This window comes from Anabrus simplex, chromosome 1, assembly GCF_040414725.1.
Source record: "Anabrus simplex isolate iqAnaSimp1 chromosome 1, ASM4041472v1, whole genome shotgun sequence".
NCBI lineage: Eukaryota > Metazoa > Arthropoda > Insecta > Orthoptera > Tettigoniidae > Anabrus > Anabrus simplex.
Window position 1 is genome coordinate 276,066,996 of NC_090265.1, and position 1,122,858 is coordinate 277,189,853.

At 38.6% G+C, this 1,122,858-nt stretch overlaps 4 protein-coding genes across 9 annotated transcripts; 2 read left to right on the forward strand and 2 right to left on the reverse strand.

Moving 5' to 3' along the window:
- Window positions 1-78,152: 78,152 nt before the first annotated feature.
- LOC136886934 (1-phosphatidylinositol 4,5-bisphosphate phosphodiesterase gamma-1-like) lies at window positions 78,153-815,978 on the forward strand. 2 transcript variants are annotated; one of them, XM_068231056.1, is made up of 23 exons: window positions 78,153-78,265; window positions 78,385-78,633; window positions 144,645-144,791; window positions 174,384-174,522; window positions 199,637-199,799; window positions 209,105-209,305; window positions 265,442-265,557; window positions 265,653-265,859; window positions 279,073-279,299; window positions 301,995-302,188; window positions 336,458-336,627; window positions 336,715-336,856; window positions 378,390-378,571; window positions 449,680-449,857; window positions 572,791-572,856; window positions 578,176-578,373; window positions 579,943-580,164; window positions 614,095-614,301; window positions 641,832-641,946; window positions 675,202-675,474; window positions 706,646-706,785; window positions 789,504-789,611; window positions 815,224-815,978. In XM_068231056.1, the coding sequence occupies exons 2-23, from the start codon at window positions 78,432-78,434 to the stop codon at window positions 815,308-815,310; spliced, it is 3,684 nt and encodes a 1,227-aa protein (XP_068087157.1). In that variant the 5' UTR covers window positions 78,153-78,265; window positions 78,385-78,431; the 3' UTR covers window positions 815,311-815,978. The 2 variants fall into 2 exon arrangements, with proteins under 2 accessions (XP_068087157.1, XP_068087156.1); XM_068231055.1 differs by having other exon boundaries at window positions 78,154-78,633.
- On the reverse strand, window positions 479,335-580,983 carry LOC137503702 (ras guanine nucleotide exchange factor R-like). Its single transcript, XM_068231057.1, has 3 exons — window positions 580,879-580,983; window positions 512,170-512,271; window positions 479,335-481,503 (listed from the first exon to the last, which is right to left on the reverse strand). Exon 3 carries the CDS (start codon window positions 481,318-481,320, stop codon window positions 479,845-479,847), a length of 1,476 nt encoding a protein of 491 aa, XP_068087158.1. The 5' UTR covers window positions 481,321-481,503; window positions 512,170-512,271; window positions 580,879-580,983; the 3' UTR covers window positions 479,335-479,844.
- Window positions 815,979-872,083: 56,105 nt separating the features above from the next.
- On the reverse strand, window positions 872,084-905,645 carry LOC137498532 (uncharacterized). 5 transcript variants are annotated; one of them, XM_068226170.1, is made up of 2 exons: window positions 905,569-905,645; window positions 872,084-873,014 (listed from the first exon to the last, which is right to left on the reverse strand). In XM_068226170.1, the coding sequence occupies exon 2, from the start codon at window positions 872,949-872,951 to the stop codon at window positions 872,238-872,240; it is 714 nt and encodes a 237-aa protein (XP_068082271.1). In that variant the 5' UTR covers window positions 872,952-873,014; window positions 905,569-905,645; the 3' UTR covers window positions 872,084-872,237. The 5 variants fall into 5 exon arrangements, with proteins under 5 accessions (XP_068082271.1, XP_068082272.1, XP_068082273.1 ...); XM_068226171.1 differs by lacking the exon at window positions 905,569-905,645 and adding an exon at window positions 905,521-905,564; XM_068226172.1 differs by lacking the exon at window positions 905,569-905,645 and adding an exon at window positions 905,250-905,296.
- Window positions 905,646-1,010,611: 104,966 nt separating this feature from the next.
- galla-2 (MIP18 family protein galla-2) lies at window positions 1,010,612-1,055,797 on the forward strand. Its single transcript, XM_067142380.2, has 3 exons — window positions 1,010,612-1,010,807; window positions 1,035,231-1,035,310; window positions 1,055,345-1,055,797. Exons 1-3 carry the CDS (start codon window positions 1,010,684-1,010,686, stop codon window positions 1,055,609-1,055,611), a joined length of 471 nt encoding a protein of 156 aa, XP_066998481.1. The 5' UTR covers window positions 1,010,612-1,010,683; the 3' UTR covers window positions 1,055,612-1,055,797.
- Window positions 1,055,798-1,122,858: the final 67,061 nt, after the last annotated feature.

The window sequence follows — 1,122,858 nt, forward strand, 5'->3', positions numbered from 1 at the left end:
ATTTTTTGGATCTGTTAAAGATAAAATTAAGCCAGAAGAAAAATGTGTTTATAAATTGAAATGTAACTGTGAATCAGAATATATAGGACTTCTGCATAAGAATCAACGAACATGAGAATGATTGGCAAGGTAGAAAGTGTAGGTTATCATTTTCCAGTCATCTAATTAAAACTGGCTTCAGCTATAAATTTTAAACCAAGAGACAGGCAGCAAATTGAATTTCTACACTTTTGCAATAAAGTTAAACTTTAGAAGATTTTGAAATTATAAGAAGCAGTAAGAAAGGACATTATTTAAATGAAAATATTCCAGAAAGTTCTGTACTGGTGGATTTATTTATTTTTGTTTGACCATACTATAATACACCAATTACATGTGATGTCATAATCATCATCATCAAACCCCTCCAGCATGCCGGATAAGGTGGTCTTGAACGAGTCTTCACCATTGTTGTTTGTCCAGAAATGGCTTCTCTCCCGCCACTGACTCCCAATTCCCTCCTCTTCTCTCCACATCCTCTCTCAGATGATGATCTCTTCCTAGATCTTCCCACTGGCCTCCTTCCTTCAACCCTTTTCTAGGCATGCACATGGTATTCTTGTGCCAGGCATTCGCTTTACATGTCCTAGTTTCAAAGTCCTTAGCTTCTCTTCTATCGAGTCAACTTCCAGTTCCATTCTGATGTCATTGTTCCTTGCATGGTCCTTGGAGGGTAGTTTGTAGAAACTTCATTTAACATGCTTGCAATTTACTAACTTCTCTTTCTTTCATTGTACCGTACATGTTTCTAGACTGTATGTTGAGAATGGGCACAAAGTATGAGTTACACAGTGTCATCTTGGTTCTCACAGGTACTTTGTTATCCCAAGGTAGATGTCTTACAAGATTGTAGAAGTTGGAACTGCTAGCCACTTTGTTTACTATTTCTTTACCTGCAGTACCCCTGCTGGAAACCATACTCCTGAGGTATTCGAATACCTATATACATTGAATGTTTTTACCTTCAAGCGTTATGTGGCAGCCAGTACTTTCCTACTAATTTTCAGTGCAACAGTTTTTTGGTGTCTGCGAGAAGAAGAACTGTTTGATTTATGACAATTTGGAGAGTGATGTATCATCTGATAGTGAGACTAATGTTGAAATGTCAGGAGACAGCAAGTGCAAGCTTATAACAAAAAGAATGAGTGTTGCGGAGTGTTGTAACTATAATCCTACTTCACGAGAAACACGTCGTTTGCGTCGTTTGGCTATCTGTTGACATGGAAACGGCAAGGAAGTCGCCGAAGCTGTGCCAACAACTCACGAACAACGAATTGACTTGACATGCTTTCCACTTGGAGTGAAAAACACGCCAACATGTTAAAAGTGTTAACCTCAACATTCTGAGTTAACATGCAAAGTCAATTGGAAGGCACAATCACAATATACGTGTTAATTGTAACATGTTAAATTTAACATGTTGATGTTAAATGTTAATCAGTGGAGACCGGCCTTTAAATGTTAATCAGTGGAGACCGGCCTTTAGGTTATAAAACTAAATGTACTTCTGGGGGCGGGATGGTGGGTTCCTAGACATCGCAATGATCACATCTCTCCTCTAAAAGGAAATCCAAGTAAGGTTTGCATTATTTTCACTTCCTTATAATGTTATAAACGTTAGGCTGCGGGATGTAAAGTTATACCAATGTACCTAATCACTTTCATTGATGACGCATATATACGGATAATAATACAGTCGAACCTCGATATCTCTAACCTCCATTACTCAAATTTTCAGTATCTCGAAGTAACTTAAATTTTCCGGCCTTTGTCCTATTCTTCACGTGTATTTATTTCTCTATTACTCAAAATTCGGTTTCACGAATTTCTCGATTTCTCGAAGCAAATATTTCCATTCTTTAAATAAAAAATACACTGTAACTCGAATTTTGTGCAACATTAATTGTGCAATGCAGCATTTATGGTTTGTGAAGAACAGTTAACAAGTAAAGAAAGGGTTACAGTGAAGCTGGGAATTAATATGACGGGAACCGAAAAACTCAAACCTTTAGTGATCGGAAAATCGGCAAAGCTTCGTAGTTTCTCGGGTGTCAATTAATTACCGGTCACATACGAATTTACGCCCAGAAGTCGCGGATGACGAGCTCCATTTACGAAACTCGGTTGCGTGGTATTGACGAGAAGTTTCAACGTGAAGGGAGGAAAGGTTAACAGTAACAAATAAAAGAGGCTGACGGATTTTTTCCGAAGGTGTTAACGGAGCTATGTTTCTTGCTTCATTACTGTATGCACTTTATCCTATCTTCTAAAAAGTTGCTATAATAAGTATTATAATTAAAGTGATGCTGTAAAATAGAGTTTCTTTGTATATTTTTAAGTACTGTTAAAATAATGTATTCAGTGAAAGCCCCTTAGATACAAATGATTCAATTATGTGCTATACGTGCTCAAAAACGGTATTCTCTATATCTCAAAATTTCGATAGTTCGAAATAAAATTCATCTCACGAGGAGATTCGAGATATCGAGGTTCCACTGTATTTATATCACACCGAGACACACAACAACACTCATAATAGTTTTAGACTCTAAAATGAACGGAAATTTAATTTTTAGGCATCTCTGAACACTTGGAGATAATATTTGTTATGTTTTTGGCCATAACGTGAAGAGAAAATACCAGACACTCACCGGCATAACTCCCTGAAATAAGAATGAACAAAATTGCATCGAAATACGCGAAACTACCGCATACAAAACAGATCGGTATGTCTCATACATTATTAACATACGACTTTGACACGGAGAAAACCACAGAACCGCTAGAAGAAACACGTGGCCTACAACTCCAAAGAAATTACGCACAGAAACGATGTTAATAGCGCGCGAACCACACAATAAGAAACTCATTCTTTCGTCCCGATTTACTGAGTCGCTAGCGCTCGCTAGCCTCTCTTGCTTGTAGGACGATTGCCGTTCGGAATCTCCAGCCGTAAAGCACACATGCTGCTGTAGCTAGTAGGTAACACGATACACGTAGGCGACGGTCGATACACTGGCGAAATAAAGCATCTAATAAATACGCTTGAAAATGAGGCTGGGTAAATTACACAAGCACATAAGAATTTATTCTTTACCCCAGGGGAAGACTATTGACCGTACTGGAGGTTATATTGGTCAAAAATAGGACGAAATATAAATAAATCGGAAAATCGGAAGACGAGTTAAAACGGAAAGTTTCCGGGTAAATCGTAAGGGTTGGCAGGTATGACAGCCTACGTAGTGGCCTCCACGGTATGCACTACCCATGCGTCTTGGTGGGTGTGCTATTTACCAACTGATGAGCCCAACTTAGCACACTGGGACAAAAGCGCTGGCAACCAGGAATGAGTTAGCTGCAACATTTATAATGTGAAATAATGGACCAACTACATTGGTATTATGAATTTACTCATTCGGGACAAATATTTCAGGTTCCCTATGGGAATTAACATTTACATCATAGTATTAAAGTGACTATAAAATCAGGTTAAATTTGAGATGTAGTCTTTTGTATTGTTTATTATATATTATATATATATATTATATATTATATATATATTTTATATATATATATATATATATATAGTAGTAATGCTGGCAGCTTATTCTTGTTTATAAGACGTATACATTATTTGGTATTCCTTAGTTAGTTGTCAAATGTATTAAAATGGGGAAGTAGTTGCCTTCAATTCTGCTTTGTTTGAAGTTAATAGAGTACTGTCAATTAGAATATTGTCTGACTGTAAAATAATGTATTTAGATGTGTAGAGAGAATACATGTGTGTGTCTGATTTATTTTGTATTTGGAAGCTTGCTTGGTTTAATCCGTACAAACATGACAATTTAATCACATCTGTAGTAGAGTCAGAGCTAGGCAGATCTGAACTACATATAGAGATACAAGAAGACTGCAGGTACGAAGTGAAAAGTAAACTGTTAGCCAATTTCAACCGTAATGATGATCTGAACATAGATTATGCAGAGAACACTAAGTTAATAATAATAATTTCATGTGGCTATTTCTAAACGGGTGCAGTCCTTGTAATGCAGACCCTCCGATGAGAGTGGGCGGCATCTGCCATGTGTAGGTAAGTGCGTGTTATTGTGGTGGAGGATAGTGTTATGTGTGGTGTGTGAGTTTCAGGGATGTTGGGGACAGCACAAACACTCAGCCACGGAGCCATTGGTATTAACCAATGAAGGTTAAAATCCCCGACCCGGTCTGAATCGAACCCGAGACCCTCTGAACCAAAGGCCAGTACACTGACCATTCAACCAACGAGTCGGAACACACTGATCAGAAAAAGAGAATCAAATGTAACAAATCAGTTGTTAGAAAGGAAGACAATGGCACTAATGTATAGTTATTGATAAACAAGATATGTAGAAAAAACACACTCCTTCTTCAAAGACAATAGTTTCAACATAATTTTAAAAAATTCAACATACAAGGTAAAGAAGGATCCAAAATCCTTTATTAAAAATACCTTTCTTATTTGATGATCTTAAAAAAACAAAGTTAATAACGAGTCCAAAATTACCAACAGCAAAAGCAATGCCAAAGATACACAAAGAAAATATCCCAGTAAGTCCTATCATTAACTTAAGAGACAGTCAGATATACAAATTACCTTCAATATATCCAGCAGTTTTTTAAAACACACTACAATCTATAAACAAACACCTCAGTAAAGAATTCCATAGAATTAGCCAAGTTAAAATACTTAAATTTACCCAAACATTACACATTACTTCACTTCAATGTATGCTAACATCCCTATGAAATAAACTATTACAATAAATGAAGACAATTCTCATATGCTTCAGCAAATTAAGCAGAAGAGAAATTAATGTATTAATTTATTCATATTTTAAAGTTTACTTTGAGCAACAATTACTTTAATTTCAATGGAACCATATACCAACAAATAGACCTACCTATGGGTTCGCTAATGTCAGGGAGTCTAGCTGACATCTACACGGATTATTTTGAACACGCCCACATAAAAGGAAAATAAACACAATTAAATTTTGGGCGCGCCACACACACACACACACACACATGACGGGAACATTATACTCGATCAACTAAATGAAGTTGATCCCTACATAAAGTTAACAATTGACAACGAAAAGGAAAAGTCCATTAACTATCTTGACGTAACAATAACACGTAAATTAGATGGAAATCTTTTGTTCAATATTTTCAGGAAACCCACAACCACAATACTATTAAGCATTCCTCCCAACAACCAGGTATACATAAAAAGGCAGCGTATAATAGTATGGTCAACAGGGCCTTCAAATAACCATTACCGTATCTTAAGAAGGATTTTAATAAAGAAATTAGAACTATTCGTAATATAGCCAATGAAAATGGATTCAGTGAGGTTTTCATCAATAAAATCATTAATAAACATTGAAGCAGGCCAAAACAACACTTCTACCAATAGTTAAACCGAAAGATAATTTTACCACTGTTATTTTCAAAGATAATAACTTATATCTTGTAAACAAAATCTTCATAAAACACAATTTGAACATCTCATTTAAAACCAGCAACACTAATGAAGAACATATTTTCAACACCCATACTATTAACAAAGACCGCACTATATGAATGCGAGAATCTACAAACTCATACGTCAGACATGTGATTGTTCTTATATGTGAGATACGCCGGACATTACGATTTTAAAACGAAAACAAAAGGGCCCTCTGCTGAATATTTTGGAGAAAGTCTACATTGGTATTGACCAATTCAAGAACCGTTGCCATAATCTAAACGAAATCAAAGAAAAGAGAAAAGTTTTAATTGACACTTTTGTTCTGGTTATCTGCAAACAAAATTCAAACATTCCACCCGCAACACAGAGACAAGCAACCCCTTCCACAAACGAAGCCCCTCCCTGTTGTACTCCCCTCCCACATCCCCAACACACTCCGCTACCCCCTACAATACCAAACCGCACGAACGCTAACAACAACAGATCGCCTGTCATAATACGCTCCACATCGGGAAGATCATGTACGCGACAAACCCAGGACAGCCATGTTTCCGAATACAAAATTAATCAGACAGACACAAGTATTTTACACATCTAAATACAATATTTTATTTACAGGTTAGCAATATTCCAACTGACAATGGCATGGGACAGGTTTGACCTCATCTTGCAATATTTAAATGTTGTTGACAATTTTACATGAGATACATAAGCAGGGCCTAAAACGATTTTTAAAATTCAGCGTTGCCTGGAAATTTTACATGAAAATTTTCACTGTCTACATTCCCAACGAAAATATTTCGGTGGACAAGTCGCTCACACTCTGGAAAGTCTGCAACATTCGGAATCAAGACCTCTGAGGTCTGAAAAATTCTCTTCAGGGTATATGTGGTCATTTATTTTTTGCAGTGGATCTGACACAGATGTCACGCCTTCAGTTAAGGTATCTAATGGTTTGAAGAGCTCAAAAATTGTGGTCACACATTATGAGCAACTAATGCAAAAATGCAGTACACGCTATGGATGGATAATTGTTATAATTCTCCAACAGTTTCTATTCTTCTTAATGAAACGGGCATTAATGTTTCTGGTACCCTCAAGCTGAATAGAAAGAATGTTCTGGATTCAGTCAGACGTAAACGCCCTTAGAACCATTGCTGCGGAAAGCAACGGAGTAATGGTGTTGAAATGGAAAGATAAGAGGGAAGTCTCTTTCCTTTAAACATATCATAGGAAGGAAATGGTCCACAAAACAATTAAGGGAAAGTAAAATGACGAATTGAAATATAATTTAGAATACAATTCCCGCATGGGAGAAGTAAACAAAAAGTATCAAGTTACGTATCCTTATCGCATGGAAAGAAAAAGCTCACAAAAGTGGTACGGTATTTAAAACTGTTAAACGTACCGTAAAATGGGGGTGAATAGGGACAGTTCTTTCGGTTTTGCTTAGGAACGTATGAAAGAATTGATTAATTTTAACGGGGTAGATTTTTGTGTTAAAAAAGGAACTAGCATGTTTATATTTTATACACACAGAATAACCTCCTGTTGTTGTAGAACTCGATATAATATTTTAAATGGCTGTTCCTATTGACCCCAGTGATGGGGTCAATAGGGACACTCGGTATTTTAAATGGATATCCGTAATCTAACAGGTGTCTTGGTTGATTGGGACATGATGTATGTTTTAAACAGCTTTTAATATACAATGTATTTATTATGGGTGCATAATTTACATGAATGTCACAACAAACAAACAAACAAACAAACAAACAGAAATCTTTACAATTCACTGAAAGTTTATCTTCCTCTTCTCACAGCCGGTGGCTTCAGAACGAAATTGCCAGTGTCTGCTCGAACTCAAACTTATCAGCTACAATTGGGAACAGATAAATACCAGACAATTTCGTAGACTGTTGCTCGTTGCATAATACCGTATTTACACGCGCATTTCACCACCTCCTTTTACATCTTTCCGACCTCAAAAATGGGGAGGAAAAATAATGCGATTCTAAATTTGAAATGGAAATGAAAAATCGAATATAATTACCTTACTTAAGGTACAAAATTTATTTAGGCTTAAAATAGTACAAAATAATCAAAAATATGTATAAACGATTAATTTTAATAAAAAATCGAAGGCGATAATACGTTCCCTAGCAATAATTATACAGAAACCGTTGTCGTTTAATGTTACGTGAGATTTCGCTGAAGATAGGAGCCATATACTTAAATAAATTAGAAAACTGTGTTAGGGTAAAATCTGTATAATTGCCGGAGCTAATAAGTATATCAATTCAAAGAATTAGACTTACCATGTCATTCATCGTCGCTTCCTTCCGAATGAATCACTCCCATTCTCTTCCACCTCCCAGATGCAGTCATCTTCAGTTCTTCTATTTCGTTGGAAATTCCAGACTTCTTGAAACATTTCATAATATTGTCTTGAGAAAGCAGTCCCCATGCACGAACAATCCAATCACATATTCATTGTAGTGAAGGTCTCTTGATCTTCCCGGTAGGTGTCAGAGTATGAGAACCTCCCGCCATCCCTTCAGATTAGACCCGCGCATGTCTCTGAATGACTTGTTGGCGCTTACATCAACAGGCCTCAAGGCTAACGTCAAGCCATCAGGAATTATTGCAGCATCAGTCTTCTGGCTGTCCATTTATTGGCAAACATCATTAACAGGATGACTACGGAAAGTGTCCATAACCAGGAGAGACCTGTGGTTTAAGAGATTGCTGAGCCATCTTCCCCGTACAACATGCAACGAATCCTTCATGAGATCCACAACCATCCTTCCTTTCTCCTGCACACGAACGTGAAAACCAGGAGGAAATTTCTCCTCAGGAATTGTTTTCGCTTGAACATTATATAGGGAGGAAGTTTTCGCCCGTCCGCAGTAACGGCCAGCATAATTATGCAGCGAAGCTTCTCTGCTCCAGTACTTCATGACTACGCTGGATGCTTCTATTTCGGTAATTGTAGTGTTTCTCGGCATTAAAGAAAATTGCAGTTTGATCTGCATTTCTTATTTGCGATAGGAGGTAATTGTACTTGCGCCGCTTCCTAATTAGAAAGCTTTGAAAATGCACGATGTTTTTCACTGTTGCCCTTCACAAACCTTGACACAGAGATGTCCTTCTTCGAAGAGAGAGATTGTTTCTTTAAATAAACTGACAAAGCCACCCTCTGCTTGCTTTAAAACCAAGAATTTTCAAGGTTTATGCTACTTTTACAGCCTTTAACTGGAGCACATCGTGGGAAACTGAAAAGCCACAATTTCTCAATTGATTTATGTAAGAAGCAACATCCTTTTTCAATTTCCGGATGCTTCCAGGTTTTTGGTTCCCTAAATGATAATGTTTTTTTCTTGGTACACTGTAATTATTCATTCTGCTTCCACCAGTAATGCACGTGTGATTGTGCTACGGAAAATTAACGGGATGCAGCACAATTGCAGTTATTTTCGGCAAATTCTGTTACAGACAGTTTAAGTTGTGCGTCATATCTACTGCTTTCCTTCCTCGTCACCTCACTAACGAACACTTCGCACAATTCACACGTAAGAACACTGTCGAAAGCATTTACTGTACTCGTGCGAGTCACAGCTGATAATAAGGGAGAGTTATGGCTACAACTTGAGTGCATATGTTATTGTTTAGTTTATACTCATTGACTGATAAGTTTACATACAGTACTTTACCCTTTGGCAAAAAAAAACCTATTTCCTTGATTACCATGCTCTTATGATGGCAAATAAGTATATTCTACATACGAAATATGGTACATCCCTTGTGTACTTTATGAATGGGTAGTTACAGTACATGTACAGGGCATAATTAATAAGAAGGCAAAGAAGGTAGGCTTAGAAAAAGAACTATTGTGTATTTTGTTTTCTAGCGATTAATATGGTTACATGTTGACTCAATAAACGAAAAGTATAGAATATTTAAATTAGAGTAATTAGTTTTGTTAAAAGCTGCTTGAGATCGAATGTTGTTCTTATCCTTAGGGGTTTTTGAAAGTGGATATTGAGTTTGCTGTGCATGCAGGTTTTTGTTATGAAAGACTCTTAGCTAGATCAAGCATGAGATCACAAACGTTGGTCTTAAATTATGAGGTGTGTTTAGTCATCAAAGAAATTACATTCATGAAACTTATAGCAGATAAATGCCAAAGATGAAGCAATTTGTTTTCCTAAAATAAATGAGAAACATTTATTGCTCTGAGTATGTTTTAGCAAACAACTCCAGGCTAAGTCTATTACAGATCTTTATTACTGGTAATCACAAATGGGGTTTTATTTTGCTAACTATGTTTTCTATTCTGGAGATAGTAGGTTCGAACCCCACTGTCGGCAGCCCTGAAGATGGTTTTCCGTGGTTCCCATTTTCACACCAGGCAAATGCTGGGGCTGTGCCTTAATTAAGGCCACGGCCGCTTCCTTCCCACTCCTAGCCCCTTCCTATCCCATCGTCGCTATAAGACATATCTGTGTCGGTGCGACGTAAACCAACTTGCAAAAAAAACTATGTTTTGTTGTGAGTGTGTGGTTTTCAAAATATGTCCATACATTTAAAATTAAATTATTTTAAGGACAGTTGATTTTGGCCATTTCACTGTTAAAGAATGAAGTTTGTTACACTTTTGTAATAGAATTCTAGTTTACTATTCACATGGTGATCTTCAGGATATTCCAGTTATCAGAAATGAAGATGAAATATGTCAACGTTTTTAAACTCTTTCATAGATAGACACATTATTTTTAAAAGTTATTTATTGTAGTGTCAATTTTAACAACACAGTGGCCTTACATTTTTATAATTGCGTTTACTGTATGTATAAAAATGAACTGTATATTTAGGTATTTATAAAATGTATGTGATGGTTTCTGTCTGCATTGTTTACTTTGTTGCTGCAGAAAAATTGTGATTTCAGAATGATAATATTTTGTACTTTTGCCATGTAAATAATATAAAATAACTGAAGCTTCTATGTTCTTCAACAATAAAAATAAAAAAGTAGAACAAAAACATACCTCTGCTAGCTTTCGCAGCAAAGTTATTCATGAAATGTACCTTATTTGAAGTTGTTTGTTTTATTTACAGATAATAAATATAAAAAAGATATAGCTTTGATCTTTGAAAGCGTTAGTCAAAATATTGTAATATATACTACTCCCGAACATTTTAATGTTACTTCGGCTCCCAAGTGCTGAAGCCTAAATCGGCAGACCTCGGTTATCTTCAAGATAAAGTTGACAACGTCTGACACCAAAAATGAATCGATTATTAATCGCTGTGAGACATCTGCCTGTGTAACCGTAAAACGTTGAATGTGGTTTATATTTATATAGAAAGGCAAAGAAATATAGGTTAAAACTAGATTTTGAAACGGATTGCAAATTCTGAGGAAAATTCAAGTACACACAGAACACCTACCCAGATATTAACATCACGGGCAGTAAGGGCAGAAAAATAATAACAGAAGCAGCAGTTTGCTATAATATTGGATAATAAAAAAGGGTTTCTCTTCATTCTCAGTAAGTCGATTGAACGAGGATTAAAACATTTAACATGTAACACTGTAAAACATCGTAAGTTGTGAATTTCATTATGGTCTGTATTGACAATTGATCACTATCAAATTGTAGAAAGGGTCCACCTATTCAATACCATTCTAATGATACTGTTATGGACAGTGAGAGCTGATATGTATACACGTGTGTGTGACACAGTTGTGGGGTTTAGATAATAAGGATTGGAAAGTTCATATCGATCATAGTATCGATTCCACTGAGATTTATTTCCGTTCGTTTGGCAGTACTATCCGCACCATCGAAACCCCGTCCTTGCCTTTCAGCCCGTAAAACGAAGTGCCACTAAAAGTTTCGCGGATTGTATGTGGTACTGCAAATATATTTCAGATGTTCATCATTATAACACTGTTGAGAATATTATAAGTTTGGAAGGTTGCGACTACATATAAATATATTTAGGTATAAGCAATTTCAACCGCAGTAACGGACACAAAGTTGATTTTATTTTTTCATTTAAAAACACATTATACAGTATTACCCGATCGTCGTTGGAGTACAGTCAACCAAGGAGAACAACTGGAGCACTAACCAAGCGCGACTACAATATTCAGACCTTAAGGAAGGTTTCAATTAGCAGCAATATGGCGGTGAACGCGGGCCATGTGTATGTTGTATGTGATCGCTGTTACGAGTTCAAAGTAATAATCGTACTTCGTATTTCTGTATTCGGTTTACGCTCCATCACTAGCCGGTAACAGAACTTTACCGGACTGTTAGGATGAAAACAAAACTAATCATTTAAACTTCTTCTTTATTCAAACACTACCTATATTGTCCTCTCTTCCGGGGTCTCTCAGACGGCGGAGCGAGAGTCCCAACGGGCGGAACGTTCGCAGGGCCGTCCTTAGTATTTCGGGACAGACCTGATGAAATTTATTTTTGCAGGGCTATAGGTGATTCGTTACATGACATAGCATAATGAAAATAAGAACAAAATAACAATAACATTTATTAATAAAACGACAGTCTGGACATGCAAATAAGAAAAAACTATTTACTTATACACAATTTCAACATAATATGACTGCTTCTGATTTGATAATGTGAACTTATATACACAGACAGACCACAATGTTAGCGAAAATTTCGTTATAACCAATATTGCTACATTTGATCATTTAATTACACAATATTTCCTTAGTGAATAAATTCTTTACCAATTCTTTTCACCTCCATTTACAAATTCTTGGCTAATTCCTATAAATTAATTCACAAATTCATCACGAGCTCTTTAGAAAATTCTTCGATTAATTCTTTAGAAAATTCTTTAAGAAACACTTTGAAAATTCTTCACCAAAGTAAATTGTATCGTTTGAAATACATTGATAAACTGTCACGCAATCGCACAATCTCCCACAATTATTTATCAGCAGATTTTATCACAGCATCTATATTATTATTATTATTATTATTATTATTATTATTATTTTATTATTATTATGCCTCCCTTCTGGATTAGGTTGAAGACCCTTGCATCATATTCACAGATCATAGCAATGAATAACACCGTGACATGCAATAAATGACCAATATTAGATGAATAAAAATCGTCTCCACCATCAGTTAATGGTACTTCGACGAATGCATTCATCTAGCCTCATGGAAAAAAAATTACTAATTCTCTACTTTATAATACAAATTGTTGAGATATATTTTATTATCATTCCCTGAATGAGTAATCGTATTACTATAATCACAAATACCTTCACAACTAACATGTGCCCTAGCCGTCATCACGTTGTCAATCATATTCATAAAAGAGAATAATCACACAATCGTCACTCTCATTTATCTCTCAACAACAACTCTAAATTGTTCCGACTCATTATTATTATTATTATTATTATTATTATTATTATTATTATTATTATTATTAATATTAATATTATATCCATGATTATTATTCCTAAGTGCATCATCTCGATGAATTGCCTACTGACCACAACTATCACCTTTCCTTCTAAGCTCAGAATTATTTCACAAATCATTCTCTACCAATGCTTCGGTGAAATAATTGCTTTAGAATCGACCAATACATTATTATTATTATCGTCATGATTTTTAATGAAATCTTTCATCATCATCATCATCATTATTATTATTATTATTATTATTATTATTATTATTATTATTATTATTATTATTATTATTATTATTATTATTATTATATCCTTTATTTATCCGTAATCCATTTTGAAGATCTTAATTAATTACTCTCGTACCTTCATAAAATTCACCGACAAATGGGGATTAATCAATGAATCAACACAGCAACACTGCAAGAAGTCAATAAAACGAGATCAATGAATCAATAAATCAATGTCTACTCTACCATCACCACTATTGAAATCCTACTTCTCTAATTAAATTCAACGTTTCTTCATATAAGAATACAATCCAACAAGCAATAAACAGAAAGAAAGGATAATGTTACAAGAGTACTTATTATTCCGATATATGTCTCCGTCGTCCGGAATACAGATATAGATGTAGGTACTTTCTCCGGATTATGGCGGATTATAGATGAACAAGTTCATCGTGCTGGTTAACACACGTCGGCTTAACAACTCATGATTCCTGTGCAGCCAGATAATATGGAATTATTCCAGCGATGTCTTAGGGTTCCCCAGGATTCCATTCTTGTCGATCCATGACGACAACTGGCTTTCGTAGATTTTGCTGAAACTAAAACTGTATATTAAAATTGGATCCTCACTCGTTGTATAACAATCGTTTGCCTTACATTACTTACTGGCGCAATGTACAATGTGGTTCAACACTTATTAAAGCTTCAAATCTTAACCATATTTCACTTTACAGCACTTCATTAAGTCGTCATAATTTCGAATAATCCACTACAATACTTTTGACCGAGCTCGATAGCTACAGTCGCTTAAGTGCGGCCAGTATCCAGCAATGGGGAGATAGTGGGTTCGAGCTCCACTGTCGGCAGGCCTGAAGACGGTTTCCCGTGGTTCCCATTTTCACATCAGGCAAATGCCGGTTCTGTACCTTAATTAAGGCCACGGCTGCTTCCTTCCACTTCCTAGGCCTTTCCTATCGCATCGTCGCCATAAAACATATCTGTGTCGGTGCGACGTAAAGCAAGTAGCAATACTTTTGAAAAGGATGTTCCTCGGAGAGGTTTGCTCTCGAGGCTTCAAGTTTGATGATTAATTATCCCCGTGGTGCCTACTAGAACATTCCATAAGTTACTGCGATAAACATTTGGCGTAACGTCTTGCTGTGCCTGTCTGTGATTTGTAATGTTACACCCAGTTGAATGTACTGCGATGAGATGTCGTACTAAGCTGATCCTTCTGTACGGAAAATTAATACTATCGTACTCGAATTACTATATCGCCTTGCAGTACTGTCTCATAGTCAACTAAATTCTTCAATAGCATTAGCAGTGACTATCGCATTCCATCCGTCGCTCAGTCTCACACTATAGACGCTGTTACTCTTCCTTCTAAAACGATTTCTGTCTGTCGAGCGGCTTCATTCGTTCTCAGCTATTCTGCGATGTGATTCGTTATTCCATATTTGGTGTAGATGTGTCTGGAATCCTTCTCCCTTCTTCTCCGGCGCTCGTTGTATGACGTAAGCCGTATGACGTATCTATGTCGACCACGTGACCCAATTTAGCTCGCCCGCAGCGGAACGGGCTGGTATACCTCTGTTACATTACGAAAAATGGAACCAACCTCTATAAATCCTATAAAATACAATTTGGACGGGTACAATATATCATATGCCTGCTCTTTCAATAAAACAGATACACAGGTATTTAGCTAAATAAGTCTCAAAGTTCTCAAGTTCTTCGAACGAACGAATACAGCATGTCAAAGAGCGTCACAATGTATGTGTAGAGACAGCATATCTACTAACCGGACATATGAGCTAACGGTCTTTAATTTTGCACCAGTATTTTCAACATGTTTAGTCATTTGACAGCAACGCCCCCTTGCTTACTTGACAACTGGAAACATGGCGGACGCTGTATTAGCATCAGCCACGCAGCGCTTCCGCCTCCCTATATTATTGTATCTCGTTGAACCTGATTATACGGTATTTCTGTGCACTGAGACAACATCACAATTTCACATTCTTATTCGCGGATCCACTCGCCTTGGTCGGGTACTATATATAATACATAATGATACTGGACTTATCTAGGGCTCCAGTGCATAGCGCATGATTCAAGTTCATAAGAACGGTGGCTGAATGGAATATGTTAGATGAGATCTTCGGAAAACAACCCAGGCATCGAAGTCACATTACCCCTACTTCGTAGAATCCGCGACTAAACTCGAGAGCAAACCGTTCGATGGCCTGTCCGTATAAGTGGGCACTAAATTAAAGATCTATAAAGTATGGAATTTTAAATATAAGAGGAATACAACCTCACTACGAAATGGCGTTCCATACTCTCAAATTTAATCTTAAATGAAACTGAGAAACCACACATAAAATTCTGTACGGAGAGATGTGCCATAGAAATTTACACCAAAAATATATGTTGGATTTAAAGTCGGTAATTCAATGTTTATCAGTCCTTTCTGAATCTTATTTTGTGTCTTATAACACTGAAGAATCGCCCCTCTTATAACTGATTAACACTTGCTAAACTCATCATATAACACATTAAATAATGAACAAATAAAACAACCGAACCCATCGCACTACAGCCCTTGATGGCCCTTGGCCTACCAAGCGACCGCTGCTCAACCCGAAGGGCAGCAGATTACGAGGTGTTATGTGATCGGTCGTTATTTTCTGTTTTCTATACCTGGGCCTCCATCTCACCGTCAGATAGCTTCTAAATTGTAATCACATAGGCTGAGTAGAATTCGAACCAGCCCTCAGTTCCAGGTAAAGATTCCTGACCTGGCCGAAAATCGTACACGGGTACTCCGAGTAAGAGGCAGACTTGCTATCCCTAAACCACGAGCTTAATGTACAAATACATATTAAAAATGCACATTTTGCAACTACACATTAATTTGTATCATGAATTCATATTTGCAAATTCATAGTCCATGGTGTCATGATATCATTGTTATGGAGCCGTTAAAGAAAGCTATAATAAGCAAACTTCTGAGACATTTGAAAATCATATCATAACATTAGCCTATTAAACCCATCTGAATAGTATTTACAAATCATCAAACTGTAGCACACTCTTGTTTCACCAATACATTAATAAACACTATTTGACAAGAATTCCAAACAACGTTGTTTTCTGTGGGACAACACATTCGACAAACAATACCAGATTACAATGTACAACATGGACAATAACACTCATCTGAAAAATAAACACACCGAACATTACATTTTACATATAAAAAGGCGTATGAAATGTATTATCACTTCATGATCAATAACAATGATCAGGGGCGAATGCTGGTCATGAAAGTCAGGCTTGCTCTTCCATTCGTGAAAGTTGGTGGGGTGGGACATGCATAGTTCTGAATGAATAAAATTTATAAACCCAAAAATCGCTAAATCACATGAACATTTTAATCATGCATTCAAACTGGTTACGTCACACCCTCAAGAATGGCCAAAAGAATAACAATCAGACACATTTTATAATTATTAACAAATCATGACAAGCCAGTGATTATATAATTTAAAGAAGTAAACGTCAAACTATGTACACAGAAAAACTGCAACTATTTATTAGATCTTCCTACTTGAAAACAAACTCTACTCTGCGACTTCTCTTTACAAAACCATCAATAACTTCATCATAGAAAGAGGACTGTAATCTCATTTTTGCAAGCAATCCTTTTTCAATCGACAACATAGCTGAGATACAGAGAACGAACGTACATATTCTCTGTTTTTCTCCCCGTGCTGTGTCTTTAAATCTGGCAGCGCCGGACAGGGCCTACCATTCTTAATAATGTCTGTTTTCTCTTGGATAGTCCTCCGAGAAAATAGATTTGGTAACAAGCTGTCAATGATGCACGGTTCGGAACCCCTTGCAGCACGTCAAATCATTCAGAATAGATGATCAGGAACTTACAGTACACTACTCACTGACACAACACACTAGATCTGTAGCTCTCAGACCAGAGCATCCAAGTACACATTACAAACGTGACAGCATGCAACCGGCATTGGAGAGAAGAAACCTACGCGCGCATACATTTCTCGCTTTGTCGACAGCTCCGCTGAAGCTCCTAAGATACGAGCAAGCCTCGCTGGACTCGCCAAGATAAATGCAACATGCGATTTGTATAATGCAGATCTATTACAGATACGGTACATATTATAATTTTTTTAACTCGCCTGCTTTAGAAAAATGTTGCGCTTGCGCAGCAAGCGTAGCATGCTCGGAGAAATCGCCCCTGACAATGACTGTGGTCGTCACTGTCGAATGGGATTGAACCCACGCTCCTCGTACATTTGGGGTGTATGTCCTGAAAATCCCTAAAGCGATTTAATTAAATAAAGAGAAAACTTGGGAGGAATTCATTCATCTCTTGAAATATTGATTCTATCACAACGGTGGAAATCTATGATTTTACATGTGAACTTTATATCGTGATCAGTCAGAAATAACAGACCGCAATTGTTCCACGTAGCGGTAAGGAAAACTTATACCACTCGCCCCTTTCTTAGACAAGAGGTCATAAATCCTTCACGGCTTTCCCAGCTGGTGGACACTTTCACTATCATCCCCTGAGTACAACGGCAGTTCCCACACTGCTATTATTATTGTTATTATTATTGTTAATATTATTATTATTATTACTATTATTAATATATAATTCGCTGGGGCCATCAAAGACCACGTTAAGTCTTCTTGCATTTGACACTGAACTTGGCCTTCTTTAGAGCCCAAATTTCCCTCATTCTTTGTGTGTGGGCCTGCTTACGCTCCTCTGTCCAAGGGGCACCGTGTCTTCTCTTCGGTTGCTCGTCTCGGTTTAGCTCGTTCGTCAATATTTTCTTGCGGAAGAGATCTCTGTTAAAGGCGTCTTTAGCTGAGATATGTAACATTTGCAGGTCTTCTTTGGTATTTCTAAACCAGGGAATTGTGGTTTTGGGGTTTGAATCAAAAAAGCGAAAGATTTCTTTAGTTAACTTTCTTCTGTCCATTCTTTTCAGATGACCGTAAAATCGTGCCCGTTTTTTCTGATTGTGTCAGTAATTTTCTCTATTTTGCTGTAGACTTCCTTGTTGGATCTCTTTTGATGGATTCCATTTCTGTACTTTGATCCCAAGATTCCTCTCACAATTTTGCGTTCTCTTTTCTCCAGTTCTTCAAGGAGTCCTTTGTTGGCATTTAGAGACAGGGTTTCGGCTGCATATAGAACTACTGGCTTCAGAACTGTTTCATAGTGACGTATCTTGGTGTTTTGATAAAGGCATTTTTGTTGTAGATTGTGCGGGATGTTTGGTAGGCTATTTCCAGTTTGCGTACTCGCTCCTGAAGTGCTTCTTTGTCCAGTCCATTTTTCATGATGATCTAACCCAGGTATTTGAATTTGTCTACTCGGGTGATGTCCCCGTATTTTGTATGGAGTTTTGGTGGAGCCTCTTTGATGTTAGTCATTACTTCTGTTTTCTCAAACGATATCTGCAAACCAGTTTGTTCGGCAATTTCCTTTAAAATTTCAACTTGAGCTCTAGCGGTTTCTATGTCGGTTGAGAGAACAGCAATATCATCGGCAAACGCTAAGCAGACTGTTGCGATCCCCTTGGGTTTGGTTCCTATTCTCAATGGACTGTAGTTGGTTTCCTGTAATCTCACCCGCCAGGTTCTGATGATCTTTTCAAGAACACAGTTGAAGAGTATCTGGGATAGCCCATCACCTTGTCGGACTCCTGTTTTGATGTCAAAGGAATGCGAGAGACATCCGTGGAACGTCACCTTGGATTTTGTATCGGTCAGGGTGGCTCCAATTAATGCCAGCAGTTTCAAATCTACTCCAAATTCATTTAAGATGTTTAGCAGGACTTCCCGGTCAATGGAGTCGTACGCTTTCTTAAAGTCCACAAAGACAGACACATACTGCTTGGACCTTATTGTACAGTATCTGATGATCGTTTTGAGATTTCGGATCTGTTCAGCTGTTGAGCGACCTTTTCTGAAGCCTCCTTGGTATTCACCTATTTGATGTTCGACTTGTGCTTCCAAACGCTCCAGGATGGCAAGTGATAGAATTTTGTAAGTCACGGGTAGCAAAGATATTCCTCTGTAGTTGTTGATGTTCTTCATGATGCCTTTTTTTGTGTAATGGATGGATCAAAGCTATTTTCCAATCTTCGGGTAGGGTCTCCTTGTTCCAAATTTCTTCTATTTGCTTTTGCAAGTTATCAAATGATTCTTCTGGGGCATATTTCCATAGTTCTGCTACTACAGAGTCTTCCCCCGGCGCTTTGTTATTTTTGAGACTGGCAATGTGGCGCTTGATTTCATCTCTGTCGGGTGGTCTGGAATCTGGGTACCTGAGTAAGGGTTCCTTGGTCTCAATGGCACTTTGCGGTTTAGAGAAATTAAGTAAATTCTTGAAGTAATCTGCCAGAATGCTGCAATTTTCTTCATTTGACGTCGCTAGTGTGCCGTCCGTTCGCTCAGAGCATAGAGATGGTGGTTTATAGCGAGTGAGTTTGCGCTTGAAGGCTCTGTAGTACTCTCTGCTTTCATTCTTCCTAAAGTTTTGTTCTATCTTTTCAATGAGAGATGTTTCGTATTTACGTTTCTCAGTTCTGAACACCCTACCTGCTTGGGCACGTTGGGTTTTGTAGGTTTCCCAGTCATTTTCTGATTTCGTAGAGTTGTAACCGTCCAGGCTTCTCCAGCCCTACTAATGTAATATATCATTTTATGCGATATCATTTGATATCAAGTTTATCCGCCATCGGCAATTATTTGTAATAACATATTTATTCAACGTCAATCAGTTGTAATCAAGGCATTTTGGAATCATATTGTATATATATAACATTGTTTTATTATTTAAATTATTATATTATGTAGGATAAGAATTTTTTATGTTGTAAATACGGTCAATATGTTGAGACATAGTTGTTTTCATTTCATCTCATGTTTGTGTATACGGAGGGTTATTCTTGAAGCTTAGGATTTTGCGTTAGTCATGGGTTTATTTTATGACCAAGGCTAGTAAACAGCGACCCGTGCGCGAGGCTTATCATCGCCACGCCTTCTGGACTTGTCGAGGAGGAAGAGAAAGGGAGTTGATGCTTCGATCTATCGAATCAGATACTTCGTTGTATATGAGTTTTGAGATTGAACTGTTACCAAGGGTGGGGGTGAGCCCGGATATATACTGATTCTCAACACGAGAACGGGACCTAACTAAGTACAACTTCTGCTGTGAAGCTAACATCCTAACGAGATACTCCATCACTAGTACTTCTACTGTGAACATCTACTTTGAACGACGTGATTTGATTTTTGGAACAGTGTGTGGTCGCTCCGCGACATAAGTATTTTTGTACAATGGGTTATCGCTTCGATACAGTACTCAGTTGCGGTAATGTTATCGGATCTGCGTGAGATGAAACGAGCTTATGGCTTGTGTTATTTTCAGTAAATATTCTGGACGAAGAACTATGTTTAGTTCAAGTCCATGGAATTTTAGTACAAGTCTGTACCGTATAAATAGTATAGCTCAGTTGGTTTGAGATTTCTACTAATATGGAAAAATTCATATCTCTGAATTTTCTCCTCATACGATCAACGCTGATCAGATATTACAAGTATAGGGCCAATGTCTAATTTAAAGACTAGGCAAGTAGGTTGTGTTAGTCCAGATAGCCCGTACCATATCAGAGAAGGAAGGAAGGATGTCCATGCAGCAGAGTCTACATCGAGAAGAAGAGAACGAGTAACCACGGAAACCAGATGACGTCAACGAAAGCTGCAATTGGTGAGCTTCAATTAGATAAAGCAAGCAATAGTAAATTCAGTAAATTATAAATTCCTCCAAGCTTTAAGGAAACTTTTCCGATTCATCTCATTTTTTGTATAATAAATTCATTTGTATTTTATATTGCATTAATTTTCTTTCTTAAGCGATACTTAATGGTTAATTATTTGAAATCCTACACCTGTAATTTAAGTATAAGTCTCTATGCTAGTAAATATAAATTTTGGTTTACAGTTTTAAACTGTAACCATGGCGCCCAAACATTACATAGAGAAATGCGGAACCATGGAATGTTAATTGTTTCTATTTGCGTGGCAATTTGCGGGCAAGCCACAAATAGTTTATTTAATATTCATGTGTCCCAAGATAATAACTTCCATCTCCCCAAGTGTTTTGATGAGGTGGAACAGTTACAGAGTTGTACTGTTTCCACGCATTCTTCTTCTTCTTCTTCTTCTTCTTATTATTATTATTGTTCCGAGGTATCTGTGGAACAGCAGACGTGAAAGAAGGTGTGGGCTGGAATAGGTCTCAACTACAAAATTGAAGTTAATTTAAAACTTTAACAAAGGTTATATTTTCTTTTCGAAATCAACAGATAACAACAACAGAGAAACAGGTACCAAGTAGCAGGAAAACAAGTTAAGAATTTACAGATTACAATCGTTACAAGATTTGGGCTTCGAGCCCCAAGTTTAATTCCTGAGCTCTCAGCTCACAACCACAATAGCTGAAGGGCAGAAAACCCCTAAGTACGAGGAGCACTTGCTCCTAATTACAATGTTAAGAGAGAAAGAGCAGACCCGCTCTCAATTTTACAAGCCTATCAAAGGCTACAAAAAACTTCATTACTATCTGCCCTTAAGGCACACCAAGAAACAGGGGTGTTAGATACCCAACCTACAGGGCCTTTACGTGAGGAAAACAAACATCAAGTTAAGTTACTGGTCCATAGTGCAAAATAGAATGGAGGCGATGACTTGCACTCCAACGCAACGTTTGTGTCAAAAAAACCTATGTGGCGCTAGGCCGATAATACAGGGGCTAATCCCAATCTAGGAAGGTGACACGCATGAGAAAACTTACTGTATTAAAGAAGAGAAGAACGGTTATGAAAACGTAGTCACCTCCTTTTTCAAAAATGAAGGGGAGTTCGAGAGGGTGAAGCACTCTCTATCCCCGCTTTACAGATTTGTAATTTATAGAAAAATAGAAAAGAATTTACATTTTTTAAAAAGGTAGGTTACATACTAAAGGTTTCGAACCCTCCCCAAGAGTTAAACTGCTGAGCTAGCACGAAATGAAGATGTTAACAGGCCATTACCTTGTAGATGAACTGCTGTCTGAAGAAAGAGGCGCTTTTCGCCCCCTGCTATATATTTACACACTGAGAAAGATGTTACTGAAGTGGCCCGGAGACAAGAAAATCAGCAGTTTTTATACCCTCGTGGAAAATTCGAGATCTTTCAAGAATGAATAGACACACCCCTTCAACTTTATTGGTAGACTAGGAATTACACATGGAAACCTGAGGAAGAAAGCTATGATTGGATGAAAATTAATTACAGAAATTACTGATTGGTTAAATTCAAACCCAAAAAATGAATGAAAGAAATTTAACAAAGAACAAACTTATGAATACCAAATTTCTTCAAAAAAACAGTTCCTTCACTTCGCACTAGGGTGCATAATTATAGTTCTTAGGCAGTGACATCTAGAAGAGGACGTCCACACTTCTTGCTAGATAGTAAACAAAAACACGTCGGAATAGACACAGTTCAGAAAATTTCATAATTACACCATTTACCGTAGTGACATCTTTTAAGAAATAGTAGAATTAGTTCAGTTTTCAAGGTTCCAAACTTCTCCTGTAGAGGAATTTAAATTGGCGCAATATTTGAACTAGCGGCGTGGAGGTGTACTGCCCGGTGCAGACCTCCCTCCCCCAAAGTCCTTTCAAGGGGTGACACCGAAGAAAACAAATATATTTGTTTTAAAACAAAGTCCAAGTCTTTTGCAGATTGGATGAAGAAAAATTTAGCAGAGAAAATACCAATTTTTCAGTAGGCAGAGATCTCTTAATAGGTTTGATATTGGTGGGTGCGACTAGATTAAGTCCATTTTTTAAACTTTTATAGTAGATTTTGCTGAAATGTCTCTATGTTTGTAGGAGTTGAATTCAAAAAACACTTTAATTCTTGAAAGAAAAAACTTTTCTAAATCCACCAAAGTTTGATTTGAAGCAAAAAATTATTAATTGTAGCAATAAGGTGTCCATGTAGCTGAAGAAGAACTTTAGCCGCCGCCGCTCGGACCCCTCAAGTACTCTGAGATACACCTCTCCCGCTACTACGAGAGGGGTAGTGGTGGTGAAGCACGCCGCACACGCTACTATTGTTTACAGTCCGCGGGCGGTTTGCAGGTGGTGCGCCGCACATCAGCCTTGGCCGAAATGAGGACTCCGACTCGCCGTAAACTGGTTGACCTCACTGGAGTGGAGCGGGCCCGTACCTCACCTCAGTGGCGGTACGGCGCCGCACGGCTGCGGGGGCACTAAAACATTAAGATCTCGGCGGCAGAATTTTGTTGGACCATAATGGTTTTAGGGTACAGTCTTTGTGGTGAGCCTGAGGGGTCAGCGGCGTGGAAGTTTTTATTTCATTTTAATTAGCCACTGGTGTGGTTTAGCAGGAGACGGGGGCTTGGTAATGGCCTTACGGAGAGGACAGCAGAGTAACCTCAGGGAAGGTTTCACACAATTTATACAAGGCAGATTCAACCAAATGTAAAACAATAGGGGGCAGAAGGCCTTAAAATGAAATTAAAAATATATCCTTCAGGATGCTTACAAAATTATAAGGACCAAGTTAGCACGGAAATTACACAGGTTTTACCTGCGACTGGTGAACCCTAAATATCCTCTCGGTGGCTGGATTGCTTAGTAACAACGTCACCGGGGTAAGGAAATCTAAAATGACGCACGGCCCATGAAATCTGGGGGCAAGCTTTCCCGCGGGAACAAAATTCTTGACCATAACCTGGTCGCCTACCTTCAAATGGGTGGGTCTCCGTCCACGATCATATCATTCCTTAACCTTTTCATGAGACATTTTAAGATTGGCCTTAGCCTTCTTCCAAAGATCTTTAATGTTATCAGGATCTATTGTCTCGGTTAGAATATCACTAAGAGACCAAAGGTTAGAGAGCGGCGTGTTGGGAACAAACTTGAACATCAAAGAAGCTGGAGTAAATTTATGAGATTCATGAACCGCCGAATTCAAGGCGAAAGTTAACCAATGCAGGGACGTGTCTAACCTAGAATGATCGTCGTGATGATAGGCAATAAGAGCCGACCTCAGATTACGATTGACCCGTTCAGCTAGAGATGGTTGAGGATAATAAGCAGAAGTAGTCACATGAGAGATGGACAAATCAAAACAGAATTTACGAAAGAGATTGGATGTGAAAGCTTTAGCATTATCCGACACAATATATTGACATGGACCAAAAGAATCAAAAATGGAATTTAAACAGGAAATAGTGGACTGAGCGGTAGCCAGCTTAGTCGGAAATAACCAAGAAAATCTAGTGAAGCCATCTACACACATAAGGATGAACTTGTTGGCATTCCCCTTTGACTGGGGGAAGGGTCCTACGTAGTCGATGTAAAGACGTTCCATGGAGCGCGACGCTTGATGAGAAGACAAAAGCCCTTGCTTAGTGGACATGGTGGGTTTACTAAGCCAACAAGATTTACAAGCTTTAACTAGTTCACGAATTTCACCGTCCATACCTTTCCAAATGAACATCTCCCGGATCTATTCTCTAGCTTTGAAGATACCTAAATGCCCCCTAATGGGGTCTCATGATAGTACTTGAAGATCATGGGCACAAGAACGGCTGGAACCACCACCTTCATCTTTTTATCATGCCTCGATGGGCAACATAAAACACCATTCTTCAGCACATAAGGGACAACATGTTCCCCAGAAGAAAGGGTTTCCATGATAGGGGCCAGCGTCGGATATTCACGTTGATATTTCTCAAGATCCCTAAACAACATAGGAGCATCAGTTAAAATGGCATTAACCTCAGGTCGTATGGACTCGGGAGGTGAAGGACTATCATCCAGTTCATGGGTCTCTACATTATTGGAAAACATGCGGCTTAGTCCGTCTGCCTCATCATTTTCAGTACCTCTGATATGCCTAACGTCATATTGGATGGCAGAAATTTGGATGGACCACCGGGCTATACAACCAGTACGAAGCTGCCTACATAAGACCCAGCTTAAGGCTTGGTTATCAGTCTCCAAGTCGAACTTGACATGTTCCAGATAGAGGCGGAACTTTTCTAGCGCAAATAAGACAGCCAAACCCTCAATTTCATAGATGGAATACTTGGCTTCTTGAGCCGAAAGAGTCCTAGATGCATAGGCGATGGGTCGCCTCCCTAGTTTGGTCTCTTGAAGAAGGACCGCAGCTACAGCCGACGACGACGCGTCGGTTTGGACGATGAATTTCTTCGAGAAATCCGGCGTAGCCAGAACAGGGGCATTACACAGAGCTAATTTGAGATCTTCAAAAGCGGCTTGTTGAGAAGGTCCCCACTAAAATTTGACGCCTTTCCTACGAAGTAAGTTCAAGGGCGGCGCTCTATTGGCGAAATTTGGGATAAATTTCCTGAAGAAATTCACCATACCAATGAACCTGGCAATACCTTTGATGTCTTTGGGTGGTTTGAAGTCACGGATGGCCTGTGTTCCAGAATGATCTACAGCGACACCATCGGGCGACACAATATGCCCTAGAAACGACATGGAGGGCTTAGCGAATGCCACCTTGGCCAACTTCACCGTTAACCCTGCCTTACGAAGGCTGCTTAGGACCTCTTTCAGATGATCAAGGTTTTCCTCAGAGGTCTAGGAAAATACGACGACGTCATCCAGATAATTATACAAGTACTCAAATTTGATGTCGGAGAAGACCCTGTCTAGCAGTCTCGTAAGCACAGCCGCTCCCGTGGGGAGCCCGAAAGGCACGCGGTTGTATTCATACAAATTCCAATCCGTGGCAAGCGCTGTCAGGTGTTTGGATTCCTCTGCTAACGATATCTGTTTATAAGCCTGGCTGAGGTCCAAGATGGTGAAGAACTTAGCTTTACGAAACCAGGAAAAGCAAGAATGAAGGTCAGGAAGGGGCACAGATTGTAACACCACCTTCCGATTGAGAGCCCTATAATCAATCACAGGCCTGAAGCCACATTGGGGTTTCGGGACTAGAAAAATAGGCGAAAATACGCCGACTTAGAGGGCCGAATAATACCATCCTTCAGCATCTGATCAATGATTTCCTTCAAAGCTTTCATTTTAGAAGGAGACAGTCTATAAGGTGGAAAACGGACAGGAATCGAATCCGAAACCTCAATCTTATATTCGATAAGGTCAGTAACACCAAGAGTATCAGAGAAAACCTCTGGAAACGACTGACACAACTTACGAATACTCTCTGCCTGCTCCTCAGCTAGATGTCTAAGGTCTAACAACATCTCATCCTGGGTAGGCGAAATAGATGAACATATTACAGAACTATATTTAAAAAAAGGGATTTTGGAATTACACTCAATTAGAAATTGCACGACTTGCTCTGAACGTCGAGCACTAGACCGGTGTGAGAAATGAAATCAGCTCCCAATATAATGGGGCAAGACAAGTGCTTAGCCACAAACAGTTTTATTTTCCAAGGGAATTTCAAAATGCAGATCTTGGCATACAGAGAACCTAAAATTTCTAATGAAGATGAGTTGGCCGAAACATATTGGACCGAAGACGAACAAAAATCAGGAATTTTACAAATAGATTTTAATTTGGAATACCATTCATCCGAAATAATGGAACACACACTACCAGAATCTAATAGAGCTGTTACAGGTTCATTACTTAATTCAATTTTGAGAAAAGGAACAGGTGCGGGGGTATCCGCCGCAATCCTAAGACATTCTTTGGGACCTTCAAAAGATAAATTTGAAGAATGAGTTTTCCTTGGGAATTCGGCAGTTTTACTTGGGGCTGAGTCTCGGAAAGAGGAGTTAGTTGACTCAGCCGAAGCCATTAGTCACTTGTTATTATTGGCATTGGGGGAACTTGCACCAGAAGTTGAGCAGGATGGGGTGCTATTCGAATTTGGGCAGTTCTTGGCAATATGTGAAAACGCGCCGCATTCAAAACAGCCTTGGGATATCCCTGCTCCATTCCTTATCCCACTAGATTTGATCAATGGACATTTATTTCGAAGATGGTCAGGCGACCCGCAAGCGTAACATTTTTACGGGGTGTGACGGGTCGGCGAGTTGGAGGCCGAGGATTACTGAAAGAAGGAGGGGGCTCCCTCGCTACACGTAGTGTGTCGGCATATCTAACTCCTTCGGCTGACACAGCCATAGCCTCTAACTCGGCGAAATTTTGCGGACGCGACGCAAAACACAAGTATGATCGGTATGATGGAGAAATACCTTCCACAATAGCCTGTACAATTTGATCTTCAGGAAAATGTAGAGCAAATACCCTAGTGTAGAACTTAATGTCTTGAATGAAGTCTGCCAAATTTTCATCCAACCGTTGTACTCCGTAGTAGTACTTTTGAATGAGCGATGACCTAGCTCGAGCGGGGATAAAATTTGCCAACAGATGGGCATGGAAGTCTTCTATGGATGACTGTTCAGCAATTGCTCTAACTATCTTGTCGGAGAGAACACCAATTGCATAGGGATAGATGTTCTGCAAAATTTGACACGGAGAAGGAGAAAAAACCGGGGCATGAGCCTGAAACTCAACTAAAAACCTTAAGAATCAAATTACGTCACTGGTAGAGTTAACGGAAAACTTAGAAGTACCTCTGAGCAACATTGCTAAAGGATGGGGCAAGCTGCTGAAACCCGGGGACGTAGTAGGAAGGGGCCTAAGTGGCGGGGAAGTAGATTCAGAAGGTGCATTATTTAACACGAAGGGTGGAATGGACGTGCGACGATCGGACTCAGTTTCTAATGGGGCAGATGTTCGTTGGGTAGCCTCCGCAGTGCTACCTCCTTCCTCTTTGGATGAATCCTACCCACTTACGATATTTACTACCATAGGCTGGTCGGTTTTTGGAATAGCAGATCCAGATAACAAATGGCTAACTTTACTAGACATTTTAGACTAGTTTTTGGCAACAGCACTAGCTTCCTTACCCCGAAGGTCATTTAACTTCGGACACAATAGATCACATACCCTATTATAAAAGTGGTATAATCTAGCCTGTACTCTTTTGAGTTGATTAGGAGATGGATCACTTACTTAAAAACACTAACTACAGATGCTAGCTCAGTAGTATTGTCAGTGATCGTAGAGAGAGCATCGTCGATCTCTTTCTCTCCCAAAGTGGGGATGGAAATAGGCAAATCCAGGGACTCTTTAATCTTATTGGAATCTACTGTAACCGTGCCTCCAGATTGCACATTTCTAATTGTCAATTCATAGATCAATTCCTCCTTGCGCAAATAGCCGGGATGGAGGACGTCGCGAGGGCCGGATATGACGACAGGAAAGTTTAAGAAAAATAAAAAAATGCCAGCAACTGAGAAAATTGTTAGAGTTCGAAACAAAGTAAGTCAAAAGGGGCAATTTGAGACCCATTCAACCACGCTCTGCTACCACTTGTTCCGAGGTATCTGTGGAACAGCAGACGTGAAAGAACGTGCGGGCTGGAATAGGTCTCAACTACAAAATTAAAGTTAATTTAAAACTTTAACAAAGGTTATATTTATTTTTTCAAAATCAACAGATAACAACAACAGAGAAACAGGTACCAAGTAGCAGGAAAACAAGTTAAGAATTTACAGATTACAGTCGTTACAAGATTTGGGCTTCGAGCCCCAAGTTTAATTCCTGAGCTCTCAGCTCACAACCCAATAGCTGAAGGGCAGAAAACCCCTAAGTACGAGGAGCACTTGCTCCTAATTACAATACTAAGAGAGAAAGAGCAGACCCGCTCTCAATTTTACAAGCCTATCAAAGGCTACAACAAACTTCATTACTATCTGCCCTTAAGGCACACCAAGAAACAGGGGTGTTAGATACCCAACCTACAGGGCCTTTACGTGAGGAAAACAAACATCAAGTTAAGTTACTGGTCCATAGTGCAAAATAGAATGGAGGCGATGACTTGCACTCCAACACAACGTTTGTGTCAAAAAACCTATGTGGCGCTAGGCCGATAATACAGGGGCTAATCCCAATCTAGGAAGGTCACACGGTTGAGAAAACTTACTATATTAAAGAAGAGAAGAACGGTTATGAAAACGTAGTCACCTCCTTTTTCAAAAACGAAGGGGTGTTCGAGAGGGTGAAGCACTCTCTATCCCCGCTTTACAGATTTGTAATTTATATATAGACAGAAAAGAATTTACATTTTTAAAAAAGGTAGGTTACATACTAAAGGTTTCGAACCCTCCCCAAGAGTTAAACTGCTGAGCTAGCACGAAATGAAGATGTTAACAGGCCATTACCTTGTAGATGAACTGCTGCATGAAGAAAGAGGCGCTTCCCACCCCCTGCTATATATTCACACACTGAGAAAGATGTTACTGAAGTGGCCCGGAGACAAGAAAATCAGCAGTTTTTATACCCTCGTGGACAATTCGAGACCTTGCAAGAATGAATAGACACACCCCTTCAACTTTATTGTTAGACTAGGAATTACACATGGAAACCTGAGGAAGAAAGCTATGATTGGATGAAAATTAATTACAGAAATTACTGATTGGTTAAATTCAAAACTGGCGGAATGAAGGGTTATACTGCCAACCCAAAAAATGAATGAAAGAAATTTAACAAAGAACAAACTTATGAATACCAAATATCTTCAAAAAACAGTTCCTTCACTTCGCACTAGGGTGCATTTTATAGCTCTTAGGCAGTGACATCTAGAAGAGGACGTCCACACTTCTTGCTAGATAGTAAACAAAAACACGTCGGAATAGACACAGTTCAGAAAATTTCAAATTTACACCATTTACCGTGGTGACATCTTTTAAGAAATAGTAGAATTAGTTCAGTTTTCAAGGTTCCAAACTTCTCCTGTAGAGGAGTTTAAATTGGCGCAATATTTGAACTAGCGGCGTGGAGGTGTACCGCTCGGTACAATTATTATTATTATTATTATTATTATTATTATTATTATTATTATTATTATTATTATTATTATTATTATTATTATTATTATTATTATTATTCTCACTGAATAATATCTCCCTTCCTTTAATCATCTGTCTTATACCAGCCTCAATATCATAATCTGGCTTTTATTCAGCCTCATTTTCATTATCCTATGTGCGGAATGACATTTCGCTAAACATAAATTCACTTGGGAGACTCACATTTCGATTTACGATTCAGCCTACCAGACTCTGACACGCAAGCCGACTGCCGCTCACATCCCGATATCTCAAACACAAGCACATTTACACAGAAGAATCTACCCTTCTGGGAATTCAAAATTAACTGTAACACTCGCGATCAAAATATCGTTCGCACCCTCCTGTCATGTCTCCAACATCTTGATCAATAGCCTGAAAACAATAGTTTGGGGGAATCTCCTACATTACATGTGAAGTATAAAGAGCATTTTAGAACATTCTTACGATTCGTAACAATACGTAAATTACAATCACCGAAATAGAGACAGCTTTTGGGTGGTTAGGCCGTGTGCGTTTAGAGAGATTCGCTCAGACGTGCAATTAGGGCTCATCAGTTTGATTGGCACGCGCCTCCAAGACTCCGCTTAGCACGAAATGAAGATGTTAACAGGTCATTAACCTGTAGATGAACTGCCACCATGTTAGAAAATAGGTATTGCTAACCTGCTAAAGGAGAAGTGAATAATCCGTTCTCAAAAATATGTTATCTCCATGGAGATACAATAATAAAAAAGGCATTCACGGCCGCAGAAATTACGATCACGGGAATAGAACCAGCTTTTGGGTAATGGCAGGCCTGGAAGAAACACTGCAAACCCACTTGGCCTAACCACCAAAAAGCTGGTTCTATTCCCGTGATCGTAAGATCTTGCGGCCGTGAAAGCCTTTTTTGAATATGTAAGTTGTTGGTAGCTGAGAACAATCTGATGAATACTAATCCCTTTCATTACCATAATGCACACTAATCATTTCTAGGATCTTATTACTACATCATGCATTAGTTTTCCCAGGGTCAAATAAAATTACTGGTTTCCCAACCAGAGAAGAAGAATTCCATATAAAATAATAAAGTAGGAAACTACAATGTCTTTGAAACAGCTTGTGACAGCTACTTATACTCATTATTTTTTGTATGCACACATTTACATTTAAGGTATAATATGACTTTCGGGTAAAATTTTTAAGTGTACTTATCGCTTCAGAATTCTGGCCAGTCGTACTCGGCAGGAACTTCCATAGCAATTAAGCTGCCATCACAATGTCTTCAGTAGAGTAGGATCCTGGGCTCGTCTGCTTCTGGGTCACGCTCATGCTGTCTGGATCTTCACCTGGCGTCGGATGGTCTCGACGAGTCCTGACAGTCTGGGATGGGACACAAGCAAACAGCTTGTAGATTCTTCCAGGATCTGACGACCTCAATCGTTCACATATGCAAATGAGGAAATGTCTTTGTTACAGCTATGTTAATTATATGTCATGTGCTTTAACTCGACGTGACTAGAATCACTCATAGGCACGAGTGTAGCCCAGTAACGATGTTGTCCTGTAGCTCGTTACCTATTCCTCTCATTAGCATATACAGTTAGCACTCAGCTAGATACTGAAGCATCACACGTTCACCTGCACTGTCTCTGGATACACAAATTTTATCTAGTATAACATTCTGCGTGTTAACGATTTTATATTTGCCTAATTCACGGCGCTTACTACACGTAAGGCATGTTACTAACTGTTTTTTACGGTATCCAGCAGACGCTGCCGGTTTAGTTATTATTATCAGCACAAATAAGCCGCTATTTCTTTTCATCAAGTTTAATTCCCGACTCTATTGTCGTGACGTTATACGTATCTCTACGGGACTTCACTTTGTCTGTCTGACCATTTCCTAATTACGTTATGTACACCTTCATCCGTACATAAATAAATGCCGCCGACTTGCAACACGGTCAAGTGTAGGCGAATAACACCTATTTCACTAAAATTATGTAGTTTTACACATGGCATTAACTTCACAATGAACGAATAATTCTCAACTCCGTAGCATTTGAATAATTAATTTACGCATGTCCATAATTAACACCACCGGTCTAGTTGGCCGTGCGGTTAGGGGTGCGCAGCTGTGAGCTTCCAAACGGGAGATAGTAGGTTCGAATCCTACTGTCGGCAGCCCTGAAAATGTTTTTTCGTGGTTTCCAACTTTCACACCAGGCAAATCCTGCGGCTGTACCTTAATGAAGGCCACGGCAGATTCCTTCCCACTCCTAGCCCTTTCGTATCCAATCGTCGCCATAAAACCTATCTGTGTCGGTGAGACGTAAGGCAGCTTGCAAAGAAGGTAATTAACACCGTGCCTCATAGGGGTCACTGTGTACAAATATCTGCAACCCAACCGGTATGACGAATACACTACATTAAGACTGCACTGAATAAAGACTGCGTATAACACTTAACAAATACTGCACAAAGAACTGTATAAAGCCTGGATAACGACTGCATGAAGTCTGGTTAAACACTGGATAAAGGCTGGATAACTGGCTTCAAAAGCGATTTCTTTAAAACAAGAAGTGAGCTGGCGCGTGTAGAAGGGACAGATCATGCCAATTTCTCAAACATCGCTCAGCTAATACGTGCTTCTCAACGTTAGTTGGGGTATCAAATAGTTCAAATATTCTTCTTTCCACGGATTTCATTCCGGTCACATCGTATGATTAATCACAATCTTCAAAGCATAATCAGATATTTTTCTGTAAGAGAAACCATGCCGTGGGAATCCTGGCATAATATACCGTGTTCAGACCCTTGACGTCTCTTTGCAATTTGCTGCACCCTTGTACAAGGAGTAGTTGATGATACACAAATTAAATTATGTATGTATAACAAATTTTGATATCATATATCAGCTTAAAATTCCCGGATTCGCATGAGCCTTATTCGTAAATATCCGTCGCGTATTTCAGAATCTCTTCTATTTATTATTATTATTATTATTATTATTATTATTATTATTATTAATATATAATTCTCTGGGGCCATAAAAGACCACGTTAAGTCTTCTTGCATTTTACACTGAACTCGGCCTTCTTTAGATCCCAAATTTCCCTCATTCTTTGTGAGTGGGCCTGCTTACGCTCCTCTGTCCAAGGGGCACCGTTTCTTCTCTTCGGTTGCTCGTCTCGATTTAGCCCGTTCGTCAATATTTTCTTGCGGAAGAGATCTCCGTTAAGGGCATCTTCTGCTGAGATATGTAGCATTTGCATGTCATCTTTGGTATTTTTGAACCAGGGAATTGTGACTTTGGATTTGATAAAAAAGTGAAGGGTCTCCTTAGTTAACTTTCTTCGGTCCATTCTTTTCAGATGACCGTAAAATCGTGCCCGCCTTTTTCGGATTGTGTCAGTAATTTTCCCTATTTTGCCGTAGACTTCTTCGTTGGATCTCTTTTGATGGATTCCATTTCTGTACTTTGATCCCTAGATTCCTCTCATAATTTTGCGTTTTTCTCCAGTTCTTCAAGGAGTACTTTGTTGGCATTTAGAGACAGTGTTTCATCTGCATATAGAACTACTGGCTTCAGAACTGTTTCATAGTGACGTATCTTGGTGTTTTGATAAAGGCATTTTTGTTGTAGATTGTGCGGGATGTTTGGTAGGCTATTTGCAGTTTGCGTACTCGCTCCTGAAGTGCTTCTTTGTCCAGTCCATTTTTCATGATGATCTCATCCAGGTATTTGAATTTGTCTACTCGGGTGATGTGCCCGTATTTTGTATGGAGTTTTGGTGGGGCATCTTTGATGTTATCATTACTTCTGTTTTCTCAAACGATATCTGCAATTGTTCAGCAATTTCCTTTAACATTTCAGCTTGAGCTCTAGCGGTTTCTACGCCGTTTGAGAGAACAGCAATATCATCGGCAAATGCCAAGCGGTCTGTTGTGATCCCCTTGGATTTGGTTCCTATTCTCAATGGACTGTAGTTGGTTTCCTGTAATCTCATCCACCAGGTTCTGATGATCTTTTCAAGAACGCAGTTGAAGAGTATCGAGGATAGCCCATCACCTTGTCGGACTCCTGCTTTGATGGCAAAGGAATGCGAGAGACATCCGTGGGACTTCACCGTGGATTTTGTATCGGTCAGGGTGGCTCTAATTAATGCCAACAGTTTCAAATCAACTCCAAATTCATTTAAGATGTTTAGCAGGACTTCCCGATCAATGGAGTCGTACGCTTTCCTGAAGTCCAAGAAAGACAGACACATACTGCTTGGACCTTAGTGTACAATATCTGATGTTCGTTTTGACATTTTGGATCTGTTCGGCTGTTGAGCGACGTTTTCTGAACCCTCCTTGGTATTCACCTATTTGATGTTCGACTTGTGCTTCCAAACGCTCCAGCATGACAAATGATAGAATTTTGTAAGTCACGGGTAGCAAAGATATTCCTCTGTAGTTGTTGATGTTCTTCATGATGCCTTTTTTTGTGTAATGGATGGATCAAAGCTATTTCCCAATCTCCGGGTAGGGTCTTCTTGCTCCAAATTTCTTCTGTTTTCTTTTGCAAGATATCAAGTGATTCCTCTGCAGCATATTTCCATAGTTCTGCTACTATTGATTCTTCCCCCGGCGCTTTGTTATTTTTGAGACGGCAGTGTGGCGCTTGATTTCATCTTTTTCGGGTGGTCTGGAATCTGGGTACCTGAGTAAGGGTCCCTTGGTCTCGATGGGGCTTTGCGGTTTAGAGCAATTGAGTAAATTCTTGAAGTAGTCTGCCAGAGTGCTACAATTTTCTTCATTTGACGTCACCAGTGTGCCGTCCTTTCGCGCAAACATAGAGATGGTGATTTATAGCCAGTAATTTTGCGTTTGAAGGCTTTGTAATACTCTCTGCTTTCATTCTTCCTAAAGTTTTGTTCAATCTTATCAATGAGAGATTTTTCGTATTTACGTTTCTCAGTTCGGAACACCCTACCTGCTAGGGCACGTTGGGTTTTGTAGGATACCCAATCACTTTCTAATTTCGTACTGTAGTACTGTTTCCACGCATTGAGTCTTTCTTTGAGGACTGATTCACAGGTACCATTCCACCAGGCATGCTGTTTGCTTCTCTTGATTTCTGCAGCGTCTTTGGTTGCCTCAACGAGAAGACTTTTGGTGTTGTTAAAGTCACAGTCATTTGGTCTAGCCTTCTCCTGGAACTTCTCGACCTTTTGCCGAAGTGTATCGTTGTCGAAGCGTGTGATCTGTTTGGTTGTCTTCCTTGTGTTTACAGGAATTTGTTTGAATTTGATAAGAGACATATAATGATCTGAGGCCACATTGATGCCTTTCTTTACCTTGACATTCATAATCTCAGGGCTGTTTCTCCTGGAGATTGTCACATGATCTATTTGGAACTAGCCGAGAGTTTAGAAGGGAGAACGCCAAGTTATTTGCTTTCTGGGTAGAAAGCGAAAGTGGGTTGACATGACCTGCAGGTTGTGATTTTCGCAAATGGACACCAGTCTTTTGCCGTTGCGATTGGTTCTTTTGTGAGCAGGTTAATTTCCTATAACTTTCTTGTATTTCTGTTCACGACCTAGTTGGGCATTGAAGTCACCCAAAAGAAGCTTGACATGTTGTTTGGGAATTTTGCTCAATTTTTCATTCAGTAGTTCCCATAAAATATCAACTTCATCAGGATCAGACTTGTTCTTGTCGTTTGTCGGAGCATGTGTGTTAACTAGGGCGTAGGTTTTGTTCGCGCATTTAATTGTTAGTATAGACAATCTGTCATTCACAGGTTCGAAATTTGAAACCGATTTAAGGATCTTGGTTCTAACAGCAAACGCGGTTCCAAGCATCACAGCTCCATTGAGGATTCATTTTTGCGCTTTGTTCTTGAAAAATCGGTAGCCTTCAGATTATTATTATTATTATTATTATTATTATTATTATTATTATTATTATTATTATTATTATTATTATTATTATTATTATTATTATTATTATTATTATTATTATTATTATTGCTATTGGTTGGCATAAATGATTTGCGGGGAAACTCCCGGAGATTGACTGTTTCATGGGTAACTTTGTAAGCACCTCCCTTTGACCTGAATCTCGGATCACGTGCAGTTTGCCTCCTCTTTTTTCTCCCCAACAGCATTTTTCAAGTACTGGCTCGCGCAAGCCTTGTTTTCTCTAAGTGCGCGTGATGGGACCCTAGTCTCGCCAGCCAGCAGAGTGCCACTAGTGCCTCTAATCGGGCAAAACATGCTAATTATAACACTATTTATCATAGAATGGTGCGGACAACGGCATATTATATTCACAAGATATTACGATATGCTCCTGACGATGTCGTGAACGGTTTCAATACTTATAGTATATACAATTAAACAGAGGAAATAAAAGACAAAGATGGCAATATAAATAACTTCAGCCAAATATTTAGCAATGACTATTCCTTCAGAGCTTGCGGACATCAGATCATCATTGTAGCACCTTGCAGGATATTGTGTAAATTGGTATTAATGTTCCGTAGTTTGTTGAACTCTACGGTCGCAAAATGTTGATTGTATGGTGTAACTCCATATCTGCAAATTATCTTTTAACCTTGCGACTCCTATTCTGAGCCTATTCAGAGTTTTTGCACAGACAATTTTTCAGTGAAAGCAGCACATACATTTTTCTGATGGTGTTCAGATCTCATTTCCCACGTAGATAATGAAAGGATTCTGTTGCTTTCAGGAACCTTCTGCTGGATATTAGCCTTGAAAGAAGAGGATGATGACCGTACATTGGATGTTTATTTCACGTAATACCCTGGTGACCTTCTCTGTACGCAGCTGTTTCACATCTGATCTCTGGAGGAGCAATTCCAGCAAAATAATATAGATTATCCCTCGGTGTAGGTTTCAGGCATCCAGTAATAAGTCTACATGACTCGTTAAGAGTGACATCTACTTCTTTAGCATGGACAGAATTACACCACACCGGGCTGGCATATTCACCTGCATCACAACACAGAGATAAAGCTATAGTTTAAAGTTAATAGGGATGTAGCACGCAAAACAGCGTTCATTTCTTCCGCCAACTTAGGTAACTCCTTTTTTACTTTTCAAAACTCTAGGGGAAGTTTTGAAATGTTGGCTTCGATCTGGGCTACTGTATTAATAATGTCCAGTTCTTTTTTCTTGCTAGGTCAATTGTGTTTCAAGCCCCTTCTTCAGGAAAATGGGTGTTTGTCAAGTTAACTACTGTAGTAGTAGTAGTATTTATTGTTGAACAAACAGGCTTCCGCCCATTACATGTTCTTACTCACATCGGGTTATAAATTATAATTAAATAAATAAATAAATAAATAAATAAATAAATAAATAAAATAAGTAAGTTCAATAAATTAAATTCTATATCCATAAGGGCTTTGGACAACTCTTTCTCGGAGGACCAGTGGCCATGGCATTTCGGCAAAGAACATGTGAGTAAACAATGGCAATTAACAAATTAAAATGGCATGCTAGATAAATTAATTAACGTAAAGTTAAGGCAATGATAATAAGAATCAAGATGTCGCAACCCTGTAAACCTACTTCTACCTCCTACCCTGTCAGCATGTCTAATGGAAATATTACTACATGCTGACGTTGTCCTAGCCTTTAAAATACCGAGTGCCAATCTCTTGCTGACCTGATTATGCTGGCTACTTCACTATATACATTCCATGTCTTTACATCGTATACTACCTCGTATTTCTCTGAGACATTGTTTTCTCACTGCGCATAAAAACTTATTCGGCCCACTATCATTTCTCCATTGATTTGCAATCCATACAGTATTTTTTGTTCATCTCTTCGTCTGCACATATTTTCTGCTTAACATTGAGGAGTTTTGCCCTTAATTTCTCTGTTCCTATACAGTCACAAAGAAAATGAATGTCATCTTGTTCGGCCCCACATAGTATACACTGAGAGATCCTGTTCTCCCCTTTGTTTCTATGCATCACCATCAACCACCATAGTAACCCAACCTTAAATCTTCCGTCCCCAAATCTTATTATTAATTTTGGGAACTGGTATACCTTGTAGAATAGGCTGAGCGAAGACTTTTTCCTACATTCTTCCAAACATTTCTGAGTCTGTATGTCCTTAATTCTCATTGTAAGGGCCCACTGCATTCTGCTGTTGCTCCCCTTCCATCCCTCTCGCTAAATATATCCCATACCCAGTTCCTCAACATAACTTTTGATTTTTCCTAGCCAACCCTCATCATACATTCCTTCCAGTTCATATCTATATAATTCCTGCAGTAGAATGCACCACTTCCTCTTCTTAGTCTAGTCCAATAATATAGCACCCTTTTGACACAGTCTAACACAATGAACTTCCTGTGTAAGATTAATGCCCCCACATTTGCTGTGCATTGCGGTAGCCTCATAACAACTTGTATATTGTTTGATTCAGGCTGTCCCTTTCCTTTTCGAACCACTTAGGACCAGCGATTTTTGTAGTATTCTAAGTACTTTATAGCTTGCTTCTGGGTATTTGGCGACTAGATTTTTTATTGCTGCAAGAGCTGCAACCCCCTTAGCTTACATTTCTTTATGTGGTCGTCCCAGCCTTCTTTTCTGTTCATTGTCATTCCTAAATATTCTAATCTATCTACTTCCTTTATGCTTGCCCCTTGTATCCACCATTCTCTTGCTTTTTTTACCCTCCTCCTTCTACTTACAATCATCACCTTTGTTTTATTATAGTTAATTTTCAGCGACCACTTATTTGCATAATCTACTAGATTACCCAGATTTTTCTTCAGTCCACCCCTAGTCAGTGTCGTTAACAGAACATCATCTGCGATAATAAGTCCTGGGATCTCCATGTTACCCACTGCCGGCACAGCCCACCTAGCCCATCCATGCTCATCCAATATATCATTTATAAATAGTATAAATAATATAGGCGATAATTTACACCCTTGTTTGTGGCCCTGCTTGCTTATTAAATTGTTCACTAGTTTGACACTACTATATACTCTTTGATACAGCGTCTCTATCGCACGTATCATTTTCCTAGAAACTCCCAACCTCCCTAGTTTTTCTATTAACGCCTTTCTGCTTACCGTGTCGAACGCTTTCTCAAAATCTACGGCTGCTAGAAATAAGGTTCCTTTTTCCCGCACAGCGTATTTCTCCGCTAGCTTTTTCACAATCATGACAGTATCTATCGTTTGCCTCCGCCTCCTGAAACCTCCCTGAAATTTGAAGATTATGCCGCTGTTTTCGGCCTAATCCCTTAGTCTATTGGTTAAGACACCTGTGTACACTTTGCTCAATGAGTCTAACGGGGTTATACCTTGGTAGTTATTGGGTAAATTTATATTTCCTTTCTTTTTGTATATTGGGCATAATATCCCATACTCCCATTCCTTCGGTACCTTTGCTCCGTTGAAAATCCTATTGAATAGGTTTACAATTCCTTCTACCATCTGACCGTATTTACTTATTTGTTTCCAGCATACATTACTAAAACCATTCTTCCCTCCGTTGATTTTATCTTCGGATTCCCAATCACCTCTTTAACTTCTTGTATCGTGATATCCCTATCTAGGTCGTGCATGATTACTTCCACTTTAGACCACGCGGCCTGCTTTCTTCCCTTATACTCCCAATCGTTTCTTCCTCCTAATAGCTCGCTAAAATATGACACCCATTTTGCATAGTCAATATTCATTTTCTTCGGAACCTTCCCTCCTTTATTGATCATATTCTTTCCCAATTTTTTCAGTCCGATTCATGCAACATTCCTTATTTATTAGCTGTGATTGGCCCTTCAACCACTTCTTCTTCTTCTCCGCAATTTTCCTTTTATTCTCTTTTCTCAGCCTACAATATGCTTCACGAACTTTGTTCCTTCCTTTTGTTCTGTACTATTTTAATGGTCCTAGCGCTGCTCTTCTACAAGCCTTACATTCCCTATCATACCATCCATCCCCTTCAGTTTTTTCCTTCTGTTGTGCTCAACTGCCCGAGTCACTCTCCTTATAGGGTACTGCAACAGCTCGAGCGCACTGTTTGTGTTATTTTCCATCAGCGCCCTTTCCCAGCCACTTCTAATTAATTGTATCTCTTTATCCATCAACGCATCCACCTCTTCTTTTGAATCCTCTGCCCATATATATTTAATGTAACCACTCTCTCCCTCTATCATACTATTCTTCTCTTCCTCTTTAGTTTCCTCTCTCCTTACCAAACTCACCCATACCGGTAGGTGGTTCGATTCGTTCCAATCTTCCACCATTATGGTTTTGATGTTATCTAGCAAGTCCTCTGAACTCATTACTAAATCTATAACGTTCCCCCCTGTTCAGTAATATATGTCATTTTTCCTTCTCTGTCCCTCTCCCAATACCCTTTCAAAATGCAGAAATTTCCGACTTCGCAGAATTCTAATAGTTTTCTACCGTATTACCTTATCATTACTACTTCTTCATGATCCTACTATCAGCTCTTCTTCCTTGCTATACCTCAGGCTACGCTCCCCTATTCTGGCATTCCAGTCTCCCAATAGCAATATTCCGTCCTCCTCATACCTCCCTCTAATGATGCTAATTTCTAATAACAATTCCTGTACTTCAAGCTGGCTTAGTCAACTAGAAAATGAAACTCAGGAAAGTAAGGAATTCCATATTACCCATTTGCAACAGTCAAGTTTCAGGTAATTGAAGGAATAGGTGACCATAAGGCTGTAATAATGGATGTAGGACTGGTACCAAAAAGGCTTAATAATAGGGTCACACAAGACAAGTAATTGTACAGAAAAACTAAAGTTGATGAATTTGGGACTTACCTTAAATCACAATTCAGTTGTTGGATAAGTGATGGGAGTAATGTGGATACACTTTGGGCTAAATTTAAAGGAATAATTTGGGAAGGAGAGAAGAGATTTGTACCTGTTAAGAAGGGTAAAATGACCTCAGACCCTGTTTATTATACAAGGGAAATAAGAAAATTAAAAATAAAAATAAAATGTAGAATAGTAAACAGGAAAATCAAAGAGGGTAGGGAGAGTAGAGAAACTAGAAAACAGCTAATGAGGGAACTGAATAGAGTGCAAAAGGAAGCAAAAGAGAATTATGTGAATGGCATACTTCAAGAGAGTAATGATCACAAAGGGAAATGGAAAAAGCTCTATTCATATACCAGGAATCAAAAAGGAAAAGGAATCAAAATTCCTACAATGGTGGGAGAAGGGAATGAACACTATTTAACAGATGCTGAGAAAGCAAACCTATTTAGTAGGGAATTCAGAGATTCAGTAGATGATTGTCAGGAGTTGGAAACCGAAACAGAAGACAGAGAGAGAGAGACACAGAGGGAAACAAGAAGCTTCTCATTCACAAATGAAGATATTTTCAGAGAAATCGAACTGCTTCAGCAAGGAAAAGCAGCAGGAAGTGATCAAATTACTGGGGAGGTGTTAAAGACAATGGGGTGGTACATAGTGCCTTATTTAAAATTTCTCTTTGACTATGTCATAAATAATAGTGTAATACCAAAAGAATGGAAGGAATCTATAATAATACCAATTTATAAAAGTAAGGGTGATAAAAGGAAACCAGAGAACTACAGACCAATCAGCCTGACCAGTATAGTTTGTAAAATACTGGAGAGTTTAATATCAACGTACATCAGAGGGATTTGTTCATGAGGAGCCAATATGGATTTAGAAAGGAATTTTCTTGTGAGGCACAACTGGTGGGATTTCAGCAGGACATATGAGATCAATTGGATTCAGGAGGCCAGTTAGGTTGCATAGCCATATATCTTTCCAAAGCCTTTAATAGGGTGGAACATGGAATATTATTAAAGAAATTGGAGGTAAAAAGATTGGACGTACGGGTTACACGTTGGATTTCTAAATTCAAGGGTTCAGAAAGTCAAAGTAGGAAATATTGTGTCACAGAAAGAGAAAGTTTGGGAGCGAATGGCTCAGGGCAGTATAATCGGTCCGTTACTTTTCTTAATATACGTAAATGATTTAGGGAATAATATAACATCAACAATCAGATTGCATGCAGATGAAATAATTGTTTATAGGGAAATAAACAACTTTGAGGATTGTACAGAATTACAAAGGTAGCTTGAGAGAATCCAGCAATGGGTTGAACAGAATGATATGAATTTTAATGGAGGCAAGTACAACATTTACAAACAGGAGTTTTAAAACTGAATTTGAATATACTTTGGATGAAGTACTTATCCCAAAAGATGGCAAGTCAAATAATTAGGTGTGAGATTTGAAAGTAATTTGCACTGGAAGGGTCATGTGGATGACATTGTTGGGAAAGCATACAGATCGTTACATGTCATAATGAGGCAACTTAAACCATGCAACAAATATTAAAAAAGGAAAATTTACTTAAGTATGGTTCGTCCATTATTGGAATATGCAAACAGTGTTTGGGATCCTCACCAAGAATACCTAATAAAAGAAATAGATAGTGTGCAGAGGAATAAAGCAAGACTTGTAACAGGGGATTTTAGGAGAAGGAGTAGTGTATCAGAAATGTTAAAGGAACTTGGGTGGGAAACTTTAAGTAAGAGAAGGGAGAAAAGTAGACTCATAGGATTATATAGAGCCTATACAAGGGAAGAAGCATGGGGAGATATCCGTGAGAGACTTCAGTTGGTAAATAATTATATCAGCAGGTCTGACCTCAAATAAAAATTTAGAAGGAATTTTAGCAGAAGCGATTGGGGTAAATTTTCATTCATTGGGAAGAGCGTGAAGGAGTGGGACAGTTTTCCAGGGGTAGTGTTTGGTACTTTTCAAAAATCTGTACAGATATTCAAGAAGAGAATAAACAGCAACAGAGAAAATAAATGAAATTATAGAGGGCATTCGACCAGTGCAGGTTAATGTAAATAAAGAATGTGTGTGAATAAATTAATTCCATCCCCTGGTCTAAGGAGTTTCAACAGCCAAAGTAGGGGACTGCCTGTAGGGGTGAAGTACAGTGGGGACATCGAGGGCCCTGGGACCGCTATGGTAGTTGTGAAGGCCCTTTAGGAACTCTGAAAAGTGGTGGCAAAAGGGGCTCTGGTTAAGACGCAGCTGGTCGTTATGCTACTTAGTTTCCAGAATGGAAAAAAAATAAGTAAATAAATGCAATGTAAATATTAATGTTATACCAGTTGTATAGTATCATTTGAAGTAATTCCACATACTGTATATCAGTTGACTATATTTGTAAGTAGTACAGGAGATATTATAAGTAGAATTTTGTATACAATATAAATTTATTAAGGATGAGCTGTGTGTTTAATAGAAAACATTGTTAGCGTAAATTGTATAATATTGTATTATAGGAAAAATTTTCTTCTCTTGTTAATTTAATATTTAGTGCTTGGCAATAATGTATTTAGTGTACCATTTGCCACTGAGGTAGACACCTCATTTGCAAATAAAGAGATTTTGATTTTTGATTTGATTTGATAGTGTACTCAGAGCCCACAGGCTGGACAATTTGTCATCTCGCACAAACATCCATGTGATCGCCATAGACAGATTGTCTCCAGCATGTGGATTTAGGATTTTCCCCGTAAGGGTCCAGCCAAATTTACTCTCAACAGCTACTAACCCGCAAGTCATGCTAAGTTTTCTTGCAGTTAGCCGATTTCCAGCTATGTCAGAACTTATCAGTATCTGTATGAGTTGAGATACATTGGTATTTGTCAACTACATATATTGACTTTCTAATTGTTTGATTCAAAGGCCCAGTAGGATTGATGGAGTGTCTCCGCATATTATTGCAGAGGTAGTCAGATTTTTGAAGGGCGGAAAAAAGTCCATTCGACACTCCATGTCGTACGATGTCGGCATGTAAAAGATCACTGGTGACACATTTGGTGTTTACCCGACAAAATTCATTAAAAATCTCAGCCATAGACGCCCAAGAGAGTTTCGGTTTACTCGGTCTGCCATCTAGTGGTGGCCTAGAGTAAAGCGGAACGTCGAAATTGACGAGCAGACAGCCAGATGGCGTCAAATTGAAATGTCTGCACACGGTAGCTGAGGCCATTCGATTATTATTATTATTATTATTATTATTATTATTATTATTATTATTATTATTATTATTATTATTATTATTATTATTATTATTATTATTATTATTATTATTATTATTATTATTATTATTATTGCGTTACCTAATGTCTCAAAACTACATCTGTAAATGTCATTCAAACTGCATGCAGACACACTGAATAAATCATGCATAATTACAAGTTTTGCTGCGGCCAAATAATGAATGTTGTATGATTTCATGTTTGTGTGGTTGTTGGCCCAACTTGTTAGCCTTTTCCGATAATAAATAAGCACGCAGTGATGCTGTGTCACTTATGGCTCTGACATGATAACTATTGTTTTGCCTTGTACTTTCACTACGACCGTCTGCATTTATACGGCACAAGTGTGTTAAAGACTAGCTAGCACTTCATCAGCCTGAAGTTGTATTGCTCCAGGCGAAATATCTTGTGGACAATTTATTACGGTCTTGTATTTGAGGCAAGTTCCTCAAATGATTACAAAATGAGGCGTCCCGCAAAGTACAAATTTAGGCTTGTTCCCGCATTTCTTGGCAGTTTGCTCTCGTTTGAGACAGCAGAAACAATCCGGCTCCACGGTTAAGTGATTACCGTGCTGGCCTTTGGCCACAGGGGTCCCGGGTTCGATTCCCGGGAGGGTCGGGAATTGTAACCATCATTGGTTAATTTCGCTGGCACGGGGGCTGGGTATATGTGTCATCTTCGTCATCATTTCATCTTCATCACGACGCGCAGGTCGCCTACGGGTGTGAAATGAAAAGATCTTCACCTGGCGAGCCGAACACGTCCTCGGACACTCCAGCATTAAAAGCCAGACACCATTTCATTTCAGCAGTAATAAGCCTTATTTCTGTTCGGCACTTGTCGCATATTTGTTAATACTTTGCGCTTTAATGCAGTCGTGAGAATTAAGACCAGAAGAACAAATTAAATATCTTATTTGAACTTTGGCGGTAGTGTGGACTCTTGAAAATCAACTGTGATTCCTCACTGGCCATTTGCCAACTTGCTTTGTGCATGTCCATGCAAACTGATCAGTATTTCTAAAGCCAAAACAAGCCATTGCCATAAAAACTCTCTAGTCTCCTTCAGTTTCTAAATGCAAGAATTCCATCAACTCTGTCAGTCTTGCCATTCCCGTGTCTCTACTTTAAGCCTTGCCTCTCGTGTATGTGAAGTTAAAGATCTTTGCTATTTTTCCCTAAGAATTTCCACTGGTAAACAAGACTCCATGAAGGGAAAAGCATTGCTTCTCATCTGTCAATTGTAACTTTCAACTTTTCTAGGACACTATGATAATTTTAAGGCCTGTCATATAGTGAGCGAAATGTCATACCAGAAGATGGTTTACTGACTTGTAGGACAAGACATAGTAGCTCCCTAAAATACACTTCTAACCGTACATCTTCCCAGCCACAATGTGTCTCTAATGCTTCCACGGTATTGGGGTAATTTCCCGAGGTAGCAGAGTAACTACTTGCAACTTCTCTCGCTCGTGAACTTTCGGTTGTGGTTTGAAGAAGGTATTGAAATTTATCTGAGGGATCTAAGCTAGTATCTTCATCATATTACTAAACTGATTCCAAATTGTAGCCACTCTTTTGCATCACCAAAGTTATATTTATTTATTTATTTATTCCTCCAGATCTTACAGTGATTAAACCATTCAATCATTACGGAGTACACATTAACACTCCAAAACAAGCGATATAGAAGTAATGAGCTACAAAACTAAAACAAAACAAAACAAAATGAAGCTACTAATCGGAGAACTGATAGCCATGTTAACACGGCATACAATAAAGCTACGGCAAAAACGGCAACACGGCATAACATAAAGAAATACCGTTCTGCAATACAAAACAAAAATTGGCACACCGGCACCATGGCAAGGTTAATAGCCTTCATCATCTTTGGGTCAGCAATAACTTTCTATTCCATTCCCCCTCCCACTTCACGCATCTGAGCGAGCAGCCACTGCCATTGAGCCATATTACAATATGCTCGACCTGTCAGCTCTCTCATTATCGTGACCTATCATACTGTCCCCGTTTTCCTGACACAAACACACCGCTTCTTCAGTGTGCTGAATTTGTACGTACCTAAGTTACAACACTTTACCTTACCACTTTGAACAACCATGTTCAACTATCTCACTGCTATTAAACAACGCATAATTCTACACACACCCTGTTTTTATTTCTGATATATCTCAAATTTATTATCCTATCTCGTCTTCCACTATGATAACACAGAATTGTTGACCGCAATAAAATATCTATTCAAATTCCCTCCCCTTCCTTAGTCGCCCAACCAATACTTTTAAGCTCATCACCCCTGTTTAAGCAATTCTTACTCCCTATCACTCAATAGCTTAACTCTCACATTTTCTGTTACTTTGCATGCACCTACCAAGTGTACATCATTATTCACATTCCCACATAATATACAATGTGACTTGTCTACACTTCTTGTCCACCCCTTATTTACAGGCCCAAAACAAGCATAATAAACCTCTTCTGTCTGTTCTATTACGTTATTAAGCCTTATCCTTGCAACTTGAATTACTTTTTTAAAGAAATTAAGTCAGCCTCTCTCTCTCGCTCTCTCTCTCTCTCTAAATTCCTCCAACTGATGCTGCCTTCGGATATCATTAATCCGCCTTAAAATACCTTTCTGTCTACTATTCCTCTTTCTATTCCAAACTATCTTCCAGATGTAAACCATACCGTTCCTATCTACATACATTTTAATTTTGTCACTCCGTATACATATTTCTCAGCTGTTGTTTGTACGCCGCTTGCAGTAAACAACCCTCCTTCCCTACTTTTAGACGCATCCAGTAGTTTAATACCCTCTTTACGCATTCCACTTCTATATAATTTCCACACATTAGTATCGCTCCCGCATCCGCTGTACACTGCGGTAATTGCATTACAGTTTTACTAATTCAACAGATAATTTGTTTTTACCATTTTTATTTTGTCCTCTAAACTGCATAATACCGCCCCATGCATTACTCCGCTTAACACTAATGTCTTAAACGCCAACCGATGTATATTATATTTTATACCCGGGAACTTTGAGCCTAGAATGTAGACAACCGAAGGAGCTGCCACCCCCTCCAATTTCGCTCTCTTAATTTGATCCTCCCACCATCCGATCCTAGTTGTAATCACTCATAAATATTCCAGCTTACTTACCTCTTCAGTCCTCTCACTCTGAACCAGCCATTTCATTTCGTTCTTCCCGTTCTTTTTCTTACTCACTGCCATAACATTCGATTTGTTTACATTCATTTTCAGGGACCACCTTTTTACGTATTCCTCCAACATATTGAGACGTTTCTGCCTAACCCGCGTTAGAGCTAGAAGAATCACATCATCGGCAAATATCAAACCTGGGACCTCCAACCAGTTTACCGCCAGCGCCGCCCAGTTATTTTCTCCGTGACCTTGTAGAATGTAATTAATAAATAGTAGACATAAAATCACTGATAATTTACAGCCCTGCTTAAGCCCCACCTTACATTCTATCTGAATGTTCACCAATTTTTCCTCCAATCTAATACAACAAAATACCTTCTTGTATAACGCTTGGATCGCTCGAATGCACCGCCTTGAAATCCCCACCTTTCCTAGTTTTCTATTAACGCTCTTCTACTTACCTTATTGAACGCTTTTTGAAAATATATGGCCTCTAGATACACTTTACATCCTTTTCTACCCAAATATATTTCCAGGATCATCTGTACAGTCATTATACTATATATCGTCCTTCTGCCCTTCCCAAAACTACCTTGAAAAATTGTCAGTATCGAATGCCCCTCTGCCCAGTCTCTTAATCTATTCGCTAATACTGCTGCATAAACCTTACTCAATGAGTCCAGTGGTGTAATTCCTTTATTCTTCCTTGGTTAGGTTTGTCAATCTCACAACGTTATCGAGGTCATTTTGCAGTTGTCGCAACCTTGTAACTTATTTATTACTGTCTACAGAGTAACATCATCTGCGAAAAGCCTTATCTCTGATTCCACTTCCTTACTTTTATCATTGATATATATAAGAAAACATAAAGGTGCAATAATACTGCCTTGAATACTTCCCTCTTTATTATTTCAGGGTCAGATAAAGCTTCGCCTACTCTAATTCTCTGACTTCTATTTTCTAGAAATATAGTAACTCATTCAGTCACTCTTTCGCCTAATCCAATTGCACTCATTTATGCCAGTAGTCTTCCATGATCTACCCTACCAAATGCCTTAGAGAGATCAATCGCGTTACGGTCCATTTGACCACCTGAATCCAGGATATCTGCTATATCTTGCTGAAATCCTACAAGTTGAGCTTCAGTGGATTAAACTTTCCTAAACCCGAAATGCCCTCTTTCGAACCAGTTATTAATTTCGCGAACATATCTACCATAATAACAAAGAATGCATTCCCAAAGCTTATATGCAATGCATGTCAAACGGACTGGCATGTAATTTTCAGCTTTATCTCTATCACCCTTTCCTTTATGCATTGTACACAGGGGCTACTATAGCAATTCTTTATTCATTTGGTATAGCTCCTTCAAGCAAACAATAATCAAATTAGTACTTCAGATGGTGCTATATCCCAACCCGTTTTCTTTAGTATATCCTAGGAAACCTTATCAATTTCAGCTGCTTTTACATTTGTCAACTTAGTGTAAATATCATTGTTTTCGTAGGTAAATTTTAATTCTTCTTTAGTGTTAATCACGTCCTCTATCTGGACATTATCGTTGTAACCAAAAATCTTTACATACTGCTGACTGAATAATTCTGCTTTTTGAAGATCCTCGCATACACACTCCCCTTGTTCATTAATGATTCCCTAAAATCCTTCTTAGAACCTGTTTCCGCCTTAAAGTACCTATACATAGGTACGCTTCCATTTTAACTAAAATTTGTATGACTGCCAATTATGCTTGCCATCATGTTATCCTTAGCTGGCTTCTTTGCTAGATTCAGTTTCCCAGCAAGTTCTTCAATTTCTCCTTACTTCCACAGAAATTTCCAGCTCTATTTCTTTCCAACCTGTACCTCCCTTTTAGTCTCTTTACTTCTCTATTATAATATTGTAATGAATAAAGCTCCATCTGTTTCATTACTCTAATTCATTTCACTATGACCTAATAAATGCACACACGGACATATATAAACACGAACAATTTTAACCAGCTGTGAATGCCCACACATACTAATTACTGTATATTTACAAATCTTTGTTACGGACAGCAGGAGGTCCAGCCCGCTCATCTATCTGCGGACGCTTAAGCCTCATTTTCACTTCCTGGAGTCCAGTCAATTAACTCATACAGCAGCTGTGTATAGACCACTGGATTTGAACACAGTGCCACTGGCTACACACACGACAGACAGTCCAGTAATTTACACAGTCACATGCAGTGAACAACCAAGCAGCTCAACACTATTCAACAGCACCACGATACTCTCAACAGTGAACATTAACACCAGTCCATTTACCCACACGCTCGCGGCAGTGGCTTTATTCGCTTGTTCACCGCGATCCTCAGTCCACAGAAATACACAAGCACACTATTCTCTCAGATAGTACACGTCTTCCGTTCTGTCCTCTCCGCCTACACACTAGTTTTCCGACACCAAACCAACAGCTCGCTCGCAGGGGTCTTTTATTTATACCTCGATGTTGGGCCACTAGAACATTCAGTGTTTGGCTGGAGGTCGAACCTTCCCATCGTAACTGTCAGAAATCGCATGGAGAAACTAGATGAAGGGAATAATAGAGGAAGGGCAGCAGCATGTCCTAGGACGAGCTGCAAAGTTCCCCGAGCTAGCTTTGTCATCCCCTTTTCATATGAACTCGCAAGGGAAACCTCTCTAATGGAGTACCTACGACTAAGTTTCTTAATCCTATGAATTGTAAACTAGTTAAAATTACTGGAAGAAATTCAACAGAGGAGAAATATGGTCAGAGTTCTACGCCACAAATACCACGATGGACCAAACATGGATGTAACCTAACAAACCGCTCCGATACAAGATCACAAGTTTAGCTGTACATGGCTATCATCACAAAATATATAATAATAAAAAAAATTATTTCTCACAATGTGCAAAATTTGCATATTACATCGAGTAAATTACAATTCACTCAAGGGGAAATTTGTTCAGAGAAAAATTGATTCTCAGAGAGACTGTTCTCTTCTTGCACTTCATTACGTGATATGTATCACACTGTTCATTGCACAATGCACATACACACTCCTGAAAGCTGTTGCTTGGACCGAATATCCTCGATTGGTGACCGTCGGCTTGTTGACCCATCGTTTGTGTGTTAACGACGGCTGTGTATACATAATTACGCCTAAAGTCACATCACACAAAGTCCCTGTGCTCTGTATTTCAGCAAGATCTTGTAAAAGATGTGTTGGAAGAATGTGATCACTGTATTTTATAATTTACACATAATGAATTTTAAACAAATGACCTTACTATGTGGTTTGTCTTGTCACTCAATTTGCCATATTAGCGTTTGTGAGTGGTAGATGAACGAAATTATTGTTTACAAAGATATTTCTTCGTTTAATAACGAGTTGTGTTTTATGCTAAGATTAAGGATTGTGTAGTGGTATTTTACATTTTGTAGTTGGGTTAAATGAATTAGGTTAGGTAATTGTACGAACGTTAGAACTTGTAGGTTAGGAAATTATACTTTGGGTTAGAACTTGTAAATGTAGGTATATTCTGAGGTTAGGTTAATTACTGAGGTCCTTGTAAATAAATATTGTCCTCTAACTCAAGCATATGGCCAATGCTTACCTTGCTTTGGATCTCGTGCATCTCGACCATCGAGTAGAGTACAAAGACTTCAACGGCAAGTAGAAAGAAGAGAGCGGCGAAATAGCCGTGACCCATTTTCATTGCACGACGATGAATTCATTGATCTTTTTAGATTAAGTCCAGATGCTGCCAGAGATCTTTTAGATTCACTTACATTATCTCTGGAACGCCAACGACAATATGGACTGTCTGCTGAAACCCAGGTGAGTCTACTATATCTTTTTCCTGTCTTCTTATTTATTTAATTTTTTGTTACCTCTATGAAAATGAAATGAAATGTCGTATGGCTTTTAATACCGGGAATTTCCCAGGACGGGTTCGGCTCGCCAGGTGCAGATTTTTCTACTTGACTCCCGTAGACGACCTGCGCGTCGTGTTGAGGATGAAATGATGATGAAGACAGCACATACACCCAGCCCCCGTGCCATTGGAATTAACCAATTAAGGTTAAAATCCCCGACCCGGCCGGGAATCGAACCCGGGACCCACTGAACCGTAGGCCAGTACACTGACCGTTAAGCCAACGAGTCGGACACCTCTATGAATGAATGAAAATAATTTTCTTTAGCTTACCAGTACTACCTTTTCATTCAGAAACTTTTGGAGCTGAGTGATGAATGATTGATTATTTTTATAGGTCCTTACTGCCTTGAGGTTTTATGCCACAGGCTCATATCAGGATGCTGTTGGTGAAGAATGGGAGCTTGGAGTTAGTCAGCCATCTGTGAGCCTATGTGTCCGTGCTGTTACAAGAAGCACAAATGAATTGCTTCTGAGACAATGGGTATATTTTCCAATGACTGCAGAAGAACGCTATTCTGCGGTTCAGAAGTTCCGAGATGCTCGGCAGCCCTTTCAAGGCACTCTTGGTGCTATAGGCTGCACATATTTGAAAATCATAGCACCTAAAGAGCATGAGGAAGCCTATGTAAATCATTGGGGTGACCAAATCAAATCAAATCACAATCTCTTTATTTGCAAATGAGGTGTATACCTCGGTGGCAAATGGTACACTAAAATACATTATTGTCAAGCACTAAATTTTAAATTAACAGGAGACGAAGAAAATTTTCCTAGAATACAATATTATACAATTTACGCTAATAATTTTTCTATTAAACACACACATCATCCTTAATAAATTTATATTGTTTACAAAATTCTACTTATAATATCTTACAAACATAGTCAACTCATATACAGTACGGTATGTGAAATTAATTCTAATAATACTATACAACTGGCATAAGATTAAAATTAACACTGAATTTATTTACATATTTATATTTTATCCATTTTGGAACCTAAGTAGCATAACGACCTGCTGCGTCTTAACCAGAGCCCCTTTTGCCACCACTTTTCAGAGTTCCTGAAGGGCCTTCACAGCTACCGTAGCGGTCCCAGGGCCCTCGAAGTCCCCACTGTACTTCACCCCTACAGGCAGTCCCCTACTTGGGCTGTCCAAACTCCTTAGACCAGGGGATGGAATTAATTTAATCACACACATTTATTATTTACAATATCCTGCACTGGTCGAATGCCCTCTAACATTTAATTTACTATCTCTGTTGTTGTTTATTCTCTTCTTGAATATCTGTACAGATTTTGGAAAAGGAACAAACACTACTCCTGGTAAACTGTTCCACTCTTTCACGCCCTTCCCAATGAAAGAAAATTTACCCCAATCGCTTCTGCTAAAATTCCTTCTAATTTTGTACTTGTGGTCAGTTCTACCAATGTAATTATTTTCCAACCGAAGCCTCTCACGGATATCTCCCCATGCTTCTTCTCCTGTATAGGCTCTATATATCCTATAAGTCTAGTTTTCTCCCTTCTCTTACTTAAAGTTTCCCACCCAAGTTCCTTTAACATTTCTGATACACTACTCTTTCTCCTGAAATCCCCTGTTACAAATCTTGCTGCTTTCCTCTGCACACCATCTAGTTCTTTTATTAGGTATTCTTGGCGAGGATCCCAAACACTGCTTGCATATTCCAATAATGGACGAACCATACTTAAGTAACTTTTTTCTTTTAATTCTTTGTTGCATCCTTTGAGTAGTCTCATTATGACATGTAACGATCTGTATGCTTTCCCAACAATGTCATCAACATGACCCTTCCAGTGCAAATTACTTTCAAATCTTACACCTAAGTATTTGCACTTGCCATCTTTTAGGATAACTACCTCATCCAAAGTATATTCAAATTCAGTTTTAAAGCTCCTGTTTGTAAATGTTGTAACAGTTGATTTGCCTCCATTAATCTTCATATTATTTTCTTCAACCCATTCTTGGATACTGTCAAGGTCCCTTTGTAATTCTGAACAATCCTCAATGTTATTTATTTCCCTATAAACAATTATGTCATCTGCATACAATCTTATTTTCGATGTTATATTGTTCCCCAAATCATTTGCGTATATTAAGAAAAGCAACGGGCCGATTATACTACCCTGTGCAATTCCCTTCCAGACTTTCTCTTCCTGTGATATATTATTTCCCACTTTGACTTTCTGAACCCTTGAATTTAGAAATGTTCTTATCCAACGTATAACCCTTACATCCAATCCTATTCCCTCCAATTTCTTTAATAATATTCCATGTTCCACTCTATCAAAGGCTTTGGAAAGATCTATGGCTATGCAATCTAACTGGCCTCCTGAATCTAACTGATCTGATATGTCCTGCTGAAATCCCACCAGTTGTGCCTCGCAAGAAAATTTCTTTCTAAATCCATACTGGCTCCTCATGAACCAATTTTTATCATCACATATCCCTCTGATGTACTTTGCTATTAAACTCTCCAGTATTTTACAATCTATACTGGTCACGCTGATTGGTCTGTAGTTCTCTGGTTTCCTTTTATCACCCTTTCCTTTATAAATTGGTATTATTATAGATTCCTTCCATTCCTTTGGTATCACACTATTATTTATGACATAGTCAAAGAGAAATTTTAAATAAGGCACTATATACCACCCCATTGTCTTTAATACCTCCCCAGTAATTTGATCACTTCCTGCTGCTTTTCCTTGCTGAAGCAGTTGGATTTCTCTGAAAATGTCTTCATTTGTGAATGAGAAGCTTCTTGTTTCCCTCTGTGTCTCTCCCTCTCTATCTTCTGTTACGGTTTCCAAGTCCTGACAATCTTCTACTGAATCTCGGAATTCCCTACTAAAGAGGTTTGCTTTCTCAGTATCTGTTAAATAGTGTTCACCCCCTTCTCCCACCATTGTAGGAATTTGGATTCCTTTTCTTTTTTGATTTCTAATATATGAATACAGCTTTTTCCATTTCCCTTTGTGGTCATTACCCTCTTGAAGAATGCCATTCATATAATTCTCTTTTGCTTCCTTTTTCACTCTATTCAGTTCCCTCATTAGCTGTTTTCTACTTTCTCTATACACTGAATGTTCAAGCCGTAAGTACGATTGTAATTCCATTTCATACTATTATCATTATCAATCTGTTATTGATATATATATATTGATGTATTGTTGGTTTGCTTCTAGATATGTGATCCAGATTTGAAAATTTTGAATATTAATGCCAGATATCCTGGGGCTCGGCATGATGCTTACGTTTGGTCTAATTCGACTGCAAGAAGAGCGATGGAAAGGAACTTCACCTATGGTGAACACAACACGTGGCTGATAGGTAACTGTGCACTTCTGTGTTCACTAGGTACAGGAGAGCTTAAAGTACAACATGTAATGCAAATAATAATGTATGGGGCTGATAATCTTTCCATTTTGACTCTTACAAATCACAAGTAATAAAATGCATTATTATATTGCAGGTGATGATGGTTATGCCCTGGAGCCATGGCTTATGACCCCTTTAAAAAGTGAAATACGTGTAACACCATGATTCTAGTACAACGAAGAATTGTGTGCTGCAAGATCTGTTGTTGAACGGCTCTTTGGGGTATTAAAGGGAGAGTTCCAGTGCCTTTCTCAGCAACAACAGCTAATGTATGACCCTGTCATGTCTGGGATGATAACTGATGCATATGCTGTAGTCCATAACATGAGAATTGCTCATCGTTTGGACAATGCTGAAATTGATGCTGTGGAAGAACAGGGTCGTCTTCATAGAGTAAACGATGAGCCTCTGTTTGGTGCAGAAGAAAATGCAAATCAAAGGCGTGCTGTAGCTCAGAGGATCCAGCAAAGCCTTATTACTAGACACTATGTAAGACATTAAGTAAAGTACACAATTGCTTGCCTAACTATCAGTGAGAAGTTAAACTGTATTTTATTGTTGTTTTTAGTGTATTGAGACATCATCAGCAGACCATATTTTTTGTAACTTTGTACCCATGTTCATGTGTTTTTGTGTAACTGGGACTAGGATTGGGAAGAGGCCAGGTGTAGTATGACAGATACCACCCTGACATACTCTTGTAGTTGAGAGGAATAGATTATTGCAAGTTGTGATGAAATGAATGAAGTATTTAACCATTAAATCTATCTTTCTCCTAATCGTGACTTTTCATTTCAAATATTCCATTTGCATTGGCCGCAAGTCAAACTGCGGCTGCTACTTTGGTATGAAACAAATGAAGGTCCCCCCCGGAATAAGGGTCTATGCCAAAAATCTAAAATGTTCAGGAAACAGAAAAAAACTTCTGAATAATGAGAAAATGAAAAATATATATATTGAAATAAATCAGAATGCCTAAAGGCCACTTAAAAATAGAATTATCACAAATTAACTTTATTAATGTAGTAAAAAAGCACTTTGTCATTTTGAAATCATGGAATAAGGGTCTAAACCACATTTTTACAGTTTAATACAATGCCAGATGAATCACTTCAAATCAATATAGAATCTCCCGAATTCTTGAGATATATAGTCACACATCTCCAGTAGGTCATTATTTTTTCCTTTCTTAATGGGCAGTGTTGAGCCGTAGAGTTGTGGCAATTCTTGAGGCAGGAGGAGTGACTGATTACGTCTGTTCTTGACACCTGTAATTAAGGTATACCTCTACCGTGGAGCAATCAAATTGTGGGATCTTCCCATAAACACAGATGTGGGATCATTTTCAGAAAACTTCAGTCACATTGCTTCAGTAACCTTGAATTTAGGGTGTTTGACCAACATTCCGTGTCTTGGAAGTCAGAATTCTGGGCAGACTGACTAAACATGTCTGAAAAAGTTCTTCCTCATACCTGCAGTGAACTACTGTCACTACCTTCAAAAGAATATTTCCGATGTAAAGTGGCATCTGTTCTCTGATTACACCTCCTGAAAAAGTTTTTTCTCATACCTGCAGTGAAGTACTGTCAATACCTTCAAAAGAATATTTCCGACGTAAAGTTGCATCTGTTCTCTGATTACACCTCCTGAAAAAGTTCTTTCTCATACCTGCAGTGAACTACTGTCACTACCTTCAAACGAATATTTCCGACGTAAAGTGGCATCTGTTCTCTGATTACACCTCCTTTTCGGTTCAGAGATTTTGAGGCACTTATTCACAAGAAACAAAGACTGCTCATTAAGGTCCATGGCATAGTATTCCATACACAACTCCTCCTTTTCACAGTCAGTGAGATGAATACACCCATTCCTGTTACAGAACCCTGGATCATACACGCGGCCCCTAGACAACGAAGAAGCAGAAAATTGTTATAATGTTATACCCTATACCATTTTAGCTTAATGATAATTAAATGAATGGTTTGTGTAATGTATTATGTATTTAAAAAGACCAAATTTATTCTAGGGATCTTCCTTAGCTCAACATAACTCATTTATTACAGACCCTTATTCCACTCACCTGTTGTGGCCTCGTTTTTCCTTGCTGTATAAGCCTCACCCCTATTTAGTTTCCTTTTACGTTCATTATCCTTCCAGTTATTCATATTTATGTTCCTTTTCGTGTTTTATTCAATTTTTTTAATTCGTTGGACGAAACATTCAACACACTGGCAGCCATCTTGAATGAGTGGCATAGACACTTCTTCCAGGCAAAGAAGTGTTTTAACAAACAAATGACCTATTTCTGTTAAAGATATGACTATCATAGTTCGTACGCAAAAACATGAGATGATGTAGGCCCTTATTCCGCAAAAAACTCAACTTACTGGAAAATGTGGTTTAGACCCTTCTTTCGGGGGGGCCTTCAAATGACTTTGCCACTCAGCTGTCATATCTGACACATTTTAGTTTCTGAAGTACTACTATATGTAAAGAGCCCTGCTGATTATGTAATATTTAATTGCTATGTATCCTTGAAATGATGTATGTAAATTATAAAATGACGAGGCAAATTATGCTGTTGACAAACGGCATGTAGGCCTATGTTTTACGTTCTGTCCATTTCCTAGTCCTAGTTGAACGAGTTGGGTTTGATCACAAGCTTTCTTCAGTGAAGTAAAATTTTACTTCATTTGTCTTTTCATGCCCTGAACGCTTGACACAATAGCCTGCCTGTATTGGCTTTCAGAAATCAAAGTAATGATCTAGCCCATACTTTCTTCTTAGATTCATATTACGTGTTTCATATCCTGATAAACAAAAAGAGCGATATTCAAATTGCGGAAGAATGTGTAAGAGAGAGCTGTATATTATCATTTTGGCAGATGTTGCTAATCCCAAATCTTAGATTTTATATACTTTGGGTTTAATTTTCTGACAATGTTTGTGACAACAAGCTATACTTTTTAACTAGGCAAAAATCACTATTCTTAACAAGTTCTGCCCTAGTAATAAATTCAATTTATGGCACATGAATGAGTTTCATCACCAAACTAGTTTTATATGAAAAATTAAATTCCCTATCAACTGTATAGCAGTTTCTCAAATCAGTAGTTTTTGGTGTTGTAGACTTCACCCAGAATGATGATGATTGTGAATTAGCATTTTCCTGTCATCGAAGCCTTAATCAATGCAACGTGAACAATTTATAACAATCTATAATTCTTGCTCATACAACTAGTCGTGAAAATTACAGTTTGTTGTAATGATAAACTTATGATATGAATATAGACATTTCTGTTTTAAAAGAATGTTGGAATATCAGTGACAATGAAATTGACCAATATTCCAAAAGTTTACAGTAGTAGCTGCTATTTAATTTGTTTGTGAAATGCTTTTCTTTTTGAAATGTATTTGATCGAGACATCTTTCTGCAATGATTAACATTTCATCTATTAAATAGGAAACAGGTATCTCTAGGAATAAAGTAGACTGTGAACAAAAATATAAACAGTATCTGAGATGTTGTAAAGTGTAGAGTGTTTTCTGAAGATGTCAACTGTGTTCATTATACAATGTTGGCTCATAAGTCATGGCAACTATTATTTTTTCTGCATTAATGCAGGATCTTCTGCACAAATGGAATGTGTGGTTAATGCCGAGTATGCAGTGGTTCTTTCACTTTGGGTATGAGGTCAGAATCAAACAGACAGGCCCGGTGAGTATCGTGTGTGTTCCAGTATTTCCCACCTGCAGCGCTGAAGTTGTCTCCATTCAGCATCTGCTGCATGTAGTCCGGCTTTGTCATGGAGAAAGATGACATTGTTGAGAAGATCCAGGCGTTTGTTCCTAATGGCACGACTTAACCATCTCTGAAGGAGGGTTCAGTAGTACGTTGCTGTCACCGATGTGGCAGGTGGAACAAAGTGACACACAATCACGCCTCTGACATTGTGAGCCACAATTAACCATCTGCTTCACAGGGAAAACATTTTTGCAGAACATCGGTTTTCGTGGAGATCCTACATGTCGCCATTCCGCAGACTGGCATTTAAGCTTAGATTCGTCCACGATCACCATTCCCTCCAACATTTGCTCGCCTTCCTGCTGGTAGCTTACAAAGTGTTCACAGTATATGGCATACCATGTTCACTTTTGCATTTCGGTGAGTGCACGTGGCACCCGCTGTGTTGCAGTTTTATGTAGATGAATATCTCCCATTAAATTCTTATGGATGGTTCACCTTTCAATGCCTGGTTTGGCTTGTAAGTGAAGTAGTAGCCATTTTCTGTCCACATCCATGCACTGGGTAATTACTGCATGTAACACATCAATCCAGACACTAACAGGTCTTCTGGACAATTGTACATTGCTACTTGTTTCGTGTCCGTGCTGAAATGTCGCTGCCCATCTTGCAATGGTTTGTTATGGAAGGGCAAAATTCCACATAGCTTACACAAGCGCTCTTGCTTTCTTTGGCTTTGTGGCCCTGATGGATGGCTAGTTTGGTGTTTGCACATTGTTCTTGCCTCGTTACATCCATTCTGCACAAAGCCTGACTCTACTGCAGCCCCATCACCCTGTGCGTGGTAATGTCCAATGCACTGCAATCTCGTGCTTTGTCCATGTACAGGGTCCCTCATATAAATCCACGCCAAATTCACGGCGTTTGTACTCTGCGCCATGGCAGCTGCAGTATGGGGGGTGGCGTGCATAATCCTTGACCTAGCAAGCAGCCTGCACGTGTTCGACCTGGCAAGCATAAGTTGCCAGTCTGAATCTCGGCTGTTAACACAGTGAGGCAGTTATCATTGCAACACCGCATTTTCGTATGTAAAAGTTCCGATTTCATCTTAATGGTCGTGTGAACAATCATAACTCTCTCACTATTGGTGTGCAGAAAATCCTAATGGTGTTTATGAAGTCCCTTATTGTGATAGGAAGATTGGTGTTTGGTGTGCTGTTAGTACAAGATGAATAATTTATCTTAGGTTTCTTTTGAGACAATGGTAAAGTAAATGCAGAGAGGTACCTACCAAGATGACTTTTAGAAGCCATTCTTCCATCAGTTAATGGAAGAAGAAAATTTGCATAGGTGGTTTACGCAAGATTCCAAGATTCAGCCCCTGCTCATACAATCTCGGAAGTGTTTGCAGACAGTGAGATCAGTGCTGGTCTATTTCCCCCTCGTTCTCCAGATCTAACTGTGTGTGATGTTTATTTGTGGGGTAAACTGAAAGAAAAAGTGTATTGAACAAATCCTCATACATTGGAGGAAATGAAATCACAAACATTACAATGCCAGAACTCACTTGTGTAAGACAGAATGTGGTTGTCAGATACAGTGCCTGTATAACCCAGGAAGGACAACACTTCCAGCATCTTTTGTAAGGTAAGATTTCATATAAGATTGTATACAACTTAAAGCAGGGCGGCCACGCGTGACACAAGTTCGGCTGAAGCAGCTGCTGTAGCGCAGAGCATGACCACCATATGTTTGGTCTGAGTTTTTATGAGAGACCCTGTATTATGAGTGTCTTACTTTCCCAGACATGATATTTGTATGGTAGCCCTGTGGAAATGTGAGGAAACACAGTTGCCATGATTTATGACCCAAACCTCATATTACCTGGTTTTCAAATTAAATAAAAAATACTATAACACAAATGATAATAAGGTATTTTATTTTCACTTACTTCCTTGGCATTATCCTTCTCGTGACAACTATGCTATAACCTAATATCTTTTCAATGAATGTGTTGTAATCTCATTTTCCGAGAATTACTGATAGGTTTAGGGCATTGGAGTTTAAGATGGAAGTCTTGGACATCTTGCTCCCATTTTTCTGTAATTTCCATATTGTGTGGTAATATTGCAAGCCTAGTGTATCTTTAGTATAGAACTTGCGTTCCCTATGTATTAATGAGGAAATCAGCTTCAAATTATTTTTCAAATAGTAAAAATCACAATTTAAAAAATTAAATTACTTAGGAAATATATCCTACTTCTTATATGGTAACTGCAAAACTCCAAACATTTTAGACTAGCTTGACGTTTCCTCAGTAGCGACATAGGGGGGGCCAAACTGATATTGAGATATTTAAGTAATAACGAACAAGGCTGTGGATAATCTCCAAGATATATATTTGGGAAGTTCCTGAATGATGCACCTCTGACAGCTTCTAGCTAAAGATTAGATCAAAAGATTAAACCAAGAGACGGGATTGTCCTATTCAACAGATAATAATAATAATAATAATAATAATAATAATAATAATAATAATAATAATAATAATAATAATAATAATAATAATAATAATAATAATAATAATAATAATAATAATAATAATAATAATGTTATTTGATTTACGTCCCACTAACTACTTTTACGGTCTTCGGAGACGCAGAGGTGCCGGAATTTAGTCCCACAGGAGTTCTTCAACGTGCCTGTATATCTACCGACACGAGTCTGTCGTATTTGAGCATCTTCAAATACCACCGGACTGTGCCAGGATCGAACCTGCCAAGTTGGGGTTAGAAGGCCAGCGCCTTAACGGTCTGAGCCACTCAGCCCGCCTATTCAACAGATATGGGGATGGGTTCGATTAAATCAAATATGGAAGGATGAGTCGTCTACGAAAACATAAGATATATGTATATTTTTTATAATTTGAATTGCGTCGCATTGACACAGATAGGTCTGGCAGCAACAGTGGGATAGGAAAGCGCCTAGGAGTGGGAAGGAAATGACCGTGGCCTTAATTAAGGTGCAGCCCCAGCATTTGCCTGGTGTGAAAGTGGGAAACCAAGGAAAACCATCCTCAAGGCTGCCAACAGTGGGATTCGAACCCATTATCTCGCCCATACAAGCTCACAGTTGCACGGCCAACTTGCCCGGTGCATTGGATTGTGCAAAGAAACCAAAGGGTTTTGATCTCCAGAGAAAGAATTGGTACCGAGCGCGTGGCTGCGCAATTTGGGCCGCACAGCTGTCAGCTTGCATTCCGGAGATAGTGAGTTTAAACCCTGTTGTAGACAGCCCTGAAGATGCTGGGGCTTAAGGCCATGGTTGCTTCATTCACACTCCTATCCCATCGTTGCCATAAGACATGTGTGTGTGCGTGCGACGTAAATCAAATTGTAATTTAAAAAACAAATCTTTGGTGCTCCCTAAACATGATTTGGGCTAAACACAGCTGTTGCAACTACTTCCAGCACAAGATCGGCTCAGCGGTGCGAGACTGGTGTAGAGAAGCAGAGTATCGGACAACTCGTTCAGTGCTGTCAACAGCTTTCTTAGTTTGGAAGCTCTAACAACCTGTTCAGTCTCACTACTGATGCTATCAGATGTTGACCTACTGTAGTTTTGTATTTTTATCCATTCTTTGTGATTACCATACAATCAAATAAAGCGTAATTCAATAAACGTGTCTTCATAACATTTACTCAGTTTCTTAAACAGTAGGGTATTTATGAAAGGACACAGTCTGGGTTAGGATAAATACACAGGATGAAACTGTCCTTGGAACTACTTTCAGTAGATAAACTTCTTTTGTCCAACTATAATAAGGTATATTATACACTTATAATAATGCCTTTTGTTCTCCCACGAACTACTTTCGGAGTTGCTGGAATTTTGTCCGATAGATGTTCTTTTATGTGCCAATACGTAACAATGAGACACTAGCATATTCGAAAACCTTCAAATACCACTGGACTGATTCAGGATCAATCCTGCCAACTTGAGTTCAAAAGGCCAGTGCTCTACCACCTGACCTAATCAGACAGATGTAAATCATTTAAAAAATTAATAGATACCTATCACCATATTTTTTACATGCTTCGTCATTTGGTAACCTCTGATGAGAACAAGTTATGTAAGATCTCTCTGCTCGATTTCAAGCTTGGAAGATGAAACCTCAATACTAATTATAAACAGAGGTGTCTACTTCATTTGCATGCAACCTCAATCCTAATTATAAACAGAGGTGTCTACTTCATTTGCATGCTTTTACCAACTCAGTACTCAAAGGCACAAGAGTCTGAAATGCTATGCTTTTTTACATTGCATCGACACTGATGGCAATGATGATGGTGTGGATTATGAGAAAACAATCTTTAGGGTTGCCGACAGTAGGTTTTGAACTTGTTATCTCCCGAATGCAAGTTCATAGAGTCTGAAATTAAGCAGTGCGAAAACTTAGGTAGTTTGACAGACATACCACATATCGCAATCCTTAGAAAGTTCGTACTAGAGACTACGAATTGCCACGTCCTACTGAATGAGGGTACAAAAATAATGGAGAAAGAGTAATAATCACTTTAGTCAAGATATTTATTAATTTTTTCAATTACAGTCAGGAATCGCTCCATAACTATAGACTGATTTTCAATGATTCCAATAAGCCTCTCTGTTGTTTCGTTTTGCAGATGTCCATTTTCAGCCTGCTGCAGCGCAGCCTTGGCCATAAGCATTGCTGCATCAGCCTGCTGCTTTGCTGCTTCACCAATCATCAGCAAAGAAAGAGAACAGTGTAAGATTAATATTTTAATGTTTAAAAAATCTTTCTCGCTACTGGTTTTATGTCGCACAGACTCGGTCAATCAATACTGATCTGCATTTAGGGCAATCGCCCAGGTGGCAGATTCCCTATGTGTTGTTTTCCTAGCCTATTCTTAAATGATTGCAAAGAAATTGGAAATTTATTGAACATCCCCCTTGGTAAGTTATTCCAATCCCTAACTCCCCTTCATATAAATGAATATTTGCCCCGTTTTGTCCTCTTGAAATCCAACTTAATCTTCATATTGTGATCTTTACTACTTTTAAAGACGCCACTCAAAGTTATTCGTCTACTAATGTAATTCAACGCCATCTCTCCGCTGACAGCTCAGAACATACTACTTACATGTAACTAATCTCATGATTAGACCCGTATTGCTAAAATATGCTTACAATACTGTGATTTTTTATTCCACGTTTTCAATACAATTTGTGGAATAAAAATCACAATATTGTAAGCATAACATACCACTTAGTCGAGCAGCTCATCTTATTTTGCCAGTTCTTCCCAGTCCAAACTTTGCAACATTTTTGTAACGCTTCTCTTTTGTCGGAAATCACCCAGAACAAATCGAGCTGCTTTTCTTTGGATTTTTTCCAGTTCTTGAATCAAGTAATCCTGGTGAGGGTCCCATACACTGAACAATACTCTAGTTGGGGTCTAACCAGAGACTTATATGCCCCCTCCTTTACATCCTTACTACAACCCCTAAACACCCTCTTACCATATGCAGAGATCTGTACCCTATCCCATTGTTACCGTAAGACCTCTCTGTGTCAGTATAAGGTAAGGTAAGGGTTATTCTGCCCGAAGGCAGGTCCGAACCTCCGCAGAGGTGTTCCTGAGCCGGAGTTTACGTGCGGTAGGGTGGCCAGTTCCTTTCCGCTCCTCCATTCCCTTACCCCCACCAACAGCGCGTGGCAACCCATCCAACTCCTGACCACGCCCAATGTTGATTAACTTCGGAGATCTCACGGGATCCGGTGTTTCAACACGGCTACGGACGTTGGCTGTCAGTATAAAGTGAAACAAATAACAAAGAATACCCACGTGCCATTGCTTACTTATCAGTAAACTTAAAAGATGAAATATATTAAGCATTTGCCAAGGAAATCCAATTGGTGAAGAAAAGGATGAAGTGTGTCATACATTTCATGCATACTGCAGGTTTGTGGACAGCTGGAATAATAGGCATTGGTCACAATATTTAAATAGGAGAAATCTGCTGTAGACATTAATGGTTATTTATAAATTCATTTTGTTTTGCAGATATAGCCAGTTATTACCTTTTGAAGGGTAGCCTATATTAGACTTTCTTATAGCCAATCGCATCAGATGTGCAGACAATAAGTATTTCAGTATGTATGCTTTGCAGGTATATTTGTAACCAAAGCAAAAAGAAACATTACTTGAATTCTTTAGTCAAACTTCTCTTTATAAAAAAATTATATTTATAATGAACTGTCGTCCTATCCTTGTGTTCACTTGCCAAGAGTGAATGGCATATGTAATAGAGCACGAACCAACTCTTTATCATATTGCATCATTAATATGTACGTAGCATAAGCAATTACTTGAAATCAAAGTGTAAACGAGCAACAAATTTGGTAAGGACATAGTGAGAGCAGATTTTTTCCTCTTACTGATGGTCATTTTAGACGGACCACAACCCAACATGTCACCTATTCCCAAACAGGAAAGTTCTCTTTATTTTGGCACTCTTGTAAATATAACTTAAAGGCTTTTTCAGGCTGTTGAACACCTACAACACTATAACATACCTGAAAAAACACCCAATGGTTTTACATGTATATTAGGTGTTGCAATTTGTGTATAACACAGTGAAATCTTTAAAGTTACATTAACTGAGTCATGGTTTCATTCTTTAAAAAACTCTTGAAATGGAACTTACCATCTGAGTTTTATTACTGTCTTCCTGTAAGACTGTTAATTTCTCACGTGCCTCCAACAACTGAACTCCAATTCTCTCCCTACTAGGAGTCTTGTGTTTCTTCACAGCTGACACATAAGACTAATTAAGTCCAAGTAAACAAAAGTTAATCTTTCTAACAAGTATTCTGAACAGAAGCATACCGCAGTCCAACCGATGACTGTGTTTGTAGGCCTACCTGTGTAATAACTTGTGCAATCGTATCACCTCCGAAAGTGTAAAAGCAGACAGGAGTCACTGACTGAATATAGCAGAGTGAATTTTCAATAAAACTTCATTGTCATTTGAATGTTCATTATTATCAAACTAAAGCATACTTGTACTTACAATATTGCCGTGACCCTAAGCTTTGAGTAGGAGTTTGTGGTGAAGGTATTTCTAAACATACCCTTCCTTCAATTTAATTTTCCAATTCAGGAGGCACCTCTAACTTCTTTTCATGATTACCTATAAATAAATAACTAACTTCTTCTTCTTATTATTATTATTATTATTATTATTATTATTATTATTATTATTATTATTATTATTATTATTATTATTATTGCAAGTTTCAAATAATGCCCAGAATAAGAACAATATTGCAGTTTGTGAAGTACTTGCCAATCTCAGTGTCTACCACTTCCAGTGTAGGAGTCGTCACATCTTTCAAGATATGTGTTTGCGGAAGAGCCTGTAGGACTGACACATCCCCTGCCTCGAGTTGAACATGTAGGCTCTGAAATACAATCTATATTTAAAATCTTTTAAGAAGACTATACAAAAATGGTTATTACGTCTACTGTAAATAGTTACCTCTTCTTCTGGCAAGCTATCAGGGCATGCAGGTCCCTCCACGTACACAAAGCCAATCACTTCCAACACACTTAGCTCAATAGCTGTAAGAGGTGTGGCATTGATGGGCTTATTTTCTGTTGCATTTCTCTGGCGCCTGATATTGGCTGCTTTCTTAGAAGCAGAGAACTTAAGATCCCTCCAAACCTGTACATGAAAACAGTATTAGATAATGATTACACACAAATGCACAAATATTACATTTAAATATAATTAAACGTACAAATTGCCACTGTTTACTGTCCTTGACAGTTCCTCGGGGAACACTGTTCAGTATGTCTGTTAAAGCCTTCCACCTTTCACTTAGGCCTCGTTTCCCATCTTTTCCTAGAAATTTTCCACGAGCGAAAAGATTGTCGTTCTCCATGTAAGTCACCAGTTCTTCTATCTGGCTTTCCGTAGCTCTTCCAGCTCTTGGAGTTTTAAAGCTGAAAGTAATACCCTACATGTCAACAAAGAGATATTGTAGAGAAATTCTACACTTCTTTCCAGTAAGCATACCATTGTGACCTGAAAATTACACATATTTTCATTATACTGTCGACTGTCATGACTATGTGTTCAAATTGCAAACTTCTATGAATTAACTACGCACCTCCCATACTCCTTAGTTTGCAACTAGCTCTGTAGCGTCGTTTCGTTCCTATAAAAAACTGACCCTAACCATCATCGCTTCAGTCTCCCTCTACTCTTAAACAACAGAGTCTATTATTTTTCTAGGCAAGCTACCCTTGTTCGTTTATCTGAAGAATAAAATAATAATTACATGATCTCAGAAGGAGCATAAATATATTACTGGTACCAGAAATTTTAATAAATTTAACAGTAATAAAAGACAAATCTACAGAAAAACAGACTTTCAAAATCCTATCTCATCAGTACCCAAAACCTATTACAATTACAATTTATAATATCTACATATCGGTACTGTTACCACCCCACAGTGGAGTAAGAAATAACGTATCGGTATAATCACATAAAAATGAATGGAAGAATATTTAAGGTACCACTCACAAATAACACTAATTCATTCGCCAGGATGTAGTAGATATATAGAAAGAAAATGAAACTGGTAGGGTGGCATGGAGAGCAGCATCGAACCAGTCTATGGACTTATGACACAACAACAATAAATTCGGCACCGGTCGAGAGCATCGTACATGCATTAATTTAATACATGATTTTGAGTGCTTAACCTTATGCGTCTGTATAAACTAAGAGCGACGTTTTGTTGTGTGATAGTAAAGATAGAATTATTCACGGCTGTGTGTTTGAGCGAGTGTGTTTCATTTGAATGTGCAAATCGGTAAATTAAAATTTCGCTGTGTTAAACCAATAAAATACGGGTATTCTTCTATTCTGTCTCATATAACACATCTAAATTCTAAAATCAAGCACTAGAATACCACATCCAAAACTACAATTTAAAAAAAATATTGTACGCCACGTGGTCCTATAGGCCTAAAATGGGAATTCGATACTCTTGCTAATCCTAACATTCTAGTAATTCCTATAATATTATGCCGTTCATAAAACTGTATTAACACTTACCTCGAATAGTTTCTTGAAAACGTATCCATTTCAATAGCAAAAACCTTTAAAGAACAATGTATAAGCCTTCGGCTCTAGACGTTCAAGTGGCCGCTGAATTGGTTTTGAACAAAGAGGTTTTGAAGACCACCGCGCTTAATGCGTTTCATTATCAGCTCTGCTCACTCTCCTGTAAGAGATCATCACTTCTCATTGGTCAAAAATTCTAGCCTTCGACCGAGTTGAGTGACGTCACACAGCTCTCGCTTGCACCGATTCGACAGAGTACAGAATAGCTCGGCGTCAGAACTATTGGCTCTGCCACCTATAATACTCGGTTACTTGCCGATCCGAACGTCGTCGGTTGGCATGTACGGAATAGCACCCCTGGATGGCACGGTGGTAGGATTTCTTGCGGTGATGAAAGCCATGCATTGCAAATCGTGTCACCAAATGTTTCAACTCATATTCCTCTTTCATCCAATCCTTATTTATCAGTGCGTCTGTACTGTAAAAGCTTTCCTCGATCGAGTCCCTTTTCTCTCGTAGTTCTCGTAACAGCTCCTCTTATGCCGGAGTTTGCTGTAGAGGCATTTGTAGTCTTAAATCCTCTATCAAGAAAGTTTCCCGTGCTAAAATATATACTGTACGTACCTGGATCGTGTGAATTTAGATACCCCTAGGACCCTCTTAATGGTTCTCGGTTTCATGCTTTCCAGTTCTCGTAACTGTAGGACAAAACATTCCATGAACCAAGTCGTGAATGTGTGTGTGTGTGAGATATGCAAAAGGATTCTATGCAACGAGCTAGAATAACATAGAGAGGCGGAAGCGCTGACTGGGTGAACCTAATAGAACGAACGTCCGCCATGTTTCCTGTTGTCACACAAGCAAGGGGGCATGGCCTTTAAATGACGAAAAGTGTAGAAAATGCGCATTTTAGAATCGCTGGGAGAGAATTAAAGACCGTTGCCGAAAGCTTGAAGCATGAAAGCGAATACCGCCACTTCATCATATTGCGGCACGAGGCCAACATCACGACCAGTTGATTGTAGGGTAGTTCGAAATCATCGCACAGTGACATACGAATAGGCCTCGAAATCGGAACAAGAGCGTTACCCTGCTTGGCTGTTGTGATTAAGCGTAAATTAGAATAAAAACGATGGACATAAATATTTATGACAGGAAACCTTAAAATCATAGGGACCTACAATAGGTTACAACCTCATTCTGTTCATATTTTTAAAATTATTGCATCCTCATGAGTACTGTGTTCCTTTCTTAATCTGTTTACCCTCCCGGGTTGGTTTTTCCCACGGACTCAGTGACGGATCCTACCTCTACCACCTCAAGGACAGTGTTCTGGAGCGTGAGACATTGGGTCGGGGATACAACTGTGAGGGAGGGCTGCACCTGCTATGCTGAACAGGGGCCTTGTGGGGGGGAGAAGGAAGCGGCCGTGGCCTTAAGTTAGGTACCATCCCGGCATTTGCCTGGAGGAGACGTGAGAAACCACGGAAAATCACTTCGAGGATTGCTGAGGTGGGAGTCGAACCCACTTCTACTCACTTGACCTCCCCAGGCTGATAGAATCCCGTTACAGCCCTCGTGCCCCTTTTCAAATTTCGTGGCGGAGCTGGGAATCGAACCCGGGCTTCCAGGGGTGGCAGCTGCTCATGCTAACCAGTGCACCACAGAGGCGGCCTATGAATACTTTACCACAATAATCGTTTAGTGTAATTATTTATTATAATGTAGGGGGGATATCATGTTTCTCCCATTATCATATCATACTGGGATTACTAACTGAAAGGTAAGCTTGAAAGTTGTCCATTGTGAAGTGTGGCATAGTTTTAAAAACCAACGCAACAGACATCTACAATAAAGGCTGTATACATTTCAAAAATAGCAGTAAAATGCTGTATTTATCATACGTGGTGTACGTTTGAACGAAGTGGTTTTTTTTGTGGTTACGTTTTCTTGGTGGTGGGCGTTCCGTTTCCTTTATTTGTAAATGTGAATGAAAATTAAATAGGGCTGGAAATGTACAGAGCATAAGCAACTGAATTGAGTGGGATACCATTTATCTCTTTTCGCCCTCACAACGCATTGATCGGTTAATTCCTTGTTCTTTAAACGAAATCTGAAACAAAATTCGACAAATAACTGCCGTGGCTATCCGTACTTTTGCTAAGTAAACAATAAAATGGATTTAATTACAAACAGAAATTACAGAAAGGAATCTCGGCTATAATTCAGTAATACTTAAAGTACGATATATCCTTGGTTTTATTACTCCGATTAGTACAATCATACGCTGAGCTTACGGCTGGCATTCTTGAAAGCGAGAATCTATGTTTTCACTTCTTAAAACATAGGGAGTTAAATTGGCATGCACGATCTCCCTGTCACCTCAATATATGCTCTCGCGCCAATTCGCTTTGTTTTGACAACCGTTAACATGGCTGCCCCTTATGAACTTGCTTCAAGCAGGGAGCGCTGATGTCAGGTATACAGCCCCTCTATGTTATTCTAGCTCGTTGATTCTATGACAGGTACCACGCCACTAAGTGCTCAAAGAGAAGAATCTCAATTAGCCAATTTTGTAAGTCTTAGCTACATTTGTATGCACAAGTGCGCGCGTTCCATGTATTACTTAAAATAAATCAGAGTAAATACATAATGTAACATGATGTAATAGATGAGATAGGACAAAGCTTCATAAGCATAATTGCCATACTACTTTTAGTATTTAGTTACATTACTCTTGAAAACAGATAAATTTGGTTATACATAGTTAGAGAAAAATTCGAAAGAGAATTTTGACCATGTCTAGTATAATGAATCTGACTAGTGAATGTTATAAATAATTCTTGTTTCATAATTCTGAATCCGTGATAATTGATATTTATTGATGTGTAATAGCGAAGCAAGTTATTTTGAACTTTATAAATCCTAATTATAGAATTAGACATCATAATTATAGAAGCCTTTATGCGGAGGTTTGGAAGTGACGGTATATTGTAACGCTTATACAAATATTTAGTCTGTGTCAGAATGGGCAGTTTGAAAATTATTTTTAGTGCTCTCTTCCTAAGGAAGCGTGCCAGACATGTATCACGTAAAAGATGTGGCTTTCAATAAGAGCATAGTAAATACTCCTCAACAACCTACGAAAGAATTTATATCTCAATCTACTAAGGATAAAAGGGATAATTTTATTACAAATGGTACCCACCTGATTACACGACAGATTTTCATCTATTATCTGTACTAAGAATATAGTACTCTGCACTCTCATTACTCTATGTTTGAGGAAAAGCTTATTTATATCAAAATTTAATGCATATATTAATGTTTGTGAACAATTATGTAGTTTTCTTTTGTTAGGTTAATAGTTATTCGGTTGGAATTACGACATGTTTCGAGTAATAAAATATCCTGCTGCATATTTTGTTCAAGTTCTTGATTGCTAGAGTCTGCATAAAAATATTAATGCCACCTGCAAAAATGTATAGTCTTCCATATAACCTAATGCAAATATAGTAGAGACAATACGCGACACATCCGGATTTATCCTTGTTAAAATGGGAGACAATTCGCAAGTGGCGCTCCTATTGGCGTGACCTGAAAATTCGTGCTAAATTCAAATATCAGTGGAAATCTATATACGTAAATATATAAATAAATTACGTCTAGAAAGAAAGTGTTGCTAAAATATTAACTTCAAAGTTGCTAAAGCAATTCTGGATACATGAATGAAGAATTATTTAACACGTAAATATTTAAAGACTAGTTCACGGCTAGATTTGTCTTTTTTTCTCAATTAAAAACATTGTATATCACATTAGGACACTTGTCAATAAAAATATCGACACATTCCTTACACATATGATTCAATGAATTTACATCTAAGAGTTTGCCATTACATTAGGGTAAAGCAAATTTGCATCATAATCACATTTCTTAAATCACCCATAATTTTTTCAGTGCTTGACAACGCATTATGGAATTCCAAATGGGGTAACTTGAAACACAACCAGCCACACACATATGCATATTCATTTTCCTGAATTAAATCAAAACCCACAGATCACACCTACAACAACACATCGGTATTGAAAGTTAATTGCTGCACTAATAAAATAAAATAAACTCATAATATTTTAAGCCAGTTTAGATATGGGTCGCGCAGGTCAGAATTTTAGGAGTTAGGCCTTCTATAAAAATATCTTTGTAACTGGAAGAATATATATGCAAACACAGTATTTACTTATATTTTCTTGTCACGAGGAAAACGAAAGAAAGCTGCGAAACCTTCTGCACCTCATAGTTATTGCAGCCAAACGCAGCACATATCTTTCCACTAATATTGACAGGAGATATAAAGCAATGACACACACTACCATTTACTTATATCAACTTAATGCAAATGCATAAATAACCCCCAAAACTTCACAAACAAATAAACATGCTCTTATGACAGAATCAGTAACTCTCACGTCACTCCGCTAGACAGAGATCTAATCGCTGTCCCTCGATATCTCGAAGAGTGTCGCGTATTGTCTCTACTGTATTTGCCTAAGGTGACCAATATCTTTAAAGAACAGAAGAAACAATAATGGCCTCAGCACATAATCCATATCAAATACAGTGGAGACAATGCGCGGCAGTCTGCGAGATATCGAGGGACAGCGATTAGAGCTCTGTCTAGCGAAGTGACCTGGAGTTACTGATTCTGCTATAAGAGCACGTGTATTTGTTTGTTAAATTTTTGGCGTTATTCATGGGCAGGACGAATACAAATGAATAGTGTGATGACTCCCTCTGAATCACATGTTAACAAACACGGTGTACATGTTCTCCGCCACCTGCAGCGCTGCTGTCGATAAAAGGGCCAAGTACGCGTGCTTTTCGTCGGCTTACTGTGGAAGTGTGCAAACAGTTTGTGGTCTTTTTCAGTAGTTTTATACATTTTCCAGTTGTATAAGTGCAAAATAGCTGGCATTCACTTTTCATGAACTGAAAAGTGAAAAAGATTCTGCATTTGAGAAGTAGGACATATACTTTGACATATGCTTCAATTTACTACCGCATGTGAATATGCCTACAACTTGCAATGTCCCGGGTTGTAATTCGGGTTACAATAAACATTCGAATGATAAGCGTCATTTTTGTTTCACCCCCCAAAAGATCCCACTCCGTTCTCAAAGTGGTCGAAGGCTATCCCACGTCAACATCTGCCTTAAAGTGATAGTGCCCTTAACACAATTTTTCAGTCAGATTAGAGCCATGGCAAAAGCTGGTTGTCAAAGAGAATGCCAAAATCACAAGTACAGCTCAGGAAAAAAATTACAGCACGCTTATCTTTGATCAGCCACAATTATGTTCTTTTGCTAGTTGCTTTATGTCGCACCGACACAGATAGGTCTTATAGCAACGATATGATAGGAAAGGCCTAGGAGTTGGAAGGAAGCGGCCGTGGCCTTAATTAAGGTACAGCCCCAGAATTTGCCTGGTGTGAAAATGGGAAACCACGAATAAACCATCTTCAGGGCTGCCGACAGTAGGATTCGAACGCACTATCTCCCGGATGCAAGCTCACGGCCGCGTGCCCCTAACCGCACGACCAACTAGCTCGGTCCACCATTATCAAGTTGGGGAGATGAACAAATAGCTCCTTTCACCAGTTCAAAAATTAATATCATCCATCAGTTCTATGGGTATATTGTTAAACATGCAAGCGAAGTGGTACGCTGTACAGCATGTATTGGTTCTACGCAAAACAATACAGAGGAGGACCTAACAAGTCAAGAAGAATATTTTAACGCATCCAACTATCTTATCTATCCATCGAGTGAATTATTATTGATGTTTTCTCATGTAGAGGAAGTTGTTGTGAGAAATATTGTGTACAAGAAGCATATGGGGTGAAATATTTCAAGAATGCCTGGATAGTTTACCTTCAATTACTGTTTCTTATAGACTTGGGTGCTGTACTGAACATTCACAGGACTTGATACCAAAATTAATTTTTCATTACATACGATGCCGATTTTATTTCCGAACAAAAGAAGTACGGAAAGAAGTGCAAGCTTGTACGACCGCAAAACATACGCGGAAAATGTCCAAGATGTCCAGGTAACTGACTGATGGGGGTGAAGTGCTGATAAGATTCATTAATTTGAGCATGTTAATATATAATTTAACTTAAGTAGTTATGTAGGAATTACATATGTATGACATACCGGTACGTAACATCATGTGGGTGCCTGCAGAGTTTTAATGTGTTTATATTACGCAGCATGCACATTAACAGTCGAACATGTGCTTTTTTAAGGTTATAGCTGATATTTGCAACCGAGTTTGATTTTGTGGTGAATTAATGAAATAGCTCTATGCACACATACCCGTTTGACATATTCGTTAAGACACTGACGAACCAATTTCAGAAGTAATGTCATTAAACCATTACTAAATGTAAAATGTTTCCTATGAATTTGTCACATATTACTTTCAAAACAAGGAACACTATAATCTTCATTTGCACGAAACACAGATCGCACATAAACACAGTCATCGGTCAGTAAAGAGAATGCACATTCTTGAAACATAACAATAATAAACACACGGTTTTAAATAATTTATTTAAACGATAAATTCCGAATTAAGTCATATCAGATCTCATTTAAAATCACATGTTCAGGGACAGCTGATCCCTGTTTACCTACACCAGCGTCGCGTAGTGTAGGAACATATCAAACAGCAGAAGTCGTCACACTTCTATTCGTCCTGTTCATGGGATTGCATTAAGTTGACATAAGTAAATAGTAGCGTGTGTCATTCCTTTATATATCTTCTCAATATGAGTGGAAGGCAATGTGCTGTGTTTGGCTGCAATAACTATGAAATGCAGGAGGATTCGCGGCCTTTCTTCCGATTCCTTCATGACAAGAAAATGTTAGAAATTATTGTGTTTGCATATATATTCTTCCAATTACAAAGAGATTTTTATAGTACTTCCTAAACTTCTGACCTGCGTGACCCATACTTCAACTGGCTTAAGATATAATAAGCTTATTTTTTTGTATGGTGCAGCAGTTAACCTTCAATACCGATGTGTATTGGTAGGTGTGATCTGAGGGTTTTGATTTAACTCAAGAAAATGCAAATGCATATGCATATGTGTGTGGCTGGTTGTGTTCCAAATTACCCCATTTGGAATGCCGCAATGCGTTGTCAAACACTGAAGAAAAAGTACATATTTTTTGAATCAATATGATGATGCAAATATGATTTACCCTACTTTAATGGTAAGTATTGCTTATAGGGAAATTTTTAATGTTTTTGATGCTGAATTTATAGATTTTCTTTTTGTTGGTAGGCTTCAAGTTAAGACAGAAGTTGTCCATCTCTTAAATGTTAATTCATAGAATCATGTGTGTAAGGAATGTGCCGATATATTTGTTGACACGTGTCTTAATGTGATTATACAATGTCTTTTAAATGAGAAAAGAGACAAATCTAGCCATGAAAGTTTAGTCAGGAATGCTAAAGCTAAAAGGTAATGCACAAAGGAAAGATCAATCCCTTTCACAGCAGTAAATTTCACATCTTGATTATACAATACCTGACTGGCACGGTGCTTGGTAAATTAGATGCTGCGTTGGCAGAAGAACAAACTTGTATGTTTGATGACCAATAGTTAGCCACTTTCAGGAACTCAGTAAATGTAATTCGACACAGTTTCTATTGGAGAATGTGAGGCGTTGTCTGTGGAGAACTACAATCCCATAACGACGAGTTTACGTGAAAATCCCACTTCAACAGATTAGACTTGCGTCTTGTAACACATGAGCACAATCTATTGAAAGATTTCTACGTTCGCCAACCTTCTGTATGACCAGTAATGCGTTTTCGATTGAAGTCAGCCTTTCTTCTGAGTGTTTGAATCTCCCTTGCCATTTACAAATTTGGGCTTGGTGTGCAGTCGTTACGAGAGCCTCCGCTGTTCTGAGGAAATCTTTCCTTGGATTCAAACGTGGACAAGCTGTCTGGTGATCATAGAGGGGATGAGATTCATTTGTAACAACTTTTTTCTTCTCGCTCTTTGGCGCTACCTTCTGACGACTGTCAGGAAGTGCAATCCCGGCAAGGCGTACAAATTTCCAATGTCGTAGTCATCGGGAACCCAGTGATGATTATAGAAGTCTCGTTAAGAGGGATGTCTGCCTGTTTGGTATGACAGGATCTCTACCACATCCGACACGTATATTCGGCAGCAGAATAACACTACGCTAGTGAAGATTACCACAGTGTGTTTGGCTGTGTACCTCATGAGGCGCTTGTCAGTTTCCGAACCACATTGTTCCGAGTTGACACTTTTTGTTTGATATTGAGGCAGTGCTTCTTTAAGGTGAGAGCACGATCTAAACTCACTCCCAATTACTTTGGGGTTGCACAGTGTTGAAGACTGACTCCTTCCCAGGAGATATGGAGTGGTCTAGAAGCCTCTCTGTACTTAAAATGAAAAGTGCAGATTTGAGTCATGTTTGGATTTGATTTCAAGTGACACTTCCTGTAATAGGTAGTAAGTTCTTCCAGAGCGTCAAACAGTTTTTGCTTAACAATCTCAAACTGGCTAGTTTATGCAGTAATAGCACGATCATCTGCATAGAGAAAGCTTTCCGTTCCTTCTGGTAAAGCCTGGTAATTTGTGTAAACGTTAAGTAGGGATGGTGCAAGGATAATTCCTTGAGGGCACCCATTTTTCTGGAATCACAACCTATTTCTTTTCCCCTGAAATTCGACAAAATATCTTCTATTTTGAACGAGGTTCCTTGATATCCAGTAGTAATTGTGAAGAATGTTTGATGTTTTGATCGAGTATCCTGTCAATCCCGACGCTTTTCTTTCATTTTCATGATAAAGGTACTTCTGACCTTTTCATGGGGGTAATCGCTGGGAAACTCGGTGGCATTCTCCTTGTTAGGTATTGTCTCAAAAGCATATTGATTACCTGATACTGAAAGGTTTTTGGAGAAGTGAATTTTCCAAATTTGCATATCTATAGCGCTGATGCTTTATGTTTCCGTTTTCCGTAATGCTATGCATGGCAGTGTTAAGCAGTAGCGGTGTTTGGGAATTAGAAATGGGGCGAGGGGCGAAATATTGTACAGAGAACAGATTTACCCAAGATTGTTGGATACAGCATTCGCGGGGCGGGGTTGAAGTTTTCTTATCTAATTTAGACAGAAAGGTAAAAGGTAACAGTTCACCAAAAGTGCGGTAATAATATTTTTTTAGGGTTTTGATTAAATACTATACCGGTACATTAAAACTTTCACTAAAAGCACAATAATTACACATGTATTACTATTAAATAGAAGTACGGCGTGTATATACAAGTAAAAATACTTTAACTGTTTGAATACACACTAAGAAACTAATAGATACTAAATAGACTGCCAGACTGAACAAATGCACTCGGCAAGCGGGTGACTGACCATGACAATTAGACTCGTCTGTATCGGTGTGATGTAAAGCAAATCGCAAGAAAACTGAAAAAAGTACTCCTTCTACCCTTCCTCACAGCATATGCAAAGTAACCACTATTTACTGTGGCACTATACTAGTACAAGTCGGTTAGTCGCAACGAACGATATTCTGTGCGTATTTCCGTTAATAATTTTGTTAATAATGAAAGAAAATATAGGGAAGAATTAACTGATAAGACAACAGGGCTTGTACAAATGGCTTTTTAAAATAATTCCTATAATTCCTATATTCAGTTGGTTAAAATGGAATAAAAATTTAATGTTTTCTCCGTAAAGGGTCGTGGGGATAAGCAACCACCCTCCCTGGCTCCTCCCCCTAATCACCGCTACTGGTGTTTTGATCTGAGTTATTGTTGTTGATCTTCGTACTTACTATCCGCGGTTGTAGAACTGATTCTTGTAGATTTCTTTCTTCACTGTTATAAGGCCCTTTTTTAGTCTCATTTATCTCGGATTGGCTTGTTTGGATACATTTATTATTGTGGCTTAATAAAAATATAACTATTTAGTGGCCATCACCTTTGGTTTTCAAACCGAGTTTATCTGCAGAAGTATTTTTAATAGTTAAATAGATCAGTTGACGTGCTTGCCTTATTGTTATTATTATTATTTAGTTAAATGCTAGCAGTTTCTTCCTTCGCAAAAATAGGAGCGCTTCAGTCGGGATTCTGACTCTTTTTTGCTTTATAGCGACAGTAAGTTTTAATTTATCTCAAAGTTATCTGTGGAGGCCTTACTTCTTTAAAATTATTTTCCTTGACCATGTAGTTCAGCTGTCAACCTTGTCAAAATATTTGGTTTATTTGTAGATTTGCTGAAATAATGAAAGACTGAGTATTAACTAACGCTAAATATAATTTCCTCCCATAATCTTGATTTAAGTAACGGGTAAGCTAATATGATTGCCCAAAGAAAATGGAGAACAAATGTGAAAAGTTAAATCGTGTACCTGGATTTGTAGCTTTAACCTAAAACTGTTCAAACTATGTGCTTGTATTTAATTTTAGTTTTGAATTGACAATCTAAGAGACAAAGTGAAAAATACAGGACTGCAATGGCATTAATCGGATTGCCTAATGGGGTTGGAAGTTTCATTCCTGAAATGGAACAAATTATAAGTCAACTAGAGCGAGGGACAGTTGTTACTAAGTTTTACCCTCGTAAACGTCCTGAAAGGAAGACGTTGATGATTGGAAGAGAGACTAGACAGATCATGTGGTCCAGGTCAAGTACCGGACGAAATTTCGAAGGTGCCGGTAAGTGTCTATGTGCTTCAGCCTTCAGGTACATTTAGTTAAGTTTGTAGGTTGTAAGTTTCTCATGAAGGCTACTGTGGTTTGAACCCTAGGTAATGTATAAGATTTTTGAAATGGGAAGTCAAATTCCTCATGAAACTGTTTGTATTACTTATGGTTGTTAGGTTAAACTCCAGTTTTGCTCTTTTTTCTTTTTTTTCTTAACTTGAGAGGTGAGTGGTAATAGATCACTCAGACTTGAGAGAGGGCAGTAAAATTCTTTGACGTTGCTTGTCAGTTAAAAGTGCTTCTTAGGAGGGGCAACGAGGTTGGGTTTGTGAATGTGTTAAATTTTTACAGTTAATGGAGTCTTATGTAAATATTGGAGGAAGGGGTTTTACCATATTTAGGTGTGGGTATTAATTTATCACCTTGACCTGTTATCGTTACATTCTCATGAATAACATATTAATGGTCTGCTTACAGTAATGCTGAGTGAAATGAGATGGAAGGGGTTAGACTTTGTTCAGGTGTATCATTTTAAAATTATTTCCCCATTAGTTGAGACATGTAACTTCTAGCTACTGAGCAGATTGACTGTGTGGTTTGGTTCATGTAAGTGTGAGATTTCATTCGGAGATAATTTAGTGGGTTTGAACCTCACTGTCAGCAGTCATGAAGATCGTTTTCTTTGTTTTCCCATTTTCACTCCAGACACTGAGGCTGTTGCTTAATTAAGGCCATTGTTGTTTCTTTCGCGTTTCTATCCCTTTCCTATCCCATTGTCATAATAAGACTCAACTGTATCGGTGTGACGTAAAGTAAGTCGCAAGAAAATTGAAGCTTCTAGTTAGTGACATTCAAACGCTACATTACACCTCATTGGCACATACCTCCTAGAGTTCGACCACATTCATCTTTAGCATGAAAGGTTTGTTTACTACTTGGGATGTTAATCAGTGAGTTTCCCATGAATCAGATATACATAGTATTTAGAAAGGAAAGAAAAACCTATCACATTGGTCTGTGTATTTAATACATTTCTGTTAAATATGGACAATAGGCTGTGTGTTCTCTGAAGTTTAGTACCGGTATTTCTATTTTCATCACCACAGATTAAAATGTGGAAGTATATTAAAAAAAGAATGGATTTGATTCTTTACAGTGATGTAGTTATGAAGGAAAAATTGAAAGATTGAATTACAGTTAGGAAATATCAAGGCAACTGCCTTCAAACTCTCAAGTAGAAGACTTGGTTCTCCATTTGATGCTCATATACGTACTCTGAGTGAACAATGCCACGGACGTCGAAAAAAGCAGATCAACATTTCTTCATGGCTGATTTGACTTGCTGGGTCATTTTCCGCCGAGGATAGTTGGGTGCCGTCCACTACAACGACTGTTGCTTTGTCTCGGGCTGGTACCCCTGACACCACGATTCATCCCGGTAATTTTGTCAAAAAAGTTCTCATCCACTTGCAACTACTCCAACAAGTCATGGCAAGCAGCAAAACAAGCCACCTTTTCATGAGGAGTCAACAAGCTATGGATGAATTTTACCACGATTCATCTCATTTGCAAATTTTCGGCTACAATGCTTTGTACGGAGCTCCACAAAAGCCAAGATAGTTTAGCAAGATCATCAATAGTATGCCTTTTATCCTCGTACACAAGTGCACAAATTTTTCCCATGTTGTCATTTGTTCTGGATATGGAAGGCCGGCCCGGGCGTTGAGTGTTTTCGATTGACATGTCACCGGGCGAGTTGGTCGTGCACGTAGAGGCGCGTGGCTGTGAGCTTGCATCCGGGAGATTGTGGGTTCGAGCCCCACTGTCGGCAGCCCTGAAGATGGTTTTCCGTGGTTTCCCATTTTCACACCAGGCAAATGCTGAGGCTGCACCTTAATTAAGGCCACGGCTGCTTCCTTCCAACTCCTAGGCCTTTCCTGTCCCATCGTCGCCATAAGACCTGTCTGTGTCGGTGCGACGTAAAGCAACTAGCAAAAAAGATTGACGTGTCTCTGAGTTTGAAATGTGAATACCACTCAAACACATGGATTCCTTTCAAGGCGTGTTCTTTATAGGTTGTAGACAACATATCTACTGCAACCGATACGCTTTTAATGAGCAGGAAACAAAATTTCAACACCACACCCTGTTCTCAAATATCAGCCATTTCTCGAAATTACAAGAAGAGGTCGAAAAAAGAAAAGAAACCATTTTTCCCTTTGGGAAAATCAAATGTTTATAAATGTGTCTCCTGGTTATGGCCATCCATCAACAGCTGCTAATTTTAGGTGGCAACTGGCCATAAGACATAGCCTGCATAGTTGCTAGCTAACATTGATTATCCATCCATATCTTACATCACTGTCTATACAGTTGCTATGTTTACACTTTCGTCGCACATTTTGTCGTGTCACATTACAAACATTTTCAGATGACCCCCAACCATGAGACATACGAGGGTTGGGGCAAAAGTCATTGAAACTATTTTTTTTTTTCTTGCAAATATGTGAGCAGATCACAAACTGCTATTTGTTGCGTGGAAGTTACACAGGTAAAGTGTGTATTCACAACAACAGATGACTCTGTGATTGCTGGTAGTAGCACAGAGATTGCTGTGAAATCAGTTGTGTGGCGAGTGTCATGTGAAATGGAAGTAACCCGTGTTGAGCAACGTGCGTGTCTCAGAATAGCTGTACTCTGGGGGAGAATTGTGAGAGAATGTCACTGTAAATTGGTGGAAGCTCTTGGGAATAATGCCCTCCCAAACCATACAATAGCATGGTGGGTAGTAAAGTTTTAGCAAGGACGTGTGGTAACTGGTGATCATCAACGCTCGGGACGACCTGTCAGTGTGGGGACTGACTTGGCACTTGCCGCTACTGGAGTTAAAGAGGGCAAGTGGCATTGAGAAATGCACCATCCACATGATATTGCAAACAGAGCTGCAACTGTGCAAAATCACATTGCAGTTGTTACCACCTGCACTGACAAAAGTTCAATGGTGGATGCGATATGTAACACACTCTGACAATCTAGCACTCTGGCAACAGGATGGCGACCACTTCCTGTCACGAATAATCCCCATAGATGAATTTTGGGCCAGGGCATATGAACTGGAACTCAAAAATCAGTCTACGGAGTGGCGACATGTCAGATCACCAAGGCAGCAGAAGTTCTGTCAGAATCCTTCCCCCGTGAAGTAGATGGTGATTATGACGTCAGGGGTCATTGTGTGCCACTTCGTTCCACTTGGCAAAACAATGAGCGCAGAGTAGGTACTACAGGGACTTCCTGGTGTGACAGATACAACGTGGTGTTCGGGAGAAACGTCCGGATCTTGTGGTCAGTGCAATCATACTGCATGACAATGCAAAACCACATAAAGCGGAGTGTATATGGCGGCAACTGCGATGCTGGTGATGGGAAGAATTTTAACACCTGCCGTACTTTCCTGACCTTTCGTCCTGTGATTTTCATATCATAAGTAAGGTAAAGGAACCACTGTGTGGTTGGTGGTTTGCAAAACTAGAGAATATTGCCAATGCTGTGCGACTGTAGATGACCCGATTCACACATGGTGTGGCAGATGGTGATGCAGATGGTAGGCCTATTCAGTTCCTCCTACATGGTTGGCAGTGTGTGGTGAACATTGCAGGTGACTACTTTGAGGACCTTTAGACCCAGTTTTGTCATATCAACTGTAATATGTGTGCTGTGGTGTGCTGTAATGTAAGAGCACTTGGTTGTAATTATTTTGCACCATGAAAGCACTACGGTACTGTCCTGTACACTACCATAATAAATATGAGACGCACTATGTTTGCGTGTTTTTCAATGTCTACACGTGTAATTCCCACCTCGTCCTTTCTTCTGTATATCTCGCATTTTCCAACCGGGCTGGTAACCGCAAGAAAGAAAATGGTTGCAATGACTGTTGTCCCAATCCTTGTATATATGTCAATATGTTGCACTAAAACTGTTATGGGGGCTTGCTACAACCATCTCAAGCCATGCCGCTTAGCATACTGGCTCAGGAGGGGTTACTTAACACTCCCCTTGAGGGAGAAGTCTGAACTACAAGAACGACGGGTGCAGCGAAGTATGTCCCGTTCGTTTTAGGTCGTCCTTCGTACAACCTGCATGTTGTCTTGTCCAGTCATATCCGTCAATTTAGTAAGGAGCATGTCTCTGTTCAGGAGATCAAACCCCTTCTAAAAATTGAAAAAGTCTGCATATATATTAATTTCCCTTTTGATTGTCTTATGTTTCCTGTATATTGTCGAGGAGGTTCTTGAATGTGTGTAGGGTTTCTCTTCCTTTCACAAAATGAAACTGCTGTTCTGCAGTAAGTCTGTTCTCGAGGATCTTCATATAAATCTTATGGATGGTGTTTTCTAGAGCACTGCCTCTGTATGAATCAGGGTCACTTCTGTCTCCCGTATCCATCTTTCCAGAATTTTTCCTGTTGTGGAGCGGGTCCTTTTTTTTTTTTTTTTTTGTTACAATTGGCTTAACGTCGCACCAACACAGATAGGTCTTATGGCGACGAAGGGATAGGAAGCGGCCATGGCCTTAATTAAGGTACAGCCCCAGCATTTGCCTGGTGTGAAAATGGGAAACCACTGAAAACCATCTTCAGGGCTGCTGACAGTGGGTCTCGAACCCACTATCTCTTGGATGCAAGCTCACAGCTGCGTGCCCCTAACCGCATGGCCAACCCGCCCGGTGGAAGGAAGGTTCATATATTCACCAGTGAATCTCAGGTATCTTTAAGATTTCCATTGAAAACTACATCTGGGCCTGGTGCTTTTTTTGTCCTTTGTAGCCAGAACGGCAGCTTTGATTTCACCCTGTTCTATAAATTTTCTCCATTTTATCGAAGTGGAGGAGCCTTTATGACGTTTTGCTAGTTTAGAATCTCCAAGAAGTGTTTCTCCTACGAAATTTTAGAAAATTCTGGAGTAGAGCAGATCTTTCATTTCTTAAATGCAATGAATAGGTCTTTCAGCGCATCTTGAGCTTGCTCTTAGCCTGGTCTTCGAGGTACTCTGCTTTCTTTAGTTCGAGCAGCGTCATGTATACTTTCCTCTTCATTGCATAATCTGTGATGGTACATTTGCCATTTGCTTGTCGCATTTTGTGCAGGAGGTCCAGGGTTGCTTGTCAAAGCTTGTTATGAAACCATACCTTAGTGGTTTTAGGTGATTCTGAATTTGTGCTTCCTTCATGAAGTTCAATGCTGTATCTACTGATGGATCCAGTAGGCCCCCCCTCAGTCATCAGCAGTATTATTTCCAGACCTTTCTTTTTCTTCTGAAGTCGGCAGCCCTGATTTCCGTGGTTTCCCATTTTCACACCAGGTAAATGCTGGGGCTGTACCTTAATTAAGGCCACGGCCACTTCCTTCCAACTCCTAGGCCATTCCTGTCCCATCGTTGCCATAAGACCTATCTGTGTCGGTGCGACGTAAAGCCTCTAGCAAAAAAAAAAAAAAAAAAAAAAAAAAAAAAAAAAAAAAAAAAAAAAAAAAATTCTTCTGAAGGGTTTCAGTTCAGATTTTTCTTGTGGTAAACTGCTTATATCTTATCTTACGCAGTGTGCATAGTTCTCGTAAAGCAAGTCTGATGGAAACTGGTATCCGTTTCCTCAGAGCGAGTTCATCATTGGAATCTCATATCATGGTAGTAAGAGAGCATAAGAACAATGGCCAGAGGATGTTCAAACTTGAGATGAAGATTTATGCACAAGATATGATACCCTGCTTAACTCGTATACTGTGTAGATTTTTGCCCAATTGAAATACCTTTCTCTCCCTGCAACCTCATGTTTATTGATGTAAACTAGGAACAATGCAGGTGAAATATTAGTATATAGCATTGTCTGACCCTTGTAACTACATTAAGCATTAAATTCTTCCTGTGGCTGGGGGATGTAGATGAAGAATACAATGTGAGTGTCCCCTGCCTGTTGTAAGAGGCGACTAAAAGGGGTGACCTAGGCACGGACATAGATTGCGGTTTGGTACCATGTGGCGGACCCTCTGTGAATGTTAGGGCTGAATACATCCCCAGTTAATCCCTGCCTGTCGTAAAAGGTGACTGAAAGGGTCATGTGGCCATCGGTCCCCTCTTATTGTTTTATTTAATTTTTTTTTTTGAGGGTTAGTTGTAGACCGATTCAAAATTCTTGATGTGCGTGCTGCTCGGAGATAGGCCTCTTACAGGTGTGATTAAGCTCGAAAGTTCGACGGTATTCCCAAAAATCACGTCGCGTGAGAGCGCCATGTACCCCCGCAGTAATATTCGCCTGACAACACAGATCCCCGCACAGCCAAATGCCAGAAGAACATATTATTATTAATTTAAAAAAAAATATCTATACTTAAGACTCTGTACATGCTATTGTGGGTGATTGGAGGAAGGGAGTCATAATGCTTATTGCCTCAGTCCTCCCATGTTAGGCATCATCTAACATCGGATCCTGGGCAATACCTGCTACAACCAGGTGGGTATTACCTTGCTGCTTGGATCGGCGACAGAAGCTCCTATCTGAGTGGGTGGCATTCGGGAAGGATGATTTTGGGCATGGCTTCAAAATGTCTTTGACCTGGAAAATTCTAAATTCCCATGGAGGGTATTAGATATTTTTCACCAATAGTCCTTAACTTTCTATTACGTCGGGGGGGGGGCAATCCCGTGGGAACAGGCGCAGTGTGTTAGTATGGGATCCAGCTTCCCTAAGTTCCTGGTTGCTACCAGAACCGATGGGCATGATTTTAAGCAGAGTAAATTGATTCTTTTTAGTTCATACATTGAAGGTGTCTATGGCGAGCTTGAGGATTTCAAGAAAATGCGCAACGGTAGTTTGCTTTTAAACACTCGCACAGCAGTTCATGCCAGTCAGTTGCTTAAGCGCGACCACTTTGGCGAAATCCCCGCCAAAGTGGCCTTGAATCTGGTTCGCAGAGTCATCTTCCACTGTGACCTGATTTTGAACACTGACGATGAGTTGATGGAAGACATGAAGAACCATGGCGTGACACATGTCCGATGCGTTATGCACAAAGTCAACAGTGAAGACGTTGCCACGGGTGCCTTCATTGTCTCTTTCAAGTTGTCAGTGTTACCAGAAAAAATCAAGGTAACAACCTATCGTTGCGATGTGAGGCCGTACATTCTGCCTCCTATGCGGTGCTATGAATGCCAGAGATTTGGACACTGTCTCGTTGTTCGAATCGGTCCGTATGTGGTACATGTGGAAGAGGAGTTCAAGGCGCAGAAGAGTGCACAACCCCGTACAGGTGCGCTAACTGCTCTGATCTTCATTCTTCTCGAGATAGGGACTGTCCAATATATCTGAGTGAAAAGAAGATCCACAACTCTGGATGGTCTTTCCTACCAGGAAGTGCATCATAAGTTTAATTCCACGAATATATTTGCAAATACACTAGACTATAGCATGATAGCTTAGAGTCTACCAGGTTCGTCCTTCATATCAGCTATACCAGTGAAGATCACTACGCCCAAGGTGGTGGTTGCTCCTGAGAGCAAAGTCGCAAAGAGTAAAAGCTTGAAGTGGGGCAACACCCAACCTTCGAACACTAAGAAGTCTGTGCCCTTACCAGGTGCTCCTGCACTTCTCCTGCGAAGGGGATATCATGCCCTCCATCTGCAGGAAAAAAATCCTGCCTCCAAAATACATCGAAGTTCTGGGTGTCAGTTCCATTGTCCGTTGATGACAGGATGGATGTCGAGCTTTTATCTACATCTATGAATGTTGATGTTCATGTTACTGTTTAAACTTAAAAGTATCTCGTCACTTACAACCTAACACTCTCCCTTTTTTAGTGCACGCTATAGCTCTGTTACAGTGGAATTGTGATGGTTATGACAGACATCTTGCTGAGCTGTGCCAGCTAATTAGTGAGTTTGCAGTGAGTGTAGTCTGTATTAGGAAACTCATCTCAGACCAGGTCGTCATACGGTCTTGAGAAATTTTAGATTATACTTGACAGGACGACATTATGCTAACCGGGCTTCTGGTAGCATTGGTATTTTTGTTTGTTCTGATACCTACAGTGAAGAGGTTCCTCTAAGAACCTCGCCGGAAGCAGTTGCGGTATGGGTACCGCTGCCTGTCATAGCAATAGTGTGTAATGTTGATTTTCCACCAGGCCAGCCTCTTAATATAAGTGATGTAACTGATCTTATAGATCAGCTTCCACCTTCATTCCTCTTATTGGGCAATTTTAATGTCCATCAACGGCCGTAGCCGTGTTGAAAGAACGGATCCCGTGAGATCTCCAAAGTTAAACAACATTGGGCGTGGTCAAGATTTGGATGGGTTACCACGCGCTGTTGGTAGAGGGTAAGGGAATGGAGGAGCGGAAAGGAACTGGCCACACTACCATATGTAAACTCCGGCTCAGGCACACCTCTGTGGAGGTTCGGACCTGCCTGCGGGCAGAATACACCCTTCCCTTACCCTATATAGGGTTCTGAAATGACTTGCCCCAAGAAAAGGGAACAATTAGTAAGAGAGCTAGATTTATGTATTTTCAACACAGACAAATCCACACATTTCGGCGTGGGTTACGGCACGTACTCTTGCATAGACCGTAGTCTATGCAGCCGAGTGCAGGTTCCCCTGCTTTGGTGGAATGTACATTGTTTTGAACGTAAATCACTCACTTGATTGAATAACATTTATTACACTTACAACACTTAAATAACACATTATTAATACAGAATACTGGCTATTGGTGCGCAGATGCCCTTGATAACAATCAGTCACATCCTCCTACCTCCTCTTGCTCAAGGCACTCAAGCATAACCGTCGCTCATCCCCCTTCCATCCACACCACTTCTGGCTGGGGGCCATCAAAATAAATACACACTGAAGGGTGCTGCTATCTGTCCTAAAGTGGTAGCGCTCAACTAGGTGACCTAGCCATAGCTAGGCTGGAACATTCTCCCCACCATTGTATCACCATGATTCAACCAAATTAAATTGCCTGATATGCCCTCATGAATTTTCAGTTCAATTCAAGCACCACACATGCACTACATATAGAGTTCTTGTTCAGTAACCAAAATGAGTTGATCATTCGACAAAATATACATATAAACATAAGCAAAACAGTAATGCAAGCAACAAAATATTTACAACACTGTTAAGAGAAGGTACTAAGTCGTTTGACTGTGTCCTCGTCCATTATTATGCAGTATGAAATTAAGAAGAGTGAACTATTCACACACACTATAGAGTTCTCATTTCAAATCACAAACACAACACCATAATTATACACTCTGAAATGAACGAAAGAAACAAATATTCACGTGAAACCCATTAAGTGTTAGCCACGATGATCCTGTTTAGTGTTCCATAAGTAATGGAATTAACAGGTCGTTTAAAAAGACCACTGTTTGTTCTGATGGTAGCCACTCGTGCAAGTCCATCCTTCCCAGGGTGAACAGTCTCCACCACAGCCAACTTCCAACAGAGAGGAGGAAGGTTGTCCTCCTTTGGAAGAACAACTGTTCCAGTAGCTAGGTTCTCCTTGGGACAGGTCCATTTCTTCCTCTGCTGCAATGAATTCAGGTAATTGGTAGACCACCTCTTCCACAATTGCTGCTGCATTGCCTGGATATGCTGCCATCGAGACATTCTGTTGATGGGCATGTCAGGCTCAGGATTGGTTGTAATGCGGGCACCAATTAGGAAGTGAGCAGGTGATAAATAATTAAGGTCATTGGGGTCATTGGATAAGGCAAATAAGGGGCGAGAATTAAGAAATGCTTCTATCTGCGCAGTAAGGGTACATAGCTCCTCAAATGTCAGTAGCGCATTACCTGCAACTCTTCTCAAATGGCATTTCATGGACATCAGCTGCTTCCCAAAGTTTGCCAAAGTGTGGAGAGCTGGGAGGCATAAAGTGCCACATGATGCCTTCCATCTCTAATGAATTCCTTATCTCTTCAGAAAAGCTGGTTGAAAGGAATAGTTTTCGGAGATCCTGCATCCTTCGGTTGGTACCGATGATAGAGCATTTCCCACGTCGAGCTATGAATCTCCTCAGGGCTGCTATAAAGGCATCAGGAGAGAGGTCACTCACCACCTCCACGCGAAGAGCCTTGGTAGCTAGACAGATGAACAATGCATTGTAGCTCTTCGTAGTCTGTTTGCTTCTTACATTTTCCCTCTTGACGAAGAAAGGTCCAGCATATTCAGTTCCTACATTAAGAAATGGGCAATTCGCTTGCACTCTGGTCACAGGGAGCTGTCCCATCAGCTGTTCAGCTGTTGACGCCTTGAATCTAAAACAGGTCAGGCACTCTGGATGACTCTTCGAACAACTGACCTGGCCGTGGAAATCCAGAATCTTTCTCTTAATGATGCAATTACTAATTGAGCATCTGCATGCAAAAGCCTAATGTGTTCTGCCATCACAACAAGGTTTATGAGAGCATGCTGGGGAGGAAGGATAAGCTGGTGCTTAGTTTCATAAGATAGATTTGAATTTACAAGTTTTCCTCTTACCATTAGCATTCCCTTATCATCTAAGAAAGGATGTAAATCTGTAATTTTACTCTTCCTTGAGATGCAGCATTTGGAGTTGAGATTGGCTGTCATTCTCTTGAGCATAACACACTTGTGCAATTTTGATACAGGAGTGCAAGGCCATCTGCAGCTCTTGTGCACTTAATATCCCTAACCTCTTATCTTGAGGATTGGCACTGTTGTGAATGAATCGCCAACAATATGCAGTAACTCGAGTCAGTCGGGACAGTGATGAGTACTTCAGCATAAATTCATTCCAATTGGTACCTATCAACATGACTACAGGAAGTGTGCTTTGTGACTCAGGTAGTTCCTCTTCTGCATTGGACGAGATTGTGTCTGGCCATGATTCAGTGGGCTTAGTTAACCAAGATGGTCCATGCCACCACAGGTTCATACCTCGTAGTTGTCCTGGAGCAACACCTCTGGATATTAAATCTTTTGGATTGCAACTGGTAGGAACATGTCTCCATTGTGCATTGTGAGAGTATTCTTAAATTGAAGAGACTCGGTTGGCTACAAATGTTTTCCATCGGGTGAGTTGGCCATGCGGTTAGGGGCGCGCGGCTGTGAGCTTACATCCGGGAGATAGTGGGTTCGAATCCCACTGTTGGCAGCCCTAAAGATGGTTTTCCATGGTTTCCCATTTTCACACCAGGCAAATGCTGGGTCTGTACTTTAATTAAGGCCACGGCCGCTTCCTTCCAACTCCTAGGCCTTTTCTATCCCATCATCGCCATAACACCAATGGTGTTGATGCGACGTAAAGCCACTAGCAAAAAAAAAAGTGTTTTCCAGTGAGTAGCAGGAGACACGTTCCAAGCTAAGACAATGGTGGAGTCCGTCCACAGGTACTGCTTGCTCAGTGGCAGAGACAAAACTTGAAGGGTTGTGGAGTAGTTGGGCTAGTAGTAGAGCTCCACACAGTTCAAGTCTTGGTAGTGTCAGTTTCTTCACCGGTGCTACTCAGGATTTGGAACATAATAATCTGACACAGGTCTGTCCCCTTTTGTTGACAGACCATACATGACAAGCTCCATAAGCTCACTCTGAAGCATCATAAAAACCATGAATTTGTACATCAACAGGGGGTCCCTTACATGTGACTAACTGCTCAATATAAAATTCTCTCATGGCCTGTGGTTGAAAGTGAAGTTTTTCCCATTCTCTAACTAGTTGAGATGAGAGTCTGTCATCCCAGTTCAGACTGACTAGCCAAAGTTTCTGTGTAAAAATCTTGTAAGAAATTACCAAAGGACTGACCAACCCAAGTAGATCAAATATTGATGCAATGTCAGATAAAACCTTTCATTTAGTTACATGAGTATCAGCATGATAGGGACAATCTGAATACAGATTGCCACAAATGAGAAAATGATCAGTTACTGGATACCATAATAAGCCTAAAGATTTCACGCTAGTGCCATCATCAAGACTTAAAGGGAGCTGGGTTTCCCTGTCCTCTTCTGAAATTGCTTCCAGTAATGCTGGGTGGTTTGCACACCATTTCCTGAGATGAAATCCTCCACACTCTAGTAAATTAATAATTTCAGACTGCAACTGAAGAGCATCCTGGATATCGTCACAGCCGCTTAATAGATCATCAACATAAAAATATCTGCGAACAACTTGTGCTGCACTGGGAAACCTTGATTCTTCATCTTCAGCAAGTTGCTGCAGGCATCTGGTAGCTAGCAAGGGTGCTGATGCTGTACTATATGTTACAGCTGTCAGTTCATAGTGAGAGGATGGGTCCCTAGGTGATTTCCTCCAGATCATCCGCTGAAGTTTCCTATCATCTGTATGAACCATGACTTGCCGATACATTTTAGCAGTATCTGCAGTGAAGGCAAAGGTACGCATTTTCATTCTTAGAATGATAGAGTAAAGATCCTCTTGTATTGTCGTTCCAACCATTAATATATCATTCAATGAAATATTGTTAGAAGTTTTAGAAGATGCATCGAATACAACCCTAGTTTTGGTAGTCGAGCTACTAAGCTTAAAAAACTGGATGATGGGGTAGATAATAGCTTCCACCTTCATTCGTTGACTGAGTAGATGTCTCCACCTTAACCATATGCCCCATGGCCTCATACTCGCGAAGAAAGTTACAGTACTCGTGCTTAAGTGAGGGCTGCCTGCTGAAACGCCGTTCTAGTTGAGTTAGCCTTGACATGGCATGATTGAAGGAGTTTCCCAGAACCTCAGGTTTCTGCTTGAGGGGTAAGCGAATAAATCTACCTGTAGCATCCCTAGTTGTATTCTCTGTAAAATGCCTTTCTGTGGCTCTCTCTTCTCTTGTCATGACTGGGGACGTAAGCTCTTTTATTTCCCAGAATCGTTGTAGTTGGGTGTTTAACCTGTCCTCTGACTTCAAATAAACATGTGGTTAGAGTAAGACATTTCTCTTCCCTACGATGGTAGTATCCAGCAATAATCCATCTTAGTTCAGTGTCTTGAAGAATAGGATAATCTGGTGATCAAGTTCTGTGACCAGATTCCAGTAATGAAAAGAAATGTTCTGCGCCTATTAACAATTCATTGTCACCTGGCTGGAAGAGCTGGGGGTCAGCGAGCTTCAAGTCAGTGGGCAAGTTCCAGTGCTCATGCTGAATGTAACTATTGGGCATGTTACCTGCATGGAAAGACAGAGCAAGTCATACTCACAGTGAAGTTACTTGCGGTGGATTGCAACTCTAACTGAACACTGTACTTTGACTGAGAAACTTGAAAACTGTCCGCGAACGAGAGCCAGTTTTCGTATTTTCCATCGAAATGTGGAATGTTAATAGCCGGCAACTTTAAACTTGCGACGCTGCTGACCCTAGTTCTTTATTAATTTACCATGTCGCGTGATGACTCTTCAAGGTTCACTATTATTTTACTCATTTTGCCGCTGATTGGTATGGGATTCTTCATTTTCGTAAGGCCTAATCGCTGTGCTAGACTTACAGTGCAAAGATTAACCTGGCTGCCACTGTCAAGAAGTGCCCGGCAGACATGCATTTGATATAGATGTTAAATCCCATAGGGAAACCAAAATATTTGTCACGAATGAGTAAATTTATAATACCAATATAAATGGTCCGTTATTGGATGTTATAAATTTTCCAGCTAACTCATTCCTGGTTGCCAGCGTTTCACCCCAGTGTATTAAGTTGGGCTCATCAGTTGGTAAATAGCACACCCACCAAGACGCATGGCTAGTGCATACCGTGGAGGCCACTGCGTAGGCTACTTGGAGCCACCGGCAGTGCCAATGCACTATGAGAGACTTTGTTCCATTACCAAAATTGATGCCTGCCTGGCCATCAGATGACTGGGTCCTTGAGTACAGATGTTAAGTAGTGAAATTTGTGGACACCTGGCAGATTATAGTTATTATGGATCATAACTTGAAAACTGTCCGCGAACGAGAGCCAGTTTTTGTATTTGCCATCGAAATGTGGAATGTTAATAGCTGGCAACTTTAAACCCGCGATGCTGCTGACCTGAGTTCTTTCTTAATCTACCGTGTCGCGTGATGACTCTTCAAGGTTCACTATTATTTTACTCATTTTTCCCTTTGGAGTATTTTGTTTTGAATTTGGCACGCGTCTGATCATGAGCTTGTTCATTTCCAGCATCTCCTAATTCAGACTACACATAATCAAACTACCGGGCGAGTTGGCCGTGCGCGTAGAGGCGTGCGGCTGTGAGCTTGCATCCGGGAGATAGTAGGTTCGAATCCCACTATCGGTAGCCCTGAAAATGGTTTTCCATGGTTTCCCATTTTCACACCAGGCAAATGCTGGGGCTGTACCTTAATTAAGGCCACGGCCGCTTCCTTCCAACTCCTAGGCCTTTCCTATCCCATTGTCGCCATAAGACCTATCTGTGTCAGTGCTACGTAAAGCCCCTAGCGAAAAAAAAAACTAGCATAATCAAACTTCGACATTAATGTACTCATATCTTCGTATTGTTTAATTTCATGCGAATTTGAATGTTGAGCGATGAAATTCTCAACGTAGGTTTCGGAGCGAATAATTTGCGCTTGAAATTGCAACCTCTTCTTAAGAAGCTTTTGCCTTGTTGAGGATTTCATGATGGAGGGGGTAACACAAAGACAAGGCGAAAAGGAGAGCCTTAAGTGAATAGTACTGACCTGCTTTCTCAGCTTAGTTTACCTCTGGTGCTGGAACATCGAACGCGGGACTACCAGATGATGATATTAAAGTGAACTTCCAAGTATTTCCATGTGACTGTTGGAACTAGCCATTCATACTACATGCCACGCTGCTTTCACGAGGTCCTCGTGGTGTAGATAATCCGGCCTGGTAATTGGACCATATTTAGAACGTAAATCACTCACTTGATTAAATAACAACATTTACCACACTTATGACACTTATATAGTAGAATCTCGCTCAACCGACCTTCGCTTATCCGACATTCCATATTATCTGACACTGGTAGGCTTAATTTGAACTTTAGGTGGGAGGCAATTCTGGGACACTCGGTGTGGAGGGTGTAACCGTGGGACAAGCACTGGCAGTCATGTGGTAGGTCCGGGTTTTTCTCAAGGACAGGTGCAGCGAGTCTTCAGTCATTGTTTAATGTAGTATTGGTTGGGAGCGGATGTTATAGTTTTCATAATCTCTGTGAGTATGGCGAGTAAACGGAAGAAAGTGAATGTTTCTGTGGAAGACAAGTTGAGATTGGACAACGGGGAAACTCTTTAAAAAGTGACTTTATTTTATGGCGTTGGACGTGTTACAGTGGGAGACTGGAAACGTAAGTGGGAAGAAATTGAAAAGTGGTACTTTACCAGAGCAACAAGTGATGCACTGAAAATTAGGAAAACAATTAAAAATATGAGTACGAAAAAGTAAGTGAAGCACTATTTCTTTGGTTCACTCAAAACCGGGGAAGGGCTTGTCAATATCTGGCCCCATTCTGCAAGAAATGGCGGTGTATTTCCAGAAGGATTTAAATGAAGAGGGCACTAATTTTCCATCAGTGCTGCGTGGCTTGATCGGTGGAAAAAAATGGTACGGCATTGGACAGCTTAATATCTGTGGAGAAAAACTGTCGGGTAAATCCGATGATGTGAAATTTAAAAGGGGATTTCAAGAAATAATTCTTGCAGAAACATTAACAGGTGATCCAATTTTTAATTGTGATGAGACTGGGCTGAATTTCAAGATTCTGCCATCAAAACTCTCGCAGCCCAAGCCAAGATGTCTGTACCTGGCTACAAGCGTAGTAAGGAATGAGTTACTGTTCTTGTCTGTAGTAATATTACTGGGAACTTAATTAAAAGCATAATTGCTTATGATCGGTAGAGCAAAGAATCTTAGGACATTAAAAAAAAAATTCTGTTAATGCTCTTCCAGTCCATTACACAAATCAGAGGCTGCTTGGATGTCTGCTGACTTCTTAAAAGACTGTTGACCGGGCGAGTTGGCCATGCGCGTAGAGGCGCGCGGCTGTGAGCTTGCATCCGGGAGATAGTAGGTTCGAATCCCACTATCGGCAGCCCTGAAGATGGTTTTCCGTGGTTTCCCATTTTCACACCAGGCAAATGCTGGGGCTGTACCTTAATTAAGGCCACGGCCGCTTCCTTCCAACTCCTAGGCCTTTCCTATCCCATCATCGCCATAAGACCTATCTGTGTCGGTGTGACGTAAAGCCCCTAGCAACAAACAACAACAAAAGACTGTTGTTTACACAGTTTGTTCCAGATGTAGAAAAAGTTCTAGCTTCAAACAATCTCCCTAGAAAAGCTCTTCTTCTACTAAACAACGCCCCATCACAGCCAAATGAAGAGCAACTTAGAAATGGTGACATCAAAGTCATGTTCCTCTCTCCTAACGTGATGTCATTATGCCGCCAATAGACCAAAGTGTGCTGGAAACATTGAAGTGGAAATATTGGCGAAAACTCCTTTCATCCGTGATAGAGAAAATGGACAATAGCAACGACATGATAGAAAAGTTAAAACGAAACAACATGAAAGACGTGGCATACTGGATAGCACAGTCTTGGGAAGAAGTTGAAACAACTACATTAGAAAGTCTTGGAACATATTGCTGAGTAAGGTTGAATATTGAGAGGAGGTGGTGCAAGAAGACATGGAAAACATTGTTCCCTTATTGAATTGCATTCCTGGCTGTGAGGATGCTACGACTCAAGATATGAGTAAGTGGTGTGCACAAGATCAGCTGTTTGAACTAACCGACCCTGATATTATTGGTTTTGTGAATGCTAACAAAAATGAGGATGATGAAGAAGAATGAGGCATTGCAGAACAAAAGGAAAAAACGATGACTCACAGTGAAGGATTATCGTCGATGGCGGGATCTCGCAGCAAGATAACGTAAATCAGCAGGTAAGAAGACATTGTTGACAAGTTTATTTTCATATGACATTTATAATGTTTTCGTTCAATACTGCATCTACTGTACAATTGAACTCATAAGTCAATAAATAGTACCATAAAACGTAGTAACACAGTATAGCCTTCCTGTTTGTTTTAGTTCATTTTCAAAGTTATTCTGTATTATCTGACATTTTCGATGATCCGACGTACTCCAGGTCCCGTTTAGGTTGGATAATCGAGACTCTACTGTATAACACATTATAAATACTGAATACTGGCTGTTGGTGGGCAGATGCTCTCGATAACAGTCACATCCTCCTATCTCCTCTTGCTCAAGGTACCCAAGCATAACCGTCGCTCATCCCCCTTCCATCCACACCACTTCCAGCTGGGGGCCTTCAAAATAAATACACACTGAAGGGTGCTGTTATCTATCATAAAGTGGTAACAATCACCGAGGTGGCTTAGCCATAGCTAGGCCGGAACATACATGCTGATCTCTGTGACAGTGACCATTTTCCTATTGTTCTTGCTTAGTTGAAAACAGAAATCCATCGAAGTTCCGAAACGTGGTGATTGGCCAAAGTTCATATCACTTTCTGTCTTTACAGATGCAATCAGCCGGAGTGTAGACGGCGATATAACTATTATCACACAAATTATTCTTGCTCCTGCTGAGGAGAACATTCCATCCTTTTCGGGGACTCTTCGCCAAAAACTTGTTCCTTGTTGGAACAAAGAAATTGCAACAGCTACAAAAGAACAACGTCGCACTCATATGAATGCTGTCGTAGGCAGCCCACTGTGGCCAACTTGGTAACATTTTAAAAACTCCATGCTAAGACGCGAGTTCTTATTCGACAAAGTAAGAAAGCTTCATGGGAGAGAGATGTGTAGTACATGACATCACATACATCGTCATCTCAAGTGTGGACTAAACTCAGACATATTTCTGGTATACAAGGATCATTCTTCAGTGCCGGGAATTTCCATTGCAGGCAATATCGTCACTGATTCACCCTCTGTTGCTAATCTAGCCAGTCATTTCGCGGATGTTCTGGTTCCGGGAATTACCATCGTGATTTCCTAGCTCTGAAGCAAGAGACAGAATGTCATCACCTCAGTTTTGCTACTCAAGCTTCAGAGGACTATAACATGCCCTTTACGGAGTGGGAACTCCACAGCGCTTTGCAAGAACACGGCTCCTGGACCAGATAATGTCCATAACCAGATGTCGAAACACCTTAGTGAGGATAGCCTCTTATATTTCCTTCGTGTGTTCAACTGAATTTGGGTAGAGGGTGAGTTTCTGTCACAGTGGCGAGAGGGAATCATAATTCCTGTCCTTAAGCTTGACAAAAATCCTAAGTATGCAGGAAGTTACAGACCTATTTGTCTTACTAACTGTTTTTGTAAGCTATTTGAGAGGATGGTGAATCATCACCTTGAGTGGAGTCTGGAGAAAAGGGGACTTTTGTCCAAGTACAAGTGTGGTTCTCAGGCCGCTCGCTCGACCACTGACCACTCGGTATGCCTGGAGAGTTCTATCTAGGACGCTTTTCTTTGAAAGCAGCATTTGGTGACTGTTTTCTTTGACTTAGAAAAGGCCTATAACACCACATGGCAATACGGTATCCTTCAGTCCTGCATTAATGGAGTTTCTGAGATAACTTGCCGTTTTTATTGTAAATTTTTTGTCCCTCTGTCTATTCCGTGTCCACGTTCAGGAAAAGGGAGTCCCACAGGGATTGGTTTTCAGTGTCACTCTGTTCGCGAATGCCATAAATGTTATTGTCACAGTATGTAGACGATTTTGCTCTGCATTACAGCTTGCAAAATATGACCGTCGCTGGGCGACAATTACAGCAAGCAATTAGGAGAGTGGAACAGAGGACCTTAGAACATGGCTTTCGGTTTTCAACCACAAGGACCTCTGTTGTACACTTTTGCCCGAAGTGCACTCTTCACTACCATCCTGAGCTTTATTTAGGGAATGTCGCTCATCCTGTTGTTGGGAGATAAAAAACTTTTCAGTCTGTCAAACACAAAAAATGTCAATAGAAACATACCTGTAAAAAACATACACTATTACACAAAGAATGACATGTTTCGTTCTACAAGAACATCCTCAGATTCAATCAGATCACTTAAATCATGCGTAAATATGTACAGTATTGTTTACATTGTGTAAACTTGTCAATGATAGAGAGTTAGGTGATAATATGAACAAGTATTAACAAATTATGATTTTATAAGGTTTTTTTTTTTTTTTTTTTTTTTACAAGTTGTTTTATGTCACACCGACAGAGATAGGTCTTATGGCGACGATGGAACAGGAAATGGCTAGGAGTGGGAAGGAATTAATTAAGGTACAGCCCCAGCATTTGCCTGGTGTGAAAATGGGAAACCACGGAAAACCATCTTCAGGGCTGCCGACAGTAAGGTTCAAACCCACTATCTCCCGAATACTGGATACTGGCCGCACTTAAGCGACTGCAGCTATCGAGCTCGATTTATAAGTACTCAACTAACACCGCAATAACATAATGAAAAATAAAATTCTGTAAGTTAGGTTATCTGGTTTGCCAAAGCTTAGTCCGTTGTCACCAAACACTATTTCACAGCTGTGATCAAGGAAAAGCTAGTGGAAGATTGTGGGCAAAGAATGTTGTTCTGCAGAGAGGGGAGGGGACGCAGGGGAGGGGCTACTGGAATGTTGTGGATTCTTCCTATTGGATAGGGGAGAGCAGGTCATTACTTTCCCCCTGTTATAATCTAACATACTGTGCCGTGGAGAAAGGATGGGGAAGTAGGGGTGAGGTGATGTGAGTGTTGTGGAACCTTCCTTCATCTACTTTGTACGGGGTGGGGGGAGAAGAAGGCTATTAACCTCCTTCATGTAATGATGTACTTCGTATTATGGATAAGTGCAAGTTAATGATTGAATGAAGTGCGGAATTGAAATGGAGAGTATCTATTAAACATTACTTTTACGATAGACCATACTAGAAAGACCTGTTAACTGCTAATTTAAGCAGTAAGTGTTGACCAGATGTTATGTAAGTAGAGCAATTAGCAGGGAATTCTTTAAATGTGTATGGTCATTTAGGTTGGTTTTGTTAGCCTTTTTTTTTTTTTTTTTTTTTTTTTTGCGGCGTAAATTTTGATTGCTTCCTTAATACTCAAAGATTTACTTTTATTTTCGATGTGTAAAATATTTAAGTCTGTGTTAATGTCAGTGAAATGGTGCAAAATGTCGTATATGTGCTCTCCGAAGGCTGAATGCCGATTATATCTTATTGTGTTTTTGTGTTCTTTGTATCTTACGTGGAAATTACGTTTTGTTTGTCCTATATATATGGCATTGCAGTTAGGTTCTTGGCACTCAAGTTCGTAGACTCCTGACTTGGAGAAAGGGTCTTTTTTATTTAGGTTGCACTTGCTCACGTGTCTCTGCAGTGTGTTGTTCATTCTAAAGGCTACTTTTAGATCTTGTTATTTGAAAATATTAGCTACTTTGTTTGTGTTCTTGTTAACGTAGTTGAGAACCACGTATTTTTCCCTGTCATGTGTGGTGGTTTCCCGGGCATTTTTCTTATTTTTATTTAAAAGTTTATCTGCTGTGTCCAGAGGGTGGTTGTTTTCTTTTGCAATTTGTTTAATGATTTGCATCTCTTCAATGAAATCCATTGTGCTCATTGGTATGGAAGTAGCTCTGTGTATCATTGTATTCAGTCTTGCTGTTTTGTGTGTATGGGTGGTTCGACTCGTTGTCAATGTGTGATGTCTGAGTGGCCCTTCTTTATACTTTGTAAGACAGGTTTTCATTATTCCTACTGATTGTGATGTCTAAATAGTTTTATTTTCTGGTTAGTTTCTGGTTTCATTGTAAATTTGATGGACTTGTGTAAAGAATTTAGTGTGTTTAATAACTGGTGTGCATTAGTGATGTCATTATCATATATGCATATTATGTCATCTACGTATCTGCTCCAGTGTACGATTCCTTTTGAATGTTGGCCAGTTAAGAGCAAGTTTTCAAAGTTTTAGACTATTTAGACATCACGGTATAATAACGCACTCCAATTTACTGAAGCAGACCTCTTCATCTGTTTTATGAGGGATAATGGGCTGTTTTACTGTATATGAACATAGCATTTTCTATTAGTCTTTATATTATTGTTTATTACGTTTTATCTGTAATGTGTTTAATGTGTTTAAAAAAATAATTTGAATAATATATATTACTGCATGCCGTAATCTATATTTTCTATTATTTTATTAGGAAGTAAGGCATTGTGAATTAGATCCACTGATTATTTTAAACTAATAATCATTTTTCTCCATTGTTTGTTTTAAATTCTAGTCAGTGGATACATTTTAAAAGTTTAATTATCATGTCATTTTGTTTCACCTTGTACCATTTGGGGCCGATGACCTACAGTAGATGTTGGGCTCTTTTAAACAACAATCATCATCATCATCATCATCATCATCATTGAATCTGCTACGGAGTTATCCGTGGAACAGAGAGAGGTGAAAGAAGGTGTGGGCTTGAATGGGTTTAACTACGATATCAAAATTAATTTAAAACTTTAAATAAAGGTTATATTTCTTTTCAGAAAATCAAACTTAACAACAGTGTATCAGGTTCAATGACAATTTTGATATAAGAATTGAAAACCCCAGAATAGGGAATTTAACATCTTTGGGCTTTAAGCCCTTAATTTACAAATTTACAATGTCACCAAAGTAGCGTTTACCAGAGCACTTTGCTCCAACCGTTACAATTACGTCATTCCAAAAGCCCCACACAATAATACATAAATACCAGAAAAGAGCTCACATGCTCTCCAGGGTAGATCATGGAAGACTACTGACAAAAATGAGTGCTATTGGACTAGAAACAAGAGTGACTGAGTGGGTGGCTATATTTCTAGAAAATAGAACTCAGAGAATTAGAGTAGGCGAAGCTTTATCTGACCCTGTAATAATTAAGAGGGGAATTTCTCAAGGCAGTATTATTGGACCTTTGTGTTTTCTTATATATATCAATGATATGTGTAAAGAAGTGGAATCAGAGATAAGGCTGTTTGCAGATGATGTTATTCTGTACAGAGTAATAAATAAGTTACAAGATTGTGAGCAGCTGCAGGGTGATCTCGATAGTGTTGTGAGATGGATGGTGGGCAATGGTATGATGATGAACAGGGTTAAAAGTCAGGTTGTGAGTTTCACAAATAGGAAAAGTCCACTCATTTTAATTAGATGGGGGCAAAGTTCCTTTCGGGGATCATTGTAAGTACCTAGGTGTTAATATAAGAAAAACCTTCATTGGGGTAATCGCATAAATATGATTGTTAATAAAGGGTACAGATCTCTGCACATGGTTATGAGGGTATTTAGGGGTTGTATTAAGGATGTAAAGGAGAGGGCATATAAGTCTCTGGTTAGACCATAATTAGAGTATGTTTCCAGTGTATGCGACCCTCACCAGAATTACTTGATTCAAGAACTTGAAAAAATCCAAAGAAAAGCAGCTCAATTTGTTCTGGGTGATTTCCGACAAAAGAGTAGCGTTACAAAAATGTTGCAAAGTTTGGGCTGAGAAGACTTGGGAGAAAGGAGACGAGCTGCTCGGTTAAGTGGTATGTTCCGATCTGTCAGTGGAGAGATGGCGTGGGAGGACATAAGTAGACAAATAAGTTTGAGTGGTATCTTTAAAAGTAGGAAAACCGGGCGAGTTGGCCGTGCGTGTGGAGGCGCGCGGCTGTGAGCTTGCATCCGGGAGATAGTAGGTTCGAATCCCACTATCGGCAGCCCTGAAGATGGTTTTCCGTGGTTTCTCATTTTCACGCCAGGCAAATGCTGGGGCTGTACCTTAATTAAGGCCACGGCGACTTCCTTCCACCTCCTAGGCCTTTCCTATCCCATCGTCGCCATAAGACCTATCTGTGTCGGTGCGACGTAAAGCCCCTAGCAGAAAAAAAAAAGTAGGAAAGATCACAATATGAAGATAAAATTGGAATTCAAGAGGACATATTGGGGCAAATATTCGTTTATGGGAAGGGGAGCTAGGGATTGGAATAACTTACCAAGGGAGATGTTCAGTAATTTTCCAATTTCTTTGCGATCATTTAAGAAAAGGCTAGGTAAACAACAGATAAGGAATCTGCCACCTGGGCGACTGACCTAAATGCAGATCAGAAGTGATTGATTGATTTAACCAAGGAGACTGTGCTCCCAATTTCTTACAGCCTACTCAAGGCAACATTACACCAAAAATCTTTCAATATCTGGCCTCTCTAGGCCCAACCTACAATTTACAATTTTTGTACACAGGGGTATCTATTACCCAAGCCACTGGGTCTTCGTGGAAAGAAGAACAGGTTAAATTACTGGCCCAAACACAAAATGTATGGAGGCGTACCCTTGCGCTCCTTGAAAACTCGGTTTTAAAACCCTACTTGGGCTTGTTAAATTACTCGCCTCGTCACCATAAGACCTAACTGTGTCGGTGCGACGTAAAGCCCCTAGCAAAAAAAAAAAAAATACTCGCCCAGACACAAAATGTGTGGAGGCGTACCCTTGCGCTCCTTGAAAACTTGGTTTTAAAATGCTACTTTGGCTTGTGGCCCGATGATGCAGAGGCTAATTGCACACTACTGAGGTGACTAGAAGAACAAGTTACTTGGTAATTTACAGGAGAAAAACTGTTACAAAATCGTAGTCACCTCAAGATAAATTGAAGGGGAACTCGAAAGGGTAACGCACTCTCTATCACCGATTTACAATTTAAGTCTTTATGAAATTTTACATTAGCCGAAAGAATGTTTACATTTTAGAAAACCGGTGCTTACATCGTTAGAAATTAGAACCTTCCCCTCGTGTAAGTCTTTTGAGGTAGCTACAGAGATATAAAACTGGTGGCCATTACCTGGGCTGGTGTACTGCCTCATGTCTTCAACACACACACTCAGTAAGTCGACGATCAATAAGACAACGTAGCTTGAAAAATCCGCAGCTTATATATCCGAGGGGATGGTTCGAGAGTGTTCTGGATTAAATCCGGATGCACCCTCTCATTTTCATTGGCTGAATAATAATCTACAAGAAGCCTGTGATAGGCTGAAAAATAAATACAAAAATTTCTAATTGGCCAGATTCAAAAACTGGCGGGATGAGAAGGATGTGTTGCAAATCTTGAATTAGCAAAATAAATGAACATTGATTTTGTTACGAAAATCTAGAAACACAAAACTTCTTTAAATCACAAATTCTTCCCCCTTACACCAGAGTGCATTACGTCAGTTTTTTGTAATGACATCTATGAAGAACAGTTAAAACTTTTTGACGTAAACCAAAACAAGACAAATAAATCCAGTCAGTTTAGGCAACTTCAAAATAACACATTACTCAATTATTCAGTGATGACATCTTCTGGTCAATGTCTAAACGTCATGCATTAGTGGTTTCAAGTTCAGTTTGATAGATAGAGTTCCTTGAGGCGCTTCTTTTAAATGTGCGGGGTTGATGTGTACCTCTCGGTACAGAATCATTCAATATTTTATCAACAACCATCATTGGTGTTTGATTGTCATCTTAACTGACTGTATATATCAACTTACCATAATCCCTGTGTAGTTTTTACCTTTACTTTCAGCATTCCTTTGCTAAATCTTCAAACCACAAGCATTTGAATGACTTATTTGAGAAACAATACACATCCAAAATTATATATATCTGAATATTTTCCTAAATGATCAATGCAAAGAAGTTGAAGAAAATAACAGAATGGGGAAGATGAGGGATCTCTACAAGAAAATTAGGGACATCAAAGGAAAATTCCAGGCAAAAATTGGAATGGTAAAAGATAAAAATGGTAAAGACCTATCAGATACAGAGGACATTAAGGAAAGATGGATGGAATATGTCGAAGATCTATATAAGAAAGAACCGTGTATTATTGATAATGAAGTTCATGTGCCCTTGGAGCCAGAACCAGATATTTTAGAAAGTGAAGGCAAATGGGCTCTAGAGAATACTGCTAAAAACAAAGCAAGTGGACATGATGGAATTCCAGTAGAAATGGTCCAAGTAATTGGATATAGTGCAGTGAAAGTTTTGCATTCCATATGTCAGCAAATATGGAAAACCCAACAGTGGCCAAAAGACTGAAAAAGTTCAGTTATCATCCCAATTCCAAAGAAAAGAAATTCTAAAGAATGCTTGAATCACCAAACAATTGCACTTATCTCACATGCTAGCAAAGCCATGCTTAAAATCTCACAAAATAGACTTCGCCAGTATGTAGACCGAGAGCTACCTGAAGAACAAGCTGGATTTCGTAAAGGAAGAGGGACCAGAGATCAAATTGCCAACATCTGATGGATAATGGAGAAGGCAAGAGAATTTCAGAAAGATGTGTATCTCTGCTTTATTGATTATGCTAAAGCCTTTGACTGTGTCGATCATAATGAATTATGGAAAGTACTAAAACACATGGGAGTACCAGATCATATCATTAACCTCATACGGAACTTATACTCTGACCAAGAAGCTACGGTGAACCATATGTGGAGCAACTAAATGGGTCAAGATTCAGAAAGGTGTATGGCAAGGCTGTACATTGTCACCTTACCTTTTCAATCTGTATGCGGAACATATTATGACAAATGTGGGGTTAGGTGAAGAAAGAGGAATCAAAATAGCTGGGTTAAATATAAACAACCTGAGATATGCAGATGATATTATCGTGATGGCAGATGATGAAGAAGACTTAAAAACCCTCTTACTGAAAGTGAAAGAAGAAATTTCAAAGGCTAGACTAGTGTTGAATATCAAGAAAACAAAAAATTATGGCAACTACACCTGTCAATTCATGGCATGTAGGAGGAGAAAAAAGGGATGTAGTCTCCTTTTTCAACTATCTTGGCTCACAGATTTCTGCTGATGATGACTGTAGCCATGAAATCAAAAGACGATTGCTACTTGGTAGAAATGACCAATCTTGACAATATCTTAAGGAGTAGAGACATAACATTAATGCCAAGGGTCTGTTGTGATGTATGAATGTGAGACCTGGACCATAAGAAAAGCTGACCGCTGTAGAATAGACTCCTTTGAATTGTGGTGTTGGAGGAAAATCCTTAGAGTTCCATGGACTGCGAAGAGAACAAATAGGTCAGTTTTACAGCAAATAAAATGTGAGTGTTCCTTGGATGGCCTAATCCTGAAACAAAAACTAAGGTACTTTGGACGTATCATGAGAAGACACAATTCATTAGAAGAGACCTTAATGCTGGGGAAGATTGAAAGCACAAGAAGAGGGCGGCAAAGAATGAGATGGATTGATGGCATCACAGAAGTACTAAATTCCAGCTTGGAAAATCTTCGGGAGGCAGTGCAGGACAGAAGAATTGGCGTATTTTAGTTCATGGGGTCACGGAGAGTTGGATTCGACTAAATGAATAGAGAGAGAGAGAGAGAGAGAGCGGGGAAAGAAGTGATTTTATTGAATACACTACACATGGATAAGTAGCAATGTTTCAACACTTACACATTTTTAGTTTCTTGTCCAATTTTGTAGAAAGAAAATTAAAAAGAAACATACTGGAGAAATTCGTTATCTCAAAGAAACATGTAATTCGGCATAATAACTTTAAAATACTGGTAAGTGGTTAAAAAATGGTACACGCAGATCACCCTCATTGAGAGTGTGCCTGAAAAGAGCTGCTCCCCCCAGTGTGAGGACATGAGTTTACATACTTTACTACTGTATTGAATAAATGTGGTGTTTTCACACTTTTATCGCAGACATCTTCCATTCCTGGAACTATTAGATTTCATCCTATAATCTTTGAACTATTTCTATGTTGGACAGATAGTCCGATCCCTTTCTGAGACCCTCCATTGTTAGATGGATAATGGGGATATATCGTAGAAGTGATGGCTTCTCAGATGGCACGTACAACTTGAACTGACAGTGTGCCTGGCCATTTATAAATCCACGAGCAATCGCACTCCCTTTCCTGGAACTTGAAAGAAATATTAGAAAGTTCTCGCAGTGAAATATATACTTGTCCTTTGGAAGACGTCTTCCATGTGAGTCAACAGATAAACTTGTTCTTCTTGTAGTATTGTCTTGAAGTCAAGAATATCGTCTGTTTTTGGTATTGTAAGATTGAACTTCCCTTGTCCTTTGGAAAGTGTCTTCCATGTGAGTCAACAAATAAATTCGTTCTTCTTGTAGCAAACTTCCCAATTATGCTTGATAAGACTGTATCCATGTATGAGATACTCCATTAGTACATAGGAGGTACAAGCTATGGTTTTGTTCAGTGGTTTTTAACTGACTGATGTTAACACATCAAAAGACAAAGTGTTGATGTAGTCACAGAAGAAAATGGCATTTTTATTTTGGTCCTTATTATTTTGGTCATCATACAGTATTTTGTTGTTGTTGTATTTTGTCTTGAGAACACCCTGACATTCAGCTGTCTCTGTGGTTGACGTTTTCTACTAGTGTTACATTTTCTGTATCAACTCTTCAGCTCGAAGGCTGGTAGCATCCTCAAAAAGCACCACCAAAGGTTAGGTTGCGTGTTTATGGGGAAACTGTAAAAAATGATGTCGGCACCATGAGGACATTTAGTAGGCATTTAGTAGGAGTAGTTTGTCATGGCCTTTTTTTTCATTGGGCCAGAAAGTGCTATTACAGCACTACTAACCCCGTGAGTAACACCTTTCATTACGTCCATACATGCACACTAGTTGTGTTCTTTCAGCACCACTCATACCTCAGCTGCTTACATACTCTCTCAGCCATAAATGGGACTTAGACTTTGGTGGAAACTACATTTTGCTCTAGCCTGTATCAAAACACAAATGCAAAAGTACTGCATCTATCAAGAAATAGCAGCAGATGGCTTTGTGCTTGATAGTACTCCAATCCAGTATTTAAGGCTTTGTTACTTCCAAACATTTTTGTTTGTTAGTTGTTCAAATGTATAGAGTAGTGTAATACTGATTTAGTTGAACCTTTTTAACATAACTGGTCAATTGAACATACTACTTATCAGACCTAATTTTTGCCATTAGACAGCTAATGGAAAGGTACTGGGAAAAGCAGAAAGATCTGATAGTAGTGTTCCTAGATATATAAAAAAAAACCTATGGCAGTGTTCCAAGGAGCAAAATATCGGAATGTCTGTATAAACTAAGAGCTCCAAGTTCTCTAATTTGTAAGATCCAATTGCTATATGAAAACTGTGAAAGTAGTGTACAAATAGGGAATGGTAGGCCTGAATGGTTCCAAACAAAGAGAGTTGTGCAACAAGGCAGTGAACTATCTCCACTACTTTTCCTTGCACTCATGGATCAATCAATCAATAAATCAGTCAATCAATCACTACTGATGTGCATTTAGGGCAGTCGCCCAGGTGGCAGATTCCCTATCTGCTGTTTTCCTAGCCTTTTCTTAAATGATCACAAAGAAATTGGAAGTTTATTGAACATATCCCTTGGAAAGTTATTCCAATCCCCAATTCCCCTACTTGTAAATGAATATTTGCCCCAATTTGTCCTCTTGTATTCCAGCTTTATCTTCATACTAGCTGATGTACCCGTGCTTCACTACGGAATTCTACATTCTACAGAATTCTAGGCTAGGTAGTGTACACATTGTGAGCAAGATTGTATTAAATTGCATAGCTCTTAATGTTACCCTAGAAACGCGATGGGGAAGTCACTAAACGTCTTTTTTCATATGAAGACTGTGTTAGGGAATTTTCATTGTAATGATAGGCCCGCTTGCCTACCATCAGTCACCACCAGGTTGGGGAGTTTTCATTTTAATGGCAGACACTCACTCTCTACCAGCCATTTTACATCCTCAGAAAGACTGTCTTAGTGGTTTTTCCAACTGAAATGAACATAGGTCATTGCAATGACGTCAGTAGGAATGGCACGATTAAAAGCAATACTTTCATATGAAATACTCCATCAAATGAAAGACCATACACTTTCTCACTTTTAACGAACAGTACTATGCTGGAATTCCAGAGCTGGAATAACCAAGTCGCAGACAGTTCTGATCCATGAACACTCTTCGTCTTTTTTTTTTGTGTGTGTGTGGGGGGGGGGAAGGCGAATAGTGGAGAGTCCCAGTGCAAAAACTATGCCTTTTTACTAATCTGTTTCTGAGGAGTACCCGATGAGACGGAAATCTCAATTTACTACAATGGCAACGGAAAAACCTATCTGATTTGGAGGCAATTTTTTCCTCCAAGCCAGAAGAGAAGCCCCCTCTTCACTGCTAATTTGGAATTAAATGAATGTAGAATTTAATAAAAGTGAAGAGGAAGAAGCTTTTCTTAAGAAACGGCTCTTTTCGGGTTTGACTTTTGAGTTATTTAGTGAATTGTGGTGCTATAATTTAAAATAGGCTTAAATAGTAATTCTAGACCAGGCCATCATACTACTACTACTACTACTACTACTACTACTACTACTATTACTATTAAGTGAGCCTCTGCCGTAAGTGTGCATACAGCTCATTCAAAACAGCGCGTCAGAGTAGGGATCGAATAACTGGAATACTATGATGAACCAGTGTGTTACGTACCTGCAGTATCAGAAAATGTATGAAAAAGATGAAAATGAAAACCTACAACCTGTTTTCCAGTCATTGACCAGATCAGGGATGTAATAAATGAAGCATATATATAGGCTGTTAGTACGATGGGGGTTGCCACTCCCAGTGATATATTAATGACTGATAGATGCTATGAAATGAGAATGGAGAGTGTTGCTGGAATGAAAGATGACAGGGAAAACTGGAGTACCCGGAGAAAAACATGTCCTTCCTCTGCTTTGTCCAGCACAAATCTCACATGGAGTGACCGGGATTTGAACCACAGTTACCAGCGGTGAGAGGCCGACGCGCTGCCGTCTGAGCCACGGAGGCTACATGAACCAGACGAATGGCATGCTAAAGAAGAAAATTTTCCAACTCCCCAGCTATTTCCTGCCTATGTTCAGTCGGGCTGTTATACTCGGTACGCAGTAGTAATCCCATCTATCGGAGTTGAGCGGGACCATAAGAAATGAAGAACATCACAACAAACAATGGTCAATGTAAAGTTATTGTTGATCAGTAACAAACAATGGTCAATGTAAAGTTATTGTTGAACAGTGTTATGCTCTTTCGATATTGTAGGCCTTCTGAAATACCACTCTTATCATAGTCGGTACAGTAAAACCAAATGAAACATAAATGATCAGAAATTGTATTGTCTATAACTTTCGTTATGTAGTACTTTTCGATAGCACCAATAACATAGGCACCGGGAATTTAAAAATTAAATTACCGGGCGAGTTGGGCGTGCGTGTAGAGGCGCGCGGCTGTGAGCTTGCATCCGGGAGATAGTAGGTTCGAATCCCACTATCGGCAGCCCTGAAAATGGTTTTCCGTGGTTTCCCATTTTCACACCAGGCAAATGCTGGGGCTGTACCTTAATTAAGGCCACGGCCGCTTCCTTCCAACTCCTAGGCCTTTCCTATCCTATCGTCGCCATAAGACCTATCTGTGTCGGTGCGATGTAAAGTCCCTAGCAAAAAAAAAATTAAATTTTAGGCGCCTTCCCCTAAACTACCATTTCATCTCGGGCGAATAAAATTATTTACAGCCTAGACTGTAGTTTCTTATTCCCCGACTCTATATAGCGGTTTTCATTAAATTCTGTTAACCCATTTTCTCGTGGCTAGGCGTTGATATGGACTTAGCAACAAAACTACAAATTCATTAATATCTGTGTTATCAGAGGCAGTACGGTAAAAATGTATAAGACATAATTGATTGGAAATTTAATTCTATATAACTTTAGTTATGTAGTATTTTTCGATAGGACTGCTAATAATATAAATATTCGAGAATTAAATTTAAGGCCTTCCCCTAAACTACCATTTCACTTGGTGTGAATAAAATTATTTATAGCCTAGATTGTAGCGGCTCATCCCCCGACTTTACATACCGATTTTCATTAAATTCTCTTCAGCTGTTTCCTCGTGATGCGTGTACATACACAGACAGAAAATACGGAAAAGTAAAAAGTACATTTTCTTGTTACTATGGACATAACCGATACAGAAATACCATTCTTTTCGAATTCTGAGCAATGTACAGACAAAACTCTTATTTTATATATATAGATTATGATCTTTCCTACTTTTTAAGACAACACTCAAACATATTCGTCTGCTGGTGTCATTCCACGCCATCTCTCCACTGACAGCTCGGAACATACTGCACCCTCATGGGCGGCTGGCCCCGTGGATTAGTACTGGGAGCACTCTACACTCAGGGTCTTAACAGGTTCTTCTTGTTGTGGGGCTATTTCAGAGAGTCGCAAGTCATTGTGTGTGCTGCAGCTAGCTAATGTATTCAGATGAATACATGTCGCATCTGTGGTGGAAAACCGGATTCGGAATCCTATCGGGCGGCCTAGTTTCGGAATCTCTGCATTGAGGTTTTCAATCCGTCGCTGTTCAGTCTGCATTATCTACTTTTATAATTGGTACCATGCATGTAACGACCGTGACTTTTGTTTTGGGTTAAAGTTACTCATATTTCAATATGACCTTAAGGTTTCCATTAAATTTACAGGTAAGGTTGCTTACATCTATTTTATAATGAAAGGATGAAGATATTCTGGATTGAATTGTATTTATTAAGTGATCCTACCTAACTAAGATGAAACCAAAGCGTGATCCTAATTTTAAATATTTGGAATCATTGATAGTGATATAAATACGGTTGACGTAATTCAATTAATTTAGACCTATTTCAACATAATGCAGTGATCTTGAATTAATTAATCTTCATTTTCCAAGAGCTATTCGAAATTACGAACACATGTTTACATTTATTCATTAATATACCTGAACCTTGAAATTAATAATTATTTTCGAGATCTCGTTTTTAACCTGTTCTGTTTGCATATATCACCTATATGATCATACTTTTTTTTTTTACTTTCGTTGTTATGGGTACCCCTTTGCTGTTTTCATACTAGGTTTATATTAGGAGAAGTTTAATTTTACTTGCATCAAGAAGTCCAGCTAATAATAATGCCTTTTTTTTATGTGATACCTATCCTAACTAAAATCAACAATTATCACCATCCTACTGTAATTAACTTATGCTGTCCTGATGAGGCTCGTCTCGATGCAACAATAGCTACACGCCCATCCTCGCACATACCTTCGAGGATCGTATTAACTCAATACTACTGCACAAAATGAATAATAAGAAACAACACATGTAAGAACAAGAAATATATACACTCAAACGTCAACAAAACATCACATGATATCTCTACTACTTAAACTTAACTACTATGTCCATGAAGTAAAGCACCTAACGTATATTATGGCAAGTGTCCTTGTAGTTATGTGCGTGACAAGCTTTCTACACGCCGCAGGCGTATCGCGATCATACCAACTGAAGATCCTAATAAACGTACGTAAATTCCGAATATGGCATCCGAAGTGTCGTGATAATCGATTGAACAACCGATTGGCCGACATCGCATCGCAATTAACACCTTGAGTGCCACGTGAGACCAACGTTGACTCACAGAGCTTAATGCCAGTCGGGCCGCATGAGTCCGCTGTGGACTCGCGCACTCTCCAAGTCTCAGGCTGCGTGGTACCATACTGGCATCACACTTGACATGTAAACGTATGTTAAATGAAAGTAGGTGGCCAGTACGTCATGAATCTACTCTTGGCCTGTTCATTTGCGAGTCCGATGTGGCACAACGTAGCCTGGACGTCACTGTAATATATCGACCACAATAAATAAATTATGATGACATTTTTATTGTTTTCAGATCGTGTCATGTGTACAAATAACAAAAGATTGTACTGTACAGTGTACTCATTGTTCATTGTCTCATATCAGGGTCTATAGACGAATTGAAAATATAGGGCATAAAAATTACATGAACTTTCTAGAAAAAATATTTGTAACTTTGTGTCATTCGCAATCACACCACAAATTGGTACACTTCTTGCATATGAATTTAAAGTATAACAAATGAGACTTTCTGAAGAAATATAATTCAAAATGTGTTTCCCAATCATACTACAAATTTGTGCACTTTGAAGAAACAGTCCAAACAGAAGAAATTTTCACAGGCTGATCATTTGAACTTAGACTGCAGAGTCTTCTTCATGGCATATTGCCTTCCTGATTCCCGATGTATCTCTTCATAACACTTACTGCATTTTCGTCTTCTTTGCCAGCCTACATCATCCAGTCGGTGGGGTAATACCCATTTTTGGTACTTGTTGGGGAATGTGAAGATCTTTGATACTGTTCAACAATGTCCTCTTTGAATTGGGTAACATATATACTCTTATTCCCAAGTTGATTTGAAATATATATGGCATTTACTATACTTGTGTCGATCAATGCTCAATAGCCATTTTTCTGTACCATTTTACTCCCCGTTTCAGGGAAGTACTACAGCTCTTTTTATGATCTGGTAAATGAATGTACGGTTTGCATTTGTTATACTCTATAACATTTATGACTTTTGCATTCACCATCCCTCCTCTGAATAGTGACCGTCTCACCAGTGTGTTTAGTTGTCAAAATTAACACATCTCTTTTACCATGCGATTTCTGAACAACCACACCAGTGATACTTTCACGGGCTCTTGTCTCTCCTCTTGCTAACTTGCTTTTAGTAACATTGGTTGGATTATACTTCTGGTTAGATTTCAATGTTCCAAAGATATGAGTTTTATTCTTTAGTAGTTCATCAGCTAATGAGACAGACGTATACCAGTGTGTCAGGAAGGTGAAAACTGTGCTAGGATACGTGGTGACACATTGGTCTCGCGCGGCCTATACAGCTGGAAGGTAGTGTCAGTGGCCGCATGAGACCAATGTGTCACCACAATTTCAACACAATGTTATGACTACAATTTTGGCCCAAGATGACTAAAAGGTACTTTTTTGTAATAAGATGCGCTATTTTATACACTATAGTAAAAAAAGAATGGCCTGGATGGAATTTTTTTCACTGCATATGTGGCACTTAAGGTGTTAATAATCATCAACATTGCCATCTTAGCCTACACTTACATATGAACATTACAATCTTAGCATTCACTCATGTATGGATATTATAACTTTAACATTCACTTACACATGGGTATTACAATCTCAGCATCAGCTCGTACATGAACATCACAACTCCATTTACTTTATCTAACTTCACAGTAACATGACACAGTTAAATAGCACGTTCTACGTAACGATTCTAGGATGAATTTTCACTATCACATCTCAACTTATTGTATAATTCTCATGGCGCAGCACTTTTCACTATTTCAATCACTAAACCTCACGTGAGCTCGCCCAAGTATCAATAGCATATCACGATATCACCCCACACTATATTATTTATCAACACAATAACTATCACCATCGCAGGCACTTAATACACTGGGCACTCACATCATCATCATTATTATTATTATATTTATTTCACGTCAATTCACATTAGTAGCATCACTCGTAACTTTGTCATATTTGTATCACTTACTTGCAGAACATCTTCATTGATACCTCAGTATGCCGTTGCTTCATAACCATTCTTGTAATTATAGTACATCTGCTGCAATTATCATTCGAAGAACAACGTACCTTGGAATTTACAACTTTCGCTGTCTCTGTACTTATATTAAATCACGTATCCATTTACCTGTGTTAACTTCACAATAAATATGCTGATTCAATGCTAATGCATGTTACATATGCATACATAAGCTCGTGTCTTTCAGTAATCACAATACCACAACATAATATAAACAATGCTGAAGTCGCCTGCTGACATAACTAGTCGTTCGCTCACATGATACCATAGCATTTCGAATACCGTGTCGCCAAACGCGTATATGAATTTCTACAGGCCAAAAAACATAATATCACGTTGCTCATTGTGCAATTATTATTAAATCTTGACGAACTACTTCAGGACATGTACTGTATATACACTACTATCTACATTGAGGATACTAGTAAATAAAATAGAATGCAGATAAATGCTGCATAAAATAAAATGCAAAAAAAAAAAGAAGACATTATTATGGGGCAATTACTGACTTGGATGGCCAGGGTATTGGGAAGCACATGGCCTAAGTTATCCTTCCTCGTAACCACTCCATCTCAGCTGGACATACTTGTGTATGCTTAGCTCTCCATACTCTCTTGTGTACTTGTACTTCCTGGATATCTTTCTGACATTGTTATTTTACTTTCGTGCAGATCACACCTGAAAAAGGCTAACATTAGATTATTCAATACACACACAATCACCATTGAACCAATAATGCATATACTTCCAATTATACATAGATGTTTTCGAGATACCGACAATTTCTATTACGTATCACGTTGCTTTCCTTGTAATGGCTTTGCCTTGTACGACTGTAAGTATTACGTTGTTATTTCACACTATTTGCATTCATTTGCGGCATATATACCACCTAATAACTTCTTTTCACATTCAGTGTACGTACACTGATAATATGCTCATTTAGCAACAACATTTCTTAAGCTTCCGTGTATCAATTTCACATTACCATTACATCAACGCCAACAATGAACAATGACCAGGCTTTGTATATCCTCTTTTCGTTTTAAAACAAGACATGGAATAACAGAATTACACACTAGATGTGGAAGTTTAACTTAAGTACCTACTTACATGTATTGATACCTAGATGTCGCCACCGTCCTTATTAACAACTATCGAAGTTTTACATTGCATAACATTACCCTGTATGTACGATCTTTGGTTTCGTCTTATTTTATACATTCTACATTTTACATTTAACTTAATTCTAACATTCTCTTCACAATCACTTCTTCGCGTAATCAACGTTTGTATTTGAGTTCTCGCCTAGACTGTTCCGGTGCCATGTTTCCGGACCTCGTACTTGCTGTTTTCACTCGCGCTGTGGCGCATGTTCCACATGGAAATGGCACAATACCACATTTTATATAGATGTTGATTCCCATAGGGAATCTGAAATATTTGTCCTGAATGAGTACCCTACGCAGTGGCCTCCACGGTATGTACTAGCCATGCGTCTTGGTAGGTGTGCTAGGTACCAAATGATGAGCCCAACCTAGCACATGGGGCCAAACGCTAGCAACCAGGAATGAGTTAGCTGGAGAATTTATAATGTCCATTAACGGACCTTTTCTGTTGGTATTACATACCACTTAGTCGAGCAGCTCGCCTCCTTTCTCTCAAGTCCTTCCAGCCCAAAAATTGCAACATTTTTTGTAACGCTACTCTTTTGTCGGAAATCACCCAGAACAAATCAAGCTGCTTTTCTTCGGATTTTTTCCAGTTCTTGAATCATGTAATCCTAGCCTGCCTTACTACAACCCATAAATACCTTCATAACCATGTGCAGAGATCTGTACCCTTTATTAACAATCATATTTTGATCATCCCAATGAAGATCTTTCCTGATATTAACACCTAGGTACTTACAATGATCCCCAAAAGGAACTTTCACCCCATCTAATTAAAACTGAGTGGACTTTTCCTATTTGTGAAACTCACAACCTGACTTTTAACCCCGTTCATCATCATACCATTGCCTACTGTCCATCTCACAACAATATCGAGGTCTTTTTGCAGTTGCTCACAATCTTGTAACTTATTTATTACTCTGTATAGAATAACATCATCTGCAAACAGCCTTATTTCTGATTCCACTTCTTTACACAAATCATTGATATATATAAGAAAACATAAAGGTCCAATAATACTGTCTTGAGGAATTCCCCACTTAATTCTTACAGGGTCAGATAAAGCTTCGCCTACTCTAATTCTTTGAGTTCTATTTTCTAGAAATATAGCAACCCATTCAGTCACTTTTTTTTTCTAGTCCAATTGCACACATTTTGCCAGTAGTCTCCCATGATCTACCGTATCAAATGCCTTAGATAGGTCAATCGCAACACAGTCCATTTGACCTCCTGAATCCAGGCAATCTATTATTACTTGCTGGAATCCTACAAGTTGAGCTTGAGTGGAATAACCTTTCCTAAACCTTAACCGCCTTCTGTCAAACCAGTTATTAGTTTTGCAAACATGTCTAATATAATCAGAAAGAATGTTTTCCCAAAGCTTACGTGCAATGCATGTCAAACTGACTGGCCTGGAATTTTCAGCTTTATGTCTATCACCCTTTCCTTTATACATAGGGGCTACTATAGCAACTTTCCATTTATTTGGTATAGCTCTTTCATGCAAACAATAATCAAATAGGTACTTCAGATATGGTACTACATCCCAACCCATTGGCTTTAGTATATCCCCAGAAATCTTATCATTTCCAGCCACTTTTTTAAGTTTTCAACTTTTGTATCTTACTGTAAATGTCATTGTTATCAAATATTTAAATCTAAGAATTTCATTTTTGTCCGTATTTAACTGAGAATGGAAGATAGGAAACTTAAAAGGGTCCACCTTTTCAATACAAAAATGTTATAGTTTATTTACAACATATATTTACACTTGGAACTAGTTTCGACGCTGTTTGGCGTCATCTTCAGCCAAAATGTGGGAAATAGGCTAACATGTAGACATTTATATTACACAAGGCATTACATTAAACAATACTCATCTTACGAGGAGATAAAAACAGGGATGAATATAGAAACAAATGAATCGTTGAGAAAGCAAAAGTTATACATATTAAAAATAACCTTAACCACACATCTTGCAGTGCGAAAATATTCGTCTTGAATGATTCCTGAATACAAAACGCACGCGCACACACTTCTGAAGAGCCAGCAGTCAGGAAAAAGTAAGGTGAAACCTTAAGAGTTCTTCTGAGAAGAGTTCATCATTTTTTCTATGTTCCGACTAACTAATGAAGTCTCCCTTGAGTTCCTGATAAACATACACAACAGGAAATTCTCCTTCACTCTCAGCAATAGCTATAAAGACCAACGGTAAATTGCATTTTAAATATTGTGCAGAGACGTGAAAGCATGATCTTGAACATGATATAACTTCTTCATTTAACCCAATTTTTTTTTACACAAGGTGTTACATTAAACAATACACATCTTACGAGGAGATAAAAACAGGGACGAATATAGAAACAAATGAATCATTGAGAAAGCAAAAGTTATACATATTAAAAATAACCTTAACCACACATCTTGCAGTGCGAAAATATTTGCCTTGAATGATTCCTGAATACAAAACGCACGTGCACACACTTCTGAAGAGCCAGCAGGCAGGAAAAAGTAAGGTGAAACCTTAAGAGTTCTTCTGAGAAGAGTTCATCATTTTTTCTATGTTCCGACTAACTAATGAAGTCTCCCTTGAGTTCCTGATAAACATACACAACAGGAAATTCTCCTTCACTCTCAACAATAGCTATAAAGACCAACGGTAAATTGTATTTTAAATACTGTGCAGAGACGTGAAAGCATGATCTTGAACATGATATAACTTCTTCATTTAACCACCTTTTGAAAGTCTCTCTCTATATTACATAGCTTCATTAACACCACCATTCTGTAGATGCACAAAATAATCTTGTAATCTTCACAGGTGGCACAGTCAACCTCCAAACTCTCAGAAAACGTATTCCTTAATACCAATTTTATATTCTTATCGAGCTGAATACCGGATTACAAGATTATTTTGTGCATCTACAGAATGGTGGTGTTAATGAAGCTATGTAATATAGAGAGAGACTTTCAAAAGGTGGTTAAATGAAGAAGTTATATCATGTTCAAGATCATGCTTTCACGTCTCTGCACAGTATTTAAAATACAATTTACCGTTGGTCTTTATAGCTATTGTTGAGAGTGAAGGAGAATTTCCTGTTGTGTATGTTTATCAGGAACTCAAGGGAGACTTCATTAGTTAGTCGGAACATAGAAAAAATGATGAACTCTTCTCAGAAGAACTCTTAAGGTTTCACCTTACTTTTTCCTGCCTGCTGGCTCTTCAGAAGTGTGTGCGCGTGCGTTTTGTATTCTGGAATCATTCAGTGCAAATATTTTCGCACTGCAAGATGTGTGGTTAAGGTTATTTTTAATATGTATAATTTTTGCTTTCTCAACGATTCATTTGTTTCTATATTCGTCCCTGTTTTTATCTCCTCGTAAGATGTGTATTGTTTAATGTAACACCTTGTGTAAAAAAATTGGGTTAAATGAAGAAGTTATATCATGTTCAAGATCATGCTTTCACGTCTCTGCACAATATTTAAAATGCAATTTACCGTTGGTCTTTATAGCTATTGTTGAGAGTGAAGGAGAATTTCCTGTTGTGTATGTTTATCAGGAACTCAAGGGAGACTTCATTAGTTAGTCGGAACATAGAAAAAATGATGAACTCTTCTCAGAAGAACTCTTAAGTTTTCACTTTGCTTTTTCCTGCCTGCTGGTTCTTCAGAAATGTGTGCGCGTGCGTTTTGTATTCAGGAATCATTCAAGGCGAATATTTTCGCACTGCAAGATGTGTGGTTAAGGTTATTTTTAATATGTATAACTTTTGCTTTCTCAACGATTCATTTGTTTCTATATTCGTCCCTGTTTTTATCTCCTCGTAAGATGAGTATTGTTTAATGTAACGCCTTGTGTAACATAAATGTCTACATGCTAGCCTATTTCCCACATTTTGGCTGAAGATGACGCCAAACAGCGTCAAAACTAGTTCCAAGTGTAAATATATGTTGTAAATAAACTATAACATTTTTGTATTGAAAAGGTGGACCCTTTTAAGTTTCCTATCTTCCATTGTTATCATAGGTAAATTTTAATACTTCTTTCGTATTAGTCACCTCCTCTATGTGGACATTATCATTGTAACCAACAATCTTTACATACTGCTGATTGAATACTTCTGCCTTTTGGAGATCCTTGCATACACACGCCCCATGTTCATTAATGATTTCTGGAATGTCCTTCTTGGAACCTGTTTCTGCCTTAAAGGACGTATGCATACTCTTCCATTTTTCACGAAAATTTGTATGACCACCAATTATGCTTGCCATCATGTTTTCCTTCGCTGACTTCTTTGCTAGATTCAATTTCTTAGTAAGTTCCTTCAGTTTCTCCTTACTTCCACATCCATTTCTAACTCTATTTCCTTCCAACCTTCACCTCCTCCTTAGTCTCTTTACTTCTCTGTTATAATATAGTGGGTCTTTACCATTCCTTACCACCTTTAAAGGTACAAACCTATTTTCAAATTCCTCAACAATTTATTGTTTTAAACCCATCCCAGAGTCTGTTTAAATTTTTATTTACAGCTTTTCATTGATCATAGTTACCTTTTAAGAACTCCCTCATGCCTGTTTTGTTAGCCATATGGTACTGCGTAATAGTCCTATTTTTAATACTTTCCTTTCTTTCACATTTATTTTTAACTACAAAGAAAACAGCTTTGTGATCACTAATACCATCTATTACTTCGGTTTCTCTATAGAGCTCATCTGGTTTTACCAGCACCACATCCAAAATATTCTTCCCTCTAGTTGGTTCCATCACTTTCTGAATCAACTGCCCTTCCCATATTAACTTTTTTTTTTTTTTCAATTTGTTGATCATGCTTCCTTGTTTTCATTACCTTCCCAATTGACATTTGGTAAATTGAGATTACCTGCTACTATCACATTCCTGTCCATATCGTTTCCATCATAGCTGATTGTCATATCAAATAATTCTGAATCAACATCAGTGCTACCCTTTCCTGGTCTGTACACTCCGAAGACATCAAGTTGTCTATTATCTTTAGAGATGAGCCTTACACCTAGAATTTACCGAGCTTGATAGCTGCAGTCGCTTAAGTGCGGCCAGTATTCAGTATTCGGGAGATAGTAGGTTCAAACCCCACTGTCGGCAGCCCTGAAAATGGTTTTCCGTGGTTTCCCATTTTCACACCAGGCAAATGCTGGAGCTGTACCTTAATTAAGGACACGGCCGCTTCCTTCCCACTCCTAGCCCTTCCTGTCCCATCGTCGCCGTAAGACCTATCTGTGTCGGTGCGACGTAAAACAACTAGCAAAAGAAAAAAATTACACCTAGAATTTCATGTTTGTCATCTTTAACTTTCTCGTAGCTTACAAATTCTTCTTTCACCAGAATGAATGCTCCCCCTCCTGCCGTTCCTATCCTATCCCTACGATACACATTCCAGTTCCATGAGAATATCTCTGCATCCATTATACCATTTCACAGCCATGATTCAACTCCTATTACAATATCTGATAAGTATATATCTATTAAATTACTTAATTCTATTCCTTTCTTTATATTACTTCTACAGTTGAGCACTAATATTTTTATGTCATCCCAACTTGACTTCCGGTTCCCTGTACTCTTATCACCGCTCCCTAGCCACCCCGTTTCCCTGACTGTAACTCCGTATAACTGTTCTAAACAAATTTCCTAACTTATATGTACCACTGCGGTTTAAGTGAAGGCCATCTGAACGCATATCCCAATCTCCTACCCACCCATTAGGATCTAGAAATCTCACTCCAAGTTTCTCACATACCCACCCCATAGTCTCATTTAAGTCCCCAATCACCTTCCAGTCATTATCCCTCCTACACAGTATTCCACTGATAACAATCTCCTCTTCTTTAAACTTCACCCGTGCTGCATTTACCAGATCCCACACATCCTCAACTATGTTGGTACTTATACCCGCTTGCCTTGCTTTGTTAGTACCAACGTGAAACACTACCACCTTCTCCTTTCCCTCTTCGTCCCCTTCTACTTTCCTCAATATCTGCCTCAACCTAATTCCTGGATAACACTCTACCCTGGTTCCGTTTCCTCCACACACTTTCCCCACATGTCTCACCATGGAATCCCCCATGACCAGAACCTCAACCTTACCCACCTCATTTGATTGCCTCCTCTCCTGGTCAGCCCTATCTTCTCTCACTGCTGCAGAAGCTACTTCCTCCTCCCTTTTCTCCCTCCCATGACCCTCTTCTACCTCTCTTTTCTTATCCACTACTCTACATTTCCTTTCCTCATACTTCCACACATCTCAGCAACAGTTCTCTGTTCCTCATCTTCCCTCGGTTGTTCTACCTGCAGTGACTTGTACCGATTTCTCACAGACACCTGTTTTCAATTCTGATCCTGAATAGAGCCCTTACCCTGCCTCCTTCCCTTTAAAACATTAGACCAAATGTCTTCTACAATACCCCCCCCCCCCCCTTCCTTCCCACTCCTGTTTTACACCTACTGTATCCTGTACATTTTTGAGGGAGGCCTACTTTCCTTCCTGTCCTCTGAGTGAATCCTAATTGTCTCGCTCAAACTCTCCAAGTCCTCCCTTGTACTCCTTAATGCCTGGCCACACCCACAGTTCCTACACTTGCACTCCTTAGCCATTCTTTATGGAATAATAAGAAAAGGAAAAATAAAATAACTTATTCTGTGCAAAATAAAAATGATATGAAAGAAATGTTGTCTATAAAAATGAAAGGAAGGAAATATTGTCTAGGATAGTTCACAAAGATCACACATCAACAAGGTAATTAATATAAGCTACTACTACACTACAATACTACTTAGTTGTACAAATTTTTTTTCTACAACACCCTAACAGAATGAAAATTGCTGTTAATTATTGAAAACTGAAAGTAATACACAAGAATTAGGCCTACACAATACTAAACTGCAGTTAAGTCTACCCTAATTACTGAAACAGAATTCCAGTAAGAGAGTTAATACAGATACCACAGATACTGTACTACACAATGTAATCATTAAAGAAATTAAAACTGCAGAACCTGAAGATTTGAATGCATTAGTGTTTGCAGATGATGTTGCCATTTGGGGAGAAACAGAGCAAGAAGTCCAAAGGAAATTAGATTGCTGGGTCAACAAATTTAAGGAATATAAATTAACTATGAGTAGGAAGAAAACAGTAGCAATGAAATTGAGTAGGACACCCAGCGAATGTGACCTCAAACTTCATGGAGAGAGAATTGAATGTGTAGAAAGCTTCAGCTATCTTGGAAGTATTGTATCGAACCAGGGGAGTGCTAAATTGGAAATCCAGAACAGAGTGACAAAAGGTTCCACGTTCTTCTATCAGGTACGAAATCTAGTTATTGAAAAGAGGCATCAGCAAACTGCAAGCATGTGAAATGAAATTTTCACGATCTGCTATGCAAGAAACAAGAACAGAATTAGAAGTGAGTTCATTAGAAATGACATGCAAGTGACCTGTACGATGGAAGAAAGACTATGCATTGCTCGGTTGAAAAGGTTTGAACATGTGCAGAAGATGGAAGAGACTAGAACCCCCAGACAATACTCGGAAATGGCAGTACCTGGAAGGAGATCTGTTCGACATCCCAGAAGAATGTATTGAACAGGTGGATTAGAATAAAAACTTTGTTATTACGAATAACACATTTCAATACAGATTAAAACATGAGATTAGTCGCTTGCAATCCCAGAAGTAGGTGGCTGGACCAAATAAATGCAGACCTTATCGAGAAAGAAACAACACTCCAGGATGTGACAGGTGAGGAACTCTATAATGACAGGAACCAATGGAAGCATATTGTCCACAAAAATCCTACCTGGCCTACTGGAAGGATACCCAGATGATGATGATGATGACTTATAAGCAAGTTGGTCACGCGGTTTGGGTCATTTAGCTGTGAACCTGCATTCAGGAGATAATTGTGTCAAACCCCCACTGTCAGCAACCTTGAAAATGAATTTCCATAGTTTGCCCATTTTTCCACCACGCAAATGTTTGGGCTGAACCTTAATTAAGGCCATAGTCAATTTCTTCCCTGTCCTATCCCATTGTCGCCATCAAAGCTCTCTGTGTCAGTGAGGCATAAAATCATACACACAAACCGAGTGAGTTGGCTGTGCGGTTAGGGGCGTGCAGCTATGAGCTTGCATTTAGGAGATGGTGGGTTCGAACCCCACTGTCGGCAGCCCTGAAGATGGTTTTCTGTGGTTTCCCATTTTCACACCAGACAAATGCTGGGCTGTACCTTAATTAAGCCCACAGCCACTTCCTTCCCACTCCTTGCCCTTTCCTATCCCATCGTCACTATAAGACATATCTGTGTCGGTGCGATGTAAAGCAACTTCTAAAAATAAAAAATAAAATAACCACATTACTGGATAACTCTGTGTCTAGATGACAGTATGTTAAAACAAGATAATGAGAAGATATATGAAACAAAATAAGGTCAGTTGTCACCAATCACAACAATTTAATAAGCTCGCCTGATGACCATAAGCGTTAAGGCATCAAATCTATGTGGTTTGACTCACTGGTTGGCTGATTCGAGTCCTGTTGTAAAACTATTTCAATGAGAATGTTGGCTGGCAGGGTAGGAGAGGTGGTGGTATACAATTTCTCATCATTAGATTGTGTACCAGAAGCCTGGATTTAATTCCTAACCTCTCGACAGTGTTCATATGTAGTGAGGGCATATGACACTGTTGATAGTGATTCGTCCATCAGATGGAGATGTTAAGCCTTGAGCAGACCCTTTAGTGTTATTCGACTGGAGTAGGCTATGTACCTCATTATCATTATCATAATGTCCGGCTCCTTGGCTAAATGGTTAGCATGCTTTGGTCACAGGGGTGCTGGGTTCGATTCCCAGCAGGGTAGGGAATTTTAGCCATCATTGGTTAATTTCGCTGGCATGGGGGCTGTGTGTATGTGTTGTCTTCATCATCATTTCATCCTCATCATGACGTGCAGATCTCCTACGGGTGTCTAATCAAAAGACCTGAACCTGGCGAGCTGAACTTGTCCTCTGACACTCCTGGCACTGAAAGCCATATGCCATTTCATCATCATCATCATCATCATCATCATCATCATCATCATCATCATACATCCAGATGTACAGGTCGCCCATGGGAGTCAAATAAAAAGACCTGCACCAGGTGAGTCTCCTCGGACGGTTTCAGCACTAAAGACATATATGATAAATAAATACAACAATTTACTATACTGGTGTAATGTTTGATAGTGTAAGGTATAACAGTCTAGAAGTGCTAACATAATTCCAATTATGTGATTGTAATAACCTTAATTCTGTTTGAGTCAGTCTGGCTCCTTGGCTAAATGGCCAGCATAACAGTCTTCGGTTCAGCGGGTTCCGGATTGATTCCTAGCTGCACCTAGCTAATTCCTCTGCTTGGAGACTGCTTATTTGCATTTGTCTTAATATACACAGTCTCTTAATTCACATGAAGGGCCGATGACCTGCGATGTTAGGCCCCTTAAAAAAACAAGCATCATCATCATCATCATCATTCACATGAAATGCATTACACTCCCAACCACCTGATAAACAATATGCAGTGGTGAAAACAAACCACCACATGGAGTTAGTGTCAGGAAGGACATCTGGCTGTAAAGCTGGGCCAAGTCCACATGTGCGACACAGATCACACCCACCAGAGTGTGGGGGGGAAAGTGGAAGAAGAAGAATAAGAAGAAGAAGAAGAAGAAGAAGAAGAAGAAGAAGAAGAAGAAGAAGAAGAAGAATCTGTGTGATTCAATATGATGTTGTTAAACTGGATAATTGAACCAAAGTGTTCTCATTGGTAATTGATCCAGGTTCAGATTAAGATGTGTTAAAACATTGTTGTATTTATCATCAGTTGTCATTAAGAGTTTGACATATGCCATGAGGAAGCCTTTAGAATGAAAAGAACATGTCTGTAGCAATAAAAGTAGCTAATAAGGATCCAAAATGTTTGGATAGTAAGTCGCTTTACAAATTGCCTGTTTAAGCTTCTTGAGAGATTGTTGACCCACTGATTTGTATAGATCTTGTAGAAAGAGAGAGAGATATGCCTTCTCTCTAATCGCTCACCAACACACAATGATCAGTGCCACTGTCCTTTTGGTTAGACTAGAGAGTGCTATGACCTTGATGCAGAAGACCTCGAAGAAGAAAGGAAACGCCACACTGGAACCCTCAGAAGAAATGGTTATTCCTTACACAACATTCACCGTGATTTTAGGAAAATAGAACAGTGTAAAGGAAAGGCTATCATAGAAGAGAACTTGTGGAAGAAGGAACTGACCTATCTAAAGACAGTAATACTTCCATACATCAGAAACACAACAGACGAGATTGGGAAGATACTAAAGAAATATGGCATCAAGACCATTTACAAGCCACACAGTAAATTAGATCATTACCTGCAACGAGTCAGAGACTCCTGGAGTCTACCACACTGAATGTAGTTGCAGCATCTGCTACATAGGAAAAATGAAGCAACTAATTTCTACTAGACTTAAAGAATATATTCATCACACCAAGGGCCAAGACATGGAAATTTCATCAGTAGCTAAGTATTCCTGTGAAACAAACCAAAAGATTTTAGCAGCTGTGCCCTAGAACTGATTTCTGCTAGACTTAAAGAATATATTCAACGCACCAAGGGCCAAGACATGGAAATTTCATCAGTAGCTAAGTATTCTTGTGAAACAAACCAAAAGATTTTAGCAGCTGTGCCCCAGAATCTCAAAAGAAAAATTCCAGGGGCTATTAATTAAGAAACTCCATTACAACATGAATTTAGTAGAAGCCTAAATCAGTAATTCTTAGATGCCTCTTATACACAAACTACCAATATGCATGTCAGACCAGGAATACTCAGGACAAACTCCTAAGTTACATAAGAACACTGGAAATTTCCAGCTGACCTTCCAGCGAGAAGTATGTTCTGAATGTTTTAAAAAATTCCCTGGGGTTTGGAGGGAGGGGGGGGGGGGTGATGTGAGGCAGGGCACAGTCACTACATTGGTTGTTGATTTTAGCTGCCTGGGGAGACTGATTAACTTTGATTGAATAAGGATTAATCAGTTGCCTTGATGGGTCATTCTCCATAAGAGGGCAGATTTTGATAGAAGTTTTTAAAATTTAAAATATGTTTCTTTTGATTGATTGATTGATTTATTTATTTATTTATTTATTTATTTATTTATTTATTTATTTATTTATTTATTTATTTATTTATTTATTTACACTTTTTACGCCCACATTGGAGCACCAGAATCAAACCTTATACAACAAAGTCTTCAAAGAATAAGTTCAGCTAACACTTGACAACTTTTTCCTTTTCCAAAACTTCCTCATTCTGGATGATCTTGTAGCCCGTTCTTCTGCAGATGTAACATACTGCTTACGCTGTGATATTTTTAGCAATATTCTTGTGTACTTGATATATAAAATCTGTTTCTGTTCTCTATTTTCAATTTGATCTTTAGTAATTTTCAATTCATCTAAATCCATTTGTATTTATTTAAACCATGTATTTTTTGTTTTACTATTCCAAAAGAAATAGATGAAACAAGGGAATTCATCAACACTATAGAAAAGAGGAAAACCAAATTCCTTGGTCACACACTTTGACATAACACATTCCTCACGACTCTGCTGGAAGGAAAAGTTCTGGGTAAGAAGGGAAGAGGAAGGCCGAGGAAGAAGTATCTGGATTCTGTGATGGACAGGCTGAATGTGAAAAAATATGTTGACCTGAAACGCTCAGCAGAGGAGAGACAAATGTGGTTGCAGCGACAAGGCCTTGCCTTTAGGATATGAATGAATGAATGAAATTCCAAAAGAAATAAGTAGTTGTTTCATGAGTTTAGTATCTGCTAAGCGGTACATGTGTCCGAAGATGCCATCCTCTGTTTTTGCATCATGTCAATGATCAATTCACTTTCCCTGTGCCGGGCTGAGTGGCTCAGACTGTTAAGGCGCTGGCCTTCTGACCCCAACCTGGCAGGTTCGATCCTGGCTCAGTCCGGTGGTATTTGAAGGTGCTCAAATACGTCAGCCTCGTGTCGGTAGATTTACTGGCACGTGAAAGAACTCCTGCGGGACTAAATTCCGGCACCTCGGCGTCTCCGAAAACCGTAAAAGAGTAGTTAGTGGGACGTAAAACAAATAACATTATTATTATTACTTTCCCTGTGAAGTACTGAATTTGGCAAAAGTCTCCACTGGCCATCAATCTGGTGTTTTTTATTAATAATTGTCCGAAGAACTCTTTTGTCAACTTTCTGCAGTTTGTCTGTTGTTGATTAGGGTATTCAGTTTAAATAATGTTTCACTTGCATATGTTGCTTCTGGCTTAATGATGGAGTAATAATGTCCAAATTTAACATTCATTGAAAGAGACTGTTTCTTGTAATTCTTCCAGGTAATTTGTTGTGCCCGTCTCACTTCTTGAGTGGATGCTTTTTTCGTTAGCATTCCAAGTTATAATCTCACCAAGATATTTAAATTTGTCTACAACCTTTATTTTCTGAGTATTATTTAACATAATATGTGAAATGTCAACTTGAAAAGATGGCATCATTTCTGTTTTCTCAAAATAAATTTTCAACCCAACCTTCACTGCTGATGGTTCTAATTCCTGTAGTTCATATTGAACCCAATTGGTTCATGTTATTGACAAAATTGAATAGAAGTAATATTATATGAGGCAAAGTCTGTATGGGAAGCAGGATGTATGCTGTTAGACAGCTTGCTAAAATTATAACTCCAATAGTGCACGTGTCGAGGTTGGCAGATATTGCTTAAGAAGGCAATGGAATCTTCCACTCTAGAGAGAGAAGTATGAGACTACTATGCAACAGAGATATCAAAATTAAGTTTGCAGAACTTTCAAACCAGCGAATCACAAGATAGCCCATGAGGAGAGAAGTGAAGCAGTAGCAGGGACACCAATATGAACGCACTGCGATATTAGCCTAAATCCACAAGAAGATATTATCAAAGATAATAATAAGACTTTCACATAATTAGAAAATGAAATTGAAATATCGTGCCAAACCTTTCAAATTAAATATGTGGCTACTTGAAGCAGGATATGTTGAAACTTGTCAGGGGATTCCCCAGATGCTGTACCACAAGGCATGTGGGCAGAAGGACGCCAAGTGGTGAAGCGGACACTCACTACTCTCTTAACTTCGGAACGGTTCAGACATGTATGTGATCGTCGCCGGAAAAACAAGGACTGAGCATCTATCACGTAGAGAAATAATAACTGGCTTAATGAAGGACTTAATCCTCCAGGATTACTTCCATAAGGGAACTAATTATATTCAAATTGTCCTAGATTTGGAGTATCAAATATAAAGTGCCAATAGACTTGTTCGTCAAGCAGCAGTAGACATGGTTATAAATGAACTTGCGGGGCCCATTGGAGTGTAGTTCGCCATTGAGTCTTGGATTCTTGCTGAAATAAAATACTAATTATACTGTTCCGGGAATTATACGTGGGTGAGAAGATTGTATTTTTGTGTATAATTTGTACCATAATTAACTTGAGTTTTTCTTTTGTATGCTCAGTGTATCAAATGAGTGCGGACACGTGTGTACTGATTGTGCTGTAAGTAAACTGTGTCAAGAACATGGACCTCAAGAGGACAATTTTCACTGACGGTAGTGTCTCTGTCATGATGGAGTGATCACCACATCGGTGGGTCGACCTGATGGTCGAGATGGTGCGTGACTGAACATGGAGCGAGCCGAACTAGATTAGTACATCTGGTTTTATTTTATTCCCATATGCATGATCAGCTAGTTATGTAAAATTGTAAATAATAACTTCTTGCATGTGATGGTTAAGTTTCATTTGATTTTAAACGTAGCAAGGGTCAGCTAGAGTTAGTAAATTTGCAGTACTAATGCTATGGAGGGGGTGTATTTTATATATATGATCTGCGTGTGTTAATGTTATTGTGATCTTTAAAATATTTTCTTACGCGTATGTGGTGTTATACAACCTTCTGAAATGATATAAGCGTATGGTATTGATCTTCTGAAATAATATCTGTGTGTGTTACTATTTAATTAGGATAGATGGCATTTAGTACATTTTTAGTCGTTCTTGGGGCATGTTAATTGTAGTAATAGCATGTTGCATGAGTATTCATAATCCTTGAGAAAAGTTCATTGATATTATGCTGTGGATATGATCCAGCGACCATTACAGTGAATATTTAGAGTTTTGTTCATCGGTAAGTGATTTGACTTTGTCAGGCTAATGATATGAGCTGTGTGTTACTTTATATATTTCATCCAGAAGTTTATTTTTGAGCCTAGTTTGAGATACGATACTTTAATACTCTAAATGCTAGTGAGAGCAGTGAGCCAATGATAATATGGAACAAGATACTGTTAAGAATATTGAAGGTAAAGAGATTAAGTGTTCTTGATGAATAATAGTGTGAATCCTGGTAAGATTTGAACCAGCGGATATGATGATTGTAGGCAAGACATTGTGTATTTTGATATGTAGAATGCAAAGAACAAATGTGATTAAAAGCCCAGTGAATGCTGAATTATATGGAGTACTATTTGGGAGATTATATGATTTGCCGAGAACAGGGAGATATTAGTGTGTTGACAGATATGTTGCTGAAGACACGAAGGAAATAGATCGTGTTTATGATCCAAGATGAGATTTCTCCACTGCTCTGAGTTTTGTGTTAAAGAATAAACTCCATTTAAATAGGGTCATCACAGGATAGTTCCGATGTTATTTATTATTTAATTCAAATTGATCAGTTAGGCAACAGCACATAGATATTTAAAGATTTAACATCATTTGTAATACTCTAATTAAAGGTAGGGACTTTTAGGTCACTGTAATATAACATCTCGGCAGACATCCCTTCGACTCTCGACCAGGTTCAATGGACTTTGGGATTTCCTGATGGTTATTATTGATGGATTTATTCTGTTGTTATATGTGAATTGTGTTGATTGTATATCTTGGCAACACCAATTTTGATTTGTGGTTGTAATGATTTTTGATTTGTGGATTTAATTCCATGTGGTTGTCATGTTTGAAGCAGGGGTTTGTTCCTGCTGTAGTAGACTCAATGTAGAGATAAGCTTTTGGGTGATGTTGTGTTATTCGTAGGGTCCTTTGCTACAAGTTTGTGTTTATTTAGTATGAAATATAAAACGGCTGTTTATGTATGTGTGGAGTTAGTATTTCTTGTTTTGAATCAGATGATATTACTTAGTAGGCGTGTCCGGTGTACTTGTCGGTCCGGGTTCGTTTCATGTTAGTTGTTTGTGGATGGAAGGTAGAAAGCCACGAGAGAGATGATATAATATCAACTAAACAATCAATGTACAGTAAAAAGAATAATGAAAACATACGAATGAGAACCTTTGTTACAAACAAATTTATTGAACAAGAAAAACTTTGGTAAAGTAAAAAAATATTGAAAATTAAAAAAAAATGATAACACTTCACTATAAAAATGTCACTTCCACACCAGGTCAACTGAAACCCTTAATAATTGATTAATATTATAAAATTGATTTGATCCATTTAATATTTGTTTCAAATTAAGCACCAATGCTTTATATGTTAAATTAAACAAGTTGGCCAAATTTCAAGCTAATCCAATTCCACTCATAAAATTAGTAACATAAAAACAATATTCTTTCGTAAACCCCAAATCCAGAAAAATGCATATTGAGTGGTTGAAATATTATTAAATCTTTCGATAAATTCATATGGACAGCTTCGTTACAACAAGATACTGCCGATGTCAACTTCATTCATCATCACTGGCACGACAGCCCTTTGTGGGCTTTGGCCTTCTGAAGAAGTTTTCCCCATTCTTTCCTGTTAAGTGCAGAGCTCCTCCAATTCTTGACTCCAATTATCTTTACATCCTCTCTCAGCCCTTCTTCCCACCTTAACTTTGGTCTGCCAACTTTCCTGGTTCCTTCTGGTACTGCGTTAAATATCTCCATCATTCTGTCATTAGCACGCAGCACATGTCCTGCCCACTCCAACCTTCTGATCTTTATACAGTTAACAATGTTTGGTTCGTTATATAAATTATACAATTCACGATTATATCTTCTTCTCCAGAAACCATTTTCTTCCACTGGCCCAAACATTTGCCTCAAAATCCTTCTTTCAAATATACCGAGCTGTCTTTCATCAGATTTTGAGAGTGTCCACGTCTCAGCACCATATGTTAATACAGGCTTTACTAAAACTTTATACGCTGGGCTGAGTGGCTCAGACGGTTGAGGCGCTGGCCTTCTGACCCCAACTTGGCAGGTTCGATCCTGGCTCAGTCCTGTGATATTTGAAGGTGCTCAAATATGTCAGCCTCGTGTCGGTAGATTTACTGGCACGTAAAAAGATCTCCTGCGGGACAAAATTCCGGCACCTCGGTGTCTCCGAAAACCGTAAAAGTAGTTAGTGGGACGTAAAGCAAGTAGCATTATTATTATTAAAACACTATACATCTGGACTTTAGTTTTCCTAAACAGCAACTTAGACTTCAGATGTTTTCTGAGGCCATGATAGCACTTGTTAGCAGACAGTATACGTTTTTGGATTTCGGAACTAACATTGTTCTTGGAATTAACTTCTGATCCAAGGTAGGTAAAGCTGTGCACAACATCAAACTTATATGAGCCAATTTCTATGAACGTAGACCCACTCAGGTAGTCTTTCTTGGTTACGGGCATATACTTAGTTTTCCCTTCATTAATCTGTAAATTCATCTTTCTTGCTGCTTTTTTGAGGCTTGTGAAAGCTTCTTTCATGAGGCTTGTGAAAGCTTCTTTCAATGCTCTTGGTGTTCTTGCAATGAAATCAATATCATCTGCATATTCCAAAATTTGAACTGATTTATATAAGACTAGCTGATGTACCCGTGCTTTGCTACAGGATTCTCAGAAAGACTGAATTTCTGGTTTTCCTAACTGAAGTAAACAAAGGCCATTACAAAAACATCAATAGATACTGTAAGTAGTGATTAAAAGCAATGTTATCATATAAAATACTCGATCAAATGAAAACCCGCACATTTTCTCACTTTTAACGAACAGTACTACGGTTAAAAGGAGAACAATAAAACTTTGATTTCCACCTATTCAATACAGAAAAAATGAGGATAGTCTGTTGCAGTACTACGGTGCCGATCTAACAGTCCACAGTTCCAGAGCTGGAATGACCAGACCGCAGACAGCCGCGAACACTCCTCTGCCATAATTCACTTAAATATGCACACTGATCATTCAAAACAATGCCTCAGAGTAGGGATTGAATAGCTCGAATGCTATGATGAACCAGTGTGTTACGTACCAGTAGTATCAGAAAATTTATGAACCAGAGGAATGGCATGCTAAAGAAGAAAGTTATCTAACTCTCCAGTTACTTCCCGCGAATATTCAAGCAGGCTGTTACACTCGGCACAACCGGGCGAGTTGGCCGTGTGGTTAGGGGCACGCAGCTGTGAGCTTGCATCCGGTGGGTTGGAACCCCAATGTCGGCAGACCTGAAAATGCTATTCTGTGGTTTCCCATTTTCACATCAGGCAAATTCTGGGACTGCAATTAAGGCCAAGCTCTTTCCTATCCCATCGTCGCCATAAAACCTATCTGTGTTGATGCAACGTAAGGTAAATTTAAAAAAATACTTGCTACACAGCAGTAATCCTATATATCGTAGATGAGTGGCGACAGAAGACACAAAGTCCACCACAACAAACAATGGTCAATGTAATGTTATTGTTGATTAGTTTTATGAGCTGTATTGTAGGCCTTAACCTTTAGTTCTGTTTCAACTCTGTGATATTAGGGCGTCTTATAAAATTATTTATAGCGTAGACTGGAGTTCCTTATTCTCCGACTTCACATACTGATTTTCATTAAATTCTGTTTACCCATGTTCTCTTGACTTGGCGCTGATATGGACTTAGTAACAAAAATCCAAATTCATGAATATCTCTATGATCATAGGCGGTACGTTAACAATGCATAAGATATAAATTATCGGATATTTAAAACTGTATAACTTTAGTTATGTAGGCCTAGTATTTATCGATACGGCCACCAATAATATAAATATTTGAGAATTACATTTTAGGCCTTCCCCTAAACTACCATTTCACTCAGTGTGAATAAAATTAATTATGGCCTAGGTTATCGCGACTTATTTCCCGACTTCTCATACTGATTTTCATTAAGATAGGACCACTAATAACAAATAGTTGAGAATTTAATTTTAGGCTTTCCCCTAAACTACCATTATTCTCAGTGTGAATACAATTATTTATGCCCTAGATTGTAGTGACTTATTCCTCAACTTCCCGTACTGATTTCTGTTAAGATACGGCTATTAATAACAAATAGTTGAGGATTAAATTTTAGGCCTTCCCCTAAACTACCATTTCACTCAGCGTGAGTATAATTATTTGTGGCCTAGATTATAGCGACTTATTCCCCAACTTTGTATACCGATTTTCATTAAGATATGGCCACTGATAACGTAAATATTTGAGAATTAAATTTTAGGCCTTCCCCTAAGCTACCATTTCAGTCAGCGTGAATAAAATTATTTATGGCCTAGATTGTAGCGACATATTATCCGACTTTGTATACCGATTTTCATTAAATTCTCTTCAGCCATTTTCTCGTGATGCGTGTACGTACATACATACATACAGACAGACAGACAGAAATTACGGAAAAGTAAAAAGTGCATTTCCTTGTTACTGTGGGCACGACTGATGCAGAAATACCATCCTTTTTAAATTCTGAGCAATGTACAGTCAAAACTCTTATTTTATATATATAGATAGTTCCCCTTGAGTTGATACTTGCATCTCTAACAACTTTCTCCAGAGCTATATTGAACAAAAGGCGTGATAATGAATCTCCTTGCCTAACTCTGTTCTTGGTCATTACAGCACTTGAAAACATATTCTGGATTTTAATAATTTTCTGAGTATTTTCCACGGTAGCTTTCACAAGGGCGATCAATTTCTTAGGGATCTCAAACTCCTCCATTGCTATATAGAGGTTACTTCTATCAATGCTGTCATAGGCTGATCTGAAGTCAATGAAGAGATGGTGTGTATCAATTCCAAATTCTTTACATTTTTCAAGTATCTGGCAAATTGTGAAGATCTGATCGATAGTAGATCTGCCTTGGCGAAATCCGCATTGATTGTCACCAACCGCATTTTCCACGTAAGGCGCCAATCTGCTAAAGAGAATATTGGAAAATATTTTATAAGCAATGGATAAGCAGATACCTCTATAGTTAGAACACATCATGATATCACCTTTCTTATGTATCGGGCAGATGATACCTATGTTCCATTCATCAGGGATTGTTTCAGCTAGCCTACCCATATCTTGGCCACTAGTTTGTGAAAGTGTTTAACAAATTCTTTTCCAGCATTTTTTACAAGCTCTGATTGTATTAAATCCATTCCCAGGGATTTGTTATTCTTTAACTTCTTAATGCCAAGCTCAACTTCCTCAACAGTAGGTATCGGTACTTCTATGTCTGGTTTTCTTGTATTTAGAGGAGGCAAGGTTACTTGGTTATCATCTGGACTTTCATTCACCAGTTCGTCAAAATATTGGGTCCATCTTCCTAGTATTGCTTCCTCACTGCCCAGTATTATACCATCTTTATCTTTACACAAACTTGTTCTAAGCTGGAAATCCTTACGACTTTTATTTAACTTCTGATAGAAAGCTCTCACATCATTCATCCCTTTCAACCGTTCCATTTCTTTTAATTCTTTCCTCTCATACTGTCTCTTTTTCTTCTTGTGCAATCTCTTTTCTTCTCTTCTGGAAGTTCTATACTCTTCCACTGCTTTTTGGGTGTGGTTCTTCTGTTGCATTCTCTTGTATGCTTCATTTTTTAAGGTTGTTGCTCGTGCACACTCTTCATCAAACCAATCGTTGTACCAGACTTTCTCTTCCCTTCCTAAAACTTCATTTGCAGTTTTTGATAGTGCGTCTTTAAGATTCTTCCAGATTTCATCAATATTCTCACTATTAGGCATATCGGTCAGGACATCATTAACCAAGCTAGCATATCTGAGAGCAGTTTCGGGCTCCTTCAGCCAAGCACTGTTGAACTTTCTTGCATTGGATCCATGTACCTTTCTTGCATTAGATATTCGACTTCTAATAGCTGCTACCACAAGATAGTGGTCAGAGTCAATATTGGCCCCCCTAGAACTTCTAACATCCATCAAGTTAGAGAAGCGTCTGGCATCTACTAGGAGGTGGTCAATTTGGTTAAAAGTACTTCCATCTGGAGACTTCCATGTCATTTTATGTATGTCCTTGTGATTAAAAGTTGTACTTCCCACTACCATATTTCTCGAGGATGCAAAATGTATAAGCCTGATTCCATTATCATTAGAAATATCATGCAAGCTATCCAATACAAGGTCTGTATTCGTCTTCCTTTCCTATCTTCGTATTCAAATCACCGAAGATTATTTTACAGTCTGCTCTTGGGCACTCATTATAAATTTCATCCAATTCATCGTAAAATGAATCTTTATCTTCATCGCTCTTCTCTTCAGTTGGAGCATGTGTACAGATAAGGCTGTAATTGAAGAACTTCCCTCTAATTCTAAGTCTGCACAATCTATGCGATTTTGCCCGAAAATCCATGATAAGGTGTTTTATCTACTTATTGACAATAAAACCAGTACCAAACATGTGATTCTTCATGTGGCAACCATGTGATTTTTCCTCTGTATCACTCCTTCACCAATCCATCTCACTTCTTGAATAGCAGTAATATCTAGTCGATACTCATCCAGCTGATCGAGCAACTTTCTGAGGTTTCCAGCTTGGTAAAGAGTTAAAACATTCCATGAACCAATTCTCAAGTCCTTTACACGTTCGTGAGGTCGTCATAAAAAGGTCAGGCCGGCTATTTCTTCTTCAGATTTCATAATGAGAGTTTTTTTACAGATTGGGTTGTCAGCCCAACGCCAACCCCCCAGCAATCCTGGAGGGCCGATGTTTTCTTTCAGGGTTGTCTCCCTTAGCTGGTGGGCCCCCATTTTGAACTCGCTTTTTTGCCCTTACATGACTTAGCCGTGTACATGCGGTGTACCCGTTGCCCAGGGGCCACGGCGTGGACATGCATGTATCGGACTTGGTAGGAATAAATGGCATTTCCTGTGTTATATTAGTACACTTCCACCAGCAAGAAGTGAACCCACAGGGCCACATACTACCCCTTCGGTCCCCGTCAACTTCATTAGTTCATTTATTTAATTACTACCCATTGGGTTTTGTCATTAATAATGTATTAACAATTTCCAAACATAATTTACCTGTATTATCTACATCAAATTAATTTGAGTAACCTTTCAGTTATACATTTGATAACATTTCTTACTGTGCGTTGATTGTTTAGTCGATATTGTATCATCATCTCTCCTGTGGCTTTCTACCTTCCGTCCACGAACAACTAACATGAAACGAACCCGGACCGACGAGTACACCTGTTGCACCTACTGATTCAAAATATGTTTTATATTCACACTAAATAAACACAAACTTATAGCAAAGGGTCCTACGAATAACACAATGTCCCCCCAAAAGTTTATATCTACACTGAATCTACTGCAGCGGGAACAAACCCCTGCTTCAAACATGACAACCACATGGAATTAAATCCACAAATCAAAAATCATTACAACAACAAATCAAAATTTGCGTTGCTAAAATATACAATCAACACAATTCACATATAACAACAGAATAAATCCATTAATAATAACCATCAGGAAATCCCAAGTCCATTGAACCTGGTCGAGAGTCGAAGGGATGTCTGCCGAGATGTTATATTACAGTGACCTAAAAGTCCCTACCTTTAATTAGAGTATTACAAATGATGTTAAATCTTTAAATATCTATGTGCTGTTGCCTAACTGATCAATTTGAATTAAATAATAAATGACTCGGAACTATCCTGTGATGACCCTATTTCAATGGAGTTTATTCTTTAACACAAAACTCAGAGCAGTGGAGAAATCTCATCTTGGAACATAAACACGATCCATTTTCTTTGTGCCTTCAGCAATATATCTGTCAACACACTAATATCTCCATGTTCTCGGCAAATCATGTAATCTCCCAAATAGTACTCCATATAATTCAGCCTTCACTGGGCTTATAATCACATTTGTTCTTTGCATTCTACATTTCAGAATACACAATGTATTGCCTACAATCATCAATACAACTGGTTCAAATCTCACCAGGATTCACACTATTATTCATCGAGAACACTTAATCTCTTTACCTTCAATATTCTTAACAGTATCTTGTTCCATATTATCATTGGCTCACTGCTCTCACTAGCATTTAGAGTATTGAAGTATTGTATCTCAAACTAGGCTCAAAAATAAACTTCTGGATGAAATATATAAAGTAACACACAGCTCATATCATTAGCCTGACAAAGTCAAATCACTTACTGATGAACAAAACTCTAAATATTCACTGTAATGGTCGCTGGATCATATCCACAGCATAATATCAATGAACTTTCCTCAAGGATTATGAATACTCGTGCAACATGCTATTACTACAATTAACATGCCCCAAGAACGACTAAAAATGTACTAAATGCCATCTATCCTAATTAAATATTAACACACACAGATATTATTTCAGAAGATCAATACCACACGCTTATATCATTTCAGAAGTTCGTATAACACCACATACGTGTAAGAAAATATTTTAAAGATCACAATAACATTAACACACGCAGATCATATATATAAAATACACCCCCTCCATAGCATTAGTACTGCAAATTTACTAACTCTAGCTGACCCTTGCTACGTTTAAAATCAAATGAAACTTAACCATCACATGCAAGAAGTTATTATTTACAATTTTACGTAACTAGCTGATCATGCATATGGGAATAAAATAAAACCAGATGTACTAATCTAGTTCGGCTCGTTCCATGTTCAGTCACGCACCATCTCGACCATCAGGTCGACCCACCGATGTGGTGATCACTCCATCATGACAGAGACACTACCGTCAGTGAAAATTGTCCTCTTGAGGTCCATGTTCTTGACACAGTTTACTTACAGCACAATCAGTACACACATGTCCGCACTCATTTGATACACTGAGCATACAAAAGAAAAACTCAAGTTAATTATGGTACAAATTATACACAAAAATACAATCTTCTCACTCGCGAACAATTCCTGGGACAGTTTAATTAGTATTTTATTTCAGCAAGAATCCAAGACTCCTTGGCGAACTACACTCCGATGTGCCCCGCAACTTCATTTATAACCATGCCTACTGCTGCTTGACGAACAAGTCTATTGGCACTTTATATTTGATACTTCAAATCTAGGACAATTTGAATGTAATTAGTTCCCTTATGGAAGTAATCCCAGCGGATTAAGTCCTACATTAAGCCAGTTATTATTTCTCTATGTGATACATGCTCAGTCCATGTTTTTCCGGCGATGATAACGTACACGTCTGAACCATTCCGAAGTTAAGAGAGTAGTGAGTGTCCGCTTCACTACTTGGTGTTCTTCCGTCCACGTGCTTCATGGTACAGCGTCTGGGGAATCCCCTGACCAGTTTCAGCATGTCCTGCTTCCAGTAGCCACATATTTAATTTGAAAGGTTTGGCACGATATTTCAATTTCATTTTGCTAATTACGTGAAAGTCTTATTTATCTTTGATAATATCTTCTTGTGGATTTAGGCTGTTATCGCAGCTACTGCTACTGCTTCACTTCTCTCCTCTGTCTTGTGATTTGCTGGTTGAACGTTCTGCCAACTTATTTTTAACTAGCAAGGTACCCGTGCTTCGCTACGGTATTATACTGAAATTTATAATTGAATGCTTATTGTTTTAGATATATAATCCGCCGAAATTCGCGATTTGACACGTTTTCAGCGAGAATCCACCAAAATTCCCGATCTGACTCGTTTTCTATTAGATTACGGCAGGTTTCCTCCCATTTTTCAATCTTCCTTTCCAGCAATCGATTTCGTACTTCCCGGGCTAGTCTCAGGCATTCTTCCCGGTCAGTTGGGTCCGTAAATCTTTGCCATACCGTATTTTCCTATAATCATTTTTAATCTGGATAAAATCCTTCAGGAGATCCGGCGTAGTGTCATATTGGGCGCCTTGGCGGCAATGAACCCGCGGCCGGACTGCATTCTTAGTCATTACCCGTCCAGGAGCCGTTTCCAGCGCGGTCCGCATATTTGACGACGGTCCGGAACATTATTATTATTATTATTATTATTAATGTTATTCTTATTCTTATTCTTACTATTATGTGTTGCTGGGATGAATGATGACAGGGAAAACCGGAGTATCCGGAGAAAAACCTGTCCCGCCTCCGTTTTGTCCAGCACGAATGTCACATGGAGTGACAGGGATTTGAACCACGGAACCCAGCTGTGAGAAGCCGGCGCGCTGCCGCCTGAGCAACGGAGGATCCGTATAAGTACATTAAGAACAGTAAAATCAATTGGCCTCACCTCCTTTTACACCCCACCGCCGTTAGTTTTTACTGCCAACCCCCCCCCCCCAAAAAAAGTTAAAAGAAGGCGTGTTTCTTTATGTTTAAGGGAGATTCCAAACACCAATGTTCACGTCTATTACCTTCAGTTTTGAGATATAAGTATCCCCATAAATATAATTTACTTTTGTCACTTCATTTCAAATTACTCTCCCCCCCTAAGTGAATTTTCCCGCAAAAAATACTTGTTTCTTTAATAGTGAAAGATCTTCTAAATACCAATTATCACGACTCTAACTTCTTCACTTTTAGATTTATGTGTCCTCATGAAAGGAATTCAACTCCTTTACACTCCCGCCCCCCAAGATGGTTTCCCCCCCAAAACGCGTTATTCTATGTTTTTAAAGGAGATCCAAATTCGAATTTTCACGTCTGTTACAACTTTAGTTTTTATTAGATGTATATATTCTCATACAATTAAAGTCAATTAATTTTTCAATTCTTTCACCCCCTCCCCCCCCCCCCCGCTTCATTGGATTTTCCGAGAATACGTGTTTCTTTATTAAAGCAGATTGTAAATATCAAATTTCACGTCTGTAACATCTTCATTTTTAAGATATCAGTAGCCTAATTAAAAGAATTCAACACCATTTTCAGTCACTTTCAGCCCCCCTCCACCCAAGTGGTATTTCCGAAAATTAAAAATACATGTTTCTTTATGTTTAATGGAGATAAAAATACCATTTTTCACTTGTGTAACATGTTAAGTTTTTAGATATACTGTAAAAATTCTCATTTTAAAATTTCACCCCTTTTGGGTTCCCCTTAAGTGGAGTTTCCAAAAACAAATCACCTATGTTTCTTTACATTTACAGGAGATTCCAAACACCCACTTTTTACGTCTGTAACATTTTACGTTTCCAAGATAATCTTTCAAAAAATTCACCCCTATTTATCACTTCTGTTTAACCGCCATTAATAGGATTTTCCAAAAACTAAAAAAATACGTGTTTCTTTATTTTTAAAGGAGATCCCATATACAAACTTTCAGTTCTGTAATATCTTCCGTTTCTGAGATATATGTATCCTCATTAAAGGCATTCAACCCATTTTTTACCCTTTTACACCCCTCCTATTGGGATTTACAGGAAACAAAAAAATAAGTGTTCCTTTATTTTTAGAGGAGATTCTAACTACCGATTTTTACATCTGTAAATTTTAAAGTTTTAAGATGCAGACACATTCATTTTTAAAAATTCACCCCCCTTTTCACCCCTCAATATTTGGATTTTCAAAAAACGAAAAAATACGTGTTTCTTTACATTTAAAGTAGATCCCAAATACCAATTTTCAGGTCTGTAATATCTTCAGGTTTTGAAATATAAGTAGCCTTATTAAAGGCATTCAACCCATTATTCACCCTTTTACACCCTTCCTATTGGGATTTTCCGAAAACAAAAGAATACGTGTTTCTTTATTTTTAAAGGAGATTCTAAATACCAAATTTTACATCTATAAACTGTAACAGTTTTGAGATATAGATACACTCATTTTAAAAAATCACCCCTTTTCACCCCCCCATTAATTAGATTTTCCAAAAACAAAAAAATACGTGTTTCTTTATTTTTAAAGGAGATCCGAAACACCAATTTTCAGGTCTGCAATATCTTCAGTTTCTGAAATATATGTAGCCTTATCAAAGGCATTCAACCCCTTTTTTACCCCTCCTATTGCGATTTTCCGAAACAAAAAATACGTGTTTCTTTATTTTTAAAGGAGATTCTAAATACCAATTTTTACATCTATAAACTGTAACAGTTTTGAGATATAGATACACTCATTTTAAAAAATCACCCCCTTTTCACCCCCCCATTAATTGGATTTTCCAAAAACAAAGAAATACGTGTTTCTTTATTTTTAAAAGAGATCAAAAGTACCAATTTTCAGGTCTGTAATATCTTCAGTTTCTGAGATATAAGTACTGGTATACTGATTAAGGGCATTCAACCTATTTTCTCCATTTTCACCCCTTTTCACCCCTCCTATTGGGATTTTCTGAAAACAAAAATATACGTGTTTCCTTATTTGTAAAGAAGATTCTAAATACCAATTTTTACATCTGTAAACTTTTAAACTTTCGAGATATAGACACACTCATTTTAAAATTTCACCCCTCTTTTCACCCCCTTAGCGAAGGAATATCCAAAAATCCTCTCTTAGCGAGCACCTACATCTTAAAATGAATATATCCCCAAAATTTCATTTCGTTACGTCCAGTAGTTTTGGCTCTGCGATGATGAATCAGTCAGTCAGTCAGTCAGTCAGTCAGGACAAGTTATTTTATATATATATATATAGATATCTCTGTCACGTAGTAATCTCACACTTCTCTCTCTCAAGTGGAATATTCAATTGCCTTCTTTCTTATGCAATATCTGCCAACCTCCACACCTGCGCTATTGGAGTTTTAATATTAGCAAGCTGTATTACAGCATACATCCTGCTTCCCATACACACTTTGCCTCATATAATATTACTTCTATTCAATTTCAACAATTATATTCCAATGACGTGAACCAATTGTGTTCAGTGTGTTTCTTTTCACTTGATAATTTTTGTTGTTGTTGTTACATTGCATTATGTAGAATAGTACTAAAGTACTGGTCTTTATCACTGATTGGTAGAGTTTTATATATTACCACTTAAATTTTATTTTCACGGAGGTGGGAAAATAATTGCACAGAATGGAGTATCTGTGAGAATGAGGATTAAATTTACTGCAATAAATGTTTTCAGATATTTTAATAGGAAAGAATAACTTTTATTACCATATTAGAAAATAAAAGACATAACCTTTTCTACTTAAAATCAATATTATCAAAACTTATTTATCTTGTCTTAAAGTATTAAAATAATAAATGTTGACATTAGGGTCAGGGATACAAAATCACTCACTAAAATTACAAATAATGGCTGTCAATAAATTCAGTTTGCTCACTTACTAAAAGGGACTGAAGAGGTTTAGATTAAATTTTCATAGTTGTTCAAGTCATTACTGAACATGTACTAGCCACGATTGTTGAATAGTGGCTAGTCAGGTATACCAAGTACATCTGATACTTCTACAGTAACCGAGCTCAATAGCTGCATTCGCTTAAGTGTGGCCAGTATCCAGTATTCGGGAGATAGTGGGTTCGAACCCCACTGTTGGCAGCCCTGAAGATGGTTTCCACTGGTTTTCCGTTTTCACACCAGGCAAATGCTGGGTCTGTATCTTAACAAAGGCCATGGACACTTCCTTCCCATTCCTAGGCCTTTCCTGCCCCATCGTTACCATAAGACGTATCTATGTTGGTGTGACGTAATTCAAAATAGGAAAAAAAAAAAAATTACAGTAGATATTTCAACAATATTTGGGAAGATGAATTTATTAGATTTATTAGATGATGGTCTTCTCATGTAATGTCTTAATTTTTTACTTTTTAGTTCAGGCCTATTTCTACACAATTTCTTTATTCCAAGGGCTAGCCTGTATTTACAGACTTTGCTGTTTCCACTTGTACCAGGCTGGGGACTAGGTAGTGGGTGGTGTACTTTACTCTTGCATTCCATTAATTTTCTCATTCTTTTTTTATATATATATTTTTTAATATTTCCTTTATCTCCTACTTCTTCCTCGCCATTATCTGTTTTTAAATCTCTCTGCTCATGTTGATTCATGTCCCATATAAGTGTTATTTTTTGCGTCTTTCCTTGCATGGTACCGTATCACTCCCTTTTGTTTAGCATCCTCATATCATTCTCTATTGATTCCCGTAGATTCCACATAGATTCTGTTACAGATGGCTTTACGTCGCACCTACACAGGTAGGTCTTACGCTGAAAATGGGATAGGGAAGTGTTAGGAGTTGGAAGGAAGTGACTGTGGCTTTAATTAAGGTACAGTCTGGTGTGAAATTTAAACCACAGAAAATCATCTTCAGGGTTGCCAGCAGTGGGGTTCGAACTGCTATCTCCTGAATGCAAGCTCACAGTTGCGTGCCCCTAACAGCATGGCCAACTCTCTTGGTTGCATAGATTCTTTCTCCTTTTCATTTGAAGAATTTAAAGCTTTAGTCTTTCATGGATTTTTTTTGGTTCTTAGCCATTATATTATCATTAAAATAAAGCCTAATTTTAGGAGAGCCATTCACTTAGGGGCACGCAGCTGTGAGCTTGCATCCGAGAAATAGTGGGTTCGAACCCCACTGTCGGCAGCTCTGAAGATGGTTTTCTGAGGTTTACCATTTTCACACCAGGAAAATGTTGGGGCAGTACCTTAATTAAGGCCACGCCTGCTTCCTTCCCACTTCCAGCCCTTTCTTATCCCATTGTCGCCATAAGACCTATGTGTGTCGGTGTGGCATAAAACAAATTATAAAATTTTAGGAAAATATACTTTCCAATTTCATTATTTAGATGACCAATTAGACTTTGTGTACTAAGCAGAAATCCATATAACACAATATTATAAAATACACTGCTGCATCACAAACTCCATTACTTGTTCTCACCTCCATGAATAGCACTCAAGGATAATAGTAACAAGAGGTGAGATTTTTCTCTTTGTTGAACTACTTGGAAACATTTGAGGTTATGAAATCTCACTTTTAGAGTTAGAATATGTATTACTTAATTTGTAGTATAATTAAATTATTAGTCATAAAACTTTTCCTTCAGGAGCATGGTTCGGAGGCGAGAAATCCAATTACCAAATCTCCACTAGCACTTTCATATACTGAAAACAATACCTAGCAAAGGACATGCACAATTTTGGCTTCAGGCAGCGGACAAGATAGCTGCCAATAGTTGAATCAAATGAAGCTAGGAAGCCTACAGTGCTATCTGTAGGGGTATTATTGAAGTTTTTAATTTTTCATGGAGGTGAGACTTCACTTTGGGACAGGCATGTTCGGTGTAAAGAGTGTTATTTATAAAATAATACACATGTTCTTGAAGTGTTTGAGTAATTTTTCAGCTGATTATTTTTATTATAACACCAAAATGGCTTGGAAACTAAAATCTATCAAATTATGAAATGATGAACATACTAAGTCAGGTGTGGGGACTTGACATGGAGATGAGATCTCACATATTGTGCCCTAAAATTTAAAAGAATTAAAACCTTTATTGAAAAAATAGATTAATGGACCAAATAGATCTTTTGTCAAATTAACATACAATAATAATCTATAATTCATAAAATCATATTTTACACTAGAAAACCAGCTGGGACACAAATCTGCCCGTTTTTTGGAGAATGATGCTGATGAAGAATACTGCAATGTATTTGAAACCTTAGCATCTTGTACGTAAGGTAAAACAACAACACTGTCCAACCTGGATGAAAGAGCATAATGGTATTTTGCATTTCATGTTTGAGTTTACATATCAGTGCAGTGAATTGCTGTGATTAATGACAGTAGATTTTGTGTAGTTAAAATTGTATCTCATTATAGTGTTTGGTATATTGTAGTCTGTCAGGTGATAGTATATGCATACAGTGTATAGGTTTTAAACTAAAGTTTTATTTCTGAACTATTTACAGCTCAAGTAAATCTTGCTACCTGGTTATTAAGTTTAAAATGCTGTTTACTTATATTGATTATTGCTTGTTTCAGTGGATTTGAGAGAAGTAAAAGAGGTTCGAATGGGAAAGAACTCCAAAGATTTTGAAAGATCACCTGAAGATGCTAAAGGCATGGAAAACTTATGTTTTGTAGTGTTCTATGGCATGGAATTCCGATTAAAGACACTATCAATTGCAGGTAATCATCCTATAATATTTTTTCTGTTTTGGAGTTGAAGTCATAATGTCCGGCTCGTTGACTGACTGGTCAGTGTACTGGTCTTTGGTTCAAAAGGCCCTGGGTTCAATTCCTGGTCAGATTGAGGATTTTAACTCCATAGTTAATTCTTCTGGTTTGATGACTGGATGTTTGTCTCACTGCACATCTTCATCTACACACAACAAATCACCACAGACACATACAATAGTGATCATATCCCTTCACATATGGTTGGCGTTGGGAAAGGCATCTGGCGGTAAGACTGAGATGAAGTGCCAATGCCAGGTAACTGGGAAAAGGCCACGAATAGTAAGAAGTGTTGAAGTCATTGTGGAGGATTTTTTTTCAATTGCAGTTTGTAGATAAATGTGAAAATGAAATGTTATGAAGAATAACTTACTGAGACTGAGGTACTAATATTATAGAGTTGCCCAAAAGAAAAATTAATGCAGGTCAGAAGAAGAGTCTAAAAGATATGAAGCAGTAGGTTATGGATTCTTGGCGAATGGGTGAAAGGCTAGTGATGATAATTGTTGTTTTAATGGGTTGAGCGTCGATGTTATCGGCATCTGAAAGGCTGAAAAATGACAGGTAAACAGAATGATGTGGTCACAATGAACTATCAAGTCTGGGTCTGCCCCTAAAGAATGAATTATCATAAGATCAAGAAAAGGTGCAATCCCGTTGATTACCTTAGCAGTGAACCATTAGTCCAAAACAGTACTATGACATGGAGCATGAATGGAAATGGAGGTTTAATAAGGAGGTTGACATTTTTAGTCAAATAGCTTCATTAAAATATTATTATTATATATGTATATATAATTCGCTGGGACCATCAAGGACCACGTTAACTCTTGTTGCATTTGACACTGAATTTGGCCTTCTTTAGAGCCCAAATTTCCCTCATTCTTTGTGAGTGGGCCTGCTTATGCTCCTCTGTCCAAGGGGCACCGTATCTTCTCTTCAGTTGCTCATCTCGGTTTAGCCCATTCGTTAATATTTTCTTGCGGAAGCGATCTCTGTTAAGGGTGTCTTCAGCTGAGATATGTAACATTTGTAGGTTTTCTCTGGTATTTCTAAACCAGGGAATTGTGGTTTTGGGGTTTGAATAAAAAAGTGAAGGATCTCTTTAGTTAACTTTCTTCCGTCCATTCTTTTCAGATGACTGTAAAATCGTACCCGTCTCTTTTGGATTGTTTAAAGATATGAACTTCATTAATGTTTCCGTATTGAATTGAGATTAACAATAAGATATCTATTAGGTTCAACCTTTTCAATACTAATTATGTACGTGTTTATGTTACAAATACCTTTTATTCAACTTTGGGACCGGTTTCGACATATATAATGTCATCATCAGCCATAAAAAGATCACAATATATAAACAAGGACACAATCTGTAACTGACTATGATCACAATATATAAACAAGGACACAATCTGTAACTGACTATGACTGATGATGACATTATATATGTAATTAATCTCATAATAGAACCGTATTGAGGACAATATATTAAAATTATAAAATCCTTTTATTAACAACCACCTACTCAATACAATACATTACTCATTGAATTATAAAATAATCATGAGGTGTCTTAAATAATGGAACATGTTTCGTTCGACATAGCGAACATCATCAGCCATTAATTTATAAAGATTAGGTCAGGGCCCAGAGCTGAAATGATAAAAAATGTTAAAAGAGTGACAATGCCGTAATAAAAAGTAAAATGATATCATTAGACTTGAAATTGTAACAAATATGTACAGATTAACAGCAAGTATTTGTAGTGAAATACATTGAACGATGGTAGTCTGTAAAGTTAAAACAATCATGAGGTTGTTAAAGTAAAAAAATAGATACAGTGGACCTTAAAATATATGTCAATGCGTGAAGCGTGGATTAATTATTGACGATGGAGTTCTTTAAATTGAGCAAAAACAAAAGTTGAAATAGAGTTATTGAATAGTACGAGTCAAACTAAACCAGTTAAAAGGCGCATGGCGACGAAACTAAGGTTGATATGACGTGAACTCCAGTAGTTAGGAATTCTGTAGGAGAGCCAAACACAATGCCAGAAGGAAATACAAGTTGAACTAGTCCGTATTTACACGCTAGCAGTAAAATTAATCGTATACAACGTAGGACACCAATGGTGGACTCGTTAAAGAGTAACTATAATCTTGAAAGTAGGGAGAGTTCCAGCAAACCAAAGATGAATGGAGCAGATTATGGCACAATTGGAGTTAGAAATTTGTTTATTCGCCAAGACAAGTTCAGGCACATGAGACAGTCTATCATCCCCAAGAAGAGTCTTCACTTCCGTCACAGCATGAGACAAATTGTGTGTGTCTGAGGCATCAACAACAAACACCAACAGGTCAGTGTCTTGAAGAAAGTTGTTCCAATATCGACGAAAATTCTCTCCACCTCCAATCTCCCAAATGTTGAGTGATATTCCACCATTATTAAGACATGTAACATTAAATCCTTCAGTTGGTTTTATTTCTTCATTTTTACACTTTCCAGATGTAACTTGAGAGAGAATTGTACTCTTTCCAGATTTCTCCAAACCAAGCACAAGAATTCTCCTTTCTGAGTTTTCTTCCAACCGCTTGAATAAAATTTGGTGAAGTACCACAAATGCATAAAATACACATATTGACGTAGAAACTATAATAAATCACTGTGTTTTGAACAAAAGAATCTAAAATCTACAAACAAACAACAAAAAAAAATTACAAGGATATCCAACAGAAGCGTATATTTGTCAAATACGCCTCTGACAGCAGCAATAATTGCCTTCCATTAGAAGATTGCGTGTTTGCTAATCTGAAAAGGAAGTTGTAAAATTGCTGCTGTCAGAGGTGTATTTGACAAATATACGCTTCTGTTGGATATCCTCGTAATTTTTTTTTTTTGTTTGTTTGTAGATTTTAGATTCTTCTGTTCAAAACACAGTGATTTATTATAGTTTCTACGTCAACATGTGTATTTTATGCATTTGTGGTACTTCACCAAATTTTATTCAAGCGGTTGGAAGAAAACTCAAAAAGGAGAATTCTTGTGCTTGGTTTGGAGAAATCTGGAAAGAGTACAATTCTCTCTCAAGTTACATCTGGAAAGTGTAAAAATGAAGAAATAAAACCAACTGAAGGATTTAATGTTACATGTCTTAATAATGGTGGAATATCACTCAACATTTGGGAGATTGGAGGTGGAGAGAATTTTCGTCGATATTGGAACAACTTTCTTCAAGACACTGACCTGTTGGTGTTTGTTGTTGATGCCTCAGACACACACAATTTGTCTCATGCTGTGACGGAAGTGAAGACTCTTCTTGGGGATGATAGACTGTCTCATGTGCCTGAACTTGTCTTGGCGAATAAACAAATTTCTAACTCCAATTGTGCCATAATCTGCTCCATTCATCTTTGGTTTGCTGGAACTCTCCCTACTTTCAAGATTATAGTTACTCTTTAACGAGTCCACCATTGGTGTCCTACGTTGTATACGATTAATTTTACTGCTAGCGTGTAAATACGGACTAGTTCAACTTGTATTTCCTTCTGGCATTGTGTTTGGCTCTCCTACAGAATTCCTAACTACTGGAGTTCACGTCATATCAACCTTAGTTTCGTCGCCATGCGCCTTTTAACTGGTTTAGTTTTTACAAGTTATAAATCTCATTTTTCAACCGTATTGGAGTTCAGAGTATCAAATTATTATAATTAATGAACCACCTTTCCAATACATAAAATCCTTTATTTAGGATGAAACCATTTAATCACAAATTGGACATGTTTCACTCAACTTTGTGAGCATCATCAGCAATAGTTAACATAAATCATTGGTGGGTCAGGGCCCTGATCCTGGTGTATATCACAAAAGAATGTCTAATATACATTGATAAAAATATATAAATTTAACAAATTTAAAAATAATCAATAAGATTATTTATGTCTATTAAAACAAAAATTTTTTTTTTTTAAATCATTCAGATTGTTTAAAATGTAAAACGGAACGGATGGCTTAAATGTTACAAATAGTATATGGTAATTAGATGTTCTTAAAAATCGTTGTCCAACATATCTACGCTCGATTATATTAAGACTGTTTATGATAAAATCAGTTTTTCAAATCAGGGTGAGTTCTTATTATAGACTATGTTGCTGATTTTTTAAGAATAAACATGATGAGAAACGCTAAAATCGCACATGATGGTTGAAAAACGAGTTCACTGGTGATAAAATGTCGTCTAGATCGGCGTAATTTAGCCTTTATGGGACTCCTTGCGTTGTAATTTCTGCCATTATTTTATGCAGTAATATGTTGAAATTGTTCTTCTAACGAAAAAATGCTGATCTATTATATCACTGGTGATAAAATGTCGTCTAGATCGGCGTAATTTAGCCTTTATGGGACTCCTTGCGTTGTAATTTCTGCCATTATTTTATGCAGTAATATGTTGAAATTGTTCTTCTAACGGAAAAAATGCTGATCTATTATATGAAATTGATCGAATGTATCCCGTGTGTGAACTGGTCCCTTGGTTATTTACTTAGGTTTGACGGTAACTGGCTTACTGCTGCGTGTATTGACAGAACTGTTTCATACTGACGTGTCTTGGTGTTTTGGGAAAGGCATTTTTTGTTGTAGATTGTGCGGGATGTTTGGTAGGCTATTTCTAGTTTTCATACTTGCTCCTGACGTGCTTCTTTGTCCAGTCCATTTTTCATGATGATCTCACCCAGGTATTTGAATTTGTCTACTCAGGGCCCTGGCTTACACGCAGCAGTAAGCCAGTTACCGTCAAACCTAAGTAAATAACCAAGGGACCAGTTCACACACGGGATACATTCGATCAATTTCATATAATGGATCAGCATTTTTTCCGTTAGAAGAACAATTTCAACATATTACTGCATAAAATAATGGCAGAAATTACAACGCAAGGAGTCCCATAAAGGCTAAATTACGCCGATCTAGACGACATTTTATCACCAGTGATATAATAGATCAGCATTTTTTCGTTAGAAGAACAATTTCAACATATTACTGCATAAAATAATGGCAGAAATTACAACGCAAGGAGTCCCATAAAGGCTAAATTACGCCGATCTAGACGACATTTTATCACCAGTGAACTCGTTTTTCAACCATCATGTGCGATTTTAGTGTTTCTCATCATGTTTATTCTTAAAAAATCAGCAACATAGTCTATAATAAGAACTCACCCTGATTTGAAAAACTGATTTTATCATAAACAGTCTTAATATAATCGAGCGTAGATATGTTGGACAACGATTTTTAAGAACATCTAATTACCATATACTATTTGTAACATTTAAGCCATCCGTTCCGTTTTACATTTTAAACAATCTGAATGATTTAAAAAAAAAAAAAAAAATTTGTTTTAATAGACATAAATAATCTTATTGATTATTTTTAAATTTGTTAAATTTATATATTTTTATCAATGTATATTAGACATTCTTTTGTGTTATACACCAGGATCAGGGCCCTGACCCACCAATGATTTATGTTAACTATTGCTGATGATGCTCACAAAGTTGAGTGAAACATGTCCAATTTGTGATTAAATGGTTTCATCCTAAATAAAGGATTTTATGTATTGGAAAGGTGGTTCATTAATTATAATAATTTGGTTTAGTTTGACTCGTACTATTCAATAACTCTATTTCAACTTTTGTTTTTGCTCAATTTAAAGAACTCCATCGTCAATAATTAATCCACGCTTCATGCATTGACATATATTTTAAGGTCCACTGTATCTATTTTTTTACTTTAACAACCTCATGATTGTTTTAACTTTACAGACTACCATCGTTCAATGTATTTCACTACAAATACTTGCTGTTAATCTGTACATATTTGTTACAATTTCAAGTCTAATGATATCATTTTACTTTTTATTACGGCATTGTCACTCTTTTAACATTTTTTATCATTTCAGCTCAGGGCCCTGACCTAATCTTTATAAATTAACGGCTGATGATGTTCGCTATGTCGAACGAAACATGTTCCATTATTTAAGACACCTCATGATTATTTTATAATTCAGTGAGTAATGTATTGTATTGAGTAGGTGGTTGTTAATAAAAGGATTTTATAATTTTAAGTCATTATATATGTCGAAACCGGTCCCTAAGTTGAATAAAAGGTATTTGTAACATAAACACGTACCTAATTAGTATTGAAAAGGTTGAACCTAATAGATATCGTATCGTTAATCTTTTGGATTGTGTCGATAATTTTCTCTATTTTGCTGTAGACTTCCTCATTGGATCTCTTTTGATGGATTCCATTTCTGTACTTTGATTCCAACATTCTTCTCACAGTTTTGCGTTGTTTTTTTTTTTTCTCCACTTCTTCAAGGAGTCCTTGTTGGCATTTAGAGACAGGGTTTCAGCTGCATATAGAACTACTGGCTTCAGAACTGTTTCATACTGACGTGTCTTGGTGTTTTGGGAAAGGCATTTTTTGTTGTAGATTGTGCGGGATGTTTGGTAGGCTATTTCTAGTTTTCATACTTGCTCCTGACGTGCTTCTTTGTCCAGTCCATTTTTCATGATGATCTCACCCAGGTATTTGAATTTGTCTACTCAGGTGATGTGCCCGTATTTTGTATGGAGTTTTGGCGGGTCCTCTTTAATGTTAGTCATTACTTCTGTTTTCTCAAACGATATCTGCAATTGTTCAGCAATTTCCTTTAACATTTCAGCTTGAGCTCTAGCGGTTTCTATGTCGTTTGAGAGAACAGCAATATCATCGGCAAATGCCAAGCGGTCTGTTGTGATCCCCTTGGATTTGGTTCCTATTCTTAGTGGACTGTAGTTGGTTTCCTGTAATCTCATCCACCAGGTTCTGATGATCTTTTCAAGAACGCAGTTGAAGAGTATCGAGGATAGCCCATCACCTTGTCGGACTCCTGTTTTGATGGCAAAGGAATGCGAGAGACATCCGTGGGAGTTCACCGTGGATTTTGTATCGGTCAGGGTGGCTCTAATTAATGCCAACAGTTTCAAATCAACTCCAAATTCATTTAAGATGTTTAACAGTATTTCCTGGTCAATGGAGTCATACACTTTCTTGAAATCCACAAAGACAGACACATACTGCTTGGACTTTAGTGTACAATATTTGATGATCGTTTTGAGATTTTGGATGTGTTCGGCTGTTGAACAACTTTTTCTGAACTCTCCTTGGTATTCACCTATTTGATGTTCGACTTGTGCTTCCAAACGGTCCAGGATGGCAAGTGGTAGAATTTTGTAAGTCATGGGTAGCAAAGATATTCCTCTGTAGTTGTTGATGTTCTTCATGCTGCTTTTCTTGTGTAATGGATGGATCAAAGCTATTTTCCAATTTTCGGGTGGGGTCTCCTTGCCCCAAATTTCTTCTGTTTTCTTTTGCAAGATATCAAGCGATTCCTCTGGGGCATATTTCCATAGTTCTGCTACTACTGAGTCTTCCCCCTGTGCTTTGTTATTTTTGAGATTGGGCAATGTGACGCTTGATTTCATCCCTGTCGGGTGGTCTGAAATTTGGGTACCCAAGTGAGGGTTCCTTGGTCTCAATGGGGCTTTTGCGGTTTAGAGCAATTATGAACAAAAAAACCAGAATAATAGTTAAGACCACCTGTCCAATACTTATCTTTCCTTATATTTAGGAAATAAACATTACAACAGGCGTTGTCACACTAGTTTTAAGCCTATTTTCATTTTCTAAATATAAATGTTGATTCTTAGGGTGCCATATATATTAAGGACACTAGGTTCAGGGCCCTGACCTAACTTTAGGCTAAGATTTATTTTCGGCTGATGATGCTTACAACTGTTAAGCGAAACATGTCCCATCTTACAACGCCTGTTGTAATGTTTATTTCCTAAATATAAGGAAAGATAAGTATTGGAAAGGTGGTGTTAACTATTATTCTTGTTTTAATGTTCATATCTGATGTCCAATACGGTCTACAATGAGATTTATTACTTAGAGCAATTAAGTAAATTCTTGAAGTAGTCTGCCAGAATGCTGCAATTTTCTTCATTTGACGTCGCCAGTGTGCTGTCCTTTCGCTCAAAGCATAGAGATGGTGGTTTATAGCCAGTGAGTTTGCGTTTGAAGGCTCTGTAGTACTCTCTGCTTTCATTCTTCATGAAATTTTGTTCTATCTTTTCAATGAGAGATTTTTCGTATTTACGTTTCTCAGTTCTGAACACCCTAGCTGCTTGGGCACTTTAGGTTTAGTAGGATTCCCAATCATTTTCTGTTTTCGAAGAGTAGTACTGTTTCCACGCATTGAGTCTTTCTTTGAGGACTGATTTGCAGGTATCATTCCACCAGGCATGCTTTTTGCTTCTCTTGATTTCTGTAACGTCTTTGGCGGCCTCAACAAGGAGACTTTTGGTGTTGTTAAAGTCACAGTCATTTGGTCTAGCCTTCTCCTGGAACTCCTCAACCCTTTGCCGAAGTTTATCGTTGTCGATGCGTGTGATCTGTTTGGTTGTCTTCCTTGTGTTTGCAGGAATTGGTTTGAATTTGATCAGAGACATGTAGTGATCTGAGGCCTCATTGATGCCTTTCTTTACTTTGACATTCATACTCTCAGGGCTGTTTCTCCTGGAGATTGCAACATGATCTCTTCGGAACTCTCCAGGAGTTTGGACGGGAGAACGCCAAGTCATTTGCTTTCTGGGTAGATGGCGAAAGTGGGTCGACATGACCTGCAGGTTGTTATTTTCGCAAATGGACACCAGTCTTTTGCCGTTGGGATTGGTTCTTTTGTGAGCAAGGTAATTTCCTATAAATTTCTTGTACTTCTATTCACGACCTAGTTGGGCATTGAAGTCACCCAAAAGAAGCTTGACATGGTGTTTGGGAATTTTGTTTAATTTTTCATCCAATAGGTCCCAGAAATTATCAACTTCATCTGGTTTAGACTTGTTCTTATCGTTTGTCGGAGCATGTGCGTTAACTAGGGCATAGGTTTTGTTTGCGCATTTAATTATTAATATAGACAATCTGTCATTCACTGGTTCAAAATTTGCAACCGATTTAAGGATCTCGGTTCTAACAGCAAACGTGGTTCCAAGCATCACAGCTCCATTGAGGATTCCTCTTGGCGCTTTGCTCTTGTAAAATCGGTAGCCTTCGGATTAAAAAATCTCTTCATCTGGTTACCTTGTTTCTTGTCGGGCCATTACGGATATCTGATTTTCGTGAAGAGCTTTGGTGTGAGTTCTCAGCTTGCAAGTTTGTGTAAGTGAATTTATGTTGAAAGCTGCTAGAAAGGTTTTGGATTTTGGCCTGAGTTTTTGACTCTTTGGGGTACACCGAGACACTCCGACTCGTCTCTTGCACGATGTCCAGTCTTCCCCAGAAACTGAACAAGACTCATGCACCGTGGCATTCATGATGAGGGATTTATCCGAAGACTTACCCCCTGGGGTATGTTTCTTGAAATGTTGTGCCATCATGCTTCTTGACTTGACTTTGTTTTGGATGGGTACCCCACCCCTCCTTTTACAACTAGAGTTTTTAACCCTAGATGTTGCCTCAAGATGTTTTCTGGCTTCTGGTCATTCACGAGTCTTCACCGTAACCCTGGCAAGAGACCAGTTGTTTTTCACGGTGGTATTTTATTTCCCTGCTACCCTCTGACTCTGCAGGCAGCAGAGCCAGCGAGCTTCCCCAATTCCCATGGGACGAGACCGATGGAGGTAACAGGTAAATCCCCATTATTATTATTATTATTATTATTATTATTATTATTATTATTATTATTATTATTATTATTATTATTATTATTATTATTATTATTATCATCATCATCATCTTCAGTATATTTGACTCAAAACCAAAAACGGCCATGCCATGGTACGCTAATGTTAAGAAAGATCTTAAAGAACTGGGCCTACAAGCAGAAGATGCACAAGACCGAAATCTTTTCAGAGCAGCCATCAAGTCTTTTGGGACTTTCCGGGATGAAAAACAGGCAACTGGTGCTAAATGGACAGAAGAACGTCTTGCTAAACACAGTGAGCTAATGAAGACGATGTGGATCGAGCGAAAAATGAACAAATGTCAGAATGTAAAGTGAGGCTTATCGTGGTCCCTAGTTGGCCGATTAGTGAAGTTGAATGAATTATTATTATTATTATTATTATTATTATTATTGTTGTTGTTGTTGTTGTTGTTGTTGTTGTTGTTGTTATTCTGGTACTTGTGTATAATTGCACAGATGAATAATTATCAAGAAAAATTATACTTGAGGCTGTTTTCAAAATTTTAGGCAATGTTTCATAGGGAAACTTGCGCATAATTATGCAGGTACTGAGAATTACAGATTTTTGGATGTTTCCAATCAGATAGATGGGCAGCCAAAGTTTCTTCAATGACTTCCATGTTGTTAAGCACCAGTCCTGTTGCTCTGATTACAACTGATACTGTGGTTACTTGGAATGTTCGCCACTGATCTTTAACTGACTGTGCTAGTTCTTGATATTTCTGCAGCTTTGTTTGTTAGGTTGACTGAATATTTGTACTACAGGGCACTGCATAATCGACTGTCCAAATATGCTTATCTATGCAGTTCCATAGTGTGATATTTGGGCTGTTATATGCCACAGTTCTGTCAATCAAGATGCTCCTTTCCCAGTATAGCTTGCAGCTGTTGTTTTCTAATACGTTAGCCAGCTTGTATGAGTAGTGTGGTTCTACAGGTGCTGTAATCAAACCGTATTTGATGGCAGCTGTGCAATACATAATCTTTCCAATAAGATCATGTTTTTCCTTTGCAGTCTGTGAATACTAGAATTGAACATCCTGATGTTACGTCTCGCTGTTTCTTGCTCCATATTGCATGTGCGGCAATGATCATTGGTTGTACTTCATGTAATTTCTTAGTTACTTGATCCTGGATAGCAGTTATGTAATCCTTCTGTTTCAAGGAACATTTTGCCTTCTGTAAGCCATTTGTACAACCATTCTTTGTCAACATTAACATTGGCCAGTTCAGCTCCAAATTTCTCAAGCAAGCTTTTCTGTCTGCATGTGGTTGTGATTTCCTCCAATGTGGCTACTTTGAGGTGAATGTCATTTTGACCAAGTTTCATTGGTGTATAGTACTCATCAGCCAACTGTATCACTTTATGCAGTTATGAGGATTCGGATGATTTGATGAGGTAGTGTTGCATATTCTCTACCTGCCTTGCCCATAGTTGTGCCTGCGGTCCGGTTCGTTTGTGCCGAAGTGATTATAGTACTCTTTAAGTTTGACAGTGCATGGGACACAGATAGGGAAAGAGTTCTAGTGATTAATAAATGCAGTTTATTTGGCCTCGTGGCTTCTCTCAATGGCTCATTCACAGGTATCCAGCTATGTACTAGCCATCCTAATGCTAGCCCTCTCTGGAGATATACAACTGAACCCTGGATCCAACCAAAGCAATCAGGGTATGACATTTTTCTATGAAAATGTGAGGAGTATGCGTAACTTGCTTGCTGACTTTAATGCTGGACTAAGTGCAGGGAACTATGGCTGTATTTGTATCAGCGAAAGTTGGCTTAACGAAACAGTAGCTGATACTGAAATATTAACGGAGAGTTACATTGTATTTTATAAGGAAAGAAATTCTGTGAACACTTCAAAACTGGATGGTGAAGGTATTTTTACTGGCTGTGAAGCCTGACCTTGGACCAGTGTCGAAGCCTGAGCTTGCTGGGAATTGGGAGTGTCAAGTAGTGAAAGTCAACCCTCAGCCTGGTCGCGCTGTCTTCATTGTGTGCTGCTACCTGCCCCCAGATGAAGTGCACGACAGGCGTAGTGACCTTTGTCAAACATTGGGAAACATTACATCAGTTCTTAACTCACGGGACCACTGTTATTGTGTGCATTGATTTAACTTGAGCCAATTAGCTTGGAAAACTGATGAGTCGTCAAAAGTACAACACATTATCAAACAGAGAAGCGAGGAGGTATTCTTATTTCTACAAATTATTAATGAATTCGATCTCAGTCAGATTTGTGATTTTCCTACTAGGAATGTTAATTTTCTAGACTTAATTTTAGTCTCAAATGAATTACTTCGGAGAGGAGAGTGCATCAAAACTGAAAATGTAATTCACTCTGATCACCAAGCCATCGAAATCTTCCTGCCTATGCCAAGGACATTTCGCTTCAAAGTGCAAAACAGAGTCATATTTGCACGGAAGAAAGCAAATTTTTCTTTAATGAGGGACCCTGTACCTGTGGGATATGATTAAAGAGTCCCACTCTGTGGATGAAGCTATGAGCACTTTTTATGACTTACTATATGCAGTAATAAAAGACAGCGTACCATTTCGAAAAATTAATATCAGAAAATATCAATCTTGGTACGACTCAGAACTTGTCCAGAAGGTGAAGGAAAAAGAAAGGGTGAGAAGAAAATGCAAAAGATCAGGCCAAGAGTGCGACTATATGCAGTTCTCCACATTACAAAGTGATTGTAAAAAACTGCAGCGTGCTAAATACAGAGGCTACGTTAGGTCGGTAGAAGATGACATCATCACATGCCCTAAGCTCTCTTGGAATTTCATTAATAATAATCATTTAAGTGTGGGTGTTTTCCAGCTGAGTGGAAAAAGTGTTACATAATCCCCATCTTTAAGAAAGGTAATCAGGTGTTTTTCGATAATTATAGACCGGTAGTGCTGCTCTCACTTTTATTGAAGGTGGCAGAGAAAGTCATATATAATTGCCTGTATGATTCTCTTAGTCAGTACATAGACCCATCACAGTGTGGATTCGTTAAAGGCAGGTCAACTGTTACCAATCTGGCAGTTTTTTTATCTTCAGTTTCAGATGCGTTGGACAAAGGTACACAGTTTGATATGATATATACTGATTTTTCCAAAGCCTTCGACTCTTTACAACACGAAGCCTTGTTGAGAAAGTTGTCACCGTATGGAGTGTCTGGGAGTATTTTTGAGTGGCTAAAGAGCTACTTGACAAAATGAATATGTCTTGTCAAGTCCGAGGGTTTGATCTCTAACCCCTATCAACGTTCATCTGGCGTCCCACAGGGATCACTGTTAGGGCCTCTTCTATTTGTTTTGTTTCTAAATGATTTTACTACAGTCGTTCAGAGCAGTGAACGTCTCTTGTACGCTGATGACTTGAAACTATACAAAGTCATAGAAGACAACAGTGATGGCGATTATCTACAAGAAGATCTGAAGCAAATATGCGAGTGGTGTGATAATTGGTCCCTTAAAGTGAATAAAGTCAAATGTGGTGTCATGTCATTTACTCTAAAATTAACACCTGTATTTTACAGATTTAAAATCATGGAGAAAGTTTAAATCATGTGGAAGAGTTTAATGACCGAGGTATAATTCTTAGTAACAGGAATGGCTTATTCTTTGAGAACCACATCGATGGTATTATAAAGAAATCATTCAGACTCCTGGGGTTTGTCAAAAGGAATTGTAAAGATTTCATTAATATTGCATGTGTCAAACACCATCTCGAGAGAGTACAGATAAGGTTCATGAAGTGGATTAGTTTTGGATTCCTGGGCATGCCACTTTCTTTAAGCAGGAATGAAGAATTTGTAAACATTCTTGGAATGAATATGCTGGCAACGTGCCGAAAATGTGTGAATGCAATGTTAGCGATTAAATGCTTGAAGAGTAACATGGACTGTCTGGCTATACTGGGGTTGATCCCACTTCATGTTCCAAGCAGGCGAACAAGGCAGTAATGTACATTCCACCTGCCAAAATGTAGGATGGTTGCACATGAAAATTCTTGGTTCATGCAAGCCCTTAGAACCATAAATCAGTTGGAAGGGTCACTCTACATTTTTCATCACCCTTCCACTGCAATTTGGAAAGCTCTTCTCAAGGGTGGAGCATGATAATTTTGTAAATTATGTAAATAATCTGTAGAAAACATGTAAAGATTTATATTTGGTATATATATATATTTGTATAGATATAATTTAATTTTTTATTTTATTTATTTAATTTAATTTAATTTTCTATTACATCATCTGTAATAGGAACATCCTGTAGGTGATAAGTAAATATATTCTATTCTATTCTATTCTATTCTATTCTACTGTATTCTAATCTAGTCTAATCTATTCCTTGGTTCTGAAATTATTGGCAAGTCTTGAAGAGCTACAGGGTACAAGAAACATAATGATAAGCTTGATCAAATATCTGGAAAAGCAGGGATATCAGTGAGAGAACCAAGTGGAGACTGTTCAGTGCCATCATTTTCCTTATAGTCACCTATGGCCGTGAAACATGAACCCTAAAGAAAGTTAATAGGAGAAAGATACATTTGAGCTTTGGTGTTGACGACATCTGCAGAGAATACCGCGAACAGCCAGAATTATTAAAAAGAAAATTTTGGACAAAATTGAGCTAAGAAACTTCTTGGAAGGGAGTAGGCTATAGTTGTGGAAAAGTTATCTTTACTTTGGCCACATAAAGAGCAGTACATCCATAGTAAAGGATATCATGCTTGAAATGATTGGTGGCAAAAGATGAACAGGATGGCCAAGATATTACGTTGGTTAGATGGCATCTGGAGAAAACTTGGGAAAGGATCAGATGTTTTCGGGGATAAGGAGAGAACAGAAAAATGGGTTGTAAGGACAAGCAGTTACACAATTTATTTTAACAATATTGAGAATAAATAATCACATTAAAAGAGCCAAAATTTTACAATCTTTAAAGGGATTTAAGTGCATGACCTTGAGCTAAACAGCCACGGTACTGCACTTTTAATGTTGAAGATAAAAAAAAACTGATGTCTTATTGAAGGTAGAAAAACTCAGCATAAGCCAAAAGAAATCCATAAACTATATTGTAGGCTGACTAATGTCAAACTATAATTTAAGTTACAAAATTTTTGATAACAAGAAAATATTACAGTAAAGTAAATTAAAGATTACAAGAAAATGTTAAGTTTAAATAGACAAAAGAAAATTGACAAAAATTCAAAAAGACTATTAGCTAGATTACAGGATCTTGAAGCGAAAATATTTGTAGCGTTCTTGATTGACAAAAGTTCAAAAAAGACTATTTAACTAGATTGCAGAATCTTGAAGAGAAAAGATTTGTAGCGCTCCCCCAGGGATAAAAAGTTAGTAACTCTTTTAAATACCAGATAACAGCATTTAGAGCCTTCAGCCATAAAATTTCGATGACTAGCAAAAAAAAAAAACCCCAGGTGAACAGATCTTCACCAGTGGCTAGACAAACCAGTCATCAGCATTGTTTTTAAAAAGAAGAGCCATAAGAATTTAGTGCTACTGGTGAATGCGAGAAAAGGCAGATGAATAAATCACCGTTAAATGCAGAGTCCAAACTGCCATATGATATGTTTCTGCGTTGAACGTGAAAAATTCTGCCACACAGGTGGTGACTGAAGTTTATGTTAGCTGCTTCTTGACATGTCAGCGAGGCGCAGAGCTGCAGCAAAAGCACACGTATGTGCTGGTGAGTGTTTGACCTTCTGATGACTGAATGCAAGCTACAGAGTCTGGTGCTAGCATTATGTAGAGGGATGGAATGTTCTTGAGGTGGAAGATGAAAAATACCTTTGAAAACTAACAATTAAGTTACTACAGAGAATAATAACAGACTACAAACAAATACAAAACAGTCCAAAAAATGGTCCTGAAGGAGTATTAGTAATAACATTCAATAAAAAGAAAAGATTAAATAATAAATTAAAAAGAATTACCAGTCAGAGGGAAGACAGTAGCAAAAGGTTACTTCATCAGTACCAATCAGCGTGAAAGTTGCTGATGGCATGAGCAACATGTCCAGGTGATAGTAGCCAATAAGAAAATTAGGAATTAATGACCACAGGGTCAGCATACCTGCCAAGAGATCACAGAAAATAGTTTTCATTAAACCTGTGATATGAACACATGCCAAGGGTGAACTTATACTCTTCCAGATTGAAGAGCTACTCGAATTAGGAGCAAGTTTCAGGTAAGATAAACATCAATAAATAACAAAGTTGATAAAAAATGAGAGGTACCGAGATTAAAAAAGTGTGAATATAAATTTGTCATCAAACTTCAAGGACGTTCATGTGAAGCATGAACCAGCATCAAAGGAGATACTGGCATGACAATAGCCAAACTGAAAGAAGCTGTCCTTAATAGAGCTGAATGGAGACATGATCCATAGGAAGACAGAGAGCCATACTCGAACAGAGAGAGAGAGAGAGAGAGAGAGAGAAGAGATGTAAATTGATACACACAAGGGGTTTCTGCACTGCTTCTTGGAAACATCCATTGCTGTTGGACTGCCAGCTGTATAGTTATACCCCACTCAAAGTGCATATCACATTACTGTTAAGTAATAATAGAATAATGATCTATAAATGAATATTCAAATTGTTACTATATGTAAAATGCTTTATTAGGCATTATTGACACTAGGACTACTAGAGTTGTCAGGGTGACCACTACATGTTCCCCAGATTGAATTGCTCAGGCAGTAGAGTGCTGGCCTTCTGAGTTCCAGATGGCAGGTTCAATCCTGGCTCAATTCGGTGGTATTTGAAGGGGCTCAAATCCGTGAGCCTCATGTTGGTAGATTTACTGGACATGTAAAAGAACTCCTGCGGGACAACATTCTGGCACTTTGTCATCTTCAAAAGCCTTTAAAAAAGTAGTTGTTGGGAAATAAAACTGATAGCATTATTTATTTATTTATTTATTTATTTATTTATTTATTTATTTATTTATTTATCTGAAATCACCTGCCCCATTTTCCATGTGTTGATCTTGGTTTGTAGTCTGTTTTTTTGTCTGCATGTTTCTTGATTTTGTCTGTTTTGTTTTTGAAATCTTCTATTGTAATTTGTAGTTGCCTCATATCTTCCTTGATTTCTGTAATCCATCTAATGTTGCTTTTACTGTTACATAATTTTTTATAATTCTGATAATCCTGTTTTCTGGTGTCCTGAGATGTCCAAAGAATGAGATTTGTTTCTTCCTGATTGTCCTCATTACCAGTTCTATTTCCTTATAGACTGTTTCATTAGAAGCTAGTCTCCAGTGACCATTTCCTTGGTAGTTTTTGTTTATGCGTGTTTTGATTAGGCTATACTTCTTTCAGCCGGGCTGTGTGGCTCAGGCGGTTGAGACTCTGTCCTTCTGACCCCAACTTGGCAGGTTCGATCCTCTCTCAGTCCAGTAGTATTTGAAGGTCCTCAAATATGTCAGCCTCGTGTTGGTAGATTTACTGGCATGTAAAAGAACTCCTGTGGGACTAAATTTCGGCACCTCAGCATCTCCAAAAACCGTAAAAGTAGTTAGTGGGACGTAAAGCCAGTAACATTATGTATTATACTTCTTTCAGTCTTGAGTATTCTGTCTATTTCTGCAGTATTAGTTGTTTTGAAAATGGTTTCACTTACACGTGTTATTTCTTGTTAAACTGTTTTATATTGTTTCATTTTTGTGGGTATTAAGAGGCCTTTTTGTTGTATATTTTCTTGGTGATGTAAGAAGTTTGACTTTTTGTTGTGGTTATATGTTCTTATTTCTCTTAAATATTTAAGACTAGAAAATAGAAGGAATAGATTCATAGGTCACCTGCTAAGATGGTGGTGGTGATTATTGTTTTAATAGGAAGCAAACCTAGGCAACCATCCTTTATATAATACTAATCAGGGAGAGAAAATGAAAAATGAGGGTATCGGCCAAAGAAAGACAAGAGCCACGAAGTGCGTGGAAAATGAAAGACTCCCTAGGCCTCGAATGCTCTAATACAGTTGATAAACTAAAGCATAATAGGTTAATATGGTTGTTTGATCATGTGTTGACTTGTGCAAATCTATTACAGAACTATTTAAAATAGTTTTATTTTAGTCTGCTTTGTCAATACACCTTATAATGATAAAGCTATTTATTTTACTATACATGTTTCGGGAAATACATCCAATCACTGATGAAAGGAATGGATGTATTTCCCAAAACATTTAGTGACTGGATGTATTTCCTGAAACATTTATGGTAAAATAAATAGCTTTCCATCATTACAAGGTGTATTGACAAGGCGGACTATAGTAAAACTATTTTAAATAGTTCTGTAATATATTTGGTTATTAAGCTTCATCCTGTCTGCCTGATGTATGTTGACTCGCACTGATTACATTTCAATTTGTAAATTACCTGAACCCATAAATTGACCGTTTCAGGAGTTAACTCTATTTTGGTTAAAGAAAAGGAAAAGGGGATGAGTGCAGTTTACTTCAATATTAGATGTTTCTTCCACTCACAGTGCTTTCTTTCCTTTTTTACAGACGTAAAAACTACATGCACGTTCACAAGGATATACATGGTCCGTTTTAACAACTTGAGAAGTTCCCTATTCCGCACAATTATTTTTAAGGCCCCATTTTAATAACACCTGACAACCAGTGTTTGTAATATCATCCGTAGATGATAATCAAAGACATATTTTATGTTCAAAGTTACTATTTTTGTGTCCCCCCCATTGGGGTGACATATGGTTATTAGGTTGACTATGCAACAGAGAAAGTGCATGTCACCCCTACAGGGTGAAAAAACTTGTGTTTATTTTAATATCAATTTAAATCTTAGTCATTAGTGTAGCGGCTGATGATGTCCGAATTTTGGACGAAGCATGTACCGCAAATAAAAGGTTAATGAGATAATATATTATTTTGTGTATTGAACAGGTGGACCCTCAAGTGTCCTCGCTTATACACATACTGCTTAGCCGAGCAGCTCGTCTCCTTTCTCCCAAGTCTTCCCAGCCCAAAGTTTGCAACACTTTTTCATCACTACTCTTTTGTCAGAAATCACCCAGTACAAATCAAGCTGCTTTTCTTGGGATTTTTTCCAGTTCTTGAATCAATGTTGGCAAGTGTCTCATAAACTCCCCTCTTAATCATTACAGGATCAGGATCATTTACCTACACTAAGTTCTATTTTCTAGAAATGTAGCCACCCTTGTTGTCACTCTTTTGTCTAGTTCAATTGGACTAATTTTTGTTATAGTCTCCCATGATTTACCCCAGGGCTGCTCAAACTTTCATGTATAGAGGGCCAATAGTTATGAAAAGGACAGTTTGTGGGCCACAGACTAGTATACATTATTATTATTATTATTATTATTATTATTATTATTATTATTATTATTATTATTATTATTATTATTATTATTATTCCAATAATTCTTTCTTTATTCGTGTCAGAAGCATCAACTTTACTTACAGATATTTAACAAAAACCAACAAGATATCTACATTCCTACTATACAAATATACAAGTCTATTATACAATCACAGATAGAGCAACAATATTCGAGAGCTAGATGATGCTTGCCCAGTATTGGGCGACGTCAATAGTGTTGGGGGAGGCTGCAATCAAGTCTTTCATAGTGCACATTGAAGGACATAAAACACACTGACATAGATGTTGGATCGTCTGCTGCTCTCTGCAATCACAAAGTGATGGATCACTTGAGAAGCCCCACTTCCGCAAGTTTACTTTGGTTCTGCCGACTTCTGTACGGAGTCTGTTAAGGGCTTTCCATACTGTGATGGTGCAACGTAAAACAGATTGTAAAAAAAAAAAATCATGGTCAATAAGTTTTTAAAAATCATGAGAATGTTTTGCCTGATAATGTTGTCTAATATTGCACTATTTCAGAACTGCTATGACCTCACTGCGTATAACACAAATCACTTTACTTCCATGTTTTTTCACGAAATAAGTTCCCATCCAAGATACATTAAACCTCCTACACTCGCTATCAACTTTACGCCATTCCAAAAGCATTGTATACTTTTAGGAACAAATATGCAGTGCATATTAACAAGTTTCAAACACAACTGATTGACAAATAACTGGGAAAGTTGGGTGAAAAACAAAAGGATATAGGCAAGAGTAGCGTCTGAGAGGAGAATGACCGGAGAATTCCTTCTATACCTGCATGCCCTGGTACCCATATTATTTGACAATGTTGTACTTTGAGAGCTTCAGGAGAAGTGAGTGGTAATACCAGACAGTTCTGGATATTATCTGGACTGCTTCTAGTGCCTTAATGGCTGCTTGGCTGTCCGTAAAAATGAAAATGTTCTTATTCCTATAGTTCATTTTCAGATTTTCTTCAAGACACGTTGTGATAGCTGTCACTTCACTTTGAAAGACTGTAGTATGTTTGCCCAGGCTCATCTGGATTGATCTCTCAGGTCTTCCCCTGTTGATCCCTCCTCCTGTGCCATCCTCAGTCTTTGAGCCATCAGTCCACCACACTATATCTTCTCTATCAGTGTTCAACCTGTTGATATCCCAGTCTTCTTTTTTTATTATCTGGGTCTCAGATGGTTTTTCAGAGTTGAAAGTTTAAGTTGCAAAGTTGTATTTTGGTATCATATAATCAGAAGGCATGTGTAGAACTTCCTCTGTTATTACTCTATAATTTTACAGTGTCCTAGATTGGGTCTTTGTGCATTCCAACATTCTGATTGTATCAGTCTATATGAACTCATTCTAGTCTGTCCTTTTATGAAATTGCATAGTGATGGGATGTCTAGTAAAGTATTCAAGGCTTCTGTCGGTGTAGTTCTCATAGCCCCAGTTATGGCTATGCATGCTGTTCTTTGTAGGCTATTTAATCTACTGCTGACTTTTCCTTGACTTATTTACTGCCACCAGATGATTGCAGCATAGGCCATCAATGGTCTAATGATCATTGTGTATATCCACATTACCATTGATAGTTTTAGACCCCATGTTTTTCTGACAGCTCTCTTACATACATACAGCAAGTTCTTGGGGCGGGTTATGTTCTTTTCTATATGTGGATTCCAGGTTAGATTTTTATCTAACGCTACACCTAGGTGCAGTGCTTGTTCTTCCATATATATTTCTTACCCAAAGAGCTTCAGTGATCTCTTTCCATCTAATTTTCTCCTTCGTGTAAAAGGGACCAGCGTTATCTTGTTCAGGTTGACTGATATTTGTTATTCGCGACACCAGATCTCCACAAGGTTAAGTGATCTTTGCATGAGGTTCTGGATAATACTCATCACCTTACCTCGTACCACAATCACTAGGTCATCTGCGTATCCTTGTGTATAAAAACCCTGTTTGTTAAGCATGGCTATGATTTTGTTCACCATGAGGTTCCACGGCAGAGGAGAAAGAACTCCTCCCTGAGCACAGGCTCAGGTGGCCCTAACCATCAGCATTTCTTCAAACAGGGTTGCTTTTATCTTCCTTCTGTCTAACATAGATTTAATCCATTTGACAACGGTTTTACTCACCTTGCTCTTTTCCATTGCTTTGATCATAGAGTCATAGGTTGTATTGCTGAAGGCTCCTTCCATATCTAGAAATGCCGCCAGTGCAATTTCTTTTTATTCTGGGCTTAAATGGATCTGCCTGGTCTATATGCTAACTGATTTTCATGTGACATTGAGTTCAGTTACACTGTTCATCTGATATATTTATCCAGAATTTTCTCCATTGCTTTCAGCATGAAGGGAGTTAAACATAATGGTCTGTATGCTTTGGCTTGGACATAATTTGCCCTTCCAGGCTTAGGTATGAATACTGCTTTAGCTTCAGACCATGATTTTGGCACGTACCCTAAAGCTAGACTAGCTCTGAAGAGGCCCGTCATTGATGAGTATCTCTCATCCTTCCTGTAGGAGTATCGGAAGTATCTCATCTGGCCCCGGAACCTTTATAGGATGAAACACGTCGATTGCCCATTTTACGTGGTTATGGTTTATTATTCTGTTGGCACAGTTCCAGTCTGCTCTTCGAGCTCTTGTCTCTGTTCCAACCGTTTCTTCTTCTGTTATCTCCTCAGCCTCAGGAAAGTGACACGCCATTAGGATCTCCAGCGTGTCCTTCCCTGCCTGAGTAAATGACCTATCTGGGTTATACTAAGTGAGTTTCCTATGATAAACGTCCCACATACCATTTCTAGATGATGTTCTATACAACATCCTAACCTGTTTTTTCATTTTGGGTAGTTTGTTGTTTTACTTTTTTGGTGTTTTTCTTTTCGTTTTTTTTTTTTTTTTTTTTTTTTTTTTTTTTTTTTTTGCTAGTTGCTTTACGTCGCACCGACACAGATAGGTCTTATGGCGATGATGGGACAGGAAAGGGCTAGGAGTGGGAAGGAAGCGGCTGTGGCCTTAATTAAGGTACAGCCCCAGCATTTGCCTGGTGTGAAAATGGGAAACCACGGAAAACCATTTTCAGGGCTGCCGACAGTGGGGTTCGAACCAACTATCTCCCGAATACTGGATACTGGCCGCACTTTCTTTTCGTTGAGAGGACAGTTGTCATGGAATGAGTCTATAATGGCCTCTTCTAATAGTTCCACTGCCTCATCCAATTCTTTCTGTCCTCTCACGTTAGTTGGAATTTTTTGTACAGCCTTCCGTAGAACTTCTCTGAATCTATCCCAGTTAGTTCTTTTTGGATCTCTGTACATCTCAATTCCACATAGTCTTGCATCTATTCCAAGTTTGCAATATGCATACTGCTTAGTGTAATGTCTATTACCTCCCTACAGTTTTTATTTATAAATGCAGGCTTGTTTCCTAGATTTAGTATCATCAACTCAGTTCCAATAATAAACTCTAGTAAAGACTCACCTCTTGCATTGCAGTTCGTGCTGCCCCATGCAGTGTGGTGTGAATTTGCATCTGCTCCAAGGACTAGGTGTTTGCCTTTCCTCTTTGCGTTGCAAATTAGGTTCTCAACTTCTTCTGATGGGGGTATATTAGTTGAGTCATATGAAAGGTACGCAGAGCCTATGGTTATTTCTCTGGGTCCCTCCCAATTTCCAAGTTTAATCTTGGCCACGGTTAATTCCCATGAACAGTGTCCCTGCAACATAAGACATTTTAGCTTCCTGTTCACAAGAAGACATGTTCTGGGTATTTCTGATGTTGTATCGTACATCAGCTTACCTCCAGATTCTACCAGTCTTGCTACTCTGCCCTTGACTAGCCAAGGCTCTTGAATAAGGGCCTCGTCAACAGTCCCGGACTTGAACTTCCTGTGAAATTGGCCACAGCTGCTTTTTTATGCTGAAGATTGGCCTGAAGGACCTTCAGCACCATCTTTCTCAACATTGGGTTTCGTTTTTCCCTTGATGACCTGAAACTTGATCTGCCCAAGTCCGAGCTTAGCCTTAAAGCCTAGGTCACACTTGGCAATATTCTCGTTGCTAGTTCTAGCTGCAAGTTCTCACTGATAGTAAAATCGCTACAAGAATTTATGTCACATTACAAAGACTCAAGCAAGGTAGTATATAGAACTACAAGCAGTGATAACATTGTTTTTCTGCATTTTAGTAGACTAGTTTGCTGAGTTTTGTGTAATTTTCATGGTGTTTTATAATAATGCTGTCTGTTGGATTAGGGAGCAATGTTATAAGACGTTTGTTGAGACTTACAGTGCATGAGGTCAGTCGCGAATTATTGATAGTGTTGACGAAAGAAAGAAGAAAAGGTAAATGGATGAGGGACTGGAAAGGAGGGGTCAGCTTGGAGCCTCCAACAGACTAATGCATCTTTTAGGTTTCTTATCTTCTTCTTGACCTCATCTAGCGTAACTGTAAATCCAAACTTGTGTAATTAAACTGATCATTTTAGAGTAAGCACTATCTCTACGATCTCTTTCCATGTAATCACAGGTCGAAGCGTCCCACAGGGCCTCATACTTCCGTAAAACCTCCAGAAATGTTATTATCTGAACACCTGACCACTTTATATTACTCATTTTAAATGATAACACTGGAAAATATATTTATAAGGTGTTTTAAACTAAAACTTCTTGCTACTGTGCGCTTCCTGTATCAGCGATTACGCTGTCACACAAGGCGATGAGTTGCTGCGTGATGATCACGTGACTAGCTAGCAGCAAGAAAAGTTAAACATGTCCGACTCTTCTCGCAGCGATTTTCCTTCTCGCTGGGCTTTCGGCGAGTAGCGACTTTTTAAATCACACTGAGCGATTTAAAGAGTGAGTACTCATTGCTAGCTGACTCACTGCTATAAAATCACCAAGTGTGACCTAGCCTTAAGGCTTCTCTTTTTGAGCTCTTCAAAGTCTCTTTCACCGAGGGCCAAAACGACTGTGCTTCCTGTTTTGTCAATTGAAGTGGTATTCAGCACTCTCCATTCTTGCGTTAGAAGTTTGGTATCATGCTGATTGATTCTGACAAGAAAGAGAGGACATACTTCAGAGATGGGAACGGTATTTTTCAAAAGTACTGGATATTAGATTCACAGAACTAGCTGCTGAAAGGGAGCATGAAGAAATAATAGTTGAAGGAGGCCAAGAGAAGGACATATCCGTGCTAGAAATAGAAGATGCTGTACAGAAGATAATGTGTGGGAAAGCGCATAGAGTAGATTAGGTAGCTACGGAGGCAGCAGGCCCGGTAGGAATAGATTGTTGTACAGATTATTTAGAGGGATATAGAAAAAAGTTAAGTCTCGGAAGATTGGGATAAAGGTCTAAAACTCCAATTATTCAAGAAAGGCAACAAGAAGAAATGAAACAACAATGAAGGAATCCCCTTTATTTCACATGTAGGTTAGATATCTGAGAGCATATTGGAAAGGTGGTTGAGAATGAAATTACAAAATAAAATAAAAGAAGAACAATAGGGCTTCAGGGCATTATCCTTGAAACCAATAATCTGCTGACTGAATAAAACTGCTGACTGAATAATTTCTGCCATCTGTAAATCCTCGCATACACACTCTCCTTGTTCATTAATGATTTCTGGAATGTCCTTCTTGGAACCTGCTTCTGCAGAGAAAGGAGGTTGGAACTTTCTAGAAAAGAAAAGAAAATTTGGCTTGACCTACGAGATGCTCTCGAAAGAAAGTTAACAAAACTGTTCCTGTCACCTTCTAGTGTACAGAATATCAACTATGCGGAAGATCTATTACAGTGCTGAAGTGTCCTGTCTCAAAATCTTTATGAGCTTATTCATTGGATTTCACTGTAAACCTTCTTACTCCTCTTGCAGCTGCAAGTGAGGTTATGGTCCTGGTGAATGTGACCATTGCTATGTTGTCAAGTTTCTTCCATCGAACGGGAAAGGAGCTTAACACGCAACAGCTACGTGCACCTCTCTTTGTGTCAAAATCTGTTGTGCTTCTGTCTTTACAAACTTTGTGATTCTTTGACCCATTTACAATAACAGTATAGTACAAAATTGTAGGAAAGACTAGAATGTTAGCAAAATCTCAAAGATATCACCAAAATTTTTGGTTTCTGTAAACCAATAGAGAAGAATAGGAAATCCATATAAAAATGTTTACCAGAGAAGAAAGCAAGAAAAGGGGAAAAGCCCTGAACCCTTAAATATGCAAAAAAGGGGGGATGGGGTAAAGCCTTGGAGAGAACATTATCAAGAAAGGGTAATGTTCTTTCATGGCCAGAGTCCATTCTAGGACTACAAGCGAGAAGATTAATAAGTCCAGTAAATAACCTCCTAAATAATCAATACAGATTATGGATGTTTTTTTATCTACAGTATAACCAAATTAATTAATTATAAACCTGTCACTAGATACAAAGTACAATGAATTGCCTCAGAAACATCCATTAATAGAGAAATTAGCCCGGTGATATTGAAAGATAATTGACTAACAATTAAAAGGACATGGGGCAGTAGAATTTAGAAGACTTAGTAGATAACAATAAAGTCATATCTCATATACACAGTACCGGGCGAGTTGACCGTGCAGTTAGAGGCGTTGAACTGTGAGCTTGTATCCGGGAGAGAGTGGATTCAAGCCTCACTGTCGGCAGCCCTGAAGACCTTAATTAAGGCCATGGCCGATTCCTTCCCACTCCTAGGCCTTTCCTATCCCATCATTGCCATAGGACCTATCTGTGTTGGTGCAATGTAAAGCAAATTGTAAAAAATATATATATAAATATGCATTCTACATTTGTTTAACCTCAAATATGTATTGTGAATACATCTAACCTCAAAATCTGTATAGTTGAAAACCGTAGAAAAATCTGTAATATTCATATATTGGATATGGAGGTTTCTGGAAACTTACAGTAATGATTTATTATCCATATACCTGTAGAAACATTAGGAGAGTTTTAGACATGTCCATGTGTGTTTATAAACAGTAATTGAACATTCGAGTTTGATTTACTCCAGTCGAGAGGCCAGTCGATCGATTGTCAATGTATGTTTGATTGTGTTCCATTCAGAGTGTTGCAAGAACATTTCCAGAAGTCCATATTTCTAGACTGTTTGTCAAACAGTATATATATTGAGCTGTCAGGCAGACAGCCAGTCAGTGTTTGACTCGGAGTGAGTGTTGGGTTCCATGTTGGAGCCAGTGTTGGTGCTGGACTCGGAGTCATTGTTGATCTCCATGCTGAGTCAGTCAGTCAGACTCAGTGAATCAGTTACTGAGACAGTGACAGCGAATGTAGAGTGTGTGTTAGAGCGAGTTGATATCTGTATTTATCAGAATTGACTTGAGTGAAAGGGTAGTCAGTCTTGTCTTGTGATGGCGAAGTGAATAATCAGTGTGTGGACTGTTGATATCTGCATTGACAGAATCAATAGTAAATTGCCTTAGTGTGTTCTCCTTAATAGGACAGTGTCGTGTATAATTTTGTATAACTGCATGTTGTTAAGGAATAGACGTAGCAACAATAAAGTGATGTTATGTAAGGAGGTGAACGTATTTTGTGTGATATTTACACCAAAATAAAATTGCATTGAGAACAAAACAGTTGCACCTATCAGTTCCCATAGTAAAGAAGGTGGTAAGGGAAGGGAGGTTAAGGGAAAGTTGGAAACAAGCAGCTAGTAAACACAAAAAAGAAATTAAGGAATTCTTAAATTTAGAATCGTGGAAGACACCACACAGAAGTAAAAAAAATTAAGTTTATTATTACAAGAAAGGCATTTCAACTTGAAGGAGCAGTTAGTGTTATTCCTTTCTCCTGCCTTTGCACAGTGATGAGAAGTTGAAGTGTAGATGGCGAGAAAGATTTGCCAAGGAGAATCTTAGCTCCATCTGCAGAGAACTCCACACACAATGAGCCGATGAAAAAATGAAATGGCGTATGGCTTTTAGTGCCGGGAGTGTCCGAGGACATGTTCGGCTCGCCAGGTGCAGGTCTTTTGATTTGACACCCGTAGGTGACTTGCGCGTTGTGATGAGGATGAAATGATGATGAAGACGACACATACACCCAGCCCCAGTGCCAGTGAAATTAACCAATGATGGTTAAAATTCCCGACCCTGCCGGGAATCGAACCCGGGACCCCTGTGACCAAAGGCCAGCACGGACAATGAGCCGATGCTACATCTGAACTAGCTTTTCGAGACCAACTAACCCTGTATCGGTCAAGGCTGGCATGGAGAAGACGAGAATGTTTGAGAGCTGATTGAGGTAAGTAGAGTAACAAGGTGACATCATAGTTCTGGCAACAGCAAGCAGGCAGTAGACTTGATAGTGCACGATAAGCAGCGTAGGTAGCAAAGTAAACAAAGTCGAACAGTGAAGGTCGAGTATAAGTTTGTGAACTTGCGTAGAAAGTTTATGGAACATCTGAGTGAAGTTGACGATTTCAGAAGTAGATGCAAGTAATGCAGACAGCGACACAAGGTAAGCAGACGATGTTACACTTTCTAGACCAGGGGCATCATCTCTCCGTCAGATGGGTCCTTGATTAGAATCATGTAGGCTGAGTGGAACTTGAACCAGCCCTCGGATCTGGGTTAAAATCCGTGACCTGGCCATGAATTGGACCCGGAGCCTCTGGGTGAGAGACAGGCATGCTGTCCCTACACCTTGGGGCTGGCTAAATTACAGTATAGGAAATACATCTTACACATCAGTATTTCCATACATTACCAAGATTGATGACTACTGTCGTAGATATTTTGTGAAGGGTTAATTTGACCGGGCGGCTGCATTAGAAGTTTATTGATGAGGTTGTTGACTACTTGATGTGAGCTGCTAGTATGCACAGTGTATGCACATGTGCCAAATGGTGAGGAAAAGCATTGAAGAAAACAATGTGCAATGTAGTTGCTATAAATTCCTCAGTGAACATTATTCATTTGTGTGTTATGATGTTTTGTATTGTATAGCAGTAAGGTAAAATACCTTTTTATGAACTCCTTAATATGTATTATTTTGCAAATGAATCTTTGATATGTAGTATACCAAAAAAACATGAAGGTACAGTAAAATGAAACATTCCTTAAATTAGCATCCACACTATGTCATTGATAGATATCTTCATATGTCAGATGTTTGAAATTTCCATGCATATGCTTTATACTGAACTAGTGACCTGCCCTGACTTCACATGGGAGCAATTTGGAATTTATAATGATAGGTCTTATGAGATTTCCTTGTAATGCAGAACTTTGCTATATATTATGTCTTCTGTCTGAATTTCAGTTGGTTAATAATGTGCTGTAAATACTTAATTAACTCTCTCCCACCCATAGCATAGTAATGCATAGTGCAAAAGCTGAGAGCCTCCCATCCCCAGCGTAGTGAAGCGTACTTGTACTTCTAGTCGCATTTATGAGCCATCTAGCCAGCAGATAGACAAATGTAACTTACTGTTACTAGCATGTGCACTTCCTAAAGACCAAAGATATTAGTTTTCTTCTTTTAAAACCTTAGCAGGCATATTAGAACACGAAATGTGGAAGGCAGTGACATATCATAAACAAACATGTTGGCGCTTTTGTGTGAATTTTTTTAATGTGATAACGACATTGAACGTTTGGTGAATGATAACGATAATTCTGACTGTGAAACTGTTAGTAGTGGCTTAAGTGAACTCAGTGAAGTGGAAAGTGAAAATGAAAGTGATGATGGAAAATATCACATATAAGTAACCTGGACAGTAGTGCTGCCATCTGGTGACATAGGCTACAACCCTAACTAAATACTCTAATGGCGAGCATAGTTCGTTCCCGATTTTTAATGACTTGTCCAAGCCTACTGCGGGGTGTCAGTCAGTCAGTCAGTCAGTCAGTCAGTCAGTCAGTCAGTCAGTCAGTCAGCCAGTCAGTCAGTCAGTCAGTCAGTCAGTCATTGATCTGCATTAAGGACTATCTCCCAGGTGGCAGATTCTTTATCAGTTATTTACCCCCTATTTTCTTAAATGATTAAAAATATGAAAGAAGCTAAATCATATTTCTATGTTCATTAGTCTTTGTACAGTACAATATATATTTTTATAAATGTGTGCATTTTCAGAATGATGGCTGAAAAGAATTCCATTGATTTTGAGGAAAACATGCATTTCAATATGGGCAGGAGAGGTTTAAGGTTCATTGTTTTAGTACCGTAGTAGTAGTAGTAATAGTAGTAGTAGTAGTAGTAAATGTTGATTATAGTTATAAAAATGTTGATCCATTAGGGTTTTATTAATTAACCTTTATGAAAACACTTGGAACTGAAATTCATTAAACATAAATGAATATTCTTTACTTTACTTTAGCATCATATGAAAATGAATGCAAATTGTGGTGCCGAGGCCTACGTTATCTTGTACCTGACACTATAGACTCTCCATATCCATTACAAGTTGAAAGATGGTTGAGGAAAGAATTTTACAATATGGAAAACTGCAGGGAAACGTAAGTATTAGTAATTTTCCTTTTGTACTTTTCTTAATTATACATTCATCAAGACAGTTGAATTGGTGATGACTGGAGGCAGTTAATTATAAATGTAATAACTCAGCAAGTATTCTTAATACTGTGTTGTATCCTTCCTGGATATATTGCATTATTCATTTATGCAAAGATATAAACTTCTTCGTGTTTCTGTATTGTGTGTTATACTTCATTTGTGTGTTATGACATTTTGTATTGTATAGCAGTAAGGTAAAATACCTTTTTATAAACTCCTTAATATATATTTCCTTGTGGATTAATTTTTGATATATAGTATACCAAAACAGAGTGTGAAGGTACAGTAAAATGAAACACTTCGTAAATTAACATCCACAATATGTCATTGATAGATATCTTTGTATGTCAGATGTATGAAATTTACATGCATATTCTTTATATTGAACTAGTGACCTGCCCTGACTTCACATGGAGCAATTTTGAATTTATAATGATATGTCTTATGAGATTTCCTGGTAAACAATATTAGTTGGTTTACTCCTGATGTACACTATGTACGTGCAATATTTTTCTAAAGCCCTTCTAGCCACCTGCCTGTTTGCACACTCCTTTCACCCCAGGTGACATTTAAATCATTATCAACAAATTTTACCATTTTTGGTCCTAGATCGATCCATATCGACTAAGGTCATGCAAAAATGCCATGAGTGGTTTGTAGATCCGCCCTGTCAATATTTATTATAAAATCATTAGTTTACACAATTATTATTTGTACATGCTTCCCGAGATGGCCACTCCCTTCATCAGTGAATTTAACATCATAAAACAAAATTCCTTAAATTGTAAGATGTATTAACTTACACTAAAAACACAGCTCCTCCATCAGCCGTCATAGGTGGTCCATTACAAACTATCCACTTCATTCCCGTATCGATAATGTAATCCAATCAATAAATGAAAAAAAGGTTCCACCTAATTGATACTTTCTCTTTTTTATTTAGCTTTGGGCTATTTATAAAGACATTAATAATCACAGAACATGTTTCGATTGCTTAGCAATCATCATCAGCTGTTTTACATGTAGCTTAGGTAAAAATAGCATAACAATCAATTTCATAATTTACATTAAAACATTAAAAACAAGTGTTAGTAGAAAGCGTATGGGTGGGAGAGGGGGGAGGGGGAGAGTGCATTGAGGGCGGTTGTTAGTTGGACATTAAACTTAATATTTAAAACACTTATTGGACTAAAATGTCTTAGGTTCACTATAAGTCCTGAGAGCTTTTCCAATAAAATCACTTGCTGTTAAAAACTTGGAGATTTTTGGTAAAATGCTCCTGTTGAAATGTTAATGAAGTGTTTATGTCTTCTTAAAACGGTTTCTGGTTTTCTTCCCCGTCACTTGTCTCTTCTTAGGTGGAAAAGTGTGGCCCATTGTTGAATGAAGTCTAATATTTGGTGTTCAAGAACTTGTTAAGTTAGATCGTCTGTATTACGACCTGTAACCGGCAGAAAAAGATTGCGTCAATTAGTTGTGGTTGCCTAGAAATGTTTTGCCTAGGGAGGCTATTTAGTATTGGAAGATGTGGAAATATAAACTTACCCTTGTCCTGTTTGTTTTCTTTACTTCCCGTGCTACTGGTGTGGGTTCGTTTCAGCTGTTCTCGACCTTGTGTTGTGGCGGTGTGCTGTGGTCTGTAAGCTAGCTTGGTTCGGGCGGGGAGGTGGCTTCTGTCTGTGACGTAGCGGCCTCATGATTGCTTAGTGCGTTCACTGGGCGTATTTGATTCCTTCCTAGTAACTCCGTGGATCTTAATATGTGTTCGAATAAGGGGTTTCTCTGCTCATTTATTTCATTTAAGTTCTTTTCCCTATTAATTGACTTGTCTAGAAATATGTGAATACTTTCTAGACTGTTCATTAGTCTTCCCTTGTTCGGTCTATTAAGAATTACCAGGTCTTGTTTAATATCTATAAATCTATGGCCCGTCTCGCTCATATGTACTCCCATTGTGGAGAACCTTCTATGTTTCTCTGCATTGATGTGTTCTTGGTACCTTATTGTGAAATTGCGTCCTGATTGCCCGATGTATGTGGCCCTGCACTGGTTGCATATCAATTTATAAACACCTGAATCCTCGAAACACTCTTCACTGTTCTTATTAACCATATTATGGTTGAAAAACTTATGTCTCGTGTTGTTGTTTGTTGATGTTGATGTCATGTTTCTAAAATAAATTAGTAATTGAGTAAATATTAGGATTGTTGAAGGTGAACCTCACGTACTCTTTTGTTTGCTCTGACTGTTTTAATAAATTTGTTTGTAGTTTGCGCTTACGTTTGGTAATTAACTCGTTAATAGTTTTTAAACTAAAACCGTTAAACAGGGCCTGTTGTCGGATAAAAGCTAGTTCTTTATTCCTCTCTTTATTGGTTAACGGGATTTCGAAGGCTCTATTAATAAAGCTGTAATATGCAGATTTTTTCTGTGAGTCGGGGTGTAGAGAATTGTTATGAATCGTAGTTGGAGTGAATGTAGGTTTTCTATAAATTCCAAAGTGAAATTGGTTGTCTTTTTTAGTTGTAGTAATGTCTAAAAAGTTGATCGAACCGTTTTTTTTTTCTTCTTCAACAGTAAACTGTCTATTAGGATCTAAGGTGTTCAAAGTGTGCAAAATACTAAGACTATCATTGAGATCCTTGTCAGTTATAGCATATGTGTCATCCACATAGCGTACCCACAAATCAAGCCCTTTAATGTGGTCTATGATATAAGAATGTTCCAGGTGATCCAAATATATATCAGCCAGTATGCCTGAGGCTGGAGCACCTATGGGGAGGCCATCTTGTTGATATCCTTGTTGTTAAATAAAAAGTACCGGGCGAGTTGGCCATGCGTGTAGAGGCGCGCGCCTGTGAGCTTGCATCCGGGAGATAGTAGGTTCGAATCCCACTATCGGCAGCCCTGAAAATGGTTTTCCATGGTTTCCCATTTTCACACCAGGCAAATGCTGGGGCTGTACCTTAATTAAGGCCATGGCCGCTTCCTTCCAACTCCTAGGCCTGTCCTATCCCATCGTCGCCATAAGACCTATCTGTGTCGGTGCGATGTAAAGCTAACATTTTTATATCATCCCTACTTTACTTCCTTATCCCTATACCCATATCACCGCTCCCTAGTCCACCCTATTTCCCTGAAAGTACCTCCCTGTAACCCTTCTAAACAAACTTCCTAACTTACATGTACTACCGTGGTTCAAGTGAAGGCCATCTGAGCGTAGATCTCTACCTTCTACCCACCTATTATGATCTACAAATCTCACTCCTAATTTCTCACATACCCATTCCATAGAATCATTTAAATCCCCAGTTACCCTCCAGTCTGTATTATTCTTCCTCACAGTATCCCATGATAACTACAGTATCTCTGCTTCCTTAAACTTCTTCCGTGCTGCTGTAACGAGATCCCACACATCCCCAACTATCTTAGTACCTATTCCTGCTTGCCTTACGTTATTGGTACCAACGTGGAAAACTACTACCTTCTCCTTACCCTCCTCCCTCCCTTCTATTTTCCTCAACATCTGCCTTAACCTAATTCCTGGATAACACTCTATCCAGGTTCCCTTTCCTCCACACTCCTATTCGACATGTCTGACAATTGAGTCACCCATGACCAGAGCCTTAACCTCACCCTCCTCATTGGATACCCTCCTCTCCTGGTCTCCCTTAACTTCCCTGATGCCTGCAGAACCCATGTCCTCCTCCCTTTTATCCCTCTCACTACCCGGTTCCACCTGCCTCTTCCTGTCATCTACTCTATTTTTCCCTTTCCTACTGGTCCATTTCCTCTTGCCCTGCCCCTCCTCTGTAAAACTTGCCTGATCTCCATCATCCCTCTGCTGATCTACCTGCAGTGACTCATACCAATTCCTCACCCATAACTATGCTGGATCACTGCCTGAGGAAAACCCTTAGCCCTCACTTTCCTTGACCTTAGAACTTTAGCCCACCTGTCTTCCACAACTTCTCCTCTTCCTTCCCCACCTTCTTGTCTACCTACCTTATCCTGTACATTGACTCCTTCGCAAGTCTAATTATCTCCCTCAAACTTGCTATCTCATCCCTCATCTTAGTTCCGACTCACACCCACAGTCCTTACACATGCCTTGCTCAGCCATTCTTTTATCTCTTCAAAGAAATGTGAAATAATATGGCAATATCAGCAGAAATAAAAGTGTTATGTGCTAACTCCATGCTAGCCCCTTTTGGTATTTCTTGCATTGGGCTAGTGAGTCAGATGACCGGGGATCCCCCAGTCAGCCTGTAGGTTGGTGCTGGTCTTTCCGTGTATTGTTCTCATTGGCTGGTTTACCTGTGATTTTCTGGGAGATGGAATGAGAATGTTCCGTCTGTAGCCACGTTGAGAATATTGTGGTACTCATCACCCAAGCTATAAAAAGCGAGGCTAGCCATGGATGCTCGGTCAGTGTTGGACTCCATGGTGGAGTGAATGTTAGAGTCACTGTGAGACTCGGTGTGTTGGGTTCGGTGGCTGGGCTGAGGACGACAGAGGTGTATGCTGTTGTTAGTGTCCCACTGAGGCCTGAATGGGGTGTTTTTTTTTGTGTGTCAGTGTGTCCAGCAAATAGTTGGAGTTGAAGACTGCATACGGGACAGAAGATTGTGTACTGCTTTAGAATACTGTGTGTGTTTGTACTTTTGTGGACTGAGAACTGCCGTGAGTCAGCGATTAATGCAGCTGTTGTGAATGGAATTTGGTTCTGTGTTAATAGTCGCTGTTGAATACTGTTGAGCTGTTACTGTTTAGTTGTTTACTGCATGTGACTGTGAATTATCGAACTGTCTCTGGATTTGAACCAAGGAACAAACATCGTGTGTTGTGTAACCAGTAACACTGTGTTCAAACCCAGCTGCTGTATGGGGTGACTTGGAGAAGCGCAAGTAAAAGGCCTGTCAAATAGCACTAGATTTTCTTTCAGGTAAAGACTGTCCAGCTGGAGTTCTTCTGTGAGAGACTTGTAAATAGACAGCAATTAGTAAGTGTGGCCATTCATGGTTGAATAGAATTTTGTGTGTTTGTGTGCATGCCTGAAATAAGTTAGAGTAATAAAACACATGCTGTTTTATTTGTAACAAAAATAGTGTCAGAAGTGGGATAGACCTCCATGTATGATGCATCATTGTAATCAACGTGAATCAGTGGGCCAGACACTGCAGGTTTCGAGCGCCGCCTGGAGCATTCCAGAACATCGGTGTATAATGAATACACACACATATTAATCTCTATGTTTGTATCTTGTGTTAATTACTGCGTGCCAGTTGAGATTAGAGGCCACGTGAAAATGGAGGCTCAGTTACATGCACTCATCAATATGGTGTTGTAAAGGATTGAGGAGAAGGTGGAAGAAAATCAAAGGTTGATGAAGATGGCCAAAAGAGGACAGAAGGAAGCCAGAAAATGATGATTGAGAAGCTGGAAGAAGGCTATAAGGTGGAGGAATGCCAGAAGAGGATGTTAAAAGAGATAAAAGACGGCCGGAAGTAGATGGAAGAAGACCACCAAGAAGAAGACAGAAGATGGGAAGAAGATGATGAGGAGAAGACAAAAGATGGCCAGAAGAATATGGAAGATGGCAAGAAGACGACGACAAGGAGAAAACAAGAGATTGACAGAGAAAGATGGGAGACGGCCGAAGGAAGATTGAAAATCACCAGAATAAGTTGGAGGACATCAAGAAGAAGTCAGAAGACCACCAGGAGAAGAAAGAAGATGGTCAGAAGAAGATGGAAGATGGCCAGAATGAGGCAGAAGACGGCTAGAAGATGCTAGAACATAGCCGAAAGAAGACTGAAGATGATCAGAATAATGTGAAGGACGGTTAGAAAGTGACAGAAGGCCACCAAGAGAAGTTGGAAGATGGCCAGAAGAAGATGGAGGATGACGAGACAGAGAAGACAAGGATGGCTAGAAGAAGATTGGTGACGGATGGAGAAAGGTCTCCATGAGATGAAGCATGTTCCATAGATCATTGCTCTGTCCCGGAGACCTGCTAGTTCTGTTCCAGGAGGGAGGTTGAGTACGAAGTTTCCTGTCGAGTGATCACCATGGGGTTTAAAAGAAACTCTTGTTGTGATACCTGGATGGATACGCAGAAGGAAGGGGATTGTCACCTTCCCCTGGTCTCCCTGGCTTACCAGTCTGCAGTACATGAGGCTATTTTATTTACATCAGCGAGGACACCGTGCAAGAGAGAGAGTTGCGCCTTTCAGAGGGTTTAGGGTTTGACCGACTTGAAGACCATCCTGCCCCGACCGATGGATACTCCCTGGATATGACAAGGAGACCAGAGAATGTACACACCATTGTCCAGAAGAGTACAAGCACAGAGAGTGACCAAGTGAAGGTGCAGTAGACCAAACGAGTGGGCACCATTGGAAATCATGAGAATGACCTAGGATGGCTACATAACACCATAGGGAAGAGCTTGTCTCTTAAGCTCCAGAGGATGTTGAAAAACGTTACCACATTCTGAGGGGATTAAATGACGTCAGCTACCAAGTAGGACAGAGACCAAGATGCAAGATGAAGGTTATATATCTAGACCTATGGGTGCCATACCGAGGAACATCTGTGAAGAATATGGAAGACGGCGAGAAAGAGACAAACTGGAGAAGACAGGAGATGGTCAGAACAAGATAGAAGAAGTCGAGGAGGAGGCAGAAGACGGCCAGAAGATGCTGGAAAATGGCCGAGTGGACACCGTTGGAAGATGGCCTGAAAAAGAAACAATAAAATTATCAACCACGTACAAGAAATATTGTTGATTGTTGTTGTTTTTGTTGTTTGTTTGTTTGTTTGTTTGTTTGTTTGTTTGTTTGTTTGTTTGTTTGTTTGTTTGTTTGTTTGTTTGTTTGTTTGTTTGGGTGATCAGTCCATAGACTGGTTTGATGCAGCCTCCATGCCACCCTATCCTATGCTAACATTTTCATTTCTACGTAACTACTGCATCCTACATCTACACTAATCTGTTTGTCATATTCATACCTTGGACTACCCCTGCCATTTTTACCATCTACATTTCCCTCAAAAAGTAATTGAACAAGTACTGGCTGTTTTAAGATGAGTCTTATCATTCTATCCCTTCTTCTGGTCAGATGTAGCCAAATCATTCTCCTCTCACCAATCTGATTTAGTATCTCTTCATCAGAGGAAAATTTTTAATGTGTTATTTTAACTTACACCATTTTAGATCTGCATTGTTAACATTATAATGTACTGTTTTAAATTAAGACCACATTTTTTCTTAGAAATACCAATTTGAATAGACTCATATATAAACACAAACATATTATGTCAATAAGTCAAGACATACCAATTGTAGGCCTACTATGTTATTAGTGATTGTAATTTGCATGTAATGTCTTTTCTATTTATGAATTAAGGCTGAATATGACCCAATATAATAGGGTTGAAACTAGTCCTGATATGCAATAAATAATAATAATAATATCAAAATAACGGTATTGAATAGATGGACCTTCTCATCCTTGTTGAGTCTTTCTTAATTCGGTCCTTTAAGATCAGACATAAAATCAGGATTGCTTCATGTGTTTCTACAATTTTTCTAAAGCCAACTTGATCTCCCATCTCAGTTTCAACTTGTCTTTCCATTCTTCTGTAAATAATACGTGTGAAAATTTTGCAGGCGTTATATACTAAATTTATGGTGTGATAGTTTTCACACTTGTCAGCACCTGATTGCTGTCTTCTCCTGTATCATACACACCAAATGGAATAACCTCGCCATGCTGGTTTCTCCTAAGGTGGTCAGTAATTCTGATTGTATGTCCAGGTGCCTTGTTTCTATATAGGTGTTTTTTTTTTTTTTTTTTTTTTTTTACAATTGACTTTGTGTTGCACCGACACTGGTGGATCTTATGGTGATGATGGGACAGGAAAGGGCTGAGAGTGGGAAGGATGCATCCATGGCCTTAATTAAGGTACAGCTCCAGCATTTGCCTGGTGTGAAAATGGGAAACAATGGAAAACCATCTTCAGGGCTGCCAAAATTGAGGTTCAAACCCACTATCTCCCAAATGCAGACTCACAGTTGCATGCCCCTAACTGCATGCCTATTCAGGTCTCTAAAAGCTCTGTCGAATTCTGACCTCAAAATTGGGTCTCCCATTTCATCAGTATCAACAGCCTCGTCTTGTTCCAGAACCTTATAATTAATTCTTTCCCTTGATAAAATTGTTTAATATTTACCTACCATCTTTCTGCCTTGTCTTCTTTCCCTGGAAGTGGTTTTTCCTCTTAGCTCTTAATATTCATACACATAGTTTTCCTTTCTCCAAAGGTTTCCTAGATTTTCCTGTATGCAGCATCTACCTTTCCTACATGCATACAACCTTCAACATTCTTGCACTTTTCTTGCAGCCATTCTTCCTTAGCTGACCTTCACTTTCAATCTACTTCATTTTTTAATCACTTGTATTCTTTTCCATCCTCCTCATATTTTGCATTCTTACATTTTCATCATTCATCAATCAGGTCTCATATCTTGCGAGTTATCCACTGATTCTTATGTGATCTTACCTGTCTTACTAACTTTTCTTCAGCAGCCCCACTGTTCTCATTCTTCACAACTGTTCATTCTTCATCTCTTGTTTCCTTCAGTCCTTTTATTTAGTTTGTGCAACATGCTCCTTGAAACAATTCCTCACACTCTTTTCTTCCAACTTATCTAGCTCCCATGATCTTGCATTCCTTTCTTACGTTCTTTAATTTCTTCAACTTCTGATGACATTTCATGACCACCAAATTGTGGTTAGAGTCGATGTCTGCTCCTGGGACCGGGTGAGTTGGCCGTGTGGTTAGGAGCGCACAGCTGTGAGCTCGGATCCGGGAGTTAGTGGGTTCGAACCCCGCTGTCGGCAGCCCTGAAGATGGTTTTCTGTGGTTTCCCGTTTTCACACTAGGCAAATGCTGGGGCTGTACCTTAATTAAGGCCACGGCCGCTTCCTTCCCATCCCTAGGCCTTTCCTGTTGTATCGTCGCCATAAGACCTATCTGTGTTGGTGCTACTTCTGAATCTCTGTCTAATCATAATGAAGTTTATTTCATACCTTCATTGTCTCCAGGTCTTGCCTAAGAATACAGCTGTCGTTTGTGGTGTTTGAACCAAGTAGTAGCAATGACTAAATTATGGTCAGTGCAGAATTCAACTAGCCAACTTTCTTTTTCATTCCTTCGTCCTAGTCTGAATTCTGCTGTGGTATTACCTTCTCTTCCTTGTCCTACCACTGCATTCCAGTCTCTCATCACAATAACATTCTCGTTGTTGTATTAAATCTTCTATCTCTTCATATCCTTTCAATTTCTTCATCTGCTGAATTAGTAGGCATATATTGTGGTGGGCATTGGCTTGGTGTCTATCTTGACAGCAATAATTCTTTCACTATACTGATCATGGTCATAGTAGCTTACCCACTGCCCTATTTTCTTATTCAGTACACTACCCAGCATTTTGAAATTTACTTTTGTGGCAAGTGGTGTGATAGGTGATCTTAACTAATTTTTGGTTTTGCAAGCTGTCCACTTCATGGCCGTATCGATGAGTTTAATCAACAAATTAATCTAAAAAGCCACCTAACCGATACTTTATTTCTTTTGCCTTTGGCAAACTTAAAAATACATTAACAAACACAGTACATGTTTCGACCACTTAGTGGTCATCTTCAGCTGTATATAAAAAAATCTTAGATGATAACATTTAAAAGCAAGCACATTGGATCTTAAAACTATATCCCATGGGAATCCAAAAACTATTGTTCTAGATGCTTTAAATGAATTGGAAGATGGGGGGGTAAGGAGATTTATGTGAATGATACTTAAATTACAGTATCGTTTACAATTGTGTTTAAAAAACTTAAATGATGAAAAACATATTTAAAATATTTAAAAGCGTCTATGGTAAAATTCTTTTTGATAAAATTAGGCGGCGTTTGTAATAATCTTCAGGCATTTGTGAGAAAATAATAACTTAATTAAAATTCGCGTCTGTGGTGCTGTTAAACACTTCGTTTTTAATAAACATACTTTAAAATATTCTAAAGTGTCTATGGTAAGGCACTTATTCAAAAACACTTGTGCTTGAATGAAAGTTTATGTCAGATGCACCAGTCTTCACGTATTTATTGTTTATATTTAATAACTTCCTTGAGTGATATTCTTGTGGTTAAAAGGCCGTGTTGACTGTTTAACTTCCGAGAATTGCTCTTCGGAATGTGTTAAAAGAAATTGTGTTAGTCGTTTAACTTGTTAAAACCCTGTGGTGGCTTGTGTTATACAAAATGGCGATCTGATTCGGGCAGCTTGCCTCGCGATCTTATCTGGCAAATGTTTAATCCGCGTTGCCTTGGAGAACTGCCTTCGTGCACGACCTAGGTGAATGATAAAATTATAAAATATGTTTTATTCACGCCACCTAATTTTATCAAAAAGAATTTTACCATAGACGCTTTTAAATATTTTAAATATGTTTTTCATTATTTCATCACCTAGATCGTGCACGAAGGCAGTTCTCTAAGGCAACGCGGATTAAACATTTGCCAGATAAGATCGCGAGGCAAGCTGCCCGAATCAGATCGCCATTTTGTATAACACAAGCCACCACAGGGTTTTAACAAGTTAAACGACTAACATAATTTCTTTTATCACATTCCGAAGAGCAATTCTCGGAAGTTAAACAGTCAACACGGCTTTTTAACCACAAGAATATCACTCAAGGAAGTTATTAAATATAAACAATAAATACCTGAAGACTGGTGCATCTGACATAAACTTTCATTCAAGCACAAGTGTTTTTGAATAAGTGCCTTACCATAGACACTTTAGAATATTTTAAAGTATGTTTATTAAAAACAAAGTGTTTAACAGTACCACAGACGCGAATTTTAATTAAGTTATTATTTTCTCACAAATGCCTGAAGATTATTACAAACACGAACTTTTTATTCACGCCACCTAATTTTATCAAAAAGAATTTTACCATAGACGCTTTTAAATATTTTAAATATGTTTTTCGTCATTTAAGTTTTTTAAACACAATTGTAAACGATACTGTAATTTAAGTATCATTCACATAAATCTCCTTACCCCCCCATCTTCCAATTCATTTAAAGCATCTAGAACAATAGTTTTTGGATTCCCATGGGATATAGTTTTAAGATCCAATGTGCTTGCTTTTAAATGTTATCATCTAAGATTTTTTTATATACAGCTGAAGATGACCACTAAGTGGTCGAAACATGTACTGTGTTTGTTAATGTATTTTTAAGTTTGCCAAAGGCAAAAGAAATAAAGTATCGATTAGGTGGCTTTTTAGATTAATTTGTTAATTTTTGGTTGTCGAACATGAATCTGTGGTACGTTTCAACATATGATATCACAATTTTTCACAGTTGGTACTCCAAAATAAGAGCTATATTTCATATGATAATGAAAAGTACTCAAAAAATTATAAGTTTGGAAATATTTACAAAGAAAAATAATGATATTTTGTAAACCGTCCACAACCTATGTATTCCCCTTTTTTAAATTTTTTTAAAATTTTTATTATTATTATTATTATTATTATTTTTTTTTTTTTTGCGAGTGTGGGTCAAATATACAGTCATAGATATAAGTGTCCAGCCAGGATCTCTTGTTTCATGTAAATGCTGATTTCTGTGTGCAGCAAAGTGTGAGCAAATACTTCCCGAAGAAGGCAATTTATATGTAAAACAGCACCAGAAAATGCTCTTAACAGGGAAAATTGTAGACAGCTTATTGCAAACAGTCCTAGGTATCGCTTTGGAATGGCCGCTTGGCTGCCCAGCATCTGACTGCTACATGTTAGCCATCTCTTTTCAAACACCAGCAGTGCGGGGCTGAGTGGATCAGATGGTTAAGGCGCTGGCCTTCTGGCCCCAACTTGGCAGGTTCGATCCTGGCTCAGTCCGGTGGTATTTGAAGGTGCTCAAATACGTCAGCCTCGTGTCGGTAAATGAAAATGTACAGCTCCTGCGGGACTAAATTCTGGCACCTCGGCATCTCCAAAAACCGTAAAAGAGTAGTTGGTGGGACGTAAAACAAATAACATTATTATAACACCAACAGTAGTCAGTCATCATTGGTACATCCCACCCTCCCTGGTATCTTCCTTCTTCCTGCCTATACTACACCCCAACTCTTTCACATGATCCAACATTGTTTTCGCTATTATTTCAAAGTGTTCATCCTTTATATCATTATTTAGTCCGGATCCATGGCTAAATGGTTAGCGTGCTGGCCTTTGGCCACAGGGGTCCTGGGTTTGATTCCCGGTAAGGTCGGGAATTTTAACCATCAATGGTTAATTTCACTGGCACGAGGGCTGGGTGTATGTGTTGTCTTCATCATTATTTCATCTTCATCACGATGCGCAGGTCGCCTATGGGAGTCAAATCAAAAGACCTGTGCCTGGCGAGCCGAACATGTCCTCGGACACTCCCGGCACTAAAAGCCATACGCCATTTCATTTTCATCATTATTTAAATGTTTCATCTGGTGTTGTATGCTGAATGCAGTATTTCCCTCCTTCCTTCCCTTTATAATCTCAACCAGTATTTTATTACCTTTGTAGCTGTATCTGCTTGTATACTTACAACTTCATACAGTATTCTAATTCCGCTATTAGCTGTACATTCTGTAGACTGTAGTATCCACAAAGACATGCACAAAATTCTGTCAGTTGGTACACTTGTTTATTTCATCTTAATTTCACATAAACATACACATAACCTAATCAACTTTTGTCACAAACAAAATACACATACCAAAAAAATGCCATCTTTAACAAATGCCTATCACTAAGCCACATGGGGATCGCAACCTTAAAACAATTGACTGCTGACTAGTATGTCTGCTTAAACACATCTCGAGGTTGCAAGTACAATTCCTGCTAAACCATAACTCCAACTAAGCATCAACTTGTCTATACCATCAAGACCACCTCTTTATACAGAGTGAACAAAAAATGCAGCACGTGGAGGTCGGCATGTGGTTCCTCGTCGAAATTCATGACAAAAGTTTATCTTACATTACATGTTTATCTTGCAAAACATAGTCCCAACAATAGGTTTGATAGAAATGCGAGTTAAGAAACAAGGCTGTGGGAACGTTGTAACGGCGTGCAGCGTGGCCAACACAGGTTGTATGAACTCGGCGCTCTGTCGGAGCAGTCTCATTACCTCAGTGAGACAAGTTATGCCATAAATACCGGTTGTGCGGACGCGCCTATTTTTTTTTTTTTCAGTTAATGTATCAAATTGTATCCAGTGTACATCTCCACTATGCAATACACTATGTTCTGTCTTATCATTACAGTTGCCTTTATTAAAACATTCAAACTTAACATGAACTTCTTACAGACTTAAACGACCACTTTGTTTCGTCCATGGCACAAATGAAGCCAATACGTAGAACATAATAGTGGATACAGTAACATCGTCTCTATCCAATGCGGTACAAGGAAACACAATACAATACAGTAGGTAGGCTATGCTGGATTATTGCCCATTATGCTACACACAATAATTCCATAGTATACATGGGACGTCCAGTCTTATCTTCACAGAGCCTGTATGTACACTTACGAGCAACATTCACTTCACAGCAGATGTTCAAAGTGACTAAGCTGCATTTGTAAACACTTCGCCACTCGCTGGAGCATACTTTGCTGGACTCTACGCAACACGTCTGCATCTACCATTGCCGGTGTAGCATGCACACGAGCTATTACGTCTTGTACATCGATGGGTGGAGTACTATAAAGATGTTCCTTTAAGTGCCCCCACAAATAAAAATCTACTGTATTAAGGTCTGGGGAACATGGAGGCCAGAACATTGGACCTCCACGACCAATCCATTTCCCTGGAAACACTTCATTTAACCAGTTACTGTAACCCATTAGGGTTATACATACAAAATAATAATAATAATAATAATAATAATAATAATAATAATAATAATAATAATAATTGTGCTAAGGCAAGATCCCAATATATCGACAGCACCAAGTAATTTCCAAAACGGTAGGTTATAGTATTCACGCCATCCTGTTATGCCAATTTGAGAATAGAGGCCGTGGTAATAAAGATTTCCTACTATCAAGACAATAGCATTCAAGAGGAATTAGCACATAGTGCAGTGGAAATTGTGCGTAAGAACATTAGAAAGAAAAAAAACGGGAGTATCAAGTGAAATTAGGGACATGACGGGTGAAGAATAGATAAGAAAGCATAATAAACTTTTGGAGACAGATATATTGAAATAAACAAACCAAACCTCTTACAAATTTTCACAAAAAGTAGAATATACAAATGTGGTCCTTTCCTAACCAGTTATACAAAAATTCGAATCGTTATACAAAATAAAATATCAAAGGGAAAGAGAGCAAATGAGGAAGAACAAAGCAGGAATGGAAAGGAACAAGCAAGGAAAACGAAAAATATGCCTATCTTATGAGAAACCAAGAATAGCAAGAAATATAAGGAAAAAGATATACACATTTACAAGCTCAGAATACAACAGCAAGAAATCTTTGAAGTAAAGTCCAAATATATAAATCAGAACTGCATCAGTTACCATAAGTTACTACACAAATAGACACCAAGTAAAATTATTATGCAAGCCGAAATGATAAGACAGAACATACTGTAGTGTATTGCATAGTGGAGATGTACACTGGATACAATTTGATACATTAACTGAAAAAAAAAAAAAAAATAGGCGCGTCCGCACAACCGGCATTTATGGCATAACTTGTCTCACTGAGGTAATGAGACTGCTCCGGCAGAGCGCCGAGTTCATTCAACCGGTGCTTGGCCACGCTGCACGCCGTTACAGCGTTCCCACAGCCTTGTTTCTTAACTCGCATTTCTATCAAACCTATTGTTGGGACTACGTTTTGCAAGATAAACATGTAATGTAAGATAAACTTTTGTCATGAATTTCGACGAGGAACCACATGCCGACCTCCACATGCTGCATTTTTTGTTCACTCTGTATAAAGAGGTGGTCTTGATGGTATAGACAAGTTGATGCTTAGTTGGAGTTACGGTTTAGCAGGAATTATACTTGCAACCTCGAGATGTGTTTAAGCAGACATACTAGTCAGCAGTCAATTGTTTTAAGGTTGCGAAACCTTTACTGTGTTGTTACTCATATGTTAAATAAAGCTGTTCCAAGACAGTCACTTTCAAAGTTAACCAACTACAAACACCAATGGCGAAGCACTGTTTACGTATGAGCGTGTGTAGGACTCGCGGAGTTCCAAATACAGCACACGCACAGCTCGAAAGAGAGTTGTAACTAAGTTCTTCAATGGAAACTTTAAATAGTTTAAAAGTGAGTGGAATCTTGGCCTGGAAATGCCATGCTTCCTATCAGAATTTCAAAGAAAAATGGTTCCTGGTGCGACTTGAAGTTTTACAGAAAATAAATTAACAGTTTGTCATACCTCATCATGAAATACGTAGTACTGCCCCAAAATGGAGACTCCTGGGCACATGTCCCTTAGGACGGAGACGACGTTTGGTGTTCCTCCCTCCATACAGGCTAAAATCCATCTCAAAATATCCAGAGAAAGGCCAGGTTTTTATATGGTAGAGTAGAGGGGAAATAATGAGGAGAAATACGTCTGGAAGATTCCAGATGTTACGGGAGCATGCGCAACAAACCAAATGGTGTCGTATGATGTCAGCAGGCAAGAAGGTAGTCAGTAGATAGGAGATCGTAGAGATGGATAGAGCAGAGTTCGTGCAAAGAATGTGATGTCCAAATAAATATTCACTGAAGTGTGTAAGTCCCAGTTGCAGAGAAAATACTGTGTATATCAAGATGAGGGTGAGTCCAAATTAGTACTAGTAAAAAGGTTATGTGCATGGCGAATTTCATCGCAGTAGATGCTGGTGAAGTGACGAGTCCGTTACATTACGCACAGTCATTCCAAAGTGTGGCGGTGCACCATCGTGCTGAAATCATAGCTGTCGCCAAACACCAAGTGGAACGTTTTCTAAAGCGTCAGGCAAAGTATTGCCCAGAAACATACGATAGTGGGGCGCATTCAACTTGTCTGGCAAAAGGTAAGGGCCTAAAAGCACTCATCCCACGATTCCAGCCCACAGGTTTATGCCAAAGCGTGTCTGAAAGCCACGTTCACGGGTGACATGTGGGTTGTGGTCAGACCAATAATGGCTGTTGTGATGGTTGAAAATACCTTCCCAAGTGAAGCTACATTCGTCACTTCATATCAAATTCTTTATAAAATATTCGTTATCTTCAACTTGTTCAAATACCACTCACAGAACTGTACTCATTAAATGCGGTCTTCTGGCCATTGGTTTTGAGTTAACGTGCAATGGTATGGATGCATTTTTTCATTGTGCAACACGTCAACAACCAATGTTTGAGATACCTGGAACTGCCTTGCAATATCACACTTGTACTTCGCTGAGGTGATTGGTGAATGGCTTCAAGAATGTCATCCTCTGTTTGTGGAGTATGTCTAGCCCTTGGATGACTTCTGTCCACTACTTGTGGACGAAGATTACCGGTTTCCTGCAGGCGTTGCTCAAGGCGACTAAAGACATTCTTATCGGGATGGCGCCTTTGAGGGTACTGTGCTGCATACTCATTAGCAGCAGCAGAAGCTTGGTTATCGGATGCACCCAACACTAAAAGCATATCGACGTACTCGCTGTTTGTGTACTCCATCAGGAAGCACACATGCACCTTGTGGTTATAAACTAAGGTTGGACCACTCTGCACATGTACACATGTACGTATCATCGGCTGAGCCTCCTTCATAGTCAATCAACACTCACCAACAAAAAGCTTCTCAGTGACACATCAGATAACTTCCACTTCATACAACACAACTTTTAACAACACGCTGGATCCAATGCACACCGGCACGAACATGGCGTGCCACTACGGCTCCTCTTCATAAACAGAAAAAGAAGATGCCTCGTCCCAGCTATGACGCTCTGACTCTGTAGTAATGTATTTTTAATCCCTCCACTGCGGATTATACCATAAGCAACTCCATTCTATTTCACCAGGCCAGCAGCACTAAACAATAACTTCGTCCCGAAGTCCTTCATGTTTTCATTTACGGAATAATATCAATTTAAAGTCTCACTAGCATCTCACACTGATGTTTGCACATAGTATTCAAAGCTACATGAAGTTGACAGAACTAAAAAGCGAAAGACTCTAATCCGCAACATATTCCCAGAAGTACAATTACCAACAATTAACTGCCGTCATTGTTGCCATTCAAATGCACTGTGTACTCAGTGAAACCCAATGAGACTCCGTCTGACCATGCCGACCAAATTCACCGTACTTATTTAGCCATATTCATGAACCCAGGACTTCAGCCAGACAACTTCCAATATGACTATGCCTATAGAACCTCATTCGACATTTTTGAAAAAACAGTGGAATATTTTTCCCTGCCCCCTTTAGTTATAAACTAAGGTTGGACCACTCTGTAAGGTTGGACCACTCTGCATATTACTGATGTGTTAATGCTGCAGTCATCAACCAACGACTAAAACAACGGGACACACTAGATGCCAGGCATTTTATATCCTTTTTCACCAAGCTGCTCTCTTGTAAATATGTATATAAGCTTGTAATTTCTCAACTGTTCAATTGGATATTGTATATTTACTGTATAGTAACCTGTCAACCTGTGTCATGAACATTGATGCCAGATACTTTATACCCTTTCTCCCCTAACTGTTTAAATGTAAATATATGTATAAACTTTATAATTTCCTATAACTTTCTAATGAGTAGCGTCAATTATTCTTCGGACCACCACTGCTGGACTCTGCTAAAATACCCAGCGATTTTACGCATTGGTGCCGACTACTGTGTCTATAAACTTATGTTGTTTAACTGTAACTTTCCCATTGTAATGTATCTTAATGTTTACAATTTATTTACTAATCAGGTACCTGATTTATGCCTTGAGGAGGTACTATGACTGATGACGCCCTCAATGAAGGGCGAAACATGTCTCAAATGGATTTAATAATAAATTCCTAAGTGTTTAAAAATTTATAATGTATTGAATAGGTGACACAATAAACCCTTTAGCATCCTACATTCAGTATCTTCAATACGGATTAACAATGATATTTATCACCTGCAATGCGTATCAATTGTTACAAAGTTCTGATAGCTGTAAGTCATTATATGGTAGCACTGGCATTTAGAAATTAATACAATTACAATAAAGAGAATTACTTAGGTTTATATAAATTGTTACTGCTTGGTTTCCGTTCATCACAGTTCAATATTTAATACATGAAAACCTACCTTGGAGATCTTCTAGGCAACTTCGAGAAACGCGTAAAAATCTCTCCAGTGGTTTTTGAATTACGGAATGTTCTTTCTGTGATTAGCACAGGATTTCTTCTGTTAAATATCACAGATACTATTATTGTTGCTCAGCTTTTAGCTGTTAAAGTTTTTGCACCGAGTGAATTGGCTGTGCGGTTAGGAGCGCACAGCTGTGAGCTGGAATTCGGTAGATAGTAGGTTCGAACCCCACTGTCGGCTGCTCTGAAGTTGGTTTTCCATGATTTCCCATTTTCACATTAGGCAAATGCTGGGGCTCTACCTCAGTTAGGGCCACGGCCACTTCCTTCCCACTCCTAGCCCATTCCTGTCCCATCATTGCCATAAGACCTATCTGTGTGGGTGCGACGTAAATCCAGTTGTAATAATAGTCTTTGTATGGCATCATTTTATTTGATTGTTTCCTAGAAATTGTTACTGTTCAGTTTCCTTTCTAAATTCATCAGTTCAATATGTAATACTTGAAAACTTTCCCCAGGAGATTGTCTAGGCAATTTTGAAAACTGCATAAGAATATGTCCAGTGGTTCTCAAATTTTGGAACGCTCTTCCCATACCCAGTGCAAGATTTTTACTGCTAAAAATCATAGAAAAGTATTATTGTGGCTGAACTTAAGTGTATGGTCTCCCATACTTTTTTTTATAGCTATGCTCTACAATTCATACATATAAAATAAATTTTTTTTCTGTAGCAGATAGGAAATGATACCACCCGTGTATACTATATACTAGGAGATATTTTGAGAGTTGTTGCATTATTGTACAATCATGTTATTTTTGAAGCTCACGGATGATTGAGATGAAGCTTGAAACTTTGACAGTGTTGATGTGATGTTGAAGCACTCGAGGTAGGCAAGAGTCTGTAGTACTGCAGAACGTTCCCTTGCAAAGAGGCTGCATTCTATCATGAGGTAGAGAACCATTTGTCTTGATTTCTGCGGGCAGTCACCCGAACGGAGAAATAATTATATTCATTCTTTGGAGGTATGATCTAAAGCAGCCATGGTTTGTAAGGTATTACGCGAGGATGTAATTAGGCCCAAGAGATACAGAAAGTCTATTGTAGATGTGGGGAATGAATAGTTTAGTGTGAGAAGCATTCTACAAGTTAATGTTTGTTGCATTTGAAATTTTGGTATAATAGTATTCCAGTAATTTCCTGCATTTTGTCATTGGAATTGAACTATAGGAGTTAGTATCTAGATAACAGGCTGGAGTTTTGGTTAGATAGTCTGCTCTTCCATTCCCGCAAGTCCCACATGTCCTTTGACCCAATGAAAGGTGACTGAAGATATATTAGACGAAGGGTTTTCTTTCTGATTGCAACGGAAAGCAGATGCATTGTGCGTTTGTTTGCGATAGCAAGTACGGCTGCCTCGGAGTCTACATGGATAGCATAGGAGCGGTCACTTGTTGGGGTTTGTCCTGAATCCAATCCAAACTGCATGTAGTTCAGCTTGAAAGACTGCATTCCATGTATAGTCTTCATGCACCAATGTAAATTTCCTTTTAGTAGTTTCTTAACTACCAATCCTGCCCTAATATGATTATCAGTTTTGGAGCCATCTGTATATATTATTAAATCTGCTTGTCATGTTGTGTTCATGATGTATGTGATCGTCTTTCAGTTTGATTCTTGTTGTTTTAATGTGAATTTCCATCCTTTTTTCTTCTGAGATGACGTACTGTTTGTAGACATCTATGTCAGTTTACACTTCCAATAGCGTAAACCAATGAGGTGATTGCTTGGCTTCATTTTCTTTGAGTTGTTTTCCAGGAATCGTTACTGCTCAATTTTCTTTCATTACAGTTCAATGTTTTATATACAGAAACCTTTCCTGGGAGATCCTGTACACAACAGCGAAAGCTGCTTAAAAATCTCTCTAGTGGTTTTTGAGTTACAGAAAGTTCTTCCCACACCTAGCACAGGATTTCTACTGTTAGGAAGAATAAAATCAATTATTGCAATAAACCTTTTAAAGATTTAGTTCCATGGAATTTTTTTTAGAACTTTTTATGCTCTAAAGTCCTTACCCATAGAGTTTGTAGATATCTTTAACTACTAAAACAACATAAGCTGAGAAAGTGTTTGTGTTCTGTCACTTTCTTTGAGTTGTTTTGCAGAGATTGTTTTACTGCCCTGTTTCCTTTCATCACAGTCCTATATTTAATACATGAAACCCTTTCCAAGAAGATACTGTACGTAACAGCAAAAAGCACATAAAAATCTGTTCATCGGTTGTTGGGTTATAACCGGATACTTGTACGTATATAAATACATGCAGACAGATGTTGAGTTTTATATAATGTAGAGGGATATCAGTCCTGTAGTTTTCAAAAGCTCATTTGCATCCATTACCTTTTTCTCCATTCTGATTATCATCTGATGTTAAAATTGGAGAATATGCACTGATAGCAATATCTCACTGGTCGTTATTGAGCTTGTGGTGGAGTATCATGTGACTTTCTCTCTCTTATTCTGGAAAAGAGTTACTTAAGATGATTAATATATTTGTTCTTTATTAAAAATCTAATCGAGGTTTGATGTTTGTATCCATCAGAATTGAAAAGTCTGCTGTAGCAAAGTGAACTTTGAGTTACTACTGAGTTTCAACCTCATATGGTGAACCCCCTGGCTGTCCAATGGGATAGTCACTCTGCTGACCATGTTTAGGGCACCTTTTCTAGTTCCCTCCCTATTCAGGGTGAGCAGAGTGCATCCTAAGTAGGGCTGCTCATTGACAAGTGCAGCACACAAAATGCTCTACAGCCTGCCCTGAAGCAAAATGACGATCACACACTTGCTGTCTATGTGCCTGTATTTAACCAAGAACTCCCAGACAACACAATACTGACCCCGTTTGTTGTAGTACTTCGTGTGCATTAGGATCTTTTGGAAGACACCTCTGTGCAAAATCTGTAACTTGGAAATGTTAGCAGACTACAAAGATACAGTCCCTGACAGACCAAAGTACGATCCATTGACATAAAATCTATGATGACTGGATACTTTAGACAAGGACATAATAGATGCGAAAATTATAGTTGCATTAGTATTGTCATTAAGGGTGCATGTAAGCTTCTTGTTATTTAGCAGTTCATTTTGTTTGTGCTTCTTCCGGCTGCGTACAGTACAGTTTGTCCATCGTTCTTTAGCAAGAGATCTGGTCTCACTAGACCTTTATATACCACAGGAAAACATAGGTCGATTCTGGTTTAGGACTTCACTTTAACTCTGTCAACAGCCCCTTATAAGGTGTTACCAGCCAGGTTTATTTATTTAGCTTATGGTACAAGTGAAGCCGTGCAAAAATTGAGTAACATATGAAAGCAACAGATAGTTTACAAAACAGAATAAATATAAAAAGTCAAGGTAAAACATAAAGTAGAAATTGAGAGAGATATGTACAATACAGAAAAATAGAGAGAAAAAAATACAAAAATAATGTAAAATATAAGTAAATACATAAATTAACAAATGGAAAATGAAAACTAAACTGGGATTTCCAGTTGTTGCAGCCACTGAGCAGCCGTTGTTGGAGATGTCAGGATATCATCGATAGTTCTGTGGAAGGCTCTATGTGGGCATCTGAAGGTGTTGTGTCGCATTGTCTGGAATTCTTCACCTCAGTCACAGTTTAGAGATGCACGCAGGCCCCAAGAATGCATCGCAGAGCCGCTTCTTCCATGCCCAGTGCGCACTCTGTTTAGTGGGGTCAATACACTCCACGGGAAATGAAATCCACGCAGGGGCTACGTAGGGTCAAAGATCGATCTCCATTTGTCGGGGGCCTTAGCAGTCCATTCTTCATTCCAAGTTCACAGTCCACAGTGGTTTTCTTTCATCTGTTTTTGAGCCAACAGCAGGGGAGGGTGTTTGGATTTCAGTCGGGTTGAAGCGATTCTTTGGATGTCTTCAAATCAAATCAAAGCAAAATCTCTTTATTTGCAAATGAGGTGTTTACCTCGGTGGCAAATGGTACACTAAAATACATTATTGTCAAGCACTAAATATTAAATTAACAAGAGAAGACAATTTTCCTATAATACAGTATTATACAATTTACGCTAACAATGTTTTCTATTAAACACACAGCTCATCCTTAATAAATTTATATTGTTTACAAAATTCTACTTATAATATCTCCTGTACTACTTACAATGAATTGGAAGTGATTTATTGGCCTGTATTTTACTTGCTTCTCGGACGAGATTGTTCATGTGGCATAGATCTGGAGGAATGATGTTGCTAAGGGCTGGAAGCCAGTGCAGTAGGGCAGTTTTGATGACACCGCTGATACTCCGCATTATCTGATTCAGGACAGTGTCGATTTTCTTGGTGTATTCAGTATTCAGCTGTTGTATAAACCAGACTGAAGGCAGAAGTTCGTAAAGTTGCCACTGTGGATCTCCGTGTGCTGCCAGGTAGCTTAGATAAGATGTTGTTTCTTGTTCTTAGTTTGGCTGCAAGGTTGAAGAAATGTGTACTGTAAGACAGTGTCCGGTCCAGTGTTACACTGAGATATTTTGGGTTTGGGTTGTAAGGTAAAATGCTGTCATGGCGAGTCACTTTCAAGGTGGTATGAGCCAGTATGTTACTCAGATGAAAGCAAGATGTTTCTGTTTTTGTTGTGCTTGGTGTAAGATGCCACTTTTGAAAGAAATTTGTCAGTAAGCAGAGATCTTTCATTAGCGTGTCCTTACGGCTGCGGAATATTGTGTTGCGTGGCTATGCAAATATCATCGGCATAGGCAAATTGTCTTGATACTGTTTCTGGGATGTTTGCCAGATAAACACTGAATAACAAAGGGGCTAATATGGAAACTTGCGGGAGTCCATTATTCAGTCTTCTTGGTTTGCTTGGGGTATTGTTCATGACCACTTGAATTGTTCTATCTGAAAGCATGCAATTGATTAGATCTGTAGTGTTTTTACACTGGAAGGTTTTCAAGAGTTTATACATTAACCCATCCCTCCATACAGTGTCAAAAGCAGCAGTGAAATTTATGAACACCACACCGGTCTTTAGCTCCTTAACAAATCCAGCTTCGATAAATGTCGTCAGAGCAAGTACTTGGTCTTTGCAACTTCGTTCTGGTCTAAAGCCAGCTTGTTCTGTGAAGAGGATCTTGAAGATAGCTGGAGTGATTCTATTATAGATCAGCCTTTCCAGTAGCTTGTAGGTGGAGTTTATTAATGCTATGGGTCTATAGCTTTCGGGAGCATTGGGTGGTTTTCCAGCTTTCAAGAAAGCAATGATCTTTGATCTTTTGAACTCTGGTGGCAGTTTTCCTGTGCGTTGGATGGATGAAAAGAAGTCAGCAAGCAATTTCCAAGCGTTTTTTTTTTTTTTTTTTTTTTTTTTTACCACAGTGAACGAGGAACTCATTATGGATGTCTGGTGCCTTCCCCATTTTGCAGCTTTGAAGCTATTGTGACTTTATCTGCAGTGAATGGTGATGCTAGCTCCAGTATACAGGAGTATGATTTTCTTAATTTTTGCAGGTCTCTTCCGGTTGCTTTCGGGTGTGCTATGTTTGATTTAGTCCTGGACATCTGATTGATTTGGACTGCTATTCTGTCCGGTCTGACTTCTTGAGGTGCTTGTGGTTTGTGGGAATGGCCTCGTAGTTTCTTTAGAAGGCTCCAGGCGTTTTTACTTGAATGCTTAAAGTCTAGTTCCTCAACCATTTTAGTCCATCTTTCCCTTCTGTCCTTATCCAGACTGCTAATGAGATCATCTGCAACTTCTGTCTGACCACTCTGTAGAAACTCTTCATACAGAAGCTCACTAGTGTCGCTCCATGTTGAAATTTCCGATGATGAATGCTGGATGTGAGGTGGTTGGCAGGAATTCATCAGGCCATGATGCATTTGGTGACTTATAAATGCTTGTAATGCTGAAGTTGTCTATTTTGATTGTTATTGCTGAGGAGTCAGTGTGAGAGGTTATTTCAATGAGTTGGGCATTAGGTATTGACTTTCGGGCATAGGTAGTTGTGCCATAGTGGTCATGATAAGTGGCACTTATCATGTGATATCCAGGTATTGAACCACATGTCTGAAGCTGGCCTGTGTTGCCCACATGTTTCTCCAGCAATCAACAACATCTACTTCGTGCTCTCTAAGGATTTTACGTAATATTTCACATTTTGATCTGCTGATGCCTTCAATGTTGAGATGGCATATACAGAGAACTCCTCCAGGGAACCGAACCTTTGGGCAAGCCTTTGTGCAGCTCTCAGAAGAGCCTTTGAATGTGTGCACACATCGCTTCATCTGGGAGGTCAGGAGACAGGTCCGGATTACCAACGCTGCAGAGTGCCTATAGGAGCAGTTGATAGCACTTCCTTTGCGCCTGCAGTGACTGTTCTTTAGCACCACCCAGGAGACATGTGTAACTTAATGAATACTATGGACGCGGTCATTGACTCCCAGCCCTGACCAGCCAAGTCATCTCCAAGTTTTTTTTAAGGTGGTATTACTCCTCTCTGTCTGTCCATTTGTCCCTACTTCCTGTTTACTCTTAGAGGAGAAAAGTTATGCTTACCTACATGCTTGTAATTTTGATCTCCAGTATGTTCTTGATTCTGCTACTTTGAACTCTTAATTTCAAAATCTGTTTCTTTATAGGGTCACTTTGAAAGATATAAAAGCATTTCTTCCTCGCATAAATTGCAAAATTTCTACAAGTAAGTTACGAGAAGTATTCCAAGAAGTTGATACAAGGAGGAGGAATGAGATTGGTTTTGATGATTTTTCTACGCTATATCACAAACTTATGTTTGATGAGACTGTAAGTAACAATTTTTTATTGTTGGAAGATTGAAAACATTTAAAATAGAACAGGGAACTAACATTGTAGATTTATAGTTGTCAATGATAATTTTAAACTTTTAGCTTTTGAAGTAATATATACTACATTGTGACATAAAAACAAATTAAAATAGCTGTTACATTTTAAATATACTTACAATTAGGTAACTAGATTGAATACCTTGCAGTCGTATCATTGTTTCTGGCCCAGTTGAAGATTTTGAAACCAGGAAGTTGTCTAACAACATGTACTTTCTAATTATTCTACAACTGCTGAATTAAATTTTCAAATATATCAAAGGAAGGAGGTTGTGTCTGATAGAGATTTCAACTGTATGTTTAGAATTTGTTTGTATTACAGTCATCTGCTACACCATATATGCCTGTTAAATTTTATGACAGTAATTTATAAGTATAGGCTATTTAACAGCAAGGAAATAACTTGGAAGAATAGTGTGTAAAAATGGGATAAAGTGTATGTCTTACAAGAAGTCCTTGTCAATGTCTTCTCACCAATTTGATCCATTTTCAGTAATCTTACAGGCCATGGTGAGAACTGAAAGTATATTGAAAATAGATCAAATGGGTAGGAACATGTTGGCAAGGTTTCCTTGTTAGTGGAATGATAGTCAGGACTGCTAAAAGGAAATCATGGTAAGATTTTGGAAATAACCTGGAAAGGCTAAATCTGGCAGGAGGGAAGCCTTTTCAGACTGTAATACAAGATTTTTGAAAGGGAGGAGAAAGTGAAATGAATGGCATTTTGCTTACATCAGGTGAACTCATTGTAGATGCTAGGGAGTCACTGGACATTCAGAAGGAATATTTTGAAAATCTTCTCAGTGTAAAAGGAAACCTTTCTGTTGAGGTGCTGAGCAACGGAGTTCGAGGAAGGAGAACAATGATGACAATGAAATTACACTCGAAGTGGAAAGGATGGTAAATAGACTACATTTTCATAAAGTAACAGGAATAGATGAAATTAGACTTGAAAAGGTGAAATATAGTGGGAAATTAGGGATGAAATGGCTTCATAGAATAATAGGATTAGCATGGAATTTTAGTAAAGTACCTACTCATTGGACCAAAGTAGTAATTGAACCTGTCCATAAGCAAGGGAACAGGAAGGATTGCAAACACAAACAAGAGATTTCTTTGGTTGTTATACAAGGCAATTTGTTCACAGACATTTTAGAAAAGAAATTGTAATTTATGGTGGAGATTAACTTGGATGAAAGGGACTGTCAGGATCTGATTTTCAGTATGTATCAAGTGATTGAAAGGTGCTGCAAGAGCAATAGAGAATTATGTTTCTCTTAAGTAGATCTAGAAAAGGTGTATAACCCAGTACAAAGGGAAAACAAGTATTGACTATACTGAGAGATTTTGAGATCAGGGGTGGGTTGTTATAGGCAATCAAAGGCATTTATGGTGACAGTCAAATAGCTGTGAGAATTGATGGTAGAATGGATTCTTGATTCAAGGCAGTTACAGGGATTGGGCAATGTTGTAATCCTTTATTCTTATTGTTAGTAGTTTATATGGATCACTTTCTTGAGACAAGGATTCAGTTGGATGAAAAGGTAGTAAGCAGTTCGGACAGTGTTGACGATTTGGTTTTGATAGCAGACATTGCAGGAAGCTTGCAGTCTAATATCTTGGAGCTTGGAAATAAATGGAGTGAATATGATATGAAAAAGCATTTCCAGTACTAAAGTTATGTCAGCTAGTGGAAAACTGGGAGAGTTGAATGTCAGGTGGGGAATACAAGAATGGAACAGGTGGATTTTTCAAGTACTTAGGATGTGAATTCTCCCAGTTTGATTGTGTAGTAGGTGAGGTAAAATCAAGATGTAAGAAAGCTAATGCAGTGAGTTCTGAGGAGAGATTAACAGTATTCTGTACGAGAGAAATTAGCTGTCGTATAAAATTATCTTTACATCACTGAGTTTTCAGACCCCCTTTTCTGTACGGGAGTGAAAGCTGGGTAGGCTCAGACTATTTTATTCATAAGCTGGTAGTAACAGATATGAAGGTAGCGAGAATGATTTCTAGTACAAACAGGTGGGAACAACAGTAGAATTGGATTGAGGAGGTAAATGAACTTGATGGATGAAGCTTTGTTTATAAACTGTTTTCTATGCTGGTGTAGGGTTACCATATGAAAAATCAGAAACCTAAGATATCAGAGATAAAGAAGCAGGACAAACCAGATCATCAAAAGTAAGAAACCAGGATACTTGGAACTAAAAGGAAGTCTAATATGGGACATTCATTATAAAGATGCTACGTTACAAGATATTAGAATCATTCCGTATTGACGGTTTTCACTTTACAATGGCGAAAAATGAAAGTATCCTCCTATTCAATACATCATATATTCCGTCATTAGACGGAGCAAACAAATTCAAACATGTTTCGGCTCGCTTGAGCCATCTTCAGTGAAAAAATTAGGGGGGTTGGAATAATTTACATAAGTTGAAAAAATGCTAAAAAACATAATGAAAGAGCAAATGAAAAACAAACAAAGGAGAGCCTAGACAGAAACAAAATTAGCACAAATATACAATATTTACATCAATATGCAGAGCAAAAAACAACTTATTGCGACAAAATTCAGTGAAACAGGTGGTAATTTAAAATAATAATTGAAACTAAAAACTGCGTTAACCTAAGAAACAAGGGAATGAGAAAACAAATGATGCAGATGGAAATGAATAATAGTAGCACATGGTGAGGTTGTGGACCTCATAGTTTACAAATTATTGTTTTAGTAAAAATGACACAACAGTTTGAAATTGCTGTCAAAATCATCCTAGTAGAAACCCATATCATCAAATTGGTCAGGAGGAGAGCGGGAGCAAACATTTTTGAGAAACCAAGCCTGATATAACCTGCAGGCGAAAATCCTGTGATAAGGAGAAAAAACACCAATGAAATTTAAGGCTTTAGAAATAGCAGCATTCTCAATATCTTTTCAATCTGGCAGTCCCTTTCTTCATTATTGTTTCATAATGTTGGCTGGTGTCTTGCCTTATTATAAAGGGGTCGGAAGGGCCGCGTATAAAAATTGAGAAGCTGTGTTAGGTAGAAGACAGATGCATAGTAAACTGTAAGTAATCTAGTGGAAACCGTCAATGAAGTTCTAATCTGTAATGGAAAAAAATGAGGTTACAATAGAGTAAAATAATATATTATTATTGGTCCACCTTTTCAATACAAAATGAAAATTATATAGGGACTAGTTTCGACCTAGTAATAGGTCATCATCAGCCTGAAGTAAGTCAAAGATCGAAGAAAACATAAACAATGTAAACACAAGTACAGTCTCTTTAAAGGTACATACCAAGTGGGAAGTTGAGTAGAGATATATTAAAAATAATAACTCATCCAAATTGACGAAGCACTGAGCGGAATTTATGTAAAGTTCGGTGCGCCGTATATTATAAAAGACCACTGTGCACTAAATGATGCAATAAAGAAGAATAGTAGGTTGAATGCTGGCTTCTTCATAGCTGTTGTATAATCGAAGAAGATTACGTCGTGTTTTATAAGGTATTGATAGACGTCAAAATACATGGATGTTGATCCTTACCTACCTCCGTTTCACTCTTCAGCTAAAAAAAAAAAAAAAAAAAAAAAAAAAGAAAAAAAAAAAACTCAGACCCTTATTTTCCTTCCTTCACCTCCTCAAAATTTCCTTTGATCCTTTCCTACCTCCGTTTCTCTCTTCAGCTCATCACATCACGCTTGAGTTTTCCTTTTGACATATTTATAAAAAAAAAAAATATAAAAAAAAATCTTACTGTCTTTTATTCAGAATCAAATTTATGGTCCGCATTGAACTGCGAATTTATTTCCACCTTTATTTAACTCCATATATGTTGCTCCACCTCGTGAAACATCCATCGTCCTTCAAGATTCCAGAAGCAGAAGAGCTTTCTCCTAGCATCATACTTCGCATCGTCTATTAATTCTGGTTTATGAACATCTTGAGAAGACTATGTTACGATTCTTTATTTTCAATCGATCTCTGAATGAACAACATTATCGCTTAAGAACCAAGTTTTTTCGATTTCCATTTCCACAATTTATACAACGCACGGGACTTTTTTAAGGATCTCTATTTTTTAACATAATATAACGCTTCTCTGGTTTCCTAAGCCTCCACACGCAACTATTGCCATGTTCAAAAAAACTGAAGAGCCTTCCAACATCCATGTATTTTGACGTCTATCAATACCTTATAAAACACGACGTAATCTTCTTCGATTATACAACAGCTATGAAGAAGCCAGCATTCAACCTACTATTCTTCTTTATTGCATCATTTAGTGCACAGTGGTCTTTTATAATATACGGCGCACCGAACTTTACATAAATTCCGCTCAGTGCTTCGTCAATTTGGATGAGTTATTATTTTTAATATATCTCTACTCAACTTCCCACTTGGTATGTACCTTTAAAGAGACTGTACTTGTGTTTACATTGTTTATGTTTTCTTCGATCTTTGACTTACTTCAGGCTGATGATGACCTATTACTAGGTCGAAACTAGTCCCTATATAATTTTCATTTTGTATTGAAAAGGTGGACCAATAATAATATATTATTTTACTCTATTGTAATCACAGTTCAATACGGATCTATCATTATGAAACTTATTTCTTTTAAAAAAATGAGGTTGTATGAGAAACATGGGTTGATAAGTAAAAAGTGTGGAATGGTTGTGAAGAAAGCTTAAACTTACGGTGTGCAGTAGGTGGTTGTCCTCTCTAATGGCCTGGCCTTCTCAAAGTAACGGTCTCGTTCGCGTGATCGAGTCTATTGTTGGTTCGGCTGTGTTTGCTAGGATGGAAGGAGCGGAGGGGGAAGGGGAGGTGCAGGGGTGGTTTGAGGAAGGGAGGGGTGGTGAGTTGGAGAGATGGAGGTGGGGTTTGTTTGGCAAATATATGGAATGAATGTTTCAAGAGGATGTTAGTTTACTCGCCGACTTCTAAAGCTCGAATGGCGTGGCCTTCTCAAAGTGATGGTCTCGGTCGCGTGATCGAGTCTATTGTTGGTTTGGCTGTGTTTGCTAGGGTGGAAGGAGCGGAGGGGGAAAGGGTGGTGCAGGGCTGGTGTGAGGAGGGGGGAGTGGTGGGGAGTCGGGGAAATGGAGGTGGGGTTTGTTTGTGTTATGGAAATTCTGACAAATGTATGGAATGAATGTTTCAAGTAGAATGTTCTTTTTCTCGCTGACTTCATTTAAATTGTGAGTGGAGTTCATAAACTGATCTAAATCGATGTGGATGCTCTCGCGAACGTTGAGCAAGGTGCCTTTTTGCTCATAATGCAAGATCTTCAAGTCTTTATCTATTGAAGTGTATGACAAAATTGCGGCCTGTTTGACCTATGTAGCTGGAATTACAGGATTGGCACTTTAATTTGTAAACTCCAGAGTTCAAATATTTGTTGTTGATGTTGCTATTGTTATTGTTGACAGTGTGTGGATTGAAAATGAGTTTGGAGTTGGTGTGGGAGGTTCTGTAAGCTATTTTGATGTTGTGTTTCTTGAAAATATTAGAAATTTGGTAAATGCTACTATTATTGAAAGTGAATGTGGAAAATTTTTCTTTAGGAGCGGAATCTTTTACTAGGGTAGTCTTGGGTCTGCTTTTGTATCTATTGATGATTCTGCTGATGAAGGTTCTATTGAAACCATTGTGTTCTGCAATATTGTAGATGGTATTAATTTCTTTTTTGTAATTCTTGCGAGATAAAGGGATAGTTAATGCCCTGAGGACCATGCTATTGTAAGCTGCTTTTTTATGTATGTCTGGGTGCACAGAGGTCTGATGGATGGTACTGATGGTGTGGGTGGGTTTCCTGTGTATATTGAAGGATAAAGTGTTGTTGCTGTTGCACATAATGGTTAAGTCCAGGTAATTAAGGGCTTTATTGTTTTCTGACTCTATGGTGAATTTTATATGTGGGTCAGTGGAGTTGAGAAATCCAAGTACTGTGTTGCTGTTAGTAACGTGGGAGTCTAAAATAACAAAGGTGTCATCTACAAAGCGTGTCCAGTGTTGAATGCCATTGATCTTGCCAATGATGTGAGAATGCTCTAAATGATCAATGTAGATATCTGCAAGGATTCCTGAAGCTGGTGACCCCATGGGAAGACCTATCTGTTCGTTAATGACATTATTGAAAGTGAAGAAATTGTTGTTCAAAGTAAATTCCAGAATTCAAATAAATTCATCTATTTTGCCTATACTTAAATTGCTGAATTTGGAGAGATTGTTCTTGATCAATTGTACGGTGCTGTTAATGGGAACATTAGCATACATGTTGGTAATATCAAAAGAATGAAGAGTGTCTTGTTTGGATAAATTAAAATGTTTGATCTTATTGCAGAATTCTAAGGAGTTCTTTGCTGATGTTTTGGCTTGAAAACGATAGTGTGACTTGAGGAATTTGTGAATGAATCGAGATACTTCATAGGTTGGACTGTTTCTGAAATTGATAATGGGTCTTATGGGGATGTCTGCTTTATGGATCTTGGGTAGCGCTTTGGCTGTGGGAAGTTTCGGATTCATGATAATCATAATCGTTTTTCAGCTATGAGTGAACATCATAAAGCATCCAGCCACGAATACACTTCAATAGATAAAGACCTGAAGATCTTGCATTATGACCAAAAAGGCACCTTGCTTGACGTTCTTGAGAGCATCCACATCGATTTAGATCAGTTTATGAACTCCACTCACAATTTAAATGAAGTCAGCGAGGAAAAGAACATTCTACTTGAAACATTCATTCCATACATTTGTCAGAATTTCCATAACACAAACAAACCCCACCTCCATCTCCCCGACTCCCCACCACTCCCCCCTCCTCACACCAGCCCTGCACCACCCCTTCCCCCTCCGCTCCTTCCATCCTAGCAAGCACAGCCAAACCAACAATAGACTCGATCACGCGACCGAGGCCATCATATTGAGAAGGCCATGCCATTCGAGCTTTAGAAGTTGGCGAGTAAACTAACATCCTCTTGAAACATTCATTCCATATATTGGCCAAACAAACCCCACCTCCATTTCTCCAAGCCACCACCTTTCCCTTCCTCAAACCAGCCCTGCACCTCCCCTTCCCCCTTTCCGCTCCTTCCATCCTAGCAAACACAGCCGAACCAACAATAGACTCGATCACGCGAACAAGACCATTACTTTGAGAAGGCCAGGCCATTAGAGAGGACAACCACCTACTGCACACCATAAGTTTAAGCTTTCTTCACAACCATTCCACACTTTTTACTTATCAACCCATGTTTCTCATACAACCTCATTTTTGTCCATTACAGATTAGAACTTCCACTAGATTACTTACAGTTTACTATGCATCTGTCTTCTACCTAACACAGCTTCTGAATTTTTATACGCGGCCCTTCCAACCCCTTTATAATAAGGCAAGACACCAGCCAACATTATGAAACAATAAAGAAGAAAGGGACCGCCAGATTGAGAAGATATTGAGAATGCTGCTATTTCTAAAGCCTTAAATTTCATTGGTGTTTTTTCTCCTTATCACAGGCTTTTCGCCTGCAGGTTATATCAGGCTTGGTTTCTCAAAAATGTTTGCTCCCGCTCTCCTCCTGACCAATTTGATGATATGGGTTTCTACTAGGATGATTTTGACAGCAATTTCAAACTGTTTTGTCATTTTTACTAAAACAATAATTTGTAAACTATGAGGTCCACAACCTCACCATGTGCTACTATTATTCATTTCCATCTGCATCATTTGTTTTCTCATTCCCTTGTTTCTTAGGTTAACGCAGTTTTTAGTTTCAATTATTATTTTAAATTAACACCTGTTTCACTGAATTTCGTCGCAATAAGGTGTTTTTTACTCTGCATATTGGTGTAAATATTGTATATTTGTGCTAATTTTGTTTCCGTCTAGGCTCTCCTTTGTTTATTCTTCATTTGCTCTTTCATTATGTTTTTTAGCATTTTTTCAACTTATATTATGTAAATTATTCCAACCCCCCTAATTTTTTCACTGAAGATGGCTCAAGCGAGCCGAAACATGTTTGAATTTGTTTGCTCCGTCTAATGACGGAATATATGATGTATTGAGTAGGAGGATACTCTCATTTTTCGCCATTGTAAAGATGCTACGTGTCGCTTACAACAATATGACTTTGTTCTTGCTGTTTGTCAGATTATGTGTGTAGAAATCACTACAGCTCATATTCTGCAAAATCATACTGCAAGAATATTATTACTGGTATTGTATCTTCTGAGAGGTGATTTCTCTCATTCATCCACTGACTCTGAATTAAAGAAAGTATTCTTTCTGTATTTGCTTTATACCCTGGCATTTGAAGAAAGTGTATGTACATTTTTCTACAATTCTGAGCAGAACTCTCTATAAAAAGTTGAAAATTCTAAGAAATAATCTAATCACAGCTGATATGCCAACATATCATTACACTTTTCTGAGTATAAATTCTCAGTGTATATAATTCACCTGGTCAAATTCTGGTACATAATCAATTATGACCACTTTACTTTGGTCAGCTTGTATTGAAGGTACAACATCCTTCCAAAAAGGAATTTCCAGTCATAAAATTTTCTAAGCTTTGGCTACTGCTTCAGTCTTTAGATGGTCTTCTAAATCCCTGCTTCCTTTTGTGTGCAATAGATAAATTAGGTAGATTTGCAAATTACACATCCCACTTTCAACTTACTAATTCTCCAGGTTGTTTTGGAAGTTGGGATATTTACTGTGAAATTTCAAAATGAAGTCAGCAGTACATGTTGATGTCACATCCAACTCAAGTGACAGTGTGCTACAAATGAGAAGCAATAACTTCCGAACTGGTATTTTCATGAGCAGGAAATGAGAACAACACATTCTACTTTAAGATGTTTGATCCAGTTATCTTTGGTTTCTGTTCGATCTCCGTGTTGCCCGTTCTGTTTCGATTTTTCACATTTGCTCATTGTTGCCAACTTTCACCACATCTTCAGTTAAAGAAAGCTGTTAGTCCATTTTTCAAAAATAATAAATGTATATGTGGCATACTGATAGTTCTTGAGAAGGTAATTAAGATTTAACCAGAAATGCCCTGGGACTTCCCTGGATGTCATGAAAAGCAGGAGATGTCCAGGAAAATCTGGACGTATGGTAACCTTATGCTGGGATCATGCATAAAGTAATGTATGTATGTCAGTGAAGTGTATTGCACTTATAAAATACTTGGGCTCTATTTATTTTTATTTGTTTACAATTACAGGCCTTTCGTGATAGTGTAGATGTGTACGGTATTTATTCTGAGAACTGTGAAAGGATAACAGTGCAAGAATTTCAGAGCTTCTTGAGTCAGGAGCAACAAGATCCATTAGGCGATGATGAAAAATTAGTGTCAAGCTTTATGAGGGATTATTTACAAGATTCACAGCGTGATGTTCAAGAACCATATTTTACAACTATGGAGGTAAGTTGTCCTTTCTAGAAAACATTTTTCATTTAAATATGAGCTTTGTCACTATTATCACTGAATTACCTGATCAAGTTTTGTATCTATAGCTTTCTATACAAAATGCTCCATCTCTCTCTTTACTTATTGATCTGAAGTTCATGGAGAAATTGCATATATCTGAGATTAGAAGATACCAGGTTGTTCAGAAATACATGGCCATTTTTTGTACCTCACACTACTGCTGAATTTTTTAGCAGAGACAGCAGACCACCTCCTCTGTCAGAAGTAATGCATCTCTGCCAACAATTCACAGTGGTCTCAGTCCCATCCCTACTGACCCCAGTGGTGGAGTAGTTTAGTCATTGTCCTTCACTTCCTAAGATAATGTGTTAGATTTCCCTAGGTTGGTGACATTTTGAGTGTGTTTATTGGCAACAACTCTGTGTTCGGCTTACACCATGTTAAGGGGTCAGCTACACCTTTAAGGGTCAAAAATAGCATTTTTTCCAGTAGCTTTTTCTTTATAGAATATTTTCCTCTTTAATCTGGTGAAATTAATTCTCTCATCTATTTCACAAGGTGTGTTTGTAAAAGTCTATGTATGTCACTTGCTACAACCCAGTCTTGTCATACATTACTTATTTTTTTCTGTAATTTTCATTTCTATAGAGGGTTTTCATCATAATTGAAAATTTTATTTGGATGAAATAATTGAACATTTAAAAAATAGCAGTGCAAACAAAAAAGTACCAGCTATTTAGACAAATATTTAGTGCCGTCCTTGAGTCAAACATTTGACAACTTCCAACAGAGGAACCTTTCAGCAATCTCAAGACAATTTCTCAAGAAAGTTTTAACGGGAAGCATTAATGAAACATGTTTTTAACAAGATGCAATGCATCTAAGGACTTTAGATCTCACTTAAGATTCCTTTTTTAATTTGATTTTATATTTTACGTGTTGTCACTTCGGGATCTCTAGATGCCTTTAATTTAACGTCATTTGTGTATGTTTGTAAATTTGTTTTAGTTTTTAGATGTGTTTGTACAGATATATATTATAGTTGATGATGGCTGGCCAAGGCCGAAACTAGTTCCTCGACTAAAAAATGTAATATAATATGTATGATGTCATATATTATTGAAAAGGTGGACCATTTCTGACATAATTTTTGTTGTTATAGTGATCACAATTCAATACGGATCAAAACATGAAGTTTATATCGTATGATGTGAAGAACTGATGAATTTTCTGCCTAGTTTTAAGCACACCATGATGTCCTCCGACAGGTGAATCATGATACTACTTGAAGATAATAGGAATTAAAATCTGAGAACAAACAATTTTGAAGCGATGATCACTTCGAGATTTACAATAGAGCACACTGTTACATAAAGAGTATGGTGTAATACACTTGCTGGACTTAATATCACCAGTGGTCACCTTGAGTACAGCATCCTCATCCTTGTGCCTCTTAATATCCTGATACACCAATAGGAAGTCAGATAAGATGGCATTAACACAACAATTAAAACTGTTATAGGCTTTTGGAACATCATGAATTTTGACATTGTCATCATTCCCTGAAGATTCACTAAACATCCTGCTTGATCCATCAGCGACAACATTATCTGAACCTCTGATATGACGAACATCAAATTTAAAAGCAGAAATTCTAATCATCCAGTGTGTTAAGCGACCAGTGCGTTTAGGTTGATTAAGAACCCAAGACAACACTTTATTATCAGTTTCAAATGGGAATGTTCGGCATACATCCTGAATTTCTCCAGAGAGAAGATCACAGCAAGACACTCTGGCTCATATACTGAGGATTTGTGTTCAAGAGGACTTAAGATACGAGTAGTGTAAGCAATCGCACGTCGACCTAAATCGGTTTCCCAGCTGTTCCGGAACAAGGAGCATCAGTTTGGATTATGAATGGTCTGTCAAAGTCGAGGATAGCTAGTGTAGGTGCATTGGATAAGGCTTATTTTAATTTGTCAAAAGCGTTCTGTTGGAGTTGTTTCCAGATACGTCTGAGAGAATTTAGAGCACCAGCAATTTCCACAAAGTTAGCAGTGAAATGCTGCAGGAAGTTTTCCATACCTACAAATCTGGCACTGCCTTTTTGATCCTTAGGAGGTGGGAACTCTTGAATAGGTTGGATTTGGGACTGATCAGTAGATACTCCATTGGGCAACATGATGTGACCAACGAAGGAAAACTGAGGTTTAGCAAAACTGACAGTGAGGTCTGCCTATCTTAACCTATCGAGAACTTCCTGGATATGTACCAGGTAATCATCAGAAATGTCTCAGAATAGATGACCAGGTTGTCGACGTAATCGTAGACAAACTTGATTTTGATATCCCCAGGTATGGAATCAAGCAGACAAGTAAGAACAGCATCTCCACTCGAGAGGCCTAAATGGCATGCAATTGTACTCATACAGGTTCCAGTTGGAAGTGAACACAGTGAGGTGGTTTGACTCCTCCGCAAGTGTAATCTGCAGCTACGTTTGATTTAAATCAAACGCTGTGAAGAAACACACTCTGTGGAACCAAGCAAAACAAGATTATAAATAAGGAAGTGGGAGTGACTGTAATAAGACCTTCCTACTGAGCTGTCTCAGCCCCACGGTGCAGGGATAGCGTACCTTCCTCCTACCTGTAGGCCCCGGGTTCGATTCCCAGCCAGGCCAGGAATTTTTACCTGGATCTGAGGGCTGGTTCGAGGTCCACTCAGCCTGCGTGATTACAGTTGAGGAGCTATCTGACGGTGAGATAGTGGCCCCGGTCTTAAGAGCCAAGATTAACAGCCGAGAGGATTTGTCGTGCTGACCACATGTCACCTCGTAAACTGTAGGCCTTTGGGCTGTGCAGTGGTCGCTTGGTAGGCCAAGGCCCTTCAAGGGCTATTATGCCATGAGGTTTGGTTTTTTTATTGAGCTGTCTTATAATCTACGACTGGGCGATATCCATCAGAGGGTTTGGGTACTAAAAATATAGGTGATGCATATGCAGAAGTAGAAGAATGAATGATTCCCTTTTGGAACATATTGTCGATGATTTCCTTTAAAATTTCCACCTTCGGGGATGCAAGTCTGTAAGGGGGATATCTAACAGGAATGGAGTCTGAAATGTCAATTTTGTACTCTAACACATGGGTCGATCTCAACTGATCTGTAAAAACATCAGGGTATTGGTTACAGATTTCTCTAATTTGATGAGCGTGACTTTCATTCAAATGACTTAAATTGAGGCTCCTTTCACTACTATTCAAATTCTTGTAGAGAATTTTACTTGGTTCGACACTGCAGAACATAACATTTTAAAAGGAATATTAACCAAAGGGGAAAATTTGAAGTTCAATTTTCCACTTTGCAAGCCCAAAATCATACCATCGTGAGAAATGCTCCCAAAATGAATTGACAGAACAAATTTTGAACAGTTAGACATGTAAATTTCCGAGTAAATTGAAAAGTTCTCATCTTAACAAATGTTGCCACAATAATGTCAAGCTGATTATGGTTAGCAGTAACACGGGTTGTCCATACAGGTTCATGTGGTGGCAATTTACATGCAGATTTCGTGCTTTCATACCAGTCAGAATTAATTAAGGGATACCACATCTGTATCGACAAAGGCAATAACAGGTTTGTTATTGATTTCAGCATCAACTAATAGGACATGGAGACCTACGTCAGTAGAAATTAAATTACATTCAGGAGGACATGTCAACTTATGAAATGCATTACACTTGTATTTGGGCTTAATTTTAGACTTTGGAAGATGTACAGAATTATCATCTACATTCAGCAGTCAAATACCAGATTTATTGGCAGCAGACCCTGAATTAGAGGATTTCAAAATGGGACAGTAGTGTTTAATGTGCAAGTTGGATCCACAGTTGTAACAACCTGTAATAGTTTTTTTCAGAGGAAGTACTACTCAGGGTTTTCTGGACACGAAGGCACACATTTCTAAGGTGATTAGGTGAACCACAAGCAAATTATTTCTTATTTATAACACAAGGTGCAGAAGAAACCATAGGATAGTTAGGAGTAAACACAACAGCGGGAGGGACATCCATGACACGATATGAATCCTTATAGCTAATGCTATCAGCTTCGATACTTGCAGCTTCGAGTTCTTTCAAAGTTGTGGGCCTTGAGGTGAAACACAAATAAGATCTATATGGCAGGGAGATACCACACACCAGATGAGTTCCCAATACATCTTCAGTAATCAAATGTCGGAAAACCTTGCAATAAAACGTAATATCTTGAACATACTAGTTTGCTTGCCAACGGAAGCAATGGCTCTGTACAAGGGACTGCTTAGCACCAAACTGGATGAATTTACCTAATACAGAATCATGGAAATTTTCAGCATTGAATGCTCCTAAATAGCTGCTAAAAGTTCACATTTTAACACTAGAACAGCTGAGAATCTTACATTCCTAGAACAACGGTAAATAGTCATTTTGACTCATCATAATAAATGCTTGGACATATTCAAATTAGAACACAATAAGAGATGTGTTTTCCTCTGCTGTGTTTCCACAAATTTATTTTACACACAGAGACTTGTCATTAGTGTATGAACCTTTTATATTACTGATGGACACATGAATAATCATAAACAACTGCATCATGTTTCTGTTTTTCTAAAGAGTTTTTACAAAATTAAGCAATTGAACACCTTTTCAGAAATACTTTAAGGAAAATAAAAACGGCCTGAACACATTTTGCACATGCTGCAGGCATCGTTACACTTGTTGCCTGTACCAACTTGGCGGTACTTCTCCTGCTTTTCAGATGGGCATGGTCCTACAGCCTCCTCTTGTCATTGTTGCTTCTGTTGTTGTTGTTGCCCTTGCTTATCCAGTCTTATTAGTTAACTTGCCAGCTGGAGGATGAGCTGCTTCTGCTTTATCTTTCCACCCATTACTTGCTTGTAAATGACCTAAGCATTGATGGCTGTTAGGTCCAGGATATTATAAGAGACATGTATTGGCCACCACCTGCATGCACCCTTGGTGGTATATTTATGAGACATTTGGTCGACCACATCTATCCCGTGTTTAGTGCCGTTGTAGAAAGTTACAGTTTCTGGCTTCTTTCATTCTGTGCTCATTGCTACTTGAGCGTGCTGTATGCTAAGAAAGATGCTCTTATTCTTCTTCCCTTGGTACACTGTCAAGTTGCACTGTGTTTTCCCAGTCTGTTGCAAGATGGTTGTAGAGAATAATTCAGACTTGGACTTCTTCACCTTAGTAGGGATTTTGCATCGAATGGGGTTGATATTTCCCACCAACGAAGTATTATGTCTTAGAGCTTCGTAGCAACTTGGACGGATGTGAAGTTGTCAGGTTTCCTCCTTGGCTTAGAAATGGCTCCATAAGGTGAAGCGTGACCTTCTCTACCACTGGCTGCTTATCCAGACGGGCATTGACCTTACTGTCACAGGTGAACAATATAGTGGAAGTGGAAAATGTTTATTGAAGACTTTATTTGTAAAGTGTGGTAATATGTTTTATTTGTAATGACCTAGCCTGTACTGTGTAATATTTGTAACATATGGTATTTGTAAATAGTAGATTTCAGTTCTGTACTTACTGGAAGTATCCAGAAATGTTACATGAATTTTTGAGCAGGGTGTGTTGTATTTTGTTGGTTATGTCTTCTAGAATATATTTTCTGACTGTTCTGGAAATGGAAGGTTCGCGAGAATGTATTCAAGAATGTTATTTAAAGTTCGCGACAGGAGTAGGAATTGTGATTGGTGAACCTAGGAAGGGATGGGCGGACTTATGCATTCTGATTGGCTACTCCAAGGCCAGGGTTTACCTATATATAGAGAGCGAGGCAGCGTTCGTGATAATTCGGTCTGTCTTGGTCTTGTCTTGGCCTGGTCTGCCTTAGTCTGTCTGTCTGAAGTTTTACGTCGTGTGCGATGCCTCGCTTCCGGGATGGGCCACCTTCGGGTAAGCACTCTTGAATTCTGTTCCGGCTAAAATTTCTGTAATGTTCGGTTGCTATTTCGTATAGGAGTCTGCCCTAGCCTAACCTAGATTCGCCAACTTAATTATTTATGATGCCCTGGCTTTTCAGCTGGGCTTGCCTATTTGTTTTCGAGGCATTCCCTTTTCTTGTTTCACTAAATATGTAGATTGTAGTTTAATATATTTACCTTGGGGTTTGCCTCTGGTAGTTCAGTGTCACTTGATGTACGCTAGAGTTTTGGAGAGTACGTTTACTTCACTGTAAATTGCATTGTACAACTGCAATTAGATGTATAGTTGGTTTGAATTTTTGAACTTGCAGAAAAGCATTATCAAAGAATCTCTAAGTTATGTGTATCACAGAGCTTATAGTTCGTAAGTTGCAAGTTGGTGGATTTTGTTTTGGAATGTATTTGTAAAATTTCACTTGTAAATAATATTTTTCAAATTTAAGGATCACGGCAAATTATTTCAGAAACCGCAACCTAAGCAATGTCCATGCCCTCAGTAGGTCGTAGTTCCTTCCACCTTCCTGGTTTATTGTCCACTAGTTGGCCCTATTGATATTTACGTATTATGTTGTTGTTGGTGGAGATCCGCGTTGTCCAGCTGATGTTTTGCTGAGCGTGTAGTGTTTTCTGACATTGTGTAGTTGCCCTTACTTCCCCCCCCCCCTATTGTGTTTAGTGCTTTGTTTTGTGTAACCACTGTAGTAGCGGTTACTCTTACCAAGGTATGGAAAGGAATTGCAGATTTATTTTGTGGCTACACCTGCAGCATTGCAGAATTTGAGTCCATACTTGTTGGGTTTGTTTGTCATAAGTTGGACAAATCTGCACCTGGTTTTGCTGAGAAATAACTGATCATTGACTTGTATATTTTCACTTGGGTGGTAAGAGTGAAGGGAATTTTCTGCATATTTGTCCCAGATTTCAGAGACAAGAGCAAACCTGTTAGCTGGCAGGCGCTCAGCTTGGGTTGTATGCCCTTCCTGCGTCCAGAATGGGTCACATAAAAGAAATCCCGACCAGTCTCTCAGGGTTCATAAATATATACTTTTACGTGGGATCAAAGATAGACCGAAACGTCAAGTAATGTTTCATCTATCAGCTGAGTTGATGGACGTCTCCATCCGACGTATCATTGGATTGCAAGAATATTCGATAATTTGACATCTTAACTCTAAATTAGCTTACACTATAACAGGAAATTTTAAACAACACCTCATGTAAATCGTAACTACTATTATTTATTCAAAAATATAAATGCTGGGAAAGGTAAATTAAATCTCAAAATTAAAATAAAAAAATAATTGACATTTGATCTGATGGCTTAAAGTATTTGTTAATGATCATTTTTATCATTTATCATCTTTTCATCACAATTGAAATGTGCTATTGTTGCATCTTTATACAATAATCATAAAGAAGACTGATAAAATATGCAAAATATGCATGGGAAATCAATGGTTATGTTAATGTAATATTTATTTATACATATCAGTTTCTGTTACTGTTAACAGTCTTAGCTGTTCTTAGGACAATCTATTAAAATAAGATTTATTGATCTCTGGTTGGAATTATCTCAAAATATTGTTGGAATATCCCACTATAAGCATCCAGAAAAGCGATAAGTTTCTTATTCACTAGCAAAAATTTGCTTCTGCTCAATTAAAGTTACTATATTATCCAATATTATGTCTTATATTAACTTCCCTTTACAACATAAATTAATCATTCAGTATAACAAGGTATTGAGATCCTTAAATATCAATATGTGACTTCGCGCGAATCAAATAAAATATCTATGGAACATCATTTTCAAAGACATTGTGCGATATCAATTCAGTTATACCTCTATACAAAGTAGCAATAACCATCCATATTAATCTAAGTATGTCATAATTAATTTAAGAGAATGCAATTTTCAGTTTAAAAAATGTCCAAATAGACAAATACTCAATCTTATAGGAATGTTTTTGATGATTTTATCCTATCATAATATTCAATGAAAGTCAAAAGTCATCGTTATCATAATATATGGATTTTCAACGAAGTATAATGTGATTAAATCATGAACATATGTGATCCTAATTTGCGTCACTTATCTCATCTCCCTCTTCAAATATTCCATTTTCATCTATTATTTCATCATAGCAACACATATTCCTTCAATTCATCTTTCATTTCTTTCATATAACATTACATCTTCCTCGTTACTTATTTCAAATCATATCTCTTATTATTATTCCACACATTTCAGCTATTTACCTTTCTTGACACACAAATATTCATATGCTTGGATTACTATCTTCTTAAATAATGTCAATATTACTTCTATCTGCTGTCATTGCCATATCTAGAGCTATTCTAATTCATTATGATAACGTATCACCTAAATACGCATTAACATATCATATTAAAATCTCAAAATATTCTCCTCTTAAGAACTTCAAATATGATATGGCACAATATGTTTGGATTCTTTGCTTTCACTGAAATACTATTATCACTTTACTTGGGTTAATTGTGTTTCCGCGAATTATTGAAAACTGCGAATTATCCGCGATCATTTTTAAGCCTGGTAAAAATAAAACCTTAGGTTAAAATAATGAAATGTATTTTATGAACTAGCAGAAAATAATTCTAACACTTCACGTTGCATTGTAAGACACACTAGAGAAAAATTACAAAATGCCATGTGGATTATGCCAACATTCATATCTACAGCAGAGTTAAACTAATGAATTATTAAGGTCCACCTTTTCAATACAAATTGTACAGAGTTTAAATTACATATATGATTAGGGACTAGTTTCGACCTAATAGTAAGTCATCATCAGCCTAAAGCAAAATTAAAACATAAATACCGAAGAAATTAAACAATGTAAAGACACATAAGGTCTCATAAATGTACATACCATGTGAGATATTGAGAAAAGAATTATAGAGATGTACAGCACTATGTTAAACATAACTCTATTACAGAGATTCATAAAAAGTCCAGTGCAGATAAAAAAGATGTTAAAGATAGGAATCCTTGAGTTGCTGGATATGGAGATTAGTATATGATGGCTCCTTAAAGATGCTGTTATCCAGTTGAAGAACAACTGAGCCGAAGTCACGTCGTTTATTTACGATTAAAGTTCAGTGCGTAAAATTCTTTCAAGAATAAAATTTACTGTGTCCACCTATTCAATACAATTTTATTCTGTAGTGATTAAATCCTACATGAATTACAATCACTAATTAGGAACATGTTTCACCCTAGTTTTGAGCATCTTCAGCCTAGTAATAATCTTAAGGTCAAGTCTTTAAACCTGTTAAACATTAGAACTTAAAACTAAATACAATGGTCTAATGCTAAAATTTTTTACAAAAAGTTGTGCTTTAGGTGATATTTACATACAATGTGTACATTATTTAAAACCCAGAATTTGTGACAAGGAAGCAATTAAAATTATCTTACAATGACTAGAAATTGTCCAAAGCGTAAATTGGAACTTCTCCTACTGTATGGATGAAAGTTTATGCAAATGTGTACACATTGACTAGAAATTGACCACAGCGTAAATTGGAACTTCTCTAACTGTATGGATGAAACATTAGGTTGAAGGTTTATACAGTTGTGTTCGTTCAAAGGTGGTTATGGTCACCTATTTCATAAGTATACTGTTACAAAACTGGAACCATGGTATAATGCCGATCTTGTTGGGTTTAAATATTCCTTTAGAAAGAAGCATGGTTGGATGGTAATATTTTATAGGTTAAAACGTGAATGTTGGAACATATTGTTAATATCATTCATTAGTTAGTTGCTCATCTGATAAAATATTTCCTGGAATTTTGTGCCTTTCTTGTCAGGTTAATGTTCCCGTTGGTGCATTGTTCAACCTTTGGGAGGATTTATGAGTATTGTCTGTAACTGAATAGGAGAAAAAAAGGAATTTAAAATGATGAATGTAGAGCCTACATTATAATTGTAAAGATGAAAGTGTTATACCCCATAAAAGTGGACAAACTTACTTGTCCACTCAGATGTTAGCTGGATCCACTTGTTCCGGTTGTGTCTGAACGACTAACCTTGTTACTTCTAGTGAAGTATTGATGCGGTAATGGAGGGGTTGAGCGTAGAGGGGAAATGGGAGTGAGTTTTAACGTCTGCCCCTGTGTTATTGCCAAAGATGCGTTTCTCGAATTGGATTGGGCAGGCCCAGCATTAGGCGTGGCCATTGGAGTGCATGCGTGCTGTGACTGAAACATACTGGGGACTTTATTCTGGTTTATAGCCTGGATTAACCTTGGAGTTGCCTCATATAACGGATTTTTGTTGTCAATGAAGTCGTTAAGATTATTATTTTTATTTTAAGTTTGCTCCAAATAAATGTACAAGTTTTCTGTCTCACTCAAAAACTTCCCCTTACCTAGGCTTCTAACGATCGTCAAATCTTTCTCTATTGAGGTGAATTTATGTCCCGTTTCACTCATATGCTGGCTCATGGCTGAATATGTAACCGCTACTACAGTGGTTACACAAAACAAAGCACTAAACACAATAAAGCGGTGGGGAAGGTGCCTTTACGCAGTACCAAAAACTTCACACACAGTTGAACATCAGTTGGAACTACGCAGATCTCCGCCGACAACATACGTAAAAATCAGTAGGGCCAACTAGTGGATAATAAACCAGGAAGGTGGAAGGAGCTAGGACTTCGCAAGGGCAAGATTGCAGACTGCAAAATGATCAACCGTGATCCTTAAATTTAAAATATTATTTACAAGAGGATTTTACAAATACCTTCTGAACAAAATCCGCCAACTTGCAACTTACGAACTATATGCTCTGTGGTCTTAGAGGTTCTTTGATAATACCTTTCGTACAAGTTCAAAATTTCAAACCAACTATACATCTAGTTACAAATCCAGTTGTACAATGCAATTTACAGCGAAGTAAACATATTCTCCGAAACTCTAGCGTACATAAAGTGACACTGAATTACCAGAGGCAAACCGCAAGGTAAATATATTAAACTACAATCTACATATTTAGTGAAACAAGAAATGGGAATGCCTCGAAAACAAACAGGCAAGCCCAGCTGAAAAGCTAAAGCGTCATAAATAATTAATTTGGCGAATCTAGGTTAGGCTAGGGCAGACTCCTATACGAAATAGCAACCGAACATTACGGAAATTTTAGCCTGAACGGAATTCAAGAGTGCTTACCCGAAGGTGGCCCATCCCGTTAGCGAGGCGTCGCACATGACGAAAAACTTCAGACAAACCAAGACAGACTAAGGCAGACCAGGGCAAGACAAGTCAAGACCACGAAATGCTGCCTCGCGCTCTATATAAAGGTAAACCCTGGCCTTGGAGCAGCCAATCGGAATGCATGAGTCCGCCTATCCCCACCTAGGTTCACCAATCACAATTCCTACTTTCAGTCGCGAACTTTAAATTTCTCGAATACGTACATTCGCGAATCTTCCATTTCCAGAATAGTTAGAAAATGCCTTCTAGAACACATAACCAACAAAAGGCAACACACCCTGTTCAAAAATTCATGTAACAATTTTCTAGATACTTCCAGTAAGTACAGAACTGAAATCTACTATTTACAAATACATATGTTACAAATATTACACTGTACAGGTTAGGTCGTTACAAATAAAACATTACCACACTTTACAAATAAAGTCTTTAATAAACACTTCCACTACATTGTTCACCCGTGACAGAATACTTGTTATGTTTGGAAGCATTGTAATCTTCCAGATACCTTGTGCAAAAGCTTCTGCCTGTTAGACCAAGATACGTGACCCCACACTGTACTTTTTAACCTATAAACACCAGATCTTGAGTAAACGTTGTTATTATTGACCTTATTGTGGTGATGAATATGTTCTGGTTATTATTTAGTGTCCTGAAGGCTATGTTGATGTTGTGTGTTTTTAAAACATTAGTGATCTGATGAATAGCCGGGCTGTTATACGTAAATGTGGCTTAGCTATTTTTCTTTGATTTCTCTGGGACTAGGTTGGAAGATAGCCTAATTTTGATCTTATTAATTAACCAATTGATTATATTTATTTTAAAGCCATTGAAATGAGCTAACTCTCTTATGTAATTCAGCTCTATTTCCAAACTTTTTGGCGAAAGAGGAATTTTTAGTGCCCTTTATATTAGACTATGATAGGCAGCTAGTTTTTGGGTCTTAGGATGAAAGGATGAATCTTTAATAGTTATGGGTGAATGAGTAGGTTTCCTAAAAATTTGAAATTCAAAAGTGTTATTCAAGCGTGTAATTGTTAAATCTAAAAATTTAAAGAATTATTGACCTCATCCTCTTTGGAAAATTTGATATTAGGATCCATTTTGTTTAGTGATACTAATATATTGTCACTATTAGTAATGTCCTTATTGATGATCATGAAAGTATCGTCAACATATCTTAACCATAAAAAAAATACCCTTTATTTGTGAAATAATTTTCGTATGTTCTATCGAATCCATGTAAATATCTGCTAGAATGCCAGAAAGAGGGTCTCCCATAGCTAGGCCTTTCTGCTGATAATATTTTCCATTAAAGGATAAGTAATTATTGTTTAGAACGAAATTCAATATCTTCATGAATTCTTCAATTTCCATTTTACTAAGTCCGCTGTGTTTATTGATGTTGTCGTGGATAATTTTAAGGGTTTCTTTAGTAGGAATGCTTTGAAGCATGTTTGTGACGTCGTAAGAACATAAAATATGGTTGGTTTGCAGCTCAAATTTCTTCACTATTTCACAAAAATTAATTGAATTTCTTATGGGGGATTTATTGTTGAAAACATAATGCTTTCTTAAAAACGTATGAATTAATTTTGATACTTTATAGGTAGGGCTATTCCTGCAATTTATAATTGGATGCATTGGGGTGTCCTTCTTATGAACCTTCAGCAAAGCTCTGTAAAGTTCAGTGCGCCGTACAACATTAAAAAGTTGTTAGGGATGGAAATCTTTTAAGTTACAGGTCAAGGAATTCAATATATGCTGGCTACGTAAATATGCTGTTATACTTTTGAAGAACAACTGAGCCGAAGTTACATCGTTTTTCAAGATATTTATAGACGTAAAACACATGGATGCTAGAAAAGGCTCTTCTGTTTTTTTGGAACTTGAAGGATGGTGATTGTTGCGCATGGAGGCTTAAGAATCCAGAAATGCGTTACACTATGTTAAAAAATAGAGATCAGTAAAAAAGTCCAGTGCGCCATATAAAAGTTAAAAGTTGTAAAAATAATCCTTAAGTTGCTGGTCATGGAAATCGATAAAGGTTGGCTTCCAAGCGATGTTGATGTTCATTCAGAGATCAGTTTAAACTGTAGTAACATTGTCTTCTATAGATGTTTATAAACTTGATATATATGTGCGGATGTGAAGTATGATGCTAGAAGAAAGTTATTCTGTTTCTAGAATCTTGAAGGACGATGGATGTTACGTGAGGCGGATTAACATATATGGAGTTAAATAAAGGTGGATAGAAATTCGCAGTTCAATGCAGACCATACAGTTTACTCTGAATAAATGACAGAAAAGAAAGAAAGAAAGAATTAAGTCAGGTGGAAGAAAAATATTTTAATAAAATACGTCATATGGGAAATTACTTTGTGTTGTAATAAGCTGAAGAGAGAATAGGGGGTAGGTAAGGTTCAAAGGAAATTTTGAGAAGGAGGTAAAGGAAAAAAGAAGTGAAAGGAAAGGAAACCGAAGGAGAAAAAAGGGGAAGAGGTTAAGGCGGGGCTGAGGGATGTGGGAATATGGGAGATTGTTTAAGTACTGTAAATAGAATGTAAAATCAGACCTTTAATACTTGAATTTGATTGTTTGAATAGCTGAATGAGCAGGTCAAAAAGAATGTTCAGTTTTCGGAAATGTCATTAAGATTGAAGTTCAGATTAAAATATTGGTCTAGATGTAAAAAGCCGTTCTCTGATATGTTAAGGATGGGTCCTTTATTCATAATTTTTAGAATTTCCATATCATGTTTATGATTATAATCATTCATGTGTTGACCAACTGCTGTATTTCAGGGCATTGACATGTTCCAAGTATCGTATTATAAAGTTTCTTTCTGTTTGCCCAACATAAGAAAAATTGCAGCTGTTGTATTTTACCCTATGTACACCAGATTTTGAAAAGCAATCAGTTCTATTAATAGATGAGGAGTTGTGTAAGACTGTAGCATTATTATTGTTGGTTCTGAAGGAAATTTTAACATCATGTTTTTAAAAATGTTAGTGACCTTATAAATATCTTTATTGAATGAAAAGGTAGAAAATAAAGAAATTTTTGGTTTTTCTTTTTTCAGAGTGGTTACAGGACGATGTTTGTATTTACCGATAATACCTTCAATGAAAGAAATATTGTATCCATTGAGTTTAGCAATCATACGGATATTGTTCAATTCTTTTTCTTTTTAAGATCACTTTCGGTCATTCGGATAGTAAAGGCTCGATGAACCATACTATTATATTATTAAAATACTACACAGTTGATCGAGAATCTAAATAAGTTTCATATCCAACCTAATCATTCCCTTCACTCGTTCAACATTGTTAATATGTATCCTAGTATTCACAGCTCTAAATTATTTTATGTCTATACTGAAATTAGTTTTAAATAACTATTTCACTTTCGACTGTATAATCTATCAGCAGAAAGGTTTGGCCATGCGATCGCCGGCTTCAGGTATCTTAGCTGAAATCTATTTGAAATTTTTAGAACATACTAAAATTGATAATAATAATAACTTCAATAATATTCTTTTTCGGGGTAGATATGTGCATGATACTTTAGTAATCCTAGATGAGATCACAACGGATGCTGCTTCCACTCTTGTCAACATTAACAATATTGACCTGCACATAAAATTTACACTCGAATCTGAATATGAACAAAGAATACATTTTTTAGACTTGACCATCATTAGGCAACCAAATTCCTTAAAATTCAATATTTTCAGAAAACCTACCCAAGCAGCTCCCACTGTTCGTCAAGATTCCTCTCATCCACTAATCCATAAAAGAGCAGCTTATAATAGTATGGTTCATCGAGCCTTTACTATCCCAATGACTGAAAGTGATCTTAAAAAAAGAATTTAACAATATCCGTATGATTCCTAAACTCAATGGATACAATATTTCTTTCATTGAAGGTATTATCAATAAATACAAACATCATCCTGTAACCACTCTGTAGAAAGGAAAACCAAAAGTTTCTTTATTTTCTACCTTTTTCTTTCAATAAAGATATTTATAAGGTCACTTAACGTTTTTAAAAAAGATGATGTTAAAATTTCCTTCAGAACCAACAATAATAACGCTACAGTCTTACACAACTCCTCATCTATTAATAGAACTGATTGCTTTTCAAAATCTGGTGTATATAGGGTAAAATGCAACAGCTGCAATTTTTTTAATGTTGGGCAAACAGGAAGAAGCTTTATAATACGATACTTGGAACATGTCAATGACCTGAAACACAATCAATTTTCAGCAGTTGGTCAACACATAAACCATTATAATCATAAATTTACAGACATTAAACATGATATGAAAATTCTCAAAATTATGAATAAAACACCCCCTCCTTAACATATCAGAGAACTGCTTTATACATTTAGACCAATATTTTAATCTAAACTTCAATCTTAATGGCATTTCCGAAAAACCGAACATTCCTTTTGACCTGCTCATTCAGCTATTCAGACAATCAAATTCAAGTATTAAAGGTCTGATTTTTCATTCTATTTACAGTACTTTACTTAAACAATTTTCCATATTCCCACATCCCTCAGCCCCGCCTTAATAACCTCTTCCCCTTTTTTCTCCTTCGGTTTCCTTTCCTTTCACTTCTTTTTTTCCTTCACCTCCTTCTCAAAATTTCCTTTGAACCTTACCTACCCCCAATTCTCTCTTCAGCTTATTACAACATGAAGTAATTTCCCACATGGCGTATTTTTTTAAAAGTATTTTTTTCCACCTGACTTAATTCTTTCTTTCTTTCTTTCTTTCTTTCTTTCTTGTCATTTATTCAGAGTAAAATGTAAGTCTGCATTGAACTGCGAATTTCTATCCACCTATATTTAACTCTATATATGTTAATCCGCCTCACGTAACATCCATCGTCCTTCAAGATTCTAGAAACAGAATAACTTTCTTCTAGCATCATACTTCGCATCCACATATATATCAAGTTTATAAACATCTTGAGAAGACAATGCTACTACAATTTCAATTGATCTCTGAATGAACAGCAACATCACTTAGAAGCCAACCTTTATCGATTTCCATGACCAGCAACTTAAGGATTATTTTTACTACTTTGATACCGCACACTGGACTTTTTTATGGATCTCTACTTTTAACATAGTATCACGCATCTCTGGATTCTTAAGCGTCCACGTGCAACAGTCCCCTTCCTTCAAGTTCCAAAAAAACAGAAGAATCTTTTCTAGCATCCATGTGTTCTTACGTCTATGAATATCTTGAAAAACGACGCAACTTCGGCTCAGTTGTTCTTCGAATGTATAACAGCATATTTAAGGAGCCAGCATATATTGAGACCTGCAACTTAAAGATTTCCATCCCTAACACCTTTTTAATGCTGTACGGCACACTGAACTTTATCGTCATAAAAGGTAAGAAAAATTCCTCCTAATCAATACATTTATTTTCTTGTAAAGTATTACAATCTAGGACCGATTTCGACCCTTCATAGGTCATCCTCAGCTATATCAGAATCACATTTGCATTTCTATCTTATACCTCTGAAAGACCTTCATGATATATTGTTTCATAATTTTCAGTGAAAAACAAATTTCTAAGCATTGTGTTAAAATTAAAAATTAAAATTACAAAACTTTGTCTATTATATACATGCCCTTTGGCTGACAGAATGCGTCCTTGGGTTGATTAAGCATCTATCTTAGGTATTGTTGCTTATTCTGTTGAATCGATTCCCTTTTATACTTATGTACAATCGTGAATAGACTATCAGTAAAATTTGATAAATAAAGCTTGCGTGATAATTATAATAAAATATCATGTTACATCTTTATACCATATTGCTGGAGTGATATTATTTTAGGTAGAATATAAATGCGTGTTGACCTCTATAAAATATTTTTACATAACCACACTAATATATTTTAAAGTCTAATCATTGTACTTTAATACGGAAAATGAAATTCATAAATCAAGACACTGAACTTTAATCGTAAATAAACAACGTGACTTCGGTTCAGTAGTTCTTCAATTGGATAACAGCATCTTTAAAGAGCCATCATATACTAATCTCTGTACCAGCAACGCAAGGATTCCTATCTTTAACATCTTTTTAATGTGCACTGGACTTTTTATGAATCTCTGTAATAGAGTTATGTTTAACATATTGCTGCACATCTCTATAATTCTTTTCTCAATATCTCACATGGTATGTGCATTTACGAGACCTTATGTGTCTTTACATTGTTTAATTTCTTCAGTATTTATGTTTTAATTTTGCTTTAGGCTGATGATGACCTACTGTTAGGTCAAAACTAGTCCCTAATCATATATGTCATTTAAACTCTGTACAATTTGTATTGAAAAGGTGGACCTTAATAATTCATTAGTTTAACTCTATTGTAATTACAGTTCAATACGGATCTATCATAATGAAACTTATTTCATTTAACATTCGTATCTAACAAAAAAAAATCTGTCGTCGCTTTTTGTTTCTTAGACGATTCTTTATTTTTTTCTAATTTTGGATTGTACATTTCTGAAGAAAACATATTTGGAAATGAAAATCATCTCTATTTCCTATGTAAGAGATAAGTGTGTCTATTGAGACACTAGCTTGGCTGTTAGAAACTTTCGGAGTCTCCGTTGCATCACTCCCACACTCGATATCATCTGAATCTCCGTCTTCCTCACCAGCCGTCAAATTCCGTACAATATCCTACTCACTTTCATGTCTGAAACCATAATCGTCCTTATCGATGGCTACCCACTTAATAATGTCACTTTCTTCTGCATCTTGGCATTTATCCAGGTTTTTCAGTAATGATATCGTAGTGAGAGTACGTTGCCTGTTCGAAATATCGTCTCTGAAGCCATCAAATGCTTGTTCTTCACCTAGAACAGATTTCCATGATCGTGCAAGCATAGTAGCAGTAATTTTGTCCCATGTCTTATTGACTGCATGAAGAGCATCCAACAAAATGAAGTCCTTCCAAAATGTTGGAATATCGATGCCTTCCTCAACCAATTGCTGTAACAGAGATGACCTGGTAGTTCTTCTTTAAAGCAGCAATAACGCCTTGGTCTGTAGGTTGGAGAATAGAAGTTACATTAGTGGGAAGGTATTTCATATAAATATCACCTTCTTTAAGTTCATTTTTGTGTGGATGAGAAGGCACATTGTCAAAGAAAATCACTGCTTTGATTGGCAGTGACTGCTTAATTAGGTAGGCCGTCACTTGTTTCACAAAATGATTGTCAAACCAGTCCTTAAACATCTGTGTGTCCATCCACGCTGCCTTTTGATGGTATTACTGCAAAGGTACATTCTCTCATTTAAAATAACGGAGTTTGCTGGATTTCCCTATTGCTAATAATTTTAATTTATGATCACCACTTGCGTTAGCACACGCCATAATGGTTATTCTTTCCTTTGATGTTTTGCAGCCTAGGGCTTGCTGTTCTTGTTGCATCACTAATGTTCAGGACGGTAAACATTTCCAATACAACCCTGTTTTGTCTGGATTGTAAAGTTGTCTAAGGTGAAGTAGTTCTTTTTCAAGGAATGATTGAAATTCCTGTGCAAACTTTTCAGCAGCACCCATGTCTGCGCTGAAATGCTCTCCGTGAATAGCAGTTTCACGTATTCCATTGCGTTTCTTAAACTGCGTAAGCCAGCCAGAAGATGCTTTAAAATCACCTTCTAAGCCAAGAGCATCATAAAAAGGTTTTGCTTGCTCAGCACACATTGGGCTGGATACAGGAATACCGTCTGCTCATTTTTGATTAAACCACCGTATCTTGGCTTCGTCTAGATTTGCATAGTCCGATGTTTTCATTGATTTCCGGGACGATGAATGATCACAATTAGCAGAAAATTTGATGAGGGTTTCCTTTTGCTTCTTCATGTCTCTCATTCTTGTTTCACCCACACCAAACTTGCAGATTAACTTTGATGATGCCTCGCCTTTCTCCAGTCTTTGTATACTTTTCATGTTTTCACTGACGGTTAACCTTTTATATTTCATTTTTCGACCACTCATATTGAAAACTCTTACTACTGACTTATTCGAAAAGACTTGCACTCCGTTCACACTTCTCAAGTACAGTAGCCTACAATACACTCGCTGCTGGCACACCTACCCTTCACTTGGTTACAGTTCAGCGACCTTGGGCTGTGGGGAAAGAGAGGGTAAATTCCGAGTGCATTCCTCTTTCATTGTCTCTGCTTCCAAGATTACGGTAATCTTTGCTGTGCCAGGTGCAGCAACATGCTCGAATGTTTCCAAGTTTGCAGCATTCTGACAGCAGTGTGCATATAGGCCTATTGCTACATCGTAGAGAAACAAAGTCCAGTCTCCTCAAATATCAATGATTTCATCTTCATGCATCGCATTAAAATTCTTTTAAACTAGGCAGGGATAATTTTACTCAGTGTGATGATTAGTGGGTGTAAGAATTAATACTTAAAAAAATAACTCTCCGAGACCCGCAAATTAACCGCAAAGCGAATTATCCACATGCGAATTATCAGGAGTGCACAGTATATCGATATAATAAATAAATCACTCGCGAGAAGACAATAACGGTAAAACATATCAAAGTTTCGTAATCTATAATTTTCATTTCCGTATTGACAATTGCACAATTAAAAATAGGACAGGATTTCCACCAATCAATACTTATTTATTGTATATATTAAATTACAGGACCGGTTTCGACCTCATATTCAAGGTCATCTTCAGCTGAACCATACATACATATTTATATAATGAAGCTTTGATTAAGATTGTGGTGTTGAAGGAATGCCATATGATGATGATGTACATTTAGTTACATACAAATGGGGCACGTCTTAGCGTGAACTGGCGTATATGTCATTCTGTACAATATTGCAACTGTATGTCTAAAATGTTGAAGGTCTTAAAACTAGTGTATAAAACACGTCTTTTCCTAAACTAACTTATATATATGTACAAGATAAAAACAATATATAAAAACACTTCATGCATATGAACATTCGTTCTTGCTTGGTGGTCAATACATCGACTAACTTCCGTATTTAAGTCTTATTCACAGTTGTGCACTTCAGCTGCTATTCTTAGAGTTTGTAAAATTGCATGGATAAAAGTTTTGTCTTCCTGTGCGTATGTGAGATAAAACACTTTCAATTTAAAATAGGTGCCAAATGTATGGATGTGTGTGTTGCCCTTTTATTAGAACCAATTCATGTTGTCTTTTTGGCGTCCGTAAATTTGGATGACATTGGTTTCAAAGTAGTGGCTCCTTTCCCATTTGTAGCTGTGCAATGATGTTATGTTTATCTGTGGAAGATAAGATTGAGTTATAAGTGATATTGTGTGGAGGAATGTCTAAGGGTTATGTGTGTGAATTGGAATATGTACTTACTGTTGTTGGTGTAGCTGAGTTGTGTTTGACGTGCGAGCTTGTAATGTACTACTTCGTGTTCTTCTTGGGCTTATACTAGCTGCTGTGAGGGGAAGGGAAGGAGGGGTAGGGAGAGTTGTTGTTGTGGGGGTAGGGATGGAGCTGGGTGTGTTGTTTGGTGTTTTTCTGTTGCTTGTTGCGTTCTGTTTATCGATTAACTTAAGGTAAGGGTTTTTTAGGGCGGGGATAACTGTATTGAAGATGATGTTAGTTTTTTCTGTGATTTCATTTATGTTGTAATTTGGATTGGTATACTGATCTAAAGTGATGTAAAATTCTTCTGTTATGTTGAGCAGGGGGCCTTTGGGGTTTATGTTTAGGATTTGCATATCGTTATCGATGTTTGTGAAACTGTGTTTATAGTCTGCGACATGTTGTCCTGTTGAGGAAAAATGATTGTGTTTCACTGCGTTTATGTGTTCGTTATATCGGGTTAGGAAGTTTCTACCGGTACGTCCGATATAGCTGGTCTCGCAGTTATTACATTTGATGCGGTATACCCCTGAGTGGTTGTATTTGTTGTTGCTGTTGATTGTCCTGACATTGTGTATGATGTTGGTACTATTGTGTGTAGTTCTGAATGCTATTCTTAGGTTATGTTTTTAAAAAATATTAGTTATGGGGTATATGTGTACATTATTGAAAGTGAATAGTGCATAGTCTTTCTTGGGTTCGTTTGCTTTTGTTAGTTTGGTTTTGGGTTGGGATTTTATTTTATGAATGATTTTGTTAACCATGTCTTTCTTGAATCCATTGTTTTTAGCTATGTCATGAATTAATTGTAATTCTTTGTTTAGATCTTCTTTTGTTAACGGTATGTTGAATGCTCTGTGTATCATGCTATAGTAGGCTGCTCTTTTGTGTATGTTGGGGTGAACGGAATCTATTTTAATTGTATTTGAGGTATGCGTGGGTTTTCTGTATATTCTGTAAGAAAGGTGGTCATCATGTCTAGTTGTAGTTATGTCCAGGTAGTTCAGTTTGTGATTGTTTTCGGATTCCATGGTAAATTTTATATGGGAATCTATTGTATTGAGTTTATCTAATATATCAGTTTCATTTGTGGACCTATTGTCGAGGATAATAAAGATATCATCAACAAATCTACACCAAAAAAATATATGGTCTATTTTGTTGATGAATGTGTGCTCTAAATAGTCTATGTAAATTTCGGCAATTATACCAGAAGCGGGAGATCCCATTGGTAAACCCTGTTGCTGATAGATAGTATCATGGAATTTAAAGTAGTTGTTACTAATGGCAAAATTAAGTAATTTAATGAACTCTTCTATTTCCAAAGTGCTTAGATTGCTATGACTTTTTAGGTTAGATTCAATGATTTCTATTGTTCGTTTTGTGGGAATGTTTGGGTACATGTTTATTATGTCAAATGATGCGAGTTTGTGATATGGTTCAATCTTTAATCCTTTTGTCCTATTACAAAATTCTATTGAGTTCCGTACTGTTTTATTAGCTAAGAATACGTAGTGCTTTTTGAGAAATCGTTGAATAAATTGCGAAAGTTTATAGGTTGGGCTTGCTCTGTAGTTAATAATAGGTCTCATTGGAATATGGTCTTTGTGTATTTTGGATAAGCTTTAGCAGTAGGTATTTGAGGATTCATTGCTATAAGTTTAGAGGATTCTACTTCTGTTAAAAGAAAGTGTGTATTTTTTAATAAGGTTTTGAGGTTCCTTTGTATGTTATTGGTCGGGTCTTTACGTTTGATGAGGAAAGTATTATCTTGAAAACATTCTTTGGTTTTCAATATGTATTGGTCTTTGTCGATAATAACTGTGGTATTGCCCTTATCGGCTTTCGTTATTAGTAGATTATTCTGTTTTATCTTGTCTTTGAGTTTGTTTATGTGTACTTTATTGGTTGATTTATTATTTTGGGAGTTACTGTGAATTTTGTCAATATATTGTGGGAGCCTTTTTTTAATATCATATCTGACTTCGTCTCGTAGCTCATGTGGGATTTTCTGTATGGCGTTTTCTATTTCGGTGATAGTAGTTGTAATGTTCTGGAAAGTTGATGTGTTACCCCAATTGTGCTTGGTGGAAATCCTCTCCTATTTTTAATTGTGCAATTGTCAATACGGAAATGAAAATTATAGATTACGATATCGTAGCCAACCAGGCAAAATGGAGCGCATATAGATTTCGAAACTTAAAGATCAAACTAACGAATGCGATTAAGAGCATTGTTTTTCTGAAGGAATGTCTAAAAAATGACCTAACACCTAAATTCCTGAGAAAATATAACAATAAACACAGGCACACCAAACAAACTCATAATACGCAAAAAAGAACAAACAAAATCTGGCTGAAAGAAGAAATAAAGTTTTTATACCGTAAAAAACAACATCTTAACAACGAACTATACCGAATACATTTAAAGGCATCTAACGAGTTACCACATAGCTATTGGGATAATTTTCAGCAGATCACGACAGAAAAAATCAGGAACTTAGCCACCAAAAAACAGAATACACTAAATAAGAAGTTAGAAGCACTTAAACAACCATCCAAACCAAACCCAAAAACCGAAACTCCGAACACGAACTCTCCTACCTTTCCCAATGAAATCACTGAACACAAATTCCACCCACCCGTAAAAAATCTCACATATACGTCTTTTAACGAAATGGTAACTGTTATCTTGAGCAAGGGACCCAAGCACAATTGGGGTAACACATCAACTTTCCAGAACATTACAACTACTATCACCGAAATAGAAAACGCCATACAGAAAATCCCACATGAGCTACGAGACGAAGTCAGATATGATATTAAAAAAAGGCTCCCACAATATATTGACAAAATTCACAGTAACTCCCAAAATAATAAATCAACCAATAAAGTACACATAAACAAACTCAAAGACAAGATAAAACAGAATAATCTACTAATAACGAAAGCCGATAAGGGCAATACCACAGTTATTATCGACAAAGACCAATACATATTGAAAACCAAAGAATGTTTTCAAGATAATACTTTCCTCATCAAACGTAAAGACCCGACCAATAACATACAAAGGAACCTCAAAACCTTATTAAAAAATACACACTTTCTTTTAACAGAAGTAGAATCCTCTAAACTTATAGCAATGAATCCTCAAATACCTACTGCTAAAGCTTATCCCAAAATACACAAAGACCATATTCCAATGAGACCTATTATTAACTACAGAGCAAGCCCAACCTATAAACTTTCGCAATTTATTCAACGATTTCTCAAAAAGCACTACGTATTCTCAGCTAATAAAACAGTACGGAACTCAATAGAATTTTGTAATAGGACAAAAGGATTAAAGATTGAACCATATCACAAACTCGCATCATTTGACATAATAAACATGTACCCAAACATTCCCACAAAACGAACAATAGAAATCATTGAATCTAACCTAAAAAGTCATAGCAATCTAAGCACTTTGGAAATAGAAGAGTTCATTAAATTACTTAATTTTGCCATTAGTAACAACTACTTTAAATTCCATGATACTATCTATCAGCAACAGGGTTTACCAATGGGATCTCCCGCTTCTGGTATAATTGCCGAAATTTACATAGACTATTTAGAGCACACATTCATCAACAAAATAGACCATATATTTTTTTGGTGTAGATTTGTTGATGATATCTTTATTATCCTCGACAATAGGTCCACAAATGAAACTGATATATTAGATAAACTCAATACAATAGATTCCCATATAAAATTTACCATGGAATCCGAAAACAATCACAAACTGAACTACCTGGACATAACTACAACTAGACATGATGACCACCTTTCTTACAGAATATACAGAAAACCCACGCATACCTCAAATACAATTAAAATAGATTCCGTTCACCCCAACATACACAAAAGAGCAGCCTACTATAGCATGATACACAGAGCATTCAACATACCGTTAACAAAAGAAGATCTAAACAAAGAATTACAATTAATTCATGACATAGCTAAAAACAATGGATTCAAGAAAGACATGGTTAACAAAATCATTCATAAAATAAAATCCCAACCCAAAACCAAACTAACAAAAGCAAACGAACCCAAGAAAGACTATGCACTATTCACTTTCAATAATGTACACATATACCCCATAACTAATATTTTTAAAAAACATAACCTAAGAATAGCATTCAGAACTACACACAATAGTACCAACATCATACACAATGTCAGGACAATCAACAGCAACAACAAATACACCACTCAGGGGTATACCGCATCAAATGTAATAACTGCGAGACCAGCTATATCGGACGTACCGGTAGAAACTTCCTAACCCGATATAACGAACACATAAACGCAGTGAAACACAATCATTTTTCCTCAATAGGACAACATGTTGCAGACTATAAACACAGTTTCACAAACATCGATAACGATATGCAAATCCTAAACATAAACCCCAAAGGCCCCCTGCTCAACATAACAGAAGAATTTTACATCACTTTAGATCAGTATACCAATCCAAATTACAACATAAATGAAATCACAGAAAAAACTAACATCATCTTCAATACAGTTATCCCCGCCCTAAAAAACCCTTACCTTAAGTTAATCGATAAACAGAACGCAACAAGCAACAGAAAAACACCAAACAACACACCCAGCTCCATCCCTACCCCCACAACAACAACTCTCCCTACCCCTCCTTCCCTTCCCCTCACAGCAGCTAGTATAAGCCCAAGAAGAACACGAAGTAGTACATTACAAGCTCGCACGTCAAACACAACTCAGCTACACCAACAACAGTAAGTACATATTCCAATTCACACACATAACCCTTAGACATTCCTCCACACAATATCACTTATAACTCAATCTTATCTTCCACAGATAAACATAACATCATTGCACAGCTACAAATGGGAAAGGAGCCACTACTTTGAAACCAATGTCATCCAAATTTACGGACGCCAAAAAGACAACATGAATTGGTTCTAATAAAAGGGCAACACACACATCCATACATTTGGCACCTATTTTAAATTGAAAGTGTTTTATCTCACATACGCACAGGAAGACAAAACTTTTATCCATGCAATTTTACAAACTCTAAGAATAGCAGCTGAAGTGCACAACTGTGAATAAGACTTAAATACGGAAGTTAGTCGATGTATTGACCACCAAGCAAGAACGAATGTTCATATGCATGAAGTGTTTTTATATATTGTTTTTATCTTGTACATATATATAAGTTAGTTTAGGAAAAGACGTGTTTTATACACTAGTTTTAAGACCTTCAACATTTTAGACATACAGTTGCAATATTGTACAGAATGACATATACGCCAGTTCACGCTAAGACGTGCCCCATTTGTATGTAACTAAATGTACATCATCATCATATGGCATTCCTTCAACACCACAATCTTAATCAAAGCTTCATTATATAAATATGTATGTATGGTTCAGCTGAAGATGACCTTGAATATGAGGTCGAAACCGGTCCTGTAATTTAATATATACAATAAATAAGTATTGATTGGTGGAAATCCTCTCCTATTTTTAATATCAAAGTTTGACTACAACTCATCAATTCATGTTAATATCTACCAACCTAATGAAACTTCTCTTTTTCCTTTGCTTCTGGAATTAAATCCTTGCTCGTTCATCCTCCGAAATCTGGGTGATGTTCATCTTGCATGGCTGGTCTTCCATGTATCATCTGCGGTGTTGGTCCAGCTCAGGTTTATGCAGGTAGCCTGTCTCATGTCTTCTTAGAGAGCCATATCGTTCTTGAATTGCTCAATTACAAGGATAAAATACATTGATGAAATCAGCTGTAGCGTATGAATGATATCAAAGCCTTCTAACATACTATAACAATTAGATTTCGTTTAAGATTGCTTTGCATAATTCTAATTTCTATCAGACCTCCAAGATGTCTGCAATTATCTCACTTAATGTGTTGTTTAGAATTGCATTATGAATGTTACAGTGATGATATTGCGTTATATGAACTGCTTATTTCTCTGGTCAAAGCCATTTTCCTTTCGTCTGTAATGGCTGACAACCAAGTCTTGTCACATATCTTAAATATATATATATATAAAATACATTTTATATTAATATTCTTCTCTGTTTTGAGTTATTTTGTTATTTAATCAACGATAATAACTTCTTTTTCTTAAATTATCTTCTCTCTTGATATTTTAAAAGATTCAGTTTGCTTCTCAGTCGCAATACATCTGCTTCCTAAGCTTGCTTCTTCATTTGTGTCATTTGTACAGTGTTGGTTCTTTAACAATTTGAATTCTTACTTTGTCTTTCACTGCCATTATGATCCTATATATTTTGAAATTGCATTACTCTGAACTTCCATGACATTTTATAATGTCATTCATTATGTTTAATTTTGTTGTCAGTAATCGCTTTCATTGCAACTCGATTGATTTTTATTTCTGAAGTAGTGGAATGGCACAGTTGATTTCTCGACAAAATGGATGAATCTGAGAAGCTCTTGAAATATATCTCTTGACATTGTGGCCTTCTTAATTGCTGTCCTAAAAAACACAAACATAGGTCATCCACTGAAGAGCACCACAGGTATATATGATTGCAGTCATAGCCACCTACTCAGGCTACACGGTCCAGTCCGTATTCAGTTCTTTCTGAGTGATCGAATCTGTGTGTTGTTTCATTAGATGAAGCATCGATTCATCAAAGAAGAGATGACAGGCACCAATGACAAGGTCGTTAACTCTATGGTAAGCATATGTGGTAGTACCTCTTTGCTCTTTCAGGACGTTCACTGCAGCCCACCTTCCAGATGAAGAGTTCAAATCCAGGGTCTCCCACTCAGTTATGTTCTGAACTACTGATGAATCACCTAATTGAGTTTGAAATACTTGAGGTGAGTTTGGAGACAGATTAGCACTTTTGACTTCACGTGCTGATAATTATGATCTTCGTCCTCAATAGTCTTGCTTGTCTCAAGCAAAAAATCATCATCTGAATTGGATAGTTCACTTTCAGATTCAACATCTGAATTTTCCTGCATATGAGACACCTCGTCAGTAGAAAGACGATCGTAACATGACATGTCTGCAAGAAGAACACTTTCCAAATTATGAGATGAATGCAATAATCCCACTAACTGGAGCACTCATTTGACAGTAAGAGTTCAACAGTACTAATAATCGAGGCCAGGTACACACTTGTCTCCCAATGCAAACTGCTACATTGTATTAAGGAATTGTCCAGGGTATGCGATATCAAAAATCTATGAAAATGTAAATATTTTGCTGAGTGCGATACCACCCTAAACAGGAAAAAAACCTATGAAAAGTCAAGATATTTGAAGAGAAACAATATAAGAAAACGCACATTATTAAAGAAAACTAGGAAGATGGGTGTCATTTTGACCCCTTCTGCTGTTCTAGTGTTAACATCACCTGTGAATGGGGAAATCAGATACGATACACACTAAGAGCAGATAAATTTAAAACCTCAGCAGTTTCCAATAGTTCCACCCAAAAATGTAAAAATCGAGTAGTTTCTTATATGAATTCATCAGAAAACTGAGGTACATTCTTAAATCATTCACTGCAAAGGGTACAATGTCAGTTGTTTCCCATTCTGTAATGGGTTTACATTATTATAACTATTATTCACACAGCTCACCTACAGGACAAAGAAAGCTTCATTATCAACAGCTAGGGAAGAGGAATTGCCAACAGACAAGTTTTGAACATTGAGAAATGTTTCAAGCAAATTAATATCATGAGCTAGAGCTGGAGCAGATACTACCAAATCAGTACATGCTTCACGCTGTTCGTGATTGAGATCTGACCCAAAAAAGATCCCTCACACAAAATTGTGTGTGGACCTTGCTTTTAGTCTATTTAATTGTGGTGCAGAAGGCATCATACCATCAAGGGCATTTACAAACCCTACCATTTCTAATATCTTAGATTGGATCAAAGTTGTCACCTTACCGAATTGCTGGTGGTCGAGACTAGGAATAGAAACAGGAAGGTGCCTGGATTCCAAAAGCTGCAATAATAGTTAGTACCAGCAATTGGTAGTCCCCTCATTTCTGATTCATACACCACCTCTGCTCTCCTTAAATGACTAGGATTAGGAACTTATCGACTCGCCAGTTGATTGCATGAAAAACAAGAACAGAACGATTCCAAGAAATTAGTAGAGTACACTTCAGTTTACACAGATTTACTTTAGTTAGGTTTTCCCCAAAATATTTGTGTTCCAAACAGTCACTATTCTCATGGTATTAAAAGGGGTAACATTACTAAAGACAAGAAGTGGCACAACAATGCTGAATTCAGGATACTCTCAGTTGCTATGGTAACTACAGAAACTTTCCTAATTTTATTCTGTATGGTACCTTCTAAAATCAACAATGTTGATACCAAGGTAGCCGAGGAAACAAATGCCTAACCATGCTACTGATACCAAAACACCTGCCACCTCCCAATACATTTAACCATGTATTAGCATTAGGGCTGCACTTTCCCAGAACGCTGGTTGGGTAAGGTGCAGGAGTTTGTTAGCAGAGAAACCGAAACTAGAATGTATAGAACAAGTAGTAAAACAAACACACAACATGACATCAGAATAAGTACAAAAAAAACTGAAAACTAACCATCATGATGTTTCTCCAAAACGCTAAGTCATGGAAGAACGCATAGGGCAAGAATCCGCAAAGAAAGAGGGGTGGGCAAGGAACGCTTCTCCGTCAAACTACCTAAATAAATTGTGAGAAATTAATTTGATAAAGAATGGATTTAATAAAATGAGTTTCAAAAAATTAATTATAGTAGAATTGAAAATAATCAGCATAAAATTATACTTTGAATACACTACTGAGAGTTAAAATTATCTTTGGAGCTCTTGCTCTTGCTCCAAACATACGTATTTACAAAATTCAAAACTTTGTAAGTAAATATTTAAAATACTGAGGCTACAAATCAGAATTGAGGCAGAAGCACAATAAAATGAAAATTTAACTCATTGAAAGGAAGTAAATTTAGAAGTTCCAAATTAAACAGAGAACAAAACCTTACAATTGAAGAAATTCATATAAATAATAGACACCTTAAAATGCAGAATAGAGGCCTTACAATCTTGGAATTGGAATTCTTTACATGGGATTCCACTTATAAAATTATGTAGTAATTATTTGAACACCATAAAATTAATTTTACAGTTTAAAATAGGGTGAATATTCTGTGATATTTAAAATCGCTGTGAAGAAATTGCATGATATCCAATCCCTTAGAAGAAATTACCCACTTTGACAAAATCTACAAAATTAGAGAAAAATGAAATACAAATTCATATTAATGTATCATTACAAGCCAGTTCCACCATCTACCAGTCTTAAAATACTGAAAGACCGTCACTAAGGCAGAGCAAACAAAATTAAAACGTTCCACGTCTAATTAAACATAAAATGGCAACGCCTGTTCAAACCCAAAACGCTGACTACAAGTTACATGATGCCACATAATAACATTAGCATAACTGACAGATACGAGATAAGGGATATGTCAGCCGATTACAAAACAGTAAAGGGAAGATAAGGTGATGTAATCCAACAACATTGGCAATTAAGTCATTACAATTATCTTTACAACTGATCCAGATATTCGGCCTAGCTCATTTACCACATAATTTCAAACCTACATAAAAAGAAATGTACAACAAACCTTCCTAATGCTATTAATATTCACAAATAAACTATAATTTACACTAAACGAGCCCAAGGCTCCACCAGAACATGAAAGATTACATTTAATCAACTGCTATGGATGCATTTACTTTGATCAACTGTTACGGACGCATTTACTTTGATCAACCTATGCATGCTACTTGCATACTGCGAGAGAAAATTTAAATTCAGTTTGCAACAGAATACTTAATAATATTGTGTTATTATCCAAAATTTCAGTAGAATTACGTAGATTACACACACATTCAAAATTTTCCAGAATTTGTAATCGCAGGAAGGTTGGTTTTAAAACAGTCGCCAAAATCTGGGGACAAGTTACAAATAGGTAAAAAAGAGGGCAAAAGTATCTAAAAAGGAGGACAATGCCAAAAAAACGAAGACATAAAAATCCTCCATTGAGAGTCTGAATTTAGACATATAATATTCTAATTTTCACATACATAAACAAACTGTATCCATTTCCATATTTTACAGTAAATTCTTCCAAAATGTAAACAATAAAACTAATTTACACCCCTTGCTGTTACGTTTCTGAAGATTCAATTGCATTCAGAAGTTTTGGTGTGTCTAACATATAAAAAAGATGAATGAAAACCTGCAACCTGTTTTCCAGTCTTTGACTCAGTCAGGGATGTAATGAATGAACCATATATAGGCTATTAGTACATTGGGGTCGCCACTCCCAAAGTAATTTATGAATGACTGATAAATGCTATGAAGTGATAATGGAGTGTGTTGCTGGAATGAAAGATGACAGGGAAAACCGGGGTACCCGGAGAAAAACCCGTCCCGCCTCCACTTTGTATAGCACAAATCTCACATGGAGTGACCGGGATTTGGACCATGGCATCCAGTGGTGAGAGGCCGACGCACTGCCGTCTGAGCCACGGAGCCTCCTATACTTATAAAAAGATATACATGTAAATTCTTTTAGAATATATTGAAGCAGTAAGAGGATTTTCAAGATTTCTACTTTGAAACGGTTCCTATTATCAATCCATTGTGCTGAGGCCATTGAAAATAGTCTTTCTACATTTTCATTGTGTCCTGGTATAGAAAAAAGTATTCTTTAAGTTTTAATAACTTTGAACTACAATCAGCTGACTTACATGAATTTAAATACTTTGTCCATTTCCGACTACAATGTAACTTGTTAAATTCAGGGTCTAACACTCCTGTTATTCAGGTATTGTTTGAAACTGCAGAACTGACCAAAAGATTTCACATCATCAGTTAAAAGGATTTAGACTTAGCTTGCAAATACAGAATTAATTCTTCAACATCACAATATTATAATCAACATAATTTTTCAAATCCATCCATTTAAAACAGGCTTACTTTAAATCCCGGTTATCTCCTATCACTTGTCGTTTTGTCAGTTGTCGCACATGAACATAGCAATGTTTCGATGGGGTATTACTCAGAGAGAAGTATGCAGTATAGAGAGTGGTAAATAGCATCTATTGTCACAATACAAGGCATGCATAGAATAATCACATGTACCGTGTATATCCATGATCACATTTCTATATATATGATACGTGCTGAAGAATACTGGTAAAAACTAAGTAGTAAAACAGATTTTCCCAGAATGAGCAGATTCATTAAAAAAGGAGGACATTTCAGGTTTTTTAAATAATCCACCTGGACCCTGGACAATGGTCTAAAAAGGAGCACATGTCCAGATTAAAGAGGATGGCTGGTCAGTTGGTCACCTTACGCTTAAATGATGTGTGAATTTTAGGCCTAATGTCATACAACTCATAATAACATTGTTTACACCTTGAAATTACATGGGCAGGGACAAAATATATTTCCAGACGTAAATACACACAGTTCCACTCGTTAACAATTCCGTATTTCTTCTTTAGAATGTAGATTTCCTAAATACAATTTTGTTGAGTACTTATAGCTCAGATGAGGTTCCAGCAGATACAACTTACTTCAGTAATTGAGTAATTACGTCCATTGTGAACATTATCAACTATCAAAGGGTATAAAGGTCCACCTATTCAATACCATTAGAATGTATATTGTCTTATAAAATTGGGACTAGTTTCGACCCCATATATATTGGGTCATCTTCAGCCACACTCCAATTGGAAGACATACCATTCTGAACATCAAAACTTATCTGGTATCTGGTGAGAGAGAACGACTACATCCTACTTCCTTCTCTTCCTGTAGCTCATTACAGACAAAAATCACACACAGCAAAGCGCTCTCTGCTGGCAAACGGATCAACTCAAACAGGTTCCGTACATGGCCACGTGACAAAGGCAGATAATTATGACAGTGAAACCAACACCATAACAAAAATACGAAGTGTAGAGACACATTAATATATAATGTTCATGAAAAGTCATAGTTACCAGTTAAGGAATATAATTCACATAATTTGGGAGGCACATATATAAGGTAACAAGACTTGCTGAGCATTATAATGCTACAATATCTTGGAGATTTTGTTGCCCAACCACTGTCTACTTCGCTTGCAATTATTGTACAGGATCCATTTCATACCACATCACAGCATTATCGCCAAAGGGCTCAATTCAATAATGATCTAACATGTTATTGCAGATGTTTACTCGCTACTGTTTGAGATGCTCTGTCAGTTCCTGTAGTACACAGATGTTATTTTTCCATGTTTCTGTTGGCTGTAGATGATTATCAGTTATGGTTAAAATGAAATATCGGGCAAGTTGTTTGGCAGTGTATGTGGATTTGCCTCCATTTATGCCTTTAGGGCTTTGTTATCCACCCATGGCATGTGTCCTCAGCTTTCCCCCAACATATTGCTTAGAAAACTGTAACATGTCCAATGACACCTGTTGCTACACTTCATTTATTGTGTGTGCTGCCTATTGCAGCGACCTTCAACTCATAATTGATCCACTACCATAGGAGGCAGGGAGTGCTGAACATGGACATTGTGCATTTCACCCATTTATTTCTGAACAATCTGGTATTTACAAAGTCCAACTTATTGGCTGAATGGTCAGCGTTGAAGCCTTTGGTTAAGAGAGTCCTGGGTTCGAATCCCGGTTGGGTCGGGGATTTTAATCGTGTTCGATTAATTCTTCTGGCTCAGGGGCTGTGTGTTTGTTGTTTCAACACTTTCCTCACCATATTCAGACAACACACTACACTACCAACCACCACAGAAACACGCAATAGCGATTACATCCTTCCATATAATGTTGGCGTCAGGAAGAGCATCCTGCCATAAAACAGTTCCAAATCCACATGTGCGACACAGTTTGCACCCGCGACCCCACAGGTGTGGGAAGATCAGTAGAAGAAGAATCTGGTATTTACAAAATATCCCTTTCAAATGTTCAAAATTTTTTTTTTTGAGGCTATGTAAATGAGATTCAATGTCTAAATTGACTTGTTTGGAGCATAGAAATCTGTATTGTCTTCACATAAAACTTGTATTAATAAACAAAACAAGTTGGCTATGCAATTTGGGTCAGGTAGCTGTGAGCTTGAATTTGAGAGATAATTGCTTTGAACTCCACTGCCCTGTCCTGTCGCATCATCACCATAAGGCATGCCTGTGCCAGCACAACATAAACCAAATAGTTAAAAAATATATATATATATATATTGATGGTGGTGACGATGATGATGTTGATAATAATAATAATAATAATAATAATAATAATAATAATAATAATAATAATAATAATAATAATTGGCGTAGGGATGTGGCGAACCCATCGCCCAGTGGTAAACCACTGCAATCAGCCACCCGAGTATTGGCGGGAAAACCATAACTATTCGGGTAAGGAGGAAATGCCTGCCCGCAGCCGGAGAACATCTTGAGGCCCTCCAGGGCTAACAACCTTGGTTGTATGTAGAACGAGCAATTTGCTCCAAGCTAAGCTAAAGCTTCTCAAGCATGATGGTAAAACAAAGACATGAAGTTAATACCCCAGGTGGCAACTTTTCAAAGAAATCCATCGTCGCCGACAAGCGACGCATGTATCCCGTTCGGATTCTGGGAGGGATGCAACATCATGCTAAAGACGAGTCGGAGCGTCTTGGAAATCCTGAACAGTCACGAAAGCTGAAACCCATATCTAAGACTTTTTTGGCAACGTTGAACATAAACAGTTTAATACAAACTGGTAAGATGAAACAGCTGACCAATGCCCTCCACGAAAATAAAATCGCAGTAATGGCTCTGCAAGAAACTCGCTTCACTGACGAAGATACGTTTGAGTCTGAAGGGTATCGGTTCTTCAAGAGCAGATCCCATAAGAGAGTAATGAAAAACACCCCTATCTTCGGTACAGCTTTTGCTGTCAACACCAGAATTCTTAAGTCAGTCTCAAATTTTGAAGCTGTTAATGATAGGTTATGCCTACTATCCCTGCGTTGTGCAAATAAAACATATACGCTAGTCAATGCACATGCTCCAACTAATGAACAAAACAAAAAAGACCTGGAAGGCGCAGATAGATTCTGAAACATCCTGGATGCCAGATTAGCGAAAATCCCAAAGCACCACGTCAAGATCATATTGGGTGATTTTAATGCACAGGTAGGACGTGAACGGAAACACAGGAAAGTTGTTGGGCTCTACCCAGCACACAAAAGAACCAACAAGAATGGAGAACGCCTCGTTGAACTATGTGATAACCACAACCTCCAACTGATGTCAACACACTTTCGTCACTTACCAAGAAAACAGATGACATGGAGATGCCCAAACAAAACAATAGGAGAATTCCAAATAGACCATGTTGCTATATCTCGAAGATACAGTCCGGAAATCATGAACGTTACCGTAAAAAAGGGAATAAACATAGACTCAGACCACTATGTATCAGTAATCAAGTTTCGGCCAATCCCTCTCAACAAAAATAAGAACGAACCTACCATAATTCGCTTTGACACAAAAAAGCTTAGAGAAAGAGAGAACGAATTCAAAGAACTTGCCCAACCAGTGGAAAAAGACTTCAACAGCACAAGAAAGCAGATGATACAAGCTGCAAAAGGAGTGGCGGAAATCAAGAAGAGGAAGAAGCACACGTGGTGGAATGATAACTGCGAGAAGACCTTAGGGGATCGTCTGAATGCCTGGAAAAAGTATTACACCTCGAAAAAAGAAGAAGATTGGAAGATGTACAAAACACAACAAGCACAAACAGCAAAAATAATACGCAGTGAGAAACGCAAGTATGAAAAGGAACTACTGGACAAGATTGAGCAAGACTTTCATAGAGGTGAGACCCGTGAATACTTCAGAAATTTTAATAAGAAGGTGCAAGGATACAAGGCACCTTCCCTTTGCTTTCTAAGGAAAGATAGAACTCTTGCAACATCAAATGAAGAAAACTGCAAAATCTTAGCTAAGTATTTTAACGACCTTCTAAACTGTGAAAAACCAGCCAACCCCATCAAAACAAACAAACCAGTGAGCCAAAACCTGCCATCTTCTCCACCAAATCACAATGAAATCAAACGCCACATAAAGAGACTGAAAAATAACAAGGCTCCTGGTGAAGACTCCATGATTGCAGAACTGTGGAAACATGCCCCGGAAGAAGCAATTGACATCCTACACCAAACCATTGTAGATATATGGGAAAAAGAACAACTACCAGAGGACTGGAAGCTAGCCTTGATCCATCCTTTACACAAGAAAGGAAATATAAGAGATGTGAACAATTACCGTGGAATTTCTCTTCTGCCAGTAGCCTACAAAATCCTGTCACTATCCATCCTTGAAAGACTAGAACAGCAAATTGAGCACAAACTCGGGGAATACCAAGCAGGTTTTCGGAAAGGCCGATCAAGTGCAGAACAAATACTTAACCTAAAAACCATAATAAGATACCATATGCTGAGAGGTCGAACCTATGTATCTACATTTGTAGACTTCAGGAAAGCATACGACTCCATCGACCGTGATGTGTTGCTTAATATCCTTGCAGAAATGGGAGTCGATGAGAAACTGCTGGCGATAATAAGGGCAACACTAACTAATACCAAATCCAAAGTAAGATTCCAAGGATGTCTCTCTGAACCCTTTGAGATCAAGACAGGCGTTCAACAGGGAGATGGGCTGTCACCTCTTTTGTTCAACTGCGTACTTGAGAAGGTAATACAGGAGTGGCGAAAGACGTTAAAAGAAAGAAACCTTTACAAACCCGTAAGGATTGGGACAAAGAAAAATGGAGTGGAAATAGATTGCTTAGCGTTCGCTGATGATATAGCCCTTATGGCAGAAAATTTCAAAAGTGCAACAGAATAGATCAATGTGTTGAAGGAAGTAGCAGAACAAACAGGTTTACAAATTTCCTTTCAAAAGACAGAAGTAATGTCAAATATCAAAGATGATACAGTACAACTAAACACCAAATATGGAATGATAAACCGTGTTAGTAAATTTAAATACCTTGGGGATTGGATTCAGCAAAATGGACTTGACAAAGAGGCCATAGCAGCAAGAATGAAGAAAATGGAAGTCACTTTCCAAACCACCCGCAACATTTACAACAAAAAGTGCTTTTCCCTGAACACAAAAATTCGTCACTACAACACTGTCATCAAACCAGTATCACTGTATGCATCTGAATGCCTTATCCTGTCCGAGAAATGTTTGCTTGCGGATTTAGAGAGGAAAGAAAGAAAGATCTTACACACCATACTTGGTCCAAACTACAAAAATGGCATCTACATTAGAAAATCCAGGCAAGAAATATACTCTAAGATAGAGAAGATCACGGACACAATGCGTAAAGGCAGAGTTCGCTTCTACGGTCGTATACGACGGATGATCGACTCTCGATGGACGAAACGTATCTTCAGTATATTTGACACAAAACCAAAAACGGCAATGCCATGGTACGTTAATGTCAAGAAAGATCTTAAAGAACTGGGCCTACAAGCAGAAGATGCACAAGACCGAAATCTTTTCAGAGCAGCCATCAAGACTTTTGGGACTTTCCGGGACGAAAAACGGGCAACTGGTGCTAAATGGACAGAAGAACGTCGTGCTAAACACAGTGAGCTAATGAAGACGATGTGGATCAAGCGAAAGACGAACAAATGCCAGAATGTAAAGTGAGGCTTATCGTGGTCCCTAGTTGGCCGATTAGCGAAGTTGAATGAATGAATAATAATAATAATAATAATAATAATAATAATAATAATAATAATAATAATAATAATACAAGGGGTTCAGAAGGTTGAGCGCTGGCTGTCTGTGCCCCAATTCAGTCCACAGGTATATGAAAGTGTTCAGTTGCGCTAACCTCTTATCAGTAAATTTACTGGTATTCCTGTGGGAGAAAGTTACCTGCACCTTGGCATCTTATAAAGTAAAGGTTAAAATAGCAGAGCATAAAACAATAGTATTTTGATGATGATGATGATGATGATTATGATGATGATGATTCTGTCATTACATGAAATTATGCCAGAAGCATTAATTTATTTGATATTTATTAAGCACAATGTGTATATACAGTATAATATAATATGAAATCTACATAAGCATTACGTACTTAATGTAATATCCATAGATATATGGCAGGTTATGTACGAGGTCAAATAAAAAAGTAGGTTACACTAGCTCACTGCGCTGTGTCGTGACCATGGCCAATGTGGAGCAAGCTACACTAACTGCTGACACGTCCTATAGGAAGGTTGGTGTGGTATCCTGTTTTGTTGTTGTGTGTGCAGGCTCAATGGCGTGTCAACTGGATGTTCACTCCAAATTGGAGGTGTGTGCAACAATTAGATTTCCAAATTCATACATTCCCCACCACCAGGCGGTTCATTCCAAGTTGTGTTAAACGTCGTACTTTCATACATGTGCATCTGTACCTGGATACAAGCTGGGAGGCCTGCTTGCGAGTTACATCGGTCTTCGGGCTGTACTGTTCCATGAGAGAGAAGGAGGTGGCAAGGATAAGGAAACTTTCTGCTCCCGAGATAAACTATTGTACAGCCGAGGAGGCATTAGCAGATTATGGGCTGTCGGGAAGTTCAAAGGTCATCTAGAAGGAAGAAAGTTTAGACTCTTAGAGACAACTCATCACTTCAGTGGTTGAACCAAGTTTCTCGAACTAAGTCCAAACTGATGCGATGGGCCCTGATCCTTGCTGATTTTGACTCTGAAATTTGTCATGTTCCTGGTGCAGCCAATCAAGCTGAAGACAGTCTATCAATAAATCCTGAGGATGGACATAAATCAGCCACAAATTTATTTGAGAGTGAGGTTCCTGGACCAACTAAGAGGTCTCAAACCGACCCCGTGCTCCTTGCTATCCGGCGAGGAAATAATGAGATCGATTTAGATTTAATAAGGAAGTGGCAGACTGAGGACATGCCCTGTAACAGAATGGCTTCCTGGATCAGCAAATGCAGCGCTAATTGTTGATCTGTCCCCGTTCAGTTTAAGATGTGCTATAAGAACTTCGGACTCGAAGACGGCATACTTAAGTTTACTTCCCACCTGCCTGAGTCTTCTCCTGTCATCATCATTCCGAAGTCACAAACCGCAAGCATTTTGAACAAATACCATGATAATTCAGAAGCCAGTCATCCTGGTCAAGAGGAAACCTACTCTTTGATTCGGCAACGTTTCTTCTGGGTACACATGCGTCAGGAAATCAAGAACTACGTTCAAGCCTGTGCAGTCTGTGCTCGCACTAAGGCGAACTACCAGAAGGCGAGTACCAGCATGAGAGGACGCCGACCACATCAACCTTGGAAGGTCCTCGCCCTTGATCGTATGGGACCCTACCCTAGGACATCTCGGGGAAAAACGGGAATCCTCGTGGTGACTGATCTATTCACCAGATGGGTGGAAGCATTCAGCATCCCTGAAGCTACATCCGGACGTATCGTACAACTCTTAAGGACGGAAGTCTTCAGTCGGTATGGGTATCCTCGGTGTCTACTCACGGACAATGGCAGTCAGTTCACTTCGAGACAGAAGTTGCAAACTTTGTCAGAGTGGGGAATTGAACACTGGATGATACCGATCTACCATCCACAGGCGAATCCCACCAAACGGAGAAACCAGGAGCTAAAGAAGATGTTTTGGATTCCCTTGGTCGACAGAGAACATACCAAGTGGGATCAACACCTACATGAGTCCCTTCTGGCCATCAGACAGCGGGTTAATCGCGTCACGTGTTTCTCACCTGCATAACTTTTCACTGGACGTCCAGTCAAGAGAACTGACGACTGGAACTTCCTCGTGGACAAGGAAAGGAACCGGAGGATCCTGATACATGGCGTGTGCGGAACCAGCGGCAGATTCAACAGGCGCACCGCCAAGCAAAAGAGCGTTCAAGGAGAGAAGCCGAGCACAGCGATACACCGGATGAAAGGGAGTTCAGACCTGGAACACAGGTTTTTCGTCAAAACCATCCCCTCAGCAACAAGCTTCAAAAGTTCCATGCTGGGATGGCTCCAAAGTGGCTCAGACCTTTTGAGGCAGATAAAAAGTTTGGAAATGGTGTGTATCTCCTAAAGACTACACCGCCGACGAAAGTGCATGCATCGGAATTGAAGGCGTTAGCTCGACCCCTACAAGAAGGTGGAGAGACCGGAGGGTGGACACACTCTAAGGGGCCCCCTCGACACACACAGATACCTCCCTTGGAGGATAGAAGAGATGAAGACATATATATCAGGACACCTAGATATAATTTAAGACCTAGAGAAAGGAAGGTCCAGGATAGATATTGAAGTTTTTATGGGGGATAATTGTTGTAGGTCCATTATCCTAATTGTGGTAAAACCTTTAATAATCATATTTGATATAATAGATAAAATAATAGGAGTTATGATGATGTATAAATTGTATTAATATATTGTTTGTGTCCCTGGACGTATAACGTCCATATTCTTAAAGACTTGTGACCTAGCAATGGACGTATTAATACACAGAGAGTTCCGATATGGTGCTGAGAAACATCACCAATAGGTCATTGGTGTGAAACATGTATATATTCTTTGTAGAGCGATTGTTTTTTAGGGAATAAAAAAGATAATGCAAGTGCGAGAATAGGAAAAAAAAAAAGAACAATTGAAGAGAACAGCATTTATATCATAGTGAGAATAAAGTTGTTACACAAAGAAGTAAACATGTTTTCGTGTGATTTTTTTATTTCGTAAATAAAAAATCGCATATTGAGAACGATAAGGAAAAGATGTGTAAATTTCTATGGACAAACAGCACGAATCGACGACTCGCAATTGACCAAGAAAATCTTCCTCATCATCAATTTAACCTGATGAACAAAAGTATGCTGGCTAGTATACACCCAAAAGGATCTCACAGAGGTAAATATTGACCCACTGACAACTACTGGACTACATATAGACAGAAAATCAACTCATACAGTACAAATTCATACCCAAGGAACCAAAGGCAAGAAATTTGGAACTTAAAAACATGTGTACACAAGAAAGGCGATGATAGACCCATAGCAGTAGGATGAGGAGTTGTGGGAAGATAAGATGAATAAGGAGACCAATACCAAAATCAAAATCAAAATCTCTTTATTTGCAAATGAGGTGTCTACCTCGGTGGCAAATGGTACACTAAAATACATTATTGTCAAGCACTAAATTTTAAATTAACAGGAGACGAATAAAATTTTCCTAGAATACAATATTATACAATTTACGCTAATAATTTTTTCTATTAAACACACACATCATCCTTAATAAATTTATATTGTTTACAAAATTCTACTTATAATATCTTACAAACATAGTCAACTCATATACAGTACGGTATGTGAAATTACTTCTAATAATACTATACAACTGGTATAAGATTAAAATTTACATAGCATTTATTTACATATTTATATTTTACCCATTTTGGAACCTAAGTAGCATAACGACCTGCTGCGTCTTAACCAGAGCCCCTTTTGCCACCACTTTTCAGAGTTCCTGAAGGGCCTTCACAGCTACCGTAGCGGTCCCAGGGCCCTCGAAGTCCCCACTGTACTTCACCCCTACAGGCAGTCCCCTACTTGGGCTGTCCAAACTCCTTAGACCAGGGGATGGAATTAATTTAATCACACACATTTATTATTTACAATATCCTGCACTGGTCGAATGCCCTCTAACATTTAATTTATTATCTCTGTTGTTGTTTATTCTCTTCTTGAATATCTGTACAGATTTTGGAAAAGGATCAAACACTACCCCTGGTAAACTGTTCCACTCCTTCACGCCCTTCCCAATGAAAGAAAATTTACCCCAATCGCTTCTGCTAAAATTCCTTCTAATTTTGTACTTGTGGTCAGTTCTACCAATATAATTATTTTCCAACCGAAGCCTCTCACGGATATCTCCCCATGCTTCTTCTCCTGTATAGGCTCTATATAATCCTATAAGTCTACTTTTCTCCCTTCTCTTACTTAAAGTTTTCCACCCAAGTTCCTTTAACATTTCTGATACACTACTCTTTCTCCTGAAATCCCCTGTTACAAACCTTGCTGCTTTCCTCTGCACACCATCTAGTTCTTTTATTAGGTATTCTTGGTGAGGATCCCAAACACTGTTTGCATATTCCAATAATGGACGAACCATACTTAAGTAACATTTTTCTTTTAATTCTTTGTTGCATCCTTTAAGTAGCCTCATTATGACATGTAACGATCTGTATGCTTTCCCAACAACGTCATCAACATGACCCTTCCAGTGCAAATTACTTTCAAATCTCACACCTAAGTATTTGCACTTGCCATCTTTTGGGATAACTACCTCATCCAAAGTATATTCAAATTCAGTTTTAAAGCTCCTGTTTGTAAAAGTTGTAACAGTTGATTTGGCTCCATTAATCTTCATATTATTTTCTTCAACCCATTCCTGGATACGGTCAAGGTCCCTTTGTAATTCTGAACAATCCTCAATGTTATTTATTTCCCTATAAACAATTATGTCATCTGCATACAATCTTATTTTCGATGTTATATTGTTCCCTAAGTCATTTGCGTATATTAAGAAAAGTAACGGACCGATTATACTACCCTGTGCAATTCCCTTCCAGACTTTCTCTTCCTGTGATATATTATTTCCTACTTTGACTTTCTGAACCCTTGAATTTAGAAATGTTCTTATCCAACGTATAACCCTTACGTCCAATCCTATTCCCTCCAATTTCTTTAATAATATTCCATGTTCCACTCTATCAAAGGCTTTGGAAAGATCTATGGCTATGCAATCTAACTGGCCTCCTGAATCTAACTGATCTGATATGTCCTGCTGAAATCCCACCAGTTGTGCCTCGCAAGAAAATTTCTTTCTAAATCCATACTGGCTCCTCATGAACCAATTTTTATCATCACATATCCCTCTGATGTACTTTGCTATTAAACTCTCCAGTATTTTACAAACTATACTGGTCAGGCTGATTGGTCTGTAGTTCTCTGGTTTCCTTTTATCACCCTTTCCTTTATAAATTGGTATTATTATAGATTCCTTCCATTCCTTTGGTATCACACTATTATTTATGACATAGTCAAAGAGAAATTTTAAATAAGGCACTATATACCACCCCATTGTCTTTAATACCTCCCCAGTAATTTGATCACTTCCTGCTGCTTTACCTTGCTGAAGCAGTTGGATTTCTCTGAAAATGTCTTCATTTGTGAATGAGAAGCTTCTTGTTTCCCTCTGTGTCTCTCCCTCTCTATCTTCTGTTACGGTTTCCAAGTCCTGACAATCTTCTACTGAATCTCGGAATTCCCTACTAAAGAGGTTTGCTTTCTCAGTATCTGTTAAATAGTGCTCACCCCCTTCTCCCACCATTGTAGGAATTTGGATTCCTTTTCCTTTTTGATTCCTAATATATGAATACAGCTTTTTCCATTTCCCTTTGTGGTCATTACCCTCTTGAAGAATGCCATTCATATAATTCTCTTTTGCTTCCTTTTTCACTCTATTCAGTTCCCTCATTAGTTGTTTTCTAGTTTCTCTATTCTCCCTACCTTCTTTGATTTTCCTGTTTACTATTCTACATTTTCTTTTTAATTTTCTTATTTCCCTTGTGTAATAAACAGGGTCTGAGGTCATTTTACCCTTCTTAACAGGTACAAATCTCTTCTCTCCTTCCCAAATTATTCCTTTAAATTTAGCCCAAAGTGTATCCACATTATTCCCTTCACTTATCCAACAACTGAATTGTGATTTAAGGTAAGTCCCAAATTCATCAACTTTAGTTTTTCTGTATAATTTCTTGTCTTTTGTGACCCTCTTATTAAGCATTTTTGGTACAAGTCCTACATCCATTATTACAGCCTTATGGTCACCTATTCCTTCAATTACCTTTTATCAACAATTTCCCATGGTTTAACCAAGAATACATCTAGCAAGTTATTGAGACGAGTTGGTTCTTGTACTACCTGTGTAAATCCTCCCTCCCAAATTAACTTATTTGCCAGTTTCTGTTCATGGGCTTCACTTGCAGCTCCATTCCATTCAACTTCAGGCAAGTTTAGATCTCCCCCAATTATTACCGTATCATTATTGTTTTTATGAGTATAATCTATTATTTTCTCAAATATTTCCATATCTCTTTCCTCTCTTCCAGGCCTATATGTTCCTATAATTCCCACCTCCTTCATATTATCACAAACTAATTTTATCCCTAATATTTCATCCCTTTCATCAGTAAACCATTCATGCGAACAATAAGTTTCCTTTACCAGAATAAATACCCCTCCTCCTTTTTTATCTCCTCGGTCTCTACGATAGACTGTATACCCTTCTGGAAATACTTCTGTATTACCCACCCCTTCTCTCAACCACGATTCCACTCCTAATACCACATCCGTCTCATAAGATTCCATCATTGTACCGAATTTTAATTGTTTATTTACTACACTCTGACAGTTTACCAAGAGCAATCTCAGACCTCCTTCCTCCCTAAAACTTGACTGTTGCAATTGGGTAACGTTTGACTCACGAGTTGAGAACTTCCCTGGAACCCAGAACTCTCTTTTTCTGCTATGGGCTTTACGTCGCACCGACACAGATAGGTCTTATGGCGACGATGGGATAGGAAAGGCCTAGGAGTTGGAAGGAAGCGGCCGTGGCCTTAATTAAGGTACAGCCCCAGCATTTGCCTGGTGTGAAAATGGGAAACCACGGAAAACCATTTTCAGGGCTGCCGATAGTGGGATTCGAACCTACTATCTCCCGGATGCAAGCTCACAGCCGCGCGCCTCTACGCGCACGGCCAACTCGCCCGGTGAACCCAGAACTAATGGTTCTGCATGCTCCTTAGAGGGCCAAATGATGATGATGAACACCCTTCTTAAGACTCTCAAATTTTCAGCAGAAATTTTACACAGAAGGGTTATAACGATTTAAATTGAGAAAATTATGATCAGAACAAGTGAAAAAGTACTGGGCAGATCACAAGAACCAAACAGTACAACCTTTAAAGAGAAAATGAACGTGGAACGGCTGAAGTGGTCCAAAGTAGCCAATAAAGTTAATATTATTCTTCCTATAGCATACAAAATCCTATCCAAAGCATTGCAGCGGAGGCTTGAAACACATCTAGATAAACAAATTGGTGAATACCAGGCCGGGTTCAGGAAAGGGCGTTCATGTGCTGAGCAGATTTATATTCTAAAATCACTTATTAACAAGATCAATGAGAAATCAGAAGAGGACAATCATAACCTTCGTTGATTTCAAAAAGGCATATGATTCTATAGATCGTGGAGTGCTCATGAACGTTCTGCAGGAGTTTTGAGTGGATGAGAAATCTCTGGCCATAATTCGACAATCTCTTACAAACACCTTTTCTCAAGTCAAATTTATGGGCAAACTCTCAAAGTAAAACACTTTCAAGATTAAAATTATTGTGTCCACCTTTTCAATACATTTTTTTTTTTTTTTTGAGTGATTAAATTCTACATGAATTAAAAACACCAGTTAGGGACATGTTTCGCCCTAGTTATGGGCATCTTCAGCCTAATATTCAATCTTAAGGTCAAGAATTAAAACTATAAACATCGGAACTTAATAGTAAACTTAACTTAATACTAAATACAATGGTCTTATGCTTTTTACATAGTTTACAATATGTACAATATGTACAATATGTACATTAACTTTGCCAGAATTTACGAACAATGAATTAATTTATTTTATAATGACTAGACATCCAAATTGTAGATTGGATTGATCACAGCGGCGTTAATTGGGGTTTATCAAATTGTATTGACTAGAGATTTATCACAGCGTGAGTTGGGGTTTCTTCAATTGTTATGATCGCCTGAGTCGTAAGAATTGTTATAAAACCAGAACCTTGGTTAAAGTCGTTCATGTTAGGGTATGAATCAGTTTGAATATAACCATGCTTCTTTCTAAAGGAAAGCGGGTGGTTATACCATTACTGACAATATACCACAATTTCGTACTGTCTCACAAACGAATTTTTGTGATTTAACTGATAAAAGGTGTGCTGGAAATTATTGTACCAATTTTTCGTTTATAAGGTGCGCACATTGCTGTCTTGTGTTTTGTTATTCACATTTTGTGTTAGATTTTCACTATCATGCCATGAACAATGAACCAATGCCAGACTGTGTTAGAATAAAGTCATTTCTTGAACACTTTGAACGTCATGATGATGATGATATTTGATTATGTATTATTTGTATGTTAAGTAGTGATTTGTACATTTTTTATTGTTTATTTATTCCATAATGAATTCATCTTTGTAAATAAAATGTCCCAACTAACGTCGGTCTTTACCCGCAATCCCCTGTACACAACTGTAGGCAGCCGTATTTGGTGGGGGAGAGAGTAGAACTGAAGGCGTGGAGAGGGAAGGCGAGGCATGACAGCCTGCTGGCTGTGAGCGCTGACGTGTGCTGGCATGTACTGTACAATTCATTGCGCGCACCGCCAGCTTTGAGCTCCCAAATGGCCCCTTAAAAAGGACCAGCGAAAAATTAGACTTCCACTACCTGTTCCAGCTAAAAAAAACCTTCACGAATATGTAAAAATCAAATCGAAATTCGCCGTCTGACTTCGTACTGTTCCCTCATCAGTGTTTTCCATATTGTTATTTTGTTTAAGTGTTTTCCAAATTCATACATTCTCCACCATCGGTCGGTTCATTCTAAGTTATGATAAGTGTCGTACTTTCATACGTGTACATACAGGTTATGTCCCTTCCACATCATCTCACACCATTATTCACCCTTTGGTTTTCTCCACATATTTTCTTTTCATTCTTCAGCTGTGTTCTATTCTACCCTGGTGTCTTTTCTTGCATTTTATTTTATTAGTTTCTATTCTTCTACCACATTCGTCCCTGATTCGTCTATGTCCTCTGTCACTTCATACACACACACACACACAGTGCGATGGCTGTGAGCTTGCATCCGGGAGATAGTAGGTTCGAATCCCACTATTGGCAGCCCTGAAAATGGTTTTCCGTGGTTGCCCATTTTCACACCAGGCAAATGCTGGGGCTGTACCTTAATTAAGGCCACGGCCGCTTCCTTCCAACTCCTAGGCCTTTCCTATCCCATCGTCGCCATAAGACCTATCTGTGTCGGTGCGACGTAAAGCCCCTAGCAAAAAAAAAAAAAACAGTGCGATAGAACATCTTAATTGGAGCTTAATGCTGTCGTCAACTCCCACTTCGAACGCTGTGCCAACATACAGTGAGCCACGTGGTGACAAATGAGCGTACCACTACAGCTCCAACGATGATGCATTCATAAATTCAAACCCTCATTATTGTAGAAGTCGTCCTTGTGAATAGTTGAGATTTTGTTTCTGAAGACACGGAATAGAGTTCACTGCGAAACGTAAAGAGTTTCACGTTGGTTTCTCGACATGGCTTAGCCCAAAAGCTCATAATCCAAATGTCTACAAGTATGAGCCATGAAAGCATCAATGTTAACTTTAGACCTGGCTTATTGATTTCAATTTTTTAAATCCCTTGTCTGTGTATGGGATTGCATTTCAGCTGCTAAGAGAATTTTGTATGTAATGTACATATGTGTTCCAATCCTCTGATGATCCTATTTACCAAATGGGTATATGCAGTTCAGGGCTTGTAGGGGTTAGTTTGCATGCGGGAGAAATGGGTTTGCCCCCACTGGTCGGCAGCCCTAAAGATGGTTCCTGTGATTTTCCAGTTTCACACCAAGCAACTAATAAGTACTGTACCTTAATTAAGGTCATGGTTACTTCCCAGTCATAGCCCTGTCCTCTCCCTTCATTGCCTGCTTTCTGAGTTGGTGAAATATGAATTTAGATAATAGATGATGGTGTGGTAGTTGTTGTGAGTCACTTATTATCAAACATTATCACAAATGTCACCAGGGTATAGGACCGGCTGATGTCTATCAAGATTGAAACAGAATCAATCAGTGCCCACATTGTCTCCTGTTATGCACCCCAGACAGGTTGTATAGACAATGAATAGGAGAAATTCTGGGAGAGTCTTGATGTCCATCTGTGGACATTTGCCTCAGATGAGTCTGTCTTCATTGGAGGAGATTTGAATGGACACGTTGTTGCTCAGAGAGACAGATACATACAACGTCATGGGCTTTGTGTGGAAGATGATGATGGATGTCGCATACTAGACTGTGCAGTGTCCCATGACCTTCCTGTAATCAATATATTCTGAAGAAAGAGGTCAACCCATTTAGCCACATACACCAGTGGTGGACATGCAGTTCAGATTGGCTACTGGTTAATCAGACATTGAGAACTGAAGATTGTAACTAATACTAAAGTTATTCCATACGATAGCATACCTTACCAACATTGCTTTTTTGTATTAGATGTATAAATGAGCAAGAAGAAACAAACCATATCTTCCAGAACTGGATCTGAGCAAATCCAATGGTGCACAGAAACAAAAACAAAGCTGCACTAGCCAGTTTCACTGTGAGGCCAAATCAAACTGTCAAAGATCAATGGAAAGATGCTGTCAATCAGATACACCAGGCAGTCTGCAACATTTCGGGGAAAACAAAATCTGGGAGGAAATACATTGATTAACAAACAAGGTTTTGGGATGAAGAGTGCATTCAGTCAGGGAGAAAAGGCTAGCCTTCAAGACCTGGTGTAACACGTCTTGAAGTGAACCTTTGTCGATATCACTCACTGAAACAGTCTGCTAAGAGAGCAGTAGTCTTCATAAAAGATTACCTCTACAGAGACTTGTACAGTCAGCTGGATGAGCCAGGAGTAGCAACCAATATATACCAGCTCATCCAATCCAGTAATCATTCAACTCAAGACATAGGACATGTCATGCATATCAAGGGACATGACAAAACCATTCTACAAGAGCCATTAGCCAAGTTTATGGGGTAATTTTGTGAATTGCTGTTATAACGGTAGTGCGGACTCTCCCTGAGTTAGGCAAACCTCCAGCCATCTGTTGATAGAGAAATCTTACAGAGACAACCAGAACTATACTATCTACATGTAATTTACTGGTGTATCACAAGATGTCACTACTGTTGTGTTTTCTAAGTTGAGTATTGTTTCTGTGTTAGGTGTCCCGGCCTAGACAATTGTCTTTTGTTTTTAAGTTTCCACTACTGTCTTATGATGTAATGATCAACCAATCTGCTCACTGCCTTATGATGTCATTATCTACCAATCAGACTACTGCCTATTTTCATCATTTTGTACCAATCAGCACCCAGCCCGTCCCTTTATATAGAATGAGTTTGAGCTTAAAATGTCTGCCTTGATCTGAACTTCTGGAGTGGAACAAAAGGTGAAGTCTTATCCTGGGTGACGCCATACAAGGCTGGGGTAGCAGTAATGGCAGTGTGAAGGTAAGTAACAGTCTCATCTAAAAGGAAGATACCAGCGTTCCTCCATAACATGTAACAATTAGGGCATGCTGTGATTATCTTAATTTTAATGTAAGGTTTTAAGTTTATTGTGTAGGTTTCCTATGCTGTCTACAGGCATGATGTAAACCCTTTATGGGGACCTTACAAATGTAAGGATGTACGAGTGTGTACCTTTGTTTCCATTATTCACTTTGCTTTTTAGTGACTAAGTTTTCTAACTATAAATTTTATATCCTGTGTTTTGGACTTTTGTATTTTTTGTTCTTGTTTTAGTCATCATGTAGTATGGCCTGTCCTTTGTGTTGCCGGGCCTTCTGCCCTGTTAGGTTTTATGACAATTCATGTTTCGGGATTGTGAGAAGTATTCAGCATCCCTTTCGTTTTGGTTATTGGCCTTTCTATTAACCCTTATTTCCCCTTATCCTGGCTATATAGTATGAGGTTTGGCTGGTCGACCATTAAACTAAATTAAAAAACTGTAAATTGTAGTTTAGGATTTGAGGTCCTTCTTGAGATCCTTTGTAGTTGAGCGTTTGGTTCACCTCTTGGTAACTTAGTTCTGGAAGCTCCTGCTTCTTCCCCCTTCTGAACAAAGTAAGATTTAAGTATTCCCACTGTAGAGGAACTTCTGTTGTAAAGGCTAAAGCCTCATTGTCCTCACCCCCTGTGGGTAGGGGCAATAGAATAACACCCACGGTATCCCCTGCCTCTTGTGAGAGGCGACTAAAAGGGGCCCCAGGGGCTCTGTACATTGGAGCGTGGGTTGGCGTCCACGAGGCCCTTAGTTGAGTCCTGGCATTGCTTCCACTTACTTGTGCCAGGCTCCTCACTTTTATCTTTCCTATCCGACCTCCTTTGGTCAACTCTTGTTCTTTTCTGACCTCAACGGTATTAGAGCAGTCAAGGACTAGGGAGTCTTTCATTTTCATGCCTTTCGTAGCCCCTGTCTTCCTTTGGCCGATACATTCATTTTTTCAAAGTGTCTGATCCCTTCCATTTTTTCTCTCTGATTAGCGTTATATAGAGGATGGTTGCCTAGTTGTACTTCCTCTTAAAACAATAATCACCACCGCCACCACCACCACCACCTCATTGTTCTCTATATTATACCGACTGACTGACTTTCAGCCTGTCAGCTCAATATATATATATATTCAACAAACAGTCCAGAAATGTCGACTTCTGGATATGTTCTTGCAACACTCTAAATGGAACAAATCTGAACATACAAGGAACAATCGATTGACCAGCCTCTCGATTGGAGTCGATCAAATTCAAATGTTCGATTACGGTTTATAAACACATAATTATGGACAAGTCTGTAACATTCCTAATGTTTCTACATGTATCTGGGTAATAAATCTTTACTCTAAGTTTCCAGAAACCTCCATATGTATCAGAATGATAGTAGATTATACCCATAATATGAATATTACAGAGTTTGGTACTGTTTTCGACTACACAGATTTTGAGGTTAGACGTATTCACAATATGTACTTGAGGTTATACAAATGTACAATACACTTAACATTTAATAAAAGATAATTAAAATATTTTAAACATAATAATTGAAGGTTTTACAAGAGTTAGTTTATATTTAGGATGGGATACATACGACATAATCTTCCTGTCGAAAAAGTGGACATCTGAAAAAAGTTTTAGAAATAGATTTCCATTAAGTTAGATAGATGTCCATTAAGGTTAATCGTGGATATATTGTAGGAGAGTAAAATCTCTGTTTTGGTTTTCCTGTAAAACTCCAGTCCGTTCAGGGATTTTGAAATGGCGTGGACCCTAAAACATACCTTTGGATGGTGTATTCTAAATATGAAGTTTGGTTAAAATTTGGCCTGTGGTTTACAGTTTTAAGAAATCACCTCTGTGCACACCTGCTTTTGGATTATGTCCATTAATTCCATTAATATCTTACATATTAATCCTCCTATCGATAAAGTGTACATAAGGAAAAAAGTTTTAGAAGTTTAATTACCACTGATGTTGGTAGACTTCCGTTAACATTTATCATGGATATTTTGTGGTTGAGTAAAATCACTGGTTCAGTCTGCATACAAAGACCCAGTCCATTCAGGAATTTTGAAATGGTGTGGACCCTGAAATCTGCGTTTGGATAGGGGGATTCTAAATATGAAGTTTGATTAAAATATGTCTAGTAGTTTTCCAATTATAAGAAGTCCGCCATGCATGCGCCTGCTTTTGGGGCTATGTCTGCTAGAATTTCCACTGTAAAACATTTTGTTGATAATATCTCCCTTATTAATCTTTCTATTGAAGAAGTATACTTGAGTGAAAAGTTTTAGAAATAGATTTCCATTAAGGTGGAAGATTTCTATTAAGGTTTTTGTTCTCAATGCAGTTTTATTTTGGTGGAAATAAATATCACATGAGATACGTTCACTTCCTTGCACAAAACTACTTTATTGCCGCTACGTGTAATCCTTAACGACACACAGTTATACACAGTTATATACAACACAATACTATTAAGGGAAACACACTCAAGCAGTTCACTGTCGATTCCGTCAAATACAGATATCAACAAATCCTCACACTGATCAGTCAATTCACCAACAGACAGTCGATTCTGAAAAGTACGGATATCAGCAACTCCATACATACACTGGTTATTCACTATACCATCACAAGGCAAAACTGACTACCCTCTCACTCAAGTCGATTCTGACAAATACAGATATCAACTCACTCCAACCACATTCTCTTACTGCACTGTCTCTCTCTGTCACTGTCTCACTGACTGACTGACTCATTAACTCCCACTGTCTAACTTCTCGGCCTGTCAGCTGTCGACAAACAGTCTAGAAATATTGACTTCTGGAAATGTTCTTGCAACACTTTAAGTGGAACACATCCAAACATAAAAGGAACAATCGATCAACCGGTCCCTCGATTGGAGTAAATCAAACTTTAATATTCTATTACATGTACACAGACCGCATGGACAAGTCTATAACATTCCTAATGTTTCTACATGTATCTGGATAATACATCATTACTGTAAGTTTCCAGGATGTATCAGAATGAGAGTGGATTACACTCGATATATGGATATTACAGAGTTTTCTACAGTTTTCAGCTACACAGATTTTGAGGTTAGACGTATTCACAATATGTATTTGAGGTTATACAAATGTACCATACACATTTACAGGGTATAGTCGTACTGAGCATTTAATAAAAGATAATTAAAATATATTAAACATAATAATTGAAGGTTTTGCAAGCATTAGGTTATAAGTAGGTTGGCGTATGTACTACAAGGTTGATCATGGATATTTTGTAGGAGAATAAAATCACTGTTTCAGTCATCCTATAAACCCCCAGTCCATTCAGGGATTTTGAAATAATATGGACCGACACCTACCTTCAGATAGGCAGATTATAAATATGAAGTTTGGTTAAGATATATCCATTGGTTTTCCAAAGATAAGAAATCAGCTCTACGCACGCCTACTTTTGGACTAAGTCTGTTAGGGCTTAGACTGTAAAACATTCCATTAATAATGGGTGGTATGAATAAAAACGAGAATATAGTATGTACTCAACTTTTCTGAGAATATACTCCACTTCATAAGAATAAAGTGTATATCCAGAAGGAGTTTAATAAAGGGACCCTAATTTTACTGCCAGTGCTGGCTGGCTTGATTGGTGGGAAAAACGGTGCGGCATTGGGCAGCTTAATATCTGTGGAGAAAAACTGTCAGCTAAATCCGATGAGGTTGTGAAATTTAAAAGACAATTTCAAGAAATAATTCTTGCTAAAGGATTAACCGGTGATCAGATTTTTAATTTTGATGAGACTGGGCTGAATTTCAAGGTGCTGACATCAAAACTCTTGCTGCCCAAGCCAAGACGTCTGCACCTGGCTACAAGCGTAGTAAGAAAAGAGTACTGCATCTACTGTACAATTGAATGAATAAGTCAATAAATAGAGTCCCGTAAAACATAGTACGTATTACAGTATAGCCTTCCTGTTTGTTTTAGTTCATTTTCAAAGTTATTCTGTATTATCCGACATTTTCGGTGATCCGACGTACTCCAGGTCCCGTTTAAGTCGGATAATCGAGACTACTGTAGATGGTCATTATTATTGACTGTAGGAAAATTTTGCCAAAATAATCTGTCTACAGACACACGGTCGTTAAAATGTTATTTATATAGATTACTAGCAAGATACCCATGCTTCGCTACGGTATTATACTGAAATTTATAATTGAATGCTTATTGTTTTAGATACATAATCCGCCGAAATTCGCGATCTGACTCGTTTTCTGCGAGAATCCACCAAAATTCCCGATCTGACTCGTTTTCTATTAGATTCCGGCACGTTTCCTCCCATTTTTCAATCTTCCTTTCCAGCAATCGATTTCGTACTTCCCGGGCTAGGCTCAGGTATTCCTCCCGGTCAGTTGGGTCCGTAAATCTTTGCCATCTTTTCCTATAATCATTTTAATATGTATAAAATCCTTCAGGAGATCCGGCGTGGTGTCATATTGGGTGCTTTGGCGGCGCTGAACCCGCGGCCGGACTGCATTCTTAGTCACTACCCATCCAGGAGCCGTTTCCAGCGCGGTCCGCACATTTGATGACGATCCGGAACATTATTATTATTATTATTATTATTATTATTATTATTATTATTATTATTATTATTATGTGTTGCTGGAATGGCTGATGACAGGGAAAACCGGAGTATCCGGAGAAAAACCTGTCCCGCCTCCGTTTTTTCCAGCACAAATGTCACATGGATTGACCGGGATTTGAACCACGGAACGCAGCTGTGAGAGGCCGGCGCGATGCCGCCTGAGCAACGGAGGATACTTATAAGTACATTAAGAACAGTAAAATCAATTGGTCTCACCTCCTTCTACACCCCACCGCCCCCCCCCCCCCCCACCCCTCAAAAATAATTAAAAGAAGGCTTGTTTCTTTATGTTTAAAGGAGATTCCAAACACCAATGTTCACGTCTATTGCCTTCAGTTTTGAGATATAAGTATCCCCATAAAAATAATTTACTTTTTTCACTTCATTTCACACTACTCTCCCCCCGCCCCCTAAGTGAATTTTCCCGCAAAAAATACTTGTTTCTTTAATAGTAAAAGATCTTCTAAATACCAATTATCATGACTCTAACTTCTTCAGTTTTTGATTTATGTGTCCCCATGAAAGGAATTCAACTCCTTTACACTCCCACCCTCCAAGATGGTTTCCCCACCAAAACGCGTTTTTCTTTGTTTTTAAAGGAGATCTAAATACGAATTTTCACGTCTGTAACAACTTTAGTTTTTATTAGATGTATGCATTCTCATACAATTAAGTTAATTAAATTTTTAATTCTTTCACCCCCCCTCCCCCTTCATTGGATTTTCCGAGAATACGTCTTTCTTTACTTTTAAAGCAGATTGCAAAGATCAAATTTCACGTCTGTGTCATCTTCATTTTTGAGATATCAGTAGCCTAAATAAAAGAATTCAACACCATTTTCAGTCACTTTTACCCACCCCCCACCACCCAAGTGGTATTTCCGAAAACTAAAAATACACGATTCGTTATGTTTAATAGAGATAAAAAATACCATTTTTCACTTCTGTAACATGTTAAGTTTTTTTAGATATACTGTAAAAATTCTCATTTTAAAATTTCACCCCTTTTGAGTTCCCCTTAAGTGGGGTTTCAAAAAACAAATCACCTATGTTTCTTTACATTTACAGGAGATTCCAAACACCCACTTTTTACATCTGTAACATTTTACGTTTCCAAGATATTTTGTAGATATAGCCTTTCAAAAAATTCACCCCAATTTATCACTCCTGTTTAACCGCCATTAATTGGATTTTCCAAAAACTAAAAAATACGTGTTGCTTTATTTTTAAAGGAGGTCCCATATACAAATTTTCAGTTCTGTAATATCTTCAGGTTCTGAAATATAAGTATCCTCATTAAAGGCATTCAGCCCATTTTTCACCCTTTTACACCCCTCCTATTGGGATTTACAGGAAACAAAAAAATATGTGTTCCTTTATTTTTAGAGGAGATTCTAACTACCAATTTTTACATCTGTAAATTTTAAAGTTTTAAGATGTAGACACACTCATTTTAAAAAATTCACACCCCCCTTTTCACCCCCCCCCCCAATATTTGAATTTTCCAAAAACGAAAAAATACGTGTGTTTCTTTATTTTTGAAAGAGATCAAAAGTACCAATTTTCAGGTCTGTAATATCTTCAGTTTCTGAGATATAAGCACCTGTATCCTGATTTGGCATTAACCCCTTTTTCACCCTTTTTCACCCCTCCTATTGGGATTGTCTGAAAACAAAAAAATACGTGTTTCCTTATTTTTAAAGAAGATTCTACATACCAATTCTCACATCTCTAAACTTTTAAAGTTTTGAGATATAAACACACTCATTTTAAAATTTCACCCCCCTTTTCACCCCCTTAGCGACGGATTATCCAAAAATCCTCTCTTAGCGAGCACCTACATCTTAATATGAATATATCCCCAAAATTTCATTTCTTTATGTCCAGTAGTTTTGGCTCGGCGATGATGAATCAGTCAGTCAGTCAGTCAGTCAGTCAGTCAGTCAGTCAGGACAAGCTACTTTATATATATATAGATTTTGCTGAAACTTCTCAAATGGGCTAATTAACTTAAGATGCATTGCCATATTGTTATAATGACATACTATTTGATTTATGCAAGATTTGAAACATAGCAACATTAAATTTTATCTGAAATACCTCTTGTTTCACTTTTTTTTTTCTTGGTGAGTGTATAATAGTGGTTGTTCTAAATAAATAACATATATTTTATTGTTGCAGTTTATGGACTACCTTTTTTCAAAACAAAATGAAATTTGGGACCCTCAGTATGATCAAGTATATCAAGACATGACAAGACCATTATCTCACTATTGGATCGCTTCATCTCATAACACGTAATTTAATACTATAATTTGCTACTTTATTTAATATAGTATATTCTGTGGCAAAAAAGAACTAGTGATTTATCACTATCTTGTTGACATTTCAGGTATTTAACTGGAGACCAGTTCTCAAGTGAGTCATCAGTTGAAGCATATGTGCGTTGTTTGAGGATGGGTTGTCGTTGTATTGAGCTTGACTGTTGGGATGGACCTGATGGAATGCCATTTATATTTCATGGACATACCCTGACCACAAAGATAAAATTTCTAGATGTCATCAAGACCATCAAAGAACATGCATTTGTCACATCAGAGTAAGTATTTTTATGTAATTATGTAATTAACTTACTTAAGGAACTCTATTGGTTAAAGTTTTCACATGAAAGACATTGAATGGCTTGCTGTAACAACATTTATTTATCAGTGTATTATGTTATGTTTGGTCTGGGTTTAATAATTTTCAGTGGCACAAAGTTTAATTTTTTTGCTTCTGCTATATTACGTCAGAAGGAATATTGGAAGGATATTTCTGTATAATCTGAGCTGATCATCAGAAACAAAAATAAGTTGTGCAGGATGATATCCATCCAGAAATACCAGTATAAATCCTAAAGGTGGGAGAAAACTAATGCCACCAAAATAATCGTTGTAAGTTTAATTACTCATTAGGGCTTGTATACATTATTCTATATAGGGTAAAAATGGTATCATTAGTACATTGTATTTTGATGAAATAGGAGTGCAAAGGATGTACCAAACAAGGTTTATATAGTATGAATATAGTACAATCGTGACAGAAGAACCACCATTCTTAACTGTTGGAAAGAATCTTTCAGAAAAATGCTGACTGAAGTAAAAGTAAACAAAGAAAAAGTAAGAAAAAAATTCCACTACAGCCTTGAGGGGCTTTGGCCTACCAAGCAACTACTGCCCAGCTCACAGGCCTGCAGATTACAAGGTGATGTGTGGTGACAGCAACAAATTTTCTCGGACATTATTGTTGGCTTTCTAGACTAGGGCCACGATCTCAGTTTCAAATATTTCCTCAGTTGTTCTTACATGGGCTGAGTGGACCTCGAAACACGCCTTTGGAGAGACCTGGTGCAAGTCTTTCTAGTACTGTGTGTGGTTTTTTAAATTTTTTTTTGGGAGGGGGGCATGCATACATCATTGTCCAGGAAGCCTAATAACCCTAATAACTTCAGGTACTTTGAAACATGTGTAAATGATGGACACTCTAGCTCAGAAATGAACAACTGGAGAATGAAAACTGATGTGTTGTGTGATAAGAGGATGCCACTGAAACTCAAAGGCAAAATTTGCAAAAGCAACCTGCACCCTGTACTTCTATATGGACTAGGAACAGTGCCTGTGACCAAAGCAATGGAAAGAAAACTAGAGGTCATGGAAATTAGGATGCTAAGATGGTCACAGGCTGTGACAAGATATGATCGAGTGAGAAACGATGCGGTGAGGAATTACTTTCATGTAACATGTGTCAAGGACCATATTAGGACTGTTATATTTTCAAAGAACAGTGTTTAAGGATAATGGAACACTGCCTGAGTGGAAGTAAACAGTAGTGTACAATCATGCTGGTGCTGGAAATGGAATTGTTGTTGTTGTTATGGGTAGAGGTAGCGGGGGTTGGTGGCGGTGGTGGGTCTGGTCCCAGAACTCCACGTCAAGTTATTGACAGTTACCAGCAGATGAAATGAGAAATTCTACTGGCTACTGAAGGATTAGAAGTTGCAGCTTGGGATACCTGGTAAAGTCATTAATTGTAGATGGATTAAGCGACACCAGTTAGGCTTTGGTACTGATCCAAAAGTAATAAGAGAATTTAAACTGCTTCTGTTTGCAGTAAAGTGTTTGCAGTTTGGTGTGCCACATCAGGATACCTGCTTTTGCTATTCAGTACAGCATTGAGACCAGCCTAGTTCACTTAAAGTACAAAGTTTATTATTTTATGTTTAGAACTGTTTGCAAGTTTTATCATGTCTTTTCTTAAAAGAAATCGTGATGAGTACAGAACACTGATTCTGACTCTAATTCAAAAGATGGAAATTATAAATGAAGTGTAAAAGAGTAGACACTCTGTTGACCATGTTCGTAGATTCTATAGGCTTCCGTTCTTTCAAAATTGTCCAAGGCTGTAATACATCTATGGGCTTGGAGATAAGATTTAATTTAAAATCCCTACCTGCAAATTTTACAGGCTTGGTTATAGCTACGTGTCCACGGTACTCTGTGGGTTAAAGTTCTGCCACTAGATGGTGCCTGATACCAGTTATAATTTTTTTTTTTTCACAAAACAAGAAGAATGGAGTGTAGAGAAGTGGAAGAATGTAATGTATCATCCATGATGGTAATAGTAAAGATGGTGGGGAAAAACTTCGAGCATAGAAATAGATAGAGAGGGCGCTCCGTATGTTTCTACCGGCCAAGGGTGGCACCAACATCAAGCTCTGAGCGATCAGCTGATGTAGGGCAAAACAAGGCGGTCTTCCATAAGAACAGCATTGCGGAGTGTTTTTAAATCCTGATTTAAGAGAGCTCCTTATGATTAATTTATTTAAACTATCGAAGATGGTGATAAATGCAATTCCCAAGGAATATTTCTGTTCCTTTTTGTATGAAAAATTTTAAGTATCATTTTATATGTGTGATATTCTGATGTGTTTATGTATCAGTTAAGCGGTGCGGTGACGTGAATAGGTCTCACACGTTGTTAACTTATTTTAGTTCTCCTAATTTCACAATTTTAATTTTTCTCCGTAATATTCGTCTGAAATAGTTATTTTTAAAATATTTTCACAGTGCTGTAAATAATAAATTCAACAAAACATGTCAATAACCTGTTTCTAATAATGCCGATATTATGCTGGTTAAGCCTTATAAATCAAGAAACGTGACCGATAACGCAATCGTCCCCACTACACCTATAATAATTACGGCCAAAGAAAGTTTGAAATTACCAATACTTAATGCAGGTGATAACTTCAAGGTTCTGTTATTAAAGAACAGCTGTCACTATCATCACACTTATTCACAGACCTTCAAATTTAATTTACAGATGTACATTTAGGCATGATGATAGCTATTGTTTTACAGGGCCTAACATCTAGGTTATCAGCCACTATCATGCATGAACGCACAAAGAACAACCTACCATCTAGGTTAGCAGCCACTATCAGATATGAATAAGTACACACACATCAAAAGTTGTTCAACTGTTCTAAATACACAAACTATAACTGAGTTAGTTAAGCCTAATGAGATGTAACATTCACAAAACCATCCTTAAAAATGTACAATAACATAATTTACAATATGAGGAAAGACAGGAAGCCATGTAGGCTACAACTCACCAAAACAGCTGCAGCCAGTTAATACACAAATGTATGATAGAACACAGGAAACAAATATTTACATGTAAGTTATTCACCATTCTTCTCCAGGCTGAAGATCAGGAATGTTTTGAAAACCAGAGAACTGTATGTCTTCACAATACTGTCCTAAATCACTGATGATTGAACAATATGTACTTGTTCAATACACTTCTTACTTTCTTTCTGTCTCTTTCCTCATCTATCTTAGCACATTCATGTCGCATTCTAGAATTGACATAACACTTCACAGTTAACTTAACCAAGTCCATTTCATGGCTCTGCGATGGTTCTTGCTAAAGTAAATGGTCCTTCATACAATAAAACAAGGTTCCATTCACTGACCTCAACAAACTTCTTTGCTCCTTAGTACATTGATATTTCTGAGTGCACTTTCAGTCAACGTACACAACACTATCACATCTTAGGAGGGCACGATTAATCCCTCATCTCCAGAGTACACCTTCTCTTTGATTAAAGTGTAGTCTGTGTAGTTCTCTCTGGCACTTCTCAGAGCACTCAAGCATACTGCACATTTGATAAGGCATTCCACCTTCCTCACCACAAATCCAGCAATATATGTCTCAACATCACTCACAAATGGGGACAAACCAGGCTTTTTCTATGCAATTTTAATGTGTTACAAACATAAAAAACACGTATTTTTGTTTATGTGATAAGTTACTTGAATCTGCTCCTTTTACCCCATGTTGAACTAGTAATCTTTTGTATGCAGCTTTAAACTGAGCAGCAGTAGGGTTATTGTTATTATCACCACCTCTCCTAATGACAGAGAACAATACGGTACCTCCAAGTAGTCCTGACTGAATTTGTACAATAACAAGTATTTCAGTTTATGCTGCTCACTGAGTAGGCCTGCTAAATACTTATAGTGGCCAAGGCAACTTCTTATGCACACCAAAAATCCAAGAAATCCAATCTTCTTTCTTGAGTGGAGAACAGAAGAGTCTAATGAACTTGATGTTAATAGCTGCATGATTATGATTCTGCCTTGCTGAGGAAATCCTTTATAAAAACCTCTGTTGAGGGAGAGAATGTGCACTTATATCCCTTTTGTTCAAACTGTCAAATATGTTATTAAAAATTTCTACAAATTCAGCTGTAGCTTCACAATCTTTAAATAAATCATACCCTGAATTTTTCAAACACCTGAGTGCCTGAGCCACACTGTTACTCAAAGTTGGGGCTGCTAATCTGACTTTCACCTTTTCCGATTCCCAATTAATATGGCACTTATGAATCTTAGTAGCAAGCGTTAATCCCTCTTCTAGTTGTATGTCCACTAGTTTTCCTACATATGTCCATTATATGGCACTACCTTCACTGTTAAAAATTGTGCCCAAAGAATTTCTCACCAATTTCAGCATGTGGCACACACCTAGAAAAATAAACACTGGCTCTTTCATCACTGGGTGCTCAAATGAGGTTTTCTCATTGGCTTGGTGAATATCCAGGCCCAGAAATTTTACCATTTACAAGTTGCTGGCTGCCCCATCAAACTTTAAACTGACTACATGAATACCAGTGTCATGCAATATGGTCAGCGCAGTGGTTAGTAAATTTGCCTTATCTTCTCCTGACAAGCTATCAATTAAAAAATAAGCTATGGGAACCTTCCAATGGTCATTGATGGCATTTACCAGAAACACAAAGGCCTCCTTTGCTTCTGGGAGTGAACCATCATCAACATCAGCTCCCATGTCCACATAACCACATGTGGCCTTTCCATCCCATTCTATCTTTTCCTGATGGACATTTCATCAGTGATAAGGCTACAAAGGACAGGTTTACCTGTGGCATTACCTTCTTCCACTTTAAGCTTTAGAGCTTCTTTTTTGCCGAGCTCGATAGCTGCAGTCACTTAAGTGCAGCCAGTATCCAATATTCGGGAGATAGTGGGTTCGAACCCCACTGTCGGCAGCCCTGAAGATGGTTTTCCGTGGTTTCCCATTTTCATACCAGGCAAGATGAAGTGCTAGGGCTGTTTCGACTTTTAGATAGCTTACGATGCCTGGAATATTTGTTCAGGTGTCTTGGAAATTCAAAAACAGTCGGAACTGATCCTTTCAGAGGAACTGGATGGCTAAACCGCTCTTTGTCGAAGCAGTTCGGTTCAAAATGTTTTGAACAAAGTTTACTAAATTTTGATGGCTGAAAACCCTCTCCATATTTATGGCCCATTTCTTCAGCAATTCGGGATCCGAAGGGAAACTTAAATAAGTGAATAACATAATCAGTTATGCTCAGAGGGTGATATCCACCAATTGATCCCACAATAACCCATTGTTAACCCCCTCCTCCAACATTTATATCTTACATTAAATAAATTATGATGTTACTTCATTTGAGTGGCTTGGGACATATTGACCATCATCCCCTTATGCTCAGGTGTTTGTTGAATTTGTCTGGTAACCTTGTGTATGTAACTAGTTTTTAAGGTCTAGGATTCAAGTAGGGGAGGGGGGTTGCTTTAAACAAGGTACCATCCCGGCATTTTCCTGGAAGGAGTATTGGAAAACCCGGACATCCGGCTCAGCCGCGTGGTCATGGTGCGCGACTTACGGCTGTGCTGTGAGGTCCAGAAATAAATTTATGCTACCAGGAAAAACGAGTATGTCAAAAAAGTTCCAAGTAAGATAAGTCCACGATGTAGTTATAAGTCAGAACTAAACTATATGCAGGCCTACTTAGGCCTAATACTTCATTTGGTCCCAACGGTACAAGTAAACATGTTAATAACATCTATGCGAAAAGAGTACAAGTCATTTTCTGCCTTATACTCGTTTTCCTTGGCAGCCTAGATACTGTATGAAATCAAGGCAGTGTATTTTGAGTTACAGATTTTAATCCTTGCCCGTGAAAAAATATCTTACTCCCCTTTTCAAATCTCTGACTGCAATGGTAAGCAGAGCAAGATATGACAATTTTTGCTATATTCTTTCAGACTGGTGTACTTCACTTATCACATAAACGAAAATACGTGTTTTTTATGTTTGTAACACATTAAAATTGCATAGAAAAAGCCTGGTTTGTCGACAATGAATCCTTGAAATCGCTCCGCTTATGCCGATGGCCCGCGCAATTTACGATAGGTGCCCAACATCAGCTGATTTGTATCTTGGCGCCACGTTCTGCTGGCAGCGCCCCCTCTATCTATTTGTATGCTCGAAGGGGAAAAAGCTAAAAAAAAAAAGAGGAAATAATTAATGCAGAAGGTGATGTAGACAAATCTGATACTGAAATACAATGACTGACAGAGCAAATGCAACACCAAGAAGGAGTGGTTCGAAAGGGATGAAAGTTGGGGAAAAAACAGAGACGGCACGGACGAATAATTGATGTTTATTTCAAACCGATATGCAGGTTACACAATGCGCACGGCATCGACTCAGTAGGATGTAGGACCACCGCGAGCGGCGATGCACGCAGAAGCACGTCGAGGTACAGAGTCAATAAGAGTGCGGATGGTGTCCTGAGGGATGGTTCTCCATTCTCTGTCAACCATTTGCCACAGTTGGTCGTCCGTACGAGGCTGGGGCAGAGTTTGCAAACGGCGTCCAATGAGATCCCACACGTGTTCGATTGGTGAGAGATCCAGAGAGTACGCTGGCCACGGAAGCATCTGTACACCTCGTAGAGCCTGTTGGGAGATGCGATCAGTGTGTGGGCAGGCATTATCCTGCTGAAACAGAGCATTGGGGCCCCTGAAGGTATGGGAGTGCCACCGGCCGCAGCACATGCTGCACGTAGCGGTGGGCATTTAACGTGCCTTGAATACGCACTAGAGGTGACGTGGAATGATACGCAATAGCGCCCCAAACCATGATGCCGCGTTGTCTAGCGGTAGGGCGCTCCACAGTTACTGCCGGATTTGACCTTTCTCCACGCCGACGCCACACTCGTCTGCGGTGACTATCACTGACAGAACAGAAGCGTGACTCATCGGAGAACACGACGTTCCGCCATTCCCTCATCCAAGTCGCTCTAGCCCGGCACCATGCCAGGCGTGCACGTCTATGCTGTGGGGTCAATGGTAGTCTTCTGAGCGGACGCCGGGAGTGCAGGCCTCCTTCAACCAATCGACGGGAAATTGTTCTGGTCGATATTGGAACAGCCAGGGTGTCTTGCACATGCTGAAGAATGGCGGTTGACGTGGCGTGCGGGGCTGCTACCGCTTGGCGGCGGATGCGCCGATCCTCGCGTGCTGACATCACTCGGGCTGCGCCTGGACCCCTCGCACGTGCCACATGTCCCTGCGCCAACCATCTTCGCCACAGGCGCTGCACCGTGGACGCATCCCTATGGGTATCGGCTGCGATTTGACGAAGCGACCAACCTGCCCTTCTCAGGCCGATCACCATACCCCTCGTAAAGTCGTCTGTCTGCTGGAAATGCCTCCGTTGACGGCGGCCTGGCATTCTTAGCTATACACGTGTCCTGTGGCACACGACAACATGTTCTACAATGACTGTCGGCTGAGAAATCACGGTACGAAGTGGGCCATTCGCCAACGCCGTGTCCCATTTATCGTTCGCTACGTGCGCCGCACAGCGGCGCATTTCACATCATGAGCATACCTCAGTGACGTCAGTCTACCCTGCAATTGGCATAAAGTTCTGACCACTCCTTCTTGGCGTTGTATTTGCTCTGTCAGTCAGTGTAAATGAATTGGGAGAAACTAGTGGCGAGTTTGAAGGTCTCCTGCAGTTCCTCTTAAAGTCTGTTGGTTCTGTGGAGATGTCGCTGATGACTGATCAAGCCAATCTTTGCATGAAACATGCGGCCACACAAGTCACATCTAAAGGTGGGTGGAGGACATGGTTGGATCTGACATAGTTTTCGCTTTTCATGTGTTTCAATTTATTGTCTGCGACATGCCTACTCAAACAGTGAGACACCTTCTGCAGTGGTTTTGTGCTAGAGAACATGGTTTTGTGCAGTTGTTGCCCAGGTGTTAGCATGTATATTGGTGCTGTTCATAGTCTTCTTAAGTTGGTCTTTATAATGTTTCAAAGGAGCACCTTGAGGCCTTTTGCCATGACCAATCTCACCATAGAGAAGTTGTTTAGGCAGTCTGCTATCATTCATACGCTGGATGAGACCAACCCATCTAAGCTGATGAGTTATGATGAAGGCTTCTATGCTGTCCATATGTGCCTTGTCAAGAACTGCTGCATTGCTTATGTAGTCATCCCATTTGATGTTCATGATGGATCTAAGTTTCTGCTGATGGAAGCGTTCCAGTGTCTTTATGTCACAACGATAAAGTGTCCAGGTTTCACATCCATGTAGTAATGTTGTATGACTACAGCTTGGTACACCATTAGTTTGGTATATACTGTATTTTAAGATCTTCATTCAAGAAAACTCGGTGGGAGAGGCAACCGTAAGCTGCATAGTCAGAGCGTATTCTATTTTCCACATCCTGTTCTGAGTTGCAATGTGTAGTTAGAATACTACCAAGGTAGGTGAATTGGTCTACTTGTTCAAGAGGTGTTCCCTGCTATGGTGACATTTAGTTCAGGGACAGTACCAGCTGGTGCCGGCTGCGCAATTACTTTATTTCATATGAGTGTTGATGGTCAGACCAAATCATTCATAAGCCTTCTTAAAACAGCTGATGGATGTTTGAAGCTCTTCAGGTGTATGAGCAGGTGTTGCATCGTCATCAGCATATTGAAGCTGCATTATCTGAGTATTGTGAGTCAATCTCTGTGAATGGAGCCTGGTTAGGTTGAACAGTTTGCCATCATACCAAAACTTAGTTTCCACACCTACATGATCGATAGTAGAAGTCTTGTGAAGTATGGCTGCCAAGTACAGGGCGAAAAGGGTGTGGGCAAGCACGCAGCCATGTTTAAGCCCATTTGTGATAGGTAATTCTTCTGATAGCTCATTCTGTTGAAGAACTCATCCACCATTCCATCATGATTAAGCCTACAAAACGGTGAGGACAGCCAAAGCACTGTAATACCACCCACATAGCTTCTCTAGGAACAGAATCAGAGGCCTTTTTCAGATCATAAAATACTAAAAGAAGCAGGATTTGTTGTTCTCTGAATTTCTCTTGGATTTGTCTAGCACAGAAGATCATGTCAGTGGTACCTCTTGAGCCCCGAAACCCAGATTGAGACTCGGGGAGAACCATTTCAGAGACAGTCTGAAGATGGTTCTACAAAATCCTTACCAGATCTTTTCCTGCCATGGATAGTAGGGAAATACCACGATAATTGCCACAGATACCTATTTCACCTTTCTTGAAAATGGTTACTGTGGTGGCATTTTTCATGTCGGCAGGCACCTTCTGTGTTCATTATCAGTAAACAAAGAGAAACTTTACATTAAACTTCTTCAATCCTTTACACACTTATCACAGATGGTAATGAAAATAGATATATTTTTTAATATCTCGAAAGTAATCATTACATCTTTCATTTACCTTCTTTTTAACATGTTATACTTTGTCTGTTGCATTTCCAAAATAGTATAACAGTATCTTATCCCAGAAATTTATGGTTAAAGGTGTTATTTAACAGTGATCAGTACTATGGTCAAAAAATGGTTCATCAGGTATAGTCTCAGATTCTGGAACAGATTTAACCTTTTGGTAGTATTCATGATAAACTGGTGGAATACATTCCATCAGTTCCTGTGAATCTTTCAGTTGTGCAAGATTTATAGCTCTTGGACCATGATATTTGAGGTGAAAAGTCTCACAACTAAGTGGAGGTCTGCCAGGCAATGTTTTTTCATTTTTTCTAATATCCACTGAATCATAACTCGTAATTTCACCATCTGTCTGTTAGGTCATCAGCCCAGAGGCTGGTTGGATCCTCAAATAGCATCACCAAAGGCTATGCAGTTACAGGGAAACCACAAAAACCAATGGCAGTACCAAAATGAGGCGTACTAGGCAAGATGAGGAGTGAGGTAGTTTGCCATTGCTTTCCTCACTGGGCCAGACAGTGCTATTGTAGCACAACTAACCCTATGAGCAACACCTTTCATGACACTCAGACACACTGGTTGTGCTCTGAATGTCATTAATCAGTACCACCCATACCCCAGCAGCTTCCATATTGTCACAGCCATGGATGGGACTGGGACTTCAGTGGAAGCTACACTTAAAAAAAGAGCTTAGAAGGTTGGTTATTAGTTACTTTCAAACAAGTAATCTTGCTCAGCAGTACCCTTTGACCAGATTCTGACACTATTTTTGTCTGGACTTTATTGAGAAGAGGTTCTGCTGTGATAAAAATACCTGTTGTCATTTTGACAACACTGAAAACATTTTTAACTCTAGTTTTCTTATCTAGCTCAATCCATCTATCAGGAACATAAATATGAGACACTTGCCTCTTTCTTCTCAATAAGACAGAAATCCCGGTCACATGGTAAAACCGGGCAACTTGGCCGTGCGGTTAGGGATGCGCAGCTGTGAGCTTGCATCCGGGAGATAGTGGGTTCAAGCCTCACTTCAGCAGCCCTGAAGATGGTTTCCTGTGGTTTCCAATTTTTACACCAAACAAATGCTGGGGCTGTACCTTGATTAAGCCCATGGCCACTTCCTTCCCACTCCTAGCCCTTTCCTATCCCATTGTCACCATAAGACCTATCTGTGTCGGTGCAATGTAAAACAAAGTGTAAAAAAAATCACATAGTAAAAATGTATGTCCGGGTACCAATAATGACTGGACTGAGCAAGAAAACTTTTGGTGTGAGCTCGAGCAAATTCCAGGTCTTCATCACTGCATTTGCTTGGGCGATTGCTGTGACATCCTTTTTTTGCCTACCTTTAATAAGTAAAATGTGGTATTTAATTAAAAAAACTTGGGATGTATTGTAAAACACTGCAAAATTTCCATTAATGTGAATTTACTGCTTTACCTAGTGGTACATAATAAAAGTAAAACATGCAAGCTTACCTGAGGATAACCATATGTTTTTTCTGTTGAATTACTTGAAACGTTCGTCTACTGCATATACCGAAGATGTCAGTTGCAGCAGTGGGTTAGCCCATTCTTGACATTACAGATAGAGCAAATCCAGAAATGCAACTACATTCGCCTTTTATATTTAACCTAATATGATCTCCGGAGGGTAGCCCTATATCACAAATGATAACGCTCATATCCAACAATAGATGGCTCCGCGTAACTCCATTATTTTAATTTTGAGGGTTAACCCATTTTTCCGGGCATGTCTTCAATTTTAAGTGTAACTTTTCGATTTTGAAAGTACGCGTGTATTATCTTGTATAAATTTCTGGGAAATTGTTTTGTCTTTATCTGAGATAAAATTTTCGGCCACCAGACATTATCGAAAGTGCCGTTATGTACAGAGAGATTAAAATAGTTACCTTTTTCAATGAAAAGATTTGTTGTATCCATCTAACTACATCAAGGATGGCATCCTCAGTTGACCTCTGAGGTGTGAATCCATATTGCTTTTGGCTTGGGAGATTGTTACGATGTAGATGGTACATCACTCGATCAATCAGTAACTTCTCTAAAATCTTTCCAAATACTGGTTATAGGCAGATAGGTCTGAAGGAGATAACAATGGGTATGGTGGAGAAATCTTTGGGTATTATTTTAACCATTGCAAGTTTCCAGGAGGAAGAAAATACATTTAAGGATAAACATTTGTTGAAAAGGAGAGTGAACAGTGACAGGAAACAGAAGTGAGTGTTTTTAATTATATTAGCTGATATAGCATCCCAACCTGGAGCTTTCTTGTCATTTTGTAAGAAGATAAGGCGCTCGACTTCTTGCTGTTAGAATGGTTCATCATCAGCAGTGTCAGGAACAACTTCTGAGAAAGCCCTAATTCTTTTCTGTAAATCTGTGTCTTCCACATCTACTGGGAAGAAAGCATTGATTAAGGCAGTGGCAGTATCAGAAAAGGAAGTTGTAAAGCCGTTTTCAGTCTCAGTGGAAGAAAGTTGTTATTTAAGTTTACAGGCTTCTGTGATAACCTGTACACAAGTCGCCACGGGTTACTCTTGGTTGGAATTGAACAAAATTCCTTCCAGCTATTTAATTTTCATTTTATTACTAAGTTTTTGGACTCTTCCTTTGTCGTCGAATATATTTCTTCGCTGCAGAAGTGGGCATTTATAGCACTTATATCGTCTCTGGCAGGCTAGTATACTTTTCCGCATAATTGTAAGTTCTTCATTCCACCAGAAGTTTTTAACAAGTTTCTGAAATAGTTTAGGTAAATTGCCTTCTGCAATTTTAATTATAATGTTGTTTAAGTTGTCAACAGCCTGGTCTAGTTCACTCGCTGTATTACAGGATTGTATTTCTTGTTGTATATTTCGGAGGCTTCTTTTAGCTGCAAATTGAAAATGACTCCACTTGACATTTCCTGTCTTATGTATTCTCGTTAAGTAATTGGAAGCATTAATTGTGGGTATTTCTGCCGTTGGTTTTAACATTACCATTATCAGTGCATGATCCAAGAGTGTTGACAAGTCACTTACTTTCCAGTCAAATATAAATGGAAGAAGCGAAGAACTACATACACTTACATCTAGATAGCTCTTGGAGTTACTCTGAGAATATGTAGATTTAGTTCCTCTGTTAGGAACAGACAGATTATTAGCACTACAGAAGTTGTGGAGGAGTCTACCTCGGGCAACAGTAACAGTATTATATTTGAAAAAGAAACAACTTAATTAAAATAGAATGGCATGTTTCGTTCTTGACAGAACATAATCAGATTCTATCAAATCACACTCAGATATTTAGAAATGTACAAATATGTATGTTTATTTCTATTTGAATACTTAGGAACTTGGACTCTGGAACTTAATGAAGACCTCTTGTCTTTTCACTCAAGCATTGAATGTGATGTATTGAAAAATCCATTGCTCTGTCATTGTTGCAAGTCCAGCTGGCTAGCCAGCCCATTGACCTTTCACTACACCATGATCGTATCCATGTTTCCTATTTGTTAATTCTTCTTTAAGCTGGAAATTTTGTTTCTTTTTTCATTACTTGAGGTACACTTCATTCAGAAATCAGTGAGCCATTCTTCAGGTACCAAATATTTTGTCTGGTGTCATTGATGAGAAGGAATTTTAAAAGAGATACACTGTTGTGGTTTATAGATATCCTGTCATTTTGTCCATTGAAGACAACTGTACCCTACCTCAGCAGAGAAGAATGGCACAGTCTATGCAAGATGTATTTGGAGACATGTTACTGGTGTATCCACTGGAGAAGAATGAATCACAGTTACCTTCACCATGTCAGCTTCGTAGAAAAATCATTCTGAAACATAAAAAATTACCAGATGGAGTTGAGGAAGATTCCTTTATGGGAAGAAATGAAGATGGTAAGTATTTTTATTCTGCAATAATGAAGAATGGTTTGTCATGTGGGTTACTGTAGTCACATTGTGAACCATGGGTAACGACTAAGTTGCCCAGTAAGTGGTCCTGAGAGTTATGGTACCAGTTGCTATGGAATAGGGGTGGGCATATTAGATATATTCTGAGCCATGGCTCTTGTCATGCTCAGGCGACTAGGACTATACAGTCCATCAGTGGTACCTAACCTGTTAGAGGAGAGATTCTCATTCAGATTGTGTGTAAGTAGGGTGCATACTTCTTTAAAGAATTTACCCAGCCCATATAAAGCAAGCCTTGGACCTATAGGAGTAATAGAGTCCCACTTCCTTTTGATAAGCAAGGGTGGAGAGCGATCAGTATTAATGGGGTTTATGGAAGAAAGAAAGTAGAACTAGCTAAATCGGCAAAGAGGTTGCATCTGGATGTGTTAGAAGATAATGAAGGGTAATGAGGAAGACATAGGAGATTAAAAAATGTTAACAGGTGTTAAAAAGGGAAGGGAAAAGTGTGAGATAGGATTCATTAGGAATTCTATTGCACACAACATAGTTTCTGTTAGGCGCATAAATGAGCGATGTTGTGGGTAGGTTTAACGGTTGTCTGAATTAGGACAAGAACTGTACAGTCTGTTTACTATGTGAGGGTGCAGATGAGGAAGAAGTTAACAAGTTTTATGAAGCACTGAGTGACATCGTAGTCAGGGTCAACAGCAAGGATGGGATCGTGCTATTGGATGATTTCAGTATGAAAGTTGGAAATAGATCTGTGGGATGTGAAAAGCTATGAAAAAGTTGGAAATAGAACTGTGGGATGTGAGAAGCTAGTGCATAAATGTGGGGAAGATATGAAATCTATTAGGAATGGTAAGTAGTAACTGGAATTCTGTGCTGGTGTGGGATTAGCAGTTACTAATACGTTCATAGAGTATAAAGCCATTCACTGCTACACATGGGAGGGTAGGGAACCAGATCCATAATAGATTATATCATTACCGATTTGAGTTCAATAAATCCATTAGGAATGTGTAGGTATACCAGGGAATTTTCAATGATACAAACCACTATCTGATCTGTAGTGAACTAAGTATCTCTAGACCTAGGACAGAGTATGTGAAATCTGTCTGCAGACAAATAAGTTTAGAGAATCTCCAGAATGTGGAAATTAGACAGAAATACACGCATATGATCAGTGAAAAGTTCCAAAGAATAGGCAGTAAGCAGCTTTGGGATATAGAAAAAGAATAGGTGGCATATAGGGATGCTGTAATAGAAACAGCAAGGGAATGCCTGGGAACAACTGTGTGTAAAAATGAGAAGAAGTGAACATCTAGGTTGAATGATGAAGTGAGAACAGCTTGCAGATGTAAAAGGAATGCATATCAGAAACGGTTCAGAACAAGGACTAATGCCGACGGGGAAGTGTACGTGTATGAAGAAAACAGAGTGAAACAAATACGTGAAACCTAGAAAAAGTCATAGGGAGATTTTGGTAGTAACCTGACCTTTCTGGACAGTAATAGAGAATCTTAGAAAGGGAGGGGAAATGAAAGTGAATAGTGGTTGCCAGAGAATCACTGGACAGGTGGAAGAAATATTTTGAAAATCTTCTGAGTGTAAAAGGAAATCTTTCTGTTGATGTGGTGAGCAACTGAGCTCATGGGGAGGTTGGCAATGACGGTAGTGAAATTATGTTCAAGGAAGCTGAAATGATGGAGAATAAATTCCATTGTCATAAAGCAGCAGGAATAGATGAAATTAGACATGAAAGGATGAAATATAATGGGAAGGCGGGGATGAAGTGGCTTCACTGCATGGAATATTAGTGAGGAACCTTCTGAGTGGACAAAAGCAGTATTTATAAGAAAGGGAAGAGGAGAGATTGAGCATCTGTCAAGGTATATTATTGATTAGTATGACAGGCAAGGTGTTTGCTTGCATTGTGGCAGGGAGGGAGCGATGAATGGTTGAGAACAAGTTGGATGAAAACCAGTGTGGTTTCAGACCACTGAGGGACTGTCAGGATCAGATTTCCAGTATCTGCTATGTAATTGAAAAATGCAATGAGAGGATTAGGCAGTTATATTTATGTTTTATAGCTCTGGAGAAGACTAATGCAAGACCAACTACAATTACATCAGACCATAACACAGAAAAAACATGGCAGACATTGGTGGGCGATGTGAGAGGTTGAGGAGTAGGTTATGCGTGCTCATTTCTAGTTAACTAAAGGAAACATCACAAGTCAAAAGTCATGAAATGCAAGTAACTAACTCAGAAGATGAATAATTGCACACCAAAAGAAGCTTTATCAGATAATTCTATTGTAAATCCAATTTTAATTTCAGTGGGAGAATTACTTTATAAACGTCAGGTTGAAACAGACACACTATAAAATATTTTCACATATGCAACTCTAGATGGCAAATAAGGTAAATAGGTGTCAACAAATAGCATTATTAACCTTACATTAAATACCATGCAACAACACATGTACCCACAGCCCATTATGTAAGAAAAACATCCAAACAACTACATTTCTCGTACAAAATGTCAATAATAATAATAATAATAATAATAATAATAATAATAATAATAATAATAATAATAATGATAATAACACAGAAAAATAGAGATAATTGAAATATTTACCTTATTACTTGCTTCTTAGTTTCATCTGTTTGCATATCTGTAGTTTCAATTCATTAGGGTCATCAACTTTCCTTTTCGATTTTTGGCTTGCTAGTTGCCTGGCTATGTCTTTAGAAGCACTGTTTTCTTCTAAGAATCGGATATAATCATTTATAAAAATGTTAGAGAGAATTTTGATGCACTTGTTAATAAGATATTTTAATGAGGTACCACATTTGCAGACATCATCCCAGTTACTAATTATGCATTCACTTAGCTGCATGCCTAAGGTTGACAATCCATACTGTTGACTGTCTAATTTTAAAGGTCCTGTTCATAAACTTCACTAACCAGAAGCTGGAACAGTCTGAACATCTGAGTACACAGAAATGCAAGAACGGGTGAGGGGCGCTTCAGTCTGCCACGGTTTACCAGAGTAAAGTAGGAATACACAAGAAATCACAAAGTTCATTCATTTCTCTTCTGACTGCAGCGCTTGCAAACAATCAGAATTACTACCTAATCTTTCTGTAACTTTAAAAGTACGAGTAGTGTAGCTTGCAATATAAACCAAAATGTTGCGTGTCTCTGGGGTAATTGCAATACTGTATAAATCTCCCAGGGCTCTTTCCAAAGTTTGTAAGTTTACAGTGTTGTTTTATACCATTGCAACTTTATTAATGGCCAAAGAGAAATTTTTTAAAAAACTCTCCAAGTTGTCCAGACTTAAGTTTCAGTATACCCAGTACTTTAAGTTTCCTCTCATCATCATCATCGTCATTTCCAGTTTCCAGCTTCCCGGGTCAGGTTGTGAATCAAGGACCTCCATTGCTGTCTATCTCTCCACCACTCTTCTCTTTTTTTAAGTACATCTTCTGGTTTTCCTTTTTTTTTCTCTAGGCACTCCCACACTGAATTTGTCCACCTCTTTCAGGGTCTTCCTCGTGGTCTCTTTCCTGTTAACTTCTCTGAAAAAGCTTTCTTTGGCACTCTCTCTTCTCCCATTCTCATCATATGCCCATATGATATTAGCTTTGTTGTTTCTATAATGTCTTCAAGTTTCAAGATTCCTGTTCTTTTATATCTGCATTTCTAATTCTATCCTTTCTGGTCTTGCCCTCGATACCTGTTAGGAATTTCATCTTCACTGCCTGTATTCTACTCTCCTCTCGTTTTGTTGTAGTCCACAATCCAGCTGCATAGGTTAGTATGGGTTCATAATAGGTTGAATATAATACTTTCTTACATTTTTTTGGGACATCTTGGTTCTTCAAAATACCCCATACACTCTGGTAGAAACTGTTTGCTTGTTGTATTCTATTCCCAGTTTCCTTGTTTATCTTTCCATGTTCTGTGATCACACTTCCCAAGTAATTGAAACTTTTAACCACTTCCAGAATTTTACCATTCAGCTTTATCTTTCCTCTTCCTTCCTTCCTTCCTTCCTTCCTTCCTTCCTTCCTTCCTTCCTTCCTTCCTTCCTTCCTTCCCCTTGTCATCACTATTGTTTTACATCTCTCTGTACTTATTTTCATCACAAATTTTTCTATATCTTGATTCCATACATCTACTTGTTTTTGCACTTCCATTTCATTCTCACCCCATATCACTTTATCATCTGCAAACAACATGGCTTTTGTTGCCTGTCTTCCCAATCTCTGTTTAATGTTCTTATGAATTTCATCCATGACTATGATGAACAATATGGGGGATAGTACAATTCCCTGTCGGAGACTAGTTTCAACTTTAAACCAGTTTGCTTTTCCTATACTAGTCTGTTAACTTGTTTTATGTGTTTCATACCAGCTGTCTGGACACACTGTCATAAGCTTTCTCAATGTCAATAAATATCATCATTATGTCTTTGCCAAACTCCCATCTTTTCTCCATCATATGTCTTAATGTAAAGATCGGGTTAAACGTTGATCTGTCTTTCCTAAAACCATACTGTTCTTCTTCCATTTCTCCTTCTAGCTTCCTCCTCAGTCTTCCAATACTCTCTCAAATATCTTAGCTACATGGGCAATAAGGGTGATTCCTCTGTAGTTATTACATTCCTTTTTATCACCTTTTTTTAAAATATCAGGATAATTAAACCCTTTCCCCACTCTTCTGGGATCTCTTTCTTCCTCCAGATTATTCTAAATAATCTATACAGCCACTGTAGCCCTATTGGTCCTGCTGCTTTTATAATTTTTGTAGTTACCTCATCCACTCCTGCTGCTTTACCGCTCTTCATCTTTTGTATCGCTTCCTCTATTACTAACATTGATATCTCCTTTTCTTGTTCTTCTTCTTTCCCCATTGTTTCTTCTTGCTCTTTCTCAACTACCAGTTCACTGTATTTAGCAATTCTGAGAAGTATTCTTCCCATCTGTTTAGTATGTCATCTCTTTGCATCAATATCTGCCCTGTTTCAGTTTTTACAAATTTTGTATCTTCCCTATTTTTTGAACTATTCTTCACCAAACCATACAAAACCTTTTTACTTCCCTTTATATCCTCCTGTAAAGTTTCTGTGAAACTTTCCCAGCTCTTCCGTTTCTCTTCATGTACTATTTTCTTTCGTACCTTTTTTGGCTTCGTTATATTTTCTGCCAGTTCTCTCAGTTTCCTCTCAGATTCTAAAATCTGCTCTACTGATACTTTGTAGGTACATCAACTTAGCCGCCTGTAGGCACTAAACCTTCCTTCCAATCCATGATTTTGCAATATGGCAGTATGTATGTATGTATGTATGTATGTATGTATGTATGTATGTATGTATGTATGTATGTATGTATGTATGTATGAAAAATCATATTTAATGAAGAGGTACCTACACAACCCAACGATTGCGGTAAGTGTATGAGTCAAGGCAATATGTTTCCTGGGTCAGTTTGCCATCAGTGACTGATATGTGCCAGATATCAAGAAAAAGTTACAAACTCTCTAGAAATGAAATCTTCGGATCATCAGAGCCACTGATAGAATGGGCATCATCAATTTGAGTGTATTTCCCTTTTATTGGGTGCTGCAGGTTGCAAATATTCCACCACTTAGTAATGACTTTCAAAAACTGTACAGTTCCAATCAAAATCTCCACCCTTTGATTTTTTAGATTTCCAGTGCAGCAATATTCTTTAGATTGAAAATATTAACTGCTAGGGTAACATTCTTCCTCTCTATAGAAGATGGATATAGAGCTTTCCTGCATAAATTTGGTGCCAACTTCATTAACATACTTTTTTCAGAATGAAATAAATCCTTTAAATCGGAAAACTTGGCTGCAACAGTGGTGTATTCACAGTTAACTGCTGCACCATCAGTAATACTTGACATGCCAGTAATTGCATCAAATATTTCCTGAACATTAGGGATGTTAAAGGTCTCATTAGGTTTTTTTAACCAATTGTTCCTAATACACCTTAGTAAATGTATATTATCAAACAAAAGAAATATGTAGACATGATACTGTTTAGGCTTTTGGGCTTATGCCGTGTCAAGAAAATAAGGTGAAAATCTTTATATTTTACAGAGAACTGTGCTCTGCGTCATCAGAAGAAAATCTCAGCTGTTTTTCCCTGTGAAGAACATGAATGCTGACAACCTTTTAAATCTAACTAATGAAGTTATAAAAGTGATGATGTTTGCTCAATATCTGACAAACATAGGACCAACAGGAAAATTATTATATATTATTATAATTATTATGTCTTTGCTTATATATTTGTGATTAATTTTATGGCTGATGATGACATTATATGTGTCGAAACCGTTCCCAAGTTGAATTAAAGTTATTAGTAACATCAACATCCGATGACACAGAGCACAGTTCTCTGTAAAACGTAAAGAATTTCACCTTATTTTCTTGATTCAAAGATATGAGCTTCATTGATGTTTCCGTTTGAACTGAGATTACAGAGATGAGATATCTATTAGGTTCCACCTATTCAATACTAATTACGTGTTGATGTTACTAATAACTTTTATTCAACTTGGAACCGGTTTTGACACATATAATGTCATCATCAGCCGTAAAATGAATTACAAATATATAAGCAAAGACATAATAATTATAATAATATATAATAATTTTCCTGTTGGTCCTATGATTGTTAGATATTAAGCAAACATCATCAAGTCCTACTTCATGCATCACTTTTATAACTTCATTAGTTAGATTTAAAAGGTTGTCAGCATTCATGTTCTTCACAGGGAAAAACCTATCACATCCTTTATATCAGAAGATAAGGAAGAGTACATGAAAACCTGCATGGTACTTGCTGGGTCTACTTGCAAACAGTTTTCCGTCACTCCGTAAATCCTACCTATTTTGTACGAGAGCTTAGAATTTACATAAATCTCATCCAATATCACTGTTACTACTTTTTCATGTTCCTTAAGAAGTTTTAATTTTTCTTGCAAGAATGCTTTCTGTGAAGGCCCAGTGCCTGGACAGTTTGGCCTTATTTTAGTCAAAAATTTCCTCAAGTACACAGGGTGAGGCAAAGTCATCACATTTGTAAACCTGAGGAAATGATATGCACCAGGGAATGAAAATGAAATAGTTGCAGCCCATACTACTAATTCTGCAGAATAACGCACCTGATTTGTTTCACATAATTCCAGTTGCTCTAATGCAAATTTTATTTTATTAACTATCAGTTTGTTGGAATCATTGTCCACTTTGAGAGCATCTTTTACAAAATTTATTAACATAATTAGTCTTTCACTGACTGTAACACTAGATCCTGAAAAATTTCCAAGGTGACTTACCAATGAATCAAACTTGCTCCATCTATTGCATTTCAAGCCTTCCTGTCCGTCACTCTCCAAAATCCATCTGAACTGTTGAGTAGATACAGTGATGTTTCTATGGTACACTTGAACATCTAAAGAACTCGTCACCTTAAAACTCACTGGAATGGATGGCACATCATCCTCTTGTAATTTATAAAAGTGAATATAATCCTCATTTTCAGTTACAAGAAATAGGGTTAGGTTTCGTTTACGCACCTCAGTTGTAAAACACTAGATTATATCATTTTTGCACCACTGTTGAAATTTATTTTCATCTCTCAATCGTACCTCTTGCTTACGAATTTCGGGATCTTTCCGGGGCTGACTAACTTTTGTAGTCAGGTACGTTGTCTGATTGGGAAAAATGCTAGGACAGGCATCAGTAGTTAACTTTGGTACTTTGCGTGTCACTCGTACTGGATCACCACCTTCTATGGGTATAATGTCTTCCCTAACAATACATTTAGGATCAAAATGATTAATGCACACAACACTATTATTGTTTGGTTCGAAGTTTTCCTTGTGAATGCACCTAACACATTTTTGCCTTAATACTGGGTCTTTCAGAAATCTGAACACTGAAACTTGTACACTACCCCTATAATTGGACTTACATCCAGGCCCACAGCACATATGACCCATCGTATTAAACTATACACATGCTGCACAGTTAACTGAAAATATAAAGAAAACACTTTTAGTGAAGAACACTAGAACAATAACCTAATCACCATGTAAATTGCTCAAATAAATACATACATACATACATACATAATCATTATAGACTATTATGCCTTTCAGCGTTCAGTCTGCAAGCCTCTGTGAATTTACTAAACGTCGCCACAATCCTCGATTTGCAACTAGTGTTGTGGCCTCATTTAGTTCTATACCTCTTATCTTTAAATCGTTAGAAACCGAGTCTAACCATCATCGTCTTGGTCTCCCTCTACTTCTCTTACCCTCCATAACAGAGTCCATTATTCTCCTAGGTAACCTATCCTCCTCCATTCATCTCACATGACCCCACCACCGAAGCCGGTTTATGCGTACAGCTTCATCCATCGAGTTCATTCCTAAATTAGCCTTTATCTCCTCATTTTGAGTACCCTCCCACAATTGTTCCCACATGTTTGTACCAGCAATCATTCTTGCTACTTTCATGTCTGTTACTTGTAACTTATGAATAAGATATCCTGAGTCCACCCAGCTTTCGCTCCCGTAAAGCAAAGTTGGTCTGAAAACAGACCGATGTAAACATAGTTTCGTCTGGGAGCTGACTTCCTTCTTACAGAATACTGTTGATCGCAACTGCAAGCTCACTGCATTAGCTTTACGACACCTTGATTCAATCTCACCTACTATATTACCATCCTGGGAGAACACACAACCTAAATACTTGAAATTATCGACCCATTCTAGCTTTGTATCACCAATCTGACATTCAATTCTGTTGAATTTCTTACCTACTGACATCAATTTAGCCTTCGAGAGGCTAATTTTCATACCATACTCATTGCACCTATTTCAAGTTCCAAGATATTAGACTTCAGGCTTTTGGCACAGTCTGCCATTAAGACCAAGTCGTCAGCATAGACCAAACTGCTTACTACATTTCCACCTAACTGAATCCCTCCCTGCCATTTTATACCTTTCAGCAGATGACCCATGTAAACTACGAACAGCAAAGGTGAAAGATTACAGCCTTGTCTAACTCCTGTAAGTACCCTGAACCAAGAACTCATTCTACCATCAATTCTCACTGAAGCCCAATTGTCAACATAAATGCCTTTGATTGATTTTAATAATCTACCTTATATTCCATAGTCCCCAAGTATGGCGAACATCTTTTCGCTCGGTACCCTGTTTATATGCTTTCTCTAGATCTACGAAACATAAACACAACTGCCTATTCCTCTCGTAGCATTTTTCAATTACCTGGCGCATACTGAAAATCTCTTCCTGACATCCTCTCTGTGGTCTGAAACCACACTGGTTTTCATCCAACTTCCTCTCAACGACTGATCGCACCCTCCCTTCCAGGATGCCAGTGAATACTTTGCTTGGTATACTAATCAATGAGATACCTCGATAGTTGTTGCAATCCTTCCTGTTCCCTTGCTTATAGATAGGTGCAATTACTGCTTTTGTCCAATCTGAAGGTACCTTACCAACACTCCACGCTAATTTTACTACTCTATGAAGCCATTTCATCCCTGCCTTCCCACTGTACTTCACCATTTCAGGTCTAATTTCATCTATTCCTGCTGCCTTATGACATTGGAGTTTATTTACTATCCTTTCCACTTCCTCAAGCATAATTTCACCAACATCCTTTTCCTCCTCCCCATGAGCTTGGCTGTTTGCAACACCACTATGATGATTTCCTTTTACATTGAGAAGATGTTCAAAATATTCCCTCCACCTCTCCAGTGATTCCCTGGGATCTATTATGAGTTCACCTGAATTACTCAAAACACTGTTCATTTCCTTTTTCCCTCCCTTCCTAAGATTCTTTATTACTGTCCAGAAAGGTTTCCCTGCTGCTTGACCTAGCCTTTCCAGGTTATTACCAAAATCTTCCCATGACTTCTTTTTGGATTCAACAATTATTTGTTTCACTCTGTTTCGTTCATCTACGTACCAATCCCTGTCTGCCTTGGCCCTTGTTTAGAGCCATTTCTGATAAGCCTTCTTTTTACGTTTACAGGCTGCTCTCACTTCATCATTCCACCAAGATGTTCGCCTTTTCCCATCTTTACACACAGTTGTTCCTAGGCATTCCCTTGCTGTTTCTATTACAGCATCCCTGTATGCCACCCATTCACTTTCTATATCCTGAACCTGCTTACTGTCTACTGTTCGAAACTTCTCACTAATCATATCCATGTTCTTCTGTCTAATTTCCTCGTCCTGGAGACTTTCTACCCTTATTCGTTTGCAGACAGATTTCACTTTCTCTACCCTAGGCCTAGAGATACTTAGTTCACTACAGATCAGATAGTGGTCTGTATCATCGAAAAATCCGCGAAAAACTCGTACATTCCTAACAGATTTCCTGAATTCAAAGTCTGTTAAGATATAGTCTATTACGGATCTGGTACCCCTAGCCTCCCATGTGTAGCGGTGAATAGCCTTACACTTGAAGAATGTATTCGTAACAGCTAAACCCATACTAGCACAGAAGTCCAGCTAACGTTTCCCATTCCCATTAGCTTCCATATCTTCCCCACATTTACCAATCACCCTTTCGTATCCTTCAGTTCTATTCCCAACTCTCGCATTGAAATCGCCCATTAGCACTATTTTATCCTTGCTGTTGACCCTGACCATGATGTCACTCAATGCTTCATAAAACTTGTCAACTTCATCCTCATCTGCACCCTCACATGGTGAATACACGGACACAATTCTTGTCCTAATTCCTCCCACTGACAAGTCTACCCACATCATTCGCTCATTTACGTGCCTAACAGAAACTTTGTTGCGTGCAATGGTATTCGTGATAAAGAGCCCTACCCCAGACTCTGCCCTTCCCTTTGTAACACCCGTCAAGTACACTTTATAATCTTCTATCTCTTCCTCATTATCTCCCCTTACCCGAATATCACTTACTCCTAGCACATCCAGATGCATCCTCTTTGCTGACTCAGCCAGTTCTACCTTCTTTCTTCCATAAGCCCCATTAATATTGATAGCTCCCCATCGAATTCCATTTCGTTCGCCAAGTTGTTTCCAAGGAGTCCCTCGCCTGTCAAATGGGAGTGGGACTCCATTACTCCCATAGGTCCGAGGCTTGCTTAAAGTGTTTTGAGCTCGGTAAATTCATGAAGCAGGATGCTGCCCTACTTGCACATAGTCCAAGTGAGGATCTCTCCTCTAACGGGTTATGGACCACCGGTGAATTGTATAGTCCTAGCCGCCTGAGCACAAGGAGGGCCACGACTCAGAATATGTCCGAGATGCCCACTCCCATTCCATAGCAACTGGTATCCCGACTCTCAGGACCACTTACTAGGCCACTCAGCCGTTGCCCATGGTTCACGAACTAGGACGTGACTACAGTAACCCACAAACATGAACCATAAATAAGCTTTTTAAAAATAAACAGCTTCTTATGGCACTGAAAGAGACTCCATGGCTTCTTTAAGGCTACACCTATATAAAATTTATGATTAATATTATTAAAATTCCACGTAATTATTTAGCAACAACACGACTTCTACATTCAAAACAAATACATTGTAGCACACTGATATCCACCATATTGGACAGTATACTTTAAGGTTAAGTCAATATTCCACCTTTACGTACGACAATACGGACTTTACGATGAAATTTATTTTATGTAATATTGGACAGTTTCGATAGGTTGGTTAAGGTCTGAGATATTGTAGTTGGTCTTGGCTAATGACAGTGTACTGAGAGAAAAAATGTTCACTGTAGACATGATGTGGGCTTTTGGGCTTATGCCATGTCAAGAAATCAAGGTGAAACTCTTTATGTTTTGCAGAGAACTTTGCTCCGTGTTCACTGTACTTAGGTATTATGGGATTAAGGTTGGACAATCACTGGCATTTGTATTGACAGTTGGACTGTAGAGAGAATTGATGGTTTGTGGTTCAAGGTATGTACAGGGGTTAGACAAGGCTTTGTTGTTCATAGTTTACTTGGATAATCTACTGAAAGGTATAAAGTGGTAGGAGAGGATTTTTTTTTTTTTTGCTTTACGTCGCACCGACACAGATATGTCTTATGGCGACGATGGGATAGGAAAGACCTAGGAATGAGAAGGAAGCGGCCGTGGCCTTAATTGAGGTATAATCCCAGCATTTGCCTGGTGTGAAAACGGGAAACCACTGAAAACCATCTTCAGGGCTGCCGACAGTGGGGTTCGTACCCACTATCTCCTGATTACTGGATACTGGCCGCACTTAAGCGACTGCAGCTGTCGAGCTCAGTAGCGAGGGATTCAGGTAGGTGGGAATGTAGTAAGCAGTTTGGTTTATGCTGATGATTTAGTCTTAATGGCAGACTGTGCTGAAAGCCTGCAGTCTAATATCTTGGAACTTGAAAATACATGCAATGAGTATGATATGCAAATTAGCCTTTCCAAGACTGAAGTGATGTTATTAATGAAGAAACCTAAAAAATTTGAATATCTGGTTGGGAATACAAAACTGGAACAGGTAGATCATTTCAGTTATTTAGGGTGTATATTCTCCCAGGATGATAGTATAGCAAGTATAACGAAGCTAATGCAGTGAGCTCACAGTGGTGATCAACAGCATTCTGTAAGAAAGAGGTCAGCTTCCCAGACAAAACTATCTTTACACCGGTCTGTTTTTATATTATTGTTGTACAGAAGTGGAAGCTGGGTGGACTCAGGGTATGTTATTCAGAAGTTGAAATAACAGACACAAAAGTAAACAAATATGATCACTGGTATGGACCAGTGGGAACGATGGTGGGAGGGAGGGTACTTGTCATGAGGAAATCGAGGGTTAATTAGGAATGAACTCGATGGATGAAGCAGTACACTTAAACCGGCTTCAGTGCTAAAGTCATGTGAGGTGAATGGAGGATGACATGTGACATAGGAGGACAATGGACAAGGTCATAGATGGTAAGAGAAATAGTGGGAGAACACAATTGCCATTATTGGACTCAGGTTTTAATGAATTAAGGATAAGAAGTGTAGAACTAAATCAGGCAACAGAGATAGTTACGAATAGAGGAATGCGGAGGCATTTAGTAAGTTAACATAAGCTTGCGGACGGAATCCTGAAAGGCTTAACAGTCAAAATTAAGATGTATGTATTTATGTAAGTGTGATGAATTTTTTTAAACCAAGTTTTTAAAATATGATTCTTATGCAGGTTTGTATCTGGATCTATGGTATAAATGTACAGTATGTTTTGAGAGTATACTTGTGTTGAATTATAATTTTCCAAGTTATGCAGAGATAAACTGAGAATAATTTTTTCATAACTCTCCGATTCATTTAGCTCTTTCAGTTGCTTGCTTTAAACAGTGTATGCCCTATCCCTACATGAGATATTTAATATATTCTATTTAACAAGTGCATGTTGTTTATAAATTTCTGTGATTGTTTTTTACATTTAGATTGATTCTTTCACAGCCTATAATGGTAGATATGATAATAAGCTTATGGGCTTTTGCCATGTCAAGAAAACAAGGTGAAATTCTTTATGCTTAGCAGAGAACATTGCTCCATGTCTTCAGAAGAAAATCTCGTCTGTTCTTGAGAAAGAGAAAATATAAGAGTGCCTTACCATTGGTCTATCGGAAGTGGTACTCTCACTCATCACCATATGGTTCACTGTGCGGTTGCCTTCTGAGTGGAGCCAGCACAGTGCATATATGATGGAATAAGAAACATCTTAAATGGAGCTAAGATGGTGTCATTACCTCAGAGCATTCTTAAATTCAAATCTCCATTATTAGAGAAGTCTTGCTCATGAACAGACAAGATTTTCTTCTGATGACACAGAGCGAAATTCTCTGCAAAACAAAAATAATTTCACTTTATTTCCTTGACATGGCAAAAGCTTATTATCATGTCTGTTTTTTACATTATCACTAAATCTATATATATATAAAATAAGAGTTTTGTCTGTACATTGCTCAGAATTTGAAAATAATGGTATTTCTGTATCGGTCATGTCCATAGTAACAAGAAAATGCACTTTTTACATTTCCGTAATTTCTGTCTGTCTGTCTGTCTGTCTGTCTGTCTGTCTGTCTGTCTGTCTGTCTGTCTGTCTGTCTGTCTGTCTGTCTGTATGTATGTATGTATGTATGTATGTACACGCATCACGAGAAAACGGTTGAAGAGAATTTAATGAAAATCGGTATGTGAAGTCAGGGTATGAGCCTCTACAATCTAGGCTATAAATCATTTTACTCACGCTGAGTGAAATGGTAGTTTAGGGGAAGGCCTAAAATTGAATTCTCAACTATTTATGTTATTAGTGGTCTAATGAAAATCGGTATGTGAAGTTGGGGGATGAGCCTCTATAATTTAGGCTATAAATCATTTTACTCATGCTTACTGAAATCGTAGTTTAGGGGAAGGCCTAAAATTGAATTCTCAACTATTTATATTATTAGTGGTCGTATTTTAAAGAAAATGGGTATGCAAAGTTGGGAAATAAGTTGCTACAATTTCGCCTATTAATAATTGTATTCACGCTGCGAAAAATCGTAGTTTAGGGGAAGGCCTAAAATTTAATTCTCAAATATTGTTGTTATTAGTAGTCCTATCTTGAAGGAAATCAGTATGCAAAGTCAGGAAATAAGGCGCTATAGTCTAGGCTGTAAATTATTTGATTCACGCTGAGTGAAATGGTAGTTTAGGGGAAGGCCTAAAATTTAATTCTTAAATATTTCTTATTAGAGGTGTAATTGATGAATGCTACATAACTAAGGTTATATAGTATTAAATTACCTATTATTCATGTCTTATACATTGTTGCTGTACTGGCTATGATCACAAAGATATTCATGAATTTGGATTTTTGTTACTAAGTCCCTATCAGCGCCGAGTAACGAGAAAATGGGTAAACAGTATTTAATGAAAATCGGTATGTAAAGTCGGAGAATAAGAAACTACAGTTTACGGTATAAAATATTTTACAAATCAGAGAGTCGAAAGAAAACTAAATGTGAAGGCCTACAATATAGAAATCTCATAACATTGATCAACAATAACAGTACATTGACCATTGTTTGTCGTGATGTGCTTTGTGGCTTCTGTTGCCCCTCATCTCCGGTAGATAGGATTACTGCTGCATACAGAGTATTTTTTATTTGATTTACGTTGCACCGACATAGATTTTATGGCGACGATGGGATAGGAAAGGGCTGGGAGTGCCTTAGACCTTAATTAAGGTACAGGCCCAGCATTTGACTGGTGTGAAAGTGGGAAACAACGGAATACCATCTTCAGCGCTGCCAACAATGGGGTTCGAATCCACTATCTCTCGGATGCAAGCTCACACCTGCGCACCGCTAACCACATGGTCAACTCGCCCAGTCGTACAGAGTGTAACAGCCTGCCTGAATATTGATGGGAAGTAGCTGGGGAGTTAGATAACTTTCTTCTTTAGCATGCCATTCCCCTGGTTTATAAATTTTCTAATACTACTGGTACGTAACACACTGGATCATCATAGCATTCGGGCTATTCAACCCCTCTTTTGAGGCACTGATTGGAATGAACAGTGTGCATATTTAGCAGAATAATGGCAGATGAGTGTTCATGGCAATCTGCGGCCTGGTCATCCCAGCTCTGGAACTTTGGAGTATTAGATTGGCACCGCAATCTAACCGCAGCATTGTTCGTTAAAAGTAATAAAACATGCGGCTTTCCATTTGATCGAGTATTTTATATGATAGCATTGATTTTAATCGCTACATTCATACTCACGTTTTTGTAATGACCTATGTTGATTTCAGTTAGGAAAACCACAAAGTCAGTCTTTCTGAGAATCCCGTAGCGAAGCACGGGTACATCAGCTAGTTTATTAATATTTTTCAGGTTATAATATCAGCTCTTTGATGTCTCATTAGATCTAAACAATATTGAAAGTACATTAAACCAGCTGCATTATTATTATTATTATTGTCTTTTTTTTTTTACAACCAGATGGACCACTAAGGATCATGCTACAACTTTATTTCTTTCTCTCCGTGCCGAGTATTTCTGTGTACAATACTCCTTCATGCGTTCGCTGGTCTGCTTCCGTTGTTGATCTGTCCAGGCTCTTCCGGTCTTTTTTGGTTCTTCCTGCGGCTTGAACCCCTTCTAAATTTATTGTTGTAGTAGTAGTAGTAAACACGTTGAGTGTTTCCACTGGTGCAAAACATAAATTTAAATAATATTCCACTGGTGCCAAAACAATTATAGGCGATGTAAGCTGTTTATACATTCCCCGGACATCGGAACATGATCTCCTTAGCTCATGTTGACGCTCATCTCTTGCGCAAATGTAACAAAAATGCATACAAACAGAGTCAGTTTCATCATCTTAGGAACTTCACTGCCTTCTAACATTAATATTGGTATCAAATGTAGCATTTCTTTAAGCTTCAACTCTGATTTTTCTGCCAGATTACAAATATGTCTGCCTAAAATTCAATTATTGTTACGATTTCTATTTGATATATTGATACTAATTGCCGTGACTTAAATATTTCTTTCTGGTGAGCTATGAATATTATCTGCTGCTGTTCGGGATTCGTGACATAATCCTCCCCGCAATCTTCTTCCAAATATGCCACTTTGATTTATTGGCGTTTATTTGCGTATTTCAGTGTAGCACTCTGTATTTCTGGTCTTCTTCTCCCAAATATTGTAATAATTCTCTTCAAATCTCAGTCAGCTGCTCGTATTATGTGCTTATTTTACCACGACGGGTACTTTGCTTCTTCTAGTTTTCAGTCTTACGAGCATTGGTAGTAGTAATAATGAAATAACCATCTTAGGCTTTACTTTATTTTTTTCACCGCTGCCTTGATATTTCTTGCATCAGTTACGCTATGTATTATTTTCTCGATATCGATGATTGAATTTATGTGCCGTCTCTATTCGTCTCGTGGCAACTGCGTCCATTTTGGTTCCAAAGTGTCAATGTATGACAGTGAATTGGCACAATAATGATAATAAAATTTGCCTTATCCCCATCAGGATGGAACTCCCTCTTCAGGGCAGGAGTTCAAACGAAGGAACCACATTCGCTCTGACTGAGAATAAAGAGTAGAATCTCGGCACTAACCTCACTTCTTAGGATATCAAGTGAACCCCCCATTTTGCCTGCGGCACCCTTCCAAAACAAGGGAACCAGTTGATCAATCACATGTAGAATTTTAATGAGCAGTCTTTGCATCTTATTACGTGAGGGTGGATTATTTCTGACACTCTCTAACGTTCTACAGAACGCCCTAACATTTTCCAGAACACCCGAAACGAAGTTCATTCTGGTATCATTCCTACACTCATTGACATAAACCAGGACACAGTAAAGATTAGTTCTTTCTGGTGTCAGCGAGGCGTGAGGAAACTAACCAGGCCTGCTAGAGGATGTTCCAACAGTTGTCACCACTTTATTTTCCTGAGTAGTGCAAAAACTCCATTTTCTTTATTACAATAATAATAATAATAATAATAATAATAATAATAATAATAATAATAATAATAATAATAACAACAACAGTGATTACACCTATATATAAGCAAGGGAACAGAAAAGATTGCAACTTCCATTAAGGTATTTCATTGATCAGTGTACCAGACATTTCGGAAGGGAGGGTGCGATCAGTTGTTCGAAGTAAGTTGGATGAAAACCAGTGTGGTTTGTGTCAGGTTACTGAAAAATGTAACAAGAGAAATAGACAGTTATGTGTATGTTTCATAGATCTAGGGAAGACATATAACAGCGTATCGAGGGACAAGATGTTAGCCATACTGGGAGATTATAGGATTAAGTCTAGATTGTTAAAAGCAATCAGAGACATTTATGTTGACAATTAGGTTGTATTGAGAATTATTGGTAGAATGAGTTCCTGCTTTAAGGTACTTACAGGAGTTAGACAAGGTTGTCACCTTTCACCTTTGTTGTTCATAGTTTATGTGGATCATCTATTGCAAGATATAAAGTGGTAGGCTGGGATTCATTTAGGTGGAAGTGTAGTAAGCAGTTTGGCCTATGTGGACAACTTGAAAATAGATGCAATAAGTATGATATGAAAGTTAGCATTTCCAAGACTAGAGTGACATCAGTACGCAAAAAATCCTAAAGAACTGATAGTCAGGTTGGGAATACAAAGTTGGAACAGGTAGATCATTTCAAGTTAGGATGTGTATGTTCTAGGATGGTAATATAGTGAGACTGAATCAAGATGTAGCAAAGCTAATGGAGGAAAAAAAAAAAAAAAAAAAAAAAAAGTCAGTTCCGGGATGAAACTATGTTTACACTGGTCTGTTTTCAGACTATTGTTGCTGTATGGGAGTGAAAGCTGGGTGGACTCATGATATCTTATTCCTAAGTTAGAAGTAACAGACATGGAAGTAACAAGAATGATTACTGGTACAAATAGGTTGGAACAATGGCAGGAGGTTATTTGGTATGAAGAAATACAAGCTTAGTTAGGAGTAAACTCGATTGATGAAGATGTACACACAAACCCGCTTCAGTGTTGGCATCATGTGAGGTGAATGGAGAAGTTTAGGCTACATAGGAGAATAATGAACTCAATCATGGAGGGTAAGAGATGTAGAAGGAGACCAAGATGACTTAGTTTCTAATGATTTGAAGATAAGGCATATGGAACTAAGTGAGGCAACAGAGCTAGTTATAAATAGAGAATTGTGGAGGTGTTTAGTAAACTCACACAGGCTTGCAGGAATGCTGAAAAGCATAAGGTCTATAATGAAGATGGATGGATGGACGGACGGACGGACGGACGGACGGACGGACGGACGGATGGATGGATTTATTTTTAAACCTGTTTGTTTGTTTGTTTATTGTATAAAGTCAAGTTCATATCACCTCAGTACAGTGGAAGATGGATTAAGCATGACATTTCTCCGTCGTCAGCAGCAAGCTCCATGGGACCACGTACACTCCAACAAGGGCAGCTCTAGATGTTCTAGAAGTTCTTGAGGGTCTTGAAGGTCTAGGAGTTTGGGTTGCTGAGCTCATTCATTCAGAAGTATAGCACGGACACACACACAATGAAGCCCCCAGGACATATTGGACGGATTAGTCTAGGGTGTAATTCTTGAACTAACTTTGATCGTTCCCATGAAAGGATTTAAAAAAAGAAAATGGAAAGGTGCTTTTTCGAATGTCAATGGAATCGAAAACTTCTTTAAGGTAAATAAACTGGTCACTGACTAGAGAAAATAAAGAAATCAACTTTCATGTGGCCGAATGTCAATAGAATCAAACCTGCATTCTTCTTAACGTAAGTTACACTTGGCACAGATCATAAGATTGTTCACACGAAACAAATAGTTCGTGTATGTTTTTTAATGTTTGAAGAAGATAACGCAACTATTTGTGGAGTTCTACTGTTTTACGATTGCTTCGAATATATTCACTTTGAATGTGCTTTAAATGTGAATTGAGTTCAGTTGACACACACTGTCATGCAGCCATATGACAAGAAATAGCAGTTATTCTTATTCTTTTTCTAGCACATTTTCCCACCCCTGTGGGGTCCCGGGTGCAAACTGTGTCGCACCTGGATTTGGCCATGTTTTACGGTCGGATGCCCTTCCTGATGCAACCCTATGTGGAGGAATGTAATCACTATTGCATGTTTCTGTGGTGGTTGGTAGTGTATTGTGTTGTGTGGATATGAAGAGGAAAGAGGAAAGTGTTGGGACAAACACAAACACCCAGTCCCCGGGCCAGAAGAATTAATCAGGGGTGATTAAAATCCCCGATCCGGCTGGGAATCAAACCCGGGACCCTCTGAACCGAATACCTCAATGCTGACCATTCAGCCAATGAGTCGGACTACAAAAAGATAGCACTATTAATTCAGGAATGAAATTAGTCCCATTCACTCACACTATCATGTTTATGTTCAGACACGAATAATAATACTGTAGGACTTTATAATAATTTGATCATGAAAATTAGTTCCGTTCACTGATATTTCTAGGTTCCTTTAAAGATACTGTGAAATCACAGATCGATTCACAAGTGAAATTTTAATGTTTTCCCTACATCAAGTTCCACATGAGGATATATAAGTCCTGATGCACTGTTTAAGATTTTAAGTTTGCTATCAGCAGAAATATTTCAATCACCTTGAGATATTTAAAGTATCGCACTTCTCGATTTTACAATTGAGTTTGCAGTGAGTGTTGAAATGTTTCAAAGTTATTCTCATGGTAATTTAGTAGAGTTGAAACCGTAGACTTTGATTCCGCAATATTACATTGTAGCACCAACTGCCATCAGCCAACTGCCCTGGTTCGACTCGGGGACAAGACTGTGTTGTGTCAAATTCTCGCGTCTCTTTTATACTGAAGTCGCGGAGACTGTAGCTGTTTCACTCCTCTCAATAACTTTCTTAATCCAAGGTGGATTTTAATGAAACTGGGTGGTATTGGAGATATTAAAATGTTGTGTACGGTGATGTTATTCTCATATTCGTATCATAATTCATATATGAGTTATTCAGGGTAGAATGTATGGAAACTTCTATGAATGACGTAACTTAGCCTTGGCAAGTTGGAGCTGGCTCCTACGTCACTCGCCACATGCTTGCTGTAGCTGGCTACTCGTTTGAAATACTTCAACACCAATGCTGGACCAGCGTATCTGGTACAAGAAGAGTTTTGTTTGTACATTGCTCAGAATTTAAAAAGAATGGTATTTCTGTATCAGACTTGTCCACAGTAACGAGGAAATGCACTTTTTAATTTTCTGCCTTTTCTGTCTGTATGTATGCGCATCACATGAAAATGGCTGAAGAAAATTTAATGAAAATAAGTATGTAAAGTGAGGGAATTAGCCACTACAATCTAGGCTGTAAATCATTTTATTCACACTGAGTGAAATGGTAGTTTAGAGGAAGGCCTAAAATTTAGTTCTCAAATAGTTATCTTATTAGTGGTTCTATCGATAAATACTACATAACTAGAGTTATATAAAATTAAATTTCCGATCATTTATGTCTTATACATTTTTACTGTCCCGGCTAAGATAACAGAGATATTCACGAATTTATATTTTTGTTGCTAAGTCCATATCAACGGCAAGCCACAAGAAAATGGGTAAACAGTATTTATTGAAAATCAGTATGTAGAGTAAGGGAATAATAAACTACAATCTAGGCTATAAATAATTTTATTCTCCCTGGATGAAATGGTAGTTTAGGGGAAGACGCCTAATTTTGAAATACCTATGTTATTGGTACTGTCAAAAAGTACTACATAACAAATGTTATAGAGAATACAATTTACGATCATTAGTTTTATTCAGTTTAACTGCGCCGACTATAATAAGAGTGGTATTTCAGAGTCGGAAGGAAACTAAATGTGAAAGCCTACAATTACATATAATTTTAAAAAAATATTTGTTTAATGTCAACCCAGTCAATACTCACAACTACCACCATTGTGGTTAAATGATCATAAATAATTGAAAAATCGTGAACATGTTTCGCCCTTCTTAACGGGCATCATCAGCTCTATGAACAACTTTAAAAATAATAGTTACATTTAAGACTGTCTTACAATAATCAATCATATAAGATTGGAATAAAATGTGACATTACAAGTTGTTTTTGATACCACTATTAAAAAGTTATAAGTAAATCTTATAGACAACAAGTTAAAACAATACAGTATCGAAAGCTCATAAAATTAATCAACACTAACATTACATTGACCATTGTTTATTGTGATGTTCTTTGTAGTTTCTGCTGCCACTGATCTCCGATAGATGGGATTACTGCTGCGTACCGAGTATAACAGCCTGCCTGAATATTGGCGAGAAATAGCTGGGGAGTTAGATAACTTTTTCCTTTAGCAAGCCATTCCTCTGGTTCATACATTTTCTGATACTGCTGGTACCTAACACACCAGTTCATCCTAGTATTCAGGTATTCGATCCCTACTCTGAGGCACTGATTGAAATGAGCAGTATGCACACTTAACAGCTGTCTGTGATATGATCATTCCAGTTCTGGAACTTTGGACTGTTAGATAGGCAGCATAGTATTGTTTGTTAAAAGTGAGAAAATGTGCGGTTTTTCATTTGATTGAGTAATTCATATGATAGCATTGCTTTCAATCGTAACATTCCTACTGCAGCACTGTAATGACCTATGTTGATTTCAGTTGGGATAACCATTGAGGATGTAAAAAGGCAGGTGGACAGTGAGTGTCTGCCATTATAATGAAAACTCCCCAACTTGATCATGACTGATGGTAGGTAAGAAGGCCTACCATTACACTGAAAATTCCCTTCACATGAGAAAAGATGTATGGGGACTCCCCGTCACGTTTCTGGGTTAACGTTAAGAGCTATGCAATTTAGTACAATCTTACAACGTGTACACTACCTGCCCTAGAATTCTATATACAATGTAGAATTCCGTAGTGAAGCATGGGTACATCAGCTAGTCGAGGAAATAAAGAATACTCTAAAATTCAGTTGTTATTGTGTGAAATTTTTGGAGTTGGTTTTTAAATTTTACTCTTTTCACTTCTTTTGTGTTTAATTACAGGGAAGGATATGGACTTAAGAAATACTGTCAAGAATGGTATAATGTTCCTAGAAGACCCCGTGGACAAGCAGTGGAATAAACATTTCTTTGTCCTTACTCAAAACAAGCTGTTCTATACAGACACATTTCATGATGACCAGGAAGCAGAAGGGGATGAAGAGGAAGAGGATACTGGTTTTCATCGAACAAAAGAGGTAGAGTTTATAGAAGTTCTACAATGATCTTTTTCTCCTACACTTTCCAAGAAATGTTGTTTGCTTAAATATTTGGACTTAATTCAAAACACAAACAATGATTGAATTATTTCTTTCCTCCTTTCAGTTTCACAGTGGATATCACTTCATTTGTTTTGGAGGTATAATTGTTTTCTTTACTATATTGGGTTGGAACATGTGTTTGTTTAATTTCTGCATGTTTACTGTAGAGAGGTTTTCCCCTTGCTTTATATACAAAGTGTGTTTTTTAAGTAAGGTCCGTTTTGTTGTAGACACTAGTAGTTCATGCGCATATCGCAACAAGCGCATGCGTCGTGTACCGGTATACCTCGGGAACGACTGTGCTCAGTTTCAGCTCTGTAGCTAACCTGTACAGTTCTGTTCTGTGCTTTCAAAATGTATAAGACTATCAACTTGCCCGCTGCATGTGAGGTTCGGTCAGTGATACGGTTTTTATCAGCAAGGAACCTGTCTGCTGCAGAAATTCATTGACAGATTTGCGAAGTGTACGGTGATACTGTTATGAGTGAAAGCAAAGTGCGTAAGTGGGTACGACAATTTAAAGATGGCCGTGACAACGTCCATGATGAGGACTGCTCTGGTCACGCTTCTTTGATTACAGACGATTTGGTGGCTTCAATTGAAGCGAAGATTCCTGAGAACAGGCGCTTCACAATAACAGGTCTCTCAAACTAATTTCCTGGCGTGTTGAGATCAGTGCTTTACATCATTGTTTCTGAACATCTAAAGTTTAGGAAACTGTGCTCCCGTTGGGTCCCGAAACTCCCAACAGAGGACCACAAAAACCAAAGGTTTGAGTGTGGTATGAAGTTCTTGACTCGTTATGACGAAGAAAGTGACTGCTTCTTGAGTCAGATCGTAACTGGAGACGAAACATGGGTTTTGCATATCACGCCTGAATCGAAGCAACAGAGCATGGAATGGAGACAAACACACTTGCCTGTAAAGGTGAAGGCCAAACAGACTCTGTCCCAGTGCAAAATCATGGCGTCGGTATTTTGGGATAGACATGGTGTTTTGTTGGTCGACTTCATGCAATGCGGAACCACTATCAATGCAGAAGCATACTGCCAAACTCTGAGAAAGCTACGCAGAGCGATTCAAAACAAAAGACACAGCATGCTGACAAAGGGAATTGTCCTTCTCCATGACAATGCAAGACCTCACACTGCAGGTCAGACCCGTGATTTATTGGACAGTTTTGGCTGGGAAGTTTTAGGCCACCCACCCTACAGTCCTGATCTTGCGCTGAACGATTACCATCTGTTCCTCCAGCTCAAACATCACCTCAGTGGCAACCATTACAATGATGACGACGATGACGTGAAAACGGCAGTGTACTCTTGGTTATCGGAGCAGGCAGCAAGTTTCTGTGAAGCGGATATTTTAAAATTGGTTACGAGGTATGATAAGTGTTTGAACAAACTTGGCAACTATGTCGAAAAATAGAGTGAAGTATGTACTTTCTGAAAATTACTTTTTTGAAATAACCTTTCCTTGTGTACTTATTTTCAAACGGACCTTACTTAAAAAACACGCCTCGTAATTCTATCTTAATATCTTTGACATGACTGTGAATACATCACGTTAGTTTCAGTATTTACTGAACAGAGGGAAGTATAAGTAGATTGCAAAATCATTGGCAAAATAAAATTGTACCCCCTAAAGCAGCCACCACAGTTGCATTGAAACTGAACCGAGACACAAAAGATGGTAACATAAAGAACTAATCAGACATTAACAGTTGTGTGTTGCAGGGAAGTATAAACTTGTAGGATGCAAGTTGTAAGATGATGTACTGCCTGCATAGAGACATGGGGTGATGTTATCAGACATGGAGGTATAGAGACGTCTGATGTACTCCGAAGAAGATTGTGCCTCAGCCATTGTAATTGATGCCCCAGTTCCCTCAAATTTGATGCTGACCAAGGTTGCATTCCCATCTGGTCACAAACGTTGCTTATGAGAGGCTAATGTGGGGATAATGCCAACTAAGAAATGTGTCAATATCAGAGGCACTCAAGAGGTATCTGTTCTTTATGAGGGTGGGTTGACCAGTTTTAATATGGGTTTCTGGAACTTTTTCAGAAAGGGATGCACATAAGGTTGCAGTATTTCCCGAATATCGATGATTCAGAGCAATACTATCATAACCAGCATTTTTTTAAAAATTACAGTAAAGCAAATGAGAAGTTCCTGTGTATGCCAGAAGTCACCATAGAGTAGTACCTCGAATGGTGACAGCCATAAGTCTTCATGGTGATTTCTGGCATACACAAACTTTTAATATGCTTTACTGTTAAATTTTTAAAATGCTAGTTACATAGTATTGCTCTGAATCATCTATATATTGCTGTAATGCCTGTGTTTTTTGGATCATTACCAGAAGGGATAGGGAATCATAAGTGTTGGCACCGATGACACCACATATTCTGGCAATGTGTTGCTCTATGATGAATCTTTGATTTGTGCACTGCCCGAAACATCTCCTTATTTGGATTCAGTGGTCGTCCGTACGTAGATAAATTGTAGATTCATCACTAACTCATCACCATTCTGCAATCAGCCATGCTACCTGTTCATGACAGAACACAAGTGAAGCTGTTGGAATGTTTGTTTGGTTTGAGAAATTCATGTGGCCTGCAAATAATAAAATGTCCTATGGGTCAGGAAATACAAGGGTAGGAGAACTTGGTATTGAAAGTAGATGCGATAGTAATTGGTGCATCGGCTAGGAATACTGAAAATTTAAGAAGGAAAGTAAAGAAAATTAAAGAATTATGTATCTTAAAAATACTCTAATAGTGTTCCATGAGGAAGCATGGTGAGCAGTACCAAGGGTATACGTGGCCTGTGATTAGTTCCACTATGTGAGAAACGCCACGGGAATACCAGCGCCCGCGATTAATTGCGATGCGTTGTTTCCGAGTGGTGCCCTTATGTGAGGAACACCATGGGTCTGTGTTGCCTGTGAGTGGTGCCATTATTTGTAACATACCATGGGTCTGCATTACCTGTAATTAGTACCACCACGCAAGGAACACCACAAGTCTACGTTACGTGTGATTAGTACCACTATAGGAGGAACACCATGGTTCTGCTTTACCAGTGATTAGTACTATTATGAGGGGATTGTGACCTGGATTTTGGACCTTTTTTTTTTTTTTAATAACAAGCATCATCTCAGAAAAGAAGGAGCCGGGCTGAGTGACTCAGACGGTTGAGGCGTTGGCCTTCTGACTCCAACTTTGCAGGTTTGATCCTGGTTCAGTCCGGTGGTATTTTAAGGTGCTCAAGTACATCAGTCTCGTGTCGGTAGATTTAGTGGCATGTAAAACAACTCCTGTGGGTCTAAATTCCAGCACCTCGGCATCTCTGGAAACCATAAAAGTAGTTAGTAGGATGTAAAGCCAATATTATTATTATGAGAAAAGAAGGCATTGTTCATTAAATCTACTGATTGTTTTGGTTTCACGGTCATTTTTATCATCATCATTCGTTTTATATTTTTGTCAGTGGATTCATTTTGAAGTTTTAATTATAATTTCATTTCGTTCCACCTTGTACTATTAGGGGCCGATGACCTAGCTGTTAGGCCCCTTCAAACAACAAACATTATCATCATCAAGACCTATCTGTGTCGGTGTGACGTAAAACAACTTCAAAAGAATAACATACAAATATACAGCCATCAAAATAATGTAAACAGATCGAGACAAAATTTCAAATTTAAAAATGGCTGACGACAGTGATCCTCCATTACTTGACCAATATTTCCTGTTTTGAATAACTATTATGACAGCCACTAATTAAGAATGAAACACAGATCACAATGCTCAAAACAGAAGTAAAAATGATGAATGTTACAAGTACTTATCGCTGCCAGAAACCCTAACTCCTCCATGCCCAGATCAAACATTACCTCCACATCGTCTAGGTACAACACTGTGATACAACTACATCACAAGATGACCAAACCCCAAGTGGTAACAGCAGTAGAATAAAATAAATTAAAGTATAAATTCCAATGAACTCTGGCATACCTCTCCCCTGTATGTCCTGTTTTTCATTCATTTTCATTATGTCCGACCGGCATTCCTAATTTATTGAAAATGTCTGGTATTCTTTGTTACAAGATTGCTAATTTGTGTTTTAGGTTGAAAGCACTATGTTTTTGCATTATACACCAACTCCATGCAACTAGGGATGCTACTTCTGAGGGTGGAAATAATAATAATAATAATAATTCTACAGATGATAGAAAAGTTCAATGTCATTTGATATATCAAACTTGAAATCCAGGCATCAGTGAATCAATCAGTGTGATAGTCTCGTTCTGAAAAATGGCTGTGTACATTTCCACCTTCATTTGAGAAAACCCGGAAGTGTAAAGAGTTCTAGTTTCCATGTGTGCTTGCCATGTGATGTGCTTTGCAGCTATCCTGTTTGGTTATCCATTTGTCGCCGTAAAATGTAGTGCGAGTATGTATGAAATGAAGTGAAATTACAGTAACCTCATTGTATCCTCTTAAGTACCTATGTCATCTTTACAATCAGAAAGGAGTGAATATTAAAAAAGACAGTTTAAATTTTTAGATAAGCTAAACATTGCTTTACTCATGGATGCAATGAAAGTGAAGTGAAATGTGCTGTGTGTGATAGCTGTGTTAATGTTGGATGTAATGTTGTCAGTGACTTGGAAAGATATGTCAGTAGTAAAGAACACAAAAAGGTTGTGAGATAACTAGCTCAATATTAGGTTCAATGTTATCATTTGCCACTCCCAAATATTCTACAGATGATAGAAAAGTTCAAGCTGCAGAAGCTGCAATGTCATTTCATACAGTTTTATATCAACATTCATACAAATCAATGGACTGCACAGCTAAATTGAATAAGAGTATGTTCATAGGTTCTTCAGTTACACAGAAACTGACCTGTGTAAGAAATAAAACAAAGCCATAATAAATAATGTTATTTCATCTCACTTGACAGATATTATCACTGAAACTCATAATAATAAAGTTCCATTTTTTGACCTAGGAACAGATGAAAGCAATAATGCTGTATTGCACTAATGTTGTTTCCAATAATTTTCATCCAGTACTTCAGTTGACAAAATAATGGCATTCAGATAAAAATTCTTGATTTACAAGCATGTCCAAATGAAATGAAATCAGTCAGTCATCAGTGATCTGCATTTAAGTCTGTCACCCAGGTTACAGATTCCGTAGCATTTGTTTACCTTTGCTTAAATGTTTTCAAAGAACATGAAAATTTATTGAACATTTCTCTTGATAAATTATTCCTCCCCCCCCCCCGAGAACAATGTGACCTTGCCACACTGGGAAGACTTGTGCTTCCCAATGAAGGAGATAGCTGAGCCGTAGGTGCAACCATATTGGATGGATATCTGTCGAGAGACCATTGAAAGGTGGGTAGCAGCCTTTCGGAAGTTGCAAGGGCAGCAGTCTGGATTATTGACTTTTATGGCCTTGTAATAATATTTAACATAGCTTAGCTGTGTTGATTCTGTTACACTGCTGAAACCAATGGGAAACTACAGCCATAACTAACTCCTGAGGACCAGCAGTTCTCTGCATGAATGAATGATGAACTGATGATGGCTTCCTCCCTGGTAAAATATTCCAAAGGTAAAAATAGCCCTGATTTGGATATCTGGGTGGGGGCAATCATCAGGAAGATGAGTGAGTCGGAGTGTAGAATGTTAAAAGTTGGAATCGTTGCCTAGGTTAGAGAATCTGTAAAGGGAAATTGATAGGCCAAAGTTAGATGTAGTAGGTATAAGTGAAGTGCGTTAGCAGGAAGGACAAGATTTTTGGTCAGGCGACTACAGAATTATCTAAACAAAAATCAAACATGAAAAGCAGGAGTTTGTTTAATAATGAATAAGAAAATGTGTCAGGAGGTAAGTTACTACAACCAGCATAGTGAACGAATTATTATCAAGATAGACACCAAGCCAATGCCCACCACAGTAGTGCAAGTCTATATGCCTACTAGTTCAGCAGATTATGAAGAAATCGAAAGAATATATAAAGAGAGAGACGATTTAATACAGCATGTAGAAAGAGATGAGATTCTAATAGTAATGGGAGACTAGAATGCAGTGGTAGGGCAAGGAAGGGATGGTAATGCCGTAGGAGAATTCAGACTGGGACAAAGGAATGAAAGAGGTATTCGGCTGGTTGAATTCTGCAATGATCATAATTTAACTCTTGCTAATACTTGGTTCAAACACCACAAATGACGGCTGTACATGTGGATAAGACCTGGAAACACAGGAAGGTATCAACTAGACTTCATTATGGTTAGGCAGAGATTCAGAAATCAGCTGTTGGATTGCAAGACCTTCCCAGGAGCTGACGTGGACTTCGACCATAACTTGGTGGTCATGAAATATCTTCTGAAATTGAAGAAATTGATGAAAGGAAGGAATGCAAAAAGATGGGATCTAGATAAGTTGAAGGAAAAGAGCATGTCGGATTGTTTCAAGGAACATGTTGCATAAGGACTAAAAGAAAAGGCAGCAAACACAGTAGATGAAGAGTGGACAGTCACCAATCAATCACCACTGATCTGCATTTAGGGCAGTCGCTCAGGTGGCATATTCCCTATCTGTTGTTTACCTAGTCTTTTCCTAAATAATTGCAAAGAATTTGGAAATTTATTGAACATCTCCCTTGGTAAATTATTCCAGTCCATAACTCCCCTTTCTATAAACAAATATTTGCCCCAATTTGTCCTTCTGAAGTCCAACTTTATCTTCATATTGTGATCTTTCATACTTTCAAAAACACTACTCAAACTTATTCGTCTACTAATGTCACTCCATACCATCTCTCCACTGACAGCTCGGAACATACCGTTATTTTAACCATAATGGTTTGATTTACTTAGGTTTGTATCAACTTCAAACAATCTGTCAGCGATAACTTAAAACTTATAGTCCACCTAGTCAATACTTATAACAATTTTTATTTTATCTTGTAAAATTGAGTCATCCAACTTGAGGCATCTGTAAATGTTTAGAACTGCAACTCCTCCTGTTGAACATTCCTCTGTTCTATTGCTTTGAGGACTCTTACAAACTTTCTTGATGTAGATGTGAATGTTCTGCAATGTTCTTTGCCCTCACGTGTCTTCTTCTGTGTTCTTAGGTACCTCCAGTACCATCACACTTCATCGAGAAACTTCCTTTTCTACAATCTTTTGCATGCCAAAATAAACACCTTGGTCCATTGATTGGATTAGCGCAGTGGTATTGGGAGGCAATGCCATGCACGTACTTTTTCCGTCAGTGCTACACGTCTTCTCGGTTGGATGTGCTGGAGCGTTGTCTACAAGCAAAACAGCCGTGAATCATTAGGGGCAATGTTTAGATCTTTGATGTGGAATCATTGCACTTCAGGATCAAACAGTTTTTGAAATCAGCCCTATGTGATTTACTGGGTAAACCATGCATTTTTGGAATTTGTATAATGCACAGGTAGAGTACCTGTATCTATGATGTTCTTAAGCACATGAGGCCAGTAAGATTTGTCAACTACAACTGATTTAAGGCAATGACTTCCATCTTCATTTGCACACAATAAGGCCAACATTTTTGCTTTGCTAAGCTTTTGACCTGATACAGTGCATGTTTTGGGGTGTATTGCATAAGTTGAATTTAATTGCAAAGCCCGTATTGTGGATAATATACTTTTTAAGGTACAGTTAAAGATTCTACCTTTACAATACTAAAAAGATATTCAGGTAGCGAACGCCAAAACAGCCCGGTCTCATCGGCATAAAGTTGAGCATGTGTTAATGCTACTTCCTTGGTTAGTTTGTCAACACTAGCTTTATCGGCACTTAGCGCTTCACCAATCACACTCCTGTTTACAATACCATGCTAGTTATGAAAATGATAGTCAACCATCACTAGCTTGAAATTTAACATTCATATTCTTAGCAAGTCTCTCAGCTGCCGCCTGAAGTTCCACACTATGAACTCAAACACCACTAGATCACTGTTGGACATACCATTTATGTAAGATTTGAGAGGGATTTATTACACATCTAATATTAATTGAACATAGAAACACTCATTGAATGACAAACAAGCAGGAGATGAACACAAAGTCTTAGCTGAACTGTGAGCATATCAACACATGACACTTGACTGTCTGTCCCTTTTTCCCAGAGTTTCCTTGACACACATCAACCATCCTCTTTGACACTGCCCACATGATTCACTCTCCCATATTCAGCCATCCTACTGGTCATCCGTTCTGGATGACGTAACAATCAGTCCATGGCTTCCTGTACTCAGCACAGCTTGTAGTTTGTCTGGGACCCTCGTGTTCACCTTCATGACACATGTCATAAGTGTCGTGGGGTTTCACTTTAGTAACCCGATACGGTCCAAGAAACTTCTTCCTTATTTTGAGTCCTGGTTCTGACTGGGTATGGTTTATTGCATCAAGGTCTCCCAGCTTATACTGTCTAGCAGAGCAGCGATGTAGGTTGAAAAACTTTTTATTTTCTTCCTGAACTTTGAGGATTTGCTGTTTTGCGTCTTTCCTCTGATTTCCTCTTTCTCTTCAAATTCTTCTAGAAGTTCTTCATGGATGAGGTCAGCAATCCTTAGATCGGTCTTGTGTCGCGTTCTGACTCCTGTTAATAGTTTAAAATGGTGTCCTTCCAATACTGCAATGGTACATGGAGTTGATGGCCTGCTGCACAGCCTCGACATGCTTGTACCATTTTGTTGGATCCGATATCAAAAGTTTCGCAATGACTGAGGCATTCACAGAATTGATTCTCTCTACCTGACCATTCGCTCATGGCAATTCCATTGTAACGAGCAGATGTTTGATGTTTTCGGTCTTGCAGTAATCTTCAAATTCATGAGACGTGAAGGTTGGTCCTCGTTCAGATATTATTTGTACAGGGTTTCCGAATATTGCTTCCTTTGCCTCCAGTTTGGCAATGACCTCTTTCATAGGAGTAGACTTTGTTGGGTACAGCCAAACAAATTTTGTAAAACCACCAACTACTGAAAATATGTGATGATAAACTTTATGACTCGAATTCAAGGGTCCCATATGATCTACATGATATGTATGCAATGGTACACTTTCCTTGGACCAAGGATGCAGGAATCCTTCCTGTTTTTGAGTCTTTCTGTTAATTAAGGGATAATTTATACAATTCAATACAACACTTCCAATTTTCTTCTTCATGTGAGGAATATAATATTCCTGTTTGACGAGTTCTTCACTTCTCTTGACAGAGAAATGACCTCTCTCATGAACACTTAATAATTTCATGTTGCATGACTTTAGGTACAACTAAAACTTCCTGACCTTCACAGAATTTGAAAAGTATGTCATCACGAATCACTAAGTCCTTGTAAGGCCACTCCTGGCATAATTTCTTGATGGTGCTAAGACCTTCATCTTTTTGTTGTGCTTTCCTCACTCGAGCAACCAGAGTGTCAGGAACTGCATACAATAACAGATAACGACTCAGAGCATTGACGTGACGCATCCTCTTTCCACTTCTGTAGATGCTTCTGATTGTTAGGTTACTTTCTTCTTAATTCGACTGTGCTCTCTTGAATTCCCTTTAGTGTTCAAGCGCAAACTGCATTGTACAGTGTGTTCATCATTTTCTTCATCATCATCTTGTTCTTAGTCTTCTTCTTCTTTGTCATCCCTGCTGTCCTCAAGTTTTGACATCAATTCTAAATTGATGAGGTGCCGTAAAATGCGCCTCATTAGCTCGTCTTTACCTCCATCAAATCCCAAGCACAACATATTGCACATTAAGTCACATTCATCAAAATTACCAATGACTTTTTTTTAATGCTATTTGTTTGGGGTGTCGACCCATGTGGATCTTTTGCCCCTACTGGCACCATATTGTATTAACCTGCGTATAATTGGAGTGGCGGTAGTGTGGAATGTTGTGTGTGAGGAAAGGAAGATTAAGGACATCACAAACATTCAGTCCCCAGGCCAGGGATATTAATCATTACAATTTTAAAAACCCTGACCCGGCCGGGAATCGGACGCGTTGCCCCCTACACCGCGGGGCTGGACTGTCAATGACTTACTTAACCTTATTGTCATACTCGGCAGAACCTTCTGAAAACTGAAATGCTGTGAACTCTCGTAATCTCTTACGGTTCTGTCGGTCACCTTCCTTACTGTATACAAATTTATGCAGGATTTTAATAGCAGACACAGACAGAGCAAAAAATTTTCTGTTTATTCTCTTAATGTCTCCTAGCATTTTTGTTCTGGATTGCTGCTGGCGTATTTACCCTAATCTCGTGTTGTTAACTCACATGTAACAATCAGTTTCCATTATAATTCAATATTGTCATCATCGATTTGAACACTGTACATCTTCATTCTTCGTTTCACTTCGATTATAATGCACCCAATGCAATAATTTCAAGTACTTAACATTAGCCGGCATCCATCATTCTTATTGTGTCTTACCATCGAATCATTATTTCGGAAAGTTCTTGATCCTTCCTGATCCCGGACAAGCCCCCCAAAGTTGTAGGATTTGAGGGGGATTTATTACACAAATAATATTACCAGAACATTGAAACACTCAATGAATTACAAACAAGCAGGAGATGAACACACAACACACGTCTTAGCTAGACTGTGAGCATATCAACACATGATAATTGACTGTCTGTCCCTTTTTCCCAGAATTCCCTTGACACACACCAACTGTCCTCTTTGACACTGCCCATATGATTCATTCTTCCACATTTATGTACAGCATTATCCAGATATGTGTCACTAGCTAACTTCAGTTAGTTTCTACTGGAAACTATTGTCTCAACATCACACAGCACAGCAAACATCTTTAGTTTTTCCTTGTTCTTTCTTATGTCCAAAACTGTTTGTTATTATGCCGTATTCTTTACACATATTTGCCACAGAAGCATCGGACGCTAACTTTTCAATAAGTTTCAGTATCTCTGCAACACTTAAAGAAATGCACTTTCTCGTGGTTGATGGCATTTGTTGTGCAGAACCTCCGCTTTGCTGGCTGTAGACACACTGGCATGGTATGGTGCTTGTGTTAAGCACCAGTGGTGGAATGAGAGGCTTAGCAGCGCTGCATTGCAAAATCTCCACCAGCCCCTTGCATTCATCATCATCATCATCATCATCATCATCATCATCATCAATGTCGTCATCAACCATCTTCAATTACCCGGGTGTGATGTACGAACCCCTTCCATCTTTGTCCATTAATCACTGTTCTCTCGTAATCTTCTCCCAATCTTGTCCTCTCTCTTTGACATCTTTCTTCACCAGATCGGTCCATTTTCCTCTGGGTATGCTCACTGGTCTTTTTCCTTCTACTTCTGTTTCATATGCTCTTCTTGCAGTCCTGCTTGCACTCATCCTTCTTACATGGCCAAACCACTTTAGTCTTGCTTTCTGGATCCTCTGTAGTAGGGAGTCTCCTATTCCCACTTCCTCTGGGACTTTTTCATACCTGAACTTGTCCTTCTTGGTCTTCTTTATCATGGTGCATAGGAACTTCATTTCTGCAGCTTGGAGTTTGAGTGGTCTTGTCTCATTAACGTAGTAGTAGGATGGGTGTATATATTTATTATTATTTATTTATCGTATGGTGTACAATCACATCACAATAAAAGTATTTTAAAACTATCTACACATCTGAACACATTAAGTCAGATTGTCAGATTGGTATCTCTAATATAATTAACACCGTTTTGAGTAGCCATCAGGAACTCGGCTGAATCTCCTGAGAAGGCTGTTAGAGGGCATTCTTGGATAATATGCTGAACAGTTTGTCTTTCAGCACCACAACTACACTCGGGAGATGGAATTTTCTTCCATTTATAAAGGGAGTCTACACTTCTGATTGCGGTGACAACGTTGCTCAACGTCTGTAGGTTTTACCTGAAATTTCCCTACACGTGTCCTCCGGCTGGTGCTAACTGAGCAACAACACTGGTTGCCAGATAATCCTTGGGATCTCCTGGCATAAATTACATCTTACAATGGATGGGTGTATAATTTGATTTATATAATGTCATCTTAGCTTTCTATGGTACTTGTTTATCCCACAGCAGTTGTCTTACTTGGTGGTAAAATTGAGTTGCATTGCTAATTCGACTGCCCATCTCATATTTTGCAAGGTTATCTTTTGATACTATACTACCCAAGTAATTAAACATTGGAACACTGTCCAGTTTGGTGTCATTTATTCTGATTGTGGTTTGTCATCTCTCCTCTGTAACTTCATCACCACCGTCTTAGCCTTGTTGATATTTAAATCATATCTCTTAAACTCTTGACTCCATTTTTGCTGATTTTCCTCATCATTTTTGGTTTCACCCCAGATAACCATGTCGCGTGCAAAGATGAAAGCTTGCAAGTCCTGCTGCTCCTTCCTTTTTTAGTGCCTTTGTTTTGGCATACATCATAGTGATAAATAGGAGGGATGACAAAGCATTGCATTGCCATACTCTTCTCTTCATTTCAAACCATTTGGACAGCCTGCAAACCACATGCACACAACTGTTTTTTCATACAGCATCCTCACTTTTACAATAAAACTGCCACGAACTCCTGGCTCTTTTAGGCATTATCAGATACGCTCCCTTGTTACGCTACCATAAGCTGAGGTTGTCTTTTTTTTCCTTCTTGGTCGATTCTGTTTTCCCACAGGGTTCTTTAGCTTCTCCCATAAATGTATCTTTTAAAATTTTCCACTCTTCATCTACTGTTGTTGTTCCTCCCCATGGTAGGTTTTGTTGTATTCTCTTCTGATATTCTTCCTAGAACTGGGCTTTTTCTAATTTCCATGTATTTATTTTTCATTTCTTCTTTGTTTTCTTCTGAGTTATATTTGTCATATGGTTCAAGTCCATGGTCAGCAATCTATGGTCGCTGTCCATACTTTCACTGGGAATGACCTTGACATCAGTCAACCATTTCCCCCCAACTTATTATTTGTGATGACATAATCGATCAAAGTTTTATGTTTGCCGTCCCAGCTATACCTTGTTATTGTATAGCTCTCCTGTTTTTTGAAGAAGGTGTTTTTGATGATCATGCCATTTCTTCTACAAAGAATCAGTTGTTCAGATGTATTTCTGTTTCTGAATCCATATGGCCCAACGATATCCTCAGTCTTGCCTGTTTGCTCCAACTTGTGCATTTAGGTCTCCAGTAATGATAACGTTTTCTTCATCAATCACATCATCTAAGTCTTTATTGTCAGCACTGGATCCAGACTGTGGGGCATACACTTGTACAATCACATAATTTGTTGACTCTAATTGTATTGATAATTTTATGATCCTGTCGTTCTTGTAGGAAACTTCTGACTCGGCATCCATATCTTTTGTCAGTAAAATTTCCACACCATTTTTGGCCTCCTTTTGCAGTTCACACCAATATAACTTGTAGCCACCTCTGAGAACCTTGTTACCTGTCTTTCTGCATTTTGTTTTGCTCAGACCCAATATAGATATGTTTCTTCTTTCCATTATATCTGTGATTTCTTCTGTCATACCAGTCAGGGTCAAATATTCATGGTCCCAATTCCTACTTTTCTCTTTTTGCAAATCCACCTATCAACAGAACCATGTTGGCCATAATACCTGATAGATCTGCTCAAAGACTGTGTCACATTAGGTAATAACTTCGGTCTGAGGCCCTTTTGACATTTAAAAGTGATAAAGATGCTAACCACTGGCTTGCTAGTGTTCGTTTTTGCACCAGATGGTCAGTGCCTGACAAGCATGTCCTCATGTCAGTTAGATCTGTGGTTTACCTGCCAATACTCGGGAGGCTGATTGCAGTGTTTGCCCACTGGACGATGGGGTCAGCACATCCCTACTCCAGCCGCTTACATTACCTATAACATTTTAGTTTTCCAGAATTTTTTTTCTTTTCGAAAAACATTGTCCGAGTTACCCGAACCACCCATATACACACAAAATAGCAGGACTGAATACAATGATACACAGAACTATTTCCATACCAATGAGCACAATGGATTTCAATGAAGAGATACAAATTATTAAACAAATTGCAAAAGGAAACAACCACCGTTCGGGCAGAGTAGATAAACTATTAAATAAACATAAGAAAAATGCCCAGGAAACCACCACACATGACAGGGAAAAATATGTGATTCTCAACTACGTTAACAAAAACACTTACAAAGTAGCTAATATTTTCAAAAAACAAGGTCTAAAAGTAGCCTTTAGAATGAACAACACACTACAGAGACACATCGGCAAGTGCAACCTAAACAAAAAAAACACTTTCTCCAAGTCAGGAGTCTATGAGCTCAAGTGCCAAGAACCTAACTGCAATGCCACATACATAGGATAACTAAAACGTAATTTCCACACAAGATACAAAGAACACAAAAACACAATCAGATATAATCAGCATTCAGCCTTCGGAGAGCACATATACGACAGTTCACACCATTTCACGGACATCAACACAGATCCAAAAATGTCACACATCAAAAAAGTAAATCTCTAAATATTAAGGAAGCAATCACAATTTACATTTAAAAAAAAAAAAGCTAACAAAACCAACCTAAATGACAATACACATTTAAAGAATTTCCCCCTCTTTGCTCTACTCACATAACTTCTGGACAACACCCTTTAAATTAGCGCTTAACAGCCTTTAGTGTATGGTTTATCTTAAAAATGATGTCTAATAGATACTCTCCATTTCAATTCCGAACTTTATTTAACCCAAAATCATTAACTTGCATTTTTTGTAACCTAACCCCATGGCAGTACAGCCCTGAAGGGCCTTGGCCTACCAAGCGACTGCTGCTCAGCCCGGAGGCCTGCAGATTACAAGGTGTCGTGTGGTCAGCACGATGGCCGTTATTCTTGGCTTTCTAGACCGGGGCCGCTATCTCACTGTCAGATAGCTTCTCAATTATAATCCCGTAGGCTGAGTGGACCTTGAACCAGCCCTCAGATCCAGGTAAAAATTCCTGATCTGGCCGGGGATCGAACCCATGCCCTCCGGGTAAGAGGCAGGCACACTACCCCTACACCACGGGGCCGGCACTTGTATTTATCCGTAATACATAAGACACATTTTAACAGAAAGAAGGTTAATAACTTTCTCTCCCCTCTCCAGTTGGTGAAGGAAAGTTCCACAACACTCACATTGCTCCGCCCCTACTTCCCCATCCTCCTCCACGGTACAGTATGTTGATTATTACATAGTGAAGGAACAGTCATGCTCTCCCCTATCCAATAGGAAGGATCCACAACGTTCCTCTCACCCTTTCCCTGTTTCCTCTCCCCTCTCCGCAGAACAACATGCTTTGCCCAAAACATTTCACTAGCCTCTCCTTGAACACAGTCATGAAATAGTGTTTGGAGACAACGAACTAAGCTTCTGCAATCCAGATAAGTACAACATTATTTTCATTATGTTAATACGGTGATGGTTGATTTCTTATAAAATCATCATTATTTGTTAATACTTGTTTTTCATCATCATCATCATCAATGTCCCACTCCAGTCACCCGGCTTCCTTGTTAACAAACAGAATAATGTAGAATACATAAATGCTGCTGGTGCTGAAAACCCATCAGAAGTCCATAGTGTATTAAAAGCATTTCTACAAGTAGCTGTAAGTTTTATATTCTGGTAATTGTATAATCAATTTCCATTTTCCCTGGAGCTGTACCTTAATAAGGCTATAGCTGCTTTCTTTCCTTTATCATTGTCACCAAAAACATTTATTTAATTATTTATTTGCTGATTGTTCTAAAAAGACAACCAGTAAATATAATTTATTATTGTTATTATACCTCTGGGTATAGAGGAGTAACACCTCTTTAAAAAACATTGGTCCAGCTGACCTGGCTGGTAGTCCCATGTAAGGGTCCCTTGCCAGGGTTACTGCTTCGGCGGGCAGAGAAGGTGACCTTTGGAATGGCGCAGCAGGCAGATGAGGCAATAGTTGAAGAGAACCAATGACCTAGTTGGCAGAGGAAGGTTAGTACCAAATTGGCAGATAGGCCAGATGAGTTGTCTTCAGGCAGTGTCTGTATTCTATGTTAGGAGCGGCTGCAGGCGCATATGTTCTCCATGTTAGTAGTGGCCTAGTTGATATGAGGAAGGACACAGGAATCCACCTCATCACTTTTCCCGAGACAACCCAATTCAGTTCTAAATGTTCGTACCTACTATTAAATATAATTCCGGAGTTTCAAGTCCCCCAATCGGATCTGGGAGGGGGAGGCCAGGTTTGAGAGAAGCCTCGAATCAAAGATATTCGCTTCGAAGAGAGATATTATGTGGAACCTGGAATGTGAAAAGTTTACTACAGACTGGCAAACTGTCAATTGTTGAGAGAGAAATGACACTGCATGGCCTGAAGATGTTGGGACTGTGTGAGACACACTGAAAAGGTGCTGGGCATTTCACCACTACCAATGGTAACACAGTATATTTCTCTGGACATAATCATCAAAGTCAGAATGGTGTAGTGGTCGTCATTCCACAAAAGTTATGTAGTGTAGTCATTGGATACTATCCAATTAATGATAGAAATATTTCCATCAAGATAAATTCAACACCTTGTAAATTCAATATTGTAGAGATGTATGCACCAACATCTGCTGCCCCTGAAGATGAGATGTATGTTATGCTGCTCATCAAGAACTTGCACCTTGCTTCATTTAAATGACTGATCTTCGTCTTCTTCTGGATTTTAGGATCTTACATCACGCAGTGCTAATCCCTATAGTGTTATAGTGCTTCTTGAAGTGCTTTTAGTGAAAGACTTATCCTTTACTTATTGTTTTCCTATGCATTGTTTTATATTTTTATTTAATCGGCTGATGATGACCCAGAATAGTGGTCGAAACCGGTCCCGCTTTTAATCAAATAAGACTGTCAAGTTTACATTTCTTATTTTCCTTGTATTGAATAGGTTGAACCACTTTATTTCTTGTTTCAACTTAATTGTGATTCAGTTCAATACGGAACATTATGAAATTTTTATCTTAAAAAAAAAAAAACATTACCCAGCGATATAGGGTGCACGATGATCCGATACCCCATTCTGTGAAAACTTATAATTCGGACGCGAATTCTGATGATGATAACTTGATTACAAGATATTAGAATCATTCCGTATTGACGGTTTTCACTTTACAATGGCGAAAAATGAAAGTATCCTCCAAATCAATACATCATATATTCCGTCATTAGACGGAGTAAACAAGATCAGACATGTTTCGGCTCGTTTGAGCCATCTTCAGTGAAAAAAATTAGGGGTGTTGGAATAATTTACATAATATGAGTTGAAAAAATGCTAAAAAACATAATGAAAGCGCAAATGAAAAAACAAACAAAAGAGAGCCTATACGGAAACAAAATTAGCACAAATATACAATATTTACATCAATATGCAGAGCAAAAAACAACTTATTGTGACAAAATTCAGTGAAACAGGTGTTAATTTGAAATAATAATAGATACTAAAAACTGCGTTAACCTAAGAAACAAGGGAATGAGAAAACAAATGATGTAGATGGAAATGAATGATAGTAGCACATGGTGAGGTTGTGGACCTCATAGTTTACAAACTATTGGTTTATAAAAATCACAAAACAGTTTGAAATCGCTGTCAAAATCGTCTTAGTGGAAATCCATCACATCAAACTGGTCAGGAGGAGAGCGGGAGCAAACATTTTGAGAGAAACCAAGCCTGAATTAACCTGCAGGCGAAAAGCCTGTGATAAGGAGAAAAAACACCATGAAATTTAAGGTTTTAGAAATAGCAGCATTCTCAATATCTTCTCAATCTAGCGGTCCCTTTCTTCATTATATTTTCATAATGTTGGCTGGTGTTTTGCCTTATTATAGAGGGGTCGGAAGAGCCGCATATAAAAATATGAGAAGCTGTGTTAGGTGGAAGACAGATGCATAGTAAATTGTAGTAATCTAGTGGAAACCGTCAATGAAGTTCTAATCTGTAATGGAAAAAAATGAGGTTGTATGAGAAACATGGGTTGATAAGTAAAAAGTGTGGAATGGTTGTGAAGAATGCTTAAACTTACGGTGTGCAGTAGGTGGTGTCCTCTCTAGTGGCCTGGCTTTCTCAAAGTAACGGTCTCGTTCGCGTGATCGAGTCTATTGTTGGTTCGGCTGTGTTTGCTAGGATGGAAGGAGCGGAGAGGGAAGGGGAGGTGCAGGGCTGGTTTGAGGAAGGGAGGGGTGTTGAGTTGGAGAGATGGAGGTGGGTTTGTTTGGCAAATATAAGGAATGAATGTTTCAAGAGGATGTTAGTTTACTCACTGACTTCTAAAGCTCGAATGGCGTGGCCTTCTCAAAGTGACGGTCTCGGTCGCATGATCGAGTCTATTGTTGTGTTATTGTTTGTGTTATGGAAATTCTGACAAATGTATGGGATGAATGTTTCAAGTAGAATGTTCTTTTTCTCGCTGACTTCATTTAAATTGTGAGTGGGGTTCATAAACTGATCTAAATCGATGTGGATGCTCTCGAGAATGTTGAGCAAGGTGCCTTTTTGCTCATAATGCAAGATCTTCAGGTCTTTATCTATCGAAGTGTATTTGTGGCTGGATGCTTTATGGTGTTCGCTCATAGCTGAAAAACGATTATATTTGAGAGCGTTGCGATGTTCGGCGTATCTTATGACAAAATTGCGGCCTGTTTGACCTATGTAGCTGGAATTACGGGATTGGCACTTTAATTTGTAAACTCCGGAGTTCAAATATTTGTTGTTGATGTTGCTATTGTTCTTGTTTACAGTGTGTGGATTGAAAATGAGTTTGGAGTTGGTGTGGGAGGTTCTGTAAGCTATTTTGATGCTGTGTTTCTTGAAAATGTTAGAAATTTGGTAAATGCTACTATTATTGAAAGTGAATGTGGAAAATTTTTCTTTTGGAGCGGAATCTTTAACTAGGGTAGTCTTGTTTACTCCGTCTAATGACGGAATATATGATGTATTGATTTGGAGGATACTTTCATTTTTCGCCATTGTAAAGTGATAACTTGATGGTTTGGGAACAAGAGTTCTTAGAAATTAAAAATGGAGTTAGAGATGAAGAAAATTTGACAGTGTAATAGAGACGTTCACTGAATTTTTGCATAGGGCAGCATCTAAGTGCAAAGGTCATGAACATGCATCAGTAAAATATTTCAGAGCTCAAAAAGCTAGGCAAATTAAACATGAACCTTCAAAATATTCTACTTGTAGCAATCCTCAGCGCCGTGATAAACAATTTAGGGATAAGAAACAAAATCATCAGCATTCTTACTATTATAGAAGAAAGAAGGTCATTCAAAATATTATGATACATTTCCATTTATGTAGAAACAACCTCCTGTATTTACAGGCTGCCACTAAGTACAAGGTAAAACATATAAAATTTTCTGTACGGTCTATTAATTGAAGAAAACTCTAAATTATAAAGGAACAGTATAATTAGTGCAGCATTTCAGAGCTGTAGCTCTAGAGGTGGTGTCTCAGGATCTTGATTGAGCCTCGGAGGACGAGAGTCGCAATTTCATGGATGAGCTTCATTGGGAGTTGGAAGCACTTCATGTGGCGACGAAGTGACGAGGTACGATACTGCGAGCTCCAACCATTATCCCTATTATTTCAATTTCCTGAAGGTGGTATTTAGATTTGTAGTAAGGGATAGTGGGTTTGTATTTGTCAGTCTTTTCTAGATTAACCTCCTCTGGCTGATCACTATGGTGCTCGAACCTACCAGTCGGATCTAAGATAAATCTTTGAGAGCTGTTGTCTTTAAAGGCTATGATGTCAATTCTTTGTGAACTACCGTTTATGGCCAGTCCGTGTACCTCCTCATGTACATTGAATCCCTTCTTTCTCAGTTCTTCGGCAATGAAGTATCTGATCTGGTGGTGCCGCATGTTTTTTAGGAGCTCGCCGTGTGTGCAGAATCCCAGGACATGACCAAGAGTTTCTTTCTCTCCGTGGCAATGCCACAGAGGTTGTTGTCCGGGGATCTGGCTGGCACCGAGCGCACCGCAGAAACATTAGCAGTCATCTTTATAGCCTCTCTCCACTCATTACAAGACAGTCCGGTATGATCTCGCACCCAAGAGTTTGCTGGTGTGTACTCCATGTAAAGTTGTACACCGAGTCCATACTGAAGGTAAACAATATACACTTCCTGCTTTGGAAGTATATGACTTCTATTCAAATTCCATAGGCACAGAAAATCCTGCTGTTCTAAGTAACTACATTTCTTCTGATGATAAGGATAATGAATATGGCTGTTCCGTGACAGACGAGGAGATTCAACAAGCAATGAAGGGAATAAATGTTGATACTGCTCCTGGCCCTCATGGAGTATTTCTTAAGGTCATTAAGGAAATAGAATGTTCAAAATTCATCATTATTAGAGCAAATATAATAACAACCTGGGATTATGTTCTGCGAAGTTTAAGAAGAGGTCGTACTATCCTGTTATTTAAATCAGGAGATCCAAACGTAATTAGTAACTGGCGTCCAATAACAATTTATTCTATTTTAAGAAGGATCATTGAAAAAGGTTTGGACAGAAAAATTAGACCTTTCATTGATTGATTGATTGATTGATTTGTCAACCCAGCAAAGAAGTTTTGTGTCTACACCAGGTACATTCATAAATTCATCTTTGGTCAACAGTTGTCTTCAAGACGCAAAACTAAAATTTTAAGAAAAAAAAAAAAAAAGAATTGTTGCATCACTTTGTATCCAAAGCGATTGATAATATTGGTCATAATCACTTGGAATATGCACTAAATTCAATATCTGTTTCTAAGAAACTGAGGTCTTTAATAATATCTCTTTTAAGGAACAATTTGATTTATGTGGAAGTAGACGCAACCACTCAAACTAAGAACAAGTTCATAGGGGAATAGCTCAAGGATCGCCTCTATCATCTCTTCTGTTTCATGTGGCAATTGATTTCATATTAAGGGCATTAAACGACTTAGAACATGCTGCTCAATTAGGCTACAATCTTGTGCAAGATATCGACAACGTGGCAGCGCTAGGTTTTGCTGATATTCCATTAATATCTAAAAATAAAAAATCAGCAGCTTATGATTGACACAGCAACCACATGCCTTTTCAAAGTAAGGCTCACACTGAATACTTCTAAATCAAAAGCTATAGTTATTGAGAATGGGCAATTGATGAGCATTGTTATCAAGACTATCAGTGGACTGGAGGTGTCATCTATTGATAAGCAGGGAAACCTTAAATATTTTGGTGTTTCATAGAACAACGAAATAATATTAGATGAAAGGAACATTAAACTAAACAATAATTTATTGACACTTGTGAACTCGATTTTTCTTATATCAGATCAGAATATTAATATTATATATCAATGCATTTGGCCGAGTTTGATTTATGCTTTACTGTATGCATCCTTATCAAAATTCAGATGGTCGATAGCTGCAGTCGCTTAAGTGCGGCCAGTATCCAGTATTCAGGAGATAGTAGGTTCGAATCCCACTGTCGGCAGCCCTGAAAATGGTTTTCCGTGGTTTCCCATTTTCACACCAAGCAAATGCTGGGGCTGTACCTTAATTAAGGCCACGGCCGCTTCCTTCCCACTCCTAACCCCTTCCTGTCCCATCGTCGCCATAAGACATATTTGTGTCGGTGCGATGTAAAGCAACTAGCAAAATTCAGACGCGGGTTTTTAGATGATGTCGATAAATTAACCAGGAGTACAGTAAAGGAAATAATTTGTTTACCAACGGATTGTCCAGACTGTATGCTCTACAGCTAAAAAATTTTGTGAATTGGGCATTATGAGAGTGTCGTGGGAAGCTTTCCTTTTAACGCATTAACATCTGTAACAGGCTGGACTCTGTTGTTGACCCACTTCTGGTACAAACAAGAAATTTTCAACAAGAAATAAAGGGTAGTCTGAGAAGCCTTGGCTTCACTCCCGATGAACAACCTAAGGTACAGACTCTTTGGAAGAAACTGAGAGATCAGCAGTTTGAAACATGGAAAAAACTACCCCACTGTGGAAAAGGTGTCTTGCATTTTTCAGAATGGACACAATCAAACACCTGGATTACAACAAAGAAAGGACTTTACATTTCCCAATGGACTAATGTCATTAAAATGAACTGCAATGTGTTAGCAGTCCAAAGCTTTCCTGGTAGAAGCCAAGAAAACCGTTGCCTTCACTGCAACAAGATAGAAAACCTTCCTCATGTTCTTGGTTTCTGCAAAAAAAAGGGGAACTATTGAGAAATAACAGGCACCATAGGGTCAGGAGCAGTATTGCATAATTTCTCAAAAAATCTGGCAGATTTGAAATCTTTGAAGAAGTGCACTGTATCTCTAGCGATTGATCCAGTAAACGTGCAGACACTGTTGCAGTTGACAGGAAGAGAAACATCAGTGTTGTTACTGATCCAACAATAAGGTTTGAGAGTAACAGTTCACTGGCCAAAGAAGTTGATTCTGAAAAGAAGAGACACTATGAACCCTGTGTTAAGTACTTTGAATAAAAGTATCACATACACGCCAGTTGGTGGGAGGTGATTGGGTTACTCTTTGGCGCACGAGGACCTGTCACAAAATTTTCATTTAATTTCTTCCTTCATTTCGGTATTCCTATTTCGTTTCTAAAAGATATTTTTTTAGATGTTTTACGCGATTCATTGTCAGTGGTAAATCATCACTTGTACGGTATATGTAAAGAAGAATAAAGTTTTCCTGACCGGGGATAGCTGTAAAATAGGGAAATTTCAAAATTCAAAAATATATAAGCTAATTTTATCCTAAGATCAATAGTGCAAAAATTATCTCTTTGATGCTGTTACCATACGGTACCCCTTGTTCTAGCCCTTTCCACCCTGAGATATTTTCTTTGAAATTTGAATTTTTTTCTTACTTCAATGTACGTAATTTTGAACCTAGATTTCAGGAAAAATAGTTTTAAAAATATTTTCTTCGCCGTTCTCGTGGAATACCACCCGCACAATCGTGCTGTTTAGGGTTTATTTGAGCACATTTCTTTGCTGAATGACATGTTGAGAATATGAAACTCTGCAAGTGGATGATTTTATTTACAGTGAATCAAATATATGAAGTAAAATAGGTTATAAAACATCAATATAGGACTTATATAAACAGAATATTCTTTGAAAAGTAGTCTTCGGTTCGATGCCGGTTTGGGACTCGGTGATTGACGTGTAGGTAAGTGATTGTTTGTTTAGTCCTCAGCCCGAAGGATGGTTAGATCCTCAACAGCTGTCGTAGATGGCCTAGGCATCACTGAAGATGCGTACTAGGGAAATGAGGAGTGAGGTAGTTTCCCGTTGCTTTCCTCACTGAGCCAAAAGTTGCTATTACATATCAGTCTGCCAAGCCCACTGAAATGCATGCACCAACTGACCCTATGAGCAATATTTTCACACCATCCATAGCAGGGACTGGCTGCATAAGGAATGGCATTATTAGCATCACTCATACCTCAGTCACATTCATTTTGTCAAAGCCAATAAAGCTGAGACAGATCAATGAAAGTAACAAAATTGCTCTAGCCTATACCAGAAGACATAGTGCACTGTAAACACTAGGTCCCGCCAGCAAAGGCAAAGGTAAATGGTTAGAGAATGATTATCAGTAGAATCATTATCTCCTGTGTGTTCTTCCTCTTCATCAATATCGCTACCGTGATGAGAATCATCAGTATCATTGCCTACGTGTGAAGATGTAGGTTCAGGTACCCACTCATCATCATCATCATCATCATCACCATCTTCACTGAATAAGTCCTCACAATCAGATGCATAGGTTAACCTCACTATTTCTTCATCTGGTATCCCTAAAATTCATGTATGTATGTATGTTCAGTCCGTCAGCGATTCCGCTGGTGGGATCCTCAACAGCTCTGCCATCAGCTGTCATAGATAGCCTAGGCATCACTGAAGAGGCGTACTAGGGAAATGAGCAAGGTAGTTTCCCGTTGCTTTCCTCGCCGAGCCAGAGTTGCTATTACTTATCAATCTGCCAAGCCCACTGAAATGCATGCATCAACCGACCCTATGAGCAACATTTTCACACCATTCATAGCAGGGACTGGCTGCATAAGGATTGGCATTACTAGCATCACTCATACCTCAGTCACTTTCATATTGTCAAAGCCAAGGATAAGACGGAGACAGATCAATGAAAGTAACAAAATTGCTCTAGCCTATACCAGAAGACATAGTGCATTGTAAACACTAGGTCCTGCCAGCAAAGGCTTAAAATTCATATAAATCATTAATTTTGTATTCACATAAGTATACTAATGCTTAATTAGAGAAATCTTCCCAGAATACTATTGATCACTTTTGAGGTTAGAAACACACTATTACCTCAAATTAAACCTTAACCCACAACATCGTGCTAGTTACAGATTGACAGTTTATTATAACCGCTAGGTTCAAAAAGTAGCATTGTTAAGGATATGTATACCTTCTATGATGATTCTAGGATGTTTTAAAAAGATTCACAACGAAATCAATATGTAAAAGATAATAAAAAGGGACAATTTAACCTGAGGCCGCATGATATGTTTTGTGTACAAAAGTTTAAACACATATGCTGCCTCCTTGTGCCCAACTATCGAAATAAAAACAACTGCAATACGAAGCGCGGAACCCGCATGATCATTGCAGCCCAGTGTGATGCAGAGAAGCAGGCTAGTTTTCTTTTAATAAAATAAAAACCCAACCCCCACGATCGTGTGGCTCAGGGTGGAAAGGGCTAGGGCAGATATGCCTTGTGGAGTCTCTCTCTAACATTCTTTATTATTTAACCCTTTGCAGACCAATTTTCTTTCACATGTTCCAACAGTCTGGTCCAAATTAATTTTGCACATTTGTACCTAGTCAGATTAAACTCAGAATTTTTATTAGGGTAACTATAATTACATATATTATTATTATTATTATTATTATTATTATTATTATTGTTGTTGTTGTTGTTGTTGTTGTTGTTATTATTACCGCATATTCTTTTGCATAGGAATTAGTTTTCATAATAATTTTCGTTATCAGTGCAGGAGTGTAAACTAACATAAAAAATCTGGAGTGGAGTGATACAGCTAGGACGAACCTGCTGTTATCTAGTTTTCCACTTTGATAAATAACTTAGTCTAGGAGGCTCACTATCATTAAATGTTACATTCCAGTAAACACTATTGTAATTTTCATTCCCATTTGTATGTGCGAGTATTTTCAGCATCACTGTTACTCAAATTATCAACACTGACCTCAGAAGCATCACTGCCGTGTGCCGTATCCCCTCCTCCAGCCCGGCCTATTACCTTCGCGCGTCTTCTTGCTTTTGTAGCAGTCATTGGAAATTCCTCTTCTGAATCTTCAGAAACAGCATATAATGGTCCTGGATCGTTCCGTTCTTTTTTTATGCACAGGTCCAGTCGCTGAAGTTTTATTTGCAATGCTGGAGTTCACTATACCTTCATCTTCACTTGACAGTTCTCTAAACTCCTTGTCTAATTCTAATAAATAATCATTGTCACTGCTATCTAAATATACGTGCATACATATTTCTTCTTCGTTCATATTGCTGCTTTTATATCGTACATTCAACCAAGACAATTCGCATTCACAGATAAACATGCCTAGTACAACACATGTGCAGTACTACTCAATGTAAACACAGCTGACAGGCCGTGGGTAACCATGACGATACACGGCTACATATATCTCGTATTATTTCCATGGAGATAACAGAACGGCTTCCTTTGTGCGCAAAAATTTGCTCTAGAACTCCAGGGATATCAATCAACCTCAATCAGGTCAAAGAACTTAAAGTAGAACAAAACATAATGTTGAAGTGACCTTGACTTTGGACCAGTTACAATAAACCGTGATGTTGAGGTCACCTCGACGTTGGACCAGAAAAAGGTTAACATGCGTGAGGATGCATCACTGCCGCCACTCAGCCATGCATTTCTTTACTCACATTATAAAAGGAACGAAATGCTGAATGAAGTGAACAATACGCCCAGTGGTTTGATTACAGTACTTCAGTCTTCACACGGAAGTGCATGGGAGTTAAATCGGCCTAGTGCAGAGGCCATTTAACAGGCCCACCATGGCCTACTCACCTTCCTGGGTAATGATCATTTAAGTGCTGCGTGATACGGTAAGTGTAATGTATAATACTAATGTAGTTGTTACGTTATTGGACATTATAAATTTTCCAGCTAACTCATTCCTGCTTGCCAGCGTTTTGCCCCATTGTGCTAACCTAACCAAAGAGGTAATTCAAGTTATGAGTAGCTCTAAATTCTTAGGTGCCGTGTTGGAACGTCTAGTTGAAAAAGTGATTGCTAGGTTAACTGACAGTATTGACTTTAACAATAAAATCATTACTGATCTAAAGGCAGAACTTAGTCAAAGAGATCAAAAGATTTGTGAGTTGCAACAACAATTAGACATGCTGAATTCCAACTCACACGAAGAGGTTGAATCAATCAATCAGTATATGAGACGGAACTACGTGGAAATCCATGGTGTGCCGGAAATACAAAATGAAGATGTTTACAGCATTATCGGTAGCATGTGATCAGATGTGACGTGAATAAAAATGATGTTGACATCGCACATAGGTTACCGTCCAGAAACCCAGCGTTACTGAAGCCGATAGTTGTGAAGTTTGTGAATAGATGGAAGAGGGCTGAATTGTTCAGCGCCAAGAAAAGAAGCCCACGAATTTCATCTCGAGCTATTGGTATTAATGCTGCAGACCAGCCGATCTATATAAACGAACACTTAACTCCCAAAGCAAAGGGACTCTTGAAGAGGGCAAAGGACCTTAAAACAAGAGGATTTAAGTATATATGGTCCAGAGAAGGGAAAATATTTGCTAGGAAAGATGACACCTCACAGATAGTAACCATACGGAGCATAGAGGACATCTTAAAATTAGAATCGGCGTAACTAGGTTATGTTATTCTTAGTCTAATGACATGAATTATCTAAAGATGAATACTATAGGTAACTTAGATGATTCAGAGATTTAGTTAAATGATCTAGAAGAACTAAAACAGAAAATTCATAGCACACGTATTCTGTATGTTAATGCTCAAAGTCTTCGTAAAAAGTGGCTAGAACTGTGCACTCTAATAAAACAAACTCATGCGCCTGATATTATAATAATTGTGCAAACATGACTATATTCTGAAGAAAAATATTTTATGCTAAATAAATATGACAGTTATTTTTGCTCTAGAAATTACAATAGGGGAGGTGAAATTCTTATCTATATTAAATCAGAGCACCAGGCCAAAGAATTATTGTCAATTAACTGTATAGAAAAACCATACAACATACTATTAATAGAAATCAGTGGGTTTCAAAGGGAAATACTTATCTTAGCTTGCTATAACCCACATTATAAATTCGGAAAGTCCTTTCTAAGTGAACTTGAAGAATTATGAAACAAGAATAGTAGGCACTTTTGTGTTACAATTGGGTTTTTTAATATTGATAAAATATCACAAAATCAGCAATCTATTGAGTTGAGTAAACTAGGAGAATGCTATGGCCAACTGCCATGTAATAATATATATCCCACTAGAGTAACAGAAAAGAGTTCTACACTTTTGAATCATATTTATATTAATGCACCCTGTAAAAAAATTGTGTATAATGTTTACAGTGACTTCAGTGATCACAATGTACTGGTCTGTGATCTTGACATCCCAGTAAGAGATAGTAGTAGTATTTTAAAATATTCCACCACAACACACACCCTAAAAATAGACATTAAAAGTGCCAGAAACTTTTATCTAAAAATCCTTTGATACTTGATGCTAATGACAACTGTGAAACTACTGTTAACTAATCTCTTAGCAGAAGCCAGCATATCCAGTTTTAAGAAAATAACTGAATCAAGGCATAAAAACTCAGGATGTCCATGGATGACTCCTGAACTCCTCAACCTCATAAATTATAAAAATAAAATATATGGGAAAATCAAGAGACAGCATTATAGGTTGGGAAGGGGATGCCAGTATGTCTCAGAATATCTAAAAGATGAATATAAAATACTCTGTAATAAGGTCACTAAACTCAAAAGAGAAGCTGAAAGTTCTTATTACAGTAACAGGTTAGCTTCTAGTAAAAATCCATGGAAATTAGTTAACGAGATACTTCAAACAACAAATAGAAACAATAGAGATATTCAACTAAAAATTAATAATAATATAATCACCAACCCCTGTGATATTTCAACAACATTAAATAAATATTTTACTAGTATTGGTCAGGATCTAGCTGTTAATTTGCCTACAACAATACCAGTAATCCATATAGTTATCACACAGCTCCAGGAAATTCTTTATTCTTGTACCCAACTGACAATGAAGAAGTAGCAAGTATGATAAAAGAACTAAAAAATTCCAGTAGTTGCGATTGTTATGGTTTAAGCAACACAATTCTCAAACAGTTATCAACCAAAATAGTTCCATACATCACTGTATTTATTAACAAATCGTTAGCTGAAGGTACAGTTCCTACATTGTTAAAAATTGCCAGAGTTATACCCATCCATATAGGCTTAGGTAAATTAGACATAAACAACTACAGACCAATCTCTATCGTGCCCATTTTAGCCAAAATATTAGAAAAAGTTGTTAAAATAAGATTATTGAAATTCCTTCTTAAGAATAATTACTTTTATAAATATCAATATCCTCCTCAGTCCAGGTGTCCAGCCGGCTGGACACACATATATACAGCTGTAAATGCTAGAAATACCGTTTTACACTCTCTAAATCCTGATGTCCAGTATGCTGCAGATGTACCTTTTACGCTTTGGGTTTTTAAGTTTTGATTTTGTGCTTCTGAAGTCGGCTATTAGTGTTCAGCCATCATGTCGTCTATAGCTAAGATGGGTAGGAAGACTTCCTAACGAAATAAGGGTCAGTATAGAAATAATTTACTAATTATTGTATATTTATGAATTGAAATTATTTGTATATGTAATGGAGAAGCTCTCTGTATAATATAGCATAATGTACCTAAATAATTTATTTGCTTAATCCTGTGTTTCTTAGGAAGTCCAGCTGGCTGGACAGCAGGTCTCTGTTTAGTATCTCAGCTTATTGGTGGGAGAATATGTCGTCTTTGCAAAGTGAGATCTTAACTCACTTCAGTCCGAATGTTTGTTGCATTGAAATAGAATATATCCAAAATTAATTTATACGTTGATTCATTATTTTTATACTGTGTGTTACAATAATAATAATAATAATAATAATTATGATAATAATAATAATAATAATAATAATAATAATAATAATAATAATAATAATAATAATAATAATAATAATAATAATAATAATAATAATTCTAATATGCTTAGTTTACAGAAAACCTACCACACATGAGGACATATTCACTCTATTGGGAAGAGGGCAGTGACATTGATGATTTATCAGATGATGATGTTTATGACGTGGGGTGTGGTTTCTTCCGAAGAAAATTCTGATCCATCACCAGAGCCAGATGAATCTGAAGATATACATATCCCCTGCACAACAGTCTACCAAGCAAAGGATATGAAATAGAAGAGGCAGCAATTTGCTGACAAAGTGAAGGATGTACCTGAGAAAGAGTGGTCTGAGGAAGTGATGTAACTACGGATACTACTGAGGTACTTCGAGCAGTATTTTTCTGTTGAAATGTGGAAGACTGTAGCTGAACAAACTAATATCAGAGCCTCGCAGGATAATCACAAACCACTTGAGACCATTACGAAGGAAATTAAACAACTTGTGGACGGCACATATGATTACAGGATGCATGAAATTTTACATATTTCAGATGTGCTATCGTCAGGGATTAAGGGTGCCTGCAGTGGCTGTCCTTTCCACAGAGAGCATGTTCAAATTAAGGAATTAGTTGCATTTTGTGGACAATTTAGGAGTTTCAGATGAAGAAAAATAGGAAAATAAATGGTGGAAGGTACAGCCGATACTTGATACTGTTCGTAGAAAGTGCTTGACTCTTCCGGTTTCGCGCAGTCTCTCAGTAGATGAGCAGATGATTCCATTTACTGGAACTGCTTCATGGAGACAGTTTGTAAAAAACCAACCCAATCCAATTGGTATTAAAAATTTTGCTCTTCCAATACCAGATGGACTGGTACTAGATCTTTCCATCTATCAAGGAGCCAAAATGTGGCCTAATGGAAAGCCTTCCACTTATTTGGGTATTGGAAGGTCAGTTGTAGTGAAACTGGTGTAAGATTGAACTCCAAGTGAACATGTAGTTCACTGCGAGAAATGCGACAGATACTTCAACTTGGTCACAGATGTAAATAATTTATGATCTGCCAGAGTTCAAGATCTACATTGGAGCATCACTCAGCTTTGCTGCCACTTTTAGAACACAGACAATTCATTCTTCTGATGAGGACGATGAGAGCCCTGAACCACCAAGGAAGAAAAATTCTCCAGCTCCAATTCCCAACGACGACGTAAGAAAATCAGGAAATAACCATTTACCTCTCTGCAAAATTAATGACAAAAACAAATGGCTAAGATGTCGAAACAAGGACTGTAAATCTGGAACGAAATTCAAGTGTTTTAAGTGTAATGTATTTCTGTGTATTTCCAGTTAGAGGCAGTTTTTCCTCCAGTATTACAACTGAATGTTACATTGTTAACAACAGGTGCATAAGGTGTGTAAACAACTGATGCTAGATAGTTAGAATCGTAATTTATGTTCACTTTTTTCTCATTGTTTACAACAATTGAGTCCCAGTGTCCAGCCTGCTGGACACTTAGTTACGTAATGAAAGATCTATGATAAAAGAAAAATATTACTTTTCACGTGTTATTTGATACCGAACTGAATACAAAATGTAAAAAACAAACTTGTAACAAACTTCATTTCCTCTCGGGACTGAGGAGGATAAGGCTTTATTCCAAATTCCAGCACATACAATGCTGTTGAGGATATTATCATTAAACTGCAGGAAGCTCTTGATTCACGAAAATTAGCTTCTGGATTATTTATAGATCATGATCAGAAAACTGGAAGACGCAGGAGTAAGAGGTGTAGCGTTGAACTGGTTTAAGGATTATCTCAGTGATCGATCACAATTTGTCTCATATAAAAATGCTAAAAGTTTATGTCTTCCTATATCAGTTGGAATTCCTCAGGGATCAGTACTGGGTCCAATTTTATTTCTAATATTTGTTTATGATATAGGCTCCCTAAAATTACAAGGACAATTATCTCTTTTTGCAGATGATACAAATATTTTCTATGTTGGTACCTCTGCTAAAGAACTTGAGGTAAAAATGCAGTATGACATTAGATTACTACAAACTTGGCTTTCAAACAATAGACTATCCATTAATCTTAGCAAGATCAACTACATGATTTTTCACAAGCCCGCATGTGCAACTCCTCTTGATCTTACATTAACATTCTTCGATCATCCTTTACCAAGAATACAATTTACTAATTTCTAGGTTTAAAAATTGATGAAATGCTTGACTGGAACGAGCAAGTTAAAACCATATGCAAAAAAATAACTCCAGCAATTGGAGTGCTTCACAGACTAAGATATAAATTCTACCATAAGTTTTTAAAATCTATTTATCAGGCTCTCATTGAAAGTCACCTGACTTAAATGATTCATGTTCGGGGATGTTACAATAAGGAACTCTTTGAGAAAGTTGCCATTTTACAAAAAAGAGCACTAAAAATACTTTTTAATTTATCACCCTTAACACAGATTATTTGTTTAAAAAATGCAGACTTCTATCACTCCACATTTTACGTGATAGAGCTTTAGCTATAATGGTATATAAAATTAAGCATAAATTGGTTCATACAAACACTGTCTGTATTGTAAATTATGACATACACTCATATAACACTCGAGGAGCAAAGAGAGTCCATACCGAATTTGTAAAAACTAGTAAGTATGGTTGTAACTCCTTATGGCACTACTCTGCGAAGGTGTACAATGCTCTTCCAAAACATATACAACAGGCAACAACAATTTCAAAATTTAAACAAAAAATAATCAATGGACAAAAGAAAATGAGCAGTAAATCTTACAACCAAGTAATGTACAGTGGTATTATATATTTGTATTTATATTTGTAAGACTGTAACGTATTTAGAAATAAGCTATTATTGTATTGTCAATATTTTGTAACTCTGCCAATATCTTGTATTGCGCCATAAGAGCCTCGGCTCAGGTGCCCTTTCTTGAGTAAATAAATTTTAAAAAAAGAAAAAAATTGGGCTCATTGGTTGTTATATAGCACACCCACCAAGACGCATGGCTAGTGCATACCGTGAAGGCCACTGCGTAGGCTACTTGGAGGTACCGGCAGTGCCAATGCACTATGAGAGACTTTGTTTCATTTCTGAAAATTGATGCCTGCATGACCATCAAATGATATAGATGTTGCTTCCCATAGGGTACCTGAAATATTCATCCCGAATGAGTAAATTTATAATACCAATGTAGTTGGTCCGTTATTGGACATTATAAGTTTTCCAGCTAACTCATTCCTGGTTGCCAACGTTTCGCCCCAGTGTGCTAAATTTGGCTCATCAGTTGGTAAGTGTAATGTGGTGGAGCACCATTATGACACAGCAGCATTTGCTGCTGATTACCCAGAGGAACTTCTTCCAAAAATCCAGGCAGTGATTTTGCCAAGAAACAGTAGCATTCCTCACTGTTTAGGTGAGAAGGAAGGACATGCGACCCAAGTAAATAGTCGCCAACAATGGCAACCCAAATATTGACACTAAACTGATGCTGGAATGTGCGCACTTCTGTCACATGACGGTTTCCTTCCACCCTCCTTCATGCAGCTGTCTACCAATGGACACAAAGGTTAAATGATGAGTTTGGCGGCAATTAGGGTACCAAACGCCATAAATCCGTGAGGCTTCTCTCCTGTTCTCATTTGCTGCTTCATAGGCTAGGTGCATTTTAGTCATTTCTTCATTGATGTACTGAAATGGAGCCATTTTCACTAATTTCTGATGCAAACTTAGTAGCCAATGTGTGCAAAACAAAACTGTACACTGCCTACTGGGGCAGGGAAGCAGTTGCGCGAACAAACAAGAAATGTGCATATGTACTGGGCATTATCACTGTCTCCCTCTATCATACACCTCACTTCCCCTCCCATCCCTTCCCTCCTCTGAAGTGCAGCAGCAGACAGTAGTTTGTGCTCTGGCAGAGCAAATACAGCTAGTTTGTCAATTTGAATCGCACACCTGAAATAACAATTTTACCTAATTATTTTCAAAATGGAATTTTTTTTCCCCAATCCGATTGTGCTATCCTTCTTTACAAAATACAAAGAACATCCCTGATTTGTTTGTCAGTATAATTAAAATGCATCCTGTATATTTATTCAGTATGTATCCTTATAGTTTTGAAAATTAAACTCTTCTTCCTCAAACTCTTGAGATTGCCAAAAATACTAATGTTCTTTAAATCAATATAACAATGATTTATTGTTGAACAGTATATTCCTTATTCAATACCTTATGGTTAATGTGAAATTAAAAACTTAAATATCACATTCATCACAACATTCATCCTAATTGGATCATCTTCAGTAAATTGCTAAAAGTGACATTACATATTGTAGTTAAAAACATTTAAAACTGAAGTGAGGATTATGATATGAGTGTTAAAATGTTAAAATGCCCTCATTAAGAACAAGTTTATGTTCTTATAACGTCGTGGTCTAAAATCTTCCGTTTGCACTATTGTCCACTTGTCATGATGTCCTGTTGACGTTATCATTAGTTGCAAGTCTACTGATTGGACTAGGCGGTATCTGATTAATGATTGATATTATGTGATTTGGTTTGTTGCCATTAAGGATTATCATAATTGCACAAGTCTCGGTGGTATGATTGCCTGAAATTGGAAAGTTAAAGTAAAGTGAATGCCAAAGAAACACGAAAATGTATCATGTGTTTGTGAGTAACGAAGTTTTGACAAACCTTCTTGTATTGTGTATGAGAACCAACACATTTTTCCCTTTACTTTGTATTATTATGGTTACTGCACTCTTTGCATGACCTAATTTTGTATAAATAATTCTGATGTTTTTCTTAGGGTGTTCCAAATGATGAATTGCATTTTGGTGAGAAGTGGTTCCATGGGAAACTTTCTGGTGGCCGGGCAGAAGCTGAAGATTTACTTAGAAAATACTCCAATCTTGGCGACGGCACTTTCCTTGTGCGCGAAAGTGAGACCTTTGTGGGAGATTATTCTCTCTCTTTTTGGTAAGTGTGCATCTCAACAGTACACTGATAATTGAGTTCACTTCCTTGAATGTTTGGCTTATCTCTTTCTAATTTTGCTACTTTCAGGCGACAGGGAAAGGTGAATCACTGCAGAATAAAATCTAAGCAGGAAAATGGACAGACCAAGTATCATTTAATCCATACAAACTGTTTTGACAGTTTGTATAGCTTGATTACTTACTACCACACACATCCTTTACGAAGTCCTGTAAGTTCATAGATTCACATATAAAACTTTTCTAGATTTACTGAAGTTTATAAAATTTTATTAAATATCATGAAGTCAAACTCTGCATTTGGGAGATGCATTTTCATTCATTCATCTTCATTAACTCCTCAACAGTGGTTGGTGAAAGGAAGGGCATCCAACAGTAAAAACATGCCATATAAATTCATCTTGCCTCATACGCCATATCACAGAATGGGACTAAGGGGTATACATACATCTGTAAACAATAATTCCATAAGACTTTAAAATACAAGCTTTTGGCAAATGGCTGTTCCCAAAATCCCAGATTTTTTTAGAAACTTTGTATTTACTGACAGATGATATAATAAAATTCATCCGGGCTGTTATGCCGTGGTCCACTCCTCTCGCTTCTCCCAGACGTTTCGACTACTGCTGCGGTATTTTATTATATTGACACCGGCCGCGAAAGCCTTCATACTTTAATGACAGATGATAGTTTCTGGTTTTATCTTATATCATTGTCAGGGCAGCTCCAGCTACTGTACTATCGTCAGTCCATGGTTTAAGCGTAAAATTGCTACAATGTACAGTGTATAGGTTTCAGCTTCATTTATGATGGGACGGCCTTCTTCCTTGTACCTCGTACTCGCATGCTCCTTGTAACGTTTTTCTCTATTAAAACCCTTCTATTATTTCTAGTCTTCTTCTAGTTGAAACCTCTTTTACAATACTTCTCAAACTGGTGCAACTTCCTTGGAAACCAATTCTCCTAAAACAGGGCATAATTTAGATATTGGTAGAGTTATTTTCTGATGAATATAAAATTCATGGATTGTGCCTCGAATAATACACTTATAAAATTATTAAACGTCCATTACATGCTTTTTCCCTTTCTGTGTTTTTCCTGGCATACTATATGAAGTTCCTTCAGTCTCGTGTTGTCTCTGTTCTACTAAAATTCTTTTGACCGTCCTGTACGGCACTTTTTTTTGCATTTGTTATTCTTTGTTGTACTGTCAGCAACTCCCTTCTATTCTGTTCTTGCATTTTATTCTTACTTCTCTCAACTTCCTTATTCATAAAACTATGAACATTGAAAACAATCTCTCATGTTTCTCCTCTTGTTGTTGTAATCTTCAGTTTAGAATTTTCAACTGCATAATTGGGAAAAAAGCAAAGATCTGTTTATGGTTTTCCTTGACATTGAGTAGGCATATGACAGCATTGCAAGAGAAAAGATATGGGAATGCCTGAGAAAAAGGAATGTTCCAGAGGTACTGGTGAGGAAAGTTCAGATGCTGTATGAGAACTGTACCAGCTGTGTGCAATTGGGTGACGGACGTTCATCCTGGTTCAAGACCGAAAGTGGAGTCCAGCAAGGCAGTGCACTATCCCTGTTATTGTTTATCACCATCATGGATGACATAATGAAGAACATCAAGAAAACCTCTGGTGAACTAAATGCAATGGCCTTTGCTGATGATGTTATGATCTGGGGAGAAACTGAGGAACAAGTACAGTCGAGACTCAGTGAATGGAAGGTTAAGTTCTAGGAGTTCAATCTCAAGATGTGCAAACTCAAAATAGTAGTGATAGCAATAAACAGAGAAGGACAACCAGTGAACATCATGCTAGGAGACCATCCACTAGAAAGTGTGGAAAGCTTTACATACCTTGGCAGTGTAATATCTTGAGATACACTAGCCACAAAGGAGATGGCAAATAGAGTGCAGAAGAGCTCTCACTTTTACCAGCAAGTACGAACACTCCTCTGGGATCCCAAAGTACCAACAAAATCAAAGCTGGTGATGTTCAATCAGTACTTCATACCAGTCTTAGGCTATGGTATTGAAACCTGCACCCTCACTAAGAAAGACTCGTCAAGGTTGCAGGCATCCGAGATGAAGTTCCTTAGGTCCACAGTTCACAGAACCAAACTGGACAAGTTGAGGAATGATGTGGTTAGGAAGGAAGTTGGGATCGTTATACCATTGTTAGATCAGGTCAGCTTGTCCAGACTGAGGTGGTTTTGGCATGTAATGAGGATGGAGCCAACAAGGACCGCATATGTTAACTTGGAGAGACATGTGGCAGGGAAACGGATGGTGGGAAGACCAAGAACCCACTAGATGTCCATCGTAAAGATGGACATTGCAGATCGGGGAAGGACACTAGAGGACATCATTAACAACAGAACGTATCTCAGTAAGACAGAATGGAAGAGGCTCACCAACAGTACCCGGGAAACTGGAACTGTAAAATGATGATGATGGTGATGATGATGAAGAAGAAGATGATGATGATGATGATGATGATGATGATGATGCACTTGGCCCATGAATGTTAGGAATATGTATTGACATTGAACCGATTTGTCACAAGAAGAAGCCCCTTCCTTTCCCTTCCCTTCCCTTCCCTCTTCTGCATTCCACTAGTATACTAGTTGTCAATCAACATGAGGTATGTCCGCCAGTAGGCTTTGCTTTCTCTTTCAAGTGTCAAATTGATTTGAGGCAGTTATATATTGAGTGGGGACATGCGCTAAATGACTTAACTCCTCTACAGGCAATAGAAGACGGCATGCTGTTAAGAAACTAATCCCGAAAGACTCCGCTACTATATGGAATTTCAGGGCACGATGCATAAGAGCTGTCTTCGTCTACAAAAATGAACAGAGTAAGTGTCTAGGAAAGATTTCAGATGATGACGGTAATGGCTGTTTTGGTTGTCTCCAACAAATCTTGTCACATATCAACTGAAGGTGACAGAATACATTGAATCTAAAATATTGTTCTGTATAGTTTCAGACAGTTCCAGAAAAACATGACTGTTAATTTTTTTATTGTGCTCCTTTAAAGTAGAGTCTAGCTCGGTCATTAAATTAACCAACCTATGAAAAATTCCAGGATTATCATGAGTAAATCCAAAAATGAAGATGGCTGCCTCCTTCACAAAGATATACAGTAGATGTGGAGACAGATGTCAGCTATGTGAATGATATGGTCATCCAGATGAGATTACGAGATGGAAACGTGCATTAGGCCTACACTTTATAGAACTTGAAGATGAACACTTTAGTGACACTACCCGTTTGTCAGCTATCGCCCAGAACAAATTGTGCTGCTTTCCTTTGGACCTTTTCTAGTTCTCATATCAAGTAATCATGGTGTGGGTCCCATATATTGGAACCATCCTCTAATTGAGGTCTTACCAGATACTTATGCCCTTTCCTTACTACAACCTCTGAATACCCTCATAACTAGGGAGCAGATTTCTATGACCTAAAAATGTATGAAATATGTGTGTATTTATTACCTAAAAAACATAAAAATATGACATAAAATTCAAAATATGACTTAATGAATAGCATATACGTTACATAGAAACACTTTTATTACGATTGCTACAGGCTGCAATTAATTTAGAGTTTGAAAAGTTTTAAATCTTTGAAATCTTTAACCCAAAATCAACTAAAATGATGAATATTTCCTGAACTCGTTAAGGTTACACTGCATACTCCTAGGCAAGGATGGACTCTGTAGAAGACATAAACACTACAGTTACTTTCACTGTTCAATATTCAATCAGTTTTAATTTATACATAAAACATATGTTATTTGAATGAAACTTTCATACCTGATCTAGTCTCCATTATCAGAATTGTTGCAATTTATGTCCCCATGCATCTTAAGATTTTTGTATGAGAATCCCCTCCTATTGTCGCTGAGCATCGTCTTGTAGCGAGAAAAACTTCTTTCGACATCACATGATGTAATGGGAGCGTATTTGAATAGAGTTAAATCACTTGGAGAAAATTCCTGGAAATCTGCAGATGAAGGGTTTCCACAAAGAATGTCGCTTATTCCACGCAGGTACACAAGTCCGCTATTTTTTTTCAGTACATTATCTAATTTTCGACACACCCTAGATGCTATTGTTCCTTCCGCATGCTTTAATTCCTGTTCAATGCACTTTACAACATCCAGTGCATCGTTTAGTTCTGCACCTGAAACTTCCAGTTGCGTGATTGTTCCAGACAAAGAATTAAAACTGGACTTGGTGTAAGCCAGGTCCGCTTTTAATGTAGTGCTTTATGGTTTTTATGGAGGACGATTCTGCAGGTTCAAAAGACTTCACGATCTTCTCCACGACATCTAAGTTGTTGCAATAGTATACTGCGGCTTCAAGCCAAGTCCCCCATCGCATTATAACTGGCTAGGGAGGTAGGCGTAATGAAGGTGCTTCTCCTTGAAATTTCTGAACGCGAAGTGGAGCTTACAGTTCGATATTAATTTATCAACTTCAGGGTAACTACTTCTAACTTCTTCAGCTGTCCTATGCAAGGCATGTGGAAGACATGTCACATGTATCATTTTCGGGTGTAGCAATTAAAGTCCCTTGGCTGCCTTCACCATATACGAAGCAGCGTCAGTTACAAATAGAAAAATGTGCTCTCTCTTTGCTCCGTTTGACCACAACAGATTCATTGAATTGTCGACGAGAACTGCAGTGGTGGAATGGTTTGTCTTCTCTAGCACTTCACATGTCAGGAGGAACGTATCTCCAGGCCGGTCTTCCTTCAGCATGCCAACGATCACATTTGCTATATATCTTCCATCCACATCTGTGGTCTCGTCTATTGAAACCCATATCTTATTGTCTCCCACGCCGCGCCTTATTATATCCAACATCTCTTCATAACAAGAGTAGATTCGTTGGGAACAGGATGATTTGTATATTTTCAAGAAACTGTCTGAAGCTTCAGCTGTTAAGTTTCTTTAAAGGAATATTAGATGAAACCATCATCTTGCCGAGATCTTGTGAAAATTGTGAACACTGTGAACTTGATGTCGGATTTTCAAATAGAAGACGTTGCCCATTTTCTAGTGCAGAATATCTAGCTACACAGTTCTTAATTTTTTACAGTATTACAGTGTTGTTGCACAGAGAAGCGTTTTTCGGCAGTAACTTTTACCTCACACAATTTACAGAATAATATCACTCCATCCGTACTGAATACCTTTTCACCGAACTCACGAACAAAACTTCGCAACTTCCCACAAATTGAGACTTTCGTTTTAGGCATATTGAAAGGAACTGAATGTCTGAAGCTCCCTAATGACCAAGGTCATTCAGTGTATTGAAGGTGGAAGAGGGAAGGGCGAAGCAGGGAGAGATAAGAACAATGACAAATAACTGCAGAATTACCTCTGCTTCCGTGTAAACAATAGCCCGGTTTCCAGGAATTGACCCAGCTAGCAAACAATAGCTCCTACCTGTTAGAAATATTTCACACACTACTTTAGAATGGTTTCACAGTAGTATATTCCAGCTATCCTGAAAAATAATTTTTAGAGCTTATTCTAATTTTTTAAAATGAAATTTTAATGAAAATGACCAAAATATGCCGTTATAATGATATTTTGTTCAAAATATGCCATAAAACTTAAGAAAGCCTAAATATGCATTTATATGCCCAATAAAACCTGTTTAATTTTGATTATCATGCTTGGAAACGTGTTGAAAATACAAGACTATAAGATATAATGTTAAGGGAAAAAAATATGACTTGTCGTAGAAATCCGCCCCCTACTCATAACCTTGTCACAAGATCTGTAACCTTTATTTACAACCTCATTAATGTGATAACCTCTATGAAGATCTTTCGTTATATTAACATACAGTCCTGAGAGTGATCCCCTTGATTTTCTGGCCATTGAGAAAGCATATGACCATCTACCACGCTTGCATATATGGGAATGTTTGATATATATGAAAGTGCTTGATGACATCACAGCACGAGTATGATGATTATATGATGAAACCAAGAGTTGTGTCCAGGTCCAGGTTGAAAGGTCAGGTTGGTTCAAAATGAAGAGTGGAGTCAGCAAGGAAGTTGTCTTTCACCACTCCTCTTCATAATCATAATGGATGTGTTAAAAGCAGTTAAAAGAAAGAATCCAACAACTAATGCTGATGATCTAATGGTATGGGGTGAGATGGAAGTGAAAGTACAAGCTAAACTAGATCTTTGGCCTGAAGCTTTTACAACCTTAGGTCTTAAAATCATCAAAACCAAGACAGTTGGCTTGGTCACGAGTAGAAACTCTCCAACTGTTCATTTAAGAATTGGAGATGAGGAGATGGATATTGTAGACAACTTCCAGTACGTAGTTAGTGTTCAGACAGTACTATACATTCGGAGATTAGCAACAGAATACAGAAAGCTTCCATACTGTATCACGCTGTACGTCCAATACTTCGAGATGAAACATTTCCATTAGTTCCCAAGATCAGCTTGTACAAAATATATCTGGTACCTATCTCGACATATGGCCTGGAAGCAGCAATACTTACTGGATCAACAAAGAGTCGTCTTCAAGCAACAGAAATGAAGTTCCTCCGTTCCTGTCTAGAAAAAAAAAAAAAAAAGTGCATAAAAGAAGGAATGTGGATATCCGACAGCAGCTTGGATTGGATAGAAGTGTGCTGGAGATCCTAGAACTGAAGAGATTGCATTGATATGGTCACATGAAAAGGATGGATTCCTACAAAATTTCTCGAGCATACGTTGACCACAGTGAATAACTGAATTGTTATTGAATCGATACGGTGGTCCAATTCACGGCACATTTGAGTCACCATTCCAATTACAACTGTTTACTGATAAATAGCAGCAACAGAATTCAGTGCTCACTGATGCCATCTGGTCTTCACTCTATGAACTGCTTTCATATGCGCCATCCAGCTTTAAGATTCTGGTTTCTTCTGCAGCATTCTCTTCACATCAAATTTTGATGTTACAAAGCCTTACCCCTGCAGTGACAACTCCATTAAATAAGTATATACAGTATAAGTATCTGCTAGGTGGCAGATTCCTTATCAATTGTTTGTCTGATCTTTTCTTAACTCAGGGAACTTGGAAATTTCACCGTATTCACGGTTATCTAATTCAACATCTTTTTTGGTTAAGTATTGCATCAGTCGGCTCACGATAACTGGGTGATCTTGTGATTCGATGATTGAAGTCTCATGCAATGATGCTATAACTGAGAGAATACTGAGCAGTTCTTTGCAATATAAAATGGATGATTTTTAGTGGTCATGAGCATGACTAATAATCATAGGGTAGGCTAGAGAGCTGAGTTGAATTAATTGTTGAATGTCAACTAAGTTATAATAATGAGATTCATTGAACAAATAGAATAGCCTAATAGCCTTTGTACTTGTATATATTTTGGAATTATGTTTTTTTACTACCTTTTTAACACTGCAGACAAATCCAACTATTATTTTAAACCTCCCTGTAAGAAGAGGACAATGAATGCAAGTGGGTATTATTTTCAAACGTGCCGAGAACAATTCTTTCAGTGAACCATGGCTCTGTATGTCTCGCCCACAGTGTAAGTTCAACTCCGCGCCAATGTCCAGTGTTCAGATAATGAACCATGTATGTGCTGTGTCTCACTGATTCGTGAGTATACCACTCAGCACTGTCTGCTGTGAGTCAACTGAATCGTGTGCCATGAGCTCATCATTGCTGCGATTCAATTCACTCGGACAATTGAATGAATCGATACACTGCTTTGAATCATTCACTCAGTAGTCAACACTACTGGGAAGAGACCAAGAGGAAGACCTCATGATGTTTGGAAGAAACAGATTTTCAGGGACCTTGAAATTAGAGATGTAAACTGGCATCGCATACATACATATATATGAACAACATCTGTGGATAGACAGACTGGAGGAGGCTTGTACACAATCGCACCTGGCTTGTTGGAGAGAAGGAATAATGATGATGGTGACTGTTTATTTTATGAAATGTATAAGATTTAAAGAAAAAGTTCTTATAGCCTCTGTAACCGCTACTATAGTGGTTACACAAAACAAAGCACTAAACACAATAAAGGTGGGGGGGAAGGTGCCTTTACTCAGTACCAAAAAACCTTCACACACAGTTGAACATCAGTTGGAACTATGCGGATCTCTGCCGACAACAACATACGTAAATATATCAATAGGGCCAACTAGTGGATAATAAACCAGGAAGGTGGAAGGAGCTAGAAATTACCGAGGGCATGGATATGGCTTAGATTGCAGATTCTGAAATAATCAGCCGTGATCCCTAAATTTGAAAAATATTATTTACCAATGGATTTTAGAAATGCATTCCGAAAAAATCCGCCAACATGCAACTTACGAACTATATTCTTTGTGATACACATAACTTAGAGGTTCTTTGATAATACCTTCGTACAAGTTCAAAATTTCAAACCAACTAAACATCTAGTTACAAATCCAGTTGTACAGTGCAATTTACAGTGAAGTAAACGTACTCTCCAAAACTCTAGCATACATCTAGTAACACTGAACTACCAGAGGCAAACCCCAAGGTAAATATATTAAACTACAATCTACATATTTAGTGAAACGAGAAATGGGAATGCCTCAAAAACAAACAGGCAAGCCCAACTGAAAAGCTAAGGCGTCATAAATAATTAATTTGATGAATCTAGGTTAGGCTAGGGCAGACTCCTATACGAAATAGCAACCAAACATTACAGAGATTTTAGCCGGAACGGAATGTAAGAGTGCTTACCCGAAGGTAGCCCATCCCGTTAGCGAGGCGTCGCACACGATGTAAAACTTCCGACAGACCAAGACAGACTAAGGCAGACCAGGCCAAGACAAGACCAAGACAAGACAAGACCAAGACAAGACAAGACAAGAAGACAAAATGCTGCCTCGCACTCTATATAAGGGTAAACCCTGGCCTTGGAGTAGCCAATCAGAATGCATGAGTCCGCCTATCCCCTCCTAGATTCACCAATCACAATTCCTACTACAGTCACGAACTTTAAATAAGTTTCTCGAATACGCATGTTCACGAATCTTCCATTTCCAGAATAGTTAGAAAATGCCTTCTAGAACACATAACCGACAAAAGGCAACACACCCTGTTCAAAAATTCATGTAACAATTTTATAGATACTTCCAGTAAGTACAGAACTGAAATCTACTATTTACAAATACATATGTTACAAATATTACACTGTACAGGTTAGTTCGTTAAAATAAAACATATTACCACACTTTACAAATAAAGTCTTCAATAAACATTTTCCACTTCCACAACATTGTTCACCCGTGACATCTTCCTCCCCCCCGAAAATCAAACCACGCTCGACCATTAACATAGTTTCACTGCGGAAAAAGCGATAAAACGTTCTCACACAGTACAGACAGTAAAGATACATTACTCTAACACACACGATTTCTTGAAGTTGACTTTCTAAACAACCAAAACAAACTGTCACATAATTTAAAAAATAATGGAGGTGTTCATGGATCCACCTATAAATATCACATAAAAATTCACATGGATTGTCACACTACACTTCAAAATGCCTTCTGACCCTTTCACAATTGCTTTGACAATTTCTAGACTGTCCACCAATGGATGTACACACATTCTTTCTGCCAAATGTTAGTCATCCGAGAACTCACTTTGTTGCTAAACAGCGTTCAAAGCCTCCTATTAGGTGAGTTATGGACTAAGTATTTTGCACCACTTTTCCACACCAATCACAGCACAGCTAGGCCACAGGTTCTCGCTGATGATGCGGCTGGCGACACGGCCGTTTGCCGCCAGCCTCCATTCAACTTCAGCCGACCCATGTAGCTATGTAATTACAGTCCCCTGGTATCTTGCACCAGATAAGCAGATGGGTGAGACACCGTCCAGTCAGACTGCCACCATTAGGATGTTCGCCATAGGATTGTGGTGCCGGATGGAAACGCCCAAGGCACAAAGTGCACCTCCCAACTAGGCACTTCAGGTTGCTGTCAAGAGAAGCTGGTCACTGCAGCCACTGCACACAAACAAACTGCAGCAGACAGGGGAATACTTGAGGTAAAGTATGCTGCTGGGCTCAAAGATCTTGCGTAGAGTCACCCAAAGGGTGGCTTAATGAGTATGCAGTAGGGACACTCCCTCGCACACCAGGGATATTAGGGCACTAGGCCTGGGGTAAGCACTGCTATCTATAATTCATTTGACAAGATTATGGTGGGGGTGAAAGGAAACTATAGGAGTTTACCCTAAACCTGAAAGTAAGGGGAATAAATTCCAAGGAGTGATCCTAAACTAAAACCTACCTAACTTATAATACTAAATCTATTACACTAGAGGATACCTAAATTATTCACCTACACAATTACTTACAACTAACTTACAATAAACTTATTATTACCTTATAACTAAAGCCTTATAAATACCTTACAATAAATTTATTATCTTATAACTAAACTCTTACAAATAGCTTACAACTAAATCTACATGGTCACCAACAATGGTATTTACCCTTCTCTACGAGACCTAAGGTACCTTGATCTGGGAGAGATGGACTCTGCTAATCCTTTTCCTTTCAGAATCGCTCACCAATAATGTCACTGGGGTAAGGAACTTTAAGATGGTGCAGGGACCTCGAAATCTGGGGGCCAACTTGCTGATAACATGGTCCGCAGCACTACTAATGGGGTGGGTTTTAATAAACACCTGGTCACCCACAGAGAGCTCGTGCGGTCTTCGCCCGTGGTTGTAATTATGCTGGACCTTAGCGTAATAAACCTTCAAGTTCTTTCGTGCACGGTGCCAATTAGCTCGGATCTTTTCTAGGCTGGCATCGTTGGGCAGAAGATAATTAATTGACCACAGATTAAATAGAGGAGAATTTGGGGTAAAAGCCAACATTAACGAAGCAGGGGTTTGGTTGTGGCTTTCATGGACAGCAGTGTTAAATGTGAACGACAACCAATTTAGTGAGGAATCCCACTTGGAGTGGTCTGAAGAGTGATAAGCGATGAGGGAAGATCGCAGGTTACGATTCACTCTCTCAGCATAATTTGGCTTCGGGTAATACGGGGTAGTGGTTACATGAGCAATGGATAGGTCAAAACAGAAATTCCGGAACTGGGCAGAAGTAAAGGCTCTTGCGTTATCATTTACCAAAAATTGGGAGGGTCCAAATGATGCGAATATCTGTTTCAAGCACGAGATGGTGGTGTTGGCGTTAGCTATCCTAGTGGGGAACAGCCACGTAAAACACGAAAAAGCATCAACACACACAAGTATGAAACGATGACCATTCCAAGATCTTGGGAAGGGCCCGATATAGTCTATGAACAGTCTTTCCATTGGCCGAGAAGCTTGCTCAGAAGACAAGAGACCTTTACGAGTATTCGGGGCGGGTTTGCTGATGTTACAAATCTTACAGGACTTGACAAGGGCACGAATCTCACTATCCATGGATTTCCTAATGAAGTGGTTACAAATCTTCTCTCTCGTTTTGAAAACGCCCAGATGACCGTCCACTGGGGATTCATGAAAATATTTGAAGAGAGCCGGTACCAGGTTAGTTGGGACTACAATTTTGGGGTCTTTACGACCGCGAGCAGGACAGCAAAGGACACCATTCTTAAGAATGTAGGGCTTAACATGCTCACCGAATTTAATCCTGTCGATAATAGCTTTTAACTCAGCATCGTCCTCTTGATGTTTGGTTATATACCTGAGAAGGAAGGGAGAGTCAGTGAGAACTACATTGACAAAAACTGATACTTGTTCGGGAAATGAGTCTGCTGGCTCTGATTGAGGGTCAGAGCTGCCTGGATTGAACATCCTACTGAGGCCATCAGCCACAACGTTTTCTGTGCCACGAATGTGGCGAGCTTGAAATTGGAAGGCTGAGATGCACACTGCCCAACGTGCTAGACGACCGGTCTTTCGCGGTTTGGCCAGTATCCAACTCAACGTCTGATTATCAGTTTCCAGATCAAGTTCCAGGTACATTCTGAAGCGTTCTAAAGAGAAGACAACAGCCAAGGCTTCCAACTCATAAATGGAATAATTTCGCTCAGGAGGATTCAGGGCACATGAAGCATAAGAAATAGGACGATGCCTTTCTTGAAATTCCTGAAGAAGAACACCGGATATGCCTGAGGAAGAGGCGTCAGTCTGAAGGATGAAGTGTTTAGAAAAGTCTGGCATAGCCAGTACAGGAGCGTTATATAAGGCAGATTTCAAGTCCATGAGGACTTCGCGTTGGGCATCACCCCACACAAATTTGGTATCCTTTCTTCTCAAGGCATTTAATGGGGATGAACGTTCAGCAAAATTGGGAATGAATTTGCGAAAAAAATTAACCATGCCAATGAATCTGGCTACAGCCTTGACGTCCTTTGGAGGAGGGAAATTCTGGATGGCGGCAGTATGAGACTGATCGATAGAGACACCCCTCCCCGACACAATATGTCCTAAGAAGGACATCTGGGGTTGTGCGAAGGAAACCTTGAATGCCTTGAGGGTTAGACCTGCTTTACGCAGTCTTTCAAGCACTTCGTTGAGATGGAGTAGGTGTTTCTCGAAAGTTTCAATAAAAATTACGAGATCATCAAGGTATTTAAAGTTAAAAATTTATTGATTGTTCCGTATTGAATAGAGAAATATACAATATTATATAGTAGGAAGGATCCACCTTTCAATACTCCATTGTTAAGTTGAACCAATTAGAAGTTACAACCTGTTCATTTGGGACCGGTTTCAACACATTTGAAGTGTCATCATCAGCCAATTAGCAAAGCAGTGCAAAAATTAAGACATAAAGATCCAAAAACAACTAACGCAATGATCACAGACAAAGAATTAACAATATTTCATGTCAAAGCAATTCGAGTTTATGTTCATAACACAATGATCACATGTAGGATGTTAAAAGGTTTGTTTTTTTCACCTATTCAATACATATAAATTTTATAAATTAGGAATTTATTGTAGAATCCACTTGAGACATGTTTCGCCCTTCATTGAGGGCATCATCAGTCAAAATATCACCTCAAGGTAAAAAATCAGGTAACTGGTTAGTAGTAGACATGTACAAATTAATACATATTATTAACAACATATAAAAATTAAGTATGGGAAAAAATTTGCATAAAAGTGATGGTTGAACATGTAGGTTTAGATGAACGGATAACAATGATTTTTATCACTTGCAACAATGATCACAGTCAAAAGAGTAAAAAGAACACCACTATTTTGTGCCAAAACAAATCTAGTTGAAGTTCATAAGCAGGTCTAGTACAATCCTGTTATACTGCACTCATATATGAAGACGTGTGAAGATGTATTTGAGATCGAAAATGAGGTAAAGGATTTGTTCTAATATGTAGACTTGAAGGATAACTCGTTATTAAACTGAACTTATGATATGCAGTTACGTATAGTTGTTGCTAGGCAGGTCTTGTAGGCATTTGTTTCTCTGGCCAAAGAGTAAAAGGTGATGTAATTGAAGTCTTAGGAAAACAGTGTAGGACTTAATTTCGACAATTCAAAGCGGATATATAAATTAGAAACTAATTTAGATCTTTAAAAAGAATAAAACCAAATAAAATATATAAAAAATAGGAAGAAATTTGAAAAGAAATTACAATGTGAGGCTCAACTCGAAACAGCTTGCTGTGGTGATTGATAAATGAATGGGAGATGATAAATAGAGAAGAGGGAGGGGAATAATGAGGGTAGGAGGGAAAGGAAAATGGGGGGTATCTAAGGAGGATCATGGGGTGTTGCAGAAGGGGGAAGTGGCATGAGAGGTTATTGTGTAAATTGTGAAAGATTGATCGCTTACTTGTTGACTTTAGGTTATTTAAAATGGAGAAGAGAAAATCGAAAAGGACATTGGGTTTCTCAGAAATATCATTCAAGTTAAGATTTGCATTGAAAAACTGGTCGAGGTGTATAAAACAGTTTTCAGTGATGTCTAGGAGAGGGCCTTTATTTAGAGTGCTGAGAATTTCAATATCCTGATCTATTGTAGTGAAAATATGTTTTGTGTCATGTGTGTGTTGTCCCACTGCCGAAAATCTGTTGTATTTTATTGCATTAACGTGTTCAAAGTACCTAATTTTGAAGTTACGTCCAGTTTGACCTATGTAAGAAGAGTTTTAGTTGTTGCACTTAAAATGGTATACGCCTGATTTAGAAAAGACTTGTTTTATTTAAGGAGTGGCAGTTATGTAATAATTCAAGGTTTCTAATATTAGTTCGAAAAGAAATCACCGTATTGTGTCTTTTGAAGACATTAGCAATACTGTAGGCATTTATATTGAATGTGAATGTGGAGTAAGCAGCTGGTTTAGGATTATCTTTTAAGAGTGTTGTGTTAGGATGGTGTTTAAATTTGTTAATAATTTGTTCAATAAAATATCTATTATAACCATTAAATTTGGCAATGGAGCGGATGATATTTAGTTCTTTATTTAAGTTTTCCTTTTGTAGCGGAATTTTGAAGGCACGGTTAACCATACTGTTGTACAAGGCACGTTTATGTGTCTGTGGGTGAAGAGTTTTGTTTTATGGTATTAGTTGTATGTGTGGGTTTTCTATAAATCATATATGATAATGAGGAAGGTAATCTGCTTATTGTTATATCTAGAAAATTAATTTGTTTGATTCCGTTTCAAGAGTGAATTTAATATGCAGATCAATTTTATTGAGGCTATTAAGAGTAGATTCTGCATTAATAACTCTATCATCTAGGATCACAAATGTGTCATCTACAAATCTAGCCCAAGATAACTCGTGTTTAAAGTCGTCGTTATCAATGAAATTGTGTTCTAAAAAGTCTAGGTATATTTCTGCTAGGATCCCTGAGGCTGGAAAACCCATAGCCAAACCATCTTGTTGATAAATTATATTGTCAAAGATGAAGAAGTTGTTATTAACTACTAATTTTAAGATGGTCATAAAATCATTAATTTTAAGTTTGCTTAAGCAACTATATGTTTAAATTCTTCTCAATAATAGGAAATAATTTTTTGACATTAATGCTGGGGTACATATTGACAATATTAAAAGAGTGTAGAGAATGGTGTGGTTGGATTTTAAAGATTTAATTTCTCAACTAGTTCTATGGTGTTTTTTACAGACTTATTCGATAAAAACTTGTAATTATTCTTAAGAAATATTTTTGAATGAACTATGCTAATTTGTAAAGTGGACTGGGTCTGTAATTAATAATTGGTTGAATGGGGACGTCATTATTATGAATTTTAGGGAGAGATTTTGTGGTTGGCAGGCTTGGATTCATGCTTAATACTCTTGTTTTTTCATGTTCAGTAAATAAGAAAGAAGAGTTCTTTAGGGTTTGTTTAAGGAGTCGTTGAATCTGTTGAGTAGGATCTTTCTTTATTATAGAAAAGGAATTATTACTGAAGAAATTTTTTGTTTTTTCAATATAATCAACTTTATCCATTATCACTGTAGTGTTACGTTTGTCAGCTTTTGTGATAATGAGGTCATGATCTTTAATTTTCTTTTTAAGGTTAAGAATGTGTTTATGTTCAGTGAAGGGAATGGTGTTGCTATTATCGTTAGGGGTGTAAATCTTATTAAGTTTTCTTTTTACGTCAAGTCTAATTTCGTCCTGTAATTCTAAGGGCATTTTATTGATAGTTAATTCAGATTCAGTGATTATATTAAATACAGTGTTATTTTTATTTAAGTTAGGCCAGTTATGTTTAGGGCCTTTCGATAGGATTAAGTTGTCATTATCATCTAGGATTGTTTTGGATAAGTTGACAACAGGGGGGTGGAACTTAGTAATTATATTGTCGTGATTTTTCGGTTCTTTAGATAATTTAGTAAAAGGTTCTCTTGTCATAGCGATGTTTTTGAGATTGTTGACCTTTCTGTCTAAAGTTGATTGCTTTTTGGAAAGTGTAAGGAACAACTTATCATCTACATGGGTTTGAAATAAGTCCCATTGAACGCTTGATAGTAGGCGAGTTGCTTCGAGGTGAGATTCATAAAGACGATTGTTCAGAAAAGATTTCTTCTTATAAAGGAATTTAATTTCGTTGGTTAACCAAATCTTGTTGACTTTCATTTGTGTTCTTGAACAATCAGAAGAATTGCGATTTCTAAAAGTGTTTGTTTTTGTTTTTTTGTTTTTTTGCTAGTTGCTTTACGTCACACCGACACAGATAGCTCTTATGGCGACGATGGGACAGGAAAGGGCTAGGAGTGGGAAGGAAGCGGCCGTGGCCTTAATTTAGGTACAGCCCCAGCATTTGCCTGGTGTGAAAATGGGAAACCAAAGAAAACCATTTTCAGGGCTGCCGACAGTGGAGTTCGAACCTACTATCTCCCGAATACTGGATACTGGCCGCACTTAAGCAACTGCAGCTATCGAGCTCGGTAGTGGTAGGTTTAAGAAAATTAGGGGTTAAATTTTGCGCGATACACTGTTTGAGAAAATTAATATCTTTGACCAGCTTAGCAATCTTGATTTTAAGGCTTAAGTAGTTATAGGCTTTAGATTTTGCTTGGTGAGCATTATAATTTAAAGTTAAAAATTTCATGATTGTTCCGTATTGAATAGAGAAATATACAATATTATATAGTAGGAAGGATCCACCTGTTGAACCAAATAGAAGTTACAACCTGTTCATTCGGGACCGGTTTCAACACATTTGAAGTTTCATCATCAGCCAATTAGCAAAGCAGTGCAAAAATTAGACATAAAGATCCAAAAACAACTAACACAATGATTACAGACAAAAAATTAACAATATTTCATGTCGAAGCAATTCGAGTTGATGTTCATAACACACTGTGAATAGGTTGTAACTTCTATTTGGTTCAACTTAACAACGGAGTATTGAAAGGTGGATCCTTCCTACTATATAATATTGTATATCATCAAGGTAATTATAAACAAACTTGAACTTAATGTCCGATAAGACATAATCTAGTAACCGTGTAAGGACAGCCGCTCCAGTTGCCATGCCGAAAGGGACGCGCTCAAATTCATATAGGTTCCAATCGGTCACAAATGCTGTGAGATGCTTGGATTCTTCAGCAAGGGGTATCTGGTAATAGGCCTGATTTAAATCGAAGGTGGTGAAAATTTTAGCATTAGCGAACCAAGAAAAACAAGAGTGCAAATCAGAAAGGGGGACAGATTGGAGGACTACCTTACGGTTCAACATCCGATAGTCAACTACAGGCCGATAACCACCTTGCGGTTTAGGGACCAGAAACATGGTAGAAGAATAGGCTGACTTGGACGTGCGTAGCACTCCATCAGCAAGCATTTGATCAATGATAACCTTCAGGGCTTTCATTTTGGGAAGTGACAACCAGTACGGAGGAGAGCGAACAGGTATGTTATCCGTAACCTCAATTTTGTATTCTAATACATTGGTGACACCTAACCTGTCGGTGAAGACATCAGGGAACTTATCACAGAGTTTCCTAAGTTGATTTTCCTGCTCTTCAGGTAGGTGATTAAAATCAAAAGCCTTGGGTTCATCAGAATCTTCAGGAACAGTGTTAATGTGACAAGGCAGAATAGGGGAGCGATCACACACCTCAAAGATTCTTGCACAAAATTTGCCACTAGTACTGGCATTTTCCAGGTGAAATCACAGACTCTAACCTTGACCTCTAGTGATCCTACAATGTTTAACGAATTAGAATTAGCAGTATGGCAGGTTAAGGACACGGGTTGTAATATAGGTAACTTGCAAACAGTTTTCATAGAATAGTACCAGGTCTCACTCATCAAGCTGACACTACTCCCAGAGTCTAGTAACGCACAGACAGGTTCATTATTTACCATAGAGTAAATTAATATATTATTTAGGGTCCACCTTTTCAATACAAAATGTAAATAGTTTAAATTACATAGGGACTAGTTTCGACCTAGTAATAGGTCATCATCAGCCTGAAGTAAATTAAAGCGTAAATATTGAAGAAAAAATAAACAATGTAAACACAAGTACAGTTTTTTTAAAAGTACATACCATGTGGGATATTGAGCAGCAATATATTAAAAACAATAACTCTTCCAATTGACAAAGTACTGAGCGGAAGATATGTTGTTTATTTATGAATAAAGTTCAGTGCGCCGTATAGTATTAAAAGTCCAGTGTGCATGTAAAGATGTTATAAAGAAGAATTATCAGTTGAATGCTGGCTTCTTGAGTTTGCTGTTGTATATTCGAAGAAGTTACGTCATTTTTTAAGGTATTCATAGACGTCAAAACACATGGATGTTTAAAATTTAGGACTAGAATTCAGATTCAAGACCCAGTTAGGCCTAAATCAGCGAAGGTAGCTGTGTTTGGTGATAGCCAAGGAAGGGGAATTGTGGGAGTGATTAACGACGAGAATATAGCAGCAACCGGAGAAGTATATCCAGGAGCTTCTATCAGCAGTGTCCTGGAAAACGTAGAAGAAGCAACTAGGAACTTCGGGAGCAGCGATGCAGTGCTTATCATCAGTGGGACGAACGACGTAGCTCACGACGACGCCAAGAATGTAAGATCACAACTTAAACATACACTAGGGAAGCTGCCCCACACTAACGTCTTTGTAGTGAACGTGCCCCCACAGGCATGATTTGAGTAGAGACTCGTGTGTGAACATTGAAGTGGACAAGGTCAATACAGATATTGTTAAAATTTGTGAACATTTTCGGAATACTCAGGTTATTGAATGCAGCAGTTTTGAGAGATACTGTTATACCAAACATGGCCTCCATCTAAACAATTCAGGTAAACGAAAGATAGCAAATATTGTTCTAGATTTTATTAATCTTAAGATATGTACTGTAAAACAGGCAACTCCCTTGAGTTATAATACTGACCAGGAAAACTAGTAGAAAGAGCCAGGTGTACTTCAAGCTGGCTCAGTCAACTAGAAAATGAAACTCAGGAAAGTAAAGAATTTCAACTTACCCAATTGCAACAGTCAAGATTTAGGGAGGAAGGGGGTCTGAGATTGCTCTTGGTAAACTGTTGAAGTGTAGTAAATAAACAATTAAAATTTGGTACATTGATGGAATCTTATGAGACTGATGTGGTGATAGGAGTGGAATCGTGGTTGAGAGAAGGGGTGGGTAATAGAGAAGTATTTCCAGAAGGGTACACAGTCTATCGTAGAGACCGAGGAGATAAAAAGGGAGGCGGGGGGGGTGTTTATTCTGGTGAAGGAAACTTACTGTTCACATGAATGGTTTACCGATGAAAGGGATGAAATATCAGGGATAAAATTAATTTGTGATAATATGAAGGAGGTGGGAATTATCGGAACATACAGGCCTGGAAGAGAGGAAAGAGACATGGAAATATTTGAAAAAATAATAGATTATACTCATAAAAACAATAATAATGATATGGTAATAATTGGGGGAGATCTAAATTTGCCTGAAGTTGAATGGAATGGAGCTGCAAGTGAAGCCCATGAACAGAAACTGGCAAATAAGTTAATTTGGGAGGGAGGATTTACACAGGTAGTACAAGAACCAACTCGTCTCAATAACTTGCTAGATGTATTCTTGGTTAAACCATGGGAAATTGTTGATAAAACTGAGGTAATTGAAGGAATAGGTGACCATAAGGCTGTAATAATGGATGTAAGACTCGTACCAAAAATGCTTAATAAGAGGGTCACAAAAGACAAGAAATTATACAGAAAAACTAAAGTTGATGAATTTGGGACTTACCTTAAATCACAATTCAGTTGTTGGATAAGTGAAGGGAATAATGTGGATACACTTTGGGCTAAATTTAAAGGAATAATTTGGGAAGGAGAGAAGAGATTTGTACCTGTTAAGAAGGGTAAAATGACCTCAGACCCTGTTTATTACACAAGGGAAATAAGAAAATTAAAAAGAAAATGTAGAATAGTAAACAGGAAAATCAAGGAAGGTAGGGAGAGTAGAGACACTAGAAAACAGCTAATGAGGGAACTGAATAGAGTGAAAAAGGAAGCAAAAGATAAATATATGAATGGCATACTTCAAGAGGGTAATGACCACAAAAGGAAATGGAAAAAGCTGTATTCATATATTAGGAATCAAAAAGGAAAAGGAATCCAAATTCCTACAATGGTGGGAGAAGGGGGTGAACACTATTTAACAGATACTGAGAAAGCAAACCTATTTAGTAGGGAATTCAGAGATTCAGTAGATGATTGTCAGGAGTTGGAAACCGAAACAGAAGATAGAGAGGAAGAGACACAGAGGGAAACAAGAAGTTTCTCATTCACAAATGAAGATATTTTCAGAGAAATCCAACTGCTTCAGCAAGGAAAAGCAGCAGGAAGTGATCAAATTACTGGAGAGGTATTATTATTATTATTATTTTTTTTTTGCTATTTTGCTTTACGTCTCACCGACACAGATAGGTTTTATGGCGACGAGGGAGAGGAAACGCCTAGGAAGTGGAAGGAAGCCGCCGTGGCCTTAATTAAGGTACAGCCCCGGCATTTGCCTGGTGTGAAAATGGGAAACCACGGAAAACCATCTTCAGGGCTGCCGACAGTGGGGCTCGAACCCACTATCTCCCGATTACTGGATACTGGCCGCACTTAAGCGACTGCAGCTATCGAGCTCGGTGGGGAGGTATTAAAGACAATGGGGTGGTACATAGTATCTTATTTAAAATTTCTCTTTGACTATGTCATAAATAATAGTGTAATACCAAAGGAATGGAAGGAATCTATAATAATACCAATTTATAAAGGAAAGGGTGATAAAAGGAAACCAGAGAACTACAGACCAATCAGCCTGACCAGTATAGTTTGTAAAATACTGGAGAGTTGAATATCAAACTACATCAGAGGGATATGTGATGATAAAAATTGGTTCATGAGGAGCCAGTATGGATTTAGAAAGAAATTTTCTTGTGAGGCACAACTGGTGGGATTTCAGCAGGACATATCAGATCAATTGGATTCAGGAGGTCAGTTAGATTGCATAGCCATAGATCTTTCCAAAGCCTTTGATAGAGTGGAACATGGAATATTATTAAAGAAATTGGAGGGAATAGGATTGGACGTAAGGGTTACACGTTGGATAAAAACATTTCTAAATTCAAGGGTTCAGAAAGTTAAAGTAGGAAATAATGTATCTCAGGAAGAGAAAGTTTGGAAGGGAATTGCAAGGGTAGTATAATCGGTCCGTTACTTTTCTTAATATACGCAAATGATTTAGGGAACAATATAACATCAAAAATCAGATTGTATGCAGATGACATAATTGTTTATAGGGAAATAAATACCATTGAGGATTGTTCAGATTTACAAAGGGACCTTGAAAGTATCCAACAATGGTTTGAAGTAAATAATATGAAGGTTAATGGAGGCAAATCAACTGTTACAACTTTTACAAACAGGAGCTTTAAAACTGAATTTGAATATACTTTGGATGAGGTAGTTATCCCAAAAGATGGCAAGTGCAAATACCTAGGTGCAATTTGCACTGGAAGGGTCATGTTGATGACATTGTTGGGAAAGCATACAGATCGTTACATGTCATAATGAGGCTACTTAAAGGATGCAACAAATAATTAAAAGAAAAAAGTTACTTGAGTATGGTTCGTCCATTATTGGACTATGCAAACAGTGTTTGGGATCCTCACCAAGAATACCTAATAAAAGAAATAGATAGTGTGCAGAGGAAAGCAGCAAGATTTGTAACAGGGGATTTCAGGAGAAAGAGTAGTGTATCAGAAATGTTAAAGGAACTTGGGTGGGAAACTTTAAGTAAGAGAAGGGAGAAAACGACTTATAGGATTATATAGAGCCTATACAAGAGAAGAAGCATGGGGAGATATCCGTGAGAGGCTTCAGTTGGAAAATAATTAGGGTATATCGGCAGGACTGACCACAAATATAAAATTACAAGGAATTTTAGCAGAAGCGATTGGGGTTTCATTCATTGGGAAGGGCGTGAAGGAGTGGAACAGTTTACCAGGGGTAGTGTTTGATCCTTTTCCAAAATCTGTACAGATATTCAAGAAGAGAATAAACAGCAACAGAGAAAATAAATGAAGTGTTAGAGGGCATTCGACCAGTGCAGGTTATTATAAATAAAAAATGTGTGTGAATAAATTAATTCTATCCCCTGGTCTAAGGAGTTTGCACAGCCAAAGTAGGGGACTGCCTGCCTGTAGGGGTGAAGTACAGTGGGGACTTTGAGGGCCCTGGGACCGCTACGGTAGCTGTGAAGGCTCTTCAGGAACTCTGAAAAGTGGTGGCAAAAGGGGCTCTGGTGAAGACCCAGCAGGTCGTTATGCTACGTAGGTTCCAGAACGGGTAATAAAAAAAATAATAAGTAAATAAATGCAATGTAAATTTTAATCTTATACCAGTTGTATAGTACCATTTGAAGTAATTCCACATATTGTATATCAGTTGAGTATATTTGTAAGTAGTACAGGAGATATTATAAGTAGAATTTTGTAAACAATATAAATTTATTAAGGATGAGCTGTGTGTTTAATAGAAAACATTGTTAGCGTAAATTGTATAATATTGTATTATAGGAAAATTTTCTTCTCTTAATTTAATATTTAGTGATTGACAGTAATGTATTTTAGTGTACCATTTGCCACCGAAATTTTGATTTGATTTGAAGGCTCTTCAGTTTTTTTGGAACTAGGTAATTGTTGCGCGTGGAGGCTTAGGAGTCCAGAGAAGCGCTATATTATGTTAAAAAATAGAGATCCATAAAAAAGGTCCCGTGCGTCGTATAAAAATGACAAGTTGTGAAAGTGAAAGTGGAAATCGAAAAATGTTGGTTTTCAAGCGATGATGTTGTTCATTCAGAGATCAATTGAAATTAAAGTATCGCGACATTGTCTTCTCAAGAGGTTTATAAACTAGAAATAATTGTCGATGCGAAGTAAGATGCTAGAAGAAAGCTCTTCTGCTTCTGGAATCTTGAAGGACGATGGATGTTTCACGAGGCAGAATGGAATTTATTTCTAAATCAGGTTAATAATAAAATGTTTGACATACTCTCACAAAAACAGTTTATGTTAGAGAAGAAATTAGCTGCATTAAAAATGAACAGAAATGCGTCAAAAACTCAGCCCAAAGAAACTAGTTTGCAAAGAAACTCAATCGAGAATTTCCATCCTCCTGTTGTCAATCTTTCGAACGTAATTTTAACCACGGAAGAAACTGCCATTTTAGAGAAGGGTCCGAAGCATAATTGGCCTAATATGAACGAAATAAACGCAGTCACTAACTTAATGATTGAGATGATTGAGTCGGAAGCTACAATCAATAAAATGCCGCTAGAAGATCAAGACGGAATTAGATTTGAAGAAAAAAGAAAATTAGATAAGATGTTCAGTTCTAATAAAGTAAATAAAAGTAAATAAAATCAATTCTAAAGCCAATAATTTTACTTCCGAACATAAACAAATCGCGGAACTCAAAAAGAAAATTAAAAATAACGATCTGATTGTCACAGAGATAGAATGGGTACCAAGAGGGGAGGAGGGGTACTTATTGCTGTCAATCAGGAGATCATGTCACAGCAACTAGATGTAAAATTTAAGGATATTGAGGCAGTATGTGTTAAAATAGTGTTGCACCATCATACATACTACATTGTATCCGTATACTTTCCACCTGCCAGTGATCTAGAAACATACTTAACATTTTATAATTTATTTGAATCTAATGAAAAACTTCAAAGCCAGGATATCATACTTGTAGGCGATTTCAACCTTCCATTAATAGTTAGTTCAGATTATAATATGTTAAATGGTGGAATCGCATACAAGTCCCTAGCTAATTTTATGTCTCTGTATCAATTGAAATCTCTCAATAATGTTTTGAATGTTAATGATAGAACTCTTGATCTCGTTTTAACTAATGTAAGTGGTGTTACTGTTAGTAGAGAGCAATATCCATTAGTCCCAGAAGATCCACACCACCCTGCACTAACAATTCTTCTAGAACCAAGAGGTGAACGTGATCGAATAAAGCAAACTCGTACTATAGCGTATGATTTTCAGAAAGCAAATTTTCTTGGTATATATAACATGTTTCGAGAAACGGACTGGTCTGAGTTGGAAAAAATCGAAGATGTAGATGAAGCAGTAGAACATTTTTACGTGAAAGTAAATTCTGTATTTGAAGCCACGGTCCCCAAAAGAGCATTTTTTTGTAGAACTAAATACCCGGTTTGGTTTACTTCGGAAATAATCCATAATATTAAGTTGAAAGAATTGCATAGAAGACGACAAAGAATTCTGATCATAGTAAACAAATATATAAACAACTCAGGAAATATGTTAAAACCTTAATCAACAAAGCGTACAATCGTTATATCTCTGAAATTCAAAACAACATCACGAAAGATACTAAATCATTCTGGAATTTTATTAAAAATAAGCGAACTCAAAAAGATCCACCCTTACAGAGTATGAAACTTAATAATATAACGCTAGATAATAGTATCTCCAATGGTTTTGCAACGTTCTTTAAATCTGTTTACTCTTCTTCTCCACCTTCTTACGCTATTCCTGATACACCGCGATTACTGGTAAACGATTCCCTAGGAGTAGAATTTATAACCACAAGTGAATATAAAGCAGCTATTATGAAATTAAAGTCCAAAAAATCACGTGGCCCTGATGGGATACCTCCCTACATCCTAAAAGCATGTTCTGAAGTGTTACTCATTCCTCTTCTGAGACTGTATAATTTGATACTTAAGAAGCAGACATTTCCCAAAGCCTGGAAAATATCGAGAGTTTGTCCAATCTTTAAATCTGGGGACAATAAGATGATTGAGAATTATCGACCTGTCTGTATTTTATGCGCTCCGTGCAAAATCCTAGAACAAATTTTATATTGTCGTATTTTCGCTCATGTAAAGAGGGCTATAAGTGAATATCACCATGGCTTTATGCCTGGTAGATCAACAATAAGCAATCTTGTTAATTTTGCGCAGTATTCTTTTAATGTTCTACATAGGCAGGGAAATGTTGATGTAATTTACTTGGATTTTTCGAAAGCCTTTGACAAAATTGATCACGATATTTTATTGAAAAAGCTCTCTGAATTTGGAATGACTTCGCCAATGCTATCACTGATTTCATCTTACCTTAGAGACAGGCAACAGTATGTAGCATATCGCAATTGTAATTCAGACATTTTTTCTGTCTATTCTGGTGTTCCACAGGGTTCAAACCTGGGTCCGTTGCTGTTTAACGTTTATGTCAACGATCTCCCATCTAAGGTTAAGTTTTCAAACTGCCTTTTATATGCGGATGATGTAAAACTTTACAAAGAAATAAAATGTGATGGAGACATCGACAAACTTCAAAGCGATTTAAATCAATTATACGAATGGAGTATAGAAAATAATTTACATTTCAATATAAAGAAATGTTGCTTCATGAAAATTACACACGGAAAATTCCCTAAAGAACACCTGTACTCTATCAACAACGAATTACTGACGCAGGTTAATTCAATTAATGATCTAGGAGTACGCATCACAAACAATTTGTCGTTTAACTCACACATTTATGACACAATTAATGATGCCTACAAAAAACTGGGCTTCTTAATCCGACACACCAGAGAGCTGAATAATATCCAAGCCCTCACACTTTTGTTCAACACACTTGTAAGGTCCAAACTTGAGTACGCGTCGGTAATTTGGTCTCCCATTTACAAATCTTATCAAAACCATGTGGAGAAAGTTCAAAAACGTTTCTTACGTTATCTTTACTTGAAAAAATATAACAGGTTTGTTCCTAGCGGCATAATTCACTATAAAGATCTCCTGAAAGAATTTAACATCACTTCATTATTAAACAGACGTATAATAAATGATCAAAAATACCTCCATAGAGTTATCAATAATGTGGTAGATAACAGTTACTTTCTACAACAATTCTCGTTCAATACCCGGAAAGGAAGTTTAAGACACAGACATCTCTTGTTTCTTCCGATTTCTAAAACAGTATTTTATAGAAGCTCACCACTGTTCAGAATGTGCACTACTTATAACGTCACAGTTCAAAAATTTCCTGATCTTGATCTAGACTTTGCTGTTAGATACAATTATTATGTAAAATTATTGAAGAAGGCATACAGTTGAAGTAATGGTCACACTATGCTGGGCACTTTGAGTTCAGTTCACTATTTCTGAAGGTTTACCCTATAGGTGTATATATGTACTATATTTATACTTATTTCTTGGTTAATTTGTGTTTCATTTTTGTGTTTTATTTTATTTAAATTCATATAATTTAATATAGATGAAGAAAATGTAAGGAAAACTGCAAACAACTTATCATTACTAATGTCTATTTGCACTTAAGATTTAATGTGCTGTTCATACCTATTGCTACAACTCATCTCTCACCAAACACATATATTTCATGCATTACTTTCTATGATTTTCTTTTTGTATGTCAGTTTCTTTAACTGGTGTCAGTCTAAGATTGGAGTTATTTCTTTTGTAGATCCTAATTCCTAATTTATTTTATGTTTCTGTTTTTCTAATTTTTAATTCATTTTTAGATATTAAGTATTTTAGGTCATAAGTCCACTTCGAACCTGAAAAAGTCTACTTTTTAAATTAATTTTTAGATATTACAGTAAGTATATTTAAACTTGAAAAAGTATTAATGTGCTGTAAATTCTGTTTGCTACTCTACTTGTTAATAATGTTGTATATTTTTATTTTTAGATATTAAGTTCTTTCTAACAATTGTTATTTTTAATAATTAATGCATAATGACTAAGCCTCCTGTAATTGGAGAAACATCTCTGTTGGTGGTATGAAATAAATAAAAATAAAAAATAAATAAAAGCGGATAAAGGAAATACTACAGTTATCATGGACAAAACTAATTACATATCTAAAACCAAAGAATTTTTTAACAACAGCACGTTTACAATAATCAATAAAGATCCTACACAGAAAATACAGCGACAGTTAAAACAAACATTAAAGAATATATCTTTTCTTTTTATAGATCAAGAAAAATCAAAACTATTAAATATGAATCCAGGTCTACCCACAGTTAAAGCCCTCCCTAAAATACATAAAATTGACGTCCCTATCCGGCCTATTATTAACTATAAACCCAGCCCCCTATATAAAATTGTGCAATTTGTTCAACGATTTTTAACTAAGAACTATCAATTTCTCTCTAAAAAATCCATCAAGAACACTACTGAACTAGTTGAAAAAATGATGTCATTTAATGTACAACCCAACCATACCCTTCATTCTTTCGACATAGTAAATATGTATCTAAGCATACCCACAACCAAACTTTTCTCCATTATTGAAGATAACTTTAACAAACAGAGCTCTCTCAGCAAATTAGAAATACAAGATTTTATTTCTCTTCTGAAACTGGTCATCAACAATAATTTCTTTAAATTCGATGAAACCATATATCAACAAAATGGACTGGCTATGGGATCACCCGCTTCGGGAATTCTAGCGGACATTTATTTAGATTTCTGGAATATACAAAAATAAATAGCAATACTTTTCCAAACATCCTCATGTGGGCCAGATATGTTGACAACACATTTGTTATAATGGATGAAGAAATCAAGAATGCGACCTCTACCCTGCAAGAACTAAACAATATTGACCCCCACATCAAATTTACACTTGAGTCCGAAAATAATAAAGTAATTAATTTTCTGGATTTAACTATTCTCAGAAATCCATCTGCTCTTTCATATAGAATTTTCAGAAAACAGACACAAACTGCCAATACTATTCATCAAAATTCCATACATCCTCAAACACACAAACGTGCAGCGTATAATAGCATGGTTCATCGTGCATTCACGATACCTATGTCTAAAAAAGACTTCAATATCGAACTCAACACTATAAGAGCAATCGCCAAATTCAACGGTTACAGCAGATCATTTATAGAACAGATAATCAATAAATTTAGACACCGGCCCAGGACTACTCTCACTAAAGAAAAACCTATCACTAACGTTTCATCTACTTTTACATTCAACAACGGTATCCATCAAATCACCAATGTTTTTCGAAAACATAACGTAAAAATCTTCTTCAGAACTAATAATAGGACCTCAGAAATTATACATAATTCAACATCAGTCAACACCTCTAACAGATTTTCCAAATCTGGAATCTATAGATTCAAGTGTATCGACTGCAGCGCCTCCTATGTGGGACAAACAGGACGCAACTTGATAACCAGATATTCAGAGCACGTCAACGCGGTAAGATACACTGACTGACAGAGCAAATGCAACACCAAGAAGGAGTGGTTCGAAAGGGATGAAAGTTGGGGAAAAAACAGAGACAGCACGGACGAATAATTGATGTTTATTTCAAACCGATATGCAGGTTACACAATGCGCACTGCATCGACTCAGTAGGATGTAGGACCACCGCGAGCGGCGATGCACGCAGAAACACGTCGAGGTACAGAGTCAATAAGAGTGTGGATGGTGTTCAGAGGGATGGTTCTCCATTCTCTGTCAACCATTTGCCACAGTTGGTCGTCCGTACGAGGCTGGGGCAGAGTTTGCAAACGGCGTCCAATGAGATCCCACACGTGTTCGATTGGTGAGAGATCCAGAGAGTACGCCGGCCACGGAAGCATCTGTACACCTCGTAGAGCCTGTTGGGAGATGCAAGCAGTGTGTGGGCGGGCATTATCCTGCTGAAACAGAGCATTGGGCAGCCCCTGAAGGTACGGGAGTGCCACCGGCCGCAGCACATGCTGTACGTAGCGGTGGGCATTTCACGTGCCTTGAATACGCACTAGAGGTGACGTGGAATCATACGCAATAGCGCCCCAAACCATGATGCCGCGTTGTCTAGCGGTAGGGCGCTCCACAGTTACTGCCGGATTTGACCTTTCTCCACGCCGACGCCACACTCGTCTGCGGTGACTATCACTGACAGAACAGAAGCGTGACTCATCGGAGAACACGACGTTCCGCCATTCCCTCATCCAAGTCGCTCTAGCCCGGCACCATGCCAGGCGTGCACGTCTATGCTGTGGAGTCAATGGTAGTCTTCTGAGTGGACGCAGGGAGTGCAGGCCTCCTTCAACCAATTGACGGGAAATTGTTCTGGTCGATATTGGAACAGCCAGGGTGTCTTGCACATGCTGAAGAATGGCGGTTGACGTGGCGTGCGGGGCTGCCACTGCTTGGCGGCGGATGCGCCGATCCTCGCGTGCTGACGTCACTCAGGCTGCGCCTGGACCCCTCGCACGTGCCACATGTCCCTACGCCAACCATCTTCGCCACAGGCGCTGCACCGTGGACACATCCCTATGGGTATCGGCTGCGATTTGCCGAAGCGACCAACCTGCCCTTCTCAGCCCGATCACCATACCCCTCGTAAAGTCGTCTGTCTGCTGGAAATGCCTCCGTTGACGGTGCCCTGGCATTCTTAGCTATACACATGTCCTGTGGCACACGACAACACGTTCTACAATGACTGTCGGCTGAGAAATCACGGTACGAAGTGGGCCATTCGCCAACGCCGTGTCCCATTTATCGTTCGCTACGTGCGCAGCACAGCGGCGCATTTCACATCATGAGCATACCTCAGTGACATCAGTCTACCCTGCAATTGGCATAAAGTTCTGACCACTCCTTCTTGGTGTTGCATTTGCTCTGTTAGTCAGTGTATAACAAGTTTTCTTCTATAGGCCAACACATTCACGACTCTAATCATAAGTTTACTGATATAGAACATGATTTTGAAATACTTCAAATAGCAAACAAAGGGCCAATTATGAACATCGTCGAAAATTGTTTCATTCATTGCGATCAATATTTCAACCCTAACTATAATTTAAATGAAATTTCCGAGAAAACTAATATTCTTTATGATCTCTTAATTAAATGGCTAAGAAATATTAGACCACCTAAAAACAATTCGATCTTTCAAACCATACGCAGTACATATCCACATCATTTACCCCCACTACCACATCCTTCCGCTCCACCTTAGCTCCGTGACAGTTGCTCCGCCTCTACCCCTCCCCTCTCCTCCCTTACGCCTGGCCCCTTAACCTTATAATTGCATCCATCAGTCCAGCTCTGTCCGCCGATCACTCAGGCTGCTCAAGGTGAGTTTGTTTCTAGTATTCTCTGGGTTTTTCTAGACTTTTCTTTTTGATCTTTCCTTCCGATCTTTTGCCTAATTCGACTTTTAATTTCTTCCCCAGGTTCCTCAACCCATATTGAAGTGGGAATTAATTCTTTGGATCTTACCAAGTTCATGTTTACGTTTATTTTCCGGAACCAAACTACAGAACACACATAGTGTCAACTTCATATGACAATAAACCTCACAGCATATTTTAACAGTTTTAGAAAACTAAAGTTATATATAACCTGGACAAACTGCCATGGGTATACAACAACAGAGTCATCATTTTAACGGATTTTAAAATGGAATGCAACTTCATCTACCATATTTTATTTTATATTCATCTGTGCAAATGTTATAGTGTGTTTTTAAAGTTGTTTTAAAGTCATATTTCATATTCATCCATGCAGATGTTATAGTGTGTATAAAGTTGTTTTAGGGTTTTATTGTGTTTGCCTGATTTGACTTTGTGGCTGATGATGGCACATATCTGGTGCCGAAACTAGTACCTCATTTGAACGATATGTGATTCTTTCACATTAATAAATATCTTTGTATTGAATAGGAGGAACCCTCTTAATTTTTAAATATTGTAACATCCATGTGTTTTGACATCTATGAATACCTTAAAAAATGACGTAACTTCTTCGAATATACAACAGCAAACTCAAGAAGCCAGCATTCAACTGATAATTCTTCTTTATAACATCTTTTAGTGCACACTGGACTTTTAATACTATACGGTGCACTGAACTTTATTCATAAATAAACAACATAACTTCCACTCAGTACTTCGTCAATTGGAAGAGTTATTATTTTTAATATATTGCTGCTCAATATCCCACATGGTATGTACTTTTAAAAAGACTGTACTTGTGTTTACATTGTTTATTTTTTCTTCGATATTTACACTTTAATTTACTTCAGGCTGATGATTACCTATTACTAGGTCGAAACTAGTCCCTATGTAATTTAAACTATTTACATTTTGTATTGAAAAGGTGGACCCAAAATAATATATTAATTTACTCTATTGTAATCACAGTTCAATATGGATCTATCATTATGAAACTTATTTCTTTTAATCATTATTTACCTCTATGCATAAATACGGTAGTTTACAAGAAGGTATGACAGAAATCCTACAAGATTGCAAGAAATGAACACCAGAGTCAGACTGGGAGCAATCATTAGCCTCAGAATTAAGTAAATCATCCAAGATACAGTCATGATTGACAAGACAAGAAGCCATGTTTTGGGGTTTACCATCAGAACTGGCGGTTAGTCATCTAGCACTACCATGGCCTGGGGGTCCATAACCAGAAGTGTTATGTGCGCACTGCCTAGAGAAGTGTCTAGTTGATCCACAGTTACGGCAAGAAGAATGGGTGGAGGAGCCTCTACCCATGGCAGGTTTCGCATTGCCTAATGTCCCAGCCTTGAGACAGTCCCGCTTGAGATGAGCTGTGGAGCCACAATTGAAGCACGAACGAGGATTACACGAGTTGGAAGCAGGTGACGGGGTGATTTTAGAATCCCGAGGAGAGGGCATGCTTATATTAGGTGGGGCTAATGCAAGGCGTAAGTGGTCGGCATATTGCCTTCAGCACACACTGTAACGGCTTCCAACTGGGCGAAAGTTGCTGCTCGAGGTGAAAGAGCCAGATATTATCTATAGTTCGGGGCGAGACCTTCAATTATGTTGGCAACCATCTGGGCCTCTGAATAGTGAAGCCGGAAAATCTTAGCTTGGAGCTTAATATCTTGAACATATTCAGATAATGACTCGTTGAGATGTTGTACTCTGAAATAGTGCTTCTGCACTAATGCAGACAAGGCATGAGCAGGAATGAAATATTCAAGTACATGGGCATGAAATTGATCTACAGACCATCTTTCCGAAATGGCCCTGACAGTATGCCCAGAAAGAGCTCCAGATACATGCGGGTATAGAATCTGAAATACGTGGTCGTTACTGAGATTATACACTATTGCCTGATCCTTGAACTCTGTTAGGAACCGAGGGAAGGAAATAACCTCATCTACGGAGTTAGCTGAAAATGTAGAGACTCCCTTAAACACAGTGGTCAACGGGTGAGGCAGATTAAGGAAAATCTGGGGACAAACAGGTGTACGGGGTGTCTGGGAAGGCTTAGAATAGTCTAGAGGGTTTACTGAGGCCTCGTACCTTTGATTCGGGTGTCCTTGTGAAAAGGACGGAGTACAGGATAGGTTAGGGCTAACGTTAGCCTGCAACGTTACGGGCGCAGACAACCTCATTTGAGAAAGGTTCTCACTAATCTGAGAGACCATTTGGGCATTAACCGGTTGTGTAGAGGTTATGCAACTTGATACCGATGGTGCTAAGGGGGTGGTTTTGCACCCTTGCATCAGAAACGGGCTGATTAACAATAGAGGGCAAACACTGAGCCACAACAGAATTAGCAGGTAGCACAGGAAAACTTGTATGGGTACCAACATGCAAAGGAGATAGATCATTAGAATGACTTACAGGAGTCCTAGTTCCAGACAATGAAACAGAAGATCCCAGGGCAGCATTAGTCACCTCAGACTCTTGAATAACACCAGCACTAGGTGTCAGATTGCACACTTGAGCAGCAACAGATGCATCACCAGAGTTAACACTGTCACTCATTTCAGATGGGATAGACACTTGAATTTCAGAAACTGTGTTATCCAACTTCCTGCCATCGAGCAAACCACTGATTCTGTCGAAAATTCTGGAAAACTGTTCTAGTAAGGCTTGATATTTCTGCCGCTCAACTTCCGGCAATTCGAGAGACAACAAATCCTTAATTCTGTCTAAATAATGTAATAACTGCCCCTTAACCCGCACTGATTGGCCATGCGAGGGCTTAGAAGCACCAAAGGACACAAGAATGGCGTTAAATTCAGGTAACCTATCTTTAATCACGGCCAAAGACTCACGCAACTCGTCTGTAGTTAACTCAGGTATGGTTATAGGTAAGTTAAGAGACTGTTTCAACAGGCTAGTGTCATCTCTGACATTGCCTGTTGAATCAATTTTTCGGATACGAAGTTCATAAACGAGTTCTGCTTTTCTCAAATGGAAAGGATTAGGAACAGCATGAGCCATCCTGACTGGTAGAAACAAGATTTCAAGCGATACACAAATCACAACTTTTACGGTGTTTTAGGTTAGGTATGATCAAAGTTCACTTTTCTTCATCTGCAACCTAGCGCTTGCCTCTCCTACCAAATGTAACCGCTACTACAGTGGTTATACAAAACAAAGCACTAAACACAATAAAGGTGGGGGGGGGGCAAGGTGCCTTTATTCAGTACCAAAAAACCTTCACACACAGTTGAACATCAGTTGGAACTATGCGGATCTGCCGACAACAACATACGTAAATATATCAGTAGGGCCAACTAGTGGATAATAAACCAGGAAGGTTGAAGGAGCTAGAACTTACCGAGGGCATGGATATGGCTTAGATTGCAGATTCCAAAATAATCAGCCGTGATCCCTAAATTTGAAAAATATTATTTACCAATGGATTTTACAAATACATTCCGAAAAAATCCGCCAATTTGCAACAAATCCAGTTGTACAATGCAATTTACAGTGAAGTAAACGTACTCTCCAAAACTCTAGCATACATCAAGTAACACCAGAGGCAAACCCCAAGGTAAATATATTAAACTACAATCTACATATTTAGTGAAACAAGAAATGGGAATGCCTCGAAAACAAACGGGCAAGCCCAGCTGAAAAGCTAAGGCGTCATAAATAATTAATTTGACAAATCTAGGTTAGGCTAGGGCAGACTCCTATATGAAATAGCAACCAAACATTACGGAAATTTTAGCCGGAACGGAATGCAAGAGTGCTTACCCGAAGGTGCCCCATCCCATTAGCAAGGCGTCGCACACGACATAAAACTTCAGACAGACCAAGACAGACTAAGGCAGACCAGGCCAAGACAAGACCAAGACAAGACAAGACAAGAAGACGAAATGCTGCCTCGCACTCTTTATAAGGGTAAACCCTGGCCTTGGAGTAGCCAATCAGAATGCATGAGTCCGCCTATCCCCTCATAGGTTCACCAATCACAATTCCTACTACAGTTGCGCACTTTAAATTTCTCGAATACGCACATTCGTGAATCTTCCATTTCCAGAATAGTTAGAAAATGCCTTCTAGAACACATAACCAACAAAGGCAACACACCCTGTTCAAAAATTCATGTAACAATTTTCTAGATACTTCCAGTAAGTACAGAACTGAAATCCACTATTTACAAATACATATGTTACAAATATTACATTGTACAGGTTAGGTTGTTACAATTAAAACATATTACCACACTTTACAAACATTCAAGAAACGTTTTCCACTTCTACTACATTGTACACCCGTGACAGCCTCAAAAGGGCTATAATCGGTTGTAGCATTGAAATTGGTATGTATGGCATTAAAAAATTTAATATACTGTGACAGTGGGTACAGAAATCCAATAGACAGGGTGCACATTGGTGGACAAGGGAACCAGTTCTGAAAGGAATGTGACAGTGTCAACACCAGCTAACATTGCCTGGGTCGAACAGGCTATCCAAGGAAACAAATGCATCACATTTACGGAAATGGAGGCAGCCACGGGAATTATCCGAAACACCCTGTATCGGATCATGCATGGCCACTTACAGTTGGGGAAGGTGTCATCCACGTGGGTTCCTAGACTCTTGTGTGCAGACGAAAAGCAGAAGCGTGTGGACGTGTGTAGAGAACTTTTACAATGCCATGATCAAGATCCAGCCGACTTCATTGCTAGGCTTGTGACTGGTGATGAGACATGGCTCCTTTACCATGAGCCCTATTTTCCAACCTTCCACCCAGCTGTAAACTGTTTTCAATGACGGCTCATGTTCTCCACAGACTGCCATCAAGTGCCGATGAATTTCTGCAGTGGTCACACCTTCTTTCCATAGGAACCAAGTCCCTGTTGGTTGCTTTCCATGTTGTTTGCTCCTACGCAGACAGTGTTGTTATGAAATGGTTATGAAAAGTGCATTTGTTGGCACCTGTGTGTGTACTGCTACCAAATGGTGGAACAAGACACTAGTTACATGTCACCACCTTTTAAAGTGAAATGTGTACCATACCTGGACGTACAAAAAATAAAGTGTAAAACAATATAGTTTGCCCCTTGCATTTTTTAACAGAGTTTCAAAAACAAGTGGTGTTCTCCTAAGAGAAAATATTAATAGAGCTTATTTGGAGAAGAAGAAATATGTTTCTAAAACTTAGTCCTATATATTCAATCATTTAAGATCAAGATTATTTGATCTAGTAAATGATACTTTGGGCACTTCAGAAACAGGTCATCATTTAAACAGTAATATAGGAAGAAACATATTAATATTTGTTTTTTTGTACTACATGATCTCATACAAGTAGAAACTTACGACAGTGATTTAAAATCATGTACCTCTTTGTTGTGTAGGGTGAATTTGGGCCCTTTTAGCTTGGTCAATCAATCAATCAATACTGATCTGCATTTAGGGCAGTCGCCCAGGTGGCAGATTCCCTATCTGTTGCTTTCCTAGCCTTTTCCTAAATGATTCAAAGAAATTGGAAATTTATTGAACGTCTCCCTTGGTAAGTTATTCCAATCCCTAACTCCCCTTCCTATAAATGAATATTTGCCCCAGTTTGTCCTCTTGAATTCCAAATTTTTCTTCATATTGTGATCTTTCCTACTTTTATAAACGCCATTCAAACTTATTCGTCTACTAATGTCATTCCACGCCAACTCTCCGCTGACAGCTCGGAACATACCACTTATAATACCAATATAAATGGTCCGTTATTGGACATTATAAATTTTCCAGCTAGCTCATTCCTGGTTGCCAGCGTTTCGCCCTCGTGTGCTAGGGTGGGCTCATCAGTTGGTACCTAGCACACCTACCAATACGCTGGCTAGTGCATACCGTGGAGGCCACTGCGTAGGCTAACTGGAGCCACCGGCAGTGCCAATGCACTAAGAGACTTTGTCTCATCACTAAAAATTGATGCCTGCTTGGCCATCAGATGATATAGATGTTGATTCCCATAGGGAATGTGAAATATTTGTCCTGAATGAGCAAATTTATAATACGGTATTATAAATTTGCTCATTCAGGACAAATATTTCACATTCCCTATGGGAATCAACATCTGTATCATCTGATGGCCAAGCAGGCATCAATTTTTAGTGATGAGACAAAGTCTCTTAGTGCATTGGCACTGCCGGTGGCTCCAGTTAGCCTACGCAGTGGCCTCCACGGTATGCACTAGCCAGCGTATTGGTAGGTGTGCTAGGTACCAACTGATGAGCCCACCCTAGCACACGAGGGCGAAACGCTGGCAACCAGGAATGAGCTAGCTGGAAAATTTATAATGTCCAATAACGGACCATTTATATTGGTATTATAAATTTGCTCATTCAGGACAAATATTTCACATTCCCTATGGGAATCAACATCTATATCACATACCACTTAGTCGAGCAGCTCTTCTTCTTTCTCTCAATTCTTCCCAACGCAAACATTGCAACATTTTTGTAACGCTACTCTTTTGTCGGAAATCACCCAGAACAAATCGAGCTGCTTTTCTTTGGATTTTTTCCAGTTCTTGAATCAGGTAATCCTGGTGAGGGTCCCATACACTGGAACCATACTCTAGTTGGGGTCTTACCAGAGACTTATATGCCCTCTCCTTTACATCCTTACTACAACCCCTAAACACCCTCATCTGTACCCTTTAGTTACAATCCCATTTATGTGATTACCCCAATGAAGATCTTTCCTTATATTAACACCTAGATACTTACAATGATCCCCAAAAGGAACTTTCACCCCATCAACGCAGTAATTAAAACTGCGAGGACTTTTCCTATTTCTGAAACTCACAACCTGACTTTTAACCCCGTTTATCATCATACCATTGCCTGCTGTGCATCTCACAACATTTTCGAGGTCACGCTGCAGTTGCTCACAATCATGTAACTTATTTATCACTCTATAGAGAATAACATCATCCGCAAAAAGCCTCACCTCCGATTCCACTCCTTTACTCATACCATTTATATATATAAGAAAACATAAAGGTCCGATAATACTGCCTTGAGGAATTCCCCTCTTAATTATTACAGGGTCAGATAAAGCTTCACCTACCCTAATTCTCTGAGATCTATTTTCTAGAAATATAGCAACCCATTCAGTCACTCTTTTGTCTAGTCCAATTGCACTCATTTTTGCCAGTAGTCTCCCATGATCCACCCTATCAAATGCTTTAGACAGGTCAATCGCGATACAGTCCATTTGACCTCCAGAATCCAAGATATCTGCTATATCTTGCTGGAATCCTACAAGTTGAGCTTCAGTGGAATAACCTTTCCTAAAACCGAATTGCCTTCTATCGAACCAGTTATTAATTTCGCAAACATGTCTAATATAATCAGAAAGAATGCCTTCCCAAAGCTTACATACAATGCATGTCAAACTTACTGGCCTGTAATTTTCAGCTTTATGTCTATCACCGTTTCGTTTATACACAGGGGCTACTATAGCAACTCTCCATTCATCTGGTATAGCTCCTCCGACCAAACAATAATCAAATAAGTACTTCAGATATGGTACTATATCCCAACCCATTGTTTTTAGTATATCCCCAGAAATCTGATCAATTCCAGCCGCTTTTCTAGTTTTCAACTTTTGTATCTTATTGTAAATGTCATTGTTATCATATGTAAATTTTATTACTTCTTTGGCTTTAGTCTCCTCCTCTATCTCGACATTTTCCTTGTAACCAACAATCTTTACATACTGCTGACTGAATTCTTCTGCCTTTTGAAGATCCTCACATACACACTCCCCTTGTTCATTAATTATTCCTGGAATATCCTTCTTGGAACCTGTTTCTGCCTTAAAATACCTATACATACCCTTCCATTTTTCACTAAAATTCGTATGACTGCCAATTATGCTTGCCATCATGTTATCCTTAGCTGCCTTCTTTACTAGATTCAATTTTCTAGTAAGTTCCTTCAATTTCTCCTTACTTCCACAGCCATTTCTAACTCTATTTCTTTCCAGTCTGCACCTCCTTCTTAGTCTCTTTATTTCTCTATTATAATAAGGTGGGTCTTTACCATTCTTTACCACCCTTAATGGTACAAACCTGTTTTCGCATTCCTCAACAATTTCTTTAAACCCATCCCAGAGTCTGTTTACATTTTTATTTACCGTTTTTCACCGATCATAATTACTTTTTGAAACTGCCTCATGCCTGCTTTATCAGCCATATGGTACTGCCTAACAGTCCTACTTTTAAGACCTTCCTTTCTATCACATTTATTTTTAACTACCACAAAGGCATAAGTATTTGACATAGAAATTTTGTTAATATTAGAGAAATACAGTATGTCATTACTAGTGGCCTGTTGCAGTAATCTGCGAACGAAAACTAAAAGTGAAACTGATGATAAAGAAGGCATGAGGAATGTAACGTCAAATATAATGAACTCTGGAAGACCATTTATTTCCCTTTAAACTTACACTTCCATTGTGACTAAGCGTATGGAATGTTTGAACCATGACAAATCACCCTATCATATTCTTCTTAAGCGTCTTTTTCTTTTTCTTTTTTAAAAATGCTATTTGTTCGGGGCGTCGACCTATAGAGATCTTTTGCCCCTACTTGCACCATGTGATATGAACCTGTGTGTAATTGAAACGGAGGAAGCGTATATTGTTGTTGTGAGGAATGGAACATTAAGGATGACACAAACTCCCAGTCTTCAGGCCAGGGATATTAATCATTTACTACTAAAAAACCTGGACCCTGCCGGGAATTGAACCCGGGGCCGCCGGGTGACAGGCGGATGCGTTGCCCATTACACCGCGGTGCCAGACTTCTTAAGCATGCTTGCAACAGTCATGTTTTAATCACTTTAACAATGTAAGCTACATGCATTTGAATGTCCTCTTCATTGGCTGATTTTAGTATTCATTGTAATGTATGTTTTTGTGAAATACCCTTCAGTTTTGGGAAACTGATCCTGATATGATGTAATTATAACTTCACTTTTGACGTCCCTCACAGCTTTAACTCTATTAAATGCCACATATAACTGACCATGGCTGAAAACGTACCGAGATAAGTAAATACCTACTTTGTCAAAACTTTTACCCTATGCTTTGTTAATGGTCATTGCGAAAGCTAGACGTAATGGGTACTGTCTCCTTTTAAATTTGAAAGACAGGTTACTGTCAGTAGGTACCAAATCAATCCTAGGTAGATAAATTACCTGGTTCTTGGAAGCACCTGTAATGACTTCTAGTTTCATAATTTTGTCATACATTTCTCTATAATATGCACCCCATTTATTAAACTAAAGACCACGTGCATATTTATTATAAGCATTACAATTACACCAACGTTCAATTTTAATAAATGTGGAAGCATTCCAGATGGCATACGGGAGTGTAGGTACTCTATGGGTATGCTGCGTATGAAATCTGTGTCAGTATCATCATCTCACAACAGAGTATCGACACTGCTGTATTCCTTAAAACTTCCTGGGATTAGGTGAAGATCATTTTCATTATTCTGTTACGGTCATCAATGAAGGAGCTTACAGTTGCTCTGTTATTGTAAGCTGAAGAGTTAAAGTCTATACAATTGCCAAAAATGTGACTTACCAATGAATCTTTACTTATGATGTCATTGGGAACCTTTATAAGGTTATATCATGTCCTATTTCATTTTTAATTTCATTATTTCCTAGCCCTGTATTAGGCTCCAAGTTTTTAACACAGAATGCGAAAATGATTATCTACATTACAGTCATCTGACCAGTACTTCTGTATGGTTACGAGACATGGAGTATAACGAAGAAAGAGCAGCAGCAGTTGCAAGTCTTTGAGAATAAAGTTTATTGAAAAATATTTTGCCCATGGTTTGATCCTATCTCCCAAAGATGACAGAAAAGATCTGATTATGAGATTTACACCCTCTCTCAACAACACACTATAATGGGTGTGATAGAATCCAACAGACTGTGCTGCGCTGGACATGTACTGAGGATGCAGGATAACAGAGCACCAGTAGATGTATACTAGGGATCTTTTAATGGGAAAAGACCTTCAGGAAGACCCCGAAGCACCAGGAAGAAGGAGATCAACAAGTTGTGCCAGACCCTCCACATTGATAACTAGGAAGAGCAGGCTCAAGATCGAAAAGGATGGAGTGGATTGTGAGATCAGCACAGGAACTTCACGTCCCTCAGAAGTCTGTGGAGTGAATGAGTGAGTGTTATTTCCTAGTTGTAGTAGCCATGCTGCGAATTCCTTTTCAGGCGGCTTTGCACACATATTTTTTTCTAGTGCAATACGTTAATTTTTGGCCATATTTGAGCATTCTGGATGCATACTTCAATTACCTGAGCTCTTTCACCTTTGGATACCACAGGAAGAACTTGGCAAAAATCTCCCCCAAATATGACACTTTTACCACCTATTCCTTTTTCACACCTCATAATGTCCTTTAGCAGGCAATCAATGCAGTTTACTGCTAATGCAGAAATCATCGAAGCTTCATCAATAATAATAATAATAATAATAATAATAATAATAATAATAATAATAATAATAATAATAAAAAACTGCTGATTTAAAAAAAAACAAAAAACTTCTGCTTCTCAGCTTTTCCATTTAATACACGAAAGTAAACTTTGTGTTACTGGGAGATGCACACCAAAAGTTTTGTGGATTGTCTTACCATCTGATAATAATAAGACTGCAATTCCTGTCCATGCAGCACAAATTGCAGTCTCATCTCTGCTTCTAATCATGTATATATAACTCGAATAAATAAACATTTTTCCGCAGCGTTCTGGAGCTTCTTAAAAAGGATGTTCTGACTAGATTTCACAGAGCCATCTGTCGGACTAACATTGAAAGATTTGCATCGACAACTTTCACAGAGCCCTCTGTTGGGTCAGCATGACAACTTTCATAGAGCATCTTATTCTTCGAATAAATGTCTGTTTTATGCAAATAAAGAATTAATGAAATAAATAATATTTTTCTAGTAAACCCGGGATGGAGATCTTTCTTTTGATGTATAACACATTGGGGTTAGTATTGTGTTACAAATTCAAATTACATATATAGACTTATATAATAATGATTATGCTATTCATTCAACCTGTTGATGGTATGGTGAAGGTCAGTCTGACCTTTCCCTTTCGACACTGCTACTATCAGAAACCTTATATAAATTTGTTCGTGTTTAGTATTGGCCAGTAAAGTATATTAAGTTGATGATTACCTTGAAATAGGAAAGTATTAAGATCAACTCCTTGGATATCCAACAAGTATTCCTCAGTATTATGTGGATCACTCCAGACTTCTGTGAATCTGCTATCTAAAAGTAACCAGAATGTATAAATGTGGGGGGAAAGTTAAATGATTAAAGGCTATTCATTTTGTCATTGTGTTTTTTTTTTCTTTTTAAGGAATTCCTCATCACATTAAAGGAACCAGTTCCTCATCCAAATAAACATGAAGGCAAAGAGTGGTATCATGAAAATATAACACGCTATCAAGCTGAGGAGATGTTGAAGAAGGTCCCTTCGGATGGAGCTTTTCTAGTCAGACCAAGTGAAAAAGACTCGTATGCATATGCCATATCTTTCAGGTGAGAATCTGTCATCTGAAATGAAATCTCTTGTTGCAACTACTAATGCTAATTATGGCACTGTTTATAAAGTACACTAACACACCTGTTGTGGAAGCATTAGACATACTGAGAAGCATGCTAGAAATAAACAACATACCAAATGAACTTGCAATAGAAATAATCAGCAGCTTAAATATCTTCTCAAAGCAAAATTACTCCATCCTTGATGACAACCTGAAGGTTTCTTAACAGGCTCTCCTAAGTCAAGCTTGCTTATTGCTGTAACACATTGAACACATCTAAATTATATTCAACAACAACAACAACAACAATTTTAAAAACATACTGACAAGATAATGCACTCACACCAGTACGTTGATGGAGTATGCTGCCTACACAAATGCTCCCTAAACAATGAGCACAACTGCTTGTTCATATCAGTGAACCTAAATTTTTTGGAATGGTAAATATTAATGGTAAGAAGTGAAGAAGGCGATGTTCAATGCTAACATCTTGAAGACAGGACAACACATCGAAAATTCTAGCTGTCGTTCTCAGCTACACTACACTGTAGATTATCAGTCTGACAGATCCGGTATTTTTCTAAACTTCAGTAAAACACATTCAACAATCGGAAACATAAATTCATGATATACAGAAAGTCTATTCTGTCAGTGACTCCAATCCATGGCTCTTCGAATGACCCAAATACAAGTACTAAGCCTTCCAATTCATGTTACAAGGGCTGAATAACAGACCACTCTTCACAGAAGATTACAGTGAAGAATTATCCAGCAGTTACTAATAGTTACAGCCACACACATATTTTTAAGTTTCCTACATACAGGAAAGTAGAAAACAAGACATGCAATCCATTCAAAATTCAGAACAGAGAGCTCAGAGAAAAGGACAAAACAGAATTCAACCTAGAAACAACCTGTAGTTATATGTAACTTACTTGGCATCTACAAACTCAAATTTACTGAATAACATTAATTCTACATCTAAAAAACCAGTCAAAATTTCAATATTTACTTGTAACAGGAACCTATTGTAATACTGGACATATTAAAAAAAAAAAATAAAAAAAAAAAAAAAAGAACTTGATATAGTCTCAGTCCTCCTCCAAAGTGTTCAGGAGACGTACTGACCCATGGCCATTGCACAGCCTCCCATAATACATTGAGGTTGATCAGAACAGGATATTGCACGTGCACAGCCCTCTCAACAGCATCACATATGTGCTCAATAGGATATATGTATTGGGTTGTCCAATTATATTGGAACCAGAGCGGCAGCTGGAAGTTACTAAGCCGAAAGTTTTGCGAAAGAGAGGGTAGTCTGTGGAGCTGCCGGTTCTGGCTTTGTCTCACAATGCAATTTGTTTCATGTTTCAGTAAGAGCAAAGTGATGTGAGAATACATGGAAAATAATAGACTACAAGAGGCCACATTATTCACTGTAGAACTGGCTGATTGTGATTATGAATAAGAAAATAGGGCTAATTGTTGTATTCCACATCAAGTGTTTACTTACAATTCGTATATCCATACAGAATCTGCTCATGATGTTAGGATATTATTTCAAGAGAAATTCCCAGGTCTTTGAGTTCCAAGTCGTGGGATGGGTCATAGATTAGTTAATAAATTTTTTGAAATGGTAAATATTAACGGTAAGAAGTGAAGAAGGTGATGTTCAATGCTAACATCTTGAAGACAGGACAACACATGGAAAATTCTAGCTGTCGTTCTCAGCAAACAGAAATTTCGTACAGTTCTGTACAAAAGGCTATGAAGTTTCTGAAGTTAAAACTAGAACCCTGCGTGGATATATAAAATAATATCCGCATCTGCACTTTCTTCATCCGAATCCGCGAGTGGTTATCTGCATCTGCAAAATGGTTATCCGCTGATAATTTAAATATTTAACTACAGTATATTACACCCAAGGTATTGAAACAGATAGATCTGTTAACATAATACTATAGGCTTGACACCTGGCACCAGAACCTCCCCAGTCACACGGTTGTCTTACAACTACCAACGTATTGAACATTGTTCCTTCCTTCCATTAATTGTGGGCAGGAGCCAGTTAGGCTTAGGTCACATTTGTCAGATTTACCCTTGTATGGTTTCAAGGCTCTTTATACAGTAGAACCTTGATAATTCAAAATCGGTTAATTCAAAAGCTTGCCTAATTCGAAGCAGCTCTCGTTCCCGGAAAGATGAGGTACGGTTTGCATGTTATTTAAATCATTTAATTTGAAATATGGATAATTCGTAATTTGAAGAACAATATCAGTTCCGTTACCGAAATTCAGACTTTTAACTCGAAACTGCCTTTACATTTTGAAAAAATATAGTATTTTAGAGAGTAATTTAAATTCAAAATTTCTCCGCGTCATGAAAGAACGCGTCTTCCGAAACATGAAGGGGTAACTTTGCACATTTTCACCTACTTCGGCGTGTCTGCAGTGTGCTTCATATCTGCTATGTTCGAGCGGAATCGTAATTATTTTGTATTTGGCGTTTTTAGGAAAGCCACAATATCACGTAGCAGGCAGTGTGCGGAGAGGTAGAATCTGCGAACGCTGGTGATGCCGTGCCGACAGTAGTTGGCGAGAAAGCGTGGCTTATAGCCTATGATCTATTCGTGCGCACCAAACAATATTGTCAATGCCGATGAAACTGCGTTGTTTGTTTTTTGTTTTATTTTTTTAAATGCTGAGGCCAAACGGACTTATGGTTTTTGTTATGGGGTTATCCATGGAATGCAGAGGTGAAAGAAGGTGCGGGCTGGAATGGGAACTACAAGGCCGAAAGATGAATTAAAATTTCAATAAAGGTTATATTTTCAGAACTTAACAATTTTCATATAGACTTTCAAAATTCAACAAGTAACAAATCAGCAACAAGCCAAATATCAGGTACAAGGTATAATTTACAAACCAGAGCACGAAAGCACAAGTTATAGGGGATCATTACAAGATCTGGGCTTCGAGCCCCAAGTTTTATAATTCCTGAGCTCTCTGCTCACAACCACAAATTACCAAAGGGCAGAAAACCCCTAATTACATGGAGCACTTGCTCCCACCTAGTAATGTCAAGCCTCTTAGAGGCACCTTTCAAAACACCAGAAAGAGCTGACCCGCTCTCAATCTTTCAAGCCTATTAAAGGCAATACTATACTTTACAATAACTTGCCATCGAGGCACAACTTACAAGAAGTAAACGGGATTATCTCGTACCCAGCCTACAGGGCCTTAAAAGAAAAAATAATAGGTTAATTAAATTGCCCAAAATACCAAGATGAATGGAGGCGTTGCTTGCACTCCTACATGAACACTTGTTAAAACCTAAGGGGCACTAGGTCGAGTAAACAGGGGCTATTCCCACACTAGGGAGGTGACTCGTATAAGAAAATTTTAATACATTAAGAGTAGAAAATCGGTTATGAAAACGTAGTCACCTCAAATCAAAAAAAGAAGGGGAGCTCGAGAGGGTAAAGCACTCTCTATCCCGAATTACAGTTAAAGATAAATGAAGTTTTACAAAGACTGAAAAAGGTTTACATGTTTCAAGAGATAGGTTACATATTAGAGGTTTCGGACCTTCCCCGCGGTTTAGACTGTTGAGCAAGTGAGAAATAAAGATCTTAAGTGGCCATTACCTTGTAGAAGAGCTGCTTGCGGATGAAAGAGGCGCTTCCCGCCTCCTGCTATACTTCCATACACTAAGCTAGATGTTGTTCGAGTGGCCAAGAGCCGTGAAAATCAGCAGTTTTATACCCTTGTGGAAGATTCGAGACCTTTCATGAATAATTAAGTCACACCCACCGGCGTTTATTGGCTGACTAAAATTTACACATCAAAATTGGAGAAGAAACCTAGGATTGGTTGGAAATTAATTGCAGAAATTACTGGTTGGCTAAGTTCAAAACAGGCGGAAAGAAAGATTAATATTGCCAACCCACAAATGAAAGAACAAAATTTAGTAAGGAACAAACTTATGAATACAAAATTTCTTCAAATAAAGTTCTACCACATCGCACCAGGGTGCATGGTCATAGTTTTGTAGAGACATTTATCAGAGAATGTCCACACTTCTTGATAATTAGTAAACAAAAACAGTTTGAAATTAACACAGTGACATCTTCTGAGAAACTGTTGAGATAATTCAGTTTTTAAAGTTCAGAGTTTCTGCTGTAGGGGATTACTTTAAGGCGGAAAATTCATAAGTGCGGCGTAGAGGTGTACCAACCGGTACAGTTTTAAAGGAGAGAATTGCCAGCCGGCAAATATACTGTGTTGCTATGCAGTGCACACTGCACAATGAAGCGAGAGACTTCCTTCCCCTGTCATAGGAAAGTTCGAAAAGCCATGATGTTTTAAGGGCGTCGGGCACTTTTCATACCAGTACAAGGCATCTAAAAATGCAGACAGTACAGTAATCCAAAAGATAAAGCATTTGTACAGGAGAGCCAGCATAATTTTTTCTCGTCTTTGAGTCGTGGTTTTCTTCCTTTCGTTGCGTGAGGTTATGTTTGTCATAGTTTTATACAAGAGCATTCTTTGAATAATGTAAATGCACCTTGGATAAATTTCTGAAATAGTGTTTTCCATGGCATTTGAAAAGTTTAAACTGAGAATCAAGGTGATTGCATGCATTAATGGGTCTTAGAAGTGCCATGGCGGGAAATGGTCCGAGTAGAGAATAGTCACTGTACTGTTGTAATGCGGACCGAAGCGAGAGACTTTCTCCTCTCGTCACAGAAAGTTTGATAAGCCGCGATGTTTTAAGGGCGTCGGGTACATTCCGTGCAAGCACAAGGCATCTAAAATGCATACAGTACAGTAATCCAATGAATAAAGCACTTGCACAGGGGAGCCAGTATAGATTTCTCCTCGTCTTTGAATCATGTTTTCTTTCTTTTGATATCATTGCATGAGGTTATGTTTGCCGGTGAGTTATCCAAGTGCATTATTTGAATACTCTAAATGCACGTTGTTGGATACATTTTGGAAATAGTTTTTTCCATGACATTTGCCCAACCAAAAGCAAAAGCCAGGGAATACCTGTGCGAAAATCAATTAACGTAATTATTTAGAAATTATCAGCGAAATTATCCGCACTACCATACAGTTTGTTTCCACCAAGACACCTCGCGGATATCTGCATCTGTGCAGGGCTCTAGTTAAAACACTATAAGTGTACTAAGGTAAAAAGATCTTAAATTGGTGATTCTTTGTATAGGATTAGATTTAGTGAATAGATTCTGAATAAAGTGCACAACGGAGAAATTGATCCCAATCCTATTCTCTTCTCAGAGGAAACATGGTTTCACTTACGTAAATTCTCAAAACAGCTGATTTTGGATTGCTGAAAAATCCAATTGCTCTGTAAGGAACCTCTTCATAATAACAAATTAGGTGTGTGGTGCGCAGTTTCCAGTGAGGGAATAATAGGCCCACTTTTTTTTTAGGAAACAATTAATAGTAAACAATATTTTGCAACTTTTTTTTTCATTTCTGAATTAATGAGAAGGAACCTACTTCTATATTTTTTCAGCAGGACTCCTTTAGTGACATGGGTGAGTACTTCTAAATTAGTGCATTAGAATTTATCAGGCAATCACTCTAACTTGCTCTTGTATTGCCCGGCCGGCAGGAAGTAATAGCTTGCTGACCTCAGCCTCGCCTCACATGTGGTTCTGCATCAATTGGATAACTCTGAATGGATACACTGAGTGGCCAAAAGTCATCGGAATGTGATGTTAATAACGAGTTGCTCCTCCACGAGCACTCAATACGGCAGCAGTACGGCAAATTAACGACTGTACAAGGTGTTGGAATCGTTCTGGAGGGATGTGAACCCACGCATCTTGCATTGCTACCCACAATTGGTCTTGCATAGTTAGTGCCGGGTTAATGGAGCGTACACCAGCAATGATAGCATCCCATAATGGCTCAATTGGATTAAAATCAGGGGATTTGGAAGGCCAATCCAAGGTCGTAACTTCACTGGAGTGTTCATCCAACCTCCTGCGTGCCACCACATCACATGCCGCCACTGTTCCATGGTTCGTTGCCGATGTTCGTGGGCCCATGTTACAAATGTTCCCCTTCAAGCTACGTACAAGTTATTACCCATATTACTATTGAACAAACATAAATTACAAATCAAGTTGCTCATCTATACAGATAGGGATGCCAACTCCCAGATCAACTCAGGAACATTTGGTTGCTGTAGGAGCAGTTTTGATGTGTTATTTGGTTTCAAGCTTGGATGTGTTATTCGGACTTCATCAATGTTTTAAATTAAGATTGTAAATTGTGACATACCAGATTGTTTAATTTATTATTGGTTATATGTGTGCGCCAGCCCTGTGATGTAGGGGTAGCGTGCCTGCCTCTTACCCGGAAGCCCCGGGTTCGATTCCCGGCCAGGTCAGGGATTTTTACCTGGACCTGAGGGCTGGTTCGAGGTCCACTCAGCCTACGTGATTGGAATTGAGGAGTTATCTGATGGTGAGATAGCGGCCCCGGTCTAGAAAGCCAAGAATAACGGCCGAGAGGATTCATCGTGCTGACCACATGACACCTCATAATCTGCAGGCCTTTGGGCTGAGCAGCAGTCGCTTGGTAGGCCAAGGCACTTCAAGGGCTGTAGTGCCATGGGGTTTGGTTTTACTGTATATGTGTATATATGTCTTTCAATTGGAGCGTGGCTGAAGGTGACCCAACATATATGGGGTCGAGACTAGTCCCAGTTTTATAAGACAATAAACAAGCTAATAGTATTGAATAGATGGACCGTTCTCTATCCTTTGATACTTGAGCTCTGTGTCAAGGTGTCGGCAAAGGGACACGAGTTGGTCGTCGGCTGGTGAAGCCTATGCGGTGCAGTTGCCTCCTTACAGTCCTGGTAGAAATGGGGTTGTGACTCCCAGCATTCAATTGGGCAGTGATCTGACTCACAATAGCCCGTCGAGCGTCCAGTATGGTTCTGCAGAGGCGACCTGATGTCTGTTCGTTGATACACTTGTGGTCTTTCCGTGCGGTAGTTTATGCGGGTAGTGACATTCTCTCTGTGATATTGAAGATCCACCCTCAACACTGTTGATCTCGGAAACCTGAATTTGTTTGTAATCTCTGCAATGCTATGACCCATGAGCCGTGCGCCGATGATCATCCCACGTTCTAAGTCAGTTAACTCGCAATGTGTTGCCATCATCATGACACTGGTGTCTGTGACAGACTGCTCACCTACACCGCAGCTAGCCACAACGCTCAGGGTTCATACACGGCACATTTTCCAATGGGACACCCCTTCCCGTGACTTTTTTTCCACTCATATATCAGCAGGGGGGTGGGGGGTTCTGACCCATGACCATTGCAAGGCCTCCCATAATGCATGGAGGTTTGTCAGAGCAGGATCTCGCATACATACTTCCCTCTTGTCAACATCCCAGATGTGCTGTTTGGATTGAGGGTGCGTGTCTTTGCAGGCCAGGCAAGTGTCCGTACATCCATGGAGTATTCATCACACAATTTGGGAGTGATAGGTTAGTGAATTGTCGTGCTGTAAGTACAAGTCTCCTGCAGGGTGCTGGAGGTGAGCAAATGGGTGGACATGATCTGAGTGCAGATTCCTGTATCGTTCACCAGTGAGGGACATTGACAGATGTACCAGAGGTGCCATTTCATCCTATGTATACAGTCCTCGCACAAGGATACCATCACTACTAGCCTGAACTGTACCCTGCTGTCTTTAACATGTATGACGTGGAAAGCCCAGTGCCTGCTCGACTTTGTAGATAGAATTGCCCATACTTCTGGCATGGAAAATCTTGCTGTGATCAAATGCGCTGAGATCCTATTTCTTACCTATTCTTTAAATTCCTGGAACTTCACTTTCCATTCATTGATTCTCAATTGTACTTGTTCCTCAGTTTCTCCCCATATCATAGTGTCATCAGTGAAAGCGTTGCATTTTGTTCATTGGAGGTTTCCTTGATGTTCTTCATTATGTCGTCCATGATGGGGATAAAACAATAATGGAGATAATGCACTGCCTTGCTGGACTCCACTTTGGGTCTAGAACCAGGATGAATGTCCGTCACCAAATCGCACACAGCTGGTACAATGCTCATACAGCATCTGAATTTTCCTCACCAGTACCTCTGGCTTATTCCGCTTTCTCAGGCATTCCCATATCTTCTTTCTTGCAATTTTGTCAAATCCTTCTCAATATCCAGGAAAACCACAAACAGATCTTTGCCTTTCTCCCATACAGACACTGAAGATTAGGTCTTTGTGAACCTATTAGGCATGAAGCTGTACTGTTCCTCTTCTGATATGGGCTCTAAGATGACTCACAATCTACTCTCTAAGATCTTAAGAATCTTAAGCCATGATAAAGCAGCATTATTCCCCAGTAGTTGTAGCATTTTCGCTGATTTCTTTTCTTAAACAGGGTTGCTCCAGTCAGCAGGTATCTTGTTATCTTTCCCATTGCATTGAGCACAATGACAGCTGCATTGTAGCCGCTGTAAATGCTAGACTCCTGCTGCTTTAATCATATCCATTTTGATGTCATTGATTCCTGGGGATTTCGCTTTTGGCATCTTCTTAAGGGCTGCTTCTGTTTTTTCCCATGTAATGAGAGGTTCCACTATGTAGGTTTCAGCAGTTGGTTCTTTTGCTTCCTGATCTGCTTCTGTCCTGTTCAAGAGGTGATCAAAATGATCCCTCAGAACCTCTCCGATGTCCTCTTCTTTTTTCCTGACCAGGTTTTCATTGGGATCCTCAATTGGTTTGATGGTTTCAGCTGCATTCCCTTGGTCTCTGATCATTCTGAACAATACTTTCATATTGTCTCTGCCGTATTCTCCAGTTTTAGAGTAAAGCTCTCCCAGAAATTTATCTTCTACTACCAGTACTCTTTTAACTCTCAGTTTCTTGTCCCAGTAATAAGTTTCATGTATAATACAAACAAATTAGCATATTTGTACAGACAAATTCAAATGTTTCCCTTAGGTCATTTTATGAATCTGTGACGAGTAATAGTTAATTTGGTTCATTCTATTAATGTGCATGATAACGTCACGACACTGAGGAATGAGGGAAAGGATTGATGGTGATGATTAATTTCATATGTACGGGGGCTGTAAATAAAGTAGTGGTAACATAGTCAAGACACTCACAGGAGATCGGGCATGCGCAAATAGGATATAGGAGCAGTGAGGTGACATGTTGTTGATGTATAGTGTATATTTGACAGGCATCCATTTGAAAGTGTTGTAGCAGTGTGGCGTTTAAGTGAAGAGTGTCTATTTCAACAGTCTAAAGCGTGTTTTCAAAAGGCGATCAGTTTTGATGAATTAAAATCGAGGTTGCCTGTGGCAAAAATCCATCAGAATGTTATCGAGGATTATGTGATGCCAGTGGTGAGAATGCATTACCATATAGGAAGATATACGATGGGTCTAGACATGTCAAAAACAAATCAGATGTAAGCCTTACATCTGATATATTTTTGACATTTTTGACATGCTCTATTGGTGAAAAATATCTAATTCCCTCCATGCGAATTTAGAATTTTCCATTCGGGTCTAGACATTTCGTGCAGGTCGGAAAAAGACTGCGGATTTGGACCGCACAGGACAGCCGTCCATTCCTCAAGATCATATTGACATCGTGAGTGGTGTCTGTAACCGTAGTCGGGATAATTACGCCTACACATACTAATAATAATAATAATAATAATAATAATAATAATAATAACAATAATAATAATAATAATAATAAAAAATAGAATAAATGATATTAATAATAATAATGCAAAAATAATAAATATTGACATAAATAAATGAGAATAAGGAAATCGTAAAATGACTCAGTTGCGGTGAATTCATATCAAAACACGGAAACGTGACGGAAAACTTCAAAATTCCCAAAATTAAATCATATACAGGGGAACACTTACAGGCCTAAGAATGACAACTAAGAAAGGACGCGTGGAACGTGCGGGGGCCCTATGAGGTCCGTGGGAACGTATGACGTTATGAGGGAGAAAAGACTTACGATCATCACCTCGAAACTCATCATATTAACATAATCAAAACCAAAATCACAAGAAACAAGATCATAAAATAGAAACTGATACTTATGCACAAATGAAGGGTGTTTCAAAGACTTTACATACTTAAGTAACTTAAAGAAGTACTAGATTTAACATATAAAGGTGATGCTATATAACAATGTATAGTTTAAAATGAAAGTAAGTGATAGACCTGAAATTACGGCAACGGGAACCTAGGGTAAACTCGGACACGTAAAATTTTAAACTTTGAAAATGCCATTAAGCAAGGAAATACTAAAATACCAAAGTAATTAACAGTAATTAACAAAACCAGAAAACATTGAGAATAACATTGAAATAACACTTACCAATAAAAACTGAAGTTCCCGAAGGAAGCCCTCGAGCGCCAGTGCTCGCTAGGGTGGTCGGATGTAAATGACGCTGAGCACAAGCATAATTTTTCCGAAGCCGGCAGAAGACCGGAAATAGCCGATCACAATTAACCAATAAGAAACAATTTCCACTAGGTTCTCGTTTGCCAATACAATTGCATGACCATATATGGTCATTTCCTGGCCTACTTATTCAAGAGGGATTGTATCACCTGTTTCAACATCGGTAACCGCGCGTGTGGTATAGGATGCTTACCAAATATTACATCAAATTAAAATTTTGACATACAGAATTACAAAAAATAATTTTAAAATAATTCTTCAAAAATTCTTTAAGTTAAACGTCCCAAATGTTTTTTTTAATACTTGCTGACATTAATTTTAAATGATCGATTACGTAAAATTTACATACAAAAGAAATCACTTCAAAAAGCTTTTGCATCTTGCAATGTTCGTACTGTTGAATTTCCTTATTTAAAAAAAGATTATTACAAACATGTTTATTGTACACAAACAAATATTCCAGCAGAGTCCTAAGGATCTCTTATTTCTTCCTTTCTCACAATACAAAATATTACCAACAAAAATGAAATCCTGCTGTCCTTTCTTGATGTCCAAATTGCAATTCTGCTGTTCTTTCTTGATAATACACCTGCCACATCTTCCCCTCCTTCAAACTCGACCTAAGCTCGAGGAAAACAAACAAAACCCTTAAACTTTACTGAGGGCGTTGTGACCACACTACATCTGACACTTTACATCGCAATAACTTTCGTTCTCTTCAGGAACGTCTATACAGGCAAAAACAAGTCGAGCGTTGGTATCGCTGTCAAACGAAGGCGCATATCGCGGCCGTTGTCAACGTCTCCATCCATATTGCAATCCAACCATAGTTCTGTTACAGCCTCAGCACAGCCCACCAGCTTAGTGAACTGGCCCAAAACAGGCGAAGGTTATTGGCGCAGCAATGCTTACTCCCGCCATCAGAACCACCTTCCCATTCCACCATGAGATATAGTGGCCGATAGGTGCGTTGCAGGCTCCAAACTGATACCCCTGGTTGAACAGAGTCAGTGGTATAGCAGTCACTGGAACATGAACTGATGCAGGAGGAACTTCGAACTGAAGAAATAAGGCCACTGGCCTGAACTATTGACGACTAAAATTTAGTTTCAAGGGTGGTTTTTTTTTTTTTTTTTTTTTTTTTTGTAACAATAACATGCCTCCTTAGGGAGGTTCCCTCTCATAGTTCTGGGATACTCCAGCCCCTTGGCAAGTACTATTTCAGAATTTAGGACAATTTAAAAGACTAAAAGGAAATCTGCCAGAGTTTACCCTAGTACCGGAAACATTACAAAAACCCTGCCCATTAATAAAATCCTAATCTTACCCTAAAATACATAATATTAACTTATACATAACATGGTAACAGCGACCATGCTTATTACAAGTAATAGTCTTAAATAACCTATAAAATTGCCAATGTATCCAGCCGGATGTTTACCCCCAAAACAAAATTTTTATTTATAACTAAATCCCTTATAACTACTAATTTAAGTTACCGTGTGCATTCTTAATCACATAATATTAGGAAGAAACTAAACAAATAAGGGAAAAATTTAGAATGTTGCAAGGAAACTCAAAACAGAGAAATAAGTACTAAGTTAGCTTGCAACCATCTTCATGGTTAGTAAGTCACTATTCATTACCATGTCATATAGTCATATAATGTTTGCATACATAAACTCACATTACGTATTACGTGTCACACCAGTCAAATTAAAGTGCAATTAAGCCAGGAATACCAAATCAAAATCACATTACTTTACCAACAAGAAGTCAAAAATAAAAAACAAAAGCGATGCAAGAGTGTGCATACAGAAATCCAACTCACTTATATAAATAATAAAAGGCACAAGTAACACCTTCATACCAGAGACTATCAGATAACAGCACAACACACAAGACTACCAAGCTCATCTATCCTCCGACACACGACATACAACATACACAAGACAAGTGCGACTACTCGTGAATCAGCATAACCAACAAATGGTTAAAGGCACGAACAACTTCAATACTGACTTCCCTCACATGACATTACCAAAAAAAAAAACCACACACACACACACACCCCCCCTGTGCGATGACACATCAAGTAATACTCACAATAGAAAAAGGACAGAACATCAGAACATGACCTCAAGTACACTTGAACTTATCACACAACAATGAGACTCTTAGGGCCAATATCGTACTCCCAGGAGAGGAATGGCCTCTCAGCAACTTAAGCCCTAAGTCTCAGTACACACACATGTGCCTTTCCAAAGCACCCAAGACAAACACATAATTATGTGAAAAATGGGAGGACAGATACAGCCTGGCTACCCAAATTGAACCGTACTCAGTGTAGAGAATCCCATACTTCTTCAAATTGAGTACATAAATTTTGAAGGCACGAACCCGTAATGCAAGAAATTTTATCATTGAGTAAATCGAACAAGACAAAACAAGCAGGAAAATTAACTGACTGGCTTAGCTAAATCGCGATACCTTCAAAATTCCACTAGTGACAAATTTAAAATAACAGAAATGAAAATCTTGAAAACCCGCAGAGCTACTCTGAATTTAACAACAATTTATAGCTCAGCATAAGGACACCAAAATGAACATTTGCAGAAAATCATCCTAGCATGCATACAATAACAAGGGACATTATTTTCCACCTAGTCACCTAGTATCAAGAAAAAAGATTACGAGGAATCTCATACCAGATGCACCAGATTTCAAACATATCACGAGCACAAGTGCAGATCTCTAACCAGTCTAAATTTTTCCCGATGGGCCTCAGTGAACACTGGCCTATTAATATGGTGAGCACATTTCACCCTACAAGACTATCACAGTCAAATGTAGACCCATCCTAACAAGTATAGGAACACACGGGTTAATAAATATAAGTGACAAGGAAACAGACACTTACATGATTGAAAAGCACAAGACACACTAGGAAACTTTCGAATTTAGCAGCTGGCCCGGAAACAGCCCCCAAATAGTCCCATGCCTATTCAGAAACGAATCCAAACACAGCAACAGACCAAAAACAACACCACATGACCGGAAATTTAAATACATACCGAGCTAAAATACGACACCAAAATAATCTTAAAAGATCGCACATGTGGAATACTGCCGAAGAAAACACAACAGGCAACAGAAACAAAATTTTGAAAATAATTTGCTAAAACATGAGATTTGCAAATAGAAAAACACCCGAAGAAATAAACGAAAATTTACGAACATTAACCTCAACATTTTTGCCGAAAATTTACGATCCCAGAAATTTGAGAAAACTTATTTAGACATCATGCTAAAACTCGACCTGAAAACAATAATCAGTATAACACACACACACACACAGACAATTTATGATATCTGGAAGTAGAACAAGACGATCACGACAGGAGAAACTTTTATAAGATGGAATTTTGTGCGCACATAAACTCGGTGTATGTCTAGTGATCAGCTGTCTCCAACACAGACACGTACACCAACTGTTCAGAAGATAACATGCGGTCAGACAAGGAAATACAATACTTAGCACGATATCACGATGTAGCTTAAAGCAAGAAGTTATCCCACAGATGTTACGATCAAAACACATGTATTAAAAAAACTTGACATAATCAAACATATTGAAATTTATCAAAGAAGACTTTCAGAACGCGAACACAGCACACGAAATGTGAAGATATCACTTTACTACAAAAACACGTGGTCGAGCGAAACCTTGCCACACAAGAAAATTTATTAAAATTAACGAAACCAAAAAAACTTGTTACAAATAGTGACGCACCATTTCCTCCAACCGTTAATTACAAGATGAGACACAGCAACACAAGACTGCACATCGCGGAACAAAAAACACGTGGTGCGTAAAACTCGCGCCAGAATCATGAAAAACAAGAACCGGGAATTAAGAATACACACGTAACACTTACAACCTATATTCAAACTTAAGATTTAAAATAAATTTTAGAAAAGTTAGCCGAGAATGATCATTGTAAAGCCTTTTTCCTTCCATAACCATGCTCTGCTACCAATGTAACCGTAGTCAGGATAATTACGCCTACACACAATAATAATAAGAATAATAATAATAATAATAATAATAGGCTTTTGATTCTGTTGACAGAGAAACTATATATAAAATAATTCGAGAATTTGGCATAAAGTCTAAACTGGCAAATCTAATCCGTGAAACACTTACAGACACAGTTTCAAGCTCTTATTACAGCAGTGGCATTGGGAGGTCTTGGAACATCCTCTATACTCCCCAGACACAAGTTCTTGTGACTTCGACCTGTTGCCGAAGTTGAAGGAACCCCTCTGAGGCCGCCGATTTCCTAATGTGACATCTATACTCCACACAGTAGGGTGCTCCTTTGCTATCATCAACAGAGAATGCCTAGCCAATGGTCCCCAACAGCTTCCCGACATTTGACAAAAGGTAATAGGCTTTGCGGGTGGCTACTTTGAAGGAATGTAATGCAATTGTACTTGTTAGTTCAATAAATATTGCTTTCTATCAATATTATCACTACTTTATTTACTCCCCTCATATATATTACAGTCATTAGTCAGATCGGAGCAGAGCAGTGGTCATATTCTGTGTCCTGAGTTCAGATAAGGCAGTTAATAATCCTAAGCAATCAGAAGTCGCTGAGAGGCTTGATAATTTAGTGACTTTTTTCCTAGCTTGTCATCAAGGAGGCCTAGATTGAAGTAACCTCTGAACCATCCTAATTCACCCCTTTGATGGTGTTTTGGAATTGGTATGGCCTATCCTTGTTGGCACTACTATCAGAAATGTCTTGAGTTGTAATAATAATATTTTTACGTCCCGCTAACTACATATTTGAGAGTTTTCGGAGACATAGAGGTGTCAGAATTTTGTCCCGCAGGAGCTCTTTTACTTGCCAGTAAATCTACTGACTCAAGGTCAACATATTTAAGCACTTTCAAATACCACCGGACTGAGCCAGGATCAAACCTGGCAAGTTGTGGTCAGAAAGTCAGCGCCTCATCCATCTGAGCCATTCAGCCTGGCCCTTGAACTGTAAATATTTGTGAGAAGTGTATTAAGTTTGTGCCTGCATGAAGATCAGAAAGTCAGTCAATGTGAGTTTTTGTGTAGAATTTGCCTATAGTTTTGGAACCATACTTGGGCCAGTAAGTGTTAAAAAAACATGTTTTAAAATCTAAATAATTTCTAGACAATATATGTGATGACATTGCTCAGTATCTTGTTGTAAAGAAGAAGGACCATTGTACAAGAGTCTGACCTCACCATGATGTTATCAGATTATGCAATAGTGCTGCCATCTTTAGGTGCTAAAATTATCATGCCAAGCTGATACATTTAATGTAGCTCTGGACTTCTAGCAGGTTGGATGTTTTTTGAGGTGTTATTTGATTCTTTTCACTGAGTTTTAGAAGTGTACAGCACAAACAAAATCAAATAGTAAACATTTGAGAAAATTGTGATGCAAAGTTCTTTCTTTTGCAATATGTTGCGCGACATATGGACAGTACGTGGCTTCAAAATTATCGAAACTGCATTTCATAGGATAAAGTGGATTGTCATAATTCCAAAAAGTCCATATTCTCAAATACTGAGGTATAAAGGCTTATCAGGAGCGTCATTAAGTTAAGGTGGACAAGTGTCATGAGGTGTGTTCCACTCTACTGGAGCCCCAGCCAAGCACATCTTCTGCTTCAATGGTGGTAAAGGACATACTCACTAGATACTTTATTTCGACAAAACCATCAACGCTGACACTGCCTCTTCAAATTTTTTCAGTGTGAAGAACCATGTCCCTGTGGTTTAGATTCCATCTACCGAGCTCGATAGCTGCAGCCGCTTAAGTGCGGCCATTATCCAGTATTCGGGAGATAGTAGTTTCGAACCCCACTATTCGCAGCCCTGAAAATGGTTTTCCGTGGTTTCCCCATTTTCACGCCAGGCAAATGCTGGGGCTGTACCTTAATTAAGGCCACGGCCGCTTCCTTCCCACTCCTAGCCCTTCCTTGTCCCATCGTCGCCATAAGACCTATCTGTGTCGGTGCAACGTAAAGCAACTAGCAAAAAAAAAAAAAAAAAAAAAAAAAAGAAAAAGAAAGAAAGATTCCATCTAAAACTGTAAGTCCTATGTCCAATGATTACAAGAACTTACACTTTGCTTGTTAACCTTTTGCACTCCAATGTCAAATGGGGCTCGGCATTACACTTGCGCTCTGATGCAGTGTCCCACGTGACATGATAATACCTTATACTTTCAGCGCTCGTATGACAACTGTGCTGTGTTCCAGTATTGTAGAGCTATCTGACGGTCTGTGAAAGAACACCTTACTCGATTTACTATAATTTGCAGGAATTGTGCTGACTTTGTAACCTCTTTTATTCTGGAATGTTTATGAAAGTTTACCGGGTGAGTTAGCCATACAGTTTGGGGCACGCAGTTGTGAGTTTGCATCCGGGAGATAGTGGGTTTGAGCCCTACTGTTGGCAGCCCTGAATATGGTTTTCCATGGTTTTCCATTTTCACACCAGGCAGATGCTGGGGCTGTACCTTAATTAAGAACACGGTCGCTTCCTTCCCACTCCCAGGCCTTTCCTATTCCATCATTGCCATAAGACCTATCTGTGTCGGCACGACGTGAAACAAATTGTAAAAATTTATGAAAGTTTACTGATTATGTAGATTGAATGTAAACATGGCTTCTCTGCTCACGGAAGTGGAAGTTCTAGAACAGTTAGTGGACAGTGATAATGATGTTGATGAAGCAACAACTGACTTGGTTGATTTAATAGTAAATAATATCTGGAACTGAACAGAGTGATAGTGACAATAAAACTGGAGGGTGATGTTCCTCCAAATCCATGGCACTAGGGAAGAGCTGGCGATTCTGATTTACCTGCGTTCTTATCAACAAAACAATTTGTGGATATAAATCTTCACGTAGGAACAATTCTTCAACGCCGTAACTGTAAACGTATTTCATGAAACCTAATTTTGCAGTTTTCACCTCCTACAGCTGTTCATAGTGCAGACATTAATTAGGCGTGGAGGAGGAAGCATACATAAGGGTAGTGGAGTTCAAAGGGTTAGAGACATCTATAAATCTGGTGAATATCCCATAAGGACCTTCATAGAGACCGCAGACATCTTGTTTGTTGGTGATTATAGTTAATTATTTAATTTAATCCAATATAATTAATTTAATTATAGTTAACTAGAGAGACTTCATTGAGATTCAATTTTATGTACTGTTGTCGCGTCAGTCACACCCTCCCAGGGATATGAACCCAGGACAGCTATTATCTCCGAGGATCGAACCGGGAGGAACCTAGGAGGAATTGCTGTACCTGGTGTGTGTATTATAGTAGGCCAGTAATAAGGTTTTAAAAATCAGGTATATGTACACCTGAACATAAGTAAAACTATAAAATAATTCATATTCAGTGAAGCTGAAAAATTGAGATGTAAAAGTATATTTCAACCAGTTGAGAAATCTTGAGTAACAGAGAAGTTCGTCATGCAGGATGTGAGTCATGTTGACTAGAGCATAGGTCAACTCCATGAACACAGTAAGGAAGGTACCAGAAGCTTAACGAGAATACAGGCTTCTGATTGCTAGAACTACGGAAAGTTCGGTAGTCACGTACGCAGATATCCACAAGCTTCCAGAACATGGGGCGTGGCCCTGGAGGCTATATAAGGTCTGGGAAGCCATGATTTGGGGCTTCTATCATTCATTTCGCAGACGAGTTGCAAGCAGAATCTCTGCCAGTCGGCAGGACGATTACACAACCAGTAATAATAATAATAATAATAATAATAATAATAATAATAATAATAATAATAATAATAATAATAATAATAATAAAGTCTTCTCGTACTTGACTTCTAACAGAAGACCAGTAGACAACTTCTCGCTCAAGATTTGCCATCACTAAGTCTTGTATCAATTGTACATAGTGTACATGCTGAAAATAACTCTACGTCTAAGAGTATAATATCATCGTGGGAATCCACTCGACTTCCTCTTTCTCTGCACCTAGTTGAAACTTCCCAACCTATACCTTCCATCTGCTCGGGAACGATCCAACCAACCTTCCAACCAATCTGACATAATCCCACAAGTCCAAATCCTGTCTGTCATGACAGAAGACAAAAGTTTTTGGTGTGCAGCTGTGGTGTGGGAAGCAGACAACCTCAGCAGAGAATGTTAGTGATGCAGGATATGATACCGGTAGTGTGCATGCAGAAGAACGATTTTTTATATTGGCGGCAGAAGGTCATAAATTAATAGGTCATGAATTTGATGGCAGTAAACCAGAACGCCTCCGCGAATTTGTTGCGAATGTAGAAGCTGCACATTGCCTGGTACGGCCCAATTAGAACTATAATGGCAGTGTCGAGTGAAATAGGTAATTTGGTAGACAATGTTAGTGATGCAGGATCCGATACCGGTAGTGTGCATGCAGGAGAACGATTATTTATATCAGCAGCAGAAGGTCAGAAATTAATAGGTCATGAATTTGATTGCAGTTAGCTGGAACGCCTCCGCGAATTTGTTGCAAATGTGGAAGCACATTGCATGGTACGGCCCAATTCTTTAAATATATCCTAACAAAGATAATGGGTCCAGCTCGCGAGAAGCTATTATCATGGGGGAATATTATAACCTGGAGGAATGCGAAGAGTGTTTTATGGGAATATTATGGCAAACAAGGCACATTTGAACTGTATCTATGCAAGTTATTCCAGTCCAAGCAGGAGACTAAGGATACCGTGGCATAATGGGCTCACGAGGTTTAGGAACGCGATTCTGGAGGAAGAACCGATAGAAGGCCGTGAATATCGGCGCTGGCTGATAGTTAAAATAGCAATTGCCGGGTTCACTCAAGGGCTCCGAAATAGGAGAATTCAGCACAGGGTGCAAGACCGAAATCCGAAAACATTCCAAGAGGCCGTAAGTACAGCCAGGCAGTACTGCTCTCACAAGAAGAGCCACAACCAGCTAGAACTCCTCGTAAGGAAAGTTGGCAGGTAGTACCTACCAAAGGTAACTCTAAAGGCAACTCAGGGTGACATCAGACCACGGGAAATAAACAAGGTAAAGCCCGAAACATCCTGGTGACTTGCTTCAATTGTAAGCAAGATGGCCATATCGCAAAAGAGTGCGACTGGCCAAGAACCAAGTCTGACACACCAGCGCCTAAGTGCACGTACTGCAAAAAACTAGGTCATAAGGAGCGAGAATGTAAAAGGAAACTGAGAGACCAAGAGAAACCTACTACCAGGGAAGTAAAAATAGTCAGGTCCACGAAGGTGCCATCTAAGGTATAATCCCAACATGCGCAAGGAACAGAGCATCATAAGGGACGATCTGAGCCCGCGATACGATGCTATGAGTGCAATGAAGTGGGTCATAAGAGGCCCGAGTGTCCTCAACATAATAAGGACCGTGGACGTGCACGTAAACGGTGTTATGCCTGTGGGAGGCAAGGCCATTTACGGTGGCAATGTATCGCCCAGCGAAGCCGAGAGGCTCAAGATAGCCCTCAATGAAAAGGCCAGAGAGTAGTCCAGGCTAATGTGTCACAAAATAGCTGAGACAAGCCGGGTAGCCCTCCTATGCACAATCACAGCCGTAAATCACGGTGTGAAATATACAAGCGATGGTCTCACAAGAGTGAGGACTGTTGGTTCAATTACCGGGACACGTTAAACTAACAAGAGGTCATGAGCAAGGGACAGCAGTGAAAACCCCGAAGGAATCAAGTCCCGCTGCAACAGAATTATCCAAGACCGAAGGCACAATCTTGATAGATTTAGCCGGTCGGAGAGACCCTGTTAGATTTTTAATGGATACAGGTAGCGAAATATCTCTCCTCAAGGTAAAGTGTGCACCTAAGGACGTTTTTGTGAATCGAAAGGAGACCCTCCAGCTGAGGGGCATCAGTGAAGACGCAGTATTCACGAAGGGAGAAGTTCGAATCCCGGTAGGAGGAAAAATCCTAGAGTTCCACCTAGTAGGCAATGATTTCAATCTGAAACAAAATGGGATCATTGGAAAGGATGCCCTGCATAATAGCATATTAAATTACCAGGAAGGTTATGCGCTAATAGCAGGAAAGAAATCCATATGGGTCACTCTGGAACCCCGAACTGAGAAGATAGTGGCTCTCGAAGTAGATAAGAATAATACCGAAGGCCTAACTGAGAGCAAGAAGTAAGACTGGGTGTTTATTTAGCGGAGTGCCTGACCAAGTCAAGTCAATATGTTGAACACTACTGATAAGACTTGGAGATTACTAAGTGCAGTGGTAGAACTTCACGTTGTAAGGAATGAGACAGCTGAATCACCCACTGTAGTAAATAAGGTCGAGCGAGCTGCCTTATCTAGAACAAGCAGCGGAACGCAAGAGCACTCGGAGAATGGCAATAATAATAATAATAATAATAATATTAATAATAATAATAATGTCAATGATGAACAAGCGGAGACCAGCTGTCCCGTTACCAAGTCTAGGGCTCAAAGACTTGAGAACAGTTACGTTTGGATCACTTAACAGACAAAGATCGCGAAAAAATCTATGCGGTCTGTACCACCTACCATGATGTATTTTACTTGGAAGGTGATAAGTTAACACGCATGGATGTACTGCAACATGCCATTCCGACACTCACAGATCAGCCTCCCATACATTTACGGCAATATAGATTGCCCGAAGCCCAGAAGGAGGAGATAGGTAGACAAATTGACAAAATGCTAAATGATGAAATTATAGCTCCTTCTACCTCTCCATGGTCCTCGCCCATTCTTCTGATTCCGAAGAAAATGGACGCCTCTGGGAAGCAAAAATTCAGATTAGTAGTTGATTTTCGTGAGCTGAACTGAATTACAATCGGTACAGCGTATCCACTCCCGTTAATTACGGAAATACTAGATGCCCTAGGAAAAGCATGATACTTGTCCACCATGGATCTGGTGCATGGCTATCATCAGGTGATGTTGAAGCCAGAAGACAGAGAAAAGACCACATTCTCTGCACTGGGGACACATTATGAGTACCTAAGGATGCCTATGGGGATCCGAGACACCCCCGCAACATTTACGCGGCTAATGAAAACCGTACTGACAGGGCCAGAGGGCATAAAATGCCTTTGTTACTTAGATGACGTCATCGTCTATGGCAGCTCGATAGAGGACCATAACCAGAAACTTTGAGACGTACTTCAACGGCTAAGAGAAGCCAACTTGAAATTAGGACAGACAAGTGTGAATTTTTACGAACCGAAGTCACCTTCTTAGGTCACATCATCACGAAGGACGGAGTCCAACCCGATGACAAGAAAACCCAAGCAGTAAGGTATTTTCCACAACCTACTACCACAAAACAGTTAAAGGGATTTCTAGGGTTGTCAGGTTATTACCGTTGGTTCATACCTAATTACAGTAAGATAGCGAAGCCACTGTAGAACCTCCTAAAGAAGGACGTACCATATGTGTGGACAGAACAGCAGGAACATGCGTTCCAAGTGCTAAAGCAAAAACTCATTGAAAAGCCTGTCTTACAGTATCCTGACTTTGAAAAGCCATCCATTCTAACCACAGACGCAAGTGGGGAAGCTTTAGGTACTATACTGTCTCAGGGTCCACTAGGCAAGGATTTACCGGTGGCTTATGCCAGTAGAGCATTAAATAAAGCTGAAAAGAACTACAATACTACTGAAAGGGAAGCATTGGCCATTGTATTCGGTGTGAAATATTTCCATCCTTACTTGTTTGGACGTCATTTCACAACGGTGACCGACCATAAACCGTTGAAGTGGGTTTTTAGTGTACGAGACCTGTCTTCTAGGTTACTAAAATTTAGGCTAAAGTTAGCCGAATTCGATTTTGATATCGTATACAAAGAGGGCAAGCGTAATTGTAACGCGGATGTTCTAAGTAGAATTCCTGCTACCTCTGAACAGGAAGTGAGAATAGTTAGCTCTGAACCTCATTTTTGGTCCGTATTGAGGACAGTGATTACATACAATTTACAAAGATTTTTTTGGATATAATAATAATGTTTTAATGCAGCCACTGGCCATAAAACAAGAATACAATCATATATATACATCCATACCTGTTTAGTTCGGGCGGAAATCACTATCACTATCAGGCTTTCACAAATTCACTAATTGAGCACTTTCTCTCGGAGCATTCCTGTATATGATATCGCCCGCAGATTTGACCACAGAGCTTGCACACACACTGATCACTTGGGTCATGGAATTTCTTCTCTGAGCACAACTTAAAATGGAAACCATGGACCGCCATTCTTGTAGCGATGTGGCGCAGCTGGTAATTTGTGCCCATCCACCTTCTGTCCATCATGGCTTCGGTAGTGTAGAAGGAATCCCAAATTTCCATTTTCTTGGCTTTCAGATCTTGTAGAAGCTTCTCGTATGCCGCATTACCTGGCAGTATCAGCTCGTTCCGAAGGTCCTGTATCAGGTACGTTTCCCTCGTTAGCTCATATACCAACCGCGATCGGGTTGACTTTGATACTCCCAGGACCCTTTTGAGGTAGCGAGCTTTGATTTTCTCCAGTTCCTCCAGTTGTTTATAAGTTACTCTCCTGTGAGTTCGAGACCATATGTCAGCACCGGTATTACCTTTGCCTTAAATAGCTGCATAGCTGTCTCTACTGCAATAAGGGTAATATTCCCTATGTCGTTCATTGCTCTGATCGCAGCAACCATCCTGGATCTGATGTGTATTCGGAAGCAATGCCCACTTGTTTGCAGAGTTAGCCCTAGATATTTGAAATGATTTACTCTTCTTAGACGCGGTCCTCTACACATTATTTGGTCAGCCTCCGCGAACTTACCGCCCTTCCTAAAAATCATTATTTCTGTTTTGTCCTCGTTTATCCAGATTTCATTTTCTTCTGCCCATTCCACGAGTAGGTCCATAGCTCGTTGCAGTTCATCGATGTTCTCTGAAGCGATCGCCATGTCATCCGCATAGATATACATTTTCACATTGGTACTGTCTTTTATCTTTACCCCTACATCGCATGTGAAGGCGTTAAACAAGATTGGACTCAGTGGATCTCCTTGGAGGACCCCTATTTTATGTGGTATCCACTCTGATACGCCTATCCCATCGTCCATTTGCACATAATTTTCTGCTAATATGTTTGATATAAGCGTCATATTAGATCTTCCGGTCAATTTCTCCAGCTTCTTGACTAGGATCTCCCTGTTCACTAACTCGAAAGCTTTCGAGTAGTCTACAAATATCACGTAGAGTTTTCCTCCTGGTGTTTCCAACGTAGATTTGATGTGTCCTAGCAGATTTTCCATAGCCATGATAGTGGACCTTCCTTTTCTGAATCCGAACTGTTCGTCGGGTAGCAATGGATCTATCATTCCCTCCATTCGCTTGGTCAGGACTCTTGTTAGCAATTTTAGGCCTGTGGACTCTAAGGCTACTCCTCTGTAGAAGTTAGGGTCGTCTGTGTCTCCTTTACCTTTGTATAAAGGCTTTATTGTGGATTTCTTCCATTGTGTTGGTATTCTGCCTAGTTCTAGACACTTATTAATCAGTGCAGTCCATATAGATATAGTTTCTGTCACTGTCTTTTGGATATGCTCATTCCTAATACCATCTGTACCTGGAGCCCTGTTTTGCTTAGCTTTACTGATGGCCCAACTTACTTACTTCTGTTGTCAAAGGCTGGGGCTCATGACAGACCTCTGACTGTCTGAACTGAGGCCTGGTTTCCTTCGAGCAGATGACCTTGCGCAGATGCTCCTCCCAAGTTTCCATCGGTATGTTTGGCTGGAATCTTCTTTCTTTGGGGCGTAGTGCTTTATATGGATCCCTCTTGGCTTCCTCTATAATTTTCTGCTTTTCTCTTTCGATGTTGTCACTTATTTTCTTTTTCAAGAGCTTTATGTACACCGTTCTTTTGGCTCTATATTCCTCGAGTACTTCTGTAGTTTTTATATTCTTAGCCTTGTGGAGTGACTCTATCGTTTGTTTTCTTTGTAAGTAACACTCTTTGTCAAACCAGGGTTTTCCTTTCCTTTCAGATCGCGGTAATACCACTGCCTTAAGGAGTCTTTCTAGGGAGAGAGCTGCTTCATCTAAATTTTCCTTCTCTATCAAGTTCTCGATATATCATTTTTGAGTAGCCTCAGCCTTTATTTTTCCAATGTCAATTTTCTTGCCAAGTGTGTTGTCTTTCATTATTTCTGTAGTCTCGCTTATACTTGAGATGATCTCTGTGCTTACCGGGATGTGTTTTCTCATGACAGCTTCTTCTGAGCAAACTGGTTTAGCCGGGCCAACTATCTTGAATCCCTTAGTAAAGATGAGATCTATAGTACTCCCTCCGTTTGGACAGACATACGTCCAGTCAGATTGTCGGTTTAGCAGCTGTAGGCCTTTTGATTGTAGGAACTCCATAGAAAAGTTACTCGATCTAATAACTCCTTTGAATGTGAAATTCATAGAAAGCCTACACACTCGTCAATTACAATAAATAATTCTTCATTACATCCTGGATCGCAAAAACAGGCATCTTTTTACAGCCTAATATATCGAGCCTTAAGGATCCCCTTATCTCCCGTAAGTTTGAGAACTGAATTAAATCACATAAGAAATCTTTCAGTAACCAATGGATACAAAATTAAAATGATAAAGCGTCTGATATATAAAATAAAAACAAGCTATCCACTAGCCTCAAACCAGATAGGCCCAACAGAAATAAACATGCCGTTTTCACATATAATAGCCCAACTATTCACCAAATTACTAATACCTTCAACAAGTATAATATAAACGTAGCTTACAGAACAACCAATACTACACAGAACATATTTTTAAATTATAATAAAATAAATAATAATAATAATAACAACAGCCAATATTTTTCAGGAGTATACAGGTTGACATGTTCGCAGTGTGGTTATTCATACGTTGGCCAGACTGGGCGAAGTTTTATTACAAGATATATGGAACATTTCAATGCCGACAAACATAACAAATATTCCGCTATGAGTACACACATGAAGGAAACGGGCCATCATTTTACCTCAATAGAAAAAGATCTGACAATAATAAGGAATACTAACAAGGGAAAACTACTAAATGAATTAGAAAATATTTATATTTATCTGGATAAAACATTTAATAAAGACCGCAACCTTAATGATGACACAGAGATTAAGAGTTCTTTATACACATTAATACCTAAGTTATTGAAAACAGTTATCCCAAATCAAAAGAAAATTCTGCATATATTAAAAGTTGCCAATTCAACAACTCCATCAACCCCCCCGAATACTAAACCTGCAATTCCCCCTCCGAATAATCCCCCTCCCGTACCGATACCAATACGTATTACTCCACCCAATTCTTCCCTCCCTCAACCCGTCCCCCTCCCCCTCCCTCCACCACACCCATACAATACGCGTAGCAGGAATGCCAGTCAGACTAACGCTAATAACAGAACAAGATAGACACTCTACGGCATTCAAGTAAGTATCCATTTTTATGTAACCCATAACACTATACAATCACATCCATTATTTATACATACACATTAAATGCGTTTTTATATTTCTTTGCAGTTTATCAACATTCTAAACATTGAGATTTACACAACAAATGGGAAGACTACTGTTATAGTGATAAATATTCCAACTAGTACATCGGAAAAATTTTCAACGTATATTCCATTTTTACGTATTCTCACCTGAATGTGTTTTAACCAATTTAACTCAAGAAGAAACACCAAATGTTCATTCCTGATCTAATTTTCTACAATAGGAACATATGTTTTATACATATTTCATTCTTCAAATCTACTTGGTGGTTAACACGACAATAATATTGACTTTCACCAAAAAGTTAAAAGAAGAGGATCCATTTCAATTCCGGACGAATGCCGATTAAGAAACTTCTCACCAATATAAATATATATTTTTTAGACAATATTGTAAAATTGTACTACAATAGTTTTAACTTGTGTTTGTAACATTCACGTCAAACTTTTTAATCATGATATTGAAAATAATTTTTAACATCACAACGTCTCATTCCAATTTTAAATGACCAATAATTCTAAACAGTCTTAATTGTAATTATTTGTTTTAAGGTTATCCATCGTGCTAATGATGCCCATTAAGAAGGGCGAAACATGTTCACAATCTTTCTATTTTTTGTACTTATTTAACCACAAAATGTGGTATTGTAAGTATTGTCTAGGTTAACATTAAACAAATATTTTGTAAATTGTATGTAATCTTAACACAAGGTCGAACAGGGAAAGTGAGCAGACAGACAGACTCAGCTCTGAATCCGAGGACGCTTCGGTAGAGGTGACAGAGCCCGAGAACGAAGTAGGTATGCTTGCTACAAGCAATTCGAAGTCCGAGCTAACAGAGCAGGAAAAACGAGACATAATCGAAGAAGCGCATTCTTCGCTGGTCGGAGGTCACCAAGGAATTGCCAGGACATATGCTAGGGTGAAGGACCACATCCAATGGGATGGGATGCATAAGGACATAGAAAATTATATTCATTCATGTCCTTCTTGCCAGAAGAATAAGATTACCGGACCGGAAGTAAAAGCGCCAATGGTAATCACGGACACACCAGCCACGGTGTTCGATAAGGTCGCATTAGATATCGTAGGCCCCCTGGACTTGACGGAGGCTGAAAATTGATATATACTCACCTGTCAGGATCAGCTATCAAAGTACCTGGTCGTGAGTGCAATGCCAGATTAGAGCACAGAAACAGTAGCTAGGACTCTGATTAATAACGTAATCAGTATCTTTGGAATACCAGGAACAATCTTAACCGATCAGGGCGCGAATTTCATGGCAGACATGTTTAAGAAACTGTGTCGAACCCTACGAATTAAGAAGGTACACACGGCTGCCTTCCGCCCACAATCGAACGGAAGTCTAGAAAGGTCACATAGAGTGCTAGGTGAATTTCTGAGACATTATGTGTGTAGCTCTCAGAATGACTGGGATAAGTATCTCCCAATGGCTATGTTTGTGTATAATACTGCCAAACATACTAGCACCAGATACACACCGTTCAAATTGATATTTGGAAGAAAGGCCAATATTCCAGGCGTACTGCAAAGAAAACCTGAGCAGACTTACAATGAGTATCAGAATGTGGTAGAAGAATTAACTCAGCGACTCCAGGAGAGTCACAAAATAGCTAGAAAGACTCTAATTAAAAGTAAAGAGCAAGAGAAGTGTCGGTATGATGAATCGCAGAACGTTCTTTTAAGGTAGGAGACTTAGTATTACTCCGTAATGATGCCCTAAAATGAGGGCGTAGCAAATCAAAATTATCTCCACCGTATCAAGGTCCTTACAGGGTCATAAAGGTAGACGGTGTGAACTGCGCACTTCAGTTGAATAAGCGAGGAAAGCAAACCAGAGTCCACAAGAACAGATTAAAGCTGTATATTAATTAGAAGGGCATAGATATTCGTTAATTGGCTCTAATTTCAGCCACGGTAAATTACACTCCCTTTACCCCAATGGCATTGTGAACTTTCGAAGGCCACTGATAGGGTTAGTATGAAATACCCAGCCAGGCCACGTGCCAAATTAGGGATACTGATTTTAGAAATTTAACCTAAAAAATCTTAGAGCCAAGGATATTGGTACGGGACGTCAAACAGTGCACGGTCCTCAGTACCCGTCAGAAAGACCACAGTGGTGAGGCTGTGAGTCTAGATGTCAAACCTCGTCAAGCTTGACCCACGGGGTCCTGAGCTGAGCACAAGGCTCACTCAAATAGTGAAAGTAGAAGGCTTAAAATTTCGTTCAGAGTTAACAGGGACATTGTTAATACACAACTTAGCATGTATGATAGAAGGGAAACTGCATTTAAAATTACCTATATGAAAGGGTAAGAAATTGTGACTAGATACAGTCACAAACAAATGTTGAAGAATTAAGCAATACGGTCCATTATATGGTGATTCTCTCGCTAAGGAGAGAATAGACGAGTCCTGTTAGTAAAGTAAACGGAAGAACCCCGTGTGGTGCTGGGGATTAACATAAGCAACCTTATACACCAGAATAGCATCACGACCTGATTCAGCCTGTCGTAGGAGGCGACAAATGAATCCTCATAGGGAGCGGCCTTCTATTTAGTCTTTATAGCACGGATGCGGGCGCCCTATGGGAGGTGTGAAATCCCATGGGAAGGATTCCACCTGGGATATATCATCACTGAGCTGGTGGTTATCCAAGAAGGTACAATCTCCGCAAGCGCAGAATCCACCCTAAAAAGAGGGTTATAAACTACATCCAGGATCTTTTGTTATTATGTATTTAAAAAGAAAGCGTGATAGATTGCGAGATGGACAACCACGCTCGTGTAGCACCTTAGAAAATACTAGAATTTCCGAAAAGGCATTATCATGATGAATAAGGAACTGTACAATCTCTGACAAGGATAGAACCCTCCGCCATGCAGCTCTGTGCCACTCTGCACACAATGAATAACTGGGGAATATAGGCCCCACAAGACATTACCCTCAAGGTAAAATTCTGACCTTCAAATCATATAGTTGTTACCATAGGCCGGAAACGCTATGTCTCCTGTCAGAGGATGTTGAAGGCAGGAGGCCGGGAGTCACCCCTTGGGAAGACTCACCAACCGTAAGGCTGGTAGTTACCTGAACGCTTATAGATAAGCCAGGCAATAAAGAGCCGTATTTTGTATCCAAAATTGTATTGGAAAGGGCTCTTGCAAACTCAGGACTCGCGATACCAAAAGTCGCTGTAAGATTAGTACCGGGATTGAAATTAATACCACAATCATAGAATAGAACCGAACCTGAGACCCACGGTACCGGAATTCACTATGCGGACAGTATAGGCAATAATCGCAGTATAGATACCCGAAAGTCACTCAGAGATGACCAGTGATAATCTGTTGTGTTAACACCTAAGTGTTGTGATTATCTAACTTAAATATAAGACAAGCTAGACGTAAGACAATACGAAGTCAGCTTGCCAGTAGGTAAGAGAGATGTTTTATTGACTTGCGGGCCAGCACGGCCAAGCATGCACGATGTCCAGTAAACGGTCAGAGACAGCGACTTTGATGTTGATAAGGCAGCACCGTTAGAGTAGAGATAACCCATACCGCAAGCCAACAGGCATATACTTTGAGGATAAGAGAGAAGCAGAGCTGTACGCTGTAAATATTAGTCCAATTGAATTGGTTATCTGAATTGTATATTCTAGCTCGTGCGAACCCACAAAGGATGCAAATTTGTGCACTTGCGTCAAGAAGGAAATCGTAGGTAAAGATGTATTCCTATATGTATATCGGGTATTCAACTCGAAGGCTGATTGGATACTCAACAGGTCCACCGTTAACTATCGCAGATGGCCTAAGTGTCACTGAAGAGGCATGCCAGAAAATGAAGAGTAAGATAGTTGCCCGTTGTTTTCCTCATTTTTTGATTAAAGAATACAATAGGAATTTTTCAAAAGGATAGATGTCGTACATGAAAGGCAGACGGAATAAACGTGAATTAATCCACGTAGTAGGTACTATAAACAAGACACTATTTGACACGTTAATGTTATTAACACTCGGTATGGTATTGCCATGAATAAGATAAAAGTTAGTGGAAATTCTGAGTAACTTAAGCAATTTTCAGAGGCCTTCCGACATTCTGAATTACAGATAATGTTAAATAAACACCTGATTGAATTACAAGTTGTGTTACTTCAGCTTCATGAGCACTATCAAATAATTTTAGATAGTACTATAAATGCTCGATTAGGAATAGTGCAGGTACGGATTCTTAGTCCTGATGACATCCTGAAGGCTTATAAGAAGGTACAAGGGGAATTTCCCAAGGGTTATGATCTGCCAGTAGAGATAAGAGAGAGTTATGGCTACCTCACATATCAAATTTCATCAGTGAGCATTTACCTAACAAAGGACTCATTGGTATATAGATTAAAACTCCCTCTGACAAATGTAGTTAAGTATTCCTTATATAAGTGTGTTCCTTTCCCTAACAAAATAAAGGGCAATCCAAACCATTTTGTATACCTCCAAGAAGAAAATAATATTAGACAAAGAGAAACAAACATATGCACAATTAAACAGTGAACAGGTACAGCAATGTAAAGTGATTGAAGATAATCAAAGGCTATGTAAATTCAATTTTCCACTGAGAAATGTAGTCACAGAAAGGAATTGTATAATCAGTCTGTTGACAGGTGTAAATTATATGCCCAAAGACTGTGATAAAAGGATATTGCCAATTTTTGAGCTCACTTGGATCCCTGTGAATGATGATAAATACATTTATATAGCCCCTAATGAAATCCAAGTGACATGTGTGTGTAAGGAAACTACTAGTGATGCAAAATTACATGGCATAGGTGCAATAAGTTTCATGGACTTGTGTACTGTATATTCCCTAGATAGTAAGATACAAAGCTCAGGGATTATAAACTCTACCATGAAGAAAGACATTATTCCCAAAATTGCACTTGAATATGATTGTTGTGAATCGAGTTACAGTGGTATAAAACTCAGTGAAATTCCTGAATTAAATAGAGTGACTGTAGGTAATCTGTTAAATCATGTAAACAACTTGAAATGGACCAGTCAAAAAGTGAAGTCAAGCGCTTAGTACAACAGCAAGAAACTGAGCTCAAAAATAACATGGCATTAAGATATATAAGTGTGTATCAAATCATAACTTGGAGTGTCTTAGTACTAATGATAATAATACTGTGTTGTTGTTGTGGCTGCTGTAAGAGCTGTAAGTATAGCTCTAAGTGCATTGATGACTACAAGGAACACTGTCCCAATCTCTATATATATATATCAGAATGTAATTACTGCAAATAGAAAAGCAAAGGTATCGGACGAAGACATTACAGTCCACTTTCTGCAACGCCGGGCCATTGGAAGGGCCCCCGGTGAGCCGGGCTTGCAGTCAGAGTTAGAATTGATAAAAACACCTGACTCAGTGGTGTTACCAGAGGAGACATTGGCACAGTGTAGTCCCACTGCTAGGAGGATGAACTTCAAAAGGTTATAAAAAATTGTGCATGACGAAATGAATGCAAGAGATGTTTGCATTCATTTCTCCCTAGGGGAGGGAGGTGTCGCGTCAGTCGCATCCTCCCGGGGATATGAACTCAGGACAGCTATTATCTCCGAGGATCGAACCGGGAGGAATGTAATAGGAATTGCTGTACCTGGTGCGTGTATTATAGTAGGCCAGTAATAAGGTTTTAAAAGTCAGGTATATGTACACCTGAACGTAAGTAAAACTATAAAATAATTCATATTTAGTGAAGCTGAAAAATTGAGATTGTAAAAGTATATTTCAACCAGTTGAGAAATCTTCAGTAACAGAGAAGTTTGTCATGCAGGACGTGAGTCATGTTGACCAGAGCATAGGTCAACTCCATGAACGCAGTAAGCAAGGTACCAGAAGCTTAACTAGAATACAAGCCTCTGATTGGCCAGAACTACGGAAAGTTTGGTATAGTCACGTGCGTAGATATCCACAAGCTTCCAGAACATGGGGTGTGGCCCCGGAGGCTATATAAAGTCTGGGAAGCCATGATTCGGAGCTTCTATCATTCATTTCGCGGACGAGTTGCAAGCAGAATCTCTGCCAGTCGGCAGGACGATTACACAACCAGTAATAATAATAATAATAATAATAATAATAATAATAATAATAATAATAATAATAATAATAATAATAATAAGAAGAAGAAGAAGAAGAAGAAGAAGAAGAAGAAGAAGAAGAAGAAGAAGTCTTCTCTTACTTGACTTCTAACAGATGACTAGTAGACAACTTCTCGCTCAAGATTTGCCATCCCTAAGTCTTGTATTAATTGTACATAGTGTACATGCTGTAAATAACTCTACGTCTAAGAATATAATATCATTGTGGGAATCCACTCATCGACTTCTTCTTTCTCTGCACCTAGTTGAAACTTCCCAGCCTATACATTCCAACCGCTTGGGAACGATCCAACCAACCTTCCAACCAATCTGACATAATCCCTCGAGTCCAAATCCTGTCTGTCACGACACTGTATTAATAATATGAATTATGTTGCCTAGTATTGTGACAATGTAACACTTACTGTATGGCTTATATAATAGATTGTGCTGGCACTGAATAATGTCAAGGGGCAAAACGTCAGGATTATGAATCTATATATATAAAATAAGAGTTTTGTCTGTACATTGCTCAGAATTTGAAAATAATGGTATTTCTATATCGGTCATGTCCATAGTAACAAGAAAATGCACTTTTTGCTTTTCCGTAATTTCTGTCTGTCTGTCTGTCTGTCTGTCTGTCTGTCTGTATGTATGTATGTACACGCATCACGAGAAAACGGTTGAAGAGAATTTAATGAAAATCGGTATGTTAAGTCGGGGGATGAGCCTCTACAATCTAAGCTATAAATCATTTTACTCACGCTGAGTGAAATGGTAGTTTAGGGGAAGGCCTAAAATTGAATTCTCAACTATTTATGTTATTAGTGGTCTAATGAAAATCGGTATGTGAAGTCGGGGAATGAGCCTTTACAATCTAGGCTATAAATCATTTTACTCACACTGAGTGAAATGGTAGTTTAGGGGAAGGCCTAAAATTGAATTCTCAACAATTATGTTATTAGTGGTCGTATTTTAAAGAAAATGGGTATTCAAAGTTGGGGAATAAGGTGCTACAATCTAGACTGTCAATAATTGTATTCACGCTGAGAAAAATGGTAGTTTAGGGGAAGGCCTAAAATTTAATTCTCAAATATTGTTATTAGTAGTCTTATCCTGATGAAAATCGGTATGTAAAGTCAAGAAATAAGTCGCTATAGTCTAGGCTGTAAATTATTTTATTCACGCTGAGTGAAATGGTAGTTTAGGGGAAGGCCTAAAATGTAATTCTCAAATATTTCTTAGTAGAGGTGTAATCGATGAATGATACATAACTAAGGTTATATAATATTAAATTTCCTATTATTCACGTCTTATACATTGTTTTTTTTTTTTTTTTTGCTAGGGGCTTTACGTCGCGCCGACACAGATAGGTCTTATGGCGACGATGGGATAGGAAAGGCCTAGGAGTTGGAAGGAAGCGGCCGTGGCCTTAATTAAGGTACAGCCCCAGCATTTGCCTGGTGTGAAAATGGGAAACCACGGAAAACCATTTTCAGGGCTGCCGATAGTGGGATTCGAACCTACTATCTCCCGGATGCAAGCTCACAGCCGCGCGCCTCTACGCGCACGGCCAACTCGCCCGGTTTATACATTGTTACCGTACTGGCTATGATCACAAAGATATTCATGTATTTGGATTTTTGTTACTAAGTCCATATCAGCACCGAGTAACGAGAAAATGGGTAAACAGTACTTAATGAAAATCGGTGTGTAAAGTCGGAGAATAAGAAACTACAGTTTAGGGTATAAAATATTTTACAAATCACAGAGTTGAAAGAAAACTAAATGTGAAGGCCTACAATATAGAAAGCTCATAACATTGATCAACAATACCATTACATTGACCATTGTTTGCCGTGATGTGCTTTGTGTCTTCTGTTGCCCCTCATCTCCGGTAGATAGGATTACTGCTGCGTGCACAGTATTTTTATTTGATTTACGTCTCACCGACATAGATAGGTTTTATGCCGACGATGGGATAGGAAAGGGCTAGGAGTGTCTTAGGCCTTAATTAAGGTACAGGCCCAGCATTTGACTGGTGTGAAAGTGGGAAACCACAGAATACCATCTTCAGCACTGCCGACAATGGGGTTCGAATCCACTATCTCTCGGATGCAAGCTCACAGCTGCGCACCGCTAACCACACGGTCAACTCGCCCAGTCGTACAGAGTGTAACAGCCTGCCTGAATATTGATGGGAAGTAGCTGGGGAGTTAGATAACTTTCTTCTTTAGCATGCCATTCCCCTGGTTTATAAATTTTCTGATACTACTGGTACGTAACACAATGGATCATCATAGCATTCGGGCTATTCAATCCCTACTCTGAGGCACTGATTGGAATGAACAGTGTGCATATTTAATGGAATAATGGCAGATGAGTGTTCATGGCAATCTGAGGCCTGGTCATCCCAGCTCTGGAACTTTGGAGTATTAGATTGGCACCGCAATCTAACCGCAGCACTGTTCGTTAAAAGTGATAAAACGTGCGGCTTTCCATTTGATCGAGTATTTTATATGATAGCATTGTTTTTAATCGCTACATTCATACTTACGTTTTTGTAATGACCTATGTTGATTTCAGTTAGGAAAACCACAGTCAGTCTTTTTGAGAATCCCGTAGCGAAGCACGGGTACATCAGCTAGTCCCTCTATATAGCAGAGTACTGTATCCGAAGTTATGAATTGGTTACACTTGTTTTAAGAGTGGCTAGGCTTCAATGGATATGGAGATGGGAAATATCGTGAAACCTCGTTAGTGGGTTCCTCATTTACACGGTTTCTCACTTAACACATTGTAAATTTGAAGTCGTGATATCCTTCATATTGTTACGTGTTGGCGGGGTAAATAAATTAATAAATGAGTACAGAACCTGGTAGCGTCCTATTTCTAAGATTTATTAACTAAGCACTACAATTACAGACTTACACACACACACAGACGATAGCCGAGATTACAACTTACGCAAGTACACTTACACTCACTCACATGGCTCGCGCTCTCTCTCTCTCTCTCTCTCTCTCTTAGTTTCTCATGTTCCGTCTACAATGACACACACGCGCACACGCACACACAAAACACACAAAACACACACAGAGTCATCGATTATTTACAGTACACTCTGTCAGCCACTCAGTCACACTTGTTAGCGCTGTCATGGTCCACAGCCTACGCGTCGGGATAGTATCCGCTGTTCGCTCAATCCGTCGAACCCCATTCGCAGTCCGCACACGTCGGCACCCAGTGTTCCCTTCGCGCTGCTCCAGAACACTCCAGGTTCTCCTCCAGCAGCCAGCCTCAAGGGACACACACACACGACATCAGGGAAACAGGAACGATTCCTCGGCTCCAACAGGCAGATACTTGATCAGGCTGACATCTCAGCCCAGGCTACCACTCACTGCGCTCTTCACTCACTCACTCTCTGACTGACTCTCACACTGACTGCCGGCAGGTCGTTCCTCTCTTATATACTCGCACTGGCCCTTCTAGCATCGTCCGGATGTTCGATGGATCCAGGAACCTCGCGAGATGGAACACTCCAGATTAATAGTCGAGTAATTTCCGTCAGCCCATGCGGCACGACCACGGATAGAAGAGAGAAGGCCCGGCCCAGCGCTTAAGTGTTGCTCGCGATTGGCACGGTCGAGCATAAGGGGGGTGGGGCGATGGGTGACGAGCTCGGCCAGTAGCAAGTTGGCATGGCGGACAGTATAACCATTACAATATTAAGTGTATATAAAAATACCTCACTGCATCACTATTTTTTGCTTTTACCAGTTAGTACGATCAATTCTTTCCTAGCCCTGAAAATGTTCTTTGTCATCCCTTGTGCATAAAACATGATTTCCAATACAGATAAGAGCCCTTGGCACAGGAGGCAGGTCAGGAAAAGTTATTATGATAATGGAAAGGCCTTGAATCCCTGAACTTCACATGGTAAGTTGCACTTTTGGGAGTAAGCCGGTAGCTTCAGGAATGTTTGATTTTGCTTGCTGGTTAGCTTTGATATTGATGAAAACCTAATGAGCCTGTTTGTGATTGTATTTTGCATTCCATTCAGACGTCAGAAATATATTCTGTGCTCAGTAGTACAGTGAAAGGTAGGAAGTATTTGTCACATGGTAGCCTACCTATGGATTAAGAACATAATCGTGTCAAGTTGACTAGCATGGTGGATATTTATCTTGTGATAGCCTAGTATGGGTATAGAAAATGGTGTGAAATTACTTATAATGAAAACAAAATTAAAATCCTTCAGTAAGTGGACTGGCATCCACATCTTAAGCATGTAGAGGGAGCATGAATGTTGAAACCTGCACCTTTGAGTTTCGACTCGAGTTGGTTTAAAGGTCAAGGTTTTGCTGTGTTCAGAATGGCTGCCAAAGTCATTCTGCACTCATGGCCAAGTGTAACCTCTGAATAATTCATAGTCGAAGAGAGTGACCAGAAAAAAACAACAATGTTTAATAACCAACTGGTCCGAAATATAAGGCTTCAGCTAACATTTGTTACCATATAGAGATAATGTAATCTGAAATAATACATTGATACTTATATTCCGAGCCTCCGTGGCTCAGACGGTAGCACGTCGGCCTCTCACCACTGGATACCGTGGTTCAAATCCCGGTCACTCCATGTGAGATTTGTGCTGGACAAAGGGGAGGCGGGACAGGTTTTTCTCCGGGTACTCTGGTTTTCCCTGTCACCTTTCGTTCCAGCAACACTCTCCATTCTCATTTCATAGCATCTATCAGTCATTAATATATCACTTTGGGAGTGGCGACCCCATCGTACTAACAGCCTATATATGCTTCACAATAGAGTAAATTAATGTATTATTTGGGTCCACCTTTTCAATACAAAATGTAAATAGTTTAAATTACATAAATGATTAGGGACTAGTTTCGACCTAGTACTAGGTCATCGTCAGCCTAAAGCAAAATTAAAACACAAAATATCGAAGAAATTAAACAATGTAAAGACACGTACGGTTTCGTAAAAGTACATACCATGTGAGATATTGTGCAGCACTATGTTAAAAAATATCTCTGAAAGAGATTCATAATAAGTCCATTGCATATTAAAAAGATGTTACAGAAAGGAACAAATATTACAGATTCCCAATGGGAATCAACATCTGTATCACCTAGTACTAGGTCGAAACTAGTCCCTAATCATTTATGTAATTTAAACTATTTACATTTTGTATTGAAAAGGTGGACCCAAATAATACATTAATTTACTCTATTGTAATCACAGTTCAGTGCGGATCTATCATTATGAAACTTATTTCATTTAATATATATGCTTCATTCATTGCATCCCTGACCCAGTCAATGACTGGAAAACAGGTTGTAGGTTTTCACTTATATTCTGCAAATGTTTTCATACTTGTTGTCTGGGGTTTTTCACACCTTTCAGTACACTGATATTTTATAAGCCCCAGTGGAAAAGGTTTTCTTATTTGTTCTCTCTTGGGTTTTACACTTTTTAATACTCTCCTCTCATTTTTAGAAATGGTAGATATAACTTTCACTGTTCCCCTAGATTTATGACATAAAATGCACTTGTTGCAATATAAGAATCTTATGTTCGGGTTGTTATGCATTGACTGTCGAGTATAAGAAAATATACCACTAAAAGGTCCACTGTAGTCGATACACAATATGTGTGAAAAAGCATTAAGAATTCATTTTTCCTATAAATGCACTCATGTCGAAAAAATACATATCAGGTGTTTCCATATCACTGTTTGATAGTTTTAATTTGTGTATTCAATAGTGTGTTTTCTTGCTTAACACATTCTCTTTCCTTGTCCTTTACAGAAATGTCTTAATGAAGTTCTAGTATATTTTTAATATATTACACCAATTCTGCAAAAAGGTTTAACATAAGAATGTTATGAAAAAAAAAAATGAAATGGTGTATGGCTTTTAGTGCCGGGAGTGTCCGAGGACAAGTTCGGCTCGCCATTTGCAGGTCTTTCGATTTGACTCCCGTAGGCAACCTGCGCATCGTGATGAAAATGAAATGATAATGAAGACGACACAAACACCCAGCCCCCGTGCCAGCAAAATTAACCAATGATGGTTAAAATTCCCGACCCTGCCGGGAATCGAACCTGTGACCCCTGTGATCAAAGGTCAGCACACTAACCGTTTAGCCATGGAGGCAGACAAGAATGTTATAAATGAGGTATAATGAAAAATGGGCACTAGATTTGTCACCGAGCTCGATAGCTGCAGTCGCTTAAGTGCGGCCAGTATCCAATATTCGGGAGATAGTAGGTTCGAACCCCACTGTCGGCAGCCCTGAAAATGGTTTTCCGTGGTTTTCCATTTTCACACCAGGCTGTACCTTAATTAAGGCCACGGCCGCTTCCTTCCCACTCCTAGCCCTTTCTCGTCCCATCGTCGCCATAAGACCTATCTGTGTCGGTGCGACGTAAAGCAACTAGCATAAAAAACTAGATTTTTTCTTTTTGGTAATTTTATTCACCTAATATTATCATTTGACTATATGACATGGCTTGTGAATACCAAATATATATACTTTCTATTTTTCACATGTACAAAAATTCCTACTCTATATTATTTTAACATGCATGTTCGTTTTGTATTTTGCAAATAACATTAGGTATTTTGAGTCATACCCTATTTGATGAAAAATATGGAGTAATCATTTCTTTACCACACTTGAGAGAGGAGGTAATTCTACCCAGGTTTAGTAAACTGGTATACAGATGCATGTAAGAAAGAAATATGCATACACGTGGCTGTTGTTAACCATTTTCTAGTGCCTGCAGGTAAAAAATATTGAATTACTCCAATGGAATTATAAAAATACTATAACCGGTTGCTCTTTCCTCTTTCTCTCCAAGTCTTCTTGTGTTTGCATTTTTAACCCTCGAAGTGGAGGTCATTTATCCTGTAGTGGCAGCGATATTTTACCGGTATTGCAGACTCTTAGTATAAATTGTGTTAAAAATCGTTGACATGTTATACATACATAAACAGCACACCGTTTTATCCTCAAAAGTACAAGGAATAAGATGATGATGATACTAAAGCTGTTATTTATCATCCACAAAGTGTAAGACCAAAAATATATTGAATTTGTTTATATTATTTATTTTTGCAAAAGTTTTGCTATATATAATATGTTTATATTTAGGTAAATTTTAAAAAATGTCATATACAGAAGGAGCACCAGTTCATAGTAAATAGTTGCAAACCGGTATATAGTTTATAATACTGTTCTTAGCTGGAAAAATTATACAACAATATATACAATAATTGTATGCTACCACTTGTACATTTCACTCAGTCACTTGGGTGGGTCTTTCTTTTTACTCCACGATTGTCAGGCATCCAGAAGTGCGTTAGTTTATGATAGCATCCCTGGTGAATACCACCATTACATCCTGGACACCAGCATGTAGAATTCTTCTTTTCTTGCAAGCACACAACACATAGGCGATTGTTATTCTGCGGCAAGTTTTCGAGAGCATGAGAGGAGCCTCCTGCATGGCCTGTTGGCCTCAGAATTGGAATTGGGAACTGTTCATTTAGCAATTCCCTACCTATACTGACCATGAAGTCTCATCTTGCTAAAGGCTTATCAGTGTTCTTTATGTACAGGACGTATGTGATCAAATAATGTCACATCTAGAAGATTTGAAAAACTTTGCTTCCAGTACCTTCTGGTGGGTCTGGAACAAGTGGCATGGAAAATGCACTTATCTTTATTATCTACACTTCCCATGAAAATATTGTACTTATGAATCAGTAGTGGTTTCAACCCTTCATTTCCCTTTCGACTCCTTACAACATTGTCCTCAGCGTGACATCCATATGTGAGACATTAAACTGGTTTCCGTGTTTTCGTCTCTTTACAAGCAATCAGTGGAACATCACTTTGCCTAAAGTAAATGGTTTGCCTAGGTTCAAGTTTTGTACCTAGTGACAGTCCCTTTGACGATTTATTCACTGTTCCTGTGAGGAAATGATTCAGTATTGCCGACATGAGTGCATATCAACACTTCATATCAGAAGGAAAAATGAAAATCCACAGCCTGTTTCCAGTCATTCGACCGGGTCAGGAATGGAATGAATGAAGCCCCTATCTAGCGGCGAGGATAGGAATCGTGCCGGCTGCCAAATCCTGTCGCACTCCTCTGGGGCAATGATTAATGAATGACAGATGAAATGAAACGATATTGGAGAGTGTTGCTGGAATGAAATAATACAGGGAAAACCGGAGTACCCGGAGAAAAACCTGTCTCGCCTCTGCTTTGTCCAGCACAAATCTCACATGGAGTGACCGGGATTTGAACCACGGAACCCAGCGGTGAGAGGCCGGCGCGCTGCCGCCTGAGCCACGGAGGCTTCAGAAGGAAAACTGGCGACTAAATATAGCTGGCTCAGCTGAGACATGCGTGTGGCCGGCTGCTGAGTATGTAGCACCTGGCACAAGACAGCAGAATTATGACGCTACTTTGGCAACGATTTACACTAGGTTAGTGCAAGATGCTATTATAACAATTATTTCATGATTATGACCGAACATGTCTCCTTTAATTGATTCATAATTGGCACATTTCGATAAATAATAATTAGATTATCGAAACAAAATAAAGAGCAATGTCAAAACGCCTGATATCAGGCGTTGCCACTGGGCAAGCGCATAAAACGCCTGATATCAGGCGTTTGCCACTTGGAGGGTTAACTGCAACATTACAATATCTATGCAAGGAGTAAGGGTCCCTCGTCATTCTAAGAATAAGGAAGTCCATGAGATATGAAAAATAGGAAGAATAATTATCAAACATCAAATATATAAAAAGGAAAAAAGAAACTGACATTTAACACTTCACTATCGCTTGCCCAACAGACTCATTGTTGATGAGGCCCTAACTATCTCCTATTCATAGTTTAATAATGCTTACCTTGAAAGATATAAGGTCCCATTAATAATATACTACAGCACTGCAGCAATTAAGATAGTTTTTTTGTTGACATCTGTGAAAATAATTTGTATCTTCCCAGTTGTCTGTGCTATTACTTTCCATCTTATAAAAATTTAGTAAGTAGCTGTTAGAAAAGAGACAAGAGGTTGGTTACAAAAAGCAGATCATTTAGTTGTGAATTTGCTATCAGGAACCATTAAGATGGTTTCCCAGTATTATACCAGATTGTACCTTCCGCTGCTTTTCCAGTCCTTAGCTCTCTCCCATCCCAGTGTCATCAAAAAGGCAGTGACAGAATGTGATGTAGATAACAAAAGAGGTTTCTGTCAAATCACATCTCCAAACATATTACTTTGTATAGATTTCTAATAGGGTAAATAAAGTCTTGGGCCAATTGTGCATGAAAAGAGGATTTCATCTGGTAAACATGCGCAGTCTGCATATAACTAACTGGCAACGTAGCATAGTTGGTTGAGTTATTTGTGTTCTTTTCTTAAGATCATGGGTTTGAATCCTGATGTGAATATCAAACTATTTGATCTTTGTTTAGAACGTCTTGTTTTATAGGATATAATCAACAAATAGCTTATAAATCTCTGTTGAAGATGAACAATGTACACTATTTCTACTAATTATATAAGGTATTTCCTGAAGGAATTGGATTTCTAGTTTTGTGTAGAGAAGGGTTTGGTTATTGTCTGCATTTTCAACTTGGTAACTTGAAAAATATTATTGAATTTTGGGGATAGCATTCATTCATTTAGGAACAAAAGAAGGTTTAACAGCCTATGTAGCAATATCGAGAGATGACTTTTTAATTCCGCGTACTCCTTTTGTTTGATCCTGATAACAGATGAAGAATACTATGGGCTTGTTCCTCTCCCATCCTCATTGTGAAAAATGGTAAATCATGGAAAATGAAAGACACCTAACTGCATTGGATAGTTAAGAAGTTGGACTGGAGAGATAAAAATAGAAATAGAACAAGTAAGTATTGTCGATGTTGAATTCTACTCTGTCATATCCACAGTTCGGCAATCATAAAAAGGGCTTATTAGTACACTCTAGAAGTTTAAAACAATCCCACTTTGCCCTATGATCGTCACTGAACAGTTTCCCATATAAAGTGTCTCATCTCGCTTTCGTAGTCACTCTCCTCTGTGCTGTTCAACCCTTTTCTGTCCTTAATATGCCATACAGTACTGGTCAAAAGTTTAGGACCACATAAAGAAATCACGAAATGTCATCTAAAACCTAAAATTGTGCCACTAACCTCTGTAATTTTCTTTCTGAGCTCTCACATCTAATACGATATTTGTTGCCTGATTTCATTTGAGTTAGTCCAAGTACTGTAGAAGTTATGACATTTGAACTCTTGGAAGGTCACACACAAAAAAAAATAAAAAATTTCGTTAATATAATGTACAATCAATGAATATTCAAGATAAACTTAAATATTATAATTAATTGGTCCGCTTATTCAATATAATATATAATTTATTATATCTAGTACATGTTTCGTCCCCTAAGGGACATCTTCAGCTAATAATAAATTAACATTAATATATCAGAAATAAATATTATTAAAATTGGAAAGACACATTAAAATTTTTGACATTTAAAATAAGATCTTCGAAACTTTGTTAAAATTGCAAGTCATAAGACAGATAAAACAGTTAAATTGTCCATATTTCTCTTGTTGATATTTTTGGAAAATACCAGTTTTGCTTATAAAATCTTAAAATATCATTTGTTGTAAAATCTACCAACGAAAAGGTCTTTCGATGGGTGCCCCAGCATCAGGCATCCTAGCCTAAATTTATATTTATCACATGGAAAAAACTAAACTTATCGACAAACTTGATGGTTTGTACCATTGGTCTAGATTTGTAAATGACACCTTTGTAATACTAGATGAAAGAATTACTAATGGCCAGACCTTTTCAAACCAACTTAACTCCCTTGATCCATATATCAAATTCACACTTGACTCTGAAGTAAATAACACTTTAAATTATTTAGACTTGAAAATTACTACAAATAATCAATACCTTTCCTTTAACATCTTCAGAAAACCACCGCATAGTGTCAACATGATCAAAAATGATTCTTTACACCTGGGAGCTCATAAAAGAGCCGGCTTCCTTAGTATGATTTACAGAGCTTTTAATATTCCGCTTTCAACCCAGGACTTAAAAAAAGAAATTAATACTATATACCATTTAGCATACAAGATTGGCTATAATAAAGAGTTTGTAAACAGGATTATATATAAAGTAAAAAATAAGCCCAAGACTACGTTAATACAAGAATGAAAAGAAAAAGAGAATAAGGAATTTGCCATATTTACATATAATAGCAGTAAAATATATAGTATTACGAATTTATTCAAAAGACGTAATTTAAAAATCGCTTTTAGGACTAACAACACAAACTCGAAATTATTTTATAACACTCATATCGTTAATAATAATAATAAATTCCAAAATTCGGGGGTTTATAGACTGAAATGTGCTAGTTGTTTAAAAAGTTACATAGGACAAACAGGTAGGAACTTCATTATAAGATATCAGGAACACACCAGAGCCAAGAAATACAACAGATACTCGGCCATGAGCGAACACATGACCGACTCCAATCACATGTTTCCAAACATAGATAATGACCTTAAAATACTGAAAACCGTTAATAAAGGCCATTTATTAAACATATATGAGGAATTCTACATTTATCTGGACCAGAGAAACAATCCAACAAATAATATCAATGAGCTTTCTGAGAAGTATAACATTTTGTATGAAGAACTATTAAAAGCGAAAGTTAGGAAGAAACGTCAGACTCTAACACGTCACACGCTCGGTGACACTCAGGTTGTTCACCTTAGGACACACTCTCCTACTTCCCCTCCACACTCCCCGCTCAGCGTAGCAACTACGAGTACTTGTTTTAAAGCAGATGCACACTTACCTCGGTAGAAGTGAGTCCTTCTCCGCACATCGGAGCCAATAATGAGTAAGTAATACGATTTTATTACATTACGTTATATTTATTTCATCTTCCATTTCACGTTACTTACACTTATATTATTTATTTTTTCATTTTATTTCAGATAAAATTATATCCATTAGCGCACAGAACTTTACCATCACGGCCCCGATCTGACTTTAAATTCTGAAGCATTTAAATTTTATTATACCATCTAAGGAATGCTTTTTAAGTTTCAACAAATCTTTCACCAAGAGATACAAGTTTACAACAAATGATATTTTAAGATTTTATAAGCAAAACTGGTATTTTCCAAAAATATCAACAAGAGAAATATGGACAATTTAACTGCTTTATCTGTCTTATGACTTGCAATTTTAAAAAAATTTCGAAGATCTTATTTTAAATATCAAAAATTTTAATGTGTCTTTCCAATTTTAATAATATTTATTTCTGATATATTAATGTTAATTTATGATTAGCTGATGATGTCCCGTAAGGGACGAAACATGTACTTGATATAATAAATTATATATTGTATTGAATAGGCGGACCAATTAATTATAATATTTAGGTTTATCTTGAATATTCATTGATTGATTATAGTCAATACGGGATTAGTATTACTTGAAATGAAGCTGTTAAAGCTTATCACTTGTAATATAATGTACTGTATACTCTAATTGGTTGCAAGTGTTACGACCAAGATTTGTTTGTAGACTTGCTGATAGCTGGGGGACATTTTGGTATAAATATAAAAATTTCAGAAATATGCAGCATCAGTTTTTTGGCATGTTTTATTTTATTCAAAGCAGCACCAATATGGTTGATTTTCTTTGTTATGTATGGCCCAAATTTTTGGGACGAGCTATTGGCGTCAGACTTACCTGACCTGATAGTTTCATTTACACTGTGTAGATGGCATCCAAGAACACATTTCTGATGCTGATAGCTCACACTGTGACCTATGACAAGAGCAATGAAAAATTGACCATCTTGGGGCTGGTTTGAAAATAAATAATAAATAAACTCACAAAAATCGGTGCTGCATTTTTTCGGAATTTTTATATTTATACTAAAATGACCCCCACCCATTGCTATGTGTACAAACGAATCTTGGCGGTGATACATACAAGCAATTAGAATATAGTCCATCATATTTCCAAAATTGTTTACTTTCTGATGTGACCTTCCAGCAGTTAAAAATGTATCACTTCTACAATACTTTGGCGTAACTCAATGAAGTCAGGTGACGTACATCATATTAGATGTGAGAGCTCAGGGAAAAAAGAAATACAGAGGTCTAGTAGCACAAATGAAGGTTCGAGATGACACTTCATGACTTTTATGTGTTCCTAAACTTTTGACCGGTACTGTATTGGTCCAAAGATATACCGCTCACTTTTTCCAAATATCAGTCAAAGAAAAGTTGAAATGTTGCTAGTGCGTGTGACCTTACAAAAATGTCCTTTATAGTAAGCACCATATCGTATTGGTTATTAAAACTAAAGCTTATTTCTCATTTTGAAATATTGTATAAGATACCACTTCTGCCTGAAACAAGAAATGATAGGAAGAGTAAGGTTACTACTGTACTGCATCAGAATGCAACATTTGATCCCACCTTTTGTGACATGTTAATCTTATAATTAGTTCTTTGTTCTTATGTGGCAGTATTTGTAAATATTCTGTAGTTATGTTTGCTTTTCACCTCTGTGAACAATCTAGTGAAAAGGATCTACAACTTTGGAAATTTGGTGTAGTATGGTGAAGTTTTAAACTACCAGGTATGCATTGTGTTAAATGTGTAACAGATAGGTTGATGTAGATGTTGATTCCCATAGGGAACCTAAAATATTTGTCCTGAATGAGTAGATTTATAATACCAATATAATGGTCCGTTATTGGACGTTATACATTTTCCACCCAACTCATTCTTGGTTGCCTGCGTTTCGCCCTCGTGTGCTAAGTGAGGCTCGTCAGTTGGGACTTAGCACACCACCCAAGACGCAAGGCTAGTGCATACCGTGGAGGCCACTGCGTAGGCTATTTGAAGCCACCAGCAGTGCCAATGCACTATGAGAGCTATGTCTCATTTCCAAAAATAGATGCCTGCCTGGCCATCAAATGATGTAGATTATAATACCAATATAATGGTCCGTTATTGAACATTATAAATTTTCCAGCAAACTCATTCTTGGTTGCCTGCGTTTCGTCCTCGTGTGCTAAGTGAGGCTCATCAGTTGGGACTTAGCACACCACCCAAGATGCAAGGCTAGTGCATACCGTGGAGGCCACTGCGTAGGCTATTTGAAGCCACCAGAAGTGCCAATGCACTATGAGAGCTATGTCACCTTCCAAAAATAGATGCCTGCCTGGCCATCAAATGATCATGCACTAGCCTTGCGTCTTGGGTGGTGTGCTAAGTCCCAACTGACGAGCCTCACTTAGCACACGAGGGCGAAACGCAGGCAACCAAGAATGAGTTAGCTGGAAAATTTATAATGTCCAATAACGGACCATTATATTGGTAACAGATAGGTTGACAAAGGTTGTGTGTTAGATGAGTCTAATATGTGATGTTGAGTCGCATCAGAAGAGGAATGAATAATTCTGTTGGTATATTTGATGATCTACAAGGAGTGTTCTTCCTGTTATATCTGTTTTATGATGATGTACAGTAATAAAGGGTACAAGGCATGTTTTCTGATACTAGAACAGCCAGAGTGGTCATTTTGACTGTTAGCCAATTTCAGGGTACTTCCACGCTCGTACTTTTTTTTACACACGAGTTTGTTCTTTTGTGACTTTTAATCTTTTAAGTTTATACATTCACGCCAGATATTACATCCGTAGATGATATGGGAACACAGGTATTGTCCGTTATACCTAGGTCATTTTGACTGCTTCACTTCCTTGATACGGAGAGCTCTAATCTGATCACTGCTTGTTTTCTGTGATATATTTACAAGCGGGTCGCAAAAGAAATTCAGGTCAGCTTACTTTCAGGGTTCGACGATTATTATATTTTTAACGTGAGTTCCGAAAAAGAGGACAACGGCTTCCTGATAAATGTATTACTTGCCAGTAGTAATGATGGGCGTCTCCATCCTACGAATCATTTATATTATACCTTAACTCTAAATATACTGTATCTAAAATGCTTAACAAAATTGACGAATAGTACAGCCAGTATATCTTAACCATAATCGTTGATTCAAATTTTAGAGTTGAAGAAAAAAATGAAATTAAGAAAAATTATTATGTATAATATAACTATTTAAAATAGGTTATTTGAATCCGCCTTGATCAATACACTCATTAAATGAAAGAAAAACTATTTATTAAACCAAACATGTTTCGGGAAATCTCAACCATTCCCTTCCTCAGTGGTCAGATCAAAGAACAAAACAATATCACACAATCTTTTGTTTTACAATTTAAAGAAGTATTGTCCTAATACACCATATCAAAGAGTAAAAAGAAATATTATAAAAATGACCAATACATAAAATTTTGGTTGAACTGAATGAGAATACTATATAAATTTAGGATCTTCAAGTTTTTCTTTTTTTCTTCTTTTTGCTCCTTAAATGATCATATGCTAGTCTATACAGTGGGACAATACTTCAATAAATTGTAAAACATAAGATTGTGTGATATTGTTTTGTTCTTTGATCCGACCACTGAGGAAGGGAATGGTTGAGATTTTCCGAACATGTTTGGTTTAATAAATAGTTTTTCTTTCATTTAATAAGTGTATTGATCAAGGCGGATTCAAATAAACTATTTTAAATAGTTATATTATACATTCAGACTAGTCAGTATGGACCAAACACAATATTAAACTATCATGGTTAAATTTATTAACAAAAATTATTATCTCGCATTGAATTCATTGAGCCTGTTTCAATAGGGTAAATATGAATGTTGATCATTGATATGTTGTCCGACTCGTTGGCTGAATGGTCAGCGTACTGGCCTTCGGTTCAGAGGGTCCCAGGTTTGATTTCCGGCCGGGTCGGGGATTTTAACCTTAATTGGTTAATTCCAGTGGCCCAGAGGCTGGGTGATTGTGCTGTCCCCAACATCCCTGCAACAACTCACACACCACACATAACACTATCCTCCACCACAATAACACGCAGTTACCTACAAATGGCAGATGCCACCCACCCTCATCGGAGGGTCTGCCTTACAAGGGCTGCACTGGGCTAGAAATAGCCACACGAAATTATTATTATTATTATTATTATTATTATTATTATTATTATTATTATTATTATTATTATTATTATTATTATTGATATGTTAATTATGTGTATTAAATATTTTTAAGATTCAAAATGAACTTATATATCAATTCCATATCATCAATCAAATTAAGAAAATATATGAATGAATGAAAACCTACAACCTGTTTTCCAGTTAATGACCGGGTCAGGGATGTAATGAATGAAGCAGATATAGGCTATTAGTACGATGGGGTCGCCACTCCCAAAGTGATTTATTAATGAGTGATAAATACTATGAAATGAGAATGGAGAGTGTTGCTGGAATAAAACATGACAGGGAAAAACGGAGTACCCGGAGAAAAACCTGTCCTGCCTCCGCTTTGTTCATCACAAATCTCACATGGAGTGACCGGGATTTGAACCACGGTATCCAGTGGTGAGAGGCCGACGCGCTGCCGTCTGAGCCACGGAGGCTACTAAGAAAATATACATCAATCAAAAAGCGGACCCGGCCAACAGCTGGAAACTGCAAGATGATGATGATGATGATGATGATGATGATGATGATGATGATGATGACATAAATCAAAGTTTTTTTAAATAGGTACAAATCCACTTGGAAAGTTAAGGATAATGGTAAGTTTTTTGTCTTTGTTGGTATCATAATTCATTTTCCTTCTTCTGATAACTTAGGATGAGAATTACGCTTTATTCATTGTTTTCAGATTATAAAAATATTTATGTGCGTCAGAAAAAAGATAAGTTTATGCAAAACGTGCTAATATTCACCTTAACTTCTAACATTATTCATCAATATATCATTTATCAAATTAACCTTTGATTCAATTTAAGCATAATATATAACTAATTAAACAAATTCTCACATGAGTGTCTGAATTTTAACAAATTACCTTGTGTCATATACTGTATTTAAATATGCAAGGGATATCTTTCATGGAGATTCTAGAAATCATCTATTCTCCTGGAATTATTTATAGAAAAAATAACAATGCCTATCAATGTGATTTGATGTATGGCATGCTTATCATTCAGGAAAATATAACTTTATGGTAGAGATACTAGGTTAAAATTTATCAAATTACTAATCAACACTTCCGGAAAAGAATTCATTGTGATCTATTCATGCCATAACACATTATAACTACCACAACACGCTGTCAGTATCGTAGGATATGGATTCTCTGTCAATGAAATATCATCATGGTATCACGAACATAAATGATCCTGGATTGCATGAAATATCATCATCTTTCTCTTCAAAAGCAATCATTTTCTTCCTTTACCAACGTACCAACATATATTCTATCTTTCTATCCTTCATTATACTCATATAACATTACAACATCACTTTCATCTCACATATATTATATTTCTTCTATCTCTTTCCAGTAATTCGCAAATGTAACTCATCTTGACGCTTAAAATCACTTCGTTCCCAATTATTCACTTCATTGATCCAATATCTTCATATCTATTCTCAACATGTCTTTGGTTTATTCTCGTATCCATATATATAAAACTCTACTCTGACTTCATATGGCAATATCTCACTTTCATATAACCTTAAATATTATACCACTCTGCACTTCATATTTCACCTTCCAATATTCTTTGGTTTCATTGCAATGGCATTAACATATTATTCACTTCACACTCCCTGACTAGGATCGGTCTTATCTTTAGGATGACTACCTATCTCCATGTATGTCGACACAAATGTAAAACTACTTTTGCGAGAATCTAACATAATTGAATCATTTTGAAGATCTAAACGATCTAACATCTACTCACAAACAATTAAGATGACTACTTTGGAATTTATAAAACACTCATTTACCTTGCTTTAATGAAAAACTTATCTTTTTCCTTCGGCTCCAGGATTGGTTATGTCTGCATCGTCATCCGCGTCTCTAGTTTGACGTTCACATTCCGCCACTGGTCATCAAGATGTTCTCGTAGATGTGGTCCTTCGCTGCCGTCACCTCAGCTTGGCTTCATCCAGACAATCTCCCCATAGTCTTCTTAGAGCTGCATGGCGGCCAGGTCTTGTGCAATAGGGATATAAAGATACATGTATGAAGTTAGTTGTGACATTACTTTGAATTCAAAGCCTTCTAACGTAACAGTTTCAATAATAATCCTTTCAGCTTGAATTTTATCATAATAAAGTTGCAGATCTCCAATATGTCTGCCGTTGTTTCAGCTTTATATATTTCGTATATTACTGTTTTCAAGGTTCAATTAGTTATTGCTGCGTTATAAAGAATTCCTTTTATTCTAATTGAATCAAGGCCTAGTCTTCGCTATATTGAACTCCGATATATGTATTGCCTTTATAATATTCTTCTTATTTCGCAGATTGTATCAATCAGTCATTACTGATCTGCATTTAGGGCAGTTGCCCAGGTGGCAGATTCCCCATCTGTTGTTTTCCCAGCCTTTTCTTAAATGATTGCAAGGAAATTGGAAATTTATTGAACATCTCCCTTGGTAAGTTATTCCTATCCCCAACTTCCTTTTCTATAAATGAATATTTGCCTCAATTTCTTCTCTTAAATTCCAACTTCATCCTCATATTGTGCTCCTTCCCACTTTCAACACCACCACTCAAACTTATTCATCTACCACTCATTCCACACCATCTCACCACTGACAGCTAGGAACATACCACCCACAATACCAATATAAATGATCTGTTATTGGACATTATAAATTTTCCAGCCAACTCATTCCCGGCCGCCGGCGCCTCGCCCCAGTGTGCTCATCAGTTGGTAAATAGCACACCCACCAAGACGCACGGCCAGCGCACACCATGGAGGCCACTGCGTAGGCTACCACTTAGTCGAGCAGCTTTCTCCCAAGTCTTCCCAGCCCAAACTTCGCAAAATTTGTGTAACGCTACTCGCTGTATATTTATATGCTTTTCAGTTAGTTTTAACGTTGTGAATTCCTGTTTCTCTAATGATCTTCTAATTTAAAAATTTAAAAATGCGTGTCTAGCCTTCTGGAATTAATATGTCTGTCTTCTAAGATAGTTTGTTCATTTATCATTTTGCAATAGTACTGTCTTTAACAATTCTAAGTCTTGTTTTGTCTCAGCCACTGCCATGTTGATGTTTACTATTCTGGCCTTGCGCTATATCGTATCTCCTTGGTATATATTATCGAGTTCATGCGTTCTGTTTAAATTTGTTATCGGCAGTTTCGACCATCTTAACTCCACTGAAACATATTCTCAGGACAGTGAAATGACACAGTATGTCTCTAGCAGTGGTCAAGAGTGGACGAGTTAGTGCCTGTCCCTTGTGTAGTACAGTGCATAATAATGGCTCGGCAGCAAAAACTTACTCCTGTTCAATTATTAGTAGAACTTGAAAAGCTAGGAGAAGGCAAATCAGGCGACGAAGATACATTATCAGATATAGACGCAATGAGTGACGATGAGGGTTTTATACCTCAACAGTGTGGTAATGTGTCGGATAGTGATAGTGATTCAGTTAATGAAAATATGCACAAATTGGACTTTGCACCTACGATAGACACAGTTACTCTTTCAACCAGCCGTGATCAATCTTGCAGCAGAGGACGATCTCTTTGCAGCGGGCAACCTGTTCAAAGAGGAAGGGGACAAGGTGGGAGAGGTCATGAACTGGTAACGCTACTCGCTGTATATTTATATGCTTTTCAGTTAGTTTTAACGTTGTGAATTCCTGTTTCTCTGATGATCTTCTAATTTAAAAATTTATAAATGCGTGTCTAGCCTTCTGGAATAATTGCACCAGGGGATCAGTTATATGGTATGGATGGAACAACTATTTGGACTGTTATCAACATAGTGGAAACCCCTCTGGAAGGATGGCTGCTGAGAATGTACTGAAAGAGGCAGCAGGGCCTACTTCGTACACTAAGCGTAACGTAGAGACGTATAGCAAGGTTAGTGACTGGTGTTTATTCATTGGCGCATCCATGTTGAAGCAAAACAATGAATTAGATTGCACAGGATCCACCTTTTCAATACAAGATTATTTATGGTACCGGTTTCAACATCCATGGACATCATCATCATCATCATCATCATCCAAGTAGGGTAATTATACAAAGATACATAGTAAAGTTTAAACACATAAAATTGACCCTCTTATTTAAAACTGTCTATAACAAGTTAAAATACTAATCATAATAATGATAAATGTCCAGGTTTGAATACATAATTTGTACAAGTTTGAGAACTTGTTAGTCACAAATAAAAAACTGAAGCTGAGGAGCCTCACAGAAAAACAGGTTCAAAGTCTTTGACACTCTTAAAATGTTGAAGCATATAAAGATGTGCACAGAATCCGAAGCTCGTAGACAGACAATGGATAATTGGTCTATTTCTTTGAAAGAATTAGATGCTTTTAATGCTTTTTAATATGCCCATGGAGCTTATAAACTTACTAGTCTAGCTGTAGATCATATGTGGTCTTCTTTATGAGGTCTCCCTGTTTCCACTAACACTATGGCAAGAAATAGGTTCAAAGAAATTGTAAGGTATTTGCACTTTGATTTCCATAAAACTAGATCTACTCGTTTGCAGACAGATAAATTTGCTTTGACGTCTGCTATTTTGGAATACATTTATTGAGAATTGTTATGCGTGCTATAAACCGGGAGCGAATGTCACAGCTGATGAACAACTCTTCCCCAGGAAAGCTCGGTGCAGGTTCACGCAGCACATGGCCAACAAGCCAGATAATTTGGCATAAAATTCTGGCTACTGGTAGACGTTGATTCCAAGTATGTGTGCAATGGGTTTCCTTATCTTAGGAAAGACGAAATGTGACCTGCCAATGAGTCACTGCCTGAAAATGTTATTTTGAAACTTATGGAGCCATACCTCATGAAAGGACGTAACGTGACCACTGATAACTTCTTGATATCTTCTTTATATGACCACATGGAAATCACCAATCAGTCACCTAGGCGAATACCAGATCGACCATGTAGCAATTACCACAAATTTTTCCCCAGAAATTATGAACGTCAGAGTATGCAAAGGTTATGTAGAGTCAGACCACCACCTCTTACAAATCAAAATCCGTTTTCAGACCCAATCGAAAGAAATACCAAAAACCTACAATCCCACGCATTGACCAAGGTTATCTGCAAGAACATGCACATGAGTTTGCACAGTCATTGCGAGAAAATGCTAAAACATGGGATGCACTTCTTGAGACTATCCAAGAATCATCTAGGAAACTTGGCCAACCACCCTGTGAACGGAAACATAGATGGTGGACTTCGGATTGTGACAGAGTACTGGAAACACATATGCGAGCCTGGAAGAATTGGCACAGTCATCAAACACCAGAGAATTGGCAGATCTTTTCAGAAACTTAGAAGCAAACGTCCAAAAGACTCAGACGAATTAAACGTTCATACCATAACAAAAGATTAGAGGAGATTGATAATGACTTAAAACGGAATAACACAAGAAATTTCTACAAAACTTTTGTGAAGAGCTGACCAGCTACAAGCCACCCACTCTTTATTTTCAAAACCCTGACGGAACTCTCGAGACCAACACAAAGGCTAACTGCGACATCCTGAAACAACACTTCAAAAAGTTACACAACTTGCACCACCAACTGAGAAACTCCAATTCCACATACCCACTCCAAACCCAGATTCACTTCCGACTCATGAGGAGATAAGGAGAATCATACTACATCTCAAAAACAATAAAGCTCTAGGAGAAGATGGTGTAATCACCGAGATGCTGAAGATTGGTGGGGATCAAATGATTGACCGATTACAAGTCATCATTGTGAACATATGGGAAAGTAGAGTCATACCGGTAGATTGGAAAACTGCCCTGATCCATCCACTGCATAAGAAAGGTGACAAGATGGATTCAAACAACTACCGAGGTATTTCTCTTCTGCCAATAGCATACAAAATTCTTTCACATGCTCTGCTTACCAGATTGGAACAACAAACAGAAGATAAGATTGGCAAATATTAGGCAGGCTTCCATCCACATCGATCGTGCGTGGAACAGATCTGGAACCTGAAGATGATACTCCAACACTGCCAGTCAAACCGTACAATGTCACTTTCGTAGATTTAAAAAAAAGCATACGACTCAATAGACCGTGGTACCCTGTTCAATGTCCTTTTAGAATACGGTGTTGATAACAAAACAGTCACGTTAATCCAACAAACCTTAACAGATACAACCTCTAAGGTGAAGTTCATGGGTGAAATCTCTGCGCCCTTTGAAATAAAAACAGGCGTTAGACAAGGTGATGGATTGTCCTCACTTCTGTTCAACCTAGTACTGGATAAGGTCGTTAAAACATGGGAGAAAGAAGTACCCGGAATAAACATGGGAACAAAAAGTAAATGGATTAACATTAAATGCCTTGCCTTTGCTGACGATCTAGCAATAATTACCCGGACTCCTGAAGAAGCCAGGCACACCATCGAGAAGCTTCACGAGACTGCAATCAAAACTGGTCTCTACATCTCTTATGAAAAAATGCAATACATGGACTCGAAGTGCACACACCTAACATCACTAGCGACCAAATATGGCAACATTTTACAAGTCAAACAATTCCAGTACTTGGGTGAAATTATTCAGGCAATGAAAAAGCAGCCAACAAAATGAGAGCAGAAAAACTATGTAAAGCATACCTAATCACCTGGAACTTCTACAATAAGAAATCAATATCCACAAAAGCCAAACTCTGACACTACCACACTGTTGTCCTCCCTGAGGCACTCTACTCAACTGAGACATCATCACTCACCATTAACATCAAGGATATTGAGAAAATTGAACGACAAATACTGAGGAAGATATTCGGGCCCAAGTTTCAAGGGGGTATATGGATGCGAAAAAGCTCGGAAGAACTGTATGCATTAACTGAACGATTCACTTCAGTCGCATGTAAAAGGCGTATGAAATTTTATGGACATTTAGCACGAATGGATGGCTCACAACTAAGAAAATATTTCTTATTATCAATGGAAACTGACAAACCAAAGTTTGCTGGCTAGTGGATGCACAAAAGGACCTTACAGAAGTCGATGTTGATCCAATGGCGACCACAAGGATTATATACAGACAAAAGATCAACACCCAGAAATTTGCACCCAAGAATCCATCTGAGAAAAGCTTGAAACTCAAAAATTCATGGACACAAGAAAGACGGCAGGCCCATAGTGAAAGGATGAGGAAGTTTTCTCTCTGCTAGGGGCTTTACGTCGCACCGACACAGATAGGTCTTATGGTGACGATGGGATGGGAAAGGCCTAGGAGTTGGAAGGAAGCGGCCGTGGCCTTAATTAAGGTACAGCCCCAGCATTTGCCTGGTGTGAAAATGGGAAACCACGGAAAACCATCTTCAGGGCTGCCGATAGTGGGATTTGAACCTACTATCTCCCGGATGCAAGCTCACAGCCGCGCGCCTCTACGCGCACGGCCAACTCGCCCGGTTGAGGAAGTTTTGGGAAGATAACAAGAACAAGAAGATGAAGAATATCAGTGCTATTTAATGGTTCCATGTGCTCCTTAAGGGGCTAAACGAATGTATATAATCATAGTAATAACAACAACAACAGTAATAATGGCTTGTCGCCTTCGGAGAGGCTTGGTGCATATAGGACACCTGCACATGTGAGGATGGTGCCCTGCCTAATATGAATTCTAATGCTGAAGACAGCACAAACCCCAGCCTCCGAACAAAAAAAAAAAAAAAAAAACTAACCAATGAAGATACGTTCGGTGGGGAATAGAACCCAAAAATCTTGGATCAAAGGGCAGCATGCTAACTATTTAGCCATGGAGCCAGACAAAACTTGCCCCGATGTGATGCAACCCTTTTCAGACACACCCCTAATGAAGATATGTGCCATTTTGACCTCATATAAGCCTTCTTGTTTTTTCTTAAATCTCTTGCAGTATCAGGAATCAAACCTGGAACCTCCGATGACATCAGCTAATAGTGTTAACAGTTACACTGCAAAGGTGGGCGTTACATAGTTGAACTTACTCTTAAAGCAATAATCACCACCATCAGAAAAAAAAAGCTATATTTTTAGTTATGAAATAGATTTATTTTAATAAAAAGTGTTCAAACCTTTTAGAGCAGTACCATTAATAAATTAACGTGTTGAGTTGAAAGGTAAAGTAACCACGGCATAGTGGGCAGTGCATGCTATATCACGGGCGTACAGCACGAGACAAAAAGCTGTTTCATTTGTTTAAAAATGAAGAAAACTAATTTTTTCTCTATATTATTGTAAAAGATATTGACAGTTTTGACACGTTTTTGAAAAATCTTATAATGGCTTGATAAATACTTTCATTGACCTGTCTCAGTCTCATCCTTGGCTTTGACAATATGAAAGTGACTGAGGTATGAGTGATGCTAGTAATACCATTGCTTATGCAGCTAGTCCCTGTTATGAATGGTATGAAGATATCGCTCATAGGGTCGGTTGGTGCATGCATTTCAGTGGGCTTGGCAGACTGATATGTAACAGCAGCGGCTGGCTCGGTGAGGAAAGCAACGGGAAACTACCTCACTCTTCATTTCCCTAGTACGCCTCTTCAGTGACGCCTAGGCTATTTATGACAGCTGTTGGCGGAGCTGCAGAGGATCAAACCAGCCTTCGGGCTGAATACCCAACATACAATGTAATAATATTTCGGAATGTTTCAGAAATGATAATTTAAATAAAATATAATGCCATCTGTGTGTCATATTTAATAGTTTGCTTTAGTTTATATATTATATGTCAATTTCATTCATTTATAACTTGCATTTATAGTTGTATGAATTATTTTAAACATTGCATAAAAATTAATTTGGCATTTGGGTTATGTTGGTAAAATATGGGGTCACGTCACATATTTTGATTAATTCATATTATAATTTTCATGTCATTCTTTAAGTCTGCATGTCACAAATTAATTTTTCAATTAATGTGTAAATGGGGATAGTTTCCTTTTCTTTTCTTTTTTTCTTTTCATTAGTACCAGATGTTGATTTTTTTGGCATTATGTTGTAAGCAATAATTTGTTCATACTAATTTTGAGATTTAAGTTTAAATATTCACTAATACATACTTTTTTTAAATGGAAAATATTATACTTTCTGTTCATGTAGAAGATACTTTGGTATGAAAGGGTTAATATTTCATCAGTCGTGGGCACAAATAAATGTATAAATATTATTATGCAACATATTTATCTCTATTTCCTAATGACTACTTACATATGTATATTGTTGCATACAATGAGTTTAAGATCAATTCATTCCCACACTGAAATATACTACAGTACAAATCCTTCATGCAAATAAATATAAATAGCAATTTATATAGTTTAAAATATGTTTCCATAAAACATTCAGTTGTGTTGTAATGTTAGAATAAGTAACTCGTGAGATCACAATCAAACTCTTCTTATTAACCCGCGAGAACTCGCGCGCTCCTCTTGTCACAGGTCCACAAGCATCATATTTTTCTTATTTGCCATTACAACACGTAACATATAATAAAGTAACATAAGCAACATAATAAAACAACACAAATTTGATTACTTAGGATAAAAACTAAATTAAAATGGACATAAGAAATGAAGTATATTGAAAAAACTGCCATATAAAACTAAAATTTTCTAGACCAGATAATGAATTATCTTTACATAATACAACATAACGTGTCATCAAGATAATGTTAACACAGGAATAACCGAAAACTCCTCTTAGTCCTCTTTTTCAAGGTTTCCATGTGCACAGTCCAGACAAGAGAATACTGTGTGTTTCCTGCAAATGTTATTTGAACAGTGCACACACATGTTTTGGTCCTTTTTTTTTACGGTAAGCACACATTCCTTGATACTGCAGTTCTCTTTCAGCTGTTTTCGCTTCATTGCCTATGCCTAGTAATTCCTGGAACCTCATTTTGATGCCCTGGGAAATGCATGCCAGTGATACACGATACTCCATGTATTCTCTGCACAATTCTGTAGAAAGAGTCTTCAGAAACTGCCTTTGGTTCATCCTGTCAACTTTACTAAGGAGAATCACGTAACTGTTTATGCCACCAATATTTAGAAGGGAGTAAAGAATAGTTAATGACCAATGGTTGCTGACTCTGAAAACAGAGTAATTGCCCTTTAACTCATAAACAAAATCTACTCCACATTTTGTAAGGTTATAAAATGTCAACATGTCAAATTTATTATCATCACCTTTTGAGGGATCAATTGCATCATCTCCGTGTATGGAAGAATACGATAGCACAAACTTGTTCTTTTTGGGGACATTTGATAATAAAATTCCTTCTTGGCCAAAACCAAACATAATACTTTTTTCTTCTCTGTTCTTTCTTTCTACAAAAATAGGTGGAATTTCCTGTTTGTTTTTCCTGACAGTACCGACCAGTGTAAGTTGGTGATTTGTCAGCTGGCTATGAGCAAGAGGAATGGATGTGTACCAATTGTCTGTGATAACATTCCTCGCGCTTTGTGAAATTGGTTCTACCAGCCTTTCAACGGCACTTTGAGCACTGTTACTCTCTGAAAACTGTCCAGCTGGCTGTTTGCCAGCGTATACTTCCATGTAGACTTTGATGCCGTATTTTTCGGGATTATTACTAATCCACTATTGGAATTGACACCATCCCCGAAACCCCTCAAGCATCTCGTCTATGGTGACGTATTCTCCAGGTGTATAATTACTCTTGCAGCAGTCCACAAAACCTTAAAATATTTCTCGTATTGGAGCAATAGGTATAGGTATAGGAATAGGTAACAGTGTTCTTTCTGAAATCAGATGGCACTTCTCCTGTATCACACATCTTTCACACTAAATGGAATAACCTTGCAATGCTGGTTTCTCCTAAGATGGTCAGTAATTCTGAGAGTATGTTATCAGTTCTAGGTGTCTTGTTCCTATTTAGGTCTCTCAAAGCTCTGTCAAATTCTGACCTCAAAATTGAGTCTGCCATTTCGTCAGCTTCAACAGTTTCTTCTTGTTCCAGAACCTTATTATCTACTTCTTTTCCTTGATACTGTTGAATAAGTTCCTGCCATATTTATGCCCTGTCTTCCTTCCCTAGAAGTAGTTTTCCTTCTGAGCTCTTAATATTCATACACCTAGTTTTCCTTTCTCTGAAGGTTTCCTTGATTTTCATGTATGCAACATCTGTCTTCAACATCCATGAACTTCTCTTTCAGCCATTCTTAGCTGATCTGCACTTCTATATACTTCATTCTTTAATCACCTGTATTCTTTTCTGCTCTCCTTTTTTTTTTTTTTCCTTTCTTTGCATTCTTGTATTGTCACCGTTCATCAGTCAGTTCTAATATCTCCTGAGTTATCCATTGATTCTTACTTAATCTTACCTTTCTTCCTAACTTTCCTTCAGCAGCCCTACTGATCTCATTCATCACTTCTGTCCATTCTTTATCTGTTGTGTTTCCGTCAGCCTTTTCATTTAGTCCTTGTGCAACATATTCCTTGAAACAACCCCTCATATTTTTTCTCAACTTGTGTAGGTCCCATCTTCTTGCATTCTTTCTTCAATTTCTTCAACTTCAGATGACATTTCTTGACCACTACGTTGTGGTCAGGGGCATACTTTCTGTAATAATCCACATCTTTGACTCATCTATCCTCTATGAGACATTTCCTACTATCAGGAAATAAGCAAAACAGCTTATAGAAAAAACATCAGCTCCTCTCACAGCTTCAGATTATTGACCAATCAGCATTTTATCTGCTTTATCTAAAGCACTTGAATACATTTTTAATGTACAAATAAATTATTTGAACACCTGTAATCTACTAAATCTTCGATAATCAGGCTTCAGACCACGGCACAGGTTACCGACGACGTATGTAAGGCAGTGGATGTAAGACACAACCATTCTTGTATTGCTGGACTTAAGTAAAGCATTTGATACTGCTGACTTCAACATTTTACTGTCTAACATTCTCTTCACTTTTCAGAGAGTGCCTCAGTGCTACAGTGTTCTGTGCTGGGTTCCCTTCTATTTTCCTTATATATTACCGATATCTCTCACAGTTTGAAGTATTACAAACATCATCTTTATGCTGATGACCTTAATATTTATATACATGTGGCTCCAAATGACTTTTACTTAGCAGTTGATTATTTAAACAAAGACCTCATTTCCATAGTGTCATGGCGTTCATTGTGTGGTCTAAAAATTAACCCTACTAAATCTCAAGCAAGGCTACCGCAAGCTTTTATCCAAAATTAACCAAATGGGTCTTTCGCCCATTATCATTTGTGGCAGTTACATCTACAGTGAAATGCCTTTGCATTACCCTAGATGAAAACTTGTCCTGGACTGCTCATATTTCTAATATAATGAAACAAGTGTTTTCTTCTCTTCACTTTAAATCATTTCAAATATATTTTTCCAGAGAAACCAAACAACAATGGTCGAAGTACACTGACTGACAGAGCAAATGCAACACCAAGAAGGAGTGGTCAGAACTTTATGCCAATTGCAGGGTAGACTGACGTCACTGAGGTATGCTCATGATGTGAAATGCGCCGCTGTGCTGCGCACGTAGCGAACGATAAATGGGACAGGGCGTTGGCGAATGGCCCACTTCGTACCGTGATTTCTCAGCCGACAGTCATTGTAGAACGTGTTGTCGTGTGCCACAGGACACGTGTATAGCTAAGAATGCCAGGCCGCCGTCAACGGAGGCATTTCCAGCAGACAGACGACTTTACGAGGGGTATGGTGATCGGGCTGAGAAGGGCAGGTTGGTCGCTTCGTCAAATCGCAGCCGATACCCATAGGGATGTGTCCACGGTGCAGCGCCTGTGGCGAAGATGGTTGGCGCAGGGACATGTGGCACGTGCGAGGGGTCCAGGCGCAGCCCGAGTGACGTCAGCACGCGAGGATCGGCGCATCCGCCGCCAAGCGGTGGCAGCCCCGCACGCCACGTCAACCGCCATTCTTCAGCATGTGCAAGACACCCTGGCTGTTCCAATATCGACCAGAACAATTTCCCGTCGATTGGTTGAAGGAGGCCTGCACTCCCGGCGTCCGCTCTGAAGACTACCATTGACTCCACAGCATAGACGTGCACGCCTGGCATGGTGCCGGGCTAGAGCGACTTGCATGAGGGAATGGCGGAACGTCGTGTTCTCCGATGAGTCACGCTTCTGTTCTGTCAGTGACAGTCACCGCAGACGAGTGTGACGTCGGCGTGGAGAAAGGTCAAATCCGGCAGTAACTGTGGAGCGCCCTACCGCTAGACAACGCGGCATCATGGTTTGGGGCGCTATTGCGTATGATTCCACGTCACCTCTAGTGCGTATTCAAGGCACGTTAAATGCCCACCGCTACGCGCAGCATGTGCTGCGGCCGGTGGCAATCCCGTACCTTCAGGGGCTGCCCAATGCTCTGCTTCAGCAGGATAATGCCCGCCCACACACTGCTCGCATCTCCCAACAGGCTCTACGAGGTGTACAGATGCTTCCGTGGCCAGCGTACTCTCCGGATCTCTCACCAATCGAACACGTGTGGGATCTCATTGGACACCGTTTGCAAACTCTGCCCCAGCCTCGTACGGACGACCAACTGTGGCAAATGGTTGACAGAGAATGGAGAACCATCCCTCAGGACACCATCCGCACTCTTATTGACTCTGTACCTCGACGTGTGTCTGCGTGCATCGCCGCTCGCGGTGGTCCTACATCCTACTGAGTCGATGCCGTGCACGTTGTGTAACCTGCATATCGGTTTGAAATAAACATCAATTATTCGTCCGTGCCGTCTCTGTTTTTTCCCCAACTTTCATCCCTTTCGAACCACTCCTTCTTGGTGTTGCATTTGCTCTGTCAGTCAGTGTACTTGTTTTGCCTCATTTCAGTTACTGCGATGTTGTGAACAGGGACTACATCAAGTACAGGATGCAGGTGTATGCTACATATGCAATCTAAGGTACTTTGATCATGTATCACTATCATTTACACGCTTATCTTTGCCACGTCTAAGCTTGCAACATACTTACCACTTCCTTAGCTTCCTTCATAAAATACTGAATTCTTCACAACCCACGTACGCATGAAATTTCTTCAATTATCTCTCCTCACACCGTGACAGAAATACCCGAGCATATAACATCACCCTTCTCGCACTGCCGACCCATGGAACTATTTTTACCAACTTTTTCACAGTTTTTGTAACTTGTGAATGGAACAAAATTCCTGAGAATATCAGAGCTATAAAGTGTGGAAATGTATTCAAAGCAGCTGTTTGGGGGTTCTTGTGTAAATCAGTTTCTAAGTAATAGCCGTACTAATTAAAGTATTTCCCTTTTATATGCTTTTTATTTAACTCTGACTTTTTTGTTAAATTCGTGTATAATCATGATTCAAGTAGGTGTGTTTGTTTCTGTTATACAGTCGAACCTGCCTTAACGGACACCCTTATTCAGCGGACACCTCCCTATACGGACAATTTTCCTCGGAACCGATTTTATTTTAGATAAGACAAGTGTTAAATTGGCCTCATATAAGCGGACACCTTGAACTCCGGACAACGGACATCGCCATTTGTCCCGTTCACTTGACTTAAGCGGACACTTTACACGTTGCAGGACAACTTATTACGTCGGACCACATTTCGTTCTTTTTTTTAAACCATTCTTCAAACGTAAGGAAATCCCTTTTGAATGTTTGTACTATTTCAAGTGCAAGGGGAGAGAAAGTACATCGGAATGCAGTTCTACCTAGTGGTGTATGGGCCTATTCCGAGAATTCTAATTGCCCAGAAATGCTGCCAGAGACTGTTGACTCACAAGTTACCTGGGGATTTTCTTCCCTTCTTGCATCATTCTATTCATAACTCGGATTGTCGCTGATAAGGTCGAGCTCAGGTAGTCAACTTGAGAAGGAAAGGACAATACAGGCACTAATTAGTGAGACAGAAATACCGTATCATTTCAGTTGTCTGTTAAACATGAGTAACAATGGATTACTTCATGAAGCGTTAATGTTGGTAAATGATGTAAAATAACTTATAATAACTCTCTATGAAATACTAACACAGAAATTACTTAGAATAATAAAAATAAAGATATGTATGCTTATATTTCAGGTTCGATTATTTTTACAAACTTGTTTTAGCGGACACCTCTCGTAATGGACAATTTTCCTTGGAACCGACGGTGTCCGCAGAAAGGAGGTTCGACTGTACTTTTAGTTTATTTAGTTATAAACAATTAAGTTATTAATTACTTAATTGTTTATTTTATATAGCTTATTAGTATCATTTAAGCAGACCTGGCCAACAGCTGGAAACTGCAGATGATGATGATGATGATGATGATGATAATGATAAATATCATTTCTATTTTACACTTGTATATGTATAATTGTATGGTTACTGTTACATTCATACTTAATCATAACTCAGATAACTTTATTTCTTGTAATTTTTTAGTTTAGTTAAGTATCAATAATTTAGTAATTAATTACTCAATACAGTAATTATTCATTTTATATTATTAATTTTAAAATTTAAAAATAACCTCCATGGCTCAGGCGGCAGCACGCCAGCCTTTCTCCGCTGGAATCCGTGGTTCACTTCATGTGAGATTTGTGCTGGACGAAGCAGAGGCAGGGCAGGTTTTTCTCCGGGTACACCGGTTTTTTCTTCATATTTCATTCCAGCAACACACTCCAATATCCTTTCATTTCATCTGTTATGCATTATTCATTGCCTCAGAGGAGTGCATTAGGCTTCAGCAGCCGGCACAATTCCTAACCTCGCCGCTAGATGTCGGCTTCATTCATTCCATTCCTGACCTGGTTGAATGACTGAAAACAGTCTGTGGATATTCAATTTTCATTTTCATTAAAATTTAAAATTGTTTAATAGGTAAGACATATTCATGTCTATGTGTAGTGTATATAAATGTTCTTTTAATAATTTCAGTCAATATGTAATTTTAATGTAGGTATGTACATATATAGTCAAGAACAACTGTGTAAATAGTACATTAAACTGGTTAGATGCAAGAGAAGGCCACCTGGCCTTAATCTTGCCAGGATAAATAAATCATTAATTAATCAATCAATATTTGTAAGATGATAATTAAAAGACCCAAGCAAAACATATTGTACCAGGAAAAGTTGTTGGGCTATTGAGCATGGGAAGGGTCTCAGGTAGTGTATGATCCTTAGGAGCCGGTACAGAGAAGGGAGTTTGCAGGGAGAAATAATAGATGTTATTTTTCTAAAGAAAATTTATTCAAAATCTAGATGAAAAATAACCCTCTTCTTATCTTGCATTTAAGATTTTGAAAATCACTTGAAAATATCTTCTCTCATAGGTATGGTCAACTCAAAATTGAAATTCAGAAACACTCTGATATAAATAAAGTTAAACATAAACTTATCCCTTCATAAAATTCATACATTGATGCATTTTCATGTCTTTAGAAGTTCAAAAATAAACACGTATTTTCATCAATCACACTCATATGAAACCTACAGTCTTTTTAAATTCATGCCTACTGTTTGTTTAAATTATTAAATTAAAATTTATAAGTTGAATGTGGTTTCACAAGTCTTTGGAATGTTCAAAAATAAACATTTGTTTTCATAAATCACTCATATGAAACCCTACAGTCTTTTTAAATTGATGCCTAAAATCTGATTAAATTCTTAAATTAATAATCACCCGAAAATGAACTGTCAATAATAGGCACTCTTAATTGGTGGGTAACATAGCACTTAAAAAGAATTATTTGGAAATGTGCCTCTTCAATAAGTCAATGATTGTCTTAGTGCAATAGTTTTTAAAGTATTCACTTGCTTTTACCAGATTAAAATGCTAAATGCACTCGTATCCCCTGAGATTTGTGTAAGCTGGAACTGGTGAATGCGGCTCCGCGAACAGCACCTAGAACTCCAACGATGTTGTCAGCAAGATGTCGAACCAAGTACCACCAACGTTGTACCACGTTCCATATCCCTCGATGTACCACGAAAAACATCCCTCGTCGAACCACGCATCGCCTCCAATGTCGTACTATGTCCCACGTTGAATCAGGTGTTGAGTTGATATGAGGCTTAACACTCTGTCAAGAATTCTGGTGTCATAGAATGTTGTTGACATACGTGAAAGTTCAATTGACACTGAATCATGAGTGTAAAAATGTAGCACTGTCTGTTATTTGAATATTCGCAAGTCAAGAATAAATAGCATTGCACTTAGAATCATGAGAATTTTGAATCAAAGTTCGTAATCTGCACTTTGTAACACAGTCCTTTATCTCACTTCAAAGTAATGCTCAAAAATAGTAATGGCTTTTAAAATGAATTAAAGCACAGTCTGAAGTTTTTAAAACACGTCACAGTTCGAAGTATCCTCAGTTAAATATTCACACTTCTTAAATAACATGAGCTTTTATGTATACAGTTCATATAATGCGAGATATTTACACTGAACACAATGCTCGTGACGTTCAAAACATGTATTGAGTTCGAAGCGAAACTTAAAATTCACAGCTTATGGAAATAGCGAGTGTAAGTTCAGTCTATGTCTTATACACACTATGCGTTTGACTCTGTCTAGCTATCACCAACACAAGTCTTAAGTAAGTTTTCAATGTTAATTAGCTTCACTTAAGTCAGTATTTCCTATAAATGACATCAAATGTCCTTAAGGTTTACGCAGTTGCGTAATATCACTGTTCAAACATTAGTCATATCTGGGAAAATTGTTCACATTCGGCTATGACAATTATTGAATTTCTGATTATCAAAATAATCTAAGTTACGAGCAGTCACAGTTCAATGTTAAACACACGTAGAAATGTTATCAAGTTCGGAAATGCACCGTCAATAATAAAGTTCAAATTGTCACACGCAGTCTTTTTTCAAGTCCGTAACATTGTATCTGAGAATTACAGAGTTCAACTTAATGCACACTGAAAATTTTACAAGTCCACAACACAGCAGAAAAATTTATAAGTCTCATCTTATTATACGCTGAATTTTTCTAAGTCTTTCCGTATGGCAGACGTTTCATAACTCCGACGGATCACTTCGCATAATGCGACACAACGATATTATCATCTCACATGGTCGAGTTGTGTATTGCAACTGCCTGTACCCAGCGAGGCGATGCTCTTATATACTGAAAGCTGGCTGGCTCGCTGCTTCAAGCGAAGAAAATGTGTTTTGTTTTCATCTTAATATCTCGGAAACTAGTCGAAGGATTTCCTTCAAAATTTTTACTACTTTACTTTTCAAATATGAGCTTCACGCTGGTGTACTTCATATTTTTGTAGTTTACGGCGTTTAGTAGATATTAAAATGCTTCTAGACAGGTGGGTCTGCAGCACATGGCAATTACGTCACCCAGCTGGTTCCCTGCCTGTGACGTAACGCTGTCTCTCTCACTCCCATAGCGAGGAACTGATTCTCGATGTTCGCTCGTCACGCTGTTTCCAAATGTTAAAGCTATCGGTTCGTTAATAAATTATGAATTACAAATATGATGTGCCAGGCCATAGGCATTAGACAAGAATAACTTGGTCTGGAGTGTAAATAAGTGAATGATAGTGGTAAATCTATTTTAAAAATTAAAAACAAACAAATTTCATTATAATTACATTTTCAGTTATTTTTTCAGTAAATTTTTTAACTATATTAATAGAGAAACATTTAAAGACTGCACAGTTTTAGAGGTTAAATTCATTTCCAAGTTTTTGAAAACCCACATGTGCAGTTTAAATTTGTTAACTTCATTTCAGGGTAGGAGGATGGCGTTGCCTCAAAAACATGTGTGTTTTGTCACATCCTCTGTCTCTTCCTCTCCTATCTTCCACTTGATATTCACTAGCATTTCAAAATACTCTTTCCACTTGTTTCTTATGTCTTCTCCCTCAAACAAGGCTCGCCTTTCTTATTTTCTTACGGTTACAGCCTCCTCTTTTTGTCTTGTTCTATTTTTGATCATTCTGTAAAGTTTCTTTCTATCTGGTCCGACATCTTCCAATTCTCTCATGAAGTTTGTATCCATATTTTCCTCGTGTCTTCTTTTGTTTCATTGCCGCTAGGCTGAGTAGCTCAGACGGTTGAAGCGCTGGCCTTCTGAGCCCAACTTGGCAGGTTCGATCCTGGCTCAGTCCAGTGGTACTTGAAGGTGCTCAAATACGTCAGCCTCATGTCAGTAGATTTATTGGCACATGAAAGAATTCCTGCGGGACAAAATTCCAGCACCTCGGCGTCTCCGAAAACCATAAAAGTAGTTAGTGGGACGTAAAGCAATTGTTGTTGTTGTTGTTGTTATTATTATTATTATTATTATTATTATTATTATTATTATTATTATTATTATTATTATTATTATTATTATTATTATTATTATTATTATTATTATTTTGCTGCTCTCTAAATTTATCACTCTACCTAGGCATTTCATTCTCCTTCCTCTTGGCGCTAGTCCTTCCACAAGTTTCTGATGCACTCTATATAAATACCTTCTTAAATTCACGCCATTCTTCTTCCACTCCACTTAATTCCCCTTTTAGGACTACTCTCCCTACTGATCTTGATAGCTCCAGTTGCTTAAATATGGCCTGTATCCAGTATTTGGGAGATATTGGGTTCGAACCCCACTGTCAGCAGCCCTGAAAATGGTTTTCCATGGTTTCCCATTTTCACACCAGGCACACTTTTAACCAGTCAACCTTTTAACTTTATCAAAGCAGCTTCAATTATCTTCACCGTTGAATACTTGTATGAAACTAGGACTAAAACTTTTCAGACAGTCAGGGATGTGTTTTAATCATCAAAGTGACTATTCAAGTTGTTTGTAAATAGTTTTATGAACAAGTCAAATTGACAGTATTTCAGCTTGTTGTAATTATCAGAAACTCAGATATATTTCTGGTGTATTCAGTGTATATTAGAGTGGAGAGTGTATTTTTAATAATTCAGTTAAAATTTATACAGGGATCAACAAAAAACTATGGTGAAACGATAGACTGTTATTTTGTTATGTAATTAACTTTATAAATCAGTTATACAGACCAGGGTTCAACACATAGGTGTTTTAACACAGATAAGTGCTGATAATAACTTGAAGACTCATTACAAATATTTACAAAGTCCTCACAGACAATATGCCGAAACCTATGTTTAATTTTTTTATCATTTGTGATGTCTATGTTTGGTAAACAACCTTTTTTAATGTACAGGGTCTTTCATAAAGAATGAATCGATTTCATCAAGCTGTATTTTCCCAACAGTCAGTAGTACAAGATTAAACCTAAGACGTGTGTTTGACTGATGTTCAAGTTTCGTCCTACAAGTGTTCAATATGATCACCCTCAGCAGCACGGACAACATCAAGGCGATAGGACAATTCCTCCCAACCGCGTTGCAGCATATCACGATCCGCTGAGTTGATCAAACGTGTTCTCCGCTTTTGAAGGTCATCCAGTGTAGTGGGTAGTGGCGGAACATAAACTTTGTCCTTGACATATACCCACAGGAAGAAGTCTCAAGGAGTGAGGTCTCGGGATCTGGGAGGCCATGCAGGTATAGCAGTGTATCGACCAATCCACCATTGAGGTACTGTTTCATTCAGAAATGCTCGCACTGGTAAGCTCCAATTGGGCAGGGCTCCATCTTTTTGGAAAATGAAGTCACACAAGTGTGTTTGCAGTAAAGGGAAGAGCCAAGTCCATAACATTGCAAGATAGCTTTGTCCTGTGACAGTGTTGGTGTTGAAGAAGGAAGGGTCATAAATTCCGACATTATTGACCTCACAGAAAACATTTACTTTGGGAGAATTCAGTTCGTGCTCGATTGTAGCATGTGGGTGTTCGGTTCCCCAAATCCGAACATTGTGACGATTGACACAGTCATCGATATGGAAGGTTCTTTCATCACTAAAAATGAGGTGCGAAAAGGTGTCTTCTTCATCATTTTCCATGTTCAGCATCGTAGTACAGAATTCCATCCGTTTTCCCTTGTCAACATGTTTCGGTGCCTGAACCAGCTGAAATCTGTACGGCTTCATGTGTCGGCATCTTTTCAGGACACGCCAGATACTGGTACTGCTCACCTGAAGCTGACGGCGACCTTGAGATATGGATTTCCGGGGGCTCCGAGTAAATGCCTCTTGGATTCTCCTCACATTTTCTTCTGACCATACAGTTCGCAGTCGGCCAGGCCTTTTTCCTTTACACAAACATCCTCTTTCCTAGAACTGTTGGAACCACCGTTGGATGTTTTTGGGAAAGGGCGTGTATGCGTTGTCATTAAATGGACCTCGCATTGCACTGTGACCACAGACCCGGTCCTTGCGAACGCAACAACACAGAACGCTTTGTGCTGAGGTGTTGCCATTGTTAGACTCGCGCAGCAATTGAGAGAGCTCATTGCTGTGCAGGTTGAATGGAGTCACAGGGAGGGGAGGAAGGTGCGGAGCATTTTACTGACTAATAATAAAAATGTGAGGCCATGCCCTTTGTAACGATATGTGACTCGTTCCGCTGCGTGGCTTGAGTACGGCGGAGTAAGCCTTCAAAATCGGTTCATTCTTTATGAAAGACCCTGTATACTAATTTGTTTTTTGAGGTTACCTATAAGTTTATCTGTACAGCTAAAGATGGCCCAATGATTAGGGCTAAAACTAGTTCTGACTAAAAGATAATTCTTTTTAAAATATTGTTGTGTTGATTAGGAGGAACAATCCTTTCAATTTCCATTGTCGTATCTGGTATGTTTTGAGCTGTCAGTAGAGAGATGGCATGGAATGACATTGGTAGATGAATAAGCTTGAGTGGAACTTTTAAAAGTAGGAAATATCGTAATATAATTCAAGAGGACAAACTGGGGCAAATATTCACTTATAGGGCGAGGAGTAAGGGATTGGAATAAATGATCAAGGGAAATGGTCTATAAATTTCCAAGTTTTTTGAACATGTTAAAGATAAAAGCTAGGTAAACAATTGATAGGGAATCTGCCACCTTGGCAGCAGCCCTAAATGCAGATGATTTGATTGATTGATTGATTGATTGATTGATTGATTGATTGATTGATTGATTGATTGATTGATTGATTGATTGATTGATTGATTGATTGATTGATTGATTGATTGATTGATTGAAATACCATATTGCATGGTTTCCTTTGCCTGCATGTTAACTGGCCTTCTCGCCCATCAAAAATGTGTGGTCCATGGTTGGATGATGACTGACCTGCTGTAGGACACCCACTGCTACATCAGATGCACTTTGCATCGAAGCAGCACGGGCAGAGATATCCCACAGACATCCAGTGTTTGTCATCTCGATGCTGTATCACATGGCAATGTGTATTGTTACCAGTGGTGGACCCACACAGTACTGATGTTCTGTACATCATACTGAGCTGCTAGAGCAATCGTGTTACCTGTTTATGATGGGTATTCTGCCTAATAAATCTGGTCATGATGGCTCACGTCCTTCTTGATGTTACAGTTTTAATGGCCAGCAGTGTACTTCTTCTTTACTTACAATATGATATTGAATTTTTAAAATGTTTTTTTCACAGGGCAGAGAAGAAAATTAAGCATTGTCGTATTAAATTGGAAGGCCGACTGTACACCATTGGGAATGTTCAGTTCGAAAGTCTTGTGGAACTAGTAAATTATTATGAGCATAATCCTTTATATCATAAAGTGATGCTCTGGTATCCTGTCAATGAGGATGTCATTAGAAGAATAGGAAATGTGAGTACTTAAGTAGTATTGTATTATTTAGAATAACATTTGTTCTTAAAGACCAGGATGTCAGCAAACATTCACTTGTACATGTACTTCAAATTGTATAAACCCTGTGTTTCAGTTTTTGCATCATCTTTGATACTGGTACAGGGCAAGTATGTTATCGCTGCATCTCCCATTGCAAACAGTATGTTATTTTATAACATTCTATATTTGGCCTTGCTGTTATGTACCTTTAGGAAGAACTCCTGAAATTATGTCATTGTAACCATTATTTTCAGTTATGTGGATATCTTATTTTCTGAGCTGAATGTGGTGTCAGCAGTTCTGTGATAGATGCTCAGACCCATAGAATTGCCAGCTGTATATTGTATCTTTATACTAAATAGTTGACCATGTAAGTTGGCCTTATGATTAGGATTGCGCAGTTGTGAGCTTGCATTCGGCAGATAGTGTGTTTAAACCCCACTGTCAGCAGCCCTGACTATGGTTTTCTATGGTTTCCCCACTGTCATATCTCCTGCTGAAGAGTTCTCCCTAAGTACTCTATAGTATTATTCTGTCACTGTTGTAATTATTAAAGATTATCAGAATAAGGCTATATAGAATAAATCATTCCATTGAAATGTTTACCATAAATGAGAGGTTTCTAAATCAAGGGAATCCTGCACAATAGTCATAATACCATACGATCTTATTTTAAAAAATACCATTTTGAAAATATTGTTTGGATCTTTTTCAGCTAATTTTTCTTCAAGTGAAACAAAATTTCACATGTTCTGCCAAGGATTAACTTAACCCTATAAGTGCCATATGTTGTACTGTATGGTGTTGAAAGTTCCAAATTTGAGTACTATTTAATCAGTGCTGTTATTTGTGTCATTAGTAATAAATAGTAGCATTTAATGCATCAATTTAATTAAGCATATTTGTGCCAATTTTTTTTGGAAATTAAAATATAATCTGTTGATTTCAGTAGTCATCTATGCTGATAGGATTATCTTTTTCCAAGGAGGAGAACAACACATAGTTGAGTGCTAAAGTAAGGCAAAATGGGAACTGCAAGAGGATAAGAAGAAAGGGAGTCCATTTTCAGATTATACCTTCAGACTGTATTTCAGTAAAATGCCTCTATATGTTACTGATAATCACAAAAGTGCTGTCTATCTAAGTGTCCAAATTTTTGACGCTGGCACTGCAGAGCAGTCGGGGTTGTAGTAAATGTTGACTCTTGGCACTTGTTGGTTAAAAAAAAATAAGCCTCGAGTGACACGTTGATTAGTATTATTGGTACTGCAGAAAGCTGTTTACCTTCAACTATAGTGTGTTTTTGTAACCTTCTTGCTATATTTGTCATCTGTGTAGTAGTAATGGATGCAACATATTTTTTGGAAGTTCCTTACACATGGTTTATGGTATATCATTTGTTTTATATATAAGAAGGGTACTCAAATTGTACCAAGAAAGACAAATGCAAAACCTGAGTAGGAACTTACTATCTACCCCTTCAAAGAACCATTTGGAAGTTCATTTGGTATTCAACGCCACTTTCCTTGTAAATAAGGGCGTTCACATATGGATCGTATCATTTGGTGTGGAAAAGATAAAACTGAAATTAGAAAGTAATTTGTTCAAGTGAAAAGTCACTTTGGTGGAGGCGTCTTTCAGTAAGGCAAACTTGGTGGAAGTGGTGACCCAGGTCAACAAGACAACTGAGAAGTGTCTTTGTCCACATTGAGCGACACCAAACAGTGACTAGAATTGATGGGCAATTGTAAGTGTGAAGAAGGGTCAGGGGCTCCACGGCGCCTATCAGTGTTGCTAGTAAGTCATCATGAAAGTGTGTGTTTGAGTCATCAGTCCATAGACTGGTTTGATGCAGCTCTCCATGCCATCATATCCTGTGCTAACCTTTTCATTTCTACGTAACTACTGCATCCTACATCTGCTCTAATCTGCCTGTCATATTCAAACCTTGGTCTACCCCTACTGTTCTTACCACCTACACTTCCTTCAAAAACCAACTGCACAAGTCCTGGGTGTCTTAAGATGTGTCCTATCATTCTATCTCTTCTTCTTGTCAAATTTAGCCAAATCGATCTCCTCTCACCAATTCGATTCAGTATCTCTTCATTTGGCGTTTCTATCTATCCATCTCACCTTCAGCATTCTTCTGTAACACCACATTTCAAAAGCTTCTATTCTCTTTCTTTCTGAGCTAGTTATCGTCCAAGTTTCACTTCCATACAATGCCACCCTCCACATGAAAGTCTTCAAAAAGATCTTTCTAATTCCTATATCAATGTTTGAAGTGAGCAAATTTCTTTTCTTAAGAAAGCTCTTCCTTGCTTGTGCTAGTCTGCATTTTATGTCCTCCTTACTTCTGCCATTGTTAGTTATTTTACTACCCAAGTAACAATATTCATCTACTTCCTTTAAGACTTCATTTCCTAATCTAATATTTCCTGCATCACCTACCTTCATTCAACTGCACTCCATTACTTTTGTTTTGGACTTACTTATTTTCATCTTGTACTCCTTACCCAAGACTGCATCCATACCATTCAGTAGTTTCTCGAGATCTTCTGCAGTCTCAGATAAAATAACAATATCATCGGCAAATCTCAAGGTTTTGATTTCCTCTCCTTGGATTGTAATTCCCTTTCCAAATTCCTCTTTGATTTCCTTTACTGCCTGTTCTATGTAAACATTGAAGAGGAGGGGGGACAAACTGCAGCCTGCCTCACTCCTTTCTGGATTGCTGCTTCTTTTTCAAAGCCCTCTATTCTTATCACTGTAGACTGATTTTCATAGAGATTGTAGATAATTTTTCGTTCTTGGTATCTGATCCCAATCACCTTCAGAATCGTAAAGAGCTTGGTCCAATCATCATTATTGAATGCCTTTTCTAGATCTACGAATGCCATGTACGTGGGCTTGACCTTCTTGATTCGATCCTCTAAGATCCAACGTAAAGTCAGGATTGCTTCACGTGTTCCTACATTTCTTCTGAAGCCAAATTGATCTCCTCCAAACTCAGCTTCAACTTGTTTTTCCATTCTTCTGTAAATAATACGTGTTAAAATTTTGCAGGCATGAGATACTAAACTAATGGTGCGGTAGTTTTCACAACTGTCAGCACCGGCTTTCTTGGGAATAGGTATAATAACATTCTGCTGAAAATCGGATGGGACTTCTCCTGTCTCATACATCTTACACACTAAATGGAATAACCTTGCCATGCTGCTTTCTCCTAAGGGAGTCAGTAATTCAGAAGGAATGTCATCAATTCCAGGTGCCTTGTTCCTATTTAGGTGTCTCACAGCTCTGTCAAAACTCTGACCTCAAAATTGGGTCTCCCATTTCATCAGCATCAACATCCTCTTCTTGTTCCAGAACCAAGTTATCTACATCTTTACCTTGATACAACTGTTGGATATGTTCTTGCCATCTTTCTGCTTTGTCTTCTTTTTTCCATAGAAGTGACTTTCCATCTGAGCTCTTAATATTCATACACCTAGATTTCTTTTATGCAAAGGTTTTCTTGATTTTCCTGTATGCAGCATCTACCTTTCCCAGGACCATACAACCTTCGACATCCTTGAACTACTCCTTCAGCCATTCTTCCTTAGCTACCTTGCACTTTCTATTCACTTGATTCTTTAATCGCCTGTATTCTTTTCTGCCCTCTTCATTTCTAGTATTCTTGTATTTTTGTTGTTCATCAATCAGGTCTAGTATCTCCTGAGTTGTCCACTGATTCTTAGTTGATCTTTCCTTCCTTCCTAACATCTCTTCAGCAGCCCTACTGACTTCATTTTTCATGACTATCCACTCTTCCTCTATTGTGTTTCCTTCAGTCTTTTCATTTACCCCTTGTGCCACGTGTTCCTTGAAACAATCCCTCACACTCTTTTCTTTCACCTTGTCTAGATCCCATCTTTTTGCATTCTTTCCTTTCTTCAATTTCTTCAACTTCAGATGGCATTTCATGACGAACAAAAATCCACGTTTGCTCCTGGGAAAGTTTTGCAATCCAACACCTGGTTTCTGAATCTCTGCTTAATCATAATGAAGTCTATTTGATACCTTCCAGTGTCTCCAGGTCTCGTCCACGTATACAGCCGTCGTTTGTGGTGTTTGAACCAAGTATTCGCACGGACTAAATTATGATCAGTGCAGAATTCAGCCAGTGGAGTTCCTCTTTCGTTTCTTTGTCCCAATCCGAATTTTCCTACTGTATTAACTTCTCTTCCTTGGCCTACCACTGCATTCCAGTCTCCCATCACAATTAGATTCTCGTCACCTTTTACATATTGTATTAAATCTTCTGTCTCTTCATTAATCTTTCGTTTTCCTCATCATCCGCTGAACTAGTAGGCATATAGACATGCACTATTGTGGTGGGCGTTGGTTTGGTGTCTGTCTTTGACAACAATAATTCTTTCACGATGCTGGTCATAGTAGCTTACCCGCTGCCCTATTTTCTTATTCATTATTAAACCAACTCCTGCATTTCCCCTGATTGATTTCGTGTTGATAATTCGGTAGTCGCCTGATCAAAAATCTTGTTCTTCCTGCCAACGTACTTCACTTATACCAACTACATCTAACTTTACCCTATCCATCTCCCTTTTCAGATTCTCTAACCTACCACAACGATTCAAACTTCTAACATTCCACGCTCCGACTCGCAGACTGTCAGTATCCATCTTGCTGATGATCGCCCCCTCTCATGTAGTCCCCACCCGGAGATCCGAACGGGGGACTAGTTTACCTCCGGAATATTTTACCCGGGAGGAAGCCATCATCAGTACATTATTATTATTATTCTTTCGTATGGCAAAAACAAGGATACATTATAAGTACATATAAATACATATTTCTTAAATAAGTATGTGATTTACAAGTCAGCATTCAAAACTTAATGTCCAGACTTTTCAGCCAGTCCACTGCTTCTGTAGAGGCACTATGTAATTCTTTAATGGATCCATTGAATCTTCTTTTTGGGCAGTCCATAACAACGTGCTGGATGGTCTGAAGCACATTATCACAGTCGCAGAATGGGTCTTCAGATTTTTCCCACTTGTGAAGCCAGAATTTACACCTTCCATGATTTGTTCTGATTCTGTTTAGAGATGTCCATTCCCTTCTCGGTAAGTTGAAACCAGGAGGAGCTCTACAAGGATGGTGGATTAAACCCAGGTGGTCAGGATTTGAAGAGGTCCATTCTTCGCGCCAGATCTCATCAGCTCGTCGCCATAAGACCTATCTGTGTCGGTGCGACGTAAAGCCCCTAGCAAAAAAAAAAAAAAGATCTCATCAGCATCAAAATGTGTTTCCAGGAGCTTCTCGCCTAACTTCCGCGTTTCTGGACTTTAATCTTTTCGGTGTCTGAGGGTTGCAGTCCTGATGTATGGGCAGTTGAGGGTTACTGTGACATTTCTGCCATTCTCTTACTAGAGCCAGTTCTCTTCGTATGTGAGGGGGATGGATGTTGGATAAAAAGGGTAACCATTTTAGGGGTGTTGATTTGATGGTGCCTGATATTGTCCTCATGGTATCATTCAGTTGTGTATCAACTTTTGAAGTATATACACTGTTAAGCCACACAGGGCAGCAGTATTCTGCAACTGGATAGATCAAGGCAAGAGCTGATGTTCGTAGTACTGTCGCGTTTGCTACCCATCCTGTTCCACTGAGCTTGTGTAATATGTTGTTCCTTGTTTTTATCTTGGCTGCAGTGTTAAAGAGATGTTGCTTATATGAAAGTGTCCGATCCATTGTGACGCCCAGATACTTTGAATATGGGTTATACTTAAGTTTTTGGCCTTTGAATTCGACTTGAGGTACATAGTTGGCTTTTTGGTTGTCTAGGTGGAAACAGCTTACTTCAGTTTTGTTCAAGTTAGATTTGAGTCGCCAAGTACTGAAATATTTGTTCAGGTTATGGAGATCCTTTGTGAGTGTAATTTCTGCTGTTTTGAAGTCACTCGATTAGGCAGCCAGAGCTATGTCATCTGCATATATGAATTTCCTGGAAGTAGTTTCCGGAAGATCTGCAGTATAGATGCTGAATAGTAGAGGAGCAAGAACTGATCCCTGGGGTAAACCATCGTTTAGTATATAGGGCTTACTCTTATTGCCGTTTAAATGTATTTCGAACGCTCTATTGCATAGCATGTTGTTGAGCAGTGTTGCAAGGTTCTTACAGGGAATGATCTTCAAGAATTTCAAAATCATCCCTTATTGCCATACGGTGTCATAAGCTGATGACAAGTCCACAAAAACAGCGATTGTCTTCTTCTTGTCTTGAAATCCGTTCTCAATGTGGCTGGTGAGTGCCAAGACCTGGTCACAGCAACTTCGGTTTGGTCGGAATCCTGCTTGTTCAGTTGGTATGTGTTGGAAGGCTGTGGTTGAGATTCTGTTGTAAATCATTCTCTCCATTAACTTGTAGCAAATACTTAAGAGTGCTATTGGTCTATAATCTTCAGGACTATCTCCACTTTTTCCAGGCTTTAGAATGGCAACTATTTTAGTTCTCTTAAGCAAAGATGGAAGCCTACCATTTCTTAAGATGTCATTAAAGAACATAAGTAACCAGTGTAGGGTTCTAGGTCCACAATGTTTCAGGAATTCTGGATATATCCCATCCACTCCTGCTGCTTTGCCTGGTTTTATTTCTTTTAGAGCTGTTGAGATTTCTGCAGTTGTGAATTCCCCTGAGAACTGGGGGTTGATTCAGTCGAGGATAGCCTAGTTTTTAGCTCTTTCTTGAGTTTTTTTTATTCATCTTTATTGACATTTTCTGGTATTTTGGACAGTTTGATGATTCTTTTAGCTACATCTACTGGAGATACCTTATTAATATACTAGCAGATGTACCCGTGCTTCGCTACGGTATTCTACATTGTATACGGATATCGACATAAATACTGTGTGTGCAGTAAATGAGATTGTTTTAAAATTGCATGTCTCTTAGCCCTATCCGAGAAATAGCATGGGGAGGTCCCCATACGTTGTTTCCAATGTAAAGTGATTGTTGCGGAGTTGTGTTGATAACGGCAGGCTCACTTGTCTACTGCCATTCACAGTCGAGTTGGCAAGTTTACATTATAATTGCAGGCCCCATTGCCTACTGCGCGGTCACAATCGATTTGGGGAGTTTAGTTACAATGGCAGACCCATTTCCTACTTTCAGACAGATTACAGTTGAGGAGTTTTTATTATAATAGCAGGTAACTTCCCTACCACCAGTCAAAATTGAGTTGTGCAGTTATCATTATAATGACAGGCCCTTTTTACTGCTGCCAGCCAGCTTACTGCCAGTCACACAGAATTAGTGAGTTTCCATGAAAATAGCAGGCCACTATGCCTAATGCTAGTCAAATTTTAGATTGGAACTTTTGTTTATAATGGCGAGCAGCCTGGCCTAGGGCCAAACACAATAGGGTAGGGGACGTTTGAACAAAACTGCATGATCCCTTGCCTTCTGCAAGACAAATCGAGAAGTGAATTATTCATTAAAATGGTAGGCCCTCCTTACTAATGCCAGTTACACAGGACTTGGAGAAGGACCCCATTCCTACTGCCAGCAGTCAAAGTCGGTGTGGGGGGTTACTGATTACAATAGCAGACACACCCTTTCTCGATTGCTACAAATCGACAGCAATGAATATATACAGATGGACATACGAAAATATATGCATGTTTACAATATTGCAGACCTTCATTTACAGATTAACTGCTGCTAAACGGTACGTCATATTGACAAAGGATTGTACCGTAAGGCGCAGTATTTAGTGATCTAAATGGCTGGTCCTATGATATTTTCTCGCATCTCATCTATTCGTGGGTCAGATTAAGTCAGAAACATTGAATAGGTTGAAATTTGTGTAAGATTATCTTACATTGCATTACTTTTCGGATAATTATGTGACATAGCATTTGGCTCACATATGGGTACTGGGTGGGCCAATGTTCGTGTAGAGTTTGATCATACTGTCTTTCCTGTAAGTGATTGAAAGTACAAATTATATAGGTAAAGATTCCAAATTTACTTAAAGTCGAGAAATAGAGATGAATCTAACGTATAAGTGATACAGATACGTCAAAAAGTCATAAGACCAAGGTTGAAGATCACTCCTAATTCAAAGAAGATTGTGCCATCCATTATGTGATAGGACTTCCTGTTTATCCCATGAAATCCCTCGAAACGAAGGTCTGCACCATCATTAAAATTGCTTCCATATTTCGATATTCTTCGGGGATAAATAGTGAAAAATTTAAAGACCTGAGAAGTTTTTCGTTCGTTACAGGCTGAAACGTATAATTTTGCCAAATTTCAATTTTCTTGCTTGTCTGGCAGATTATGCTGCAATCTGGATTTTGGGTGAGGGGTAAAAAATATGACTTTCAGGAAATTAAGCCATAAAATATGCAGACGATCATTATTACCCCTCAAACGAGTATCTGTACGAAAATTTCACCAAAATATTCAATGTACAGGCACACACAGTCGTTACGATTTTATTTATATAGATAGATAAGGAATCTGCTTCACGTACAACACATTTTGGCTACGTCCGCTGAACTTAACCTGCAAAACCAACCGTTTATGATATCTCACTTCTTAATTCTCCTGTCGAAAAATTCACATGAGAACAAAAATTTTAGAAATGGATTTCCATTTAGGATTGTAGATTTCGATTAATTTCGGATGTGCATATTTTGAGGAAGTGCAAAATCATGGTTCGGATAAACCCCCAGTAAATTTAGCTATTCAGAAATAATATTGGTCCTAATACCTACACAAGGACAGGTGGATTCTAAATATCAAGTTTGGTAGAAATATATTCAGTAGTTTTCAAGTTATAAAATCTCATACAATCAAACCGACAAACAGACACCAAAGTTAAGAAATATACAGATGATCATTATTACAACTGAAACGGATAATTGTACGGAAATTCCGCCAAAATAGCCAAAAAACCGAAAAACGGTTGGTTAATGATATCCCCGTTATTAATCCTGGTATCGAAATGACAGATGGTCGTTGCGATTATATTTACATAGATGACAGATAAGCATGGGCACGTTTGAAAGTGCAATCCTTCATTTCGAGATTTACTGCTCCTAAACGGTACATAATGCCAACAAACGGCTTGCACCCTCAGACTTCCCTTTTATCGCTCTACATGTTTGGTGTTAAAACATTTTCTCGTATCTCACATATTTATGGGTTCGATTGAGTTACGATATTTGAATGGGGTGAAATTTGGGTACATTTTCATCATTTTACATTATTTTTCACATACTTATGTGGAAGCCAGAATCATAAAATTGGGTTCGCATATAGCCATTGGTCGTGTCAATGTGCATGCCAAATTCGATGACTCTACCTTTCCTATAAGTGTGTCAAACTAAGTAATACACGTGTAAAAAGCACAAAATTTACGAACCACCGAAATATACAGCCAAATCTACCCTATAAGGGAGAGAGAGAAAGATACGACAAAATATCACAGGACCAAAGTTGTAGATCACTCGAAATTGAACGGAGATCGTGCCATCCGTTTTGTGATAGGACTTACCGTTTAGCCGCGAAATATCTCGAAATGAAGGTCTGCACCATCATTAAATTGCCTATATTTCGATATTATTCGGCACAAAAAGTGAAATATTTAAAGATCTTGGAAGTTACCGGCTTAATTTCAATTTTTCAGCTCGTGTGGCAGATTGTGAGGAAATCTTGTTTTTGGGCGAGGGGTGGGCGGGGGGGGATTTAGGACTTCCAGGAAACTGTAGCTAAAAAATATGCAGGTGGTCATTATTACCCCTTAAACGGAAAGCTGTACGAGAATTTCGCCAAAATAGTCAATGCACAAACACACGGTCGTTATCATATGATTTATCTAGATAGATAAGGAATCTGCTCCACGTATAACACTTTTTGGGCTATGTCTGCTAGACTTAGCCTGAAAACCGACCATTCATGTTATCTCGCTTATTAATCCTCCCGTTGAAAAATGCACGCGAGAAAAAGAAATTGGAATTGGATTTCCAAACAGTTTGATCGATTTCCAGTCAGGTTGGTCTTGTACTTTATATATTGTGGGAGAGTAAAAATCGCCATTTCAGTCCCCTATAAAACCCCAGTCCATTCCGGGAATTTGAAATGGTATAAACCTTAAAACCTACCCTTGGAGGGGTGGATGCTAAATATAAAGTTTGGTTCAAATATCTCAATAGTTTTCAAGTTGTAAGAAATACGCTTTACGCGCACCCGCTCTTAAGTCCGGTGGGACTTGTACCGAAAAACGGTCGGTTAATGATATCTCCGTTATTAATCCTGGTATCAAAATGATGCACATGAGAAAAAAAAAAAGTTTAGAAATTAATTTCCATTAAGGCAGGTAGATTTCCATTAAGTTTGGTTGTGTATATTTTGAGGGAGTGCAAAATCACGGTTTCGGTTTCGTATAAACCCCCAATTAGTTCTGGGATTTAGAAACAATATTTGCCCTAAAACCTACCCAAGGACAGGTGGATTCTAAATATGAAGTTTGGTGGAAATATATCCAGTAGTTTTCAAGTTGTAGAAAGACAGACAAACGGACCGACAGACAGACAGACAGACAGACAAACAAACAAACAAACAAACACCAAGGAAACCTACCCTTGGACAGATGGATGCTATATATAAAGTTTGGTTCAAACATCTTCAGTAGTTTTCAAGTTGTAAGAAATACGCTTTACACGCACCCGCTCTTGCGTTAAGTCTGCTGGGATTTGTACCGAAAAACGGACCGTTAATGATATCTCCCTTATTAAATCCTGTTATCGAAATGATGCACATGAGAAAAAAAGGTTTGGACATTAATTTTCATTAAGGCAGGTAGATTTCCATTAAGTTCGGTTGTGTATACTTTGAGGGAGTGCAAAATCACGGTTTCGGTTTTGTAAAAATACCCAATCATTTCAGGGATTTAGAAACAGTATTTGCGCTAAAACCTACCCAAGGACAGGCGGATTCTAAATATGAAGTTTGGTGGAAATATATCCAGTAGTTTTCAAGTTATAGAAGGACAGACAAACAGACAAACAAACAGACAAACAGACACCAAAGCTAAAAATGATGCAGATGGTCATTATTACACCTGAAACGGATAACTGTACAGAAATTACGCCAAAATAATCAATGTACAGACACACGATCGTTACGATTTTATTTATATAGATTTGGGAGTATAACCTTAAATTACCCTACACGTGTCTCCTGGGTGGTGCTAAGTAAGCAACGAAATTGGCTGCTGGACCTTAAGCTCTGCTTAACGGATATCCCAGCAAATAGAGGATACATTTAGCTTCGACTATAATGACGGAAAATTATTCCAAATCAAAATGGCTCTTTTCAGAGCCAAACAAAGGACATAGGGCCCACTTTGAAGGTCCTACAACTGAATGTTGAGGGTATAAGCCGATCAGTACATCATTCATACAGAGAGAGCTGCATGTCCTCGGGGGTTAGTTACGGCTGTAGTTTCCCGTTGCTTTCAGCCGTGTAGCAGTATCAACACAGCTAAGCCATGATGAGTATTATTACAAGGCCATATCAGTCAATCATCTAGACTGCCGCCCTTGCAATTTCCGAAAGGCTGCTACCCCCCCTTTCAATGAACCATTCGTTAGTCTGGTCTCTCAGCAGATACTCATCCTATATGGTTGCACCTGCGGCTCGGCTATCTGCATCATTGGAACACACAGGCCTCCCCACCGCGGCAAGGTCACATGGTTCATAGAGGAGGATCATGAAAGTATGAAGTATAAAAAGTGATATTCCTTGCAACCTTGCCAGTGCCTCGAAGTTTCCAGGCTTGGAGATGTGAAATGTGTTAGCAGACCAGGAAGGTAGAACCCAGTTCTCATATGAAAAGTATGCGACTGGCCAACAAACACAAATGCAAGCTAATGAGAACCACTTTACAAAACTTTCATACACTATTCTAAGCAAGAAAGCTGCCATACAAGTGGTAAGGATGAAACTTGATATCTTAGGAATGTGTGAGATCCATTGGATTGGTAAATAGACATTGTGGATCAGAAGGAGCAATGTTGTTTTATTTGGGTAGTTCTGAAACTGATCCCATTAATTGAAATGGTATAGTTGTCCTAGTGTCTCAGTGCTTGGTCAAGTACAGTTCCAAACTTCATTCTGTACTCAGATAGCTATGTGAAAAATCATTGCCAAATCATTGCATGACATCAATTTAATCCATATCAACTGCTGATAAATTACAAGAAGAGGTAGAGGAATTCTTTGAACAAATAGAAGAGCTAATGGGAGCTTCAAAAGATCTTGACGTAAGTGTAATTAAAGGAAAGTGAATACAAAAATCAGTCAAAGACTGGTTTGTAAGAATGCGTGTCTATACAACTGGGGACAGATGAAAGGGGTGATGGATTGCTTCAGTTCTGCCAAGATAAGGAGTTGCTCATCCGAAGTAGATAATAAATAATTTTGTGTGGTTATTTCTGGCCGGGTGCAGCAGACCCTTTGACGAGGGTGGGCGGCATCTGCTATGTACAGGAAACTGCATGTTATTGTGATGGAGAGTAGTGTTGTGTGTGTGGTGTAAGAGTTGCTGTAATGTTCAGGACAGCACAAACACCCAGTCCCCAAGGCAAGAGAATAAAGCATTTAAGGTTAAAATCTTCAACCCGACCTGGAATTTGATCTGGGGCCCTCTGAGCCGAAGAGCACTATGCTAATCATTCAGCTAAGGAGCCAGATATCACAAATACTCATAGATGATTACAGCTACAATTTTGCCTTCTATACATCTGGCAATCTACACTTGACATGCCTCAAGCAGTTGTTAGAAATCAGATTAACTACATAATATATATTTTCCATAATATATTGCCGGGCTGAGTGGCTCAGACGGTTGAGGCGCTGGCCTTCTGACCCCAACGTGGCAGGTTCGATCCTGGTTCAGTCCGGTGGTATTTGAAGGTGCTCAAATACCCCAGCCTCCTGTCGGTAGATTTACTGGCACATAAAAGAACTCCTGCAGGACTAAATTCCGGCACCTTGGCGTCTCCGAAAACCGTAAAAGAGTAGTTAGTGGGACATAAAGCAAATAGCATTATTATTATTATTATTAAAAAAAAACATATTGGGGAGCTGACTTTAAATCAGACCATAATCCAGTTGTTACAAATATAAGATTGGGACTGAAAATTCAGCCAACTAAACAACAGAATAAGATTGATGTAAAGAGTCTGAAAGATCTGAAGGTTTGAAACAGTCTCAACACCAGAATTTCAAATCTGGATATTAGAATTGAAGTTAAAATAAATAAAACATGAAATGAAGACATTTCAAGAAACTACAGTTGATCAAATAGACATTTTAACTTCAGAAAAGAAACCACAAAATTCTTGCTGCCATTGTTGCCTTCACGGTCCGTACTTATAGACAATAAACTTTTGGGCTTATGTCGTGTCAAAAAATATGGTAAAATTCTTTATCTGTCTATGTGCCTGAAAGGCTTTCTAAGGCTTCTAGGTTTTAGAAGCCTTTCTCAAGGACAGTCAAGATTTTCTTCTGATGACGCAGAGCATAGTTCTCTGCGAAACGTAAAGAATTTCACCTTACTTTCTTGACATGGCATAAGCCCAAAAGCCTATATCATGTCCACAAAATTCTTGAGCTAATGGAACAACAGAAAGTTTACAAAAACAACGGGGGTGGTTTATGAGAATATCCAAAGAACTATTAGGAGAAAGCAAAAGCTGTATGGATTAATGAACATCGTGAATAAATTGTACATTTTAAATATTGCTTAAATGTTGCAAAAATAACAAAAAAATTACATACCATACCACAATGAAGTACTCTAGTTTCTCAATGAAATTCACAAGTGTTGATTACACTTAATCGCAACATGATGCAACAGGCATTTAGACACAAACTTGTGCCCATTTTAACTTTACACATTGACAGCGGCATATTGTTTTCATAGTTATTTAATTAGGAAAGAAGTAAACATTCAGGGATACCTGAAATCTAATGGATATATTTGGTTCTCTTATACAGGGGTCGGAAACAATGCGATCTCATATACGAGCGTTAGAGGGGTAGTCATACTGATAAATAATTTGAAAAAAAGAAGTTGATACCTCACACCTTTGTCTTTTTATCAGCTGCTGAACTTAGGCTATCGGGTCGCTTTGGGGGCGAATTCGAATGGGCTTTGTGAGGTAGTGTTGCTAAATCCGAACGTGGCTTAAGACTGGCGCGAGGTCAACCATCGAAGAAAAACTTCTCCCCGGCTGGGTTGAAACACGGCCCTCCGAGCTGACACGATTGCGCCATAGCAAATATGCTATGATGACACTGGCTGAAACCTACAGTGTGTTTGCTTTTGATGCTGATTTCTTGGCATGGCTCTCAAGCTACTCTTAAGTCACATACATGTTTAGCAACATCGCATTGCAAAGCCCATTCGAATTCGCCCACGAAGCGATCTGATTGCCTAACTTCAGAAGCTAATTAAATATTAACGGCACGAGATATTAAATTAATTTTTTCAAATTATTTGTCAGTATGACCAATCTTTCAACACTCATATACCCGGTTCACATTGTTCCCGACCACTCTGGATATATTAAGTACGGCCTTGAGGTGTTAAGCTGCATTGTGTGCAGAGACTGCCTGGTGAGTCTCATTGTGTTATTGTGTTGGAGGATAGTGTTGTGTGTGGTGTGTGAGTTGCTGGGATGTTGGAGACAGCACAAACGCCCAGTCCCTGAGCCAAGGGAATAAACCATTTACGGTTAAAATCTCCAACCTTGCCTGGATTCACACTATCTGTGACCTGCCAGCAACCTCACTGAAATTGGCAGTCTTTATGCAAAATTGTTTATTTCTATCAAAGGTAGTGTTGTGAAGATACTCAAAACTCTAATTGGAGTAGTGAAATCATTAATTTGATATTGGTGGAAACAAACCGCAAAGAAAGAAATGCAAAATAAATGGACACATGTAATTGAGACAGAGTTGTGGAACTTTCTTGCACTCATTCTTTATATGGGGCTAGTTAGGTACTCTAAAATATCGTACTGCTAGTCAAAGCATTTCTTATACCACTTCTGTTCTTACGTTTGTACATATTATTTTACAAAAAAAGGCTTTTAAATAATGAAACGTGAATACTAAATAATTTCTTAATTATCCAATATTCTTTGTACCCCTTACATGTCCCACACCATAAGAAGTTAGTTTGCCTTCTGTACAGAAGAACCAGCAAACACGAAAGCATAATCTGTGAATGACGCATGGTGTGGGTCCCGGATTATATGTAATATAAAAATTAGAAATATGTACATAAATATGTAGCTAAAATTGAAAAAATATGTAGTTAAATATGCAATAAATAAAAAAATGTAACCTAATATCTAAGCTTTATTTAATGTACCGGTATTCTTGTACACAGAAATGGAAACAAAACCAAACTGTATTTAATAAGCTTGGCAGGAATGTTGTCACTACCTGAAGCTTTATTGTTTTTAAATGTATAATACTTTGTAATACCTCTTGATATGATGGCTGTGGTATTTTTTGTTCTGATGGGGAACTAGATGGTTTACCAATACAGGTTTCTAGATTATCACAATTCAGCAAGGAATCGAAGTATTTCTTACAGTAATTTAATGGCAACATTAATAATTTGTCCTGATCAGCAATTAAATTTCCAGACTTATCTCTCATAATAATCAATCTCGGTTGAAATCCTTTTTTAAATGTGTTGACAGTTCCTTACATCTTGTAGATGTTTCTGTAATAATCATGGATTGATTTTATTTGTTGTCTCAGGTGGACTTTTTTCTTTTTATGAATTAATTTACTACATTCTTTCTGTTTTTCTCTGTATAGTTCCTCAACATCTACATTCTTATTAGACTGCAGCCACTTATTATGCCCTATTGCTACTTCATTAACTGCATCTTGATATGCCTCATTGGTCCATTTCTTTTTCTTTGCTACTGTTGTCATGATTTGTTTCGCATTATTCCACATTCGTTCACTAACTTCGTCATTTGTTTCATCAATGTCTTCTGTAGAATCTTCTCCCATAATATCTGATATGTTTGCAATTTCCACATTATACTTTAATCTTTCATCCTCCTGCTTCAGTTACTCAGTGTCAACTTTGCATCTTTCCTCAGTCTGTGACATACAAGAGGTTTTCAATTTAATGTTAACAGAGCAATTATCATATTGTGATCAGATCCTATCTCAGCTCCTCTATAAGCTCTGATATCAGTTATGGAGCTTCTGTGCCTGTAATCATTTAGTACATGATCTACCTGATTGGCAGTCTTACTGTCACACGAATACCATGTTTCCTTATGTATTTGTTAATGTGGGACAGTAGTACTCCGCACATTCATGCTTGTGGATGTAGTGAAATTGATTAGTCTAATGACATTATCATTGCTTTTGTCATGCAGACTTTCCCTGATGACAGTTAAACAGATTGGAAAGGCATTTGATCTAAGAATTTCTCACGATATGATCGATGCCTGTCACCTTTTTCCAAAATCTCCAAATCAGACTCACAGTAGTATTATTGTAAAGTCCATTCATTGTGTTGATAAGGAACAATTAATGGAAAAGCAGTGAATCAAGAGAAATCTGTCTATTAGCCATCTGGGCGTACTTGGAGATGATACCATCTATGTGAACTACAGGGTGGGCGAGAAGACCCCGTACCCCTATAACTATTCCTATTGTCGTTTGTGGGAGCATGGCAGTTCACCAGTGATATGTTAAACCATTTCGAATGTACCCTCAGATAGCATAGTCTTTCATTCACATGTTCAAAGGACAGCACTGACAATACTATTGAATTTTGGACACAAAATGCAGTACCAAATTTGTGGGGTCCAGTTTCTTTACCACTCTTAAAAAGTGTATACCTCTCCATGTCCTGTATACCATTACCTAATAATCTAGTCTCTTGAATTGCACCAATTCCCACTCTATACTTCTCCAAGTGTTGACTGAGGATTTTGAAGGATCCAGGTTTATACAAGGGTCTTACATTCCAAGTTCCTATTCTTAAAGCCGATTACCATAACAGGGTCGTCATATTTTGATATCCATTCTTATTCATCCAAGGCAAATGTGAGATATTTGTAACCTTCCTTTCTATCACATTTACTTTTAACTACGACAAAAAAGAGCTTTGTGATCTCTTATACCATCTGTCACTTCAGTTTCATTATAGAGCTTATCTGGTTTTATCAGCATTATGCCTAGGATATTTTTCCCTGTAGTTGGTCCCATCACTTCCTGTTTCAGTCGTCCTTCCCAGATTAACTTATTCACCATTTGTTGGTCATCCTTTCTGTCATTCGCATTACCTTCCCTCTTAATATTTGGTAAATCGAGATCACCTGCTACAAAACCTTCCTTTCTGTGTCGTTCCCCACATAGGTGATTATCTTATCAAATACTTCTCCATCAGTGTCACCCTTTCCAGGTCTGTACACCCCAAAGACATCAAGTTGCCTATTATCTTTCGAGATGAGCCTTACACCTAGAATTACTTGTTTCTCATTGTTAACTTGTTTGTAGCTTACAAATTATTCTTTCACCAGTCGTTGTCGTCTTCTTCATCCATTCCCTTTCCACCTTACTTGATCTTTCCACCATTCCTCTTCTAATATTTTATTGCTATCATCTCCCCTATTTGCAATACAGTCCACAACAGAGCTCCTCCATCTCATTCTAGGATGTCCCCTAGGCCACTTTCCAGTCACTGTATCCATGAATGTTTTCTTTGGTATTCTCTCTCCTGGCATTCTCATCATCCAAACAATTTTAGCTTTTTTATATCAATCTCTTCTTGAAGTTTACACACTCCCATGATTCTCCTTATTCCCTCATTTCGTATTCTATCTTGTCTTGTCTTTTCCTTATTCTCCTCAAGAACCTCATTTCAGCTGCTTGTATCTTACTTCGGTTCCGCTTAGTTAAGGTCCAGGTTGCTGAAGCATAGGTCAGTATAGGTTTATAATAAGATGAGTATAAAACCTTCTTGCACTTCAGTGGCACATCTTTGTTCTATAAAATGTCTCTCAACACTGGTAGAAACTTGCAGACTGCTGTATTCTTAAATCAATTTCTCCATCCAAATTACCATCTTGTGAAATCACGTTGCCCAAATATTAAAAATTTTTCACTACTTCAAGAGTTTCATTTCCTAATTTTATCACTCCCCTGGATTTTCTGTTACCTCTTGTCATGATCAAAGTCTTACTTTTCGTAGTACTAATCTTTATTCCAAAATTTCTTATCTCCTCATTCCATAAATCAACTTGTGTCTGTACTTCCTCTTCATTATCTCCCCAAATTACAATGTCATCAGCAAAGAGCATAGACTTTACTTGCTCGCCCATAATCTTCTCCTTGATATTATGTAGAATTCTATCCATGATGATAAGGAAGAGTAAGGGAGACAATACACTTCCTTGTCTTAAGCCTGCCTCAACTCTGAACCATTCAGATTGACCCACTTTGGTTCTAACTAGGGATTTCAATCCCGGCCCTTATTTCTAATCCCGGGATTTCAGGATTACACTTGGTCAGTCCCGGGATTATCCCGGGATTGAAGATTACAAATCTATATATATATAAAATAAGAGTTTTGTCTGTACATTGCTCAGAATTTGAAAAGAATGGTATTTCTGTATCGATCATGTCCACAGTAACAAGAAAATGCAGTTTTTACTTTTCCGTAATGTCTGTCTGTCTGTCTGTCTGTCTGTCTGTCTGTCTGTCTGTCTGTCTGTCTGTCTGTCTGTCTGTCTGTCTGTCTGTCTGTCTGTCTGTCTGTCTGTCTGTCTGTACGTACGTACACACATCACGAGAAAACGGCTGAAGAGAATTTAATAAAAATCGGTATGTAAAGTCGGGGGATGAGCCGCTACAATCTAGACTATAAATAATTTGGAAGATAGGAAATTTTATTCACGCTGAGTGAAATGGTAGTTTATGGGAAGGCCTAAAATTATTTCTCAAATATTTATATTATTAGTGGTCATATCAATAAATACTACATCACTAAAGTTATATAGAATTTAATTTCCGATCATTTACGTCTTATGCATTTTTACCGTACCGGCTATGATGACACAGATATTCATGAATTTGGATTTTTGTTGCTAAGCCCATATCAACGCCGAGCCCCGAGAAAATGGGTTATCATAATTTAATGAAAATCAGTATATTGAGTCGGGGAATAAGAAGCTACAGTTTAAGCTATAAACAATGTTATTCACTTTGAGTGAAATAGTAGCTTAGGGGAAGGCACCTAAAATTTCATTTTTAAATAAGTTACCTCTGTTCTTGGTCCTATGGAAAAGTACTACATAACAACAGTTATGGAGAATACAATTTCCGATCATTTATGTTTTATTCAGTTTTACCGTACCGACTATGATAAGAGTGGTATTTCAGAACCGGAAGACAATTAATAATGTGAAGGTCTACATTATCGAAAGCGCGTAACATTGATCAATAATAACATTACACTGACCGTTGTTTGTTGTAATGTTCTTTGTCTCTTATGCTGACATTCAACTCCGATAGATGGGATTACTGCTGCGTACCGAGTATAACAGCCTAACTGAATATTGGTGGGAAATAGCTGAGGAGTTAGATAACTTTCTTCTTTAGCATGCCATTCTTCTGGTTCATACATTTTCTGATACTGCTGGTATGTAACACACTGGTTCATTATAGTATTCCATAGTATTCCAGCTATTCGATACCTACTTTGATGCGCTGTTTTGAATGAGCAGTATGCGCACTTAAGTCAGAGGCTCAGTTAGTAGTAGTAGTAGTAGTAGTAGTAGTAGTAGTATGAACTGGTCTAGAATTACAATTTAGGCCTATTCCAAATTATAGTACCACAATTCACTAAATAACTCAAAATTCAACCCTGAAAAGAGCCGTTTCGTAAGAAAAGCTTCTTCCTCTTCACTTTTATAAAATCTACATTCATTTTTTTCCAAATTAGCAGCGATGATGTGGTTTCTTCTCTGGCTTGGAGGAAAAATTGCCTCCAGTCAGATAGTTCTTTCCCCCGCCAGTGTGGTGAATTGAGATTTTCCAACTCATCGGGTACTCCCAGGAAACAGATAAGTAAACGGGCATAGTTTTTGCCCTGGGACTATCCACTATTTGAATCCCCCCCTCCCCTCTCCCCCCCCCCCCCCCCGAAAAAAGAACGAAGATTGTTCACGGATTACGGATGTCTGTGTCTTGGTCATTCCAGCTCTGTAGCTTTGGGCTGTTAATTCTGCAGCGTAGTACTGTTCGTTAAAAGTGAGAAAATGTGTGGGTTTTTATTTGATCCAGTACTTCATATGAAAGCATTGCTTTTAATCGCGCCATTCCTACTGACGTCATTGTAATGACCCATGTTCATTTCAGTTGGGAAAACCACTAAGAGAGTCTTTCTGAGAATCTATAAAGGCAGGCGGAGAGTGAGTGTCTGCCATTATAATGAAAACTCACCAACCTGATTGTGACTGATGGTAGGCAAGCTGGCCTACCATTACAATGAAAATTCCCTAACCCAGTCTTCATGTGAGAAAATACGTTGGTGACTTCCCCGTTGTGTTTCTAGGGCAACGTTAAGAGCTAACCTAGAATTCTGTATAGCCTACAGTTTAGATTCCGTAGCGAAGCACGGGTACATCAGCTAGTAAAAAAATAAGAACATCTTATAGAAATCAGGTGTTTAATTAACGAATCAAAATTTAGACAAAATCAACATATTTTACGGTATACACCTAACTAATGTAATCACTCTAACTAATCAGACTTAGGGTCAACTAACCAGACTTAAAAACACTCAGTCCCTATGTTAAAATTATTCTTTTCCAAGAATCAGTGAGATCTCTTTAAACTTACATAAATCAAAAAACCTTGTGTAAGAAACTATACAAATAAACTTTGGAAATTAACTACAATCTCTCTGAACATATACTAAATAGACGACTTTCATGCAACAACGTAATAAGTAGGTAGAACGTTTCTTAGCAAAAAGTATTGAAATCAGTCACACTTCACATTTCTCGTAAATATAAAGAAAACTAGTTTAACAGGAACATTCTAATTTGAATTGCGAAAATATGATCTGAGAAATAACAATGCGTCCAGTGTCTCATCATCAAGCTTGCTTTTCAATTTGTTGCATATATATGCAGCTGCTAAGAAAGCGTGTTCAGGAAGTTGCAGGAATCATTAGTAAATACTTATAAGTCTGCTCTAGGTTATAGCTCCGAGTAGAATTTGAAGACCCGTATAGGTTCATTCCCTTCTTAACAATTCTGGAAAACTATTTTTCATTTAATGCTTCAGGAGACATAATTTTCATGCTGTTTTCTATTTCTAGCTGAAACTTTTCTTTGAGCGTCAAATCACATTTTTCTCTATTTGTAGGTTCGACTTCCATATTTTGTTCTTCCGCTTCATTCCTTTTACCATTTAATCCTTCAATTAAAGAAACCATCTGTTTTTTTTTTTTTATCAGGACTTTGCTGGGACTTGTAAATGTAAGCTTTATTTCTGTTCTGGGGTATCTGTGGAATGCAGAGGTGAAAGAAGGTGCCAGGATGAATGGGTCTAACTACAAGGTCAAAGTTACATACATACATACATACATACATACATACATACATACATACATTATCATTATAAACTGTTATGCCTTTCAGCGTTCAGTCTGCAAGCCTCTGTGAATTTACTAAACGTCGCCACAATCCTCACTTTGCAACTAGTCTTGTGGCCTCATTTAGTTCTGTACCTCTTATCTTTAAATCGTTAGAAACCGAGTCTAACCATCGTCGTCTTGGTCTCCCTCTACTTCTCTCACCCTGCATAGCAGAGTCCATTATTCTCCTAGGTAACCTTTCCTCCTCCATTCGCGTCATATGACCCCACCACCGAAGCTGGTTTATGCGTACACCTTCATCCATCGAGTTCATTCCTAAATTAGCCTTTATCTCCTCATTCCAAGTACCCTCCTGCCATTGTTCCAACCTGTTTGTACCAGCAATCATTCTTGCTACTTTCATGTTAAAGTTAATTTAAAAATTTTAACAAAGGTTATATTTTTAGAAAAAACAACAAAATTATAGCAACGTTTCACTGAGTGAAATAACAATTTGGAAACAAGACTTAGAAGGATCCAAGATTTCAGAATTTTAACACTCTTGGGCTACAAGCCCCTGGTTTTACAATTTTGAGCTCCTAGCTCGACATTACAACACACTAATTTGTTCAAAGGGCAGAAATCCCCTAAAACATGGAGCACTTGCTCCTAATTACAATATTGAGCCTCCCAGAGACACTTTTACAACACTAGAAAAGAGCTGACCCGCTCTCAGTTTTTCAAGCTTATTCAAGGCAATATCAGAACCTTACAATTACTGGCCATCAAGGCATAACTTACAGAAATGAAACAGGGGTATCTTGTACCCAACCTACTGGGCCTTAGCAGAAAAGGAACAGGTTAAGTAAATGGCCCGAAACACCAAATTGAATGGAGGCAAGTACTTGCACTCCTAGATATGCATTCTAAAACCTAAAAGGCACTAGGCCGATGAAACAGGGGCTATTCCCAGACTATGGAGGTGACTCGTATCAGAATAATTTAAGACATTACAGAAAGGAAGAAAACCAGTTACAAAACGTAGTCACCTCAAACCAATACGAAGGGGAGCTCGAGAGGGTAAATCACTCTCTATCCCCGAATTACAATTGCAGATTTTAGGAAATTTTCACATTAGCCGGCAGAAACTTACATTTTAGAGAAGTAGGTTACATATTAAAGTTTCGGACCTATCCCTCGGGTTAAACTGCGGAGCGAGCAAGAAATAAAGATGTTAAACGGCCATTATCTTGCTGAAGGACTGCTGCCTGATGAAAGAGGCACCTCCCGCCTCCTGCTTCACATACACACACTTAGTTAGATGTTGGTCAAGTGGCCAAGAGACGTGAAAATCCGCAGTTTATAAACCCTCGGGGAAAGTTTGAGACCTTTCATGAATAATTAAGCCGCACCCTTTTACTTTTATTGGCTAGCATAAAGTTACACACCAAATCGAAGAAGAAGCCTGTGACAGGCCGAAAATTAATTACAGAAATTAGGGATTGGCTGAATTCAAAACTGGCAGAAAGAAAAGAGCAATATTGCCAACCCAAAAATGAATGAACATAATTTAGTAAAGAACAAACTTATGAATACAAAATTTCTTCAAATAAAGTTCCTTCACTTCGCACCAGGGTACATGATCATAGTTTTTGTAGTGACATCTGTTTCAGAAAGTCCATACTTATTTATAAGTGGTAAACAAAACACGTAGAATTTCATACAGTACCGGAAACTTCACAATCACAAAATTAAGGTGGTGACATCTTCTGAGTAAAAGTTTAAGTAGGTCTAGTTTCAAGTTCAGTGCTTCTCCTGTAGAGGAGGTTTTATTGGTGCAAGATTTAAATGTGCGGCGTAGAGGTGTACCTCCCGGTACAATTTCATCACTGAACGCCAACACCACATTGTCACTATGAGGATTTTGTAGGTAGCATAATACGCCACTCAACTCATTTCTTCGGCGATCTTTCATGCGCTTTTGTAAAAGTATCTTGAATTAAGAAGCCAACTCGGAGTTATTGTCATTTAACTGCTTAAAAAGAAACTTAAGGGCAGCATCAGCTGTGCATAAATTTGCATCAGTGCAACAGAGTGCTTGTACAGTTAATTGGACTGGAGTCAAAACTTCAATGATTCCATCAATGAAATCGAAATTGGACACTTCCAACTGCATTGGATTATTCAAACGCACTGAGAGTTTCGCTTCACGCAGTCTATTTTGCAAATTTTTTAAAATGTCAATCCCGGGATCCCGAAAATTTAATCCTGAAAACTACAGGATTGAAAAGCAACCGGGATCCCGGTGTTCCGGGATCGAATCCTCTAGTTCTAACACAGCTATTGCCACCTGCATTGTTTCATTCCCAATCTGTGCCTGTATCAATGTTTTCCATACCAAATTCCTTGGGACCCTGTCATATGCCTTTTCAATATCTAAAAATGTTTCTACCATGTCCTTTCCATATTCCCAATACCTTTCCATCATTTGACGGAATGTAGATATTGGGTCAAATGTGGACCTGCCTCTTCTGAATCCATACTGGTGTTCTGCCAATTTTCCCTCTACTCTGTCTCTTATTCGTCTATCCAAGATTCTTTCAAGGATCTTAGCTTCACCAGTATGAATACAATATATGATAAATATAATTTATTAAATTAATTCAAATCCTTTCTGTACAATACATCTAGAATTGAACAAAAACAACTTTAGTCACCTTTACTTGGCTTCCAGCTCCCTATACTCTTATCATCACTCCTTGGTCCACCACCCTGTTTCAAAATGTTTACTAACATTTTTCAGACTTGGTTCAATGGTCTCTTTCCACAACCTCCATTTTCATGAGAATTAATGTACATGGTCTCAAGAACTTCTTTATCAATCAACTTTGGATTCTTAGATTATATTTATAAGTTATTATGTATTAAACTGATGAACAGTAATAGTTGTACTGTTAATAGAACTTGAGAAAAAATTATTAACATGGAATTTTTCTTATGACATTTTGGAAGAAAGATTGAAAGGAAATATGAAACACTAAACCAAGAATGCTTTTTGAGATACAGTATAATGAGTGAATTCTTCTCTGCATGTACCTAATTTGAAACCTCCTATTATTATTTATTTATTATTATTTAGTGTATGATGCTACATTTGACAATTGACTATGTACAAGTTCTTAACAGGCGCAAAAAAAAATTGACTTTATATACATACAACAGATATATATCTATCTATCTATATATATATACGAACTCCACATTAAAAAAGGTTAATGTGGGGTCGATCAGTCTCTTAGAGACGGATGTCCAGCTCTTCCAGCCAAGAGAGTGCCTCAGGGGTCACTCGGTGAATGTCCTCGATGGAACCAGCAAAAGCTCGCAGAGGGCAGTCCTTCAGAATGTGCAGGATGGTTTGCACTTCAGCACCACAGTCACAAGCTGGAGAGTGTTTCCAGCCCCAATGATGCAGAGCACAAGCACATCTTCCTACTCCGCAGCGTATCCTGTTGAGTGTGGTCCAGGTGGAGCAAGGAAGGTTGAACCCAGGCACCTTTGTAGTTGTTTCCCTGATGTTGACAATGCCATGAGGGTGTGATTGAGACCATTCATGTTTCCATATTTCATCAGGCTTGAAATGTGAATTAACTAATTCCTTTGCCATCTTCCAGGCAGGTTTCAGTGATTTGATTCTCATTACGGCATTTTCATCTGTATCCTGATGTATTGGGAGGTAACTATTCTTCGCTATCCTGGTCCACAGTCTAACAAGGGCACTTTTCCGTCTGATGTGAGGAGGCTGAATGTTGTGCAGTTATGTAACCATTGAATAGGAGTAGTGTGCAATGTATCGGATATAATTCTCATTGTGTGGTGCAGTTGGACATCAACCAGACTAGTGTAGGAGCTATTGAGCCATACAGAGGAGCTATATTCAGCTGGTGAATATACTATTGCTAGAGCAGTTGTTCGTAGTGTGCATGCATCTGCACCCCATGAAGTACCAGCTAGTCTACCCAGCAGGTTGTTACAGCTTTTAAGCTTAGCAGCCAGTTTTTTCAAAATGGCGTAGATAGCTTAAGGACCTGTCTAAAGTTACACCAAGATATTTTGGGTTGGTATTACACTGCAGTGTGTGGTTTCCAAACATGATCATAGGTTGATAGTTTGCCAGCCTGTTATTTAGGTGGAACGCAACTACCTCTATCTTTAGTGAATCATCCTGGGTGGTCTCTCTCTTTATAAGGTTCACTAAGAAGAAATACATCTACTCCTTCAGGTGCCATTTTTTGAAATAATCACCCATCATGTCAAGGTTTTGGGATAGAATGTCTTCTGCCTCATTGAAGTCTGTTGTTTGTATGGTGAGGTTGATATCATCTGCATAGCTCATAAATGTATTGTACCCGTAAAAATGTGTTCATATCTTTAAGGCGCTTGATATTAGATGAACGAGCATGAGGTTTAATCTCGGTTGTGGCTTTATCATTGGAGCTGGTACAGAGAGAGGTATAGTTATCAAATTGAGAGATTATTTTGATAAATTGAGTTTATTGATCATCAAAAGCAAGTTCATATCACCTTCATACGGCAGCGTGGAAATGTCGTTGCTGGTTGGTACCTCCAAGTCCTGGGATGGTGCTGGACATCGACTGGGCAGGGACCACACCTGCTCGGATGAGGAATTCTGGAACGTCTGGAGGTTCTGGAAGTGTCTCGACGTTCTGGAAGTCTCGAAGATTGGTACGTGTTCCTGGGTTCGATTCGAGACGTAATTCACACCTGAATTTCCTGTACGGCACTCCACACATTCAGGGCACTGTCTGAACAGATATCACCTTTTAATTATGATAATCACTCGAAGAACAAGTACTGGTAGAAATGCAAGTTCATAAGGCAAGCTCACTGTAAATCAGAATGTTCTAGGGGATTACTGTTACTGCAGTCCTAAATGCATAGTTCTGAAGATTTAAAACATATTGGCAATGAGCTGAATAAGTAGCACTCGGAAACTTGTCCTGTTGCATTAATAAGCGAAGTGAATAGCCATTAAAGAAAATAATATTTGAAAGAAAAAGTCTGACTTCATAAATTATGGATCACTCAAAATACTGGAAAGTTCTAGGCTTTAGGGAAATGCGATATGCGTATTCCGAATTGTCACAGTCTTTAAGAATCAAAACATAAGTCCCTGTGCAGCACTTGGAAAGCATTGCATATTTCACAATTAAACGTAATGTTGAATGTCCCCTAAGTTCAATGTTCCAGAAATCGATTCAAAAATATAAGTTCGCGTAAGTTCAATGCGATACACAACACACGTGAAAATTCAATCGTCGTCGAATAAGTAAGTCCTTATGTGGCACTTAAGAAAAAAACAAAGTTCCAATGTGTAGAAATAACAAAGTTCCAATGTGCCGAAATGTTAAAGTCCCAACGCGACACTCGAAGAAAATAAAGTTTCGATGACAATGTTCCAGTGCGTCAACTCAAGAAAATAATAAAGTCTTATCGCGACACTTGGCGAAAATAACTATGTTCCAATGAGACGCTTCAGAAAAAAAAAAAAAAGTTCTTATATGGCACTTTAAGAAAACATCAAAGTCCAATCACGACACACGAAAGAAAAACAAAGTCCCAATGCTTCAATATGACAAAGTTCCAATACGATGTCCGCAGAAAACAAAGTCCCATTCAGGCACTTCAAGAATATGGCAAAGTCCTGATACAACACTTAGAGAAAATGCCGAACTTGGATTTCGCAGACTGTCGACTAGAAGATCGACACGCACAACACTTCTCTTGTCACCCGTGTCACAGAGACGGCGGAGTGACAGACACTGAATTCGTAGGTCGGGTGGTCTTCCTTTTATACACGTTCGCATGGAAGTGTCTAGAACTCGGGTACTATCTACCCTTATAACTTCTATAATACTCGGTGGATTTTCTTGAAATCTGAACAGATGATGTCTATTGTAAGGGCCTTTAAGATGGCAGTGTCAAAATAGCGATAAATTAGCTCAAAGATGTACTTTTGAGGACGAGCTGGATCATTACCATATATGGTAGCGGATAGCTGGCTTACGGCGGCCACGTCACTCGCTGGGCACGTCACCGCGTTCGGCGGGCTGCCTACCTTCCATCTCGCGCGAAGTTCAACAAACATACTTCGAACTTCTCTCGTAGCGGTGTTCCCGGTATAGTATCTTATGTTGCAAGTTTAAAGTTTAGGGATTTGTTCATTTGTAATGTTGGTAGCAGTGAAAGATGTTTTCTTTCAGGATTAGTTATCTATGTACAAGGGTTGGATCTTGAATAGTGGCAACTATGTAATTACAACTGATACAAAAGAGATGCATGTTACAAAGTTTTACTGTCTGAGGCAGTCACCAGAACTGTTTACAACCTATTGCCAGCGATGTGGAAGTCGTAGGATACCGTTAGCAGTGCCTCTTGCGTTGATAGTTCAAATGGAGTGGTCTTCTGCCTGGCGAATCTCTGGAACTGTTCTGAAGTGAATGCCATGAAGTGATTCCTTCATCTTAGGAATCATGTCAAAGTCACAAGACCTTAAGTCCAGGCAGTATAGTGGATGGTACAGCAATTCCCAGCCCCATCGACTGAACAAATCAGCCACAGCTTGTGCTATATGCGGCCGAGCATTGTCATGTAAAATGAAGGGTGGGTTCTGCAGAAAGTATCGCCGTTCCTTTCTCAAAGCCAGTCGCATGTTGTGTTTCAAAAGTGAATAGTAATACTGCACATTGACGGTCTGCTGTGGAGGAATGTAATACATTAGAATAACACCATCACAGTCGTGCACGAGAATAAACATAACTTTCACACTGCTGGGATTCTGACGAACTTTTGTAATGACCTGTAATGACTCCGTTTGGTTGGTGTTTCAGTTGTGGCTCATACAATTTGGCCCATGCTTCATCCAGCATAACGATGCAGTACAAGAAAGCCTCTCCTTTGCACTCATGGCACTCCAAGTGGTTACGAACAGCATCGTTTCATAACCATTTCCGTAAAATCACGTGGAACACATCATGATGTAATTTTCCTTATGACCAGGCGTTCCTTCAGAATGTGAAGTACAGTCGTATTCACTAATCTGATGTCTCAGGCCAGCTTAGAAGTCATATTGTGTCGATTAGTGTCCAGTGACGTGACAAGAGTATGTACTTCTTCACTGACACTGGGACGACCTGGCCAACACATTTCTGTCACATTTTGGCATCCCTCGTTGAAGCCTTTTACCCACCATCCCACTATTCTGTAAGGCCATGCAGATCCCCCACAAACCTCTTGAAGACCTTGATGACACTGTCGTGCTGTTCAACCTCTGGCACATTCAATTTTTATCCAACTCCGTTGTTCCTGTTTCAAAAACATTGTGACAACATTACCTTAGACCGCCAGTTAACACGTGGCTCTGATCCTCTTGCCATTTCGCATGCACGTGATGTGGAAAGGGAGAGTCCATGTGTTCTGAGGTAAAGAAGGTATGTACTAACGTGTGCTATCAGTGACATTATTAGGTTCCGTTGCATGGCGTCTCTCCAGCAGTGTTGCCACTATTAAAGTTCCGACCTTCGTATATACATTTCAATTGAATCAGTGGTTTTGAGGATAGGAACAAACTATCGGAACAGGAACGGTCTGATATGTAGGTCAGTTAGTGCCACCTTCAGTTGCTAAATTATTATCTAAAAAGAGATTTATTAATTCATTCACTATCAGTGTTCGTTGGTGCTGGTAAACAGTTTCCACTGTATACATTTCTGTAAATAATAATACTGAAAATACAGTGTTTTCAAGACATGAATATATTTTTAATGTTCATGTGCTTCAGGTACCATACCTTTAGTATTTAAATACATGCAGTATAACTTTTTCTTTAGATAACAAATAAAATCATGACAAATGTTTGTTCATTGTTGAAATAACAGAAGTAGAATGCCTCTTAGTTCCTACATGACTTTTTTATGGGCTTTCATATTTGTATATGTGGAATATCACAGTGATATATTTTATTTCTATTTAAAATTCAAAATATAATTTTTAATAATGTTTTAATAATAAAAGCTTTTTGTATCTTGTTTGTTTGAATTATATGAACCCAGAAGCCTTAATTTCTTATGATAATATCGTACCATCTTTTAAAAATTCCTGAATAGGAGCACATTATACAATATGAATAATTCTAATAACATGTATTCTAATAACAGATATTATAATGTATAATAATATCTACAACTTTCCGTCTTTAATATCAGTGACTGGCATGACTATAGTTCGAACAACAAATGCCACTGATGGAGAATAAGGAGTCCTTTGATGGAAATAAGGATTCTGTGACATTGGGTGTGTAATTGTCGAATGATGTGAAGGGAATTGTAGAAATAACTCCATTGGATATATATAGTATTGCTGTATTGTACTGCTTCCTGATTTTCTGGGAAGCTGAGCCAAACTGGTGTCTGTTGAAACAAGACTCTCTCCTTGTTGGTTAGTTCTTTGTCTAGTCGGGGAAGCAGGGGCCCTGTGTAGTGTTTGGAGAGTTGTGCTGAGTTGTGCTTTAAAAGTATCTCGAACTAAGTTTGTTGTTATTGGTAACATTGAAATGTGTGCATTCGTTGGAACTGCAAGTGAAGCAGTTGAATCTGCAGTACTCCCTCGGGAAGTTGTCTGACTATCTAGGGATCTAGGATTATTTCTTAACATGCCATAGACATCTGAAGGTGAGATTATGTGCGTAGTTTGTTGGGGAGCACTCTGAACAAACCTCAAGTGAGAATTACTGGATGCAATTTTTTCTACCATTGGTAATGAACCTTGACCAAATTCAATAGTTTCTAAATCAATACCAATGGCTTTTAAGGAATCAGGGTCCATTAGGAGGGATCTTAGTGATTCTTCATTATTTTCTTTGGTCTTAGTTTTATTCTGGGATCTTTCGTATGTATTATTAATATTTCCCTGTGGTTTCTTCTCTATACTTTTACTGTCTTCGTGGACCATTCTTATTAAATGTGGTCTATCATGAAAAGTTGTTGTCTCTTTGTTTGTAAGATTAGTGTGAAGGGACTCTGTGTGTTCAAGTTGGAAGTTTTTGTTGCTGAATGGTTGAGTCATGTTAGAGGTCATCTTTTGGCTAAGTAATTCAAACATTTTCTCATTTGAAGGACTGGACTGTGATAACTGGGCTTCTGTGGTTTTGTTATCTTTCTCTTCCCTTAAACTTTTGTCTGTATAATTTGCTTGAACGTGTGTACTCATGTTGGACTGTGTAAATGAATGTTGCAGAGTTCTTATTTTGCTTCTATAGTTCATACTTTCAGTATTCTCTTCTTGCTGTGTTGGAAATATTTTAGAAGTAACTTGTTGAGCTTGTCTTACTTGTTTATTTTCTGTTCCATCAGGTGTATTGTAATTGAAGGATAAATCAGATGCATTAGCAAGTTTAACTTCAAACTTTATAGGTGTTTTATTGCTCAGTTCAGAAGATTCTTGGACAGTGTGAGGCACTATTACACTGGCTGGTATACTAATTGTTGTGCCACTGCCATATTCTTGTGTTTTTACCATAGGGATACCATAAGAAACAGAAGAATAATGTTCCTGAGTACTGAAGAGGTGTTTGCTTTTTGTCTTTGGGGGCTGCTGTTGTGGTGATGACATGTGTATGTGCTCTATTTTGATGAATGGTGAACCTCCTGGTTGCATGTTGATAACTGCCTGAAAGCCGTTACCCACATCAGCTGTATAAGTGACTCTATGAAGATCACCATCCAGATCAGCAACTGTATAAAATCCATGGACTGTGTCTCCATTTCCAGTTTCATCCTGGGACTTGAAGTCTCCTGTTGTTCTGTCTTGCAAATAATATTGGAACCTGTATCGCGGCACCTGAAAATAATTTGTCTCATGATATTGCATTCATACTAAAAGGCTATCATAATTATGTCCCTAATTCTAGGGGCTGCAAGAAGATAGAAAACAGAGATACATGGACTGTTATGTAAAATAAGTTCACAATAAAAACATAAGTATTTTAAATAGGCACTAAATAGAAAACAGCTCTAAACTCGACAACAATTATACATTAATTTCCTTTATTTTGCAATATCATTTAGGTTTTGTTTGTTTTTTCTGTCACTGCAGCACTCTGAGTTTAATTTCATTATATGATCCAGGAACAACCTGCCTCACTACCTCTACTCTCCATAATAAACATTTTTTCTCTGTGCCAACTAATTTTTTATTAATCTGATAACAAATTTGAAACACTACATAATAATGAATCACCTTCAACAAAATTGAAATATGTATGCTTAGTTTCAGCTAAACAAGAAAAGAATCATGCCAACATAAGTGGAAGAATATAACAAGTCTCTGAAAGCTCATAAATATTAACAAACATCAACCACAAAAGCAGCTTTAATGATGAAATAAAAGTAATAATTCACCTACAAGGGCGACAAGCACACATTCTACAGTTGTGCTGGTAGAAGCACCATATCTATAGCTCAGGTTCTTTCCAACAGAACAAATATGTTTGAGGTCACCACAGCTCAACTGGTAGAGCATTTGATACAAAATCTGAAGATTGTGGGTGGTATCTGGTTGACCATTTTTCTCGTGTACGTAACATCTCTTAAACATGTACTATACTTGAGGTAACCAAAAATTGAGGTGAGTCCACCTTTTCAATACCAATCAATGTATTTACCTGCAGGAATTACCATTAAATTCTAATTACTGTACATTAGTACATGTTTTGTTCTGATTTTTGGGACATCTTCAGCTATTAGAATAATATTGTAAGATTCCGAAACATACATTAAAGGAATAAGTTAAAGGCATATGAGTAAACACTGTATTTAGGAACACTGTTGTCCATTTAAATGTCCAATATTGTTGAAAATTTGGTAGATGTATTAATTAAAAGTCCTTGTAAGTATTGGTCTTGATGTAAGAGATGCCAAATGTTACGTTCAGAATTACAAAAACACGATGTGTTGAAAACACGTTAAAGTTAACATACAAACATGACATCCATGAAGTTGGTTGATAGACATAAGTTGTCAAAAACAAGACACTTATTTATACATATGGATATCTTGCTTTTTACTTTCTTAAAGTTAGGGAAAATCCTCTCAAAAATTAATTTCTAAAAGATCACAGATATATTAAAGTAATGTGGCAGTGAACTTTAAGTACAGTACTAAGTTGTAGGAGTGATAATTTAGAAGAAGTCTAAAATGAAAAGAAAGAAAATTGTGTAGTAAAAATTAAGTGTTTAGAAAGAGAAAGTAATAGAGCTAGTTGAGATGGAGAAATAAGTACTCATTCCCCTGCTGGTACCTGTTGAATGGTGTGTGTACAAACAAAGAATGGTGTTTGTACAAACAAAGCTACATAGAGACTGTCGGCAACTGAATTGCTGTGGTAAACAGCTGCTGTGGGGAAGGGTGGAGAGGGGTACACCAAACGTAGGGAGGGAAAGGCGAAAAGTGAATGACATCTGTAGTGGATTTCTTATTTCTGTTTGTTGGAGCGAATATTTTAAAGATTTCTTCAAATAGAACATTCATATTTTTGGTTATCTTGTTTAGATTGTAATTGGAATTAATCCTCTGATCAGTGTGGATGTATATTTTCTTAAATGTCCATTAGGATACCTTTATTAACTGTACATAAAATGACTAAATCTTGGTCTATAGTTGAAAAATAATGATTGTAATCTGCCATGTGTATACTGATAGATGAGTATTTGTTATGTTTGTCTGTATTAGTAGGTTCTTAGTAATATATTGCAAAGCTCCTACTTTTCAAACCTATATATGATGCTTTGCATTGTGTGTAATTCATTTTGTATATATAGTGCCAGAGTTCAAAAATCTTCAAAATCAAATAAAATCAAAATACTGTATTTGCAAATAAGGTCTCTACCTCGGTGGCAAATTATAAACAAAAATACATTATCCTCAACAACTACATTTTATGTTAAAAAGAAAAGAAGACATTTTTCTCAGTACGGTATTATACAATTTAGATTATCATTTTTTCTATTAAACACACAGTTCATCCTTAATAAATTTGTATTATTTATAAAATTTTACTCCTAATATCTTGTGTACTTACACACATAATCAACTAATATACAGTATATGGAATCACGTCAAAAAATACTGTAAGATTTAAATGTACATTGCTTTTTTAAAAAAATTCATTTTGGTACCTAACGTGCATAACGACCTGCTGCGTCTTTGCCACTGCTTTTCATAGTTTCTGAAGGACCTTCACAGCTACCGTAGCAGTCCCAGGGCCCTCGAAGTCCCTACTGTACTTCACCCCTACAGGCAATCCTCTACTTCAGTTGTCCAGTCTCTATAGATAAGGGGATGGAATTAATTTATTCACAAAAATTCTTTATTACAATAACCTACACAGGTCAAATGCCCTCTAACATTTCTTTTCTCTGTTGCTGTTTATTCTTTACTTGAATATCTGTACAGATTTTGGAAAAGGACCAAACACTTCCCCAGGTAAACTGTTCCACTCCTTCATGCCCTTCCCAGTGATTAAAAATTTACCCCAATTGTTTCTGCTAAAATCCCATCTAATTTAATACTTGTGGTCAACCCTGCCGATATAATCCTTTACTACTATGGACAGTACTATGTGGATTATAAAATAAATGGCTATTTATGTTGCTCATAATAAAAGCTATGTTAAAGTTATGTTTTTTAAAGAGATCAGTGATTTGATAACTATTCATCATCATCATAGACTTAAGGCTAAGCCTTGTCGTGGCAACCATTCTCCTCTGAATCCTGCTCTTCCCTTCACTTCCTTGTAGTCTTTACATCCCATCAAGTTTCTCACATCCGCAAAGTATGTCTTCCTTAGTCTTCCTCTTCCTTTCTTTTGTAGTATTTTTCCTTCAAGGACGTTTACTGGGAAGTCATTATGTCTCAGGATATGACCTACAAGTTTTAACTTCCTTCTTTCCATAGCCTTAATCAGTCTCTGTTGCTCATTGATTTCCTTTAGAACATTTTAGTTTGTCTTTTTTTTTTTTTTTCAGTCCAGCATGCCCTCATAATTTTTCCCCAAATCCACATATCTCTTTCCTTTTTTCCAATACCAGTAGTCCAGCTCTCACAACCATAAAGTAGTACACACCAGACAAAGGATTTTACAAAAGCCTTTCTTGTTTCTAAACTTATATTGGTATTTGTTAAAAAACTTCTTTTAATTTTCAAAGGCCTGTTTAACAAGAGCTATTCTTCTTTTAATTTCCTTGGTACATCTATTGTCTTTATTTATAATGCTTCCTAAGTAACAGAAATGTTGCACTTGTTCTATTTTGGAATTTCCTATTCTTATGTTTGTGTTAACTCCCCTGCCATCTTTCCTCACAACTAAAATATTTGTTTTAAGATTTTAAGTTTGCAATGTTTCAGTGTATCACACAGAACAGTCAACATTCTATTTAATTCCTTCTCAGAGTCTGTTACTATGGAAATGTCATCAGCAAATCTAATACTGTGAATTCTTTTTCCCATTTATCTTTATTCCCTTAGTTCTTCCGTTTAAAACACATATTGCTCCTTCAATAAACAAATTGAAAAGGTATGGTGAGAGTGGACAACCCTGCCTCACCCCTTTCTTAATTCTGGCCATTCTTGTACATCCATTCACCACTACATTTGTACACTGGTTCTTGTAAATTTTCCAGATGATCCTCCTATCTTTCCTCTCAATTCCTATTTTCTTCATACATTTAAACAGTAGTTCCCAGTTTATCATGTCGAAAGCTTTTTCGGTTTCAATGAATGCTTCTTGTTCATTTCTAACTTTCTTTCCAATAACATTCTTAATACAAGGATTACTTTTCTCATTCCTTTGCCTTGTCTAAAACCAAATTGTTCTTTATCTATGAAATGCTCTATCTTAAATTTTATCCTGTTTTTTATTATATTTAGTATTTTTGAGGCATGTGATATGATTTGAGATCGTCCTGTAATTACTACATTCCATAGCATTTCCCCCTTTTGGGACAGTGATTGTTTTGCTTTTATTAAAGTTGTCTAGGACCTCTCCTGTTTCATAACACAATGCAATTGCATTAAAAAGATAATCTTGCAAGTCTGAACCAACAATTTTCAAAAGCTCTGCAGTTATATTATCAGTACCTGCTGCCTTTCTCTCTTTTAAGCTGGACATACCTTTCTCATATTCCTGCCTGGTTATTGGAGGACCCATGAGAGCCCATTTCATTACTGTCCTCATCTGTTATCTCTTACAGAACTTCATTTATGTCTCTGATTTCTTTATCACTGTACAATTCTTCCGTATATTCTCTCCAACGTTCACATACTTCTTCATTATCCACCAGTAGGTTTCCATCCTTGTCCTTCAGCAGTGTGGATCTTATTTTAGGTTTGTACTGCAGGGATTTAATTTTATGATATGCCTGATCCTGTCTTCCATTTCTCGTATCATTTTCAATTTCTTCAGTTAGTTCTTTTGCCCCCTTTTCTTTCTTCTCTCTACATTTACTTGTGATAGGACTTTTTATTATTTTATAATCTTCCAATTTATTTTCTTTTCTCAATTTATTCCTCTCTTCTATAAAATTTAATATCTCATCTGTCATCCAGTGTTTTTTTGGCTCCACTTTCCTCTTACCTGAAACCTCATTTGCAGTCTCCACTATTGCATACTTTATCTTGATCCATCCTCTTAATTCTTTTTGATGTCTTGCTATCACTTCATTGGTCTTGTCTTAGAAGAGTTGCTTAGTTTTCTCATTCTTTAGACCATCCAAGTGCCATCTTGTCTTCTTGGTTTTCTGTATTCTTCTTAGCTGGAAATTGCATTTAGTTAGGACAAGATTATGGTCACTGTCAACATCTGGACCTGGGTAACTGTGGCTAAATTTAACTTGATTTCAGTAATGTTGTTTAACTAAAATGTAATCGATCTGGAATCTTCTGATGTTATATGGTGCTTTCCATGTTTCTGTTATGCAAATCAAAGAGTGTATTTGTAATTACCATTTTGTGTTGTTAACAGAATTCTAGGAGTATCTCACCCCTCTGGTTCATTTCTCCTAAACCAAATTCCTGTAGTTTTCTTGTCATTCTGTGAGCCAACCACTGCATTGAATTCACCCATTAATAACACATTGTCTTTGCCATTGGTCAGCTTGAGTAGATCATCGATTTGCTTATACAATAGTTCTACGTCTTCATCGTCGTGGGCAGATATGGGAAAGTATGCCTGGATGATAACTAAGTCTGTAGGTCGACTATTCATCTTTATCATCAACAGCCTGTCACTGATGTGATGTTTATCACATTATGTGAGAAATTTGCACTTATGTTTAGTGCTACTCCATCCTCTGCTGTGAATAACTCTGAATTCCTCAAAGTAAAGGTCTCCATTACCCTGCAATCTTGTTTCACTTATACCTAGAATATTAATATAGTTCTTTCTCATCACATTTTTTTCTCTTCTAATTTTTCTGCCCTCAAAAGAGTCCTTACTGTAACATTCGCCAGTGTGATATATTTCTGGAATTGGACAAATTAATTGTAAATATTAGTATGTTTGTATATGTAATTATTATTATCATTGTAATTCGTTGTATGTTAATTTCATTTAAATTCTGCAGCTGGTCAATTAGGGACCTGAGAGAGCCACGTGGCCACATATTACCACTTGCCTGCATACTGATGCTATTCTTGTTATTTGTTTTACATTGCACCAAAAAAACAGGTATTCTGGGGATGCGTTGATGAGATAGGACAGGGCTAGGACCGGGAAGGAAGTGACTGTGCCTTATTTAAGGTATAGCCCCAGCATTTGCTTGCTGAGCAAATGGGGAAACCATGGAAAATCATCTTCAGGGGCTGCTGTCGATGGTATTTGAACTCACCATCTCCTGAATGCACACTCACTGCTACGTGACCCAAACAGCGTAGCCAGATCTCTCGGTGTACTCACGCTTGTGTCATGTAACTGGCAAATAAGTTAATTTGGGGGGGAGGATTTACACAAGTAGTACAAGAACCAACTCCTCTCAATAACTTCCTAGATATATTCTTGGTTAAACCATGCGAAATTGTTGATAAAACTGAGGTAATTGAAGGAATAGGTGACCATAAGGCTGTAATCATGGATGTAGGACTTGTACCAAAAAGCCTTAATAAGAGGGTCACACAAGAGAAGAAATTGTACAGATAAACTAAAGTTGATGAATGTGGGACTTACCTTACATCACAATTCAGTTGTTGGATATGTGAAGAGAGTAATGTGGATACACTTTGGGCTAAATTTAAAGGAATCATTTGGGAAAGAGAGAAGAGATTTGTACCTGTTAAGAAGGGTAAAATGACCTCAGACCCTGTTTATTATACAAGGGAAATAAGAAAATTGAAAAGAAAATGTATAATAGTAAACAGGAAAATCAATATAGAGACTAGAAAACAGCTAATGAGGGAACTGAATAGAGTGAAAAAGGAACCAAAAGAAAATTATATGGATGACATACTTCAAGAGGGTAATGACCACAAAAGGAAATGGAAAAATTGTATTCATATATTAGGAATCAAAAAGGAAAAGGAATCCAAATTCCTACAGTGGTGGGAGAAAGGGGTGAACACTATTTTATTTAACAGATACTGAGAAAGCAAATCTATTTTGTAGGGAATTCAGAGATTCAGTAGAAGATTGTCAGGAGTGGGAAACCATAACCGAAGATAGAGAGGGAGAGACACATAGGGAAACAAGAAGCTTCTCATTCACAAACGAAGATACTTTCGGAGAAATCCAACTGCTTCAGCAAGGAAAAGCAGCAGGGAGTGATCAAATTACTGGGGAGGTATTAAAGACAGTGGGGTGGTACATAGTATCTTATTTAAAATTTCTCTTTGACTATGTCATAAATAATAGTGTAATACCAAAGGAATGGAAGGAATCTATAATAATACCAATTTATAAAGGAAAGGGTGATAAAAGGAAACCGGAGAACTACAGACCAATCAGCCTGACCAGTATAGTTTGTAAAATACTGGAGAGTTTAATAGCAAAGTACATCAGATATGTGATGATAAAAATTGGTTCATGAGGAGCCAGTATGGATTTAGAAAGAAATTTTCTTGTGAGGCACAACTGGTGGGATTTCAGCAGAACATATGAGATCAGTTGGATTCAGGAGGCCAGTTAGATTGCATAGCCATAGATCTTTCCAAAGCCTTTGATAGAGTGGAACATGGAATATTATTAAAGAAATTGGATAAGAACATTTCTAAATTCAAGGGTTCAGAAAGTCAAAGTAGGAAATAATGTATCACAGGAAGAGAAAGTTTGGAAGGGAATTGCACAGGGTAGTATAATCGGTCCATTACTTTTCTTAATATACACGAATGATTTAGTGAACAATATAACATCAAAAATAAGATTGTATGCAGATGACATCATTGTTTATAGGGAAATAAATAACATTGAGGATTGTTAAGAACTACAAAGTGCACCGTACGGGGGTACATCATTCGTATTGTGCCTTTTCCCTAACTGCCTGATATGCTCCTGCTAATAATCTAATAAAATATGTTGGATGGACAAATAAATATAATCATCTCCTAAAAATTCCAGGACGTCACGCAGATAGGAATGAAAATAATTACATCAACTTAGGTCTGCGACCAAATAATATTACAATTATCTATGTTCGCAAAAATCGTTTGTATATTTCATCCCATCCGACATACGCATTCATTTGTCTGCATCGATACTGGCTTATTTCGGTGAATACCACATGAGAATCATATTTTGTTGTCAAACCATATATTCATTCGCTGCACAATACCTTTCAGGGATACACATTTCAATTAACTTTCCTTTTTAACGTGGACTCACCTGAGAAATGCACAGCCTCTTCCCCAAGTCCGTCCGCAAAACCACTTCCGATTAATTGTAGCCAGTAATAAAATAGATCTTAGAATTTATCCATTGATTATTTATAAGTACTCCATCTAATATCTCTTCTGATAATGAAATGAATAAATAACAAGAATTCCGGTTAAAATCCTTATCTCCTATTTTATTTGAAGTCCATTGGACTTGGAATGAAGTATGATTACATTTACATGTTCAGTTACATTCTTAGGAATTCCAATTCCAAATTGAAATACAATTGATATTTTCTTAAAATATTATAAAAATATCGTCGAAAACAACATTTAAATATCGTTTCAATATTTTTGAAATATCATTAATTCATTGAAATATTATTGAAATCTTGTTAAAATATCCCCTAAACATTGTCGAGATGTCGTTGAAATGGTTGACATATCTTTGAATATCATTGAAATAATGTTGAATTATTCCTTAAAATTCATTGAAACGTCATTGAAATGACTAAAATACCTTGGAATATCGTTGAAATAATGTTGAAATATTCCTTAAAATTCATTAAAACGTCATTGAAATGACTAAAATGCCTTGGAATATCGTTGAAATAATGTTGAAATATTCCTTAAAATTCATTAAAACGTCATTGAAATGACTAAAATACCTTGGAATATCGTTGAAATAGTGATGAAATATTCCTTAAAATTCATTGAAACGTCATTGAAATGACTAAAATACCTTGGAATATCCTTGAAATAATGTTGAAATATTCCTTAAAATTCATTAAAACGTCATTGAAATGACTAAAATACCTTGGAATATCGTTGAAATAGTGATGAAATATTCCTTAAAATTCATTGAAACGTCATTGAAATGACTAAAATACCTTGGAATATCGTTGAAATAATGTTGAAATATTCCTTAAAATTCATTGAAACGTCATTGAAATGACTAAAATACCTTGGAATATCGTTGAAATAGTGATGAAATATTCCTTAAAATTCATTGAAACGTCATTGTAATGACTAAAATACCTTGGAATATCCTTGAAATAATGTTGAAATATTCCTTAAAATTCATTGAAACGTCATTGAAATGACTAAAATACCTTGGAATATCATTGAAATAATGTTGAAATATTCCTTAAAATTCATTGAAACGTCATTGAAATGACTAAAATACCTTGGAATATCGTTGAAATAGTGATGAAATATTCCTTAAAATTCATTGAAACGTCATTGAAATGACTAAAATACCTTGGAATATCGTTGAAATAGTGATGAAATATTCCTTAAAATTCATTGAAACGTCATTGTAATGACTAAAATACCTTGGAATATCCTTGAAATAATGTTGAAATATTCCTTAAAATTCATTGAAACATCATTGAAATGACTAAAATACCTTGGAATATCGTTGAAATAATGTTGAAATATCAAGAACATTATTTAAGTATCACTCAAATATCAATTAAACATTATTGAAGTATCATGTAAATTTCATTGAATATCCCTACGAAATTCATATGTATTATCTTTGCTTTCTTTGTTTTCTCAAGTCTTCATCGTGTAATAACGATAACAATATAAGTAAGTTCCATAAATATGGTTCAAAAATTACCATTCAGCTATATACCGACTCAAATACAACCAAAAATAAAATATTATTTATACTAGGTAAACTAATTTAGTCATATAGCTTCCTAAAAAAAAAATATATATAATTAGGAATAGCCTACCATAACACACATGTGCAAACAAGCCAGTCAAACATCTAGGAATGCCATACTTCCCTTCATAAACAATAATCTTTCCGTGAAATTAAGACAGAAAATGGTATCGGAAATTTACCTGTTTACGGGCAGTGGTCATTTAAGTCATGAAGACATTTCCTCCCTCCAAACATGCGCTTGACAGGAAATCAACTTGGGCATAGCTTATTATGTGAGATTCTTCAAAAAATAAAAAATAAAAAAATGTTAATTTTCAATTGTAAATGCCTTGTTTTAGGATATAATTTTCGATGACCGTACACCACAAGTAACCTGTAAGTTCATTAACCTCTTACAATTGTATGCATGTGCCACATAACCCGATCTCGTATACCGCTACTTAATTCACATGACGAAAACACCAACTATAACCTAACATTAGCGTTATATTGCTTAAATATTACCGACTGCTCAAATGTAGTCGTATTTCACCAAATACGCATTCTATCTATAACAATTCCTCATTACTTATACACTTCCGTATATCCATTATTTTAGCCTATAATCTCATAAAATCATCGATCATAACAACAATTCCCTATAGCAAAATCATTCGTTGCTTTACATATGGCGCAGTATACGTGTATTCCATTCACATAATCTCATCACACATCATGGGTTTGCAGTATTCCGTAACACAAGCAATCACATATCCCCAGCAAAAGAACGCATGTGTTAATATTTCAGGTTCTACTTACTTACTTTTGGTCAAGTTATCGTAAAATTAAGTTCTATTAATCTAGAAGACGGTCTTATACCATTCTGCATTGCACTGGAGTTGAATTACACAATGAAAGGCATAAATCTTCAGAATCACATTGATAACGTCGGTTTTCAAAGCTTCACATAAAATAAACAAGCATTCCTACTCATTGAGTATAGATTTGAGATGACAAAGACTACCTAACTCCATATTCTAAAGAAGTTATACGGATTCCTTTTTAATGACACTTTTCATGGAACTTTTATCTTGAAGAATTAAGTATTAACCATACTACAATCATATATTAAAGTAGTCATTTACTATCGTTCATCCAAATATAAGTAGTTTAACTACGAAAAATAAATGTATGGAACTTGACTTATCTTGCTTTCGTTATTCGACTGGGATGGTCTTCATTCTGGATCTCCTTTGGCTCCCGATTCGAGTTGCGGTTCACGTCATCGTTGGTTACTGGTGACTGGCCTCGGGTGTGGATGATGACGGCTGGTAAGGGCTCCCACCGGATTGTGACCCCATTCTTCTGGTTTACTCAGCCGTAATATCTCCATCGATTACATGCGATGGAAACATAATGAAGGATAGCATTAGATGCATTCTCCAGACAGGAAATAAATAATTTTGAATATATTTTATCTCTCTAGTAAAATACTCGTCCAGATGCAATATTTAGTGCAGTATTTTGCGTATTTCTTGCTTGTCGCTAGCGTGAACAATAACTTGCCGATCTCAATTTTTTGTTTTTTAAAGATTTCAGCTATGAGTTCGTATTGGCAACTATTACGGGGCGATGTCTTCCTCTTTCCTTTCACTTCTTTCACGCCCGATGCTTTTAATTCATATTTATGGTTTATATACTGCCGTAATTATACTACTAGCAGTTCTCTTCTCCGATTTCAACCTCTTCTTTTCTTGAATACCAATCAGTGTCCGCCTGGCAGTGCGCGTCTTGACCACTGCAGCGCTAGTATACCACCTCACATCAGCACTCAATAGCATTGCTAACGGGAGTTAAAACCTGCACAAATTTACCTCTACACTATACTTTCAGTATATTAAATACGTTACTGAGCAGAATGAAGTAGAAAATAATAAATGTTCACCTTTTACCCCTAGGAGTTCAATTCAGCTGTGGATTTTCATTTCAGATAACACACATAACTGTCGAAATTTATGTCTGGCATTTAAAAGGATATAAGGTCTGCACTAGATATTTTTACTACCGCACCGTAGATTTTCAGTGAAAAGGAACGACTTTAACCATTTTTCTTGATATTTTCTTCTCATAAATTGTTTTTCTTCTCGAGAATTATTCTCGGCGATACTCATCTGTCATGCCATTAGCGTAGTTAGTGACAGAGGGGCGCAGAAACTTCTGCAGTAGGCTTATTATTCCACTTAGTTCCTCAGGATAATCACTTTTCCCATACTGTAGAACAGGATTTTTAGCAACACGTGGCAACAGTATCTCGGTTAATGTTTGTGCTATTTTTGGACTGCACAGTATTACCGATAACATTTCGTCCCTTACTTTCCCCAGTTTCATCAGCAGTGAAACAAAACTTGGCTTTGGATACCTGAGACGTGAGACCACCTCTGTCTTTGATTTTTATTAATGACGTTAGTTGAGATGGACTCTGGATACTACTGTACCAATTTTATCAACACACTCTTGGCATGGCATGTGGTCTTCGACAACTCTTACCAAATAGCCTCCAATGTATGCCATTGCAGCACTCAACGGACCGGTCACTAGGGTTCCATAACTTATATTTGGTACCACCTACACAACAGAATAAGGAAAGTATTATCATCAGAACAGGAGCAATAATAATAAGTAATTTAATTTTTGCTGTCACATGGTCTGCGTATTTACTGTACCATACCTTGTCTGCTTATTGCTTTAATCCATAACTCCCTAGTTGACTCTTGGCAAGGAAATTCATGGAAACTACTTCCAGGAACTTTATTTCTAAAGCCTTGTTTACAAAACGGTACGTAGCACCAGTGTAATATAATTGACGTATTTTAACAATACCGTTTTCCCGTTTTGTCAGTGTGTGAGTTAAGCCGAATGTGTCAGGTTCCAAATCATCCTCAATTTACAAGAGTTTACCCATTTCACATCTGATGGTAAAATTATATTCTGTGACGTTTGCAGCAAAGAGGTGAGTGAAACTTGTTTTATATTCCCCCTAACGAATTATAATGAATTTAGCAAAATCAACATGGTATTTTCAATAATGCATATTAAGATAAGTAAAACTGCAGCTGCCTAAAAATATTGTAGAGCCTATTTGAGAGAGTGTTTTAGGCAGCTAAAATAACATTTTAGCACCTAAAAATCCGAGGTCTAGTAATCACTATATCAAGTTCCTGTGGTGGTTGGAAGTGTAGTGTGTTGTCTGAATATGAAGGGAAAAGTGTTGGAACAAGCACAAACACCAGTCCCCGAGCCAGAAGAATTAAGTAGACATGATTATATGATTATAATTATCAATTCGGCCGGCAATCGAATCCGGGGACTTCTGAATCGAAGGCCTCTACACTGACGATTCAGCCAAGGATTCGGACAAAATAAAATCATTATTGAGTTTCATTATTTCTACCAGTATTAACATTCAACTTTCGTAGTAGACGTCACCAGTAAGCATACAACGTGTAGAAATACCGCCAATCGAGGTGTTCATGTGAGGTTGAATTGCAGCGCCTCTAGCAGCAAATACAGCATCCATAGGGCGGACAGCTATGAGTGGCTATTGGGCAGGCTTTGTATTCCTTGTAGGCTAAGAACAATCTGATTCTTTTACTCATGGCCATTTGGAAGGTCTGATCGTCGCAATATTAACTCATGACCTACTTGACTGGTTATATCTGCATTTTCTATCTAGAATATACTCTTTCATTATATAACCTCCGTCATTTTTATCGCGATGCATGGCAAGTATTAGGGATGTAACTCCCGCTCATGACGCAAATCGGGCAATGAAATGGTACAAAAGGGACCTTGACCGTATCCAACAATGGGTTGAAGAAAATAATATGAAGGTTAATGGAGGCAAATCAACTGTTACAAATTTAAAAACAGGAGTTTTAAAACTGAATTTGAATATACTTTGGATGAGGTAGTTATCCCAAAAGATGGCAAGTGCAAATACTTAGGTGTGAGATTTGAAAGTAATTTGCACTGGTAGGGTCATGTTGATGACATTGTTGGGAAAGCATACAGATCGTTACATGTCATAATGAGGCTACTTAAAGGATGCAACAAAGAATTAAAAAGAAAAGTTACTTAAGTATGGTTCATCCATTATTGGAATATGCAAACAGTGTTTGGGATCCTCGCCAAGAATACCTAATAAAATTAGAAGGAATTTTAGCAGAAGCGATTGGGGTAAATTTTCATTCATTGGGAAGGGCGTGAAGGAGTGGAACAGTTTACCAGGGGGTAGTGTTTGATCCTTTTCCAAAATCTGTACAGATATTCAAGAAGAGAATAAACAGCAACAGAGAAAATAAATGACATGTTAGAGGGCATTCGACCAGTGCAGGTTATTGTAAATAAAAAATGTGTGTGAATAAATGAATTCCATCCCCTGGTCTATGGAGTTTGGACAGCCGAAGTAGGGGACTGCCTGTAGGGGTGAAGTATAGTGGGGACTTCGAGGGCCCTGGGACCGCTACGGTAGCTGTGAAGGCCCTTCAGGAACTCTGAAAATCGGTGGCGCTCTGGTTCAGACGCAGCAGGTCGATATGCTACTCAGGTTCCAAAACGAGTGAACAATAAATAAGTAAATAAATGCAATGTATATTTTAATCTTATACCTGTTGTATAGTATTATTTGAATAATTTCACATACTGTATATGAGTTGACTATGTTTGTAAGTACAGGAGATATTAAAAGTAGAATTTTGTAAACAATGTAAATTTGTTAAGGATGAGCTGTGTGTTCAATAGAAAAAATATGTTAGTGTAAATTGTATTGTAGAAAAAATTTTCTTCTTCTCTTGTTAATTTAAAATGTAGTGCTTGACAATAATGTATTTTAGTGTACCATTTGCCACTAAGGTAGACACCTCATTTGCAAATAAAGAGAATTTAATTTGATTTGATTTGATTTGATTTGATTTGATTTGATTTGATTTGATTTGATTTGATTTGAAGTAGAAGTGCATGCCGCAGGTCTCCTTCCGTAAATGTCCTGTCAATGAATGAATGAATGAATGAATGAATCAATCAATCAATCAATCAATCAATCAATCACTACTGATCTGCATTATGGGCAGACGCCCAGGTGCCAGATTCCCTATCTGTTGCTTTCCTAGCCTTTTCTTAAATGATTGCAAAGAAATTGGAAATTTATTGAACATCTCCCTTGGTAAGTTATTCCAATCCCTAACTCTCCTTCCTATCAATGAATATTTGCCCCAATTTGTCCTCTTGAATTCCAACTTTATCTTTTTTTTTTTTTTGTGTGTCGCACCGACACAGATAGGTCTTACGGCGACGATGGGACAGGAAAGGGCTAGGAGTGGGATGGAAGCGGCCGTGGCCTTAATTAAGGTACAGCCCCAGCATTTGCCTGGTGTGAAAATGGGAAACCACGGAAAACCAATTTCAGGGCTGCCGACAGTGGGGTTCGAACCTACTATCTCCCGAATACTGGATACTGACCGCACTTATCTTAATATTGTGATCTTTCCTACCTTTTAAAGACACCACTCAAACTTATTCGTCTACTGATGTCATTCCATGCCATCTGTCCACTGACAGCTCGGAACATACCACTTACACATTATAATTCTCACGTTAGGTCCATAAATGTACGTAAATACAAAGTATGTTACAATTGTTATTTTTAATATCCCCCTATTCAATACAAAGAGATCTAGTAAATTAAGAATTAAATCTCATTATAAAATGTTACAAGGGACATGTTTTGCCCATATTAAGGGCATCATCAGCCTCAAACTCAAATCTGTATGGTGAATAATCAGGATCCTGATTGTTCTTACAAATCATAAAAAGAGGATATCAATGTAGGTGTTTGTCAAACATAAAATTATTAGAATGTCCTTGGTTAAAATTGTAGTATCAAGCTGCATGTCAGAAGTTAACAAGATTACACTTTCTGGAGTGCTGAGTCCATGCGCCCAAAACCTGTTGGGGGTAGAGCAATGAACAGCTCAATATTTATAATGAAATAGAAATGTGTTTCCTTGAATACTCCTATTGGAGGATAAGACAAAATAAAGCTGATAGACTGTTAAAAATGTTAATTTTGTATTTTAAGATAAGACAACTGTCTTCTTAAGTAGGTAGCTGTTCAGCTGTCTATAGTCTTATTTAACTGGCTTGAAGGAGTGAAAGTCAAATGTGGTACGATAAGATAACAGTCTTCTTTAAGTAGTTGTGGGAGCAAGGAAAGGTATTTGGCTGTCTATAGTCGTATTTATCTTGCTTGAAGAAGCAAAAGTCGAAGGTATATTGACGTTGATAGAGCTTTTTGGTGTGAAGTCTGTAACAAGAGGAGAGTGAATGCTTAGGCAAGGAATTTTTGAAGGGGATGTGGGTGTTAAAAAAAGACAACATGGAGAATGTATAAACACTTAGCCTTTCATCTGTAAAAATGTAAATCAGTTATGGAAAGGTTAGTTAAAGAGAAACAACGTTATGTGTATGTTCATTTATTTCTTTGACTGTTATGGTGTTAATCAGTTGCTATGGTAGCATTGAATGACTGACACTTGTGCTTCTAGTATTGTATTGATGTGAGATTGGCGAAGGAGGGTGTGGTGGAGGGGAAGGGGGTCGGCGGAGCGTTAAGTTTATGTGTTGTTGGTTGTGAGAGATTTGCGTGGTCGGATAGGGAGGGAGTCGTGTTGAGTTGCGGGAGATTTGCGGGGACGAACATGAAGGGAGTCATATTAGTTAAAGTTAGTGGAGGTTCTAGAGGATGTTAATTTAAGATTTTTAAGAATGTAGTTATGTTTTGAATTTAGAGTTTGCAATAATTTGGGTAAACTTTCGTATAATGGATTTTTGACTTCAATTAAATCATTGAGGTTTAGACTTTTGTTGTAGTATTGGTCCAAAAATATATAGATGGTTTCAAGTTCATTCATCAACTTTCCTTTGTCTACTCTTTTAATAATTGTGAGGTCTTTTTCTATCATTGTGAAGTGATATCCTGTTTCTTTCATATGGGAACTCATAGCTGAAAATTTATTGTGCTTATTGGCATTATAGTGTTCTAAGTACCTAATTTGAAAACTCTGGCCTGTTTGACCAATATAAGAGACGTTGCATTGCGAGCAGGGGAGCCTGAGCCTGAGTAAATATTTTTCCTTGAATCGACTGTGTTGTGATTTAAAATAATTTTTGGTTAGTGTTTGTTGTCCTAAAAGCTATACTGGTACTTTTGTTTTTTATTGGGTTCAAGACCTGGTGAAAGTTTGGATTGTTGTAGGTGAAGGTAACGAATTTGGATTTTTTGAGTTTGTCAGGGATGAGGTTTGTTGTTAATTTGAATTTGACCTTATTTATTAAATGGTTAATCATTTCAGGTTTATATGCACTGATTTTTACTAAATCCTTTATATAATTTAGTTCTGTTTCAAGGTTGTGATTAACACCATAACAGTCAAAGAAATAAATGAACATACACATAACGTTGTTTTTCTTCAACTAACCTTTCCATAACTGATTTACATCTTTACAGATGAAAGGATAAGTGTTTATACATTCTCCATGTTTTCTTTTTTAACACCCACATTCCCTTCAAAAATACCTTTCCTAAGCATTCACTCTCCTCTTATTACAGACTTCACACCAAAAAAGCTCTATCAACATCAATATACCTTCGACTTTTGCTCCTTCAAGCAAGATAAATACGACTATAGACAGCCGAATACCTTTCCTTGCTCCTACAACTACTTAAAGAAGACTGTTATCTTATCGTACCACATTTGACTTTCACTCCTTCAAGCCAGTTAAATAAGACTATAGACAACTGAACAGCTACCTACTTAAGAAGACTGTTGTCTTAAAATACAAAATTAACATCTTTAACAGTCTATCAGCTTTATTTTGTCTTATCCTCCAATAGGAGTATTCAAGGAAACACATTTCTATTTCATTATAAATATTGAGCTGTTTAATGCTCTACCCTCAACAGGTTTTGGGCGCATTGACTCAGCGCTCCAGAAAGTGTAATCTTGTGAACTTCAGATATGCAGCTTGATACTACGATTTTAACAAAGGACATTCTAATAATTTTGTGTTTGACAAACACCTACATTGATATCCTCTTTTTATGATTTGTAAGAACAATCAGGATCCTGATTATTCACCATACAGATTTGAGTTTGAGGCTGATGATGCCCTTAATATGGGAAAAACATGTCCCTTGTAACATTTTATAATAAGATTTAATTCTTAATTTACTAGATCTCTTTGTATTGAATAGGTGGATATTAAAAATAATACTTTGTATTTACATACCACTTAGTCGAGCAGCTTGTCTCCTTTCTCCCAAGTCTTTCCAGCCCAAACTTTGCAATATTTTTGTAGCGCTACTCATTTGTCGGAAATCACTCAGAACAAATCGAGCTGCTTTTCTTAGCATTTTCCCCAGTTCTTGAATCAGGTAATCGTGGTGAGGGTCCCATACACTGGAACCATACTCTAGTTGGGGTCTTGCCAGAGACTTATATGCCCTCCCCTTTACATCCTTACTACATCCCCTAAATACCCTCATAACCATGTGCAGAGATCTGTACCTTTATTTACAATCACATTTATGTGATTATCCCAATGAACATCTTTCCTTATATTAACACCTAGGTACTTACAATGATCCCGAAAAGAAACTTTCACCCCATCAACGCAGTAATTAAAACAGAGAGGACTTTTCCTATTTTGTGAAACTCACAACCTGACTTTTAACCCCATTTATCATCATACCATTGCCTACTGTCCATCTCACAACATTATTGAAGTCATTTTGCAGTTGGTCACAATCTTGTAACTTATTTATTACTCTGTACAGAAGAACATCATCTGCAAAAAGCCTTATCTCTGATTCCACTTCTTTACACATATCATTGATATATACAGGGTTATTCACCTAACATGTTACACAGAAATTACTTCTAAACCATTAAAGATATCGGCATTCTGTTTTCATATTCGTAAATGGTACACAGGACCTTGTAAAATAACGTGCTACTTAGTCTCATGGGGTGATTAATAACTGAGATATTGATACTAACTCCATATTTTTAAATGGAATGGCACAAATTCATACAGCTGGCCTAAAAGATCAACTACATACAAGTTCAAATATGTAAGTATTTTTAAAATCGGACAATTACTTTTTGAGATATAAATAAGAAGAGCATGCATGGTTTTGCTGCCGCATCAGATGGCGTGAAGTCGGGGCAAGGACATATTGAGGCGCAAACTGCTTCCTGGCCTTGATTCCAGCCACAGAACGGATACCAGGCATGTACTGTAAACATAATGTGATGTACCGTAACATACCCTGGGTGTGCAACGTTATTGTATGACTGGCGAACACACAACAAGGAAGGGAGGTTAAAGTTGTATTGTTTTGTTTTTACATGTAATAGGTTGCACTCAGTTTAGCGTTTTTTCTCACGGATGGGAATGGGAAGGATTTGGAAAGGAAGTCGGCCGTAGCCTATCACAAAGGTACCTATCCGGTATTTGACTGGTGTTGAACATGGGACACCATGGAAATCACTTTCAGGTTGGGCGAGGCAGGACTCAAACCTACGCTCTCCCAAATGCACGTTACAACAGTCGCGCTGGAGCTCTGCGGAGATTAATGGGTGTAAAATAAAACATAAATAATAGTGTTGGTGCCATCTCACCACGATCAGCTCTGACCATTCGCTTTTCTAGAAGGAGGTCTTCCGGTGTTTTATGTTATGTTTATTTCTCAACTCATAGAGTAGTATGAACTGTACACTAAAACCAGTGACAATTATAGCTTTCGTTATGTTCCTTTCAAGGCAAAATACTTATTTTATTCCTTTTAAACACATCAACCCTTTCTGTTCTGTCATGTGTTCGTCTGTCATACACACTTTGCAAACCCATCACATGTATACGAGGTGCTTACATGCCTGGTATCCATTCTGTGGCTGAAATCACTTCCAGGAAACTGCTTGCGCCTCAATATGTCCTTGCCCGACTTCACGCCATCTAATGCGGCATGCAAAACAGCACATGCTGTTCTTATATCTAAAAAAGCAATTGTCCGATTTTGAAAATACTTACATATTTGAACTTGTACGCAGATGAACTTTTAAATCAGCTGTATGAATTTGTGCCATTCCATTTAAAAATATGGAGTTAGTATCAATATCTAGGTTGTTAATCACCTCATGAGACTGAGTAACACGTTATTTTATAAGACCCTGTGTACCATTTACGAATATGAAAACAGAATACTGATATCTTTAATGGTTTAGAAGTTATTTCCGTGTAACATGTTAGGTGAATAACCCTGTATATAAGAAAACATAAAGGTCCAATAATACTGCCTTGAGGAATTCCCCTCTTAATTATTACAGGGACAGAAAAAGCTTCACCTACTCTAATTCTCTGACTTCTATTATCTAGAAACATAGCCACCCATACACTCACTCTTTTTGGCACCCATACACTCACTCTTTTGTCAAGTCCAATTGCACTCATTTTTGCCAGTAGTCCTCCATGATCTACCCTATCAAATGCCTTAGATAAGTCAATCACGATACAATCCATTTGACGTCTTGAATCCAGGTTATCTGCTATATCTTGCTGGAATCCTGCAAGTTGAGGTTCAGTGGAATAACCTTTCCTAAACCCAAACTGCCTTCCATCAAATCAGTTATTAATATTGCAAACATGTATAATATAATCTGAAAGAATGCCTTCCCAAAGCTTAAATGCAGTGCATGTCAAACTTGCTGGCCTTCATTTTCAGCTTTATGTCTATCACCCTTTCCTTTATACACAGAGGCTACTGTTGCAACTCTCCATTAATTTGGTATAGCTCCTTCATGCAAACAATAATCAAATAAGTACTTCAGATATGGTACTCTATCCCAATTCATTGTCTTTAGTATATCCCCCGAAACCTTAACAATACCAGCTGCTTTTCTAGTTTTCAACTTTTGTATCTTACTGTAAATGCCATTGTTGTTAGAGATAAATTTTAATACTTCTTTAGTATTAATCATCTCCTCTATCTGGACATTATCCTTGTAACCAACACTCTTTACATACTGCTGACTGAGTACTTCTGCCTTTTGAAGATCCTCGCATACACACTCCCGTTGTTCATTAATGATTCCTGAAATGTCCTTCTTGGAACCTGTTTCTGCCTTAAATTACCTACACATACTCTTCCATTTTTCACTAACATTTCTATGACTGCCAATTATGCTTGCCATCATGTTATCCTTAGCTGACTTCTTTGCTACATTCAATTTCCTAGTAAGTTCCTTCAATTTCTCCTTCCATAGCCATTTCTAACTCTATTTCTTTTCAACCTGCACCTACTTCTTAGTCTCTTTACTTCTGTGTTACAATATAGTAGATCTTTACCATTCCTTACCACCTTTAAAGATACACTTCTATTTTCACATTCCTCAACAACTGCTTTAAACCCATCACCGAGTCTGTTTACATTTTTATTTACCATTTTCCTCCGCTCATAGTTACTATTTTTAAAAACCCTCATTCCTGTTTTATCAGCCATATGGTACTACCTAATAGTCCTAATTTTAATACCTTCCTTTATTTCACATTTATTTTTAACTACCAGTACCACAAAAACAGCTTTGTGATCACTAATACCATCTATTACTTTGGTTTCTCTATAGAGCTCATCTGGTTTTAGCAGCACCACGTTCATAAAATTCTTCCCTCTAGTTGGTTCCATCACTTTCTGAATCAGATGCCCTTCCCATATTAACTTATTTGCCATTTGTTGGTCATGATTCCTGTCGTTTGCATTAGCTTCCCAGTTGATATTTGGTAAATTGAGATCACCCGCTACAATCACGTTCCTTTCCATGTCGTTTCCTGCATAGCTGATTACCTTATCAAATAATTCTGTATCAGCATCAGTCTGTACACTCGAAAGACATCAAGCTGCCTATTATCTTTACAGAAGAGTCTTACACCTAGAATTTTATGTTTGTCATCTTTAACTTTTCATAGCTTATGAATTCTTCTTTCACCAGAATAAATACTCCGCTTCCCACCATTCCTATCCTATCTCTATGGTACATGTTCCAGTTCCATAAGAAGATTTCTGGATCTATTATGTCATTTCTCAACCATGATCCATCTTCTATTACAATATCTGGTAAGTATATATATCTATTAAATTACTTAATTCTATTCCTTTCTTTGTTACTTCTACAGTTCAACACTAACATTTTGTATGTCATCCCTACTTGACTTCCAGACCCTGTTCCCTTATCACCGTTCCCTAGACACCCCGTTTCCCTGAATGTACCTCCCTATAACCATTCTAGACAATCTTCCTAACTTATACGTATCACTGCACTTCCTTAAACATCACCCATGCTGCATTTACCATTTTCTTCGTAGGTATTATGTTATTGTACTTTGGAAGCAAAATGTTAATTTATATTGTGTATTATATATTTTATGTATAGTAGGATAGCACAGTAGCATAGTAATTTGTTTCAGTCCTTTTTTTTTTTTTCATTTAATCAGTATTCTAATATTTTTATTTTATGTTATTTATGTATTTCACTGGTTAATGTAAGAGAGGGACACGTGTTGCTAACCTTGACAGTTAAAATAAACCATATCTATCTATCTTACATTCCAAGAACCTACATTCATCAAGTTGTTGTGGCTTTTGTAGCAAGGATTTCGCAAACTAGTGACCTGAGGTACCTTGCTGCTTGTTGGATTTTGTTCCCTGCCAGGTCTTGGGTATCGAAGCCCATGATCAGTAAAAAGATCACCATCTTGACTCCTATACATGGTTGCTTAATTTGGGATATAAGTTGATGCAGTGGTTTCCTGTTGCCTTCTGCAATTTTTTTTTTTTGTTTTTTGTTTTTTTTGTTCAGCTGCCCCTAACATGGAGAACAGATGCTGCATGATTGGTTTCAATTTCATTTCCTCCTCTGAGGGACTATCACCCTCTTAAAGGGACTCATCCACCCGAAGTCGTTGGTCCCTTTAGGTGGTCGAGTTATGTACCGCCGGCACTCGGCATTGAGACGCTGGCTGTGTGGTCCACTCCATTACCGTAACAGGATGAAGCTGGCCACACAGGCAGATACGTATTATTCTTATTGAATGTTGAGAAAAAATTTTATTCTTTTTTGTAGAATCTCTAATGTGATTGGAATTTGGTCTATTTTGGAATTTGGTCTTTTTTTAATTTTGTTGATAATTCTGTCCATATAGTTTCTGTTATAGCCATTATTAGCTGCTTTTTCGTAGATTATATTCATTTCTTTTTTGAAAATTATTTTGGAAAGGGGAATGCTGCAAGCTCTATTAATCAATCTGAAGAACATAGCTCTCTTGTGGGTTTCGGGGTGATGGGAGACTTTTTTTTTTTTTTTTTTGCTAGGGGCTTTACGTTGCATCGACACAGATAGGTCTTATGGCGACGATGGGATAGGCAAGGCCTAAGAGTTGGAAGGAAACGGCCGTGGCCTTAATTAAGGTACAGCCCCAGCATTTGCCTGGTGTGAAAATGGGAAACCACGAAAAAACATTTTCAGGGCTGCCGACAGTAGGGTTCGAACCTACTATCTCCCGGATGCAAGCTCACAGCCGCACGCCTCTGCACTCACGGCCAACTCGCCCGGTTAGACCTTTTTTAATGCTGTTTATTGTCTGGGTAGTTTTCTGTATATTTTAAAAGAGACACAATTATTATTTCTGGATACTGTAAAATGAGAGAATTCAATGAGCTATTAATTTCTACTGTAAATTTAATAAAGTCTATTGTGTTAAACTGTTCTAGATCTGTACGTCTACTAGTAATCTATTGATCGACGATAGCAAAAAGTTTGGTGACATATCTAACCACCACCCCCCCCCCCCCCAAAAAAAAAATGCAAAACAATGCCAGCAGCTGCTTACCATAGCTATTCAGTTGCAGACAGTCTCTGTGTAGCTGTCCGGCTCCATGGCTAAATGGTTAGCGTGGTGGCCTTTGGTCACAGGGGTCCCGGGTTCGATTCCCGGCAGGATCGGGAATTTTAACCATCATTGGTTAATTTCGCTGGCACGGGGGCTGGGTATATGTGTCGTCTTCATCATCATTTCATTCTCATCACAATGCGCAGGTCGCCTACGGGTGTCAAATCAAAAGACCTGCATTTGGCGAGCCGAACTTGTCCTCGGACACTCCTGGCACTAAAAGCCATATGCCATTTTTTCTGTGTAGCTTTTTTCATACATACACCATTCAGTGGACACCAGCGAGGCAGCGAGTACTTATTTCTCCATTTCAACTAGCCCTGTTACTTTCTCATTCCAAATAATGTTTACACAATTTTCTTTCTTTTTAGACTCCCTCTTCTAAACCACCACTCCTACAACTTTATACTGTATTTCAAGTTCACTGCCACATTACTTCAACATATCCATTATCTTTTACAAATTCATTTTTGAGAGGAGATCCCCTAACTTTAAGAAAATAAAAAGCTAGATATCCATCTGAGACTGATACATGTTCTTTGAATTTTTGTTTATTTTACATCTTGTTATTCTAATGTTTTTGGTAATGAGTAGACATGGCTCTGCATAAAACATTTTCTTGGTTTTTATGTCTATCAGTCAACTTCAAGGACACCATGTTTAAAAATGTTGATGATGTTTTAATGAAATTTTAATGTGTTTTATCGCATTGTTTCTCTTGTAATTCTAAATGTAACATTTGTCACCTCTTACATCAAGACCAATAATTATAAGGACTTTTAATTAATATATATATCAGATGTCCAACAATATTGGATATAACATGGACAACAGTGTTCCTAAATACAGTGTTTACTCATATTTTTTAAACTTATTTCTTTTAATGTATGTTTTGTAATCTTAAAATATTTTTCTAATAGCTGAAAAATAGGGACAAAACATGTACCAAAATAATTAGAATATAATAGTATTTCCCGCAGGCAAATACATTGATTAGTATTGGAAAGATGGACTCCCCTCAATTTTTAGTTACCTCAAAAATTATTTGTCAATACAGACTTTAAATATGATATTTATTTCATGTTAGATATACTACATGTACTGAATAATACCTAATGAGTTGAATGTTTATTTTGAGAAGATCATCAAAGCTGCAGGGGAGGATTCATTCACATCAGAGATACTGAAAAGCAGTGGAGAAATAATTTTCGAGGCATTAGTCCATGAATTAGTAAAATTTGGAAAATTGAAAAGATCTGCGATGAATAGAAAACGGCAATGATTCACCCATTACACAAAAAAGGTGAAAAAACATATATCGGCAATTATCACGGCATCTCTATTTTAACTATATTGAGCAGATAGAGAGTTTCAAGAGAGTCCTGAAATATTGCACTTCAAAAGAGCTGGTAGTTGTCTTTGTAGATTTCCAGAAAGCATATGATTCAGTTGACCACGAAGTGTTAATTGACATCTTGAGTGAATTTGGAGTGGATGGCAAAACGTCAGAAATAATTTTTCAAGCAGACCCTAACTCTCATCCACTATGAAGTATAATTCATGGGTGAATTCTCCAAAGAGTTTGAAACAGGAGTGATGGACTATCACAGACTCTCTTTAATTGTGTGTTGGAAAAGGTTATCCATGAATTGGGAACACAACTTAACAAGAAAGGCATACTGAACAACGTACACATTAGAAGTTCAAAGAACCATGTCAAGATTTACTGTCTGGCTTTTGCTGATGATTTAGTATGTTTTGCTTTATGGATCACTTTAGTAGTTTTTATTTATTTACTTATGGTTCATGGTGTGGGTTACTGTAGTCACGTCCTACTTCGTGAACCATGGGCAAAGGCTGAGTGGCCTAGTAAGTTGTCCTGAGAGTCAGGATACCAGTTGCTAGGGAATGGGAATGGGCATCTTGGACATATTGTTTTTAAATAATTGCATTGGAGATCACAATTATTAACCAAATTCTCAATATCGGAAGTTACTGTGTTCCAGAAATTAATGGATTTTAGAAAAAAATGGCTCCTATATTTTAATCTTCAGTTTATATTTGTGACTCAAATTTAAAGCCATATTACAGTTGATTCAATCAACCACAGCATTTTGAAAACAATTTTAGCCAAACTTTCAAATTGTAGTTACTATGTTTTGGACGTCAATGTAATTTAGAATTAAGGGTTACTCCAATTCAACATTGTAATTGTGAAAACAATTTTAACCAAAATTTTTAAATTGTAGTTACTATGTTTTGGACGTCAGTGTATTTTAGAATTAAGGGTTACTTCAATTCAACATTGTAATTCATATTGTCATACTTTTAATGTGTACATAATTCCTATGTTTTTTACACATTATTACTAAACATGGATTTATACTCAAGCAAAAAAATTTGTAAAAACAATCCAAATATGACAAGGCTTAACCTTGAGACAATTATGTAGGCTGAAGATGCTTGTAAATAAAGCGAAACATGTCCCTGTAAATTCATTGTTGTAGTATTATGAACTAGCAACACAAAACCAATTTGTATTGAATAGGTGGATTAAAATAATCACTATATTGTAAGCAATTACAGCAAATTTCAATACGGGTCTAATCATAAGATTAGTTACATGTAATCTCGCAGAGTGTCGCATATTGTCTCTACTGTATTTGCACTTAATTATGAATACAATAAATTTCCCGCTTCACAGGAAGATAATTTAGCGATAATCGATATACTATACCTTACCTTTCAATATATATTGAAAGGGTGTAAAGTCGATTGTGGCATTGATTATCAGATTTTATTGCCGCAAATCACTTCGAATCTCCGTTGTGAACTTCAAATGATGCCATTCCAAATAATTTCTTAAATTATTTCGCGAGTTTGCTTAAAAATAAATAGTTTTGTGTTTTTGAGCCAAATTTGTAACAATTCACGAAAATTTTGTCATTTTGCGCTTTGCAAAAAACAGGTGCCTCTAATGATCGGAAATTGTATTCTCTACAACATTTGTTATGTAGTACTTTTCGATAGGATCAATAACATAGGTAATTAAAAATTAAATTTTAGGCACCTTCCCCAAAACTACCATTTCAACCAGGGTGAATATAATTATTTATAGCATAGACTATAATTCCTTATTCCCCAACTTTAAATACCAATTTTCATTAAATTCTGTTTACCCATTTTCTCGTGGCTCAGCGTTGACATGGACTTAGCAGCAAAAATCCAGATTCATGGATATCTCTGTTATCACGGCCAGTACGGTAAAAATATAGGGGCATAAGTGATTGGAAATTTAATATTATATAACATTAGTTATGTAGTATTTATCGATAGGACCACTAATAACATAAATATTTGAGAAGGCCTTCTCCTAAACTACCATTTTGCTCAGCGTGAATAAAATTATTTATGGCCTTGATTGGAGTGACTCATTCCCCGACTTTACGTACTGATTTTCATTAAATTCTCTTCAGGTGTTTTCTTGTGATGCATGTACATGCAATACATACATACATACAGACAGACAGAAATTATGGAAAATTAAAAAGTGCATTTCCTTGTTACTGTGGATGTGACCAATACAGAAATACCAATTTTTTTCAAATCTGAGCAATGTGTCTGCTGTTACTTCATTTAGCATTAATTCCATTTCTGAATATTTTTTACTATTTGACTGTACATGTTTGTGTTATAAATTCACTTTTCTTGTTTTGTCCATTTTAAGTATGTTAAAATTTAAAGAACTCTAATATCGCTACCTGGTTAACAGTACAATTAAAGTGGTAGGTTGTCATATTTTAGCGTATGAGAATTCAGGTGATTTTTCTTTTGATAAATGCTTTATAATAGTCTTATCCTCGGTTAACAGTAAACTAAAGAATGATCAACCTCTGAGTCAACATTCTCCATTATAGAATCTCTTGCAATAAGAAAATGATGTTTCTTCCATTCTTTTCATTTTTTTGTTTTGGTTGGGCCATTTAATTTTTAGCAGCTACATTCCTTGTTTTCTCTGCTTATGTGAAAGGCAAACTTAGGATTTGAAATAGGCTTCCTGAGACTATATTTTCTTTGCATGTACAAATATAGTGAGTCTCTGTGGCTCGACAGGGTCTGACATGTCCGGTAGTCCAACATTCAGAGAAAGTTCTAAAAATCTCTTTTAAAAGAAAGAAAAACTAACAAAAAAAAAAAGAAAGAATAACAATTTTATTTTCCAGGATAGGCATATTGATGTGAAAGATGGATTTCAGAGAAATGAATTGTGGGTGTAAGTTGCTATTCATTGAATAAAATATATTTTTCATTTATATGTCTTTTATAAATGTTTTTTTTTTACAATTTGCTTTACGTCCCACCTACACAGGTAGGTCTTATGGCAATGATGGGATAGGAAAGGGCTATAAGTAGGAAGGAAGCAGCTGTGGCCTTAAGGTACAGCCCCATTTGCCTGGTGTAAAAATGAGAAACCTCGGAAAACCATCTTCAGGGCTGCCAACAGTGGCGTTCTAACCCACTATAGCCTGAAAGCAAGCTCGCAGCTAAGTGTCCGTAACTGCACAGCCAACTCGGTTGGTCTTCATAAATACAGTATTTTTTTTCTTTTAACATGTGCTGTTAGCGGTAAACAGTATTGTTCATGTTTTTCAATAAATTAAACGCTTTAATTTATTTATTTATTTATTTCATTGAACATCCAGTGATCTCTATTATCTAATAAGGCCCGGTTCCATATGTTTCATACTGGAGAGGAACTGTTGTATATTTTGATTTCAATTGCTTGTCTGGGCTTTAGACCTAACATTTACTAACTCCTTTGTTCCTGCTTTTTCTTCTTTCAAGCATCACATTTCCACTTGCTCATTTTCCAAATATATGGGAAGCAGATTTTTAATTTTCTCATTAGAGCTAATATTGCTTTCGGTTATTTGCTTGCCATATCCTTTCGAGTGATTTTCTCTGACTTCTAATTCATCTGTAATGACGCTATTATAATTAATCTTCTCCAAACTGCTGTTAGTGCACATTTGTCACTCACTTATACATAATATAAGATGCATATTGCTGCTAGAATTCAAAGAATTTCCTGGGTTTTCTGATACAAGAGGAGCCTCCGTGGCTCAGGCGGCAGCGCACCAGCCTCTCACCGCTAGGTTCCGTGGTTCAAATCCCAGTCACTTCATGTGAGATTTGTGTTGGACAAAGCAGAGTCGGGACAGGTTTGTGTGATTACACATTAGAAAAATCGTACAGACGTTATTAAAGACACATAGATGATTTATTGATGCACAAACATTTTTTTAAAATCTGAGATAGATGGATGAAAAGTTGCTCACATTGTGCATTATTCTACCCTCATTAAACAACAAAGAACATCTAGATGATCTCCAATTAGCTAAACGTGCTTTTATCAGGAGAGCTGGAAAGTGTATTGAATTCATTGGTGAGATTTTTGTACATGTGGCAGGCTGAGTAACTCAGACAGAAGAGCTCTGGCCTTCTGACTCCTAGTTGACAGGTTCTATCCTTGGTCAGTCTGGTGGTATTTGAAGGTGCTCAAATACCCCAGTCTTGTGTCAGTAGATTTACTGGCTCATAAAAGAACTACTACAGAGCAAAATTCCAGCACCTCGACGTCTCCAAAAACCGTAACATTAGTTAGCGGGATGTAAAACCAATAATTAGTATTATTTTTGTATGTATACTGTAAACTATTCCAAAGGGCATAGGTTTGTGCATCAGTATATCGTTTATGTTGAACTATTGTGTATTATGTAAGGTTTTTGAATCAGTAAATCATTTGGGTTGAACTTTGCGCATTATAGAGTTTTTACAGCAACAGATACATCAATAAGTCCGTTGTGGTGTGTCTTTAATCCTTTTTGAAAGATTCTTCTTTGCATCCCATACTAAAAGATGTAACTCCACATATCTTGCTTAATGGACATGTTTGACCTTTTATATTTGAAGTAGAACATTCTACTGCCTCATGAAGATACAAACACAATGACCGATCAGTATCGGAAGAGGGAGATAAGGACAAACGTGAAAACACAAAAGGACAAGGACAGTCTTCACATCTTTATACGAGGGTTGGAACTTAAATAGTGGCAACACTACTGTGGAGACGCTATGCAACGGAATCTAATATTGTCGCTGATAGCACACGTTGGTTTCATACCTACCTTACGTCAGAGCAAATGGACTCGCCCTTCCCACATCACCTGCGTGCGCACAAGCGAGAGAAACACAGTCACTTGTGAGCTAGCAGTCTAACGTAATGTTGTCACTATGTTTACCAAAGAGGAACAATGGAGTTGGATCAAGATTGAATGTACCAGAGGTCGTACAGCACGACAGTGTCATCAAGGTCTTCAAGAGGCTTGCGGGGAATCTGCATTGCCTTACAGAACAGTGGCACGTTGGGTAAAAGCCTTCAACGATGGTCGGCAAACTGTGGCGGACATTCATCAGGCAGGTCGTCCTACGAGTGAAGAAGAAGTGCACGCTCTTGCCGCATTACTGGACAGTGATCGAAACTAGACGATTCGTGGGCATTCACTTCAGAACTGTTGCAGAGATTCGACAGGCAGTAGACTGCTCCATTCACACCAGCAACAGAACAGGCCCTGCTAAATGTATACTACGACCTCCACATCGCTGGCAATGGGTTATACACAACGCTGGTGACTATATTGAAGGACAGTAAACGTTGCTAACATGTAACTCTTTTGTATCTGTTGTAAATAAATAGTTGCCACTATTTAAGTTCCAACCTTCATACACTGTTGTCTTCTCATAGATAGGTTCTCTCCTCATCAGTCCCATTTATATCAAGTGTAAAGCTATATGGTGCACTGAATCATTGTATGGAAAATTGAATATCATATTAGTGATATGTGTCAAAAATCTCTACATAGAATTAATACTCACATTTGTGGATTGGTGCGATGATGGGATTGGTTCCGAGGCAGTTATTGGAGACGCATTTCCACAGCTCAATATTACATAGACTGTCGTGAGAACAGATATAATCTGAAATAAAATTATCCTCATTTCAGAATTAATGAAATAGCAATTTGCAACAAAAACTTAAGTGAAGGGAGTATGAGCCCTAGTAACATGACATACCCATCTTCATGCCTGTGCAAAACTCCAGAACAGTATGAGTGTATCATAGATACATATTACAGAAGCCATATACTATAATGGTTTTTCCTTATTGATGTGCTATGTCCAAAACACATTCTTGAAATGGATCTTGTTTCTTCTGTGACAAGTAATGTTCTTCTTGCATAATGTAACCTAGAAAAATATTTAGGAGAGCACAGATGATTGTAACAATAATAATGTTATTGGTTTTACATTCCACCAACTACTTTTACAGTTTTTGGAGATACCATGGTGCTGGAATTCTTTCCCCATGGAGTTCTTTTACATGCAAGGCTGGTATATTTGAGCACCTATAAATATCACCAGACTGAACTGAATTCAAACCTCCCAACTTTGGCTCAGATACCATTTCAGTCACTCAACCTTGCTCAGATGATTATAAATGATGGCATTTTTAGGATAATCTATCATCAACTTTTGTGCCTGCTCATCATTCTTAATGTATTCCTGTTACCTATATGCAAGTAACTTAAAATGATGGAAGAAATTCATGTGTAGTGGCTGACAGCTGATTTGTGTTTTTTGGCACCTGTCTGACCTGATCACAAATCAAGAAGAAATAAGGATTTTCCTTGCAACTGTGATTTAAGAATATTTCACAACCAATCAATCATGAGATTAGTTGACATTAAGCCCCTTTGAAGAACAAGCATCATCATCATCATCATCACCACCACCACCACCACCATCAAACTGTCACACAATTTGTTCTTATTACTTCTGAGAGGGTATAGGAAGTGGTTTGAATGAAATCCAATGGGTAGTATTTTTATGATGAGGAGTAATTTTATGTAATTAATTTAATTGCAAAGCCGCACCAAGACTGGATTGACTTGATGGACAGACTGTCGCAAGGCGACGATAACTCACTCTGTACAATGGTAGTTCAGTAAGAAATTCTGTATATAGGAGGTTGGGAACATGCCGCTATGCTTTATATTCTTGCTGGGAGGTTCATGACTGTGCAAATAAAGATGGCTGACAGTATGGGCAGGCTCTGTGACCTAGGCAACGCCTTGAATAGAAAGTAGAGTTCACATCTTTTTCGTGGTTTCCGTGCTAGTGATGGCAAAAGAAACAAAATGGGTGCAATTGGTAGATCCAGTGGAATACTAATTAAAAACTATTAAAAGGTACATAATTTATCAGTACATACATTGTAAACTGCGCTGAATTACATTTAAAAACATATAATTAACAATATTGTTGCTTTCCTTGCAGTCGCTGTTGCTTTCTCCGTCAAAATAATGTCTCCAAAAAGCGCATTGTTTGGTAGATCTACCAGCGGAGCAATAAAGAAAAAACTATTATGAGCCACGTGTTCCCATGATTCCCACCAACATGCCACTTCATTTAAAAAAAGACTGCAGTTCCCTGATCGGCTTATGTTCTCATAAACCATCAAGAAGGTACAAGGTTAATCTTTTCAAGTGTGTGGATTAAGTCTGGAAAATCCACGCTTTTCATATGGTCAGTTATATCTTGCATGTTCACGAGAGCGACAGCCGAAAAGTTAATTTGTTTTTGCAGAAGTTGGAAAGACCAAAAAAAAATTATATCCCAAAGCACTTGAATAAACTTTTTCAAATTTAACTTACTGCACAAAATATCATTCTGTAATTTATTTTGTATATATAAATGTGTCTGATTTCTATATGTGTACCTACTTAGAAGGAGGCATAGCAAAAATGAGTAAAACAGTGGAAAATAACTGATAATAATATTAAATCCATTGTTTATGTGTTGCTGAGATGAACTCTGGATACCATTTAAATCCATGTTCAGCCTCCATTGGGACAGGAGCTGAGATGGGGTGAAAAGTAAATACTGTAGTCTAAAATGACCGAGATTAGTGTTGAATGCACAGATTTTGGGTTCGCAAGGCTGATTGGCGACAGCCTTAATGACAGTTGGTATCGTGTACACCATATCTAGAGCGCGAGAGGCAAATACATACAATTATCACTTTATTTTCTTTAAAGGATCTGATACTTCCCAGTCAATTCAAGCTTCCACATGGACAAAGATTTACTCGAAAATGAAATAATTTAAAACTTGAAATCGAACACATATAAATAACTTTGAAATTACATAATAAATTGTAAAATATCAATCAGTGTCTCAATATTGAATTTTACAAAAAATCATTTCACACATAATTAAGAAGTAATATAAATTTTGAAGGTAAATATTAATAAAAATAGTCAAATTTTGTGCACCACCAAGATTTGTTTACCACCACACACCCTTGATTGCTACAATTTCAAACCATATTTGGTTGTGTATTAGATCTGCCAGTATCTGCAACACATTTTCCAAATCTGCCAGCAGGTTCCCAAAGCATTTAAACAGTTTCTGCCCTAATTCTCCTGGTATGGTCACAGGAGGCCAAATTGTATGCATGAATGTGTGACTAATGCAGTGGGCTCCACAGTTGGTTTTGGTCTATAGGACCATGGAGTCCTCTCATTGGTTGTCTGTCTGTTAGGTCATCAGCCTAGGGACTGGTGGGATCCTCAAAATACACCGCCAGAGGTTATGCGGCTACATGGAAACCGCAAAAACCGAAGGTGGTGCCAAAATGAGGCATACTAGGCACGATGAGAACTGAGGTAGTTTGCCTTTGCTTCCTCGCTGAGTCAAAAAGGGCTATTGCATTACAACTAATCCTATGAGTAACACCTTTCATAACACTCAGATGCACTGGTTGTGCTCCAAATGTCATTACAGCACCACTCATACCTCAGCAGCTTCCATACTGTCACAGCCATGGATGAGACTGGGACTTCGGTGGAAGCTACATTTTTCTTTGGCCTGTGCCAAGAGGCAGATGCAAAAAATAATACATCCATCAAGAAATGACACCAGATGGTCTCACTTGTTATGTATTGTTACATTTCCTATAAAAAGTTATGAACTCTGTTTGTGATGGTAATATCCTCTACTGCAGTGGTTCTCAATCTTTATTGTTCACAGCACACTATCTTTTGTAGTGTCTGGCTTGATGACTAAATGGTTAGCATGCTGGCCTTTGGTCCAAGGGGTCCCGGATTCAATTCCCAGCCAAGTCGGGGAATTTAACCATCATTGGTTAATATGGATGGTTCGCGGGGGCTCTCTCTCTCTGTGTGCGTGCGCGTGCGTGGTTGTTTTTTTTTTTTTTTTCAGCATTAGAATTCATCCTTGGTATGGCCCCAGCTTCACAGATGAACTGTTCACCTATAGGCATCAACTTCAAAGACCTGCATCAGGCCTTTCTAGAGACCACCGCCATTGTTATTCTTTGTAGTGAGTTCCCATGGCATGCTAATGTACAAGTGAGAAACAATGCAAGAGAGTCAGTCTTGTGCACACACAGATTGCTTTAACCAGTAAGATTTGGAGGTTGGTAGCTACAACCCTATATCTTCTGTGTTATAGCATGTTTTGAAGTTCTTTGTTAGTTTGACACACATTATATGTGATCATTTTGCTACTTTTTAACCAAAGTTCAGTATGGATACCTTTCTGGACAAAAGGTGGAAAGTTGAAGATAAGTCAGTGATAGAATCTAACAGTAACGAAAATGAGAATGAACTAATTCCAAATGGAAGTATTGGGAAAGCAGTATAGAGGGAAAGCAAAGGGATAAGAAATGCCAGAGTCTTCTATCTATAAAACAGGAAGTGCCTGTATGTGTGTCTTCATTTCCATCAATCATCAATGATCTGCATTTAGGGCTGTGAACCAGATGGCAGATTCCCTATCAATTGTTTACCTAGATTTTTCTGGAGCGTTTTCAAAGAACTTTGTAATTTGTTAAGTACGGAGCCATACTTTCTAGTGTCGACTGAGTTAAATGTAACCTAAAAGCTCTTCAGTCTGTCGAACACAACCTGAATGAACATACAATTTTAAAAAAAACCTTTCCCTGTACCTCATCTTCCCTCTGTTGTTCTACCTGCAGTGACTCATACAAATTTTTTACAAACACCTGTTCTGAATTCTGCACCTGAATGGAGTCACAGCCACCAATTTCCTTCCCCTTGTGTTCTACAATTGCCTCTTTCCTTCCCACCCCTCTTGTACTTCTACTGTATCCTGTACATTGTTTTAGAGAGGCCTACATTCCTTCATATCCTCTGAAAGAGTCCTAATTACCTCCCTCAAACTCTCCAACTCGTCCCTCATACTCCTTAATGCCTGGCCGCACCCACAATTCCTACACCTGCATTCTTTAGCCATTATTTACGGAATAATGAAAAATGCGTTTTGTCTCGACGCCTGATAGGTGAACTGCACGTCTGTGAGAATGTGGCTCTACCTATGATGATTTCTAATACTGAAGACAGCACACATACGCAGCCCCCGAACCATCGGAATTAAGGTTAAAGTACCCGGCCCGTTTGGGAATCGAACTCAGGATCTGTTGAACCAAAGGCCAGCACACTAACCTTTTAGTCATGGAGCCGGACATAAGAAGAAGAATGTTATTGGTTTAACGCCCCACTAATTACTTTTACGTATTTCGGAGACTCCGAGGTGCCGGAATATTGTCCCACGGAATTTCTTTTATGTACCGATAATTCTACCGGCACGAGGCTGACGTATTAGAGTACGGTAGTTCCAAGTACCACCGGACTGAGCCGGGATCTACTCGCTAACTTTAGCTCAGAAGGTCAGCGCTCTGCCGTCCGAGCTACCCTGCCGGTTCTGAACATTGAGAAGGATTGTCCGAAATGTTTACATGAGCGACTAGTAAGTTTCCTGAATATCTTGTGTCCTCCTACTTCAGGTGTTAGGAATTCCACTGAAAGAGGGCAGACTTACCTGTGATACTGCCATGCCACGGTTTACGGAGGGAGACTGTCCTGAATGCGAGTGTCTCGCCAGTTCGTCCTGTCCTTTCTTTTATAAACGCTTCTTCACGCCATACAGCGTTGCCAGTGATTGTCAAAATCTGTTCATTGATACACTATTCCTGGCTTTTATCCTATATTATGTATTTATTTATTTATTTATTTATTTATTTATTTATTTATTTATTTATTTATTTATTTATTTATTTATTTATTTATTTATTTATTTATTTATTTATTTATTTATTTATTTATTTATTTATTTATTTATTTATTTATTTATTTTACGTCGCACCAACCCAGACAGGTCTTATGGCGACGGTAGGATATGAAAAGCTTAGGAGTGGGAAGGAAGCGGCCGTGGTCTTAATTAAGGTACAGTCCCAGCATTTGCCCAGTGTGTAAATTGAAAACCACGGAAAACCATAGCCAGGGCTGCCGACAGTGAGGTTCGAACCATAGAGTTAGTAAATAATACACTAGAGGTACCACTGGCGCTGCAGTCGCGTGCGAAGTTGAATGAGTGTGCTGCATTAAAAATTGTCCTTAATAATACACTCCACTCCACTATTGTCTCTTTGATGTCCATTCCTTAAACGCTTAAATTGTCAAGAAAAATATAAGTGCACTTCCGATACCACTATCGAGACTTCGTTACCAGTACCTACGTGATGCGCATTTACTATCCAGCCCACTATTTTCCTCTGTACTTCTGAACTAAGCTTCGGTAGTCGGCCAGTTCTTGGTTTATCAATATCGTGTGAAACTTCTTATATAGTTGAACAGTGTTAAATATTGTCGTTCAACTTCTATTTTTTGACTCTGCAATCCGAGCGTACGTTTTGCCTTGATTGAATGAAATGAAATGGAGTATGTCTTTTAGTGCCGGGAGTGTCCGAGGACAAGTTCGGCTCGCCAGATGCAGGTCTTAATTTTACTCCCGTAGGCGACCTGCGCGTCGTGATGAGGATGAAATGATGATGAAGACGACACATACACCCAGTTCCCGTGTCAGCGAAATTAACCAATTGTGGTCAAAATTCCCGACCCTGCCTGGAATCGCACCCTGGACCCCTGGTATCCTGGTATCCGCTGCTTTACGTCCGATGTTAACTGTACCGTACTGTAGTTACTAAGGTGGAGTACTGGCGACGTGCACTGTCACACTGGATAGTAGAATGCGCACTGAACAACTTACCCTTGGCAGACAACCCATACTGCATTTACTAGCATAAGGAAAGCGTTCCAGTATTTTTGTCCTGGTAGCAAGCAGTCCTATGAGCAACTATGGACTGCTTTTACCTATAGGAAGCATGTTTTAGATAGAATACACTTTAGAATATCCTTCTTGATACTTGTAGGGAAGAAAGGGAAGGATACTGTTTCGAAAGCAAATGAACAAAACCTCTCAATCTGCGGTGAATATAAGATCATAACTTCAACAACACTTCTGTTCTGATACTTATGTTCGTGACTGTAGATACATAGCGCTTCTCAGACCCTGTCTGGAGATAAATGACCTCAGGCTAGCCAACCCCTCTACCAAGGTGACCTCCAGTTTAATGAAGCTACCTGACCACGTTTTACAGGAGTCGAAAGGAACGCCTATTTTGGATACCAACTTGTACTTGTCTTCCCGCATACTTAGCCATTACCATTTGGAAAAGTCGATTGGATTGTGTTTGAATTATGTATTTTATTGATACTTTGTAGGAAGCAATATTCCACTTTCCCCGGAGTTCCAAATTATTGAGAAACTTAGGAATGCGGTCACTGATGAGAAAAATCTATTACTGGCAAAGAGCACGGTTTAAGATTGTATACGAGATGAGGTATGTACATTACACCCTCTGTATTAAATGGGCCGAGCTCGATAGCTACAGTCGTGGAAGTGCGGCCGGTATCCAGTATTCGGGAGATAGTAGGTTCGAACACCACCATCGGCAGCCCTGAAGATGGTTTTCCGTGGTTTCCCATTTTCACACCAGGCAATTGCTGGGGCTGTACCTTAATTAAGGCCGCTTCCTTCCCATTCCTAGCCCTTTCCTGTCCCATCATCGCCATAAGACCTATCTGTATCGATGCGACGTAAAGCAACGTTTAAAAAAATGTATTAAATTGGAAGCATTTTGGCCTCTAGAGTCTTCAGAATTGTCCAAACAAGCGCCCGAGTTACCCCACTCCAGTACTCTGCTTTCCACGGGCTATTTCACTTCGTTAAATATCGCATGCATCTGGTCAAAATATTTTTTACTCCATAATAATTACCGCAACGGAAACAACTTCCCATTAGACACAATTGCTCTGTTTTGTGTATAAATCACAACTATGTGATTTTTTTATTAGTGACTCTGTGAGTTCTTCATTGCATTTCACCTTTGAGGTTGATAAATCATACTGAGCGAGTTGGCTGTACAGTGCCAGTCGTGTAGTTCCAAGCTTACATTCGGGAGATGGTGAATTTAAATCCCACCATCGACATTAAATGCTGGACTGTACCTTAATTTAAGGCACGGATGCTTCCTTGCTGGTTCTAGCCCTTTCATATCCCGCAATCGCCGAAAACCCTTCTGAGTGCGTTGTTAAATTGTTAGAAAACATGATCAATCATAGAGGACATGAGGAGATTTTCTACACCTGTGGTCATATAGGCTATTAATACCCTTGGACTGCCAAGATGACTGCTACCCAGCGAGATATTGGAGTGGCATGTGGTCACCGCAACGACATCCTCAGCCATATTGCTTGGCTTCCGCGTCCGCTGCCTCCTGTATCAACAGCTCTTCTGTTGGTCTCACGAGGCGAAATAAACCCCGTTACAGCTTTTTTTTATTTTTATTTTTTATTTTTCGGGGGGGCCCCCGAAGCCCGCTCCCCCCGCGTGACCATCGACTCAATCTACATGGCCTCCGACATGCTATTAGTTCTAAGAAGAAAAAGATAGCAGGGAGGAGTGGAAGTGTGATACTACAGGAGTATCTGCCTGTCCCCATGCTCAGCATGCTACCAGGCCAGATGTGGTGGTGGGTATAAATAGTGGTGTAATCAGGTAGTAAGGGTCAGGACAAAACCACATAGGCGGAAATAGAAAGGTGCCTACATGTAAAACCTTACATTTTGTAGATAGCACATGCAAGGATGTGGTTCTGGAGAGGTCCAGGTAATTGTGTTAGTTGGGAATAGGTATCATGCACAGTCATAAGCCTATTCCTCGCCATTCCAGTTATTCAGGGGATCAGTCCTTCTGGGCACTGCTGTGACTAGCGCGGGCCGTGCCGGTTGCCGAGCCATGCGGCAATAGCCACTAGTGCCTGCCGCACCGCCCGACCCCCTTGAGGTCCCTCGTACCCAGTCTCCAATCCCGGAGAATGAGGCCAAGCCCGCCGAGGCGGGGACCTGCTGGATGGTTGTGGGACATGGCGCCGGGCCTCCTTCCTCTCTGCCCGCGCCATGGCCCGGTAGACAGGGCAACTGCGATGGGAGGCCGGGTGGCCCCCCGAGCAGTTGGCGCACACCGGCGCCTCCCTAAGTGCTGCGCAGGCCGTGTAGTGGTGATCACCACCACAGCGGTTGCACCTCACCTCGAGCCCACAGCTGACCTGACGGTGGCCCCACCTCAGACAGCGGAAACACTGCAAGAGCTGTTGAGGGGGACGTTCTGTTCTCACCTGACTGCCGCTACCTGCTGAGGTCCTCTCCTGGTTGGCTCCTCGACTGACTGCTGTCCTGGGAGCAGTCTTGGGTTGCGGCTGGGCGGCCATCTCCTGATGGGCCGGCGTCGCCTTCTGCTTCCTGGTCCGGCGTCGGCTTCTTCTTCTTCTTCCCGGGCGTGTCTTCTCGGCAGGGGAAGAGGCCGCGTCCTGGTGGCCCTCCTCCCGGCCTGGTGACCCCGGGGTAGCTGGTGGTTCCGCTGCGTCGCCGTCTTCTTCCTTCTCCAGGCTGGCGGCGGCGGCGTCAGTCGGTGCTAGCACTCGACTGCGTTCCCTGTCCTGTGGGGCGCACATCGAGGCGAAATAAACCCCGTTACAGCCCTCAGTTCAGTACTAAAATCCCTAGACTGGCTGTGAATCGAATGCGGGTGGGTTATCCGGGTAAGAGGCATCTACGCTACTCCTATACCTCGAGGCTGGCACGATATATAGGGTGGTCCGGTCACTTCTTGTTATTTAGTACTAGCTGAAGTACGGGGTAATTATTTAGCATGTGCATGATTATATTTTTTGTCCACCCCTCACGTTATAAGTGGACATGCCTCTCCCTGACAGCGACTTGTCGTGACGTACTCGCTTCCTTGCTTTCTGTGGCCCTTTGCAGTTTAATATTTCTTGTATTACGGTACTGTATTGCTGATTTTGATTTCATGTCTTCCTTCCGGTATAAAAGAAACCTAAGTATCGGGTTTCGATATTGTAGGCCATCGCATCTAGTTTTATTTTGACTGTGATATTAGGGCTTCCGATGTAAAGGGAGTCTTTCTTCCTTCTCTCATTACGTTCCTTCATGACTTTTTCTGATTTCGATCATCATCTTTACAACTTTTCTTGCTGTAGCTAGCTGTAGTACCCGCCGTTGACGGGACAATCATCATATAGCATGCGCAAAGTTATCTAATTCCCCAGATACTTTCTACTAATATTCAGACATGCTGTTTTACTCGGGACGCAGATGAGTGGCAGCAATAGAGACAAAACACGTCACAACAGTGGCCAGAGTAATGTTATTGTTGACCAGTTTGTTGACCTTTCGATATTGTAGGCCCGCACGTTTAGTCTTCTTCCGAATCTGTGATATTAAGGCATCAAATGTAAGGGGAGTCCTTCCTTCTTTCATGACTCCCTCTTATCTTATACCTAAAACGAACCTTCCTTTATGGTTTTTCTATTTTTTTACAATCATCTTCACAATTTTCCTTGTCGATATGGACCGATGATAACATGGTTTTACACCTTAAGACAGTCATGACAAAAACCATCGCCAGTTAACACGGTTGAACAATATTTACATGTTAGCAATGCTCGGCTTTGATATGGACTAAGCAACGAAAGTCTAAATTCATGAATTCTGTTATCATAGCCGGTGCGATAAAACTGTCTAAGACATAAATGATCGGAAATTGTATTCGTTATAACATTTATTATGTAGTACTTTTCAAGAGAACCAATAACATAGGTAGGGCCTATTTAAAAATTAAATTTTGAGCGCCTTCCCCCAAACTACCATTTCATCCAGCGTGAATAAAATTATTTATAGCGTAGACTGTAGTGCCTTATTCCTTGACTTTACATACCGATTTTCATTAAATTCTGTTCTCTCATTTTCTCGTGGTTCGGCGTCGATACAGACTTAGCTACAAAAAAAATCGAAATTCATGAATATCTGTTAACCGAGCTCGATAGCTGCAGTCGCTTAAGTGCGGTCAGTATCCATTATTCGGGAAATAGTAGGTTCGAACCCCACTGTCGGCAGCCCTGAAGATGGTTTTCCGTGGTTTCCCATTTTCATACCAGGCAAATGCTGGGACTGTACCTTAATTAAGGCCACGGCCGCTTCCTTCCCACTCCTAGCCCTTCCCTGTCCCATCGTCGCCATAAGACCTATCTCTGTCGGCGCGACGTAAAGCAAAAAAAAAAAACATATGTTATAGCCGGTACGGTAAATATGTATAAGGTAAATCCGGGACATATGCCGCCCCGGTAGAGATGCCGCATACACTGTAGCTAAAGGTTCCCATCGTTACAGCTAGATGGCAATATGTGTGGTTTTTCAGTTTTTAAGGAAGAACTACTGTCTGCGAGTGTGACGAAATTTGCTCGTATATTACGCCAATTATAGCCGATATGAGGCGAGTACATGTTTCCTCCTGACAACGTTTTTGCGTGTGTTAATTTATTGTATATTGAGTTGGCTTCAAATGCTTAAATCAGACGTTTTTAGTACAGTAAGCGTCAGAAACATAACTGTAGTTGAGAGTAAGCTAATTTTGGGCCATGATAGCCTTGAGGTATGAAAACAGCAGGGTGCGGCGTCTCTCCCTGATAGTTGGGAGAGTTGCCGCACAACAATCCGGCTGAGATGCCTCATTGCTATCAGATTCTACAAGCGATCTGGAAACATTCAATACTATTCAGAGTGTACCGGTATTTTATTCGAATATTTTATCGTCTCACGATTCTTGATAAACATAATCTATTTTTATTAACTTCATCGGTAACATTATTTTATTATATAAAATTATATTATTTTCAGCAATAAAAATTTGCGACATGCCTGCTCAGTATAAAAGTAAGGGCACTGTTAAAAGACCTCAATGGACACAGCAAAATTTAAGAGAGGCTGTTAAAAGACTGAAAGCCAAGGAAATACTGATCAGGGAGGCAGAATGATACTACAGAATTCCGGAACGAACACTGAAACTTAGAATGCAGTCACGAAATCTGGAAAAGGGCTCTCTGAGTCCAGCAGGTATAGCTACTTCAATAATCACCGAAGTCAAAATGATATTCAAAAAAGGATGACTGTATCCAGTGTTTGAGTTACAAACAGTGACTGCATGAATCTTGCTCTACATATAACGACTGTTGCAGCAAAATTGCTAGAGAATAAAGTTTTAAGAAACAATCTGTAAAAACTTGTAAGAGGATAAACATCAGTTTTTGATTCATGAATCCTGCCTTTGACATGTTTCCAAATTACTGTGTCAGGACAGAATTATATTCATTATGATATTGATGTTTCCTTTATATAACACGAGGGTCCCGTGGTGTAGGGATAGCGTGCCTGCCTCTCGCCCGGAGGCTCCGGGTTCGATTCCCGGCCAGGTCAGGGTTTTCTCTCTCGACCTGAGGGCTGGTTCGAGGTCCACTCAGCCTACTTGATTGGAATTGAGAATCTATCTGACAAGACATGGCGGCCCCGATCTCGGAAGCCCAGAATAACGGCCGGGAGGATGCGTCGTGCTGACCACACGGCTCCTCGTAATCTGCAGGTCTTCGGGCTGAGCAGCGGTCGCTGTGCGGGCCAGAGCCCTTTCAAGGGTGTTAAGTGCCGTGGGGTTTTATATAACACAGTGAAGAATCTACTGCACAAGCACATTTATAGTAAATCGAAATTAAAATATGATTAATTTAATGTTGTAAATTATCAGATAGATTTTTTTCCATTGAATGATTATATTATGTGGATATAATTGTCTTGTAGTACGTTCTAGTGTTCGGTTATATTAAATTTGAAGAAATTGGCTTAAATTTGATTTTGTCATTAATTATTTTACTTGCGGCATCTCTCCCGAGCAAAGTCGGCATCTATACCGGGATCCAGGGAGAGACGCCGCAGATGCAACAATTCCTTTGTTCCCTCCTTTCTCCCATTTACTTTCAATTGCCAATATTTTGTTCATCCCTGATCAAATGTACATGTTTTCAAATTATGCGCGATGAATTTGCAACAATTTTTAAAGTAAATATACCAAGATATAACAAAAGACATAAAAAGTGCGGCAACTCTCCCGGAATTACCCTAAGACATAAATGATCGGAAATGTAATTCTATATAACTTTAGTTATGTAATATTTATCGATAGGACCACTAATAACGATATTTGAGAATTAAATTTTAGGCCTTTCCCTAAACTACAATTTCACTCAGCGGGAATAAAATAATTTATAGCCTAGATTGTAGAGTCTCATTCGCCGATTTCACATACCGATTTTCATTAAATTATTTTCAACCATTTTCTCATGACGCGCGTACATACATACATACATACATACATACATACATACATACATATATACTGACAGCCAGAGATGACGGAAATTAAAAAAGTGCATTTCCTTGCTACTGTGTGCATGGCCGATACAGAATTACCATTCTTTTTAAATTCTGAGCAATGTACAGGAAAACTCTATATTGCATATAGATAGATACATTATGAAACCCAGCCAACAGTGAATTTCTCCGTAAGGACGATATTGCTTTGACCGGGCGAGTTGGCCGTGCGGTTAGGAGCGCGCAGCTGTGAGCTTGCATCCGGGAGATAGTGGGTTCGAGCCCCACTATCGACAGCCCTGGAGATGGTTTTCCGTGGTTTCCCATTTTCACACCAGGCAAATGCTGGGGCTGTACCTTAATTAAGGCCACGGCCACTTCATTCCCATTCCTAGGCCTTTCCTATCCCATCGTCGCCGTAAGACCTATGTGTGTCGGTGCGACGTAAAGCCAATTCTAAATAAGATATTGCTTTGCATCTTGTCATTGTGGTCGCAGAGTAAATAGCCATAGAATTACCAAGGAAAACTGTACAATTTCCCCGCCCAGCCTTCGGCCATTATACAGACATGCGATTTATTGCTGCCTGAAATAAAACATATACTCGTAATACGATCGTAATATGATACCTAATGGTAGAACCTTAAATGAATGCCGTAAACCATGATTTAGATCTGGCACGGATATTAACTTTCGTAGTGGAAGGGCCGTAGTTTGTTACTACACTTCTAGCGAGTATAATTGAGGAGTGTCTGTTAAGAAAAAGGGTGTCATTTACACCTTAAGAAAGTTATAGGAAAAGCGCAAGAAACGTAAAATAAAAGGCACATGGAACACACTCATGGTCGGATTTGGCACAACTGTTAGGGAATTACATCTCTCTGGTCTGGATTACTCATGGTGATCGCTAATATTCAACTACTGTTATGCATATGGACGAAATATTGATTTATTTTTTGGAAGTTGATATAACGCCTTTTGAACAAACACTCCTCAATTTATGTTGGCTTTGAAGTTAAGTTGATAATATACCGGTCGCCTGTGGTCTCTGAATATCGGTATTGTAGAAGGTCGAATCCAGCCTTATGCATTTTTCTTATGTATGACTGATCGTGCCCCATTGTAACGGGGACACAATGTGTATCTCTCTTTTTTTTTTTTTTTTTTACGGGGGGCCCCCGTAGCCCGCTCCCCCGCCGTGACCATCGACTCAATCTACATGACCTCCGACATGCTATTAGTTTCTAAGAAGAAAAGAGATAGCTGGGTAGAGTGGGAAGTGATACTACAGGAGTATCTGCCTGTCCCCATGCTCAACATGTTACCAGGCCAGATGTGGTGGTGGGTATCAATAGTGGTATAATCGGGTAGTAAGGGTCAGGAAAAAACCACATAGGCAGAAATAGAAAGATGCCTACATGTAAAACCTGACATTTTGTAGATAGCACATGCAGGATGTGGGTTGGAATTTTCCAGGTTGTGTTAGTGAGGAGTAGGTATCATGCACAAGTCATGTCCATTATCCAGAAATGTTTGTTTGTTATATGGGGATCAGCCTTCTTGGCACTGCGGGATTTCGTGCGCGGGTCCAATGGCTTCTGGGCTTTGGAACCACAGGAAAGGTCCCATTGTCCAGCCGCCACTGTTCCCTGGTGCCAAGCCTCCATTTATGGAGAAGGGATAAGCCAAGCCAGCTGTATTGCTGGGGCTAGCGTCTTCTTCCTTTCTCATCCCTTGGGTGTGTCCCTGCGTTGCGGTGGTGGTCACTCATGTCACGTCTAATCTAGAGATAAACATACACATATATAAACAATGTGGCTAATCTTGTGCGATTGTTGTCCATGGGCGCTTCTTGAGGGGCTGGCCAGCTGCTCTCCCTCGTGTTACTGAAACATATACATAGAAATACAAGGAAGTGGAAAATATAATATACAATTTAATTTACAATTTACATACACTGGTTTTATTATTATTATTTATTTATTGTATTATTTATTATTATTATTATTATTATTATTATTATTATTATTATTATTATTATTATTATTATTATTGTGATGTTTGAGTGGTGTTGATTTGAGTATATTTTGATGAGTTATGCCTTAGAAGGAGTGTGGAGTCCGATACCTTCTATTCCTGTGGCTGAATAGTATTTGTTTTGGCGTGGGGTACTTTTTGTATTGGTCTGGGTCGTACCTTCCAATACTCCTGATTAGGGGATTGATTTTGTTGCCCCACGCCTTGGTGTACATTCGTAGTGTTTGCTTTCTAAGGTGGTATCTTATGGAGCGAGTGTTTGTTAGAGTGCGTAGGTACCTTATCGCCGTTCCGTAAGGGAGTTTCGCCGCTGCTCGCAGGCATTTGTTTTGTATGCGCTCGAGGCTGTTTATGTTGGTTTTGGCCGTGTATCCCCATGCTGGGGCAGCATACATGATGATTGGCCTAATTAAGGCTTTATACATGTTGACTGCGACCTTGGTGTTAATGCTGGATCTGCTGTTTAGTATGGGGTACAGTTTAACAAGCCTTATTTGAACTTTTCGCCTTAAGTCTCTGACATGATGTAGCATCGTTAGCTTTTTGTCTAGGATTACCCCTAGATATTTGGCTTTTTCGTGCCACTCTATTTGTTTGTTGAATAGTGTCAGTGGTTTGATGTTGGCGGGTTGGTGTGTGCGTCTGTTTTTACGTGTGAACATCACTGCTTGGCACTTCTCTACGTTGACTTTAATGCGCCATTTAGTGCGCCACGGTTCCAGTGTGCGCAGCGCTACCTGGAGCCTCTTTCTTGTGCTCAGGAGCTTTGTGGGTGCTGGACGGTAATTGCTGTCATCTGCATAGAGGTACGTGGTAGTGAGCTCTGCGGTCGGCATATCGTTGGTATACAGGACGAATAGGATCGGTCCTATTAGTGAGCCTTGGGCTACGCCCGCTCTGATGTTTCGAGTACTTGATAGAGTGTTGTGCACGTCTACTTGAAATTTCCTGTCTGTTAGGTAAGACTTAATTAGCCTTACATATCCTGGATGGAACTCGTAGTCTATCAGTTTTGCTAGCAGGCCTTCATGCCATACCTTATCGAAGGCTTTTTGTATATCTAAGAATACCGTGCCTGTATCCCTTCGCTTGTTAAACCCGATAGTGGCGTGTTCAAGGAACCGCGTGAGGAGTTGTGTGGAGGAATGTCCGTTACGGAACCCAAATTGCTCGTTTCTTAGTATTCCTTTCTCCTTTATGTGGTTTACGAGCCTTTTTAGCAGTATTTTCTCAAATACTTTTCTTAAGGCTGTTAGGAGACTTATGGGCCGGTAGTTGTTGGGATCCGATTTATCTTTCCCTGGTTTCCCGAATACAAGGATTTTTTCTAGTTTCCATTGTTCTGGGAAGTATTGCAGCTTAAGCATGGCATTTAATACATTGGTAATTATTGTGAGGGCTTTCCTGCTTAGTTTTTTGAGAACTAGATTCATGATATCGTCTGGCCCTGCGGCTTTTTTGGGGTTGAGGTGATAAATAATCCATTTTATTTCATGGATATTTGTCTTTTTAACTTCTGACCTAGGTGCATTGTTCAGAAATTCCTCTACCTTTGCTTCGGTTTGCCGCGTGAATTCGGGGTCGGAAGGACTGTCATTCGGTGTGAATGCTGCCTCTAATGTGTCAGCTATGATTGCGGCCTTCTCCCGCGTGTCGAATACTGGTCCATTTGGCCCCTTAATGGTGGGAATAACGTGTGGTTCGCGTGTGAAGTGTCTTGCTAGTTGCCAGACAGGTCTGGTGTTCGTGTCGAATTTTCGCAGTTTATTGTTCCATTCGTTGGACCGATGTTCTTTCAGGGCATTTTGAATTTCAGTGTTCAGCTGATTTCTCATTTCCCTGTCTATGTCGTAGTGGTATCGGGCCCAGCTTCGCCTGTGGCGGTTCCGTCTTCGAATGGGTTCCTTGACGGTGCTTGGAATTTCGAAAGTGTGCTCCTTATGTGTGTGGGTGGGTACGCTCACTTCTGTCGCTTTTTGTATTGCTTGATATTGTCTCCTCAATCTCGGCGGGGCTTTCATGGGTGTTGTTTTCTATTCTATTCCCTGTAACAGCGAATCAATTTTCCTTGCGAACTTGTCCCATTTGGCTGCTTTATAGTTTAGCCTTCGCTTGGGATTTAGTTCGTATCCCTCGGGGTCAGCATCCAGTGTTAGTAGTACTGGTTGGTGTCTTGATCCTAGATCATTGATCACCTTCATGCTGTATTCCAGTGGGATGTGATTAAGTAGGGCGATGGCTAGTATGTCGGAAGTGTGCCCTCTCGGAGCTAGGAAGGTGGGTTCCTTGGGTGCTGCTATGACGTATTCGCGGGCGAGCATGTGTTCGTATAGCGTGGTGCCTTGTTTGTTGGGTTTAAGACAGCCCCAGCTTTCGTGTTTCGAATTGATGTCTCCGCCAATTATCGTGTTTCTGGCTAGTCCTAGGAGTACATCAATGTCGCCTGTGTTGACTGTCCTTGGAGGGGAGTACGTTGCAATGACGTTGATTAACGTCCCACGTACTAACAGGCGTATCCCGCATGCTTCCATTGCCACTAGCTCTGGGATTTCAAGCTCCATGTGTTTTAGGTCCCTTCTTACCAGTACTGCTACGCCGCCTCTGGGTGAGGGTCTGTCGTACTTGTGTACTTTGTAGCCTTTAACTGTTAATTTCGAGCCTGGGGCGAGAAATGTCTCCGCGATTAGTGCTACGTGTATTTCATGCTTTACTAGGAAGGCTTCGAGTTCTATTTTCTTGTTACGTATTCCATCGCAATTCCAAATTAGAACTCTCAGTCCCTGTGTTTTGTGTGTGTTTATGTGGTGTGTATTTTGTGCAGCCATTTCAGGGAATAGAGATAAATGACTCGATGAGGTTTACTATTATCCTCAGCCACTTGAGATTCTCCTCCTCTGCCACCCTTTTTAGGAAGTTTAGTATGGTGGGTATCAGGATGGTCAGCGGTATATTTATGCCTAGTGACTTCAGTATGTCTTCGGCCGCATTGGTCTTCTGACCTGGAGGTTCTCGTGAAAGTTGTGGGTGGGGTAATGTGTTGAGTGTTGTGTTCGTGGTGGTGGGCGTGGTCTGGGTAGCGGATGCTTTGTGTGTAATCTTGCTTATCGTGCGCTGACTGCGAGGGGTGGAGCAGGCGGCGGGTTCTCCATTTAGTTCCTGCTCGGGTTCCCTAGGCGTGGTCTTAGCGTCCCTTTTGTTCTTGTTATTTAGTGGGTTGGCCCTGCCTTGGTTGTTTGAGGCTATATTTCTGTTGCCCGAGGCTTGGAGAGTGGGGTCAGGTTGGGTTTTGAGCCTCGGGGTGTCTGTCTTGTCTGGTTTGTTTGTTTTGGGTCTTGCCTCTGCCTGAAGGGCCTGTACAATTGGCAGGGCCTTTATTTCCTGGTTGGCCAGGTTTACCTGAGGGGCCTGGTTGGCTAGGGGGGCCTTTGTTACTTGGTGGGCGTTTTTGAGCCTCAGGGCGGCCACGCTGTTGTTCTCTCGCGCCCTTCGGTCTCTTAGCTCTGAGGGAGCTTTCGTATACCCTGCGGCTCGGGCATTCACTGTAGTTGGCCGCGTGTTTCCCCTTGCAGTTGCAACATTTAACAAATTCCCTTGTCTCCGCCATTCGGACAGTCTCGGGAGGAGTGGGGCCCGGCACACCACCTGCATCTGTGGCTAAGCTTGCACCCCACTTGGGAGTGACCGAACCTTTGGCACACTCTGCACTGGGTGCATGTGGCTTTAGGCCGGTAAGGCTTTACCTTTACAGTCATGTTTAGGAGGGTGCGCAGACTCTCCATCTTTTCCACTCCCGACTGGTCCTTTAGCGTGACAAGATATAGTGGGGCTTGTTTCCTCCCCTCCCTTGTTCGCATCCGCTGTACTGCCAGGACTGGGATTTGCTCAGCTGTAATGGCGTCGCCGAGCTCTTTGAACGTGTACTTGTTTACGGGGGTTCTGAGTACATATCTCTTAGTCCTCCCGTAGTTGAGCAGAGTGTACTGAATATCTTGCTCATCAAGTGCGATAGTTGCCAGGTGATAGCTTTTTTCTGAGTATAATATCAGCTGGACAGCTTCGTGCGAATCCCTCCTGGGCTTTACGAACTTATAGTTCCTTTCGCCGTGTGGGAGGTACTTGAGCAGCGCAGACTCAATTTTCATGAGGTCGTTGGTGTATATGGTGATTGGGTGGTTTCTCATGTTGTTGTGGTGTATCTTGGGTTGCTGTACAGTTGAGTTTAGGGACCCTTCAGAGCGGACAGAGGCGTTGGGTTGTTCGTTAGCCTGGGTTTCCTTACCCTGCTTACGCTCCCTCTGGCGTGCCCGTCTGCTCTTGACTGTTACATAGCGGCCCTGCTGGCTCTCCGGTTCGGGCGCCTGGCTTGCACTGCGCGCGCTGTGAGCTCCGGTACTACCCTGCCTTCCTCCTTCTCGGGTGTTTCCCTGGTCTGGATGACGAGAGACTCGTCTATTACCAGCCTTGAATTGTCCGAGTTGGAGTCTTTGGCCGTGCCGTTCCGGTCTGTAGCCTCGAACGAGTCCTCTAACTCCTCCCCACGGGAGAGGTTCGGCTCTTCAGGGCGTTGCCCCGGTTCCCGTTCGCTCTCCTGCTCCACATACCATTCTGCTCCGCCTTCCCAGTGCAGCGCGCTTCTAGATAGGGGCTCTGCAATAATGCTTGCCGGCCGGCTAGGTGCCGCTTGCACTGGTATGTGCGTCCCTGAGCTTATGTTTGTGGTGGGGGTGGTACGTGTTGTGGTGGTGGTGACTGTGTATGTTGTACTTGTGCGCGCCAAGTTTGCAATGTATCGCCCTGAGAGATGAATATTCTGCTCCAGGTATATAGCCTGCCCGTCGGGTGATGTACCCGGTACCAGGTTTGTTACACCTGTCCGCAGTGATTTTTCAGATCTCGTGCGGCGTTCGGTGTTTAAGGGGGCCTGACCACTGCGCGATACGCTCCCCGTGCGTGCACTGGTACTGCCGTCTGCGCGCACGGCGCTTAACGGTGTCCTCGCAGCCTGGGGGGTAGCCTGCATAGTGGCCTTTCTCCCCTTAAGGGTCTCGGTTGTGGAACCGATGACCGGTGAATTGTGTTCAGGGAGAGGGGGGAAGTGACACTCTGACAAGAGCGTAGCGGTGCTGGTCTGTGTGGTTATCAGCTCTTGTAGTCCCTGCATTTCGTGAGAGCGCTGTGAGAACGACCGGCGAAATGACGCCCGCTACTTGGGTTGAGTGCTGTGATAACAGCTGCTCCCCCTCGCGGCCGTCTCTGGAAGTTCTCGGTGCTCGAAGATTGTCTCTGAGGTACCAGGCTCATTGACAATTTGCTCTTTCGGAAGATAACTCTTTTGGAAAGAATGAGCCTGGTCCTGTGTGTGTAACTGTGGGGGCAAGCTAACAAGAACTAGTGAATGCGGGGTGATCCGACACGAACGGGTCCCTGGCTCACGGCAATCCCTGACTAACCCTAGGCACCGAGAAGCGGTAGCCGGTTGGGGCGAGTGAGTGTCCATCTCGAAGGTCTTGACGGTCTCGGTGCGCGGCGAGCAGTGCGTAGCACTACCCGCAGCCGATGAGAGGAGAGAGAGCGGAGCGATAGGCACGTAGGTCCTCTCGCTAGCGCAGTCGAACTCGTCCTCGTGATCTAATGTGTATCCACACCAACGAGCTAGAATAACATAGAGAGGCGGAAGCGCTGCCTGGGTGAAGCTAATACAAGACCAACTACAATATTATAGGTTGTAGTTGGTCTTGGCTAATAGAACGAACGTCCGCCATGTTTCCTGTTGTCACACAAGCAAGGGGGCATGGCCTTTAAATGACGAAAAGTGTAGAAAATACGCATTTTAGAATCACTGGTGGAGAATTAAAGACCGTTGCCGAAAGCTTAAAGCATTAAAGCGAATACCGCCACTTGATATTGCGGCACGAGGCCAACATCACGATCAGTTGATTGTAGGGTAGTTCGAAATCATCGCATAGTGACATACGAATAGGCCTCGAAATCGGAACAAGAGCGTTACCCTGCTTGGCTCTTGTGGTTAAGCGTAAATTAGAATAAAAACGATGGACATAAATATTTATGACAGGATGCCTTAAAATCATAGGGACCTACAATAGGTTACAACCTTATTCTGTTCATATTTTTAAAATTATTGCATCCTCATGAGTACTGCGTTCTTAATCTGTTTACCCTGTTTATCCTTGGTTTTTCCTACGGACTTAGCGACGGATCCCACCTCTACCACCTCAAGGACAGTGTTCTGGAGCGTGAGACATTGGGTCGGGGGATACAATTGTGAGGGAGGGCTGCACCTGCTATGCTAAACAGGGGCCTTGTGGGGGTGGGGGGAGAAGGAAGCAGCCGTGGTCTTAAGTGGCCTGGAGGAGAAGTGGGAAACCACGGAAAATCACTTCGAGGATGGCTGAGGTGGGAGTCGAACCCACTTCTACTCAGTTCCAGCCCTCGTGCGCCTTTTCAAATTTCGTGGCGGAGCTGGGAATCGAACCCGGGCTTCCAGGGGTGGCAGCTGCTCACGCTAACCAGTACACCACAAAGGCGGCCCATGAATACTTTACCACAATAATCGTTTAGTGTAATTATGTATTATAATATAGGGGGGATATCATGTTTTTCCCATTACCATATCATACGGGGATTACTAGCTGAAAGGTAAGCTTGAAAGTTGTCCATTGTGAAGTGTGGCATAGTTTTAAAAACCAAGGCAACAGACATCTACAATAAAGGCTGTATACATACATTTCAAAAATAGCAGTAAAATACTGTATTTACCATACTTGGTGTACGTTCGAACGAAATAAGTGTGTTTTTTGTTTTGTTGGTTTTTGTTTTTGTAGTTACGTTTTCTTGGTGGTGGGCGCTCCATTTCCTTTATTTGTAAATGTGAATGAAAATTAAATAGGGCTACAGAGCATAAGCAACTGAATTGAGTGGGATACCATTTATCTCTTTTCGCCCTCACAACTCATTGTTCCGTTAATTCCTTGTTCTTTAAACGAAATCTGAAACAAAATTCGATAAACAATTACCGTGGCTATCCGTACTTTCGCTAAGTAAACAATAAAATGGATTTAATTACAAACAGAAATTACAAAAAGGAATCTCAGCTATAATTCAGTAATACTTACTTAAAGTAGGATATATCCTTGGTTTTATTACTCCGATTAGTACAACCATACGCTGAGCTTACGGCTGGCATTCTTGAAAGCGAGAATCTATGTTTTCACTTCTTAAAACTTAGGGAATTAAATTGGCATGCACGATCTCCCTGTCACCTCAACATATGCTCTCGCGCCAATTCACCTTTTTTGACAACCGTTAACATGGCTACCCCTTATCAACTTGCTTCAAGCAGGGAGCGCTGATGACAGGCATACAGCCCCTCTGTGTTATTCTAGCTCGTTGATCCACACCTACCAGGTCACATCACAGCACTTATTTATTCACTAGTGATGTGCTTGAGCCCGGCTCGAGCTGCTCGAACAGATGACGTCAGAGCTCGAGCCTGTTCGAGCTTTGCTCGAGCTTTTGCGCGCGCCGCAACCTAGCGCCTTGCTGTTACTAACACCCAGCAAACTTGAGAAGGATATGTAAGAGTATTTATGCTGGACAGTACCGGTTCGTCCTCTCTACTGTTACTTCCGTGTATTTTGTACATAATATAATTTCGACCCATACCTATATATTGGAGACAATCAAAATTTGTGTTTGTGCGATGATTCGTTACACATGCCTCCATCCGAATAAACCAATTCTCTACTAAAATGTGTTGTTTGGGCCGTATAAAGACAGAAAAAGGAAACCATTCACGTGTCGTAATAGTTACATATTTAAATGGTTACAAGACTAAAAATGTATATTTTACCTGCAGTTGTTGTTGACACGTTTCTCGCTCGGGTGCATGGCTCAATGGTAAGCGTATTGGCCTTTGGTTACAGGGGTCCCGAGTTCGATACCCGGTAGGATCAGGATTTTTAAAACCATAATATGATGTCTTGTTTTATTTGTTCCAGATGGGCTCGAAAACTACTGAACCGATTGACCTGAATTATTGTAAATGATACAGCTTGAAATCGCGAATCACGTTTGAGTTTCATATAGCCTATATTTCACGCAATCAGACAGTAACATTGCTGCATCATAATAATTATACATGTATTTGTGTATACGATTGATGAAATGTCAATCCTTTCTTACTCAAAGTCTTCTATACGAGCAACAAGGGTAATACTCTCCCAAGGAGTGGATTCAAACCCCCCAACATTGAGGACAGAAGGAGAACCTCGCCTGAGGCGCTGCCAGCTGTCTTAGCCGCCCAAAGCATCGCATTGTAAGAATAATATTAACGTATTCATAATTTTGCACGGTCTAGAAAGCCAAGATTACAGACGAGAGGATCTGTCGTGCTGACCACACGACACCTCGTAATCTGCAGACCTTCGGGCTGAGCAGCGGTCGCTTGGTAGGCCATGGCCCGTCGGGGCTGTTGCGCCATGGGGTTTGGTTTGGTTTTTTATTCATAATGTTGCGTCCAACGTGCAGTTGTTACACGACACACACAAGTACTGCCTTGGGAGGAAATACTTCTGTTAATACGGGGGGAATATTACGGGTACATCCGTCGTCATTTTCATTGCATATTATCATAATCTAAGCCTTCTAATTTTATGGCCAACCTTTATTTCTCATAAGATATACGTCAATGACTGAATGTAGTAATATGTGAAAGCACGCACCTTCGTTATAAATATTATACACACACATGTGTGAAAGGTGCTTCACTTCATATGCTGTTTGCTAATCTGCACGCTCTATCTGTAGCCCGAGACAGACTCCGCCTTCGATCACGTGACTGCTCGAGCTTGCTTCGAACCTCGGCGCGTATCGGGTCGGCTCGATCCCGCTCTCTACGCGTGTGATGGGCAAACGATACCCGTGTTCGAGCAGGATCGAGCCGACCCGATACGCGCCGAGGTTCGAGCCTGTTCGAAGCAAGCTCGAGCTGTCACAAGACCGAAGGCGGATTCTGACTCGGGGTACAGCTAGTGATAGGCAAACGATACCCGTGTTGTAGCGGGATCGAGCCGACCCGATACGAGCCGAGGTTCGAGCCTGTTTGAAGCAAGCTCGAGCTGTCACATGACCGAAGGGTGAGTCTGACTCGGGCTACATCTAGTGATAGGCAAATGATACCCGTGTTGTAGCGGTATCGAGCCGACCCGATACGAGCCGAGGTTCGAGCCTGTTCGAAGCAAGCTCGAGCTGTCACATGACCGAAGGGTGAGTCTGACTCGGGCTACAGCTAGTAATAGGCAAACGATACCTGTGTTCTAGGGGGATCGAGCCGACCCGATATGGGCCGAGGTTCGAGTCTGTTCGAAGTAAGCTCGAGCAGTCATCACGTGACCGAAGGCGCAGTTGACTCGGGCTACAGCTAGTGATGGGTGAACGATACCCGTGTTCGAGCAGGATCGAGCCGACCCGATACGCGCCGAGGTTCAAGCCTGTTCGAAGCAAGCTCGAGCTGTCACATGACCGAAGGGTGAGTCTGACTCGGGCTACAGCTAGTAATAGGCAAACGATACCCGTGTTCGAGCAGGATCGAGCCGACCCGATACGCGCCGAGGTTCGAGCCTGTTCGAAGCAAGCTCGAGCTGTCACATGACCGAAGGGTGAGTCTGACTCGGGCTACAGCTAGTGATAGGCAAACGATACCTGTGTTGTAGGGGGATCGAGCCGACCCGATACGCGCCGAGGTTCGAGCCTGTTCGAAGCAAGCTCGAGCTGTCACATGACCGAAGGGTGAGTCTGACTCGGGCTACAGCTAGTGATAGGCAAACGATACCTGTGTTGTAGGGGGATCGAGCCGACCCGATACGGGCCGAGGTTCGAGTCTGTTAGAAGTAAGCTCGAGCAGTCATCACGTGACCGAAGGCGCAGTTGACTCGGACTACAGCTAGTGATGGGCGAACGATACCCGTGTTCGAGCAGGATCGAGCCGACCCGATACGCGCCGAGGTTCGAGCCTGTTCGAAGCAAGCTCGAGCTGTCACAAGACCGAAGGCGGATTCTGACTCGGGGTACAGCTAGTGATGGACAGACGATACCTGTGTTCTAGCGGGATCGAGCCGACCCGATACGAGCCGAGGTTCGAGCCTGTTTGAAGCAAGCTCGAGCTGTCACATGACCGAAGGGTGAGTCTGACTCGGGGTACAGCTAGTGATGGACAAACGATACCTGTGTTCTAGCGGGATCGAGCCGACCCGATACGAGCCGAGGTTCGAGCCTGTTTGAAGCAAGCTCGAGCTGTCACATGACCGAAGGGTGAGTCTGACTCGGGCTACAGCTAGTGATAGGCAAACGATACCCGTGTTGTAGCGGGATTGAGCCGACCCGATACGGGCCGAGGTTCGAGTCTGTTCGAAGTAAGCTCGAGCAGTCATCACGTGACCGAAGGCGCAGTTGACTCGGGCTACAGCTAGTGATGGGCGAACGATACCCGTGTTCGAGCAGGATCGAGCCGACCCGATACGCGCCGAGGTTCAAGCCTGTTCGAAGCAAGCTCGAGCTGTCACAAGACCGAAGGCGGATTCTGACTCGGGGTACAGCTAGTGATGGACAAACGATACCTGTGTTCTAGCGGGATCGAGCCGACCCGATACGAGCCGAGGTTCGAGCCTGTTTGAAGCAAGCTCGAGCTGTCACATGACCGAAGGGTGAGTCTGACTCGGGCTACAGCTAGTGATAGGCAAACGATACCCGTGTTGTAGCGGGATCGAGCCGACCCGATACGAGCCGAGGTTCGAGCCTGTTCGAAGCAAGCTCGAGCTGTCACATGACCGAAGGGTGAGTCTGACTCGGGCTACAGCTAGTGATAGGCAAACGATACCTGTGTTGTAGGAGGATCGAGCCGACCCGATACGGGCCGAGGTTCGAGTCTGTTCGAAGTAAGCTCGAGCAGTCATCACGTGACCGAAGGTGCAGTTGACTCGGGCTACAGCTAGTGATGGGCGAACGATACCCGTGTTCGAGCAGGATCGAGCCGACCCGATACGCGCCGAGGTTCGAGCAGTTACGTGACCGAAGGCGCAGTTGACTCGGGCTACAGCTAGTGATGGGCGAACGATACCCGTGTTCGAGCAGGATCGAGGCGACCCGATACGCGCCGAGGTTCGAGCCTGTTCGAAGCAACCTCGAGCTGTCACATGACCGAAGGCGGATTCTGACTCGGGGTACAGCTAGTGATGGACAAACGATATCTGTGTTCTAGCGGGATCGAGCCGACCCGATACGAGCCGAGGTTCGAGCCTGTTTGAAGCAAGCTCGAGCTGTCACATGACCGAAGGCGCAGTTGACTCGGGGTACAGCTAGTGATGGACAAACGATACCTGTGTTCTAGCGGGATCGAGCCGACCCGATACGAGCCGAGGTTCGAGCCTGTTTGAAGCAAGCTCGAGCTGTCACATGACCGAAGGCGCAGTTGACTCGGGATACAGCTAGTGATGGGCGAACGATACCTGTGTTCGAGCAGGATCGCGCCGACCCGATACGCGCGCGAGGTTCAAGCCTGTTCGAAGCAAGTTCGAGCAGTCACGTGACCGAAGGCGGAGTCTAATTCGGGCTACAGCTAGTGATGGGCAAACGATACCCGTGTTCGAGCGGGATCGAGCCGACCCGATACGCGCCGAGGTTCGAGCTCAAATACGTCAACCTCTTGTCGGTAGATTTAATGGCACGCAAAGAACTCCTGCGGAACTAACTTCCGGCACCTTGGCGTGCCCGAAAACGGTAAAAGTTGTTAGTGGGACGTAAAGCCAATAAAATTATTGTTCTTTCTTGGCCCTTATATTTTTCTAGCCCGATTTCCCCAGCGCTTTCAAACGAGGATGTGAGGGGTGTTTATTTCCTGTTTGGGGCCATAACCATAGAAGTAAAGAACCCTATTGTTCGTTATTGGCTTACGACCCACTAGCTACTTTTTCGGTTTTCTGCATCGTTTTCTTTAATTGCCCATCTTCTTCTTCGTCTTAATCTGCTTACCCTCCAGGGTCGGTTTTTCCCTCGGACTCAGCGAGGGATCCTACCTCCACCGCCTCAAAGGCAGTATCCTGGAGCTTCAGGCTCTGCGTCGGGGATACAACTGGGGAGGATGACCAGTACCTTGCCCACGCTGTTTTTCCTGTTATGCTGAACAGGGGCCCTGCGGGAGGATGGGAAGATTGAAAGGGATAGACAAGGAAGAGGGAAGGAAGCGGCCGTGCCCGTAGGTTAGGTACCATCACGGCAATAGCCTGGAGGAGAAGTGGGCAACCACGGAAAACCACTTCGAGGATGACTGAGATGGGAATCCAACCCACCTCTACTCAGTTGACATCCAGAGGCTGCGTGGACCCCGTTCCAGCCCTCGCACCACTTTTCAAATTTCATGGCAGAGCCGGGAATCGAACCCGGACCTCCGGGGGTGGCAGCTAATCACACTAACCACTCCACAACAGAGGCGGACTAATTGCCAATCAATTAATAAATTGATGGTTTCATAACGTAATGCTTACGCACGTAAAATCGGTATAAACTGTATACCTCAACAGTAAACTATGTAGACCCTGTCTAGGCGGACATCCTGAGCCTTTCGCCAGTCAAATGCGAGCGGCCGTCCACTGTGCTATTCGTGAAAAACAAAACGGAACCTATTAAGAATATTTTACCTGCATATGTCGACGTCGTTTACGTGGAGGTGTCTCCCCCTCATTTGGAATGGTGTCATTCGACGAAGGACGAATATTATGAATTTTTAAGTATCTTATCATCGTCGATGTATTTTTACTATCGTTTTAATATTTTATCACATCGAGTGCATTTTACTCGTTTGTCTGGTAGCTCTTCAAAGTAGTCCCAAGTCCATGACCTTTTTCTACCGGCCATTGTCTGCTCTGTCTGAAGTAATAACAAATTCGTCTATTATTGTACCGGGCGGTACACCTCCACGCCGCTAATTTAAAATGTGCGCCAGTTGAAACTCCTCTGCTGGAGGAAGTCTGAACTTTATCTACGGTATTAATTTTCTACTTTCTCAGAAGATGTCACTACCTGGAAATTTTGGAGTTTTTGAACTGTGTCATTTTCGACGTATTTTTGTTTTGCTTGTAGTAAGAAGTGTGAACTTTCTCTTCTAGAGGACACTACTGAAGATCAACAATAGTGCACCCTAGTGCGGAGTGAAAGAACTGTTTTTTTTGGAGAAAATTTAATTTCAAAAGTTTGTTCTTTGCTAAATTTCTTTCAGTCATTGTTTAAGTTGGCAATATTAACCCTTTCTTTCCCCTTGTTTTGAATTTAGCCAATCCCGAATTTCTTAAATTAATTTTCCACCAATAATGTGTTTCTTCTTCAACTTGTGTAGGGGTTTTCTTTATCCACCAATAAAAAGATTGTGGGCGGGTGTTTTCCTTCCTGAAACGCCTCGAACTTTCCGCGAGAGTATATAAACTGCTGATTTTAGGGTCTCTGCGCCACTTCTGTTCCATCTTTCAGTGTGTAAAGTACATAGCAGGGGGCGGGAAGCGCCTCTTTCTTCGGCAGCGGTCAACAACAAGGTAATGGCCGATTACTAACTTCTTTCTTTGCTAGCTCAGCAGTTTAACTCTCGGGGCGGGTCCGAAGTTTTTCCATAATGTAACCTTCCTTAAAATGTATCTATTCTATCTTTAAACTGCATATCGGGATAGAGAGTGCTTAACCCTCTCGAGCTCCCAATCATATTGTTTTGAGGTGAACTTATTTTTCTCAACCTATTCTTCGTTAACGTAAAGCAAATTGTTCTTTTCTAAAGTCACCTCTGTAGTATGGGATTAGCCCTTGCATTAGTGGCCTAGAGCCAGATTAGGTTTTAAAAACAAATGCATTAGGAGTGCAGATCGCCTCCTCTCTAATTGTTATTTTAGAGGTCATGTAATTAACCTTCTTCTCATTTAATAGACCTCAGTAGGTTGGGTATTTTACCCCTGTGTATATGTCCTTGGAGGACAGCTTGAAGGTGGAATTAGGTGTGGCCTTTGACAGGCCTGAATTTTGAGAGCAAGTTGCTCTTTTCCCGAAAATTTTGTTTTCTGCGCGCCTCAAGGAGGCCTTACTGTGTATTTTGGAGCAAGTGCTCCTAGGCATGAATGGGGTTTTCTGCCCCTCTGTTGAAACTTGTGTTTGGGGTAAAACTGGGCTAATTGCTCAAGAAGTGTGAGGCTGGGGCTCGAAGCCCAAATCCTGTAAATATTGTAATTGTATTTTTATTGCCTTGCTACTCTGTACCTGCCATGATTGTTATTTCTTTATTTGGAAAAGAAAATATAACCTTGTTAATTTTACATGCACTATAATTTCGTAGCTTGAGACCCGTTCACACCCGCACCTTCTTTCACGCATAACTACCACAAAAACACGGTAACAATTATAATAATGTATTTTCTTTCTTTCTTAATCTGTATACCCTCCAGGGTCGGTTTTTCCCTCGAACTCAGCTAGGGATCCCACCTCTACCGCCTCAAGGGCAGTGTCCGGCAGCTTCAGACTCTGGGTCGGGGGATACAACTGGGGAGGATGAGCAGTACCTCGCCCAGGCGGCCTCACCTGCAAAGCCTTAAGTTAGGTACCATCCCTGCATTTGCCTGGAGAAGAAGTGGGAAACCACGGAAAACCACTTCCAGGATGGCTGAGGTGGGAATGGAACCCACCTCTACTCAGTTGACCTCCCGAGACTGAGTGGACCCTGTTGCAGCCCTCGTGCCACCTTTCAAATTTCGTGGCAGAGCCGGGAATCGAACCCGGGCCTCCGGGGGTGGCAGCTAATCACACTAACCACTACACCACAGAGGCGGACATAATAATGTATTATTGGGAGATAGTGGGTTCAAGCCCCACCGTCGGCAGCCCTGGTTTTTCGTGGTTTCCCATTTTCACACCAGGCAAATGCTGGGGCTGTACCTTAATTAATGCTACGGCCGCTTCCTTCCCAGTCCTAGCCCTTTCCTGTCCCATCGTCGCCATAAGACCTATGTGTGTCGGTGCGACGTAAAGCCAATAGCAAATAAAATAATAATGTATTACTAATTATTAATGAGAAAATAATAGCTCGTAGCATACGAAAAACATGTTAACTATCGGTACTTGAAAGTAATGATTAACAACATTAAGCCTGCAAAACACAACAAAGTTATACAGAAACGTATTTCTAAAGAGCGGACAAAATGTAAAATGCAAAGGTACATATTAACGAAATAAATATTACTAGTCTGTTGTTCGTACTGCCAGAAAGACTTAAACAAATGCTCTTTCCGTTCACTGAGAACGTTGTGTTCACCACCCCCCCACACATAAATATACTGAGTGTACCTAGTAGTAATCTAATAGGACGAATTTTCCGTCCGCGCTCCGCTTAGTCGATGTGTGGTGTCGCCTGACAGTTCGAACAGGTTCGATACGGCATCGAGCCTACGTAGCGTATCGGGCCGACTCGAGCCTGCTCGAACTTCCGTATCATTCGCCCATCACTATTATTCACTCTCGAAGTATTCCAGAGCGAGTACCGTACGTTGATACGTTGCTTCTTCTTCCTCTTCGTTTAGGCCTACGATGGACCACGTGGTTCTTAACTCTGGTGAGCTCTTTTCTTCCTCTTAGCCCAGTATTCCTTCATTCTAGCGCTATGGATGTCTTTTCTTTCTTGAGTCCATTTCACTCCTACTCCTGGACGCAGTGATTTAGTTGTTAGTGACTGGAGAGAGTCAGATGTCTTGACTAACTTTCTGAACTTATCACGGTTGTAAATGCCAATGTGGTTGATATGTTGCAAAATGCATTCGAGTCATAACGCCTATATCAGAAGTGCTTTCCTGGCAGAAGACTACCAAAACAGTATGTTCCAAAACGTTGAACGACGATTGCGCTGAACTGGGACTTTTGAAAGACTACCTTCTATTAGAGATGCTCCTATAACTTCTTCTTATTCCTCTATCGCTTGTCCCATATCTGTGGGGTTGCGGGTGCGAACTGTGTCACACATGTGGATTTGGCCCTGTTTCGCGGCCGGATGCCCTTCCTGACGCCAACCCTACATTGCATGTTTCTGTGGTGGTTGATAGTGTAGTATGTTGTCTGAAATAAAGAGGAAACAAACACAAACACCCAATCCCCGGGTCAGAAGAATTAATCAGACGCGATTAAAATCGCCGACTCGGACGGGAATCGAACCCGGGACCCTATGAACCGAAGGCCTCAGCGCTGACCTTTCAGACAATGAGTGGGACAGAGATGCTTCTATAACATCTGAACCAAAAGAAGAGGCTGTTTTGGACGCTGTCCGAAATAATCTCCATATTAGTACATGGGCACTTGTATGACTGCTCATCAACCGGTTGTCTGTGAATTTGCGTTTCAATATTCATTTCACCCTAGCATCTGCGATATTAAACAAGCAGTTCCACGGACGTGATTTCGGTGCTCGAGTAACATTTTGTCGACGAGAGGACTTCTTTCTAGCTTGTTGCATTTTGTTAATGGGTATAGCAATGTCATAAAGGAAGTAAATAAATCCCATAGCATACTGCAAGTCACGATTACAAAAGGAAATCTAAGATATGAAGTAATTACCATAAGCCACAGGAAAGTAACTCACCAAGTGTTATGGTCTATCTAGAAAATATCCTAAATAGTATTTCAGGGCATACTTCAATAGTACTTGGAGATACAAATATAGACTTACTCTCAGCCTCCAGAAACAGAACTTGTATGGCAATTTAATAACAATTTATACGGCTATATAAAACATGTAATAACAAATACCCAGCTAGAGTATCGAAAACAACCTCCACATTAATTGATGACATACTGGTCACAAACAGTAGTAAAAAATAATTTATTCAGTATAACAAATAACATAAGTGATCACTACTTACTGGTATGTGAAATTTCTAGTGAAAAATCAGTTCCAGAAGTACAAATAATCAAAGATAGTGGCAAGCAATTTCTAAATTTCAACAAATTAAATCAGTATATCCTACAAAATAAATTTAACTCTGAGGAAATGGACATGAACACTTACTGTAATAAATTTATCGAGTATATTAGCAAGAAAATTGAAACCAGCTTAACTTCAATAAAAAGAAAGATCCCCAAAGACATTCCCCTAACACCTTGGGTTACCCAAGAATTATTAACATTTATTCACATCAAAGACTCACTGTTTTCGAAAACTAAAGTATAAAGCCCCTCTGCAGAAGTAATTGAAGAATACAAAAGAACCTGTACTAAAGTAACCAAATTTAAAAAAAAGAGTTACAAAAGAGGCATTATGAACACAGATTACAGAATTGCAAAAACCAAAAAGAACCATGGTATGTAGTCAGTGAAATGTTAAATATGTCAGCATTACAAACACAGGACATATGCAATAATCTAAATGAACTATATGTTAACATAACTGAAAATATAAGAAAAGGTCTTCCTGAAGATGAGCTAGTCCATGGCAGCACAACAACTGAAAGTCAAACTAAGAGTACTATCATATCTCCAACTGATGAATATGAAGTGCACAAAATTATCACTTCTCTAAAAAATAAAAATAATTTAACAGAAGATAAAATAACCAATGTCATGTTAAAAACCTGTGTTGAAAGTTTAGTGCCATATATTATAGAAATTATTAACTGTTCAATTCACAGTGGAGAAATACCCCAATTACTGAAATGTGCCAGAATTGTACCTATCTTTAAATCAGGAAATAATACAGATCCATCCAATTACAGGCCAATTACTATATTATCTGTGATTGGAAAACTCATAGAAACAGTAGTAAAAATTCAGATTGGTAAATTTTCTGTGTAAAACTAATTACTTTCCCAATAATCAGTATGGTTTCTTCCAAATAGAGGAACTGATAATGCCATATTTGATACAGTAATAGGTGTTCAAAAGACCTTAGATGAAAATAAATTAGCAGCAGGGCTACTTATTGATCTTTAAAGAAAAGCATTTGACCTGGTTGACCACAAAATACTTCTGAACAAGTTAAAAATAGCAGGAATTAGGGGTTTAACACACAAGTGGTTCCAAAATTATTTATCAAACCGAACACAATATGTGATGATTAATGATACTAAAAGTTCTAAACAACAAGCAAAAAAATGGGAGTACCGTAGGGCTCGGTACTAGGTCCTATTCTGTTTTTGATTTATATTAGTGACATACATCTTTAACACTAAAGGGAAAGTGTAAATTATTTGCCGGTGATATCTTAATAACTTATAAAGGACTAAGTGAAACACTAATTATGAAAATCCACAGCCTGTTTCCAGTCAATTGACCAGTTCAGGAATGGAATGAATGAAGCCCCCTTCTAGCGGCAAGGATGTCCGACTCGTTGGCTGAATGGTCAGTGTTACCGATGTTTTTGTGGTAGGTAGAGGTGAAAGAAGGTGCTGGGGTGAACAGGTCTCAGGCTACGAAATTAAAGTTAGTTTAGAATTTAACAAGGTTATATTTCCTTTGTAAAATCAAGAAATAACAAGCATGAAAGGTACAGAGTAGCAAGGCCACTATTCGAGAATATACAATTACAGAGTTACAGGATGGGCTCCGAGAGCCAAACCCACGATACTTGAACAATTAGCCCAATCTTACGATATACAGAAATTCAACAAAGGGGCAGAAGACCCCAATCATGCCCAGGAGCACTTGCTCCCAATTACACAGTAAAGCCTCCTCGAGGCATACAACACTCAATTTTCGAAAAAGAGCCACTCGCTCTCAACTTTAAGCCTATCAAAGGCCACACCAAACTCCACCTTCAAGTTGTCCTCTAAGGACATAGACACAGGGGTAAAATACCCAACCTACTGAGGCCTATTAAGTGAGAAAAAGGTTAATTACCTGACCTCTAAAAGAACAATTTGAGAGGAGGCGATCTGCACTCCTAATACATTTTGTTTAAAACCTAATCTGGCTCTAGGCCGCTAATGCAAGGGCTAATCCCATACTACAGAGGTGACTTTAGAAAAGAACAATTTACATTACATTAAGGAAGAATCGGTTGTGAGAAATAAGTTCACCTCAAAACAATATGAGTGGGAGCTCGAGAGGGTTAAGCACTCTCTATCCCAATATGTAGCTTTAAAAGAGAATAGATGCTAAGAGTCTTTACATTTTAGGGAAAGTTACATGGTAGAAACGCTTCGGACCCGCCCCGAGAGTTAAACTGCTGAGCTAGCAAGAAAAGAAGTTGTTAAAAGGCCATTACCTTGGTGTTGAACTGCTCCCCGAAGAAAGAGGCGCTTCCCGCCCCCTGCTATGTACTTTACACACTGAAAGATGGTACTGAAGTGGCGCAGAGACCCTAAAATCAGCAGTTTATATACTCCCGCGGAAAGTTTGAGGCGTTTGGCGCAAATTTTAAATTAGCAGCGTGGAGGTGTACCGCCCGGTACAGTCAGCATACTGGCCTTCGGTTTAGAGGGTCCCGGGTTCGATTCACGGCTGGGTCGGGGATTTTAACCTTAATTGGTTAATTCTAATTGCCCGGGGGCTGGGTGTTTGTGCTGTACCCAACATCACTGTAACTCACACACCACACTACCACTATCCTCCACCACAATAACACGCAGTTACTTACACATGGCATATGCCGCCCACCCTCATCGGAGGGTCTGCCTTACAAGGGCTGCACCCGTCTAGAAATAGCCACACAAAATTATTTATAGCGGCAAGGATGGGAATTGTGCCGGCTGCCGAAGCCTGTCGCATTCCTCTGGGGCAGTGATTAATGAATGATTAATGAAATGAAATGAAATGATATTGAAGAGAGAAACACTAATTATGGAAGATATAAATTGTGACTTGAAAGCAACCCTGCACCTATGTGGGACTAAACGCTAGGAAAGAAGAAGAAGATAAATTGTGACTTATACAAGTTATCGGGCTGGCTTTTATCTCAAAAAAATTATAAATGTGACTAAAACAAAATACTTAATCTTTCATAAAACAGCCCATAAGATCGCAGCGGCTAACACTGTTACCCTAAAGGGCCAAGTAATAGAGAGAGTCAATTCAGCTATGTATCTTGGTATAGTATTAGACTCAACTCTTTCCTGGAAAAGCCATATTGATTATGTAATCAGAAAAATTCCCGCTTTGATAGCAATAATGCTCAGATTAAGATACAGTAATTTCGCTCACCAACAATTGAGGTATATATATATTATGCAATGATTCGTATCTTTGCTGGTGGGACCTAGTGTTTACAGTGCACTATGTCTTCTGGTATGGGCTAGAGCAATTTTGTTACTTTCATTGATCTGTCTCAGCTTTATCCTTGGCTTTGACAAAATGAAAGTGACTGAAGTATGAGTGATGCTAGTAACGCCATTCCTTCTGCAGCCAGTCCCTGCTATGAATGGTGTGAAAATATTGCTCATAGGGTCAGTTGGTGCATGCATTTCAGTGGGCTTGGCAGACTGATATGTAATAACTTCTGGTTTGGTGAGGAAAGCAACGGGAAACTCCCTCACTCCTCATTTCCCTAGTAAGCCCCTTCAGTGATGCCTAGGCCATCTATGACAGCTGATGGCGGAACTGTTGAGGACCCAGCCAGCCTTCGGGCTGAGGACTAAACATACATACATGCAATGAGTCATCCACATCTAACATACATAAGTTTCATGTGGGGAAGATGTAGGAAAGATTATGTTAATACAGTTGAACCTGCTTTATACATAACTCGGTTTTGCGTAATTCTTATTTGTACGTAATTTCCTTTAGGTCCCGGCAAAATGTAATTTAAAAGCGTGTTAATTAAACCTTATTTATACGTAATCCGTTTATGCGTAATTCTCTGTTATACGTATTAAGTATCAGTGAAATATAACTTAGTTTTGCGTAATTGTAATGAGCACGTGTTTTTTTAAAATAAACTACTGTATTTGCGAAGTTGCCTCTTTGTCGGCATAGGCGGAAGTAGAGCGGTCGGGTTTGACAGGAAATTAACTCACTCTGCTGGTAACTTCTCCCATTTTAGTGAAATTCATAGATATGAAACTAGATGATCATTAAGGGTATAACCCTCTCTCTCTAATTCAATAAAGTATAGAGTGAAAGGCATAGAATCGTCAATGTTTAGGGAATATAATGTGTTGCCTCCTGTTATAAAGAACTCTAAATCAGTTAAATATTTTAAGAAGAAAAAAAAAGGAATATTAGTCTACTCTTATACAGAAATCTTGATATAACCTCTCTATAACTTACTTTAATTAATACATTAATATATTGTCCATATTTAATATCTTACAGCCATGCAATATCTGAATATATTTCTAAAAAACTATGATGCTAACATGTTAAAAAACAACTATGTCTTAGTTATGAAAAAAATGTGTTTGTTACTTTACTGGAAAAGCTGTTGTATATGAAATATAATTATTTTGTTGCTTTAAGTAAAATATGTACTGTCCCTATCACGATCCAGAGGCTCATGGGACCTTTTGTCACCAACAAATAAATATTAAATATGTGTTAAAAATGCTCTCGGTGACCAATGATGCAGCCTTTTTTGCCAAGAGTTCTGTTTTCAGTAGAATCACGATTTCAGAAGAATGGTCGTGTGAATCGGTACAGTGTGCACTATTGGAGCGCGGAGAATCCCCATTGGGTAATGTCTGGTGTGGGATGTTGGGTGACTACCTTATCGGACTACATTTCTTCGAGGGCCATCTGATGGGAACATGCTACCTTCATTTTCTTCAAAATGAATTATGAATATAGTTTCAACAAGATGGGGTTGCACCTCGGGGATCGGTAGACGTCCGGAACCATCTTCATGTTTCATATCCTGTTAAATGGATAGTAATCGGAGGACCCATTCCCTGACCCGCCAGATGACCCGATGTTATGTCACTTGACATCTTCGTGTTGGGTGACAAAGTGAGTGCATAGGAGTTGGAAAATCCTAGTCACCTTCGGCAACTAATCACCAAGTCATCCCAAGATATTACACCTCACATTTTACATCGAGCAGGAATGTCTTTACAACGTTGTGCTGACATTTGTATAAACCAAGGTGCTCAACATTTCGAGCACTTGCTGCGTTATATATATAATTTTGTGTGGCTATTTCTAGCCGAGTGTAGCCCTTGTAAGGCAGACCCTCCGATGAGGGTGAGCGGCATCTGCCATGTGTAGGGAACTGCGTGTTATTGTGGTGGAGGGCAGTGTTATGTGTGGTATGTGAGTTGCAGGGATATTGAGGACATCACAAACACCCAGCCCCCAGACCACTGGAATTAACCAACAAAGGTTAAAATCCCCGACCTGGCCGGGAATCAAACCCGGGACCCTCTGAACCGAAGGCCAGTACGCTGACCGTTCAGCCAACGAGTCGTACACTTGCTGCGTTGAATATGCAAGATATCCTACTTCCTATCTACAGACCCCAGTGTCGTAGTCCAACCTGGCTACGTAACATCCGTGATAAAATGTCCTTTTCAGGACAAAATAAAAGTTCACTCTTTAGAATAAGTAGGTATGTGGCCATATCGCGACCGCTGTAAGTGACATAAAAAGACAGACAGAAAAAAAAGAAGTGTACCAGCCTTGGAATTTAAGTCCATTTTCTAGCAGACGGGCACCTATGGATCTGTTCGTAATCCTAATAGACACTTCCTATCCAAACGTAAGGTAGTGTTATTCACAGCTGTGATCGTTTTAAACATTAATATTGAACGTCATTGGAATAACATAGGCGCTAATTATTTCATCTATATTCTCTAGCACAGGGGTGCTCAACTTAATACACGGACGGGCCGAGTGGCAGATTCCTAAACGAACTGCGGGCCACACAGTTCTCTCTCTCTCTCTCCCATCACCCCGCACCCCCATCCTTCCCTAACACAAATATATCCACACATCCACGTTCACCCTTCTTCAATCACCAACCAACCACTCACATGGCTATTCGACAATACAAACAATAACCTGACACGTACACAATAAAAAACCAATTGAGAAAAGTAAACAATAATCTGCAACTTAAGATAAACTTTGGATAACTCTTTTACTAGAATTCTGTTGCAGTAATTAGGGTAGACTTAACTGCAGTTTTGAATTGTGTAGACCTAATTCTTGTGTATTACTTTTGGTTTTCAGTAATTAACAGCAATTTTCATTCTGTTAGGGTGTTGTAGAAAAAAAAAATTCGTACAACTAAGTAGTATTGTAGTGTAGTAGTAGCAGCTTATATTAATTACCTTCTTGTTGTGTGATCTCTGTGAACTATCCTGGACAATATTTCTTTCCTTTCATTTTTATAGGCAATATTTCTTTCTTTTCATTTTTATTTGCACAGAATAAGTTATCTTATTTTTCCTTTTCTTCCCATTATTCCGTAAATAATGGCTATGCAGTGCAAGTGTAGGAACTGTGGGTGTGGCCAGGCATTAAGGAGTATGAGGGAGGAGTTGGAGAGTTTGAGGGAGGTAATTAGGATTCTCTCAGAAGCCAGGAAGGAAAGTAGCTCTCCCTCAAATAATGTACAGGATACAGTAGGTGTAAAGGAGGGATGGGAAAGAAATGGGGAAATTGTAGAAGACAGGTGGACTAATGTTTTAAGGGGAAGGAGATTGCAGGCTAAGGGCTCTGTTCACGAACAGAATTCAGGATAGGTGTCTGTGAGAAATCGGTACCAGTCACTGCAGGTAGAACAACTGAGGGAAGCTGAGGAACAGGGAACTGTTGCTGATATGTGTGGAAGTAGGAGGAAGGGAAAAGGTAGGAAAGGGAAATGTAGAGTAGAGGATAGGAAAAGACAGGTGGAACAGGGTCATGGGAGGGAGAAAAAGGATGAGGAAGTAGCTTCTGCAGCAGTGAGAGAAGATAGGGTTGACCAGGAGGGGAGGGGATCGAATGAGGTGGGTAGGGTTGAGGCTCTGGTCATGGGGGATTCCATCATTAGACATGTGGAGAAAGTATGTGGAGAAAAGGGAACCAGGGTAGAGTGTTATCCAGGAATCAGGTTGAGGCAGATGTTGAGGAAAGTAGAAGGGAAGGAAGAGGCGAAGGAGAAGGTGGTAGTGTTTCACGTTGGTATTAACAACGCAAGGCAAGCAGGTATATGTACCAACATAGTTGGGGATGTGTGGGATCTGGTAAATGCAGCACGGGTGAAGTTTAAGGAAGCGGAAATTGTTATCAGTGAAATACTATGTAGGAGGGATACTGACTGGAAGGATGATTGGGGATTTAAATGAGACTATGGAGTGGGTATATGGGAAACTGGGAGTGAGATTTCTAGATCCTAATGGGTGGATAGTAGACAGGGATCTGCGCTCAGATGACCTTCACTTAAACCGCAGTGGCACATATAAGTTAGGAAACTTGTTTAGAAGGGTTATAGGCAGATACATTCAGGGAAACGGGGTGGCCTAGGGAGCGGTGTTAAGCGAATAGGGAACTGGAATCAAGTAGGGATGGCATTAAAATGTTAGTGCTCAATTGTAGAAGCATTGTAAACAAAGGAATCGAATTAAGTCATTTAATAGATATATACTTACCAGATATTGTAAGTAATAGGAGTTGAATCGTGGCTGAGAAATGATATAATGGATGCAGAAATATTCTCACAAAACTGGAGTGTGTATCGTAGAGATAGAATAGGAATGGTAGGAGGGGGAGTATTCATTCTGGTGAAAGAAGAATTTCTAAGCTACGAAAAAGTTCAGGATGAAAAACATGAAATTCTAGGTGTAAGGCTCATCTCTAAAGATAAAAGGCAATTTGATGTCTTTGGAGTGTACAGACCGGGAAAGGGTAGAGCTGATGCTGATTCAGAATTATGTGATAAGATAATCAGCTATGTGGGAAATGATCAGGAAAGGAACGTGATTGTTGCGGGTGATCTCAATTTACCAAATGTCAATTGGGAAGGTAATGCGAACGACAGGAAGCATGAACAACAAATGGCAAATAAGTTAATATGGGAAGGGCACCTGATTCAGAAAGTGATGGAACCAACTAGAGGGAACAATATTTTGGATGTGGTGCTGATAAAACCAGATGAGCTCTATAGAGAAACCAAAGTAATAGATGGCATTAGTGATCACGAAGCTGTTTTTGTCGTAGTTAAAATTAAATGTGAAAGGAAGGAAGGTCCTAAAATTAGGACTATTAGGCAGTACCATATGGCTGATAAAACAGGCATGTTACATTGTATTATACAACAATATTTTAGACTAAAATATTATATTCAAATAAATGTGGAAGTTTGAAACCCACACTTTATGTTTTTTATAAATGATTGTAATTTTTAGATACCGCTACCAAGTTCTACTGATTCTTCTCCGGTAAAGAGTAAGAAAAGGACAAGAAAAGAATATAACTGGCAAAGGAATGTTAGGAAACGAAATATGTTGAATGGAGGAGAATATATATCAACAACAGGGAAACTTGTGCCTGCAAAGACAATTGCTCCAGATTGTTTTTTTAAGAGAAAATGTACAGCCAAGTTCTCCAAAGATATTAAAGAACGAATTCTTAGGAATTTCAACGAAATGAGTGAGAAGAATGCTCAAGATGAATATCTCATGGGCTTAATAATCTCACATAATATTCAAAGGTAAGCTTTAAATAAATATTTTTAGACATATATTTTGTAGGAGCATTGAACACACAACAATGCAATATATTTCTGTTGTAGAGGGCACCCTGATTTCAGCATGAAGTGGAGAAGGAAAAATAAGCTTGCTGCAAGAAACAATGAAACTGAGAGTGAAGATGAGGATGAAGAAATAGGTGTAGAACCATTATGTAGAGAACTACATACCGCATGAAATTAAAACTCTGCACATATTTACTGACAACTGTGCAGGGCAAAACAAGAATATTTTGATGGTTCAGTACTTAAGTACACTAGCGGCTTCGGGCAGATTGGTCAAAGTATATCACCATTTTCCAGAACGTGGACATTCGTTCATGCCCTGTGATCGTACCTTCGCACAGATTGAGAAGCTAAAACGCAAGAAAGAGTATGTGTTTTATCCCTCAGGAATGGTACGATATTGTTTCATCTACTTCCCAAAAATTTGCTGTGGTGAAAGTACACCAGGACATGGTATTGGTGTCACATTTTAAGAAAATAATAAAGAATGGTACCGAATCGTTCAGAATAAGTAGGTAGTATAAATTGGTTTACGAAGGGAGAGAGCTATCTGTTTCTGCTGGTCAAAACACTTTTGTTCATACAAAATTTTGTCTGTTCATGACGAAATGTGCTCCAATATTACATCCCGCCAAGTTGTACCAAACTCCACTGCCTTTGAATAACATGAAGTACAGAGATGTGATGAAATTGACACAGAAGTATATTCCTCCTGTACACATGAAATGGTATTCTGATCTCAGATGTGAATGCGAGGATGAAGAATATGGCTCTGAAAGTGAGGCATCATGCCACGAGTTCTAAAAATGGGTTCCAACCATATTTTGCGTAATACTTATTATGTATGTCATGCACTGGCCTTTCAAAACTCAATATTTCATAATTTAAACATTAAAACATGTAATGGCATTCATTCTCCAATTTCTATTCCCGTTTTTACATTCCTTAAAACATCTGAGTGCAAGAAATGGATAATTCCATCACACATTTTCTCATTTTTTCATTATTTCTAAATGGAGTAAAGGGTTAAAATTGAAACAGTAGTGTATATTCACATATACTTTCACATTAAACTGAAACCTTTAATGAATTATAGGATTTATATAGTTTTAAATGTTTTTCTCGTTTTTCTCAGAACTTAACTTTTGGTTATTAGCTAGTTCTTGCACTCAGGTCTTCAATTGGTGGTCATACAAATTTTAGTGAAAAATGGAAGGGTATTTATAGATACTTTAAGGCAGAAACTGGTTCCAAGAAGGGCATTCCAGGAATCATTAATGAACAAGGGGAGTGTGTATGCGAGGATCTTCAAAAGGCAGAAGTATTCAGTCAGCAGTATGTAAAGATTGTTGGTTACAAGGATAATGTCGAGATAGGGGTTGTGAGTAACACTAAAGAAGAATTAAACTTTACCTATGATAACAATGACATTTACAGTAAGATACAAAAGTTGAAAACTAGAAAAGCAGCTGGAATTGATAAGATTTCTGGGGATGTACTAAAGGCAATGTCCAGGATATAGTACCATATCTGAAATACACTGAAGAAAATGGAAATTGCAACACCCAGAAGGAGTGGTGCTACATTGCTGCAATTGAACATGGAGGACGAGTGTTCGGTTGTGATTCGATGATTGCACTTTCAGGTCCCTCTGACCGCAAGTTTGGACAACAATCGATACAAGATCTGCCCACCACGAGCTGCAATACATTGAAGAATTCTTCAAGGCATGGAGTCAATAAGGCCCTGGATCGCTTCCTGAGGAATTGTAGCCCATGCTTGCTGCACTGCACGGGTCAGTTGTTCCAGAGTTGTGGGTGGCTGAGGACGGTTGGCCAGTTGTTCACCCATCATGTCCCACACATGCTTAATAGGACTGAGGTCTGGGGATCTAGTGGGTCATTCTAAGGTTGTGATTAAAGGATTTGATCCCGGGATCCCGGCCGCTTTTCAATCCCGTTGTTTTCGGGATTACTTTTTCCGGATCCCGGGATTTTCGGGATTGACATCATTTTTAAAAATTTGCAAAATAGGCTGCGTGAAGCGAAACTCTCAGTGTGTTTGAAATATCCAGTGCAGTTGGAAGAGTCTGATTTCGAGTTCATCATGAAATCATTAAATTCTTGACTCCAGTCAAATTAAATGTAGAAGCACTCTGTCGCACTGGTGCGAATTTATGCACAGCTGATGCTGCCCTTAAGTTTCTTTTTAAGCAGTTAAATGACAATAGCTTCGAGTTGGCTTCTAAATTCAAGATATATTTAAAAAAGCGCATGAAAGGTCGCCGAAGAAATGAGTTCAGTGGCGTATTATTCTACCTACAAAATCCTCATAGTGACAATGTGGCGTTGGTGTTCGATGATGAAATGAAGCTTACATTTTCAAGTCTGAGCGAAGTCCTGTTAGAAAAACAGATTGTTTCTTTAATTGAGAGATTAAATGGTAAAAGGAATGAAGAAGAGGAAGAACAAAATATGCAAGTCGAGCCTACAAATACAGAAAAGTGTGATTTGATGCTCAAAGAAAAGCTTCAGCTGGAAATAGAAAACAGCATGAAAATTATGTCTCCTGAAGCATTAAATGAAAATGAATTTTCCAGAATTGTTAAGAAGGAAATGAACCTATACAGGTCTTCAAATTCTACTCGGAGCTATAACCTAGAGCAGGCTTATAAGTATGTACTAACGATTCCTCCAACTTCCACCGAACCTAAACGCGCTTTCTCAGTAGCTGCATATATGTGCAACAAATTGAGAAGCAGGCTTGATGATGAGACACTGGACGCGTTGTTATTTCTCAGATCATATTTTAGTAATTCAAATTAGAATTTTCCTATTAAACTCGTTTTCTTTATATATACGATAAATGTGAAATGTGCCTGATTAATGTTGTTTTTAAATACTTTTTGCTAAGAAAATTTCTATCTACTTATTATGTTGTTACATGAAAGTCGTCTATTTAGTCTATCTTCAGAGAGATTGTTGTCAATTTCCAAAGTTTATTTGCATAGTTTGTTACATAAGGTTTTTTTAATTTATGTAAGTTTAAAGAGATCTCACTGATTCTTCGAAAAGAATAATTTTAACATAGGGACTGAGTGATTTCAAGTCTGGTTAGTCTGACCCTAAGTCTGATTAGTTAAAGTGATTACATTAGATAAGTGATTTTGTCTAAATTTCGATTCGCTAATTAAACAGCTTATTTCTATAAGATGTTCTTATTTTTTATTTGTAACCTTCAATCCCGGGATAATCCTGGGATCCCGGGACTGATCAGGTGTAATATCGAAAACCCAGGATTAGAAATAAGGGCCGGGATCGAATTCCCTAGTTGTGATGTCGTGGAGAGCTTCTCTGGAGATGCGTGCAGTGTGAATCCGAGCATTGTCCTGCTGAAACATCCCATTAGCAATGTTCGCCATCATGGGGACAACCACTGGATTGAGTACCCTATCAACATACTGTTGAGCAGTCATAGTGCCCTCAACAAGCACTAATTGTGATGTCACATTAAAGCCAATAGCTCCCCAGACTATAATGGTTGGTGTTGGTCCCGTGTGCCTCTCGACAATAAGATCTGGGCGGCCCCTCTCCCCGGTACATTGGCTTACACGATTCAGGCGATCATTGCGGGCAAGACTGAAGCTTGATTCATCACTAAAGACGACCCTATGCCATTCGTCGACCCACGTTGATCTTTCTCAACACCAGGCCAGCCTTACACGTCGCTGTAGTGGCGTCAATGGAACACCTTCTGCAGGGACACAGGCGATTACCAACTGTTTGTTGTGTAACGTGGGGTGCCACAGCTGCTCGAATTTGCGCTGCTGTTGCATGGGGTTCCATCCAGGCCATCCGAATGATGCGGCGATCCTCTCTCACAGTTGTCTGTCGCGCTGGGCCTGTGTCAGGTCTACGAGTGTGAGTACCTTCATTTGACCACTGCTGCCATACATATTGTACCGTACATGCCTGTCGGCCAACACGTGCAGTGACAGTCCTTAGCGATAATCCGGCCTCACACAGCCCAATTATCCGAGCCGTCTCAAATGACGACAGTTGTTGATAGCGTGCTCTTCTCTGTTGTCGAGGCATGTTTGATAGGGAACACTTCACTGCACAGACTGCAATTCAACTACGCTATACCAGAGTCCGTATACTGGAGTTGATTCCTCCGCGACCAATCACTATGGGAGACCTGTAGCAACAATCCAATGGGTCTGAAACTTTACATACCTACATGGCATCATTCCATATCTTGAAAATCAACATAAACGACCAATGCCTTCATAGTGTTGCAATTTCCATTTTCTTAAGTGTACTTATTTGATTATTGTTTGGTTGAAGGGGCTATGCCAAATGAATGGAGAGTTGCTATAGTAGCCCCTGTGTATAAAAGAAAGGGTGATAAGCATAAAGCTGAAAATTACTGGTCAGTCAGTTTGACATGCATTGCATGTAAGCTTTAGGAAAGCATTCTTTCTTATTATATTAGATATTAATAACTGGTTTGACAGAAGGCAGTTTAGGTTTAGGAAAGATTATTCCACTGAAGCTCAGCTTGTAGCAAGATATAGCAGATATCCTGGATTCAGGAGGCCAAATGGACTGTATTGCGATTGACCTGTCTAAGGCATTTGATAGGTTAGATCATGGAAGACTACTGGCAAAAATGAGTGCTATTGGACTAGAAAAAAGAGTGACTGAATGCTTGGCTATATCTCTAGAAAATAGAACTCAGAGAATTAGAGTAGGCGAAGCTTTATCTGACCCTGTAATAATTAAGTGGGGAATTCCTCAAGGCAGTATTATTGGACCTTTTTTCTGATATATATCAATGATATGTGCAAAGAAGTAGAATCAGAGATAAGGCTGTTTGCAGATGATGTTATTTTGTACAGAGTAATAAATAAGTTACAAGAATGTGAGCAGCTGCAGGGTGACCTCGATAGTGTTGTGAGATGGATGGTGGGCAATGATATGATGATAAACAGGATTAAAAGTCAGGTTGTGAGTTTCACAAATAGGAAAAGTCCTCTCAGTTTTAATTACTGTGTTGATGGGGTGAAAGTTCCTTTTGGGGATCATTGTAAGTACGTAGGTGTTAATATAAGAAAAGACCTTCATTGGAGTAATCACATAAATATGATTGTTAATAAAAGGTACAGATCTCTGGACATGGTTATCAGGGTAGTTAGGGGTTGTAGTAAGGATGTAAAGGAGAGGGCATATAAGTCTCTGGTAAGACCCTAACTAGAGTATGGTTCCAGTGTATGGGACCCTCACCAGGATCACCTGATTCAAGAACTGGAAAAAATCCAAAGAAAAGCAGCTCGATTTGTTCTGGGTGATTTTCGACAAAAGAGTAGCATTACAAAAATGTTGCAAAGTTTGGGCTGGGAAGACTTGGGAGAAAGCAGACGAGCTGCTCGATTAAGTGGTATGTTGCAGGTTATAAATTTCATTTTTTGTCCATATTGAAGATCTACTTGTGATACAAATTCTTATAATTTTGTTAATTACCACCTATTCAATACAATAAAAATGTAATTAAATATTTATTAAATTGTTGATATGGTACATGTTTCGCTCCTTTTTCATGAGCATCATCAGCCAATTATTATTTACATAATGTTGTATAAGATCATGAATCTATTCTATTGGATTAAGATTATGCTTGTAAACCTGATTGACAAATCTTATAATATTTTACAAGTCATATAACAATAAAATTATGCCATTAAGTTAAAACATATTTGTCTAAAATCTACCTATCCAAGTCTAACATATTATTGATGAAACTCATCTGGTGAACATCCTTTAAAATTATTTTAGAAAACCTCCTGCGATCTGGCTAATTGTATTGATTCGATGTTGCTTGACTTGTATGATTTCGTTGAAACTTCGTTAACTATATTAACCATTTTTCTACAGTTGATAATTGCCTATGTTATGAACATTTAACTTGTTCTCGGTGTTGCTGGAGTAACATTTGTACAAAATGTACTGGCATTAATTTTATTTTGTCAATACGAGAATATTGTTCATGAACAAACTTATTGGTGAATAAACACTTTGTAATGTGATGTCGAATTTGAATTGTTCTCGTATGTTCCAAATTGGGCTTGTTGCTATATCTGCAATAACAAGTAAAAAATATATATTTATGGTTTTGATTATAATTCTGTATAAACTTCTTATCGAAAGAATTGTCACTTACTTTTCTTTCTGCTGCGTAATTGTCTAGTGTTACTCCTAGCCTCTTGAGAACTACTTGTTCTGTTTGCACTTCTTGTATTATATGAGTGAGTGTGGATGAGTTTATGTTTTGGCGGGGAGTGGGGAGGGGAAGTGAAGATTGGTGGTGCATTGATGGCTGCAATGGTGTGTGGAGGGGACTGCCTAGGAGAAGTAAGGGAAGGAGTTGATTTTGTTTGCATCAATAAGCCATTAACTTTTGTCGAATTAAAATGTTTATAGAATTTATTTATATCAGATTTAAGCATTTGTATTAGTTCCAGTAATTGTACTAAGATGGGGTTCTTTATTTCAATTTTGTCATTTAGGTTTTTATTTTTGTTGTATTGCTGATCTAAATGAATGTATACGTTTTCTAATTCTGTAATTTCTTTTCTTTTTTCTACTCTTCTTAAAATACTTATATCCCTTTCAATAGTTTTAAAACTGTGTCCAGTTTCTAGCATGTGTGCTCCCATTGCAGAATGTTTCTTGTGTTTGGCTGCATTTACATGTTCGAGATTTCTTATCATAAAGCTTCGGCCAGTTTGGCCAACATACGAAAAATTGCATTCTGCACACGTAAGCCTATATATTCCAGATCCTTGATATTTATTACTATTTATATTAACTTTATTGTGGTTGAAGAAAATATTTTGCTTCGTGTTTTGAGTTTTGAAGGCGATGTTAATATCTTGTTTTTTGATGGCATTAGTGACTTGGAATATAGCTGGGTTAGTAAATGTAAAAGTTGCAAATTTGGATTTCTTATTTTTATCTGGTGTGAGACTTGCGGCCAATTTTATTTTCACCTTACTGATGATCTTGTTAACCATCTCTATTTTATAACCGTTATTGAGTGCCAGGTCCTTTATGAAATTAAGTTCTTTCTTCAAACTCTTACCTGTTAGTGGAATTTTTAGGGCTCTATAAACCAAACTCAAAAATGCCACCTGTTTGTGAGAATTGGGGTGGAGTGACTTGTTTTTAATTGTTATTGGAGTAAACGTTGGTTTTCTATAAATCTGGAAATCAAATTTATTTCCTGCTCTCTTTACATTTATATCTAGAAAACTTAGCGAATTGTTACTTTCGTCTTCTATGGTGAATTTTATGTTACTGACTAACTTATTTAAAAATCCAAAATATTATCACTGTTATTCAGTTTACAAACGTGCCATCCACATATCTCAGCCAAAGGTTTAGTGCTTCTATGTTGTTCAAAACTTTAACATGTTCTAAATGATCCATATAAATGTTAGCTTGTATACCTGATGCAAGGTCCCCCATTCCCAAGCAAATTTGATGATATATCTTTTGATTAAATGTGAAGTAATTATTATTTAAAACAAATCTCAATACATTTATGAATTCTTCTATTTCACACCTACTCAATTTGCTGTGATTGAATAAATTTTGATTATATTAATGGTTTCATTAATCGGTATGCAAGAGTACATGTTAGTTATATCATATGAACACATTTTATGATGCGATTGCAGTTCAAATTTATTAAGCTTATCACAGAATTCTATTGAGTTATTGATTGTAGAATTATTGTAAAATTTATAGTTCTTTTTTAAAAAGTATTGTATAAATTTAGAAGTCTGATATGCTGGGTTATTCATGCAGTTGATTATAGGTCGCATGGGTATATTAGGTTTATAGACTTTGGGCATGGCTCTGGCTGTTGGTATCTTGTGATTCATATTTATCAGTTTCTGACTCTCTAGTTCATTAAAGAGGAAAGACGAATTTTTAAGCAATTTATTTAGATTCCGTTGAATTTTGACTGTAGAATCTTTCTGTATTATCGAATAGGCTCCATTCGAAAAAAATTCTTCTGTTTTTTAATGTAATCATGCTTATTTAAAATAACTGTAGTTTCCCCTTTATCAGTTTTGGTTACTATTATATCACTTTCATTGATTTTAGTCTTTAATTATTTGATTTGTTTGATTTGAAAGTAACAATCTGGAATATATAGGCTTACGTGTGCTAATGCAATTTTTCGTATGTTGGCCAAACTGGTCGAAGCTTTATGATCAGATATCTCAAACATGTAAATTCAGCCAAACACAAGAAACATTCTGCAATGGGAGCACACATGCTAGAAACTGGACACAGTTTTAAAACTATTGAAAGAGATATAAGAATTTTAAGAAGAGTAGAAAAAGGAAAAGAAATGACGGAATTAGAAAACATATACATTCATTTAGGTCAGCAACACAACAAGAATAAAATCCTAAATGACAAAATTGAAATAAAGAACCCCATCTTAGTACAATTACCGGAACTAATACAAATGCTTAAATCTGATATAAATAAATTCTATAAACATTTTAATCCGACAAAAGTTAATGGCTTATTGATGCAAACAAACTCAAATCCTCCCCTTACTTCTCCTAGGCAGTCCCCTCCACAATCCATTGCAGCCATCAATGCACCGCCTACCTTCACTTCCCCTTCCCACTTCCCACCAAAACGTAAACTCATCCACACTCACTCATATAATACAAGAAGTGCAAACAGAACAACAAGTAGTTCTCAAGAGGCTAGGAGTAACACTAGACAATTACACAGCAGAAAGAAAAGTAAGTGACAATTCTTTTGATAAGAAGTTTAATATATAGGTAATAATAATAACAACGTAAACGGTTCCACCTTTTCAATACTAAAATATTTTCACAAAATTATAAATTACACGGTACTAGTTTCGACCCATCTAGGGGTCGTCATCAGCCGTATTGGAGCAAAGATCACTTTTGGCGAAATCCTAAGAAAAGTGATCTTTGCTCCAATATGGCTGATGATGACCCCTAGATGGGTCGAAACTAGTACCGTGTAATTTATAATTTTGTGAATATATTTTAGTATTGAAAAGGTGGAAACGTTTACGTTGTTATTATTATTACTTATATATTATTCTCAGTTCAATACGGACCAAAAACATGAAATTCATAACCATTAAAGAAGTTTATACAGAATTATAATCAAAACCATAAATATATATTTTTTACTTGTTATTGCAGATATAGCAACAAGCCCAATTTGGAACATACGAGAACAATTCAAATTCTACATCACATTACAAAGTGTTTATTCGCCAATAAGTTTGTTCATGAACAATATTCTCGTATTGACAAAATAAAATTAATGCCAGTACACTTTGTACAAATGTTAACTCCAGCAACATCGAGAACAAGTTAAATGTTCATAACATAGGCAATTATCAACTGTAGAAAAATGGTTAATATAGTTAACAAAGTTTCAACGAAATCATACAAGTCAAGCAACATCGAATCAATACAATTAGCCAGATCTCAAAAGGTTTTCTAAAATAATTTTAAAGGATGTTCACCAGATGAGTTCCATCAATAAAATGTTAGACTTAGATAGATTTTGACAAATATGTTTTAACTTAATGGCATCATTTTATTGTTATATGACTTGTAAAATATTATAAGATTTGTCAATCAGGTTAACAAGCATAATCTTAATCCAATAGAATATATTCATGATCTTATATAGCTTTAAGTAAATAATAATTGGCTGATGATGCTCACGAAAAAGGAGCGAAACATGTACCATATCAACAATTTAATAAATATGTAAGTTTTAATTACGTTTTTATTGTATTGAATAGGTGGTAATTAACCCGGGAGGGCTCGCCGCGCGGTCTTTTCGACCGCACATTCATTTATTCACTTGTAATCTGCAATGAACTTACATCTCGTCTTGTTCTTACTTCTCTTATCCTCCGCTGTAGAGTTGACAACGCTAGTGCAGTAACAGTTAATCTAAATTTGTTGTCCATTGTTACCGGGAGGAAGAAACTCTGACCTCGACAGAAGTTGCAGTCTTTTCCACCGCGCACGAGGCCTGGTGTTTGGCGTTGTTCTTTTGTTTGTGTTCCGTACTGCGAGTCTTAATACTTCTTTCTGCATGTAGTGTTATGTTTCGTGTTAGAAAACATGGATCCGAAGGAAATAGATAGGATTGATCAACTTCTGCGAAGCGTAAAAAAAAAAAGAAGAATCAGTGAACTGAGCTCTTCAACGACAACAGTGTAGTGCAAGGCGCTATTTGTTTGAAGATGACGATAGTGATTGCGAACCGTGTGATGACACTACAGCATCTGTTGACGAGAATCATTCAGTGAATGAAAGTGAACATGATACGGAAAGTGAGGAGTCTGGCAAATCTGAAGATGATGTAGACAATCCTTGCGTGGAGCCTAATCAAGTACCACATCTGCTTGGTAAGGATAATAAAACAAAGTGGGATGCTCATGTAATGTGTAAAACAGGCTGTAAAAGAAAACGTAATATAGTGAAACCTTCTCATTTACCAGGTGCAATAAGGGAGGCAAGACATGTCCAATCTTCATCAGAAGCCTGGCAGTTGTATTTCCCTGATGGTGTACTGGAGGAAATTGTAGCATATACTAATGTATGGATTGACAAAAATTGGACTCACTATAGCCGGCCACGTGATGCTGCTAATACAAATATTGTAGAACTCAAGGCTGTGATTGGCCTTCTTTATTTGGCAGGTGTAGTCAAATCAAGACATTTGAACTTGAAAGACTTATGGGCTACAGATGGGACGGGTGTTGAAGCTTTTCGCTTAACAATGTCCAGAACACGACTGCAGTTTATCTTACGTTCACTCAAGTTTGATGATATAAATGATCGAGGTAATAGGGTGATAGTTGATAAATTAACTCACATCAGGAAGATATTTGAGGACTTTGTGACCAGATGCATGAAATATTATTCACTTAGTGAATATCTCACAATTGATGAGATGTTACAGGGGTTTCGTGGTCGTTGCTCATTCACGCAATATAATCCAAATAAACCGGATAAATACGGCATCAAAGTATTTTCCATGGTAGATGCCAGAACATTTTATACGTATAAAATGGAAGTTTACTTAGGAAAACAACCGGAAGTGCCTTATCAAGTTGACAACAGTGGCAAAAGTGTAGTCGAGCAGCTAGTTCAACCAATTTCCGGGTCTGGACGTAATATTACCATGGACAATTGGTACACCTCAGTACCATTAGCCGAATCATTGCTCAGCGATCACAATCTTACAATTGTGGGAACAATGAAGAACAATAAACCACAAATTCCTCCAGTTTTTGTTCAAACCAAGCCTCGTAAAGCGAATTCTAGCCTGTTTGCGTATAGGGGACAGCAAGCACTTCTCTCATATGTACCAAGAAAAAACAAAAATGTACTTCTTCTTTCTACGATGCATGAAGGAGATAACATAGACCCAGATTCAGGAGAAGCGAACAAAGCTGAGATGCTTACTTTTTATAACCTCACGAAAGGGGGCGTTGATGTCGTAGACAGGATGAAGTCTGAATACTCTGTCTTTAGAATCAGCAATCGCTAGCCCCTAACATTATTCTACATGCTTTTGAACATTGCTGCCATCAACAGTTTTATTAATTTTAGAGACAGGCCTAACGGAAGTGGCATAAATCGCTGGAAATATTTGAAGGAGCTCTCAATGATGCTACAAAATGGTTACATGATTCATCGTGCATCGAATGCCTGCATTGCTCCTGATGTAAAGATGCGTTTGCGTAGCATTTTGGGTATTGAAAAAGAGGACCAATGTCACCAAACTGTAAATCAGACCGACAATGGTCGCTGTGCTTATTGTGACAGAAAGAAGAATTGGAAAACCAAAACTAAATGCATTTCATGTTCACGTTTCATATGTAAAGAGCACACATGGCCATCATGTGTCCAGTGCGCGGAGAAAAGTGTTGAAATCGTACAGGAGGAGGGGGATGATGACTAAATTCTTCAGCATTTATGAGATCTGGCAAGTTCTGAACGGTTTTCCTGTATTGCACTCAGTGTTAAGTTCCGAGATATGTTTTGAAGCGGCCATAGGTGATGAAAATTACTAATGACTGGTGCATTATGACTTGAGTGGGTTTTCATTCTTTAATGTTTATTATTGTTTGCATTTTACATTTCCAGAGTTCAATTTTTAAACATCGGTAGCCATAAGTTCTGACGGACAGATGTTCAAAGTAGTCAATTGAAATGAATATATCTTCATTTTGTGTCTTGTAGAATATTTTCTCAGCTGATTAGACATACATTTGTGTAATAAAGCTATGATATGACATTTCGGTGTATTGTGCTCGAAAAAATAATTTGTGCATTAAATAATGGCCCATAGATTCTGTGCGGTCGAAAAGACCGCGCGCGAGTTCTGGCAAAAAAATATCAGTGCGAGTTCTCCTGTGTTAACAAAATTATAAGAATTTGAATCATAAGTGGTATGTTTCGAGCTGTCAGTGGAGAGATGGCATGGGAGGACGTCAGTAGACGAATAAGTTTGAGTGGTGTCTTGAAAAGTAGGAAAGATCACAATATGAAGATAAAGTTGGAATTCAAGAGGACAAACTGGGGCAAATGTTCATTTACAGGAAGGGGAGTTAGGGATTGGAATAACTTACCAAGGGAAATGTTCAATAATTTTCCAATTTCTTTGCGATCATTTAAGAAAAGGCTAGGAAAACAACAGATAGGGAATCTGCCACCTGGCCAACTGTCCTAAATGCAGATCAGTAGTGATTGATTGAACTTATCAATTAATGAGAGGTCTGACAGTGTTGAAATGTCTGGAGATAGATTTGACACAGCCACCCTCAGAATGCAATGTAGATGTTCATCACTGATTCGAGAACGTGATTTTGATTTTATAAATTTCATTTTTGAAAATGTTTGTTCACAAATGTAGGCCTACACTCTTCCAGAAATGATCTCTGAGCAGCTGGTATACAGTCCATCACAAATGACATCGAGCCATAATGATCAACAATTCTAACCCTTCTCCATGAGTTAGCTACGGGATCTATCTATTTCAAAGAAAAGATGAGGCAAGACCGGTTTGAGGACAATGCAGAAATTATGACCCTCATTGATGCTAGATGGTAAGCTCCTATATTCCTTCAGCAAGGTCAGTTCTTCAGCTTGAGGAAGGCCCATTTCCAAGACCTTAAATAGAAAGCTCAAGAACTTCAAAGGATATCCATTGCCAGAGACGTACAAATCTTCTATGCGGGAATTGAAAAGCTAAATGGACCAATTTCTTCTTCAGTAGGAACTCTGAAATCACCTGACAATGCTACCACCATTACTGATACCAAGGACATCTTAGAGCACCGCAAACAATTCTTCACCCTTTTAAATTGCAACTTCACCACACCTAAGGACTTCCTCCATGATATGCTACAACAGCCCCCTTGGCTATGGATGGCAATGCCACCAGCATACCAGGAATTCTGTGAGGCTCTTAACAAACTAAACACAGAAAGGCACCTGGACCAGACAACATTCCAATGTAGTTGATTCAATGTGCAGTCTTATCCTTATCGTTCACTTCTTTGCAAGTAACATGTGACTCGTACAGCACTAAAATATGGTGCCGAACAAAATACACATTTTATTCCTATGCTGCTATAGTGATAACTTTGTGTAACCGTGCGGCAGCTAGTCACAGGTGGTATCTATGATGTTCTGTGTCATTGGTGTACATTTACCTTATACCACGAGGCATGGGTGACTCGTGATGCTTGTATGTTGTACAGCTTTTACTATTTGCTATTTGAATCACCAGTGCCTCGTATTTTTACTAGACATCCAGCTCAACTGCAGTGGAAAAGGAGCTATACATCGTTGATCAAGTATTATCGTGCTGTAGCAGTCATAATAGACCAGCAGAAATCTGTTCTGACAGTATGTAAATATTTTTATCAGCATGTGAAGCGACTACATGATTTACAGTTGGGCATCTTTTTTCTGCAACATCACAATTATACAAATTTCATCATCTTATTCTTAACTATAACCATAGAAAGTTAAAATATCTATGTGAATTATTTCAGATGAAACGTACATTAGCAGACTTCCAGCTACCCACAGTGAACCAGGAGATCTTGTTTAGAGAAACCATTAGAGGAGACAGATATTGAGGATCTTATAGAATATGAAGGTATCGAGTATTGTGATATTGAGGATCCCAATTTTTCATTATCACGTTCATCATCTTCACCATTGTCCTCTGGAACTGGCACAGAGGTAAATGATAGCCACACTGAAAGTGTCAGTGAACAAGCTAAAATACAATCAGGTAATCAGACTGTAGTTGGGCTGATATAACCAGGAATGATTTAGGCTTCACTGGTTTTCCTAGGGAAGCAAAGATTCAGTTACAGTGGATGACATAGTCTATTAGAAGAGATGGTTTAGGAAACAAACAGGTATGCCATTCAGTTTAAACAAAGTCATAATGAGAAAAACCAGTCCAGAAGTTTGAAGTGGAAGGAAACTAATATTGAGGAAACAAAACAGTTTCTAGGAATTATCATGTGTACGGGATCATTTCTTTCTTCTTTTGAGATTCTGGCACTTTGCAGACAACAAAGCTAACCATCAACCAGGTGATCGTCTTTGTCGAATCCAACCCCTCCTTGATAAATTAAACCAAAATTTTGAGAATGCCTTGACAGTGGGGAAAGAAATGGTTATAGATAAAACTATGGTTCCCTGGAGAGGCTGTTTAGTTTTCAGAGTGTACATTCCTAAACAAACTCACAAATATGGACTTAAGGCTTATAAACTGTGTATGAAAGAAGGCTACACTGTTAGAACAAAGATCTAGTCAGGAAAATCCAGTGCTCATTCTATTTTAATGGAGCTACCAAGTGAATTCCTAAATGAAAGCCATATCCTCTATGCTGATAATTTATTTTACACCAGTGTACCTCTGTAGAAGAACTTCTGACGAAGGAAACATGTGTGTGGGACCCTTCATAGCAATAGACATGGACTACTTATGATAGTAAAACAGAAAATGAAGGAGAGGTGGTGTGTAAGATGTGTCGGCAAGGTACTCGAGTTATCAAGTGGGTTAATAAGCAACCTGTTCTGATGCTTTCAACACTGCCGAGCCATAGTGGCTGACTGGTTGAATCTGGAAAGAAAAACATACTGAAGCTGTCAGGCAGCCTCTCTCTGTTCTTCATTACAATGGAGCTAAAAGGGGGGTCAATTTCAGCAATAAAATGTTTTCCGATTATTGAGGTCTACAGAAAGGATTACAAGGATTAAAAGTTATCATTGAAATGGCCTTGGTTAATGCTTGGACTCTTCACACCATGATATCTTCAAAGAAAATGCCACCAGTCCAATTTCAAGAGAAGATTGCGAGAAGCCTGGTTGGACCACAGAGGAACCTGTCATCAGTCCTGGCAGGAGAAGCGCGCACAATCTGTTAAACACCAGCCAGAAAAGTTTCAAGATGATGCTAGATTGCTATAAAGCTCAGCAAAAATGTGCCACATCGAAAGACGCTGACAAGAAAACCAAGCAGGTGACAATGTTCTGTGAAGAATGCCCAAACAAACTATTCATGTCCCTTGGATGTTCTAATGAAGTTCATAAATGCTGAAATTGAACTTACTGTGTTCAAAATAAAAATTGAAATCTTGAGTCTAAATAGTTTAGGGAATTTCAAGATCGGTGAAAAAAAATTTCCAATAAAAATTCCAATATAAGGCATGATTACTGCTCCAAAATCAGTGACATAGACCGTGTAGAGGTAGATGAGACTACAGTCCCACAATCACAAAAGAAGATATTTCCGTAGTAACACGTCGAATTGCATTAGATACCACTTCTGGTCCCAACTGTGTCCTACTACAGGTCATCACAGATAACACGGTGTGCGAAATCATAGCCGTCATTGCGACTCAAATGCTTTCAACAGGCATGGGTTACGCCGATGACACAGTTATTATTGGCAAAAATAAGGAAGCAGCTTTTTAGTTGACACGCATTGCAATTGCGTTGTTCCAAGAAATCAGTTTACAGATAAATGTCAACAAATGTGTGGTCATATATATTGAGAAGGGAAAGCTCATACATGAAGTCCTTGATATTCACGAAAATTTTAAAATTAGTACTATTAAAGAAAGAGAAGAAATTCAATATCTTGGTGTCACTTTTAACGAAACACTCGCATTTGATGCGACCTCTTCTTTAAAAATCTTGCACAAGAAGTTAGATGCACTTACAGCCTCACCTTTGTTAAAGACAGAACAAAAGTTCATTGTTGTGAATAAAGCAGTCAGCCCTACTCTTGTGTATGCTTCTCAGACTGCTGAAATAAGACAAGTACCGGTTAGCTTCCTGAAAACTGCTGACAAAATGTTAAAAAGAGCCCTCTAAAGGAAATTTTGCAGTTACCCACGGATACACCCGATAGTGCTTCGTATACTGATTTAAGATTCAAAGACCTCAGACTTTTTAAAGCAAACTGGGAAGTGCATCTGCAACAAATAAGCACATGAACACTCTTCGCCGAGCTAGCAAGATGCATGATCTGTCATCCGGAAAACGCATTGTTTACAGGCCCTCAACATCACAGATATTAACAGATTCTTCAATAAAAGTAGCGACCTTCCAAATCCAAGAAAAATCCACCAAGAACTAAGAACATATAAAATTAAAAGTTTAGTTTAACAGTTCCACCTTTTCAATACAAAATTTTTGTAATGCAGGTTACATTACAAATGAAACATTTATTTGGAACTAGTTTCGACCTAAGGTCAAGGTCATCATCAGCCAACAATGCGAATTGCACAACATATTGAATAGTCCATAAACAATGTACATATATCGCAGAAACATTGTGGTATTTAATGATTTTTTTTAATAGCTCTTAAAAAAACTAAGAAGTCGTGAAATAGCAATTTGGTGCTCTTTGCCTCAGAAGGGGATCGGTGTGTAGCTGTATAAAGAGCACACTCTGGCCAACAATTCAATTAGGCATGACCAAGGACTTTCTTGTAACGAATGGCAAGAAGCAATTAAGATATCAAATGTTTCTGCAGTACAAACTATTCCGGGCAGAACTCAGGACGTAAACCTCTGTTGTAGGTGCGTCAGAAAGAAAGAAACACTGGCTCACGTTCTGGGTTCTTGAACCTACGGCGAAGTACTGAGGAACTCACGTCACCACAAGACAAGATCACTGATTGCAGAAGAATTCCGCAGGAAAAACTTCCGTGTACATGAAGAAGTCTATGGTTTATTTACGACTGACAGTACAAAACGAATTGACATAATTGCCTTTGAAGATAATGACAAGAAAAGCTTCATTATTGATCCGACCATCCAATTCAACCAGCCTACTGGAGCCGACCTTGAAAAGCTGAATATACACGCCCACCATACCGTTCTACAAAAATAAATACTAGCTAATTGAAATAGAGACTATCGGCCTAATGGTTGGTGCTCGTGGCACAATATCTGCCTTGTTTATGGAATTCTGGAAGAAGTTTGAGCTGCCTATGAAACAGCATTCAAAGAATAGTTACCACCACCATACGTGGATCCGTACACATCCTGAGATCTCATTTGTTTGGACCTCCATAATTTAAAAATCCATATAACCACTATATTTCAATATGATAAAACATTCTGTGTCCTGATACACTTTACTTTGTCCATTGTGGCAACCCATAATTGCAGGAAGTCGTTGATTCATTCATTAATATATTTAAAAATATTATTTTAAATTTTATATGCATTGCCTTTATTATAAAGCAAATAAATGTGTTAATTTATTGTTTGTATAAATATGCATTTATGCTCATGTAAATCAATCTTTACCATCATGTAGAAAGGGATGTTAATGCACTGTTCTGTGCTCTTTTACAAAAACTTTAGTTTATTATCTACCTAATGAATACACTTTACTCTCAAACAGTACTAGTTTCGACTGTACATAGCGGTCATCCTCAGTTATTAATCATAAAATTAGAATTAGGACATAGTGATGTCGTAAACGAAGAGGTGGTGGGGATAAACCTCCTGAGTTAAGGCTACAAATACAAACACATAAAATACACTAGTGTGCACATTAAAAGTTCATACTTTAGATATTTGATAAAATGGCCAGTTGTATTTGAATAAAAACTGGTAGGTCAGAAAATTAATAACACTTAAAATGATTTCAAAACTTCATGTGTGTCGAAGAAAAGGTGACGTAAAAAAGCTTTTTTACTTTTGCTGTTACATATTAGTCTGCCAAGCCCACTGAAATCCGTGCACTAACTGACCCTATGTGCAACATTTTCACACCAATCATAACAGGGACTGGCTGCATAAAAAATGGCATCACTAGCATCATTCATACCTCAAGTTACTTTCGTATTGTCAAAGCCAACGATGAGAGTGAGACAGGTCAATGAAAGTAAAAATATTGATCTACCCCATACCAGAAGACATAGTGCACTGTAGATCTCTGCTAGCAAAGGCATGTATATGCTTAGAATTTTAATGAGCTTGAAGATGGCAATCCCACGAATATCTCAGACTGTGATATGATATTTCTAAAGATGAAAATGAAAGTGAGGAAACACATGCAGATTCTGTTAACGAAGACTGAATAGATCTCGATAGGTTAATTCAAGCCCGAGCAGAGTTAGTGATGTATGTACCGGTAAACGATAGATTCATCCCAGAAGATCTCTCGAATTCGGTGTTGGATTGTTGTCAAGTTAACGTAACTGGGACAAAAATAATACTAATAAAGCAGATAGATCATGGTCTTTCAGTTGGGAAACAGATTTTATGAAATTCCCTGCCACATCTCCATTTATCTTCATCCTGATAAAAGTACTTTCATGACTTATTCACACTCTGTAGATTACTTGGATGTTTTTTCAGGATGCAGATACTGGTTGTTGGATTTATGCATGAATAATGCCTGGATTCTTAGCTGCAGCTAGAGAATATCTCTAGATGCCCTACATTTCTGCCAAGAAGCTATCAAGGCAGTTCTGTACAAATGTGCAACAGCTACAAAGGGATGAGGCCAACTTCTAGTGTTTGAGGTCATGAAGCAGTCTTTTGTCTCTTCCTTTTCTCTATATTTATTAATTAGGACAAATAAAGAAGGAGAAAAGGATCCCAACAGGTCAATATAAGTAATGGAAGGGAATGGCCAAGTAACAAATCAAATCATATCATCACTGTGGGAGGCGTACCACGTATCTGACAATGTACTTCCCATCCAATATATTCCTTACGACAGGTTGCGCCTCCCAGCCTCATTTGGATATACAATTTTAATTTTGTTATTTTTCCTATGTCTAATGTGTAAAGGAAAATGAAACCTTGAATACATTATACTGTAGGAGTGACTTAATACGTCATGCAAACATACATTTCTACAGTACATGTAGATGATAGTCGGCCATATTTACACATTCGCATAGGAAAATGAACACAACAAAAATTATTCTGATGGAATGCATATCCCTATGTGGCTGGGAGGCGTGACCAGTCTTAAGAAAAATAATGAATAGGAAGTGCATTGTCAGATACGTGATATTGCTCCTGCAGCAACGATATATTTGGAATATAAACAGGAACACATAATAGGATAAACACAATATTCAGCCTTATATTCTTAGTAATGTTCTGATTCTCAGGACTATGTATGAGGTTGCTCAGCTGTTGCTGTATTTTATGAACTAGGAAATCATATCACAAACTACAATTTTTTTAAATATGCTATTGAATTTTCCACAAACTGCATATTTCTCAGTGCAACATTATATACCCATTGGTATATATTTTATATTTTAGATTCATGTCCTAAGAAGTTGACTGTCATGGCTCTGTTTTTATAAAACATTTTTTGTATGTGATTTTCACTAATACCTTGGTTTTTTTTCTTTTTTTTTTTTTTTCTTTTTTTGCAGGAGGCAGAAGATGGTACTGCCTATGTACAGTCCAGTTATATGGATCCTAGTAGCTTTACATCTAAGGTAATTAGTGCATTTTATGCTAAGAAATCTATACTTGTTTAGTGACAACATTTTAATAATAATAATAATAATAATAATAATAATAATAATAATAATGTGGTTTTTTTTCGAGGGAGTGTGGAAAATCTTTCATAAGACACTTGTGAGGGTCCGCACTCAACAAGTGTGTGGAGATTCTTACCCACTAAAAACCACACTCCCTTTTCCCACGACGTTTATCTCCACCCCGGAAACAGCTCTCACATTACTTCAGGGCGGATCTTGTGCTTCATCTTCCTTCTTCTGCTTTACTGTCTGTCATAATCGTCCAGGTCCTTCTTCTTCTGACGCAGAATATTTTCTACGTAGACTGCCACCTGGTCCCAAGATTCTCGACTTCGTAGCATTACTGACACGATCCCTTCTGGCGTCAATTCTCCCTGCATAACTTCTAAGCATCTTCTTTGTGGCAGCCAATGAACACACACAAAGAAAGTATGTGATACGTCATCGATATCACCGCAGTATATGCACAGCGGACTAGTTGCTAGCCCCAGCCTATGAAGAAATTTTCGGAAGTGTCCATGACCTGTCAAAAACTGTGTGAGATAGTAGTTCACTTCACCACGATTTCGGGCAACCCATACGCCCAGAGAAGGTATCAGTCTTTTCGTACATTTCTCTCTAGAATCATCTTCCCATCTTGTTTGCCATCGTTGCATTCTGCAACTATGAGCCAAAGCCTTTGCCCTTTTCCTTCCTAGCTCTTCTTGTGTGAGCCAAATTTCTTGTCTTTCGAAGGCCAACAAGTCAATGGGAGCTACTGCTGCTACTACTAGAATCGCAGGTTCTGATACTGTGCGATATGCGCAAGCAATTCGTAAAGCTGCTCTCCGTTGTACAGCCGCAATTCTTGTCCGATATTTCACAATTTTTAACGATTCAGCCCAAATTTCCGAACCGTATAGCAGTATCGATTGAACAATCGACATGAGAAGCCGCCTTTTACTAGATATCGGTCCCTTGATATTTCCCATGAGTCTACTCAGTGCAGTCATGGTTTTCGCTGCCTTATCTGTTACCCGTTGGATGTGGTCCCAATATGTAAGCTTAGTATCAAGCGTTACACCAAGATATTTTGTGCTCCTAGTTGTTTCGATGGCTATCTGTCCGATCTGCATCGGTACAACAGTATTAATCCTTTTCCTCGTCAGGAGGACAATTTCCGTTTTGTGATCTGCGAGTTCTAACTTGTGATTTATCATCCATTCTTTGACACGTCGCATCACCTGATTCAATTTAAATTGAGCCAGCTCTAGGTTACGGGTTATTATCACAGCAGCCACATCATCAGCATAACCCACAAGTTTTACATCTTCTGGTATCTCCAGCCGTAACAAATCATCGTACATGATGTTCCAAAGGTGTGGTCCGAGAATTGAGCCTTGCGCTGCACCAGCTGTGAGCCGCTTTCTTCTCTGACCGTCTTCCGTGTCGTATAACAATGTACAGTCTTTCAAATAGTCTCGCAGTATATACATGAGATATTCTGGTAGCTTGAAAGTTTCTTCTAGAGCTTCCAAAATATCACTCCATCTTGCCGAGTTGAAGGCATTTTTAACATCTAGAGTCACAAGAAGCGTCAGTTTCCTAGAATAATGATTACCCGTTTGAGCTCATTCTGCTGTCTTCACCACTTCCTTCACAGCATCTAGCGTTGAGTGACCTCTGCGAAATCCATGTTGTTGGTCGGATAGGTTGCCAGCTAATCGGACTGCTGCTAGTATTCTCGGTTGTAGGAGCTTCTCTAAACCTTTCCCAGCAGTGTCCAGCATACATAGAGGTCTGTAACCCCCAGTTTTCCCTTTACTGATCAGAACCAATCTAGCTATCTTCCAACGAAAGCTAAAAATTCCCGCTTTCAAACAATGATTATACATTCTCAACAGCAGTTGAGGACATAATTCGACTGCCACCTTTAGTACTTCTGCTGGAATACCATCTGGTCCAGGGGCTTTCTTATTTCTAAAGGAATTAATTGCTGTTATCAATTCTTCAATTGTAAAAGGTGGTACATTGTCTAGTTCTTTCTCGGCCTCATCATCAATCCTCTCTGCATGATCAGGGAATAGTATGTGTACTATTTCTTCCATGGTGCGTGAATCCATGATAGGGCTTGGTAGCATCCCAAATTTCTTCATGACAATTTTATACCCTAATCCCCATGGATTTTCATCCACTTCCTTAGACATTTCCCACCACTTGTCGGCTTTACTCTTTTTAATTGTATTTCGCAGTCTTTTCTTCATAGTCTTATACTCTACTGAGAGAGCTTCATCGTTATGTCGTGCTCTTTGTGTCCTTCGTCTGAGTTGCAGGCATTGTTTCCTCAACTCAGCAATTTCTTCATTCCACCAATATGCTGGACGCTTGCCTCTCCGTTGTTTGATTCTGGTCATTGATGCGTCGCATGCTTGCTGAAGGAGTCTCATGGTGTGTTCCACGCATTTATTAGCAATAGTGCTTCTTTTGCCTCCGTGACATGTATCCGTCATACAATCCATTCCATTCTGTATTACTTCATGAAATTTTTCTCTATCCATAGTGGCTATGTTCCATCTTTCTGGCTTGGGCGTGGTAATCCTTAGATTCGGAGTCTCTTGAAGTACACGAAAAGTTATATACTGATGATCGCTTCCAGTATATTCTTCAATTACTCGCCTAGACGCAATGTCTTCAGAAGCAAAGGTTACATCTGGTATAGTTCCCTGACACCCTGGTCGCCGAAAGGTTGTCACATTACCAACGTTGATAACCATTAATCCCAATCTCGCGACCATCTCCATTGTACGCCGCCCTCTAGAATCTCTTTGAGGCATGTTCCATTCAACTGCTTGAGCATTAAAATCACCAGCAACAACTAGGTTAGTGTTCATCCCTTGCAGAGTATCTTCAAGCCCATCTAGTTTTGTCTGGAAGTCCGAAATAGCCTCGTTCGGGGTAAAATAACAGCTGACAAAAATTACCTTCTCAACTTGGACCCAGACGAACCCATCTCCGCGTCCTTGATTTGTAACTGAGTATTTTCCAAGGTCTGGTACCCATATCGCAGCTGTCCCTAGATTGTCTGAAAACCAGCCTGGTTGATCTCTGTCTTGATATTGTTCGCTGAGAATCAAGATGTCTGCTCTATCTCATAGATCATCTGCGTCAATAGATCATTGGCAGTTAGACTCCTGTGTATATTGGCTTGAAGGATCTGTACCATTCACACCACTGCTTTTTGGCCTTTTCTAGTGCTTCACGAAACACAATACACTTGTCTGAGCCAAGAGCATGATGTCGTTTTGACTCTTCAACGCCCATATCTGTGCAAATTATGCATCGTGGATTCGTTTTGCATCCTGCTGCCTTGTGACCAGCTTCTCCGCACTTAAAGCAGAGTTTACTTCTGTCCAATCCTTGACAGTTTCGTGCTTGATGTCCATATGACAGACATTTAAAGCACCGAGTCTCCACGATGGCGAGTTTTTGTCCCCTGCTGTTCGGATTTGTGATTGAGACCTTCAATTCTTGATTAAGATTTTCTAATTCTCGTCTTACAGCCTCCTCTACATCGGAAATAGTGGTGGCACTGTCCATATCCCGAATTTCAAATGTAGTTCTAGGCGTCAAAACCTTTACTTCGCCATCATGTCCAAGAGCGCCTTTAAGTGATTTATTAAAATTGTCTCTATTCTCCTTTTCCGTGGCCTTATTAAATTCAAGGAGAACTGCTCCAGACATAGTTTTCCTGATCGATCTAACACTGGTGCCACTGTCTTCTGGGTTTACCTTGCTGCAGATATCCTTCACAACATCTGCAAAAGTCTTGCCATTCATCGGTTTAATAAGTACGGCTTCTGGGCGGCTTCTTATAGTTGAACGTTTCCGTTGCTCATTCTTTTTAACAGTTTCAGATACCAGTACTGGTTCAGGTTGAGTACCTTCATCTTCATCTGCCTTCTTCTGCCTCTGTTCCCTCTTCTTCTTCTTCTCCTTCTTGGGCAATGCTATTTCCCAGTTATCCTGTTCTACGTTTCTGTTTGTGGTGCTCTGTTCTACTTTCTCTTGATCGGGCAAATCCTTTTGCATTAATGCTCTAGTTGCTTTCCAAGCTTTTCTGTGCATAGATCCCGCATCTAGGGCTTCCTCCAATTTCTTTAAACCTTGCTGAATTTCAATCTTCATATTTTTCTGCTGAATTGTAAGAATACTTTTCAACAGGCCCCTGGCGATTTCCAGTTGTTCTTCCTCTTTTAGCATATCCTCCATAATTTGTTGAGTGATATCAAGCCTCAGATTCGTTTTCGCATTCTGCTCAATACTTCTATTGCATGTATCATGCGTGCGCTCCACGTCCATGATATTGTGGCCATGTTCCATAGATGCTGGATTCAAATCCACAGAGTCGCACTGGATTCCAGCTCCCGACATCGTGCCGTGAGTAGGGAGTCCAGCTGACCATGACTCAGGTCGCAGAGATATATCTATTCTCTGTTATTTTCTATGACGAAACTAGGTAACGTAAAAACGCATTTTCACTAACACACAATGTCAATGTCTTGAACTTTTCACCCACTACCGTAGTTTATCCTATTAAATATTGAAAGCATGGATATTAAATATTACTTACACTCACTTTCCATGTCAATATACGGGTGATTACCAACGAAATCTTTGATCATTTCATTTTCTATGACGAAACTAGAACTAGGTAACCTAAAAAAGCATTTTCACCAACACACAATGTCAATGTCTTGAACTTTTCACCCACTACCGTAGTTTATCCTATTAAAAGTTGAAAGCACGGATATTAAATATTACTTATACTCACTTTCCATGTCAATATACGGGTGATTACCGACGAAATCTTCGATCATTTCATGCACAACAGACTTACTGATCTTGTCACTACCAAGACAATAATAATAATAATAATAATAATAACAACAACACCAACAACAACACCAACAACAACACCAACACCAACAGAGCATGATATTTTCATTATTTACCCATGGGTTAGAGGATTGTTTCCAAGTTATACTAGTCCGTTACACTTGCATCAAAGTGAGTAAGCAAGACTTGTCCGTCTGTCAAACTGTGCTAATGTCTGAATAAATAAACTTTGATAATATATATTAAAACTGAAATTATCAATGAAAGATGAATGGTAGTTTACATATCAAGTTGTATGTTGCCTTCATAATGTAGAAACTAGTGTGTAATAAAGAAACTTTTCTGTTTACAGATTTACTTTACATTACATTGTTGCAATAATAAACTTTTCTTTTCCAGATCACTGTAAAAGCTATATTTGACTATCAGGCTCAAAATAGTGATGAACTGTCATTCTGCAAACATGCCATCATAACAAATGTGAATAAACAGAAGGGCAGTGGCTGGTGGAGAGGTGATTATGGTGGAAAAAAGCAGCATTGGTTCCCATCAAATTATGTTGAAGAAGTTGAGCCCCAGGAGAATAGAGATGATAACGTATGTATGAACTTTACAGTGGTTCTGCAATCTGTTTTAAGAGATAGAAAGTAGGAAGCTTATTTTTAATTTTTAATGTATTGTTGCCAACCATAGCAGAATTCTGCTGTTAGTAACAGAATTTAACTTGTGAAGAGGAGGAGGATTAAAAACTAAAGAACATAGAAAGCATACTAAATATTTTGTTTGCTGCATTTAATATTCATAAAATTATAGCATAGGAAAGAATAGAATTAAATCCTTATGTTTTAATTTTTTGGAATTAAAGTTAAAATTTGTGAAATAACTTTTGCTTTTTCAGACACTGACAACTTACCTAACTTTGTTGCAGGAAAAGAGTAGGAATACAAAAGGAATTCATTAGAATACACAGTTTATAAACACAAGGAGAAAATGCCAGAAATTCGTTATGTCTTGAGATATGTTTACAAACTAGAAATTGCAGAAATACTTTGTAAAATTTAGAACAAAAACAGTTCACCATCTTTTTATCTTCAGTTACCATGTCCTCTACTTTACCTGAAGCAAGTTTATCAGTGTCACACAGTTCATGAATAATTTGTGGTTTAACTGGAATGACAGTACTGACAACTTTGTGAATATTATCACACCTATGTTCGTATATTATGTTACTAAATGAACCAAATCTCACTGTGAGGGGTATTCTTTGTTTGTTTGTTTGTTTGCTTGTTTGCTTGTTTGTTTGTTTGTTTGTTTGTTTGTTTGTTTGTACTAAGATCCCCATGCAATTTTTACTTATTTAGTGGAAGATAGTTGGTAGGCTTGGTCAATACCATTGCGATGTTGCTAGTAATTTGTTTGTCAACATTGTTTTTGTTGAAATCTTAATTGAGGACTAATGTCATGAATGTGAGAATATTATAAACTAGCTTCTATAAATGGAATTGCAGTATTTGATACCTTGCAAATGCAACTATCTTCCAGAGAGCAATGTTTGTGTGGTGACTCACCATTTTCAGCAAATTTCTTAATATTTCTTGAAAGGTCCATGTGTTTCCTCCAACTTCATATTGATGTACACTGGACCATCATGTCTTTTTATCCTCTAGAGGAGCCATATATCCCATGTACTAATTACCACTTACATGCTTCTCGTCCTTCCTTTTCGTCTTCGCCGTACCATTGATTTTCAAAGGCATCTTTGTAATTAAATCAGATGGAGAGCAGTGGCCTATTGTGTAAGCACACATGGATAGAGTACACATTGAAAAAAAAAGACATGGGTCAAAAATTTTCAGCGGCAGAATATTCTTATTCCATCCTCTAGGCTGCAGTCGAATATTTTGGGTGTAAGTCTTTCTTGTATGTGTACTCAAGGCTGCAACTGAAAAGTTTAGACCCATGTCTTTCTTTTGTGTATGCTCTATCCATGTGTGCTTACATGACAAGTCAGTGCTCTCCATCTCTTTCCTACGGCATGTATATGTAATTTTTTTTCTGTTAGCTTCCTTACCCGAGCATTTGTATTTAAATCGTGTATCACCTCAGCGAAACATAATTGAGTTTAAAGTAAAGAACTAATTTAACACATACATGCTTTTGTTTCAGTCATCTGATTCTATGCTACTGGGTAACTTACAAAAGGGTAGTCTGGATATGATGGGTGCAGTGGTGGAGTTGGCAACTGGTGAACCGTCTGGCTTGGATTGGATACTGCGTATACAAACTCCAAACATGTGCACCATATTTGAGGTGGCAGTTCCTAGCTATGAACTAGCTCTCAGTTGGAAGGAAAGTATAGAGAAGACAGCTCAGAATGCTAGTGTTAGGGTAAGTAGAAATTACTAACATGATATTATTCATAATACTGGGTTTGTATTTTTTAAATTTTTGTATGGAGAGAAAGGAATTTCTTTAGTTACTTCAGTATGTGTAGTAATGCATACATCTTATTACATGTATTTCTTGTATGTATGGGACAGTTGACGTTATCTTATTTTACTTCTAGAAGAGGTAGATATATTTGCTCTATTCAAAGTTTTAACTTTAGTGTTTCTGTTAACTTTAGGTTGTCTGGTTGTGATTAACTGGATTTTATGAGGATAATTTGTACACATAAATCATATTCTGATAAGTTAACTGTTGGTCAGACGCTATAATATAGATGTGAAGATATATTATTATTGCGCTTAGAGAAAATGCTATATGATAATATTTCAGCTTAGAAAGGTTCTGTCATCTAAGGTTCAGTACTTGTCGTAGGTACGACATCGTAACCGGTATAAAACCTTCAATTATTATGTTTAATATATTTTAATTATAGTTTATTTAATGCTAAATTATCTTTTATTAAACATTAAACATGACTAGTTCATAGTTTCCCTGTAAGTATGTAGTATAACTTTGTATAACCTCAAATACGTATTGCGTATAAGTTTAACCTCAAAATCTATATAGTCAAAAGCGGTAGAAAATTCCATAAAGTTCGTATGTTAGACTTATTGTACTATAATTTGGTATATATGAAGGGTTCTGGAAACTTACTGTAAGGTTTTATTATCCAGATACATGTAGAGGCATTAGGAATGTTGTAGAAATTTCTATGTTTATTAGGAAACAGAAAATGAAAGTTCGAGGTAGATCCATTACTGGAGTACTCCATTCGACTAGCTGGTCGATCGATATTTCGATTGTGTTCCATTAGAGTGTTGTAAGAACCCTTTCAGAAATCGATAATTCTAGATGGTTGATCAAATAGTATATATATCGAGCTGTCAGTAATAAGTGAAGTCAGTTCTTAGTTCTTAGGAGTCAGGCAAATGATGGACTGCGAGTAACTGTTCGGCTCTGAGGCAGAGTCGATGAATTCTAGAGAGTGCATGTTATGGTGCGCGAGTCAGTGTTGTTGATATCTGTACTTGTCAGAATCGACTTCAGGGTACACCACTATTGATTGTCGTAGTGTCATTTGCTACTGTGTATAATTGTGTGTCGTGATGTACAGTGTAAATAAAGTAATTTATACAATGAAGTGAACGTGTTTTCGTGTGATATTTATTTATGTAAAATAAAATTGCATTGTAGAACGATAAAATGGCGACCATGACAGAATTGGACAGGACACTTCAAGCTCGGCAATGAAGATCAAACAAATGACTGTGGTGATGTTACGGAATGCGCTGGCATCCCGAGGTTTACCGACGGCTGGAAGCAAAGCGGACCTACAGGAGAGGCTGCGCCAGGATTTGATAGACAACGAGGAGGACCCAGGCAGTTTCGACTTTGAAGTCACCTCAGAGGAAGAAACCAACAACCGGGTAAACATTATGTTCACACAACTAACTGCTTGGATTCAGGCAGAGACCAAAAAAATCCAGGCCCAGACTGAAAAAAATCAAGGCCCAGTCTGAAGACATAAAGAACCAAATCAATTCTTTGGGCAACGAAGTGATCATTGATGTTGTGTCGGACAACAACGAATCGGACGGGAAGCAGTCCGAAGTGATGCTTGCGGTTGTGGAGTCCGTAGTTCAAGCAGTGATGGCGGCTCCGGCGTCGTGAAGATGGCAACTCCACGTGACGACCGGATCGTAGCGATGGTGGAGTCCGTAGTTCAAGGACCAGCAGAAATACCGAGTGGCCTGTGTGAAAGCACGAAAGCTCCGGACACATGGGTGGAGCCTGCAAGCAGTGATGGCGGATCCGGCGTCCTGAAGATGGCAACTCCACAGGACAACGGGATCATTGTAGTACCAACAATGAACAAACGAGGGTGCCACCTGACCAGGACACTAATCCCGGCACAAAATCATATGCCGGTAGGAACATTGAATTCAGCACCCCGGGAAAAGAGGAGACTCAACAGGGTCAAGTCCGCGACGTGCGAGCCTCTCCCGTGCAGCACACTGGTGGACTATGAAGACGCGTGGGGCCTGGCAGAACACAAAGGTACAAGCAAGGAGAAAGTCAGTGGAGTGTCGACTGCCACGCGAGGACCTGTGGATCATTGCTACCGAGAACAGGGACACTGTCAACCAGACCCAGCAGATCCCCCATGGAAAGGTGGTGGCCACCGATCGAACTATCTGGCTGCGAAATATGAACTGCAACAGCGCCAACGAGAAGACAGTGTGATTGAGGTAGTCTAAGTGTAATTAAATAGTGAGGACTAAGAGAGACGAAGAAATAGGTATAAGGACACCTAGATATAATTTAAGACCTAGAGTAAGGAATGTACAGGATAGATATTGAAGGTTTTAGGGGGAATAATTTTCGTAGGTATGACATCGTAACCGGTATAAAACCTTCAATTATTATGTTTAATATATTTTAATTATAGTTTATTTAATGCTAAATTATCTTTTATTAAATGTTAAACATGACTAGTACATGGTTTCCCTGTAAATATGTAGTATAACTTTGTATAACCTCAAATACGTATTGTGTATAAGTTTAACCTCAAAATCTATATAGTCGAAAGCGGTAGAAAATTCCATAATGTTCGTATGTTAGACTTATTGTACTATAATTTGGTATATATGAAGGGTTCTGGAAACTTACTGTAAGGTTTTATTATCCTGATACATGTAGAGACATTAGGAATGTTGTAGAAATTTCTATGTTTATTAGGAAACAGAAAACGAAAGTTCGAGGTAGATCCATTGCTGGAGTACTCCATTCGACTAGCTGGTCAATCGATATTTCGATTGTGTTCCATTAGAGTGTTGTAAGAACCCTTTCAGAAATCGATAATTCTAGATGGTTGATCAAATAGTATATATATCGAGCTGTCAGTAATAAGTGAACTCAGTTCTTAGGAGTCAGGCAAATGATGGACTGCGAGTAACTGTTCAGCTCCGAGGCAGAGTCGATGAGTTCGAGAGAGTGCATGTTATAGTGTGCAAGTCAGTGTTGTTGATATCTGTACTTGTCAGAATCGACTTCAGGGTACTCCGCTATTGAGTGTTGTTGTGTCATTTGATTTGCTACTGTGTATAATTGTGTGTTGTGACGTACAGTGTAAATAAAGTAATTTATACAAGGAAGTGAACTTTTTCTCGTGTGATATTCATTTACATAAAATAAAATCACATTGCAGAACCATATACTGCATGAACTATATCATTGAATTTTCATTCCAAGTGATACGTGTGCTGTGGGTCAGTATTTTCTCCCCTCAGCATTGTCGCATAGCAGAATTTCGAGGTGGAAGGACGATATGATGCTTATTGAATTTTAAAGCAGAAAGGAGATCGTTGATGTCCATCAATAAATGAAAAGGACATAAGTACAGACGAGAATTATAGGCACTAAAAACAGTTAAAATAGACAGGCATATAGGCTCTTAAATTAGCCAAAATAGGCACTAACATGTAAAAATAGACAACAAAATAGACATGAAAAAATTACTTATAATTTAATAACACACTCAATTACTATAAAAGGAATTTACAAGCAATGTTTCAATGATTTCCAGGTACAAACATGTTCTCCTCTCATGCATAATATTTTGTACTGACAGAAAGATCTCTCAATATCACAAGAAGTGATTGGACAAAACTTCAGTGAAGTCACTTAATCTGGTTTTATTTCGTTGACAGCGGCTGCCTTCCCAGAGGTTCGGACAAAACTTCCCCTGACTTCTTCCACAATCCTAAATGACTACCAGGGGCATGCCACTCTTCTCCAACTTGGTGATTACTCCCGGCAGCTTGTTGAAATTTGAAGATGCTCCGGTTTATGCAGGGGCATATTAGTTCCCAACATTACAGTGCATAGGTCTGAAGAAAATGGTTGTTGGTCGCTGCCCAAAGTGGACTGGTCGAAAGGCTGCGTTGACACAGATTTCTGTACTCGTATCAGATGCATCACAGTATTTCTAAGTTGATCTATGTTGTATTTTTCTTACATTTGATCTGAAAAATAATAAAATTGATATCAATTACATTGCCCCTATATCTTAAATTTCTACAGTTGGGTTAATTGGCAATAATGCTTAGTATATATCATACAATTTTTTCATAAAAAAAAGACTATTAGAAATAATGTTTCTAGAAGTACAAAACTTTAAAGTAGGAACAACGGAATTAGTAATTTACATGGAAATATGTCCTTAAGGATTTTCTCTTGTAATTTGGCAGTATCGTGTCGAGTTCACCGAGTGAAAAATATAATAAAAAAGACGTGGAACGATACCGGAGTAGCGTAGACGAGAGACCCGTCCATTATGCTTGCCAAGGACCCACCAACCTGGCACTAGCAGTTTTTTTTACTTATATAGAAGAATGAAAGCGAAACTTAGACACTACAGCACAGTGGTAAAGCCAGAGGGGTCTCTACGCTTCAGAGAGCCTGACAATGAATAAAAAAGTAGAGCTTGAAGATCTCGAAAAAAAAAAAAAGGCGAGGAGAATCTTAAGGAAAATTTTAGGACCACAGAAAAATGCTGATGGGGAGTGGAGGAATAGAAAAATGACGATCTCTACTACACCCTTCCACCTATCATTAATTCCATGAATCTTCATAAAGTGGGGGTTTACTGCGTATTTCATGTATGGTGGTTGGAAGTATATGTTCAGCTAGCTACTCAGGGTAAAATATTTCAATTCGGTTCTCCAATCATATAAACAAATTGCAGGTTCCGTTGAAGAGTGATAATATACGCAATTAATCATTCAATTCCCCCAAAACCTAGTAATGTTCCGTGACAATGCTCCTAACTTAACATAAATATATATTATTAGCTCTTACGAGGTGCATTCAAGTTCTAAGGCCTCCGATTTTTTTTCTAACTAACTACTCACCCGAAAACGATGAAACTGGCGTTACTTCTCGACGTAATCACCCTGCAGACGTACACATTTTGCACAACGTCGACGCCATGATTCCATGGCAGCGGCGAAAGCTTCTTTAGGAGTATGTTTTGACCACTGGAAAATCGCTGAGGCAATAGCAGCACGGCTGGTGAATGTGCGGCCACGGAGAGTGTCTTTCATTGTTGGAAAAAGCCAAAAGTCATTAGGAGTCAGGTCAGGTGAGTAGGGAGCATGAGGGATCACTTCAAAGTTGTTTTCATGAAGAAACGTTTGCGTAACGTTAGCTCGATGTGTGGGTGCGTTGTCTTGGTGAAACAGCACACGCGCAGCCTTTCCCAGACGTTTTTGTTGCCGTGCAGGAAGGAACTTGTTCTTCAAAACATTTTCGTACGATGCACCTGTTACCGTAGTGCCCTTTGGAACGCAATGGGTAAGGATTACGCCCTCGCTGTCCCAGAACATGGACACCATCATTTTTTCAGCACTGGCGATTACCCAAAAAATTTTTGGTAGCGGTGAATCTGTGTGCTTCCATTGAGCTGACTGGCGCTTTGTTTCTGGATTGAAAAATGGCATCCACGTCTCATCCATTGTCACAATCGACGAAAAGAAAGTCCCATTCATGCTGTCGTTGCACGTCAACATTGCTTGGCAACATGCCACACGGGCAGCCTTGTGGTCGTCCATCAGCATTCGTGGCACCCACCTGGATGACACTTCTCGCATTTTCAGGTCGTCATGCAGGATTGTGTGCACAGAACCCACGGAAATGCCAACACTGGAAGCGATCCCCCAAAACAATTCTCTCCACTTTCTCGATCATGTCGTCAGACCGGCTTGTGCGAGCCCGAGGTTGTTTCAGCTTGTTGTCACACGATGTTCTGCCTTCATTAAACTGTCGCACCCACGAACGCACCTTCAACACATCCATAACTCCATCACCACATGTCTCCTTCAACTGTCGATAAATTTCAATTGGTGTCACACCACGCAAATTCAAAAAACGAATGATTGCACTCTGTTCACGTAAGGAAAACGTCGCCATTTTAAGTATCTAAAACAGTTCTCATTCTCGCGGCTGGCGCTAAAAATTCATCTGTCGTATAGTGCTGCCATCTCTGTGACGTTTTGACAACGAACGCGGTCTCCTTTTAAAACAATGCACATGTTTCTATTTCTTTCCAGTCTGGAGAAAAAAAATCGGAGGCCTTAGAACTTGAATGCACATCGTATAATACCTTATGGCTACGTATTTTAAGTTACTTTCAGAAAGAAAACGCATGAATAGTCCTATAATTTATTAGCATGCTAATATCATATTAATGAAATAAAAATTAAGTTCTGGGCAATAGCGAAAAGAAAATGAAGTTAAGTTACATTGCTATCCTTGCATTCAAAAATCAACACCATAAACATAATTGAAATTTGTTAAATTACAATCTTTGAATTCATTATTTATCATTATTGTCCTGTTGTATGACCACAGTTCATCATTTCAACATATATCATGGGGTAAGAGGGGGTTAAATTTTTATTTATTAGGAGGGAGTGGTGTTTCTTCCTGTTTGGTTTATTTGGATTTTCTTTGGATTTTCGTAATGACTTGTTCGTGACATGAGATAAGCAATATGTTTCCCAAGTAATGTTATCAAAACCAATGCATTTTAAACAATTCTATCTATACTAATACCAAGTATATCATTATTATATTCTTTCATATGTGCCAGAAGAAATCAAATATTCTCAGTAGTGAGTGCCACAACTAAGTTAATCAATCAGTTCAAACAACGAAACTCGCACCAAACGATTACATATTGACGTGCCATTGCAGTTCAAATCAACTCTCATATCATTTACCGCTGTGCCAAAATTAGGTTAAAATCTGCTCTACCAATCCACATTCACATTATAAGACGTTTGTCCTGTTAAGCGATGTTCCTTCATACTCCTATATCTACTCTATAATGCATCTGATATTCAAATAACCTAGTGATATCTTTGATGTAAATACTACCAATCAACCATTTAATATTTGGACTGTATCTTATATTCACTCAGACATGACCTAACTCCATCATTTTCAGTATTATCTACCATACTATAACAGTAATCAACATAGAATTCCGCAATAATATCATTACATTACTCTCATATATCTCTTCCTCCCGATACCTCCGCATATTAAAACATATTCTCATCTAACTTCTTCTTAATAACCTCTTTGTTACGGTTAAAACAGTCCATTGACTTCAATATCTATTCATAAATGGCAACTTCCTAACATTAAATCAATTTCTTCTAATTTCATAATCGTATTTAGCCATGTCTGCCAATCTAAAATTAGTAATATCTAGGTTACATTTCATACATCACAGACTCCTTTATTAACCTCATCTAGTTTGTCACTAATTGATCTTTCCAAGTAGATTGGCTCTTAAACATTGATATACACATTCCGTTTCTGTTTACATTAACCTAAAATCATCTACGAGCACGGCATTACTGTTACTCGAAATGGCACGTGTTTGCGGTTACTTACTAAAACTCACGCACAAGTATTCACTTATTGGCACATTTAATTTATCTGTAGGCACTTTTGCACTCATATAAATATTTCTCATCATTCAATACTAATTTTAAAATGAATACCTTGAAACATATTACTTATCTCGTGTCGGCTGGTTAACTGCTGGCTGCTTCTTCAACTACGACATCTCCGAGTAATCAGCCATGGATCCAGGATTACGTCACGGCTGGGCATGGGTCAGGCAGTCTGGCTTGAGCCATGGCATCTTGAGCAGTCCTTCACCATCAGTTTAGGCATGCGCCATCACGTTTCCAGTGTCCATGCAATGAAAAGACAACATAAATCTTGTAGAATACATATCAATCTCTTGCATTTTAGGTTTTCCAATACGTATGATGGTATTCATATTCCTTATGACTGATAAAACAGTGTTCTAAAATTATATAAATTTTCAATTAGGCCTGCTTTCTGTCAAATATATCGCCTAATGAATATTGCTTAGAGTTTCTGGCAGTATCTTCTGCATTTCTTGTTAATATACGGCCACTTATTGTACTGTTACTGGCCCTTTTCTCGTCACCGTTCCACTAAGATGATGTACTAGTCCGTAGGCTTTCTTTACTTTGATATTTGGAAACAAAGTTTGTACGTATTCCTTTCGCCTTTGAGTTATTTTACGGATGTAAAATAGCTGTATCCCTCGTTTGACTGTGTATATTACGATAATCTTCTCTGTCGCGATGAATGTTCTTCTTAATTTGTAGTGAAAATTGCTATCCTTCGTAAGCGCAGTTTTTCTTCTCTCAAAGAAGTTAAGAATCGACTGATTTCAATTATTTTTACGGACCATAGTTGTTCTATCTAGGAAACTCTTTTCTTTCTCACCGGTCAATATCAGCCTCCGCCTTCTAATTACGATCGACTTGCCATATGACTACATTCCGTACACATTTACGCCGCCTGAAGCTGCTCTGCGCCATTTTTGTTCGCTACATCTCCATGTTAATGACCGTCTCAACTGTAACGTAATGGTACACTACAAGTACACCGAAAAAATCACTGTCACCATGCGAAAGCGAAGACTAAAATTCTATGGGCATCTAGAAAGAATGGATGAGGAACGGCTAACTAAGAAAATATTCAAGTACATCACTGGATTAAAAGCTTCGAGAAAGAATTGCTTCTTTTCAGTCTAATTTCAACAGTTGGAATATATAATTTAAAACAGAATTCATCCTTTGATCTACTTAGCAGCGATCGCGGCAAATATTTTTGACTTTCAGTAAGAAGAGGATCCATTTCAATTCCAGATACATGCTGATTTTAAAAACTTTTTATCATTACAATTAATTTTTTAGACATATTGTAAAATATACTACAATAATTTTATCATATGCTCGTACTTCCCATATCAAATTTCTTATTTTAAAAAAATTATTTTTTTAAATATCACAACATATCTCATCTCAATTTTTCATAAACAATAATGTAATCTTCTTTTAAAAGATTGTTTGTTTTAAGATTAACAAATGTGCTGATGATGCCCAATAAGAAGGGCGAAACATGTCCACAACTTTTCAAACTTTTATGATTATTTAACCACATAACGTGGTACTGTAGGTATTGAATAGGTGAACAGTAAATGTATACTTTATAAATTGAATGTGATCACTGTAGTCAATACGGACAAAAAAATGAGATTGATGACTTGTAATATTGCCTTCACGCGACTCCTCGCGTAGTGCATTCTTACATGACTGCATTTTCAAGAAAGTTTCTTAAGTAAAGTTCATGAGGCTTATGGTGGCTTTCAGTGAAGTGTGGTGCTGTAGTTTTATCTTGAATTGTGACCAAATCATTCATTGAAATGTACAAATGGAAACGTTGCAGCAATTTGCTCATGCGCGACCTCTCGCGCTCTTTAAAAACTCTTGTAACTTGACCAGATTTTGCGACAGAATTCATTAATTTTTTTACATTGGGAAAATATTGTTACCGGGTAATTATGTTAGTACTAGTCGAAAGGCACTTACACAGGGTACATATTAATATTTTTATCAGAGCATTCACCGCCAAAGGAAAATAGCACCGCATTAAAATATTAAGCGTGAGCAATTTACCTTCGCACAACCTCTTGCATTCTAAAACGGGTCCGACCTCTCACATGTTAAGTCAGTTTCAGTACAGATCAATCATAAGAATTGTCTCTTGCAACTACAATATATTATCGATATTCTGGTTCTTCGGCAACTGTCTTGGATGATGCAGACACACAGCATTATTCGCAATACAACCATGCAAGAGAGCAACTGAGAGGTACGAAGCCCAGGGAGAATCGAGTCCAGAACCCAGCAACCAACTCACCGCCCACCAAAAACACGCATTGCCGCTAGCAGCAGCTAGCAGCAGCTAGCACCTGCTACAACTAACACAAGCCCGTGTACGCTTGCACACAGCCATTCAGCCAGCCACCTAGCCTCAAGACCACCAGCCGTGGCACCCAGAGCACAGGCGACATCCTCCACCTCCCAACTTCGAGCTCCAACAATTACAATTTTGAATACATGAAATTAAATGGAGGTCTTAACTGGAGGTTTGAAGACTTTGGCAACACAACGAATCTGACACATTATAGCACACAAATCTTGACCTCGTTCTAGCCAGGAACGTCCATACAGGCCGAAGAGTCACAAGTTGACCACCGGTATTGCTGATCAATGCAGGCGCTGACTACGACCGATCGCCGACGACCTCCATCCACATTCAGTTCCACCAAGGCAACCAGCTCACTCATGTAGTAAACTTACAATGAGCAAGTAGTGAAATGTGGCACAGTACAGAGCAACTGCCACCACCAGAAACTTTTGGTCACTCCACTCCAGGATTGGATGTTAATTGGCCAGGAAATTCATAGTGCCCTTCCAACAGGCACAGCAAGTTCTCCTTTGGATGGACCCGGTTATCGCAGTCACTGTAACAGAGATCAATCCGCAGCAGAGAAGAGAAGACACAAGGAAAAACCATTGTCCAGCTATCCAGAAGAGCTTTTTAAAACAAACGAAGGGCTAAAGGGTGGGTTTTCTGTTTTTGTTCACTTAAGCTAATAACTTAATTAGAAGCACCAAACCAGTGGGTCCACAAATCAAAAATCAAATCAAATCAAAATCTCTTTATTTGCAAAGGAGGTGTCTACCTCGGTGGCAAATGGTACACTAAAATATATTATTGTCAAGCACTAAATATTAAATTAACAAGAGAAGAAAATTTTTCCTATAATACAATATTATACAATTTACGCTAACAATGTTTTCTATTAACACACAGCTCATCCTTAATAAATTTATATTGTTTACAAAATTCTAATTATAATATCTCCTGTACTACTTACAAATATAGTCAACTGATATACAGTATGTGGAATTGCTTCAAATGATACTATAAAACTGGTATAACATTAATATTTACATTGCATTTATTTATTTACTTTTTTTTTTTAACCCGTTCTGGATCCTAAGTAGCATAACGACCTGCTGCGTCTTAACCAGAGCCCCTTTTACCACCACTTTTCAGAGTTCCTGAAGGGCCTTCACAGCTACCGTAGCGGTCCCAGGGCCCTCGAAGTCCCCACTGTACTTCACCCCTACAGGCAGTCTCCTACTTTGGCTGTCCAAACTCCTTAGACCAGGGGATGGAATTAATTTATTCACACACATTTTTTTATTTACAATAACCTGCACCGGTCGAATGCCCTCTAACACTTCATTTATTTTCTCTGTTGCTGTTTATTCTCTTCTTGAATATCTGTACAGATTTAGGAAAAGGATCAAACACTACCCCTGGTAAACTGTTCCACTCCTTCACACCCTTCCCAATGAATGAAAATTTACCCCAATCGCTTTGGCTAAAATTCCTTCTAATTTTATATTTGTGGTCAGTCCTGCCGATATAATTATTTTCCAACTGAAGCCTCTCACGGATATCTCTCCATGCTTCTTCTCCTGTATAGGCTCTATATAATCCTGTAAGTCTAGTTTTCTCCCTTCTCTTACTTAAAGTTTCCCACCCAAGTTCCTTTAACATTTCTGATACACTACTATTTCTCCTGAAATCCCCTGTTACAAATCTTGCTGCTTTCCTCTGCACACTATCTATTTCTTTTATTAGGTATTCTTGGTGAGGATCCCAAACACTGTTTGCATTTTCCAATAATGGACGAACCATACTCAAGTAACTTTTTTCTTTTAATTCTTTGTTGCATCCTTTAAGTAGCCTCATTATGACATGTAAGGATCTGTATGCTTTCCCAACAATGTCATCAATATGACACTTCCAGTGCAAATTACTTTCAAATCTCACACCTAAGTATTTGCACTTGCCTTCTTTTGGGATAACTACCTCATCCAAAGTATATTCAAATTCAGTTTTAAAGCTCCTGTTTGTAAAAGTTGTAACAGTTGATTTGCCTCCATTAACCTTCATATTATTTTCTTCAACCCATTGTTGGATACTTTCAATGTCCCTTTGTAATTCTGAACAATCCTCAATGTTGTTTATTTCTCTATAAACAATTATGTCATCTGCATACAATCTTATTTTTGATGTTATATTGTTCCCTAAATCATTTGCGTATATTAAGAAAAGTAACGGACCGATTATACTACCCTGTGCAATTCCCTTCCAAACTTTCTCTTCCTGCGATACATTATTTCCTACTTTGACTTTCTGAACCCTTGAATTTAGAAATGCTTTTATCCAACGTGTAACCCTTACGTCCAATCCTATTCCCTCCAATTTCTTTAATAATATTCCATGTTCCACTCTATCAAAGGCTTTGGAAAGATCTATGGCTATGCAATCTAACTGACCTCCTGAATCCAACTGATCTGATATGTCCTGCTGAAATCCCACCAGTTGTGCCTCACAAGAAAATTTCTTTCTAAATCCATACTGGCTCCTCATGAACCAATTTTTATCATCACATATCCCTCTGATGTACTTCGATATTAAACTCTCCAGAATTTTACAAACTATGCTGGTCAGGCTGATTGGTCTGTAGTTCTCTGGTTTCCTTTTATCACCCTTTCCTTTATAAATTGGTATTATTATAGATTCCTTCCATTCCTTTGGTATTACACTATTATTTATGACATAGTCAAAGAGAAATTTTAAATAAGGCACTATGTACCACCCCATTGTCTTTAATACCTCCCCAGTAATTTGATCACTTCCTGCAGCTTTTCCTTGCTGAAGCAGTTGGATTTCTCTGAAAATATCTTCGTTTGTGAATGAGAAGCTTCTTGTTTCCCTCTGTCTCTCTCCCTCTCTATCTTCTGTTTCGGTTTCCAACTCTTGACAATCATCTACTGAATCTCTAAATTCCCTACTAAATAGGTTTGCTTTCTCAGTATCTGTTAAATAGTGTTCACCCCCTTCTCCCACCATTGTAGGAATTTGGACTCCTTTTCCTTTTTGATTCCTGATATATGAATACAGCTTTTTCCATTTCCCTTTGTGGTCATTACCCTTTTGAAGTATGCCATTCATATAATTCTCTTTTGCTTCCTTTTTCACTCTATTCAGTTCCCTCATTAGCTGTTTTCTAGTTTCTCTACTCTCCCTACCCTCTTTGATTTTCCTGTTTACTATTCTACATTTTCTTTTTAATTTTCTTATTTCCCTTGTATAATAAACAGGGTCTGAGGTCATTTTACCCTTCTTAACAGGTACAAATCTCTTCTCTCCTTCCCAAATAATTCCTTTAAATTTAGCCCAAAGTGTATCCACGTTACTCCCTTCACTTATCCAACAACTGAATTGTGATTTAAGGTAAGTCCCAAATTCATCAACTTTAGTTTTTCTGTACAATTTCTTGTCTTGTGTAACCCTCTTATTAAGCCTTTTTGGTACGAGTCCTACATCCATTATTACTGCCTTATGGTCTCCTATTCCTTCAATTACCTCAGTTTTATCAACAATTTTCCATGGTTTAACCAAGAATACATCTAGTAAGTTATTGAGACGAGTCGGTTCTTGTACTACTTGTGTAAATCCTCCCTCCCAAATTAACTGATTTGCCAGTTTCTGTTCATGGGCTTCACTTGCAGCTCCTTTCCATTCAACTTCAGGCAAATTTAGATCTCCCCCAATTATTACCATATCATTATTATTGTTTTTATGAGTATAATCTATTATTTTTTCAAAGATTTCCATGTCTCTTTCCTCTCTTCCAGGCCTGTATGTTCCTATAATTCCCACCTCCTTCATATTATCACAAACTAATTTTATCCCTAATATTTCATCCCTTTCATCGGTAAACCATTCATGTGAACAGTAAGTTTCCTTCACCAGAATAAACACCCCCCCTCCCTTTTTATCTCCTCGGTCTCTACGATAGACTGTGTACCCTTCTGGAAATACTTCTCTATTACCCACCCCTTCTTTCAACCACGATTCCACTCCTATCACCACATCAGTCTCATAAGATTCCATCAATGTACCGAATTTTAATTGTTTATTTACTACACTTTGACAGTTTACCAAGAGCAGTCTCAGACCCCCTTCCTCCCTAAAACTTGACTGTTGCAATTGGGTAACTTGAAATTCCTTACTATCCTGAGTTTCTTTTTCTAGTTGACTGAGCCAGCGTGAAGTACAGCTGGCTTTTTCTACTAGTTTTCCTGGTCAGTATAATAACTCAAGGGAGTTGCCTGTTTTACAGTACATATCTTAAGATTAATAAAATCTAGAACAATATTTGCTATCTTTCGTTTACCTGAATTGTTTAGATGGAGGCCATGTTTTGTATAACAGTATCTCTCAAAACTACTGCATTCAATAACCTGAGTATTCCGAAAAGACCTCTTAGGGAGATCCCCTCCCATGGTTTGACTTTGGGATTCCCCAGCTCCCATGCCAAGCCCTCTTTAAAATTTTAAAAGAAAGAAAGCAAGCAAAACAACTTTAAAAAATTCTGGAGAGTACCCTAGACCCACAAATTACCATTTAAGACCAAGATGTTACATAACCCAAAACTTAATAAAGAAAATTACCAGGAAAAATAAATTTTAAAAACATATCTTACTGAGGATGCAGCATGACACATTACAATTCACCCGATTCTATTATACACAATTCACAATCAACCTTTTCAAGCACCACAGGTATGACAGTTCAGCCAAAAGAAAAAACATCTTCCAGGTAATAAATTACCCAAACTAGACTTTCATTGACTGAAGTACCACACACATACAACCTTACCATTAGGGCACATAATGTAATACCCATATCCTCACTAAAATTTTACTTTACATTGATTTACCATCTGCATTCTTAATTACCCAACATTAAAAACCACAAAATAAATGGGAAGTGAAATTTAGAATGTTGCGAGGAAATTCAAAACAGGGAATTAGTTGCATGTTTTATGTTAGCTTGTAACGTTGCTCATACTATTCAATAAAATGAGGTTAGTAAGTCACTATTTACTATGCCATGTACTCATTACTTCAAAATTTTAACACTGCATATTATGTTTTACATGTCATACCAGTCAAATTAAAATCAATTAAAGCCAAAAATACATAATTGAAGATCACATTAAATTTACCAACAAACAGAAAATCCAAACGAGAAAAATGAAAACAGTTCAAGAGTGCACATACAGAAATCCAACTCACTCATGTGAGAAATAAATGCACAAATAACACCTTCATACCAGGGAATATCAGATTACAGCATGACACATCAAGATCACCAACCCTACCTGTCCTCCAACACACAATACAAGAACACACATAAAACACCAATGCAATGACCCTGACTCAAGCAGTACCAACCAATTAAAAAGGCACAGAACAACCTCAATACTACTGATTCCATACCAAAACACAACACACACCAAAACACCAGTGCGATGACCCATAAAAGAAAAGGGCAATACATGACCCCAAGGACACTTGAATTCATCACACGACAATGAGACAATATTAGAACCAGTATCGCACTCCCAGGAGAGGAAAGGCCTCTCAGCACCTAAAGTTAAGTCTCAGTACATATAAATGCCTTCCCAAGACACCGAAGACAAACACAAATGACATCCAATATTTAAAACTATTTACAAATATGGATGGACAGATACGATGCGGCTCATTATAGAATTTTGAAAATATTACTCAGTCCACGGCACTCCATAATCGCGCAAACTGGGCAAATAAATTCAGAAGACACAAAACCAGAAACGAACGGAAATAAACTTTCACCAAATTGTAAGACCTACAAAATTCCACTACAAATCTTCGTGACAAATTTAGAATACCTGAAATCTTGACAACCTGCGAAACAACAATGGATATAAATGAAACTAATGGCTCAGAATAATGATACCGAAATAAACATTTGAAGAAAATCTTCCTAGTACTTAATTTACAATAACAATGGACACTATTCTCCATCTACCAACCTAATATTGAGGCCAAAGATTACAGAAGAATCTGATATCAGATGCACACCAGATTTCAAATATGTCATGAGCAGAATTGCTGATCCATAACCCATCAAAATTTGCCAATATGGCCTCAGCTTACACAGGTAAATAAAAATACGTGACAAGGAAATAGAAAGCAGCAAGATGGAAATGCTCAACAGACGAACTAGGAACATTTTCAAACAGACTAAGAGACCCCATAATCTCTTATCTGATTGGAGAATTTAGTAACTGGCTGGGAACCAACCCCAAGTAGTCCCATACCTACTTGGAAACAAACCCAGCTACAGTAGAAGACCGAACAGAACACAACACATGTCCAGAAATTTAGATGTACACTGAGCCAAAACATGACGTATGAGATAATTTTAAAAGATCACACACAAAGATTACTGCCAAATAAAACAGCACAGGTGAATAGAAACAAAATTTTGAAAATAATTTGCTGAAACACAAGATTTGCAAAACACCGGGCGAGTTGGCCGTGCGCGTAGAGGCGCGCGGCTGTGAGGCTTGCATCTGGGAGATAGTAGGTTCGAATCCCACTATCGGCAGCCCTGAAGATGGTTTTCCGTGGTTTCCCATTTTCACACCAGGCAAATGCTGGGGCTGTACCTTAATTAAGGCCACGGCCGCTTCCTTCCAACTCCTAGGCCTTTCCTATCCTATCGTTGCCATAAGACCTATCTGTGTCGGTGCGACGTAAAGCCCCTAGCAAAAAAAAAAAAAAAAGATTTGCAAAACAGAAAAACACTCGAAAACATCGTCAAAAATTACTACCATTGACCTAAAAAAATTGTTGCTGAAAATTTACGAAAACAGATGTCTAATAAGACTCCATGCTAAAAATTAACCCGAACACGATGATTGGTACGACAATCAACACTACAATATATGTCATCTGGAAGAAAAAGAAGATTACGACACTAGTAAATTTACAAGATGGAACATGCCGGCACCACTTGAAGTAGGTCGAGTAATCAGCTGTCTCCAACATAGGTATGTATTTCAGCTGTTCGAGAGATAGCATGCAGTCAGACAAGGAAGTACAGCACTTTGCATAAATTAATGACTTAGCCTAAAGCAAAAGGTATCACACAGATGTTACAATCGAAACACACGAATCGAAGAAACTAAATGAACACACATTAAAATTTATAACCGAAGACTTAAATCAAAACACGGCACACGCAATGTGAAAATATAACTAAGGAAACATGTGGTCAGTAGAAGGCTTGCCACCAAGAAAACTTAATGAAAATTGACAGTGAAACTGAAAGAATTTGTTATAGACAGTGACCAACCATTTCCTCCTACAGTTCAGGCAATTACAGGTTACGAACAGCAAAACACAGATTCCACATGACAGATAAAATGCCGAACACATTCAAATGCCTTCTCAGAGATAACAGGCAGCTCTCTCGAACATCATCATGAAAAAAAAAACACAAACCTAAATTAGTAATGCACGCGTAACAATTACAACCTATAAAAGACAACATCTCATCAATTAAATAATACTTTTCTTGGAGTCAGAACCACGTGACAAATAGCTTCAAATATAGAAATAAAATTCTCAATCAATCAATTAATCGATCAATTAATCAATACTGATCTGCATTTAGGGCAGTCGCCCAGGTGGCAGACTCCCTATCTGTTGTTTTCCTAGCCTTTCCTGAAATGATTTCAAAGAAATTGGAAATTTATTAAATATCTCCCTTGGTAAGTTATTCCAATTCCTAACTCCCCTTCCTATAAATGAATATTTACCCCAATTTGTCCTCTTGAATTCCAACTTTATCTTCATATTGTTATCTTACCTGTTTTTAAAGACGCCACTCAAACTTATTCCCCTACTGATGTCAGTCCACGCCATCTCTCCGCTGACAGCTTGGAACATACCACTACCCATTTCGATAGCTGAGTCGCTTAAGTGCGGCAGTGTCCAGTATTCGGGAGATAGTGGGTTTGAACCCCACTGTCGGCAGCCCTGAAGATGGTTTTCCGTGGTTTCCCATTTTCACACCAGGCAAATGCTGGAGCTGTACCTTAATTAAGGCCATGGCCACTTTCTTCCCACTCCTAGCCCCTTCCTGTCCCATCGTCGCCATAAGACTTATCTGTGTCGGTGTGACATAAAGCAACTCACAAAAAAACAAAAAAAAATAATAAAAAAACAACAAAGAACATACCCCTTAGTCGAGCAGCTCGTCTTCTTTCTCCCAGTTCTTCCCAGCCCAAACACTGCAACATTTTGTAACACTACTCTTTTGTAGAAATCACCCAGAACAAATCAAGCTGCTTTTCTTTGGATTTTTCCAGTTCTTGAATCAAATAATCCTAGTGAGGGTCCCGTACACTGGAACCATACTCTAGTTGGGGTCTTACCAGAGTCTTATATTCCCTCTCCTTTACATCCTTACTGCAACCCCTAAACACCCTCATAACCATGTGCAAAGATCTGTACCCTTTATTTACAATCCCATTTATGTGATTACCCCAATGAAGATCTTTCCTTATATTAACACCTAGATACCTACAGTGGTCCCCCAAAGGAACTTTCACCCCATCAACGCAGTAATTAAAACTGAGAGGACTTTTCCTATCTGTGAAACTCACAACCTGACTTTTAACCCTGTTTATCATCATACCATTGCCTACTGTCCATCTCACAACATTATTGAGGTCATTTTGCAGTTGCTCACAATCTTGTAATGTATTTATTGCTCTATACAGAATAACATCATCCGCAAAAGCCTTACCTCTGATTCCACTTCTTTACTCATATCATTCATATATATAAGAAAACATAAAGGTCCAATAATATTGCATTGAGGAATTCCCCTCTTAATTATTACAGGGTCAGATAAAGCTTTGCCTACTCTAATTATCTGAGTTCTATTTTCTAGAAATATAGCAACCCATTCAGTCACTCTTTTGTCTAGTCCAATTACACTCATTTTTGCCAGTAGTCTCCCATGTTCCACCCTATCAAATGCTTTAGACACGTCAATAGTGATACAGTCCATTTGACCTCCAAAATCCAAGATATCTGCTGAATCTTGCTAGAATCCTACAAGTTGAATCCTAAAACTGAAGTGCCTTCTATCGAACCAGTTATTAATTTCACAAACATGTCTAGTATAATCAGAAAGAATGCTTTCCCAAAGCTTACATGCAACGCATGTCAAATTTACTGGCCTGTAATTTTCAGCTTTATGTCTATCACCATTTCCTTTATACACTGGGACTACTATAGCAACTCTCCATTCATATGGTATAGCTCCTTCAACCAAACAGTAATCAAATAAGTACTGTACTTCAGATATGGTACTGTATCCCTACCCACTGTCTTTAGTATATCCCCAGAAATCTTATCAATTCCAGCTGCTTTTCTTGTTTTCAACTTTTGTATCTTACTGTAAATGTCCTTGTTATGATTTGTAAAGTTTAATACTTCTTTATCATTAGTCACTTCTTCTATCTGGATATTATCCTTGTAACCAACACATTTTTACATACTGCTGGCTGAATACTTCTGCCTTTTGAAGATCCTCAGAGCGGGCAAGTTGGCCATGCGCGTAGAGGCGCGCGGCTGCGAGCTTGCATCCGGGAGATAGTAGGTTCGAATCCCACTATCTCGGCAGCCCTGAAAATGGTTTTCCGTGGTTTCCCATTTTCACACCAGGCAAATACCTTAATTAAGGCCACGGCCGCTTCCTTCCAACTCCTAGCCCTTTCCTATCCCATCGTCGCCATAAGACCTATCTGTGCCGGTGCGACGTAAAGCCCCTAGCAAAAAAAAAAAAAAGATCCTCAGATGCACACTCCCCTTTTTCATTAATGATTTCTGGAATGTCCTTCTTGGAACCTGTTTCTGCCTTAAAGTACCTATATTTACCCTTCCATTTTTCACTAAAATTTGTATGACTGCCATTTATGCTTGCCGTCATGTTATCCTTAGCTGCCTTCTTTGCTAGATTCTATTTCCTAGTAAGTTCCTTCAATTTCTCCTTACTTCCACAGCCATTTCTTACTCTATTTCTTTCCAGTCTGCACCTGCTTCGTAGTCTCTTTATTTCTGTATTATAATAAGGTGGGTCTTTACCATTCCTTACCATTCCTCAACAATTGTTTTAATTTTTATTTACCATTTTCCACCGATCATAGTTACTTTTTAAAAACTGCCGCATGCCTGTTTTATCATCCATATGGTACTGCCTTATACTCCTACCTTTAAAACCTTCCTTTCTATCACATTTATTTTTAACTACGGCAAAAACAGCTTCATGATCACTAATATACCATCTATTACCTCGGTTTCTCTCAGCACCACATCCAGGCTATTTTTCCCTCTAGTTGGTTCCATCACTTTCTGAATCAGCTGTACTTCCCATATTAGCTTATTTGCCATTTGTTTGTCATGCTTCCTGTTGTTCGCATTTCCTTCCCAATTGACAGTTGGTAAATTCAAATTTACTGCTACAATCGCATTCTTTTCCACGTCGTTTACCACATTGCTGATTATCTTATCAAATAATTCTGTATCCATGTCAGCACTACCCTTTCCCGGTGTGTACACTCCAGAGACATCAAGTTGCCTGTTATCTTTAGAAATGAGCCTTCCACTTAATATTTCATATTTGTCATCTCTAACTTTTTCATAGCTTACAAATTCTTCTTTCATCAGAATGAATACTCCCCCTCCTACCATTTCTATCCTATCTCTATGATACACACTCCAGTTCCATGAGAAGATTTCTGCATTCGTTATATGATTTCTCAGCCATGATTCAACTCCTATTACAATATCTGGTAAGTGTATATCTATTAAATTATTTAATTCTATTCCTTTCTTCACGATACTTCTACAGTTCAATACTAACATTTTATGTCATCCCTACTTGACTTCCAGATCTCTGTACCCTTATCACCGCTCCCTAGACCACCCTGTTTCCTTGAATTACCTCCCTATTAACCTTCCAAACAAATTTCCTAACTTGTATGTACCACTGCGGTTTATGTGAAGGCCGTCTAAGCGCAGATCCCTATCTCCTACCCACCCATTTGGATTAGAAATTTCACTCCCAGTTTCCCATATACCCACTCCATAGTCTCATTTAAATCCCCAATCTCCCTCCAGTCAGTATCCCTTCTACACAGTCACAGTATTCCACTGATAACAATCTTCTCTTCCTTAAACTTCACCTGTGCTGCATTTACCAGATACCACACAACCCGAACTATGTTGGTACTTATACCAGCTTGCCATTCGTTGTGGGTACCAACGTGTAACACTACCACCTTCTCCTTCCCCTCCTCCTCCTGTTCTACTTTTCTCAACATCTGCCTCAACCTAATTCCTGGATAACACTCTACTCTAGTTCCCTTTCCTCCACACACTTTCCCCACATGTCTAACGATGGAATCCGCCATGACCGGAGCCTCAACCCTACCCACCTCATTTGATCCCCTCCCCTCCTGGTCAGCCCTATCTTTCCTGGTAGCTGCAGAAGCTACTTTCTCCTCCCTTTTCTCCCTCCCATGATCCTGTTCCACCTGTCTTTTCCTGTCCTCTACTCTACATTTACCTTTCCTACCTTTTCCCTTCTTCCTACTTCCACACATCTCAGCAACAGTTCCTTGTTCCTCATGTTCCCTCTGTTGTTCTACCTGGAGTGACTCGTACTGATTTCTCAGACACCTGTCCTGAATTCTGATCCTGAATAGAGCCTTTAGCCTGCAACATCCTTCCCCTTAGAACATTAGACCACCTGTCTTCTACATTTCCCCCCTTTCCTTCACATCCTTGTTTTACACCTATTGTAACCTGTACATTGTTTGAGGGAGGCCTACCTTCCTTCCTGTCTGCTGTGAGAATCCTAATGATCTCCTTCAAACTTTCCAACTCCTCCCTCATACCCCTCAATGCCTCATTGCACCCGCAGTTCCTACACTTGCACTCCTTAGCCATTCTTTACAGGAAAAATGAAAAGAAAATGACCATCTGTTGTATTGTCGATAAGTGCCAGTAGTCTGTCTTCACATTTCGTTCTTGTTTTTCAGTTAAGTTTTCTTGTGTAGGTCGAGCTTTAAGTTGTGGAGAAACGTGGGAGTTATACAGCTGGATTTAAACTCGGAGTGTTAAGATATGCTGAAGAACATGGTAATAGAGATGCCGGTTGAGAATGCAGTGTGTCTGAGTTTAACGTTTGCTACTGGCGTAAACAGAAAGCTGCGCTAGAAACCACCAACCAAGAGAAGGGATTCAGAGGTCCAAAAACTGGTTAAGTTTCCTCAGCTGGAAGATGAGTTGCTTCATTATGTTACAGAGTTGCAAAATGATGGCTTTAGTATCTTGCACTAGATGCTACAATTCAAAGCGTGTGAACTAGCGATTAAAGGAGGAATCAGCTGTTCGGATCTAAAAGTGAGCTGGGGTTGGTCCGTAGATTCATGACACGAAAGGGATTGTGCCTGTGAAGGCGAACATCTGTCTGCCAGAGAATGACAAGCGATTTCAGCGACAGAATTATAGATTTTCATCGCCATGTGATAGCAATGTGGAAGAAAAACAATTGCCTCTTATCTCAGATTGGCAATGCAGATCAAACCCGGATGGATGGAGGGACGACGGACGGACGGACGGACGGACGGACGGACGGACGGACTCACACATTGTCTACAGCCCTTAGATGTTTCCGTCAACAAGCCCTTCAAGGACAAGGTATGAAAATTGTATGCCGAATAGATGGCAGCATGAGCTGACGCCAGCAGGCAAATTAAAGAGGCCATCAGTTTAACTTGTGTGTGACTGGGTTATGCGGGCGTCGGTTATGGTGTCAACAGATGTGGTTGTGAAGAGCTTCTCGAAGACGGGCATCGCAAATGCATTGGACGGAAGTCAGGATAATGCAGTGTGGGATGGTGACCAGAATGTTGCATGCAAGAATAGCTCGGAGACTGAAGGCAGTGACAATTAATAGGGTAAATGTGCCAGTTGTCTTGTTTCAATAGCCTAATGCAAATTTTACGTTTTTTTATGCAAATACGATCTTTACAAGTCATTACTTTCATTTTTAGTCCGTATTGAAAATAGTGATCTCACAATAATAAATGTATACCTTTTGTAAATTAAGTGAAATACGATCTTTTGTGCACCAATTCCCACATATAACACGCACCAAGAATTTTCACTTTTTTTTTTTTTTTGTCAAAGAAGTGTTATATGCGAGAAAATACGGTAAGTGTTTTCTCATTCTTCCAAAGGCATATTTAATGGTTTAACTTATATTTTGTTTTTTTACTTTATGTTTTCTTAATTTTTATAAGTTTTTAAATGCACTTATTGCTTTCCAAACTTTAACTTATTGCCAAAAATATAAAAATGCAAAACACCACCTTTTGAATTTTAAATCAACAAATCATTAAAAAATAAAGACACTTTCTTACACCTCTATGTATAGAGTAATTTATTTATAAGTTACAGTATTGTTACCAACTGCAAAAAGACCTCGACAGTGTTGTGAGATGGACAACAGACAATGGTATGATGATAAATGGGGTTAAAAATCTGGTTGTTTCACTAATAGGAAAAGTCCTCTTTTTTAATTACTGCGTTGATGGGGTGAAGTTCCTTATGGGGATCAAAGTACCTAGGTGTTAATATACTGAAAGATCTTCATTGGGTTAATCACATAAATGAGATTGTAAATAAAGTGAACAGATCTCTACACATGGTTATAAAGGTATTTACGGGTTTTAGTAAGGATGTAAATGAGAAGGCGTATAAGTCTCTGGTAAGGCCCCAACTAGAGTATGATTCCAGTTTTTGGGACCTTCACCAAGATTACTTGGTTCGAGAACTGGAAAAAATCCAATGAAAAGCAGCTCGATTTGTTCTGGGTGATTTCCGACAAAGGAGTAGCATTGTATTTAGTATATTCCCAGAATTCTTATCAACTCCAGCTGCTTTTCTAGTTTTCAACTTTGTATCTTATTGTAAATGTATAAATCTATAAAAGAAATAGATAGTGTGCAGAGGAAAGCAGCAAGATTTGTAACAGGGGATTTCAGGAGAAAGAGTAGTGTATCAGAAATGTTAAAGGAACTTGGGTGGGAAACTTTAAGTAAGAGAAGGGAGAAAACTAGACTTACAGGATTATATAGAGCCTATACAGGAGAAGAACCATGGGGAGATATCCATGAGAGGCTTCAGTTGGAAAATAATTATATCGGCAGGACTGACCACAAATATAAAATTAGAAGGAATTTTAGCAGAAGCGATTGGGGTAAATTTTCATTCATTGGGAAGGGTGTGAAGGAGTGGAACAGTTTACCAGGGGTAGTGTTTGATCCTTTTCCAAAATCTGTACAGATATTCAAGAAGAGAATAAACAGCAACAGAGAAAATAAATGAAGTGTTAGAGGGCATTCGACCGGTGCAGGTTATTGTAAATAAAATAAAAATGTGTGTGAATAAATTAATTCCATCCCCTGGTCTAAGGAGTTTGGACAGCCAAAGTAGGGGACTGCCTGTAGGGGTGAAGTACAGTGGGGACTTCGAGGGCCCTGGGACCGCTACGGTAGCTGTGAAGGCCCTTCAGGAACTCTGAAAAGTGGTGGCAAAAGGGGCTCTGGTTAAGACGCAGCAGGTCGTTATGCTACTTAGGATCCAGAACGGGTAAAAAAAAAAAGTAAATAAATAAATGCAATGTAAATATTAATGTTATACCAGTTTTATAGTATCATTTGAAGCAATTCCACATATTGTATATCAGTTGACTATATTTGTAAGTAGTACAGGAGATATTATAATTAGAATTTTGTAAACAATATAAATTTATTAAGGATGAGCTGTGTGTTTAATAGAAAACATTGTTAGCGTAAATTGTATAATATTGTATTATAGGAAAAATTTTCTTCTCTTGTTAATTTAATATTTAGTGCTTGACAATAATGTATTTTAGTGTGCCATTTGCCACCGAGGTAGACACCTCATTTGCAAATAAAGAGATTTTGATTTGATTTTGAAATGTCATTGTTATCATAGGCAAATTTTAATACTTCTCTTGCATTAGTCACTTCTTCTATCCGGACTTCATGCTTGTAACCAGCAATCTTTACATACTGCTGACTGAATACTTCTGCCTTTTGAAGATCCTCTAATTCTCGGAGATCTATTTTCTAGAAATATAGCAACTCATTCAGTCACTCTTTTGTCTAGTCCAATTGCGCTCATTTTTGTCAGTAGTCTCCCATGATCCACCCTATCAAGTGCTCAATAATTAATGAACAAGGAAAGTGTGTGTGTGAAGATTGTTATTGAGATTAGATCTATTATTTTGATTTTAAATAATTTTTAAACTTAAAATCTCACAGGCAGGCTCGAGCAATAATGATAAGTTTAATTTAGGCCAAAATACTGATAAAATTGAAACTTTATACATGCAACACATCTTTTGATAGAATGTCACATTGAAAAGAAGAAACCTCTCCACACACTTTCTTGGATCTCGAAAAGGCCTTTGACAGAATGCCTCATGATCTTATTTGGCATGCATTAGGCTGCACTCAGGCTGCATGGTGTACCAGAAGTATATATTCAATGGGTCCAGCTTCTGTATCGGAATGCCACCAGCTCTGTCCGTGTGCTGCTGGAATGTCTGTACCATTTCACATTCAAGTTGGCGTTCATCAGGGATCGGCTCTATTTCTGCTTCTGTTCATCCTCTGTCTCGACACCATCAGCACAGAAGTGTAAACACCACACCCGTGAACTCTACTCTATGCTGATGATATTATGGTCACCTGCGAGTCCCATTAAGATTTGCAACAACTAGTCCAACATTGGAAAAACTCCTTGGACAGATATGGCCTGCGACTTAACGTTGGGAAGACTGAGTATCTAGAGTGTGGGGTAGAAAGTGATGGGTCAATTAACATCAACGGTGTTGATATTCTGAAAACATCTCAATTTAAATATCTGGGATCATTTATCCAATTTATGGTGACATGCTCCCAGATGTTCGAAGCAGAATCAACGCTGCCTGGATGAAGTGGCGCCAAGTCACGGAAGCCCTTTTTGATCGGAGGGTGCCAATGTATCTGAAATCCATAATCTATAGAACCATCATTAGACCAGTGGCATTGTATGGAACAGAGTGTTGGTCAGTTACAAGGAGATACGCACAACAGCTGCATGGAGATGGAGATGCTTGCTTGGCCAATGGGACTCTCTAGACTGAAGCACATCAGAAATGAGGATGTTCAAATGGCATTTTGTGTGGCCCCAATCCGTGAGAAAATGCAAGAGAATCGTTTGCAATGGTATGGCCACATGCTTCGCAGAAACGGTTCTTCAGTTGCGAGAAGGGCATTACACTTAAGTCCTGAGAGACGGAGACCACAAGGGCGACCAAAGAAGCGCTGACTCGTCACTCCGCAGGAGGACATGCATGTGGCATAAGTCTTTCCTAAAGATGCACAAGCCAACATCAAGTGGAAAAGAAAGTGCACAACAGCAGACCCTGCAGTTAAGCGGGATAAATGCTAAGAAGAAGAAGAAGAAGAAGAAGAAGAAGGAGATTTCAAGGAATAAATAGATATTCTTGTAAATAATTTATTTAAGAAGGAGCTCTTTAATTCATTTTCATCATTCAGAAGGTAAGTTCAAATTAATGAATGAATTCAGTGTTCTTTAGTCCAATCGAAGTCAGTTGTATTTTGGTAAAATTAAGGATTAAGGCATGTAATAGCATGGATGGACATCAACAGAAGACTATGTTAATTAATAGTTTGTAAAGTGAAGTGAGTGTAAATATATTTAATTGACAGTCTTAATCAATGATCTACAAACTAATATTGATTCATTGATCATCCAAATTTCATAATCATAATTGTTGGATGTTCATTTCATTTTATTTGCCACATCATTAATTGATTTTGTAATAAATGCCTGTTCACTATTTTTGTGAGTATTATTTATGCCTAGTTATCATCCTGTTTTCTTATGTCCTTAATTTTGGTTTGGCCACACAAACAGACCACCCTATGGGATCGTCGTATTTGCCGATGACTATATCCAGGTAAACAGGGACAATATTGATAATCCAATAATAGCTTCTGCTCCAAAATTGCAAAAGCTTTTAAAATGAAAAGGTTTTACTCCCCACAAGTATGCCTAGCCATTGACATTGAAAAACAGCTCACATAGTGGCATTTATGATCTCTTATCTCTAAAATTGTTGAATATATATGTTTCTTAGCTCATGAAACCACCTTAGACATAAGCTGTTTTGTATGTTAGTGTAGTTTCCGATTCTGTTTTTACGAAGTGATTTTTTTTTTTTGCTTGCCAATAATATATTTTAAGTGTTTTTTTTTTATTGGTAGTTTAATGAAGTGTTTCAAAGTTAGCATGTACAGTAAACAAAAAATTACATCATGCACCATGGAACTACATTTAGCTTGCAAGTAACTAATCTACTTTTATTTTTCTGTTCATATTTAAAAACATTTAAGAATATAGTACTTGTATTTATTTCACTTCTGATTATGATTTTTAGAAATCTTAAGATGTCCACTTGAATGTTTGAAGCATGATATTATGTTTTTTAGATTGATGTGCTCTCATGATCCATAACATTACCTATCGTAATGTATCATGATGTAACAGAATGTTTAATATTTCTACTCTTTGTTTCTGCGAAATCCCAAAAGATTTTTATGTCTATTGTTACAAATTTAATATTATTTTTGGTTCAATTCTTATGTAACAGTCATCGAACCCAAAAGGTTCCTCTTTTTCAAACGTATGATCTTGTACTTTGAAAATTTTCTGTGTATAACATCTTGTAGATACTTGCATTACTTTTGTCTTAGACTCATTCACTACCAGACATTGCAACATACTACATATATTCATATCATTTGCAAACTCTATTTCATTTTCTTAAATATTGACCCTCTTCTGATATCCAGCCCTGTATTTATGACGATATTCCTTTAAAAGTATGTTGAATTAATTGATGATAAAGGATCACTTCCTTGCTGGACTCCACTTTTGGTCTGGAACCAAGATGAATGTCCATCACCAAATTGCACATAGCTGGTACAATGCTCATGCTCTTTCTCAGGTATTCCCATATCTTCTCCCTTACAGTACTATCATATGCCTTCTCAGTATCCAGGAAAACCATGAATAGATCCTTGCCTTTCCCCCAATATTTCTCCATTAAGATACGGACACTGAAGATTAGGTCTCTGTTGTGGACCTATTAGGCCTGAAGCCATACTGTTCCTCTTCTAACTGTGGTGCGTAGCCACTCTGATCTTCCCCTCATCTCTTATCTGTTCTGGCTTGGATTTCTCTCTCTCCTTTTTTAATGCTTTGTTCTTTTCCTTTATTGAGGATCTTACTCTTTCATTCCACCAGGGAGTTTCCTTTTTCCCTTACTGTCACACTGGCCTTTCACAAACCTTAATTGAATCGTGTAGTTTCAAAAACCCCTATCTCCAATTTTCACGAAAATGGAGATAAAGATTGATTTGATTTTGCTGTGGGCATGTCCACCGCTGTATACTATTAGTACGCATCAAAACCCGCTCTAACCTTTCGAAATTCAATGTCAAAGTATGGGGTTATTTTCATATTCCGCCATCTCCAACGCCTTGTGCTCGGCCATAGATAACATAACCCGCCATCTCCGCCAGCCAATAGGAAGGCAATACGTGGCCATGTGTCAGGCGCGTGAGGAGCTCTTGGCGCGGCAGTGAGAGGAAGCATTTGTGTTGACACAGTGTCGTGTATTGTTTATTACTAATGGATTCACCTCATAAATGTATTGCAAAGTGTATCCCTGGCAAGGGTAGGAAGAAATTACGTAACGAACAGCAGTGGAAATGCAAGGAAGCAAAAGTATCGAGGTATGTTTTCTTATAGTAACATTATGTTATTACGTTCCTCTCTTGTGAGCATTATTGCAGAACTGTATCAGAAACTGCACTTTTAGAATAAGCTTTAGAAAACATGTATTGCTGCATGAAATCGGCGCGCGGTGTTGTGCCGGATCGGTCGTTCTCCCCTCACAAAAATGGCCGCAGTTCGAATCTTGGCCAGTGCACGTTCAATTCCCGAAAGCTCATACCATTGTGGCTTTGTGCAGCTTCTGATATTACCTTCTATGGTCACGTTGAGAAGCGAATTTCCCTTTCTTTTTCGATGCAGGCCATTCATAAATACCTATGATATTTTAGTAAACATACACATTCTCGTAAGTGAAAAGGGTGTTTATTACACAGGAACTCGTCGGCTGGACCTCCTGTCACACCAATGTGCGGCCATAAATCCAAGGCCTACCAGTGCGGAGATATTTCTTTGTTAGATGTGAAGAAGTTTCATTCGGTATTCTACTCTACAGCATCAAAACTGCAGCAGGATAATTTCATTGTCAAGCATGTTTCTTGTATACCAGTGGCGAGACGCAGGCCGGGTAACAGTATCAGGTCCGGAAAAGCTCACACATTCAAGTACACTATTCGGAAACGGGATGGAACGATGGTACCAGTTTGCCGAGAAGCATTTATGGGAGCTCTCCTATTGAAGAAGGACAGAATTCAAGGGGTACTAAAGCGTCATTTTGAATCTGGGGGAATGCCTGTGGAGAGAAGAGGGGGAGACAGAAGAAGCTATGCCAGTAAACCAAAACGTGAGGCCATCTGTAAATTTATTGAATCGTTTCATGCTAAAGAGCCGCACTACTGCCGTACCAAGTCAGTGGCTCGTATGTACCTGCCATGTGAACTAAATATCAAAGAAATGTGGAGACAATACAATACCATTGTTGAACCTGAATTGCAGGCAAAGCACGCCTTCTTCAGGAAGATCTTGAATCGTAACTATAATATTGGTTTCGGAAGTCCGAAGACTGATGTTTGCTCAACTTGCTCACAACTAGACGAGGAACTAAAAAATTGCACATCAGAACATGCAAAAGTTGACCTGCAGACCAAGAAACGAGTCCACAAGTTAAAATACAGTGCATTCTATGAATATTTAAGAGAAGAAGATGAGTCTATTCAGTCTGTTTCCTTTGATTGTCAGAAGAACATGCTATTGCCCAAGCTAAATGTCCAAAGTGCTTACTTCAGCAGGCAAATAAATGTGTACAACTTCACTGTAGTGTTTGGAAGCTCTAAGACGTCACTGACGCATGAAAATGTGGTGATCTATTCATGGAATGAAGCTGACTTTCGTAGAGGTGCAAATGAAATTGCAAGTTGTTTGTTTCATGCTCTTAACAGCATTGATCTGTCACAAAAGAAAACTGTACGCCTATTTGCAGACGGATGCGGTGGACAAAATAAAAACTGTATTCTTGTGGGTATGGTTAGTAAGTGGCTTCTATATGCACCAGTGAATGTGAAAGAAGTTGAAATTTACTTTCCTGTAGTTGGTCATTCGTTTTTACCACCCGACAGGGTGTTTGCACGTATAGAGAAAGTTGTTCGAAAAAGAGAAGTTATCCTTAAGCCAGAGGTATACAACAATATTTTCAGTGGACATGGGAAGCTTCTCCAGCCTGGTTGTGAAGTACCAATATTTGACTGGAAGACTGCTGTTCGAGATGTTTTGAAATCTGTCGGCTCGTGGCATTTTCAGTTCAGTCCTGCGAAAAGAATTTTTCTAAAAAGGAATAAAAGCAATATATTGGTACAAGGGGAAGTTGCTTACCATTGCACATTTGGCCAGCCAAAGAGTGTGTTAAAGAGAGGCAAAACCGTTTCTGGACTGGTTCCACAGTTAATCGAAAAAGGCAGTGTTCCATTAAACAGTGCAAAAGTGAAGGATGTATGCAGATTGATTGAGAAACATGGGGCTAGATGGAGAGAGCTTGCAGATCTCCAGTTTTATGTTTCGTTGGAAACACGACAGGCTGAACATCGTTGCAGTACGACAGAAGAGCAAGAGGAAGAAGAATACTGTGAACCAAGAGATGATTCAGTATCCTTGTTGTATTAGATTGCAATAATATGATTATTTTTTTATTCTTCAGAGACAAAAGCATTCCAAATTCTCAATGAACATTTATACATTTTATACTGTATTTCATGTTTTCAATTCGTTTTCCATTTCAGTGTCCTACATAGATGTTAGTAAGTGAAGTGAACCTAGTTTCTTTGAGCATTAGACAGTAGTGTATGTTTGCAATATCCATGTTTACTTTCAAACCCCGCCATGTCCACCTGTGACTTTCAAAACCCCCTTTCAAGATACATATTGGCCTAGTACAAAAATGTGGAGATGAAACTGCATACATTTTGTGTATTTTGTTCAATATGAGCTAATTAAAGTAAAAGTAAAGAAAATGTTAAAAAGGAGTGTAAAATGCAGTCATGGCAGTTTTTTGCCCTTCCTGAAAAACTGATTTTCTTGGAGATAGGGGTTTTTGAAACTACATGACTCAATTGCTTCCTTTATCAAGGCATTTTAAGATCTGATCCACTCTACCTCACCACTCTCCACTTCTTCTGCAGCCAATAAACCTCTTGTATGGTCCAGATAGTCGGTCCTGTTTCCAATCTGTAGTAGTTCCCGCACCTTAGGTAATTTCCTAGTTGTTATCCTTAGTACATCTACTACTAATAACTGGTGGTTGCTCTCTAAGATCTCAAGAATCTTAAGTCCATGAGAAAGGAGCGTTATTCCCCATTAATTAGAGCATTTTCACCAATTTCCTTTCTTAAACAGGGGGATAATGATTTCCTTGTTGTAATCAGTAGGTATCTTGTCATCCTTCCAAACTGCATTGAGAACCCTGTGTAGCCACTGTAAATGCTGGACTTGTACTGTTTTAATCATGTCCATGTTGACTTCATCAATTCCTGGGGATTTCCCTTGTGGCATCTTCTTACGGGTTGCTTCCCCATGTAATGGGAGGTCTGTGTAGGTTTCAACAGCTGGTTCTTTTGTTCTCTGATCTGCTTCTTTGCTGTTCAATAGGTGATCAGAATGATTCCTCAAAACCTCTCTGATGCTCTCTTCTTTCCTGCCCAGGTTTCCGTTGGGATCCTCAATTGCTTTCACGGTTTTGTTCGCATTCCTTTTGTTCCTTGATCAGTTTGAAAACTTGTTTCATATTGCCTCTGTTATCTTCCACCTGTTTAAAGTTCTCCCAGCACTTGCATCCTTCTGCTACCAACCAACTAAGGACAGTTTGCCTAAATTGCAACAACCTGGCATCTACAGAGTTCCCTGTACTTGTGGCAAGGTTTATATTGGTCAGACTTAGAGAATGATATGTACTTGCATCAATGAATGTAACAGGTGTATCAGACTCAACGAACCTGATAAATCAGCTCTTGCAGATCATGCCTTAACACCTAGTCATGATGTCATGTTCCAAGAAGTGAATGTTCTTGCCCGTATAAAACAATATCGCCCCAGAATCATCAGGGAGGTGATTGAAATATGTAAAAACCCAAATAATTCCAAGTGCGATACAGGCTACAACCTCAGTGAATCATGGCTACCTATTATCAGAACCATCAGAAAATGATACCTTACTGCTGCCATTCGTTGTTCCTATCACGGGGCTAAAATGGTGTCCCTATTATATCTTAGGGCACCATTTTAAGCTCCTTGTTGCTTTTTCTTAGCAACCTTTGATGCGTCATGTTTCATTTTTCCGTTTTCTTGTGATGAAGAAAGGCAAGGTTCCTTTTGAAACATGTTGAAAGTGTTTATATAATTCTTTATGAGGCGTAAACCCAAAATATACATCCTGAGTAATATGGATGATGATCATGATGACACTCTTGTAAAAATCTTAGCGAGTTCGGAGTCTATGATAAATCTATAGCTTAGATCCAACAGACCATCACAGACATGTATTTAAAAGTTAAGTTCTTGGGTAAGCTGTTCTGGAGGAAGTCATCACAGAATGGAGGAAAGAGTTGGTAACAAATGATATCCAAAGTGAAGTAAGACTAGGCTGCAAAGAATCAATCAGTAAATCAATCAATCAATCAATCAATCAATCAATCACCTACTGATCTGCAATTAGGGCAGTCACCCTGGTGGCAGGTTCCCTATCAGTTGTTTACTGAGTCTTTTCTTAAATAATTTCTAAGAAGTTGTAAATTTATCAAACATTTCCCTTGGTAAATTATTCCAATCCCTAACTTCTCTTCCTATAAACGGATATTTGTCCCAGTTTGTCTTCTTGAATCACAACTTGATCTTCATGTTATGATCATTCCTGCTTTTAAAAACACCACTCAACCTTATTCGTCTACTAATGTCGTCTACAACGCCATCTCTCCATTAACAGCTCGGAACATACTGCTTACTCAAACAGCTAGTCTCCTTTCTCTCAAGTCTTCCCAGCTTAAAGTATGCAACATTTTGGTAATGCTACTCTTTCGTCAGAATTCACCCAGAACAAATTGTGCTGCTTTGCTTAGGATTTTTTCATTTCTCAAATCAAGTAATCCTGGTGAGTGTCCCATACACTAGAATCATACTCAACTGTGGTCTTACTAGAAACTTATATGCCCTTTACTTTACGTCCTTTTCTTCTTCTTCTTCTTCTTCTTCTTCTTATTATTATTATTATTATTATTATTATTATTATTATTATTATTATTATTATTATTATTATTATTATTATTATTATTATTATAAGAATTAAACTCCATGTGTGTGTGTTTTTGTTTTGCTAATTTTGTGACATTTTCTTGTGCTTCTGAATGAGGGACTCTGTTTTATTTCTTTTTACTTGTGTGTGAAAATTATTATTATTATTATTATTATTATTATTATTATTATTATTATTATTATTATTATTATTATTATTATTATTATTCACAGTTATGTTACTTAAATATATTATTTAATTTAGATTATAATGCATGTTGTTTTTATCATTCCATAGGAAAATCAGCATAAAGAAATAGAAAGACAATGTAGGATAGCAAAAGAAATGTCCAGTTTGATAGTGTACTGTAGATCAGTAGCTTTCAATATGGAACGTATTAAGAAGAATGGTTTCAACCATACAGAAATGTCTTCTTTTCCTGAGACCAAGGCAGAGAAACTCATTTGTCAGAAAGAAAACAAGTTCTTCCTCAAATACCACCAGGTTAGTTTTGCATACTGTACTTTATTTATTCAACTGTACAGTTACAATGTCTTTCAATTAAGTGAGTACCATAGTGCCAGTATTAGTTTCAAAGTTTTTAACTCATAGGGTTTTACAGGTGATGAAATGTAGATGTCACTATTCTGAATTAAGAATATTACCTGTATGCACACATTTTTGGTATTAAATATTGATGTGTTCCAGTTACTCTATTACTGCTAGTTTCAACATATTTCCTTAATGCTGAAATAAAGTGTACATTTTAAAAGGATGACTTTTGAAAACAAAATAGGTTAAACAGCCTAACTAAAGGAACTAGCAGAATGCATTACTATTGTTCAGACATTTATTTGTTTGTTAAAAATGATTGGCTCTTCGGAGATTTAAAATATTGTATTGTGATTTTGTCTGAGTCCTTGATGAATGTACACTTGCAGTAGGATGAAAAAGAATGTCCATGTAAGCAACATACATTTTATTTGTGATTATACAAACATCAAACATGTTTTCCTCCAATTGTAATTGTTCATCCATACAGACCTAACATGAAAATTACTTCATATCATCCTTATGAACGGTCTGTATCATGGCCTCTGGTTCAGACGTTCCATTCGCACCTAGGTCAGGAATTTAACTGTATCTAGTTAATTCCCCTGGCTTGGAGAGTGAGTGCTTTTGTTCATTTCAGTACTCGCCTATTCACGTCCACACAACATAGTGCACTACTATCCACCTCAGAAACACACAATAGTGAATACATCCCTTCATGTGGTGCAGATAACCAAAGGGCATCCAGCCATAAAACAGGCCAGTTTCGCATGTGTGACAGTGTAATCCTGTGATCCTACTGGAACATTGGAAAAGGGTCGAAAGGAGAAAAGAGAAGGCATGAAAGAGAAAAATTCTGTTTTTGAAGAGACATATCCATTACTCCCCATTTGAAATGTTAATCATCAAGGACAGGAAGCTAGAAAGTAAAGTAGGTTATGAACACACAAACACAATAGCAGGCCAATGTAGGTAGACAAAGCAACAGAATAGAAAGACAAGGACAAACATGAAGACACAAAGGCCATGGACAAATTCCATCATTTTTCCCCCTGCCATCTTCTGTCGGACAAACAATAGAAATAAGGGAGGCAAAGAAAGAAAAGTTACAATGGTCGAGGAGAAGTACAGAAATAGAAAAGGAACGCTACTGGCACAATGTAGTAATGAAAATGGAGCAAAGAAGTGTATGGGTGTTTGTCCTGTTTTCCTTGTCTTTACCACCAGTATTTCTCTTCTTCTTCTTCTTCTTGTCATTTGGGCCTACTGAGGATCACGGGGCTCGTTTCGACTCCTTGTATGGAAATTCTGTTTTTTCTTCGCCCAGAAAGCTTTCATCTTCTGGCTGTGTGTTTGTTTCCTTTCCTCAGTCCACTTCAGTCGGGTGGTGCCTGTACTCTGTCTGCTGGTGAGAGATTCTGGAAAGACACCTTGAAAGGTCAACTGCCGGAATAATACACGATCCTGTATGGTTTGTTCTTAAATCCCCAGCTGTTCTAAGTCAGACTTCACTGTGGTGATCCATTTATTTTTGGACTCTTTCCCTCTGCTTGTACTGGTAAAGATCTTGCTGGTAAGTCTGTAAGTACTCATATGAGTCAAATGTCCATAGAAAGTCAATCGCCTTTTCCTCATGGATGTAACTTATGTCTTCTTGATGGTCATAGATCTCATTGTTGTGCCATATCCTGTTAGTACCATCCCCTTCTCTTATTGGTCCTAAAATCCTCCTTAGTATTTTTCATTCCTTGAGCTCTAGCTTCCTCAGTGGACCTTTTCTGTTCATCAGAAGACACTCAGATGCGTACAGTACAGACGGTCTTACTACTGAATTGTAACATTGGAGTTTAAGGTTTTTAGAGAGGCAGTTTCATGTATAGATGCTCTTACAGGTATGGTAGATCCTTTCCAACTTGGTGCATCTGGTGTCTATTGCTAATGTCTCATTCTCGGTTGCTGAAATCCACTCCCCTAGGTACTTCACTGCAGGAACCCTACGAATGGTGGTGTTTTCCAATGGCATAGTAGGTGGGACTCCCTTTATGTTAGTCATGAAGTCAGTTTTCTTTATATTGACCCTTAAGCCGGTTTTAGCTGCTATGGTATAGAGGCTCTGTAGCTGGTGAGTAGCTTCTTCTATGTTGTTGGCTAATAAGGTAAGGTCATCGGCAAAGGCCAGGCAAGGTACACCGAGATTATTTTTTTTGTAGCCAATTTTCAGTCCACTTCCTGGATATAATGTGGCAGTCCATTCCCTGATAATCTTCTCTTGAATGCAATTGAAGAGAATGCAAGAAATTCCATCACCTTATCTAACTCCCGTTTAGATAGAGAAACTCTCTGAGAGCTCACCTCTGAACTTTACTTTGGAGGTGGTGTTCTTCAGCGTAGCCTGGATTAGTCTGGTGGTCTTCTCATCCAGGTCTAATTCCCATAAGGTGGAGAAGAGGGTCTGCTTATCTATTGAATCATATGCCTTCTGGAAATCCACTAGTATGACTACCCATTGGTGTCCGCCACAATTCTTGTACCTCAGGATTGTCTTGAGGTTCTGTATCTGCTCTGTGCAAGATCTATTTGCGCAAAAACCGGCCTGATATTCACCTAATTGAGAATCCAGTTGACTGACAGCTCTGGTTTGCAGGGCTTTAGAAAAGATCTTGTACGTAACCGATATTAGAGAGATGCCTCTGTAGTTGTCGAGGTCTATCTTACTACCTTTCTTGTGTAGAGGATGGATCACCGCTGAGGTCCATTCCTCAGGTAAGGTCTCCGTTGCCCAAATATCCTCTATGATCTGATGGACGCTTTGTATGGATTGTTCGTCAGCATGTTTCCACATCTCCGCTACTATACCGTCTTCACCTGAGGCCTTGTTGTTCTTTAGGCTCTTGATAATCTCCCTTATTTCTTCAATGGTTGGCGGTGTGGAGTCTCGGTTTCTGGAAAGAGGGTCAGAGAATGCGAGTGTCTCTTTAGGTTCCTCTGCATTGAGGAGCTGTTTGAAATACCCTGCAAGAGTATTGGTACAATCCTTGTTGAACTGAAGCTTCCCATCAGGTCCACGAAGATGAAGGGTGGGAGCTGTGTACTTCGTTGTCTGTTTTCTGAGTTCCCTGTAGAAATCTCTTGAGTTGTGCCTCTTAAAGTCCTCTTCCACCTGTTGTATTAGAGCCTTGTTATGCTTCCTCTTAGCCTGTCATACTGTATTGGCAGTTATTTTCCTTTGAGTAAGCAAAGCCTGGTAGTTAGCCTCATTTTTGCATTGGTTCCATGTGACCCAGGCTATCTTCTGTAGCATGGTCACATGTAGTGGTCCACCATGGATGTTTTCCTTTGTTGGATGAGGCAGGCATGGTCTCCTGAGCAGCGTCCAGTAGATTTTTTGTAGGTTACACCACCCTAACTTCTGTGTGTTTTCTTTCAGAGTGACTTTGAAATCACAGTCTTCATCACTCAGTCGGAGGATGTTGAACTTCGGTATTTTAGTCTTTCTGCTGACATTAGGTGGCCTTCTCAGTGGTTGTAGGATGGTTTTTACCAGAGATAGGTAATGGTCCAAGTCTAAGTTAGCACCCCTTAGCACCTTGACATTCTGAATCTCATTGTGATGCTTTTTGTCCATGGCCACATGGTCTATCTGGAATTCACCTAGTAGTGGATTTGGGGTCTTCCATGTCTTTGCCTTCCTAGGGAGGTGTTTGAAGGCAGTTGATTTTAGGACAAGACCATATTTGTCACAAAGGTCTATAAGACTTTCTCCGTTCTTATTTGTCCTCTTATGGGCTGGGTAGAGGCCCACTATCCTGCGATATTTTTTCTCCTTTCCTATCTGTGCATTGAAATCGCCCATCAGTATGGTGGTATGATGTTGTGGGATCTTGTCCAGGGTTTCTTCTAGAATGCTCCAGTATTGTTCAACTGCTTCCAGGTCATTTCTATTTGTATTATTTGTGGGTGGATGGAAGTTCATTAGGGGATATGCCCTATTGGGGAACCTCAAAGATATTGAGGAAGTCCTACCATTAGGTGAAGTGAAGCCTATTATGTGATCAATCATGCTATGATGAACAGCAAAGCCAGTGCCAAGATGTGGGACTGTCTTCATCACCCTGATGCCTGGTTTCCCCTTGTATATTCTGTATCCTTGGGATTCAAATGCATCTTCGTCTCTGAACCGTGTTTCTTGTAGTGCTGCAATCTTGATGTTATATTTGTTCAGCACACCTAGAGTCTGTTTAAGTTTACCAGTCTTCAGCAATGAGTTGATGTTCACTGTAGCTAAGTAGGTGATATTTCTCTTTCTTTTCTGCTGTTGTTTGCATGGTGGAGTATATGAAGGTGCAGGCTACCCAGAATGTGATGACCTGCTTGCCCAATCACAAGTGGGGGTGGATTTGTTACCACCTGGGGTATTCTTTGTATTAATATTTCCTTTCATGTTGAGTCCAACGAGTATGTAGATGAGGCCACCCTAGCGGGTGATGTTTTTTCTACTCAAGGTTGTTAGCCCTGAGGATTGAGTGTTTGGTCCGCGAGAGCTTTTTTATTTCGCTCAAGTCCGCCGGCAAGCCGGTGAGGAGCCCCTGTCCGCCACCTGGGACGCGACACGTCGGAGTATCACCTCTCCGCTTGCTATGACACCGTAGTAGGTTTGTGGTATTTTTCTCTTCTATTATTTTGTCTGGCGTATTCCTTTTCCTTCACTTCCCATGTCAAGAAGGAAGAATTCTCATAAAGGAACCTCTTGGTGAGCGTGGAAGCCTGTACATGTGGTGGGGCTGAGAGGTGGAAAAGAGCTTCTTGTGGCTGAGAGGAAGTAGATCTGGAAGAATAGAAATTGATCAGGAGAGAGACTATCTAAATATTACAGTGTGTGAAGCTGTGGACTATGTCCTTGCCCTTTTGTGTTTTCATGTTTACCTCTCCTTTTAGGACTTTCTTTGCTCACATTAATATGCTATTGGTGTTTCTCCTTGTGTGTGTTCCTATTATTCTTCCTGCTTCTTATCCTTTATGATTGATATTCATAGCCTTGTTTGTTCTGTTCCCTTTACTTATATAATTATTTGAAAAAATAATTATTTAAAAAATTGAAGAAATGAGGGACTCTTTCAAGGAACATGTTGCACAAAGACTAAATGAAAAGGCTGAAGGAAACACAACAGATGAAGAATGGACAGTCATGAAGAATGAGGTCTCTAGTGCTGTTGAAGAAATGGTAGGACGAAAGGAAAGATCAATTAAGAATCAATGGATAACTCAGGAGATACTAGACCTGATTGATGAACGACGAAAGTACAAGAATGCAAAAAATTAAGAGGGCAGGAAAGAATACAGGTGATTAAAGAATGAAGTGGACAGGAAGTGCAGAACAGCTAAGGAAGAATGACTGAAGGAGAAGTGCAGGGATGTTGAACATTGTATGGTCCTAACAAAGGTAGATGTTGCACACAGGAAAATCAAGGAATCTTTTGGAGACAGGAAAACTAGGTATATGAATATTAAGAGCTCAGACAGAAAAACATTTCTAGGGAAAGAAGAAAGGCAGAAATATTGCAGGAACATATCCAACAATTGTATCAAGGTAAAGATGTAGATGATACGGTTCTGGAACAAGAAGAGGCTGTTGATGCTGATGAAATGGGAGACCCAATTTTGAGGTCAGAATTTGACAGAGCTTTGAGAGATCTAACTAGGAACAAGGCACCTAGAATTGATGACATTCCCTCTAAATTACTGATTGCTTTAGGAGAAACCAGCATAGTGAGGTTATTCCATTTAGTGTGTAAGATGTATGAGACAGGAGAAGTGCCATCGAATTTTCAGTAGAATATTGTTATAACTATTACTAAGAAAGCCGGTGCTGACATATGTGAAAACTACCGCACTATTAGTTCAGTATCTCATGCCTGCAAAATTTTAACATGTATTATTTACAGAAGAATGGAAAGACAAGTTGAAACTGAGTTGTGAGAAGATCAATTTGGCTTCAGAAGAAATGTAGGAACACGTGAAGCAATCCTGACTTTGTCTGATCTTAGAGGATCGAATTAAGAAGGACAAGCCCACATACATGGCATTCATACTAAATCTTGAAAAGGCATTTGATAATGTTGTTTGTACAAAGCTATTTGAGATTCTGAGGGTGATCGGGATCAGGTGCCGAGAACGGATCTGTATAAAAATAAGTCTGCACTGATAAGAATCGAGGGCTTTGAAAAAGAAGCAGTAATTCAGAAAGGAGTGAGGCAAGGCTGCAGTTTATCTCCCCCCTCCCCTCCTTTTCCGTGTTTATATAGAACAGGCAATAAAGGAAATCAAAGAAGAATTTGGGAAGGGAATCACAATCCAAGGAGAGGAAATCAAAATGCTGAGATTTGCTGATGATCTTGTTATTTTATCTGAGACTGCAGAAGATCTGGAGAAATTGCTAAATGGTATGGACAGAGTCTTGGGGAAAAAGTACAAGATGAAAATAAATAAGTCCAAAACAAAAGTAATGGAATGCAGTTGAAGTTATGTGTTGAAGGAAATATTAGGTTAGGAAATGAAGTATTAAAGGAAGTAAAATGAAGTATTAAAGGAAGTAGATGAATATTGTTACTTGGGTAGTCAAATAACTAATTATGGCAGAAGTAAGGAAGACATAAAATGCAGACTAGCACAAGCAGAGAAGGCCTTTCTTAATCCTACAGGTGCCGTGCAGTATAGTCTGTAGTGCCAGGCGAATAATGTAGAAAATTACTTGTTGGAATAATAATTAATTTCTTTCTAATGATGTTGGTGAAATTATGCTAGAGGAAGTGGAAAGGATGGTCAATAAACTCCATTGTCATAAAGCAGCAGGAATAGATGAAATTAGACCTGAAATGGTGAAGTATAGTGGGAAGGCAGGGATGAAATGGCTTCATAGAGTAGTAAAATTAGCATGGAGTGTTGGTAAGGTACCTTCAGATTGGACAAAGCAGTAATTGCACCTATCTATAAGCAAGGGAACAGGAAGGATTGCAACAACTATCGAGGTATCTCATTGATTAGTATACCAGGGAAAGTATTCACTGGTATCTTGGAAGTTAGGGTGCGATCAGTCGAGAGGAAGTTGCATGAAACCCAGTGTGGTTTCAGACCACAGAGAGGCTGTCAGGATCAGATTTTCAGTATGCGCCAGGTAATTGAAAAATGCTACGAGAGGAATAGGCAGTTGTGTTTATGTTTCGTAGATCTAGAGAAAGCATACGACAGGGTACCGAGGGAGAAGATGTTCGCTATACTACGGGACTATGGAATTAAAGGTAGATTATTAAAATCAATCAAAAGTATTTATGTTGACAATTGGGCTTCAGTGAGAATTGATGGTAGAATGAGTTCTTGGTTCAGGATAGTTACAGGGGTTAGACAAGGCTGTAATCTTTCACCTTTGCTGTTTGTAGTTTACATGGATCATCTGCTGAAAGGTATAAAATGGCAGGGAGGGATTCAGTTAGGTGGAAATGTAATAAGTAGTCTGGCCTATGCTGGCGACTTGGTCTTAATGGCAGATTGTGCCGAAAGCCTGCAGTGTAATATATTGGAACTTGAAAATAGGTGCAATGAGTATGGTATGAAAATTAGCCTCTCAAAGACTAAATTGATGTCAGTAGGTAAGAAATTCAACGGAATTGAATGTCAGATTGGTGATACAAAGCTAGAACAGGTCGATAATTTCAAGTATTTAGGTTGTGTGTTCTCCCAGGATGGTAATATAGTAAGTGAGATTGAATCAAGGTGTAGTAAAGCTAATGCAGTGAGCTCGCAATTGAGATCAACAGTATTCTGTAAGAAGGAAGTCAGCTCCCAGACGAAACTATCGTTACATCGGTCTGTTTTCAGACCAACTTTGCTTTACGGGAGCAAAAGCTGGGTGGACTCAGGATATCTTATTCATAAGTTAGAAGTAACAGACATGAAAGTAGCAAGAATGATTGCTGGTACAAACAGGTGGGAACAATGGCAGGATGGTACTTGGAATGAGGAGATAAAAGCTAAATTAGGAATGAACTCGATAGATGAAGCTGTACACATAAACCGGCTTCGGTGGTGGGGTCATGTGAGGCAAATGGAGGAGGATAGGTTACCTAAGAGAATAATGGACTCTGCTATGGAGGGTAAGAGGAGTAGAGGTAGACCAAGATGACGATGGTTAGACTCGGTTTCTAACGATTTAAAGATAAGAGGTATAGAACTAAATGAGGCCACAACACTAGTTGAAAATCGAGGATTGTGGCGACGTTTAGTAAATTCACAGAGGCTTGCAGACTGAACGCTGAAAGGCATAACAGTCTATAATGATAATGTATGTATGTTTCTGATGGAGAACATATGCCAACTGACACTGTATATAGAAATTGTCTGTAAACAAATGGTTCCTCTTATTATATAGGTTGCATTTACCAACAATTTCAGTAACTACTTTCTGTGCCGTGCCATTTGGGTCACCTGAGGCAAAAAAAAGTGCTTGCCATTGTACAGCTCAGTATGCAACACATATCCAGTTTTGCTTTCACACAGTTCAAACTTTTTGATGCCAAATCGAGCATGTTTCTTGTTTGGCATGTACTGTATGAAAGCAACTCTACTTTTCATTCCAGTCAAGGATTCATCTAGTGAGACTTCCTGCGTTGGAATATACAATATTTTCCTTGTGCCAAGAATCATACCCAGGTTCATCCCTTGGATCTGCTGTGGCATTTGAATTCAAATTTACCACTCTGTTAATTAATTGGAAGTCATTCCTGGACATTGCATTTAAAAAGAATGGCATATACTGGGAAAATCTATTGTCCCAGTGTTTCTTTTCATCCTCTTTGGGATTTAAATCCATATTCAAAATGCATAGCCACTTTTTTTAGTTTTTCATTATCTACAGATTTGAACATTTTCAGTCTGCTGTGATGATGTCTCACCAGATAATCCGAATGCTGTTCTAACACTTCAACAGCATAATGATTCGTTTCACTAGCTATCATCACCCACAATTCTTAAAGAAAAAGGAGATCAAAATAAGACATAGCATTTGAATTTCTGGGGGTGTTAGCTTGGAAGCCAGTTTTTCTTGGCATAAAATCAATACCATTTTTAACAGGCTCTGGTCCGCTAACTTTCTGCCATGAGACATCTGAATGACTGATTGTATCACTGATGGGATCAACTGGATTACAATTAATAATACGACTGAGGTGTACCTGCAGTGGTATATCACCATCTTCATCATCAGGGTGTTCAAATGTTTGGACATCCCTAAATCCACTTCCTTGGGCATCCTTAGAATCGTGTATGCTGTTGTCATCTTCTTCAGAATCACTGCTGTTAATTTCACCATTTTGCACATCACTAAAATCACTCTCATCTTCCAATAAACTACTTAATCTCTCAAGATCTCCTGCATTGTTTTCAGTTTGGTCAGCCATATCTGTTTATAATGACCACATGGCGCATGCATCTTCAATGAGTAAATACAACAGAAATACTTATCCTATTAGAGTACCAACTTAACTAAACACAATCACGAGACTTCCTCGTCACCGTCTGCTTCCAAGAATTGCGAAAAGATGTCGCAATATGTCTGAAAACACGCACGTAGTCAGTCAATTTTTTCGGCCCTGGCACTACAAAGCAAATGGAAGAGTGGGAAAAATTGACTCTTGGCACTTGTAGGGTTAAGAAAAGTAATTTGCTCACTTTGAACATTGATATCGAAATTAGAAACATGTTTTTGAAGACTTTCGTCTGGAGCGTGGCATTTTATGGAAGCGAAACATGGACAATAACTAGCTCAGAAGCAAAGAGGATAGAAGCCTTTGAAATGTGGTGTTACAGAAGAATGCTGAAGATGAGATGGATAGATCGCATCACAAATGAAGAGATACTGAATTGCATTTGTGAGATGAGTTCGATTTGGCTAAATTTGACCAGAAGAAGGGATAGAATGATAGGACACATCTTACGACACCCAGGACTTATTCAGTTGGCTTTTGAGGGAAGCGTAGGTGGTATGAATAGTAGGGGTAGACGAAGGTATGAATATCACAAGTAGATTAGAGCAGATATAGGATGCAGCAGTTACGTAGAAATGAAAAGGTTAGCACAGGATAGGATGGTGTGGAGGGCTGCATCAAACCAGTCTATGGATTGATGACTCGAACAACAACACAGATTGGCTGAAATCACAGTTTCAAACTCGAAGTATATATCAAACACACTTTGCTGTCAAATGAAACAAAATCAGTGCTGAACTGATGAAGATATCAGCGATGACAACAACCATCCAAAGTAAGTACATGGCGAACAGACAGAAAAAAAGCCGACCTGAAAAATATATGATATCAAAAATCACAAAATGACTACAAAACGCTATCATCTTCACATCAGAAATTATCAGAGTAATCCATGGTCAAATATATGGAAATTATACCTGATCACAAACATGAAGGTTCAGTTTAAGTGACTAAATTACATAAATTACTATTAAAGAGTTAACAAACAACTCAGAGTGGTGGAAACTACGTCATCTGCATCGGCACATAAAATATGACAGTCATATGTTACACAGTTGGGTAGGTTTCAATGAGATGAATAAATACATAAATAAATCATCTGGAATCTGTTATCAAAAATCAGATTTATAACCATCAGATGTAAGAATAATTTTATAAAATCAGAAATGACTGAAAATAGTCTCACAAATATTACAAAAGAACAATTATTGTCCGACCTTGTAGCTGAAATGCAGTAGAAGAAATACATGCATATAAATCACACACTGTAGAAAATAACGTCACTTTTGAAACTTAAATTTCTATAACCAAACCAAACCCCATGGCACTACATCCCTTGAAGGGCCTTGGCCTACCAAGCGACCGCTGCTCAGTTCGAAGGCCTGCAGATTACTAGGTGTCGTGTGTTCAGCACAACATCCTCTCGGCTGTTATTCTTGGCTTTCTAGACCGGGGCCGCTATCTCACCGTCAGATAGCTCCTCAATTCTAATCACATAGGCTGAGTGGATCTCGAACCAGCCCTCAGGTCCAGGTAAAAATTCCTGACCTGGTCGAGAATCGAACCCGGGACTTCTGGAGAAGGGGCAGACACGCTACTCCTACACCATGGGGCCGACTCAAATTTCTATAGGTCCAGGCAAAAAAACTTAAAAACATTTTTAATTAAACCTCATTTGTACATAACCAATGTATACATAATTTAGTGTTTTACATAATTTTTATTAAATGCAGTTTATTTATACATAACAAAGTTAAAATAATGTCGCCGATGTATGCATTTCCTCTGATCAAAATACAGATGAGTTAAAAATGTGATAAATTAGAGTCGGCTTTGTTGATGGTGGGACTTAAGCTGGAGATGTCAGAGGAGTGTGGTGCGATAGTGTAACTGTGGTAGTTCATTCCACTCTATTAATTTTATTCAGTGTTTATAGCTAAAAGGACTGAAACATGTCCTGAAATATGTTTGTATAAAGTATTGATTTGAATTCTTATTAAAGAAATTTTATCTTACTTTAAGTGTAACAAAGGTTGTAGGACTGCATTTAATGGATAGATCTCATCTCATCGTACAGAATTTTATGCACATGAGAAAAATTCCTGTTAACATTTTCTTAATATGAGATGGCATAAGCATAGAATATGAGTGTATCAGCAAAGAAAGCAATCGTAGGAAGATGCATCATAAACACATATCATAACACTCATCATTATAAATTCAGTATAACTCTATAAAGTCGTTAGTTGCCTGTGTGTTAAAGATTTATAAAATGATTTCTATAAGGCTCACTCTACCTCCCATAGTTTGCAGTATTACTGAAATTAGTATAAAAAGAGAGCGCTTGCTGGCGAGATGTAGTGTTTACAGTGTGCTATGTCTTCTGGTATGGGCTAGAGCAATTTGTTACTTTCATTGACCTGTCTCTGTCTCATCCTTGGCTTTGATAATATGAAAGTGACCAAGGTATGAGCGATGCTAGTAATACCATTCCTTATGCAGCCAGTCCCTGTTATGATTGGTGTGAAAATATTGCCCACAGGGTCGGGTGGTGCATGCATTTCAGTGGGCTTGACAGACTGATATGCAATAGCAACTTCTGGCTCAGTGAGGAAAACAACTGGAAACTACCTCACTCCTCATTTCCCTAATATGCCTCTTCAGTGACGCCTAGGCTGTCTATGATAGCCTTTGGTGGAACTGTGGAGGATCAGACCAGCCTTCGGGCTGAATACCCCACATACACATACACATACACATACAACAACATATCAGAAGATGCTCTATCCATTCTCTCATCACAGTACACTCTAATATAAGTTAAGTTTGGGAAAGACTCTACTAAGTTCCCTGTCAAACATAAAATATACAACATAGATTTAACACTCGAAACGTACGAGGTCAAAGATGGAACACATTATGTTTAATAAAAATTTCTCTTCATCTACTGTAGTGAGAAGCACTAATTCAGACAAGATCTGGTAAATTTGGGTAAAATATGGAAGCTAATAGGAATGGTAAGCTTCTGCTGGACTTCTGTGCTAGTATCAGATTAGCAATTACAAGTACCTTCTTCAAGCATAAAGCTACCCACTGCTACACATCAGGAATAATATTGCATGCAACATAGTTTTTGTTAGGTACGTAAATGAGGGAATGATGTGGGTAGATTTAACAGTTGGACTTCACCAACTTTGAATTCAGGAAATCTGATAGGAATATGTGGGTTTTCCAGAGATTTTTTTTATGAAACGGGCCACTATCTGATCTCTAGTGAACTATGAATCTCTAGGCCTAGAATAGAGAAAGTGAAATCTTTCTGCGGAAGAATAAGGGTAGAAAATCTCCAGGATGAGGAAATTAGACGGAAGCACGTAGATATGATTAGTGAAAAGTTCCAAATAATGTGCAGTAAGCAGGTTCAGGATATAGAAAGAGAATGGGTGGCATACAGGGATGCGGTAGTTAAACGGCAAGGGAATATCAGGGAACAACTATGTGTAAAGATATGAAAAAGCGAACATCTTGGTGGAATGATGAAGTGAGAGCAGCTTTTAAACTTAAAAAGAAGGCTTATCAGAATTGACTTCAAACAAGGACTGATGCAGGCAGGGAATTGTACATAGATGAAAGAAACAGAGCGAAACAAATAGTTGTTGAATCCAAGATGAAGTCATGAGAAGATTCCGATAATTAACCAGGAAAGTCTAAGTCAAGCAACAAGGAAACGTTTCTGGACAGTAAACAATCTTTACTTCAGTCTGTTTTCAGACCAGCTTGGCTTTACAGGAGTGACAGTTGGGTGGACTCAGGATATTTTATTCATAAGTTAAAAGTAGCAGACATGAAATTAGTGAGAATGGTTGTTGCTAAAAACCAGTGGGAACAATGGCAGGAGGGTTCTCAGAATAAGGAGATACGGGCTAAGTTAGGAATTAACTTGATGGATGAAGCTTTATGCATAAACTGGCTTCGGTGGTGGGGTCCTGTGAGGCGAATGGAGGAGGATAGGTTACCTAGGAGACTGTGTTGTTTCTCTGGAGGGAAAGAGTGGCTGCTTCACACATTCACACAAGATTAGGAGCCGTATGTAGGGGAGCAGTACCAGGTCACAGGAACCATGACAGTACGCAGCCACATGGCAGTCAGCAGACTATTGCCACTCTGAGTGCCTTAGGGTACACCGTGCTACCTCATCTGCCATAATTGCCAGATCTCACCCCTAGTGATTACACACTGAAAGAAGCAATGCGAGGTAAGTTCATTTCCAGTGACGATCTTCAGACAGCTGTCCAGCAAGGTTCTGGAGTACCCGCAAGGAATGGTTTGCTACACAAATACGTAAACTGCTGGAATGATGGCAAAGGTTCATAGACATTGGTGGGGAATACCTGCAATATACAGTAATAAAGAATCTTACAAACAGAAGGAAGAAGGAAATGCATAGTGTTTCGGGTAAATCAAGTGAATTCATAATAGATCCCAGGGAATCACTGAATAGGTGGAAGGAATATTCTGAAAATCTTCTCAGTGTAAAAGAAAATTTTGGTGACGTCGCAAACAACCAAACTCATGCAGAGGAGGACAATGATGTTCGTTAAATTACACTTAAGGAAGTGGAAAGGATGGTAAGTAAACTCCATTGTCATAAAGCAGCAGGAATAGATTAAATTAGACCTGAAATGGCAAAATATAGTGGGAAGGCAGGGATGAATGGCTTCATAGAGTAATACATATATACATGCATACATACATGCATACTGTACCAGTAAAAGTTCGGGGCGTAAGGCATGAGAAGGATCTCGGGTAGTGGAAGTTGGTTTTTGGAGCCGGTACAGAGCAGGATAGACTCGCAGGGCGAATAATAGATGGTTATACCCTTTTTCAAACAATTTATTAATAATGTTAATCAATTCACCACCCTGCAATGTCGATATAGAATGCAAATAATTTGTTGAAATCAAAAGGGTTAACGTAAATCTTCTTGAATGCAATTTGTGAAAATAAATAAATCTCACAGATCCAATAGTCTTTTGCGAAAACATAAAGTGTCAGTTTTTCACCTAAAGTCTTTCTAAGTATTATGACATGACATGAACACACTTATAATTGAAAATAAGAATTTGAACTTCTGTTGAGAGTTTCTCAGTTGTGAGCCTTGAAACATAGAACACTTGAAACTCCTAGAGTCTTTCTTATGTGAAATAGATTTTGAAAATAGATTTATCATTAAAAGATGAATTTTGAGTAATGGTGGAAAACTACGAAGTATCGTCACACGCAGCACTGGGTAAACCACTGTTCACGATTGGTAAGAAGGAAAAAAAAAAAAGGTCAGTTTGTGACTACTCACTTATTAAAAAACTTGGCTTATGAATACTGATGAGAATCTGGAACATTCCGCGGGTGCGGATGATGACTTCAAACTTGAAGTTCCACGAAGAAACCACGTTGACGTCATAGATGAAATGATGTTGAAGGTAGTTGGATCTTGTAGAATTTTCTGAAGATTTCTGCTGCTCGTGGAAATGATCTTAACACACGGAACATGCAAATAGTATTTACAGATACTATGTTGATTTTAGGACGTCCAATGAGTGATCACAGTCCTTGTTGCAAAAAAAAAAAAAAAAAAAAAAAAAACTATTTTAAACTGTCACTGAGAACGTCCAACACAGTGCAAACACATAATATTTCTCATGACCGTCTGTAACCACAGTCTTTAAATCGTTGTCCTGACAGATAACACTGATTCTCTAATGTTGATAGAACTATCTTATTTTAGAAAAAGTTCTGAACTTTCACTAAGTTTATCACTGTAACACGTCAAGTCCTAATATGGCACATAAATAAAAAGACATAGTCCAAGGATGTGCTATGTTAGAAAATAAGTTCTAGAGTAGTTAAAGTTACTGTACACGACAGTTTCTGTTGGTAATTTAATATTGTGTGCAATTAATTAAGTCCACACGTCATGTTGTGAATGTCCAGTATATAACTTCGAACTTCACTGATTTCGTACGTGTTATACTTTGAAATGTCTGTAAGTTATATCGTAGTCGCGGCACAATAGACTACTTACGGTGCGACATCTTTTTTTTTTTCAAGTACGATGGCGATTTACTAGCCCGTAATTTCGTCTCCGCGAAACACGACGAAAAGTACTGTCTTCGAGACTGCACGAACATACTATGTGAGGGCCAGTCTCCCCTCTCTCTTACTCATACACATACTGCACTGCTAGACTGGACTGCTTGCAATGAACTGCACTCAACTCAACACAGAACAACTACCTGTTAGCCTTGACTCAGTGGCATATATAGCTGGCGCTGGGAGGGGTAGTTTCTCGGTCATGTGACCGTGAGTGCGTAATTTCTGTTAGATTTTAAATCATTGTAACTCAGAAACCATAGGATGGATTAATTTGGAATTTATAGAGGTTAGTTTTCATGACGTCCGCTACAATTTAGCGTTTGTTCCATTAAAATTGGTACAGGCGTTGAAAACTTGCGAAAAGAAAGATATTTTCGAGAAATATCCCTAGGGGAGGTGAGCTTTGAACGATAGGTGACGTCACTTGACTCCGCCTAGCGCACTCGTGGAGTCTGGTACATACTGGAACATTCTTTTACTTAGATGTTCGTACGTCGAACGGATGTTATATGCTGGAACAACATTTCTTTTGATAACTATGGACCAGGACCTAGGCTTTACTGGTACATTTTCCCCTTGGTTGGACAAAAAGAAAATACGCAGGATTTTCTTTTGCAGGCTTTACTCTTCCTGTGGTACATATTGTTTTATGTTGGCTGAGTTATAAATACCCTCAAAAGTGCCATCCAATTTTACAATTTCATAAGCCCCGTTTCTCAATACAGTGCGACACGGTAAGGACCTACGAATAGTGGACAGAACTTAGCGTAAATCCTTCTCTCAGGGTTGGAAGTAGCTGGTCTCCGTATTAAAATAAGGTCTCCAGGATTCAATGGTCTTCTGAACTTCCTATTATGCTGGCGTCGTTCTCTGAGGGCGGCTGCTTGTCTTAACCTGGTCAGCGCGTCATTGATCTTAACTTGCTGCGGCACAATAGCATTTGGTAGAGCTGGTAAAATTCTGTCCCAAGGTCGCTCTGGTTTTGACCCATGATGTAGGCTGAGAGGAATGTCATTAGTAGATTCATGCACAATAGAGCTTATAATTTTTTGCATTACTGGCAAGACCTCGATCCACTTCCAGTGATGTTCGCTACAATAATTTCGACAGAATTTGGCGAGTTCTCTCATTATTCTTTCAGCAGGGTTAGCTTCCGGATGCCTAATAGAATTCATGATATGACGAATGTTGAGTTCTTCTAAAGCCTGTTGGAATTCTACGGAAGTGAATTGCGTTCCGTGATCCGTCAGTAAGTATTCAGGCTTTCCCATCTCAGGGATGATGTTCTTTTTCAGCCTCCTTAAGATGCTACCGGCATTAGCTTTCTGGATAGGCAACAGCATAGTATATTTGGAAAAGACATCCACAACTACAATGACATGTCTGTTCCCCCTGGTCGCCTTTGGCAAAGGGCCGTACAGATCGATTGCCATTATTTCTCCGGGCTTTTCCGGGATCAGTGGTTTAGGAAATTCCTTGAGGAGATAATTATTCGACTTGATCCGCTGACATAAATCACAGGACCGCAAAATTCTTCTAGTGTCTCGCCTAAGATATTCCCATGTAAACCTTTCCTTAATAAGGTTGAGAACTTTATCCGTACCAGCATGACCTGAGATTGAGTGGCAATGCCATATGATAGCCTTCCTGATTTTGACAGGTGCATAAATCCTGCATTGCGTCTTAGCTAAGTCTACGTACTTCATAAGAATCCCATCCCATAAACAGAAGTTTGAAGAAAGTCGTTGGAGACGTGTGAATTCGTCATCATCGGCGAGAATTGAACCTGATAAAAATCGAATTAATTCCCTACAATTGGCGTCTCTTCGTTGCATCTGGGCAAGGTAACACAGTTTGTGAAGACATTCTTCGTCATCATCAGTCATGATGTTAACCTCGTGAACTTCAATAACTTCAGCAGGGTTGCGGCTGAGGGCATCTGCTAAGCCATTCTTCCGACCAGGCCTATGTATTACTGTGAGGTCAAACTGTTGAATAAAAAGAGCCCATCGGGAAACTCTCTCATTCGTCATGTCAGATGACAGTATGAATGTCAGAGCTTTATGGTCTGTGTAAATCGTAATGGGATAGCCGTAGACGATTTTCTTCCAATACTGGAGAGAAAAAACAACAGCCAGAGCTTCGAGTTCAGTTATGGTATAAGACTTTTCGTGAGGTCGTAGTTTTCTACTTAGAAACGAGATGTAAAGTCTGTGATCGGGATCTTCAGGTTTCATTTGATACAGCACTGCGCCTATTCCTACAGAGCTGGCATCACACTCTATGAAGAATGGAAGAGAAAAATCTGGATAAACTAGTTTAACAGAGTTCTTCAACATGTCCTTGGTGGCAAGGAAAGCTCGTTCACATTCCTCAGTCCACTTCCATCTATTATTCTTAAGTAGTAGTTGCTGAAAAGGAGCTACCGTCTCAGTGTAATCTGGACAGTGTTGAGAAAAGAACTGACAAAGTCCTAGGAACTGTCTCACGTTTCTAATGCGCTGAGGTCTAGGAAAGTCAATGATCCTCTTAATCTTGGCAGGGTTAGGTTGAATTCCATCACCACTAATTACATGTCCTAAGAATAATACTGATGTTTGGAAAAGTTTACTTTTCTGGGCATTTATCTTAAAAATTCTTCTTTTCCAATTCCTGCAGGACCAGATTGACATCTCTCACGTGCTCTTCGAAAGTTCTCGAGGCAATCAAAATGTCGTCAACATAAATTGTAGTTATATCCTTTACATCATCTGATAAGTGTTTTTCCAAGGCTCTGATCAGAACAGCTCCCGAGTTTTAATACCAAAGGGCATTTTGTTGAAAACATAGGTCCTATTTTCAAATAAGAAGCCTGTGAAAAGCCTACTTTCAGCATCCAATTTTATGTGATAATATGAAGAAGTTCCGTCAAGGCAACTAAAGAAATTCATGCCGTGGAATCTTCTGATGATATCCTTAAGCAATGCAGGACGGTCGTATTCTAATGTCAGTCGGTCATTTAAGACCCTCGCATCAAGGTAAATTCTGATACTGCCGTTAGGCTTACGCACTATGGCCAATGGATTCAAGTACTTAGTTACGCAAGGCGAAATTATCCCATCATCTGTCATTTTATGAATTAAGTTACGAACTTCTTCTCGATATTTCTCGGGGACGGGATATGGTTTCTTCTGATAAGGGGACAAATCACTTACATAAAGATGATATTCGTAGCCAGCTATCTCTCCAGGCTTGTCATCGAATACACATGCAAATTTTTTTAGAACATCATTTTTGGCCTCCTCCTAATTTTACTTTAATTTCCCGATCTTCAACCACACTGGCTATAGACATTATATAATCTGGACCTATAATGGAGTTCTCATTGAATAGGGACTCTGCATCATCCCCGCTTTGGTCACCCTTTCTACATTCTGCTTCAGCTGGCGCAACCTTGCTTACAGCGGGCCCAATAATGTCACCACCGGCTTCTTCGAAACGGGCTCCATTCTCTTGAACTTCCAGGTCACTTCGTCCTGCCAGCTGTAGTCCTACGGAACTATTCTTTAATCTTACGAGGTTGGCATCATAGTCAATGGTTCCTTTGTATTTGATCATAAAATCTGATCCAAGTATTAAGTTGAAGTTAAGACGTGATACTACCAAAAATATGTGTTCGAATGACTGGCTGTTAATTTCAAATTCTAAAAATGCCTGGGATTTACAGTTAACAATTTTATCAGGAACTATTCCTCTTACTTTGATCTGAGCTACAGGCAGTAACAAAACATTGTTCTGATTTTTAAGTGAGTCTACAAGCCTATCAGAAATTAAAGAAGCTTGCGCTCCAGAATCGATGAGCGTAATCACCTGTAGGTTGCCTGTGGTACTGTTATGACAGGTAATGAACGTGTAATAATTGGCCTTGGTGTTTGTGCGTCTTCGAATAGTAATTCGGAATCGTCAATGTGCCAGTAATTGATAACAGCAGTACAATATTTTGAAATCTCGTCCTCATCGTGTTCTGTAGTCAATCTCCCTATTGTGGGATCGGCTGTTTTTTTTTTTTTTTAGCGCTTGTTGATTCAGGATCAGGTGGTTTTTGTTCTCTTGGCCCGTATTGACGTTGGTATTCCAGGGATGTGGCTCCAAGCTCATCAGGACGATATCTCTCCCTGCAGTATTCCCGTGTATCCTTCCATCTACTTTCGAGTTCTCGTCATCTGGACTCACGATTTTCTTCAGGAGTGCTTTCAAGCTGTCTCCATAAATTCCTGGCTTGGTAAGGGTGTCTATCCTGATCCTTCTGACGTCTAAAATTCCGGAATCTGGTTGGGTTGGTAGGGCTTAATCTGCCTTCTTCACGTGTCCTTGGTTCCTCTCTCTCCGGCGGTTTTATTTCCGCAGAGTTCGTATTTATTTCTCGACTCCTGTTAGTTTTCGGACTAGATTGGGTATTAGCCGTATCTAACCTACGCAAAGTAGCGTCGAAATGTTCCAATGTTTTAATGTTGGCAGCGACTAGTATCTCTTGAACATGAGGCGGATATTAAAGTGTCAGGATCTGAACAAGTTCGATATCTGGCAAAGGTGGATCTAAAAACTGTAGCTTCTTTAATTGCATTAGGCAATAATCGGAATATCGGGAAGTATTGACTGAAGTATTGTATTTACTAGAGTAGAGTTGCATTTTGACGAGGTGTTGTCTTTCTGAATCCCAAAAGCGTTTGAGAAGTGCCTTTTTAAAGTCGTCATAGTTTTTAAAGTTGCTCTTAAAAGCTATGAACCATGATAAGGCTCGTCCTTCTAGAAGTTTGGATACTACTCTAAGTTTTCTATCGTCATCTACCCTATTCTCTTCCAGGTAATCGTCGACATTTAACAAAAATTCCCGAGCAGTATACTCGTCACGTCCTGAAAATTTGACTGGTTTGTCATCTAGTACTTTAATGAGGGTTGTTGTGCTATGTACTTCCTTCGAAGAACCAGGAATTGTGACGTCAGTCATATGTCTTTTGAGTTTAATTTGATTCATTTCTTCAGACAAATTTTCAATTTTAGAATGAATTGAGGTGTCTAAATTTTTTATTTCATTTCTCAAGTCAGTTTTAATTACTTGTACGTCTTCACAGAAAGCAGCTATCTGGGTATGCGTGTTGTCTAGCTGTCCTGTAATACGCTTGTCAAGTTCTCCTTGCGTGCTCTTAACTAATCCTATCTCGCTACGTAATTTGCCCACATCGTTCTTTAATGCATCTCGCAGGTTTTCCTGCACCTGAGCTAACTTTGCTTGAGCTTGTGAGATGTTACCATGGGATTTTTGAAATTCAGTTCGTAAGTCTTTGAGTTCGGTTGAAAATGCTTGAACAGAAGGAAGAACATTTCTAAGATCTTTGTCTAAAGACTTGATGACCTCTATCTTTATTTCTTCCTTGATGGACTCTAAGTTTTCAACAAACTGATCCCGCATGTCTTTCAATGTGGCTTCGACTTGTGTACTAGAATCAATACGTTTCTTTTCGAGGCGAGTTCCAGCTTCACGGAATCGTTGCTCGATAAGGGCACTGGATTCAGTGAGCCTTTTATTAATGACTTTATCGGCCTCTGCAAACTTAGTGTTCAAGGTCCTATCAATTTTAGAAGTTAAGTCTTCGACTTTGCTATTTGACTCAGTTAACTGCGCTTGTAGTTGTGACTGTAGTGTGGTTATTTGTGTGTTCATTTGAGCCTGTAATTGAGTATTTTGTGCTTGCAATTGGTTATTAGACTCAACCATTTGCGCCTGTAATTGGTTATGGGACTCGACCATTTGCGTCTTAGACTTATCGATCTTAGCATTCTGATCGTTAATGCTAAGCCTGAGAGCTTCGATTGCTGCAAGTAAGTTATCCATGTTTCCAGAATATTCAAACAAGTTCTTTGAATTCGTAATAGTTGCAGTCGAATCCTGTACTTAAATTGCAATTTATTATGACTTGAATCGAACACTGAATATTGCGATGATGTCTATTATAACTGGCGTATCATCTATTATTATGGCACGGCTCCAAATCGAGCCTCTGCAATTGCGGCGCCATCTATTATATATTCTATCCTCTCTGTACCAGTAAAAGTTCGGGGCGTAAGGCATGAGAAGGATCTCGGGTAGTGGAAGTTGGTTTTTGGAGCCGGTACAGAGCAGGATAGACTCGCAGGGCGAATAATAGATGGTTATACCCTTTTTCAAACAATTTATTAATAATGTTAATCAATTCACCACCCTGCAATGTCGATATAGAATGCAAATAATTTGTTGAAATCAAAAGGGTTAACGTAAATCTTCTTGAATGCAATTTGTGAAAATAAATAAATCTCACAGATCCAATAGTCTTTTGCGAAAACATAAAGTGTCAGTTTTTCACCTAAAGTCTTTCTAAGTATTATGACATGACATGAACACACTTATAATTGAAAATAAGAATTTGAACTTCTATTGAGAGTTTCTCAGTTTGTGAGCCTTGAAACATAGAACACTTGAAACTCCTAGAGTCTTTCTTATGTGAAATAGATTTTGAAAATAGATTTATCATTAAAAGATGAATTTTGAGTAATGGTGGAAAACTACGAAGTATCATCACACGCAGCACTGCGTAAACCACTGTCCACGATTGGTAAGAAAGAAAAAAAAAAAAGGTCAGTTTGTGACTACTCACTTATTAAAAAACTTGGCTTACGAATACTGATAAGAATCTGGAACATTCCGCGGGTGCGGATGATGACTCAAACTTGAAGTTCCACGAAGAAACCACGTTGACGTCATAGATGAAATGATGTTGAAGGTAGTTGGATCTTGTAGAATTTTCTGAAGATTTCTGCTGCTCGTGGAAATGATCTTAACACACGGAACATGCAAATAGTATTTACAGATACTATGTTGATTTTAGGACGTCCAATGAGTGATCACAGTCCTTGTTGCAAAAAAAAAAAAAAAAAAAAACTATTTTAAACTGTCACTGAGAACGTCCAACACAGTGCAAACACATAATATTTCTCATGACCGTCTGTAACCACAGTCTTTAAATCGTTGTCCTGACAGATAACACTGATTCTCTAATGTTGATAGAACTATCTTATTTTAGAAAAAGTTCTGAACTTTCACTAAGTTTATCACTGTAACACGTCAAGTCCTAATATGGCACATAAATAAAAAGACATAGTCCAAGGATGTGCTATGTTAGAAAATAAGTTCTAGAGTAGTTAAAGTTACTGTACACGACAGTTTCTGTTGGTAATTTAATATTGTGTGCAATTAATTAAGTCCACACGTCATGTTGTGAATGTCCAATATATAACTTCGAACTTCACTGATTTCGTACGTGTTATACTTTGAAATGTCTGTAAGTTATATCGTAGTCACGGCACAATAGACTACTTACGGTGCGACATCTTTTTCTTTTCAAGTACGATGGCGATTTACTAGCCCGTAATTTCGTCTCCGCGAAACACGACGAAAAGTACTGTCTTCAAGACTGCATGAACATACTATGTGAGGGCCAGTCTCTCCTCTCTCTTACTCATACACATACTGCACTGCTAGACTGGACTGCTTGCAATGAACTGAACTCAACTCAACACAGAACAACTACCTGTTAGCCTTGACCCAGTGGCATATATAGGTGGCGCTGGGAGGGGTAGTTTCTCTCGGTCATGTGACCGTGAGTGCGTAATTTCTGTTAGATTTTAAATCATTGTAACTCAGCAACCATAGGATGGATTAATTTGGAATTTATAGAGGTTAGTTTTCATGGCGTCTGTTACAATTTAGCGTTTGTTCCATTAAAATTGGTACAGGTGTTGAAAACTTGCGAAAAGAAAGATATTTTCGAGAAATATCCCTAGGGGAGGTGAGCTTTGAACGATAGGTGACGTCACTTGACTCCGCCTAGCGCACTCGTGGAGTCTGGTACATACTGGAACATTCTTTTACTTAGATGTTCGTACGTCGGACGGATCTTATATGCTGGAACAACATTTCTTTTGATAACTATGGACCAGGACCTAGGCTTTACTGGTACAATACATGCATACATACATACAGACATACATACATACGTACATACATACATTGTTATACCTATAATAGTTTAGTCTGTAAGATTTTGTGAGTTAACAAATTGCTACCATAATCCTTTATTTGCTACCACTAGTGTGATCTCTATGTCTTCTATAGTACCGGTACGCGAACCTTTTCTTGATCCCAAGTTCCCATTCAGCACTATGGAGCTCAGGGATCAAGAAAAGGTTCGCATACTATACACATTGTACATTGAAATCACTAAGCATTGAGTGTAACCACCATGTCCTAGCTCTCTCCTGCTCTCCATTGCTGAGTCCACAGTTCTTTTAGATAAGCTATCCTTCACATACTCCACTAATGAATCTGATTCATTTGCACAGTTTCATCCAATGTGTACACTCCTTACTTTCCTTTTATTTCTTAATACAAATATTCATCATCATAACCATCATCAGAGCCTGATCAGTCCTATTTTGGAGCTAAAGTCTCCCCCATCATCATTCAGATTCTTCTATCTTGGATAGTTCTCATCCACAGTTTTCCATCTCTCACATACCTCTTCATTACTGCCTTCATCTAGGTCTCTTGCTCCATTTCTTGTGCTTGACCAACTTCCAATAAACTTCTTTCCATCCTTCGCTAACTGACTGTCATACTGTATGTATTTTGAGTACTTAGTCAAAGCTTGTGTAGAACCTCATGTCATTAGCTGGCATAGATGGCCTAGGCATCGCTGAAGAGGCATATTAGGGAAATGAGGAGTGAGATAGTTTCTAATTGCTTCCCTTACTGAGACAGAAATTGTCTTACTAAGTACTGGAAGACTGTAAGAGTAATTGAGAAGTGTCTGTTCAAAAGTTCCTATTTCTGTCATAAGAAAGTTGTGGGAAAATGCAATAAACATATAATAAAAGGCACATGGGACAAACCCATGATCGGGTATGATACAACTATTTAGAACTATGCTGTGATCCCAGATGTACATGATGGGTGTTCTATCATTATATTAACATTAATAAAATAAATGGAAATAGTTCCTTTTGATCGGGTACCACACAGTTAGCCCTTTTTATTTAGACACATTGGAAATAACCCCTCTTGACTGGGAATGAGGAAATAGCACACAGTAAAACAGCAACAAATACATCATAGATTTACCTACTTTATAACAATTTGGGATAAGTTGCACACTAATTAACAAGAGAACATGACACTTGACTGTCCCACACTTCATGTTCAATGAAATCACAATTCGTTCCTCCACAATGTCACCCACAGCTTATTGTATCAATCAGAATCAGTATCTCCACAGTGCGTATGATCATTGCATAATGTTTGTTACATACGGTCCACTACCGCATTAAATTATTTTACCACAAAATATCGACAGAGACATCTAATTCACCATTAGTACACAGTGGTATTACTTTACCATCACACAGGTACGAATATCGAGTGATCACAGCAATGTGCATCCAAACTACAGGTCAGTGGTGTCATACCGTGTCTTTGTGGCCGATGATACACCTGCCTGCCAACAGGTATCACCACACATATGCCTCCGTGTCCAGTATAGATCTCATACTTCAAACACATTAGTGAAAACCTACAGGATATATGCCCTTTGGAATGGGAATATCTTTCCTATCACCCATAAAAGGAAGGAAATAGTCTTGTTTGTTCCAGACTTTCATTCGGTAATTCCGAACGTTCACCAATGTTCACAATACATATAGGACCTTTTGACCCGGATCATGTTGTGTGTGTTTCCACAAGAAATTACACCTTTTTGGTCTGCAATTCATGTGGCATTCGATAGTGTTCAACCACTAAAATGCATGTGGACATAATACTAATTTTTTAAAAAGTGGAAATAACACATTTTGAACAAACACTTCTCAATTGTGGTTTATTTTGTTTTGTTTAATTTAAAGGCTTTAGGATATTGCAATTAAGACTTGTGCACCTAATGAGTCTTGTTCTGCCCAGTAACCTGTGTCACTGTAATGTCTTTTATGACATGTATAACTATTTGAGGATTTCAAAGAGGTACCATTCCAGTGTTTATCTGGAGTTGAAATATGAAACCTTAGAAAACTGTGGATTAACAGTACACGGTGTCCGAGAAGTCCCCATACCCCTAGTTTCATATTATAGTGGAGTACTTACATATAAAAACTATGAATCCAGGGAATCTGTATGTGCACCATCATGCCTTACACAGAGTTCTACCCGTCTCCAAGTCCTCATTGACATCTTGCGGAGCATCTCAGGAGTTATGGAACGAAAGGCTTCCTCCACACTTTGGAGCAGTTCTTCATTAGTCGTGTACCGACGTTGAGCCACATGGGACTTGATTATTCTCCATAATGAGTTGTCTGGCATGGTAAGGTCCGGGCTTTGCGGTGGCCATTTCAACGGGGCTGGAGATGTTGGTGAGCCACGGCCAATCCAGCGGCCTTGAAATTGTTCATCAAGGAACTCGCGCACCTGAATAACAAAATGTGCTGGAGCCCCATCCTGCTGTAACCACACATGACCCATGATTCCCTTGTCTTGAAGCTGAAGTGTTAACCAAGATTGTAACATATGCAAATAAGATTTTCCATTCACATACCCATCAAAAAATTATGGTCCGCACAAGTGACATGATGATATCCTGGCCCATACCATAACATGAGGGGGGTTCCTATCCAACTCTTGCACATAATGAGGATTTTTCTTAGACCAGAAAACCACATTCCTCCTATGTGAACTGCGATATATCGCACATTCATCAGAAAATAACACTCTTGAGCAAGACACGGCAGTTGGGAATTGTTTCAACAAAGCACGGCAGGCTGCAACTCCTTGCTCTATGTCATTGTCGGATAATTCATTCATGTGCATTGGCCTAAATCCTTCCATTTTCAAATCTCTTTTAATGTGGTCATGCATTGTTGACCACGGTACTTGAAGTTCAGCTGCTCTTTTGTGAATGGATTTCAATGGAGACTGCTCAATTGATTGAGCGACGGTGGCACACGTTTCTTCCCGCGTCTTCTTACGTCCACTACGCGGCCTGTCTTTGACACTGCCTGAAGCAAATGCACGTTTCTCCCAATCAAGCAGAGTAGCTTTACGAGGTGGGGGTTTGCCAAAGCGATCTCTAAATGCACTCATTATCACTATCATTGTTTGCCCCGTATGTGCTTGTTTGTGCACCCACACATACGCCACTAATTGCTCCTCAGCAGTGTAGCTGTGTCCGCTCACGTCCGCCATGACTTAACAACTGAAATGAGACCGACAACAACGCTAGCAGCAGGGATACTAATACCAATAAAACAACTATTGAATTCCCCAATTATACAAACTCAATTGTCCACCCCATAATATAACAAAATAATAATATGAAACTTATGAAACTAGGGGTATGGGGACTTCTCGGACACCATGTAGATTTTAAACTTACTTGCTGTTCATGTTCATTAGTAACACACCTCACTGGCTTGCAATTAACACATAGCACCAAATGTTTTACTGGCCTTATTTACTGTAAATGTCTGATAATACTAATGTGACATTTGTGGAAATTAATATCATGTGACTGACTGTTATACTTACACTGCTCTGGAAGTAGAAATGCTAATTGTCAATTCCTGAATGGCTTATTTTCTGAAAATGAAGTTGAATGTATAAAATTCCTGTTGTACTATTATAGAAAGATTTTATGTTTGCTATACCATAGGTAATTATATATATATTTTTTTTTTCAGTTACAATTTAGTCGTGTTTATCCCAAAGGCCAACGTATCGATTCATCGAATTACATGCCTGTACCTATGTGGAATTCTGGGTGTCAGATGGTTGCCCTGAACTATCAAACACCAGGTTTGTTCAGCAACTTTATCTCTTAGTATTGTTGTGGTACCATGTTATTAGGGCCCGGATGTTTATGACCTAAATATGTTAGAATATGTAAGCATTTATGACCTAAAAAAGTATTAAAATATGACAATAAATATGACTTCAACATGTTTTTGATAACATTTTCTATATCTTCATAATCTTGCTGTGGTTTAAATTAACATTATATTGAAAATATTCTTTTAAAATCTAGCATATTCAATAATAATAAAAAATAGGCCTAAGTATTAATATTAATTTTTATTATATTTGGAATATATTTGATAACTTAATCCAGTGGTAACTCTCGACTCTGCACAGAATCAAAAAAATGTCACATTGTTATGGGCGATCAGAAAGAATTACAATAGCAAATGACATATACATTTCTAAGTTTTCAAATAGGAATGATCTATTTTCACACAACATTGACTTGTAATGGGGTAAAGACCGCTCAGTATTGCAGGATGTTATTGGGGCATATTTAAAATATGTCAAATCATTAGAGTTCAGTTGAGGCTCATTTTTCTGTCACTTTCTATGCATCTGTCTTTCTATACAACTTACACTCCTAATTCACATATATATTTATAAGAAAGATAATTGTAAGGAATTACAGACAACAATTACGAGATATAAAAAATCCGTCTTTGAAACGACTGCAAGCAGGTAATGATATAGATGTTGATTCCCATAGGAAACCTGAAATATTTGTCCCAAATGAGTAAATTTATAATACCAATATAAATGGTCCGTTATTGGACATTATAAATTTTCCAGCTAAGTCATTCCTGGCTGCCAGCGTTTCGCCCCCGTGTGCTAAGTCAGGCTCATCAGTTGGTACATAGTACACCCACCAAGATGCATGGCTAATACGTACCGTAGAGGCGACTGTGTAGGCTACTTGGAGCCACCGGCAGAGCCAGTGCGCTATGAGAGACTTTGTCTCATTACCAAAAATTGATGCCTGCTTGGCCATGAGATGATACAGATTTATAACACTATAAATTTACTCATGTGGGGCAAATATTTCAGGTTTCCTATGGGAATCAACATCTACTGTATATGATCTGATGGCCAAGCAAGCAAGCAAGCATCAATTTTTGGTAATGAGACAAAGTCTCTCATAGTGCATTGGCACTGCCAGTGGCTCCAAGTAGCCTACATAGTGGCCTCCATAGTATAAACTAGCCATGCGTCTTGGTGGGTGTGCTATGTACCAACTGATGAGCCCGACTTAGCACACAGGGGCGAAACGCTGGCAGCCAGGAATGACTTTGCTGGAAAATTTATAATGTCCAATAACGGACCATTTATATTGGTATTGCAAGCAGGTATGCAAAAATGGAATTAAAAAGATAATATGACAAAAATATGAAAAATCACAGGGAAATATGACCATAATATGAAAAATTACAGGAAAATAACAAAAAAGGTTAATAAAGCCAAAATATGACTATGTATGACCTGTCAAAATTTCATAATTTGAATCACAGTAGGTAAAATCATGCTTAATTTGTATTTTCCTCAGAAAGTACATAAAGATCATAAACATCCGGGCCCTACATATCATCACCTCCTCTCACCGAAGCATGTGAACGTGTACGACGTTAAATTTTCTAGCATACTGGAACAACGTTTATCATCATTAAGTTGCTCCAGAGAACCTCACCGTACAATTACCCAATTGAGCTTGGTGATGCATGGTAGCTACAAATGTTATTGCATGTTAATTGTTTATGTATGTTATCCACCCTACCATTTAGTGCAAATAATGTAGGATGAGTAAAACAGTTAATAGTATGTTAATAATGTATCTCTTGTAATTGAAAATAACAATTTCATGCTGTTACATACAGTTGCACCAACAGCATTCAGAAGAAAACTTTTGTTTTTTGCTAGGGGCTTTACGTCGCGCCGACACAGATAGGTCTTATGGCGACGATGGGATAGGAAAGGCCTAGGAGTTGGTAGGAAGCGGCCGTGGCCTTAATTAAGGTACAGCCCCAGCATTTGCCTGGTGTGAAAATGGGAAACCACGGAAAACCATTTTCAGGGCTGCCGATAGTGGGATTCGAACCTACTATCTCCCGGATGCAAGCTCACAGCCATGCGCCTCTACGCGCACGGCCAACTCGCCCGGTCAGAAGAAAACTGAAGAAGAAAGGAATATTATGCAAATAGGCTTGTATACATGCAGATTATTAATATTTGTTCATATCAAGCTCCTGAGATTAAATATCATGCATATAGGCCTGTAAATACTCACCACATGGGGCTACAACACCTGATGAGTCCTATCAAGTGATTGCTGCTCAGCCTGATGGTCTGCAGATTACGAGGTGAAGTCTGGTTAGTGCGACAAATCCTTTTGGTTATTATTCTTGGCTTTCTAGTCTCACCATCAGATAGCTCTTCAGTTGTTCTCACCTAGGCTGAGTGGATCTTGAACGAGCCCTTGGACCCAAGTAAAAATCCCTGGCTTGGCTGGAAGTCAAGTCCAGGGCATATGGGAAAGAGACAGACGCACTGCCCCACTTCAACCACAGGGCCAGCCTTGCATGTACTCATATTATTAATATTATTTGTTCTGAATTCCAAAGGTTAAATATTATGTAAATTGGCCTGTATGTCTTAGATAATTATTTATTCATATTCAACTCCCAAGATAAAGTATTATGTACATAAGCCTATTTGTACTGAGATTATTACTTGTCACTTTGAAGCTCCCAAGATCAAGTGTTATGCAAATAGGCCTTTGTGTACTCAGATGATGATGATGATGATGGTGGTGATTATTATTATTATTATTATTATTATTATTATTATTATTATTATTATTATTATTATTATTATTATTATTATTATTGATGTTCTGGGGTTTTAAGTGGACCAGAGAAAGAAAGAAGTGTGAAGGGTAAATGGCTGGACAAAGCGAGAACCAAAGATTACATTTTGAAAAACATGTTTTTCAGAAATACCCTTTTCTTTGAAAATCTTTTCAGGAAACAACAACAACAACAGCAATAGAGATTTAACACTAGGAGATAACAGACAAGCTTAGAAGTTTAGCTAATTCACAATCAGGAAGAAAGAACTTCCATTTTCATACAAGACTTAGAGTCGAAACCAGACTGATAGGTCTTATACAAATCTTTGGCACTAATTAGATGCACTAGCCTTTGCGAATGAAGTCCCCAAACAAAGGGATTCTAGAACCTTACTTTGTTCAAAAAGTAAGAAGTTGAAGCTTCTACAGCAAAGTTAAGGGGAATCGAACCTTCAAAATGAGAACGGCTGCATATCAGATGGGCCTTGAACCCTGAACAGCAATTTACAATATTTACAGATTGCAAGAGCCAAATTGGCCTCAAATTCACATTAGCTCCATGAATTTACATTAATGAAAAACCACCTCTAGTTACTTTCTGCACTTAAAGCTTAAACAGCTTTTACACTCGCTACCCTTATTTCATAAGGGAGCTACACCAAATAATAGATCAAAAGATTCCAGAACACAGGAGCTGAAGTTCATACTATATGGCCAAAACATGAAAACAAAGGTTAATGAAAAGGCCGAGAACAAAATGAAATGGGATGCTGAACCCACTCAAGCACTCTTATTAGAAGACTAGTTATAAAACCTAATAGGGTATAAGGCCCGGTGACACAGAGGATAAACCAGGCTACTTGGTGACTAAGATAGGAAAAGTTTGAGTTCATAAAACAAGGTAGAAAAATTTAGAATTAGAAAAATTAGTCACCAGAAAACAAAGTGAATAAGGAAAACAAGGGTACACACTCGTGCATCCTTGCATTTTACTTAGTCCCCATGGGGATTTTACATTATGTCCTTAGACAGTCTAAAGGAGAGAAATCCTACATTAAAATTCGAGGAGACATAGATTGACCTAACAGTTACATGCTAAGGGGGGCGTTGGAATCTTTCCTTTGCTACACATAGGTAAAGTTCACATAGTTCTGCTTTACCTTATGCTGCCATCTCTACACCGTAGCCAGCCCCAGCCTCTGTATCAGGCGCCCGAAGGAGACCTCCTCAATTAATGTAGCAATTAATGACACCACATCACACTCGCAACTATATATAGGGGCTAGCTGGGTGACTGTTCTAGAAAATGATGTAATTAGACTTTTGATTGGTGGAACAAAACATCATAAGGCAGTAAGCTGAGTGGTTGATCATTGCATATCAGACAGTAACAGCAACTCAAAAACAGCTAAAGGAATTCAGGTTATCAAACCCTAAAATCTGAGCATTTCCTGACCAAGTTAATTGTAATTCAGTACACTAGGTGGCACTTAGAAGCAATAGTGGAGACATCTTATGAAGATACATGAAACTTAGTTGATATGGTTGAGTTCAAGCAGTCATTGCTAGGTTACACTACTGACAGTTGATGAAGTGAGAATTCAAACCCAGGGAGAGGACGCCCTAATGCCACAGTTGTTGTTGTTGTTATGCTTATTATGATTATTATTACCATTATTATTATTATTATTATTATTATTATTATTACCATAATTTTTAACATATTGTTTCGGCCTCTTGGAACCACAGTTAACACTTGAGAGCTTTTTTGGATTTCCAGTACTCGACCATCTTGATGGAGAATGCAGTTCTTTGCACTTCAGATCGCTTTGCACCAGGTCATCTTCTCACACTTTTTGGAATACCCGTCCGTACCTAGGTCCTGATATTCCTTCTAACTTGAACCAATGTCTCAGAGACACCAGAGATCTTACTTTATTGCAGTTACCCATTGAGTGGCACATTTGCAAGTCATGAGAAGATCAAGAATTCTTTCAGATATCCTGGTGTAAGGCATTCGAGACATATGACCATGAGACATAATACGGCATTGTCTAAAAACAAGTGAAAGCTTTTCATATTTAGATTACAGCTCAGAATTTGACCTCAGGTGATATTCACTCTCAGAATTTTGACATGTGCTGAGGATCTTTTGTAGAATTTTTTTCCTTTTCATTTAGATCCTCTCTGTCTCACTGTTGTGAGTGACGGCCAAGTATTCAGCAGCATAAAATGCCTCAAGACATACTAATGTGGTGTAGTAGCAGTATTTGGTCTGTCATGAGATAGATCTGGACTGATAACTGAGTTTGCAGTGGTAAAAAGCTGTTTCCACATGTTTAGCCCGATATTTCAGAGCTTCTTTCTTGAATGCATTACAGGAAATCATCCCTCCAAGATACTTAAAATGAATGCAACATTTGACTTTTTCTTATTTGGTATCAAGAAATGCAGTGGTATTACAATGGTCAGACATCATTACTTCAGTTTTTTCAAAAGTTATCTTGAGATCTGGAGACCTACAACTTCAGCTGTTTCTTGTAATGTTTCATCTTAGAGGTGGGCAATGTTGAAGTCATCTTCCATTAGGACTGCGTCATCTACAAAAGCAAGGGAATCAATGTTCGCTGCTTTGGATCCAGTGCCCAGCCTGATACGATTATTGGGTAGTCTATTTCTCCACTCACGGATGACCTTTTCAAGAATACAGTTGAAAAGACTGGGTGAGATTAAATTGCTATGAAAAATTTCTAAATATCAATTGACAAACACCAGTCATAATCTCAAAGGATCTAGAGATTTCCTGCATGAATTTCACTTGTGAATAGGTGTTGATCAAAGTTTGTTTGATAATGGAACGAGTCGTCTTGTTGTTTACGCCCATCTCCTCGAGGATATCAAGAAGATGGAATCAGTCAATTGAGTCATAGGTACGGTTGCTGTACTGTAATTGGAAAGTACAGTCAATATAATGAAACATTCATCATAAGAAAATAACATTAATATCTTTCTTTCAAGTTCATTTAATGACAAGAATATGTATTACTACAAAAATGTGTACTTACAATGCACTATGCATTTGCATATTATTTGTACTTCTTAGAGTCAAGAACATAAGAAAGGAACTGATACTTGCTCTACATTACATGTTTCAGGTTGTACTGTACTTGCAAATTTTAGTGTTAATCTGAACATTTTCTCTGTCCATTTGGACAGAATAGAAAACTCCACCTTTACATTTTATTATGCCCAAGAATACAGAAATAATACTCTACAATTCTGAGCAGTTCAGAATACTGTTCCCCACGAACACAATCATGAAAGAAAGTTACTGTTCCCATTTCTTATTTGATCTCATATTTTCAAAAAATTCATCCTTTGTTTCTGCCAAAAAAAAACATTTAAATTTTACAACTGGGCCAAATAGAAGACACTCACCTAATTTGCAAGTTACTCAAAGTTGACTTTCAAAACTTCTAAATAACCACCATAAATTACCAGACTTTTGTCATTTTGGCTTGCACATGCTTCTTACTTTATAAAATCACAGATTGTCCATGAAATCTCTGACATATGGCAACCCCTAGTCATAGGCTTTCTTGAAATTAACGAACGTCAGTACAAGTGGTTTACCGCAAAGTGGTCTGATTTTGATAATGTTCTTTAGTGAAAAGGTCTGTTCACTCTAGGAGTGGATCATGCAGAAGTTGGCTTGATATTCATCAGTGTGGATCAACAATAGGTTCAATGCGACTTTGAAACGTTTTCAAGATTTTATAGACAACTGAATAAAGAGATATTCCTCAGTAGTTATTCATATCTGCTTTATTGCCCTTTTTATGGAGTGAATGTATTATAGCTGTCACTCCTTAGGAATAGTTTCTAATTCTTATCATGAAAATGTTCTCCCATTTTTGCAATAAAATTGGGACCAACTATGTTTGAAAGTTCGTCAAATATGGAATCCATGCCTGATGTCTTGTTGGGGAGAGATGCAATAATTTGGGTGATTTATTCTTGATTAGGGGAAACAGACTCAGGTGAAATGAAGGATGGGCCAGAAATTGTAATCTTTGAAGCTGGAGGAGGACAGTTGAGTAAGAACTCAAAAATATTGAGGTAATCATTCACAGTTGTCCTGATTAATCAGAATAAGATTACTGTTCTCATCCTGGAAACATAGCAAGGTTGCTTGGTAGCCAGTAAGTTCAGGTTGGCAAGTATGGTAAAAATCATAAGTGTTGTTCCTTATGAAGGTTTCTTCAATGGTCTCAAGCTGATCCTTTTCATAAGTAGGTTTTGCTTTATGGATCACTTTAGTAGTTTTTATTTATTTACTTATAGTTCATGGTGTGGGTTACTGTAGTCACATCCTAGTTCGTGAACCATGGGCAAAGGCTGAGTGGCCTAGTAAGTTGTCCTGAGAGTCGGCATACCAGTTGCTATGGAATGGGAGTGGGCATCTCGGACATATTCTGAGTCATGGCCCTCCTTGTGCTCAGGCGGCTAAGACTATACAATCCACCGGGGGTCCATAACCCGTTACAGAAGAGATCCTCACTTGGTCTATGTGTAAGTAGGGTAGCCTCCTGATTCATGAATTTACTGAGCTCAGAACATTTTAAGCAAGCCTCGGACCTATGGGAGTAACGGAGTCCCACTCCCATTTGACAGGTGAGGGACTCCTTGGAAACAAATTGGCAAGCGAAATGGAATTTGATGGGGAGCTATCAATATTAATGGGGCTTATGGAAGAAAGAAAGTAGAACTGGCTGAGTCAGCTAAGAGGATGCATCTCGATGAGCTAGGAGTAAGTGATATTCGCGTAAGGGGAGATAACGAGGAAGAGATAGGAGATTATAAAGTGTACTTGACAGGTGTTAGAAAGGGAAGGGCACAGTCTGAGGTAGGGTTGTTTATCAGGAATACCATTGCACGCAACATATATTCTGTTAGGCACATAAATGAGCGAATGATGTGGGTAGATTTATCAGTTGGAGGAATTAGGACGAGAATTGTCTCAGTGTATTCACTATGTGAGGGTGCAGATGAGGATGAAGTTGACAAGTTTTATGAAGCATTGAGTGACATCATGGTCAGGGTCAACAGCAAGGATAGAATAGTGCTAATGGGCAAGAGTTGGAAATAAAACTGAAGGATACGAAAGGGTGATTGGTAAATGTGGGGAAGATATGGAAGCTAATGGGAATGGGAAGCATTTGCTGGACTTCTGTGCTAGTATGGGTTTAGCAGTTACGAATACATTCTTCAAGCATAAGGCTATTCACCGCTACACATGGGAATCTGGGGGTACCAGATTCATAATAGACTATAATTATCTTAACCGACTTCGAATTCAGGAAATCTGTTAGGAATGTACGAGTTTTCCAGGGATTTTACGATGATACAGACCACTATCTGATCTGTAGTGAACTAAGTATCTCTAGACCTAGGGTAGAGTAAGTGAAATCTTTCTGCAAACGAATAAGGGTAGAAAATTTCCAGGACGGGGAAATTAGACAGAAGTACATGGATATGATTAGTGAAAAGTTTCAAACAGTAGACAGTAAGCAAGTTCAGGATATAGAAAGAGAATGGGTGGCATACAGGGATGCTGTAGTAGAAACAGCAAGGGAATGCCTAGGAACAACTGTGTGTAAAGATGGGAAAAGGCGAACATCTTGGTGGAATGATGAAGTGAGAGCAGCTTGTAAACGTAAAAAGAAGGCTTATCAGAAATGGCTCCAAACAAGGGCCGAGGCAGACAGGGATTTGTACGTAGATGAAAGAAACAGAGCAAAACAAATAGTTGTTGAATACAAAAAGAAGTCATGGGAAGACTTTGGTAATAACCTGATGAGGCTAGGTCAAGCATCAGGGAAACCTTTCTGGACAGTAATAAAGAATCTTAGAAAGGGAGGGAAAAAGGAAATGAACAGTGTTTTGAGTAATTCAGGTGAATTCATAATAGATCCCAGGGAATCACTGGCGAGGTGGAGGGAATATTTTGAACATCTTCTCAACGTAAAAGGAAATCTTCCTGGTGGTGTTGCGAACAGCCAAGCTCATGGGGAGGAGGAAAATGATGTTGGGGAAATTACGCTTGAGAAAGTGGAAAGGATGGTAAATAAACTCCATTCTCATAAAGCAGCAGGAATAGATGAAATTAGACCTGAAATGGTGAATTATAGTGGGAAGGCAGGGATGAAATGGCTTCATAGAGTAGTAAGATTAGCATGGAGTGTTGGTAAGGTACCTTCAGATTGGACAAAAGCAGTAATTGCACCTATCTATAAGCAAGGGAACAGGAAGGATTGCAACTATCGAGGTATCTCATTGATTAGTGTACCAGGCAAAGTATTCACTGGCATCTTGGAAGAGAGGGTGCGATCAGTCGTTGAGAGGAAGTTGGATGAAAACCAGTGTGGTTTCAGACCACAGAGAGGCTGTCAGGATCAGATTTTCAGTATGCGCCAGGTAATTGAAAAATGCTACGAGAGGAATAGGCAGTTGTGTTTATGTTTCGTAGATCTAGAGAAAGCATATGACAGGGTACCGAGGGAAAAGATGTTCGCCATACTGGGGGACTATGGAATTAAAGGTAGATTATTAAAAGCAATCAAAGGCATTTATGTTGACAATTGGGCTTCAGTGAGAATTGATGGCAGAATGAGTTCTTGGTTCAGGATAGTTACAGGGGTTAGACAAGGCTGTAATCTTTCACCTTTGCTGTTTGTAGTTTACATGGATCATCTGCTGAAAGGTATAAAATGGCAGGGAGGGATTCAATTAGGTGGAAATGTAGTAAGCAGTCTGGCCTATGCTGACAACTTGGTCTTAATGGCAGATTGTGCCGAAAGCCTACAGTCTAATATCGTGGAACTTGAAAATAGGTGCAATGAGTATGGTATGAAAATTAGCCTCTCGAAGACTAAATTGATGTCAGTAGGTAAGAAATTCAACAGAATTGAATGTCAGATTGGTGATACAAAGCTGGAACAGGTCGATAATTTCAAGTATTTAGGTTGTGTGTTCTCCCAGGATGGTAATATAGTAAGTGAGATTGAATCAAGGTGCCGTAAAGCTAATGCAGTGAGCTCGCAGCTGCGATCGACTGTATTCTGTAAGAAGGAAGTCGGCTCCCAGACGAAACTATGTTTACATCGGTTTGTTTTCAGACCAACTTTGCTTTACGGGAGCGAAAGCTGGGTGGACTCAGGATATCTTATTCATAAGTTAGAAGTAACAGACATGAAAGTAGCAAGAATGATTGCTGGTACAAACAGGTGGGAACAATGGCAGGAGGGCACTCAGAATGAAGAGATAAAGGCTCATTTAATAATGTACTCGATGGATGAAGCTGTACACATAAACCGACTTCGGTGGTGGGGTCATGTGCGGCGAATGAAGGAGGGTAGGTTACCTAGGAGAATAATGGACTCTGTTATGGAGGGTAAGAGAAGTGGAGGTAGACCAAGGCGACAATGGTTAGACTCAGTTTCTAACGATTTAAAGATGAGAGGTATAGAACTAAATGAGACCACAGCACTAGTTGCAAATAGAGAATTGTGGCGACGTTTTTTACATTCACAGAGGCTTGCAGACTGAATGCTGAAAGGCATAACAGTCTATAATGAAAATGTAATGTAATGTATGTATGTATGTATGTAATTTATTTATTGATTAATTATGGCCTTCATTGGACTGCTTCAATCAATTTTATAAAACGGGTTTTTCAGTTTCCTGTCAGCCTCGTACTTCTTCATTCTCTCAAATCTTAATTTTCTTTATTAATCTGAAATCACCTGTCCCATTGTCTGTCTGTTGAACTTGGTTTGTAGTCTGGTTTCTTTGTCTGCGAGTTTCTTGATTTTGTTGCCTTTGTGTTTTTAATCTTCTATTGTAATATGTAGTTCCCTCATATCTTCCTTGATTTCTGTAATCCATCTAATGTCTCTTTTGTTTTTTAAATATTCTATTTTAATTTGTAGTTCCCTCATATCTTCTTTGATATCTGTAATCGATCTAATGTTGCTCTTACTGTTTCATAATTTTTCTATAATTCTTCTGATGATCCTGTTTTCTGGTGGCCTAAGTAGATGTTCAAAGAATTAGATTTGTTTTTTCCTGATTGTTCTAATTACTGGTTCCATTTCCTTGCAGACTGTTTCATTAGAAGCTAGTCTCCAGTTTCCGTTTCCTTGGTAGTTTATGCATGTTCAGATTATTCTCCTTTCAATCTTGAGTATTCTGTCTATTTTTGCAGTGTTAGTTGTTGTGAAAATGGTTTCACTTGCATATGATTTTTTCTAGTTTTGTAATTGTTTTATAGAGTTATAATTTGGTGGCTATTGAGAGGCCCTTTTCATTAGATGTATTATTGGTAATATATTGTGCTCTGGTCAGTTTATTTATTCTCTTATGCCATGTTGGCTTTTCATTGAGGTTATGTGCTGTTATTTCTCCTTAAAAAAATTGAAAATTATTTTACGCCCACATTGGAGCACTTTAATCAATGTGTATTTTAAATTTAAGTATTAGCTACAAATTTGGCTTATGTTTCCTCTTTTGCTCCCAGAACTTATTCATTCTTTCTGACCTGGCTGCCTTTCTTTGTCAGATATGGGGTACTGTTTGCATGTAAAAGTTTTTAGTTTAAGTGTCTGTTTCTCAGGATCCTCTTCCTTTCTCGGTCTTCAATTTGTTGCATTTTCAAGCCTAACTCATCTAAATCATGTTGGACTTCTTTGAACCAATTATTCTTGGTTTTACTTTTCCAAAAGTTGGTGTTTCATCTATGATGTTTAGGTTTTCTTTTTGATGGTCTCTTTTAATTCTTTTAATTTCTTTGGCTGCTTGTCTGCTAGCAATGGTTAGTTCTTCTCGAGATTTTTTGGTTTTCTTTTGTTGGTCATTTAGCCATGCTTTGTGCCTTTTCTGTATTGCCATATCACATTCTTAGTTCACTCTCGCATGATTTTTTGATTTTCTTTTGTTGGTCATTTAGCCATGCCTTGTGCCTTTTCTGTATGGCCATATCACATTCTTAATCCACTCTCACATGATTTTCTCCAGTGTGCAGTTAAATAGTAATGATGAGAGACCGTCACCCTATCGTAGTCCAGTCCACATTTCAAATGATTTAGACAACTCCCCTCTGAATTTAACTTTTGATTTCTTAGTTGAAAAGATGTTTCAGTACCCTGGTTTCTGGTAGTCTTGATATGTGGCAGAAAAATGCAATCCTCCTTTTCCGCATTGTGTCTATTATTGACTCAGTTTCCTGGTATACAACTTCAGTAGGTAATAATCGCCATTGTCCATCTACTTGGTGTTTTTTGTAAGGATTCTTCTTTCTGTCTTCTATAATTTATCATTTGTTGATTTGGTGTCCAAATGGAATAGTGTTCGACTAGCATAGGTTGCTTCTGATTTAATAATGGAGTTGTAGTGTTTGAATTTTGCATTTGGCCAAATGATACATTGTGCTTGTTTCAGTTTATTTGTTCTATTTTCTACTGACACTTTCTCGTCTAAGTTCCAAGTAATAATCTCTCCAAGATACTTGACTTTATTTACAATCTTAATTGGTTTGTTAATATTCAGTGTGATAGTTGGTGTTTCAACCTTGAAAGATGGCATCATTTCTGTCTTTTCAAATGAGATTTGTAGTCAGACTTTTGCTGCTATTTTTTTGAGTTCTTTAATTTGGTGTTTTGCCTCTTCCACACTATTTGTGAGCAGCGCAAGGTCATTGCAAATGCCAGGCAATTGAGTTTGATGTTTTTGCCAATCTTCATGTTTGGTTGGCATTTCTTAGTCCACTCTCGCATGATTTTCTCCAGTGTGCAGTTAAATAGTAATGGTGAGGGACCGTCACCCTGTCAAAGTCCAGTGCAGATTTCAAATGATTCACTCAACTCCCCTCTGAATTTAACTTTTGATTTAGTGTTCTTAATGGTAATTCCAATAAGGTTGATAAGTTTCTGGTGTAATCCAAATTCCTTAAGGTTTTTAAGTAATGACTCACGATGGATACTGTCATACTCTTTCTTGAAGTCAACAAAAGTTATGACAAACTTTTTGTTTCTCACTCTTTGATGTTTCATGATCCACTTAAGACTGATGGTTTGATCTGGACAACTTCTTCCAGGTCAAAATCCTCCTTGATATTCTCAAGTTCTTGGTCGAGTTGTTCCTGAAAGTTAGGGTAATTCTAGACATGATTTTATATGTGATATCAAGTAAAGAAATTCCCCGGTAATTATTTGGATCCAATCTATTACCCTTTTTGTGTACTGGATGAATTATAGCTGTGTTCCATTCTTCAAGCGGTTTTTCAGAATTCCAGATGTCTATGAAGTGTTTGTGGAGGTACCAACATAGTTGGGGATGTGTGGGATCTGGTAAGTGCAGCACGGATAAAGTTTAAGGAAGCAGAGATTGTTATCAGTGGAATACTGTGTAGGAGGGATACTGACTGGAAGGTGATTGGGGGTTCAAATGAGACTATGGAGTGGGTAGTTGGGAAACTGGGAGTGAGATTTCTAGATCCTAATGGATAGGTAGGAGACAGGGATCTGCGCCCAGATGGCCTTCACTTAAACTGCAGTGGTACTAATAAGTCAGAAAACTTGTTTAGAAGGGTTATAGGCAGGTACATTTAGGGAAACGGGGTGGCCTAGGAAGCGGTGTGAAGCGAACAGGGAACTGGAAATCAAGTAGGGATGACTTAAGAATGTTAGTACTCAACTGTAGAAGCATTGTAAACAAAGGAGTCGAATTAAGTAATTTAATAGATGTGAGGAAAGTAACCAGATATTGTAATAGGAGTTGAATCATGGCTGAGAAATGATATAATGGATGCAGAAATATTCTCACGGAACTGGAGCGTGTATCATAGAGATAGGATAGGAATGGTAGGAGGGGGATTATTCATTCTGGTGAAAGAAGAATTTCTAAGCTACGAAAAAGTTAAGGATGAAAAACATGAAGTTCTGGGTGTAAAGCTCTTCCATAAAGATAATAGGCAACTTGATGTCTTTGGAGTGTACAGACTGGGAAAGGGTAGCGCTGACGCTAATTCAGAATATTTGATAAGATAATCAGCTATGTTGGAAATGATATGGAAAGGAATGTGATGGTAGCATGTGATCTCAATTTATCAAATGTAAATTGGGAAGGTAATCCGAACGACAGGAAGCATGAACAACAAATGTCAAATAAGTTAATAGGGGAAGGGCAGCTGATTCAGAGAGTGATGGAACCAACTAGATGGAAGAATATTTTCGATGTGGTGCTGATAAAACCAGATGAGCTCTATAGAGAAACCGAAGTAGTAGATTGTATTAGTGTTCACGAAGCTGTTTTTGTCATAGTTAAAAATAAATGTGAAAGAAAGGAAGGTATTAAAAATTAGGACTATTAGGCAGTTGTATGTATGTATGTATGTATGTATGTATGTATGTATGTATGTATGTATGTTCAATCTGTCAGCGATTCTGCTGATGGGATCCTCAACAGCTCTGCCATCAGCTGTCATAGATGGCCTAGGCATCACTGAAAAGGCGTACTAGGGAAAATAAGGAGTGAGGTAGTTTCCTGTTGCTTTCCTCACCGAGGCAGAAGTTGCTATTACATATCAGTCTGCCAAGCTCACTGAATTGCATGCACCAACCGACCCTATGAGTAATATTTTCACACCATTCATAGCAGGGACTGGCTGCAGAAGGAATGACATTACTAGTATCACTCATACCTCAGTCACTTTCATTTTGTCAAAGCCAAGGATAGAGCTGAGATAGATCAATGAAAGTAACAAAATTGCTCTAGCCCATACCAGAAGACATAGTGCACTGTAAATACTAGGTCCTGCCAGCTAAGGCACGATAAAACAGGCATGAGGGAGTTTTTAAAAAGTAACTATGATTGCTGGAAAATGGTAAATAAAACTGTAAACAGACTCTGGGATGGGTTTCAAGCAATTGTTGAGGAATGTGAAAATAGGTTTGTACCTTTAAAGGTGGTAAGGAATGGCAAGGATCCACTATATTATAACAGAGAAGTAAAGAGACTAAGAAGGAGGTACAGGTTGGAACGAAATACAGTTAGAAATGGTTATGGAAGTAAGGAGAAATTGAAGGAACTTGCTAGGAAATTGAGTGTAGCAAAGAAGTCAGCTAAGGATAACGTGATGGCAAGCATAATTGGTGGTCATACAAATTTTAGTGAAAAATGGAAGGGTATGAAATGTCGTATGGCTTTTAGTGCCGGGATATCCCAGGGCGGGTTGGGCTCGCCAGGTGCAGGTCTTTCTATTTGACTCCCGTAGGCGACCTGCGTGTCGTGATGAGGATGAAATGACGATGAAGACAACATATACACCCAGTCCCCGTGCCATTGGAATTAACCTAAGATTAAAATCCCCAACCCAGCCAGGAATTGAACCCTGGACCCTCTGGACCGAAGGCCAGTACGCTGACCTTTCAGCCAACGGACATGGAAGGGTATGTATAGGTACTTTAAGGCAGAAACAGGTTCAAAGAAGGACATTCCAGGAATCATTAATGAACAAGGGGAGTGTGTATGCGAGGATCTTCAAGCAGAAGTATTCAGTCAGCAGTATGTAAAGATTGTTGGTTACAAGGATAATGTCCATATAGGGGAGGTGAGTAATATTAAAGAAGTATTAAAATTTACCTATGATAACAATGACATTTACAGTAAAATGCATAAGTTGAAAACTAGAAAAGCAGCTGGAATTGATAATTTTTCTGGGGATATACTAAAGGCAATGGGTTGGGATTATTGATTATTGTTTGGTTGAAGGAGCTATACCAAATGAATGGAGAGATTCTATAGTAGCCCCTGTGTATAAAGGAAAGGGTGATAGACATAAAGCTGAAAATTACAGGCCAGTCAGTTTGACATGCATTGCATGTAAGCTTTGGGAAAACATTCTTTCTGATGATATTAGACTTGTTTGTGAAATTAATAACTGGTTTGACAGAAGGCAGTTTGGGTTTAGGAAAGGTTACTCCACTGAAGCTCAGCTTGTAGGATTTCAGGAAAATATAGCAGATATCCTGGATTCAGGAGGCCAAATGGACTGTATTGCGATTAACCTATCTAAGGCATTTGATAGAGGAGATCATGGAAGACTACTGGCAATAATGATTGCTATTGGACTAGAAAAAAGAGTGACTGAATGGGTGGCTCTGTTTCTAGAAAATAGAACTCAGAGAATTAGAGTAGGCGAAGCTTTATCTGACCCTGTAATAATTAAGAGGGGAATTCCTCAAGGCAGTATTATTGGACCTAATGTTTTCTTATATATATCAATGATATGTGTAAAGAAGTAGGAGCCTCCGTAGCTCAGATGGCAGCGCGTTGGCTTCTCACCGCTTGATACCGTGGTTCAAATCCCGGTCACTCCGTGTGAGATTTGTGCTGGACAAAGCAGAGGCGGAACAGGTTTTTCTCCGTGTACTGCGGTTTTCCTTGTCATCTTTCATTACAGCAACACTCTCCATTATTATTTCATAGCATTTATCAGTCATTAATAAATCACCTTGGGAGTGGCGACCCCATTGTAATAACAGCCTACTGTATGTATGTTTCATTCATTACATCCCTGACCTGGTCAAAGACTGGAAAACAGGTTATAGGTTTTCATTTTCATGTGTAAGGAAGTGGAATCAGAGATAAGGCTGTTTGCAGCTGATGTTATTCTGCACAGAGTAATAAATAAGTTACAAGATTGTGAGTGGCTTCAGGGTGACTTTGATAGTGTTGTGAGATGGACGGTGGGCGACGGTAAGATGATAAACAGGGTTAAAAGTCAGGTTGTGAGTTTCACAAATAGGAAAAGTCCTCTCAGTTTTAATTACTGTGTTGATGGGGTGAAAGTTCCTTTTGGGGATCATTGTAAGTACCTATGTGTTATTATAAGAAAAGACCTTCATTGGGGTAATCACATAAATATGATTGTAAATAAAGGGTACAGATCTCTGCACATGGTTATGAGGGTATTTAGGGGTTGTAGTAAGGATGTAAAGGAGAGAGCATATACGTTTCTGGTAAGACCCCAACTAGAGTATGTTTCCAGTGTATGGAACCCTTACCAGGATTACTTGATTCAAGAACTGGAAAAAATCCAAAGAAATGCAGCTCGATTTGTTCTGGGTGATTTTCGACAAAAGAGTTGCGTTACATAAATGTTGCAAAGTTTGGGCTGGGAAGACTTGGCAGAAAGGAGATGAGCTGCTCGATTAAATGGTATGTTCCGAGCTGTCATTGGAGAGATGGTGTGGGAGGACAGCAGTAGACGAATAAGTTTGAGTGGTGTCTTTCAAAGTAGGAAAATTCACAATACGAAGATAAATTTGGAATTCAAGAGGACAAATTGGGGTAAATATTTGTTTATAGGAAGGGGAGTTATGGATTGGAATAACTTACCAGGGGAGATGTCTAATAATTTTCCAATTTCTTTGCGATCATTTACGAAAAGGCTAGGAAAACCACAGATAGGGAATCTGCCACCTGGGTGATTGCCCTAAATGCAGATCAGTAGTGATTGATTGATATTGATTTATGTAGCAATTGAGGCTTTCACGGCCGGCATTACAAATCTTGTCAGCGTTTTCCGGGCTAGTAGGCCGTGGTCCACGAGCGAGTGAGTGTCTCGATGTTTCACCGAAGACTGCGTTCGGCATTGTCGAGGGTTCCGATTGACTTCGATAACAGTGAAGCTCAGTGGAATGAGGTCCTGTTGTAATTCCACCTATTTATATAGTGCAGGATACGGTATGCTGCTCGCCTATTGGCCGCCGTGGTGGGCGGCGGTCGCTGATTGGCTGTTCTTCGGCCAATGGTTGAAGCGTTAGGGAGCCCGGTGTACATTGACCTGCCTTGGCGGAGACAGACAACTGATCACCCATTGCTTTCTTCTGGCCTGCCACGGCTATCATGTCCTTCAGAATTTAGAGCTTTCAAGACTGGAAACCAGGCTTTGTTTTCCCGTTCAGATTCCTCCTTACGGTTGAAGCTTTTGGTGTGCTTTAGGATTTCAATGGCTTCCCTCTGTAGCCGGGCGTGATAAGACACAGTAGTTGACAGTACTTCAGTGTTGGTGTACTGTATGACATGGCCTGCTAGCAGCGAGTGTTCAGCGACTGATGATCTATCTGTCTGTCCCAGCCGGCTATGTCTGTTATGCTCCTTCATTCGTGTGGCGATGCTGCGTTTGGTAGTGCTTATATATACCTGGCCGCAGCTGCACAGGATCTTGTAGACACCTGCTGTGGGGAGAGGATGGCGCTTGTCTTTGGCAGACCTAATCAGTTCCCGGATTTTCTTCGTCGGCCTATATGGTTTTAACCCCATGGGACTCCAGTAGCCTCCCTATTCTGTCAGTTACTTTCTCGATATACGGCAGAAAGGCTTTAGCTGCCGGCCACTCCTCTTCTTTTTTCTTGGTTGTTGGACGTCTGGGATGGAGTGCTCACTGAATATCTTTAGGGCTGTACCCGTTAGTGAGTAGGGCCCTCTTGAGGTGGCTGAGTTCTTCGTTTAAGTGCTGAGGTTGACAAATTCTCTTAGCACGGTCGGCTATTGTCTTAATCACTCCGTATTTTTGTCGTGGGTGGTGGTTGGACGTCTTCTGAAGATAGCAGTCTGTGTGGGTCGGCTTGCGGTATACTGTGTGTCCCAAGTTTAAATCGGCAGTCTTCATTACCAGAACATCGAGGAAAGGGAACTTGGCCTTGGGCGCGTAATGCCTGCATTCGATTCATTTTAAATGTTTCACTCCATTCCAATGTCAGCCCATTCCTCCATCAGCTGTCCTGGTTAAGATTATGTGATAGATGTAAGTACCATGCTGTTTCTCTTCTGCACAAAATACTACGAACACGTAAACCAGATTACCTCAGAATAGATTTCAGCTACCTCTCCTTCAGGTAGAGCACCCTCAAGGCCATCAATACGATCCCTGCTGTCCATCCCCACTCACCACAGTAGTACGTATAACAACTCATTTGTACCGGGGACCATACGTTCCTGGAATTCTCTCCCAGCTGAAATTAGAGACATAAGTAACCTAAAGCTATTCTGAGGAATGTGCTGGAAATTTTGCCAACATTGAGATTAATTTACTCTAAGAAGCACCCTCAAATGTTAGATTATTAAATAAATAAAATGTAAATGGAAGGTTAGTAACATTGTTTAAATTTTTTGAGATATAGTTTTTATAATAGTAAATACTATAAATTCATTTTAAAATGTTAAAATTATTTTTATGATACTTAAAATTTCAGTTCGTGGTTTCCCATTTTCACACCAGGCAAATGCTGGGGCTGTACCTTAATTAAGGCCATGGCCACTTCCTTCCCACTCCTAGCCCTTTCCTGTCTCATCGTCGCCATAAGACCTATCTGTGTTGGTGCGACGTAAAGCCAATAGCAAAAAAAATTCAGTTAAAATACATTTTACGTTTAATTTTAAATGATATTAAATTTATTTTTAATTTTAAGTAGTTATGTTTTTGCAGGTACTTAACTATATGGTTTGGTGTAATGGCAGGCTTCATAGCCTGAGCCCTGCCATTTACACAAAAGTCATTAATTAATAAATAAATAAATGTGGGGAAGATATGGGAGCTAATGGGCATTTGAAGTGTTCACTGGACATCTATGCAATTTTGGAATTATTAATGGACTATACATTCTTCAAACCGGTCTAGAAAGCCAAGAATAATGGCCGAGAGGATCCGTCGTGCTGACCACACGACACTTCGTAATCTGTAGGCCTTCGGGTTGAACAGCGGTCACTTGGTAGGCCATGGTCCTTCGGGGCTGTTGCACCATGTGGGGGGGATTATACATTCTTCAAGCATATGGTTATTCAGCGCTACACATGGGAGTATAGTAACACCATATATAGCACACTATATCATAACCGACCTTAAATTTGTAACATAATTATAAAATATAATGCGCCTACTGTTGGGCGCCATTTGTAATATTAAATAACATAAATATGAATAAAATGAAATACCCGCCTCACTCTTGGGTGTCATTTGTAATGGAAAATAAATATAAATAAATAAAGTAAAATAAAACACTAACCTCATGCTTGGGCGCCATTTGTAATATTAATAAATATAATTGAAATAAATTCAATAAAATAAATGAATAATCAACTGAAATGTCCGGAATTTGGGTGCCAAAGTTCACCTAAATGGATACCTCGAATTTTTATAGAGCATGATAATTCTCTCTCCCAGGGTGTTTACATAGAGCTGCGTACAGGTACATCTGCTTCAGGCCTTACCTAAACCCCTGAAAACAATTAAACAGGTAGGAACTGCACCTAGGTTCTCCACTAACTTCATGCTAATTTAAAATAAACTATCTGTATTCTGACCTAACTATAATCTATACATTCGAACTTCATCAACACACAATGAATATCATATAGCAACACAATAAATATTTACAACTGCAGGAAGACTCCCTATGTACATTCAGTAATCCTAGAACAAAAAGCAATGAGAAATGAGAGAGAGGATTGAACTACTATTTGTAGTGAGCCCGATGACCAATAGTTACAGTGCACATATATATAGATAGATTGTCCTTCCCTGTTTTTGTGTATCAACACAAATTGCCGGCTCTCACCATCAACACATGATATACCACTTTGATACTGTACCTCTTTTAGCATTGATACCAACACTTGGTTTCAGTGACACTTTCACTTCCTCAAACACACACTCTTGGTTTATGTCTTGAAACCAGGCCATAGAGTACCGAATGTTGCTATGAGCTATAGAAGACCAAGTACATGTACTAGATTGGTGCATTAGCACAAGAGTTGTGTAAATATTAGCAAGTAAAGAAAAGCCCAGCTCTGTTCGTCAATAATCAATCATGAATAGATAGTCTTACACTAGTTAATGTTCCAAGTAATAGTCACAGTAATGTTTGCTGGATCGCATCCTTCCGAAGTATATGTAGACTGTCTCGTCCCTACTCCGTCTCGATGTGTCAGAGCTCGTTCAGGTGTGTCTGTCCAGTTATGAGTGAGAGATTTCCCATGCTTTGGTTCCCACATGGCTATTTCCCGACCACACCCAAAGTTATGACTTTGGGATATTCATGTCTCAGGCTTTAATTCTCCGTATGACTCGCTAAACTTTCCCTGGATGTTTTTTCAAGCCCGGAAATAGCTGTGTGTTTCCCAATTCCCTGTACAAAATAAATTACTAGTATCTAACATGGAGATCTTCCAGCTTCAAATGTTCTTACATTTATATACCAATAATAATACACTGGCGGAAAAAAATATCCAAACACCAAGAAGGGGTTGTCCTAGATTAACGAATGTTGGTAGACGTGTTTATAAATCTGAAAGATGACGTTGATTCAGATTTCCCGCAAATTGCATTAGCGTGGTGCTAGTGGCTGCCCCATGACATTGCATGTTAGGTTTGCTTTAAATACAGGCTGTACTTTGCGAGAGCATTAGTTACCCATGGGATTGGATGGAGTGACTGTGAGTGGGTCAAGAATGCTTTTATGATGACGAAGAGGCCAGTATCAACAGCTCACTTTAGTTGAACAAGGCTGTATAATAAGGGCTACGTGAAGGTGGATTTTTCAACCGCGCTATTGCAGAACGACTTGGCAGGAATGTCCCCGCTGTGCATGCGTGCTGGCAGCAGTGGTCACAAGAAGGTACGCTAGCAAGAAGACCAGGCTACGGACGTCCCCGTGGCACCACCGAGAGTGAGGACCGCTGTATTCCTTGTATGGCTGTGGCGCAGCGGACAGCACCTGCAGCAGCAGTCGAGCAGCAGTTGGCACCACAGTGACGCAACAAACTGTTCGAAATCGGTTACTTGAAGGACATTTCCAAGTCAGATGCCCTGCGGCATGCATTCCACTTACCCCAAACCACTGCCGTCTGTGACTTCACTGGTGTCAAGCGAGAGCTCATTGGAAGATGGAATGGAGGTCCGTTGTGTTTTCCGATGAAAGCCGGTTGTGCCTTGGTGCCAGTGATGGTTAGAAGGTCAGGTGAGCGCCTGCATTCCACCTGTCTGCAGCATCGACACACTGGACCTACACCTGGTGTTGTGGTCTGGGGAGCAATTTCCTATGACAGCAGGAGCACTCTCGCGGATATCCCCCGCACCCTGACTGCAGATGTGTATGTCCATCTGGTGATTCAACCTGTTGTGCTGCCATTTATGAACAGCATTCCTCGGGGTGTTTTCCAACAGGATAATGCATGCCCCCATGGCGCTGTTGTAACCCAACGTGCTCTACAGTGTCAACATGTTGCCTTGGCCTGCTCGATCCCCTGATCTGTCCCCAATCGAGCACGTATGGGTCATCATTGGACGCCAACTCCAGCGTCATCCACAACTAGCATTAACTAAGGGCAACGGGCATGGAACTCCATCCTACAAACTGACATCTGACACCTGTACGACACAATGCATGCATGTTTGCATGCCTGCATTCAACAGTCAGGCAACTACCAGTTATTAATAGACCAGCATGGCACATTTCATCCTTGCTTCCCCACTATATTTCACTATCTCGGGTCTAATTTCATATATTCGTGCTGTTTTATGACAGTGGTGTTTATTTACCATTCTTCCCACTTCCCTTCCTCAAACGTAATTTCACGAACATTGACCTTCTCACCATGAGCTCATTTGTTTGTGACATCTCCAGAGAGATTTGTGATGGCTTTTCTCACGCGGATATTAACCTGTAGTCTTGTACCTTTGATCAATTAAATATGTTACCTCAACAAATATATTGCCAAAATTTCCATATTCTACATTCCTTATTTCATGGTGTTTGTATACATTACATACATACATACATTATCATTATAGACTCTTATGCCTTTCAGCGTTCAGTCTGCAAGCCTCTGTGAATTTACTAAACGTCGCCACAATCCTCGATTTGCAACTAGTGTTGTGGCCTCATTTAGTTCTATACCTCTTATCTTTAAATCGTTAGAAACCGAGTCTAACCATCGTCGTCTTGATCTACCTCTACTTCTCTTACCCTCCATAACAGAGTCCATTATTCTCCTAGGTAACCTATCCTCCTCCATTCGCCTCACATGACCCCACCACCAAAGCCGGCTTATGCATACAGCTTCATCCATCGAGTTCATTCCTAAATTAGCCTTTATTTCTTCATTCTGAGTGCCCTCCTGCCATTGTTCCCACCTGTTTGTACCAGCAATCATTCTTGCTACTTTCATGTCTGTTACTTCTAACTTATGAATAAGATATCCTGAGTCCACCCAGCTTTCGCTCCCGTAAAGCAAAGTTGGTCTGAAAACAAACCGATGTAAACATAGTTTCGTCTGGGAGCTGACTTCCTTCTTACAGAATACAGTCGATCGCAGCTGCGAGCTCACTGCATTAGCTTTACGGCACCTTGATTCAATCTCACTTACTATATTACCATCCTGGGAGAACACACAACCTAAATACTTGAAATTATCGACCTGTTCCAGCTTTGTATCACCAATCTGACATTCAATTCTGTTGAATTTCTTACCTACTGACATCAATTTAGTCTTCGAGAGGCTAATTTTCATACCATACTCATTGCACCTATTTTCAAGTTCCACGATATTAGACTGTAGGCTTTCGGCACAATCTGCCATTAAGACCAAGTTGTCAGCATAGGCCAGACTGCTTACTACATTTCCACCTAATTGAATCCCTCCCTGCCATTTTATACCTTTCAGCAGATGATCCATGTAAACTACAAACAGCAAAGGTGAAAGATTACAGCCTTGTCTAACCCCTGTAAGTACCCTGAATCAAGAACTCATTCTGCCATCAATTCTCACTGAAGCCCAATTGTCAACATAAATGCCTTTGATTGCTTTTAATAATCTGCCTTTAATTCCATAGTCCCCCAGTATGGCGAACATCCTTTCCCTCGGTACCCTGTCATATGCTTTCTCTAGATCTACGAAACATAAACACAACTGCCTATTCCTCTCGTAGCATTTTTCAATTACCTGGCGCATACTGAAAATCTGATCCTGACAGCCTCTCTGTGGTCTGAAACCACACTGGTTTTCATCCAACTTCCTTTCAACGACTGATCGCACCCTCCCTTCCAAGATGCCAGTGAATACTTTGCCTGGTATACTTTTTTTTTTTTTTTTTGCTAGGGGCTTTACGTCGCACCGACACAGATAGGTCTTATGGCGACGATGGGATAGGAAAGGCCTAGGAGTTGGAAGGAAGCGGCCGTGGCCTTAATTAAGGTACAGCCCCAGCATTTGCCTGGTGTGAAAATGGGAAACCACGGAAAACCATTTTCAGGGCTGCCGATAGTGGGATTCGAACCTACTATCTCCCGGATGCAAGCTCACAGCCACGCGCCTCTACGCGCACGGCCAACTCGCCCGGTGCCTGGTGTACTAATCAGTGAGATACCTCGATAGTTGTTGCAATCCTTCCTGTTCCCTTGCTTATAGATAGGGGCAATTACTGCTTTTGCCCAATCTGAAGGTACCTTACTAACACTCCACGCTAATTTTACTACTCTATGAAGCCATTTCATCCCTGCCTTCCCACTATACTTCACCATTTCAGGTCTAATTTCATCTATTCCTGCTGCTTTATGACAATGGAGTTTATTTACCATCCTTTCCACTTCCTCAAGCATAATTTCACCAACATCATTTTCCTCCTCCCCTTGAGCTTCGCTGTTCACAACACCACCAGGATGATTTCCTTTTACATTGAGAAGATGTTCAAAATATTCCCTCCACCTCTCCAGTGATTCCCTGGAATCTATTATGAGTTCACCTGAATTACTCAAAACACTGTTCATTTCCTTTTCCCCTCCATTCCTAAGATTCTTTATTACTGTCCAGAAAGGTTTCCCTGCTGCTTGACCTAGCCTTTCCAGGTTGTTACCAAAATCTTCCCATGACTTCTTTTTGGATTCAACAATTATTTGTTTCGCTCTGTTTCTTTCATCTACATACAACTCCCTATCTGCCTCGGCCCTTGTTTGGAGTCATTTCTTATAAGCCTTCTTTTTACGCTTACAAGCTGCTCCTACTTCATCATTCCACCAAGATGTTCGCCTTTTCCCGTCTTTACACACAGTTGTTCCAAGGCATTCCCTGGCTGTTTCTACTACAGCATCCCTATATGCCACCCATTCACTTTCTATATCCTGAACCTGCTTAATGTCTACTGTTCGAAACTTCTCACTAATCATATCCATGTACTTCCGTCTAATTTCCTCGTCTTGGAGATTTTCTACCCTTATTCGTTTGCAGACAGATTTCACTTTCTCTACCTTAGGCTTAAAGATACTTAGTTCACTACAGATCAGATAGTGGTCTGTATCATCGAAAAATCCCCGGAAAACTCGTACATTCCTAACAGATTTCCTGAATTTGAAGTCTGTTAAGATATAGTCTATTATTGATCTGGTACCCCTAGCCTCCCACGTGTAGCGGTGAATAGCCTTATGCTTGAAGAATGTATTTGTAACAGCTAAACCCATACTAGCACAGAAGTCCAGCAAATGCTTCCCATTCCCATTAGCTTCCATATCTTCCCCACATTTACCAATCACCCTTTCGTATCCTTCAGTTCTATTCCCAACTCTCGCATTGAAATCGCCCATTAGCACTATTCTATCCTTGCTGTTTACCCTGACTACGATGTCACTCAATGCTTCATAAAACTTGTCAACTTCATCCTCATCTGCACCCTCACATGGTGAATACACGGACACAATTCTAGTCCTAATTCCTCCAACTGACAAATCTACCCACATCATTCGCTCATTTACGTGCCTAACAGAAACTATGTTCCGTGCAATGGTATTCCTGATAAAGAGCCTTACCCCAGACTCTGCCCTTCCCTTTCTAACACCCGTCAAGTACACTTTATAATCTCCTATCTCTTCCTCGTTATCTCCCCTTACCCGAATATCACTTACTCCTAGCACATCCAGATGCATCCTCTTTGCTGACTCAGCCAGTTCTACTTTCTTTCTTCCATAAGCCCCATTAATATTGATAGCTCCCCATCGAATTCCATTTCGTTCGCCAAGTTGTTTCCAAGGAGTCCCTCGCCTGTCAAATGGGAGTGGGACTCCGTTACTCCCATAGGTCCGAGGCTTGCTTAAAATGTTCTGAGCTCGGTCGATTCATGAAGCAGGATGCTGCCCTACTTGCACATAGTCCAAGTGAGGATCTCTCCTCTAACGGGTTATGGACCATCGGTGGATTGTATAGTCCTAGCCGCCTGAGCACAAGGAGGACCACGACTCAGAATATGTCCGAGATGCCCACTCCCATTCCATAGCAACTGGTATCCCGACTCTCAGGACCACTTACTAGGCCACTCAGCCGTTGCCCATGGTTCACGAACTAGGACGTGACTACAGTAACCCACAAACATGTTTGTATATTGTGTAATAATATTTGTTGCTTTTATTGTGATTTATGGTGTGTGGCCCGATCCACAATTGAGTTTGATGTCTTGTTTGTTGTTTGTTCTCAAGTTGTAAATTGTTAGGATGTGTTCCCACTCAGTACATATTTTTGCGTACAGCTAAAGTAGGTTATTTTCTCCCCGAAGTGCATTAGAACATGTATAAGGTCAGGGATCCCCACTGTGATGTTAAGTGCGCAGATAAGGGAATACTCCTCTGAAGTGGAAAGAATTAACAAACCCTCCAGGTGCGGGGTGCGGGCACACTAGCCAAATCGCCTCTTAAGAAGTGTTAAAGTTTACAACCTGTCTCTTGTGTAAATGTTAGCGAACGATTGCTTATTTGTAAATGTATATTTCCTCAAGATAAACTCTATGAAAGATTTCTGAAAAGTGTAAAGAATCTTTGAAAGGGTGGGAAAAAGGAAATGAATAGTGTTTTGGGTAAATCAGGTGGACTCCTAGTAGATCCTAGGGAATCACTGGATAGGTGGAAGAAACATTTTGAAAATCTTCTCAGTGTAAAAGGAAATCTTTCTGTAGATGTCGCAAACAAACGATCTCATGGTGAGAAGGTCAGTGATGTTAGTGAAACTATGCTTTAGGAAGGGAGGTGGGATGTATGGTAAAGCAGCAGGAATAGATGAAATTAGACCTGAGATGATAAAAATATAGTAAGGAAGCAGGGATGAAATGGCTTCACAGAGTAATAAGATTAGCATGGAATGCTGGTTAAGTACCTTCTGATTGGGCAGTTGCTAAATACCTGAATGACTTGAACAAAGTTGATGGCTATATACAAAGCAGATCATGGCTGCCCTCCATATTTTTAAAAAAAAATTTTAATACTTTCCATTATCACGGGTTGTCTGTTTTCTGCCATGTCAGAAGTTGATTGTGAGGTTTAAATCGTTAGTGATGGAACATTCGATTCATTTTACTGAATCGATTCATTTGATTCCATTGACGTTACTGAATCGATACAGTGATCCGATTCACGGCACATTAGAGTCACCGCTCCTACTGCATCTGTGTAGTATGTAATGGTAAGACAGCAGCAACAGCATTCATTGTTCGCTGCTGCCATCTGGTCTTCATACTATGAACTCCTTTCTTAGGAAAAAATGCTAGTCACTCTAATACATCGAAGGTTTCCAGCAACGCACGATGGGAAAGGTCCTGGATTAGGAAGGTAGCAGCCATGGCCTTAATTAAGGTACAGTCCCAGGATTTCCTGGTGTAAAAATGGGGAAACTACGGAAAACCATCTTAATGGCTGCCGACGGTGCGATTCGAACCCATCATCCCCCGAATGCAAGCGCATAGCTACGCGATACTAACCGCACGTCCAACTCGCTAAGTCATTTTTGAAAATATGTATTGTATTTTTCTATCAGCATAGGATTTTTTTAAATCGTCATATTTTGTATAGGCTACCCGAGATGTACAGTAGCCCACTGGTGCTGATTCAACATACTGTTGGTTAAGTTATTGCGTCAGTCGGCTCACTTACTGTCCACATATTACTGAAGTCTTGTTCAACGATGTGACATATGAACTGAGACAATACTCAGCTGTTCTTCCCAATATAAAACAGGTACTTTTGAGTGGTCATGAGCATGACTCATAGTCATAGGGCAGGCTAGAGTCGAGTTTAATTAATTGTCAAATGTCACTAAGTAATAATACTAAGATTCATTAAACTAATGAATAGTATAACCTAATAGCCTACCTACCTACTAGCTACTTTAGAATTATGCTTTGACTACCTTTTTAACTTCTTCTTAATTCTCAATCCTAAGATTGGTTGGCAGCAATTCGTCTTCTCCACTCTTCTCTGTAATCCGCTAATCTCTTCATTTCCACATATGAGCCAGTTCCTGCGTCATCTCTGATCTGTCTTGAATATTGCAGTCTAGTTCTTCCTCTTCCTCTTTTACCTTGAATCTTTCCTTCCGTGACATTAACTATGAAACCATTGTGCCTATAGAGATGGCCAATTAATTGGTCTCTTCTTTTCCTTATTGTTGCTAAAAAGGATCTTTTTTTACCTATTCGTCAAAGAACTTCTTCATTGGTGAGTTTTTCTGTCCATGAGATCTTTTCCATCCTCCTCCAGCACCACATCTCAAATGCTTCCAAACGTTTCTTATCACGTGCACTAATAGTCCACGTTTCTGACCCATACGAGGCCACACTCCAGACATAGCACTTAATAAATCTCTTCTTGGTCTCCACATTTAAAGTCCTTGATGTAAGTAGTATCCTTTTCTTGTAAAAAGCAATTTTTGCTTGGGAAATTCTGCTCTTTATGTCGACTGAACTTTTGCCATCTGGAGTGATTTTACTTCCTAAGTAGGTAAAGACATTTACTTGCCTTAGTGGTATATATCACTAATTCTGATGTCGACTGCAATATGCTGGCGGTTGCATACCATAATTTCGGTCTTTTTTGTATTAATTTTCATGTTATACTTATCTCTCAATATCTTATTCATTCGTATTATTGCACTTTGTAGTTTCTCTTCGTTCTCCTCTATGACAGCTATGTCATCAGTAAATCTTATCATTTTTTATTATTTTCTACTCCATTTATCTTTATCCCTTCCATTTCCTCTTTTCATTCCTCAATGGCTTTCTCAATATACAGGTTGAACAGCACTGGTGACAAATTACATCCCTGTCGTACTCCTTTCTTTATATAAGCCTCCCATACTTCACCATTTATGTTTATGTTGCCTCTTTGGTTGTTATAGAGTTCGTATACTATTCGTCTATCTCTAAAATCTAGACCAACACTAGTCATAATCTTCATTAACATATTCCAGTTCACATTATCAAAAGCTTTTTCTAAATCCATGAATGCAATAAACAAAGGTTTTTTTTACGTCTAGCATTTTGTCTATAACCTGTCGTAACGTTAGAATAGCTTCTCGTGTGCCTCTATTCCATCTAAATCCAAACTGATCTTCAGCCAAATGTGGTTCAATTTTATTGCTTATTCGGTTATATATTATTCTTGTCAATAGTTTTGACATGTGCGACAACAGACTCAAGGTGCGATGTTCTTCACATTTTAGAGTTCCAGGTTTCTTCGGTATAGGGATTATGAGAGACTTTTAAAAATCTTCTGGAATTTCTTCGGTTTCATATATTTCCCTTATCAGTTTAAAAATATAGCCGTGTGTTTCATCATCCAGTCTCTGTATCATTTCTCCAGTTATTTCATCGCATCCTGGTGCTTTATTAGGTTTCAATTCTTTCACAGCCTTAAGATATTCTTCTTTTGTTAAAGAGGGTCCCAGTTGGTCACTTGTTATGTTGCCTTCATTTTCAAGTTCATTTATGTCAGTAGGATCTTCATATAATGTTTCTATGTATCGCTTCCATCTTTCTCCCACTTCTTTGCTCTCAGACAACAGTTTCCCATTTTCACCTAATATGCTGTTACTACGGCCAGTGACTGTTCTGAATTGTTTCTTAATCAATTCATAAGCAGTTTCCATGTTTCCTTTCTCCATTCTTTCTTTCTTTCTTTCTTTCTTTCTTTCTTTCTTTGCATTGTCTCATTATATATTCTTCCTTAGCCTTCTTTGCTTCTCTGTTGACTAGGTTTCGGAGTCTTTTATTGTTTCTGATTCCTTCTTCACTCTTTGAGTTTTTAAATTTCCTCCTTTCCTCTATAAGTTCAAGCACATAATCTGTAACCCATGGTTCTCGTGCTTGTTTCGTCGTTTTCCCTATTACCTGATTTACAGCTTCTATGATAGTGTATTTAAGGCCCATCCATTTCTCATTTATTGTACCATTGGGTATTTCTGCGACGTTCTGTTTTACCAGTGTTTGATAGTTTTCCTTGATTCTGTCTTGTTTTAGTTTCCTCACATTATATCTGCAGTATTTTTCCAAATTCTTCCTCTTCTTTCTTAGTCTTAAATCAGATTTTAACAATGCTAGGTTGTGGTCACTCGCTACATCAGCCCCTGGATAACTTTTGCATTGTTTGACTTGGTTACGGTATCTTTCCTTTACCATAATATAATCTATTTGGTATCTCGCTTTATCTCCAGGTGCAGTCCAGGTGTACCTTCTTCTCTTGGGCTGTTTGAACAAGGTGTTTGTAATTATTAGTCCTTTTGCTTTACAAAAGTCTATTAGTTGTAGTCCTCTGTCATTTCTTACTCCAAGACCATACTGACCTACAGTCTTCCCATCTTTTCCTTCACCAACAGAGACGTTCCAGTCTCCAAGAAAAATGAGGTTCTCGTTGTCCTTAATCGTATCCATCAACTCCTCTAACTGATCATATACCTGGTCCACTTCTTCATCTGAATGATTCGTTGTTGGCATGTACACCTGTATTATTATCATGTCAACTGGTTCATTTTCTATTCTCACCATAATTATTCTATGACTGTATTGTACATAGCTCTAAACTCGTACACCTACGTTTTTACTTAATACTATTCCTACACCTGCATGGCTTCCTTTATCTCCAGAGTATATAATTCTATAGTTATCACTCCAAAAGTCCCCCTTCTCAGGCCACTTTATTTCACTCACTCCTAATATGTCGATGTCATGTTTAGCCATCTCCTTTCTTAAGTTCTCTAGCTTACCACAAATGTTGAGAGATCGTATATTCCAAGTTCCTAAAATAATATTTCTTGTGTTTCCTCCACGCTTTGTCCCTGACCCCAGCCGGAGATCCGAATTGGGGACTATTTTACCTCCAGAATTACATTTAGTTCCAAAGCCCACCATCATTGCTGCATAACAAGGGATATCCAGTGGATCTTTGATGGAGTGGTTTCCCTCTGGCCTTCTCCATCCTATGCCATTGACCATATTGGTTCATCCGCCTTTAGGAGCAGTTTCCCACTCCAAGGGCAAGAGAGTGCCCCTACCCTATACCCGCTCATCCGCCCTCCTTGGAGGCCGTTGGCACTTAGTAAAGGGGGCCCCCTTATCCCAGGGGTATTCGGTCCCATATCTTCTATCCAAGAATAAAACCAACTCGGTAAGACTTGAGGTTAGTTCTTCCGCCCTCCAAGCCGTTGGGAGATCTCCTCTTCCGCCTTAGAGACCGTTGACCATTTTCTTTTTAGCCTCATTTGATCCGTGGGTGCTTATTTGACCATGCCTTATTCGCACCTGTCCTGCATATCTACAGGACGTTCCCTATCAGCCATTGGGACGCGCCATGTCGGGGTTGAGGCCCCGCACCCCAGTGTCTCACGCAGGGTTATGTTTAGCTCCTACTCATTTCAGAGCCAAACCCCCACGCAAGCTGACCAGGTAATGTCTAATATGCTGTTAGTACAGAAGCCTCACTTTACTCATCTTAAAGATGGCTGACATTATGGGCCGGCTGTGTGACCTAGGCAACGCTAAGAATGCTAAACAGAGTGCCAATCTTCATCATAGTTTCTATGGTAGCAAAGACAAAAGAAACAAAATGGGTGAAAGTGAGGGCAAAGATGTTAGCTGAACATAACGAGTGGCTATCTACGTAGTGTTATCTATGAAACTATTGTAGCAGTTAACAAGATGGCTGACACTTACTGCACAAAATTTATAATAAATATTACAGTAAAAGCACTTTAAACGAGGTTATATTCTTTGGATAACACTAACACAAACTCAGCACCCAAAATAAGCCGCAAATACTCCTCATAAACTATGAAAGAAGCGCAGGTTTTCTGTATAGGCGGATGTAAGATGCAGAACTATTACACATGACCTCACCCTCTGGAAATAAATCCATCTATTATTTAAACCTCCCTGTAAGAAGAGGACAGTGAATGCAAGTGGGTATTATTTTCAAATGAGCTGAGCTCGGGAGTCCATTTAGTGTACAATTCTTTCATTGTACCATGGCTAGGTATGTATTGCTTCAGAGGAAGCCCGGCTCTCCGCCAGTGTCCACTGTCCAGCGTGCCGATAAGGAGCCGTGTGTATCTTGTGTCTCACTGAGCCGTGCTCGTTCACAATTCTTTCGGTGTGCCATGGCTCACTGTATGTCTCTCTGCAGCGGAAGCTTGGCTTTGCGCCACCCGCCAGTGTCCAGTGAGCCGATAAGGAGCCGTGTGTATCATGTGTCTCACTGAGCCACGCTCGTTCACGATTCTTTCGACGTGCTATGATTCACTGTCTCGCTGCAGCGGAAGCTCGGCTCCCCGTCAACGTCCAGTGAGTGCGCCACTCAGCACTGTCCGCTGGGAGTAAGCTGAATCGTGTGCCGTGAGCTTGCCGTTCCGGTGAATCGATTCACTCGGACACTTGAATGAATCGATACACTGCTTCGAATCATGCATTCAGTAGCCAACACTATAAATCTTAAGTCTCCAGGCACTCTAATGTTTTACAGCCACTGCAAAATATCACTCTCTCACTATATGAAGTATATTTCTGTAAAGATGTTTCATGTGACCATTCAACACAAATGATGTGGGCAAGAGATCATTTTCAATGTCTTTTCTCTTGTTGCTTATATCCAGTTATTCTGTTTGTAACAAGACCATGAGGGTTTTGGCATAATATAACATTATTCACACATCCAGACATTGGTTGTAATTGATATGCAGAATTTGTGATTTTGACTTTTTTGTTGTTGTTGTTGTTGTTGTTGTTGTTGTTGTTGTTGTTGTTGTTTTAGCTGATTAGTCCATGTTGACTATTACAATATTATATATTATAGACCTCATGGTCCACCGTATCAATCAGTAGGGATTGGAAAAGTCCCAAAACATTTACCTAAAATAAGTATGTGAATAATGATTGTTACATATGTGAGTATTGATAAGGTGGACCATTATAATATATAATATTGATATTCATTCCAACTTGTAAGTGGATCCGTAGCATGCTTTAGAACTTTTATATTATTTTCTTTTAGATAAGGCCATGCAGTTGAACCAAGCCAAATTTCGAGAGAATGGAAATTGTGGTTACTTGTTACGGCCTGACTTCATGTTTAGGGATGATTTTGATCCCTATGACAAGAACACTTTGGTGGGCGTTGACCAATTTACAATTTCAATCAGGGTAATAGGTGCTAGGCACTTAAATCGTCCTGGACGGGGTCGTGGAACAGCGAGTCCTTTTGTAGAGGTGGAAGTCATTGGAGCAGAGTTTGACTCTGGACTGAAACTGACAACAAAAACCGTGTGTAAGTATTCTTACCTTTTATTATGATAATTTAACTTCTCCTTCTCTTTTGTAATTTTACTAATTGATTCAAGTTATCATATTTGTGTGAATTTTGAATAATAGTCTGTATTCACCTGAAAGATGCAGTCATTCCTTGAATTCTGTTTGTTACATTATTCCAAACTCTCATAGTTGAAAGTTGTGAACTTCGTACACGGCACGTAAGACTGTACATTAAAATGTGAATATCGCCGCCCTATTCTCTTTTGTCTTTATGATTCAACACTGTTGCAAACTTGACTAGTTACGTATTAAAATTACCAGACATAATCATAACAAACAGTGGAGAGATGGCATGGAATGATATTAGTAGACAAATAAGTTTGAGTGGTGTCGTTAAAAATAGGAAAGATAAAGTTGGAATTCAAGAGGACTAATTGGAGCAGATATTTGTTTAGAGGAAGGGGAGTCAGGGATTGGAATAACTTACCAAGGGAGATGTTCAATAAATTTCCAATTTCTTTGCAATCCTTTAAGAAAAGGCTAAGAATACAACAGATAGCGAATCTGCCACCTGGACAACTGGCCTAAATGCAGATCAGTAGTGATTGAACTAATCTCAATGAACATCAATACTGGAAGTTCCCTTACATAAGCTAATGATAAAAGTTAAGATGAAATAAATCAAGATATTCATAATAAGTCAGTTTTGAAGCTAAGTGAGGAATTAAGGAAATAAACACACTCTCTCATGATCACTCTGTTTAATGTTAAATATTTCTGCCTTTATTTTGATATACACATTACTATAACCATATTCTTGGAAAAAGGGATATGTCCTGAATGATGCAATTTATTTATTTGTAGAATGATTTTCAGAAGTTCCAGAAATGTCTTAGTCTTTTCTTTTGCATGAATGTTTTTTTTTCTCTCTCCAGTAAGCAGTAAAGGAGATAGAATTTTGAGCATATTTGCACTTACAGGCTTGTTATATCTTCAGGCTTATCCAGGAAACGTATAGGACCACTAACGAGCCAAGCTACGTGAACAGAAATTAGGTGAGCTTTTATGCTCACTGAGGAATGGAGAATAATAATGTTATTGGTTTAACGTCCCACTAACTACTTCTCTGGTTTTCCAAGGTGCCAAAATTTCATCCTGCAAAAGTTATTTTACGTACTGGTGAATCTACAGACACAAGGCCGGCATATTTGAGCACCTTCATATACTGCCGGACTGCTCCAGGATCGAACCCGCCAATCTGAGCTCAGGTGGTCAGCACTCTATCATTTGAGTTAGTCATACACTCTCTCCCTCATTCGCTTCAATTAAAAGTACACATTTCCTGCCTTTATTTTGATGGACGCATTACTATAACTGTATTCTCAAAATGAGAGGGAGGTCTGAATTGTATGATTGATTGCGATTTCCAAACGTTAAAAAAGGACTGTCCTTCCTTTTGCTTGGATGTTGTTTTCTTTTTCTTTCTTCAATAAGCATTAAGGGATGGGCATTTTTAAACATATTTTCCTATCCCATCGTCGCCATAAGACCTATGTGTGTCGGTGCAACGTAAAGCCCCTAGCAAAAAAAAAAAACAACATATTTTCAGCTTGCAGGTTGGTTGTATCTCAAGCTTATCTATTTACAATCACAAAGAATGGGTACCGTCCACCTAATCAATACTTTATTATATCTTATTACTAAGCAGTACCGGTTTCAACCTTCACAGAGGTCATCCTCAGCTGGTCATGAGATCTAAAGCTAACTTAATATATAATTTTAAAACATTACTAACTCTAATGAGGAATGTCACATGATGTAAGTGATAATATTAAAATATACAATACAATGAAACTCGATTAAGAAGTTCCCGCCTAAGAAGTGTGATATTCTTGGTCCCTTGATCGGTTGCATTAAGATATATGTATATTTATCCCGCTTAAAATATATATATTTCCCGGTTAAACATTTCAAATTTTAGAGCCCCTTGAGATAGAAAACGTCCGCTCAAAGCAGCTCATGGTTAGAACCCTCCAGTCGCCGTGCAAGTCGAACCCTGTGTTAGACCGTTTGCGCCTGTCATCGAGCCTCTCCGGGCTTGCCAAGACCATATGACGTCACGCTATGACAACATGGACACCAGATGCTCACTCTCATCTTGTGGAATCGAATCGAACCCATCAGTTGTAACTTCCACTTCACCATTTACATCAAACAGAATAGAATCGAATGGGATTCTACACGGGAAACACAAACCACGCAATGGATGGTTTGATAAAACATTAATGCAGTAAGTTGCGTGCCGCGACAGGGTGAAGTCATTAATCGATGTGGCCTCAACATTAATTAAAAACCAAAAAATGTATTTGTCCACAACACAGCAGCTTCTTATGCATTACCATACTGTTTGTTAGGAATACATGAACGATAACCGTAGGGAATGCCACTTACAAAAATGTTCACGGTAAATACTGTACATTCCAAGCCATGTCAATTATCGTACTGACATACCGTACTGTATATGGACTCCAACATGATAATATGATTCTGAAATAAGGTCAACAATAATTGCGAAGTAAATTACCGTATAGGCCTAATCTACCACAAAATTTAATATTCTAACCTGTTTGATTTTTCATTCCCTTGCTTATTTCCTTCCAGACTCTAAGCAGGAAAAAGCAGACTTGCCAGCTGATACATACTATGCCGCCAAACAGCCGGCCGAAAGATCCCGATCATCTACGAAGTTGAACGAATGTTGATAACCAGCTGGGTGTTGGTGAGAGGCCTGATACACGCACGCAGAGGCATTGCGATACCACGTGTTGGCATAAAATTGCAAGTTATTTTTATTTTTACCTTTATACGAGCTAAACATTGTACTATCGTGTCACTCGTAATTATTACATCGCATTATTAGAACGTAGCACAAGGATGAGGAGACATGAAATAAAATTCTCGCGGGGAAAAGAAACTGTTTATGTTTAGATGTGCTAGTGTTGCTACTGCGTCTTTATCAGTCGCACGTAATACCCCAATACTTTCCCATGCACTCATTTCTGCTACTTCGAACCTGCTTTTCTTTTCTTCATGACCTTTAGCATGAAGAGGATTAAAGCAGGAAAATAAACTCAATATCGGCTTGTCCATGCGGTACTTGCGAAACAGCCAGAAACTACGCCCGTGGTTGTGACAACCAGTAGGAATGCAGGGACGATATAGGCCTATGAATAGGTTCTATGAATCTCTAAGAATAAGTTGCCGATATCCCATCTGCTGCCGTTAACTTGAAGCAGATGTCGGGGGGTGTGAGGAAGATAGAAAGCACATGATAACGAATTGTAGTACACGTCTTGTAGGCCTTAAAATAAAAAAATAAAATAAAAAAAAACTCTGCGTGGCTCTACTTCTAAATTGACGTTTTGGCAGATTTTGGTCATTCATATCGATTTTTATCGGCAGAGCACGATCTCGAAACCCAGTTGCCAACTCTTAATATTTACATTTGCCACGTGGTTAACCATTCTCGCTCAGCGTGTATGGTATTCGGTGCACTTAGCGATCTTTTGCATTTTCCTTCAGTAATTAGTGTGTTTTTCATATTGTTGGAGGGTTCTAGTGACTGAGATCAGTGGAATGTTCCTTATTCTTAATAATACTGTATATTATCTTATTAGTGTCAGATGTTGTTAGTAAGTGTAGTATTTGTGAATTTGTTTTCAATCCATATTCAATAGTTTTTCTGAGTACGGTATTACATTTTACAAGGGCTGTTTATCGCAGTCGTATTGCATCAGCAGTTCTCATGGTGTAGCGCGCTGGCAACAGAAGAAGGGCAATGCTCATTTGTTTTGGGAAACTTCAATTTAGAAGTAAGGAGTATAAGCTATGTATTGCCAAGTGTAGTGTAGCGTCATAATTAGTGTGAATAGGCGTCAGTGAAGTTAGTTGTACTTGCAATATCAACGTACGAACGTTTTAAGTGAAAATGAGCGGAACTCGGAGAAAAGTGATCAAGCGAAAGGCACTAACAATTAAAGACAAAGTGGAGATTAGAAGGAAAGTGGAGTCATCTACACTTTCCCGTGTTGCTTTGGCGAAGGAGCTGGAGATGCTGCCGTCTACTTTGAACGGCATTATAGCTAAGAAAGAGGAGATCTTGGCTTCTGCAGGGAATACTTCATCAAATTGCAAGAAAGTTAAATCTGGAAAGTACGATGAAGTAGAACAAGCTCTGCTAATATGGTTTAAACAGCAACGAAGTTTAAACATACCTTTGAGCAGGACTATTGTGAAGGAGATTGGTTCACTTTGCCATTTTAACAATTTATAATATTCTGCATTTTTTTTTATCACGGCCCCGTGGATTCTATAGGTCTGAATGTCTTTCCTCCTGACCATGGCTTACTTGATTCGTAAGATCTGTATTCTTTTCAACACATTCACGGCTTCTTTAATTCTATATGTCTGTACTTTTATTATAACATAATCATGGCATATTTAATTCTGTATGTCTGTACTTTCTTCTAATGTATTTCTCTACTATATAATCTTTGTCATATTATTATGATGCACGGCAAACATTGGTGTCGTAACATCTCATTTCAATATAATCAGGGCAATGAAATGGTACAGGAGTAATTAGGCATAACGTGCAAACTGAAGCCTCGAAACACGATTGTGAGAAATATGGAACATCATACAGGCATAATTTTGTGTAGGGAACCCTGACAAGAGCATTCTGTGGTCTACTGGACTAGCCGTTCTCTGTAAGGAGAAGGAAAGAAAGTCTTAAAAAAGTAGTGAAACAAAAAGAGAGGGTGTCTATTTGACAATATTAGAGAGAGGACTTACGTGATTGTTCTAAACAGTTATGCACGACCTTCCATTGCATCAGCAACTCTTCTGTTGACTAGAGCTGGCAACGGAGCAGTTGCTCCTATGATTGCAATCAGTAGTGCAAGTGCAGTGCTCCCTCCGGTATTCTCCGGTAGTAAACTGTTGGTTGGAAACCAGTCGGTGTTTTCGGTGGGTGAGCAGAGGATGGAGGAACAGTACTGAATGTGTGTTCGCTTGCAGTTCCAGTAGTGGAGCGCAATGGATGTGGTAGCGACGTAATAAATACTGCTTTATAAGTATGAAGATGGCGAATATATGAAATATATACATTCTCCTTTATCGTTAGTGTTTAATAATATATATTATATATATCCGATAAAAGCCTATGCAAATAAAATACACCTTCTTCATTATATTACCTTTGAAGTGTAATATATATGATAGACTATGACAAGTGTTCTCCGGCCGCGCGGTGTAGGGGGCAACGCGTCCGTCTGTCACCCGGCGGCCCCGGGCTCGATTCCAAGCCACGTCAGGAATTTTTAAATTGTAGTTATTAATGTCCCTGGCCTGGGGACTGGGTGTTTGTGACGTCCATAAACTTCCTTTCCTCACACACAACATTCCACACTACCGCCATTCCAATTACATGCAGGTTCATACAATATGGTGCCAGTAGGGGCAAAAGATCCACATGGGTCGACGCCCCGAATAAATAGCATTTTAAAGAAAATGACGAGTGTTGCAAAACAAAGCAAGAAACGGGACTCGAACCAGCGATTACGGAGCTTGAACGCTAACCACTCGACCACCGCCGTTTCGTGTTCGTGACCCCAACACACCGGTACATATTCAACGCGAAAATTTATCTTGCGATTTTTCCGAGAACGCCTTAGTAGTACGGCTTACTACTTGTACATTATGTTGTCCTAATGGACTACTAAATTTGTACAAAGTTTGAAGGTAGTCCGTGATCCGAACGTCGTGGCCTCCCCTTTTAAGTGTATTGTACCTGTATTCAGTCTGTGCTTATTAAATTTGCGTCTATATTTCCTCCTCTTGTTTGTGTTTTGTAGATAATGCAAAGTATATTAGAAAATAATTGTGGTATTAGTTTGATATTTAATCCCATTTTTAGATGGTATTCATGTTTTAGAATATTTAAAGGAATTTAATAAATTTTTACTGAAATTTGTACCACAAATGCCACGAAAACCGTCTGATGCATGGCATTTCTTTGAAATTACTGATGATAAAAATCAGCAAAATACAAATTTTGCAGTCGCATTTACGCGACGGGTGGTAGGGCATTAAATTTGTGGGATCATATCAAGAGGCATCACAAGGATTAAATGAGCAGGTCGGCTTCAGCAGCAGAAAGCAACATTGCTGTATTAAGCAAAACAGTTATGTTGTGAGGAAAGGGCATTGAATAGACGGCTGAAATACCTTTACGTTATCATACCAGTAACGTGTTTAAACGTGCCGTTACAGTACATTCACTCAGTAGTTTACTCGGTACAACCGGGTGATGACGTCACAACAACTGCTTTGCTCCGCACTGCTCCGTCCCAACCACTAGCCACCGCTCTACCATCTGAACTACTCAGCCCAACATAGCACACGATTGCATGTTTTCATATTTGGCTGAAGATTACTCTCACCAGAGTCGAAACTAGTTCCAAGTAAATGTTATAACTTGTTTAGTTTAATATTAGTATTGAAAAGGTGGATTTTTAATTTTACATATCTATTAGATTGAAGGCAATCAGGTAATGCATTCCATAAAACTTCCTGAAGCAGGATCAATGACTGTCCTCCTTCATTACTGCATTTTGCATTGGCAAAATTATTATTGCAGAAGTATTTTGCAATTTCTACTATATGTTCTTTCATGTTTGAGGTGTCCTTGGTAAGATTGTGGGAGAGAAGATTCAAAATATGAGCAGAGCAGCCATATGTAATTACATCAGCAATGTGTTGCCATTGATGCTTTCACGGCCCGTACTTATAGACATGATACTGTATAGGCTTTTGGGCTTATGCCTTGTCAAGAAAATAAATTGAAATCCTTTACATTTCGCAGAGAACTGTGCTCTGCGTCATCAGAAGAAAATCTCGACTGTCCACGAGAAAGGCTTCTTAAACAATGATTTTTGAAATTTAGATGTTATAATAGAAGTGGAAATGGTACGATGATTCATCACCAGATGGCTCCGTGGACGTGGCACAGCGCTAGCATTCGAAGTGTAAGCTGACCGAACCATCAGAAATCAGTCTAATAGGGTCACATAACATGTGTACATAACATATGACATTGGCAGATGTATGACGTTGACACAAGCCAGGAATGAAACATCTGGCAATGAGGAACGTACGAATTTGGAAAACACCGAGACGAAATAACAATAGTGAAGGAACAGGAAAGGGAACTAACTACCTATGTAAATCCTTAATGGCTGGCAACCAGGTATTACTTAATTGATAGCCAGCACCCCTGTTGAAATTGTTAGGATTTCTACGTATTTCCACCGCTTCCCGTATAATCGTGGACCTGCATTGTCTAGTGTGGGTAAGAGCTCGAGCATCTTGGAACATGACATCATGACCCAACGATAGAGCATACTCAGCTATTGCAAATTTGTCCGGCTGGTTGAGATGAATATTACATTCATGTTCCTTGGTACAGATACCAATGGACCGGCATGTTTGGCCAATGTATACCTTACTGCAAGTACAGGGAATTTCGTATATCCCAGGATGTAAAAGTGGGGACAATTTGTCCTTGGTTTTACTCGGACTGTGAGCAGTTTTACTGGCGGTCCAAACACGGTTTTTATATTGTGTTTGCGGAGGACCTTGGCAATGTAGGATGCTAAAAGGTTTATTTTGTCACCTATTCAATACATATAAATTTTACATTTAGGAATTTATTGTTAATTCCACTTGAGACATGTTTCGCCCTTCATTGAGGGTATCATCAGTCAAATTACCTCCTCAAGGCAAAAATCAGGTACCTGATTAGTATTTAACCTGCACATATTAATATACGTTACAATGGGAAATTAAGTACGAGAAACACTTGTACAATGGTAATGGTTAAACAATATAAGTTTATAGAATAAGAAGTCGGACCAATGCTTAAAATTACTGGGTAATTATAGCAGAGTTCAGCAGTGGTGCTCTGAAGAATAATTGACGCACTCATAGTTTATAAAATTATTTACAGTATAACAGTCATGGGGGAAAGGGTATAGTGCTCGGCATCAATGTTTGTAACTAAAAATTACTGTCAATGGTTGGTAACTATACAGTAAATTTACATTATCCAATTGAACAGTTGAGAATTTAAAGTTTATATACATATTTACAAGAGAGCAGCTTGGGGAGCAAGGATATAAAAAAGTCAAGTACCAAGTGTGTCCCGTTGTCTTAATCGTTGGAAGATGATTGTAGCATTGACATATTAGAAATATGCAGCGTGGTTTAATCTTAGTGTGTAATCACAGGGGGCAGGGAAAATATTCCATAGCCAAATGAGGTTCTATAGGCATCAAACCGAAAGTTGTCTGGTTGAAGCACCGGGTTCGGTACGGTGAACTGGTCAGCGTGGACGGAGACTCAATGGGTGTCGTTGAGTATACGGTGCATTTGAATGGCAACAATGATGGCAGTTATTTGTAGGTAATTGTATTATCGGGAATATGTTGCGGGTTGAATCCTTCGCCTTTTCTTAGTTAACTTCTTGTAGCTTGGAATGATGTGTGAAATCATCAGTGTGAGATGCCAGTGAGATTTGAAGTGATATTATTTCGTGAACGAAAGTATGAAGGACCTCGGGACGACTGGGATGACTGTTATACTGTAAATAATTTTATAAACTTTATAATTTCCTATGAGTGCGTCAATTATTCTTCAGAGCACCACTGCTGAACTCTGCTATAGTTACCCAGTAATTTTAAGCATTGGTGCCGACTTCTTATTCTATAAACTTATATTGTTTAACCATCACCATTGTACAAGTGTTTCTCGTACTTAATTTCCCATTGTAATGTAGTATTAATATGTGGGAGTTAAATACTAATCAGGTACCTGATTTTTGCCTTGGAGGTAATTTTACTGATGGTGCCCTCAATGAAGGGCGAAACATGTCTCAAGTGGAATTAACAATAAATTCCTAAATGTAAAATTTATATGTATTGAATAGGTGACAAAATAAACCTTTTAGCATCCTACATTCAGTATCTTCAATACGGATAACAATGATTTTTATCACTTGGGACCTTGGCAATTCGATCTGTGGTGGTGTGAATGTAAGGCAATATCTTCTCTTTCTTTTAGACCACTCCTCATTTTTGCCATACTGATTCAATGCCTGTAATGAAGCTTCTTACATTATATTTTATTTTGCTCTCACAACTTTTCTCTGAATTTACTGCAAGTTCAATTAAGAAATATAGCCACCTATTTAGTCACTCTTTTTTCTAGTCCAATAGCACTCATTTTTGCCAGTAGTCTCCCATGATCTACCCTGTCAAATGCCTTACCTTGTTCAATCACAATACAGTCCATTTGACCTCCTGAATCCAGGATATCTGTTAAATCTTGTGGGAATCCTACAAGTTGAGCTTCAGTGAAATAACCTTTCCTACACCCAAACTGCCTTCTGTCAAACCAGTTATTAATTTTGCAAACATGTGTAATATCATCAGAAAGAATGCTTTCCCAAAGCTTACATGTCAACTGACTGGCCTGTAATTTTCAGCTTTATGTCTATCACCCTTTCCTTTATACACATTGGCTACTGTAGCAACTCTCCATTCATTTGGTATAGCTCCTTCGTGCAAACAATAATCAAATAAGTACTTCAGATATGGTATTATATCCCAACGCATTGCCTTTAGTATATCCCCAGAAATATTATCAATTCCAGCTGCTTTTCTAGTTTTCAAATGTTGTATCTTGGTGTAAATGTCATTGTTATCATAGGTAAATTTTAATTCTTCTTTAGTATTAGTCACCTCCTCTAACTGGACACTATCCTTGTAACCAACAATCTTTACATATTGCTGATTGAATACTTCTGCCTTTTGAAGATTATCGCATACACACTCCCCTTGTTCATTAATGATTCCTGGAATGCCCTTCTTGGAACCAGTTTCTGCCTTAAAGTATGACCACAAATTATGCTTGCCATCATGTTATCCTTAGCTGACTTCTTTGCTAGATTCAATTTCCTAGTAAGTTCCTTCAATTTCTCCTTACTTCCACAGCCATTTCTAACTCTATTTCTTTCCAACCTCCACCTCCTTAGTCTCTTTAATTCTCTGTTATAATAAAGTGGATCTTTACTGTTACCTCTACTACAGGGGTAACACTAAACAAGGCACAAACACAGTTAAAAGGGGAAGGTAAGAGTACAATACACAATATAAGAAAACACTACACACTCGGAAAAACAGTAGCTAGCATTATGCGGATCTCCAACAAAACAAGTAGGTAACTATCAGTAGGGCCAACTAGTGAACGACAAAACGGGAAGATGGAAGGGCTGGGAACCTACCAAAGGCATGGACATGGCTTAGATAGCGGATTCCGAAATGAATCACCGTGATCCTTAGTTTTTAAAAATATTATTTACAAGATAATTCTACAAATACATTCCAAGTTATGAGCTATAAGTTCAGTGATATACATAGGTTATTCGTAGCAGTGTAAATTCAAATTACAAATCAACTGTACATTCAGTTACCAATGCAGTAGTACAATGCAATTTACAGGTTATCCAAAGTCTAGCGTACCTCACAGAACTACCAGAGGCAACCCCCAAGGGAAATAATGTTAAACTACAATATACATATTTTAGTGAAACAAGAAATGGGAATGCCTCGGAAACGAACAGGTAAGTCAGCTGAAAAACTAAGGCGTCATAAGTAACTAATTTGGTGAATCTAGGCGAGGTTAGGGCAGACTCCTGTATGAAAAGCAAATCGGAACATTACGGAAATTTTAGCAGAAATGGAATTCAAGAGTGCTTACCCGAGGGAGTGCCATCGCGGAAGCCGCGGGACGTCAACCAGATAGGCTGCTCGCAGACAGATAAACCGAGATCGACAGAATTCAGGATACAGAATTAATTCATACACTGCCTCGCTCACTATATATAGGAATTACTGGCCTTGGAGGCAGCCAATCAGCGTGCACGTGTTCCCTATCGCCACCTAGACTCACCAATCACAACCTTACTTTCGATCGCGAACTTTGACTAACATTCTAGAATACGCATGATCGCGAAAGTCGTATTTTTCCAGAATAGACAGAACACACTTTCTAGAACACATACCAACAAAGTAACACACCCTGTACAAAAGTTATGTAACTTTCTGGATCTTTCCAGGAACTATAGACAGAATTCTACTATTTTCAAATGCCTATGTTACAACATTATACAGTACAGGTTAGGTCAATAAAAATAAAACATCATATTGTATTTTACAAACAAAGACTTCAAAAAAAAATACATTCCACTCGCATTACATATTTTACTTGTAACATCTTCCTCCCCCCGAAAGTCGAGCAGCTCGACCAATGATATAACATCACTGGGGAGCAAGCGATAGAACGTTTTCACACAGTACCGATAGTAGAGGTACATTACTTCAACACACCTGATTTCTTGAAGTTAATTTTGTCGTAACCAACAACACAAACTGTCACATAATTTTCAAAAATAATATAGATCCGCCTCTTGAATAACTGTCACAAAATCCACATGGATTGTCACATTGCACTTCAAAATGCCTTCTTTCACAGATGATTAGACAATTTGTAGTCTGTCTACCAAATCATGTACACCATACTTTCTTCCAAATGTTAGAAATACCAAAACTTCTCACTTGTTGCTAACACTTTTGCACTACTTTCCCACAACAGTCACAGCACAGCTAGGCCACAGGTTCTTGCTGATGATGCGGCTGCCGACACGGCCTTTTGCCGCCAGCCTCCATTCAATGTCAGTCCACACCCGACACCTAGGTGAGATGCTGTTCAGTGGTCTCTTGCACCAAATAAGCAGGGGTGAGACACCGTCCAGTCCGCCTGCCACCAATAGGATGTTCCCCACAGGATAGTGGTGCCGGATGGTGACGCCCAAGGCACACAGTGTGCCTCCCAATTTGCACTTCAGGTTCCTGCCCGAAAAAGCTGGTCACTGCAGCCACTGTAACACACACAAACCGCAGCAGACAGGGGAATACTTTGAGGTAAAAGTATGCTGCTGGGCTCAAGATCTCGCGTAGAGTCATCCGATGGGTGGCTTAATAACTATGCAGGAGGGATTCTCCCTCGCACACCAGGGATATTAGGGCACTAGCCCCGGGGTAAGCACTGCTATCTACAATTCACGTGACAAGATTATGGTGGGGGTGAAAGGAAGCTACAGGAGGGTGCCCTAAACCTGACCGTAAAAGGAAGAAAACTCCAAGTAGTGACCCTAAACTAAAACTTATCTAACTTATAATACTAAATCGATTACACTAGAGGATACCTAAAGTATTTACTTACACAATTACTTGCAACTAACTTAAATAAAACTTATTATTATCTTATAATTGAAACCTTATAAATAACCTTACAATAAACTTATTTTATAACTAAATTCTTACAAATAACTTACAACTAAATCTACAAGGTCACCAACAATGGTATTTACCCTTCCCTACCAGACTTAAGGTACCTTGATCTGGGAGAGATGTACTCTGCTGATCCTTTTCCTTTCGGGATCACTCACCAATAATGTCACCGGGGTAAGGAACTTTAAGATGGTGCAGGGACCTCGAAACTTACTGATAACATGGTCCGCAGCACTACTGACGGGATGTGTTCTAATAAACACCTGGTCACCCACAGAGAGATCGTGCAGTCTTCGCCCGTGGTTGTAATTACGCTGGACCTTAGCGTAATAAACCTTCAAGTTCTTTTGTGCACGGTGCCAATTAGCTCGGATCTTTTCTGGGCTGGCATCGTCGGGCAGAAGATCATTAATTGACCATAGGTTAGATAGAGGAGAATTTGGAGTAAAAGCCAACATCAACAAAGCAGGGGTTTGCTTGTGGCTTTCATGGACAGCAGTGTTAAATGCAAATGACAACCAATTCAATGAGGAATCCCACTTGGAGTGGTCTGAGGAGTGATAAGCGATGAGGGCAGATCGCAGGTTACGATTCACTCTCTCAGCATAATTGGGCTTCGGGTAATACGGGGTAGTGGTTACATGAGCAATGGATAGATCAAAGCAGAAATTCCGGAACTGGGCAGAAGTAAAGGCTCTTGCGTTATCACTTACCAAGAATTGACAGGGTCCAAACGAGGCGAATATCTGTTTCAAGCACGAGATGGTGGTGTTGGCGTTAGCCATCCTAGTGGGGAAAAGCCACGTAAAACGCAAAAAGGCGTCAACACACACGAGTATGAAACGATGACCATTCCGAGATCTCGGGAAAGGACCAATATAGTCTATGAACAGTCTTTACATAGGGCGAGAAGCTTGCTCAGAAGACAAGAGACCTAGACGAGTATTCGGGGCAGGTTTACTGATGTTGCAAATCTTACAGGACTTAACAAGGGTACGGATCTCACTATCCATGGATTTCCAAATAAAGTGGTTACGGATTTTTTCTCTTGTTTTGAAAACGCCCAGATGACCGCCCACTGGGGATTCGTGAAAGTATTTGAAGAGAGCCGGGACCAGGTTAGTTGGGACTACAATTTTGGGGTCTCGGCGACTACGAGCAGGACAACACAAGACACCATTCTTAAGAATATAGGGCTTAACATGCTCACCGGATTTAATCCTGTCGACAATGGCTTTTAACTCAGGATCATCCTCTTGATGTTTGGCAATATCCTTGAAAAGGAAGGGAGAGTCAGTGAGAACAACATTGACAAAAGCTGACACTTGTTCGGGAGATGAGTCTACTGGCTCGGATTGAGGGTCAGAGCTGTCTGGATGGAACATTCTACTGAGGCCATCAGCCACAACGTTTTCCGTGCCACGAATGTGGCGGGCTTCAAATTGGAAGGCTGAGATGCACACTGCCCATCGTGCTAGACGACCGGTCTTTCGCGGCTTGGACAATACCCGACTCAACGCCTGATTGTCAGTTTCCAGATCGAAAGGGAGATGTTCCAGGTACATTCTGAAGCGTTCTAAGGAGAAGACAACCGCCAGGGCTTCCAACTCATAAATGGAATAATTGCGCTCAGCAGGATTCAGGGCACGGGAAGCATAAGAAATAGGACGACGCCCTTCTTGAAATTCCTGTAGAAGAACTCCGGATATGCCTGAGGAAGAGGCGTCAGTCTGAAGGACGAAGCGTTTAGAAAAGTCTGGCATAGCCAGTACAGGGGCGTTACATAAGGCAGATTTCAAGTCCATGAAGGCTTCACGTTGGGCATCACCCCACACAAATTTGGCATCCTTTCTTCTCAAATCGTTCAATGGAGCTGCACGTTCAGCAAAATTAGGAATGAATTTGCGAAAGAAATTCACCTGCCAATGAATCTGGCTACAGCCTTGATGTCCTTTGGAGGGGGAAAATTCTGGATGGCGGCAGTACGAAACTGATCGATTGAGACACCCCTCCCCGACACGATATGTCCTAAGAAGGACATCTGGGGTTGTGTGAAGGAAACCTTGGATGCCTTGAGGGTTAGACCTGCCTTACGCAGTCTTTCAAGCACTTCCTTGATGTACACCCTTCCATTTTTCACTAAAATTTGTATGACCACAAATTATGCTTGCTATCATGTTATCCTTAGCTGACTTCTTGGCTAGATTCAATTTCCTAGTAAGTTCCTTCAATTTCTCCTTACTTCCACAGCCATTTCTAACTCTATTCTTTCCAACCTCCACCTTCTTAGTCTCTTTAATTCTCTGTTATAATAAAGGGGATCTTTACGATTCCTTACCACCTATAAAGGTACAAACCTATTTTCACATTCCTCAGCAATTGCTCTAAAGCCATTCCAGAGTCTGTTTACATTTTTATTTACCGTTTTCCACCAATCATATTTATTTTTTAAATACTCCCTCATGCCTGTTTTATCAGCCATGTGGTACTGCCTAATAGTTGTAATTTTAATACCTTCCTTTCTTTCACATTTATTTTTAACTACAACAAAAACAGCTTTGTGATCACTAAAACCATCTATTACTTCCGTTTCTCTATAGAGCTCATCTGGTTTTACCAGCACCACATCCAGAATATTCTCCCCTCTAGTTGGTTCTATCACTTTCTGAATCAGGTGCCCTTCCCATATTAACTTATTTGCCATTTGTTGTTCATGCTTCCTGTCATTTACATTACCTTCCCAATTGACATCTGGTAAATTCAGATCTCCCGCTACAATCACATTTCTTTCCTTGTCGTTTCGTACATAGCTGATTATCTGATCAAATAATTCTGAATCCGTGTCAGTGCTCCCCTTTCCCGGTCTGTACACTCCAAAGACATCAAGTTGCCTATTATCTTTAGAGATGAGCCTTACACGTAGAATTTCATGTTTGTCATCTTTAACTTTTTTGTAGCTTACAAATTCTTCTTTCACCAGAATGAATACTCCCCCTCCTACCATTCCCATCCTATCTCTATGATACACACCCGTTTCCATGAGAATATTTCTGCATCCATTATATCATTTCTCAGCAATGATTCAACTCCTATTGCAATATCTGGTAAGTATATATCTATTAAACTACTTAATTCGATTCCTTTCTTTACAACACAGCTGAGCACTAACATTTTTATGTCATCCCTACCAGACTTCCATTTCCCTGTACCCTTACCTCCGCTACCTAGGTCACCCCGTTTCCCTGAATGTACCTGTTTATAACCTTTCTAAACAAATTTCTTAACTTATTTGGACCACTGCAGTTTAAGTAAAGGCCATCTGTAGTAGGTTCGAATCCCACTATCGGCAGCCCTGAAAATGGTTTTCCGTGGTTTCCCATTTTCACACCAGGCAAATGCTGGGGCTGTACCTTAATTAAGGCCACGGCCGCTTCCTTCCAACTCCTAGGCCATTCCTATCCCATCGTCGCCATAAGACCTATCTGTGTCGGTGCGACGTAAAGCCCCTAGCAAAAAAAGGCCATCTGAGTGCATTAGGATCTAGAAATTTTACTCCCAGTTTCCCACATTCCCACTCCATAGTCTCATTTAAATCCCCAATCACCTTCCATTCAGTATCAATCAATCAATCAATCAATCAATCAATCAATCAATCAATCAATCAATCACTACTGATCTGTTGTTTTCCTAGCCTTTTCTTAAATGATCGCAAAGAAATTGGAAAGTTATTGAACATTTCCCTTGGTAAGTTATTCCAATCCCTAACTCCCCTTCCTATAAACGAATATTTGCCCCAATTTGTCCTCTTGAATTCCAACTTTATCTTCATATTGTGATCTTTCCTACTTTTAAAGACACCACTCAAACTTATTCGTCTACTGATGTCCTTCCACGCCATTTCTCCTCTGACAGCTCGGAACATACCATTTAATGATATAAATGTTGATTCCCATAGGGAATCTGAAATATTTGTCCCGAATGAGTAAATTTATAATACCAATATAAATGGTCCGTTATTGGACATTATAAATTTTCCAGCTAACTCATCCCTGGTTGCCAGCGTTTTGCCCCCATGTGCTAGGTTGGGCTCATCAGTTGGTACCTAGCACACCCACCAAGACACTGGCTAGTGCATACCGTGGAGGCCACTGCGTAGGCTACTTAAAGCCACCGGCAGTGCCAATGCACTATGAGAAACTTTGTCTCATTACCAAAAATTGATGCCTGCTTGGCCATCAGATGATATAAATGTTGATTCCCATAGGGAATCTGAAATATTTGTCCCGAATGAGTAAATTTATAATACCAATATAAATGGTCCATTATTGGACATTATAAATTTTCCAGCTAACTCATTCCTGGTTGCCAGCGTTTCGCCCCCGTGTGCTAGGTTGGGCTCATCAGTTGGTACTTAGCACACCCACCAAGACGAACACAATATTCAACCAAGCAGAAAATGAAATTTTAAGCAAAGGACCTAAACATAATTGGGGTAACACCTCAATACTACATGATATCACAACGGCGGTAACTGAAACAGAATTAGCTATACAAAGGATTCCACATGAAATACGAGAAGAAGTTACACACGAAATAGCAAAAAAAACTTCCACAATACATCAATAAAATACAAGCTAACATCTCTGATAACAATAAAGTAAATATAACGCATTTAAATAATCTCAAGAACAAAATCAAACAGAATAATCTCCTTATAACAAAAGCTGACAAAGGAAACACAACGGTAATTATAAATAAAGATGAATACATTCTCAAAATGAAGGAATGTTTCAACAATGATACGTTTCGCATTATACGTAAAGATCCCACAAATACAGTACAAAGAAACCTAAAGAATCTACTCAAAAACACAAATTTCTTGCTAACTGAAACAGAAGCAAATAATCTTATAACAATGAACCCCCAGCTACCTAATGCAAAAGCCCTTCCAAAAATTCATAAAGAAAACACACCTATGAGAACCATTATAAATTACAGAACTAGTCCCACATATAGACTTTCTAAACATATTCAGAAATTTCTTAGAAACCATTTTTTTTTTCAAGCAAATAAGTCCGTACGAAATTCAATAGAGTTTTGTAATAAAACTAAAGAATTACAATTAGAACAGTACCACTCCATAGCTTCTTACGATATAAATAACATGTACCCAAACATCCCCACTAAAGAAACTATAAGTATAATCAGAACTAATCTAAAAACTTACAGTAAGTTAAGTACTTTTGAAATCGAAGAATTCATGACATTACTCAAATTCGCAGTCAATAACAACTTTTTTAAGTTTCACGACACTATATATCAACGAACAGGTTTACCGATGGGGTCTCCCACATCTGGCATAATAGCAGAAATATACATAAGCCACCTTGAATACAATTCTATTTGCAAAATAGAAGGAATATTCTTCTGGTGTAGATTTGTCGATGACGTATTTTTCGTCATCTACAACAGAATAACGAACGATAATATTATATAAAATCAGCTTCATGGTCCGTATCGCACTTCAATAGATTCACAATTAAGTATTTATTTTCCACCTAGTCGATACAATGATTGCTTAAGGCAATTTTTAATGGTCAAAAGTGGTACATGTTTCGTATATTATCAACATCTTCAGCCACATAACACTGTTTAGATGAAAAATGTATAAAATTGACAAAGTAATGCTTTAGAGGAAGTGTCCTTAAAATTAACATAAGATTGACAAGATTAAAACAAACAAATAACTCAAGAGAAAATATATAAATTATTTCTACAATAGAAAGCAGTCATCAAGGAAACACTTGTACAATATTCCATAGAGAAATTGTCCTAATAAATATTCTTTTCTTAATAATTCATGAAAAAAGATCAATTTATAAATTAAAAATTATACAATTTATAAGTAATTAGTTATATCTTCATCTACATTAATAATAAGAGCCGCACTGTGATATCAGGATTTCTTCATTTCGATAATTACTTATAAATTGTATAATTTTTAATTTATAAATTGATCTTTTTTCATGAATTATTAAGAAAAGAATATTTATTAGGACAATTTCTCTATGGAATATTGTACAAGTGTTTCCTTGACGACTGCTTTCTATTGTAGAAATAATTTATATATTTTCTCTTGAGTTATTTGTTTGTTTTAATCTTGTCAATCTTATGTTAATTTTAAGGACACTTCCTCTAAAGCATTACTTTGTCAATTTTATACATTTTTCATCTAAACAGTGTTATGTGGCTGAAGATGTTGATAATATACGAAACATGTACCACTTTTGACCATTAAAAATTGCCTTAAGCAATCATTGTATCGACTAGGTGGAAAATAAATACTTAATTGTGAATGGATAATATTATACTCGATAAAATAAATGCCATAGACACGCATATACAATTCACAAAAGAATCTGAGAATAATTGTAAGCTAAACTATCTTGATCTGACGATTACTAGGCATGAAAAACGCCTTACCTTCAAAATTTACCGTAAACCCACTCACACAATAAATACTATAAAGACGGACTCCGTTCATCCTGACTCCCATAAGAAAGCAGCATACCAAAGCATGATTTACAGAGCTTTTAATTTACCTTTATCAAAAACAGACCTCAATGAAGAGTTACAATTAATTCATGAAATAGCCAGAAAAAATGGTTATAAAAAAGAGATGATAAATTCCATTATTCGTAAGATCGAATCCCGTCCCAAAACTACACTGCTGAAACCAGATAAACCTAAAAAGGATTTTGCAACTTTCACTTTTAATAACACGTGCATATATTCTCTATCTAATGTCTTTAAGAAGCCTAATCTTAAAATAGCTTTCAGAACTACACATAACAGCAGGCATATTATACATAATACCAGATCAGTTAACAATAACAACAAATATTTTCAATCGGGAGTATATCGAATTAGATGTAACAACTGCCTAACAAGTTACATAGGGCGTACTGGAAGAAATTTTGCAATAAGGTATAATGAACATGTCAACGCTATTAAGCATAATCATTTCTCTGCAATAGGACAGCACATGCACGATTACAAACATAATTTTACGGACATAGATAATGATTTGAAAATATTAAATACAAATCCGAAAGGCCCTTTGCTTAATATATACGAGGAGTTATACATAACATTTGATCAATATACAAATCCCAATTATAATATTAACGAACTAACTGAGAAAACCAACATTTTATTTAATAAAATTATCCCAATTGTAAAGAATGATTACATCAAATTAGTTAACAAACAGCGTCATACGCAAGCCATAGCGCAAACAGCGGACACGCCCGGCCCCGCCCATACACACAACAAGGCTTCCCCCACACACCCCTCCAACCCCTCCACAACAGCCGACAACATTATCAGAAGTACAAGGTACAATACACGGCAGACAGCCAAACAGCAAACATCTCAACCACCCCACAGCAGTAAGTAAATTTTCATAGAACTCACACTAGTATACAATTTTTACTTCAATCAGAATTTCTAATTCAATCATTTCGACTTGCAGATATTCACCATCATAAGAAAGGAAAGAGCCACCATTAACGACCTTGGATTCAAAAAGTGAACAAATTTCTAGAACATTAATCATTTTCAAACAAACAATTTATTGAAGGTTACAAAATACTAAATTGAAAGTGGTTGAGTAATATTCATACATTTGGCAATGATTACAATATTTTAAGCTTAAAACTTGCAAACAACATGGAAGGTGTCTGTCTCTTATTAATTTGGACTGTCAACTGAAGTTTACATCCAATGCACATTACAGTGATTTTAATGTTTTAATGTGTTTAAGAATTTTGCTTATGAGCTATTTCACATAATTCTAACATAATACGCACTGCAACAACACAAGAACTACTATTATCTGCAGCTTTAGACAGACAACAGTGCAATTAAGTTAAACCATGTCCACTAATTTTTATTGTGACTTTTATTGTTTTAATGTGTTTAAGTGTTTGTTTATGTGCTAACTTATTATTTTTCTAATATAACACGAACTGTACAACGCAAGAACCACTATTACCTGCCGCATTAGACAATCAACAGTGCAGTCAAGCAGGTTAAATTATATTTACTACTGTTTTATTTTGGCTAGTCATTTGTTTTATTGAATTATCAACATGTATATTTCTACATTTAATGTAAATTATGGTTAATACGGCTATAATACTTTTTATTTCCAATTGTTCAACTAAGTTCATTTCATACAGGACTAAATATTCATAAGATTAGAGATCAATTAAACTGACTAGGCAAATGCCTATGTTTAAAAATACTCCGACATACTCATCACACTAAAGAAGACGAACTCATGTTAGATTCTTACATATGTAGATTGAGTGTAATAAGAGCAATTAATTTTTGTAATTGTATAATATTGAATTCTCAGCATGGGTATAACCACTTTAAAATCGTTGAATTCTAGAGTATGTCATTAGCTCTCAATATCAGGCATAATATGTAAATGCAATTCTAGTGTAGCTGAGGATGACCTTTTGAGAGGTCGAAACTGGTCCTACATGTGACAATAAAATAGTATTGATTAGGTGGAACTTTTTTTTCATTTATGACTTACCAACTCATCTCGTGCCATAAAACGTCTTGCCCAACCGTAACTTGCTTTAAATTGACTTTCAGGAATTTCCATTCTTTCAGCAAGTTTTCGTCCTTCAAACTGTAGCATTTCAACTGAAATAGAAAATCCATCTGCTTGTGTTTGACATACATACTCCATAAGATTGTTTTCCAGTTCTGAATACCATATTGCACTTTTTTCCTGCAAAATGCCTGCCAATTCTGTGAGTTTTTATAAATGCATCTTTAATTAAAATCCAACACTGCACGTTCTTTCAACATCAAACTTCCTTCCCGCTTTCTGTTGCCATTTTCTTCACCGTAATAACACATCACTTGTAATTAAAATTTTGTAGGCCGATGACCTTCGATGTTAGGCCCCTTAAAACAACAACAACAACAAACAACAAAATTTTGTAGTGTAACTTGCTCTGGCACAACTCATGTTCCTCAATTTACAGCGTTAACTACCGTACAAACAATTAATGCTACTAGGTACCATACTTTCACCACCCTCAGCGCTAAGGCGAGCATTGAACTCTAAGGAATGTACAAGATTGCCACATTTCACAGAACAAAGTTGTGACTTTGATTCTAAAACAGAATTTAGAAAGAAAAAAATGCCCACTGTTTCAAAATTCTGGTGCGACTCATACATGGGAGTGGCCTATACACGCATAAATATGGTAAGCACTTACGTAAGTAAGAAAGCTAAAATTATGACTGAAAATTAAGAATTAGTATAAAAACATGCTTGGTGTAAAGAATAGTTTCTAGTTTGTGTTTTTTTTTTATTTAAAAGAATAAGTCACCAGAGAGAGAAACTGGTTTAAAATATATATTTTGATATATTGTACCCCATTGTACGACTATAGTAACATGGCGGTAAGCAGTGATTTTGTTTTTTCTCCGAGTGGTGATATGTTCGGTAATAATATGTGTATGAAGTGCAATGAATCTATTCATGGAAGTAATGCTAGTCTTAATAGTCTTAATGCTTCTTATGAGTGAGTATTTAAGAATACGTTTGGTAGCAAAGTGTCGGATCCGGTAGATGATCTCGTTTCCAATAACCTCACTTTGGACTCCTCGCATTTGAGGTTTAGAATAAGAGATCTGGAACTTGAACTCTCATCCAAAGATGAAATAATTAAAATGTTATTAATGGATCTAGAAAATGCTCTGCTGGAATTGAAGAACTTTAAACAAAATAATGTTGAAATGCCGAGACATTACAAAAATGATTTTAAAGAGTTAAAAGTCGAAGAATCTTAGGCCTAACCGGAAACTTGTTGCATTTAAAGATTCTGTAAGTAGTAATTTAGTGACACAAAACAGTTTTCAAGTGTTAGGCAATCATAGAACACGACTCGGCTGCAGTGTCGAAAAAAGAAAAAAAAATCCCGTCGGTGACTGGTACATAAACAAGCCCGTACAGTAATAGTGGAGGACTCGATAAGAAATGTTGGACCCGAAGTTGAAGAGGGAATTGCGTACTGCTATCCAGGCATACGAGTGGGTCAACTTGCTGAACATGTAAACAGTGATAGTATTAAAGAAAATCCTAAAGCCCTGATAGTTCATATTGGCACAAATGACCTTCATAATTTCTCAACATCTAGTGACATAACGGCCGAAATTGATAGGCTTATTACTGCGATAAAAAGGAGGTTTCCAGTGGCAAAGCTTTGTCTCAGTGGCGTTTTATATCGGCATGATGTTGATTATCGCTATATAGATGCTGTAAACTCCACTCTTGACTGGTTATGCCGTAATGGAGATGTCCTTTTTGTCGATGGTAATAGCTGACTTAGAGGTAGTGATTTTAGAAAAGATGGGCTACACCTTAACAGAAAAGGAACCTCTAAGTTTGGTAAACTTCTCAATAGAATATCTAGTAGAATGCTCTCAGGAAACTAATCCTAATGGCAAAAACTTAAGTGATACAGAAAATGATTTAGAAAGTATAACTTACGAGGACGGTTTGAAAAGTTCTCAGAATCACCGCTAGATGTCAGTGCTAGAGCAACGAGGTTCCCGCGCAATAATCATACATCCTTTGTGAGTGAACATGTGGCGCGTCAGTGCTCTAGCTGCAGGAGTGTGGTAGTGACGACTCTTTGTTGTTGTTGTTCCCGCGTAGTGATTTGTAACAATGGAAAAAAACTGAGATTCGAGCAGTGATTAAATACTTTGTAAAGAAAGGTATGAAAGCAAAGGAAATTCATGCCGACTTTCAGAACATACTGGGGGACTCTGCTCCTTCATTTTCAACTGTTGCCAAGTGGACCAGCGAGTTTAAATTTGGTCGGGAGAGCTTGGATGATGAACCGCGTAGTGGACGGCCAAAAAGTGTTACGACCCCAGAATTTATCGCAAAAGTGCATAAAATGGTCATGGAGGATCGTCGACTGAAAGTGTGGGAGATTGCTGAAGCTGTAGGGATGTCTTCTGAATGGGTATATTATATGTTAACCGAAGAATTGGGTATGAAAAAATGATCCGCAAGATGGGTGCCACGGCTCTTGACATTGGACAATAAACGCGCCAGATTGGAAATGTCCGAACAAAGTCTGGCCCGTTTTCAGTGCAATCAATAAGATATTTTGCGCCGGTTTGTGACTAGAGATGAAACTTGGGTCCACTACTATACCCCAGAGACAAAACAGCAGTCAAAGCAGTGGAAACATGCTGATTCACCACCACCAAAGAAAGCGAAGGCAGTGCGTTCGGCCAGAAAGGTCATGGCCTCCGTTTTCTGTGATGCAAAAGGCATTCTGCTGATAGATTATCTTCCTACTGGCCAAACAATTACGGGGCAATACTATGCAAACCTCCTAGACAAACTACAGGAAAAGATACGCGAAACAAGGCCTGGTTTGGCAAGGAAAAAGGTCAACTTTCATCAGGACAACGCTCCGCCGCACAAAAGTGTTATTGCTGTGGCAAAACTTCATGAACTGGGGTACGAATTGTTGCCACATCCACCTTGGCACCATCAGACTTTCATCTATTCCCCAAGCTGAAAATTTTTCTCGCTGGGCGGAGATTTTCTACAAGGGAAGAACTGACAGCCGAATTGCAGAGGTATTTTGCAGGCCTGGAGGAATCTCATTTTCGAGATGGGATCAAGGCATTGGAACATCACTGGACCAAATGCATTAGTCTACAGGGAGACTATGTTGAAAAATAAAAGCAGTTCCACCGAGGTAAGATACTTAATTCTAGTACATTCCGAGAACTTTTCAAAGCATCTACGTATATCAGGAATACAATACACAATGTAGATAGGGTATCATTTCACAGAGATCAAATACACTATACGAAGAAAGCACCAAAGATATCTATAAAATGGTTAGTTGAACACTTTAGAGGATACTATCAAAATGTAAATGGACTTCGTAGCAAACTAACTGAACTTAAAATTTCTTCATGTTTAGCTGACTATGACATCATGGTATTTACTGAAACAAACTTAAATGATGAAATTAGTGATGTGGAACTCGGACTTGAAACGTATTCAATTTTCAGATGTGATAGGTCTTCTTTAACGAGTATGAAGGCATCCTATGGGGGGGGGTAATGATCTGTATTAGCAAGAGGTTTAAACCTACTCTGATACCGTGCATTAACACAGTTGAACAGTTGTTTGTATCCCTGACTTTTAACACCACAAAATTAATCATTGGTGCTGTATTCATTCCACCCAAGTCTCCTGCCCAAAAATATTTTGAACATTGCAGTGCTGTTGAAAAAATTATGTCAAATCTTGACCACCATTTATTGCTCATTGTTGGTGACTACAATCTACCATATCTTAATTGGATAGTAAATGAAGAAACATCTTCTGGCCTTATGTCAGTAGGTAACCACACTATGCAGTCCAGTTTAGTTATAGACACTTTTTCTTATCTCTGTTTAAATCAGTTTAATGCTATCCCAAATTTTCTGAATCACTTTCTTGATTTGCTTTTCAGTAACTCCAGTTCCATTGAAGTAAAATCTAGTAATGAAAGCATTGTCCCCCTCGATAGACACCACCCAGCATTAGAGATTTCTTTACCTATAAATGAGCTATACAATTCCTTGCCTGCTGATAGTTTTTATTTTGACTTTTTAAATGGTGACTATAATGGACTAAATTATCTGTCACAGTTCAGCTGGAAGGTGATGTTTCAAAATGTGTCAATTGATAAAGCAGTAGAAACCTTCTATTCAGTACTACATTATGACATGGAACTTTACGTCCCTATACGGAATTTTAAGACTCCCAAATTCCCAAAGTGATTTAATCATAAATTGAAGTCCCTGATTATTGAAAAGAAGAAAGCACACAAGTGGTACAAAATATCAGGTCTCAGTAGTGATTATCAGCATTTCTCAAAATTAAGAAATGAATGCAAGTCTGAATCTAAATCTTGCTATACAATGTATGTCTCCAACTGTGAACGAAGTATTACTTCCAATCCACAGAAATTCTGGCAATATCTAAGTTCTAAAAGGTCATGTAATAATATTCCTTCAACAATGCATCTTAATGAAGTTACAGCAGATACTGGAGAAAATATTGTCAATCTTTTTGCTAACCACTTTTCATCTGTTTATTCTTCTTATCAGAATAGTAGTAGTATGTCCCTTTCTCTGTCAATCTATCAGCTATAAACATTAGTAAAGCAGAAATTTACAACAAACTGATATCTCTGGAATTAAAAAAAATTGTAGGACATGATGGTGTTTCAACTTACCTGCTCAAGTACTGCTCATTTATTTTATGTGAAGCACTCTTTTATCTGTTCAACTTATCATTAAACCAAGGCGTTTTTCCAGTGGAATGGAAGAAAGGACTTGTTAGTCCAGTTTTCAAAAATGGTGATAAAACTGACATTAAACAATATAGACCAGTTATAATTTCTTCTCATATTTCCAAAATTTTTGGCTCAATAATTCTTGACAAAATCACACCTCTCTTTAGAAACATCATCATTGATGAGCAACATGGATTCTTTTCAGGATGGTCAACCTGTAGCAATCTTCTTTTATTCTATCAGTTCCCCTTGGATGCAATAGAGAACCACTCCCAAGTGGACTGCATTTCTACAGACTTCTCAAAAGCTTTTGACACTGTCGACCACGATATCTTGCTGCAAAAACTAACAGGCTATGGAATTAATGGGCCTCTCCACTCATGGTTTGAATCGTATCTGAAAAATTGCCTGCAGATTGTTAAAATAAGAAATCATTTTTCTGCGCCTGTTATTGTTACCAGTGGAGTTCCTCAAGGGTCTCACCTTGCACCCTTACTTTTTACTCTCTACATAAATGACATTAAAAATATACTAAAGAATTCTGAATTGCTTTTGTTTGCCGACAATGCAAAAAAATTTATTCAAATTAATTGTCCACTTGATTGTTTAAAACTTCAAGAAGATTTACATCATCTCGAAAAGTACTGTATTCAAAATGGGTTGAAACTTAATCATGAGAAATGTAAAATAATATTGTATTTTAAAAACAAGAAGAAAATATCATTTCAGTACAAATTTAGTAATAACAACATTCTAACTCCTGTTTCACAAGTTAATGACCTTCGTGTTTTATTCAGTCATAACCTATCGTTTAATGAACATATTGAAAAGATTTGTAAGAAAGCATTTCAAAGATTGGGTTGCATTACTAGATATTCTAGAGAATTTTCAAACTTAGCTACCTATCGATTGCTGTATGTCTCTGTGGTATGCCCTATACTAGAATACAGTACACCTGTGTGGAACCCTTCTCATCAGACCTCTATCCATAGATTAGATTCAGTACAACATAAATTTCTTTGTTTATATTCATTTAGAGCAGGATTCTCATATGATAATGTTGATTATACATCCCTACAACTGACCTTAAATCTGCATAGCCTGTCACAACGCTGTGAATTATTGGAGACACTCTTTATTTTTAAATTGCTTCATTCCTTGGTGAATTGTCCACAACTCCTTGCAAAAATTAACGTACATGTACCAGACAGACTCACAAGGTTCAAGAATACATTATCTACAAATTGGCATAGAACTAACTACACATTCAGTGGGCCAATTGAACGAATGTCATGATCTCTAAAAAAAGTGGATATTGATATATTTAACTGCTCATTGTCAAAATTTAGAAATCACTTACATATTCTCCAGAAATGGCTATTACTTCCTTGTGATTACTTGTAATATAACCTGTGTATATATCTGTACATATTTTTCTACTTATACTCCACTGAACTTTCTTTTTAGTGTGTTTTGTTTTGTTTATTCTTCTCTACTCTTATGTAAAATGGTATTACCGTTAATAAAGTATTATTATTTCAAAATATTGTTAAAACACATAATTTAAATTAATCCTTCATTATTCATCTAAGGTACTTAATAAACAATGATGCATACATGAATCTGAAAATGATTAGTAAAAATGTAAAATTGAAAATTTTTTACTTAAATTAAATAAAGCAGATTTAAATAAAAAGATCATTGATTTTGATTTTTCTTTTTTAATTTATTTATTTAATTATTAGATACAGCCTATGGAGGACCATTTTACAATAATAATAATAATAATAATAATAATAATAATAATAATAATAATAATAAGTTTAAATACGTATACAAGATAACAAAGGTATAAACAACAATAATAAGTAACAACAATAAATTAACAATTTTAACAGTAACAATGTAACAACAATGACAACGGTAACTGGCAAGTGTCGGTTACTGAAATTAGGAAGAAGAAAGGTCGAGGGTTGGAGGGTCGGAAGAAAGTGAAAACCTGGGGAGGACTTAGAGGAATCTTCTAATTTTTTGTTTGAAGGATGCGAAAGGTGTGAATATGTCAATATCGGGTAGTGAGTTACCAAGAGTAGTGAGGTGGTGGAAGATAGAGCGTTGTTGTAAAGTTAGGTGCGGATGGGACACATGATGAGTGCGCCGGTTGAGTGTAGGGCGGGGAGGAACGTGTATAGGGAAGAACGCCGGAAGAGTATTACATTTGGTGTAGCCATTGATTATTTTGTGAAGCTAACATAGATCAGAGAACTGTAAACGGCTTCTCAGGTCAAGTATACCCAGATAGTTCATAATGTCAGATTTAGTTTTGTTCTTAAAAACAGGATTGCGAGTCTTAACAATGAAAGTGAAAAAGTTAAAAATACTATTTAGCTGAGATATGTTTGTGATAGCAGATGAGGACCAAATAGGGGAACAAAAGTCAATGATGGGGAGAACATATGAGACAAAGTATAATTTTTAGGCATTAATATCATTAATTTCAGTAAACCTGTAAAGAATGCCTAGAGTATGCATAGGACGGGATTTTATGGAGTGAATTTGAGCAGAGAAGGTTAGTTTACAGTCTATTATAACACCTAGGTCTCTTACCTGAGAAGCCGATTGCAATGTATTTCTCTGGATTGTATATGCAGTATTCATTCTTTGCTTTAGCAATGAAAAGGAGATTGTATTGCACTTTTTAACATTGGAAGAAAGATTCCATTTCTTAAACCAGTCACCACATGAATTGAGAACAGTCTGTAATTCATCACAGTCATCAGGCGTAGACACTTCTCTTAGGATTTTCAGGTCGTCAGCATACAAGAGGAGGGAACACAGACTATTTTGGATGCAAAGAATTATGTCATCGACATAGAGAACAAAGAGTAGTGGTCCCAGGATACTGCCCTGAGATACACCTGATAACACAGGTAACCATGATGAGGCAGATTCAGGGAGTACCACTCTTTGTTTTCTGCCGGAGAGGAAACTTGTTATCAATGACAAGACGGGGCCATGGATATTAAATCTGGAGGTGAGCTTATGAAGAAGTGCATGATCCACTGAGTCGAATGCCTTGGCCAGATCTATATAGATTACATCTGAGATATATTTTCCATTGCTGTATTGATGTGGTGATTGAGAACAGTGAGGTTAGTGAGGCATGATTTTCCGGGAGTGAATCCGTGTTGTTCTTCAGAGAGGTACGGCTGTGTGAAAAAGAGGAGTCGGCGGTGGATTATTCTTTCAAGGACAGAGGATAGTATTGGAATGATAGATATTGGGCGGTATGATGAGATATCATGTTTGTTGCCAGATTTGAAAATAGGTGTGATATCAGCTTGTTTCGAGCTGTCGGGGAATGTACCAGTAGCCATACACAGGTTTAAAATTGTAGATAACGGTGCACAGAGAGATGCAGAAGTATTTTTGAGGAATATTGGGCTAATATCATTGGGCCCGGTGGAGCGGTTTGTTGGGAGACTACTGAGAATATTTTGAACTTCGTTAGGGGTCATTGATATTTGCGACAGAGAGTAACTTCAAACACTATTGATCTGTGGTAGTTCTGTGAGAGGTGCAGGAGGGGTAAAGGTGGAGTGAAAGTACTCATTGAATTTTTGAGACCTTAATTCAGTTAGGACATCATCACTATGTATTTCAAGATTCAGTGGTATCCGGGGTGACTTTCTACGTGATGAAATGAGGGTCCAGAATTTTTTGGGGTTGTTTTTAAGGTTACCAGTTATAGAAGTGATGTGCCAGTTGTAGTCATTTTTAAGATGCGATTTTGAAATTTTCCTGAGATGTTTAAAAGCATTATGCGTGTGTGAATTGGGGATAGACTTCCAGAGTGACCACGCACGGGTTTTGTTCTTTAGTAGCAATTTAGTTTTGGCACTCAGCCAGGGGGGATATTTGTGTGTTCTGGGTTTGGAGAAAGGTATATGCTGTTTAATGGTAGTAAATATTAAATCCTCAAACAGGGAAACCGCACTGTTGACGTCATACTCAGCTGATAACCAGCACCAAGGAAGGGATGACAAGTCCTGGTTGACGACTAGCCAGTCCACTTTACTCCACAGAGGAAATGTTTGCCTCGCAGCGGGTGGGAAGTCTTTATGTTGATAAGCAGGTAGGCTGAGGGTAGCTTCGATTGAGTCATGGTCAGCGCTAAGAATGTTTCTGCCGACAGATACACTAACACTAGTTACTGTAAAGAAGAGGAGATCCAATGTAGCCAGATTTCTGGTGGGTTTTAAGCAGAACTGATGTAGATGAAGACCGTTTATGAAATTAGACAAAATAAATGAGTCCACAAGGTTGGTTACTGTTCCAGTGGTTGTAGATTGCCAGGATATGTGCAAATTGAAATCACCGATTAGCACAATATCGTTGGATTTATTCAGAGCCAAAACCGTTGAATTAAAGCAATTTTCTAACGCTGTGATATCACCGGAGGGTGGGCGGTAGAAGCAGCCAACTAACAAGTTTTTAGTTCTGGAGATCGTAATTTCAACCCAGGTTATCTCAAATTCAGTTTCTAGGTCGGGCCTGTGACGGGCTTTAAGTTTATTACTTACTGCAATCATTACACCACCCCTACGCTTACCGGTACCTCTGTTTTTACGGAACACTGAAAAGTTAGACGAAAATGGAAGCTCACTGTCCGAGACAAAATCAGGTAACCAAGTTTCCGTGAACCATAAGATATCAAACTCGCTAATTTCAGGTTCACTGAGTGCACAGTTAGTTAGTTTGTTTTTCAGGCTCTGGGTTCTGATAATAAACATTAAGCGGTCCTGGATTTAAATGAATGTCGCCGGAAAGAAGTAGTAAGATAACGAACACAGCACGTGAGGAAGCATGGCAACCTTTCGTTCTTTCACTGGAAGAGACAGGGGCATAGCGAAGCACAGGGAGATCAGAGACGGACAAAGCAGAGAAAATATAATGCCGTTCAGCGAAGCACCATTGCAGTACTGAATCACATGACACTTCACTTGCTTCAGGGATGGTTGTAGATATGAAAGCATAGTACGACACACTTCTATACACAAGAAAGACTAAGAAAAGAAAGTAATATGTCGGAGGTACAAAAACACGCCCGTTCCCAGTTACCGCCATCTTTCCGTTGAATGGAAGTCATAATTTTTACACCCTGCTCCTTGGTTGGTAAAACAAATTACTGGTAATTTCTTTGCCAACAGGTGTTAGAATAATTTTAAGCTCTGTTTAAATCTGTTATGTTGATTATTCCGTCTGTACTGTTAATGCTAATGAAATCTTCCTTTGTTACATGCAGCTGACAATGGCTTCAATCCTTTCTGGAATGAAATATGTGAATTTGTAGTCTGCAATCCCTATTTTGCTCTACTGAGGTTTGTTGTCCAAGACGAAGATATGTTTGGAGATGCTAACTTCATAGGGCAAGGCACTTATCCAGTAAGTACAGTTTTTGTATTTTACTGAATTCAGTATATTTGTTGTTATAAGATCATCATCACATCTATAAATTTGGTTATCCAGAAAGATCTCGACATTTTATCAAAAATTAAGTTCCCGGAAGGAAACCATCATTTAATTTTATGTTTTTTGCAAAGGAATAGGTCTTTATTTATCAAAGTAATCTTCTTTCTTTCTTCCATAACTCAAGTCATATGTGGCAGTGTTGAGGTTCACAAGTGATTTTCCTTCCAAAGAATCTTCCAGAGACCAAAGCGTACACTTGCATTTAACAGAAGAAATTTCAAGTTCTGAACATTATTCCATAAGAGAAATGCAATTTTATATTCAATTTAACGTAATTCACATTAGTGCAAAACCTGCATTTAACATAAGGAAATGTTAAAATTCTCAAGTATTTATTTCTGTTCATTATGGTTATGGGACATCCGACCGCGGCCACTGTAGTACAATAGAAGAGAACCCCATATGTAATGACCGTATTATTATGGCCTTTGAAAATTCCTGTGTTAATCTGTGCAGTATCCTTCGGTTACAGTGAGAACCCCTTTACTGATTCAGCCGTTATTACGGGCAAATTCAGGCGGATTAGGTTTTTCATTATCAATATTTATACACTTTACTCCAGCCAGCGTTGCCAACATCTGAGATGGTCAGGATCATACAATACCCTTTTTTTTAGAGGATCGTACAACTTATAGCTAATATTTTAATAGTTTAAGTCTCTTTACAATCGCAATAACTCACTCACACAGCAACTAGCTTCTTAGGAAGCTGACTGGTTCAATCCCTGGTTAAAAATATATTTCTGAAAAGTCGAGTACCTCTGGTTCGGGCCACATGTAAAACGGCACATTCTGCAGATTACCTATAGCACGATAGTTAGGTGTCTCACTGTCACAACTCCACATTTAAACAGGTTACAATGGAAAATAAATATAAGTCATTATGCTAACATATAAGATGCAGTATCGAGGGTATGAAAATAAATTTTATTCATATTACTCAGGAATTGGATGACTTGAAAATAAGTAGTCAAAGATAGGAAAATAAATGTTATTCAGATTACTCAAGAATTGGGTGATTTGCAAATAAGTAGTCAATATGAGATATGAAGTCTCTGAAGTGCCTTCCTTACCTTATAGCTGGAAATAATCATCATTATCATCTTCTTCTTCTTCTTCTCCTTCTGTGGAACATCTGGGCACATTCACAGTAGAAAGTTCTGAAGTGCCGGTACTTGAGCTTGCTTTAGTCATCCTTCTGAGCATGTTCTCTGATGTTTTGAAGTCTTTACACGTACCACTGACTCGAACACACTGACTGACCAACAAGCTTCCATTCACCATAGAAGTAATTAGCCTATTCCTGTTTTTGACTTTGATGAGATTAAATTTGCTGAATATTCTGTCACAATCAGCATTCGAGTGAGGGAGTGACAAAACAGAGTGCAAATTCTGGAAGTGCGGGAAACTCACATTCTAAGAAATCAGCTTCATTTCTTGTATCAAATCCTAGTTACAAAGACTTAATAATAAAAAATAAAAAAGATGGAAGATTTTTTATTAAGTCTTTGTAAACTCACATTCACTAAACATGTTTTTCACCTCCTGTAACTTAGCCCAAAATTCATCTACTTCAGAACAGGCTTTAATATCACCATTGATGTTGACAAAGGGTAATTTCTTCCAGTCATCGTCAATCTGCTGAAGGTGAATGCTACGATCTTCTGACCTTACTCGGGGTAGTTTCAAAGCAAACGAGAGGAGTGAGGGTGTTTTCTCTCGTTCCTTATTCTACAGGGCTTTGGCAGGTTAGTGCTGGTAGTAAAGGAAGCAAATTGTTACCAAAATCATATCTTTTCTTCAACTCTGTACATCCAAGCTGAAGGAAATCTCTACATATCTTATAAAAATCCCACATGGCATCTCTCTGATCACGAATTCCGGGCTTCTGTTTGACCTTAAGAACATGGACACCCAGGTACATTTGAGTGTCAGAAAGAAACTTTGATGCATTATTGGTAACAGTATCAACCAATTTGGTGGTCATAATGTTCTGGCAGTCCAAGTAACAAAGAAGCATTTCTTTGAACCCATCTGTCATCTTCTCATGCATGTCTGTCACTCTTACTACTCTAAAAATATTTATTCAGATTTCTGAATTTTGGCAAAATCCAAATGAGAAACAAGAAAAACATATTCTAAAATGAGTTGTTAAGGGAACGATGTATTTGCTCCACTGCAATAAGCTGTTCCTGAAGGTATTTTGAATTGAAGAACAAACATAACACATCCCATTGTTTCACAATTCTGGCAACAACAGTTAGTAACAATAGCCATTTAGTCTGTGACGGGTGCAGAATTTTGTGAATTTTTACGTTCAAGAAGCTCTGAAACTTCTGAAGTTTTACACGTCTCTGCACTAAATTTGAAATAATTATATGTATTCCTGACAAGATTTTCACAACGTCGAGGCAGGCACTTGCAAGCTTCACTCGCGCACAAGCGAAGAGAGTGACACACATTTCAGTACGCAAATACTTGGACAGTTTTGAATCATTCGAGAAGCAGCTGTGTTTATGGAGCCCATCATCGAGTTACAACCATCAGATACATATCCTATTATATTCTCGAATGATATGATGTACTCAGAAAAAGAAAGCAGCAGATTTGAATATATATTCTCACTTTTTGCCCCTTCATTTGCCACATCTTGCTTCTTCAATACAAAAATGTTACAGAGGTTCCAAAGTTTACTGTCAGTTTATTTGTCTCTCAGTCAAAATATCTTACCACAACCCATGATGTCCATAGACTCATCAGTTAGAACACTGAATTCAGTATGTCAAACTTTTTCTACTAATTCAGTTTTATAAGTTTCACCAATAACTTTTCTCACTATTTTAGTACATTTCATATGCCCTAAATTCATGGCTCCAGTAATGTTAGAGTGCCGGCCCCATGATGTAGGGGTAGCGTGCCTGCCTCTTACCTGGAGGCCCGGGGTTCAATTCCCGGCCAGGGCAGGGATTTTTACCTCGACCTGAGGGCTGGTTCAAGGTCCATTCAGCCTACGTGATTAGAATCAAGGAGCTATCTGACAGTGAGATAGCGGCCCCGGTCTAGAAAGCCAAGAATAACGGCTGAGAGGATTTGTCGTGCTGACCACATGACATCTCGTAATCTGCAGGCCTTTTGGCTGAGCAGCGGTCGCATGGTAGGCCAAGGCCCTTCAAGGGCTGTAGTGCCGTGGGGTTTGGTTTTTAGTAATGTTAGAGTCTGGGAAGCATTTTTAAGACATCCCGAAATTGGTCAATATTGACAGGCGAATTGTGCTCCGCTACAAAGGCTGACAGTTTAATTTTGGCATTCTTGGCTAACTTATCTATAGTTGAATTTCTGGGAGGTGACTTAATAAAAGACTTCAGAATTCCCACAGACGTAGAAGACCTTTCATCCTCATAGTATGCTATCACTTTTGCTGTTTTTGTAAACGCAGCCTAATTCTGACACAAAAGTTACATTGCATAACCTGCATTCTACATTCATATTCTACATTATCTTCCATATTGATTCCTCGCTACATGCATGAGCGAGCTCTCAGTCTCACCGACGTTCAAATCGGTCTTCCTTCAAAGGTGCTGTCGACATCGATTAACAATGCTCCACAACTCTGACTGGTGTAAACAAACATTGGGAGAACATGTTTTTGCAATATGTACATTGACAGCAGTTGTTAACTCCTTAGAAATAAAGGCTGAAGTAAATGATGGCTTAATTTTAATACTACGTACTGAAGTGAAATAAGAATGTGGTACTTCTCCTTTTCAAGATACAGCGGTGTGCATAACTAATTTCAGAGGTTAGGTTATGTACTTTCGCGCCTGGTTAAAGTTCAGAAAGGCTGTTTCCATGTAAATTTATAGTGAGAAGGTTATCATTACTTTACAGGGAGCTTGAAATATGTTTTCATAACACATGTGCGGTGTGCGGTAAACCTAGGTTAAGTGATGCCATTTGAAGTAAGAAAATGGAAATGTTTGCCGCAAGCCTCTGGAGTGATGCTATTACAGTTTTTAAGAATGAAACTGAATGTGTGTGTTGAGACTATTGGAATTAGAAAATACCATGCTAATGAGTAAGCCGCTGTTTGAAAAACATCCGCAAAAATGTTTAAACAAACTGATTGCTGTTTCATACCGATTTTAATGTGCTTTTGTGCAAGTTTGGTATCTTTTCCAACTTTTATGGAAAATTTTGTATAACCATATAAGAAAAACCTTAAACTGAAGCAGTTTTGCATTCACCAACATAAATCTACTGTTAAAAAGAAGGGTTAACCATGGGTTCACCTTTATCAGGAATAATAGCGAACATATACCTAAATAACATTAAAAGCAATTTTTTAACCAACTACGAGACATAGAGGGAGACCAAGTTTTAAGAGGTGTGCAACTAAAAGAAGCTACAGAGCTGGTTACAAATGGAGGATTATGGAAGCACTTAGTTAATTCGCAGAGGCTTACAGACTGAATACTAAAAGGCATAACAGTGTACAGGGAAGTTGTATGAGATAATGATCCATCATCTAGCAACATTTCCCTGTGTATGTGGTGAGGATCATCAACTGTAGCCTTCAGCAATTATTCGGCTGGGTTTTGCAAAGGAACAAATTTGTCAGGCTGTCCCCAAGCATGCACGCATTATATATTTATTTGTTTATTTATTTATTTATTTATTTATTTATTTGTTTATTTATTTATTTATTTATTTATTTATTTATTTATTTATTTATTTATTTATTTATTTATTTATTTATTTATTTATTTATTTATTTATTTATTTATTTATTTATTTATTTATTTATTTATTTATTTATTTATTTATTTATTTATTTATTTATTTATTTATTTATTTATTTATTTATTTATTTATTTATTTATTTATTTATTTATTTATTTATTTATTTATTTATTTATTTATTTATTTATTTATTTATTTATTTATTTATTTATTTATTTATTTATTTATTTATTTATTTATTTATTTATTTATTTATTTATTTATTTATTTATTTATTTATTTATTTATTTATTTATTTATTTATTTATTTATTTATTTATTTATTTATTTATTTATTTATTTATTTATTTATTTATTTATTTATTTATTTATTTATTTATTTATTTATTTATTTATTTATTTATTTATTTATTTATTTATTTATTTATTTATTTATTTATTTATTTATTTATTTATTTATTTATTTATTTATTTATTTATTTATTTATTTATTTATTTATTTATTTATTTATTTATTTATTTATTTATTTATTTATTTATTTATTTATTTATTTATTTATTTATTTATTTATTTATTTATTTATTTATTTATTTATTTATTTATTTATTTATTTATTTATTTATTTATTTATTTATTTATTTATTTATTTATTTATTTATTTATTTATTTATTTATTTATTTATTTATTTATTTATTTATTTATTTATTTATTTATTTATTTATTTATTTATTTATTTATTTATTTATTTATTTATTTATTTATTTATTTATTTATTTATTTATTTATTTATTTATTTATTTATTTATTTATTTATTTATTTATTTATTTATTTATTTATTTATTTATTTATTTATTTATTTATTTATTTATTTATTTATTTATTTATTTATTTATTTATTTATTTATTTATTTATTTATTTATTTATTTATTTATTTATTTATTTATTTATTTATTTATTTATTTATTTATTTATTTATTTATTTATTTATTTATTTATTTATTTATTTATTTATTTATTTATTTATTTATTTATTTATTTATTTATTTATTTATTTATTTATTTATTTATTTATTTATTTATTTATTTATTTATTTATTTATTTATTTATTTATTTATTTATTTATTTATTTGCTTGGCACAAGAGTAATCTTCAGCACAAACAGTACAAAGTTGTAACTACAGTATAGTGTGTAGTGCCCTTGTTTCATTGCTGTCACTGTGTAAATAATGTGTGATGGTGCAATTTATTTTAATACGGGCAAAGGTTTCTGGAAAAGGAGTGCTTTCTGCTGAAATCTCAACTTTAGATAAACCCCCATTTAAGGTTAAAAAAAGTCAGATCCTTGTAAAAACGCTAAATAGGGGTTCAACTATAAATTACCAGAGGAACAATTTGGATTCAGAAATGGAAGGTCAACAGTAGAATCCATTTTCATTCTGAGGCAGTTCATGGAAAAGAACTGGGAATACGAGAAGGATATAGTAAAGACTTTTATAGACTTAGAAAAGCCATACGACAGCATCCCCAAATCAAAAGTTTGAGAAGCCTGACACACAGGACCATTGGCAAGGAGCTAATAACAATTACAAAAGCAATATATGATAACTGTTACATCTGTGTGAAAACAGTGTGTAGAACTGAATGGTTTGGAATTGACAATGGATAAAAAAGGAAAGTTTGTTGTTACCTTTACTGTTCATAATGGTGATGGATGACATCGTAAAGGCAGCCAGGGAATATCATGGAGGGGAAAGAATGAATGTAATGATGTTTGCAGATGAAGATATGATCTGGGGAGATGATGATAAGGAGGTACAACAGCTGAATGTACTGAATGGAAGGATTGAGGATCATTGTGGAGGAGAACAAAATGATGGTGATCAGTAGACGAAGTAAGGAAGGAAAAGGGGCTATCAAATTGGAGGCAACGAACTGGAAATAGCAGAACACTTCAAATACTTGGGAAATGAACTGGCAGAAAATCGAAGACTGATATGGAAATTAGCAGAAGGATACAACTGGAGAGTGCCTTTTACCGCCAGATACGGAGGTTAACATAGAATGTACCGATGAAGGCCAGAGAAGTAATGTACAAGGGATATTAACCGAGCTTCATAGCTGCAGTCGCATAAGTGCGGCCAGTATCCAGTATTCGGGAGATAGTGGATTCGAACCCCACTGTTGGCAGCCCTGAAGATGGTTTTCCGTGGTTTCCCATTTTCACACAAGTTAAATGCTAGGTCTGTACCTTAATTAAGGCCATGGCTACTTCCTTCCCACTCCTAATCCTTTCTTGTCCCATCGTCACCATAAGACCTATCTGTGTCGGTGCGACTTAAAGCAAATAGCAACAGAAAAAAAAGAAGTTTCTGCAGTTGTTCTTCTTAAAGTCTTCATCCATCTGTGTCAGTTGGTCCTTTGTGAACAGACATTTTACTTGTCTGATCATTGTGGCAGTTAACTTCCATTGCTCTGTGAACTGATCCCTTTTGTACTGTGTCTTCTGCACGTTCCACTTTAGGCATGCAACTTTTGATTTAGCAATGGAGGAGTCTCGGTAGCAACTTCCACTAGGTAGTCCCTGATTCCTTTCCAGTCACTACATTCCATTGTTTCCAGTTTCTCTTTGAATGGTGTCACCTAATTACAGGTTACATTAAAAAAATATATATAAAACATAATAAAAATTAATCCTATGAATTAAACAAACCAATAAAAATATTTAGAATACACACAGGGTTCACAGGCACAAAGCTGCGTGAAATATAAACAAACAGGTTGACAAACATCATAGCTAAAAAAGGACGTTGGAAGCAGCTTGGAACCCCAAGAGGGAGATGGTTACGTTTGCGTTGTGGTGAAAGAACTGTAGACGGTAAATCACTCTTAAACTTTTAATTAGATGAACTAATTAAACTGCGATTAAAAAGAATGAACAAAATCAAAGCAAAACAAGAATAATAGAAATAAACAAACTCACTTACAAACGAAGGTAAATTTACAGATATTTGTTACAAGCGATGCCAATTTCAAATTACAAATGAGAATGGAAAAATAGACATAACATAATATGGTTAACACAACGAAATTAGATTAGAGAAAGGAACATGTAAAAATATTAACACAGGAAAGAAAAGGAGAGATTAACAAAAACTGAACACAGAGGCGCTGAAATCTAGTATTCTTACCTAAAACACTTCCAGGAAGAAACATCAGTTTTCGGGGTGTGTTAAGTGACGTAGAACTACCGGAGGCAAATTCGAGCAAAGGTTATGACATCTTAATTACAATTTTCTTAAATAAAAGAAAAGGGAATTGCCTCCAAAAATAAAAATGACAATGCTTAGCTGAAGAGCTAAATCATTTCCATGATTAAATGGAGAATATGAATTTCAAGGGAAAACTCCTACACAAAAGAAAAATTTACATTTAACATACAAACATACATACATTATCATTATAGACTGTTAGGCATTCAGTCTGCAAGCCTCTGTGAATTTACTAGGCGTCACCACAATCCCCTATTTGCAACCAATGCTGTGACCTCATTTAGTTCTATACCTCTTATCTTTAAATCGTTACAAGCTAAGTCTAACCATCATCGTCTTGGTCTCCGTCTACTTCTCTTACCCTTCATAACAGAGTCATTTTTCTCCTAGATAACCTATCCTCCTCCATTCGCCTCACATGACCCCACCACTGAAACCGGTTTATGCATACAGCCTTTATCTCCTCATTCCAAGTACCCTCCTGCCATTGTTCCCACCTGTTTGTACCAGCAATCATTCTTGCTACTTTCATGTCTGTTACTTCTAACTTATGAATAAGATATCCTGAGTCCACCCAGGTTTCGCTCCCGTAAAGCAAAGTTGGTCTGAAAATAGACCAATGTAAAGATAGTTTCGTCTGGGAGCTGACTTCCTTCTTACAGAATACTGCTGATCGCAACTGCGAGCTCACTCCATTATCTTTACTACACCTTGATTCAATCTCACTTACTATATTACCATCCTGGGAGAACAAACAACCTAAATACTTGAAATTAGCTACCTGTTCTAGCTTTGTATCACCAATCTAACATTCAATTCTGTTGAATTTCTTACCTACTGACATCAGTTTAGTCTTCGAAAGCCTAATTTTCATACCATAGTCATTGCACCTATTTTCAGGTTCCAAGATATTAAACTGCAAGCTATCGACACAATGTGCCATTAAGACCAAGTCATCAGCATAGGCCAGACTGCTTACTACATTTCCACCTAACTGAATCCCTCCCTGCCATTTTATACCTTTCAGCAGATGATCCATGTAAACTACGAACAGCAAAGGTGAAAGATTACAGCCTTGTCTAACCCCTGTAAGTAACTTGAACCAAGAACTCATTCTACCATCAATTCTCAATGAAGGCCAAGTGTCAACGTGCCTTTGATTGATTTTAATAATCTACCTTTAATTCCATAGTCCCCCAGTATGGCGAACATTTTTTCCCTCGGTACCCTGTCATGTGCTTTCTCTAGATCTACGAAACATAAACACAATTGCCTATTGCTCACGTAGCATTTTTCAATTACATGTCGCATACTGAAAATCCCATCCTGACAGCCCCAAGGTTTTCATCCAACTTTCTCTCAACACCTGATCACACACTCCCTTCCAAGACGCCAGTGAATACTTTGCCTGGTACGCTAATCAATGAGATACTTCGATAATTGTTGCAATCCTTCCTGTTCCCTTGTTTATAGATAGGTGCAATTACTGCTTTTGTCCAATTTGAAGGTACCTTACCAACACTCCATTCTAATCTTATTATTCTATGAAGCCATTTCATCCCTGCCTTCCTGCTATACTTCACCATTTCAGGTCTAATTTCATCTATTCCTGCTGCTGTATGACAATGGAGTTTTACCATCCTTTCCACTTCCTCAAGCGTAATTTCACCAACATCATTTTCCTCCTCCCCATTAGCTTGGCTGTTTGCAATACTACCAGGAAGATTTCCTTTTACATTGAGAAGATGTTCAAAATATTCCCTCCACCTCTTCAGTGATTCCCTGGGATCTATTACGAGTTCACGTGAATTACTCAAAACACTGTTCATTTCCTTTTTCCCTCCCTTCCTAAGATTCTTTATTACTGTCCAGAAAGGTTTCCCTGCTGCGTGACCTAGCCTTTCCTGCTTATTATCAAAATCTTCCCCAGACTTCTTTTTGGATTCAATAACTATTTGTTTCGCTCTGTTTCTTTCACCTACGTACAATTCCCTGTCTGCCTTGGCCCTTGCTTGGAGCCATTTGTGATCAGTCTTCTTTATACATGTACAACCTGCTCTCACTTCTTCATTCCACCAAGATGTTCGCCTTTTCCCATCTTTACACACAGTTGTTCCTAGGCATTCCCTTGCTGTTTCTACTACAGCATCCCTGTATGCCACCCATTCTCTTTCTATATCTTGAACCTGCTTACTGTCTACTGTTCGAAACTTCCCACTAATCATATCCATATACTTCTGTCTAATTTCCTCATCCTGGAGATTTTCTACCCTTATCCATTTGCAGACAGATTTCACTTTCTCTATCCTAGGCCTAGAGATACTTAGTTCACTACAGATCAGATAGTGGTCTGTATTATCAAAATATCCCCGGAAAACTCATACATTCCTAACAGATGTCCTGAATTTGAAGTCAGTTAAGATATAGCCTATTATGGATCTCGTACCCCTAGCCTCCCATGTGTAGCAGTGAATAGCTTTATGCTTGAAGAATGTATTTGTATGTATTTCCAAAAAAAAAAAAAAAATGAAGAAATAGTGCTTACCCTGAGACCGGCATCCCATCACGGGACAGACGGAGAGAGCACCCGCCCTCTAGACTGGTCAGAAGTAAAAGGCACTCAAGTAAGCTTCACTCCCGCAAAGGAGCGAGAAGGCAGAAATGGTGTAACTCCCGAGGTAGCCAATCAGGGAATAGAATTTTACACTTGACTTTCGCATTCACCGATAATAAACTCTCTTATTCCTACCAATGAGAGTGCTCTTCGAGATATTTCTTTTTACGTAACAGGAAGTGACTGGAAATATACTTCTAAAAACAGCACGTGGCAGTACAGTCTGTTTCACACGTAACATATTAAAGCTTGCAGATACCAGTTACAACAAAACTTTCACATATTGATAATAACAATTTTGTACCCAACAAAAATTTCAATATAGTTATTCTTCATTAAGGTTCATAATTTCTTCATAGGTCAAAAAAATCTTATACATTATCATAAACAAAATTTTCCAATCAATGAGTCCCACGTCCATTTTCTCGAAGGAGATATTTTTTTACAACATAATAATCAAAATGAATTTTTGAAACAACATTTTTTTCTTTTCTCCACAGCTTGCCCAACTCCGGCCACATCTTCCCTGACTTAAAAATTGAGCCAGGGCTCAATAAAAAAACTTTAAATTTTTAGGAGCAAGGAGTACACGACACAATGCTTCCATCTTGATAGTGTTCTCAACTGGATTGTCCATTATTCATTGAAGTATTCCATCTTGACCTCTGTTTTTGCTGACTTATGTAGCTGCTGACACTGGCCAGCTGCCAACAAACTCCCATACCCTTTCAGTCCAACCATGGCAATCTGGTAACCTTCATCCCATCTCACCCATCTAGTGAACTGACTGGAAACAGACAGTGATGTATCGTGCAATACGGTGTAACTGCCACAAGCTGGGACATTCCAACAACTCGGTCTGCGAATTGGATGGTAGCGACCAAGTGACTCACTGTGGCCTCCAGACAGGCACAGTAGTTTGTCCACCAGATAGAACAAAGTTTTGCAGCAACTGCAACACAAACAGATATGCAGGAGAAAAGGGGAATAGATGAAGTAAGGCCAGCATCCAACCATTCTGAAGTGTTTTGATGAAGAACGGAAGATGTCAAGGGTGTTTTTATTTTTATTTTTTATTTTACTCTAGTAGTTGAATTAGCGTCACCCAACCAGTGGCTCAATAGCTCCATCAGGAGACTCCCTCCCACATTTGGGATTTGAGATACCAAGAACCCCGGGCAAACATTATTCATTAATTTTTTAAAAAATAAAAAATAAAAGTGATGATGATGATGTTGCTTGTTGTTTAAAGGGGCCTAACATCTACGGTCATCGGCCCCTAAAGATAAAAATGAAAACCTATAGGAGTTTACCCTAGACCCATAACATTACAGTATAAAAATAGAATCTTACATAACCCAAAATTTAAAGAAAGAAATTCATTTTCCAGAAAAAAAACATCTCAATGAGGATATAGTACAAGCACATTACGATTCAAAAAAACTACTTTTACTCACAATTTACCACAAAACAATTTGAGCACAGCCGGTATGACAGGTCAGCACAAAAGAGAAAACGTCCTCCAGGTAAATGAAATAACCCAAACTAGACCTTCCTTACCAACAGAAATAATACACACATAAAACTTTACCATTTAGGGCAAACCCCCCATATCCTCTTTTAGTATTGAAATTCAACTTGAAGTTACCTACCTTAGGTGCATTCTTAATTTTCAGAAAAGTAAAATGAAAGGGGATGTTAAATTTTGAATATTGCAAGTGAATCCAAACCAGGGGGACAATTACATTTTATTACATTAGCTTGCAACGTTGCTCACATGACGCTTCAAAGGACAAATCGTCAAATGACGTTAGTAAATCACTATCCACTTCACCACGCACATTACTTTAAAAATGTTGTGGTGATAAGGATCATGTGGCACGTGTTACCACACCAAACAAGAAAATGCAATTTCCTGAATTGAAGTTCACATCATATTTTACAGTTAAGAGGTGTATCCAAATGAAAAATAAAAATATTTGTAGTTCAAGAGTGCACATACCAATATCCGACTAACTAATATAGGAAATAAAAAGGCATGAGTAACATAAAAAGGCATGAGTAACACCTTCATACCAGGACATAACAGATCACAGCATGACACAGCAAGGTCACCATGCCTATCTCTCCTCCAGCATACAACAATACAAGGACATAATACACTCATACAAACACACCAGTGCGATGACCCCAAATCAAGAAGTACCAACAGAAGAAAAAGGCAGAAAATAACCTTCAGTACTACTTGATTTCATCACACTACATGAGAATACCCTAGGACCAATATTGTACTCCTAGGAGGGCGATAAACCCTCAGCACCTTAAGTCCTAAGTCTCAAACCACATGCCTCACCAAGGCACCCAAGACAAAAACACCATATTCTCAAAAATGTTTACAAAATTATGGACGGACAGATATGTCACGGCTCGGTACCGAATTTAGAAATATTACTCAGCCCACAGGACCCCATAATTGAGCAAACTGAGTAAATTAATTTAGAAGATACAGTAATTACAAAACTGATTGAAAATAAGTGATGAAAATTAAAATTAAAACAGAGTAATTAAGGGTTATTGAAGATATTTTACTGCCCTGTAACACCCGCAGTTCAGTATAAAATTTTACGACGAAGTTAGGACAATTGAAGAACAAATCTTAATGACCTGTGATGCAATGAAACAGATTTAACTGAAATAAACAGCTCAGGATAATGATACTGAAACCAAATGTTTGAAGAAAATCCTCCTAGCAGATAGTTCACAATAATAAATGGACAATATCCTATGTCTAGCCATCTAATACCAAGAAAAGATTGCAAAAGAATCTCATATCAGATGAACGCCAGACTTCAGATATGTCGTGAGCACAGGTCCACATTCATAACCCGTCAAATTTTGCCATAACGGCCTCAGAATTACCTGGTCTAATGATATGGTTAACATCGTCGTGTCACCCTATGAGACTATCCAAGTCCTCAGAGGACCCTCCCTAGCAAATGTAGGAATACACGGGATAATAAAAATAAATGACAAGGAAATAGAAAATTGCATGATAGGAGAGCTCAACAGATGCTCTGGGAAAATTTCCCAACAGATTAAATGAACCCATAATCTCCTATCTGATTTAACAATTTAGCAACTGACTAGGAACACCCCCAAGTAATCCCATACTTACTCAGAATCAAACCAAGGTACAGTAGAAGACTGATATACAATCAAACACATGTAACGTTACAAGGTTGATGACCAGAAATTTAGGCTTGAGTCAAAACAAAACACTTTAGAATATGTTAAATTACTGAAACACTGGATTTACAAAACAAAAAAAACAAAAAAATTCTGAAAACTTACCAAAAGGATTACAATTATTAACCTACAATTTGTTACCAAAAGAGATTTTTGAAATACGCAGTGAAACTCCACTCTGAAGACTTACTAACATGTACATGATAACCATTATGACTATCAGATTTGAAATTATGAAATCTGGATGAAGAACAAGAAGACTACGACACAAGTTAATTTTAAAGATGGAATAGCGTACGCAAACTCAAAGTAGGTCAAGCAGTCAGCTGTCTTCAACAGTTACGTACATCAGCTGTTAGAAAGATAAACGTGAAGTCACACGAGGAAGTACAGTACTTAGCTCCGATATAATGACACAGCCTAAAGCAACAGATGATCACACATATGTTATAATCGAAACACATGGGTCGAGAAAACTTTAAATTAATGAACACATATTGAAATTCATCACAGACGACTTTCGGAATCTGAACACGGCACACGCAATATGATGATAAAGCTTTAAAATATTCCCTCAGTTACCAGAAGGCTTACCGCAGGCAAAACATACTGACAACAAAATGAAAAAGAATATCACGGATAGTGACTTACCATTTCCTCCAATGTTCTGGTAATTACAGGTTGAAAACAGCAGAACACGGATTCCACATCACGGAAAGAATGCCAAATACATACAGATGCCTTATACGGAGATAATAGGCAACTCCCTTGGGACATCAATATTGAACGCAATCAAAGATCATGAAAAAACACAAAACAGAGATTAGGATGCACGCACAGTAATTACATCCTTTAAAAGGAAAAATGACATCAATTAAATTACACTTTTCGCAGTTACAGGAATGTGACCAAAACAACTTGAGAAATCATTAAACTTAGTCAGAAAAATTTTACAGGATTCAAACTTAACTTGAAATTATTAAGGTTAGCTTGGGGGCAATCACCATCGACCTCTCTTTCGTTCACAACACGCGCTCTGCTACCGAAATGTCACCTAATTACAGGTTACATTTTTTAAAAATATATAAAACATAATAATAATGAATTTGTGGGGATTTACCAGTTACCTCCATCGGGCGCATCCCATTGGAATTGGGGAAGCTCACTGGCTCTGCCGCCAGCAGAATCAGGGGGTAGTAGGGAAATAAAATACCACCGTGAAAAAAAAAAACTGGTCCCTTGCCAGGGTTATGGCGAAGACTGGTAAAAGACCAGAAGCCAGAAAACATCTTGAGGCAACCTCTAGGGCTAACAACCCTAGTTGTAAAAGGATGGGTACCCGTCCAAAACAAAGTCAAGTCAAGAAGCATGATGGCACAACGTTTCAAGAAACATACCCCAGAGGGTAAATCTTCAGATAAATCCCTCGTCATGAACGCCACCGCGCACAAGTCTCGTTCAGATTCTGGAGGAGACTTGACATATTGCAAGAGGCGAGTCGCGTCTTGGTGTACCCCGAAGAGTCAAAAACTCAGGCCAAAATCCAAAACCTTTATAGCAACTTTCAACATAAATTCACTTACACAAACTGGCAAGCTGAAAACCCTCACCAAAGCTCTTCACGAAAATCAGATATCCATAATGGCCCGACAAGAAACAAGGTACCCAGATGAAGAGATTTTTGAATCCGAAGGCTACCGATTTTTCAAGAGCAAAGTGCAAAGAGGAATCCTCAATGGAGCTGTGATGCTTGGAACCGCGTTTGCTGTTAGAACCAAGATCCTTAAATCGGTTGCAAATTTCAAACCTGTGAATGACAGATTGTCTGTACTAACAATTAAATGTGCAAACGAAACCTATGCCCTACTTAACGCACATGTTCCTACAAACGATAAGAACAAGTCTGATCCAGACGAAGTTGATAATTTCTGGGACCTACTGGATGAAAAATTAAACAAAATCCCCAAACACCATGTCAAGCTTATTTTGGGTGACTTCAGCGCCCAACTAGGTCATGAACAGAAGTACAAGAAAGTTATAGAAAATTACCCTGCCCACAAAAGAACCAATCCCAATGGCAAAAGACTGGTGTCCATTTGCGAAAATCACAACCTGCAGGTCATGTCGACCCACTTTCGCCATCTACCCAGAAAGCAAATGACTTGGTGTTCTCCCGTCCAAGCTCTCGTAGAGTTCCAAATAGATCATGTTGCAATTTCCAGAAGAAACAGCCCTGAGATTATGAATGTCAAGGTAAAGAAAGACGTCAGTGTGGCCTCAGATCACTATATGTCTCTGATCAAATTCAGATCTGTGATCTGTTTGCTTCGATAATGATAAACTTTGGCAAAGGGTCGAGGAGTTCCAGGAGAAGGCTAGACCAAATGACTGTGACTTTAACAACACCAAAAGTCTCCTTGTTGAGGCCACCAAAGACATTGCAGAAAGCAAAAGAAGCAAAAAAGCATGCCTGGTGGAATGGTACCTGCGAATCAGTCCTCAAAGAAAGACTCAATGCGTGTAAACAATACTACTCTACAAAATCAGAAAATGATTGGGAAACCTACAAAACCCAACGTGCCCAAGCAGCTAGGGTGTTCAGAACTGAGAAACGTAAATATGAAAAATCTCTCATTGAAAAGATAGAACAAAACTTTAGAAAGAATGAAAGCTGAGAGTACTACAGAGCCTTCAAACGCAAACTCACTGGCTATAAACCACCATCTCTATGCTTTGAGTGAAAGGACGGCACACTGGCGACATAAAATGAAGAAAATTGCAGCATTCTGGCAGACTACTTCAAGAATTTAGTTAATTGCTCTAAACCGCAAAGCCCCATTGAGACCAAGGAACCGTTACTCAGGTACCCAGATTCCAGACCACCCGACAGAGATGAAATCAAGCGCCACATTGCCCGTCTCAAAAATAACAAAGCGCCGGGGAAAGACTCAGTAGTAGTAGTAGAACTATGGAAATATGCCCCAGAGGAATTGCTTGAGATCTTGCAAAAGCAAATAGAAGAAATTTGGAACAAGGAGACCCTACCCGAAGATTGGAAAATAGCTATGATTCATCCATTACACAAAAAAGGCAACATGAAGAACATCAACAACTAGAGAGGAATATCTTTGCTACCTGTGACTTACAAAATTATATCACTTGCCATCCTGGAGCGTTTGGAAGCACAAGTCGAACATCAAATAGGTGAATACCAAGGAGGGTTCAGAAAAGGTCGCTCAACCGCCGAACAGATCCAAAATCGCAAAACGATAATCAGATATTGTACACTAAGGTCCAAGCAGTATGTGTCCGTCTTTGTGGACTTCAAGAAAGTGTACGACTCCATTGACCGGGAAGTCCTGCTAAACATCTTAAATGAATTTGGAGTTGATTTGAAACTGTTGGCATTAATTAGAGCCACCCTGACCGATACAAAATCCAAGGTGAAGTTCCACGGATGTCTCTCGCATTCCTTTGACATCAAAACAGGAGTCCGACAAGGTGATGGGCTATCCCCGATACTCTTCAACTGCATTCTTGAAAAGATCATCAGAACCTGGCAGGTGAGATTACAGGAAACCAACTATAGTCCATTAAGAATAGGAACCAATGCCAAGGGGATCGCAACAGGCTGCTTAGCATTTGCCGATGATATTGCTGTTCTCTCAAACTACATAGAAACCACTAGAGCTCAAGTTGAAATTTTATAGGAAATTGCCGAACAAACTGGTCTGGAGATATCGTTTGAGAAAACAGAAGTAATGACTAACATCAAAGAGGCTCCACCAAAACTCCATACGAAATATGGGGACATCACCCGAGTAGACAAATTCAAATACCTGGGTGAGATAATCATGAAAAATGGACTGAACAAAGAAGCACTTCAGGAGCGAGTACGCAAACTGGAAATAGCCTACCAAACATCCTGCACAATCTACAACAAAAAATGCCTTTCCCAAAACACCAAGATACGTTAGTACGAAACAGTTCTGAAGCCAGTAGTTCTATATGCAGCCGAAACCCTGTCTCTAAATGCCAACAAAGGACTCCTTGAAGAACTGGAGAAAAAAGAGCGCAAAATTGTGAGAGGAATCTTGGGATCAAAGTACAGAAATGGAATCCATCAAAAGAGATCCGACAAGGAAGTCTACAGCAAAATAGAGAAAATTACCGACACAATCAGAAAAATGTAATATATAAGAAAATTGTTCCACCGATCAATACATTTATTGTGGATGAATTATTACACTAGTACCGGTTTCGACCTATCTTGGCCAGCACAACAAATATCCAAACATATCGGTACACAACCTCCACAGCAACAACAATAACGACCATATAACATGCATAGACGAGAGAAGTGTCACCACCAACTACTCTGATATTAAAACCTATCTTGCTACATCAACTTAATTTTCATATTTTACTGACAAGAGTTCTTATAACATACCAATACAAAGTATATCAACCATAGAACATTCTCGATATTCAACTTAATCAACACAAGAACTACAAGAGGATTGAAGAATGAATGCAACGCAACATGAACTCAAATTTTAATAGACGTTTTTAAAATATACCATGTTTTAATGTGTTTAATGTGCTATATATTTTTAGTGTCTTATGATGTGGCATATATATTTTAATGTGTTTCTGTACTCATGTCCATGCTCAATCAATAGGTTTTAGTTTATTCTAACCATCACTACTTTTAATCAGAGCTATTTTAACGCAACATACTGCAATATATTTTACTTCCATTTTTTATCAGACATCCGGATGCTCTTAAGTAACTTCTTTGTAATTTATCCCATGACTATAAATTTGTGTGCTAGCTGATGATGGCCAAGATAGGTCGAAACCGGTACTAGTGTAATAATTCATCCACAATAAATGTATTGATCGGTGGAACAATTTTCTTATCTATTACATTGAATCCAATCAATACGGAATATGAAACTTATAAATAATAATACAATCAGAAAAAGACGGGCATGATTTTACGGTCATCTGAAAAGAATAGACGGAAGAAAGTTAACTAAAGAAATCTTTCACTTTTTTGATTCATACCCTCAAACCACAATTCCCTGGTTTAGAAATACCAAAGAAGGCCTGCAAATGCTACATATCTCGGCTGAAGACGCCCTTAACAGAGATCGCTTCCGCAAGAAATTATTGACGAGCAGGCTAAACCGAGACGAGCAACCTAAGAGAAGACACGGTGCCCCTTGGACAGAGGAGCGTAAGCAGGCTCCCTCACAAAGAATGAGGAAAATTTGGGCTCTAAAGAAGGCCAAATTCAGTGTCAAATGCAACAAGACTTAATGTGGTCCTTGATGGCCCCAGCAAATTTTATATATATAATGAATCTTATGAATTAAAAAACAATAAAAAACTTTAGAACACTTGCAAGGTTCGCAACCATGAAGCTGTGTGAAATATAAACAAACAGGTTGACAAACATGATAGCTAAGAAAGGACATGGGAAGCGGCTTGGAACCCTAAGAGGGAGATGGTTACATTTGTGTTGTGGGGAAAGAAACATAGACGGTAATCACCTTAAACTTTTAACTAGATAAACTAACAAAACTGCGATTAAAAGGGATGAACAAAATCAAAGCAAAACAAGAATAACGGAAATAAACAAAACTTACAAACGAAGGTAAATTTGCAGATATTTGTTACAAGCGATGTCAATTTCAAATTACTTTTGAGAAAGGAAAAATAGACATAACATAATATGGTTAACACAAGGCCTAACCCCTTGTAACGAAATGAGATTACAGAAAGGAACATGTAAAAATATTAACACAGAAAAGAAAGAGGGAGATTAACAAAAACTTAACACAGAGGTGCCAAAACGTAGTATTCTTACCTAAAACACTTCCAGGAAGAAACATCAGTTTTCTGGGTGTGTGTTAAGCGACGCAGAACTACCGGAGGCAAATCCGAGCAAAGGTTATGACATCTTAATTACAAGTTTCTTAAACAAAAGAAAAGTGAAATTGCCTCCAAAATTAAAAATGACAATGCTTAGCTGAAGAGCTAAGTAATTTCAATGATTAAATGGCGAATGTGAATTTCAAGGATAAACTCCCACACAAAAGAAAAATTTACATTTAAATTAAATTAATTTTCGAAAAACCAAGAAGAAATAGTGCTTACCCCAAGGCTGGCATCCCATCACGGGACGGACGGAGAGCACGTCCACCCTCTAGGCTGGCCAGAAGTAAAAGGCACTCAAGCAAGCTTCGCTCCCACGAAGGAGCGAGAAGGGGGAAATGGTGCAACTCCCAATGTAGCCAATCAGGGAATAGAATTTTACTCCCGACTTTCACATTCAGCAATAATAAACTCTCTTATTCCTACCAATGAGAGTGCTCTTCGAGATCTTTCTTTTTACGTAACAGGAAGTGACTGGAAATATACTTCTAAAAATGGCACGTGGCAGTAGAGTCTGTTTCACAAGTAAAATATTAAAGCTTGCAGATATCAGTTACAACAAAACTTTCACATATTGATAATAACAATTTTGTACTAAAAAAAATATTTCAATATAGTTATTCTCCATTAAACGTTCTTAATTTTTTTTCTTCATAGGTCAAATGGAAAATCTTATACATCATAATCAAAATTTTCCAATCAATAAGTCCCACGTCCATTTCCTCGAAGGAGATTTGTTTTAAAAATAAGCAAAATGAATTTTTGAAACAACAATTAATTATTTTTTTCTTTTCCCCACGGCTGTCCCAACTCTGGCCACAAACTGGTTGCAAGTTGAAACTTTCTCTAAATCAAAATAAGCTTGAGTGACTTGGTTTTCTTTGTGTTGCTAGTTAGGAATCTTAGCTTTATTTTGGAGAGGTAGTAATCTGAGTCCAAATTAACTCCTCTTAATACTTTTACATTCTTGATCTCCTTATGAGACTTCCTTGAGATGGCTACATGGTCTTTCTGAAACTCTCCCAAGAGATTGTTGGACCGAGCTTGATAGCTGCATTCGCTTAAGTGCTGCCAGTATCCAGTAATCGGGAAATAGTGGGTTCGAACCCCACTGTAGGCAGCCGTGAAGATGGTTTTCCATGGTTTCCCATTTTCACACCAGGCAAATGCTGGGGCTGTACCTTAATTAAGGCCATGGCCGCTTCCTTCCCATTCCTAGGCCTTTCCTATCCCATCGTCGCCAAAGACCTATCTGTGTCGGTGCAACGTAAAGCAAATAACAAAAAAAAAGATTGTTGGACGATATCCAAGGCTTCTACTTTCTTGTTTGACGCTTTACGGCTGTTGACTTCATTACCAACCAAGTTGAAGGCCTTACAGAGTCCAACTGGCGCTCTCCATTCTTGTTGGCATATATGTGGGCTGGGCACTCTCCCACAATGTGTCCAAACTTGCATTTTTTTCCTAACTGGGTGTTGAAATCGCCAACTAGGCTGATTGTTTGATGCTCTGGGACCTTACATCCTCTTGTTCTTCCAAAACTTGTCTGTATTTTTAGGGTTACGGTTATTGACTCATATACAGGTGTGTGAACATTTCCTACAGTGTAGACCTTGTTTGTGCTCCAGATCTAGGGTTAGCACTAGATTTACCGCAGCGGTCAAAATGACCGTTTTCAGTTCCGTTTTCTCTATCACTCTCGTTATGCAGTTAGGACCTACAAATCCTTCAGTGGCTTTTAATGATTTTAAGTTTACTTTTCAGCATATAGCTTCAAATACATGTAACTCATTTCTAGTTGGTGGTATCAGGTCATTTTGACCGCTGCTACAGTAGCTATATATCAGACTTTTGTGGCATTAATTTGGAGCGGGATATCATACTAACAAGCTGTAACAGTATATTTTATTACTGTAGTATCGAATAGAATGTACTGTTCTGCTACAATGGGACAGCTGTTGACAGACGCCAAAATTCTGAACTATTTACATAACATATCCCCATCACAATCGAGCGATGAAGCTGAGAGTGTTTTAGACCACGATAATTGCGAAGACGTGTACAGCTTGGCAAATGGAAATAGTTTGGATAGTGATTCCAGTTGCATCGATTGTATAGAATTGCCATGTGAAAGTGAAATCACACAGAAACCTTCGACCTCAAGGGTCCAAACGGCAGTGTACGCACACCAGCAAAATAGCTGATGACAAAGGTAAGCCTGTTTGACATTAGTCATTTTGTATTTACATAATTCTGTGCACAGCGAAAGTAAGATAGGTTGTATATTATGCAGGTGAAGGAAACACTAAGGCAGATAATGAAAACACTAGCAAGGAGCACGATATCAAATGCAGAAGGCTGTGGTAAGTCAACATATGGGCATGATCAGCACATGGCGATCGGAAGAGGTTGCTTTGGATGGAACAGTGTGGACTCACGTTGATCTACAAAGTCTGCCAGGCTGTCAAGGACAGCAAAATATACTCAGGGAAATCCCAGGTCCCACAGGACATGCAAAACGCCACATTGAAGAAACTTGTCCTGCTACTGCTTGGCATATTTTTATTGACGAATCCATGCTGCGCCACATCAAAGGTTGTACTGAGGTTAGAGCATGCAAAGTCCTGAATGTACACTTTTTTTGGAAGAATTGGACGCTTTCATTGATCTTTTATACACATGTGGAACTTACAGAGTTACCACGAATGTTGTCGATCTGTGGTCACAGAAGTGGGGTCCTGGAATTTTCTCCCAAACACGAAACTGTTTCCTGGAAATCATAAGGTTTCTTCAATTTGATGAAAGATCTACCTGCAGGGATTGTTTGAAAACTGATAGATTTGCGCGTGTATCTGTTGTGTGGGACAAATCTTTGTTTAATTGTACTATTTGCTACAGACCAGGTGAGAACATTACCGTGGATGAACAGCTCTTTCCATTGAAAGCTAGATGCCCATATATGCAGTATATGGCCAGTAAACCAGACAAGGTTGCTATTAAATTTTGGTTGGCTGTCGATGTGGAAGCCAAGTATGTTGTAAATGGTTTTCCCTATCTTGGAAAAGGGACATGTGGTGCTAAGCCTTACATCAATCTGGGAAAAAATATTACTTGTGATAACTTCTCTTAACTGAAACTAGCAAAATCATTGAAGAAAAAGAACACAAGTATCATAGGCACTCTGAACCATAGTAGAAGAGAATCTCCTCCTCCTGTGAAGAGCAGCAGTGACCCACTCTACAGCACAGTAGTGTACAAAAATAAGAATGCAAATCTCACGTCCTACCAAGATAAAAAGGACAAGAATGTCCTCATTCTGAGTACAGTATATACTGTACCGGTTACGACCTGTACATGCCGTATGTTTTGACTACTAATTGTACTTCACATCACGCAAGACGTTCAGAGCGAACTTGGTTTGTTTACGTTCGGAGGATCGAGCAGGCGAGCCAGTGACAGCTGTGTGTGTGACGTAGCTACAAAGACAGGATAGACTACCCGCCTGACGCCACATGTAGTCTGCATGGCCTGGTATGTTCTGCATATGAACGTCACGCCTTCGCGAACATTCGATGTGGAAAAATTTTTAAACTCCTATAATAGTAATTGCAGCGACTGGAGCGATACGTCATTTTGAAGAGGATAACATAAATGTCTCAAATTATGAATCTCAAGAAAATCTGTCGAGGGATTCAGGAGATAATCCGCTTCAAAGGGATCATGTTATCTGATGACGTAGGAGCCCCAAACTGAATATAAGCTGAGTTCACTAGACTCGATCAGACAGTCATAGCTCGGTGACCAGCCTGACTCTCCACGCTGCAGTGTTCGTCGAAGTGCTGACAGAGGCTAACTTTGAATATTCAAAGTCATCATGTGGGACTTAAACTCTGACAGTCATGTTGAAATTATAAACTGTGCGCTTGTAAACTCTAATGTATAACAAAGTCTTTATAATGAACATTGAGTCTATCAGTTAAGTTGAACTTGTAATTTTTGCGTGTGATGAAGATCAAATTATTCAAAGTCTTTATATAGTAGACTCGGATTATATCCGTCAAGTTGAACTTATAAATTTTGTGTGTGTGTTGGAACTCTGATTATGACAAGTCATGTATTAGACTTAGGTGACAACAGTTGAGTTGAACTTATATTATGTGCGCTTGTAGAAACTTCTCGATATAACATACTTTCGTTCTTGTAGAACTGAGTTCATTACCACGTTGCCTGTGTGAAACTCAGCCTCTGAACAAACATGTCATTAATTCCAATGTGACACTACTACGTTATACTATTAACTGTGACATTTTGTTAACTCTCAATTAGCATAGTTTCATTTATGAACAAGGGAGTTTATGAAAGTGTTTGAACTTTTACATGAATGTTAATGCAAGTGATTACCATAATTGTGTGCTATGACACCAAGGTTTCACTCCAAACTCAAACTGTGTTCTTTATCCAATTCAAACAAAATTGTGTATTATTTCTTCTGAACAGTGTGTAAATTATTTGTGTGTGACTGACAGCAGTGTCTTTGATAAACTCTCGAACAGTCACCTATTTTATTTAATGTCAAGTGCGCCTAACAACGAACTGTGCTTTTCGATTCAACCTTACTTCTTCGTCAAAGTGTTTAGTATTATTGCATGACTGACAGCCGTATCTTTGATAAACTCTAGAGCAGTCATACATTTCTTTCAATGTCAAGTGCTACTTTATTTAGTGGAAAATCACCACGAACTGTGCCAAGTGCATGAACAATTTTCAGTTTCATTATTTCTATTCGTGAACTGCGCTTTATTTTCTTCCAATCTCGATGCTACCCGCATCTTCATCTTTAGTGAACTTATAAATTCTGTCTACAAGATTAAGAGTGAATTCAGTGGTATATCCCAACCATATTAAATGAAACAGTGTTGTTAAACCAAAGTGTCAGGGGACTGTGTAAATTCGGACACTCATGTAAGTTATGTAACTACCCCGCAACATCGTCGGAGATCGTCCAGAACGTCGAAAGTTCAAGACCCAAACCCATATCAAACCGACCAGGATGTTGCAGCCTTATCTCAACGTAATATTGGCAACTTGCAGAACGTGTTCCAGTCCCGTTCAGCCTGGTGAACTGGAAGCACGGGTTATCAAATGGCGATGTTGAAGACAGCTACTGTCAACCGTAAGGTGATGTGCACTTAAAAATGCATTTCGTCGCTGCCACGACAAAACCTCCTATGTGAAATATTTTAGCTTAGATCTTTGGCCGGTAAGGTTCTGTCATCTGAGATGCAATATTGTGTGAATGTTGTCAAGGCATTCTCGTTCTTCATAATGTATGTGCTGCGGGTCAGTATATCTCCAAAAATGTTATCACGTAGGATGTTTTATCCCAGTAACGACGATTTTCTGAATAAAAACTATTATTCAATCTATTTTAAAAAATGTTTGTAGATAGGACTCTGCCTCCTGTACCAAGCGCTAGCTAGAAATCACCCAGTATTGCCCTGAGTTCTACTTCATGCTAACTTAATTCATTCATAATGTCGGGCTATTTTACTGGTACAGAGAGGAGGGTAATATAGGTGGCACCCTACACGTTGGGGCACAATAGCTAGGTTAACAGTGCTATCAAATTAATAGACAATCGCAACACCCTGGACGTGATGTTTCTTTTTGCAAGGTCAACCTTATGCCCTGGACGTGGCAAATAATTTATGTGTTTTTATCATATGGTTGATTTCTATGTGTTATATATGCTGAACTGAGTGCTTTTGAACTTTTAAAGCCACTAATATTTCCATTTATGATTGAAATATTCTAAGTGTCACACTTTGAGATATTAAAATTGCCATAAATATGGATAATATACCAGCAGCAATTGAAGCCCTTAGCCTTAATATGAGTGAGGCTAACGCCAATTTAGAGACTAGGCTTACTGCAACATGTGCTAACTTAGAGCGATGTCTCACAGAGACTAATAGCAATCTCTCTAGCATAGCTGAAGCTAATGTCAAACTCGCGCTAATCTTGCCAAGCTAGACCAACGTTTAAACAATTTAACTCAATCAAATGCCGAGCTAATGCTAATTTGGCTAATGTAGACCAACGTTTAAATAACTTAGCCGAAGCTAAAGCTACCCTTGCCAACTTGGATAAGCGATTAGCTAAAGCTGATGCCAGGTTAGATAAGCACTTATATGATGTAGTTCAGTCCCAATTTACTGAAATGAATGCGAACTTAGAATCGCGTTTCAACCAAGCGAGTGTTAGGATAGAAAACAGATTCACAGAGTCCAATAAGAAAATCGATGACCGATTCACTGAAATCCATTCTCAACTAACTCGTAATGTTGAAGAAATGAAAAACACTATTAAAGATCAAGTTATAGAAGTTGTTAGGAAATATGTGAAGAAGGTTCTTCCTTCAGTCCAACAGCTTTTGCAGGACATTGAGGATTTCAAGGCTGAATTTGAGGAGTCACATGGTCAGCTTTCACAAATGGAGGCTAAGATTGTTTCTGTCCAAGACACTCTTAGGGACACGGTGTTAAGAATGACATTACCAGAGTTGGAAATGAAGTTGCGTTATTAAAAGCTAAACAGGGCGAGTTTGACAAACGGTTCACTCAGCAAGCCGATAATACGACCACACAAATTAGTCGTATTTGTAAAGATGTTGGTGAACTCAAAACTGAATTAAAGAATGATGTCAAACAAGTTGAAGGAATAGGTCAACTCCAGTTGGGAGATGTCAAGAATAATCTCGATCAACTAGCCACTAAAGTTGTTAATCTTGAATCGCGAGATACGTCCAGACCTATTCATAGTTCATTAGAGGGAGTCGGAGAAACGTCATACCAGACGACTATTGTTGAAGTCCAAGAGGAAAACCTCCTAAATTCTCCAGTAAAGAAGATTATACAGCTAAGGAGTTTCTGATTAATGTAGAGGAATATTTTCAAGAGCACAAAATTAGCGAAGATAGAAAACTAAGAACATTCGCCCGATTATTAGAAGGCAAGGCTCTTTCCTGAAATTTAACTTTAAGACATACTTTGACTTCAAGAAAGCTTTAATTGACCGTTTTTGGAATGCAGAAACTCAGCACCTTATCAAACTTCAACTGTATTCAAGAAGGTATAACACCTCAACCAACACATCTCGATACGCAGATTTTTTTATTATCTCAGTTGAAGAAGATGGAATATTTAGATCCTCCTTTGCTTGAGAAGGAACTCATACAGGTCATTATGTTAAAATATCCTTCTCACGTTCAAGAGATCTTAGTAGCGGCGAACATTCAGAACTTGGATCAGTTAGATGCTGTATTACGTCGTCTTGATACTGCTCATGCGCAGGGTACTTTGAAACCGAGAAAGAGTAAGGACATTGCCGGCCATTCAGTTCAGGTTAACACTTCTGAACCATCACGACAAAGTCCTGAACGAGCGGATAGAAGGGAAGAGAGAGATACTCAATCTTTACCTACACGGTATAGAGGGTATAAGAAACTCCTGTATCGTGGCCAGGCACCATACCAAACTAAACCTACCTGGTTAAAACAAGAGAAAAGACCAGAAGAGAGTAAAGACTCAAACATTTCTGACTTGCACAAACGGTGGAAGGAAACGCAGGACTACCTCCATCAGAAGAAACAAGAGGGTCAACAACCTGGAGCGACTTCTCTTGAATACCAAGAATACCATAAGAGAAACAACACCTTTGGTCAGAATCCAGAGTCCACAGGTGCTGTTGCAAAAAAAAACTTAAATTTTTCGGGGGAAAAAAGATTGCCTGAAAATGAGGAGGTCAGGTAATTCCATGTGGACATAGTTAATTATTGGCACATTGATGATGATAATTTGGTATTTAACACATTGGGTGCCATGTGCCGCCATATGGCGTCATGCTGGTCTTCAAATTTGAGATGGCACGACGCCATATGGTGGCACACCGTTATTGAAATCGGAGTTGGCATGACGCCATATGGCGGCACAGTAGAGTTTCAGGCGATGCGTCGTATATAATCAGGTGTGACATCTATGCACGTAAAATTGGTACTACGTGAAGAGCGAACTTCAGGGTCTATTCCAGCTATGTATTTTTACTGTGTGCCACCAGGTGGTGCCACAGTATTCTTCCAAAGTCACTGACTGGCCAGTGGTCATTTTCATAAGTGAAAGGGCGCCAGGCATTGTTTATTCCTCGTTTACATACGTATCATCACTCAGTTTGTATAGCTGTGCAAAAATATAAAAAATGGAAGGTATTGGTAATAATCTTAGTAGAAATGGTAAGCGACTTGATAAGAAGAGAATTAGTGAAGTGGATATTTGTGATTGTGATGGAGAGGAAGATGTAAGTGTTGATGGCAGTGAAGATAACGCTAGTGATGAGTGCAGTGCAGTGACAGTGACAGCATGACGGATGTATGGAATGTTGTGGGAGACGATGATAGTGATATTATAGGTGGGTACGGTGCTGGTGCAAATGGTGTAGACAATCATGTGAACAATGATGCCTGTGGTCCTTTACAAGCCAGGAGCATCTAAATCTTCAAATTGATACTTCTACAGCCACACCATATGAGTTTTACCGACTGTTCCTTTCACGTCTCTGCACAATATTTAAAATGAAATTTTACCATTGGTCTTTATAGCTATTGTTGAGAGTGAAGGAGAATTTCCTGTTTTGTATGTTTATCAGGAACTCAAGGGAGACTTCATTAGTTAGTCAGAACATAGGAAAATGAGAACTCTTAAGGTTTCACTTTACTTTGTCCTGCCTGCTGGCTCTTCAGAAATGTGTGCACGTGTGTTTTATATTCAGGAATCATTCAAGAAGAACACTTTTGCACTGCAAGATGTGTGGTTAAGGTTATTTTTAATATGTATAACTTTTGTTTTCTCAACGATTCATTTGTTTCTATACTCGTCCCTGTTTTTATCTCCTTGTAAGATGTGTATTGTTTAATGTAACGCCTTGTGTAATATAAATGCGTAAATACTTGCCTATTCCCACATTTTGGCTGATGATGACACAAATCAGCGTTGAAACTAGTTCCAAGTACAAATACATGTTATAAATAAACTATAACATTTTTGTATTGAAAAGGTGGACCGTTTTAAGTTTTCCTATCATCCTTTCTCAGTTTAATACGGACAAAAATGAAATTCCTAGGTTTAAATGTTCCTAACAGACGAAGTACTTGATTTGATGGTACTAAAAACTAATATCAATGCAAATCAAACACTAGCGTCTATGCATATTAGCGGTCTAGTCGTTTGAAGGAGTGGGTAGATACTACAAAGGAGGAAATGAAAGTTTTTATGGGTTTAAGATTGTGCATGGGTCTTGTAAGAATGCCTTCATTATCAAATTACTGGAGCCAGTTTTCTGTATATGGATATAGTGTATCTGGTAAGGCAATGCCAAGAAATCGTTTTCAGTTACTACTTCGATTCTGGCACTTTGGTCCCAACGATGCTTCAGCTGGAAAGTTGCACAAGATTCACGCACTGTTAGATATAATGCATATGAACTTCAAGAGAGTCAAAAATCCAGGTGAAAACCTCGTAGTTGATGAATCAATGATTCCGTGGAGGGGTCGTTTATCATTCCGGCAATGTATGCCTGGTGAGGCACACAGGTACGGTGTTAAACAATTTAATCTACGACATGGGCTACACCTACAAAACTAAAGTGTACGCTGGTAAAGGTACCTTGAATGCTCAGAATACACTGAGCATGGCTACTCAAGTTGTAATGCAACTTATGGACCCATATCTGGACAGTGGTCGCTTTCTCTGCACCAACAATTATTACTCATCAATTGAGTTAGCTGAGGTGCTACTAGATCTTAAGACATATTTTATTGGCACACTTGGGAAAAATCGAAAATGTTTACCAAAGGATGTTTTAAATGCAAAGTTTAAGAAGGGAGAACTCATTGCAATGGAGATTGGAAATGGATTGACAATGATGAAGTGGAGAGATCAGAGGGACGTGCTGATTATGTCAACCAAATGTTCTAATGATATAATTGCTACGGGCGAAAAGAACAGGAAACACAAAGGTGTGGATAAACCGAAAATGGTAATAACGTACAATAAAATGAAAGGAGGAATAGATATTGCAGACACACTTTCTTCGTATCACACTGCAGTGAGGAAAACCATCCGATGGTACCACAAAGTTGCAGATGACATTCATTTTGGTACTGCTGTTGTAAATACACTGCTTCTCTACAATAAGACGCGGGTTACTGGACATCGGAAAATGTCTCTTGCGGAGTTTCAAAGGAACGTGGTCAGCACTCTACTTTGTCTAACTAAAGACCCTGTTAGACGTACTCCTAAGAGAGAGAACCACTATCTTGGGGACGCGAACAAGACAGAAGGACAGAACAGTACCAGGTAAGTGTTATCAAGTTCAACATTATTGCACTTCTGAAGGATGTCATTCATTACTTTATGATAATTATTTGGGGATATTAGGTCGTGTAATAATAAATAAATACCAGCTGACGCGTTTCAATCCTGCGACCAGAATCGTCTTCAGAGCAACAACAAAGCAAAATGGCTACGGTCTCTCCATAGTAAACAGACTCAAGATAGAGAGACCCTGTTAGAAATGTAGTTCATTCCAGGGCCTCCAGAGTCACGGAGAAAGATGTTGACGAGTTAACTATGGAAGGTAGCCATGATCTACTCAGTATATAGCCGTCACCTTTGTTAAAATTATTCGGGCGTTTAGCAATTTCTATCGCCTCACGAATGATTCTGGGAATAAAATGTTTCTCTTTACAAATGACAGAAGTTGCATCAAAAATTATTTGATGGTCATTATGTATGGCATGTTCTGCCACAGCAGACTTCTCTGGCTGGCAAAGACGTAAGTGCCTGCGATGTTCTTTAACCCTTGTTGCTACTTTCCTACATGTTTGGCCGACATAAACCGATCCACAGGAGCAAGGAATCATATATATTCCAGCGCAGTTTAAACCAATAGGATCTTTGACAGATCGCAAACAATTGCCTATCTTGGTATGATGAGATGAAATTTACTTAGCACATCATATAAATACATCCCAAGATTATATAAACAGCCTACAATGCGTACAATTGCTTTGGCACCAGCGGAATACTGTTCAAATACATGCCTGGCACCAGTGGAATAGTGTGCTACAATCGGCTTGGCACTCAATGTGTTAAAGACGAATTACCCATTCGTCAACATGTCCAACGAAATTTACCGATAATCAATATTACCATTGGGGAATTTCAAGTATCATCACTAGTGGATTCGGGAGCTCAAGTTTCCCTAATATCTGACAAGTTGATAACATTAATCAAGGACAGATATAACATTCTCATTTTGCCTGTAGCGCAAGTTACAATCAAGGGCATTATTCCCAACAGGAATATCAAATGCAAGCAGCAAGTCTTCCTTGAGTTCGCTATCAATAAAGAAGTGTGTGAGAATATTTTTCTGGTAGTCTCGCCTATGAAGTTTAACCTTATCTTGGGTTCAGACTTTCTATCTAAATATAAAGCTACCATTGACTGCTGTGCCAACACTATTCATCTATGTAGGATTGGATCTGTAGAGTTACTGCTGGTAGATGGTGAAGATCTTAGACTTCAAGGGATTGATTTACCCCGTACAGAAGTCGATGGTGTGATTGGCGATGCCGCCCCAGTCGACCAGGTACAGAAAGAAGAGGGTGATCCAGAAGAAGACGAAGAAGAAGAAGAAGATCCCAATGAAGGGGGACCCATCGATGAAATTTTGAATGACAAAAGGCCCTGATTTTCTCAGCTACATTTCCAGTGTAACTGAAGCCCCAGATTGCCACCCTAACATAGCAGTGGCGGAAGAAGAGATTTATCGGACATATCCGGACGTCTTCGATGAGAAGCCTGGAGAGATTAAGAATTTTAGACACCACTTCAACGTCAAGGATACTTCGCCATATAAACGTAAGCCATACCCGGTGCCTGAGAAATATAAGGATGAAACCAGGACACTGATTCGTCAGATGGAGGCTGACTGAATTATCTCCAAGTGCGTTATGCCTTATATTAATCCGCTCACCATAGTAAGGAAACCCAATGGTAACCTGTGATTATGCTTGGACGCTCATGCCTTGAATGACTAACTGGTACTTGAGTACAACCACCCTGCTCCGCTTAAAGATGTCACTAAGCGATTTTATGGGGTAAAAATTTTCGGGCGTGGACATGACATTATCTTATTTCTATCTTGTGTCAGTTGAGCACAGAAGGCTCTTGACTGGATCTCTTCAATGGATTATGTGCCTCTGATCAAAAAATACTTTAAGTAAGATGAAATTAAAAGAAAATCCTCATAGTATTTTCTTTTTCCCTGAGAGGGAGGGATATGTACCGGTTATGACCTGAACATGCCGTATTTTTTGACTATTAATTGTACTTCATCATCACGCAAGACGTTCAGAGCGAACTTGGTTTGTTTACGTTCGGAGGAGCGAGCAGGCGAGCCAGCGACAGTTGTGTGTGTGACGTAGTTGCAAAGACAGGATAGGCTACCCGCCTGACGCCACATGTAGTCTGCATGGCCTGGTATGTTCTGGATATGAACGTCACGCCTTTGTGAACATTCGATGTGGAAAAATTTTAAAACTCCTATAATAGTAATTGCAGCGACTTGAGCAATACGTCATTTTGAAGAGGATAACCTAAACGTCTCAAATTACGAATCTCAAGAAAATCTTTCGAGGGATTCAGGAGATAATCCGCTTCAAAGGGATCACGTTATCTGATGACGTAGGAGCCCCAAACTGAATATAAGCTGAGCTCACTAGACCCGATCAGACAGTTATAGCTGGGTGTTCAGCCTGACTCTCCACGCTGCAGTGTTCGTCGAAGTGCTGACAGAGGCTGTCTTTGAATATTTAAAGTCATCATGTGGGACTTAAACTCTGACAGTCATGTTGAAATTATAAATTGTGCGCGTCTGAACTCTAATGTATAACAAAGTTTTTATAATGAACATTGAGTCTATCAGTTAAGTTGAACGTGTAATTTTTGCATGTGATGAAGATCAAATTATTCAAAGTATTTATATAGTAGAACTGCTCTATGATGATTCTGAGGGTGTTAATGTGGTCTATATATGACTTTCCTTTCCTGAATCCTGCCTGTTCCAATCTCAGCTGTTCCACACACTACCCTTTGCTAACAAGGTCATTAATCGTGGACTGGTCAAAACTGGCAAAAGACAGACAGGAACTGACCCGGGCCTCTTATACAAATGAATAAAGCATAAAAGGCAAGAACACCAGACAGAAATAAGTTAAAATAAATTAGGGTTTATTATCATAAAATTGGCTGAAGCAGATATGAGATGGGCACGTAACAAACAAAAGGATACATAAGGAAAAATGTTACTCACATACATATTCTAAGAGGTTATTTTCTTTTAAAATACATAGGAGTCTTTTACTTCCTCAGAAATAATCTCATCAACTTCTCCACTTATCTCATTTTTATAGGTATATAGGGAAGGATAATATCAATAGATTCAGACAATACCAACCAATGGTACTCTGAATTTGTCACAAAACATTTCTTTTGTGAAAGTGGAACATCAACCAAAGAATATATGATTAATAATATATATATATATATATATATATATATATATATATATATATATATATATCGGCATTTAAACCCGAAAAGTAATTCCAACCGCTCCAGAACAAAACAAGGCCAAACTCCAATCCACAATCAACAATCTCCAAAGAGTAGCCTCTCTCAGAAATTTAAAATGATATAGAAGCACTTCAGCAAAAAAGAACGCAAAGAGGCTAGAGGGAGAAAGAAAAAGGGGGCATTGCCATAGCTTCAGAAGTAAAATATAGTCAAAGATGGTATGTAAGACATAGAATAAGATCCTGAAATATAAAAATAAAATAGCTAAACCAGCCAGGAGCTGAGACAAGGTAATCAAATAAACAACCATAACAGTAAAACTGAAGGTAACATCCATAAGATACCAAAAAAAAAAAAAAAATGCCACAGACCCAACATTCATACAACGCATCCACACATGCACACACAGAGACCAGGTGCGCAAGGTAACATAAAATACAGAATCAAGACACACCATGATACAAACCGCAGTAGCTTGAGAAAAGTGAGTCAAAGGCCCATGAGCTCGATCTGAGAGTCCAGATCAAATTATCAGGATGGCCACAATACAGGGCATGGCTCACCTAGTCATTACAATAATCAAACCACAAATACGCTTTGAACATATTCATATCGCCCCTGGTAGCGAATGACTTGTGCGGAACTAGCGTTTTAAATACACATCTCAACATGAGCTCAAGTAAGATATCGCAGTAGGAAAGAAAGAAACAGGTCTCAAATGAAAAATCTTCATAATCAAATAACATCACATGCATCTCTATCAAAACGGGTCAGTGTTACCATTTTTGGTCCCTACATAAGAACAAATATATATATCAAGTAAATTATAAAGTAAAGGGAAAAGTGGAAAATAATCCGCCACAATAAAAATGAACAAAGAACATAACTGGGATCACAAGGAACACTAGCCTAGCAAAGCTGTGGCAAGCCAAGGAAAGTAGTAGAAAAACTAAATACCTGGAATAAAAATCCACACACATATATCCTGAACGTTGACTCAAAGCAGAGAGCTACATATGGAAAAGTATAAATCTTTTTAAAGTATCAGTTTAATGATACGAAACACATTTCATAGCTCCGCTTCTCCATCTTTTTAACCAAAGCTTCCATTCTTTTCTCATAGAGATCATACAAAGCAAAGTTAGGACAGAAATAAATGCTTTCGATATTCATAATGGCATGAGGCGCCATCTGTCATAACCGGGAGGAATTAGATGTCAAGTCAGAGAACAGTTACCGTATTTGTAGCGGTGATTTCTAGTGCATACACAAATAAATATAAAATATAATAATAATAATAATAATAATAATAATAATAATAATAATAATAATAATGATGATGATGATGATGATGATGATGTAAAATATTAATAATAATAATAATAATAATAATAATAATAATAAATAGAAGAAAAATAATAATAATAAATATAAATAAATAATAATAATACGAAAATAAAAATAAATTTTGATATAAATATGTATAAGAGAATAGTACAATGACGCAATGGCGGAGAATTCACATCAGAAAACTGGAAATGTGACTGATAACTATCAATACCGGTACTCAAAATTAAATCAAATACAAGGGAACACTTACAGGCCTAAAAATGACAACTACCGGGCGAGTTGGCCGTGCGCGTAGAGGCGCGCGGCTGTGAGCTTGCATCCGGGAGATAGTAGGTTCGAATCCCACTATCGGCAGCCCTGAAAATGGTTTTCCGTGGTTTCCCATTTTCACACCAGGCAAATGCTGGGGCTGTACCTTAATTAAGGCCACGGCCGCTTCCTTCCAACTCCTAGGCCTTTCCCATCCCATCGTCGCCATAAGACCTATCTGTGTCGGTGCGACGTAAAGCCCATAGCAAAAAAAAAAAAAAAAAAAAAAATGACAACTAAGAGAGGAGAGTGGAAAGTGCTGGAAGCCCTATGAGGTCCATGGAAACATTTGACGTTATGGGGGAGAAAAGACTTACAATAATACACCTAACAGACAAATAATTATTGAGAAAATGAACATACAGTTATAAATGAACAAATAAATGAATTGTGGATTAACTGATACTGGAGATGCAAAACAAAAAATGTGTAAGGGAAACAATTAAGCTCTTCGGTCACAAACAAACTTTGACATAGAGATTCACATTAAAGTTTACGGAATGAAAGGAGGCAACCTCGAACGAAACAAAATTAATTACACTATTCAAGAAACTGTTACAGTTACTTACAATTACAACTAAAGTTAGGAAAGAAGGTCTGCCTCAGAAAACAACACGTTGCGGACTAGCATAATCGCTAAGTCATATAAATGCTCTATTTTGGAAAATGTGGAAATCTAGAGGAAACTCCGGCACACAAGATGAAATTCTACATAATTACTAAAGTTACATTAAGTGGGAAAGGTCCGAAACACAAGAATGCATTTAAATAACATAAGGCAATAACATAGCGCTTACCTTTGCCGGCTGAAGACCCACTGCGGAACGGACGCAAAATGCGTCTGCCCACTGTAGTGATCCAAATTCAAAGACGTGGACAAATTGACTCGCACACGCGAGGAGCCACAAACAGGAAATCAAGGGATTACAAATAACCAATAGCAACACTCCAGTTTGCCGCATTCACCAATTAAAAATCCTAATATACTGGCCAATAAAAACACTTGTACTTTGGCCAATGACAATGATCTAGAATAATCCTTTCTGCTGAATTCTCATCTTAGCAGATGTTACAAAATGACAGGAAAGGGCCACTCACACATGGCGCACCCTGCCTCACAAGTCATGTATAACAGTTCCACATCCCTTTCTATACTTTACAAAATAAATCAATTTAAATCAGGAAATGTAAAAGAACATAAATCTTCTTCATAGGCCTAAATATTTAATAATTTTTAAATAAGAAAGCTACATACAATAATTTGCTTTGCATAAACACTTCAGTTCTTTAAATGTTTTTGTTTACCCAACATGATGACAAGACAAAAAATTAAATGATAACAAGACAAAATTTATATCACAAGGACTTCTGTTGCTTCACTGATTTCTGTTCATTGCTGTTCAACAACGGCCACATCTTCCCCCCCTTTAAACTCGAGCAATGCTCGAAACAGTTATTTTAACTTTTACTGAGGGGGTTGTGACCATCCAACACTTGACACTAGAACACTTTGTTCACTTCAGGAACGTTCATACAGATCAAAGAGACACCAGGCGACCACCGGTAACGCTGATTAATGAAGGTGCTGAACACAGCCGATGTCAACGACCTCCACACATGTTCAGTCCCACTGACGTCACCAGCGAAGCTTCTTTTCAGCTCACTCGAGCCGTGAACTGACTTATAATAGGCAGGGAATGTGGTGCTGTACTCCTAACTGCCACTCGTAAGAACACTAGCCCACTCCATCGTCGGATCATAGTGGACAACAGGCACATAACAGCCTCCAAACAGGCACCATCATTTGAAGAAGGACCATGGTATCGCAGCGACTGCAACAGAAACCAATCGGCAGCAGAAAACAGAAGACATCGGAAACACCATCGTCTGACCATCCAGAAGAACTTTTAAAAATTATGAAGGCTGAAGGGTGGATTTTCTGTTTTTCTTCTTTAATTAACTAAATCATTAGCACCAAACCGGTGACTCCACAAGGCTCCTTAGGGAAGTTTGCTCCCCCAGTAACACAGGGATTCCCCAGCCCCACCAGGCAAGCGCTATTCAAATTTCAAAAGGAAAAGGAACGTTAAAAGACTAAAAGGAAATCTGCCGGAGTTTACCCTAGTAAGTAAATTCTTTCTTGAATAAAATTACTGTGTCAACCTATTCGATACATTTATATTTTGCAGTGATTAAATTCTACATGAAATATAAACACTAGTTAGGGACATGTTTTGCCCTAGTTTTGGGGCATTTTCAGCCTGATACTAATCTTAAGGTCAAGTCTTAAATCTATTGACATTGGAACTTAATACTAATGTTAAATTAATATAAAATACTAAATACAATGGTCTTATGCTTATTACATATTTACATAGTTTACAATATGTACATTAACTAAATGCCAGAATTTGTGAACAAGGAAGCACTAAAATAATTATTTTACAATGACTAGAAGACGTTTGAGATGTCTGGATGAAAGTTTATGCAAATTTGTACGTATCGGCTAGAGATTGATCACATCGTGAATATGCACATTAACTAAATGCCAGAATTTGTGGACAAGGAAGCAATAAAATATTTTAATTATACAATGACTAGAAAACGTTTGCGACGTCTGGATGAAAGTTTATACAAATGTGTACGTATTGGCTAGAGATTGATCACAGCGTGAATTGGATATCTCCAACTGTTTGACTAGAGATTGATCACAGTGTGAATTGGGGCTTCTCAGACTTTATGGATAAACATTAGGTTGAAGTTTTTTCAAAGGTGGTTATGGTTATTATCATAAGAATATTGTTGCAAAACTGGAACCGTGGTTAAATTCGATCGTGTTGGATTTTAATATTTCTTTAGAAAGAAGCATGGTTGGTCAGTAATGTTTAATAGGCTAAAGCATGGATGTTGGAAACATATTGTTGGAATTGTTCATTGGAGCTCATCTGGTTAAATTTTGAATTTTGTGGCATTTTTGTCTATTAACGTTCCCATTGGTGCATTGTTCAACCTTGGGAGAAATTGAGATCTCTGTAATTATCTTGTCGATGTTAGCTGGAACTGCCTGTTCTGGTTGCGTCTGAACGAAATTCTATATTCTACTGCAACATAACCGTATCATTAGGTATTATGCTCAAAAATAGTTTGGCAGGAGTAAAACGGCAGGATTCATGGACAGCAGTGTTGAAACCTAAGCTAAAAAGGTCCAAGCAGGAATCCCAAAGAGTTTGGTTGTTGCGTTGAAAGGCAGATAGACACATCTTAAGATTACGGTGGAATCTCTCGATATGAGACGGCTGAGGGTGGTGCGGACTAAGGCGGACATGTTTTATACCACACGAGAAACACATGTTCTGAAAATGGGCACAGGTAAAAACAGAGGAGTTGTCCAACACCAAGACCGTGGGAGGGCCAAAAATAGCAAAGATGTGATTCGATAGCAATTTGATCGCGACAGTAGAATTAATTTTACGAACAGGTAACAGCCAGACAAACTTAGGAAAACTGTCAATGATAGATAGAATGCCGAATTTTCCATTTTTGGATTTTATAAGAGGACTGAAGAAATCATGAATAATTTCTTCCCAGGAGAGTTTGCAGTATTAGCGGAGTGGAAACCAACTTGACTGTTTTGGGCAGGTTTGAATTTTTGGCAAACATCACAACTCCTAATGTATCCGAAGACATCCCTTTTAAGGTTAGGCCAGTAATTGTTTCGAGCAATCTTGTGGAAGGTTTTTAGTTGTCCAAGGTATGCACATAGACATGAATCATGATAATAATTTAAGATCATGGCCCTCAAATCACGAGGAACAAATATCTTAGAAGACTATTTTCTGGGGACACTTGTGACACAAAAGACCTTTTTTTTTTTTTTTTTTTAAATCCCAAAGGATATCCATTTGTGATCACTTTTGGCAACTCCGTTGATTATCTCGACATATTCATGGTTGTTGTTTTGAAATTCTGTTAGATCGGAAAAGCTCAGAGGGTATATTTGAAGAACGTTAACGGGAAGACTACACTCCGGACTAGGGTCGGGTTTCTTATTATAAAGATTTTACTGCAGCCAATGGCCATTAAAATATGTTTACATTATTAATTACATCAAACAGAATTTGGTTAGTCCCATCTGTCTTTTAGTACATGTCACAACATGATATAAGTCGCAAGTCTTCTCGCACAGTACACATATACATTCCTTTCTTGGGGTGTGAAAAGTTTTGTTAGCACACACCCGATGATGAAAACCGTGTGTTGCTAATCTAGTCACTATGTGCTTCAGTTCATAGTTTGTCTTCATCCAATCCGTACTGGTCGTAGCCTCTGTAGTGTAAAAGGTTTCTCATATATCTCCCTTCTTGGTTTGCAGCTCTGTTTGTAACTGGTTGAATGCATCTATAGACAGCAATATTAGTTTGTGGCGTAGTTCTTCTGTACAGAAGAGTTCTCTTGTCAGCTCGTAACATAGTGTTGAAGGAGTGAATTTGGACAAAATACCTTTTTCATGTAGATTGCTTTTACACTTTCAATGTCTCAAATATTTCCTTTAGTGAGATGTTTCCATATCAATTCTAGTCCATACGTCATTATCAGAGATATTTTTGCATGGAATAATTTCATAGCGACTTCAACCGAACGTTTGCGTAAGATCAAGATGTCATTCGTTGCTATTACGGCCGCAGCCACTCTATCCTTGATGTGTCTAGTATAAGTAGTTCCTGACGTCTGTAATGTAATGCCCAAATATTTAAAGTTGTTTACTATTGGCATTGTTTCTCCTCCATTTTCATACTGAATTTTCTCTTTTAGTGCTGTTCTGCCTCCCTTGCAGAAGATCATCTGTACCGTCTTTTGTTGATTAATTCTGAATTTATTGTCCTCTGCCCAAATGTTCAGCTTGTTGAAAGCAGCCTGTAGTTTTTTGTGTTTTCTTGATACGAGTACCATGTCATCTGCATACATGTATATATGTACCTCGTTGCCTTCGACCTTTATAGTGGGTATTAGGTCTGAGACCGCTATATTGAAGAGTATCAGGCTCATTGGATCACCCTGTAGTACTCCGTTCATCTGCGTTATGGGATTCGAGATAGAAACGTTAACGTTTACAGAGATGTAATTATAAGCAAGAATGGTCCTAATGATGTTCATTAAAGGATTCATATATCCTATTATGTTTCCCAGTTTCTTCAGTAGCTTTTCCCTGCCACTAGGTCGAACGCTTTGTTGTAGTCTACAAAGATCGCATAATGTTTCCCTTTTGGATGTCTGAGGGTATCCGTTATGTCATCAATCAGATTATTTATCGCATTCATTGTAGATCTCCCTCGTCGAAAGCCGAATTGCTCTTCTGGTAAGGCGTGGTCTACCTCTTCTATCAGTCTCGTTGTTAGTAACCTGGTAAAGAGTTTAAAGATATTGCTTTCTAAGGCAATTCCACGGTACGAATCTAGGCAACTCGTGTTTCCCTTTCCTTTATATAAGATCTTCATCATTGAGTGTCGCCAAGTGTCAGGGATTTTGTTCATTTCCACGCACTTATTGAAGAGCGATGTCCACGTTGTTAGTAGTATATTTTCTCTAGTTTGTATATGTTCGTTGAAAATGCCATCAATTCCTGCAGCTTTCTTAGCCTTCAAGTCCCTTATGGAATTTTTTACTTCCTCTTCGGTGAAGTCCTGAAAGAGTTTTTGTTCTACTGTAGTTAATGTTCAGCACTTTCCTAAAATGTTCTTCCCAGTCTTCTATGGCAATATCATGAGGGAAGTGTGGCTTTCTTGGTTTTAGAGCTATAAACGGATTTACTTTTGCCTCTTCGATGAGTTGCTCTCCTTCTTCATCTATATGTTTTTCTCTTTTTTCTTATAATAAAGCCTTATATATTTTTCTCTTCATCGCGTAGATATGTAATTCGCTTTCTTTGTGTGAGCGCCTTGCTTTATGGAGAGCTATAAGAGTATCTTTCTGAAGAATATAGCATTCTCGATCAAACCATGATTTTGCTTTCCTCGTCCTGTCCTCAATCTTTACCATTCCCATTCGTATTACCTTTTCTATCTCCTGGGTTGCCTCATTTATGTTGCCTTTGGTTATGTCATTTTGAATAATTTCCTATGTTGGAGCAATTTCCTGGAAGGCTGTTAGATTGGTTACTCTTTTGTATTTAGTCTTCACCTGTTGGTTTTCGGTTCAAAGTGTTTCACTGTTACAGTTATCTTGATAGGTAGATGTTTTCTGATAGGGATCGTTGGTGAATTATCTATTACTTGGAGAGATTTTACAGTAATTTTATGGTTTACGAAGACAAGATCTATGATACTGTGTCTGTTGTGACAGATGTACGTTGGTTCCATTGACTTGTTTACTAGCATGAGTCCTTTGATTCTAGGTATTCTTTCACCAGTTGTGTTTTCTGATTTGGCACGTCTATGAGACAGTTTAGATCACCTGCTACGATGAGAGGTTTATCCTTTCCTATAATGTTTACTGCTTCTTTTAGTGAGTCTATTATAATGTCTTCTTGGGTATCTGGCTGAAGGTATGCACATATCAATGATGTAAGCATGGTTTTGACCAGCAAAAGGTACGGTGTTCTGTATATAGTTCTCATTGGAGTTAGTTCCGGTTTTACGAAGCAAGATATTCCTCCATTGGGTCGTCCTTTTGCCCCTTGCAGTGCCAGACTGTGTGTTGTGTAGTATCCCTCAAACATGCCCGACAGACAGTCAGCCACCACATTATCTTTTCCCCTTACATGCACAACAGTAAATTTATAAGAAGACAGCTGAAGAATCCAACGAGCTGTTCTTCGTAACTTCCTCACATTTGCGTTCATCCAGGATAGCACTTGATTGTCCGTGTGTACCCTGAAATGACGGTGTTCAAGATAAGAATTAAGTTTCTCAATGCCGAAGACAACAGCTAGACATTCTTTCTCCTAAGTGGAGTGATTAATTTCAGATCCGTGCAACATCTTGCTAAATATGCAATAGGAGCCAAAGTGTCATTCTCTAATCTCTGGCTCAGCACCGCTGAATCAACGTCACTAGCATCACATTGAAGAATGAAATTGCGATTGAAATCAGGACTGTGTAGCACGGGAGCTTGGCAAAGAGCGTCTTTAAGTTTCCAAAAGGCCTGTTCTTGAGTCTCATCCCCATGGAAACAAATATTTTTCTTCTTTAAAGAATTCAACAGAGCTGAAATATCAGAGATATTGGGGATGAATCTGCTATAAAACCCAACCCTGCCAAGGAACCTGCGGACACCACGGAGATTCTTAGATCTGGGAAACTTGCAGATACTCTTTACTCTCTCTGGATTTACTGAGGTGCGAGAGCTGGAGATTACATGCCCTAAGAATTTGATTTGCCTGGCACACAGGGACACTTTGTCAGGGTTGACCGTGAACCCTTGTTTCTTTAGTCTGGAGAGGAACTTATGAAGATGGGCTACATGTTCTTCGAAGGTGTCAAAAAAAAAAAAAATACAATGTCATCTCGGTATGAAAACAGACAGGTGAACTTAAGATCCCCAAAGACCAAATCAAGGATGTGACTTAGTGCTTGACCATCAATAGAGAATACCCATGTGCACCTTATTAAAATGACATAGGCCAGAAAGGGTAGCAAAAGCAGTGAATTCTCGGCAACCAGGATCAAGGGGAATTTGAAAATAAGCAGAGTTGAAGTCGAAAACGGAATAAAATTTTGCCTTTCCAAAGGACTACATGGCGGACTCAATAATGGGGAGAGGGAAGCTGTCAGATACAATATGGTGGTTTAGAAATTTGTTATCAACCACAAGACGAGCTTGACCATCTTTCTTGGGAATTAGAAAGGCAGGGCTGCTAAAAGGTGACATAGATGGGCTAATCACACCCTTTTCTAACAATTCGTTAACACACTTTGTCATGGTTGTGAGTTTGGGAGGAGAACAACTTGAAGGGAGGGTGTCTGACAAGCGTGCAAACTTTCAGTTCAATACAATAGGAGAATTCTTTAGCGCACCCAAGATTTGCTGTAAGTACCTCAGGAAATTCTTCATCAAGATTATTCAGTATGAGAGCTTGACTTTCAGACAATTCACATTGATTGACAAGGGGGCTACACTCTGATAGGACACACAATGGCATTTTTTGAAAATGTTCAAAAGGGAAATTTTCATTGGATTTGAAACGGAAAGCAAAGGATCGACTAATGAAGTCAATAGACAACCCAGTGGCTAACATGAAATCAGAGCCTAAGATGAGTGAAACGGTCAAGCCTGGAACAACATTAAAGTTCCAATCTCAAGAGAAATTGTGAATCTTTAATAAATTAGTTCTGATACATGTTACCAGAAGTACATGATGACCATTGGCAGACACATAAGTTTCAGGGCAAGAATAATTACAGAGATCTTTTAATACCATCCCCTCAACAAAAGACTGGTTGACAAGAGCTACATGATCCGGTATCTATAAGGGCCAGGGTGAACACATTACAGAAGACTTAGATTTACAATTTCTAGATATACTTCCCTCTTTTCCGCAATTCCAACACTTTACAGAAGTCGTTGCCTTATGACGAGACACATCGTGACTTTGAAGGGCACCAGCTACACAATCAGAGGAATGGGGCGATTCTAAATAGTCAACTGGTTTTCTAGTATACTGGCCACGGATGGGTGATCTAGCGAAAGAGACAGCTTTGGAACAAACACGGCAAGCCACATCGGGAAAGGAACATTCATTGGGTGGGGAGGTGGGAGTTGGTACAAATTGTTTAATTGTAATGTTGATTCAAATTCATGGCCGAGACTTATAATGTCATCAATACAGTTTACTTCAGAACGTTTAATAGATTCCGATAGAATGTGTCAAAAATTTCGGACTCGTGTACCCTGATATCAAAGCGATTGAACAAGGTTAGTATACCCGTGGCATAATCATTGATGGACTCTTCTCGGCCTTGAATTCTAGGAATTTCCTGCTTGAGTATAAAGTCCATATCGGATAAGCCAAATCTTACTTTCAGTTCCTTGGCAAAATCAGACCAACACTGAATTTTGTTTGGGCTGTGAGCTTGCATCCAGGAGATAGTAGGTTCGAATCCCACTATCGGCAGCCCTGAAGATGGTTTTCCGTGGTTTCCCATTTTCACACCAGGCAAATGCTGGGGCTGTACCTCAATTAAGGCCACGGCCGCTTCCTTCCAACTCCTAGGCCTTTCCCATCCCATCGTCGCCATAAGACCTATCTGTGTCGGTGCGACGTAAAGCCCCTAGCAAAAAAAAAAAAAAAAGAATTTTGTTTGCACAATCGAAACCACTGGCTGGCACAACCTTCCAGCATACCAGGAATAACCGGTACAAACAAATCTAAAGACAATGAGGTGCATACAGCAACATCATCTACATTTTCCAGAAGCTCAATGACAGAAAGACCCTTTTCTTCACCAGAGAATTTCAAATTCCACTTACATACAATGTCAAGGGCAGAATTCAAATGGGACAAACTAGTCGAACCGATTGGGAAATCTGGTCCAATACCTTATTATCTGGATCAGGGACGAGTGCATTACCTTCATAGATAATCTTACTATCATCATCACTGCGGTTTGTACAGGATTGAGAAGAAATACAATCGTTGGACATAGCATTACTCTCATGTAATTCAACCCTGTGAGGAGTATTTGGGACAGTTTCACTTTCTTTCTCCATGATTTACAGTTCGAATGAGTGTGGCAACACACAGGAAGTATGGCACAACGATGAAGAAACTTAGAAGAAAGGCACGAAGATTACGTGCAGGACATAACAAAATACTCACAAAGAAGCAATATAAGAAGAAATTATGAGAATCAGGTGACGATGCACAGATACAAAACAACAGGAGTCTGGCTTACAATAAATCCAGTTCTGCTTCACCAAAATTCGACCTTTTGGTGAAACATTTCGACCAAACCATGCTCTGCTTACCAACTCCACTCACTACCCTTTGCTAACAAGGTCATTAATTGTGGACTGGACGAAACTGGCGAAAGACAGCCAGGCACTGAACCCGGGCCTCTTATACAGATGAGTAAAGCATAAAAGGCAAGAACCCAAGACAGAAATAAGTTAAAATAGATTAGGATTTATTATCATAAAATTGGCTGAAGCAGATATGAGATGGGCACATAACAAACAAAAGAATACACAAGGAAAAATGTTACTCACATACATATTCTTGGAGGCAGTTTTCTTTAAAATTGCATAGGAGTCTTTTACTTCCTCAGAAATAATCTGATCAACTTCTTCACTTATCTCATTTTTATAGGTACATAGGGAAGGATAATATCAATAGATTCAGACGATACCAACCAATGGTACTCTGAATTTGTCATAAACATTTATTTTGTGAAAGTGGAATATCAGCCAAAGAATATGTGATTAATAATATATATATTATTAAATCGGCATTTAAACCCGAAAAGTAATTCCAACCGCTCCAAAACAAAAAAAGGCCAAACTTCAATCCCCAAGACATCCACACTCTCCAAAGAGTAGCCTCTTTCAGGAATTTAAAATGACATAGAAGCACTTCAGCAAAAAAGAACACAAAAAGGTTATAGGGAGGAAGAAAAAGGGGGCATTGCTATAGCTACAGAAGTAAAATATAGTCAAAGATGGTATGTAAGACATAGAATAAGATCCCAAAATATAAAAGTAAAATGGCTAAACTATCCAGGAGCTGAGACAAGGTAATCAAATAAACAACCATAACAGTAAAACTGAAGGTAACATCCATAAGGTACCAAAAGAAGAAAAAAACACAGACACACCACGATAAAAACCACAGTAGTACGAGAAAAGTGAGTCAAAGGCTCAGGAGCTCGATCTGGGAGTCCAGATCAAATTATCAGGATGGCCACAATACAGGGCATGGCTCACCTAGTCATTAAAATAATCAAACCACGAATACGCTATGAACTTATTCATATCGCCCCTGGTAGCGAACATGTATTGTACAGAACTAGCGTTTTAAATACACATCTCAACATGAGCTCAAGTAAGATGTCGCAGTAGGAGAGAAAGAAACAGCTCTCAAATGAAAAATCTTCATAATCAAATAACATCACACGCACCTCTATCAAAACGGGTCAGTGTTACCATTTTTGGTCCCTACATAAGAACAAATATATATATCAAGTAAATTATAAAGTAAAGGGAAAATTGGAAAATCCACCACAATAAAAATGAACGAAGAACATAACTGGGATCACAAGGAACACTAGCCTAGCAAAGCTGTGGCAAGCCAAGGAAAGTAGTAAAAAATTTAAATACCTGGAATAAAAATCCACACACATATCCTGAACGTTGACTCAAAGCAGAGAGCTACATATGGAAAAGTATAAATCTTTTTAAAGTATCAGTTTAATGATACGAAACACATTTCATAGCTCTGCTTCTCCATCTTTTTAAACAAGGCTTCCATCATACAAAGCAAAGTTAGGACAGAAAGAAATGCTTTGGAAATTCATAATGGCATGAGGCGCCATCTGTCATAACCGGGAGGAATTAGATCTCAAGTCAGAGAACAGTTACCATATTCAAATAACAGACATATGATATCATATCTTTATTTTCCTCCAGATCTACAGTATTGCTACCTTGTTGATCTATTAAGGGAGAAAAATAATAATGCCTAACCTAGACAGCTTTTATACTGACATACACATAGAATAATTCTCGTAAAAAATAAAAATAACATAATCGGTACCTGCTGCCAATTGGCCCACGGACATCTCCCTCATGGAGAACCGATAGCCATGTTAATACAGCAATAAATGGAAACAAGGCAAAAAGGCAAAATTAGGCAAAATTAAATGGCAAATAAAATGAATAGTGCAGAACGGCACATCAGCCTCTTGTTACAAAACCGCCCATATGGGGGACAATATCCTCCCTCACCTCTTCTGACTGACACAGCAAAATGTTACATTCCACTCCAACCTCTCCTCACACATACTATTATCGCTTGCTGCCTAGTCATCACGTTGCTTCACTGCTGAGTTGTGACCTACATTACCTTCCTGTTTCTACTTGGTGCTTATTCTGCTTCCGTGTCACTTCTCATTACTTACTATACACACACATTCTAACTTCCTGCCATGTTGCCAAACCCGTAGGTATCCACTATGCATCCCAACCTTCCTTTTCCTCTCTCTTTCACTCACACTCTGCATATCCTAACCACCATCACATTAATTGTATCCATAACCCACCTATTGCCAACAAATTGAATAATCACTTCTATCAAAACCACACTGAACCACTAGGTGCACTATACTTTTCCGATCTCCAAAGTAATCATACTCCACTTCCAGTCAAATTACCATATCCATCCTTTAAGCATAATTTCCTATCTACAACCACCACTTTTACATACCGATCCACCATCCACTTGCTAAAGGTATATTCCCTTAAAATACCATTGGCTTACTAATATACATCTTGCCATTCAAACTTATACAACCATAATCACTTATATTAGGTGCCCTATACTTTTCTAATAACCAAATAATCACACTACCGAGCTCGATAGCTGCAGTCGCTTAAGTGCGGCCAGTATCCAGTAATCGGGAGATAGTGGGTTCGAGCCCCACTGTTGGCAGCCCTGAAGATGGTTTTCCGTGGTTTCCCATTTTCAGACCAGGCAAATGTCGGGGCTGTACCTTAATTAAGGCCACAGCCACTTCCTTCCACTTCCTAGACCTTTCCTCTCCCATCGTCGCCATAAGACATATCTGTGTTGGTGCGACATTAAGTAAAATAGCAAAAAAAAAAAAAAAGAAAGAAAGAAAGAGAAAGAAAAAATCACACTCTACTCCACTCATATTACCATATCTCTCCTTTAAGCATCATTTCATATATACAACCACCACCTTTACATACCGATCCACCATTAACTTGCCAAAAGTATATTCCCTTAAATTACCATTTGCTTGGTAATTAACTTCTTGCCATTCAAACATATACAACCATAATCACTTATAATTTCAACCCTTCAATTCACTCACTATATACCACCAATTCAACCTCTTATTCCACATCTTTATCATCGTCATTTTTCTTCATAAACACGTATTGCTTCCTTGCACCACTCCAGTTACATCCACCCACCACTTTCTACACATACATTAAAGTTATTTAACCATCCTTGGCCCTCTCACTCTTGGCACAAATCAGACAAAATACCGACACATACCAACACATCAACCTCTTATACCAAAAAAACAACCCCACTCCAATACCTTCTAATCTGTACTTGTTTACCAAGCACTTCCACTTATAAAATATAAATATACTTGAGTCCATCATTAACTTGCAAAAGTATATTCACTTAAAATACCATACTCTTCTCTTAACCGTAACTCATAACCACTTTCCATACTTATTCCTTTGATTCCAGGCCTCATTCCCTTTACAATTACAATTAACATAGATACGTTCACTTAAAATATCATATTTTTCTCTCAACTATACCAAAAACCTCCCTCCACTATGAATATCTTGCCATTCAAACATATACACTACAACCATAATGACTTATTAAATTCAACTTCTCAATTCACTCACTACATACCACCAATTCAACCTCTTATTCCACATCTTTATCATCGTCATTTTTCTTCATAAACACGTATTGCTTCCTTGCACCACTCCAGTTACATCCACCCACCACTTTCTACACATACATTAAAGTTATTTAACCATCTTTGGCCACTCTCACTGTTGGCAAAAATTGGTCAAAATACCGACACATACCAACAAATCAACCTCTTATACCAAAAACAACCTCACTCCGACACCTTCCAACTTATACTTGTTTACCAAACACTTCCACTTATAAATTAAATATACTTGAGTACACCATTAAGTTGCTAAAAGTATATTCACTTAAAATAACATCATTAACTTGCTAATAACTCACTCATAATTGCCATACAATTGGAATTATCATAAAGACACATTCACTTAAAATATCATACTTTTACCTTGACTATATCAAAACCTCCCTCCACTATAATTTCATCATTCTTCACCAACCAACATACGATCAAAAACTACTTTACTATCTTTCCTTATAATACCACCAAGACATATGATATCAATATCAGGGAATACAATAACAAGGCCATTTGAGGAATAAAATATTAAGACCACTAGGTGTGGCACACTGTTCATTGATCAGCATCTTAATCTTATTTTGATTTTGCTTGGGATGGCCAGAAGACTCATGCATCTTCAGTTGTTGCATTCAGATACTTCCATCTTTTTTGAGAATCTGGACTAGAATGCCTTTGTTCTATTCTTCAGGAAATTGTTCTCTCTGAAGGGGTTCAGGCTTGTCAATATCTATTGAGGATCAGTTTTCTGTGGTTCTGGAGAAATGTTGTTGATACCTGGAACTTTTCCCCACTTCAGCTCTTGGACGGCACTGATGATTTCACCCTTTGACAGTGACAGGGTGGAGATTTGGGGATTAGGTTGAAGATGGTCCACCGAGCTCGATAGCTGCAGTTGCTTAAGTGCGGCCAGTATCCAGTATTCGGGAGATAGTAGGTTCGAACTCCACTGTCGGCAGCCCTGAAAATGGTTTTCCGTGGTTTCCCATTTTCACTCCAGGCAAATGCTGGGGCTGTACCTTAATTAAGGCCATGGCACCTTCCTTCCCACTCCTAGCCCTTTCCTGTCCCATTGTTGCCATAAGACCTGTCTGTGTCGGTGCGACGTGAAACAACTAGCAAAAAAAATGAAGATGGTCCTGTTCTTTATGACCTTCATTTCTTTCTGTGAACTGGTTGAGAACCTTAGAGAAATGTTAGCTCTACATGTTCTTCCACAGATGTGAGAGTGTTGACATTTTTGTCATTTTACAAAGCTCTTCTGAGCTGTTTACTGGATACAGTACAGCTCTTTCAAATTGCCAGTTGCCGTCGCTGCTTCACCCTTGGTCTGTTAGTTGGTCTGCATTCACTTGTCATATTGCAGGCTACTCTTCACATTGCAATTTGATTCTGTATATTGTAGATTCAGTTTGGTTCTTTCTTCTGGGGGTAGACTTGTGGTGTTCAACCTTTTCTTCAGTTCTCTCCTCCTTTCGACCTTCTGTCTGCTGTCAGGTTCTTTTCCCTTATGCATATGCCAATTATCTTGTGTGACAGAGGTTTTTTCTCCCCATAATTATTGGTTCTTCCCAAAAAAATATGTTTAATATTAAAAGGTAAATTTATATCATTTCCAATCATTTTTCTTCATGATTTTGTCAGTATATATTAAGGAATTGTATTGTAAAAATGGCTACTGGTAAACAACATTCATGTTCAAATCAAGGTACTAAAGAATAACTAAACTAGTTTGTGACACATTATTCATAATTAGATCTTTACACAGAACTGCTATTTCAGTACAAACATTGTAGATCTAGCCAATGCCAGAATTCACATCCTTCTGAATACAGATGTGACGTTCTCTTAAACAGCATGCCCTTTCGTCATTCTTCAATTAGTTCAAGACTTGTCCAACAGATGGAACAGTCTATAGCTTTCATGGTGAAAAGAATAGAACCAAGGCGTCTTGTATGTGTTATACATTCATATCAAAATGGAAGAAACTTGTAGATGCAAATTAGTTAATAACCTCAGAACTTAATTCTGCTGATGTTGACTTGATTGAAGCAAAACTTGAAAGACTGCTTTCAGTAAATGATGAATTTAAATTAGTACAAACTGAGTTAGAAATGAACGATGATTATAGTGATGAACGTCTCCCACATTGCGAAGAGTTTGAGGATACAACTGATCTTCTTAAAGTGAAATTAAGAAATGCCATCAAACAAAAGGACATAATTGCAAATGATGACTCGTATTCTTATCTTCCAAATGATGCCACTTCAAAGTATATACTGATCCAAAAGATTATTCTCCCATCATTTAATGAAGCATTAACATCATGAAATTTAATGAAATGGTATGTGGCCTCCAGAGAGGCCTGGTGCAGGGCTTTTGATTTGATGCCTGTAGGTGACCTGTGCATCATGATGAGGATGAAATGATGATAAAATTAACGGTTACGTTTCATTGACACATTTGAAAGCTTAGTTGTTAAAAATGGTGAACTGACAGATATTGAGAAATTTCACTATCTGTTATCTTCATTTTCACTTCAGGGTGAACTTAAAGCAGCCATAAAGAACATGAGCATTTCAGATTCCAACTTCAAAGTTGCTTGTAATGTTCTAATAAATAGATGTCACTCTCCCAAATTGATAGCATCTGAACATGTAAAATAACTTTTAGAATTGCCAACCGTACCCCGTTCAACTGAAGCTGAGCGGCGTCAGTTTGTAAACACTTTCCAAGGTGCAGTAGATGTTCTTAATGCCCTTAATGCTCAGCCTAGTATCTTAGATCAAATATTAAGTGAACTATTGCTCATGCAAGTGGATAGAAAAGTTAGATAAGAATATGAAACAAAGCATTCTCACCTTGAGTCTGTAGAGTTCAAGGAACTACTCGGTTTCCTTGAAAACAGGGTCAAACTTTATAACTCTGTGCTTCTAGTTAATCTATTAATAAAACCCAAGACAGCTCAACAATCATATACTGCAATTTCAAAGCAATGTCTTACTTGCACATTATAAACTTCATATTAGAGCCCGTATTGTCAAAGTATCAACTTGTGAAAATTTGAATTAATAATTCCACCTTTACAATACTTTAATTGTCTTTATTAAAAAGACTACATTAAATTATACTCGTGAAACATATTTTGTCCTCTTCAGTCACAAATACAAAACATTAAAAATAAGGCGAGGACACGTTGAAATAAGTGAATAAAAAGTCTGTGTATCCTGTGACGCGGCGTGATGGTGTCTTGTCGATCTTCAATGTTAAAATGGTGCGACGTGAGCATGATATGAAGCATGAAGTCCAATTAAAATCATAGATTAAATTGTTGTTCAAAACAATGAATTTTCAATTATAAAACAACGTGAGTGGCTGTGCGAATAAAATTATATGCATATTGTACATAAAACAGTGTGGTGATAACGCCACATTCAAATAGCTTTCTTGATTAAGAGGTGGAGTTATACTGATGATGCAAGTTGAACTTGATTATATGTTGACACTAGGGGCCTAAAAAGAAAAATATGAACCAGTTCAGTTAAAATATGAACTAAATGCCCCCTCCGGTTACTCACCTCCTTGCCCGTCTTACGTCGACCATTCCACCTCAAGTGCTAAAGCTAACTGAGTGACATCCTTGAAGGTCGTTGAGGACTGACTGTGAGGGGAGGTTGAGAGGAGTTTGATGTAAGGGGAGAGGCGTGAGGTAGAGTACTACTCATGCGCCTTTGTGAAAAGATTTTATTGATTAACTCCTCAAAAAGTATATTGATATCCTCCGATATCTCATTAAGATTATAAATTGGGTTGCATTTTTTATCAATATTTATAAAAACTGTTTTCCAAAATATTCAATAGATTTCCTTTCTTACATAAATGGAGAATTTGAAGATCTTGTTGTATGCCTGTCAATGTATGATTGGTATCGTCCTTATGTGAACCAAATGCTGAGAATCTAGATAGATATTTTTCCACCAATAGAGCATATCAAAAATCTGATCAAAAATTAGATGTTGGCTTTTCCGGCGTTTGCTCTATTAACCAGCGTTTCGTCTTAGGTCTGACATTAGACTCGTCAGAGTGGGATGTGTCAGACCCTATCCACTGACGCTGGGTGTATGCAGGTGAACTTATCAGAAGCCTATTTAAGAGGCACAGTCTGATAACTGCATACGGGAGATAAAACTCCACAATGGAATTAATGCCCACCTAGCAATTCCAAATGGAAACGCTGGTTAATATAGCAAACGCCGGAAAAGCCAATAATCTAATTTTTTATCAGATTGCTGAGAATCTGCCGTACTTTGATGCATTAACATGTTCATTATAGCTTATATTAAAATTGCGGCCTGTCTGTCCAATATAACTGTCGAAACACTGCTGGCACTTTAATTTGTAAACACCTGATTTGTGAAATTTGCTATTGCCGTTATTGATAGTGTGCTGATTAAAGAAAAGATGGGCGTTGTTATTGGTTGTTTTAAAGGAAACTTTCATATTAAGTTTCTTGCAAACATTCGTGATTTCATATATTTTACTGTGACTATAGGTGAAAAGGGCGTAACTATCTTCTTTCTTTTTGGTATACTTGGTTAATGTGGAAAATGATTTCTTTTCGATTTTGTTAATAATTTTGTCCACAAATTACCTGTTGAACCCATTTCTTTTTGCTATAAAATAAATAGTATCCAACTCATTTTTACGATCTTCTTCTGACATGGTTATATTATAAGTTCTGTGAATCATACTGTAAAAGGAGGCCCTCTTATCTGCTGCTGGGTGTACGGAACTTTGTCTAATAACGTTTGCCGTTTGAGTGGGTTTCCTGAATATTTTAAACCTAAGTTTATTAGAGTCATTAATAATTGTAATGTCAAGAAAATTTAATATATTATTTTCACTTTTGAAAGAAAATTTAATCTGCGAGTTCATATTGTTTAATTGTTCTAATACCTCCTGTCCATTAGTAATGCTATGGTCAGTTATTGTAAACTTACCATCTACGTATCTCAACCAGCTTATTGCTTTAATGTTATTGATTTTAGTATTTTCAAGAAAATCCATATAAATTTCCGCCATAATTCCCGAAGCAGGGGCCCCCATAGGAAGACCTTCCCGTTTATATATTTGGCCGTTGAAGGTAAAGTAATTATTAGCGGTGACAAACTCCAAAGTATTAATAAAATCGGCAATCTCTTGCCTACTCAAATTACTGTATTTAAGTAGATTATTCTTTACAAGATTTATCATTTTTGATACTGGAATATTCGAGAACATATTTTTGACGTCAAATCAATACATCTTATGGTTTGACTGCATGTTTAAATCTTTAATACTATCGCAAAATTCTTTGGAATTCTTAATAGACCTATTACCCTCAAATCTATAATGTTTTTTAAAAAATGTGTATAAATCTAGACATCTTATACGTAGGGCTATTTCTGAAATTAATTATAGGTCTTACAGGTATATTCTCTTTATGCGCCTTCGGTAGTGCCCTAGCCGTCGAAATATCCGGGTTAATATTAGTAATTTTTTGGGACTCCCATTCATTAAGGATGAAAGAAGATCGTTTAAGAAGTTGCTTTAAGTTTCTTTGGATAATATTCGTCGGGTCTTTTTTTATAATTTTGAATGAATTTCTCTGCGAAAAAAGTTTCGGTTTTCTGTATCTATTCAACCCTCTACCCTTCAAGCCTTTGAAATGTGGCACCGGCATAAGACTATCACATGGGAAAATCATGATCATTGACCTGGCCGGGCATCAAACTCCGACCCTCAGCTCCGCATCATTACAGTGACCTATCATTCTCTACATCACAATGAACTGTCTCGAAGTATATCTATCCCTTTTAATCTCAATGTGCTGTCCTAAATCCCTCAAGCCGAACTATATTATGAATGACATTTATTCTTATATTTTAAGACCCTAACAACGCTGTTTAGACTCCTCTAATACACATATCCAGCCGGCACGGGCGACTGTCTTATCCCGTGCGCCTCTCATCTCTTTATTTCACTAACACGGCCATCTACTCTCGTCAACACCAAATTAATATCTCTCTCTCTCTCTCCACTTTAATGAACTCATATGTTTTCTCAAATCATCTTTCGTATTACTGCTTCTCTGAGCGAACAATAACCACCATTTATAAGCATTCAGCACTTTCAATACACATCATTTGCTCCATTTATCACGTGTTTAATTCCACATTGCTCGCAACTTTCAACATATTAAGAAACACATATATCGCTTGGCCGGTACTGATTCCCATATTACTGCACCTCATTGGTTCGTCTCCTGCTACTGGCATTTGTGTCTTAAAGGTTCTACTTCGAAACTCGACTCACTAAATCTCGGATAAACTCTATATGAAGAATATCTATTCCCTACAGCACATTTCGTCTACTAGTTAAAACACAGGTTACTTACTGATGAAATAAGCTCTAAAATTTCACTGTAATGTGCCTGGATGGCCAAGGTTCGTATCTTCTCGGTCAGTGAAATTTCTCTCGATCTTGATATGCAGCATGCTATACTGATTATTTAATTCCCATGACTACAAAATTATACTGATTGCCTCCTATATCACTTCAAATATTCACACACACGCTGATATCTTTATCAGAGGATCGCGCACTAAAGAGAAACCATATTTCACACACGTATTTTATCACTATAGAAGATCATATTTATACACCTATTATCTTATTATTTAAGAAGATCATATTCAACACACGCCCATTATTTACATATTCACTCCCCAGGCATCAGTATGAAAATTACGCCCTATAACTCTCCTTGCTACAGTGAAAATAAAAAAATAAAATGAACATGTATGAAATTATTTATAGGTTAACAGCTAATCATGCATAAGCCAGATATAGCGAATCAGGGGTACTTATCCAATTCGGCGACATCCCATACTCAGCTCCACGGCCTCATGGTTTCAGGTCGGCCCCATGATGAGAATTAAGCCATCATATTGGCGACCTTAGCATGCGAACCAATGCCTTTCTCGATACCCATGTTCTTCATTCTTGCAGGTTTTAATGTTTCACACGGCTTCACATATTATCATACTAAAATGCACGAACACATGTATAAATAATTTATAATAACACTTTAAACACTTGTTTACACCAATAATATATACCTTGTCTCTGTTATTTTTATGATTCTCAACACGCGGCACTGCGAAGCGTTTGTATATCAATATCGTTCCGGTCTTTCCTGCTTTATCAAAGTTAATATTATAAGATTGTCTTCCCAAATTCTACAAGATTTTTCACCATTATCCTAGTCAAAAATTTAATCTATCGGATCCCGTTGTATTCTATCGACAGTTATAGTTATCAGACTGAGAAATGCTCAAGATCGTTAGTCAGCATCGGACACCATGCGCCTTTCGTCCGGTCCATTCAAAATCACGCAGCAGAGTTAGTTCTTCTAAGCGGCACGCGGCTTCTCCCTGCACACTAGCTTCCGGGTACAGAGTTCGGGGAACCCCATCATTAGTGGTGCAATATCCTGTCATGTATGACTGCATTTATTGGTTACGATAGATCATTAGGAATATGTCGTCTTTAATTCTCGTCCACGGGAGAGCTTAAATTTGATTCCACACTGTCCCTCGGTAGATTTAGTTAATTTTGGAGGGCATTCATACGGGCATCCATATTTAATTTTCCCCCATCACTTCGAACTTGCTGTGCTCCTATTCGCTACTCAGAAATGCTGCCAACTTTCAACCTGAGTACCTCGATCACACACCTATCTCACGATAGCGTGGAATATTCCATTACTTCCATATTACGTCATCAAATGACCCTGACACGTGGACCTTAGCTCCAAGCTTGGGCAAGCGAAATTGCACCATATATCCGGCCTCTAATGTAACGGTAATCCATTTCCCTGTACCTTTCTATAATTTACAATATTCTAAGACCATTTGGGTTCATCTTTCCCCCACTTTCTTTTTGGAAAAATTGCTTGCAAGTGATTTTTCCAACCATACATCTTCCAAACTTATCATTGTCTTTCACTTTTATATTTCTTAGCAAAATCCACGTTTTAGGCTCAAGTTTTCTTCCTTAAGACGATTATTATCCCTCGTTAACTTGGTAGCTACCTTCTTCAACATTTCTCTAAGTTTAATTAAGTCTTCTCAGGCACATTCTCCGTTAGAACTTTCATTTTTATCCATTCCACCTCTGGGCATTTCTTCTGTGGTATCATAGGTTAGCATGACATCTTCTTCTCCTTCATCTTCTGTTTCATCGTCTTCTCCTCCTCCTCCATCTTCTTCAGGATGTCCTTCAAGATCGTCTTCGACTACCAAAAGTGTGTTTTCTTCTTTACTCCTTTTCCTTCCAAGGAAAAACCCGGAGGATTTGGATTTAAGCCCCTGGATTCTTCTCTCTGTGTCATGTCATGATTTTCATCAATCTCATCTCTACATCTTCTATCCGGATTCCCTTGTTGAATCGCATTCTTCCATTTGTCCGATGATACTCCTTCCGTGGCCAACTCCTCAACATATCTTCTTGACTCGTTACTACGTTCTTGAAGATCCATTCTGTCATTTTCTTCTCTTCTGTGCCTTCCTCTTCCGTCACCTAGTCTATTATAAGGTGGATAAGGTCTTCTCATCTCTCCAAATCTCCCATATCTATATCGGTACCCTTGTCTTCTATTTCCTCCATAATTATGATTATAATTTAACTCACGACTCCTGTCGTTAAATCGTCCTCTTCCAAGTGATTGAGCTTTCCAATTTCTTCCCTGGTGTCCTCCTCGATAATCTCTATTCTGGTTATCATCGTTCCTATTGCTGTATGTGTTGGTTCCCTGGGTCTTCCTCTCTGTTGAATTATCTTCCTTGGTTAAGTCAATCGTATGGACCGTTTCAATATTCCGATTCCTAGGATGATACATGTTCGATGTTTGATCCAGCTGTCTCAACAATACTTCGGCCTCTACAGCTGTCTTCACGTTCGCAGCTATCAATGTCCCTTACATATCTACAGGTAGCTGTCTTTCAAATGAAGCAATTAATTCTTTTTCTGGAGGCGGACAATCTAACTCCCGAAGTTTTAAATGTTGCCCACTGAAAAAGTCAGCATATCTCGTGGGTACTGTACTCTGGTATTTCCGTGAATACAACTCAAGTCTGAGTCCTTGTTGAACTTCCTGGCCCCAGTATTTTTGCAAAAAGGCACGCTTGAATCCTTCGAAGTCGTCGAAACAATATTTAAAAGCTTTGAACCAGATCAATGGTTGTCCATCAAGAAATCGTTCTACAATCCTCAACTGTCTGTCCGGATGAATTCTGTTGTCCTGAATATATTCTGTCATCTCTCTAAGAAAACTTTTTGGTGTTATCTCGGGTCCACCAGTGAATTTCCTTGGCTTTCCCTCTGATAATCTTATTAATTCGAAATACGGAATTGGTCCCATAATCTGTGGTGTTGAAGTTCGATCTTCAAATGGTTGGTTGGTAGTTTCAGGTAAACGAGTCTGATCTACTCCATTTCCCAATCCTGCACTACTAGAATGGCTTCCTGCTTGTTCCATGACATTCTGTTTATTTATCATCGATCGCATGAGCAGTTCACCCTTGGTCTCCTGCAACTTCAATATCTCAACGTCTTCCTTGAGTTCCTTAATTTGTCCAATCTCTTCTTTCATCTCCTTCATTAATTCCTCGTGAATATCTACCTTGACTTCAGTTTTATGACATTTATGAGCTTATTCACTAATCTGCTTAGTTACTTCGCACCCTTCAGCTTGAAGATCTGCTTGTACTCCATTTATTTCCTCTTAGAAGTTCCTTCCTATTTTCCACAATTTCCTCTTTCAATTTGTCCTCTATCCTCTTGACTTCCCCATGAACATTATCTCGTACTTGCAACAATCGGTCATTGAATCCATCAACGGTCTTAACAAAAGATTCCTGTGTTTCCTTTTGTAACTTGGTGACTTTGGCATCTGTCAATATGATTGCTTCCTCAATATCAACCATCTTATCCTTGACCGAATCCACAGCTTTCTGTTGACCTACATTTATTTCAACTTGACTCAGTTTCTCCGACAACCTGGCATCTACTTGCGCTACTGTTACGGCGACTTGATCTATTTTCTCTTCCAGCTTGTCACTACGGGTTATTGTTTCCATTCGGACCTCTTGTATCTGCTTCTCTAATCTTTGAGCATTCCTATCACAGCCCTCTTTAACTATAGTTATTTCTGTCGATAACTGATCCTTGATGTTGACCATCTGGTCCCTAACTTCTTTAAATTGTTCATTTACGCCTTTAAATTGTTGGTTAACACCTCGAAATGGTTCATTCGCGCTCTCCTTAATTTCCTTAAATTGTTCATTAGTGCTTTCCTTCGCTTCCCTAAATTGTTCATTCATGTCCTCCCTCATTTCATTCATAAGTTCGGTCATAAGACCCTTCATCACCTCAACGTCTACCACGTTATCTTTCTGAGAAACGGGCCTTCCCACTGACCAAGTGCCGTGCATATAAGAAAGAATGAGTTCAGATTTCCATAATTACTATCATATAATTTAATCCTAGCTTCTTTATTTTACGTTATGCAAATAATACCAATCCTTAATCTGGCCTACAACATTGCCATCTAGAAGCTGCCACTATTTCATCTACATTTTGCCAAAGTTCTATAAAAGACAAAACAAAACCCGAAAGAAATTTGCGAGAAATAATTAATATTGTCCAAAAACAATTAACATCGAAACCCTGAATATCGCGATACTATCGTTGGGCTTTCGAATTACTAAGTACTTCACATACACTACATACCAGTATACAAACACATGCCCTCAGCATTACGGCGAATACGACCGAAGCAATGGCCCATATCGTCGTAAACTGACACCATATCATTTGTTACTGCCATTTTTCACAACTTGAGACCGAGGTTGTCTCATCATTTCCACGAAAATCTACGAATATTTTTTAACTATCGCCCCTGGCTGAGTTTATTTGAAACCAGACATTTTAAACCTCTTTTAGATTTAACACAATCCCTCTATTCTTTGGGCATATCTATTAAGTGACTGTCATGAGCCTATGTCCATAACGATGGTGCTCGCGATCTGTTCTCATTCAGTTTAGCAAAATAATCTACTTTTACATGTCACTTATAAAATTCTAACAAAAATCGCGAAACCCGAAATTTAGGATTTTTCCAAAAAAATTCCAAAATTTCTATCATCACCATGATCAGCTTGGTTCCACTTAATGGGTAAACACACGATCGAGACCCACGTTCCAGGCGACAACTCAACCCTCTACCCTTCAAGCCTTTGAAATGTGGCACCGGCATAAGACTTATCACAGGGAAAAATCATGATCATTGACATGGCCGGGCATCAAACTCAGACCCTCAGCTCCGCATCATTACAGTGACCTATCATTCCTATCATTCTCTACATCACAATGAAATGTCTCGAAGTATATCTATCACTTTTAATCTCAATGTGCTGTCCTAAATTCCTCAAGCCGAACTATATTATGAATGACATTTATTCTTATATTTTAAGACCCTAACAACGCTGTTTAGACTCCTCTAATACACATATCCAGCCGGCACGGGCGACTGTCTTATCCCGTGCGCCTCTCATCTCTTTATTTCACTAACACGGCCATCTACTCTCGTCAACACCAAATTAATATATCTCTCTCTCTCTCTCTCCACTTTAATGAACTCATATGTTTTCTCAAATCATCTTTCGTATTACTGCTTCTCTGAGCGAACAATAATCACCATTTATAAGCTTTCAGCACTTTCAATACACATCATTTGCTCCATTTATCACGTGTTTAATTCCACATTCTTCGCAACTTTCAACATATTAAGAAACACACATATCGCTTGGCCGGTACTGATTCCCATATTACTGCACCTCATTGGTTCGTCTCCTGCTACTGGCATTTGTGTCTTAAAGGTTCTACTTCGAAACTCGACTCACTAAATCTCGGATAAACTCTATATGAAGAATATCTATTCCCTACAGCACATTTCGTCTACTAGTTAAAACACAGGTTACTTACTGATAAAATAAGCTCTAAAATTTCACTGTAATGTGCCTGGATGGCCAAGGTTTTATTTATTTATTTATTTATTTATTTATTTATTTATTTATTTATTTATTTATTTATTTATTTATTTATTTATTTATTTATTTATTTATTTATTTATTTATTAGCTGAGGCGCCTGAGCTAAAGCTCGCTGTGGTGCAGTACATTCTAATATTATCATGGCTTCAGAGTATTTATAAAGTAAATTAATACACTCCAGTAATACAAGTTTGTTACATCAAATCAGGTAACAGTAATTTTGGTTACAAGAATAGAGCTACTACATATCACACATAAGTTACGTTAGTTTCATAAAATATTAATATATCCTATGAAAATAATCATATGTACCGGTATATGTTTTGTTTTATATAATTGAATTGTTTCATAATGATGCACTGTAAGAGTAAACAAGCAGTGACACAACTACTGAATGTACAAGAAAGAAAATATAAAAGTCAGTTTCAAAATTCATTAAATCTGCATTTTTTCTACTTAATTATTTAACTTCTTTTTGAACATTTTTATTGAAGAGGCGTTCTTTATATCTTCCGGCAGTTTATTGTAGAGACTAACAGAATAATGCCATATGGAATTAATTCCATATTTATTCGAATGGATAACAGTGCAGTGGATATTATTAGCATTTCTAATATTATAATTGTGAATTACTGAATTCGTTTTACATGATGTATTTGAGTGTGCCAAATTACGAATAATTTTATATATCATAACCAATGAAGATTTCTGTCGTAGGCTATCAAGTGAGAGAACATTTCACTGTCTGTACAATTGTTCAGTAGGAGTTAACAGAGGCAATTTAAAAAGTATTTTCAGTGCTCTTTTATGCAGTATAACAACTCTAGTGAATAATTCCTTAGTACAACATGCCCATATATGGATCATATAAGTAATATGGCTCTCAATTAACGCTTGGAAAACACTTTTCAATAAATCATGAGGAACTTTGTATTTCAGTCTATTTAGAATGCCAATAGCTGGGATCAGTTTGTCACAGATAGATTCAACATGATTCTTCCACGTTAGTGATTCGTCAATAATTAGACCAAGAAAGTTAGCAGCCTTTACTCTAGGCACTGATTGCCCAAAAATCGTTAAATGTAAATCTAAAAAATAATTACTTTTAGGTTTATGAAATAAAATATAATTAGTTTTTGTCAGATTGATTGTAAATCGATTTTTACAGAACCACATTTCAATTAACTTTGCATCATGCTGCATATTTTGTTCAAGTTCTTGAATGTTATCACCGGTATAGAATATATTGGTGCCATCTGCAAAAAGTGATAATCTACCTCTGAGATGTAAGTTCCCAATATCGTTAATAAAAATAAGAAAAAGTAACGGTCCTAACACTGAGCCCTGTGGGACTCCGACTGAGATAGTCTGGTAATTACTGTTGGTATTCATACAATTCACAAATTGTTCCCTATCTGTGAGATAGTCTATAAACCAGTCTAGCGCAACTCCCCTTACGACAGCTGCTTCCAATTTATTGATTAAAATACCACAATCAACTGTATCAAAAGCTTTCTTGATATCTATAAATATGCCCGATGCTAATTGATTTAAATCGAAAGCTTCTTGCAATTTAATGACAATATCTTCAACAGCATTGTAAGTGCTTGAATTTTGTAAGAATCCGTATTGATATTTATAAAAGAAATTATTATTATCTAGAAATTTCAATAATCTCTCTTTAATTATGTGCTCCAAATTTTTTAGCAGAATCGGAATGATGGAGATAGGCCTATAATTATTAAGTTCGGTTTTGTCCCCTCCTTTATAGATAGGTAAGACCTTAGCTATTTTAAGTCTTTTAGGGACTTTACCCTCTTGTATAGATTTATTGATTAATTTAGTTATATGAGGAATTAAATGAAATGCCAATTTCTTAATTTTATAGTTGCTAATACCATAGCAGTCTTCACTACGACTATTTTTTTAATTTTTCTATTATATTAGCAACTCCATTTTCATTGGTTGGACTCAAAAATAAAGAATTACTCGATCCACTCCCTAAATTAGGAGAATCATTAAATTGGATATTGCTGGGCATATATTTCGCTGTATTAGTAAAATATTCACTGAATGTTGTAGAAATTTCTTTTGGATTTGTTACTATTTTATCATGTGTTCTCAAGTGAATATCGTTGCTTTTGTTAGTATTTCCTGTCAATATCTCATTTATAACTTTCCACTGATTACTTGTGTTCCTTAAATTATTAATATAGTATGAGTTCTCCAATTCTCTCTTAAGTTTGGTAACCCTATTACACACCAATGTGTAATCTATCCTCAATTGTTGTGATACATAACCACATCCCATTTTTAATCTAACTTGTTGCCTCTTAATTTTACTGTACAATTTATTTTTCTGGTTAATAAGATCTTTAAGTTCAGGAGTTGTCCATGGGCAAAAACGTCTTGTTCTTTTAATATTTTTCTGCCTATTGCTTTGATTTGTAGCCTCTGTACTAGCTTTTGTTACATACTCAACAATTTTGTTAAGTATGGTATCACAACAATCGTCTTCCGTAATCGTTAATGGATTTTTGGACATATACTCATCCACTTTATTAATATTAGTTTTCTTAAATGTTATGAGTTTTCTAGTTATGTTAGTCTTCGGTGATATCTCTAATTCACAAACCAACATGTTATGGTCACTAAAGTCATGGAAGATGTTATATAAATTACATTTACAAGATTTATTTATATATGCATGGTCTATGAGAGGTTCGTATCTTCTCGGTCAATGAAACTTCTCTCGATGATCTTGATATCATGCAGCATGCTATACTGATCTGTTTAATTCCCATGACTACAAAATCATACTGATTGCCTCCTATATCACTTCAAATATTCACACACACGCTGATATCTTTATCAGAGGATCGCGCACTAAAGAGTGACCATATTTCTTTTTTTTTTCAAAATGGCGCCCGGTAATGACGACGTAGTGTTTTTATCCTCCGAGTAAATTAACCATAAATGTGACGAAAAGTGCGGAAAATGTCGAAGATTAGTGAAAAATGGAATGTTCTGTGATTCATGTGATCGATGGTGGCATTATAAGTGCGGAAATTGCCATAGAGACGTAAAAACTAATGAAAATGTTGACTGGAATTGTGAGCAGTGTGTTCGGAATGTTGTTGTTGGCGACGGCGTTGACGAAGCACCGAAAACAATCGATGAGAAATATAAAAGTGCATTAGAAATTATAAACATTCTAAAAAAGGACAATGGGACTCTTAAAGTTGAAAATCAAGAATTAAAAGAAAGACTGCGATCGCTAGAATTTGGGACTGACCCTTCTTCGAGTGATATACCGGTACCGGTAACAAACTCGAGCACGTGGTGTCAAGTAGTTCGTGGATGGCCGGCTAAGAGGAAATCTAGAACTGAATTTCCGGAAATAAACATCAGAAATAGGTTTTCTGCCCTAAATAATTTAATTCTGGAAGAAAGTGTTCGCGCGCGTGAAACCAAATCATCGCGATCCGTTGCCGTTGCCGTGCCGAGTTTAAAATTTAGGCCTGGAATTCAGATTCAAGACCCAGTTAGGCCTAAATCAGCGAAGGTAGCTGTGTTTGGTGATAGCAAAGGAAGGGGAATTGCGGGTTGCGGGAGTGATTAACGACGAGAATATAGCAGCAACCGGAGAAATATATCAAGGAGCTTCTATCAGCAGTGTTCTGGAAAACGTAGAAGCAGCAACTAGGAACTTCGGGAGCGGCGATGCAGTGCTTATCATCGGTGGGACGAACGACGTAGCTCACGACGACGCCAAGAATGTAAGATCACAACTTAAACATACACTAGGGAAGCTGACCCACACTAACGTCTTTGTAGAGAACGTGCCCCACAGGCATGATTTGAGTAGAGACTCGTGTGTGAACATTGAAGTGGACAGGGTCAATACAGATATTGCTAAAATTTGTAAACATTTTCGGAATACTCAGGTTATTTAATGCAGCAGTTTTGAGAGATACTGTTATACAAAACATGGCTTCCACCTAAACAATTCAGGTAAACGAAAGATAGCAAATATTGTTCTAGATTTTATTAATCTTAAGATATGTACTGTAAAACAGGCAACTCCATGAGTTATAATACTGACCAGGAAAACTAGTAGAAAGAGCCAGCTGTACTTCAAGCTGGCTCAGTCAACTAGAAAATGAAACTCAGGAAAGTAAAGAATTTCAACTTACCCAATTGCAACAGTCAAGTTTTAGGGAGGAAGGGGGTCTGAGATTGCTCTTGGTAAACTGTTGAAGTGTAGTAAATAAACAATTAATATTTGGTACATTGATGGAATCTTATGAGACTGATGTGGTGATAGGAGTGGAATCGTGGTTGAGAGAAGGGGTGGGTAATAGAGAAATATCCAGAAGGGTACACAGTCTATCGTAGAGACCGAGGAGATAAAAAGGGAACGGGGGGGGTGTTTATTCTGGTGAAGGAAACTTACTGTTCACATGAATGGTTTACCGATGAAAGGGATGAAATATCAGGGATAAAATTAGTTTGTGATAATATGAAGGAGGTGGGAATTATAGGAACATACAGGCCTGGAAGAGAGGAAAGAGACATGGAAATATTTGAGAAAATAATAGATTATACTCATAAAAACAATAATAATGATATGGTAATAATTGGGGGAGATCTAAATTTGCCTGAAGTTGAATGGAATGGAGCTGCAAGTGAAGCCCATGAACAGAAACTGGCAAATAAGTTAATTTGGGAGGGAGAATTTACACAAGTAGTACAAGAACCGACTCGTCTCAATAACTTACTAGATGTATTCTTGGTTAAGCCATGGGAAATTGTTGATAAAACTGAGGTAATTGAAGGAATAGGAGACCATAAGGCTGTAATAATGGATGTAGGACTCGTACCAAAAAGGCTTAATAAGAGGGTTACACAAGACAAGAAATTGTACAGAAAAACTAAAGTTGATGAATTTGGGACTTACCTTAAATCACAATTCAGTTGTTGGATAAGTGAAGGGAGTAACTTGGATACACTTTGGGCTAAATTTAAAGGAATCATTTGGGAAGGAGAGAAGAGATTCGTACCTGTTAAGAAGGGTAAAATGACCTCAGACCCTGTAAGGGAATAAGAAAATTAAAAAGAAAATGTAGAATAGTAAACAGGAAAATCAAAGAGGGTAGGGAGAAGAGAAAGTAGAAAACAGCTAATGAGGGAACTGAATAGAGTGAAAAAGGAAGCAAAAGAGAATTATATGAATGGCATACTTCAAGAGGGTAATGACCACAAAGGGAAATGGGAAAAGCTGTATTCATATATAAGGAATCAAAAATGAAAAGGAATCCAAATTCCTACAATGGTGGGAGAAGGGGGTGAACACTATTTAACAGATACTGAGAAAGCAAACCTCTTTAGTAGGGAATTCAGAGATTCAGTAGATGATTGTCAAGAGTTGGAAACAGAAGATAGAGAGGGATACAAGAAGCTTCTCATTCACAAATGAAGATATTTTCAGAGAAATCCAACTGCTTCAGCAAGGAAAACCAGCAGGAAGTGATGAAATTACTGGGGAGGTATTAAAGACAATGGGGTGTTACATAGTGCTTGTTTAAAATTTCTCTTTGACTATGTCGTAAATAATACTATAATACCAAAGGAATGGAAGGAATCTATAATAATACCAATTTATAAAGGAAACGGTGATAAAAGGAAACCAGAGAACTGCAGACCAATCAGCCTGACCAGTATAGTTTGTAAAATACTGGAGAGTTTAATATCAAAGTATATCAGAGGGATATGTGATGATAAAAATTGGTTCATGAGGAGCCAGTATGGATTTAGAAAGAAATTTTCTTGTGAGGCACAACTGGTGGGATTTCAGCAGGACATATCAGATCAATTGGATTCAGGAGGTCAGTTAGATTGCATAGCCATAGATCTTTCCAAAGCCTTTGATAGAGTGGAACATGGAATATTATTAAAGAAATTGGAGGGAATAGGATTGGACGTAAGGGTTACACGTTGGATAAAAACATTTCTAAATTCAACGGTTCAGAAAGTCAAAATAGCAAATAATGTATCTCGGGAAGAGAAAGTTTGGAAGGGAATTGCACAGGGTAGTATAATCGGTCCGTTACTTTTCTTAATATACGCAAATGATTTAGGGAACAATATAACATCAAAAATCAGATTGTATGCAGATGACATAATTGTTTATAGGGAAATAAACAACATTGAGGATTGTTCAGAATTACAAAGGGACCTTGAGAGTATCGAACAATGGGTTGAAGAAAATAATATGAAGGTTAATGGAGGCAAATCAACTGTTACAACTTTTACAAACAGGAGCTTTAAAACTGAATTTGAATATACTTTGGATGAGGTAGTTATCCCAAAAGATGGCAAGTGCAAATACTTAGGTGTGAGATTTGAATGTAATTTGCACTGGAAGGGTCATGTTGATGATATTGTTGGGAAAGCATACAGATCGTTACATGTCATAATGAGGCTACTTAAATGATGCAACAAAGAGATAAAAGAAAAGGTTACTTGAGTATGGTTCGTTCATTATTGGAATATGCAAACAGTGTTTGGGATCCTCACCAAGAATACCTAATAAAAGAAATAGATAGTGTGCAGAGGAAAGCAGCAAGATTTGTAACAGGGGATTTCAGGAGAAAGAGTAGTGTATCAGAAATGTTAAAGGAACTTGGGTGGAAAACTTTAAGTGAGAGAAGGGAGAAAACTAGACTTATAGGATTATATAGAGCCTATACAGGAGAAGAAGCATGAGGAGATATCCGTGAGAGGCTTCAGTTGCAAAATAATTATATGGGCAGGACTGACCAAAAATATAAAATTAGAAGGAATTTTAGCAGAAGCGATTGGGGTAAATTTTCATTCATTGGGAAGGGTGTGAAGGAGTAGAACAGTTTACCAGGGGTAGTGTTTGATCCTTTTCCAAAATCTGTACAGATATTCAAGAAGAGAATAAACAGCAACAGAGAAAATAAATGAAGTGTTAGAGGGCATTCGACCAGTGCAGGTTATTGTAAATTAAAAAATGTGTGCGGATAAAATAATTCCATCCCCTGGTCTAAGGAGTTTGGACAGCCAAAGTAGAGGACTGCTTGTAGGGGTGAAGTACAGTGGGAACTTCAAGGGCCCTGGGACCGCTACGGTAGCTGTGAAGGCTCTTCAGGAACTCTGAAAAGTGGTGGCAAGAGGGGCTCTGGTTAAGACGCAGCAGGTCGTTATGCTACTTAGGCGTCTTCAGCTGAGATATGTAGTATTTGCAGGTCTTCTTTGGTATTTCTAAACCAGGGAATTGTTGTTTTGGGGTTTGAATCAAAAAAGTGAAAGATTTCTTTAGTGAACTTTCTTCCGTCCATTCTTTTCAGATGACCGTAAAATCGTGCCCATCTTTTTCTGATTGTGTCGGTAATTTTCTCTTTTTTGCTGTAGACTTCCTTGTTGGATCTCTTTTGATGGATTCCATTTCTGTACTTTGATCCCAAGATTCCTCTCACAATTTTGCGTTATCTTTTCTCCAGTTCTTCAAGGAGTCCTTTGTTGGCATTTAGAGACAGGATTTTGGCTGCATATAGAACTACTGGCTTCAGAACTGTTTCATACTAACGTATCTTGGTGTTTTGGGAAAAGCATTTTTTGTTGTAGATTGTGCGGGATGTTTGGTAGGCGATTTCCAGTTTGCGTACTCGCTCCTGAAGTGCTTGTTTGTCCAGTCCATTTTTCATGATGATCTCACCCAGGTATTTGAATTTGTCTACTCGGATGATGTCCCCGTATTTTGTATGGAGTTTTGGTGGAGCCTCTTTGATGTTAGACATTACTTCTGTTTTCTCAAATTATATCTGCAGACCAGTTTGTTTGGCAATTTCCTTTAAAATTTCAACTTGATCTCTAGCGGTCTCTGTCGTTTGAGAGAACAGCAATATCATCGGCAAATGCTAAGCAGTCTGCTGTGATCCCCTTGGATTTGGTTCCTATTCTCAATGGACTGCAGTTGGTTTCCTGTAATCTCACCCGCCAGGTTCTGATGATCTTTTCAAGAACACAGTTGAAGAGTACGGAGATAGCCCATCACCTTGTCGGACTCCTGTTTTGATGTCAAAGGAATGCGAGAGACATCCGTGGAACTTCACCTTGGATTTTGTATCGGTCAGGGTGGCTCTAATTAATGCCAGCAGTTTCAAATCAACTCCAAAATCATTTAAGATGTTTAGCAGGACTTCCCGGTCAATGGAGTTGTATGCTTTCTTAAAGTCCACAAAGACACACACATACTGCTTGGACCTTAGTGTACAATATCTGATGATCGTTTTGAGATTTTTGGATCTGTTCCGCTGTTGAGCGACCTTTTCTGAACCCTCTGTGGTATTCACCTATTTGATGTTCTACTTGTGCTTCCAAACGCTCCAGGATGGCAAGTGATAGAATTTTGTAAGTCACGGGTAGCAAAGATATTCCTCTGTAGTTGTTGATGTTCTTCATGCTGCCTTTTTTGTGTAATGGATGGATCAAAGCTATTTTCCAATCTTCGAGTAGGGTCTCCTTGTTCCAAATTTCTTCTATTTGCTTTTGCAAGATATCAAGTGATTCCTCTGGGGCATATTTCCATAGTTCTGCTACTACTGAGTTTTCCCCCGGCGCTTTGTTATTTTTGAGACGGGCAATGTGGCGCTTGATTTCATCTCTGTCGGGTGGTCTGGAATCTGGGTACCTGAGTAACGGTTCCTTGGTCTCGATGGGGCTTTGCGGTTTTGATAATATAATGGATTCTTATATTCTACAGCCTCATTAAGGTTATCATTTTTCTTTACAAGTTGGTCTAGATGAATGTACAGGTCTTCATATGTGTTCATTAAGCTGCCTTTTTTTTTTTAACTTTTTTATTCATCTAGACCAACTTGTAAAGAAAAATGATAACCTTAATGAGGCTGTAGAATATAAGAATCCATTATATTATCAAATTCTAGTATATTTGAAAATGCTTGAGAAGGATCAAGAAAAAAGAATTGGAATTTCTCCACCTACAGATAGCCCTACATTTTATTCCTCCCCAGTTGAAGCTATAGGTGACAGCAAGGAAATTCTTGACACACCTATATCCCCCGCTCCTCCACCTCCTCAGGTGCAAGAGCAAGGAAGAACGCATCATCAATATTACACCCGGCGCAAAACTGTGAAAGAATGACAGGAGTTACTGTTCCAAAGGAAAGCAGGCTTAATAAGATTTGACAACTAGGAATTAGTTATATTTTCATCTACGTTAATAATAAGAGCCGCACTGTGATATCAGGATTTCTTCATTTCGATAATTACTTATAAATTGTATAATTTTTAATTTATAAATTGATCTTTTTTCATGAATTATTAAGAAAAGAATATTTATTAGGACAATTTCTCTATGGAATATTGTACAAGTGTTTCCTTGACGACTGCTTTCTATTGTAGAAATAATTTATATATTTTCTCTTGAGTTATTTGTTTGTTTTAATCTTGTCAATCTTATGTTAATTTTAAGGACACTTCCTCTAAAGCATTACTTTGTCAATTTTATATATTTTTCATCTAAACAGTGTTATGTGGCTGAAGATGTTGATAATATACGAAACATGTACCACTTTTGACCATTAAAAATTGCCTTAAGCAATCATTGTATCGACTAGGTGGAAAATAAATAAATACTTAATTGTGAATCTATTGAAGTGCGATACGGACCATGAAGCTGATTTTATGTAATATAGACAATCTGTCATTCACAGGTTCGAAATTTGCAACCAATTTAAGAATCTTGGTTCTAACAGCAAACGCGGTTCCAAGCATCACAGCTCCATTGAGGATTCCTCTTTGCGCTTTGCTCTTGAAAAATCGGTAGCCTTCGGCTTCAAAAATCTCTTCATCTGGGTACCTTGTTTCCTGTAGGGCCATTATGGATATCTGATTTTCGTGAAGAGTTTTGGTGAGGGTTTTCAGCTTGCCAGTTTGTGTAAGTGAATTTATGTTGAAAGTTGCTAGAAAGGTTTTAGATTTTGGCCTGAGTTTTTGACTCTTCGGGGTACACCGAGACGCTCCGAGTCGTCTCTTACATGATGTCGAGTCTCTCCCAGAATCCGAATGAGACTCATGCGCCGTGGCGTTCACGACGAGGGATTTATCCTAAGATTTACCCCCTGGGGTATGTTTCTTGAAATGTTGTGCCATCATGCTTTTTGACTTGACTTTGCTTTGGACGGGTACCCATCCTTTTACAACTAGGCTTGTTAGCCCTAGAGGTTGCCTCAAGATGTTTTCTGGCTTCTGGTCATTTACCAGTCTTCGCCGTAACCCTGGCAAGCGACCAGTCTTTTTTTCACGCTGGTATTTTATTTCCCTATTACCCTCTGACTCTGGTGGCAGCAGAGCCAGCGAGCTTCCCCAATTCCAATGGGGCGCGCCCGATGGAGGTAACCGGTAAATCCCCACACGGCTATTATTATTATTATTATTATTATTATTATTATTATTATTATGATTATTATTATTATCATCGTCGATGCTGTTCATTGTAATAATGTAACACCTTGTACTACAAAATAAATGTGTAACTTTTCTTATCAGAAAACGAGGGGTCCATTTTTAAATATTGCGGGGTGGGGGTGGGGCCAGCTTTTTATCATCGCTACTGGTAGAATGGTTAGCTCATTGTCCCCAGGAATTAACCAGGTACTTATTTTGGGTGAACCTCAGGGCCATGTGCACATCCCAAAGTGAAAATCTCGTTTCTTAAAATTTCGGCTTCCAGACGGCAATCAAACCCACGTCGTTCCGAGTGAACCGCTTAGGACAGGCAGCCCCTAATTAATCATCCAGAATACAATATTAATCCAAATACTCTCTAGACATCCCCATATTCCCGTGAATGCGATACTTGGCCATATTAGAGGGTGGTTACATAGTTGCACTTACCCTTAAAAGAATAACCACCACCATATGGCCATACTGAAAACGAACTTCGGGTTATTTCAGAAGAAGCGACTGTCCGGAAGATAGGCACAGATTTCAGCGTGCACAAATGTTGAAGAAACCAGACTAACCGCACATCCTCTTTGATCTCTGTAAAAGATTCTTAACCTGTAGGTAAACCAATCACAGACATCCTTATTTGAGGAGAAAAAAATTCAACTAGGATCTGGGAACGGTAGAAATTCAGTATGTACTTCTGCCCTAAGTCTGGTGTATACAATAGATGAAAACTGCTCTTCCGTCTGGGTGAATAGCGCCCACACCAAGAAAACTGACACCGTCCTGAATCAGACAACGCGGATTATAAGCGGTGTCATCAGAACAACCCCAGTCCTTATCAACATCCTTCCTCCAGATCTACGCCAAATGAACAATCTCGCCCGAGAAGCAAGTCAAATGTAGGCTAATAAATCCCTTCCAAATCACCAAGACATCCAAAGAATCACTTCAACCAGATTGCAATCGAGGCACCCTCCCCTGTTGCTGGCTCAAAAACTGACGAAAGAAAGTGACTGTGGAAGGCGAACTTGGAGTGAAGAATGGACTGCTAAGGGCATCGATCTTTGACCCCACGCAGTCCCCGTGGGTCCCACTAAACAGAATGGAAGAAGCGCCGCTGCGAGTATTCTCGGGGCTTGGGACCTTTTCCAAGCTACGACTGTGATGAAGAATTCCAGACAATGTGACACATCACCTTCAGATGCCCACATAGAGCCTTCCGCGGAACTATCGACGACCTCCTGACAGCTTCAACAACGACTATTCAATGGCTGCAACATCTGGACATCCTAGTTTAGTTTTAATTTGTTGATTTACTTATATTTTACATAGTTTTTGTATTATTGCCATTTTTCTTCTATATCTCTCTCGATTTCTCGTTTATGTTTTACCTTGACATTTTATGTTTATTTTGCTTTGTAAATTATCCGTTGCTTTTACAATGTTACTCAATTTGTGCACGGAATACCTTGTACAATAATCCGAATAAAAACCTAAATGTACTACGTAAGTTCTATAGCATTTTAATGGATTAGAAATGATGCAAATCTTACGTGGAATGCCTTGTAGTGTTGTTCACTACGAGAGCCAGGGACGCACCCGTGATTTTAATTTATTTTTTACATTTATTGCATCAACCAACAAAATACGCATATAGAGATCACTTTTCTAGTGTCCGATACACGTTTTCTCCATCGGATTAGTAAGGTTTTGATGTCATCCTGATAGAAAGAAGAGGGATGTGTGCGGCGCACAAACTCTTCTACACTTGCATCATAATCGAATCCGCTGTCCTCTTAGGTCTTATTTGAGTGGTTCAAAGAAGTGGCAGTCTCAGGACAATAAATCTGGACTGTACAGAGTATGTTACACAGATGTTTAGTGAATTTCCTCCAGTTTTTCCCGCGTTAAAGCGGCAGTATGCGGCCTTGCATTGTCATGGAGAAGAATGACATTTCGGATCGGTTGCCGGCGTCACTTGTTGCGATACGCAGCTTTTGATTCATCCAAAAGGCGACAGCAATAGGCTGCATTAATTGTCCTTTGTTCGTGAAGAAAATCTACCAATAAAACTCTCGCGGAGACCCAGAAAATGGTTGCAAGCACCTTTCCCAGCAGATGGCCGTGTTTTGGCCTTGACCGGACCTGCTTCGTCTCTTCGCCGCTTGTTTGCTTGTTTTGATTCTGGGGTGTAATGATACACCCAAGTTTCATCACTACTCACAATACGGCGCAAGAAATCCTCTCCTTCCTCCTCGCAGCGATGCAGAAGTCTCCGACAAACGTCCTGGCGTAATTTCATGGTCGAGGAGACGAGGAACCCACCTGGCAGAGAATTTTCTGAAATGGAATTCATATCGGATGATGGTTTGAACACCCCCGTAACTTATTCCTGCGGCTAAAACAATCTGCGAAATTTGTATTCGCCTATCTTCACCAATAATGTCACAAATGGATGATTTTGAACTTGTAAATTGTCATTACATTTCGTACCATTAGGCGCTGATGATCTAGATGTTAGACAACAAGCATCACATCATTGTCGTACTAGTTAAATGTAGCACGGGCCAATCTGCATTGCTCAAGCAGGGACTATCATTTCACTTGGCTGAGATAAATTCGGATGTGACGTCACTCCAAGCAATCAAGAGAAATGCAATCAGTTGTCAACATGCGCAGAATAGAAACAAAACTAAATGCAACCTGTAAAGGAAACAATGCACCAGGCCGCCCTCTGCCTTGAGATTCGGGAAGCTCGTTTGTTTGGCCGCGCCGCATACAGGCCTTGACTTGGAGACTTACACAATCTTCTTCTCCCTAGTTCCTAAGTTCACAAGTTGGCAGCCTTGTGTACTGCGCGATCACGTGGTCCGTGAGAAAGAAACAAACGAGAGTAGCATCGCGCATAAATATCTGCACTACAAACGATGATTCATGGTATACTTGGGGACAAACATGACGACCTCACCTCACACCACTACTCTATAGCGGCAGCCCGGTGTCTATTAGCGGCTTATAGTATTTACTACAGTATGTCTACTGTAGCCGGAGTTGTCAAATCATCTGAAGCGCTCGACACAAAGAAAGGGTAAAGACTGAAGGGCGTCAAACAATGATCACTTAGAAGTTGTTAACTCAGCAGGGTGCAGGGTATAATTGACAGCTGGCTTCCAGCTCTCTACCAGGAACTAAGGCCATCATGTTTTGTCCCCAAGTATACTCACGACATGCTGAATCTTTGTCTTGGGAATTACCAGAAAGAATTACCAACGAAAGAGGATGCTGTAGAGATTAATCCTCAACTGTTCAAAATTTTGTACCCTGGTAAAAACAGGCTTTTTTATTTTCAACATCACGTGCCATTCGCCTTCCTCTAACTAGATGTTTCCCAGCAGACAAATCATTCTAAACATTCAGTACATCTCATAATAAGAGAGAGTTCTGCATCTCACTCATACACAAATGATTCCACAATGTACCATTCACAGCCACCACGGACAACATGTTCATAAATTCGTTGTTCGATCTGAGCAGCTATACCACCAACCATAAGACCTACTACTCCTGTAGATGTTAATTCATATTTCTTCTTCAGATGAAATCAAGATGTTGAATCAAATTAATTCTGGAACTGAACAGGGATACAAACAAAACAACAGAAGACTGCAATCATTCACAAGTAGAAACAAAGGTAGACTTATGCAGGATGTTCAAAATTTTGTATTAAAAAACCACTTTGTCTCATCCATATAGGAGGAAGTTTATGTTTAGAAGTTTCTCGCCATTGAGGACAGATCAAAATCCAAACGTTCCTTATCTTCAAGAACATTGTCTTCGTATTAGTCTATGTCAAAGATGTGAATTGTTTCATGGACAGTCAACTTTATTTGAAACGAACTGACTTACACAGATTTGAAAATACAGTACTGTACCCTACAGGGCACATTAATACTGCAGGATGATACCTACCTGCTCATCTGTTCTTGCATACGGGCACCAGCTCAGCTGCAGTTGGCAGAAATGGTCGATAGTTGGGTTCTTATGACGAGAGGATCATGGGGAACTCATACAATTACATTAAACTACAAAATGAGGAACACTTTCGCTGTGATCAGAATTTTTGAGCATAAGTTTGTATTCATAACTCAAATTATTTACAATGATTGCACCTGGAGTGCCCAAATAAGTGCCCCTAAGGCTCACATCTACAGTTGAAAAGGAAAACAAAGAAAATACAATCTGGATGATGACGTTATGCTGAAGTTTGTCGATCCGTGAACCAAGAAAGACCGGATGTATTCCCCCACATGGAAACCACATCCATATGCCTGCGACATAAAATGATATAATGGTAGACTTAAGGATACCCGCAGAGATTACCGCTGTTATGAAAGTTTCCTCCCATACCGGGATATTTATATACACAAAAATAGCAGCGCAATAAGTAATAAAAATCATCTCAGATAACCTACTCTAGCGCCCTCAATTTCATATTTACACGGACGTGAACCCACGTCCACCAGGCAGAACTGTGTGTCAACAGGGCAATCATAACAGTAGCATAGTGCCAAGATCACATTAGTAAAATACGCAACCCTAAGAATGTGAATCAAACAAGAAAGGAACAGGAGGTAAAATGGTTTAAATAAATGACGCACTGTGTTTGCAAAAGGCTTCTCTGCCAAAGGAGAATGACCTACCTCCAGAGCGATTTAAAAATGGCCGAGCTCACCCCAATACAGAGCAGGCGAACAGTGACCTGCAGTCAGGTTTGGAGCCTCCCACTACATCAAAAAAAACTTGTAAACAAACTACCGCTAGACGTCTTACCCTACATTCTTTCACAAAGGGACTTTCAAGCTTCTACACATAGCAGCAAATGGCCACAAAATAAGTGAGGAAAGACGCATCTCGCATACGCACCTGACTTCATTTAACCACCCACCCGAGTCGCAGTTAAATCACATAAAGTGTTCTACCATACTATCACATCAAACCATCACCGTCAATATGCGGCGTGTCAGCAGTAACCTTGGGGGTCAGAGGTTCAAACCCAACGTTTGGCAGAGTAGCACAGAGTCGAATAGCGTTAAAACTGCGCCTCCGCTATAGTTTACGCCCGTCTAAGGCACGTAAATAGAGCCCCTTAACTAAATAAATACCATCAGCATGCATACCTTACATTAGGCAGATATGTCTGCCCTTCCCCTGGAATGTAATGGGAATTACACATAGTGATCCTACTCCTACAAGGAAAATGTATTTAACGACCGACCCAAAGGAAAATATCCGGTCTATCGTACTCAAACAATACGTATCAACTAGGCACACTACCTCCTGCCGTGTTAACAAAATTACATCATTGTCTGCTTTACCTAGAAAAAAAAATCTCTCTACCCTTACCCTTGAGATATATCCAAACTATCTAAATATGCAGCCTGATGGGCCACAATCAAATCCTATGTTAATATTTACCAGCTTAATTCTACTATCTCTGCATGACACCCCAACTCTACCATATGTCTAGTATCTCATGGTCCACTTATCTCATCATGATGATCTCCTCGTTTCTCCCTCCGGGTAGGCTAGCATGATTTAGCCCATCACGGTAGAGGTCTCAGCCAGGGTCAATTCTTGGAGTCCGGTCTTCCTGCCCCGCTGGCCCATGGTGCTGTCTTCTTCTTGAGGGATGCCTCGTTCAAGGTAGCGTCTTCGAAACCACGTTCTGAAGTTCTTGCACCTCACTTCCCTCGGAATGTCTCGACTCCTTACTACAATGAAATATTCGCTTTAAACACAACGCAGCATTCTGGACATTTATTTAGGTTGAGCTAGCACACAGCGCTAACACTTTGCAATATACACTCCTCGTCCTCCATTCTCGTATAACTGCATACTCGCTAACTTGTGCACTGTGCCACAAACTATTTGTGTTTTTATGCCCGCTTAATTTGGATTCAACAGTCAATCAGAGGATAAATATAGACCCCCTTAGCCTATTGTCCACACTTCCTCGGGAGCTTCGTCCCTACCGCTATTTATCCGAGTCTACAAGTACGGCGTTCTTTTGTTACTGATACCATTAAGCACACGCGATCTCATTGATAGGTATCTGAACATCGCGCCACCTATAAATCCACCACCTGTAACTCTGTAAGTCACCGATCCACTGGATCAAAGTTATCGCACTGTAATAATTACACACTGTCTTTGTTCTGAACAAAAGGTTTCTGGCGCAATCTAGGCAGACGTGCGACGCGTAGTGGCAGCAATATTATCGTCGACTGGATGATCTCCCCCCCATATCACTCAGCTTTTATATGAGGCAACACACCAAAGGACGCCAGGGAAAGTCCCGAGAAACAACTTGAGTCTGGAATGTGGCCACTACAGAGCTTCCCACGGTGGTTCTGCTTGGTACATATTTATTGATCTAATTCTATGTTAATAAACCTAGAGGTATCCATAGCTTCGTAAAATTCGGGCCATCATTTCCATACTTTTATTTTCCTGAGAAACCTTCAATTACGGGAATTACGACTCAATTTCCGTAGTGTGGTGGGCCTGTCTGCTCCCGCTAAAAATCTCTGTTAAGATGGCAGGTCTCTCCCCCAGACAGAATCCCATCTCTCTTTCTCTCTTCCTCACATATTCTTTCTTCGTCACACATGACCACGCCTTGCCTCGGGAAATCACCTTCTCGATTCCCGCGCTCTATATAGCATCACGCCCTCACAAGTGGCGTCCTACTGCAAACTTTTTACTGCGTTAAATATCCATTCTCGCAGTTAAATATAATGGTACAGTACAAATCATCAAATAAATTATCTATCAAGAATGTTCTAAAATACTAAGTATCTATAATTACAATAATCATTTCGAAAATGGCTCTTATCAATCTGATACAGTTCAAAGAATGGCCTTGACCATTATTATTATTATTATTATTATTATTATTATTATTATTATTATTATTATTATTATTATTATTATTATTATTATTGAATAATTTTATTTATGATTTTATTACTATTATTAACATAAAATTACAACTGACGATATGTTGCACTGAATGACATACTAATGGTAGGCTACTATACAAGATCTCTGCCGTGAAGACCTTGTATTCATCAAAGATGACAACTTACCACTGGTGCATTGGAAAAAAGGAGTAGGTAATGTGGTGTATCCTAGTGGGGATGGTCCACAGTAAAAACAATTAAGGGTGTGATTAAATGTCCTGTCAATAAACTGCATGTACTTCCAAAACCAAAAGATAAGTTATTGATCATCTGTATAAGTGAAAGTTGATAATTACTCATTTATTTGTTTTGTTTATTCTAAATGAGATAATTTCCCTTTTGCTGGGCAGTATGTTTTATATTTAAAGGTAAATTTCTTTAATTTCCAATAATTTTTCTTTATGAACTTGTCAGTATGTATTTAGGAATTGTATTGTAAAAATGGTTACTTGTAAACAACATTAATTTCAATTCTATTTTCGTATACTCATTGTTCAGTCTGTTATTGAATCTGAGAATTACTTAGGAAGTATCTCCTTACCTATTCAATGAAAGAGTTTTATATCCTTATGCCTGAGAATTACTCAGGAAATTTCTTCTTACCTGTTGAATGACATGTTTTTATATCCGTATGCCTATGTTATTTTTATTGTTCTCTGTGCAGTCAGTACATTCCAGTCTCATTCTAACACTTCACTATTTTGGATCTTGTTTCATGTTCCTACTATTTTATGACAGTAGTTTACCCTATTTACCCTTCTCTCTGACTTTGTTCTCATCCTGAGTGTACTTAATTTGTATAACCAAAACAATAACAGAACAATAACAGAAAGGTAATTTATTACTTCAGGGGAATGATTTACTCTTTTGAATATAATCCTTTTAGTACCGCCGGGCTGAGTGGTTCAGACAGTTGAGGTGCTGGCCTTCTGACCCCGACTTGGCAGGTTCGATCCTGGCTCAGTCCGGTGGTATTTGAAGGTGCTCAAATACATCAGGCTTGTTCGGTAGATTTACTGGCACGTAAAAGAATTCCCGCAGGACAAGATTCTGGCACCTTGGTGTCTCTGAAAACCGGTAAAAGGAAGTAATTATTGGGACATAAAGCAAGGAACATAAGTTTCTTTTCTTTGCCATCCTGCCTGATCATGGTATTGTTTTACAGTGGAAAGAAACAAATTATGAATGAAGTCCTTTCTGCTACTTATATTGACCCATTGATTCCTTTTCTCCTTTTGGCCGGGCTGAGCGGCTCAGACGGTAGAATGTTCGCCTTCGGAACCCAAAATGGCAGTTCGATTGTGGCTCAGTCCAGTATTATCTGAACGTGCTCAGATACATATGCTGTGTGTTGACAGATTTACCGGCACTCAGAACTCCTGCAGTACAAAATTCCAGGACCTCAGCATTTCCAAAAGCGTGTAAAGTAGATTTTTTCTAGTGGTTTAAACGTTGCACTAACACATCTGAGGTTTTTGGTAACACAAGGGGGAAAGGGCTAAGTTTGGGAAGGTAGCGGCTGTGGCCTTATTTAAGGTACAGCATTTCCCTGGTGTGAAAATGGAAAACCGTGGAAAACCATCTTCAGGTCAGCCAACGGTGGGATTTGAACCTACTCTCTACCAAATCCAAGCTCACGGCTACGCAGCTCAAGCTGCACGGCCAACTGACTTGATTTTATAGTAGTTAGTGGGATGTAAAACCATTTTTTCTTTTGTATTTGCCATGTTTTCCTTGTCTTTTTACTTTCTGTATCTATATTTATCTTTCTGTCTCTTTCCTTTTCCTGTTTTTATATGGCTTTTTCCTTACCCGTACTTCCCACATTGACTGAAGATCTTTCAAGTTGACCTCTCAATGTGTGGTCAAGCTGGGAAGCAGAAAAGAGCTTGTTGAACACTGAGAAGAAATTGGACTGATGAGGAGAGATAATAATAATGTTCTTGGTTTTTGTCCCACTAACTAATTTTATGGGTTTTGAAGATGCGGAGTTGCCGGAATTTTGTCTGCAGAAGTTCTGTTACATGGCGCTACCTTCCCATTTGAGCACCTTCAAATACCATTAGTTTGAACCTGGATCAAACTTGCCAGTTTGGGCCCAGAGCTACTTGCTACTTGTCCAACGATGAGGAGGGAGCCATATTATTAATTGTTTGAAGACGGCAGTGTATGAAGATGGGGAGATAGCCCTTGACTGTGTGTCTTTTAATATTTGACCTTGTCTCCTCATTCTCTTGCTCCCTCTTATGATACTGACCTATGGTTGAGCTAATCTCATTCATGTTCTTATCTTCTATTTATGACTTGATTACTGGCTTAGCTTTCCTTTGTACTTATGAAGTTATTTTTAAAAGCATTCCTGAGTTCTGGTAAAGAAAGAAGTGAGTAGAGGAACTGGATATCTTACCTCAAATTGAGAACAATGAGGCTGATTCCTGAAGAGGATACAAAAAACTACTAGGTTAGTTTGGGTTAATGACAGCATCTGTGTCTTTATCATTAAAGAGAACTTACTTATAATAGTGTGCTGGGCTGAGTGGCTCAGACAGTTGAGGCGCTGGCCTTCTGACCCCAACTTAGCAAGTTCGATCCTGGCTCAGTCTGGTGGTATTTGAAGGTGCTCAGATATGTCAGCCTCATGATGGTAGATTTACTGGCACATAAAAGAACTCCTGCAGGACAAATTTCGGCACCTTGGCCTCTCCGAAAACCGTAAAAGTAGTTAGTGGGACGTAAAGCAAAATAACAAAAAAAAAAAGTTAATACTGTTGATAAATTTAATTTTACTGCTTTACAATTTCTTTTCTCACTTTCTCTTTGAATTCTCATGATACAGTACCTTGATAGTTTCCAGCTGAAAACATAAATGTATATCACAGCTGGTGGCTGCCCAATTAACACAAAAGCAGTACCATATTGAATGTTTCATATAAAATCTATAAAAATTAATAAATAACTTTTTGTTGGAAATTTTATCTTCCTGTGGTTATTACTAGGGGGCAGAAGTTGATGACCTAAAGAAATAACTGAAAATAATCAATTATATTCCCTTAAATTAATGGAAAAATGCTATAAAATAATTTTAAAAGACTTTAAAATATTTGACCAAACTGAATTCTGGTGAATGTGTAATGATGCTTTTACAAGTAATATATCCCTGTTCTGTTCACTGCACAGCACTTGTTTTTACAAAAATAATTATCTCCTAACACTTACCGGGAAACACTTGTAGGTCTTTGCACTCGTTACAGCTTCCAGTGCTTTTCTCCTTTAATGTGCTGTTGTATATCAAACTTCCTTTCCGTAGTCACTTTCACACTGCACAATTTACTAAATAAAACACACCCATATGTTGTAAACAAGCCCTTTCAGAATTCATTTGCTAGCTGAATTAAAAATACACTTTGTGGTAGTTTCATTTTTGGCATTTTTCTTGCACAAAACTACTTGGGAGGATAACTCTCTACTGAAGCGGAAAGTTACATAACTATTGTTTCCAATCCCTTCTCATTTCCATTTGTTCTCAGCCTTGAGGTACATGGGGGCGAATGACTGGCTGTAGAGGCAGGTGCTAAGACTGGTGCTTTCCTTGTGCTTGAGACACGTTAGGAAATGCTGTCTCTTAATTATCAGAGTTCTGTACTGTGTTCCTGCACATATCTTGGGAACACAAGACTCACAGGTATAAATACTTTCCTTACCAACTGCTGGCCAGTTTAGCTTGGTCACGAAAGATATTTAGCAAAATTAACCATATGTAAGAAAAATTTATAATTTTTTATATTGTCGCTTGTGGATTTTTATCATTCTGACAAAAAATACATCAATACATTTTTAAACACTTTCAAAATGATCTAAAAATTATTCAGAGTGGTATATATTGACCTAAAACCATCTTCAAAACTGAGATAATGACTGATCATCCCATATCAGCAAAAAATTTAAAAGAATGCAAAATAAAAACGTATTATTATTTGTTATATCGCAGAATAAATTTCTATGCTGCTGAGCAATGTCCTAATGCAAAAGGGGGAAAAAATATATGAGATGTTAACAATATCTGCTCCCTAGTTACTACAGTATTTATAAAATATAATGGATATGTTTTATATATTTTTTCATTCATTCCAGGTATTATGTTTAAGAACGGGCTATCGCAGCATCTCATTAAAGAATGGGTACAGTGAAGATTTGGAATTAGCATCTTTACTGGTGCATATCACTATAAAAAATCCTATGGTGAGTATCTTTTCAAAATGGTATTTTACACATTTTGCTGGGTATTTCCGTAATTTATGTTGATGACTGGATAGAAGCATAATGTCAACCAAGGAGGTAGAGATGATGGTACATAATGTATAGTGTCATATAGTAGCACAACGAGGTGAAATTGTCTCCATACAGTAACACTGTTAGTATAATATTTTAATAATAAGATAAGCTCTGAGAAAAAAATATCACCTTGGTTACAAACTATGAAACAGGAAGTATTGTAGCAACTACTGAGAAGTTAGTATTCCAGGTAAAATGTTTGTAGGCATTATGTAAAGGAGACTGTAATTTTAAGTAGAAAATGAGAGGGAAGGAGACGAGTGCTGTTTAGATAACAAGGGGATTGTGAGAGCCAGATTTTTCAGCATGTGACAAGTAATAAGAAATTCTGTGAGAGGAATAGTAATAATTTGTTTATATTTTGTAGAACTACAGTATTAAGGGGGGAAAATGTTGACCATACTACAGTATATAATGAAGAGAATTGCAGGTAATCAAAGATATCAGTGGTGCGGAAGCAATACCTCATATCCCACAACACTCTTCCTATCCATTATTTTCCTGAAGACTGGTCACGCCTCCCAGCCACACATGGATATGTAGCCCATCAGAACAATGTTCATTGTGTTCAATTTCCTGTGCCAGTATGTAAAGGAAAATGAACCTTATTGTACTGTTGGAATGTATATGTCCGTGAAGTATTTACGCACTCCTACAATAAAATGCATTAAAGGTTCATTTTACTTTACACATTACCACAAGAAAATGAACCCAATGAACATTGCTCTGATAGACTGTATATCCATGTGTGGCTGGGAGGGTAATAGATTGGAAGAGCATTGTGGGATACAAGGTGCTGCATGGAAGGTAATCTTAGAATGAGTTCTTGGTACATAGTAGTTACAGGGGCATAATCATTCTAAGATTATCATTGTTTAAGTTTGTTTTTGTAGAAAGTCATGAACTGCCAGGAGAGGATCCAGATAAGTGGAAAAATAAAATTCTAAAAGCCAAGCCTTGTCATTGCAACCATAGGTTCCTGTCCTTAGCTAATCTTTTCAGCTCAGAATAAGATGTACAACTCATTCTGTAGAGCAAGGTGCTGAAAAAGCTTTTTCTTGGTTATCCCTCTCCCTCTCTTCCCAGGCACTCTTCCCTCAAAGATGTTGTAGAGGAACTCACTGTGCCGTACAATGTGACCAATTAACTTTGTCGCCCTTCTCTCGATTTTGCTAACAAGGCTTCTTCTTTCTCCTACTTCTCACAGTACTTCATTATTGCTTTGCTTTTCTTTCCAGCTTATATTACTCATTCTCCTCCATTTCTACTGCCTTTTTCTTGGTTGTTCAATGTCCAACTTTCACTCCTATAGACAAGCACGGTCCTAACAAATATTTTTACGAAGACCTTCTATGTTTCTATACTTATATGTTTGTTGATCAGCAAATTCTTATTTAGAAGAGCTTTCTTAGCCATTACTATCCTTCTTGTAACTTCTGATATGCTTCTATTATCCTGTGTGATCAGACTTTCAAGACAGCAAAACTGGTTTACATGCTTAATCTTTTTCTTTGCTTATTCTAATATCTAATGCATGTGTTTGACTGGGCCTACATAATATCATAGTTTCAGTTATCTTAGTATTAATTTTGAGGTTCAATTTGCCTAATGGTGTTGTCAATAAGTTAAAAGCATTTTTTTCATCCTTTTTTCTGTTTCTGCTAATATAGCAGTGTTGTTGGGAAACCTTATCTGCTTTCCATTAATTTTGATTGTGGTTGTTTCTGTTTAATGATTCTTAGTGCTTCTCTATGAATATGTTGAGCGCATAAGGGGAGAGTGGACACCCCTCTGTGACTCCTCTACTTAATTTGGCATTTCTTCTACTTTCTTCATTTTCAATCTCTTTGTTCTGTAATGTATATACATTTATTATAAGGCATCTGTAAAATTAATGTAGAAGAAATTATCCAGGCTTTTGTAGACCATCTGGTATTTTCAAGAGTCCAGTCTCTCTGAAGGCCAGTAGTGGACTTCAGCTGTGGCTGTACGCTCCCGATATAGATGGTGGTGGGACACTGTTCTCGGCACAGTGGGGATTATTGCTGTGCCGAGGAAGTTGGCCCTGGTTGGTCTACTATGGTGCTAGTGATCACTGATTGCCTGTACTTTCTCCTAGATGTTCCCTGCTCCTGTGTTCACTTGGTTTCTTTATCTTAGCTGTTTTGAGTATAGGTGTCCATGCTCTGTTTACCTGTTTGGATCCTTTCTCCTTATTGAAAACCTTAATTGCTATCTTAGTAATAGTTTGGCTTATGCTGATATTTTGGTTGTAATGGACAGTCTGATACAGTCCACACCACTTCATAGACTTCCAGTTCTGTCAGGTGTAACTCCTCCTGAGTTGAGAAAAACAAATACCCTTGTCAGAGAATACAGGAAGATCTGCACTAACCCTCAACTGCCTGTTCTAGAAAAGATCCCTGCTGTCAAATGGCAGAGGCTCAGGTCATGTCACCCATCCTTGCATGATGCTGCCAAATGGGTCACTAACAACTTCGACCCTTTGAGGGAATGGAGAGATTGTTCGACAGTCACTACAGATGTTTCCCTACACATCCTCGATGAAAACCTTGTCAGCGGATTCTATCTACCATGTAAGATGTGGGACCCTCTGAATAAATGCAAGCACTCGCTTTACAAGTGGAAGTATGTTTCAACACCAGTATGCAGTTGTGGCATCCCATGACAAATAATTCTCCACATCATGAGTGATTTATAAGTTGCAGGCCTATTATGGCAGTTAGAGTGACTTTCCTAGACCAACAGATGAAGCAATAGATTGTCTTAGAGAATTCAATATCGTCGCCTTGAGACCTATCTTTGTCAGTGCGACGTATTGCAAATAACAAAAAGAAAGAAAAAAGAGAGAACTCAATCTTCAGTTATGATGTGCCGTTCATGGAGAGATCCAAGTTTCATGTTCTTGAATAACTTGTATATATGAATACAGTATGTGTGTTATATTTTCTTACCATACGCTAAATAATAGTCGGATACTATGAACATTGAAAACAAATACATGAAGTACAATATGAAAATCAGCCTTCCTAGGTAACCATTGTTGATTTGGAAGTTTTAATGCTAGGTAAAGATAATGATTGGAGTTCTTGGATCATTTCAAATACTTGGCCTGTCCATTCTCTAGGGTGTCAGTCTGGAGAAGAAATTTGAATGAAGATGTAAGGAGACTTAGGCAATGATTTTTCAGTTGCATTTACAAATGAAGTTACTCTGACATCTCTCAGTCTTCCAACAGTTTTACTGGGAAAGATATAAATCAATTATGGATAATTAATTTGTTAGTAGGAGGTAGTAGGATATTGCAGGTATGAACAGTTCAGACATTGGTAATGAAGAGATAAATGCCATGTTAGGATTGAACATTTTGTATTTTATGACCATTTGGTATGGATGGCTGGCAATAGGTAACCTAAAAGATTTTTTTTCTAGTTGCTTTATGTCGCACTGTCACAGATAGGTCTTATGGCGACGATGGGACAAGGAAGGGCTAGGAGTGGGAAGGAAGCGGCCTTGGCCTTAATTAAGGTACAGCCCCAGCATTTGCCTGGTGTGAAAATGGGAAACCACGGAAAACCATTTTCAGGGCTGCCGACAGTGGGGTTCGAACCTACTATCTCCCGAATACTGGATACTGGCCGCACTTAAGCGACTGCGCTATCGAGCTCGGTACCTAAAAGGTTAATGTACCTTGGCCATAGATGATGGTTGCCCAGTTGTACTTCCTCTTAAAACAGTAGTCATCACCCCCACCACCACTTGGCCATAAAGAGTAGGCATAACAGAGGGTAACCTAAGATATAATGATTATATTTTGTATAAGTAAAAAGTATTGAAGAAGAAGCCAGAATACTAATTGTAAATAGTGGATGTGAAGTAATTTCGTTCCCAGAATCCTACAGATGCCATCAGACAAAATGGTATGTATATCCCGCATCGTTCAATCTATTCGAGGGCCTCTCCACTAACTTTTATTGTTTTACTTTTGGTACTTCTCCTCTTCTTCACTTATGTACCAGTCTGTTTGTTGTCTCTCACCACATGCCTATATCTCATTCTTGGCTGTACTCTTGGACTTTCAACTGCATACTGTGTATATTCTTCTCATATGACTGTGCCACATAAATCTGGGTACATTTATTTTATTCTTCAGTCTGTCAAAAGACAAATTTGTTATGTATTCCTTTCAAATTTTTTCTCAGCTCACCTTTCCAACTATGCATATAACAAATCTCATTCTAACTGTTTGGATCATCTCTTCAATTTTCGTCCTCATCGATCAACATTGAGACGAAACAAGTTAGGTAAATGACATACTTGCACCACCTGCTGGTTCCGTATTAGGTATCCAAAAAGACTCTGTAAAATATTCCTCCATTTTTGGATCTGATTTGTAAATTTCATCATTAGTGGAACCTGTTGCTCATATTATCCTTCCTAAATATTTGATTCAGATATCTTCTATTTCCTTTTCATTTCAATGAAACCCTCATGCTAGTATTTCTGAACATAATAATTGCTTTTTTTTTTTTTTTTTTTCTTTTTCCCCTTGACCTGTTCCTGTGCTGGATTTAATTCTATGAGTAGTCTGATTTTCCATTCAATTATTTCTTATACAGTGTACCCACTTGAGATGTTAAAGTGATGCCTGTATAGTTGGAACATTCCTTCCTGTTGCCTTTCTTGAAGAGTGGAATGATTTCTTCCATTCTGCTTGTATCTCCCCTTTTTCCCAGATCTTATGAAAAATGTCTGTATATACATTGCTTTCCAGAATCTCTTATAAACTTAATTATTTCACCACCTATTTCATCAGTACTGGTTGTTCTTCCTATTTTAATGTAATTCTATTGTCCCAGGAAATGATCAGGGATCTGGGCATGAGAGTCTTCACTTAGGGGTGGACAGCTCATATGGAGCAGGTACAGAGAGGCTTATGCAGAGCAAAATAATGTTTGGGCTTAAAACTCGATTTATTCATCACCATGAATTTATGGGTAATGTTTCCTATTATTTCTGCTCCTTTTGACAAAATAGTTGTTTTGTTGGCAAATTATTTAAACATTAAAGCAAGTTATTTTACTAAATTTTCATGATGCAAATTAAATAAAGTTCATCTTAATGTTTGCCTGATTTAATAACATGATATCTGCAAAAGATTGTCTTTATCTGGAAATGAATGTCTTTTGCTTGAAGATCAAATTCAAAATATTAGAATTGTTTTCCCTGCAGTCTTTTTAAATAATAAATTTTGCTTGTTTCCTAAAGTCTTAAGAAAAAAATTCCTTCACTTTAAAATAAATACTCTTTCACTTTCAAAGTTTGTGAAGTTCTTCCTGAAAGTTTTTACAAGCATGGAAAATTTAACACTTTGAAAATAACGCAAACTAGAATTTAGTAAAAGTCTAGTTTCCAATGGGCTTTGTAATAATTGTTTGTAAAGCTGCTAAATGAAGTAACTGATTTTACTATTCCACTTGGCAAGAGGAAAGTTAGTTTTTGTCGAATTTTATGCACTTGTTTTAAAAGTGGTTTCAAATGCACTTCATATCACCTGTTTTTACTGGAACGCAGGTCCGACTCGTTGGCTGAACTGTCAGCGTACTGGCCTTCGGTTCAGAGGGTCCCGGGTTCGATTCCCGGCTGGGTCGGAGATTTTAATCTTCATTGGTTAATTCCTATGGCCCGGGGGCTGGGTGTTTGTGCTGTCCCCACATCCCTGCAACTCACACACCTCACATAACTCTATCCTCCACCACAATAACACGCAGTTACCTACACGTGGCAGATGCCGCCCACCCTCATCGAAGGGTCTGCCTTACAAGGGCTGAACCCAGCTATAAATAGCCACACAAAATTATTATCTGGAACTCAGGACTGGAATGTAGACAGCTGCTGGTCAGCGAACAGCAAGTTGTTACCATAGGTAGCCAATGTCGTGAAGTCATCACCATAGCATCATGCTCCATATCCCACGTTGATACCACAGTTTCATTCCCTCGTTGACATGTCCCACATCAACTAGAGATTCAGCTTGTGTAGCAGCAGGCGGATATGATAATTACGAGAAATAGCCACTCGTCAGGATTTCACGCATCACTGTGTAGTGTAGCAAACACGAGAAAGTTCAACTGACGTACGATTGCTTAGTAGCGTCCTATTCAAAATAACTTGTTTTTGCACTTCATAAAAGTATGCATGGTATTTTGTTATGTGCACATGTTCACTGTTGTTAACACTGGCAGCAAAAGTACGAAAGCTCATTTATCGAACTAACTGTTTAGAGGAAAAACACAGTTCTAATATAATCATTGGTATGACACATGAAGAAAAGGTCTATTCACAATAGTAGAAGTGTTCTAAACTTATGAATGTTTGTACGTTCAAATAGTTAGTGTTATGAAAAAGAAATCGTCTAATGCGGCACTGTCTTGTTCTTATGTATAGACAAGAAAAGGTTCCACCTTATCAATACAATTTTTATTATTGTAGGAATTATGTTACAGGACCGGTTTCGACTTTTAAATAGTCATTTAAAGTTAAAAACTTCATGATTGTTCCGTATTGAATAGAGAAAATAAGATGTACAATATTATAGGGAAGGATCCACCTTTCAATTGTTAATTGCCACGATGTGATACAATGTTAATATTTTGCCTGTGTTTAATATGTTAGTTATTGTTAAGATCTTCGCTAATTGGCTGATGATGACACTCTAAATGTGTTGAAACCGGTCCCATTAAACAGGTTGTAACTACTTTTTACTACGGAGTATTGAAAGGTGGATCCTTCCCTATAATATTGTACATCTTATTTTAAATAGTCATCATCAGCTGTACATGAATACCTTTACATTTGTGTCAAGCATTAGTTAATATGTCCTTTCTTAAAGGGAGATGCCATAAGGAAGCATTATGTATAAGTGTCCAAATTGGGCATGTTGAATGTGAAATGGTTATGTATTATGATTCAGGTACTTAGGTATAGAGCTATCTCTTTAGGACTAGAATTTGTTTGTAAAACCTAACTTAAGCGTAAATCTAAATTACAAATACATTAAACACATTAAAATAAACAGTACATGTTAAAATCCTTTAAAATAATGAATATAAAACATTTCATAGAAATGAATGTATGCGTCTTGCGTGTATCTATGTTCTTGTTTGAGTCCAATGTTATAAATAAATATATATAAATAAATCTGATCAATTCCAGCCGCTTTTCTAGTTTTCAACTTTTGTATCTTACTGTAAATGTCATTGTTATCATATGTAAATTTTAATACTTCATTGGCCTTAGTCTCCTCCTCTATCTCAAAATTTTCCTTGTAACCAACAATCTTTACATACTGCTGACTGAATACTTCTGCCTTTTGAAGATCCTCACATACACACTCTCCTTGTTCATTAATTATTTCTGGAATGTCCTTCTTGGAACCTGGAACCTTAAAATACCTATACATACCCTTCCATTTTTCACTAAAATTTGTATGACTGCTAATTATGCTTGCCATCATGTTATCCTTAGCTGCCTTCTTTGCTAGATTCAATTTTCTAGTAAGTTCCTTCAATTTCTCCTTACTTCCACAGCCATTTCTAACTCTATTTCTTTCCAGTCTGCACCTCCTTCTTAGTCTCTTTGTTTCTCTATTATAATAAGGTGGGTCTTTACCATTCCTTACCTCCCTTAAAGGTACAAACCTGTTTTTGCATTCCTCAACAATTTCTTTAAACCCATCCCAGAGTACGTTTACATTTTTATTTACCGTTTTCCACCGATCATAGTTACTTTTTAGAAACTGCCTCATGCCTGCTTTATCAGCCATATGGTACTGCCTAATAGTCCTACTTTTAAGACCTTCCTTTCTATCACATTTATTTTTACTACAACAAAAACAGCTTCATGATCACTAATACCATCTATTACTTCAGTTTCCCTATAGAGCTCATCCGGTTTTATCAGCACCACATCCAGGATATTTTTCCCTCTGTGGTTGGTTCCATCACTTTCTGAATCAGCTGTCCTTCCCATATTAACTTATTTGCCATTTGTTGGTCATGCTTCCTGTCATTCGCATTTCCTTCCCAATTGACATATGGCAAATTCAGATCTCCCGCTACAATCACATTTCTTTCCATGTCGTTTCCCACATAGCCGCCTATCCTATCAAATAATTCCGAATCTGCGTCAGTGCTACCCTTTCCAGGTCTGTACACTCCAAATATATCATGTTGCCTATTATCTTTAGAAATGAGCCTTACACCTAAAATTTCATGTGTCTCATCTTTAACTTTTTCGTAGCTTACAAATTCTTCTTTCACCAGAATGAATACTCCCCCTCCCACCATTCCTATCCTATCTCTACGATACACACTCCAGTGCTATTCCTTTCTTTACAATACTTCTACAGTTCAACACTAACAATTTTATGTCATCCCTACTTGATTTCCAGTTCCCTGTTCCCTTATCACTGCTCCCTAGGCCACCCTGTTTCCCTGAATGTACCTCCCTATTACCCTTCCAAACAAATTTCCTAACTTATACGGACCACTGCAGTTTAAGTGAAGGCCATCTGAGCGCAGATCCCTATCTCCTACCCACCCATTAGGATCTAGAAATTTCACTCCCAGTTTCCCACATACCCACTCCATAGTCTCATATAAATCCCCAATCACCCTCCAGTCAGTATCCCTCCTACACAGTATTCCATTAATAACAATCTCTGCTTTCTTAAACTTCACCCGTGCTGCATTTACGAGATCCCACACATCTCCAACTATGTTGCCTTACGTTGTTGGTACCAACGTGAAACACTACCACCTTCTTCTTCCTCTCCTCCCTTTTTTCTACTTTCCTCAACATCTGCCTCAACCTAATTCCTGGATAACATTCTACCCTGGTTCCCTTTCCTCCACACATTTTCCCCACGTGTCTAACGATGGAATCCCCCATGACCAGAGCCTCAACCCTACCCACCTCATTTGATCCCCTCCCCTCCTGGTCAGCCCTATCTTCCCTGATAGCTGCAGAAGCTACTTCCTCCTCCCTTTTCTCCTTCCCATGACCCTGTTCCACCTGTCTTTTCCTATCCTCTACTCTACATTTCCCTTTCCTACCTTTTCCCTTCCTCCTACTTCCACACATCTCAGCAACAGTTCCCTGTCCCTCATCTTCCCTCTGTTGTTCTACCTGGAATGACTCGTACCGATTTCGCACAGACACCTGTCCTGAATTCTGATCCTGAATAGAGCCCTTAGCCTGCAATCTCCTTCCCCTTAGAACATTAGACCACCTGTCTTCTACAACTCCCCCCTTTCCTTCCCCTCCCTCTTGTACACCTACTATAACCTGTACATTGTTTGAGGGAGTCCTATCTTCCTTCCTGTCTTCTGTGAGAATCCTAATTATCTCCCTCAAACTCTCCAACTCCTCCCTCATACCCCTCAATGCCTCGCCACACCCACAGTTCGTACACTCGCGCTCCTTAGCCATTCTTACGGGGGGAAGAAATGGAAATGAAAATAAAATAACTTATTTGCAAAAAATAAAGAACGGAGGGATATATTGTCTGGGATAGTACTCAAAGATCACACAACAATACGGTAATTAATATACGACTACACTACAATACTACTTAGTCGTACTCCTTTTTTTGTTATCCTACAACCCCTAACAGGATAAAAACTGATGTTAATTACTGAATATCGAAAGTAATACACAAGAACTACACAATTCCAAACTGCAGTTAAGCCTATCCTAATTACAACAACAGAATTTTAGTAAGAGTTTCTACGGATACCTCTACTACACCAGTACTACACAAATATTTTACAATAATAAAATAAGCACACTAAATTCTAAATTACTCACATACTACTGTACAGTACACTACAGTAATTTTTAAACTACTTTCAGACGTATCCTAATTACGATACCGGTACCGTATGTCACTACTAAGCACAAACAAAAATGAAATTTGCAAGAATTACTGTGCTCAAAGATTACCAACAAAGCTAAATGCTTAGACAAATTATATTAGTACTACGCTCTAATAGATACACACGAAAGATAACACACTAATATAGCAGGCAAGATACGGCACTATCTAAATGTAGGCTACTGTATCTATACTACAGTGTATCTACACTACAATTTTCAGCTGAAGTGTGGTTATATGAACTTTTACCGCTGGTGGATTAGTATTATTTTCCCTAGTACGCGGGGTGGAGAATAAAAGTGTCCTTAAATGCTGAGAATAAGAGGTTGCCTACTATAATTCCTGTCAAAACCACGCCGGGGGCTTGAAGTGCAATATTATTGGGATATAGGAATTTGATTATTAACTTTTACTCGATGAATAAACGAAGGTGGAAAGTACAAAGTATGCAGGGAACTAAGACTACAAATTATCGGAATAATGAATCAGCTGACTTTGTATTTATTTACACTACTATCATGTGCTTGTAGCAACAGTCGTCAACAATCCAAGAAACTGTTAAGTACCGTAATTATCCAGTGAAATTACCGTGAATTCTCTTTAACTTCTCTTTAAATCGATGTTTACAGGCTTATCGTGTTATTTAATGTAATAAATTATTACCTTCGCGATAGTTTGAACGGATATCTGTACGAAATATCAGAAAAGTAGCGGCAGAAATTACAATAGGTTACAACTCCTTATGATAATCTGTCTTTGTAAGTATAATACCAACGAACCTACAGATATTTTAAAAATATTGTTTTAAAAGTTAATATTAACCCCTAAAGTAATTCCTAAGCCTAAATTCGAAACAAAGTACACCTAGCTAGCCTACTTATGCCCGGTTTCTGGAATGGTGAGATATCTTTCCGATAGTTATTGCTTTGTTACAGCTGCCGACTCGATAAATCTTCGCTGCGTTGCACAGCGGAACAGCAGCTAACTTATCGAACTGTCAACTATTGGCTTGTTCATCAAGTTTCATAAATACACACTAGATGCCACCCCTGAAATGAAATGTCATATGGCTTTTAGTGCCGGGATATCCCAGGAAGGGTTCGGCTCGCCAGGTGCAGGTCTTTCTATTTGACTCCCGTAGGCGACCTGCGCGTCGTGATGAGGATGAAATGATGATGAAGACAACACACACACCCAGCCCCCTTGCCATTGGAATTAACCAGTTAAGGTTAAAATCCCCGACCCGGCCGGGAATCGAACCCGGGACCCTCTGAATCGAAGGCCAGTACGCTGACCGTTCAGCCAACGAGTCGGACAGTATTTGAAATGTTTCTGTGGGACTGACATCCCATTCTTCTCAAAGCGCCATAGCCAGAGAACATGGTGATGTTGGACGTTGGGGTCTGGAATGAAACTGCCATTCTAACTCATGCCACAGATGTTCTATTGAGTTTAGGTTGGGACTCTAGGTGAGCCAATCCAGCTGTAGAATATTATTATCTTTAAACCATCGGTTTACAGAGCCTGTTTTATTACACGGAATATTATCATGTTGGTATAAACAATAGTCATCATCACACTGATTGTCTATGGTAGACAGTACGAAAGCATTCAAAATGTGTTGATATTCTTCTGCGTTTACAGTGTCATGGAATCCCATAAGAAGACCAAGTCCATGCTATAAAAAACTTCCCCACACCATAATGCCACCTTCTCTAAACTTTTCTCCTGGTTCTAAACTTTCAGGTAGACAGTGTTCTCCAGGCATTCTACATACCCAAAGCCTCCTATCAAATTTACAATTTACAACATGATTCATTATTCCAAATAGCCAGCTTCCACTGTTCCAGTGTTCTGTGACATCATTCTTTACATCACATCAGGCAGCACATTTTTTAAGAGGGAAAATAGCTTATGAGCAGCTGCTTGAATGTGAAACTCTATTTTTAAAATTCCTTATGCACAGTCATTAGACTGGGTGTACTTTGCATAGAACTTTGAAATTCCCTTGTGATTCTTTCTATAGATAGCAAACACTTTTCTTGCACCATTCTCTTTAATATCCATTGGTCCCTGGGTACCAGTATATGTGGCCAACCAGTTCATAGCTGTGCTGTGGTTGTACTTTCACAATTCCACTTTACAGCTGAATCACAGACAGTTAATTTGAGTATATTTATAAGGTTAGAAATATCCCTTACATAGTTTTTGCTTATGTGGCAACCCATATTAACACTAGCACGCCCGGTGTTTACAACCTTCCCATAATGCCCAAATGGAGCAATTTTAACTCCACACTTGATTTTAACCCAGTTTACATGTATGAATATGATCCTTTGCTTTGTCTGTTTTCTATGATTTTTTTATAACCCAAAAATTCTTTGGGTACAGTCTCGAAGACAAGTGTGGGAACAATAATTGGAGTTTAAAATGTGTAATTATATTTTATGGTAGTTTTTGTGGTTTGGAAAAAAGATAATTGCAAGGAATCAAATAATGAGTAACCATTTTATTAAAAACATAAAAATTGTAAGTGTTAAAAATGTAAGTTACATCAATAGAATGAGTACCGGTACTAGTTGTAAACATTGTTACATACATTGTACTTTTCAATGTACTGTAGAAAGGAAAAAAAAAGTACATATGAACAGTTCTACACGAAACTAGAGCCCATTGCATTTCGGGTATTTCCCAGAACAGATGGCAGTTCAAGACCCACAAACTGCTTTATTGCACACGGTACATTTTCCTACTGCCCTATTCTTCTTGCAACTTTCCTTGACTTGACAGTACATACTTTGTTAATGACCCATCATCATACTTATTTTCTCCAATGTTATTTCCTTGTATAGGATTCAGGCATTTATTGCAGCCAGATCTAATATGTTCTGAAAAGAGTGAACTAGCCACCCTCTTGTCCCTGTTCTGGTAAATTATTTGCAGGCCATGTGGTCCACTACATTGACACCGTACTTTGACTTGTTGTAACATGTCCCTGTCGAGGGTGTTGTCGGCTCATTGTCAGAGATATCTATGTCTGATGCCATCCCTCATACTGCTTTGTTTTTGTGCATTAGGTGTGTTACCTAGATTGTCAGGCGCATGCGCAAAAGTAATGCATCGCATTTGAGCTTTCTGTACAGCTCCTATTTCCCATCTTTGCCATGCAGCAAGAAATGGGTATTCGACTAGTTCTTGCAGACGTGGGTGTCAGTTTCGTGGTGTTTAAGGACTGTCAGAAGAATCTGACATTGTTTGAGGATTTGTAATGAAATATGCAAACGAGTGGCACATGTCACGCGCAGTCCAGTTTGCACTGAGAATTATAAGTATACCGTATATCTTCCCTGTTATTACAAAATATGAACATTGTTTGATCACAGTATAACTATATATATCGGGTGCTTAACATTATTAGATATCCTATTAGTTCCTTGTAATGTAAAATCGTTAATTAGAACAATCCCACGATAAAAGTATATGCTCACTGCCAATGCAAGTAGGCCTACTACGATAAACGTGTAATTATCTGTTATACTCAGTTACTGGTACCAATCTTTTATGGACACGAATGCAGTCACAAATACAAATACGATAAGACTCAGCAGACTGAATCTTAAAGGGTATCATAATTAATAATTGATCAACAGGGAACAATGGAAAATTATTTGTCACAGGACGGAAATTGTCGCCTGTAACCTCTACCAAACCTATGACAGTTTATTTGTTTAGCCTCAATCTGTCTTTGAATTCATTTTCACTACTGTATACTTCATTAGAACATTAGACCAACGATGATATAATCGCGATCGTTCTAGAATGTTGACCATTTCTACAATTTCTTCGTCAGAAGAAGATGAGAAAGCCATAGAAATTTTAACAAACACAATGTTAGCTGCTGATACTGAAGTACTGCGCACGTGCCCACCAAGTTAACAAATAGATATCTCCTGCTCAGGGCCCTCTAAGTTAGCAGGAGATTTATCGAACCGATAGATGTATCTTACGTTCGTGCAACGCCAAAACACCAGTTAACCATTCGATACCGCTATAGGTTTGATATCTCACGTTCCAGAAACCGGGCATTAACCTAGTAAACATAATCTACTGAACACCGAATGAATTACTTGTTATAAAATTCAAATAAATAACACTACTCCCAATTTCTACAAACAAGCACTAAACACCAATATACAGATAGCACTAAATGGAATGCACACATACAAAATTTAAATAATTTCAGTAGGTTTTTACTACTTTTTCACTACAATAATGTAAGAGCTCTCTCAACAGCCAACCGTTCACAAGCGCATCCAACAATGTTGGATGGTTTGCCAGCGTTTCGCACCAGTTGGGCTCATGCTTCCAGTGTATGGGATCTTACCTTAATATTCTTCAGTTCCTTTTCCTGGACAGTTCTTATTTCTTTCAATTTTCTAAATATGGAACAGCCCACATGAGAACAATTCAGGAGCTTCCTGATGGTGAGATACGGCCTCGGTCTAGAAAGCCAAGAACAACTGCTGAGAGAATGTGTCATGCTCACCACACATTACCTCACTGTCTAAGGACACATTAGGAACAACTTTAATGTCCAGCATTCTTCCTGGTAGCTGCTTACCCACCAGGAAATAATCAATATTCAACTCCTGTTGCCCATCATATTTATGTCTGTGATTTTGTGATTGTTCTGTTTACAATACTGCGTTGATGGGGTAAAAGTTTCTTATGGGGATCACTGTAAGTACCTAGGTGTTAATATAAGGAAAGATCTTAATTGGGGTAATCACATAAATGTGATTGTAAATAAAGGGTACAGATCTCTGCACATGGTTATGAGGGTGTTTAAGGGTTGTAGTAAGGATGTAAAGGAGAGGGCATATAAGTCTCTGGTAAGACCCCAACTAGAGTATGCTTCCAGTGTATGGGACCCTCATGAGGATTACTTTATTAAAAAATTGGAAGAAATCCAAAGAATCCAGCTCAATTTGTTCTGGGTGATTTCCGACAAAAGAGTAGTGTTACAAAAATGTTGCAAAGTTTGGGCTGGGAAGACTTGGGAGAAAGAAGATGAGCTGCTCGATTAAGTGGTATGTTGATAAAGATGTAAATTCCCATAGGGGACCTGAAATATTTGTTCCGAATGAGTAGCAGCCTCCACGGTACGCACTAGCCATGGGTGTGCTATTTACCATCTGATGAGCCCAACTGGTGCGAAACGCTGGCAAACCAGGAATGAGTTAGCGGGGAAATTTATAATGTTGCAAGTGATAAATATCATTGTTAATCCGTATTGAAGATACTGTATGTAGGATGCTAAAGGGTTTATTGTGTCACCTATTCAATACATTATAAATTTTTAAACATTTAGGAATTTATTACCATTTCCATTTGAGGCATGTTTCGCCCTTCTTTGAGGGCATCATCAGTCATAGTACCACCTCAAGGCATAAATCAGGTACCTGATTAGTAATTAAATTGTAAATACTAAGATACAAGCATAACATATTACAATGAAAAAACAAAAACAAAACAATGTTCAGTGATGATACAGATAAACAATATATGTTTATAGACGCAGTAGTCGGCACCATTGTGTAAATTCACAGGGTATTTTTAGCAGTGTCCAGCAGCGGTGGTCCGAAGAATAATTGACGCTAATCTTATTAGAAAATCATAGGAAATTATAAAGTTTATACATATATGTATGTATATTATATTATTCACATGCTGCCCATGGTGGTTTTAGAAATGAAATAACCAACTATCACTGTATGCCATGCCTGTAATGCCCACTTGTCACCAATATGTTTCCTTAATGACCTCATCGGTTGCAGTTTTGTTTTTCACATTGACTTGGGATATCCAAATAACCAAAGCTTCTTGTAGGTTTGCACACTTTTCAGTTTTTTGCATGGCAGAGATGTTTTATCCGTCCACAAACATTTTTCACTTAGAATGTCTCTCAACACTTAGTCTGCTTACGGTTTTCCCCCACAACAGTGAAAAATGGTTTGTGATGTTTTGCCACCATCTGACTAGCAGCAGGATACTGTTCTTTATAAGTACACACTTCTTGCTTCTCTCTTACAATGAATGTTATTTGTTTATTCATTGTAGAAACTTGCACGCACAGGGCAGACAACACAGAGAGGAGTGAAGTTCATAATAGGTCAAGGTGAGCTGCTACCAAGCTCTTTACCCTTTAAGTGTTTTGTCCAGAGTTCCTAAATTATTCTCAGAAATGGTCCACGGTAACAAGCCATAAGGAAATTCCTATTCTATGCCATGATCTTCCAAAGCAGGTACAGTCAATCCCTTGCACTACAATTGCAGTTTCATTTTTCACGTTGACTTGGTATATCCAAATAACCAAAGCTTCTTCTTCCTTCACACACTTTTCAGTATTTTGCATGGCACAGATGTTTCATCCATCCACTTACGTTTTTTGGTAGCATCCAGCATGTACACTTTCCTAAAAGATTAGGTAAGAGCCATGTTTCCATTTGAAGATAAAGTCTCCAGGTTCCTGCTGATCATTTTAAATCAACAGCGGGTGATATATCATGTACACTTTTAATACTGTAAGACACTTTTGTACCTGTGCTACCAATGATGGATGACAGTAGGTGGGGGTGGCAATTATATCGAGGTATTCCTATTCTACTTTCATCAGGAATATCTGCTCCTTGCTCATTGTGGGCAGTGAGTATGGGTGGTGGTATATTGGGTGGAGATATGTAAGGGGGTTGACTCTTATTTATTTGTTTTTCTTCTGGATGAGCTCTTATTAATTTCATTCATTACCTGGAGAACTTGTCATTACAGACAAAATCGTATCTAATGAAATTGAATGTATGCAAATTAAATGTTAATTCATTGTGCACTTTTTCTGGTGTGTGAATGAAAAATTCACTTACATAGCTTCTTTATCACATTTTCCCAGCTATTCCCTTCCTCGAGAGGATTATTTGTAAGTATAAAGTAGCTGTCACATTCCCAGTTTTTTCCACTCCTTTCTTGCTTGTGTAAAATGCTCTTATATTTTTCTCTTCATATTTCAGTACTGGTGACTAATGCCAGACAGTTGAATTTTCCAAATTGTATATTATTGATTGCATGACTATTGAATGTTTTCGTCTCTTTAGATATATGCCTTGTGCTAAAGTTACTTTGAATAAATGTATCTGTAGTAGGTGGTGTTGTAGTGTGACCAAAATCTCCAGAAGTTTTCTGAAATATACTTGTACAGTATGCTTATAATATTCTTAGTGTAGGTAAAAATTATACAAACATGATTTCTGCTGCAAGTTGAGTATCCTAAGGATTATGCATGAAGTATTATCATCTTAAAATTCTGCTATCCATGGTGCTTTGGGCTGTTGTGCCGCCTCCTGGGTTAGTGAGTGGCCGACATTTTGCCATCATTCCATTGGGCTTTGTCAAGGCTAACTGATAGCAGAGTTGTTGTTTTTTTCGGGGGGGGGGGGGGGGGGCGAAGCCCGCTCCCCCCGCGTGACCGACGACTCAATCTACATGGCCTCCGACATGCTATTATTTCTAAGAAGAAGAAAGAGATAGCAGGGAGGAGTGGGAAGTGATACAAGGAGTATCCGCCTGTTTCCATGTCAGACACGCTACCAGGCGATATTGTGTTATGTATATGGTATTGAAGTATGGTATTGAAGGGTCAGGGAAAAACCACATAGGCAGAAAGAAGAAAGAGCCTACATATAAAACCTGGCATCTTTTGATAGCACATGCAAGGATGTGGGCTGGAGAAAGACCAGAGGTTGTGTTAGTTAGGAACAGGTAACATGCACAAAACATAAACCAATTCCTTGCCATTCCATCGCCTGGGGATCAGTCCGTCTGGGCACTGCTGTGACTAGCGCGGTCCTTGCCGGCTGCGGAGCCATGCGTCGAGTACCACTAGGGCCCGTCGCACGACTCCACCTCCTTGGGGTACCTCGTACCCAGTCTCCGATCCCGGAGAATGAGGCCAAGCCCGCCGAGGCGGGGCCTCGGAAGGGGGTGGGTCATGGCGCCGGGCCTGTAGACAGGGCAACTGCGATGGGAGGCCGGGTGGCCCCCCGAGCAGTTGGCGCACACCAGCGCCTCCCTAAGTGCTGCGCAGGCCGTGTGGTGGTGGTCACCACCACAGTGGTTGCATCTCACCTCGAGCCCACAGCTGACCTGTCGGTGGCCCCACCTCAGACAGCGGAAACACTGCAAGAGCTGCTGAGGGGGACGTTTTACTCTCACCTGACTGCCGCTTCCCGCTGAGGTCCTCTCCTGATTGGCTCCTCGGTTGACTGCTGTCCTGGGGGCAGTCTTGGGTTGCGGCTGGGCGGCCCTCTCCTGGTGGGCCGGCGTCGTCGTCTTCTTCTTCTTCTTCTTCTTCCCTGGGGGTGCTTCTCAGCTGGGGAAGAGGCCTCGTCCTGATGGCCCTCCTCCCATCCTGGTGACCCCGGGGTGGCTGGTGGTTCCGCTGCGTTGCCATCTGCTTCTTCTCCCTGGCTGGCGGCGGCGGCAGCATCGGTCAGTGCTAATGCTCAACTGCGTTCCCTGTCCTGTGGGGCGCACATCGAGGTCTGCATCTCGAACGACATGTTGGCTGGCAGGGCCTGGACGGCGACCTCAGCACGCCAAGGGGCGTCCTTATCCACTGCCGTGCTGCCATCCACCATCACGGGCGCTCTCCTGGTTTACACCCGGGTTACAGGCTCCTCCTGGTAGGCCTGCGTCTGCGACCACTTCACCTTGGTAGGTGGGCGACGGTCCTGGTTGGCGGCCTTGCTGGTCTGCGTGTACCCAGTCGTCAGACTGTGCAGTGAAAGTGCTGCCCTCTAGGGTATCTATATGCAGGCTTGCACCAATATCCAGTGCAGAAGAGATCCATAATTGCAACCCTGGTCATCAGAGCAAAGAAATTGTGTGATACACCAGATACTATTAAAGCAGAATTATTAAATACACTGCATTCCACTTTCTGAATAAATGGTTACTCTCATCGTGAGATGACACAAGCCATCAGATGTACGCCAAAACACTTTTTTTTTAAATTGCTTTATGTCACACCGACACAGAAACAGTAGGACTTATGGTGATGATGGGATAGGAAATGTCTGGAGTGGGAAGGAAGCAACCGTGGCCTTAATTAATGTGCAGCCCAAGCATTTGCCTGGTGTGAAAATGGGAAACAATAGAAAACCATTTTCAGGGCTGCCAACAGTGAGGTTTGAACCCACTATCTCCTGGATGCAAGCTCACCCCGTAATTGTTATAATTGCTATACTTGTTCCTTAAGGGGAAATGTAGGCCAGAATTTGCAAAATTTACGGACATTTTTTCTGCAGTAATTTAAACCGGCGGGTTTTTAATAATATGCTACACAAGTGTCATTTATGAATTTCATAGGGAAATACATTTTAAATATTTTCTGAATGTCTGCACTTGTCATGCCCACATATCTGTTGTGCAGTGAGCATTCCAAGATCTCATTTTAAACTAATTTGTTGGTAGTAACAAGAAATAAATAAGTTAACAGGCTGTGCAAAGATGCTGGCCAGGCACGTCCAGTCCCTTTGTTTACAGTACAAATATATGTGGTTACCAAGTGATTGAGTAAATCTATAAATTATATCAAATTTTATTTTTGTTGTACTGTCAGTATGGGAAAACCTAGTTCTAGAGCATTTAGAAGGGTTCCTAAACACTGTTTCTTATGTACTAGGACAAACAAAGAACCAAATACCGGTTTTCAACAAGGTTGTGGAGAAAATCTAGTGTGTAACAAAGCAACTGATGTTACAAGTGACTTCAAAAATATGAGTGACTCAGGGAGTAAATTGAATGATGGTTTTGGTGATCATGATACCAGTGCAAACAATGAGTGCTGTGGAGGTAATAAAGTAATGAATTTAGAAATTGTTTCAAAAGCAATTATCTCTTGTGCGTGTCAAAATTGTGGTGCCAAATCTCTAAAGGAAGAAGAGTTGTATGCAATTTACATTTGTACTGTGGAAACTGTGAATATGACGTACAATTTAAAACCTCACATAGGAAATATTAAGTTAACCAATGCAATGGAGTGCTTTGGTATAGGCAGAATTGTGTCGTTCAGAGGCTTGGAATCAAACCTGGGGCATTCAATGTCACAATGCTGAGGGATATCCATGAGGTGCGACATGCCAAGGTCGATAGGTCAGTGAAAAATTTGCAAAAGATGGCTGGGCAGAGGAAGCAGACGAAGAGAAAATGTCAGCAGGAGGAAGAGGAATACTATAGATATTTTTAAGCAAAAAATTGAAATTCATTTATAAATAAAACTATGAGCCTAATTAAAATTTTGTTTCACAGAATGAATTACTACTGTCCAAAGAACTTAACAGCAAATTGTTATCACATTTAAATACCCAACTCAGAAAAGTTGCATGCAGTATTTTAAAGTGATTAAAAATATATTTTCTGTAGTGATCTTATTTATAAATGAAAATCAATTAAACTAACAGTAGCCATGCATAATTATGTTATAAACATTGGTAAAAAAGGTCAATATTGTATCTTTAAAACTCTGAAAGTTACAGGAATTTGTTTCAAGTCATACATTCGGCCCTATGTCTCCCCGTTACATAAGTCTGTTCAACAACTGACTTATTCAAGACATTTTTATATGAACATTGGTACTTGCATTTTAATTGAAACTATCACAAAGTTTTTACAATATAGAGTAACATTAGTTCATTGCAGAACATTTTTTCTAAAGCATCACCACATCACGTAGCCCACATGCTTTTTAATTATAATTGATCATAAGTAAGTACTTAATGTCCCAGTGTTAAATGTTTATGGTATTTTAATTTTTTGAGAATGCCGTATATTAATACTACTTCACTTAGTAACATCAGTTCAATGTGTTTTTTGTATGTCAAAAACATAGATTGTTAAATTCCCCTCTACAGCTTGTAGTTCAAGATTAATTTTTAATTACACATAAATTATTGAACATTATATGTAGCTGAAGATGTCCCACATCAAGGGACAAAACTTGAACTATTCTTACATGATCTAATTTCACTGATTATATGTATTGAAAAGGTGGACTATTACATCTATCATTTGAAGGGTCAACCCTGCGGCGGTCCTATCCCGGCCCAGTCTTATTTTGCCCTTAAAATAGTATTCTTATTAAATCTGCCTTGTCAGTACATTTCCTTTTAATGAAACTTATTTATTCATCATACATGTTTCAAAAACAATAAAATTATCTTCATCAATGATCATCGAAGTCTGAATTAATTACAACTTCAAAGAATAACAACAATATAACAATTTCCATTTGTTTAGCCTAAATTTAAAGTACTATTATATCACAATTTATAATATCAATGAATAAACAATTATTAATGGTACATTAGGAAGCTACCATCATATAAAATAATCAGTATTAATATGATGTTAAATGATTTGCTTCTTAAATGTGCTTAAGATCTTCAAATCTTAACTATTTTTCTTTTCCTCCCTGAATGATTAAATGCTAGTTTATATCATGGATTTTTGTCTGTACGTTTTTCATTTAAACTCTAATCAAAATTATTTTTTCAGTGCAAGATAAATATCTAAATTTTCCAAAATGTTTGTGAATTTACCTTTTTGGGATGAGTGTATTAATTCTATGTCACTATTAATGTCTGTGAATTTATGATTATTTTCTACCATGTGTTCTTCCATTGCTGAATATTTCTTTATGTTTTAACAGCATTAACATGTTCCTTATATCTTATAGCCAAACTTCTTCCTGAGTGTCCAATGTCTTGCTGCTTACATGTTTAGCATGTCAATTTGTAAATACCGGACTTCTTATACATCCTTTTATTCTCAGTTTTATTTGAATTAAAAATTATTTTAGTATTATTATTAGTTCTGTAGGCAATATTGTTCTCTTTTTTTTAATTTTTTTTTTTTATTTAGCCAATTGATAAGAATGCTTATTTCTGAAAGTCAAACATTTTTTTTTTTTTATCTTTTCACTCTTAAAATAAAGTTGTTTTTGTTCATTTTTCACTTTATTTATCATTCTATTAATACATTTTTTGGAGTATCCATTGTTAAGAGCATTCTGGTGGATGATATTTATTTCTTTATAATAATTCTTTTTAGACATTGGTATATTTATAACTCAATTAAACTGTAAAATGTCACCTTTTTATGTTGATTTGGATGATTAGAGTCATTTCTAGTAATAGTATCTGTTTGAGTAGGCTTTCTGAAAATTTAAAAATCAAAATGACCTTTATTTCTGGTCAGTTTGTTACATCCAAATAACTTACAGTCCCATCTTTCCCAGACTCCATTATGAAATGCACCTGTTTATCCAAAGTATTTAGATATTATAATAATCCATCAAGTTTTACCTCTTGTTCATCGGTAATAACAAAGATATCATCAACGTACCTTAACCATGTACCCAGTCTATCTATTTTATCCACTATTTTATTATATTCCATGTAATCCATGTATATGTTTACTCAAAATTCCTGGCGCTGGAGATCCCGTTGCTAAATCCATGGATTCCTTGTAAAATTTTGCTGTCCAAAACAAAATATGGTAGTTATTATCCGAAGTTATGGTACTGTTATTCTAATAATGTTAATTACATTTCCACCTTACTCAACTTGCTGTGTTGCATTAGATTCTTTCTTACTATTTGTATAGTATCTGCAACAGGTATGTTGGGGCACATATCTTTGATATCTAAACTATGCATCATGTAGTTGTCTGTTAACTCAGCGTTTTTGATTCTATTACAAAAGTCAACAGTATTGTTTAGGTGTGTCTGGCTGTTAAACTTATAGAGTTATTTTTACATTTTTTGAATAACTTAGCTTTCTTATATACCAGACTATTTCTAAAATTATCTATTGGTCTAATAAGAATGTCTTGCTTATGAATTTTCGGTAGCATTCTTAAATAGGTATCTCTGGGCTCATCTTAGTGTCGTCGGAATCCAATAATAATGGATGTTATTGAGAATTTGTTTAACTTTTTCTGCATAGATGATGTGGGTGGGATCTTTTTTTTTACCAGTTCAAAATTATTGCTCATTAAAAAAATTTTAGTCTTTTCAGTATAAACTTGTTTTTCTATCAGCATAGCTTTTGTCACTACAATATTATTATTTCCTACCTTCTTCTTCAATAATTTAATTTTCTTATTCAGTTCCTTATGATTATCTTCATTATGTTCTATTGTATTACATAATGTTCTACTCACTTCATATCTAAGCATAACTTGTTCATCAACTGGTTTCAATATTTACATAAAGATATCTTATCTCAATTATAATTCACCTTTTCCCAATTCAATGTAGGCCCTTTACTTAAAATGTTCATTTCACTAATGTTAAATTTGACTGTAGTTAGATTTTTAACTGGCTGAAAGAATTTGCCTTTGTCATCATTCGGTATATTTAACTTATTATTATCCCTAAAGTGTTTTGCTTTATTATCAAGTAAAATTTGGAACTTCTTATCCAATAACGTTTGTTTCTTACCCAAAATATTATACATTGATATTTCTGTGTTCTTCTGCAACCAGTCCCATTCTGTTTTTGATGCAGATTTTGTTATCAGTAGATGTAACTCATATAACTCATTATTAAGTCTGGATTTTTTAAGAAGAAGAACTTAATTTCATTCTTGAGCCATACTCAGTTGACCTTATTCTGTGTTTTAATCTCATTAGGATTAGGATGTAATCTTCCTCTTTTTTTGCAAGGACATGAAATGTTTTGGAACCAGTTTATAAGACAAACTTTTTTTTAAAGAAAATCTATGTCTTTAGAAATTTTAATCTTTAAGTTCTTAAATCTGTTAAATAGTTTCTTTGCCTGGCCGATCGCTGACGAAGAGAATGTTTATTGTTCTTGAAACATGTACAATGAATAAATAAATTTCATTAACAGAAAGTGTATTGACAAGGCAGATTTAGCCAGAATACTATTTTAAATAGTTTTTAATAAGTTTCGACAAGTCATTATAGGAATAAATAATAGCACCTATTTGGTCAAGTCTGTCAACAGTGACTAAACTATGATCGGTGCAGAATTCAACCAGCCAACATCTCTTTCATTACTTTGTCCCAATCCAAATTATCTATTGCATTACTTTCTCTTCCTTGGCCTACCACTACATTCCAGTCTCCCATCACAATTAGATTCTCATACCCTTTACATATTGTATTAAATCTTCTATCTCTTCATATATTCTTTTGATTTCATCATCCACTGAACTAGTAGGCATATAGACCTGCACTATTGTGGTGGGCATTGGCTTGGTGTCTATCTTGACAACAATTATCCTTTCACTATGCTGGTTCTAATAGCTTACCTGCTGCCCTATTTTCTTATTCATTATTAAACCAACTCCTGCCTTTCCCCTCTTTGATTTTGTGTGGATCATTCTGTAATCGCCTGACCAAAAATTCTGCCCTTCCTGCCAACGAACTTCACTTATAACAACTACATCTAACTTTAATCCATCCATTTCCCTTTTCAGATTCTCTAACCTACCACAATGATTCAAACTTCTAACATTTCCTACTCCGACTCGCAGAATGTCAGTATACATCTTCCTGATGATTGCCCACTCTCGTGTAGTCCCCACGCAGAGATCCAAATGGGAGACTATTTTATCTCCGGAATATTTTAACCGGGAGGAAGCCATCATCAGCTCATCATTCATACAGAGAGCCACATGTTCTCAGGAGTTAAGTTACGACTGTAGTTTCCCTTTGCTTTCAGCCGTATAGCCATATGACACAGCTAAGCCGTATTAACTTTTATTACAAGGCCATATCAGTCAATCATCTAGACTGGCACCCTTGCATCTTCCAAAAAGCTGTCTCTCAACAGATACCCATCCGATATGGTTGCACCTACAGCTTGGCTATCTCCTTCACTCAGACACAAAAGCCTCCCCATCACAGCAAGGTCACATGGTTCACAGTGAGGAGATGAGCCTTACATGTAGAATTTCATCTTTCTCATTCTTAACTTTGACACTAATGAAGACGAGATAAAGGCTAATTTCACCCTATGCATTCCATTTTCAGAGGTTTGAAAGCTCTGTATTCAATTATATTGTTGCAATGACAATTGCCTCATTATATCCTGTTGTGTTTACAAATCCTCATTCCAAGGCATCATTGCTGGTGAGTACAGATCCTCTGTATGCTAAATTAAAAATCATCAATAATATATTTGTCCTGTGTGATGGTCTGTGAAAAGTTTTGTTTTGATGTGCACCATTGTGCAGTGCAGAGCTTAAACTCCTGGGTTAGGAGATTTAAATCCATTTTTTGAGCAAACTTATTAGCCTTTTGAATACAAGGTGAATGTGTTAAAGATGTTCTTTAAATATGAATGGTGTGTGTTCATCAGAGGATAAAGATACTCATATGTTTCTATTGTGTTTTGTTGTAACTATTATTTTCATTCTCTGTGTTGATTTAGAAGGGTTTTTATGTTATTTTAAGAGCTATTCTTGAATACTTTTACAGGATACATCAAATAAATTTAAAATGAATCCAGTTTCACCTCGAAGTCCCTCTGCTGATATGGAGGATGCCTCCGGAGATATTCACTGAGAAGTTGCTACGGGTACTGCATATTATTGCGAGAGACTGTTTGGTTTGGTTTGATTGATTGATTGATTGATTGATTGATTGATTGATTGATTGATTGTTTGATTGTTTGATTGATTGATTGATTGATTGATTGATTGATTGATTGATTGATTGATTGATTGGACGGACGGACGGACAGATATCGCGATTGACTTCAAGTGAATTACAAGAGGTTCATGTTGAACTGAAGTAAAACATTGCATATAAATGACTGGTAATTAGTAAGGTCACAACAGTGCATTAAATATAATATTGTATATAATATATATTTTTGAGGAATACAAAGTGAATAACAAAGACCTAATTTTATATATGTTATACCTTGGAGTATCTCTGTAACTTATCCCATGTAAATTATTTCATAATTCCTATGGCTGGAAGCAGACATTACTGTCAAAAATTCCTTTTTTTTTTTTTTTTTCTTTTTTAAGAAGCCCTTTAAACCTTTCACAAAACCACTGCCAAAAGAAATCGTATTGTTCATTCTAATTAATAAACCAGAGCTTCCTTGTATTTACTATTTTGTTAAGTGTTTTTTGTAAGATGTCTACCATTGAGCATGAAAGGTTTGTTTTGTATGTTTAAACCATATAGAATTGATGAGTTGTAAGGAATTACACAGATGCTTAATGAAATATGTGAATATCTATCTATCTTCCTCTCCTCTTTATTTTCAACTATGCCTACTCTGCTCACAGATATCACCTGAATACATTGAGTACCATATGAGTTTGTTTATTAATACTCGGAGATGTGTCATGCCAGAAAAGATACCTACACAACTCCCATTGCTGCAGACTAAGCATAGTGTGTGGATATGTTTTTATAAGATATTAGAACTATCACTGTTAAGTTTAGGTAAATTCCATCTTTAGATGTCAATCCTTATCAACAGAAAACTGAGATATTGTAATTATACACAACTTTTTCTCATTGAGCTTTACAAAGTTTAGTGGCGGGCTTAGCTGACTTGACACACTCTTGTGAGAAGAGTAAGGAACTGCATAATCTGTTAGGCTGGTAATCTAATATAAAAGCAGTGATATCAGTGTTGGCTGTCATAGTAACCATGTTTTCTTCATGCATATGCTACTTATGTTATCTACATCTAACATAATGGGGGAATGGTATGAAGTTGGACAGCAAATTTTGGTTTTCTTTTTATGTATTTGTGAAGGTCCCTTTAAACTGAAACAGGTAGTGGGTGTCTAATTTTTCGCAAGTCCTTTTAAAGTGGGGATTTGGGAGCTCCAAGTTTGCAATGCAGCACACTCTGAATAGTACAGTACATGCCGGTACACATCAGCGCTCATAGCTAGTCACTGTCTTTCCTCACCTTCCCTCTCTGCACATTCCATTATCCGCTGCCTATAGTTGTGTATACAGGATGGCGAGTCCTATTCTATACAGTAAAGTTCTTCATGATGGATGGATATTGCACATGCAGGTAAGGGCACTGGATTCGTTACTTCTTATGACTACTTGCAAGATTATTGCAACTCTTATTAGTGCCATTAGAGAGCTTTCTAATAAAGAGCAAATCATGCACACACAGATTAAGATGTTTGATGCAGTTTTGGAGGAAGAAGCCATTTTTGTTGATTCAGAAAACAAACATGTTGGGGAGGACACACCATTATTGAAAAAGACATAAACATGAAGTTGAGTTTAATAAAGATAACATGTATTAAGATGGCTGAAGATGACTTTGTAAATCGGGGGAAGATTATGATTCCGACTGATTGTTGGATATGTTCCAAATAGTAAAGGAACGAGGATCTATGTATGCTGTATGGAAGTTTAAAAAGACTTAGAGACAAATTTATGGAGTCTTCAACTACATTGAACACAATGGAGAAATTATAAAATGTACAATGGTTCGAGCTCATATGGAAGAACAATTCACAAAGGCTAGGATGCGTTATTTATGTCACAAAATTGGGCATTGAGCATTGGATTGGTGAGGGCAGAGAGTTGTTTTGGCCCAAACACACACTCCAGAGCGACTCTTACTTCACAAACAGCGTTTGAAAATTCAGTTTTATAAAGTAACCACACCAGTCTTTTTAAAAAAGACAAAGAAGTACAACATAAAGTTGGTAAAATTGTTGTTAAAATAATTACCGAGTTGCATGAACCAGGCGAGTTGGCCGTGCGGTTATGGCTGTGAGCTCGCATCCAGGAGATAGTGGGATCAAACCCCACTGTCGGCAGCCCTGAAGATGGTTTTCCGTGGTTTCCCATTTTCACACCAGGTAAATGCTCGGGCTGTACCTTAATTAAGGCCATGGCCGCTTCCTTCCCATCCCTAGACCTTTCCTGTCCCATCATCGCCATAAGACCTATCTGTGTCGGTGCGACGTAAAACAAATATGGAGAAAAAAAGAATTGCAAGGAAAGAAAAGAGATCCAGGATGCTGTCCGGCTCCATGACTAAATGGTTAGCATGCTGACCTTTGATCACAGGGGTCCCGGGTTCGATTCCCAGCAGGGTCGGGAATTTTAACCATAATTGGTTAATTTCGCTGGCACGGGGGCTGGGTGTATGTGTCGTTTTCATCATCATTTCATCCTCATCACGACGTGTAGGTCACCTACAGGTGTCAAATCAAAACGACCTGCATCTGGCGAGCCAAACTTTCATTTTTTCCAGGATGCCAATATCTGGAATTTGGACTGGTCGCAATTTGAATATGAAATGGCAACACAGAGAAGTTAATGATTTTCTTGGAGTGAACGACATTTTTGCCAAAATAGTTTGATGCACTCCCACACAGTGCAATATCACATTTCTGAAATGGGGCATTTGTTCTTAATCATTTTCCAAGACATTCGTGGGAAGTGTAGACCTAGGGTACAAGAAAATATCAATGCTTACATGGATACCTTCAAATATTATTATTATTATTATTATTATTATTATTATTATTATTATTATTATTAGTGTAAAATGGCCCTCCATAGGCTGTATCATACATACATACATACATACATATCTTTATTACCCACCCTAGAATACACCATCGGCTTTACAGGTAATAAAGACAGACAGAGCGAAACCCAGAAACAAAAAGAACAAACAAACAAACACTAGGCACTACATCTCTCCTAAAACTACTTAGCAAAATTATTTACCTCTAAATCTACTCAGTGTCCTCCCACACACACGCGGATAGCCGGCAAACGTGCAGGAAGCACCGCACTACAAATTACCCTATTTCCCTATTCCCCTATTCCTACCAACCACCTAGAAAAAAATATATATATACAGTAGACCGGTCTCTGCGTCAGCCCTGGTATGGAATACATGCCCACCAACCCGTTGATCGCAGGGACCAGCCTCGCCACGTGAGAACTGATCTTATTTCTCACCTACACCTGCTGACAATGTATTCCTTACCTACCATGTGTGCCAAGCCAGCTTGGCGGAAACCAGACCCATCACATGGCTTGTCACACACTTCCGCTATATACGTCACACCTTCTTTGTTCATTGTCAGCTCACTACCTTCCCTCTTCTTTTTCTTTTCTTGCCGTGCAGACATGCTAAAGCCTAGCTTCTTTGGGTTGGGTCAAGCCCCAACCCGTCCCTCTTCCCTTGATACGCCACCTTCTCCTCTCTCGCACTATTCCCGCCCACTACATCTCACCTTCTTGAACTTAAGACTTAAACATCAACATTTTTTTTTTTTTTTTTCACTTACACACAAACAGACAGTTTCCATTCCAAGTCCATCAGTTCACTCAGTCTTCACAATCTACAACACCACACTTGCCTCAAACCGTTGGACTTAATTTTTATACTTCCAACATTTTCTCCTTAACTACAGTCCCCCTTAATCTATCTAAATTACTATTACACATTAAACTTAATACATAAACATCAAGAATCCCTCAATTTTACACCCTTCATCAAGGCATCTACACCATTTATATTTTTTTTTTTTTTTACCTACTTTCATAATTTCCATACTGCCAACATTTTCTCCTTAACTACATTCCCACTTAATCTATCTCAATTCTATCACATATACCTTCTTTGTACTTCTTCCTCACAAACAATCCCTTTTTTTTTTTTTTTTTTCATTCCTCATTTACACACCAACAGACAGTACTCCATTCCAAGTCCATTAGTTCACTCAGTCAACTCGCTTTTTTTTTTTTTTTTTTTTTTTTTTTTTTTTATACTAAGCTTTACACTACCCTCAAACCTACTCAACCTCCCCTTTTCTCAACGCTTACCTAATTTTCTCAGGCTTTCCATTTGCCCCAGGCGGATCACCTTTCCACAGGGCAAGGTGCTCTCCCCCTTTCCCCTAACACTAAAGCCCCCTCTTCTGATATCATGATTACCATGATACCCTTCCCGCATTTGCTCAGGGCGGATATCCATTCCTCTGAGCAGAATGCCTTCCCCCTTTCTCCCTCAGCACAAACCACATTATCTGCACAACCCCTGTTACTCCCTCAATTTCTTTATAAATATAGCTCTGGCCACATTTAAGAATTTCGTTATATTCGTTCCTTTCTCGCACTCTCTACATAACCAAGATGTTATCTTATAGCTTTCCCCTACCATATGCAGCTCCTTCTTACTTAGTAGTTTGATCTTTATCTCCGCCAAAGGTCGGCATTGATTAAAAATATGCAGGTCCTCCCACTTCTCTCCACATAACACACATCTATCCCTATTCTCACTACCTACCCATCCCCTATTCCTCGGAACACCCAATAACCACCAATACAAACCTCTCTTATCCCTTCTACCCTCAAACTCCGTTTTCGGGTTTATTACTTCCACCAATTTATTTAAAACTGATAAAGAGACTCTCTCTCTACATTCCCCTATTAAGCTCTGTCTTTCCATATCTAGTAGTCTTCCCTTTATCCTTTCCCATACCCATTTATTCCTACCATCCCCCCAGACCTCTCCATATACCCCCAATCCAATCTTTTGTAACCATTTTTTGCACTTATTCACCCAGTAACCTTCATTCGTCATACCTTTCTGAAAATTAAACGTTTCTTGTACTAACGCCCCACCCTTCCCTTCCTCCAATCTAATCCAGTACTTGAACACCCTCTTAGCTATTTCAACCTCTATCGATTCTTTACAGACTAATCTGGCCCCGGCATTGGCTGTACAATTCGGTAGGTCCATCATGATCTTGCTAAATTTTGCCACCACCTGGTTTAGTTCACTCCTATCTTCCTCCATTCCCCATACTTCAACCCCAAATAGCATTTTGCCCATTACCAGTGATTTAGGGGTACACGAAAGGAGCCTCCCCGAAGATTGCGATGATTTGTGATCAAGATAATAAAAGCAATCGGGCGTACCCCGGGCAACGTCAGAGAATGAATAACCTGACGGCTGATCCTTTCACAACAGAAACATCCACACCTGAGCCCTTTTCAGGGCCACAGTTAACGATTATCTCTGTTAACATAGAAGGCATTACACCAGCCAAAGAAGAACTGCTACAAGAACTATGCAGGAAGCACCAGTGCCACATACTGTGCATACAGGAGACACATAGAGGTTGTGATATTCGCAGGCCAAAAATAGATGGAATGCGTCTCGCCATTGAAAGACCTCATGATAAATATGGAAGTGCTATTTTTGTTCATCCAGATTTCCAGATTTCATCCACAGCATTCACAGAGGAAAACAACATTGAAATCCTTACTGTAGAAACAGCTAATTGCACCATTTCATCCCTTTATAAACCACCTGGTGCTCAATTCACTGTAAACCTACCATCCAATTTCGGAAACAAGCATGTGCAAATTGTGATCGGTGATTTCAACAGCCATAGTCCTCTCTGGGGCTATGACCATGAAGATGAGAATGGGACAGCAGTACAAGAATGGGCAGAAATAAGCCAGCTGACTTTAATCCATGATGCAAAACTACCTGGATCCTTTAACAGTGGCAGGTGGAGAAGAGCTTACAATCCTGACCTCATATTTGGCAGCAGCAATATCAACCAACAATGTGTAAAATCTGTCTGTTCCCCAATACCCAATACACAGCATAGACCAATAATGTGTCAAGTATTTGCTGCTATAAGACCTCAGATGGTATCCTTTCGGAGGAGGTTTAATTTTAAGAAGGCAGACTGGTCAAGATTTGCGGAATTACTGGACGCTGAAATATCTGCTATAGAACCAGTACCCAGTTACTATGACACCTTCACCACAGCTGTAAAGAGATGCTCAAGGATGTCTATCCCCCGTGGCTGTCGAACATCTTATATCCCCGGGCTTACTTCAGATCAAGCCACACTACTTGCAGAATACAAAAACTTATTTGAAGAAAATCCTTTCAATGAAGTAACTGTGGAAGCAGGGAACAAGCTTATTTCCTCTATTAGAGAGACCAAAAGGGATCAGTGGATACAAACTATTGAAAACTTGGACCTGAAAAGAGACAGTCATAAAGCTTGGAGACTTCTGAGACGTCTAAGCAATGATCCAACCAAGACCACCGCACATCATAATATCACTGCTAACCAAATAGCACATCAGTTACTGCTGAACGGGAAGGCAAACCACAAATCACAAAAACCGAAACTGCAAAGAGAAGAGCATGAAGAGAGCGACGACCTAACATCATCACTCAGCATGGAAGAATTAGAGAAGGCTATCAAACAGAGTAAAAATGGAAAATCAGCTGGCTTGGATGATATACGAACTGAGCAAATTAAACACTTTGGCTTAATGACAAAGAAATGGATTCTCCAACTCTTCAATAACTGTTTGAGCAGAAACCAAATTCCAAAGATATGGCGGAAGAGCCGAGTGATTGCCTTGCTGAAACCTGGTAAAGAAGGGAATGATCCAAAGAATTTTAGACCAATTGCGCTACTATGTCACCTTTACAAACTGCTGGAAAGATTGATCTTAAATCGCCTATTACCTGTAATTGACCCATTACTTATACCTCAGCAATCTGGATTTCGTCCTGGTAAAAGCTGTACTGGACAGTTATTAAACCTTACACAGTTTATAGAAGATGGGTTTGAGGCTCGTAAGGTGACAGGAGTGGTATTTGTTGACTTATCAGCAGCGTATGACACTGTCAACCACCAGCTACTATTAGTGAAGGTCTACAATCTAACCAAGGACTTTAACCTAACAAGACTCATCGCCACTCTTTTGCAGAATCGCAGGTTCTTTGTTGATTTCCAAGAACAGCGTAGTCGATGGAGACTACAGAAAAACGGTCTTCCGCAAGGAAGTGTGTTGGCTCCAATTCTGTTCAATATATACACAAACGACCAACCCATAGCCCCCAATTGCAGTAGCTTCTTGTATGCTGATGACCTCGCCCTAGCCACTCAGAGAAGAGATTTTGAAACAGTGGAGATCACCCTCACGGATGCCCTTAATGATCTTTCTAGATATTACAGCACAAACCAGCTTAAACCGAACCCCTCAAAGACACAAGTGTGTGCTTTTCATCTGAGAAACAGGGAAGCCACTCGCAAGTTAAAGATAGTATGGTCAGGAGTCGAACTGGAACACTGCGAGTCTCCAAAATATCTAGGAGTGACACTTGATAGATCTCTTACTTTCAAGAAGCACTGCATGAACTGCAAATCAAAAGTCTCCACCAGGAACAATCTTTTACGGAAACTGGCCGGATCACAGTGGGGTAGCCAACCTGAAACCATCCGAACTTCTGCAATGGCACTATGCTATTCTGCAGCAGAGTATGCGTGTCCTGTCTGGTATAATTCAACATATGCCAAACAGGTGGATATAGCTCTCAATGAAACTTGCAGAATTATAACAGGTTGTTTGAAATCCACTCCAGTTGAATGGCTCTACCACCTTGCAGGAATAGCACCTCCTTCTGTTCGAAGAGAAATAGCTGCGAACAAGGAAAGAAAGACAGTGGAACAGGAAAGGACCCACCCTCTATATGGGCATGCACCGCATCTGCAACGTTTAAAGTCAAGGAAGAGTTTTCTCAGAACTTCAAAGGAACTTAGAACCACTACTGAAAAAGCCAGGTTGCAATTATGGAGGGCTACATCCTACCTTCCTCCTGGCTGGATAAGATTTTCTGAAACTCTACCTCCTGGCTACAATGAAGAATGGATGACCTGGAAGTCCCTGAATAGACTGAGATCTGGAGTTGGCAGATCCAAAGTTAATTTGGCAAGATGGGGCTATATAGATCAAGAAAAAATCCAATGTGACTGCGGAGAAGACCAGACAGTCCAACATATGCTCCAGTGTCGTCTATGTCCAGCCTCCTGCACAGAAGATGAACTATATCAAGCATCAAAAAATGCTTTGGAAGTGGCCAAGTTTTGGGCAAATGTAATATAGTAATTATAACTGTGTACAACATGTATGTTTCTGATACGAGAATAATAATAATAATAATAACCAGTGATTTAAACACCGTTTTCTGAATTTTGTATTTAACGTCTGGAAATTTCTTTTCTAATGCCCCTACTACCGCAAGCGCTCCTCTTCCTTTAAGTTTTGCCTTCTTACACTGATTTTTCCAAGAAGCATTCTTACTAATTATTACACCTAGGTACTCAATTTTTCCCCCTGGTTTAATTTCTTCCTGCTCCAGCCTCCAGACTTCCTTATTCTTTCTCCCACCCCTTTTCCTACACACCAATATCTGAGTCTTTCTTACATTTACTCTGAGAGACCATTTCCTAGTATATTCAACTACCTTGTCCAACCCTTTTTGCAAACCATTTGCCATCAAAGCCAAAATCAATAGGTCATCCGCGAATAGCAACCCCGGAACCTCCATTTTCCCTACCCAAGGGCAATGCCATGCGTCTCCACCATGACCCTCTAAAATATTATTTATAAATAATATAAATAATATCGGGGATAGCTTACATCCCTGTCTCACCCCGCTTTTCGATTCAAAACGCTTACTCAACCTTCCATCCTGCAATTTAATCATCACAAACACTTCCTCATAAATAGTTTCAATTGCCACCCTCATTTTTTTCGACATTCCAACCTCCCCTAATCTCAAAAATAGCGCCTCCCTACTGACCGTATCAAAGGCTTTTTCTAAGTCAATCGCTGCTATAAATAATTTACGCCCTGCTATCCTCACATACTTTGTAATCAAAGTGTCCAGAATCCAAACATTATCAACTGTATTACATCCTTTCCTAAATCCATTTTGGAACTCAGATATCCTACCGTACTGTTCCGCCCAATTTGTTATCCTATTCGCCAAAACCCCTGTGTACACCTTTGACAGCGAGTCTAGGAGTGTAATTCCTCTATAGTTGTTTGGATCACTACTAGCTCCTTTATTTTTATAAATAGGGCATAATACCCGCATCCTCCATTCTCTAGGAAATTTCCCCGTTTCCAGCAACCTATTAAAGAATTTCACAATCCCTCTCAACATCGGTTCATTTGCCCCTACCTCTTTCCATACACTATTGGAAATACCATTCACACCTCCTGCAGCCTTGGGTCTAGCATTTTTTTATACTGTAATTACCTCCTGCCTTGTTATCTCCCCATCCAATATTGTAATGCCTACTTCCAGTTCCCTTCCAATTTGTGACTTGTCTATTTCTCTACCCAATTTCCTCTCCCCTTCTAAAAGCCTTTTAAAATGCCTAACCCACTCGTTTTCTCCTATTTTATCTCCCTTCCCCTCCGGTTTCGTTCTTCTGATCTTGTTTATTGACTCCCAAATCCTCTCAAATTTCTTCTCTCTGCAATATATATTTATTTTTTCAGCTTCCGCCTCCTTCCATCCTCTTTTCTTCTCATTCAATACCTCTTTATATTCCCTTCTCAATTTACAATATTCCTTCCTTTTTTCTTGCGTACCCTCCTTCCTAAACTCCGCTAGGGTTCTCATTACAACCTCACGTTTTCTCCTACAGTCTTCATCAAACCATCCATTCATTTTATTCTTTTTTCCCTCTACCCTTCTCCTCACTTTCTTTCCCACCCTCCATACAGGTAGTTCAATTAATTTTAACACGTTATCCATATCATTCCCTTCTACCGCCCTTTCAATTCCTACCCTTAATATATCTCCCTCCTCTTTCAAATGCTGTCTTAATTTCTCTTTGGTATTATCATCCCATACATACTTCCATCCTCCATTCCTATATCTCTCCTTACTTTCCTCCATCTTTCCCTTCTCATCAGCAACCAAAGTTCTCAATTTTATTTTGATAGGCATATGTTCTGTCAACCCATATTCTAACACCTCAAAACTTATTATTCTCCTTAACGCTATCTCTGAACTTATTCCTATGTCCACCACACTCCCTCCATTTGTTGTAATATACGTCAAATCACCCACACTATCCCCCTTCATCCACCCATTTAAAATAAGTAAATGTTCTAGAGCACATAACTCTAATAACCTTTCTCCATAACTATTTACAACATTATCCTTGCTCTCCCTTTGCAGTACCCCATCTACTTTTACTTCTTTCCCGTATACCGGTACTCTATTGCTCACTCTCGCATTCCAATCCCCCAATAAAATCATCCCATCTTCTACATACATTCCTTTAATTGTGTTTATTTCTTCAATCAGTTCGTCAAAAAAATGTTTATTTGCATACACTGAATCGCACGGATGGTTATAAAGCAGTGCCAGACAAATTGCTTCCGCTGCCCCCTTCCCCATTTTTACTCTCAACCACACTACCCCTTCTACCCTAGTCTGTAACGTCTCCACCCATTCAGCTATCTCATTCCTTATTAAAACTACTATGCCCCCTGGGTTTCGGCCCCTCTTCCCTATTTTTTCCCTTAACACGTTAACTACTCTATAACCGTCCCATGTAATTTCAACCCCCTTTCCTAACCACGTCTCTACTAGAGCAATAATCTCAAAATCTTTCACTAAATCCACAATTTCCTTATTCCCTAACTTCCCCATCAACCCCTCAATATTCAGCATCCCTATCACCATATCTAGTTATTTATTTCCTCCCCCTCCCTCCCTATACTTCTGCATTTCACCACTTCCCCCCTTACTTCTCGTGATTCTTCCTTTTGGCTCCACCCCATCCCTCTCTTTCTTCTCACCCCCATCCTTCCCCTTTTCCGTGCCAGAGCCTTTTTTCCCACCCCATAGATCTTTTAAACTTAAGGATCTCGCCTTATTTAACGCCTGCTTTCTCTCCAGGTTTATTTCTGCATTATTCCTATTTGGGGAGGTTAAGTCACTACCCTGACTACTTTCCCTTCCCGTCACCTCTTCACTACCTGTATCCACTTCACTTCGGTCTAGTGTCCTACTTGTTGATTCACTCCTTCCTGGGCTGTTCTGACTCACCAAGGACTCTGCTGTCTTCGCTACCTGCCCGCTGACACCGCAGTCCCCTCTTCTCTCTTCCTTCTCCGTACTGATGTCGCCCTGCTCTCGATTTCTGCAACTCATTTCCTCCTCACATTTTTCCATCCTCAGCAGTTCCTCCTGTGTCCACGATCGCGACCAATTTCTGCCTGAAGTAACCAGACACCTCCCCACTATCTTGACTCGCAATCCCTCCGCTCTAGCACGCCACATATGCCGCTTATAGACCTCCAACCGCATCCTATCTTCTTTCTCTATCTCAGCCTTCAAATAAATGTTCGATCCTTTCAAATTTCCAGCATTCCTCAGAAGTATATCAGCCATCAGGGTTGATATTAATCTTAACTTCACCGGCCTATGTCCCTTGTTCCTTCCCACTCTATATATATCATCTATATCAACTTCAGAAAAGTTTATCTTCATTTTGTTCGAAACTATGTCCACCACTTTCAATACTAATTCCACTTTTGATTCTGTTCCTTCCTCAGGTACACCATACACAAACACATTTTTTCTTGCCGATTCGTTCCTCGCTAACCTCACTTCTCTCTTCATTGCTGCTAATTCCTCTTCCAGTACCACCACCTTCTTTTTCAAGCTCTCTACCTCATCTTCTATCTCCGCTAACTTGTCATTTACACCTCCAATTTCTTCTTTTATAAAACTTTTTAAGTCCTTCATCTCCTTCATTTGGGTTGCCTGGTGTTCCTGCATCATTTCCTTAATTTCTTCTCCTTTGCTTGCTTCCTTCACCACTCTCTTGATCTCTTCAAGCTCCTCCCAGCCGAACGGTCCCTGGTTTGGACCCGGATTCTTTTCTATACCTCCTACCACCAGCAGCGTCGCAATAACCGTCGCACACAACATAATCTCCAACAGTCCTTTATAACCACTAATTTCTCTTCCTCTCTCAACTCCACCTTCCTTCCAACACTGCCTTGCACCATGCCATCTTCCAATTCTTAGCCTGTATTGCTGTATCGTTATTCCCATATTGCGCACCTCAGCTCATTCACACGTCTGCACTTCCCGATGTCTCGCTCGTAACTGCCATAGGCTGTATCTAATAATTAAATAAATAAATAAATAAATAAATAAATAAATAAATGTTTGTTCATCTTCCAGGAAGATGAAGAAAGCACACGTATGTGACCAGTTCCAAAACATTTTCCATCCGCAGTTAAATGAGCATGAAAGAAACCATCTCTTAGATTCATCCACTGGCCAGGGCAAACATGCACACCTTGTAGCAAAAAGTTAGACCCCCCATGAACTGTTTCAGCTCAAAATGGCCTTTTCGAATATGTAAAATATAAATTTGCCATCTGACTTCATACCATTCCCTTGTAAGCTGATGTCCTGGCCCACCATGGGCAGTAGAGTTACTGTGTGTCTTCTTTTAATTATTTGTCTTGAAGAGGAAGTGTGCAATTTTAGATTAGAAGGGTCAGATTTTATCTTTCTTTCTACAGGGTCTTTCACTCAAAGTGAGGCCGGCCGACTGGTCAGCGCAGCACAGCAGGTAGATGGACGAGCTGAAGGTCAGATGAGCACATGGCAACTTGCTGAGCTTGGGGCCAGGAGAGCACCTGTATGAATCGCACTAAACAACAAGCGCACATAATAACGCATAATCAAAGTAAAATATTTTCTCACCTTGTCACAGAAGATGTTGAAATTGTCTCCACCTGCATCTACACATTTGTGGCTTTATCTAAGGAAATTTTCATTCCTGCACATTAGTTCATCTACAGACATAGCCTCAGTTTCTCTTGTGATATTTTGTTTGAGTTCATCTAGAGTGTGAGGGTTTGTTGCATAAACCTTATTTTTCAGTTTTCCCCATAAATAAAAATTGCAAACCGTAAGATCTGGGATTTTGCGGGCCACAATGGTTGGCTAATTACCCTCTTGTCGAAAATTTCCTCAATTAAACTTAATGACTCATTAGCCTTATGCACGGTTGCTGAGTCTTGCTGGAAATATTCAGATTGGCATTCATTGTCTATTAGTCGTTAAAAAATTGTACGAGAATGTCATCCCAATATCTCTGCCCAGTGATTATGGTTTCAAAAACTATAGGCCCTACTATCCTGTCTGCAGTTACTGCTGCCACACTCCCAGTTTCACACTCCGAATGAACTTAAATGAAATATCACAAGAGAAATTGAGGCTATCTTGGTAGATGAACTAATGCATAGGAATGAAAATTTCCTTGGTTGAAGTCGGAAATGTGTAAATGTAGGTGGAGGACATTTTCATTATCTTCTGTGACAAGGTGAGAAATTATGTTACTTCGATTATGCATTATTATATGTGCTTGTTATTTACATGCGATTCATACGGGCGCTCTCCCAACCCTGAGCTCAGCGAGTTGCCATGTGCTCGCCCGACATTCAGCTCGCCCATCTACCCGCTGCGCTGTGCCGGCCAGCCCCACTTTGAGTGAAAGACACTGTATTAAACTTGACTTAATGTGGTAGTTTTATAGCTCTTGCAGGAGGGAGTTGTGATCTGGTTGTATTGGCCTATGAATTTTAAACTTTCCCCAATAAACAGAATATTTCTTGATCATTTCAGATTCCTTTTTGGCATTGCTCCCAAGTGTGTGTCTCCACAACATTGACAGGATGTGCCCTCTCCCCTCAACACTACCGTATTTGCACAATATATAGTCATGCATCATTACAACTGTCAGACTGTGGTTCATCACTGAACATAATGTAATCTTGTACTTCATCAGTACTCCAACTGCAGTTGTCTTTGCTCTTGTGTTAACAGCAGCCTACATATGGGATGTTTAACCCATATTCCAGCTTGTGACAGTTGTTGAGACATGGTGCAGGATGATGCAGAGTGTTGTAGAGACTTCATGAGACAAATACAGATGTTATGGGGTTGTGAAATACTTGGTACATAAAAGAATGGTCCTCCCTTGGTGTGGTGTATCTTGGTCTCTTGGAACCTTCATGATATCTGGTCACCCTGAATGCACCCCATATCTGGCAATGATAGAATCACCTGGCATCATGGAGACTTACAATGCAGCCTGTATCAAACTCCCTCTAGTTGTAGCGATGCCCCTATGAGCCATAGTCTGTGTTTACTGACCTCCTACTCACAACCCCCCTCCCCCTACCCTTTTCCCTCTACTAACCCAGATCAATCCAAGTGGGCAGCCACTGATGTTGCCCTGTGATAGCCCCAAACTCTCGGGCCTGTCAGGAAATGTGCCAAAGCCTGTGAGCCCTGAAGGAAAGAGAGAGAGAGAGCGAGTGGGGAAGAGGTGGAATACTGGTTGCTCAACAGGAGACACGCTTGGTAGGGGGAAGTATGGTATTTGGAAGGCACGTTTTATGAGACATAGAAAGAATTCAAGAATTACAAAAATTAGCATTTTAAAAAATTCTTCTTCTTTGTCTTTTCCCATTTATGTGGGATTGACATTTCTGACAAGTTATTTACATTTCCCTTGGTCCCAAATGGCATTTTCTATTTACTGATTTTCTCAGAGGTCTTCATGCACACAATCCATCCATTTTCTGGGTCAACTGCTTTCCCTTCTGCAAAACTGGGTCAGTGAACAGACTGATGGGGGCTGGGGATTTTATTCTCAGCTGAACTGTTAACCCAGAAAGTTGGAAAGGGTTGACGCAAGGAAGAGCATCCAGCTGTACAACACACCCACCAAAACCATACGAATATGACAAGCCTTTAAAAAAAAAAAAAAAAAAAAAAAATACAACAAAATAAAATTGTCTTTTTTTTTTCTGCATTCAGGTAGACACCTGACATCTGTTTGATTTCACGAACTTCATATCAGGGATAATTGAGCACAATGAATGGAGAACACTGCTTCCAATGCATTATTGAACAAACATAATGTAGTTTTATTCAGGTTCGTGAGTAAGGATATGTCTTCACAAAGTTATACAGCACCAAACATAGCACTGATTTGCATGCCAATGCGTGCATATGCAGAATTTCTTTGTTCAAAGCTCTTATAAGATGGAAGGAGGTTGCCTGGAATATTGTAATACCTATCTTTTAAAATAGATTTACATTGAAATTTCACTGAAGCCTACTCAGAATTTACAGAAAATGGCATCATAACAGAGTTTAATTCAGGTGACATTTCTTTGATATTTTTGAACCAGTTGTCGAATTGTTTGTGTAATTGTTTAAGGGCTTCGCTGTTACTGTCAGTGCTACAAATGGACAAGGCACAAGATGGGTATTCTTCAAAATTCTCTCCAGTAATTATTTTTCAAAGAATGGAACTTCCATCTTAGAGGGACTAATTCTGTCCTGCATAGCACTGACCGATAGGTTTTTGCTTTGCAAGGAAATATTTAAATCGTGCAAATAGTTTGAAATGTTAGCTAAAAAGGCAGAGTCAGAAACCCAGTACATGCATTCTTACATCACCGGAGTCACAGCGATGGAAGGAGAATAGTGAAAGTCAGCCCTGGGCAGACATGGGACAACATCAGGGCTTCCTAGCCCTCAAACGACGAGTTAGAATGGTTTGTATTAATCGATTATCTGACACTCCACATGTGCATGACAACCCTATTGCTATGATCTAATAATCTAATAATTTACACATCCATTGATGTGCATGTTTACCAATTTTTGTCTAAATTGGACTGTTCCTTTAGGGTGCATAACTTTTTTTGTCAGTGAATGTATTTATCCTACATTAAAGTGTAAAGAAGATTGTGCATCCCAAAGCAATTGTTACAATGTTATGAACCTGGCCACAGGACAAGTTCAAAATATATACATTAATTTTTAACAGACCTCAACAACCCTGTATTGCATCCTAAAGATACTCTTTTAAGATATCATTTTCTCTTAGAAAGGAGCGGTTGGGCATGGAGGCGTAGAGACATCTGATAACCTCATAATGAAGATTGTACCACTGTGCGACTTTTACTTCCTCTAAATAATCAAGTTTGGTCATCTTTCCAGACACATCGGAAACTGCGCAAAGCAGATCCCGCGCACCAGTCCGAAGACCTCACTAAATCATTCAATCGGTAGTAGCGACGGGCGGTGTGTACAAAGGGTAGGGACGTAATCAACGCGAGCTTATGACTTGCGCTTACTGGGAATTCCTCGTTCATGGGGAACAATTGCAAGCCCCAATCCCTAGCACGAAGGAGGTTCAACGGGTTGCCCGGTCCTTTCGGACTAGGAGGACATGCTGATTCCTTCAGTGTAGCTCGCGTGCGGCTCAGAACATCTAAAGGCATCACAGACCTGTTATTGCTCAATCTCGTGCGGCTAGAAGCCGCCTGTCCCTCTAAGAAGATGTGTTGTCGCCGGTAGCACGAACGGATACCGGGTGTGACTATTTAGCAGGCTAGAGTCTCGTTCGTTATCGGAATTAACCAGACAAATCGCTCCACCAACTAAGAACGGCCATGCACCACCACCCACCTAATCAAGAAAGAGCTCTCAATCTGTCAATCCTTCCGGTGTCCGGGCCTGGTGAGGTTTCCCGTGTTGAGTCAAACTAAGCCGCAGGCTCCACTCCTGGTGGTGCCCTTCCGTCAATTCCTTTAAGTTTCAGCTTTGCAACCATACTTACCCCGGAACCCACAAGCTTTGGTTTCCCGGGAGCTGCCCACCGAGTCATCGGAGGATCTTCGGTGGATCGCTAGCTGGCATCGTTTATGGTTAGAACTAGAGCGGTATCTGATCACCTTCAAACCTCTAACTTTCGTTCTTTATTAATGAAAACATACTTGGCAAATGCTTTCGCTTCAGTCCGTCTTGCGACGATCCAAGAATTTCACCTCTAATGTCGCAATACGAATGCCTCCGCCTGTCTCTATTAATCATTACTTCGGGTTCCGACAACCAACAAAATAGAACCGAGGTCCTATTCCATTATTCCATGCACACAGTATTCAGGCGCAGCCGGCCTGCTTTAAGCACTCTAATTTGTTCAAAGTGAACGTGCCGGCCCACCTCGACACTCAATGAAGAGCACCGCGGTAGGATTTCATCGGGGTCCGCCTACGGCGCGCAGGAACCACACACGGATAACCACGGCAGCCGCGCGCTTTCGACTCGCCACCACCGGCAGGATGTCCCTCAAACCATGCCAGTTAGAGACCGACGAGCGATGAACCGACAGCGTGGGACACAAATCCAATTACTAGCTTTTTAACCGCAACAACTTTAATATATGCTATTGGAGCTGGAATTACCGCAGCTGCTAACACCAGACTTGCCCTCCAATGGATACTCGTTAAAGGATTTAAAGTGTACTCATTCCGATTAAGGGCCTCGGATGAGTCCCGTATCGTTGTTTTTTGTCACTACCTCCCCGTGCCGGGAGTGGGTAATTTGCGCGCCTGCTGCCTTCCTTGGATGTGGTAGCCGTTTCTCAGGCTCCCTCTCTGGAATCGAACCCTGATTCCCCGTTACCCGTTACAACCATGGTAGGCGCAGAACCTACCATCGACAGTTGATAAGGCAGACATTTGAAAGATGCGTCGCCGGTACGAGGACCATGCGATCAGCCCAAAGTTATTCAGAGTCATCAAGACAAACGGACCGGACGAGCCGACTGATTGATTTTGATCTAATAAAAGCGTCCCTGCCACCTCTGGTCGGGATTCTGTTTGCATGTATTAGCTCTAGAATTACCACAGTTATCCAAGTAAAGTGGCATGATCTAAAGAACCATAACTGATTTAATGAGCCATTCGCGGTTTCACCTTAATTTGGCTTGCACTGAGACATGCATGGCTTAATCTTTGAGACAAGCATATGACTACTGGCAGGATCAACCAGGGAGCTGGCTGGCTCGAGAGCCGAAACCGAGCGTCGTAGCCCACTGCCGACGAGTGCAGCCTGCGGGACACAGACTTACTTTGCTCCGTTGGCCAGCCGAGTGGCCGCCAACTAAAATTTCATAGGCCGCCGAGCACGGGCTCTCACCTGGCCAGGCGTGCCTTCACTAGAGATCGGGACCCTTCACCATCCATCCTCACATCTCCACTTCGTCCGCTGCCGAGGCCGGCAGAACCGTACGAGAGGTGTACGACACTACATTCTCACGCCCGAGTAAGGGCGAGCGGTTACCAACATTACTGAGCGCCGCATATGAGCATGAACACTGGGTGTGCAGAGGCTCGCTACACTCCTCCCATATTCAGTATGACCCAAAGTTGCCTTCCTATCTGGTTCTAAACATGTTCCATAGGAGACAGGTTGAGAACTGTGCTGGACAAAGAAATTATGTTAACATCATGAAGGCGGTCAAGAAATGCTCATGCTGTTTGTGTGTGGGCTTTATCTTGGAATACAGACTTTTGGAGTTACTCCAGAATGGGAACCTCATGTGTCACAGAATTTCTTAGACATACCACTATGCTGTCAGCATTCCTTGAAAACCAGGGATCACAGGTGGAGGGCCTGGTCACCAGCCATTCTGGTGGTTGGCTATTCTGTAATGAACGCTGGATTTTTGTTGTGCCCAGGTCAGACTCAGTAGTCATCCATATACAGTCAAAACCTTGAATCATTGCCATTTGAAAATCAGTCATGCCACCTAATTATGACAGAAGCACAAACTAAACCGTAACTGTTGAGGTGTTCATGAAAGGCTAGCTGCTTAAGTGATGCTGGAAAAGAGATCCTGTTCTCTAATGAAGGAACTGTTTGGGTTGGACCAAATCGATTGCAATGAAACTTGGTAGGGGCATCAGTTAAGAGATTATGTACTTAATGGTGAGTCATTCTGCCATTAAACAATATTTGCATGCTTAAGAAAAGGTTGTTGCAGTCTTAAATGGAACATGGTCTATCGAAGACATTAATTGCAATGGAACATAGTAGAATTTTCAAGTAAGACCTCAGAACATTCAAGTACACCTATTGTTATTGTATAGGCTGTCCAGAAAATAATGAGTGATTCTCAAATCAAATCAAATCAAAATCCCTTTATTGCAAATGAGGTGTCTACCTTGGTGGCAAATGGTACATTAAAATACATTATTGTCAAGCACTAAATATTAAATTAACAAGATAGGAAAACTTTCCTATAATACAATATTATACAATTTACGCTAACAATTTTTTCTATTAAACACACAGCTCATCCTTAATAAATTTATATTGTTTACAAAATTCTACTTACAAATATAGTCAACTGATACACAGTATGTGGAATTACTTCAAATGATACTGTACAACTGGTATAAGATTAAAATTTACATTGCATTTATTTACTTTTTTTTTCTTTACCCATTCTGGAACCTAAGTAGCATAACGACCTGCTGCGTCTTAACCAGAGCCCCTTTTGCCACCACTTTTCAGAGTTCCTGAAGGGCCTTCACAGCTACTGTAGTGGTCCCAGGGCCCTCGAAGTCCCCACTGTACTAAACCCCTACAGGCAGTCCCCTACTTTGGCTGTCCAACTAATTAGACCAGGGGATGGAATTAATTTATTCACACACATTTTTTATTTATATTAACCTGCACTGGTCGAATGCCCTCTAACATTTCATTTATTTTCTCTGTTGCTGTTTATTCTCTGAAAAGTGGTGGCAAAAGGGGCTCTGGTTAAGACGCAGCAGGTCGTTATGCTACTTAGGTTCCAGAATGGGTAAAGAAAAAAAAAGTAAATAAATGCAATGTAAATTTTAATCTTATACCAGTTGTACAGTATCATTTGAAGTAATTCCACATACTGTGTATCAGTTGACTATATTTGTAAGTAGTACAGGAGATATTATAAGTAGAATTTTGTAAACAATATAAATTTATTAAGGATGAGCTGTGTGTTTAATAGAAAAAATTGTTAGCGTGAATATCTGTACAGATTTTGGAAAAGGATCAAACACTACCCCTGGTAAACTGTTCCACTCCTTCACACCCTTCCCAATGAATGAAAATTTATCCCAATCGCTTCTGCTAAAATTCCTTCTGATTTTATATTTGTGGTCAGTCCTGCCGATATAATTATTTTCCAACTGAAGCCTCTCACGGATATCTCCCCATGCTGCTTCTCCTGTATAGGTTCTATATAATCCCATAAGTCTAGTTTTCTCCCTTCTCTTACTTAAAGTTTCCCGCCCCAGTTCCTTTAACATTTAGGGTACACTACTCGTTCTCCTGAAATCCCCTGTTACAAATCTTGCTGCTTTCCTCTGCACACTATCTTTCTTTTATTAGGTATTCTTGGTGAGGATCCCAAACACTGTTTGCATATTCCAATAATGGACGAACCATACTTAGGTAACTTTTCTCTTTTAATTCTTTCTTGCATCCTTTAAGTAGCCTCATTATGACATGTAACGATCTGTATGCTTTCCCAACGTCATCCACATGACCCTTCCAGTGCAAATTACTTTCAAATCTTACACCTAAGTATTTGCACTTGCCATCTTTTGGGATAACTATCCCATCCAAAGTATATTCAAATTCAGTTTTAAAACTCCTGTTTGTAAATGTTGTAACAGTTGATTTACCTCCATTAACCTTCATATTATTCTCTTCAACCCATTGTTGGATACTCTCAAGGTCCTTTTGTAATTCTGAACAATCCTCAATGGTATTTATTTCCCTATAAACAATTATGTCATCTGCATACAATCTTATTTTTGATGTTATATTATTCCCTAAATCATTTACGTATATTAAGAAAAGTAACGGACCGATTATACTACCCTGTGCAATTCCCTTCCAAACTTTCTCTTCCTGCAATACGTTATTTCCTACTTTGACTTTCTGAACCCTTGAATTTAGAAATGTTTTTACCCAACGTGTAACCCTTACGTCCAATCCTATTCCCTCCAATTTCTTTAATAATATTCCATGTTCCACTCTATCAAAGGCTTTGGAAAGATCTATGGCTATGCAATCTAACTGGCCTCCTGAATCCAATTGGTCTGATATGTCCTGCTGAAATCCTACCAGTTGTGCCTCACAAGAAAATTTCTTTCTAAATCCATACTGGCTCCTCATGAACCAATTTTTATCATCACATATCCCTCTGATGTACTTTGATATCAAACTCTCCAGTATTTTACAAACTATACTGGTCAGACTGATTGGTCTGTAGTTCTCTGGTCTCCTTTTATCACCCTTTCCTTTATAAATTGGTATGATTATAGATTCCTTCCATTCCTTTGGTATTACACTATTATTTATGACATAGTCAAAGAGAAATTTTAAATAAGGCACTATGTACCACCCCATTGTCTTTATCACCTCCCCAGTAATTTGATCAGTTCCTGCTGCTTTTCCTTGCTGGAGCAGTTGGATTTCTCTGAAAATATCTTCATTTTTGAATGAGAAGCTTCTTGTTTCCCTCTGTGTCTCTCCATCTCTATCTTCTGTTTCGGTTTCCAACTCCTGACAATCATCTACTGAATCTCTGAATTCCCTACTAAAGAGGTTTGCTTTCTCATTATCTGTTAAAAAGTGTTCGCCCCCTTCTCCCACCGTTGTAGGAATTTGGATTCCTTTTCCTTTTTGATTCCTGATATATGAATACAGCTTTTTCCATTTCCCTTTGTGGTCATTACCGTCTTGAAGTATGCCATTCATATAATTCTCTTTTGCTTCCTTTTTCACTCTATTCAGTTCCCTCATTAGCTGTTTTCTACTTTCTCTACTCTCCCTACCTTCTTTGATTTTCCTGTTTACTATTCTACATTTTCTTTTTCTTTTTAATTTTCTTATTTGTATAATAAACAGGGTCTGAGGCCATTTTACCCTTCTTAACAGGTACAAATCTCTTCTCTCCTTCCCAAATGATTCCTTTGAATTTAGCCCAAAGTGTATCCACATTACTCCCTTCACTTATCCAATAACTGAATTGTGATTTAAGGTAAGTCCCAAATTCATCAACTTTAGTTTTTCTGTACAATTTCTTGTCTTGTGTGACCCTCTTATTAAGCCTTTTTGGTACCAGTCCCACATCCATTATTACAGCCTTATGGTCACCTATTCCTTCAATTACCTCAGTTTTATCAACAATTTCCCGTGGTTTAACCAAGAATACATCTACAGGAATTCAGAAGTTTCCTTGTTTCTGCAAGTAAAAGATTATATTAATAGCATACACATTTATACACGATGATCAAGGTTTCATACTACGAAATGTTTTAGCCTCCATTATAAAAGATCCACAAGTATTATAACCCTAATATTTTTTATATATTCATATAAGCCCACTGCTCCTGTTATTAAAATAGGTTTGTAGAGTATGAAATTCTGTTTGTCGTCAAAATCTCATTTTTATTACATGAAGTAAACTTCTTGTTGGTTCCGTATTGTTCTTGTTCTTTTATTGTCCACCCTGTCAGTACTAAAATATGCTACAATCTGATTTTTCAAAAAACACAGTTTGCTTTACATTGCACCGAAACACAGGTCTTATATCGATGATAGGAAAAGAAAGGGCTAGGACTGGGAAGGAAATGTCTCTGGGATTATTTAAGGTACAGCCCCAGCATTTTCCTGGTGTGAAAATGGGAAACCACTGAAAACCATCTTCAGAACTGCCAGCAGTGGGGTTCAAACCCACTATCTCCTGAATGCAAGCTGATAGGTATGTGACCATACCACTCGGTATTTAATTTCAAATTCCTCTCATTTAACAAAGGAACTGTTTGGGTTGGACCAGACTGATTCCAATGAAACTTGGTGCAATGATCAATTAAGACATCATGTAGCGGGCTCGATAGCTTAAGTGCTGCCAGTATTCAGTATTCGGGAGATAGTAGGTTTGAACCCCACTGTCGGCAGCCCTGAAAATGGTTTTCCGTGGTTTCCCATTTTCACACCAGGCAAATGCTGGGGCTGTACCTTAACTAAGGCCACGGCCGCTTCCTTCCCACTCCTAGCCCTTTCCTGTCCCATCGTCGCCATAAGACTTATCTGTGTCGATGCAACGTAAAGCAATTAGCAAAAAAAAAAAAAAAAAAAAAATAAATAAATAAAGACATCTTGTACTTAATGGTGATAACCATTCTGCCATAAAATTTTCTGCTAGCTTGGCAGAAGTCAGGATTGCTTCACGTGTTCCTACATTTCTTCTGAAACCAAATTGATATTCTCCCAACTCAGTTTCAACTTATCTTTTCATACATACATACATACATTCATTATCATTATAGACTGTTATGCCTTTCAGCGTTCAGTCTGCAAGCCTCTGTGAATTTACTAAACGTTGCCACATTCCTCGATTTGCAACTAGTGTTGTGGCCCCATTTAGTTCTATCTCTCTTATCTTTAAATCATTAGAAACTGAGTCTAACCATCGTCATCTTGGTCTACCTCTACTTCTCTTACCCTCCATAACAGAGTCCATTATTCTCCTAGGTAACCTATCCTCCTCAATTCACCTCACATGACCCCACCACCGAAGCCGGTTTGTGCATACAGCTTCATCCATCGAGTTCATTCCCAAATTAGCCTTTATCTCCTCATTCTGAGTACCCTCCTGCCACTGTTCCCACCTGTTTGTATCAGCAATCATTCTTGCTATTTTCATGTCTGTTACTTCTAACTTATGAATAAGATATTCTGAGTTCACTCAGCTTTCGCTCTCGTAAAGCAAAGTTGGTCTGAAAACAGACCAATGTAAAGATAGTTTCATCTGGGAGCTGACTTCCTTCTTACAGAATACTGTTGATCGCAACTGCGAGCTCACTGCATTAGCTTTACGACACCTTGATTCAATCTCACTTACTATTTTACCATCCTGGGAGAACACACAACCTAAATATTTGAAATTATTGACCTGTTCTAGCTTTGTATCACCAAATTGACATTCAATTCTGTTGAATTTCTTACCTACTGACATCAATTTAGTCTTCGAGAGGCTAATTTTCATAACATACTCATTGCACCTATTTTCAAGTTCCAAGATATTAGACAGCAGGCTTTGGGCACAATCTGCCATTAAGATCAAGTCGTCAGCATAGGCCAGACTGCTTACTACATTTCCACCTAACTGAATCCCTCCCTGCCATTCTATACCTTTCAGCAGATGATCCATGTAAACTACGAACAGCAAAGGTGAAAGATTACGGTCTTGTCTAACCCCTGTAACTATCCTGAACCAACAACTCATTCTACTATCAATTCTCTCTGAAGCCCAATTGTCAGAATAAATGCCTTTGATTGATTTTAATAATCTACCTTTAATTCTGTAGTCCCCCAGAATAGTGAACATCTTTTCCCTCGGTACCCTGTCATATGCTTTCTCTAGATCTACGAAAACAACTGCCTATTTCTCTCGTAGCATTTTTCAGTTACCTGGCGCATACTGAAAATCTGATCCTGACAGCCTCTCTGTGGTCTGAAACCACACTGGTTTTCATCCAACTTCCTCTCAACGTCTAATCGCACCCTTCCTTCCAAGATGCCAGTGAATACTTTGCCTGGTATACCAATCAATGAGATACCTCGATAGTTGTTGCAATTCTTCCTGTCCCCTTGCTTATAGATAGGTGCAATTACTGCTTTTGTCCAATCTGAAGGTACCTTACCAACACTCCATGCTAATCTTACTACTCTATGAAGCCATATCATCCCTGCCTTCCCACTATACTTCACCAATTCAGGTCTAATTTCATCTATTCCTGCTGCTTTATGACAATGGAGTTTATTTATCATCCTTTCCACTTCCTCAAGCATAATTTCACCAACATTTTTCCTCTTCCCCATGAGCTTGGCTGTTCGCAATACCATCAGGATGATTTCCTTCTACATTGAGAAGATGTTCAAAATATTCCCTCCACCTCTCCAGTGATTCCTGGGATCTATTATGAGTTCACCTGAATTACTCAAAACACTGTTCATTTCCTTTTTCCCCTCCCTTCCTAAGATTGTTTATAACTGTCCAGAAAGGTTTCCCTGCTGCTTGACCTAGCCTTTCTAGGTTATTACCAAAATCTTCCCAAGACTTCGTTTTGGATTCAACAACTATTTGTTTTGTTCTGTTTCTTTCATCTATGTACAAAGCCCTGTCTGCCTCGGCCCTTGTTTGGAGCCATTTCTGATAAGCCTTCTTTTTACATTTACAAGCTTCTCTCACTTCATCATTTCACCAACATGTTCGCCTTTTCCCATCTTTACACACAGTTGTTCTTAGGCATTCCCTTGCTGTTACTACTGCAGCATCCCTGTATGCCACCCATTCACTTTCTATATCCTGAACCTGCTTACTGTCTACTATTCGAAACTTCTCACTAATCATATCCATGTACTTCTGTCTAATTTCCCGATCCTGGAGATTTTCTACCCTTATTCGTATGCAGACAGATTTCACTTTCTCTGTCCTATTCCTAGAGATACTTAGATCACTACAGATCAGATAGTGGTCTGTATCATCGAAAATTCTGCGAAAAACTCATACATTCCTAACTTATTTCCTGAATTCGAAGTCGGTTAAGATATAGTCTGTTATGGATCTGGTACCCCTAGCCTCCCATGTGTAGCGGTGAATAGCCTTATGCTTGAAGAATTTATTCATAACAGCTAAACCCATACAAGCACAGAAGTCCAGCAAACGCTTCCCATTCCCATTAGCTTTCATACCTTCCCCACATTCACCAATCACCCTTTCGTATCCTTCAGTTCTATTCCCAATTCTTGCATTGAAATCGTCCATTAGCACTATTCTATCCTTACTGTTGACCCTGACCACGATGTCATTCAATGCTTCATAAAACTTGTCAACTTCATCCTCATCTGCACCCTCACATGGTGAATACATGGAGACAATTCTAGTCCTAATTCCTCCAACTGACAAATCTACCCACATCATTTGCTCATTTGCATGCCTAACAGAAACTATGTTGCGTGCAATGATATTCCTGATAAAGAGCCCTACCCCAGACTCTGCCCTTCCCTTTCTAACACCCGTCAAGTACACTTTATAATCTCCTATCTCTTTCTCATTATCTCCCCTTAACCCGAATATCACTTACTCCTAGCACATCCAGATGCATCCTCTTAGCTGACTCAGCCAGTTCTACTGTCTTTCTTCCATAAGCCCCATTAATATAGATAGCTCCCCATCGAATTCCATTTTGTTCGCCAAGTTGTTTCCAAGGAGTCCCTCGCCTGTCAAATAGGAGTGGGACTCCGTTACTCCCATAGGTCCGAGGCTTGCTTAAAATGTTCTGAGCTCGGTAAATTCGTGAAGTAGGATGCTACCCTACTTGAACATAGTCCAAGTGAGGATCTCCCCTCTAACGGGTTATGGACCACTGGTGAATTGTATAGTCCTAGCCGCAGGAGCTCAAGGAGGGCCATGACTCAGAATATGCCCGAGATGCCCACTTCCATTCCGTAGCAACTGGTATCCTGAGTCTCACGACCACTTACTAAGCCACTCAGCTGTTGCCCATGGTTCACGAACTACGACGTGACTACAGTAACTCACACCATGAACCATCTTTTCATTCTTCAGTAAATAATATGTGTTAAAATTTTGCAGGCATGAGATACTAAATAGTTTTCATACTTGTCAGCATTGGCTTTCTTGGGAATACGTATGAACGTACATACATACAGAGATGACGGAAATTTAAAAACTGCATTTCCCTCTTAGTGTGGACATGACCAACACAAAAATACCATTCCTTTTTATTTATTCTGAGCAATGTACAGACAAAACTGTTATTTTATATGCTGTTTATACAGTATATCTAAAATGAAGTGGATAGAAAGTGTAGGATGGCTAAGGAAGAATGGTTGAAGGAGAAGTGTGAGGATGTTGGAGGTTGTATGGTCCTGGGAAAGGTAGATGCTGTAGACAGGAAATTCAAGGAAACCTTTGGAGAAAGGAGAACTGGGTGTATGAATATTAAGAGCTCAGATGGAGAACTACTTCTAGGGAAAGAAGACAAGGCAGAAAGTTGGCTGGAACATATCCATCAAGGTAAAGACATAGATGATATGGTTCTGGAACAAGAAGAGGCTGTTGATGCTGATAAAATGGGGGACACAATTTTGAGGTCAGATTTTGACAGAGTTTTGAGAGATCTAAATAGGAACAAGGCACCTGGAATTTGACATTTCCTCTGAATTACTAACTACCATAGGAGAAACCAGTGTAAGATGTATAAGACAGGAGAGGTGCCATCCGATTTTTGGAAGAATGTTGTTATACAGCCTGTGACAATAAAGTTTGGTGAATTAAGTCAGAATGGTCGATCTGGCAACATTGGCGACACGCAACGCTGCACCTGCGTAACAGAAGGTTTTGACCACCTGCTCCCAACGTTGTTCAGTTGAGCATCGTGTGTGTGCCGTGTACACCTGTTTGACGCAGTGTGTGTTTAGTGCGTTAATTCTGAACTGCAAACAGGAACGTGAACGACCAAAAGATCAATGTACAGTTTTGTTTTAAGTTTGGCAAAACACCGAAAGAAACACATGCAATGCTGGTACATGTTTACGAAGATCAAGCACTGTCCTTGAAGTGTGTGTACGAGTGGTTCGCCCATTTTCGAGGAGGCCGGGAAAGTGTTTCTAACAACCCCCATAGCGGAAGACTGGCGACCGCCGTCAGTGATGAAAACATTAATCACGAATGATCAGCGATTAACTGTGCGCATGATAGCGGATGAACTGCAGATTAACCGTGCATCCATGCGACAAATTGTTACCCAGAAGTTAGGGAAGAGGAAAACGTGTTCTTGTCTTCTGCCACATCACGTGACTGACGATCAGAAGCAGGCATGTTTAGAGGCTTCACAGGATTTTGTCAAAACGGCAGATGCGAAACCAAATTTCTTGAACTGTATCGTCACTGAGGATGAAACCTGGTGTCTGAGGTATGACCCTAAAATGAATGGCAAAGCATGGAATAGCGTTCTCCGAAATACCCTTGTCAGTAAAAGGTCAAAGCCAAAAAGTTACGCATCAAAACGATGCTCGTCACTTTTTTCGATAGTCAAGGCATTTCTACCTGAGGGAACGACGTTGCATGCTGCACGGTACATTGAAATTTTGACCCGTTTCGTGAAACGTCTACGCAGGGTATGACCCCAGTACGCACAACAAGGTTCATGGTTTTTTGTCCATGACCACGCTTGCCCACACACAGCTAATATCGTCAAACCGTTTATGGCAAAAAAAGGGGGTGGTGCAACTTGAACATCCCCTATACTTGCCAGATCTCAATCCTCCAGACTTCTTCCTATTCCTACGACTCAAACTCGCTTTGAAAGGAAAGAGATTTGACAATATTCCTGACATCCAGTGAAATGTGATGAAGCTTTCGAACACCATCCCAAAGGAAGCCTTCTTTCAACGTTTCCAGGACATGTATCGCCGATCTCAGCAATGCATAGTTATGGGAGGGGACTATTTCAAAGGACAGTAAGGTCACTGTCATGCATTGTTCATCTATCTTGATAGTACAGGACTATTCACCGAATGTTATTGTCACAGGTTGTACCTATTCCCAAGAAGGCCATTGCTGACAAGTGTGAAAACTACCACAACATTAGTTTAGTATCTCATGCCTGCAAAATTTTAACACGTATTATTTACAGAAGAATGAAAAGACAAGTTGAAACTTGAGTTGGGAGAAGATCAGTTTGGTTTCAGAAGAAACATAGGAACATGTGAAGCAAACCTGACTTCAGGTTTCATCTTAGAGGATCGAATTAAGGAGGACAAGCCCACGTACATAGCATTTGTAGATCTAGACAAGGCAGTCGATAATGTTGGTTGGACCAAGCTATTTAAGATTCTGAAGGTGTTTGGGATCAGATACCAAGAACAAAGAATTATCTACAATCTGTATAAAACTCAGTCTGCAGGGATAAGAATCAAGGTGTTTGAAAAAAGAAGCAGCAGTTCAGAAAGTAGTGAGGCAAGGCTGCAGTTTGTCTCCCCTCCTTTCTAATGTTTATATAGAACAGGCAGTAAAGGAAATCAAAGAGGAATTTGGAAAAGGAATCACAATCCATAAAGAGGAAATACAAACCCTGAAATTCCCCGATGATACTGAATTTTATCTGAGACTGCAGAAGATCTAGAGAAATTGCTGAATGGTGTGGGCGGAGTTTTGGGTAAGAAGTACAAGATCAAAATCAAAAGGTCCAAAACAAAAGTAATAGAGTGCAGTCAAAGTCAGGTGAAGCAGGTAATATTAGATTAGGAAATGAAGTAGATTAATATTGTTAGTTGGGTAGTAAAATAACTAATGATGGCATAAGTAAGGAGGACAACTAAAATTGAGACTAGCACAAGCAAGGAAGGCCTTTATTAAGAAAAGAAATTTGCTCACTTTGAACATGTTTTTTAAGACTTTCGTCTGAAGCTTAGCAATGTATGGAAGTGAAACATGGACAATAACTAATTCATAAAGAAAGAGGATAGAAGCCTTTGAAATGTGGTGTTACAGAAGAATGCTGAAGGTGAGATGGGTAGACGGTAAGAACAGTAGGGATAGACCAAGGTATGAATATGACAAGCAGATTAGAGCAGATGTAGGATGCAACAGTTATGAAGAAATGAAAAGGTTAACACAGAATAGGGTGGCAAGGAGAGCAGCGTCAAACCAGTCTATAGACTGATGACTCAAATGACAACCTAGATTATTTAACCTTTCTCTTAATGGTCCCCATCTGATCTGATTCTCAAGGACTTTTAGACGACAGAACATATTAATATGTGTTTTATATATAATGAGAGGCTGTTTTAATGTATAAGAAAATGAGACTTGAAAGTTTTCCGTAAATAAAATATTGTGTTGTAAGTACATAATTATGTAACCATTTAAAACGAAAATATGTTGTAGCTGCAGATGGTCCAATGGACTGAAACATGTTCTACTTAAAGAAATTGTTGTGAATGTTCAATTTTTAATCAAATAACATATTTTAGTATTGACTGGGTGGACAATAAACAAATAAGTACTTCATGATTGATTATGTTGATTATACTGTTTATAATAATAATGCCAACCAGGCTACTAAAATACCTAATTATTATATGAATTTCAAAATTAAAGTAATGAATATTAGTAAAGATATAATCAAAATTTATATTCAGAGGGTAGTTGTCTGAATCATTTGAAATCCAGACTGGACCTCGACAGGGTGACGGTCTCTCACCATTAATATTTAACTGCACACCGGTGAAAATCATGCGAGAGTGGACTAGGAAATGCCAACCAAACATCAAGATCGGCAAAAATATCCAACTCAATTGCCTGGCATTTGCAGATGACCTTGCGCTGCTCACAAATTGTGTGGAAGAGGCTAAACACAAAATTGAAGAATTCAAAAAAATAGCAACAAAAGTTTGACTACAAATTTCATTTGAAAAGACTGAAATGATGCCATCCTTCAAAGTTAAAACACCAACTATCACTCTGAATAATAACATACAAATTAAGATTGTAAGTAAATTCAAGTATCTTGGGGAGATTATCATTTGGAACTTAAACAAGAAAATATCAGTGGAAAATAGAACAAGTAAAATGAAACAAGTACAAGACTACCAAAAACCAGGCTAGTGAAACATAGTTTTGACTGAAAATAAGAATAATTGGTTGGAAGAAGTCCAAGATGATTTAGATGAGTTAGGCTTGACAATGCAGCAAATTAAAGATTGGGAAGAGAAGAGGATCCCGAGAAGCAGAGACTTGAGACTTAAACTAAAAACTTTTACACGCAAACAGTACACCATAACTGACGAAGAAAGGGCAGCCAGGTTGGAAAGAATAAGTTCTGGGAGCAGAAGAAGAAACATAAGCCAAATTTGTAACTAATACTCTTAAGACTTAAATGTATATGGACTGATTAAAGTGCTCCAATGTGGACATATAATAATTTTTTAAAAAGATATTGCATTTCTAAAACAATGTCTAGAAAATAATCTTATACCAAAATTTCAATCAGAAAAGATATAAAGTAGCAAGTTGGGTGAATAAAACAAAAGTAATAACCAACAGTGCTTGGTTTAAAAATGAGATAAAATTTTCATATAAGAAAAAAATCAGATGCTCTTCACTTAAACTGCAGTGGTACATATAATTTAGGAAATTTGTTTAGAAGGGTTATAGGAAGGTACATTCAGGGAAACAGGATGGCCTAGGGGGTGGTGATAAGGGTACAGGGAACTGGAAGTCAAGTAGGGATGACATAAAAATGTTAGTACTCAACTGTAGAAGTATTGTAAAGAAAAGAATAGAATTAACTAATTTAATAGACATATACTTACCATATATTGTAATGGGAGTTGATTCATGGCTGAGAAATGATATAATGGATGCAGAAATATTCTCATGGAACTGGAGTGTGTATCGTAGAGATAGGATAGGAATGGTAGGAGGGGGAGTATTCATTCTGGTGAAAGAAGAATTTGTAAGGTGCAAAAAGGTTAAAGATTACAAACACGAAATTCTAGGTGTAAGGTTCATCTCTAAAGAGAATAGGCAACTTGATCTGTCTGGAGTGTACGGACCGGGAAAGGGTAGCGCTGATGCTGATTCAGAACTATTGATAGATAATCAGCTATGTGGGAAACGATATGGAAATGAGCGTGATGGTAGCAGGTTATCTCAATTGGGAAGGTAATGTGAATAACATGAAGCATGGCCAACAAATGGCAAATAAATATGGGAAGGGCAGCTGATTGAGAAAGTGATGGAACCAACTAGAGGGAAGAATATTCTTGATGTGGTGCTGGTAAAACCAGATGAGCTCTATAGAGAAAACAAATTAATAGATGGTATTAGTGATCACAAAACTGTTTTTGTCATTGTTAAAAATAAATGTGATAGAAAGGAAGGTCTTAAAATTAGGACTATTAATCAGTACCATATGGCCAATAAAACAGGCATGAAGGAGTTTTGAATAGCAACTATGTTTGGTGGAAAACGGTAAATAAAAATGTAAAGAGACTCTGGGAGGGGTTTAAAGCAATTTTTGAGGAATGTGAAAACAGGTTTGTACCTTTGAAGGTGGTGAAGATGCACTATATTACAACAGAGAAGTAAAGAGATTAAGAAGGAGGTGCAGGTTGGAAAGAAATAGTTAGAAATGGCTGTGGAAGGAAGGAAAAATTGAAGGAACTTACTTGGAAATTGAATCTAGTAAAGAAGTCAGCTAAGGATAAAATTAAGGCAAGCATAATTGGCGGTCATACAAATTTAAGTGAAAAATGGAAGAGTATGTATAGGTACTTTAAGGCAGAAACAGTTTCCAAGAAGGACATTCCAAGAATCATTAATGAACAAGGGGACTGTGTAAGCAAAGATCTTCAAAAGGCAGAAGTATTCAGTTAGCAGTATGTAAAGTTTGTTGGTTACAAGGATAATGTTCAGGTAGAGGAGGTGACTAACACTAAAGAAGTATTAAGATTTACCTATGATAACAATGAGATTTACAGTAAGATACTAAAGCTGAAAACTAGAAAAGCAGCTGGAATTGATAAGGTTTCGGGGGATATACTAAAGACAATGGGTTGGGATAAGCACCATATCTGAAGTACTTATTTGATTATTGTTTGCATGAAGGAGCTATACCAAATGAATGGAGAGTTGCTATAGTAGCCCCTGTGTATAAAGGAAAAGGTGATAGACATAAAGTTGAATATTACAGGCCAGTCAGTTTGACATGCATTGCATGTAAGCTTTGGGAAAGCATTCTTTCTGATTATATTAGACATGTTTGCAAAATTAATGACTGGTTGGATAGAAGGCAGTTTGGGTTTAGAAAAGAACTTGTAGGATTCCAGAAAGATATTGAAATATCCTGGATTCACGAGGTCCAATGGACTTTATCGTGATTGACCTATATAAGGTATTTGATAGGGTAGATCATGGGAGACTACTGGCAAAAATGAGTGCAATTGGACTAGAAAAAAGAGTGACTGAATGGGTGAGTAAATTTGTAGAAAATAGATTTCAGATAATTAGAGTAGGCGAAGCTTTATCTGACCCTGTAATAATTAAGAGGGGAATTCTTCAAGGCAGTATTATTGGACCTTTATGTTTTCTTATATACAGTTACAAGATTGTGAGCAAGTGCAAAATGACCTCTACAAAGTTGTGAGAGGGGCAGTAGGCAATGGTATGATGATAAACAGGGTTAAAAGACAGGTTGTGAGTTTCACAAATAGGAAAAGTCCTCTCAGTTTTAATAACTGAGTTGATAGGGTGGAAGTTCCATTTGGAGATCATTATAAGTTCCCAGGTGTTAATATAAGGAAAGATCTTCATTGGTGTAATCACATAAATATGATTGTAAATAAAAGGTACAGATCTCTGCACATGGTTATGAGGGTATTTAGAGGTTGTAGTAAGGATGTAATGGAGAGGGCATATAAGTCTCTTGTAAGACCCCACTTAGAGCATGGTTCCATTGTTAGGAAACTCACCAGGATTACTTGATTCAAGAACTGGAAGAAATCCAAAGAAAAGCAGCTCGATTTGTTCTGGGTGATTTCCGACTAAAGAGTAGCGTTTCAAAAATGTTGCAAAGTTTGGGCTGGCAGGACTTGTGAGAAAGGAGACGAGCTGCTCGACTAAGTGGTATGTAATACCAATATAAATGGTCCATGATTGGACATTATAAAAAAATTTCCAGCTAACTCATTCCTGGTTGCCAGCGTTTTGCCCCAGTGTGCTAAGTTGGGCTCATCAGTTGGTAAATAACACACCTGCCAAGACGCATGGCTAGTGCATACCGTGGAGGCCACAGCATAGACTACTTGGAGCCACAGGCAGTGCCAATGCACTACGAGAGACTTTGTCTCATTACCAAAAATTGATGCCTGCCTGGCCATCAGATGATATAGATGTTGATTCGCGTAGGAAACCTGCTGAAATATTGATCCCTTCATATTATAATAATTTAATAACAATTACAGCAGAAAGAGAACAAGCCATTAATGTTCTCCCAATAGATAGACAAGACAAAATAAGATACAACTCTTAAAAATAACAATCAAAATAAGCAGTCCTAGAAAATTCCTATCACAAATAACAATTGAAAATGAAAAGCGGGAACAGTATAGTTACTTAACTTAATAGTTACAAAAGCTGATAAAGGCAATACTACCGTTATACTGACCAAGAATTACATTTCTTTTAATGAAAAACTTGTCCAAAATAAAAAAGATCCTATTAATGAAATACAGTGGAACCTTGGATTGCGAGCATAATTTGTTCCGGCAACATGCTTGTAATAAAGTCAAATAAATATGAAAGTTTATTTGTTCCACCTTTTCAGTACATAAAAAGAATTTTAAGAAAGAATTAAAACTGTAGGAACATGTTTCGCTCTTCAGTCAAGAGCATCATCAGCCTGTATCTCAAACTGAAAGGTAAATAATCAGGTACCTGATTGTAATTAAATTAAATATAAATGTGAAGATGATGTTACAAATGGTGAGCGAAATGGTTGACAATAGTTTAAGGATTAAAATGTGGATAGTCGTAAAATTTATACACCCTCCTGAAAGTCCTTGTTTAAATATACAGTCGAACCTGCTCTAAAGGACACCCTTATTCAGCGGACATCTCTCTTTACGGACGTTTTTCCATGGAACCGATTTTATTTTACGTAAGACACGTGTTAGACGAGCCTCAATTAAGCGGACACCTCGAATTCCGGACAGCGGACATCACCTTTAGTCTTGTACACTTGTCTTAAGTGGACATTTTACGCGTCCCAGGACACTTTCTTTACACACGTCTATGCCATTCTTACTCTTCAAACATACGTGAATTCCTTTTGAATGTGTGTATTATTTCGAATCCAAGGAAAAGAGAGATGAAACGTACATAGGAATGCTGAAATAGCCGTGAATTTAATTGTTTTGTACAGGGTTCTTTTCAAACCCTTCGTTAGGTTTGTCTTTTGTTCTAATTAGTGTACATTCTGAGAATTCTAGTTGCCCGGGAATGCTACCAGTGACTGTTAACTCACAAGTTACCAAGGGATTTTCCAACCAAGCTTGCATCATTCTCTTAAGTTAGATTGTGGCTGATAAGTTGAGGTCAGGTAGTTTAGTTAAACTTGACAAGAAAGAGACTATCATGTGCTGATTGTTGAGGCAGAAATACCATAGCATTTCAATCGCACAGTTAGCATGAGTAGGAGGGAGGAGCGTGCAAAGAAAAAAATGCTTCATTTGTACACTCAGCTGAATGATTACTTCCCAAAGGTGTTTTAATAATAGATGCTGAATCACTTGTAATATCTCCCAGGCAAATATTTAGTTAGAAATTATTTAGAATAATCAAAATAAAGGTATATGCCCATATTTAAGGTAGATGTTCTTTGATGTTAAAATGTGCGATTAATTTTTACAACCTTGTTTTAGCGGACACCTCTCGTAACGGACATTTTTTTCACGGAACCGATGGTGCCCGCAGAAGAGAGGTTTGACTGTAGTAAATAGGTGCCCTGTGGAGGTTGAGGGCGTAATAGAAAACTAATAGATCCTCAACATATTGATTAACACATCAATGAATAAAATGTAGCTGACAATTCCAAATGGTGCATTAATACATTGCTCCTTTCAAGCAAGGTCTACAGTAAATTGCTATGTTGAAACAAGAAGAGTAGTAGAGAAAATTTATCAGTGTTAAATATTTCGAATGTCGGGAATAAATCAGAGTGGAGTTCAGATCCAATTCTTAAAATTTTTTTAACGTAGACACACTTCTGTGGTCCATTTTAAGTGAGGTTTATAATATTATGTGAAGAAATAAAATTGTAGTCCTCCAGAAGTCCGAGAGAAGAAGGGTGCTTGATGCTAAGTGGCTTGTCAAATGGTAGTTGGAAGGAGTAACTTGTGTAGAATTGAAAGAGAAATTAGGATTCAAGTCTTTTTAGTAATGTTGAAATAGTATAAGTATTGAATAGTTGGAACAAATGAAAACACCTTTATTATTGTTGAACTGTAAAATTTTCAATACGGACCTAAAATGAGGTTTATAACATGTAATACATACCACTTAGTCGAGCAGCTCTTCTCCTTTCTCCCAGCCCAAACTTTGCAACATTTTTGTAACGCTACTCTTTTGCCGGAAATTGCCCAGAACAAATCGAGCTGCTTTTCTTTGGATTTTTTCCAGTTCCTGAATCAAGTAATCCTGGTAAGGGTCCCATACACTGGAACCATACTCTAGTTGGGGTCTCACCAGAGACAAATATGCTCTCTCCTTTACATCTTTACTACAACCCCTAAATACTCTCATAACCATGTGCAGAGATCTGTACCCTTTATTGAGAATCATATTTATGTGATTACCCCAATGAAGATCTTTTCTTATATTAATACCTAGGTATTTACAATGATCCCAAAAGGGAACTTTCACTCCATCAATGCAGTAATTGAAACAGAGAATTTTTCCTATTTGTGAAACTCACAACCTGACTTTTATCCCCGTTTATCATCATACCATTGCCTACTGTCCATCTCACAAGATTATTGAGGTCATTTTCCAGTTGCTCACAATCCTGTAACTTATTTATTACTCTGTACAGAATAACATCATCTGCAAAAAGCCTTATCTCTGATTCCATTTCTTTTACACATATCATTGATATATATATAAGAAAACATAAACGTCCAATAATACTGCCTTGAGGAATTCCCCTCGTAATTTTTACAGGGACAGATAAAGCTTCACCTACTCTAATTATCTGAGTTCTATTTTCTAGAAACAGAGCCACCCATTGTCACTCTTTTGTCAAGTCCAATTGCACTCATTTCTGCCAGTAGTCTCCCATGATCTACCCTACCAAATGCCTTAGACAGGTCAATCACGATACAGTCCAATTGACCTCCTGAATCCAGGATATCTGCTATATCTTGCTGGAATCCTACATGTTGAGCTTCAGTGATATAACCTTTCGTAAACCTAACCTGCCTTCTGTCAAACCAGTTATTAATTTTGTAAACATGTCTAATATAATCAGAAAGAATGCTTTCCCAAAGCTTACATGCAATGCATGTCAAACTGACTGGCCTGTAATTTTCAGCTTTATATACAGGACTACTATAGCAACTCTCCATTCATTTGGTAAAGTTCCTTCATGCAAACAATAACCAAACAAGTACTTCAGATATGGTACTATATCCCAACCCATTGTCTTTAGTATATCCCCAGAAATCTTATCATTCCAGCTGCTTTTCTAGTTTTCAACTTTTGTATCTTACTGTAAATGTCATTGCTGTCATAGGTAAATTTTAATACTTCGTTAGTATTAGTCACCTCCTCTATCTGGACATTATCCTTGTAACCAACAATCTTTACATAATGCTGAATACTTCTGCCTTTTGAAGATACTCGCATAGACACTCCCCTTGTTTATTAATGATTCCTGGAATGTCCTTCTTGGAACCTGTTTCTGCCTTAAAGTACCTATACATACTCTTCCATTTTTCACTAAAATTAGTGTGGCCAACAATTATGCTTGCCATCATGTTATCCTTAGCTGACCTCTTTGCTAGATTCAATTTCCTAGTAAGTTCCTTCAATTTCTCCTTACTTCCACAGCCATTTCTAACTCTATTTCTTTCCAACCTGCACCTCCTTCTTAATCTCTTTACTTCTCTGTTATAATATAGTGGATCTTTACCATTCCTTACCACCTTTAAAGGTACAAACCTATTTTCACATTTCTCAACAATTGCTTTAAACCCATCCTAGAGTCTGTTTACATTTTTATTTACCATTTTCCACCTATCATAGTTACTTATTAAAAACTCCCACATGCCTGTTAGAAAACTATATTACTCGCATAACAGCAGCCTTGCAGTGTCTTCCTACAAGAATGAGGAAGTGAACGGGAGTGAAATACCAGCGCTCTGTTATCTATGAGTATGAAGTGAGGAAGTATGTACGATGAGTAACGCATGATTGATAGTTAGCAGCGACGATCTGATGGACCGAAGCCTAGCACAGTTATCACCCCGGTCCCAGCACCTATCGAATTTACGTCAGCAAGCCACTTGTGGGCCGAGGGGAGAGGGACGAGAGTCTGGGCTACAATATCAGTCTCCGATGCCTTGCTCTCAGAAATACATGCAACGCTTTTTCTCACTGCTTTCAAGTTTTGTAAATGGAACAATGTGTCAGATGCTTACATTATAATGTGCTTGAGACTTCCATCATTCTCAATTGATGTTTGGACTTCACGGATAGCCTTGTTAGACCTCAGTATACGCCACTGCATTTAAATAAAACTAGAGGGGATAATTTAATTATGTATTTAGAACGATCAACCAGAGACATTAGCAGCACTATAACCAGCGATGTTTATCTAAGTTGAGAATACCATAAGTAATGACTACCAGGCACCTTTATTTAATCTTGTTAAATAAGTTACTTTAAGAAATTAATTTTTTTTTTTTTTTTTTTTTTTTTTTTTTTTTTTTTTTTTTTTTTGCTATTTGCTCTACGTCGCACCGACACAGATAGGTCTTATGGCGACGATGGGATAGGGAAGGCCTGAGAGTGGGAAGGAAGCGGCTGTGGCCGTAATTAAGGTACAGCCCCAGCATTTGTCTGGTGTGAAAATGGGAAACCACAGAAAACCATCTTCACGGCTGCCAACAGTGGGATTCGAACCCACTATCTCCCGGATGCAAGCTCACAGGTGCGCAACTCTAACCGTATGGCCAACTCGCCCGGTAGGAATTTAAATACCCTCTCAAATAATTACATAAATCATTAAGATGGACCTGAAATTACAAATCAAACTAATTGTCCACATAAAAATATCATGATAATAATATCAGTTAATAGAACAGTAACTCTATAACAATAGTTGTTGGTTCACAGGGCAAGATCAAAGAAATTTCATATTATTCAAAACATATGTAGAATTTAAACTAATAACAAATCAGCTATAGACTGTGTTAAAGATTTACAGTACCATCTGCCATGCTGGTTTAATTATGCTTACCAGGATTGAAGGTGATCCCTTCAGAACTACCAGTGCCCTCCTCACATCGCATACTTAATATTTCATCATTTGAAAACAGATTACTGATAAGGTAAGACTGCAATTTAAAAACATCACGAAAACACTCAGGTATATAAAATATAAATTATATTGTTAGGCTAGAGTTCATCAGCACACTGTACAACATGAAATAATGTTGAATGAAGTTTTTAAATGATTCCAAACCAAACTAAATATTTCAAAACACTGTTTCCAAGCTACTACCCTGAATCAATCCATGCAACTGTCCCACAAGCTGTTGTAGAGGCAAAACTCCAGGTGCTATGTGACAAGAGTTCCATCTCATTCAGCACTTCTGCTCCAACTGCTGGGAGAGAAACTTGGCTTGGGGAAGTCACAGCTAAATCAATGCAAAAAGTTCAACAACAAACTTGTGCCCACAGTGCATATTGGCAGAATATTAAATGTTTATTACTGAAGAATAGTCCAACTCCATGGCTAAATGGTAAGCGTGCTGGCTTTTGGTCACAGGGGTCCCAGGTTCGATTCCTGGCAGGGTTGGGAATTTTAACCTTCATTGGTTGATTTCTCTGGCATTGGGGCTGGGTGTATGTGTCATCTTCATCATCATTTCATCGTCATCATGACGTGCAGGTCGCCTATGGGTGTCAAATCAAAAGACCTGCACCTGGCGAGCCGAACATGTCTTCGGACACTCCCGGCACTAAAAGCCACACGCCATTTCATTTTTACTGAAGAATGATACATTTCATAAATATTCACCATCATCTTCATTTCCCATTTCCAGCTTCCCGGGTCGGGTTGTGAATCAAGGACTTCCATCGCTGCCTGTCTCTCCACCACTCTTCTCCTTTTTTAAGTACGTCTTCTGGTTTTTCTCCCCTCTTCTCTATGCACTCCCACACTGAATCTGTCCACCTCTTTTGGGGTCTTCCTCGTGGTCTCTTTCCTGTTAACTTCTCTGATAAAGCTTTTTTTGGCACTCTCTCTTCTCCCATTCTCATCATATGCCCATACCACTTTAGCTTTGTTGTTTCTATCCTGTCCTTTTTCTTATATCTTCATTTCTACTTCTATCCTTTCTGATCTTACCCTCGATACCTCTTAGGAATTTCATCTCTGCTGCCTATATTCTACTCTCCTCTCGTTTTGTTGTAGTCCATGATCCAGCTGCATAGGTTAGTATGGGTTTATAACAGGTTGAATATAATACTTTCTTACATTTCTTTGGGATATCTTGGTTCCACAAAATACCCCTTACACTCTGGTAGAAGCTATTTACTTGTTGTATTCTTTATCCAATTTCCTCGGTAATCTTTCCATCTTCTGTGATCACACTACCCAAGTACCTGAAACTTTTAACCACTTCCAGAATTTTACCATTCACTTTTTATTTTTCCTCTTCCTTCCTTCCTTCCTTCCTTCCTTCCTTCCTTCCTTCCTTCCTTCCCCTTGTCATCATTATTGTTTTACTTTTCTCTGTGTTTACTTTCATCCCAAATTTATTTTTCTATCTCTTGATTCCATACGTCTACTTGTTTTAGTAGTTCCGTTTCATCCTCACCCCATATCACTATATCATCTGCAAACAACATCCCTTTTGTTACCTGTCTTCCCAATCTCTGTTTAATGTTCTTATGAATTTCATCCATGACTATGATGAATAGTATGGGGGATAGCACACTTCTCTGTCGGAGACCAGTTTCAACTTTAAACCATTTTGTTTTTCCTATACTAGTCTTCACAATACTAACACAATTTTTTTACATAACTTTAATCATTTGCACTTCCACTGTGTTAACTTGTTTTTTCCTTAATGTGTCCCATACCAACTGTCTGGGCACACTGTCATAAGCCTTCTCAATGTCAATAGATGTCAAAACTATGTCTTTTTCAAACTCCCATCTTTTCAGGTCAAACGTTGATCTGTCTTTCCTAAAACCACACTGTTCTTCTTCCATTTCTCCTTCTAGCTTCCTTCTCAGTCTTCCTTCCAATACTCTCTCAAATAGCTACATGGGCAATAAGGGTGATCCCTCTGTAGTTATTGCATTCCTTTTTATCACCTTTTTAATATTAGGATAATTAAAACCTTTCTGCACTCTTCTGGGATCTCTCTCTTCCTCCAGATTATTCTAAATAATCTATACAGCCACTGTAGCCCTATTGGTTCTGCTGCTTTTATCATTTCCATAGTTACCTCATCCACTACTGCTGATTTTAGCACTCTTCATCTTTTGCATGGCTTCCTCTATTTCTAACATTGATATCTTGTTCTTCTTTCCCCATTGTTTCTTCTTGTTCCTTCTCATCTACCAGTTCACTGTATTTAATATTTAGCAATTCTGAGAAGTATTCTTCCCATCTATTTATTATGTCATCTCTTCGCATCAATATCTGCCCTGTTTTGGTTTTTACGAATTTTGTATCTTCCCTATTTTGTACACTATTCTTCACCAAACCATACAAAACCTTTTTACTTCCATTTATATCCTCCTGTAAAGTTTCTGTGAAAATTTCCCAGCTCTTTTGTTTCTCTTCTTGTACTTTTTTCTTACATACCTTGGCTTCTTTATATTTCTGCTGCCTATCCACTTCCTCCAAGCCATTTGTTTCTCTTTAACTGGTTCCTTTACCCTGCTGTTCAACCAAGGAGTCTCCTTTTCCTTTTTCCTCCCTGATAGTCTTCCACAGGTGTTTACTGCACACTTTACAAATCCATTTCTGAAACTATTTATGTCCTTTCCTCTTCCACACTGTTCAAGTCATCTTTGGGAATTTCTTTCTTCAGATCCTCCTGAAACTTTTCCCTTATTTCTTTAACTTCCATCCCTTTATTTTTCTTTCCCTTTTTTCTATTAACTTCATCATTTTACCAAGTCTTAATTTGGTTACCACCACTTTTTGGTCTTCTTCGAAATCTGCTCTTGGCATTGCTGTCACATCCTCCAATTGTCTATGTTTCTCCGTCTCCACCAGAAAGTTAGGCCTAAAATCCCACACAGTGCACCGGCGAAAGTATCGAACGTTCTTATATTTGGTGATAGCCAGGCGAGGGGAATTGCGGAGAAAATGGTCAATGAAGATATTGCAGCATCGGCAGTCATCTATCCTGGGGCCCCAACGAAGAAGGTATTGGAAAATACGGAGCAGGCGGCAAGAAATCTCGGAAGTCGTGATGCAGTAGTGATCATCGGCGGGACGAACCACGTAGCTCACGACGCTAAGAATGTTATTTCGGAACTTAAATGTACACTAGGTAAGCTGACTCACACTAACATTTTTGTAGTGAACGTGCCCCACAGGCATGATTTGATTAGAGACTCGTGTGTGAACACTGAAGTGGACAAAGTTAATACAGATATGGTTAAAATTTGTAAACATTTTCGTAATACACAGGTAATTGATAGCAGCAGTTTCGAGAGACACTGTTACACAAAGCATGGCCTTCATCTAAACAATTCAGGTAAACGAAAGATAGCAAATATTGTTCTAGATTTTATTAATCATAAGATATGTACTGTAAAAAAGGCAACTCCCTTGAGTTATAATACTGACCAGGAAAACTAGTAGAAAGAGCCAGCTGTACTTCAAGCTGGCTCAGCCAACTAGTAAATGAAACTCAGGAAAGTAAGGAATTTCAAGTTACCCAATTGCAACAGTCAATTTTTAGGGAGGAAGGGGGTCTGAGATTGCTCTTGGTAAATTGTCAGAGTGTAGTAAATAAACAATTAAAATTCGGTACATTGATGGAATCTTATGAGACTGATGTGGTGATAGGAGTGGAATCGTGGTTGAGAGAAGGGGTGGGTAATAGAGAAGTATTTCCAGAAGGGTACACAGTCTATCGTAGAGACCGAGGAGATAAAAAGGGAGGAGGGCTGTTTATTCTGGTGAAGGAAACATATTGTTCACATGAATAGTTTACCGATGAAAGGGATGAAATATTAGGGATAAAATTAATTTGTGATAATATGAAGGAGGTGGGAATTATAGGAACATACAGGCCAGGAAGAGAGGAAAGAGACATGGAAATATTTGAGAAAATAATAGGTTATACTCATAAAAACAATAATAATGATGTGGTAATAATTGGGGGAGATCTAAACTTGCCTGAGGTTGAATGGAATGGAGCTGCAAGTGAAGCCCATGAACAGAAACTGGCAAATAAGTTAATTTGGGAGGGAGGATTTACACAAGTAGTACAAGAACCAACTCGTCTCAATAACTTACTAGATGTATTCTTGGTTAAACCACGGGAAATTGTTGATAAAACTGAGGTAATTGAAGGAATAGGTGACCATAAGGCTGTAATAATGGATGTAGGACTGGTACCAAAAATGCTTAATAAGAGGGTCACACAAGACAAGAAATTGTACAGAAAAACTAAAGTTGATGAATTTGGGACTTACCTTAAATCACAGTTCAGGTGTTGGATAAGTGAAGGGAGTAATGTGGATACACTTTGGGCTAAATTCAAAGGAATCGTTTGATAAGGAGAGAAGAGATTTGTACCTGTTAAGAAGGGTAAAATGACCTCAGACCCTGTTTATTATACAAATAAGAAAATTAAAAAGAAAAAGAAAATGTAGAATAGTAAACAGGAAAATCAAAGAAGGTAGGGAGAGTAGAGAAAGTAGAAAACAGCTAATGAGGGAACTGAATAGAGTAAAAAAGGAAGCAAAAGAGAATTATATGAATGGCCTTCTTCAAGAGCGTAATGACCACAAAGGGAAATGGAAAAAGCTGTATTCATATATCAGGAATCAAAAAGGAAATGGAATCCAAATACCTATAATGGTAGGAGAAGGGGGTGAACACTATTTAACAGATAATGAGAAAGCAAACCTCTTTAGTAGGGAATTTAGAGATTCAGTAGATGATTGTCAGGAGTTGGAAACCGAAACAGAAGTTACAGAGGGACAGACACAGAGGGAAACAAGAAGCTTCTCGTTCACAAATGAAGATATTTTCAGAGAAATCCAACTGATTCAGCAAGGAAAAGCAGCAGGAACTGATCAAATTACTGGGGAGGTGATAAAGACAATGGGGTGGTACATAGTGCCTTATTTAAAATTTATCTTCGACTATGTCATAAATAATAGTGTAATACCAAAGGAATGGAAGGAATCCATAATAATACCAATTTATAAAGGAAAGGGTGATAAAAGGAAACCAGAGAACTACAGACCAATCAGCCTGACCAGTATAGTTTGTAAAATACTGGAGAGTTTAATATCAAAGTACATCAGAGGGATATGTGATGATAAAAATTGGTTCATGAGGAGCCAGTACGGATTTAGAAAGAAATATTCTTATGAGGCACAACTGGTGGGATTTCAGCAGGACATATCAGATCAGTTGGATTCAGGAGGCCAGTTAGATTGCATAGCCATAGATCTTTCCAAAGCCTTTGATAGAGTGGAACATGGAATATTATTAAAGAAATTGGAGGGAATAGGATTGGACGTAAGGGTTACACATTGGGTAAAAACATTTCTAAATTCAAGGGTTCAGAAAGTCAAAGTAGGAATTAACGTATCGCAGGAAGAGAAAGTTTGGAAGGGAATTGCACAGGGTAGTATAATCAGTCCATTACTTTTCTTAATATACGTAAATGATTTGGGGAACAATATAACATCAAAAATAAGATTGTATGCAGATGACATAATTGTTTACAGGGAAATAAATACCATTGAGGATTGTTCAGAATTACAAAGGGACCTTGAGAGTATCCAACAATGGGTTAAAGAGAATAACATGAAAGTTAATGGAGGCAAATCAACTGTTACAACATTTACAAACAGGAATTTTAAAACTGAATTTGAATATACTTTGGATGGGGTAGTTATCCCAAAAGATGGCAAGTGCAAATACTTAGGTGTAAGATTTGAAAGTAATTTGCATTGGAAGGGTCATGTGGATGACATTGTTGGGAAAGCATACAGATCGTTACATGTCATAATGAGGCTACTTAAAGGATGCAACAAAGAATTAAAAGAGAAAAGTTACTTAAGTATGGTTCGTCCATTATTGGAATATGCAAACAGTGTGTGGGATCCTCACCAAGAATACCTAATAAAAGAAATAGATAATGTGCAGAGGAAAGCAGCAAGATTTGTAACAGGGGATTTCAGGAGAAAGAGTAGTGTGTCAGAAATGTTAAAGAAACTAGGGTGGGAAACTTTAAGTAAGAGAAGGGAGAAAACTAGACTTATAGGTATATATAGAGCCTATACAGGAGAAGCAGCATGGGGAAATATCCGTGAGAGGCTTCAGTTGGAAAATAATTATATCGGCAGGACTGACCACAAATATAAAATTAGAATTGATCCTTTTCCAAAATCTGTACAGATATTCAAAAAGAGAATAAACAGCAACAGAGAAAATAAATGAAGTGTTAGAGGGCATTCGACCAGTGCAGGTTATTGTAAATTAAAAATGTGTGTAAATAAATTAATTCCATCCCCTGGTCTAAGGAGTTTGGACAGCCAAAGTAGGGGACTGCCTGTAGGGGTGAAGTACAGTGGGGACTTCGAGGGCCCTGGGACCGCTACGGTAGCTGTGAAGGCCCTTCAGGAACTCTGAAAAGTGGTGGTAAAAGGGGCTCTGGTTAAGACGCAGCAGGTCGTTATGCTACTTAGGTTCCAGAATGGGTAAAGAAAAGAAAAAGTAAATAAATGCAATGTAAATTTTAATCTTATACCAGTTGTACAGTAAAATTTGAAGTAATTCCACATACTGTATATCAGATGACTATATTTGTATGTAGTACAGGAGATATTATAAGTAGAATGTTGTAAACAATGTAAATTTATTAAGGATGAGCTGTGTGTTTAATAGAAAAAATCGTTAGCATAAATTATATAATATTGTATTATAGGAAAATTTTATTCTTATTCTCTTGTTAATTTAATATTTAGTGCTTGACAATAATGTATTTTAGTGTACCATTTGCCACCGAGATAAACACCTCATTTGCAAATAAAGAGATTTTGATTTGATTTTGAATAAGATCAATCATTGCCTTTGTCTTTCTATCCCCACAACCATACCTAGTTAAGGGTCAATTATCTCTTTTCCCTGTCTTTCTGTTCCAACATGTGCATTCATGTCTCCCATTATTATAACCTCTTTGTTTTCAATACAACTTTCCAGTTCTTCTAGAAACTCATCTAAACATTCATCTGCATTCCCCGATTGGGGTGCATAAACCTGTATAGAATCCTTGATTCCACTCTGAAGTCCAAGTCTAACTTCAGTTATCCTGTCACTGATCTGGTCAATTTTGTCCACATATTGTGCTGGGTCTTCTCACAATAATTAAATATTAATAGAAAAATATTTCCGCCTTTTCAATACAAAATCAAGTAATGTGGGTTATATTATGGAAGAAATATTTATTGGAACTAGTTTCGACCTAATTTTTAAGGTCATCACCACCCAAATCGCAAGTTGCACAATGTGTCTGATAGTTCAAAGAAATTGTAAAAAAAAAAAAAAAAAAAGTCATGAAAACACAATGGTTTGACACTATAAATGTGAAAAAGTCAAAATTGTTGTAAAAGTTTTGGATATTGATGCACTTAGCTGTTGAAGGAACAATTCAAGAAGAAGAATTTGGGCATTGAAGATTCTTGAGGTTTGTATATATCACTCCTTGTGAAGTTCTGATAGTTGCACTGCGATGTGTTGGATGTATTGCAGTTAAGGTCTCATTGGTGATCAAAGTCCCAGATTATGTTTAAAAATGCATACCGGGTACATCAATGCATATGGTTGTAGTTGAAGGATAATGAGGATTCTTGAGAATTACATATCACACAATGCAGAGTTTTAAACGCTGCAAATCATCAATGGTAGTAGCAGTGCTGAGAAAACAATCCATGCACACGCAGTGAACTATGTTCAACTCGCGATTTGCTGATGGTGTCCTTAAAAAATAGGTCGAAACTAGTTCCAATAAATGTTTCTTCTGTCATGTAACCCACATTTCTTTACTTTGTATTGAAAAGGCAGAAATATTTTACTCCTAATTTTTAATTTAATTGTAATCACAGATCAATACGGACCATTCAAAAATGAAATTTATTTCTCTTCTCTCAATATAACACCAATACCATTTGTTGCTATCTTTCCTCCAATCCAATATAATCTATACCCTTTCTTCAATTCTTTTTGACCTTTCCCCTTCCATTTTGTCTCACTTATTCCTATCATTGCTATGTCTTTCTTCTCCATATACTCGATCAGTTCTTCTACCTTCAGGGTGACACCCTAGCATTTTCCGAGGCCTCAATTCACTCGGACTCATTTTATAGGCTGTTCGTACGATGGGTTCACCACTCCCAAAGACATTTTATTACCTTCTGCCAGGTTCAAATTAGGCTGCCCCTAACATGGAGTCAGACGCCTTTCGTAGCCGTTCCTCTGGAGTACAGACGCTACGGGTTTTCCCTTTCCGCCATCTCCACCGTACCATAGTCCATTTTCTCCGCTGTAGATGCCGTTGAGGTCTTCACCCATAACCCAGGGCAAGGGCCCTCAATATTTATGACCCCTGGACACTCCTGGCACTAAAAGCCATATGCCATTTCATTTTTTACTCTACCCTGATTCTCTTTCCACTACGCACTTTCCCCAATGGTGTCTAACAATAGTGTCCATGACCAGGGCATGTCTTAAATGCAATGTATACAGTTATTAAAATCAAAGTTCCAAAATACATTCCACTGGATAAAGTACTGAGTCCCAAATGAGACAGGCTTCAAGTGCATGCCCACAAGGCAGTCCAAATAGAGATAAGTTGCCATTACAATGGCTCAAGCACATGCAGAATAGAGTTAGGTTAAGTACAGGCTTTTGATTAGAAATTGTATACCACCACCTCTTCTAGCCTCCTGGTCAACATTCTGATGGTGAACATTTTTTGTTTTTCGACCAACAGGACATGAACTACTTAACCATGGTTGCAGAGTAGGAGAGGTGGTGGTATAAAATTTCTAATTGTTTATTGTCGTGAAATCCTTGTGCAGTATATAGTACTGTACAGTATTTCTTTCCTCCAATATATATTTTTATTCAGGGAATATACTATTTTATTTCTGTTGATATTTTCATATTATTCCATATTTCTGTGAAGAAGAAAAAAGAATGGCTGAGGGAGGCAGATGTAGGGACTGTGGATGTGAGTGGGCATTAAGGAGTATGAGGGAAGAAAGTGCAAGTTTGAGGGAGATAATTAGTACTTAACGGAGGACAAGAATGAAGGTAGGTCTCCTCAATCAATTTACAGGATACAGTAGGTAGGCAAGATGAAGAGGAAGAAAGGGAAGAAATTGTGGATGACAGGTGGGCTAATGTTTTATGAGGAAGGAAAATGAATGCTAAGGGTTCTCATCAGGGAGTGAATTCGGGAGAGGTATCGGTGAGGAATCGATGCAATTCAGTGCAGGTAGAATAGAAGATGGAAGATGGAGAACACATGTTACAGAGAAGAGTCAACTTAACCAATACTTTTTTTTGAAAGTGGAAGATGGGAAAAATCTTTTGACCTTAGTTGAATTAAAGCAAATATGGGATAAAAAATGAGATTTATAAGTTGAGAAGAGGCAAGGCAGAACGAAAGGGAACAGTAGGAAGATGTAGAGTAGAGGATAGGAAGAGGAAGGTAGAACAAGGTCATGGGAGGGGGAGAAGGGAAGAGGAAATAGTTCCTGCAGCCATCAGGGAAGTTAAGGGAGACCAGGAGAGGAGGGAATCTACTGAGGTGGGTGGGGTCGAGGCCCTGGTCATGGGCACTATTGTTAGACATCATTGGGGAAAGTAGGTAGAGGAAAGAGAATCAGGGTAGAGTCAAAAATGAAATGGCGTATGGCTTTTAGTGCCGGGAGTGTCCAAGGACAAGTTCTACTCGCCAGGTTCAGGTTTTTTATTTGACGCCTTTAGGCGACCTGCAAGTTGAGATGAGGATGAAATGATGATGAAGACAATACATACACCCAGCCCCTGTGCCAGTGAAATTAACCAATGATGATTAAAAATTCCCAAACCTGCCGGAAATCAAACCAGGGACCGCTGTGACCAAAGGCCAGCACGTTAACCATTTAGCCACGGAGCTGGACAGGGTAAAGTATTATCCAGGAATTAGGTTAAAGCAGATGTTGAGGAAAGTCGAAGGGAAGGACGAGGGTAAGGAGAAGGGGGGAATCTTCCACGTTGGTACCAACAACGTAAGTCAAGAAGGAATAGGTACTAACACATAGTTGGGGATATATGGGATCTGGTTATGACAGCATGGAAGGAGATTAAGAGAGCATAGATTGTTAGTGAATAGGAAGGATACTGGCTGAAGGTTCATTGGGGATTTAAATTAGGCTATGGAGTGGGTATGTGGGAAACTGGGAGTGAGATTTGTCGACCTTAAAGGGTGATAATGAGATAGGGATCTTCAATTACATGGCCTTCACTTGAACCACAATGGTACATAGAAAGGTGCATTTTCCAATGCATGATAGTAGCCGCCACGGCAGCCAGAACCGCACAACTGGGGTTGCCATCTATATCAGTGACAGCAGCCGCCAGTGACAGGCACGTGGGGTGTTTTCTTAGACACGACTCCAGTCGCCCATTCCAGTCTGTTAGAAATAGATGAGAGCACATATGATTTCGTTAGTGGCAGAGCTTTCCTTGACATTTTAATGTAAGAAGAAAGTAACAACGATACAATAATGTTAATGTAGTATCTCGGTAGGAAAAGAAGAAAAGTCAACAGTATATCTGCATCACATGGCGAGGAAGGATGCTATAACGTTTTAATTAAGAGGCAGCTTCTAACTGATGAGACAAAGTTCAGGAAATATTTCAGACTGAGTGTTAATCAGGTAATAAGTCCGGAACTTATAAAAAAAAAAAGTGAAATTCTAAAAACCCTGTGCAATCAGTACAAGAAGTCCATCAACCCAGCTGAGAAGCTTCCACTCACTCTCAGGCACGGTAATTTTAATCTTATTTTAACAGTGTTTATGCTCGACAATGCCAAAATATAAATATTATATGCCAGAAAACTGAATCTTAATGAGGCTCATTATAGTTTAAGTCTCATTATGATACAAGTTCTCCACCAATCAGAGTTCAGATTCTCATTATGATACAACTGTTTGACCAATTAGGTAAGGATAGCAAAATCAAACATGTCAGACACACATATTAACATCAATGCACTTTCTACTTCCAATGTTCCACAACCACATGGCACATTCCCGCAAATTCACTTCACCAACTGTATAATCAACAATTTGTATTTGAAATAAGGCTAGGTTATGATAACCTTCTATCAAAGCTTTGAAAACATATGACATTGTGAAGGTCTCTAATCCACCCACGGAAAATCAATAACCCAGTGCATGCTCTCAGCACTCTGTTCAGTAAACTCAACTGTCAAGCGACATCTCGATAGAAATTTATGAATATTTTAAATATTTACAGTTGCTAATCCTTTGTATATTAATCAGTCCTTATCCCCAGGGAGGAGAATTCTGTTTGCTAAGGCAAAACAGCTGCAGCATGACAAAAGATTATAAATATCTATGGGTTAATAACAGTGGAAAAATAATGATCAGGAAAGAAGATGGTAGTCCTGTTCATGTCCTTCGTAGTGTCGAAGATTTAGGTAAACTGTAATGCGTTTTGGTTTCCTTTACTACCCTTAATGTTTGAATATTTTCCAATGAATAGTTATTTGTTAACTTCTACATTTTATTTAACATCTTTTATTACCTTTTAAATGTCTGTGAACAATTTGTCAATTTACTACCAAAACGTTAGAGGACTTCGAACCAAGTGTGAGTTATTTCTTCAAAATCTCCTTGGCTGTTCGTTTGATGTACTAGTGTTAACTGAAACGTTCTTGGCGAATGATGTATTTGATAGTGAATTATTTGATGATCGATATGTAGTATTTAGAAATGATAGGGACACATCACTAACAGGAAAGTCACGTGGAGGTGGAGTATTAATAGCTGTTAAAAAGGGATACCGTGTAAAGCTATCTACAATAGTCAACAATGTGAATCTCTTACTCTTCAAATTCTCGGTAACAAGTGGAAGTTATTTATAAATGTTGTCTATATAAGTTAACTCCCTCTTCAAGCTACTCTGTATATCAGGATTATATTAACTATGTCGAAAACATTGATCACCTTATAATGTCCAATTGAATCATTATGGGTGATTGTAATTTAGCTGAAATTAATGATGTAAATTATAATTTTACTGAAGGATCAACAGCCAGTCGTAGTCTGGCAAATTTCATGTTGTATTTAGGATTGAAATCATATAATAATGTTCTCAATTTTAACTTTAGAGCACTAGACTTGGTTTTGGCCAACATACCAATTAATATAAAACATGAAGAATTCATACTGGTACCAGAAGATTTGCATCATCCCGCACTCTCTATATTATCTTTACCAAGCAGGAAACTTCCCATTTTTAAGAACATATGCCGTGAACATTACGACTTCAAAAATGCAGATTTTATGAAACTTTACTGTGAAGTGCGTGACTTTGACTGGAACCCGTTGTATTCCTTTGAGAACGTTGACCTTGCAGTAGATTTCTTTTACACCTCACTCTACAAATGTTTTGATGTATGCATTCCCAAGGGGAATCTCATTCAAAAATCCAAATATCCCATATGGTTTACACATGATATTATCCAAACTCTAAAGCGAAAAAAGAAATGTGCCAGGAAGAGAAAGTTTTCAAAATATTATGATGATCGATTTAGGCTGCTTAGAAGTGAAGTAAAATCTAAAATAAACATTGCATATAAAATATATATTCACAACTTAGAAAATGGAATAAAACACAATATTAATAATTTCTGGACATTTACTAGCAGTAAAAGAGAAACGCGAATAGGTGATAATGCCTATTTCTATAACGACAACAGGTATGAAACTGGAAATATTGCGTAAGAATTTGCGCAATATTTCTCATCGGTGTATACCATTCCGACTTTAATTATAATATCGATAACATGGACTTGGATGAGATTCCTGTATTACCAACTATGGATGTGCTCAAGATTACTTCTCTATCAGAAGAGGAGGTAAAAAGAGTCATTAATGGAAAACTAAAACCTAAAAAGGCAAGCGGTCCAAATAACATCCCACCTTATATAATTAAAGGATGTGCTGAAATACTGGTTCCACAGCTAACCTTCATTTTCAACCTTTCATTAAAAAGTCTTGCTTCCCTGAAAGGTGGAAAATATAAAAAATTACACCAGTTCCGAAGGCAGGCGTTCATGAAAATATATCTAACTACTGCCCTGTTTCCATTATTGACGCCTTTGCAAAAGTATACGAACATATACTATATTTTAAGATCAATAATCACATTAAGGCAGGTATTTCAGAATTTCAGCGTGGATTTTTGCCTAATAGATCTGTTATTACAAATCTTGTAGGATTTACTCAGACACTGTATGATGTATTGGGTAACAACGGAAGAACGGATGTTGTCTATACAGACTTAGAAAAAGCATTCGACAAAGTAGATCATAAAATTCTTTTCCAAAAAATGCACCAGTTTGAGTTCTCAAAACCACTACTTCGAATGTTATGTGCTTACCTGAAAGATCGACGTCACTTTGTGTGTTTTAAAGGTGAAATCTCAGATGACTTCATTAGTTACTCCGGTGTTCCTCAAGGATCGAATTTGGGTCCCCTTCTATTTTTAATTTTGATTAACGACTTGCCGAATAATCTTCGTCATGCCAGTTGTTTGCTGTTTGATGCCGATGTAAAACTATTTAAAGTTATACATCACAAGAAGGATGAGGATGAGCTACAGCAGGACAATGATCGTGTTGTACAATGGTGCGATATGAATCATATGTCTCTTAATGTAAAGAAATGTAAATCAGTAACTTTTACCAGGAAAAAGAAAGGTACGATTGCGTCGTACTATATAAAAGATACCAAACTAGAAACAGTTTCGGCAATAAGAGATTTAGGAGTAATATTTGATGAAAAATTAACATTCAACGCCCATATTACAAAAGTAACGAATGAGGCCAACCGTATGCTCGGGTTTATAATAAGGAGTTCTAAATTATTTACTCAACCATCGATTGTTATTCATTTATTTACTAGCCTTGTTAGGAGTTAGAATATGCATCTGTAATTTGGGACCCATGTTCTAATGAACAAATACATACTATTGAAGTTGTTCAAAACAAGTTTTTGCGGTATCTGTATTAAAAAACAAAGAAGACATTTTGCCCTTTTGATACATCAACACGATATTTAAGAAGTAACTTTAACCTCACATCGTTGCGCAACAGAAGAATCATTATTTTTCTAAAAACGTTAAACAAAATCATAAGAAATAAATTTAATTCCGTAGGAGGAGGAGGAGGAGGAGGAGGAGGAGGAGGAGTAAAAGATTATATCTTAAGTTTCAAGAGTAATTTTCTCAGGTAAGCGAATCTCCATTATTGCACTGAGACATGGTTTATTTGGTAATATTTGATGATTTTCATGACTCACTATTCAAGTTGGCAGCAGTGATCAGTTTTAGTTAGATTTGCCTTTTAGGTACCAATTGTACACAATTTCAATTATATCCATTACCTTTTCATATAATTCATTTTCTGCCAGGAAATCACCTGTTACTACTATACAATCCTTGCTGTTGATCCTATTACATTACTCAGTGCTTCATAGTCCAGCTTCATGGTTGAATGGTTAGCATGCTGGCCTTTGCTGCAGAGTCCTGGGTTGGGGATTTTAACATTAATTAATTACTCTGGCTTGGGGCCCGGTGTATGTACCATCTTCAGCATCAGAAATCTCCTCAGGTTGAAAGACCTGCACCAGGCCTCTCCAGTGGCCATACACCATTATTATTAATGTTTCATAAAACTTGTCTCCTCCATTCCTCAACTACTCTTCCACACTGACAAGATTCTAATCCTAATTTCTGAACCATCAAATCTATCCACATCTTTTTTTCATTTTTATGCCTAATAGATTATGTTGCATGCTATGGTTTTTGTAACAAACAATCGAACACAACAACATGCTCTTCCCCTTTTTAAGATTTGTTAAGAACAGCTTTTAACCTAACCGTATTATATCCCCTTATCCAAACCATCAGTCAACTCTTACATCTTCGCTGACTCAGCTTCTACTTTACTACTTTCTTCCATACTCCCCGTTGATATTGACAGCATCCCATCAGACTCCATTTTGTTCACCGAGTTTTTTCCCAGGAGTTTCAGGTCTATCACCACGTTCTGAGGCTTGTTGAAGACATTGCGAGCATGAAGCAGAAGGGACCATGATCAAGGGAGGTTGGATAAGAATGTGAGTGACGCGCCTAACATAAGTGCAAGCAATGTCAGGCTCAGCTTGGGGCCCTATGGTCACCAACCAAGGTTCCTAAGTTCATAGCCCCTAGCGGTTGTCCGGTTTTAGTCACCTTCTACAACAGACAGGAGATGCCATGCATGTAATCTATGCCCCACCTGTAGGGTTCCCACCTGTGCTTGTAATGTGCTTGTAATATTCATGCACCTAGGTTTACTTTCTCTAAAAGTAGATTTTCCTATATGTAGCACCGACCTCTCCTACAACCATTAGTTGCCCATACTGCCATTTTCCTTACTTCATTTTTTCATGATCTTATAATTCTGCCTCTCACTAAAAAGTCTATATTATCCAATAATTCCTATTTGATAATGCCTTCTTGCTAACTTTTCTTCAGCAGTCCTATTGACCTCATTCTTCAGTGGACCACTTTTCATCTGTTGTGTTTCTTTCACCCTTTTTGTTTAGTCCTTATGGCATAAATTCCTTGAGGCTTACCAACACTTGCATCCAGAGTGAATTTTTCACTCTAATGGTTTAGCCCTGGCTGCACGAGACCAACAAGGTCCATGATTTAGAATATATATACAGTAAAACCTCGTTAAGATATTTCTGCAGCGGACAATAAAAAAAGAACGTGTTAAGTGAGAAAACGTACTACTGAATATACGAGTAAAAGCTATCCAACAGGAATATGGAAACACTAGATACGATTTTTTCCGACATAAGGGCATTTTACAATGCGTATCTGTGGGTACAGTGAAAACTATATCTACCATTTCTACAGATGATAGGAAAGTATTAAAAGGTGTGAAAAACATGAAAAAAAAAACAAATATGAAAACATTTTCTGCTAAGAATTATAAAACAACAAGCACACTGAAAGGTGAGAAAAACACCAAACAACAAATATAAAAACCTGTGCATGGAGGCCAATAAAAATATCAAAGTATTGTTGCAGATCACACTCTTTCTGAAACAAATGTCAGTAGAAGCCATTTATTTTGGAGCAGTGGGTTATTAAACATTTCTGGTCACACTCTTAGAAAATGAATTGAAGGTTACACTCAACCATATGCGACCGGGAGAAATGACTTTGGCCACCATTTTGAATAAACTTCGACCAACTCAACTGACCGAGTCAAAACTCGAAGGTGCAAGTTCCAACATTCGAAACCTCTGCACGCCTTAAGATGCGGACGCCAGTCTACTTTCTGACAGGTTTTAATTTGGTCTTCATCAGTGAGGAATTTCACAACTTTTTCCATATCTATAACTAGACTATCATAAGACAAATATGCACCACACTAGTCAATTTCACACGATTATGTTCCTAATGCAGATATAGGCTACTATATCACGCAACAAATATTCGCTACACTTCACTGTACCACTCAACACAAGATAAATTTCTAAATTCTGAATGGAGTGCAAAATACAAGCACAAATAGGCTCACTGTGTTATTCAGCAATCTTGCTACAATCCAGCAAGCAAAACTGAACATTCCTGAAGCTAACGGCTTGCTCCCCAATGGTGCAACTTATCCTGTGAAGTTCAGGAGTTTAAGGCCTTTTTCCGTAATCATGCAACTGTAGCGACGGCTCTTACCCAAGTTGGAAATCAATCACGTTTCTTTCGCAATGGATGACAAATAACATTTTGAGGGCTAGTAAAAATGTGATCGTATTAAGCGGTAATAGCAAAAATTTGTGATGCGATAAGTGAGGTATTTTTATATACATTTAATATGATGAGAATCGGACTTTGAGTTTACGATGTGCTAAGTGGGAAAATGTGATAATGATGAACACGCTAACGAGGTTTCACTGTACATGAGATACCCATTCTTATTCTATAGCAACTGGTATCGCAACTCACAGTACCACTTACTAGGCCACTCTGCCATTATCCGTGGTTCATGAACTAGGAATTGACTACAGAAACCTACACCGCAAACCACTAGTAATGATATTCAAAATAAAAGAGCATGAGAAATTCTTAAACCTAATTATACCAGTATGGGTTTGCACACTACAGGAAGGATAATTAGGACAAAAAGACTAAGCAGTTAAAACATAAATGGTTAAGTAATGGTTTTATTTTTGTACCTTTTTACAACTCAAACTACCAATTATGGCTCAAAAACAAATCAACATGATAAGCAAGCATCAAATATCTCTCTACTGCCATGATTTATGACTATACAGACACTATAAAATATTTTACTTTTCTTGCAGCATGGAATGTAAATCAGCAGGCTTTCTAAAGTAATGCTCCAAAAGAATACTGTTTTTATCTTTGATCTTAAACCAGCACATTCCCCATGGCATTACTCCTGAAGGAGGAAGTCTTATTACATTTCCTGCTTTAAATTCTACTTGTCTGGTCTTAAAAGGGATATAACCTACATAAACAGCTATAAATGAATTCATTTTATTTTTGTAGATTCTTATTGGATATTTGAGTGCAAATATTTGCAGTGACACATTTGCAATCACAAACACAGCTATTAACATTAATATTTGTTCATTAGTCTGTATTATACTCACATCGTTTATAATAACATGTCTATCACCACTTTCACCATGAATATACTCAAAGGCACCTAGAGCAATAAATAATGATGAAAGCACAGAAGAAAATCCTTGTGCTGCTATCACGTATGAATTCATTGGAGCTCTATAAATAAGTTCATAATCAGTTGGAATACCATCCTTTACTTTAAGTTTGTCTTCTGTACTTCTTGAGGTGCTTGTTACAGTTGTCCTGCTTTTAATTTGAAGGGGAACTGAATATGGTGGTAAAAGTTTCACTTTTGATATACATGCTGGATAAGCAGAGATACTGCTCAGGTTTGTAGAATTTAACATATACACTGATTTGGTCACACTTGATTGCCATTTGACTATGGACCCTATACATTTCAAAGCATTCATGACTATTGTTTTGTGCAAGTCAGCTGTAGAAACTCATGAAGAGAAGCCAAACGTGTTACAGATCTGAAAAAAAAAAAAAAAAATCAAGTTGAATAGAATTCCTCTTATGATATTGATTAAAATGTCTTCAAGAGATATAGGTGAAAGTCAACACTAATGTTATATTCATTTCTGGTATTTTGTTTTTGTTTTATGAAGGCTGAATTTTTGCAACCCCTGATCATGCATGTAAGTAAATAATAGATATTCGGGAGCCAGGTCTGTGCGTCGTGCAATGCGCCACATCCCCTCCACAGCTTCTGTCAGCTTCAATGTCCCAGTAGTAGCCAAGCTACTGGCAATTGAACATGGCCACTAAGATTGATACTCCCGTGAAGTATGAGTTGCGAAGTGTGATACGTTTTCTGCAAGCAGAAAGATGTAGCACTGCCTAAATCCACCGCAGAATGATTTGGGTAGTGTATGGTGAAAAATGTATAAGTGATGGTAGTGTATGGGAATGGTGTCAGAAATTTAAAGAAGGGTGAATAGATATCAGTGTTCTCCCTAGAACCTTTTTAATGGGTGGACCGCCCTGCCGTTTTAACAGACTACCCAGCTAACATAACCTAGACATGTGCTAGTTCCATAATATCCGAGTTGTTCAGTGTTCCAAATTTAAATTTAAATACTGTAAAACTGTTTATTTAAATGACAAATCTTCATTATTGTCCAAATAATTGCATCAATTACATCAGAGTTTAAATGTTTAGCTTGATTGCCACATAGTGTCGTGCGCAAGCGGTGTCTGGATTAGCGCGGAATCGCATGCGATGATGTCACAAACCCGTATGGCACTCCACAGCAACAAAATGGTAAGCTCCCGTGTTACATGATAATGAATGAACAGTAGAACACTAGAAGTTCAAAATACTCTGTTATGTCTTGTTCGTGATAACACTAAAATAGTTCAATTTTGCAGTTAATGTTTACCTGTCCAATATTATTAATGCTCTGAGGGGAATAAACTGAAATTTTATCATATCCATTTTTTATGCCCTATTTCCCGCCCGGCTACTCATTCCCGACACCCGGCTGACGAAAATTTCTGGGGAGACTGGACATCCATGACGAAGGTGGGCAAGGACACAAGTCTGTTGCTACCATACCCATGGTTTATCTGCAACAAACGTAGGTTGACGATCAGTGAACTTTCTACAGCAATTCCAGACATTTCAAGGTCTTCTCTGTACACAATTGTGACTCAACACTTAGGATACCGGAAACTTTGCTCACGTTGGGTTCCAAGAATGTTGACTGATGATCACAAAACTCAGCGAATGGCGTCAGCCGTGATGTTGCTCACGCATTATCATAGTGTCTATCAATACTGGCGATGAAACATGGGTCCTGTATGACACTCCAGAAATCAAAGAGCAGACTAAGCAGTGGATGCATTCTTCTTCTCCAAACAAGCCAAAAAAGTTTAAACTGAAACTGAACAACAGGGAAACAATGGCTACCATTTTTGGGACCATAAAGGTGTCTTGTTGGTGGACTTTATGAAGCAGGGGACAACAATAACAAAGGAAGTTTATTGTGAAACTTTATGCTGCCTCCACAGAGCGATTGAAAACAAACTAAGAGGCATGCTCTCAACCAGCGTGGTTTAGATCCATGACAATGCTTGACTGCACTGTGCAAAATGATGAAAGACCTTCTCAAACAATTCAAATAGGAAGTTTTTGACCATCCACCGTGTAGTCCAGACCTTGAACCTAGTGATTTTCACCTCTTTCGAGAATTGGAGGCATGGTTGGGCGGACAACGCTTTGCCACCAACAAAGAACTTCAGGAGGCTGTCCAGACGCACCTGTCCTCACTGGCGGCAGACTTCTTTGCAGAGGGCATAGGAAAACTGGTGTCACGATACAACAAATGCCTAAATCGTTTTGGCAACTATGTAGAAAAATAAGTACGAAACTACTGAACTTTTTAGTAATAAAATAATTTTGTTGTGTCAATGTGCCTTTGTTTTATAGCTCATCGGATGTTTAAAAAAAAAAAAGGCAGCCCTTATATTAAGATACCTCCCAAGTCTTCAAACAATGCACTAAGGAGTCATCCAGAACCGGAGCTTGCCTCGTTTATTTTTTTGACCTAGTGACATTGTTGATAAACTTAACCATAATAAGTATTTGTATTTGTTCCTGTACTGACTTGTCTAAAAAGCTATTTAAAATAGTATGTACTTGGCCCACATTTTTATAATTGGAAAATTATTTATAAACGTTTCAGGAACATAGTACATTCCCTTCAACAGTGAAGTCCAATCAATGAATAAACACAATATAACACTTTCTTTTGTTTAGCCCAAAATTTAAAGATTATATCATAATATACTATATCAATTAATAAACGAACATCAGTGATATATTATGAAAATTATCATTACATGAAATTGTAATATATTTAAATGATGTTGAATGAGAATACCTAAATAAATTTAAGATCCTCAAGTTTTATCTTTTTCTTCTTTTTTCTTTTCTTCCCTAAATGGTTAAACACTAGTTTATAAAATGGATTCTCATCTGTAGTTCTTTCATTCAAACTTGATTCAATGTGGTTTCCTTGAGCAAGATAAATTTCTAAACTCTAAAGCATTCATGAATTTTCCCTTTTTGGCCGAATGCATTAATTCGATGTCATTAGAAATGTCTGTAAATTTATGATTTTTTTCAACCGTATGCACCCCCATTACCAAGTATCAAAAGGAGAAAAAGAAATTTTCAGATCTAACTTTTTTAAATAGGTATTCGTATCAACTGGCTAAAATTTTCAAAAAAAAAAAAAAAAGGAATTACAAAACTGATAATAATACTAATAAGATAATTTTCAATTCAGATAAAATTGAGAATAAATGTATATTTAATGTCAGGAATTTACAAATTGACATGCCAAACATGTAGGTAGCGATACATAGGACAGTCTGGAAGAAGTTTGGCTATAAGGTACAAAGAACATGTTAATGCAGTCAAACATACAAGATCATATGGTTGAAAAGAATCACAGGTTTACAGACATTTCTAATGACATGGAGTTAATACATTCAGCCAAAAGGAGAAAATTCATTAATGTTTTAAAAAGTTTAGAAATTTATCTTGCTAAAAAAAATCACTTTGAATAAAGTTTGAATGAAAGAAGTAGGCTACAGATGATAACCTATTGTATAAACTAGCGTTTAATCATTTAAAGAAAAAAAGAAAAAGATAAAACTTGAAGATCTTAAATTTATTTATTCAACATCATCTAAATATTAAAATTATAAGTAATGATAATTTTCATAATATATCACTAATATTTGTTTATTCATCGATATGGTAAAGTACGAGGTGGTATCAAATATAAACAGGATTTTATTTTTTATTTTAATTTATTGAAAAACACAAGACAATTACAATTTACTTTTCCACATAGTTTCCTGCTGGGAAATGCATTTGTCCCAGAGTATGGGCAGCTTTTTGATGCCCTAATCGTAAAAAGAACAGGGTCGTGTCACCAGCCAGTTGTGCACAAAGTCTTCCACACTCTCATCATCTTCAGATCATTGCCCTCCTAGAGCTTCATTAAGCGGTCCGAACAAATGGAAATCACAGGGCGATGAGTCCAAGCTGTAAGGAGGATCATCAAGTGTAGTCCAGTGCATTTCCTGTAGTTTGAAGACAAACAGAGCTGCAGTATGGGGCCGCACATTGTCGTGGAGGAGGATGACCTGTCGAATCAGTTGGGCTTGTCTTTTGCGGCGATATGCAACCCTCACATTGTTCAACAGCTTGCAGTAGTAAGCAGCATTGATTGTGCGTCACTCATGCAAAAAATCGATCAGCAAAATGCCTCGCCGATTGAAAAAATGGTTGCAAGAACCTTGCCAGCTGACAGTCGAGTCTTGGCTTTCACCGGTGCTGCCTCCCCTTTCCTCCGCCACTGCTTACTGGCTTGTTTGGATTCGAGAGTGTAGTGGTGGACCCATGTTTCGTCGCAAGTGATAATCCAACTCTTCCGCAAACCTTGCTGTAAGCCTCTGACAGATCTCCAAACATCTCAAGTCCAGATTTTCGGTCAAAAGGCAAGGGACCCATCCGGAACACACCTTACAGAACTGTAGGTCTTTTTGCGATGATTGTTTGACAGCTCCGATAACTTTTTCTGACTTGTTCTGCAATTTCTGATACTCTCGCCCGTCGATCGTCGCCAATGATGTCTTAATGATATAGATGTTGATTCCCATAGGGAATCTGAAATATTTGTCCCGAATGAGTACATTTATAATACCAGTATAAATGGTCCGTTATTGGACATTATAAATTTTCCAGCTAACTCATTCCAACCAGGAAATATCTAACAGCATGCTCTCCCCACTCCTAACGGTCCACCTAAGCATAGCAGAAGTGCAGGGCCAGTCCTACCAACTGTTGATGTTCAGGAACAAAAATCCTGTTTATATTTGATCGACCTTTGTATGATATAACGCTTCTTTAAATTTTGGGATAAACAAAGGAGAGTATTATATTGTTGTTATTTTTTGATTGGAGTTCACGGATGAAGGGAATGTACTATGTTCCTGAAGCATGTATGAATAAATAATTTTCAATCATAAAAGTGTACTGACATGGTGGACCATGTACATACTATTTTAAATAGTTTTTAATAGCTTTAGTGACATTGGTTGCATGTTTACCTTCTTAAATCATTACTGAGACATTTTCTGATGCTAAAGACATGGTACCTAAGTCACCTACTACTAAGCCAATTGATATGGTAAAAATTGAATACTGTACATTACAGGGTTTCTATAAACTTGGTCAGAAGAAATTATCAAATACACCAAGGAAGCTGTTAGACTAGAAACTCCATTTAGATGAAGAAGCAAAGCAAGAAATAGGAAACTGGTGATAGTGATTATTGTTTTAAGAGGAAATACAAATGGGCAACCCTTGCTCCAAGGGGCCCCTAGAAGTTGTCCCTTTTAGTCATCTCTTACAACAGATAGGAGATGCCATGGATGTATTCTATGTCTCCACCCACAGAGATTTTCATCTGTGCTTGTAATATTCAAGCATCTAGTTTTCCTTTCCTTTGATTTTCCTACATGCAGCATTGACCTTCCCTACAACCATTAGTTACCTGTACTCTCATTTTCCCAGTTTATTTTTCATGATCTTGTAATTTTGCCTCTTATCAATAAGGTCAATTTTCTCATGAGTTATCCACAGATTCCTAGTCTAAATGATCTCATTCCTCACAGTGGTTCACTCTTCTTCTATTACATCTCTTTCACCTTCTTCGCTTAGTCCTCGTGCCACAAATTCCTCAAAACATGCAATTATTTATTTTTTCTTCAACCTTTTCTATGTTCCATCTCTTTGCTTTCCCTTCTCTTTTCAATTTCATCAATTTAAGCATTTCATGACCATCAAGTTGTAGTTGGAATTCACATTTGCTCTTAGGAATGTCTGAAACAATCCAGCGTCAGGTTTCTAAATCTTGCCCAATCATAATGAAGTTTACATGATATCTTCCAGTACCTCCAGGTTGTGTGGTATTAGCAAAGGACTATATTATGATCAGAGCAGAATTCTCCATCTTCTTCTTTCACTCCTTTGTTCCAGTCCATGTTATCCTATTGTATTACCTTCCTTTCCTTGGCTTCAGCTACAGGGTGGCCAGAAAGTCTCTTTACACTGAATTTAAAATTATGTGGTTATGTATAGCTTACTTCCTATGGATTCAAAATATTTGTGTAAGTTCCCCCATGTTTGTAGTATAGCCTTACATACCTCCATATCCAGATGTTCATCCACAACAGCGTATGGGAGTGACATTCAAATGCTGCACGAACAACTTCCATTTGTATAATGGAGTTTTCATACCTCTGATTTCATAAGACCCAAGAATGCAAGTTAGATATAGTGAGATCAGGCAATGGAGGCAGAAATTGTTCTGACCCATGTCCTATCCAGTGGGAAAATTTCATCCAAGCGTCTATGACTATTCAAAGCGAAGTGCACTGGTGCACTGTCCTCTTGAAACCAAATAGTGTGGGTCACTCTTCTTGCTATCAGTCCTGGTATCAACCACTTGTTGATTATTTACAAATAACAGTGCTGATATTAAAGAAAAAGAGAAACAAGCAGGTGTTTTACTGCCATCCCTACCCAAACCATAACATGAGGTAGACTATTCTACCATCAAAAAAAAAAAAAAAAGGTAAAGATTGTCTCTGCCCAGAAACAGAGATTACAATTATGAAAGCTGTGATAAAATGCACAATTTTCAGAGTACATGATGATATTCTTGCCATTTGCACTTGGAAAGTATTCAAGTATTAAGGAAATGCATGCACACATTGATCCAGGTCAATAATCTGTTAACATATTATCTATGGCTGGGCGACATAACTTAAATTTCAAGTTCCTCTGCTTGTGGCCTTGCGCCATTGATTTTGGAATGTCTAACACCGGAGATATTTTGTGTGTTGATTTCATTGGTGATTGTTGAATCAATGCCTCGACAGCGGCACAAATCTCGGACCGAGCATTCAGCACCCCTGCTAATTGGCTCATCTCTTGTTGCAAAAGCCTACTCCCAAACTGACCATATGTTGATGGCTTGCAAAGATGCACTACAATGTCATTTTTGAGGTCCTGCATTATTTTTCTGGTGACTGGACATTCATGGACCCACACACTACCACCAAACCCTCTTCCACTCTAAATACACTTGTGTCCACTATTGTGTTACTATCCTGATTGTGCGGCATTGCTGTGCATTTCTGCTATCACCACTAGAACTGCATCTGCAAGAATGAAAATATGACTGCCCATTCGATTACTGCATTCATATTATGTATTCTATTGCCAAGTACAGTGTGAAGGGACATTTTGGCCACCCTATATATTCCAGTCTTAACTCTAATCAGAAGGGATAAAAGCAAGAGATATTTCCATTCAACAATGAAAGGTGGTGGTGGTGTCTAACACCAGAGGTGTTGATTTCATTGGTGATCATTGAATCCGTGCCTCCACAGTGACACAAATCTTGGATTGAGCATTCAGCCCACTGCTGCTTGGCTCATCTCTTGTTGCAAAAGCCTTCTCCCAATCCGGAGAGGAATAACAAGTGGGCAACCATTCTCTCTTAATACTAATCAGAGGAAAATGGAAGAGGTGATGATTATCATTTCAAGAGGAAAACTGGGGAAACAACCTCTCTTAACACTAATTCGAAGAGAAGTTACAAGAGTTTTGACCCTTCAAAGAATCTATAAGGTTCTTCAGTTTGTCAAAACTAATTCAAAAAAAAATATATATATATATAAAATTTAGAAGGTACCATTAATTAAAAATAAAGAAATAATCAAATCACACTTTTAATAATATTATTATTACACAGTGAAACCCCTTCCTATGGACACCTCTAAGATGCAGATACTCCCATGATGCGAACAGAAATCTATGTCCTGATATAAATTCTTAACCAACCTAAAATGCTTAATAAGAGGGTCACACAAGACAAGAAATTGTACAGAAAAACTAAAGTTGATGAATTTGGGACTTACCTTAAATCACAGTTCAGTTATTGGATAAGTGAAGGGAGTAATGTGGATACACTTTGGGCTAAATTCAAAGAAATCATTTGGGAAGGAGAGAAGAGATTTGTACCTGTTAAGAAGGGTAAAATGACCTCAGACCCTGTTTATTATACAAATAAGAAAATTAAAAAGAAAAAGAAAATGTAGAATAGTAAACAGGAAAATCAAAGAAGGTAGGGAGAGTAGAGAAAGTAGAAAACAGCTAATGAGGGAACTGAATAGAGTGAAAAAGGAAGCAAAAGAGAATTATATGAATAGCATACTTCAAGAGGGTAATGACCACAAAGGGAAATGGAAAAAGCTGTATTCATATATCAGGAATCAAAAAGGAAAAGGAATCCAAATTCCTACAATGGTGAGAGAAGGGGGTGAACACTATTTAACAGATACTGAGAAAGCAAACCTCTTTAGTAGGGAATTTAGAGATTCAGTAGATGATTGTCAGGAGTTGGAAACCAAAACAGAAGTTACAGAGGGACAGACACAGAGGGAAACAAGAAGCTTCTCGTTCACAAATAAAGATATTTTCAGAGAAATCCAACTGCTTCAGCAAGGAAAAGCAGCAGGAAGTGATCAAATTACTGGGGAGGTGATAAAGACAATGGGGTGGTACATAGTGCCTTATTTAAGATTTCTCTTTGACTATGTCATAAATAATAGTGTAATACCAAAGGAATGGAAGGAATCTATAATAATACCAATTTATAAAGGAAAGGGTGATAAAAGGAAACCAGAGAACTACAGACCAATCAGCCCGACCAGTATAGTTTGTAAAATACTGGAGAGTTTAATATCAAAGTACATCAGAGGGATATGTGATGATAAAAATTGGTTCATGAGGAGCCAGTATGGATTTAGACAGAAATTTTCTTGTGAGGCACAACTGGTGGGATTTCAGCAGGACATATCAGATCAGTTGGATTCAGGAGGCCAGTTAGATTGCATAGCCATAGATCTTTCCAAAGTCTTTGATAGAGTGGAACATGGAATATTATTAAAGAAATTGGAGGGAATAGGGTTGGACATAAGGGTTACACGTTGGGTAAAAACATTTCTAAATTCAAGGGTTCAGAAAGTCAAAGTAGGAATTAACGTATCGCAGGAAGAGAAAGTTTGGAAGGGAATTGCACAGGGTAGTATAATCAGTCCGTTACTTCTCTTAATATACGTAAATGATTTAGGGAACAATATAACATCAAAAATAAGATTGTATGCAGATGACATAATTGTTTATTGGGAAATAAATACCATTGAGGATTGTTCAGAATTACAAAGGGACCTTGAGAGTATCCAACAATGGGTTGAAGAGAATAACATGAAGGTTAATGGAGGCAAATCAACTGTTACAACATTTACAAACAGGAGTTTTAAAACTGAATTTGAATATACTTTGGATGGGATAGTTATCCCAAAAGATGGCAAGGGCAAATACTTAGGTGTAAGATTTGAAAGTAATTTGCACTGGAAGGGTCATGTGGATGACATTGTTGGGAAAGCATACAGATCGTTACATGTCATAATGAGGCTACTTAAAGGATGCAACAAAGAATTAAAAGAGAAAAGTTACTTAAGTATGGTTCGTCCATTATTGGAATATGCAAACAGTGTGTGGGATCCTCACCAAGAATACCTAATAAAAGAAATAGATAATGTGCAGAGGAAAGCAGCAAGATTTGTAACAGGGGATTTCAGGAGAAAGAGTAGTGTGTCAGAAATGTTAAAGAAACTAGGGTGGGAAACTTTAAGTAAGAGAAGGGAGAAAACTAGACTTATAGGTATATATAGAGCCTATACAGGAGAAGCAGCATGGGGAAATATCCGTGAGAGGCTTCAGTTGGAAAATAATTATATCGGCAGGACTGACCACAAATATAAAATTAGAAGGAATTTTAGCAGAAGCGATTGGGGTAAATTTTCTTTCATTGGGAAGGGTGTGAAGGAGTGGAACAGTTTACCAGGGGTAGTGTTTGATCCTTTTCCAAAATCTGTACAGATATTCAAGAAGAGAATAAACAGCAACAGAGAAAATAAATGAAATGTTAGAGGGCATTCGACCAGTGCAGGTTAATGTAAATAAAAAATGTGTGTGAATAAATTAATTCCATCCCCTGGTCTAAGGAGTTTGGACAGCCAAAGTAGGGGACTGCCTGTAGGGGTGAGGTACAGTGGGGACTTCGAGGGCCCTGGGACCGCTACGGTAGCTGTGAAGGCCCTTCAGGAACTCTGAAAAGTGGTGGTAAAAGGGGCTCTGGTTAAGACGCAGCAGGTCGTTATGCTACTTAGGTTTCAGAATGGGTAAAGAAAAGAAAAAGTAAATAAATGCAATGTAAATTTTAATCTTATACCAGTTGTACAGTATCATTTGAAGTAATTCCACATACTGTATATCAGATGACTATATTTGTATGTAGTACAGGAGATATTATAAGTAGAATTTTGTAAACAATGTAAATTTATTAAGGATGAACTGTGTGTTTAATAGAAAAAATTGTTTGCGTAAATTATATAATATTGTATTATAGGAAAATTTTATTCTCTTGTTAATTTAATATTTAGTGCTTGACAATAATGTATTTTAGTGTACCATTTGCCACCGAGGTAAACACCTCATTTGCAAATAAAGAGATTTTGATTTGATTTGATTTGATTTGGAATATACCATTAGTAGGATACCTAAAAAGGAAATATTAGTCATCCAAGGGGATTTTAACATGAGGATAGGTAAGACTATAGATGATAGACACAGGAGACCTATGGTTGGACTGTACGGTCTGGGGGTGAGAAATGAACGCGGAGAATGTTTATTAGAATTTTGTGTAAATAACAAGGCATCTATCTGTAACACCCTCTTCCAACATCATCCAAGGTATCGCTACACATGGATTTCTCCTGGGGATAAGGTTAGGAATCGAACTGATCTAATTTTGGTGAGGCAACGTTGGCAGCAATCTGGATTGTAAAACCTACCCTGGAGCAGACTGTGGTAGTGATCATATACTGCTATCTATGAAAATGAGGATAAAATTGAAATCATTGAAGAAGGTGAGAGTAAAACAGGTATGTATTACTGACAAACATATTCTCCATGAGTTTGGTGAAAGAATAAAAACAAAATTCCAGCAAGTAGAGGAGGAAAGAGCTTCTTTTCAAACATGGGACAAGATGAAGGAAATCATCAATTCGTCTCTTCCCGAACAAGTTCCTAAGACCCCTGAAGCAAAACATCCCTGGATTTCAACATCTACACTACTATTGATTGAAGAAAGGAGCATATTGAGAAATCTGGCATGCAAACTGTGGAAGATGAGGAAACATATAAAGAACTTTACCGAAAAATACAGCGTAATTGTAGAATTGAGAAGACACAGTATCTTACCAATATCTGTGATGAAATAGACCACCATCACAAGCTAAATGAAACACGTGACCTTTACAAGAAGATAAATAACATCACCCAAGAGTTCAAACCACGTACATGGGTGATTGAAGACGCATAGGGAAATGTAATTGGTGACAAGAAAGAAGCAATATCCAGGTGAAAACAACAGTGCGGAACCTTATACTGCAAAGGTAATAGCATAAGAGAAGAGAACAATTGCATGGAATGTGACATAGAGCCTGCTATCCTATTTATTAAAATTGAGAATGCTATCAAACATTTGAAAAACAACAAAGCCCCAGGCATATGATGTTACTGGAGAAATGTTGAAAGTAATGGGAGAAGAAGGCCTCCATGCTTTACATTCAATATGTAGTAAAGTGTGGAAAACTGGAGAATGGCCTGAAGACTGGACTACATCTGTTCTCATCCCCCTTCACAAAAGAGGGTCAGTTAGGTACTGTTCTAATTACCACACCATAGCATTAATATCACACGCTAGCAAAGTCCTGCTGTACATAATAAATCGACTAAAATCTTTCTTGCAATTTCAGACTTCTGTTGAACAAGCAGGTTTTGTGGCAGGTAAAGGTACACGAGAGTCAATAACAAACATGAGGCAGATAATTGAAAAATGTCCCACGAGTACTGTGTCCCCGCCTATATTTGTTTCTTCAATTATAAAAAGGCCTTCGACTGTGTCAAGTGCTCAATGAATGTGGAGTTACACTCCTTTCTGTCCTTTAACTTTTCCTGCTCCATTACTTCCGCCACATCTAATCCAGCTTCAAATCCTTCCAAATCTGATCCATCCACCTTCTTCTCGGTCTTCCAACTGGTCTCCTTCCCTTAACATCCCTTCCTGCTACCTGTTCCTTCCCCATTCTTTTACATGTCTGAACCATCTCAGTCTTGCTTTCTGTATCTTCTGTACTAACGGTTCTATATTTAGCTCTTCTCTGATTTTAATATTTTAAATGATATCTCTTCTTGTCTTTTTAACAAATGTTCTTAAAAATTTCATTTCTACTGCTTCGATCTTACTATTTTGTCTCTTATTAGTTACCAGTGTTTCTGGTCCGTATGTTACAACTGGTATGAAATACTGTTTATATAATGTTAATTTCGTTCTCTTGGGGACTTTGTCACCCCATAAAAGCTCTCTGACTTGATGATAAAACGTTGTACATTTACTTAGTCTGTTATTAATTTCAGGGTTGATTTCATTACTTCCATTAATAATGCTACCCAGATATGTAAACTGTTCTACATTCTCTAACCATTCTCCGTCTATGTTCACTTGGCTTCTCTTTTTCTCTTTTCCACGGTGCATGACTACAGTTTTCTTTTTACTAATTACCATTCCAAACTCCTTCAGATTTTCATTCCAAATGTCCAGTCTCCTTTGTACATCCTTTTCTCCCTTTCCCCAACTATGTTCACTTGGCTTCTCTTTTTTTCTTTTCCACAGTGCATGACTACAGTTTTCTTTTTACTAATTACCATTTCAAACTCCTTCAGATTTTCATTCCAAATGTCCACTCTCTTTTGTATATCCTTTTCTCCCCAAATCACCACATCATTTGCAAATACCAAAGCATTCACTTCATCACTACTAATACTCTGTTTTACGATTTCATCCTTCAATATAATAAACAATAATGGCGACAGTGCACTTCCTTGCTTGAGACCTTTTTTGTATAAAATGTTTCAGTCACCACTTGCTTTTACTCTCATGATACAACATTTTTATCTTGTTAATTAACGATTTTGGTACATTCCTTTTTAGTAGGCATTCCCATACATTTTTTTCTCTTAACTGTATCATAAGCTTTTTCCAAAAACAAAAATACAAAGATGAATTCCTTGTTCCTTTCCAGATGTTTTTCCATTATCGTTTACACTGTAAATATCAAGTCTATTGTTGATATGGTCTAAAGCCATATTGTTCTTCCTTTAACTGTGTTTCTATTATAACCCTCAGTCTGCTGTCTATGACTTTCTCCATTATTTTTAACCCAGGTTATAATAGGGTTATACCTCTATAATTTTCACATTTCTTCCTATTTCCTTTTTTGAACAGTGGTACAATGCTTCCTTGTTGCCATTCTTCAGGTATCGTTTCATCCTTCCATATGGCATTGAGGGCTCTGTATAGCCACTGTAGTACAATGCTTCCTGCTGCCTTAATCATATCAGCATTGAATTCGTCTTTTCCACTTGCTTTACCTTTGGTCATTGCTTTTGCTGCTCTTTCAAGTTCCAACCGTTATTGGGTTCTCTTCTTTTTCTCCATTATTTCCATTTTTTATCTCCTTCTTCCTCAGAACAGTCATCCTCATTATAAAGTTTTTCAAAATACTTTACCATCACTTTCTGAAGATCCTTTTCGTCATGTACTACGGATCTATCTTCTCTCTCTAATGCCTTGATTTTTTCATTTTCAATTTTATTACTCTGTATAATAGTTGCTGATTTCCTCGACTATCTTGCTCCATTTTGTTGGTAAACTCTCCCCAACATTTCTCCTTTTCTTCCTTGATACTCCTCTTTAGTTGTAGTGAATCTTTCTATCTTATTCTCATCCCTCTGATGTGTTTTTGCTTTTCCTTATTCATTTCTTTCTTCACCTTGTTCCTTTTTTTATTTCTTTTCTTATTTTGTCTGTCCACCACCATGTCTCCTTTCCCTTAACATTTGCTTTTTTCCCCGCATACCTCAGTTGCTGCTTCCACAAATGTCTGTCTTAAATTGTCTCACTCTTCTTCTCCTCTTTGTATTTCTGTGTTAGGCAAACTTCCTTTTTATACAATCTTGGAATGCCGTTCTTTTATCCTCCTCCTCCAATTCCCAAATCCTGATCTTTGGTTTCTTCTTCAATACAATTTTAGGGATTTTTACTTGTTTTAATTCCACAATTAGTAATCTATGATCACCTTCCATACTTTCACTGGGGATTATCTTCGTATTCATGACGTATCTTCCCCATTTTCGGCCTGTTATTATAAAATCGATGAATGCAATAATCTTCGAAACCATCAGAGATGAAATGCTGGAATAAATGTACCATCTCCCGTCTTGGACTGCCCCAACTTGTCCTTCCAATAATCTAATTTTATGCTGCTCTTTAGGTTCTCGTACATGTGTTTTATTTGCTCACCGTGTGGTCACATTTAAGTGACTATTGAATTCATTTACTAACTCATTGCATGCCTTTTTCTTTCCATTTAGGGATGTGCCATCTGTCTTTGTACATTCTATAATCCTCCTACATATTTTTGAAAGGAAATTGACAATTTTTTTCTCCAGTGAAGTAAAATTACTACCCCGAAAAATTTTCTCCTTCACCCATTTTATTTATTTCAAAAGTCATCTGAGCCAAAGCTCATAATGGTGAAGTACAATTAATTACAATTAATTACATTTAGCAACAGAGATGAAATTTGATGACATCAGTTTCTAGGACAAAGATATAATATATTGTACAATGAATTCCAATATTAAAACAACATATAGAAACCAAATATGAGCAACAGTAGTATCTCTTCCAGTGAATAAGCTGATAAGTCATAAAAAGAACTTATCTTGTTAAACACATAATCAGATATCTCAAAATGTAGATATATGCTTATACTCATTCTCTGCATGAGACAAGGAGAAGGGTCAGTATTTACCTGTTTATGCATGAATGTGGAGGATGTATAGGAAAATAATCTGGTGTAGATATCTCATTTTTGCTAACGTAACATCAGCTTATTCACCAAGGTCAGAGATATAATTATACTAAAAAGGATTCTATAGGCTAGACATTTTGTCCTTTAGATAGTCAACAAGCTTGGTTTTATAGATTGGCAATTTAGTAGCTTCTCGAACATACTTAGGAAGGCTATTGAAAAACTTTACAGAGTAATGCCACAAAGAATTAGTGCCATACTTAGTAGATTTGATGATTTACAGTGAATTTTGGTAGACCCTCTTATACTGTATGAATGTATATCAGAATTCAAGTTGCATGGAGTGTTTGGAATGAGCTTGTCCATTTTTCAATTTACGCACCATAATAGCTGAAGTATTTTTACAAAGACTGTCTAGTGATGGCACATTACAATACTGGTATGGTTCAATCATTCACTACTGATCTGCATTTAGGGCAGTTGCCTGGGTGGCAGATTCCCTATCTGTTGTTTTCCTAGCCTTTTCTTAAATGATTTCAAAGAAATTGGAAATTGGAAATTTATTGAACATCTCCCTTGGCAAGTTATTCCAATCCCTAACTCCCCTTCCTATAAACAAATATTTGCCCCAATTTGTCCTCTTGAATTCTGCTGGTGCTAAGGTGGGTAAGTTGAAGAGTATTTTCATTGTTCTTTTCTGCAACATGCCCAGATAATGGATCATGAACCGGTAATTGAGACGGCTTTCAATCAGAGTATGATAAATACTTTTCAACAGTCCACAAGAAACTTTGTATTTTTGTTTTTGTTTTGCTTGTGGCTTTACGTCGCACCGACACAGATAGGCCTTATGCGACGATGGGATAGGAAAGGCCTAGGAGTTGGAAGCGGCCATGGCCTTAATTAAGGTAAAGTCCCAGCATTTTCCTGGTGTGAAAATGGGAAACCAGGGAAAACTATCTTCAGGGCTGCTGACAGTGGGATTCGAACCCACTATCTCCCGGATGCAAGCTCACAGCAGCGCGCCCCTGAACTTTGTATTTTAATCGGCTGAGTACACCAATAGCAGGAGTTATTCTATCACAAAACATTATGATGTGATTCTCCCATGTTAGTGACTCATCTATGCTAAGTCCTAGAAATTTGGTTGCTTGAACTCGAGGTATCATCTGGTCATAGAAACTTAACTTGATGCTCAGAGGAGATGTACAAAATTGTTTGTTAAATATGATATACCGTAGTTGGTTCTAGTATGATCAATTCTTTGTCAGTTGATAGTAAGCCAAGTCTGAATTAAAAAATATGTTATGTTGCACCTTTTCTTCAAGATTATAAATACAGTTCCCTGTGTAAAACATATTTGTGTCATCAGCAAATGATGACAGCCTGGCAAACAGCGGTAGTTTCCCGATATCATCGACAAATATACCTAGGTAAGAAATAATATTGGTCCCAAAACAGAGCCTCGAGGCACATCAGTTATAACAGTCTTAATATACTTTCTGCTCCCATACAACTAACAAACTGCAAACTGTACTCTGCCTCTGAGATAATCTGTAAATAAGTTAAGTTCTAAGCCTCCAACCCCTGCTGCTTCCAACTTCTGTAGCAAAATAATATGGTCAACTGTGTCAAAAAATTTCTGAAGATCAATAAAGAGGCCTGATATTACCATACATGAGTCTAAGGACTCCTGTTGCTTAACAACATCTTCACAACATTGTAGATACATTAATAGGCTATCTTTGACTACTATGGGAAGGACAGATAGAGGTCTGTAGTTATTAAGATAAAATTTATCAGACCTTTTATACACAGGTATGATCTTGGCAATTTTTAACTCGACAAATATACAAAATAATATTGGTCCTAAAACAGAACTTTGAGGCACACCAGTTATAATGTTATGTACTTTCTGCTCCCATACAACTAACAAACTGTACTCTGTCTGAGATAATCTGTAAATGAGTTAAGTGCTAACTTTGTAATGTACAGAATTAGATGCACAGCTAGGTTATTACTAATACCACAAGAAATGAACTTCATAATTAATCTGCATTGTCATCCTAGAACAAGTTTTAAGATTGTTTGAGTAAACTCCACCATTACAATACTTAAAATATTCTTTATACCTTTTTTTAAGGAAAGGTTAGACATGTTTTGCCTCTATTTTGGAGACCTCTTCAGCCTAATAACAAAAGGAGGGTAAGATTCATGCTGCTCCTAATGAACTGCTACAACAAATAACACATCCAAAATTTCTAGAGTTAAACATACCTCCGTCAAATGCACAATTAAAACATACACATAAACAGGCCTGCTTATGGGAAAAAATGTATTTGTAGATAAAATATAATTTCTTCAGAGACGATGTAGTGTTTAAATACAAGTTTTTAAAAAAAATAGAACCTGTGAATGTCCAATAAAAAACGTTGAATGATAGTCCTACACTTGGCTGAGAGAAGGTTCTAATGTTCTAATGGACTTTATTCAGGTGGAACTTACTCAAAATGCAGGTTGAATTGCCGGATAGGTGTATTAAGGAGAAAATTTACAATAAGTTTAAAGTGTCCGAGTACTTACTCCTTCGTCTGTCTCTCTCTAGCTCAGCTGATCTGCATACGGCTTTGTGTCAGACTACAGATAGACGGTCCTCTCTCAGTAGTAGCAAACATATGAGTGGAGGCAAGGGGAGAGAGTGAGGAGAAACTGAAATTGGGGGGGGGGGGGGGAAGAAGCAGAATGACTACATATGTTGATTACGGTAGTTTTAACAAAGAATGTATTTATAATCTCCTCAAAAAGAATATTGAGGGTTTCAGAAATTTCATTGAAGTTATTACAGTGAAACCTCGTTAGAGCGTTCCTCATTAACAAGTTTTCCCGCTTAGCATGTCATAAATTCAAAGTTCTGATTCTCATCGTATTAAATCTATATCAAAACAATTCACTTATCGCGTCACGAATTTTCGCTATTACCGCTTGTTACAATCACATTTATCCTAGTCCTGAAAATGTTTGTCATCCCTTGTGAAAGAAACATGATTTCCAACTCTGCTAATAGCCATCACCACAGTTGCGTGATTACAGGGAAAGGCCTTGAATTCCTGAACTTCACAGGATAAGCTGCACCTATGGGGAGCAAGCATTAGCCTCAGTAATGTTCAGTTTTGCTTGCGAGTTAGCAGCGAGATTGCTTAAAAACAGTGAGCCTGTTTGTGCTTATATTTCGCACTCCATTCAGAAGTTAGAAATTTATTTTGTATTGAGTGGTACAGTGAAGTGTAGCGAATATTTGCCACATGATATGGTAGCCTATATCTGTATTAGTAACATAACCATGTGAGACTGACTAGCATGGTACATATTTGTCTTGTGTTACCCTAGTTATGGATATGATAGCCTAGTTATGGATACAGAAAAGGTCGTGAAATTCCTTACTAATGAACACAAAATTAAAAGCTGTCAGAAAGTGGACTGGCGTCCGCATCTTTAAGAGCACAGAGGTCGCGAATGTTGAACTCGTACTTTCGTGTGGACACGATATAGGCTTTTGGGCTTATGCTGTGTCAAAAAATAAGGTGAAATTCTTCACGTTTTGCAGAGAACTATGCTCTGCGTCATAAGAAGAAAATCTCAACTGTCCTCGAGAAAGGCTTCTAAAACAATGAGCTCTAAATTTAGTGGAAATGGAAATGGTACGTTCATTCGTCACCAAATGGCTCCCCGTACGCGGTACAGCACTAGCGTTCAAAGCGGAAGCTGACGGAACCATCAGAATCAGTCTGAGAAGGTCACATAACATAACAGCTGTACACACATATGAAGGTATGAAATTGACACAAGTCTGGAATGAAACATCTGGCGATGACAAGTACTTTAGCGTCTCAATCACTCGAGTTGATCAAAGTTTTGTCGACTTCAAAATAGTGGCCAAAGTCATTCTTCCCGGTCGCACATGGTCAAGTGTAACCTCCAATTCATTGTGTAAGAATGTGACCAGAAAATAATGCTTAATATCCCACTGCTCCGAAAATAAAGGCTTCTACTCACATCTGTTTTAGAAAGAGTGTGATCTGCAATAATACTTCCAATATTTTTATTGGCCCTGCTGCACGTTTTCATATTTATTGTCTGGAGTTTATTACACCTTTCAGTATATTTGGTAGTTTAAAAGCCCCAGCAGAAAAGGTTTTCATATTTGTTCTCTCATGTTTTTTCACACCTTTTAATACTTTCCTTTCATCTTTAGAAACTGTAGATACAATTTTCACTGTATCCATGGATACACGATGTAAAATACCATATCAGAAGAAATTGTATCTAGTGTTTCTGTATTCCTGTGGGATAGTTTTTATACGTATATTCAGTACTACGTTTTCTCACTCACACTCTTTTTTTCCTTGTCCCCTGCAGAAACGTCTTAATGAGGTTTAACTGTATTTGGGTTGTTTCTTTGATCAATATTGATGAAAATGTTCTCACAAATGTTTAACAAAACACCTTTATTTGCTATTTTTAGAATGGATAAGTCCTACTCTACAGTTGAGAAAGAATAATTGTAATCGGACACATACATACTCACGGCCGAAAATCTACTGTGCATTTGACAGAGTTATGTCTAACGCTAGAAATTTTGGATATGTTATTTATTGTAGCAGTTCATTAGGAATAGCAGTTCATTAGGAATGCCATGAATCTTACCACACTTTTGTTATTAGGCTGAAGATGTCACCAAAATAGGGACGAATCATGTCCTTTTCCTAAAAAAGAGGAATAAAGAATTTTTTAAGTATGGTTTATGTGAACACTTAAAACTTGTTATTATTAACATCGTAGATGTCACTACCGCAGCTATGCTTTAAAATTTCTTATTATTTCTGCAACTTCAAGGTCCTTAGTAGCATTCAAAAACAGTGAATTATTCAGCCCAGTTCGATTATTAGGTGATTTGTGGGTAGGAGTATTGGTAGCTAACTTTTTCCTATATTCATAAAATGGTGATTAAATAATTTTGATTTCTACTGGACAAGTCACAACTTTATCTTGAACGTTGAGCTGGAGAATCTTGTTTTAGTTATAATTTAATTTTCCATGCATTGTTTTAGGTATAACTTAACCTAGTTATGAAATATACATTTTCCAGCTCTCTTTTAAGTTTATGAGGGTAGTTTAATATATAATGCAACACATTATTTCTCGGCTAATTTCACTTTTAAAAAATTGGAATTCTGTTTGGGACATCTTTGAATATTCCTGCTTTGTCTCGTAAAATTTCATTAATTTCCAATAGATGGCAGCGCTATACCTAGACTTCAAAATGGCAGAATGTCTACAAAGACCTGGCAGTGGACTAAAGCACAGCGAGTCATTGGGAGAGGCGTGTTTCATCATCACAACAAGGTCGAGGAAACCTGTCTGATCTGGACTGTTCTTCCTCATCCACTCTACAGCCTGGATCTCACGCCTTCTTGATTTCCATCTATTTGGTCCGGTGAAGGATGCACTCTGCGGGAAGCACTACGAGGATCAATGCAGCACGACATTGGCTCCGACATCGACCAGTCGAGTGGTACCGCAGGCATGCAGGCCCTCACATTACGGTGGCGAAAGGCCGTAGCATTGAACGGAGATTATGTTGAAAAATAGGATATTGTAGCAAAAGGATCGGGGAATAACATGGTGTATTTGAATCCTCAATAAATTTTTTTTTTCCCTAGGGGCTTTACGTCGCACCGACACAGATAGGTCTTATGGCGACGATGGGATAGGGAAGGCCTAGGAGTTGGAAGGAAGTGGCCGTGGCCTTAATTAAGGTACAGCCCCAGCATTTGCCTGGTGTGAAAATGGGAAACCACGGAAAACCATCTTCAGGGCTGCCGATGAATCCTCAATAAAACCAACCTGCTTTTAGAAAATGTGTTGCATTATATACTGAACTCCCTTCGTAGTTACCAGTTTACATAATAGCTTATAGTCTCACCAATCAATTGCTGTGATGCATAATCACAGCCCATTTTGACTCCAAGTTCTTCTGTGCTTAGTCTAATTTACCATCTCTTCCTATCACTAAGTAAGTTCAATTTCATGTGAAACCTCTTATTCCGCCCAAAAAGCGTACAGGAGAAAGGTAACAAATGAATTACATTGTAATCGGCATCGTTCAGAAGAGCGAAGTAATGTTAATGCTACACAATGCTGACTTGATCGTTAATGTTAACACCACATTAGTTATCACGCTTGCAGAACGAAATACTATTAATCCTACACAATGCTGACTTGATCATTAACGTTAATGCCACATTAATAAGCAAGCTTGTTATAGTGTTTGGTGAAACGTGATTTCCATAACGCCAAGTTAAAATATTAACAATATGTTAGCTAATGCTCCATTAGGGGATTTTTAACAGTGGTTGATAAAACTGGCCCTTACTCCTTTCAGTCCCTTCTCTTCAAGCTGAAGATACCATGAATGAATTCAACCTATCCCAGCCACTGAGGGTATATTTTGACTCCATTGGTCTCAGATTCTCTGCAAATAACCTTACTCCTTGTGGGTGGGGTTAACTTCCAATAAGTAACCAGGGGAACCTGACCCCTACAGAGCGCGTCCCCAGGTAGCGGATAGGCGGCCCCTACAGTATGTAGGGCTGGTTGAAATAACCAATACAACCCGTGGACCAACAGGTAGCCCAATTCCTGGGGGTTTTAAAATACTGGGACACCCTCTCTCCAGGGGTCATAAATATGGAGGGCCCTTGCCCTGGGTTAAGGGTGAAGACCTCAACGGCATCTACGGCGGAGAAGATGGACTTCGGTACGGCGGAGATGGCGGAAGAGGCAACCCATCCTTCTGGGGTGTACAGATGGAACCTACTGCCTTGTAGGACGAGGAAGGCATCCTCAAAGGCTAAGGGAGTAAACCCTGAAAGAAAATCCTCTGATGCGTTAGGCCTAGCAAGTCAGCAGGAGAGTATTGAGTACAGTTGCTTTCAATAAGAAAAAGAGCCTCGGAAAGAATATTATAGACCGGACTGACACGTCCTCTCAGACAATTGTAAAGTATGATGACCGTAAGGCTGATGATATACAATGTTCTGAAAGGAAACCCCAAATAAAAAAGAGACCCAAATACCGAATTGGAACAATGAACATTCTATCATTAACTGGAAAGTTAGAAGAACTCCTAGACATGATGGATAGAAGAAAAATATCAATACTGGGATTAAGTGAGACCAAATGGAAAGGGATTGGAAGTAAGACACTTCGTGGAGGTTATAAATTATACTGGAGTGGACAGGAGAAGGTAGCGAAAAATGGTGTTGGATTCTTAATTAATGAAAGGACTGATGCTACAGCTGAAGTTATCTGCAAAAGTGATAGAATCATTAAAATGTTCATGAAACTGGAGAACACTAAGCACACCATCATACAAGTGTATGCCCCACAGACAGGCTGCAGTGAGGAAGACAAAGAGAAATTTCGGCAAGACCTGGAAGATACAGTTAATGAGGAAAATGTTATTATTATTATTATTATTATTGGAGATCTAAATGAGCAAATTGGGGTAGACAGACTTGGGTACGAGAACATCATTGGTCCACATGGATTTGGACAAAGGAACCCAGAAGGAGAACAACTATTAGATCTGTGCAGAAGAAATGATCTTATAATCAAAAATACATTCTTCAAAAAAAAAAGACAGTCACAGAATAACAAGGTACAGTTGGGATGGCCAGTATAGAACATTGATTGACTACGTAATCACAAATAAAGATGGTGGCAGGTACATCACAGATGTAAAGGTCATCCCTAGTGAAAGCATGGACAGTGACCACAGATTGTTGGTAGTAGACTTCAAACATAAGGCAAATGAAACGCAGAAACTTATTACGAAAAAACCAAGGGTTAAAACTTGGAAGTTGCAAGAAGTCCAAATAAAGGAAGAATACAAACTAAGGATTCAACAGAGTTTGCCAAAGTGTGAAGTAACCAGCGTTAATGAAGAATGGAAGGTCTTCAAAGACACCTTTGTGGGAGAAGCCAAAAACCTATGTGGAGTTACAAGTTCTATCAAAAGAAAAAAGGAGACACCATGGTGGAATGATAGAGTGAAAACAGCGGTGAAAGAAAGAAACCAAATAAAGAAGGCACTGGACAAGGAAAAACAAAAACAGGGACAAGAACGAAATGAACAAGAAATACAAAGACTTCAAGGAGTATACAGGAACAAGAAACTTGCTGTAAAGAACATTGTAAGGGAAGAAAAAGAGAAGAAATGGAATGAGTTTGCAGACAAACTGGAAGAGGACAGTAGAGGAAATATGAAATTGCTATACAGAGTAGTGAAAAACAAGCGAAGGGATCAAGAGACCATAAAAGTAATAGAACGTGATGATGGAACTCTGGCACAAGAAGAGGGAGAAATTAAACAAGAACTCAAGATCTATTTCGAAAAGCTGCTGAATGGAGATACAGAAAACATAACGGATAGAGGAGAGCCAAGTCGAGGAACCACAACTGAACCACCAATTACATGGCTTGAGGTTGAAAATGCGCTCAAGAGCATGAAGAAAGGAAAGGCAGTGGGCATAGATGAACTAAGTGCAGATATGCTGAAAGCAGCGGGAGTTCCAGGAATCCAATGGTTCTATAGACTGCTCAACAAGATATGGGAGGAAAATACTATTCCACTATTCCTAAGGACTGGAAGATGGGCATCATTGTACCTCTGTTTAAGAAAGGAAGCCGACGAAAATGTACTAATTACCGTGGTATCACACTACTGTCTCATGTCCTGAAAATATTGGAAAAAATAAAAGAGACCAGAATCAGAGATATTGTTGAACCAATGTTGGAAGAAGAGCAGTATGGTTTCAGACCAGAAAGGTCAACTACAGACCTCATATTTGCAATTAGGATGCTAATGGAAAAATACTGGGAGAAGAACAAGCCTTTATTTCTAATATTTTTGGACAATGAGAAAGCATACGATAGTGTACCAAGGGAAAGAATTTGGCAATGCATGAAAGAACTTCAAGTGCGAGACAGCCTCATAGACAAAGTGAAAATGTTGTATAGTGGGAACAGAAGCTGTATTCAAGTAGGATGTGGTTTGTCGGACTGGTTTGAAACAAAGAGAGGAGTGCAGCAGGGCAGCTCATTGTCACCACTTCTATTTATTATTGTAATGGATGTAGTAATGAAATCTATTAAAAGGAAAGAACATGGAGATATCAAAGCCTTCACATTTGCAGATGATGTTGTGATCTGGAGTGACTCAGAAGAGGAATTGGAAGAGAGAATACAAAGCTGGAATGAGGAGTTTAAGAAATATGGTTTAAACATCAGCAAGACCAAGACGGTGGTGATGAAAGTGTATGGGGAAGGAGAAGAACCAATAGTCATGTTAAATGAAGCTCAACTGGACAGCGTTCCAGTTTTCAAATACTTGGGTAGCGTTATATCAAATGACAACCTAGCAAAACATGAGGTGAACAATCGAATCAATAAGGCAACACAATTTTACCACCAGGTAAGACACCTGCTGTGGGATGAGCAAATACCCATGAAAACAAAAATGACATTGTACAAGTCCTATTATACACCAATTCTTACATACAGTCTCGAAACCACAACACTGACCAATAGAGATAATTCCAAACTTCAGGCAGCTGAAATGAAATTCCTACGCACTATGATCCAGAAAACCAGGAAAGACAAGATTAGGAATGAGAAAATTAGAGAAGAAGTAGGAGTAGATGATTCTCTCCTCAATAAGATTCAGATATCAAGACTGAAGTGGTTTGGTCACATGAAGAGGATGCCAGTAAACAGAACTGCAAGGAAGGAATTTGACAGAAAGGTAGAAGGAAGCCGACCCGTGGGAAGGCCACGAAGGAAATGGATAGATTTAGTTAAGGGCGATGTACTGCTGAGAGGTCATGATTGGGACAAGTTGGTGGAGGAAGAATGGTACAAGGACAGGGTGAGATGGAGGAGGCTCATATACCACACCCGGGAAACTGGAGATGGTTTAGGATGATGATGATGATGATGATGATGATGATGATGATGATGGTCTCAGATTATGTAAAGCAGGCTTCCTCAGTAATTTTACATTCCTGGTGATGTTAAAACTTGATTTTTATTTAGTAGTGGTAGTGGTACTTATTGTTTCAAAGCGAAGTCCAATGAAGCAACTACTTAACATTAATCAGAGGATATAATAGAAGAATTACAACCCTATGAAGAACGACAGTACTGGAAAAAGAAAGGAAAGGGAGACAATCAGCATGAAAATCATAAATAACCTAGGCCTCGCAAACTTAATCCAATCGGAGGTGGAAGAGAACATGAGTAGACCAAGGGAGAAGATAGTGGGGAGGCTGGCATAAGCAATATTAGTGTCACTGTGGTGGTGTGCAGTCATTAACCCACTTTCCAAGTTTAGCACCCCTGAGAGTCAACCCTTTTTGTCATATCTAATGACAGGCAAGATGTATTCTATGCTCCCAACCTCAGTTATAGGTTGGGTTTGCATAGGATGACTTTTAAATGTTTGCTGAATGATGATGATGGTGACTATTGTTTTAAGCGGAAATCCAAGGAGCTATATGGTCCTGTTCACTCATCAGATACCCTGAAAGCTACATACAATATTATCATCCTTACAGGCAGTTGGGACATCTTGAGCCATTAGAAAGAACACTTCAGCTTACTCTTAAAGAACAGTTCTTCTGTTCCTGAAGACATCCTCTCACATGTGCCTACAGCATACTGGATGGCAGTCCCGCCAAATTTTCAGGAATTTAGTAAGGCTCTTGACAGTCTGAAACCAAGAAATGTACCTGGATCTGACAACATTCCCTTTGAGCTCATTCTAAGTGGATACTTCCATCTGAAAACCATGCTCTTCTTCCTGATCCTTCTAATATGGGAAACCCTAAAGGTTCCTGCCAACATGAAGTTCACCATTGTCACCATCTTAAAAATAGCCAACTGAAGCTCTCCATAGCTGGTCAATTTTTTGCTAGAATTCTGATGAATCATCTCCAGATAATCTCCAAGGAAGTACTTCCTGAAGACCTGTGTGGGTTTCATCCTCCAAAGTCACTACTGATATGATCTTCAGTGTGAGACAACTACAAGAGAAGTGCAGAGAACAACAAAAGTCTCTACATTTAGTGTTCTACAATTTGAAAAAGGCCTTTGATACAATGCCCATAGAAACAATGTTAATGTTTTGAAGATGGTTTGGCTGTTCTGTACACTTTGTGGGAATGATCCAAGCACTCCATGATGAGATGTTGGGATAGGTGCTATACCAGAATAAACCATCTGAAGAATTCCCCATCACTATACACAATAGCCTACCCACATCACAACCTATCACTGCAAGTTGCACTTTGCAATTCATAGCTGTAAGAATCTCAGTGCAATACAAGCTTAATGCTGTAATAGAGTTATTATGGTGTACTTCTGTATATATCTAGTTGTTCACACTACAATGGCTGAGCCAGTGAAACAGCATGAAGTATTTCATAAACAGGCCAGAGGGTTCATTTACAAAGTGTATAAGTTCTTCAAGCGGGAAACAGACGCTGGAAGTCCATTGTACGACGTTGCCAAAGCTCAGAAGTGCATGGCAGTTGCAAGCGGCGATATAAGAGTACAGAGTGTGAAACAAAGAGTTTGAGAGGCTTAAGTTATCCGAACAAGCAAGTGGAAGTGCACAATTTAGATCTCCAGGGAAAAAAACACATTCCCAAAATGAGTAAATAGAACTGATGATTTTGTTCAAAATGTTTTATGCCACAAAATACTTCAGTATTATGAGAGAGGGATGGTTTGTGGTGTGGTGAATCATGGGCAATGTCAGAGTGGCCCAGTAAATGGTACCAAGAGTCTGGATACAAGTTGCTATGGAAGGGGAGTGGGCAACTCTGACATATTCTGAATCATAGTCTTCCTTGAGCTCATACGGCTAGCACTATACAATTCACAGGTGGTTCCTAACCTGTTAGAGGAGAGATCCTCACTGGGACTATGTGTAAGTACGGTAGCAACCTGCTTCACAGAATTTACTGAGCTAAGAACAATTTAAACAAGCCTCAGACCTATGGGTGAGTAACGGAATCCCACTTCCATTTCACATATGAGGGACTCCTTGGAAATAACTTGGCAAATGAAATGGAATTTGATGGGGAGCTATCAATATTAATGGGGCTTATGGAAGAAAGTAGAACAGGCTGAGTCAGCAAAGAGCATGTGTCTGGATGTGTTTGGTGATAGGATATTATAAAGTATTCTTCATAGGCGTTAAAAATGGAAGGGCAGAGTTTGGGGTAGGACTGTTCATCTGGAATATATATATTTTTTACTATCGGCTTTACGTCTTTAGGTCTTATGGCGATGATGGGATACGGAAGGGCTATGAGTGGGAAGGAAGCAATGGCCTTAATTAAGGTACAGCCCAAGCATTTGCCTGGTGTGAAAATGGGAAACCACGGAAAAGCATCTTCAGTGCTGTTGGCACTGCAGTTCAAACCCACTATTTCATGAATGCAAGCTCACAGCTACGCGATCCTAACCGCATGGCAAATTCGCTCGGTCATCAGTAATACTGTTGTATTCTACATATAGTAGTTTCTGATAGGCGTGTAAATGAATGAATGATGTGGGCAGATTTAGCTGTTTGGGAATTAAGACAAGAATTGTCTCAGTCTACTCACCATGTGAGGGTGTAGATGACAGTGAAGTTGACAAGTTTTAGGAAGCACTGAGTGACATCATAATCAGGTCAACAACAAGGATAGGACAGTGCTAATAAGTAATATCAATACGGGAGATGGAAATAGAACTGAAGGACATGGTAAGGTGATGGATAAACGTGGGGAAGATATGGAAACCAGGGGGATTCTATCGTTAGACATGTCGGGAAAGTGTGTGGAGGAAAGGGTACCAGAGTAGAGTGTTATCCAGGAATTAGGTTAAGGCAGATGCTGAGGAAAGTAGAAGAGAAGGAGGAGGGAGAGGAGAAGGTGGTAGTGTTTCACGTTGGTACTAACAACGTAAGACAAGCAGGTATAAGTACCAACATAGTTGGGATGTGTAGGATCTGGTAAATGCAGCACGGGTGCAGTTTAAAGAAGCGGAGATTGTTATCAGTGGAATACTGTGCAGGAGTGATACTGACTGGAAGGTGATTGGGTGAAAGAAGAGTTTCTAAGCTACGAAAAAGTTAAGGATGAAAAACATGAGATTCTGGGTGTAAGGATCATCTCTCAAGATAATAGGCAACTTGATGTCTTTGGAGTGTACAGACCAGGAAAGGGTAGCGCAGATGCTGATTCAGAATTATTTGATAAGATAATCAGCTATGTGGGAAACGATAAGGAAAGAAACATGATCGTAGCGGGTGATCTCAATTTACCAAATGTCAATTGGGAAGGTAATGAGAACGACAGGAAGCATGACCAACAAATGGCAAATAAGTTAATATGGGAAGGGCACCTGATTCAGAAAGTGATGGAACCAACTAGAGGGAGGAATATTCTGGATGTGGTGCTGGTAAAACGAGATGAACTGTATAGAGAAACCGAAGTAATAGATGGTATTAGTGATCACGAAGCTGTTTATGTGGTAATTAAAAATAAATGTAAAAGAAAGGAAGAGATTAAAATTAGGACTGTTAGACAGTACCATATGGCTGATAAAACAGGCAAGAGGGAGTTTTTAATAAGTAACACTGATTGGTGGAAAACGGTGTATAAAAATGTAAACAGACTCTGGGATAGGTTTAAAGCAATTGTTAAGGAATGTGAAAATAGGTTTGTACCTTTAAAGGTGGTAAGGAATGGTAAAGATCCACTATATTATAACAGAGAAGTAAAGAGACTAAGGGGGAGGTGCAGGTTGGAAAGAAATAGTTAGAAATGGCTGTGGAAGTAAGGAGAAATTGAAGGAACTTACTAGGAAATTGAATCTAGCAAAGAAGGCAGCTAAGGATAACATGATGGCAAGCATAATTGGTGGCCACACTAATTTTAGTGAGAAATGGAAGAGTATGTATAGGTACTTTAAGGCAGAAATAGGTTCCAAGAAGGACATTCCAGGAATCATTAATGGACAAAGGGAGTGTGTATGCGAGGATCTTCAAAAGGCAGAAGTATTCAGTCAGCATTATGTAAAGATTGTTGGTTACAAGGATAATGTCCAGATAGAGGAGGTGACAAATACTAAAGAAGTATTAAAATTTACCAATGACAGCAATGGTATTTACAGTAAGATACAAAAGTTGAAAACTAGAAAAGCAACTAGAATTGATAAGGTTTCGGGGGATATATTAAAGACAATGGGTTGGGATATAGTACCATATCTGAAGTACTTGTTTGATTATTGTTTGCATGAAGGAACTTTACCAAATGAATGGAGAGTTGCTATAGTAGCTCCTGTATATAAAGGAAAGGGTGATAGACATAAAGCTGAAAATTACAGGCCAGTCAGTTTGACATGCATTGTATGTAAGCTTTGGGAAAGCATTCTTTCTGATTATATAAGACATGTTTGCAAACTTAACAACTGGTTTGTTAGAAGGCAGTTTGGGTTTAGGAAAGGTTATTCCAATGAAGCCCAACTTGTAGGATTCCAGCAAGATATAGCAGATATCCTGGATTCAGGTGGTCAATTGGACTGTATCACGATAGACTTGTCTAAGGCATTTGATAGGGTACATCATGGGAGACTCCTGGCAAAAGTGAGTGCAATTGGACTTGACAAAAGAGTGACTGAATGAGTGGCTCTGTTTCTAGAAAATAAAACTCAGAGAATTAGAGTAGGTGAAGCTTTATCTGTCCCTGTAAAAATTAAGAGGGGAATTCCTCAAGGCAGTATTATTGAATCTTTATGTTTTCTTATATATATCAATGATATGTGTAAAGAAGTGGAATCAGAGATAGGCTAAGGTTTTTGCAGATGATGTTATTCTGTACAGAGTAATAAATAAGTTACAAGATTGTGAGCAACTGCAAAATAACCTCGATAATGTTGTGAGATGGACAGTAGGCAATGGTATGATGATAAATGGGGATAAACGTTATTTTTAAAGTGCTAGTATTTCATTCCCCTCTACTTCTACATCCTTGTAGGAAGACACTGCAATGTCTGCTGTTATAGGAGTAATTTCGTTTTATTTTTATACGTAGATCTGCTAAAATAAAATGTAATCTTTCAGGTTTAATATTCTCTTTTGTTGTTTGGAATCGAACCCGTGATCATCGGTCGGACACCACCGCTGATCTACCGAGAAAGTAATAAACCAGTGAACGCTGTGTACGACCGCTTGTAATGCTGTAAAATTCCACATGTTCATTTAATAATAATAATAATAATAATAATAATAATAATAATAATATGTGACCAATGAAGATGAAATGAATGGTGAAGACGTCATAAACACCCATTTCTGAAGCGAGCAGAATTAAGAGTACGAGGAGGTTGATTCTGAGAATTGAACCGGGGCCATCGGACCAAAGCCAAGCAATCTACCCATTGAACCATAAAGCCGGATTTTAAATTGTAACCCGAAGCTAGCATTTCCACTGATCAGGTGTTGAGTATGGGCAGTGGCAGAGGCCAGGGCAGTAAGTTTTGAAACAGCATCAACAACACAGCAAGCTACTTCGGTGGCACAAGACACTTAAGGCTCGACAATCACTAAACCAACAATCGAAAAGGAGAAACCTAGTGGTAGCCCATGTCCTGATCGCAGCGTACACCACTGACAATGACATTTGCAATAAGATACAAAAGTTGAAAACTAGAAAAGCAGCTGGAATTGATAAGATTTCTGGGGATATACTAAAGACAATGAGTTGGGGTATAGGACCATATCTGAAGTACTTATTTGATTATTATTTGGTTAAAGGAGCTACACCGAATGAATGGAGAGTTGCTATAGTAGCACCTGTGTATAAAGGAAAGGATGATTACACATAAAGCTGAAAATTACAGGCCAGTAAGTTTGACATGCGTTGCATGTAAGTTTTGGGAAGGCATTCTTTCTGATTATATTGTTTGCGAAATTAATGACTGGTTTGATAGAAGGCAGTTCGGTTTTAGGGAAAGTTATTCAATTGAAGCTCAACTTGTAGGATTCCAGCACGATACAGCAGATATCTTGGATTCAGGTCAAATGGACTGTATTGCTATTGACCTGTCTAAAGCATTTGATAGGGTGGATCATGGGAGACTACTGGCAAAAATGAGTGCAACTGGACTAGACAAAAGAGTGACTGAATGGGTTGCTATATTTCTAGAAAATAGATCTCAGAGAATTAGAGCTGGTGAAGCTTTATCTGACCCTGTAATAATTAAGAGGGGAATTCCTCAAGGCAGTATTATTGGACATTTATGTTTGCTTATATATATAAATGATATGAGTAGAGAAGTAGAATCAGAGGTAAAGCTTTTTGCGGATGATGTTATTCTGTATAGAGTAATAAATAAGTTACAAGATTGTGAGCAACTGCAACATGACCTCGGAAATGCTGTGAGATTGACAACAGGCAATGGTATGATGATAAACGGTGTTAAAATGTTGTTAGTTTCACAAATAGGAAAAGTCCTCTCAGTTTTCCTTACTGCGTTGACGGGGTGAAAGTTCCTTTTGGGGATCATTGTAAGTATCTATGTGTTAATAAAAGGAAAGATCTTCAATGGGGTATTCACATAAATGGGATTGCAAATATAGGGTACAGATCTCTGCACATGGTTATGAGGGTGTTTAGGAGTCTTAGTATGGATGTAAAGGAGATGGTTTGGACACATGTTGAGAATGCCAGGAGAAAGAAAACCAAAGAGAACATTCAAGGATACAGAGACTGGAAAGAGGCCTAGGGAACGTCCTAGAATGAGATGGAGGAGCTCTGTTGTGGACTGTATTGCAAATAGAGGAATGGTGGAAAGATAGAGTAAGGTGGAAGGCTTTGGTACACTATCCTACCCAGAGAGAATCTGGAAAAGGGAATGGATGAAGAAGAAGTAAGGATGTAAAGCAGAGGCATATAAGTCTGTGGTAAGACCCCAACTAGAGTATGGTTCCAGTGTATGGGACCCTCACCTGGATTACTTAATACAAGAACTGGAAAACATCGAAAGAAAAGCAGCTCGATTTGTTCTGGGTGATTTCCGACAAAAGAGTAGCGTTACGAAAATGTTGCAAAGTTTGGGCTCAGAAGAATTGGGAGACTGAAAACGAGCTGCTCGACTAAGTGGCATGTTCCGAGCTCTCAGCGGAGAGATGGCGTGGAATGACATTAGTACACGAATAAGTTTGAGTGGCGTCTTCAACAGTAGGAAAGATCACAATATGAAGATAAAGTTGGAATTCAAGAGGACAAGTTGGGGCGAATATTCATTTATACGAAGGGGAGTTACGGATTGGAATAACTTACCAAGGAAGATGTTCAATGCATTTCCAATTTCTTTGAAATCATTTAAGGAAAGGCTAGGAAACCAAGATAGGAATCTAAAACCTAAAAGCAGGTTAGTATTGTATGATTGATCTCTCAGAGGAGAGTGGTGGCTGTTTACTACTTTTTGGTCATACATACACCATTACCCCTCCATTTCCACTATTCCGGCAACTTGTCGCATGTCAAGCGTTTTGCCAAACTATCAAGGGTTAAGAGGCCGAGGTTCAGTACCAATCAAATCTGAGCCATTGTACTATTAATAAACATGTTAAATGTTAAGGAACAAAGTATGACACATAATACTCGTTAACGATCAAGTTTTAGCTCATTTTATATTTTATATTTTATATTTTGTATATACGGTACGAATTAAATTACAAATCAGTTCAATGTAAATTGTCAAACTGACCACCTCCAATTATTTGAAAGACAGTAGTTTACATAGACTGTAACTTACTTCTTCTTCTTCTGCTTCTCGTTCAATATTTTTCTTCTTCTTGGTTAGTTGTTGGACATCGTCGTAAGACGCTACGTCCAGTCACTGGTTTGCGGGTTAATTAATGTCAAATACAGTAGAGACAATACACGACACTGAGCGAGATATCGAAGGACAGCTATTGGAGCTTACTCTAGCGGATAGACCTGAACGGTACTGATTCTGTCATAAGAGCACGTGTATTTTTGTGTGAAGTTTTTGGTGTTATTTATGCGTTTTCAGTGAGTTGACATAATTAAATAGTAGCGTGTGTCATTCCTTGATATCTCCTCTCAACATGAGGGGAAAGATATGTGCTGTGTTTGGCTGCAGTAATTACGAAGTAGAGAAAAATGCGCGCTCGTTCTTCAGGTTCCCTCGTGACAAGAACATGTAAGTAATATTGTGTTTGCATATATATTCTTCCAGTGACAGAGATTTTTATAGTAGGGCCTACTTCATAATCTTCTGACCTGCTCGACCCATGTTTTAACGGGCTTAAAATATAATACGCATATTTTATTGTATAGTGCAGCAGTTAACCTTCAATACCGATGTGTTGTTGTAGGTGTGATCTGTGGGTTTTGAAATGTCACAGAAGCGATTTGGATAAAGTGTACAAGAAAGAAGGGACGTTACGCTTGTATAAGAATTATAAGATCTGTTCAGATCATTTCCAGGCCAGCGACTTTAAAAATCCTCGACTATACAGCCATGGGTATGTTACATTTTTACTCTAATTGTACGTAAATATTCCTCAAAGCATCACTATCGACAACATTTTCAAACTTTTCTTTCTTTTATCCCTCTTCTCAGATTAAAGCCGGGATTTTATAGATTTTCTTTCTGTTAGTAGGCTTCATGTTAAGAGGAAAATTGTCCAGCTATTAAATGTTAATTCAAGCATCATATGTGTAAGAAATGTGCCGATATTTTTATTGACAAATGTCTTAATGTGGTGATACATTGTTTTCAAATGAGGATAAAAGACAAATCCAACCGTAAGATTTCAGGCAGGTATGCTAAAGCTAAAAAAGTATTGCATAAATGAAAGATCAAGCCATTTCACAGCAGTCCATTTCACACCTTGTTTATATGTCTAATTTCAGTCTTTGAATAATAACCTTTTAAATAATTCTTCATTCATTTATCCAGAATTGCTTTAGCAACTTCGAAGTTAATATCTCAATACCACTTTCCTTCTAGACGTAATTGATTTATCCATTTCCGTATATACATTTCCATTGATATTTGAATTTAGCGCGATTTGTTCAGGTCAAGTCACTAGGAGCGCCACCGTCGAATTGTCTCCCATTTTAGCACGGCGAAATCCGTAAGTGTCGTGTATTGTCTCTACTGTATTTGTTAATGTCGGGGAGAGGTGCCAACAGTAGAAGAAAGTAGTACACTACGAAAGAGGAGGGAGAGCTATGTAAAAAAGCGAATTGCAGCAGTTAATGATGAAACATAGGAAAATACCAATGATATATAGGCTAAACGATCAGGGAAGAACACAAAAACACTGGGACACAGGGTTCTAATTCTTCACGTCTGTGTGGTCTGTCACGACGTCTTACTACAAACAAACAAAAACCGGACCACATATAAGGGTGAGTATGTGCAAGTCCGTACCCAGAGGAAAGGAAAAGGTTACAAATGGATGTTACATACAACAAAAAAATTGATGATTAAGTCCACAACGTGAAAAGTCGGTTAGGACACGAAACACGAAACGTTTAACGGCAGTTGGTTACCCTCGTGAAAAAGCTTACCTATGCATTCGCGACGGTGATGTTCATATGTCTGACAGTGAAAAAAGATGGGAGTACTGACTACTCGGCCACATGGACAGAAGGTACTGTCTAGTGATGAGCGATACCGTGATTTGTGAGTCACAGCGTGATTTGATATCGTGATTTTCTGATATCAGTGATTTTTAGTCGTGACGTGATCACAATCACCGCATCGTCCGTGCTGCTTGGTGCTTGTTATTTGTAGCTTGTGATCAAGAGAATGCCTTGTTATTGTGACTAGGCTATCTCTGTGTAAACATTTATAAGAAAATCAGCAACCTAATGGTTTGCATTTAATAAACAGCTTACATTTTGGTTGCATTACAGACACGGTCGTTGCCAATTTACTTCTAGGCGTACAAACATAATCATTTTATTATTTACATTCGTTTTTTGTAGACATGCCGAAGTTCAACCAATATGTCAAGGAAAAAATAGGATCAACATTGGTAACAGTCGTGTTTTATACTGTAACCGATTATTTGGTATGTGCTAGGAAATTAAATTCTACACATTTATCTGGCACAAGTGAAAAATATAATGATGAATGACTATTCCCAGCCACCTAATGTAAGGTTAACGATACCAGTGCACCTTTCCCTAGATACCAGTACCGGCAGTAATTTAGAAAAATATATGGTATGGAAAGGCGTTGACCCAGCTGCGTGAGGGCAATTGGGAAGCTACAATGAGGAGCGGTCTAAGAGGCACGGCAATACACTTGAGGGATGTGACGTGCTGACCACACGGCTATCTAATATCTGCAAGCCTAGAGCTGCGCAGCAGCTGTAAATGAAAGCCAAGACCTTTCGAGGCCTGGAGTGTTCTTGTTATAATTAACTTTAGAGTAGTAGTGGTTTGAATGAAATAATTCAAAATTACAAATTTTATTCATTAGCTATTCCTTATCTTAGTCTAATTTTCATCACATTATTGTGTTTTAGATTTCACAAAAGCATGCTGATAGTGCTAGTCACAAAGCAAAATCAACCATGAAAAGTAACACTGGACAGACTCTGCTCACACAAAGTATACCTCCCACAATCCACAGTAGTTTCTATGCTCATATGTTTTAGAGCCCTAGTTGCTGAAAATATCCCCTGGAATTCTGTGCATAGTCATGTTTTCAGAGATTTGTTTACAGAAATACACCAACAACACATACTTTCAACATCTACATTTAAAAAAACTACTTAGATATAGGAGGTAATTTTGCCAGTCACAGAGGATATTTGGGAGTCCTTACATAGGGTTGTATGTGGACAAAACCAGCAACTCTGTGGGCAGGTACATTGCTAATCTTGTAGTAGGAAAACTGGAACCCAATTGGCATTTACTGCTCTCCTTTGTTCTAAGCAGCTTCAGAAAATAGAGCAAAGCATTGTGTACATCATCAACAAGGGGTTCCAGTTGTTGTATCCTGGGAGTGTTGATGATTATAAAGACTTTCTCCTTGTCTCCAATGCTGCTTCCTACATGATTGCTACTCTACCTCTCCTTAAAACTTTCTACCCTTCTTTAATGTCCATGTTACTTGCATGGCCCATGCCTTGCACAGACTCACAGAAATAGTTAGGGCCAAGTTGCCTGCAGTAAATAATCTGATTTCAACAACAAAGAGAGTGTTCTGTAAGCTTCCATCAAGAATAGCCATCTTCTGAGAGAAATTCCCCTCTATTCTTTTCCACCACAGCCAATCATCAGCCGTTGGGGTTCATCAATGGAAGCTGCCCTGTATTATATCGAACATCTGTGATAGACAATATGCCTTTAACAGACAACTCTGCATGTGTGTCGTATGGGCAAAGATCTGCTAAAGGATTATTCCAGTGTTCAGAGAGACATTGCATATATTCAGGCAAATTTTTCATTTCTTCCAGTCAATCATTACAAAAATAGGAAAAAAAGTAGAGCCTCAAACAGATATATTTTGTAATTGAGGAAGCTGAGAATATTATACAAAGTACTAGGGGTAAAGTAAGGGATAAAATAAAAGACAGGTGGGCTAGTGTATTGCAGAAGAATCTAGGTAATTCAGTGCAGGAAAGGATATATCAGGTAATGGATGGGGAAAAGTGGACCTACCTAGTGAAATTGAACTGAAAAATGTAGGTAAATTTTGCTATGCCCCTCCAACATCTGTGAGTGTAGAGCACATTTTTTCTGCTTTAAAAATTGTTTTAACAGACAAAAGACGCAGCCTGACTGTGGAAAATTTGGAGAAGATTATTGTTATGTGCTGTAAAGCAAACTACGACTGTAAAGTGCAGTAGGAATGTTCCTCACAAATAAATACGCATACCAGTACTACGCATTTAATTTAATTTTGGTACAGTACGGATAAAATTTTTTGTTTCCTAATCCATAGCTGTTTGTAATAAACGCCTGTTTAATTATGCCTTCATTTTGCAACTATTCCTATTTAGAAAGGGTAGCCTATACCACATTACTGTACTTAACGTAAAAAAATATCACATTACAGTGTAGGTCTATATTGTCATATTTTAAAGTCGATTTTCTGCCTATTTTTAAAGCATATTTGAAGTGCCTATATTCTCTTTTAAAAACCTATATACTTGTTTAAAAGGCCATTTTAGGTGCCTAAAACATTTTTTTAGAGTCTAAAATCCCAGGTCCGTATCATCAGATACATGCCGATTGTTGACTACTGCTTTCTGGCAAAGCAAGTGAGAGGTGCTTGTATTCCAAATGATTATTCAGATTTGAAGTACTTCTTTTTAAGACAATTTCTGTTTGCTCATATTACATATTGTGAAATTTTCATCCACTTCTTTAAAGGACTGCTACAGGTCACTGTTCTTCCTTTTTCTAGAAAACGCCATTTCAGTCAACTTGCCTCCTAATACTGAGCTTCAGTGATATTATGCCCCCGGGCATTCCAAAATACAGGAGAAATACATGTTTGTTACTATTCTAGGAGAGTCCCGTGTACCACGATTTTTTTGAACGCGCGCTTAAAAATAATACCACACTGCGACTCAACTAACAATTTCCTGAAATTGATATTGCAAGCGATGCCGAGGATTATAAGTGTTTCAGTTGTTAATGTATTCGGGAGGAATGTGCTCAATTCCTACAAATACATTATATACTGAACGATATGTTGACGTCCTTAAAAAATTAAATCATCAAATGTCCATACTGTTGGTAATCATGGCGATGCTGCTTCCTTGAACGCATCGCTTCGCATGGATACCGTTGCGGCAGCACATGTCGTGATATCACGACTGATCACAACATCGATCACAGTCACAGTTTAGGTAGCAACATTCTAGTTCTGTATATGGAGTTAAGAGGGCGCACGATGATCACTTGAAGTGAAATCACGACTGATCACAGTGATAGCGTAGACAGTAACAGTCGTTACTCGTGATTTCTTGATATCAGTGAAAAAATCACAGTTCGTGAAATATCGCCCATCACTAGTACTGTCAAGAAAAGTAAGGCAAGAGAGATGTGTAAGCTTACAGAAACGATTGAGGCGGAGGCGGATGTGTGGAAAGTGCTCCTACAATTCTATTACAATAGCCGTATGTTTTACTTGGAAGGAGGGGAGGGTAAATATAAAAGAATATCTTCCTGTAATGACTGTAAAAAATGCTTCAAGCGGACATTTTGTCCCACGTCTGCTATTAAATCGTCAATTTTCTTAGAAAAGGTGCGACATTGGTCGATAAAATTAACATTGGAATTACCGTGTAAAGCCGGGACAGAGGGGGATGCTGAAAGTGGTGCGTGGGAATCCGAAGGTTGCCCGTGGGGACTTGACTTCCGTGATGTAGATGCAGGCTCGTTAGAAGTAGCAGGTATCAAACGCACGACTGGAGTGCCAGAATGTTCTGGAACCGTCTTCGGATTACTTATCAAATTGAGATATGATGCCCTGTCATAACCTGGTTTAACGGGTGGGCGGGAAGGGTTACTAACCACCATAGTAAATTTACGCTTTCGAGGGAGAGTTTCTTCCGATTGAGATGGTCTATTGGGTAAAGGAGGAAAATGTTGGGGCATCAGAAGGGGGTTAGATAGTGACTGTAATGGGGCAAATGGGGCAAATCTAAATATGATTTGTTTTCAACACTCATAATGCGTTTAATTTCTTTTTGTGTTTGTGGATTTCACAATGTTCTGCTCCCGCAGGATGATTTCCGCCACAGTTAGCGCATCTAACGACTTGGTGAGTGCAATCTTCAGTAGAATGAGTAAGGGAACATTTTCCACATCTCGGCTCCCTGGAACGACAATTAGTAGCGGTATGTCCATACCGCTGACATCGTTTGCATAATAAAGGAGAGAATATAAAGGCCTGAACCTCTAAAATGACTTTAAAAATGGACACACTTTTCGGAAGTTGTTGACTTTCGAATACAACCTTCACAGTACCTGTAGGGATATATTCAGTTTTTCCTTCTTTGGATGAACGTCTATTTAGACGTTGTACTTTCACTACAGGATATGGTGAGTCTAAATAGGTGAGAATGTCGGATTCGGAAATAGTAGTGTCTACTCCCCGTATTACCCCTACTCGCTGAATATTCGAGGACGGAATAATAGCTGTCAATTTCTTTTCTGTAAGAATGGGATGAGAAAGAAAGGCGTTTGCAGCCTTACTAGACATGAAAGTAACTTGAATTCTATTTCTTCCCTTCCTATGGATGGCCTTGACGTCACCAATTTGCCTCTCGTAGAAAATCCGACCCAGAGTCATAGGGTGAATATGTCCTATTTTATTTTGGGATTCAGTCGATTTGACAAATACTATGTAAGGGCCAAGATGAGTGTTAGAATAGGTAGGTACAGGAACGTGCGGACGCTGATCCTTGTCACGTATTGAATCTTGAGAACTGTCTCGTTGGGTATCAGTATTACTAGCGTCCATGTGTAAGTCCTCACGCACGGCATCTTTACCAATATCAGGAGGTCGTCCTAAAGGGCCACCGCCACTATCTACAGACATAGTATTCCAAAAGGGGATTACACTATACTAGCACCGGAACAAACACAAAAGAAAAATTACTAGCATACAAACACAACCATAAAACACTCTACTTATCTACAGACGGGAAAAAGCCGCTGCACCAGTGACCGGAGCGAGACGTGTGCACTGCACAACAGCCGAACACCTCGTTCAATATTCAGTGGGCTCGTTCCTACGAGATACCCCAAGGCCGGGAAATACAGCACACTAGACTCGTCCTCGAGATACTTCAGACAAGTGCCGCTAGAGGCCAGTTAGATTGCATAGCAATAGATCTTTCCAAAGCCTTTGATAGAGTGGAACATGGAATATTATTAAAGAAATTGGGGGGAATAGGATTGGATGTAAGGGTTACACATTGGGTAAAAACATTTCTAAATTCAAGGGTTCAGAAAGTCAAAGTAGGAAATAATATATCACAGGAAGAGAAAGTCTGGAAGGGAATTGCACACGGTAGTAAAATCGGTCCGTTACTTTTCTTAATATACGCAAATGTTTTAGGGAACAATATAACATCGAAAATAAGATTGTATGCAGATGGCATAATTGTTTATAGGGAAATAAATAACATTGAGGATTGTTCAGAATTACAAAGGGACCTTGACAGTATCCAAGAATGGGTTGAAGAAAATAATATGAAGATTAATGGAGGCAAATCAACTGTTACAACATTTACAAACAGGAGCTTTAAAACTGAATTTGAATATACTTTGGATGAGGTAGTTATCCCAAAAGATGGCAAGTGCAAATACTTAGGTGTGAGATTTGAAAGTAATTTGCACTGGAAGGGTCATGTTGATGACATTGTTGGGAAAGCATACAGATCGTTACATGTCATAATGAGACTACTTAAAGGATGCAACAAAGAATTAAAAGAAAGAAGTTACTTAAGTATGGTTCGTCCATTATTGGAATATGCAAACAGTGTGTGGGATCCTCACCAAGAATACCTAATAAAAGAACTAGATGGTGTGCAGAGGAAAGCAGCAAGGTTTGTAACAGGGGATTTCAGGAGAAAGAGTAGTGTATCAGAAATGTTAAAGGAACTTGGGTGGGAAACTTTAAGTAAGAGAAGGGAGAAATCTAGACTTATAGGATTATATAGAGCCTATACAGGAGAAGAAGCATGGGGAGATATCCGTGAGAGGCTTCAGTTGGAAAATAATTATATCGGCAGGACTGACCACAAGTACAAAATTAGAAGGAATTTTAGCAGAAGCGATTGGGGTAAATTTTCTTTCATTGGGAAGGGCGTGAAGGAGTGGAACAGTTTACCAGGGGTAGTGTTTGATCCTTTTCCAAAATCTGTACAGATATTCAAGGAGAGAATAAACAACAACAGAGAAAATAAATTAAATGTTAGAGGGCATTCGACCAGTGCAGGATATTGTAAATAATAAATGCGTGTGATTAAATTAATTCCATCCCCTGGTCTAAGGAGTTTGGACACCCCAAGTAGGGGACTGCCTGTTGGGGTGAAGTACAGTGGGGACTTCGAGGGCCCTGGGACCGCTACGGTAGCTGTGAAGGCCCTTCAGGAACTCAGAAAAGTGGTGGCAAAAGGGGCTCTGGTTAAGACGCAGCAGGTCGTTATGCTACTTAGGTTCCAAAATGGGTAAAATATAAATATGTAAATAAATTCAGTGTTAATTTTAATCTTATGCCAGTTGTATAGTATTATTAGAAGTAATTTCACATACCGTACTGTATATGAGTTGAATATGTTTGTAAGATATTATAAGTAGAATTTTGTAAACAATATAAATTTATTAAGGATGATGTGTGTGTTTAATAGAAAAAATTATTAGCGTAAATTGTATAATGTTGTATTCTAGGAAAATTTTCTTCGTCCTGTTAATTTAAAATTTAGTGCTTGACAATAATGTATTTTAGTGTACCATTTGCCACCGAGCTAGACACCTCATTTGCAAATAAAGAGATTTTGATTTGATTTGAGTGCTCTTTACTGTTCTGTCTCGCCCGCTCATTGCAACACGTTCGAATATGAAAAACTATAAAAATTCATTAAAACTAGTAATTTCAGAAGGCAGCAAACAGATATGAGATCGAAGATAGACCAAGAGCAATTGTTTGACTTATTTTCTACAACGAATTTCTTACAATATTGTGCCATTTCACTGTTATAAGAAGTTCCGTCCGTAAGAAGGACAAAGATGGAGTCCAGATCTCCGAGAATAATTAACGTCAAAATGTCTGACGACACCGCAAGCGAAAGCAAAAGTATTCACCTCAGGCGCTAGAGAAAGGAATTTAGATCCAGAAGGCAGTGAAAAGGGACGAATGTGAAGATTGTTACTAACAATTATGGAGAAAAAATGAGAAAACGAGATTGAATTGCTACTTCTAAATCAGAGTCGAAGACGGAAAGCAACTACGTCAGAGTTTAAAGAAGGTATCGACAAGAGATCATTTCAGTGGAAACAAAGAACAGACTTATTGGAAGCTGCGTCGCAAATCAAGCAGAAGATTATTAATTTCGTTCCGCGAACTTTAAGATACGTGGAAAGTCGAGAATAAACTACGACAAGCTTACGTCACGGCAGTCTCTGCTGACGTATTACTCGATATCACCCAAGTTAAAGAATTACAGAAGTGGGGATCCTATAATAACTCCTGGAAAGATAAAGGAGAAAAATCTGTTCATTTCAAATCATAGAATTATACTACCCCAAGAAGATTATTTGTCAAGTAGATCAACTCTTTCAAAAGAAACAATCTTTCGCATTAGACAGATTATCACAGCTGTTCATGATGGCAATGCTAATTGATTCTGTTTGCTATTTTATTCCAACTAGTCCAGAGAAGAGCAAGGTGTTCTAAGAAGATGATAGGCCAGACTGGCCAAATGGGTGCCGTCGGATGACGTTGCCTGCCGAGAGATGACTAAGCCCAGAGGAGAATTATGCCAATATTTCCCATTCACCTAGGGAAGTAAAAGGAGGTGTATCCGTATGTCCTGTCAGCTGGACATATGCCAACGACTGGAGCTGCTGAATTCAGATAAGTCTTACTTTTAAATTAGTGTAGTAATGTTTTATATTCATATGTAAGTGTAATATGATTTGTTAATTTGTTCCGTGCGAAATAATGAAGCGACGAAAAGTGGTGTATTGAATTAGAGCGAAGGTGGATAGGTAATCTTCGTATATGAATGACAAATCCATAGATAGGTAGTCAATCAGTTATGAAAGCCTACGTTCGAGATGTGATCCATGTAATGTGAAATATTGAGTTCGTTAAGGTGACAGTGAATTGTATGCTATGTCAAAGAGAGATTTAGGTACGTGTGTACATTGGTTATGACCAGAGAATGTCAAATTAGGAACCAGCAGTAGGATATGCTTGCTAAATAGACATGTGTTTACAATAATTTAAGGTTATGACGGAATTAAGGTCATAATACCGTGAAATATGTCCATGAACCGTGATTAAAATAATAAGGGCCACGATTGAATGAAGTGGACACGTACTTAGTAAAGGAGACGGAATATATGTTTGAAAGTATAATAACGATTATTTTAAGACAAGTTGATAAGAGATTGATAACTTAGAATGGTGGTAGTTATTGATTCTTCGCGAATGTGAGCACGGTGACGTAGTAGTGGACTTTATGGTTTTCAAGTTGAGTTTTTACTAAAAGGGAAATCAATATGTAGCATTTATATGTACTATTTCTCTTACGAGCAAGCATGAGAAAGTTCAAGTAGGATTGGAGTGACACCTGTTGGTTAGCGTACGTACTTGGTAGTGCCAACGAAGTTTCAGTTAGGAGGATGAACTAAACCAAGACCATCTACAATAATATCAGACCTTAATACAAAAACAACATGGCCGACGCATCGGTTCCGTGTAAACACGCCTGTGATACATAAACATACTCTTTTGATTATCGTATTGAATTGCTGAGCTGTCAATAATAACGAACAGAAACTTTACTTTGGTAATAGACCAACACTATCTAGAAACAGCCTATGTTTAGATAAGCAATATGTGGATAATTCAAAATATACGGTACATATTTTCTATGAACTAGTATGGTAAAGGAAATAGGTAATATAGGTTTGCATTCTAAAATAACAGTCCTGGGGGGAATATTTGATACGTTTCAATTCAGTCAATTAATAGCTTACCTATGATCTGAATTTAGGGCTGTCAACCAAGTGGCAGATTACGTATCAATTGTCTACTTAGTACTTAAGTGATTTCAAAGAAATTGGAAATTTATCGAATTGGTATAGGAAGCACCCTTGGTAAATTATTCCAGACCGTAATTCTTCTTCCTATAAATCAATACTTGTTTTATAAATACATTTATTTGAATGACCTTTCTATTACCATATGTTTTAAGTAGGCCTATAATAGCCTACCTCGTTCAAGAAAATTTTTAGAAACATAACCTTGTCGCGAATTTCAATTCTCTCATAACAATGATTCTGATAGGGCCTAATGGTCCACCAAACTGCTACATCTGTTTCACTTCAGAGAATCTATAGGAGATTGAACTTGAAATTCTCTGGTAGCATATTTATTTTCGTTTAAAGCACTTTAACACCCACATCGTTGGCAACGTAAATACGTACTGTAAGGGACAGTATATCAATTGATACCTTGTCCTCTAATTTAACACGGAGAATATAATCTTCATTCACAGATGAATAAATAGCTTTATCACTTTTTATAACCTCACTCTTAAAATCCTCAAAAGGTATAGTAATTGAGAAATGTACTAGGATTGGCACCAACACAGAGTTTTGGCCATATCCGGAAAAAGCAGCTCATCAATTACACGGAACACATCCTCTCTATTGACAAATTTATCCTCGAATGCACCGTAATAAATTACTTGTAACTACGAAATCGTCACGATGCATTGAGTACACTTGGTCTGAATGCGAGTGCATCTCCTGTAATATGAATTACATCCAGGCATACAATACGATCGACACGTCCTAATATATCAAAATAGTTTTAAAATCATATTTTAAAAAATGACTACACTAACGTTTTCTAATCAATCCAAACCAACAGAAAGAACTAAACAGATGCTTCCCACATGCTCATGTTTACATTTGAACAAACCGATCGGGCCGCCATTTTAGCTAATATCGATAGCTGCATTAAGGTCTGATATATTGTAGTTGGTCTTGACTAAACGCATGCACTGTGTCACAGATGTTTTCTAATTCTGATCTATTCTGAGGCGAAAGGAAATGTAGTAACTTCTTAGGCAACATCCTATCACTGATGACTGATTGAAGATGTGAATAAATTGTATTTTATGGTCGAGTCTTCGCACAATGCAGACCACATTAGCTAGTATACTTCAGATGAAACTAGTAGAGTAGTCGTTAGAATATATAATATCGCACGTATGTTCAACTTAAAATGATGAGAAGATTCAGATCTTAGAATGGTATGTGGAACTTACTGGTACTTATTGAACCATTTATAAATATTACATTAATTTAAAAGAGGTCTTATCAATATTCACGCAGAAGAAGAGAAATAAGAAGCATGAATATTCAGAATTGTAAACCAGTTATTTGTAGAAATATTAGGGAACTATCCTCCCAGGTTAATATTTATAGGTATCTATTGATATGTTGCGAGAGATAGGAATAACTATATGTCAGCAGATTAATATGAGCTCCGAGGGAGAGCTAATAATTAGCTTAAAATCTTCATAGGTAACAGAGGAGAATTCCAATTCATGAGATATGGTTTTAGGCCTAAAATGCGTCCTGAATATCTTGAAACCACCCTCAGTCTACACTTTAGCTTGTAGGGGCTCATGTTGTAAATATTTTTCTTTGCCAGGGTGCACCCAAATAAGTTTTAATTATCCAGATATGTTTTAATTACTCATACAAGTTTTAATTACTCAAATATGTTCTAAACTATTTCACAAGTTTTATTTATCCAAACATATTTAACGTAATTGTTTCAGTCTATTAATTTTACACTTTATTTCGATTTGATCATTTCTTTTAAAGTCTAAGATGGTGAATTCGACATTTTTGGACTCATGATTTTTAATTTGTTAATTACGAGCTGGATTATAGTAATGTTCAGCTGAATAATTGGTTATACGGATTTCAATAATTTGCCGTATATTACATTCTGTCCTTGATTTTTGGGCAGTCAAGATTTAAGCACTTAGTGCAATAGATTTCAATAGATTTATTTTAAAAAATGACTAACTCAAGTAGCATTTCCTTTATAATGCATAGTGGGTGCCGGACGTGTCAATTACCGGCAGATTCAAGATGAACGTCGCTTGCATGTATTTTTCACCCGATACTGACATTTCTTCGATATCTTCTTACGCCAGAAATGTGGAAGTGTTGAGTGAAAGGATGATATGGATAGAAGCTAAAAGAGGAATTAAAATGATTAATTATGTATTCGGGTAGAAGAAATAGGTAGATTTAAGAAATTAAGGCCATGTTCGCTAGAAATGGACGAAATAGTCAGATGATCATGCAGTTTCCTCTATTGGAAATTCTTTAGGGAGGATAGCATAACATTCGACCTTTGGATTGAACAATTATATAATAAACAAGGTATATACAAGTTTAAACAGTTCTTTCAATGTGTATCGTAGCGTAGAGACTTAGATTTAAGTGGATGAATGCTGCAACATCTCGGTAGCGTAAGAAATTCAATAAGCAACGTATGAGAGTTGTTTCTATGTGTAATTTAAGATTTCTTTGGCTCCGTATGATATGTCTTTCTCATATTCGGAACTCATAGCCCAAATGATAGAATTATGTTAGTCAGAAGGATCGTAGTTAAGCTAGCCTGGATCTTATGCGTCCTCTCAGGGAGCCGGGAACGGCGCAATATGCTTAAACGAAATAAGTAATTCACGAAAGAAGCAGAGAAATCTGATAGCGAGTTTGTCACTTCTTACCGATTCCTTTAACTGTGCCTCAGAGTATCCGATAAGCGGATCAAGATTGCGGCCATAAATAACTTCGGGTTTAATCGCCCTTTTACCAATTATCAGCGATCCAATCTTTTCCTCTGCACATCTGATGTTTTGACATTCCTATTGAAACCGCTGTTTGGTGGGCGATGTTATGCCCGTTTCGCCATTAGAAAAACCTATGTAATTTTTTAGCGTCTTCTGATGCGGTAGAGTTGGGCAGTGAATGGATCACAGAAATCTGTAACAAGTAAGTGCTTTCCTATGACAGAGGACGCAAATAGACTATTATGCGTCGTTTCACCGTATTTCTCTTTTTTCTTCCCGTAAAATTAAATTTGTGTTCGCCTCTGTGGGTAGTGGTTAGTGTGATTAGCTGTCACCCCCGGAGGTCCGGTTCGATTCCCGGCCCTGCCACGAAATTTGAAAAGTTGCACGAGGGATGGAACGGGGTCCACTCAGCCTCGGGAGGTCAACTGAGTAGAGGTGGGTTCGATTCCCACCTCAGCCATCCTCGAAGTGGTTTTCCGTGGTACCCATTTCTCCTCTAGGCAAATGCCGGGATAGTACCTAACTTAAGGCCACGGCCGCTTCCTTCCCTCTCTGTCCTTTCCTATCTTCCCATCCCACCACGAGGCCCCTGTTCAGCATAGTAGGTGAGGCTGCCTGGGCGAGGTAGTGGTTATCCTTCCCAGCTGTATCACCCGACCCAAAGTCTGGCGCTCCAGGACACTAGGTACCCTTGAGGTGGTCGAGGTGGGATCCCTCGCTGAGTCCGAGGGAAAAACCGACCCTGGAGGGTAAACGAACGAAGAAAGAAGAAGAAAATTTAATTCGTTCTAACAGGAATAAAGCTCCTAAATGACCAATTTTAGCATGCTTTTCAGTTTGGTTTGCTTGTTGGTTAAGTTCAGATACCATAAAACTTATTTTTCTGATTTCATTACCCGTATCCTACTTCTAAATTTAGATTGTTTTCTGTAATCTGGTATATAATTTTATCATCCGTATATTTTTAGATTTAACAGATATACTCGTAGACTTTCTTTGATATAGAAACGAGACTTGTACTCCTTTTTCGTTTGTGGCTCACGTATGAAGATATGGTATGTTCGTCGTTATCTGAATCGGAACTTTTACTACATTTTGATGGCAATGCATCATTTTTGGGAGCTGGACGCTTCCTGCGTTTGACATTTTCCTGTTTGTAAAGAGGATACACAATGAAAACAGAAGGAAGTTTAACTGATATGCATACACTGAAATCTGTTTTATGAGAATATTTGCTAGGTACCTAAGAGATCCTACTATATCACCTTGCCTAGAAATAGATTGCTTCCATTTCTCCCTTAAACCTCACTCGGAAGGGAAACTATGGAACGTCAATTTTCATGCTTTTTTAGTGTCATCCGAAAATACGACCCTCAGAGGTAAGATTTTGAAACTACCTGACTCAAAAGTAATAATTGTAGTTAATGTGCCACCCAGGTATGACCTTATATAAGACTCGTGTGTGAACAAAGTTGTACATGATGTAAATACAAAAAATCAAGAGATTAAATAAGGGTTTTAGAAATGTATATATAGTAGATATTTTAGGTCTTGGCAGCAAATGTTCACTAGGCATGGGCAACATCTCAATGGTAATGGAAAAGCAAATCTCTGTTGACAAATTGCTACAATTATCAACAGAGATTTGCAAACTAATATGCACTTAAGAAAACCCATACCACTAAATTGGCATATACAGGGAAACTTGCCAGAAAACCCAGATCCTTAAATCAAGATCTATGAACAAATATCTGGGTTTCAGGGACGTTCTCAACTCATGAGTCAAATGTTACCCAATTACAACAGTCAAGTTTAAGGGAGGGAGGGAATCTGAGATTGCTCTTGGTAAACTGTCAGAGTGTAGTAAATAAACAAATAAAATTCAGTACATTGATGGAATCTTATGAGACTGGTGTGGTGATAGGAGTAGAATCATGGTTGAGAGAAGGGGTGGGTAATAGAGAAGTATTTCCAGAAGGGTATACAGTCTATTGTAGAGACCGAGGAGATAAAAAAAGGGGCGGGGTGTTAATTCTGGTGAAGGAAACTTATTGTTCACATGAATGGTTTACCGATGAATGGGATGAAATATTAGGGATAAAATTAGCTTGTGATAATACGAAGGAGGTGGGAATTATAGGAACATATAGGTCTGGAAGAGAGGAAAGAGACATGGAAATATTTGAAAAAATAATAGCTCATACTCATAAAAACAATAATAATGATATGGTATTAATTGGAGGAGATCTAAACTTGCCTGAAGTTGAATGGAATGGAGCTGCAAGTGAAGCCCATGAACAGAAACTGGCAAATAAGTTAATTTGGGAGGGAGGATTTACACAAGTAGTACAACAACCGACTCGTCTAAAAAACTTGCTAGATGTATTCTTGGTTAAAGCATGGGAAATTGTTGATAAAACTGAGGTAATTGAAGGAATAGGTGACCATAAGGCTGTAATAATGGATGTAGGACTCGTACCAAAAATGCTTAATAATAGGGTAACACAAGACAAGAAATTATACAGAAAAACTAAAGTTGATGAATTTGGGACTTACCTTAAATCACAATTCAGTTGTTGGATAAGTGAAGGGAGTAATGTGGATAAACTTTGGGCTAAATTTAAAGGAATCATTTGGGAAGGAGAGAAGAGATTTGTACCTGTTAAGAAGGGTAAAATGAACTCAAACCCTGTTTATTATACAAGGGAAATAAGGAAATAAAAAAGAAAATGTAGAATCGTAAACAGGAAAATCAAAGAGGGTAGGGAGAATAGAGATATTAGAAAACAGCTAATGAGGGAACTGAATAGAGTGAAAAAGGAAGCAAAAGAGAAATATATGAATGGCACACTTCAAGTGGGTAATGACCACAAAGGGAAATGGAAAAAGATGTATTCATATCTTAGGAATCAGAAAGGAAAAGAAATACAAATTCCTACAATGGTGGGAGAAGGGGGGTGAATACTATTCAACAGACACTGAGAAAGCAAATCTATTTAGTAGGGAATTCAGACATTCAGTAGAAGATTGTCAGGAGTTGGAAACAGTAACAGAAGATAAAGTGGGAGAGACACATAGGGAAACAAGAAACTTCTCATTCACAAATGAAGATATTTTCAGAGAAATCCAACTGCTTCAGCAAGGAAAAGCAGCAGGAAGTGATCAAATTACTGGGGAGGTATTAAAGACAATGGGGTGGTACATAGTGCCTTATTTAAAATTTCTCTTAGACTATGTCATAAATAATAGTGTACGGTAATACAATATAATGGAAGTAATCTATAATAATACCAATTTATAAAGGAAAGGGTGATAAAAGGAAACCAGAGAACTACAGACAATCAGCCTGACCAGTATAGTTTGTAAAATACTGGAGCGTTTAATAGCAAAGTACATCAGAGGGATATGTGATGATAAAAATTGTTTCATGAGGAGCCAGTATGGATTTAGAAAGAAATTTTCTTGTGAGGCACAACTGGTGGGATTTCAGCAGGACATATCAGATCAGTTGGATTCAGGAGGCCAGTTAGATTGCATAGCCATAGATCTTTCCAAAGCTTTTGATAGAGTGGAACATGGAATAATATTAAAGAAATTGGGGGGAATAGGATTGGACGTAAGGGTTACACGTTGGATAAAAACATTTCTAAATTCAAGGGTTCAGAAAGTCAAAGTGGGAAATAATATATCACAGGAAGAGAAAGTTTGAAGGGAATCGCACAGGGTAGTATAATCGGTCCGTTACTTCTCTTAATATACGTAAATGATTTAGGGAACAATATAACATCAAAAATAAGATTGTGAGCAGATGATATAATTGTTTATAGGGAAATAAATACCATTGAGGATTGTTCAGAATTACAAAGGGACCTTGAAAGTATCCAACAGTGGGTTGAAGAAAATAATATGAAGGTTAATGGAGGCAAGTCAACTGTTACAACATTTACGAACAGGAACTTTAAAACTGAATTTGAATATACTTTGGATGAAGTACTTATCCCAAAAGATGGCAAGTGCAAATACTTAGGTGTGAGATTTGAAAGTAATTTGCACTGAAAGGGTAATATTGATGACATTGTTGGGAAAGCATACAGATCGTTGCATGTCATAATGAGGCTACTTAAAGGATGCAATAAAGAATTAAAAGAAAAAGGTTACTAAGTATGGTTTGTCCATTATTGGAATATGCAAACAGTGTTTGGGATCCTCACCAAGAATACCTAATAAAAGAAATAGATAGTGTGCAGAGGAAAGCAGCAAGATTTGTAACAGGGGATTTCAGGAGAAACGGTAGTGTATCAGAAATATTAGAGGAACTTGAGTGGGAACCTTTAAGTAAGAGAAGGGAGAAAACTAGACTTATAGGATTATATAGAGCCTACACAGGAGAAGAAGCATGGGGAGATATCCGTGAGGGGCTTCAGTTGGAAAATAATTATATTGGCAGAACTGACCACAAGTATAAAATTAGAAGGAATTTTAGCAGAAGCGATTGGGGTAAATTTTCATTCATTGGGAAGGGCGTGAAGGAGTGGAACAGTTTACCAGGGGTAGTGTTTGATCCTTTTCCAAAATCTGTACAGATATTCAAGAAGAGAATAAACAGCAACAGGGAAAATAAATGAAATGTTAGAGGGCATTCGACCAGTGCAGGCTATTGTAAATAAAAAATGTGTGTTAAAAAGAAATTCCATCCCCTGGTTCATGGAGTTTGGACAGCCAAAGTAGGGGACTGCCTGTAGGGGTGAAGTACAGTGGGGACTTCGAGGGCCCTGGGACCGCTACGGTAGCTGTGAAGGCCCTTCAGGAACTCTGAAAAGTGGTGGCAAAAGGGGGCTCTGGTTAAGACGCAGCAGGTCGTTGTGCTACTTAGGTTCTAAAATTGGGTTAAAAAGTAAATAAATGCAATCTAAATTTTAATCTTTTACCAGTTGCTTAGTATTAATTGAAGTAATTCCACATACTGTATATGAGTTGACTATGTTTGTAAGTATAGGATATATTATAAGTAGAATTTTGTAAACAATATAAATGTATTAAGGATGATCTGTTTCTTTAATGGAAAGAAATGTTAGAAAAAAATTTTTTTCTTCTCTTGTTAATTTAAAATTTAGTGCTTGACAATAATGTATTTTAGTGTACCATTTGCACCGAGGTAGACACCTCATTTGCGAATAAAGAGATTTTGATTTGATTTGATTTGATTTGAAATACAGAGAGGTACAAAACAATGCACCTTCTACTCAACCTCACAGACACTCACCGACAGAAACCATATTCACAATGAATTGCACAAAATCAACACAGCATCACAATTACTCCGCATATCACAATGTTAAAGTCCGCCAAGAACAGAACGGAAAGGTGACATCTAGCGGCCAAACCGTGAACACGGACGGGCCGCTTTTTCAGCAACAAATTAGTAGCTATGTCCCGGCCTTGTATATCTTGTAGGCAACGGCTCGTTTCATATTTCGCCTTCTTATGCCTATTCTCTTCCTTGTACGTTGTTGGGCTTAGTTTAACCAAATACAGTAGAGACAATACGCGACACTGAGCGAGATATCGAGGGACAGCTATTGGAGCTCTTTCTAGCGAGTAGACCTGACAACTACGGTACTGATTCTGTCATAAGAGCACGTGTATTTGTGCGTGAAGTTTTTGGTGTTATTTATGCGTTTTCAGTGAGTTGACAACTAAATAGTAGCGGGTGTCATTCCTTGATATCTCCTCTCAACATGAGGGGAAAAGTATGTGCTGTGTTTGGCTGCAGTAACTATGAAATAGAGAAGAATGCGCGGCCAACCTTTTCGCTTCGCTCGTGACAAGAAAATGTAAGTAATATTGTGTTTGTATATATATTCTTCCAGTGACAAAGAGATTTTTATAGTACTTCATAATTTTCTGACCTGCTCGACCCATATTTTAACTGGCTTAAAATATTATACGCATATTTTGTTGTATAGTGCAGCAGTTAACCTTCAATTCCGATGTGTTGTTGTGCGTGTGATCTGTGGGTTTTGAAATGTCACAGAAGTGATTTGGATAAGGTTTACAAGAAAGAAGGGACGTTACGCTTATATAATAATTATAAGATCAGTTCAGATCATTTCCAGGCCAGCGACTTTAGAAATCCTCGATTATACAGCCAAGTGTATGTTACATTTTTACTCTAATTGGTACGTAAATATTCCTCGAAGCATCACTATCGACAACATTTTCATACTTTTCTTTCTTTTATCCCTCTTGTCAGATTAAAGCCGGGATTTTATAGATTTTCTTTCTGTTAGTAGGCTTCATGTTAAGAGGAAAATTGTCCAGCTTTTAAATGTTAATTCATTGCATCATGTGTACAAGGAATATGCTAATATTTTTATTGACAAGTGTTTCAATGTGATGATACCATGTTTTTTAAATGAGAAAAAAGACAAATCTAACCGTAAAAGTTCAGGCAGGAATGCTAAATCAAAAAAGTATTGCATAAATGAAAGATCAAGCCATTTCACAGCAGTACATTTCACATCTTCTTTATATGTTTAATTTCAGTCTTTAAATAATATCCTTTTTAATAACTCTTCATTCATTTATCCAGAATTGCTTTAGCAACTTCGAAGTTAATATCTCAATAACACTTTCTTTCTAGACGTAATTTATTTATCCATTTTCGTCTATGCATTTCCATTGATATTTCAATTTAGCGCGATTTTTTCAGGTCAAGTCACTAGGAGCGCCACCGTCTAATTGTCTCCCATTTTAGCAAGGCTAAATCCGTAAGTGTCGCGTATTGTCTCTACTGTATTTGGTTTAACTCCGTACCCAATAACCACACCGTTTGGTAATGCAATTGTTTGCGTTGATTTAATATCCATAGGTTGGCAATCTTGGGAAGTGCAAGTCTTGGAAGTTGGTTTTCGTGAATAAGGATGAATCCCAGTTGTATGTTCGCCGTGCGGCAGTACAGTTCGTGTTTCAGACTTACTCGAGTGCGGCATTTGGTTATTAGTGTTCTCGAGTGTGTGTAGTGAGGAGATAGTACGCCATGGCGGCTTCCAATGGGGGTCATATGCCACTTACAGCCGATCGATTAATCGTGGAGAAAGAAGTTAAGGTACCGATGGGTGAGGAATCCATAAATAGTGAATCTTCCAATTCAGTGCAGTTACCACAACTCAACTCAACTACAAGTGATCAACAAGGACAAACTCCTTTAAACAAGAATCGTTCATCTGAACAACAGCAGGAGCAACGAAACGAGACACAACCATCGAATGCTATACGTGAGATTTATAACAAATACCATTATGGCCCTTTTATAGTATTCGTAGAATCGACCGCGGACAAGAACATGTCTAATATAATCGCCGAGATCTCCCAATGCATGTCAAATCGACTGGCCTGTAATTTTCAGCGTTATGTCATTCAGTCTTTCTTTTACATACAGGGGCTAATATAGCACCTCTGCATTCAATTGGTATAACTCCTTCATGCAAAAAATAATGAATTAAGTACTTCAGATATGGTACTATATCCCAACCCATTGTCTTTGGTATATCCCCCGAAACCTTATCAATTCCAGCTGCTTTTCTAGGTTTAAACTTTTGTATCTTACTGTAAATGTCATTGCTGTCATTGGTAAATTATAATACTTCTTTAGTATTAGTCACCTCCTCTATCTGGACATTATCCTTGTAACCAACAATCTTTACATACTGCTGACTGAATACTTCTGCCTTTTGAAGATCCTCGCATACACACTCTCCTTGTTCATTAACGATTCCTGGAATGTCCTTCTTGGAACCTGTTTCTGCCTTAAAGTGCCTATACATACTCTTCCATTTTTCACTAAAATAAGTGTGGCCACCAATTATGCTTACCATCATGTTATCCTTAGCTGACTTCTTTGCTAGATTCAATTTCCCCTTTTTTAGTTTTCAACTTTTGTATGTTACTGTAAATGTAATTGTTGCCATGAGAAAATTTTAATACTTCTTTAGTATTAGTCATCTCCTCTATCTGGACATATCCTTGTAACCAACAATCTTAACATACTACTGACTGAATACTTCTGCCTTTTGAAGATCCTCGCATACACACTCCCCTTGTTCGTTAATGATTCCTGGAATGTCGTTCTTGGAACCTGTTTCTGCCTTAAAGTATCTATACATACTCTTCCATTTGTCACTAAAATTAGTGTGGCCACCAATTATGCTTGCCATCATGTTATCCTTAGCTGATTTCTTTGCTAGATTCTATTTCCTAGTAAGTTCCTTCAATTTCTCCATACTTCCACAGCCATTTCTAACTCTATTTCTTTCCAACCTGCACCTCCTTCTTAGTTTCTTTACTTCTCTGTTATAATATAGTGGACCTACACCATTCCTTACCACCTTTAAAGGTACAAACGTGTTTCCACATTCCTCAACAATTACTTTAAACGCATCTCAGAGTCGGTATACATTCATATTTACTGTTTTCCACCGATTATAGTTACATTTTACAAACTCCCCCATGCCTGTTTTATCAGCCATATGGTACTGCTAATAGTCCTGATTTTAATACCTTCCTTTCTTTCACAGTTATTTTTAACTACCGAAAAAAAAAATCTTCGTGATCACTAAAATCATCTATTACTTCGGTTTGTCTATAGAGCTTATCTCGTTTTAACAGCACCATATCCAGAATATTCTTCCGTCTAGTTGGTCCCTTCACTTTCTGAATCAGATGAACTTCCCATATTAACTTATTTGCTATTTGTTGGTCATGCTTTCTGTCGTTCGCATTACCTTCCCAATTGACATTTGGTAAATTTAAATCACCCGCTACCATCACGTTCGTTTCCATATCGTTTCCCACATAACTGATTATCTTATCAAATAATTCTGAATCAGCGTCAGCGTTACTCTTTCCCGGTCTGTACACTCCAAAGACATCAAGTTGCCTATTATCTTTAGAGATGAGCCTTGCACCTAGAATTTCATTTTTGTCATATTTAACTTTTTCGTAGCTTACAAATTCTTCTTTCACCAGAATGAATACTCCCCCTCATACAATTTCTATTCTATCTCTGTGATAAAAGTCAGTCGAAACAGCTCTGTCAGAAGAACTAGTCACCATCACAATAACGGAGGAGACATTATCAACACGCCTTCCTACAAGTTAGAATAAACACTCATGCATCACCTAATATCAAAATAGAGTGTCCCCTTTCGACCAGTAGCATAACAAGAGGCAGCAACCATAATATCAATTAAAGGTTACAACCAGTTTTGCTCTGTTGTATATCCATTCTTCCCTTTTCAACGGAAATAAAAAGAATGCTGTATTCGAATAATATGTGATTTAATAATAATAATAATAATAATAATGATAATAATAATAATAATAATAATAATAATCATAATTATTATTATTATAAAACAATTGTACGGGGAGGTACATTTCTACGCCGCGCGTTCAAAATGAGCGCCTAAAAGAACTCCTCTACTTGTGAAACAGTGAAATTGAAACTAGACCAACTTATAAATTTACTCAGAAGATGCCACCAAAAAATATGATATAATTTTGTTATTGTGATGTTACCTGAACTGACTGTATTTCTACTTGTTTTGTTTGCCATGCATCAAGAACTAAGGTTAAGTTAGGAGTAGGTTCACACCTTCCAATACTTATCAATTTCTATATAATTGGTTTATTAATTACATAATATAAACCATATAATCTCTAGTACATGTTTCGTTCCGATTATGGAACATCTTCAGCTAAAATTTGACAAAATGGCAAGACAATTAAACACCTTGATGTTATAATGATACAAAAGCTAAAAGATATGATAAAATGGCACGAAGATTAAAACATATAATTATGATGATGAAATAAAGTTCATTCATGTTGGTTAAAAGTTCAACAAGTCAGTGTTCAAATGACGAAGTAAAAACGGCGATGAGGTTCTTTTTCATGTTAGAGACGTGTACATTTTGTTAATCTTGAAGATAAATTGGAGAAATACAAGATTTTCTTAATGTATATTTATCGGGGGAACTCTTGATAAAATAACCATAGTTGAAGTTGAGTTGTGGTTAGATTATTGTAATGAGTCTGAAACGAGAAAAGAATGAGTAAAATAGAGGATATTTTAAGGAGAAAACCTTGTTAAAAATGTATGTTCGCGAGAATGAAGGATAATGGAGTTGATTACCTTATAGTCAGTCGTGTCGTATTTGACGTCCTCCCTTATGTCGTGTTGTTAACCGACTGAGTCCTGTGTACGTGTGTAAGGCACTTGCGTTGGGCGGGGAGTATTGGAAGGAGAGGTAAGTGACGTGAGGAGAGCGGGTGAAATGTTGTGTAGGGTGGAGCTAACTGAGGAGTGGTGCTGTGATAGGCTAGGGGAAACTGAAGGAAAAGTAGGGGGACTATTGTGTAGGGTGGAGCTAATCGGAAGGAGGTGTGTTGGTTGTTTGTTGGGATTCTTTTTGATGGTTTTTCTAGATGAATCTAATTTGGTAGCCTCTTCTAATATTATATTTATATTTTCCGTAATTTCGTTAACATTCTGGTTGGGATTTCGTTTCTGATCAATTTCAATATAGATATTTTCAAGAATATTCATTAATTTGCCTTTGTTTAGCGTTCGTAGAATGGTTAAGGCCCTTTCTATCGATGTAAAACTGTGTTTATATTCGGTCATGTGAAGACTCATGGCCGAGTACTTCCTATGTTTTTCGGCATTAATATGTTCTTGATATCTTACTAAGAAATTACGGCCTGTTTGTCCGATATAAGAATTGGCACAATTTGAGCATTTTAGCCTATATATCCCGGAATTTAAATATTTGTTATTACTTGCAATGCTTTGATGATTGAAAATTAAACGTTGATCGTTGTTATTAGTGCGAAAAGCAATTTTAAAATTGAATTTCTTAAAAATGTTAGTAATATGGTAAATATTCCCGTTATTATAAGTAAAGGTGGCGAAGTTTTCTTTTTATGTTCTTTTACCAGCTGCGTTTGAGGTTTATTCTTCATTTTATTCATTAATCTATCTATGTAGTGTTTTGTGTATCCATTGCTTATCGCTATTTTGTAAATGAGATTAATTTCTTTTTGGAGGTCGTTTTTGGGCAAGGGAATGTTAAAGGCTCTATTTAACATGCTTAAAAAGGAACTCCTTTTATGTGCCTCAGGATGGTACGAATCTTTTCGTATGGTATTTATAGTTTGAGTCGGTTTTCTAAAGAATGTAAAGGCCAACATTTCTTCTTTCTTTCGTTTGTTAAATCAAGGAAATTTAGTTTTTTATTGTTCTCAGTTTCTAACGTAAATTTTATGAAAGGGTCCAAACTGTTGATCTGGCCTAATAAATTAGTGCTACTATTGATTTGTTCACCTATAATTGCAAAGATGTCATCGACAAACCTTAGCCAGATAATGATACCTTTTTTATCATTTAAAATTGTATGTTTTTCTAAGTGATCCATGTATATTTCAGCAAGGATACCTGACGCTGGAGATCCCATAGGAAGACCACTTTGTTGATATACTGTGTTATTGAAGGAAAAGTAATTATTGTTAAGTGTAAATTCTAGGAGTAACATAAATTCTTCTATTTCATGGTTACTAAGTTTTCTGTGTGTCTTTAAGTTGTTCTTAATTATATTTAGAGTTTCTTTCGTGGGGATCGTAGAATACATATTAATAACGTCGAATGAGTTCAAGGTGAAAGATGGTTTTAATTTTGTCTTCTTGATAATTTTACAAAATTCTATTGAATTATTGATTGTGGTTCTGCTTTGGAAAGTATAATACTTTTTTAGAAAGCTATTGATAAATTTAGAGGTTTTGTAGGTGGGGCTATTTCTAAAGTTAATAATTGGTCTTATGGGTGTGTCAGGTTTATGTATCTTAGGCAAAGCTCTTGCTGTTGGTAGTCTTGGATTCATATTAATTAGGTTTGATATTTCGTTCTCATTAAGGATGAAATTAATGTTTTTAAGTATTTGTTTTAGTTTTCTTTGAACAGAGTTACCCGGGTCTTTTTTAATTTTTGTGAAAGTATTATCTGAAAAAAAATATCTAGGAGCGCAAGCATTCGCCTCCATTCATTTTGTGTTCGGGCCATTTATTTAACCGTTTTTCCTTTTACATGAAGGCCCAGTAGCTTGGGTATTAAATTCCCCGCTATAATAATTTTCCTATTGTATGTTGTGCCTTCAGAGGCTAGAATTTGTAAGTTGAAGTTGCCTTGAGTATGCTTGGAAAACTGAGAGCCTGTTAGATCGTTTTCAAAGATTATTGAATGCCTCTTGAATGCTAGATGTTGTATTTTGGGAGCAAGTGCTCCATGAATTAGGGGGATTTCTGCCCTTGAATGAATTTGTGCTCTTTGTAAATTTGAGCGGAGAGCTCAGGAAATGTAAATCGAGGGGCTTGAAGCCCAGGACTTGTGGAATTCACTATATTGTATTTTCCTTGACTTATTTATAAATTGCTAATTGTACCTGCTACGTTATTTGCTGATTTTTTATATTCTAAAGAAATGGAACCTTTGTTAAAGTTTTCAATTTAACTTAAATATTGTAGTTTGATCCATTCCCCCGGCACCTCCTTTAACCTCTTTCTGCTCCACGGGTAACTCCGTAACAAGTGGTAGCAGAGCTTGTTTGAATGGGTCTCAATTAAGCCTCTTTTGACGGCTAATCATAGTATCCGTTTCGAACTCTAAGAATTTTCTCAGTCGCTGGTTTTTTCTCTTTCCAAAATTTATACATTTCTTTCATGATGTCCGGCCCTCGCGAAGTCCTCCATTCCGACTACTTGCGCAAGGAGGAATTAATTTACGAATTACTTATTAGGAATATTTAATCTGGAGGCACGGTTGCGGCAGATTCCACCAAGCTCAAAGAGTCATTAGAATTACCTATTAGTATCCCAACTTTGGGAGAGAAGGGAATTGATGAGACTCTCTCCACTATCACTGATAAAACCACTGAGCTAGCTTCTGTAGTTAGTTTTTTTGAAGTAAGTGATTCATCTCCCAATCAACTTAAAAGAGTGCAGACTAGATTGTTCCATTTTTACAATAGAGTTAGCGAGTTAAAAGATAAAAATTAAAAGAAGTTCATGGCAAGGAAGCAAGTAATCTTGTTGAAGACCTTTCTAAACTGTCAAACATCGTTAGTCAATTGTTGCCTGGGGCAGCTACTCCAAAATCCGATCAAGCCCCTTTAGTCAACGTGCCTGCTGAGAAAGATTCTTCCAAGAGTGAAGAAGGTAGAAAATCTGTCGCAACTCAACAAACTTTTGCCCCATCAGGAAATGAGCCTGATCGTCGTTCATCCATTCCACTATTCTTTTTTTAAGTAATGCTGTGTCTGAAGCTTCTTCACCCCCTAGGCCGTTACCTATTATGTCACCCGGGTTTAGTAGTTTGCCTCATCCTTTGGCTATGTTGCTTAGGGGAATTTCTAAATTTTCGATTAATTCTACTAATGATGTCTTTTCATTTTTAAGATTCTTAGTTGAATTTCAAGATCACGCTCTAGTGTTTTCACTTTGCCCTTCTCAAATTCTTCAAATAATTTACCCTTTCTCCATAGGTGTGCTCTCGGACAAAATAGTTAGAGCCATAGCTGAGCAATCGTCTATTGAGGACTTCCATGCACACATTCTGGCGAATTTCATTCCGGCTAGGGCAATGTCCTATCTAATACAGAAGTACTATGGCAGAGTACAGCGACTGGCCGAAAATCTCGCTGACTTCATCCAGGACATTAAGTTCTAGAGCAGGGTATTCGCTCTTCATTTCCATGAAGATCAAATCGTGCAGAAAATTGTTGACGGGATTTCCCCGCCCTATAGGTCGTACTTGTGTTTCGCATCGCGTCCTCAATCTTTTGCTGAATGGCGGTCTCAGCCGAAGGAGTTATGTATGCCGAAATCTTACGAGTCGCTAAGGAGCCCTATCCGTCTTCGAGCAACTTTCGGCCTCAACCTCGCCGAACTTTCACCACCCGCAAATGCTATGCTTGTGGGTTGACAAATCATCTGCGAAACAAGTGCCCTTTGATTATATCCAGTGGGACAAAGAATGGAGCAGGTTCATCACAAGGATGTTTCAAGTGTGGTTTCTTTAATCACCTTGCCAAGAATTGCCCCATTGCCAATAGCACCGCCACCTGTTCAACTTCTGGTGCAACCTCCACCAACTCGAATAATCGAAAGTGTCTAGTGGCATCGGCTGAGTCGGCAAATTCTTCTGCTCAAGGTTCAGTCCCGGTTAGAACCACCGAAAGCTCGGAACAGGGTAGAAGTTCTTCTAACCCCGCATTTGAACGCCCTAAATAATGCCTTAGGATTCCGGCGGAGATCCACGCACTTGTACCTTTTCTGAAAGTGGAATTGAATAGTGAGTCCCTTACCGCACTATTAGACTCTGGGAGTGTCTATTATTGCGGCTGACTGGTATTCTAAATTAAAGTCTGTTTGTAAAGTGTCTGCTTATTGTTCGTGTTCGGTTCAATGCGTTTCGGCTAACTCCTCTCCCTTTGAAATTTTAGGGTTTATCTTTGCCAAAATTCAGATCTCTAAATTCACCTGGGAAGTTAAATTGTTTGTGGCTAAGCGCTTGTCTTGCCCCATAATATTAGGAGCAGACTTCATGTCTTCTACTGGTCTAGTGCTCGACATTCAGAGCAAGTCGTGCATTTTCAAATTTGCTGGTAACTGTAAAATTCCCTTGCTTAAGTGTAATTCTGCATCATGTTCATCTGTTTCGACTACCCAGGATGAGATGTTCCTAGACCTTAGACATCTACCTGAGGAGCAGGCCGATATTATTCGTAAGTTGTGTCAGTCATTTCCGGATGTATTTTCCGATACTCTTGGTGTTATTGACCTTATTGAATGCAAGATTGGGGTTACAGATTCGATCCCGGTTAGATTTCCACCTTATAGGCTATCTCCTCCTAAAATGAAGGCTCTCAAGGAAATCATCGATCAAATGTTAAAAGATGGTATTATTCGGCCTCCTAAGTCGGCGTATTCATCGCCCATTTTTCTGGTACCGAAACCCCAAGGCGGCTTCAGGCCTGTTATTGACTATAGGGTATTAAATCGGGAGGTGGTGTTACAATCTGTGCCTCTTCCCGACCTTCACTCTTGTTTTTCATGGTTTCGGAAAGCTACGTTCTTCACCATCTTAGACCTTAATCAGGCGTACAATCAGATCCTTCTAGCTGAATAATCAAAACATCTAACAGCTTTTGCTACGGATTGGAACTTGTATGAGTACAACCGCATGCCTTTCGGGCTTCCCATGAGGGCAGCTGTGCTCACGATACTGCTAGATATTGTCTTCTCTGACATCAAATTTGAATACTTGTACCATTATCTGGATGATGTAGTCTATTTTCTGAGACCTTTTAAGTACACTTTGATCATCTACAAGCGGCCATTAATCGCCTTCGTAAGGTAGGGTTAACTGTGAAGTTTTCTAAGGTAGCTTTTGCTAAGCCTTCCATGTCCTTCCCAGGGCATATTGTGTCGCCCGATAGCGTTTCGATAGATCATTCTAGGACACAGGCCATCCTTGATTTCAAATCTCCTAAGGACATCAAAGGTATTGCCAGGTTCATAGGCATGGTGAACTTCTTCAGGAAATGTATTCCTAACTTCGCTAATCGAGCGGCACCCTTGAACTTACGTCGTAGGAAAGGTGTCAAATTTGAATGGGGGCCGTCTCAACATGCAGCTTTTGAAGATCTGAAATTAGCTCTTTGTAATGCCCTAGTCCTTGCGATGCCTGATTTCTCGAAGAAATTCATCGTTCAAACCGACGCCTCCTCGTCGGCGGTGGCTGCTGTGCTTCTTCAAGAAACTGAACTCGGAAGGCTACCCATCGCCTACGCATCTAGGACACTATCGGCTCAAGAAGCCAAGTACTCCATCTATGAACTTGAGGGTTTGGCAGTCTTATTTGCATTAGAGAAGTTCCTCCTCTATCTGGAACATGTCAAGGTCGACCTGGAAACAGATAACCAAGACTTAAGTTGGGTCTTTGCTATGCCGCGTTGTTCTGGGCGTATAGCCCGTTGGGCCATCAGGATTTCGGCCTTCCAATTTGATGTTAGGCATATCAGAGGATCCGAAAATGTTGTTGCGGATGGACTAAGCGCCATGTTTGGTCAGGATGTGGAGACCTCTGAACAGGAAGATAGTTCTTCTCTTCCCACTCCCGTACCTTCGGGTGTAAATGCCATTCTAACTGATGGTCCCATGTTGTTTAGGGATATTGAAAAATATCAACGTGAAGATCCTGTGCTGACCCCTATTACGGAAACCCTTACTTCTGGGGAATATGTTGTCCCTTATGTGTTGAGGAACGGAGTTTTGTATTGCCCTTCGAGGCATGAAGAAAAGATGAAAGTTGTGGCTCCAGCTGTGCTTGTGCCTATGATCTTCAAGTACTAACATGAGACCCCATTAGGGGGGCATTTAGGCATCTTCAAAACTCGTGAAAAGTTCCGAGAGATGTTTATTTGGAAAGGTATGGACGGTGAAACTCGAGAATTGGTAAAAGCTTGTAAATCTTGCTTGTTTATTAAGCCTACCTTGTCCACAAAGCTAAGTCTACTATCATCTCATCAAGCGTCGCGCCCCATGGAACGCCCCTATATAGACTATGTGGGACCCTTCCCCAATCAAAGGGGAACGCCAACAAAATCATTCTATTGTGTGCAGATGGTTTGAATAGGTTTTCATTGTTATTTCCGACTAAGCTGGCAACCGCTCAGTCCACTATTTCTAGTTTGAATACCATATTTGCTTCTTTTAGCCCTTGTCAATATATAGTTTCTGAAAATGTTAAAGCTTTTACCTCCAACCTCTTCCGCAAATTCTGTTTTGATCTATCTATGTCACGTGTAACTACATCGGCGTATTATCCTCAACCATCTCTGGCTGAGCGGGTCAATCGAAATCTTAGATCAGCTCTCATCGCATTTCATCACGAAGATCATTCCAGGTGGGATACGTCCCTGCATTGGTTGGCCATTGCTTTGAATTCTGCAGTTCACGAGTCCCATAAGTTCACCCCTGCTTCTCTGATGTTTAAATTTGTACCTAACACGTTGCTCTCTAGCCTTTGGTCACTTAATGATATCCTTCCAGAGACACTAGATCCCGATAATATTAGAGATCTATGGAAAAGGGCTAAGCACAACCTGAAGGTTTCTCATGAAAAGGTTAGAGAAAGATATGATCGTGGACGGAGTCCCACCAATAAAAAAGTAGGAGATCAAGTCATGGTTAGAAACATTTTTCCCGCGGGCAAGCTTGCTCCCAGATTTCGTGGGCCGTGCACCATATTGGATTTCCTGACTCCCGTTACATTATTAGTGAGCAATCCAGCCGCGGAGAGGATCTTCAGAGTCCATCTATCTCAGATTAAACCCGTATAATTAGTTTTCTTATATTCATAGCCGGTAATATTTAGCAGGAGTTTGAATGTTATATATTTTTTTAATAATCTCTCCAGGCCTTCTGCCCCGATTATCGTATTATATTTTGTATATCATTTGTATGTACGATCTTCTCCTCTGGTTTTCCTGCTGTAAATTCCTTTGTGGCTATTACCAAGCCCCCGTCTCTTGCATATCCACACCATTGGCATAAAAAAAAGACTTCCACGCCGCCCGCCCTTCAGCATCACCAATAAAGATCGTACCCTCTAATCTCAAGTCTCCAACAACACTTTTCTGTCGCCGAGATCGTACTTTTTCAGAGCCCCCGCAGCCTTTCGCCGCCGTGCTGCAACAGAAGTTGGGTACGGGCCCACTCCACTCCCGTGAAGACTCTTTGGGAACGGCGCGCTGAGTCCATCTCCCGGGAAAGGCTGAAGTGTGGTGCACTACCGCCAACTCATCTGGGGGCTGCCCATATGCTTCTAATCTGCGGCGACCATCACCACGACTACCCCTCTCATCGTAGCGGGAGGATCAACCTGCTCTGGCTCTATCCTGAGATGATCTTCATCAAAGTGCACTACATTTGGGCGCTGACTTGGGAAAATATCAAGATCGTATTTTTGCTCTTTTCTGTCTCCTTTCAAAAACTTGACATCACGTGAGATTTCCACTTTTCTTTCCTGTGGTATCCAAATCTGAAACCTTTGGACTGCTCCGCATATCCGAGGAGAATGCCCTTTTTTCCTCGAGGGTAGAATTTTCCTATGTTCGGCGATCGATTTAGGCAGTAGGTTTTACATCCAAATCTTTCGAATTTACAAACATTTGGAACCTTTCCAGTCCAGGCTTCGTAAGGAGTTCGTCCACCCAGTCTACTCATAAGACATCTGTTCCTAATGTAATTCTCTGTGGAAACAGCCTCTGCCCAGAAAGAAGGAGGAAGTCCGGACTGCATTAGTAAACATCAGGCCATCTCGTCGAGTGTACAGGTTTTCCTTTCCGCTAATTCATTTTGTTCCGGGTTACGCGGAATCGTCAGGCGCCGTAGGATCCCGCAGCTTTTCAACAGTGCGTCGAATTGGGAATTCACGCATTCCGTACAATTATCAGACTGCAAAATCTATATCTTCGCGTTTTTCTGTGTTTCCAGACGTTTTCTGAAATCCTGAAACTCATTAACGTCTTCATTTTTATGACGAAGAGACTTCACTTCGCACCATCCAGTCGCATCTTCGACGAATGTGACGAAGAAACTTCACTTCGCAACATCCAGTCGCATCTTCGACGAATGTGACGAAGTAACGCGCGTTTCCAATCGAGGAAACCCTCAGAGGACCACAAATATCGGAATGAATCAAATCCCCTGGTTTCATTCTCCTATCGGACTTCTTCAGAAAAGGGGTACGTGTCATATTTCCTTGGAGAAAGATCTCACATTCAAAATCCTCTTCAGTGTCGATGAGTGCGATTCCCTCTATCCTTTTATTCTTCACTGCCTCACGTAGATCCGTTACGTTTAGATGCCCCAATCGAATGTGCCAGTCCATAATAGACCCTTTGCGCGCATCTTCTCGGGCAATTTTTCCTTGTTTTTAGGCGTCCGACCCATTAATGTAATAAAGTCCGTCTTTTCTATGTGCAATGTATAAGGTACTATCGTTCCCATCTGTACTTCGAGCGGATGTTTTGTCAAACACTACGCGATGACCCCTGTCTACGATCTTCCCGACTGAGGGTAGATTAGTACGCAGATCAAGTACGTACGCATAGGTCGAAACTTTTACCACAACCAACAACGTTCATTGACATTGTCAGAACACTTTTTGCACTTATTTTCGTTGTTGAGCTGTTCGCTAAGTTTAAATCGTCAGAAACATCGGATTCTACTTGTGAAAATTACTCCAGATTTTTACACATGTGCGATATACAGGCGCTGTCGAGGAACCACACTGTATCTGCGTCGCGGTCCGTCACGAACTTGCAAGTGTTTAGTTCTGATGTAATTTATAGCGAGGTACTTCCTTCGGCCTTGTGAGCATTGTAATGATAATTTTTACTCGATTTGCAATCCTTCGCCTTATGACCTACCTTTTTACAACGATAGCAACGAAGAGATGTGGATACTCCTTTTTCGCCTTTATGGATATTGCTTGTGGGCTTTCTATAATTCTTGTTCCTGTATTTTCGTTCAACAGTCATACAGTTTTGCATTATGTTGTTCCGATCTTTGCTTCTCGCGTCACTTTCTTCGACAATTTTTATGCGTAATACCTCGGCCTTTGGAAGTTCTTCGCGAGATTCTATCGCGCGCCGGAAGTATTCGAAACTGACTGTCAAGCTATACAAAAGTAATATGGATAAGAAATCATCGTTGATTGCCACGTCCATACCACTGAGCTTGTCCACGGCGTCGAAACATCTCAGCAAATGATCGCGTGCATCCTCATTTTCACCCATTCTTTGAAGCATGATCTGCTTTAATAATGTTGCTTTCCGCGCTGGCCCCTTCGATTGGTAAATCGACTCTAGTTTTAACCACAGTTCACGCGAAGTGACACAACCTTTTACCTGTTTCAATTCCGAGGGTTGAATCGCCAAGATGATATCTGACATCGCTTCACTGTCACGTTCTTTCCAGTCTGTAATAGCGGCCGCGTTCTCGCTAACCGGTTCAGGTTTAACCTTTATCCCAGCTACGTACGCCCACGTAGGATTTTTTACTAACACAGCCTTCATGTGAATTTTCCACGTGTCAAAGTTGTCGAGTACCCTCCTGCCATTGTTCCCACCTCTTTGTACCAGAAATCATTCTCGCTACTTTCATGTCTGTTACTTCTAACTTATAAATAAGATATCCTGAGTCCACCCAGCGTTTACTCCCATAAAGCAAAGTTGGTCTGAAAACAGAGCGATGTAAAGATAGTTTCGTCTGGGAGATGACTTCCTTCTTAAAGGATACTGTTGATCGCAACTGCGAGCTCACTGCATTAGCTTTACTACACCTTGATTCAATCTCACTTACTATATTACCATCCTGGTAGAACACACAACCTAATTACTTGAAATTATCTACCTGTTCCAACTTTGTATCACCAATCTGACAATCAATTCTGTTGAATTTCTTACCTACTGACATCAATTTAGTCTTCGAAAGGCTAATTTTCATTCCATACTCATTGTACTTATTTTCAAGTTCTAAGATAATAGACTGCAGGCTTTCAGCACAATCTGCCATTAAGACCAGTTCGTCAACATAGACCAGGCTACTTACTACATTTCCACCTAATTGAATCCCTCCCTGCCATTCTATACCTTTCAGCAGATGATCCATGTAAACTACGAAAACAAAGGTGAAAGATTACAGTCTTGTCTAACCCCTGTAAGTACCCTGAACCAAGAACTCATTCTACCATCCATTCTCACTGCAGCCCAATTGTCAACATAAATGCCTTTGATCGATTTTAATAATCAACACTTAATTCCATAGTCCCCTAGTACGGTGGACATCATTTCCCTCGGTACCCTGTTATATGCTTTCTCTAGGTCTATGAAACATAAATACAGTTGTCTATTCCTCTCGTAGCATTTTTCAATTATCTGGAGCGTAGTGTCAAAAACAAAAGCAAATATTCTCTGGTATGTTTTGAAATTCAACATAGGAACAGAATTTTAGCCATAGACATTCAGACTAAGCTTAAAAAATGGAGAAGACAGTCAATATTTTTTTATTCATACGATCTCTTTAACAGTAAATAATCATCTCAGCCAAGTTGATTTCTTAGAAGTTTTTATCACTCACATTCTCAGATTATTAATTAAGAACATGTAATATGGACTAATTTAACTCTGTATAATATAGTATCTATGTAACATTTTGTACAAAATCAGGATCCTGATTAATGATTAAGAGGTACGAGATAAGGCTGATGATCCCCAGCTAGAGGGTGAAACATGTCCCAATAATGTTATTATGACAAGATATAAATCTTAATTATAATAACTTTACATTGTATTGAATAGGTGGTTTTTATTAAATACACACGCTATTTGCATTTAACGTAAAATTCAATACGGACCAACAATGAGAATGATTACTTGTGTACCCGATGCATTTACTGGACGTATTCCAAAATGGCGCCTACGGAAGGTAGAGACCAGCCAAGGCAAAGGAATGTGTAGCAGAGTATCGATATTTATGTATGTTAGAAGGCCATGACTGATTTAAACCTACCACTATGAAAGCAATGTACAACCGAGTAGAATCGATTGGATTGTTTTAGAAAAAATAAGAAGGATCGAACGGATTATTATAAAAACTTACTTAAAAAGTTGACTTCGTAACGACAAGACGTGCTGAACATAGCTCTCAAGAATTAAGCAAGATTGATAGTTTCTAACGAGAATATTAAGTTGAGACAACGGTAATTTTGAAGGAAACGAAGTGCTAAACCCTGAAATACAGTAAGGAGGATATAAACCCCGGAAATTCGGAAAAGGTCGTCCGGATACTTATACGCTAATCGTCTTGAAGCAAAAGGTTGACCGAGACGCGAGAGCTCGAGATTGAACTACAACAGGAGAAAATAATAGCAAAAATACCGTAAATAAAGAGGCGATCATTGAAAAGTTATACTTCACAAAGGAAAATAAGCTAACTTTGAATATACGATAAGACGAAGCAAATAATCTTCTACTGGCCTCAAGGAATAAGAAAATATTTCTGCAGAGGAAGGCTAGCAAATATATATACAGTTATCAACGATAAATACTAAGACTTCACAGAACCATGATGAATACATATGTTTCAGAATTGATGTATATTATCTACAGTATTCCTGAGGAAATGATGGCTTGCTAAATCGGCATAAACCAACCTGGAGAGGGATGTCGCCCTGGCGGTTAAAACCACCCGACCCGGGAGGTGGAGGTCACTCAACCCGAGCTACCATAGATGAAGGACCCGTCCAATTCTCGATCCAAGGCCTGTGACCAGACTGTGGAGCAGTTGAAGAAGAGCAATGGCGAGCTAAGTAATAATAATAAGTAGTATAATTTCTTATGTTGAGTATTACCAGTATATGCAATAGAACTGAATAGCCTAAGCGTGAAATAGTTAAGTGTGCAATTGATATAAGGAAGTGCAGTGTGAAATATTTAAGATGGTATTAACATATATTAAGTCAGTCTGAACTTAAGACGATATCTCGTGATATAATGGTTACGTATTTACTATATTATCTTAACCAGAGGAGTGAGAATACGATTTTAAAAGTGACATAGTGTAACAGATATTTACAAAGAAACCCGGTTAGCTAAAAGGATCCATAATGATATAGTATCATCCGAACCCAGATTACGTCATAGAGGTACGCATGTTTTGAATTGTTTAATTTAAGTTACCATACTCTTTGCTGAATGATTATATTGGAAGAGTAGATACCGTATTTGGGGTTATGTGTTGAATTGTACGATAAGTCGTGTTGTAAGAAAAAATTCTGCGCTAAAAGAATGTCACGTCTCGTTATATTTAATGAATATTGGACGTTAAACGCGTTAATTGTAGATGTTGAATAAGTTAAATATAGGTTGAAATGAAGGTTATGGATGAAATAATGGAAGTGTATGTGATGTTTTAAGTGAAATATTGCGCAGATTAATAAGAAATCAGACGTATATGATATAAATAATGTGCGATGTAAGGGGACAAGTAAAACAACTACGGAAACGAAATATGTCCCAGGGAAGAACTATAGCAAGGTATGGATAGTAAAATTATATATATTTAGATGAAGTTTGAGAGTGGTTTGACAGTAGCAACAACTGGGCAGATTTATGCATGATTATGTCGTATTCTGAATGAATGTTGATTGCATGGAAGATGAAACTAGTATGTAACCAGTATGATAATATAATATTGAGATATCGTAATGCAGGCACTTGCACATATATATGATAAATGCTTATTGGCTGTGTGCATATTGAGCTGGAATACGTTACATAAGAAATTATCTAGCTAGAGTAGGGAAATAATATGAGATTTACGTAGGATATCATCGATATTTTTAATTTGAAATACTATAAGAGCGAATATTAAGCTAGGAGCCGTATTTTAAATGGCAAACGGACCAAGAAACTTAGTACGTCATTCGATTTCTCATTTTCTTCACTTTATTCAGCACCAACGAACTCAGATGTTTAATTTGACTCAGATCACTGATATTAGAATTCAGGACACTTTTATTTAAATTCAGATCATTCCTACAATAATATGAATGCTGTAATGGTAGCATTTTTGATGATGGTGAATAGTCAACACCGCAAGTGATAGAATTATTTATTGAAATACTGAACTTTGACTGTGGTCAGAAGATTATGATACTGTATATTTGTGTACATAAATGACCAGACTTAAGTTTTCATAGGAAGATGAAACAGAATTTGAATTCATTTCAGGAATACTCAACCCAGAGTGTTGTGATATGCAAATTTAGATTAAAAATAAGCCAGCGCTGATTTGAAATAATTGATTCAGAAGTTAAAATACTTGTTATTTTGAAATTTAACCATTTCTTTCGCGATTCTCAGTAATTTAATAAATATGTTTCCTGATTATATTTTATATAATTGAATGAGTTCTCATTTGTAGTGATAGACTGTAGTTGTATTTAGTGAATAATGTACCCGATAAGCGGATATATCTTAGGAAATGTTGATTGAAGTATACGTATGTGGAATTCACAATTGAGCGTTGAATTACGGAATTTTGAACTGCGTAGGTTTTCACTATTTCTCTTTGGACGCACGTTAAACGGAGTTTTAGAAAAATTAACCATTTTTCTGGAAACATGGATAGCCTGAGACGTTTATCTGATTAGTTGGGAAAATAACTGTGGTCACCCTGACCCGAAGGGTGCACTTGTAACACACTGCAGTTCCGTGAGAAAATTTCTGCATCCATTACGTCATTTCTCAGCTATGATTCAACTCCTATTACAATATATGGTAAATATATATCTATTAAATTACTTAATTCTATCCCTTTCCTTACAATACTTCTGCAGTTCTGCACTAACATTTTATGTCATCCCTACTAGACTTCCAGTTTCCTGTTCCCTTATCACCGCTCCCTAGGCCACCCTGTTTACCTGAATGTACCTCCCTATAACCCTCCTAAACAAATTTCCTAACTTATATGTACCACTGCGGTTTAAGTGAAGGCCATCTGAGCGCAGATCCCTATCTCCTACCCACCCATTAGGATGTAGAAATCTCACCCCCTGTTTCCCATATACCCACTCCATATTCTCATTTAAATCCCCAATAACCTTCCAGTCAGTATGCCTCCTACAGGGTATCTTACTGATAACATATTCTACTTCCTCAAACTTCACCCGTGCTGCATTTACCAGATACCACACATCCCCAACTAATTTGGTAGTTACACCTACTCGTCTTACGTTGTTATTACCAACGTGAAACATTACCACCTTAGGTTTAGAATCGCCATTAAAAAGTGTTAAACTTGGCATGAAAATGTTAGTCATACATAATATTGAAAATGGAAGAAAGTTGACGTGCCTGGTCTGGTGACAAGTAAAATTGTTCTACAAAGCTGGAGGAGGGTGCAATGAAATTGTGATGAAAATAATGACCATGGAACATAATTTAGAGTATGTTTATGGGCAAGCAGGAGAAGATAAAGAAAATAGTACTTGTGCTATTTCTAAATAAAGAAGTTTTGTGAGATGGTACTGTACAAGCCACACTCTAGTTGTAAGTTTAACTCTACAAGCTAAAACACTTTTATAATATAATAGGTATAGTGCACAATTGTGCAAAGTACACATTGAGATCAAAAAGTTCCTTACAAAAAAACCTTGCACTGGTACATTTTCTCCACTTCACGAAGAAGCATAGGCGCATGGATATGTTTTTAGACTTAGAAGATGAGAGCAAGTTCATATCCACAATTCTGTGATCTTCTGTGTACCGTAGCGGAGAAACTGTATGAGTGAAATGTGCGCGTGTCTGTAATAGAGCACATGAGTGTGGAGGTTTAATGAAGTATTTTTCATGAAGAAAAGACACAATACTGATGAAATGAAACACAGATTTGTTTACACATTAATCTACAGTCATAGGTTGGGGTGCATTAGTTAAACTCGGTGTAATGGAGTATGATAGGAAAAGTTTAAACCGTGCTGTTGAGTTATCTGGTTTACTTGGCGACTGAACAAAGCATAGGAACAAGTACTACTCCTCATAATGGAAATGGATGGGTCGTCGTTTAATTCGAAGGCCAGTCTATCACACTTTAAGGAGTGAAAATCTTGACCAAGTGCTGACTTCACATCCATGTTCAAATCGCTACCAAATACGATGGGTAGTAAATTATAATAATTCTCACAAAGCTTGCGTTCTTATAGGAATGTATAGATGATGCTGCTGGCCAAGTATTTTTAACGCTATTTGTTCCGGGCATCGACCCATGTGGATCCTTTGCCCCTACTGGCACCATATTGTATGAACCTTCGTGTAATTTTAATGGCGGTAGTGTGGAATGTTGTGTGTGACGAAAAGAAGATTAAGGACGTCACAAACACCCAGTCCCCAGGCCAAGAATATTAATCGTTACAATTAAAACCCACTGACCCGGCCGGGAATCGAATCCGATCCGCCGGTTGGCAGGCGGACGCGTTGTCCCCTACACCGCGGGGCCGGACTGGCCTTGTATACTTACATGATGAAACTGCTTGCCACAGTTACATTATTGTCAGGAAATTGATGATGCTAATTCCAGATAGATCTCTAGCCCAAAAACATACCCATGTTAACTGTGTCATGTCTCACACATCATGACATGATATCTATCACATTATTTTTCCCATAACCAACAATTCCCTGTCTGCATCGGCCCTTGTTTCGAGCCATTTTTGATAAGCCTTCTTTTTATGTTTACAACCTGTTCTCACTTCATCATTCCACAAAGACTTTTTTCCATTTTTACACACAGTTGTTCCTAGGCATTTCCTTTTCTGTTTCTACTACAGCATCCCTGTATGCACCCATTCTCTTTCTTTATCCTTACCCTGCTCACTGCCCACTGTTCGAAACTTCTCACTAATCATACCCATGTACTTCTGTCTAATTTCCTTGGCCTGGAAATTTTCTACTCTTATTCATTTGTAGACAGATTTCACTTTCTCTACGCTACGCCTAGAGATACTTGGATCACTACAGATCAGATAGTGGTCTGTATCATAGAAAAATCCCCGAAAACCCTTACATTCCTAACAGATTTCCTGAAGTGGTCCTGATATTGTCTATTATGGACCTGGTAGTGGTCTTGATATGGTCAGTTTTGGACCTGGTACCCGTACCCTCACATGTGTAGTGGTGAATAGCCTTATGCTTGAAGAATCTATTCGTAACTGCTAATCACATACTAGCACAGAAGTCCAACAAACGCTTCCCATTGCTATTAGGTTCCTTATCTTCCTCACATTTTCCAATCACCCTTTCGTATCCTTCAGTTCTATTTCCAACTCTCGCATTGAAATCGCCCACTAACACTGTCTTATCCTTGCTGTTGACCTTGACTATGATGTTACCCAATGCTTCATAAAACTTGTTAACTTCATCCTCATCTGCACCCTCACATGGTGAATACACTGAGACAATTCTCGTCCTAATTCCTCCAACTGCCAAATCTACCCACATCATTTGCTCATTTACGTGCCTAAGAAAACCTATGATGCGTACAATACTATTCTTGATAAACAGCCGTACCCCACACTCTGCACACTAGATGGGAAGGGTGCATGTTTAGGTATTTTCTTGGACTTAACAAAAGCTTTTGATATAATTGACCACAGCTTGCTTTTAGAAAAGTTATACATGTATGGAGTTCGGGGTATGGCCTATGACTGGTTCAAATCATTTTTAGGGGATAGAAGACAGATTGTTGAAATATCATATACCGGTACTGATTTGAGCAAAAATGTAATTAAGAATGTGTATTCCTGTGCCAGAAACATAGATCATGGTGGTCCACAGGGGTCAGTTTTAGGACCATTATTATTTTTAGTATTAATTAATGATATCGTCCAAATTGTCGATGATATTCAAGGAGTGCAATTAACGTTGTTTGCAGATGATATTACTGTTTTTGTAGCTGATGAAAGTTCTGAAGGGTTAGAATTGAAGGCGGGCAATATAGTGAGTAATATCCTGAGCTGGCTTGAAGATAATAAATTAATTTTAAATAAACAAAAAACTTCTGTGATTAGATTTCACCATAAGATTAATTTAAATATGGAAATTAGTCCAATATCATTTGGAGAGACCATAATTGAGTACTCATCATCAACAAAGTTTCTTGGCTTGTGGATGGATGAATCATTAACCTGGGAAAAACATACAGAGTTTATAGGGAAAAAGCTTAGTAGAATTTATTTCATGATAATATCTTTGAAAAATAGTTTTAATTTAAAGGCTTGCCAAATTATGTATTTTGCATATGTCCATCCCATACTAACCTATGGAATCATTTACTGGGGGAATTCACGATATAGCGAAGTCATCTTTAAGTTACAAAAGAAAATAATTAGAGGAATGGCCGGTGTCGGCAGGAGGACAAGCTGCAAGAAATACTTTAAACTTTATTTTATTTTACCATTGCCTAGCCTTTATATATTCCATACACTTGTATATATGAAGGAAAATGTAAGCAGCTACACCATAAACTCTGATGTACATAGGTATAATACTAGAAATAGACACAGTCTGCACATAGAACCACACAAAACTAAGCTATATGAATCAGGTTTGAGTAATGCAGGAGTACATTTATTTAATAAATTACCAGACTACATTAAGCAGATAAAACCATGTTCAAAATTTAAGAAAGAATTATTCAAATTTGTTTCTAACCATTGTTTTTATTCTATTGAAGAAAGCTCTTGAAAGTTAACTTATGTATCACTTTTTTTATCTGTGCCTCTTTACCACATTGTATATTTCTCTTTATTTATCTTGGCATGTATATTACTGTTTTGTCCTTTGTTACAGTAAATATGATTATTGACGTGTCCCATATCACTGTATGATCAGTTGGACGAAATAAAATACAATACAATACAAAAAAACAATAGCTCTAGAAGTAGAGTTCATCATTTGCTCCATATATATCAAATAAGCAATAACTCTAGAAGCACAGTCCATCAGTTGCTCTGTTTCTATAAAATAAACATTACCACCAGAAGCACGGTCATCAGTTGCTCTGTATGTATAAAATAAACAATAGCACCAGAAGCACGGTCCGTCAGTTACTCTGTATGTATAAAATAAACAATAGCAAAAGAAGCACAGTCAATCAGTTGTTCCGTATGTATAAAATAAACAATAGCGCCAGAAGCACGGTCCATCAGTTGCTATGTACGTATAAAATAAGTAATGGCACCAGAAGCACGGTCCATCACTTGCTCCATAAGTATAAAATAATCAATAGCACCAGAAGCACAGTCCATCAGTTGCTCTGTATGAAAAAAATTAATAACAGCACCAGGAGTATAGTCCATCACTTGCTCTACACATTTAAAATAAACGGTAGCACTGGTAGCACGGGATGCAGGATCTATGCCGACGCAAAACATACTGCACAGGACTGAGATAATTGGAGAAGATTCATCGCAGGGGCATTAGACTGAATTACTCAAGTAGGAAGAAAAGAAAAAGAAGCACAGTCCATCATCTACTTCACATATATATAATCAACAAAAGCACCAGAAACACAGTCCCTCAGTTGTTCCACAATACCAGTTATTAGAGGTGTATGATGTATCACTGTGAGTTTATCTTCATTCCGTCCTGTAAACAAAATTAAAATGTGAATTATAATACATGAAGAATATGAAAAAATCACACTAAACGGAACTGGCCAAGAATGTTAACCAGCATAGTTATATTCATTATCAACTTCTTGCAAATGATAGAGCTGTGGATGCACTATGGTGGAAGCAATGGTTTTATCCTGCACTTCATTCTTTTTAAGCTCTTTTGTAGATGACGATTTTGTTGAGAAGAACAACTGTTTTTGAACCTTCTTGTTTGGAGGTTCACACTCTACTGTTTATGCTGGTGTAAAGCAAGTTTCATTCTGACTGTCATTGGAACAAAGTGATGCTGTAAAACATTCGACATCTGTAAGCTGCTACAGAACTTCTTTAGCTTATGCTTATCGTCTTGAAGTAGTTCTATTTTCTCAACCGTTACCTGAATTGTTTTTTTTTTTATTTCTTCCATAATACTTTCTGCTGTAGCTTCTGCAGGTTTATGCAATTGATTTACGTGACATTGCAGTTCCAAACAACCATCATTTTCTAGATGGGGAAGTTCTTGTTGAGAGATACCAATAAAGTTTTGTGTTAAATGCATGATACAGTAGTGGACATGTTTGCATATCATGGTTCTGGTAAGATAATCCAGGCAACTGCAAGAGAATGCATGCACACAAATTTTGCAATTATCACAGAGCAACTGACAACATTTCTCCAGCAATTTTCTCTCAACATGGTACATACCCACTTTCCATTCATATTCATTTTATGAATTATTTCTTCCTGCATTGCCAATGCAGTTTCATGCCTCTTTTCAAACTCTTTAAATTTATGCTGCTTGCTTAATTTCTGTATTGTGTCAAATTCCTTATCTCGCACTAACTGGAAGAGAGCCTTTATACTCTTATCAAGTTTTTTAACACGCACACCTCCCTTATATTAATACTTTATGGTTTTTTGAACTCTTACTAGATGCATGTTTGTGCTTATATCACAACTTATTCTGAAGCATTTTGCCCACATCTTTGGAATACTTCTATAATATCTTACAAAACACAAACCAAAGTTTTGGGTCTTTGGATCGGGTGCACATTCTTCAAAAAAATATTCAAGTCCTTTTGATGAGGAAGAGACTGAAGAATCTCCAAGGAAGTCATGACCAATTCACGTTTTTTGTGCATTTTTAATTTTGGAGGAATTCTCAGTCCCTGCTTTAAACACATGGCATAGCAATATCTGACCTGGATCTCCCATGATACTCTTCCATGTCATGTAATACATTTCAGTGATGCCACTCATGAAGAATTTTGTATATAGAGAACCAGTTATTTTCTTAATTTTCATGAAGAACAATTCATAAATATAACAGTCTCTTCGATTAGGAAACATGAAAAATACAGAGAAACTTATGTTGTAGACATCTAATACTAGAACAGTTGTTAGTTCAAAGTCGTAACCATTTTGGCCATGTGTTCCGTCTATACAGATAGCATTCCTTCAAAATCTTCTTAGCATATGCTTCTGTGCTTCATTCATAAGCACAATGCAAAAGTAATTCCTTGACAGCTCATGTGATTCATCTCCCTGTTTTTTGTAAAGTATCACAGGATTTTGTTTCCCCAAGTTTCAGTGATTCATGCACAAAAATGTCAACACTACAGGAATCGTTTACATGACGCTGTGCTGAAAGAATATTTACATTGAACTCTTTTCTTTTATTGTGCAGTTCGATTCTTGTTATAAGGCCAGATCTCTTCACTTCCGAGCCAACATTTTGCTGAACAGAATTTAGCACCGTTTTGGCAGGCAGTCCTAATATCATCTGACCTACTAAACATTCTCTCTCTTTCCCTTTGTAAGTTGGAGATGTTTTATTTCCTGCCCATGATCATAATGAGTAGCCAAAAACACTACATGTGTTTTCCCCCACTGTCACTTTGCAATGGCTGGTTCAACCTGCATTGATCTTTGGAGATCCCTGTGCTTTATAAGCTCTGCCTTGGTGCTCTACATTCACGAGTATTTCCTGAGCGTTTACAGTCATAATAAATGATTTCAGAACCATCAGTTCTTCTTCTTGTCCTGCGATAATACTGTGAGCTGTTTCCTCGTTGCTTCTATTTCAGCCACTCTTCAAAGTCTGAAAAAGAAAGAGTTTATGTAACTATCACATAATACCTGCAAGCTCATTAATTCTGCATTATAAAATCATCAGGAATGGTTCCTGATGTGGGTTACAGTAGTCACGTCCTAGTTCTTGAACTATGGACAATGGCTGAGTGGCATAGTAAGTGGTTCTGAGAGTCAGGATACTAGTAGCAATAGAATAGGAGTGGACATCTCGGACATATTTTGAGTCATGGTCTCCCTTATGCTCAAGTGGCTAGGGCTATACAATCCACCGGTGGTCTCTAGCTGGACTACAATCCATCGGTGGTCCCTAATCCGCTAGAGAAGAAATTCTCACTGAGAATATGTGTAAGTACGGTAGCATCCTGCTTCACATATTATTTACCTAGAGGGCTCAGAACATTTTAAGCAAGCATCAGACCTATGGGAGTAACAGCGTCCCACAACTATTTCACAGGTGAACAATTTTGCATAAGATATGGAATTCGATGGGAGCTATCAATCGAGTATTGGGCTTATGGAATAAAGAATGTAGAACTGGCTGAATCTGCAAAAAGGATGTATCTGTATGGGTTATGAGTTAATGATATTACGGTAAGGATAGATAATGACAAAGAGTTAGTAAATTATAGGAGGGTTGGGGCAAAAGTCATGGCTACTATTTTTTTTCTTGAAGATACCAGTCCGGTTCGAAAATGTGACATATACAGACGAAAGGACAAGGTGTTAACTACATGTGTGGACAATAAATAGCACTGACATATCGTAACACACTAATTTATTACGGTAATATGCAGGGCAATATGGACTTCCTGGTGCAAAATAATGACAACCCGGAACATATAAAGTTGACATGACAAACCTAGGCCTGAAGACCCTCAAATGGGTCCGCTACTACTGACACCACACGCTGCTAACGATGTGGGAGGGGCTGAGAATCATCTACCTCACCATTTGCCGCACCATGTGTGAATCGGGTCACCTGTTGGCGCACAACATTAGCAATGTCCTATCGTGTTGCAAACCACCTACCATGTAGTGGTTCCTTAATCTTTCGAATGAGATCAAAGTCACAGGGCGAAATGTCAGGAGAGTACGGTGGGTGCTCCAATTTATCCCATCACCAACGTCGCAGTAGCTGCCCTACACGATCTGTTTTATGTGGTTTTGCATTGTCGTGCAGGATTATTGCACTGTCCACAAGATCCGGGCGTTTCTCCCCAACGCTACGTCGTACCTGTCGCACCACAAAGTTCCTGTAGTACTGTGCGGTCACTGTTCTGCCATGTGGATCCAAGTGGCAGAGAATGATACCCCTGACGTCATACGCGACGATCACCATCAATTTGACTGGGGAAGGATTCTGACGGACCTTCTGCTTCCTTGGTGATCCAGCATGTCGCCACTCCACGGACTGACGTTTCATTTCTGGTTCGTATGCTCTTGCCCAATTTCACTGATGCCGATTATTCGTGACAAGAATTGATCACCGTCCTTTTGCCAGCGTGCAAGGTGGTCGGAGCATATTGCATAGCGCACCCACCTTTGAATATCCGTCAGTGCATGCGGTACCTACCGCTATGCGAATTTGCGCAGTTGCAGCTCATTACGCAATATCCTGTGGACGGTCCGTTTCTCGATGCCACTTGTCCTCTCTAACTTCAGTAGCGTCTACCGTCTGTCTTCATCCAGGAGCTGCTCGATATCGGTACGTGCCACGTCGGTCCGCACACTGACAGGTCGTCCCGAACGTTGCTCATCACTGGTTGACACACGTCCTTGCTGAATCTTTGCTACCCACCGTGCTACTGTACGGTATGGTAGGGCGTTATTCCCAAGGGCTTCCACTAATTCACTGTGACATTCCATCGCATTTCTCCCTCGGAGAACGGCTATTTTGATGTAAGCGCGCTGCTCAACACGGTTTACTTCCATCTCGCACGACACTCACCAACTGACTGATTTCATAGCATTCGCTGCGCTACTATCAGCTATCACAGATCCATCTGTTGTTTTGCATACACACTATGCCTGCAGAACTTCCACACGATACATATACGTTTGTGATCCTTTCACATATCTACAAGAAAAAAAATAGTTGCCATGACTTTTGCCCCAATCCTCGTAAAGTGTTCTTAATAGGTGTTAAATAGGGAATGACAGAGTGTGGGTTTAAGAATTTTCCTCAGGAGTAGCGTTGCGTGCAACATAGTTTCTGTTAGACATGTAAATGAGCAAATGATGTGGGTAGATTTAGCAGTTGGAGGAATTAGTATGAGAAATATGTCAGTATATTTACCATCTGAGGATGCAGATGAGGATGTTGACAAGTTTCATGAATCGGTGAGTGACATCATAGTCCGGATCAACTACAAGGATAAGATAGTGCTAATGGGTGATTTCATTGCTAGAGGTGGAAATAAAACTGAAGGATATGACAAGGTGATGAGTAAATATGGCGAAGATATGCAACAGAAAGCTAATAGCAATGGGAAACCTTTACTGGACTTCAGTGCTAATATTCAAGCATAAGGCTATTCAATGCTACATATGGGAGGGTAGGAGCACCTGATCCATATTAGACTATCATAACTGACCTCCCATTCAGGAAATCTGTTAGGATGTTCAGGTATTCCAGGAATTTTTGATGATACAGACCCATATCTGACCTGCAGCGAGCTAAATATATCTAGCCCTAGGGTAGAGAAAGTGAAATATGTCTTCAGACGAATAAGGGTAGGAAATCTTCAGGATGAGGAAACTAGATAGAAGTACATGAATATGATTAGTAAAAAGTTCAAAACAAAATACTGTAAGTAAGTTCAGGATACAGAAAGAAAATGTGTGGCATACAGGTTTTGTGCTCTTTCACTTTGATGGGGATTTTGCCAAAGTGGTCGCACTTGAGCAACTGCTCAGCCTGAAGTGAAGTGTGAGTCTTCAGCAGCAAACTACATTTTTGCATTTCCTTTAAGTTTTCCAGTTCACTGTAGACACCTTCAGTGTATCTACGGAACAAAACAGACTTCGCCACCTTGAAATCTTGCCATCAGTTCTTGTTGCACGCAGAAACCTAGCCTCTTATGGCAGGCAGGGTATACCGTGGGTGTATCGTTCATCTGCGTTCACCACCCACAAGGGGTTACACCGGTCTGTTTGCAGTACAACTCTGCTTTAGAGAATTGAAAACTGGGTGGATTCAGAATGTCTTGTTAATACGTTAGAAGTAACAAACATGAATGCAGCATGAATGATTGATGAAAAAACAGGTGAAAACAATGGCAACAGGGCATTCTGAATGAGTAGATAAATGCAAAGTTAGGAATAAACTCTATTAATGAAGCAGTATGCATAAACCGGCTGATGCAAATGGAGGAGAATATGTTACCTAGGAGATGTAAGAAGCTGTCCATTGCTAATTCGGGTTTCAACTTTTTTAACCTAAGGGCGGATCCTACCATGTCCTAAGAAGGATCCTAGATGCAAAATCAATGTTTTTTCATAATTTGTAAGCGATCATTAAATGAAAATATTTGCCAAGCCCTAAGACTATTTAGCCATGCTAGCCATGTTTATGATGTCATAGTTCACAGTCAACTTGTTGAAGGTCACCACGATTAAACTATGACATCACAAGCCAACATATGACATTTAAATTTGCGTAAAAACACAAACAAAGCACACCATGGATTACAGCAGTAAATGATCCCTTCACATTACAGACAACTAAGTTTACCACAGAAATCACAATGTACCCTTTAATGGGCTTGGTCATGGAGGATAAGAGAAGTACAGGGAGACCAAGACAAGGATGGTTAGACTAGGTTTCTAATGATTGAAAGAATGAATGGAACTAAACGTGGTCACAGAGCTAGTTAGAAATAGAGGATTGTGGAGGTGTATAGTAAATTCACAGACGTTTTCAGACTGAACACTGAACAGTCTATAAAAATGTATGTAAATAAACTAGTGCGTTGCACAATTGGGCACGTTTAAATCGCCAATTAATAGCAATTATTTTAAACCATAAATTAATAACAGAATGTGAGAGCAAAAATGCAATTTAATGAAATGTCGTATGGCTTTTAGTGCCGGGATATCCCAGGACGGGTTCTGCTCGCCAGGTGCAGGTCTTTATATTTGACGCCGTAGGCGACCTGCACGTCGTGATGAGGATGAAATGATGATGAAGACTGTACCGGTTGGTACACCTATACGCCGCACATTTGAATTTTCCGCCTTACAGTACTCCTCTACAGCTGAAACTCTGTACTTTGAAACTGAATTAATTCAACCGTTTATCAGAAGATGTCACTGTGTTAATTTCGAATTGTTTTTTTTTTACTAATTATCAAGAAGTGTCGACATTCTCTCACAGATGTCTCTACCAAAAAGTATGATCATGCACTCTGGTGCGAAGTGAAGGAACTTTTCTTGAAGATGTTTTGTATTTGTTACTTGTTGAATTTTAAAAGTCTACATGAAAATTGTTAAGTTCTGAAAATATAACCTTTATTGAAATTTTAATTAATCTTTCAGCTTTGTACTTATACCCATTCCAGCCCGCACCTTCTTTCACCTCTTCCTTCCACGGATAACTCCGTAACAAGTGGTAGCAGAACGTGGTTGAATGGGTCACAATTTTGCCCCTTCAGACGGCTCAACATTGCTTTTGTTTAGAACTCTAACAATTTTCTCCGTCGCTGGAATTTTCTTTCTTATTTTCTAAATTTGTCAATCTTTTGTCATCATGTCTGGGCCTCGCGATGTCCTCCATCCCGGCTATTTGCGCAAGGAGGAATTAATTTATGAATTAGCTATTAGAAATGTTCAATTTGGAGGCACGGTTGCGGCCGATACCACTAAGCTTAAAGATTCTCTTGATTTGCCGATTAGTATCCCCACCTTGGGGGAGAAAAATATTGACGACGCTCTCTCCACGATCACTGATAATACTACTGAGCTAATATCTGTAGTTTGATTTTTGAAGGGGGTGATCCATCTCCTAATCAACTTAAACGTGTGCAAGATAGATTGTACCATTTTTATAATAGGGTGAGTGACCTATTGTCTCTTAAATTAAGTGACATTCAGGGGAAGGAGGCTAGTGCTCTTGTTGAACACCTGTCTTAAATGTCCAATAAGGTTAATCAACCGACCAACCGACTCTGGTAAATATAGTTAGCGAGGGGGATTCTCCCACGGGTGAAGGAGGTAGAAAATCCGTGGCAACTCAACGATCTAGTCAATCAATCAATCAATACCGATCTGCATTTAGGGCAGTCGCCCAGGTGGCAGATTCCCTATCTGTTGCTTTCCTAGCCTTTTCCTAAATGATTTCAAAGAAATTGGAAATTTATTGAACATTTCCCTTGGTAAGTTATTCCAATCCCTAACTCCCCTTCCTATAAATTAATATTTGCCCCAGTTTGTCCCCTTGAATTCCAACTTTATCTTCATATTGTGATCTTTCCTACTTTTATAAACGCCATTCAAACTTATTCGTCTACTAATGTCATTCCACGCCATCTCTCCGCTGACAGCTCGGAACATACCACTTAGTCGAGCAGCTCTTCTTCTTTCACTCAGTTCTTCCCAACCCAAACATTGCAACATTTTTGTAACGCTACTCTTTTGTCGGAAGTCACCCAGAACAAATCGAGCTGCTTTTCTTTGGATTTTTTCCAGTTCTTGAATCAGGTAATCCTGGTGAGGGTCCCATACACTGGAACCATACTCTAGTTGGGGTCTTACCAGAGACTTATATGCCCTCTCCTTTACATCCTTACTACAACCCCTAAACACCCTCATAACCATGTGCATAGATCTGTACCCTTTATTACAATCCCATTTATGTGATTATCCCAATGAAGATATTTCCTTATATTATTAACACCTAGATACTTACAATGATCCCCAAAAGGAACTTTCACCCCATCAACGCAGTAATTAAAACTGAGAGGACGTTTCCTATTTGTGAAACTCACAACCTGACTTTTAACCCCGTTTATCAACATACCATTGCCTGCTGTCCATCTCACAACATTTTCGAGGTCACGTTGCAGTTGCTCACAACCTTGTAACTTATTTATCACTCTATAGAGAATAACATCATCCGCAAAAAGCCTTACCTCCGATTCCACTCCTTTACTCATATCATTTATATATATAAGAAAACATAAAGGTCCGATAATACTGCCTTGAGGAATTCCCCTCTTAATTATTACAGGGTCAGATAAAGCTTCACCTACTCCAATTCTCTGAGATCTATTTTCTAGAAATATAGCAACCCATTCGGTCACTCTTTTGTCTAGTCCAATTGTACTCATTTTTGCCAGTAGTCTCCCATGATCCACCCTATCAAATGCTTTAGACAGGTCAATCGCGATACAGTCCATTTGACCTCCAGAATCCCAGACATCTGCTATATCTTGCTGGAATCCTACTAGTTGAGCTTCAGTGGAATAACCTTTTCTAAAACCGAATTGCCTTCTATCGAACCAGTTATTAATTTCACAAACATATCTAATATAATCAGAAAGAATGCCTTCCCAAAGCTTACATACAATGCATGTCAAACTTACTGGCCTGTAATTTTCAGCTCTATGTCTATCACCCTTTCCTTTATACACAGGGGCTACTATAGCAACTCTCCATTCAACTGGTATAGCTCCTCCGACCAAACAACAATCAAATAAGTACTTCAGATATGGTACTATATCCCAACCCATTATCTTTAGTATATCCCCAGAAATCTCAAAATTCCAGCTTTTCTAGTTTTCAACTTTTGTATCTTATTGTAAATGTCATTGTTATCATATGTAAATTTTATTTCTTCTTTGGCCTTAGTCTCCTCCTCTATCTTGACATTATCCTTGTAACCAACAATCTTTACATACTGCTGACTGAATACTTCTGCCTTTTGAAGATCCTCACATACACACTCCCCTTGTTCATTAATGATTCCTGGAATGTCCTTCTTGGAACCTGTTTCTGCCTTAAAATACCTATACATACCCTTCCATTTTTCACTAAAATTCGTATGACTGCCAGTTATGCTTGCCATCATGTTATCCTTAGCTGCCTTCTTTGATAGATTTAATTTTCTAGTAAGTTCCTTCAATTTCTCCTTACTTCCACAGCCATTTCTAACTCTATTTCTTTCCAGTCTGCACCTCCTTCTTAGTCTCTTTATTTCTCTATTATAATAAGGTGGGTCTTTACCATTCCTTACCACCCTTAATGGTACAAACCTGTTTTCGCATTCCTCAACAATTCCTTTAAACCAATCCCAGAGTCTGTTTACATTTTTATTTACCGTTTTCCACCGATCATAGTTACTTTTTAGAAACTGCCTCATGCCTGCTTTATCAGCCATATGGTACTGCCCAATAGTCCTACTTTTAAGACCTTCCTTTCTATCACATTTATTTTTAACTACCACAAAAACAGCTTCATGATCACTAATACCATCTATTACTTCAGTTTCCCTATAGAGCTCATCTGGTTTTATCAGCACGACATCCAGGATATTTTTCCCTCTGGTTGGTTCCATCACTTTCTGAATCAGCTGTCCTTCCCACATTAACTTATTTGCCATTTGTTGGTCATGCTTCCTGTCGTTCGCATTTCCTTCCCAATTGACATCTGGCAAATTCAGATCTCCCGCTACAACCACATTTCTTTCCATGTCGTTTCCCACATAGCTGACTATCCTATCAAATAATTCCGAATCCGCGTCAGTGCTACCCTTTCCCGATCTGTACACTCCAAATATATCAAGTTGCCTATTATCTTTAGAAATGAGCCTTACCGCTAGAATTTCATGTGTCTCATCTTTAACTTTTTCGTAGCTTACAAATTCTTCTTTCACCAGAATGAACACTCCCCCTCCCACCCTTCCAATGCTATCTCTACGATACACACTCCAGTGTCGTGAGAAAATTTCTGCATCCATTATATCATTTCTTAGCCATGATTCAACTCCTATTACAATATCTGGGAAGTACATATCTATTAATTACATAATTCTATTCCTTTCCTTACAATACTTCTACAGTTCAACACTAACAATTTTATGTCATCCCTACTTGATTTCCAGTTCCCTGTTCCCTTATCACTGCTCCCTAGGCCATCCCGTTTCCCTGAATGTACCTCCCTATTACTCTTCCAAACAAATTTCCTAACTTATACGTACCACTGCGGTTTAAATGAAGGCCATCTGAGTTCAGATCCCTATCTACTACCCACCCATTAGGATCTAGAAATTTCACTCCCAGTTTCCCACACACCCACTCCATAGTCTCATTTAAATCCCCAATCACCCTCCAGTCAGTATCCCTTCTACACAGTATTCCACTAATAACAATCTCCGCTTTCTTAAACTGCACCCGTGCTGCATTTACCAGATCCCACACATCTCCAACTATGTTGGTACTTATATCAGATTGCCTTACGTTGTTGGTACCAACGTGAAACACTACCACCTTCTCCTTCCCCTCCTCCCTCTCTTCTACTTTCCTCAACATCTGCCTCAACCTAATTCCTGGATAACACTCTACCCTGGTACCCTTTCCTCCACACACTTTCCCCAGGTCTCTAACGATGGAATCCCCCATGACCAGAGCGTCAACCCTACCCTCCTCATTTGACCCCCTCCCCTCCTGGTCAGCCCTATCTTTCCTGATAGCTGCAGAAGCTACTTCCTCCTCCCTTTTCTTCTTCCCATGACCCTGTTCCACCTGTCTTTTCCTATCCTCTAAACTACATTTTCCTTTCCTACCTTTTCCCTTCCTCCTACTTCCACACATCTCATCAACAGTTCCCTGTCCCATCTGCCCCATTGGAAACCGAGTCAGGTCGTCGTACATCCATCCCTCCATTTGTATTGAATAATGCACCCTCTGAAACAGCTTCTATACCCCCTAGGCCGTTATCTACTATGTCACCCGGGTTCAGTAGTTTGCCTCGCCCATTAGCAATGTTGCTCAGGGGTATTTCTAAGCTTTCTGTTAACTCTACCAGTGATGTTATTTCATTCCTAAGGTTTTTAGTTGAGTTCCAAGATCACGCTCTTGTATTTTCTCTTTCTCCGTGTCAAATTCTGCAGATTATTTATCCCTATTCCATTGGTGTCCTCTCTGACAAAATAGTAAGAGCCATAGCTGATCAATCCTCCATCGAAGACTTCCACGCCCATTTGTTAGCTAATTTCATTCCGGCAAGGCAAGGTCCTCTCTGATACAGAAGTACTATTATAGAGTTCAGCGACTGGATGAAAATCTTGCCGACTTCATCCAAGACATTAAATTTTACACTAGGGTATTTGCTCTACATTTCCCTGAAGATCAAATTTACAGGCCATTGTGGAAGGAATTTCACCATTTTACAGTTCATACTTGTGTTTTGCATCGCGTCCGCAATCTTTTGCCGAGTTAGAAGCGATGGCTGTCTCAGACGAAGGGGTTAGATATGCGCACACACTACGTGTCGCGAGGGAGCCCCCATATTCTTCAAGTAATCTTCGGCCTCCACCTCGCCGAACCATCGCAACCCGCAAATGTTATGCTTGTGTGTTCGCAGATCATCTCCGGAAAAAGTGCCCTTTGATCAAATCCAACGGGGCAAAGAATGGAGCAGGGTCATCTCCAGGCTGTTTTTAATGCGGTGCTTTTTTCCATATTGCTAAGAATTGCCCTAATACTAATAGCACCCACTCCTGCCCAACTTCGGGTGCAACATCCACCAATAATCAAAAGTGACTAGAGGCTTCGGCTGAGTCGGCTAACTCATCCTTCCAAGGCTCAGCCCCAAGTAAACCAGCCGAAATCTCAGGCTCGGAACATGGTAGGAAGTCTTCCAAAGCCACATTTGAATGCCCTAAAGAATGTCTTAGGATTGCGGCGGATTCCCCCACACCTATACCATTTCTCAAAATTGAATTTAATAGTGAACCTCTCACCGCTCTATTAGATTCTGGGAGTGTATGTTCCATTATTTTGGCTGAATGGTATTCCAAATTAAAATCTCTTTGCAAATTTTCCGATTTTGGTTCGTCTTCGGTTCAATGCATTTCGGCTAACACCTCTCCCTTAGAAATTTTAGGTTTTCTGTATGCCAAAATTAGAATTGCTAAATTTACGTGGAAAGTTAAACTGTTTGTGGCTAAGCACTTGTCTTGCCCCATTATATAGGGAGCGGATTTCATGCCACACTCCGGTCTAGTGCTCGACATTCAGAGCAGGCCGTGCACTTTCAAATTTGCTAGTAATTTCAAAATCACCTTACATAAATGTAGATCTGTGTCATGTACATCTGTTTCACCTACCCAGGATTAGATGTTGTTAGATCTTAGACATCTACCTGAGGAGCAGGCTGATAGTATTCGTAAGTTGTGTCAGTCGTTTCCAGAGGTTTTCTCCGATACTCTTGGTGTTACTGACCTTATTGAATACAAGATTGAAGTTACGGATTCGATTCCTGTTCGATTTCCACCTTATACGTTATCTCCACCTAAAATGAAGGCTTTGAAGGAAATCATAGATCAAATGTTAAAAGATGGTATAATTCGGCCCTCTAAGTCTGCATATTCATCGCCTATTTTCTTAGTCCCGAAAACCCAAGGTGGCTTCAGGCCTGTGATTCACTACAGGGCTTTAAATGGGAAGGTGGTGTTACAATCTGTGCCCCTTCCCGACCTTCACTCTTGTTTTTCATGGTTTCGAAAAGCTAAGTTCTTCACCATCTTAAACCTTAATCAGGCGTATAATCAGATCCCTCTAGCCGAAGAATCCAAACACCTTACAGCTTTTGCCACGGATTGGAACTTGTATGAGTACAACCGCGTGCCTTTCGGGCTCCCCACGGGAGCAGCTGTCCTTACGCGATTGCTAGATAGGGTCTTCTCCGACATCAAATTTGAGTACTTATACCATTATCTTGAAGATGTCGTATTATCTGAGACTTTGAAGAACATCTAGAACATCCGAAAGAGGTCCTGAGTCGCCTTCGTAAAACTGGGTTAACAGTGAAGTTTTTTAATGTTGCTTTCGCTAAGCCTTCTATGTCATTTCTTGGGCATATTGTGTCGCCGGATGGTGTCGTAGTAGATCATTCTAGAACACAGGCCATCCGTGATTTCAAACCTCCTAAGGACATCAAAGGTATTGCCAGATTCATTGGCATGGTGAATTTCTTCAGGAAATTTATTCCTAACTTCGCTGATAGAGCGGCGCACTTGAACTTTCTCCGTAGGAAAGGCGTCAAATTTGAGTGGGGACCTTCTCAACAGGCCGTTTTCGAAGATCTCGAACTAGCTCTGTGCAATGCCCCTGTTCTTGCCATGCCTGATTTCTCGAAGAAATTTATCGTCCAAACCGATGCATCGTCGTCGGCGGTGGCTGCAGTCCTTCTTCCAGAGACTGAACTAGGGAGGCGACCTATTGCCTATGCATCTAGGAATTTATCGGCTCAAGAATCCAAGTATTCCATTTATGAACTTGAAGGTTTGGTAGTCTTGTTTGCACTAGAAAAGTTCCGCCTCTATCTGGAACATGTCAAGTTCGACTTGGAGACACATAACCAAGCCTTAAGTTGAGTCTTAGCTAGGCCGCGTCGCACTGGTCGCATAGCCCGCTGGGCCATCAGAATTTCTGCCTTCCAATTTGATGTTAGGCATATAACAGGAACTGAAAATGTTCTGGCTGACGGACTAAGCCGTATGTTTTCCAATGATGTAGAGCCCCTTGAACAGGAAGACAGTTTTTCACTTCCCGAGTCCATATCTCCTGGTGTAAATGCCATCCTAACGCATGTTCCCATGTTGTTTAGGGATCTTGAAAAATATCAACGTGAAGATCCAGTGCTGGCTCCTATTATGCAAACCCTTTCTTCTGGGGAACATGTCGTCCCTTATGTATTGAGGAATGGTGTTTTATATTGCCCATCACGGCATGATCAGAAGATGAAAGTTGTGGTTCTAGCTGTTCTTGTACCTATGATCTTCAAGTATTACCATGAGACCCCATTAGTGGGGCATTTAGGCATCTTCAAAACTCGAGAAAAGATCCGAGAAATATTCATTTGGAAAGGTATGGACGGTGAAATTCGTGAATTGTAAAGGCCTGTAAACCTTGTTGGCTTAGTAAACCCACCATATCCACTAAGCAAGTGCTATTGTCTTCTCATCAAGCGTCGCGCCCCATGGAACGCCTTTATATCGACTACGTAGGACCCTTCCTCCAATCAAAGGGGAATGCCAACAAATTCATCCTTGTGTGTGTAGATGGTTTCACAAGATATTCCTGGCTATTTCCGACTAAGCTGGCTACCGCTCAGTCCACCATTTCCTGTTTAAATTTCATCTTTGCTTCTTTTGGTCCGTGTCAATATTTAGTGTCCGATAATGCTAAAGCCTTTACCTCCAATCTCTTCCGTAAATTCTGTTTTGATCTATCCATCTCACATGTAACAACTTCTGCATACTATCCTCAACCATCTCTAGCTGAACGGGTCAATCGTAATCTGAGGTCGGCTCTAATTGCCTATCATCATGATGATCATTCTAGGTGGGACACGTCCTTGCATTGGTTAGCTTTCGCTTTGAATTCGGCGGTTCATGAATCTCATAAGTTTACTCCAGCTTCCTTGATGTTTAAGTTTGTACCCAACACGCCGCTCTCTAATCTGTTGTCTCTTAGTGATATTCTACCCGAGACAATAGATCCAGATAATATTAGAGATCTTTGGAAGAGGGCTAAGGCCAATCTTAAAGTTTCTCATGAAAAGGTTAGGGAAAGATATGATCGTGGACGGAGGCCCACCAATTTTAAAATAGGAGATCAGGTAATGGTCAAAAACTTTGTTCCCGCTGGCAAGCTTGCCCCCAGATTTCATGGGCCGTGTAAAATTTTAGATTTTCTAACTCCAGTAACTTTATTAATGAGCAATCCAGCCACCGAGAGGATCTTAAGGGTTCACTTGTCGCAGGTGAAACCTGTGAAATGTAATTGTTAACTTGCCATCTGTGTCTTGCAAAGGCGTAAAGGTTATATTTTCTATTAATGTTAGGCCTTCTGCCCTTTGTTTTCTCATCTGCTATGTATAATTATGTACGACCTTCCTCTCCGGTTACTCTGCTGTCCTTTCCCTTGCGGCCATTACCAAGCTCCCGCCTCCTGCTAAACCTACTAGTGGCTTTAAAAAATGTCCACGCCGCTGGCCACTCAGCCTCACCAACAAGATCGTACCCTAAATCACAAGTTACCAACAACAATTCTGTCGCCGAGATTTTATTGTTTCAGTGCCCCGAAGCCCTTCGTCGCCTTACCGCCACCGTGGTGGGGTATGGGCACACTCCACTCACGTGATGTCCTCCGGTTGTAATGGATTTAGAATTATTCCTCGCTATGGTACGATCAGTTCAGCATTTTATTCATGCGTCCCTGACTGTCAGCCTCACGGTGAATTCAAATCTCAAGATTCCTTGAACGTTCTCTGATTTGGTAATGGTGAGCCATCTGGCGGTCGAGTTGGAACTAGTCGTATGAGGTGACCAAGCGGTGCTGCTATCTGGCCGGGAGTAGTTAACACTGCTAGGCCGGTGATCGTGGCTTGTCAATAATGAAATCGATAGCAGTTTTTTAAAGATAATTCTTGTTGCTGAATTGGAAGAAGACGCCTCGAAAACTACGCTTCTGTTCTTGGTTTGAGGATAAAGTATCCGTGAAGAGAAGGAAAATGATTGTGGGATTTGATCCCGGATGATGATTTCTTCATCAGGGCGTAAGGGCCTGAAGAACTGGTTTGTTTTGTTTAAAGAGATTTCATTTCTTCTTGCGTCTGACCTTGTAAGTAGCTTCAAGCATATCTATAATGGTTAACCTACCCCATCGAAGGCTGCTAATTATGGTGTTAAGAGACATGTACACTACTAAACGCTACGATATGTGAGATTTTATACAGCTGATCTTTTGGACTTTTCGAGCTTAAAATTTTTAAGAATTTAAAAAAATCTGGACTTCATCATATCTATGTAATACTTTTATGTAATACTCATACTTTTGGGATTTCAATTCGAGTGTATGAAAGATATTGATGTTTGCTTTAAAGCTGTTATTAAGGTTCCATGTTAGTAAAGGTATATTTACGTTGCGGAGCTCCCAACTAACTACTATATACGAAGTGTCTGCTTAAGCTTATGGTGGTTAACTTCATTTCCTCCTTTAAATCGTAATAATTATGTTATTATTTAAATATATTCAAGCTCTTCCGAGCAAGTAAGAGGAAAAGAATAAGTTTTAGGATGAAAGCTTTTCTGATGAATTACTCGGTACTTGAGTTGGGATTTGATCATGGTGGTTGTCACTCTGTTACACCAACCGTGTAACAGAATACAAACGTAAAGCGGGCGTTGCTCCTTTGTGTCTGACACATGAGTGTCGGCTAATTATTATGTCTTGACTGTCATCTGATTTTTGGGAAGGATTGTTTGCCCGTGTTGCTTACCTTTCTTCAGTCTTGTGTGACTGATTTTATTGATGTGACTGTTCATTGTGGGATATTTAATTATGGTGGTACTTGTGGATTTATTGCATGTCATTGCATTATTTCTGGCTCATTTCTGAAGTAATGTGGGTTGTGGGTTATGACTGTTTCTTATACCATTTGGGGTAACCGAGATAACCCATTGGAGAAGTTTTCAGCCTGCATATTGAAATATTTGATTCAAGTTTTCTTATTTTGATTTGGCCTCCCATTACTTATGGATCAGTTTTTGAATTACAGATTGGAAGGTGGTACTTACCTTAAATGATTTGGGTTGTTTTAGCATTTTAATTTGAACTGAACTACTTTGGTTTATTGTTCTGGAAGATTTTCAGCGCTCATTCTTAAAACTTGATTTTAATATTATAATTTTGAATTGATTTTTCTTTAATTGCTCGAAATTTAAATTATTATTATGGAGGTCAGATGTTCTTAAATGATATTGCCTTATTAAAGTTTTTCTTTAAATTGATCAAGGAATTATTATTTCAGCCAATCAGTTAAGCTTATTTTAAGTTGATTCGCTTGGCCTCTTGTGTCCAGTGCTTCCTCAATCAGCGACGGCCTTTTGTTGGGATAACTTGTAAGTATTTCCTTTAAATTTGCTTATTTATCCCTGGTTGTGCTAACACTCTTGACATTTACCTTATTTTGTGAGACGGTGTACGGTGCGCCGGAGTCTATCTCCCGGTCAAGGCTGATGTGCCACGCACCATCCGCCAGCTTATCTCGGGATGTAAACACACTTCGCCTCTGCGGCGTCCTTCAGCACGACTACCCCTCTCAGCGTAGCGGGAGAGGTGTATCTCAGGGTACTTGAGGTGTCCGGGCGACCTCGACTGTACATTGGCAGCGGCGACTGGTCTGGCCGTCAAAATTAGCAATATGTATTTGGCAGTATACAACAAGAAAGACACTCCAAGTCTGGAATTTATCTAGTCATCCACAAAAAAAAGGAAATTTTTTCTTTCTTCAAAATTCTTCTTCTATTCAACGTTAAGAGACTTTTTCATCTATTAATGTTTTTTCCATGCACTTCAACAAATCTATTTGCAAGGAAGCAAAAATTTTCTTCAAGTGATGATTAATGTTGGGTTAAACAAAACTTGGACTTTTGTTTTGGGAAATAATTTTCTTCAACATTCTTCTGTGTCACCCCTTGGAAGGACATTTGGTGGGGGTGGGGGGTGGAGGTCTGTACCGGTTGGTACACCTATACGCCGCACATTTGCATTTTCCGCCTTAAAGTACTCCTCTACAGCTGAAACTCTGAAATTTAAAACTGAATTAATTCAACCGTTTATCAGAAGATGTCACTGTGTTAATTTCCAATTGTTTTTGTTAACTAATTATCAAGAAGTGTGGACATTCTCTCACAGATGTCTCTACCAAAAACTATGATCACGCACCCTGGTGCAAAGTGAAGGAAATTTTCCTGAAGATATTTTGTATTCATAAGTTTGTTCTTTACTAAATGTTGTTCTTTCATTTGTAGGTTGGCAATATTAATCTTTCTTTCCGCCAGTTTTGAATTTAGCCAATTGTAAATTAATGTAATTAATTTTTGACCAATCGGGTCTTTCTTCTCCAATTTTGATGTGTAACTTTTAGTCAGCCAATAAAATGTAGTGGGTGTGGCTGTTTTATTCATGAAATGTCTCGAATCTTCCCCAAGAGTATAAATCTGCTGGTTTTCACGGCCTTTGGCCACTTCAACAACATCTAGCTTAGTGTATGGAAGTATAGCACGGGGCGGGTAGCACCTCTTCCTTCGGGCAGCAGCTCTTCAACAAAGGCAATGACCTTCTAACATCTTTATTTCTTGCTAGCTCAGCAGTTTAGCCCTCAGGGAAGGTCCGAAACATTTTCAATGTAACATACCTCTCTAAAAATGTAACTTAGTGCCGTGTTATGTAAAAATTTCTTATTACTTTACGGTAAATCGGGGATAGAGAGTGCTTTATCCTCTCGACCTCCACTTCATTTGAGTTGAGGCGACTACGTTTTCATAACCGATTTTCTACTCTTAATGTATTAAAATTTTCTTATACGAGTCACCTCCCTAGTTTGGGAATAGCCCTTGTATCATCTGCTAGTGCCCCTTAGGTTTTATAAGGTTTCATGTGGGAGTGCAAGCCACGCCTCCATTCATCTTGGTATTTTGGGCCATTTAATTAATCTGTTCTTTTCCACTGAGGCCCAGTACGTTGGGTAAGAGATACCCCCGTTTCATTTGATGTAAGCGGTGCCTTGATGGCAGTTTGTGTAAAAGTCTGGTATTGCGTTTAATAGGCTTGAAAAATTGAGAGCGGCTCAGCTCTTTCTTGTGTTTGAAAAGTGGCTCTGGGAGGCTTGAGGTTAAAAGTTGGGAGCAAGTGCTCCTTGAATGAAGGGGTTTTCTGCCCTTTGAATAAATGAGTGTACCTTGGTAATGTTGGGCTAGTAGCTCAAGGATTGTGTAACTGAGGCTCGAAGCCAGAACTTGTAATGATCCCCTAAAACTTGTGCTTTCGTGCTCTGGTTTATAAATTATAACTTGTACCTGATTTTGGCTTGTTGATTTGTTACTTGTTGAATTTTGAAAGTCTATATGAAAATTGTTAAGTTCTGAAATATAACCTTTATTGAAATTTTAATTAATCTTTCAGCTTTGTACTTAGACCCATTCCAGCAAGCATCTTCTTTCACCTCTTCCTTCCATGGATAACTCCGTAACAAAGACAACAGATAAACCCAGACCCCGTGCCATTGGAATTAACCAATTAAGGTTAAAATCGCCGACCCGGGAATCGAATCGAATCGAACCCGGGACCCTCTGAACCGAAGGCAAGTACGCAGACCGTTCAGCCAACGAGTCGGACATATAAATGAATGATTAAATGACATAGGTTATGTAGAGAAAGAAATATCGTTCCTTAGAAGGAATCAAATATCAACTCTTGCTTAGAGCTATGAATTTGATGTTTGTATTTGTATTTATTATTATTGTACCTAACAGGCGTTCAGCCCAAATACATGTTCACAATGAAAACAACTTACAAGAAAAGGAAAAAGGAAAGACAATCCTTGGGCATGCCATGACACTCCCTAGGGAGGATCACCACAGCGGTCATCCTCAGTCCCTACATGCCACGTCCATCGACGCCGCTGGATATTAAAAAAGTTACAAAAGAAATTTAAAAATAAACTAGCGACCTACTACTACTGCTGCTGTCCGGCCATGTCATCATCCCTGGTGAAAAAAGGCCACCCTCCCCCATTGATGACACGTCCGGCCCTATCCATTGGGTCCGAAAGAAGCCCCACACAACTCCTACCAGATGACAGCGCAGCTTTCTCATCATTCCATTTGCGGCCGACCTCGTGAGGCTGAAACCGCCCTCCGTTCTACCCCATCCTTTTACAGGTATGTCCTGCTCTCCCTTACCTACTACTAGTTACTATTTCTTACTGTACATAAATTGTGAGGAAACTGCACCTGTCCAAATATAAAAGAATAATAATAATAATAATAATAATAATAATAATAATAATAATAATAATAATAATAATAATAATAATAATAATAATAATAATAATAATAATAATAATAATAATAATAATAATAATAATAATAATAATTGTACCGGGCGGTACACCACCGCGCCGCTAATTTAAAATTTGCGCCAGTTGAAACTCTCCTACTGGAGGAAGCCTGAACTTTAACTACAGTGCTAATTATCAAGTTTTTCAGAAGATGTCACTACTTGTAAATTTTGAAGTGTTCTGAACAGTGTCATTTTCGATGTATTTTTGTTTTGCCTGTAGTAAGAAGTGTGAACATTCTCTTCTAGAGGACACTAATGAAGAACTACAATGGTGCACCCTAGTGCGAAGTGAAATAACTGTGTTTTTGGAGAAATTTTAGGTTCAAAAGTTTGTTCTTTGATAAATATCTCTCAGTCATTTAAGTTGGCAATATTAACCCTTTCTTTCCCCTTGTTTTGAATTTGTCCAATCAGGAATTTCTGTAATTAATTTTCCACCAATAATGTGTTTCTTCTTCATCTAGTGTAGGGGTTTTCGTTATTAACCAATAAATGATTGTGGGCGGGTGTTCTCATTCCTGAAACGCCTCGAACTTTCCACGAGGGTATATAAACTGCTGATTTTCGGGTCTCCGGGCCACTTCAGTAACACCTTTCAGTGTGTAAAGTACGTAGCAGGGGGCGGGAAGCGCCTCTTTCGTCGGGCAGCAGTTCAACCACCGGGTAATGGCCGTTTAATAACTTCTTTTCTTGCTAGCTCAGCGGTTAAACTCTCGGGGCAGGTCCGAAGCGTTTTACCATGTAACTTTCCCCTAAAATGTAAAAACACTTGGTATGTATCTATTCTATCTTTTTAAACTACAAATTGGGATAGAGAGTGCTTAACCCTCTCGAGCTCCCACTCATATTGCTTTGAGGTGAACTTATTTTCACAACCGTTTCTTCCCTTCTAATGTAATGTAAATCATTTTCTTATATAAGTCACCTCTTTAGTATGGGATTAGCCCTTGCATAAGCGGCCTAGTGCCAAGTAGGTTTTAGTAAAATATATTAGGAGTGCAATTGTGCCTCCCCTGAAGTTGGTATTTTAGAGGCCATGTAATATTTCTGTTTCTTCTCTGAATAGGCCTCAGTAGGTTGGGTATTTTTACCCCTGTGTATGTGTCCTTGGGGGACAACTTGAAGGTGGAATTTGGTGTGGCCTTTGATAGGCTTGAACTTAAGAGCGGGTCGCTCTTTCTTAAAATTTGTTTATGCGTGCCTCGAGGAGGCTTTACTGTGTAATTGGGAGCAAGAGCTCCTGGGCATGATTGGGGTCTTCTGCACCTTTGTTGAATCTTGTATAGCGTAAGGTTGGGCTTATTGCTCAAGAATTGTGTGTCTGGCTCTCGGAGCCCAAATCCTGTAACTCTGTAATTGTACATTCTCGAATAGTTGCTTTGCTACTCTGTACCTGCCATTCATGTTATTTCTTAATCTTGGAAAGAAAATATAACCTTGCTAAATTTTATCTTAACTTTAATTTCGTATTTTGAGACCTGTTCACCCCCGCACCTTCTTTCACCTCTGCAAATCCACGAAACTCCGTAACAAGTGGTAGCAGAGCGTGGTTGAATGGGTCTCAATTTAGCCCCTTTTGACGGCTAAACATTGCCTTATTTTCGAACTCTAACAATTTTCTCAGTTGCTGGAATATTTGATTTTTCCGTTTGTTTTCAAAATTGCTTTGTAATCATGCACGGCTCTCGCGATGTTCTCCATCTTAACTATTTGCGCAAGGAGGAGTTGATCTATGAATTAACTATTAGAAACGTGCAATCTGGAGGCACGGTTGCGGTAGACACAAATAAGCTTAGAGAGTCCCTTGATTTGCCCATTTCCATCCCCACTTTGGGAGAGAAAGAAATTGACGACTCTCTCTCCACGATCACGGACAATACTACTGAGCTGGCATCTGTAATTACCTTTTTTGAAGAAAATGATCCTTCCCCCAATCAAATTAAACGTGTGCAAGCCAGGTTATTTCATTTTTCTAATAGAGTTAACGATCTGTTGTCTCTGAAGTTGAATGACGTTCAGAGGAAGGAAGCTAGTGTGGTTCTCGAAAATCTTTCTGAATTGTCCAGTAAGGTTACCCAATTGTTAACTGGGGAAGTTCCTCCCAAAACTGATCAACCCACTACGGTATATGTAGGTAGCGAAGAAGAGCCTCCTAAGGGAGAAGTCAATGGGAAAACCGTTGGAGCTCAAACAATCTCTGCCCCATTGGACAACGAGTCTGAACGCCGTACCTCGTTGAATAATGTACGTTCTGAATTAACTTCTTTGCCACTTAAACCTTTACCTACTATGTCACCTGGGTTCAGCAGCTTGCCTCATCCATTAGCAATGTTGCTCAAAGGTGTCTCTAAGTTTTCTGTTAATACCACCAGCGAAGTAATTTCATTCTTATGGTTTTTAGTTCAGTTTCAGGACCATGCTCTTGTTTTTTCTCTTTCTCCATGTCAAATTTTGCAGATAATTTATCCTTATGCAATTGGTGTTCTCTCAGACAAAATAGTAATAGCCATTGCCGAACAATCATCTATTGAAGACTTCCACGCCCACTTGCTAGCTAACTTCATTCCGGCTAGGGCAAGGTCCTCATTTATTCAGAAGTACTATTATCGTGTACAGCGGTTGGATGAAAACTTGGCAGATTTCATCCAAGATATTAAGTTCTATACTAGTGTGTTTGCTCTTCACTTCCCTGAAGATCAGATTGTACAGGCTATTGTGGAAGGTATTTCACCATCTTATTGGTCATATTTGTGTTTCGCGGCGTGCCCGCAAACCTTCTCTGAACTTGAAGCATTGGCCGTCTCAGCGGAAGGAGTTAGATACGCCGATTCCTTGCGTGTCGCGAAAGAACCCCCTCCTTCTTTTAGTAATCCTCGGCCTCCATCTCGCCGACCAGTCACACCCCGTAAATGTTATGCTTGCGGGTCGCCTGACCATCTTCGGAACAAGTGCCCATCAATCAAGTCTAGTGGGACAAGGAATGGAGCAGGGTCATCTCAAGGCTGTTTTAAATGTGGGGCTTTCTCACATATCGCCAAGAATTGCCCAAATTCGAATAGCACCCCCTCCTGCTCAACTTCTGGTGCAAATTCCACCAATGCCAATAATAAAAGGTGACTAGTGGCTTCGGCTGAGTCGACTAATCCATCTTCCCGAGGCTCAGCCCCTGGTAAACAGGTCGAAAATTCAGGGAAAACTCAATCTTCAGATTTATCTTTTGAATGCCCCAAAGAATGTCTTAGGATTGCGGCGGATTCCCCCGCACCTGTGCCCTTCCTCAAAATTGAGTTAAATGATGAGCCTATAACAGCTCTCTTAGATTCAGGCAGTGTTTGTTCAATTATTTCGGCGCAATGGTATTCGAAATTGAAATCTATTTGTAACCTTCCTGACTATTGCTCATCTCCCGTTCAATATGTTTCGGCTAATTCTTCTCCGTTAGAAATTTTAGGTTCCTTAAAAGCCAAAATTCGTATTTTTAAATTTACTTGGAAAGTTAAATTGTTTGTGGCCAAGCACTTGTCTTGCCCCATTATATTGGGAGCTGACTTCATTTCTCACACTGGCCTTGTGCTCGATCTTCAGAGTAAGTCGTGCACATTCAAATTTGCTTCCAATTGTAAAATCCCCTTGTTAAAGTGTAATACTGTATCATGTTCCTCTCTTTCGCCTATCCAGGATGAGATGTTGTTAGACCTTAGACATCTACCTGAGGAGCAGGCCGATAGTATTCGTAAGTTGTGTCAGTCGTTTCCAGAGGTGTTCTCTGATACGCTTGGTGTTACTGACCTTATTGAATACAAAATTGAGGTCACGGATTCGATTCCTGTCCGTTTTCCACCTTATAGGCTATCTCCACCTAAAATGAAGGCTCTGAAAGAAATCATTGATCAAATGTTGAAGGATGGTATTATTAGGCCCTCTAAGTCGGCGTATTCTTCGCCTATTTTTCTAGTCCCGAAACCCCAAGGGGGCTTCAGGCCTGTCATTGATTATAGGGCTCTCAATCGGAAGGTGGTGTTACAATCTGTGCCCCTTCCTGACCTTCATTCTTGTTTTTCATGGTTTCATAAGGCCAAGTTCTTCACCATCTTGGATTTGAATCAGGCTTATAATCAAATTCCCCTAGCTGAAGAGTCTAAACACCTTACAGCGTTTGCCACGGACTGGAATTTGTATGAATACAACCGCGTGCCTTTCGGGCTCCCCACGGGAGCAGCTGTACTCACTAGATTGCTAGATAGGGTCTTCTCCGACATCAAATTCGAGTACTTGCATCACTATCTTGATGATGTCGTCGTATTTTCGGAGACTTTTGAAGAACATCTAGATCATCTGCGAGAAGTTCTCAATCGCCTTCGTAAGGCCGGGTTAACTGTGAAGTTGTCCAAGGTTGCCTTTGCTAAGCCCTCCATGTCATTTCTAGGGCATATTGTGTCACCTGATGGTGTTGCAGTCGATCATTCTAGAACACAGGCCATCCGTGATTTTAAACCTCCTAAGGACATCAAAGGTATCGCCAGGTTCATTGGTATGGTGAATTTCTTCAGGAAGTTTATTCCTAACTTCGCTAATAGAGCGGCGTCCTTAAACCTTCTTCGTAGGAAAGGCATCAAATTTGAGTGTGGACCTTCTCAACAAGCCGCTTTTGAAGATCTTAAATTAGCTTTCTGTAATGCCCCTGTCCTTGCTATGCCCGATTTCTCGAAGAAATTCATCGTCCAAACCGACGCGTCGTCGTCGGCGGTAGCTGCAGTCCTTCTTCAAGAGACTGAACTAGGGAGGCGACCCATCGCCTATGCATCTAGGACTCTATCGGCTCAAGAAGCCAAGTATTCCATCTATGAGCTCGAGGGTTTGGCAGTCTTATTTGCCTTAGAAAAGTTCCTCCCTATCTGGAACATGTCAAATTCGACCTGGAGACGGATAATCAAGCCTTAAGCTGGGTCTTAGGTAGGCCGCGTCGTACTGGTCGATAGCCCGTTGGGACATCCGAATATCTGCCTTCCAATTCGATGTCAGGCATATCAGAGGTACCGAAAATGTTGTCGCAGACGGACTCAGCCGTATGTTTTCCAACGACGTCGAGACCCATGAACCGGTCGATAGTTCATCACCTCCCGAGTCCATACTATCTGAGGTTAATGCCATCTTAACAGATGCTAACATGCTCTTTAGGGACATTGAGAAATATCAACGTGATGATCCGACGCTGGCTCCGATAATGGAAACCCTTTCTTCTGGGGAACATGTTGTCCCTTATGTACTGAGGAATGGTGTTTTATGTTGCCCTTCGAGGCATGATAAGATGATGAAGGTTGTCGTTCCAGCTGTTCTTGTACCTATGATCTTCAAGTACTATCATGAGACTCCATTAGGGGGGCATCTAGGAATGTTTAAAACTCGTGAAAAGATTCGTGAAAGGTTCATCTGGAAGGGCATGGACGGTGAAATTCGTGAACTGGTAAAGGCTTGTAAATCCTGCTTGCTTAGTAAACCAACCATGTCCACCAAGGTAGGCCTGTTGTCTTCTCATCAAGCGTCGCGCCCTATGGAACGCCTGTATATTGATTATGTAGGACCCTTCCCCCAGTCGAAGGGAAATGCCAACAAGTTCATCTTTGTATGTGTAGATGGTTTTACAAGATTTTCCTTGTTATTTCCGACTAAGCTGGCTACCGCTCAGTCCACCATTACTTGTCTAAATTCAATCTTTTCTTCTTTTGGTCCGTGTCAATATAATAATGCTAAGGCTTTTACATCTAATCTATTTCGTAAATTCTGCTTTGACCTGTCCATCTCTCATGTGACAACTTCTGCTTATTACCCTCAACCATCTCTGGCTGAACGGGTTAATCGGAATCTCAGGTCCGCGCTTATTGCCTATCATCATGAAGATCATTCTAGGTGGGACACGTCCCTGCATTAGTTAGCTTTTGCTTTGAACTCGGCTGTTCATGAATCACATAAATTTACGCCAGCTTCGCTGATGTTCAAGTTTGTTCCCAACACGCCGCTCTCTAACCTCTGGTCTCTGAGTGACATTATACCTGAGACAATAGATCCAGATAACATTAAAGATCTTTGGAAGAAGGCTAAAGCCAATCTTAAGGTGTCTCATGAAAAGGTTAGGGAAAGATATGATCGTGGACGGAGACCCACCCATTTGAAGGTAGGTGACCAGGGATGGTCAAGAATTTTGTTCCCGCGGGCAAGCTTGCCCTCAGATTTCATGGGCCGTGTATCATTCTCGATTTCCTTACTCCCGTTACCTTATTGTTAAGTAATCCAGCCACCGAGAGGATATTTAGGGTTCACCTGTCGCAGGTGAAACCTGTATAATTTCTGTGCTAATTTGCTTCATATAATCTTGAAAGAAATAGGAAGGTTATATTTTTTGAGGGGTTTCACTTTTAAGGCCTTCTGCCCTTTCTATAATGTTCTTTATATTTAAGCATTTATTGTAAAGCTTCCCCGACCAGTTAAACTGACATCCTGTCCTTGCCATGGCCATTACCATGCTCCCGTCTCCTGCTAACATAACACACAGTGGCTTTGAAATGAAATAAATATGCTGGCCCCTCAACCTCGCCACAAAGACTGTACCCTAAAACATTATGGTCCAACAAATTCTGCCGCCGAGTTTTAATGTTTCAGTGCCCCCGCAGCAGCGCGGCGCCGTACCGCCACTGAGGTGGGGTATGGGCCCGCTCCTCTTCAGTGAAGCCAACCAGTGTACGGCGAGCCGGAGCCCTCCTCCCGGCCAAGGCTGATGTGCGGCGCACAAGCTGCAACTTGCCCGCGACCTGCATGTTCGCCGCGGGCGCGGCGTGCTTCAACTCCACGGCTCCTCTCATGGTGCGGGCGAGCGGTTCTCAGGGTACTTGAGGGGTCCGAGCGGCCTCCTCTGGACACAAGCAGCGGCGGCTGGTCTGGCCGTCAAAGTCATCGGCAACTGATACAATTAATCAGCTACATTGACATTTAATATCAACATTACTATAATTTTTGAATTCAACTGCAATATCTGGTGGACTTAGAAAATCTTTCCTCAACTTTAAAAAACTAAAAGTTTCCTTCTGAATTCAACTTCTACAAGCATAAAGACATTACATCAATAGTAATCAAAGAATTTTGAAACTGGATCCGATCATTTACGAGTTTTTTTTTCTTCTGCAATTAATGTCTATATCAACATCATAACTTGAACTTTGTTTTCAAACAAATTTGATGTGTTACCCCTTGGAGGGACTTTTGGGGGGGAGGTCTGTACCGGGCGGTACACCTCCGCGCCGCTAATTTAAAATTTGCGCCAGTTAAAACTCTCCTACTGGAGGAAGCCTGAACTTTAACTACAGTGCTAATTATCAAGTTTTTCAGAAGATGTCACTACTTGTAAATTTTGAAGTGTTCTGAACAGTGTCATTTTCGATGTATTTTTGTTTTGCCTGTAGTCAGAAGTGTGAACATTCTCTTCTAGAGGACACTACTGAAGAACTACAATGGTGCACCCTAGTGCGAAGTGAAATAACTGTGTTTTTGGAGAAATTTTGGGTTCAAAAGTTTGTTCTTTGATAAATTTCTTTCAGTCCTTATTTAAGTTGGCAATATTAACCCTTTCTTTCCCCTTGTTTTGAATTTGTCCAATCAGGAACTTCTGTAATTAATTTTCCACCAATAATGTGTTTCTTCTTCATCTAGTGTAGGGGTTTTCGTTATTAACCAATAAATGATTGTGGGCGGGTGTTCTCATTCCTGAAACGCCTCGAACTTTCCACGAGGGTATATAAACTGCTGATTTTCGGGTCTCCGGGCCACTTCAGTAACACCTTTCAGTGTGTAAAGTACGTAGCAGGGGGCGGGAAGCGCCTCTTTCGTCGGGCAGCAGTTCAACCACCAGGTAATGGCCGTTTAATAACTTCTTTTCTTGCTAGCTCAGCAGTTTAACTCTCGGGGCAGGTCCGAAGCGTTTTACCATGTAACTTTCCCCTAAAATGTAAAAACACTTGGTATGTATCTATTCTATCTTTTTAAACTACAAATTGGGATAGAGAGTGCTTAACCCTCTCGAGCTCCCACTCATATTGCTTTGAGGTGAACTTATTTTCACAACCGTTTCTTCCCTTCTAATGTAATGTAAATCATTTTCTTATATAAGTCACCTCTTTAGTATGGGATTAGCCCTTGCATAAGCGGCCTAGTGCCAAGTAGGTTTTAGTAAAATATATTAGGAGTGCAGTTGTGCCTCCCCTCAAGTTGGTATTTTAGAGGCCATGTAATATTTCTGTTTCTTCTCTGAATAGGCCTCAGTAGGTTGGGTATTTTTACCCCTGTGTATGTGTCCTTGGGGGACAACTTGAAGGTGGAATTTGGTGTGGCCTTTGATAGGCTTGAACTTAAGAGCGGGTCGCTCTTTCTTAAAATTTGTTTATGCGTGCCTCGAGGAGGCTTTACTGTGTAATTGGGAGCAAGAGCTCCTGGGCATGATTGGGGTCTTCTGCACCTTTGTTGAATCTTGTATAGCGTAAGGTTGGGCTTATTGCTCAAGAATTGTGTGTCTGGCTCTCGGAGCCCAAATCCTGTAACTCTGTAATTGTACATTCTCGAATAGTTGCTTTGCTACTCTGTACCTGCCATTCATGTTATTTCTTAATCTTGGAAAGAAAATATAACCTTGCTAAATTTTATCTTAACTTTAATTTCGTATTTTGAGACCTGTTCACCCCCGCACCTTCTTTCACCTCTGCAAATCCACGAAACTCCGTAACAATAATAATATACTAAAAACCTCTATACTATTTGGATACCTTAACTAAATACTAATTAACTACATTAAATAAGATTAATCTAGCCCTTCTCCTTCCTTACATTCTAGATATATCAGGTACAAGCGATTATTGCTGCAAGAGCCACCGGCTTCTCTTTTCAGCACACTTATCACGTGTCCTTGTGCAGTCAGCTAGCTACTTGCGTCATATTCCTTGTTCACTGACCTACTCCCGCTGAATTCCAGAACACATATAGTCAGCAATTACATGCCCTCCTTCCATATCACAAACAATAAGGCTCTACAGTTGAAAAATACCACATCATTTACCCAACTCCACTAACCCACCAACTCAACTATGTACCCATCACCAGTACTCCACTCACCAGTAAATTTGCCATACAAACTCCATCCACTGAATATCATCACACTATTAAAGAAGCTTCCCATTAACACACATCACCGTTCAAAACATTTACCCCCGTATTCCCTCTAGGCTATACTTCATCATCTTTGAATTCACTGCACGTGCCTCCGTTACAGTTATCACCAATCACTTCATCATAACAAAACAAACCATAATGCATTCACATCCGTTACACATACCATATCCACCCTATGACTCTCTCTCACTCTCTCTTTCATCTTGCTCTCACAGGACTTTTTTTACCGCACATAGGTACGTGTTCAACTCTCCCCCGTTTTCCCACTGCTTGATAATCCACCTTAAAATAGTCTGCGCATCCTCTTTTTCTAATAGTTTCCAAAGTTTGGCACTCAATAAACTATTTCTTATATTATTTGTTTTTCACAATAACCTAATAAGTGAAAATTGTCGTTCACTGCCCCACATAATATACAAACTGCCTTGACTCTCCCTTTTAACTAATCCTTATTCTTATGTAGTTCCATCAGCTACCAAACCAACCAACCTTCCTCTATTTAACCTATCAACGGATCTAATATTTATCCCCGTTACTTCCTCTACTTTATTAAAACATTAAGCGAACTTCTTAGTCTACGTTCCTCCAATAATGTCTACCTATGCATATCTATAATCTTCCTCGAAAGCACTTTCAGCCCTCTGCCTTCTGTTTTCGCCCAGCCCTCGCCCCACATATACCCTAATCCCATCATCTCCAAATATCTTTTAATTTCAACTAGCCAGCATCCCTTATACATACTCTACAGTTGTTGATCGTACGCGGCTTGTAGCACCCTCCCGCATTCTCGTCTTTTCAAAATCATCCAATATTTAACTATACTTTTCACACACTCAAATTCAAAATCTTCACCACATAGTAATTCCACCTATGTATTAGCTGTGCACTGCGGGAGCCCCATCACCGACTTACCGATTTTACTAATGATTCGTCTTAATTCCACTCTTTTATCATCCAACCCCCATAATTCAGCCCCATTCATTACCCTGCCAAAAACCACCGATCTTAAAACTAACCTCAAGGTTTTATAACTGATACCCGGAAATTTAGCCAGCAAGTTTTTGCCTGAGGCTAGGGCGGCCATACCTTTGCTTCTAGCTCGTCTTATTTGATCGTCCCAAGTCCCTTTTCTGTTAATAATTATTCATAAATATTCCATCTTACTTACTTGTTCCAACCTTTCTCCCTGCACGACCCATTTCCCATCCTCCTTCTTTCCTTTGTGTACCTGAGCTACTAGCACTTTCGATTTATTCCAGTTAAGTTTCAAGGCCCTTTTTTCCGAAATCCGACACTGCATTAAACTCCTCTGGAGCCCCCCTTGAGGTTAGAGTCATCAATATCACATCATCAACAAAATCAATCACGGTATCTCCAACCCATTAATCACCGGCAACGCCCAATTGTTTCCCCCATGTCCATCCAGGACATCGTTAATAAATAAATTAAACAATATTGGCTATAATTTACACCCTTGCTATAAACCTTAGACTCTAGTGGTCTGCGCAACCTACCATCACCCAATTTTACACAGCACCTAACCACTTTATATATCGCCTCCACTGCCCGTGTGATCTTTTCTGACACCCCAACCTACACAATTTCTCTAATAGAGCCCCTCTATTCACTTTATCGAACGCCTTTTTAAAGTCAATTGCCGCTACATACACCTTACCTCCTGAAAAGCTCTTATACTTCTCCAAAACCGTCTTCACTATCATTATATTGTCCACTGTTCTTTTATTGTTTATAAATCCCCCTTAGTAATCTGACAATACTTCGTTCCTTTCGGTCCATTCACTTAACCTGTTCGCTAACCCTCTGTATAAATTTTATTAAGGAATCTAACAGAGATATTCCCCTATAATTATTCATACAGTTTTACTACCATTTCCCTTATATATTGGTCATGCAATTCCTGTCTCCCACTCCCTAGGGTACTTCCCCTCATCAAAAATCTTATTTAATAGTTTAACTATGTCCTTTTTCATTGTCCCATTTTTTCTCATTTCTTTCCAAAAATTATTGTCCATGCAGAATCCAAGAGAGTGCACCAAAATCAAGCGGAGTTAAACGTAATAATGAATCGAATGAAACATACCGATCAAATTGATTAATGAGAGTAAAATCACCAGTCATTGACACCCTTAAGAAAATTTATACTTCATTTAATCTACTTCCATTTCTTTTTCGTTTGAACTTTCTTTCATGGTGTGAACATAATCTACAGTTCTTTATTTATATAGTATATATTTGTTCTAACTATAATGTTAGCAGTTAACTGGATATTTTTGGTCTCAAATGTAAAAAATTAAACAGTCATGGACATGCAAAACCTAAAACACCCATAGATGACACAGTAGAGGATCAATGGCTGATAGTTAAGAAGTTTATATCTAAGTACATCATTATTTTTATTAGGAATTGCAGTGCAGGAATGTAACGTTAGAACATGAAATAAACTAAATTCTTTAAAACTTTAAGTGCTATCTTTTTCTCATTCAAATTAAATTTCGAAATGACATTTACATACCGATTTTCATTTCCAGAAGGAAATTCATAGTCTAACACATCGGATGGATTCCAAGGCACCAACCCGCACTTTCTAAATCCGTTCTGGATGGCTGTGGAGGGGATGTCATTAAGCACCGATTTTAAAATCGGTGCAAAATCTTACTTTCTCAAGATCGGTGAATCCATATTTTCTGTTCTCCATGAATTGACTTTCTGCGTCCAGCGGCCTTTCAATGACCTGAAAACATAAACGTCCATCAGTTGGATGAGATGCGTTTCGTTGGGATACGAGGCTGTGAGAATGATGCCCTTTTTCTGCGCAAAATTCACTAATGTGAAGAGTCATGTGTGAGGAATGACCATCCAGTAAAAGAATGACAGGAAGATTAATATTATAGCTGTTGAGCCATGGGTAAAATACGTTGGTGACAAATTCATTAAAAAGTGCTCCGGTCATTCACCCATTTTCTGACGGCCTATTCCCCAATCTGACGGAATGTTGGCTGTAATTTCTGATGGGATCTTTTCATATTTAAACGCAATTAATGGAGGGGCCATGTTACGAGCTCAACTTCGCTTACCTTATGCATCTTCTCCGCTCCGATTTAGTGCACATTATATTGCGCTGCTTCACGAACTTTCAGCTTACAATTCTGTCTCACCACTGCTTTGACTGTTGCCCCTCCACGCGTAATCACCGTGACGTCACCCGGTTCCAGTGTTTTCTCGAGCTCGCTTCGCTTCCGTATATATACTCGCCGCTTTCTCTTGTCCGGCGATCAGGTGTGATTGATATGTTGTAATCGGCAGTGAGAGCTTGAGCAGTGTACACAGCTGGACCGTGTGCATTTCAATTTTACTTCATTCTTCTTTACGTACTGGGTGAGCAGACTTTTATTATTATTATTGTCATCCATTCAATTTTGCCCTCTCTTTCTCCATGTGGGCTTGGCTAATGCTTGGATTTCGAACTCTAGTCTCTTCAGGACTCTACGAAATTACGCTGTGCCAAACTATTGGCTTTAGACTTGTGGTGGAAATATGAAGGAAGAAGTGTGCTGTACTAGCGATATTATGGTGACCTTCAACTTCTAAAGTGTTGTGCATGAACTTTGCCTTCCCTCGTTTTGAAGTGGGACTTGACAGCCTGATCATTTCCCTTTCCCTGCTGTTTGTTTCTTGGTTTTCTTTTCCCGCTCCTCTTTCCATTCTCCTTTTCGTCTCCCATTCGTATTTTCTCATAATTTGCTAATGAAATTTGGTAACATTGTGCTCTGCCAATTTCGCACTGCGTCTGCTGTTTACATTTCGAATGTTCTAGTATCTTCCTGTCTTAAACAAGTGTGTGTTAGATTTTTGGGGGATATGATGTCGTTTTATTGCGTACCATTTTAGGTACTGGAAAGTTCCCTTTAACTTGTATAATTTTTACTTGTTCCTTTTCAAAATTTCTTGCTGTTTTCATGTGAACGTTGTCATATTGGAACTTGAATGTAATGAGAACATTAATTTATTCCTATAGCCCTTATCTCGTACCTGAGTATACCAAAGATTTATTGTGATTTGTGTGGTTACCCCTTTTAGTGCCTGTATGAACCAAAATAAGACCTGTCAATAACTTGTATGATTCCCTTTTTCTATGGTGTATCAAATGGTCCAATTTTACTCTCTGTTGTGAAAACATTTGTTATCTCTTTTGAAGTTGTTTCAATATATATGTTCATTTTTCTAAACCTGTGCTTTTGGGAGTTCTCATTTCTGTGTTCTCTTTCGTTTTGCTTAGTATGTACCTACCGCGGAAATTCCCGTTGGGAAAAGGCCCATAATCGTAATCGGCACATGACTTGGGATGTGATCTGCACTGATTGTAGTTATTCGAAGCATGACATTTGAATAGTGCCATTACTCCATTCTACACGTTTCCCTGCGCTCTGCTTTGCTAAGTTCTCTGTGCGGCATACCAGCACATATTACTGGGAGTCTTTCGCTTCCTTCATATCGAACTTTCGTTGATATTTGCCTAGCGATTGCTGCAAGCACTTGGAAATACATACTCATATTTAATTATACCAATGTACCGCAACAGCCATCACACATGCTGCACTGGCCATTATTATGACGGTTAAACATTACTTTTCATCTGGACTTGCCTTTTGGTAATTTTTTCTCCTTTCTTTGCTAAACTGTTTCCTCCTTTCGCACTCCAAAACATCCCAGCCTTGTCTGCATTAAAAACCCTTACTGGATTATCTACTACGTCCAAAATATTTTCATCACGCAAGTAATTATATATTTCTTTGTACCAATTTTGCAGGACTTCGGCTGACATCGATGCTTTGATGTTGTTAGGTTTTCTGGTGTTCATAAAGAGATTTTGAGGTGCCTATTCAATAGTGATTTGAACAGCTTACGGCCAGATTTGAACTGGGACCTCCTATTTAATCGTATTAAATGTTGCTGAACACTGTTAATTAATTCCACTTTCAGAGTTGGAAAACCAGTCCTTCCCAAGGATTGAATCCAGTTCACAAGCAAGTCTTCCTCATCTAGTACAAAAAGGGGTGTTTTGGCCCATTAGGAATTCTGTAATTTTGCCCTGTACCCTATACATCAGGGTAATTCTTGGTACTCCATTCCTTTTAGCTGCTGATTTCACCAAAGACCCATTTTTAACATCCTCCATTGCTTGTTCCATTTGCTCCGGAGAATAATTAAGAAATATCTCCACTTTTTAGTCATTTTGTGGCCTAAAACTAATGATAGTACAATATTAGATTAAACTCCAAAATCTTAATAGCCTAAAACATTGATAACCTAGGATAGTAAATGAATAACTATTTAGGAATCAATCGATCACCAGAAACTGACACCTGAAAAACCTGAAGTTGACCCCTCCTGTCTTCTTTTGGTACGTTCAATTCAATTTCACTAAAATATGTACCAAAGTGTTCAGGATGTAAAGCATATTCCACAGTCTAATATACACAGTCGCGAAGCTCCTTAGTGATGAAATGGCATCCTATTGACAGACGGAACGACACCAGCGATCGTAGCGGCCAGTAAGCTCTAATTGTCGGGAACAATTCTCTACCCAACAGCTGATTGCACTTTCCCACGTAAATTATAAACTGTAACCACCTCGACAACTATATTAATCGTACATTTTAATAAAGTACGTTGATACACCAGACTACTTATTGTTACAGCATGGTAATAATACCAAAGGAAAATAACAATAGTTTATTTTCGAAGGAAAAACTGATCATACCACTGTAGTTAAGGTCTTAGCCAATTTCGAAGTCCTATTATTGAACTGAATTTGATACTTTCACATAAATCATAAACATAGAAATGAACTACAAAACAATTCAATAATATTCAAAGATCTCAGGGACTTAAATGGCTGAATTTTGAGCTTTTTTGTTTTATGACACTGAAAACTTTCATTGCAAAATATCACAATGTAATCTAATCTTAGTTTCACAAATAATTTCCACACTAATGACTTAGTACCTTCAGAGCATTAATGTGGAAAATCAGGTATTTACATTAGGGAATTAATAGTATAGCACATCCAAGTTAGTGAGCATACAGGAAATTCCTGAAAACAGCCCATGTTCTCTCGGCTCCTTCGAGCAAGTGGCCGCGCGGTTTAGGTCGCGTAGCTATCAGCTTACATTTCAGAGATAGTGGGTTCGAACTCCACTGTCGCCAGGCCTGAAGATGGTTTTTCGTGGTTTCCCATTGTCAAAACAGCCTGTACAATAATTAAGGCCATGGTCGCTTCCTTCTCGCTCCAAGCCCTTTCCTATCCCCCCGCTGCCAAAAGACCTATCTATGTCAGTGCAACGTATGACTCTGTGGTGTGCTCCTTTGAGACGAGCTAATCATCTCTTATCAATAACTTTCGGTTCGAAGAAATCTGGAGATTCCATACAATTTCTTCTTCTCTGCTGCTGGCTGCCTCCAAAATGATTCGAACATAACGTTATGTTATTGTACAAATAGTTCACATGTTTCTCCAATAAATGAGCCCTCCAACTATTTACAAGCAATTTTCTTGCCTTTCTTAATCGGTTTACCCTCCAGGGTTGGTTTTTCCTTCGGACTGAGTGAGGGATCCCACCTCTACCGCCTCAAGAGCAGTGTCCTGGAGCGTGAGATTTTGGGTTGGGGGATACAACTGGGGAGGTGGTCCAGTAGCTCGCCCAGGCGGCCTCACCTGCTATGCTGAAGAGGGGCCTTGTGGGGAATGGAAAGATCGGAAGGGATAGACAAGGGAGAGGGAAGGAAGCGACGGTGGCTTTAAGTTAGGTACCATCCCGGCATTTGCCTGGAGAAGTGGGAACCACGGAAAACGACTTCGAAGACGACTGAGGTGGGAATCGAACTCCCTTCTACTCAGTTAACCTCCCGAGGCTGAGTGGACCCGGTTCCAGCCCTCGTACCACTTTTTTCAAATTTCGTGGTAGAGCTGGGAATCAAACCCGGGCCTCCGGGGGGTGGCAGCTAATCACACTAACCACTACACAGAGGCGACAAGCATTACAACCCCGCTACGTGTTAGAGGTTACGGTTGCGTTAAAACGTTATTTAGGTTCATATAATTATAACTGGGTGGATTTCACTATGAGTCACATTCCTGAATCACTGTTGAACGAAATGCCTACTTATCTGAAGTTAAATTTATGAATCTTCAGAATATTGTTCTATTATCCGAAAATGTAAACAGTAATTCAGGCTTTACTGTAGAGGATCTTTAGAAAACCTAAAGCTCTGGTGTCTTCTTGTAATTGAGCAATTTATTGCGCCACACACACATCTTTTCGTAAATACCATGTCAATTTAATAGAAAACCGATCATCTATAATGTAATTACCTCACGCTTACCTCACAAAACGTATACAACTTACACATCCCAGAAGACCGGTGGCTTGCTGGCCGCGTGGAGCGCTGCAGTCGCATGGATGAAAAAAATGTGCCGAGCTTCGCGACTGTGTATATTAGACTGTGGCATATTCTACCAGCAACAACAAGATTTCAACTCTACGTTAGGTAGGAAACGTCATTATTGACAGGGTGTGTCAGTGAAAGATTACAGGCGTGTTTCACTAAACCAATAATTGACACCCTAACAGAATATTATTTCCTCCCGCATTTTTACCACATTGAACACAAAAATGAGAACAACTGTTAAACTTACAGACTACATGATAGAATTCACTTAAATAAGCGAACAAGAGGAATTATAATCAGGGAAACACGCTCACCTGCTTAACAAATCTGTGAAGAAAACCACGTGCTGTTAAATCTTTCAACAGACGTCATCACTAAACTACGTCTATCTCCGACTTTAAACCCATCATCTGTTTAGTTCTCAGCCATTACCGCCAGAGGGCTGCAGAGTAGTTACCACCGAAATTTGAACTCTCATGTCTTGGCACACTCCTTATGTTTTCTGAGTATTCGCTAGGGTGTCAAGAACGGATGATCCTGTCAATGACTGGTTTTTATACCCTATTATTATAAATTCAAAGACCAGAGAACAATAAATCGTGCAAACTTCATCCAGAATACAAGACCATCAACCGTAAACGAAGCAGAGTTAAACGTAATAATAGAAAAGCCCAGAGTAATAACTGTAAATCGAGAATTTCGTCCAGAATCCAAGACAAAAACGCTATGAAGTACGTCGCTCTATAAATTGAAATCATCGATCCAAACGCTATGAAGTAAAACGCGGCAAAAATCCAAATTCGCTAGGAACTAGTACGCGATAAAAATTCAAATCGCCGGCTATTACCGCCATTCCAATAGTTTAGTTGAATGCTGACAGATGGCACATGCAAAACACACATTTAGCGCTCACCCGGCTATTTCTGAAACCGAGACTCCTACGGTGTTAGCTCTATCGAATTTCCTTTCTGAAACCAACACTTTCCTTTAATCTCTTTCCCTTTGTTTCTATCTTTCTGTTGACCCGGTCATGTTCGTGTACTAGCAAGTCGCCCAGATGTTAGCTCTGGCGTGAAGCTTTGTACCTTCTGTCCTTGTCCTATTCCTGTGTGTTGTAGATTAGTCGTAGTTTTCATAACCTCTTTTTAAAAGTTTTCTCTTGCGTTTTCGCCTTCTCCATACTTTGATGTTCAGTATAAGGTCAGTGACTGGGTAAACCGCTATCACGCGAAGCCCATTAAATTATCAAGCAAGACAAGACAAGAGAAGACATGAAATCGAGACTCGAGTTGCTGCTTGGCAGCGGACCTGAACGGTTGCCTTATATAGTGTGTGCGGTATGGCCATAGAGACAAGTAACGTACGGTCGATTGTAGTGTTGTGCAGTGTGTGCTTCATAGTGCATTACTATCTTTTACCCCTTCGTGCATTGGGTGTGATATGGCAGAGCATAGTGGGGGTGACGAATCGCCTGATCCGTCACAGCTACAGGTTGAACGGAAAATAGAACTCCGTATGGAAGATGATAACTCACTACTTGAATCCGCTCAATTATCCAATTCTTCTTCTCAAAATGTGAAGAATCGAATGATCCACCCCGCTCTGATTCTACTCCACCTGTTGTAACTGAAACCTATCCTAGTACTTACTATGGACCATATATTGTATATGTGGAATCTACCCATGCACAAAATATCAGTAATTTGCACCCGATGACTTTGGGGCGCAAATTTCATGAAAATAATTTAAGTGCAAAATCCATTGCTCGCAAAAGACGTAATCAGATTGAATTCTCATATGCAGTGCAAACCAATACTTTCTTAACCAATCCTCTTCTCACTACTCTTCAAGTTAAAGCATTCATACCCAGTTCCAATATTATGCGTGTGGGTATCATCCGTGATATTGAAAAAAAAACACTTACTGAATCTGAGACTCTTAAAAAATTATGATCCACGATCCCAGTCAAACGTCATAAACGCCTTAACCGTCCAGTCACGCAACAAGGTAGTACAGAATATCTACCCACGGTCTCTGTTAAAGTAGTATGTCGTGGTCAGGCGCTACCTCAGCATGTTTCCCTATACAGTATTTTTATGGAGGTTGAACCGTTTATTTTGTTCCTATTTTTTTGCCGCACGTGCCAAAGGTATGGCCATAGAGACAAGAATTATCGGGCAAATACTACCAGATGTGGTCGCTGCTCACTCTCCCATACTGAAGACTGTCTAGAAACATTCTTTAAATGCGTCCACTGTCAAGGGCTCCATCTGACTGGCTCTGTCTTCTGTCCCGAACAACAACAACAACAACAACAACAGCTCCACATTAAGAAAATGGGCACTGAGAATATCTCCTTTAATAAAGCCTTGTCTTAGCTTCATCCCCCAAGTTAATCTCTTGATAGGCATCAGCAAATATTTTCCCCTCTACCTCAGGCTACATCTCCTATTCCTGCCGATCAACCAAGAAAACGCAAATTCACTCAAATTGTTACTTATCAACCTCGGCCTGTACCTGCACCAAGATATGACCGAGATGGTTATCTAAATCTCATCTGTACTCCTCCAGCACCAGATTCTCAACCCCTTTTATTGCCGTCGACTTCCCATTCAACCGTCCCATCTGTACTCCGCGCTTTCGGAGCTCGTCCTGTATCCGGAAGTGTGTCACATCCACCGTCGTTAGACAATATCCAACGCCAACGTATACATCTACGACATGATATTACCAATAAACTTGCACAATTAATCCAACTTCTGGGAGATAATAATCAAGTATCTAATGCTCTTCACATGCTAACAGACAGTATATATTCTATGCTTTCTTTTTATGCTCAGTCTCACGTAATGGAACGCCGGGAGCATCCTTACTAAACAACGTGAACTAAAATTACTTATCCAACAAACACACCCTCAGATTGTAGCTTTACAAGAAACATTGTTTTTGCCGAGTCATTTTTTTCTTCTCCGGGTTATAATATTGAACGATATGATGGGCGAAGATTTGGTGGAGTGACACTCCTCGTTCAAAATAACATGTCATATCAACCATTACACATTACTACTCAACTTCTTTCCACATTCAGTATCGGTATACTTTATCGTAATATATACATTATCAATATCTGTTGCCCCCCGGATATTTATCTTTCAGAAGAACAATGGTCGAACTACAGGGTCTTTTCTTTAGCAAGTTCGGCAGCACCACTCAGAGCACGACACGGCTGGCCAATGGCAGTCGGTCGCTAGCCGGTATAATGCGCGCTTTTCCTCCGCAATACTCACGGCAATTCACACTTATAGAAATCCATTTCTGGTGAAACTATTAATCTAAAACCTACCTGGCATTACATTTGATGTTCAAAATGTTGTCCCTCAGCTGTCAAACACGCCTGACACCTCGTAAATAGGTTTGCAGACATTCGACGAATCTCAGCTCGTGTGATTTTCGAAATAACTTGTGTAATGTTCTCTTGTAGTTCTTCTCTTGTGTGAGGATTGTTCACACACACTTTTCCCTTCAGCATCCCCCACAGGTAATAACCACAGGGATTTAAATCAGAAGATTTAGGAAGATAATTAACCACACGATCTTCGAAAACTTCCCGCATTACCTCCAAAGACCGATTAGCAGCGTGTGCCGTCGCATTATCTTGCAACATGTAACCATTACTCCATTCTTCTTCCGTCAGCTCTTGAATGAATGGTCTGAGAATGAGGTCTATATATCGATCAGCATTTATTGTTTTGCGGAAAAGTATAGGCCCTATAATTCTGCGATCACTTATTGCGCACCAGACTCCTATTTTTACATCATGAAGTGGACGGATATGCAGCTGATGGGAATTTTCTGCACAGCAGTAGCGATTGTTTTGACTATTTACATAGCCACTTACGTGTAGCCATGCTTCATCATTATAAAATAAAAGTTCTGGGTCAACATACCCATCGTGAACTGACTGAAGCAACCAGTTAAAATACCGAACTCTAGTGAAACTGTTAGGTCCTCTTAAATATTGGGCAGGGGTGTGTTTGTACGGTTTTGCTTTTAAGAGTTTTGTTGCTTTGTGGGCAGAAGATAATGACACATTAGCTTGTACGGCGAGACACGACAGGGATTTTGTTGGAGTTCTTTCCAAGAAGGCTCCTATTCCGTCAAGATTTTCCTCTGTTAAAACGGTTCATCTCCTGTGTGATTTCTTGTTAAGAATGGACCCGGTCGAGCGGAACTTCTTCACTAATCTACGTACCGTACTCCTATGGGGAGGGAGGGTTCCAGGCAATTTGCAAATGAATCGAAAGCGGCATTCTGTATAAGAAGAATGCTTCGCAAAGCACAATACAATGAATACACGCTGTTCTACTATATACATCACTCGTTAAACACGCGATTAGTATTCCTACAGAAACTACGCTATTTTAAAGCGAACACATTGAACACGCTACCAATGCCGCAGATGAACTGAACTATTGCTGTGTGTGATGCAATGGTTATCGCTACCGTACTGCATTAGATCATCTTAGCCGGTCATGAAGCAAAATATCACTCGGAAAATGATCACCCGGCCGCGCTATCGCCTTCCGTGCGTGCTCTCCGGACACACGGAGCAGGCTATAAAAATACCCTGTATTTCGCTCAACTTGATGATGCCTCAAAGATCCTCATCTTCAGGAATCTGAATGGTCACCATGCAGTGTGCGGTAGTGACTCTGACTCGTCAAAAGGTACCCATTATCCTGATGGGTCATATCAATATAATCTCATAATACTCAAAGATGGCTCTCCTACAAGATTGACTCCCCCAGGCTCCCCTCCCAGCGCGATAGATCTTACTCTATGTCATAGTTCTATGGCACCACTTACAACCTGGCATACTTTGGTGGATATCTTTACAAGCGATCACTTTCCCACCGATATTACGTACGATCTCTGTAGACAGAACCCGTATCTGTTTGACGACAGACATATTCCTACTGTACGATCGCTTAAGAAATTTGACGCGAACATCTTCCGCCACTTTATCGCAACTCAACTTTCTTTTATGCCTTCTCACATGTTAACATGTGACTCACTCCTGCAGATCGTCTCTCGCTATATGCATATCTATCACCCTTTTAAAGTCGTTCAAACTACTCAATCACGGCAACCTTGTCGTCTGCGTTGGTGGGATGATGAGTGCCACAACATTATACAGAAACGTAAAAGATTATTTCGTCTTTATCGAAAAGAACTTATCACCTCACAACTATTTCGCTTTAAAACATCATATTGCTTATTCCCGCCGAGTTTTTAGTGCCAAGCGACAGGAAGTGTGGAGGAGCTTTTTTTCATCACTCACAACATCCACACCGATTACGCAACTCTGGAATGCTATTCGAGCACTTACTCGTGTTTCTCAACATGCCGCATGTGCGATAATCTTGACTGATATGCTTGAGCAGTTTCTTCATTCTCTCACTCCGGACTATGTCGTCCCTGCCAGTACCTTTTCACAAGCCGATTCCAGTCGTTATTCTTCCGTTTTATTACAACCTATTACACTATATGAATTCGAAGCAGTTATCCCTACATCCTCTCAGTCTGCACCCAGCCCTGATTACATTACCTACAGTATGCTGCACTTGTTGCCTCCCACAGCTAAGCATGTTGTGTATATTCAGTCTTCAGCCCTAAGGCTGGTTGGATCCTCAACAGCTCTGCCATCAGCTGTCATAGATGGCCTAGGTATCACTGAAGAGGCATACTAGGGAAATGAGGAGTGAGGTAGTTTCCCGTTGCTTTCCTCAACGAGCCAGAAGTTGCTATTACATATAAGTCTGCTAAGACAACTGAATTACATGCACCAACCGACCCTACGAGCAAAATTTTCACACAATTCATAGCAGGGACTGGCTGCAGCAGCAAAGCAAGTCATTCTTAAATACCATATTATCTACACTTAAAGTGCCCTATCAATGGAATGACTTCTTTCTTGTACCAATCCTTAAACCGAATAAGATAGCCTCTGATTTTCACAGTTACCGTGGGATTGTTCTCAGTTCGTGTATGAGGAAAACATTCCTTAAAATACTACTCTAGAGATATCTTTGGGTGCTCGAATATTATAACCTGTTCCCAAAAAATCAATATATTTTTCTTAAAGGCCGTAGCACCCAGGATGCCATAAACACACTTGTACTCGATCTAATATTGGCCAAGGCACGTCGCCACAGTACCATAGCTACGTTTCTTGATATTCAAGGCGCATATGACTCTATTCCGTTACATATGTTATGGTATTGTCTTTCTGCTAAGAATTTCCCACCTGGTTTTATTTCCCTTTTACAGCAATTATTTACATACCGTAATCTTATAATAAAATCGTCTCAACATACTATTTCTAGTCGGCAGATGTCAAATGGCTTACCGCAAGGGGACATCTTCAGCGGGATGTATTTTGCTCTTTATATGAGCGATTTCGACAGGTTAATAACTCGCTCCGCCCGCGTAATAGTGTACGCTGACGATATCGTTCTTTACCTACCTCACATCAAGATAGATACATGCGGCGAACGAATGCAGATTTTATGAGTGAGGCTACCTCGTGTTTGCATTCCCATGGCCTTCAGCTTGCAACATCCAAATGCTCAACGATGATCTTCACCCATCGCCGTAAATATGACCGGAATTCTCTTCTATTCGATAATACGTATTCTATCCCTATCTGTACCCATTATAAATACATTGGACTACATTTAGACCATAAACTAACCTGGACTCAACATATTAAACATTTACGTAATAAAGCTACTACTTATTTAAATGTTCTCCGAACTGTTACGCGCAGAACTTGGGGAGCGGACCCGGCGACCGCTCTTTCTTTATATAAGGCCACCGTCCGTTTCCATATGGACTATGGTGCCCATGTCCTAGGTATGGCTTCTAATACTACTTTAGCACATCTAAACACGATACAATACAGGGCTCCCCGCACCTGTCTCTGTGCTCTTCACACAACGCCTACTAACGCATTAATTGTGGAAGCTGACGATTCCCCTCTAAAAATACGACGACTTATGTTAACAACAATATACTTCTTCAAGAAATTTGCCATCACTACTCCCCTCATGCCAAAATTACAACTGTTGTTCGAACTTTCCGCTCTTCCCCATCAACGTCTTCAAAAAATGCCGGCACTATACCACGCATATAGTTATTTACATGGATATCACGATGCTATTTTGCGCACGCTCACATTGCCGTATTACTCTTTTTCTTATGAATGTTTCATTCATCATCCTTATATTAATCTCCCTACTGCCTATAACTATTGCCGCGATGCAAATCAGCACTACACACAGGCACAGTTTTACAAAAAATTACGTGTCTCCCCCTTTAAAAGTACTGTCGATATACGCACAGATGGCTCTAAATCATCGACTGGCGTTGGAGCGGCCTTTTTCTTGCTGTTCAGCCTCAGTTTGCCCAAAAATTTAGATTACCTAATTACTTCTCCAGTTATTCTGCTGAACTTTTAGCCGTACGACAAGCTCTCCTTTATGTTACACAACAAAATTATGCAAAAGCAACCATCTACACCGATTCTATGAGCGTATTGCAATCAGTCTCTTCCACCTCCTTCTCATACAATTGGTACCTATATAACGTAAAACATCTCATTTATACACTCGATCACTCTAACGTATACCTCACTTTCGTCTGGGTGCCAGCGCATATTGGAATTTTTGGAAATGAATGAGCCGATACTTCTGCAAAACCAGCAGCACGTCTTCCGCTTCTCGCCTCTACTATAGCCATTCCCTCCACTGATTATTTTATACATGTCAAAAATAAGGCTCACTCTGAATGGCATGATACTGCCAAGTACAAAGGTAGAACGTACTACCAACTGCAACCTCTTATTTCCCTACAACCGTGATTCATAACAGGCCAGTACTCTAGACGACATATTACTATCATCCGTCTAAGATTTAATCATGTCCATACTCCGCTATATAAATATTGATTTCATCTGACAACTCACCCTTTTTGTGAATGTGGTTACCCCGATGGAGATGCTAATCATATCTTTTTCAATATCGTTCTGCCCACCGACGTTTTTACACCGCCTTGTCCAACACATATTTTCTTTGCCTACCAGTATTTCTTGTTTACTTTATAATTTGACACCCTCTGCAATTTCAATAATTACCACTTTTCTTGATGACTCCAACCTCACTTTATAACTTGATATCATATTATTCTTTCATTTGTCTTTTGTCGGTATGCTCTTGGCTTCCTTTGTGTATATAACCTGATCGTTTGTTTTTCGTGGCGACTCTTTATCCATTCTCAGTTATTCTTCTATTTTGTTACTGGAGCTGCTTACTACCTCCTCTATGAAGCTTATCTCTTGCATACGATACAGTTACCGCTCTATGAGTTAATAAAGTCTAAACTGCGCACTTCTTTTTCCAAACCCCTGTGTCTTCTGTCGTGTGTATAACGCAGTGCTCTCTTTTTTATTTATTTATATTTATACACATAACTCTCATACGAATATTGACTGAGCAAAACTCACAAGGAGCCCAACACAACATTTCACGAAGAAGACGGAGAAGTAAAAGAAATCGAGTCTCCTTACCGCTCCTTACAAGAATTATCTTCGCTTACACGGTGTGGAGCGAGAAATCCAGCTGGCCGAGTGTTAGACTCGTATATGCTACTGACAACTAGTGACGAAGAAGGTTTCTGCCACTGATGCTATTAACCTTTTGTTAACTGATATTACTCTCGCACGCTGTTGGAAAGAACCCTTGATGGCTATATTTTTTTACTTACGTGGAGCTTATGATAATGTTGACATCCAAGTGTTATTTCAAATATTGCTCCTTTATAACTTCCCGACTCTTGAACATGTTTTCGCACAGAATACTTCAATTAAAACATTTTCTCATATCAAGGCACGCATGACGTCTACGGGGCTTCCTCAAGGTGACTTTCTCAGTCCTATTTTATTTACACTATATTCCTTGTCCCTAGAAAAAATTATAACACACAGGGCTCGTATGTTACAATTTGCCGATGATAGTGTTATATATCTTAGTCTCCCGTCCCTCGAAGCTATTTACAATTCCTTACATACGACTCTTCTGGATTTTGCTACTTGGTTTCACGATCATCAATTAGAAGTGGCCTACAACAAATGTCGAGCGGTAATTTTCTCTTGGTCCCAGCGTACTGATCACCCGCCTGTCCTCATTCAAGGTTTTTCGATCCCGATTGTCCAGTCGACTAAATATTTAGGTATCTACTTCGACAGGAAATTATTATGGCACTCTCACATTCACTACCTTGTAGGGAAGTCTCTTCCGAAAAAACATTATGTTTTGCCTTACGGCAGAGATCTTGGTGATCTGATCCAAGTACAATGTTACAGTTGTATCAAAACATCATTCGTTCGACCTTTGGTTACGGCTCGGGTTTCATAGACATGGTGGCCAATCAAAAGCTTGCTAAATTGGACTCGATTCAGGTACAATTTATTAAACTCTGTGTCGGGGCTCTGCAAACTTCCCCCAATAATGAACCTTGGTCGAGGCTGCGGGATTCCCATTATATTTGAGGAGAAAATTGCTTGCCTCCAAGTTTATTCCCAGGACTCTCTTTCCTCACACCCACTCCTTCCAAAATTATCATTACCTGTACACTACTATCAGGAACAAGGTACTCACCGACGCCGTTACCCAGCCCTTGCCTGGGCATATAATTATTTTATTTTCCTTCGCACTTCTATTATTCGACCCCGTCCACATCGAATTATCTTCTTCCCTTTCAAGCAAACTATTATGTCCCTTCCCTTATTTTACCATCATTCGGTGGTTCTCAGCCCTTTGGTCCGTTCTGGGCACACAGTTCTAGGAAGTACGTAAGACTAGCATTGTCCCAGGATGTTCATTATATTTTCCCAATACTCTATACTGACGGGTCCAAACATCACAACCCTCTAGGTAGGGGCTGCTGGTTTTTCACCCGATTTACACATTTCAAAACAATATTCACGCCCGTCGGAGACATCTATTTTTATAACGGAGGCATTTGCGATCGTCAAGCCTTACTATGCATAAAGTATTCTCAACTAGACAGTGCCTACATTGCATCTGATTCCCTGAGTGTTATCCAAGCTTTAAACAATCCCATTTTCCGGATAATTTGGTACATTCAAAATCTTCGTAAACCTTGTTTCGTTTTACACCAATTAGGTAAAAGGGTTAACTTACTTTGGATTCCTGGTCATTTTAATAATATTAAGGGTAATGAACAGGCCTATGCCTTGGCTCAGGTGGTGGCTCAAGGTCAGGGCGTAGCGTACCATTTGGCGTTACCCTTTACTGATTTTTGGAGCGGTTCTCGAGATAAGATCAGACTTATATGGCAGGATGATTGGAGTCACCCCTCGTGTAGAACAAGACGTAGTTTGTTTACGCTCCTTCCGAATATACCAAAATCTCCGTTGTTTAATGAGCCTAATCATACTAGACGTCACATCACTCTTATTATTCCTTTGCGTCTAAATCATATGTGCACGCCTGATCAGTTATTTCGTATGAAATTTTTCGAGTCTAACCTCTGTAATTGTCGTACTTTGGTTGGTACAATTAACCATATCTTCTTTCAATGTCCGCTGTTCGAACTTAGTAGAATAAAATGGTTACAGCCGCTCTTTGGATAATCAATCCCACGCCCACTACGGTGGTAGCCCTATCGAATTTCCTTTCTGAAACCAACACTTTCCTTTAATCTCTTTCCCTTTGTCTCTACCTTTTATATTGACCCATTCATGTTCGTGTGGGAGCAAGTCGCCGAGATAGGTCGCTTTGGCGTGAAGCTTTGTACCTTGTGTCCTTGTGCTACTCCTGTATGATGTAGATTAGTCGTAGAATTCATAACCTCACTTTTTCATTTTATCCAAATACAGTAGAGGCAATACGCGACACTTACGGCGGTCTTAAATATCGTTATTTGTGCGTGCCAGATGTAATGATGTGAGTTATTACTTGTATTTTGAAGGAAAATGCGATACTATGCCGCACCAAATTGTCAAAATAAGACAACTGACGGAATTAGAGTGTTTCGCTTCCCTGGAGATAAGCAAAGGAGAGTTCAGTGGGTACAGAGCTGTACGCGTGATAAATGATAACCTACAGATAATTCCGTCTTGTACGAGGTTAGTGATGTTATACATTCGTATTATTCCTGAATAATAATATGTTTATATGAAACATGTTTTATATTTATAGGTCTTATTATGTGTTTTCTTATAGCATCATTTTAAAGATTCGCAATTTGAAGTAAAGAGGGCAGATAGACGGAAACTACTCAAGTACAATTCCATGTCAACAATTTTCAACGTTCCAATTCCACCCAAGTCTTCGACATATAATAGGAAACCTCCCAAAGAAAGAGTATTGTCTTTCAAAACAAGCAAGAAAAGTAACAGGAATTGCGTAATAATAGTATTGATGTTTATGAAAATTTCCTTGTAATGTGACCGGCTCCATAGCTAAATTGTTAACGTGCTGGCCTTTGGTCACAGGGGTCCCCGGGTTCGATTCCCGGCAGGGTTAGGAATTTTAACCATAATTATTCAATTTCTTTGGCACGGGGACTGGGTGTACGTGTCGTGACGTACAGGTCGCCTACGAGAGTCATACCAAAAGACCTGCACCTGGCGAGCTGAACTTATCCTTGGACGCTCCCGGCACTAAAAGCCATTCCATTCCTTTTCATGTAAACTACAGACATACAATGTAGAAATGTTTCACAGATATTTGAAATGCTTGTTCATGTTCATTTAACAATTACAATCACAACAAACCATAGGCCTATCACTTCAAACCAACCATTTGTGTCCAGCTTGCTATCATAACAACAATTTTATTGTTAATAGCAGTCTTATACGGTACTGTAGTTATTATTTACAGCTACATTTCATTCATCTTAAATGCTCTCTAGAGTATATTATATAGCAGGACAAATACTGAAAGATCACAACACTTGCTTCACTGTAATTTAGCGTACCGTAGCCTAACATAATATCCTAATGTAATCCCTAAAATAGCCTAACCTAGGTTAACTCAACTTAATAGTGAGTGAATTTCTATTTCTTATGGAATCATATCTACCAATGGCTTTATTATTATTATTATTATTATTATTATTATTATTATTATTATTATTATTATTATTATTATTATTATTATTATTATCAGATGCATGAATGTTAGGACTCCGCTAAAAGCTCCGTGGTCTCCAACCCCCGCTCCCTAGTTAGGAGCTCCCTTTCAGTCGCCTCTTATGCCAGGCGGAAGAACCCTAGGTGTTGTTCTATTGCCTCCACCCTCAGGGGGAAGTCTATTTTGGGTTGTAACTACGAGGCCCTTAGTTGAGTCTTGACATTACTTTCACTTACTTGTGTCAGGCTCTCACCTATTCTAGCCCACCCGACCTCCCCTAGTCAACATTTTTCTTTTCCGACCGCGACGGCATTGGCGCATTGGAGGCCTAGGAAGTTTTTCATTTCCATGCACTTTGTGGCCTTCATCTTTCTTTTGCCGATACCATCATTTTTAATTGTTGGACCTCTTCCATTTGTTTTCTTCTGATTAGTGTTTATAGAGGATGGTTGTCCAGTTGTAGTTCCTCTTAAAACAATAATCACCACCACCACTTTGTACTGTATAGCTGCATGGGTTATCAATAAACTAGTTAAAAGTAGCTAAGAACGTCACTCTTGTTGCATATGTGCAGAATATATTTGCCTTAGAACCCAAAGAAATACCACATGAATGGATAACAACAGTTTCCATACACCATGCACTCAACTCAAGAGGCATTCAGTGTTTGTCAACATACTGGGGTAAACTTTTAGATACGCAGTATCGGTAATTGCTTTCTTAATAAAGAAAACGCTGAAGGTAATTTATTATAACTGTCTTTCAGTGCTTTAAATACAGTACTTCAAGTTCAGTCTTTCATGTACCGGTAATCTTAATATGGCACAGGTACTGTACAGATGTCTATGTTTCTGTCAATTAGATTACGTATTTGACAGATGATATTAATAAGGAACGCAGTAAGACCAAGTTGTAAGGAAGTAAAAGAGGAGGACATGAGCTTTTCTGTTGATCCTTGTTTTTAAAAAAAGCCTTTCAGGCTCTATCATTATCACTACTGATCTGCATTTAGGGCAGTCGCCCAGGTGGCAGATTCCCTATCTGTTGTTTTCCTAGCCTTTTCTTAAATTATTGCAAAGAAATTTGAACATCACCCTTGGTATGTTATTCCAATCCCTAACTCCCCTTCCTATAAACGAATATTTGCCCCAATTTGTCCTCTTGAATTCCAACTTTATCTTCATATTGTGATCTTTCCTACTTTTAAAGACACCATCCAAACTTATCCGTCTACTGTTGTCCCACTGATAGTCTGATGTTGATGTCCTCCGTTAATTAGCTTTCTATTCAAATAGCTGTGAATGTATTCATAACACTTAAGTGTTATACAGTTATATGTACATGAACAGTAGATGCCTAATTAAATTCTTTATGAAAAATAGTTGTTAATCTTTTTATTTCAATGTACGGTAACAAAGCCCTCTAAATTCGAAGACACTTGCCTTTGGTTACGCTCGTTTAAAGACCCAGTATGGCTGCTCCATAAGTAGCATTCGTGACTTGACCTCTCTAGCCAGACCTTGTGGGAGTCAATTCGATGGTGGCGCTCATATTGACTTGACCGGAAAAGTAGCGCTAAATTCAAATATCAATGGAAATGCATATACGAAAAATGGATAAATAAATTACGCCTAGAAAGAAAGTGTTATTGGGATATTAACTTCGAAGTTGCTAAAACAATTCTGGAGAAATGAATGAAGAATTATTTGAGAGGTTATTATTCAAAGACTGAAATTAGACATATAAACAAGATGTGAAATGGACTGCTGTGAAATGGTTTGATCTTTCATTTATGCATTACTTTTTTGCTTTGTCATTCCTGCCTGAACTTTTACGGTTAGATTTGTCTTTTTTCTCATTTAAAAACATTTTATTATCACATTAAGACACTTGTCAATACAAATATCGGCACATTCCTTACACATGATGCAATGAATTAAAATTTAAAAGCTGGACAATTTTCCTCTTAACATGAAGCCTACTAAGAGAAAGAAAATCTGTAAAATTAGCCTCAAAAACATTCGAAACTTCTCTATAAGCAATACTTGCGATTACATTAGGGTAAAGCAAATTTGCATCATCATATTGCTTCAACAAAATGTGTACATTTCTTAAGTCACCGATATTTTCTTCAGGATTTTTAAAGTCGCTGGCCTGGAAATGATCTGAACAGATCTTATAATTCCTATATAAGCGTAACGTCCCTTCTTTCTTGTACACCCTATCAAAATCACTTCTGTGACATTTCAAAACCCACAGATCACACCTACAACAACACATCGGTATTGAATGTTAACTGCTGCACTATACAATAAATTATGCGTATTATATTTTAAGCCAGTTAAAATATGGGTCGAGCAGGTCAGAAGATTATGAAGTGCTATAAAAATATCTTTGTCACTGGAAGAATATATATGCAAACACAATATTAGAGAAGAAGTCCGATAGTCCTGCACGATCGATTACCGAAAATGCCGGATTATCGGGCGGTACCTCTTACTACGATATAGGTTAAGGCGTACAGTGAAAACAGCTGTAACACGGCGTTTTGCAGTAAAATGTTGATCAGCGGAATCATTAATTTAATAACACAGTCCTCTTTTCAATCGTGTTGTTTCTTATTGACATTCCATAATAATGCCGAAGTTCATCGATGTTTTATCTGTAAATCTTCCTTTACCATTTAGAGGCTTTCCATCTACAACTTCTCTTTTCTTTCCGCCCGCTTCAATTTTTGAAGGCTTGTTCCAATCCGTTTCTTAACGTGGCCCATTTATTCAATTTTTGAAATCTGTTTTTTATCATATGGTTGGCTTTCCAGCACTCAGTGTAGCACACAGCCTTTCAGACTGAATATTTCCAGAGATAGAGATTTTTAAGTGAGTCAATGCATAAGAACTGGATTGTATCAAATACATTTGCACTATGAAATAATAAAAAATACACTTCCAATGGTTTCGACAAATAATGCATCAAATTGTTCACGAGAGATCATTATTAAGAGATAATAACAATCCTGGAATTGTGCCGGACCATCGGGCGTTCCGGACTGTTGGATGCCGGACTAATGGAATTATACTGTACTTACATTTTCTTGCCACGACGGAAACGAAGGAAAGACCGCGCATTCCTCTCTACTTCATAGTTACTGCAGCCAAACACAGCACATACCTTTCTTCTCATGTTGAGAGGAGATATCAAGGAACGACACACGCTACTATTTAATTATGACAACTCACTGAAAACGCATAAATAACACCAAAAACTTCACACACAAATGCACGTGCTCTTATGACGGAATCAGTAGTTCTCAGGTCCATCCGCCAGATAGATCTCTAATAGCTGTCCCTCGATATGTCGCTTAGTGTTGCGTATTGTCTCTACTCAATTTGCTTTATCTTTTGCGTTTTCGCCTCCTCCATACTTTGATGTTCATTATAGGGCCTGTGACTGGGTAAATCGCGATCTCGCGAGGCCCATTAAATTATCAAGACAAGACTCCCGAAGTGTGCTACAAGTTTTAAGTACCGTACCACTACACAGTCTTAAAATGGATATTTATATGATGTTAAAGACATGCTATATGAACTTGAGAATTCAGGAGTATATCTCAATTTAATATGGATAAAAGGACACTTAGCACACCCAGGTAATGACAAAGCTGATCTCGCCGCGAAAGCAGCTAGTAACTCCCCTTCTGATTCGCTTCAGATAAAGACTCCTCTTACAGATTATTTTCCAATTATCAAACGTGATGCTCTTCAATCTTGGCAGAACATATGGCAATACTTCGAGTACCGTACTAAAGGGCAATTCTATTATCAATTACAACCATATATTCCACCGAAACCTTGGTATCTAAAGGGCTAATATACCCGACGACATATTATTATCATTATAAGATTGCGCGTTGATCACGCATTAACCCAATTATATAAACATCGATTTAACATTTCTAACCTCCCATACTGTATATGTGAAAATTCTGACGGCGATAGTAACCATTTGCTTTTCCAATGCCCTCAATATATTCATCCTCTCGCCGTATTTTATTCAAGCAATTAATAAAATTACACATACCTTTGCCAACAAGCGTTCATTGTTTACTATTCGAACCTTCTCCCAATATAATGGGCGTGTATCTGTCAAAAGTTGTCACCAGAGTGCAGCATAACCACAACAGGTCCCATACGTAATGCGGCTAATGGCGAATGTTAAGTAAATTTTATAGTTTATGACCTTTACAAGCGTGAATAATGCCAAGTACGTGCTGCTGTGTACCACTGTGTAAAAACAGAGGAGGGCATAGGTTTCCAAAGGATCTCAGTTTGAGAAAACCATGGATAAAACAAATTCGGCGGATTAAATGGAATCCAGCTGACAGCAGTGTTGTTTGTTTCGAACATTTCGCACCTAAGGATTATATAAGCTCTACTTGGCGAGGTAGGACATGTAATTCAATCATCAGCAACATAGTTTAGAGACTAAAGTTCCCTTAAATCCCTGATTGGTACTTAATTAATCGCCTCAGGAATTTCCTATTTAATTCTAACCTTTAATCCCGTACATATAACAGGCATGTGTAGTAGGCCTACAATTATTGTCCTATATATTAGAAAGATCTGCAGAAGTCATAGCTACTCTTATTTACATTAAATCTTAATCCCAAAATTCGATCTGAAATTCCATAACATACCACAATGTGTTCATTTTCAGGAGGCAATATACCTCTTAAGGAGACCTTGCAAAAGACAGCTGTGCCTTCGATATTTGCATGAACAAAAGTAAGGAGGGCAGTGAAACAGCAAAGAAACGAAAAGAGAGACATGACAAGAGACAGTTACTGTTAATCCCTGGAGGCAAAGATAGCAGTGTCTGTGTACCTCCTGCGAGTAGCCAGAATGCTTTTGAGGTTATTGGTGACATTTGCCCCTTTCCATTTGGTGAAGAATTTGAGGTTTCTACTACTGATCATCCCCATAACCAAAATACAGCAAGGCTACAATCTACAAGTACTGCAACACAGACTGAAGAAATTGGTCTACAGTTGAAAAGTGAAATTTCTAGAGAATCTCACCTCACCCAAACTAAAAGCAAATTTGTCCCATACACTATAAATAATTTTCAAGGAAATGACAACATGCTGCACTATTACACTGGTTTAGAAAATTATGTGAAATTTATGTTTGTTTTTTATTCCCTAGGATCTGCATCATATCATCTTAACTATATAAATAGCCCACCACCTACACATTTAGAAGTTCTAGATTTATTCCTTTTGACTATGATCATTCTAAGAAGGAATTTACCATACAAAGAGGTGAGTTTCATGTTTTATACTTCTGTCTCTCAAGTCTCAAACATTTTTAACACTTGGATAAGATTCATGTATCTCCAGTGGCAAGAGGTAGATATATGGCCTTCAAAACAGCTGGTGAAGTTTCATATGCCAACTGATTTTAAAATTAAGTATCCAACCACACGCTTGATCATAGACTCAACTGAATGCCCCATCAAAAACCATCTCTTCCAACAGCTCAACAAGCAACATTCTCCTCTTACAAAAATAGAAACACAATAAAAGTTTTAGTTGGTTCAACACCAGGTGGATTGATTTTATGTATTTCACAATGCTATGGAGGTGCAACTAGTGATAGACAGATGATGGAAAGAAGTGACATTCTGGACAAACTTCACTTTGGCGATTCCATTATGGCTGATAAGGGATTTGATATACAAGATATGCTTGTTCCTCATGGTGTCACTGTTAACATCCCAAGATTTTTTAAGAAAATGAACAGGCTTCCAACTGAAACTTTAAGAAGAGACAGGAAAATAGCCAGTAAAAGGGTAGTTATTGAGAGACTAATAGGCTTGGGTAAAACATATAAAATACTGCAATCTCCAATGAGTCCCCCACATACTTCCTTGTCATCAAAAATCTTATTTATTTGTTATATGCTCTGTAATTTTAGAAGACATATTGTTGGGAAGGATGCTTGATTAGTAACACTGAAGCCAGTTTTAAGTAATTTTTAAAATACCTATAAAAACAGAAATTCTAGTGATGCGTAGCAATTTCCATTATACTTGTTGATCAGTTGCAGGCTAACAGCCTTTTAGGATATGAGCACAGGTGCTTATTATTTTAGGAATTAAGTTTTAAGAACAAAAATTATGTAACAAAATAAATTAAGTGTATTAAATTGTAATTTCATTTAAGGTAAATGCTGTTGCAGCATTAAGATTACAAAACATTACAAAGATTACATTGTGTTATACAATGTTTATGAACTCATCTCTTATTCACTGGCTAAGTAGAGGAACTTTTTTATGATAGGCCTATATGATTTGTGATAGTTATTGTGAAAGAGTTTTAGTGAAGAAATCGTATGTTTTATAAATTCTTCATTCCTATGAACAAGGATAACTTTCATGTCCCTGAAGGTGTATATTACAAGTCTACAAAGACTCCTGTCAGCACAGTACAGCTGCCCTTGTATCTGATAGTAGTATGAGTGATCAGTTTTCAAAGCTAGGTTTCCTGATGTATCACAAAAATACAAGTATTCCACAGTTTCACAGGAAACCATTTCATCTTTGCATGAGTATGGACACTTGATTTCAAGAAGTTCATTCTCATCCAGAACTCGGTCAGTTGAAGCACATAAGTATAGATGTTCTGTGCTTATGAATTATCCACACTCATGTGCCTTCATACAGTAAAGTTCCTCAAAAGCTTTTACTGCCACAGCTTCATAATTTCTTCCATGAACAATAGCAGGTGTAGACAATTCATGACTTGATGTTAGTTGAGCTAAGAATTGTTTTGTTTCAGTCCTCTCGGTAAGGTGACAAATACGTTTAAACAATGAGCTAGGTATTCTGATGGAGCGTTCTGTGAACCAAAGTGGATTTGCACTCTGTCCCCTAGTTTTAAGTTCCACATCAGTACCATCCCCTGGAGAAACATCTTTCAACTTTCTAGAAGTTAAAAATTTCTCCTCACCAGATTCAAAATAATCATGATCATTATAAACAGCTTTAAGATGTGCAGAGGGATACAACTGTAAGATTGGCATGGGATTTGGAGATGGGTAATTTGCAGTGAAGTTTATGGATACATTTTTGAAGAACTCATTATATGAAGAAGTATTTCGGACCTGGTGTGGCCGGGGATCATGACTTCTTATATCTTGAACAGATGACTTGACCTGGACTGTCTTTAAAACTAGTGCATTTTCCTTAACTGGGGAGGCTTTAAATTTTTTGCACTTGTGGGAAGATTGTAACTGGCTGGTACAGGTTTCCTGGCAGACGAAGGTCTTTTTGGTATTGAAATCTAACAAAGCATGTAATGTAGTACATACATATTTGTAGTGAGCAAATAGCCCCATACCAGCACTACATTCACACTGGCACTCCTCAATTAAGAAGTCTGCTATTTTCAAGTCTACATGGTATACCACATTTTTCCTATACTCTGAAGCAACTCTGCCTTTTAAAAATGTAAATTCACCTTCCTGTGCCTAACGCAAGCACAACAAATACCTCTCTTTGTACATTTTACTACCCACACCTGAATCACGTTGCTCACAATTCTTTAAATATCTTGAAAAACACTGGGCAGTCACAGTTGGAAGGTCTGTACTTTCATTTACGTCCTTGTACACTACTGCACTTGGTACTTTCATCATGAAAATATCCTCCTCCTCATCCTCCTGGCGATTTTCCACATTAAATGTGGCATTATAATCTTCGAGCCTACAAAGGATAAAATACGAATGTTACGCGGATATTGACGATTAAAGCATCCATAAAATTGACATTGTACTAGGCCTAGACCTATGTCAGATTATGAAAATATACAGCAGCTTTAATCCAAACAACAATACCTCTTCATAAGTTCACTCTTCCTTCCATGAACTTTCGCATTTCTTCTTCTGAGTTCCGCCTTCAACTGAAATAAATTCCAGTTCACATAATTCTTTTTTTCATTCATTTCGATGCCTGAACAGCTGATTGCATTAGAAAGAATGAAGCATGTCCGCCCATTTGTATGCGCCAGGACCCCTTCGGTCCTTACTGCGCTCTTGTTGCGGTAATACGAAGTTCGCCTAGAACACTCCCATTACACTTTTAAACCAGTTTCTTGATCATACTAAATTAACTTTGTAAACAACTGATCTTCTTTTGTTAGTTTCATCACAGGTCTTACACCCCTACATTCTTTTGTTGTCAATATTACGAGAACTGTTCTTCGACTTCGTACATAGTTTATAGACATCGACATGTGTATACATGAGTGTTACGGATAATACTAAGTGTGTTTCGTTTGGAAAGTGTTTTAAACATCAAACGGGCTGATAATCCCCATAATTCTGCGACTGGGTAACATTCAAAAACCCAAAACTCCCCCCTCCCCCGAAGACCGACTACAATATATCAGACCGTAATATCAAAACCAAGATGGTGGACATCGTGGGCGCAGTAGCTGCCGACTGATGAAGGTTAGGGTAGCACGCAATAACTTCATTTCGACGATAAACTAACTCACGATTTTCGGATATGTCGGAATTTAGTGCCGCAGGAGTTGTTTTACCTGGCAGTAAATTTTCCGACACGAGGCTGACGTATTTGAGCACCTTTAAATACTACCGGACTGAGCCGGGATCAAACCCGCCAAGTTGGGGGGCAGAAGGCCAGAGCTTCAACCGTCTGAGCCACTCAGCCCGGCGTCACATTAAATTACTTGTGTCGATACCACTGAAAGAGCTACACAATATCTGGTTCAATCCGCCAGAAATTACGAAAAGATCACGCACATATTTTGCAAACGGTGGTAATTTAACATGATAAATGTAACATCATAGGGAAAATCACTGTTGCACCTATGAAAACGCTTCGCAAACAAGTACTCGTCACATATAATCAACTAGAATCACACATATTCTGCTTGAATAGATGGGCAGCCCCACAGTAAAAGGGAACAACAAGATGATTATTTCGAAATTTCACTTAGTCAAATAACGTTTTCTCTTAGATTACACTTTGCTGGATAGATGGAAATACATTATAAAACTGTTAAAATGATATTTATAACATCATTTTGAATGTTTAAAAATAATTTAAGGTGCGAAATTACTCAATTTATTCGCTCTCATAAGAACTGTGAAACATAACGTGTTGCCTTAGTTTCGAAGTGGTGGACAATTTCTAATGATCAGCACTCGATGCAAATGAAGTACACCCGAAATGATTATGCCAGCTCAATGAAGAGCCCCTGTGATGTTAAGCCTTCCTTACTGGAAACTCTTAAATCGTATGTTGACATATGATATAGTAGCACTTCAACCATGTTGGAAAACTTTGCAATGAAGCGTTCAGACACTAAGGATATAATAGGATTTTCTCCATTGAAGAACACGAGTAAATCAACTCTATTGACTCTAAACAATGATGAACCTACATGGACGAGCATCAATTTGGTGTAGACTGTTTGATAACAGATATCCACAGCATGAATAGGAAGGTATTGGTACAATAAAATCCCTGAGTTACAAACGAAGCTAATCCCTGCAAGTCCCCCCTGTGGGTGGGGGCGGTAGAATAACACCCACGGTATCCCCTGCTTGTCGTAAGAGGCGGCGAAAAGGGGCCTCAGGAGCTCTGAACTTTGGAGCGTGGGTTGGCGACCACGGGTCTCTCAGCTGAGTCCTGGCATCGCTTCCACTTACTTGTGCCAGGCTGCTCACTTGCATCTATCCTATCCTATCTCCCTTGGTCTACACTTTTTCTTTTCAGACCCCGACGGTATTATGTATGGAAGCCTAGGGAGTCTTCCATTTTCATGCCCTTCGTGGCACTTGTCTTCCTTCGGCCGATACCTTCATTTTTCGAAGTGTCGGACCCCTTCCATTCTTTCTCTCTGATTCGTGTTATATAGAGGATGGTTGCCTAGTTGTACAAAACAATAATCACCACCACCATCGTACCTGTGAGTCACTATTTCTTCTGTGCAACAGTGTACAGAATGCTCCATCTGTCACACTAAGTTTTGTTATACACCAAGATCTAGCCAAATGTTCCCGCAGGCAAGCACAGATTCTTTCAAAATATAATTGCATCTAAATCACACGACACTTTGAAGCACATAGACACTGTAGGAACATCACCATATCAATTATCATATGGAATTGCTTTTTCGAGGAATACGAATAGGTCCACCATTTAGAATTAGAAAAAATAGTCTTCCCTAATCTCAGACTTACTCTCAGATGACATATGCACACTACTGTTTTGTAGAAATATTCACGATGTATGTTCCTAATCCACTTCTCTCTTAATGTTTCATTCCTTAGCGAACTTAAGAATAGATGTATGAGAGGCATTGCTATAGTTCGATTTAAATCCGGTTCACAACACGATGAAAACAAACATATTCTCACATGACTGCGTATAATTACAGATCCTAGTGACACTGACCCATATAAATACACTCACACACTTATATTCTACACAGAAACTAATACTCATCGCCAACTTACATGAAATTGCTCCGACTGAATGAGAAAATAAAAACGAATAGGCTCACCATTATCGGTTGGAAAGAGATCTTCCCTAACCACACATTTTGGTTACACACATAGCCTACGATAGTTTGGTCTTTGACTTCCAAATGTTCCCGGTGAATATTCCTTATCCATTTCTCCTGGAGAGATCTATCTTCAGGGAATTTAAAAGCTTCAGCAACGGTATAATTAGATCTACAACCACGAACGCAGCAGGAACGACCCATTTTGTGGAATGCTACAGCACGGCAATATAAACACTATTATACATTAAAAATAACATCATATAAACTCCTAACAATACACCATACTGATAAACCGTTATAGATCACTAATTTACCAAACATATATTATATACCGGTATTTCAATAACTCGATCAATATAACACTCTTCAACAGAATGTAAACACAGATATGAACCAACCACATGTCTCAAACGCTCGCCCACGAAGTCGCCATTTTCCTCCCAATCGATAGCAGCATTAAGGTCTGATATGTTGTAGTCGGTCTTGCTACCCCCATCAGCAAGAAGAAGTAGATCAAGACAAGACAAGACAAGACCGTTCCTTACGAGATACACAAGGCCTGGAAATAGGAAGCAATTTGCCGCTTTAAAAGCGGACCGACCGTGTTCACTGTTTGGCCGCTAGATGTCAGGTTTCCGTTCTGTTCTTGGCAGGCTTTAGCATTGTGATATGCGGAGTAATTGTGATGCTGTGTTGATTTTTTGCAATTTATTGTGAATATTGTTTTTGTTGGTGAGTTTCTGTGAGGTTAAAAAGAAGGTACGCTGTTGTGTACCTCTCTGTATTTCGGATGACACTAAAAAATCATGAAAATTGACGTTCCATAGTTTCCCTTCCGAGGGCGGTTGAAGGGAGTAATGGAAGCAAACTATTTCTAGGCAAGATGATATAGTAGGATCTCTTTAGGTACCTAGCAATTCTCATAAAACAGATTTCAGTGTAAGCACGTCAATCAAACTTCCTTCTGTTTTCATTGTGTATCCTGTTCACAAACAGGGGAATGTCAAACGCAGGAAGCGCGGCTGTGAGCTTGCATCCAGTAGATAGTGGGTTTGAATCCCACTGTCGGCAGCCCTGAAGATGGTTTTCCGTGGTTTCCCATTTTCACACCAGGCAAATGCTGGGTCTGTACCTTAATTAAGGCATAAGGGGATAAACTGGGGAGGAGGACCAGTTCCTTGCCCAGGCGGCCTCACCTGCCATGCTGAAAAGGGGCCTTGTGGGGAGGGGGACAGGAAGATTGGAAGTGATAGGCAAGGGAGAGAGAAGGAAGCTTTTTTCCTATTTGCTTTACGTTGCAACGACACAGATAGGTTCTATGGCGACGATGGGACAGGAAAGGCCTAGGAGTGGGAAGGAAGCGGCCATGGCCTTGATTAAGGTACAGCCCCAGCCCTTTAAGTTAGGCACTATCCCGGCATTTGCCTGGAGGAGAAGTGGGAAACCAAGGAAAAAGGATGGCTGAGCTGGGAATCGAACCTCTACTCAGTTGACCTCCCAGGGTGAGTGGACCCGTTCAAGCCCTCGTACCACTTTTCAAACTTCGTGGCAGGGCCGGGAATCGAACTCGGACCTCCGGGAGTGACAGCTAATCACACTAACCACTACACCACCGAGGCGAACACAAATTTAATTTTACGGGAAGAAAAAAAGGGAAATACGGGTAAACGCCGCTAAATATAGCGTAACGGGCATAACATTGCTCATCAAACAGCGGCTTCAATACGAATGTCAAAATATCAGATGTGCGGAGGAAAGATTGGATCGTTGGTAATTGGTGAAAGGGCGATTAAACCGAAAGTTATTTATGACCGCAATCTTGATCCGCTTATCGGATACTCTGAGGCACAGTTAAAGGAATCGGTAAGAAGTGACAAACTCGCTATCAGATTTCTCTACTTCTTTCGTGAATTGCTTATTTCGTTTAAGCATATTGTAAGAAATACGTTGTAGAAAATAAGTCAAACAATTGCTCTTGGCCTGTCTTTGATCGCATATCTGTTTGCTGCCTTCTGAGATTACTGGTTTTAATGAATTTTTATAGTTTTTCATATATGAACGTGTTGCAATGAGCGGGCGAGACAGAATAGTAAAGAGAACTCTAGCGGCGCTTGTCGGAAGTATCTCGAGAACAAGTTTAGTGTGCTGTAGTTCCAGGCCTTTTGTATCTCGTAGTCAACGCCAAGACCATTCTCTTTGGCCAAGACAAGAAGAAGAAGACATCATCATTTTGGCATATTGTGTGTCGAAATGGGTTTCGATGGGCTAGAAAACATAAATCCTAAACTCTATCGCAAGTGTCAAGATCGGGAGGTTACTGCAGATGATGTGGATGATAACATTGTAGATGAATTCGATTCCAGAGAAGTTTTCGGTATCCTTTTTCTTTCATGTATTTTGTTTTATGTAAGGACACTAACGTGCGTTATTTACATATGCTTCCTTACCTACGATGCTGTAACTATTCTGTTGGATGTGGAATCAGCCAATCAATCATGGGAATAACCTTTCCTTTCCTCGAATTGCCTTGTATCGAACCAGTTAGTGATTTCTCAAGCGTGTCTGATATGCTGGTGATCAGAATGAATGCTGCTTACAAACAATACACAAAGCTGACTTGACAAACTATCCACTTTATGTTTAGAGGGAGTAATTGAAGGATAGGCAGAAATAGGTTCCAGGAAGGAATCAGGGTTCATTAACAAACGAAGGGAGTGTAGCCTCTATGTTAGAAGGCAGAAGTATTCGGCCAGCAGTATGTAAAGATAGTTTGGTATAATTGGTATAACCCTAGAAACTACCAGTTGATCTGGAAAGTAGCCTGCCTTAAGACATTCATTAATGCGGGAAGTGTTTATTGCAGCTTACCACTATCACTGGGTGGTGTAGAACCTTTGCAGGCAATCATGTCTCTCTTTATAATACATTACATTTATAATAATATCTTCCACGCATTGTCCCGTACAGATTGCAAACGCAGTCTGATCCTGGTTGGTGAAATCTTGAATTACCACATATCAAATCATTCATTGATTCATGTAATCGAAGGAATCAAGATACCGGTATTGTATACAATTGACTGCAATATTGTTGGCCAGTTAAGTTTGAGGAATCAAGACACTGGTTTACCCATAAGTGACTGCAATCTTGTTGGTCATTTTATAGTAGTCCTTGCTGCTACCCCCTGTGGGTATCTCATGCTTGTCTTAAGAGGTGACTAAATGGGCCCAGGGGCTCTTAACTTGGGAGTGCGGGTTGGCGACCATGGGGTCTTTAGCGAAGTCATGACATTCATCAGGCCATGAACCTACTATGCTGGCATAGCAGGGGGAGAGGTGATACTCCCCGGTGGCGGTAGGAGGGGGGGGGTCCTAACCGGCTTGCCGGCGGACTTGAGGGAAATAAAACTCTCGCGGACCAAACACACAACCCTCTGTGGGTGGGGGACGCAGACGAAGAATACACCCACGGTATCCCCTGCCTGTCGTAAGAGGTGACTAAAAGGGGCAACCAAGGGATGATCAAATTAGAACCATGAGACTACTTATTAGTACCACCGCACGGGGAACACCATAGGTCGCTTTTACTTGCGCGTAGTACCACTATGTTAGGTACCAAATAGGTTTGTGATTAGTAGCAATAGAGTAGTCTACGTCGCCGGCTTCTACATTACCTCTGATTCGTACCACTATATGAGCAACATGGTTCTGCCTTGCCTATGCTTAGTACCCACTATGTGAGGAACACCACGGGATAGTGCACTTCTCTGTGGTTAGTTCACTTGTGTGAGGAACGCCATAGGTTTTCATTGCCTGTAAATATTGCCGCATTGTGCGAAACACCATAGGTCTGCGAATTTCATTACCGCAATATCAATCAATACTGATCTGCATTTAGGGCAGTCGCCCAGGTGGCAGTTGCCCTATCTGTTGCTTTCCTAGCATTTTCCTAAATGATTTCAAAGAAATTGGAAATTTATTGAACGTCTCCCTTGGTAAGTTATTCCAATCCCTAACTCCCCTTCCTATAAATGAATATTTGCCCCAGTTTGTCCTCTTGAATTCCAACTTAATCTTCATATTGTGATCTTTCCTACTTTATAAATGCTATTCAAAGTTATTCGTCTACTAATGTCATTCCACGCCATCTCTCCGCTGACAGCTCGGAACATACCACTTATAATACCAATATAAATGGTCAGTTATTGGACATTATAAATTTTCCAGCTAACTCATTCTTGGTTGCCAGCGTTTCGCCCTCGTGTGCTAGGGTGGGCTCATCAGTTGGTACCTAGCACACCTACCAATACGCTGGCTAGTGCATACTGTGGAGGCCACTGCGTAGGCTAACTGGAGCCACCGGCAGTGCCAATGCACTAAGAGACTTTGTTTCATCACTAAAAATTGATGCCTGCTTGGCCATCAGATGCACTAGCCAGCGTATTGGTAGGTGTGCTAGGTACCAACTGATGAGCCCACCCTAGCACACGAGGGCGAAACGCTGGCAACCAAGAATGAGTTAGCTGGAAAATTTATAATGTCCAATAACGGACCATTTATATTGGTATTATAAATATACTCATTCAGGACAAATATTTCAGATTCCCTATGGGAATCAACATCTATATCATCACATACCACTTAGTCGAGCAGCTCTTCTTCTTTCTCTCAGTTCTTCCCAACCCAAAGATTGCAACATTTTTTGTAACGCTACTCTTTTGTCGGAAATCACCCAGAACAAATCGAGCTGCTTTTCTTTGGATGCTGCTTTCTTTGGATTTCATCTGTGAGTAGTACCATAATGTATGGAATACCGCGAGTCTACGCTACTTTTGATTAGTACCGCAACATGATAAATAGCATGGTTCTATTTTCCTAGCGATGAGTACCATTATTAGGGGCTGATGACTTGGATTTTGGACCCGTTTCGACTACAAGCATCATCGACTCAGTATTGTGCTTTAGACACAGTCCTTTGGTCAGTAATGCTGTTATTTAATGATAGTTTCTGGGAATGTGGGGCATTGCGGGACAGATTCACTGATTGTTTTAAATTCATATCCATCCATTCATTCTTCGTCCTCATGTTTTCGAATCTGGTCAGTGGAGGATTGTGGATTTTTAAATTACCCTAACATTTCCTCTCATTTCGTACCATTAGGGGCTGATGACCTAGATGTTAGGCCCCTTTAAACAACAATCATCATCATCTTTTACCAGGCTCCTCACGTTCGTCTAACCTCAACGGTATTACGTATGGAAGCCCCAGGAGTCTTCAGCCAATACCTTAATTTTTTGAAATGTTGGACACCTTCCATTTTTTCCTCTTCTCAGTAGAGGATGGTTCGTTGCCCAGTTTTACTTGCTCTTAAAACAACAGTCACCTCCAGCACCACCACCTTGTTGCTAGGTTTCATACTTAGTACAATCCTTTTGTATCATTTAGTTATTTTCATCTAAAAGAAATATTACCTATAATATTTCTGTTCCCTAATTTTGTGGTAGCTAAGTAGGTTGACTGTTAATATTTTAGGCATAGAATTTTCTAAGTACTGGTAAGTACTATGTTGAAATTTTCTCGACTGATTGGAATTCTTTGAAGACACAACACTATACCCCTCTAATTTTCCGTAAAAGGATTTCCTGAATTTTTAGTGTTGGCCTACCTAATATCTGTTTAAATTTTGCCTGCTTTAAAGGATATGTATATTGCTTTCGTAGTGGGAGATAGAGTCATAATTTTAATTCAGGTCTGCTTGCAGCTGCTTTATGGCTTTGGTACCGCTGCTCGACTGCAAACACTCTGGTATCTTCGGCAGGTAGATGTGCACACATTCTCATGCATCAGTGTAATGTGGATGAACAGGAAAAATGAACTTACTTCAGTAACATCATTTAGCAAATTAAAATTTTTTAACATTCATGGATTATGTTGGAAGCGTTTGCCTTGGTGCTTCCAAAAAAAGCATTGCAGCGTCTTAACATTTTCATTAATTTGTTGCAACTCTTCTTTTGACATGTCTTGCTCATTGACTAATGAATAGTGATATGTTCAGAATGCAAGGTCAGCTGAGTTCAAGGAATTACAGATATGATTTGCTGAAGGGACTGGGGTATTAGCAGATGGGTGGTATGTGCCCGAGGTTATAAGCAAGTGCAAGCAGGCCTGAATAAAATGATTGCTCTGTATAAGCATTTCTAGACAGAGTTCTGTATTTTACATAATTATTACAGCATAGTGATATGTTTCAAATATTCGTCATGTTGAATACCAATAAATTGTTTCCTTAAAATCATTTTGATGAGGGAATAGAACTTTTTATGTAAATGAAATAGCAATGCACATTCAGCAGTTTGTAAAGGTTGTTGGATATACTAGCAATGGACTGAAATTTACCCATGATAACAAAGATATTTAGAAATAAATACGAAAGTTCAAAAGTAGAAAAGCAGCTGGAATTGATAAGATTTCTGGGAATATACTAAAGGCAATGGTTTGGAATATAGTAATATATCTGAAGTGGGCTTCTTATTTGATTACTGTTTGCATCATCATCATGATCATTTAACAGTTCCAGTTTCCCGGGGGTTCTGCTGGCGAGCCTCTTCCATTCTGTCTTATTGAGATATATATCTTCTGTTGTTAACCTTTAGATACTCGCGCTCAGTTTTCCCCCTTTATTACTCGCATGGGGTCTTTAAGGCCCCCGGGATATTATGCACTGAAAAATACTCTAATTAGAATACAATTGCATCTTATTTTACTGCAAACACTTCACCACATTAAAAAGCATTTTTACAAGAAATCAATACACATTAAGTTCATGAGAGTGTTCTTTTTCGCACATTACACTCATTTCTCATAGATGTTCTTCATGTGCTCTCCACAGACATGTTCCTTGTATTTTTCACATCTAGTTTTTATTTTCCTGTCCTTTGACCTAGAGCAAATCACGCATCTCTTTCTTGAATTGTCTGGCTCCTCTATATCTTCCCTGTCACCATACCTGTACGTAGTCTTTTCTTGAGATTTCTAGGAAGGCTAGGTATAGCAACCCGCGCCAACAGCCATGGTTTAATGAGTTCTTTCGCCAGTTCTTTCAAAAATACTCTCCTTGGCATGTATTTCTCATGGCTGGAATTGAATTTCCATACAACGAAAGCGTTGATACCAACCACATTGAAGAGATGGTAGCAAACAACGAGTGTCCATCTCTTGGTTCGTCGTGCTACGTTGTAAGTTTGGCAACTTGTCATTTGTGTCTACACCACCTTTCGTGTTCACTAATTCACTTTCACATTCTTCACTTTCGGAGTTATGATTGCTGAATATTTCACAGCCTGGATCAGAATCAGAAGCAACTGGGACTTCATCATCGTCGTCTTCTTATTCTTCTTATAAAAGCCACAGTTCAATATCCTTTACTTGACGACTGTATCTTGCAGCTATATTCATCTGAAAGCGAAATACAAATAGAAGTAACCCGGAATTATAAGAGAAAATCAATAACACATCGCTCTATTTGTTGCACTGTACCTCATGTCAAAGTAGAAGCGTCTTATGCTGTAGGTTATAGGCTTACTACCTGTACATTAATAATTCACAGATATCACAAGAGGTTCAGATGCTGGCCAAAATATGTGTATTACTAGTTCACATCATCAAAACTAAATAAATAGTTAGTTATAAGCAACATTTGCAAGAATATGGAAAGAGTTACCTTAATTTTATTTTCATACGTAATTACTCTCGTGGGGTCTTCCAGACCTGGTCACTTCTCTCCACTGAGTACCTTACTTGGCAACAATGAGCCAACTACTGCACTGAGCTCCCCTCCCCACTACATGAAGCTATTGCATGTGTCAAGGTCACACGTAGTCACTTGGGGAAAATATAACAATTTAAAAAGGGAGTGGGGCCTCAAAGACCCCGCGCGAGTAATTAAAGGTTAATGACATCCTCCAGTGTCCTTCCCCGATCTGCAATGACCATCTTTATGATGTCCATCGAGTGTGTTCTTGGTCTTCCCACCATCTGTTTCTCTGCCACATGTCGCTCCAAGTTAACATATGCTGTCCTTGTTGGCTCCATCCTCATTACATGCACAAACCACCTCAATCTGGACATGCTGATCCAATTTAGCAATGATGTAACAATCCAAGCTTCCTTCCTAACCACATCATTCCTTAACTTGTCCAGTTTGGTTTTTTGAATTGCGGACCTAAGGAACTTCATCTTGGATGCCTGCAACCTTGATGAGTCTTTCTTAGTGAGGGTGCAGGTTTTAATACCATAGGTTGGTATGAAGTACTGATTGAAAATCACCAGCTTTGATTTTGTTGGTACTTTGGGATCTCAGAGGAGTGTTCGTACTTGCTGGTAAAAGTGAGAGCTCTTCTGCACTCTATTTGCCACCTCCTTTGTGGCTAGTGTATCTCGAGATATTACACTGCCGAGGTATGTAAAGCTTTCCACACTTTCTAGTGGATGGTTTGCTAGCATGATGTTCACTGGTCATCCCTCTCTGTTTATTGCCATCACTACTGTTTTGAGTTAAATTATCTTGAGATTGAACTCCTGGAACTAAACCTTCCATTCATTGAGTCTTGACTGTACTTGTTCCTCAGTTTCTCCCCAGATCATAACGTCATCAGCAAAGGCGATTGCATTTAGTTCACTAGAGGTTTTCGTGATGTTCTTCATTATGTTCCATGATGGTCATAAACAATAATGGGGACAGTGCACTGCCTTGCTGGACTCCACTTTCGGTCTTGAACCAGGATAATAATAATAATAATAATAATAATAATAATAATCGGATGGCCTGAGCTACCGTTTGCAGACATTTTGATTTGACGCCATCTGGCTGTCTGCTCATCAATTTCGACGTTCCGGTTTACTCTGTCTGCCATCTAGCGGACCTAGAGTAAACCGGATCTCTCTTGGGCGTCTATGGCTGAGATTTAATTAATTTTGTCGGGTAAATACCAAATGTATCACCAGAGATCTTTTACATGCCAACATCGTACGACATGGAGTGTCGAATGGACTTTTTTCCGCCCTTCAAAAATCCGACTACCTCTGCCGGGTTTGAACCCGCTATCTTGGGATCCGGAGGCCGACACTCTACCATGAACCCACAGGATGAATGTCCGTCACCCAATTGCACACAGCTGGTACAGTTCACATACAGCATCTGAACTTTCCTCACCAGTCCCTCTGGCACATTCCTTTTTCTTAGGCATTCCCATATCTTCTCTCTTGCAATGCTGTCATATGTCTTCTCAATGTCAAGGAAAGCCATAAACAGATCTTTGCCTTTTTCCCAATATTTTTCCATTAACATACGGACAGGTCTGTTGTGGACCTGTTAGGCCTGAAGCCATACTGTTCCTCTTCAAACTGTGGCTCTAAGGTGACTCGCAATCTGCTCTCTAAGATTTTCTTAAGAATCTTAAGCCCATGATAAAGGTGTGTTATTCCCTGGTAGTTGGAGCATTTTCGGCGATTTCCTTTCTTAAACAAGGGGATAATGACACACTTGCTCCAATCAGTAGGTATCCTGCCATCTTTCCAAACTGCATTGAGCACTCTGTGTAGCCACTGTAAACCCTGGATTCCTGCTGCTTTAATCATGTCCGTGCTCCTTCATCGATTCCTGGGAATTTCCTTTGCGGCATCTTAAGGGCTGCTTCCGTTTCTGCCCATGTAATGGGAGGTACCTCTGTGCAGATTTCAACAGCTGGTTCTTTTGTTCTCTGATCTGTTTTGTCCTATTCAAAAGGTGATCAAAATGATTCCTCAGAACCTCTCTGATGTCCTCTTCTTTCCTGGCCAAGTTTCCATTAGGATCCTCAATTGCTTTGATGGTTTCAATTGAATTTCTTTTGTTTTTGATCACTTTGACCAATAGTTTCATATTGCCTCTACTGCCTTCCTTCAGTTTTTGAGTAAATTTCTCCCAGCACTTTATCTTCTCCTCTTCTACTACTCTTTTAACTCTCAATTTCTTGTCCCCGTAAACTTGCTCGAGGTCTCTGATCTTTCCCTTGTCCATTACCTGTTCTGGCTTGGGTTTCTCTCTATCTCATTCTTTTTGTGCCATGTTCCTTTCCTTTATTGAGGATCTTACTCTCTCATTCTACCAGAGTGTCTCTTTTTCCTTACTCTTGTACTTGTCTTCCTGCAAACCTCTATTGCTTCTTTTATCAAGGTGTTTTTAAATCTTGTCCACTCTACCTCACCACTCTCCACGTCTTCCATAGGCAGTTGTCCTCTTATACGGTCCTGATTGCATAAAGGAGCTATACAAAATGAATGGAGAGTTGCTATAGTAGCCCCAGTGTATAAAAGAAAGATCGATAAACATAAAGCAGATAATTATAGCCGATCAGCTTGACATGTTGCAAGTAAGTTGTGGGAAAGCCTTTTTCCTGATTATATTAAATATATTTACAAAATTACTGACTGGTTTGATAGTAGGCTGTTCGGGTTTTGGAAAGGTTATTCCATTGAGGCTCAACTTGCAGAACTCCTGCAAGGTATGAGAGATATTTTAGATTCAGAAGGTCAGATGGACTGTATTGTTACTGCCCTGTTCAAGGCTTTTGATATGGTAGATTACGGGAGATTACTGTTAAAAATGAGGGCTATTGAACTAGACGGTTACACTTTACTAACTCGTTTTAATTTTTAGGTAGGTTAAAATCATGCAAAAATGATGTGAAATTATACCTAAAGTAGATGAGAGAAGAGATCCTTTATGCTTGACAGCCACCCACCACCAATCCAATCCAATGGTCTTGTGACTAGCCGGACTTAACCAATCCAGACCGCTGATCTCATCATGAGCCGGACATATCTCATACACTGTAATGTTCATGCCACTAGCTTGGCCCAAGTTCCTAAGTTGGCAGCATTGTGTAGCATGCTGTGACATCACGAGAACTGCCCCACATTGGATTCTTAACCTCTCTTTTGTGAACTAGTTAGTAAAGTTTTACCAGTTAGACAAAGGAGTGATTGAATGGGTGGCTCCCTCCTTGAAGTATTCTTATATAGAAAAATTTAAACAGACACTGCGGCAATTTCCTGTGTTACTGGATTCTTAGGGCCATTTTCTCCAAATCGAGTTAAACCTGGTATAAATTAAACACGTTTAACTTTAGTACCTAGTTTAAACTTGGGTCCATTTTCTTCACCAATTTCTGACACTCGTTTAGTTTAAACGGGCGAGCTGTCGTTGGCGCTAATGTTGACTGCACTGAAGGAATAGTCGAAGGCATGGTCGATTGGAATTGGCCAATCAGATACAAGTAATTCAATGACCGACATTTTTGTAATAATATCAGCTGTTTGTGGCGAATTAATGCTATCGTACGTAGTGAATAAAGAAGAAATTCTGCGGGATATTAGCTTTACTGACAAATAAATTGTTTACATTTGTGCTAAGTGTTGTGTCATATAATTTTACCCATTGCTGTCTACAATTTCTTGGAACGCACTTTTATTTATTATTTTTCTCTGTCATGCTTTACCATAAATAAGTACCGTGAGCCTAATACGTGTCTTTTGATGTCTGTATTGTCTTACGGAACACACGGGAATATTGAAATATTAAAATCCTGGTCTTTCAGCAATAGGCCTTCGGTATTCCTTTCCTCAGAAAATCAACATTTATGTGAATTTCAAGTAAACAAATTCCAAGCATGTTCGGGATCTATCTCCTATTTAAATCCATCGCCCTCGGCCGGGATCAATCTCACAAACCTTGGATCCAGCAGACAGACCACTGATATATTATTTGGAGATTTATTACTTGATTCCATATTCGTTTATAACATAACCAAGTTCGCAATATGTCGTACTGTATGCATAATACTCTTCTCCCTATAGCATTAATATTTCTATTGCTGGTATGCTGGCAATAGTTACGACGAAACATTCTTAACTATAATTTATTCTATTACAAGTTTACTAGCAAGCATGAAACACTTTATTGTTTTTCTGATCCTATAAATATATAATCTAGCGATTAGAAATTGTATACCACCGCCTCTCCTACCGTGCCGGTCGACATTCTGATGGTAAAAATATTTTCGACAAATTGGATTTGAACCATCTACTCACAGATTCGGACGATGCTGACCTAATGCTTTAGCGACCACAGCCACCAGACATGGCATGGAGGGCGGACGTATTACACGACTTATGTAGGAATATTTTTATGCTTCACATTACAGTATTCATACCACCAACAGTATTTTACAGTATAAAATATTATAAGGAGACTGCAATTTAAAGTCTGTGGTCCCCGTTGTTAATAAGAAAAATGCCTGCAGCATCATATTTTAAAGCAACCAGAATCGTTGCTTCTAGCGAAATAGCATTATTTCGTGCAGTTGACGTTTTAAAAGAATCCTTCTTCGATACTAGACAATCCTTGCTGTTTGCTTATGTATTATAAATCCATCAAAAAAACTCCGTTACATCCGATTTTCCAAGATTGTAAACTTTTGTTGGAATGCGGCTTCTTAACCTCACTTGCACATCAAAATTATTTCCTATTTAACCAAAGACTTCAATAAATTCTCCCATTTTTCTAATGCTAATACTAGGTTATAATTTTAGTACGTTTTCTATTAAAGTGCTGTAGTACTGGTAGTCAAAACTAACCCTTCTACCAGTAAAATCACAGATACGTTAATAAAATGTCAAGAAGGTTGAATATAAACAGTAGTTTAAACCTACAATATAGAAGGTTTAACTTTGAACCAAGTTTAAACTTGATACAAAGTTTAAACTAATATGGGGAAAATGAATATTAGTTTAAACTCAGACTTAAACCAGATTAAAATAAACCTAGTTTAAACTCATTTGGGGAAAACGGCCCTTAACCTCTCTTTTGTGAACTAGTTAGTAAAGTTTTCCTATGCTCCTATTGGCTGCAGGGCAGTTCCTGTTTTCTCCGATAGAGCTTGCGTCGTTTGGTCTACTGCTGCCTCTTTTTGTGAAATGAATCCGTGGAGTTTGAAAATGACATTTCATGGTGTGAGCTAGACGTATTTGTAGTATCCGCGACATAACTATCCACTGGTCTTGTCACACATAACTATCCACTGGTCTTGTCACTGACCAGTACTGTCAGGGGATACTAGAGGCCGGCTGGTGGCTCTAACCTGACCTCCTTTGCTTGCCCCAAGCCCAGTGGTCTTGGTACTAGTCGGACCTAACCAATCCAGACCAGTGGTTTTGGTCATGAGCCGGGTGTATATCATATTCTGTAATGTTTTTGCCACTAGCTTGACCGAAGTTCGTAAGTTGGCAGCATTGTGTAGCGTGCTGTGACATTGTGTGAGCTGCACCATATTGGATTCTTAACCTCTCTTTTGTGAACTAGTTAGTAAAGTTTTAGCAACTAGACAAAGGAGTGATGAATGGGTGGCTAAGTTTGTAGAAAACAGAATTCGGGGAGAGTATGTGAGTATGAGAGTATGTAAAGTATGTGATCCTCAAATGATTAAGGGGAGGGTTCTGCAAGGCAGTTTTACGATATTCAACCTTTGTTTGCTTATCTTCTTCTTCTTCTTCCTTGTTTTGTCATTGATATACTTCATTGATGACATCCTGCTTGTGGAGCTGCTAATGCTGCTGCATATCCTCCATGGTTAGCAGAATGCAGTTGTACTTTGTTGTTGGTATTGACTTGTGTTACATCAGTGGAGCTGTAAAGTTGTTGCCCTATCTGTTGGGCCCAGCTGTTCTCTGGCCTTCCTCTTCTTCATACTGCAGTAGCTGAAGGTCAAGGGCTCTTTTGGCTACTTAGCTTTAATACTGTTCATTCACCTTCTCGAACCATATCACCCGCTCATGCTGAAACTTCTTCACGACCGCCTCTTTCACGTGCAACGTGCTTCTTATTCACCGATTTCAGATGTGATCTTTCTTCAAAACTTTTGTTGACATTCTCAGTATCTTCATCTCCATGGCATTTAAACTACAATTGTGGTATTCATAGAATGTCCAGCAGGCAGTACAGGCCTCACCACTCATATAGAGCTTACCTGTAAGCTCCAGTGGCATCATCTTATGCAGAACACTGGTGATTTTTTTTTTCCACTTCAGCCAGTCTGCACTGATCCTGTGATTTATATCCTTATCACATCATCCAATTTTTCCACCACTGAGCCAATGTATTGAGAACAGCTACATTTTGGGAGTGGCTGGGAGTCAAAATATTTAGCATTGAAGCCATGGGATCTGTGAAAGTGAAGTGAAGATGTTTGGTCATTGAGTGGCTTACTTTCAGTCTGTTGTCTTATAGCACTTTTCACAATTTTTCAAATAATTCTTCAAGCAATACAGTACCATGTTGTCGCTGATTAATGTCACAGTAATATGTGAAGTAGTGCACCTATGATTACAGATATCAGGAAATTCATGACAATGATTAAAAGGATTGGGTTGGGAATACTGTCCGGGTGGACACCACATTTGACTGGAAAAGTTCTGATATACCTGCAAGGCATCTCAAATGAGTGTTTGCATCCTTGCACTATCCTTGATCAATTTCACGTGAGATTCTGGAATGGCAGGAGCTCATAATGCTGCCTGAATCAGATCTCTCATTACACTGCCGAATGCCTTCTCAAGTTCAATTTGTTCTTGTAAAATGGAAGCAAGAAACTTTTGTGAAACATGTTTGGCATTGGGTCACTGTTCTTGATTTTGTTGAGCAAAACTTGCAAATACTTTATTCCACATCTCTTCCCACAGCTCTGCTGGAATTTTGTCAGGGCATACTGATTTTCCATCCTTCATTTGATGCACTGCTTCCTTGACTTCTTCAAAAGTGATAACACCAGTGTCATTTAAGTTAACTGGGACAACAATAGGTGTTGTATTCCACGGGAAATCTTCATTTAGCAGTTTCTTGAAGAAGTTTCTCCAGCCTTCCTGATGTCATTGTCCTTGATAAGAAGTTTGCCTTGATAATCATTATGAACTTCGGTGCCAGGATGTCCTTCATGTCGTCGTGTCTTTGAACTGCAATCTTAGAGAGCCCCTAATCATACAGCTCGCATGCTGCCGCATGCACCCTTTTTGCTGCTGCCTCCTTCTTCTTGTGATATTAGTTTGTCAGCCTGTTTTTCTCCTCTGACAAGCTTGGGTCGCATATTGTCCATGCCTGAAACACCTGTTTCTTCTCCTGAACTGTTTTGTTTATGTTGTCATTCCAGAACCATGCCTTTTCTGATGTTTAGATGGCCCTTTGAAATACCAAGCTGTTCTTTGGCCTTCAGCACACAGTGGGCCTTGAATGTGGCCCACAGATGATCCACAGTCAATTTGTCAGCGACCACAATACAACATTCCAAATACTTTACCACTCTATCCACGAACTGCACATTTAATGGCTTTCTCGTCTTGAACTGTTTGATTTTGTCTACTGTGACTGACTTTTCTGTTGTGTTTCATTTGAATTTCAGTCAACAGGATTTGATGTTGGGTTGCAGCTGGTTCCCTCAGTGTGAATTTACAGTCCTTGATGACAGGATGCGATGACTAATATTCTTTAAATCACTATAAGAATGATTTATTGTTGAACGGTGTACACAAAACCACATATGTAAACACATTGTTCAACTGGCAAAGAAGGCAATCATACCACTGAGATTTATGCAATTGTGGTAATCCTTATTGGCAGCAGACCAAATCACATGTCAGTCATTAATCAGATACCGCCTAGTTCAATGAGTAGAATTGCAACTAATGATAACATAAAGAAGATATCACGACAAGTGGACAATAGTGCACACGGAAGACTTTAAACCATGACCTTATAAGAGCATAAACTTTTTCTTAACACGTAGGTGACGGGCCCCGAGAAATCTTGTACGCTCGCCAGTGGTAGGTGACGGGTTCCGAGAAATCTCTGTTTTATTCACAGCATTGTCTTAGGTCTCCCTGTGACATCTCTTGACCATATATTGAACTATTTTGGACTTGCACATTGAGTAGAATAAATCGTAGATGTATATCTGCCACTTTTCTTTTATTCATGACCTTCTTTTATTCTTTGATTTAGTTTCAAAACGTTGTCTTTCTTTCTGCCGGTCCAGTCAGTGATAAGGTGGAGTGCTCGCATAATACAGTGTTAGCTGAAAACTATATTTTAGAAGAATTGTATGCCGATGATCGTTCAAATGGATATAGTGCTTGTGAATTAGTGGAAACTGAATGTGAGAGTGATAGTGGAAGTGATATTGAAGCCTTTATGCTGTAATTTACATGGTGTGATCATTTATTCAAGTGACTCTGATGACGACAACGATGTAAACATTGATGATGTATTAGGAATTAACGCTGAAGATGGTTTTATGAACACAGATCTACTGACATATTTACAACTTGAAGGATAACATTTTGACTAGTTTAATATTTGTGTATTTTTATAATCATGTGCACTCTTAGTTATGCGTAGTAGAAAAATGTCCGGTCCACAGGGTAGCCTATGTGACAAGCTCTAGCATCCGGTCAGCAATGTATGAGAACATTTTAACATTCATATCATTCTTCTTACTTCAGTTTTAAATGTTTTTAACTACAATATGTAATGTCAATTTTAGCAATCTACTGAAGATGATCCAATTAGGACTGAAACATGTATAGTTGTGACGAATGTGAAATTCAAGTTTTTTAAAATTCACATTAACCGTAAGGTATTGAATAAGGAGGTAACTGTTCAATAACAAATCATTGTTATAGTGATTTAAAGAATATTAGTTTAGCTGTCAATACAGAAACATGAAATTTATATTTTGAGGGTGTGAAGATTTAAATGTTGATTTTTATAATAAATATCTCTGATTAAAATCAGTTGGCTTACTTATTCTCATCTTATTACCTGGTGTACATTGTTCAAAATTAAGTAGCAGAGGAGAGATCCTTACTTTATGCTTGCCCATTCAAAGGAGTTTTCTTAGTTATATAGAAGAATCAAAAGTGGGACAGCATACAACATTGCCCATAAGAGTATTCAAATGTTTCCTCTTCCCTGAGGGACTCTTTATTCCCAATACGCTATGTGGTAATAAGATTGAACTAACGTGAATGTAAATTGAGTTTAAGTGTAAGCAGTAGCTAAGTCGGAAGCAACACTGCTGTAGCTTGAAAGGCCTAATTATAGTATGCCTTCATCCAACTATGGTAAAAATATTATGCATGGTAATAATATTAGACGAAAAGTGAAAGAAAATTGAGGTTGTGCAGTATAAGCAGTGATCACAGTGCAGGATATAAAGCGATGACAATAGTTGTAGGCATAATTATTTACATGTTATTGTCTAACTCACACAGAAATGTTTTATGATAGTGAGATCACAAGAACCTCGTTTATCCAGATTAAGTGAGAGTACAGAGTAAGTACTGATCCGGATGATCAAAAATCTGGATAATCCAGAAAAAAAACTAAAAAACAAATATAGTACATGTTATATAATCTATTAACATAAGTTGTACAGTAATAACCTTTTTCAACTGTACAAAAAATATAAGAACATTTTCTTACATTTACGACTGTTTTATGCACTAAAATAATGTGCGAGTTTTTTTCTGTTTTACATTTGTATAGTGTTTGCGTGCAGCACGATCATGAAGACGTTTTACTAACATCAGTTCTGCCAGTATGGTTTCAGTCTGGGATTCTAAATAGGCCATCAGTTTGTCCAGATGCACTGTTGCCTCTCCATGAGTCATTGATTCTTCTGATGGAGCGCCGGTTTCATTTTCAAATTCGCCATCCCTCTCGTCATAACCTGCCGAGGAACAATAGACAATAATTTCTTCATTTGTCATTATGCCTTAGCCTGAATTACAGTAATTTTTCAACCAGTCATTTACGTCATTCTCATCTATGTCCGAGCATCCGGAAATGCATGCAAATGTGTCAAGGAACTCAGAAGAGTCCACAACTTCACAAACCTCAGTGGTAGATGCACAGATAGAAGGCCATAGATGTTTCCAAGACTTTTTAATTGTCATTTCACTAATTTGATCCCTTGCAGATGCGATCGTATAAATAATGTCTTTCATATTATTGATTTCAATACCGAAATTACATCATATTCCCCTTCTTCGATCAGTTTGCTGAGCAGCTACCTCCTGTGTAACCGCTTGATGTTTTCCAATACACTCTGGTCCATTGGTTGCAACAGAGCTGTTACATTAGGTGGCAGAAATTTCACCCGAATGTCACCTCTGTCCAACTCTTCTACTCCCAGCTGTGACGGCGCATTGCCAATGAACAAAATGGCCTTCAGTGGCAAACCTTGTTTTATTAAAATCCTTTTTACGTTCAGCACGAAGTCCACTATCCATCTGCATTCTTTTGGGATGTGTAAGAAACCGGCAAGGCAGATTGATTCACATTTTTAAGAGCACGGATATTTTTTATTTCCATAGTGACAGCAGAGGAAATTTACGTCCTCCAGATTCATTGGCGTATGCCATAATTGTAATGCGATCTTTACTTCCTTTATAACCCCTTGCCGATTCATCTTATTTTGGGCGTAAGTGTCTTATTTGGTAGCATGCGATAAAACAGCCCAGTTTCATCGGCATTATATATCTCATCTGGCGTTAAGTTATTGGCGCAAATAATGCCCTGAAATTCTTTTATGAAACTGTCAGCATCGACTTTATCCCCAAAACATTCATCAGTCACTGAAAGCTGGCGTACGTCATGATGAGCTTTTCACCTTTCCAACAAACCCTGACTGGCTGTGAAGGTAGGATCTCCATTTACTAGCTTGCTGTTTAAACTAAGCACCTTTTCTTGTAAAATCGGTCCTGAAATTGGAACACCATGCTCTCTTTTTTTCACTAAACCACATGAATAATGCCTTATCTAGAGATTCATCTCTAGCTTATTTTACTGTGGCTTGTTTCTCTACACTATCTTTCATCATCATTTTAAAGTAGAAGTCCTCAATTTCTTTTCCGTTTTTCTTCCAATCAGGCACAGTTGAAGTCCCTACACCAATATTTTTCAAAAGTTCTCCTTTGTCCAGCCTGTTTAATGCTTCTGACTTTTTGTCCATGGAAACAAGCACTATCTTCAGCTTTGAAGCCATTGTCACGCTCACTCACTCAAACAATACAATACTGCACAGGAAAATACTGTAACTGTACAACGTGGTGTTAACCTTCAGCTACTGATGTGGTCTCAGACTACTGAATATGACGACTCACTCCCTTCCTCTTTCATCATCTTAAGCAATCACACAGTGGGTCATTATTGAGCAACGATGTGAACCCGAGATAAGAACGTTTGCAGTAGCGGATGAGTTTCATAGACTCCATGTCAGCAGGACCGTCATTAAAAAAGTGATCGATGAAGTGACTAAACGTTTGCCAAGTGACGTATCTTTGCGTGCTGAGTCACATTAGTTGTGCGTTGCATTCAGAAGAGCGTGGGTTCGAATCCCACCTTGGCCGTCCTGAGAATTATTTGCACGGTTTCTCATTCTCAATTCCAGGGGAATGCGGATGGTACCTTTGATAGACCGTGGCTGAATTACTTGCTTGGTGGAAACCACATTCAAGAAGAGTCATCCCCATAAAAGAAATACTGTACAAGTAAAAATAATTTTTTATTATTTTCGATCGGGATAAACCGGAGATCTGGATTAATGAGGGACGGATAAACGAGGTTCTTGTGTATTTGTAATACTTGAAGAAAGGATAGACTGTACCACCTCATTTCCCAAGTTTTTCTTGTCTTCCAGTTCATTTGAGATAGAGTTAAGTAGTAATTTTCTGATAGAATAGTTGCTAATTTGAGTGTGTGGTATGGTACTTGTAAAAGTGTTACAAGAAATTTGCTTTTAACTTAAAATGAGTAATCCAGGTTAAAAACTGATTTCAGTATGGGGAGAATTTAAAAAGCTTTCCTCTTCAAGTGGAAAGGGCATGAAATGCAGATCATGCAGGGATTACTTGCTAGAATGAAGTTCCATATTCAGAAATGTAACAGCACGGAAGATAAACAAGAAAAAAATGTTGATATGAAAATGGCACTAAATCACATGTACAAATTGCTAAAAGAAAGGTGTGGCATGAGAATAAACAAAAAGAAGACCAAGGTACAAGTACAAGGGATAATTACCAAATTGTCAATGTGCTAATGGATGGAGAAAAACTAGATCAAGTAAAGGAATTCAAATATCTAGGAAATTTGATAACATCTGACAGAAAATGTATGAGAGAAGTAAATGCCTGGATTGCACAGGCGAAGGGAGCTTTTTCAAAAAAAGAAGTCTCTACTAACATCTAAGACCATCTGCATGGAGGTACGAAAATACTTCGTAAAAAGTTTTGTATGGAGTGTTGTAGGCTATGGCTCAGAAACATGGACCCTGCGAAAAGCAGAAATGATGAAACTCGAGGCTTTTGAGATGTGGTGCTGGCTTCGACTACTAAGAATATTTTGGACTGATAGTCACAAATGAGAACGTTCTCAAAAGAGCAAATGAGACACGTACCTTGGTTGAAACCTTGAACCGAAGAAGAAATAGCTTTGTTTGCCACTTGCTTTATCATTCTGACTGGTGCACTGCCCTGTTTGAAGGGAAAATGGAAGGTAGAAGGACCAAAGGAAGATCTAGAGTGCAATTTATCAATAACATTAAAGGCAAGCACACCTATTGCCACTTGAAGCAGCTGGCCAAAGAATGGAAACAATTGGAAGACATGCATTTTACCCGCCAACCTTAGGGTTGAAGATAATAAGAAGAAGACTGCAACATCTGGCAGTGAAGATCAAAATTCAGACACAGATACAGTAGTTTCACCTTCAGCATCAAAACAAAAGAGATCATTAGTTAAGAATCAATCCACTGAGGAACCCTCTCTAAAAATTTAGCAAAGTCAGATTAGTCACTTTGTTGTCTGAACTAGGGAAAAACAAAAAGAGTATTTAAATAAACAGGTTCCAAAATTCTGTTATGCTACAAAAGCTAGGTAAACAAATGATAGGGAATCCGCCACCTGGGCAACAAGCCCTAAATGCAGATGATTTGATTGATTGATTGATTGATTGATTGATTGATTGATTGATTGATTGATTGATTGATTGATTGATTGATTGATTGATTGATTGATTGATTTCTTACAAGGAATGTAAGGAATATGGCAAAAATGAACAGTGCTGTGAAAGAATGGGAAGATATTGATATAATTACACATTGCTGCTCTGCTCATATTTTGAATCTTCTCTCTCTGTATCTTACCAAGGACACCTCAAACATAAAAAAAACATGCAATAGAAGTTATGAAATACTTCTGCAATAATAATTTTGCCAATGCAAAATTTGGAGTGATGGACAATCATTGATCCTGCTTCAGGAACTTCGATGAAATGTGTTGTCTGACTGCCTTCAATCTTACATTAAAAACTGGCCACTACTTATGAAGATATGTGAAGAAAATGGAGACAAGATTGAAGAGTCCATTAAGAGAAAGGTTAGTGACCTTAAAATAAAGTGAAATGCTGAAGACATTTTAAATGTGTTAAAACCAATAGCACTGGCTCATGTAGTGTACAACAAAATAAAATAAACTAGCAGTAGGAGACATAACACAACCAACGACAAAATTAAACAGATGTAGGGTCCAGAATCGAGCCCACATCGTAATGAACCCAAGGACAAAAATCACGAGGCAAAACCCGCTCTCGAATTCTGACATCAAACATGAAATAAATCTCAAAGAACACATTCAAAACAATATGTGCACACTCTGCATTCAGAAGTGTAAATAATAAACACATACAACTGGTTGTAATTCATAGAACAAAAAAAAAATTTGTGTGTGACGGAAAATCCAGGGTTTGCCTTGGACTTCGAACCGGTGGTCTCCAGGGTGCCACCGACAAATGGGTCTCTGAAAATCCTCTAAATTATTCAAAAGATCAACAAACAATACTATTCTGTTGTTCCAGTTACTCATAATACTTTACAGAGATAGTCTGAAAGAATTAAAAGGAAGTCTTCTAAATGCGAGCGTATATTTGTGAATCCCTAAGTTTCTCCGTATTTGTACAAGCTTGAAAACAAAAACTTGACAGCATTCTTTCTTACGAGAGCGGTCAAGCTCACCCTCTCAGCAAGTCATAAATCAAATGTCGTAGAGCCGTCCTTCTAAATGCTGGCTGGTGACCCTTCATTTTAAACATTATCAAAGCAAGGCATTCAGGGCCGAATTCATAGTCAGCACTTATACATAAGTGGAAACCTTAAGTAATAAGGGATCACTTATATGAGTTTACATTTCATAGACAGCACTTAAAGAGCACGCTCATTGATACAGTATCACTGGAGGTGTGGCAATGTTGTATATTATGCCCATGCTTCCTGGATCGTGTAGTTCTGGCTACCGAATAGTGGGATGAACTATTGTGTTTTGTTTATCGAAGGACATCATACGCAACATTTTTAAGGTTAAAAGATCGTCCATATTGTATTTGGTTATCAGAATGGATAACAAAACAGCAAGCTGAGACAGCACCTGCAAGAACTTGTGTCAAAGTACATGCACATAATATAGAACAAGCAGACCGACGCAGTTTCTCATCAGAATATGAATGACGTGGGGAAAACTTGTTGTGGACAATGCATACTGCGAAAATGCCCAAAGTCTAATTTTCTTCTTAATATAATATGTTTATAGTTATCTAGGTACTCGAACCTATACAAATATTCATCCAAATGCAGAATATTAGCCTTACAGTGCTTTTAATGATTTGACAAATATATCCGTAGCCGTTACGTTGTAGGCCTGATTACTTCCCCAATAAAATGTAAATAGTATGTTTTGATGTGCGATGCCATAATTTTAGAAACTTCTGATATAATCCGGCAAACAATTGGTTGACTAACCTGATATCATTAGCACATCTCAACCTTAAAACAAATGGTGGTAGTGCAATACGTTCATTTTTCTTATAACTCAGTATAGTTCTTTACTATTCCATAGGCCTACAGTCTTGATAACTTATCAACTTGTAACACGTTTTCAATTAATTAAGCGAAATACTGGTAATCATGATGGTGATGATAACAATAATAATAATAATAACCTGAAATTAAGAGGTGGCATAAAATCTCAAAACAATATCTTCATTAATGATGAGATAGTGAGTCCTCTAGAGGTTATGTTCACAATCAATCAATCAATCAATACTGATCTGCATTTAGGGCAGTCGCCCAGGTGGCAGATTCCCTATCTGTTGTTTTCCTAGCCTTTTCTTAAATGATTTCAATGACATTGGAAATTTATTGAACATCTCCCTTGGTAAGTTAATCTTTCTAGCCGTGTCTCCATGATGGTGGAACAAACAGATAAACATAGAGGCGAACAGACACGAAACCTAAAAGGCACTAAAGTGGACTAAGTCAAATAAATATCTCTAATCAATCAGTCAATCAATCAATCAATATCAATCAATCACTCACTCACACAAAGGAACAAGAATATTCATAACTATTACTTTACAAAAACAAAATCTTCTTTAAATTGCTGGTCACATTACATTTCAACAGAATTTTCCATCTCTACTGTGTGCACGGAAAGCATTCTGTGAATGAAATGCAACATATTCAGCAAAATCATTATCCTCCATCTTGCTGCAACATAAGTGAGTCATTTAAGTGTGTGTGGGAGGTCCACTTATAGCAATAAGTGGGACACTTAAGTAGGTAATATGAAATGAAACCTGGCTCATAAGGAGCACTTATATATAAGTGCTGTCTATGAATTCGGCCCTCAGTCTCCTTGAGAAAACATTGTGGTAAATATATCATTTCAACTAATATCATATTGTATTCAAAGCCTCATTTGCTTATACATTCTATGCCCATTTACTTCTCTTTACATCATATCAAGCCACTATTCATCTTATCAATGTCATATCCTTACACATGGAAGACCCAGGTTCACAACTAGTTGATCATACAGAAAATCATCCTACGGTTTTCCTACATATCTGAATGCAAACAAAAATCTCAAATGGATCTTAACGTAGCAACTATTTTCTAATTAAAAGAAAGGTATACAACTCTTGACATAGAAGGAAAACCCTATCTAAAATCGGAGGGCGTGCCTTCGAGTCCAGGCGTGTTACACATCACACAGTCTGATACAGCCATCTCGCTCTTCTACTCATGCAAATTTACTTTAAAATCAGAGTGCATCGCTACTCCCACGATTATCATACCAATACAGGTATTTAGAAGACACTACCGACATGCATTACCAACATCAATTAAATGTCCCATATAAAGGAAAATATTAATTTTTCCGTTTGAAATCTTCCATAAAACAAATCTATATTTTACCATCTCAATCTAAAGCACTCTCAACTTTTCGGATATTGCATCTATAAATCCATGCACATGCTTTACTTTTAATTAACACTGTATAGGCTCAAAAATTATCCCATATTTCAGAATTTCCATGCCCAACTATATAAACATTATTTCATACACTATGCAGACCACTCACAAGCCTCTCCCTAATTCAAAAACAAATGCATTTCACACTTACTATCCTATCTTACGTGATCTACATATGTACATAAAGTAACCCCACATTTACAAGACTAGTATTTCAAATTTCTGTACTCGTCATGTCAAGAGATCAATGGCTCGGGCCTTGGGAAGGACCCTGGCGTCGTTTAACCCGTCATGGGGCTGGCATGGATCACTGGTTCAAATCCTCTTCTGGTCCTCTTGAGCGCCTCCATAATCCTGGGATTATCTTCACTGGAACAAGTCAAATGTTAATGACGTTCAATTAAATTCTGTCTTTCACCAACACAAGTTATGAAACTATAATACAGTTCCCACGGTCGTCTTTACAGCGATACGATCGTCCTGTTAGTCGAATTTTCACATCTTTTCAGAAATTTAGCTCTATCTGTAACTTGAACATAGTCTTTCATACAGCGTATCAATAAAATATACACTATCACTCCTGAATAAAGGCAAGGCCAGGACACCAACGGACTGAGTGTCTGCTTCCAATACTTCACGTCAAGTTTTTCCTTCCGCATCAGCACGGTCTCTTTTATAAATGTACCCCAACACGAGCAACAGATGGCGAACGGTCCCCACCATATTTTGCAGCCGTTCTATGAGTCTTCTGACACTGGTCAAACATGTAGCTCAGAATTCTAAGTAGTTTGGTTATGCGCGGAAAACAAATCGATCAGCGATTTCACTGATATTTACCATCAAACACGACACCTTTTCGGCGGTTCCCCGTCCAGAGTCTGGGTTCTCAGCTAGCATGGGTACATTACTGATGCTTATATAATCTTCTGGTGGCATAATTTTTCACACGTTGACATTTTACAAACAAATATAATTTTGGCAGAGATCTACTATAAAAACATATGAAATGCCGAGGTTTCCCTTGCTAATTAATGCGCTTATCTCGAAATCTTACAACACAGATCAAGCTTGCACATTGACATTAGTGTGTTTAGACCATTTTTAGTGGGCGGAGTTATCACTATGCATTTTTCTTCTTTGTCGTTTTCATAGCTCGCTCTTTTTCTGGGGATCTCTCCAGCTATGACGTGCCACCAAGTCGGAGGTGTTGTGTAATCTGATGCAACTTGACTTCGACATGGACACAGGAGCTTGACAAATATTTCCACTGCCTAAACCAATTTCCAATTAATTTATTTTATTTATTTATTTCGTACGGTAAAAATAAGGATACACAGGAAACATACAATAAATTTATATAAAATATTTACATGTCAGACTGTAGGTAATATTTGGTTTGTTAAAATACAATGTCCAGTGTACGCAGCCAGACCACTACTTCTTCAGTGGCACTATGTATTTCTTGGATAGATCCATGGAACCTTCTTCTTGGACACTCCATAGCAACGTGCTGGATGGTTTGAGACACATTATCGCAGTCGCACAGTGGACTTGTAGTAGTTTTTCTGCATGGATTATTGATTAAATCCAGGTGGTCGAGGTTTGATGAGTTCCATTCTTCACGTCAGGCTTGATTAGCATCGAAATGTGAGTTGATGAGCTTCTCACCAAGCTTACATGATGGGTTCCTGGATTTCAACATCCGTTTGACATTTGCAGTACTGATGTAATTATATGGATGACCAATACGGTTATATCATGTCATTTTTGTTACTAAATTTTCTAATTTTCTTTAGCTTGTTAAGTCTCAAGAGAGAAATTTCATGCAGGTAAAATGTTAATATACAATTTTTAATACACAGCGCTATTCTAGATACTCTAACAAACCCATTTCATGATTTTAAAGAGAAATATTCTTATTCTGGGAGCAGATAATGGCACCGGAAAACTGAATACTTTCAAACTTGTTTTTCTCAGGAGTATGAGTTTTGACTTCATTTGTTTTGCTTAAGTAAACCCACGATATGATTATTTGCTTTTCTCATTGTGCTATGGCAGTTGATATTTCATTATGGCTGTTTTCACAGTGTGTTTTGTAGTTAAGAGTTTTGAAAACAATAAATAACAAGTTGTCGAGATATACTAATAAAGTTGGCTTGCAAAAGGTTACTTCAAGGAACATATTTTGTTTAATGATTTCTTTTATGTAGGAATTCATTTGTATTAGAAAATAGTTGTTCTGATAAGATGTATAGGGCAACTTTTTCTTTACAGATTTTGATAGAGAAGAATGGATTGTTACTGTATCTCTCTTTTGCATATAAATTCTTCCTTAACTCTTCTAGATTTAATTAGAAGCATAAATGATCCTGAACACCCATTGACCTTAGAAGAGCTGAATGTCCTCAAGCAAGATGATATAATGGTGAGATTATTTCTGTTTGTGTAGATTGGTATCATTGTTTGTTTAGTAGCATGCATTGTGTTTAGCGACACCCCAAAGATGATGCTTTAAACATTGTCTTTCTATATCATCACTGATAGGAAGAAACCTCCCATGTGTAAAAGACATAATTTTTCAGGAGACATAAAAACTTATAATCACGGGAATAGACATGAAACTCCATTTTTTAGAGATGTAGTTAATGACCAAGATTATGAACAATTCTTTCTTATCATTACCCCTTAGCTTCTATTTTATGTTTAAATATTTTTATCTGCAGAATTTTGATATATAATTTAATTTTGTTAGATATTGCACATAGGAAATTTCATATTTTGCAAAATGACGCATAGGAGATTTGTTTCATTAGATTACATTGTTCATTATTTTAAAATGTTTACCAACTTAATAGTTCAGATTACAATAATAGCAGGAATAATGGTACAGTACTTATATAAATATATGATCTCACTCTCTCTTTCTCTCATTCGACCCAGGATGGCCACAGTATTGTTCATCTAGATGATGGAAAGAAGCTGTAGATTAATGCACCTTGTGAACTGAATTCACACTTGAGGCGACTAGGTGGATTATCGGAGTGAAGAAACCGTTACGATATGCATTCTCAATATCATTGTTTTTAATTAGGTTTATTTTGTGCGTGTGTTTTTTAACCGGTCAGCAGTCCAGTTTATTAGGATATCCAGTCTGTCTACAGGAATCTTGTTTGAGACCTGAACATGACACTACTATGAGAGGATATCATCTTGAGAATAAACACAGAGTAGCTGTGGACAGTGGGACGACTGGGGGCATCATTTTTACCCTAGTCCGCTCTGACATCTTCAGCGACAAAGTGCCGCTCCGTACTCAGCTGGATGCATTTGCAGTTTGCACTCTTTTCCCAGTTATGACAAAGGTGTACTTTTCATCAGACTACGATCTTCAGTTGCCTGAACTCCAAGATTTGGTCACTCAGTTACCACCTCATTTTCTCTTTCTGGGAGACATGAATGCCTGTAACATCCTATGGGGTTCTTTGTCTTTCTGCACTAAGGGGAAGATTCTTAAACGATTGATCAATGAGTTCAATCTTTGCATGCTTAACACATTGGAACAAACACATTTCAGCAGCACAGATGCACATTCTCACACTTAGATGTCATTTGTGCAGCCATGCGCTAGTTCCCCTGTACAAGTACATGATGACCTCTGTGATAGTGACCAATTCCCGATTCTTCTCACACTCTTCAATCAAAGACAGTCCAAAGTACTCCAGCACTGCTTACTTAGATGGGCAAATTGCCCAGAATTTTCAAAACACGCAGTTTTTGCCAATGATAAGGTGGAGTCTGTTGACGACCACATTCGTTCCATTACAACTGGAGTTCTGGTTGCTTCAGAGGAAAAAATTTCTTCCTCATCTGGAATCCTTTGCTGGATACAGGGCCCATGGTGGACCAACGAAATTGCAGCAATGATACACGATTGCCGACGAGCTTTTAAACATTATCATCGGAATTCCATGATGGCCAATCATATTACTTTTAAGAGTCTACGCATTAAGGTCTGTCTTTTGATTCAAGAAAGCTACGTGGGAAAAGTATGTGTTTTCCATTATGGTGCATACTGTGACATCACAAATATGGACAAAACTCAGCCATATTATAATAGTCCGTTATTGGACATTATAAATTTTCCAGCTAACTCATTCATGGTTACAATGATCGTAAAAGTGGACAAAAATATCGGCACTGATGTGGCACTAATAACATCAGTGATCCTACTACTCTATGATTTGATAGAAAATAGTTTAAACTATAGGTAACAGACTCAGTAAAATGCTGAAACTTAAGGCAGTGCGTAAAAACGGAGGCTCGTCAGCAACCGCTGTACTACGGAGATCTCCGGGGCTATTATTTTTATACTTCACTCCCTTTCCATCCCTGCCCAAAGGAGTGCTATGAGCGTCTTACACAGCAGTTTATTTTTTCCAGATAGTAAGTCATATGTATATCAATTTTGGTTGGCAGCTATGCCGAAACGTACATGCATAATCTAGCTGCTGTAGAATCCTGGAACTGACGTTACCATGGTTACGGCCATTCGTTTCTTTATCCGATTCCTAGAGCAGGGGTAGTGTGGTTCCAATATCTCCATTACGGTTGGTTTTAGGGCCTTAAAACATGGTTTTCGGACCCGAAGGGTTTACAAAGTTTTGTTCTTAGCGTCAAGGGGCTTAAAATGAGCTTTGTCTCGTCTTTGTACGGCAAATTCGATTTCGCCTATATTAGCCTATTATTTTAATATTTTTATATCACCCCCTGTCGCCCCCCCTCGAATTGTTTTGAAAATAAAATACAGCCCTTGTTACGCACTGGCAATGTAGTTTTCTAAAGGTGAAGTAATTTTTAAAATCAGTTCAGTAGTTTTTGAGTCTATCCATTACAAATAAATATACAAATTTTTCTTCTTTATATATTAGTATAGAAGTATAGATTACATCTCTACGCATACGGTTGCCATCAGGAAGGGCATCCAGCCGTAAAACGGGGTCAAATTCACATATGCGACACACTTTGCACACGCAAACCGACAGGTGTGGGTAAAGCGATATAAGAAGATACTCATATTTAAAATTCACCCGCTTTTTGTATTCTTTTCACCCCCTTAAGTGGATTTTCCAAAAAGAGTGTGTTCATTTTTAAAGGAAATTGCAAGTACCAGTTTTAAAGTCTGTAACATTTTCATTTTTGAGATATATATGTATCATCATATAAATAATTCAACTCAAATAATTCACTTTTTTTTCACCCCCCCCCCCCCTTAAGTGGATTTTCTGAAAACGAATATTTCTGTTCTTTCATTTTTAAAGGGGATTTCAAATATCAATATTCATGCCTGTAGCATGTTATGTTTCTGTGATTTATTGTAGATATTCATCTCAGAGACCCTGAAATCTATGGATTCGAAACTGTTTTTAATTATTTCTACATCTCAACCCCCCCCCCCCCCTCCCTTTGCTCCCCACCTAAAAGGGGGTGGACTTGGACTTTAAAAAATTCTAGAGTATTACTTTTCAACTCAGCGACCCCAAAAACTATGAATTCGACACTATTCTCGATTATTATTATAACTCCCCCCCCCGACCCCCTCCCTTAAGGACGCTAGGGATGACTTACCCCCACAGCGATCGTCTCCTGATAGTAAGTAATACGTGTACCAAGTTTGGTTGAAATTGCTTCAATGGTTTAGGAGGAGATGTGTCATTTACACACACACACTTTCATTTTTATATATATAGTAAGATTTTTATACTCGTACTTCACCCCCTTTCCATCCCTGCCCAAAGGAGTCCTATGAGTGCCTTACACAATAGTATATTTTTTCCAGATATTAAGTCTTATTTGTCCAATTTTGGTTGGCAGCTATGCCCAAACGTACATACGTAATCTTACTGCTCTAGAAGCCTGGAGCTGAGGTTGCCATGGTTACGGCAGTTCATTTCTTTATCCGATTCCTAGAGCAGGGGTAGTGTGGTGCCAATATCTCCATAACGGTTGGTTTTAGGGCCTTAAAACATGGTTTTCGTAGGGCTTAGCGAGTTTCGTTCTTTGCGTCAAGGGGATTAAATTGAGCTTTGTCTCGTCCTTATACGACAAATTCGATATTTTGCCTATATTAGCCTATTATTTTTATATTTCTCCCCCGTGCCCTCCCCCCCCCCACATCGAATTGTTTTGAAAATAAAATACAGCTCATGTTACTCACTGGCAATGAATCTTTCTATAGGTGAAAATATTTTTTAAATCGGTTCAGTAGTTTTTGAGCCTATTCGTTACAAACAAACAAATTTTTCCTCTTTATAATATTAGTATGGATATCGACCTCAAACTTGGAACATGTACTCACTAGGTTGCTTCATAGTCTGTACGTTGTAATATTTTTCAAATCCATACCATATGTGGCTCCATTCAATAGTCTTTCTAAGCACAGTGTAGTATGAATGCCGTAATTGTGCCATTCGTATACTCAGTGTTTTCAAGTATGCAAGGATTTCTCTTTATGGCTACTCCCCATTTAGTGTTAGCCGTTAATCATTAAAAATATCCAATTCACTGTCACTCTCGGTGCCTATTATAACCAGTCTGTACGTAATTAATCACAATTATCGGTAGCCGTCAGCAGTTGAATACGCCGCGCCATGTTGACATCAGCGCGGGTGCTCCAGGGAATAGCTCTACATATCCGACATTATTTTGTTAAATACACTTTGGAACTCATCATCTCGCCCAAAATTTCATCAATAATCAAGAAAATACAAAGTACATAAAAGCGAGAATTCTCGTAGCCCGTCACCTACTCTCGACTGTCACCTTCTGTCAGCTGGAAACTATGAGAATTCTCAGTGCTCATCATCCATGTGGCACATCAGTTAATGAATCTGCATATAAATCTTGAAATAGTTTGTCATCATAAAGAGCACGTTGCCATGGGCACGCCATTTTGTACAGTGATTCTCGGCGTGTAAGAATACCCGTGCCTACAACAATCGTACAATAAAAAATACATCGACACTAAAATCTACGATCCCTCTGCTCCATGGCATGATTGAAAGAAGTTAAAATTGTAGCCAACAGATAGCACAGCAAGCTACAAACTATACCCATGTGTAAAAATGGAGATCTCCGGGGTTGGTCGTCAATGTGTTAAAACATTTGAGTGACTAATGTCTCAAGGGTATCCCCATCCTGTTCAACAGAATATGGAACGAGGGAGTGTTTGCATCTCAATGGTACAAGGGAATTGATATACCAATTCCCAAGCTGGGTAAAGATCCAAAGCTTCTGGATACTTGCAGGCCAATATATCTTATAAATGGCCTGTAAGCTATTTGAGAGGATGGTGAACTGGCGACTTGTGTGGCAGATGGAAGAGAGAGGTCTCTTGACTAACTACCAGTGTTGTGGTTTTTGCTTTCATTGGGGTGCCACCGATCATCTGGTCAGACTGGAAAGCGCCATTCAGGAGGCCTCCGGAGGAACACCTAATTGCTGTGTTTTATGACCTGGAGAAAGCTTACTACGCTATCTGGTGATATAGGATCTCCATACTACACCAATGGATTTGGGGAAAATTTACCAACGGTTATTGAGAACTTTGTTCCTCTACCTCTTTTGAGTGCTAGTAGGGAATGCTTTTTCTCAATATTACGTTCAAGAAAATGGAGTACCACAGGGATCTTACCATGAGTGTCACGCTGTTCGTAATCTCAATCAATGGCATAGTTGTCACTGCTGGGCCTGCAGTCATCTCAACGCTGTATGTAGACGATTTAGCTCTACATTACAGCTCTGCAAGGATGGCGGTTGCCGAGAGACAGCTAGAGCAAACTATTAACTGAGTTGACAGATTGGCCCTGCAGTGCAGTTTTTTATTTTCAGTGGCGAAAACCTCAGTTGTACACTTCTGTCAATGTTGGCTTGTGCATCCTGAATCAGAGCTCTACTTGTGAAATATTGTCTTACCAGTTGTAGACACCTGCAAGTTCCTGGGTCTCCATTTGAATAAGAGGCTAACGTGGCAGCCCTACATCTGTCGGTTGAAGGATGCCTGATGAGGAGGCTTAACACGTTTCAGTTTTTCAGCGGCACCTCATAGGGAGATGATTGTGCCATGCTGCTACTTTCTTACATGGCTACAATCCTCTCCCAAATTGACTGGTAGTGCGTCTTATGGTTCAGCATCAAGATCTACGCTGAACCTTTTAGATAGTGTTCACTATAGTGGAGTTAAACTGCCAGCGGGAAATATCCATACTAGCCTCATTCTGAGCCTACTCACTGAATCGGGAGTTCCACCTTTATAAGGAGGCAGCAGATACTCCTAATATACACTGCCAAAATTTGTGAAATGCTGCTACATTCAAGCTATCAATGCATCTTTAGTGCCCAATACCAGCAAAGGTATCAAAACCGGACGAATGCCACATGGCCAGGTGGGATTGGAATCAATAGCTTGTGTTGTGAGTCAGATGTGGCTATCAGTGGTTGTCTTGAGCGGACCCATAGTGAGGTACCTCCGTGGCTGGTTCCGCAGCCGGATATATGGCTAGACTCCATGGACCGAAGGTTAACATGGATGCTTCTGTACATCGGAGGTATTTTCAGGACTTCTTTCACCAGTATCCAGCTGCTTGACATTTCTTCATGGATGGTTCCTACATTGAAGAAAATGTGTGATGCTCTTTTGTCTCCGATAATAAGATCTCGTTTCCTAGTATCTAGAGCGTGTATACTGCGGAGCTTTTCACCACTTGGGAAGCTCTGTAGTTTTCGCTGTGTGATGAAAGAAACCACTTTCTGTTGTTTTCCGAAAGTTCTCTGCAGTCTATGGGCACCTGTTTCCCACAACACCCACTGGCACAGCAGATTCGTGACCTAGCCAGGTTGTGTGATGTTGACACCAGAATCACTTTCACATGGCTCCCAAACATGTTGGTATTTTGGGAAATGAACTTGCAGACAAAGCAGTAAAATAATTCGTACTGTTACCATTTAGACCTGTGAACGTACCAGGTAGGGATATTTGTATTCAGCTACTTTGAACCCTCTTAGCGTCCTGGGAATTTGAGTGACGAGATACCAAAACTCCTGACAGTTTGAGAGCAATTAAGAAGGTAAGTACCTTGGGGCAGTGTTCTTTCCAGCCTCAGCCTTGTGTGGGCTGGGGATAGGTTATGAAAGATCTATGCACTCTTACCTCTTGAAGAGGGAAGACCCCTAAGTATGTTCTTGTGGAACCAGCTTTACTGTGGGTTCACATCCTCACAGAGTGCGCTGATCTCTGGCTTAAGACAGAACCTCAGCCTGCAGGAGACACTCACACTCATACTAGCCGATGACCGAATATTGTTGATCTCGTAATTTGCTTTGTGTGAGACTGTTAATTAAGGGGATAAAAATTTCAAGTGTTCTGTTACTCAGAGAACCTGCATTTCCTTGTGATCCATTAGTGACTTTTTCGTCTTAATAACATTATTTTTGTTTTTTAAATTCTCTTATAAATTTCTACTGAATGAATAATTGTATGTTAATTTTTTGTTTCCATTTCACTTACACAGAGAGGATGATTACCTAGTTGTACTTCCTCTCAAGACAAAAAAATCACCACCACTATTTATCAGGGGCCTTAGCAGTCAATCCTTTATTTCAGGTTCGCAGTCCAGAGTAATTTTCTCTCATTAATTGAGACAGCAGTTGAGGAAATGTGTGTGGATTTCAGTCAGATTGATACAGATTGATTCTGTTGATGTCTTGATGAATTAGAAATGATATCATCATCATCATTATCATTATCAGTGTCCCACTCCAGTCGCCCAGGTGTGGTTAACAAGCCTCCTCCACTTCTTTCTGTCCTTCCACTTTTCCTGCTCCATTACTTTCACCACATCCAATCCAGCTTCTCTAATGTCCTTACAAATCTGATCCATCCACCTTCTTCTCGGTCTTCCAACTGGTCTGTTTCCCTTAACTTCTCTTTCCAATTCCCTTCTTGCTATCCATTCCTTTCCCATTCTTTTTACATGTCCGAACCATCTCAGTCTTGCTTTCTGTATGTTCTGTACTAACAGTTCTATATTTTGCTCTTCTCTGATTTTAATATTTTGAATTCTATCTCTTCTTGTCTTTTTAACCAATGTTCTTAAAAATTTCATTTCTACTGCTTGGATCTTACTATCTTGTCTCTTATTAGTTACCAGCGTTTCTAGTCCGTATGTTACAATTGGTATGAAATACTGTTTATATAATGTTAATTTTGTTCTCTTGGGTACTTTGTCATCCCGTAAAAGCTCTTTGACACATACATACATACATACATACATACATACATACATACATACATACATACATACATACATCATTATAGACCGTTGTGCCTTCAAGCGTTCAGTCTGCAAGCCCCTGGGAATTTACTAAACGTCGCCACAGTCCTCTATTTGCAACTAGTGCTGTGGCCTCATTTTGTTCTGTACCTCTTATCTTTAAATCGTTAGAAATTGAGTCTAACCATCATCGTCTTGGTCTTCCTCTACTTCTCTTACCCTCCATAACAGAGTTCAGTATTCTCCTAGGTAACCTGTCCTCCTCCATTCGCCTCACATGATCCCACCACCGAAGCCGGTTTATGCGCACAGCTTCATCCATTGAGTTCATTCCTAAATTAGCCTTAATCTCCTCATACTGAGTACCCTCCTGCCATTGTTCCCACCTGTTTGTACCAGTAATAATTCTCGCTACCTTCATGTCTGTTACTCTTAACTTACGAAAAAGATATCCTTGAGTCCACCCAGCTTTCGCCCCCATAAAGCAAAGTTGGTCTGAAAACAGACCGATGTAAAGATAGTTTCGTCTGGGAGCTGACTTCCTTCTTACAGAATACTGTTGATAGCAACTGTGAGCTCACTGCATTAGCTTTACTACACCTTGATTCAATCTCATTTATTATATTGCCATTCTGGGAGAACACACAACCTAAATACTTGAAGTAATCACCAATCTGGCATTCAATTCTGTTGAATTTCTTACCTACGGACATCAATTTAGTCTTCGAAAGGCTAATTTTCATACCATACTCATTGCACCTATTTTCAAGTTCCGAGATATTAGACTGCAGGTTTTCGGCACAATCTGCCATTAAGACCAAATCATCAGCATAGGCCAGACTGCTTACTACATTTCCACCTAACTGAACCCCCCCTGCCATTACTCCTGTTTCAGCATATGATCCATGTAAACTACGAACAGCAAAGGTGAAAGATTATTGCCTTGTCTAATCCTTGTAAGTACCCTGAACCAAGAACTCAGGCATTCATAATTGCCTTTGATTGATTTTAATAATCTACCTTTAATTCCATAGTCCCCCAGTATGGAGAACATCTTTTCCCTTGGTACCCTCTCATATGCTTTCTCTAGATCTAGGTCCTGCTCCATGGCTAAATGGTTAGCGTGCTGGCCTTTGGTCACAGGGGTCCTGGGTTCGATTCCCAGTAGGGTCGGGAATTTTAACCATAATTGGTTAATTTCGCTGGCACAGGGGCTGGGTGTATGTGTCGTCCTCATCATCATTTCAACCTCATCACAATGCACAGGTCTCCTACGGGTGTCGAATCAAAAGACCTGCATCTGGCAAGCCGAACTTGTCCTCGGACACTCCCGGCACTAAAAGCCATACGCCATTTCTAGATCTACGAAACATAAACGCAACTGCCTATTCCTCTCATAGCATTTTTCAGTAACCTGGCGCATACTGAAAATCTGATCCTGGTAGCCCCTCTGTGATCTGAAACCACACTGGTTTTCATCCAACTTCCTCTCAACTACTGATTGCACCCTCCGTTCCAAGATGCCAGTGAATACTTTGCCTGGTATACCAATCAATGAGATACCTCGATAGTTGTTGCAATTCTTCCTGTCCCCTTGCTTATAGATAGGTGCAATTACTGCTTTTGTCCAATCTGAAGGTACCTTACCCACACTCCATGCTGATCTTATTACTCTATGAAGCCATTTCATCCCTGCCTTCCCATTATACTTCACTATTTAAGGTCTAATTTCATCTATTCCTGCTGCTTTATGAAAATGGAGTTTGTTTACCATCCTTTCCACTTCCTCAGGCGTAATTTCACCAACATCATTTTCCTCTTCCCCATGAGCTGGGCTGTTTGCAACACCACCAGGAAGATTTCCTTTTACGTTGAGAAGATGTTCAAAATATTCCCTGTACCTGTCCATCGATTTCCCTGGGATCTATTATGAGTTCACCTGAATTACTCAAAACACTGTTCATTTCCTTTTTCCCTCCCTTCCTTTCTTTATTACTGTCCAGAAAGGTTTCCCTGCTGCTTGACCTAGCCTTTCCAGGTTCTTACCAAAATCTTGCCACAACTTCTCTGTGGATTCCACAACTATTGGTTTCGCTCTGTTTCTTTCATCTACGTACAATTCCCTGTCTACTTCGACCCTTGTTTGGAGCCATTTGTAATAAGCCTTCTTTTTACATTTACAAGCTGCTCTCCCTTCATCATTCCACCAAGATGTTCGCCTTTTCCCATCTTTACCCACAGTTGTTCCTAGGCATTCCCTTGCTGTTTCTACTACAGCATCCCTGTATGCCACCCATTCTTTTTCTATATCCTGAGCCTGCCTACTGTCTACTGTTCGAAACTCCTCACTAATCATATCCATGTACTTCTGCCTAATTACCTCGTCCTGGAGATTTTCTACCCTTATTCGTTTGCAGATAGATTTTACTTTCTCTGTCCTAGGCCTAGAGATACTGAGTTCACTACAGATCAGATAGTGGTCTGTATCATCAAAAAATCCCTGGAAAATTCGTACATTCCTAACAGATTTCCTGAATTCGAAGTCAGTTAAGATATAGTCTATAATGGATCTGGTACCCCTAGCCTGCCATGTGTAGTGGTGAATAGCCTTATGTTTGAAGAATGTATTCGTAACTGCTTAACCCATACTAGCACAGAAGTCCAGCAAACGCTTCCCATTCACATTAGCTTCCATATCTTCCCCACATTTACCAATCACCCTTTCGTATCCTTCAGTTCTATTTCCAACTCTCACATTGAAATCGCTGATTAACACTCTCCTATCCTTGCTGTTAACCCTGACCACGATGTCACTCAATGCTTCATAAAACTTGTTAACTTCATCCTCCTCTGCACCCTCACATGGTGAATACACTGAGACAATTCTCCTCCTAATTCCTCCAACTGCCAAATCTACCCTCATCATTCACTCATTTACGTGCCTAACAGAAACTATGTTGCGTGCAGTGGTATTCCTGACTTGATGATAAAATGTTGTACCTTTACTTTGTTATTAATTTCAGGATTGATTTCATTACTTCCATTATTAATGCTACCCAGATATGTAAACTGTTCTGCATTCTCTACTCGTTCTCTGCCTGTGTTAACTTGGCTTCTCTTTTTTTCTCTTTTCCACAGTGCATAACTACAGTTTTCTTTTTTACTATTTACCATTCCAAACTCCTTCAGAATTTCATTCCAAATGTCCAGTCTCCTTTGTACTTCCTTTTCTCCTTTCCCCAAATCACCACATCATCTGCAAATACCAAAGCCTGCAGTCGCTTAAGTGCGGCCAGTATCCAGTATTCGGGAGATAGGTGGTTTGAACCCCACTGTCGGCAGCCCTGAAAATGGTTTTCCGTGGTTTCCCATTTTCACACCAGGCAAATGCTGGGGCTGTACCTTAATTAAGGCCACGGCCACTTCCTTCCCAGTCCCATCGTCGCCATAAGACCTATCTGTGTCGGTGCAACGCAAAGCCAATAGCAAAAAAAAAAATACCAAAGCATTCGCGTCATCACTAATGATACTCTGTTTTACACGTTTTATGATTTCATCCATCAATTTAATAAACAATAATGTTGACAGTGCACTTCTTGCTTGAGACTTTTTTTTTTGTATAAAATGTTTCACAATCACCACTCCCTACTTGTACACTGCTTTTACTCTCATTATAGTCCGACTCGTTGGCTGAATGGTCAGCATACTAGCCTTCGGTTCAGAGGGTCCCGGGTTCGATTCCTGGCCGGGACGGGGATTTTAACCTTCATTGGTTAATTCCAGTGGCCCGGGGGCTTGGTGTTTGTGCTGTCCCCAACATCCCTGCAACTCATACACCACACATAACACTATCCTCCACCACAATAACACGCAGTTACCTACACATGGCAGATGCCGCCCACACTCATCGGAGGGTCTGCCTTACAAGGGCTGCACTCTTCTAGAAATAGCCACACAAAATTAAATTAAACTCTCATTATACAACATTTTATCTTGTCAATTAATGATTTTGGTACATTCCTTTTCAGTAGGCATTCCCATACATATTTTCTCTTAACTGTATCATAAGCTTTTTCCAAATCCAAAAATACAAAGATCATTTCCTTGTTCCTTTCCAGATGTTTTTCCATTATTGTTCGCACTGTAAATGTCAAGTCTATTGTTGATCTGTTCGGTCTAAAGCCATATTGTTCTTCTCTAACTGTGTTTCTATTATATTCCTCAGTCTTTTGTCTACGACTTTCTCTATTATTTTTACCCCATGTGATAATAGGGTTATACCTCTATAATTTTTACATTTCTTCCTATTTCCCTTTGTTTTTGAAGTACCCACTGTGGGTGGGGGATGCAGACGAAGAATGTACCCACGGTATCCTCTGCCTGTCGTATGAGGCAACTAAAAGGGGCGACCAAGGTATGATCAAATTAGAACCATGAAACTAATTGTGATTTGTACCACCATGCGGGGAACACCATGGGTCGCCTTTACTTGCGCGTAGTACCACTATGTTGGGTACCAAATGCGTTTGTTATTAGTAGTAAACGAGGGCTTGACGGCTTTTGCAGTTCCTATGATTAGTAGCACAATATGAGCGACACCATGGGATGAAGGAACCCATGGTTCTGGCTTGCCTATGATTAGTACCCACTATAGGAGGAACACCACGGGATAGTACGAGTCCCTGTGGTTAGTACACTTAGGTGATGAACACCATAGGTTTGCGTTGCCTGTCAAGGGTGCCGCAATGTGCGAAACACATTAGGTCTGTAATAGATGTGCAAATTTCATTACCTGTGAGTAGTACCATATTGTGTGGAATACTGCGAGTCTATGCTACTCTTGATTAGTACCGCAACATGGCAAATACCATCGTTCTACTTTTCTAGCGATAAATACCATTATGAGAGGCCGATGACATGGACTTTGGACCCGTTTTGACAACGAGCATATTCTAATCGATTCAGCATCGTGCTATAGAAGCAGTCCCTTTGTCTGTAATACTATTGTTTTGTGCCAGCTTCTGTGCATGTGAGGAACTGTGGGTCGGATCCACTGATCGTTTTAAATTCATATCAATCCATTCATTCTTCGTCCTCATGCTTTGAATTCTGGTCAGTGAAGGATTTTGGACTTTTAATTTGTCATCTCATTTCATCTTATTTCGTACCATTAGGGGCCGATGATCTCGATGTTAGGCCCCTTTAAACAACAAACATCAATCATCAATCTTTTTTGAAGTGATACAATGCTTCCTTGTTGCCAATCTTCAGGTATCCTTTCATCCTTCCATATAGCTTGAGGGCTCTGTATAGCCACTGTAGTTTAATGCTTCCTGCTGCCTTAATCATATCAGCATTGAATTCGTCTTTTCCCCTTGCTTTACCTTTGGTCATTGCTTTCACTGCCCTTTATAATTTCCAACCATGTTATCGGGTTCTCTTCTTTTTCTCCATCTATTATTTCCATTTTTTATCTCCTTCTTTCTCCGAGCAGTCATCCTCATTATAAAGTTTTTCAAAATGCTTCGCCATCACCTTCTGAAGACCTTTTTCATCATGGTACTATGCACCGATCTTTCCTCTCTAACGCCTTGATTGTTTCTTGATTTTTTATTTTTATTTTATTACTCTGTATAATAGTTTCTGATTTCCTTGACTATCTTGCTCAATTTTGTTGGTAAACTCTCCCCAACATTTCTCCTTTTCTTCCTTGATATTCTTCTTTACTTGTAGTTTCAATCTTTTGTATTCCACATGTAACCTTTCTATCTTATTCTCATCCCTCTGATACAATTTTTGCTTTTCCTTATCCATTTCTTTCTTCACCTTGTTCCTTTCTTTTATTTCTTTTTTTATTTTGTCTGTCCACCACTGTGTCTCCTTTCGCTTAACCTTTGCTTTTGTTTTCCCGCATACCTCAATTGCTGCTTCCACAAATGTCTGTCTTAAAATTGTCCCACTCTTCTTCTCCACTTCGTATTTCTGTGTTAGGTAACTTCCTTTTTATACAATCTTGGAATGCCCTTCTTTTATCCTCCTCCTCCAGTTCCCAAATCCTGATCTTTGGTTTCTTCTTCAATACAATTTTAGGGATTTTTACTTGTTTTAATTCCACAATCAATAATCTATGATCACTTTCCATACTTTCACTAGGGATTATCTTCGTATTCATGACGTATCTTCCCCATTCTTGGTCTGTTATTATAAAATCGATGAGTGTTCCATACTGTCCATCCTAACCATATCGGCTGATCTTATGGCTATTCCTCTTCATAAACCATGTGTTCTTTATTATCAGGTTATTTCTGATACAAAAGTCCAACAGTTTCTCTCCAGCTTCATTTCTATCGCCATGTGGGCCCAGAACTTTCTCATATCCCATGCTATCAGTTTCCACATGAGCTTTCAGATCTCCCATTATCATGATCCCATCTCCAACAATGTGTGTTTCCAGTTCATTGAGGAACTCTTCTTTTTCTTCCACGGTACATCCTGTCTGTGGAGCATACATCTGTATTATCTTCAGTAGTTCCTTGTTGATGTATTGGCCTGCATTTTATTTGCTTCTCAGAGAAGGTTGTTCAGAATTACCAAATTTTACCATTTTTTGGCCTTAGATTGGTCCATATTGAATGTGATCATCAAATAAACACAGTAGGTTGGTAATGGGTCTGATCTGCCAATATTTATTAAAATATAGTTAGTCTAATTATTCATTCATTGTACATGTTTCAAGCAACTGTGCCATTCTCTTCATCAGTGATATCATCAACATGCAAAATTTCATTACTTTCTAAGACCCAATTTGAATAATTACAATTATTAAACATACACCGTTATAAATCTTAAAAAACTTAGTGCTATAAACTTTCTTCTTAATGATTGTTGTAAGATATTCATCAATTGTTGCTGCATTTCTTCTTATGATTAATGTAGAAAAAATATACTATAAAAGTTTATATAAAGTGGCACTGATATAGTAAAGATGAATTCAGCAGATATTGAACGTAGTAATTTCTTGATGTTATTAAAATCTTGTAGTCCAGCTATAATGATATAAAACATTCTTTCTCCACAAAATTTCATAATATTTTATATCACAATGAGACTTTTTGGATCCATACTGTTTTTATATTGGGCTATCATCACAGAACGGGGGCGCTTTACTGACGTATAGTTAAGCTGCTTAAAAGGGACAGCGCATACAAGTATGGAATAAAACAAAAATGGCATGAATACATGCACTGAATTTTTTTGGAGAAAAAATTGTTCTGTGAGTTGGCATATTCACTCAAATGAAATCATGCTTTGTCACTCATAAAAGGAAAGTTTGGTTCTACGATACCATCATGGATACTATTCATTAAACAAAAACCCCATAGCACTACAGCCCTGATGGGTCTTGGCCTACCAAGTGACCACTGCTCAGCCCAAAGGCCAGCAGATTATGCGGTGACGCATAGTTAATTCAACATGAATCCTCTTGGTCGTTATTCTTCGTTTTTAGACTGGAGTCACCATCTCACTGTCCGATAGCTTCCTAGTTGTAATTACTTAGCCGAGTGGACCTAGAACCAACCCTCAGAACCAGGCGAAAATCCCTGACCTGGCCAGGAATCAAACTGGGGCCTCTGGATGAGAGGCAGGCATGCTACATCTAGACTGTGGGGCTGGATGCTATTCATTAGCGAAGCCAATTTCAAACTCTTATTCTTGCAGTGAAATCTGTAGGCTGTATGTTATGGACTGAATAAGCCCGGTAAGATCGTAAATATAATAATTTTGTTGCATTATGTGCTGACAAATATGAAATACAATTTCCTGATCTACTCTCCGAAACAACTTATGTGGACTGACTTGCAGTCTTGCCTCTAAGTCTTCTAACTTCTCCTGTGTGAGAACTGTTCTCCTTTGCTGTTTTTTCTTATTAGTTAAGGAACCAGTACTACACCACACATGTGAATCAGATGTTGCATGGAACATTTGGATGGTACTGCAGAACTGGGAAACTGTCCAGAATTTTCAAAGGTACCTGTTAACTGGTTTCTTCTTCTTCTGCAAATAATACTCGGCCAAAAAATATTTTCTCTGTGCTGTAGAGTACTTAACCATCGTGATAGTAACTTCACAACACACCTTAATACTGCAGTAGTTACAAGTGAACTGCTACCTCAGCTGTCAAGACTTCTCATCACACCAAGCTTGGCACAAGCCATATGGTGCTCGCTTGCGGATTCCGGCGGCCTGTGAGCAGAAGTGCGAAGCCTTAAACTGTACTCCCTGTATATTGGTATTATCTACTATTATAAGAGTCATTCACAAATATACTTGCCGGGCTGAGTGGCTCAGACGGTTAAGGCGCTGGCCTTCTAACCCCAACTTGGCAGGTTCGATCCTGGCTCAGTCCGGTGGTATTTGAAGGTGCTCAAATACGACAGCCTCGTGTCGGTAGATTTACTGGCACGTAAAAGAACTCCTGCGGGACTAAATTCTGGCACCTTGGCGTCTCCGAAGACCGTAAAAGTAGTTAGTGGGACGTAAAACAAATAACATTATTATTATTATACAAATATACTTTCTCATTTAGTACATTATTTACTGCATTGGTTACCATGTCTCTACTTCTGCTAGTCACTCCTAAACAGCAGATTTATTTCAGCAGTGACTTAGCCCATTCTTGATATTACACATAAGGCAAATCCAGAAACACAAGAACTTTCACCTTTTGTATTTAACCTAATATCGCTGGTGGGTAGCCCAGCATCACGACAGGTTCATCTCTTATCCAAGAACAGATGGCAACACTTAACTCTATTATTTTAATTTTCAGGGTTAACCTATTTTTTCCGGGCATGCCTTCAGTTCCATAAGAACACTTCCACTCCAACCATGAGTAAGGACTCTGATTTATGGATCAACTATTGTGTTGTAACTGAGTAGCAGAAGAGAAGAAAATAAAAGGAGAAGAAGGGAAAAGAAGGGCACCTTGATGTTATTTTGGTCAAATCAGTGAACAACAGTAGAAGGTCTAATAGCACAGAAACAACATGGCAGAGTTTACCAAATGTAGGATGGTGGAAATGTGTAATAAATAGTCTACTTAAAGTAGACAAGCAAATACTAATAAAGGATAGGGAAATCGTAGAAGCTTGAAAGGGAAGTGGGCCACCATAGAGGTCGTAATTGGATGGTACAAGGAAAATAGAGACAAGCAATAAAATATGTAGGAGGAGATAAGTATTATTGTCACTTGTGGCACACATTATTCTCAACCATCACGACATGTCTAAGGAGGTAGCTCGTTAGGATATTAAGACCAATAACAAACCATAACTAGACACATGTTGAATTAGTGAGGTATATTCCAAAATGAAAATATAACAAGAACAAGCAATGAAAATATCACACAATCAACAACCATCATTTAGTAGAGAACAAGAATGTTCTATCAAGCAGTGATATTTTCAGATGATCAACATCGTTCTTAACCTCAAATAAAATATTTTCTTTGTAATTTGTATCTTTCCTCCCAACCACTTTTATGATATCGTCCCCACTCTGGCAAACTAGCGAAGGTGACAAACTAGGGAATCTGTAGTTCTCAAGTTTTGGTCTGTATTTTATTATTTATATATTGTCTACCCTCTGTCAAAGTCTCTCATCTGCAGCTCGCTCTGTATGCCTAACACATAAAACCAATCATTAAATATAAACATTGATCTGACATGAGCAATCACAACTTCTTTCAGCTCTCCTAACCTTTTGACAATTTGCAGATTCGTTAGTTTGCCAGAGTAGGGATGATATTTACAGTACATTAAGTTGACAAAGGGAAGAAATATATTTATCATGAAGGAAACATTAAGCTACAATTATTAAGATAACTAACAGCAGTGAGCTAGAACAGTATTCTAGAAAATTTTGGTGTAAGGTCATAAAATTCTAATGTAACAATTCTTAGAAAAGGGAAATTTAAAAGGTCTTGATAACTGGAATACATATCAGAGGACTCACAACACATATTCCTAAAATCTGGACTACACAGTCAATGCACCTCATGGCTTATCTTTGTATTCATGCATCTTTCATAAATTATACCTCTTTTCTGCATGATAACTGCACAGAAGTTTCTGATATGAAATGGTAGGAGAATTTTAACCTTTATGACATATTATAAATTTAACTGGTAAGATGAAAAATAGTCGTTGGCAAATGAAATAGAAGTGTAGTTAATACTCATTCCCACAGTGCGATGAAGTATCAATCACAAGAGTCCTGGAGTGGAACGCTGGTAGATGCAGAGTGGGTCGCGGCACGCAAGTGGCCATGGCTGGTCCATGGTCCAACAGCTCTGCATTCTGACTGGCCAACCGAGCAGAGGAGGGGTGGAGCCGTGGCTCTACGCCCCTGTATTCAGTAGACGGGAAAGGTCTGGACCTCACGGCTGGTCCCCACCGTCGGCTGTCCTGACAATGGTTTTCCGTGGTTTTCCATTCTCCTGCACTAAGGCGAATGCCAGGACAGTTCCTAGTATAGGCCACAGCCGCCAACCTCCTCACATTCTCCGTGCATCTCCTTCACCATAACAAATCTCCCGGCCTGAGAGAAGGCATTACTGTCTAAGAGGCCCGCCTCCCCCTTCATGGGAGGAATGAACATGTAGTAGTAGTAGTAGAACAAACACATGAATGGGAATGTCATACCTCATGTTTCGAAGTAATAATGAAGCAATCCTGGTGCACAAAAAAATATACACAGTTGGAGGCTAGCACCAGGAAGGTGTCCCCCCCCAGTCTCTCGCTAGGTCAAAGAACATCCCAAAAATGGGACTGCACAAGCCCGAATTTATATCCATTGGAGAGAGAGGAGAGGAAGCAGAGGTAAACACACGCACTTCAAGCATCAGAACTTGCTAGAAGGTTGGAGAACAGTCTATAGTGTTGTGGCTGATGACGTCATCCGAAGGTGAGCGTATCTAGGTGGCTTGCAGTACTGTTAGACAAGCTGGAAGGTTCAGAAGACTAGTGCCGCACACCAATATTTACGTAAGATTTGAGAGTTTTTTAAGATCTTTGGCGGAGATAAGGAGAGTTCATTACTATATGTTAGTTATACATTTTTCCATCTGGAAACAACACCCTATTTATGAATAAAATCATCTCTCTCTCATTTTTACCTCTATTCTGCGGATCGTGATCTCCAAGGAGGCCGTTGGTCTATATTCTCCATCTCTTATGGTCCTTGGCCAGACAGGCTGCACCAACGAGGTTAATGCACTTATATTCTTGATAATAATAGACTATCGAGTGGAAACTCATTCACAATCTCTCTTCCCAGGAACATTTCCAAGGATGATCAGTTTATTCTGTATTGTCATTCTCATATCATTTAGTGTGTCCAAAGAATTGTAAAACTCTTTGTTTAAATAGTTGATGATTATCTGATTCTGAGGTTGAGCTGGTTAATAATGGAATCATTGCTTGAAATGCTGTCCAAGGTATGCGTAACATTCTTCGTCAGCGCTGCATTTCCAAAGCAAGTTTCCTCAGGTCTGTAACACTAAGAGTCCACATCTCGGCTCCATAGAGGAAATCTGAAAATACCAGAGTGGATACTACTCTCGTCTTTGGTGATAAGAAGATAGAGTAACATGAACATGGACATTCTCATGGTTTTCGATTTGGACAGTTATTAGCAGGATGTGTACCTGATCTTGTTATATTTTGTTATGTTTGTTATATTTTATTATGAAAGTTTACGATTGTTAAATAGTCTGTTGACAGTGCAAGTGAAATTTGCTCAGTGTAGCTGCATCTTGTGCTTTGTGAATAAATAAATAAATAAATAAATAAATAAATAAATAAATAAATAAATGAGTCAAATTTGTCATTACAATTTTGGCAATAGGTAATCTCTAATCTCAGGAGTACAGCTACCTGAAAAGTAAATGGCTAAACCAAGGTATAGCACTTCGTAGATAAGTTCCTTGAAGATGATACAGCAATTAAACTGAATAATAATACTGAGAGACTGAACTGTTTCTCCTTGCTATAATGAGTAACTTGATTACAGATGAATTTGTGGTTTGGAGTATGGCACTGTTTCAATATCTGTGAATTTTTACATTCCAGGTTGACAATGTGAAAAATGAAGTAAAAGTTCTTTTCACACCCACAATACCTCACTGCAGTATGGCTACTCTAATTGGCTTATCAATACGAGTCCAGTTATTGAGGTCACTACCAGCTCGATTCAAGGTTACAGTGGAAATTGCTCCTGGTACTCATGCCTCAGAAGACGGAGTCAATAAGCAACTTGCAGACAAGGAACGTGTTGCAGCTGCTCTTGAAAATTCACATCTAATTGCTGTGATAAACCAGTGTATTGTTGCAAAATAGCTCAGATTAGTTGTTTCATTGTTTTGTAATTAAATTGTACAAAAATATTATTAATTATTATTCCTGCTTTGACTTCATAGTTTTTTTAATGTCTCTTTATTTCTTGAATTGTACTTTTTCTTGCTAGCAAATATCAATATTGATGTCAAATTACTTTCAATAAAATATTATCCTTTTGAATACTCACGTAAAGGATGTGATAATTCTAAAACAATGTTAATGTAATTATTTAACAATTAATTTGCTTTTACTGGTGAATTTTCCCCATTTCTCCTCAAAATAACTGACATTATCACTGTGGTTAGCTCCTTCGAGTCCTGTTGTTGGAAAAAAAATTCACAGTCAGAATGTTGGGCAGTAGGGAATTTCTAATTACTAAATTGGTTGCCAAAATCCTGGATTCAATTCCAAACCTTGCTGCAGTAGTCATATGGAGCGACAATGTAAGACACTGTTGATGGCGATTCGTCTAAGATGGTGATGTTAAACCATGAGCAGACCCCTTGGTATTACTTGACAGGAGTAAGCTATGTGCCAACACTGGGTTTCAACCTCTTCCTCCCTCATCATCTCGCAACCAAGTGTGCAGGTGGCCCATAGGCGTTGAAATAGAAAGACCTGCACCAGGTGAACTGAACATATCCTCAGACACTCATGGCACTAAAAGCCATATGCTAGATAAATAAATCATTGTTATAAAAATAACTGGCATGATTGCAGTTTAGTAAAGGTATTTTGAGGTTATTATATACAGATCATGTAGAAAACACAATTTATTTGATTTCTCTATATTTTCTAATTATCAATGAAAATGACTGAATCTTTAAGATATACAGTTTTATTTTAAAAGGATTATTAGCATGTTTTAAGGAAAATGAAGGAACCAAACTCTGGATAAGTGTGTGAACTTGAATATTTTTGAGAACTTTTCTTATTGGCGAAGGCGTAATTCTTGTATAAGCAACTCATTTGTATTATGAACTGTTTACATTTTATAAAGTTTTAAAAATCTCGCTCTACATTTCAAATTGCCATCTCGATTTATGAAATATATTTATGTCAGAAATTAAAAATGGAGTTAAGTAGTTTGACTAGTTTGACTTTTGAGTGCTGAATTTGATGGTACCAAAAGAAAATCCAATCCTGTGACCTGTGACACACCTAAACTAGCTCATTAAGAAACTTATTTCTAAATATTCAAGCTTCATGCTGGGAAATCTACCCTACATCCTTCTTTTTTTTTTCTTTTTCTGGAACAAGTTCTAGACATGGCAGGTGTGCTGAGGAGTTATATGTTGGCAGATTTTTGGTTGTAAATATTCCCAGAAATACTTCATGGGGATCACTATAAGTATAGTTCTTGCAGTTTCCTTGTTAACGACTGGCAAGCGCTTGAAGACTAGCTGGTTTCCTTGTCTGAGGGGTGCCAGGATTTCGCCAACTCGAGACACAGCTTTGTCAACTCTCCGTATTAACTAATCCTCTGAGAGTGAGCAGCATGACTGGACAAAACTGCACACAGCTGTGCAACACTGGAGACCCAACGGTCGTAAATCTAGTTACTGTCAAGGTGTGGTACTGCTTAACGTTTGAGTGGCCAGTTGTTAGCAAGGGGATTGAGAGAACTATACTTGGGTGTTCATATAAAGAAAGATCTTCATTGGGGTAATGATATTAATGAGGTTGTAAATAGAGATTACATATCTCTTCATATGGTAACGAGGGTATATAGAGGTTGTAGTAAGGAAAGAGTAGGGGGGTGACAGCCTTTTGGAAGTTGCAAGGGTGGCAGTCTAGAACATTGACGGATGTGGCCTTGTAATAATACTCAACATGGCTTAGCTGTGTTGATACTGATACACGTCTGAAAGCAACGGGAAACTACAGTCGTAACTAACTCCCGAGGACATGCAGCTCTCTCTGTATGAATGATCTACTAATGATGGTATCCTCCCGCGCAGGTAAAATAGTCCCCCATTCACATCTCCGGGTGGGGACTACATGAGAGGAGGCAATTGTCAGGAAGATAGATACTGACATTCTGTGAGTCGGAGCATGGAATGTTAGAAGTTTGAATCGTTGTGCTAGTTTAGAGAATCTGTAAAGGGAAATGGTTAGACTAAAGTTAGATGTACTTGGTATAAGTGAAGTACGTTGGCAGGAAGAGCAGAGTTTTCGGTCAGGCGACTACAGAATTATCAACACAAAATGAAACAGCGGGAATGCAAGAGTTGGTTTAATAATGAATAAGAAAATAGGGCAGTGGGTAAGCTACTACATCCAGCATAGTGAAAAGATTATTGTACTGAAGATAGACACCAAACCAATGTCCACCACAACTGTGCAGGTCTATATGCCTACAATTCAGCAGATGATGAAGAAATTGAAAGAATATATGAAGAGAGAGAAGATTAGATACAATATGTAAAAGGTGACAGGAATCTAATTGTGGTGGGAGAGTGGAATGCAGTGGTAGGCCATAGAAGAGAAGGTGATACAGTAGGAGAATTCAGATTGGAACAAAGGAATGAAAGAGGAAGTCGGCTGGTTGAATTCTTTACTGATCATAATACTGTCCTTGCTAATACTTGGTTCAAACACTACAGACAACGGCTGTATATGTCGATGAGACCTGGGACACTGGAAGATATCAAATAGACTTCATTATGATTAGGCAGAGATTCAGAAACCAGGTGTTGGACTGCAAAACCTCCCCAGGAATAGACGTGAACTCTGACCACAACTTAGTGGTCATGAAATGCCATCTGAAGCTGTAGAAATTGAAGGAAGGGAGAAATGCAAGGAGATGGGATCTAGACAAGATGAAAGAAAAGAATGTGAGGGATTGTTTCAAGGAACATGTTTCACAAGAATTAAAGGAAAAGACTGAAGGAAACACAATAGATGAAGAATGGAGAGTCGTGAAGAATGAGGTCAGCAGGGCTGCTGAAGAAATGTTAGGAAGGAAGTAGGAAAGGTCAACTAAGAGTCAATGGATAACTCAGGAGATACTAGACTTGATTGATGAAAGCCAAGAATGCAAGAAATGAAGAAGACAGAAAAGAATACTGGCGATTAAAGAATGAAGTGGATAGAAATTTCTGGAGTGCTAAGGAGGAATGGCTGAAGGAGAAGTGCAAGGATGTTGAAGGAAAGGTAGATGCTGTATACAGGAAAATCAAGGAAACCCTTGGAGAAAGGAAATCTAGGTGTATGAATATTAAGAGCTCGGATGGAAAAACACTTCTAGGGAAAGAAGATAAGAACATATTCAACAGTTGTATGAAGGTAAAGACTTAGATCATATGGTTCTGGAACAAGAAGAGGCTGTTGATGGTGATGAAATGAGAGACCCAATTTTGAGGTCAGAATTCGACAGAGCTGTGAGAGACCTAAATAGGAACAAGGCAGCTGGAATTGATGACATTCCCTTCGAATTTCTGACTGCCTTAGGAGAAACTAGCCTGGCGAGTTTATTCTATTTAGTGTGTAAGATGTAATAGACAGGAGAAGTGCCATCCGATTTCTGGTAGAATGTTGTTATACCTATCCCCAAGAAAGCTGGTGCTGACAAGTGTGAAAACTACCACACCATTAGTTTAGTATCTCATGCCTGCAAAATTTTAACACGTATTATATACAGAAGAATGGAAAGACAAATTGAAACGAGTTGGGAGAAGATCAATTTGGCTTCAAAAGAAATGTAGGTACACTTGAAGCAATCCTGACTTTACGTTTGATCTTAGAGGATCGAATTAAGGAGACAAGCCCATGTACATGATGTTTGTAGATCTAGAAAAGGCATTCAATAATGTTGATTGGACCAAGCTATGTGAGATTCTGAAGGTAAACGGGGTCAGATACCAAGAACGAAGAATTATCTACAATCTGTATAAAAATCAGTCTGCAGTGATAAGAATCGAGGGTTTTGAAAAAGAAGCAGCAATCCAGATACGAGTGAAGAAAGCCTCCTGTCTGTCCCCCCTCCGTTTCAGTATTTATATAGAACAGGCAGTAAAGATAATCAAAGAGAAATTTGGAAAGGGAATCACAATCCAAGGAGAGGACATAAAAATCCTGAGATTTGCCAATGATATTATTATTTTATCTGAGACTGCAGAAGATTTGGAGAATTTGCTGAATGATATTGGGTATGGAGTACAAGATGAAAATAAATAAGTCCAAAACAAAAGTAATGGAGTACCAGCAAATGAATTCAGGTGATGCAGGTAATATTAGATTTTAAAATGAAGTCTTAAAGGAAGTAGATGAATATTGTTACTTGGGTAGTATAATAACTAATGATGGCAGAAGTAAGGAGGACATAAAATGCCGACTAGCACAAACAAGGAAAAGCTCTCTTAAGAAAAGAAATTTGCTTACTTCGAACATTGATATAGAAGTTAGAAAGATGTGTCTGAAAATTTTCACCTGGAGTGTGGCATTGTATGGAAGTGAAACATGGACAATAACTAGTTCAGTAAGAAAGAAAATAGGAGCTTTTGAACTGTGGTGTTACAGAAGAATGCTGAAGGTGATATGGATAGATTGAATCACGAATGAAGAGATACTGAATCAAATTAGTGGGAGGAGATCAATTTGGCAAAATTTGATGAGAAGAAGAGATGAAATGAAATGGTGTGTGGCTGTTAGTGCCAGGAGCGTCCGAGGACATGTTTGGCTCGCCAGGTACAGGTCTTTTGATTTGACTCCCGTAGGCGACTTGCGCATCATGACGAGGATGAAATGATGATAAGGACGACACATACATCCAGCTCCCGTGCCAGAGAAATTAACCAATGATAGTTAAAATTCCTGCCCCTGCCGGGAATCGAACCCAGGACCCCTGTGACCAAAGGCTAGCACTCTAACCCTTTAGCCATGTAGCTGGGCAGAAGAAGAGATAGAATGATATGACACATCATAAGACATCCGGGACTTGATCAACCAGTTTTTGAGGGAAGTGTAGATGGTAAGAATGGTAGGGGTAGACCAAGGTGTGAATATGACAAGCAGATTAGAGCAGATGTAGGATGCAGTAGTTATGTAGAAATGAAAAGGTTAGCACAGGATAGGCTGGCATGGAGGGCTGCATCAAACCGGTCTATGGACTGACTCAAACAACAACAGCAGTAAGAATGCATAGCAGAAGGCATATAGGCCTGGCAAGACTCCAATTGAGAGGCTTATTTCCAAAAGGTACCAAATCAGAGAATGAAATTTTACAGGAGGAAGAAAACCAGTGTAAATTTCAACTGGAAAATTGTTTTACCACTTTTATTATAGAAAGAATAAATGCATTACTGTATAAATCATTTCCATTAAAACATTTGCAATTTAAGAAACATTCAAGAAAAAAAAGACGGATGTGGTACGGAAACTCTAAGTACTTCCATCTGAAAGTCATATGTTTCACTGCAGTCATCAGAAAATTGACTGTATTTAAATATAGAATGATCAAAATTAAGTTACGTTCAGTGAAGGCTCAGATTAGTTAAATCATATTAACTGAAATCATCAAACACAATAATAATGATGTTGGTTTTTTGTCCTGCAGGAGTTCTTTTGCATGCTGGTAAATCTACCGATATATGGCTGGCGTATTTGAGCACCTTTAAATACCACCGTATTGAACCTGAGTCGAACCTGCCAATCTTTGCTCAGAAAGCCAGCGCCGTAACCGTTTGAGCCACTCAGCCTGGCAAACACAACAGTGTAAATTAAAGTGTTTGTTGCTGCTGGTTACCTTCACATGACTTGGCTCCTCATTTGGCCAATTCACCCTGTGAGATTTGGTACTTATTGGTTTCAATAACAAGGCATATAGGCCTGGTAAGACTCCAATTGAGAGCCTTGTTTCCAAAAGATACCAAATCAAAAATGCAATAAATTCATATTATGGAGCTTCCTGATACCGTATTTTTAAAATCATTTTCTCAATAATGTACTGTACTTGTTGGATGTACCTTTTGGAAATGGGCTTCTCAACTGGAGTATGATTCCATTGTATGGGACCCTCGCCAACTGAGCAGAGCTCAGCTTATAGAATTCCAGCAAGATATAGCAGATATCTTGGATTCAGGAGGTCAAATGGATTGTATCGCGATTGACCTGTCTAAAGCATTTGATAGGGTGGGTCATGGGAGACTACTGGCAAAAAATGAGTGCAATTGGACTAGACAAAAGAGTGACTGTATTTCTAGAAAATAGATCTCAGAGAATTAGAGTAGGCAAAGCTTTATCTGACCCTGTAATAATTAAGAGGGGAATTCTTCAAGGCAGTATTAGTGGACCTTTGTGTTTTCTTATATGTATAAATGATATGCGTAAAGAAGTGGAATCAGAGGTAAGGCTTTTTGCGGATGATGTTATTCTGTATAGAGTAATAAATAAGTTACAAGATTGTGAGCAACTGCAATGTGACCTTGATAATGTTGTGAGATGGACAGCATGCAATGGTATGTTGATAAATGGGGTTAAAAGTCAGGTTGTGAGTTTCACAAATAGGAATAATCCTCTCAGTTTTAGTTACTGCGTTGATGGGATGAAAGTTCCTTTTGGGGATCATTGTAAGTATCTAGGTGTTAATATAAGGAAAGATCTTCATTGGGGTAATCACATAAATGGGATTGTAAATAAAGGGTACAGATCTCTGCACATGGTTATAAGGGTGTTTAGGGGTTGTAGTAAGGATGTAAAGGAGAGTGCATATAAGTCTCTGGTAAGACCCCAACTAGAGTATGGTTCCAGTGTATGGGACCCTTATCGGGATTACCTGATTCAAGAACTTGAAAAAATCCAAAGAAAAGCAGCCCGATTTGTTCTGGGTGATTTCTGACAAAAGAGTAGCGTTACAAAAATTTTGCAAAGTTTGGGCTGGGAAGAATTGGGAGAAAGAAGACGAGCTCCTCGACTAAGTGGTATATTCTGAGCTGTCAGCGGAGAGATGGCGTGGAATGACATTAGTAGACGAATAAGTTTGAGTGGTGTTTATAAAAGTAGGAAAGATCACAATATGGAGATAAGGTTGGAATTCAAGAGGACAAACTGGGGCAAATATTCAGTTATAAGAATGGGAGTTAGGGATTGGAATAACTTACCAAGGGAGATGTTCAATAAATTTCCAATTTCTTTGATATCATTTAGGAAAAGGCTAGGAAAACAACAGATAGAGAATCTGCCACCTGGGCGACTGCCTTAAATGCAGATCAGTATTGATTGATTGATTGATTGTAGGTTTCAGCTTAACAGTGGCCATTTTTATTAGGCTTGCAGCTTTGCATTTGGGAACCGGAGGGGCTGGTCCCCACCATCGGCTGTCCTGAGAATGGTTTTCTGTGGTCATCCATTCTCCTGCACTAACACAAGAGCCGATGGATGACCTTAGATGTTTGGCCTCTTCAAACAAAAAGCATCATCAAGAGAGCACTAAGGCAAATGCCGGGATAGATGTTTTTATAGGCCACGGCCACCACACCCTCACCTTCTCTGTACCTCAAATCACAGCGTCAAATTTCCTGGGCCTAAGAGAGGGCATAACCCTCTAGAAGGCCTGCTGTACCCCTTCATGATATGGAATGAAAATATTGTAGTAGTAGTAGTAGTAGCAGCAGCAGCAGCAGTCCCTCACCAGTGATACAAGAGCTGGAAATGATCCCAAGGAAAGCAGTACAATTTGTTCTAGGTGATTTCCGGTAAAAGAGTAGTGTTAGGAAAATGTTGCAAACTTTGGAGCAAGGAGACAAGCTGCTCGATTAAGCAGTATGTTCCAAGCTGTCAGTGGTGAGATGGCGTGGAATGACATTAGTAGAGGAATAAGCTTGAGGGGATCTTTTAAAAGTACGAAAGACCATAATAAGAAGATAAAGTTGGAATTTAAGAGAAAAAATTAGCTGTTTATATGCAGAGGACTTCGGGATTGGAATAATTTATCAAGGGGAATGTACAATAAATTTCGAAGTTCTTTGAAATTATTTAAGAAAAGACTTGGTAAACAATTGATAGGGTATCTTCCATTTTGGCAACAGCCTTAAATGCAATCAATGGTGATTGAATGAAGGTGTTTCTGAAGAGCATGGTGTTATATAGAAGTGAATCATGGATGATAACTGAAGCAGAATGGAAAGACACTGTTGAAATAAGATGTTATAGGAAGAACGCTGATGGCTGGATCAGAACCGTAATTCATTTAGTATTGTGTGGAATACGATAGTAGAGGATGAATAATATATATCTTAGATTAGCTAAAGACTGCATGGGCTGTTGAGCCTAACAGAATCATCATGTCAGTCATGAATACATATATTATCTACTTCATTAAAATTCTTTCTCCATCCCCTGTGGGTGGGGGTGGCAGTATGCATCCACGGTATTGCCTGCCTGTCGTACAAGGCGACTTATATGGTTTCTGGCACTGGAATTGTCAATTGGATCCCCTGTGGGTGGGTTTGTACACATCCGCAGGTAATCCCCGCCTGTTGTAGAAGGCGACTTAAAGTGTTATGTGGCCATTGGTCCCTTTTTTAAGGGTTATTTGTACAACGATCAAAATTTATGTGCATGCTGCTTGAGGAAGGGCCTCTTACGTATGCGACTACGCTCAAAAGCCCAGACAGTATCCACAACCCATTGGGTGAAAGCACCATGTACCTGCAATATGTCACGACCGCGTGTAGCGACGCGCCCCTTTCATATCTCAGTGCCGAGCAAATGGATTCGAGCGAGTCTGGAATCTGCGGCTTATTTTACGCCTCTGTGTTCTCGGAGTTATAGAGTTCTTAGGTAGATCCTCATCTTCTAACCTCTCTGCTTTCGTGTCCTCGACATCATTCTGTCTATTGACCTTTTCTCGCTCACCTACCATTTGGTGTGATTCCTGTCTTTCAGAACCTGTTATTCCTTCTGCCTTCTCAGGAGCAATGGGACTCCTACTCAACGCATCTGCGTTCTTATTCGTCTTCCCTGTCTCGTATAATACAGTGAAGTTGTACTCGGCTAATTTGATTCTAAATTTTATTAACATGGAAGCCGGGTCTTGTACGTTGAATACCCACTCTAAAGACTTGTGGTCCGTGACCATCGTGAAGTGCCGTCCAGATGATAGCAAGAAATTATTTTTCGGTAACCGAATAGTTCCTTTCCGCTTTTTAAAGTCATACTAGCGTATGTTATTGGCAAGTCCTATTCGCCTTGCGAGAGAACCGCTCCTAGAGCTTCGCCACTGGAATCTGTCATTAAGATGAATGGTTTCTAAAATCTGGGTACTGTAATATTGGTCTCTCCGTTTCATACCAGTCTAACATCAAATAAAGTTTAGTGGAAAGCAAAATCAGTGCGTGTGCAATATTGTGAAATATCCAACAGCACAGCGCCAGTGTAAAAACAGTAGTGCAATAGGAGCCCTAAGGGTATTTTGAGAAGCCAGTGGAAGGAAATATCACGTAGGCCAACGCAGTGCTTTTGACGCATTAGAAAAATACTTTGTTCAAGAGTGTTCCATGATACTCCCTATTAGTTTAGTGGGAGGAACACATGTGCCAAACAGACGGAGGCACAACAGATCTCTGGGAGAGTAGGGAATGATGCTCTTGAAATGCCCCCCTGTGGGTGGGGGACGCAGATGAAGAACACACCCATGGTATCCCCTGCTTGTCGTAAGAGCCGACTAAAAGGGCCGACCAAGGGATGATCAAATTAGAACCATGAGACTACTTGTAATTAGTACCGTCACGCAGGGAACACCATGGGTCGCTTTTACTTGCGCATAGTACCACTATATTAGGTACAAAATAGGTTTGTGATTAGTAGCGACAGTATGTGGCTCAGGATGAATTTTACAGTACTTGTGCTTCGTACCCCTATATGAGCGACACCATGGTTCTGCCTTGCCTAAGCTTAGTACCCACTATGTGAGGAACACCACAGTATAGTGCGGGTGCCTGTGGTTGTATTGTATTGTATTGTATTTTATTTCGTCCAACTGATCATACAGTGATATGGGACACGTCAATAATCATATTTACAGTAATAAAGGATAAACCAGTAATATACATGCCATGATAAATAAAGAGAAATATACAATGTGGTAAAGAGGCACAGATTTAAAAAAAAAGTGTTACATAAGTTAATTTTCAAGAGCTAAGTATTCTTCAATAGAATAAAAACAATGGTTAGAAACAAATTTGAATAATTCTTTCTTAAATTTTCAACATGGTTTTATCTGCTTAATGTAGTCTGGTAATTTATTAAATAAATGTGTACCGGTTGGTACACCTATATGCCGCACATTTGAATTTTCCGCCTTAAAGTACTCCTCTACAGCTGAAACTCTGAACTTTAAAACTGAATTAATTCAACCGTTTATCAGAAGATGTCACTGTGTTAATTTCGAATTGTGTTTGTTTACTAATTACCAAGAAGTGTGGACATTCTCTCACAGATGTCTCTACCAAAAACTATGATCATGCACCCTGGTGCGAAGTGATGGAACTTTTCTTGAAGATTTTTTATACTCATAAGTTTTCCTATAACTAAATTTCGTTCTTTCATTTGTAGGTTGGCAATAAAAATCTTTTCTTTCCGCCAGTTTTGAAATTAGCCAATCGTAAATTGCTGTCATTAATTTTTAGCCAATGGCGTCTTTCTTCCCCATTGTTGATGTGTAACTGTAAGCTATCCAATAAACGTCTGTGGGTGTGTCTTAATCATTCATGAAAGGTCTCGAATCTTCCCCGAGAGTATAAAACTGCTGATTTTCCTGGCTCTCTGCCACTCGTACAACATCTAGCTTAGTGTATGGAAGTATAGCAGAAGGCGGGAAGCGCCTCTTTCATCCGCCAGCAGCTCTTCTACAAGGTAATGGCTTTTAACATCTTTAATTCTTGCTAGCTCAGCAGTTTAGCCCTCGGGGAAGGTCCGTAACCTTTTCAATGTAACCTACCTTTCGAAAATTGTAACTTAGTGCCGGCTTATGTAAAAGTTTCTTATTATGTAACTGTAAATCGGGGATAGAGACTGCCTTACCCTCTCGAGCTCCCTTTCATTTTGTCTTAATAATAATGTTATTTGTTTTACGTCCCACTAACTACTTTTTAAGGTCTTCGGAGACGCCGAGGTGCCGGAATTTAGTCCCGCAGGAGTTCTTTTACGTGCCAGTAAATCTACCGACACGGGGCTGTCGTATTTGAGCACCTTCAAATACCACCGGACTGAGCCAGGATCGAACCTGCCAAGTTGGGGTTAGAAGGCCAGCGCCTTAACCGTCTGAGCCACTCAGCCCGGCTCATTTTGTCTTGAGGTGACTACGTTTTCATAACCGATTTTCTTCTCTTAATGTATTAAAGTTTTCTTATACGAGTCACCTCCCTAGTTTGGGAATAGCCCGTGTATCAGCGGCCTAGTGCCCTGTAGGTTTTATAAGGTTTCATGTAGGAGCGCAAGCTACGCCTCCATTCATATTGGTATTTTGGGCCATTTAATTAACCTATTATTTTCCTTTAAGGCCCTGTAGGCTGGGTATAAGATACCCCTGTTTAATTCTTATAAGTTGCGCCTCGATGGCAAGTGATTGTAAAGCATTGTATTGCCTTTAATAGGCTTGAAAGATTGAGAGCGTTTCAGCTCTTTATGGTGTTTTGAAAGGTGCCTCCAGGAGGCTTGACATTACTAGATGGGAGCAAGTGCTCCATGTAATTAGGGGTTTTCTGCCCTTTGATGATTTGTGGTTGTTAGCGGAGAGCTCAAGAATTGTGAAATTGGGGCTCGAAGCCCAGGATTTGTAAGGACCCCTTAACTTGTGCTTTCGTTTGTAAAGTTATAATTGTACCTGTTTTTTTAATTGTTATTTCACCTAGTGAAAATTTATTAAATCTTGTTGTCTATTGAAAATATAACCTTTATTTAATTTTTTAATTCATCTTTCGGACTTGTAGTTAGACCCATTCCAGCCCACACCTTTTTTTCACCTCTGCTGATCCGCGGGTAACCCCGTAACAAAATGTACTCCTGCATAACTCAAACGTGACTCATATAGCTTAGTTTTGTGTGGTTCTATGTGCAGACTGTGTCTATTTCTAGTATTATACCTATGTACATCAGAGTTTATGGTGTAACTGTTTACATTCTCCTTCATATATACAAGTGTATGGAAGATATAAAGGCTAGGCATTGGTAAAATAAAATAAAGTTTAAAGTATTTCTTGCAGCTTGTCCTCCTGCCGACACCAGTCATTCCTCTAATTATTTTCTTTTGTAACTTAAAGATGACTTCGCTATATCGTGAATTCCCCCTGTAAATGATTCCATAGGTTAGTATGGGATGGACATATGCAAAATACATAATTTGGCAAGCCTCTAAATTAAAACTATTTTTCAATGATATTATCATTAGTCCACTTAAGTGAGGAACGCCTGTATAGGTTTGCGTTGGCTGTAAATAGCGCCACAATGTGCGAAACACCATAGGTCTCTGTTACACGTGCACATTACATTACCTGTGAATAGTACCATAATGTGTGGAATACCGCAAGTCTACGCTACTTTTGATTAGTACAGCAACATGACAAATAGCATGGTTCTACTTTCCTAGCAATAAGTACTATTATGAGGGGCCGATGACCTGGGTTTTAGACCCGATTGTCTACAAGTATCATCGATTGAGTATTGTGCTTTAGAAGCAGTCACTTGATCAGTAATGCTATTGTTTAACACAAGTTTCTGGGAATGTGGGGCATTGCGGGTTGGATCCACTGATTGTTTTAACTTCGTATCCATCCATTCATTCTTCGTCCTCACATTTTCGAATTCTGGTCAGTGGAGGATTCTGGATTTTTAAATTACCATAACATTTCGTCTCATTTCGTACAATTAAGGGCCGATGACCTAGATGTTAGGCCCCTTAAAACAACAAGCATCATCATTCTCGAAACGCGTTGAGCTATATTGTAATATGCCTCAATTTATTTATAAGAATACTGTGGCATACCTATTTTAGTGCGGTTATAGAGTCGCAAGGAGTGAAGGTAGGAACCCTGGATGTCCGTGCTGTAGGCCGTGAAACACCTGTATCGGTCCGGAAGGAACAAATTCCTCGAGTTTGAATTGAGCCGCAAGCCGTCATTTCATTCATGAAGACCCCTTCTGGACCACCAAGCCCAAGCGCAGCAACATGGAGGGGGTGAGATTTAAAGAAGGTGATCTACAGAACAATTGTCACAGGTTGACAAACCTCTCTACCCCAGGGCTAGAATCATCTGAATTTAAATAAATAAACAATTAAATCCGCCACTATTCTAAATTCTACAGATCTGACACCACCCATAACACTGCCCTGCGATGGTTTCATTGCCGCCATCCTGTATTGCTTTTTAGGATGACTTCTGCATCCTGAATCTGGATCCGATGTTAATTTTTCCCCCACCGGGCGAGTTGGCCGTGCGTGTAGAGGCGCGCGGCTGTGAGCTTGCATCCGGGAGATCGTGGGTTCGAGCCCCACTGTCGGCAGCCCTGAAGATGGTTTTCCGTGGTTTCCCAATTTCACACCAGGCAAATGCTGGGGCTGTACCTTAATTAAGGCCACGGCCGATTCCTTCCAACTCCTAGGCCTTTCCCATCCCATCGTCGCCATAAGACCTATCTGTGTCGGTGCGACGTAAAGCAAATAGCAAAAAAAAATCCCCAACACATAACATTTTGTCAAAAATCCTACATTAGGTTTATTTCATCACATGCACTAATGCACTTCTTATATTGTAAGGAAGTGTGTAGCTTTAATTTAGATTTCCATATACTTTTATTAATTCGACGTCCTCCGGCCATCTCTTAGTCCTGTATTATCACGCTCAGATTGCCGAGCCGGCAACTATGTACAACATAGCCGCCAACGCGCGGTTATGCCTGAGTGGCGACATTCTCTCGTTGTGCTTCGTCCGCGACAGTATGAGTTGTGTTTCACTTGCTAGTGAAAAGAGATTTTTGTCTCATAAGCGTCCCTTATGTGAATGACGTACTGTGTTGATATTTTTATTGAACTTACATATACACTGACTGACAGAGCAAATGCAACACCAAGAAAGAGTGGTTCGAAAGGGATGAAAGTTGGGGAAAAAACAGAGACGGCACGGACGAATAATTGATGTTTATTTCAAACCGATATGCAGGTTACACAATGCGCACGGCATCGACTCAGTAGGATGTAGGACCACTGCGAGCGGCGATGCACGCAGAAACACGTCGAGGTACAGAGTCAATAAGAGTGCGGATGGTGTCCTGAGGGATGGTTCTCCATTCTCTGTCAACCATTTGCCACAGTTGGTCGTCCATACGAGGCTGGGGCAGAGTTTGCAAACGGCGTCCAATGAGATCCCACACGTGTTCGATTGGTGAGAGATCCGGAGAGTACGCTGGCCACGGAAGCATCTGTACACCTCGTAGAGCCTGTTGGGAGATGCGAGCAGTATGTGGGCGGGCATTATCCTGCTGAAACAGAGCATTGGGCAGCCCCTGAAGGTACGGGAGTGCCACCGGCCGCAGCACATGCTGCACGTAGCGGTGGGCATTTAACGTGCCTTGAATACGCACTAGAGGTGACGTGGAATCATACGCAATAGCGCCCCAAACCATGATGCCGCGTTGTCTAGCGGTAGGGCGCTCCACAGTTACTGCCGGATTTGACCTTTCTCCAAGCCGACGCCACACTCGTCTGCGGTGACTATCACTGACAGAACAGAAGCGTGACTCATCGGAGAACACGACGTTCCGCCATTCCCTCATCCAAGTCGCTCTAGCCCGGCACCATGCCAGGCGTGCACGTCTATGCTGTGGAGTCAATGGTAGTCTTCTGAGCGGGCGCCGGGAGTGCAGGCCTCCTTCAACCAATCGACGGGAAATTGTTCTGGTCGATATTGGAACAGCCAGGGTGTCTTGCACATGCTGAAGAATAGCGGTTGACGTGGCGTGCGGGGCTGCCACCGCTTGGCGGCGGATGCGCCGATCCTCGCGTGCTGACGTCACTCGGGCTGCGCCTGGACCCCTTGCACGTGCCACATGTCCCTGCACCAACCATCTCGCCACAGGCGCTGCACCGTGGACACATCCCTATGGGTATCGGCTGCGATTTGACGAAGCGACCAACCTGCCCTTCTCAGCCCGATCACCATACCCCTCGTAAAGTCACCTGTCTGCTGGAAATGCCTCCGTTGACGGCGGCCTGACATTCTTTCTTAGCTATACACGTGTCGTGTGGCACACGACAACACGTTCTACAATGACTGTCGGCTGAGAAATCACGGTACGAAGTGGGCCATTCGCCAACGCCGTGTCCCATTTATCGTTCGCTACGTGCGCAGCACAGCGGCGCATTTCACATCATGAGTATACCTCAGTGACGTCAGTCTACCCTGCAATTGGCATAAAGTTCTGACCACTCCTTCTTGGTGTTGCATTTGCTCTGTCAGTCAGTGTATCAACATGCCACGACGTGGCTGCAAGAACAATCCCGATACATTCTACCATGTATGTGGAAGTTTCGTGCCGAGGAGACAGCGCCGCAATATAACCGAGTTCGTGAGAAAGGCCTACTATGCCTACTTTGGTTTGAAACTTGGAGACCAAGGCAAGCCTAACAGTAAGGTTGTAATCTTGTGTACGGTCACGCTAAACGGTAAAGTAGATGTTCTGAAGTAATTCCACAATTCCAGAAACGACCAGGATCAAGCAGACGACAACCACCTTTATCCCTGTGCTGAGTGCCGTCATCATGGGCTAGGCACGTATGGCATAGCGGTCACGTGATTCGTCGGTGATAGAGTGATGGATGCTAAGTTAAGTCCTTTTGTTCTATAAGCATGTGAAGTAATATTTGATGCACTAGTTTATGCCATTCTTAAACAAGTTAATTAACTGTTAAATATATGCCAGTGCGGAATTTGCTTTGCTCAGTTTAAGTAAAATAAAATACGTTCAGGGCTGAATGCATGTTCATGGCCCCGTTCTAAGTGTCATATACACTGACATAGTAAATGTCATGGGACAGTTACCTAATAGGGTGTGGGGCCTCCTTTGGCCCTGCGAACTGCAGTGAGACGCCGTGGAAGTGAGTCGACAAGTCCCTGGTTGTCCTTTGGGCGCAGCTGACACCAAATCGTTTGCAGAGTGGCCGCCAATGCTGGTCTGTTCGTGGGTGCAGGATCCATGAAACGGAGCCTGCGTTTCAGGACATCCCAGATATGCTCGATAGGGTTCATATTGGGGCTCCTGGATGGCCATGGTAGTCGTTGGACCTCCGCTGCATGTTCCTGGAACCGTTCCTGGGCGACATGGGAGCGATGTGGCGGCGCGTCATCATCTTGAAACATCGCAGAACTGCCTGGGCGCTGGATGGCCAAAAATGGTTGGAGATGATCTCCGAGCAGCTCAACATACCGTGTACCATTCAAAGTTTCTTCCAGAACAACTAGGGGGCCCATTCCATACAAGGAAAATGCACCCCAGACCATAACAGAGACACCAGCGCCCTGGACCACACCTTCGAGGCAGGCGGGATCCATCGCTTCATGTGGTCTGCGCCATACACGGTGCCTCCCATCGGCATGGTGCTGCTGAAATCGTGATTCGTCCGACCATATCACGTTACGCCATTGTTGCAGTGTCCATCCCGACTGGCGACAAATGCGCGTCGTTGTGCCCGATGACGTTGGGTTAACAGTGGCACCCGTGTGCTGCGCCGGCTCCCATACCCCATAGAACCCATATTCCTACGGATTGTCCACTGGGAGACGTGTCTAGCACGGCCTGTGTTGAATTGAGCTGCGATTTGTTGCACGGTTGCCCGTCTGTCACTATTGACAATCCGTCTCAGATGTCGCCGGCCACGGTCATCGAGGGTGGCTGGACGGCCGGTCGTTCGTCTGTTGTGGACGGTGACACCCGCATTTAACCCTTCACGATACACCTTGGACACGGTGATCGTGTGAAACCGAATTCCGCACCGCTTCCGAAATCGCACCGTTCAAACGGTGTCAGCTCACGACGACGTTCCATGTTACACCTGTCACATGCACAGCCACTGCTCACAAGGTCTCCTGCACAACTGCCGCTGGCACATTCGGCGTGTGGTGCGCAGAAAACACAACTGCGCATCAGTGCTCCGCTATCCCATGGCATTTGTTCAGTCAGTGTATACATTATATGGGAACAAGGGACAGAATAGGTTAGATATAAGCGTGTGCATTAGTTATTAGTATTTTATTCCTGTACGTGTTGATTTTTGATAGAGATGTTGAGCAGTCTCTTCATAATACCTAATGGGCTGCGCGCCATCTGCATCGCTATATTATACGGAGTAAACTAGAGACAGCATAAGGTCACGATGTTTCCATGCATAACGCATGAATTTTCAGCTACAAGGAGTAGTAATGGGAGAGACTTTTCAACGTCGAAATAAACAGATTCTTCAAATGTGGTGGCAGGCAAATTCATGAATGTAACGGTCATCGAACAAAGGGTCCTTTATGTGTGAGGCTAGAATTGCCGTGAGATGTTTACGGGGCTGAAGTGATAAGAGAAATGATGTGAAAGCCATGGTGCTTTACATGAAGCCATAATATATATGTATTGATAAGCCAGTCAGTTTTAATGCGAGTGAATGTGTGAGCTGTCCGGCTCTATGGCTAGATGGTTAGCGTGCTGGCCTTTGGCCATCGGGTTCCCGGGTTCGATTCCCGGCAGTGGGCTGTGTTTGTCAGTGAGATTTCGTGCTAGTCTGTAGCAACATGTAGGTCGGCCAAGCCCCAACGAAATAATTGTCTTCCAGGTAGATAGAGAAGCCCCGAGTCAACTGTATGCTAAGGACCGGATTTAGTGAGATAAAGTATTTACAATGAACGCCGTTATTTCCATGAAATGCCAACCACAAGCCGTAGTTATATAAATGTCTGTTGCCAATTAGCTGATGTTCTCTGTCGTGTCGAGGTATGCTGTAATGCTGTGTCTTTGTGTGACATGCAATCTTCAGAGCCTGAGTATGTTGGGATCGAATCCCGGCGCCTCTATCAATTTCAGTGCATATTTGGTGTGTATTTTGTTTCACAGGTATGATGTACGTATATATCTTGTGCTGTTAATTGTTGTGTCCAGTGCATTTATTTTCTTTGTGTTGTGATGTTGTCCTTTGTTGAGTAACGGGGAGACTTTGGCCCGATTGCTAATTTTGGGGAAGCGAGGTTCTGTCCTTATCATTTGCTCATAAGTACGGACCCATATGATTAGAATCTGTGTTGTTTTGGATGGGTGATTTAGGCGGAGTCCCGAACAGGTGTTTTATACATTTGTGTTCGAGTGATCGCAATGAACGTATTATGTAATTTAGGCAAATTACTAGTGTATCGGGCATTATTTTCGCATCTCACGAACGGGCCTTCGGGCAAAGAACTAGGGACTTAACGAGGCAGTCAAGACCATGCAGTAACGTAACCAATACATATTCCATGTAACATGATATCCTATTTTCTCGGGTTCATCATTCATTCATTTATTTCAATTAATTCCAACGAGCCTGCAGGCTCATACATAGGAATCGTACAGGACATTACATGCTGGCGGGCACTTACACATCAAAATATAGTTTGTGTAGATAAAGTTATTAGTAAACGGTTGAGCATATGAACACCTACAATATATAAAATAAGTAGGTACTTCATCAATATGAGGATTACAGAGAATTATTTCTGACTGTATTTACATTTACATAACATGAAAGTTGCAAAGGTACAAGAATAGATCATAGAGTGTTTTCATTTATATAACATAAGAGTTGCAGAAGTACAAGAATAGATTTCAGATTATTTACAATTACATAACATAAAAGTTGCAGACGTACAATAATTGATTACAGAGTATTTACAGTACATATACATAACACAGAGTTACAGAGGTACTAGAACAGATTACAGAGTATTTACATTTACATAACATAAAAGTTGGCAGGGGTACAATAATAGTTCCGGACAGTTTACAAGATTATTTGGGGGAATGACTTAAATGACAACTGATATTTTGATTTAAACAGCACTGTACCTTTCCCAAAAATAATGCTTGACTCTTTGTTTGAATTTTGCCAAAGTTGGTGCTGTTTTTACCTCCACAGGGATGTTATTAAATAACTGGATCGCAGAGAATTTCAAGTTGTTTATACCACATTTATAAGAGCGAACATTGTATAAGGCAAAGTCATTTGCGTGCCTAGTACTATATGGATGGTTGTCAGAATTCAGAGTATATGTAGTGTTGTGGTGTATAAATTTATGTTTTATTTTATACATGAGTACAGCTGTATTGAATTCTTTACTCATGCTTAGGGGTGGTGGTTTAGCACTTAGGTATATATATTTTATTGGCGTTAAGTATGCAACGCCCCATACAATTTAGCGAAATAAATGACGTTTGTCATAGGGGCGTGCACAAACAAGATAAATATCAAAAGAGCAAAAATACCAGATAAATAAGATAAACACATCAAGGATACGGAATAGAGGAAGCAGGGAAGGGGGAGCTGGTACCTGCCCATATAACGGAGAGAGGATGGGATCCAGGAAGTTGCGTAGCAAACACGCCAAGAAAATGACACCAAGGTTTTCAAAATTTAAAGTAAAATATAATAAATAAATCTTTCAATACACTACAATTCAAAGCCTTTAAATAAAATTTAAATAACTTGAAACGAATAGATAAACAAGCAATTAGCACAACATTAAAGAGTAAAAAGAAAATTTAGTAAATACATGAATTAGAGAAAATAGGGAAAAACAATTCATTGTTAAATAAAGGTATCACTCTTTCCCCCCCCCCAAGAAATATACACACATATAGGGGCCATACACTGATGCATCAGTAGAACTATATAATTACCATGGTAAGCACATTTTTGGAGACTATTAAAATTAAATGAAACTTTTAAGCTAGAAAAGGAAGAAATAGTTTTGTAAATCGAGGACTGCGACAGCACCCAGTCGAAGTAAATGGGCCACCACAAATCCAGACATGAAGGACACACCACCGTACATGACCAATAAAATCAGTCCACAATTACTGGCATAATGTCGCAACAACAAACTCGCACCGCGATTTAAAAAATATTTGCCCAAGATCAAAATAATTTACAATCTCAACACCATGGATAACCAGCCCAATAATTAAGCCACAGAAACATCTCTAAAATAGCACGAGCAGATCACTTCACATAACCCAAAACACAAAAGCAAACCAACGGTATCAGAAGAAAATAGATTCATAGTAGTATTCACCGGGCAGAACACACGATACAGTCATCGCGGCAGAGACAATACTCATTCTCTCTCCAATAATAAAATTACGTAACTGTCAAGCACGAAAAGATAAAGACAACAATTCCCAAATCAAAGATAAGATAAGGCACCATATCCTTCACTCCAGGGCTGTCCATCCCTCGACTTACAACTTGTATTGTTGAAAGTGAGATAACATTAATGCGATATTACACCAACAATATAGTATTATAATTTTAAAGCCCCCAAAGGGGAAAGGAAATAACCTGACGAAACTCAAATAAAATATTCCCTAAGAAATGAAAGTATTAACCATCTTATAAAAATATTAATAATAATAATAATAATAATAATAATAATAATAATAATAATAATAATAATGTTAATAGAATTTTAAAGAAAGTTATAGACAAGTGTAAGTGCAGTGTTAGGTCAATTACGGGCATACGATAGCCAAAACATGCGACAAGAAGCACGGATCGCCCAAGGAGAGAAACCGAAACATGAATATGAGCACACAATACATCACGAAAGAAGAGACAAATATACCAAATTACAAGGAAAAACGGCACACGCATAAGAGCATAGCATAGTAAATAACAGTAAATACACCAGAAAAATAAACCCGGGGCGAAGAAAATGACCAAAATAAACAAGCGGACACGGAAAAATTTCAAATATTATCTCAGCACAATGATGGCCATTTGTTACCTGTCACACGCACACTTATAGTAGAACACGGCATCACCAAACTTAGATGTCCACTACATCAATATACCACACCAAACTGAATATAATACATACACCGTAAGGTAATTTCATTAGAAATAATACATTAAACCTTTTTACAAGTAGGCCTTATGCTAAGATAACTCACCTCGTAATTTGACCTTAACACTATCACTTCACCAGAATTAAATAAAACTACCTAATTAACTACATCTTTATACAGAATGAACACACGTATTATACAAAAACAAAAAGATAATTAAACTCCCATCACTAGATGTGGTGATTATTTCCTGGTTATCACCCAATACCAGTTCGGGAACTCATAGTTTTTGTAACGGTCGCGGCAGCCATCCTTTCCAACGATTTGTCTGCAAGACTTCCTGCGCAGAATGCAACGCTTCCAAGTTCCCCGCTTGGAGCGACACAGAATAGAACTGATACGCGCCCTGGTGGGCAAATGTCACAATACACACTTTAGTATCCAATGTAATCTAATAGATGGCGTAGAAGTCCATGTAGCAGCCTACAGTGCAATTACACGCTTAGAAACAATAACACACAGTTACTAGGCCGAGAACTCGAGGTCCATAGCAGAAAGCAATAATTCACCAAAACTATAAGTGTCACAAATAGACACACTTTAAATGAATGTCGCATAACAGTAGATTGTCCACAGAATATGACATAACAAGAGTTTTTATTTTAATAACGCCACAAATAGGAAAGATTAAGTATATTTCTAACAGCTCTATTTTGTACTACGATTAGCTAATTCAATTCAGACTTCTTACAGCGCATCCAGATTACATTCAAATATTGTAGGTGATTATGAATGAAAGAGTAGTAGATCTGTTTTAGAAGATGTTGTGGGATAAGATAATTCTTTAAAATTCCTGCAACAGGTGTGATCTTTCTAGTAATGTATTCAACATGGCCTGTCCAGTTCAAGTTCCTATCAATCACCAACCCAAGATATTTGACAGTACTAACTTGTTTTATTTCAGTATTCTGCATAATTAGTTTACTGTGTGGGATTTCATTCTGACCTTGTTTTGTCATTATCATATAATTAGTCTTTTGCACATTAATTGTTTATTAATTTGCTTGAAACCAAAAGCACAGAGTATTAAGGTCTTCCTGCATATCTTTAACAATGGAATCTATATTGCAACCAGTATAGAACAAGTTTGTGTCGTCGGCATATAGTGTGATACGTCCTTTCAAACGGCAAGTTACAATGTCTTGTCTTGTCTTGAGTTGATAATTTAATGGGCTTCGCTTGGGAGCGGTATACCCAGCCACGCATCCTATAATCAAACTCAAAGTATGGGGGAGGCGGAAACACAAAATGTAAAATGTAAAGGGCGGTTTATGAATTCAACTCCAAATCTACCACACAGGAAAAGCACAAGCACACGAGGTACTAACCTTCACGCCAGAGTGACCGATACTTGGCGCCTTTTCTACCAATCACACACATGACCGGGTCTACACATAAGGAAGAAATAAAGGGACATACCTACAGGAAAATGTTGGTGTCATAAAGGAAATTTGATAAGGCAACTACCGTAGTAGGCGTGGGATCGAGGATCCAACACTTCAGTTGAGTGGGTAACGCGAATTGTTTTCGAAAAAGAAAGGTTGTAACCATTTACGCCTGCTAGCTTCGAGTAACGGACACTGAAAGAATACATGATTAATGGTAGCAATCGACGTACGACACTTACAGAGGTTAAACTCGACCAACTTCATACGAAATAATTGATCCGGCGTGCACATATGGTTAAGCTGCATACGGATAAGATTAGTAATATGACTTCGAGTATACTGATGTTTTGTAAACCACGGAGAACGAGGGACATTCGGAAGGATTGTGAACAAGTGCCGTCCTTTACGACACGCGGGGTTACTCCACTCAGTCTGCCAAATCTGTCGTATCTGTTCACGACAACTGCTCCAAAACTCCATGAATTGCAACATCAAATGAAACGCCACACCCTGAACGTGTGCAGCTGCCTGAGCTAAAAGATCCGCCTGTTCATTACCAGTGATATGTGAATGACCCGGAACCCAGATTAAGGTAATATTTTTACCTCGTTGGTGAAGATCGAAACAGAGTTTACGAAGTTTCTGAACCTACCAATGTGATCGGGAACTGGGATTTTGTAAAGCATGAAGCACACTCAAGGAATCAGAAGCAGTGTATGCATGATCGAGGTGTGAATACTTAACCTATAGTAGGGCTTGACGAATTGCGAAAGCTTCACCCGTAAAAATAGAAGTCTCCGTTGGGAGGGAGAATTGTTTGGAAATAACTAAATCCGGGGAGAAAAAGGCCGCCTCCACACCTAGTGGGGTGCAAGTTTTGGACCCATCAGTATAGAATACCGGTGCTAATGTGTGAACATCCTGGGACAAAATCCGATGGAAATATTTCCTAGCGCTTTGTGTCCGGGCCAGGCCCAATGGTTGAACACCTCCTGATGGTGGCAGCATCATGTCAGGGACATAATAGTTTACCTGAAAGGGAAAAATGTAATTAACTGTGGACGGGTTACGCAGAATAGAAGAACGAATGTGACTATAGTTCCAATAAGCCCATGCCAGCGTGGGGAATCGGTGCAGAGGTATACCCTTATCTTGATAGTAACGAACAAGTAAGGATAATTTAGGGAGGAGAGGGTGTGAGTTAAGAGAAATAGTCCTTAGAAGAAACTTGGTGGATAGTAATTTTCTCCGCAGTTTTAATGGGAATTCCGCAGCCTCAACCAGTGTTGCATCGTTGGGGGATGATTGTAGAGCCCCAATACAAAGTTTAATAAACTGTACTTTAAGTGAATCCAATTTATAAAGTTTTTGATTGGCCGCCGTGTCGATAAACCCCGAGCCATAGTCCAAGGACGAACGAATAATGTTACGATATAACAGGAGCATCGAACTGGGATCTGATCCCATGATCTCTGTCGTAGAGCAAAAAAGATTTTTTGGAAGGGACTTATCCACCAGGTATTTAACGTGGGTGTGCCATAGTAATTTCCTGTCGAGGTAAATACCTAGATATGTAGTAGACTGGACGATCGAGATCGAAAATCCTTGGAAGCGTATAGGCGGGCGATCTGTACGCTGAGCCCAAGAGAAGACAATCGCACGACATTTGTCGAAGGATACTTCGAAGTTATGATCATTGAGCCAATTACCAAAATCCAGGAGCGTCATATGTAATGATCTGTAAACCTCTTCAAGTGATGGATGACTTTGATATATCACGAGATCGTCGGCAAATTGGATCATACGTGCCCTGCGTGTAATAATTTTCTCTAGGGACATCGAATAGATTGAGAATAAAGTAGGACTCAGGATATCCCCCTGAGGGAGCCCGGTAGAAGTCATACGTGCTGGGATCTGTGGGAAGTGTTTTAGTTGAAGTGATCTGCGCATCAGCATGTTCAATAGAAGATTAATAAAGAGAGGCGGAATATTGTAATTGAGCAATTTTTGGAGTAAAATTTTGAGGTCAACATGATCATAGGCTCCACGTAAGGCTCCGACATCATGCAAAACTGATATCGGTAACCAAAAGGTTAATGGCATCAGAGGCAGAATGACCCGGTAGGAAGGCAAATTGATATTTGGGTAACAGGTTATAAAAATCGAGAGACCATTTGAGGCGTTCCAGAAGAATGTTTTGGAAAAGTTTTCTAAGACATTGTCCCAGGTAAATACCCCTATAACTATCAGGAAGGACAGGATTTTTACCTGGTTTCAACAGGGGGACGAGATAAAATGCGTTCCAGGTGGAAAGGGTGCGAGCGTCTCAAGGCAAAGATTGAAAATCTGTAGTAAGTGCTGCCTAACTAAAAGGGGAAGCTGCCTTAATACGGAATACGAGATCGCATCCCGTCCAGGTGTCGAATTATGTGATGTGTTGATGACCAGATTTAATTCTTGGATATCAATTGGGCTCATGAGCGACGAAAATTTATTGGAATTAGGGGGGATAACGAAGCCATAATGTGGGTCTACCGAATCCGGCGTTAGTTGATGAAAAAAGTTATCAAAGCCTCCATATTGAAATGTATTGTAGATGGGAACTAAGTAGGCGATTGGATATGCCGGCTATTGCTCGCCATATATGTTTGGACGGTGACTGTCTATTTAGGGAGGCAATGAAGTTTTTCCAAGCTAGTTGGCGTTTGGCATTAAAAACCTTTTTTGATTGAGCTACCATGACTTTATAGAGTAAGATTGTAATGTACCCAAACGTCGAAAGGAGCGCAGAGCTGCTTTCCGGCGTGATATTAAGGCTGCGCATTCCGCGACCCACCAGCGTGCTTACTGAATAGATTTGGGTCGGAAATGTGGTTGTATCGGATGATATAGATATAAGTATTCAGTGATAATTGCTGTGAAGGAATCATAGGACACCGGATGACCGTCGAAGGCAGAAAACTTTTGGACCAAAAACTGTTGAAACTGTGAAGTATTGAAGGGGCGCATTCGTCTGCTCGCTTTAACCGGGGGCAGAGCGGCTGGCAGGCTGTCAGCCAATCCAATGAAGATAGGGAAATGATCACTGGAATGAGTGTCCTTGACGACCTCCCATTCCATGCGGTGCGCCAGATTGCTCGAACAGATGGTTAAATCGACTGCACTCTTATTTGTAAAGGGGGCGTAACTCGAGTAGGTGAACCATCATTCAAAACTCGTAAATGATATAATGCCGCTATTTTAGCTATTTTATTGCCTTTAGGGCACGAAACTTCGCATCCCCAACTCTGATGGTGCCCGTTTAGATCTCCCCCGAGGATAAAGGGGTGCGGCAGTTGTGCGAAAAAGTTCGCCCAATTAGCATATATGCCTTGGATTCGTGGGGGGCAATAGATGGAAATAAAATGTATATTCGCGACCACTATAGTGACCGCCTGTGTATCAGGTATTCTATAAGTCAAAGATGCCGACGAGAATTGTAGGCTGTTATCCACCAAAATACAAGCCCCGTCAAAACCATAATTGTCATGACGAAGACAGGTATAATTGGGTATGTGAAAACGTTTGGCCGGAGCCAACCAAGTTTCACTGATTAAAATTATATGAGGTTTATAATAATCAATTATTAAAAAAGCATGTCTCTTGTGAACTACACTACGTGCATTCCACTGAAGAATTATCATTTAAAGAAACAACTGATGTTAATGAGTTGAGGAGTGCCAGAACTTCCTCCTGCATAGTGAGTAGCATTTTTGACCATTTAGCATCGTTTTCAGCAGCCCTAGCATAAGCAGAGAGTTTGTATGAAATAGCTGTAATGGTGGCCGATACCGGGTTCGAGGCCCGGGATCTGACTTGCTTCGAGGACACAGTCGAATCTGGAAGTGACCGGTATGTTCTTTCCAGATACAGAAGGTATAGGAGGTATAGTAGTTGTGACAGAGGGAGGTGATTTTAGAAGTGCACGATATCCCTGGACATCGTAACCTGGCGAGCGATCCGGACTAGGTGGAGGCGATGAAACAACCGCCGTAAATTTACGTTTTCTCGGCGGCGGGGGCTGAATAAACAGAGAAGTGCTCGAAAGAGGAGAAAATTGTTGTAGGGTCAAAAGAGGGTTGAATATATTGGCTACCGGAGGAAAGAAAAGGCTCGGAGGAGAAAGTAGAAACTTCCGAAGCCTGCTTTTTTCACTTCCTGTTGTCGCTTATGTTCTGGGCATCGAAGGGATCCTACTGAATGTTCCCCTGAACAATTGAGACAAAGTTTGGTAGAATGTTTGCATTCTGTAATTTCATGATCGTGTGCACAATTGGCGCACCGAGGGTTTTGAGCCCTACAGTTTTTTCAAGTATGGCCATATCGTTGACATCGCCGGCAGATCGTCGGTTGGAAGACAAATGGTTTGACCTGGGTGCGAACCCGATAAATGGAAATGAAGGCAGGGAGATCTAGATGTAAACACAAACTTTGAAACCTTCTGCGCTTGTTTTAGAGGATCTTGAGACTGTTGGAGTATAGTCTGACTGCGAAACGTGAGTTTAATGGTACCAGTTGGAATATAACTGACCCGTCCATCCTGAACAGAGCGTCGTTTCATTCTCTGAGCTCCGACTAGAGGGACGGTCGAATCAGCAACTTTACAAAGTTCATCTACTGACAAATCTTTTCCAACTCCTCTGATAACGCCTATCTTATATAGAGACGCGGAAGAAATAAACGCTTTAAGATGTTTTTCCTTTAAGATAGGGTTGGTGAGAAATTGATTAGCTTTTGTTCTTGTCTGAAACTCAATTTGAATCCTATGGCGAACTCGCATAGCAATTTGAGTAACACCCTCAAACTTACGGTCATGATTTTTTTCCCAATGCCATGCGATGTATGCTGCCCAATTTCTTTCTTTTCTCAATGCCTCCAGAAATACTAGCTAGGGGCCCGTATGCCTATCATAGTATATCTGTGTTTCAGGTTTGAGAGAACACACATCAACATTAGTAGAGGGAGCACGGTTACTTTCAGGTGGGGTTGTGTCATTTAACACAAGTGTGTTCTCCATAGAGAACTCACGACTATCAACTTATCAACTTCAATAGACTCCTCCTCCATACTCTGTCCCCCACTCGACTCCGCCATGAGGTTCGGAGTGAGTTGGGAAATTAACACATATAATACTCACAAACTCTCTCACCACTCCCTATGAAGCTAAGAAAGGTGAAACACACTACGAAATCCGAACCTGCTCGCACACTGCACTGAGTAATACGCTAGCACCGATAGCCACACGTCCATACGCCACCGGGAGCCAGCACGAACTCGAAGTTGCATTGTCGTTGATGTAGACTAGAAAGAGTATCGACCCTAATACCGACCCCTGTGGAACGCAATGGGTTACCCCAATTGCTGAGCTCCTACAGTTATTCAGCGCTACATACTGTTTGCTCTCAGACGGATTATTATCAAATCACTTCAAAGCAACACCACGAACTCCTGTTCTCTCTAATTTAGCTAAGAGTCTTTCATGGTCCACTGTATCAAAGGCCTTCTTTAGATCTATAAACAACCCACCAACAAAATTATTAAAATCTGTTAACTCTTGCAGCAGATTTATGAGATCTACGGTTGCTATTTCAGTGTTAGAGTTCTCACGAAATCCATATTGTGCATTGTAAAAGAAATTATACTTCTTTAAAAAGTGAGAAGTCTCTTTTTAACAATAGTTTCTAATATTTTGGAGATTATGGAGAGAATACAGATAGGCCTGTAGTTACTAGGATTCCTCCCATCCCCACCCTTGAAGACAGGAACTACTTTAGCTACTTTTAGATCACTAGATAATGCACCAGATGCCAAGGATTCGTTAATGATCTCTGTTAGCATCCCGCTTAAAGAATCCTGGAATTATTTTAGAAAGTTGGCAGTTATACCATCCTGCCCACAGCTACTCTTGTTTTTTAGATTTGATATGATAGATCTTACTTCTGTTTCATCAGTTGGATATAGGTAAAGTGATTTCAAGTAAGTAGGAACCCCAAGTGTTTCAGTGCTCTGGGGAGGGATTGCTGAAGCCAGGGTTGTAGCATTATTTGAAAAATATAAATTTAATGATTCACATATTTCCTGACTGTCTGTAATTATCTTGTTATCTATTTCTAGAGATGTACAATTATCGCCTTCTGTTGTTTTTCTGTTATGTACGATTTCATTGATTATTTTTCACGTTTCCTTTGGGTTCTTGTTATGAATTCAAAATTTTTCAGAGTAATATTTGTTTTTTTAAGCTCCTTTTTACATTTGTTATATTGTTCCTTCACCTGCGATATTCCTGATTGAGATTGATGTTATTCTTTAGGGTGGGATTTTTTAAGTTTCGCATGTAAAATGTCACGTCGCTTAATAACGCTGAGAAGTTCAGAAGATATCCATGGCGAGCTACCAGTTCTTTGTGTTCGACGATTTTGTGCTTTCTGTCTTTGTGTACTAAGCGGTAGTTTGTCAATAAAGGAATTATATATTATTTCAATCCTATTATTAGTGTTGTTTATGACTTTTGTGTTATGTTCAGTGATATTACTACTTTCAGGTCTATCATCTTTTCGGTCTACATTAGTTGCTTTCAGCCTTTTCAGTTCAAGCGATTGTGATGGATATTTAGAATTTGGCAAAAGAATATCAAATATGAATATATTATGGTCACTTCTATAGCTACTAACATATGATAAATAATATATTCCAGAATTATTTATAGACACAGGATCTATTAAAGTGCTTGTGGTATCACATATTCGTGTTGGATATACATCATTGCATTGCTTGAAACTATAGCAAGAAAACAGGCTCATCTATTTTGTTTTTAGTTGGTCACTAGTTAAGATATCAATATTCATGTCACCCAAAAATAGGCATAAATTGTTAGTTGTTTTACTTAGAAAATTTTCTAGGGATGCTCGAAATGGTGTGGCATTATTCCTCTTTGGGTTATATCCTGCAATTAAATCAATACTTTTATATTTACTACCACTAAATGTATTCCTATAAATTTCAACTCATATCAAGCTATGATAAAGTTCACAATTCATTTTCACATTTACTTTCCAACAGTGCGAAATGTAAATACCTAAGCCACCTCCAGCTTTGCCGTCTCTGTGTGAAAAGATCCTTCTATAATTTGGTATATTATAGTATTTCGCCTCCTCACTTTTTACCCAGGTTTCTGTCACAACCAATATATCTACATGGCCTATAATGTGCAACAGAATTTCTATTTCCTCAAGTTTGTTTCGGATACTCCTGCTCTTTAGGTACAAGCATCTAACCGCACTGTAAGATTTTGACGGACCAGTAGAGCTGTTTCCGTCCAGGTGAGAAGCAACTGTATATGAACGATTTTCTGTAAAACAAAAAAATATTTATAGAATCGTATTGAAATTCATAACAGCCTAATGGAAAAAATGGAATATTTGTTGTAATACTTATGTACTGCCATGAACGAGTGTTGGTATAATATCTTGGCTGTGCCGGTACACTTGTGTCTTTGCTCTGCAACTTCCTAATATCATCAATGCTCCTAATACGCACTGATCGATGGTTAAAAGTCCTTCTTACGTAGATTTTGCAGTCCCTTGTCCAAATATATTTATATCCATATTGCCGTAGATCCCTGGCCATCTTGTGGAGATTATTCCCCGATGTCAGATTTTCATTGATATATACAGCTCGGTTAGCTGCTTGGATACCTAAATCTTTTGAGCTTAGTGTTGACTTATTCTTCCTTGCTGCGGGCAGCTGATCCTTTTTTAACATACATACATACATACATACATACATACATACATACATACATACATACATACATACATACATACATACATACATACATACATACATACATACATACATACATACATACATACATACATACATACATACATACATACATACATACATACATACATACATACATACATACATACATACATACATACATACATACATACATACATACATACATACATACATACATACATACATACATACATACATACATACATACATACATACATACATACATACATACATACATACATACATACATACATACATACATACATACATACATACATACATACATACATACATACATACATACATACATACATACATACATACATACATACATACATACATACATACATACATACATACATACATACATACATACATACATACATACATACATACATACATACATACATACATACATACATACATACATACATACATACATACATACATACATACATACATACATACATACATACATACATACATACATACATACATACATACATACATACATACATACATACATACATACATACATACATACATACATACATACATACATACATACATACATACATACATACATACATACATACATACATACATACATACATACATACATACATACATACATACATACATACATACATACATACATACATACATACATACATACATACATACATACATACATACATACATACATACATACATACATACATACATACATACATACATACATACATACATACATACATACATACATACATACATACATACATACATACATACATACATACATACATACATACATACATACATACATACATACATACATACATACATACATACATACATACATACATACATACATACATACATACATACATACATACATACATACATACATACATACATACATACATACATACATACATACATACATACATACATACATACATACATACATACATACATACATACATACATACATACATACATACATACATACATACATACATACATACATACATACATACATACATACATCATTATAGACTGTTATGCCTTTCAGCGTTTCTGATTCTCATCTTCAGTTGTGGCCACCCATTCCCTCCGCCGCTCGGTTGTAGACTGCAATTGATTCATGAAGAACACTACTAGACCACCAAGCCCAAGCGCAGCAACATGGAGGGGGTGAGATTTAAACGAGGGGATCTACAGAACAGACGTCGAATGGATCTTCTAGAACTTCCATCGGGGGAGGAATGGTGGTTCACTGGTATGGGAAAAGGAGGAGCTGCCGGAATCCAGGGACATCACCAGCCCTAGGACGAGGAACACTTTCTACTGTATCTGCTGTACAGAGGTGACGTGACTTTGAATTTATTAATAAACTCAGAGGAAAAATTTTAAGATTTATTTCTAAACAAACCCTCTCCCTCTGTACGCACTTCAACGAATGGTACACGCCCTGCGTCTCATGTCTACCGAATCTCATGTCTACCGAAGTACCACATTTACTGTTACAATATATTATATGGGAACAAGGGAAAAATAGGTTAGATATAGGTGTGTGCATTCGTTATTAGTATTTTATACCTGTACGTGTTGATTTTTGTTAGAGATGTTGGGCAGGCTCGTCATAATACCTAATGGGCTGCGTGGCATCAGCATCCCATTGTTATACGGGGAGTACCCTCGAGTCCTTGCTGAGTAACGGGGAGACCTCCATGCATGACGCATGCATTATCAGCTATAAGGAGATGTAATTGGAGAGTGTTTCAACGTCGAAATAGAACAGGGTCTTCTTATGTGGTGGCAGGCAAATTCATGAATGTAACGGTCATCGAACCAATGGTCCTTTATATGTGAGGCTAGAATTGCCGTGAGATGTTTTCTGGGCTGAAATGATCAGATAAAGTATGCGAAAGCCATGGTAATTTATTTGGAGTCATACATATTGTACCCTACAGGGCATAAACAACAATGCATGATCGAACTTAACTGCTTACCTGTTACCTACTAACTGCACCAGCCTAGCTGCAATCGGCAGACGGTCGATTTCTGGGTTCTTGTGATGAGTATGGGTGTTGGGAAATTACTTTTTTATTTTAAATTATGATATGAGGAACTCAGTTATAATTCATCTTTTACTAGACAAAGCATGTCCGATTAATGAAATAAACAAGAATTTTGTTACTACAATATCCTATTTACAATGGATCGCACTCGTAGTGCCAAAACAACTGCCATAAAGGAGCACATTCATAATTTACAAAGTTACATTCAGTGATGACTCGGTGCTGGAGAATAAATCTGTGAACCAAACTTGTATTCCTCTTTAAGTAATACCCATCGGACCCATAAAAAATAAAACATGATGCTAGGATCAGGACTGCTTCGCAGAAATAAAGCTATTGCAAGGGGTTCCCTCACATATTGGGGAAGTACACACACACAAATAGCAAGCCCGATTGTTACAAACTATGACTAAAATGAATCTACCACTCAGGCCTGTCTCTCCTCATCCCGCATAGAAGTATACATATGGATGCGAACACAGGTCCATTAAGCAATCATTGTATTTACAAGATAGATTAACACTACTAATTCCTTAGTGCCAAGATATCATACGTAGAATACACATCTATTGACAAGTACAACAAAAGAACGAATCGCTGTCACAAATACGTCTTTGCCTGAAAAAGAAAGAATCCCTCATAACCTTGCCTTTTAAAAATGGCCGCGACTCCCCGTTGTGCAGGGGTGGGCAATGACCTGTTTGTCTCGCCAGTAAAGCCGTCCCTCGCTACAAAAAATGTAAACACGGCAGCCAGTGGCCCGTGGCCTAATTTGCGTGCGCTCAGACATACTTCACAAAAGGGCTTTTATCCTTGTCTACTCATGACAAACCAATAGCTACATAACGAGTGAGGAATCACATCACATTCTATATATCCAACTCAAGTAACAGACCGCCATGGACCTCATTTATACCATATAAAGTACCTTGCCCTGTTATTCCCATAAAACATCACCGTCAATCCGTATGACGTGTTCCTGGTAACCTTCAGGTCTAGGGTTCAAGCCCTTGCTTGGCAGAGTAAAACGGGGTCGCAAATATTAATGACACAGCCTACGGTCTTCATTTCACCCACAGTCGATTAAATAAATACAAGCATTAAAAAATTCAATTCAGGCAGCATGCAGACGCTATGTGACGCAGATCTGACTACCCTTCCCAATAGAGAGAAATGAGACACTATTCTGAGTAACCCTTAGTTAAAGTAAATTTTATCCGACGCCAGACACTAAGGAATACTAATCTAAGGCACAGAAACAAGCTCCCGTAAAACTAGTCACACTGCTTCCTATCACATAACCTTAATCATTGCTTGCTACATAAATATATGCCTTACACTTGAATATAAAAAAAACCATCTTAATAAATAGCCTGATAGGCTGTAATCACGCCCCCTACTAAAATTTTAAAATTTAATTACTGTATTTCTGCGCAACAACCCCCGATCCTAACACATGCTTACGAGTATGTTCACTTATCTATCATTTTGGAGACCACCTCATTCCTCCATCCGGGTTGAGTTTCGCCTGCCTAGCCCAACATGGTAGCGATGTGCTCCTGGGTCGATCCTCTAGGTCCAGTCTCCATGTGTAGCTCGTTCATGATGTCGTCTTCTGTAGAGATGGCTCGTTGGTCGTCTTCTTGTGGTTGTGACCGGAAGGTCTCGTATCACACGTCTCTTGCACACGTCACAGGTCTTTACTAGAACGAAATGCCTAATTTATTCACAGCATACCATCTCCCGATATATTTTATTCACTTTTGAAATGGAGATCAGTACTGGCAATCTGCGACCTCAAAATAGAAACCAACACTGAGTCATTCGAGGCAATTATTATTTCATGCTCAACTGATGCAGTCTCATAAGTCTAGCAGGAATAATACCGATTGCTTTAGTTTATTATTAGCACTTCTTCTGCGCTTCGCAAGCTACACCCTTACCGCTTCATAATGAAGTCTATAGATGCGGGATTCTTTACCAATTAGGCACTCGCGACCTCACTGCAAAGCGTCTAAATATTTCATACCCTTGAATTACTACCAGAAAGTTTATAGATCACCGATCCACTGAATCAAAGTTAGCACAACTGCACTCATTATTCACAGTCTTTGTCCTAAACAAAGGTTTCAATCAATCAATCAATCAATCAATCAATCAATCAATCAATCAATCAATCAATCAATCAATCAATCAATCAATCAATCAATCAATCAATCAATCAATCAATCAATCAATCACTACAGATCTGTATTTAGGGCAGTCGCTCAGGTGGCAGATTCCCTATCTGTTGTTTTTTCCTAGCCTTTCCTTAAATGATCGCAAAGAAATTGGAAAATTATTGAACATTTCCTTTGGTAAGTTATTCGAATCCCTAACTCCCCTTCCTATAAACGAATATTTGCCTCAATTTGTCCTCTTGAATTCAACTTTATCTTCATACTGTGATCTTTCCTACTTTTAAAGACACCACTCAAAATCATTCGTCTACTGATGTCCTCCCACGCCATCTCTCCTCTGACAGCTCGGAACATACCATTTAATCGAGCACCTCGTCTCCTTTCTCTCAAATGTTCCCAGCCCAAACTTTGCAACATTTTTGTAACGCTACTCTTTTGTCGGAAATCACCCAGAACAAATCGAGCTGCTTTTTTGTGTGGATTTTTTCCAGTTCTTGAATCAAATAATCCTGGTGAGGGTCCCGTAGACTGGAACCATACTCTAGTTGGGGTCTTACCAGAGACTTATATGCCCTCTCCTTTACATCCTTACTACATCCCCTAAATACCCTCATAACCATGTACAGAGATCTGTACCCTTTATTAACAATCATATTTATGTGATTACCCTAATGAAAGTCTTTTCTTATATTAACACCTAGGTACCTACTTACAATGATTCCTAAAAAGGTACTTTCACCCCATCAACGCAGTAATTAAAACTGAGAGGACTTTTCCTATTTGTGAAACTCACAACCTGACTTTTAACCCCGTTTATCATCATACCATTGTACACCGTCCATCTCACAACACTATCGAGGTCACCCTGCAGCCGCTCACAATCTTGTAACTTATTTATTACTCTGTACAGAATATCATCATCTGAAAACAGCCTTATCTCTGATTCCACTTCTTCACACATATCATTGATATATATAAGAAAACATAAAGGTCCAATAATACTGCCTTAAGGAATTCCCCTCTTAACACAGGTATGATAACAGAGGTATGATAAACACACCATGAAGTGACCTTTCAAGTAGGCGACCAGGTATTGCTTAAAGATGAGACGTTACGGTGAGGCAGGAGTTCCAAATTTTCTCCACCTTGTAGGGGTCCGTATGTGATAGAGAAAGTTGAAGGCGTGAACTGTCTTTTGAGAACTAGCAGAAAGGGGAAGGTAATTAAAGTGCATAAAAATAGATTGAAACTATACAATTAATTGGGCCAAAACGTCAAGGGTAGTTTGGCTCCTATTTTGAACGCAGTGGATTCCAGACCTCCGTCCACTTTACGATTATTTGGAACTATCGATGGTTGCTGGTAGGGTTAGTTTGAAATACCCAGGCAAACCACGTAACCAAATTTAGGGGAGAGTAGAAATTTTAATCTAGTAAAGAAAAGGAGCCGTGAAGATATTTGGTACGCAGTGCACATTGCGTGTAGCTGTCTGTGCTCATCAGAGGGACTGTGTGATGCGAGGCCACAGTCCAGATGTCAGATCTCAACACTGGGAGATCCCATTTCGAGAGTAATGTCATTTACATAGTTAAAGCAATAATTCAAACATAAATCATGTTACTAAAACGCATCACTTGCAGATTTTAAAATTAACCGAAAAGGCCATGTGACTGTAAATGAAAGAACATGTGTTATGAACGAGTGATAGTGAAAGCCTACAGGTGTTTTTGGCAACCGGTAGGGTAGAGAGTATGAGGGTTCTTCTTCTTGTTGAAGTGTTAATGGGCTTGTTATGTCACCCAGTTCTAATACTTGTAAAAAGTGAACAATGTAACACTCTCACAACCCGGATACACAGTGATATGCAGATTTTGTTTCCTACATTGCTTTATTCACAACACTTGCTGTAGTAAGGAAGCAGAGAGTGGAAGTGTTCAACTACTTTTTCAAACACATCGGAATAGGTCACTATTAACGTGAGAAACTGCTTATCTTCTGGCGCAAATACTGGCAGACGCGCGACACGCACTGGCAGCAGTCTTATCGTCAAATGAATTCCCTCCTTCCACATCTCTCAGCTCTTATAGGAGGCAAAAAGCCAAGCGACGCCAGGGTAACCCCCTGGAAACAACTTGTGTTTGGTATGCAGCCACTAAACAGTTTTCCACGGTGGTCGGATTATTACGGAGTCACTCATCTCGTTACTTGTTAATAGCATTAAACGTATCATTGGCTTCACAAAATTCTGGAGATAATTTTTATTTCTTTATTATTTCGGAAAACCTTGAGATAGAGGACATATCGCTCAATTCCCGTGATGTGGTGAACCTGACTGCTCCCGCTTAAAATTATTGTTAGGGTGGTATGGTGCTTCCCATAACAAATTCTTATCTCTCTTTCTCCCTTCCGCATATTCTGTCTCACTCGTGCATAGCCTAGGGAATCACCTCCTGCGTTCCCGCGTTCTATATGGCATCACGCCCTTCGAGTTGGCGTCATGTTGCGCAATATTATTTCTGCGTTAAATATCACTTATTAATGATTGAACAGAATGGTACAATATATGTATTTATAAGCCGGCCTGTTTTAATGTGAGTGAATGTGTGGGCTGTGAGCTGTATTTGTCAGTGATATTTCGTGCTAGTGTGTAGAAATATGTAGGTCGGCCAAGCTCCGACGAGATAATTGTATTCCAGGTAGGAAGAGAAGCCCCGAGTCAGCTGTAAGCTGAGTTAAAGTCTTTACAATTTATACCGTTATTTCCACGAAATGCCAGCCAAAAGCCCTAGTTATTTAAAGTCTGTTTCTAACCAGATGATGTCCCCTGTTGTGTCGAGGTATGCTGTCTTTATGAGACATGCAATCTTCGGAGCCTGGGTATTTTTGGATCGAATCCCGGCGCCTCTATCGACTTCAGTGCATATTTTGGTGTGTGTTTTGTTTTATAGGCATGATTTATCACGCGTTATTGCTGTGTCCAGTGCATTGATTTTCTTTGTGTTTTGATGTCCTTGCTGAGTAGCGGGGAGACCTTGGCCCGATGGCTAATTTTGGGGAAGCGAGGTTCTGTCCTTATCCTTTGCTGATGGGTACGGGCCCATATGATTAGAATCTGTTTTGTTTTAGATGGGTAATTTAGGCGCAATCCTGGGTTTTATGTATTAGTGTCCGAGTGATCGGAATGTACATATTATGTAATTTAGGCCAATTACTAGTGTATCGGATATTATTTTCGGATCTCACGAACGGTTTTAGATCGATCCTTCGGGCAAGGAACTAGGGACTTATCGAGGTAGTCTACACCATGCAGTAACGTAACCCATACATATTCCATGTAACATGATACCCTATTTTCTCGGGTTCGTTACCCGTTTCTAATTTGTAAATGATTGTTATATATTGCAATTCATATAACTGTGCGTATCACTTTCTTTGACCAGTTTAATGGTCGGTTCTTCGCTTTGTATGATATTTGTTATTTGGTATGATTTCAATTCATGTTTTTAGTTAAATGAATCTATAATACCAAATTACCTGCGTTTTCATACATTAGCGTTACTGTATATGTACGCATTTCCTGTCCATAAACTTTTAGTATAAAGATTTAGAGATTTTATTGCCCACGTCCGGACGTACCACGCGTTTCTACCCTGAGCTAGGCCGAATGTATGACAGGAGACGTACCAATTAAAGAAACTATTTAAAATAGTTTGAAAATTATTATATGGTGTATTGACAAAGCGGACTCAAAATAAAACTATTTTAAATAGTTCTTTTGATAGATTCAGACAAGTCAATACAGGATCTAACATAATACCTATTATGGTTAAATCTGTCAACAGGATACAGTACAGCATCTCCCACAATATCTGGACTGATTCTCCCCCTAGTCTCTCAAAACCTCTGCCTTTATGCTCAATTCAAGTTTTCCAATGAAATGTATTTCTTGCAGGAGGCAGAGGAGGTCAAGTCTGATGAGGAAAACTCGCCTAATACTGCAAGGTGTAGAAGTTGGTAACTTACAGGACGCGGATAGTTATCTTTTTGGTGGTCTTCAGGGTATTACTATAACCTTAGGGCGAATTAAAGATGTTTAGCTGTGGCCGAATATGAAGGACCTAGAAGGCTTTGTACGCTCATGTCCTTCGTGTCAGAAGAATAGAATTGTAGGTCTAGGAATTGAGGCGCCGATGGTTATTACTGTTACACCCAGTACAGTATTTGAAAAGGTGGCCTTAGATGTGATGGGCCCTCTTCCTGTAACCGAGAGAAAGCAAAGATATATACTTACCTGTCACGATCAGCTGTCAAAATATGTAGTACGTCGCCATAAGACCTATCTGTGTCGGTGCGACGTAAAGCACCTAGCAAAAAAAAAAAAATATGTAGTAGCCAGTCCAATGGTTAATTTGGAGGCAGCCATAGCAAAAACTCTAGCGATGAATGTGATGAGTATTCTTAGAATTCCAAGTGTTATTTTAACTGATATGTGTAGTAATTTTATAAGTCCAACTTCAAAATTTTGAGGATAGAGAAGGTCCATACTACAGCTTACAGACTGCAATCTAATGGAATCATAGAGCGAGTGCACGGAACGCTTACTGAATGCCTGAGACATTATATATATATAAATCAAAATGATTGGGATGAGTACTTACCCACCGCCTTTTGTGTATAATGCATCGCGACACACCAACAGATGATTCATTCTGTATGCATTAATATTCGGACTAAAAGCGAACATACCGGCTATATTGCAGGAAAGGCCCGAGGTAACCTAAAATGAGTACCAACAAATGGTAGAAGACTTAACCCATAGATTACAAAAGAACCACAAAATCGCAGGAAAGGCTTTAATCTAAAGTACATAGAAAGAGAAGCACTCAATCAATCAATCAATCAATCAATCAATCAATCAATCAATCAATCAATCAATCAATCAATCAATCAATCAATCAATCAATCAATCAATCAATCAATCAATCAATCAATCAATCAATCAATCAATCAATCAATCAATCAATCAATCAATCAATCAATCACTACAGATCTGTATTTAGGGCAGTCGCTCAGGTGGCAGATTCCCTATCTGTTGTTTTCCTAGCCTTTCCTTACATTGCTTTATTCACAACACTTGCTGTAGTAAGGAAGCAGAGAGTGGAAATGTTCAACTACTTTTTCAAACACATGGGAATAGGTCACTTAGAGAATAACATATAAAAACTATTAGCGTGAGAAACTGCTTATCTTATTCGCTATATACATAGGAAACACACAAGGACACAAGGTGCTAATCTTCACGCCAGAGTAATCCTCCTCAGCGACTTATTATGAGACATACAAGATTGATCAACGTTTAAGGTGTAGAAGTGTAAATGAGGTGGAACTAGTGAAGGGTAAAACTTTATGGGAACGGAGAATACTATACTGAGGGAAGACACAGAAGTATCGACTGATGTATGAGACGTAGAGACTTGAAGAGTTTGTGGAGAACCGAAGCAAAGAACTTAACCACGTAAAAAGGTGACAATTGACAGTAGCTATGCACTAGTGGGAAACAGCAGGAGTATTATAGAAGCAAGTAAAAATATATATAATAAATATTTCATATACATAATGTGTAGTTAAGGATATTTTGGAGCAATGATATTATGCTAGAGAAGGTATCAAATAAGAAATTTTAACTTTATATTAGAGTCTTCTAAAAACAGATTCAATATGCTGAGTATCGCGGGAGAAGGGTTGTAAACGAGGTACGCGACACACGTTGGTAGATGGAGTTTTAAACTGAGTAAGCTCGAATAAGGGCGCGGCGGGAGGAGTTGTACAAAGGGCATTGTAAGATGAGATGATTGGTGTCAGCATCTGATGAACCACAAGCACAGATTGGTTGTTCAATTAGATGAAAGCAGAATTTATAGAGAAGTGTTACAGCATGATTAAAACGGAGTCTTATTATATTAATAATGTCGACGGGTGTATGTTGCCTTATGATACCAGTATGCTGTAGGTAAGAGAGGTTGTAGTCGATGATGTCCCCTTCGGGCGGGCAGATTCAGTCCATAAGGTTTGCCACGAGTTCTTTTGTTGTCGTTTTAACAGGGGAAAAAGTCAGATGCTGGAACAACAAAAGTTAGGTTGTGTGTGTGTGTTTGTAGAAAGCATGGAAGCCTCTTTGGCTAATCTATCAGCTTGTTCATTACCAGGAATGTTTTTGTGGAAGGAGATCCAAATAAGAGTAATATGCACACCTATTTAGTTTAAGTCATATAAGATGTTTTTGACAAAGACGTACCAGTTGATAGTAAATTTGTTGGATCTTAAGGATTGTAACACGGATAGTGAATCTGTAAATATGTTGGCAGAATGTATAGTAGAGGAATGTTTTATATACAGTAATGTTTGTCTTATGGCAAGCAATTCAGCCAAAAAATAGAAAAGTGTGAAGCTAAATGATACAACTCCACGTGTTGGGTTTGTTTGTGATAGAAGGCAGCACCAACGCCACAAGCATTCTTGGAACCATCAGTATAAAAGTTACTACCGGCATTAGAGTATGATGATATAGATGTTGATTTCCACAGATAATATGAAATATTTGTCCTGAATGAGTAAATTTATAATTTATTAGAGTATGAGATACGGAATTTTTTGGATAGTGTTGGAAAGTAGGTAAGTCGATAAGGGAGCATGGCAAATGAGGAAGGTCGAGATATGATAATTGCAGGAGTGTATTGAAGTACGCCATAAGATACAGAGTATTGTGGAAGGACTGCACTACGGATGATATCAAATTTAAATAGGGAGACGTACTCATAAGCCCAGAGGAGTGAGGGGGCTCTGCTATTTCGCATGGGAGGCGAGGTTAGCAAAGCAGCAAGTAGTTGAAGTTTGGGTAATAGATTACTTGAGACAACTATATGTCTTTTTAGAATGCACTTAGAGGCAAGGAATTACTGGTGTATCTTGAGGGGAAGTTCTTCCGTTTCTACTAAGAGAGCATTAGTAGGTGTGGTTGGCAGGGCGCCAAAACAAATGCGGAGCGCATGATGTTGTATTTCATTGAGGGATTTAAGTGCAGATGGGGGTGCGAGGTCGATTATGTGTGCACAATAATCAAAACGAGCACGTATTGTAGCGGAATATAATAATTTAGCTGTGGAGGGATCAGGTCCCCACGAACGCCATGCGATATCTTTTAGTAGTGTTATATACGCTGCAGTACTATGACGTAGATGTTTCAAATGTTGAGAAAAATTTAATTTGCTATCAATGATAATACCTACATATTTATGCTGAGCTCTAATTGGAATTTCATAAGTATCGAATGTTAGGGGTTCTGTATTAAAGATGCGTTTGTTAGTAAATATGAGAGCGGAACATTTAGAAGGAGATGGATTTTTCGACTGATTTCAACATCTTTATTGGAGGTATAGATGACTGTATAATCTGCGTACATTAATATTTTCGCAGATTGTGTGACTAGTTGTTCTAGGTCCGATAAGTATAAGGCAAAGAGGAGGCCACTACAGATATCCCCTCTGTGGGAGTCCAACTGCAGATTGACAGGTGGCGATTTAAGAATGAGTGTGCGACAGGTAAGCAGATGGAAATTCTACGTTCCCATGGAGGGAATTATCTCTATTGGTAGAAAAATATATAATTCCCTCCATGGGAACTTAGAATTTCCATTTGGAATTGCTAGGCGGGCATTAATCCCATTGTGGAGTTTTATCTCCCATATGCAGTTATCAGACTGTGCCTCTTAAATAGGCTTCTGATAAATTCACTTGCATACACCCCAGCGTCAGTGGGTAGGGTCTGACATATCCCACTCTGACGAGTCTAGTGTCAGACCTAAGACGAAACGCTGGTTAATAGAGCAAATGCCTGAAAAGCCAATATCTAATTTTTGATCAGGTAAGCGGATGACGTAAAAGAGTGATAAACGGAGTTGGGTTACATTTCCTAGATAACATGTCGCATAACAGATGAAGGGGTGCTGAATCAAAGGCTCCTCGAATGTTAAGGAAGACAGCGACGGTATGTTGTTTGCGATATTTTTGCTAATAAGATATCTGTGATAAGCATATTAATTGCATCTTGCGAGCTCCTGTCTTTACAATAGGTGTATTGGTATTTTGGCATGAGTGAATAGTACTCTAAGAACCAGACAAACCATTGTATAATTATTTTGAGGAAGGTTTTACAGATACAAGATGCTAGGACTACACCCCTGATGTTCGCAGTTGTCAGAGGAAGAATCGGTTTGGGCACAGGGACTAAAAATATTATTCCATTCTTTGGGTGGAGAGGAGGTGCTTAATACAGTATTAAAGAATTGTAACACTGCTTGTAGGGCCTTTGAGAGGTAATTCTTTTAACACATTGTAAGAAATGTAGTCAGGACCTGGAGAGGATGCTTTACAGCATTGAAGAGTTGACGTTAGCTCATGGAGAGTTATGGGACGGATAGGTACTGAAGTTTGTTGGGAAGAGTAATTACAGGCCGGGGTGAAAGTTGGGACCACATAATCCGGAGTTAAGGCAGTGAAAAAGTCACTGATAATATTAGGCGCTATAGTAGAGCGTAGGATGTGATTCAAAACTCTGGTAAGAGCTCGTACAGCATTCCATAGGCGTGATGCTGAAAGATGCTTATTAAATGAGGAAATAAATTGTTGCCAGGCTTGACGTCTTTTATGATGGAATATTCGTCTTACATAAGCAATGTGACACTAAGATGAAAATAGTTAGCGGGAGATAATGTTTTTTGTTATATTCAAAATAGTCTCTTTCGTTTTAGTACTAGCAGGTGGCATTCAGAATCCCACCATCGTAATCTATTGGGCAGAGAAGACGTTATATTTGACGGTGTTCTTAAAGGGCGGTGACAATCAAGATACTGGTATATCATTTGTAAAATAGAATAATATGTTAGTTCCTTATCTGGCCAGTTCTCCAGTTGCTGTAGCATATATGACTTCCAGTAAAACCTGAAGCACCAAAATGTTGCAATGATCGAATAGGACTAGAGAAGGGTTGGGTAGGAGTTTTATGTGTGATTTGTCCAATTCCCATTGTAATTATGATAGGAAAATGGTCACTGTTGTGTGTATCTCCTAGCATTCTCCATGTGGTTATTGAGGCTATATTATAGCTACACAGGGACATAACGACCGCACTAGGCGAAGAACCTGGTGGAGTGAGCCGAGTGGGGAAACTATAATTAAGAATTACAAGATTATATTGATAAGTAGCATTTAATAACTGAGTTCCTCTTGCTGTGTCCACAATGAATCCCCACTGGATATGATGTATATTCAGATCCCCGAGAATAAGGAGCTGACTGTCAGATGGGAATTGGTGTAAAAATTTAATCCAATGAGCATAGGAGATATAGTTATCCGGTGGACAATATAAATTTATAACAGTGTTATGAGAAAAAATTCCTAGGACTTAGGTGTTGGGTATGTTAAACTGAAGTTGTAACATATGGTAAGATATCGAGTTATGTATCAGAATAGCTACTCCATAATACCATTTCCATCGTGCCGTTCAATATAAAAGTCCGGAAAAGAGAATTGAGTATTTGGAGAGAATCAAGTTTCTTGAAGGGCTATTATTGTGGGAGATGTTTCATACAACAAAATTTTAAGTTCATGTTGTTTGTTGAGAACGCTTCTAGCATTCCATTCTAGTATTCGCACCACTATTATAAAACATAAAATGTAGACTTTCTCGTAGTTGACCAAGCACGGGTAATATTGTGGGTTTGTCTCCAAGTAGTTGAGTTGCATTAGTAAATTATTAATACAATGATGTACATGATCTCTTTGTACTGTTAGGTTGACTGATTGAATGGGGTGTTGTGCGGGTTGCAGAGGCATTTCCTGTCTCGACGTGGAGGGAAATGGCTGAGAAGGAGGTGTGGGGTATTGAGGAGACGGAGTCTGCATTATACGGGGCAAAGAAGTAGGTTGTACAATCTGAAGATAGCCGGCTCTATCATAGCTGGGAGATGGTTTTGGAGGCAAGTCTTACTTGTGTGAATTTTCGTTTGCGGGGAGTTTCTGGAATCGGGGGGAGAAGTTTGAGGGGAAAGGGGAGGAAAGTGTTCTATGTTATCATATTGAGAGAAGTTTGTTGGATATAATCTGGAACAGGCTTCAAAGATACGTTATCAATACACATGAGCTTCTTAATTTCCACCTGTCTCTTTTGAACAGGACAATCTGCGGAACCCGTCGAATGATCCTTATTGCAATATAAACATTGTCTTACATTTGCAAGGCAGTCTGATGTGGCATGATTGAGGGCACAGTTACGACAACAAAATGTAGAAGATTGACAGTTGCGAAGCGTATATCCATATCGTTGACATTTTGAACAAATTATTGGGTAGTAAATAAAAAGGAGTAACTTCTAATAAAACCTGGTATACGGAGACATATTTGGGTAGGGTTTTAGAACAAAAGACAATCTTTACCGAGCCGGTACGCACGTAAACTACTTGATCATCCTGAAGGGTCTTTCAACTTAATCTATGAACAGATTGTACTTTAATATCGCTCTTGAGGAGAGTAAGTATATCATATCAACTTCTGGTAATTCTTTATCAACAACCCGTATAATACCAACTCGAAATATGTTCGAGTGTGGTATGAATGCCTGCAGTTTATGAGTGGCAAGAAATGTGCTCTGTAAAAGAGGCATTGGCGTGAGAAGTAGAGTGAAAGGTTGCCTGTATTCTGATGCGACCTTTAGGTTGAATCAATTTGACAGGAAATTTACTTTCAAAATGCAGGTGACCAAGAGCCATTGGATGTAAGTTTCCAATCTTATTAATTCCTTTGAAGGAAACAAAGACAATATATGGGCCTGGATGATTGAAGGAGTATGTATGTTGGTAAAGTTAAAAGGAAGTGCAGAATTAAAGTCACGTAAGGGTGGATTTGACAAGGAAGAATGATGAGTGGAGCTATTAGTCGTATTTAAGTCCAAGTTCACGATTTCTTCGCGACCAACATTGCTATTTGAGGCAGGATCAACCTCATCACCACCACTGTCATTGTTCATTACAGCATGACACTACCCATACACAGGAGTAGACGAGAAAAAAAATAGCAAATTCTAGAAAACACAGTACAGTATACAAAACCTCACACACGAACCAACCGCACGACAGGACGGAGCGAACGAGACTGGAGAGAGTGAGGGTGAATACCTTTCATCCTAGCAAGTCCAGTCCAGACAATGGGACACACCCATTACCCTACGGTCAGGTGTCTTGATGATCGAGACCGTTCCCTCGTGACGGAAGTAGACAAGGAGTGATTAAATTTTCCCCGTGTGGTATTGGGCTAGCACCAACAACATGTACACACAGAGCGATGTAGAGCGAAAGACAAATACACATGCAGAATAATGCCAGGGCCAATTCTCTCTCTCATAGCAGGCGAGAAAATAATTATTTTCTTTCCGTCTTAAATAACTTGTACTATCTGTCAAAGCAAATATAAGATACTTTCTTCTCACTTTTCTTTCATTTCCAGTGGCATGTAGTTTGTTCACGGTTGACTAGTTGAAGGTAAGTGCAAAAATGCCACTGAATACAGAAACCACAAGGTCACCAGACGCTGTGTATACTAAGTCCAAATAAATAAGTGCTTCACTACCATCCTCTGGTGGGGACCTCATTTTCTAAAATAGATGCAGTGACGATGGAAGATAATAATAAGAATGTTTCAATAGTGAACAGCAGAGAAACATCTTAATCATTTATTAGCTTAAGCAGTATAATGTGCATTTTATGGTGTAATGCGAAATCCGAAGCAAGTGAAAGCCTTCGAAGATGAAACCCGAGCCTCATCATCAGTTGTTAGATGTGTGAGGGTATGTAATATTACAGAGGACGTAGTTATAGGATGTTGATAGACGAAGAGAACACCAACTCGCAGGGAGTATACGGAGAAAATTCTTTCATTTGCAGGTCATTCCTTGGAGGTTTGAGATGGAGACTTCCACCTGGAAGGTGGTCTGTGTCATGACAATCATTCACATATTGGCATATGGGATTACCGTGGGAGAAGCATTAGATTTTCAAGTGTTACCATATGGGAAAACCTCAGGAATATACTTTGAGGATCAAGGAGATGTGGCAATATCTATGATAGAATGGAAACTAGGTACTTATGTAAATGTAAGTAAATTAGATGATGCATTTTCAGGTTGTCAGACGAGACGTACAGAAAACACAAACACTTTGTTATCAATTACCACATGAATTAAACCACACAGGTCAGCATGACCTACAGTTAGAATTTAATCGTTTAGAGAAGACAAGAATTAAGGGATGTAATTAAACAATTTACTAAAAGTAAAGAGAAACATGAGAAACGTGGGTTATTTAACTTTATTGGCACTGTATCAAAATTGTTGTTCGGCACTTAGATCAGGATGATACCAATTTTTATCCAGGGAAAATATCTTAATTATAGAAAGAACAGATATCTATGTTGAAGATAGCCAAGGAACAGATGACAGTGGTTAAATCTACATAACAGCCAATTAATTAAAATTGAGTCAAAATTTAGAACACATTCAGAGATTTCTCCAAAACGAAACAGGACAGTTAACACAGACATTCACACAGTTAGAAATTGAGATACCTGTCAACAGACTTTTAATAGAGATAGAGATTCTTATATCGCAACTGTATGGACAATATCAGCTGGTTGCTACTGGAATCGTGTACACTCAGGTAGGAATAATACATACGCAAATTTTGAGCCCTGTTGAGATAATAAAGGCCTATAAAAGGTCACAAGACCAGTTTCCGCATGGAATGGCCCTGCCATTTGAGCTGGCTACAACTCAAGCACATTTGATTTATAAGGTTGTAGATATCAAAGCATTAATCAACAAAAATATGCGAGTGTATATTGTGCCAATGCCGCTCAGTGATTAGAAGAACTTTAAGTTGCATGAACTTCTTCCCTTTCCTACAACAGTCAAAGATAATAATGACCAATTTGTAAATGTACGGATAGAAAGGGAATTTGTACTCATAGATGTTGAACAGCAATTCTACACTTATCTAACCACAAGACAAGTGAACAACTGTAAACTAGTAACTGAATTGTCTAGGGTGTGTAAATAGGAATTTGCACTGAAAATGGTTCATGGAGAAAAAGAATGTATAAAAAAGGTGTTAACTCAAAACCAGAAGGTTGTAACAAGTATATAGTGTGTATCAAACAATTGACGTGGTTACCCATAGAAACAAATAAGTATTTATATATATCCCCAAACCAGTAAAGATAACAACTGTATGCAAAGAAACGAGTGATTTACTATTAAATGGTACAGGTATATTGACATTTTATGAACCATGTACAGCTCATGGACCAGACACCAAGCTTAAATCCATCAATACCACTTATAGAAAATATATAATTCCTGGCGTTTTTCTTGAATAAACTTGCTGTGAATACTTAAATTTCAGAGTAAAATTATAAGATTTGGATATAAAGGACAGTATACTGCATAGCCTCCTAACACATGTAGATGATTTTAAGCATGCTGGTAAGAAGGTAGAGGAAGTGGAGACCTTAATCAGGGACAAAGAAAAAGAGTTAAAACTGATCATATGTATTCAAGTTTCAATGTGTAGCCTATAAGGTAACTGTCTGGACAGTAGTAGCTATAGCGGCAATTCTAGTTGTATTTACCTGTTGCAAATGTTGCCAATGTTTAGCTAGGGTAGATCATAGAAAGTATTGGGATCATACTACTGGATGTTGCACAAATATTTGTTTTAAGCAGAAGATAGTAAACGAAAGTCACTTGAAGGCAAAATCATTGTTGGAGGCGCTTGTGAACGGTTGGCTGTTGAGAGAGCTCTTGCATTATTGTAGTGATAAAATAGTTAAAACCTCTTGAAATTGTTCAATTTTGTGTGTGTGTGATCCATTTAGTGCTATTTATATATTTGGTGTTTAGTGCTTGTTGGTAGAAATTGGGAGTAATGATATTTATTTGAATTTTATAACAAGTAATTCAGTTGGTGTTCAGTAGATTATGTTTTTTAGGTTAAGTAATCCCAGTAATATTGCAGTTCAAGCCACCTGCGTAGCTTTGACAGAAATTATTGTAGACATCCTCTTATTTTTCAGCATGTAAGGACACTTATTCAGTCCTGCGCAGTAGAGAAAATAACAGTAATCCACCAGCGGTAAAATCATATAACCAAATTTCACTTGAGAATTGTAGTGTAAATACGGTATATTTTAGATAGCACCGTATCTTGCCTGTTGTATCCGTGTGTATCTATTAGAGCATAGTACTAATAATCTGTCTAAGCATTTAGTTTTGTTCGTAATCTTTGAGTACGGTAGTTCTTACAAATTTCAATTTCTGTTTGTGCTTAGAAGTGACATACGGTACCGGTATTATAATTAGGATATGCCTGAACGTATTTTAAAATGATTGTAGTGTACTGTACAGTACTATACGAGTAATATCTTATTAGAAATTGGCATGCTTATTTTATTATTGTAAAATATTTGTGTAGTATGGTAGAGGTATCCGTAGAAATTCTCTTACTAGAATTCTGTTGTGGTAATTAAGATGGGATTAACTGCAGTCTAGAATTGTGTAATTCTTGTGTATTCCGTTCGGTATTCAGTAATTAACAGCAGTTTTTATCCTGTTAGGGTGTTGTAGGATAAAAATTAGAGTTCGACTAAGTAGTATTGTAGTGTAGTAGTATATTAACTACCTTATTGTCGTGTGAACATTGAGTACTAACCAAGACAATATTTCTTCCCGTTCATTTTTTTTTCACGTAACAAGTTTGGTATTTTATTTCTCCCTTTCTTTTCATTTTCCCCGTAAAAAGTGGATAAGGAGTGCAAGTGTAGGAACTGTAGGTGTGGCGAGGCATTGAGAGGTATGAGGGAGTAATTGGAGAGTTTGAGGGAGATAATTAGGATTCTCACAGAAGACAGGAAGGAAGGTAGGCCTCCTTCAAACAATGAACAGGTTACAGTAGGTGTAAAAGAGGGATGGGAAAAAGGGGGGAATTGTAGAAGACAGGTGGTCTAATGTTCTAAGGGGAAGGAGATTGCAGGCTAAGGGCTCTATTCAGCATCAGAATTCAGGACAGGTGACTGAGAAATCGGTACGAGTCATTCCAGGTAGAACAACAAAGGGAGGATGAGGAACAGGGAACTGTTGCTGAGATGTGTGGAAGTAGGAGGAAGGGAAAAGTTAGGAAAGGGAAATGTAGAGTAGAGGATAGGAAAAGACAGGTGGAACAGGGCCATGGGAGGGAGAAAAGGGAGGAGAAAGTAGCTTCTGCAGCTATCAGGAAAGATACGGCTGACCAGGAGGGGAGGGAATCAAATGAGGTGGGTAGGGTTGAGGTTCTGGTCATGGGGGATTCCATGGTTAGATATGTGGAGAAAGTATGTGGAGGAAAGGGAACCAGGGTAGAGTGTCATCCAGGAATTAGGTTGAGGCAGATGTTGAGGAAAGTAGAAGAGAAGGAAGAGGGGAAGGAGAAGGTGGTAGTGTTTCAAGTAGGTACCAACAACGTAAGGCAAGCTAGTATAAGTACTAACATACAGTAGGTGGGGATGTGTGGGATCTGATAAATGCAGCATGTTTAAAGTTTTTTTGCTATTTGCTTTACGTCACACCGACACAAATATGTCTTATGGTGACGATGGGATACGACAGGCCTAGGAAGTGGCAGGAAGCGCCCGTGGCCTTAATTAAGGTACAGTCCCGGCATTTGCCTGGTGTAAAAATGGGATGTTTGAAGTTTAAGGAAACGGAGATTGTTATCAGTGGAATACTGTGTAGGAGGGATACTGACTGGAGAGTGATTGGGGATTTAAATGAAACAATGGAGTGGGTATGGGGGAAACTGGGAGTGAAGTTTCTAGATCCTAATCGGTGGGTAGGAGATAGAGATCTGCGCTCAGATGGTCTTCACGTAAACCGCAGTTGTACGTGTAAGTTGGGATTATTTTTGGAAGGGTAATGGGGACGTACATTAATGAAAATGCGGTGGTCTAAGGAGCGGTGATAAGGGTGCAGAGATCTGGAAGCCAAGTAGGGAACTGTTGAACTGTAGAAGTGTTGTAAACAAAGAAATTGAATTAAGTAATTTAACAGATATATACTTATCAGATATTGTAATAGGAGTTGAATCGTGGCTGAGAAGTGATATAATGAATGCAGAAATTTCTCACGGAACTGAAGTGAGTTCGTAGAGATAGGATAGGAATTGTGGGAGGGGGAATATTCATTCTGGTGAAAGAAGAATTTGTAAGCTACGAAAACGTTAGAGATGACAAACATGAACTTCTTGGTGTAAGGCTCATCTCTCTGGAGTGTACAGACTGGGAAAGGGTAGCGCTGACACAGATTCGGAATTATTTGATAAGATAATCAGCAATGTGTGAAACGACATGGAAAGGAATGTGATTGTAGCGGGAGATCTGAATTTACCAAATGTCAATTGGGAAGGAAAATCAAACGACAGGAAGCATGACCAGCAAATGGCAAATAAGGTAATATGGGAAGGACAGCTGATTCAGAAAGTAATGGAACCAACTAGAGGGAAAAATATCCTGGACGTGGTTCTGGTAAAACCAGATGAGCTCTATACCGAAACCAAAGTAATATATGGTATTAGTGATCATGAAGTTGTTTTTGTCGTAGTTAAAAATAAATGTGATAGAAAGGAAGGTCTAAAAAGTAGGACTATCAGGCAGTACCATATGGCTGATAAAGCAGGCAGGAGGCAGTTTTTAAATAGTAACTATGAACGGTGGAAAACGGTAAATAAAAATTTAAACAGACTATGGGATGGGTTTAAAACAATTGTTGAGGAATGTGAAAATAGGTTTCAATCAATCAATCAATACTGATCTGCATTTAGGGCAGTCGCCCAGGTGGCAGATTCCCTATCTGTTGCTTTCCTAGCCTTTTCCGAAATGATTTCAAAGAAATTGGAAATTTATTGAACATCTCCCTTGGTAAGTTATTCCAATCCCTAACTCCCCTTCCTATAAATGAATATTTGCCCCAGTTTGTCCTCTTGAATTCCAACTTTATCTTCATATTGTGATCTTTCCTACTTTTATAGACGCCATTCAAACTTATTCGTCTACTAATGTCATTCCACGCCATTTCTCCGCTGACAGCTCGGAACATACCACTTAGTCGAGCAGCTCTTCTTCTTTCTCTCAATTCTTCCCAACCCAAACATTGCAACATTTTTGTAACGGCAGTATGTAAAAATTGTACCTTTAAAGGTGGTAAGGAATGGTAAAGATCCACTATATTATAACAGAGAAGTAAAGAGACTAAGAAGGAGGTGCAGGTTGGAAAGAAATAGAGTTAGAAATGGCTGTGGAAGTAAGGAGAAATTGAAGGAACTTATTAGGAAATTGAATCTAGCAAAGACGTCAGCTAAGGATAACATGATGACAAGCATAATTGGTGGCCACACTAATTTTAGTAAAAATGGAAGAGTATGTATAGGTACTTCAAGGCAGAAACAGGTTCCAAGAAGGACATTCCAGGAATCATTAATGAACAAGGGGAACGTGTGTGCGAGGATCTTCAAAAGGCAGAAGTATTCAGTCGGCAGTATGTAAAAATTGTTGCTTACAAGGATAATGTCCAGATAGAGGAGATGATTAATACTAAAGAAGTATTAAAATTTTCCTATGAGAGCAATGATATTTACAGTAAGATACAAAAGTTAAAAACTAGAAATGCGGCTGGAATTGATAAGATTTCTGGAGATATACTGAAGATAATGGGTTGGGATATAGTACCATATCTGAAGTACTTATTTGATTATTGTTTGGGTGAAGGAGCTATACCAAATGAATGGAGAGTTGCTATATTAGCTTCTGTGTATAAAGGAAGGAGTGATGGACATAAAGTTGAATATTACAGGCCAGTAAGTTTGACATGCGTTGCATGTAAGCTTTGGGAAGGTATTCTTTCTGATTATATTAGACATGTATGCGAAATTAATAACTGTTTCGATAGAAGGCAGTTCGGTTTTAGGAAAGGTTATTCCACTGAAGCTAATCTTGTACGATTGCAGCAAGATATAGCACATGTCTTGGATTCAGGAGGTCAAATGGACTGTCTAAAGCATTTGATAGGGTGGATCATGGGAGACTAGTGGCAAAAATGAGTGCAATCGGACTAGACAAAGGAGTGACCGAATGGGCTGCTATATTTCTAGAAAATAGATCAGAGAGAATTAGAGTAGGTGAAGCTTTATCTGACCCTGTAATAATTAAGAGGGGAATTCCACAAGCAATATTATTTGACCTTTATGTTTTCTTATATACATAAATGATATGAGTAAAGAAGTGGAATCAGAGGTAAGGCTTATTGCGGACGATGTTATTCTGTATAGAGTAATAAATAAGTTACAAGATTGTGAGCAACTGCAGCATGACCTCTATAACGTTGTGAGATGGACAGCAGGCAATGGTATGATGATAAACGGGGTTAAAAGTTAGGTTGTGAGTTTTGCAAATAGGAAAAGTCCTCTCATTTTTAATTATTGCATTGATGGGGTGAAAGCTCCTTTTTGGGATCATTGTAAGTACAGTAGAAGTCTGTTATAGCGAAAATTCGTAACAGCAAAAAATTCACTCGCTATAACGGATTGTCGTTATATTCGATGTTTGTATAAAAGTTGGAAAACCCTTCATGCACATTAAAATCGGTATGAAACGGCAATCAGTTTGTTCAAAACTTGCGTTTCCGCAGATGATATCCACACTACGGCTTACTTGTTTGTTATTTTTTTGTAATCCGATACTACGGGAAAGTGTATGTTTAATTTCATTCTGAAAAAAATATAGTACCGTATTTCTCCGAATCCTTCAAAAATTGATATCAGGCTCAAAAAGAAGTTTGTAAAATCATATGAATGCCTTGTTGTACAGTAGGCCTACGCATTTTTAGACGCCGAACATTGACTTTCGTCACGCCGTTTTTTGTTTTTTTGCGTCTGCACAATTATTTTTTATTTCCGCGGGTTTGAGGACCATTAACTTAACATTGGCATCATAATACCGTAAAGAACTCGTTGAAAATGTTCCGGTAATACCTATTCCATGCGTCTCTACAATACAACGATCCATCAGGAAATTATTCCTGCTGTCTATAAAACTGTTAGTTCTATTACGCAGCGTCAGATATAACCGGCTACCGCTACACGCACGTCTCGCTTATCGGGTTCGGCCGAATTCAGTGGCTAGCGATGTATAGGGAGAGTGCACGGTACTGGTATCAGAGCGCTCTGGCGGAGTTCCGAGTATTAATACGGTGAGAGTGCGTTCCGCTGGAAGACTTGCTTCATAGTTACGGCAAAAAATATCGTTGCATCTTGTCGTCAAGATAAATATGAAGTAATGCTATGGAAGTTGTACCGCTGTACATATAAAAATACATTTAAACCTGATATTGTCACAGGACGAAATGAATAACAATATTGTAACTAACTCAAATTTCGCGAGTGAGATTTCCGGTGAAATTGACTGTGCTTTTGACAAGCAATTGACAGGCAGCATCCGGTAAGCAAATAAACAGGAATTCGGTTGGAATAAGCAGATAACACGCCATGTTGTTAAGCGAAGTTCTGATAAGATAGATTTATAGGGGTGGATTATGTACAGGGATTACAGTTCTACGTTCTTTATTATTGTTGGCAAGAAATTTGCTAGCACACAAGCTACCGTACGTAAACAATGTCGCTGATATTTGGAAACATCTTTAGGAATATTTTTCAAGATTTTGAACATTTTCACCCTCTGTATGACTTGTCAACATGAATTCGCACACTTGCTACACTAGAGTCTGTAACACTTCATCTTCTGTAAATCTCCCATTGTGAAGTAAAGGTGGCATAACAAGTAAAGAATGAGGTGACTGTGTTTTAAAACCTGGGAATCCCTTGTCGGCTAATATAACGTCTCCTTCACTCAAAAGATTTAGGAAGCCTGAATTTTTAACAATAAAAGTATCACTAGTTCTTCCACCATAACATTTTTTTTGCTAGGGGCTTTACGTCGCACCGACACAGATAGGTCTTATGGCGACGATGGGATAGGAAAGGCCTAGGAGTTGGAAGGAAGCGGCCGTGGCCTTAATTAAAGTAAAGCCCCAGCATTTGCCTGGTGTGAAAATGGGAAACCACGGAAAACCATCTTCAGGGCTGCCGATAGTGGGATTCGAACCTACTATCTCCCGGATGCAAGCTTACAGCCGCGCGCCTCTACGCGCACGGCCAACTCGCCCGGTCCACCATAACAAGGGGAAATAAAAAACAATAGTTCGTCTGGGGCCACAGCTAATAAAGATTTAAATGTATAACATGAGTTGTACGGAGAATACATGTAACATCTCTCATCTATTCTTGCTGGCGTTGCAATCGATAGGGTTATCCTGAACTAGTACCAATAGGTAGCGCGCGTGTATTACTCGGACTACGCCATTCCACCTTCATTTGTTTCAGGGCTTGAAGGTTAGAATATCGCTGTCATTTAATTGACTCATAAGTACTATTGTGGTATCCTGAGATTCAATAAAAATGCCGGATTACTGTTGTGTGCCATTGTGCAAAAACCGAGGCATACCATTTTCGTTCCATCAGTTTCCGAAAGATGGGAAACTTAGAAAACAGTGGATACATGCAATCAGAAGGAAGAATCTTAATCTGAGCCAGATTACGAAGAATGATAGAGTCTGTTCAGCACATTTTAGGAGCGATGATTATAGAACGACGTTATTAATTACGTATATTGGAACCTTTCCCACCGTCCCCCATGACTCATGGGACCATGTGACAACAAACCAACCCTTTCGGGTCACGAACACATGGGACCATGCTCCACGGAAGTCGATAGTCAAGGGATCTTTTTGGTCTGTGCCGATTTCTCCTCATTGGGATTGTATACTTAATCCACTCACATGAGAGGTTATCGGCCATACGACTCAGCTAGATCAAAGCTACTCTCCCGTTCCTGAGGTCTGAACACGGACTCCTCAGGGCCGAAGACCGTTCGCGGCATATAGAGGCTATCAAACATAAACTATCTTAAAGGCCTACAATGAACGGAAGAGGATTCTGGATGCATGTTTTTCGGTATAGATCGGCACGAAATTGTTTAGAACAATTTACTATTCACTCGGTGAAATATACAAAATTTACATACACTCTTGATATTTATTACATAATTGATATAAGCATTCACTTATTTCAGCAGCGGAAAAATCCGTGCTTGCCATCGACATCAGCAGTTACCTCCACATTCCACAGACAAAATCTATGTGGACGGCAACGATAACTGGTACTTTCTCTAATCCAATAAATTTTCCCTTTTGACACAGACGTTAATATCCATATCCCTCTCTACCAAAACAGAGAATAACCGAGAGGTTGTTAATATGATCTCACTCTTTCACATACTATCACTTTGAATTGCCTGTGTCCTATATCGCTTACATAACTATTACATTAGTTTGGATGTATGCTACACAGATTGTTTTGTGTATTATCGCGATTGTTTTGTGCGTGCTATCACCCGGTTACCATAAACCACTGAGTACGACATACACAATAAAATGACCCTACCATATTCACAAAAAACAAAACAAGCCATGTTCCCCCAATGCGAGTATTCCATGGGACTGAATCCCGTATTACACATTAGACTCTATTTACACAAAAGAAAAATGTCCGCCTTTTTGAATGGTCGGCTAACTTAAGGCATCGATAAAGTAAATAATAAAACATAATTAATCCGAACATTCTGACAATATCAGAAATCCGTCACTAAATCACGGAAAGAAAAATTAACTGGACTCAAGTTTTCCATATAAACTAAACACAGACTTGAACAACGAACTATCACTTGCAATCACTACCAGTGGACTTTCACGAAGTCTAGATTCAAATCGACATCGTTTACAAGTAAACAAAACACTTCCTGGAAAAGAAATATATATCAAACACATGTATCAATAAATACAATGGCTGTAGTTAATCCGTTGTAACCCGCTATCTTAGCGAGCTGTTGATCCCTGCTGTGCTCACACGAGGTTTGAACCTGAGACTCTGGTCGTCTCCATCCAGGGCGCTGTAATGCAAAACCCTAACTAAGCTAATCATGTCTCGTACAGTAGTTACTCTCTACATTGTTTTGCGGATCAAGGCTAATGGACAGTGTGTGGTATTTACATAAATTTTGTGTCTTCGTTCACACAGTAGAACGCAACATTCTACCAGAACGTTTTCTTAACAAGGCGAGTTCTCTCTCTCTCTGGTCATAAATCAGGACCCCAGTCCGTTCCCCTCTCGCACCACGGCGAGACTAATTCACCACATTCACAGGCGGCCTTCCAGGAGTCAATAACATTATTCAATTTAGCTAATGCAGGGTCACCTGCTCAAATTAGCTCATTACGATCCTTATGACCCATAATTATTTATTTATTTCTATTACTCAGCCAGATTATATCAAAAACTCCCTCATTATACTAGCAATTGGGATTTACCCATACATTCCCAATCGTATCCTCATTCACACTTCCAATCGCCTGTCCTCGAAAGACAACGTCTCCTAATTCCACCCGTGTGGGTATGGATTGTGTACCTGGCATAACATTAACTTGCCATTTAAATAGATCGGCATGAAATCATCGATCAAAATATGAAAGAAAATAATAATAATAATAATAATAATAATCCTCTAACCTGTTGCTTGAAATGTATTGGTATCAAAACACTGATCAAGTTACATTAAGAAAATGATAATAATAATAATAATAATAATAATAATAATAATAATAATAATAATAAAAATCAAAATTAATTAAAATTATTAAATCCTGCCAAACCACTAACAGACCTTCTACGTGTAAGCTCACTAGTGTAGTGGAGGACAGGCGTTCAAACCTCGGCACGTCATTCCTTGAACATCTTCAGTTACAGCCAAAACTTATATTACCATGCAACAAACTCTATCTTTACGAACATAGTGCTGATTCTAGCCCAAGCCTTTTATACGGGTACTTGTTGATGACTCTGTCACCTCGCTAATCCCTGCGTAACTTAGGCAATTGCTCCGATGAGATCTACATCATTAATCTACATAGCATTCTACTCCTTTTCCCCCTCAATTCCTTCTCAGCACTAAATTAACAAATTATGATAACATGCAAATATAGCCACTAAAAGGGGTCCCATATTCTGTACACTAACATAGGATCACTCCCTTCCCATAGCTAATTAATTAAAACTAAAATGAATAAAAGGATTCCCGACCATTCTTAGGCGGATTTAGCCTATTTAATCAATGTTATTAATAACACTATACCTCATGACTTTTATTTACAAAGGGAAATACTGGCATTGGAATAGAAAACATAACTTTGTACTCAACGGTTGATGTCTTCGGCCCTATCCGGAAGTTCCGGAGGCCTACCCATGTTGGCTTACTCCATGGCGCTGGATCCTGGAGTCCTGAAGTTCCATATCTTGTCTCGCGTAATCCATTTTAGTAGCACACGGATCACTGAAATTAGATTGTAATTTACACAATTTATCGATTTCTTGCTCACGTGTCACCATTCACTCCTACTACTTCGTTGTCTACCCACTGACAGTTACATGGAGATGAATATACCGGCTACTTTCAGCTAGTCTACCTCAATTGCACTGCTAATACGGGCATTCCCAGCATCCGTATGATGCAGAATTTTCTATCCCTATCTTCTGTGTGTTTTAATAGTTCAGGAACACTTCTCACTGCCTGTTAATCAGTTAATAATCTGACCTGCGCTTTGATCAGAAAACAGCGTAGATTTATACTATTCTTTGTTCTCCTACAGAAATTCTGCGTACTATCAAGTAGTTGTTATACAAAATCCTACTTCATATTTCCCGAAGTCTTAGTCTACTTTGCAACCGATATCTTAAGTAGATCTCATTACCATAATCTTCTGTTGCCTATCACAAATTATAAGCGAAAAAACTCCCGCTTTGTTCACGTAGTATACAAAGGAGCAGTAATTCGATAGCGAACTGGCCGTCGTTTCCCGTCGAAAGCTCCTCACCGAGTGTGTTCCAGCTTCCTGGGACTGCAAAAACTTATACTGAACCCGGCGGTAGGGGCGGCTAGTGAGTTCAACCCCCACTCTTATTTCGACTGCTCCTGGATAAACCAGCCTGTCGAAATTAGCAATACGCTAGACTGTGTGACTTGGTTATGCACAAGTACGCTATGATATGCGGAGTTGAATATGTTCGGCGGATCTGCAGTAATTAATTAATCAGCTTGGAGGGGAAGTAGGGAGTCCCCGAAGGCATCTGGCTTTTCCCTAGGCGTACGTACGCTAACGGAGTTATATAAGTTGTTTACCAACGCCTTTCGCTTGGAGAGTATTTTCTATCAGAACTCCTGACTTTATAATTCCACCAAAATTCAGCACACTGCTCTGACGGGTGCAGTTTTGTTAATCAAGCCTTATTTACGCCGAAAATGCATTAAATTTAGCCCGATCGCTTTGGCATCGCTGTACGCTGGCATTTGTTTTCCAATATGGAGTCGCTAAATAGTGTTCTTCTCCTGCTTCTTCTATGACGTGTGCCTAGTTCGGGGATTCTTTAAGCCACCCAGTGGGTGGGTGAAGGCGCCTCTCTGGTGGGCGTCTTATTGCACAACCTGATGCTACTCCCAACATCTACACAAGGAGAGCTTGCTGCCTGCTTCCTTACCAAGCATATCACTTGAAATAAATATTAATTGCGCCGATACGGTCACAATATAAGTATATAGTCTATTTAACATTAAATGTGTTAAAGTGTGTGTAGAGGTACAGCAGAGAGGTACATGCCACTTGCAATTATATTGTCGTTCGAATTACTATGAATATTTTGATTTTGTAGGTGAAATATCGCGGTTGAAATTACATGCAGTGCCATCTGTATTTCCCTGGACTTCTGACACCGGCTCAGATGTAAAGATGAGAGAGATTAGGTCACGTAACAGAGGAAAGAAGGAGGATGATCTGATGACAAGGCAAGACACAGCTGTGCTTCTGGACACCAATGACTTACCTATAGCAGCATTTGAAGAGTGTCAGTCATCTAGTGTTAATGAAAATATGAACCTTCCATTATCAAGCGGTACCTGTAACTTATTTAGGGATGTTGCATTCCAAAATTAAGACAGTGAGGGTGTACTTTATATTGAAAGACTTCTAACAATATCTGTTGCAGTGCAACTCTTCACAGGTTTTGACAACAGAGATCATTTTTGTTTAGTGTTTCAAGCCCTGGGAAGGGGTAGATTTAGTCTGCAGGTATTTCCAATTTCACCAGAATACTGTATCTTTTTAACAATGATGAAATTGAGAATGGCCAAAACAGATAAGGAACTTGCATATGATTTTGATTTAAATGTAACAACAGTAGGGCTAATTTTTTCTGTATGGATAAATTTTATGTATTGCCAGTTCAAAGAATTAAATATTTGGGTTGATCAGAATACTGTGAGGGAAAACTCTCCTATGGAATTTAAGAAGCAATATCCTAACACAAGAGTAATTTTAGACTGTACTGAAATTCCAATAATGAAGCCTAAGGGTTCTAGTGCCCAACAGGAAACCTTTTCTACGTACAAAAACTGTAACACTGTGAAGGTACTGATTGGAATAAATCCATCAGGATTTGTGTGTTTTATATCAGATGCGTATGGTGGATCAGTTTCAGACAGGCAGTTGTTCATAAAATCTAATATTATTGACTTGTTGGAAGAAGGTGACTCAGTAATGGTTGACCGAGGATTTCAAATTCAAGACCTACTTTGCTCAAAGGGAGTAAGTGTAAATATTCCACCCTTCTTGAAAGGGAAAAGGCAGTTCTCCACCATGGAAAATACCATGACAAGGAAAATTGCTTCCAAAAGAATACACATTGAAAGGGCTATAGGTTTAGGGAGAAGATACAAAATTCTACAAACAAAGCTTCACATAAGCAAAGTTCCTCTGTCAGGTAGGATTATTTTTGTATGTTACATGTTGTGCAATTTCAGGAGATCAATCATGTGATAGCTAGTATGTATTTATTTACAATAAAATGAAGCCTACTAAAGCAAAACATCGTAGGTACTGTGGACTATATTATGTTACAAGTGAGCAGTTGCTGGAAGCATGATATAATTGTTCATTTATACCAAAGGCTCATGGACCTAGTTCTCCATTAAAGCTGGAATGAAGTACTCATAGTAAAATGTATCAAGCTGTGGTAGCATTTCTTGAATAAACTCCTCATTCCTATTAATGTTTATGATTACCATATCAACAGCTGTGTAGACAGCAAAACTACAGAACTGTCTATCAGTGACAAACAACTGTCCTTGCATATGAAAGTAATAGTTGTGTGACTGCTTTAAATGTATGCCCTCTTTGTCCTCAATTAAATAAGGTGCAATACTGGCAGATACTTTGTCATATTCATGGCTTGGCACACCTTTCAGTTCTAGCACTGTCATTCCCAATGAGTCCATCACAACTTGCTGCTAGATAGTTTTTGGTGCGATGAATAATCAACCCACATTTGGATACACTATGATCTGTAATTTCTTCATACCTTCTCCTTGCCAGACATTCCTTATCCAAACCCCACTTCATAAATTTATTTTGGTATTGACTACCTGCAATTATTGTATGGACCAAAGTTTTGGCATCTTTAGTGTGGCATATTCTACCAAAATAACTTGCAATTAGCCTGTACTTCCTTTCCTTGTACCATAGTCCACATCTGGATTGCCCTCTTGTTTCCCTTTCTATATCTTTTATGGCATCCTCAGAGACAGACACTAACTCAGATAAATAATTAGAGTTTGTGTCTGTTCCATAAAAATGATCATGTGCAACAGACAAGAAGTTAACATTTGATTGGGGAAGTGGTGACAAATAAGACTGTTTCATTCCTGAATTTTCAATTAAATGTCTCACATATGATTCATAACCTTCCTCGTTTCTGAGTGAGGCTGGTCTTGGATCAAAACATAACCGTGAACCTGTTGCTATGGGCAGATTTGACACTTTTACGGGACTTCCATGTACTTTCTTTTTTCGTGCAGGCTGGTGAAATGTTTGTAAAACGTCAGTTGGTGTTTCTGAACATTTTATCAAACCAGTTTTGCTGAAGAATTGAAGGGCATAACAAAGGGCAGCAGTATGCTTACAACAGGCTTTGGGTCCAATACTTGCTACACACTCACAACTTGCTGTTAGAATGCCAGAACCACAGCGGTCTAGTATCAACTTAACAGTGTACTCCTTGTTTTTGGTGAATTGTGATCTCACAGAAGACAGTACAAATACCCTCTCACTCTCAAACACACACTTAATGATTTTAATGAACTTTTCATTAAATAAATTATATCCGGCATCACATAGCGACATGTAATTCTTCACTGGACCTCCATCGATCTCGGATTTTCTGAAGACGAAGTAGTCCATTATGTGAATATGTGATAATTTCACATGAGGCAGAAAGGAGATTGATAAATCTTTAAAGTTCATGTCACTTGGAAATATAGGCCTACTGGTAACCCTATTTTCTGTTGGTGTCTTCGTTGTCCGATGTATTCCCATTTTCATATAAGCCCGCAATCGAAAAAGAACAAACATTCATAGATAATTATTGTACCAGTGTGTACGGTACTGATTATATCCCTGTATTTATTATTTAAAATACTTTCGCACAGACAGCGTGTAAAACATCTCTATCGTACCTTTGACAAAGCTCTTGTTTATTACCACCAACTCTCCCTCCTCGCTTCCTCAACTCTTCTTTTAAAGTGATCAGATTCATTTTATCTATGTTCGGATAAATATTAAGTACGGCACTATTGGCATCTTCCATATTCTCATTCATAACTTTACTATGCGTAACCTAGGCCTAATCACGTACTACATGTATTGAAAAACAATCTCGTTCTTGTCCGAGTAGTACACTCATGCCATCTAGGGGCAAACGTTTGCATAGGATAACCCTATAACTCGTGCGTCAGGATAAAATGTTTTGAAAGCGCTAGGCAAGGTATTTTGCACGGATAGTTTGCTAGGCCAGAAAATTAAAAATTAGAAGTGCGTTTCTTGACTACTCCAAGGGCAGTGAAAAATATTCGCGCAGTAGTAGTCCGATGTACACCAAATATGACTGCCAAGGAAGCAAAAGTCCAACTTCATTTTCATTAAAAGGAGTAAACAAACATCGTTATTGCTTATATTTATAGACACTTTAGAGAAAAAGAAAGAAAGTAAAAGACTAAATGTTTCAAATGAAACACTTGTTAAATCCTTCAACTGTGCCTCATTTTTTAAGCTCTGGTATTCATGAAATCCTCTGCATATGTCCAAGGGAGTGTTGGGACCACAACTTTTATCCACCCTCTCCGAAATACTTGGAGGTACTGTGCTTGAGTAGCACTGTGTGCCTACATCATTCCCACTGAAAACACAAGTGAATTCGAAAGTCGTTGATTCAATCTCAAATACTGCTTGCACCGACTTATGTAGTTTTTCACACTCATTTTTTTCACAATAAATTCATGAGTTTCCTGATTAGAAGACGTATGTATATTTGAGAATTTCATTCGTTTACTCGCTCTTAAGACCGGGATACATCACATTCTCTTTCGGTTTCTTCTTATAGCTCTCATGAAACACAGATGGCCCTATATATGATGGATGATTTTCAATATTACTTGGCTTTTCTCCAACAAAATGTTCAATGCAAATGACGGAGCATTTGGTGGGTTCCGTTGGAGTTCCGTCTGCACTGAAATGCAGGAAAACATTATTATTATTATTCGGCGTAGTCAAGGCACATGCACATGGAAGGACATGAATGCAAACATACGAACCTGCTGCAACGCATAATTTAAATTAAATGTACTATTTCAAAGTGCACTTAAATGAACGGGTTGTTGACTTGGCATACCTAATATGTTTGAAATGTGTGATTTAGGTCACAAATGAAATAAGGCAGCCTACTGTACTTACTTCACCCTCCCCACAGCCGAAATCCACTTCCTGCATTTGTCCGATTCCTATGGACGACCAGGAAATGTGTGAAATGTAATTCCTTTTCCATACGTATTTCTTTGTGTTGTGGCAGTTCACTGGACAACAGTTTCTATTTGATTTAGGCATTTTGATACACTACTACAGTACTATTATTACCACAATTTCACACCCACAGTTACACAGCCTGGACTGACCGCTCAAGAAAAGATCACCAAAATGTTACCGATTTCTTCCGCTAGAGGCGCTAAGAGCGGCCGTGCACGCTCCGCATAGCGCTAATCGCGAACGTTGAAAGTCAACGAACGAGTTTATTGCGCCACGGTATGGCCATTCCGCCCTTGCGTTTTTCGTGCACATACCTCACAATTTCATCTTCTACTTCTTTAAAGCGTCCTTGTTGCTGACCACTGAATGCATGTTTTGTATAGTACGCATTTTTTAGCTCTTTGTCTTCACGCTAACAAGAAATATTGGCTTTAGTTAGGCCTATGCCGTATTTTCTTGCGGTTGCACAATTATTCTACATTTCCGAGTGTTTAATAAACATTAACTTAAAATTGGCATCATAATATCGACTAGAACCCGTTGAAAAATTGCCAGCAATACCTTTTCCACGTATCTTTACAATACGACTATCTATCGCGAAAATATTCCTGCTGTCTATAAACCTTAATTTTACTAAGCGTCATGTACAATAGACGCGTTATGACACTCTCACTGAGTAGCCATGGCTTTTCTAAAAATTAGAAGGGTCGCATGTTTTGATGCCATTCTGCAGATTTGAAAAACACACAGGCACTGTACAACCGGTTGTCGCGGCTAGCGATGTGTAGTAAAGAGGCGGTCGTTTATTGTCAACGAGCTCTGTGCGCGTGTGAAAAGAAGCAGCGTGGTTACCGCGGTAGTTGTCAGTGGTATCCATTAACTTACTGTTTGGCCACGATTGCAACAACCCTTGAGTTTTCGCATGAGATTCTGAGAAAAGAAAGTAAAGTCTTGGATTCGGAGAAATACGGTATCACTCCAGGAATTTCTGTGGCAAACACCTCAGCTTTCTTCTTCAAACAGCGTCACCTAACCTAACCGTATATGTAGCCTATCATGAGAAAGTATTTGAATCGCATGTAGAGAAATAACCTCCTCGCGAAAAATTTACATGTAAATAGCCGTAACTAGACGCCAGAAGATATGAAATATCCTCTGAAATCAGTGATGTACTTTGCCATATCTTGAGGTGTATCACATTCTTACTTAATTACCGTATATAACATTAAAATTAAGATATCGTTTATTTCAGTCTTTAATTCTAGCGAGTTAACAACTGCTATCGGCCACGTTATTTACGCATTTATTATGAAAACGTGTTATCCTCTTTCATTTCCAATTTTCTTTAGAGAACAGCAGTCGAAGGGTACTACTAATCAACTCCAACATCGCCTTTGAATGTCAACGAGAGAGCTCGCAAATGCACAAAGTGAGAAAACTGTACTGTACCGAAGATGATCAATCGCATTTTGTTGCAAACGTTTCAGTTTTCTTATTCAAAGAGCGTCACGTATCCTAACTTAACCGTACAATACGTATGATGAAAACACACTTCAAGCGCCATTAGAGAAATTATACCTTTCTCGCTATAAATTTTCATAGTAGCCTTTCCGTAATTTAATTAGACGCGACAAAATATAAACTAACCTCTGAAATCAATTAAGCACTCTGCCATTTCTCGAGGTGTATCCCATTCTTAATTGCAGTATTTAGCCTCAAAATTAAGCGGTCGTTTAGTTGGCCTTAATTTTTAACGAGTTAACAACCGTTATCGGACACGTTATTTACGCATTTATTACGAAAATATGTTCTCCTTCATTTCGAATTTTCTTTACGGAACAGCTGTCGACGGGTATTACTAATCGACTCCGACATCGCCTTCAAATGTCGACGAGAGAAATCGCTAGTGCACATAGCGAGAAAACGATGCCGAAGGTAATCGATCACATGCAGTATCATCGCTGGGGTGCATAAATATCGGTAACGGAAAAAATCGCGCGCGCTTAATCGCTTGTAATAACAGATGCGCTAGTGATAGGATTCTCGCTATAACCGAAGGACGATAGAGAGATTAATATAGGAATTTTGAAGGGACAGAAAAGGTCGTCGCTATAACGGAGTTCTCGTTATATGCCGTACTCGCTATATCGGACTTCTACGGTATCTAGGTGTTAATATAAGGAAAGATCTTCATTGGGGTAATCACATAAATGCGATTGTAAATAAAGGGTACAGATCTCTGCACAAGGTTATGAGTAGGGAGCGGATTTTTATGTGCCAAAAATGTGGAAAAAATTTTTTTTATGTGCTGAAAAACTTTAAAGTATGTTATAGCTACCAAACGTGCTCCTTAAGGCAAAATGGTGTCTGTGTATGGAAACGTGCTGTATGGTATATTAATTTTTGGTATGCCAGAGTAGATATTATAAATGGTTGTTTTTTAAAGGTAACGTTTTGTTTAAATATGGCAAAAGCAACGTATCATCTTTGAAAAAATAGTACCAGTTCGTACTCACCCATCACATGCTGGAATATTAGTTGCTAGAAGTAGTCTCAGAATTGCAGTGAACAACAAAGGTCATCTCCAAATTGTCCATCACAAATGCATGCCGATTATCTCTAAATAACGCCTTATACTGCGAAAACGATCGCTCCACATCACAGGAAGTGAGACGAACATAGTTAAAGAGAGGAATGTCACCAACAATAACGCCATCAATTTCGCCAACATGAGCACCCTCTAATACATTAGAAATTTGGCACATTGTTTGAAATCCTCTGTTTTTCCTGAACAAATTTTGATATTTGACCTTTAACAGTCCCTGTACCTGCGAAGCCGGAAGTGAATCTAATTTATTTTCAACAGCGCACACTTCCTTCACTGTTTCGGACAACAGGTTAGTGGATTTTTCAAGTATGTCTATAGTTTTACACAAGAAGCTTAGATTGGCAGATATAAATGCCAAATCAGTTTTCAAAGAGCTGTCTTTTAGTATCTCTTGAAGAATCTCAATTGACGACGCATCGTTTTTATCTAGCACGTTCACAACGGATGCAAAATTTTCGAAATTGTCTGCGTAGTACCCCACCGCGTAACAATAGGCAGAGGAGGAAGCGCAAGATCCAGGTTTTTCTCTTTAAAGAGATCGATTCTTGAGGGTGCTTTTACGAAGACTTTTTTGCCATTAGACACTAATTTATCCACTTGAGGATACTGAGCCCGCACAGTTTCACATAACCTATGTAGAGCATGAACAACGCAAGTTACGTGTATCATTTTCAGAAAGCTCACAGAAAGGCCTTCGGCTGCCTTTTTCATGTAAGCTGCACTGTCAGTAAGGAAAAGCAATACATGGTCGTATTTTTAACCTTTTGGCCAAAGTAAGTGCATGGCTTCATTGAATAACCTAGCTACAGTGACATGG

Bases quoted from the DNA above. Each gene is read 5' to 3' on its own strand.
- LOC137498532 (XM_068226170.1), bottom strand. From the start codon at position 872,951: ATGAATGCTTTGAAATGTATAGGGTCCATAGTCAAATGGCAATCAAGT.
- galla-2 (XM_067142380.2), top strand. From the start codon at position 1,010,684: ATGGGTTTCGATGGGCTAGAAAACATAAATCCTAAACTCTATCGCAAG. The intron at 1,010,808-1,035,230 runs GTATCCTTTTTC...TAACTCTTCTAG, and splicing joins CGATTCCAGAGAAGTTTTCG to ATTTAATTAGAAGCATAAAT. The intron at 1,035,311-1,055,344 runs GTGAGATTATTT...TTTACATTCCAG, and splicing joins TCAAGCAAGATGATATAATG to GTTGACAATGTGAAAAATGA.
- LOC137503702 (XM_068231057.1), bottom strand. From the start codon at position 481,320: ATGCAACCAGGAGGTTCACCATTCATCAAAATAGAGCACATACACATG.
- LOC136886934 (XM_068231056.1), top strand. From the start codon at position 78,432: ATGGCATTAATCGGATTGCCTAATGGGGTTGGAAGTTTCATTCCTGAA. The intron at 578,374-579,942 runs GTATGTATGAAC...CTTTTGTTTCAG, and splicing joins AGGAGAATAGAGATGATAAC to TCATCTGATTCTATGCTACT. The intron at 614,302-641,831 runs GTTAGTTTTGCA...TTTTTTTTTCAG, and splicing joins TCTTCCTCAAATACCACCAG to TTACAATTTAGTCGTGTTTA.